Here is a 1080007-nt window from a genome sequence, read left to right on the forward strand (position 1 = left end):
CCCCCGAATAAATTCCTGGAGTGTTTAGGATTAAAAAGGTAAAGGTGTCCTGTGCAGCAAAGCCGAAGCTGAATAGGCGATTCCAGAAAAAGCCAAATAGATATTCGGCTTTTCAGGTTCGGCTATTCACCTTTGCTCAGAGGCATGGCTCTGTGCTTTCTTTCTTTCTTTCTTTCTTTCTTTCTTTCTTTCTTTCTTTCTTTCTTTCTTTCTTTCTTTCTTTCTTTCTTTCTTTCTTTCTTTCTTTCTGACTAGTTTTGAGATGGGGATCGTGTAATTGGAGCCAACTTGGTCTGACCAACTTTCCAGGTATATCACGCAAGCAGAAGAGTGATTAAAAGACGAGGCTCTCCCAGTCCCGTCCAGAGGGATATACCTTCCAACTAAAAAGAGCCAGCTTCAACAGCTGCTGACACCACCAGGCTTTCGAAGGAGATTTCTTCATCCACATGGATGAGCAATCTCCTTCAGACAGCCCCCACTAAGTCTGAACAAGTTGTTACTCAGGTGCAGTGACTGCGAGTGACCAAACTATGTGTGGACCTGGTTGATGAACTGCAGCCTGACCCTCCCATGCCGATCTAGCATGGCTGATCTTAAAGAGACAACGCACAAAATATTTCCAAATGTGAAGAAGCAACAGTCGGAAGGCTATACGATTGATGTTCATATTCAGGTAACTGGTATAAGCAAAGTAAGTGGTATGTATCATGGGTTCATAACTTTATAGATGTAGTTCTGGTGTTTCAGCATTACCTATGTATGACTAAGATAGAGAGAGCTAGAGCTAGACCTTGGGGGTAGCTGCTGGTCCCATATTCAGGGAAAGACAGGAAAGTGTGGGGAGGACTGAGGGGAACAGTAATGTTTAGCCCTAGATTCACAGGGCAATCGTATGCTGAGTTACTCCAGTCTAATTCCATTTAAATAAATGGGTTTAGACTGGAGGAATTCTGCACAATGCTAGTCCTGTAGGGCACACGGTTCTCTGATCCAGCACCTGGCTTCTCTCAACAGAGAAGGCTGAGTGTCTAAAGGTGCTGGGGAAACAGCAGGATTGGCTTTTTTCTCCTCCAGTCTTTTCTCATGAACGGAGACAGATGTGTGTGAGATGTGTGTATCAGCTGTCATATTCTGGTTTGTTTCAGAATGTTCTTCTTCTGCTAGTTAAAAATATTCTTGAACTTGATGACCTAAATTGCCAGCGGTTGCTCCTAAAATTGCCATCTGAAACTTTTCGGTGATGATTTTCTGCTCTGTGTCTTCTCCCCCTGGTTTCCTTGTGGATGCTAATTTATAAAGTTAAACAATTACCTCATGCATAATATGCTATAATTGAACTAGATGGTTCAGCGAGCCAAGCGAATGCAGATGAGGTCGGACCAAGCAGATCTGAACTATAATAAAATAAGAGTGGCACAGTCCAAGTGTAGCTGGAATGCTGACACGGCAGCAAATGGAGTGGTTTAAGCTTGCAGAGACACAATCTGCTTCTTGTCTTGAGCAGGGTTTAAGAAAAATCATCCTCACACTCATTGAACCAGAAAACTGCAGAATTGTTTAATCCCAACTATGACTAGTGGAAATGGCAGACTGATTTTGCATCTCGTTTTTCACCCCAGCAAATATCAATTTATCATTAAATTCTGTTGTCATGATTTTAATATTTACTGCATTGAGCCAAATATAGGTTTATTTCTGCACACATTAATAAATGTCAAATTAGCATAAAAGAACGGGGAGACATATTTTTCATGCTAGATTTTTAAAAATCCAGTTCCATTTAAAAACCAAGCTAAACAAACCCATTTTTCCAGTCGCATATCTTGACATGATGTTTAATGTTTTCATACCAGTGTCAGAAATATTATTTACAATTTGTATATTTTTGCAAGCTGCCATATTAATTCAATATCTGGATCATGTTTTTAAGCAAAGACAAGTCATATCACCAAAGTTACCTATGTTACTGAGTTCTCTTCACTTGATTTGATGGTTGCAATCTTGCCACTACGCACATGATGGCTGTACTAATGGAAAAGGTTTTTATTCCCTTGATTATACTTGTATTATTATTATTATTATTATTATTATTATTATTATTATTATTATTATTATTATATGATTTAGAGTGAAACTAGACATCTAAGTTCTGTTTGAGTACAGGGATTTTTTAAACTAATAGCACTAAGGAATACATCAGTTCTACTAACTACTAGGAGCTGTGGTGAGATTTTGGGGGGAGGGGTTATATAATCCTGCTCCAAATTCCATCCAGCTCTAGCATGGTGTTTATATGGTACCTCAAATGGTATTCTATATGGTTTCTTAGTAATGAAAGTATCAGGATCCTTATCTGATGATACACCATTGGTTTATCTAGCTCAATATTGTCTATTTTTGACTGGCAGCTGCTGACTGGGATCTCAGACAGAGAAATGGCTTTCCCCAAACCTATTCCTTTAAGGTCTTTTTAACCCGAGATAATGAGGAATGAACCCAGGATGTTCTGATACAAAGTGTGTGCTCTACTGCTGAGCTACAGCCTCTACCCTAAACATAGTAAGAATGTGAGGTCTGAACCACTGAGTCGCACTATGTGTTTATGTCTTGATGCTGAAAAACTGTTGCGTCTCAGAATTTATTAGGTCACATGACTTTTGCATACATGTTTCATAATTTTATATATTTATCCAAATACTGATGGTCCTTGACATTTTATTTAAAGCACATATGACCAGTTTGACCACTCTCCCAAATGGTTTTTCAATATCTGTGAGCCCACTGCCTAATTTCCCGTGTAGTCCTCAGCAGTGATCCTTTTACACATTAACTGCAAAGGTTTGCCATTTGGTACTTTGTAAAATGCAACTGGCCTTAGAACATCTATGACAATGGGAGAAATCCTAAACCAGTCTATTCAGAAGTGAGTCCCATTTTATTCAGTGAGGCTTACTCCAAGAAAAGTGTCCCCCTGTCTAGCTTTGCTCACCTGTAAAGTATAAAGACTTACTGCAGAAGGCCAGGTTTCAGATGCACTGCCCAGTACAGAAATAAGGAATTGTGTGTATTCAGGTCCCTCATGGAGATAAATTTAGTGCGGCACACTGAAAAAAGCTACAGGGAAGACCTAGGGGGACCCTCTAAAGGAACACCAGGTGAGTTGCTGGAGGACTCAGTAATTGAGTCCATAGAATTAGCCAAAATGAGTACATTCTATTCTTTTTTTAAAACACATGACAGCATTGTGCACCCTGCACAAGATGTGTTGAGTTATTTAAAACACACCATGTGACCATTTTGAGCTCTCTCCTAAATTAAAGCTGCAAACCTTTATTCAACATTAAATCAGATCACTGTTAATTTTGGAACTAATTAGCATTTCAGGCTGTTTTCTTCTCTACAGTGTGGTGATTTTGTATATAATGCTACGTGATTGTGCAGAAGTACATAATTATCAAGCAGAATATATTGTCTCCTGCTGACATCTCACAAAAGGAGATTTTTCTCATATAGGATGTTTTCAGCATCTTAATTCCTTTTCTAAAACAGGGTTTGAAGCTACAGGGCTGCTAGATTTACTGGTCCTAGTTCTGCTTTAATTAAATACTTAACACAGAGGTTTTATTTGATGCTGGTCACATAAACTGAGGTGAGGAAGAAATTATAATGGGAACCACCATTCGACCACCAACCTCACCTAGTGCTCTCCCTGTTGCATGCAGTGCACGGTCTTTGGTAGACAGCAAGCATCTCTGTCAGATGCTTGGTGAGGGCAGCACTAGGATGCCAAGAGGTGGGAAGCAAGTGGCAGAGAGAAGGGTCACTTGTCTCCTCGTTGAGATGATTGCTATTGATGGGCAGCCCTACAAACTTGTAGAAGTTGTCAGCTTCTGCAGGCTTCTCCAAGATGCCTATCCCTAGTACACACCCACTTCTCACACCCCAATGAGCAGGTGCATGATGCCTTCATTGTACAGGGCTGCCAGGGACCACATGAAGGCACAGTTGTCCCACACTTGCAGAAGAACTGTGCATTTCATGTCCAGCATCTGGACCTGCTCTCCAGTGCATCATGCATACCTCTCACTGACAGTGCACTGGTGGCAAACTGATTACCTTCTGGGTGGGGGTGGAGAGACCAGTGCTAGGCAGGTTGAGGGACGATGGACTGACTATCACAAGGCTCTGCTCCACACCAAGATTTTTGACAAGGCACACACATTAGACAACATTTCTGTCACCAGTGACAGACAGATAGTGGGCTAGGTAGGCAGAGACATCACCATGGGCTTCATGGTGACTGATGGCAGTGCAAATATCAGGGCAGAGGCAACAGCATCAGGCCTGAAGGTTGTGTACTGTGCGGCCCACCTCCTCCACCTCATGGTTAAGGATGACTTGGGTCTGGGTTCTGCAGAGAATCCCAGGCTTGACGCTGTCGCTGTGACTCGTTCCTTCCAGCATCTCCTCTAGAAATGCTGGAATCTCACAGGTCACTTCTCATGCACTGTCATCCTGCTGCGTGAGAAGCAGACACTGACAGGCATGCCAGAGCGCCACTTGTTCAGCGACATCAGTACTTGCTGGAACTCTACCTACACCATGCTTGAGCATTTGGTGGAGCAGAAGGGACTGGGAGCCCTCACTGCCTTGTTCCATGAGACCAAGGTGGTGCAGAACTAGAGCCAGCTCAGCTCGAACAAGTGGTTGACTACCTCTCAGACTGTGGAGGTCTTTAAGCCCTTTAAGGTCTGTATGCAGTTGCTTTAATCTGACATGGCAACACTGGCTCTGGTCATTCCCATGATCCAAATGGCTTGTGAGAACTTGGCTGTGTTTCTGGAGCCAGTTGAAGGACATGCAGACTTGCTTCCAGCATTGTGCACTGGTGTGGAGACTGCAAGATGGTGTGGTGTCCCGCCTTGAGTCTCTCACCCAGCAGTAGATCTACATGTTGGCGACCATGTGTGATCAAGGGCAAGATCACTGAGTGGGTCGATAAGCTTGGGCACTGGAGAGATGAGCATTCCCAGCGTGTTGAGTCTATACAAGCCCAAAGAGGCATATTGATGGGAGAAGAGGAGGTGGGGGTGAAAGCAGCTGTGCTGCTGTTTGTCCCTCACCTCCCCTGCTAGGCAGCATTCCCCTCAGAGCAACTGCCAAGAGATGACCTTTGAGATGGAGCTCATTGGCCCTTCTGGGCGGACAAGGGTCATGTGAGAAGATACGGCAGCTGCAATGGTGAGGGAGTACCTTATGGAGCCCTAAGTGTTGCAGTCAGTGAATATGATGAACTACTGGGCCGTGAAGGAGTTGGTCCGGCTGGACCTCTCTCTTGTGGCCCAGAGGCTTCTCTCTTGCCCTCCAATGAGCATGCAGAAGGAGCGTGTTTTTCCCCAAATGGGCATCATTGTCAGCCCACATTACTCATGCCTGCTATCCTGGAATGCTGAGCAGTTGGTTGTCCTCAAGGTCAACATGGCTCTATTCAACTACCTAGTTCTGGACTTTGTGGTTGACTGAAGTGAGCATGTGTTTGTGCCTGCATCATCTCAGACTCTGTCTTGGGCAGTTGGGTGAAACGATCTTCCCAAAATAAGTCAGAAGAAAGAAACATCAGGGCAGTTTCCCAATGTGATTGGCAGTCCCCTCCCCAATCGTGTCCTCCTGCCCATTCCCCAGTACAGTTCTTGTGGGGCCATGAATGTACAGAAAAATGTCCATGTAGTTGTGCATGAATGGACAGCTTTTGTAAACCATGGGTATTTTGTAAACCATGGTTTTGTAAACCATGGGTATCCTCCACATAAGGCTTGCTTTATGTTTCTTGCAAGGATGCTGTTTCAGAGATTAATGTAGGTAGCACAGGAATTTCAGTAGTATTCCCATCAAGCTTCATTGCAAGTTGTGAACAAATTATCAGTGCAATCAAATGGGTTGCTCAACTTTTAAAAGTGGTATTATAAGCAAGGCAAGTTCAATTTTCGTATTTGGTCTTTGCGACACTCAAACTGTCATTAAAAATTATCATTTGAAAAGGAGCAACGTAGTTTATTTTTAATATCTTACAGCACCTAGTTGTGTAGATTTTCCTGAGGATGACTCACATGTGATTTGAAAATGCCCCGTGTCTATTCTAAATGGCACCTTCTGTTTTGGAGTTTGATCAGCACAATAAATTGTTGCAAATCTCCCATGGAAACCTGGACTACATCTGCTTCATTCTGCCCCATGTTTGCTGCTTGGTGACTAGATATACTTGGCATGAAATGAGGCTAATGTAGTGTTGCTAATGTCCTGTTCAAGTCTTTTTCTTAAATAGTATTCCACTTTGTTAGTATTGTCCTCTTTCACACTGGAGGAAAATGACTGCTTGCTTGCTAAATCAATAAGAGAATCATTTCATCTTGCATCAAGAAAAGCTGCACAATGAGGTTAACGTTGTAGCTGTTCTTTGTGTGATTTGAATCTGAACATAACAAGTAGTAGTAGTAGTAATATCCTCCCCCTTCCCCTAATTAGGGCTCCCTTTCAGTGTTTCTTTATATGGGATATTATAAGTACTAACCTCTTGACAACCTTTGGTGACAACCGGATGTTATGTATTGCCCTAGTTTTTGTACATACTCATTTCTAAAATGAAACTTGCACAATGTGTGACCCACCATGCTGGAAAAATAAAGAAAAAGCACATAACTTAAGAACTGTAAGAAGGCACTGGGGCCTGTGCCACTGCTGTTGTGTACCAGGGTTCAACTTGGCTGAAGTGCCTTCCCTTGGCCTGAGATTGAGAGGGGTGGGGACAGAATACCACCCTACTTTACTTCCTTTCCCCTAGCTCTACTCCTTTCTGAGTAGGGAGCCCAAGCTGGAATATCCTCCTCAGCCTCTGCCCTCAAGACGTTTTAAAGCCCCTAGCCAGGTCTGGGGCATGCCCCATGGCCTCTCACTACAGAGAAGTTTCTTGGGGGTGAGTGCTCTGGAGCCTAATTTGAATGAGAAACGAAGGCAGTCCCCAGAATTTGAGGTGCCAGCCTGGAATCTTTCCACCAGTCCTCAGCAATGCTGAACTTTTTAACCTGAAAACTGATGGACAGCTCGGCTTACATATGCCTGCAGGATGGGGGTGACCCCTTTGTGGGCCCATAAAATTGGCCCCTATCCCAAAGTTCACCAAACAATGGTGACCATCTAAGGAGAGTCCCTTTCAGCCACACTGCAAATTTGGGGACTCTACCTCCAACAATGCCCCCCCCCCAGGAGCTTTGGAAAAATCCCCATAGACTATAATGAGCCTGAATTATTCGGTAAACCCGAAAAGAAGTAGAATACCATATTTACCGGTATGAGTATTTGGCTTATTTCGGGTTTACCAAAAAAAAAAAAAAAAAAAAAAAATTGGGCCCAATAAACCCGAAATTTTCCAATTTTTTTTTACGCAATCCTAGATGGATATTAAAATTCACCAGACTGGGGGTAGTCAAGGTGATACATGAGTGGCTCCAGGTTCACAGTCAGTGCCAGCTGCTGGATGGCAGATGGCAAAAGGGGAAGAGGGGAGTGTTTTCATGCTCAGTTTATGGGCTTTCTAGGATTAACTGCCACTGTTGGAAACCAGACAATGGACTTATCCAACAGGGTCCATCTTGCTTTCTCTTCTTGCTTCTGTCTTCCCCACAAATCACAGGAATAGGTGAGCCTTCACTCTTAGTGGGCTAGATTAATATTATGAATCAGCCAGGCTTTTTATTTCCAGAAGTGAAGGACTGTAATCCATCCTGGAATGTGAGAAGCCAGAGTCCAGCTAGCTCCCAATAGGATGAATTGTTATACAATCTGTCATATGTAAGAAAATAGAGCAGGCAAAAATTATGTATGCTTTTGAACTCTCAAGCCCTGTGGTTAGGTATTCTCTTTCAGCAACAGAACCTTGAAACAGTCTGCTAATGTATGAACAGGACTGAATCAACACAAGCTACCAAAATGTCATTCTGATCACTGCATCTCTTAGTATTTGGTGCAATGATTACCATAGAATACCACCATATTCACAGTAACCTGCAATTACTTGGTGCATTTTTTCATGAGAGTATAAATACCATCAAACTTCATTGTGGCTTTTCACTACTATTGGTATAACTGGGGCAGCTGTGTGGATGCGCGCGCGCGGGGGGGGGGGGAATCTACCTACACAGAAGGTTTCCAGTTTAAACTCTGCAGCTTCATGAAGGTGAACCTAAAGGTTGTTTCCCCCCAGTGAAAACGGGTTTTTTTTTGGTTGATTTTTGCTCTGCGGTACTTCTTGCCGCACACATTTCATGAGACGTCAGACCTTTAAACTCAATCAACTGAAAGATGAAGTATTTAGAACAATCTAATTCTGCCTAAGTCATGCTAATTATAGCCTCCTTGGCTATTTTTGCACAGCAGCCACATTTCACTCTGCTCTGTGTTGGTATGCTGAAGACACTTCTCTTGTCTGACTTAACAAATGCACCTCAGGGAGCTGTAATTTTGGAAGCATGGGGCACAGAGAACATTTTCTGCATCTAGAGAAGACAGCATCTATTTCTCTTGTGTGAAGTCAGATATCTCTCACTAAATGTCAGCTGTCCCCTGTCCCCTGTTAAGGGTCATGTTATGGAAAGAGAGATTGGAATATATAGTATGGTGCTAAGAGGGAGTAGTGTAACAAGAAGAGGCATCGGTGGTATCTCACCTCGTACAAATTAGTGAGAATCTGTGATAATTCGCCCAATATATATTGGTATTGTAAATTACCAAGGGCAGGTTTCCATCACTTGTGGTGGACCTGTCCGTGAGCAAAAAAAATTACTGGAAAGCTTGCTCAGATATAATGGCGGCTGCCTTTGGATCAAACTCCTCTTTGTCAATTGAGGCTGTTTTGCTCAGCTATGTCCCTAAAGTTCTGAAACCTTTACACTCTACAGTGTTGCGTCTTATCACAGGGGCTAGAATTGTGCTTGCAAGACACTGGAAACAAGAAACAGCCCCATCAATTCAAGAATGGGCTCTCAAGGCCTATCAAATGATAAAATTAACTGATTTGAGGAATGGAAAAGATGCTAAGCAGATTGAGTTGATTTGGAAACCTGTGTTACAGAAGCTTTGTCACTATATTTAGTAAGGTTTTTTTTTTTTTGGTTATGTTGTTATTGTTTTCTTAGTACCCTTCTCTGTAGACAAATAAGTTTAAATTTTAAAAAAGGAGAGGAGGAAGAAAAGTGGAAGGAGAGAAGGAAGAGGACTCTGCATTCATCCAGAGGCCCCTCTGGTTGCAATGAAAGTTCTTTTCAGCCTAACCACTTCTCCCCCCATCCCTGGGGAGTTCAGAGAATGGAATAACAGGCAGTATCTACAGCACCCATGGTGCAGAGTGGTAAGCTGCAGTACTGCTCTGCTCACGACCTGAATTCGATCCCGATGGAAGTCAGTTTCAGGTAGCCGGCTCAAGGTTGACTCAGCCTTCCACCTTCCGAGGTCGGTAAAATGAGTACCCAGCTTGCTGGGGGTAAAGGGGAGATGACTGGGGAAGGCACTGGCAAACTACCCTGTAAACAAAGTCTGCCTAGTAAACATCGGGATGTGACGTCACCTCATGGGTCAGGAATGACCCGGTGCTTGCACGGGGACCTTTACCTTACCTTATCTACAGCACCACGTAGCTGAATAACAGCAGGACCAAATATATGGGCTGTTGTTCTATGGCCAGGTGCTCTCAGGAAAGGTGATGTGGTAGTGTCACTTTAACTCATTATCTGAAGCTCAGAATATCAAATCCCAGCACCTCTGAAGAGACGGTGGAGCAATAACAGCAATATACCTCGGAGGTCGGGGATATATGGTCCATTCAACAAGGCTCTGGAGATTTGTCAATTGATGTTAGTAGCTATTTGATATACCCTCTGGAAGAAAACAGAACAGTTTTCTACTATTTTTAACCTTTGTGTGATTTCTAGGCTCTGGGGGAAGGGGATAGAGCTGTGCACATTTCCTCTTATCACTCTGCAAGGAAAAGTGGTGGACTCTTTTTTTCAAGTAAAACCTGGGAAATCATAGATCATGATAATTGATCAGCAGAACATTACTGCACACTTTCACAAAAGCAATGACAGATTTTAAGTACTCAAAAAGTCCTCTGGTTGCAGGGCAGGCATGCAAAATGGTGACCACAATTTCAGAAGAAATTGATTTCACTGTACTGCACCATTAGGCCGGAACACAGTGACACAACCTGCCAAATAGGTGGATAAACAATAACTAATCTTCAAAAAAATCACTTCCTGTTTACAACTAGTGACCAGGACATGAGCTGACCCAATGGCTGCAAGCATCCCTAATCCTAAATAGAATCATACCCTTCTAAATCCATTGGTCAGTATTTGGGCTGATAGGCAGGAAGATGAAGCTTGCAATATGGGGGGGGAGGGAGGGTCTGATTTGAACTCAGAAAGACTAGTTTAAATCTGACAGCTGTGCAAAAGTAGACATTTAAAAGGCTACATATACTAGCATTGCAAATCCTCACCACCGTAAACAACAAATTCTATCTTTTCCCAGCATTGCTTCCAGAATTGGGGTGGGTACACAGGGGTCCAATCAAGGCTTCATCAATGTGCCTCCTATCCTGCAAGAAGCCAGGTGTACAAACTGAACTTTCTCTTTCCCTATGTCTTGGGTACTCCATGGAAAATGAGAATGCTCATGGGGGTCATTTGCCAGATTTGGAGCCCTGGAATATGCCCAGCCTTACCATCCTCTGAAGCCAGCCCTCTCGCTTCTGGATGGTGCAGCCTCAGCAAGGCTGGCCAAGTTGTGAGAGGATGCGGCAGCTGGGCTGTAGGCTGTGCTGGCAGCAGCAGCAGCTCCTGCAAGGGAAAGTCTCTGCGCTTGCCAGTTGGTGAAGCATTTGGGGCTGGCTGATACAACCCAAGCTAATTGGCAAGGGTAGGAGGGAAGAACCACCAGAGCAGCCCTGACTAATATTTCATTTGTTCTCAGCCACAGGACTGCGATAACTGCAAGTAACAAGCAGGGGGGGGGGAAGAGCAGGGAAGGTAGAGAGACAGGCTGTGAGGCTCCAAAGACCAATTCCTCTGTTATAATCAGCATATGGATGGGACACCAAGTGGCATGGCAGATTTTGAATAAATGTGGCCAGTGTTCCCCTCCAGCACCTCGCTACCCATATCACCAAAATCCCAAGAATGTCCAAGTAAAGGTCCATGCTTCAAAGCAAAGTACATTTTTTTTGTTTCAGACATGGCTGTGAAAGAATCACTTTTCATTAACATTAAATAGAAGGCGTCTGTAGTCTTAAAACTACTAGCAGTAAAATCCATTCCCTTGGCATCCCCTTTCTTGGGCTTCCGGTAGACATTATTGCAGCATTCCGTAGACATTTTATGGGGAGAACTTAGAAAAGGCAATCAGAAATCGAGAAAGCATCACATTTATTTCCTCTTTGCATAATCCAACTCCTGGTTCAGGAATCCTTTAGACTGATTAACCCTACCGCACTTTCGGAACATTTCAATCTTATTCAGTTACAAATGCTGCTTGGTTGTAAATGAGTGTTTTAATTTGTGGGATGAGAACCCAAGCCAGCAGAGCACGTTAACGTATTACAGCTCTCCAGCAACAAAACCAAGCAATTACCGTGAACACTAAAGAATACATTTGTGAATTTCTCTAAGGGCTTGTTCATATTAGAAGTTGTCACAGGCCGAGAAAGGGAAGGGATGATGCACATTCGCTTACCCCCCCATCTTTCTTCTGCCCCCACCCCGTTTAGTAGTGTAAGGAAATAGCTGTATGACATTTAAAAACAAACAAACACCATGGCAGGTCAGTGCTAGAACATGGCATTTTTGAATGAATGGGAAAACATCTGCCTTTTCAAGATGTTGACCCTTGAATAAACCTAGATCCAGTATCGTATAGACTGAATCACAGTATATTGTATGATCTTCAAGTAAAGCTGACATTGGACAGTATCATATTTCCAAAAGGTTCACAGGGAGGAGGAGGGAACTAAGCATGTTTTCTATTTAGGTGTTTGGGTATGCATGCTGCAAATTTCCATACAATGTACAGCAGTTAGGAAGTCTACATACACACACCCACAATCTATGCCGAGAATGTAACATTTTCTCAAGCACAATGCAGGTTCGCAGACCATAGAAACACTTGAAATTAGGTCACTGTATGGTTTGACCACTGTATGAGTCTTGATAAGCCTTGTTGCCTATGATGCACATTTAAGAAAGGGAGGCCAAAAAATAAATAAATCAAAACAAGCTAAACCTATTTTTTTCAATGTTATTCATAGTGAGCATGTACCAATCTCTTTGTTTTGTCCCTATGTTAATACCAAAGAGTAAGTAAATACAGCAGAGTACCATAGCAGGGTGCATGGAAATGAATGAACCATTGTAAGAAAACGTTTTCTATGACTAAAATTCAGGTAGTATGGATTCTTCTGAACAAGTAGCACATGCACCTGCAGGTAGGAGTCTGACTCTTTGAGATGCACTAAAACTTGGAGACTAACCTTTTGTTGTGAATCCTAAAAACAAAACAAAAATTTAAAAATCACAGCAAATTCCAATCATTGAAATAAGTCAACAGGAGAGGAAGATGTTTTCCATTTGTCTTCTTAAAAAAAAAACAAAAAAAAAACCTCCATGATTTTTGATACGGAATTGCTCTAAAAAGCTAGAGAATCCCTGATAGAGGCAAAAACTCTTTTAAAACATTCAGAATCTATATATAATACAGGTTCTATATTCATATAATCTTCCTACTGTTCCAGTTTGAGTTCATTCATGTGCAAAAATGACCAAAACGGGTACATCAAATAAATACTGCAAAGGGGCTGCATCTGTCGGCAGAGCGTGTTGATAGTTGCCAAAGCGGCCATTTTCTCCAGGTGAATTGGTCTCTATTGGCTGTAGATCAGTTGTAATAGTAGGAGATCTCCAGCTAGTACCTGGAGGCTGGCAACCCTAACACAATGATAGGTGAATAATAGTGGAGAAGGGGATGGGACTAAGCTCCTCAGCTTTATGCTATGCTCTAGTTTGGTCAGTGTGATTACCAACCATGGGCAGCTACAGCAAGAGGGAGGAATGAGCAGAAATGTCTCCCCATCTCTTGCCTGAGGTTTTTGTCTGTTTACAGTGCTTGATCCACCTTGTGCAAGAATACAGGAGTAATTTCTGCTGATTCCTGCGTTTTTTTCCTATATCCTAGGGCCTAGGCTATTCCCAAGGGTCCCCTCAGCCTCAGAAGGAGATTTTTGGGAGGCCTTCCCCAAACACAGTCCATGCATAGAGAGATTGGGTCCAACCTTTAGTTCATAATTCTTCAGACAGGATCTTGTACAATCAAGGTATTTATTCTGAAGGCATGGTAAAAAGTTGCAACAGCTCCTTCAGGTGTCACAATGATCTACAGCTGTCTTTTTCACACCCAGTTCAGTATGGATGCTGCAACGAATTTTACATTCTCGCTTTTACTTTCTCTTTACATTCATGATATTTGGTTGGCTGCTTTATGTTTAAAATGACATTGTTCCATTATTATTCATAGGGTTTCAGACTTTTTTATTGCTTCTTCTGGATGAGGATGACAAAGTGCTTTAGAGACATTAAGCCTCACAATATCCCTGTTACAGTTTATAAGTAGTATCATTAAAGCTGACTTAATTTTTCTACTCTTTTGTGAAAGTGAATGTGGGTTCTCTTACAAGTTCACAGGAAAGGTGAATTTTTGACAAAATATTTTGAGTTCAAATCTCTGCACTTAAAGGGATGTATGAATTTTTGCACAGTAATCTTCACATCACAAGTCTATTCCCTTTTGAATAGATTTGCTGAAAAACATTTACAATAAAACATACAGAATTCTAAACTTGAATTTGAGATTATATCTGCAGAGAACCAGGTTCAAATCTCTGTTCAGATCATTGGATGACCTCGGGCCTTCTCAGCCAAACCTATCTTACGAGGTTGTCATGGGGATAAAATGGGGTGGGGCAATGTATACAGCTCTGGGCTCCTTAAAGAAAGAGTGGGATAAAAATCAAATGATAAATAAACGTAAAGAGGATAGGTGGGACAAAAATGGGAAAAAAGTTAATTTTTGCAAAGAGTCCTGGAAAGAAAGTCCTGTCTCTTTAATAAGGGATTAACATGTCCCCATGGCATAGATAGGAGCCCGGTGGTGCAGAGTGGTAAGCTGCAGTACTGCAGTCCAAGCTCTGCTCACAACCTGAGTTCGATCCCAATGGAAGTCAGTTTCAGGTAGCCGGCTCAAGGTTGACTCAGCCTTCCATCTTCCCGATGGCTGGTTCTCACTGTGTACAGCTATGAATGATACTGCAACATTTTTTATGACAAGCCTGTTCCAGGTTCAAAGTGAAAAACTGATCGTCACAAACCCAAGAAAGAATAAAGCAGCTTTTAATGGACCTTGCTTGGAAGTCAGAGGTGCTGCATGGGAATAAAACATTCAGGGAGAAGTGGTCTTCAGGGAGAAGTGGTCTGTCAAATATCTGTGTCACAGGTCATGAAGGACTTTAAAGTGAGCTGCAGCTTTTGGATCATCTTCAAGGGCAGTACTATGTAGAACATCTTACAGTAACCTAGGCTTTAGGTTTTCACTGTCATGGACTCCTGTTTCTCCAGCAGGAGACCAGGATCCAGCAAGACTCTCAAGCTCTTAACAAAGTCTACCACTGAAAGCTGCACAGCATCTATTGTAGAAAGATCCGTTCCACTTAAAGCATTGGCCCTTCCAGCCAGTATCAGCTCTGTCTTACCTGGATTCAACTGCAGATTGTTCTCCTTTAGCCAGTTGAGTACCACATTCAGACTGGGCCAGGACCAGGGGGATGATTTAAAAACACACACCACAGGAACCATCTCAGTACAGCTCCTCTCAGACCCACTTCACCTTCTGAACACTGCTGACAGATCTAGCAATGAGTTGCATCCTCTTTGTCCATCTGAAGATGGGGATCGTGCACAAGTGCCACTAAAGCTGTCTCTCTCTCAAATGCAGGTTCGAATCCAGATTGAAAAAGGATCATGGGCACATGTATATTGTCAAAAGCACATACACCCAACAGCCCCCCTCAGTACAAACTTCAAGCAAGTCATGAGCCACAAGGATGTCCCAAACTAGTGATGATTCCACTGGTACATCACAGACAGGGCCACAAGTTAAAAGTGTTTGGATTACACCCATGGCCACATTCCAGCTTTAAATTAACTGCAAAAATGGAAGGACAAATGCTCAACCCAGATCTTATTCAGCTGGTTCTGACATTTACAATTCCCTTTCTTCATCACAATGCCACCCACTTTACTATCTTTGCTGGGTGAATACTTTGCAACACTTCAATCATTTATTTCCAGTTAAACAACATTTGGAGATATTTTCAAAAAAATGCAAATGTTGTTGCCTGGAACATTTGTCATGCGGAAAGGCCGTTTCTTAGGATCTTTAATTCAGGCTTGAATAAGTTAGTGGTGATTCAGTGGAATCTTTGTATTATTCAGCAATTTCTGTGCCAACCAAGATATCCATCTAACAAGGATATACTGCTCATCTGTCACATCTTAGAAAGGGCTGCCTATTAATTCCACATTCAATTGCCCCCCGTTGCATTATCAAGGGACATTTTCTGCAACAGAAAAGAAGAGCAAAAGCAGGAGTACCACTTGGAGGTAAGTTATGATGACCCTTACTGCTGCTTCTCAAATGAAGGACATCTGCCCTTTTTTTATAAATAAGGAAAATGGTGGAGGAAGAAGCTGGTATAAGAGAAGGCAATCAGATACTCTTTCACTAGGGGAGTCTGCTTCTTTTCAAAAGTTAGTTTTAAAAATATGGGTTGCAGGCTATGAATCATGCACAGAGATTTCACCCGGGCTGAGCTCAGGGGAGAGGGAAGAATTGGGTTAACAGAGGAATGGGAAGACCCGGACATTGCGAAGGCTGGCAGCGAGGACATCTCTAATGGAGGTAGGGTTGCCAGGTCTCTCTTCACCACCGGCGGGAGATTTTTGGGGCGGAGCCTGAGGAGGGCGGAGTTTGGGGAGGGGAAGGACTTCAGTGCCATAGAGTCCAATTACCAAAGTGGCCATTTTCTCCAGGTGAACTGATCTCTATCGTCTGGAGATCAGTTGTAATAGCAGGAGATCTTCTGCTATTACCTGGAGGTTAGCAAATCCAAAATAGCAGCAAATCAAGCATTCATTAAATGCAAAATAAGTCTTTGTTCACTTCAGGCATATAGTCATCATGCAACATACAATTATACGGTCATTGTTTGTGCAGTATTATGCAAAATAAATCAAAACAACTTGTAGTCACAAGCGTTTAAATTGAATTCAAAAAGTCTTATGCAAATATATCGCCAAACTTGCACCAAGAAGACTTGGATATAATCACAATAGTGTCCAGGCTTGGTAGTGGGAATAGCAGGTATCTTCTGTTGCTGCTGTTTAGAGTATAATAACTCATAGGTGAGACGAGTGGCAATAGTAGATCACGTATACATAATACAGGGTGCAGGATGTTCCCTGTTTCAACCACTAGGGGGTCTTCTTCAGCTGCCACTGTACAAAAAAATATTTTCATAATGCCATCAGTTGGTATATTTTACAATTATACATACTAGACCTGATGTAATATTTACAATCATAAGGTCTTGTATAACATAAATATGTTCAATATTACATTACATTTGCCAAATGGGTAGAAATCAATGCATTTCAAATGATATACAATATAAATATCAATGTATCAAATTGCAAATTACTCACACTCGGGCTGTATAATAACACGCTCCTCCATTGGGTGGGATCAAATGTCCTTACTGCTCAACCCAGAACTTGGTTGAGTTAAAACCGCTCAACTGATTGCCTGCACCTGCTTGTATGGAGTCTTAAAGGTACAGTATCAATATTGTGTGTGTGTGTGTGTGTGTGTGTGTGTGTGTGTGTGTGTGTAAAGTGCCGTCAAGTCGCAGCCGACTCATGGCGACCCCTTTGGGGGGGGGGGTTCAAGGCAAGAGACTAACAGAGGTGGTTTGCCAGTGCCTTCCTCTGCACAGCAACCCTGGTATTCCTTGGTGGTCTTCCATCCAAATAGTAACCAGGGCTGACCCTGCTTAGCTTCTGAGATCTGACAAGATCAGGCTAGCCTGGGCCATCCAGGTCAGGGCTAGTATCAATATTATAAATAGCTATATAAATCCATTGATGTATTTAAACCATTAGGGTATAGAGATCTGAATAAATGTATATATTTTGTTTCTTGTTGTCTTAGTAATAATTCTACATCTGTTACATCGTGATTGCGTTTAATAAACCTCCAAATAATAAAAAAGAAAGATCAGTTTCTGTGTGATTTTTTTCTATAAAGTGCATCGTTAAGGGAGCTTCCAAAACACGATTTCTGAATCTAGATAAATGTTCTCCAGTTCTATATTTAATTGGTCTGTTGGTTTTACCAATGTACCAGACAGGATATGAACATTTAATAACATAAATACAATTTTTAGAACTGCAATTATTGAAGGATGTAATTTTAAACATATAGCCTGTTAGTGGGTTGGTTACTTCATGGACCGGTAATAGATATTTGCAATAAGCACAATGGCCACATTTATGATTTCCTGCTGGTAAAGGGGTCTCTTGTTGGGGTAGTTTATTGACATGTTTATTTACAAGAAAATCTCGTATAGAGCGTGTGCGTTTATATGCAAACCTTGGTGGTAAATTGCATCCCGGTAAATTCTGCACTAAGTGCCAATGTTTCAGGATGATCTTCCTGATCAACGGGGTTGCTGATGTATACCTGGAGGTTGGCAACCCTAAATGGAGGGAAAACTGATGCATAACTCCAAGGAACAATCGAGACAGACCGGTGTGTGTGTGTGTGTGTGTGTGTGTGTGTGTGTGTGTGATGGTGAGTGAAAGTACCCATGTATAAACAACCACAGAAGGAGTTTGTGGAATGAATCTTTTCTTTTTCCTTCGATCTCCTGAGAAGCTGCTTTTGAGGGTTGAAGGAGCCTTAAGAACAGTGGGATGTGGTTTGGAGGTCCACAGCAAGAAGGGATAATTGGAAGAAAGCCCCCCACATGATTTTTGCTCTATTTACAGCTCACACAAAAGGGGGGGATTTTCTTCAATCTGCAGCCCCTACAGCATCACACTCTGTTTCTGCTTCAAGGGCAGCTTTTGAGTGGAGGGGGCAGCGACAGGAATGCTGCAAGGAGAAGAGGAAGATCCATTAGGTTATCTCCTTCCATTAATCATAGGATCCAACTTTATATTAGTGGAAGTCTGTTGCAGAGGGACTTTTTTCAGTATTCAGCTGAACATACAAGCAAGACAACTGTTTGTCAGTTGATGTTGCATGCAAGTCATTCAGGAAAAAATATAGGCTTTTATTTACTCCCTTCACAGAAGTGATGATGTTTGTATTCCCCTGTGGCAATCTGAAATTAATACAAAACTCCAAGATGTGGTTTATATTGCCTTTAGGTAACTCCTCTGAGCTTATATAAAGTGTCATAATAACGTTCCAAATACAATCGGTAAATAGATATTTGGACATAATAGACTCATTTTCATCCTAGTTTGATGCAATTTTTAAGAAGCCTTGCAGACCTATTGGTGGAAAAGAGGTTTATAAATCTATGAAACCACTATTAACTGAGGACCAAAAAGTGTCATTCTTTGAAAAAAGCTAATAAAAACCACTGCAAAAGATTGATGTCTTGTCAACAGACCTATCAAATAAATGAAAATTATGCTTCTTTCTTGGTCATTTTAGGTAATACAGCATGTATAACCCGGAAAAGAAAAATGCCATTTCAGGGTACAACTCTAAAGAAAGAAAGTTCAAATGTTAGAGCTATGTGTATTTTTAATGCATAATGACTAGAGCACTGACATGACTAAACAAGTTTTCTTTCAGAAATGTGAAAAAGAGCATCCAACGCAGCCCAAAATAAGCATTCATCTTTGTCACTGACTAAAAGGAGTGTGAACAGATTTGATGGAATTTCATCTACAAAATGTGCTTTTGGATCAAGGCCAAGATACATCCAAAATATGTGTGGGCAGTTAGAAAAAGAAACCGAGTTAGTTACCGCCACATGACTAAGCTTCATTACAATATATACGCAAACAGTTGATCAAGCTATGCATTTTCTTCACCCGTGTTGACTCTTATGTTCTCTGTTAGCAAGCAACCTTCATGTATGACAAGCCTGCCTCGAATCTAAAGCTCAGTCTTGATATATATTCTAATTAGAATAATAAATTAAAGAGACAGTTATGGGGTTACAGTAGGGGATAGTATCATGACCCAACCCTGTTTCTTTGGCCAATATCCAACTGAGATGTGGGCATGCATGCAAAACACTTCTGCTCAGACACAGAATATGATTGCTAATTTTGCCATTCTAATAGTGTCCTTTAACTCCCCATGTAATACTACTCTGTAGAGATCTTTGTGGTAGATTTGCGGGTGGGAGTGAGGGGGTTGCAATGGAATGCAGGAAAGATGGCCATGTCCACAGGTTACATCACAGTCACACACATTTCTTTGGATCTTGATGTATCCAAATAAAAGCATGAAAGAAGTTATTGGCCCAACATTAAAAAAAAATTGGTGGAATCCTCTAGTTGGGCAAGTTGTTTCCCTCCTTCATCAGAATCAGGCTTGGACGTGGAACAATTTATGGATAAATCAGCAAATAGTATTATCCAAGCTGATTTTAAGCACCCAGTGTATATGAAATGCTATGACACACCTGACAGTGTCATGAGGAGTACCATTGGGGTTCTAGGTGCTTTCCAGATTCCCTTTCATCCCAACCAATGGAGAGCAAGTGGTGTTGATAGGAAACATCAAGAAAAGAGGACATTCTTACAGTATTCCTCTTTTCTCCTGTTTTCTTCCTTTCCCCCTCTCCCACTAACCAGACAGCATCCACAGTATTTGGTGCATTGTGAAAAATATAAGTCCAAAACACCGGAAACTCTATGGACTATAAGCACTACAGATGATTCCATCCATCCTAACCACTCAGGGGGAAGGGAAAATGAGAACACAAGAAGACTGGAGGGACATTGTAAGAATTATCACATGTTTTAACAGTCTCCATCACTACATAAGAACATAAGAAAAATCATGCTGGATCAGACCAAGGCCCATCAAGTCCAGCAGTCTGTTCACACTGGCCAAGCAAGTGCCTCTAAGAAGCTCACAAACAAGACAGCTGCAGCAGCATTATCCTGCCTGTGTTCCACAGCACCTAATATATTTGGCATGCTCCTCTGATCCTGGAGAGAATAGTTATGCATCATGACTAGTATCCATTTTGACTAGTAGCCATGAATAGCCCTCTCCTCCATGAACATGTCCACTCCCCTCTTAAAGCCTTCCAAGTTGGCAGCCATCACCACATCCTGGGGCAGGTAGTTCCACAATTTAACTACCGCTAGCACTCACTCCCTTAGCAGGTGCAGATCAGGTAAAGGAAAAAGGACGGGTGAATTCTTCTTGGATTCATATCATCATCTGAGTGAGAAATTGAACCATTCCATTATTACTGTTTCTTCTATGTATAAAAACTTTGGGTCTAAGATAGGAAAGTTTTAACTAGTTATGAACAAAAAAATGTGAGGATATAAGTACAGCTTTTGAGCCCTAGCCTCTTTCCTCTTCCATGCTTTGTCGCTCTTTTTATTCAGATTATCCCTGACTGTTCGTATGCAACCTTCATATGCAGTCTTCAAAATACAATGGTTCTCCTTCTGGTTGTGAGTTTGACATTGCAATCCTAAGCAGTTACCCCCTTTTTAGCCCACTGAATTCAATGTATTAGGGCCAAACTGGACATGATGGCATCCTTGTGGCCATCGCGAGGGTGCTGCCACCATTTTAAAGTAATTTAAAATTCTGTGAGGGCCCAATCCTGATTGGGCCTGTAGCATGGCACTCTTGGCTTCCCCTTAGTACCTTTTCAAGTGCTGAAACAGCCACAGGGGGAGGTGTGGCCATTTCAGCATTTGAAAAGTTTAGGTGGGGGGGAACAACAGCATGTCAGCACCCTGCACTGCATGCCAGGTAAGGATTGGGCCACAGCAGCATATTTAAATGACTTTAAATGGTGCTGGAGCTTTGTAGTGGCCATGAGGACCCCATCACATTTAGTTTGGTTCTTGGAAGGGTGTAGCTCTGCTTAGAATTGCAAGTACAGCATTGAGCTTCTGTTGCATAGGGCACTTACTTCTGATAGCCTTGTCAAAAGAATATACATGGGGGGCAGGGGTCCCCAACCTTTTTGAACTTGTGGGCACCTTTGGAATTCTGACACAAGGTGATGGGCACAATCAGAAAATGGCTGCCATGGGAGGCAGAGCCATACACATGCCCGGAGGAAATCCAGGGAAGAAGAGAGGTAATTTTTAAAATACAGAGAATAAACCAACATGGATGGCAGCTGTTACTGAAGCAAAGTTATTTTAATCTGCACAGCCAATCAGATCTCCAGTGCCCTATCAGATGCTGTGCTGGGCAAGAGCTCCACCTGGTCCCACCTACTTTCTGGAAACCAAGTAGGGGGCACCATGGCACCCACAGGCACTGCATCGTGGACCCCTGTACTAGGGGCAGGAATGAAAGGAGTAAAGTCACAATTGCTTTTTGAAGTTGGTAGCCAGCTCTGAAAGAAGAGGAAGAGTTGGTTTTTATATGCCGACTTTCTCTACCACTTAAGGAAGAATCTATTGAATATTGAATACATTTCATTTTTTAATACACTCATCAAAAAATACCCTATTCATATGTTATGTGAATACCCATTTAGATTTATATATATGTATTTTGTTTGTTTGTATGTTTGTTTCTTTTTTTCTTTTCTTTTTTTTTCTTTTTTCTTTTTTTGTATTGTAAAAATCAATAAAAATTTATAAAAAAACAAAAAAAACAAAAAAGAAGAATCAAACCGGCTTACAATCACCTTCCCTTCCCCTCCCCACAACAGACACCCAGTGAGGTAGGTGGGGCTGAGAGAGCTCTAAGAGAGCTGTGACTAGCCCAAGGTCACCCAGTTTGCTTCATGTGGAGGAGTGGGGAAACCAATCCAGTTCACCAGATTAGCCTTCGCTGCTCATGTGGAGGAGCAGAGAATCAAACTCGGTTTTTCAGATCAGAGCCTACCACTCCAAACCACTGCTCTTAACCATTCTTCCATGGCTCTTAACATTCTTCCCTCTCATAATATTGCTTATTCCACTTATTGACTGCACAACAGTGCTTTGTAATTATTCTACACAGAAATGTTTCTAAATATATTGCCATTTGCCGTATTTCACAGCCATGTACCCAGCCCTGATATCTCTATATTTGTTAGACATCTGACGTTTACCTCTGAACAACCTTTTGAAAATTAATTTCAGATTTTTGTGGAATTACACATTTGAATGGAAAAAGGTTACACACAATCACCTTAAGAGTTTTGATTCCACACATATATTCAGTCATCAACTACACCAAAAGGCCTTTTAAAGAAAGCTGATAAACTGATACTTATTGCTGACTTTCCAGGATACCCTCACTTTTCTGACATTTTATTTTTTCCTTTGTTATACTGATATCTTGAAACCAATTTAAGATAAACAGAAGAATGTTGAAAGATCACACCATGCCTGGAATCCGCTGCAGCTCTGTTACTGATCATGTGGGTCACTCCTGTGGCATTTAAAAAGTGTACCAAAGAATTGATTTGTCAGTGATTTTAATGTGAAGAGTCCATAGAAATTTAACCTGTTTTGAGAAATGAAAATGTGTAAAATTAACTTCCTTTCCAAAATACAGGAAGGTGTTTACAATTCAGAACACATATTAGGCACAGTATATCCTTTTGAGCAGACGTTCAGCTATTTATTTCATTGTGCAGATGTTAAACAGGATTTTAAAATATTCAACTCATTATTTTTTTAAAAGACACATGCATGTTACCTTTTTAGCTACAGACATAGTTTAGTAAAACGTGTGGTGCATTCATGTGATCCTACAACTGCACTCTTTACTGAATTGTGGATGCTGTAATGCTTACCAAAACAGGATGCTAGGAAAAATCATTTGTAGGGCTGCAACTTCAATTGATTTAGCTGGCAGATTACAGTATTTCCCTATGCTGAATCATTCCAGTTTTGACATTAGTGGGCTTAACTAGAACAATTCTGCATAGGATTGCATTATTAATCAACTATGTTTTAATTGATTTATTTGATGGGAACCAATTTATTGAGTAGGGCTCTGTGCTGAGGCCCCTGTTGTCATTTTTTAGACTATTTGGGAAATATTACTCTAATGGGGTATGAAATTTAACTGCTAGGGTTGCCAACCTCCAGGTAGTAGCAGGAGATCTGCTATTACCACTGATCTCCAGCCAATAGAAATCAATTCACCTGGAGAAAATGGCCTCTTTGGCAAGTGGACTCTATGGCACTGAAGTCCCACCCCTTCCCAAACCCTGCTCTCCTCAGGCTCCGCCCCAAAAAGCTCCCGCCAATGGCAAAGAGGGACTTGGCAACCCTAGTAACTACAAGTAGAAGCCTTAATTTATATATTCAACCGCAAGTTATTTTACACTACCATCACTATCTCAAAAGGCCATCCTTATGGATAAAATACAATTTACTGGTATATTAGTAGGAACCAATATACCAAGCCTGTTTCTGAAAGAAGTGTCAATCATTGTTTAGGAATTTCTTGGTTCTTTGACAAGTCTGGAGAATGACAGCTTTTCCACATATTTAATATGAATAATGGCACATGTGTTCTCTGCATGTTTTGCTCTAGGGTATTTGGAACTGCTGTTGCTCTGTTACTAAGAAGGGCACTATGTGAATAGTGCAAAGTCTCTAGGCATGCTTTATTTGCAAAGGTTTGTTATTTAGTTTTTCATTCTTACTATTTTCACTGTTATAAGGAAGATGTTTACTACAGTAGCTTTTAAAGTTGATAATGTTCACCAGAACTGTGATTGATCAACTGTAATCTGTTGTTCATTTTGTCCTTTATAATTGTTTTATTCTAATGAAGGAATAATCTTTGTTTTCAAGAACTGAAGAAACTACGTTTGTATTAAGGGAATATTCTATGCTGATTGCATACACAGTTGGCAGTGAATGATGTTTGCAACATGGTTGTGTCTATCAGGATATTATGTACTGCAGGAAACAGGGCATCTAGTTATTACAAGTTCTATGGTTTCTCAGTTATTTTTGCATTTCTACAAATTGTTCCAGATTATTCTGGTCAGGCACAAATATAAATGTGCACTTAGATCATTAATCTCCTGGAAGAGGTACACCTCAAATTTTGGGTTCATTTTGGATACAGTACACTAGAACAAATATTATGAAGAATCTTGCCTTCATTTTGTTTCTTTTATTAAAACATAATAATGTATACTTTAACATTAACAAAATAATATAATACCATCCATTGACTTTATGTAGATAATTAAAGGAGAGCAATTGCTTAAGGCCATTCATTATTAGGCTGTGCATATTGATAAACCCGAACTGAAAATAAACCTGGAAAAGGCCTTTTCAGCTTTTTTCAGGTTTAATTTAACCTGAATATTAAAACTGGGAATAAAGCCGAAGCTGGATAGCCGAGCACTGAATCAGCCAAATAGGTATTTGGCTTTTTTTTTTTTTGCTTCGGGTTTCCCCAGGTTTTTTCCTATGGGATTTTTTTAATGAGCTCTGGGGGAGGCATTTTTGGAGGTAGAGTTCCCAAATTCTCAGGGCAGCTTCAGGGACTCACCTAGCATGAACCACAAAGTTTGGTGAGGTTTGGGTTAGGGGGTTACCTGAACTTCAGCATTGGCTTTTTGGGAATCATTGGGGAAGGAAAGTTGGGGAAGATATGCCTTTATAGACTTTTGTGTGGGCAGTTCATAGAATGCAATCAAGTCACAGGATTGATAAAACTTTCAGGTTCTGCTTTGTTAACCAGCATGGTGGTTGAGTGGTGGATTCTAATTTGGAGAACTGAGTTTGATTCCCCGCTCCTCCACATGAGTGGCAGATTCTAATCTGTGAACCAGACTGGTTTCCCCTCTCCTACACATGAAGCCTGCTGGGTGACCTTGGACTAGTCACAGTTCTCTTAGAGTTCTCTCAGCCCCACCTACCTCACAAGGTGGCTGTTGTGGGGAGATGAAGGGAAGGCAGTAGTAAGCCGGTTTAAGACTCCTTAAAGGTAGAATCTGTATTGAATGATTTATTATTGTGGTTTAAAAGGGGGAGATTTTGATCAACCATGACCACTGCTTGGAGAATGGGAAAACCAGATGTCCTTGTTTCTAACTTTTTATACCGGAATTTGACAGAGACCACGTATGTGTGCTACCTCACTCAGACCTTTATGTCATTCAGATCCTGGGATATATAGCCTTTCTACTGATCCACTTGATGCATCACATTCTGATCTTTGTCATTAGTGTGTGATTTAATCTATCAAGCACATTCAGATCCACATCGGACTATTTAATTATATCCATGGAGTAAGTCAAAATGAGACTGTGTTTTAATTGCATTAATTTTATTCTTAGTTGTAGGTCATTTCTCAGTATTTTAAGGCATCTCATGGCAAATAAACACCTGCATGTTTTTCCAACAGGTCAAATAACTTATCCATTGGTCTGTGTGAGCTTCAGAAAATGGCAGGGGCTGGTCCCTTTCCACACACTGGATTCCCAATCCAAACTGTGTCCTTTCAACCTGCTATTTAAAGGGAACAAATCCTCTAGGGGCTCAATTTATGCAACTCTCAACAGCCCTTCTTGTTTGACCTTCTGACTATGGAGGTAATGAGAAACAGATTTTAACCTTGATTTTAAACTTGAGTGAGCTATTATGTGCAGGGGTTACATATTTTTCAAGGCCAAATAACATGTTTTCACGCAATTATTTGTGATATTATGTCTAGTTGGAAATTTAGTGAATATTTTTTTGTCATCCGCATATGAAAAAAGAGGGTGACAACCTCCAGGTACTAGCTGGAGATCTCCTGCTATTACAACTGATCTCCAGCCGATAGAGATCAGTTCACCTGGAGAAAATGGCAGCTTTGTCAATTGGACTCTATGGCATTGAAGTCCCTCCCCTGCCCAAACCTCACCCTCCTCAAGCTCTGCCCCCAAAACCTCCTGCTGGTTACGAAGAGGGACCTGGCAACCATAGTGACGTAGAAGACCTGCCCAAGTCATGCAGATCCATGCCAGCAGGGTGCACTGGGGTACCCACCCACAGGCCTCAGACTGAGAGGGAAGAAGGTTTCTGTCACTCTGGTTCCTCACCTCTCTTCTGACTCTGCTTCTCTCAAGCTCAGGAGCAGAAGTCAGTGTCTCCTCTTTGACATATTTCCCTCTGCCTTATGAAGGGCCTGGCTCATCCTGGAGTCAGCCCCTTTGAAGGATCCACCCCTCTGGAGCTCCCACGGGGTCTGAGCAATTCCTATGGAAAGCTGTTTCTGCCCCCACATCCCAGCTGCGATTCATCTCCTTGTTACCCCATCACTGGCTCCACTGCTCATCAGGCGGTGGTAGGGTTGCCAGGTCCTTCTTCACTACTGGGAGGTTTTTGGGGTGGAGCCTGAGGAGAGAGGGGTTTGGGAAGGGGAGGGACTTCAATGCCATAGAGTCCAATTGCCAAAGGGGCCATTTTCTCCAGGTGATCTGATCTCTATTGCCTGGAGATCAGTTGTAATAGCAGGAGATCTCCAGCTAGTACCTGGAGGTTGGCAACCCTAGGCAGTGGGCTGTTAAAGAGCCAGTCCTGATCAAGCAGGAGAGCAGTCGGCTTTGCCTTAAAGGAGCTGCATTTGCTGCTGCTTTGGCTCATGGGCACTGAGGGTGGATCCTTGGCTGCTCTCAGAGTCAAGGAGCCTGGAGTTGCTCAGGTTCCCGACGGCTGATTTCAATTCATCTCTGCCTATTTGGAGTACATTTAATAACGCTGAAAGCAGAACAAGAGCTAGAAAAAACCGCTCTAAGGTACTGAGATTCTTTCTGTACCAAATACTGGATCAACTAGGAGTATGGCATACAGTCAAAAACCTTCCAATATTGAATATTTGCTACTGAGACATTACATTTTCTTATTGTATATTCAAGATTACAGCATCAACAGAAAGTTGATGTTTAGAGCCATATGTTTCTCGTGTATATGCCCTCCTCCTTTGCAATCTTTCTCCTTCACCATACCAAAAACTTAGTTGTTAAGGAACCCAGCTGTACTTGCTCTCTCTCCATTACTCCAACTGACTATTCCCCTTTCTTTCAACTAAACAAATAAGTAAACCCTGCTAAGATTTCCAGCTTTTTGTAACTGCTTTTCTTCCACCACTCTATGAAATTACCATATCACATGAATTAGGCTATGCAGCCGCACATAGTGAGAGGGCTTCCAAATTCTTCTTCATAACAGCCAGTGTCTGTTGGGTTGGTTCCAGCTGTGTATTTTTGATGTGTATACAGTAATCTGTTTTACTGTTTGCATTGCATTTTAAAACTGCCTTGTTCTTGCCTTTCATCTCTCTCTTGTTGCCAACAAAATCGAACCTTTAATTTAGAACTGCCCCCCTTTCCAAAATATCATTTCCGAACAGGGTTATGTGTATATATAGGCCCAAACATCCCTAACCTGGGTTAGATGTAGGGTTGCCAGATTTGGATTGGGAAATGCCTTTAGATTTTTGGGGCAGAGCTTGAGGAGGGCAAGCTTTGGGGAGGGGAGGGTACTTCAATGCCATAGAGTCCAATTGCCAAAGTGGCCATTTTCTCCAGGTGAACTGATCTCTGGAGATCCGTTGTAATAGCAGATCTCCAGTACTACCTGGAAGTTGGCAACCCTAGTTAGATGTATATTTCTGAAGGTGCATCAGGGTTGCCAGCTCCAGGCTGGGAAACACCTGGAGATTTTGGGGGTGGAGCCTGAGGAGGGCGAGGTTTGGGGAGGGGAAGAGGGTACAAAGCCATAGAGCCCACCTTCCAAAGCAGCCATTTTCTCCAGGGAAACTGATCTCTATAGCATGGAGATAAATTGTAATAGCGGGAGATCTCCAGTAGCCACCTGGGGGGGTGGCAACCCTAAGGTGCATACATATATACCTTCTTATGCTGTGGTAAAGGTATTTTTTTAAAAAAATCCCAGTAATAATCCTAAATAACATAGAGTCTTTTGGCACATTAAGGGAAAATGAAGTAAATGTGTCATAGGCTTTTGAGAGCCAGAGCACATGTTGACAAATGCATGACAACTGGAAGATATATCCTTACAATGCTACAAACGGAAGAAAGGTGGGGCTGTTGGTGGCAAAGGGGGATACTTCAAAGAGAGGCCAGAAGTTCCAGGATCTCAGAATATAGGTATATTACATTACATTGCAGAAACATCTTAAAACAAAATCCAGTAAGAGAGTAAATAATCCAATTAGAGTGGATGTAGACCCCTCCCAATTGATGATGAATTAGTAAAATAGCATGACAAGGCACAATTACATTTTGTAGTAAGTTAGCTACTTATTGCGTCCAAGTCTTATTGCGTCCAAGTCTGATAGGCTCAAATCTACTGTATAATTTCCAACTCCGCAGCTTTTCTCTCAAATTGCTAAATTTCTTCAGCTAAAGTACCATACCTTTAAGTCTGTTACTGAATTCCAGAGTGGTTTAAATGCTCCCCTGCTGGTTTCTGAGTGGTTCTATTTTTAATATCTTATTTGTGTCCATTTATTCCGTTGCAAAACCCTGACCTGGATAGCCCAGGCTAGCCCAATCACATCTTCTCAGAAGCTAAGCAGGCCATCCCTGGTTAGCATTGGGATGGGAGACCACCAAGGAATAGCAGGGTCACTACGCAGACGCAGAGGAAGGCAATGGCAAACCACCTCTGAACATCTCTTGCCTTGAAAACACCACAGAGTTGCCATAAGTTGGCTGCGACTTGACAGCACAAAAAAAATTATGTTGCAAAGAGACTTCCCAATTTGGTCAGTGCAAATGGCAGGACATTGCTGGCACATTAAGATATATTAAGCTAGAGAATGTGCAGTGTTGATGGCATGGCTGATGGCATTGGATGCTGAGATAGGGCCTCTTGAGTGGATATGGGGTCAGAGTTTGCACTGGAATGTCTTGTAAAGACTAATTTCTTGGTTTGTATCTCCATGGAGTATCTGTCATTGCTTGTAAGTAGGTGCTTCAGGTAGCAGGGCTTTCCGTAAGCAGCACAGGCAGTATTCATAATCCTGTATCTTATCTCTTTCTGGAGATTTCCAAATTCATGTCTCTTTTATGACCTCTTTTTCTGTTAGACCATCAATTTCCATATCATTAAATCATCAAATATTTTTTTTCTACTTCACCTTCCTTTTGTACTTGGTGGCCCAATATCAGTGAAAGAGAATGAGAAAGAGTTTTGAAATATATTGGTCAAAAGGACCAGGTCTGTTTGTTGAAAGATAACGAAAGATTTGCAGCCTGCATTTCAAAAAGGCTCCTGTATTCTGGGAGCATCCAGGCAAGGAGACTGAGAGTTAAGAAAACAAAACAAACCCCAAAACACAAAGCCTTCACCTCATAGCTTCATGGATACTGACAGTTGCTCATGTCACTTGCTCCTACCCATCCCAGCTATAATCAAAGAAGATTCTGTAATCTTCAGACATCTTTGCGATATCCTGATGGATAGGTTACTCTGAGGGTGTATCCTGATGGATAGGGGCAGGACAGCACTTTCCAAAGACAACTAAGTCCCTTTCAAAGTACAACCCGAGGGAGGGAGGGAGGGAAAATGGCCAGCTATCTGGCAAGCAATAGATGGGATGACCAAAAGTCCACAAGGGCAAAAGTGTCCCCCTATCATCATGCCACCCCAAGCAGCCACTTGGGCCAACCCTGATCAACAGCCTCATGAATAATCAACTAAAATGTATTCAGTTTGCTGATAGCCCTGGCAATAATCCTGTATTAGCTCAGGGCATGCAAAGAGAGAAATGTGACGGCCACATATTTGTCTTAAGATGCATTGTTTGATACCTGTACACTTAAACAAACGGAGTTGGGGAAATAAAACACTTCCCCTCCCCAAAGCCTACAGCTCATTCTCTCCCCTTTGACCAAGCTTTTCGCAACCACAGCACAAATTACTTTTCTCTTACTAGATTAGAGACATCAGAATTTGTTTAAGGAATCTATCTTGAAATATCTTGGGTTTTTTTCATTTAAAATGAATGGAAAATAAAAGCTTCGAATGAAGGATGACACTTTCCAGCTCCAGCTTTCCTGCATTAGCAAAGCTACTCAGTTGGGTATAGTGAATGGAGAGAAAAAGAAACCCCCAGCAACAACAACAAAAGGAAAACAAGAACCAGAATTCATTATGATGAGCCCTGGAACTAGAAGTAATGCACCTGCCAAAGCAGATTGATGGCAGGCAGTCCACATAGATATTAAATATGATTTTCCTTCTCTCCACATTCACAGAGACATCTTCCTATTTGTAAGACTGAAGAAAGTCCTGTGTGCTTCCACTTTTTTTATTTGGGTTTTGCTGATGTTCTTATTTACTTCCTCCAGTATTTACCATTCTTGAACAATTCTCACGCTGGTTCATTTTTTCATTGCTTTAAAAAGAATTCGGGGCTGGTAGAAGATGACAGTAATGGGGAATGAAATTGTCCAGATATTTATAGAAAGCTCTGAAATTTCATGACATTTCCATGACTGCATCTGTTTTCTTTGTTCAGATGATAGCTCATGTTCTTTAGTTTTTTGCTCCATGACAAAAGAGTGTTGCTCTTGGTTTTCTTTCTGAAAGTAGGCAGTATCATCTGATTAGAAAATGGGTTTCTGTGAGGAAGGGCTGGGGCAATTCTTTCATCAGAAGTCTTTTTGCAAGGATGCAGCTATTCTTTTGTTAGAACCTCGATGGAAGCTCCTTATTTCATGAGGCTTTGAAGCATATTCTACTGTTTCCCTGAAGAAATAGCCCACAGTGTTGTGTATAGGTAATGAACAATTTTAAACAGTGCATTACAAAATGAAATCAATAAAATAAATTACTGTTTTCACCTATGAGGAACTCCTACTAGTGACAGAGCGCTAAACAATGCAGCTGTTTACAGAATCAAGTGTAGGAAGTACAACGAGAAAAGCCATTAATTTGTGAGGAAGATGTAAAAGAATCGAAAACACAGTTTTCTTTCATGGTTACTCTGAGGGTGTATTCTTTTAAAGATGTGTTTGATGAGGTAACTATATTTTATCATGAGCATGGAAGGTCCTACTATGAGACAGCATAACAGTTTTCTTAGCACCATGAGGATGCATCTGGATTTTTTTTGCCTCATGTTCCAAGTTCTGTGTGCCATGTCTAGTTATTAAAAATGTCCTAAAATGTGGCTGTGCACATATTTGGTAAATATATTACTGTGTATCCATTTCACCCCCTTCCTTTGTTGTAACCTAAACTGAACCTCTGTGGCTTTTGAAAAAATGGCTGGAGAATATAACATTTAAAAAAATCTGCATCTCTCTCCTCTAAAGCACCAATAATCGCATTATTCTGTATATAGTTTTCGTTCAGAGAATCTTCCTAGATTATATTAAAAACACTGTCGGCATTTAGGGCCATGTCTCGTCAGATGTTCTACTCTCTGCATGAGCACAATAAAACATGTGAGCTGAGCATCACAAATACAAATCCAGTGGGTTGCAGTGATTGCGAGATGGCCTGAAGTTTTGCTGGATTCAAGGCTCAAACAGACAAGATGAGGATCACAGTCTCATTCATTCTGTCCTTCAAATACAAATTGCTGGCTTGTGCAACTCAATTTGCCTCAGGCAGTGCAGGGGAGGGAGAAAGTATTTAACCCTTCAACCTCCACTCTGTTTCTAAACCAGGTTCCCTACTTTGGTATTAGCTTTTAAAGAAGAAAAGACATATACTTTAAAGACAAATGTTCTGCCCTAAAATGCTAATACCAAAGCAAGTATCCTTCATATGCTCACCACATGTGATCACCTTCATAATTTGCTTACAATTCAAAACCAAGAGCATTTCAAGTAGTTTTACATCTACAGAGTGGCTGGCTGGTTAGCCATTACTGAAGCATGGTCATATGTTTACTGGCTTGCTTGCATTGCATATGCTACTTGTTCATTTGTGAACAGGTTGTGCACCATTTAAAATAAATGTTAGAGAGTATGTACTTTTGCATGTGCACAGTTAGCAGCATTCCCTATGTTGGCACATGCTCAGAACTGACTGGATCCAATTATAGTTCCCAGGCAGCAGTCCAAGAACACATAAATCCAATTAATACAAAGAACTATGACTATGGATGTCCTGGAGGCAAAACGGGCAAGGTTAGGCAAGCTAGAGATACAAGCCTGCCCCCCCCCCCCAAAGCAGGATTAAGACAACCTTAATCAACCTAAAGCAGGGGTGTTGAACTCATTTGTTATGACATAAATGTCGGTAACGTCATACGAAGGTTATGGCATAAATGTCACTTGGTTGAGTTGGGCTGGGCCATGCCTTGCCTTGCCTTTCCAGCCCAGATCAGGACTGGGGGAGGTGGCTGCCTTGGCCAGTTGGTGGGCTGCATAAGAGTTCTCAAGGGGCCAGATCCAGCCCATGGGCCATATGATTGACTCCCCTAAACTAAACTGCATTTTTTTTGCCTGTTGGATGAATGGATGGAGGTGGAGCTTGACCATCAGAAAGTACTGACAATCCAGATCTAACAAAGGGTGAATTAGCTGAGCAAAATGGGCAAGGCTAGAACAGAGAGACAAGCAGAACTGAAACACCTCTTTAAAAGTTTTATTTCAATAGATTTTTTACCATATAACAAAGATAGTAGTTGAGGGATGGATAAAGTAGTGTGGGAATACACCTGGGACCTTTTTGATCTGATTTCAAATGTTCAGAACTTCAGAAATAATCAAACATTTGTCAGGATTCTAGGACCATGCTTGCAGGTTGTGAACAAATTATAATTTGAACAGTGGGATGAGTATCCTTGCTTCCAGCTTTCCAGGCAATTTAATGTGATCTGAGTGTAAGTGGCCCACAGAGCTAAGGACCACCATGGGTCCCCTGAGAAAGACAGCAAGGAGGTCAACCACACACCTGGGGAAAAAGAAACATTTTCACCTGGTTCCTAAAACAATACAGACTAGGTGCAAGACAAGTCAATAAAAAATCAGGGACCCACCACAGAGAAAACCCTATCTTATCTGAGAAAGTGGGGGTACATCTTAAGATCTTAACTGACAGATGGGTAAATATGAGATAATATGGTTCTTCAAGTGCCAGATTGTTCAAGAGCCAGGCTGTTCTGAATTCAACCAGAAACATTAAGTCTATATGTCCAAGCATGGTTGAGACAACTTTTGTGTATGAGTCTTGTATATTAACTAATCCTTAGCCTCCATTGTAAATTTTTTCTGTTATTTTTAGAAGGAAAACATATCAAAATGTCATCCTGAGTTTTGCTCTCTATTGGGCCAGTTTTGTGTGTATAGCTAGCCTCTTCTTGTCAGTGTTCTATATTACTTGGTGGGTTTAGCTATAGCTGCATGAGCTTTACTTTCCCCCTGAAGTTGTTTCTTTCTCATGGCTGTTAACAATCACTTGACATATGGGGGGTTTAAAGACCTGCTTCAATATGTTATATTTCTGAGTTTTCTGTTGCTCTGTAGAGAATGTTTTTGAAAGCCAGATTACAGGATGGCTGCTGTGGAAAGCTCTACAGCCTAAGGTACCTCTTTATTTACAGTGTTTTTAGATGTGGATTTAAACTTTTAACTGCTAGGGTGGGACATGTCATTGAAACTGTGGGAGGCATACCTTAAGTGTAATGGATCTATCCTCGGGACAGCTGGGCTATCATCGCAGTGACGTGCTAATTCTTTTTTCTCTTTGTTTACAGCAGGGCATCATTGACCTTAATGTGTAGAGGCCTCAGTTAAGTCAGTCTCCACAACCAAATTTTAATTGTGCGGAAGTTTAGAAACCAGTTTGGAAACCAATAATGGCTATAAAAACCAGAATTTCACCACTTTTAAAAGGTGTGTTTCTATGTGCCTTCTATCATTTTTTTCTGGAGGCCTTATTTATAGACTTCCGCAAGGTTTCTATACATCAATTTTTGGTCCCCAGTGGCTGAGAAATTTTGGTCCCAAGTGACTCTTTGAAATTCCGCCATCTGCATTTATGAGGTAGGAGAAATGTCTGTTGTTTTGTTAGCTATCCTCTGCTTCACACAAAGTATTCATCACTGAACTCTTTTTGCCACGCATTGTTGATTTAGATGGTGCGTCTCTGCCACTTTCTAATTTTCACTTTTCTTGCTTCTGTGCCCCTGCTGATGGCTTTGCTCAAGTGAGATTTGCTGGCTCTGTGACCACCTTTGGTCTGAACAGCACCTCCTGTCACTCCATCACCAACTCTCAATAATTTCCAAGTTGCTTTACTGGAAAATAATAGTTCTTGATGCTCTGCCTTGCCATCTTTTGTGCAGTCTCTGACCTCCTTGCTGAGTAGGTCATCAGGGTTTGAAGCATAATGGAAACATGCTAAGGGAAGTGCTATTGTCTGATGATGTGGTGTCAGGTTTCATTTAGCACTTATTACTATTCCCTTATGAGCCACGGTGTCTGATGCTTGCTCATGAAGCCGGATTGTAGAACAGATTGCCAGATACTTGACAAACATTAACTGGAAGTGTAGCTACCATAAAGACATGCGTTGTTGCTTGCTTTCCCAAAGGCTTTCTTCTCGCCACAAGCACGCTGGCAGGGAACTGTCATTGTTCTTTCCATTTTTCAAAAGCACGAGGCACTCCTATGTGGCATGCATTGATTATGAACAAAAATTGACAATCATTTTCCATGGGTGGCAGTGACTAAGAGGAAATCAATTTGCACCAATGTGTTTGGTACAAGAGGAGCTCTTAGTATCCACTTTTGCTAAAGAGCTGATTAAGTACAAATGCCGGGCTTTATGAAAGCATAAATGAGAAGCGGTGAGAAATGGCTCATGATAGCGGATGTTTCTTATTGTGGATATATCATTTTGTCTAGTTTAAGGTGCTGATGGCATAAGGAGTATCATTTGTCATTGCCATCTTCAGACAAATAATCACCACCCACCCAGGACTCTATAAGTAACTGACAACATTAAGCACATGCTATATGAGTGGAGAGCATTTTCTGATTATCATTTTAAAACGAATGAGCTGATTGAAGGTCCTATTGGAATGGATGGTGCCATTTCAAAAAGGCCAAAGGAAATACTCCTTATGTCTGCCATGTTAGTTTTTGCCTATTTTTCTGCATTGTGCACCCTATGTCAGCTGATGCACACCTCAAAATATTCTTAAGGGAAGAATGACGTATGTGTGTGTATACATATGTAAAACATCAGGAAAGTTCCTTTGGCCTTGCTTCTATGCAGAGTGTTGCAGTCATACAGTCCCTGTCCAGGCTTATGTGGATTCCTGCAATGGAGAACTAGCATGGTTGTAGTGGTTAGAGAGTCAGAGTTGGGTCTGGGAGAATGGTGTTCAAATATCCACTCTGAAATGAAGTTCACTGGGTGTCCTGACAAGCTGCAATTAGACAGCCATCTGGCACAAACACAGCTTGTAACCATGCAAGCAGGTATGACTCACTCTTCCCATCTCTCTTCTTCTCATGGGTAGATGTTTGCTGAATGAAATTTCTGAAATCATCCCATATTGTTCGAGAAACACCTTTGTGTATTGTGCTTGTGATAGAGAAGCCCATCCATGAACTGCACATGCTCAGCTTAGAAGGAGAGAGCCAAAGATGAACAGAGACTTTGTTATAGCCCATTCCTATGGATGGTTATTTGGAAGTCCCATTGAGTTCAGTCAAGCATAGTCCCATGGTATTGTGGATGGGATCATCCTTCACTTGATGAGCATTCTCTTCAGAAGGGGAAAATGGAGAGAATTAATTCAAGCTGGCAGTCCACCAATTCATCCAGTCTTTGCAAAAAAAAAAAGAAAAAAGAAAAAAGGCCAGTAGCTACCTGAGTAACTGAAAAAAATGTTTCCTTTGAAACACAACCACCAAAGTCAAAAAAAGGGAGAGAGGAGACCACAGCATAGGGAGGTCAGGTCTTCTGCTTCCAGCAGGTGGCCTCCCACCCCCTGCTGACTTTGCCTGCTGCCACTGGGCAGCAAGGGGAAATTCTGAGGGAAATGAGGGGCGCGATTGGCATTGTGCTGACACTGTAGCAACACTTCCAGTATGAGCTAGAAGTCATGTCAACACATCAGGAGATGTTCCAGCAATCATCCAAAATGTTACGGTTAAACCATAAACATTTGGGCAAATGCTACAGTGCCATACCTACACAATGACTTCACTTCCAGGTTGTGCTGGAAGCGATGTCACCACATCACTGGTGAGCCCCCCCCCCACAAAAGTCTCCTGCCAATTGCAAGCTTTTCATTTTTTTCTGCAAGAGTTTCTTTTTTTCTGCAAAACAGAGTACAACACAGGTGAAGCTAAAGATATAAGGCTGTCATCCTTGATATAGTTACATGAGAGTAATGTTACCCAAATAAGTTCTTGAGTCAGGTCTATCATGTGAAGAGCATCCCCTATACATGAAAACCTAGAACATGAGTTCTAGGATCATTTAGTCTGTTGTATACGCATGTCCCAGTTTGGCTCAATAAATCTATGAGAAGAGAAAGATAGAAGGGACAGGCACTTAACCAGCAAGTAACTTTATTACCCTATCCAAGATACAGAGAAGAAAGTACGCAGAAAGATGTGAAGGGTTACATTCAGGAAGGAGAGCAGAATGGGAGAAAAGAAACATACTATGTCTATCTGGATGAAGTTGGGTCTGGTGGTTTCATGGTTGTGGGGCTAGAAGAAAATTCTGGAGGGGAACTAGCTACAACAGCGGAGGGCATGAGATGTCCTTCTTATTCACCTGAATTTACCTGGGCTCCAGTAGGGGAATTTAATGCACAGTTAGGATTGCAATGGTATTGGTTAGGATTGCAATGGTATCCTGCTTCCTATTGGTGGAACTGAATTTTTGGTGAGCTGATGATGATAATATAACCAGGGGAAGCAGAGGTCCACATATAGCCTTAACAGGTGAGGCAACAGGGGAAAGTGGAATGATTTAGGCAGGATGATTGAATTGCCTGAGTGGCAGACCAATTGAGGCCTGTTTGACAGAGGTAAGGAGGTAGCTTGATGGCCTTTCCTGGCCTTATGGTTGAATCACTGAGGAAGTTTGCATCATGGGGGATACTCTGGAATCTTTGGTTATTGTCCTTGGGTGATTGGCCAGAGGTGTCAGAAGCTCTGGAAGATCAAACAATGGAGTCTTGATTGCTGTTCTCCTAAAGCATTCAGGGCCAGACAATCAAGCTGTTCTCTTTTCAGAGCACCTAGGGTTTTTTCCTGCCTTAAACAAGAGATCCTGCTTTAATATCAAACTGGATGGTTCTTTCACCTCTGGCATCTGAAGGTCAAAGGATCTTGGGGTGCAAACATCACAGATCTTAGGGAGTGGACACAAAGGCAACATTTAGGCCATTGAACTAAATATAACTTACTTCTGAGAAAACATGCATTAAAGTTGGTTTTGAGTATTTCTTGAGGCGGACATGAGAAAAGGGTAGTATACTTGAGAGAAAAAGGTGGGTGACACAAAGGAGAAAGATAGGGTGGGAAGAAATAGAATAGAGACATTTTCCCATACAAAGGTTGCCGATTACATTTTTATATTATCATTCCTTCAAGGAGCTCAGGGTGGTGCCCATGGCTTTCCCCTCTTCCATTTTATCTTCACAACAACTTTAGGAGTGACTGTCCCAGTATCATCCAGCGACCTTCAATGGTGATGGGGATTTGAATTCAGGTCTCTTTACTCCATCAGTGGCTGTCAAAATGTGGATTGTTGTGTGCATTGGAATTTACTAACAGAACTTGAATACTTGTCAATCAAGCTTATATTAACAGGTTTAAGAACATAACAACTGCCTTGATGGACCAGATAAGGTTTCTCTACCCCAGAATTGTGTTTCCAATAACAACCAGTCTTGGGTGCTTCCAAAAACAACATGAATGTTATGCCTTCCTTGTGGCTTTCCCCTCGTATCTAGTATATCCAGTTAAATCCCACCTGCATGTTGTACACACAACTATTGACCCACTTTAATGGTTTATTCTTGATTGGGTTAGGGTTTGGATCAAAGCCATAGTGAGGTGCAGAGTTCAGCTCATCCCTTTTAAAGACCTTGGAGATCAGAAAGCTTTGTAAATGCCTATTGTGCACTTTTTTCTTTGTAAAAAATATATGAATTTATTTCCACTTCCAAGGGATAAAAACCCTGGGAGTATTGTGGAACTCTGCCCATCTTTTAATGATCACATCAGAGCAGTTGCCAGACTGACATTTGATTATCTCAGAACAGCATAAAGCTGCATTAGCACCTCTCCCAAATGGATGTTGGATGGCTTATCCATGTCTTTGTAACATCCCAGCTGTATTACTGCAGGCTTCTCTGGAAGTTTTCCAGAAAGGAGCACCAAGACAACAATTTCATGCAAAGAATTTCTGGTTCCACCGAGGAGTTTATGTAAACCTCCTTGTATATAGTTACTTGTGTGTGGTTACAATTCTCTCTTACCAGCTAGCCTTTGCCAGTTTGTCTCCTTGAAAAAGTCATTCTACTATCATAATTTGTATCTGGAAATGTAAGCTTAATTCTAGCTTAATTAATCACAGTTAATGTGAATATGGTATTATTGTCCAATTTCCAGTAGCGATATGTCGGCAACACAGAAAAAGCTGCTCACCATGGTACAATCTATCGTGACCAGGTGTCTTCATGCTTAAAAGAGCCAGAGACTAGCTGGGGGAGAAAACTGTCCCAGGTGGACCTTAGAGAACTGCAAAACAACTATACACTGTTTATGGCAGACCATCCTTGATTACTCAGAAAACCTCCTTGACATACCTGATCCAGTTGCATGTGCAAAGCAGCACATGGTCTTTGATTAGGGTTGCCAACCTCCAGGTGGTGGCTGGAGATCTCCCGCTATTACAACTGATCTCCAAGTGACAGAAATCAATTCCCTTGGAAAAAATGGCCACTTTGGCAATTGGACTCTATGGCATTGAAGTCCCTCCCCTCTCCAAACCCTGCCTTCCTCAGACTCCACCCCAAAATACTCCAGGTATTTCCCAACCCAGAGCTGGCAACTTTATCTTCGAAAGAAGACAGTCTTGTGAAGGACAAGGTATTCAGAATTGTAAGGATCAAAAGAGATAAGATTACAGATCTCTATCTATAGAAGTTGATTTATAGCTGCACCGGGCCCTGATTAAGATTGGGGCCATGTGAGTGGGGATTTAACCCTTCTACAGCACACAGTTCTGCTAAGTGAAACTGCCCTTTACAAACTGTTAGCTCTTTAAAGGAAGAAAGATAGGAGCCCATCTGTTTCCCCATAGGGATTAGAACAGCATGGAGGCCCCAGTTTTGATTACCAAAACTGTGCAGAGATGGAAGGTTACATCCCCTCCTCTTCCCTCACCATTCAGCTCTGATCTGTATTAGTGTAGCACAAGGCTGTATTTTAGTTTTAAAGGTATGTTTTCTATCTTGTCTGGTCTAATCTAAGCTTGTAATTTATTTTATTTTTGATCCCACATTTTTCTTAAGACGGCATACATGGATAAGCAAGATGGTGTATTTGAACCCTCCACCTCAATGCTTCTCACAATAACCTTGATAGGTAGATTACATCGAGAGACACTACATGGCCCAATGAGTTTCATAGTTAAGTAGGCATGTGAAACCAAATCTTAAACCACTGCATTTTATGGCACCATCTGTTATTCCAAAGGGGAAAGAACAGAAGAATCTAAAATTCTGAGATACTATAGATGCTTAAAGTGATATGGCATCATTTCTTCAAAAGTTCTGGAATAAATATGTTTATTAAAGGCTGGGGGAAATACAGAAATACAAGCAAGAATTTTATTTATATAAGGTCATGCTGACAAAGAATGTGTCTCTACATTCGGACAAATGAGAAGTTCAGGTAACTGCAGTTCAGGTACTGTACATCTACGTTTAATTTTTGCACTGCTAGCTAGCACTGTTTAGAGTATAGCTCCTCTTCACCTAGAAATTACATTAACTGCAGTTTTACAGCATGCAGTCATGTCTGAAATTATTAAAAAAAGATAATGAGTATATTGCATTCTAATCTAATTATCTAAATCATTTAAATTATTTATAAAGGCTGCTTCAAATCTTTGTTCTAAAGGATCTTTATAGACTGCATATAATTTAGTATTAACACAGTTGAGGCTCAGAAGGGACTTAAACTTTTCTCTGCCTCTTCTTCCTTTTTTATGTTTTGCAAAATAAAAGAAGCCCTACTAATTGACACTTTAATAGCCCCTATAACTGTTGATTCTTAACCTTATTCCAATATGATTTGAATAGCGAGAACAATTCAGCGTATTTCTATATGCAGCCAGTTTTGAAGCTACCATAGTAACAAGCAGAAAATCTTATCATGCTTCCTTTGGGTGGGGGGACAAGAATTGCTGATATTTAATGAGTTGAGCTGGGATGAAGCTTGTGATATTCTATTGATATCTATTTATTAAAATATTTATAACCTGCCTTTTCCCCACTTGGCTCAAGGCAGTAGATTCAGAACTCCCAGGAGATTTCTGTTCCCAGTTTTATTTTCTTGACACAAAGATACAAATTAAAATTTCAAAGACGGTGTCTATTTTATCCTTAATGTTCTCATGTGGGACCAAGCCAATGTTGTACATGCACAGTGCGTCTTGAGGAAATGCACTGCAACATGGGCTTTGGAAATTTGATGAAAGGCCAATGGCCAGCAAATACTGACATTTTAAGTCAGTCTTACTGTAATGATGGTGGGAAGGCAGCATGATATAGCCTGACCTCATTAGACCATCAACCAAAAGGGAGACTGCAGCCAAGAAATCAGAAGGAGATTGAGACTGGGAAGGGCAGCCATGAAGGAGATAGAAACGATTTTGAAGTGTAAGGATGTGTCACTGGCCACCAAGACTAGATTAATTCATGCCATCGTATTCCCTATTACTATGTATGGGTGTGAAAGCTGGACAGTGAAGAAAGCTGATAGGAAGAAAATAGATTCCTTTGAAATGTGGTGTTGGAGGAGAGTGTTACGGATTCCGTGGACTGCCAAAAAAACAAATCAGTGGGATCAAATCAAGCCTGAACTGACCCTAGAAGCTAAAATGACTAAACTGAGGCTGTCATATTTTGGTCACGTCATGAGACGACAAGAGTCACTGGAAAAGACAGTCATGCTAGGAAAAGTTGAGGGTAGCAGGAAAAGAGGAAGACCCAACAAGAGATGGATTGACTCAATAAAGGAAGCCATGGCCTTCAATTTGCAGGATCTGAACAGGGCTGTCAAAGATAGGACATTTTGGAGGACTTTCATTCATAGGGTCGCCATGAGTCGGAAGCGACTTGATGACACTTAACACACACACACACATTAGATCTCAGAAGCTAAGCAGGGTCAGTACTTGGAAGGGAGACCACCAAAATAGACTCTGCAGAAGAAGACAATAGCAGACCACCTCTGCTTCTCACATGCCTTGAAAGCCCCTTGCTGGGGTTGCCATAAGTCGGCTGCTACTTGACGGCACTTTACACACACACAGTAATGAAAGAAGAAAATACTGTGGTAATACAGAATGAAATGGTTCGGTGTGAAAAGGCTTTGAAAGAAAATAGCACAGTAATGCAAAGCAAAAAAGAAGTTGTCAAAACGGCAGCAAATTGTAGTGTGAAGAGTTTCACAACAGGATGCTCCAGTAACTACCTGAATAGTAATAAGGAAGGAGCACTGATTACCTGAATATGGGTCAGCATAGCACATCTACTCTTTATAGTGTTTTCATAAAAACAGTAAGAATGGTCAGTCAAAAGATTTTCAGATGGAAAATGTGCACTTCGTAGGGAAGGAATGTTCATGAAATGTGTCTGCCATTTCAGCACAACCCCACTTCAAAACTGTGAAACAAGCGAGTATGGCTTAGGACCTCAAAATGGAGAAATTACATTCCATCCTTCTTTGTAATGCTCGTCCTGCAGAAAGCATGTAGCCTATGGATAGTGACCCAAAATGAAAGTTCTGGTAACACCTTTGGATAATTGATGGACTATACTGACTTCCAGTCTACATATCTGGTATACATGTGACCTTTTGTTTTGCGGTAGAAATAATTTTGACTTAAAGTGATTTTTTTTTCAACCGATTGTTCAGAGAGAATCCTTGAAGCGGAAGAAGGGGTGGAGAAAATAGCATGAAAATAGTATTAAAAGGTAACCAGCTTAAAGTCTAACCAATGAAGGAGGAAGAGAGTAAAAAACAACAACACAAACTAGAAGAAGAGTAGTTGGTTTTTATATGCTGACTTTCTCTTCCACTTAAGGAAGAATCAATCTGGCTTACAATCACCTTCTTTCTCCCTCCCCACAACAGACACCCTGTGAGATAGGTGGGCCTGAGAGAGCTCTAAGAGAGCTGTGACTAGCCCAAGGTCACCCAGCTGGCTTCATGTGGAGGAGTCGGGAAACCAACCCAGTTCACAAGATTAACCTCCACCGCTCATGTGGAGGAGTGGGGAATCAATAGTTGTAGATAAAAGGAAAGATATGTAAATATACTCTTTTGTAGTGTTTCTGGGTAGCACCTCTTGATCCCTGGGAATTTTAAAGTTAAGCCTCACTGGGTTTAAAATATTAATACATGGGTTTGAAGTTTAAAGGTGACAGATTCCAAACGCTTGTTGAAGAATTTATACCATATGTCTCGTTTCATCTAGACATGGAGTTTACTGCCTGGGTCACTTTTGGGTTGGAACTAATAAACATTGTATCTGTTGTAGATATTGTTCATTCTTATGATCTTTACTGTTGCATGCAAGTCAACAATAGTCACTATACTGCTAGCTCGGAAGTGCTTCATCCCTTCCGGTTCACATCCGGAAGTGCTGCATTGTAAAGGGCCGGTTTCCACTCAAACTCCCAGTTTGAGTGGAAAGGCCTGTTGTGATGTGGCACTTCCGGGTGTAAAACGCATCCCAAGGGGGCATTTTCCACTCAAACTCCCAGTTTGAGTGTAAAACAGCCCCTTGTGATGCATTTTACACCCAGAAGAAGAAGAGTGACCTAGTAAGCCTATTTAGACCCGGAAGTGCCGCATCGCAAGAGGCCTTTTACCACTCAAACTGTAAAAGGCCCCTTGCAATGCATAAAGGGGCCCTTTACCACTCAAACCCACAGTTTGAGTGGTATAATGCCCCTCGCGATGCGGTGCTTCTGGGTGTAAACCAGAAGTGACTTGACGCAGTGTGTAGGCGCGTGTGTACATTTGCCCCCCGACCTTCAGCTGGTCGGCGGGCAGGCGGTGGATTAGCGGGGGTTTGCCTGCCACTACTGGGCACCTGGCAATCCTATTCAGTCAGCACAACGAAAAACTTAATATTGATAGTACATATATCAGAAACTGATACATTAATTAACTAAGATGGAAGAGTTCACCTCCTGGCCATCAGAATCTCAAGGAAGAACAGAAGATAGAGCAACTGTGACAGAAAAATCTTGAAGCTGGGGAGGGGACACTGAATAATGACAGTACTCCATCCAACTTTTTTTGTGTGTGACTGGTTATTTGTTGTACTTTTTAAAATATATTTTGTCAGGTGGTTGCAGAGTTTGCACGATAGAATTGCAGCTTACCAGGTGGCAGGGAACAGTCTGTTTTTTCTCATGAAACATTGTGGAGTTACATGTATGCTCACTAGCCACTTTAATTAATTAGTACAACAATAAGTAAGGATTAATCCTGAGTTCTAGGAACTCCTACTCCAATGGCCAGAAGATAGAAGAGGGGATGTGGAACCTGCTAGCTAAATCATTGTTCTAACATTGTAGGAGAGTTGAAGAATGTAAGGTATGGAAATCATTTATTTAGTTTATTTCCCCCTAAACATTGTATAGCTGCTGTCGTGTCTTGAAGACTGATGTTCCCAATGATTCCTTTTGTCTCTGGATTTTGGGAACTGAAAATATCAAGTAGGTGGCTTGTTTGCAAACATGTCTACCTTTTCAACTCACTGAGCAATTTATATGTCAGTGGATGATGTCATGACAGCTACAGTCAAGAAATAAATAATAGATGAAAAAGTGACAAGAAAAAGAGACTTTTTTATTCTCCCCCCCCCTTATCCCTCAATTATTCCTTCCCTCTCCCCCATCAGCTTGGTACAATGACATAAATGCGAGTTGGGAACGAAAATATTGAATTGCAATTCAACAAGCGTTTTTATAGTTAAATCATAGCCCTGTCAAGTTGCTGTTGGATGGGCATTAATTAATGTTTCTCTTACTTTGTATTCAGTTCTGATATGTGCAAGGAGGACGAGGAAAACCTGAAGTGAACACAAGGCAGTCTTTATCGGTGACAGTAGTATCCGTCATGTTCTCAGACGTTGTGCCACATGCCCTGGATGGAGGAAAGGACGAGTGAGTAATTATGGTAAGGTAAATGGTTTGTGAGGAGGAAAACACCTACTGTAAATGAAGCTAATATTGTTTTCAGTTTGCTGCATGCAAGGCGCACATCATGTGATCAGAGAGGATTAGAATATTAAGACCAATTGGGTATGTCTTTCCCCATAACGTGCAGAATGCGGTTATTTGAATGTAGACCAGTATTAATTTAGTATGGTCAGTTCAATCTTCCAGCGCAAAAAGGCTCATTTTCCACAAGTGCCATCTGAAAACCTTTGTTCATTCTGAGACAATTAATATTTACAAACAGTTTTATTAGGCGAGGGCAATAAAGTAGAGTGGGAAGGAGACCGTGCATGTAATTGTTCCAGTGGGGATGTTGCAGCAAATATGCCATCAGCAGAATGAGAGTGAGGAATCGATTGCAAAATTTCTCTCCCTGGCAAGCCTTTCTGTGGATGCTAACGGGGAGAAAACACCATACCCCTTAAATAATAAGTTATAAAGTTGTAAACTGGCCTGAATGCTTGGATAACATCCCACATGTTTTCTGAGCACCTCTCTGTGAAGTTCTCAGTGCTGTACTAAGTCTTGAACATCAAGAACACAAAAAGAACACAGCTGATCAAAGCAATCGCCCATCAAGTCTAGTAAACTGTTTTCCCCTGTAGCTAGCCAGATGCCTCCAGGAAGTCTAAAACACATACATGATCACACATGAAGCTACCTTATACTAATTCGGACCCTTGGTCCATCAAAGTCTGTATTGTCTACTTAGACCGGCAGTGGCTACTCGCCCTAGTCCCTTTAACTGGAGATGCCTGGGATTGAACCTGGGACCTTCTGCATTCCAAGCAGATGCTCTACCACTGAGCCACAGCCCCTCCCCAAAAGTGCACCAATATGACTCTCCGTGTTCAAAAATATTCCTTGCTTGCCATTTCCTGCCCCCTGTTGCCCCTCTTGAAACTTGAGACTGACTGAAATGAGCAGAACTATCACAATATTTATTTGGGGGCATCAATTCACCTCTGGTGAATTTACTTTGTCAGAGAATGGAAATGTGGGCAGGAAACTTTTGTTCAGAAATTACTGTGTGCCATGTCTCTTCATAGAGCTTACTTGAAATGAATTTATCTGTGCACAGCATAGATGAGAAAATGGGAGGAGGGTCTGCCTGCTATTAAATGATCAAAGTGGTGAAACCCACATCATTTCAACAAAGAATATTTGCAGCCTATAAATCCTTGCCCTCATATGAATGTAAAGGTGAGCTGGATAAAAAATAATAATTCCTATACTAGCATTTGCAGTGTATATGAAGGATGTTAAATAAATCATTGCATGACAGATGAAAGCCAGAGCAAAATGGCTTGCCTCTTACCCCAATCAGTGGGACAGGATCAGTGTGTGTGATTAAATAATGAATAAAATATAATTTCAAATGGTGTTATATTGTGAATAATTCCATTTGTTTACTCTGCATCTGGTACTGAAGTTCACTTCCCTTGGAGACTTCTTTGACTTTTAATGTTGTTTGCTTTACATATGTCTATAGCTATGTGTGTTGGAAGTGATAGTATGAGCTAAGTTTTCTTTATATTTGACTAATGTTCATGAGAGGACTATTTTTTCTCTCCTTAGATTCATGTGATGGACCTAGGGTTGCCAGCTCTGGGTTGGGAAATACCTGGAGATTTTGGGGCTGGAGTCTGAGGAGGGCGAGGTTTGGAGAGGGGAGGGACTTCAATGCCATAGAGTCCAATAGCCAAAGCAGCCATTTTCTCCAGGGGAACTGATTTCTATCACCTGGAGATCAGTTGTAATAGCAGGAGATCTCCAGCAACCACCTGGAGGTTGGCAACACTACATGGACTTAGTTAGGCACAATATGGATAACCATCTTTTTCTCTGCCAGGGCTAAAGGCAACCCAGAAGAGCCAGTTTTGAACGGGGAAACGGTGAAGAGAGAAGCGTTAAACCCCTGTTCCCCCAGCATCACTAGCCTGATTGATACTGTTCTATTCCCCCCCATGCCTATCAGATGCCTCTGAGGCAAAATTGCATGTCTGAGGATCCAGTCACCGACCTCCAACATCATATGTAGTTTAGCCTTTATTGAAGTCAAAGCGGGGAAAAGTGCAGGTAGGAAGTAATGTTTTTGTGCTGAAGTTAATTTGTGTGTTATCTGCGGCTCTTTGAAAAGGTGTCCTTTGGACCCTGGACCCTGATCTCCAGATGGTCTCCTAAACTGCAGAAGAAAGGATGTTGATGACTTAGAATTTATATGCAAGGTTTTTGAACACTATATCAGATTCCTATTGTTGTCTAGAACTGACACCTCTCTGTGGCTTCCCTTTCACAGTAGCAATGAAAAGGAAAGCTAATGTAATACTGAGAGAAAACCGTCCGAATGCTTTGCTCACATTTCCCTGTTGTCTAGAACGGATGCTGACTGTAGCTGCTGCATTAGAGGAGGTAACTCTTGCTCATTTCCATTTCAAACTTGGCCTGCTTTGCAAAGAGTGTAATCAGCCCATCACCACAGCCACGAACTGCAGCTCTGCTGTTTCAGCTTTTCCTCTTGAGATTTGCCCCTTTTCTGCCCAACCGTTTGTGACACTGGGCAGCTCTCAACAGGCATAGGGAGCACTGCTAGAGGTGATAGGCATGCACTGAGGTTAGGCGATTGCCCTTTAGCTTCTTTTTGTGTGTAGGGTCTTTGGGCATGTGGTATAAGCTATGTCAGGCACTCACATTCCATATAGTGTGGAAAGAAATAAGAGAAATGCCTAAGCACTGGTTGGAGCAAGACGTTTTTCTCATCTGCACACCCATCACTTCTCTCTTTCTTTCCCCCTGCCCTTCTGATGTCTAAAACTCTCAGATCTGAGCCAGGTGCCACCCTTAGATTATCATTTCTACACTTCCAATTTTCTTAAAAGTGCTTAGGATTGCTCCCTTGGAGACCCTTCCAGAAATTGGACAAAGAGATAATGACAATAGTGGAGAGAGCTTATGGCTATAAATATATGCAGAGAATTTCTATGTGATGCATAAACCACAGAGACAGCTAGAGTGGTATAGGGCTTAGAGTGTCAGACTAGGATCTTGGAAACCCAGGTTCAAATTCCCACTCTGCCATGGAAGTTTACTGGGTTACCTTGGACCAGTCACACACACTCAGCCTAACCTACATTACAAGGTTGGTGTAAGGATAAGATGAAAAGCACTGTAAGCCACTTTGGGTCCCCTTTGAAGAGAAAAGTGAGATAAACACTATTTAAATAAATCAACCAATAAACAAGGGTCTGGAAGCTCATCTGGCTTCAGTGTATTTCACAGAGCAAAGAAAAGTTCCATACAGGGTTCCAGGCATACAGTCCTAAGCATCTTCCTGTCCTAATCCAAAGCACCAAAGAGTAGCTGATTGGAAAAGCCAAGAGACAAGAAGGGCAGACAAGGTACACCTTAATCACATGGAATCAATAAAGTACTTGACAGCTTTATTTATCCTTTGTCTCTAAGCAGTTAAGAGAAACAAAACCAAAGCAGAAATCTACAGTCAGGTATCAGGTCACACCACAAAGAATCACTGAATGCAGAATGAACCAGTTGAAATATTTGCTTTGTACACTTTTGCATATGCCACCAGGCACTATTAAAAGATTTTTATTTGTTTCTTTTCCTGGTTTATGCTTATAGGAGAATTGGAAGTTTTAACATGTCCTGTTCACAAGGTCCAATTAACAGGTGGCGAAAACGCATGGTCGCTTTAGCCTCCTTTATTCCCTGTTTTAGCCAGGATTCAGCCAGGATCGAACGCATGTTCGGCAAAACGCATGTGTTCAATCCTGGCTGAATCCTGGCTGAAACAGGGAATAAAGGAGGCTAAAGCGACCATGCATTTCCCCCCAGAGTGTACTGTGTCCCGAACATTTGCAAAGTGACCACGTGTTGGCTTTGTCTTACAAGCAGATGTGCACATATGAATGCAGGATGTATGTGCATTCACTGTTAGATGTGAACAGGGCTACTGATTTTACTAATTGTGTCTAACCAAGGGAGCAGTTATCCCACAATGAGATTGTTGGAGTAAAAAGATGTGATCAAGGATACCCACGATAACCTTCTGAAGCTTGCAACACAGGCCTCTAACAAACATATAAGGTTTAAGGTGATTACATGGATGAGGCACCCCAACCATCTGTAACAGGGTCAATGGACTACACACTGGCAGAGTGTCTACCACTGACAACAGTTGATTGACCGATCAACTCCCAAGGAGAATGAGAGATCATCCAGAAACCCCTATGATTCTGCAGAGGTCTTTAGGGCAACCTCCCATTTCAGGCTGTGACAGGCACATTGAGAGATTACTTTGCACTCCATTTATCTGTGCTAAAGCTGATGGGATTGAAAGAAATATGAAAGAGGAGCTCTCTTTCCTCTTCTGGGAGGCATGTGTGTACATATTTGCAAGATGTTATTGATACTACGTTTGCAAGATGGTATTGATACTACGGCCAGCCAGGCCAATAGGAACAAGGTAACCCCCATGTTAATATTTTTAATACTGCCTTATAACTATTTTGGTTATAACTATTTATTTATTCTTGCTTATTTTGTATTGATAATATGAAAAACCATAGGATTAGATCCTGCAGACATTCTGCTTGTGGAAGCAGATCTTTACAAACCGCCTTCTGCCAGCGGAATGCCCACAGGGTCCAAGGCAAGTGTAAAGGCTTTATATGCAGAAGTATATAACCTTCACAACAATCCTCTGCATCCTCCTTTTACAAAGTTGGACATGAAGTCTGTTTGATGGAATCCCAGCCTCTATTCCAGTTCTTATGGCTGGAGACTTTAATGCACGAATAGGGCCGGATGATAATACTCTCTTCCAAAATCTTATAGGGGTATTCTTCACGGAGATTTGCTGCTGTTTCGATGCTGATTTGCGTTGGAGGCAAATTTTGGTTATTCACTGCAGATCCGTGTTTTCCCCCACTGAGCAAAATAAGCCGGGTTAAAAGAGAGGCAATCCAAACCACTTCTGAGCCGTACTTTCCAGTAGAAGAGGGTTTTGTTCCTCGGATGCCCATGAAAAAATGTTTGCTTGGCTCCCCGGGACGTCTCCTTTCTCCTCCCACAAGAACGGTGATTGGCTGGGGGAGTTGCCACTCTAACAGCATCGCACTGGCAGGAGGGAGACCCAAAGCAGACTGGCTGCCCCTCTTCAGAAGGGTGATGGGGGTTTTGGCTTGGATTTGCCGCTCTCAGGATGCCCACCCCCAACACACACACACATAGGATCGCACCAGCTGGAGGGAGACCCAGAACAGACTGGCTGCCCCTCTTCAGAAGGGTGATGGGAGTTTTGGCTTGGATTTGCCGCTCTCAGGATGCCCCCCCCCCAACACAAACAACATAGGATCGCACCGGCTGGAGGGAGACCCAGAGCAGACTGGCTGCCTCTCTTCAGAAGGGTGATGGGAGTTTTGGCTTGGATTTGCCGCTCTCAGGGTGCCCCCCCAACACACACACACACACACACACACACACACACACACACACACATAGGATCGCACCGGCTGGAGGGAGACCCAGAGCAGACTGGCTGCCCCTCTTCAGAAGGGTGATGGGGGTTTTGGCTTGGATTTGCTGCTCTCAGGATGCCCCCCCCTCAAAACACACACACACAGGATCATGGGAAGAGTGGGCGGGATTAGGCGGATTTGGAGCGGTGAGTCACGAGCGGCAGCAGACGTAAGCAGTGCAGAGAAGTGCGCTGTTTCTCCTGTGAAAAACTGAAAATGCCTTGGGATGGGGGGAGAATCTGCGCTGCCATGAAAAAGCTATTTAAATCGGTTTATTGTTTGCTCCGATTCGAAACCGAAGCAAAATCCACCGTGAAAAATACCCCATAGGGAATTTTGATGAGTCTTTCCTGAGCTCCCTATGGTACACTAGAACTTCCAGGGACTCGGTAATTAACTCTTCCGGCTTAAGTCTGGCCCAATTCGCTATTCAGAGAAACCTAATAATAGTAAATGGGCGATCGCGGGTTGACACTAATGGAGACTTTACTTTTTTTAGCCAAAATGGTGCCAGTGTTATCGATTATTTTCTGGTTTCACTAGATCTCTTACCTTTAATCAGTAATATGGAAGTCTGTGATTACATGGGCAGTGACCATCTCCCTATTTCTCTTTTGGCCAACCTACCATGTGTTCAACATCTGACATCGTCCCACCATCAAACATTGCATCAATCCCAAAAAGCCCTAGCACGTGTTTACTGGAGTCCTGAGTTTGACTCCTTGGTGAGTGGCAGAATGCAGCTTTTGGAGGTGACTTCATTGAGAGCTGCCCTCCTTGGGCAAGGGTCTGCAGCTACTGTCCTAAATTTTTTTTCAGATTAATTGATTTATTTAAACCCTTATTTACTAAGGAAATTACCTCAAGCTCACATGCTTTATCCAAACAAAATTTTTGGTTTAACCATGAGGGCAGACTCCTCAAACGAGCAATAACCAGGAAACATAGAGAATTCAAAAGGAACAATACTATTTCAGTATTGAAGGAATTGTTAACCATTAAAAGGAACTACAAGGACTTGGTAAACTGGAGGAAAAAAGAGGCCTTATATAAAAATTGGAGGAGCTTGATTACAGCTATAAACAACAATGATAATTCAACCTTCTGGCGGACTGTGAATTCTCTAAGTAATGGCTATGTCAGAGTCCCCCCATGTATCTCGTCATCGGTCTGGGTAGCTTACTTCAAGAGCCTTTTCTCCTACTCTGTGGAAAACCAAGGACTTATACCTGTAGCACCTTCTATTTTGCTGAATTCCTGGCCAGATATGTCTCCTAATGAAATTAAACCGCTCATTGATCGCTTACGCTCAGGGAAAGCCCCAGGTTCTGATCTAATTCCCTACGAACTTTTTAAAGTCAATAGTAAATGGTGGGCCGACATTCTTGCTCTTGTATTTACACAAATTAATGCATCAGGAGCCATTCCAAAATCTTGGAGACATACTATTATCATTCCAATCTTCAAAAAGGGTCAGCGCTCTGACCCAAGCTGTCATCGTCCAATCAGCCTTTTGTCTTGCTTAGGCAAATTGTATTCCTCTTACTTATTAAAGAGGCTGTTGGACTGGGTTGAGACTAATGACATCCTTGGCTGGGAGCAGATTGGCTTCAGAAGGGGTTGGTCTGTTATGGACCATTGCTTAGTGCTCTCTCACTTAGCAGAGAAATATTCCTCCCCCCAAAATGGCACCCTTTACGCGGGTTTTATGGATCTTAAGGGAGCTTTTGATACCATCCCGAGGGAGAGGCTATGGTTGAAACTGTCAAATTTTACTATGGATAGGAGGTTACTATGGCTTATTCAACAATTTCATACTGATCTCACAGCTCAGGTTCTCTGTGGCGACCAAGGAGAACTAACTGAGCCCTTTGAACTGGCCAAGAGAGTTAGACAAGGTTGCCTCCTTGCTCCTCTCGTTTAATCTATACCTGAATGATATGGCAACCAATTTCTCAGAGTCTTGTCACCCCCCAAAGCTTGCAAGTCATCCCACCCCAATTCTACTCTATGCTGACGATGCAGTTCTCCTGTCCCGCACAAGAATTGGTTTGAAAAGATCTTTACAAACCTTCTATGAGTCATGCTCTAGGGAAGATCTTAAAATAAACCATCATAAATCTAAGATTATGATCTTCACTAAGAGGAGAAAAAATGCCCCTTTTTCTCTGGGTATTAGACGGCTTTGAGGTTGACCAAGTCAAGGAGTTTGTTTACCTTGGCATTCTTTTCCCCCATAACCTAAATTGGAATGCACATCAAAAAGCAGTGTCCAACAAAATTAAACCTGGTGCTGGTGCTGTTGTCAACTTCTTCCACACCAAAGGTGGCAAATATATTCCAGGGGCTATTCAGGTTTTTAATCTAAAAATTACCCCAATTATTCTCTTTGGTGTTGCCATCTGGATAACAGTTGTCAATGAATCTATAGATCGTCCATTGCTTCAGTTCTTATGAAAATTCCTAAATGCCCCTCGATGTGTTGCTGGCGTTACTCTTTGTTCCGAGTTTGGCCAAATGTCACTTGAAGCTAGGGCATGGTTGGCCACCTTTAAACTATACCTTAAACTGTGCTTCAGCATTGAGGGATTCCTAGCTTCTCTGAAGCATGACCCTTTTAAATCCTCATGGCAAAAAATCCTAGATGAGAAACTGTCATTGTTGGGCTTCTCGCAGGATATGTTATTAGATCTTGGGAAAACTGAGGCTTTCACCAAAATTAAAAAGTGCATTAAAGAGCTTGATTATAACAGCACTACTTTTCGTGCTCGACGCGTTTGTTCATCCCAGTTCTTCGGAATACCACCACCACGTGGTTTGCCTGCTTATACATATTATTTGACAACTTCTCAACTTTCTAGAGCTTTTTGTTTAGCTAGATTGAATGCTAACCCCTCTATGGTTATGCAGGGCAGAATTTTGAATATACCATATTCAGACAGGACCTGTCCTTGCTCTTCTGGCTCTATCGATTCACTAGCTCATGCCCTTTTGGAATGCCGCTTTTACGAGGAACTTCAATCACATTATATTTCCCCCCTTTTAACATACAAATCTAATGCCTCTGTGTCTGACATAATGCCTTTTTTACTAAGCGATAGGGATCCCAAGGCTACATTGTCAGTGGCAAGATTTGTTTCAGTCCTTATATCCCTCAAACACTAGATATATGCTGCTCAAGATCAATGGATCAAGGAGCTTCTAAGGGATAAAAGGAAAGAAATCCCAGCCAAGGTAACATGGTTAGGATGTAAAAACCTTTCCACTGAGAGCTGAGGCTGCCAACTTTTCAACTGGCCCCTTAGCTGGTCATTTAGCAACCATTTGACCTGCATCAATTAGCAGGTGCTAATGCAAAAAAAAAAAAAAAAAAAAGCTTTATCTGCTGATTTCTGCATATCAAATGGCACAAGAACAGTCCAGGCTAGTTTTTCTTTCTGGCCAGTTGGCAATCCAGTGAACTGGTCTGTCAGAAGCAGGGGAACAGAACAACAACAACCCTCCATTCCTTCACAGACTCCTTAGAGTCTCTCAGCAGCTGCCAGATTCTGACCTTGTTGGTATGACTGGTAAGATAACTGAGCCAATGGGATTCCCTCTGACTGACAGCTTAGAACAACCGTTTCCAGGCTCAAATACTGTTTAAAAAATCAACCCCTTAATTAAAAGCCTGGTGGAACAGAAATGTGTTGGCTTGGTATGTAAAGAAAGCAACAGGCAAGCCTTAAGAGGCCAGGATCCAGCAGTACAACCAAGCAATGAAACTGTTCCTTCGGGGGAGTGCAACCCCCTCCAGGATAGGCTGACTTCTCAGTCCTTAGGCAACTTTGTCACTGACAAATTGCCAGGTCCCCCTTGGCCACCAGCGAGGAGATGAGGGGGTAGGGTTGCCAGCTCCAGGTTGGGAAACTCCTGGATTTTTGAGGAAGGAGCCCGGGAAGGACAAGGACCTCATTGTGGTACAATGCCAGAGTCCACCCTCCAAGGCATTCATTTTCTCCAGGGGCACTGATCTCTGTAGTCTGGAGATGTGTAGTGGAAATTGCGGAAGACAATTGTACTCACAAGGAGGTAGGTGGTGCTCAATGCAGCCCTACTCCATGTGAGAGCAATCTCAGGGTATCAGGGAGTTAATTGTCACACTGCACTGGAAATAATGAGCACCTGGTGGTGGGGAAAATAAATCTGGCTTCGCTCACTACTACTGAAGAGGAGAAGAGGGCTCCAGATAAGAAGACAGAGAAAGAGACGAGGAGCGTCTGGAGAACCAGGATGGGCTGCCAGAAAGAGAAGAAGCGGCTTGCTTGCCTCCCAGGAGACGACTTCCCATCTTCTGAAGGTTATTAGCCTGGGTAAAGGGTTATTTTTGTTTAATAAAGTGGCATACCTTGTTTTCCCCAGTACCTGCCTGTTGGAATCCATTTTTTCTGAACCATGGGTAATACAAGATGAGTTGTAATTCAAGGGGATCCTCAGGTCCCACCTGGAGGCTGGCATCTCTACAGCAGCATCTCAATCTTATCTGGATTAAGCTTCAGTTTATGGGACACAAGATAGAGCCCTGTGTGGCCCCGTAGTGTAAACGCCATGGGGCTGAGCAGGGGAACTGATCTCTGTCATCAATAGATCATTTGTAATTCCGGGAGATCTCCAGGCCCCACCTGGAGGTAGACAACTCTAGAACAGCTTGGTACCAACAGCCATGAAGGGCAAGGGTCAAGTGTAGATGTGGTGTGCTGCACACTTCTGAACAACTTGTCCACTTCACCAGGCTCCATCTAACTAGGACCAGACTGTGCTCCAGTGGCATCCTTCGGCTGAACTGCACCACTTGTGGACTTGGGCAGCCCAATCCTAATGGGGGTGGGTAAGGAGCGCCCGAGGATGGCACAACTGCACCACCTCCATTGTGGCTTGCTGCCGAGTGCAGCAAGCCAAAAAGCAATTTTGAAGAACCCCCCCCATGGAATTCTCCATAGATTTCCATGGGGCTATGCCTGTTTTTTTGCAGGCATAACTTGCCGATTGCAAAAGGGGCGTTCCTGGGCTGAAAGGGTTTAGGAAGCTAGCAAGATCAGCTCCGCCCCTGGGAATGCTCCTATGACATCAGTGAAAGCCCCTGTGCTGGGGAAATGCTGTCAGCAAGGCTGGGCTAGCGCCTGAGAGAGCCATGCGGCTTCTTGGAGCCCCTGCACCGGTGCAACTTTAACTTTAACCAGCGCAAGTGGCACTAACACTGGCGCAGAGGTAACACTGACACCTATCCCTCCACCCCCGCCCCGGTTAGGATTGTAAAATGGTGGATGCAAGATATTTAATCTGCAAAATGCATTGCAGAAGCATCACAGTGGCCCTGTATGTTTAGACCAATGCTAAGAGCTTTACAGTATATTAAATAAATATTTGCTTAGATGTTGTTTTAAAATTGTATACCCAAAATCCTGAGTAATTCCTCAGTATTATATAAGAGCTCACTAGCATATCTCTTCACTGCCCATTGTCTCTCTGGAGCTATATTTTGTGTAGAATCTTTGAATATTTAAGTGCCCGTTTTTAATTTCCTTGTAAGCAAGCTACAGGCTTTAGAGCGAACCTCTTACTCTATAAGCTAGCCTTATACATAAGGGCCCTTCAGCTCCAGAGGGAAAAAGAGGTCTCAGACCTACCTGTAATAAACTCTGCATTACTGAAAGTGCCTCTTAGAAGACAAAAGATGTCTATCTGTTTCTTGCCTGGGAGGCCGTGCTTCTGCCTTGCGCCTCTTCTTCACGTTTAGAATCATAGAATCATAGACTCATTGAGTTGGAAGGGGCCATACAGGCCATCTAGTCCAACCCCCTGCTCAATGCAGGATCAGCCTAGGGCATCCCTGACAAGTGTTTGTCCAGCCTCTGCTTAAAGACTGCCAATGAGGAAGAGCTCACCACCTCCCTAGGTAGCTGATTCCACTGTTGAACAATTCTTACCGTAAAATACTTTTTCCTAATATCCAGCTGGTTTGTCTGGGCTCCCCTAGTATATACTGTAATGGAGAAGAAGCCCTAAACAAATTATTACATTATGAGATAGTGCTAATGCAGTATTTCCTGGAATGAGGTCTCTGTACTGGCTGCAAACTGGGAAATTGAAGATGTGGTGCTGCTGGGAATGGGGAAGGGGCTAGGAAGGTTTAATGCTGGGGTGTCAAACGTAAGGCCCGGGGGCTGCATCCAGCCCCTTAGGGCTCTTATCCAGCTTGCAAGCCAGCCATGGCAGCCACCCCCTCCCCCCACTCTCGATCTGGGATGGCAAGCCTGCGGTGGGCTCGCCAGCCAAGGCAACCACCCTCCCTCTCCTGATCTGGGCTGGCAAGGCCTGGCCCGACTAAGCTGCGTTTATGTCATATCCGGCCCTCATAACTAATGAGTTCAACACCCCTTAGTTCTCATCACCTATTTTCTTGTCTTTTGTTTGTGGGAAGGATTCTATGGCACCAAACATTTTTCATTCAGCTAGAGCTAGTAGTGTGTATTTATAGAAGCGTCACAAGGCACACTGTTGCGAATCCAGGGATTTATTTTGTCACTATCTAATGATCCCAGCTACTCAGACTCCAAGTGTATGGTAGGAGATGAGCAGAAGTACTTTGTTCTGCTCCAAAAATCTTCTTGGTGGAGCGTGAAATGGTTCTTTTCCTTTCTACCCAATCTTAACTGTGGCATCTAGAACGTTTTGGTGGGCGGGCTCCTCTGCACATGCTCAGAGTCGTCCAGTACATGTGGCAAACTAATCCAGTGTGACAGTTTGATTGATGTTGTGTCCATTAACTAATAACATTGCGTACTGTTGTTGATTCTATCCAAGGACCAGAAGGCAAATCATATGAATAGACACACTAAAGGAACAGGATATGTTTTGTCTAGGGGAAATAAGAATGATTGAGAAAAGCTGTTAGCTTTCAAATATTAAAAAGGATGTCAGAAATAAGAGAGCAAATGCTCAGTGAGGTTGAGGCATAAAGAATAGAGTTGATGCCACAGGAGGACTAAACTTTTGAGGAAAGGTTACATTAAACTTTATCCAGGGGGGTAATTCCTGTACATAAAAGTTCTTCCATGGAATAACTCACCTATCAAATTTGTGTAAATTCTTCTTTTGTAATGTTTTAGAAAGGACTACTGAGGCATACAAGGTTATTATGCATACTTCAATTATTGTAAACAAATAATTTTAAATAATTTTAAACTGCTAATTGCCTTCAAGGACCTTTTTGGCTAAAAGGTGACATATTAAAGTAAAAAAAAAAAAAGATACCCTGATGCTTCAGGCAAGTTGGAGTCTCTTGTAGACCAACTGTGAGATTACCCAATGTAATGGTCTCAAATTTTTTGGCACTGCTATTCCTAGTTGCAAATATCAACATGAGGGCACAGTTCCCATGTGTCTTTTGCATATCAGACACATTCATTCTGACTGATTGATACTCAGAACCTTGTACTTGAAAGCACCAGTAGAGGAAAAAGAATTGGGTTACCAACCTTTACGTGGGTGCTGGAGTTTCCCTGGAATTACAAGTGATCTCCAGATTACAGAGATCAGTTTCCTTGAAAAAATGTCAACTTCTGTGGGTGGACTTTATGGCATCATGTCCTTACGGAGATCCTTCCCCAGCCTAAGCTCCCAAATCTCAAGGAATTTCCCAGCTCAGAGACTGGAGCTTCAGATTTGATGCTGATTTAGGGAGGGAGAGGACAGGCAGTGCAAAATCTTTCCTCACATTTCTATGTTGTCTGAAATTGAGCAGTCACATAGTCTTCTCCCTAGAGATGCACAGCCTTCACACAGCATTTTTGGGAGAATAAAGAGGGGATACAGAATCCATGAAGAAGATGACTGGGGAAGGCACTGGCAAACCACCCCATAAACAAAGTCTGCCTAGTAAACGTCGGGATGTGACTTCACCCCATGGGTCAGGAATGATCTGGTGCTTGCACAGGGGACCTTTACCTTTACAGAACCCATAGAATGTAACAAACCTGCCTTGGTAATCTGTATCAGTCTGGCAAGAGGTAAAGAGGATTTTACCACATATCAGGTGCATATGTTTCAAAATATGTGGGAAAACAGTAGTTCGATGCGAAAGAACAAGGTGATAGACCATTTCAAACCCCCCCTCCCCCACTATGGCCAGTCCCATAATAGGACAAAGTTTTGGCAGGTTTTGAGAACTGGAGCCTCTGCCGTTGATTTGCTTCTGCTACTACCTACCCTCAATCTAAGAGCTGGAGCACCTAACGTTTTCTTCTTCCTCATTCCACAGTCATTTTAAACACATTGTAGTTCAGTGGTGAGAGTATTAGATTAGGATTTTAATCCCTACTCAGCCATGCAAGCTTCTTGGGTGACCTTGGGCCAGTCATACTGTCTCAGCCTAATTCCCTCACAGGGATGTTGTGAAGATAATATAAAGGAAGAGAACAATATTGAAAGCTGTTTTGGGTCCCCAGTGGGAAGAAAAGCAGGGAAAAAATGTTTAAATAAATAAACTGAATGTCCAATAAAGCCTCCAAACTTTGGAGAGCCCTATTTGGCATGCATGACCCTGGCTTCAGCAGCTGGTGGTGTACATAGCTCTTAAGTTGGGAGAGTGGGGAGAAATGGAGCTGCAGTGCTCAGAGATTCCAACTTCTGAGGCAGCTCTCAGGATATTTTAAACGCTCTGTTCTGCTTAATACAGGTCACTATGGAGTAAAGAGGGATTTTCAAAGTGTATTTTTGTAGAGCCTCTATTGTGGTCGTATTCTTTGTTATGTGATTTATTCTGTAACAGTGCAGAAGATCTGATGTTTGAGGGCCTACAGTGCAGAAGATCTGATGTTTGAGTTTTATCTCAGTTTAAGGGGCTACCTAGAGGAATGCAGGTGTTATAACTCCACATTAATTCATACCTTTGTGTGCATTTACACACACACACACACACACACACACACACACTTTTACTGTTTATACGATTTGTAATTGCCTCTCATGTTGTCCTTTGATGTGAGTCCCTAGGAGTATCCTGCAGAGTTCCTAAGAGTACCCTGCAAAGGCCACACCTACTAGTGGAGGATAAGCGTGGCTTGCTAGGTTTAAAAGTGCCTGAGAGAAGGAGGATTATCTGCTCAAGTTCCAGTCCGGTGTGGCTTGGTGGAAAGCAGCAAGGGACAGCAGCTGAGAGTGGCAAGCTCAGGCAGCATCCCTTCCTGAGCCACCGCTGCCCCCTCACTCAGTGTTTCCTCAGAAGTGGACAAGGAGGCAAACAATATGAGGAAACCTTGCTTTTCAGTCTTTTCTTCTTGCTCCTTTTCTTTCTTTTAGTGCTCTGTGATGCCACAGTGGTGAGCACTAGATAGCGGGGCATCACTATTACATCATTGTAATGGATATCATGTGATTGAAGTAGTGTTGCCAACCTCCAGGTACTAGTCAAAGAACACAGTTGTAGGCCAATATTAACACAGTCAATCTCTGTATTATAACAACATACTATATACAGTAACCCAATTATTATACACTGTTATGTTACACTATTTATATCATAATGCAGCAGGGCACAAGTGTATTATAGGTCAGTGAGTATGTCCAAATAAAGTCCATGAAAATAAAGTCAACAGAAAATTCTTTGTTTCCTTGTTTCTTGTTTACAAGATTTCCTTTTTTCTTCATAAAATGATTGGTTATGTTCTTATAATTTGTAGGGTAGAACAGGATGCCAGTAACTAGCCTGTTTCAAGGTTTTTTTCTTCAGCCACCCCAAAGGGACATAGAGCCTGATTCAGCGTCTGGATATTATTATATATTCTCAGAACACTCAACTGTTGACATAAAATTGCAATTAGTAGCTATCAATAATTCCAAAATATACAATTCAATTACAGAAATTAATCATCATACTTACATAGTTGTATGTATATTCAAGCACAGTAATATGTGAGGTATGGACCTGACAAGGTTTCTTTCTTGTTCTCAGTCAAATAATACACCTTACTTAAATGCATAAGAGAAACAATCCCAGGTGTAATGAGCAAGTTACAGAAAGGAGAACTGATCCTAGGTGTAGTGAGAGTTACAGAAAGGAGGTGAGGTCGTTTGACATATTTAACTCATTGGGTGTAACACAATCAAAGAGTTGCACAAAACGTGCTTCCTGCTGACATAGCACCCTATCAGTATTCATTCTTTGATATTTTTTAGGTGTCATTTGCCAGACTGCAAAGAACTTTAAGTCATTTTCATGTGATTGAAGTAGGGTTGCCAACCTCCAGGTACTAGCTGGGGATCTCCTGCTATTACAGTTGATCTCCAGCTGATAGAGATCAGTTCACCTGGAGAAAATGGCCGCTTTGGCAATTGGACTCGATGGCACTGAAGTCCTTCCCCTCCCCAAACCCCGCCCTTTTCAGGCTCCACTCCAAAAATCTCCTGCCAGTGGCAAAAGGGGACCTGGCAACCCTAGATTTAAATGACTCCTGTATCCCCCTCTGGTGTTTTAGTGAAAACTTCATCTTGGTCCTCAAGGAGTTACAACTTGTGATGCAAGTCGTGGTAGAAGTGTAAGGGTCCAGGAATCCTTCTGTTTGGTTTGGACTGATAATTGTGGGTTTTGTGTGTGTGATTTTAAATATATATATATAAAACCACACACACAAAGCCCACTATTATCAGTCCAAACCAAATATATTTATATTTTATATATATATGATATCTTTCAACAGACACTCCTACCAATGAGCACTGTAGAAAAACTGCATGTGTGGAAATTGTCCCGACAGATTTCAGTAATCCTTTCTCTTCTTTCTTCCAGGCACAAAGATTTCTCAGACCCCAAAAGAACAAGGTTGAACCTAACCCCCAGGTGATAACATGCTTGTTTTGCTGCTCCCGCTGAGACACAAATAGCCTGCTGATGACATGGAGACTGCAGGAATGATTAAGAACATTCAGATGCAGAAATGCAATGGCACAACGGAAGCTCAGGGGCAGCGGGCGATGAAATGCTGTAGTGTGCTCTCCTATTAGAAGGAATATGGTAGTGATGTATAAGGTATGAACGATGTGGCCTGCAGAGTACCAGAAAGCACTGCCTTAGCGGCTGCTGCTGTTGCTTCTACTGCTGGGAAGGAGATGCTCTCACTGAACTGAAACTGCTGAGGATTTTCTCACTAGGATACCCATTTGCAAGTGCTTCTGCCTGAGAATCTACTGATTCTGCTGCTCATAGACTGACTGAGGGGTTCACCCCCGAAGAAGAATATTAAAAGAACTGTCCATATTGTTTTAGAAACAAAGCATTTTCTCCCCCTGCAACAAGAGGATGAGTGGGGGGCTGACGAGGAAGCAACCCACTCTGAAGGTAGGAGAAGATATGTCTTATTGCATTGAATGTGAAATAAATAAAGGCAAGGGGGAAAGGTAATTTACTGTGGTTGTTTAATAACATTTCATATTAATACTCGAGGTCATCCTCTTCGGGTTATTGATGCTTGTACCCTCTTTTTAAATTAGACTTGTTCTTGGCTAAAACCTTTGAAGGTGGTTCTGTTCAGAATTTTGGAAAAGACTGGGGTTTGACCATTGCTAGCCATGGGCTGAAAAAAAAACTCACAAATGCCTTGAACAGTAAAGCATGCAGACAGCATCTCATGGTTTCGTGGTGCCGTTTACAGCAGCATGAGGAATTCCTATTAACTTTTCATTTTTTACCAAGGTGGGGATAGAAAGATGCAGTGGAAATAACAAGGCACTCTTCAATTTCAATAGAAGTTTTGCCTTTTCACTCCCAGTTCTATCAAAACTGGCTGCTGTCAGCCTAGCTGTATGTGACTGGCGTAAGTTCTATGCAAAGGCAGAGATTCCAGGGAATGAGCTGGAGTCTGACGGCATGGCATTTATCCTCTGCCTTAGCCACAAGGGCTGAAATGCAAGGAGAGGTACATTTTATTATGCAAATGTAGTAATGTGAATTCTGTGTGTATCCGATAGGATCCTTTCTCAATTGTTTAACTCCTGCAAATCTGGTCCGAAGCAACTTACTTAAAATTCTGGTCACTCTTCTGAGTATGATACAGATAAATGCATGGGGTTATTGACTTCCTGGTTGTACAAGGTTCCCCCCACCCCCATATCATGCCTACCTATATATGCATATCCCAACAGGCATCTCTGTTTGGTTTTATCATTTATACCTGTGTAAACATTTTGCTGTCCTTCACACTGCTTCTCAGTGTCTCTCCAAAATGCAGATGGTTAATCAATTAGGCTAGTGGCCAATTAGGCATAACCTTGTAGGAAAATAATTAGGCATGGGTACATGGGGATTAGACTGGTAATGTGGTATGGTATACACCCAGATATTAAAGCTTTTCCTTGATACATGCGTTGTGCTCAGTGGCTTTTCTGAGGACACATCAAAGTGCAGCAACTGTATGTATACTTAAAAGGGTGCTGATCTTTACTGGCAATGAAACATATTCTTCCAGTAATTTTAAAGCAGCAGAAAGGAAAGATAGAATTCTCTTTTTCAGACTATCACTACATATTTTGCTGCTCTAAAAGAATGTGTATTTTTTTTTAAAAAAAAATGCTTGCTTTGCTCACCTGATTTGTAGGAATGTTTAGAAATATTGCAGCACTTTAGGAAAGGAGGTTACAGCATTGCATCTGCTGAGGGCAATCATTTTTACTGATCTTGTTAAATAAAGGCATTATTAAATGAGGACACAGAATGGTGGCACCTAAGTTGTGGTTCAGAGCAAAATTTCTCTTTATTACTACAGAGGTTCTGGCACTGCAGTATTACAATACAGCCATATTAAAAAGGTCCTTGGAGCAAACGACCCTCTGGCACTTCATCTCCAATACGATTTAACTCATTCTCTAGGAAATAATAACACTGGATTTAAATAATCTAAGCTAAATTATTCTTTTTAAATGTTTATTTTAAGCTTTTTCAGATCGTTAGTCCTGGGGTTATTGCACAGTCCAAACAGTACAACAATATTTTAATTCATATTCAAATATATATATTGTATATCTATTTCAATATATATTCAAATATATATATTGTCAACAGGTTGTTCAGTTTTTAAAAATGATACATTGGCCATAAAGTCCTTGATTAGATGTCTTTATCTGAATGAACATCTAGTTTCTCTTGTGGGAATAGTGGATTCATGCTTGTGCACATTACTCTTAGCTGAACTGTTTATTATATCATCTTTTTCAATGCTATAAAAAGGTTTAAATAACAATAGAGGCAAATGGGAAATGATGCAAGGAAGGAGATATCCCTGAGGGATTACTGTGTTGACAAATTCTCAGATATTAAGCCTTGTTCTGAAATATCCTCTTATTTTTAAATTGTACATGATTGTATTGAGACATCAAATTCAATTCAACTTGTGAGGAGGCAGGCAATATAGATGACAGTTGTCTGACACCAAATCCACATTTCATTCTTGAGAGGCAAAGGAACAGATTCAAAATGCACTCACATCTCAACCTCTTAACCCCTTGATGGTTTGAAGCTTAAGACTAGTTTTTCACCTTTAAAACTTTAACCATGTGTACTAGGATGTTCCCATTGGTAGGCACCCTGGAAGAAGTGGATCTTTGCAGTTTTGATCTCTAATTTTTGGTGTATGAGGAAATGTTGTTCCAGTATATTTCAAAGCCATTCTTTTAAGACAAATGAATAACTTGGCTTCAATGAAGTTTTGAGGTTATACAGATTTGGGGCAACATCCATCTTGCAATGACCAAAAACAGAGACCTCGTGTCAGATATCAACTGCAGTTTCGGTGTGCAATCAGTCATATTGATAACAAATACTGGTCTGCGTTAACCAACTGGATCTGCTTTCTGCTGTGGATTGAACAGTAGCATTCATTAGGTTGCTGTGATATGTGGCAACTAGTATGAAGTAGATGTGTAAGTGCTGTCAAGTCACAGCTGACTTATGGCAACCCTGTAGGGTTTTCAAGGTGGTCAGAGGTGGTTTGCCATTGCCTGCCTCTACATGGACTGAGAGAACTATGACTGGCCCAAGATCACCCAGCAGGCTTCATGTGGAGGAGTGGGGGACCAAACTCAGTTCCCCAGATTAGAGTCCGCCACTCTTAACCACTACACCATGCTGGCTCTCTATGAAGTGGGTAGATTCCTTTTTATCAGATTGGACTATGACAACTAAACAGATAACGCTTTTAGGGAAAAAAAAGTATGTTCATGTTTATGGCTGCTTTATGTTCAGCATGAGCAGTAGATAGGAATTCCTGAGGCAAACCCAAGGTTCACAATAGACATTTCACCTTTGGAACTATAGCTGTGTCAAAAGGAAACAAAGAAAAATGAAGGATTCACTGGGTAGCTAAAGATAGCAAACTATATGTGTAATGGTGTCAACATATGTCCCTTGCCATTGTCAGCCATGTCACATAAATTTAAGTTAGACTCCAAGCTAGAAGAAGAAAGCCCATAGATATCATAGGTTGAGCTATGAAACAGTCTAGGAAAGCAGTGTGGTGTAGTGGTTAGAGTGTTGCGCTAAGACTGAGGAAACCTAGATCTAAATGCCCAGCCAGCCATTAAGTTTGCTGAGTGACCTTGGGCTAGTTATTCTCTCTTAGCCTGACTTACCTCACAAGCTGATGATAAAATAGAAATAGGAGAACTATGCATGTTACCCTGTGTTCCTTGGAGGAAGTGTGGGATTTAAAAAATGTAATATTCTGTCTCATCAAAAACAATGAAGAGGCTTATGGCTCCTTTTCATGGCATACATTTTCATGGGGCGACACTGTTTCATTAGATTATGTAGCGGTCAAGTAAATGCATAGGTATATAATTTAAGTAGAGAGAGGAAAGAGAAATATACTTTTTAACTAGCAAGAGAACAGGAGCTGTCTTAGGTCATTTATTTATGGGAGTTTTACCTGAGGTTTGCTGCTGGCTGGACCCACACTTTCCTGTTGGGAATCTATGTACCAACAGTCTCCAAGCTTAAATCAAGTCCTGCCCCTTTAAATGCTGCTTTGTAATGGGCTTACTTGTAGTACTTGCTGTGAGAGAAAATCCCCCCCCCCCAAACCCAACTGGTGCATAAAAAAGCATTTTAAGAACAAAAAACAAAAAATGGAGCAATCTGAAAGAAAGTGGTGGTGGGGAGGGGGAAAGAAATCCAAGCCTCGTTTTTAAAAAGCCTTTCTTTTGCTCAGAAAGAGCTCCCAGGAAGCAGAAAGCATTTGAATCCCCACCTCTTTACATGCTGCTTTGTGATTGGCTGTGAGAGAAAGCAAGCTTATGTGTGCGGTGCTTTGCCTTCTGCATGAGGATTTCAGCTGGGCTGAGCTCAAGGCAGAGGGAAGAGTCAGGTTAACAGAGGAATGGGAAGACCTGGACATTGCAAGGGCTGGCAGCGAGGTCATTTCTAATGGACGGAAAACTCATGCAGAACTCCAAGGAACAACTGAGTCAGACAGGGGTGAACGTGAGTCCAAGTACCCATGCATAAAAGACCTGAGCAAAAATAGGGCCTCAGAATAACTGTCATCCCCCACTGGCCCCCTGCTGTGCCTACAACTTGTCACTAAGGTGCAGAGGAGTGTGTGAGGTGGCTGAGAGCTGCTGCCTGAGCCCTGGAAGAGGTGAGCCTGAGTGATGGCCACTGTCAAGCCAGCTGTCCTAGCTCCAGATGGGGTGGGCAGAAGCAGCCACTGCTTCCGAGGCTGCTGTCCCCTTCACTGGGTGAGTAGGGTTTTGGGTGGTGCCCCCACTCCAGTATGGGGCCTGGGGCAGCTGCCCCTATTGCCCATTGGCTAAGACCACCCCTTCAAGAGAAAGCTGAAAGTGTGTCACAGTACTACATGGCATACAGATGAACATATAATCCAATCAAATTGGGCATGGCCAGAGCTGTTCCTGGTGAGGGGAAAGTAAGGAAGATCTTGCTGTTTTGCTGCCAGCAAGCCAGCAGCAGCTGAGTTCCCTCCTAGCTAAATGTGCCTCCCTCTTCATGCAGGTAATATGATACATGGGCCTGGTCTGAGGTATAAACTGAGAGGCAAAAGCCAAAGGGCTCCTGGCCCTTCTGCTCTCAGTCCCTTTATTCATGGTAAGTACTTGTGGATGAACCAGTAATTGATTCCTGGCCCACTCAGCCATACTTTTGCTTGTGTTGTTCTGTTTTGCTTTAACTCTGTTGTATTTTCTAGTTGTTCATAACTTGCTTTGAGTCACATTGTGGAGTAAAGCAGGATGTAAATACTTTTACAAATTGTGTTTCCTATCAGTAGAGGTGTAACCCACCCACAAGAAGCAGCTGCTGGAGATGAACAGACATATCAAGATCAATAGTAGGTTCCAGTGGGTTTAGGAAACAATTTAATTAAACACAAGGGAGGCCCAAATGCATATCCCATAGGTCTCAAAAGGCGCCCGCAAAACAGACCAGTGAGTGGAGGTTCAACCACAACCTTTCCCACTCCTTAGATTTGCCCACCTCCTGTGGAAAATAAATCTTTCTCCCCTAAAACACTGAATCAGGAGTCTCCCTGTTTCAGAAGCCACCTCCCACCAAGTGACTGAAGAAAGGGCTATCACACACTGCCACAATCTTCCCCTTGTCACTACTCAGGTTTGGTTCTAAACAAGCTAGGTAATATTTGAACAAGTGTTCACAGAGTCTCTCTACACCACCACACAGTTCAGAAGCTCAGAGCTATCTGCTCCCAAAGTGCTAACTGCTCAAGATCCCTTCTCTCCCTCCCCCCAAAAAGCCTGTCAGCTTTCCAGACTCTGCCCACTGCTTGCTGGCATTGACTGACCATTACACAGTTTAAGCCTGTATCCGTTACTGTGGGCTTCTGCGTTTATATGGGTTCTATGTAATAATGCAAAATACCTGCATCCACATTAAAACGGTTAACCTGTAATGGGTGACAGTTATCCATATAACTGATAACAGAAGGGGAAAAATAGTAAACAGGACAATTTGCTGAAATAAGGTAGTCCATTCAAATGTATGGTAGGCGATTAGGAGATAGCATTAATATACACATAGAAAGGGGGCAAAGGTTCAGATTTAGATCATACCAGGATCACCGCTGTGTCCAAGAGGATAGTTTGGGTGTAGAACTGTTTAGATTTTCTTCTGAGGCTTGGAAACAGAGAAGTTCTGCAAATGTTTACACTGGGAAATTCTTAGTCATGTACCTTTTTAGCCGGTAAAAATACTTACCACTCACAGCATTCCCTGTTGGATAGCAGACAGGCCAACACTATGAATGTTTACTCCTAATTTAGTACTGTTGAAGCCTTTTGAATGAAGTGCAGGTTCCAATGAACTTTCATAGTTTGGGGCAGTCTTTGCTTCCACGATTCCATTCCCCTCCTCCTGGTTCATTCTACCCCTTTAGAACTCTGAAAACAAGCTTGTGAGGTTGCAGCAAACTACTTGTTACACTGCTGCTGCACATAGCAAAGCTCAAATGACCCCTTATTGCTTAAAAAACTTCCTGGGAAGAAGTGGTTTGCATCAGATGGAGTAATGGGAGAAAAGGGATTTCTTAGCAATTGGCAGAGTAAGGGTTTTCTCCCTGACACTTTCTCCCTTGGCTCCTTTTTAATCACTAGTAGTGTTCTAAATCCATTGAAAAGGGTCAACAGATGTGTCTAAAGCAGTGGTTCCCAACCTTTTTTTGACCAGGGACCACTAGGACTTTTTTGTTCGGTGCAGGGACCCCAAGGTTCAAAATAAAAATTCCAAAAATTTGAAAATAAACTTTAATCATAACTGTTAGTTAAATATTAAACTTAGAATAATATTTGAATATATTTTTTATAATAGAGAACCTTTAATTGTAAATCAATGTGATTTTTGAGCTTGCATCCTTTTTACAAGCTGGGCAATTCTGGGGCTAATACTGCTGCTCAGAGCTACAAGAATATCATCACTTGCTTCCAATCGATTTCTGGTCTTGTTCTTAATTATAAGCAAAGCAGAAAACCCTTGTTCGCATAAATAAGTTGTGGAGAAGAGCATAAGATATCGCAAGGCGAATCCCCGAACTGTAGGATATGAAATTGCTTTTTTACACCAGAACTCTTCAAGAGAAACTGATTCAAACGCATCCTTACAGTGCCTATCATTTTGGAATTCAATGAGCTCTTCCTGGATTTCTTCTGCAACCTCTTCAACAGCAATACCAAAAGGATTGCGAATCAGCTTTTGGGTATCTTTTGATTCTGTCTGTGTGCTGGCCCACTAGGGCGGGGTGCTCCTGTAGCAGCACGGTGCTCTGAAGAGGCCTGCAGCAGGCGGGGCAACAGGCTGGGGTTTCTGAAGCCGAGGCTTCTACAGCTGGCAGCTGTATTAATTGGGAATGGGAGTAATCACGCAGTCCAGTAACAGTCCAAGGTCAGTCAGGGTGAAAGGCAATCCGTCAGAACGAAAGGCAGAGTCAAGGTCGGGCCGGTCCAAGGTCAGGCAGGGAGTCCAGAAGAATTCAGGGTCAAGAAAGCAGTCCGAGTCGATACAGCGTCAGCCAGAGTGGATTGCCGCAGGTTCGCCATGCGTTGCTTCCACAGATTCTGCTGGCTCAGCCTTCCTAAATACTTGCAGCTGTCTGGGGGAGGCAGCTTCTGTAAAGACTCACTCACTATCTTCATGGCTGTCTCGGTTCCTTCTTTGTTGTTCCAACCTGGCTGAACGCCGGCGTTGTTCTGCCAGGACCCGGCCCATTTTCCGTCGACGAGTCCCAGGTTATATTCCGGGAAGTAACGGTGGAATTCATCGACCAGCATTTGCAGATGACTTCTGATGTTGTCTTGTATATTTGCAGTGATCATGTCATCTTTACTATCATCGACCAGTGCTTTTAATGTCACAAACGCAGAATAATTGTTTTCGCCTACCCATAATTGAAGTTTGCAAATAAAGGCACGCAGTTTATCTTCAAACATAAAAATGTTTCCCACACCTGCTAAATTTATGTTTCCAGAACCTTGCAACTGTAAGTTTAGTTTATTCAAATGTGAGAAAATATCCACAAGATAAGCCAAATGCATCTGACTTTTCGAATCAGAAAACAGCTCTAGTAAATCTTTAATTTTCTTCTCGGCTAGAAAGAGCTCAACCTCTTTTCTTAGTTCAAATAACCTTCCCAGCATATTGCCTTTTGATAGCCAACAAACTTCGGTGTGGAAAAGAAGAGTCTCATGATCGGAGTCCATTTCAGGGCACAGTTTTTTAAAAAGGCGTGTATTTAAGGCACTGCTTTTAATAACATTGACCACTTTTATGGCCATTTCCATGGTATTAACAAGGCTTTTAGGAAGAGTCTTGGAAGCTAACACCTGATGATGTATGATACAATGAGTTGTTATTGCTGAAGGATTCTTCTGTTTTATTAATGTTGCTAGACCGGAGCGTGATCCTAACGTGGCTGGAGTGCCATCCGTACAGAAGCCGGCGAGCTTTTCCCACATAATGCTATGTTTCTCAAAATACTCCGCTATTATATTCATGACGTCGATACCTTTTGACGTCGTTTCCAGTTTCCGCGAAATCAATTTCCTCTTTAATAGTGTTGAAGTTGTCTAAAAAGCGGACAAATACGAGCAACTGACTGCAATTAGAAACGCCTGTCGATTCATCACACTGCAAAGCGAAACATGGCGAATTTTTTATTTTCGAAACAAGCTGCTCCTCGATGTCACTTGACATAATTTCAATTCGAGCTTTTACCGTGTTGTTCGATAGAGGTATTTCTTGTATTTTCTTTTTGGCTTCCATCCCTAAAACCTCTTCGACAGCTATCATCAAACAAGGTTTGACGAGTGTTTCTCCTATTGTGTGTGGTTGTGTGAGGCTCGCTTGCACCCTCCGCCGGCCTCCCCGCCCCCGCATGTTCCTTACTTGTTGTGCACCACTCTTGCGAGTCACCACCGCACTCCGCCGCGCTCTGCGCCCGCGAGCTGCCGCCATGCCGCCCACGTAAATATTAGTTTATTATGGGTTTATAACTTTGTTTCGCGGACCCCTGGTTTAGTTCTCGTGGACTCCTGGTTGGGAACCAGGGGTCTAAAGGAACTCCCAATAGAACCTTATCTTTGTTACCAGAATGTTGTGTTCTAGTGCATCAAGGAACAGAGCTAGGTAAACAGAAGGTGACATAAATGATCATGTGATTTCGTTTTCTTACCTCTCTCCGGATTCATTGAAGTCACTCTACTTTGAAAAGATTCAGATTCTATTCCTAGTCTAGTTGGCCCATAAGGTGATGTGTAAAGCAGTCCAGTCTACTATTGTGTTATGCTTTGGATTAGACAGGTTTTGCTTCTTTTCTTGATGTCTCCGAAATCCCCTTTTGTAGCAATGTAATCCTAGGCAGAGTTACTCCAGTCAGAAACCCATTGAAATCCATGGGTTTATACTGGAGTAACTCTTCAAAGGATGACATCATGGGTTGCCTTTAGGGATTCAATATATATTTTCGTCTTGCTATAAGACAAAAGGCTGTAGAAATTCTGAGGTAAGAACCACTTATCATTAATGTGTTTACCTGTATGGTTGAACAAGGGTAGCAAGCATCTTTTTCTTTATGGAAGAAAATGAAATGAAATTAATTTGATTAATGTCCAAGAGAATTGTGGGAAATATAATATAGTTATCATTTTTTTTTTATTAGCTGGGGTGGATATTGGTGAATAGTTTTAGTTTACATGATTATTTTTCAGACCTGAATAAAGTTCTCAGAAGAGTCATATGGAGAACTCATATCATACCATCTAGCATTTTATCCATGAAACCGAGTTAAGGTTTGAATGAGTGCTTTGCTTCCCTTCAGAACAGATTGCTTTTAAGTTAGGGTTGCCAGCTCCAGGTTGGGAAATACCTGGAGATTTTGGGGGTGGAGCCTAAGGAGGGCAGGGTTTGGGTAAGGGAGGGACTTCAATGTAGTATCATGCCATAGAGTCCACCTTCCAAAGCAGTCGTTTTATCCAGTTGAACTGATCTCTGTTGCCTGCAGATGAGTTGTAATAGCGGGAGATCTTCACCCACCACCTGGAAGTTGGCAATCCTATTTTAAGTGTTTGTGGGTCATTTATGTATTTATGGTGTGCATCATTTCATGGTCAGGGCTTTTCAGATTCTACCTTACTGGCCTAAAAGAATATTCAACCAATTACCCTGCTTTACAGATTTTACTTTTTGTTTTTCTGAACGGCTACATAGAAGACACATTTGAGATACTATTTTAGTTTTTACAGTGGCAAACCACAAGCCTATCTTCCACAGCATTGGGGAACCAGCACGAGCAATACTTTTTGCATGGTTACCACATGCTGAACATGTCCTATGCACCGGCCCTAAATTTGGATTATTTGGACTGCAGTATTGAACAATTGGCAAGACTTTCAGGTTTTGTTCTACAACATTGACACACAAGTACTAGATGAATAATGAAATATAAGATGGCTCAGAATGGATTCTAGACCAGATTTTTTAAAATGTGAATGATCTCTGTACATGTGTGGGTATCTGATTTCACGTGTATGATAGCCATAGGTAGATTTATGTCACCATAGGTAAACGTATGATATTTGGACTGTTTGTATATTTGACCATTTGACCTATCACATTTATTAAACGTAGAAATATCTTGATAGGAAAGGGTTGTTTGAAATAGGGAGGAGAAGCTGTTAACGACTGAGAGGTGATCCATGCATCATTTTACATGACACAAATTCTTCCTCTGCTGCTTGATTGACGAATGTTATGTTTCTCTTGTTGCCATGCGAAAGCTCTTAGAAAACAGTTGTGTTTACTTTGTGCTATTTGTTGATCTATATCTGATCTTCTATCCTCATTTAGACAGTTGCAGAATGGCACAGCAGAATTTATGGGCTGCTTACAAACAGTCAGCACAATTAAGGAAAAGGTTCGTTGCAAGTCCGTTAAAGACAAACTTGCCACAAAACTGCTGATGATCTCGAAGTTATAGAATGGAGAAGATGATATCAATATGATTAACACTCTAATCCTAAACCCGGTTACTTGGAAATAAATTCTATTGATTTCAGTAGAACCAAGTTTGCTTACGTAATAGGATTGCTCTCTAAGAGAAAAATCATCATTGTATTTATTCAGTTATTTTGGGAAGGGGCATTTAAGAATATCTGTTACTATCGGTAGTAGTGATGGTGACTTTCAGTATTACGCTGGTGCATAGTTCACCTTGTGACATAAACCTTTGAGCATGAAACATACAGTAGGAGCATTCCGCTGGGGAGTGCTCTGGCAAAAGCCTGATTGCAATTAATGATGGCATTAAATCTTGGGGGTAAGGGAGGGGAGAAGCTTTTAAAAGAAAAGTTTAAAAACTCCCTTTTTAATTGGGCCCAGAACCCTCTGAAGATAGGGCCCAAGTTGAAAGTCTCTCAGTTGTGCACTGCAAGCCCTCCGTGCTACACTGCCTTTTCTAGACTGACCTTAGTGGGGGGGGGGAGTGATACGAAAGCAGCATAAGGTTCAAGGTTAAGTCACACACACTGCCCCAGCCTTGCCTTTTAGTTAGGGTTGCCAACCTCCAGGTGGTGGCTGGAGATCTCCTGCTGTTACAATTGATCTCCAGCTGATAGAGTTCAGTTCCCCTGGAGAAAATGGCCACTTTAGCAATTGGACTCTATGGCATTGAAGTCCTTCCCCTCCCCAAACCCCCCTCCTCAGGATCTGCCCCAAAAACCTCCCGCTGGTGGCGAAGAGGGACCTGGCAACCCTACCTTCAGTGTCCATTTGGTATCAGGAAGCATGGGGAATGTTCCCAGTGTCAGTGAATGTTTCTGTACATTTTCGTAATAACATCGACACCTTAATCCTGGTTCACGTACTGATGTAAACCCTTCTCACTGTTGACTCTTGCTAGGCAGAGTTTGACAGTGGAGGCACTGGGGAGGGTTGTCTGTATGTATTGGGGCTAACAAGGGGGAAGGAAATGAGTCTAATTAAAACCAGGTCCAAATTTATTTGTGAGTCTCATTCCGCATTTAGTCAATGGAGCTCTCCTATGATTAACTGCAGTGAATGAGAGTTTGCTCGGCAATGCTTGTGCGGCATTGTGTATTGCAGTGGGCATTGTGTATTGTGCGGCATTGTGTATTGCAGTGGGGCTCACACAGGAGAACAGTTGGGTGGATTGTGCCCCATGTCTAAACGTTGATGTAAGTTATCCAGTTTTGTAGCTTGCATTCTAAATATGGGTTTGTTACAGGACACAGTCCTTGGTGACATCTCCAGTGTATTTTCTCTACGGCAACTGATCTCTGTCATCTGGAGAGCAGTTGTAATTCTGGGTGACCTCCAGCTTCCACCTGGAGGTCGGCAGCCCTAGTTCCCCTGAAGGAAATGGATACTTTGGAGGGTGGAGTCTAAGGTATTATACCTCTCTGCGGTCGCTCCCATCCACAAACCCCATCCTCTCCAGGCTCCACCCCTCAAATTTCCAGGTATTTCCTAAACTGGAGTTGACAACCCTGTCTCCTTCCCACCCAACAGCCAACCTATCTTTATCTAGAGCAGGGGTCGGCAAACTCATTAGTCAAAAGAGCCAAATATCAACAGTACAACGATTGAGATTTCTTTTGAGAGCCAAATTTCTTAAACTTAAACTATATAGGTAGGTACACTGTTTATTAACTTAATAAACTTTAATTAAAGTTTTAAGTCTTAATTAAACTATAGGTACACTGAATAAAACTTGATATCATACTTAATAGTGATCTTATTTATTGATAAAAATTAAATTGTAAGTCCCTGCCATTTCCCCCTCCCCATCCGGAGTCCTTGTTTGGAGGCCTGGTGTACCGCCATAAAAGCCTATTGGTAGACGTGGCCTCCAGACGAGTCCCATTGGGAGGCCAGGTCTACCCTTTGGCTTTCTTAGCAGTAGACCTGGCCTCCAGAGGCCCATAGAAGCCAATTGGTAGACCTGTCCTCTGAAGGGGGACTTTTTCCCCTCCTCGGAGTCCAGGTCTACCGCCAAGAAAGCCAGTGGGTAGACATGGCCTCTGAGGAGGGAAAAAAGTAAGTAAGGTATCCATAAAATTAAATCATGACAATGACTGACAAACCCTGTACATTTTCCCCATCTGCATTCTCAAAACTCTGCAGGGGGGCTTATTGTTGAGTTGTGCATTTGAGTGGCAAATCCAAGGCAAAACCTCCCATTCATAAATGGCCAATAACCCCCCATGCAAAGTTTTGAGAATCTGGATGGGGAAATTGTGCATGAATCAAACATGGCCAGTTCTGCTGGGGGTCCCCACTGGGGAGAAAGGGGGGTATGAATGAAGTGGATTAATGCAAGAGTATCATTGTCTACTACACTCTTCTTCCTTCATTCTGTTCTCCTCCTTCTGTGAGATGCCTTCATTTCTCTCTCCCTGCTTCTAACCCCCCACTTATTTGTCAGTCTTGGCCACGGCTGCTTCTCATCCCTGGTTAGCAACTTAGATCGCAACCTCAGGGTGGGGGGGGGAGGCGGCGTCTTTGCCTTTTGGGGGGGAGTGGCGGCAGCGGCGGCCCGGTGCCCACCTGAGAAGCTCCCGTTGATGGTGAAGCCAAAGGTGGGCTGCTGGTGGGCGCAGTCCAGGTGATGGGTGCCGTAGAGGGGCGACTAGGGGATGGGCACCTGAGAGGTGGCTACGGTGGTGTAGGTGCCGCAGAAGGCGCCGGCAGCGTCGGGTGGCTGGATGACCATCTGGGAGCCCAGGTTGTTCTGCCACGTGCCTGACAGGTCGGCCTGCTGGGGCGAGTAAGGGCGCGCTCAGCCCGGGCAGGAGGGCTGCAGGTCGTCCCGGGATGGAGGCCACGGGAGACGCTCACCGCCACCGCTTGGAAAGGGCACTCGACGGGGCCGGGGGGGGGCTGGAATGCCCCTGGCTGGGGTCCCCGCCCCAGGGGAGCCCTTCGAGGCTGCCAGCCGGGGAGAAGCATCCGTAAGCCCTGTCCAGTCCCGCCCCGCAGTGGCTGGCTGGCGGGCTGCTGTGGCGGCTGCCCCTCTAACCCCCCCAAGCCCCCAGCCAGGGAAACCAGGCCCGTGCCGAAGAAGTGGCAACCAGGGCGGCGCAGGCCCCAGCCGCCGCCGTGACGGCGTGAGCGGAAGACATCCGCCCTGCCCAACAGCTGACGGGCGGGCCTGGGGCTGGAATTACAGCGCTGCATGCACGCCGCCACGGGGCGAGGAGGAGACGGAGGCTTCCACCTCCCAGCGATTTGAGGAATTTCCGGGAGGGAGGTTGAGGGCGGGGGTGGGGGAGGGACCTCTTGGGCTGAGAGGATAAGAGGCCAGGGAGAAAAACCGCCACAGCCTCCCCCATCCGAGGTGGAGGGGCGGGGAAGAGCTCAGCCGACGGACGGGGGGACAGGGGGACTTACGGGGAGACGGGGAGCCGCACTCAATGGGCCAAAGAGCCGCATGCAGCTCGGGAGCTGCAGTTTGCAAACCCCTGATCTAGAGCATCTGTGAAGGGATCCCAGCTATGCATTTAATATTTGATCAGAGACCCCTGCTCATGGGTAATGGCTGAGGGTAGCAATTATTATTGCTTTGTGGGGTTTTGCAGTTTAGCCAGAAACCCGCAGCAGACACCAGGTTAGCCAAAATAAAAAAGAACCTATCCTGCCCTAGGCTTCCAAAGGAGATATTTACTGATCTATGCAGACCGTTAATATGAACTGGAAGATATGTAGCAAAACAAAAAAGAATATCCTTCTTTTTTTGCCTTGAATCTCTGATATCTCAGTTAGCTCCGGGGGTATATATGATTTTTTCTGTATATTCAGGTAGTTAATCTCCTTGCTCGATTAGTCCAACAGCACCAGTCAACTTTCCCAAGGGTTAGCTCTTTTGTAGTACTCTAGCATCAAAAGGCAGACATTTACTCCCCCACACACACATATTTGTAGACACCTCTGATGAACTCCCTTCTTTATAAATGCTGGCTGAGTTGTGGCTGATTCTCTCCTATTTCTTCCCTTTTTGTTTTTCCCTTCCTTTTGTGATTCCCTTTTCTGCTGTCCTCTTTGTCTCCATCTTTCTGATGTAGGTTATCAGCCACCATTGTCAATTTAAGGTTTACTAATATTTTTCCCAAGTATGAAATTGAGGAGTTAGGTGTCATCTGTAGTACCATGTATTAGTACAGTTTTATGATTACAACAATGTTTTTAAATTTTGTATTGATATAGATTAAATTTTGAATTGATATATATTATGATATTAGCCACTTTGAGTCTGGCTTGCCAGGGAAGGGAGGGATATAAATTAAATAAATAAGTAAATATGAGCTGGATAGGAATAACCCAATAGTTTTAACCTTAAAAAAACCCCTCATATTTGCAGAGCCTCTGACAATCCCCTCCCCGCTGTCTAGAAAGAAGGTGATTCTCTTCTTTTATGCTGATTGTTGCCAAGGACAGGCCTCTTGTGGTCATTGACAAATGGAAAGAGTCCTTGAGGAGTAATTGACTAGCTCTTCACCAAAATCCTGCAATTGCGCTGTTTCCCCTTCAGACTCCAGAAACTGCTTGTGTGGGTAGAGTCCTGCCCCATAAATACTTTTTTCCCCCCAGGTTTAAAACAAAGCAGTTTTTTATGTGTGGAAGAATGGGCTGTTAATGGTCTATGCACAAATAGTTGATGACAACATGTGAAAACAGAGAAAAACCACACCAGTCTGAAACATGGGAATTCCTTCGTATGGAAGCAGCCCAGGAAGTTATTCTGAGTATTACATGGCATTCACTCCAATTATTAAGCAATGGCCATGTCCAGTAAACCCCCCAAAACAGTTTGTAGGAACATGTGTGTATAATTTACTGCAAGTGATATGCTTTTTTAGAATAACACACATATAAGCTATTCAAAATCCAAATTTACTGCCTCAGTGAAAGTGTTTGCAAGATGCCAGGGAAGTCAGCAGAAAACCGAGCACAGGTTTTGTTAGGAATAAATCTTTTAAAGTGTGGGTTTTTTTGGCAAACTATCTAAGCAGAATTTGTTTGCAGAATGCTGAATAAGGAGTAGAAAGTGGTACAGACTTGCATCCAGGAAGAAGAAAAAAAATACTTTGCTCACTTGAGAAATATGACCCTTTTGCTTAATTTGTCCCAAACTTCTATTCTCCTAAACAAGCATAACAGAACTATTGTGGGGATATCTGTAACTTTATTTTTTGCCTTGTATCTAGATCCACCCCGTTTTACACTATGAGTTATGCATCTTACTACAGAAAAGCTTTTGGGGCCAGGAGATAAATAGAGAAGCTCCTACAAGATGTTTCATGGTAATCTTAAATGCTTTTTGATGTTTTCACCTGGTATGGCTTCAATGATCCTGAAAAGTGATGATCGTTTACATCTGGTGGTTTCATTGTGCTTATAGGAGAACTGGCTTGCAATGCTTATTGTACGATTAAACATATGAGTTGTCCTGCAAGCACATTTGATATGGCATGTTTGGGTACATAGTATAAGCAACTTCAACCTGGTATTTCCACTGGAACTGAGCTAGATGTTCTGCAGTGAATATTTTCACCCCAAGAGTGAAGTAAAAACAGTCACAAAAGATCCACCCCTATCTAAAAGTACCCAATTCACTTTGGATTATTAGTGCTGGCAACACTGTACTGTCAGGATCACAGTACAGGCTGATTCCAACAGGTGTCATCCACTGATCTGATCTGTGGTGGATGACTTTCAGTTTTTCAAAAGACACGAAGTCTCTATCACTAATTTGAATTAAGAATTGAATTAAAGTTCTCTTAATTTTTTTTTAAAAATGTAAAAGATGGCAACATAGCTCAAGCACTCAGCAACGGCAGCCTAACGTGGATCCAACAGATTTCAGTGCTTATCACACATAGCACAAACAAACTGAAGATCACTCACACTTTGAATGCTGTGAGGGAAAGGAAGAAGAGATTGGAGGGAAGAAAAAGCAAAAGGTACATGTGTGATAAGGAGAAGCTCTAGCTGACAGAAATGCAACTTGAAAAGCAGTTGGGCTCTCCGCATACCCTACAAGGAAGAAAATTGGTTTGCAAGAAATATAGGTCATGGCACTATTCTGGTGTCTTGACGTTACTGTTCTATAAGTATAGTATATTACCAACGGCAGCATCTGAAACTTCTATTAGACTTGTTCTTTGCTGTCAAGCCCAGATGGCCATTTAATATCCCTTATCAGATTTTGTGTGCTCTGCTTCACACAGACAAATAAAAGGAATTTCTTTAGGACTCATTCATACTGCAACCCAGTTGCTGAGATATTTTCTTCTGAAGAGCTAGTAGTTTGCAGAACAGAAATAAGCTCTAAGCAAAATCCACGTTTCCTTGCCACATCCCTATAGAATGAAGAATCCTGTTCCATCTGGTGAAGCTACTGTGTTTAAGAGATTCAGATTGGTCTGAATCTCGCAAACCTTTGCAAAAAGTGACTTTTGTTGAGTCACTGAACATGAAGGCAACACTCCTGTCTGTTTGTCCGCTACCTACAGATATTTTGAGGACCACTGGACTTTGAGCCTCTGTTCAGGGGGTCTAATAGTCATTGTCAGGCCTAACACTCCATAGATTTACTTCAGATTCTTTGATGAGAAGCTGTCAGAAGCTTTTTGGAAGGCCTGGTATATAATGCCTACCAGATTGCCTATGTCTGCATGCTTATTTTCCCTTTCCAAGAATACCAAAAATTTGCCAAGGCAGTACTTTCTCACTTTACCAAGCTTTGTTGTTCTATGTTCAATCATTCCAGCTTTACTAATGTTTTTCATCCATTTCATCAAGATACGCTAACCACGCATTCCTGAGGGGGGGCGAGTCCTCATAGGAGGTGGCATAATCTCGCCGCCAGCGTAAGTGTCTAATCACGCATTAGGCGCAGGCCACGGTGTAGAATTGCGCTGGCATGGGGGGGCGTTCCCAGGGCGGGGCGGGGGGAGGAGCCACCGGTCAGTGGCTTCCTGTCCCTGTTCGCCCCTTTATGCCGGCGCTGGGAACAGCGTTGCTGTGCCTGCTTTTTAGCAGGCGCAGCCTCGCTGTTTACAATGGGGTGAAAGGACCCATTCAACAACAAAAAGCCGCGAAATGGCTTTTTTTTTTGTTTAACAGCGTACAGCAAACGGTGTTGGGAGGCGGCTCGCCTGCACCTTCTCCCCGCTGTTCCCGTACGCCAATTCTCAGGAATGGGCGGTTAGAGACCTTTTTAAACAAGGGTGTTAGCTTTCTCCCAATATTCCAGTAAGAGCTTGATTTTGGTGACCAACTGAAGAGAAATGAACATTTTTTTTTACATTTTGAGTTGTTTAAGGATTCTCGGGTGAATACTATCTGGAGAGATTACTTGTTAAGCTTTACCTTGTCAATTAGCTCTAAATCACCTTTCACTCACCTTTCACTTCTATATGATTTACAGCGCATTCCTGAAAGGAATGCTCATGGCGAGCGTTGGAGGCAAACTAGTGCCGTTGCCTCCTAAAGAGGTTTCGGCCTCTGCCCGGCGCCAAAAACCCGTGCAACCCTATGAGGGTTGCACGGGAGATACACCAGCTAAAAAGTTGGTGTATCTTTGTAAAAAGAAAAGGGGGCATTCCCGAGCCGGCGCCGTCACACCCCGACGCCATCACACTCTGGGAACGCCTCCCAGGCTGCTGGAATGCCTCCCAGCTCACCACCGTGGCCTGTGCTGGTGGCCAGAGGCCAGCGAGAGGAAGCGGCGGCCAGGGACCGGCGCCTGGATCTGCCCGCTGGTGCTGGGGCCACTCACGCCGGCATGCACCTTCCGGGCGCCAGCGGTGTGGGCCCCTGCTCCGGCGGAGGCCTTAGTCAGCCTCCTATGGGCTTTCAGCCCAATTCTCAGGAATGGGCCCTTAGTTCCTAAGAATGTGCTTTCAGGTAACTAATGATCACTCAAATTGAAACTGTTCTGTTTGCCAATATAGTTATTTTAACTAATCCACACTGAAAAATTAATAAATGCTCCCAGGGAATCACTTTCAGATATTAACTGAACAAAATCTAAACTGAAAACCTCCTAGTTGTTAATGCAGTAATATTCAAAAATATTTGTATTGAGATGTTATTCTGGTGCCTGACTCACTTAAGAATTCAAGAAGATCAGAGGGAAAGGAGAAAGTAAAGAGGATGTTAGTGAGCAAATGTAAAACTGACCGAGATGTTTACAAGCAATAAATAAAACTTGCAAGTGAAATGGATTTGCTCTAACAGGTGTGCCGTTACAAAGTGGTGTGTGTTTGTTAATAAAACATATATATCCTACCGTGCTTGCTACGCAACAGCAACCCAAAGCATCTTACAACACTAGCCAAGCCAGCAACAAAATTATAAATCACACTGCTGGTTCACTAGCTTGTGGAGGGATTTGATTCGATTCCATATAAACAGTAGCATACATTTGCTTGCAACTGTAATGTCTCTGTTGCTGTGTGTGTGTGTAAAGTGCCGTCAAGTCGCAGCCGACTTATGGCGACCCCTTTTTGGGGGGGCGTTTACCTGCTAGGAATATGAACAAACGTTTTCCTTGAGAGTGTAGGCATATATTGCTGCATGGCTGGTTGGGGTGGAATTTGCCAGTCGCTATATTTGCCCCTGCTCCCAATAAGCAGAAGATGAAAAACTGCTTTGCTTGCCCATACTGGCATGGAGATTTAGTGGGAGGGGCTGTGGCTCAGTGGTAGAGCATCTGCTTGGCATGCAGAAGGTCTCAGGGTCAATCCCCGGCATCTCTAGTTAAAGGGACTAGGCAAGTAGGTGATGTGAAAGACCTCTGCCTGAGACACTGGACAGCCACTGCCGGTCAGAATAGACAATACTGACTTTGATAGACCAAGGGTCTGATTCAGTATAAGGCAGCTTCATGTGTTCATATGCGTTCATGGCATTTGGGCAAGATCAGCTTTTTGTCTCCCAAACTACACAAGGCAAGATATGCTATGCCATCTTGATGTGAGTGCACTGCAATTAATAACACGAGAGACAGACGCACAAACAAGATGTGCAGGATCAGTAAAGAGGACCTGAGATTGCTTTGCAGTCTTCCTTAAAAGAGATGGAAGAGGGGGCTTCAATCTTCTCCCTGTAAAGTCCATCCTATATATGTGATGGAAGGGATTCTTAAAGGGATTTTGATCTTGGTGGCCAATAGTATGTCCCCCCAGTACTAAATTCAGTTTCAGATATGGTGCCAAGTTGTTTTCTGTTGCCCCAGAAGGTCGGACCAGAACCAACGGGTTGAAATAAAATCAAAAGAGTTTCCATCTAGACATTAGGAAGAACTTTCTAACAGTTAGAGCAGTTCCTCAGTGGAACAGGCTTCCTTGGGAGGTGGTGAGCTCTCCGTCTCTGGAGGTTTTTAAGCAGAGGCTAGATGGCCATCTGTCAGCAATACTGATTCTATGACCTTAGGCAGATCATGAGAGGGAGGGCATCTTGGCCATCTTCTGGGCATAGAGTAGGGGTCACTGTGTGTGTGTGTGTGGGGGGGGGAGGTAGTTGTGAATTTCCTGCATTGTGCAGGGGGTTGGCCTGGTGGTCCCTTCCAACTCTGATTCTATGATTCTGCTTTTATTTTATTCTTGGCAGGAATGATGCTGAATATGAAGCTGAACTAAGTGGTTTTCTGTTAGTTGAAAATTACTTTCCTTTCGTCTATAGCTGAGCCACAGACTATTTCAAGGGTATGTCTAATCTTTTATGGAGGAGCATTAGCCATTGCTAATTATATTAGTCTAATTTTTTACATGATGATGTACAGCTGTTGTAAGTATCAGCTTTGCTCTGAGAGTCAGGCTTCTTACATTCTCTCCTGTTCATTTGTCTCTATGGTTCCCATCAGTACAGTATCTTTTCTTCCATGCAGATGCTTAAAAATCATCCCTGTGTTCCACAGCACTTTGATTCTTCTGTTTTACAAGAAAATCTGAGTCATAAAAGCTGTTGTCAAAGGTGATCAAGACGCCTTACTTTCCAACAAATGTTCAAGTGGTGTATACATGACGTAAATAAATACATAAATAATGACATCACTATGATGTGTTCAAAATTATGCTTGAATTGTTTGTCCTGAATGAGCTGCTCTATCCAAAGTATAACATTAACTCAACGGCTCAAATTAGACTTCCAAGCCAAAAAGCCTCTGACCTATCACAAAGGATTATTAATGTAAGCAATGGATAGATTCATGTGAGGATCAAAATAGTGGATCAGAGCCAAGGCAGAAGTTCTTCCCTCATTGCCTTTATGGGTCCCACTTGTGCATATCTAGTGGGAGTCAACTGAGAAAATTAATAAAACGATATCACTTGTTTGTATATCAATACACTACTTTGAAGATGTTGAGCTGCTTGGAAATAGGCCTTCAATAGTCGTGAGTTAATTGTGAAGTTAATATTGTCTTTGAAAAATGTATCCACTGGAAGTTTAAATCTGATTCTTAGTTATCATGAAGATAATTGTCCTGGAGACTGTGGTCTCCTCTATGAACTTGCCCTTGCTCAACAGGCTACCAGAGTCAGGGCTGGTCTGCTATGGTTTCATGGATCTGGAATTTATTTGCTATTTACACCAAGTTTTTAAAGTATTCAGCACCAGGTCACAATATTTCTCTTTACCCAGTGTTATTGTGGCCTGCCTTTAATACTTTTATGAAATTTTAAAACAAATATTTTAACACTTTACTGCTGCTGTGTCCTGCACAACGGCAGGTTTGAGAGCCAGAGGCATGGTCAGAGGTGGCCCAAGTTGAATGCCAGGTTGTCTCTATATTCAAGTTCCAAGCAGCAGTACCGAAACCGAAATCCAAACGAGGGGGCAGAGTCACATAATCTCCGAAGCAGCCAAAGTTAGCAGTCAACACAGAGTGATAGGAGCCAGTTTTTCCCACAATGAGTCAGCCACAGGGGCCTGCTTAAATAGGCCTGAAGTGGATCAGCTGCTGTGCTTTACCCTGACTCAGCATTCTCGGTATGGTGAAGCTTGTTAGCCTCATTACAGTTGTCTGGGAGTGTCCTTCGCTGAGCTTGTAGTCTGGCACTTTTTCTCCGATCATGTAGCTCTGCCCTGAGTCTTTTGTACCTGTGCTTCTGTGGCTCTGGAGGGCTTTCTGGTGGTACTGCCTGAGGCTGAGCTATTGACGCTATTGATAGTTTACACTTCATTGTTGCTTTTTTATGATGTTTGGATGGCCCATCTATCTATTTAAAATGTGTAAATATACAATTCCTGCAAAAACCTACCAGCAAGGCCTGCAGCTGCAAATGCTTATGAGAGTTTTGTCCTGTGGTTTGTTTTACTGAATGAAATTAGATCCTTGCAAAAATGTCAGTCTGCTTGATCAATCCTTCTGAAAGTCCACATATTCTGCACTGTGTGGTATTTTATTATTTCAAGCTTGAGACATTAGTTTAGAAACTGCTATCATTGGTGCCATTTTTTTAAGTTCATTTGGGATCAGAGGGCAGCAACAGAGATCAATTTGGCACCTTCCCTGTCCCATTCTCTAATTACGGTCTGGATAATCTTCATTCTGCGGACTCGCAGGCACATGATAATAAGCATCTTTTGCTGGAAGTAAAACAGTTGGCTCATTTTGAAGCCCAAGGAAATTGCCGCTCTGTTGCTGCCCCGTCAGTGTGCTTTCAGCCTTGATATGTTTGCTGATGCAGTCACAGAGAGTATGATTATCTGCAGCTTTGAACAGGAGCCTATGGCAGCTGAAAGACTGCTGCTTATAGAATCATAGAGTTGGAAGGGACCACCAGGGTCATTTAGTTCAACCCCCTGCCCAATGCAGGAATTTCACAACTACCTCCCCCCCCCACACCCAGTAACCCCTACTCCATGCCCAGAAGATGGCCAAGATGCCCTCCCTCTCATAAACTGCCTCTGATGAACTGCCTAAGGTCATAGAATCAGCATTGCTGACAGATGGCTACCTAGTCTCTGCTTAAAACCTCCAGGGGACGCTTATAGTGCTATACAAAAAATCTCTACTGGGTATTTCAGTGGAAACAAGCATTCCTTTTTGTTCTTAAAACATAGCCATTTGTACACATCTGCAATCAATCTTTGAGGTAATATTTGGATCATGATGTTTCAGACTCTGTGATTCAGTTTGCTAGTGAAGCGGGGTATGACATCATGCAACAATGTAAGTCATTGTGCCTTCTGAGGACCCTTCTGCCAGAACTGTGTAGCTTCTCTAACCCACACTCTTTTTTAAGTGAGGCCATGGTGGCAGCCAAAGATCACTCTCAGCTCTGCACGAGCACTGGTCTAGCTATTAGGGCAGAGGGGGACTTTTCTTTTAGATCTCTCAGCCAGCTTTGTGCTGATCATACTGCTTTCCTTTCAGGGTATGAATTCCCCCAGTTTGTAAGTTCTGGCACTAGCACCAGTTATAGTTATCCTTTCAGCAGAGTTGCATCCAGATGATTTAATGGACTCTCTGGCTGCTCTTAGTGCTCTTAAATCTAAAGCAGCAACCAACTATGATTTAACGTTGATTCCAACAAGTACTTATTTGGCTTTGGTAAATTTCTTTGATACTGCTCCGTTGCTCTGCTGTCCCCATCATAAGCTCACTGATCAACCATGAATACCTTCTTGACTCTTGTTTTTAGCATTTATGTCTTGACATTCTATTTAAATTGGCAATAGAAATGATTTCCACCATAGTCTAAACGTGCAATAAAATAATGACAAAATATGCAGCAAAATAGCAATACTTACAACATCCCAGAAACAAGCGGAATCATAAAATGCCTTTTTAAATAGGAAGGCTTTCACCTTCCTCCTAAAGGATCAAATGGTTAGGTTTGTCAGGGTTCATTGTGAACGGAGTTCCATCATGGTTGCCAACCTCCAGGTGAGGTTTGGTAATCTCATGGAATTACAATTGATCTGTAAACTACATCTACCTAGGTTGCAAAATATTGTGCAGTAGCAATGAAGTTACGTCGCCTTAATGTATACCCTTAATCTGTGGAATTGTAAAATTGGGCGATCCCTAATTTTGTTGGCCTTGGTTGTAAACATCTACCTGTATGGTTAGTTTCTGTTTTACCTGTTTTATCTGGCATACCTACCGCAAATAAAATTTATTTATTTAAATTTATTTATCTGTAAACTACAAAGATCAGTTCTCCTGCAGAAAATGGTTGCTTTTCAGAGTGGACCATATGACATTATACCCCAATGACCATATGACATTATACCCTCATGCCACAAACCCTGCCTTCCCCAGGCTCCACCCCCAAATCTCCAGGAATTTTCCAACCCAGAGTTGGCAACCCTAGGCTGTGGAACACAACCAAAAATGTGCTCTTCTGGGTGCTTACAAATGACAGCTGGAACAAGACCACTTTCAAATCTCCCTGTAGAGTGAGAGTCAGAGAGAGAGAGAGAGAGAGAGAGAGAGAGAGAGAGAGAGTCTGCATGGGTGTTTGAGGATGTGCGGATTTGTGAGAGAGGTGATTTAGTTTTTGGGTAGCAAGGACATGTTGAAGGACTTTCCAGCAGTGTGTCTGCAATTTTCCTTATGTCTCAAGGCAAGTCCTCACTTGGGTTCACACAGGTTTGCTCTGTGGATTATACTACACAAAAACAAACAGTCGTATGTGTGCATGGCTCTTTAAATGCCCATATACATGCATCTGGGCAGCCTAATTGGGCCAGGGTCCCTAGACACATGGCGGTGCTTAATGATGTGTGTATATCATCCACCCTTTCAGAGTCTGCTTACTGGTGTAAGACTGGCATACATGCAGCAGACACGTCTGCTGGGTGAATTGCAGCATTACCCTCACTTAACGCTAAATGGAAACATTTCCATAATGGATGCTATATATAAAGAATAAAAAGAGCAAATACCTTTTGCTGACCAAGATTAAGTTTTCAAGGGCTTAGAACACTGTGAAACATTTTCAGTTCGATTTGTGAAACATTTTCAGTTCGTGCATGCTTTAAACAGTAGCCTGCATTGAACCTTAGGGATTTGGAGCGTGGGGAGGATGATGTTAATAAATACATTTGGTAACATTGCATGAAAACAATGATTTGGGGCCTTTTTAGTCAGATACCGTTTTTGCAGAGAACGATTGGCTCGGCTACAGTTCTTGTGGTTTGCTAATGTCATGTTTTAGCCAATTTTTAAAACTGGAAGTGTTGTGCGGGGCACCTCCTACAGCTTAAGTGAAGGGGGGGAAATTGTCCCCTAAGCGCCAATGATACCTTTCGGCCTATTACCTACATGTGTTACAGATGCAAAGGAGACATGTAGAAAGGAAAAAGAGAAATGTTTTGATATCCAATAGCTAATTTATCTAGGAAAAAAGAAAATGTGCAAGAATGCAAACCAATTGGCAGTGCGGTGGCTTCTTACTATCCATCCCATTTCCCACACTTTCAAAAGGTAATGCTGAAATTCGCTGAGGAATCTTACTCCAAACTAAATGACTGCCTAAGTCTCTCTCCCTCTCTCCCCCTCTCCCTGTTTTGGGAGATAATGCCCTTAGGAATGGTTACAACCTAGCTGGGTGGCATTTTATTAGGTTCTAGGGCCGTGTTGGCGAACCTATGGCACGCATGCCATTTATGGCACGCGTCGCTCTTTCCGCCGGCACACCCGGCTCACCGCGGCTCAGCTGCTCCTCGCCCCTCCCTCGCTGAGCTGAGGCCGTGACTTAGTTCTTCCTGCAAGTCGCTGGCCTTTCCGGCTCTGCCCCGCCCACCTCCACTGTAGCCTCCCGGGTGCCTCGTGGTTCCCAGGAGTTTTTTTGGTTCGAGGTAGGAGCTGCCTGCCTGCCTGCCTGCCTGTCGCCTCCGGAGGCCCTCCCACGCCCAGCAGCAGCAGCTCGGCTGCACTTGGTGCTCACCGGCTACCTACTCGTGAGTCGCCTCCCTACTCGTGAGTCGCCTGCCTCGCGGAGCGTGCTTGCGCCTCCCCGAGCCCTCCCACCAGGGCGTCCGCCTGCCGAGAGAGAGAGAGAGAGAGAGAGAGCTGCCGCAACGGTTTGAGTGGTAAAGCTCAAATGGCGGGGGGGGGGGAAATCAGCCTCCGTTTGCATAGTCTGGGTTTTGGGGGGGGTGTCGTTTGCAGGGGGAGAGGGGTCTGCTTCAGCCAGAGGGGGTGGGGGGGTTTCAGCCTCCGTTTGCATAGTCTGGGTTTGGGGGGGGTCGTTTGCTGGTGGAGTTTGCAGGGGGGAGAGGGAAGGGTCTGCTTCAGCAGGTCGGGTGAGGTGGCAATTTGCCTGGGGAGGGGCCGTGGTAGAGCATCTGCTTGGCGTGCAGAAGGTCCCAGGTTCAATCCCAGCATCTCCGGCTAAAGGGACTAGGCAAGGAGGTGATGTGAAAGACTTCTAAACCCTGAAGAGCTGCTGCCAGTCTGAGTAGAGTAGACAATACTGACAATACTGACTTAGATTTTTATTGGGTGCTTCAAAATACATTCCATGACCTGCGTGAAACACTTGAGAAGATAGAAGGGATGCCAAAGGATAGCACAGTTAGTTCTGAAAACAAAATCCTTAAAGTGTGGAATTCTCTGCCAAATAATTTTAAGTCAATGAAAGCACTTGGGATTGCTTTCCTTACATTGTTTGGATCGTCTTATGCTTGTGAGCAGCTGTTTTCAGCTTTGAATTATATCAAATCTGACACCAGTAACAGACTAACAGATGACCTGAGTGCAGCATGTGTTGCTCTCAAACTTACAAACTATGAGCCAAGGGTGGACAAATTATCAGCAAGCACACAACAACAAAAATCACATTAATTGTTCAAAAGCATGCCAAATGAAAACTTTTACCTTTCAATAAAAAGTTGTTTGTATCATTGAAAGCTCTGTTATTGTGTTTTTCTTTTAAGGCAAAAGATGTTAATGTATGTGTTGTTTTTTCTAAACTAAAACCTCAGTATTCAGGTTAAATTGCCGCATTGGCACTCGGCGATAAATAAGTGGGTTTTGGGTTGCAGTTTGGGCACTCGGTCTCTAAAAGGTTCGCCATCACTGTTCTAGGGTGGTTGTTTCTTTCTGACAGACACTTCTTCAGATTGTTATGCACAAATCACAGTTCATCGTGTGATAAGATTATTTATTTATTTATTATTTCCATTTGTTACCCCACTCTTTCCGGCCAAAGCTAGGCTCAGAGCTGCTGAAATTTGTTTTACCGCTGTACAAGACTTTTTTTTGCGATTGAAGGCACCGTCTCAATCCTCTGTGGTGCATATACTCCTGCCACGGCATTGTTTGTGTGGCATAAAGGAAAGAAAGCTTTGCAGGAGTTTAGACCAGTGATACTCAATCACTTTTGGTTCAGGTCCTATCTGCCCGCACCCTGCATCTATTTTTCCTTAGCAATGGCGAAACGAAGTGCCCATGCATCTTTTCATGAAGGTGTTTGTCTTTTTTCTTTGACTATATGTCTGTATTTGCCTCTACCATGCACTTCGTTTTCACTGCTAGGTTCCAGGCTAGCCCATAGCCAGGTTCAGCTGGTCTTCTTTTTTGTACATGTGAAGAGTTCCAACCTTCACTGAATATGGATTCAGCTGAACAAACAATCACATTTCGATACTGGTTACCATGGGTATGGTTGCCAGGAATTCCCATTATCATGGAGGCTAGGGAAAATGTCGCTTATATAACTTGAACCTATGCTAGCCATATTTGCAATTGCTGGTTCACATGTCATATTTTGCCGTACAAACATGTGATTGGGAATGCTTACGCATTTGGAAAGCAGTTTTGTGTGGAACTGGCTCTCTGCTTAAATTCATGGTTATGTCAAACAGTTTGTTACCTCACAGGAATACGCTGTTCACAGTTTTTCACAGATGCATGCTGGCATATGTTTTGAATACCTACAGTGTTCCATATTGTGAAGACTTCATTTCAGTGTGATTTAGCAACGAGTGCAATGTGTAAGGATATTTCAAATTTTGATGTGATTCTGTGGTGTATTCGGGATTAGTTTGCAGATAATCTCTTCAAATGCCTTGTTACCAGTCTGAGAAATTGAGATGGCTCGGCTATCTCTGTTTCTGCCGTTGCTTTGTGGGTGGCTACAACTTTGAAACTGTTTACATGTATTGTCACATAAAACAGTTAGCTGTAGCTGATCCAGTCTGACATGGTGCTTCACAACATACTAGAAAATTTATAAGAAGGATGCAATGTGTTTTTGCCAAGCTGCCACTCAAAATCATTTAGAAAACACATTTTTTTTAAGAACTCTTCTGGTAAAGGATATTCTTCACTGCTAGAAAAGGATAGCCAAGAAAAATAGTTGAACGGCTTTCATTCATTTGGCAGTACTACTCCTTTGGAATGAAGCGGAACAAAACTCAAGTAACTGAGGTGCTGTGTATGTATGCAGTAATGTCATCAATATGATGGAAATGGAGGCCCACAACAAATGCTCTTGCCTTGTGCATATGGTACATTTGTTCATGCAGAAGGACTTCTCAGTGCTTAAAAATTGCCACAGAATAGGATGATACACAAAAAAACAATTTATATTTTGACATAGTCCATGGCCCTTACTTGTGTAAACCTTCTACTTATACCTTCTCACTTTTAAATGCATGCATGACATGCCTAATCATATGTACTTTTAAATGTCAGTGATGTACCTCAATGATCTGCTGATTGATGCCATTGTAAGGCAACCTGTGAGTGGCTAATCGACATGAAATTGATGGGATATACATGGAGTGCTACCATGTTTAAGATTCTTACCAGTGACCTGCATAATGTTGAATCTTCACTGGTGACAGCTATGCAGACATTAGCAACATCTGAACTGGCCCTTAGTCGCAAAACTTAGTTTCTCCCTGAACTATTTTACTGACACTGGAATTGGAGTTTTGATGTTTGCATATGTATGTTTTCTCCTTTAGTGAGAATACCATCTGAATGATATTCCAAGCTGTTATTTTATAGCAAGAAGATGCTTCAGCTTAACTATAATGTAAGACTGACATGGCTATCCTGATATTGTTCTGAAATGCTTCTCCGACATAAACAAGTGGCCAGGAAAGCAAAGGCTTTTTTTTTTAGCCTCCCCTACCCTCTGTCTGCCTTGATTGTGCCTGGAAAGTAGCATTGTTACAGGAAGGGGGGGTACTTTTTCTGAAATTCTCTTTTTTAGATATAGCCATTGATTCTTTTTATTCTCCTTTTTCCCTTTTAAAAGAGGGATTTCTCGATCATTTCTCTTTGATTTATTTTTGTAGAGAGCTCAATGCACACTTTTGTAACTTTGGCCCTTACAGGAGGGTGCCCTGGCAGGAAGATATGAATGTTTGGAATTACTCCTACAGATTGAAATTCTGCCTCTGAGCATCCACAGTGTGAAATTATGAAGGACCTTCCCTCCTGTCTCCCCTCTCTTCAATTTGGTGTTATGGAAATAAATTTACTTAAATATTTTTTTCTTCGTTTAAGGAAGCCCGGTGTGACAATGTTTGAGAATTCTGTATTATAACTGCCAAACAATGTTATGGGCACCAGCTTTGTTTAGGATGTAGAAAATAGAAAGAAAATAATTTTGAATTTTGAATTTTCTATGATGGTGTAATGATAAGCTTTATAAATATACCAAAGGCTGTGGAAATAATTGAATTTGATTATAATTTTATCAACGTGTGAAGAAACTGACAGCCATATCCTGTACAGAGTTAGGTGTGCATAAGCCCATTGATAACCAAGTTCTTATCTGGTTCTTTCTCTTCCTTACCCTGCCTTACTAAGCACAAACTTTTTTAGAACCAAGTTAAAGTAAAGCCACTAATCTAAACAGGAAGAAACAAACGTAACAGTTTCCTAGCAATGGGTATGATGTGGTTTCCTTGGCAACAAGATCCATGTTGAAAGCTCTTTGAAGCAGCTTTGACCCTCAAGTCAAGTTCTTCTTTTCAGTTTAACCATTCTTATGTTTGCTTGCAGGTTGTTAGAAAGCCAAAAAAAATTGCTTTTTAAAATAATCAATCTTGAGGAGCATTTTTATATTTTTCTCAATTATGAAGAGGCATTCTTTCCATCTCATTTTCATGGTCTAAGTGCAAAAAAGTTTGTCTGCAGTTCCTTTATATTCTAGAGAAGCTACCACTGACCCAGTGCTCAAAAGATACCTTTTGTTTTTAAGGTGAATCTTGTGGGTAGATATCAACCATAAAAATGTCACAAATTGAAAACCGCCTCCACATAGTGTGAACAGTTTCTTTTCTCCCATGACTGATTCAGGTCTCTAACCTGGGCTGACAAGCTATAGCTGAAACAATCATATGTGAAAGAAACCCTTGTGATCAACAAACACCTGAAGGGCTATGCAACCTTTTTATTTCCAGCGACATTTTCACAGCATTGCTTGTGTGTTCTATGCCGTGTTATCTGTTGCTCCAAGGTAATAAAGCAGCATCATATGTCAGCCATTGTTGGATTTCCCTCCAGTGATTCTCTAGCTCCACAGCAAGGAATTTAGCTTCAACGGCAACCTTAAGAACCCTACTGTAAATTGGTTGCAAGGAAGACAGTGCTCCAAGAAAGTTCTACAACATGGCTTCAGCCACCATGAGCAGATTTCCATCCATCTCTTACATTAGTCAAGAGCTATAAAAGATTGAAATTTTCATGGCTTTAAGATTCTTAGCCCTCTTTTCATTTTTGTGAATTATCAGTCTGTGTATTTTAAGCCTTTCTGCACAATTTTTTTGAGTGCGGCTTCTTTTCAGTCCCATAGTCAGGTAGAAGCCACGAAATTTCTTTTGACCAAGAGAGGATACTAGTTTATGTGGGCCACAGATCTTAATTAATGGCATGTCTATAAGAGGCCTTATAGTTAAGGGTAATGGGTCTCAGCAAGTTTCATAATGACCGTAGCTCAGCCTGGCTTGGTGCTGTGCCTCTGCATTGTAAATGAGGATAACACCATCATAGTATGTGGTGACTGAAAAATCAACAATGGCTTCCTCTGGGCAACTTTATTCTTCTATTGAGGAGGGATCGCACAACTCAGGTAGAGAACATGCTTTACATATACTAAACTTGCTGCTTTAAAGGAGCGCTCTCTAAGATTCAGGAGAGACACTGTTAATTTGGATCGATTATAGCTGGGCTAGTTGGGCCAGTGATCGGATTAACTGGATCCTTATAGCCTGTCTTCAAAGCATGAGTAATTTGTAGAGAGAGCAGTGGCAGTCACATGTAGACTTCCAAATTCCCTCCAGAGTCCTGTTATATTGCCAGCACGGGCACATGATGAATTTATCCCCAGTACATATGTACATCAGTACATTAAGAGCTCCCAGTGGAGCAAACAGCACCCCATAGGGTCATTTTAGGTCCGGAAAAGGTGCAGCGGGGAAGGCTTAAGCACCCTTTTCCTGTGTGCTGTGGGGCCAATCCAAATCACTGGTGCCTGGGAATCTCCGACCCAGGGATGTATCTAGGAAATATGTGTTATGTAATTAGGCCCTGTGTTGGGCAGCTGGGGCACACTCTAGTGACCTCCATTGTGATTTTTGTGTGTGCAGGTACTTCTCCTGCAATGCTCTACACTGCATGCTATATATTTTTTACCAATGGCCTGATTGTCTTTTTTTGCATTCTCTCTGTGTCTAAAAAGATGAAGGAGAAAGAATAACAAAATATTTATTGTACTGGTACCCTATCCTCCATCAGGGAACTCAAATGCACACAATTCCAAGGAAATAACCCATGCAGGAATTGGCTAAGCCCAGGCCAGCTTGGCATCAGCTGTGTTGATGGATTGGATGCTTTGCAACCATACGCTAGAACTGTTTCCCCATCTCTCTGTGAGCTTTGATTCCTGGTATGAACTATAAGAAATGAAATAGCCTAAATTCCTAATGCATCTCATGAAGCATTAGCTTCATATATTCCTATTTTGTTACTTTGCGTGAAATGTCTCTTTAGCCATACAGAGCTTTTTCAAAACAATGGATGAAAGTCTGCTTCCTGATTTGCTGCGTCTCCTTTCAAATTAGCCAGCTTACTTGGAAATGAGATGCAGCTTTTCTTTGGATGATTAAAAACTTATTAAAGTGTTACCCAGTGGTGCCACTGGTATAGTTAAAGCTTGCAGTGATTCCATTATGCTTGGTTTATATTCGGGTGAGCTAAAGACTAGAATACTAATTGCCGTCTTGATGGCTAATTTTTCTCCTTGGAAAGGAATGGGCTTTATGTGCCCCTAAGAGTGTTATGCTTGATTCAGTATTATGTTCTCCCAACCAGAGAGTGCAATAGGCCACAGAAATATTGGGAGACTCTGTGGGGCATTGACTAATCCTAAACGAAGCTGTAACTTCCTAGTAGCAGATGCTGGGAGAAGCAAATGCTGAAATTCAAGGCTCCCATATTCATTGATGGCAAGTGCTCACAGTACACGGTGGCTTCTTTCCCCAGAACACAAAGCATACCATTTATGCACTCATCCAAATCAAACATTAGGGGTCATGTGCTGAAAATAGCAAGGGCTAGGTCCCGTACACATTGCAAGAGTGCTTAAATTATGGCCTGGAAGCACAGAACAGTTTTTTGCTATGGGGGGGGGAGATAAACTCTAATATTTCTAGAGAAGATATCTTCATTATTAAGAGGCCAGCACCATTCAATCAGCAACTTGTTTTACACTGGGCATATATTTGGTGCACTACCTGCTATTAGTGATTCAGAAAGGCCGAGCAAGAGAAACATAGTGATGAATAAACAAAGGAAAAGAGCATTGCAGATTAAATAGGCACTTTTCAGCTGTTCAGTGAAGCAAACAGATGTATAGTATTAATTAACACATACCTTAGGGCATGTTCTAGACTTGCATAATGTTCCTACTAGCAACGAGGAAGAGAGGGGTTGTGCTGGCCTAAGAAGCATCATCCTAGAGTGGCTTCTTGCTAAGAATTATACCCTTAAGAAAAACAAACAAAAGACCTTACAAGCTCAGAGTGCTGAAATGGGGCATTCAAAAAACTACAGATGAGATAAATTATTTCTTCTCTAAGATGTGTGCTGTTTTGTCAGCTGTAAACAACTCCAAAGAGTCATTTAGACAAATCTTCCTTTGCAGCATTTAGAGACTGCCCATTTGTAAGATCCCACCATTATGTCATTCTAGTGATGCAGACGACTTGGGTAAAAAGGCTGCACTAAGTAGATTTTTCTGGGCTGAACAGGAAAGAGGCCAATACCATGGCTCATCCAGACTCTTAGCAATGGTGTCAATAGCAGCATCTAGTTGCTTCCACTTCTTGCAGCTGCTGATATTGGTGCAGTTGGGGGTCAGGAAGGGTGTCTCCGTTCACTGGCAGTGGTTGCAGCATTGTCTGTAGGATTTCTTAAGGATATATTTTAGTGTAGCAGACAAACCAAACCATGAATTTTGTGTTCTGGGGAGAGTTGGAGGAAAATTAAGTCATCTCCACAAAGCCTGGGGACTGTCTTTTTAGCATGGAAAAATCAGCTGTGTCAAAACACTAAAGTGACTAGTAATTCAGCAGTAGTTTTAAAAAGTTGCACAGCAGGAATAGAAGTGGTACAAGCCAGCATGGTGCAGTTGTTAAGAGCGGTGGCCTCTAATCTGGAGAACCGGATTTGATTCTCCACTCCACATGAAGCCTACTGGGTGACCTTGGGCTAGTCACAATTCTCTCTGAATTGTCTGAGTCCCACCTACTTCACAAGGTGTCTGTTGTGGGGTGGGGAAGGGAAGGCCATTGTAAGCTGCTTTGAGATTCCTTGAAGGTAGAGAAAAGTGGGGTATAAAAACCAACTCTTCTTCTTCTCTTCTTGTGAACCTACATGGCTCATGCATATTGTGAGCTCAGGTAAGAGAGTTTAAAAGAAGGCCGAAGTAAAACTCACACGTACCGTTTTCAGGAAACCAGTCAAGCAACATGACCCTTTGGCCAACATATTGTGCATGTTGGCTATAGGTGTTCAGTTAATATAATGTGTCAGCATACGATAAATGCATTTTTATTTTTGTAAAGATGATAATAGTATCACATTTAGAGCACTGTTATTGAGAAGATGTAAGTGGGAATAGTGGTGCTGTGTTTTGTATGTCATTGTGGGGAGTGATTTTGAAGACTCAACAAAATTTATAAGCCATTATGTGGATAACCACATTTACTTTTTTAAAAAAAGTAATTAGGATTCTCAAGTTTCTCTTTACTAAGAAAAAAATGGAAGCATACAGGAAATACATTTTGGAAGATATAAAACTGGAAATGCCATGAAGATAAGTTCCTGTGGCACAATCTCTGGGAGGTTCTGCCTCTTTCAATACTGTATGGTGGAACTAGATTGGTTAGTCTTGAACTCTACAAGTTATTTAATACTTTTGGAATGTTTAACAATTGAACTTTCACAAAGATCCTAAAATACATAAAACCTATCCATATACAATGGGTTGGATCCGGTGACCTGTAAGCATAAAGAGTCCAGGAACATGCCTGGATTAAATGCCAAGAGGCATGGTGGGCTGTACCAAGGAGGAAGAATCAAGTAGCAGTGCCTCCCTTTCCCTTGTGCTAGCGAAGAGCTTCCTCCATTGGGCTTCATCCTGTAGAAGAAGGGGAGGAGAGTGATTTCTCCTGTTTTCCTGTGCTTGTTGCAGACTCTTGTGGCATATGGCTATTTCTCTAAGATAGTACCAACCCACAGCATTGCCTTTTTGGGGATGACAAAGGGTTCCTGGAGATAGATGAGATTAGGAAGATCTGGCTCCATGAGCTCTTTGTGCTTGCCATTCATAGGATCCAACTTAGTGTCTTGCAAAGAAAGTCACTTACTGTCCTATGTGGAATACCAATGGTGAAAGCAAGAAGAGCATGGCTGCCTTTCAGGGAAACAGCAATAGCCTGATCTTCTGTCAGTCCTATGAACATTAAACGTACAGGCAGGGAAAGTGGAAACTGGCAAAATTTATCTCAGTCCTTATATCCCTCAAACATTAGATTTAAAACTATGCTGCTCAAGATCAAAGGATCAAGGAGCTTCTAAGGGATAAAGGAAAAGAAGGAAAGGAAATAAGGTTGGACTCAGAGCAGGGAAGCTGTTTCCCTGTCCCCACCTTTGAGGGGTTCAGTATATGTTTATAGTGGCCACTGTAACATATGATAACTTGTAATGTGTAAATTAGCTCCTCAAGTGCTTGACAGTCCAGATAAGAAATCATCTCTGTAATGAGATCCTATAATGAAGTTCAGGAACTAGGTATGCCAGGGAGCTGTCCAGCAGGAAGCTTAGGAACTATAACTCCTGAGCTTCTGAAACAAGTGCTGAAGGTCAGCATAGCTAACAAGAATTGGGATGTGTGTTGCATGCACAAAACTGTTTATGTCTTGTTGCAGCAGCAGTCTCTGATTCTGTTGCATCCTTAAGGAATCTGTGGGCTTGCTTCAGTGTTGGAAATTCACAATAAAGTAAATATTGTAAAGATAAAGTTCAGTACTGTTCAGTAATAAAGCAAAGGGCAATAAAATGAGCAGCCCTAGTAGATGAATTAAAATACAAAATGTGGCCATTAAAGCAGCATTTAAAAGCCTACAATAATACCAGTCTGCACTCATCAAACATAAAATACTATGTTTCATAGAAATCTTGGGAATATAGGAGTGTCTTCACCTGGAGAAGGAAATTCCAGAGGTAAGGTACCAATTCAGGAAAAAAACATTGTCTATTGTAGCCATCCATCTAATTTCAAAAGATTGGCTACACACATTAAATTATCTCACAATGATCTTAGCTTCTGTCTAAGTTATATAGGGCACAATTCCCTGACCTTTGGGCATTTAGGTTAAAGGTAAGCATCAGCAATTTGGATTCGCTCAGAAACAAAGCAAAAGTAACTCTGGTGTGTTATGTTCGCTGTTGTGGCTTCTATGTAGTCCCACACTGCCTGCACAATGTCCAGCATTGGACTACACAGAAGACCACTCAATGAACAACGGTTACAGGTAAGTTCAGCCCTTTCCCCCCGTGACAGCAGGCCTCTTAGCCTCCTTGCAGCAACACAGAAATAATTTTATAAGCAGGCACGATGTCAAGCAGAATCTGCTTGCCTGCACTGCTTTGGTTTTAGAACTAAATGCCAGCTGGTATGTTCCATGAAATTGCCATCTTGCATTTGCGTCCCAAGGTATACATATTTGTGGTTTTTCTTCCATGAAATGTTTATAATTTGAAGCCTCTTTGCAAACAGTAAAAGAGTGCAGCCATTAATAGTCCCCATTTAATTTGAGAACCCTACAGAGATATCTTATGCCATCTCTCTGGAGAGAATCAAGATCGGCTCTGCAACCTACACAGCATTTGAAATATGTCCATAGTAGAAATGAGGAGGGGGAATATGCAGAGCCCTCTTAAAATCAATTTCTTATGTGTTTTTAAAATCTATTTCGTATGTGTTTTTATAAACATCTGCAAGTATGTATTCCCTAAACACATGATTGCTTCTATGACGGCTCCTCTAGCAAAACAGAAATTATAAAGTAATGTTAAGAACATAATTCCATAGTTAAGCACTTTACTTCCATTTTTCAAGACTGAGATAATAATTGTTACTTTACTAGGTTGTTGCGAAGATTAATGTTTATGCAGCATGTTGAAAATGTATAGCATGTACTAAGTGCTCCAAATTATTACTCTTACTTCTTGCATTGTGCAGAAAGAATGTTGTACATGGGGGTTTGTTTTCTAACTCTTATTTGCAACCCTCCTGATGATGGAATTATAGTATTCACTGTTTGAAACTTCAGTGTAGGTTCAATCCACAAAACAAAAGAGCTGTGTGTTGGATGTTTGAAATTCAAACCATGCAGAAGCCACATCATTAGAAAAATAGTTGGCCTATAGCCACTGACCCCATGCAAACTGTCAGAAAAATGGTACAGTTCTCCAGGTTGCAAGCAGCTTCACGTTCCCCTACAAATAGTTCAACCTGGCAATATTATTTTGAACAAACCTCTTTTTTTGCTCGTGGGATTATGAGTCAATTGAAATATTATCAGTTTGGATTTGTTTTCACCACTTCAACTCTTTGTTGCTATGAATAGAGATTAGAAACAACTACTTGGATGGGAAAGGCAATGGACTTCCCCTTATACAGTCTGTAGTGATGCAAAATAACATATTCAAAATGTTTAAGAGGGTAGCCATGTTGTTCTGCTGCAGAACAGCGAAATTTGAGTCCAGTAGCGCCTTAGAGACCAACAAGAATTTTGGGGTTTAAGCTTTTGAGAGTCAAAGGTCTAATGAAGGGAGCTTTGACTCTCAAAAACTTATACCCCAAAAATCTTGTTGGTCTACCTGACTCAAATCTAGCTATATTCAAAATGTCCAATTGGAAAGTTCCTGTATCCTCACCTCTTGAAGATGGTGTATGTACAATGACTGCCAATCTGTATTTTTTTTACTCACTCAGCCACAGAGGCACTGACTTCCCCTTCAAAGCTAGATGTGTAGAAACACATGAAATCATATCTCATTGTAGTAGAGAAGCAGCACACTTTCTCATAATATCAGTTTACCAGGCCACAGCATCACATACCAAGATTGTTCTGCCTTTTCTAAATAGCAGTATTTTGATGCATGAAGAATCATGAGGTATGAGTACTTAGCTACATATATGTTTGGCATAGACATGCTAGGAAGCCATGACTAAGTGTCTCAGTTTAAATACAACCACACAATGTAATGCCTTATCTACAAAGTGTTTTCATGCTCTTTTTACATGGAAGTGCTTTCTATATGGGAAAAGCATATCTTATTTAGGGGGCCCTCACTCAAATCCCTTCTTTATGGCTCTCTGGCCCTCTCTTTCATCTGGTTGAACCCATTATGTCACCTGCAAGCTATGTTAATTTAAAGGCCTTCACTTATGCCACATCTCCTGCTCTTCAATGAACAACATCTGGGCAAATTTCTCCTCTTCCCTCAAGCAGAGCATTCCCAGCTGCTATTTTTCCTTTCATTCCACTCTTCCATTGCTTCTGACAGCACTTGGTCTAACTGCTAGGTCTGATTAAATGGCTTGAAGGTGTGAATTAAGTGTCACTTAAATTCCCTCTCTACTCCAGCCTTGTAGGGACAACATGAAATGGAATTTGAATGCCACAAAGCATCCATTGCTCAGAAGTGCTTAAATACAGTTTTAGCAATGGAGTCGGTCTCTTCAAATATGGTTATCTGCCATCTAAGATGTGAATAGCTCTTTTAAAACCCCATGCAAAAGCCCAGAAGTGAAATTTCTGTTAGTGGGGGATCGGATGACATTGAATATAGGTCTCCTTACTCCCCCCCTTCCCACTTTCCCTGTCTCCTTTGCTATATAGGGAGAACACTGAGACAATTTGCAAGCAGTTGTTATGGTTTTCTAAACAGAGATGACATTGAGCTCAGAATTGCAAAATAAAGCATTAATGAAGTATGTATTTCCTAATGCTTGCAATGCTGTTAATGCTTTTTATTTTTAATTATTCCTTTTTATTTTTCATGTAGGCTCCCCCTTTCTCTTACTGAAAAGCACAGTAGATATAAGATCTTTTTTTTTAGTTGTTGGCATAATGCCATGTCTGTAGTTAACAGCAAGTAGGCGTGTCAGGCAGACTGTGACCAAGAAAATAAGACAAGTGATACAGTGTTGCCTGGTCTGTGCCACAAATCAATGGCATGATGACAAGCATGACCACTGTTGCAGATAGGCAATATGCAATGGCTTTTGTTCTGGACAATGGGGGAGAAAGAGGGTATGAGAGAAGAACCATGACTGCAGTAGCAATTTGAGCATTTGTTGAATTTATGCTCAGAATTTGCGTGTTTTCACTGCTTCTGTGCCTCATCCTTGAGTAGGTAAAGTTATCAATATGCATAAGGAAGTGATTCCAAAGTGGTACCTAAACATCTCGATAGCTGGTCACCGGGAAGCATCTCAGCTGCTGCCGGGGATATCAATAAGGCATATCACAAATGTGAAAAGTATGTTGCAGTTTCTGGTGCTTTATTTCACTTGGAACTGCCTGAAGTCCAGTGTTGAAGGTGAAGAAGAAAGGCCAATGGGCAGCAGCTTGTTAACAGTGGCTGTGTAACTCTCAGGCATTGCTTATGCATACCAAGAAAAGATGTGTCTATATGGTGTTAGTCTGAAGACTGGAAGTGTCTGACTTTACCTGCATTGGGACACGTATTAAGAATTATGTTTGCATAGAATGTTCTCCCATGAACATTTCTGCCATGAAAGTAATGCTCCTCAAATCCCACCTGTTCATCTGTTTTTGCTCACTGTGTGCTGTTTACTGTCTGCGTCATGCTATTTTTCATTCAACTCAGGGCTGCTTATTTCATTGAAGTGATCTTAGCCAATCACTTAGTGGTCACACTGATGTCTAACACATAGCTTATGACATCTGGCTACATGACAGTGTCATGAAGCTAATTCAAAATGAGGCCAATATTTTCTGGTTCGAAATCACTTCACTTCGAATGGGTGAAAAGAGGTGTGTGACCATCTTTTACACTATTCCCTGACAAATTACAAAAAATGGGTTGTTTATTAATTGAAAAATGCTTTTATAGAAAACACGCCCCCCCCCCAGTTTTGGGACAGCTCCATTAAGAGAAAACTTTTGTTTTTTATCAAATATCAATTAAGTTTGAATCGAACTGCCACGGTGGACAAAATGGATGCCATTGGTTCTTGTAGGTTATCCGGGCTGTGTAACCGTGGTCTTGGAATTTTCTTTCCTGACGTTTCGCCAGCAACTGTGGCAGGCATCTTCAGAGTAGTAACACTGAAGGACAGTGTCTCTCAGTGTCAAGTGTGTAGGAAGAGTAATATATAGTCAGAAAGGGGTTGGGTTTGAGCTGAGTATTGTCCTGCAAAAGTAATGTGCTAATCATTGTCCTGTAAGTATCAAGATAATGTGCTAATGAGGATATGGTATGTTAATATGGAACCATTGTATCCTGAAGTGATCTGTTAATGTGTGTAATCCAAAGCTAATCTGCATGGCTATTGTTGAATGTTGTCTTTGTTGGTCTGGAGGTTTTTTAGAACAGGAAGCCAAGCCTTGTTCATTCTTAAACTCTCTTCTTTTCTGTTAAAGTTGTGCTGATGTTTATGAATTTCAATGGCTTGTCTGTGCAATCTGACAAAATAGTTGGTAGAATTGTCCAGTCTTTCAGTGTCTTGGAATAAGACCCTGTGTCCTGTTTGTGTCACAAACAGCCATTGAAATTCATAAACATCAGCACAACTTTAACAGAAAAGAGGAGAGTTTAAGAATGAACAAGGCTTGGCTTCCTGTTCTAAAAAACCTCCAGACTAACAAAGACAACATTCAACAATAGCCATGCAGATTAGCTTTGGATTACACACATTAACAGATCACTTCAGGATACAATGGTTCCATATTAACATACCACACCCTCATTAGCACATTATCTTGATACTTACAGGACAATGATTAGCACATTACTTTTGCAGGACAATACTCAGCTCAAACCCAACCCCTTTCTGACTATATATTACTCTTCCTACACCCTTGACACTGAGAGACACTGTCCTTCAGTGTTACTACTCTGAAGATGCCTGCCACAGTTGCTGGCGAAACGTCAGGAAAGAAAATTCCAAGACCACGGTTACACAGCCCGGATAACCTACAAGAACCAATGAACTCTGACCGTGAAAGCCTTCGACAAAATGGATGCCGTTTCATTGCAGCATTCAACTTTCTATGTGAAACTGAGCCTTTTCTTAGCTGTCCACTGTTATAGGAGACATTTTATACTGTGATATAAAATGACTGATATGTGGAAAACATTGACAAGAGAAAAATGAAGGTACTGCTGCATAAATATGCATGCACTCTGGACTATGAACATCACTAGGCTTGAGGCAAATCATATTTTAATAGCATTCTAATAAATGTACATTTCAGAGAATACCTCACCGGATTTCACATTGGGGGATTTTCAGTGTTTAGCCCAGGAAGAGGCTTTGCTTGTGTTCACCATAGATCGGCAAGAGGAATGGAAATGTCCTGTAGGAATCATTCTCAGTTCTTTTCTTCTGGCTTCTCCCACAAGAACACAAGAAGGGTCTGGCTGGATCAGATCAAGGATTCACATAGGCCAGCCTTCTGTTTCCAGCAGCAAACAGATGCCCCCAGGAAGCTCAGAAGGCTATAGTTGTCCTCCATTGTTTGTCTTCAGCATCTGGCATTTGGAGGTATACTATGTTTGGATGTAGAGTTATCATGGCTAACAGCTGTTGAGAACCCAACTTCTGTGAATTTGTCTAATCCTTTTTAATGCCAACTAAGCCAAGTGACCAGTACCACAATTCCAAAACATTCCATTCTATGGAGTTGAGAAAAGCAATAGCTCCATCTAGTGGCAATCTGATTAAATAATATTCAGTGGACTTCAGTGAACATTTGTGCTGTAAAGTGACGCCCAGTGCAGTTTTAAAATGTGCCATAAACACTTGCCAGGACATGGCAATGGTCCTTGACAAAGTCTAAGTGAGCTGTGGACTCCCCATAGAGCAAACCATCATACTTCAGGCATTCTCTTAAATAAGTATCACTATGGGATTTCCAGTTAGTTTGTTTATTTAGATATTTGTATCTCAAAGAAACTGAGTTACAACATTGTTCTCACCACCCCCATTTTATCCTCCCAATAAGAGTCTTGTGAAGTAAGTTAGGCTGAGAGAGAATGACTCGCCCGAGGTCACCCAGTGAGGTTCTTTGGCAGAATAGATATTGAAACCTGGGTCTTCCAGGTACTAATCTGACAATCTAACCACTAAACAGCACTGGCTCTAAACAGTGCCCCCCCCACCCGTCTTGGTGTAGTGGCCAGTGACAGAGAGTTTGGTATAGTGGAGATATATCTACAAAGGGGAAACAATTTCCCTCCATCAAACTCTCAAGAGCACTGGTTAAACATCAACAGTACTCATAAACAAGACAATCTATACGTAAATGTGGGTTTGCACCGTGAGAATGATAAAACAACTTACATTCAAATTTTGCTATCAAATTGTTCTAGTTCTTGTTTTTACAGCATAATTAAAAAACCTTTAATACCTGCTGTAAAAGAATCTCCAAATGGTGCATCGTTAAAAAACAAAAAAGAATAGAAGATTGGACCATGATTCATACTGCATAGTGTTTATTATATATGAGGTAGTATGTTTTCTCAAAGTCTGACAGAAGTTATGTTCAGCATTTCATTCTGGAGTTTTAAGTAATGCCTTTCTGAGGGTATGCCCTCCTTCCATTGAGAACTGCTGGCTTTCGGTGGCTTATAAAATAACTGTGCAAATGTTATTGTAGGACCCTCTTTTTTGTCTAGCATTTAGCAATAAGTGGCAGTAAAAAATAAACTGGCTTTTACTAGCTGTGGGCATGACATTATATAGAGAAGCATGACCCTACACAACACATAATTTTCTTGCAGATAGGGAAGCGCTACCTGTGGGGTGAAAGAATGCGTTGTAAAGGTTGGATTAAATTGATATATCACAGGTTTGCCTTAAAAGATGAACTTGGATGTCTTTCCCTCCCATTTTGGAAATAGTTCTGTTTCTGCTTTTCTTATCCAGTACTCTGCAGGGCCTCAGATGTATCACCAGACAAGGCAAAAGAGAGGTGTAAACATCTTTCTGTATTTATTCCCTCAAATGCCTCTCCCTCTTGGAATTGTTTTCACATGGAGGAAAGTCTTTAAAATTATGTTTCTTTTCCTATGAAGTGAATATCCCTTGAAAGTCTTGGATGGCTTCAGCACTGTAAAATAACTTCTGGGCAGCACTGGGCAGGTACAAACACAGTCTGAATGCTGAGGTTAGCTTCATGGTTTCAAGGGAAATCTTTAGGCTGTATATATAATATAACCTGCAATGAGATCTGAGTTCTGTGCACATAGACCGAATTCTCGTTGCTAAATGCACATCCTAGTTTTGAATGACGAATTATTGAGAGCAGAGGTGAGGACATATGTGAGCCTAAGGTTTACTCCCACTGCACGGTCAGCCTAGGAACCCAATTAAGGTGGTGTAAGCTGTCTATTAGAACTTGGATATATTTCCTACATTATTATTTATTTATTTTGTTCTTTTACAGCCTACCTTTCTGAGATTCAAGGGGAATTACCCAAACAAAAATGATGCAACAAGAACAATATAACACATACAACCATCTGTGAATAAAACTGAATTGTGAAATTATGGAACCATGTACCCAAACAGTATAATACAAACAATGCAACAGTTAGAGGTGTGCATTTGGTAAAGCCAACCCAAAAAATAGGCAAAAAGCAATTTTTGGGTTGGAACCCCCGCCCCCCCCCAGCAGATTCTAAAGGTAGTTGGCAATACCGATCCTGAAAAACTGAGAAAATCAGCCTTTTTGGGAATGGGATTGCTGGCTCCAACCTGCAAAAAGCAAAAAACACACCCCTCCTTTATCTGGGCTTTCACTGCCAGAGTGTGCCTGGGTTCTTCAGGGCTAGCAACCCCCCCACCCCCCTTTCAGTTTGTTCTGCAGAGAGTCTACAGTTTGATAATGGCTCTGTGGGCTAATTTTACAAGCCAGCGTTCCATTTTTTTCTTGCACTCCAGCAAGAGGACAAGCAGAATAAATGTGATCAGCAATAAGACAAATTTATAACAGAGAATAAGAACAATCACAAGCACTAATTATAATAATCTTTCTAAGGAATATAAATTATGCATGCAGTGGTGGAAGATACCTGCCACATGGCTAACCGATGTACTTGGGCTGTTTGTGAACTGATCCCTTAGCATCTGTGGTTTATTTTATGAAGTCCTTTTATGAAGTATTTTCAGTTTCTATCCCTAGTGACCTAATTTCCAGCCTAGCGGGCCCTGAGCTGAATAAGAGAATGTTCTGGAGACCCACTGTAACTGTGCATAATCCTCCAGGTATCCTCTCATTTTGCAAAGGAATCTTCAGTGTTACTCCTCTGAAGATGCCTGCCACAGCTGCTGGCGAAACGTCAGGAAAGAAAATACCAAGGCCACGGTCACGCAGCCCGGATAACCTACGAGAACCGATGAACTCTGACCATGAAAGCCTTCGACAAAACCTAGTTTAATTCATACAGTTTGCTCTTACGTCTTCATTTGTGGTGCTGGGGAAATTAAAAAAAATAATGCTTTGAATTCACTTACCTGTCTCCACCTTACACGTGCACACATAGAAACACACATTATAATAACATTATAATATAATTAATAATCAAATTATGACTGCACAAAGTTACCAGAACTTCCACAAGAACTTATTTTTTTGTTCACACAATTTCTCCCTTCCCAATCTTCTCACAGGATATTTATCCAGCATTTGGTAGGTAAATAAATCAACAACAATAAATTTATATTACTGGCAGGAAAACAAAAGCATATGGATTTGAGTAAACAACTTGCTCATAACTACAAAGGACAGCTTTGACTTGCCTCTAAATGTCAGTGCACAAAATATCTCCTGTTGTGAGGGAGTACGGCTTTTGCAGTATCTTCTAAAACATTCACCTCTGACACTTGTCAGATATACCTAGTGCCTTTATGGGGCATGATGGCTGCCTAACCACTCAGAATGTGCATTATTGCATTATGGAGCAATTCCTTTGTGTCCATCAATGGAATATTTGAACTGATTAACATGCCCTGCCTTTAAATGGATTACTCATCTCATAGTAATTTCAGGGTTCAAAGTGGCACTAGGTATAGCAGTATAAGAAGTGGATATAGTGAGATTACTTTCCTAGTTTCAAAAAGTTGCATTTGGAATTTTCCCCTTTATATTAATTATGTTTGTTTGTTTGTTTGTTTGTTTTAGGCTGCCCTTTCCTGAACAGATCACAGCGACTTACAACCATATAACAGGTCAGAGTGGCTTACAACCATATAAAACCGTCTCAAGTCAGTCCTTAAAAACAATTTCTATACCCTCACTAAAATCCCGGCGTGCAGCAACAGTTTACAAATTAATAACAACAACAACAATAATAACAAACAATAAAGGCATGGAAAAGAAAAAGAGGCAGGGAGGAGGGAAGTGGAGAGGAGGCCAGCCAGATGGAAAACCATTGTTGTCCTCAACTTGGAGTAAATACTCATATCTAATTGCATACCTGTGCATTATTTTGTTTTATAATAGAGCCAGTATAACTGTAGTGGTTATGAGCAGTGGACTTTAATCTGGAGATCCGGGTTTGATTTCCCACTCCTCCACATGAGTGGTGGAAAAAAGGAAGGCTTCATGAAGTTTAGCCTAATTTTAAATCACTTTTTAAAGACTTTCATATGAAGAGTAGGTATAATAGGCAGGTACATGCAAATCACAGTTACTTCTGTTCTTAGTAGAAAGGGTGAGCATCCAAAACAACAACCCTGAGGGTTTTTTCTTTTCAGATTTGGATATATTAGAGCTGGAAAATATCACTATTCCCAATATCCCTGGATTCCTGTAATGGTATGATATTTGGATTCGAGTTTTATTCAGGAATCTGAAATTATCCGGCTCCATTATCGCCTATGGAAATAATGGAGTTATTCGGGAAACCAGGGAGCTGGTTTTTTTGGGGGTGGGTGGGTGTTAATAAGAGAGTTGGTTTTCATTGTGGGAGGTGTAAATTTGGCTTGTTTTCAAGCAGATGTTTTGCTGGACTCTGCATTGACATTATTATCTGACTATGTCATTGTCTGACATTTAAACCTCCATATCTCATAAAGCTGTGTATTCTACAGCGTCTTGAATTTCTCTTGTTCCAGACAAACTACATCTCCATTTATTGCCTATTACCCTGTTAAATTTCATTTTTTTTGAAGCCCTCTGCAGTGTTTCCCCTATCCATGCCTTCTTCTTGCCAAGCACACCCCAGATGCACTCTGAATTTTGCATGTCTAAAGTTCCTGGTGACATTTATGTCCAAACATGATTGCCAACTGGCTTCTAGGACATCCTTTTGTGAATGCCTGCCCCATTCATGAGAATGGGCTTGCATGGTGATTTTTCATTGGGGAAATAGTCTGTTTTTGTGGCAAGCCATCTGCTGACTGTTCTTGCCATACCATGTGGCACATTGAAATGGCCACCGCTACTATGACTATTCCTTTTTGCTACTGCTTTGCACTCACATGTCCACATTTGACAGTGCCAGTAAATAGCAGGGTCCTTCTGTGCATATTTGTGTGCAATTACCTTTCATATAGTTTGCCCTCTAACTCTCCAGAATCCATTGGACTAGACAGTAGTAGTGATTAGCTTTTACATGTGTTCTGGTGCTTTGGCATCCATTGACTTAACAGCAGTTACAGTGAGATGCATGTCTATTCTGAGATTTTTTATTATTTCTGATATCTAAGGCTTAATGGTGATAGCCTTCTTGTTTTGCATAAAATCTGATTTTTGTTGACAAGTGATACTTTCTTTTGTAGACACCACAGAAGAGGGGAAAGAAAACAAAAGGATTTTTTTCATAGTGGAGCTGTTTACATAAAGCAAATCAAATTGTTGCCAGTCATCTAGCATTGAGGCTGAGCAAAAAACTGGTTGGTATCTGAAAGGAAAAAGGCCAGAACAGTTCCAAAAGTGCTAGACAGAAATGTTGACTTGCTGCTCTCAGTGTTTATAAGGATATCACTGGGGGGGGGGGGGGGGGTTCAGACCAGTTTCACATATGAGGTAAAATTGCACATCTGCCTGACCTGCTATCTACAGTCTTTAGTTATCCACTGTTAGGGTTGCCAGCCCCGCACTGGCAAATGCTGGGAAAGTTTTGAGGTGGTGCCTGGTGTGAGCATAAGAATAGCATTGAGAATTGTTAGCTTGCATTGTGGTTTTCATTTGTAACTCTTGTTTACTGTGCTTTATTTATTCAGATATTATTTATTTCTCACAGTTGCATCCCACCCTTCCACCAAAGAGTTTAAGGTACCACACAGGGCTTTATCATTTTATCCCGACAGTCCTCCTGTTTGGTAAAATGGAGACTTGCCCAAAGTTATCCAGGGAACTTGCTCATCTGAGTTTTGCTCCAGGACCAGTCTAGCTGCAGAAGCAGTCCGAGTGGCACATATGGGGCAATAGTGATTAATCTGACATGTCCTTCTACCCAGGTCCTTTGCATCGGTACAAGGAATGCCAAGATGTGCCTTGTCAGATAATCATGCACAATCAAAGAGTTGTGTCATTTGCACTGAATTCTGGGGAACACCACTCAGATTCAAATAAATAAATGCTCAGGAAGGATCTTTCAAAAGCTTGGAGTCAAACCAGATATGATACTGGAATATCCACGAAGATCCTGATTTTAACCAGGACTGTGGCGCTGTGGAAGAGGTTTTTTAAATCCTTTACCTCTGTGATTTCACTGATTGAAAATCAATGCTCCTCCATAGGTTTATGTAAGGGGGGGGGGAAGAGGCAAAGAGAAGTGTCTGTTTCCTTTCTCCTTCCAGGGCTAACAACAGTCCAGGAAGTCAGTTGTGATTAGTGAAACCCTTTTCTTCCAGTCCTTCATTGCTGGCTGCTACCTGACTAGAGTTGTCAGGTCCCTCCATCACCGGCAGGAGGTTTTTGGGGTGGAGCATGAGGAGGGCGGAGTTTGACAGTACCTGGAGGCTGGCAACCCTATACCTGACTTTAATAAATGTTAGGAAAGTCTGTTCACATTGCCCAGCAGGTATGGCTGTTTGACCCTAAAGAAAAGCTTGCAGCAAGGGTCACATGGCAGGGTTGCTTGTACCACTGTATTTTTCACTTTCCTCTTTGTCTCCATATGGGTTGGCCTTCCATTTCTTCTGTTCCCACAAGCCCATCCTTTCCCTCCCTCTATCAGATCAGTTTCCCTCACAATAGTCTCAGTTTTGAAAAAAAGGGACTACATTCATAATTATTTTTCTACAAGGACCAAACCATTGCAGGATGTGGATAGTAGAAAAGGGCAAGAGTCCAGTAGCACCTTTTCTACTTCTGCAGACAGACTAACACGGCTACCCACTAAGGATGTGGATAATAACTTTTTCTGGGTATGCTCCACCCTAGCTGAAATGTTTTTGACAACAGAATGATTTACCTGTTTTAATCTCATCTTACACTTTCCTGTTCAGTGTACCTGGGGAAGATTTCTGCATTGTTTGACATTACTCCCTCGCTTTCCCTCAACCTTGACTGCCTTGTCTTATCCCTGATGGGTGACCTGCTGGGCATAAAGCCAGGGTTTCAGTCCTATGTTTGTTATATGCAAAAATCTGCCCTAAATGCAAAAAACAAAAACAAAAAAAACAATTAATTTTTGGCCTATGCTAAAAATGCAAATAATCTTAGACTTGCATTATATACCAAGGCTAGTTTGAGGATGAAAACAGAATAGCGTAAATTGGAGACTACCAGCACTTCTGGCTCATTATTATTCTTCACCTAGAAGCAAGGGGTTATTATTATGAGCAGCTCCATTTCTAGGCATGAAGCTGCTGCATTCTTTGCTGATACAAAGGAAAAGGCTGATGCCAGTTTTTTATTGGTTCACTTCACAAAATGGAACTGGAATTATTTAAACATTTTATCTATAGATCTGTATCTATATATATCATGTTTACATATTTCCAGTTATATATATAATTTTACTGCTGTATAGATTGCTATTACAAAATTTTAAAATATGTAGGGGTTTGTTTTTTTAGTCTGATACACAGGCACTCAGTTTTTCTGGGCAAATTTTACTTTGTTCTTCTGTTCAAACAATGAAGAAAAATGTTCGAATGGGAGAAGAAAGCACCGTTCTCGCTGTCAGAATTGCCTGATTTGGTTCTTTAACACAAGGAATTAAATGAATCCTGTTTCTAGCAAATGGCAAATCTCTTCTTAAATGAGCATCCTGATATATTCTTAAAGCAGTGACCTTTAAAGCAATGCAGTGACTGTCTCTACAGTCTTAAATGAGCAAATAATGCTAGCAGTCTTTCTTCCTGTCATTTTCAACTGCAAAAACACCAGTGTCAAGTGCATTAACTAGTTTTTGTCTCAGTTCTTTTCTATTAAGAAGGACAGGCATGTCTTGCCTATATAATTTCTCTTTGACGATTCCAGGTCCTGTTGCTTCCGCCTCTGGCTGTGCTTAGAGGGCCCATCACAGTGGTGACTCTCATCTAGGTCAATACCAGCATGAGCCATGGTCTACTGAACCTAAACTGCAATACATTTTCTTCCCACTTAGCAAACTGATATATGGCTTGAAGGAAGTAGGGGGCAATGCAATTCTGTAAAATGTACCCCCCCCCCAGCTGTAGACCGTCTCCTTTTTCTATTACCTTATATCTGGGTCTAAATTTCATAATTTGTCATGTCACCCAGAAAAATGGAGTTTTCCTGTCATACTGGCCAGTTCAGACTCCATTTAGCACACACAAAGCTGGGAATGTGTGGGTGGTTACCCACTGCAATGTCAGGCAGCTGTAATAGAATCTATGAATTTATGCCTCACGTATCAGTTTGGAAACCCTGTAGTCCGTGGTTATTTTTTGTTGTTGTTGTTGTTAAGAATTAATGTTCACCAGCAGGGGAGAGAAAGCTGTGGGGAGCTTTGGCTTGAGTTGAGGTAAAGAAAAAGACAAGAGATGTTTTGTAATTCAAGATGTATCTAAGGTGGTTCAGAGACAAGAGTTGATACTTTTGTTAACTACTGAGATTGCTTCTCTTGGCAGTCACTGTTTTGTTTCATAAACATAAGCTTCTTCAAACAGTAGTTCTTAAATTGGAGGATTTAGGAGCATATATACAATTTCCCATTTTCCTTCTTGAAAACTAGTCTGGGATCACTCTTTTCACTAGAGGTATTTCTTGTTGGCTTACCTTTCCCCTATAATTATATCAGACTCAATCCTGTGCTTGGAGGATTTCTGGGAAATGCAGACCCATCGAGAAAGCTAAGCCAAGGTCATAGGTATTTCAGTGGAAGAGAGGCTGCTCCAAGGCATACAGGCCATGCCACTTTTTATTTTTATTTGCTTTTTTATAGTCTGCCTTTCTCACCGAAACGCAAGGGGGATTATACAGTATAATCAATCACAGATCAGTCTCTGGTCTAGGAAAGGGAAGCTAGCAGATACTCAGTGGCATAAGGAAGCAGACTCATGATACTAATGAATGATACCAGATGAGGTTACTCAGTGAGAAGGAAAATGCACTTTGCATATACTCAGAACTACTTTGTTATTATTACTTCATGTGATCCAGGTCGGCATCCTGGTTCAAAATTAAAACTATGCTTTCATCATATCTTCCTCATGCTTAGGGTTGCCAACCTCCAGGTACTAGCTGGAGATCTCCTGCTATTCATAGAATCATAGAGTTGGAAGGGACCACCAAGGCCATCAAGTCCAACCCCCTGCACAATGCAGGAAATTCACAACTACCTCCCCCCTACCCCACACCCAGAAGTGACCAGAAGATGGCCAAGATGCCCTCCCTCTCATCATCTGCCAAAGGTCACAGAATCAGCATTGCTGACAGTTGGCCGTCTAACCTCTTCTTAAAAACCTCCAGGGAAGGAGAGCTTACCACCTCCCGATGAAGCCTGTTCCACTGAGGAAGCCTGTTCCACTGAGGAACTTTTATATTACAACTGATCTCTAGCCGATAAAGATTGGTTCACCTGGAGAAAATGGCCGCTTTGGCAATTGGACTCTATGGCTTGAAGTCCCTCCCCTCCCCAAATGCTGCCCTTCTCAGGCTTTGCCCCAAAAACCTCCTGCCAGTGGCAAAGAGGGAGCTGGCAACCCTACTCATGTTGTTTCTATTGATTTTTAACACAAAGCTAATTCACCGACATTGCATGGCTTGTATGAGCGACACAATATACTGTCAGAGGTTTTACTGCACATGTTTAAGAGCAAGAATACAACATACTTTCTTTGTCATTCAAGAACTCCTCAAATGGGAACAGTGTGAGAGAAAGGAAACCTGAAGTTACATGACATGCCATCAATTGCCATTTTCCTTGCATTGTGCAATGTAAACAAAATTATAATCTTATCAACCCAGCTCACTCCTACTGAGATTGCAGGCACTTTGGCTGCTAGAAGTGGGTCAAGAAAAACAAAATCTTTTCAAAGCAACTGACAAATTTCAAACCTCATGGTATGAAAAGAAATTATAATAAAGATTTTATTACATAGTACGGAAAAGGCAGCAAAGCAAATTTCCAGCAGACTTGGACTTCGGTGGGTCCTTTCCCTTAAAATAATAACACATGCAGGATGACAGGTAAGGAATAAGTGGGCTTGCGTGTTGTTTTCTGTTATGGTAGTAATTTAATTCTGCATTGATTTATTCAAAATAAATTAGACAAATGTTAACTTGAGGCTTTGATACCCAAAGATTATCCTATGCTATCCAGGTTCAAGTTCTTGGCAAAATTTATTTGGGGAAGATTATTTTGGAGCAATTTGTATATTATGTGTTTATGGGTATGCGGCTGTAAGGATCACTCATACAACTACATGGCTGTCAGGACTATCAATGTGTCCTTAGCAGCCGTTTGGTGAGCATACATTCAAGGAAGAAGTATTTTCTTAGCATTCGGGTATGAAAAGCTTCCTTTGCCCAGTTTCACAAAGAAGCCTGCCAATAAAAATGTGGTAACAAACGAACTCACCTGTGGTCAGATCTATGAACTAGGCTTGCCGTTTGCCTACTTGCAGCAGGTAAACCCCCACTCTCATGAAAGTGAGGAAAAGGGGGGGGGGAAACTGGCCATAAAATGGCTCCCATAGTGACACCCTGGGAATTTCCTCATATCTCTATGCTCTTTATCATTAGGGGAGTGTCACTTGGAAGTGATGTCATATCTCCCCCAAACTCCCCCTTTCCCAGACATCGCCCTCAGAGTCTCCTGAGGCAGTGCTGGCAACTCTTCCATGAACTCAAATGACTTCTGTGGTACATAACTGTAATCTGAATTGAGTTTGTAAATCTGCGAAGTGGGGTTTTTGTACAAGTTACATAATTGAAAGTTAACTCCATTGCATAATGTGTGGATAAACATTGGATCTGCTAATAAGTTGTGTGGTCATGTGTCAGTTTCAGTTTTTGGTCACCAGAAAGTTGAAATACAAGCAAGTAAAAAACACACACCATAAACCTTGCTAAGAATATTGTTTATTGAATAGGAAAAAAAACAACACTGAAATAATAGTTGAAAATCAGTTGCAGGGGTTATAATACTACATGTCACTATCTTGTGTGCATTCTTCTTAGTACATTAACTGTGTCCTAAGGAGAGTTACACCCTTCTAATGCTATTGAAATCAATGGAGTTAGTTAGAAGAGTGTAATTCTGCTTACGATGGTAGTGTAATGCATTATTTGTGGCATTTTTAAAAGTTTCAGAAACACCAAAAGGTTTATTACCAGTTAAGAAATGTTTATCAGTTAAGCAATACTCTTTTCTGAAATAGTGTTGCAGATTGGAAAAGTTTTAAATTGTTAGCATAAATAGCACAAGTTTATTACCTTTGCTAAAAATCTGATTGTAAGTCTGCATGGTGATCCTAGTAGCTCAACTGTAGAGTTGTTCATTTAATTGAAAAATCTGTGTACCTGTGAAGGAGGGAGTTATACCCCTAAACTGAAAAACTGGTCTGATATTTCTTAGAATCATGAAAGTACAGAGTTGGAAGGGGCCATACAGGCCATCTACTCCAATCCCATGCTCAATGCAGGATCAGCCTAAAACAGGGATGGGGAGAGTCCGGCCCGGGGGCCGTATGAGGCCCCTGAGGACATTTTCAGTGACCCTCGAGAGCTCCAGGGCCCAGCCATGGAGGCGCAGCACAGCGCGGTCCTCCCTGAGGGTGTTCCTGGGGCCGTGGCGCCCTTTGGACCTCCTCTCATCAACTGTTGGTCAGCGAGAGGAGGGGGAGGGATGCTGCCCCCTACAGTCACGGCATGCAGGAATGCCGCAGCACACTGTAAGCCCCTCTTGCCGCCTGTCAAGCGGCGAGGGGGGGGAGAAGCCGGTTGCTCCCAGTGGCGGAACATGCGCGCAGGAGCCGAACGGGCTCGGAGGGCCTTTTGTGGACTCGGGGTGGGGGGGGGTGGGAGAGCGTGGAGGCTGGGGCCCGGTTGTGCGGGGCTGCATGTGCTGCCATGTGTGTGTGTTGGGGGAGGCGGGAAGCCTGGGGCCCGGTTGCATGGGGCCGGCGTATGCGGGTGTGTGTGTGGGGGGGTGGGGGTGGGAAGGCTTTTCTCTCTTCCACTTTTTCTGTCACTCTTTCTCCTTTCTCCCACCTCTCCCTCGTCTCTTTCTTTGTCTGTCTCCTTCCGTCCTTTTCTCCCCCTCCATTTCTCTGTTTTCCTTCCTCCCTCCCGTCCCTGAGGATGTGTGTGTGTGTGTGTGGGGGGGAAGGCTTTTCTCTCTTCCTCTTTTTCTGTCACTCTCCTTTCTCCCCCTCTCTCCCTCGTCTCTTTCTTTGTCTGTCTCCTTCCGTCCTTTTCTCCCCCTCCATTTCTCTGTTTTCCTTCCTTCCTCCCTTCCGTCTCTGAGGATCGGCTGCGGGCTGCGCTCCCTGGCACCTCGTTTGCTTGGGGCCCACCGCTGGCTGCCCTCCTGCCTGGGAGGGGAGAGCGGGGGTGCCCTCCAGGCCTTCTCTGTGTGGCCTCCCCTGTGGTTGCCAACCTCCAGGTGGTGGCTGGAGACCTGGCAACCCCAGACTCTTCCCCCCACACACACACCGGGAGATCTACACCTGGTTATGGCTCCCGAATGATGTTATAAATGAGCAAATGGCCCTTGGCAGGAAAAAGGTTCCCCACCCCTGGCCTAAAACATCCCTGACAAATGTTTGGCCAGCTGCTGCTTGAAGACTACCAATGAGGGGGAGCTCACTACCTCCCTAGGCAGCTGATTCCACTGCTGAACTACTCTTACTGTAAAAAAAATTTTTCCTAATGATATTACCTTTCAGCCCGTAATCAAACTAATTATTGCAAGTCCTAACCACTGCTAACAGTAGGAAAAGCTCCCTTCTCTCCTCGAAGTGACAGCCTTTCAAATACTTAAAGATACCATACTGAATATTCCCAAGTCCCTCAACCATTCATTGTAGGGCTTGGCTCCAGGCACCTGATCATCCTGGTTGTTCTCTCCTGCACTCACTCCATTTTGTCCACATCCTTTTTGAAGCGACGCCTGCAGAACTGCACACAGTACTCCAAGTGCAGCCTGACCAATGAGGTGTACAGTGGGACTATGACATCTTTCAATTGTATGTTATGCCTCTATTGATATACCCCAAGACGGTTGACTTTTTTGCTGTTGCATCTCACTGACGGCTGCTTACATTCCACCCATACCTTAAGATCTTGTTCACACACACTGATACCCAGAAGTGTATTCCCCATCCAATTTGCTTGCTTTTCATTTTTTTATATCCAGATGTAGAACTCTTTACTCATCCTTGTTGAATTGCATCTTGTTCATGCCCGCCCACTTTCCCAGTGTGTTCAGATCTTGCTGAATTCTATCTCTGTCTTCTCGGATGTTTGCTACTCCTTCCAATTTGGTGTCATCGGCAAAATTATTGAGTAGTCCCTCCACCCCCTCATCCAGATCATTTATAAAAATATTAAAAAGTACCAGGCCCAGAACTGAGCCCTGTGGAACCCTGCTGGACTCCTCCCTCCAATCAGATGAACTACCATTGGCAACTATTTGCCTTACTTGAGGTAAGCTGATGAATCTCTGAGTAGGAATGGAAGTTTACACAGCACTCTCTCTATTCATACTCCAGTAGCAACTATTCCACAGTAAGTACATATGAGTTTACAACCAGGGCATCTCTTTTGCTTCTGTTTTGTCTCCATTAATAACTTAATCTCCTGTACTCTTTTTCTACATTGTATGCGCTCCTGTACAATAATAGTGAGGACAATCTAAGGAAAAGATTGAGTAATGTGTTTCTTTGTCTTGTGGTCTTGGTAAGGAATCTCAGTCTAGCCAGTTGGCCTATGTGCTTTCTCTTACATCATCTGAACAAACATGGTTACCCATCCTGTTGGTTTGAGGACTTTTAGGAAGAAATTCAACATTATGAGGCTGAGAGTTAAAAATGACTATCGGGGCTCCATTCTGTGGCTAAAACCTCTGCAGTTGGCTGCTCTTTAAGGATAAGAATCTAACTCCCGGTTTCTTCCATGGAAGCAGTACAATCCTGTGCAGTTACTCCAGTCTAAGCCCACTGAAATCAGCCACTTTCTGTCAGCCGCCCGACTACATTAATTAACATTCAGTTTATATTGGAGAGGCATAGACATGATTGTTTCTTTCAAAATACTGGACACCATTTAATTTTGTATTTTTATTGCTTAGAAATATGTCCCCCCCCCATTTTAACAGCAAAAGCTTGTTTTCTTTGATTTCATCTTGGTAGATAGTTAATTTCTCTTAATGGTGCTGGAAAAATCGGCAGCAGGAAGCTGATACAGTACCTCCACAAGGAAAGCCGCTTCTCTTTCTTCTGTGCTCTTTATTGGTTGATGTTAATCCTGTAATTGAAGCTTCCGGTGTTAGGATTAAGCTGATATTTATCAGTCAAAGCCTGGCCAAAAGAGAAGAGATTTTGTGGTAAACAGTGATTCAGGCTAACTCCTTCCCATTCTTTCTCCCTGTCTCCTGCACACACATTGATATCTTTTAATATTTTCCGTGGTGTTTGTATTCTTGATCTTTGTAAGCTCACTATTCCATGCCACCCTGGCTGTCTATTGAAGGCTACGCCAGTCAAGGAACTGTCTGTTGCCAGCGATTAGGGATAAAGCAGCCCCTGAAATTTCTAATCAAATAGTAGCTGCAAAATAGAAATCATATTTAGAATGTAAGTTGTATGTGTCTTCCAGGATTAAAAAATGCTTTCTGAAAGTATGCATTAAATCTCCTGAAAGATGACTGAGAGCCCAAATTTTGGAATTCTGGTTCAAATGTCTAGGCCCAACCCTGTTCCCCACCCCAGGGCATGATCTTTGACAAAACAGTCTGCCTATCAATATATGGGGAAATTATTTGGGTTCTTATCATTGGATGTTCAAGTGAGAAGTAGACTGTGGCTGCCCAATGCCCGTCATGCTTAACCTGGTGCCTGGTTTATTCTTAATTTTCCACTGTCACCATTTTCTTGGTGCTGCTGCAGCATTAAAGGTTCTATACATATGGGTGCAGTGTATCTAAAATTGCATCCAAGAGCAGGAAAAGTTCTCTAGTTAGATCTACTGATCTAATCTGGTCTTCTGGTTCTTATCTTAAAGAGCCAGCATGGTGTAAGAGTCAGCATGGTGTAGTGGTTAAGAGCGGTGGACTCTAATCTGATGCACCGGATTTGATTCCCCGATCCTCCACATGAAGCCTGCTGGGTGACCTTGGGCTAGTCATAGTTCTCTCTGAACTCTTTCAGCCCCACCTACCTCACAAGGTATCTTTGTGGGGAGAGGAAGGGTAGGCGATTGTAAACTGGTTTGAGACTCCTTAAAGGTAGAGAAAATTGGAGTATAAAAACCAACTCTTCTTCTGTACTGTGTTTATGGTGTACACAGTTGCTAATAGAAAACCCCAGCCTCTTCTCCCCCATCTCTGTCCTCCTTCTCCTGTATTCCACTCTATATGTAGTTTAAATAGTCAGGAAGGAGGAAACTTATAATGTTATTTCTGGTCTTAAGCTATTTTCTTGAAACTTGACCAGAGAAACCAAACCACGTGAACAAGAGAAGGATATTTTATCTTGCTGACACATCCTGCATTCTTTGAATGTGGGTGGGTGGGTGGGTGGGAACCAAAATATACCTGTGGGTTGAAGATTCTTCAGTTACTACATGCATTTTAGCTTTAATTCTCTTGGAATTGTCTATTACTTTTACTGTCATATTTTTATCCCACCCTTTCTCCATACATCTGTCATCTCCTCTTCCATTGTACGCTCCAAGGGCGACATTATGGCTCTTCCCTCCTCCATTTTATCCTCACAACAAAACTGTGAGGTTAGCTAGACCAAGAGTGTGACTGACCCAAGATCACCCATTTTGTTTCATGGCTGAGTGGGGATTTGACCCTAGGTCTCCCTATTCCATGTCAGGTTAGTAATTGCCTGCATTTAAGAAAATACATGTAATTAAAATATAAATCAGCAGCATGTTTAGGCAACCAGAAAGGGACAGGTGCAAGAAATATGGAAGTCATTCCAGTGCTAGTAATGCCTGTATAAAACCCAGTGGCTTCCATCAATCACACATTTAATAAAGTAGGTAAGACAGAGAAGGTTATAGCCACCTAGGGAGTGGCAGATAATGCTAGATTCAAATTGCAATATTTTGTGCCTTTAGCCAGGTTTCTGTGGTTGCCAGTTCAGAAGTATAAGTGAAGGTTTAGCAGTGTAGTAATAGCCCCCTTGTGGTCCAGAGATTTCCCAGAAGTTTATACAACAATTTCAAACTTGTCCATGTCTCGACAGTCTGTTACTAATTATTTTCTACACTAGTTCTTGCTAGTGCTTCACCAGTACTCACAAAATAAGTCCCAGGCTGCAGTTTACTTGGTCTCTCCTGTGTTTTTTTCTTTCTTTCTCTCAGAGGAAGAACCTTTTCCAAATTACTATGAAAAGTCACCGTGGTTAGAAAACGCAGTCTCTGGATTCTGCAGTCCTATTATACCAGGATCTAACTATGATGTTCTCTGTGAGCCAGTGCAAACATCAGTAAATCTAGCTGATAAGCACCAATAACTCATATGAGGGGTATACTCATTTGAGCAGTGTAATGTCAAAGAAGGTATAAGACAGCAGTAGCTGCTTCCATGGGCACAGCATGTGGAAAGTAGAAATCTATAGAAATCTATTTCTATAGGAGCAGACACTGTGATCTACTGCAATTATTTCCTCTACACTGTTTAATTAAGCCCTCACAGGAAAAGCTATTCACACTTATCTTTTGGTGTTAATAATGTTTGAACCTATCTATCTACCTGTGCATGTACTGTAACTGAACTAGTGTTGATCAGAACTATAGCTTGTCAGTGCTTTCTAACAGATATACCATGAGTGTTAAAATGTCTGCAGTCGTAATTATTAAAATGACTGCCTTTTATGCAAGCAAAATTACATGTCTTAGAATAGTTTTTTCCCCCTCCCTGGCCTCTGTTTTAAGACTGAGGAAATATAAAGCGTAAACATCCTAAGTCTATTGAAGCTAACAATTAAAATTTCCAGTAGCACAGTGAGAAAATATGCTTAAAAACCAAAAACGGGTATATTTTATGTTCAACTACATACAGCCACCTTGAGTCCTGAATTTAGAACATATAGTAAATACCATTGTGTTGTCTCTTAGTAATTCTTTCATGGCTCACGGAAATATATTATACTGGTTATTTTCCCCATTGTTCTCATTCTGGAGCATTTTTTCCACATTGGCTTTCAAAGTGTTTTATTTGTAGAGTTTAAAACAAAAATGAGCCAAAAGTGGAGAATTATGTCTGTGACAGGATACATTAGTGCTTTTAGCTGGGCATTTATAGGTAACGTGGTGTTTGTTTTCTCATGTACAAGGTATAATTTTTATGTGTATAGAAATGAAGAATAGCTTTTATAACAACACCATATTAAATAAATGAAGTCAGTGTATCTGCCAAGATTCAGTTATGAAGGGTCACGTAGACAAAAACACACAACACACACAACTAATGAATACTCATTTCTGTCATGGTGTTTGGTCCATCTTGTGTTCTGTTGTTCCACAGCAATGTCCCATCATTTCGAGATCATTTTCTAAATCTTCCTTCACTGAACCAAGCAAAAACGGCAAGAGTCCAGTAGCACCTTAAAGACTAACAAAAATATTTTCTGGTAGGGTATGAGCTTTCGTGAACCAATCAAGTTCCCTTTTCCAGCTCTAGATCTACCAACCTGAGTTTTAAAAAAGTCTTTTTAAAGGGGCATTCTGGCCATTTTTGCATGGTAATTAGCAGCGTGTTCCAGGCTGAATTGCCCCGCATATTTTTTTGAACTTTGCACGCTGAACTGTCGTTCCGGAAGTGACTGCGAAGCCGGCACATACCTGCTTTGTATTACTAAAGAGCCCATTTAATGTGACCTTTGGTGTTTGCCATGAATAATCCCCCTCGAGGAACAATGCAAAACAACAGAGGCACGTTAGCTATGCATATGCTAATAGCTATGCAAACAGGAACAAAGGAGCAGGCGAGTGGGGGGAGTGGAACTTCTCCTTTTGCATCAGGACTGTGAAAAGGCATTTTTAAAGTCGCATTTTAAAAAAGAGCTTTGAGCGAGCATCAAAATTGACCATGCAAAAATGGCCTCAGTGTTCTGTGTTGTCTTTACCACTAGCTTCAGAGGGTAATTTGATTCGAGTCCAGTAGCACCTAAGATACCAACAAGGTTTCCAGGGTACAAGCTATGACTCTCCAAAGCTTACACCCTGAAAACCTTGTTGGCCCCTATGGTGCTACCTGACTCAAATCTGTTCTAGAGAGTGGTGTACCAGAATTTAAAAAGTGATTCCTCTGGAAGCTTACTTGTTTTCTTAAAATGCACAGGATTCATTGGAGCAGCAATATGCATTTGAATCCATTCTGAAGGCACAAAGAGGCTACACAGGTGCTGTGGAACAAATGCAAGTTGATGGTTGCTCAGTACGTGGGAGGCATAGATATTGTGCATTCATTAGCTTGTGCTGTTTTTCTTGTATGATCCTAACTACTGTTTTTAAGACACGGGAGATGTGGTCTAGAATGGAATGAGCCTATGACAGGCTCCTGTGCTTAGAATTGTGGATCTGATGGGTACCAGCTGTTCAGACTTTCCAAATTCTCTATTGCTGTGCGCCCTCACTGTGCAATTATGATTCATGAATGCCAAGATCCTTGGAATGTGCCATTGAGATCAGGACTTCTGGACTTCCTTTCTGCTTAGGAAAATTAGGTAGCCAGCTCTTAGGAAAATTAGGGCTGTTTAATTAGGAAGAAAGACTTATTGAACTAGCACTCTCGCCATTTATGTGACCTTGACCCTAAGATTTTCCTGCTGCTTATTCTGTAGACACACACACATGCACAAAACAACCATTCCAAATGCCAAATCCATTATCTTTTGCAGAGCTGATTGTAGTTGATTGGGGGGGGGGGTGGAGGAGGAACACAGTTGATATTTTTTCTGATAAAATATGGGTTATATTTCCAGGCAAACACAAAAGGCAACAGAAGGGCAGCAACAGCAGTAGAGTGGCATCCCGGAAAGCAAATTTGACAGAATAACTGAAAACATGCAAAACAAAACAAGTCTGAGTGTGTGCCAGAGGCATCTTTTCCTCTGCATTATCAAAAGGGTTCCACTGTGAGATGACTTCCAAGGTAGTGTTTTTTTCCCCACACCTGATTATAGCTAAGTCAGTTTTGTATCCTCTGCGTTTCTCAAGTTTCCTGATAAAATGTTCATGCTTTTATAGCATGGCTGTAGTGATATTTGTAGCTCAGATGGCTTCAATTTTTTTTTTTTTTTTTTTGGCTACATCTTCTGAAAAGTGAGCATTGGCAGTTTGAAGTCCTGATTAAAAAAAACTGCTTTTCACATTCTAATACTCCTGTATTAGTTGTAGGACATTTTGTTTGAAGACAGCTCTGAATAGGGTTGCCAGGTCCCTCTTCTCCACCGGCGGGAGATTTTGGGGGTGGAGCCTGAAGAGGGTGGGGTTTGGGGAGGGGAGGGACTTCAATGCCATAGAGTTCAATTGCCAAAGTAGCCATTTTTCTCCAGGTGATCTGATCTCTATCGGCTGGAGATCAGTTGAATTAGCAGGAGATCTCCTGCTATTACCTGGCAGTTGTCAACCCTAGCTCTGAATAATCACACACACACACACACAAAAAGAATATGGAAACAAAGGAAGTCAGTTTCATTAAAAAAGGAGAAGGGGGATATCTATTTTTGTTTACTGAGAGACATGTCACATCTTACACTTTTGGGTATACTTTTAAAAACATATGAATACTTCATACAACAGCACTGGTTGTCAGGATGCCATGATTGGTTTTAGTTCTCTATTGAAAATGCACATTGTGGAAAAATCAATTGTGGGCCCAGGCCGAGCAGGGGATTCAGAGGACTGGCCCCTCCCACTGGGGTTGCCCACCCCCTGCCCATAACATCCAGTGTTTGTCTAGAGCCCCAAACCAATGTGAATGCAAAGTAAGCAGTATACAAATCACAAATAAAACATGGTTGGATTGAAACTGGCCACAACTTTATAGGGCTGTCGATTAGGTTCCATCAGACAAGAAAAAGAGTCGAATTTTCCCTGATTCAGCGGTTTTCAGTTCCAATGGAGCCAAATTAAAAAAAAGGTGGGAAGACGGCCAGCCAAATTCGGTGAGTTTGGGCGGACGCCGAATAAATTCAGGCAAATTCTGCAGCCCCAATCAGCAGCATAACCGTCAGTTAGCAGCTTTCTCCTGCGGCCAATAGTGGCCAAGCTGGGTCTTCTCCTGGCCAATCAGAGCAGGGATTCTCACTTTTGAAATGGCCAGGAGAAGAGTATAAAAACTCCCATCCTCCCGTCCCTAGTCTGGAACTCATTTCCTTCCATTTTGGTGGTGCTGCTCCTGACTCTGAGAGATCCTGATTCCTGCTTACTGGAATAGGACTGGATTGGATTTACTTCTCGTCCCTGCTCCTGCTGGAAGACATCCACACAGTTTGATTTTTTGGGGGTTTTCTCTATATCTTTTCTCCTGTGTGTGTGGGGGGGGGGAGGGAGCAGATTCTCTGTGTGTGTGGGGGAGCAGTTTCTGTGGGTGGGGGGAATCCAAGGGAGGGTTGCTGGTTCTGCCTGGGGTTTGTGTTTGTGCCCACTCGCCTCTGCGGGAGTTTGCATTCTGCTTTTTTTCTGCCCATGGCCTGGCCACCCTAGCCTGGAGTTGAGTCCGTATGGTGGTACACATGTGTAAGTCTCTCCCTCCGCTCGCCAACCGCCTTGCCTCCTCCTTGGGTCGTTTGTAGGTGGTTGACCCGAGCCATACTGGCTTGAGAGGGGGGGGGGTTGGTGCCCGCTCGCCTTTATTTGGGGTTGAGCCAAGCCATACTGGTTTGGGGGGGGGTGTTTGACGGTTCTGCCTGGGGCTTGTGTTTGTGCCCGCTCGCCTCTGCAGGAGTTTGGGTTCTGCTTTTTTTCTGCCCGTGGCCTGGCCACCCTCACCTGGTGTTGAGTCCACGCTGTGGTGTGCACGTGTGAGTCTCTCCCTCTGCTTGCCAACCGCCCCACCTCCTCCTTGGGTCGTTTGTAAGTGGTTGAGCTGAGCCAACATCGCTCTCCATCCATCCATGTTGAAGAATGCGTGTGAAAAACTTACCTGCCCACACCTCCATCTCTGTGGCGGGGCAACCTGCCTTCTTGAAGCGCTTGAAATGCTCTGGCCTCTTCTCGCCCGGCCGCAGTTCATTAGACACTGAGGCCTGAAAGGCGTTGCGCACCCTCCTGTATTTTTCGAGGCATTCCCATGGTCCCCGGGTGAAGTTCCACGCCAGCAGGACTTGTGAGACCTGCGCAAAAATAAAAATACTGGACCGCCTGGTGCAGTAGAACACACAACAAAGGGGAGCCCTCGGCTCTCCAAAAAACGGAGGAGGGTGTTGACCTCCCTCTTCAACCAAGGAGCTCTCCTATAGTTCCCCCTCCTCCCTGCCATTTTCCTGCCGTGAGTGTGCGCTGGTGCCCATGGGCCGTGGGCTGGCCACTTGGAAGCAGGAGGACGGGACGGGAGCTTGGGGGCAGGGGTCCTAATCAGCAGCACTTACCACATTTGGCATTTTTTACAAATAGCATATGCATTGCTAGCGCGCCTCTGTTCCTTTCCATGGTCACTCGTGTGTTGCTTTGCATTGCAAGGGTTTGCAAACTCCAAAAGGTCTATTCGTTCCAAAAAGGGCTGATCATGCCCCCCTTCCGGACCCCATAACTCGGGACCCCCTGGCCCAATCTACACCAAACTTGGGGGTCCTTGCAAGTAGGGTCCCTCCAAGCTACCCTTAAGGTTTGGGACCTCAACCTTCAAAAATGCCCCCCCGAGCCACGGAAAGCCATGAATGTGTTTTTAATGGCTATATTCCAATGGGCGGATGGCCCCCCCTTCTGGACCCCATAACTCAGGTAGGGTCCCCTCAAGCTACACTGAAAGTTTGGGACCTCAACCTCCCAAAATGCCCCCCGGAGCTGCGGAAAGCCATGAATGTGTTTCTAATGGCTTTTAACGGCTTAATTTATTCACGAACTCCGAATCTTGCGCTGAATTCCATGGATCCGAATCGGGGGAGTTCGGACTTTGGCATTTCGTGAATAAAAATGAGCTGAATTTTGCTGAATCCGAATTTTACTGAACTTTTTTTTCAACAGCCCTACAACTGTATTGGTTACAGCATTAGGCATTGGCAAGCATGGAGGCGGTGACCCGAATGCCAGCTACATTGTCAGTGGCAAGATTTGTTTCAATACTTATATCCCTCCAACACTAGATATATGCTGCTCAAGATCAATTGATCAAGGAACTTCTAAGGGATAAATGGAAAGGAAGGAAAGGAAGGAAAGGAAAGGAAGTAAAAGGGAAAAAAGGACCCACTTGGATGGCAGCCAGCCATGATTGGTTTTAGTTCTCTGTTGAAAATACACATTGTGGAAAAATCAATGACCATGTCCGCACTGCGCGTTTGCAGCTCCGATTTTTGCGGGCTTTCCTTGCATGTTTGCACTTCATCTCAACCGAAGGATTCCGGAGACGTCTCCAGAGCACAATTTCTCCGCGTTAAGAGCATTCGCTTATACGGCGAATTAATAGAAATGAAACGTTTTCCTCACCTGGAGCCTTAAAGTGCGAACATGCAATCTGTCTTCAATCCACTTCCTGCTACCAGCCCACCCCCACTCCCCCCACCCCCACTCATTTCCCCCCTTTCTTCCGCTTTGCAGAAAAGCGCTACCGTTTGCGCGAACAGCCACATGTTTGCTAACGCAATTGTTAGTCTTTTTTTTTCATAGTTTGCACAAAACGCCTGAGGTTGTCCTGTACTCAAAATAAATGTAATGTCTGTGGCTTGTGCTTATACCCACGTCATATCATTTGATCGGGAAGGTTTGTTAGGGGCAGTGTGCGACATCTCTTTATCTGTGACTGCTTAGATGTGGGGGTGGGATGGCAGCAAGCTGCTTTCCTGATGGCAGCAAGTTTCGCTTTCCCGAAGTGGAACTCCTGCCACGCATTACAATCACAGGTTGTTGTATTTTTTGCCGCCATTTTTTAAACTGCCTTCCTAGCAACTGTTTTGAAGTGGCCCGCGATTTTTCCTTAATTATCCCTGGCGCTGACGCTGGACCAATCGCCATCCTTGCTTCGAGCGCCGACTGGGCATGCGAGGGGAAAGCATACGAATTTTATTGAATACAAAGGAGAAAGGCGGCGCGGTGGGAACAGAAATTTAAAGTCGTGTTGGATGCTTGTGTACTGGACACGTCTAAATAGCGAGGTAAGTTGCTGGTGCACTCACGGTTAATGTCTGTAAAAAATGTAACTGGCCCTGATTTCAGAGCTGAAAGATTCAAACTTGTTTAGTACAGTTTAAAATAATGAATAAATAATAAATCTATCTTCCTTTCATAACCATTTAGTTGGAGGTACTCTAAACCTCAAAAAGGTTAGAACTGGCCTAGAGTGTTCATTGGCTTTCAAGGCAATGACCTCCAGATTTTCATCAGTAAGATGTTGAAGACATGGTAAACATCAGGAGGTCTCTTGGTATAGTAGAAGGCCTGGTCTGCCTGTTTGCTTTCCACCTGGCATCTTACTGATGAAAATCTGGAGGTTATTGCCTTGAAAGCCAATGAACACTCTAGGCCAGTTCTAACCTTTTTGAGGTTTAGAGTACCTCCAACTAAATGGTTATCTGAATCCCATTAGGATTTCATCCACAGGCATAGACATCAGTATTAAAATGGCCACACATTAATTAGCATGCAATAGCAAGATTACCAAGAAATATTTCCTCACTGAAATGTCACATATGTGGCTTTATTGTTCATGTTCCCACCAACCCTTTCCTCAGGTTCCTACAAAAGCATTACATTATTATAAGACTTTAGAATAGGCAAGATTAATGAACTATTATTGGCCTATACTATGAGTACTACTGACAACAAGGGATAGAAACATATTCCATGGCACAGAGCAGTATGTTATGCAGTGTAGTTCCAGAACAATTTATCTTTTTTTCTATAAAGATGTGACAGGCTATCAAAAGGTATGTCCCCTAAGACAGCAGCTAGATCTGGGCCAGATCTGGGGTTTGCTGAGTTATGATTCAAGCTAATAGTCATAAGGTGGTCCATAGGAACCAGCTGAAGCAGCTAGGCTTCTGACTCAGACTGAGATTTAAATTGTCTGAAAGGGAAGTAGCCTTGGCCGGCCATACTGAGAGTTGTTTCTGGATCTTTTCCTCAAAGGGCTTCACCAGGTCTGGGTACTGCAAAAAACTAATTTTTCCAGAACGGTAGTCTAGCTTGGTGTTAGGAAACACAGGTTGCAAGCCTAGCACTTCTCCTTCACTGAATTATTTAGAATTCAAAGGCTTCCTAAGCCTTCAGAATTTGTATGTGGTCACATTATTTAAATGTTGTAAGACCTGAATGCCGTATGCTACCGATCTAGCTAATCAAACATGGTGCAGTGACAATGAGAATGTCTTTTGCTTCATATTGTGCCTTTTTTCCTTCTTATGTTTTTCTTGAAAATATTTGAAAGCGTAGCAGACAGTATAATCTGCAGGTTCAGTAAGGCCATTGAAAGAAGGAGATTCTATAGTGTATAAATATTAAAGATTCCATATGTTTACCATTTATATGGCTTTTCTAGCAAACAAAGTATTTTATCATCTTTATTCTTATTCACAAAAAGCATTATGGCATCTTTCATTATAATTAACATTTTGACAAGTGGGGAACTAAGGCACAGCAGACAGTTTTCCAAATCCAGTGATTTAGACCATGGTGGAAAATCCCCTATGGTAAAAACTGGTTTTGCTGCAGAGCCAGATGGGGAATTCATGATTTTAACGTAAGCCAGGCTGCTCAGAGTGATGATGAGGATAGGTGGTTAGATCCAGCACAGGATTTCCATGGACAGAAGGGGGAGTGATTTTCACCGATTTCATCCATTTTGCTGCAGACCTCTGACTTCCCCTGGCTGTTCCTGAGGGTCCCTTATCCCCCAGAAGCAACATTTAGAGTTTTAGCAGGAGCTGGGAGGCAAAAGAGTCATACTCTACTGATGGACATTTCCAGTGGACCTAAACTAGTGGGAAGAAGTGCAAGTGCCTACTGGTAGGCCTTCACTGAGAAAAGACAAATTACCCTAAAAGACAACTTAGTGGAAACTCTTTCTTTGGCAAATCTGAATTTATACTTTATATCCAGAGGTATATACTCAAGATATTGGAGACTAAAATTATACAAACCAAGCATGTATTGAGAGAAAAATCTGAGCTGGAGGGATTAACTTGGAAAACTTGCAAAGTTCACATGTCCAAATAAAATCTTCCAATCAAGGTCAAAACATTCACACTGCCACGAGTGTGAAGATCATGTTAACAGAGAAGAAAAAAAATTGTCAATGATTCACCCTGAGAGGGAAAAAAATTCTGATGAAGAACAATTTTCAGTGACAGGCTGCACTTGAATAACCTGTTATGGTTGAACAAGGGACTGTATAAAATGGAAAAAAAAAACTTCTATCCAAATATTAATTCAACTTGTTGATTCGGAACAATGAGTTCTCCATAAATTCTACTTCCTTCACCCACTTACCAGAATGCTAGTGACCAGCAAACAGCAGGTGACTAGCAAAGCAATCCTTAGGGGGCTAGAGTTGCCAACCTCCAGGTAGTTGCTAGAGATCTCCTGCTATTACAACTGATCTCCAGCCAAGAGATCAGTTCACCTGGAGAAAACGGGCGCTTTGGCAGTTGGACTTTATGGCATTGAAGCCCCTCCCCTCCTCAAACCCCGCCCTCCTCAGGCTCTGCCCAAAAAATCTCCTGCCAGTGGCGAAGAGGGACCTGTCAACCCTAAAGTTGGAGGGAGGGTAGTTGGGTCAGGCCCTGGGATGGCACAGCCAGGCCACCTCCTGAGTGGCCTTGGTGCAGCAAGCTGAAAATGTATTTTGCCCTAAACCCCGGGAAACTGCTCCATGCTGTTTAATGGAGCTCGCTTCCCTTTTGTGCAAGTTCGGGTCAGCAAAAGGGAGCGTTCCTGGGGTGAAGTCAGCCCCACCCCCCAGGAATGCCCCCTTTGGCACTGGCACAAGCCCTTGTTCAGGGCAAATGCTGCCGTGGTGGCTGTGCCAGCGCCCGTGTGTGGCACTGTTGCACGTCTCTCTGGCGCCAGCGTAAGTGGCCCTGCGCCAGCGTTAGAGCCAATTTAGTGAGTGCAAGTGGCACTAACGCCGGCACACTGCCTCCAAATCCCTTTTGCCCATCTCCCTTCAGGATTGCTATGTAGGGAATTTCTCCTTCATTTCATGTTTATCCTTTAGGTAGCTTCTAAAAGAAAAAAACGTCTGGCTGCTGTAAATACAAACACATTAAATACTCACCTCAATGCTTCACGAAAAGTTACCCTTTGAAAAATATGCTATATGGTGACAGTTTCACCCAGTTTGTCTAGAGAGGGGGCATAAAGGTTTTCTCTAGTCTTTTCATTATGTGTCTGTAGACATTCCCCCCACATATATGGATTTACAGTGACCCAAATGTGGCCCTCATATGTGTGTGCGTTAAGTGCTGTCAAGTTGCTTCCGACTTATGGCTACCATATGAATTAATGCCTTCCAAAACATCCTATTGATAATAGCCTTGCTCAGGATTGTATGAGTAAGAATTTGAGGATTTCCACTCTCCATGTTCTATGATTTCAGTCTGTGCTTTCAGGTCCATCACACACTGTGGCAAAAATGCCAAGTGCATTTGTTCTTTCAGCTTGCTGATACAGTAGGCATGCTCCTGCCATGCTACTGTTTGCACATCTCCAGTTACATGCTGGGCACAGAATGGGCCTGTTTTTATTGGAAGAGCTAAGAGAGTGGAATAAAAAAGCAGGTAAGTTTGATTAGGAAATGGCCTCATAGCTCTCTGCCATTCTCACATGATTAGGGATGTCACCTGCACTACTAAATTGTGGTCATTATCCCAAAAACACGGAAAAGAAAATGTAAGGGGTGAGAATATTGTCTTTTTTATTTTATGTGGTTATTTGTAGTATTTATGTAGCAAAAAACAAACAAGATGCTAACAGAATAAAAATGATGTACAATTCAATTTAAATTCTCCAGAATAATTAAACCAGTACAATAAAATATAGAAGCTGCTACTAAAATTTCCTAAACCTTTGTTTAAATAGAGCTGCTTCTTAGAATACTAATTTTGTGCTTTGGTGGACCTCCTTCAAAAGGGAGTCCCTAACTTGGAATGCCATCAGAAAGACTTTCCGGTGGGAATCGTAAAGGACTGATTTATACATAGCAAATTATAAACAGTTGCAAGAAATATATTACAATTGGAGATGAAAGGACACAGATCAGAATTATTAGATCACAGGTAGCTTCTCCTGAATCTACATTCACTAGTCTTTGTTTCTCCAGCCTCCACCCCAAGTCATTTCTCTTTACTTGTATTCTCTAAATAGACATTCCCTTCTCCTTCATGCTTGCCCACTTGCTAAAAAGCCAGAGCTCATTGTTTTCGTAGCACAGCATGTAAGGAAGAGCTGGCTTAGTTCTGGGGGCACATGAGGACTAAAGGTGCTGAAATACAGGGGCAATAAGCAACCATCCTGACATGCTTAATGAACACCACTGACTAATGCTTTTCAACTGTTAACAAGCCAGATGGGGTATCCCTGTGATCTTGTCAGACTATCTGGATGACAGTATGTTAGTGATGAGCGGAAGTCAGTTGGTGCTGATTAAAAGCTACAGTCAGTGAAAGTAAGAGTTTGTCCCTTTGTCTTCATCCTCAGACCTACAATATTCAGAGAGCCTGCTATGTCCCCACTCCCAGACTATCTATGTCCTTTACTCTCCGTTATAGCTGTAGGGATAGAAGTTACAATTTAGAGATACCCTTATATTTTACAGTATTAAAGAGCTGGTAATTTGTGGACTTGCCCTAAAGTGGCATGCCTGCAGTTAGGTCTAGAACAAAGCTTAAAGACTGCAGTACCAGGTGTTTAGTTGCTCTTAATAGGAAAGCTGTTTTAAGCTATTCTTCATGCTGTAAGTCTTTATCTATGAATCCAGAAATACTACAACAACACCAGCAAAAAGAACATATATGGTTCACAGACCATTGATGGTTTGTTCTTTGTTCTCTGACTTAGGAGTTCTTGCGACTCATTTGGGCGAAAATGCATGGTCGCTTTAGCCTCCTTTATTCCCTGTTTCAGCCAGGATTCAGCCAGGATCGGATGCACGTTCGGCGAAACACATGCGTTTGATCCTGGCTGAATCCTGGCTGAAACAGGGAATAAAGGAGGCTAAAGCGACCATGCATTTTCACCCATTTGTGTCAAGAGAAAAACAGTTTAAAAGTACAAATGGAAAAAAAGCAAACAAAGGAGCCTTTCCTGGAAGATTGTAGAGAAGGGCTGCACTTATTTTTCTCTCCACCAAAGCAAATATATGATGGAATGTTAAGCCTGAACTGGTAATTTTCCTGTCCTGGCTGGACTTGGGGCTTTTTATTCTTGCAGTTGCAGGAATCACTGGATGTGTCTCCATCTGTATCTCTCTTTTCTTGTCTCTCTGAGAGCAAGGGAAACCTCTTCACACAGTATAAACAGCATTTCTAAATTGTATGGGAGCTACCAGCCATGATAGCCAGAAATGTAACATCCATATTCATTTCTTTGACAAGCACATATTGGAGACCAGTAACAAGACGTGTGTTACCAGCAGGCCACTGGTTGTAAATTTGTCTGTTGCATCTGGCAGGCCTTGTTGTTTGAAGACAAAGTGTTTGAACCTTGGGCTGTTTGGTTGGTTCAGAATACTAATTCTTATTCACTCTTTATGGTAGATTCTAGAGAAGCAGAAAACCTATAAACAGTAGGTTCTGTCTCACTGGCTGCAAGGATTGTCAATCAAAAACAAACAGGCTAGAATTATGTATTCATGTCTGTGGCAGAATGGGAGGTACAACTCCGCACTTTGTTTTAACTGGGCGGTAAAAGATCAGGGAAGAACAAGTCATCTTGAGCAGCAGCCTTGTCTCCCCTAAGTCCTTTTCAGATGTCAAGAGCCCAGGCAGTAGAATGATTCCTCTCCTGAATTCAATGACATTAACCGGTGCAATCATGCCACTTCTAACTCTCAGCAGCAGGGCAGACTTAGAGATTCCCTTGGAGAGATTTAGCAGGTTAGTACAGAATATGGTTCTGAACTCAGTTTGAATATTATATCTCTCAGACTCCTATTTATTGTCTCCTCGTCAGCGACTTCCCACATCAAATGGGCTCTGTCCTATTATTCACAGGTCTTCCCCCCCGTCCTTTTGCCAGTGTTGCTGCTGCAAGCTGGCACCTGAGAAATCAAGCTGTGTAGTTTATACTCTATCAATCAACACTAATAGAAAGAATCAGAATGGCAATTATACCAAAGAAAGGCAATGCAGAATCAGGTCGTTCTGCTCTTCTGTAGCTAGCAGTATTGCATGGGGATGAGAGTATGTAAAAATACATGTTGGCCAGTAAAGTAAGGCAATGCTCTAGGCACATGATACAGGATTCTGCCCTTTGCACAGGGGAAACTTGCTAAGGATTGGGTGTATAGCTGTTTTCCATATAATACAAACATAGCCTTTGATTCCTCCCCTCCCCCATTCTCCCATTTCTTGCTGTTCTGAGCCATTCATATTCACCAGAGGACAGGATGAGGTAAAGGTAACACAGACAAAACCTTTCAGTGATAAACAGCTACTTACAAGGAGGAACCCACAAGAACTTGTGGAAGGCATTTCTCTTTCCTGAAAGCCCCATAGCCTCTCCTTTTTACTGCTTCATTCTCTTCTTGTAGTGTTACCAACCTCCAGGTGAGGTCTGGAGCTCTCCTGGAATCACAATAGATCTCCCAGCTACAGAGTTTCCTAGGGCTGCCAGCTCCAGGTGGGGAGATTCCTGGATATTTGGGGGTGGAGCCCCAGGAGGGCAAGGTTTGGGAAGGGAAGCAATCTCGGTGTGGTATAATGCTGTAGAGTCCACCCTCCAAAGCAGTCATTTTCTCCAGGGGAACTGGAGAACTGCATCATCTGGAGAGCAGTTGTAATTCTGGGTGATCTCCAGCCCTCACCTAGAGGTTGGCAACCATAGTTCCTGTCGTGGTGCAGGCAAGGAGTGAGGGCTGGAAGCTGGAAGCATAGTCTGGGGAACAGTCCAAGGTCATTCTCAGTTCAGGCAAAGTCCAAGATCTCAATTCTGGCAAGAGAAGTCCGAGGCGTTAGTCAAAGCCAGTCCAAGAAGTCAGGATACCAGGAATCCAAAGGATAGCAGGGCAACAAGGCCGATACACAAGGAGGTTGGTGACAAGTTGCTTCCACAACAGCCAAGCCTAACTGATGGCTTAAATCCCTTCCCCTGCTGCTGTAGCAGAGCCAGCTGATGCTGATGAGGCTGAGTTCACAGGTGGTGCTTCAGCCCTGCTCTTCCTCATCACTGCTACTGGGGAGGTTCCTCTGTAAAGCCTTCAGTCTAGCACTCTGCCATCTCTGCTGCATTGCCAGTCGGACCTGTTTTCTTCTCTGCTCCAGTGGCCTTGGCGAGGCCTCTGGAGACACTGCATGATGTTGCAAGGTGTCAGGTCCAACTGGAGTCCTTGAGCTGGCTGGCTGCAGGCATGGTGAGTCATCTCCTGACTTTGGCTGATCCTCTATTCTGGCAGGCTGTAGGCCCTGTGGTTGTTCCTGTGGGACTTCTGCCTGAGGATGTCCCTCTGTTCTGGCTTCTAATTCCCTTTCATCAGAGGAGGTCTCTGCAGGCTGACTCATGACAGTTCCCCTGGAGGAAATGGCTGCTTTGGAAAGTGGAATCTCTGGCATTATACCCTTATGAGGCCCCTCCACTCTTCAAACCCCACCCTCCCCAGGCTCTCCCCTCTCCCCAAATCTCCAGGTATTCCCTAAGCTGGAGTTGGCAACTCTATCTCATTCCCACCCAACATCCAACCTACAGTTATCTGCCCCTTTGTCTTCGGGTTTCACTCCTCCGCAGAAGTCTTTACGTAGGAAAACTATGGCCCACTGGGTCAGTTCCACTTACACGGTAGGGAACTCTCAAGGACTTGTGGGGGGAGGTGCATCACGTTCCCCTGTATCCCCCTCCCCACACTATTTCCTCTTTCCCTGCTCCTGTCAACTAACATATCCTCTCCCCTTCTCCTGCCTCATTCTCGCCTTTTCAGCCATTCACCAACCCTACCTTTTATCTGTCTCCCATCTTCAGCTAAATTTATAATTTATTTGTTTCTTTTATACCCCACTTTTCTCCACACTGGGGATCAAAGCAGCTTACATTGCTCTCCTCCTTTTTTCTCCTCTCAACAACCTTGTGAGGGAGGTTTGGCTGAAGGTATGTGACTAGCCCCAAAATCACCCAGTGAGCTTCCACAGCAAGATGGGGATTCAAACCTGGGTCTTGCATACTCTGCTCTGAAGCTCCAACTGCTACACCACACTGGCTTTCATAGGGTGGCTGCTGTTGAAGAGCAGCAAGCAGCCAGGCCTAGGGGAGTCATGCAAGTCAGGTGGTATCAAGTACCCAGGGTTGCTGTCAGGCCTGGCTCTGAAGAATTTTCCCTCAAAGGCCAATACAGACCTGGAGGGGACCCTGGCCCTCCCTCTGCCTTTTACTCACAGAAATCAAGCCTTGGAATGCTTTGGTAGCCTAGCAACAGCCACTGAGGGAATCCACTTGTTAAAGTTACAGGCACTCGTTTTATCATTTTGTGGGTTTAAAAACCCAATGTATTTTTTTAAGATTTCAGATTTTTCTGCAAACCTGGGGCATTGTTCAGGTTTGTAGAAAGATCTGCCTTGCCTGTTTACAGCTCCAGTCACTGGATTTAAGTATCCTCAGATTTGGCCAACTCCGCTATTAGGATATAAGATTTTAACAGGGTTTAAACAGAACTAAATGACAAAAATAATATTCTTTCATATTGAATTCATCTAAGTGTATTCAGATTTAACTTCTGGAATATAGTGCACCAAAACCAAATTGCTTATGATCCTAAAAAATGGATTAAGTTTGAAATTTGGCAAGGTAGCAAGTTCATATTGCTCTGGCAGGAATAATCCAGGAAAAGAGACAATAATACCTGAATGCTCTCCACCATGGATCTCCCTTGCCAGAATGCTGAACAGGGTTACTCCAAGCTCAATGCCCCTAATGACATCTCTTATTTTTACATCTCAAGCAGATCTGGAGAATGTAATAAGACCTTTTCAGTTTTGGAATCTTTATGATAGACCACCCTTCTCTGAAAAACTCACTTTGCTAGATTTCTTCTGATTGTTAAGAAAATGTTGTGTGTGTGTATATATGTGTGTATTAAGTACTGACTTATGGCTACATTATGATTTAACATCCTCTAAAACGGGTGGGGAACCTTTTTCCTGCCAAGGGCCATTTGCACATTTATGACATCATTCAGGGGCCATACCAGGTGTAGATCTCCCGGTGGAGGGGGGAGAGGCTAGGGTTGCCAGGTCTCCAGCCACCACCTGGAGGTTGGCAACCCCAGGGGAGGCCACACAGAAGGCCTGCAGGGCGCCCCAGCTCCCCCCTCCCAGGCAGGAGGGCAGCCAGCGGTGGGCCCGAGCAAACGAGGTCAGTCGGCAAGGGAGGAAGGAAAACAGAAAAAGAGGAAGAGGGAGGGAGAAAGAGAAAGAAAGGGAGAAAGAAATGGAGAGTGGGGGAGAAAGAAAGAAAAGGACAGAGAAGAAAAGGACAGAGGGAGACTAAGAAAGAGACAGAAAAAGAGGGAAAAAGAGAGGGAGAGAAAGGAGAAAGAGTGACAGAAAAAGGAGAAAAGAGAGAAAAGCCTTTCCCCACACACACACACTCGCGCACATTGGCCCCACGCGACCAGGCCTCAGCCTCCCCGCCTCCCCCGTCCCCACACACACAAGGCGGCGCACGGAGCCCCACGTGACCGGGCCCCAGTCTCCATGCTTTCCCCCCCAGAGTCCACAAAAGCCCCCCCGAAGCCCGATCGGCTCCCGCATGCATGCTCTGCCGCCGGGAGCTGCCGGCCTCTTCCCCCCTCCCTCTTGCTGCTCAACAGCTGACAGGCAGCGAGAGGGGCTCACAATGTGCTGCAGCGTTCCTGCACGCTACGGCTGTAAGAGGCAGCCTTGGGGGAAGCGTCCCTCCTCCTCTCCTCTCACTGACCAATAGCCGACAGGCGGCGAGAGGAGGTCCAAAGGGCGCCACAGCACCCCTGTAAGCCGCGGCCCCAGGAACACCCTCGGGGAGGGTCGCCCTGCGCCCCGCCTCTGCAGCAGGGCCCCAGAGCTCCCGAGGGCCACAAAAACTGTCCTTGGGGGCCGCATACGGCCCCCGGGCCTGAGGTTCCCCATCCCTGCTCTAAAACATCTTATCTTTATCAGCCTTGTGCAGGTCTTGCAAACTGAGGGTCATGGATTCCATTATTGAGTCAATCCATTTCGTGTTGGGTGTTCCTCTTTTCCTGCTGCCTTCAACTTTTCCTAGCATTATTGTATTTTCCAGTGACTCTTTTCTTCTCATAATGTGACAGAAAGAAAATGTCATAAACATTTTTATTTTATCAAGATCTTGTGAGATTCAGTAGCTTTTAACTGGAAAGTGGCCTATTTTGCTATCTTATGTGCTATTTAGTACATACTTTTGTTGTGATTTTAGCTTTTGTAGTGACAGATCTTCCTTCTATTTTTAAGTTGTATTTAGGCTATATTATAAACCTAATCCATGCAGAGATAGAACACATAAATGTTAAAGAAATGGATGCCTCTAATTTCAGACAGCAAGGTATCTTTTTAACTTTTGATCTGGCAGCCCTAGTTGCTATTCCTTTCTCTAATAATGATGATTTGAAGAGGCTCATGCCCTTTTTTAGTTTTGTGAAATCTATTAAATAATTTGACCGCTTTTGAGCTGTGGTTTTGAGCTGTGGTTTCTTTTATAACATCTTTTGCTTCCCATTATCAACTTTGCTCTTTTATTTAGTATTTCACCCCTTGCTTCTTCAGAATGGGTGGTTTCATTGTCATTGTGTTTGGTGAAATAGGGCTTCACTGTTGCTATGTCAATATGAGCTTTCAGCTCATGAGGTTCTGGGTTCACAGAAATATTTAAAAGTTGGAGGCCATTGCAAAATGGAATCCAGATTGTTCATTAAGTTGGTCTCACCAGTCTCTGCCCACGCAATAAATTATCTGTTCATGTCTGTGCTAGGGTGTTAGATTCCATAGGTTTATTTGGTTGAGCAGTCTGTAGCACCTTGTCCGTTGTTCCAATCTGCTGTGATTTGTCTGAAGAGCCTGAGTGTGTCACTTTTCTCTTTTCTTAGAGACATACGCCACATGTCACATAAAGCTGTCGTCCTCTCGCACATTCTGTATAAACAGTTTCGATAGTTTTCTGAACTTATAGCCTCCTCTCCTAGGTAATTCTATTTGTCTCCTAGTAATTTTTCAACATATTAACATAGCTAAGGAATAGTGGCACTAGCTTGAGAAAATGGGGAAAAACTAGTTTTCCAGAGTACCTCCTATGATTGGATTATACTGACTTGGTTCCACAAATGAAGCTTAAGATGGTCCCAGGTCATGCTACCATCCTTCTCAGACAAATATTTGTTTATTATTTATTATTTAAAATAATCCCCACCTTCCCCATGGCTCAAAGTGGATTACAAATACATATTTAAAGCACAGAAAATACAATAAGACTCAAATAACCCCTGATACCTAAAAATGACCACAGCCTACACCTCATTAAATGCCATAGCAAATAAAAATGGCCTCACAGTATCTCCTAAATATTTATAGAGAAGGCAACCCCTTACCTCCTGTGATATATGTAGGTGCTGTGCCAGTGAAGAAAAAGTGACAGTTCAGAAAAAGTCGTTGGTTTTGTTCCATACACTTGTTTAGAGAAGCCAGGGTTTGCTTTGATTTCTTATTCCTGTTCCAGGAGAGGGAGGAAGGTAACAAAACTAAAACAGTAGATAGCTTGATGCATTAGGAATTAGGGATATGCCACTTTTCCACCCAAGTAGGGTCCCCAAGGTGGCAAACAACAAGGAATTAAAACATTAAATATATATATATTTAACCATTAACAATAGCAATAAAATGTATAAACATACAAGCACACCACAACCAGGGAGGAGGGACAATAAGAGTGACATGATGACATCACTCTTGGGTTGCACTGGAAGTTACATCATTATGCCCTCTCTCTACCCAGCTGAGCAGCAGTGGACAGTGGTGGTGGGTGGTGGGAAATCTCCCACCACTAGTGGGAATGTGGCAACCCTATCCCCCTCCCATATGTTTAAACCTTGGTTGTGGCAGCTAGAAGTATCCTTCAGGCTCCAGGAATGATACTCCTAGCTGCCACCACCAGGATTCCAGAGGTGGTCTGTAGCAGGGTACAACCAGCAGTGGGAGTTGTTACACCTCCTGACAAAGCCCCTTTCATAGGGTGGTAGCTATGATGAATACATGAAGCTACCTTATGTTGAATCAGACCATGAGATTGTCCAATAGATATGTGTGTACTTGGCTATGAAGGGCTTTAAAGGTCATAAAGGGCATCTTGAATTGAACTAGCTATATTTTCCCCAAATTTTCAGGGTAGCTTAAAGGGACTCTCCTTGGTGAAGATTGGGTCAGGAGATCCGATTTTATGGGGTCTGGAAGGGGTAACCCCCCTCCTCCATGCATGGTAAAATTTACAATGTGTTTCTATGGGGAATGGGGACTACCCCTTCCAGTCCCTATAAAATCAGACACCGCACCCCAAACTTTACCAAACTTTGGGGTTCATGCAAGGAGAGTCCCTTGAGGTTACGCTGTGAATTTGGTGACTCTGTCTCAAAAAATGCCTCCCCCAGGATAATTTTAAAATTACTTACTTTTCACAGTCTGTAATGGCTACCTAAGAGCCCCGTAGCGCAGAGTGGTAAGCTGCAGTACTGCAGTGCAAACTCTGCTCACGACCTGAGTTAGATCTTGACGGGAGTCAGTTTCAGGTAGCTGGCTCAAGGTTGACTCAGCCTTCCATCCTTCCGAGGTCGGTAAAATGAGTACCCAGCTTGCTGGGGGTAAAGGGAAGATGACTGGGGAAGGCACTGGCAAACCACCCCCTAAACAAAGTCTGCCTAGGAAACGTCGGGATGTAACGTCACCCCATGGATCAGGAATGACCCGGTGCTTGCACGGGGGACCTTTATCTTTTAAATGGCTACCTGCTTGAAAACTCAGTTTCCCATGAATCCTTTTCTATGGTCCTGCACAATTGCACATGCCCATGGCCAGGATTCATGGGAAACTGAGCTTTCAAGCAGGCAGCCATTACAGACTGTAAAAAGTAAGTAATTTAAAAATTCTCCTGGGGGGGGGGGTCGAGGTAGAGTCACCAAATTCGCAGCATAGCTGCAAGGGACTCTTCTACATGAACACCAAAGTTTGGTGAAGTTTGGGACAGAGGATCTGATTTTATGGGGTCTGGAAAAGGTGGATCCCCTCCTCCACAGAGAAGTATGGTAAAGTTTACAATGCTTCTCTATGGAGGAGTGGGTTACCCCTTCCATGCCCCATAAAATTGGACCCTCTGACCAAATCTTCACCAAACCTCGTGGTTCATGCAAGGAGAGTCCCTTGAAGCTACCCTGAAAATTTGGGAGCTCTACCTCCAAAAATGCCTCCTCCAGAGCTCATTAAAAAAATCCCCATAGGGAAAAGCCTGGAGAAAGCTGAAGCCGAAAAAAGCCAGATACCTATTTGGCTGATTTGGCAATCAGCTATTTGGCTTCAGCTTTATTCCCAGGTTTTGGTATCCAGTAAAAGCGAAACCCGAATAGTGCTGAATCAGCTAATTTTGGGTTTATTTTCGGTTCGGGTTTATTGATATGCACAACCCTAGGTGTAAGCTTTCAAGAGTTGACAAAGGGAGTTTTAACTCTTGAAAACGTATACCCCCAAAATCGTGTTGGTCTCAGGTGGTACTAGGCTCGTATCTAGCTGTTGTAATGCAGACCAACGCATCTACCCTCTGAAACGATCTAACAGGCCTGTATCAACTTGGTTTCACATTGTGGAACTGAAATCCCCTCAAAGTAAAATTTGTGTCCCATATCAAAATGTAGCAGAGAGGGAAGGCGGCATGGTATAGCTTGATCTCATAGATCTTGGAAGCTAAGCAGGGTCACTACTTGGAAGGGATCCAGCAAGGAAAATTTTGCAGAGGAAGGCAATGGTAAACCACCTCTGCTTCTCACTTGCCTGGAAAGCCCCTTGCTGGTATTGCTGTAAGTAAGCTGTGACTTGATGGTACTTTAAATGTAGTGCCTCAGCTAAACGGCTGGAAAATTAGCTTTGTCAGGAAGTGAGGGTAAATTTTGGTGTGAGGCACAGTTTTCCAGTGGGCCGCTTTTAAATGAGCAGTGACCCACATGCTTCAGTCTTGCCTGTATGAAGGTTGTATAACTGTACACAGGGTCATCCTTTTTCTATACTGCATCATAAAAAGAAGAAACCAAATAAACAGTTTCTGTCTGTTTAAGAAGAATTACAGGTACAATGATACAATACCTCAGTAACGCGGAATAGTTTTTCCATAGCCGTTGTTGGTCCATTATTTTTAAAAAATGCAGAGAACAGGAAGGCTTAATAACGCTGTATATAATTTTGCAATTCCAGTTTATTGACAAAACAGGAATAAACAGCTACCATTTGACAAAGACCGCAAATGGCTTAATAAAATTCATGGGAAGGAAACCTCATTTCACAGTGGGGTAAACTTATAATCAGCACAGAAACCGTTTTTGAGTATTTAAAGAGAATGCCACATATGCTTGCAAAAAAAAAAAAAAAAGCTGCATTGATAGTAGGGTACAGTTTTATAAATTGAGTCAAACATGTGTGTATATCCTCTTATGGGAGTTGGGCTTGTTGACAGTTGCCCAATACATGATCTGCTTAAAAATAAAGATGCTTTCTCCAGCCATAGGTATTGCAAAATGATGAGCATGAGTAGATCTACAATTCGTCTTCCATGCGATGAAAACTGCACAACACCATTCCGGGTAATGGAAGGAATACCATTTGCAGGTCCATTTCTGCCTCAAAAGTGTTTTGCAATTTCAGGCAAGTGTATAGTGTAGAGCATATGGCCATGCTGTTCCCCCCAGCCTGGCTATATCATTATGCAGAAACTTTTCGAAGCAGGCATTCCCTGTTTATTGCCGTCAACGCCATGCTGCATACAGCATGTCTGTCCTGAACCGTATTTCAAAAGAGATAAATTTCGTTTTGTTGCAGATTAGGCTGTGCAAGGGCTTTCTCATGGTGGGAACTTACATGGGGTTGCCAACCTCCGGGTGGGACCTGGAGATTTCCCAGAATTACAACAGATCTCCATACAACTGAGGTCAGTTGCCTGGGGTAAATGGCTGCTTTGGAGGGTGGACTCTTTGGCATTATACCACACTGAGGTCTTTCCCCGCCCCAAAGCCTTTCCTCCCCAGGCTCCACCCACAAATCTCCAAGAATCTCCCAACCCAGAGTTGGCCAGCCCTGAAACTGCCTCCTGTGTCAAGACATTCTTATGAAGAAGAAGAAGCAGAAGCAGGAGTTGGTTTTTATATGCCGACTTTCTCTACCACTTAAGGCAGAATCAAACCGGCTTACAATCACCTTCCCTTCCCCTACCCACAACAGACACCCTCTGAGGTGGGTGAGGCTGAGAGAGCATGACTTGCCCAAGGTCACCCAGCTGGCTTCGTGTGTAGGAGTGGGGAAACGAATCTAGTTCACCAGATTAGCCTCCGCCGCTCATGTGGAGGAGTGGGGGAATCAAACCCAGTTCTCCAGATCAGAGCCCACCGTTCCAAACCACCGCTCTTAACCACTACACCACGCTGGCACTTCCACTGCCTCCAATCCTTAATATGAATAGAAACACACCATTTACTTTTTGTATCCATCATCCATTTCCTCTGGTATCATTTTATTTAATTTTAATGTATGCATCCTTTCCACTCTATTATTTTCAGAAGAATCTTCTGTCATTTTATATATGCTTCCTTCAACTTTGTTTATTTTCCCTTCAGTAATAGACTCTGTTTAGAACTATGTTCATTATCATAATAGGTTCACTGAAGTGAGGACCTCATTTATGCGAACCTCCTGGGGATTCTAGGGAACATACACATATTTATTAGAAAGATTTCTCTCTACCTGTATACCAATATGTTGACAACAAACACTTCGTAACAATGAGGTAAGCGGTGCAATTTAAAATCCAGATTATATGCTAAGCCTGGCATTCTTGTAAACTTCACTGTGGTCATTTCTCATGGTGTCCTGGGTTGCATAACACCTATGAATAGAAGCCACAATACTGGCCTGTATCCTACCACTTCACTAAGCAAAGCTAAATGTCTCTCTACAAACTTAAATGACTGTTCCTCCAACAGAAGAGTAAATTAAACTGGAAGATGGCTCCTTAAACAGGAAGAACATCCTCCAGTGTAAAGTAGTATGTGCCTCTTTATTCCTGTGTGGAGGTTCAGAGACAAATTGCTTTTCAATTCTTTATGCTCCATGTGTGACTGTAGTAAACATAGCTGTTATAGTCCATTGTATGCTATAATTTAGAGAAGGGCCCTTAATTTCTAATGTCAGTAGTAAGGACGTGGCGTAGCAGCCATTGGTGCAGCATTGATTCTTTTCCCTTTCATCCTGATATATACAGAAGCACTGAAATGCAAACAATGCTAATTAACTAGGTGCTCTATGGCAAGAATTGATTTTCCAGTTAATGAAATCTGGTGTTTGTGCAACCTCTTCGGTATCTCGTAGAACCTCCGTTACCCAAATCCCCTTTTCATCTGGTACTGGATGCTCTGTTCTGATGCATTTCCCATGATTTTAAATGAGGCCTGCGCATGAGAATTTCCCAGTTGATTGTGCTACTCTGTTTTCTCATCATGAACTCTTAATATTGTAAACCAACTTCAATGCATTAGTGGGGTTTTTTTACATATGTTTACAAGATCCCTTAGACCAGTGACTTGGATGATGTTTGGAGCTTACTGTACATTTAAACCAAGTTCCACAAAAGGAAGGGACCCTTAAATAGTAGTTAAATGCTCCTTAACTACACAGACTTTTATTCAAAGGTTTCAAAGCCCTATTGGGTGCTATTTAAAGAATCTGAACAGCTTCCTTTTCTTCCCTGTCCTTTGCCATCTCCTGCTGCATACATGCTGCTCAGAGCAGTAGTCTAACAGTGTCATCCTAAGCAGAGTTAAACCCTTCTAAGTTCTTTGAGTTTCATGGACGTGAAAGAGTATAATTGTGCCTAGGATGGCATTGTAAGTTAATCAGCTTGCTTACGTAAGATGCTAGTTACTGAGCCACACATTCAGTCTACAGATTCCCACCCCCTGGTAGCTCTCTCTCTTTATTCAGACTGGGTAGTACTTAATGGAGATTTCTGTGGAAAATATTGCCGAGTCAACAGGTCACTTTTCTCCAAAGAGGGTCTTGAGATAGCAACAATTTTGAGTGCTGGCCATATTTGGCCAAACCTTTTCATTTTAATAAGCTGAGCTGTTATGTTTAATACATTGAGAAGTGCATCTCTTAAAAACAGCATCCTAATGGCTTTTCAGACCTGATTTTTGGAGATTTTGGAGATTGCCTGTTTTTAAGTTATCAGCAACCTCACTGCATGTATATTTAAAAAGTATAAAGCGATATTCTTCCAAGACAGCACAGTACTTTTAACATAAAGAACCAGCAAAAGCAACAGCAAGGGGGGAAATGCCAGGATACAAGAGGGTAGATAACATAAAGTAAAAGATTCAAAGTTATGTGTAGACAGGTTGGGATTGAGATTAACTTCATGCCACAAAAAGTGATTTGTGAACTGTTGCTGAGAAACAAAAAACTGCAGGACCTCACAACAATATCACATTGATTGGCTAGGCAGGACACACAGGAAAGACAACACAGATTTCTTTGCCTGGAGTGATTTTGTGATTGAATAATACACCCCCAATGATGCTTAAGCATTGTTGCCAACATTTAATTAGTTTGTTGTTGTTTTTATTTTCATCATTTATAGTCCGGCTTTCTCACTTAGACTCAAGGCGGATGACACATAGTGAGTCAGTACAATCGACAGGATGAGGTATTCAATAAGCAATGCAATAGGATTAGGGTTGTAGAACCAATCAGAAATCTAAAAAAAGGAAATGAAGCAAAGATTAAGTCTTAAAATGACACAGTAAATGATACAAAATTACATAGTAGGGAGGGGCTGTAGCTCAGTGCTCCTGTGTGCTGAGGGGCTGTGGCTCAGTAGCAGAGCATCTGCTTGGCATTCAGAGGGTCCCAGGTAGAATCCCCGGCATCTCTAGTTAAAGGGACCAGGCAAGTAGGTGATGTGAAAGACCTCTGCCTGAGACCCTGGAGAGCCGCTGCCAGTCTGAGTAGACAAAACTGACTTTGATGGACCAAGGGTCTGATTCAGTATAAGGCAGCTTCACGTGTTCATGTGATCCTAGTTTCAGTAAGCTAAACATAGTAGCTTAGACTACAGCACCTAATAACTTATCTAAGTAACTTTGTGAATCATTTAGTGCAGTGCAACTCTATTGCCTGCACAGAAAAGCTCTCTGTCTCTGTCCCATAGCCTGGCCTGAAGCCACAATAAAAAGGTTCTAGAGCAGGGGTGTCAAACATAAGGCCCACGGGCTGGATTTGGCCCCTTGAGAGCTCTTATCCGGACCACGAGCCAACTGAGGCAGCCACACCCCCAGTCTTCATCTGGGCTGGCGAGACATGGCCCAGCCCAACCAAGTGATATTTATGTCATATCTGGCCCTCATAACTATTGAGTTTAACACCTCTGGTCTAGAGTGCTTTTAAAAATAATAATAATGGGAAAACAGCTATGAAATATCGAAGTGACCACTAGAGGGAAGACACATGCAGAAAAGAAACCCCCCCCCAATGAAGTAAGGGCACACAACTGACAGAAATAACAAAAATACTTTAACACACATTCAGGATGGTGCTGCTGTAATCATCTTGTTTGGGGGCTTCCTAGAGGCACCTGGTTGGACACTGTGTGAGCAGACTGCTGGACTTGATGGGCCTTGGTCTGATCCAGCAGGGCCTTTCTTATGTTCTTATGAATAATACACTTTCATTGCACATTTTAAAACTTGATTTTAATGTGTGAATGGCAAAATTCGCTTGCAAACAATGACTAAAGTGCATTGAAAGCATATTATTCAGCACGTGTGAAAGTGCTCTTAGTGCATTCTTGGCGTAAAATGTTACTTAGTGCCTGCCTCCATTATGGCCATTATGGAGCTGCAGGGAAAGCAAAAACAATCCTGGGGTGGGAGGTACTTGTGCTGCGGCTCTGCAAATTCGGCATTTTAAACAAAATAATAGTGAGGTGGATTAGTGAGGTGGATGTGTGGCCGTGCCAAAGTGGAGGGGACGGAGTTGGGACTATGCTGCCATGGAGGAAGGCAGCCACCAGGGGGCTGCAGGGAGGCTGCAGCAGAGAGAAGTGAGGAGGGGGTGAGACTAGGTGAAGCATCTCACAGGGCAGGCATGCCCCAAGACCACCAGGTCCAGAAGGAGGGCCCTGGAGGCCAGGAGAGAGGTGAGATTAGGCAAAGGAGGATGGAGGATGGCTCTGCCCCCTCACAGCCCTGAAGGAATGTATCAAAGGCCAAGAGAGGGTAGGGGAGAGCTGGGGGTGGGTGGGGTGCCTTGACCACACACCAGGGGAACATGGCTGTCCAAAACCAGTAGTCTCACATACAGTGGCAGCCACCAGGGTGATGGGCCCATGACTGTACGCCACTTGCCAGTTCCGATCCCCCATCCCACGCAGCAGGCGCAACCCCAAAACCTTAGTTGCCCTTGAAACATCTGATGGCAAAGCGGGCTGGGCAGAGGCCAAGGGGAAGGAGGAGGGCCAGAGCCATGGGGTTTATGGGGGAGTGGCAGGGTGTCAGAGGCAACATTGGTAGCCAGAAGGATGCCCACCCTCGCGAGAGCAACCCCTCTGGACAGATCAAGGAGCTAGTTGTGGTGGGGAGGCAGCTGCAGCCGGTGCAGGGGTCACAGACAGCCAGACGGTTGCTCAAGACCCCTTCACTTCCCTAATGCAAAGTCAGCAGCCCACTTTTCTCTCAACGCTGCACCAACACCACGTGGGTGGCAAGGCAGTAATCATCCCCCCCCCAGCGATGCAACGTGATACAGCTTCTCTCCCTCACATGCCCCTCTGTGCCCCCCCCCAAACAGACAGAGAGAAACAGCAGGGTCCCCGCTGCGCCTAGGGAGGGCCTCCAGGAGCTGCTACTTTCATGACAGGCCTGGACATTGCTGGCGGTGGACGGGCAGGGGAAAAACAGAGCTGGAAAGCACCTCTCGACCTCTGGCACCCTAGGCGATGGCTTAGGGCTGCCAAGTGGATGGGCTGGCCCTGACTTTCTCACTGTGTTTCAGTTTCTATATGCTGAATTTCTATATTGTGTGTGTAAAGTGCCATTAAGTTGCAGCCGACTTATGGTGACCCCTTATGGGGTTTTCAAGGCAAGAGACTAATAGAGGTGGTTTGTCATTGCCTTCCTCTGTATGGCAACCCTGGTATTCCTTGGTGGTCTCCCATCCAAATACTAACCAGGGCTGGCCCTGTCTATCTTCTGATAATTGACAAGATTGGCTAGCCTGGGCCATCCAGGTCAGCGCTTCTACATTGTACCGGAACATTACTAACGACTATATGTATTTTGCTGTCAGCATATCCAGAAAACTTTTATCTGTCAACCTTTCTGGTTTATGCTGAATTTTGAAAACATTTGTGGTTCTTGGAGTGAAAAGTTTTTAAAATGTGAAAATAATTTTTTTAGGTAGCAGAGACATTTGCAGGTTAGACGTTTAACATTTCAAAAAGTCTTTGGGATGTATAATCAAGTGCACATATGGAATTGTCTCATTTCTGACACTTTCACATTAGAATGCTGTGTTTACCTAAAGCAAGAGTACCAGATTTATACACTTAAACACTGGAAGGCTTGGGCTAATATCAAGGACAGTTTGTTTTGTTTTTGCCAGGCAAATACCACCCCAGTAAATATACTTGGCTATCTGCTGCTGTTCTGGTAGCTGAACGGTGCCCTTGACTCCCATCCTCTTTTCCTAAAAACAAGCAACAAGTCATACTAAGTATTTTACTGAATTTTGTGTGGTGTTTTGGTTCTAAAATTCCAGTTTCTGACAACAGGAGTTATCCCTGTTTGGGAAGAAACTCTTGTCTTTCCCCCCTAGACTAATGATATTTGATTAGAATTATTACCAGTAAAATGGATGACTTTTACACATATCACTTGCATGCAAATGATGTAAAGGAAATCCATGCATCAGGGAAACCAGCAACAAAAATGTGCCAATGACTGTGTGCTCACAATGACAATATGAGAAAAGAAAAAAAGAAACAAATAACGGTATATTCATACATTAAAGCTTGTGGCAGCTTCTTTTGCAGAACCATCTTTTGTCCAATGGAGGATGCCTTTACTCTGCCTCGGACAATTGTTGACAAGAGGACATGGCTCCTAACAAAGAGAGCGGAGCTTTCATTTTCCTCTCTGTGTTCATTATCTGCTGCTCCATCACCGGCAGGACAGGCACTGTCGACTGGACTTCCTAATGATTGCCTCCATATGCCCCACTCCAATAATTCTCAGATGGCATGTCGTCTGGACTTCCATTCCACTGCACTTTCAAGCCGGTGATAGTTTTTGCTGGCTTTTCTGCTCTATTTCTTTGATCCAGTGCAGAAGCCAAAAATATGATCTTTCTCTGCCTCCTCACTCGGTTAAAGTCATGAGGAGGCAGTGTGACCGGTTTCTACACAGTTACAGTAAACAGAGTCTGTGTTTGTTCGTTTCAGACCACTGGTAATAGCAGTTTAGCAAGGTCAGCTGCTGTCATCGTTCTACTGCACTGTTGTATCCAACAACAACACAGCAAGCAAAGTAATAAAATGGCTACCATGCCAAAATGAGCCATGCAGTTAACTTTGTTAAGAGGAACCCTCTTAATTCCTCTTTTTCCAAGTTCCCCCAGAAGTCCATTTCTTTGCCTCTTTTTAGGAATTTGGAGCCTGTTTCAAATCTGTTCTGTTATGATAAAAACAGACATTCGAAGAGAGGAAGAACAGGAATGGAGGTTCTAGAGAATTCCAGAATATCATTCTGCAGTTGTCTTCCCAAACCTTCCTTCCCTCATGCTAGATCACCCTGTACAGTGTAACGTCGAACAAAAAAACCTTACCAGGCCTGAAGGTATAAAAGGATGCTTAGAGGTGTAACAGAAACCTACAAAAAGAAATGAAAGAAATTCTTTTTGTGAATGAGAAAAAGAGAACAATCAATGGTTGTATGTGAAATAGTGAATTTTGGAAAAACAACTTCAACTCCCCATAACAATGCTACATAAAAAGAAAACCCACTCCTCATAACAACACTACATAAAATTTTTCTGAAATATTTGTGGAGAATTGTAATGGTACAAGGTACTTTCTGCCTCATCAAGGGATGGGTAATGGCTAGAATAGAGAGGGTTTTGTTTCTCAGAGGCAGCAGGCATATCATAATATCTTAAGTGCATTAGTACAACTGCAATTTTAAAAACTCCATTAAAAAACGTTACAGCTGCCCTGTCAAGGGATGAATGATTGCTAGAATAGAGTGACTCTGCCTTTGGGCAGCTTAAACATGAACTTTCCTAAAATTCCTATTTTCCCCCTTCAATTGAAGCATAATGTTCTTAGCAAAATAGTTACTTTCTCTATATTTACCCCTGTCTTTGTGGAACTCATTAGGAGGGTCTTGTACAGGGTACAATAGCTATACTGAACAGTGGAAAGAAGAAGAAATGTTCCAAACACGGACTTGTTCCCTTAGTTTTTAGACTGGAAAGTAGATGATAGAATGGGAATAATTTTTAAAATCAGAAATATGTTGCTCAGCCAAAGGCTACCTGCAGTATAAACTGTATATACAAGTGAATTATATCCATGTAGTTCTACCCCTATTTTCAGGTGGGATTGTATGAGACAATTCACATATGTGAACTAGCATTCCATAGATTCACCTTCACTGCAATTAGCATAGCTTCAGGGAACTGCAGCAGTTATGGAAGTTGCAATGCAATACTGTTGGTTTCCATTTAAAAACGCTAATCTCCATTACTGGGTGCATTGGAACATTTTGAAAGGCACACAACATGAAGTGTTTTGGTTGGCCAGTGCAATTCATGCTTACAAGTGATCGGATGAAGGATTACCATGATGGTGATTCTCTGACTGGCAGTGGAACCAAAAAAAAAAATGCACATCTGTGAGAATCACCATTTGTCCTCCATCAAAAGCAGAAAGTGATAGTAAGTGCTAGACAGAGATGTGAGAATGCATGAAAATTGCTATTTGACCTCACAAAACAGAAAGTGATAAATCCCAAGTAAACTGTTATAACTATAATAACAAGCATATTTTTAGATATAAGAAGGGGTTATTAACAGGTTCTCAGACATCTCTGATCACTATACCACTGTTAGGTGTGTGTTCATCAAAAAAACAGAACCTTGACTATGCCTATAAAAAAAACCCGTTGTGTCAGTGGTTGTGGTGAGGGGCCTGGAAGAGCAATGTTCATGCCTGTGCCATCCTGTTATAGTGACCTATCAATATAGTCATATATATCTCTGTAAGGTGAGTTTTAAAATAAGCTCCCCAAAAAATAAAAAATGGTGTAATAGAAACCACACATTTCCTGGTCAGAGAGGAAGGGGAGGAAGTGCACAGGGCATGGTTTGATGATGGTAATCAAAAAGTGGGCTGGAAGTGGGAGGAAGAAACAAAACCTAAGGGAACACAACACACAGGGGATAAACATGTTTCAGGAGAAGATCAGAGCAAAAGGTCCCAAAAGAATGAGAAAAAAATGGAAACAATGAAATATGGAAACTAAAGGCTTAAGAAAACATGTGAAAATCAGGGTTGGAATCATAGCAGTGAAACCCAGAACCGACACAATAACACTGTGCAGAAACCCCCCATTATAACAAACTGGAGTAAAGTATATGAAGTTGCTATATTTTTCATGCCTTTCAGATTTAGTTAGGTACATTCCAGCTTCCTCTGTATCCAGGAGATGGAATGCATAATCCTGACATTCCCAGATGTAATGTCTGGCTGCTGCTGCTAATCATCATCAGTTACAGCCTGTCTTTCTCACTGAGAGTGAAGGAGGACTACAAAATATAAGGGAAAACAATTCAGACAGCAAAGATCTGTAATAAAAACAATGCATTGGCATATGTCAATACCACCTGAACTTAATTATACTTAAGACTAAGATTCAGTTATTCAAATTGTCCTGTTCCCCCCTCCCTTCAAATGCTATTTTTGGGCTTCTTCCAACACTTTAGCACTTTAAAAATAATAAGAGCACTATAACAACAACAACAATGTGTACACCTGTGTGTGGATTCATTACTGGAGGCTGCCACATTTCCCAAACACATCTCCAAATCTTGATTTGTTTTGTGTTCACGGATGCATCCCTAGAGACGCTACATGGAACATGAATTCCACATAGCATTATCCTGTGCCGGTATTCACACAATCCCTTTAAAAGGTCAATCAGCAAGTACAAAATTGTACATTTGCAGGCTGCTCTCATTTCTTTTCGCTTTTCATTCTTCTGCAGAATAGATGTTCATTGTGCATGGTGGGGGGGAAAAGAAAGAATTGAGCCTTGCTAATATCAAGGCTGTTGTCAGACTCACTTAATTGAACTTGCCAATTGTCAGTCCCCGTTTTATTCCAGGAGGAGATGGATTTTTCTCCGTGGAGTCTTACTCAGACCTCTTTTCCTTTTGCTGCAGATCTGCTGCCAATAAAAATGTGAAGAGTCAGCAAATGTCATGTTCACAGCCCTGTGCACTAATTCACTGATGAATACAAAAATGTTTTGAACGGGTGAACTCTGTTTAAAATTAATTGATTTTTTTTTAAAAAAAAGAAAACAGCTTGATAGAATAACTGCATTTTACTATTCTGGCTGCTGAAATAGAAATCCATGAGTGGGGCAAACATCTGAAGCAACTCTGCTAACAACTTTGTTATATTTGAGGCCAACTCAGAATATTGTCCCACTAGATCTGTGTTGCAGATGGTTATTTATAACTTTCAAGTCGGCCATCTTTGTTTAGCAGTGGCTAGCAAAATCTGCTGTTTAATCTGAAAAACGAAATAAGCTTAGACTGCACCTGGGGTTGCCAATCTCCAGGTGGGGTCTGGCATTCTCCAGGAATTACAACTGATCTCCAGACTACAGAGATCAGTTCCCTTGGAGAAAATGGCAGATTAGAGGGGGAACTCTATGGCATTGTACCCTGCTGAGCTCCCTCCCCAAACTCCAGCTTTTCCAGGCTCTGCCCCCAAATCTCCAAGAATTTCCCAACCCAGAGTTGGCAACCCTAACTGTGCCATTCAGCCTGATCACCATACTGTCTTGCAACCCCTTTTCTCTGATCCAGATTGATAGGGGACAGTTGTGGTTATTCATGCATTCTGCAAATTATCAGCATGTGCACATGTTGACTATTACTTCAGATATTTTAGGAAGGAGCTGTGACATTGAGTTTCAGGAGTTGAGCCCTGATTCACATTTAGCTCTTCTTACAGAATAATAAAGCTAAGGCTGTGTAAAAGAAGTTTCCGTCAGTCACAGTGCTGATCTGCAAAACCTGAGCCCCAATGGCACATAGGTCATTTATGCCTGGACACTTTAACCTCCTTTATTCCTTGTTTCAGCCAGGATCAAAGTAACCTGGGTTGGGGGAAACTGTATGCATTGGCTGGAACAATCAGGGACAAAACTGTGTGCTAATGGAGGCATGAGTACGAAAAGCAGTCTCCCAAGTTCAAATCAAGTCCCACCCCTTTAAATGCTGCTCTATAATTGGTTGACTTCGCAACTCACCCTGAGAGAAGACTTCCTTCCCCCCCAGACCCAGCTGCCGCATAAAAAAGCATTTTAAGAACAAAAAAACAAAAGACGGAGTAATCTGAAAGAAGGGGGGGGGAGAGAGAAATCCAAGCCTTGTTTTTAAAAAGCCTTTTGCTCAGAAAGAGCTCCGAGGTAGCAGGAAGCACTTGAATCCCTGCCTCTTTACACACTGCTTCGTGATTGGCTGTGAGAGAAGCCAATCTTCTGTGCTTCCCCTGTTTGGCTGCCTTGAAGAAGGGTTTGGAAAAGGGTGGGGCAAAGCTCCACCCGAGAAAGGTGTATGCTCGCTCTGTGGCTCTGGAACGAGCCAGGAAGAACGGTTTGACTCGGTCCAAAAGAGGAATGGGAAAAGCCGGGTTTGTTTTGCGTTGAAGCAGTGCTGAACTTCCAAGGAATGAGGTAACGTGCATTCCCAAAAATTTGATCCTGGCTGAAACAGGGAATAAAGGAGGGTTAAGCGGCCATGCATAAAACACCATAGTTGCTTCCTCCTATCTCATGCCCCAGTTCCTGGACACTTTGTTTCCCAGCTGGAGGAGCTGGTGGAGGCAGCGACTGTGGTGACAAGGCAGAGAGTGGGCAGGCAGGCAGAAACAAGCATGAAGCAATGGCAGTTCATTGTTGGCTGGTAAGCCAAGGGCAGATGTTGATATGAACCCATGCCAAGCAGCACACTGACAGCATTTGGAGTTCTCTGTATATGACATCTGTCTTCAGTCTATCACATTATATTTGTTCACAAATCAAAGGAAATGTCATAGGCAACTGTTTTACATGGTCTGTTATTTGCAGTGAGGAAATGCTGGTGACTTCTGTTACCTTTGTGATATCATTTCACTTAAAATTATACCAGCAGGTCATATTGGGAAGAAAGCACCTTCTTATAATAGGCAGCACAACAACCAGTCCTGAATCAGAGTTTCAAAGAGCAAGAGCCTGGTTGTTCGTCACTGCCCCTACATGTCTGCTTATAATAGATCTAGCCCTGGCTGCAGTCCAATGCCTGTCTTTTATCTCTCTCTGTATCCTTCAAACCCTTTGGGGTTTGAAATTCCAAAAGCTGGAGAAAGAGTTCCAGCCATCAAGAACCAGTGAGATTTTTTGTCTACCACCAGGTCAGATTATGCATCCAAACAGCACTTTCCTCCATCAGTTAAGGTATCTATTGGGGATGCTTCTCACACCATAAATACCAAGAGCAAAAAGTGTAAACCTACTCTACTGTGTACAATGAGGAGAAAATGGATTTGGACAGCTTGGTTGGTTGAACTCTTGGGCTGATTTGGGAGGAATAAAAAAATGTAAAAAGAATACAATAGAAGGAATGCTGTCCATTCCTACAGCAAGGCATACGGCTCTGAAAAACCGTGTTCCAGACAAGCAAAAAACACTCGCGGAAAAGAAGAACTGTCTTGTTTTCCAACATGCAGTGCCAAACAACAGAGCCAGTGGAAAGTTAATCAGCCATCCATGTTATACTGTGTGGAATATAATATGATGGTACAGTGTCCCGCTTGTCTAGTCAAGAGGTATGTGATAACTGTGAAGGAGAGGTTGTGAAGAATGTAGTTTTCCTTGAGTGCTGAGAAACATCAGCATCCCATTCCGCATATTATTAAGGTATCTGGGTCACATGAATGGTCAAGTCCTCTGCTGATTTGTGGACCAATGTGACACGAACTATCACCGAGTACCCAGGAAATTTAATAAATTTTAAACCTTTTTGTATCCAATTTCTTGATCTCTTCCCAGCACTGCTATGCAGTAACTCTCAATGCCTCTACAGTGCCAGGCTACATAAATAAAGGCTGAATCCTATAGACTTTGTCATTAAATTCTTGGGACAGTTTCTTAGGCTTGTTTGTTTACTGGGGGATCTTGACATTTCTTCCATTTTGTCTGGTTTTAAAATATCAACCTTTAATATACCACAGACAGATTACTGAAAAAGAGCTTGAAGTAATTTACAGCCCAGAATTTACAGTTGAGGCTGAAAGCATTTATTTCCCCTGAAATGACTGTTCTAAAATTGCATGATCTTAGTTCCACTTCCTACCAAAGTGAAATTTTGGCTCCTGCTCTTTCCAGAAAGCCCCATAAATAAAGATACAAAGAAGTGCTATAAACACAAAATGAAAGATTAATTTGCCAAGGAGGTTTGTGTGTTTGTGTGTGTGTGTGCTTTTTTACAGGAAGAGCCCTTTCCATGCAGCATAGGACTTCAAAAGGGATTATTTTGAATTTCTCAGCTTTGCTGTTTTGACCCCCAAGACCTCTGCTGAGATTTCAATTCTCCCTCCTGTGAATAGAATATGTGGTTCTTTATTTTCACACCATTTATGTTTTCTTAACACTGAATTTTTCCTGTAATATGTTCACATTTTCAGCACTTGTGTGTCAGCAGATCAGCAGTTTGCAATGCGTGTATATGCGTAGATACCTATACCTGCTGTTTGTGTGTGCACCAGTTAGTGATGCCCGTGCTAGTGCCATGCTGGGGTCAGGGATGCACCAGCTTCCATGTTGTTTGCTATAGTTACTGTTCAAACAAATTCAAGGCATCCTTAGCACTATTTCCAAAGGTAGTAGGAATTCAGTATCATGCCGGCTGAATTCATACGGCATTTCTCTTGAACCCAGCCTCTTAACAGGTCTTTTATTCAGAGAATTTCTGCAATCACTGCAATAACCTAAGACATATTGAGCTACAAACTTATATTGGTTTTACACCCATTCAACAGCAGTGGCTTCTGGCAAAGAAACTTGAAAATTGTAGTTTTGTGATGAAAGCATTGGAAGCAAAGACAAATTTCATTGGAGGGTTCTCATTCTGAATAGTTTCAGAAATATTGTTTTTATTGTGATAAAGTTTATTGTCTGTGGCCGAAGGCCATCACAATCCACCATACAAAACAAAGTTTTAGAAATAATAATTTAAATAATTTTATGAACAGGCATCTGCTCTGAATTGATAGATGGGTGGGTGGTGGTAGCACAATTCATTTAAACATATACCCCAATTTAATTTAACTCATATATCTGAAAGTAAATTTTATGTTTAAAATCCCTGTGCCATCATCAAGATGGTAAATTTAAATGCTTTGGTGTTCGCCAAAATTAAGCAATTTTATTTATTTATTTGGGATGTTTCTATGCCCCCTGTTCAGAGTCCTGCTTGAGGCAGCTTACAATTAAAACAGCATAACAACATAAAACATAAATAAAAATGATCTCTTATTAGGAGGTTACGGCATTTCATTTCCCAGTTGAACATTACTTCCCCATTTCTTTTGGAAGTCATTAGGGCAAGTCATTGCCTCAATCTGTTTCTTGCAAAACTATCAGGCACCAGCATGGCAGAAATACTCATGCCTTTCTAGCAGTTTCCAGTAGATCAGTCCAAAAGGTATTTTGTCAGTGTTGACAGCTATGTAAAAGTATAGTTACCTCTACTTGTATTCCTTGTGTCACAGAGCCCAACCTATTTGGCAGCACCACAGGCTGAAAATGCATGGCCACTTTGTCGCTCCATTCTACCGGGAATGTAGCGAATCGGTGAGGTTGAAACGCATGTTCTTCTCCCATGCGCGTCATCAACCCTCCCACTTTTGCTACATCTTTGGGTTAGCCTGTTCCTCTTTTGTCGTGAACTAAATGGAAGGTGTGCGACAGTTCAAGGAGTTTGCCGGTGTGTTTTCAGCACCAGGGTCGACTCCCCACCAGGAGACTGCCCGGCCATGACAACAGCAGCCGCGGCTCCCTTCCCCCGACCTGCACCCCTGCGCCCTCCTCCGTCTCCTCCCAGCACCAGCCCTGGGGTTCAGCCCGCAGCCTCACATCAGCCCGCAGCCCAGAGCCCCACAGACGTAGGCAAAGCGACTCCTTTCAGCACCAACACCACCCACTTCCAGTTGCTGCTGCCTCCACCCAGCAAATGTGACCCGGTGTGCTTCGGCTGGAAGCATGCGCCGTTGGTGCTGGAAGGAGCTGCAGCCGTTTCGTCTCCGACTGTGGGGATCCTGGCTGCATGCTGCAGGCTGATGTGAGGCTGTGGGCTGAAACCTCGGCTGGTACTGGGGGGAGGTGGAGGAGGCCACAGGGGCAGGAGGAGAGGGGGAGAGAGAGGCATGGGGGCAAAAAAGAGCTACCACTGCTGCTGCCCCTCCCTCATTTGTTTGTCCCTGTCCCCATGCATTCAATTTTTTGAACGTGAGATTCAAAGGCATGGGATAGGACAAGGACAAACCCGAACACAGCCATGCGTTAACTGCCACAGTCTCTTTGAACACCTGAATTAGTGAGGAACTTTGTCTCCCATTTATAACAAGAGGATCTACATTTTTATAAAATAAACAGAGTTTATGGCATACAAAGAATTTTCACTGTATAAACAAATGAAAAGCATATTGCTCTCTTCTGCTCTTAGATCAAACATAATCAATTTTAGCTAACAGCTTTAACGGCTTCCTTCCAGAACCTTTGCTGTTTCTTTTATGTATCCTTCAGGCGGGCAAAGTGCATTGGAGCATTTACAGAGAACTTGGTGCCAGACTAATGATTGATGTGTAGCAGCAGAACAGTGTTTCATAGACCTCCTATGCATGGCCATTTTTAGACAGTAGCTATTATGCTACTGGTATGCTACAAGTGCTGTTAATTTAAGTTAGGAGGAGGAATACAATCATTATTAGCAGAAATTATAATTTTCTGAAGTGTATGCAAGAGCATTGCCATGCATAAAGATATTTACGTGTAATTAGTGGAAAGGGAACAGTATCCTATATATAATCAATTTCCGCTGCTGCTATTTTTTCTGCTGTTCCTTGAATGAACAGGTCCTGGGATGCCCTTGGCTGAGACCTACGGCTGGATAAGCAGATGGCAGCTGAGGGCAGGATGGCCTTTCACTAATTTTGACTGGTTAGCCAGTTGCGGTCTTTCCTGTGGTACATGCCCTGGTTACATTTAGATTAGATTACTCCAATGTGCTCTACATGGGGCTGCTTTTGAAAAGTGTTCAGAAACTTCAATTGGTGCAGAATGCTACAGCCAGGATGATGACTGGAGTGGGTCATAGGGACTGTTTCACTCCATTCCTGGCTCGTCTACATTGGCTTCCAGTTTGTTTCCGGGCATACTTCAAGGTTCTGGTGCTGACTTGGTTTGGTGCCCTGCTCAGTAGTGGCACCAAACTCTGGAACTCGCTCCCCTGGGAGATTCTCCTGTCCCTTTCTGTTGCTATCTTCCACCAGCAGGCAAAGACTTTCTTGTTTCACTTAGCATTCCCTCAGTGATCCCTCCTTCCTCCCCAATGTTTTTTAAATGGGGCTTTTCGCCACATTGAAAACAGCGAGGCTGCGCCTGCTAAAAAGCTGTTCGTCCCAGTGGCAAGCTCAGGAATGGGCTGTGAGTATATTTTAAACTTGAGAGAAGACATACAACATCCCTCTACTTCATTCCTTTGGCATATAGCTTAGTTGGGTCTTGGGGGGAAATTCCAATTCCAGGATAAATTTTATTGGCAAATCTCAGGCATGGCAATGGGATGCAAATTTGCCCCTGAACTTGCTAAAATGTTTATGGATAGACTTGAAGAAAGAGATATTCTAAGATCACAATAACTGCTTTTAAAGTCTGGACAATTGTCAATATCATTCATGTCAATATCATTCATAAAATCTGAAATGACTTTTGATAAGTTCAAGATTCATTTATTTGACATAGAAGGGTAGGGTTGAACATCAGCACTGATCTATATAGAACAACTGATGCCTGTTCCTTCTTGTCTTGCGATAGTTTCTATCCATTTCATTTGAAAAAGAAGTTACCAAACTATGCACAGATGGTAACATTCAGACGGAATTACAGTGATGATATGGACCTCCACAGGCAGGCAATGATTTTAGAGTCACAACTAAGGATAGATGTTATTCTTCAAGAATTTTAAAACAAGGATTTTTTTTTAAGCTTGATTTATCAATAGGCCAACATTACTCACACCTGAAATAAGAAACAAACAAACAAACAGATAGGATGGTTATCCCACTAACATGTGATAACACTTACAAGTGCATTTGAGGCATTTTTGCAAAAAGACTGGTTTTTATTTCTATCAGATATTCCAAAAGGAAAAACCATATTCTACAGTGTGGTGTAGTGGTTAAGAGCAGCAGACTCTAATCTGGAGTACTGGGTTTGATTCCCCTCTCCTCCAAATGAACGGCGGACTCTAATCTGGTGAACCAGGTTGGTCTCCTCATCCCTACACATGCAGCATGCTGGGTGACCTTGAGCTAATCACAGTTCTCTAAGAACCTTCTCAGCCCCACCTACATCACAAGGTACCTGTTGTGTGGGTTGGTGGGGGGCAAGGGAAGATAATGGTAAACTGCTTTGAGACACCTTTTGATAGAGAAAAGTGGAGTATAAAAACCAACTCTTTTTCTTTGAGTAAAGTGGAGGGAAAACGATTCTAAAGGGTAACTATCCATGTGGCTGGTGTAGTATTTGCAACATTAGCATTAGGACTGATACATTTCAGGATTCACTGAATAGTAGGAGCTACTGTATTAAAACATTTGCAGCTTGAAAGGAGAGATACATGTTTCGAAATGTCCTTCCAATCTCATGTATGTGGGAATGACCAGTAAAGCCATTAAAACCAGAGTATGCAAAGATAAATCTTGCTTTAGGCTGAGGAGACTGCCACCGCCATTGGTGAAACATTTCACAACATCTAGTCACCCTGAACAACAGATGAAGTTTTTTGCTATTGAAAAGATTACTGCCTCTACATCAAGATTACATCAAGTGTTATCAAGAAGAGAAGCATACTGGATATTTACCTCAAGGGCAGTAATGCCCTGTGGTTTGAAAGAGGATTTAAACTAGACTCCTTTACTGTAAGATTTTTTTTTTAAAATGCATCTTGGAACTGTAGACCGAATTCCCCTTTAAGAGACTTAGAATCATAGAATCATAGAGTTGGAAGGGACCACCAGGGTAACCTAGTCCAACCCCCTGCACAATGCAGAAAACTCACAACTCCCTCCCCTACACGCCCCCAGTGACACCTATTCCATGCCCAGAAGATGGCCAAGATGCCCTCCCTCCCATGAACTGCCCAAGGTCTACAGTAACAGAACAAAACCCCTGGTCTATAGTAACAGAACAAAACTCGAGACCAACAGCACTTCAGATACCAACAGCATTTTCTAGCGCAGACACTTTTGTGAGCCAAAGCTCACTTTGTCAGATACAAATAAGATGGATCTTTATTCTTATTTGTATCTGACGAAGTGAGCTTTGATTTATAAAAGCTTATGCACTGGGAAATTTTGTTGGTCTCTAAGGTGCTACTAAACCACCTCTGATTAATCACTTGCCTTAAAACCCCCACCAGGGGTCGCTATAAGTTGGCTGAGACTTGTTGACACTTTACACCAGAGGTGAGGAACCGTTTTTCCGCCAAGGACCATTTGGATATTTATAACATCATTCACGGGCCATACAAAATTATCAACTTAAAAATTAGCCGACCAAGCCCCAGGCAGGCAGCTGCCCCAGATGACCCCCCCCCCAGCGCGGCAAGCAGGCAGGCATCCAACCGGTGGTGCACTCGCCCACCTGGTGGCACAGGATGGTCTGTTGCACTAGCCAGGCGTAGCCGTCCAGCTGCATGCCAGGGTTGTTCCTGCTCTGCAGGGTCTGGGCCATATTCTACAGCCGGCTCCTGCTACCTCCGCCTGCAGGGATGAAATGAGGACACACTGGCTAAGAACTCGCCCCCCCCAGTGCATTCTGGTCCTGCCCCCTTTAACCCCTCCATTGTTGCCACTTCCGCCCCCAGCCCTCTTGTAGTACAGAGGGAATACATTTCTCCATGGCCCGGGTGGGAAAGGGTTAACACAGTTTCTTGGGTGGTCCTAGCAGCTCCATAGCTAATGACTCTTCTGTAAGGGGAGGGAAAGGTTCCTTTTCTCGGCAAAACAAACTCACATCTGCCTTGAATAGAGGCTATTCCTGTCCGCGGGAGGGGGCGGATCACCAGTCTTAGATCCTTCTGAGCTAGAGATCTGCCAGGACCCACGAAGGGCCAGACCAAATGATTTCAACGGTCTTAAACGGCCCCCTGGCCTGACATTCCCCACCCCTGCTTTACACGCACAAAAGGCACTACTGGACTTGAATATTGCTCTGGAGAGGAGGAAGTATACTAGCTGGTGTTCAAATAGCATTGAAATTATTTATATATTAATATTCCCTTACATTTCATGCATTCGTTTTTTTTTGCTTTTACTTTGATACATTTTGCAGTCTGTCAGTTATATACTAACCATCGAAATAGCTGAATTTTTAGTGGGTTTCAAATAAATGCAGTTAAACGGAAATCCTGAACAACCATGTCTGTTTTAATGGAGGTACTCAAATGGAAGATGTATAGTCAAACACTGTATATTTAAAACCCCTTTTGACTTCGCGGGTGACAGATTAGCTGAGTACTGTATGTGTTGATTTTGCTCCTGGATATGAATTGAAAGGGAAGGCCACAATATACGAGGGCACCAATTTGTCCAGTGGACTTTAAATAGTTATGCATTCATGTCACTTTGAAAGGAACTGGTGCCCTATCTTTTCAGGTGGTGATTAATTGCATGGAGCGATAGGTGACAAGGAACAATTTTTCACGTCAAATACAGTTCTGGATGGCAAAATGCCCGGCATTTAATTTCCTGCAAGTCCCTTCAAAACAACAACAAGGAAAAGTGAAACAAGAGTTCTTGCTGGCAATTTTCCTGAAATATCGGCATCCCATTGTTAGAATCCATCACCTTCCCACTGTGGGACCAGATGTCCCACTATAGAAACCAATGTTAGTAGAACAAACCTAGGTGAGGGACCATGAAAGCTAATCTCAGGTGTTTGTCTAACAGTTGGATAGTTTCCATCAGTGACAGTTCAGAATTGCTTGTTTTATACTAAAATTGTCATTTTCGCATTCTTTTTGGTAGCAAGGCAACCTCTGGATTAGCTTTGACGTCTCTGTTCCTTTGGGAGTTAAACTAATGGGCAAATCAGATCTTTGCCTTTAACCCATGCCTGTGGATTGCCCTCCTCCTTTTCAAACCTCTGATTATTGAACTTGCATCCTAAACAGCCATGCTAGTTAACCATCTCTCTAACACTCAGAGAGCTTTTGCCATGAAACCCTCATGAATTTTAATGCTGCCGTAGTTGTGTGTATTCATATCTACACACAGCTGATTATTTATCGCTAGCGTTGCAACTAGATGGGCCCTACAGCCCCCTGAGCACATGTGTTTCAAAGGTAGAACTCCCACAAGGTAGCAAGAAATTTATACATTTCCTAGGTACCCCATAAATAATGTATCTAATTGAAAATTCACTCTTAAATTACTGTGGACTACACTGTTCTTGGTGAAACACTAAGGGAATGGAGCATGTCTGCTGCTTGATCTCTAGAGGTTGGAAAGATGTACCATAGGCTTCTTCACACACATGAAGGGGCTGCTGTTTTATTCTGCCTTGCAGAATTTGCTCCTATTTACTTTAGGGGGTGCATGAATCAGGATAGCTTATTATTTGAACATGTTGTGAACACTGGACAGGGTTTGTTATGTACTGGAATGAAAAAAAATTAAAAGCTAAAAAGCACCCTTTTACTTTTGATGAATTGTTGTAAACACCCTTCTTTCTCCCTTCTGTTCTGTATTACGGCATTATGAAATATAATATATGCAATAAATAAACTTATTTCAGAAGTTTATTTCATAAACTTATGAAAGAAGAGAGTTAGCAAAAAAGGGGGAAAAAGCTTGAAGGCAGGATATGAGAAATTCACTACTATTTTAGAGGAAATAGAATGAAACATCTCACTTCGAACTGAATATTTCTTTTCACCAGATCTGCAGTTCTGGTTTTGAAGTGCATTTGTTTCCCCTCTTTAAAAACAAATGTGCCCACTGAAACCACTGGGTAAGTGTTCAGAGTTTGTTTGTTTTTAACTAGTCATGATCTAACTGATAACTGTTTTGGTTTTCCAGTACTTAAATCACAGGATACAGATTAATCTGTTGTGTGACAAAATTAACCTCTCAAATAAACAAGGTTTCCCAAATAATTTGTGGTATCTGTGTAATGAAGCACAGCAAGGCAGCCCACTTGAAACATTGTGAAAGAATACACTTGGATACTCGTTTATTGGACTAATATTTGATCTAAAGGTTGCCAGCTTCAGATCTGGAGACCATGTCTTCAGTCTTAAACAGTTCAGAACAGCAAAAAGATCAAACCTCTTGCATGGGGGAATTGCTGCTGCCGACCCTCTCACAGCCCATTCCTGAGCTGAGGTGTATGGGGATGGCGGGGAAGAGGCGCAGTGGCGCCTCTTCCTAAGCCACTCCCCGTACGCCGTTAAACAACAAAAAAAGCCGTTTCGCGGGGTATTTTTGTTTAACCGGGGCCTTTCGCCCCATAGGGAATAGCGAGGCTGCGCCTGCTAAAAAGCAGGTGCAGAACCGTCATTCCCGGTGCCGGCGGAAGTGGTCAAAAGAGGGTAGGGAGCCGCCTAACCGGCGGCTCCTCCCCCTGGCCCACCCCCGGAATGCCTCCCTGTGCCGGCGAGGCCTCTCCACACCGTTGCCGGCACCACGGAGAGGCCGCGCCGGCGGAGGGGGGAGGTGTGGTTCCACAGTGCTCGGCCGCCGGCGGGACTGGCCTCGCCACCAGCGTAAGTATGTGTAATCGCGCGATTACACTGGCGGTGAGGTCACGCCTCCTCCTAAAGAGTTTCGGCCCAATTCTCAGGAATGGGCTGTCAGTACTCTAGAACTCTTAATGCTACAGGTAGAGTTGGGCCTAGATATTGGAATCCTATTTTACCCAGTGTGGTATAGTAGTTAGAGTTTGGGGCTAGGACTGGGGAGACCCAGGTTCAGATCTCCACTTAGCTATATACCCACTGGTTGAACTTGGGCCACTATTTCTTAGCCTAACCTACCTCCTAAGGTTGTCGTGAAGATAAAGAGCTGCCCTGAACTGTTTGGAAGAATGACAGGATGATTAAACTATAATAAATAATAGCCATCAACAATATCATATATTAAAATATTTGTGATCAGTTGGTTCTGCAGCACTCAAGCGGCACTGTTGACAAAAAAATGAGTTCATAAATGGAATATTTTGCACACGGTGATGTGGGATAGTGGTCTGGTTGTACATCTGCTGCTGTCATTAGCCAATAATTTGTACTAATGCTACAAGGAATAATGTTGCAATGGGAAAACAGGAAAGCAAAGAATGTGAGCAAATACATTCAGACTCTAGTGTAGGTAACAAATTCAAGTGCTCCCTCTCATTTGTAAGTGTCTGAAAACCAACAGCAGTCAGGAAGAAATCTTCTTTTGATGAAGTTTTGCTTACTCAAGCACAGTCAGTTATGTATTATTACACCCAGGCCCATGCATGAGTAGTCAACAGTATCCTGCTGAATACACTCGGCCATGTGGAATGCAGGTGAATTATGATACTGCAAGTTCTTCTTTGTAGTGAGCAAATATTAATGCCTTGAATGAATTGTCTCTTTGATTACTCTGAAAATGTTAAGAGCCAACGAAAGAGAGTTATTGGAAAGTGGAATAGCTTAGGGGATGATGAAGTGGTATCATAAATGTGCTTAAGGCATAGCTAAATTTATACTTGGGACTCAGCAAACTGGATGAATCCCGAGCTGTACTGAAGTCAATGAAAAGCTATCTTGGTATGGCCAGTGTGTTCCACAATACAGAGCACTGGGTTTGGGTCTAAAGGACTGCAGCTGAAAAGTCAGCTGAGGCTCAGTCATTAGCTTAGTGGCCTTGCATAAATCTGCGTATTTTGCAAAGGTTGAAATAACAGTAATGACATCAAAAAGTCTGTATGAGGATGGATTAGATAAGCAGAAAAATAACACCATTACATACTAACAGTGCAATCCTATGCAGATTTACTCTAGCCTAAGCCTTTGAAATGAAAGGTTTTAGACTAGGGCTGTTGAAAAAAACAATTCGGTAAAATTTGGATTCGGCACAATTCGGCCTGTTTTAATTCAGGAAATGCCGAAGTCCGAATTCCCCTGATTCGGATCCGTGGAATTCGGCGCCAAGTTCCGAGTTCGGGGAAAAATTTGGCCGAATAAAGCCATTAAAAATGCATTCATGCCTTTCCGCAGCTCCGGGGGGGGGCATTTTGGGGGGTAGAGGTCCCAAACGTTCAGGGTAGCTTGAGGGGACCCTTCTTGCAAGAACCCCCATGTTTTGTAAAGACTGGGTGAGGGGGTCCCGAGATATGGGGCCCGGAAGGGGTCACCCACCCCAAAATTGCCCACAGGAATAAAGCCACTTAAAGCACATTGGCTGCATTCCGCGGCTCCGGGGAAGCATTTTTGGGGGTAAAGGTTCCAAACTTTCAGGGTAGCTTGAGGGAACCCTTCTTGCAAGAACCTCCAAATTTTGTAAAGATTGGGTCAGGGGTCCCGAGATATGGGGCCCGGAAGAGTGGGCCCCCCCAAACAAATCGCCCACAGGAATAAAGCCACTTAAAGCATATTGGCGGCATTCTGCGTCTCCGGGGGGCATTTTTTGGGGTAGAGGTCCCAAACTTTCAGGGTAGCTTGAGGGGACGCTTCTCGGCAGTTGGGCCGTACCATTACCCCGGCCCAGGGGAATAAAGCCATTAAAAGGGATGTACTAAAAGGAATGACAAATCAGCCCATTGGAGACAGCCCATTGAAGAAAATGGGAGAGGGGAATGTCGGTTGACTTGCATTGACTCCATTGAAAATACATTACAGGGGATGCACTAAAACGAATGCCAGGCTAGCCCATTAGAAACAACAGAAGGGGCTGCACAGCCCATTGGCAACAATAGCAGCCAACCAAGAGAGACTCACTGACCCACAGTTAACTCCAGACAAAGTTGGCAACCGATGAAAACAGGAGAAAGCACAGTCCCATACAGAGGCAATCAAACTCACCCCACTTTGGCTTCCCCCCTCACACGCACACACAGAACCTGCTTCCCCTCCCCGCACACAGGAAAAAAGTTATAGATAAAAGCCCCAAAATGGGTCAAACCGTGGATGTCTTCTGTTCCAGCAGAAGCAGGGCAGCAGCAGCTGCTCAGGATCTCACACGACTCTCTGGCCATTTATGCATGGGAGGTTTTGCCTTGGATTTGCCGCTCTGTAGAGATGCAGATTCAGGACCACCTGATCCCATTCATCCCAATGGGCAGTTGGGGGGGGACCCCATATCTTGGGACCCTCAGATCCAATCTTCACAAAACTTGAGGATTCTTGCAAGAAGGGTCCCCTCAAGCTACCCTGAAAGTTTGGGACCTCTACCCCCAAAAATGCCCCCCGGAGCCACGGAATGCCGCCAATGTGCTTTAAGTGGCTTTATTCCTGTGGGCGATTTGTTTGGGGGGGCGACCCCTTCCGGGCCCCATATCTTGGGACCCTTTGACCCAATCTTTACAAAACCTGGGGGTTCTTGCAAGAAGGGTCCCCTCAAGCTACCCTGAAATTTTGGGACCTCTACCCTCAAAAATGCCCCCCCGGAGCCGTGGAATGCCGCCAATGTGCACACGCACCCCCCCCCCACAGGGATCTCTCTCACACGCAAACAGACGCTCTCTCTTTCTGTCCCCGGGCCGCGCAGCATCTGGGCTTATACACTCAACCACGACTGATTGGCCAGAAGAAGACCCAGCTTGGCCACCGATTTGCCGCGGGAGAATGCTGCTAGTTGCTTACTAACTGACAATTATGCTGCTGATTCAGATACCCCGAATTTGCCAGATTTATTTGGCAATCGCCCCGAACTCACCGAATTCGGCGTATCGTTTTCCCGCCTTTTTTGAATTCGGTACCATCCGAACTGAAAACCGCCGAATCGGGGGAAATTCGGCTGTTTATTCGGTTCGGTTGAACCGAATCGACAGCCCTATTTTAGACTAGAATAACTCTCCTTAGGATTGCATTGTAAAAGTCACAATCTATGCTTCAGAAAACAAGAGCTTCACTTTTGTTACTTATAGAGATCTGCTACCTAAGATTGGGATAGTGATTTCCAGGTGATACGTGAACTTTGGCTTTCATTGCCTTCATACTTCCCAGTCAAGTGCATTTGTCCCCGCACCAGTCCTGTCTGGAGAGATATACCAAAAGAACCAGCTTCAACAGCTGCTCACACCACCAGGCTTCCGAAGAAGACTTCCTCACCTGCCTGGATGAGCAGTCTCCTTCAGAACAGCCCCTGTGGCTGGCTCCGATATCACCCCCCCCATAAAAACCTGCTTTCATAACAAAGGTCATTCTGAGTAGTAGCTTCATTTCCCTGCACCATGACTGTTTCATGAAATCAGATTTTTGATAACTATAATAAAGGACTTTTCACAGGATGTCATTTGCCACCAAAAGAAATGTTTTCCGTGCCTTATTTTTCTTGCATTTAAGCCTTTTTCTTCTGTTTGGAAGCTCATTTGCATGGACCTCATGCTATGCACCCCAGATATGAAGGGAGCCCCCAGACTTTGAGGTGCCAGCCTGCCAGTCAGGTCTTTCCACCACTCCTCGGCAATGCTGAACTTCTGTACCTGAAAACCGATGGACAGCTCGGCTCACAAATGCCTGGAGGATGGGGGTGACCCCTTTGCTGGCCCATAAAACTGGACCCCCTGTCCCAAAGTTCACCAAACTTTGGTGATCATCTAAGGAGTGTCACTTGCAGCTATGCTGCAAATTTGGTGACTCTACCTCCAAAATGCCCCCACAGGATCTTTGAAAAAAATCCCCACAGACTATAATGGACCTGAATTTTTTCGTAAACCCAGAAATAAAGCCAAAATACCCCTTTACTGGTATAGGTATTCGGCTTATCCCGGGTTTACCCCCACCCCCAAATTAAGCCCAATAAACCTGAACCCGAAATTTACCGAGTTGGGGTTTTTTTTTGTTTTTTTTTGCATGACCCTATTGAGGAGCCAAAATGAGGAAAGCTGGAACATTAAACAGATAATCCATGCAATTTTTCCTCGCCACATGAACAGGATTGAGACTGTCAAGGAAAACCTATCTTTTGAGAGTTAATATTATTATTTTTGTAAGGTGTATTGGAAGGATTGGGAGGAAGGGAAGAAGGGAAGCTACAGGGAAAGCAATGCAAGAATACACACATGCAGAGTATTTGCAGTCAGACCCAAATGATGGCATGAATGAAAAACACAACACCGGCCAAGCAAAATATACAAGGCAAGAATACAGAGGTAAAAACCAGGCTATTTTCTTCCCAACCATACCCAAGCAGCCTCAAAACAGCACTTTTGTTTTATTGATACCACAATTTAAGAAAGATGTAGACAAGCTGGAACGGGTCCAGAGAAGGGCAACAAAGATGGTGAGGGGTCTGGAGACTAAGTCCTATGAAGAAAGGTTGAAGGAGCTGGGTATGTTTAGCCTGAAGAGGAGAATATGAGAGGGGATATGATAACCATCTTCAAGTACTTGAAGGGCTGTCATATAGAGGAGGGTGCCGAGTTGTTTTCTGTTGCTCAAGAAGGTCGGACCAGAACCAACAGGTTGAAATTAAATCAAAAGAGTTTCCGTCTAGACATTAGGAAAAATTTTCTAACAGTTAGAGCGGTTCCTCAGAGGTAAGCTCTCCTTCCCTGGAGGTTTTTAAGAAGAGGTTAGATAGCCATCTGTCTGCAATGCTGATTCTGTCACCTAAGGCAGATGATGAGAGGGAGGGCATCTTGGCCATCTTCTGGTCACTAGGGGTGTGGAGGGGGAGGAAGTTGTGAATTTCCTGCATTGTGCAGGGGGTTGGACTTGATGGCCCTGGTGGTCCCTTCCAACTCTATGATTCTATGATTCTATGATTTTCTAACATGTGACAAAGATGACTGATAAGGGGATGGGGTTGCAAAAGGTAATGTGAAAATACACTTGTGCTGAGCATTTGCACCCTCATTTTGAACATCTTTGGAGAATTTGAGGGCACCCCTTGCAATTTTTGATCAAACTGTGATGTGAACAGATGGTGATGGAGCATCCCTGCTCCTTCCTTTGCCTTTTCTTTAGAGGAGGACTTGAGTAGTCGTGCCAGTGGCTACAAGAGGGCCTTCCCCATGCATTGCCCATCTGTGACATTAGGGCTGCTCTTTATCAAGAGCTTCATCACCATCAAACAGAATTCCCAGTGGCATTGTGACATAGGCAATCATAATCACATTAATGTATAATTCATAACCAGAATGTCTTTAGATATTTATATTTCACCTTAAGGTTAGTGAGCCAATTATGTTTTCTTTCATTCCCATGTGCCTGGTTCAGGGCTGTAGCCAAAGTGAGATCACATTTGCACTGTGTGACTGGAGCACTGGTTTCCCCCCAGTTTATTCGTGTGATTTTTTTAAAAGTGGGGTTTTACATTTGTGACATAACAGCTTCCATCAAAGTAAGATAGAGAACTTTTCTTACCGTATATACCTGTGTATAAGCCGACCCGCGTATAAACCGAGGTGCCTAATTTCTCCCCAAAAATGGGGAAAAATTAGGCACCCGAGTATAAGCCGAGGGTCGGCTTATAACACCTCCCCCCACCGCAGACTTACCTTCTGGGCTCCTGGCGGCGGGAAGCAGCGGATCCGGCGGGGGCGGCCTTCCTGCAGCTGTAGGAGCCCCCCCCAGGCCGCTCCTGGTGGCGGTAAGTGGTGCGGGCCCAGCGGGGACAGCGAAGCGTCCTCCCTGCGGCCGCAGGGGGCCTCTGGAGGCCGCTCCAAGCCGGGAGAAGGCGGTGGGGGCGGCTGAGCGGCCTCCCCGCGGCTGCAGGGGGCCTCTGGAGGCCGCTCCCGGCCTGGAAAAGATGGCGGCGGTAAGTTCCCCCCTCCCTCCTCCCTCCCCCCTCTACCATATTGACCCGCGTATAAGCCGAGGCCGGCTTTTTCAGCCCTTTTTTGGGGCTGAAAAACTCGGCTTATACGCGAGTATATACGGTAAGTAGTAAAATTTCTGATTTTTTTTCTTGTGAAGTGGTAGCCAAAAGGGTTGAGATGGCAAGATTCCTCGTCATTCAAGCTCGCTGTCACTGTTATCACCCAACTTTTCCTGCTCTTTTTCTGCTGGGAGAGCCAGCTTGGTGTAGTAGTTAACGGCGGTGGGCTCTAATCTGGAGAACCGGGTTTGATTTCCCACTCTTCCACATGAAGCCAGCTGGGTGACTTTGGGCTAGCCACAGTTCTCTTAGAGCTCTCTCAGCCCCACCTACCTCACAAGGCGTCTGTTGTGGGGAGAGGAAAGGAAGGAGATTATACAACGGTTTGAGTCGCCTTTTAAAAAAGGTAGAGAAAATCAGCATATAAAAACCAACTCTTCTTATTCTTCTTCAGATTATGACTTTAAGAGGCTGCTTGAAGGGTTTAGGTGGTACCATGGTTTAAGAGATGTGTACAATACATTATAAACTTCTGGATGTGAAAACAGCACTTCATAAAGCTTTTATATTTCTGCAGTGGGCTAACACATGGGCTTGTCAACAGGTTTCTAGAAGTTTCTGTTACTTATGGGGAAACCACTAAACTCTCCATTCACTTGTTTGAAGCCTGCCTGGCAGACTTACTTAATAAGGAAAGTTGGCTACAACATTGAGCTGCTTGCATATTTCCTTGGTCTCTGTTTGTTCTTACTCTCATTTTGGTCCAGTTCAAGTCACGCTGCTGTGATTCATGGGGATTCAGAAATAAAAATGGCTAGCGCTGTCCTCGGCTGCTTTTTTGGGCCTGTTGTTAGGGCAACACAACTCCAGAGCCAAATTTTGTACAAGCAACTTTTGTGCCTTAAAATGAAGAGAGCAGTGCTTGGTAGAAGGCAGCTCATCATTGGAGAGTATTTATATTATCTTTAAAAGAAGGCAACTTTCCTCTTTTTCAACCGCTGCCTTTCATGCTCAGAGTTTGTGTTATCACTGACCATCTGCTGTTCTGTTATTTTGTACTACAAAGAATTTCAGCAAAAAACAAAAACACTTTTATTGCCATGTCTACCCTTATCTCAAAGGCAGTTTTACTTCTTTAAAATTAAAAGTCAAAACTGCCAGATAACAAACTTCTTAGAAATAAGAAACAGATGTAAAAGCTGGTAGCTACAAATGATTCTTGGTGTTTTGTAATTGTTTGTAGCAAAAAAAAAGTTCCCATTCCAATATGCACATGGTGCAATGATTTATGCATGTATAAACACACTCAGCACTGGATGGGCACAGCTGCACGCAATTCCTCCCAACACCTGGAATTTATTACCTGTTGTGCTGCATGTATGTGAAGTTTGCAGACTTCAGAACAACACAACCAGCCCCTTATGTTCCATACTCAAGCTTTTTTTTTGCCTAAGTCCTGCCTATCCTCATGTATATATGATGTTCATATATACCCTGTAGGGTCCTCAAAGTTGAAACCCTCAATATTTGGCCTAAAGTGTTCAGGAAGCCCAAATCAGAAAGAGTGAGGTAATTCATATTATTAGACCATAGTATACAAGACTAGCACATAATAGCTGGTTGGTTCCAGCAGTTTCCATTACAGTTGTTGGTACCAGGTGACCCTTTGGGAACTGCCCTGCCTATCTACCTGCCCCGTCCCTTTCCACTTCTAGAATGAATACAATCTGGGACACCCCCCTCCCCCGGAATATGAATGCAGCCTGTGCTTCTTGCAGAAAGTGGGGGCAAGATCATGCCTTTTGAGTATACTAAATCACACTAGGCTCAATATATTATTTTTTATCTTTAAAACATTATTAAATAATTTAATATTAATTGGTGTTTTTTACATATATATATATATGGGGGCACCAAAATCTTTTAAGTGCTTAGGGCCTCTAAAGGTCTTAATCCGGCCCTGGTACTGAGTCACATTCTGGAACATGAACCATTTGAATGCAAAGCATATGGAACCTCTTAGCACAATCTTATAGCTCTGATTATAGCTTTCAGCCCAGTAGAAACTAACCTACCCTGAAGGCTCCTTGCCAATTAGCTGACTTTATAAGGTCAAAATAAAAGTTTGGAAGCTATTTCCTTCAGCTTCATCAATGGTAGTCATTTAACACAAATTATAGAGTAGAGCTGCGTTAATGATAAGGAACATCACTTCTGAGGAGGTGAAAATGGAAGTGTCAGAGCTGTCGGAGGATTCATCTGTACCTAGGCTATTGCTGAATTTCTGGGGCGCCTGTCTGAAAGCAGGATGACAGTGTTGCTGTGCATCCTTGAAGATGGCAAATAATGTGCCAGCTTCTCTCTCCTTGTTACTAAAGTCTAATTTTCATACAATTGCAATGACAATAAGTTGAAGTGATCTGATAAGCCAAAAGACATCTTGGTCTTGATTAGGTTTTTTAGTCCAATCATTTGCCCAGGTGGCACGTCTAGCAAAGAGATGTGTACTGATGTAATATGTGCCCATACATATTGAGTAGGATGCTTCTGCTGCATGCATTATTAAAATGAAAGTTATTTCCATTCATTATCTCTTTTTTATCCTGCTGCAATTAACTGTGTGGCAAGGTAGTTATGCATGTGAAATTATTCATTTCCCCCACTGTCAAAAGCTGTGTTCAGGCATACATGTGAAACAGATACATGCATTTGGAAGGCATTCAGATAAGTTCTACGAAGACATACTATGCGAAAGGGAGATATATGGCTGCTGTTTGCACAGTTCCCTCCCAAACCTCAGTAGTGTAGTGCATGATTTTCAGATTTTTACTTTGGTACTTGGAAACGGAATAATATTTTCCCTCTGTCCATAAATTGACATATAGGCATAGGATCCGGCAAACGGCTCTGGATCTGAGCTAGGGTTGCCAGGTTCCTCTTCGCCACCAGTGGGAGATTTTTGGGGTGGAGCTTGAGGAGGGCGGGGTTTGGAGAGGGGAGGGACTTCAATGCCATAGAGTCCAATTGCCAAAGCAGCCATTTTCTCCAGCTGAACTGATCTCTATTGGCTGGAGATCAGTTGTAATAACAGGAGATTGCCAGCTAGTACCTGGAGGTTGGCAACCCTAATCTGAGCTAATTGGTTTAATCTTCCGACAAGTAGATTAAAAGTGAATAGAAGGAAAAATAGGACTGGCAACAGGTGAATGAAGTCTTACAGGAGGGACACCCGTGAGGACTTGTGATGGAGGGATATGCTATAGCCTTGGTGCTGCTTCCTTCCCAGTGTGATGTAGTGGTTAGGAGCAGTGGACTCTAATCTGGAGAACCAGGTTTGATTTTCACTCCTCGAAGTGACCAGCAGACTCTAATCTGGTGAACAGGGTTGGTTTCCTCACTCCTACACAGGAAGCCTGCTGGGTGACCTTGGGCTAGTTACAGTTCTCTCCGAACTCTCTCAGCCCCACCTACAACACAAGGTGTCTGTTGTGGGGAGAGGAAGGGAAGGCGATTGTAAGCCTGCTTGAGACTCCTTAAAGGTAGAGAAAACCAATGTATAAAAAACCCAACTCCTCCTCTTCCTCTTCCTCCTCTTTTTCTCCTCCTCCTCTTGCTTGCACCTTATCACCCCATGGCAGTTTTTCTCTCTTTATCTTCCCCACTGCTGGTTTCTCTCTACCCTGCAACCATTGCTCCCCCCTCTTCCCTCAATATTAAGTCTCATGCCAATCCCCCCCCGCCCGCCCAGCTGGCTGGTGTCTGGGTCAGAAATGTTTTCCTCTCTAAGTCATCTCCATCAGTTGGCCTGCAGCAGTGGTGAGAGGCTGCAAACAGACAGCATGCAGGACACTCTTTCTGCTCCAAGCATCCCAAGGTACTCTGAGCTCCAAGATGCTGCCACTGTTGGCTGGCTGATGGGGGTGGGTTGGAGGGGGAAAGCACCTTTGACCCAGACACCCCATCAACTGTGTGGTACAGTAAGAGGTTTGGATACCAGAAAGGAGGGAAAGAGGTAGAAAAGCAGGGGAGGAAAACTTTATTCCTCCTCCCTACTGCCTATTTCTCCCTCCCCAGCCTTGCCATCATCTCCCTCGCCCTCTCTCTGCCGTCCCTGCAGTCCCCCTGCTTCTTCTCATCATGCTGCAGCTACCTCCTCCTTCTCTCCAGCTGCTGCAGCAGCATTGTTTAAGGAGATTGCTGGCAACTCCTCATAACGGCAGCTCATCTGACAAAAATCACATCTCAGGATCTCATTTGTTCTTTAACTCTGGTGTTCTAAATTAATTTATTTATGCACAGGATTGGTAGTCCATCTTTCTCACTGGTCTGAGATGCAAAGTGGATTACAAAGTGTAAACTGATAACTATAAAAAGAATAGATTTCTAATAAGCACAGTGTAGGAGACACTGTACTTAGAGACATTGGATGAGCAGTGTATTCCTGCTCAATGTTTATCATTCAGATTTTTCTGCAAATCTAGGATTTCCCCTGTGTTTATTGGGAAATCCCTCATCTGTACATGGCTTCATGGTGTAGACTTCTTGATCTGCAATCAAGGACTATGTTCAGAATTAGATATCATTTAAAATAAAAAGCCATTTCTTCAAGAAGACATCCCCAGCAGTGTACACCAATGGCATATTTAAAAAAGAGAGCAAAAATTACTTTAAAACCCCCCAATTAAGCCTAATATAATAAATATCAATATCAACAGCAGCATAAAATAATATTAAAATCATTAAAACCAACAGTATATTGAATGAACTGGATGCTGAAGTTATTTATCAGACTAATACATTGTTTGCAGCTTTCAGTAGATTTATCCAGACATTTAGGGCACATAGCAGAACAACCTACAGATGGTTCTTATTCAACAGAACACCTGGACAAAGTTTTCACATGACACCTGTAACTTTTAAATCCTATGTGCGAGGTGAGCTGGTGAGAGCAGGATCTTCTATTACTGAGGCACTGCCACCGAAAAGTCAGGCTGCCACCCTTTTTACTTCAGAAAGAGAGGCACGTAGGATAAGCATATCTCCTGCCAGCTTTAATTCAAGTGGCATGTTCATACAGGAGGAGGTGGTCCTTAATGGTCATATTTTCTCCTTGGTAGGTAATTCAAAACATAAAATGCTTCTGTGGCTGGTTGGATAACAATGCAGGCAAGCTTTCAGAAGAGGGTTGCTTTTGGTAACCCCCCAATTTTTTTTTAGATTAATTTCCTTTAATTGCTTGCAGTTTTACTTTCTATTCCTCCTGGAAAGCTATACTTTGCTCTGCTTTAAAACCTTTTTGAATTTCAGCACACCGTCTCTCAAATAGTGTTCCAGGGCAAACACTCATGTTTTCTCATATCAATTTATAGTCTACAAAGACACTTCATGCTGCAAAGTATAAAACCCTAGGAAAAAAGAGATTATTAACAAAATGTTTATAGAATCCTAACCGTGTTTCAAAAACCAAAGCAACAGTGGGAAAAGGTTTCACTACAGTAATGTTAAACCACTGCTGTTTTCTTGAAGGAAGACGTTGTTGTTTTTATGTCCTACAGATAAATCCCATTATCCATTTTGATCAAAGCAAATACACTCAGTTTGAGGCTTTGGATACATGTAAATTGCTTTGTTATACACATGCATTTGCATATATTTTCAAGGAGACATGAGATTTCTGAAACAATGCCTTATGTTTTTGATGGTGTGTTGAATTCAAAGTATATCTAGTACTTTTGAGGCAATTGAGGAGGGTTTTTTCTTTTAAAAAAAAATCTCTTTACTAAGGAAATCTATAGCTCAAGTAAGTCAGCAAATTGACTGTAAAGCTGCTAATGCTGTGTTGTGGCCCACCTTGGGATATGAGTATCTTTGAAAAAAGTAATTGAGGATTCTGAATGCTGGCTCATGAAACACGTTGCTATATGTTGGCTAAATCTCGTTCAAATCTGTTTGTACACATCCAGAGCTGCTAATGTTATAAGATATCAGTATCTTGCCATTTTTGTTTTTATATAGAAAGCCATATTTTTGCTTAGTTTAGTTTCACACATTAAATTGATTAACTTTCCTTCTCACCTTCTATTAATATATTAATACTAATAATCCAAATGTATGAACATCTGGCATTTTAGATGTTTTATATTCAGCCTCCAGGTCGTGTTGGTCCATTTATACACACAGAGAATTAGACACACACACACACACACACACACACACACACACACACACACACACACACACACATTAAAAGGATTGTATGAGCCCATTTGCCTTGGAAGTCTCTTTGCTTTGTAAGTTTCCTTCATTATCGAGGCTTGTTAATTCTATTGATGACAAGGTTAGATAATTATGGCCTTCTTCATTAAACATCCCTTTGTAATTAATACAGTGCCTCTGGGTTTAAGACCTCTCACTCATTGAGCAGTATATAGAGCTTCAAAAATATTAGCAGAGCAGACTTTTCTACCCATCAAATATCTCTATGGCAAATTAAGGTCATTGCTGTTACTTCTACTACATGACACAGTCTCAGCAATGGGTTGCTGCTAGTCTTTATGAGAGAATTTAATTTAAAGAGGTTTCTGAATCCAGTAGTTTAAAATATGTTACAACCACTTGGGAGCTGTTGTTTGTAAAGAAAATGCTTGCTGCCTTGCACATTACTGCACAAGCTTGTGTACATTTTTGTACATTGACAGAGTCAACCTTGGATCATGTTGGGTTTCAGCTAAAGTAGGGAGGGTTATCTCATCTGATCCTGGGTGGGCAGCAGCAGTGAGGTTCTGGGCAGGAAATTTCAGTGGCAAGACAGCTTGATCCACCAGTGAATTATTCTGCTTCTTGAGGCTTAGACAATTCACTCTCCATTTCGCTGCCTATCATATCTCACCGGGTTATGTTAAAAAAATGGGGGGGGTGGGGGGTGGAGAGAACCGTATACACTATCCTTAGTCCCTTAAATAATGGAAGAATAAAAATCTATTAAATAAATAAAAGGTGCAAAATGTTGTTTAGTTTTGTATTTGCCCCCTATAATCACAGTATGAATAGAAGTTTTGTCTCTGAACATCTGATGATACAAAATAAATGTGTGTTTCTAAGCACTTTGTCCCCAAGCACTTTGGGACCCAGTTCATCTAAGGAGTGCAGCATGTAGAGAGGAGGAGCCTCAACATGTAGAACCTCACAGCTTGCCCAATAGGGACACACACACATCCCCATGTGGAACCAAACTAAAAAAAGGCGGGAAAACGGGGAGCCGAATTCAGGGTGTTCGGCAAATAAATTCAGCAGATTCAGGGTTCGGCGCAGCAGCATAACCATCAGTTAGTAAGCAGCATTCTCCTGCAGCCAATCGGTGGCCAAGCTGGGTCTTCTTCTGGCCAATCAGTTTGAGCGATTGAGTGCATGAGCCCAGCTGCTGCGCAGCCCAGGAAAAGAAAGAGACAGTATCTGTTTGTGTGTGTGAGAGAAATCCCCGTAGGGGTGTGTGCTTGTGCACATTCGCTCCTTTCCGTGGCTGCAGGGGGCGCATTTTTGGGGGTAGAGACCCCAAACTTTCAGCGGAGCTTCAAAGGACCCTTCTTGCGAGAACCCCCAAGTTTTGTAAACATTGGGTCCCGAGATATGGGGTCCCCCCTTTTCCCTATTGGGATGAATGGGATCAACCAATCCTGTGTGCATCTCGAGAGCGGCAAATCCACGGCAAAACCTCCCGTGCTTAAATGGAATCATATTGGATTATCCAGTCCTCCCAGTCCCTCCTGATGGAACAGAAGACATCCACAGTAAGACCCCTTTTGGGGCTTTAATCTATGATTTTTCTCCTGTGTGTGTGTGGGGGGGGAGAAGCAGAGTCTGTGTGTATGGGGGGAGGGAGCAGTTTCTGTGGATGGGGGGAAAAACAAAGGGGGCTTTCGCCCGTTCTGTCTGGGGTGTGTGCCCCCTCGAGTCTCTCTCTCCTTGGTTTGAGGGGGGGGCTTCAGTTGTGTGTCCTCAGGTTTTCCCTCATTCATAAGATCGGTTAGGTCTATTTTGATGCTTGCTCAAAAATTGTTTTCAAATTGTGACTTAAAGAATGCATTTGCCTGGTCCCGAGTCCGATGCAAAAGGGGAAATTCTACCCCCTCCTGCTCCTGATGCTTAGCTAGCATGCCTCTGTCCCTTTCCATGGTTTGCAAACTCCCAGGTGTCAGGTGTTGCTTTGCATGGTTGCAAACATGTTGCTTTGCATGGTTTGCAAACTTCTTCTGTCCCTTTCCATGGTTCGCAAACTCCCAGGCATCAGGTGTTGCTTTGCATGGTTGCAAATGTGATGGTTTGCATGGTTCTGTTGCTTTTCATGGTTTGCAAACTTCCTCGCACCTGCCCCGCCCTTGCTCCCTGCAGCTCAGCTGTTTGTCGGGGCTGGGAGCTTTGAGTGGGCGGCAAGCCAGCTCTGCTAATTGCAAATGCACATTAAGGAGGGGGGACCCCTTTCGGGGCCCATATCTCAGCCCCCGCTGATCCAATCTTTACAAAAATTGGGAATATTGCAAGAAGGGTCCTTTGAAGCTATGCTGAAAGTTTGGGACCTCTACTCCAAAAATGCCCCCCCTGGAGCCGCGGAAAGGTGCGGTTGTGATTTTAATGGCTTTATTCGGCCGAATTTTCCCCCGAACTCCGGACCTCATGCCGAATTGCACGGACCTGAAGTGGGGGAGTTCAGACTTTGGCATTTTCCGAATAAAAACGGGCTGAATTTTGCCAAATCCGAATTTTACCGAATTTTTTTTCAACAGCCCTACCTCCTTCCCCACATCACGTGCCAAAGCCAAATCTCTCTCACACACACACCCGTCAAATGCTTGAGAACATTAGTCCTCTGATGTCATGTCCCAATTCATGGGGGACATAATGTCTAGTTTGTCCCTAGGAGTTTCATAGAACATTATGTGGTCACTTTATTGAGAAAGATGCAGGTGACATTCCTTGGAACAATTTTTCCTGGGATAGTGGAGGAACACCAATATAGTAGTTGCTGTAGATAAGGGAGTTCATCTAAATATTGCCTCTAATTTTTCATGTTTATGGATTCATGCACTATAGCTTTGTGAATCATTTAAAAAGGTAAAGGTCCCCTGTGCAAGCACCGGGTCATTCCTGACCCATGGGGTGACGCCACATCCCAACGTTTTCTAGGCAGACTTTGTTTACAGGGTGGTTTGCCAGTGCTTTCCCCAGTCATCTTCCCTTAAATCCTTACCTATTATGCAAACAATGACTTAATTTATAGCTTATGCTTCCAGCAGTTTTCTGTTCTGTTACTCTTATAATGGTCTCACATACGTAAAACTGTCTCCATAGTCTGCAGCTGTATTGCGGCTTCTATTTCACTGTTACATACTGAAACTCATAGGTATTCTGTGTTATTGATTCTTATTTGCAAAATAATCAAATAGGCATAGAAAATTAAATACAAAGCGAAACAAATGAATATATTATGTACATGAACACATGAGGAAAGAAAGCATTTACAACTGGATAATGAAAATACTTGTTTTACTGTGTTCTGTAAATGTTCAGTCAGCTACTCCTGGTTGTAATATAGTTCCAACTGTCATCTTTTAAAACTATATATACATCCTAGAAAGGAAGTTATTTAAACATTTACCAGGCTAAAGAAGTGCTATTCCTTGCAGGTTGAAGACTCAATGCAATTTGGGTGTTTACCTTTTCATACTTGCCAAGCAATGCCAGATGGCATTGATAAACAGATTGGGAAGTCTTGTGTTTTCAGTGTTTATGAGAGTCATCTTAAGCAGGTCTACTATGAAGTAAGTCCTATGTTGTTCAATGTGGCTTGCTCCCAGGAAAGTGTCTTGCCTGTTTTAACAAACAAACAAATATAATGGTTCATAACTAGGGTTGCCAGCTCTGGGTTGGGAAATACCTGGAGATTTTTGGGGCGGAGCCTGTGGAGGGAGGGGAGGGACTTTAATGCCATTGAGTCCAATTGCCAAAGCGGCCATTTTCTCCAGGTGAACTGAGCTCTATCGGCTGGAGATCAGTTGTAATAGCAGGAGATCTCCAACTAGTACCTAGAGGTTGGCAACCATATTCATAACCCCTTGTTTTCAAATCACTTTCACTCCTAGGGTGCTTAATCCATATGTGTACATATAGTCATCTGACACTTACAACTATTCAGAGAACAAGATAGCGTAAGGTGACATCATTGTTATCCCTTTTTGGTTATGAATATGTGTGGGAAACTGTATTATGATTGGTTTAAAATGAGTCCCACTTAAGTGGCATTCAATATATCTAAGCAAGAAACTGCTTTATTTGTATCAGTAAAACTTTGGAGTCTGTCTCTTCCCAGCAGCCCTTACCTACTAGGGTGATAAGAACCCTAATTGATAGAAGTTTCCTGGCTGAGGGAACCTAATTAACAGGGATAACAAAGAAATTACTATTTATGTAAGCAAGGTGTTTATCATAAGTACATAAATGCTTCTAAACTTTAAAAACTCTGTACTTATTTAACATGCATATTTATAACACTGTTCATAAACACTAAAATCACATAGACTTGTGGCCTTGGAAAAAGGATTTTGGTTAAGGAGAAATAATTGTTTTTTAGTCAGTTCCTAGAAGCTATGGCTGGAAATATGGTGGTCCTACCTAGGAAGGAAAGCTGGTTATGGCCCTGGTAGCAATCTGACATTTTATTGATTAGTTCTTTTAAAAAAATGTGTATCCTGCTTTCCCTCAAAAGATGTCAACAGCACCAAATAAAATGTAAAACATTAAGCCATTGTAATATCCTACAGCAATACCATTTTATTAACCCATCAAATAAACAAAACTTTGCAAATAACAGGCTCCTCCACACTTCAAAACTTTTCAGCATCAGTCCTTTTTCAAACAGGAGCATTTTTATATGAAAAGCCTCCTGACCTGCTTAGGTAAACTGTTTCATATGGCTGGGGGGCATGGGCAAATCTGGATCTTTTCTCTATGGAGGATCTCCCATAGGAGGAGGATTTGGTGAGAGGAGCACACTTGGTGAATGGTTCATACAGAGAGTTAATCCTTTAGATATGTGGGTTCCAGGTAATAATGAGCTTTAATGATAATGACCAGCTTCTTAAATCAAGTTAGAAAAAACAGATTCAATGTAAACAAGTGTAAAGTGATGCATATTGGGGCAAAAAATCTCAACTTCACATATACACTGATGGGATCTGTGCTGGCAGCAACAGACTAACCTGCATGGTGCGCAGGTTGTGTGGACTGGTCCTCCAAAGCCATTTTTAATGCCATCTGACTTTGTTTTATACATGGCATTTGTGTCCTAATGGCCTGTTTGAAACCTTTCATAAGAACATAAGAAAAACTATGCTGGATCAGACCAAGGCCCTCAAGTCCAGCAGTCTGTTCACACAGTGGCCAACCAGGTGCCTCTAGGAAGCCCACAAACAAGATGACTGCAGCAACCTTATCCTGCCTGTGTTTCACAGCACCTAATATAAAGGGCATACTCCTCTGATCCTGGAGAGAATAGGTATGCATTAGACTAGTATTCATTTTGGCTAGTAGCAGGGCCGCCAACCTCCAGGTAATAGCTGGAGATCTCCTGTTATTACAACTGATCTCCAGCTGATAGAGATCAGATCACCTGGAGAAAATGGCAGCTTTGGCAATTGGACTCTATGACATTGAAGTCCCTCCCCTCCCCAAACCCCACCTTCCTCAGGCTCCACCCCAAAAACCTCCCACTGGTGCCGAAGAAAGACCTGACAACACTAGCTAGTAGCCATGGATAGCCCTATCCACACGTCCACTCCCCTCTTAAAGCCTTCCAAGTTTCAGGCAATAAGACGTATAGACCTTGCCTTCTTTCTTCCTAGCATTATGGGCCTTTAACGTTCCTTTCCACTAATAGAAAAAGTCCTGTGTCTAGTTCCTTATCCATTATTTGGAGTGTTAATAACTAGTTTGATTATATAGTGCATATTTCTGTGGTGCTTATCACTATGGCAGCTAGATGCTTTAATTACAGAGATTAAAGTACTAAACAAGAACAAAAAAGAACAGCTATAATTACCGAATCTGTACATCTGTGGAAAACTCTTCATGCACTGCTTCAAGAGGGGCACGGTTTAAGGTTGTTGTTTTTGGTCTTATATGCTAGTTTTTGGCAGATTTAGCACTCAAATCCCCAGCTATGGCAATGCAGCACTTCCAGAAGTAAAACCGGAAGCAACGTCCTCCTGCCTTGCACTAAACAGCTGATTGGGAAAAACAGCTGATCATCTGCGAGGCTCTGGGAGGAGTGGGGAGGGTAGCTGGAGGGGGGAAAATAATGTGAGTTGCCTTGTTTCCTCCCCTCCAACTACCCTCCCCTCTCCTCCCCGAGCCTCGCCGATGACCAGCTGTTTTGTGCGAGGCAGAAGGACGGGGCGCAGTTTTCAGCCTGTTTTGTTTTCATTCCTTCCCTCATTGCGGTGGTCATCTGGGGCTGCTTTTTTTCCTCCATTGCTCCAGTTGGAGTCGCCCCACAAACCGGATGTACATCATCACGTAGATGATGCTAATCTCTGCCCTCAGCTCCATGTCCAGAAACCTCCCGCTGGTTGCAAGGAGGGACCTGGCAACCTTACTCAGTGGGGAAAAACAGCTGGGGACTGGGGGGGGGCGTTGGGAAAGGGGAATGCAAGGATAGGAGAAGGGGGTTCAACCTCCCCTTTATGACCACCACTTCCCAATATGAAGCTGTCCTCCTATTCCTTGCTCTAAATTTTCCAGTATGCCCTATATTCTAACACACAGATTGTGCCGCCATTACGTTTAGGTTATTTTAGCATATAGTATGGAACAGTGATTTAAGGTGGGAGTTTCTTACCAAAGCTGTGGTTGTTAATTTATTAAGTACCTTAAATCCAGGTTTATCAGGGTGATAGAGAAAATTCTAATGGATACTTTTACATAGCCAAGCTGCATATAAATTAATAACTGGTCAGTGAGATTTCAATGGAAGCAAACTAACGAGTTCCCTTTTAGGGACAGCATACACATTCTAGCTGTGTCATAAGCACCAAATTAAATGGCGAGAGCTAGAGAATTGAGATTGCTGTTCCTTTCCTGATCCATGTCCTTGGTAATTAATACTCTGACCTGATAGAACCAACTAGCTATAAGTTCCCAAATAAAAATTGTGCTTCTAAGAGCATCCATTTGAAAAACAGAAGACTTTTGTATTACGAGAAGGACCAGATACCAATCATCTGAGGAAAAAGCCATCCATACGCACTTAATTTGTATACCACTCTTTCTCAAAAAGCCCAGCCTGGAGTACATTGTTCTCCCCTTCCCACAGGTTAATCAGCTCAGCAATGCCGTAATGTAGGCTTGCTCTGAGATACCCTGGCAAAATTTGTTGAAATAATCCCACAGACACCTGTTGAGTTCATGACTAGCACATCAACCAAGCCATAAAAATTTCGGTGCTTCACAGAACACTAATACACATTATTCCCATAGTACTTGGAATGTATACAATCTATATCCCATATGGCTAGATTCCTGCTCATTTAAAGGAAGTTGGATTGCATTTACCTGTTTTTCTGACAACGTTGTGTGATAGATTTTATTCTCATTTTTCCGTATGAAGAATCTAAGCTGAAAGAGAGAGGATTGCCCAAGGCTACCATCTGAGTTTATGGCAGAATGGAGACTTGAATACTGTTTTTTCCAGGCTCAGGACCAACCATCTATCCATTGAACAACACTGGCTCTCAAGCTATGTCTTTCAAGCACCTGCAGTTTGTGACAACAGTGAGGACTCTTTTACAAGCTGCAGAAACTGCTGAAAGCAGATGTGAGTGAGTTGCCTGTGGCGCTCCAGTTTGAACAGCAACGGAGGGGGGGGACTACATGCACAATAACATTTCTAGGATGAATTGCCCTTATAATATGCCTTTCGTCTACAATGTAGACAAATAAGCTTTCTATTAACAAAATCTGTATTTTGTAGATTCAAAAGGCTGAATATCCCTCACTTTCATTAGAGAAACCAAAGTACCCACATGCATTGCACAGAAAAAAGTTAACATAGAAAAACAGAAACATGGAGTTGGAAGGGACCTCAAAGGTCATCTAGCCCAACCCCCTGCCCAATACAGGGAACTCACAACTACCTCCCTCCCACAACCCCAGCGACTCCTGCTCTGTCCCCAGAGGAAGGCAAAGAGTCCCTGGCCATTCTGGCCTGAAGGAAAATTTCTTCCTGACCCCAACCAGTTACAGATCCAGCTAACAGTATTAGGATCCAAACCACATTTGACCAACTTGTCAACAAGAATATCATGTGCAACCTTATCAAAAGCCATACTGGAATCAAGATAAACTATGTCCACAGCATTCCCCTGATCCAACAAGCTAGTAACTGTCTCAAAAAAGGAGGTAAGGTTAGTCTGACACTATCTGTTCTTCAGGAATCTGTGCTGGCTTAAATGTTTAATCATAGAATCATAGAATTATAGAGTTGCAAGGGACCACCAGGGTCATCTAGTCCAACCCCCTGCACAATGCAGGAAATTCACAACTACCTCCCCCACACACACACCAGTAACCCCTACTCCATACCCAAAAGATGCCCAAGATGCGCCCCCTCTCATGATCTGCCTAAGGTCATAGAATCAGCATTGCTGACAGATGGCCATCTAACCTCTTCTTAAAAACCTCTAGGGAAGGAGCGCTTACTACCTCCCGAGGAAGCCTGTTCCACTGAGGAACCACTCTAACTGATAGAAAATTCTTCTTAATGTCTAGTCAGAAACTCTTTTGATTTAATTTCAACCTGTTAGTTCTGGTCCGACCTTCTGGGGCAACAGAAAACAACGTGTCACCATCCTCTATATGACAGCCCTTCAAGTACTTGGAGATGGTTATCATATCCCCTCTCAGTCTTCTCCTCTTCAGGCTAATGATTTGTTCTAAAAGTTTTCTAAGTATAGAAATCACCTGGATCCTGATTTTTCACCTTCTTAAAGATGGGGACAACAGTTGCCTGCCTCCAGTCTTCTGGCACCTCACCTATTCTCCAAGAATTCTTAGAAATAATGGACATATGATATAATTAATTGCTATAATTAATATCAACACACCACCATTTTTTCATGTATTATAGCTCCCACTAAACATCATCTATATGCTTACAAAATATTGATTTTTGTTTGTTTCTGCAGTTGGGTCACCCCTTTTGCAGCTATTTCAGTTTCCTTCACCTATGAGTCTCAAAGCAAAGTTAGAAAAGATCACTGTCAGCCCATCGTCAATTTCAGCTTTTATGGACTCTCCTCTTTGAATCTGATCATGCCTCTTCTCCTGTGCTGTAGCATACATAAGTCTTCCCTCAGAACAAGGCACGTTCACTGAGGCAAGCCTTATCCTCCTGCAAAATCTGTTGGGCAAGATGCCATGCTGCAAGAATATTGTGTGGATATTCTCCAAGACAAGAGCCCTGTGGCGCAGAGTGGTGAGCTGTAGTACCGCAGTCAAAAGCTCTGCTCATGACCTGAGTTTGATCCCGACGGAAGTCAGTTTCAGGTAGCTGGCTCAAGTTTGACTCAGCCTTCTATCCTTTTGAGGTCAGTAAAATGAGTACCCAGCTTGCTTGGGGTAAAGTCTAGGCAACTGGGGAAGGCAATGGCAAACCACCCCATAAACAAAGGGTGAAAATGCATGGTCACTTTAGCCCCCCTTATTCCCTGTTTCATCCAGGATTCAGTCAGGATCGAATGCACTTTCAGCAAAACGCATGTGTTTGATCCTGGCTGAATCCTAGCTGAAACAGGGAATAAAAAAGGCTAAAGCGACCATGCATTTTCACCTAGAGTCTGCCTAGTAAACTTTGGGATGTGACGTCACCCCATGGGTCAGTAATGACCTGGTACTTGCACAGGGACTACCTTTACCTTTATTCTCCAAGACGTTATATATTTTGGGCACATTTTTTTGATAGTATAAAAAAACGCTTCCCTTTTGATTATCCTTTTATTCTTCAATGTCTATTAATACTGGAGGACTATTATTAAGCCTTATTCTTATATGCAACAATAAACATGTACAGAACAATTTCAGCAAACATTCCTGCGTTTTATAATCCATTTTACATCTTTTACTGAAAAACTAGTGGGATGAGAGGGCAGCAAATAAGCAGTCAGATTTCCTTAAAGAGATGTTTATTTGCCTATGTGGTGTAGTGGTTAAGAGTGGCGGACTCTAATCTGGGGAACCAGGTTTGATTCCCTGGTCCTCCACATGAAGCCTGCTGGGTGACCTTGGGCCAGTCACAGAACTCTCAGGAGTCTCTCAGCCTCACCTACTTCACAAGGTGCCTGTTGTAGGGAGGGGGAGAGAAGGCAATTTGAGACTCCTTACGATAGAGAAAAAGTGGGGTATAGAAACCAACTCTTCTTCTTCTAGATGCTATTATCTTGTCACAGTCTCCCCACTTCTCTGAGTGGCTAGAAGTTGCAGGGGCTGCACTTCACCTTCGTTGGTTCCCTTTCAAGGAGAGAACTCTCAAGATGTGGTGTTTTGGGTAGTATTTGTACTTGTGGCATTTTTGTAGTATTGGTGTTATTTTGCACAAATGAAATTGGTGTTATTTTACACAAATGAAATACAGATGGAGGCACAGAGGCACTCCTACAGGGTAGAGAGATCCCATGACCTCAAGTTGACTCAGCCAGCCCCTCGCAAAGATTTTCTGCTTCTCCATCTGCCCCTTTCCGTCAGCTGGGAGGGGGGAAAGCACCTCCTCCAAGCTATGATGGGTGCTCAGACAGAACCATTTCCTATCAATTAAGACCCACTGAAGAGAGATATACAACCACTGGGAAACATTTCACTTTTTTGTCATAGGCCATGCCACTTGAAACCAAGCTTATAGGACAGACTCATTCACAATAATCAGACGCCAAACTCACAATAGTGTCTAAGCTACTCAGCACTAGAAAGTAACCATTGGTATTGTTTTTATTTGACAGAGAAGTGATTGATTTATTCTAGATATAAAGGCTAATCCTCAGAGCTGACTTTGAATGAAGCCAAGACTCCGTTGTGGTCTGTGTGACAGAACAGATGACCTCTGAATGTACGTTGCTCATTGCCTGACACATGGCTTGCTTAAACAATCAGACGGTGCATTCTTTCTGTCTTTCCCTATTACAGTAATGCATAACCCAGGGTTCGAGAGTTTATAATGTTTTAATGTTGATTTATCTTTGATGTATTCTTTATGCTCAGGATCTTTGGTCATCTGAGCTTAATAATAAAGAAGAGGAAAGGGCACATCCCAAGGGCTCATTTACATGTCCCTATGAGCTCACAAGAGCCAGCTGAGGAATGGTGAACTTTTGAGAGGCTTCATGGGGCCCAGCCCAGGCATCGTAGGCAGTTTTCATGGGACCAGCTCCACAGCAGCAGTGCCATTGACTGATTATATACCATTGCTGCTACAGACTCAAATAGTTGTGTCAATGGAGTCTGAATCCCTGCCAGCTGCAACCCAGATTAAGGAGCTGGTGTGTATTCGATTCCTGACATTAGCAGCCCTGGATACACATTCTTGTTACTGATCCTGACATCCAAGCCATAACACATGTGTCTGTTTCACTAAGGCTCCTTTAAAATAATACAGCAGCAGCGAATGTAGTTCACCACTCTACTGAACGTATAGTTTCTTGGGTGGTTCCCCCTGCCCAGCTTTGAGTTGAGGACAATAATATCAGCAGAACCCAACAGTTAACAGATATACAGCATACCTATAGTTTCAGATTTCAAGAAAGCAGTAAGAAATGTCACAGGGAGCTTATCATGAAATATTTAATTAACAAAAACAGCTACAGAAATGAAAAACAACATCCAGGCAATTACAGTGTTTAATAAAGCAGCTCTCGAAGGATGGAGCAAGAGTGGATTAATGACTGACTGGCATTTAAATGTTATCAACCAGTTAGGAAGATTGGAGTAGATTCCCTTCTCTGGGGACTAAGCTAGTGGAATGCATCATAGTTATATTGTTGTTTTTCAGAGCAGGAAACTGAATTATAGAGTAGTTGGTGAGGCCAGTTCAGGTCTCAGCTTAAAGACCTCAGAACACAATCCAGTTTACTGGACAGTTTATTAGACTGTGCATTTGGCAGGCCTCTAGAGTTAGTCCACCATTCATCATGGAAAAAATCAAAGGGTGATATGCTTTTGTTGAGTGGGAAAGAATCTGAAAACTGAGCAACTTATAAAGGTAGGAAATATGCTAAGGACATTTCAGTAGAACGCAATAAACAAACCATGTCTTCTTTATCTCACGGGCCAAGTATATGAAGAGGCTGCATTATTTGTGATTGTAGTACCTCACATTAAAGACATGGCAAAAAAAAAGCAGTCTCTCTCTCTCCAAGGGTATAGATTTCTCCCCATATTAACAGGAATATTCATTTAGTACAATGAGTAAAATGGAATTAACAGTACACAGTCAGCATTGCTTTTAGAACTAATGCTTAATATTGGTTAAAAGGGGAAGACCTGCAAGGATTTGTGAGGGAGTGAAAAATCCCTTGATTCTGGCCCTGCTTTTGGTCCCTCACTCTACCAAGTCTGGCTCCACTTCCCTTTGCCTGTTCACAAATCTTCCCTCCCCTGCATCACCTTGCCCACTTGCTTGGTTCTTCCTCCTCTCTCTTGCTTGTCCACTCACTTCTCCACTCCTGCCAGCTAAGTGTACCAGCGAGAGAAGTGGGGAAGCAAACCAAAGCTGGTTCTAGCATCCCCTTCTTGTCTGCTTCTACTGATCATAGCCACCATGTTTTCATATGGCATTTTAGGTTGCTCCATCAACCAAATAGCCTGCCCAAACTCCATTTTTAATTTTCCCAAATTATTGTTGTTGTTGCACCTGGAGGATCTCTACAGTTTGCAAAATCCTAAACTATAGCTGGGTCTGGTCCCATTTTGTGTGTGTGTGTGTGTGTGGTTGTTTTTTTAATTCTGGTTGTTAGATATACTCAAGCAGGGACCTGTAACGACTTGCAAGGGGCATCTCATTTCCCCACCCCCATTAATTCCTCTTTCCCTTCTCCAAAAGCCCCCATAGCCTCTCTCTTTTCTGGCGTACTTCCTACCCACCAGCCAACCTATATCTACCTCCCACCCCATCTTCAGCTTTCCCTCTTTTTCTCCCCCTGGCAGCCTTTACCCAGGAAAACTATGTCCCAGTTGTATGGTGCCAGACACCAGGCTGGGACCCATTGCATGGTGCCAGCTGCTTGCCCAGCTGTGTGATGTGGAACCCACAAAAGCTTGCAGGGATCACTTCATTTCCCCCTGTATCCCCTTCCCCATACTCTCTTTTTCTTCTCCTGGCAGCCCCCATATCCTCTCTCCTTTCCCCACTTCCTTCTCTCCTCCCACTCACCAATCAACCTTTCTTTTGTCTGCCCTCCTGACCTCAGCTATATTTATTAGTTATTTACTTCATTTATACCCCATGCTTCTCCACAATGGGAAACCAAAGTAGTTATAACATTCTCCTCTCCTCCATTTTATCCTCACAACAACCCTGTGAGGTAGGTTAGACTGAGTGTGACTGGTCAAAACCCACCTACTGAGCTTCCACAGCAGAGTGAGGATTTAAACCTGGGTTTCCCAGAACATAATCTGAAATTCTAACCACTACACTACATGGGTTTTTCCCTGAAAGGGCAAAAGAGTCCTGGAAAATGCCCTGCCCACTCTGTCTTTTATTGACAGAAGCCAAGGCTTAAAGGCTGGCGTTACTGGTGTGATTGCGTAGCAGCCCCCACAGTGGCCACTGAGAAAGCATTCATTTCTTAAAGATACAGATCCTGCTTCTATCATTTCTGGGGATTTTAAACCCCCCCCCAATGTATTTTTCCCCTGCACACCTGGGGATTTTTTCAATCTTGAGAATTACATATATTCTCAATCTTGAGAATTACATATATTGATGATAAGGAATTCGTGGCAGTTTAGATTTGCAAATTGTTCAGAAACATGGGATCTCTGGACCCAAGGCAACAGGAATGGTAACAGCCATACTGTTTAGAATAAACAGTAACCCTTTTGTCGAAGGCTTTCACGGTCAGAGTTCATTGGTTCTTGTAGGTTATCCGGGCTGTGTAACCGTGGTCTTGGAATTTTCTTTCCTGACGTTTCGCCAGCAACTGTGGCAGGCATCTTCAGAGTAGTAACACTGAAGGACAGTGTCTCTCAGTGTCAAGGGTGTAGGAAGAGTAATATATAGTCAGAAAGGGGTTGGGTTTGAGCTGAGTATTGTCCTGCAAAAGTATTGTCCTGTAAGTATCAAGATAATGTGCTAATGAGGGTATGGTATGTTAATATGGAACCATTGTATCCTGAAGTGATCTGTTAATGTGTGTAATCCAAAGCTAATCTGTATGGCTATTGTTGAATGCTGTCTTTGTCTGGAGGTTTTTCAGGGCAGGAAGCCAAGCTTTATTCATTCTTAAACTCTCCTCTTTTCTGTTAAAGTTGTGCTGATGTTTATGAATTTCAATAGAGAAGGGGGAAAAGGTGTTCATTGTCAGTTGGCTTTATTGGGGGCTTTAAAACCATGCTGGCTCCTCTTAATTATAGGATTATTATATTATTCATCATATGCAAAAATTAATATTCAAAAAACCTGTACTAGGAGGTAGGATTTTCTGACTCCAGATAGAAAACTGAAATGGTGGAAGAAGGGGAGGGGTTGTGGCTCAGTGGTAGAGCATCTGTTTGGCATGAACACACATGAAGCTGCCATATACTGAATCAGACCCTTGGTCCATCAAAGTCAGTATTGTCTACTCAGACTGGCAGCGGCTCTCCAGGGTCTCAGGCAGAGGTCTTTCACATCACCTACTTGCCTAGTCCCTTTAACTGGAGATGCCAGGGATTGAACCGGGGACCTTCTGAATGCCAAGCAGATGCTCTACCACTGAGCCACAGCCCCTCCTTTCAGTAGAGAAAAGCGGAGTATAAAAATCAACTATTCAGCCATTTATTCATGGGAGGTTCCGTCCCGGCATGCTTAAGGTCCCAGATTCAATTCCCAGCATCTCCAGCTACAAGAGAAGGAGCAGCAGGACAAGGAGGAGGAAGAAGAAGAGGATCTGGTAGTAGGAGGGCCACGGCCAGTCTGCGTAGACAATACTGACCTTGATGAGCCAAGGATATGATTCAGTATAAGGCAGTTTCATGTGTCCAAGGAAGTGAAACGCAGAGCCCACCTTTCTGTAAAGGACCCAATGCTTTAATGGGGGGGGGCTGTTCTGAATAGTTTTTATTCTCCTGCTTTATCCCTTTTCTAAATTGATACATAAGTGTTTTTATTCAAAGCACATGTTACACTGGGCAATCCTAAAAACACTTACATGGTACACTTACATACAGAAATGAACAGGAACAACCTCCAATAAATTAGGCTTCAAGTTGAATTACAAGAGTCTAATTCTCCTTATAAGAACTGTATTATTTCTTATTTATGTGGCAGTACTTTTTAAAGATATCCTGAGTGATGCTCCATTCATTGTACATTCCATACATGACTGTGCTATTTATTTTATTTGCTTTTCTTCCCCCCTCCCCTTTCAAGCAGCGCAGGGTGGTATATGTAAGATATGCCCCATTCTGTGCTCTCAGCATTCCTGTGAATTACATTATGCCACAAAATGACATTCCTGTGAAACATATTGTGCCTAAGGTTACCTAGTATGATTCATGACCCAGCTGGAATATGAATCCATATCTTTCTGGTCCAAGCCCAACACTTCAGCTCAGAAGCAATGTCTCACTGGCTGGTGTAGGAATTAGAATGCAAATGACATGTAGAGGGTCACGTGACAGCTATGCACACAGTCCTGCTTTCCAACTGTTTGTGTATGAGCACTGAAATGTGCATCTTGTCAATGTCATACAAGTTAAGAACTGTTTCCTGCATGGAAGTGGTTTTTCTTCAAATTTCTCATGCAAATGAGTAATGTGTGAAGTTGCATTCCTAGGGAAATTATTCTATTGAAGCAGCCTGCATCCTAACACAGTAAGTTCTTTGAAAGATGTCCTGAACATCCACTGCTCAGTGAAGCAGGAACAACTCTTCGTATAAGTTGGGGGAGGGCAGGTTGTGTGTTGGCAAGAGTTTCATCTTCATTTTACTGGAATTTTATGGAAACCCATCTGCCAGAAGGTCTGCCAGTGAAGTTTACTGGAAGCATGACACCTTCTAGGTAACTGTTGCTTGTACTAGGGACCAAATTTTGTTTTGCAAATAGCATCTGGGATGGTCAAAATGATTACTGCATAGTTCAGCAAAAATGTTGACAAAATCCAAAGCACAAATGCCTTGCATCAAACCACTGTGCCCAATTATTTGAGTTAGTTCACCTACCACTTAATTGGCTGAAAGCCATATGAGTAATTGTTCTGCTGACATCTTCTGAAATTATACTCTTGTTACATTTTTTTACATCACAATGAAATGAAACCCCATCCCAGTTTGGTTGTAGCTTTGCCACTCTTGTAGGTACAAGTATTTCAGGTGCAAAGCAAGAATTGGTTTTACATTTCATGGACTTGTTTTCATGGAAATGTCATTTGGCAAGCTAGAAAAACAAGGCCACCAGGGAGGTAGAGCTGAAACAGTAAAGTTATTCTAACAACCAACAGGAAAAAAGCAAAATATTGTAGTAAGGTGCTGTTATTATAGCTCACTGCAAATGACTTTCTTCTCTCCTCCCTGTTATTATTTGCTACAATTTATAGGAATTTACCAGGGCAATGCTGAATTGCTTTGCCTGCAAACAGCAATATAATATCTCACTCCAGAGATATAGCATATCTATTTGTCATAGCAAATTTACTTCTCTTAAAGAAAAACACATCCTGAATATAAAAAGAAGGAAAGAAAAACATCCACAGAAAATGTAGACACACAATTTATGGAGGGAGGAACCCCAGCTATAAAGACATTTTGGTCTTTCTGCACAGCTCTTCTCACTATTTGTTTTAAATATATTTTATTGTAAGGTTGGGTATTGTTTTGAAGTGATTATGGGAAGAATAAGCAGACTTTTTTGCTGAAAAAAGTACAGAAAAAGCTTCCCCCCCCCCCAAATCCTGTTTAGAAACTAATGTAATGGCAAAGCATTTACTTCCTCTCTGTAATGACTTCATTTTTTTCTGGGAATATTTTGCAGTCACTGAATAGTCCTTAAACTTATCTTCTTCTTCCTTCTCTCCTGGGTAGGGTCATGCAAAAAAAAATAATGGTAAATTTTGGGTTTGGGTTCATTGCGCCAGATTTTTTTCAGTAAACCTGGAGTAAGCCGAATACCAATACCGGTAAATATGGGTATTCGGCTTATTTCCGGGTTTACCAAAAAAATGTGTGCCCATTTTAGTATATGGGGATTTTTTTTTCAAAGCTCCTGTGGGGACATTTTCGGAGGTAGAGTCAACAGATTTGCAGTATGGATGCAAGGGACTCTCCTTGGAGAGTTTGGTGAACTTTGGGAGAGGGTGTCCAATTTTATGGGCCTGCAAAGAGGTCACCCCCATCCTCCAGTCATTTGCGAGCCAAGCTGTCCATCGGTTTTCAGGTTCAGAAGTTCAGCATTGCTGAGGACTGGTGGAAAGAGCCAATTGGCAGGCTGATGCCTCAAAGACTGGGGGCTCCCTTCATATCTGGGGCACATAGCATCATATTCATGCAAATTAGCTTCCAAACTGAGGAAAACAACTTAAAATAAGGCACGGAAAACATTTCTTTGGGTGGCAAATGACATCCTGTGAGCAGTCTTTTATTATAGTCATCAAAAATCTGATTTCAAGAGATGGTAATGGTGCAGAAATACGAAGCTTCTACTTGGGGCCACCTTCAGTTTGAGAGCAGGTTTTCAGAGGGGTGTGTGATATCAGAGCCAGCTGAAGTCTTGACCACGGGTTCTGTTCTGAGGGGGACTTCTCATCTGCATGGGTGAGGAAGTCTCCTTTAGAAGCCTGGTGGTGTGAGCAGCTGTTTAAACCAGTTCTTTTTAGTTGGAGGGTATATCCCACCCGACGGGACTTGGTGAGCCCCATCTTTTAAAAAACCCTTTAAAAAAACCGTTTAAAAAACCTTTTTTAAAAAACCCTTGATCCAGATTAATCCACTAAAAAGTGATGGTTGGTCAGACCAAGTTGGCTCCGATTACACCCCCCTACCTCAAAAGGGCCCCAACTATGGTGCCCTAACAAAACCAGTCAAAGATAGAAAAAATGGGAGAAAGCACAGAGCCATGCATCTGAGCAAAGGTGAATAGCCAAACCTGAAAAAGCTTTTTCAGGAATTGCCTATTCGGCTTCGGGCAGAGTCCCAGGTTTGGGTATTCGGTCAACCTAAAACCTGAATATTGCTGAAATGGCTAATTTCAGGTTTATTTTCAGTTTGGGTATATCGATATGCACAACCCTACTCCTGAGTATCATTCCCTTGCATGGAGCAACAGCATTAGTCTGCTTTCTGGCAATCCCTTTGAGCTACCTCCCCTCCCTTTATTTGTTTATCATTCCTTTCGTTGCTGTTGCTCTTCTAACTTCAGATCGTGAATAGAGCTTGATAAATTCTTGGAACACAAAATACTTTGAAGTAGTAGTCAATTGCTTATTAGGATTATTCATGCTCAATCACCCCTGGCTCTGCTCACGTTCTTCTTTCCTATCACAAGTAGGGAGCTGATCATTTGGCAAGCTGTTCAGATTTTTTTTTCTTTGCTATGCAACCTTAGTATTCATTGGTAGTCTCCCATACAAATACTGATGAGGCTGACCCTGATCAGCTTGCAAGATTTGACGAGATTGTGTGTGGCTATCCCCAGGCTATCCAGGTCAGGGTGGCTGTTTAGATACATCCAAGCACATTTGGTTGCATGTCATTAACCTTCTTTGACTGCCACCAACACTGCCTCCAATTCTTTTAAATGACATAATAAAAAGGGGGGAAATCCCATTTGAGATTTTTAAAAAATGTTTTACACTTACTACTGAGGTGTCTGTGTGCCTTTGGTGCCTACACATGAACCTAGCTGATTGTGAGCTCAAGTTGTTGCAATCGCTGACTCTGCAGGCACAAAAAGCAAGCAATGCAATCTAGCTGGTGTTACTCATTTAAGGAATGCATCTGACTCCAGGTACCCAAAAAAGTATAAGCAGCAGGCAAATCTCTGCTTTACACAAGTTGGTTGATTTAATGATCCAAATATGACCCTGAAATTATCTTTTCTCTGGTGACCATGGAGATGCTGTTCTCAGACTTGTCAAAACCACCTGTCTCGTGGCCCTATGCCCAAGATGAACTTCACCAGGGAGTTTTGAGATGATCTGATCAGGAGCTCACCTCACATGTAATTGAGGGAGTTTAGTAAGGTAAGTTCATCATGGTTTATGACATATCCTAGTTAGGATATGACATATATACATGGAAAACATAAATGTAATTTAATAATGGTAATAATAAATATTTATAAATTAGCCTATTGCAAATTGTGTTTTCTTGCAACCACGCAATTGTCAAAGCTACTTTTTCACTTGTGCAATACATACAGTTGTATTAAATTCACAGTACATAAGGAGCTAAACATGGGATTTGGGGAGAGAATGCATCACCTTGTCAGGAGAAGTAAAAGTTTGCAAATATGGTTTGACATATGCATTTTGACTGATTAGAACACACTTACCTATGATTAAGTCCTGTATATTCAACTGGTTTTCTTTCACTTCTAAATATTATTAGATGACAGCCTCTCACAAACAGTCTTGTACCATGGCATTTGTATAGTAGATCAAATAAAATAATTATATGAACATGGCTAGATTTTGAGGTTACCTCCAAGATGCACAGCTATGTAATATATGTCCGTGTTTTTAAGAGATAAGAGCATCTTTTCCCCCAGCCATTCGAATATATGGGTTTGATCCACCAGAGATTTCTGCTGATGGCAAGGATTTCTGTCAGCAGGGTATGACTTTCTCAAAAAACAAAAAACAAAAAAAACCCTCCATCTTGCTGCAGCACAAAAGGCGCATGAAATGCTGTTCCTGGGTGACAGGGTTCTTCCAGCATGAGGGGATATCTGCTGGAAGAGGAGGGAACTGGGAAAAGTCATCTCTCTAATCTGTGGAAATCTGCAGAAATCCTCCACTAGAACTGACCACCCTAGTGTTGCCAACCTCCAGGTACTAGCTGGAGATCTCCTGCTATTACAACTGTTCTCCAGCCAATAGAGATCAGTTCACCTGGAGAAAATGGCCACTTTGGCAATTGGACTCTTTGGAATTGAAGTCCCTCCCCTCCCCAAACCCCACCTTCCTCAGGCTCCACCCCAAAACCTCCCGCTGCTGGCGAAGAGGGACCTGGCAACCCTAGACCTCCCCGTGCAGAGAGAGGCAGAGAGAGGCAGAGAGAGAGAGGCAGAGAGAGAGAGGCAGAGAGAGAGAGAGAAAGAAAGAAATGGGGGTGGGGGACTTGGGAATAATGAATTGAGGTTTATGGCCTGGTTGTTATCTGAATGCCATCACTAGGATGGGTCACCAAGCTTTTCTTTTTAATGAGAGCTACTCCTGAATAATGAAAAATATCCCAAGCTACACCTCTGCCCTAGCATGTTACCAAGGTTTTTTCAGTCCTAGAAACTGCACCTGAACTAGGAAGAAAAACTAAGCAGCACCAAGAAAAATCCTTGAAATAAGAATTTTTTTTTGGGGGGGGAGCCCATAGGAGGGGTTTTTTTTGCTATCTTTTCCTGTGTATTCTATGGCATGAGGTACTCTACAGCAGCCAGGAAAGTCATGGTGGCTACCTGTTAGAGACCCCTGCTCTAGAAAGATGGAATCTGAATTTTGGAATAGGCTTGGAAATAATGTAATTTATGTTAAGGTGGGGAGCAGGGAATAATTCATTTTAATCAAACATATTTCAAATTTGTATGGATGGAGTTTAGCCTTCAGTACGTTCTACTGTGGATAGATAAGGCTATTTCCACAGTTTGTTTCAGAAAAGGGTTGCATAATCAGACATTGCTAGAATACCAAGCTAACCCTAAGAAAACAATAAAATCAGCATGAAATCATGATGCTGCTGGACTCAGACTACAGTTAGAACCATCTGTTTTGAATGAAATATTAATACTAGTGAATGCATGGCTGTCAGATGTTTATAAGATTCACATATTTATATTGTGTCCAAGTACTTTACATATCACATATTACCTTGTTTTGGCCATTTATGACGTCTCAGAATCTTTGCATGTGAGAATATAGTAAAATGGTCATGTAATGTTTTAACATAGATTTATTTTCTCTGTTTGCAGTCTAATGAGCGCACATTTTTGCAGATGACGGCATTTCTAAGTCAAATTTCTTTGTGCCTCCCCCAAGGTATTCTGCCACCAGATAATAGATAAGGTATTTTTGAAATGAAAAGTTGCAAGGCAGCATTGCCCACAGAGTAGCCTGTCGTAGACTAGCCTGGGGAAAAGATTTAAAAAGCTGATAAGAGACTTGCCACGTGATATCAAATATGTCACCTCTCCTCTTTAGTCTCAGCTTTTCCCATTTAATGTTCAGGGAAAAGATCCTGCTTCATATGATGAATATTTCTAGGGAAAAAAACCACTGAGAAGATCAATTACCATCCCTTCAAATGGTTTAATTGTTCTCTCCTTGCCCCAGTTTTCATGCATGCACACACAAAAACTCACACTCACTAATCAACTCTACTGCACCAAGTATCTTGGACTTACAGCATACAATCATCACTAACCATACCCCATCCAAATTTCCAGCCAAGATGTCCATTTTGTGCAAATACATGGAATGAAAATGCCCAAATGAGCAAACTTATGAATTCACTTAATTAGTGTACCTGTTTTTTTGTTTTTTTTGTTTTTTTTTATTTTTTAATCTTTCCTTGGCAGGAATCCTGTGCCTAGCAGGCAAAAATTCAATGGTCCCTTCCACCAAGATGGGGCAGTTTGGGGAAAGCTACCAGCCTCTTGCAGCTGTTAAATACATCGATACAGATCATTTATCACCTCCCCATCTGGAGCTTCTGTTTGTCATTTCACATAGTAAAGGATTAGACTCTTTCTCCACTGAATCATAATCAGGACTTTGCCAACAGAAATTAGTAGCACTTTGTCCCTCCCTCCTATTTCTCCCCAACCGCATATTCAATCTGCTTGTAACAATATCAGATGCTCTTACCTGTAACTCTCACTTCAAACGTTTGCTGTCTTCAAAGGGGCTCATTCAAAGGATTAAGTTTTATTAACCACTCTGCCAGCAGCTGCAGCCTTCCCAATTAGCTAATGTCCTTCAATTATTTATGTGAGAGATTATGGTGTAAATCCCACCAATTGTGTCTTTCTTGACAAACGTGGGTCTCCAAATTACATGGAATACGCACACGCACAAACTCTGTATTGACAATCGTTATGGGAGCTAGCCATTGGTTTGTACAGAACCAGATGCTTCCTTACCCAAATGAATTGCAGAGGAACAAAAGCTCCTTTCTTTGCCCTCTCCCCTGTATCAGCAGAGGGAAAGGGCTGAAAACCCTGTAGTCATTGTGAGCTACACTGTTAAAAACTTGTTTAAACTATTATCAAAAAATGTGACATAATATTTAGATCGAAGTCATGTTTGATAGCACCAGCATGGTGTTGGGGTTAAGAGCGGTGGACTCTAATCTGGGGAACCAGGTTTGATTCCCCACTCTTCTACATGAAGCCTGTTGGGTGACCTTGGGCCAGTCACAGTTCTCTCAGAACTCTCTCGAGCCCATGCTGAGGCAGGCAATGACAAACCACTGCCAAAGATCTCTCTTGCCTTGAAAACAGGGTCACCATAAGTCAGCTGTGATTTGATGACGCTTTCCACCACCACCACCACCATGTTTGATACTTGAGCACTGAAACAAAGCAGGTGATTGGGGGGTCTGAAAAGCAAAGGTGGGCATTATAGTTTTTTGCCATGGCTCCTGTGCCTCTCAAAGCTTCATCAGAAGTTCCCAGCCTCTGTATCTTCGTGTCAAGAAAATAGCCTTTGTTGAGTTTCTATCTGTCATTCATTAAAGTCACAAATGCCTTGCCTAAACAATGTAGGTTACCCTTTTGAGATGTGATTTGAATCCATCATTCTGTAGTGTGTCAGGATCCTTCATGTTCAAGCCCACCTAAAATTCGTCCTTGGTCAGATATTTCATATCTTCCATGAACACATGAAACTGCCTCATACTGAATCAGACCCTTGGCCCATCCAAGTCAGTATTGTCTACTCAAACTGGCAGCGGCTCTCCAGGGTCTCAGGCAGGGGTCTTTCACATCGTCTCCTTGCCCAGTCCCTTTAACTGGAGATGCCGAGGATTGAGCCTGGGACCTTCTGCATGCCACACAGAGGCTCTACCACTGAGCCAGGACCCTTCCCATGTAATGGATAAAGAACCCATATAATTTCCACGTTGCTTAGGAAAACTTGTTGTACTGGAGCAAACGTATGTACCTGGACAGTTGTCCAGTCTACCTTTTACATATCAGACTTCATAGTTGTTAAAAGTAGAACACTTTCAAAGTTGTTTAGCAGTCCTGAAAACCAGTTCTTTGTTTTTCATTTTCCAAATTTAAAAGAACCCTTCTCTTTCCAAGTGTGTTAATGAGGAATATGCCTTTCTCTTATCTTGCTATTTCTCCCTACTCTGTACCAAAGGAACATCCTAGTTGGATAATTCCCATCTTGTTCGCCTGATGGGCAATTTAAATGTATATTAAAAATCATCCTTCCAGGCACATCACTTTGAATACTGTCTGACACAATTCACCACATCTGTGTCACATCAGTTCTGGAGCCCAGGGAAAACCTGACAGTAGAAATCTGTTTTTAAGGCATCTCATGGATTCCCCTATCTTCGATAGTCATTGGCAGTGGTCGTCTTGACAATGTCTCATTTTTTATTGCCTTGGTTATAGACTTAAACAAAAGAGACTCAAAATAGGGGGCCAGGCCATAAGGTGAGCCTTAACAGAAATTTGTTGCCATCTCATCTATTCAAAAAAGTTGTTAGTTAATTTCCATATGAAGTCTAAAATATTGCAGTACCTAAAACTGAAACATGTTAAAGCTTACTTTCTTTCCTGTCAAAAATGTGAGTTACCATATGGTATGGCACAAAGGCCTGGGGAAGAATATTAGCAAGTCCTGTGCAAGTAATTTGTGTTTCCTGTACTGAATGAGGCTGTTTCCTCTACTTGTTAAGATCAAGAAAATATTAAATTGTTCTTCAATTTTTTCCCCTTTGTGATATATATAAAATTTGGTCCAATCTACATACTTGTCCTAGAAGATCATCATGCATGTGCACACACAGCCACTAAAAGCCTTTAAATAATTAGTAATAGTAAGAGAATAGTCAAATCTAACTCAAGTTGTCAGGGATTTGAAAATATTAATGAAAGGCTTAAGCAGGGCTTATTACTCACAGGAATCCTGAAACACTGTGCAAACTCTTATATTTATACAATTGCTTCACTTCCCGAAGGAACTCTGAGTTGAAAAATGGAACAGCTTTCAAATTGCTTATTCAGTCAAAGAAGGGTGTGGCATTTCATGAACATTATATATCATAGTATTGACCTTTTGAGCCAAAGAGAATCACTGAGATCTTTATAAACCAAGCACCCGTTTCACATAGTTGCAGGGACATCTGGCCGTGCCTTTTTCTGTTAGGATTTACTACAGCAGTATGATTTTCTTCTGCTACATCTAACATTGTCATACTGGAATCGGCAGTAGTGTCATTCTGTCATGATGGATTCTTTCCACTGTGTGTACCACAATGACTGGATCTCGTTTTCTCTAATGATATTTCTCATCAATGAATATGGTTGCTTTGTTGAAGGGCTGGCCAGGCCCCTCCCTCAGCTGTCATAAAACTGGCTCAGTCTTCGCAATCTTTCTTGGAAAACCAGTCTCAAGGCTTTTATTAAAGTCATTTGTCATCAATGACTGTGATTACTAGGTGCCATGTGCAGAGATGGCCAAGCTCCCCACAGCTATCTTAAAACGGGCCCCATCTTTATAAAGTTTCTTGGAGTGAAAACTCAGTGAAAACTCAGAATCAATACATTACACACCAAGGAAAGCTCCCCACCGATTCTCTCAATTTGTGCCCCATTTCCCCAAGACATATCCTTGTGAAGGGAGGAAGGGGCAGTGACATGAAGTCCTTGTTGTGGTATCCTTATCATTTAAAATCTGACTTCCTACCACTGATGGACTGTGAAATAAAAATGCCCCTGGAAAGGCCCCCACCCCTGATGGAGGGAGAGAGGGAAGAATCAGGCCTGTAATGGCTTCACCCAGCTCGTACCTGCCCATATTGTGTGGGGTGGGATGCCACCTTGTGCTAGCAGTGGTTCCTGTCTATTTCATGCCAGATGACCCCGGAGGGGAAGTACCTTCTGCCCATGAGCCCACTAGGACTTTCCCCAGTGGCCATAATGACCAATCCACCTTTGTTTCATACATCTGTTGTCTCTAGTTGGGATTCTTGTTTCCTGACTTGTTTATTTTACACCAGGAAGCAAACTACATTTTCCATCCTCACAGACATGAATAAATAGTCTGTGAGACTATTTGGCTCATATAGATAATGCTTTACTACTGCATCCACCTCTCTATGCAGTTGATTCCCCCTTCGCAAGAGTAAGTTATGGGTAGACAACATGGGGATAGATGGACTCTATATATAGTAGCTTCTTTTATTTAAATTAAGGTATTTATATCTTGCCTTTCACCTGAAACAGTTCACAAGGCAGATTCATACATTATCATATACTTGGCTCCGTGGATGGGTAAACAGGAACCCCGTTTCCCACGTATGGCCTAGAATATTGCAACATTCCTAATCCCAAAGAGGCAAGCAACTGTTCAGTTTAAAAAACCAACTTGCTTCTTTGGCAGTGCCTGCTGCAGAGATGTTTTCAAAGAAAGACTTGTCTTCAGTTCCATTACTCATTTACTTTGAATCATTTACTTTGGGTTTCTCATTACTTTGGACTATTGCTAAGTTTGAAATTTAATAATATACGAAATGGTTAATTTTGGTTGTCCTGATAAACATGTTTTCATACAAGTCTCATAAACTCTGGAAATTAATATTTTACCAATAGCCTTGCATCAGCAAACACAATAATAATGTGCTCTATGTCACTGCAAACTGCTAAAGCAGATGGCAGATGGAAGCTGAACTGCATACAGCAGTTTGAAATATTAAATTAAATCAGTCTGAAGTTGTGTTTGTGCCTCAGGGAATCTTTCCCCTCAGATGAAGGAGATGAGTTCTATGAACTTCTTGTACATTGGTGAAATATTCACCTTCACTGATAGCTTTTTAACCCAAATGTATTACCTACAAATTCTTCCTCAATACACACCTTTCTATAAACATCAGGAACAACCCCTTAGTCCTCCACCCCATACTGAAACAAAGCACAAGCATGCACAACTGGACCTAACTAGACATGCTGCATATTTTGCTGTGGACACATCTGATGCTTTACCATGTTCAAAGGTAGCTATAAGATGTGAGCTGATCACCTGGACTATCTAGTTTGTGTTGGGCCCCTCCAAATGTCTGCCCAACTGATTTGCATTGGGTTTCCCCAGAACTTCCCTTGCATGAAGATGCTGCTGATTCAAACTGATGAGCAGCTATTAGCATCACTAAGGATTACTTAGATGAACACCGAAGGGTAGGGCTTTGTTGATGACTGATAAATAGGATCTATGGGTGTTTATTTAAGCAATTGCTTGCTGAGCAGAGCCCCGTGGCGCAGAGTGGTAAGCTGCAGTACTGCAGACCAAGCTTTGTCACGACCTGAGTTCGATCCCAACCGAAGTTGGTTTCAGGTAGCTGGCTCAAGGTTCACCCAGCCTTCCATCTTCCCGACGTCAGTAAAATGAGTACCCAGCTTGCTGGGAGTAAAGGGAAGATGACTGGGGAAGGCACTGGCAAACCACCTCCTAAACAAAGTCTGCCTAGTAAAACGTCGGGATGTGACATCACCCTATGGGTCAGGAATGACCCGATGCTTGTACAGGGGGCTACCTTTACCTTTTGCTGAGCAGAGCAGTTATGCATCAAGGATGGGGGGGTTGAACCCAGGCTGTATGAGAATGTTCATGTACAAAAAGTCAATTATTCTGTACTGCATGCAGTGAAACAACCTGCTGAACACCCATTAACAGACTGATGAACTATTGAACAGGTTTCTGTTCACAACTGGTGAACAGGATATGAGGTGAACATTCTATCTCTGGAGATAGATCACGATGGGCTGCCTTGTTTGTCTGTAGAAGTAGAAAAGAGCAAAGGTCCAGCAGCACCTTAAAGACTAACAAAATTTCTGGTAGGGTATGAGCTTTTGTGAGCCTCAGCTCATTTCTTCAGATACATCTAGAATGTATCTGAAGAATTCAGCTGTGACTCACAAAAGCTCATACCCAACCAGAAATTTTGTTAGTCTTTAAGGTGCTGCTGGACTGTTGCTCTTTTCTCATTCTTCTTCTGGGTGTCCTTTCCCTTTTCTTTTGTTGTTTTCTCCCTAGTCTCACATTTTAGATTGTAAGACCCCTAAGCAAGGACCTGCTTTTTTATAGTTTGGAAAACTATGCATAGATATTATTTTTGTTAGATTTCCCCAAAGTAAGGCCATTTCCAAAGAATGTGGAGATGCTGCCAGAAAGGGGAGAGCTGTGACATAGATGAAATATCTGAACTTTTTAGATCATGCCATCTCTTTATGTACAAACCATTCAAGTCTTTATTTGTCTTTATTTACCCCTGATATATATGTACACATAACATTATTTGCCAATGATTCCATTAACTGTTTGGCTATCAGCACATTTCACTGCTGTAGCATTGCTGATTATAAAGAAGTTCAAGTATGGGTACAGGAAGATCTGTAGACAAGCTGCAACATTGTGTTCATATCTAATCACTAGGCCAACACACCTTGTTTGAATTCCCTTAATTACACAGGTGGTCAGCTCCAGATAAGTTAACCACCTTGTATAAAGCACAACATTATTTGCATTCATTCCCTTTTTGCACCAACACAGTCAGATGCTTTCTTTAAATGAGTGACATCAGCTAGATTGCATTTCCTGAGCAGCCAGTGGCAATCACCTATTCAAGAAGGGATTGCACAAATTTATTTCAAAATCAGCCGGGCTCATGGGTAAGCATCAGTGACACACAGAAAAGCCCTCGTAGTAAGTTTCAGTTTCGTTTCACTATGGTCATTTATGCATGAGAGTTTTACCTGAGGCTCATTGCTCGCTGGACCCACACCTTCCTGTTGGGAATCTATGAACCAGCAGTCTTCAAGCTCAAATCAAGTCTTTATAAAATGCTGCTTTGTAATTGGCTTACTTAGGGTTGCCAGGTCCCTCTTTACTAACGGTGGAAGATTTTTGGGGTGGAGCCTGAGGAGGGTGGAGTTTGGGAGGGGAGGGACTTCAATGCTATGGAGTTCAATTGCCAAAGTGGCCATTTTCTCCAGGTGAACTGATCTCTATCGGCCGGAGATCAGTTGTAATAGCGAGAGATCTTCTGCTATTACCTGGAGGTTGGCAACCCTATGCTCACTGTGAGAGAAAATCCCCCCCCAAACTCAATTGCCACATAAAAAAGCATTTTAAGAACAACAACAACAACAAAAAGCAATCTGAAAGGGGGGGATTCAAGCCTCTGTTTTAAAAAGCTTTCTTCTGCTCAGAAACAGCTCTGCGGAAGCAGGAAGTATTTAAATCCCCACCTCTGGACATGCTGCTTTGTAACTGGCTGTGAGAGAAACCAAGTTTGCATGTCCCGCACTTTGCCTTATGCATGGAGATTTCACCCGGGGTTGAGCTCGGGAGAGGGAAGAATCGGGTTAACAGAAGACCTGGTCATTGTGAGGGCTGGCCACGAGGTCATCACTAATGGACAGAAAACTCATGCATAACTCCAAGGGACAACTGAGACAGAATAGGGGCAAAAGTGAGTGAAAGTACCCATGCATAAACGACCTATGAGCCTTTTTAAAAAAATCAGAAGTGGTGGCAGTGGCAGGCAGGTGGGCAGGGACAAGAGTCTAATTATCCATTAAAACAGTCAATAAAACAATAATGCAAATCAAAATACATTTGAGCACATTAACAAATTGTCAAATGATCAGGTTGTTGCCTCATACTGGCAAGCAGGAAATTAGCGGAACTGGTAGGTGTTTGAGTATTAACTAACTATAAGGACCATCTTGTATGCTTCAACAAAGAAGACAGATCCACAAATGCAAGAAAAACAGAATAGAACTGCTGTCTTCATTGGGATGAAGGGAAGTTTACTGCCTCAAGAGCCCAGAGAAGCTGCAGAGGACAACTGCGCTCAAGCATAGAAGGATTTCCTTTCGGTATTCTCTATTTATTTATTTATATGTATGTTATTTATAGTCTGCCTTTCTCACTGAGACTCAAAGCAGATTACACAGTGTAGGTCAAATACAATCAACAAGATGGGGCATTCAATAAACAAAGCAATTAGGTTTGCCCCTGTGGCTACAAGCAGGACTGGTGATGCAATAAGGCTGTTTGTTACCAGCTGCAAGGGCTGGAAGAGAACTTACAAAGAGCATGTGGCTGATTTCATTTCTTCAAGATTGGGGATGGAGGGTGGTGCTGGGGGAGAGGATCTCATCATGATACCACTTGGTATGTGGGGTCCCTCAGGGGCCGATCCTCTCCCTAATGCTTTTTAATATCTATATGTGCCCCCTTGACCAGCTGGTCTGGAGTTTCAGGTTGGGTTCAATATGCAGATGGCACCTAGCTGTATCAGTTGATGGATGGCCAGCTGAACACCATCCCAGATACCCTGGCCAGGTGTGTGGAGGCTGTGGTGAAGGGGTTGAAAGAGAGCCAGCTGAAATTGAATCCATCAAAGATGGAGGTTCTGTGGCTGGGCTGATCTCGGTTCGGGATGTCAGCTTCCAACTCTTGGCGGTGTGCAGTTGATACTAGCCTCCAACACCAGGAGCCTGGCTGTGATTCTGGATGCCTCCCTCTCTTTGGAGGCACAGGTCACAAATACAGCCAGGATGGCGTTTTTCTACCTTTGTAAGGCAAGAAGGCTGATCCCCTTCCTGTCCTGACCTCACATAACCTAGTGAACGATGGCATGGTTGCCTCCAGATTGGACTACTGTAATGTGCTCGAAGTAGTGCTGCCTTTGAGGCTGCTCTGGAAACTTCAATTGGTCCAGAATATGGCAGTGTGGGTCCTTACAGGGACCCCATGGAGAGTGCATATACAACCAGGGCTCCACCACCTGCACCGACTCCGAGTTGAGCACTGGATCAGGTTCGAGGTTTTGATATTGACCTTCAAAGCCCTAAATGGTCTGGGACCATCATATCTGCAGGACCACCTCTCCCGATATACCCCCCAAAGAGCACTATGCTCAGCTGATAACAACTTATTGGTGGTCTCTGGCCCAAAAATTGTCTGGCTGTCCTCAACCTGGGCCAGAGTCTTTTCAGCTCTGGCTCCGAACTGGTGGAACCATCTATCAAATGAGACCCGGGCCCTGTGGAACTTGTCTCAGTTCTGCAGGGCCTGCAAGACAGATTTTGCACTGGGCCAATGTTTGAGGACAGTGATGGTTCCATTCTAACTGGCCACCCTTCTCCTCTCCCCCCTCTTCCCTTTCCCCTTCCTTTCCTCTCTTTTGTGCTTCCTTTCTGATTGTCCTCCCCATTATTGATATTAGTCTTGTTGGGCCGCTGTCTTTTTATATTTGGTAGGATTTTAAATGTTAACCTATATATTTATGTGGTATTCATTTTAATTATATATTTTAATTGTTAGCCACCCTGAGCTGGACTCTGGTTGGGAAAGGGTGGGATAAAAGTCAAACAAACAAATAAACAATGTTGGCTCAGCTTACGATTGCCAGTTCTGGGTTGGGAAATACCTGGAGATTTTTTGGGTGGAGCCTGAGGAGGGTGGGGTTTGGAGAGGGGAGGGACTTCAATGCCATAGAGTCCAGTTGCCAAAGTGGCCATTTTCTCCAGGTGATCTCTTTTGGCTGGAGATCAGTTGTAAGAGCAGGAAATCTCCAGCTAGTACATGGAGGTTGGTAACCCTAGCTCAGCTTTAGCTCAGACCAGGTGAGAATTTACACAAGCTTGATCAGACAAGGTCAGAGATTGCAGGGATCCTTGGGCTTGCCAGTTTCTCTGAGCTGAGCTAGCTCAGGCAGTGCACCATTCTTTGGTTTCTGGGGGCGTTTTCACACTCCCTTCTATGGCCCGATAGTTGGATGAAAATAGGTGAAAGCTTGATCAGCCAGTTGAAAACACACCCAGAAACTGACCTACTGTTGGACAACAAATCTAACATGACTGTTTGGGCTCACCTCAGTGCCAAACACCCCACGGTCCTCAGTTTGCAACAGGAATCACAGTACCGATTGCTTTCACATACCTCATAAACAAACTGCTGTTCTTTACCTTTGGAAATTAGTGGCAACAGTACAAATGTAGAATATAGAACCGTTAGTGATGCCATTGAATTTTGCATGCCTTTTTTTTTACTTACTTTATGCCTGCCAACATCCTGTCTGGCTTGGATGATGCATGTGAGCCACAAAAGAATTCTTCCTCTCCTTACACTGCTCTGCTGTGACAGGGATAACGGGCTTGCAGGGCAGCCAGCTGACCAGGAAAAGCCTCCTCTTCTCATTCTCCCAGCACCTCACTTTTTCCATCATTGATTGAGGCCCTTGGTGCACAGTGGGATATGTAGATCCCTGGTGCCTATTAGGATATTAGATCTCCTAAAAACTACATTTCCCAGTTTTCACCACTCACCTCACTATTCTGACTGATTATGGAACAGATAAGGTTCCAGGGAAAGAAGAGAGAAACACACCACCACCCACCGTCACTTGGCTCGCCACTTGGGTTAATGATCTCAGGAACCTGATGGCATTCATAATTATGTCACTAAAATGCTCCATCCAACAATCTACTGCTGATAAGCAGGATCAGGTTTACTCCATTTATAATTCACTGTCTCCAGATCTGATCATGAGGCAAGTGTGGGTACCTTGCAAATCACTAACAACTAGGGTTGCCAACTTCCAGGTACTAGCTGGAGATGTCCTGCTATTACAACTGATCTCCAGCTGATAGAGATCAGTTCACCTGGGGAAAATGGCCGCTTTGGCAATTGGCATTGAAGTCCCTCCCCTCCCCAAACCCCACCCTCACCAGGCTCCACCCCAAAAACCTGCTGATGGTGAAGAGGGACCTGGCAACCCTACTAACAATTAGTTTTTAAAGAGAGCAGTGTCTTTAAAAAAGGAAGTTTTTACTCCTTAGCTCTAAAAGAGTGTGTGTGGGTCCCCCCCTCCTTAAATGTTAAATGCTTAATCTTCTTAACTTGCAATGCGTCAGTCAACAGTACCCTCCTGGGGGTCCCATGTTCCTGATTTTCTCCACTTGGTGTTCTCACCACCACTATGAAAGGCTGCTTTACTTCTCCTTCTGTTTTGTTTTCTCTCTCTTCTCCCCTCCACTCGCCAATTTCTCTTTAGGGAATAATCGCTTCAAAGCATACCTCATCTCATTTATTTCCTTGAGCTCTGGAAACCTGCTGCTGATGATTCTTGTAATTCTTGCTCTGATCAGCAGTACAAAAACCAAAACATGGTCCTTGAGAAAATGTTAGCTCCTTAGGAAGCTTTGCTGTCAGAATTCCTCTTGATAGGAGCATGTGGCAGCTTCAGAAGGGAGGGAGTCACTTAACAAAGAAGAAATCTTTATTAAAGAAAAGTAACAGCATCAAGGATTATGCAGGCTGGGGAGAATAGCTTAATGTGCATTCATTTATTCTTCCCCCACTGAGGAAAACTCTTCCTAACACTTTGATATATTTTTTTTCTCCTTGTGGAAGTCTTGGTAACCACAAGATGCCAAAATATATGTTACTATAAGATTGCTATCTTCCTCTTGGACATAATTGTATGCACCCTAAACAGTAAAATGCTTGGGTGCTTCTTTGCAGAGTAAGGGAAGAGCAAAGTAATTTGAAGTGGGTTTGTTGCAATTCATGAAACAGTATGGCCATTTATGCAGGGCCAATTTTGATGCTCGCTCAGAGCTCTTTTTTAAAATGCGATCTTTAAAATGCTTATTCACAGTCCCAAAAGGAGAAATTTCACCACCACCCCACTTGCCTGCTCCTTTGTTCCTTCCATTAGCCAACAGCCGTTTGCATAGGTAACACTCGGCTGTCATTTTCCATTGTTCCTTCAGGGGATTCTTCGGTGTGGGGGCGGAGCAAACACAAAAGGTCGCAAAACTAAAAAAAAGATGTGGGGCACTTCAGCCTGGAACGCGCTGCTAATTACCAAGCATAAATGGCCTTTGTGTGTTTTACTAAGACTTCTCTCAGAAAACTTGAAAGGTGGGCACAGATGAAGGAAACCCCCTGACAAGTTTTTCTGTGGGTGGAAGGATTTCTGTTCACAGAGGGCAACATTTTCATCTCTAGGGTTGCCAACATCCAGGTGGTGCCTAGAGATCTCCTGGAATTACAACTGATCTCCAGATTTCAGAAATCAGTTGCCCTGGAGAAAATGTCTTCTTGGGAGGGTAGATTCTGTGGCATTATACTCTGCTGAGGTCCATCCCCTCCCCAAACGTTGTCCTCCCCAGGCTCCTCCACCAAATCTCCAAGAATTTTCCAACCTGGAGTTGGTAAACTTACCCCCCACCCCTGCAGCCTGAAATTGTTCTCTTGGGCGACAGGAGACACCCAGTAACAGCCTTTCAGTAAGTATTCGAGGCTGCAGCAGGAGGGAGGAGAGGCAAGAAAGAAGTGCTCTGTAAGCAGAAATAATTCATGTCATGGAAATATTGCACTCTTGACACCACAGATTTTCTCTCCTCCACAATAAATTTTGCTGAGAAAGTGTGGGTGTGTGGGTGGCTGGGTGGCTGGGGGTGATCTGGCAAGGAGGGCTAGATTATGGCTAACCTATTACAAATTGAAACTGAACTTTGCTGGAGTTATGGGCTCTGCTCATAACGAGCTCAGGGTCAAATCTTTGCATTCACCATTATGAACCCCCATTCTGAATTTCAGATGTATCACCCATTTTAACTGCAATTTAGGCATGAAATTATCCTTGACTGTTTTTTTTTTTTTTTTTGTGAGCCACTCTGAGGACCTTTTTTTGTGTGTGTGGCTATGGGGGGGGGGTATAAATGGAAGCAATACAATCTAGCAAAAGTTCCCCAGAGAACCTACCTGCACATTTCCCGCAATGGTAATTGAAAATATAAGAAGGAATGGCGACATGGGCCTTGTGGAAGATATGGAAGGTGCAGGGCACATATCATTCAGGTCTTCTGCTATTGGTATTCTTTGGAAAGGCCTAGGTATGTTGTTAATGGAGAATGTGGCTTAAAATTTGTAGCCATTGTGACAGTCAGTTGTTAAGACTGTATAAGATGACCTGAATTAATTGTGCCCAGAATGGGAATTAGAAAGTTGGTCAGAATGAGAATTGGGAAGTCGATTGAGTGGTGGAGTGAGTGGTTTACTGAGATAAGAGGGTTCTGGAATGTGTATTTTGTGATAGAAAGTATGATGAAATGGAATACAGGAATGATTGACAAGCCATATATATGTCTTGTATCATAAGGGGGGAATGTGACAGCAGGTAGATTTCCCCTGACTATGGAAGATCCACTGATTTAGCAATTTGTAATAATCTCTTCTCCTTTCTGTAAAATGTATTAGGACAGCCAGGGAATAGCTTGTTGCTGGGCAGAATATCCCTGTATGTCTGTGTGCTAAGAAAGTGGGGCAAGAGTCATGGAGGGTTACAGTAAACCATAACAAGAACTGGATAGAACTGAACTGTACTGCGCCGCCTCTATGTCTGGAGTGTTATCAGCGCTACCCTGAATGTTGATGGGTTGTCATATCTTGAATTTGGATAAATATCCCTTCCTCAGTATGATCGGGGCTCAGAGATTTCTGCCCATTAGGGCCTCTGAGTCAGCAGCTGCAAGTAAACTGTTTTCTTGAAATATTGATCTCAGGTCTCTCTCTCCCCCCACGAACCCCCGTTTGCCATATCACCATGTTTATTTTAGTAGAACAACAGAGTCAAAGATCTACCTCTTGTTATCTGTTTGAAAATATGTAAGACTCCAAGTACAGTTGAAATCCACATACCATTATTGCGCCTTCCCTTGCATGGGCTGCACCATCCCTGTTTGATTCCATCCCACCCTGGCCCTCAGTGTTGATGGGAAGGGAATCAACCTTGGCCAGAGTAGAATTTCTGCCAGAGTAGAAAACCATTATACTGTTTCCCACTTTTCCTAGGTTCATATCTGTCTTTTTTTGCACAAATCACAGTGCATACACCAATAAACTTTATTTTAGTGGAAGGCCCAATCATGAAGTGGGGTAAAGATATCTCCAAATATGACATCATAAATACTAAATCCTCTAATGCATAACTAGTTTTCTCCAATTATTCATTAGCAAATCTTAAGAGCCAGTGTGGTATAGTGGATTGAGTCATGGACCCTGGGTGACCAGGGTTCGAATTCCTACTTCTACCGTGAAAGCTTGCTTCATGACCTTGGGACCGTCACAAACTCTCAGCCTGGCTTACCTCACAGGATTGTTGTGAGAAAATGGAGGAGGGGAGAATGATGTTCTTAAACCACTTCGAATTCCAATGGGGGAGAGAAGTGGGATATAAATAAATAAACATAAATGCAGTTCATGCATTTGCATTTTGCAATTATATAATCAAATTGCAAATTATGGAAACAATCAATATGGATTCTGGATTCCTTACAAATGTTCCATGAGGCCATGCTATCAACAGTAAGGGCAGGCATCCTTGTCTCCACTGTGTAGAGTCTAGGTTGGTAGTTATTTTTCCAAAAGAAGAGCTGAATTTACAAAGAGGTGGAAGAAAGCCCAAGTATCTTAAAAGCACTGGCTTCAGCTTTTGCTGTGATTTTTTCCCTGCCAGTACAAACACGTGATCAAACTAGTCTCTCAAGATTGCATTTCTGGATCAGTAATTACTGAATTACAAACAGCCTCGCTGCCTAAAGAACTTCAATTTTTAATGAGGAATCTTGATCTCAAGGTGGCTGAAGCAGAAGCACATGTGTGTGACCTTTGTGGCTGCAGGCAGCGTGTGTTTCTGGCCTTTGTAAACAGCTGTCCTTGTCAGTGGCATTGTACATTGATGAAGAGCTCGCTGTTGGCGGTGAGTTACCCTTGCTATGCATGTTACTTTGATGCTGAAGTATTTGTTTCTCAGTGATCTACTTTTTCATCTCCTAAATCTCATAATATGAATGTGCTGGAAAGGCCTTCAGGGCGCAGTGGAACGTGCACCATTTCTCTGCTATTGTTTCGATTGGGCGGAACAGCAAGACTTTTAAAGAGCTCCGGGGGGAGGGTCAGTGAACTCACCAACCTAAGACAAGTATCCATTGGCCCAGGGGCCCATCACTCTCCAGGACCTGGTTGGGGAGGGAGGAGTGGCTAAGCCGGGGGTTGGCCCTCCCCTGGGGGAGTATTTAAAAGGCATGCCCAGGAGCAGCCATGAAGGAAGAGCCAGACCCATTCCCTGGCAGGTGGGAATAGGCAGAGCAGAGTGTGGGAACTGGGTGAAGAGATCCCACCCTTGCTTTATTCTGAGGCTACTCTGGGACATTTGCCCAACAGGCTACCCTGAAGCATCCCTGGACTGGGACCTGACCCCAGCAGAGCCTGACTATCTCCTTCTGCCTCTTCTATACCAAACTTTTATTCAGATTTTGCTAGGATGCCAAAATATACTTCCTCCATGTAGTGACTCTGTACAGCATCCTGGAGGTATTTGCTCTATTCTGTACCTTTCTTACAAACCCATGGAACAACAGACATGTTCTGTGGTGTTCTTGGTTCACCTCTTCCTAATAATGTCCTAGAACTTAATCTTGGGCTCACTTGATTTTTCACTGATTCTTCCAAGTTTTCCTTGTTTTCCTGGAGCATTATAGCTTCAGTTTACTTCTCGTGATCCTGGGTTGCAGAAGCAGGGGCATCAAATGTATCGGGAATAGCAAAGGTCCCTTTCATCTGCCAGTGCTGCCACCTTTTACAAAGTTCTGCTCGAGTGGATTCATATACAGTTATCTGGTAGGGCTGTGCATATTGGTAAACCCAAACTGGTAATAAACCCAAAATCAGCTGTTTCGGCAATGTTCAGGTTTATTTTCGGCTGAATACCAAAACCTGGGAATTTGCCTGAAGCCAAATAGACAATTCCTGAAAAGCCAAATAGATATTCGGCTTTTTTGGGTTTCGGTGATTCGCCTTTGCTCAGATGCACAGCTCTGCGCATTTTCCCATTTTTCTATCTTTGACTAGTTTTGTTAGGACCCCATAGTTGGATCCCTTTTGAGGCAGGTGTTGTGTGATCAGAGCCACCTTGGTCTGACCAACTTTCCAGGTACATCACCCAAAAGAAGACTAATCTGCATAGCAGAAGGGTCATTTAAATAAGGGGGCTCACCCAGTCCCATCCGGAGGAATATACCTTCCAACAAAAAGCACCAGCTTTAACAGCTGATGATTGGGCTTCTGAAGAAGATGAGCAATCTCCTGGAGGAGATTGCAAATGCCTGGAGGATGGGGATGACCCCTTTGCAGGCCCATAAAATTAGACCCACTGTCCCAAACTTTACCAAATTTCGGTGCCTGTCTAAGGAGAGCCCTTTGCAGCTATGCAACAAATTTGGTGACTCTACCTCAACCCCCCACCGGGAGCCTTGACAATAAATTCTGTAGACTATAATGGACCTCAATTTTTTCAGGAAACCCAGAAATAAACCCAAATACCCATGAACTAACCTGATTTTTTTTCAGGAAACCCGGAAATAAAGCCAAATACCTATTTACTGGTATGGAAATTTGGCTTATTTTGGTTTACCTGAAAAAAAAAAAACTGGGCCAATAAACCCGAACCCAAAATTTACCAGTAAAATATTTTTCACACCCCTATTATCTAGTATTAAGTCCAGCCCTGCTTCAGTCTCCCCTTGAAAACATATTCAGTGGTAGGATTGTGCATATTGATAGACCCAAAATAAAAATAAACCCGAAATTAGCCATTTTGGCAATATTCGGTTTTTGGTTTTACTGAATGCCAAAACCTGGAGATCTCCCTGAAGCCAAATAGGCAATTCCTGAAAAAGCCTAATAAACAGCTGCTGATTGGGCTTCTGAAGAAGATGAGCAATCTCATCTTCTCAAGAAGAGCTGTCTTGGTCAAGACTCTGGCTGGCTCCGATATCACCCCATGAAAACCTGCTCTCAAACTGAAGGTTGCCCTGTGTAGTGCCGTTGTTTACCTGCCCCACGACAATCTCTTGAAATCAGATTTTTGATTACTATAATAAAGGACTGTTCACAGGATGTCATTTTGCCACCAAAAGAAATGTTTTTCATGCCTTATTTTTCTTGCATTTAAGCCTTTTCCTCAGTTTGGAAGATAATTTGCATGGACATCATGCTATGTTCCCAGATACGAAGGGAGCCCCCAGACTTTGAGGTGCCAGCCTGTCAATCAGCTCTTTCCACCAGTCCTTGGCAACGCTGAACTTCTGAACCTGAAAACCGATGGACAGCTCGGCTCGCAAATGCATGGAGGATGGGGGCGACCCCTTTGCTGGCCCATAATATTGGACCCCCTGTCCCAAAGTTCACCAAACTTCAGTGACCATTTAAGGAGAGTCTCTTGCAGCCATGCTGCAAATGTGGGGACTAGCTCTTACTTTGAGACATCTCTGGCCCATCAGCCATAGTCTCTGACATAAAGGGAGAAATATACACTTATGGATAGTTTGCTTTCCACCAAAGCAATACTCCTTTCTGCAGTAGTAAGATACCAGAATTTTTTAGGGATATTCAAATTACATAGCCCTATTCTGAATGCCAAGAAAGAGAAAAGGCTGCACTTGTGTTTAGCTATGTGTTAGAATAAGATTGTGCGCTAGTGGCGATCTTCATAATGTATTTTGTCTGACTAATGTAGCATCAAAAGCAAGCCCTGGTGCACACTATAACACTGCTCACATTTCAGAGCTGAAATAAATGACCTTACAACTGTATTCATCCAATTACTTAGCTTCTTAGTACATGCTGCAGAGTTGCAGTATTGATTATTTCTGCACTGTGCAATGTGGAAGAAAACCAAATGGAAATAGTAATGTAAAGCAATCCCAGTCTGCTTCTGAACTGCAGAGTATAGGCTATTACAACCTGGCAATGGAGCAGGGTCCAGCTGTCAGGACAGGCTTTGAAATTTTAGCTTTGTACCTCCCTTAACACAGACATATTATTTAAGATTATGCTCTTGGTGTAGTCAAGCAAAACAGTCTTGTTAAAAAGAGCATCAGCTAGAGCATGCATCTTTGAGCTATCATACAAAAGCGTAAAGGAACTGCTGGCCAGAAATGTCAGTCATCGGTGATGTAGTCCTTTCCTTAGTAATGCATGGGTAAGTCCCATTGTCTTCAGCTGGATTTATGCATGAGTGCCAGTGTGGTGTAGTGGTTAAGTGCGGCAGACTCTAATCTGGAGAACCGGGTTTGATTCCCCCACTCCTCCATATGAAGCCTGCTGGGTAACCTTGGGCAATGGCAAACCACTTCCAAACATCTCTTGCCTTGAAAACCCTACAGGGTTGCCATATGTCAGCTGTGATTTGACCGCACTTTCCACCACCATCTATTTGCACAACTTCCGGTGGTGAAGACAGGGCATAAATATCCTGCCTAAAGAATCCCTGTAGATATAAGACCATTACATAAAGGCTGGGCTTGCAGATAGATGCTTCCTGAACTAGTTTATCCTTGCTCCTTCTTTCTTCCCTCTCAATATATGATGTTAGCCCAGGTTGATTTCTGGTCAATTAGCAGTTTCTATTGGGCAAATTTCCTGGGTTTTGTTGCCAAGGTTAATATGATAAAATATGGATTTATGAACACAAACAAATCTATCTCCAGTGAACCTTACTTGTTATACTCCTTTCTACTTGCTGCTTTTCAATACTTCTTTCAAAAAACACAGAAAGGCAACTTAATTAACAGAGTCAAGTGTACCATTATAGTCATTCTGGCATCATAGTGTGTCAAAATGTAAACACTAAATTGAGGGAAATTGTGAGTTGAAGGTCCGTCACCTTAGAGTAGCAGCAGCAGTCATCTTCTTATAGTAATCTTCTGTCATATGGGAAAGATATGTGGCCTTCCTTTCAAAGTGCTTTATCTAACAATTAAAAAAAGAACTCTTGGAGAAAACATGTAAATGTCAGTAAAGGTGTGTGCAAGAGAATTTAATATGGGACTTATTTTTATGTCAGCATAGCCTTTGACAATGGTTACAATCCATGCCTCCACACTTTAAAAGCAATTAGCTTAAGTGTGGAGGGAATTTGCACAATGACTTTTGATGCTGCAATGCATATGCAATTGTGGCATAAATAATGAGTTCCATAGTATTTGTACTGGCATTCTTATCTATATATTAGGCCAGAAATCTATTGAAAAAAGCCCACAATTTTTAAAGTGATGTACTGTTACCAAAACTGCTCTTTAATTGGGGAAATTAGCATGAGCAGTGGCACCAATATTTATATAGCGGGATCACCCAGTGTCTACCAGGGTTGTTTTCAATGACTCTCAGAATAAAGACAGACCAAAGATTTCCAGATTAAAAGGTGTTTATGTATTCATTCATTCAGTGTTGCAAATACATACATACAAGAGACTAAGAATAAAAGGAGGTAGTACTAGAGACATTTGGGGAGGTTTTGATTAGGTGATACGTTACCGATCTAGATGAGAAGATGTCCAAAATCTGTGGCTTATAGATACAAAACAAAAATGCAATGGGAACTGGGAGAGGGTACCTCGGAGCCTTGAACCAGCCAAGTCACCGGAGGAGGAGGGGGTGTGTGGAGATCCATGGAACTCAACACACGAGAGAGGCAGGACAGAGTTAAGGGGAAGATCTGAACCAGGCTACCTTGTTGGGGAGGGCAAAATATACCCTTCTCTGGGGGTGGGGGGCGGCGGAATGAGATTCCCCAGATGGCTCCTTTCCCAAAACAATAGGGATCAAACACTTGGCTACAGAGGTCGGATAAAGTGATAATTTGTAAACTAGGCTGGCACCAATGATTTACACATCTCCTCGGGATGGCTTGACTCGGATCTTCACTTTGATTTATGAAGGTGTAAATCTTCTACGCTCCAGGAGATACAGAATGCAGATTGCAGCGGATGTTGTTTTCACAGGATAGGGGGGGGGAGATGCAGGAGGAGAAGGCTACGTGATGCTCTCGCTTTGCTGTTATGGCGTCCCTTTGGATCAGAAGTCAATCAGGATCATGGCTTCCCTTTTGCTGATTCTGCAGGGGCGACCCGGTCTCTTGTCTTGGACAGCCTGGCTTGCATGAAGCGAGGGAGAAAGCTTGCCAAAGCAGCGGGCTTTGCTACTTGGGCATTACAATGAGTCTTTGGTGTGGTTGCCATGACCAGGGCTGGAGGTCAGGCAGTGCCTATCGTAACAGTACGAAACAAGCACTCCCAGTGCACTGCTCAAACTTTAAAATTCCAGCTCTATAATTTGCTTTCATTTTAAGATTGTCAAAAGCTATGACTCTTATGGAAAAATAGAAAGTCCAGGGAGCACAACATTATATTTTTCCCTTGCCCTAACTTCCTTTCTATAGCATCAGGTATTAAAACTAAATAGTATGTTATAAATCAAGGGAGATTTTTCAAAAGCACCTATGAGATTGAAGAGCACCAGGTCCCATTGGTAATGAATTAGACTAGTGTTCCTAACTCTGCATCGTGAATTTAAAAACATAACAGTTTTGTACTTCGAATTATCCATGAATAGATATAAATTGTTACAAATTGTGCTCTTAATATTAAATTATTTAAAGAGGAATTATAGGAACGTTTCATGAAATTATCTAAAGTTACGAGGTAACCACAACAATTGATCTCAGTATATGCTGTGATTTCATTTTAATTTGTTTCAGCTGAAAAAAATCTGAGCTTCAAAGCAAAAGAAATTACTGCTTCAAAAATTGGATTATAGTGATCAAGGGAAAGAAATACATGGAACATTGGGGGGCAGTGTGTACTGAAACAATATTGGGAAAAGGGAAATGCATATTATCTTCCCGTGACCATGAACAATGTGCTCTAACATACATAGAGAAACAAACAGTTATCATGGTATGTGATTTCAAAAGGCATGCATACTGCACTGTCTGTGTGCAATGAGAGGAAGAGGTTTTTTTACAACTTTTATACATTTCAGAAAGTTATGTGGAATTCAAGTAGTTTCCTTTCAATCTCTGGAGCCCTCTCTCTTAGTGGGTATTTCTAAGCAGCAAGTAGGGTTGTGCAAAAAAAAAAAAAAAATGGTAGATGTCAGGTTTGAGTTTTTTCAAATTGATTTTTCCCCCCAGTAAACCAAAAATAAGCCAAATACCCATACCAGTAAATATGGTTATTCAGCTTATTTTCGGCTTTCCCAAAAAATTCAAGCCCATTATCGTCAATGGGTATTTTTTGAAGCTCCGTGGGGGGGGGGGGGCATTTTTGGAGGTAGAGTCTCCAAATTTGCAGTGTGGCTGCAAGGGATTCTCCTTTGGCGGTCACCAAAGTTCATTGAACTTTGGGACAGTGCGCCCAATTTTATGGGCCTGCAAAGGGGTCGCCCCCATCCTGCAGGCATTTGCGAGCTGTCCATCAGGTTCAAAAGTTCAGTGTTGCCGTGGACTGGCAGAAAGAGGCGATTCCAGACTGGCCCCTCAAAGTCTGGGGTCTGCCTTCATTTCTGGGTTGCTTTGCATGATGTCCATGCAAATGAGCTTCCAAACAGAGGAAAAAGGCTTAAATGCAAGAGAAATAAGGCACGGAAAACATTTCTTTTGGTGGCAAACATCCTGTGAGCAGTCCTTTATTGTGGTCATGAAAAATCTGATTCAAAGAGATGGTCTCCGTGCAAAGAAAAGAAGCCTCTACTCAGGGCAACCTTCTTTTGGAAAGCAGGTTTTCATGGGGGGGAGGGGGTGATATAGGAACTGACTGAAGTCATGACAATGGGTGCTGTCTGAAGGAGATTGCTCATCCATGTGGATAAGGAAATCTCCTTCAGAAGCCTGGTGGTTTGCAGCTGCCTGGCTCTTTTTAGTTGCGGGTGTATAACCCTCCGAATGGGACTGGGTGAGCCTCATCTTTTAAATAACCCAATGTCAAATGGGCCCCAAGTATGGGGCCCTAACAAAACCAATTTTTGAAAAAGGGGAGAAAGCACAAAGCAATGCCTCTGAGCAAAGGCGAATAGCCAAACCCAAAAGCCGAATATCTATTTGGCTTTTTCAGGAATCGCCTATTCTGCTTCGGCTTTATCCCCTGGTTCAGGTGTCCGGTAAACCCAAAACCCAAAATTTACCAAAATGGCTAATTTTGGATTTATTTTCAGTTCAGGTTTATTTATATGCACAACCCTAGCAGCAAGGAGGGCATCTCTGATAATCAAAGACCCCATTCGGCATTGCAATCATGTCATTCTGATAGTAAATTTATTTTAAATTTATTTTTATTTACTTTATTTATAGCCTACCTTTCTCATTGAGACTCGAAGCAGGCTACCTAGTGTATTACAATGCAATCAAATAGCACAAGACATCTAATAAAACATGCAATAAGATTAGAATTACAAAAATGAGAAACAATGCAAATAAGTATCAGTCATGATATCTCATAAACAATGCCAAAAAATGGAATCACAAAAGTAGAAAACAATGCAGTAAGAGCAAGATAATTCATATAATAAACAGTGGAATAGCTTGTTCCCTTTATAAAAGTACCTTCCTGAATAATTCTCTGTTACACAGTTCGTGGGAGCCAGGGTTGCCAGTATGCCTGGAGGAAACCATGCTGTCCCATTAAAAATCGTGCAGTGTTTGGAAATGGCACTTGAAGCTTTTCATAGCTTGGTAAATAACCTCCCATTAAGCCTCCATTCAAGAGACAAGGCATTTTTTCCTCCAGCCCGTTGGCAAGGCTACTAGGAGACATTCCACACAGAGGGAGCAACTACAGAGTATGCACATGTATGTGCAGCTATTGACCTTTTCCATTTGCAGGGTGACTTCTTCAGAGAGCTTTGCTCAGATGAACAAAGCTGTCTCAGCAGAGCATGATGGCTTTGCAAGTGATCTTGATTAGCATTATTATTAGGGATGTGAAAAAGAAGTAAGAGTTGGATTTGGTACTTTTGTCATTTTAAAACATTAGTATCAGAATTAAACAGGAAACACATTTCTGGATGTAACTCCTCTGCCAAACAATTGGGAGGAAATTCTCACTAGAGAAATCCTCCATGCCAAATTAAAGACAGATGGCAGACTCTATCTCTGTTTTAGAGACAAGGACCCACAAAAAACTTGTGGAAACAGCCATCCCATTTTGTGCCCCTTGCTTCTCCCTTCTCTCCCACCCTCTTTCTCACTTTCTCTCTCAATCTCTCTCTCACTTTCTCTTGTTCTCCTTCCAACAAACACATAATAACTCTTTCTCTTCTCACTCCCAACACCTGTCAATCTTTCTTTCCTTCTCCTCTCTCCTCAACTGCTGTCACTGATTCTCTCTTTAGCTCTCTCTTTCTCCCCCATTTCCTACTGTCACACTCGTTCACACACACTTTGCCTCTCTTTTTCTCTGTCCACCCTCCCATCATTCTCTTTCTCTCTCTCTCTCTCTCTCACTCCCTGCCTGCCACTGACTGCAACAGTTCCACCTTTCCCCCCAACTGAAGCCCTGCCTTGAGAAGGGCAGTGCATGCAGTCCTGGCTGTTGGCAAAAGGTTTAAGATGTTTTTGTATCTCATAAAGATCTCTCTAAAAAAAATAAAATCTTCTGATATATTGTAAAAAGGCAACTTGAAGGGCACCAAATACCATCACAATGACATCACAATTTGATTTGAATAAATATCAACAGTAGGCATTTTTTGGCAGCACTGCTTGGAAGATTTCAAGAGAGTGAATCTGTCTTCCATTATTGAATTGTGAAAGGTGTGGTGTTCATCGAAAGGCAGATGCGGTAGAAATGTATTTAATAAAGGTCACTCACTGCTCAAGATTTCATATGGTACGTGACCCTCATACCTAGTTCTGATATTAACCTGCCCAATGATCTTTCTGTTCAGTATTCTCTCTTATCACACTTGTAGCATTTGCATGCCTCTTCCGTCTCTAATAGCTTTGTGCAGAAAAAGTGAACATATTTGTTGGATCCATCCCTACCTTCCTTGTATGAAAAATACAAGGTTTTGCCCTTGTTTCATGTAGGGACATTTCATTCTGTGAGACCCAGGCTGAGCAAATGATATGTTCATACAGGTTTCCCATTAATTTTCCGAACTAGAACAATCTCAGCACCTTGCATTTTGCCACTGTGAGGTGGGCCTAGAGACAAAAAAAAAATTCTGGGGAGGAAAAGTATCCCAGTGGTACCGCATACATTGTATATACACCATCCCAGTTTCAGTGCCTGGCATCTGTAGTTTTAAAAGGAACTTGTATAGCAGCCCTGAAAAATCAACCTGTCCTGAAAACTTGGACAGCTACATTCAATCATAGTAGTCAGTTCTGGCCTAGATAAAGAAATGTTCAGTAGAAGACAGCTTCATATATACTTCTTTGAAGCCATTGGTGTACTGTTATGCATTCCCCACTTCCTGGAACTGGTTGCCTGTAGATACTCATGGTCATTTTAGAATATCTGCTTTATTTATACATGTATAAGTAGAACACACATTGAGGCAATGAAGCAGTCAGTCAGGGCAGAACTATATGTCACTTCCTCTTCTCAAATGCAAACTGCTCTTATTTGGTATACACAAATATATGCCTGTCCCACCCCTCAGCTGGGTGGGATCACCTTCTTCAGAGTACTCTAATGGGTACTCTGTCTCCCAATAGTTAACCCTCACTGAGAAAAAAATCCACAGTCATTAAATAACATTAACATTATTTTGTTATAAGTCCTGGCTCCAGCCCCTTAGGCCAAACACATTCACATTGATCAGACAGTGATCTAATAATACCCTTAATTAGATTCCACATAATGCAATATGTTTTTGGTACAGGATTCTACAATGCATAGTTTCATTTCGTATTATTTTCAAGTCACTGGTTTACAGGGCAATGTGCAGAGCAATATGAAGAAAGAGAAGTCCTTGACCCAAAATACTTACAATTGTGGCTATCTACATATAGTCTGGCTAGCCTGATTTTGTCAGATCTCAGAAGCTAAGTAAGGTTGGCCCTGGTTAGTATTTGGATGGGTGACCTCCAAGGAATACCATGGTCATGATGTGGAGGCAGGCAATGGCAAACCACCTTTGAATATCTCTTGCCTTGAAAACCATATGGAGTCACTTGACGGCACACACACACACAAAGTCTAAAACAGGATCATGCATCATTTTCCTGCTAAACTCCTCTTTACTAGTTTTCAAGGACCGTAAAGACAGACATTTTTTTCAGCCGGAATGGACAGACTGTCACCTGACCTGTTCCAGAAATAAGTCGGGGAAACTGGAATATTTTGGAAGAAAAGCAGATCTAGCTCTTACTGTAGCTTATAGTGTGAATTCACCCCTAACTTAAGGCAGAAGGCAGTGGGGATTGTAGATCCTAGATGAACATAAGAAAAAATGATAGGAATCTGGGCCCATAGTACCTGTTTTCCCCATGGTTCCCAGTACCTCTATATGGTGCTTTGTACTGTCACAGTAGTTTTCAGGGCCTAAGGCAAGCTTGCTAGCGGCTCCATGCAGCCCATTCTTATGCCCTCCTCAAATTTAGGAAAAGGGGCACATAGAGGACATCAGCTGCTGCACCAGGAGCAGGCCAAAATGGATCCATTTAAGATTTATATTCCAGAGGGTTCTGTATCCTGTCTTAATTTTATCTGCAGTTCGTAGACACCAGGAGTCTAGAATCCAATGCCCCATTTAAGTTTTTATCAAATCATTACCCTAACCCCACATATCAGCAATGCCATAAATACCTGAAACTCTGGTACCTTTTAATTCTTCCTGTAAAATTCTAATGTGCACATTCTGTACATCATTAAAGTTCACCCAATAAAATAGGTAGCTTTACCTATTTTGTGCCTCTTGTTCTTTGAGGCAGATGACACTACAACCACTTGGCTTGAACACAGTTTATAAAGAGGGGAGGAAAATAAATTTGGGAGTAACATTGCTTTTCCTGTATGGCTCCTCTTAAGTTACATATTTAGTTAAGTTTTGCAAGTAGGGTTAAGGTTACACTGCTTTCATGAAAACAAGGATGGCCAAAGTAGGGGTTTTTGCCCAGACCTGGCAACCTTTGGGAGACTTACCCAGCGGGTAAGTGACATCAGTTCCGGTGTGACCTGGAAGTGACATCATTGCATAGAGGTGACACACTTTTATTTATTTTATTTTATTCCATTTCTATCCCACCCTTTCCTTACTGAGAATACTCTAGTATTCACCCAATACTCTATGGTTTACCGTAGTTTGGGGGCAAATGCTAGTGAGTCATTTGATGTGGTGACATCACATGCAGGTCATACTGGAAGAGACTTCATGGTGTCAGCCTGACACTGATGATCTTCCCATTTCCCGAGTATTTTCCTCCTGCTATCCAGGTGGACTGTGGCAGGCAGAGCTGGTGGGGGGGGGGGGAGGAGGTCTGTTGAAGCTGGAGACTTATGGATGCCAGCCTTTAGGTGGGACCTGGTGATCCCCTGGAATTACAGATCATCTGTAGATTAGGTAAAGGTCCCCTGTACAAGCATCTGGTCATTCCTGACCCATGGGGTGACGTCACATCCCGACGTTTACTAGGCAGACTTGGGTTGCGGGGTGGTTTGCCAGTGCCTTCCCCAGTCATCTTCCCTTTACCCCCAGCAAGCTGGATACTCATTTTACCGACCTCAGAAGGATGGAAGTCTGAGTCAACCTTGAACTGGCTACCTGAAACCAACTTCCGTTGGGATTGAACTCAGGTCGTGAGCAGAGCTTGGACTGCAGTACTGCAGCTTACCACTCTGTGCCACAGGGCTCTAGGGGTTTCAGGCCAGATGAGAGAAGCCCCTTTACAGCTAATTCCCATCTCTAGATTACAGAGACCAATTCCTCTAGAAAAAATGGATGCTTTGGAGGGTGGACTCTATGGCATTGTATCCCACTGTGTTCCCTCTCCTCCCCAGGCTTCACCCCCAAATCCCCAGGAGTTTTCCAACCTGGATTTGGCAACCCTACCCTCCATCCCCTGCCAGTGGCTGAGGGGACCTGGCAACCCTCTGGAGACCTGGTCTTTCTAGGCCAAAGTACTGCTGCAAAGATCATGTGAAAATCTCCAGGCCAGATGAGAGAAGCCCCTTTGCAGCTCATTCCCCAACCAGATTACCCCAGTTTCCTGGAGGGGTGATGCTGGTGAGGGACGAATTACAGTGTGGACTTCTCTCATAAAGTAACACATCACATTACCTTCATAGCAAATAGAAAGATTTGTGTTCCAGCAGTTTTGAAATCGTAGAGGTAACATGAGAAGGGGGCCTTAGTGGTCTCACAGGCTTAGCCATGTGGCTAGCATGCACTGAAAATGTGGCCTCTAGAGCTGCTTCTTAGACTAATAATTCTATAATTTGAGTTTAGTTACACTCTTGTATCCAGCAAGATGCAGACTAGGAAAGAAATCATAACTGAAATGTAGTTAAATCTTTATCTGTAGCCATAAAGCAACAGGTGGTGGGACAACTGGGATGCATTCTCAACTCAGAAATCTGAGTTATTAGTCTCATAGCACCTATGAATGTTAATAAGTATTAAGCACCTAAGTAGGCCTTTCCCTGAATTTGTGATAAAGGAATGAAATAAACGGTGGAAATTATTTCACATAACTAGTGGTTGTTCTTGGGAGAGTCTGCATTTTTTAGAAGAGTCTCATGTGAGAGGTGCTGTAAATGTTCATTTAGAATTTTAAGGACCAGGTATTACTTGCTGCTGGTAGCTTGCTCATATGCAGTCTGTGAATTGAGTATTTTCACTGCTCATTCAAGTTGGCTATTGGGAAGCTAGGCATGCCCAGTTAAGAATGAAAAGTGTATTGGATATCTTGGGAGTGCTTGAGTATTTCAGCATTTTTCTTTAATTACAGAATTGCAGAATTTAAATAAACATAAAGCCACATTGTTTTTGGAAAAAAAATGAATGGAAAGAAATAACAAAGGAAGAAAGGGAACAATTTTACCTTATTCAGCTCAGCAATTCCAATGCTTTTTTGTGTGTGCCGCCAAGTCACAGTTGACTTATGGCAGCCCCGTAGTGTTTTCAGGGCAAGAGACGTTTGGAGGTGGATTGCCATTGCCTGCTCCACATCATGACCCTGGTATTCCTTGGAGGTCACCCATCCAAATTCTAACCATGTAGTTAATTAAATCCACTGGCCACAGCCATGATGGTTGTGTGTGTGTGGTATAGTGGTTACAAGTGTCAGATAGGGTTGCCTACCTCCAGGTACTAGCTGGAGATCTCCTGCTATTACAACTAAGTATGGCATATGGAGGAACTGGGGAAAAAATTCAAAAAGCTCTTAAGAAAGGATATGGTAGGTTTCCAATACAAGAGGCAATTTTTTTAATGGAGAGTGAAATTAAATTCTATTGCTCCTTTAGTTTCATTTCTGTTTTCATTGTTTTCCTTTTTGGAAAAAGTCACAGACTGAAAATTCTGGCTATATCTGTATCTATTAAATAGATGCTGTGTCTATAACAACAAACTCAATGGCATATCTGCCAAATTATGCAAAAAACATAGTTTTTCTATGTCTGTGGACATAGGTAATACATTCCTTCTCTTATCAGTCTCCATGTTTGTTTTGCAGATTAGGATTCATTTTATATACTGCAGTCAGGGCCAGAAGGGCAAAGAGGCACATGTTGTCTACCCGGCCATCTCATTTATCTTAAGAAGTTTGATAGGTACTTCAGGAAGAAATATTGCATTATATTATGCCCCCGGTCTCTCTGGAGTAGAGCCTACAAATACAAAATATGTAGACCTATTTTTCTTGTGAATGTATAAGTGTCATATCTTTAAAGAATTAGCAGGCAATGCAAACATTTCATCAAGATGCAAGCTTGACATAGCACAGAACAGACCAAACTAATTTCCTTTCCTTTTCCACTTTTAAATAATTCTTATTTCTATTCAGTGCAATAAATAAATTATCAGCTGTTTTTAGCATTGGAGATTTGGAACCTGATCCAGAGAGAGTAGTACAGCACATGACTCTTAGAGAGCAAAAAGGATAAGAGGAGTGTGTGTCACACCTTTTTTTTTTTTTTAGCATATTCTGGGATTTATACCATTATACTCAAAACTGGACTCTGCCTTCAGGTTTAAAATATGCTTTGATCTTGCAAGGATATAATTACATTTGCATTAGTATGTCTGCATCACTAGCTACACAAAGAGCCCCACCAACCATTCTTAACACTGTCAGACTCTATATTTCATATACTAAATTTGTATGTACTCTGGTTCCTGCAATGTCCCACAAGAGGCCCATAACTCAAGATGCCAGCAATGAACATCATGCACAAACAAGCAAAAGCAACTTTGCTTTGTTCATAAAATGTTTCCCCAGAGGGAAAATGTTCATATTTCTAGCAGCTAAAATATAGAAATAGCCATGTTGCCATAGGAAAAGGTGTTACATTTAAAGCGTTACTCGATTTAGTGAACATCCAACACACAGATTGACAGTGCAGTCCTAAGCAGAGTTACACTTGTTTTGAGCCAGTTGACTCCAAGCAATTTGAAAGGGTACAGCTTTGATTAGGATTACACTATATGTCTCCTAGTGAAGAGCCTGTATTATGGATATGTAGTGATAGACATATCTGCATTCCAAACAAACCTAGGTGTTAGGGTTGCCTACTTCCAGGTACTAAAAGGAGATCTCCTGCTACCATATTTTGAACCAGAACTTTTGAACAGTTTTGAAAGGCAGCTTCATGAAGTGAATTGTATTAATCTAACCTGGATGTGATCAGAACACGGATCACCATGGCCAGGTTATGCTCTTTGAGGAACTGACATAGTTGATGTATCTTCCCAAAGGTGCTACATGCCTAGAGGAGACCTGACCTTCCAACCATATGCCAGGATCCAGCAGCACTCACAAGCTGTGAACCTGCTGCTTTGTGTGTGGGGGGGAGTTAAACCCTTCCAAGACAGGCTGATTCCTCAGTCCTCAAGTAGTTCTGTCAATAACTAACAGCATATCTTGCTTATCTGGAATTAGTTTCTGCGGATTGGCCTTCAACCATTCAATTCCTTCTCCAGTCATATGTTCAGAATGTCCACAAAACAACTAGACTCAGCAGTTAAGGAGAAACAGAGCTGATTGTCATCTGCATATCAGTGGCATCTCACTCAAAATTCCTGGAAATTTGTCCCAGTGGTTTCATGTAGATGTTAAACAGCATGGAGGAGAAGATTCTGGCAGGACCCAATAGTATAAATGTCATGGCCCAAGCATGTCTCTCAGTGTTACCTCCTCGAAACCGAAAACCAAGGCAGAGCAGAACCAGAACATGGTACTCCCCACTCCCAACCTAGCCAGCCCCTCTAGAAGGATACCATACTTGATTATATCAAAACCCACTAAGAAGTCCAGGAGACTCAACAGTTTGTACCTCCCTTGTCACTCTCCTATGGAAGGTGATCAGTTAGGGTGACCAAGGTCATTTCCTTCGCAAGGCCTCAATATGGATTATAATGGGTCCAAATTTTTGGTTCTCTCTGTTGCAGAAGCCCAAAGCCATCAGATGTTGTACTTGTGTACACTGTTCTTTTTAAAACTAAAAATAATGTCTACTATATCATTAATTATACAGTCTGTATAATCCCATGGCATGTGTAGTAGGACATGGTCAATTGCTTTGAAAATTGCCAGTAGATAATGAGTTGTATCATGCAAATATTCTGCCCAAGTCTTGATATTACCAGTAACATTCTATCTACCCTGTTCTCTTCTGGGAACATGTGTGAGGCCAGAAAGTCTGTTCAGGTTCAGGTGTGTTTTGACTTGCTTATGAAGCCTTATGAGAATATAGTGTATTGTAATTAAAGAAGTTAATTAAGATGTAATTTCCCAAAAATGTAAGCTCCGTATAAACTGTAATATGATGATTGTTTATGTTTCTGTGTTTTTATGATTGTTTGTTTGTAAAAAGAAATAAAAAAAATTAAAAATCTGAACCGAAAATCAAACTAAGCCTTTATTGATCCCAAATAAATACAGTCCAGGCTGATTTGACTCATATTTAGGGTTGCCAACCTCCAGGTGGTGGCTAAAGATTTCCCACTATTACAACTGATCTCCAGGCAATAGAAATCAGTTCCCCTGGAGAAAATGGCCACTCTAGCAATTGGACTCTATGGCATTGAAGTCCCTCCCCTCTCCAAACCCCACCCTTCTAAGACTCCACCCCAACAATCTCCAGGTATTTCCCAACCCAGAGCTGGCAGTTTTTCTCATATTTTAAGCCATAGCAGAAACAAGTGACGTAATCTATGCTGGGCATATAGTAGTAGCTCTGATTAAACTCCACATCCATGATTTGTTACTGGAAAGAGAACAACTTTCTAAAGAGGTTACAACTTTAATAAGGTATCATGAGGAACACTGTCTCTTTTGGCTTGCTAAGTGAGATGGTAGAGTGGGCTGCCTTATGCCAAGACGTGCCATCCTGGCAAATGAGACATGTTGTGTTTCTTGTCCCTTAATTCTTCTGCTTGAACTTTGTGCATGTGTGTTGCAAACATGCCAAAACATTACAGGAACAAAAAACTGGGGCAAATAAGGAATCAACCGAAAGAAAAAAGAAGAAGATGCAATTAGGGGCAGTGGTGCAGAACTCAGTTTAAGAGTGCCAGCATCTAATGCAATCCAGGAGGCTATTGAACAAACACAGTTCTCTAGATGGAAAGAAATCTACCCTTTGCAGTTTGCATGCTTATACTCTCCTTTCATATATAGCTTAATTTTCTACCAATGTTTTATATTCATAGACTACATCATGTCAGCATACTGTTACTCACTCAGGATACTGTGGAATGACACAGAAGGCTGCAACTGTCTGATAACTTAATGGATGTTGGGATGAATAAGAATACATTACAAAATGCTGCAGGGATTTCTGGGATGGCCACCTTGGTTGTAGTGTGTCTCAGTGGGGGGGGGGTGAGTGCCATATAAATAACAAAGCAAAAAGGAGATTTCTGCAGTATGGGCTTTTATTTAAATGCAGTTTTAAAAATGTCACAAATAAGCCTCATATTTATCCAGGAATTACTTCCACTTTCAGTTAACTATATGCATTTTTTATAAATGTCAAATGAAAGGAAACTGCAGGTGCTGGTAGTGCTAGGGTTGCTAGCTCTGGATCGGAAAATACCTGGAGATTTGGGGGGTGGAGCCTGAGGAGGGTGGGGTTTGGGGAGGGGAGGGACTTCAGTGGGGTATAAACCCATAGAGTCCACCTTCCAAACTGGCCATTTTCTCCAGGTGAACTGATCTCTGTCGCCTGGAGATCAGTTGTAATAGCGGGAGATCTCCAGCCACTACCTGGACATAGTAGGAAGAAGACACCAATGTACTAGTACCACAAGGTTTTGAAATCAGCCCAGATGCGAAAATTATTAACAAAGTGCAAACATTTATATAAATAGCTACACACATGCAACACTAAGCATAAACTAATCTATTATATACAATCCATGAACTATCCTAATACACATATATACACATAGACACTTAGACAAAAGTTTTTGTACAGTCCTTAATAGTCAAGTTTTGTGTAAAGAGTGGTTACGCAAAGGATCCCATGAAGTGGAGCCACAGAAAAGCGGGGATATGGCCGTGTCGATTTCTTCTCTTAATCTCTTCCTCAGTCCCCCAATATTCATTTACTTTTTAAAGCTCACTACTTCCATATTTCGACTGCTATTTTTAATGCTGTTATCTGGATAGTCAGCAAGTTCCACGTAGGGATACAAGTTACACATAGGGATACCGAGCTGAGGTCAGAGGGCAAGTGGGAGCTAAACTGGGCATCAGCCAGGCCTGGAGAGAGCAAGCTTTCGAGCCTTGGATATCCTCTTCTCAACAACTGCCCATACAAGTGCCTTTTCCATTGTGGCCTCCACCTTATGGAATGGCCTGCTTGAGATGGTCAGGAAGGCTCCCACTCTCCTGGCTTTCCACAAATGATGCAAAACTGAATTATTCGAGGGTTTTCTACACAGGCAATAGAGTTGCACTGTACTAAGCATTTATAGTTGCTTGGATAAATTATTAGGGACTGTGGTCTATACTAGAGTGTGTAGCTTGCTGAAACTAGGATTCCAGTATGGAATATTTGCATCATTTAACATGTCATGTTAACACTTATCCTTTGCTTCAGTTCTGTTTTTAGACTTCTGGTTGGTTCTACAACTTTAATACCTATTGCATTGTTCACTGAATGTCCCATCCTGTCAATTGTATTGTCTCACTGTGTTGTAATCCACCTTGAGTCCAAGCGAGAAAGGCAGACTATAAATAATGTAAACAAACAAATAAATAAATACTGGCATCAAGTGTAATCCTCAGAAGATGGACCTCTTCTGTCACATGGAGGGAACAGGAAAAGCTGTTCCATTAAATAACTGGCTGTTGAGATAGGGTTGCCAGGTGCCTGTTAATGGAAGGCAATTGCCCGCCAATTAACAGACCTGCCCACCACCCCTCAGCTGGCCGGCAGGGGAAACAGGCCAGCTAAAGGGGGGGCGCACAATCCCTACAGGCGCATGGCGTGGCATGGCAAAATAATGTCCCCTCCAAGATAATCCCAGAAGCAACTTCTGGGTTTGACGGGGATGCTCTAGCACATTGCTCCAAAAACTCTATGGTTTCCATAGATTTTTTAAAGGGGTGTGCTAGAGTGTCTCCATTGCTTCCAGGTTTACCCTGGAAGGGACATTATTGCGTGTGCACACTGCATACTTGCAAATCACCCTGCCCTCAAAGCTCCCGCTGATGGCAAGGGGGGTCTGGCAACCCTATGTTGAGAGGAAGAAAGGCTAGTCTCAACTCCCATCTTGGTTGTAGCTGACTTTAAGATTTATCATTCAGTTCAGTACTCTGTGTTTCTCCAGCATGTTTGCAAGGTATTAAGTCTCCTGTGGGTGATACATAGGGCAAACAGCTCTTGTAATTCAGAGACAGTGAAATATCTGTCAGAATATTGACTTATATCTGGTTGTAGGGACTGTAAACTGACTTGTAAGCCAAGAAATATAGGCTATAAATAGAACAACTGTCTTATTAATTAAGCAATGAACAAACAGTGATGGGGTGAACAAGAATGGTGAATCTCTAGTGGGTATAGCTGGCAACAGGCAGATATGTCAAAGAAGTCACCTCTTCTGTCTTTATGGAGATCAGAATGGAATCTGTAACATTTTATTTTAGCACTTTATTTATTGAATATTTTGTTAAATGTTTATTTAACCTTTTATTTATTTATTTGGATCCCATTTCCATCTGCATGTCTTCCAGGAAGTTCTAAAATTAAAACATAAACAATTATATTATACAATCAATACAGAATATCACATAAATTGCTAAAAGCACAGGGGAATATACTCTTAATATCTCTTAGAAGTTCCTTGTGTTCTCAGCCTTCTAGCTTTTTCTTCCCAGCAGGCAACTCCAGGTGGGCCTGGTGATCTCCCAGAATTACAACTGATCTCCAGCCTACCAGATCAGTTCTGCAGAACCGTCTTGGATTACCTTCAGCTGCATGGCAGCTGCGGGGAATGGCTTTTTCAAAAAAATAATGGCTTTTAAAAAATAAAGGAGAGCCCATTTAGGCTCAGAACCCCACTGCAGAGGGAGGAAGGGCTCCTGCCTCCCCCTGTGCCAAAACAGTGCTGTGGAGGGAGTTACTTCCCAATTTTTGCTGCTCCATGTGCACAGAATGGTCCACATGGAGCATTAAAAATGGGAAAACGATTTCCCCCTTCAGCACTGTTTCAGCAGGGGAAAATGGATTTGCGGGGGGGCTTCCTCCCACTGCTGTGGTGTTTCCCTTTCTTTTTTTTAAAGTAATTCTTCAGACTCGAAGAATAGAATTCATGGCCAGTAACTACTTAAGAGAGAACAGGTACGAACAGTTTAATAGATGGTATCTGACACCAGTGGATATTAAAAGGATGAATAAAAATGCAGATAGCCATTGTTGGAAATGCAAAACAATTGATGGTACTTATTTTCATATTTGGTGGTCTTGTAAAAAAGTTAAGAAATTTTGGATTGAAATACATCAAAAAATGCAGAAGGCATTAAAAGCTTGCTTTCCTCTAGACCAAGAGTCAATGTTATTGGGATTTGGGAATAGCACCGATAGAATTGGGGAAAAACAATAGAGAACTTTTCAATTATATGACAATGGCAGAGTTGTCTTGGCATCAATGTGGAAGCAAGAAGAAATCCCAGAGGAGGAGATGATGATGATGATGATGATGATCTTCTTCTTCTTCTCCTCCTCCTCCTCCTCCTCCTCCTCCTCCTAGTTTGTAATAGTACTGCAGTTTTCAGACATCATCCAGAAGACAATGCACAGTGTTTTGAGGAAACCTTTGCTCGTTTTATTGTTTTAACATCTGGTTATTTGAAAATGTAAGGATTAAGCAACCCCATGTATAGTTACTGTGATCTCAGGTGATAGTAAATAACAGGGGTGGGGAACCTTTTTTCTGCCAAGGGCCATTTGGATATTTGTAACATCATTCACGGGCCATACAAAATTAAAAATTAGCCTGCTATATTTGGTCAAACATTTAACCAAGAGGCACGACCGGAGACAGCTCTGAGTGTCTGCCACGTAGAGCAACTCACTTTTGAGCTCTGCTGTCCCCAGCTGGGCCCAAGATATTCAGGCAGGGCAGCATCCTTCTGAGCTAGAGATCTTCCAGGACCCATGAAGGGTCAGACCAAATTATTTCGTGGGACTTATATGGCCCCTGGCCTGAGGTTCCCCACCCCTGGTATATAAAATCCTGCAAGATGTCAGATTTATTTCAGCCTCTACATAGTATTAATACTTATCCTTGCCTTTGGAAACACAGAACTAATATGGCACACTTCAGAGATATGTAGTGAAGGACATATGTCATATAACTTTGTAAGTCCATTAACACAGGGAATATCTAATATTGAGAGTTTAGATAATATGTAAGACTAAAACATCATCTTTGTGGAGGTAAATTTGCCCTAATTATCCTTTCACTTTGAGAAACAGACCAGTTGTGTGTGTGTGTGTGTACCTATCTATCTATCTAGCAAGGTTTTCGTTGTTTATTTATATAAATCTGGCTTCATTTTTTCCCTTCTGTTTTCCCCCCTAAAGCCTTATTTGGCTGACCTGATTATTCCCATGTCTTCCATTAGCTGAATTTAACCAGCCTTGTGAAATAAATAATAGAACTATTTAAGGTTCTCCTGCTTGAATAACCCCCAACAAATTGTATGGAAGAATTTTGTCACAATGCATCCAGATAACAGATACCAGATGACAGCCCTGCTTTTGCCATAGCCCATTTCCAAGGCTAGGGATTTGCTGGAGCCTTAGAGATATGCTACTGGTGTGAAAACATGTGCTATTTTCAGAACACCGTGTCAGAACAAACAGAAAGAGGTTTTTTTTTGGGGGGGGGGTCATATTTCAAGCAATTTATAGCAGCACACTGCTCTTTTATTAGATACAAAGCTGTCAACACTTGTTTCCATGTGCTACTATATTTAAATTTCAAGAGGTTAAGGATGCAATCCTAAGCACGCTTAATAAGTAGTATACTACCCAGGTTTTAATTGGATTTACTTCTGAGTAAAGATGCATATGATGGGAGGTGAGTGTGCTACAGATGCTGTTCTGCATCTCTGTAGCAAAGGAAGTTTTTAATGTGGCTATCTTAAAACAAAATTAGCTTATGAGTTGTCTCTATACAGCAGAGTGTATACTTTTCCCACAATTATTTCTGCTAATGGCAGGCATGGGCAAGTGATAGGGTTGTGCAAAAAAATCAGTAAATTTTGGGTTTGGGTTTATTGGGCACGATTTTTTTTAGTAAACCTGAAATAAGCCGAATAACCATACAGGTAAATGGGTATTTCGGCTTTACTTCTGAGTTTCCTGAAAAAATTTGGGTCCATTATAGTCTATGGGGATTTTTTTCCAAAGCGCCTGTGGCATTTCTGGAGGCTGAGTCACCAAATTTGCAGCATAGCTGCAAAGGACTCTCCCTAGATGGACAATGAAGTTTGGGGAAGTTTGGGATAGGGGGCCCAATTTTTTGGGGTCACCCCCATCCTCCACGCATTTGTGAGCCGAGCTGTCCATCGGTTTTCAGGTTCAGAAGTTCAGTGTTGCCGTGGTCTGGTGGAAAGAGCCGATTGGCAGGCTGGTGCCTCAAAGACTGGGAGCCCTGTTCATATCTGGCATGATGTCCATGCAAATTAGCTTCCAAACAGAAAACATTTCTTTTGGTGGCAAATGACAGCCTGTGAACTGTCCTTTATCATAGTCATAAAAAAAAATCTGATTTCAAGAGATGGTCATAGTGCAGAGAAACAAAGCCACTCTTCGGGTCAACTTCAGTTTGAGAGCAGGTTTTCTTGGGGTGTGTGGGGGGTGATATCAGAGCCAGCTGAAGTCATGACCAAGACAACTCTTGTGAAGAGGATTTCTCATCCACACAGTTGAGGAGTCTTCTTTAGAAGCCTGATAAGCAGCTGTAGAAGCTGGTGTTTTTTAGTTGGAGGGTATATCCCTCTGGATGGGACTGGGCGAGCCCCATCTTTTAAAAAAGACTCTTACAGACTAGTTTGGTCAGACCAAGTTGGCTCCAATTACACACACCCTACCTCAAAAGGGCTCAACTATGGGCCCCTAACTAAACCAGTCAAAGATAGAAAAATGGGAGAAAACACAGAGCCGTGCATCTGAGCAAAAGCGGATAGCTGAAACCTGGAAAAGCCAAATATCTATTTGGCTTTTCGGGAATCACCTACTTGGCTTCGGGTAGATTCCCAGGTTTTGGTATTCAGCCAAAATGAAACCCAAATATTGCTGAAACAGCTAATTTCAGGTTTATTTTCAGTTCAGGTTTATTGATATGCACAGCTCTAGCACGTGATTAGCATTTGATGAAACTGTGGATAGAAGTGAGCAGCATGTACATATCTGCTCTTTTAAATTCAGTGTTTCAAATTCAATACAATCTGCAGAGGAAGGCTATGGCAAACCACCTCTGTTTCTCATTTGCCTTGAAATCCCCTCACTGGTATCACCATAAGTCAGCTGCGACTTGATGGCACTTTATACACACACAATGCATGTGAAAGTTCAGTCATTGAATAGATAGATCCTTGAGCTTTCCCTCACCTTGGATACTCAGACTGATTATATAGACAGGACCTCTGCCTGTGAAAAGTTCCCCAAGCTTGTGGCAGCATGGTGAGGGAAGCACCAGCACACCAAAGGTTCTTAGCTTACTCCTGGACATCAGGGATATGGGACATGATGGGCCTCCTGGACCTGTATGTTACTGCTTCCTGGGTCTGAGATGAGCCCTTGAAGCATTGTCACAAGGGCTTTGCTTGAACCTAGCTAGCAAAAGCATGGGAGGAGACATTGGGTGAACTTTGACTTGGGCAACAAAATACCTTCTGCCTGTCAACTAGTTCATTGATATGCTCTCCCTTCTGTATGTATGTTTAACTGAGCATATCATACTTGGTAATGTTTGTAAATGTACTGCAATCTTAATACAATGTATATGTCCCCACAGGAACTTGAAAAGGTAAAGGTACCCTGTGCAAACCGGTACCGGGTCATTCCTGACCCATGGGGTGACGTCACATCCCAACGTTTACTAGGCAGACTTTGTTTATGGGGTGGTTTGCCAGTTCCTTCCCCAGTCATCTTCCCTTTACCCCCAGCAAGCTGGGTACTCATTTTACCGACCTCGGAAGGATGGAAGGCTGTGTCAACCTTGAGCCGGCTACTTGAAACTGACTCCCGTCGGGATCGAACTCAGGTCGTGAGCAGAGCTTGGACTGCAGTACAGCAGCTTACCACTCTGCGCCACGGGGCTCCTTCACAGGAACTTAACCATGTTGAAATGCCCTGATCTTTATTATAACTTGCAGACTTTGAAAAAAGAGAGCACTAGGCAGCTGACTGAGAATGCAGTTATCAAAGAGGATTTGCAGCGCAATCCAATGGATTTAGAAGGGCGTAACTCTGTTTAGGATCACATTGTTAGTATCTTCCTACTTTTATGGTTTGGTAGTCATGTGGTGCTCCTCAGTTCAAGTTTCTCCTTTGCTCCAATAATGTACAAGAAATGAAGATTAAACTGGGTTCTAAGATTGCTGGCGCTGTCGGCTCCTCTAGCAATTCTGTTGCTACTTCAGGACTCCTCCTGCAGGAAACCAGATAATACTGCAATTTTGACTTGCAAAAAAAAAGCACAGATGGGTTAGGGAAAAACCTTTCTATATATTCAATTTCCAGTTCCTTGTTTAATGCATACTATTGACTGGATTGTGGAAGAATAAATGCATAATACATTGTGCATTCTAAAGGAAAAAGGCATGTGTGCCTCAGCACATCTGCTTCCTTCTGATTTATTTCAAATTTATTGGCCTGCTTTGTGACTCCCTCTTTTTCTGTCCCTGAAGATTTACCTGTCTCCTAATATCATTTTGCAATTTCCATCAGCGGCCATGTCATTCATATTATACTATAAACTCAGCACTTTGGATATAGATTTATATTGATTCCAAAGCTAAGTAGAATAAATGTGTGTTCGATAGCCATTCAGCCATGGGTGTAATCATGCAAGGTGTGTGTGAGAGGTGGTGGGACAGACCTTGTCAACTAAATCCCACTCCTTCACTAAGCCTCCAGTGAAAGCAAGCTTCTGACTCAATTCCATTGGTGTGAATACTGAACGAACTTTGTCCCAGACCCCAGCACACACTCCTTTTCCTTAAAGCTGAATTTTCCAGTTACTCTACTGCATTTTGAGATGAATCCTGGAAAGGAATCATACAGAGTGATCTTGTAACGTTTCAACTGTAGCATTTCAGGAAGCAAGTTAGAAAGGGGGGGCTTATTTTTAATGCATCCACACACAGCAAGCTCTCCACATGTCATATACCAGCACATCAGTCCAGAATGGTTTAGCATAGCCCCCCTCTCCTATCTGCTACTTAAAGGCATATGCAGGGGGCTTTTTAGCTGCAATCGACAATGGTACAGTCCAGAATTCTAGATGCATAAATATACTAAGTAAGTAAGTAGCTTCAGTCTTCTACATCACTCTCTGTAATGTGGACAGCTTTTAGCAAACCTGTCTGCAGTGGTTATATTCTAAATTGAACCAAACAAATGCCAGACATTTATGTACCAAGCATGGATATTAGGCCGTGTGCAAACTAATGCCTCAAATAGCCTTATTTGCATTCAAGAGTTGTGTATGAATTTGTAAGTAAGCAAAAATTGAAGCTTTAAAGGTATTATGCATATTTATTTCTCCTTCCATGTCATGTATGGTTTGATCAAGTGTAGACAGCCACTACACCAGTTGGTCTATAACAATGATGAGCTATACCCACAGGGATGTCAAACTGTAGGCTTTTTATGGTGGTTGTTTAACTTGGCTGGTCATGGGGCTATGATACCACACGACATTCCTTCTTTTTAGTCTAATGGGAATAGCGTGGATTGTTTTCACGTGCTTCGAGGAGCAAATGTCAACACAGGGTGTAAAAAAAACCTCTCCATAATTTGAGAATTGGTGTTGCAAACTTCAAATACTGTTTTTGGCCACAGAAACACTGTTTTTAGCCACATGAGAGCACTTCTTTTAAACTGTGAATGGACTAACCTAAAATTGTTGGGAGTAGCATTGCCCCCATACTCCAGGAATAAAGGCAAAAGACCACAGTATTGGATGAACTAAAGGTTATACTTCATTAATTCCAAGTTGAACTGCAACAACTTAAATCATTACCCTTCACAAATACATGGAGTGGGTAACCTGCCTGTTGAGACTAGCCCCAGAACTTACCTCTAGTCAATGCAAGGTCCAAACTACAGATCAGTGTTCCCACTACTCCTGCTCTTCATCACCTGTACTGATTTAATTCATTTGTGCCTCACCTTTTCTCTATTTTATCCTCACAACAACCCTGTGAGGTAGGCTAGGCTGAGAGTGTGACTAGCCCAAAGTCACCAAGCGAGCTTTAATGGTAGAGTGGGGATTCAAATCTGGGTCTCCCAGATACTGGTCCGACACTCTTAACCACTACACCACACTGGCTCACCACAGCTAAAAGCTGTGCAGAGGAGGCCTTCCCAGGGTAGCTAAAACCCTGCAACTGGTCTCCTTCTCTCTTTTTTTTGGCAGCTGGCTATTTTTTAAAATATCTCTTAGCTTTTATTGAGTAATTGAGATATTTCTCTGTTCTTTTTGCTGAAACTGGCTTTATTTCAGTATTTATGTAGTGGCTGTGTTCATTTTGTGGGGTTTATAATAGTTACTGTGCAGCTATGTGGGAATTTTTGGGGAGCTTTTTTTAGTAATTTTAATTTTTTTAATGAATTGTTATATTGTGTTTGGTTTTGACTAATTTTTACTGTTGTTAATTGTCTTGATCAAATTTTGTGGAGAGGCAATGTATATATTTTTTAAAATGGGAGAACGCAAATTTTGTATGAGGGCCCCCCAGAGATAATCTTTGATAGTCGGCCCACAATGTATCATGGAAGGCCTGAGGACCAGAATACCATCTTTGACTAAGATTTAGAGGTGATTTATGTACTAGTAACAATTATTCATCTGGTTGGCAGGGTTTGAAAGAGCTATGGGGTGTTCCAGTTTTGAATGTTCAACTTCTATTTCATTTCTTTGCTAAGAAGCAAAGGTTCCAGACTTACCTGGAGCCAGCTTTGGTGTCCGGGGCGGGGGCGGAGAGCGGCAGAGTTGCTTCGCTCTCCTGATATCGCCCCCTCCCCTCCTTTCACGGGGGCTCACCTGACTGGGCTAGGGAGCCGATTGCCCCCGACCAATTGGGCGGGGGCGGGAGGCTGTCGCGAGGCAGGGGAGGCTTGGCTCGGCTCCCTCCCCCACTGCACATGTCCCGGCGGCTCCCGCCCGTTGCCTCAGTCTGTCCCTAGTTTTGGCCCACCCTCCCTCCCTAAGGGCTTTAGGTGTTGATGTTATGCTATATTTGTCACAACTAAGGCGGTTTGCGCATGGGGCTGGATGGGTTTTGATGGGGGGAAGTGGCCTGCGTGCCTCTTCCCCCAACTGGGGGACCCCAATAAGGGGTTTTGGGGGAGGCCAAGGCGTTGAGTTGCCGCATAGGGGGCGGCAGGTTTGGCCTCTACCTGAGTGACGGGGGAACACCAAGTGGCGCAAGCCCATGTGTATCCCACATACCGTTATCCTCTACTACTCCCAGCAGGACCGCTGGGAGTTCAGGCCGCATCAGTTCGCAACGGGCCGGCTGATGCCCCCATCCAGCCTTCCCATGCTTCGCCAATGCGTCAATAACACTGTTGCCATTAATTTTAGTTGTGGCCATAATTTTCCAATATAAAATGTTTTCCAATAAAATACTGTTCTTTTTTATAATAAAATTGTTATACGTTTATTAAAGATGAGTAGTAGTAAATTATATATTCAGTTCTCAGCCTAATAGCCCTTGGACAGCAAATTAACCTGCCAGCATGGTGTAGTAGTTAAGAACAGTGGTTTGGAGTGGTGGACTGTGATCTGGAGAACCAGGCTTGATTCCCTGCTCCTCCACATGAGCGGTGGACACTAATCTGGTGAACTGGATTTGTTTCCCCATTCCTACACATGAAGCCAGCTGGGTGACCTTGGGCTAGTCACACTCTCTCAGCCCCATCTCAGCCCTCACAGGGTGTTGGTGATTGTAAGCCGGTTTGATACTTCCTTAAGTGGTAGATAAAGACAGCATATAAAAGCCAGCTCTTCTTCTTTCAGCTCCTATTAGTTTTTGCCTATGAGTAAAATATTTCAGTTTTCCTCTATCTTTTCCCCTCTTTTGGTCACAGAATATGCATATTTCTGAAGACACTCTGGAAACAGACATCAGAGGATTTGGATCGTTGCTTTGTAACTGATGCCCTTCTGGTTGACTCTGGCTTACAATTCTAGAATTTGGAAGAGCTGTGACCATCAATATCATGACTTATGGTAGCTGGCATCACACGAAATTTCAGCAGGTAGGTTATTACACAGCATGAAATGATGTAAATTATTTTTTAATTGCTCTCTCTCTCTCTCTAGCTTGTACTGCGTTGAATTTTCATAAGATATGATTTTCTCTGCAAAAGTTGTCATTTCTAGGTGGGTGAAAATGTCCACAAAAACATCTATATCTTTTGTTCTTGTATAGAAATTTTCACGCCTGTTTGCAACTATTGTACTCTTCTTCAGCTGCTGCTTTGCTTTTAAGGAAGACAGAATGCCTCCCTGTTGCTCAGGCAACCAGGCCGATGCTCCCTGCCTTGCCAGTCAACAATGGCAATCGCATTGCTCAATGGAGCAGTGCAGCAAGTCTTTTGGCCCAGTCCAGCTCTAATAATATATAGTTATTTTGCATGACTTGTTGAGGCAGAATTTGGATGGGGATGCACATGTAAGCGTGACTCTCCAGTCAACTAAATATCACACTAGTTAAAATGGTGATGCGTTTCCTCTAACTCCTGAGAACCACTCCCTGCCAACAGTTTCTCACTCTTTTGCAAAGAAATGCAAAAAAAAAAAATCATTAAAAAGAAAGAGGAGTTCAAAAGACACAACATTGTTAAATGTTTTCCTACCCAGCTTGTATGTGCACTAATTTTATCCTCTTTCAATGTTTTTCATCATGGGGTGATCATTAATGTGGAGAATATATTTCATATTAAGGATAACAATTTTACTCTAGATCTGCTTTCTGTGGCCCCCAGAGATCCAAAATAATGGTAAAAAGGGTATATACTTTTAAAACAATCTTATGTGACTCAGTGAAGAATATGTATGCAATGTATTTTGTCATGTTTGGACAGTGCACTTTCAATCCACCAAAATGTCCAACTGCTTTTCAGTTACCACTGCCTTTGCACCTATTGGCTGGAACAAGGGGGAGCTGTCCTGTTTTTCCTGATAGAACCACCACCATTGTCACCACATCTGCTCAGAGCTACTGTTAATCAGGCACAATGCTGGTGACCAAATGGTTGGAATACTGTTTGCATGATTCTTTTTATAAATAAAAGGGCTAGATGATTACTGCTTTAAAAAGTGAAAGAATCTTCTGCATCCCTGAAGGAGTCTTGTTCCACAGCTATGGTAAATTGGGAATTAGCAGTGAATTAAAAAAAAATGATTCTGTGCTTAGTTCTATGGTCCATGATCAGATACTTCTATTTTTATGCCATATTTCAAATCCTACCCACTAGGCTAATGGCTGTTTCCACCAAATTAATAAGACCCAACTCCTGTTAAGTAAAAGAGAAGTGGCTGTTCACTCACAGTAGTGACAGTCAAGCCACTACCCCTCTCCCAGACTTGATCCCCCAAATTATTTTTGCTTGCATTTCTGTTGAGCTCAAAAAATATCAAGGGTTTTTTCAATCACTCAACAGGCCCATTCACAAACACCTCTCCTAATGATTGTCCATGGCTTGAGTCCAGTTGGACGTCCAAGAAAGTTAAAGTTCCCATCTTCCCTAACAGGTAATGATAATCAGGGAACACTGGCTTTGTGTAATTGCAATAAAGATAGATTCCAAAGAAACCTTGTGTACTGCATTACTGCCACTGCCATAGCAAACCCACCCCTTCAAACAAGTTAAATTTTTGTTGCTTTAGAAAGTGGAGAAACTTCCAAGAAGACTAGCTAGTGGAGAGGTGGTGGATGCAAGCTCCGTTTCAAACTACATAATTTTACAGGGATATGCCCTGACTCACAATCGGGTTTTCTAGTTAGGGGAGTCACAGTATGTGCAGCTAAACCTGACCATCAACATCACTTACTCGGAGAGTGGTAGAGCTTCTACTGGCCTTCCTTCTATGCAAGTCTAAAATTAAGACCACAAAAGATAATGTATGTAGATGGTCTTGATAGCTGCCTCTTTTTGGGGCCTTCTCTTCATTTGTAACCTCCGTTTGAGTCTTTAGCCCCACCAGGATTCAGGACAGCTGTTCAAAGTTGCTGGCCTGGTTATCTGAAATGGCCAGATTCTGTGTCCCTTGCCCAACATCCACCACAATCTAGAAGCCTCTGTAGATGCACAATAGTATCTGCAGTCCTAGACCTTATGTCCCCGACCTATGCAGACCCAGGTGGAGGGCTCCAAACCTTTGGGTTCAAATAAAGTAGCAAACAGACAGAGGTTCTCAGACAAGGATCCTTTAAAATGAAATAAAGTTTTACTGAAAACAACTTATGCATCCCAAGCTAGACACGCACACACACACACCAAAAGTTCAGGTTGGTCACACCTGATAGTGCAAATTGATTGCTTGAACAAGAAAGCGCTGGCGAAGATGGAAGGTGCACAGGCAGTTTGAGCAGGAGAGCTCCACTGATGATGATGGGAAGTAGAACTCTGCCTGTTTGAACTATGGCCCCGCATACGTAGGGCTGGTGTAGGGTTGCCAACCTCCAGGTAGTGGCTGGAGATCTCCCGCTATTACAACTGATCTCCAGCCGATAGATATCAGTTCACCTGGAGAATATGGCTGCTTTGGCAATTGGACCCCATGGCATTGAAGTCCCTCCCCTCTCCAAACTCTGCCCTCCTCAGGCTCTGCCCCCTAAATCTCCAGGTATTTCCCAACCCGGAGCTGGCAACCCTGTTTACATTGTGGTGTCATAGGCACTTATTTACTGTTTCTTCATCTCTTTTGCCCATCCCCCTTAGCCTCTAAAATGCAGGTGTGCTGAGTTCTTTCTGGGCACCAGATGTTCCTTGTTGACCAGGCTCTATCTGTCTCCAATCATCAGGGTTGTGTTAATGTCAGAGTTATGTTATCACATAACACCAGCTGGGAAGGGGTAAAGGAAAAGGCCAACTGCACAGAAATGTTAAAGTGCGTATCACGTATACCAGGATGTCACAGGACAGTCTGTGTCGTGAACCAGGAAAGATGGGGGGCTTGATTTTTTGCCTAGATGTTACTTCTGCCACACACACACATTTCCTACACACATGCATGCATTTCTCTAGCTCTAAGCAGACTAAAGTTGCTAATACACAGACAGTGCATTCCTAAGGAGAGTTACTCCAGCCTAAGCCCATTGAAATTAACTCCAGCTTTGACTGGAGTAACTCTCCTTATGATAGGGTTGCCACGTCCCTCTTCACCACCGGAGGGAGGTTTTGGGGGCAGAGCCTAAGGAGGGTAGGGTTTGGGGAGGGAAGGGGCTTCAATGCCATAGAGTCCAATTGCCAAAGCGGCCATTTTCTGCCGGTGAACTGATCTCTATCGGCTGGAGGTCAGTTGTAATAGCAGGAGATCTCCAGCTAGTACCTGGAGGTTGGCAACCCTACCATAGGAATGCATCGAGAATGTTTCAGGGACAGTTGCAAATGCAAGTTCTTGATCGTGCAGGAATGATAGAAGCAGACATATAAGCATTTAATGAAGCATTTCATAAATAACAATCTATTAGAGACCAGTATTGGATGTTGAATATATATTCTATATCTGACACCTGTTTTTCTGCCTTGCTACTTTGCTTCTTCAGCAAGTGTGTTGCAGAGGAAAATCTTTGGTAAAATGGATTCAGCCCCGTGATGATGTTTCTCCCATAAGTAATACATGTGTGTCATTGTTCTTTGATACTGATATAGTTGGCCCAGAAACGTAAAGCTGTGAATAGTCACATTTAAATTACTATTCAGAAGTTTCATATTCTGTGGATGTAATAAAATCTGGGCCAGAAATACATTAATTTTAATAAGTTAATGGTGGTATTATTGAATCATAGAAAAAGGCACACACAGGAAGGCAAAGTGATACTACTAAACTGCCCTCCCTTCAACTAATGTGTGCAAGTATTTTGGCATTTCAAAGTTGTTCTTATGCAGCACTACTCACAATAAATAATTTAGAACAATTTATTTATGTAGGTCACTTGCAGCAGAGGTATGTCGTATGTAGTGTACTAAATCGCTCTGTTTCTCCCTATGTGGATTATACTGAGGAAATAGTAGAAATCAAGATAATGTGTAGGGTTGCCAACCTCCAGGTGGTGGCTGGAGATCTCCTGCTATTATAACTAATCTCCAGGCAATGGAGATCAGTTCACCTGGATAAAACAGCCATTTTGGAAGGTAGATTCTGTGGCATTATACCTCATTGAAGTCCCTCCCTTCCCCAAACCCTGCCCTCCTAAGGCTCCACCCCCCAAAGCTCCAGGGATTTCCAAACCTGAGCTGGCAACCCTGATAATGTGATATAGACTAGGGGTGTGCATTTGGATATATATGAGCTAAAGATTTTCCTTGAAATTAGCTGTGTCGGGTCAGCTGAGGGACACATGAAACGACGGAAAACACCACTAAAATACAAGAGAAATGAAAATGTATCTGCAGTTTCGGGATGTGCAGGAGGGGGGAAGGGAAGACAAGAAATCGGCTGGGAAACAATTGTTAGTTGGTGTCCTTTTTCCCCTTGGGATGGTCAGGTAGACCTGTCTTTCATCCATGGCCCTTTACATTTTAAAAGAGAAAGGACCAAACTGGCCCAGGCCTTACCATGCTGGCATTGTCTCTGCTGGAGGCTGCTCCCCGCTGCCAGGACGAGAGGTAGCAGAGTCAGCCCCTCCCAGCTGGAAAACAGTGGGTGGGTTAGAGAGATCTCTGACTCTCATGAGGCTTGGCTGTCATTTTCTTCACCCACCACTGGGGGGCTTTAAAAAAATCAGCAATTGAATAGTATTATATTGATAGAACAGTATAGCAATACGTGTACCAGGTTCTCTGAACTCCCAGCTTTCATTTTATGCCTTTTCCTTTATGTCTCCACAATGGAAAGAGCTAGAGACTTACTCTTTTTAAATGAATGCTTAAAAATTCAGAGAACCTGGCACACATATTACTGAACTGTTATATCAGTGTGTGTGTGTTGTGTGTTAAGTGCCGTCAAGTCGCTTCCGACTCATGGCGACCCTATGAATGAAAGTCCTCCAAAATGCCCTATCTTTGACTATATCAATGTAACGCTATTCAATTGCTGATTTAAAAAAATGTTTCTAGCTTTGGGGTGGGCTCTGCTAGTTTTGATGCCTTCATCTGGGACAATGATGGCATGGTAAGTCTAGGACTAGCTTCCTCTCTTTCCCTCCCTCCCTGCTTCTGCTGCCTTGGAAAGAGGGGAGGGGACAATGACAAAAATAACTGTCGTTTATTTTTGGGACGTCAAAAACTCACAGAAAAAGATCCATAACTGGTAATAACATTTTTGAAAAACCCAGATAACAAGAACAGTGACCTACCTGAAATCTGGATCCAAAATTATTACAATTTCTTTTGAAGAACTCATCCTTATTATAGACTGTAAATATATTCTTTATATCTGAAGAGATATTTTTGTTTGAAATATTTATATCCTGCCTAATCCTGCCAAGTTGGAAGGCCACCAAAGCAACATAACAGTCCATTCAAAATGCGGCGAATTTCATATCAAACATGTTTGTCAGTCAAATTTATCTGGTTCATCTATGATAATCAGGTGAGAGCCTGTCACCAGGTTTGGCATCAAATGACTTAAACACCTGCCAAACAGGTTTGCATTGGATTTTTTCAAAACTGTGCATGCACCGAAACATTGTATGGTACCTTCAAAATCATATTCCTAATCCAAAATTGGTAAATATCCTTGAATTTTTAGCAAATTGGTTGAAGAAGGGTGGTTCTCTGCTTGTTAGTTTGAAAAAGCAGTGCTGAAATTACAGTCTTTTGTAACAATTACTGACTTCATTTTGTAGGGAAACGGAGAATTAACTTACACTTTCATCTGAGCAGTCTGGCAAGGCATCCTCTTTTTTACCAGCCTGTTAAAAGTTCTCAGGTATACTTGCTTTGTAGCAGAGTTCGTAAGTAGTGTAGCTTGATAAATAAAGGACTTTCCTGGACAGTGTGATTTGCATGTGGAAGATGTAAGGACAGACAGCAGTTGGTGCTGCACAGAAGAGACAAGTGCCAACTGTTGATGAATGGAGGGGAAGGCAAGTTAGAAGAAGCCAGAAAAACAGTCTGACAGGAAATATAATGGACAATTTACGAAAGAGGCAAAGAGAAATTTATAGAGCTTTGGGATCTCTTCTTAGAGGTACGCAGCACAGTGTAGGCCAGGGAGCTGTAATGTTTTGCATGTTTGCCAGAAGAGGACTGTTTTGTTTGCCTGAAGCCAGTGTTAGAGGAGCTGCAGAAAAGATGAGGAGTTCATTTAAATCCAGAGACTCGTGCCTTATGCAGCAGCATTAGTGAGCTCTATAACAAAATAGCTCTGCAAGGAACAATCTTGAATGGGTTGGATAAGGCTGTGGAGTTCTGGGACTTAAGCTAAAAATTGTGGAAGCAGTTGCTGTGCTGGCAGCAGAACAGGATATTTTGGCTGACTGCAGAACAGGAACTGTCTTCCTTCTACTAGTGCACATACCTTACTGCTTATTCTATGAGCTCATACTTGTTCACTGCTTGTCGTGAGAGTGGTTTATTAGACCAGATATGGTAGAGAACAAAAATATATAATGAGAATACATGTAACAATAATACATAAAAAATCTACAGCGTCTTTCATTGTCTGCTTATTGCTGTCTAAACACAATCTGTCCTTCTCTTAAAACTTTGTCTTTTGCTCTCTTCTGCCATTATGATTTTTGCAGGCTATTCCCACATTAATTATTTACTTATTTATACCCCTCGCCTGTCTCCCCGATGAGAACATAAAGCGACTTACATTGTTCTCCTCTCCTCCATTTTTTTCCACACAAAAATCCTGTGAGGTAGGCTAGGCTGAAAGTGTGAGAGTGGCCCAAGGTCACCCAGCAAGTTCCCATGGTGGAGTAGGGATTTGAACCTGGGTATCTCAGATCTTAGTCAAACTTTCTAACCACAACACTAGGGAGATTGCACTGTACATAATGCACTCCACACACAGAGATGGCATTTAATGTGAATAGGGCAATGTTCTTGCTTCAGTATGTTTGTGTGTACACTTACCCTGGTTAATCAGGATTCTGGTTTGTGCTTATCAAAGCAGTAACCTATGCATGTTGCCCTACTGGCATACACTTATAGAGAGAGGATCAAGCATCTCCGCTAATTGGTAAATCAGTTTAAAAATCATAATGACTAAAAAGAGCTGCTTTTAGATATTCTTTTAGAATCTTTTAGATATTCCCTCTAATCATTTGGACAAATCTGTTCTCCATTTTTATTTTTGTGCACACTTACAGCTCATTCCTGAGCCTTTTGGCAGCCAGGGATGGTGTAGCTACAAGGCACCACTGCGGTGCCTCCAAAGAGGTTCCCTGGGTGCTGAAAGGCTTTAAAAAGCCTTTTTAAATGTAATTTTTTTTAATGGGGCATTTTGCCTCTTTGAGAACAGCGAGGCTGCACCAGGAAAAACCTGGCGCAGCAACGCTGTTTTGGAGGGGGTGTTCCCGGGCTGGAAGGGGTTAGGAGGCAGCCTATCAGCAGCCCCTCCCCCGCAACACCCTGGGAACGCCTCCCTGATCACTGGCATGAGCACACGCACCAGCAGGATGCCGACGGGAGGCCGAGTCGATGTCCATAGGCCGTGCTGCCGTGCCAGTCCTGGGGCGCTGCTGCAAGCGGCACTACGACGGCGTCTGTGCCACTTTAAACAGGCAAGTGGCACGGATGTTGGCATAGGGGGCTGGTCGCCTCCTAAGCCCGTTCGGCTCCCAGGCTCAGAAATGAGCTGCAAAACAACTAATAAACATTGGTAACGTTGTTTGCTGAGAATGTTGCTTGTACATAGCAAGGTGTAGGCTAGATGGAGACGCTCGTCTGAAATACACCATGTGAAGCATTAATTTTAGAACTGAAACTTGAAATAGAAAAGTATGGGAGGGGTGATATTTGCTGTAATCAGTCTCAGTCTCTCTGGATTCCTGCTGTTTGTGCATAAATCACCACGGTGACTTGAGCCGGCAGCCTGAGGACTGATTGTCACTAATACATGCCATTTAATCGTATACACTCAGTAGTTTTTGAGAACCAGGCATGCTATCAAGATGCAGTTTTAATTAACGCCTGCCTTTTAGATAATGCACGTGGTTTATTTTGGCAAGAGCTCCTTGGGTGAGAAATCTACATAATTAAGGTAGTAAGCTCACATATTTTGTGGCTTTCTGGAGTATTTTAGCTAATTCTGTAGAATTATTACAAGATATTTTTTTAAAGAAAAGACAATTGCTTTTTGTGATTTTTATCTCTTTGGTAAACACTGATTTCAATACATTTTATCTTCTCTGCTTTTCAGAATTTGCTATATTCAGGTATGGGTTTGGGTCACAAAATTAAAGATGGGAGATGAGAAAATGTAAAATGATCTCCTGTTTTTCTACAGATCTTTTGAATTTACTGAGGTTATTTTCTCTGTAGTATTTCTTATTTGCATGAATTGTGAACATGACCTCCATTATGTTGATGATCCAGCCACTTTTTAGGGTGTGAGTAACCATGTGGGTGGTGGGGAAGGCAGCATGGTATAGCCCAATCTCGTCACATCTCGGAAGCTAAGCAGGGTCAGTACTTGGAAGGGAGACCTCCAAGACAGTCTTGGCAGAGGAAGGCAATGGCAAACCACCTCTGCTTAATCACTTGCCTTGAAAACCTTTTTCTGAGGTCGCCATAAGTCAGCTGCAACTTGACGACCCTTTACACACACAACCATGTGGGTACATGTTTGAAGTTGTTGCGTTCTGCTGTTGGACCAGAGAAGTAGTCTGTTTGTAGAGACCTTGATGGCTAACAGTACAATCCTAAGAAGACTTGCACCCTTCCATTGAAGTCAGAGGCCTTAGAAAATTGTAACTCAGCAGAGAATTGCACTGTAAAAGACTGGTTGTCTGTCCTTCATTCAGGTATAAGCTGCTTCCTGGATGCCCTGATAAGGAGTAAGGATTTCTCCTTTGTTTAATGTTCTTCAGGGAATGCTGAAATTGCTCATAGTGCATCTGTCTAGTCAATAGTTTCTTCAGAATTTTCTAACAGCTTGAAGAAGTTCCTGTTGAAGTACCAGGCCATCTGTGAGTCTCTGCTGCTTTGAACTTTCATTACTGTAGTCTTTGCAGTGGTAATGAGGTTGCAGCTTCTCTAACGTCTCAATCCTTTGTATTGGTGTCCTTGTGAGTGTATGGGCTCACTGATATCAGTTGTACCTAATCACGTTGACTGCAGAATTCCTTGCCAAAGTAAGCAAGTCCTTGCACTTCCTAACTAAGGGCCACAATACACATGTAACATACATTAGTAGGGTTGCCAACCTCCAGGTAGTAGCTGGAGATCTATTGCTATTACAACTGATCTCCAGCCGATAGAGGTCAGTTCCCCTGGAGAAAATGGCCGCTTTGGCAATTGGACTCTATGGCATTGAAGTCCCTCCCCTCCCCAAACTCCGCCCTCCTCAGGCTCCACCCCCAAAACCTCCCACCGGTGGCGAAGAGGGACCTGGCAACCCTATACATTAGCGGCATGACATTTTCAAAGCATTTTGTTGCTCTGCTTGGCTTGGGAGCACTGCAAGGGGCCAGGAAGGATTTTAGGTTTTTCTAAACCTAAAACACCTTTCCCCCACTCACAGAACTCCCAAGCCAAGCAGAACCATGGAATTCTTTGAAAGTAAGTCCCTCCCCCCCACCCAATCGTAAGTTGGATTGGGCACCTGTAACCCAATTCATGTCACACATATTGTATATTTTGGCACTAAATGCTGTACAAAGTATAAAATTTCTGAGCTTGCAGTGTTGTTCCTCTGCCTTTTAACACAACATGGCCAGAAGGAATTAAGCAAGGACAGTGACCTGTGTGTAGTATATGACAGAATGAAAATCTTTCCTGTCTCACATTAAAGTTGTGTGCATTTTTCAGGGCATCAAAACCTATACCCCACTAGAAGGTCCATCACTGACTTTTGCCCTATCTTCCAGTGGGTGATGTATCTGGTGGCTGCAATTTCAAAGCAACACTCAGCAATCTCTTCCCATGCCAGACAGAAAGGAATTGATAAGTACTCTTTAAGTATTGTTCACTGCCATTATACTACTACACCAAAACCATATATGTAGTGAACAGACAGTCTTCAAGTGAGCTAATGTAACTGTTGATGGACAAGTCCTGTGGTCTATGAGGGATGCAGATATTTCTGGCCTGTCAGACATAGGGTTCACTTCTCCTTCGCTATCTCAATTTTGCAGCTCCCTTCCTTTCCATCCCACCTCTGTTGACAGAACAGAGGACAATTCTGTCATGTTCTTTTTTATCCTTGCTGGCATCACTGGAGCTTAAGGGAACATGGAAAAAATGTGCAGGCTGTCCTGTCCAGTTACCTATCCCACCACAAATGGGAAACTGCCCAGATGCACTTGCAATGTCCCATTTTCCTGCATTTCTCAAGGTAAAGAGCATGTAGAAGAAGAAACAGAAGATGCTTTGTTTCACTACCATCAGGTAATGTTTCCCTTTGGAAAATGCAGCAAGGGCTGTTGCATGCCAATCTCTGATATTCACCTTGATAGCAGAGGAGATGGAGAAGAGGATGAATTTATAGCAGACAAAAATCAACCAGCTCTTTTGTTGTCTTCTGGAAACATGCAGCTATCTGAGAGCATGAATGGAAATGCTGAATGGAGGAGGTGAACCAGGGCTGGCTATTAGAGGGGCTCATTGGGAGAGCAGGGCATTTGAGTGAAGGGTTGAGTTGAAGGTGGACAGGTTAAAAAGTAGATAGAAGCAACATAGCAGATCTGCTCTCCTATTGTACTTCAGAATTGCAGAAAGGCTCCCCAAAGAGGATGCATTTCAAAGTGCCATTAAATTAAAGGACAAATGGTTGGTTCCACATATGTTCTTTATCTTGGGGACCATTAGGGAGGGAAAAGGATAAAGACAAAAACCTCAGAGGGACTATTGGTGCTGAATGAAGCTCCCCAGTATTGCTGCCACAACTGGCAGCCGAATAATCACAAAGCAGGCCTTCTATTATAGCTTCCCAGTTATAGAGCTTTAGTTAAGACCAAGCTAGTATTTTCAACTTACTTAATGAATGATTTCCCTGGTGTGGTTACTGCCTGCCTGAAACACACAGGCAGGTCTTTAATACAAACAGCTAAATGTGCAGCTGGATGTCATAGTGATTGGGCTTCCAACTCCCAGTAGCAATTGTCAAGTGAAACTTTACAAGCTAGGGACCCATGAGGAATTGTGGGAGAGGGGAGACAATTTAGAAATCTTGCCTCAGTCTCCCAATGTAGTCCCTTACAGTAATATATAAACTTACAATATTCTGTGTGCCTCTTGAAGCATATTCAGTCCTCTAGGGCTGTTGGGAAAAAAATAATTTGGTATAGTTCGGATTCGGCCGAATTCGGCCCGTCTGGATTCAGGATATGCCAAAGTCCATACTCCCCTGCTTCGGGTCCGTGCAATTCGGCGTGAATTCAAAGTTCGGGGGGAAAATTCAGCCGAATAAAGCCATTAAAAACACAACCACGCCTTTCTGCGGCTCCAGGGGAGGCATTTTTGGGGGTAGAGGTCCCAAACATTCAGCGGAGCTTCAAAGGACCCTTCTTGCAAGACCCCCCAAGTTTTGTAAAGATTGGGTCGGGGGGGCTGAGATATGGGCCCTGAAAGGGGTCCCCCCACCCTTAATGTGCATCTCTGAGCAGAGCTTGCCTTGCATGCACAAAGCTCCCAGCTCCGACAAACAGCTGAGCTGCAGGGAGCAAGGGTGGGGTAGGTGCAAAGAAGTTTGCAAAGCAACAGAACTGCAAAGCAACACAACCATGCAAAGCAACACGTTTGCAACCATGCAAAGCAACACCTGACACCTGGGAGTTTGCAAACCATGGAAAGGAACAGAGGCAGCTAGCGATGCATAATGAGCAGGAGGGGTGGAATTTCCCCTTTTGCATCGGACTCCAGTTGGGACCAGGCAAATGCATTCTTTAAGTCACCATTTGAAAACCAGTTTTGAGCAAGCATCAAAATAGACCTAACCGATCTTATGAATGAGGGAAAACCTGAGGACACACAACTGAAGCCCCCCTCAAACCAGGGAGAGAGAGACTCGAGGGGGCACACACACCCCAGGCAGAACAGGTGAAAGCCCCCTTTGGCTCCCCCCTACCCACAGAAACTGCTCCTTCCCCCACACACACACACTCTGCTTCCCCCCCCCCACACACAGAGGAGAAAAATTATAGATTAAAGCCCCCAAAGGGGTCCTACTGTGGCTGTCTTCTGTTCCATCAGGAGGGGCTGGGAGGACTGGGTAATCCAATACAATTCTATTTAAGCACGGGAGGTTTTGCCTTGGATTTGCAACTCTGGAGATGCATACAGGATCGGGAGATCCATTCATCCCAATAGGGAAAAGGGGAAAGCCCATATCTCAGGACCCCCTGACCCAATGTTTACAAAACTTGGGGGGTCTCTTAAGAAGGCTCGTCTGAAGCTATGCTGAATGTTTGGGGGCTGCACCCCCAAAAATGCACCCCCTGCAGCCACGGAAAGAGAAAAGGGGGAGCCCATATTTCTGCCCCCACTGAACCCATCTTTACAAAACTTGGGGGGTCTCTTAAGAAGGCTTGTCTGAAGCTATGCTGAAAGTTTGGGGGCTGCACCCCCAAAAAAGCGCCCCCTGCAGCCACGGAAATGGAAAGGGGGGAGGGAAAAGGGGTGGAGCCCATATCTCGGGACCCCCTGACCCAATGTTTACAAAACTTGGGGGGTCTCTTAAGAAGGCTTGTCTGAAGCTCCGCTGAAAGTTTGGGGTCTCTACCCCCAAAAATGTGTCCCCTGCAGCCATGGAAAGGAGCGAATGTGCACACTCACCCCCCCACGAGGATTTCTCTCTCTTTCTCTCTCCGGCCGGGCCGCACAGCAGCTGATTCCTCCAGTACTCAATCCTGACTGATTGGCCAGAAGGAGACCCAGCTTGGCCACCGATTGGTCAGGGGAGAATGCTGCTTACTGACGGTTATGCTGTTGCTTCCTGAATTTGCCGAATTTATTTGTGAACTCCCGAACTCGCTGAATTCGGCTCCTCTGTGTTCCCGCCATTTGTGAGTTCGGTTCGTCCCGAACTAAAAACTGCCAAATCAGGGGAAATTCGGCTTTTTTTCGGTTCGGGCCAAACCAAATCGACAGCCCTACAGTCCTCATCAAGTTGAGTTTTTCTGTTTGCAGGGTAGTTGTTTTAGGCAATTTACAAAATCATATTTTTCTGTGTATCTGGAATCCCTTCAAATAAGTAGACACAAGTAGACATGGCCTGGGTTTTTTGCTTTTATGATGATAATGGGGACTTGCCACTTTACTATTAAAAGGAATAATGAAGAGGCATGTTTAAGCCTTCAGCTATGGAATGCTCTTCAGAAATTATCCAGCACAAATCCAGGCTTCTGTTTAGATTGGTAAATTAAGCAAGTAGAGATGTTATTTTAATATACCAAACTTTGTTGTCAAATATTTGCTAAATAACATGTATCTAATTCTGAATGTGGCCTCAGATTGCATATCAAACACAATAGGACCAGATACAGAGATGGGACATGTTTCTACAAACCGTGGGAACCCCTAGATTTTTAGAAAAATCCCAGATCTAAAAAGGAGAGCTTAAACCACTTCAAAGGAAAATCAGCTCAAACCAAAAAGCAAATGCTGAATGACATAGTGTCATGAGATCTCAGCAACAATCTGGCTGGAGATGACTTGAAGCGGAAAGGGTGCGGCAAACACTTTCTGCTCCAAGCCCCCATCCCCCACCTAGGAATGTGCACCAGATAAAAAATTTGTATTTTTTGGATCTGGATATCAGGGAGTACAAAATTATTGGTATTCTGGATTGTTCGGGTCTCAAATACTGGTTTGGTATCTTCTCCCCCCCCAAAAAAATTCAATATTATTCAGGTCCATTATTTCCTAAAGGTAATCCCTATAGTTATTCCCTGTAGGTAATATTTTGGAGGGGGTTGTCTTTCAAGCAAATGACACCAAAATTGCAGTGGAGATGCTGCTGCTTACCCACTAAATAACATGTAAGTTTCAAGTGAATTAGACCCAAAATTTTATGGGCCCCTGAACAAAGTGCCCCCAGCCATCCGCCATTGTGTCTTATGGGGGGAATTCCATGCTTTCTCCAGGGCAAAGAATAGCCAAAGACACAACCGCAAGCAAAACAACCACTGGCCAAAAGCCTCCCGATGAAAACCGATCCAACAAGCTCAACAGAACCAATGCAGAACCAGGAAATTCCAGCAGAACCATGGGTCAGTGTGGCAAGCCTAACCCAAACAATGTCAAACTAGGGAATCCAAACCAAACTGATTTAGCAAGGAACATGCTGTAAGCCCAACAAATGTCAAACTAGAAAATCATCCAGTGCCAAACCAGAGTATCGAGCCAATGTCAAACTAGAGATTCCAATGCAAACCAACATAAGTAAAGAACACAATGTTACAAGGCCAACAGAACCAATTTCAAGCCAAGAAATCCAAGCCAAGCCAGCCTGGCAAGTCAATACCAAGACCTGGCAAAAAGACACTTACACAGACACACTGTAAAATTGAAGGGGGGAAAGCAGTCTGGGAACCTTAAAACTCTGGCCCCCAGTATTCCTGAATACTCCCAAATATTTCCAGAGTTTTTTGGGACCTATTTACCGGTATCCTAAAAAATTCCAGATATCCAAATATATATATAAAAAAACCGATAAGGTATTTTTAGGTATATTTTGGAACCAGAAATATCTACCAGCCAGCTGATCAAGAGGAGGGCTTGGAGAGGATAGTACATTCAACATGCATTCTGCTTCAAGCTTCACCAAAACTACTCACCATGAACAAAATAAATCCAAGAAAGCCTGTAGCAATCATGGCATTATTATTCATTATAAAATAAGGCTGCATAGCAGGAAAAATACTGTTATCTTTATCAGCAGATGTATTGATTTCACTTATTTTCCCTACCACCTCATTTAACATCAGGGTGATCCAAACCTATGCAGATTATTTCCCCCCCACACACACACACACACACACACACTGTCCAGTATATAAAGTCAGGAGAATATTTCTGTTAGGTAACAATAGAGCTGAAACAACCATTCATGCTCAATACAGATATGGGGATTTGGGACCTGGTGACAAAATTATGGTACTGTTTGCAGTCCACATGGACCAGGGCTATTTAAGACTGTTCAATGTAAAATAATTGTTTTTGACTGGACTGGTAGGCGAATTCTCTGATAAGAAATTACTCTTACTAAACCAGGAGCTTGACAGAGGGAATTTCAATTGATTACATTGTTACAATCTCTTGCTTTGTCAATGGTAATTAGTGTCAGTAATTGCTGGAGGATAGACCAATGCCTGTCAGGACCCCTGCCATCTTTAGGAAATAAATCAATAATGGTTAAATTTTCTGTATTGGAATCTTTGTGAAGCCTGTAATGTACATCAGGTTAACTAACAGCTCATATCATGGGCTCTACTGACCATAAACAAGTAAGGGCTATAACTGCAAAAAACTGAACTATGAAGGGGTGGGAACTAAAGGTACTGTCAAGATGATGAGTGGGACCGATATTTCAGGTCTTCTTTCCACATTTTCTGAAACACTGTTTGATGCTTGATGTTTAAAAAGGCTCTAAAAGACAACATACTTTACTGTCTCAAATCATATTCTTTTCATCTACGCAATCTAATTCGTAGTTCCTTCTAAATCTTTTCCTCTTTGTTTTGCTTAGAATAAAACATTGGATGGGATAGATTGCATTAGCTCAGAGTAGTCGACATGGGAATACTAGCTAGGATCAGGTAGCCATTACAAAACTAAGGCTGTTAACAATTATTTTTCATTTTCTTAGCAGGTGTAGTTTACCAAGTACTTTAAAGTTCTTATATCATTTATCTTGACAAGTGGCCTGATACATAGGTTAGATGCTAGAAGGTGATTACTTGCTGGAAGTTACTTCATAAGGAGTAATTGTCCCTAGGTCACCAATGTCTAAATCAGACTTGCTATCCACAGTACCACATTCTTGTGCTATTATCATTTTTTCATGTGACAATGTGTAATGTTTGATACTACATGACACATAGAAGTGATGTGTTCCTTGCTCAGATTGGATATAGTCTACAAGGCAGGGACAAGAGAGAGATGTCATTGCTTGACAAAGAACTGCATCTGATTAAAGTTATTTAGTGAGTATCGGCAAAATGTTGATATAACCATAAAATGGAGGGCAGAGGGTGAATTTGAAAAGAAAAACTAAGAGATATGGAGAATGACAGGTGGCTAGGGAAGATATGTCATTTCTAGCAGCAACAATAATATTAAAACAGAAACAATTATGTCAAGGGAGGAACAAATATTGGAGTTTGGAGTTACTATTGGAGTTTGGAGTTACTATTTGTATTACAACTGATGTGCCAGCTGTACTAAAACCATTAGTCCATCCAGAATAGACTGCATCAGCACAGGAGCCCGTACTGTTCCCAGTTGGATTTCAGTTGTCCAAGATGCTTACTGAGTTTTCCAGTCATCTTCAAATAACTTTGTTTAGAAGGGTCATTAAAGAGAGAGATGGCTTGGTCATATATTGAAAAAGACAGGTGAGTTTAGCAGAGGTATCCTGAGTGACCAAGGAGAGGAGATAAGGAAGAAACATATTCAAGCTGTTTCCAAAATTCCCCATTACATATTTTCTCCCTATTTTCAGCATGTAACTTCATGTTTTTTCAAACTTACATGTTATGTGGATCTGAGTCGCTCATAAAGTGCACAATGGATTAAAGCAGGGGTCCCCAACATGGTCTCCCCATCACCTTTCTTGGCACCTGCCTAGTGTTTTTAGAAAGTGGGTGGGTCCAGGTGGGGCTTTTCCCCAACAGATCTTCTGATTGGTCATTTAGATTTGAGTCCAGTAACCCCTTAGAGACCAATAAGTTTTTTTTCCGGATATAAGCTTTTGAGAGTCAAAACTCCTTTCATCATCTGACAAAGGGAGCTTTGACTCTCGAAAGCTTATGCCCTCAAAATCTGGCCTCTCAGGTGCTACTGGATTCGAATCTAACTGTTCTACGGCAGGCCAACACATCTACCCTCTGAAACTATCTTCATGGTTGGCCATTGGAGATCTGAAGGTATGGGAAAGTTTTTTAAAAGTTGCTTTGGCAACCGCTGCTGTCGCAGCACAAGGATCTTCAGTGTATGACTGAAGGTAAGCTTTTTGTATGGAAACATATTTTTAAACAATATGTTCATTTTAAAAAGCATATTGTTAAACAGAGCTTCTGCCTGAAATGATGAAGAGTTACTATTAGAATTCTGCATGACCTCACTCCCTGACATTTTGTAGTTGGCTCTGCCTCTTGCAGCAGCCATTCTGTAGTTATGCCCACCGCCTTGCGGCAGAAATCCAAAGGTTCTCACAGTCTGAAAAAGGTCAGGGACCCATGCATTGAAGCATTATTTGGATTTCCATAATTATCAGCATTTGAAGTAGTGGCCAGTGGAACTGAGCTAATATGAATTATATTCTTTATCATCTTGTATAAATGCTGCCGTTGCAAAGTTTCACTTCCTAGACTCATTTCTGGCAACTGCTTCCTCTGTTTCTTGGGGTTTGTTTGTGTGATCTTACTTTGAGTCCGATTAACTGGTAGATACTGAACTTGTATAAAGAATAATTATTAAATACATTGTAAGTTGCAACTAGTCTGTTAGGCTAAGCAGAGACAGTGTGAGGGAGGCAAAGGTTCAGTGAAGTGTTGAGATGGAATCCTGAAGCGAGCAATAGAAAGAGCCACTTACTGGATAATGGATTGATAACTATGGCAGAATGTGCCATATCTGTATCAAGTTCAGTGCCTTTGTAGATACAGCTGGGGAAATTGTACAGGACGTGGCTTGCTCAACGATGGAGAAAAGAGGGAAATGAAAACCAGAGATAAAAGCTCCAAGAATTCAGCATAGCAGGGGATGGATCAGAGAATGTAGCAATGCTAGCTTTTAGGAAGTCCTATTTGGGGGCAATAAGTAATTTAGCGAGGTGCAATGCAAGAAAGCATTCAAGACAGTCAACGTGGTTAAGAAGAAATTGTTCAAAGACCTGAGGTTAAGAAATAGATAGGGAAGGCAGTGAGAGAAGAATACACAGTCAGGTAAGGCAGTGAGAGAGGGGATGGGGGAGATAAGGCAGCTTGCAAAAACCATTGACGGGAGAGAAAAAGAACTATGGAGACTAAGGATGCTTTTAAAAAAAAGATAGATTCTAGCAGAGGAAAAAATACACAAGGCAAACTAGATATGCATAAGAAACAACATTAACATAAAAGGCGGGTACTTTTGTTAACTCCATATAGCTGAGGTAATTTAAAGTATACTGAACTCACATAATAGGTGATGATAATACCTTTTTTTCTACTGTATTTGTCCCTGCTGTCTGAAGGTTTTATTGTCTTCTTTGAGATTGGCTGGCACAAAGAGTATTGCATGCCTTATCGGTAAGAGGGCTGTACAAGACAAGGCTCAGGGTGATACAAAGGATGAGCGGCAGCCTTCCTGGGATACTGAAAGGGGAGAACAAGAAGGGCAGGACAGATCATGAACCCCTGAGTACTGAAGACTTCAGACCAAGTTTAACAAAATTAACTTCCATCTGCAGTCCAGCAATGCATCATCATCATCATAGAACCACAGAAAAGTCATGTATGTCCCAGGGCCCTTGCTGGACCCACCTTTGAAAGCACTTCATATTCACTTCAGTAAAAGAGAGAGCTTTACACAAGAAAGAGGTGCACGAGCAGACCAGCCTCCTCCAATGAAGTGAAGTTCATGGTGGGACTATAGGCAGTAGCTATAATCTTGCTCATCTTGGAGAATTTCTATCCAAGGGCAAACGTCTTTTGCATAGTTGTGCATGGGCATGGTATTACATTGGACACAAAACTGTAAGCAGAGGTAACCATCAGCATATCTAATTCTCAATGTGTCCCCATCTGTGAATACTTAAATCCAGAGACTGGTGTCAAGAACAGACAAAACAGATCTTTCTTCAAACCTGAGAGAAGCCCTGGGTTTGGAAAAAAAATCTGAAATTAAAACCCTCAACAACATTGGGGGGTCAATCCCACAAAAACAATTGAAGCAGCACCTGTAGCTTGAAGAAATGAATGCCCTCTCAGTGGCTGTTTTGGGGGGATTGCTAAGCAACCTCCACAATACTGCCAGTCTTCAAGCCTTGGTTTCTGTCAGTAAAAGGCAGGGGGAGGGCCCTTTTCAGAGCTGTTTGGCCTTTGAGCGACCAGGCCTGGCAGAAACCACTGAGTGACCCAGGCCCATCTTCTTACTACTGTTCAATAGCAACCACTCCATAAAATCTAGTGTGGTATAGTGGTTAGAATCTTGTAAAAGGGTCTGGAAGACACAGGCTAGAATCCCTACTCTGTCTTCCAAGCTTACTTGGCCCAATCAAACACTCTCAAGCTAACATACCTCATAGGGTTGTTGTAAGAAAAATGGGGAAGGGGATAATGATATAAGCTGTTTTAGGTCCCTAGTGCAGAGAATGATGAGATATAAAGGAAGCAGATAAATAATAAATATAGTTGAAGATGGGGGTGCAGATAAAAGGTAAATTTTATTTATTAATTGGATTTATTAGGTGCTTGGTGTGTGGGGAGAAGGAGGTAAGGAAAGGTGAGTATATGGGGTTGTCAAGAGGTGGGAAAGAAAAATGTATTGATAGAGGGGATAGAGGGGAAAGTGCCTTGCAACTCTTTGTGGGCTCCCCACTGTGCAACTGTCCCTGGCCCAGACTAGTGTCTATCACTATGCAACTTGGCCTGGCCGAGACAGGCAGCCATAGGGCACCTGAAGTATTTGGGAATAACAAGATAGAAAAGGAACTTCAATTTGTGCAAGAATAGAGGGTTTTTCTAAAGGATTGGAACAGGGTTTTTAATAATTCTTTTCCAGTGGACAGCATAGGTTTTTTGTGTGAAACAGGTGTCTCATTAAGATTGGCTTATGGTGGAAAAAGTTTAACAAAAGGAATCTTTTTTTGACTGGGGAAGAAAGGGATAAAGATAAAAAATGAAAGATCCGTTCAGAATGATTTTTATGTATAGGTTGAACTTCAAAAGGCCAAAGAAATTGTTTTCTGTCACAGATGGCGACAGTAAGAGAACACAATTGTTGGGTCTTGTGCTAATGAACATACCAATTTCACTGAGCTAAGAACCAATAGCAAACACTTCAGACACTTTACTTTTACTCAATCCTTTTCATGAAAGGACTGTGAAGTGTCTAACGAAGTACAGGGATAACAAGACAAGGCTTTTGGATAACAGATGGATATTGAGCCTCGAATGCATTTGTGAAAGACTCCACAAGAATGTGATTTGAAAAGTCCATTAGATATGTAAGTCTTTCACAGTTTTTAAGCCATATGTTCATGAGAAAAAGATACTTAGATTGCACATTTCACATCATGTGTATTTTGTGCTCATCTATCCCTCTTGCTCTTTGCATAGGTTTGCATTAGGCCAGTGTTAGCCAACTCACTGAATTTCACAGAATCATAGGAGCCAATGCACAGCCTTCTATTCAGTGTTTCATTAAGTTCTTGATTTCAAGAGGTATGATCAATCATGTACATTAATGTACTGAATTCCCACTGTAACATCTAAAAGTCACAGGCATAGGTTGTTTGATGGAACTGGTGAGCCTTGGAGTCTGGACAGTGACAGATGAAAGTCTTCCTATTTGCAACTCCTACAAGAGATCTCCCCCTTGTCATTAGATTCTTGGAGTATCACATAATTACTGGTTAGGAGAGATGGCATGAACAAGGAGAGTAGGCACATCTCAGTGGCAGAGAACATTGTTCCATGTAGCGTGCTCTAGATTCAACCCAAGCATCTTCAATTAAAGGATCTTGGGCAGAAAAGCTGGCAAAGACCATTGTCTGAGTGGACATTATGAATAAGAGTAGATGATACTGGGATTGATGGACCTATGGTCAGATAAGACAAATACATAGAGTGATATATATTTTTCTGTAACTTCTTATAAATTAGTGGGAATATTCATGCAATATTTTTTATATCATCTTATCTTGAGATCTACATCGAATAGTGTAAGTGAAAAATGCAATTTCCATTTAAGAATGATTAGGAAAGGGGCTGAAGATAAAATAACCAGTTTTGTAATGCTTTTAAAAAACATATGATGTGCCGCATTAGGAATATTACATAATAGTCTGGATGGCCATCTCAAAAAGGGACTAGAAAAACTTAAAGCAAAAGGCCAAAAAGTTGCAGAACCTATCGTAAGAGGAAAGGCTAAAATGTCTGTAGTTAGAAAAAGGTCTTTATGCATGGGTACTTTCACTCATGTTCACCCCTGGTCTGTCTCAGTTGTTTCTTGGAGTTATGCATGAGTTTTTGTTCCATTAGAGATTACCTTGCTGCCAGCCCTCGCAATATCCGGGTCTTCCCATTCCTCCCATGCATAAATGCCAAAGACAGTTAAGAGGGGGGATTGCTGGGGCTCTTCTGACCGAAGAACTGCTGGGGCTCTTCTGACTTTTTTATGTAGCATGTTTGAAAGATGGAAAGAGCAGTAGTAGCAGAAGTCCGGAACCTGTTTTTAATCTTCATTCAACATATAAAATACAGACAGAAAAAGTAAGAAAAACAGGTAGATCAAAAGGCAATGGTTGACTTGGTGAATGAACTTTGCTAAAAGAACTAGATAAATGCAAAATCACAAACCATTTGGAAAATAAATCAATTGTCAAATAAAATAATAGCTAGTAGGTTCCTTTTAAAATAGATGTATCTTCCCATTGCTAATCCCAGAGTTGGAAATCTCTAAGTGTATGGGGTCCCAGGTGATAGAGAAAGGAGGAGGAAGAAAGTAGAGGTCAGGAGGAAGATCAGATTGCGGGATTGAGGTTATCTCTGAGCAGAACTTGAAAAGTGAGGTGGTTGGAGCAGAGGGCTGGGAAATAGGGGAGAATGGAGTTTCCTCAGTTTGATGTTCTAACAGTGGAGGAGAAATCCTGGGGATGGGACTGAACCTTATTTGCCAGCTTCTTATGCTCTTTTTACATGGACAGTGCTATTGGGGCAAAATGTCATTGGCTATTTATATGGATCTGTTTCTCTGTTGTATCCAATTACCTGGACTCTTCTTGCTACTGGGGAATTTAAATGCTATGAGGATTTAAATTCCAAGGCTCCTGCTCGCCAGAGGCTGCATTTTGATTCAGCTGAGCTGAGCTGGGGACTACAGGCAGGGGTGAGTTTAAACTTTGCCTTTTTTAAAATGCTGGGAAGCCTAACTAAACTGAGGATTTAATTGAGGTTTGCTGGGAGAGGGCTGGGATTGCTGTGCCAGTGGGTGAGTAAGGTTGATTGCTGCCTGAAAGCTTGATTGTTCCCTTGTTAAGTGGGGTTGTTGTGATTGGAGCCTGTGTCTGAGAGGTGGGGGCTGTGAGCATTTAAATTCCAAGGCTCCTGCTCTTGCCCTGTGGCTCTTAGCCTGTGGATCGTGACTGGGGATCTGTAGGTGAGTATAAAATCTTTTTATCTTGGCAGAGTAACTCTCTCCATCAGGTTAGAGTACAGAGCAACTTGAATAACTATGTGAATTAGCAGCAGATAGCTGCAGGGCAAGGAACTTCGGCACTTAGTTTTTATTTGGTACAGGAAGAGTGCAAGAGAGTAAAGGGCAGGGTTACAACACCAAAGAATTATTTATTTATTTATTTATTTAGTTAATTAACAGTTATGAAGGTAGAAAGCCAGCAGGGGTTGGGGGGCTATCCAGTGTGCTGCATGGAGTGTCACATGAATGATTATCTGCCTGCTGGACAGAAGTCATGGGTGTGTGCTCGGTGCAGGGAGCTCCTGGCTCTCAAGAAGCGAGTTCACTTCCTCGAGGCCAAGGTAGCTCAACTGGAGGAGCTGAGGCAGGCAGAGAGAAAGGTGACTAAGGACTCCAGGGATGAAATAGTCACATCCCAGTCCCAAGGTGACGGCAACCTGCCAGTCGCGGGTGATGGAGCCCTTGGGGAAGGAGGCCATCTCACTGAGGGAGGGGGATGTGGTACCTTAGAAGGGAACTCTTCCTTGGTGGATGAAAAGATATCCTCTCGTACCGAGGATATGCCTCAGAGGGGAGGGGGGCTTCTTGTAGTGGGGGATTCAATCCTTAGGAATGTAGATAGCTGGGTTTCTAATGGGTGCATTGACCGCATGGTGACTTGCCTGCCTGTTGCGAAGGTTGCAGACATTACCCATCATATAGGTCATCTGGTCGGTAGTGCTGGGGAGGAGCCAGTGGTTGTGGTGCATGTTGGCACCAACGACGTGGGGAAATGTAGCCCAGAGGTCTTGGAATCCAAATTTAGGTTGCTAGGCAGGAGACTAAAAGCCAGGACCTCCAAGGTAGGTTTCTCAGAAATGCTACCTGTTCCACGTGCAGGACCAGCTAGGCAGGCACAGTTGGTGAGTCTCAATGCGTGGATGAGACGGTGGTGCAGGGAAGAGGGCTTTAGATTTGTAAGGAACTGGGCAACATTTTGGGACAAGCTGGGCCTATACAAAAGGGATAGGCTCCACTTGAACCAGGATGGAACCAGACTGCTGGCGCGTAATATAAAAAAGGTGGCAGAGCAGCTTTTAAACTGAACCTGGAGGGAAAGCCGACAAGAGCTGAGAAGCATCCAGTTCGGGCAAACTCAGTGCACACGGACAAAGGGAAAGTTGCTTCAGATTGCACACATGGGAATTACTTGGACATGACAGGGAATGGAAAAAAAATGATGCATAGCCACTTAAAGATGCCCAAAGGCACATGCCAGGCAAGTCGAAAGAGAGAAGGTGTGGAGGTGTTTCTATGCTAATGCTAGAAGCCTCCAAGCAAAAATGGGGGAATTAGAGTGCATGGTTTTAAGAGAAAACATAGATATAGTGAGCATTACAGAAACCTGGTGGAGGGGAGAGAACCAGTGGGATACAGCCATCCCTGGTTACAAACTGTATAGAAATGACAGGGAAGGGCGTATTGGAGGGGGTGTTTTTATGTATATCAAGGAAGGCATAGTGTCTAATAAGCTAGAGACCATAAAAAGGGCAGACTCGTCCACAGAATCCTTATGGGTGACGATTCCGGGCCCCAAAGGAGATTTAGTACTGGGGACGTTCTATCAGCTCTCTGACCAAATGGCTCAGGGTGATCTTGAGATGGAGAATGAAATTAGGGAAGCATGTAAAGGTAATGAAGTAGTAATAATGGGAGAGTTCAACTTCCCTCATATTGATTGGATAAATGTATGCACCAGTCAAGCCAAAGAGATAAAAATTTTAGACATCCTAAATGACTGTGCCCTCGAACAGTTGGTCATAGACCCAACCAGAGGGGAGGCGATCCTGGATTTAATACTCTGTGGTGTTGCCAGTGGTTTAGTGTGGGATGTGGATGTAGTTGAGCCAGTTGGCAATAGTGATCACAATTGCATCAAATTTAATTTATATGCAAGTGGGAAAGTGACTAGGAAATCTCACACAATTACCTTTGACTTTAAAAGAGGGAACTTCATTAAAATGAGAAAACTGGTAAAGAGGAAGTTGAAAGGAACAGTTAGGAGAATTAAATCTCTTGAAAAGGCTTGGAGGTTACTCAAGTCCACATTACTAGAGGCTCAGTTGGCTTGTATACTTCAGGTCAGGAAAGGTAGTAATAAGTCCAAGAGGTCACTACCATGGCTAACAGGTAAGGTGAAGGAAGCAATTAGAGAAAAAAAGTCTTCCTTCGGAGACTGGAAGGTTTGCCCAAACGAGGCGAACAGAAGCAAACACAAACTTGCACAAAGGAAATGCAAGCAGATAATTAGAGATGCAAAAAAAGATTTTGAGGGGCATATTGCTAAACACATCAAAACAAACAATAAGAAATTCTTTAAGTATATTAGGAATAGGAAACCAGCTAGGGAAGCGGTTGGACCATTGGATGACAATGGGAGTAAAGGAACTCTAAGGGAGGATAAAGTGATTGCTGAAAAAGTAAATGAATTCTTCTCATCTGTCTTCACTGTTGAAGATACAGGGCAGATTCCTTCTCCTGAACAGAGATTTTGGAGAGGGGAAAATGAGGAACTGAGGCAAATAGTGGTAACAAGGCAGGAAGTCCTAGAACGTCTAGACAAACTGCAAACTAACAAGTCACAGGGATCAGACAGTATTCATCCTAGAGTTCTTCAAGAACTAGGGCTGTCGATTTGGTTCGGCCCGAACCGAAAAACAGCCGAATTTCCCCTGATTCGGCGGTTTTTAGTTCAGGATGAACTGAACTAAAAAATGGCGGGAAAACGGGGGAGCCGAATTCAGCGAGTTTGGGAGTTCACGAATAAATTCGGCAAATTCGGGGCACAACAGCATAACCGTCAGTAAGCAGCATTCTCCCCCGGCCAATCGGTGGCCAAGCTGGGTCTTCTTCTGGCCAATCAGTCAGGATTGAGTACTGGAGGAATCAGCTGCTGGGGAGAGAAAGAGAGATAAATCCTCGTGGGGTGGGTGTGTGTGCACATTTGCTCCTTTCCGTGGCTGCAGGGGGTGCATTTTTGGGGGTAGAGACCCCAAACTTTCAGCGGAGCTTCAGACAAGCCTTCTTAAGAGACCCCCCAAGTTTTGTAAACATTGGGTCAGGGGGTCCCGAGATATGGGCTCCATTCCTTTTCCCTCCCTTCCTTTTCCATTTCCGTGGCTGCAGGGGGGGCATAGCTTCAGACAAGCCTTCTTAAGAGACCCCCCAAGTTTCATAAAGATGGGTTCAGTGAGGGCAGAAATATGGGCTCCCCCCTTTTCTCTTTCCGTGGCTGCAGGGGGTGCATTTTTGGGGGTGCAGCCCCCAAACATTCAGCATAGCTTCAGGCAAGCCTTCTTAAAAGACCCCCCAAGTTTTGTAAACATTGGGTCAGGGGGTCCTGAGATATGGGCTTTCCCCCTTTCCCTATTGGGATGAATGGATCACCCGATCCTGTATGCATCTCCAGAGCAGCAAATCCAAGGCAAAACCTCCCGTGCTTAAATAGAATTGTATTGGATTACCCAGTCCTCCCAGCCCCTCCTGATGGAACAGAAGACAGCCACAGTAAGACCCCTTTGGGGGCTTTAATCTATAATTTTTCTCCTGTGTGTGTGTGGGGGGGGGAAGCAGAGTCTGTGTGTGTGGGGGGAGGGAGCAGTTTCTGTGGGTGGGGGGGAAGCCAAAGGGGGCTTTCGACCATTCTGCCTGGGGTGTGTGTGCCCCCTCGAGTCTCTCCCTGGTTTGAGGGGGGGCTTCAGTTGTGTGTCCTCAGGTTTTCCCTCATTCATAAGATCAGTTAGGTCTATTTTGATGCTTGCTCAAAACTGGTTTTCAAATGGTGACTTAAAGAATGCATTTGCCTGGTCCCAACTGGAGTCCGATGCAAAAGGGGAAATTTCACCCCCTCCTGCTCATTATGCATCGCTAGCTGCCTCTGTTCCTTTCCATGGTTTGCAAACTCCCAGGTGTCAGGTGTTGCTTTGCATGGTTGTGTTGCTTTGCATGGTTGTGTTGCTTTGCATGGTTGTGTTGCTTTGCAAACTTCTTTGCACTTACCCCGCCCTTGCTCCCTGCAGCTCAGTTGTTTGTCGGGGCTGGGAGCTTTGTGCGTGGGCGGCATGCTCTGCTCAGAGATGCACATTAAGGGTGGGGGGACCCCTTTCAGGGCCCATATCTCAGCCCCCCCTGACCCAATCTTTAAAAAACTTGGGGGGTCTTGCAAGAAGGGTCCTTTGAAGCTCCGCTGAATGTTTGGGACCTCTACCCCCAAAAATGCCCCCCCTGGAGCCGCGGAAAGGCGCGGTTGTGTTTTTAATGGCTTTATTCGGCCGAATTTTTTTCCCGAACTTTGAATTCGCGCCGAATTGCACGGACCCGAAGCAGGGGAGTTCGGACTTCGGCATATCCCGAATCCAGACAGGCCGAATTTGGCTGAATCCAAACTATACCGAATTATTTTTTCAACAGCCCTATCAAGAACTCAAATGGGAAATTGCTGAACTTCTAACAAAGATATGTAATATGTCCCTTCGATCAGCCTCTGTACCAGAGGACTGGAGAATGGCCAATGTAATACCAATTTATAAAAAAGGTTCCAGGGGGGACCCAGGAAATTACATGCTAGTTAGCTTTACGTCTGTTCCGGGTAAATTAGTGGAAAGCATTATTAAAGATAAAATTGTCAAGCATATAGAAGGGCAAAGTCTGCTGGGCAAAACCCAACATGGTTTCTGTAAGGGTAGGTCCAGTCTCACTAACCTATTAGATTTTTTTTGAAAGCGTCAATAAGCATGTGGACAGGAATGAGCCTGTGGATACTGTGTATTTGGATTTCCAAAAAGCTTTTGACAAAGTCCCCCACCAAAGACTGCTAAGCAAACTTCATAGTCACGGGATAAGGGGACAAGTCCTCTTATGGATTGACAGCTGGCTGAAAAATAGGAAGCAGAGAGTAGGAATCAATGGTCAGTTCTCATAATGGCGGGATGTGAGCAGTGGGGTGCCTCAGGGATCTGTGTTGGGACCGGTGCTTTCCAACCTGTTCATCAATGACCTGGAGTTGGGGTTAAACAGTGAAGTAGCCAAGTTTGCAGATGACACCAAATTATTTAAGGTGGTTAAAACAAAATCGGACTGTGAAGAGTTCCAGATGGATCTCTGCATACTGGAAGAATGGGCATTAAAATGGCAAATGAGATTCAATGTGAGTAAGTGTAAAATGATGCATATTGGGACAAAAAATCCCAACTTCACATATACACTGATGGGATCTGTGCTGGCAGCAACAGACCAAGAAAGGGATCTTGGGGTGGTAGTGGATAGCTCAATGAAGATGTCAACCGATTGTGCGGCTGCTGTAAAAAAGGCAAATTCCATGCTAGCCATAATTAGACGAGGAATAGACAATAAAACTGCTGATATCATACTGCCCTTGTACAAATCTATGGTGAGACCACACTTGGAATATTGTGTACAGTTCTGGTCACCACACCTAAAAAAGGATATTACAGAGCTTGAGAAGGTGCAGAAAAGAGCAACCAAAATGATTAGGGGACTAGAGCAACTGTCCTATGGGGAGCGGTTAAGACGCTTAGGGCTGTTCAGCTTGGAAAGAAGGCGGCTGAGGGGAGATATGTTAGAGGTCTATCAAATTATGCATGGTTTGGAGAGAGTGGACAGGGAGAAGTTTTTCTCCCTCTCCCATAATACTAGAACACGGGGTCATCTGCTAAAGCTGGAGGGTGAGAGATTCAAAACAGATAAAAGGAAGTATTTTTTCACACAACGCATAGTTACATTGTGAAACTCCCTGCCCCAGGATGTGGTGATGGCTTCCAGCTTGGAGGGCTTTAAGAGGGGAGTGCATATTCATGGAGGAGAGGGGTATTCATGGCTGTTAGTTAGAATGGATACTAATCATGCTGCTTACCTATTCTCTCTAGTATCAGAGGAGCATGCCTATTATTTTGGGTGCGGTGGAACACAAGCAGGATGGTGCTGCTGCACTCGTCTTGTTAGTGGCTTCCTAGAGGCACCTGGTTGGCCACTGTGTGAACAGACTGCTGGACTTGATGGGCCTTGGTCTGATCCAGCAGGGCCTTTCTTATGTTCTTATGAATTTTGGATCTCTCTTGTCAAGGGGGGATTACTTGGATCCATTTTGCTATAGGAGATACTATTAGGATCTGAAATGTTATTGGAGGATTAGGATTTCCCTGTGTTGGGGAGGCTAATAGGAAAAGGGTCTGAATAGTATGATTTGATTACCTGTATGGCTGGCATGATTAATTCCAGGTGTCAGTGAGCCAAGATACGTTAATATTCCTAACTATGCATTTGATGAGTTTTCCAGGGAAGTCTACATTGTAAGGGAGATTCTTGAGCAGCCCAGGAGGGTCTGTTATTTTCCTGCAAACTTGGTTGTTAATAATAGTCCGGGTACTGATGGGCCTTAGAGTGACAAAATAGAGTCTGTGGTTAGGGTGTGTCAGAGTTCCCATGGGAACAAGGCATGTAACTTCATGTTAATTATCTGGTTTAATATCAAACATGGAGTCTCTTCTGTAGCTCAGATATTGCAAGGTCTGAGAAGTCATGAAGTCTAGAAGTGATACCCAATGTATCAGTCATTAAAACAAAAACTCTGATATATGAACTTTTTAAATATCTTCAATACACCTAATGGACTTCACAACTACTTGGGTGGTTAAAAAGTAACTCAGTACAAAGCTAATAATAGGAATGGATTGGACTAGAAACCTTCTCCTTATTGTGCTGTATTATTAGTCACAAGGAGGTTTTAAAATATATATACGCATATATGAGGTGCTACATAAATGGTATCTGTTATCTGCAGTGTATTTACATTCTAGGATAGTACCACTTCATTCTGCCATTTAGATCATGCCTAGAGTCTCTAAAATCAGTGAGACTGAAACACTGAGGTATGGGGTAAATCTCACATTTCCTAATTTACTATTGGTTACTACATCTAATGATGTAAAGTATGGTCAAATTATGGAATGTAACATTACTGTATGAGATGATTATTTTAATATCAGTAAGCTGAACTAAAGCTCAGTTAAAACCATAATACAAGAAACTACGGGTAATAAAATTCTTCTGTGACAGTTTTTCTCACATGGTTAGACAAACAGGGAATCCAAACTCTTGCCTGTGGTCCATAATGTGAGGCCTACACAATGGTGGGAAACTTCTGTTCTGCTCATGTTATTCCATAACGATGCCATTCTAGTGGAGCATCTTGCTCTGACTGCTGTCTGAGACGTGTTGCTGTACAAGACAGACTGCTGCGCTCATCTATTGTGGCAATGCCTGCGTCCTGTGTTTCTGGCAGCGTCGATATATGCTAGTATCTCTTCTTCATAAAGGTCGGCAAGCCCGAAGTGCTTTGAACCGCATTGTCTATTCTATTTGCCTTTCGGCCAATTACCTTCTGTGTGTAGGTTGAAAGGCAGCTGCTGCTGGGTGCCCTCGTCCGTTCAAACCAGCATCAAACTGACAAGCCTGAGTTCTTCTGTTGCTGGCTTACATGTAGATTTACATTTTGATTTGCTTATGTGTGATAGGAAATCGTAGGTTACCCCAGACAACAGAGCTGTAGTGCTTTTGTAATTGGATATACTTTACACTGCTAAACTGAAGATTTTAGTGAAATCAATTGATTGAAGGGGTGTTGACGGGGTAATCAATGTGGAAGGTTTGTTTTTTTTCCTTCGAAGGAGAAAAAAGCAAAGAAACACAGTTGAGAGTGTGGTGCTGTTTCCAGAATTATGATCTTGTCTTTCTCTCTTGATGTATGCTTTGAATGTTATCTGAAATACCTATGTTTATAACCATGGACAATAATTATTTGTTTTAGAACATTATATAGCTTTTTTTCCCTTTAAAAAAAACATATTTACAAGAACCTACAAGTTCTAGTGGTAAAACCAGAGGTTATTTTTTTTCAAGAAAACGCCTTGGATGTGCCACATTGACCCATATGCTATTCAGATTAAACCACTAGTTAAAAGCAAGATGTTACTTCTAGGGCCATGTTTTAAAACCTTTGTTCAATAATACCTTCTGAAGTGGCTTTTGGAAGGACTGGTTCTATGCTTCAGTTCCAAGTGTGAAGGACTGCTTGGCATGCAGAAGGTCCCAGGTTCAATCCCTGGCATCCCCAGTTAAAAAGACTAGGCAAGTAGATGACGTGAAAGACCTCTGCCTCAGACCCTGGAGAGCCGCTGCCAGTATGAGTAGACAATACTGACTTTGATGGACTAAGAGTCTGATTCAGTACAAGGCAGCTTCATGTATTAGTGTACTGCCATTTTAATCAATAATGTTCATTTAGAAACTTCCAACACCCTGTAAGACGTTTGGATTCAGCCCTGCTGATGCTATCTAGGGGTTCTACCTCATATTTTTAAAAAAGTTGTGACTCATCTCCTTTTCCTTGCTTAACCAAAAGCTTCCCTTGCTCATCATCACCAGTAATAAGAACAAGGGAATTTATGCCTCAAAGGGTTTTTGTTTTGTTTTAGGAATGGCATTTTGGTTTGTTGTTTCCTCCTTAGATTTGTTTTTGCTCTTTTCTCTGGGGTGCTTTATAGTAAATGTGAAAAGAATGTTATTAACGATAAAATATTCATCCATAAATCAGTAGCACCAGATGGAACTAAGGCTGCCAGCCAAGGCAGGTTACCAGTGGGAGACTTAATATGGCGGGAAGGGGGTTGTTGCTGGTGATACGCTGACATTTCTTCTGGCAAGACCCAGATGTGACATCAACACATAGGGGCAACTCTCTGGTATTTGCCTAATACTCTATGGTTTAACCATAGAGGTTTGGGTGAATGCTAGAGATCACCCAATGCAATGATATCACTTCCAGATCACACTGAAAATGACATAATGGCATCAAAGCAATACTGTTTGTTCCTCAGCATTTTCCCACTACTACCCAGCTGAGTGACAGTGTGCAGAGCCAGACCTCCCTAAATGATGCTAAAATTTCATTTTCATTACGTAGGCCTGTGTGGGGGAAATAAAGAAAAAGCCACTATTGATGCAACAGCATGGAGTCATTTCTTGGCAAACCTGGAAGTGGTGTCATGCCAGTCTAGTATTCAAATTTCTGTTGAATCCTAAAGGGCACTTCGGGGTTCGCCTGGAAATGACATCATGCCATTGTGTTGATGGTGGGTTTTCTTCATCCCTCCCCCACTGTTTTACCAAGCGGAGGTGGGGGATACCAGTGGAAGGTCTCCCACCATAGCAGGAGACCTGGCAACCCATAGTCTGGATCCAACCCAATATGCATTTCACATCCTTGCATGTTTTTTTCCCCTGCGGTATCTGTTCTGTTTTATGTTCTGCTCTATTCCTGACAACTTTTGGTTAGTCCTATGTGCTTCCATTCCATTAGCTACAAATCACTGCCCATAATAACCAAGCACAAGAGGTGGGTGGGAGGGAGAACTGGTCCAGCCCCAAACTCCACGCCCTCCCCCAGCCCATTCACAATCACACCAGCTGCCAACCAGGGCTGCCGATGCCCCGCCTCCTTCCCCCAATATGCGCTGCCAGGTCAGAGCCTCCCTCCGCTTGCTCCTGGCCCGGGGCCACAAATGTGGCTCCCGGGTAAATCCTGGGCCAATGGTTTTCATTTTTAGCAACTGAATATTTAAATGCATTGGTTATTGGATCCAGTAGGTGAAGAAGGATAAAGCAGAAACTTGCTTTGATTCTTGAGTTTTGTGTTTAATTTTCTTTTGCGCAGGCCTTCTCCATGCCACTATCTGACTCCCTTCTACCCTCCCCACAGCATGACTGAAAGGTCACCATAGGAGGTTTTAAAAGAACACACACACGAATTCTAGTAGGAAGTCATTATTCTTCTGTATATGAAATATATATTTTCTTTGGTCCATATTGTCACTCACCATGGGAGATAACAACGGCTTCATCTGCCTAATATGTTGCTCATAGTCAGAGAATGCTTCCAGTACTGTTAGCGGGGCTGAAAACCCTGCTTGTTGGTGGAGATGTATTTGCAGGCCTAATAGCTAAAACTAAAGCTTGTCGTAAACTGTCTTTTTTGATAAATCTGCCCCCAAAGGCCAAAACTAATGACTTCCCGTATGGAAGGTACTTTGGGAAATTCAATGTAGGGAATCATGCTCTGTTTACTTCTACTTTCTATATCAGTCTGATGGCAACATAAATAGTTTTCTTACAGACCGAAGCTTTGGGAATAGAAAATAGGGAATAAATTACTAGTTTCAGTGTATTCGTGAACGTACTTTTCTGTCTAATGGCAAATGTTAAATCAGCCTTGGAGTCAGTCACCCGCCATAAACTTTTCACATCCTAATGTACAAAGAAATTCATGCAAACCCTGATGGGGAAAACATTTTGAATTAGCTTTAACCATGAGAGATCTGGGTTCTTTTCCTCATGATGAAATGGGGGGGTAGGTTGAATACAAAGCTCTATAGTATGTTTTGAAATCCACAATTGAAGGAAAAATTATGTACATGATGGTTGACTGAACATGCACAGATTTATTTGAGAGGATTTTCCTCCCCTCAACAGTTTTTACACTTAAAAAAATTGTTGCTTGAAGTGAGTAGCCTCTTCACCTGTGGGAAACTTGCAGCAAAACTTTGGGGTGAGGAAACTAGCTGGTTTGTGGTTTTTGCCATTTTTGCCACATTATTTGCCACGCTGATTGCCATGTTTTCTCTACCTTCTGACCACAAACATTAGTCAGACATACTGTGACATATAAATCTAAGGTGACCACCTGGCCGATTTCAAAATATCTACCCTTTTTCTTTTTGCCTACTTTGCTTGACCTGGACTGATACAGAGTAGACATGCATCCAGAAAACAGAAGCGCAGAAATGACAAGCTGTTGATTTTTCAGTGGTGAGAACTGCCGTGATGAAAACATCAAGAATAATTTCAGCTGTGCACATAGTTTTCTATCACATTATCATTTCCCTTTGGGGATCTTGGTCATGGGCTTTCCCATTTCCCTTTTAAAAGCAGTAATGTCAGCCTAATTGTTTCAGTCATGAAGCCAAATTATGTTCTGGCATTGTGTGAGAAAACTTGGAGCAAAGCTGAGAGCCTCATGCTCTTTCATCTTCTTCCCCTTTCTCAGCATATGAAAACCAACTATTCTTCTTCTCCTTCTCCCACATCCCATCTGACCACTAGCCAGCTTGCACGGCCCCACTGCTGCCCCTGCTTGCTGCTTCTCCAAGTGCTGTTGCCCCACGGTGCTCCTGGACCCAAGCAGGCTGGTGGCTACCAGCAGCTGCAAGGCATTTGCTCGCCTGCCTGCCTGGGGAAAGTATCCAATGGAGGCATGATTCTCCTTCACCTCCACCGGCCACCAGGAAAGTGGATGAGGGGTGGGGAGAAGACTTGGCCTCCTGCACTCCCCCCCCCCACTGAACCCTTGAAGGGATTGCCCATGTTTCTTGTTCCTTTTGCTTCCCTCACATAAATACAGCCAGGCAATGGTGTTGGGGGGGGGGGAGAAGAGCCAAGGGAGGGTCCAAAACTTTTTCTCCTTCTCCCAAAATACTACAACTTGAGGGCATCCAATGAAGCTGATGGGCACTAGATTGAGGATGGACAAAAGGAAATACTTCTTTACACAGTGAGATTAAAACGTGGAATTTGCTGCCAAAGGATGTTGTGATAGACATAGGCATAGACACCTTTAAAAGGGGATTAGACAGATTCATGGAGTATAGGTCTTTCAGTGGTTACTTAAAGGGAATCTCCACATTCAGAGGCAGTAAATATCTGAATCCCAGTGCCAGGCCGCAACATTAGCTGAAGGACATGGCCTCTGTGCCTTCTTGTTGGACCTACAGAGGAACTGGTTGGCCACTGTGTGAGACAGGATGCTGGACTAGATGGACCACTGATCCGATCCAGCAGGGATCTTCCTGTGTTCTTATGACTCATTTATATTTAGATTTATCTATACTGATAGGTGGTAGGAGTTGACTGCCTGGATATTATGCTTCCTCAGAGCTTTGACCTTCTGCAATGAAGTACTTTTATCAGAGGTGAGAGAGTGTGCTTGAGTTAGGGTTGCTAAATCCTGAGTGGGAAATTCCTAGTGGTTTATGGTGTGGAGCCTGAGGACGGAAGGGGAGGGAACCTCAGCGGGTTATAATGCCACAGAGTCCAGCCTAAAAATCAGCCATTTTATCCAGAGGGACTCATCTCTGTAGTCTGAAGATCAGTTATAATTCCAGGAGATCTCCAGGCCCCACCTGAAGGCAGGCAACCCTACTTTTAAGCCATATTCCACTTTTGTTTAGGCCCAATTTAAGATTTTGTGTGCACCTCTGTGCTTTTTTCTCTTTCAGATTTTTATGCACAGAATTCTTTCCCTTTAGACATGGAATAGGTTTCTTCTTTGTCCCACTTATGATTAGATTAGAAATAAAAGGTGAAGACCCACCCCATGATACTATGCAATCCTATGTTGTTTCCTTTAGTATGATGGGTTTTCCCCTGAAATAGAAGGAGATTGCATAGGATTATCACTTGAGGGTATAAAGTATCATTTAGCACCTTGGAATATATATTACCCACTTGGGCGGTAATAATGTGTGTTCAGTCCTGGAGTCTAAAATGGAAACAAAAAAAAATCAGGATTGATTTCTCTCATCATACCTCTATAAAGTCCACTTCCGCTCTCTGGAGTGTTAATTGTTTCTTTTCTGTAGTTTCTGCTGATAAATACATACATTCTGTTGCCTGCATCAGCAGATAGGATTAAAGGATTATGATCACATGAAACAATTTTGCACATCTTTTACTCAAAGCTTGCCTAGCGTGCTTTATGGAAATTCACTGACTGTTAATTTGGGGCCTCCTTTATGAAAATAATATGCTTCTGCTTTATAAGTGGTCCTTCCTTAATTTACACTATCTCGTTTTAAAAAAATAAATCAAATAAGAGTATCTATGCCCTCTTGATCTGCTTTTAAGACACTTAAGGTTGTACCAGGGTTTTTTTTGTCCCAGTAGCTGGGTTTGTTACTGAGAGTTCTCTGAATGTCTATCCCCCCTCCCCACTTTCCTCTTTCCTCCTTCTCTGTTTTCATGCTGGGTTTGTTGCCAGCTGACTTTCTATCCAGATTCTTTATCTTGTACACTAACCAATTTGCTGCCTGAGGGGCACCCTTGTGGGAGATCGGTATCGGGGCTAAACTCCTTTGATCATATTTGGCCTGAATGTCACCTATCTGGAATAAAAGCAGAACACATACACTAAATGACACGGAGGCTATAAATTTTGCTATGTTGTCAGAAAAAATTCACATAGCAAATTTAGAGTGCATCCACACATCTGCTGAAAGAATCCCTCATTGACTGGGTCCAGTTAGTCTGCTGCATAGCGAGATGTAGACACTCAACACAATGCACCGTTTCCCTCCATAATCATAAGCTTTGCTCTATATGCCAGTGTCTCCCAGATGCGTGGGGTACTTTCTGGAGTTGTTGCTTAAAAGAATCCCATAAAAACAGAAATGATGAATTTCCCACGATATTTTGTGCAATTCTCTGTTCTTGTGCTCCTATTCATCTTTAGTTCCAGGATGAGGAAAGGCAAATTTTCCCCTCACCATCTCACAATATTTTCCTTTGATGAGCATTACATATTTTCAGAGAATGCTGGTAAATGGATGAACTGTCAACAATGTATAGGGTTGCCAACCTCCAGGTACTGAAGGGATTCTTTTAGAAATTGTGTGATGGAACATACCTTGAGACTATTTTTCAATTGAAAGTTGAAGTAATACATTTATGAGTTATTGTATAATTTCAGTATCTTACTGGAGATTTTGGATTGTAATCTTTATAGCATATATGGTGATTAATATATTTTCATGTCTGCATGATAGTATTTGGTGTTTTTGTTTAACTCTAAAGTCTTGTTATAATTAGCAATTGAGCTTGGTGCTGCTTGGTTCTCTCAACTTACGTTATTCAGCATACGTTGTTATTGTTTAACCTCCAGGTACTAGCTGGAGATCTCCTGCTATTACAACTGATCTCCAGCCGACAGATCAGTTCACCTGGAGAAAATGGCCGCTTTGGCAATTGGACTCTACAACATTCAAGTCCCTCCCCTCCCCAAACCCCACCCTCCTCAGGCTCTGCCCCCCAAAAAACCTCCTGCTGGTGGCAAAGAGGGACCTAGCAACCCTAGCAATGTATCTGTGCCATGATTGTGGGCCCAGCCCTATGGGGGAGAAGGGAATGGGGGGATTCCTGCCACCCCCAGGGGAAACCCATACCCCGGTGACTGACCTGCGTGGTCCTAACCAAGAATGACTAGTACACCATAGGCCACAATTTTATTGATTACAGTGTTAGGCATTGGCAGCATGAAGGGCAGGATCCAGGGATCAGCTGACCCATCCGTCAGCTGATGCATCCTGCGCCCAACCCGCCTGCTGGGCGCAGCCTGAGATGGCAGTATGCCGGGACCCTCGTGGGCGGCAGCCAACTGTGTGGTCCACTGCCACTTGGGAGGAGGCCAAACCGCAGCCCCCGAGCAAGGCTTAACCATTCCTGGCCTCCCCCCAAAACCCCTTATTAGGGTCCCCAGAGTGGGAAGCGGGGCACGCAGGCCGTCTTTCCCCCAAACTGGATCCGGCCCCATGCCCAAACCGCCAACCATCAGTTGTGACAGATAACCCAACCAAACCCCAGAAATCAAGGGGAAGGTGGGCGGGACAAGTGGCGTGGAGGGAAAAGAATGGCCGCGGCCAGGGGCGGGGCAGTGCTTTTACCTCCCCCCGGCCCGCTGGCCAGCACAGACCCCATTGGACCAGGGCGGGCCCCGTGACCCCCGGCAGAGCCTCCCAAGTCCATCCAGGGGACGGGGGCGGCGGCGGGGGTGGATGGGAGCAGCCAGCCACCATTGCCCTTCCCGGCCGCCCCACGAAGGACCCATGGGGGCTGGCCAGGGCCCAGGGAGCACCCGCACCGACACCTCACTGCCCGGAACGGCCGCAGCAGCCGGTAAGCTGGGACTCCAGCCCTTCCCTCCCCCCGCTCCTTCCCCCCCGCGGGTCCGCAAACCCGGATCCCCCCCAGGGGGTTCCGATGCTTCTGACTGTAAATTTCTGAATTGTTCAGGAGGCATTTTTTATAAATGAAAAAGATCTACGTCGTAACAGACTGGTCCAGGAAAATGCACTGTGTTCTTACTGAGGTAATGCCATGTTCTGCATTGTTCAACATATCATGTTTAATACTTATGCTTTGTTCTGCAATTCCTTGTGGACTCTGCTCTGGAGAACCTGGTTTGATTCCCTGCTCCTCCACATGAGCGGTGGAGGCTAATCTGGTGAACTGGATTTGTTTCCCCACTCCTACACATGAAGCCAGCTGGGTGACCTTGGGCTTGTCACACTCTCTCAGCCCCACTACCTCACAGGGTGTCTGTTGTGGGTAGGGGAAGTGAAGGTGATTGTAAGCCGGTTTGATTCTTCCTTAAGTGGTAGAGAAAGTTGGCACATGAAAACCAACTCCTCCTCCTCCTCTTCTTCTTCTACATTCCTCATTAGATGTATCCTCCTATTGACTGCATTGATTTACATTGTGTAATCTACCTTGAGTCTCAGTGAGAAAGACAGACTATAAATAATGTAAATAAAGAAATACTGCATCTTTAGTTTACATAATCTGGGATGTGCCAGAAACAGTTGTTGCAGCCAGGCAACAAGATGAGGCACACCTTCACAATGAGCATGCACCCTAACAGTCCCAATAAAATGTAATTGCACAGCAATGAAGAGTTTTTGTTCTTTAAGTCATCACCTTTGAAGCTTCTAAAATGTTGGGAAGTGTTTGTATTTTATGTAATGTGCGTTTCATCGCAGAAGTGCAGGCCTCCTGGGGGAAGAAGCATAAGCATAAGAGTAACAAGTCCATTTCACTTGACACCAGGTTCTTTCTAAAAGTACAGCAAGCTAGCAGAAGAACCATTATTATTTTATCTCTGTTCTACTTTTGTTCTAAAAGCTGCTTTACCTTGATCACAAAGAATGTTCTCAGAACTTTAAAAGCCCTGAATGTAGATATCTGTGCAAGCTGGCTGTTGCTGTAGGCAAGGGATTAATCAGGGCTGTCAAAAGAGTCAGCTGTAAAGCCCCCCTTTTAAAGTTTGAAGCTGGTCTACTTGAGATATGAATTGGGAAGGCTGAAACCTTTATTAGTGCCACAGCAATGAGCATAAAATGTTAGACATTTGCTCAGGAGGCAGGAAGGGGAAGGGTATGTCGCTAAGATGTCACTGTTTCAGCAACGTATACTATATATACAACTTTGTCAAATTCAAAAATCATGTAGCACAGGAGGAATAGCTGAAGGACTCTTAGGGTAGAGTCTACAGCATGACAGTGACAAATTGTGGTCATTGCCACAAAGCAATTTTCTGGTAAATCTCATTGAGTAATAATTGGCCTGGCATGCTTCAAAATAAAGAGTTAGAATGTAAATTACAGTTTGGGAAACTTTTCCGTTCTCTTTTTAATTGGCAATTATAGCTAAATATATATATATATAGGTAATTATAGCTGAACTGGTATTTATTTCATTTATACACCACCTTTCTCCACAGTGGGAAACCAAAGCAGCTTACATTGTTCTCCTCTCCTCCTTTTTATTCTCACAACAACCATATGAGGTAGGTTAGGATGAAAGTATATGACTGGTCCAAAATCACCCAGTGAGCTTCAACAGCAAGATGAGGATTTGAACCTGGGTCTCACAGACCCTGCACTGAAGCTCTAACTGCTACACCACACTGGCTTTCATGGGGTGGCTACTGTTGAAATGTAGCAAGCAGCCAAGCCTAGTTAAGTCATGCAAGTCAGGTGGGATCAAGTCACCCAGAGGCTTCTTCCAGGCCCAGGGTTGCCAACCTCCAGGTAAGACCTGGAAATCCCCCCGAATTACAACTGAACTTCAAAAGACAGAGATCTGTCCCCCTGGAGAAAATGGCTGCTTTGGAGGGTGGATTCTATGGCATTATACCCTGCTGAGGCCTCTTCCCTCCCCAAAGCCTTCCCTCCTCAGACTTCACCACAAAATCTCTAGGAATTTCCCAGCCTGGAGCTGGCAACTCTAGGCCTAGCCCCAGTGGTCCCAGTCTCTCAAAGGTCAAAATAGGCCTTAAAAGGGCTCTGCCCCCTCCTCCTGCCTTTTTTCTCACAGAAACTGAAGCCTGGAGTGCTGTGGTTGCCTAGGAGCAGACATTGAGAGAATCTATTGCTTAAAGCTACAGGTGCTCCTTTTATCATTTTGGGGGGTTTTAATCCCCCCAATGTATTTTTTTTAGCTCACATTTTTTTCTGCACACCTGGGGCCTTTTTATGTTTGTAGAAAGATCTGTCATGCCCATTCACAGCTCCAGTCACAGATTTAACTATCCAAAGGTTTGGCTGACTTCACTATTAGAATATAAGACAGCTATAAACAAAATCATTTCCAATCTCAGGAAAATATATTCTGGAGTTTGAGGAACTTTCATGTACAAATAGCTGCATCAGGTTGGGTGGGTATGGAGGAGAGAGGGAAGGGGACAAAATTGCTCCTTTCTTTCTCTTCCATGAGGCAAAAGGGGCAATCTCATTCCCGCATTCCCTTCTCTCTCCCCACTACAGCTACCCACCTGTTGCGGCTGATAGTACACCAAGTCCCTTGACCTTTGAAATAAACTTTCCCAGAATTTGTAAAAGCTCCAGGGGGAAGGAAAGATCCCAATCCATCAGTGCTTTCTTCTGGTGGTTCATGGGATCCAAGTCAATAATTCCAAGACCATTTTCAAAGTGATTTCAGTTTAATTACTGTCCATATCAGTTCATGAGCGCTACATTTGTTCCCAGGTTTCTTCACCCATACTTGTACATTTGATACCCATTAAATTATTTTTTTGTTTGTTTATTTACCTAGGGGATTTCTATGTGCCTCTCCAGAGCCCTGCTCAAGGCAATCAAAATAATAAATTACCAAGAATAATAAATTATCATCAACAAGCCATTTAAACAAGCACAGGGACATAAAAACAGAATAAAACTATCAATAAAACAGACCTCAGACCAGAAGCTGACCATAAAACAGCTGGAAAGATTAAACCACTAATGAAAAGACTGGGGGAAAATATGTGTTTTGGCCTGGCGTCTAAAAGTCAGTAAAGCAAACATCAGGCAAGCCTCAGGCGGAAAGGCATTCTAAAGGTGAGATACCGCCACAGAAAATACCCTGTCTAGGGGTGCCATGTCCCCTCTGACCCTAGAGCAGGATGGGGGGGGTTAGGGTTGCCAGATCCAGGTTGAGAAACTCCTGGAGATTTGGGGATGGAGCCTGGGGAGGACAGGAACCTCAGTGGGGTACAATGTCATAGAGTCCAACCTACAACGCATCCATTTTCTCCAGAGAAACTGATCTCTGTAGTCTGGAGATGAGGCTAAATTTTCAAAGAAAGAAGTCTTTCCACAAAATGATGGCAATTATGCAGTTAATTAGGCATGCAATTGCAATGGCTCTAAAATTTCCAACAGGTGGTGTGTAATAGCAAAAAAACTCAGGTGCATCTAAATCAAAAAGCAGAAACAATTGGGTGGACCTGGAGGCATGTGCATTCATTTAAGTATGCAATTGCTGATGCACTATAATTAGTTGCCTAATTGTATGCCCAAACTAAATGAATGCAATTAGTATGCATATGTAATTAATTGTAACTTATTGGTAAGTCCTCTTTCTACAATTCTTCTCCATCAAAAAATAGATGAAGGAAAGATTAGAATTAGCATGTGGGGATTACTGTTGATATGGTTGTTCCTATGCTATGAAACAGATGTCCGTAACAGCTAGTCATAATCCTCAAAATGGGAGCAGATGATTGCCCACAGCTCCACTCTACATGCTCAGCAGTGCCCAAAGGTACAACAGCCACTGGTATACACTTCAAGAGGTGAACAATTAACACCCAAATGCACAGAGAGAACACCTCTGGAACAGTGGGAAAGCAATCATTAATCCAGCTGCCTGCCCCTCTCTTGCGCATATCTACTCCTTCCCATCTCTAAAGTAATTTCAGGAAGTGCAGAGCCGAGGAAGAGAGGCCTGTTAACTAGATACTTGGACTCGCTGCTGCTGTGTTTTTTTGAGATGTGCATTCAAAAACATAATGGCTTGGTTTAGACATAATACCAAACCGTTGGTTATTTTACCTGTGGTTAGTTTGTGAAACCAGGGTTTGACTTGCAGATAGTCACTCAGTCCTGGTTTACCAACCTGTGGGGAGCTGTATGGCCTTGGAGTAAAGGGGGTTACAGCAACACCCTGGTCCTCCTATTTTCTCTTGTTGTTCTACACATCTCAGAAGTGAGAGGCTTCTTTATTAGCTGGGCTGCCACCTACTTTGAAAGACAGCCTCCTTGGCTGTTCATGCTCCAAACCAGGTCCTGTCCTAGGGTTGCCAATCTTCAGGTACTAATCCTAAGCAATCTATAGGGTCTCCAACCTTCAGGCACTAGCTGGAGTTCTCCTGCTATTACAACTGATCTTCAGCTGATAGAGATCAGTTCACCTGGAGAAAATGGCCGCCTTGGCAATTGGACTCTATGGCATTGAAGTGCCTCCCCAAACCCCGCCCTCCTCAGGCTCCACCCCAAAAACCTCCTGCTGATGGTGAAGAGGGACCTGGCAACCCTATCCTGGCCTGCCATGGGGAAAACATTTCCTGTGAGAGAGGCAGCCTCTGCTTTTCCCTGTCTCCAAACCACACTTGACAAGGTCCTCTGCTCTCCCACTGCCACCATCATGAGGCCCAGCCTCCCAGGGCCACCAGTCAGCTGGGGTAGGCTGTTATCCAATCTGCTGTCACCCAGACAGATGACAATTCACTTGCTTGCAGCTATTCCCAGTTGGGGAAAGGGATCTCCCCCCATGTTCCCCACAATGTCAGTCAATATACCTCTCTCTCTCTCTCTCTCTCTCTCTCTCTCTCTCTCTCTCTCACACACACACACACACACACACACACACTCACACACACACACACACACACATACATAGAACAGTGTGCTGGCATTCCTGAACATAACTGTTATGAATAAACCATGTTTTGAGATGTCTTATAGTTAGTAAGGTGGCTCGTGTTCAAATGATCAATTAATTAAACTATGGTTTTGTGTGATGTCTGAACTAAGCCAATGTGTTGTGCAACAGATGTGTTTCCAACTGTACATTAGATAGGAATACATGTAGTCTGAAATTCTGCATGTGTGCACATAGTAGCAAACAACTCTTTCCCGATGGATACATGAGAAACAACCTTTGGTGTGTGGTCTAGCAAAGGCTGATTCTTAATGCCAAATGGAAGGACATCCACTTGTGACCTGTACAACTGCAGACATTACTTTGCAAGAAGAGCCATTGCCCATGTATAAGGATTCGGCTTTTTTTCGGATTGTTCGAAAATTTCTAGAATTTATTAAACCCAAACCCAAAAATACAGGGAGGGGAATGGTGCACAGCCCTAGTGGCTGGTCTGTTAGGACAAAAGGGGTTGTGCCTTGCCACTTGCTCAGTTCCTTGCCACTTGCCTCCTTTATAGGAAAAGTAAAGAAAAACAAAAGCCTTACTGAATTTACAGCCAGTGCAAGGCTTGCAAGCTATCAGCTCCCTCCTTAATCAGTCTTCTTGCCTGCTTGTTTTTCTGGACCTCAGCCAAATTCCTGACGAGTCCCTACACTCAAGCTAGAGGGCTTTCCCCCCATTCTTCATAAAGGCACAGGCTCTTTTCTGGGCCAAAGCCCTTGACTGCCCAATGCAGAACTATAGGAAGAGGTTGAAGCAAATTAAAATAAGGAAAGACTGAAAGGCTTGGTCAACCGATTCTTCTTCCAGAGCTTATTGATAAGTCAGAGACTTGCAAGGGTAACAAATTCTGCTGCCCACTGTCCATTTGTAGCAGTGGAAACTAAGTGGAAGTGTGGTTTTGCTTTGCTGCTCAGGCAGGGCCTGGGTCTTTGCTGATCTGGTAAGGAATAGGAGTGAAATGAGAGCTTGTTATTGTTGATGACCTGTGGAGATGATTGTTCCTCTGACTCATTTGACCTGATAAGGGAGAGAAAGAGGATGTGGTGTGATTTTTACAGTAAAATTGAAGATAAGGGACACTGAATTTATGCAGGCTTTGGTATGTATGTATGTAAAAAATAAGTGACCTGTGACAATGTATATAGGTCTGGCTTTTTTACCTTTGAACTTTTTAAAACAAGAAGCCTTTATCTAGAAATATGGTAGAAGGTATGGATTTGTTATTTTGTTGTTCTGCCTTAATTGGGGGGGGGGTGTCCCTTATTATTCAGTTACTTCCCCTCCAAATGTAGTACAGAAAGTCTGCAGTTCTAAGTGCACTTACTAGTGAGTACGCCCCACTGAGCTCAATTGGACTTCTGAGTCAACAACATGCTTAGGTCTGCTCTTCAAATCTCTCTACCCTTCCTCCATTAAACTGCCTGAGACACTTTCTCTCTTTCTCCCCCGGCCCCTCTTTCTGTTTGCTTTTTAACATCCAGCCTGTTGAAGAATTCTGAAGAGCTTGAAAAATGGCATACTGTGCTGAGTTAATTTGGTATTAACAAAAGGTATTGAATTTGTTTAAAATACAATATTTTAAATTTCTCTTATGCACACACTGAAATCTGAACTCTTTTTCATGTACTCCTTTTGGGTTTTTTTTTGGGGGGGGGCAGAGGCCCCCAAAAGTTTTTCTATTGACTTTCACACTGCTAAGCACCACACACCTCTATGGTACAGTAGCAATATTAATTTGTTATCTGCCTATGAGATGTTTGGAATATTGCTGGGAAAAGGTATCCGTTCCTTAAAGTGCATTCCCTATGCAGAGTTGCTCCATTCTACATCCACTGAAATTAATGGCTGTAGACTAGAGTAATTCTGCATAGGATTGCGCTATCAGAGAGAGTTCCTCCTACCCTGGCCTCTTTTTGACTTGTCAAACCAGTTGCATGCTTACTTGAAAGGTTTTGTTCTCAAGTAAGCATGCATGGAATTGTAGTCTGAAGGCTTTTCTTAATAAAGCTTATTACTATTATGTAAGTTAAACAAATTAAGTACAAAATTGAGAGAGAAGCCTAACTGGTTGGTATGACCAAGTGGTTGGAGGGCTGGTTGTGGTTAAAGGTGGTTGAAATGGGTGGAGGAGGATGCAGTATAATGGCACACAAGCCTAGTGAAAGAGTAAGAGACACTTTAGTTCATTGATGCATTATCTGTTAAGACTGATTACTGTGCTTGAGTAGGGTTGCCACCGCCAAGAGGTTTTTGAGGTGGAGCCTGGGGAGGGCGGGGTTTGGGGAGGGGAGGGACTTCAATGCCATAGAGTCCAATTGCCAAAGCGGCCATTATCTCCAGGTGAACTGATCTCTATCGGCTGGAGATCAGTGTAATAGCAGGAGATCTCCAGCTAGTACCTGGAGGTTGGCAACCTTATGCTTGAGTATTCTTAGTGGGCAAAGGACAAGGATGGGGACAAAATCAGACTTAATTTGCTCTGGCTCTGCCCACCATTTGCTACAAGCCCCACTGGGCCACAGCCACCACCGCAACCAAGCACTGCACATTTCAAACTTCATGTGGTATTGTGTATGTTCATGGTTTTGCACTGCCTGCTCCCCTACTCTCTCTTTTCTTTTTGAGGATAGTGGTTGGTTGCTTTGTGGCAAAAGAGAAAGTTTGAACTAGAAATGGTTAAGTTCATTCAAGTCATCATCGTGTTAATGTTTTTAGTTGTCTGGCAATAAGTATATATATATATTTAAAATATATTAATTTTGTTTAATGTCAACGTCATTGAAAGCATGAAAAATACAACTGTAAAAATGGCTGTACCTGATGGAGTTTAATTTTGAATTTTTTTAAATAGTAAGGTAAATACTTATTTATGCATTAGTTGATTGTGTATGCAGATCTCATGACTAAAATAAATATATTGTTAGTCTTGTTTCTTATTATTTACATATTTACCTTTTTACTATTCTTGCCTCGGGTGCAAAACTAGCTGGTTATAGCTCTGTCTCTACCTATCCTCATGGCAGATAGGTGCAAGTATGTAACAGAGAAATAAATGTTAATTTCTTGAATGTTTGCTTTTCTGGTCAATGACCGTAATAAATTGAAATTGAATTGAACAGAAAATGGGTCTGGTCTTTTAAACCTAGCAGATGTTTTCTTGTGCTTGAAAATGCACATAATAATAAAATAAACTGTTTGATTACTCCCATAAATATATTTCTGCTTTATGAATCTTTAATACAGTTGAAACCCCCTTAATAATATTTCAGGCTATTGGCAAAATGTATTGATTGATGTTTGCAAAATATAAGGGACTACGTTTCTAAAGTACAGCATTTCACATAAGTATGCGGTAAATATTTCAGTTTGGCATCTTGTCAATCACTCTGCTTCTTATTTTACTTGTACATAGCACCTTTGATTTTAACAGAGTACACTGCAATGCTGTAATTTAGGTGAAATCCATAAAATTTAAACTCATTAAATAGGCCTGTAAGGCCCTAAATACACTAAAGTATTCGTTGTACACTTCCCGTAAGTATACTAGAAATGCTATGTGAGCCTTTCCTTGGGAGCTCATGGGAAAATTTATAATTCCACAATCATGTCACCTAGATAAGTGAATTCTTGTGCTCTCTGCAGAGCTACGCTTGAGCCAGTGTTTCAAATTACTTTCAGGATTTGTTTTGAATTGCATCTTTCAGAGTAGAGTATACCAGAGTATATGCAGAATACCAGCAGCTATTGAATAACTACAGCCAGTTTCTATACTGAGAAAATTTGGAGTCAGTATTGTATTTGGATGACATTCCCATTGTTTTCGATGAGAAACACATTTTTGCCTGTCTGCCTGTTTTGTCTGTCAAGTACCTGGGATGAAGTTCTCTGGTACTGAGACCTGTGCCCAAAGGATCCTCACTTTCAGGAAGCGAAGAAAACTCTTGCTTGCAGATTCTGCTGAGATGAAATAAGTGCTTCAAACAGACAAGCACTCAGCACAGTGAGGCAAGCCCCCCCCCTTTACACATGACTGAATGGACTCAAGCACATAAGCTACTAGTTAACTACAATTTAAGAGTACATCCAAAATCTCAGATCTGGAATCAGTAGCTGTCCGTGTTGGTCTGAACTGTGATAATCACAGATCTCCTGCAGCTTTATGTGGGTGTGTTTTGCTTCTTGGCTGTAGCAATTATCTCTCCTGTCTGCAGGGAGATAAGACTACGCATAACTGGGGAACAGCGAAGCCTGCTCCTCTGCCTCTGTCTTCTACGGGACTGATAGTACAGTCTGATTAGACCTCCTCGTGACGGCCCCAAGGATTTCATAGTGTAGGAATTGTCCCAAAGGTGTCACAGAGAGGTAGAAACTGAAAACAGTTTCGCTGCAAATGTTATGTCGTCACCAAAAAATAGTATCTGGATGTGACCTATTTGGTTCCTTACCATTTTATTTAAGATAGCTATATCCAGAGGTGAAGAAATAGTGTGAATTTTGATGAGATTTTGATTATATTCTGAATGTACATCCTGTTTGAAGATTATGGCTTAACGTTAAAATGATGTCCAGTTAAGCTCCAGTGACCCATGGCACAAATTCAGCTTTATATATAAGTTCTTACATAATTACTAGTGATGTTAAAGCTGAGAGTTATGCCACAAGCTGTCACATGCTGAAATAGGGTTGCCAGGTCCCTCTTCACTACCAGTGGTAGGTTTTTGGGGCGGAACTTGAGGAGGCAGGAACCAAATCAGCCATTTTCTCCAGGTGAACTGATCTCTATCGGCTGGAGATCAGTTGTAATAGCGGGAGATCTCCAACTAGTACCTGGAGGTTGGCAACCCTGTGCTGAAACCACATCCACAAGGAGGCTTTGTTTTACGTGTCTTGAAACTGCTCATCCAGGATACCCAGTCCTCACAATCCACAGGGTACTTGGGATTCACTTGCCTGGATCCCTTGACTATGTATAGGGTGGTCACAGAGTGGCAAATACTATGTATGAGCCATGCAGACCCAACAAGTTGCAATAAGCAATAAGAATCACCACATATGAAATCACAATAAATCTACTCAAATAAAGCATAAATGGTCACAAACCAACTTATACATAAACAGTATACTATATGTTTCTTATTAACATATACTCATAGACGTGTCATACCAAACATGTACATAAATATTACAACCAGAAATAATCAACAGGTAAATGACGTATTTTTCCATGTATAAGATGACCTTTAAAAAAAAATTAGCCCCAAAATTGGGGGGTTGTCTTATACACGGAAGGTGGCTGTTGCCGCCGGCCCCACCCGTGACAGGCAGGCCTGGCAGCAACAGCCACCTCTTTCCCCACATGCTCTCTTTCCCCGACTGTCAGCTGTTGGGCTGGGAAAGAGAGTGAGCGGCCAAAGAGTCCTGTCCCCTGGCCACCGGCGTCTGGAGTTCAAACTGGTCACCGCTCAACCTTGGGCAGTGACCGGTTTGAACGCCAGATGCCGGTGGCCAGGGGACAAGCCTCTTTGGCCACTCGCTCTCTTTCCCAGCCCAACAGCTGACAGGTGGGAAAAGAGAGCGAGCAGAAGAGTCTTGTCCCCTGGCTGGCCAGCGTCCCACCCCATTGGGTGGATGGTGACTGGTTTGAACGCCAGATGCTGGCTGGCCAAGGGACAAGACTCTTCCACTCACTCTCTTTCCCCGCCTGTCAGCTGTTGGGCGGGGAAAGAGAACAAGCCTATAAGATGCCCCCATGTATAAGACAACCCCTATTTTTTCTTAATTTTAGGTTTAAAAAGTAGGGGTCGTCTTATACATGGGGGCGTCTTATACATGGAAAATGCAGTAGTGTCCATATGATGACTAGACAACAAAATACCACATTCCAGTCTCTGTGAGAACAAAGGTTTTTCTTGGTGGTCCCACATGGTCACCCACTCTTCAGGAAGCCAATATATGCACAATCCAAAAAATCATAGTGTCATATGGACAATATTTACCTGCTGATTATTTCTGGTTGTAATATTTATGTACATGTTTGGTATGACACGTCTATGACTATATGTTAATAAGAAATATATAGTACACTGTTTATGTATAGGTTTGTGGCCATTCATGCTTTATTTGAGTAGACCCCACAAGTTACAGCACAGCGTCAAAGCTTCCTTGCCACGCTGTATCTGTTTCTTCCAATACTGTTTCTTTTTTTTCTTTTCTGATTAAATCCAAAACAGCAACTGTGAGTAGCTTTCGTGTGAACATGAGTAAGCACCAGCAAACTTGAAGAGCAGAAGACAGTCCAAATGAATTTAGTCATTTTCTTCCAGATGTTGCTTCCTTTGTTCACTGAAACATTTCCCCCGCCTCCTTAACCTTCAGGTTGTCACCAGCTGTGTTCTCTAAGATGATACATTCCACCAGAGTGACAGTTTTTATATTGAATTAAGTAAACAATTTGTCATTACTGAAACCCCATGTTTAGTAATTTATTAATAGTCACATAATTGTTTTGGAACACAGGATGAGTGAGCAAGATGAAATGGACCTAGCTAATTGTAGATCTCAGGGCAATCAGAAAAACATTTGCCATATTAAAATATGATTTATTGAACAAAATGGTTTAATGAGCCATTGCCAAGAGTTTAAACACTCAAATTAACAACTACCCTATTTTGCTTCAAATAGAAAACAGTTTTTTGGGGGGGAGATTACTTTTAGTAAGTAGATCATTAAAATCCTGATACCACCTATGAGGATCACATGCTCAAATGAAGCATAACTGTATAATTTTAGTGGCAGTTAAGTCTTCACACTAGACTTTCTAAAAAAATTATTCCGATATTACTAATTTTATAGTAGTTCTCAGTGATATGAAAAACAAACATGGCCCATTAACTTAAGACAATTTTGTGCGGGCTTTATTTAGACTACAATCCTAAAGACATTTTCCTGGGTGTAAACCCCATCAAATAAAATGGGACTTACGTCTGCATAGACCTACTTAGGATTGCTCTCTCAGTGTCAAGACCAGAGAGGGAGCAATGAGGGAAAAGGAAAGTCACATGATTCTATTTTTAAAAAAGCTTTCAGTTACAAAGTCTATTCCTGAGGCAGCAGGTAATTCCTAAGGGACAGATCACATATTCATAAAGAATATCCCCTCCTTTAACACTGTGGCACTACGAGTCAGGTTTTTCCAGTATGAAGTCCATTACCGGCAATAGATGCGGCTGAGACTGTTCGGGTGATTAATGACTCTCCTTATGGGTCTGTTACCAACAGAGAGTTCAATTCATCTCACTTCATGGGAGTACTACATATGCTGTATTGTCTTCAGAGAGGATATGGTCTCTGGCAATTACAGTAGGTAAATTCTGTCTTTCAGGACATAAGTGGTAATTCTTTCATTAGCCTTCTCCAAAGAACTGAATTGTGAAATGGCCCCAGCTGTGTGCTCTGGGAAATAAAGCGCTTCAATTTGATTCTCTCAAGTAAGTGGCTTTACTCAGCAGGGGAGGGAATAAGAACTTTGTTCTTCTTCCAGTGGCAATGGTGGAAATATGAACAGAAATGATTAGGCCGATTGCACATTGGTAAATGGGGGAGAAAGGCTGCAACACATGAAGAAACCAACACTGTTAAAATGTATAAAGTGGATCTGTTCTTTTCTTGTTTTCTAAATATTTTAAACTGATTGAAACATGTTAAAGCCTGGCTTTTGTTTGGAAGGGATTTTATACCTTTTAATTTCTCAAATACACATAAAGCAAAATCAGTTTTCAGTTCTGGGTCAGATGCAAGGGTGGAACAAATACATTTTATCAAATCAGTTCTCATTTGATTTATGGCAGCTGCCTTAAACCAAACATCTGGGAACTGCAAGGTCAAATTGGTAGTATTATACTTTCACTATTACAACATTCCAGGAAAATAACTCTAGTCTAACATGTGTTTTTCTCAACGTTTATATTTAACTGTTTTCCTTCTTTTTTTGTTTGTATACTGTGTGAAAAAGATGCTCTGACAACACAGTGTAATCCCTTTTAGCTCATTCCTGTTGCTTTGATCATGTATGGCCTTTTATTCATGGGTTGGATCTCCCTGGTTGGACCTGGGTTCATTGCACATTAATGTAACCCGATTTGGGGGAAACTGTATGCATTGGCTTGAATGATCAGGGACGAAACTGTGTGCTAATCAAGCCATGAATACAGAAAAGCAGTCTCCCAAGCTCAAATCAAGTCCCACCCCTTTAAATGCTGCTCTGTAATTGGCTTACTTCGCAGTGATCACCATGAGAGAAGATTTCCTCCCCCCCCAACCCAACTGCCACATAAAAAAGCATTTTAAGAACAAAAAACAAAACAAAAAATGGAGCAATCTGAAAGAAGGGGGGGGGAGAAATCCAAGCCTAGTTTTTAAAAAGCCTTTCTTTTGCTCAGAAAGAGCTCCGAGATAGCAGGAAGCACTTGAATCCCCGCCTCTTTACACGCTGCTTTGTGCTTGGCTGTGAAAGAAGCCAATCTTCTGTGTTTCCCCCTGTTTAGTCATCTGCATGCTGCTTTGAGCCGGGCTGAGCTCAGGGGAGAGGGAAAAGTTGGATTAACAGAGGAATGGGAAGACCCGGGTTGGTTTTGCGTCGAAACAGCTTCGAGCTACCAAGGAATGGGATATCGTGCATACTGAAAAGTTAGATCCTGGCTGAAACAGGGAATAAAGGAGGTTACAGCGACTAGGGCTGTTGAAAAAAAATCGGTACAGTTTGGCTTCGGCAAAATTCGGCCCTTTTAAATTCGAGCTGTGCCGAAGTCCGAACTCCCCTGCTTCGGATCCCCGAAATTCGGGAGATCCGGAGTTCGGGGGAAAATTCGCCCCCACTGTGGGCCTTCAGGGGGCTTCCCTGAAGGTGCTCAGGGGAACCCTTAAACAGATCTGCGCCTCCCAGCTGGGAGAGGGGGAAAGGGCCCGAATTCGCCGAATTTATTCAGGAACACCCCAAACTCGCCGAATTCGGCTCCCTGTTTCCCCCCCTTTTTTGAGTTTGGTTCAATCCGAACCGAAAAACCGCCGAATCGGGAGGAATTCGGCTGTTTTTCAGTTCGGGCCAAACCGAATCGACAGCCCTAACAGCGACCATGCATAAATGACCTAAAAGTGTTTCCAGCAGAGCCCTTCATACGGGTTAGATTGTTTAGGCAGTGTCTGTGACAAGGGCCTCTGATCTGGATACACAGAGGTTGATGAGTGAGGGGCAGCAGGGCCTGGTAACTGGCAGTGAGGGAACAGAGAAGGGAGCAGACTGCTGGAGAGCAAGAGAGTAGGAAGAGAACAGGGAACACATGAAGAGTCTTGCATCAGACACAGCATCTGGCAGACTTTGACAGGCACTAAACTGCAGAGTTCAACTGGGTCTTTAGTCCTAGAATAGTGTTATAGAGTGCGGTTCTTGGACCTGCCTCATAAGTAGGGTTGCCAGCTCTGGGTTAGGAAATACCTGGTGATTTGGAAGGGGGATGGAGCCTGGGGAGGGGAGGGACCTCAGCAGGCTCCACCCCCCCCCCCAAATCACCAGGTAGCGACCATCTTCCAAAGCAGCCATTTTCTCCAGGGGAGCTGATCTTGATTGTCTGGAAATCAACTGTAATCATGGGAAACCCTACTAATATTGGGAAACCCTACAATAATAGTAGGAGTCCCTACTAATATTGTTATCATGAAGATAAAATGGTGGGGGGAGAACCATGTATCGTCCCCTGAGCTCTTGGAGGCACGAAAATGCACTCAATAGTTAGAGCAGGCCTGTAATACTGTTCCAAGCCCCGCTTGTCAGTGGCGAGTAAACAGGACTCAGCTGGTCTGCACTCTGGCCTGAAACCTTTTATTCTTATGTTATTTGGGCCTTACAGATTCTGAACAAATTTGGTAGTGCATCCAGCAAGGTTTCAAGGCAGAGTCTTGCGTATTTGGTCAGTGGATAACCCGGAGATGTTAAGCTGATCATTCAGGATTGAACTACGTGTGATCTGTGATCAGATTCCCCAACAATATGAACCAGGAATTCCCCATGCTGTTCCCCAGATTAAAAATGGGGCCCTTAAAGCCCTGAGGGTTCAAAAAGACAGGCAACAATGTTTTGCCTACTTTCCTGCTCAGTCTTAAAACAGATTCATGGGGGGGGGGCAGGAATAGGAAATACATTGTTACCTATCTTCAAACAGACTCAGCGAGCCAGGTTTAATTGGGAAAATAACACAGGAGGGAAACATGAAACCACTATTTCCCAACATTATGGCTCCAATCCATATTTTCACCCCCCCCCCAGCAACTACTTTTTGTAGCTAAATTACACATCTGAGATTCACGAATCATTGGCATTATGTGTACTTTGTGTGTTCCAGTGCTCTGTGGTCTGATGACACCAGCTGTGGCTGCTCTTTCTATTATTCACTTCTCTTCACATGGTACTACCATTTCCTCTCAAGCATGAACACTTCCTCATGCTGTCTCCTCCAAGTCAATGTCCAAGGGGGCAACAGGAGAATTCTTCTTCCTAATCTCTGCATTAAGTGAGATGAATTCCTTTCTGCATATCTGGAATACCAGTCCAGTCTTCTCCTCTCTCAGCAAAGAAAAACTTTAATGCCAAACCACAGAAAAGTTAAACTCGACTGAGACGTTGTCTATCACCGTATCAACATTTGCCTTAACTAAAAGAGAAGAAAAGGCAAAGGAAATGTAAGCAGGAGAGAGGAGACCAAAAAACAACCAAAAAACCAGCACCAGAGAATGGGAAGTTATCGTTTTCTTTCCATAAACAAGAGGATCTGAGATTGAGTAGAAGTCAAAATTGATCTTAGGACAGTTTTTCTTTGTGAAGACAATAAAAGCACAGACAGGTCTGTGGCTCAGGTTCTGTCAAGAATTATGTGCTTTGTAGAAGAGCCTGCAGAATTTATAAGCTGTTTACAGGCTCTCAGTTCCTGAATCTAGAATTTATAGCTTACTGTGGGCCTGTCTAGCTCACATTCCCCAGGCAAAATAAAATATACCAGCTGTATATTGTTGCCTTCCAAGGGTTTTTTGCCCCCTATTTTCTATGACCACAAAAGAGGGACCTTTATCAAGTACCTGGGGGTTTTGAGAGTCTTTAGAAGTTATATTCTATCCTGAACTATTTCTGGAGTTCAAAGTGGCGTAGATCTTCTTATGACATGACAGAGTTGGGAGGGACCAAACAGACATCTAACTCAGACTTCTTTCTGATACGGATTAAGAAGCCATCTAAATCCATTCTATTCCAAAATGTGTAAGCATCAGTCCTGAACTGATCATCTTGTAGTACAGTTAAGTCCCACTCTGGTATACATACGATATCAGCCTTATACTGATACATACATATCAGCCTTATACTGATTCAGACCCTCAGTCCATCAAAGTTGGTACTGTCTACTCAGACTAACAGCAGCTCTCCAGGTCTCAGGTGGAGGTCTGTCACATCACCGGATTATTTTAACTGGAGATGCTGGGGATTGAATGTGGGACCTTCTACATACCAGACAGATGTCCTACCACTGAGCCACAGCCTCTCCCCTATGTTCAACCTCATGTACCCTGTGACCTAAATCCCTGTTGCCTGTGCTTCTAGTGTTATCTGTAACATAGCTTAGACACCCATGACTTATGCTGTCCAGACCGCAATACAGCAAGTACAGTATTCCACAGAAAGGTGTATGCAAAACAAGTACCATTCAAATGTCAACTGCCCCTCTAAATCAAGGGTCCCCAACGTAGTGCCCGTGGGTTCCATGGCAACTGCCAATAGCTTTCCTGGTGCCAGTCAAGTGCTTTTAGAAAGTGGGCAGGGTGAGGTGGGGCTTTTCCCAGCAAGGCTCCAGATTGGCTATTGGAGATTTGGTTGTCTTTGAAAAATACTGCTTTGGCAGCAGCTGCCAGCACTGCACAAGGATCTTCACTGTGTGACGGAAGGTAAGCTGTGGCAGTCATTTTGTGGCTGTGCCAACCATGTTGTGTCAGAATTCCAATGGTGCCGTCAGGCTCAAAAACGGTTGGGAACTCCTAAACAATCTTCCATAAGTCTTCAAAAGCAGTGGGTGGAGAACAGGAAAGGGTTCATTCATAGTGTCTGCACAACTTTTTTGCAGAACTTATGGACAGTATTTCATAGGGTACTTATTCCTAAGAAAAGTCATGAATTTCAACAGATTGAATCAAGAATAGCTAGTTTGGGGACTGCAGCATACAGAAAACGTATCGCTAAAATGTTAGAAGGAAAATGCCATCCAGTCATTTGAATATCCTTGAATTTTCTATTCTATTTTTTTTCCTTTTAACTGAACGCGCATGGAAAATTATTTGAGAAAAACATTATGTATGAAAGACACTGTTATAAAGAATTGTTGTAAAGTTATAACTAACAATATCCTGATTGTTCCTAGTCAGAACTGGTTAACAAGATCAGCATGAATTGCATTGGCCAGAATAGGGACTGTACCACAAATACATATGCTGTTTGGTATTTTTTCCTTGGGGTACCATTCTCCCCACTTTTGGTTCAATGCTAAATCAGGAACAGGGAAGCTGCTATCTGGACAAAGCTACCCTGCCAGTGAAGTGGAGTGTAACAGCTTTTTCAAGAGCTGTTATTCCTTCTGTTTGATGAAGGCAATGATAGATTGAGCTATCAGATGGAATGTGTCCTTTCTCTCCTGGCATACAGACTGTTTGTTTTGGAAGTCCAGAAGAATGACAGGTTTGTAGTTGCCGGTGCGCTGAATATCAGGTATTGCATTTACAATTTAACATTTGTTCTTTGCCATAGACTCTGAAAAGGTTTTTGAGTAGTTGTGCGATTACCTGTCAGAAGTATTAACCCAACTCTAAAACAAGTGGTGCATCCGATCAAACTAATGGAAAAAGCAGGATTTTTTTTTAACTGTTTTGGTGGGGTTTTGTTTGTTTTGCAAATTTTGGCTCATTTTTGGGTTTCACATTATCAAAACTCATTTTTTCATTTGATGCACAGACAGCAATGCAAATTATTTAATTGGAAGCTTGTAGAGTAAAATCTCTGGTTTTGTACTACATGAGGAATTTATAAGACTGACAAAATGGAACAACACATCCCAGTACTTAAAGATGCTTTTGATAAGATAACAGTAACCATGAACAGCTGCCTAATACCAATAACATACAATAAGAAAGGGCAAGTAATGTCAAATCATATGCTAGCATAAGCTTTCACAACCAATCATTCAAAAAGAATGCTCTACTAATATGGCCTAACCATCTGGACAAAAGTGGATACACTTCCCATAGTGGTCTAGAGTTTATTGAATGCTGATAGGATATTAACACCATCAGAGTACTAGAACATGTTCATTATGGTTTACTATCCCATGGTGCCTTCTTCCAATGCAAGAGGATTTCTAACCTACGAGAACCAATTTCTTTCTTTGTCAAGAATTTCAGTAAATTTTTCGGTGGACAACTTTAGCTCTCCTGGGAGTCTGTAGTAGTTTTGAATAAAATGGGAAAATAGCTTACCTGGTACTTTTCAAGTGGGTTTTAGATTTAAAGTGGAATAATCTGGTAGATTGAATTGGAAAATCTATAGAAATTCATTGGATCAGAACTAACACTAATCTTGGCGCCCATTGTTCCTTGAAACTGCTGAGCGTAGCATTATTTTATAAACTTTGTTGGGGAGAGCCAAAAAGCAGAACAGAGCAGACCATTGAAATATACAAATATGCAAAAAGACTGGTTCTGTACATATGGATAATTGTGATGTATTTAGAAAACAAGAAACAGATTTTTATAATTTTCTTTCATATATTAAATATTAGTAATAATTTTAATTTTCTCACTGTTAAAATATACTTACCATGTTTAGAATAGATCTTGTCAGAGGGCCAGCTAAAGGTATATTTTTGAAAAGCTGTTTGAGTAGGCATACATTTTGTGGCTGAGGTGATTTGAAGAGACTGTCCGGAGGAACAAGACTGCTTTCCTCAGTGACTGTGGTGACCCTAATGATGTACATGGCAGAGAAAGTCCCGGTTTTATGTGTGGTTCATCGTGTCCTTTGCGTAACATTGTCAGAGTTTAATTGCTGAAGACAACTGAAAGGAATATATGCTTAAGAGGCTTTTGGATATAATTCTGTCTTGGCTGACATGTTTCATGTCGAATGATGTCCTCCAGATCAGGTGGGGTAACCTCTCTTATTTACAGGAGGCTAAAACACAGGTAGCTGACAGATCTGACAAGAGCAGAGTGGCAAACAAAATAACACTAAAGCATAATGATAATGCATTCTGTAATGGGCTCTTCCGCAGCTGTATACACTGATTTAATCTTTCCCAAGCACTCTATTGTTTATGAGGCCTGCGGGTACAATTTTATGCCTCACTGAAGAGGCTGCTAATAGCTGCCATATTTGCGTTTAAGGACCTGCAAAGAATTAAGTATTTTAAAGCAATGAGCCATAATAAACTAATAATATATTGAGAATAATAAATGGCTGTTTTATCAAATAATTAAGTGAACTTCAGATGAAAAAATACTAATTATAAACCTAGCATGTAAGCATGCCTGTTGGAGAGAACCCTAATAGCTACATGGTGTACTTCCTCCTTACGTTCTAGATGTAACATGTGATAGTAGAGTGGGTCCATTGCAGCTTTGACTATTTAAAAAAAATGTTTTCAAGTTAATGGAAATATAGCCTACCTTTTGCAGGAAAGTTATGCTTCAGAATCTGAAGCACTCCAGTGAATGAACAACCAAGGCTGCATAACGCCTTCTGTGCTGAAATCCCGTGCAAGAGTGATAAGGAGCCCCTTTTAATTTTTCTTATATATTCCTGGTATGGAGATAGCTTATTTATCTGAAACTCCCCTATTCCGATTCTTTCTGCTAAGTTCACTCTGGGGGCTGCTGATGTTGCTCTGTACCAGCTGTTCCCAAACTGTGCTCCATGGAGCACTTGGTGCTCCGTGAAACATTTCTTGGTGCTCCTTGAAGAGATTGGAAAGAAAAATACTACTGTCATTTGGTTTAGTATATAGGTGCTAGGAGAAAATTAGTGCTCCATGACAAATTTCTCTCCTGAATAGTGCTCCTTGACTCAAAAAGTTTGGGAACCGCTGATCTATACAATGGAGGCATTTCAATATGACAAACTCTTCATATATGCCCTAGAGCACTGTAGATCCCCCATAAACAACTATATACTGTATTCTCCAAACTGAAATTTGGGCTTGCCTGGGAAGTGGAGTGGGGTGGAATGAGAAAATGCTCTCTTCAAACTTGTGGCCAGACCTCCCAGACACTGCTTGCTTGGAGAGTAGGCAAATGGAAACTTCAGAAACTCATTATACTATCAACTGCAGGGAGTGGATCCCTATTATTGCTTCTTCCCATGAGGAGAGGAACCGTTAGATGAAGTGATATGGTTTCTCTATCTCCCAGTCCCACTAAACAGTCAATGTATTCAACAAAGTGCCAAAATGCCTTTTATGTAACTATTTTATGAAGTGTTTTAGTATAAGTAATCTTTAGGTGTGCTGTAGGTACCATACTGCAAGGGGGGGGTTGTGCCTTTTCTCCATTTTGATTCTGCCTTTAATACTAAATATGATTTTTCCATCCCGTCAAGCAGACTGGGAGACCCATGAGAACTTTGCAGGACACAGGAAGTCCCAGCCCCACCTCTGGCTGGCTCTTCTAGAGTATGGCTCTGGCTTCTCTTCCCCTGCCTGCCCAGTGGTTCCAGCTTGCTTTCCCCATGCTTCTCACCACTCTAGCTTGCCTCCCTGTGCACATCCTCAGCTGCCTCCCTGTTCTGGCTAACCTTCCACGCCCACTTAGGTTCCCTTACAACCTCTTGCCTACCCACTTCTTTTTCCCTACTTCCCCCATCCCCAGTGGAGTAGAATGGGAGAAGTGGGCAAGTGTGAGAAGGCAAGTCACAGACAGTTCCATCTTCCCCTCCTCAGTTTTTACTGGGAGTCACTGGTAGTGCAATTGTGGGCCAATTTGCATTGCTACAGCAAGATGCTGATGAACTCTGGGGTTTGGGTCATGTCCACATGTTGCTTTTAACTGTGGGGTTGCCTCCAAGTGAATCTCCCAATTAGGAGATTAAAAAAACAACCCTAAGATTTCTTAACAAATCTGAGGAGTTCTTTCTGGTTTTCAAAACCCTACTGAAACCACAGCTGGTCCCATGCTCTTGGCTGTTAGATATATAAATATAATGTAATATTATATAATATAACTTATATGTATGTAACTGCTGAATATATTGCTACCAGCCAATGATATTTAAATGTGATACACTTTATTAAAATGATTTTAAAATGTTATGTTGACATCCGCACAATGGAATTACTCCTGATTTTCTTGGCAGTTGATCCACAAGTGCTGGATAGTCTAAGCAGGTTCTCTGAATTCCCAGCTTTCATTTAAAAAAATAAGTCCCTCACAGAACCTTTCCCCTTATATCTCCCTGAGGGAAGGGTCTAAAGACTACTTTTTTAAATGAAAGCTGGGAATTCAGAGAACATGCTTAAACTATATTACAACTTTAAGGTCATTTTTAAAAATAATAAAAACTGAAACCACTTATCTTCGGGGCGGGGGGAGTGGTTTGACAATGATGGAAGTCCAATAATTGAAAAGTGGGTTGGAGTGGGGTGAACAAAGAAAACTGACAGAAAAATAATGCACAAGGGAAAAGACTACTAAAAATCAGCTTCCAGAAAAAGGTTGGAGTAAAAGTGGTTTCAAAAGAACCAGAAAAAAAGAGGAATAAAAAAAAAAAAACCCTGAAGCGAAAGCTAAAGGCACAAAAATTTGGGAGATAAACTGAAGCCATATGGGTCCAGAACTGATGGGAAAACCCCATGCAGAAAAGCCCAAATGCTTAGAAAAGGCCATTCAAAAAAGACAACTATTATATAGAATGAAGTATCTTTCCCTTTTGTTTTATTACTGTAATGAACAGATTTCTTTACTGCTTTGTGTTTAGCCTCAGTGAAATGCATTACAATGCATTAGATCATAATTTGGATTGCGCTATTTTGGTATTGAAATTGGGTTAATGTGATGCAAAAAACCTCCACTATTGCACATTGTTACGCTGTTATGCAAACCCAGAGATACAAATAGCCTCAAAAATGCATATTATTGTGCTTACTGTTTGTTCAGCATCTTTGTTATCATTGTCTTGTTTGTAAACTCAAATCTTTTTTTTAAAAAAAAAGACAAAAGAAGACAGACAAAACAAGATTTCTTCCTAGCATTCCCAGAACGTTTACTTGGATGATGCTTGATTTGATGTCATATTTATTGTTAACAATATTAATTGGTCTGCTGACACAATACGCTAAGTTAAAAGATCTTTATTCAGCATGGGCTTTGCCTCTAGCAGCTTTCTATACCTATATTTTGGAATGTTTAAAAATATCTTTTATTTATTAAAATTCTAGATTTGTCATGCACGATATGTATATACATGTCTTGTATATTTCTAAGCAAACAGCAATGAAAGGCATTTTTGTAGAAATTGCTTCGTTAAGATTTAGAGCCATTACCCAACTGCTGTGTTAATACATGACTGCCATATATATGGCCAACATACAAAGATTAAATCTGGCTACCAGATTTGTTGATGAGTACACTATCTGGGTTGTGGCAAAGGCTTGATAGTCACATTAATTTTGATGTATTGAAGTCACCATGAGATCATTGCTCTTGAATAGGCTTGCTAACCTCCAGGTGGTGGCTGGAGATCCCCCGCCATTACAACTGATCTCCGGGCAACAGAGATCAGTTCCCCTGGAGAAAATGGCCGCTTTGGCAATTGGACTCTATAGTCCCTCCCCCTCCTCAGGCTCCACCCCCAAAATCTCCAACCCAGAGCTGGCAACCCTACTCTTGAATGTGTCTCCACAGCATGGCATTCTATTACATCTTGTAGATCTATCTAACACTTCTTTACCAGGTTGGTACATGAGGAGTAAAATCAGCTGTGTCTGGGTCATGGTAATGCTGGTGACAGTATGGCAATGGAAAGATTGTTATGAATTCAGATGGGATATTATGATTATGATATTATGAATTTGAATGGGAAATCAGTAATATAAGCAACTGCTCTAATGAGCTGTCTATTCTGCCTCTCAAATAAGCCAAAAGTAAAATATTTTTTAAGTAAGGCAAACTATTATGTTCTTATTTATATTTTATAAATGTGATACATTCATAGTAAACGGAAAGGTTTGTTAGGATAGCAATAGCAATGGATCACACACTGTAGAGGTAGTTAGAGAGTTCATTTACTTGCATAGTTATTCAATAGAGGAGGTGATATTGTCTAGTAACTAATTGGGGCCTAGAAGTTTCTTCTAGTTTCTGTTTTGCTTGATCTTTTTGGTGCTTGATGGACCTGCTACAGACCAGGGGAGAGGGTCTGCTCTTTACTTATGTAGTGTGTCTGAAAGCTAAGTAAAGTTTTTAATTCTTGAAAGAATCTTCAACCTGGACTCATTGTTTATTTGCAAAACTGCAACATCTATCAAAGTTAGGCAAACAGCATAAAATATTTGCACAAAGTGAATTATGCAGTGTGAGCAATGAAAATTTGATTCATTGAGTTATGCTTTTATAATCAGTGAATAAAAAATAAAATATATGATCTATCTAGCCGACATAGCTTGACTACTTGGGATTCATGATTAACTGCTTTGGTAGATTCAACAGGCCATGATTTACTCATGAAAGTTAAGTCAGTAAGTAATAAAGAATAATGCCCACGAGCTACTGGCAGACAATTTACAAATGGCGAAAGAAGCTGAAAACGGTTGCATAAATTATTTTCTTTGTGAATTAGTCACTCTGTTCTAATTAGCACTGTATTATGAAAAATAGCATGGGGCCTTTGGAAGACCACATGGGGTTTGTATTTGTGTTTTACATCCCTCCTGCATTACCTCCACCTGCACACTGTGCTGGGGACTAATAGGCAGCCTAAACCTCAAAGTGCTCTCTGTCAGTGCCTTATTTGTTATTTCAAACAGTATCCATGCCAACTTAATTCCACTTCAGTCTGTGGTTTTCAAATAGTGTTCCAGGAAAGAACTCTTGGAAGCTTCCAAGGGGTGTCTCAGTGAGAAGATCAATAATGCCAGACAAGCTTCTCTGGAAGTCAGCTTGCTCACCATTACCAATCTTCTCCTGCAATGAACAACTTTAGAAGAGCTTTGAGTGACTTCTAGGGTGTCCTCTCTGTGTCTGATTCATGCAAATTAGAAATAAGGTGCCATAGGCCTGGCCGCAGCAGACATGCAGGGGTTTTGTAGAGAAGAGTCAATATGGCTGATTTTGGCTTAGTTGTTTGAGCTATAAAAATGCCAGTTATCACTTAGGGTGTCTGGTTTTTTTGTTTTTGTTTTTGTCATCAAGTCGCATTTGACTTACGGCGACCTCTGGTGGGGTTTTCAAGGTAAGAGACATTTAGAAGTAGCTTGCCATCATAGAATCATAGAGTTGGAAGGGACCACCAAGGTCATCTAGTCCAACCCCCTGCCCAATGCAAGAAATTAACAACTACCTCCCCCCCACATCCCCAGTGACCCCAACCCTCTCCCCACCATACAGGATCCTACAATCAAAGCATTCCCGACAGATGGCCATCAAGCCTCTGCTTAAAGACCTCCAAAGACGAGGACTCCACCACCCTCCGAGGCAGTGCATTCCACCATCGAACAGCCCTCACCATCAGGAAGTTCTTCCTAATGTTTAGGTGGAATCGCTTTTCTCTTAGTTTAAATCCATTACTCTGTGTCCTAGTCTCTGAAGCAACAGAGAACAAGCTAGTTCCCTCATCAACATGACATCCCTTCAGATATTTAAACATGGCTATCATGTCTCCCCTCAACTTTCTCTTCTCCAAACTAAACAAACCCAACTCCCTAAGTCTCTCCTCGTAGGGCATGGATTCCAGACCTTTGACCATTCTGGTCGCTCTCCTCTGGACATGCTCCAACTTGTCAACATCCTTCTTAAATTGTGGAGCCCAAAACTGGACACAGTATTCCAAGTGAGGTCTGACCAATGCAGAATACAGTGGTAGTATTACTTCCCTTGATCTAGACACAATACTCCTATTGATGCAGCCCAGAATTGCATTGGCCTTCTTAGCCGCCATATCACACTGTTGACTCATATTCAGTTTGTGGCCCACTAAGACTCCCAGATCTCTTTCACATGTACTGTTGTCAAGCCAACTCTCTCCCATCCTGTACCTGTGCCTTAGGTTGTTTCTGCCTAGGTGAAGTACCTAACACTTCTCCCTATTGAAATCCATTTTATTACTTATGGCCCAGCTCTCCAGTCTATCAAGGTCATTCTGAACTCTGACCCTATCCTTCGGGGTATTAACTACCCCTCCTAACGGTGTCATCTTCAAATGCTCTCTATCCCATCATCCAAGTCATTTATAAAAATATTAAATAGTACCAGTCCCAGGACAGACCCCTGTGGCACCCCACTGGTCACTCCTCTTCAGGATGAAGTTGTGCCATTAATGAGCACCCTTTGGGTTCGGTTGGTCAACCAATTACCAAGCCACCTAACAGTAGCAGTGTCCAGCCCACATTTTACTAGCTTTGTTTCAAGAAGATCATGGGGGACTTTATCAAAGGCTTTACTGAAATCAAGGTACACTACATCTACAGCATTCCCTTCATCTACCCTACTTGTCACTCTTTCAAAAAAAGATATGAGATTAGTTTGGCATGACCTGTTTTTGAGAAACCCATGTTGACTGTCAGTGATCATGGCAATTCTGTCTAAGTGCTTACATACCGTCTGTTTAATTATCTGTTCTAGTATTTTACCTGGTATTGATGTCAGGCTGACTGGGCGATAATTGTTTGGGATTTCTTTTTTCCCCTTTTTAAAGATGGGGACCACATTTGCCCTCCTCCAGTCTGCTGGAACTTCTCCTGTTCTCCATGAATTCTCAAAGATTATTGCCAGTGGTTCTGAAATCACTTCAGCCAGTTCTTTTAACACCCTTGGATGCAGTTTGTCCGGCCCCGGAGACTTGAATTCATTGAGAGTAGCCAGGTATTCCTGTACTATCTCAGTGTCTATACTATGCTGTAATTCCCCTATTGCGTCCTCAGCTCCATTATACTCAGGCTGAGCACTGTTCCTTTTTTGGGAGAAGACTGATACAAAAAAGGAGTTAAGTAATTCTGCCTTTTCTGCCTCCCCTGTTCATAACTCACTGTCCTCTCCATGCAATGACCCAATCATTACCTTGATCTTCCTTTTGTTATGGACATAACCAAAAAACCCTTTGATGTTGTTGTTTTTAACTTTCCTGGCTAGCTGGAACTCATTCTGTGCTTTAGCCTTCCTGACTTTCTCCCTACATGTGCCGGCTACTTGTTTGAATTCCTCTTTGTTGATTTCTCCCTTTTTCCACTTCTTGTACATCCCCCCTGGTTTCTTCAAACCTCTACCTTTTTTTCTCCTTGTGGAAATTGATTGAAATTGCGCCTTCAATATCTCCATTTTTAGAATTTCCCATCCTTCATGTACTCCCTTCTCATTCAATATTTTCACCCACGGGATCACACCCAGTAGTTCCCTAAATTTATTGAAATCAACTTTCTTAAAGTCTAGAATACATGTTTGACTGTTTCTTGCTTCTTCTTTCTGCTGTATAACAAACTCCAGGAGAACATGGAGTTGCCTGTCTCTGCGTCACAACCCTGGTATTCCTTGGAGGTCTCCCATCCAAATACTTGACTAGGTCAACCCTTAGGGTTGCCAAGTGCCAGGTGGTGGCGGGCAAACCCCTGCCAAATTGCCAATCCACCTGGCTGCCCACTGACCAGGTGAGGGTCGGCGGGCAATCTGTGCAACCGGCGACACATCACTTCCAGTTCACAACCGGAAGTGCTGCATTGCAAAGGGCCGGTTTCCACTCAAACTCCTAGTGCATCACAAGGGGCCGTTTTACACTCAAAGTGGGAGTTTGAGTGCAAAATGCCCCCTTGTGATGCGTTTTACACCCGGAAGTGCCGCATCGCAACAGGCCTTTACCACTCAAACTGGGAGTTTGAGTGGAAACCAGCCCTTTGCAATGCAGCACTTCCGGGTGCACGTGACCCCCCCCACCTCCACTCTAAAAACCTCCCGCCGAAGAAGAAGAGGGACCTGGTAAGCCTATCAACCCTGCTTAGCTTCTGAGATTTAATGAGATCAAGCTGGCCTAGGCTATCCAGGTCAGGGGTGTCTGTATAGTTCTCAATAGATCAATAAGAGAGAGATCAGAGCTGCATTATGGCTATAGTAACCCTCCGGATTCAAACGCCCAAGTTCCAGGGCAACCATTCAACATGCATTTCTTAAGTGTCATGAAGTCTGATCCTATGCATACTTATTTGGGTTAAGTCTCATGGAGTGCAATGTCATTATGTCCACAAAAGCATACATAGACTTACGTGTAGCCATTCCTGCTAAAGGCAATTTCTCTGTGATTTGCTGTCTAGTTGTATTAGACATCACAAGGACCCTCAGCACAGCTCTTGACAGCATGATCCCATAGTCTTACATTCAAAGTAAAATATCACGTCGCTATTTTGTTTAAACAAAACGCAGGATACTGTACATGCATTAAGGAAGTTGTTGTAACATAGGATTTGCAGTTTAGGAAAAATGGATTTTTTTATAGATATTAGAAATAACCGTGGGATTTCAAAAGTTTTGTGTATAATCCAACAGTTTTCACAATTGATAGGATCTGAAGAACATGTAATTCGAAAACTTGATATGATTAGTTTGTTTGATATTTCTTTTTCTTTTATCTTATCCTGCAGTCCTTGGTTTTGTTATTGCATTGATGACGGATGCTTTATTAGATGTGACACAGGTTAAGCAGATTTGTATTTATCTGAATAAAAGTTAATACCTGAGGCAAAGGAAGGCTGTAATGTTCCTATTTTCTGCATTATAATAGCTGTAATGGAATTGTTAAATTTAAAGAGAAGAAAAAGCCAATTAATCATTCTTCTTTGTAATCAAGCTTATTGCTCAATAAATCACTCTGTTTATTCCTTGTCATTCACGTCTTCCTTTATTTACCTGACATGATGCCTAGTATCACCTAAGGGTAACCTCAAACTCCTTTTTCTCTATGGATTTCTTTATTCCAGGTGTAAAAATTTAAGAAACATAAGAAAAACCAATCTAAGCAGGGAGTTGGACTAGACGGCATATATGGCCCCTTCCAACTCTATAATTCTATGGATCTGGCCAAAGTCCCATCCATTGCTGCACTCTGCTTCTCATCGCGACAAACTAAATGTTTCCAGGATGCCCATAAACCGAAAATGAAGGCAGCACTCTCCTCTCCCCTGCTACCCCCCCCCCCGACAAGTTGGGTTTCAGATATACACTGCCTCCAGAACATTAATTTGACCATTATCCTCCATGAGTGTCTAGTCCTTCTTAGTCATCTAAACTATTGACCTCACTGTCAGGTAGGGTTGCCAGGTCCCTCTTCGCTACCGGCGGGAGGTTTTTGGGGCGGAGACTGAGGAGGGCGGGGTTTGGGGAGGGGAGGGACTTCAGTGCCATAGAGTCCAATTGCCAAAGCGGCCATTTTCTCCAGGTGAACTGATCTCTATCGGCTAGAGATTAGCTGTAATAGCAGGAGATCTCCAGCTATTACCTGGAGGTTGGCAACCCTACTGTCAAGGGCAGACTATTGCCTTCCCCTGACACTGTCAGGACCTAAACTATTGACCTATCACTGTCAGGGGCAGACTTAGTGATTCTGGGACCCTCAGCAAAAGTCAGGATTGGGTCTCAGAATCCAGAGTGGATAAACATCAATATTTTTTTTAAAAAGTTTTTAAAAATGGATTTTTTAATTTAAATCTGATTTTTTTATTTAAATCGGATTTTTATAATAAAATGCTTTTTGAGGAGAAATCTATCTAAATATAGTTTTCTATTTGAGATACATTATAGTCCAAAGGTTATTCATCATGAAATAATTATGCAGCATGAGTAGGGTTGCCAGGTCCCTACTTACCACCGGTGGGAGCTTCCTCGTAGTGGTGGTGGGGAGTGATTTGCGCACACAATAATGGCCATTCTGGGTTTTCCCTGGAAGGGACAGGGATGCTCTAGCACATTCCTCCAAAAACTCTGGGGATGCTCTAGCGCGTGCTAGAGCATCACCATCATTTCCAGGGTAAACCCCGAAGGGACATTATTTTGCCTCACACTGCCATGTGCAGGGGTGAATCACCCCCCTTTTATATGCTTGGTTTTGCAGTTCTCAGAACTATGAATTTGTGTCTGCTATTACTTCTAACAGATCAGTGAAGCTACTGAAATTTGGAATGCCATCCTAGGCAGAATAACACTATTCTAAGCACATTAACTTCATTTGACTTAGGTAGAGCTCTGCTTTGTGTGGCATTATTATTCCAGTATAAAGGAGTGTGTGCTGTGTGTAAGTCAGTGTCATCATTAGAACTGGATAGCTGGTTCCATCTCATAGTCAAGCCCAGGTATTTCTAGCCTAGAATTTTGGTCAAGAACATGATACATAATTTGTGAAGCCTTCTGATTCCTCTCTTTCTCTCTCTCTCTCTCTCTCTCTCTCTCTCTCTCTCTCTCTCTCTCTCTCTCTCTCTCTCTCTCTCTCTCTCTCTCTGTGTGTGTGTGTGTGTATTCACAGCAATTACCCCCAATTTCTCTGTGCTCTACATATTTCTTTTTGCAAGTTTCCTCCTCTGTGCATCAGAGAGCTTGCACACTGTGTTATTCTGAAGTTAACAGGAAAATAAAAGACAAAAAAGGAAGGCAAATACCATGCTGTCGCTGAAAACTGACATGATAATTTATGCTGCATTAAAAACCCTTCCCTGGGGCAATGCTTTAATAAGATTCCTAGTCAGAAGTCAAACTCTGCCCAGTAATTCACTCTAAATCCTCAAACATACATTCATTAGCATGGAAACTGTAGGAGCAGATTGGCCAGACCAGAGGCACACATGAAATTAACCAAACTTAATGTCAGTTCAACTTTATAAATTCGAGGAAATTGGGAATTCGATGCCAAATGAATGGCAACATTTAGCATGGATCATTTGTTAGGTTTCTACAAAAGTGCAAATTCAATCTGATGATTTTTTTTCCAGATAAATTATTGAAATGAGAATGTTTCACTATGAAGGAATTTTGTGGGAGACAAGGATATACTTAATATTGCAGCTAGTGCTTTATGTTAAATGGTGCTTATGGGTGTTATTGAAATTGAAGCTCTTTTTTGGCAGTTTGTTTTTTAACAGTGCAAATGCTTCTGATTTGCAACCTTTCCTATAATAGATAGTAATGAATCCATGCACATTTTATTGATTGGATTATTCTATAAACTATTCACCCATTTCCTCTGATTGTCAGAGATGGTTAAAACACAATAAATTCTGGGGAATGAAACTGTCCCACTTAGATATGCCAGACCAATTTCCTTACATACCTATTGCAAGTAACCACTGAACAATATTTTTCTCTGTGTGTCAGAAATTTTTCACATTTAAAGACACAGCCTCATATTGATTTCCTGAAAGCTGTGAAAATATAGTAAGCTCTTGCATTTCCATGGGTTCATGCCAGTTCCCACCTGCAGCCCCCATATAATTAGGAGACACATCTAGAAAGAAAGTTCTAAAAAATCATGCTGCGCAAACTGCATTCAGACAGTATTCAGTTTCAACTGTGAAGCAGGATATGGTGCAGGATGCTTGGTAGTCACAGTGTGGACAAAACAGACTTGAGGCTTGTCTACATCACAAATGTTATTGGTTCAACTCTGCTGATGTTCTAAGTTTCTCCAGTTATTGCATTGAAGGTTGGTTTTATGTCCACATAGAAACATTTATTAAAGCCAACAATAGGCATCATCACAATGCAGTGTCATGATTTCAGAACTCTAATTTTTAGGGCTACCCTAGGAATTCTTGGTATCTGAGGCAACTGAGAATTCTTTGATAGATGTTGTTAGCCAAAAACGAACCTTCAGTGCTTTGCTGTTTCCATAAAAATGAATTCACAGCCAACAGCCCGTTAGAACTTACTAATGTGGGGAGGTTCCTTGGCTGCAAATATTCCTCCTTCTATTTTATTTTTGTTGGAATATTTAAACAGAAGCAAAACATTAGTTTGATGGAAAATCAAGTTTGTTTGATTCAGGGTTCACCCAGCAAGGCACATCTTTCTAATTTCATGCCTCACTGGGATGATACGTCATGCTTTCTACAGTGCGACAGCTTGCTTCATAGCATAACTCAACAAACTGATGCAACAGAGCACACTAAATTAACCTGCTAGTCAGACTCGGGAAATTCAGACCAACATACAACCTTTATTGAAACTTGTGTTTTTTTAAAAAATGTGGCCCTTTGCATTGCCTGGTTTCGTTTAGGAAATAATTCACTATTTACATAGTAGGGTACAGTATCCAAATCTCTCTGGATTTAGTATCTCTGATGGAAAGTAGCTTTGCCAACAAATTCAGCTCCATTTCCACCCACATAGTATACCATCCTCATACCTCCTGGGCAATACTGTTTTATAATTTTGGATGAAAGGAAGTATTTACACAAATATGAATATGAAAGCCTTTATTGGCATTAAAAGGGAAATCATGCAATGGAGTTTATAATAAAATCATATTATACAAAATATGCAAATATCATACAATAAAATTTACAATAAAATCATATTATAGGAACATGCGGATACACTAAGTTTGTTACTTGATTATCACAATCCAAAGACAGCCATTATGCAGTTCAAAATTACAATCACATTCTCTGATTGTGAGCTGTAGGAACCTTGCCGCTGAGTCAATTATTAGTGGGTCCGGAGTGGTCAGAAGGAAGGAGACCTTAGTTTTATCAAATAACGGGTCTATGAATTGAGATCAGCCCCTAGCATAGAGCGAACACTTAAGGAGGACATGGGAAACTGATTCTATATTGCCCTCCCCATATGGACAGACCCTATCCAGATATGGGACTTTATTAAATCTTCCATATAGTATGGCAGATGGTAATACATTTAATCTAGGAAACATATATGCCCTTCGCTGTTGGGGTATGGTTAGACATGAGAAATATTGTGCCATAGAATGATTATACGGCCAAGACTCCCAACACAAGGGGGGACATCTACACCTTGCAGATCTTCTAAGCTCCTGCAGTTCTGTGTCTATAAATCTATGCTTGATCATTTCAAAGGGAGTATTTATATTAAGCAATGTGTAGAGCATTGCAATCCAAGCTCTGCTCATGACCTGAGTTCGATCCTGACGGAAGTTGGTTTCAGGTAGCCGGCTCAAGGTTGACTCAGCCTTCCATCCTTCTGAGGTCGGTAAAATGAGTACCCAGCTTGCTGGGAGTAAAGGGTAGATGACCGGGGAAGGCAGTGGCAAACAACCCCGTAAACAAAGTCTGGCTAGGAAAGTCGGGATGTGACATCACCCCATGGGTCAGGAATGCTTGCACAGGGGACCTTTACCTTTTAGAGCATTTTAATATATAGAAATATACATCATTATACTACACTCCTGAAACATCTTTAGTAAGGGCAAGTATTTACATAATGTCAGTGGCTTATGAAGTGGATCCACTTTTACATTTACTCTGCTTTTCAGATCCCATTTGCAAGGTAATTCCATGCTACTTTCTTCTTTCCCACCATAAAATGATATCACTAGGGTTGTTCATATTGATATACCTGAACCAGAAATAAACTAAAAATTAGACATTTCATAAATATTTGGATTTTGGGTCAACCAAATACCAAAACCTGGTAATCAAAGCCAAATAGGTGATTCCCAAAAAGCCAAATAGATATTCAGCTTTTTCGGGTTTCAGCTATTTGCCTTTGCTCAGATGCACAGCTCTGTGCTTTCTCTCATTTTTCTATATTTGACTGGTTTTGTTAGGGACCCTTTTGAGGTAGGGGTTGTGTAATTGGAGCCAACTTGGTCTGACCAAACTATCCATTACCATTCGATGGAGTGATCTGGACCAGGATAGTCTGGAGGCAGAAGGGTCATTTAAAAGATGGGGCTCACCCAGTCCCGTCCAGAGGGATATGCCCTCCAACTAAGAAGCACCAGCTTCAACAGCTTCTGAACAGGCTTCGTTCTGAAGAAGACTGTTCACCCATGAGGATGAGCAATCTCCTTCACAAGAGCTGCCTTGGTCATAACTGCAGCTGGTTCCGATATCACCCCCCCCCAAATCTGCTGTCAAACTGAAGGTTGCCCTGAGTAGAGGCTTCATTTCCCTGCACCATGACCATCTCTTGAAATCAGATTTTTGATGACTATAATAAAGGACTGTTAACAGAATGTCATTTGCCACCAAAGGAAATGTTTTCCATGCCTTATTTTACTTGCATTTAAGCCGTTTCCCTCAGTTTTGAAGCTAATTTACATGGACATCATGCTATGCACCCCAGATATGAAGGGAGCCCTCAGACTTTTAGGTGCCAGCCTGCCAGTCAGCTCTTTCCACCAGTCCTCGGTAATGCTGAACTTCTGAACCTGAAAACCAATGGACAGCTTGGCTCGCAAATGCCTGAAGGATGGGGGCGACCCCTTTGTGGGCCCATAAAATTGGACCCCCTGTCCCAATGTTCACCAAACTGCAGTGTCCATCTAAGTAGAGTCCCTTGCAGCTATGCTGCAAATTTGGCGACTCTACCTCCAAAAATGCCCCCACAGAAGCTTTGGAAAAAATTCCCTTAAGCTATAATGGACCTGACGTTTTTGGGGTAAACCCAGAAATAAAGCTGAAATTCACCTTTACCGGTATGGGTATTCAGCTTATTCCAGGTTGACAAAAAAAATCGGGCTCAATAAACCTAAACCCAAAATTTACCTAATTTTTTTTTGCATGACCCTAGATATCACATAACACTGAAAAAGTTTCTGTTCTATTTTTCATTTTAATATTTATAGCTATGTAGCTATAGAAGCTATGTAGCTGAAGAAGAAGAAGTTGGTTTTTATATTCCGATTTTGTCTACCTTTTTTAAGGAGAATCAAACCGATTTACAATCTTTTTTCCTTCCTCTCCCCACAACAGACACCTTGTGAGGTAGGTGGGGCTGAGAGAGTTCAAAGAACTGTGACTAGCCCAAGGTCACCCAGTGGACTTCATGTGTAGGAGTGGAGAAACCAACCAGGTTCACCAGATTACAGTCTGCCATTCATGTGGAGGAGTGGGGAATCAAACCCAGTTCAGTCCACTTATGTTAACCACTATACCACACTGGCCTCATGGCCATTTCGCACATTATGCATGGGCAAATCCAAATTTCCCTTCAAGATCCCCCTCTCCAAGATCTTCTCCTCCTCCTCTCTGTAGCCTCACATCCCATTCACAAGGGTGTTGCAACATGCCTTTGGGTCTCGACCCACATTTTGAGAACTTACATTATACCATGCATTACGCCAATTTCATAGGAGTGACCAGTAAATACTACCAAATGGCAGCCAATCCACACTGAACAGGGAAATAACCCATGGAGATGTTTGCCACACATAGAATCTCTCTACACAAGAACCACACATTTCCAGTGGCAGCCACCAGCTGCCACATAGCTAGTATAGCATGTAATCCAGTGAACAGCATCAGTGCCATGCAGAAAGCTAAGCAAAGTGGAGGAGTTGTTGCGTTAGTGATACTGGTTGGTGTGGTAATACAGGGTAAGGAATGGACAAGTGTCTGTATGAGGTAAGGATGAAGTCCCAAATCCCATGTCACTATCAGCCTCTAAGATGCCTTCTGTTAACAATCCACATCTACATTAACCTGCCAAATGCTGAGATTTATTCACTCTTAATTATGTTTGAGTGGATTTCTGTCAGGGCAAATAGTGCATTTGTGTGAGGAAAAAGTTTGATAGCAGTGCTAAGAAGGTTACGTATAACATTGGAAAATCCTGATAGTGCATTTGAAAATATCTTTTAGCAAGTGTATGGGTGGTATAGTTTATTTGTTCTTTAACAATCACATTTTGAAGTGTTGCTGCATTGAGCTTCAGTATCTTTTTGAAGTTGAGGAGTGCTTTAATTATGGATAACTAAGTATCTAGTCTCTTAGAGAAAATGCAAGTGGGGCACATTATCCGTTTCTTTTCCACTTTATAAAAATATGGAATGCACATAAACCATACAGCAATATTATCAAGACTTTACACTTTCCTTAGTATGTGTCTTAATACTCCATAATCCTCTTTTCGGCAGAATGGGGACAACACTAAGAAGGAATGATATTTTAATGTAATTCCTTGTGAAACAAAAGGGAAGTATGTTCAATAGCTGGCTAAGATGTATAGTAAACAGGGTGCTAAGCAAGCCCATGTAACATCTTGACTCGTTTCTATGGCAACAAAAAAATGTCAGCTATCCTTTTAGCTGATGCTGTTACTCTACAGCTGAAAGACTGGTACTGACACTTTGAAATGTATTTTAAAAGAAGGTAAAGAGAGAGTCCAACTGGAGCTTCAAAACAAGAAAAAAGTGAAGCATGGAACATAATGCTATCTGGCACATATATAATGATGTAAAATGGAAAATAACGGCCTCCAAGTCAGCTTTTCTGAATTTTATCAGAAACATGATGAAGCTGTTCGCCAGTAGGAGTTATCCTGAACTGTTTGCCTATTTTGACAAGATTCCGGATTAGACTCCAGGATCCCAACCATCCTAGCAGTATTCCCTTGATGTGCATGATAGAGCCAGTCTTGATTCATGTAAATGCCATTCAGCCAATGCAGCAACCACACACAGGATCCAGCCCACACATGTTTTAACAGAGTTGTCTGTCTTTTGTAGTGGAATAGACATTCCTTGCACTTACACGTGGAACGAGGTCGAAACCTGACACATAATGAATTGCAAATGACCTCTTTTTCATACCAAATGTCTAGTCAGTCAAAGATGGCTCTTCAACAGAAGCAGCATTGCAAATGCATTCGTCAGATCAGCCTATGTGGGTCAGATACTTTCCTGGGGGTACTCGGAATGATTATGCTATGTATTTCCCCAGTGGTCTTTTTCTTTTATTCTCTGATTTTTTTTAAAGTCTCTGTTTTTCAATGTACCATGACAATACACGGTATATATACCATACATTGCTGTGGAAGCACAGAATAAATATGGATGTCATTATGATAAAAAAACATCTTTTCATCTTTATCTTAGAAATACAGGCTCCTCAGGAAAACGACAGCTTCTTGTTATGGAAAATGAATTTGCGCTAGGAGGCCGATATCTCTCCACTTAGTCTTGACTTCTTCCTGCTTGCCAGAGGCACAAAGGAAAATGAGCTACTTTCTTGTGACTTTGGGCTAGTTTGTCATTACAGAAGAGTCTCCCCCATAAAACCGTTGGTTGAATGACTAAAAAACACAAGCTAGGAAAATGTAAAGCTTATGTGTTTATGGTTATCGAGGGAGAAAGGCCTGCAAGCTTTTCACAGCTTTGTCAATGTCAACATTTTAGAAGATATTACAAAGATTATTTATAGTGGGCTTAATTTTTTTTACCACTTAAAAGCTATTTGTCTTCTGCACAGGGGATATAAATGCCACATACCCCGGCCAGGAAGCTACCAATCCTGGCTAGGTAAATAGGTGAGTACAATAGATTATCAGTTGTTAGTGGAAGAGTAGGCAAGTTAAAAGCCAGAATATAGGAAAGACTTGGTTGAAGACATGAGTCTTTAGACATCTGCAAAGGTGCAGATGTCTTTCTGTTAGCTCAGATATGGGAAAATATTGCTTTGAAAAAGGCAGCATCCATGAAAATTAAAACAAAAACCTGCTTTACAAAAGAGATTCAATGCTTTCCCAAGGATCACAGCCCAGGTTGAAGACTGTGTTGCTGTGAATGATGATGGAGGCTGGGAAAGACAGGGGTAGATGTCTGTCTGCCCCACCCCTGTCCCACTTTGTGACTACACAAGGGATAATAACAGAGATTTTTGTTTGCTCTATTCCTTGGTATCAACTAGATGGGAAATTGTACCTGTTTGTAGATGATGAACAGAATTAAGAATATGTGTATGTATAGGACAAGTGAATGAATCAATAAATGTACACGTAAATATATGCCCTGGAGAAAAGGGAAACACAAAGCCCTCTGTGTGTGCTTTTGTATGTGTTTCATTTTTTTAACCGATAAATTATTTGAATATTTATTTTGGAGTTCGTTTTTTTTCTTTTAATTTTCCAACTATACTTCCATAAAATGTGTGTTTCACAGAGAATGTAAGGGAAGTGCATTTTGAGTCTGCATGAAAATTAAAACCGGCAATGTGGATCTTATCCCAAAACATTCCTCACATCTGCCTAAAGCTTTTTCTAATACCTTGTGTTTGGATTCTTGATACAGTTTTGATAACATCCCAGAAGTCCCTCCATCAGGTGCATCCAGTTTTTATAATTGCCTGTTCAAATGCCATATTTAAAAATGCTAATCCCATTGTGAGTTTGCTCCACAATTCTGTTTATTTAGATAAGTAGTCTCAATGGCATATATTATTTCCCCCATAAAATCTGGGAGATTTATATGAAGTCACTTTCTGTTTGAGTTAATTTTTTGTTGTTGTTGTTAAAGATCAACTGCAGAAATCTCATTTAAGTGTACAGGCGATTTGCATCATAAAATTAATCTCAATGCCAGAGTTAAAATATTCATTTGGATATTTATTTTGGAATTCATTTTTTTCCTTTTAATTTTCCAACTATACATTCATAAAATGTGTGTTTCACAGAGAATGTAAGAAAAATGTAAGGAGTGTTTATTTGAATATTTATTTTGGAGTTTTTTTTTCTTTTGAGAGCCAGCATGGTGTAGTGGTTAAGAGCGGTGGTTTGGAACGGTGGACTCAGATCTGGGTTTGATTCCCCACTCCTCCACTTGAGTGGCGGAGGCTAATCTGGTGAACTAGATTTGTTTCCCCACTCCTACACACGAAGCCAGCTGGGTGACCTTGAGCTAGTCACACCCTCTCAGCCCCCCCTACCTCACAGGGTGTCTGTTATGGGGAGGGGAAGAGAAGATGATTGTGAGCCAGTTTGATTCTGCCTTAAGTGGTAGAAAAGTCGGCATATAAAAACCAACTCTTCTTCTTCTTCTTCTTCTTCTTCTTCTTCTTCTTCTTCTTCTTCTTCTTCTTCTTCTTCTTCTTTGCTTTGACAGAGACAGAATGTTGACTAAAGACTAATAGATCCAAATTTACATGCTTCCATTAGCCTTTTGGTCTTAAACTGAAAACTTGTTTGTAATTTACCATACCAATGTGTCAAGGGGAAAAAAAAGAGAACCTTTTTCACAGGATGTTTTTATTTTGCCTTTCCACCCAAGGAATGACACATCCAGGTGGTTAGCTGAAATACAATTGGACTGCTATTCTATTTAGTTATTTACAAAATTTGTATTCCACCTTTCTGTCCTTACAAGAGCTGACAAGGCAGTTAACAATTTAAAAATACATGATAAAATTACATTATAAAACTATTAATAACATCCCTTCCAAATATACGTCATTAGAAAATATTTAAAGTTAAAAAAACAGAGTTAAAATACATACGAAACATAAAAATGTTGGTTTGGAAGAAGAGATCATTGAGGAAGTGCCAAACGAAACCAAAAAGTCTTCACCCACAGGTGGAAGGTGGCAACAGAAGAGGACAGAAGAAACTTCCTGGGTAGAGAGTTCCAGAGCTTTGGTACCATTTTACCCATCTGCATGGATGTGATTCTTATTCATATTTTTACCAGTTCCCTGTATTACCTTATGTGCAAGATTTGCTATCAAAAAATCTTTGGGCTCATTCAGTGGCCTTTTTGAACCTGCATCAGTTGCAGTCATCAGTCAGACTTTTAGTGCTGCTGTGGTCTAAAAGTCATTTTAAACCCAAGCACTGCTGCCAGGTGCAAGCTGAGGTCATCCTGGAACATCTACAACAGTTACCATCTCAATGTGAGATGTGTTATGGATTCAGGAAAAGTTAGAGAAGGGTTCCAGGTCAGGTCATGTTCTATTGAAGCAACTTCTGTATCAACAAATACATTTAGGGAGATATACCAGTTTGTTTTCATAGCTGCCTGAGCAAGCCTAGCAGATGTGGAGGCTCAGGCATAAGTAAACCTTGGATTTGAGGTGTTCCCAATTCTGGTGTGCTAGAAGTCCAGGAAAACATGTAGTGGACTTCTACATTTTAAATAGTGGACTCTGTGGCATTATATCCTGCTGAGGTCCCTCCCATCCCCAAATCCCACTTACCCTGGCTCAACCCCTGAGTTGCCAGGAGTTTTCCAACCCAGAGTTGGCAAGTGTACTTTGGCTCTGCATATGATCTTTGCTGCAGACAATAGCTGAAAGGTCCTATTGAAGACCATACTCATATTGCTTTGTTTCATCATAACTGTATTAGTATGGATGCTCTAGGAAAAGGCACTTGACTTTCCATGGATATTGCCTGTGCTTTGGTTCTACACTATTCCTGAGGGGAATGCCTGCACCGGGCTTAGGAAGTAACGCAGTGGCGCTGCACCAAAAATCTATGCAACCCTCATAGGGTTGCATGAGAGATACGCCACCTAAAAGGTGGTGTATCTCGGCCTAAAAAAAGGGGGCGTTCCCGAGCTGTATCGGCTTAGGCTGCCTAACGGTGGCTCCACCCCTAGGCGAGCACCATGACGCCCCGAGAACTCCTCCTGTGATGCCGTGATGCCCTGGGAATGCCTCCTGGAACGCCACCACAGCCTTTGCCGTTGTCCAGATGCCAGCGGAAGGCTTCATTGTCATCCCGGCCCAGCACTGCCACGGCAGCAGCTGGAGACTGGCGTCTGGGCCTTCATGCCGGCATTGGGACCACAAACGCCGGCATATGGTGCCCGGACACGGACATTGTGGGCCCTTGCGCCAGTGCACGCCTTCACCGGCTTCTAGAAGACTTTCGTCTTGGCCGCCAGCGTGGCTCAGGAATGCGCGGTATATAACCTAGTGGAAGAACATATGCTTTACAAGTTTCAAAACAGTATGAGCCATACCTTCACTGGATGATCTGGAGGAAAATCTTCTATTTTACCCCCATTTTTATAGAGAAATTATGGAGCCTTCACAAGTTTCTTGTGTGTGTGTGTGTGTGTGTGTGTGTGTGTGTGTGTGTGTGTAAAGTGCCATCAAGTCGCAGCCAACTTATGGCGACCCCTTTTGGGGGTTTTCATGGCAAGAGACTAACAGAGGTGGTTTGCCAGTGCCTTCCTCTGCACAGCAACCCTGGTATTCCTTGGTGGTCTCCCATCCAAATACTAACCAGGGCTGACCCTGCTTAGCTTCTGAGATCTGACGAGATCAGGCTAGCCTGGGCCATCCAGGTCAAGGCCAAGGTCCTTGTAAGGGTGAATAAAAAGATTATGAATCAAAACGACATCAATTATCTTTCCAAATAAAGATTTCCATATTTTTCGAAAAAACCTTTCTCTATATATAGGCTTTTGTTACCCTAAAAAAGGTGAAATGTTAAAAGCCTTTTCATACAGGGGATAATTATCAAAGTAAGTTATCTCATTGTAGTACATGTAATAAATTAGTGTGTTTATTCTTCAATTCTGCATTCATATTTTACAGTTACAAGAAGGCTGCTGATTAAGTTAAGTGCCAGTGTATTAGTGGCAATATGTTGTTTTTCTGCAAGAGACGAGTTCTTTAATAAGTGACTGCCTGTTTTTATAAGGCTTTCTATGAACTGGGTTCTACTGCTATTTTTCTCTTAACAGGATTTCTTCAATCTTAAAGTGGGAAGCTGGGCTTTACTTTTAGGAGTCTGTCTGTATTTATATTTAATCCTACTATACTGGAGGGATTCACATCTTAGCTAAAAAGAAAATGTGTCTGTGGGAGGCTGATAAAAACACAGGTTCTGACTTAATGTAATATTGAAGTATTTGGCAATTTAGAGTAATTTGCACTAACGCAATCCCTGCTGAATTTCTGAAGTCATGCTTCTATGAATGAGAAAATTTGACTCTGTGGGAAAGGCTTCATCTATTCCACTGTGCCTCTTTTTATTGAGCCCCCACTTTGCGGTGGGAGGGTGGGATATAAATTGAAATAAATAAATAAATACATAATTGTCTGCCCTGCTTGCAGTTCTCATGCCATTTGCCAGTGTGGTGTAGTGGTTAAGAGTGGTGATCTGGAGAACCGGGTTTGATTCCCCACTCCTCCAAATGAACAGCAGATGCTAATCTGGTGAGCTGGGTTGGTTTCCCCACTCTTACATATGAAGCCAGCTGGGTGACCTTGGGCTAGTCACAGCACTCTCAGAGCTCTCTCAGTCCCGCCTACCTCACAGGGTGTCTGTTGTGGGGAGGGGAAGGGAAGGTGATTGTAAGCCGGTTTGATTCTTCCTTAAGTGGTAGAGAAAGTCGGCATACAGAAACCAACTCTTCTTCTCCTTCTTCCATGCTTGCAACATGTAACCATGTGGTATTCTTGCAGAGCATTCCTGACCTTTAACGCCAAAAGCCCTTAGGAGGCTGGCGTTGGGGCCCTCCACACCGGTGTCCGGGAAACTTACACTAGCGTTAGTAGCCCAAGCGCCAGCATGGAGGCCTGGACACTGGTCTCTGGACACCACAGTGGCAGCGCCACTGCAGAACACAAGCGGGGCCTCCTGCCTGTGTCCCACTCGTGTGAAGGGCCATGCCAGCATTCCGGGGTGCGTTCCGGCATCCAGGGAGGCATTCCTGGGTGTTCTGTGGGGAGGAGCTGCCGTTAGGCAGCCTCCTGTCCCCTTTCAACCTGTAACACCGGCGCCAAGAACGGCGTTGCTGCGCCTGCTTTTTATCAGGCATAGCCTCGCTTTTCTCGATGGGGCGAAAAGCCCCATTTAAAAAGCCTTTAAAAGGCTTTTTTTGAGTTTTCAGTGCCAGGGAAATAGGTTAGGAGCTGTCGTAGTAGCGCCTCCTCCCCGCCGTCCATGAACGCTGAAATCTCAGGAATGCACTGTTGGTGTATTATGCATCAGAAATGTAGGAACGGCATGAGAGAATGCCATTAGCCATTGCCCAGTGGTGTGACATGCAACAATTACAGAGTCAACTATGTGGACATACCACTGGATTTCACCTAACATAAAATTCCAGATGAATTAATGGTCCCATTCATGTGAAATGTCTATACAAATTTAGAAAGGTTAAAGCATTTATGTAAGTTTAGCCATATTTCCTAGGCAATATGTCATGTTTCAACAAAGAATGAGTAGGATTCCTATTAGATTTTTCTGTGGGAACAAGGATTTCTGCCCACAAAGGACAATTTTCTGCTGTCCCTCTTCCAAAGCAGCCCCCATAGCACCCCAAAATCCTGTTCCAGGGCATCTTCTCTCCCCCAAGAACCAGATTTTGAAAGGGATTTTGGGGTGCTGGGGAGGACAGAAAATCAGGCTCTGTGGGTTGAAATCCTTGTACCTGTAGAAACATCTAGCCTGGATCCAAGCCAATGGTTTTAGGTCATGAAAGGCATTGCCATCTTCTATTGTTCAGCGATGTCTTACAAACAAGTTGAGATGCTTGCTTACACTAGATCCCTCCAGCTCCTGAGTGATGTATAGGCTTCTCCACTACATATAGGTTGGAAAGAGTAATTGTCTCTCTGCACTCTGGTCTTCATATAATTTCTGGTAGGTACTTGCTGCACTTTCATCTGAAGAGTTAGAGCCAATTCGCATGACCAAATGTGTAGAATCCATTTCTATATAAGAATCCATTGAGAGCGTGGTCACCCAGCTATCTGAATGCTTCAGCAGGCACAAGCTTTTAAGCTCAACCTGCACTTAGCTTGAGTGTGGTGTGCTAAACATAGATTGAAATGGGTATCTGGTGAAGCAACCATATGGCTGCTGAGAGTCTAGCTGTTCACATATAGACCTAGCCTACAATCTCTGCTGAACAACTGGATCAGCAGGACTGAGTCCTTAAATTGCCACAATTAAAACTGGAAAGCTGCAGATGGTTTTTGAGTGATGGTCACAGGTTTAGAAAGCTGCTAAGAAAACACTCTATTTTATTACATTGTCCTCCATAAGTGCTGAATAGGATGAAGTTAATTTTAATCAAGTACTGAAGGAGTTAATCTGACAGAGATGCAAAATCAAGGATCTTTAAAAACAAAAATCCCAATAGCAATTGTTGCCTTAGGGATCATAGTGTGCTAAACCACAAGCTAAAAAGGCCTGACAAAGATTATTGACACTTTTACCTATTAATGGGAAGCTGGAATTGATTTTGTTGCCCTTCAGCACTGTTTGTTTTGCCCTATTTCTAACTGTAATGTCATGATTAACAAAATTATAAATATATAATAGGGATGTCATATCTGAATAACTGCAAAATATGATGATGTCTTAAAACGGGGAAAAATCCATATCTTTTTGTCAGGTGAACTGTAATCATTTAATTGACACTGGAGCCAAGGAAGCTCTGCCATAAGGTTGAGGAATACATAGTAAAACATCCCAAGCAGTGTCTTTTGAAAAACAAGAAAGGATATGATGTAGAGGTCAACTAAATTTCAGGCAGCCTGGGAATTATCAGTGCCATTTGCAGTCAAGTTACATCCTTTGAAATTCACTGGTTTCAACGTACTTAGAAGATTGTAATTCTGATTTGGCACTCTGTGTCATCCAGGTTGCATCTCAGTGCTGAATTTCAGCAGCTGCCAAAACAACAAAAATCTAGTAGATCCTTAAAGACACAAGCCCTGTTCACAAGTAACAGTAGTCACACATACTATCAGTGCAGAGCGTACATGTGACTTGTCTTGTTGAGTAATTCTCATGTTATGTTCAACTGTAGAGTAAATTGCATGAATGTGTGATTGTAACCCTACATTCTTCTATACAGAAGGACAAGAGGAGGCAATTTTTTTAATTTGGTGGTAATGACAATTCCAAAACCTGTTTTGATACTTCGTTGTATCCCCCAGTTGCCATTATAGACTAAATATACGTTTCTGAAATCTAAGATTTGTTGTACAGTTTGAGATCATCACCAATAATAAAATGTTTCATTTTCTACATACACGTAACATATAATGAAAAATATATATAAAACATTCACATTCAGGCAGACATTCTTGATTAAAGGAAAAGGCCTCTTCTTGTTTTTCTCTCATTTTGTAATTACACTAAATGCATCTCAAAATATTTCTGAATTCTGGCTCAGCTATACCCACACAGAGGAAGGAGATACTCCAAAGTGAAACAAAACTGCTATCTCATGGCAACTGTAGAGTAAATTGCATTTACTGTGCAAATTACACAGCAGTAACACAAATTACCATAAGTATCCTGTGAACAATACATGCCCCAGGATATCCATTTCATTTGAAGAAAGCGTTAGCTTGTTTGCTTGTGTTCAGTGTTTGCAATTAGCATTATTTTACTAAGCTTCTTCTCTAAAATGCAGGGCATTCCCCTTTTGTGGAATGTGTGAAATAATATTCTGCATGCCATACTTATAACTTAGTTTGAGCATTTCTATGTACAATATATATGAAATTCATTATTTAAAAATCCTGTCTCTCATATAGGCAGATATTAGAGATCCTGTGTCAACTGAAGGCTATAATATTTATTCGATTAGCCAGTAAGATTAATCAACTAGTGCACTTTAAAAGAATGTTTAATATAATTCCTTTCAAAAGCCCTGGGTGGTAGTTGTCACTTTAGAAGAAGCGTTTGTCCTTATTTTGCACACAGCAGGAAATGACACGATGTATGCTACAACATGGGCAGACATCACTTAAAAACTAAGGAAGTTTTATACATCCAAATTCATGCAGACATTTGCAGATTTAATGAATCAGTTAAAACTTGTCTGACTGACTAAGATTGCTTTAAGTGGGAGGCAGTCCTACTCAGCACCCTGTATAATGTTGACCCGCTGTTACTAGTTTCATCTTGTGATTAATTTCACTTGTGAGTAGGGGTGCTGTGAACACCACAGTGGACGTGTTCAGCAGTCAGACATACTTGTGGGAGGCAGCTATGATCACTCCAGAGCTGACCCTCAGATCTCCGCACCCCGTTGCCAACAAGCTGTGGAACAGCTTTGCAGCTACATAGTAGGAGTGGTGGCGAAGTTTCATATCTTCTGCCTTTCAGCGACTATTCCATCTGAGCAGCAACATATGGAAAATCATCCTACTTTTTTTGTCCACCAGTAGAACTTTTGCATTTGCAGCCACCTTCTAGCTGTGGTTTGTAGGATCTAGGCCATTGTACAGAAGAGACTGAGGTCAGTATATCGTTTTAAAATTAAAAGCAGGCATTGGAGGGAGTGGAGAAATGACGGGGAAGAGGGACTGCATTACCTTTCCCCTTAAGCTGTTTTCCATTCTTTCTGCTTTCCATTCCCCTTAAGCTCTTTCCAACTGCTTCTATTCCTCTGGGCAAAAATATGGATTTTCACTGTGTGGCTGAAGATAAATTGCAACAACTATTTCGTAGCTGCCTCCACCTCCTGAATAGAGTTGCCAGGTCCCTCTTCACCACTGGCAGGAGGTTTTGGGGGTGGAGCCTGAGGAGAGCGGGGTTTGGAGAGGGGAGGGACTTCAATACCATAGAGTCCAATTGCCAAAGTGGCCATTTTCTCCAGGTGAACTGATCTCTATCAGCTGGAGATCAGTTGTAATAGCAGGAGATCTTCAGCTACTACCTGGAGGTTGGTAACCCTACTCCTGCAGCAGCCATTTTATGGCTGCTATTTTGTGGCTGTGCCCAGCATGTTTTGTCAGAATTCCAAAGGTGCCCACAGACTCAAAAAGGTTGGGGACCCCTGATGTATAGCTTTAAGTGAATCTCAAAAGCTGATTTCTTTTTCCCCTCAAGGCCTATGGAAGGAGGCTCAGTTGTATTTGTGTCGAAGATGTGGTTTCTCAGTGTGTTGGAGTTTTTCATTAGAAAGTGTCCTCTGCCTGTTGAAGAGCTGTGGTTGACATCCTTCTACAGAGCAGGACTGAGAGGTGCACTAAAAGCAGGGCAAGAAAGCACACCTTCTGCCCACCACACCTCAGAGTATACTACACTTCTCCCTCCATCCCTCCACTTCTGATCAGAGCCTTCTGCTTCTATAGTTGTTTTAAATCCTTTTTGGTAGATTGATACATACATCTGGTCAGTGACATCTAGTTCAACTTTCATCTTTGGCTATGGTTTCATTTTAAAAGAAAGTGAATGTTCATGTTGCCCATCTATATAGCATGAGTGTATGTAAAATGCTGTCACGTCACAGCTGACTTATAGGGTTTTCAAAGCAAGCAGTTAAGCAAATGTGGTTTACCACTGCTTTCCTCTGCAAAGGCTTCCTTGGTGGTCATCTAACCAAGTACCAACCCTGCTTAGCTTCCGAGATTTGGCAAGATCCGGCTGTTTCATACCACTCCACATCCACTCTATATAACACAGATACACTAAACTACTTACATACATAAGGCCATGTATTACTCCATGTTGCTTAGGCATACTTTCATCTGGCCAAATCTAGCCCCAGATCCAAATGCTGCAGTTGGAGAATAACCTTCTGTCATATGTTTGTCAAACAGGAGTCAATTCTGAATGAAACTACTCCATGCCTACCATCCAATCACTATGTAATTTGGACTCGGTTGCCACAGATACATGCCACACAAATTGAAGACTAAATCAACAAAGGGGAGTTGGGATCCAATAGTGCTCACATATATGTCAACAAACACAAAGTGTATGAAATCACGTCTTCCTTTGTGGGATTTGCAGAATCATGACTTTGATCATGTAATGTACAGCTATGGAAATAACATTAGCATGTCTAGGGTATGAATTATTGTATTAACCTTTACTATCCTACTATGAAGAAGAAAAAGAAGAAGAAGAAGAAGAGTTGGTTTTTATATGCCAACTTTCTCTGCCACTTAAGGGAGAATCAAACCGGCTTACAATCACCTTCCCTTCCCCTCCCCAAAACAGACACCCTGTGAGGTAGGTGAGGCTGAGAGACAATGACTTGCCCAAGGTCACCCAGCTGGCTTCGTGTGTAGGAGTGGGGGAAACCAACCCAGTTCACCAGATTAGCCTCCGCCGCTCACGTGGAGGAGTGGGGAATCAAACCCGGTTCTCCAGATCAGACTCCACTGCTCCAAACCACCGTTTTTAACCACTACACCACGCTATGAACAACTAAAGGACAAAAGCGCAACCTAAACCTGTCCTTATGTTGTACAACAACGAAACATAAGACAGAAACTTGTCAAAAGTCTTGGCAAAACGTAGAAATGGTGGAAGAAAAACCTGATGATCATCAATGTTTCGATCTTTGGCACTCTCAAACAGCATTGATTTCTAGAGCTGGACTGGTAAACAAAAAGACTACTGTGTGTGTTTGGATAGAACATTTATTCCTGGCTGGAACCAATGGCTGAATTATCAGCTAGAAAACAAACAGAAAACAAAACAAGGAAATTAGCTGCCCTCATTTTTGTAGCATTTATTTTTCTGCAGTAAATTCAGAATTTCAATGAGATGTCTGGCCAATCTAGGAAGTTCTTCCCTTCCCCTTTTCTTTCCCCCTTGATTTTGCTCAAAAAGATTTCCAAAGCATGTATAAAGGTGACATTTGCATCGAGCCAACCATTATTCTGAGATTAATGCAAGACTTTATGGATAGTATTCATTTTGGTATTGAATCTACCTTTTATATCATATTGTTAAATTAGTGTTTGTTTATTTACTTCATTTATAGATTGCCTTTCTAAATGTTATCATCAGGAAACAAATATCTAAATTAGCAGCTTTTCTTTAAATATGTCCAATGAATACCTTGTTGAGAATGAAGTATAAAGTAGAACTAGTGAGTAATATTCCTTCTGACCTTAACTAGTGAGTCATTTAATTTATTCCTTTGAACATGAAGGTAGTACCCTTCTGAGATGCAGCGTAGCACTGAAAAGGGAACATGTTTCCCCAAAGGGAATTGTCACCTATCTTTCAAAACCCAAAATAACCAAAAGACATTTGGGACCTTATTCAAAATTTTAAAAATGTATTATGCAGATCTCCAGTCGTTCTAGACAATCATGAAAGTGAGTCCAGAAAGACAGAAAATGCAGCATTGAACTAACGGGATATGAAAGGCTTATAATAAAATGAAGTACCTATTCCTTCATATTATTTCAGAAACAACTTCATAGAATCATAGAGTTGGAAGGGACCACCAGGGTCATCAAGTCCAACTCCCTGCACAATGCAGGAAATTCACAACTACCTCCCCCCTCCACACCCCTGGTGACCAGAAGATGGCCAAGATGCCCTCCCTCTCATCATCTGCCTAAGGTCACAGAATCAGCATTGCTGACAGGTGGCCATCTAATCTCTTCTTAAAAACCTCCAGGGAAAGAGAGCTTGCCACCTCCCAAGGAAGCCTGTTCCACTGAGGAACCGCTCTGTTAGAAAGTTCTTCCTAATCTCTAGACGGAAACTCTTTTGATTTAATTTCAACCCGTTGGTTCTGGTCCAACCTTCTGGGGCAACAGAAAACAACTCTGCACCATCCTCTATATGACAGCCCCTCAAGTACTTGAACATGGTTATCATAACCCCTCTCAGTCTTCTCCTCTTCAGGCTAAACATACCCAGCTCCTTCAACCTTTCCTCATAGGACTTGGTCTCCAGACCCCTCACCATCTTTGTTGCCCTCCTCTGGACATGTTCCAGCTTGTCTACATCTTTCTTAAATTGTAGTGCCCAAAACTGAACACAGTACTCTAGTTGAGGTCTAACCAGAGCGGAGTAAAGCGATACCATCACTTTGCATGATCTGGACACTATACTTCTGTTGATGCAGCCCAAGACTGCATTTGCCTTTTTAGCTACTGCATCACACTGCTGACTCATGTTCAGTGTTCGGTCTACTAAGACCCCAAGATCCTTTTCACACACACTACTGCTCAGACAAGTCTCCCCCATCCTATAATTATGCATTTGATTTTTCCTACCTAAATGTAGGTAGGAAAACATTTGTTTTTGTTGAAGTGCATTTTATTAGTTCTAGTTGTTTTCTTGTAATGATAAAATGGTTGATGGGTTTCCATGCCCTGCTTCAGGTTATTCATTATGATTGGCCCAGTGGTTGGACAAATTAGACATAATCTGCTTTATACCTTTCAGCCCTTTGGGCTACATTCCTCATGATGCTGCTCCCAAAGTAAACAGTGTTCTGGACTTGCTAGATATGTCCTGTTGGTGCAGCTATTCCCGGGAGCCACAAACTACACAGACATCTCTTTGCTTTTCTCAGTGTTCTCAGGTTGTCAGTCTATTGTTTCCTTTGCCTTTCTTCTATACTTTGTTTTTATTGTGTTCACTCTTGATTGCTGTGTAATCAAGAGTATGTATGGGTGGCAATAGCTTTGTGTGGGCCCATTGCAAGCATTCATGGGAAACTGAGTTTTCCCATGACTCTTCGGTGCGGATGCAGCCATTACACACTGTGAAAAGTAAGTACTTTTAAAATTCTCCTGGGGAGAATTTTCCAAGTTAGAGTCACCAATTTTGCAGCATAGCTGCAAGGGACTCTCCTTGCATGAACTGCAAAGTTTGGTAAAGTTTGGGACCGGGGATCTGATTTTATGGGGTCCAAAAGGGGTAGCTCCCATTCCCTATAGAAAAACATTGTAAACTTTACCATGCATTTCTATGGAGGAGGGGGTGACCCCTTCCAGACCCCATAAAATCGGACCCCCTAACCCAATCTTCACCTAACATTGGGGTTCATGCACAGAGTGCCCCTTGAAGCTACCTGGAAAATTTGGGAACTCTACCTCCAAAAATGCCCCCATAGGAGCTTCAGGAAAAAATCCCCGTACACTACAATAGACTCGAATTTTTCAGTAAACCCAAAAATAAAGGCGAAATACCCCTTTACTAGAATGGGTATTCGGGTTCACTGGAAAAAAAAATGGGCCCAATAAACCTGAACCCGAAATTTACTTTTTTTTTTGCACAACTCTAGTCAGAATAAAAGTAGGAACAGAAGTTGCTGGGAAACTGTTCTATAAAGTTGAAAACTGTATAATAAGTGCATTACCTGCAAGAATACATTTGAAGAGAGCACATGGCTGTAGATCAATAAGTCTAAATGTATAGATATTTGAGAACAATTGCTTTACAAGCTAATGGATGAATATTAAGAACAAAAAGCGTGCTTTGTGATAGAAAAGCAAGAATTCAGTTGTGAGAATTTTGACAGAGGAGTACTGCAGCACATTTATGAATACAATGGATAGACAGAGTCCAGATAAGAAAACCATGGAATTTATGCCTTAAAAGATAAGCTATTGGACATAAAAGAAAGAAAAAACATTACAGGTCTAGGGAAATAGATTCGCTGATTATATGCTCCTAAAAGCAAAAAGGAACTAATGGGGAAGGTAGAGGGTGAGAACTCTTACCTACCACAGATTTTTAACAAAACATTAAAGCAAACAACCCATTTAATGTAATGCACAGTGATGTGAATCAAATATGAATCAGACTAAATCACCCCAGTTCTGAACAAAAGACTAGAAGGCTACATTTGCAATAATGCACACAGTTTTTGTTATCTCCATAATAGACAGTTAGAGAAGGTGAAGGGAGAGCAGACCATTTTTCTTCCACCCTGTTCATATTATTATGGACTATTTTTTTTTCCAAATGGAATTCCATCTTAGACACATTTGTATTATGGCTCCTCTTTTCAAATGCTGGGTGGGGTGGGGTGGAGAGCTGGGGAGAACAAACCCTTAATTGAAAAACAGGTCATTGATGAAGACTGGATTCTGTAGCTCAGCCCAATGGTGACTAAAGGCCTGCAGGAGTTGCTCAGAGGCAGACTAGAAGCAACAAGGGTGATTTGAAAGGAAGGTCTTGATTAGAACAGGCAAGGTCCTACTACTGAGGCAAGGCAGAAAAAACCAGACATGAAATCTGTGGGACTGTGGACAATTCTTGATCAGACAATTACTTCCACCACAAAACTGAGAAATATATAATAATGCACAATGCCTAGTTCTCTGTCCTCTTGGTGAGTTACAAAGTTCTTGTTCGGGCCTGGAAAATATTACTCCTTCAGTGTTTCTGATGTTACTATTGGTGTCAGGTACTGAAGAAGAGCTGAACGCAAGGTGTCAGACATTTAGCAAAGTGCCTCCTGGGTTGATTTTAGCTGGCCTGAATTACTGGTTTCAAGGTCTGTTGCAGAAAAAGGATACCTTAAGCTAGGGTTGCCAACTCTGGGTTGGGAAATTCCTGGACATTTGGAGGTGGCCCTGCGGAGGGCAAGTTTGGGGTGGGGAAGGACCTCAGCAGATATAATGGCATAGAGTCCACCTTCCAAAGCAGCCATTTTCGCCAGAGGGACTGATCTCTATAGTCTGGACATCAACTGTGATTCTGGGAGATATCTTCAATTTGAACACATGGTCATCTCCAGACTTTCAGATATGTTGACCTGGAGGCTCTCTGACCTCATTTTCCAAGATTATGTGAGGAAGTCATATCCAGGGCCAGAGATGTTATCAGTCTCCTCCTCTGAATTGGTGGGTCACTGATTGGGGCTATGACAACTATAAACAGGGGTGCTTAAAATTTAGGGGGGAAAGCATCATCATCATTCAAACTTATTTTGTTTGAAAGGCCTGTTTTTTTTTTTTTTTAAACTGGTTTTCTCTTTTTTCTCTTTCTCAAAGTTTTGCTCGCAGGCATTATTAAAGAAGTTTTGAAGCTGTGCAATGGAAACATTTGTCATTGGAGCCGAGCAACTGTTGATCATCTATGTTTGATTACCTTGTCTGGGATCTTCAGTCTTTTGACAATTCTTAATATAGTCTTCTAAATATCCTTGAAGGTCAAAATCCTTCTAGAAATAGGATAACTTAAAGTAGGTCTATATGTTCTGGGGGGGGGGAGCCCAAAACCTACCTTAAAACATGGGGAATATCAAGAAATGGAAAAATGTGTAATTGGGAATCAGAGCAAGCTGTCACATGGGTTATTTATCATAAAGGCAAATTAGAAGATTCTGAAGTATGTTACATACTTGAAATGATAGGCAAGTGATAGTACCTATAAGTGAAATTTTCTCTTGCCTCTCCATCCATAATAATCTGACGTTGTCTGCAGATCACTTTTAGATTGTTGCAATCAAATATTTTTGAACACTGTTAGCAGAGGAATAAATATATTGACAATAGTATTTCTCTGAATTTTATTACTTTCCAAATCCACTTATTGTGATATATAAATGGGATCACTTTATTCTTGCCCTGACTAATAAGACTAATTGGTTTTGAATATTTACATAATGTTCTGGAAAGCATCCTACTTAATCTAGAGCTAATACTGCCTTAATCACACAGTAGACACACTTGCAAAATCCTCATGGTATTTCATTTTAGAATTTCAAGAGACAGGTGTAGAGAATTAGTGCAGTCATAGTTTGTGATTCAGCTAGTAAAATGTCTTTTCCCCTCCTGTTTTTAGTGGTTACCAAAATGTATAATTTGTTAGAATTTTTTTAGTGAGTATGGATGTTCTTTTTAGTGAGTATGGATGTTCTGCAAGATTATCTAATTAAAGGGAAATGAAAATTTAATATAGGCTTTCCATGAAAGCGTATTCTACCATAACAATGTGAGATGAATAGTCTTAGAAGAGGAACAGTCTTTCTATTAAAAAAAACAAACTTTCCAGTGAGGTGGTGGGTTGCTGTTTAACTACCATATTACTATAGCTGCATGCTGTTGTATCTTCTTCCTTAGGAACCAGTATCACTGGTATCACTTTGGATATTAGTATGCCTTGGGTTTTTCCCCCTCAATGTGGATAACCATAATACTTCCAGAATAAAGTTCTGACTAACCACACAGAAGGAAACTATATACACAGCAGGTGGGACTCCTCCAACTAGGGTTGCCAACCTCCAGGTACTAGCTGGAGATCTCCTGCTATTACAACTGATCTCCGGCTGCTAGAGATCAGTTCCCCTGGAGAAAATGGCTACTTTGGCAATTGCACTCTATGGCATTGAAGTCCCTCTCCTCCCCAAACCCTGCCCTCTTCAGGCCCTGCCCCCAAAATCTCCCTCTGGTAGCAAAAAGGGACCTCCCTACCTCCCACAGTATTTTGTTTCATCCGAATAATTCATCTTCAAGAGACTTCTTTCTCCTACTAACATGAGATGTTTCTCCCACTAACATGAGATATATATATATAAGAGAGAGAGCTTGATATTTCAATACAGTGTTCCCTGTCAGCTGTGGTTTTCTCTGGCAAGCCGTCTTCAGCACTCCGTTTTTTTGCATGTACTTGAGATAATTGGCTAAAACCCTTCAGTCACTGTTGGTGCTTTCCTTTTTTATCCATCAGGTTTTCCATGTGATCTGTGTTCTTTGTAGATGATTGACTATACTGACATTTAAAAATTTTTGGTACAGAAGAATTGATTCTCTCTGGAATTTTATTAAATTTAAATTGTATATACTTGATCAGCAGTCCCAGTGGGAACTAGAATATAGACACTGTGTATGCTGTAAACCTTGAGTTAACATTTATTGTAAGACCATGGTAGAGTCTTAGCGCTGCTTAGCACTGCAATATGTTGCTTCTGACTACTAGTTTGGAGAAAAGCCATGATAATCACATCTGGTAAGATTTTTTTATGCATATTTTTGTTAATCATGATACAAGCTGACATGCCACATATATATCAAAGACATAGAAAATCACTTTCATTCCAAAGTCATCACCCATTTTTTCATACTAATGGTTTCAGTATTTCAGTATTTGGTAATTTATATGTAATGTTAAAGTAATACCTCACAGTACTGAAAGTGGGAGTACACTTCACAATATTTTAATCAAAATGATTTTCAAGCTTTCTGTCTTTGTAAAATATTTTGAAATGTGCCAAAAAACCACGGAATGACACCACAGAATCCATGCTTTCTGGGGTCACAGGGGACTCTGTGACATGTTTTCACACTCAGTTCTAGGGACTGTATTGGGTTTCAGACTTGCCCAGTTTAATTACAATAGCCTGAAACAAACCCTGCACTTCCCTGTGGCTGTGCATTGTGAAAGAAGATAAATAGTGGCAGGAAATATTTTTTTCAGCTGTTCCCATCAACAAACAATTCCAATTTTTCAGAAAACATGACATTTCCAAAGACATATTTAAAAAAAAACATGGGTATATAATGCTTGACAGTATTGGGTGCTTGATATCTGTCAGGTCTCAGCAACACATTGCGTTCCTGGTAATAAAGACTTCTCTCCAGACGGTGCAGCGAGTTAAAAGTTTTATTTCAGAAAGTCAGCGAGTTCAGCAGATCATAGAAACTTAAGGCTAGAATACAGGCATGGGGAAGCATCGGTACATATATAGGGTAAATACAATGGGGTTTATTAGGTTTCAAAGACAAAGAAACAATACAGAAGTTAACTACTGGTAAAGACTTAACGCATATAGGAAATAAATGTGTGCGTTAACTGGCTGATCTTCCCGGGCTTCCGGCATTGTTTTGCGGGACCCGGTATCAGATCAGCGATTACTCAGGTGGGTCTCCATTGAGGTGCAGATCTAGGGCAGGAGACCGGGTGCAAACTGGGAGGAACGGAGTGCACAAAAAACTCCATTTTGTCCGTGGGAGGAACCATCTTGTTTCATATCCGGGGCCGACAGAGAGCCTATCTGACAATATCTAATTAACATCAGATTTTTTTTGTAGTTGTACTGCTATGTTTAATCTTCTAGAATTTGATAGATAATATGCAGTGGTATGACAAAAGTTTGATGTTCTCAGTAATTATTTGTATTTGCTCAAGAGGGAGATGGCATTTAAACAATTAGCTTCAGCTACAGATTCGTCAACATGAACGGCAAAGCAAGTCACATATGTAACCTCTGATTAGTACGTTTTTGTAGACTGAAGTGTGGTGAAGCATCTTACTCGCCAGGATTGGTGCCCAAAGTTTGCAGACCCAAAGGAAAATTTCTGGGCTTGCACTCTGTACAGGCTCAAATTTTATAAAGTGGTTTGCTGTCTGGTAGAGGGGAAAGAGGAGAGGCGAAATGAGCATGAGTCACCTCTCAAGCACAGAGCCTATACAGATGGCCCGAGCAAGAGGAGGACAAGGGCAGCTAGACTCCCACCTAAACCCTAAGCCCAGTGCACTGCAACCCCACAAGTTCACTGAATGTGCAGGAAAGAAAGTGGGAGGCAGCCCACTCACCCCCGCTTGCTCCATGCAATCGCCTGGTCATCTGCAGGGGTGACCACATGGAGGAAGTGGCCATGCAAATTCTCTCTCCTCTTTATCAGCAACATTCCAAAACCAGTGCTGGTGATCATGGGGAGGGAGAGTGTTCAGCTACTTCCAACATGCAGTCACTCCTCCAGATGGCAATTCAATTGTGTCGGGGCAGTGGGTAGGCCGGCAAGCTCTCTTCCACTCCCCCTACGTGCTCAGTGAATGCAGTGGGACTGTTATGTGCATTGGGCTACCATCACACCTAAGCTAAAGAGCCTCAGGAGGCCAAAGTACAGAGTGGGCCTTGCTGAAGGCAGGAAGAGTAAAGAGAGTCTGCCGAGGGGTGGGCTAAGGCAGAAAATAAAACTAGTGAGCATTGAGAAGCTCTTTTGGCCATTTCACACACCAAGAAGGAGGAAGGAATCCATTTTGTTTCCAGAAAGCAGGAATAGGCATATCATAGAATCATCAAAACAAGAAGTTGGGAGGGACCTCCAGGGTAATCTAGTCCAACCCACTGCACATTGCAGGACATTCACAGCTACCTCCCCCCACCCCCGCCAAGTGATCCCTTCTCCATGCCCAGAAGATGGCAAAAAATCTCCAGAATCCCTGGCCTATGTGGTCTGGAGGAAAATTACTTCCTGACCCCTGAGGATGCCAAGGATGTCCTGAGGAAGCCAAGGGTGATTCCTGAGTACTGAAACCATGGTAACCGATAATTTCTAAGTGCTTGCAACTCCAAGAATTATATAGCCAATCTCTTATTATCATCTGTAGGGATATGTAAGAGTCTGGAATTCTCTAAACACAAATCCTCTGTTTATCACCTTTTATTTTATCCTTGCTCTTTATGTTGTGTTAGCAAAATGTGGCATGCCATTTTATGTTCTTATTAAACATCTTTTAGGTTTGCTCCTATTTTTCTTTGTTGTTATAATCAATTATACAGATGTTCAGTAAATCAAACATCTTAACAACTGTCAAAACACCTTCCTTTACAAAATTAAGAATTAAGTGTGCCTTACATTAATAATTCATGAAAAGGTAAAGGTAAAGGTCCCCTGTGCAAGCTCCGGGTCATTCCCGACCCATGGGGTGACGTCACATCCCGATGTTTACTAGGCAGACTTTGTTTACGGGGTAGGTTGCCAGTGCCTTCCCCAGTCATCTCCCCTTTACCCCCAGCAAGCTGCAATTTGTATAATTGTGGCAAGCATACAGCTCTGTATCAGAATTAGGGCTGCTTGGTAGGGTAGCAGGGGGAAAAGGATTTTAAAAATAGCCATCTCATTAATGGTATGTTATTTCTGGGGCAAATCTGGAAGAGACATCACACTGTAAACACAATGCTCTAGGATTCACGGGAATCTCTATGGTAAGACCATTGCACTGATGTCATGATGTCACTTCCAGGTTTGCCCTAGAAATGATGTCATACTGTTGATGCAATGCCCTCCTCATGTCCCCATCCCCCAGTCTCCCACCAGGTGCCAGCCACTGTCTGACAATTCCAATCAGAATCTATAAGTTTGTCCACCGGGGTAAATCGCAATACCACAGGATCAGGAAAATGGCAGATGGGGGACTTAAACCCCCTCACCACAATACTGATTTGAATCAGTGCCTTGGGTACTGCTATTTACTGTGTACTGAGGGGGTTACCGCACTTTGTATTCCCAGCGATGTATTAACAGTTTTAAAAATGTTATAAAAAACATTGCTTTAAAAGGGTTATTGGATACTACGGCTTATAAATGGTTGGAAGACGTCTTCACAGCTAAAGGGGCCAAACAAAGCGTGAACAGTATTTTTTATAATGTTTTCAAACTCTTAATACATCACTGGGAATACAAGTGTGGTAACCCCCTGACTCTAGCAGGTCTCTGGAGAGACAGCATATAAATTTTCCAAATAAATAAACAATTTAGAAGGAAAAAAATACATGGAACTCCAGTGTCTCATCCGGTTTGGCCGTGAATCGGTAATTCTGGCTGTCCTAGAAAACAAAGGAGTATGGAAAAGCATCTCTCATATATCAACATGTTTATTTTTTGATCAGTTCTGTAGGAAATAACAAATGATAAATTGGACATAGCTGTAAGAGAGTCATCTGTTCTACTGAAGGGACTCATTTATCATGTTATAAGCTATTGTTACAGCAAATTACTGAGAGAGCCAATTGATTTCACGGAGTCTTATGGTGAGGATGATTCTTCAACATGTTCAGATTCACTTACTGGAGTGCTGGGCCATCTTTGGCTCCAGTGGTTTAGACAGTTAATGTGGGTGCATGGTACTTTCTGCAACTCACTCCAGCACGTCACCAGATGTAAGCCCCTAGTTAGTTGTTTGGTGCCGGTTTCCAACAGGTTTTATAAATGTAGGCACAGGCATTAGCTTTAAGCCCCTGTATTTGGATGAGAAGCATGTGTGAAACAATTTGCTAGTAACATCAGTCACAGTTCCCGGTGGCTCTCTCTGCTATGCAGCTTAATTGGGAAGCAAAGTCTGAGGGGAAAAATGGATCCATCCCCATTATTGCTAAAATGTCGATTACCACAAAGCCAATCAGAGAGCCGAGGCCCAGGGGACTCTGCTGGTCTACTGCAATCGGCCCCTGAACATTTTGCTTTATTTAATACTACCCAAACAATACTGGTTTGTCTTTCAGACGTCTGTAAGTATTTAATATCTTGATTAAAATTTTCATAATCTTGTGACATTTATACGCCCTTTCATATATTTATCACATTGGTATCCTGAAGGTGGAAAGATTTATTTACTTATTCATATACTGCTTTCCTTAAGATAAGCTCAAGGGGTTTCCAGAGATAAAACACCATTTAAATACAGAGTTAAAACCAACATCATAAACCCATTAAAAAAGCCAGTATAAAACCCACACTTAGCCAATGGCTAAAATGGTCAAGGATGGTGCATTTGGGGAGGCACCCAGAATCTCCTAGCAGTGACATACGCACAATCCTCTGCTCAAATGACAATTTGATGGCAAATTAAGAGCAACTCCTTCTCTTTTTACTGAGCATGGTAAATTAGTCTAAATTGTATTGCAGATTGTTGCATATGTATGGTTTCTTATTGCTTCTCTGCAGCAATGAGAATGCAGAAAAGCCCCTACTTGGCATCGACCAGAGCTTGGGCCTTTTCTGTTGCAACCCTCCTCCCACCATGTAATGGGGTCCTTGAAGACGTGAGAGAAGCCTCCCTGTTGGAGATCTTCAGGAGGTTCTGCAGGGCTTGTTTATTTGCCAGGCCTTTTGATGTGGTATGAACAGCAGGTCTCTTGGGTGGGAGGTATTTGGGATCTTTTATTTTATTTGATTTTAATGTGCAATGTTTTAATTATCACTCGTAAGAAGCCTTGCGCAAAGAGGAAAGGCGGGGTATAAATATTTTAGCAAATAAATAAAATTTAGCAAATAAATTTTCAAAAAAATCAACCTATTTAACAAGTCTAATATCTATTGTAAACTGTTGCAAGGAAAGCATATGTGTGCTAAATAATCAAATTCTAGCCTTTCATGAGGAGAAGGGATGCATAAACAGCCAACAATTGTAGAATAGTTAAGGATCTGCCAATCAGAGGGCTGTACATGTGAATGAGATTTCCATTTAAATAGCTTTATTGCCCTGCTGATTCTTAAACACTGAGTCAAAACAAAAACTAGCAGCCAAATTGATATTATTACTAAGAGGGAATGAATACTAGGCAATAAATCTATACCTACTGGGAGCTATCAGTGTATTCAGAGAGTGTGTAGGTGTAAGGGTTTGTACGAACAATGTGGAACTGTTGTATTTACAGTGTCGTATTACAGGGACATAATTCCTTCCTGCTACGTTCAAAGTATATTTCTGTTAATGCTTTTATCCTATAATTTTAGCTTTTATTGCCATGAGCATTCTTAAGCATGCATAGAAAGTTGTATCATTTCAAGACACAATATTAGATTCTGCTCTTTCTAACTGCACAGGCTTCCCCCCCCACACACACACACACAGGTTAAGGTTTCTTCCTTGAAGCTTTCTCCCCAGATCTGTATGTAATTCTATGTCACTCATGTGTGTGTAGCCCTGACCTGGATGGCCCAGGCTAGCCTGATCTCATCAGATCTCAGAAGCTAAGCAAGGTCAGCCCTGGTTAGTACTTGGGTGGGAGACCACCAAGGAATTTCAGGTCACTATGCAGAGGAAGGCAATGGCAAACCACCTCTGTTAGTTTCCTGCCTTGAAAACCCTACAGGTTCACTATATGTTGGCTGTGACTTGACAGCACTTTACACACATACATGCATGTGTGGTGGTGGTGGAAAGTGCCGTCAAGTCACAGCTGACTTATGGCTACCCCGTAAGGTTTATATCCTTTCACATCGAGAATGATATCTCCTCCATGCCACCTCCTCTGTCACTACACATTTACTGTGATGCAAACTGGAGTTGCAGCTTCTGTTTGCACTGCCATGGCCAGACAGGCAGACAAGTAGGAAGCTGGCTAGCCAACTGAGAGGTTTGTGGAGATGTCTCTTCCCTGCCTTCCCTGGCACCTCTGATGCTGTTTCCAATGATCAATATCTCCCCTCTGAGATTCTTGCAGTGACCTGAGGTATCTAATTTCTCTTCCCCTCCTTTCCCCTTTTTATTTATACTCAAATGTTCTCAACATTCTGTTCCTTTGGTAGTTCCATCAGTCTGGGGTTTACTTAGGGTTTGGGGGGCAGGGCAAGGCAGCATGCAGCATCACATGATGCTGCAACATCACATCAAGTCAGGTAAGTAATGTTACATGATATGCAATGCTCTAGCAACCCCAAAAAACTAAACATTTTGGAGGATTACCAGAGCATCACAACAGATGGTGTTACTTCCCATTAAGTGACCAGAAGTGATGTAGCCATAACTTCACTTTTACCCTCAAATTTTCTCCTACTTCTGTTCTGGAAAGCCACAGGCAACAGAGGCGGGGGCAGAAGGAATCTCACTATTGTGGGAGATTCGGTCCCCCTAGGTTTCCCCCAATGTTTTAGTTTATTTACAAATCCATATATTTCTGTATATCTTGGAGGACCCATGAGCATGTAAAAACACTACCGTATTTTTCACTCCATAGGATGCACCGCTCCATAAGACGCACCTAGTTTTTAGAGGAGGAAAACAAGAAAAAATCTTGTTTTCCTCCTCTAAAAACTTGTCTTATGGAGCGAATGCCAGCGTTCCCTGCCCCGACGGCCAGCTGGGAGGCAGGCGGGGCCGCACAGAGCCGGCTGGGCACGTTCACGTCGGGACTGTTGGGGCGGGGAAAGCCGGTTTGCGCTGAAACGACGCAAGCCAACTTTGTGTGCCCCGCCCGCCTCCCAGCTGGCCGGCGGGGCGCACAGAGCCGGCGGGGCGTGCTGGAACGACACGAGCCGGCTTTCCCTGCCCCTACGGCCAGCTGGGAAGCGGGCGGGGTGCACAGAGCAGTCTGGGTGCACTGGAACGGGGCGCACAGAGCCGGCTCGCGTCGTTCCAGCGCGCCCAGCCGGCTCTGTGCGCACATTCGCTCCATAAGATGCACAGACATTTCCCCTCACTTTTGAGGAGGAAAAAAGTGCGTCTTATGGAGCGAAAAATACGGTAGCTTATCTGTGGGATACCCAGTTTTGCTGTTTTAATGATCACAATTAGGTCCAGCCCATAATCACAGGCTAGGGGCCTGCAAAGAATCATGGTTGTAGGGAACTGAGCACAATGATTTCTTCTCTCCCTCTCTCCTTTAACTGGAAGCTGCTCTCAATATTCCATCTGCTCGGTTTTTCATGCTTGTTTTAGCGGCAGGGTGTTGTTGAATTATAAAGTTATCTCCCCTCCCCCATATACTTAGGAAGGCCCTGAACTGGATGGCCCAGGCTAGCCCAATCACATCAGATCTAAGTATGGTCAGTTAGTATTTGGATGGGAGACCAACCAAGGAAGTTCAGGGTTGCTACACAGAGGCAGGCAAGGGCAAAACACCCCTGAATGTCTCTTGACTAGAAAACCCTATTGGCTGCAACTTGACAGCACTTTCCACCACCACATACTTAGGAAGTCCCCTTACCCCTATTACCTTGTTTGTGAGTGGCCTCACTGTGTTGTTTTATTATCTGCACAGGACTCAGCTGGTTTACTACTATGCATAGTGAGGTGCAGGCATATCACATGCACATACAATTGAATGAGTACCCAGCTTGCTGGGGGTAAAGGGAAGATGACTGGGGAAAGCACTGGCAAACCACCCCGTAAACAAAGTCTGCCTTGGAAATGTCAGGATGTGACGTCACCCCATGGGTCAGGAATGACCCGGCGCTTGCACAGGGGACCTTTACCTTTACCTTTTTTAGTTATGTACATTCTGTTGGGAAACTTTACATGGAAAATAAATTGATATCCCAATAATGCCAACCAGTATAAGAATCTCTTTAATACACTGGGATTCGTTTTTTAAAATATGCCTGCACGTGTAACAAATATCCATTGGAATATGTCAAGCATATGCATGAATTTTAAGTAAAAAGATAGATCAACATGAAATAAGCTGAATCTGAAAAACACTTGGTCAGGTATTTTTCCACTGTACATTTGAATTTCACACTTGCTGCCTTCAGAAATAGATTTAGCATTGGCACTGAGAACAACTTAACATCTGGAAATCAATTCTTACACACAATTTCTTTTGAAATATTAAATGGGAAGTGCTCCTCCGACACCTATGGAAGCAACAGTTTACCCAATTAAAATTGGATATGTTCCTTGGAAATTAAATCAATAGTGAAACTCTAGGTGATATCTCACCAAGGGCTTGAAATCTGGGATGGATGCTTTGTTGCCCTCTCATTATGAGTAATTGCAGCTAAAGAAAAAAATCAATACTGTGACCAATGTAGGGAGAATTAAAAACACTGCAGCAGAGAGATCCCCCCCCCCAAAAAAGAGCAGAAGTCTGTGAATATTGATAAGTTCATTGGGTTTTACAACCCAATATACAATTTATATGTGGGACCTTTTGTTTACATGACTTAGCAAGTTATCGGGTGTCAGCAAAGCATATCCTTACATCATGATTACCACACAGAGGCACTTTAAAAAAAAGTGCTTCACGTGGCAGTTGTTGATAGATAGTAAGCTGTTCAAGGGGATATTGAAAACCATCTGATCCACAGAGTAGAATCCTTCACCCAATGTGGAATCATTTAAAGTAGCTTCCAAATTCATATAAATTAAGCTAAAGAGCTTTTCCCTATTGCCTTGTTAAAAAGGTAAAGGTCCCCTGTGCAAGCACCGGGTCATTCCTGACCCATGGGGTGACGTCACATCCCGACGTTTCCAAGGCAGACTTTGTTTGCGGGGTGGTTTGCCAGTGCCTTCCCCAGTCATCTTCCCTTTACCCCCAGCAAGCTGGGTACTCATTTTACCGACCTCGGAAGGATGGAAGGCTGAGTCAACCTTGAGCCGGCTACCAGAAACCGACTTCTGTCGGGATTGAACTCAGGTCGTGAGCAGAGCTTTTGACTGCAGTACTGCAGTTTAACACTCTGCGCCACGGGGCTCTTCATCTTGCCTTGTTACCTGACTTAATAGGCCAGCCTTTCAAGAACCTCTCTTGCCCAGTCCTCAGAGGAATCCAGCATTTCACAGATTTCCTAATTCCTGATTGCTCCACCAGGAGTGGGACCATACATATGAACATATGAAGCTGCCTTATACTGAATCAGACCCTTGGTCCATCAAGGTCAGTATTGTCTACTCTGACTGGCAGCGGCTCTCCAGGGTCTCAGTCTGAGATCTTTCACATCACCTACTGCCTGCTCCTTTCAACTGGAGATGTCAGGGATTGAACCTGAGACATTCTTCATGCTAAGCAGATGCTCTACCTCTGAGCCACAGCCCCTCCCCACAGCTTAGTGCTAGATCATGTGCTTGTGCTAAGAAGATTCACAGTGCAATCCTATGAGGAGTTACTCCTAGGGTTGCCAGGTCCCTCTTCACTACCAGCAGGAGGTTTTGGGGGCGGAGCCGGGGGAGGGCGGGGTTTGGGGAGGGGAGGAACTTCAATGCCATAGAGTTCAGTTGCCAAAACTGCCATTTTTCTCCAGGTGAACTGATCTCTATTGGCTGGAGATCAGTCGAATTAGCAGGGGACCTCCTGCTACTACCTGTCAGTTGGCAACCCTAGTTACTCCAGTCTCAGCCTATTGAAATGAATGGGCTTAGACTGGAGTAACTCTCCTTAGGATTGCACTGTCAGTCTCTGGCAAGTCCAGCTGAAAGGATTAGGTATTAGTAGGTGATGTCAGTTGTCAAAGATCTCTATCAGAGACCCTGGAGAGCTGCCTGCAGTCAAACCTTGACCAGTATTCAGTATAATGTATCTTCATGGGACTGGGTCTTTGAAAAAACTAAAGTAAAAAGCTTGTCACTGTCTTTTTAAAAATTTTATTAGAAAAAAACCAATGACAATAACAACAACTAAAAAAAAGCAGAATTACTGACAGTCTTCGTAATTTAAAATACTATATACCCCGTATTTTTCGCTCCATAAGATGCACCTGACCATAAGACGCACCTAGTTTTTAGAGGTGAAAACAAGTTTTTAGAGGAGGCTTTAAAGCAGAGTCCCTGGAAGCCGAGCGGGGGGTCTTGAAAGTTCTCCACGCTGCCATCCCAGGCAGCACAGAGCACTTTCAAGACCCCCCACCTGGATTCTAGGGAGTCCCTAGAAGCCGGGCAGGGGGGTATTTAAACTGCTCTGCGCTGCCTGGGATGGCAGCATGGAGAACTTTCAAGACCCCTTGCCCGGCTTCCAGGGACTCCCTGGAAGGTGGGCGGGGGGGGGTATTTAAACTGCTCTGCGCTGCCTGCCCAGGCAGCGCAGAGCAGTTTAACCTCCGCACCACCACCCCCGCGTGCTTCCCAGTCCCAAGGCTCAGCTGTTGAGCGGGTCACCGCCCAACAGTTGAGCCTCAGGACCGGGAAGTGCGGGGGGAGGTTAGACTGCTCTGCGCTGCCTGGGCAGGCAGCGCAGAGCAGTTTAAAGACCCACTGCCCCCTTTCCCGGGACTCCTCGGGACCGGGAAGCACGGGGGGAGGGGGGAGGTTAAACTGCTCTGCGCTGCCTAGGCAGCTTTGCCCTTCTCCCCGGGGCCGGATTCACACACATTCGCTCCATAAGACGTGCAGACATTTCCCCTCACTTTTGAGGAGGAAAAAAGTGCGTCTTATGGAGCGAAAAATATGGTGTGTGTATGTGTGTGTGTGTGTATACACACACACACACACACACACACAATAAGATCAAGTCTCCCATGCTACAGCTTATTTCTATGTCTTCATATTCATCATTACGTCCTGACTGAGCGCAACGCATTCCTATTTCCAACCCTTATTTATGAAATTCTCTATTTTACTTATTGTATGTGACCATACTGCATCCAGTCTTATTGTATCTCTGTTTTTCTGATATGGTGTTAACTTAATTAAAACATATATTTCTTTAACTTTAACCGGCCATTCCTCTATTTTTGGAGTTGATTTTTGTTTCCAGTGACTGGCAAAGGTCGTTCTAGCCACCATTATCATATGTAACACCATACAAAATTGATCTTTAGCTAGATTAGGTACCAGATTTAACAAGAATATCTCGGGTTTACATGGAATATCATCCTCCATTCCAACCGTTAGACATTTCACTATTTCAGACCAAAATGATATATTGGTTCTTGTAGGTTATCCAGGCTGTGTGACCGTGGTCTTGGTATTTTCTTTCCTGACGTTTCACCAGCAGCTGTGGCAGGCATCTACAGAGGATTAACACTGAAGGACAGTGTCTCTCAGTGTCAAGTGTGTAGGAAGAGTAATATATAGTCAGAAAGGGGTTGGGTTTGAGCTGAATCATTGTCCTGCAAAAAGTATCAAAGGTAATGTGCTAATCATTGTCCTGTAAGTATCAAGATAATGTGGTAATGAGGGTGTGGGATGTTAATATGGAACCATTGTATCCTGAAGTGATCTGTTAATGTGTGAAATCCAAAGCTAATCTGCATGGCTATTGTGGACTGTAGTCCACAATAGATGCCTGCCACAGCTGCTGGTGAAACGTCAGGAAAAAAAATACCAAGACCCCAGTCACACAGCCCGGATAACCTATAAGAACCAATGAATTCTGACCGTGAAAGCTTTCGACAATATAATTGTATATATTTTTGAAGTTGGAGTTTTGTCTTGTAACATCAGCTTCTCAAAGCTTGTCACTATCTTGAACTTGGGATCGTCACCATTTCTGATAAATTTCCGAGTCATGCCCCAGCCACCACTCCTCTTTACAATATTACTTCCTAGGCACCCAAAGTTGTGCCTCAATGCTACTCTAGTAAGCATTAGGGCTGTTGAAAAAAAAATTCGGTAAAATTTGGATTTGGCAAAATTCGGCCCGTTTTTATTTGGGAAATGCCGAAGTCCAAACTCCCCCACTTTGGGTCCATGCAATTCGGCATGAGATCCGGAGTTCAGGAAAAAATTCGGCCGAATAAAGCCATTAAAAACACAATTGTGCCTTTCCGCAGCTCCGGGGGGGGCATTTTGGGGGGTAGAGGTCCAAAACTTTCAGCGTAGCTTGAGGGGACCCTTCTTGCAAGAACCCCCAAGTTTTGTGAAGATTGGGTCAGGGGGGGCTGAGATATGGGCCCTGAAAGGGGTCCCCCCTCCTTAATGTGCATCTCTGACAATGGGGGTTTGCAATTAGCAGAGCTTGCCGCCCACTCCCAAAGCTCCCAGCCCCGACAAACAGCTGAGCTGGGGGGAGCAAGGGCGGGGCAGGTGCGAAGAAGTTTGAAAACCATGCAAAGCAACAGGTTTGCAACCATGCAAACCATGCAATGCAACACGTTTGCAACCATGCAAAGCAACACGTGACACCTGGGAGTTTGCAAACCATGGAAAGGGACAGAGGCATGCTAAAGGAGCAGGGGGGGTGAAATTTCCCCTTTTGCATCGGACTCGGGACCAGGCAAATGCATTCTTTAAGTCACAATTTGAAAACCAGTTTTGAGCAAGCATCAAAATAGACCTAACCCATCTTATGAATGAGGGAAAACCTGAGGGCACACAACTGAAGCCCCCCCTCAAATCAGGGAGAGAAAGACTCGAGGGGGCACACACATCCCAGGCAGAACAGGCAAAAGCCCCCTTTGGCTTCCCCCCCCCACAGAAACTGCTCCCTCCCCACACACACACAGACTGCTTCCCACACACACACACACACGAGAAAAATTATAGAGAAAAGCCCCAAAACGGGTCTTACTGTGGATGTCTTCTGTTCCATCTTCTTCGCACCTGCCCCGCCCTTGCTCCCCGCAGCTCAGCTGTTTCTCGGGGCTGGGAACTTTGGGTGTGGGCGGCAAGCTCTGCTAATTGCAAACCCCCATTGTCAGAGATGCACATTAAGGAGGGGGGACCCCTTTCGGGGCCCATATCTCAGCCCCCCTGACCCAATCTTCACAAAACTTGGGGGTTCTTGCAAGAAGGGTGGGAGCTCTACCCCAAAGTTTGGGAAAGTTTGGGAGCTCTACCCCAAAAAATGCGCCCCCTGCAGCCACGGAATGGCTCGAATGTGCACACGCACCCCCCCCCCAAGGGGGATGTCTCTCTCACACAAACAGATACTCTCTCTTTCTCTCCCCGGTCCGCCCAGCAGCTGGGCTCATGCACTCAATCGCGACTGATTGGCCAGAAGAAGACCCAGCTTGGCCACCGATTGGCTGCGAGAGAATGATGCTTACTAACTGACGGTTATGCTGCTGCGCCGAAACCTGAGTTTGCCGAATTTATTCGTTGAACACCCCAAACTCGCTGGATTCGACTCCCCGTTTTCCCACCTTTTTTGAGTTCGGTTCCATCCGAACTAAAAACCGCTGAATCAGGGGAAATTCGGCTGCTTTTTAGTTTGGGACGAACCGAATCGACAGCCCTAGTAAGCATAGCACATCTTTAAAAGAGTAGCAAAAAACAAATTTCCAGATTATTTCCTTCCCTTTCAGGACCTGGTTCATGTATTTTATTTTTAAAATAATATTCAGAGCAAATTTATGGGATACTGTACACAACCTGGTGCTGCTCTTATCCTACTGTATAGCTTCTTTGGCTCGCCAAGAGAGGCTCCTATCCTGGATTATCTCCACTGGAGATCTCCGTTTTGTAGGGCACTTCCCCCTCCCCTCGGTATATGTGTGAATATGGAATCTATTATGAACTTGGCAGAGGGAAGGGAGCATGGTATAGCCCAATCTCATCTGATCTCAGAAGCAGGGTCAGCCCTGATTAGTATTTGGATGGGAGACCACCACGGAATACCCAGGTTGCTATGTAGTAAAGCTGTTGAAAAAAAATCGGTAAAATTCAGATTCGGCAAAATTCGGCCTGTTTCAATTTGGGAAATGCCAAAGTCCGAACTCCCCCAATTCAGATCCAAGGAATTCAGTGGGGCTCCGGGGGGGAGACATTTTTGGAGTTAGAGGTCCCAAAATTTCAGGATAGCTTGAAGTGATCCTTCTTGCAAGAACCCCCAAGTTTTGTAAAAATTGGGTCAGGGGGTCCCAAGATATGGGGCCCGGAAGGGGTCCCCCCAAATCACCCACAGGAATAAAGGCATTAAAAACACATTTGCGCCTTTCCGTGGCTCGGGGGGGGGGCATGTTTGGAGGTAGAGGTCCCAAAATTTCAGCGTAGCTTGAGGGGACCTTTCGTGCAAGAACCCCCAAGTTTTGTAACGATTGGGTCAGGGGGTCCCGAGACATGGGGCCTGGAAGGGGTCCACCCCCAAAATCGCCCACAGGAATAAAGGCATTTAAAAACACGTTTGTGCCTTTCCACAGCTCTGGGGGGTATGTTTGGAGGTAGAGATCCCAAAATCTCAGCGTATCTTGAGGGGACCCTTCTTGCAAGAACCCCCAGGTTTTGTGAAGATTGGGTCAGGGGCCCCCAAGTTATGGGGCCCAGAAGGGGTCCCCCCATCTGCCTATGGAATAAAGCCATTAAAAGGAATGTACTAAAATGAATGACAAGTCAGCCCATTGGAAGCAATGGGAGAGGCTGCCCAGCCCATTGAAGATAATGGGAGAGGGGAATGTCGGTTGACTTGCATTGACTCCACTGAAATACATTACAGGGGGTGTACTAAAACGAATGACAGGCTAGCCCATTCGAAACAACAGGAGCGGCTGCACAGCCCATCAGAAACAACAGGAACCAGCTAGAAGAGACTCACTGACCCACAGTTAACTCCACATGAAGTTGGCAACCGGTGAAAACAGTAGAAAGCACAGTCCCACACAGAGGCAATCAAGCCCACCCCCCAGCAGAACAGGTAAACCCACCCCCCTTTGGCTTCCCCCCTCTCTCTCTCTCACACACACACAGAATCTCCCCCACACACAGGAAAAAAATTATAGAGAATTATAGAGAAAGCCCCCAAATGGATCTTCCGGGCCCCATAACTCGGGACCCCCTGCCCCAATCGTCACCAAACTTGGGGGTTCTTGCAAGAAGGGTCACCTCAAGCTACGCTTAAAGTTTGGGGCCTCTACCTCCAAAAATCCCCCCCCAGAGCCATGGAAATGTGCGAGTGTGTTTTTAATGCCTTTATTCCTGTGGGCGATTTTGGGGGAACCCCTTCCGGGCCCCATAACTCAGGACCCCCTGCCCCAATCATCACCAAACTTGGGGGTTCTTGCAAGAAGGGTCACCTCAAGCTACGCTGAAAGTTTGGGACCTCTACCTCCAAACATGCCCCCCCAGAGCTGCGGAAAGGCGCAAATGTGTTTTTAATGCCTTTATGGTTATGCTGCTGATTCGGAGCCCCCGAATTTGCCAAATTTATTCGGCGATCGCCCCAAACTCACCGAATTTGGCTTGTTTTGCTGCCTTTTTTGAATTCGGTTCTATCCGAACTAGAAACCGCCGAATTGGGGGAAATTTGGCTGTTTTTCGGCTCAGGATGAACCGAATCGACAGCCCTAATGCAGAGGAAGGCACTGGCAAACCGCCTCTGTTAGTCTCTTGTCTTGAAAACCCCATAAGGGCTTGCCATGAGTCGGCTGCAACTTGACAACACACATGAACATGGCACCCCAACAATGAGTCGACTGCAACTTGACACATGAACTTGGCACCCCAATAATGGGTGAAATCAGGGATTTTCTTATGACAGCACTCACTAGTACTGAGTATCAGCACCTTTTCTGTAGCTATCCTTATATATGAGTAGTGGCACTTTAAAAAACAAAACAAAAATAATACTGGGTACAGTCCTTCCAGGTGAAGGCTTCAGTAACAGGGTCTGCCCTTCAAATGAAGCATTAATATTTGTGGTCTGTGCGCAAGAGATTAGAAAAGAAAGATTTGCTCCCTGTAGAAGCCAATCTTGTGGCTGGGTCACTGGAAATTAAATTAACACTGGAGTTTCAATACTGCTTGATTGTATGTTTGGGTCTGGCTGGACAGTTGCTTTGTTCACTCATTGTGTCTGATCGCTGTTATGGAAGAAATCAATAGTATGAATTCAGTTGGGAACTGAAATGACATGATCGCAAAGTAGATGCACTTTCTTGCAAGTGAGAAATTCACTGGCCCAATCCTGTAGGATATTGAGCAGCTCATGAGCGATACTGAGGCCATGAATAATATTCAGTGGGAACTGGGGCTTTGAAATTTCCACCGTGTACATAAAATATTTCTTCCTGAAATATTGTAAAATGTCCTAATGGGATTTATAACTCAGCTAGCATTGCACAGGTGGCTAGGTTATGGGCACTGCATGTGAAATTTGAGGGAAAGAGGGAAGGCGGCTTATCTGAGACAAAAAAAATTGCAGACGTCTTTCCAAATCTGTTTGGAGAAATAAAATACATAAATCCTGTTTTCTTGCTTGCTTTTGTAGACTATTAGAAGATGAATTAAAAGCTGTAAAATTATTTTCCTATGGGAATAGTAATTGAAAACAGGCATTAAAAACTCCCCATGCAGCCTGTGATCTTTAAAAACAGCAGTCTTGTGAAGCCATCACAAATCTAACTGAAAAGGAGGTTGTAGTTTTCTATAGCATCTTCAGTTTTATTTACCGAGCTTGTTGTTTCCCTTATCTCTAATTTAATATTTTATATCATTTTGAACTTCGACTAAAATATTGTTTCATAAAAGTAGTAAGAAAAATTCTTTACATTTGTAGACAGTGTAAGTCTCACTGAGATGAGCACTTCTGGCACACTGAAGGTGGCAGCTCACAGTAAGGGTGTGCGAATGGTATTGCTGACCCGATAAAATGCCCAATAGTTACAGTACAGGATTGGATATATCAATTCGTGAAAGGCTACCCTCCTGCACCAAAGATTCCTGCTTTCAATAGTTCCACTCCTGACAATATTGGAATTGTGAATCATGTCAGGGAGGCAGCAGGTGTAGAGAGGGAGTCAGGTAAAGCATGCCTCAGTCCCCAGAAGGTCCTCCACGTCAGCCTTTCAATCCAGAGGCCAGGCCTTCTGCCCTTCAAAATAATGGCCTTCCAGTGTTTAAAAGGCGGGTGTACCACAGATAAGGTTGCCAGCTCTGAGTTGGGAAATACCGAGAGATTTGGGGCAGAGCCACTTTGGCAATTGGACTCTATGGTACTGAAGTCCCTCTATGGCATTGAAGACCCTCTCCTCTCCAAACTCCACCCTCCTCAAGCTCTGACCCAAAAACCTCCCACCAGTGGCAAAGAGGGACCTGGGAACCCTAGCAAAGTCTTCCCCTTGTCCTGGTTTCAGCAGAGAGAGTGACACCTTCTCCAAGCTTTGATGGGTCTTTAAACAAGAGAGGTATTAGGAGGCCATCGCTAGCCAATTAGGTCCCATTGTGGAAACATCTACACCATTAAAGAACATTGTTTTTTTTTGTTATGGGCCCTGATTCTCAACTAGGGTTCCCAACTGCCTGCTCATGGTAGGCAATCTACCGCCCATTGTTCCTGTTACCCGCCCACTCTCAACTGTGGGCGGGAGGAAGCAGGCAGGGGAAGGGAGGGGGAGCCATCGGTGTCACCTACCTGGTGACATCAGGAGCCTAATGGGCAGCTGAGGGGGAAAAAGCAGCTCCAGATGACCACCGCAATGAGGGAAGGAACAGAAACAAAACAGGCTGCAGACTGCGCCCTGTCCTCCTGCCTTGCGTGAAACAGCTGATTGGGAAAAACAGCTGATCATCAGCGAGGCTCTGGGAGGAGCGGGGAGGGTAACTGGAGGTGGGGGGAAATAAGGCGAGTCATCTTGTTTCCTCCCCTCCAACTACACTCCCCGCTCCTCCCAGAGCCGCTTCAATTATCAGCTGTTTTCCCCAATCATATAGATGAAGCTGATCTCCAGCCCTAACTCTGCCTCCTGAAACCTCCCACTGGTTGCAAGGAGGGACCTGGCAACTCTATTCTCAACAGGTGTACCATTTTAGGCTGAACAGTAGTAAGAGAAGGCCCATTTCCATTCAGTTTAATCAGACAGCAAATCTACTAGAGAATGTGAACATGTACATAGAGAATGAGATAATTGTTCATTCCTTCTGAACCTTCAGTGTATTTTATGTATTTCTCTCTCTTCCTACTGCCTATTCCCATTGCTTATTATTTATCCTACTTTAATATATTCTTAAATGGGTAAACAACATCACAATTTCTTATTGCTGCACAGTCCACTAAGCATAATGATGCTAGGATGCTAGTTTTAAATGCTGGATGATGCCGATTAGAAGCATTATGTTAATATGTGTTTATTTGTTTTACCTTTACCACTTTATTCTCATTCTTCACAAATTACGGTGTTTTTCCCCCTTTACTTTTTATCATCGATGAAGGTAATTTTCCATCTTTCCATTTGAATTGTAAAGCTAATTGAACTTAATGGCTTTAGGAAAAAATCAATAATTTCTTACTGTTATTGATATAATGGAGCTCAGATAAGAGATTATCCAATAGGGACACAAACCATTTAAACAAAGTATTCAGCTGTACAATGAACTGTTTAAATGCTGCAAAGGCATCATTTAGGAGAAGCTCTAATACATAGAATTAGATTGCTGCTCCTGCCCCACCCTTCCCCATACATACACACTAAGCAGATGGCTGGTGTTTATTGATTTAGGTTGGTGACACTAAGTGAACCTACATGTGATCCTTTCCCTCAGACTAACATGGCTGCCCCTCTACAATTTTTTCCTAATAGTTATTTTTTTTTACAAAATACAGAATCTGGGGCTCCAAGACTAGGGAGGGAGGAGCAGTCGGGCCCAAAGGCAGTTTAATTCTTCCCTCTTGGGCCAATTTCCTGTTGAAAATTGTCCCCATGCTATTTTTAGCTCAACTGGAGAAAACGTGTGGATGCCTATACATTTTCCCCGGTAAATGCAAAAGCAAGCATGGGTGGCAATTTTCAGTAAGAAAACCTGGTGAGTAGAAAGGTTGAAAAAAAACCTATTTGAGCCAACCTTCCCCTTATATAACAGCCTCAACCTGCTATGTTCTGTTAAAAAGATGTGCTGGATACTGACTAATATTTGGGGCGGGCATAAGGATTTCTACCTGTGGAACATTGTTTTACCACCTCCTTCCCATGGCAGCCGAAAATGCCCCTCAGAATCTTGTTCTTGGGTGCTCCCTCCTAAAGAATGTCCAGAGCTCCTTCCTATCCAACCATGTGATCACTTTCAAAAGCAGAAATTAACATATATGGCACATAGGACAATTCCCTTTCTATCTAGAGGATTCTGGCAGTCTTCAGTGCCTACCTGCAGCTTCTGGGTGTGTTAGGCAAAGGTGGCTAATTCCATCAACATATGAATTGACATAGGGCTAACTTTACAGACTGGGGATTTCAAAGAAAAAAAGGTGTTCAGCCTTCTGCTATCTGTTAAGGTTGTTTTAGTTTAATCCCTGGGCATTCCCAGATTCCCAGAGTGCAAATTAAACATTCACTTTGCAAAGTTGTAAACTTTTACACAGATATCTGAAGTGCTATTTTGGCACAGGATCTAGCTGGTGCCCGTCTTTCCTGTAAATTATGTGTAGGCTTACCAGGTCCCTCTTCTTCTTGGGCAGGAGGTTTTTAGAGTGGAGGTGGGGGGGTGGTTGCGTGCGCCCAGAAGTGCTTCATCACTTCCGGTTCACATCCGGAAGTGCTGCATCGCAAAAAGCCGGTTTCCACTCAAACTCCCTGTTTGAGTGGTAAAGGCCTGTTGGGATGTGGCACTTCCGGGTGTAAAACGCATCCCAAGGGGGCATTTTGCACTCAAACTCCCACTTTGAGTGTAAAACGGCCCCTTGTGATGCATTTTACACCCAGAAGTGCCACATCGCAACCGGCCTTTACCACTCAAACTGGGAGTTTGAGTGGAAACCGGCCCTTTGCAGTGCAGCACTTCCAGATGTGAACCGGAAGTGATGTGTTGCTGGTTGCACAGATTTCCCACCAACCCTCACCTGGTCAGCGGGCAGCCAGGTGGATTGGCGGGGGTTTGCCTGCCACCACCTGGCACTTGGCAACCCTAATTATGTGCCAAAACTTTCCACAACTACTCGAGGTAATGGGAATTGGATTTTTTTTTATATATAAATTTTATTTGGTTTTATACTAGAAGTTTTCCATTACATTGAACAACATCTATAACAATATCAAATTTCAGTTCTAACTTAAAGTTGTTATAGTTCCATATCATATAATAAAAAAAGAAAAAAGAAAAATGGAAAAGTTTTTAGACTTCCCCTTCACCTCTATCTGCCTCTTAATAAAAAGTTCATCCCGTCGTAGGTAATCTAATCTTAATAAACTATCAATACCATATATAGAAAAAAAAAACCATAGTCTGTTAGTAAATATACTTATACTTAATCATTATAAAAAAGATCAGAAATAATCCTCTGGATCAGATTAGAAAGTATTCTTCCATTCTTCCCATTTTTAACTCATATTCACAATAATGCATCCACGCCCCCCATTCCCCCAAAAACCGAACGTCATTTTCTTCGTTTAGAATGGCTGTGAGTTTTGCTATTTCTGCCACTTCAAACATTTTAACAATCCAGTCTTTTTTCTCAGAAGTTTCTAGCCCTTTCCATTTCGCTGCATAAAGCAGTCTCGCAGCTGTTGTGGCATAAATCAAAAAAGTTCTTTGTATTGCTAAGTCGTCTGGAATCATACTCAATAGCATCATTTCTGGTGTTTTGGGTATATTCTTTTGTAGTATTAGTCTCAATTCATTATAAATCATGTCCCAGAAGTCTTTGGCTTTGTCACAGGTCCACCACATGTGATAAAAGGAACCAATTTCTTTGTTACATTTCCAACAAGTAGGGGACATCGTTTTATAAATCTTTGCAATTTTCTTGGGTGTTAGATACCATCTATACATCATTTTATAAATGTTTTCTCGCACTGACTGTGCTTTTATTCCTTTTAGATCTTTGGACCATAATCTTTCCCATTTATTTAAAACAATATCATGTCCCACATTTTGAGCCCAATCGATCATAGTTGGTTTAATCGTATCCTGCTCACAATATATTGTTAAAAGGAGATTATACATTTTAGAAATCAGTTTTGTATTATTATCTAGTAAAATCCTTTGAAAAGAAGATTTTTCTTTAGAAAAACCTTTTTTAGCATCTTGTACAAAAACTGATTTGATTTGGTAGTATTGGAGCCATTGTAAATCATCCTTAAGAAGTTGAAAGTCTTTTAGTGAGCATTTCTTTCCTTCCCAATTAATTAGATCTTGATAAGTAATAAATTTGTCTGGTCTAAGTGGGCGCAAAGTTAGCATTTCTTGAGGCGATATCCACATCGGTGTTTCTGGTTCCAAAATGTGTTTATATCTCATCCAGATACGAAGTAAAGAGGACCTGATTATATGATTACGAAATGTTGCTTGTAATTTAATTTTATCATACCACAAATAGCCATGCCATCCACTTAAATTATTATAACCTTCCAAGTCTAACAAACGTATATTTGACAAGTTCATCCAGTCTTTTAGCCATACTAAAGCTGCCGCTTCAGCATAGAGTTGAAAATTAGGCAGTGCTAAACCTCCTCTAGTTTTTAGATCCACCAAGTATTTATAAGCAGTCCTTGGTTTTTTCCCTTGCCAGATGAAGTTTGAAATGTCTTTCCTCCAAGTTTCAAAATATTTAGTTTGTGATATTATTGGTAAATTTTGGAATAAGAAGAGCATCCTCGGTAAGACATTCATTTGGATCGTTGAAATACGTCCCATTAGTGACAATTTTTTGTTTGACCATATAATCATATCAGTTTTAATCTTACCCCATAACTTGAGGTAATTGTTGGTTATCAGATCTTTATTCTTTGCAGTAATCCAAATTCCCAGGTATTTAACTTTGTTAGCTTTCTCCCAGCCAGTATATGATATAAATTCCTGTTGCTGTGTTTCCGATAAATTTTTAAATATTATCTTTGTTTTTTCTTGATTCACTTTAAAGCCTGATAGTTTTCCAAAATCGTCCAAAGTCTCCTGAAGTATATTCATTGACTGTGTTGGATTTTCCAAAATTAGCAGTAGGTCATCCGCGAATGCTCTCAACTTAAATTCATGTTTTTTAATTCTTAACCCGCGGATGTCCTCCATACTTCTTAGTTTCACACATAGCGGTTCCAACACCAACAAAAATAAAAGTGGAGACAAGGGACATCCCTGTCTAGTCCCTTTCGTGATTTGGCAATTATCTGACATTGATTCATTAACCAAAATTTTAGCTTGTTGGGAGGTATAAATAGCCGATATACCTTTCTGAAAACGATCTCCAAAATTCAATTTATCCAAAATCCGTTTCAAAAAGTTCCAAGAGACCATATCAAAGGCTTTTTCTGCATCCAAAAATACAAAAGCCGCAGTTTGTTGAATATTCTGGTCATAATATTCCAGTGAGTCTAGTAAAATTCTTACATTGTCTTTTATTTGCCTTCCTGGTATAAAACCTGCTTGGTCCTCGTGTATAAGATCCTTAATAAATTGTTTTATCCTACATGCCAAAACCGAAGCAAAAATTTTGTAGTCCACATTTAACAGGGATATAGGTCTGTAATTAGATGTTTTTTCTGGATCTCTTCCTTCTTTGGGTATCAATGATATAAATGCATGTGACCAAGTCTCCGGGGATGTTCCCTCGTCCAAAATTACATTGTAAAGTGAGCCAAAAAATCCAACTAAATTGTCACTAAATGTTCTATAAAATAATGCAGTAATTCCATCTGGTCCAGGTGTTTTATCCGTTTTTTGTCTCAGTATTGCTTCTTGTATTTCTTCCCTTGTTACTGGAGCTTCAATACATTCTCTCTGGGTCATTGACAAAGCTTTCATCTGTATTGAGTTTAGAAATTTATCTATTTTCTGTTTTGGAGTATTTTCTTTCTGATATAACTTAGAGTAGAATGAAACAAATTCTTTCTGAATTTCTGAAGTTGAGTAAACTGGTCCTTTAACAGTTTGGATTTTTGTTATAATCTTCTTTTGGAATGAGTCCTTCAGTTGTGTTGCTAAAAATTTTCCTGGTTTATTTGCATATTCAAAATACTTTTGTTTAGCAAATTTCAGATTTTTATTCATTTCCTCCATTATTACCAAATTTAATTGGTGTTTAGATGCAGAAATCTTTATTTGAATTTCTCTTTTCTCCTCTTCCTGTGTTACCGTTACCAATTTCTGCTCCAAATTTTGTAAGTTCCAAAGTATATTGTTTGTAAATTGCAATTGAGTCTTCTTCCAGGCCGAATGTTTCTGTATCATAAAACCTCTCAGAACAGCTTTGAATGCATCCCAAACTGTATTCAAAGAAGTTTCCCCATTAAGGTTAATTTCAAAAAAGTCTTTCATTAAAGCCTGTAATTCCTTTTGTATCTTGTTGTCTTTTAAAAGTTTATTATTCATTCGCCATCTAAATGCTTGTTTATTGTTCCAATCAAAAGTAACAGGATTGTGATCAGAAAAAGTTCTAGGTAAGATATGAATTTTACGTAGTTGCGTGAAGATTGATTTACTGGCCCATATCATATCGATTCTGGAGTGTGAATCATGTCTTGCTGAATAAAAGGTGTATTCTTTAGCTGTTGTATTCATTGTTCTCCAAATGTCTTGTAATTCTAAATCTGAAGTCATGGTAAAGAAAGTTTTAGGCAAGCATCCATCGTTGATGTCTTTTGCTTTTGATTTTTTGTCCAGAGATGGGAGAATAATTCCATTGAAGTCGCCCATCAATAAAATTTGGTCTTTTGCGTGCTGGACTATCAAATCGTGTAATTTTTCGTAGAAGGATTTTTTCCCTTCATTGGGTGCATAAATTCCAACCACTATTGTCCTTTGTCCCAATATTTTAGTTCTGATAATTACAATTCTTCCTTCATTGTCTTTATATACTAATTCTGGACAAAGATTGGGGTGGGCATAGATTACCACTCCCTTTGTTTTAGTTTTGGCTGAAGCAATAAATGCTTGTCCAAACACCTGTTTCTCCAAGTATTTTTTATGCTTTGAAGCTATATGGGTCTCTTGTAGACAAATTAGGGAGTATTTATATTTCTGTAGATATTTGAAGATTCTAGCCCTTTTAGTTTTCTCATTCAGTCCATTTACATTCCAAGAAATTGCTTTTGCCATAATGTAGTATTTTTTAGCAAAATAAAAAGTCTATAATTTGGTACCTCCTTCTGCACCCTGTACCTCTTCTTCTTCCTCTTCTTCTTCCTCCTTCTCTCCAGGTAGTTCTTTAAGGTCCATCTTATATTTTCTCAGAAATTTCCCCACATCTGCTTGAGATAGAATTGTCGTTTTCACTTCCTTGTAGGTGAAAGCCAAACCTTGTGGCATAATCCAACGGTATTTGATACCATTAGCTTTCAGTGTAGACACAAAGTCTTTGTAGTTATTCCTCTGTGAGAGTAGATGCCTTGGAATATCCTTCAGTAGTATAAGAGAGGAGTCTCCTACTGACACTGGATTTTCATAATGAATCTTCATAATCTTATCTTTAACTCTGGTGTCATAAAACACTATCATCAAATCTCTTGGCTTAGATCTTCTCATTCTAGCAGGTAATGGTATCCTATATATTCTGTTAATGGCTTGTTTTAATTCTTGTTCATCTATCTGAAATAAGTAGGCCAAGTTTGGTATTGCAGTTTCTTTATTGTCTCCCATCATATCTGGAAAGTTGCGTATACGAAGATTGGTCTCTCTCACTCTCATCTCCATCATTGCCATTTGATTTTTTGCCGCCATCTGATCAGTTTGTATTGTTTCAATCTGTTTTTCTTGGCTTGTTAATTTTTTCTTTGTGTCCTTGTGCTCATCCATCACTTTCTTAATTGATACATCCATCGCTTGCATATCTGTCTTCATAACATTCATTTGAGTTTTTACTTCTTTCAAGTCTCCAGTGACCACATCCAACTTCTGATTAATAGCTTGGGATGCTTGACCAAGATTTGTCATCATAGAAGTCAGCTGTGCCATCTGTGTAGACATCTGTTCAAACTGTTTATTTGTTGCCTCAGTTTGTTTAGTTAGCATATCCTGTAGCTTTTTTTCCATGGTCGAGGTTTGTAAAGAGTCCCTTAGTTTAGTATAGGCAGGGCTGTGTAGTGAGCCAGAGCGGGGTCGAGACATTTACATTCAAAAAAAGCTGGTAAAATACATGTCCACAGATAGGGCCTTTAAGGTGCTGATTAAAAGATGATAATTCAAACATCAGCCTAATAATTTTTTCGGGTTGAAAAGAGTCGAAATTGGCTTTAAAATTGCATTTTAAAGTTTTAAAATACCAGTGAGTTTTTTCGGTCGCTCTAGATCGGGTTAATCAGGAAGTATACCGGAAGTTGCAAGTGCTGCGGACCTTCTACCGCCTCTTCTCGATGGTTATTCCTTCAGGAATGATTTCAATGTAACTCGAGTGCGACGCATATTCAGTCCCACAGCTACTTCCTGTTGTTTTAGTTCCGATGATAGAGAGGGTGTTATAGAGAGTCTTCCGTTCCAGGCGCTCCCTTACTACAAACGTGGCAGGAAATTCTTTTCGCCGGAAAATCAGGAAGAAAGATCACCCTCCCCTTCCCTCGGACCTTCTCATTGGTGATAGATCTTGTCAATCTAAAAGGTATCCTTCCGACTCTTTGTTATGGTTTAGGCTGATCAATTTGATAAAGGTCCTGTCGCTAATCCCGATGACTAACTCGGATCAAACTTTTTCAGTTCGAATTAAGGAGGAATGGGGGTCTCAGAAATGTTCTTATCAGCCCCCCGTCTGTTCAAATATTCCAGTAAGTAGACGCAGAGTTCTTTGTACTCACTTGGGTGTCAAGAGGTGAGGTTCTTTTCTTTATGCAGTCCTTATGCTGGTAATAAGGTGGTGGAGGGTAGAGCTTGAGGCCAGAGTTGCGTTTTGGCGATGTCCTTCCCTAGTGCCCTCGCAGGACCGGCGTCCAGGACTCCGAGGGGCTTAAAAAAGCCCCCTCAGAGTACCTAGGAGGTCAAACCGCGTTTGCGGGCTGCAGGGAGTTCCTGCTTTCCAACCCACTTGCAAGGGTCGGATTGGGGTATCTATGTACCCCAGAAATAACGCAAACTTGGATTTCTCCCAGGACAGCCTGGGGAAATGGAGTGCTCTCTCCAGCGGCACCACCGGAAGCCGGGAATTGGATTTTTAATGGTTTCCCAAATTTGATGGAATGCTGAGAAAACTACAATTTCCATCAAACCCAGCAGTTCTAAAAAGAAGAATTCCATGGGGTTTGTTTGGGAGGTGGAGAATGCCAACTAAGCCCTGCTCTGCCCTTGGCATGTTCTTTCCCCAGCTCCTATGCTGGTACACTGTGCTGGGGAGCTGCCCAGCCATACCATGCTTGGGCACTGGCGCAGCCTCGCCGGCAGCATTTTCCCAGTGCAGGGACTTGTGCCGGTGTCAAAGGGGGCATTCCTAGGAACCCACCTTTTCGCAGGCATCAAGTTATGCCTGCAAAAAGGCAGGCGTAGCCCTGTGGAACTCTATGGAGAGTTCTACGGGGTTTTCTTCAAAATTGCTTTGTTGGCTTGCTGCGCCGAGCAGGAAGCTGCTCTGGGGGTGGTGAGGCAGCGCCGTCCCCAGGCACTCCTTAATCACCACCCCCGTTAAGATTGGGCTGTTAGTTGCTATCTTAAGCAGTTTACAGACTGGTTTTGGGACTGTGCTGTTAATATCATGGTTCTTTTGCTATTACTGATAGACTTGAAGCTTGCAAAAATATGCTTTGAAGAAAAGGACAGAAATCTTTATGCTATTACCACATCACTCATGTTATGGATGAAAAGTATTTGAAAGTCATTCTCTACCTTTCTTCACTGCCATAATTTCCTTTACCGTAAAAATGATTTTTTGTGTTAATGCCTTGGTAGCTGTTTCTTTAACAAAAATAACACTCCGTACTGAGATCACAAAATATACCACTACAGTTGAATCTGCAAGCATACAGAACAGAGGCAGCTGTTAGTGCTTATGGATTTCTGCCCACATTTAAAAATCAATTACCAACAACTGTGGGTCTAAACCAATTAATGATGCAGTCCTCCGCAAGTTTTTACATAGCCAAAAGATGAGCTTTAAATTTCTTTGGTGCAGACTTCAGGAATATTAAATTCTGATGTGATGTAAGAGACATTAAAGTCTCCTGTTTAAGGATCGATATAGTAAAATGAGAATGACATGTATAAAATTAATGGCATTTAAATTACTCTTTCATTAGGAAACTATTTCATGTTAACATTCTACTGAATTTAGGATACCCAGAGATCAATAATAGTTCCATTATTTTAAGACACTTGTGTTTACGAAGTGACATTTGGAAGTGACTATTTGTAATAAATGTCTCCATGTAATAACAGCTGAGAGAAGCATAGTTTTCAAATGTACTAGTGAAAATGCTTGCATTGGATGTACTGGATTAATTTGAATGATAGAGTATTGAGGCTTGGGGACATTAGTAGAAGAGGGAAATAAAACCCAACCTAGAAAACAGAAGCTGGGTACCCAAGGTTGGGTGGGATGAAAATATATATAAATAATGAAAATATAATTTATTAGAAGTGCTATGTCAAGATTAAAATTATTTAAAAACATTACAACACAATGACATTTTCTAAGGTTGATATCTATAACCACATGCCAGATGCGTTTTGGCCTATATGGCCTTCCTCAGATATATATACATATACAAACAATATAAAACAGATCAGGATTGTAACAGGTTGTATAATATATTACCAATTACACAAACGTCTAGTAATATTGTCTCAAGTTGTTATGCTGGGCTGTATATGTCTCCCATATAAGATGTGTGCAATTATCAACCTGGTAAAACAATGCTTACTAACCCAATGCTTACTAACCTAAGGCCTCAAGATCTAATTTGGTGTTGGAGCACATGATGAAAGAATTAGGGAGGCTGCAAATTTTGCATTGAATGCGTCAACTTACCATGTTTGACTGTGATGAACAGACATGAGATGACCACTGGATCTGTCCAGTTTGGCACCAAATGTCTCCAGTGTCTGCCAAACACACTGCACAAAAATGCTGGCGATCCAAACAAATCAGCAGCCATTAATGTTGGTACTTAAATGAGCATTGAGCTGTAATTTCTTTTTCAAACAGTGTTTATTTATGAAAGCAGAGCTGAGTCTGTGCCCAGCAGAAGTCTATAGTTTGGCTGCTTGAGGAATAAGTTCACACTCAGGCTTATAACTTTAGAAAAGAAATAGAAGTTCTTTATTGTAGGTGAACTCCATACTGGACAGGAAAGACAGAGTAAAGACTTCTAACTATCTAACTAAGCTAAGATGGAGAGAGATTGTAGAGCACACGTCCAGGCCTCATGGTGGACAAAAGGGAGAGAGAAGGAAGTGGAAGGAAGAGGAAACCCCTAAGAATAGCATTCTAGGTAACAAAGGGACAGCAGTGGGAGTGGTTAAAAGGAAAAAGGTCCTATCCACCCCTACATTAACTAACTCTCTGCTGCCCTCCCCAGTAGATCCAAGGCCTGTGCTAGCATTAAGTGACATTGCACAGTCCATTCCTTCCAACAATTTATGACTGAGCGACATGATTTGTGACTGGTTTAACTGATTAAAGAATTGTTCACCAGCAAGCATGCACAAGCATGAAAAACCATTTGTACAGTACTGCACTGTTAGGAAGAAATAATGATGAACACCCTCAAATGGTTCAATGAACAGTCCACTGAAAAATCATCCCCATGTTTGTGATTCAATGTAAGCCTAATTGGTGAGTGTCTGAGTATCTCTGGAAAGAATGAGAAAGGGGTTACTGGGGATCAGGATGTTCAATAGATCAGACAAGATTTATGAAATGATCAATTTCCTTATCTGCACTCTAAACCGAACTGGGTGTTCTGACCATGGTTCTGACAGAGTGCTCAGCTCCTAAAATACAGAGAGGGATTAAGGCATATATTAACTGCAGTTTTGCACAGTGGATCTTTATACAATCACTAACAGTTGAATGCAAAGACCAAAGCCTTTTTCCCATTTGCATTTTGATTTAACCAAGACCATTGTGTGCTGACTATGGTAAGCAACAGTTTCCTATTGGGGGGGGGGGATCATTTTAAAAAGGATTTTTCACAATGGTTCTCCAGTGATGTTCTGTATTACTGACCTAGTTCTAGATTACCCATAGCTAGGTAATAAGTATATCATAAAAGTTCAGAATTACTTTGGACTTGTTACCTTTTCATTAAATGAATTTGCCATCAAAGTATCGGGAGACAAGATAACAAATGCTTGAAAAGCCAAGGCTTCCTCTGTGTGTGTGTGTGTGTGTGTGTGTGTGTGTGTGTGTGTTCTAGAGGTAAGGACACTGTTTCCAAATTGTTCAAGCAAATGCCTCATGAAATCCACGGTTTGAAACTAATTTTAGCAGCTTTTGCCTGCCTTTCTGTAAACCTTTGCTTGAATCTGGGGAGGTACTATGTATTACATATTTCATGCTCAGCAGGGCACTATAGAGCATGTTGTTTGTTAACGGGGAAGATGTTCTTATCTTTCTTGCACGTGGCAAGAAGCTCTGCCTAGTCTTGTAACTCCTCTGCATAGTTCATTGAGTGTATCATCTGCCCTCCCTTTGCCTGTCATCTAGGCTCAAATGGTAAAATGTGCATATTAATCTTGATTTTAAGACCCTTCTTACACAGAATGAATGCAAATGTACTGAGTGATTTAAATTGGTTTTTCTCTGTTTGTTAATTTAGTGTTCTGTGACTGCCCAGGGGCAGTTGTAACATATGCTCCTTGATAACTGACATTTTTCAAAGTTTCATGCTAGGGGAATATTTGTAACTTAGTCATGTGTGCCAGTGGAATGTGTTCTCCTTCCTTGTGTTTCTTCCTTATATCAGTCTACACCACAAGAGACAGCGTTAAACATGAATATTAGAAGGAAAAGCTCACCTGGCCAAGAATGTGGTGGGCAGCTTGGGTTAGTTTCAGCAAGCACATTACACAGGTTTTGAAGGAGCGCCACTGGTTGCCAGTTAGTTTCTGGACATCATTCAAGGTGCAGGGCTTGGCTTTTAAGGCCATAATGGATAGTGCCTCCTCTCATAATGGATAGTGCCTCCTCTCATATGAACGGTACCTCATCACAGATTTGATTTATTTAGAAAATGTATATGTTGTTTCTCCAAAAGCCTTCCCTAAGGCAATTTACAACTAAAACAATAACAAGAGGTAATTAAAAACAAGTCATTCCACATAAACCAGAGCCATTAAAAGAAAGCCAGGGCATAAAAACATCATAAAACAAAGACTGAATAGCTTAAAGTGATATAGATTAAACAGTCCTCTGGTCTGAAGCAGACCAACAAAACGCATTTAAAGATAAAACCCCTTATTTAAAAGTCTGAGAAATGTTTTGACCTGGTGCCTGAAGGTAGGTGAGCCTCAAGAAGCAGAAGAGTTGGTTTTTATATACCGACTTTCTCTACCACTTAAGGGAGACTCAGACCGGCTTAAAATCACCTTCCTTTTCCCTCCCCACAACAGACACCCTGTGAGGTAGGTGGGGCTGAGAGAGCTCTAACAGGGCTGTAACTTGCCCAAGGTCACTCTGCTGGCTTCATGTGTAGGAGCAATATATATGAACAGCAATGTATAAATATATTTTTAAAAAACATAGATGGAAAATCATGTTTTTCGTTTTTCGTATTACAACTAAAAAAGTATACACTGTATGCGATGATAGCTGTTCTAATGAGCAAATGTCTACCTCAGCTACAGGATAAATGTGTACTGTTCTCCTTCATCATAGAACATCTCCAACTCTAATGTAGGGTGACTTGTCTTTGGCTGAACCAGGTTAATACCACAGTCAAAAACTCTTTTGCAGTGATATAAATCTCAGCCACTTCAGAGGAACTTAATTCCAGTTATCAGCCACATGGTTTTTCATGTATCCTATTAATTTCAATGAGAGTTATGCCCAACTGAATTGGCAAAAGTTTGCTCAGAACCATACCTTCTGTTTCTTAATGGCACAGATTGGTTTTAGTTATCACAGAAACAGTCTGAAGCGGTGGAGATCAAGAGTTAAATGCATACATTAAATCAATTCCCTCCAAGCACACTCCATGAGAGAATAAATGCCTCTAGAGAATCAGAATGAGGTGTTTTTTTCCCTATATGCAGTCAAGAGGACACTAGTTCCCCTTGCTGCTCCAAGCATTTCAACCTATTATTGGCACCCTAGTGAGATAGAGAGAATATGATTTATCAGGATCACTGCTGCTCTCTTTCTTTGAAAAGAAAATTCACTAGCTTGTTTACACAAGAAGGTTTGAAGGAACTGATTAACAGTGAAACAAAACAGGAGTCCAGTATCACTTTAAAGACTAACAAGATTTATTCCAGCATAAACATTCATGAGCCAGAGCTCTCTTCACCAGATGTGTTGGAGAGATGGGCTGATTAATAGCAGTTCATCTTTTAAGTACTATGCGAGCAAGACCAGTGTACACAAACACTTATCCTAACACTGCCTTCTGTGTTACATAAGAGATTAGAAAGCACTGCATGGTTCTGGATGAGATCACATACCGGTACAAATGGAAAGACCAAATTTGCCATCTGGATGCATTCAGGTTCATTGTGCCCATTCACCAACTACTGTCATATGTGCAGCGATAATTTTCCATATAAGCTGCTCTAATGGGCTCTGTGTGGAGCTCCCTTTCAGAAAATGTGGCAGCCTGACTATATGACCAAAGCTAGTTGTTATAAGCATGTTATGCCCGTGCATCTTTCTTGGTTTCTGTTTAATTTCTGAGAGCAATTTAATGTTCTAGAATCTAGGTAAAAGGTAAAGGTCCCCTGTGCAAGCACCGGGTTATTCCTGACCCATGGGGTGACATCACATCTCGACGTTTACTAGGCAGACTTTGTTTACGGGGTGGTTTGCCAGTGCCTTCCCCAGTCATCTTCCCTTTACCAACCTCAGAAGGGTGGAAGACTGAGTCAACCTTCAGCTGGCTACCTCAAACCAACTTTCTTCGGGATCAAACTCAAGGTCGTGAGCAGAGCTTGGACTACAGTACTGCAGCTTACCACTCTGCGCCACGGGGCTCCTAGATTTGTTCTAGAGTTGCCTTTTAAAGCTCTATATAGTTGGTCTAGGGTGCCTGCCAATAACAACACTTCTGTGCCATATAGCCAAAGTACAGGTAGCACCTGAGATTACCTCCCCCTCCCCTGCAAATACTACCTTATTTTCTTAATTGGTGTGTGGTTTTGGGGCAATTACATTCATTTATGGATTTCATGAAAAACTGTTATGATATTGGTCAACCAAAGTCCTCTTTAGTAACTTGTTATACTCATAAAACTCAATAAATACCTTATTCTCACTCTTTTACACATATTTGTGTTTATAGAGGTTTGTCCCCCTTTTTCTCCTTTACTAAAACTTGGACGCCTCCTGATATTGGTGGTGGTTAGAAACATGAATAATGGCACTTGCTAGAGCTGAGCATGGTGGCAATGATTATGTATGAAGATGCATTATTTTAGTACTGGGACAATTAATTTTGTCTAGCTTGGCATGACCTGTGCTGTACTGCTTTGATGTTTAGACAGCCAGATCCACTTGAACTGCAAGATAGTGAAGGGCTCATTTATATGTAGAAAAATGCCTCTTGAGATTGGCATAAAACTTCCAAAGTGATTTCATACAATGTCTGCCCTTCTGCTGTGATTTTCCCATCCTTCTGTAAGCAGTGCCTTTGATATGTTTGGGAAACATCTTGTTAGCATTTCTCAATAGGTGTGGTGTGACCTTTTATGAAAGGGCCTACGTTCAACTGTGCTCTTCACCAGAGTTTGTTATCAATACAGAATGCTAGTGCTGGATCCTCCTGAGTGAAAAATCTTACAAAGAAAGCACCCCCAGATCATAATGTTGACAAAAAGATGCAGGAGGCAGGATTTACTGTTGACAGTCCGTTTCTTTAAGGTTATATATTTTCCCATTGTCCATTCAAATTCCCCATGCAACACCTTTTCCGTTGTTTACATTACAATCCTAAACAGACTGACAGTCTTCTAAATCCACTGAAGTCAATAGGCTTAGAAGAATATAACTCTGCTGCTGATGACACTGTCAGTCAGTTATCCCACAATATTCTAGGAAAAGCTGTCATGAAACTGCATTAGAATTCCCTGTGAAAGGAGACTCGCAGCACAATCCTAATCCTGTCTCTGAATGGTTTAGGATGATTGTGCTGGCATAATGGTAGGATACACCTGTGCAACTCAGAGTCAATTCCAAGACACACTGACAGCACACTGGCATAGAACTGGGTAGCCTCAAGAAACATGGCTTAGCTGGTATATTAAGCATTCCCAGCCTGCTTCCAACCTCTGGCATGAGTGTAACATCACACCAGCAACAATCCTGGTATAACTAAAAAAATGCCCATTGAAGTCATGGACAATGAAAATACAGCTGCTCCCACACAATTTCCTAACTATACCTCCAAGCCACAGTGCCGCTCAGGATACTGACTAAAGTCCTTTTCAGTTATTATGTGTGACCACATGTACAGGGCAAGTGTGTTACATGTCATCCTCCCAATATGCATGATCACTGTTTCTTCTGAAAGAGGAAATACACATATATTCCAGTTTCGGACGATGCTCGCCAGAACCCCCTTTCAATCTGGTGTCTGCTATGCATATACTGAGGCAGAAAACCCATACCTTGCTCCTTTCCGAAGACATGGGTGCATATCAGAAGAATCATGTGTAGTGTGTTTGTCCTTTACACATGGTCATTGCGCCAGGAATATAGCAACTGAAAGGGGCTACTGCCTATAGCCAATCACCTCTCTCTCAATCAAAATATCTATTTCTCACTAGTCATTCTCACTAACATTCAACAGCAGTCATTGCACAAAAGGCAGGGCAGTGTACTGGTATAAGTATCAGTCTAGAATTGGGGAGACTCAGGTTTGAATCACCACTAGGGCTGTCAACCTCCAGGTACTAGCTGGAGATCTCCTGCTATTACAACTGACCTCCAGCTGATAGAGATCAATTCACCTGGAGAAAATGGCCACTTTGGCAATTGGACTCTATGGCAAAGTGGACTCCACTTTGGCAATTGGACTCTAAGTCCCTACCCTCTCCAAACCCTGCCCTCCCAAGGCTCCACCCCAAAAACCTCCCTCCAGTGGCAACCGTATCTGGCAACCCTAATTCCCACTCTACCACAAATGGATGGCCTTGGGCCAATCATTCACTCTCAGCATAATCTACCACACAAGGTTGTGAAGATAAAATGGAGTAGGGGAGAATTATATGAACTGCTTTGGGTGCCCATTGGGAAGAAAGGTACGGTATAAAATAAGCAAATAAATAATAAATACAGCTGATAGCTGGGCAGGGAAGGTTGAGGGGTAGGAAGGAAAGGTTGAGGGGTAGGAAGGAAAGAAGGAAGAAGAGAAAGGAAAGAGGTTATGGGATTACCAGGAGGACAGAAAGAGAAGATAGTGTGGGGGAAATGAAGTGACCCCCACAAGTCGTTGCGTGCTCTCCACTGATCATTATATAAACCCCAACCAGGACACATGTATCTCAGATGATAAGGCACATTACATACATGATCCTCAACACATTTATTAGCTTTGAAATCTCAGCTGTGATTTTGATATATATTTTCTTCTTTCAGTTCTGTTTATTTTGCCATCCATTTCTTAGCCCTTCTTGATGCCCCAGATGTTCCTGTAATCTCTCAGAAGGTAATATTTGTTGAAGATCTTACACTAACAGTGTGGAGGCTGCATCTTGATAAATATATTTGTTCAGAATATAGCACAGTTACTCATTTCCCTATGTAGCATCCAGAGATTTAGGTTGTTTTGCATCTAATCTCTGGTATTATGGTGCTGGTGAATCCAGTCTGCAAGGTATTAATGCTAAACATTCATGTAGTATTTTACCTCTGCAGATTACAATAAGTAATTAGTTAATTATTTCTGGAAATTATTTGTTAATGACAACATTATCAAAGTTTAAACTGATTCATGTGATCATTTTAGCACTTAGTTATTGAGCGTATAATGAACAATTAATATACATCATGCTAGCTACTTACACTATAAGTAGTCAGGAAACCTCTCCAAGAACAACAATATTTTAGCAAGTGAGCATTTGAGCTAGTGCAGGCCAATGACTGGCACACTGAATGGTTGGGCTGTACAGAAAAGATGAGAAAATTATGGGAGGAAAATAGATGTAAAAAATGAATTACACTTAAAAGCAACAATGTAATACAAAGACCCAGATCAAAAAATATAGTTGAGGGACTTTTCACAGATTATTGATCTGGGTCTTGCTTAGGGTTGCCAGGTCCCTGTTCGCTACTGGTGGGAGGTTTTTGGGGTGGAGCCTGCTCCCTCTGGTATCACCAGCTGCTGTGCTGTGCCCTGCGGCTCTCCTGGATACAGTGGCCCTGCTGGTGCTCCTACCTTCTCTAGTGCTCTTCCCCAGTCGCTGCCATCCCATGCCATCAAGCCAGATGAGAGGAAGGGTCTCCCCATGCTTCTTGCTGCAAGGTAAGCGCAGGGGTAGGGGCACCACCCTGGACACTAGGATGCCCAAGTTTTTGTATCCCAAGATGTTATCCAATGGGGCAATTTGTATGTATGTATGATAATCTGTATTGGATTGGCACAATATCACAATGAAAACAATTGTGATTACTGGCAGTATTTTGTTCATTTTATTTCTAGTTGTTCCCATCCGTTTGAATTATTGTTGTGGCCCATGTACAATTTAGTAGCTGGATATATTTAAAAGTACTGCATAATTTAACCATTCTCACTAATACAGATGAGTGCTGTGCTGAATTTTTTTCATGGTTTTAATTTTGGCACAGAAAAAAAGATTTGGATGAATAACAATTCCTGAAGCTCTCCCCTACTGTTTTCCCACAGTTCATTGCTATTCAGAGCTCCAATCAGCAGCAGCTTTGGCACTATTTAGAAAAAAAACTGTCTTCTTCCAAGAAACAGGGATGCTGTCATGTAGCCAGTTAGATTTGGTCTAGTGATAAAATCATTGATGGGACCTATTCAAAGTAAGGGCATTGCCATAAGCTTAATTAGCTCTCAGTGGCATCTGATCAGTTAAGCAGCAACTTTACTGTTTCTAGGAAGAAGGCCAATAGCAGGCTTTAAAAGGTACCAAGAAAGGAAACACTTAAAGGGAGCATGCAGTAACTGAAGATGGGAAGATAGTGCATGGCAAGAGATGAGTACACACAATTTTACACACTCTTTCATATCCCACCAGAAAAGTAATCAGAGCAGGGTATGTGTTTTAGCGGGTGAGAAAATGTGCACAAAATGTGCTCCCAGTTCTAGCTCAGAATTAATACAAATGGCTGAATGAGTAGGCTGGGGAAATAAAGAATGTTTCCCAGTATCAGAATGGAGTAAATGGAAGTATGCTAATACCGATACTTAGAAATACCTAGGGTATATATAGTAATTTGGGGGAATGTAGATGCTCAAGTTTAGAAACCAATGGTCCTAGTATACTCTCAGAGCTATTGTAGTGTAATGGCAGGAGAGACTGCTCTGTGAACCAGACAGTCCCTGGTTCAAATGTCACCTCGGTTTTCAAGTCAACCTTAACCAAGCCACCAGCTTTTAGCTTGATATGCAATATGGTGATATCATAGGATCACTTTGCAGAGCTGACACAAGGATTTCTCAGATAATGTCTCTAAAGTACATTGACCACTTGAATATAGGGCTGTTGAATAAAAACTCATCAAAATTCGGGTTTGGGTTTACTGGCCATTTTTTTATTTAGGAAAACCCAAATGCCGAATTCCCCATTACCGGTAAAGGTAGGAATTCAGCTTTAAATTCGGGTATCGCAAATAATTAGGCCATTTAAACCCATTTGCTGCTTTTCGCGGCTCCTGGGGGGCATTTTTGCAGGTAGAGGTCCCAAATTTTCAGGGTAGCTAGAAGAGACACTCCTTGCAAGAACCCCCAAGTTTGGTAAAGATTGGGTCAGGGGATCCAGAGTTATGGGGTCTGGAAGGGGTCACCCCATCCTCCTCCATAGAAATGCATTGGCAAAGTGCTTTAAACAGTGGGTGGGAAATTTTGCCCGGTGCCTCCATAAAGATACAGTGTGATACACTTTGTCTCTATGGAGGTGCAGGGTGAACCTTTCCACCATTTAAAGCCCGGCTTCTCCATTGAGATACATTGCAAAAATCAGATTAAAGAGTCTGAACACAGCCACTTTGCCAATGCATTTCTATGGAGGAGGATGGAGGCAACCCCTTCCAGACCCCACAACTCTGGACCCCCTGACCCAATATTTACCAAACCTGGGGGTTCTTGCAAGGAGAGTCCCTTCTAGCTACCCTGAAAATTTGGGACCTCTACCTGCAAGAATGCCCCTGCAGGAGCCGCGGAAAGACATTGCTAAAAAACCGGATATTCAGGAATGGCAAATTTGGCTTTGCTAACCTTTCGGATTTTGTGGACTCGGTAAACCCGAACCAGAAATTTACCAAATTTGCATTTATTCAGTATTTTTCCACTTCAGTTTTTACTGAATCAACAGCCCTACTTGAATATCAAATTGGTATAGAAATGCCAAGTTATTATTATACCTTTATTATGTTTCTTCTAACATCAATCTTTGCTATAGATATAAATCCTGACGTAGGAGAATGATAACAGTGCTTTTAGAAGTCTATTCTCAACATTGTGTAACAGTGAAATCTGAGAAAATAACATGGCCTGTGATGTTCATTTCTCTAAAATAGCATTGGGAACAATAAAAGCAAAGTGTTATGTTTTACTCAGTAAAGCCTCTGTTCCAAGTTTAAAGATCCATTTATTAAAGAAACACCAATATGATAAAAACAGCTTAAAACAACACCTCCCTGCACACTATCCCCACTTCCTACATCCTGGCTTATATCTACCTCCTTCCCCAACAACGTTCTCTTAAAGCAACATACCTGAACAGCACACAAAGAATGTTGAATATTGTCACCTGTGCTGTTAGGAGAAATATTGGATTCTGTGAGAGACAGAAACCCAGTTGGCAAAAGTAAAGTAATATCAACTGCCTTTGTACTTACTCATTGAGTTAAGCTTTAGGATTTTGCTTGCAAGTGCTGAGAATTCTTTCAAGGGAAAAGTGCCTTGTAGAGTTGAAGCTGTATGGAAAAGACAATGTCTGGTCTTAATCAAAGATAATGTCCATATTCTTATTTAGAACTTTGTTTAGTGATTCTCAGACCATTCCTGAGCCAAAAGGATGAAAGTCCTTAGGAGGCCAGAAAGGGACTGTGCTGGCATCTGGGCCCCTTGTGCCAGTGCCTGTTCCACTTACGCCGCCCAGGGTGCCACAGATGCTGGTGGGGGGGCATGCACGCCATTCTCCTGGCACTGCTGCAGCATCCCCACCCAGGGACACCAACACAGCCTTGCACTGGCATCCAGACAGCTCACTTCCATGTGCCATCTTGTCGGGGGCATTCCCAGGGCATTCCCGGGGCATTTCTGTGCCGGTCCAGGGGAGGAGCCACCTTTAGATGGCCTCCTAAGCCCTTTTGGCCCAGGAATGCCCCCTTTGACTTTACCTGGAGATACACCACCTTTTGAGGTGCCATATCCCTGTGCAACCCAATGGAGAGGTTGCACATGTTTTTCAGGTAAGGGCAAGGTTTTGGCTTCAGTGGGGGGGGGACTTCCTTTGGAGGCAGCGTGGCTGTGCTGCCTCCCGTCACTGGTGCAGCCCTCTCCCTCAGGAATGGGCTGTAAGATATCCAGATTTGTATGCATTATTAATTTATTCTGGTCTTTTAAACACTGTTGGGATTTATGTGTTATATATGATATTTATAAATAAAAATTTTAAAAATGAAAAAAAAAGAAGGGGGGGGGAGGGAAATGTTTCCATGAATGAGATGTTCAGTTCATGGAACATTTTGGATGCCCAAATATTCCCCAGTTGCACCATTAAAATGTTTTATGATGAGGTATTCCTCACAACCCTAAATGAGAAAAAAAAAGAAAAAAAAAAGAAAACCACAACCGATCTGTTATCTGTGTTAATTCAGATGATATTCCTAAATGTATACTAAAACCCAAAGTGTCAAGGATGTTTCGTGTTGCTAACTTTATTGCTGAAGAACAGATGAGAACATGATTCCACTGAGTTTGTCAAAGAATTACTGCTGCACCTTCCATTCAGCCTGGTGACAAAAGAGCTAAGTAAGAATTAATTGAGCAATGGTGCTAGATTGGATGTGCTAGGTAGCTCAGATCTAAAGTCTTGCATGATCTGCTTGGAAGACTTTTTAATCTGAGCAATTTAATATTTCATTAGTGCAGTTATTTTATTAGCATGCAAATGAGATACAAAATATCCACAACAGGTGTTATGTTTTTTTGCTCTGATTTGGCAAGCTTACCCTTACACTATTTACTGGTTAGCTCAATTGTATGCATGTTTAGTTGGATCGTAAATCCAACTGAGTTCAATGAAATTTATTCCTGAAAATGTATGCATAGGTAAGGATGAATTCCCAAGTAAGTATATGTAAGGACAAGTGTGTTGTTATTACAGAATACATGTGGCACAATTATAATAAACCTATAGACCATAGTTCGTATTTATTGCATTTATATTCTGCTGTTCTTGCAAACAGTGCAGGATGGCAGACATAGGATTATCTCATTTTATCCACACAGTATGCCTGCGACGTAGGGTAGGCTGAGAGATAATGGTTTGCCCAAGGTCACCTAGTGTGCTTCATGGCTGAGTAAGGATTTGCACCTGCATTTTCATCATCATTCCAAATCCAGCACTCTAGCCACTACACCTCACTGGCTCTCATCCCTCTTTGAGATTTGCTTTGTGAGGACAGATTATGAAGGAAGTGTATATAACAGATGCAGACCGATAGCACTGTGAGATAACAGCCTCTCTCAGAGGATTATTGTGAATGTGGGCTGGCCTTACTGATTCTATTCATACAAAGTATCTGTAGCAATGTAAGCAATGCTTTGTACTGTATCAGTTATCACAATATAACTAGCAAAAAGAAAAAGCCCTCTGGGTCAGGGTAATGCCAGGTAGAATCCTTCCTCTCTGTATTTATTCCCGAGCTGAGTCTGGACTTATTCACAACACAGACAGAGGACTGCACCATAGGGAAGCAAGTCTTATATTTTTAGGAGAATACAGGCTTTGGTTTCTAGGAAGTCGACAGGATGTGCAAAGAGCACTAAGGGGACACTTATTTTCATGCCAATTCCGTCCTCTCTTCCTTACCTCCTTCACTGCTCCCAATTGCCTTTATGCTGGAGCAAAGTCAGGAGGCAAGCATCAGCACTATGATGTCATTGTGACACCACTATGGCTTTACAAAGTGTCAGGACCATATCTTCTTTATGGGGCATATGTAGGGTTGCCAGATGACCATTAATGGTGGGCAATAGCCCACCAATTAGCAGATCTGCCTGCCACCCCTCAATTGGCCAGTGGGGGAAGCAGGCTAGCTGAAGGGGGGTGATCTTCCCACATGCGCGGGGGCAAACAGTGAAATAATGTCCCTTCTGGGTTTACCCAAGAAGTGACGGGGATGCTCTACCATGTCCCTAAAAAAACCACTATGGAAACCATAGAGTTTTTGGAGGGATGTGCTAGAGCATCCTGTCACTTCCAGGGTAAACCTGGAAGGGATGCTTTTGTGTGCACACAAATTGCCCCTCCACCGAAGCTTCCACCAGTGGCAAGGGGGGACTTGGCAATCCTGTGCATGTGTCAACATCTAAGACTGGACCATATGGCAAAAATTAACTTTCCTTTCTGTATTATTTATTTGTATTATTTATACAGCAGCTCCAAAATGCAAATTAATATTTTTGAAGATAGCAAATTTGTAATTTCAACATGGTTCTATTTGAATAATGGATAATAGACATCTGTAATTTATCTTCATAACAGATTTCTTTTCCTAGTACACAGCTGTGAAGAAATTATATTTATAGCTTTCTTCATGCATAATCTTCAACTCAGAAGCTGATTTTAGATTAGTATTCAGATGCCAACAGGTGGCTTTTTCTGGTATGTGGGGATAATCTTGTTTTTGGCAAGAACTGAATATTATTTCCCTGTCATTTGCTTTCTTTAAGTCATTCTGCAAAATTATTTTATATTTATGAATCAAGTCCCCTAAAGCCTTCATTATTCTGACACTAGAATGATCTGACAATATTTCACTCATCAATTTCTTCGGAGAATTGTAACATATTCTTCTAGGGACAAAAGTGGGCTACAACAATGAATTTTGGCAAGTGTTTTGGGGGCAACTGGAAGAAATACAGAAGGATCAAACACACAAAGTTTTTTAGACACATAGGTAGTAATGCTTATTTTACCATTGATTGGAATAAATTAAACTGCTTCCTTCCAAACAGATAAAATCAACTGGAACTGCATATATGCTGTGATTGAGAAGGCTGTTAATCAGGCACTTACTTTTAAGCACTTGAGTAGTTCTTTGGTCTCCTCTGGGGCTGCATGTGAACTCAAACAAAGAGAAAATATGCTTAAGTACTCTGCTGGGGCCTGTCAAGTTTTTACTTCTCAGAATTCTTTCTAGTCTATGGAAATCTTTACAAGGAGAATTATTGCTATCTGAGCTATAACGGGAGTTCCAAGATGTCTTTGTAAATGCAGTTCCTTTATTCCTGAACCTCAGAGAACATCAAATAATATAATAGACATCCGTATTTCGGGAGAATACTGAAACTTAATGTTTCTCATTTCTTTTTGAAACGGTGACCTTGTCATCCAACTTCTTCTTTTTTTAGCCACTAGCAGATACAAATGATTTATAAATATTGTTTTATTTTATTAGGAGCTTGCAGTTCTATACTGAAGACTCCAAAATGGTGGCAGCTTTAAGTAAATAATTTTCCTAACAGTACAAAATTTTGGATTTTACAGAATTTGTAATTTTGGATTTCATGTGATAGAATTGAATGAATTGATTGGGATATTGCTCTGTGTGTGTGTGTGTGTGTGTGTGTGTAATGTCTACTACAGGTTAAATGTGGGAAGGAATGTTGACAGATTCGGAACTACCAACAGTGCAACATGATATATTCTCCATTTTCAATATTCAGACCAAAACTAGGCATTTCAGTAGGCTGGAAATTTCCTTCTCTTTAGACCAGGGGTGGGGAACCTTTTTTCTGTCAAGGTCTGATTGGCCAGAAGAAGACCCAGCTTGGCCACCAATTGGCCGGGGGAGGAGAATGCTGCTTACTGACGGTTATGCTGTTTACTGACGGCCCTGAATTTGCCAGATTTATTCGTGAACTCCCGAACTCGCTGAATTCAGCTCCCCCGGTTTCCCGCCATTTTTGAGTTCGGTTCGTCCCGAACTAAAAACCGCCGAATCAGGGGAAATTCGGCTGTTTTTCGGTTCAGGCCAAACCGAATCGACAGCCCTAGTGCTATCTCTTGACCATTAAAATGAATAAGACTGGTGTGCTGCTCCATGGCATGATGAAAAATTAAGTGTGTGTGAAAGTGTGTGTGAAAGTGTTTCTGCTTCATCCTTCAGTATATATAGTTTGTCAGCTCATTGAAGCACAAACTTAAATAGTTGCACAGGGATAGAATCAAATTTGCTGATCAGGATTTCTACAAGAATACATATTCAATCCATTTTCATTCTCTCCTGAAACAGCCTTTTGCAGAAACCACTGGTGGATACCTTGTAAGATTATGATCTACATATTTAAAATACTAAACCCTGAGGCTCTAATGTGAGATGCCACATAGCTATGAACTATATGAGGATGTTATGCTTATTTTGGGCACTTGTCAAGTTTGGTAACTTTAATGAACAGTAAGTAATAGATTCATGAAGGAAATAGGGTTTGCATGTAATTAACATTCAGAGTGATACAGATGGATGTAGCAATGATGGGAACATGTGCTCACATCATGAAGGCATGCAGATTCGAGGCCCTGGAGCAATCTCAAGGATGTGGGCCAGCCAGTCTTCATCCCTGTCGGCTTTAATCTGATCTACAAGCAAGCTTGTGGGAGAAATCACCAATCTTGGAAAAAAACAGAATATTAACTGCAACTTGATTTTTGTTCTACAACAAATGTTTAAAACAGATAATTTATAACAAACGAATAAGATTAAAGTGATAAAAGGCAAAGACATTGCACCATACACAGTAATTCTGATAGTGTCTCAAACAGGGGGTAATGGTATATGAGAAAGTTCTTGATTGTGTTTAGATCCTGACATAGTGTATTATTGGAAACTCAGTTTAGTCAATTGGACCCCAGCTGAGTTTGATCTTCTTGTTATAATGTGTCTATGAAACCCTCCTCTTACCCTCACACTTTCAAATGAAGTGCAAAGTAATGGCATACAAAAGAAAGAATAAATCAATGTGTAATGATAACACATGAAATTGGGCAGAAAGTGATGCGCAATGAAAGAAATGGCCTTAAGAAATTGACCTTGAAAATGTGTTGATCTTTGAGAAACATCTCCAAGTCTTTCTTGCTTATTGAAGATTTTGCCCGAGGCGGTCATTTGAGGTAGAGACGGTAGTCAGGGTTTCTTTGCTTGGACTATGAGGTGGTTATCCTGAGGGTTTCTTTCTAAGACTTATGCTTTGACATGGAAAGAAATGTGATTGTTTGTGCAAAAGAAGAGAGGCAAAAGATGCTGGATGAATTGGACCAGTCAGAATATAAATAGGTTAATGCAGAGAGAAAAATCAAAAGGGTGATCTTTAAAAAAGTCAAACTATTTTGCACTCCCATGATTCCACTGTTTTCACTGATTCATCCCTTACATATCACACCCTGAGCAGTTCCTTAGAACCCCCCAAACCTGAGACACAATTTTAGGGAGTGCAGTGAGATGCAGCAGAAAGCAACAGCTCCCGCTTAACGGGAGCTGGGTTTGGGGGGTTGCACCGGGAGCCAGAGGTCCGGCCCGGATTTTGCATCATCCATCGGGGGTGGGGGGTGGGGGGAGAGTTCAGGAGAAGGCCACTGGCGATACGCCTCTCCCTCACAGCTCCCGATGGGCAGCAGCTGGTCAGGCTGACCGCGGTGGTGGGAGGAGCTGGCTTCACTCCTCACCATGTGGAGTGTGTGGGGTGAAATGGCAGCAGCCAGCTGTGCACCGGGCATCTACGCAGCCCACCGTTTGAATGGGCCAATCAGGGCCCAGGTGCCTCGTTCCTCCCCGGCCAGCGGCAAAACACAGATACACAAAAAAGTGGGGAAAACAGTCATGGGGTTTTTCAAACACTGGTTCCCAATTTTCTCAGCTAATCCTGAATATTTCCAGGATTTTTTGGGACCTATTTCCTGGTATCCTAGAAAATCTTAGATTCCATTCAGACACCCAAATATATTCAGAAAATACCGATAAGGTATGCTTAGTTATCTCTTATATGAGTGTTTTTGTTACTCAAATCAGGGCCAGTGCATCATAATCTAACCTTATTTTCAAACATTTCCAAGATTTTGTCAGAGATCAATAGGTAGCCGTTAATCCTGAAAGTTTTGTGCTCATATGTGGAAAGTGAGAAAATCCTTTCATGAAGCCAGGAGGTTTGTGTATTCTATAGTTCTATGGGTCTTCAGCAGTATTGTGATGCCCATTTTGTATATTTTAATTGGTCCCCCATTTTGAATACTGTATGTGTTTGACTTCACATGTTTTTTTCATAACACTTTCCTTATAATGTATTTATTCAACAAAAGCTGCTCCTTTGCATGCCTAATTACTGACCCTGTTGTAAAGCCAAACCAAACATTGGGTGGGATGTCTCACTTCTGATGCTATCATGTCACCAGAACATACCGTAACTAAGGCTGTTACCGCACTAGGTATTCCCAGCGATGTATCAAGAGATTGGAAATGTTATAAAAAAAATTCTGTTCACAATTTCAATGTATTCCCACTGATGTATTAAGAGTTTGAAACTGTTACAAAAAATACTGTTCGCACTTTGTTTGGCCCCTTTAGCTGTGAAGACGTCTTCCAACCATTTTTTAGCCGTGGCATCCAAAAACCCTTTTAAAGCGATGTTTTTTATAATGTTTTCAAACTCTTAATGCATCGCTGGGAATACATAATGTGGTAACCCCCATCGACATAAAGTTTGCTATTGTATTTTCAGTTGCACATTCTCAGATAAAGAAAAGTTATGACACTAAATATTATGAGATGGAGCTACATATTTGCAGAGAAACATGCATTTCTGTTTATTATGCACTGATTTGACTATCACAATGGTTCCTTAACTGTCTTCTTCTCTTTTTTGTTTGCTATTTTGCTTTTGTACTTGCAGTTGTGCTTCGATGACCATGTTTTGTTTTACTTTCCTTTTTATCCCATTCCACCTTGGCTTTCATAAAAATTCTGCGGATCAGCTGTCTGTGAGTTAGAAGTGTTTTTTAATTCTCTGAGAAGCTTGGCCAGTGTAACCACATGCGTTAAATGGTAATTGAAAGGCATCACTAATCTCTATTATTTTGATCTTCTTGACACAATTAATAATACCAATCTAATATATAGATATAGATATAGTTTCGTGCATTTAACCTCCCCCCCGAATGAATATTCTAGAATCTGCAGAGATTTTGACAGATCTTCCCTCATTTGCTACATTTTGCTTGACCTAACCCATGAATGTTTTTCATCAGCTCAGCAAAGCGAGAAATCTGACTGTTTTTATCTCTGAAACTAGTAGCACCGCTTTCTAACTTTGAACCTAGGTGGTTATAATGTGTTTTGTGAGAGAATGTGACACTACATCCTGACAGTGATAAGTTACTATCAGTACCCTATGAATTTGTTCCATCATCTACACTGGGTTTCCAATGTCTTTTATGTGTAATGCAAAGTCTTACATATGTATACATAGCCTATAAAATGTGGGCTCTGTGTGCCACCTTTCTAAACCACCATGATGGGATATGTATATGTCCAAAAAAACCACCTTAATTGTCCATTGAGTTAGAATACCACATTTGGGGAAACTCCTTTCCCTAGGTATTGTCAGAATCCGGTCAGAAACTCTGTAACTTTGATTGGGCTGATAGATACAGAGTAATTTCATTCAGTGTTTTTTTTAATAATATAACATTTTAAAATAGGTATCATATTCAGGATTTTCTTGAGGGGAGGGGAATTGCAATTGTGCTCTTTTCTTAAAATTGTTATTTACTCTGTCCCAAAAATGGAATACATATTGAATTTAAATATAACGGAATTTTCCTCAAACTTAGCATAGATTCTAATAACTGTGTGGTTATTTCACAGCCACACAGATTAGTTGATCATAACTGTCAGTAATTTAGCATATCCTCCTCCTAGTGTAAATTACAGCTAGGTTAATCTAATTGAAGGCATGTCATGGTCAGAATTACTATGACACTTCTGGTAGCTGAGTCTAATGTGCAGCAACCTCCTATTAGTGGGTCTAAGTTCTTCACAGTTGAGGGACATTATGATAACTGTACAATATATTTAAAAACTCATTTACTTACTTTTATTCCCTCTCCCTTCTACCTAAATCCTGCTAACCCATAAAAAAGGATTCGTATGATCAACCTGCACCTCATAATCGTCATAACTTTTTGCAGTTTCTACAGGCATGCTGTAGAAACAGTGGGGTGGATCCTACCTCTATCCTACCACTCTACTGAGCAAAGTTTGAAGCCTTCCTCCAACTTAAACATTTCTTCCTCCAATGGCTTCTTAGGCTGTTAAGGAGTTCCCTGGAGGAAGTTTGGATCCAGGCTAGGGGCCATTACTATTATTATTTATAACAGAGGTTACCAAGCTTTTGCCAGTAGATTGCTGCTCATAGTTCATGCATCCTTGATAAAAGAACACAACACTCAAAGCAAGAATATACCAAAACTCACTTATTATTCATTTGTTTAGAGAATTTACATGCCGCCTCTGTTGAGCACCTCTCAACCATAAAATCATAAAAACGAAGACATAAGTTATCAATATTAAAAAAAACAAGCCAGGGTTTGAAATAGCATAAAACAACCCCTTAGCAGTCTTTAAAAGTCCATAAAAAAGTCTTCAAACTACTCACACTGTGTTCATGGCAAACATTTGTTAATATTGCTAATTCAATAATGGGATAGGAGGATGTTCATGCTCTTTGAGGAGAGGGTGGGTATTGCATTTGCCTCTTTCACATGGCCAGATGCTTTGTACAAGCATACTACACCTAATCACCCATAGATTTGCCCCAAATTCTTATACTTCTAAATAGTACATAAAGTTCAATCCAACCTTTTTTTGCTCCAAAAATCCTTCTATGAAGTCAAATGCCTAAAACAGCAAGGGAAATTGGTTATTGTCAATTGGGTCAGGTTGTGGTAAGAACCATAAAAGGAAAAAAAAAAGTCTAATCTATCTGTTTGGGTGGTGAGTTATCATTCAGCTTTGAATTGCATCAGAGCTTCTAATAGTCTGGAGGAATCACCAATGTCAGCCATGAAGAGAAGCAGCCTAGGCCATATCGGTGCTGTAGTTACTGATGCTCATTCAGCTACACGGATGACTTCCACCTCAAGGTCTGTGCGCATAAAAGCTTATTTTCCAGTGGGAGAGCAGATTGGATTTGGACTTGTTCCAGCTCACTAACTGAATGCATTTCTTTCAGCTGGGAGCAATTCCTGATCCACTCAGTCCAGCAAGTGCCTAACTAGATCTGGCTGGGCCTGGAAAGTGAGACTAGTGCACAGTGAAAGGAAAAACAGTGGTCTGTTAAGTATGCGAACAGACCAGTGATGATGGAAAGCATAATATCCACAAATGCATAAAGCTTCATCCAAATTAGAACAATGGGCTAATAACAACATCCTGCATTGCTTCTCCATATCAGTTGACACCCAGGCTGTCCCCATAGCAGATACCAACATTTGGGATTTGGTGTTCAAATGTGATGCTGCATCGGACAGGCAATCAATCTCCCAGTCCAAATTCTCACCATGGTTTAAACAGTTTAAAAAGGATCATGTCAGAGCTTCATACCTGGTCAGTATCCCCTTCCATAACCTCAGAATGATATGCCTGTCGTATTGTATCAATATTCAATCACAATAAAACAGTCGGAAGTTGATGATTCAAAGCAGTTTGTTTTTATTGGCCAATACACAAAAAGCCTGGTGAAAATTGCCTAAAGCGCAGAGCAATTTCCACACACATCAAAGGGTTGCAAGCATGGATATAGACTTTGATAATGGGTGGTTACAGAGGCGTAATACACACATAAGACTCAACTGCCCAATAAACCCTTATAGACATATAAGCAACTATTTGCATATCCAATAGAAAATGCTCTTCAAGGCGTTCCCTAATGGTTAATGAGGAAACACAAGTTTACATTCCAGGATGACACTTCTTGTCTTAAATCAAAGCTCCAGGCTTAATTAGGGAACCTGCCTGTATCATGTGAGATCAGCTGGCTTGCAAACTGCTTGCTGGGTCAAGCTGACCCAGTAGTAAATGTCTCTTGACCAAAGATTGCTACTTTACCCATCATGCATAGTGATTCTAGATCTGTACATAAGAATATATATATGTGTGTGTGTGTGTGTGTTATGCTATGTGAATATACATATATGTGAAAGATATGTTTTCCCCATAAACTAAATTAATAAGGCACTACAAGAATAGCTTTTACCTCCCTCCTGTTTGAAACCATGCCAACGGTTTGGATAGCTGGACGATACTTTCGAACACCATGGGCCTCTTGCCTATGTATTTGTGGGGCCGCTCCAGAGGATCTAACTCATTACATCTTATTCTGTCCTCTTTATACAGAGCCCAGACTTAAATTCTTCGGAGCAATTCTAAAGGGCCTAAATCTTTCTCCAAATTCAGAGAAGCTGCTCTTTCTCCTATTAGAGACCAATCCTGATGTTTCCTACAAAGTGTCACTCTTTGCTTTAGCAGCTAAGAAAATCCGAGCTAAAGCTGTTTTAATCAGGAATCTTAACATATTTAAATATTAGTTTCTTGTGGGTCAGACTGTTTTAAAGTTATTTTGATGTTATTTTATGACATTTTTATGTTATTTTAATGTTTCGTATGGTGGATTGTGATGGCCTTCGGCCACAGACAATAAACTTTATCTCTGTACAGATTTTCAGATGTCTTCTGTATGACCTATTAATGTGGAGACTTTTAATTGTTATTGTAACTTCATGTTATTCCCCATAACATCCATCTGCATTGTTCCACAGTGAGCATCTTCTACCTTCTGACCGCTTGCTCCTTCAGAAACTTTTCTTTCTTGTGAAATAAACTGTTGCCCCGTGGATGACTCAATTACATTTCTATACGATGGGATAGGCAGACTGTATATCTCTTGGCTAGGTGTAATCACACAACAATTTTCTTGGATACCAAGTCGGATAAGAAACCATGGTGACATTAAATGTAGGATTTAATACATGGAAGGTGCCTAGGCCTAGTTTCTAATGTGAAGACCTGGGCTCGGCATCTAATATCCTCTAATCCTATATCTTCTTGCCGTGAGGAAAAGCAAAGATCTGTATTTCATTCAAAGGTCTTCTTTTTATTATTGCTTTTAAAAAAAAGACCAAGTGTTGGCATTAAAAACAGAAATATTAGAATTACGCTATAGTGACTCTTGTCTTAAATTAAGTCACAGGCAGTAATTATCTGAGTAATAATTATGGACTCTGTGTTACGTGGTAGCTCATATTGATTGTGTACTTTCTCTTTGCTGTGATGATTTCACAATCAGGCATAGATTTTTTTTTTAAAGTTGGATTCAGTAGTTCTAAAATATTACAGAACTCCTTGACCCTTTTCCTCTCTTGTTATTTGGAAATCAGGAGTGTGCACCCCAAAGGCCCCAAATGTTTTGCTCCTTTTTGCAGGCTTGCCCTGTTGTTGCCAATTGGTGGACATCTCCTTCAGCTGGATACCTTGAGTAGATTCTGAAACAGAGCACACTGGGATGCAAACCACAACAACTAGCTTCTGCAGATAGTAGCTATCAGTGCTTTGCCTTCCATTTTCTGATGTTTTATTTATTTATATTTTATTTTATTTTTTAAAAAATATGTACCCCCCTTTTGCCCCATCAGGGCCATGAAGGCAGCTAACAGGTAAAACACATTGTAAGTGTTGTAAAAATGTATAAACACAAAACCAGAACTGAAATACAAAATATAAAAACACATATTAGCCTTGGCCAGAGTGAAGATTGTAGAAGCAAGCAGCAATCTTTAAGTGATTAGGTTTTGACACCTCTTTCTTTTTGAGAGATTATGAACTAGCAATGATTCAAATATTGCATGGCTTATGCATGCACATAAAAATATAATGCACACACATTATATATATAATGTATATAATATAATACATTTACAAACATATGCATTATACAGATACATGCACTAGGAAGCTGTGATTGGACACAACAAAAAACATGTTTTGCTGCCATGTAATCTGTGAAGAGGTCAGGCTGCAAACCGAAGCATGATGATTCAGAAGTAAGAGCCACTGAAATCAGTTGGCATACCTCTGGAATGAGGGATATGGTACTTTCAAGTAATATATACATATATACCATGTTATCCTCCCTAAAATTAAGGTATTCATTAGTAAGCCTCTTCTCTAGATTTGTACAATTTCTGCAAGCCCTCTTTGTGTTCTACATTTTGCAATGTTAATGACTTTGACTAATTGTCAACACCACCAATTACTATGACTGATACCTTATCATTTCCCACAATGAGGAATGCTAATTAAAATTGATCATGCTGCTGTTCTGGCACAGCAGCACGGTCCCCTTTTATTGTTTTTTAATATTGGCTTATTGTGCCAATTTGGTGCATTCAATAAGGAAAGCTCATTATTTTTATGTTTATTTTCTAGCGGGGTTTGAAACCGCATTGAAAGGCAGTTACAGATGATGCAGAAATAAAACCGCAAGGAAATATTTTGTTTTAAAATATCAATACAAATACGTTTTTTTCAAATCATCACAATTAAGGCCCATAATGGACATTTTGCTGAGTTATATAAATAATGTACTTTAAAAGTAGATGGTGAGAGCCAGCGTGGTATAGTGGTTAAGAGCAGCAGACTCTAATCTGGAGAACCGGGTTCGATTTCCCACTCTTCCAAATGTAGCCTGCTGGATGACCTTGGCCAGTCACAGTTCTTTCAGAACTCTCTCAGCCCACACAGAGGCAGGCAATGGCAAACAACCTCTGAATGTCTCTTGCCTTGAAAACCCTATGGGGTCGCCATAAGTCAGCTGAGACTTGATGGCACACACATACACACACAAGTAGATGGTAGATCAATGATTTATAATGGGGGCCATATACCCAAAGATAGGACATTTTGGAGGACTTTCATTCATAGGGTTGCCATGAGTCGGAAGCGACTTGACGGCACTTAACACACACATACACACATATACCCATGCCCATTACAATTTACAGTGTCGGGGAGTCTGGGGGAGAAATTGGGGGGAATAGATAGGGGTGACAACCTCCAGGTACTAGTTGGAGATTTCCTGCTATTACAACTGATCTCCAGCTGATAAAGATCAGTTCATATGGAGAAAATGGCCACTTTGGCAATTGGACTCTATGGCATTGAAGTCCCTCCCCAAACCCTGCATCCTCAGGCTGTGCCCCAAAAACCTCCCACCGGTGGCGAAGAGGGATCTGGCAACCCTAGAAATAGAAGAAATTTGGGCATTTAAGCAGCCTCTCTTGCAACAGCCACCGGAATACAGGTTTTATACTGGTCACCCCATGCAGAGGATAAACCCCAGATCCTAGATTTCTGCCCCAGGCTCTTTTTATTTTTTTTAATGTCACATAGTAAATGAAAATCAGGCCTAACATTAAACACTTGCATGATGGCACGGGTTCTCCTTGATGCCTGTGTGTTGTATTCATATATCATAAATAAACCCAAATACGGTAAGCAAAGTTGCCTTGTCTGGAGGGCTGTTTTGTCAAGAGACTAGACCTTTTAAAAGTCTCTGTTAAAAATTCAAACAATGGTTGAAGCTGAGGCCTAGGAAAAATATGGAACTTTTTTGCTGACTGAGAAACTAAGATCAAGCTGGCTTTGGAGAGAGAGGGGAGGAGGGAGAGAGAGGGAGAAAGGGAGAAAGAAGTAGTATTGGAGGTTTTCACAAATGCTAGGAGATCATTGGACCTAGCAGTTTCAAGGCCACCCAAGTGGGCCTATGCATTCTTTTTTGCTGGAGTAAGGATTTTGCTTAATTGGACCTGACACAGCTGGAGTCTCAGGGCTAATTTGTAACCTTATCTGATTTGGTGCTACCTGGTTAGCAAAACCAATGGTTGGTCCAGTTACATCATTGGCCATACTTTTGATTGGTCAACTGTAATCATGCCAACATAGGTCTTGAGGCATAAAGGAAAGATCTCTTATTCTAGTTTTGCCCTCTGTCTGGATTACAACTAGCTTTGGGTGGGCCAGGTTGGCTGGACACCTGCTTGACTTGCTCTTTGGAACTATCTTGGACTCAGTCTTGACAAAATAACCTCTAGATCAGAACCAATGCTTGTAAAAGTGATTAGTTAATTAGCTTTATTATTTTATCCGCTCAGTTCAATGCGCTTTTATTGCTTATTCTTCCACAGTCTTTTAATAAATCATGTATTTTGTGGTGTTTTTGAACTTTGTGGTTTCAGTCTGCATCCAGTACTTTAGCCCATAAGAACATAAGAAAGGCCCTGCTGGATCAGACCAAGGCCCATCAAGTCCAGCAGTCTGTTCACACAGTGGCCAACCAGGTGCCTCTAGGAAGCCACTAACAAGACGAGTGCAGCAGCACCATCCTGCCTGTGATCCACCGCACCCAAAATAATAGGCATCCTCCTCTGATACTAGAGAGAATAGGTATGCAGCATGACTAGTATCCATTCTAACTAACAGCCATGAATACCCCTCTCCTCCATGAATATGTCCACTCCCCTCTTAAAGCCCTCCAAGCTGGCAGCCATCACCACATCCTGGGGCAGGGAGGTCCACAATTTAAATATGCGTTGTGTGAAAAAATACTTCCTTTTATCTCTTTTGAATCTCTCACCCTCCAGCTTTAGCAGATGACCCCGTGTTCTAGTATTATAGGAGAGGGAGAAAAACTTCTCCCTGTCCACTCTCTCCAAACCATGCATAATTTTATAGACCATATTGGCTACTGCTACCGAAGTAACTGCTTTCTGGAACTCCCTTGTAAGTGTACAACCTTGCAAGGTTGACCTTTCATTCTTAAACCCGAAAGGGTTAGAAGCTTGATTTCTTGGTCTCCGTCTGTCTTGTAGTTAAGGGGACTGGTGGTAGTGATACCCTGGTGGCAGTGATACCCTGGGGTGCGAGGACTCACACCTCAGCCTTTTTGGTCTGTTTGTCTAATCTGACCTGTCACCCTTAAATAGGGCCTTGGCCTTAAGGCCCTTTGACAGTTCTTATGTACTAATCTTCTACTTGTGGCTTGGAGGGTGCAGCAATGCTAATTTTGCATGTTTGGTGAGTGATCGTGCAAAGAAAAGTTAAGAACCAGTCGTGTAATTAGCCTGAATCCAGTCTTCTATCACCTTCCCTATGGAATTTTATAGAGAGCATTTTCACTAGGGAAGTTAAAATGTCTAAAATTCTTGAGTTACAAGCCTCTTAAAAACATCATATTTGGATTTGACTACTTGAGCCAATGGGAGTCCTGGCTTTACTTTTAAAAAATAAATGCAATGTCCAGTGGCATCTTAAAGACTGACAATGTTTATTTTGATATGAGCTTTAATGTGAAGGTCTGAATAGCAGCTGGATTAACAACTCTATTAGTGCGCACGCAGCAAGTCCAGCTTTTAATGCTTGCTGTGGCACAAAACGTAAATACAAATTGTCCTGAAAGATAATTTACAAAGACGTGATGATGAGGGTAGCTTGGTAAGGTTATCCCTCAAGGACTCTTATAAGGCTCCCTGGCTCCAACATTTTGAACAGAAGCTATCACTTCTAAATTTGAAAGTGGAAGACCTTTACTCATCTTCTGTAGATCAATGTAAACAACATGTGGCCAAATTGATATCTGCTAGAGATAAGTGTTACACTCATTTTGATGCTCCGAGGACATGTTCTCCACATGCCCTGGACCTGTTATCTAAGGGTAATCTTCCTTCCTATCTGGATTCTCTGGTTAGTCCAAGGTTATGTAGAATCTTTATGCAAGATTTAATTGCCCTTTTTCAATGGTATTGCTGGGCCAAATGCTAAGGATCCCTTTTTCAGACTGGCTGTGTCCCTGCCTTGTTCAGTCAGTGGACTCCTTGGTACATATCCTTTTGCATTGTCCTTACATTTACCAACTTAGGCTAAAATGGATTATACCATGTTTTAACAAATGGTCCACATTTTCTTGAGCAACTTTGGAGCAAAAAGTTCAGTTCCTCTTAGAGGACTCTGACCCTCAGTGTTTTTTTGTTGCTTGTTTTTTTGAGGCAGCAGAGAAGAGTCAAAGAGAGGTGTTTTTAGAGATTGGTCTTATTTAAGTTTTATGGTTTTATTGTTCAAGACCTTGGTCTAAGAACAGGGGGATGCAAAGAAAGAAAGAAGTATACATTATACCAGCAGCTGCAGAACAGATCCTGCAGGTGCTTCAGTTCTACCACAGGGATGTGGAATTTATCCATGTGACCTACGTCCCATGTCACTTGACCTCAGTAAGGAGTTCATTCTCCAGCTACCATTCCCAACAGGATTAAGAAGCCCTTTTTCACTTCCAACTGTAGATCTCTGTTTTTTAGTTAACATCATCAACAACAAAAATCCAACCCTTTCTTCAAGAGTTTCATTGAATTAATGATGGGCCATTTTCCACACCACCTACTTCAATTTACCCTGAATGTCTGGGATATCCTTGCAAATTTTTCCCTGTTGAAGCAAACCAAATCCAGGTAGGAGTGCCACATTATCTTTGCAACTTGGTAATTATGGGCCAAGTTAGGCTTTGATGTTTGGCAGATAACTGACCATAATGAGACACCATGAAAAGGAAGATATAACCTCTACTAGCCATTAATTGCCCCCCAAAGGCAATCTATACATAATCTGTGGTGTCATTTCAATAGTTTAATTCTAAGGGCCAAAGTGCAAATTACAGAGCGGTTCCATGATTGACTTCCCTAATATGCACTTTAATCTTTGAACAGCAGCAATTCTGGAATGGGAGAAAGACGAACATTTTCTCAATGGGCAGTTTCCCCAATAGAAGTCACAAACATGCATGTGCTCACACACAGAGAGGGGTGGCTCTACTCATGGTTTGGAGAATGGGTCAAAGAGGGCCTTGTGCCAGCGCAAAAGCTGGTAGCATCCAGCTCAGGAAGTGTTTGAATATTTCCTTCTTCCAAGTAGTTTAGGGTAGTATTCATATGCTGCTCTAAAGATAGCAACCTGCCAGAAACCATTCAAATGACCACGTGGCTGAGCAGACAACTGAAGTCACAGACTGTATGTCATCCTACTTTTTATGTACTGTACTGCTAATCACACTGATCTGGTTGGCTCAGACCCTGTCCCTACCAACATTGCCAGCCAAATCGCTGGAGATTTGGGAATTCCTAGACTGTCAAGGGATGGCTATGTTACCCAATTGGCCTAGACATGTACAGCCCTTAAAGTTTGGAGCCTTCCCCTTGTGTGTCAAGTGCACACACATGTATTCTGGGGTAACATTATATTAAGGGACCACTGCCTATGTGTACCACATCCCAGAATTGTGGTAGCACTTCTCTATGGGAATGGGGAGATCCCCAGAAATAAAAAAGGTGGAGAATCCAAGTTTGAATCTTTATTTAGAAAAACAGCACAAGAAAAGTAGGAGGACACAGAGGGCTACAGGTTTGTGCAAGAACACACATACACAGTAAACCTAATCCTAAGCAATCTACAGGGTTGCCAACCTCCAGATAGTAGCTGGAGATCTCCCACTATTACAACTGATCTCCAGTCGATAGAGATCAGTTCACCAGGAGAAAATGGCTGCTTTTGCAATTGGACTCTATGGCATTGAAGTCCCTCCCCTCCCCAAACCCCACCCTCCTCAGGTTCCATCCCAAAAATCTTCAGGTATTTCCCAACTCAGAGCTGGCAACCCGAGCAATCTAACACCTGTCCAATAAAGAAACAAATAAAGGGCAACTAAAAACGTGAAAGCCTGTCTGAAGAGTGTGGAAGTCCAGAAAGATCTGGGGTGGAAGGAGCAAGGAGAAAGGTGCACAGCAACACTGCATGCTGAGCGATCCCAGATGGTGGTCAAAGGAATGGGAGGAAAAGTGGGGCAGAGACTGAGGTGAGCTCTAGATCTCTGAGTTTTTCCTGTGATGAGGCACAGGGACAGAAGAGGGATGGTCCAACGAGCTGCGGCAAAATTCTGTGGTTTGAAGCACTATGTTTATACATAAAAATACTGAAAGCAGGGCAGCCATTGTACTCCAAAGCTGGGATTGGCTTGGAGCCAAAAAGTTTGAATTCTATTGGTTAATTTGGATTTAACTGTTAGGCAGGAAAATTGAGTCTAGCAATGAGATGTGCTAAAAACTGGGGGTAAGTGACTGGAATGAACTGGTTGCATACTAAACTGGAGGGTGGACAAAGAAATGGGAACGTGCTGATAATTGTGTCCAGGGGAAAAGTAGGCTTAAGATAGGGATGATGGCTGACCAGATCCTTCCAGGGTGTGTTATCATAGTCAATCATTGAGACATCGCCTGAATTTTTAAGAGGGGAAGGGACTGAATTGATTACCTTCCAGTATTAGAAATATTTCTGGTATTATTACTTTCCAGTAATATTCAGGCTGCTTCACTTTTGCATGCTTGGTAATGCCTTCAGGCTGAATGGAATTTTACTGAAGCCCCTTCTGAACCCTGCATGTCATACCACGAAGCTCAGGGGAGCCCAAAATAGGAAACAGACACAAATCTAAATATGGAGGTCTCCATAGTAAGATAAATCTCATATTGCTACAGGTTGTGATGCCAATTCCAGGTTTTCACCAGAAGTGACATCACAACACATGGGATTCTGTTCTCCCCATTTTCCTCCTGCTGTCCAGATGAAAGTAGGGGGTGCTGCAGCCAAAAGCAGGAGAATGCCTGCTTCTGACTGGTAAATGGCAACCCTAATCTCAAGCAGGGAGCCCGTTCTTCAGTAAGCAAGAGGTGAAGCCAGGCGTTTTCGCAGCAGCAGGAGGCTTCCCGCATGGCCGCCTGCTGCCCTGCCCCCTCCCCAATTCAAATGGGCCAATCAGGCCTGGGGCTTCAGGGGGTGGGCCTTCCTGTTGGCTCAGACCTGGGTGCTTCCACTCAGGTCCGACTATACAGAATAAAAGCTGGCCTTGCCCACTCCCCAAACATGTGGCTTTGCAACATTGCACATCACAATCCCTCTGACTAGCTAGTGTCTACTTTAGACTGTGAACTATTTTAGGAGAGGGAACCTTGCCTTTTAATAACAGTACTGTTATATGCCACCCTAAGTCTTCAGAACGCAATAAACGTTTGGTTTAGAATTTTCCATGATTATATGCCACATCCCTCGTGACTAGGGTTGCCAATTGCCAGGTAGTAGCTGGAGATCTCCTGCTGTTACAACTGATCTCCAGCAGATAGAGATCAGATCACCTGGAGAAAAATGGCCACTTTGGCAATTGAACTCTATGGCATTGAAGTCCCTCCCCTCCCCAAACCCCGCCCTCTTCAGGCTCTGCCCCAAAAATCTCCCGCCGGTGGCAAAGAGGGACCTAGCAACCCTACTCGTGACCCCAGTGAGATCTTCTTGATTTACACTAATGTGAAAGAAATCAGATATTGCCTGTATTTAAATAAAAAGTATATTAAGCTAAACTGCATGTAATTAATGATTTCAATCACCTGAAAGTGGTAATGTGTTCATAATGCTTTAATAGTATTTCACCCAAGCTTGAAATCTTTTTCAATTTCATATCACAAGAATTTTTTGCTGGAACGTCACAATTGAAATGAAAGGGGGATGTTGCTTGGCAGTTGTTTTTTAAGGAAACACCACGTGTGCCCTTTCCAGGACTCCATGTGCTAATGGAAGCACGTTATCTTCTAATAATGGCACCATTAATGCTTGTCACCCTTGAAGCTCAATACATGCCATCGCTCTTCCTAAGAAATGAAGGTGCATGCCATTCTGCTGCTGGAAAGAGTGCAAATGCAGTTCAGTGAATGATACTAGAAAGGATACTTTGCACTTCTGTAGCATCCTCTTTGTAACATCTAGGATCATTTATGAGCACTTAACAAGTATGAAACTTCAAAATCCTTCCTTAGGGTCATGGAGAAACCTGTAGAAGGGGAAAGGATGTTGGGTATGTTTGAGAATATTGGTTCTTTGGTTGGTCTTTTTCAGCCTTAATATATATACCTTATATACTCTTTAAATCCTGGCATATATACTTTATAAAAGAAATTTCTGTGAGTAATAGAGGTAATGGAAGCGAGGGGTTCTCCAGCTAGGGTTCCCAACCTCCAGGTGGTAGCTGGAGATCTCCTGCTATTACAACTGATCTCCAGCTGATAGAGATCAGTTTACCTGGAGAAAATGGCCACTTTGGCATTGAACTCCCTCCCCTCCCCAAACCCTGCCCTTTTCAGGCTCCACCCCCAAAATCTCCAGGTATTTCCCAACCTGGAGCTGGCAACCCTATCTCCAGCTATATACTTCAGTGATTCTAGAAGCTTTCTGTAGCATGATGATGGCGAGAGAACTATGAGATCCTTTCCCTGTATCTTTCTGAAGCAAGTAAACCCCCTTTTTATATGTTACTTTTTCTAACATGGAGATTATTCATTAAAAAAATTTTTTACAAAGTGAACCTTTTTGTCTCAAATGGAGAAAAATCTATGCATTAAAATGTAGCCTCTTTTGGTCCTTTTGGCTGATTTGTTATCTTCCCATCCTGCTTTTCATACAATTTGCTAAATTCCCTGATAAGTGTCCACTTTGTAATATGGTTCTAAGAGTGCCTATAGTTGAAAAACAAGACTCAATTATTTGAAAAGATATTAGTACTCCACTGAGGAAGGGAAGATCTTTATAGTCCTTTCTCTGCAAATCTGTCCTTGTTAGTTCAGGTCAGTTATCTTTGCTTTAGATGTCAAACTAGGCCATGAATAGCAAATAAGATATTTTATTATATTTTAATCAATCATTTATATAGCACTTCTAATGCGTAAAGTGTTTTACAATATTTATTTAGCTCTCCTGCCTGTAAAAGGTCACCTTGTTTTTTTGCCTTAATTTCACTGTCAACAAAAATAGCTAATTTTAATTTTTAAAGTGTTGATAAAGTAGGTAATTTTAACGTTACATTCAGTATAAGGTTTAAAAGGAAAATGTACAAATCATTCTAAAATATCCTTGGGTCATAGGCTTGGGTAAATCAAGTGATTAGAATGTTTTTCACACTGGAGAGGACTAGAAAACTTTTTAAAAACAAAAATACTGGAGCAGCTAATCTTTTTACCTGAAAGAATCTCAGCCCACATTAATAGGCTATCAATATATTTTTATCTTGCCCTTCAATACAAGGTTCTCCCTTCCAGTATTTTATCCTCACAAACAACCCTGTGAAGTAGGTAAGCTAACTGAAAATGACTGGTCCAAGGTTACCCAAAGAGTTTCAAGGGAGAATGGGGATTTAATTCCGGGTTTCCCCAATTTTAATCTGATACTCTAACCATTACACAGATTGGCTGTATGGACAAAATACAGGAATTCAGTTCTTTCAAATGTAAATTAAATTATGAAATATCCTGTCTTAAAAAATTAATTACAGAAATATTGATTGTGATCCAGTCTAAACTCTGCACTTTGCAGCCCTTTTGATTTTAATGGTAAAATTAAACACATGCTGAAATCAGTCCCATTTAAATAACTGAAACTTGAAAATGCTTAACTTTGGCTAATACATGCCCATTTTGATTCCCTAACCATTTTTCTAGAGGAAATGCATTCATAATTATGTGCCACCGCTCCTTTCAAACAGCTCTAGCTTAGTTAGTCATTCATTTCCTGAAATTGGATAGTTCTATTTGTGCTGTTCTATTTTATTCATTTCCAGGCTTGAGTTCCCTTTAAGCTTTCTGGTATATTTCATGGGAGAACATACATCAGTTCAGCTGTGTATAGAAATACATGAAAACAGGACCACTGTCACCGTCTTCCTACCATAAGATCATTGGGTTTGATTTAGTTGCTCATTATTTTCTCAGTTGTACGTTCAGAAGCCAGACTGCTTACAATTAGAATTGCCAGCACATTTAAAGACAGTGGGAAAGGTAATTTTCTAAGTGTTAACATTACCCACAGTCATTGCTCTTTTGAAACCGCTGATAGTAGAAAATAAGAGCCATTAGCTAGTTAATGAAAGTTGTACATTCTACTTTCTTGTGATCCTAAGGGTTAATTCATGTGGCCTTTATTTACCAAGGAGATCACTGCAAAATTAGTGCATAGAGCATCTCTAGTGGTCCGTACTGTTGGGTATATTAATCAATCACAATATATGTGCTCTTCAGGACTTCCTACTGGAACTCCTGTTAGGGTCGCATGTTACCAGTATGTCTATTCCTACAACTTGCTAAAGATTCAAGATCATTTTTTCAGAAAAGTAACAAATATAACATTTATATGCAACACACACTACTCAATAAATGCAAGTTGTGATGAATTATTAGAGACAAGCTTTTTCATGTTAATTTTTATTTTAAAAGCATTGTTTGTTTTTTAGGTAGTGGTTATTTGGAGTTTGCAAAATATATGTTTTTGGGTTCAGATCATTTTCTTTGCTGTTGCCCCTGTTCATTTAATATATTATCAATATGAAGCCTATTCAGTGTTGTTGTTATATCTACTATTGCATTGGTTTCAGTATGAAACATACTTCTGGGTGTAACTGTTTCCCAACACCCATGAAAAGGATTTTCCTTGACAAATTACAAGCCATACTCTTTCAAAAGATAGCGGGAGAGCCATCTCCATCTTGTCTTGTTTCACCCTAAGGTTTTGAGGCTCTCTCCCTTCTGGGCATTTTCCAGGGTTCTGCGGTAGAATTGGTCCTTGGACCTTTAGATAATTCTGGAGCAGGGAGAGAGAGAATGATTTAACCAATACATTTCAGTGCTTGTGTCTTTCTCTTTCATATTATTTTGCAGTGATAAAAGAAAATGTGAGGCCAAATAAGAAAGTCCTGTTTAGCCTTTGGTCCCCCAATTTATCTGTTTTGTTACCCAAATCCACCCCTGTTAGGGTTGCCAACCTCCAGGTGGTGGATGGAAATCTCCTGGGATTACAAGTGATCTCCAAGCAACAGAGATGAGTTCACCTGGAGAAAATGGCTACTTTGTAAGGCAGACTCTATGGCATTATACTCCATTGAAGACCCCTCCTTCCCCAAACTCTGCCCTCTTCAGGCTCCACCCCCAAAATCTCCAAGTATTTCCCAGCATGAAGCTGGCAACCCTAGCCCCTGTGTCAGGCCTGTCATGTGGAGAGCATACCCTACACTTGAAAATCCCCAAAACATGAGTCCCAGGATAAAAAGGGAACACCAGAGTCTGTTGTATACACTGGCCCAAGCTGGGCATTATAAATTCTTGAGAAGATAAAAAGGTGGAAGGGGAGCACTGAACCAGCAAGTAACTTTGTTACCCTATCCAAGATACAGTAACGGATGCATGCATTGCAATAAAATCATAAAACTTAATCTGGCAATCCAATAAAACCATTATGTTTATACATTCCTGGTACTCAGCTGTGTTAATTTAAACTAAATGCCCAATGTTATTTTCTTTCCAAATTTGTGTTTCTGTCATGTGGCTAGACCAGAGCAAACTAACTTGAAGAGACAGATAAGGGGTTGCCCAAAATAGGACCAGAAGGTGAAATAAATGGGGAAGGAATTCTAGGTAAAATGGCAAAGGAATCTCTAGCCAGGTGCAATGGTGTCTGCAGTAGAGCAAACTGGCCAAGAACAGAAGATGGAGGAACTAGAGAATGATTTAATAGTCAGACAGCCCAATCCTAAGGGGGGTAGTTAGTTGATGGCCAGGGACAGCAAAGTTGCGCAGCCTCCTGAGAGGCTTCCTGGGCCAACAATAAAAGTAAAAATTGTACTTAAAAAAAAAAAAACAGTGAAACTCTCCCATTGAGTTTCATGGGGCTATGCCAGCTATTTTGCAGGTGTAACTTGCTGTCTGCAAATTGGCGCGTTCCCAAGGCGGAAAGGGTTTGGGAGCATATGTCAGCTATGCTTCTGGGAATGGTCCAAGAATGCCCCCGGACACCCCTGGACGCCAAAAAAAAATGCTGCCAGGGAGGTAGCGTTGGCGCCCAAGCCTTGCACTGCCGCGTCTGCCCCCGGAGCTGGTGTAAACAGCCCTGCACCAGCAAGTGGAACAGACACCAGCACAGGAGGGGTCATGCCGGCTCCTGTGCAGCTCCATCCCCCCTTCAGGATTGCACAGTAACACCAAAAATTTCAGAGTTATAGACTAACTATTAGTGTAGGACAGGGTTTTAAATGAAGTTGGAGTAATGAATTGGTACAACAATTCAGATGATGACTTTTTTCTGGTAATAAAGAAGAACAGCAGGGAACTCTGTTCAACCATAACAACTGAAGAACAGCTTAATAAATATTTGTACTCGCTTCATCTCCACACTACCACCACAAGCTAGCTAAGGGATCTGAGCCTTTTTCTTTCTTGATTGATCCTGGAGACATATATGGATTTCCAATACACAAGTGTAAAATTTAGAGAACTGTTTAAAAACTTCTTTATTGTCTTATTTTATTTTACTTTTCCTAATTTTCATTAAACGGGAAACATCATTCTGGGAACACTATTTCTGTTTCATGTGATAATACAGCACAAGACAGCTAATGAGATGTGTGCTATGAGTGGGTTTAAAAATGGCAAAAAGGAAATTATATTTACTGAGAGCTCTTAATTGTCTAATGGAAGAGATATGAGGGAATGAGGTGATGAACAATGAACATATATTGGTTCTCGTAGGTTATCCGGGCTGTGTAACCGTGGTCTTGGTATTTTCTTTCCTGACGTTTCGCCAGCAGCTGTGGCCGGCATCTTCAGAGGAGTAACACTGAAGGACAGTGTCTCTCAGTGTCAAGTGTGTAGGAAGAGTAATATATAGTCAGAAAGGGGTTGGGTTTGAGCTGAATCATTGTCCTGCAAAAAGTAACAAAGGTAATGTGCTAACCATTGTCCTGTAAGTATAAGATAAGTATAAGATAATGTGCTAATGAGGGTGTGGTATGTTAACATATAACTCAATATTTTAAAATGTTTTTAGACAATGTCAGAAACTGGGAACGTTATATTCTTTTACTGTGCTTTTGTTTGCTTCCACTGCATTAGGAACAAAACTATGTAGAAGGCCACATGTGACATCCTGAGATGTTCTAAATGGCCTTGAATTGGGACATCCTTTTAGAATCCTGAGAAAATCTGGATTTGTAAAAATAAGATTTAGAAAAGTTTCTCCCTCCTTTTTGGGGGTGGGGTAGGCCCAAGTGGGAGGGGCCCCAACTCCAGGTGCAGTCCCCAGGGTCAGGGAAATGATGATGGGTGGCTGCCATGGGGAGCAGGCCGTCTTATTCACAGTCAAGTTGAACAGTTTAGTTGAACATCTGACAGCATCTGACTCATTGCTGGTAGGTGTTTTTGAGTCCTTGTCTGATCTGCTGTTTGGCATTGGCCTATTGGGAACAGAGGGAGAGGAGCTGGGTTGAGGAGAAGCAGAGTCAGGCAGGATTGCCAGAGGGCCTGGAGAAAACTGTCCTGTCTTTTTAGCAGATGATTAATGGGATGTTATTTATCAGGTGATGTTATTTACCTGCATGTACTGAAAAGCTTCAACTGCCCATTTCCACAGATTAATACTCTATTAAAGGGACAGGGAAATTTTCTCCAGGCTAGCTGGCAACTGTAGAGTCGGGTAGAAGGAGGAAGATGTGGATCATCCAGAACCCCCTCCCCTCTTCATCTGAGGTCCTGGGGACAAGGTGCCAAGGGATAAGCAGGTTTAAGAAGGGCCTGAACATGGTCTATGACGCCGCTATCATTCTAGAAAGAGGTAGCCATGAAGCCCACATGTCTGCATAACATCAAAAGAAATAAGTGGTCTGCAATTCCCCCCCACACACACACACACGCTCACATTTCTCAGTAATTCTCAATAATTGGGCATTCCATTATGGTTTGGGGGGTGGGGGTCGGGCATAGCTCCAAGTGATTTCAACACTTTGCCAATTTGGTATATGAATGCTAAATTAAGGGAGAGTACTCCAAAATAAGATTGTGCAGAGTTTTGCAGCAGCCTTTCTTTATGGGTACATGCAAAGGCTCTGCATTCTCCCCAGGAACTGGCATGAAATTTCAGTTTTGCTTTGAGATTTACGTTTCATGAATGAGCAGCACAGAAACCCAGCAAAATCTAATGTAAAACATCCAGCTTCCTAGATTTATTTGATAAGATACAGGTTGTTCACAGTGATAATCTAGCATCAATCATAACTTCGATTATCACCATACAACTAGAGTAAGCAAAAAGACATAGGCAGGAGATGGGCCATTGACCTAAGGCAGTCAGCTGGTTCTCATAGCCTCATTCATTGAAAACAAAACAGTAGCCCATTGGCTGTGATGACCAGGTTGAGTGCCTCTGGATGTCTAGTACTCTTAGATTTACTTTTCTTATGTAAGCATTTTCTTAGCATGAAGTAACTATTTAAACCAATGACCTGAAAAATGCCTTTTATCCCAGTTTAGCATCTCCTCCTCCTTTCTCTGCCCCACTTTAATCACTCTTAATTTTATTTATGTACCTCATTTCCCCAGTGAGACAATACACTAATTAACAGTGTAGCTTATTATGTTTATGTTATTTTCTCATCTTAATATGCGCCAAATGAACCTGATGCTACCGATCAGGTTGCTGGGTGGCTGACCTTTTTATTTCAGCAATAAGACATGCATGAGAAGCGGTGCATTCCTGGGCGATTATGTCTCCAGGAGTCTTAGGGGACACAAGGTCAAAAGGCTCAGTGACTTTAACTACCTGAGGAGAGCAGTATAATCCCCTTGAAATAGGTTGTCTGGAGTGTGTTATGGCTGCTGCATGGAGTCGTAAGACCATAAATCATAATGTGTGTGTGCACTGTGCTGGGGGGAGGGGAGTTAAAGTTCTATTCTGTGCTTTTGCAGGATGTGCCACAACTAACATATTAGCACACCTTCACCATGCTGAAATGTGCCAGAAGGAGCAAGAAAGAAATATATTTCAAGCACAGATGGTTTGAGCAAACATTGTGTACCATGTGCTACATGAAAATTAAATACAGCCGCAACAACAAAATAATATTTTCCAGAAATCTGGGAGGGGAAGGGACTTTTTTAGGCTAGAGATGTGCCAAACAGGAAGGACAAGGACTTTTGGGGTGGCATCTCATATAATCCTCCCCCACGATTTCCCCTTTCCCTTCCCTAAAAGCCCCCATAGGCTTTTCCAGCTTCCTTTGCTCCTTTCCCTGCTCCCTTCTCTCCTTCCCACCAACCATCCAGTGTACCTTAACCTGCCCCCTGTCTTCAGCTTTCCCTCCTTCCCTCCCCTGGCAGCCTCTACCCAAGAAAACTATGGCCAAGTTCCACACTGGCCACCACTGCAGGACCAGGACCAGCTCTGTGTTGCCAGGCCAAGTTGCCCAGTGCAAAACTTGTGAGGACTTGTGGTGGGGGGACACCTCACTTTCCCCTGGATCCACCTCCCCACAATAATTTCTCTTTCCCTCCTCCTGGCCAACCCAAAAACCTCACCTTTTCCTGCTTCCTTCCTTGCTTCCTTCTCCTCACCCACCCACCGACCTACCTTTTATCTGCCCCCCATCTTCAGCTACATTTATTACGTATTTCCATCAATTATACTCTGTCTTTTTCCATAATGGGTACCCAAAGTAGCTTACATCATTCTCCTATCCTCCATTTTATCCTTACATCAACCCTGTGAGGTAAATTTGCCTGAGAATGTGCAACTGGCCCAAGGTTACCGAGTGAGCTTCCACAGAAGAATGGAGATTTGAACCTGGGTTTTCCAGATCCTTGTCTGAAACTCTAATACTACACCACACTGGCTTTCATGGGGTGGCTGCTGTTGAACAGTAGCAAGCAACCAGTCCTGGGTGAGTCATACAAGTCATTTGGTAACAAGTCACCTGGTGGTTGCTGGTGGGCCTGGCCCCATTGAGCCCTCCCTCAAAGGCCAAAAGAGTTCTGGAAGTATCCAGGGTTTTGACCATGTTGAGAATTAGATCGACAAGAGGGACCCACATATAACTTGCAGGGAGAAGACATCCCATTCCCTCCCACCACTTTTGTTTCCTTGCTTCTCCTTCCCACCCCTTCTCTCCCAGGAAGCAATTCTGTCTTTCTCCCTCCCATCCCCATTCTTTATCACATACTTGCTCTCTGTTTTTCCCTTCACCACCCCTTTTATCTGTCAGTATGTCTCTCTCACTCTTCTCCTCTTTTATCTGTCAGTATGTCTCTCTCACTCTTCACCCACCTGTCCCCCTCCAGTGGCTTTGCTTCCATGGTAGAGGGAGGCAGGGGTCAGCAGTGGACATTTCCTTCTGTGCACTCATCCTCTTTAAACACAGTGACCGCAGTGTCTGATGTGGAAGGGGTCTTGGCTCAGAGGTAGAGCATCTGCCTGGCATGCAGAAGATCCCAGGTTCAATCCCCGGCATCTCCAGTTAAAATGTCCTGGCAGGAGGTGATGGGAAAGACCTCAGCCTGAGACTCTGGAGAGCTGCAGTCAGCCTGAGTAGACAATACTGACTTTGATGAACCATGGGTCTGATGCCGTAAAAGGCAGCTTCATGTGTTCTTCTTGTGTTCATGTGTATTCCTTCTCCCCTGGCCACTCACCATGTGGGTTCTGTGGCAGCTGACTGCGCAAGCACAGCCAACTGCTGGCAACCCTACCCATGCAACAACAGTGGCTGGCTTCCATGGGGTCATTTTCAGCTGTTGCCCCCAGGTCAGAAAGGATTCAAGCTAGCCAAAAGCAGACCCATCAGCTCAAGTCTCCCCAACCTGTGCTTCATGGAGCTCAGTTCCAAGACGTCAGCAGCTGCTAGAGCTGGCCAAATCTGAGCCCAGCTGTCCAAGCTGCCATTGGTTGCCTGCTTAGCCAAAAGGTGGGGAGAGTTAAGCAAGCCCATGAAGGCCCCAGTCCAAACTTTCTTTCTGGTGATCACGGCAGATATGAACTGGTGCATAACTCTAGTATCTCCAAACCCACTATTTGTCAGTGACCATTATTCTGTACTTGCTGTAAACATCAACTGGTTGGCCACTGTGTGAGACAGTATGCTGGACTAAATGGGCTGCTGGTCTGAACCAGAAGTGCTTTTCTTAAGCTCTTAAATAATTGGGGGATTACTATCATAGGCAATGCATCAAGTTCAATAGAAAGATGGTGAGTGGGGAAAATAATTTTAGCACCAAGTTAATTGCAGTCAAGTTTACAAACAGCATCGATAGCATTATATTCTCATTGAGGAAATGCAGACTTCTTTTTAATCATACAACACAACTCATGATTAATAAAAGCAGTCCTGCATTAATGTTATTCTCCATAAAGTGAATATATGAGATGCCTGCATTCCAATCCCTTAGGGCTTTATATGTAGACCTGTGTCATTAAATAAAAATGTAGTGTGCCTGCTATTCAAGGGACATGACTTTGAATAGCAAATAAAATAGCGGAAATTATATCTGCTCTTTTTTCTCCTTGAAGAAGAAGAAGAGTTTGTTTTTATACCCCCTTTTTCTCTACCTCTAAGGAGGCTCAAAGCAGCTTACAATCGCCTTCCCTTCCTCCCCCTACAACAGACACCTTGTGAGGTAGGGGGGCTGAGAGAGTTCTGAGAGAACTATGACTAGCCCAAGGTCACCCAGCAGGCTTCACGTGTAGGAGTGGGAAAACAAACCTGGTTCACTAGATTAGAGTCTGCTGCTCATGTGGAGAAGTGAAGAATCAAGCCTGGTTCAAACCCAGATTAGAGTCTGCTACACTTAACCACTATACCACGCTGCCTAGTACAACATATTGGGGTGCATTTTGATCCTAAAGAGCTACATGTCTGTATGTATGCAGGAGGTTTTTTTAAAAAAGCTAAAATTTAGGGCTCAGTCTACTAAGTATTCACCTGTGAAAAAGTTTGTATCTGAGTGATCTCAGATCCTAGAGTCATTGTGTAATGAATATGATGATGTCATGGTGTGTAGCCAATCAGAGCTGGCTTTGTGTTATTGCTGAAAGTGATGCTTCCTGCATTAGTCACATGGGCTATTCTAGCCCATCAGAGATCCCATTAGGGAGGCCCTAGTCTCCCACTTTGCCAGAAGACCTCTTGCCCCCCTCTGGCTCTGCCCACCACATTTCAGCTGGGCGGTGGGGGGAAACTGCTGGGGGACATGAGGGTGGGGATCAGTGTCACATCCATGCCATGATATAATTCTGAAATGACATAATTGTGACAGGCAACACTCTAGCATTCTCCAAAAACTTTATGGTTAAATCATAGAATTTTGCGAGAATGCTAAAATGTCACCCCATGTGATGGCACCACTTCCAGGTCTCTCCAGAAGTGACATCACGACATTGCTGGAGAGGGACTCCCTAAGCGGAGTCTCCTGCCACATTTCATAGAGGAAGTGATTATATCACTAAGGCTGAACAAAGTCTATTTAGGGCAACATGTCCTGAATAGTGAACATTTTCATTCCATTTTGCCACAATCTCTGAAAAATTACAAAGGGGCAAATCAGGCATTTTTAAAATGCTGATATTATTTGCAAAAATTACCCCCCAGCTCATCCCTTGTTAGATCAGTATTTCTCAGACTGTAAACTGAGACACACTCATGTGCCACAAGAGAATTCCTTGTGTGCCTCAATACATGCATCTGTAAATGTTGAGGAGTCCAAAGCATCCATCTATAGAGGGGGATGCTGGCTACATCACTGCATGATCTACCTCCCCACACAGTACAACGAAAGATTATCTCGGCATTTTAAAATTAATTTCAAAGTAATAAATTACTATGTTTCCTTATCAGTTGGTAACTAGAGTTCCAAATGGTCAGGTAGGTTGTTCTTAACATGGTTTATTAACATCTTTATGCCATAAACCTCCATGCAGTACTTGATGCTTAATACAGCCAATCTAACCAAACTAAAGTACCATTTAAAAGACAGATTGCTAATTGGTATTTATTTCTTTTAAATAGTGACCAAGACATGGTGATGTCAAAGTGGGCGTAGTCTTCATGACTGGAAATAGATTTGATTTTCCTGAAGTATTAAGGTAATTTGATATCTTTTAATGTACAGTTCTAGAAGAGTTGTATTTCTTTTAATGGTCCCTAATATCAGTAAGACACTTCTGTGTGTTGGGTGGGGAAATTTTTAATTTCCACTGGTTAATATAAAAGGTTTTGTGATATGATGGGTAACATTTCTCATTTTATAAAAGTTTGATTACATGAAACAGTTATCACAGAATTGTTACCATGGGTATATGGTTGTACAAAGGATCTGCGAAATCAAGCTAACTGATAAACAGAAATTGTTGTGATGTGTACAGAATTTGTCTTCCACATTTGTATATGGAAGACCTAGTGACCCTGCTTGTTCAATATGTATTTATTGTAGGTAGAAACACTCAGAACTTGGAATTGAAGCATTACTCATTTCCTAGTTCCATATCAATCATGCCTTCTATACCTCTTGGAGATATTTTTGACTGGTTTTTCTCTAGTGAAAGAGCATAAACTGAGGGCCCTGACATACAGTGAGAAATAAGTGTTTTTGGGTTATTTTAAAAAATGTTCATCATGCTATAAACAGCAACAACAGAGCAAGTATAAATAAATCCTACTTCTATTGTAACATGGAAAACTTTTAGATCGCTCTTAAAGTGAGATATGTGAATTCTAGCAGCTATCTGGGGCTCATGAATGTCTCTGTGAGGAAGATCCTTCAGTCTATGTTCTCACATTACAATAGAGGAGTCAGAGAGCAGTGCTCAAGATAAAGTTAGAAAACCCCACAAAGACAGAGTTGCATTTCAACAAAAGCCCGACAACGCAAAAAGGAAACTGCAATGAAGGTTTGTTTCAAGAACAGGATGCTAACTAGAGTTGCTTAAAGACAGAAGTAACTTATAAGTTGTAGCTCCACTTGAAATGGATCATTTACCCTTACATGTCCTCATGTTATAATTTGATAGTGCTAACAGGCAGTACACATTGATGTAATTTGTTCATGTGATGTTGCCTGTATAACAAAGAGGAACCACAACTCACTATTTTTCTTTGTTTCCTCATAAAACTGGAAGAAATGCTAAGAGGAATCTCAAATACCAGTGCTAATTGACTGTGATCATGTAAATTACCCTTAAGTGGTGACATTGCATGTATTTCTTATTGTTTTTATATTGAAGTTCTTTCTAAATTTTAAATGTCTGTAAATTTCAAATTGGCTATAAATGCTTTCTTTGCTAATCAGGAAATATGGAATAGCATGAATCTCATACTTTTCATATGATGAATTATATATTTTGTCATCTTTGGATATGATTACATGGGCATATGCTTTTCTCGCACATGATGGACTTCATATAGAATTCATACCATTTCCATCATAGAAGCTATTTCTGTTTAAGGAAGTTCTGTTTGTATCAAGCAGCCAACATCAGCTTGATTCACCTCATCAGTAATGAATCTGGCAACCTGACCAACAGAGCTCATGATGCATGAGACAATGCTAGAAGATGGACATATCCTCATGTTATAATTTGATAGTGCTAACAGATAGAAATAATGATGAATGTATCATGAGAATGAACTTAATGCACACTGCACAATACAATGATTGATAATATGCCAATAAAAGAGAGTGATAATGCACTGAAGTGTGTTGAGGGAAGGGTGGGGAGGTCTCTGTGTAAACTAGATAATATATAAAGTACAGCTGGAAGAATTCATTTGTTATTATTGACTGGGATCCACTGTTATAGTACCCAGAGCCACTTTCATCTACTTTATTTCCCAACATTCCCTTTCACCACATCTCTTAGATGTTCAGGTGAAGAATTGGACTGAAATTGAAATGTAAAATAAAATAAAATAAAATAGTTTACTGGGGTAAAAAAAAACTTTTTCCAGACAACATATTGCTTGAACTGAATAGTATGTACAAATCCTACAATGAAGTGTCCACAGAGTACTTAAGAAATCATTATGCAAGGCTTCAAGAATTATCATTCATTACAAGATTATAATAGACCTAATTATTCTAACACAGGACGAATATGCTATTACATTGTGTAATTTTCAGTTTTCTTTTGTGGCAATGCACCAAGTTAAAGGTTCCCAATAAAAGCCAGGGTGACTCTGAGTCTTGTTATAAATGATAAAAGATCAGGTTTACATGGGCACTAAGATGTGTATGTGGGTGACCTATAAAGGCCTGCATACAATGGTAGTAAGCATGCATGTGTATGTGGTAAGAGCAGAATGGGGATGCCTCGTCTAGCTTTTTTCTTGGAAATTCCCTACAGTATAGTTCCTCCACAGTCTGTTTTGTACTCTAGATTGGGATCCAGTATTACATTGTTACGTCATTGTCTGTGGTTTATCTTCATGTATCATAACTGGATGAAGCTTTCTCCATCCTTGTTAAAATAACTTATCTTTTTGTATGTGGCTTTTTGTACAACATAAGCATACAGTGGAAGTAGGATCCTGGCAATCTTTCAAATCAAGAACTAGGCCAGATCAGATCTTTTTAACTTCAACAATAAAATCAATACAGGACACTTCCAGACAATGCTTGGGACCTTTGTTGGCAATTCTGTTGGCAAATATTGTAATACTAAACATACACAAAATGGTTCTTTAGATAAGTTGGGAACAAGAAAAAGAACAAGGAAGTGGAAGGCCCACTATGGGGAGAGGAAAGTGGAATTTTAACAGGTAATGAAGAGAGGGCAGAACTGCTCAATTCCTACTTTGCCTCAGTCTTCTCTTGCAAGGGAAATAGTGGTCAACCTGGCAAAAAGAGAACACACAATGAAGGGAGTTGCAGCATAGGATAAAGTTGCAGCATAGGATAAGCATAGGGGTGGTACATAAACACCTACTTTCTTTAAATGAAATCAAGTCCTCAGGACCAGATCTATTGCATCTGAGGGTATAAAAGGAACTTTCTGATGTAATTTCGGAGTCTCTGTGCATGATTTTTGAGAATTCTTAGAGAACAGGTGAGGCACCAGAAGATTGGAAGCGGGCAAATTTTGTCCTCATCTTCAAGAAGGTGAAAAAGAGGGATCCCGTTAATTACCAATCTGTCAGCTTGGCGTCCATACCTGGAAAGGTTTTATAATAAATCATCAAACAGTCAGTCCTTGAGCATTTAGAAAAGACGGCTGTGATTGCTAAGGGTTAGCACAGGTTCCTCAAGAAAAAGTCATGTCAGACTAACCTTATTTGTTGATCAGGAGAATGCTGTGGACATAGTTTATCTTGATTTCTGTAAGGCTTTTGATAAAGTTCCACATGATATTCTTGTGGACAAGTTGGTAAAATGAAGTTTGTATCCTTCTACTGCTAGGTGGATTTGTAATAGGTTGAGAGATCATACCCAAAGAGTGTTTGTTAATGGTTCCTCATCCTCTTGGAAAGAAGTGACAAGTGGAGGGCCTCGGATGAAGAAGTGACTTGGATGAAGAAATAGAGGAGATGCTCATTACATTTTCAGATGATACTAAAATGGGAGGGGTAGCAAATCCAGTAGAAGACAGAATCAAGATTCAGGGTGATCTTGACAGACTGGAAAATTGGACTAAAACTAACAAAATGAATTTCAACAGAGATAAATGTAAAGATCTGCATTTAGGTAGGAAAAATAAACTGAATAATTATAGGATAGGAAGACTTGTCTTGGCAGTAGTGCATGTGAATCTAGGGGTCTTCGTAGACCATACACTGAACATGAGTCAGCAGTGTGATGCAAAAAAGGCAAATGAAATGTTATCCTGTCGAAGGCTTTCACGGTCAGAGTTCATTGGTTCTTGTAGGTTATCCGGGCTGTGTAACCGTGGTCTTGGAATTTTCTTTCCTGACGTTTCGCCAGCAACTGTGGCAGGCATCTTCAGAGTAGTAACACTGAAGGACAGTGTTACTACTCAGGAGAGACACTGTCCTTCAGTGTTACTACTCTGAAGATGCCTGCCACAGTTGCTGGCGAAACGTCAGGAAAGAAAATTCCAAGACCACGGTTACACAGCCCGGATAACCTACAAGAACCAATGAAATGTTATCCCTTTGCTTTGGTTAGACCTCACTTGGAGTACTGTGTTCAGTTTTAAGCACCACAGTTTAAGAAGAATGTTGACAAGATGGAATGAATCCAGAGGAGGACATTGGGCAACAAAGATGGATAGGGATCTGGAGACCAAGTCCTAGGAGGAAAGGTTGAAGGAGCTGTGTATGTTTAGCCTGGAGATGAGAAGACTGAGATGTGATATGATAGCCATCTTCAAATATTTGAAGGGCTGTCATATAGAGGATGGAGCAGAGTGGTTTTCTGTTGCCCCAGAAGGCAGACTAGAACCAACAGGTTGAAATTCAATCAAAAATGTTTTCGGCTAAACATTAGGAAGACCTTTCTGACAGAGCAACTCTTCAGTGGAACAGGTTTCCTTGGAAGGTGATAGGCTCTCCTTCTTTGGAGGTTTTTAAGCAATGCTGATTCTATGACCTACTATGAATTTAGGCAGATCGTGAGAGGGAGGGTAGGAAAAGATGAGCCAGATCTCGGCTCTTGTGGCCCTTTCTTAACCACCCAGGGTAATGCCGATTGCTACTTTGGGGTCAGGAGGGAATTTTCCTCCAGGCCAGATTGGCCAGGGATCCTTTTTCCCTTCCTCTGGGCATAGAGCAGGGGTCTCTGGGGGAGTGGGAGATAGCTGTGAATTTCCTGCGTTGAGGTCCCTTCCATCTCTATGTTTCAATGTTTCTATATTTATTTATATTTTTCAGATATTAATCTTGCTTTACTGTTGAGCCTTCAAGGTAGTTTGCACATTAAAACAATAAATAAATTTAAGTAGAATACAAAATAGACTAACTGTGCAATCCACAAGCGGGATGTGTGTGTGAAACTGCACAGGAGCCAGTATGACCCCTATACCAGCACCCGTGCCACTTGCACTGTGCAAACTGGCATGGACACCAGCTTAGGGTGACTTACACTGGCCCTGTAGAGTGACGTGCAGCCTTCCTACCAGCATTCTCCCAGTGTAAGTCCCCAGGCCAGCAACCTGCGAGGCATTCCCAGGGTGTTCTTGGGGGTGGAGCTGCCTTTAGGCAGCTTCCTAACCTCTCTCAGCTCCAAAAAGCACAATTTTGCAGGTGTCGAGATATGCCTGCTAAAATCAGCTTGCTGCGCTGGCAGCCAGCCACTCTGGAGGAGGTACTGATATGCCTGTATTATTGTATCAATTCCCAATGACAGTAACACAGTAGGAGGTTGATAGTTCAAATCAGTTTGTTTATTAGGCCCAGTATACACACCGGGTGAAAATTGCCCAAAATGCGCAGGACAATTCACACAAACATCAAAGGAGTGCAAGCACGGATATAGTCTTTGGTAATGGGAGGTACAAAAGATGAAATACATGGCATCAATACATAGAACCAATAATAGATATTTAAGGATTTGAATACCCTATTAGAGATTCAGAGGCGTTACATAGAAATGGTGATCTCATTCTCACTAATGAGCAGTGAAGACCCACATTCCCAGGTGCTTCTCTATTTGATCCTAAATTACTGCAGTTCTTCTTATCTTGGACCCTGGCAGCTGCCAAGGCTAACTAAGAGGGTTTCTAGCTGGTTCTTATCTCTGGAAAACCAGCTTATGCAAGCATACTAAGGCCATCTATGGATTCTTTAATTAGCTTCTAACTAAGGAGCAATAGTGGGCCTCTTATACTTGAGGCCTGTAACATATGCAAGTGCTTGGTGTAACTATACAAGCCACCTCTAATATGCGTGTGGCATGTTCATGAGTGCAGCTATACTTTATTGAGTACAAAGAATATATTTCAAATCAGAGAATATGTTTCCAATACATTTTTAGTGAATGAATACATTTCTTCAGTGAAAGAATATATTTTCAATAACATATAATGATTTCAGGCATTTCAGTACCGTCATACCCCCCCTTTAGGAATGGGCCATTAATAAACAATTTAGTAATAAAAGCAACTATTATATAACACGGCCTTATTAAACTGAATGTTTTGCTGAATTCAGAGACCAAAGAAAGTGTCGCATTCATCTTTTTATTATCTGTAGATCTGTGAAGTTTCTAGGAGGTACATACTCTTTGTAATCCCTTTGAGCAAGTATGCTTGTAGCTGGGATAGCCAGTTCCAGGTTAGGAAATCCCTTGAAATTTGGGTGTGGAGCCTGGGGAAGGCAAGTTTAGGGAGGGGAGGGACTTCATCGGGGTCTAATGCCATTGACTCCACACGCTAAAGCAGCCATTTTTTCCCCTAGGAACTGATCTCTGTAGTCTGGAGATCAGTTGTAATGCTGGGAGATCTCCAGGACCCCCATGGCCCTGTGTACAACTTTTCTAATCTTATTCTTATTCCCCTTCTGACGATTGTTTAGCTTTTAAAATTTTGTCTTATATATAATGGCGAGAAATATGACACACTCTCCTCAACATATTATTCTCTGTCCTTTAGTCTGTAACAAACATACCATGCTTGACTTAGAATTGTTGGTGAATTATTTATGTTTTGCAAGCTTGTGTTATCCAGAAAGCAGATGGAACACTGTCTTTTGCTAAAGGTTTGAGAAAAGGGGAAGGTTTCTTTGGAGAAAGTAGTAACAGTAAACATTTTCAAAATGTCATCAAAACATTAGGGTTTTGAAAATAAAGTTAAAGCAGGTTAGGCAGATGTTCCTGTGGAAATGACTTTGGGCTTGTTTGCATTGGACCAAATCCCCCGTTTTGTCCTCCTTAAGTTTGCTTCCTTTCTTGCAAGCTCAAGCCGCCTTGTTACATGGCATGAAGATCCATTGTAAAAATAAACCCATTAGGTTTTCATCCCTGGTACACTGCTGTTCTTAGGAAATTCTCCCAGCAGGGCAGACAGAAAGTAACATTTCCATATGTGGTCTTTTTTTATCTAAGCACTTCTACAGGATGTCTTGTTGCTTAATAGCTGGAAGCCAATACATGTTCAAATGGGTTATTCTATCCACCTAGGGTTTTTTGGGATGAGCCTATGCCTCAGACTGACAGGAATCTGGTGTCATATTAATGAAGTCTTCTGAAAAAGTCCACATGGGTGACTGGCATTACAATTGCATGCACACAACCCCTCCATAGGAATACAAGCATTTCTGTAGAGATTAAAAAATGCACATAGTGGTGACCCTCTAATTCAAAAGGGATGGAAAACAGACCATAGCAGGGTGAGCAGTTAAGGCTGAATTGCAACACATTTGTTGCACACAAATTCCTAGGAGTTACCATCAATTATGCTCAAGCATCCATGACACTTGATCTGGATTTTTTTCTTGGGGGAAGTATGCAATGTCCTCATTTGCTCCGCTTTCTGCTCTTGAATTGTTTTCTTCAGGTAATGTGCAGTGGAAGGGAGAGTGCACATGAGATTCCATGCAGATTCATTTGTCCTCAACTGTGTGTGAGCACACATTGCCAACAGCATGATATTACTGGCAATATTTTTCCATTCTGAACCACAGGAACATTCATACTATTTTAATTGTCAGGTTCTGCTTTTATATGTATATAAAAGCAGAACCTGACAATTAAAATAGTATGCATGTAATATAATTTATGAATGTAGTATGAATGTAATATAATGTAATATAATTTATTATTTCAATTTCTAGCCTGCCCGCCCCCCCATCCAAAGCCAGGCTCAGGGTGGGTAACAACCATAAAATAAAATTAACATATTCTAATATAAATCCATAAAACATTTAAAACAGTAAAATACAATAGTAAATCATAGAGGGCAACAGGTGGCAGGACCCCTCAATCCATGCAGAAGCATGGGTCATAAAAAAGGGAGGGCAGTAGGGAGGCCAGCATAGATGACACCTGCGGCTGCCCTATGTTATAGGCCTGGTGGAATAGCTCTGTCTTACAGGCCCTGCAGAACTCTTTAAGGTCCCACAGGGCCCTGATGTTTCCAGGAAGAGCATTCCATCAGGCCGGAGCCAGGGCTGAAAAATCCCTGGCTCTTGTGGTAGCTGGAGATCTACTATTACAACTGATCTCCATCTGATAGAGATCAGTTCCCCTGGAGAAAATGGCGCTTTGGCAATAGGGCTGAAGGGCACTGAAGTCCCTCAACTGGTCCAAACCCTGCCCTCCCCAGGCCCTGCCCCCAAAATCTCCAGGTATTTCCCAACCCAGAGCTGGCAACCCTAAGCCACACACTCTTAGGGCTGGGGACCACCAGCAAATTATTGTCAGCAGAACATAACGTTCTTCAGGGGGTTAACTAGGAGTAGGGTTGCCAACCTCCAGGTACTCCTCCTCAGGCTACGCCCTCCTCAGACTCCACCCCAAAAACCTCCCGCCAGTGGCGAAGAGGGACCTGGGCTGGCAACCCTAGGAGGGGTGGTCCTGAAGGTACAAGGGTCCCTGACCGTGTAAGGAGATTGGAGGTAGAGCCAGGGGAAGGCAGGGTTTGTAGAGAAAAGAGACTTCGGTTGGGTATAATGCCATAGAGTCCACCCTCCGAAGAAGCTATTTTCTCCAGGGGAACTATAGAAAATTGTACTGATACTGCTGGTAGAGGGGAATGGACAAAAATGGATCTTCACTAATGTAAATGCCATTTTCCCCTTAAGAAAGCTGAGAAGAAATAAACAGTCAAAGGGTGGGCAACTGGGTGAAATTGATTTCACTAAAAGTGGAATCACAAGTGCATCAATATCAGAATGTAAAAAGCTATTTGGCAACATTCTCAGAGGTCATTGCAGAAACCAATTCTTTTCTAGGGCTATATATAGTTAGTTGATCAAACATCTGGGTAATATAACTCTGGAAGCTGTAATATATACTTTAGATTGCAGGCTAAAAAATGGAATACCATGCATAGCCACATAAGCCAGCAGTGCAATATGGTTCTTTGTATGTAAGAGTTGCAGTACTGAATACAGTTTCCTTATGCTTTGTAAGGAGATGTGATAAAAATATTAAGTATAATTAAATCAGCTCTCAGAGTTGGGCAGATTCCCCCCAAAATTGAGGTTTGACAACTGTGTAAAGTGTTATGTGTAGGAAAAAATTACTAAATGCACAAATAATAAGAGGGGAATTGAAAGCAGTGACTGTTCTTGCAAAGATTTAAATATTGTAATCTGAATTTGATCAGCAGTGTGATAATTTGACACAATATGTAAACTACACATTAGCCTGAGTTAACAAGAAAATGTGTGCAGTTGTATGACGATAAGAATACTTTTGAATGTTGGTGTCCATCATGTCTCATAATGATGGAAATGTTCTCCATTAGCAAGATTTTTCATTTTGTATTGGTTTAGGTTATTCTTGGTTCTTTCCATAGACTTCTGGTAGGCCATCCTTGATTTTGAAGGCAGTTATCAAAGCTTTCTCCTCCTCTTTCACTTGTAGTGTATCCCATGGTTCCACTGTTCCTCAGCTGCTCCATTTCATACTGCAGGTATGTTTTGCACATGGAAAGCTAATTTGTCAAGGGAAAGGCTAGACCCCATCCTTTTTCCTGATATGGTAGTTTTACTTTCTAAGGATTTACTAACATAGCAACACATGCAGCCATCTGATTCCTGCCACCTGGAATCTGTAGGGGGAAATTCCAGAACAGTTTTAAAGTACGAACTGTCATTTGTGTAGATTTGGGAGCCTGAATACTGAAACTGATATTTAATTGCATCTGAAGTGGTTGCTCGGGAAATATGCATCACTCTTTGGATTTTGCCAGTCCTTCTGCTTTTCTAAATGGGGTGAAGAACCACCAGGAAACTGATGGTTACTGCAGTATAGCACTTCTTTGCTATACTGCAAGCCTAAATGATATGTCAATAAGTCTGATGTACTTTGGCTATGGAATGTATAAGCATTATACAAATATCAAGAATACAGTGGAACAACATAATGTTACTTCCAAATGTTGAGAGAAATTGTGATTAGGGCAGGAAAGGGTATTTTAATCAGCAAAGGCTTATTATATTTCACTGGCAAAGGCAACAGGGAAATGAGAGAGCCAAGAGACCACTGAAGCTGGCCAGGGAGCTGAGATTTCATCAACATGGAAAGGCTGAGGAAGAATTCTTACAGAGGAGCTCATTATTTCTGCCTCTAAGATAAAGACCTTCCATTGTATTTAAGCAGCATCACCAGACAGTAGAATGAGTAGTATAATCCAAAGGAGGAAGCTGAGACAAACGGAAGCAAGATGCAGGGAGGAAATGGGGATAGAACTGAGAAGCTGAGTGGACTACAGAGAAATGGTTTTAATGAGATGGGCAATCTGAACTGCCTGGGAAGGGGCCTGCAAGAGGGAGAAGCAGAACTGGGAAAATGGACTGGAGTGGATAAATATGCAAGGCTTCAGACCTGCAGTAATGAAACCATGCAGAGTTTTAGCTTGCTGTTTATATCACAGGAGATGTAGCAATAAAAGCCTACTAATTTGATAGGAAGGCTATTTGCCACATGGCTAGAAGAGTGAAAGTATTTGAATGGTGGAAAAGTTTCCGTTACTGTTTCCATAACACTTTGCAGTTTGCTGATAGAAATCTTGCATAGTAATAATAACGTGTGTGTGTGTGTGTGTACTCGCTCATGCACACACATACACACACAAACACATCAGATTGTATGTAGTCATGGAAGGATAGTTGGCATACATATGGAAGGAGCTGGTCCTTCAAATGCGTGGGTTCCAGGTGATGAAGGGCTTTAAAGGTCATAAACAGCACCTTGAACTGGATTTGGAAACAGACTGTCAGCCAATGTAGCTGTGTTGGTATGGGCAACATATGTTCCCAGTGGCTAGCCCCTGACAATAGTCAGGATGCTGCATTGTGTTCCAGTTGTAGTTTCTGGGTTGACTTCAAGGGCAGCCACATTAGAGCACATTGCAATAATCCATCAATGAGGTTACAGAAGCATGGATCAGTGTGGCCAAATTGGCTGAGTCTAAGTCAGGAGAGAGCTGGTGAGTCAGATGCAGCCAATAGGAGGTGCTCCTGGCCATCATGCCAACCTGCTTTTCAAACAGCAAGGTAGAGTCCATTAACCCCCAAGCTCTTGACCTGCTCTGAAAAAGTCACCATCGCTCCATATAGGACAAGTGGATTCAGTCCCTTTAGAATATCAGCCTTCCTGGCCAGCATTACCTGTCTTGTCTTGGGAATTCAGAGAACGTGCTACACCTATTGTTACAATGGTATATTGATATACCAATGTTCTCTTGCCAGTTTTTTTAAATTGTAAAAGCTCTGGTGGCCCAGGGAAGGAGGGTGGCTCTTGGGGGATTGGGACAGGGAAACTGGGGAAACCTGCTATTTGGAAGCCCTGTTGCTGCTGTGCTTTATCTGCAGTCACATAGCAGTGGGCAAACCACAACATCCCGTTCCTGTGTGGAAAACACCATCTATGTCACAAATGTGGTTCAGAACTTAAAATGATTGCATAGTTTCTGTAGTTGTGTGAGAAAGCAGTCAGGACTAGACTTTTCTCAGAATACTGTCTCAGAGTTAGGGTTGCCAACCTCCAGGTACTAGCTGGAGATCTGCTGCTATTTCAACTGCTCTCCAGCCGATAGAGATCAGTTCCCCTGGAGAAAATGGCCACTTTGGCAATTGGACTCTATGGCATTGAAGTCCCTTCCCAAACCCTGCCCTCCTCAGGCTTCGCCCCAAAAACCTCCTGCCGGTGATGCAGAGGAACCTGGCAACCCTACTCAGAGTACAGAGGAGGTAAATTCTCAAAGAAATTGGAGCTTGTGTATAAAATACAAACTACAGGGTTGAGTAGCTTCAGTTTGCTTCACAACATGCAGGGAAAGGAAAGAACATTTAACCCTTCAACATCCATTTAGTCTTGCTGTTTGAAACTGGCCTTGCTCTGCTGTTAGCATTTTAAAGGAGAAGGAAGTGTTTTTAAAGGACTTGTCTTTTTTCCCTTAAAAATGCTAATAGTAAAGCTGGGGAACTGGGTTTCAAATAGTGAAACTGAATGGAGGATGAAGGGCAAAACACTAGCCCTGTTGACAAATTATAGTGAATGCAGGTACAGCCCATGTACAGTTTACACCTGGGTTTTCTCTATATGTGCATTGAGTAATTCTCATATTATGTTCAATGCATGTACAGCTCAACCTGTGATTTAAACTCCACATTTATCCAGGTACTGGTCACCAATTACATCTGAAAAGTGGATGCATGTTGGCTCTTCCTTACAAACAGATTATGCATGTACCTGCAGGGTGTACATCTCTTCATAGTAACATGAACAGGGCTACTTTCTTCCTTGCATGAGGCAAATAGAGGCTAAACAATCATACAGTTTGAATTTTATATATAGATGCCATGCATGATCTTTGTCCTGCTTGTTCAAACAATAACTTCTTTTTAGGTTGGAACTGATCACAAGAAGAAAAGGCAAGAAGCCTCTGTCAGGGAGAAAGCATTCTGCATATTCCATGCTTAGTCTTGTAAGACAGATCAGAAAAAAAACTGAAAGTGAGGGATGCAGCAGGAAAAGCATAGCTTCTAACAAGAATCTGGCCTGGCCTCGGGTAAGAAGCATGGATAGAGAAGAGAAGAGCTTCATTATTTATAGGTACTGAAGTGGCTCACAGAGATAACAAAATGCAAATTAAAAAGTATGACATCTTCCCTCTAACAACTAATTATTCACTGCTGGTAACTCCTTTAATCTACATGAAAAGATATAGGGGAAGATCCCACAGAAGTCTAAGAGGTTGCCTTGCCTTTCATGTGCTTGGGAATTACAGAATTTCATTCTCCAGAATTATTGGGCTTGGCTGGCAGGTTCTAGAATCTTTAATACAGGTCACTGGAGATGCCCTGTTAATCAATTTCCCTACCATCTGTAGTCTATAATTGTAAAAGAGATTATCTTAACTTGAATGGCTCCTTAGTGTGTGCCTTCAAATCTGTTTCCTTGACTGTAACTAACCACAGAAACTGCTTTTACAGGATTTTACTTACCAAATATTGTATTTATTTTGGGTTAAGAATCCTGAGGCTCTTGGGGCCAATGCATACAACTATTTTGATATATCAGAAGCTTGGTTAATAACAAAGTGCTAGTTGCACCATTGGCAAAGTGGTCATTTGAGCTGGTTCATCACAAGAACAGATTTCTGGCAATCCTATGCACTTAGCTCAGTGCACAAAGGAACTCAGTCTAACATAGGCTCACTGGCAATCTGTGCGGGCAACTCCTGCTGGAGACTCCATTGTTCACAGCCTCCATTATTCAGCAGCCCACTGATGATAATGTAAGGATATGTCTCACAAAATTAGTTTCAGTGCACCAAAATTTATCATTGCATGGTTAGACTTTGCTGTCATTAATCCCACTTAACATCTTGAACACACGAACACATGAAGGTGCCATATACTGAATCAGACCCTTGGTCTATCCAAGTCAGTATTGTCTACTCAGACCGGCAGCGGCTCTCCAGGGTCACATCACCTACTTACCTAGTCCCTTCAACTGGAGATGCTGGGGGTTGAATCCGGGACCTCCTCAACCATTGAGCCATGGCCCCTCCCGAAGCAATGAAGCCAATGCTGTGCATAACCTCAATTTCTGAATTATAAAATGTAGCAATTTTTAATTGCAAAATGGAAAGAAGTCTTCTGGGATGATGCTGGGGTTGCCAGGTCCCTCTTCGCCACCGATGGGAGGTTTTTGGGGTGGAGCCTGAGGAGGGGGGGGTTGAGGAGGGGAGGGACTTCAATGCCATAGAGTCCAATTGCCAAAGAGGCCATTTTCTCCAGGAGAACTGATCTCTATCAGCTGGAGGTCAGTTGTAATAGCGGGAGATCTCCAGCTAGTACCTGGAGGATGGCAACCCTAGATGAAGCAAGCAAGTTTGATATGAAGGTGGACATTAGACTACACTCTCCAGGCTTTGTTTCTCCTTGCTGGTTGGCTTTGGGCATAGGGTTGCTAACTCCAGGTTGAGAAATTGCTAGAGATTAAAGGCTAGACCCTGGGGAGGGCAGGGTTTGGAAAGGCGAGGGGCCTCAGTGGGGTATAATGCCATAAAGTCCCACATTCCAAAGCAGCCACAATTGTTTTTAACACAGCTGAAAGAAGCTTTAGATAGTGGCTGAGAACTTTGCATCAAAAGTTGTTTTACTGCTCAAATAATAATGGCTTCTTCTCCTTATTTGAAAGTATAAATCCGGGTTTGTTGCAGTACAATTTGCAGGTGTAAGTTACTTCAGTAGAAGAGGGTAACATGAGGCTTTTGATATATTCAGTAGAACTCTTCAATGTGAAAACCAGGTTTAAAAACTGACCACTACAGGGATTAAAGTTTTGAGGCTTTTTATTCGTAGTGATGACACATAGTAATGACAATCGTTATTATGTGGGATTGACTTCAGCATCATACTGATCTACTCATGCAAGCACAGGTAAGGTAAATCAGTTCGTATTTGATCTTGCTCTTGCAAAATGTCCTATAGAGGGTAAAAAGAGTGGAAAGAATAATGGTTGCTTTGTATGCTTCAAACACACATCATTCTTTTTAGTTTAAAGAAGCCAGAACTTTGCAAAGTTCTTTTTTTTTTCCAGCCTACTCTCTCCAGAGTAGATCAACTAACATGAGAAATTATGCTTCTCTCCCCAAGGTCAATGAAGCTATTTAGGAATAATAGTTTGTGGGTTTCAGATTTACTGTTTTGTTTCCAAAAGTGAATCTATTTTAAAGTTGGGTTAGTGATGCTACATAATTTACCAGAGGTACTGTTGTTGCCCATACGTCATGTCCATATGGTCTTATTGGAATAGGAGGCAGCAGATACCTCTAGGCATCATTATACCTATTGAAGCTCATGCTGTGATCTCAAAATGAAAAACAACAAAAAGTGCAGAGGCATTTCTGGCTGTACAATGAGACACGTTGAGTTGCGGATCTCAGGAATGAAGCCAGCAATTAGGAACTCTTTCCAAAGCAGAAGGCTTTAAATAAGTAATATACAGTGCAGTCTTAGGCCGAGTTACACTGTTCAAAGCCCATTGATTTCCATGGGCTTAGAATGGTTCGACTCTGCTTAGGATGGCACCAATGGTCTAGTAAAAGAAACCATATTGCTTCAAAACATTACACCTGAGATCAGTAACAGACTATAACTCATGGCTGTGCTAAATGATTTCCTGTACAAGAAAAAAGAAATGTGCTAAAAAGAAAAGTGATTATGTTTACATTTACTTCAGCAGTTGGCAGCTCTTTAAAAGGCAGCTCTTTAAAAGGCTAATGATTCCCATTCTGATTGCATAGGTTTCTTGAAAAAAGATAAGAGGAAGCTTTGCAAATGACAGCTTTCTCTAGGCCTTAATATATCATCTAGTGTGGCTTTGTTTGGCCAACAGTGTATTTTTGCTTATACCTTAGTGTAGGATCTCCCAAATAGCAAAGATGTGAAAATCTATAAAACTTTACACGTTCCTTATCTTCCATTGTAAATCTGTATGAGACATTTCATTAAAAACTGCCTAGAAAAAAATGTTTTCCATTAACTAGCTATTTATTTATGGTGGTGAGAAATGCTGTTAAATCATAACAAACTTATGGCAACCCCATATGATTTTCAAGTCAAGAGATATTCAGGGGTGATTTGCCATTGCCTTCCTCTGCATAGTGACCCTGGTATTCCTTGGTGGTAGCCCAGCCAAATACTAACCAGGGCCATCCTGCTTTGTTTCCTGGGCTATTCAGGTCAGGATATTTTTTAATATGAAGAAAGTTTCATAAGAGCCATATCATAATGAATTTTATTTTAAAGTCCAAATGGAGAAAAGGTAGAAATAGTGAAAACAAGCGAAGACCCGCAAGGAACTTGTGGGGGGCAGTCATCTCATTCACCCCACCATTGCTCCCCCCCCCCCCGCCACTGCCATTCCTTCTCTCTCTGTTTCTGTCTTTTTTTCCCCATAGCAGCCATGGCCATTGCCATTCCCCAAACCCCTCTTCCGCTACTGTTATTCCTTCCTTTTTTCTTGGCTCTCTCTATCTCCCCAAGCAATTCTCCCCTCTTTCTCTTTCTCTCTCTTCCAAGGCAATCCCTCCTTTCTTTCTCCCCCAAGCCAGCCCCCTTCTTTCTCTCTCCTCCCAAATCAGTCTCCCTTCTTCTCTCTTGCCCCCATTCTTTTTTTCTCTCCAAGCTATGGTTCCAAGGTCCCTCTTTGCCACTAGCGGGAGGTTTTTGGGCTGGAGCCTGGGAAGGGCAGGGTTTGGGGAAGGGAGGGACTTCAATGCCATAGAGTCCGATTGCCAAAGCGGCCATTTTCTCCAGGTGAGCTTCTCTCTATCGGCTGGAGATCAGTTGTAATAGCAGGAGATCTTCAGCTAGTACCTGAAGGTTGGCAATCCTGCTCCAAGCTCCAAGGAGCTCCTGGAGGTGGCCGGGCACAGAGCATCCCCCAGCATTGACCACCGAGGCCAGGCACAGAGCAGCTCCTGGCATCCTCCTGAGCCTGCCAAAGTAGCCCCAGAAGCAGTCTCTGGAGCACTCAATGGTAAGTGTGTTGTCTGCATTTGGGGGGGGGGGAGTTCAATCCCTCTGTGCTTTTTTAACTTTTCAGATTTTTCTGCAGACTGAGGGGGTCTCCCGCGTCTGCACGAACGTCTGTTCGGGGTGAGTGTGCCACATGTCTGCATATTTAAGTATCTGCAGATAAGGGGCACAGGTAGGAATTAGATATATAGATGCCCATGTAGATGGGTATGCTTCAGAGACACCAGTTTTAGTCATGTAATGTTTAGACTGCAGAAAGCAGCCAATGGTTAAACTAATACCTGTGAATAATCCTTAATACATGTAGGATGAATATGTAGAAAATCAAGATAAAGCAAGTGCAGCTCTCCTTCACTGTAGGTGGTATTCATATGTCATACCTGAATGGTGATAAGAATGACAAAAAAGAAACAAGTATAAAGATGTGTATTGATTTAAAAAAGGCTTTAGAGGAACAAAGCTACTTTGAACAAACCCCTTTGTTGAGGCTTGTGGCACTGACATATGTTGCCTATATTTCTTTGTCTCCAAGCAACTCAGAAAAAGAAGATTTCTTTTCTGCCAGCTATCAGGTCAATTCTTTTGATCAGGTTGTAGCCCACAAGCAGGTCCACGTGACTCTCTGCAGCCAGACAGCTCATAAATGCCACAAATGTTGTTTGGTGGAGTCTTTTAGTGATTGATAGTTTAGGTGGTTCAGCTTTCTGCTTTCTGGATGCCATGAATGTGATAGCTATCATTATGCAGAAAGTGATAGACGGCACATTTCTCTAGGATAAAATAGGAGCCCTGTGGCACCTTAGACGTTAACAGAGTTTATGCCAGCCTTAGCTTTCATGAACCGAATGTTCAATTCGTCCTTTTCATCTGATGAAGTGAGCTTTGATTAATGAAAGTTTATGCTGAAATCAATTCTGTTAGTCTCTGAGGTATGGCTGGATGCCTGTTTTATTTGATGCTACAGACTAACATGGCTACCTATCCAGCATTATTTCTTTACAATGTTTTCCAACACAAACAAAAAGTGAATGGACAATGTGTGTTTCAAGGGTCCTTGTGCAGGAGAACCTGAGGGATTATCTTCTGCAGTAGTGTCTTCCATCCTTCCATCCTTTCATCCTTTCATCCTTCAATCCATCCAACGTATACACCTCCTTCCTGGACATAATGCCTGCTCAATGCATTATATATACATTAAAAGGATTCGTTTTTTTGTTTTTTGTATGGTGGTCTGTTCTTTTTGTTTTCTTGCTAATGACATATATATATGCACAGATATCTCTATAGAAGGAAATAAATTTTGTGCTACCAAGGAATAACAGTGTATGCGTATACAGGTGAAGAGGAGGAGAAAATGAGATGTGAATTGATGGAGATTGCAGTGCAACTTGATTTTTGAAAAAGAAGAGCAACATTGTGTGATATTCGTCCAAACAAACGTAAAGAACGTTGATGCGAAATTAGCACCTATTTGCTGAGATATCAGTGTTGATTCTGAGAAGCTCAGGAATGAAAGACTATGGTGCAGGATGGCATACAGACTTACAAACTATTCATGGTACCTTCAGACATACTCCAACTGGTAGGCTTACAGCCCATTCCTGAGCTTTGGGGCCGAAAGTCCTCAGGAGGCACGCAAGGGCTTACGCCAGTGCCCATGCCACTTGCGCTGCCAAGACTGGCACAGACACCACCTTTGGAGCCCTCACGCTAGCCCCAAGTCCGCGAGGCGGCGTCCCAGGTGGTGTTCCCAAAGCGTTTCGGGGGCAGAGCTGCCAGTAGGCAGCTTCCTGACCCCTTTAAGCCTGCTGTCACTTTCTGAAACAAAAACATTTTCATGAAGTGCAGTATACACCTTTATCTTCCAAGTGTTCATATGCAATACACATTTTGTATTTTCACTTTTAAATATCATTGTGGACTTCTTCCCTTTGGAGAAAGGGTATCGCTTCTTTCTCTGAGAACTTCCCTTTTCTGTTTTTCCCCCTCACCGCTGACAATTCTACTTTGTTTAATAGGATGACAAAGAACATCTAATATTGTTTGAACTCATTTGATGCCTTGCAGTGCAGGATTAAACACCAATTACTGTTATTCAAATTACAAATTTAGACAGGGAAAGGAGATGATCACTTAGTAAATTTATTATGAAGGCAAATCAGCACTTCATAACTCATACTACCTTATTAAGAAAGGTGTTCAGTCATCTAAATGCACAGGTGGCAAAGGTTAACTTTGCAGTCCTGACACTAGTTCTGGTGTAATTTTTTAGGTAACTGAACGACAAATAACGGATACTGTGTTGCTTTACATTTCATAATATTTGTTCATGGAATGTCAATTAAGCCTAATGAAATATTAATGGGTAATTCATATTTTGGCAGTGGTGGAGCCATAGACTTGGATCTGGCCTACATATCTGTTGGCGCAAAGAGGGGGGAAATTTTCATGAATGCCCACTCCCATGGGAGACCACCAATTCCCCCCAAGGTATTTCTGCCCTCTAGAGCAGAATTTTGGAGCAGGGTTGCTATTTGCCCACTTATAGCAGTCAACCCCCTGTCAGCATTCCTCATCCTTTACCTGTGCTCAGTGGAGCAGCAGAGGGGGAATGGGGGAAAGTGTCACATGATGCTGCAATATAACTTCTGGCTGGCATTCAGAAGTGATGTCTATACAATGCAATGACACTCTAGGAATTCTCCCAATCTCTGTTTTTTACCATAGAGATCATGGGAAATGCAGCATCACTGCATTTCAGTGACATTAATTCTAGATCCAGCCAGAAGTGATGTTGCAGCATTGTGTGAGGCTGTTTTGAAATCTCCACACACTCCCAAATACTCCCCCTGCAACTTGGACCTGGTAAGGCAACCTTATTTTGGGAAATGTTTTAAACTGCTGTGGGAGGGAGAAATAGGTGACAGTCGTGTGCCCTTTGCACCTGTGGGAATCTTGGAGGGATCCAAGCCATGAGATTTTACTTATTCCTATTTCTCTCTGTGGTTGTTGTCATCACATAGCCACAGGTGGCTGGTGTCATCACATATCCACATGTTTAAAGGGAATATTAATATATTTTCAGTGGAAACCAGTCAAGTATTTCATTCCATCCACAGTCAGAATCTATTCTTGAGACATTCCGCAGCCATTTTTTAAATACTAACAGTAACAATAACAGTAACAGGAGAGTTATTCTAGTCTAAGCCTATTCATTTCAATGGGTTTAGACTGGAGTAACTCTGCATAGGATTAGTTTATTCAGTCTTCTTATTTGAATCCCATATTCTTTCTGAATTCATTCTATTATGCAGTTAACCAAGGACCTTGTTGCCAAAGCTCTGCTTCTGTTGCTCTGTGTTAGCTAGTAAGGATGAATAATACTGTGATATCAGAATATCTCTAAAATATAAAGGCTTGGAACGTGTGTTTACAGACAATCCCTGCTTTCACAAAAGGGGCAGGGTGTTCTTATGATGCACATTTCAGGGAGCACAGCACCCACTAGGGTGGGGCCTTCATCTGCTTTCACCAAAAATTAATTTAAAGCAACATGTTCCCAAGCCCTTAAGGAAGGAAGGCCAAGTTCAGCTCGCAGGTGGAGTGCCTTTTGGCAGAGGTAGGGTTTTTTTTTAAAAAAACTTTTTGAACAGTCAGTATGAATGTACATGAAGGACCAGCAAATTTAGTACTGGATTCACTGGCATGTTTCTGTGGATGGAATGATTTCTGCCAATGTATGGAAGGATTTTTAGATGCAGAGTATGACTTTCTTGCCTCCCTTCTGGCACTGCAGCCCCCCCTCCCCAAACCCTGGGGGACAAAGGATTCCCGGGAAAAGCATAGGGGGATTTGAAGGTCTGCAGTTGGGTTAGGTGAGAAGGTCATGCTCTACATTTTGAAATCCTTCAATTTGTGGAAATGTGGTGAATCTAAGCCTTAGAAAGAGGCTCTACTTTGATATTTGTAAACAAAGCAAACGGCACAAGATTCAAGTGCTCTTTCCTCCAAAGGAGAGGACTGAAGGTAACCGCTGTATCACAGTTTTGAACAATAAGATTAGTTGGACATGAACAATAGAAGACAATGGCAAAGCACAGGAAACAAAATACGTCAGGAACGTCAGGAAATAAAATACCAAGACCACGGTTAGGGCTGTTGATTCGGTTCGGCCTGAACCGAAAAACAGCCGAATTTCCCCTGATTCGGCGGTTTTTAGTTCGGGACGAACCAAACTCAAAAATGGCGGGAAACCGGGGGAGCCGAATTCAGCGAGTTCGGGAGTTCACAAATAAATCCGGCAAATTCGGGGCTGTCAGTAAGCAGCATTCTCCTCCCCCAGCCAATCGGTGGCCAAGCTGGATCTTCTTCTGGCCAATCAGTCAGGATTGAGTACTGGAGGAATCAGCTGCTGCGCGGTCGGGCCGGGGAGAGAGAGAGAGTGAGAGAAATCCTCGTGTGTGTGTGGGGGTGCTTGTGCACATTCGCTCCTTTCCGTGGCTGCAGGGGGCGCATTTTTGGGGGTACAGACCTCAAACTTTCAGTGGAGCTTCAGACAAGCCTTCTTAAGAGACCCCCCAAGTTTTGTAAACATTGGGTCAGGGAGTCCCGAGATATGGGCTCCCCCCTTTTCTCTTTCCGTGGCTGCAGGGGGTGCATTTTTTGGGGTACAGACCCCAAACTTTCAGCAGAGCTTTAGACGAGCCTTGTTAAGAGACCCCCCAAGTTTTGTAGACTTTGGGTCAGGGGGTCCCGAGATATGGGCTCCACCTCTTTTCCCTCCCCCCTTTTCCATTTCCGTGGCTGCAGGGGGTGCTTTTTTGGGGGTGCAGCCCCCAAACCTTCAGGATATCTTCAGACGAGCCTTCTTAAGAGACCCCCCAAGTTTTGTAAAGATGGGTTCAGTGGGGGCAGAAATATCGGCTCCCCCTTTTTTTTCGTGGCTGCCGGGGGTGCATTTTTGGGGTCCAGACCCCAAACTTTCAGTGGAGCTTCAGACAAGCCTTCTTAAGAGACCCCCCAAGTTTTGTAAACATTGGGTCAGGGGATCCTGAGATATGGGCTTTCCCCTTTTCCCTATTGGGATGAATGGATCACCTGATCCTGTATGCATCTCCAGAGCAAAACGTCCCGTGCTTAAATGGAATCGTCTTGGATTACCCAGTCCTCCTCCCAGCCCCTCTTGATGGAACAGAAGACAGCCACAGTAAGACCCCTTTGGGGGCTTTAATCTATACTTTTTCTCCTGTGTGTGTGTGTGGGGGGGGAACGCAGAGTCTGTGTGTGTGTGGGGAGGGAGCAGTTTCTGTGGGTGGGGGGGAAGCCAAAGGGGGCTTTTGCCTGTTCTGCCTGGGTGTGTGTGCCCCCTCGAGTCTCTCTCTCCCTGGTTTGAGGGGGGGGCTTCAGTTGTATGTCCTCAGGTTTTCCCTCATTCATACGACGGTTAGGTCTATTTTGATGCTTGCTAAAACTGGTTTTCAAATGGTGACTTAAAGAATGCATTTGCCTGGTCCCGAGTCCCATGCAAAAGGGGAAATTCCACCCTCTCCTGCTCATTATGCATAGCTAGCTGCCTCTGTCCCTTTCCATGGTCTACAAACTCCCAGGTGTCAGGTGTTGCTTTGCATGTTTGCAAAGGTGTTGCTTTGCAATTGTGTTGCTTTGCAGTTGTGTTGCTTTGCAGTTGTGTTGCTTTGCAAACTTCTTAGCACCTGCCCCGCCCTTTGCATGTTTGCAAAGGTGTTGCTTTGCAGTTGTGTTGCTTTGCAGTGTTGCTTTGCAGTTGTGTTGCTTTGCAAACCTCTTAGCACCTGCCCTGCCCTTTGCATGTTTGCAAAGGTGTTGCTTTGCAGTTGTGTTGCTTTGCAGTGTTGCTTTGCAGTTGTGTTGCTTTGCAAACTTCTTTGCACCTGCCCCGCCCTTGCTCTCATCAGCTGTTTGTCGGGGCTGGGAGCTTTGTGGGCGGCAAGCTCTGCTCAGAGATGCACATTAAGGGTGGGGGACCCCTTTTGGGGCCCATATCTCAGCCCCCCCTGACCCAATCTTTACAAAACTTGGGGAGTCTGGCAAGAAGGGTTCTTTGAAGCTCCGCTGAAAGTTTGGGACCTCTACCCCCAAAAATGCCCCCCCAGAGCTGCGGAAAGGCACGGTTGTGTTTTTAATGGCTTTATTTGGCCGAATTTTGAATTCCCACCGAATTGCACGGACCCGAAGTGGGGGAGTTCGGACTTCGACATATCCTGAATCTAAACGGGCCGAATTCAGCCGAATCCGAACTATACCGAATGTTTTTAAATTCAACAGCCCTAACCACGGTCACACAGCCCAGATAACCTACAAGAACTGAAAGCACATGTCATTTGTAACTGAAAACCTTAAACATCAAGAGTGGGAAAACCCACAATGTCAAAATAGCTATAAAGCAGTTGTCAAGCAATTGTAAATGAAATAACCAAACTTGAAATGTTTTAAATCGAAATTAGGAGTGAATGTGGGCTCAACAAATGTAAAAGAACCCAACAAGAATGGGAAAGGTTCGTTTTTGCGCAGAACATGATGGAGAAAGAGAGAAATCTGGAATTGTTTTAACAATTTTGACCAGGAAAGCCATGTGGGCTGTATTCTATGCATCGTTCTTTGCTACATGATAATGGGCACATGTCTACAAACTGACTCTCTGTCTTAATTTAGTCATACCTATGGCGAAAACTATCCAGTCACAGCACGACAACACAAACAACAGCCTGCCATATGTTGTGCCTAATGACTTAGGCTGGTGGGTGTGTCTGTCACTCTCCCAGCATATTTCTAGGGCCAGGTGCCTGTGGCACTGCAGCTGTTATGCCTTCATTCCCTCTTTCATTTTCCTCTTGACTGCTGCTGTTTGCAGCCAGGAAGCCTTAGCCATGGTTGCTTTTTAGACCTACAGTACTAGGGTGAAGATGAAATTATTGTCATCTATTGTACTCTGAACTGTCGCAGCCTTGTATAACTGGTGGCGTCAGGCTACGATGAGCACCACTGGTCTGCTGTTTGAGCTCTCCCAGCTTTTCATATAAAGCATATATGTTCCTCTGATGTGGCAGATTCAATCCATGGAAAACAATTACAGTGGCCACTGGAGTACTGGCTAAAAATGTACCTCAAATGGCAAGTGGTATTCACAGTGAAACAAAGACATACAATTTTATCACTATACCTTCTTTCCATAAAATGTATTTCTTTGCCTCTGAATAGGTGGTTCCTATCTGAATTAAAGCAGATGCTTTCTACAAAGGGACTTATTTAAAGTGTCCAAATGTAACTCATTGCATATTATGTACAGTACATATGAGTCACAAAATCTGTCAGAATTATTACAGTGTAAACATATGTACCCCCCACCTTTCAAACATGGGTAAACAACTCAGGGAAGCCAGACTGTGGAACTGTGGGGAAGGTTTTATTACAGTGCACAGAACTCCCCAAAAAGTCTGACAAAGTGTAATTCTGAACTTCCATTTCAAAGTTTGAATACCTAACCCTTTCCCCAGCTGTTCCGTGGTACACAGAGGAAACAGGAAAGGGATTAAGAGCTCTCCTGTCTATCTGGGACTAAGCCTGCAAGAATGCAAAGGTGATAGGTTGGGTTGAGAGAAAGAAAGGATTGGCTTACAGCTGGAGCCTGACTCATTGAAACAGTCTATTGGTGTGCAGTTGTCCTCCATCCCTAGCTGAAAGGAAGACAAGGCAAAGCTCTATGATCCACAAAATCTTGGGCTCAGCCCTGAAAATGGAGTTCTGTGTGCTGGAAGATAAGGATAGATATGATTTGTTGCATTTTTCATTTGTTAGAATGTTTACCCAAGTAGTAATAGGTCCTTTTTTTCTCCAGATGAACGATAAATCCAGATGTATCTTCTTTTGTGTATGAAAATGAAATATAATTGAGAAAGTAAGTCCTATGCATGCTCTTCATTGTGCCTTGAGTAGGTAGAAGACAGCCGGTGCAGCCTAACTGGTAGAGTATCAGACAGTGACTAATACTAGGGAAACTCTCGTTCAAATCCCTGTTCATTCCTAAAGTCACTGCGTGCCCTTGGGCCAGTCACTGTCTCTTAGCATAACCTATCTTTCAGGACTGTTGGAAGGATAAAATGGTAGGTAGGTTCTGTTATGCTGTCTTGTTATGCTTCCCTTGGGAGAAGGGAAGAGAAACTAGCAAATAAAAAATGAATATGAATCCAGCCGAAGAAATCTTCCCCTACCTTCTTGTTCACTATTCCTGAATACATAACATGGTTGTAACATGTACCATTCTCTGATGTTCTCTATGTATATCAAAGCAAGTAGTGAATTTGTGAACCAATCAGTTTATTTCCCCTCACTTCCTTCAGAAACAAGGAGTTATATATGCACAAGTACAAAGTCAGTAAGGTAAAATCTTTAACAGAACTACTGGTAATCATCAGATTTTAAGCTATAAAGAACAAGGATATATATATTTCAAATTTACAAGGATATATATATTTCAAATGTACATGGAAAAGAAATATAGGAGGCCAGAAAGACACAGCCTTCAATTTGCAAGATCTGAGCAAGGCTGTCAAAGATAGGACATTTTGGAAGACTTTCATTCATAGGGTCGCAATGAGTCGGAAGCGACTTGACGGCACTTAACACACACAGAAAGACACAATAATTGGTTCAGTAATATGGAGAGCTAATAGCTTCTAAGTGATATAAATGTGGGAAATTAGATAAAGATCACAGACACCTAGGTCCCAACTGAATTCTAGTCAAATGTCACTAGTCATGTGCTACAAGTAGCGGCTCCTGATGGGGATGCACATCTCCATCAGCACTTTAAGATTCATTCAGCCAGCTAGTTCAGAGAAGACCACATGAGAATTGCCATGCAGTTGTGCATCAGCTGCACACGGGAAGAAGCTGGTTTCCCTTACTATGACAGGGTGCTGTGGGGGACATGCCAAAGCAGGGAGGTCTATAGGCGCTATAAAAATGCATCTGATCGTGCAAACTGGTTATAGTAATTGTACATTTAAAAGATTAAGTAATTCAGACACAGTTGATGACAAGTGAGTAAACGCTGACAAAATAATTGCACACTATCATGATGATATGAGCGTAAGAAGTGTTTTGAGGTGTTTTTGAAATTTATCAGTATTAGTTCCAAGTTATGCCTTTTAAGGCTATCATATGTTTACTACCAAGCGATAGTTATACACAAAGACACTGTGTAAGCCAATTACTTTAAAATAGCTGTCAGCAACATTGTGGCTTCTGTGCCAAAAATGGTCCCCAGAGGAACTGACTTCCCTTCCACCATTGATCAAGGGAACGGAGGGGTGTGTGTGTGCACAGGGAAATAGCGATACTGGAAGAAAATATGGAGGGACAACACATGGGATTCTCAAAGCAGCACTCTGGCAAAATTTGTTACTGGCCAGAGATTGGTTGATTTTACCCAAATATTACTGTGCAAGTGACCAGGGGGTGCAGCGTCAGAGCCTTGCGCTCCATTGGCCTGGTCCTGAAAGTCTCCTCTGGGAGGCCACAAAGCTCCAGAACCTTGTTCCTCCTTCTGTCTCCCAGCCCTCTGCAACAGAGGCTAGGAGAGCAGATAGTGGTCATTTATGCACGGTCACTTTACCCTCCTTTATTCCCAGTTTCAGCCAGGATCAAATTTTTCCAGGATGCACGTTACCTTATTCCTTGGAAGCTCAACGCTGTTTCGACGCAAAACGAACCCGGCTTTTCCCATTCCTCTTCTGGCCCAAATTAAATCGTTCATCCTGGCTCATTCCAGAGTCACAGAACATGCATACTCTGTTCTCGGGTAGAGCTTCTCCCCACCCTTTTCCAAACTCCTCTTCAAGGCAGCATGCAGATAGCCAAACAGGGGAAGCACAGAAGATTGGCTTCTCTCACAGCCAATCATGAAGCAGCGTGAAAAGAGGCAGGGATTCAAGTGCTTCCAGCTTCCTGCTACCTCAGAGCTCTTTCTGAGCAAAAAAAAAAGAGGCTTTTTTAAAACGAGGCTTGGATTTCTCCCCCCCCCCTTCTTTCAGATTGCTCTGGGGGTTTTTTTGTTCTTAAAATGCTTTTTTATGCGGCAGTTGGGTCTGGGAGAAGGAAATCTTCTCTCAGGGTGAGTACTGCGAAGTCAGCCAATTACAGAGCAGCATTTAAAGGGTGGGACTTGATTTGAGCTTGGGAGACTGCTTTTCTGTATTCATGCCTCCATTAGCACACAGTTTTGTCCCTGATCATTCCAGCCAATGCATACAGTTTCCCCCAACCCGGGTTACTTTGATTCTGGCTGAAACGGGGAATAAAGGAGGTTAAAGCGACCAGGCATAAGTGACCAGTGTCTCCTAATAGGCCCTCTTCCTGGGCCCCTTTGATGTGCCCTCTGCCTACTGCTGACTTCTCACAAGGGGAAAGGCCTTGCATAAGGTCAAAAGTAATATCTGGCATGGCCCTGCCCTGCTTCCTCCTCTCTGGGAGCTGTGCTAGACTGGAAACGGGCTGCTGGGCTTGTCATCTCGCCCACTATGATGGGCACTCTGCTACCACTGCCTCCTGGCTCCCACCATTGCTCAAACGACTACCGGGGAGAAATAGGGGGGGTGGGAGATGTTGTGTCAATGTCAACACCATTTCTGGCTAAAACCCAGAAGTGACATCACTGGCAATCTAGGATTATGCCACATGTTGTTCAGAAAGTGTTACTATGAGGCTGTCTTTCAAATAGAAATTGACTCAATGCCATGACCTATTGTCTTTAGTAAAGCAAATAGTTGGAACCAAATATATATTTAATGCTTCACATATATGCTTTTGTATTGTTTTGTCCTGTCATGGAAAAGCTATCACTTTATAATAAACAATGCATCACTTAGGATACTTTCACATATTTCAGTAAGGATTTCAGGTCCCACAGCAACTCTTGGCTAATGTAAGCAATATCTTTATCCCGTAATAAGTTGTTCTTATTGGTCAGCCAACCTCCAGGTGGGACCTGGAGATCTCCCAGAATTACAATCTCAGGACAACAGAGATCTGTCCCTCAGGACAAAATATCTACTTTGTAGGGTGGACTCTATGGAATCATCCACTGCTGAGACTTCTTTCCTCCCCAAACCCTACCCTCCTCAGGCTCCACCACAAAATCTCCAGGAATTTTTCAACCTGGAACTGGCAACCCTAGCTAGGCCGGGACTCAGTGAATCCACCCTCAAAGGCCAAAATAGGCCTGGAAAGGGCCTTCCCCTGCCTTTTACTGGCGGTACCTAGCCTGGGATCTGTGGTTGCTTAGCAACAGCCACTCAAGGACTTGGTTGCTTAAAGCCACAGGGACTCTTTGTATCACTTTTGGCTTTTTAAAACTCGCCAGTGTAGTTTTTTTAGATTTCAGATTTTTCTGCAAACCTGCAGCCCTTTTCAGGTTTGTAGAAAAATCTGCCTTGCCTGTTCACAGCTCCAGTCACTGGATTTAAGTATCCAGTGATTTGCTGACTTCGCTATTAGAATATAATATTGACAGATCCTTCATGTTGTAATATTATGCATCTGAATTCAGGCAAGTTAAAAGGCATCCATTCTGATCAGACCTATTGTAATTGGTTGCATTTAGATATCACAGCGAACATTGTGTGTGTGATGGGCATGAATGCAGCTTGTTTCTGGGAAAGCTTGTTTCCCCTCCTTCTTATATTGAGAGTGTGATTTAAAACTTCCTAGTTTTAGATGCCTTAAATAAAACCCACATTTCTGTGTCATCCAAATGTGGATGCCTGGTCAAAAAGGACTTTGATTCTTCCCCTCCATCTGAGGTACTAAGACATGGTTCAAGCTCAGTTGATCAGTGTGATAGAACCTTAGCAGGGCTCAACTGTGCCACCTCTGGGACCCCTGGGATTTACTTTAGAATAATCAAATCATTTCCATTCCATACTGGGCTGTCCTGTGTGTGTGTGTTAAGTGCTGTCAAGTCGCTTCCGACTCATGGCGACCCTATGAATGAAAGTCCTCCAAAATGTCCTATCTTTGACAGCCTTGCTCAGATCTTGCAAATTGAAGGCTGTGGCTTCCTTTATCAAGTCAATCCATCTCTTGTTGGGTCTTCCTCTTTTCCTGCTGCCCTCAGCTTTTCCTAGCATGACTGTCTTTTCCAGTGACTCTTGTCGTCTCATGACGTGACCATAATACAATAGCCTCAGTTTAGTCATTTTAGCTTCTAGGGTCAGTTCAGGCTTGATTTGATCTATAACCCACTGATTTGTTTTTTTGGCAGTCCACGGAATCCGTAACTGGGCTGTCCTACCAAATCTTTTTTTTTAAAATATATTTTTTATTGCATTGGAGGTCATTTTACATCTCCATACCTTTATAATTACAATTTACACTTTCCTTCCTCCAATACAAATTTCCCCCTTTCCCCCCCTTTCCCTCCCCCCATGGACCAATCCATAATATCATATTTTCATATTTTCAGCCATGAGCATAGCCTTTTTAGTTTTACTAAAGTCTCTTCGTTGGCTTCTCCTCTTTTCACCCAATTAATGTATGAGTTCCACTTAGTCTTCAATTCCATTTCTTCTGTTTCTCCCATCGTCTGTTGTTTTAAGTATCCCAATACATCTGTTTGCACATATTCGAACACATAATTATTCCACCTGTCCATAGTCCACTTTGTTTTATCTTTCCAACCAAAAGCTATAACTGTGTGAGCCGCTAATATCATCACTTTAAACATCTCTTGTTCACTCTTTTCTACCTTCTCACACCCCATTATTCCCATAAACATCAGGTCTACAGATACTTGAAGTCTAATCTTAAACAATTCTCTAATTTTACTAAGTATTTTGTTCCAAAATTCTATTACCCTTGGGCACTCCCACCACAAATGTGAGAACCACCCCTCTTTTGTGTTACAGTGCCAACAGTTCGGTCTAATTCCTTTGATCATATGTGCTATTTGGGCCGGTGTTCTGTACCACTTCAGCATTATTTTCCTTTCCAACTCTTTATATCTATCCATCTTCAACATTTTAATACCCTTCATCATTTTATTCACCATTTGTGTTGATATTGTAGTTTCTTTTGCCCATTTTGCCTGTATTAATCTAATCATGAATTCTTTATCTCTTATCATCATTCTGTATATTTTCCCTGCTAATCCTTTTCTAATATATGCTTCACTCTTTATTAACTCTTCCAATTCATTGTCCTCTCTTTTCATACATTCTCCCCATCTTCCTTGTTTTACTGTTTCATATAGTCCCCTCAGTCCCAGCCAATGTCTTTGGCCCACTTCATCTAATACTCTCTGAAAAGGTTTCAAACTTCCTTGATGATCTAATATGTCCTTCACTCTATAATAACCATTATTTTTCATTTTTAACCCTAAGTTACCATCAATGACCCTTTCTTTCACGCAGACTATTGGGGTCCATCTTGATTGTTTGTTCATCCACTTCATTTTCCATTTCTTCCAAACACTCAATACTGCCCGTCTCGGGCCCTTGGTTAATTGTAAAGCTTTATTCAAATTTTCTGTCCTACCAAATCTAATCCTTTTTGGACAAAGGACAAGCCAGTCTGGGTCAGACCACCCTTTTAATTGAAGGGTCTGGCGGGAGACAATAAAAGACCACACTCAGGCCCCTTCCAGACTGCCCTTATAATCCAGTTGAGCAGCAGATTGCTAATGGATTTTTTTGTGTCAATTCAGACACACCCAGTTTGGCTCCTGGCTGCTAATGGACTTTATTACCTGTTCAGACAAAGCCTCTTGTGTCCAATTGGTATTGCGGGGCTCTGCCACTTTTAATGAAAACAGCTTTCTCCCATTTTCAGTTCTTCATGCACTTCTGAATTGCTCTAGTGTGCTGTTTGAACTGTCTAGAGCACTTCCAAAAGGACCATTGGTTTTGTTTTTTTCCATCTCTTTTGGGGGCAATTCTTTAACATTCTAAGATGAGTGGTTTGGTGTTGCGTTACGAGCATTCAGATGTACTGGATTGCTATGGTGCTATAGCACTATAGTGTAAATCTCAGAATGTTAAAAAGAAAAAAGCCTTAAAAGAATGTGCCACCAAAAAAGGTGGGAAACCTATAGTGGCACTGTTTGAACTGGTCAGAGCGTTTAGAGACAGCTCATAGACCGATTGAAATGAACTGTATGAACACCCATCTCTGTATCGCTTTACTTGGAAACAGGCCAACAACGGATGACATCTAGTTTAGAATGGTAATCTGAAAAGGGCCTCAGTCAGAGTTTGTGACAATTCAGCAGTTGCTTGTGGAAGCAAGAAAAAACAGCTGAAGAAGCAGCAGAGCAAGAACTGTCTGAAGGGGTGTGATCTCAGGGGGAACTGAGAAGAGGCTGGAGGAAGAGGAGCCTAAGAGAGTCAGCTGAGGAAGAAGTGATTCCCCCCCCCACCCAGGTGCAGTGCCTTGGGGTTCTTTACCAGGGAGAAATCACCAGCCTTAAGTACTAGTGTCTTCAAGAAACAGTAGAAGCCAAGGAAGAACCTGACACAGAAGGGAGACGTTAGAGCAATGCAAGCAAGGCTCTGTGGGTGCTAGCTTAAGGTGAAGGCCAGAGAACAATGTGTGAGGCAGGGAAAGACAACAAGCTGCATTCATGCCTATCATAAGCAAACAAGTAGGTTTGTTATGATATCTGAAAGCAGCCATTGTGATGTGACTGTACTGCTCAGAGTACAAACTGCTGAACAGGCACTTTGTAGCATTAGAGATTATGGATATGTTGTCAGCTATTTAGCTGTAGCAAACTGATTTTCACTATATTGGGTCCTGTTGGCTCAATTTAAACACTGAGAAGTAGAGATGAACAAATCCCCTTTGCTTTGTTCACCCATCATTTCTCTGATTATCTTTGCATAGGCATTCTATTCTAGCTTTTCACTCCTCCCTTTAGAAGATATTTTTCAACATTTTGCCATAAAATAAATATTTAAACACATATTTTACTTTGCTGTTTGCCATGACATTTCATATGTGTTTAGTAAAATAAACACTAGAGTCATACACTCAATCTTTATATGTGTGTGGGCTGGCTTGTTGGGATACAACCTACAGATTTCTGAGTATTCTGGCATTGTATCTGGTGAAGAGTCAATGTCCATTACATAACTAAATATCTATTAAATAATCATCATGGAGATTTTGAAATGAGAGAGATAAAAGAAATTAGAGAATTTCATGAGCATCTGTAATGGAATGACAATTTTCAGAGCTAGCAGGGGGGAAATAATATACACTATTTAAATACCACAATACTCTAAAACCAGTGGGTGGATATTTTAATCTTCTACGGCATTTTGTAACTAATCAAAAAGTCACCTTTCTCCTACAAAAAGAACTCGGGAAAGGAAAATCCAATACAATATTTTCATGAAGTTTCTGGATGTTCTTTAAAGACTGCCCCACACAGAGCACATTACACAAATCTAATCTGGATGTTTCTAGGGTATGAGTGGTGTGGCCAGGTCTGCCCATGCCAGGAATTGCCTGAGCTGGTGGGACAGCCTAAACTGGTAGATCATAATCCTGGGCTTCTCCGCTGCATGTTTTTCAAGCATAGGTGTAGGGTCCAGGAGCATTCCCAGACTGACAAACTGGTGCTTCAGAGGAGGGGTGCAACCCTGTCTAAACACTAATATGAAATCAGTTTTATTTCCAATGATACTTCATAGGATTAAGGTTCAGCTTGGAGCACTTTACTACCACCAAATGAGCCCTTTATCACTACCAATTAAGGCTCCTCTCTGCCTCCATGGAATTAGATAGAAAAGATATAGTGTTGTGTGTCATCAGCATGTTGATGATACAGTACTCCAAATCTCTGGGTACAGATTGCATGAAAGAACATTTTTTTGTTAGAACATACATTTTGTTTAAAATTGGTATTTTCCACTGAATAATGAGCATTAGAACAGATTCTCAGCATTCTTTGCTAAATAGCCCCTGTGTAGGTTAGTGAAGCCAAAGAGGGGGATCATCATGTGCTGAAGTGCATATTTTAATTCCATTCGTCTCTGCCTTCAAGGATGTTGTATCCTTGGAAATAATGTTTTATAAACCTCTCCAGAGCAAAGACAAACCTAATATTTCAACTCAAATTAGTGTGTGCAAATTAAAGCCAAATTAATTTGCTGTCCCTTAGATTTAGCCAGAGCAGAACTTCTCTATGAAGCTGTTTCTTGCAATATTTCCCAACATCAGTCACTTCCCCAAGGTCCATGTTTAAACCCAAACCCCTTAAGAATTTTTCCATTTGTTTTTATCCAGTTTTTCATTCCTAATGAGCTGTCAATTACTTATGCAGATTAGGGCACCAAAGATTATGTGCCCTGCCTTATAATATTATGAAATAAATCACCCCTGTTTCAACAAGTCCCCATGTGAGCATGTCAATTTGAATGTGAACGAATTTTTGTCTTTTAAAAAAATTGTATTGTTACAATAAATTTGTGTAAGGAAACAAATGTATTTTGATTTTATGTATGCCGTGCTGATTACTCAAATATTCGTACTAGACGTCTGATGTGGAAATCAAGAAGGTTCTGATTAGGCTCCTCTGATATGTAAATGCCTGTGAAGAAATGGGAATATACAAAAGAGGTGTGTGCAAATGGGCAAAAGCATTCCAAGGTGATTAGGATTGAAAGGAAACGACTGAGATGAATATATGCGCTCTTCAAAGAGCTGAAAATAAACCCCAGCTTTCAGATAAAATATTAAGCTCTGCAGAAATGTGACAAAAAGGCATGACTTCTTATTCTCAAAAGTCTTTTAAGAGACTGCTATAAAATAATTAAAGACAGAGTCCTAAGTGGCTCAAAGTCAATTTATAAAGTCCTTTACTTGGGGTCAGGTTAAGCATACAGCATTCCTGGACAACTGTTGTTCCTTCTCCATCTGCCAAAACATGTGAGGCTTGCATAAAAGACCTTGAAAGTGCAACAGGTGGATGGTGGTATAGGCATGGAACCAGTTCCAGCCATATAGATAAAGGTAAAGGTAGTCCCTGGTGTAAGCACTGGGTCATTAGTGACCCATGGGGTGATGTCAAATCCCAACGTTTACTAGGCAGACTATGTACATGGGGTGGTTTGCCATTGCCTTCCCCAGTCATCTACACTTTACCCCCAGCAATCTGGGTTCTCATTTTACTGACCTCGGAAGCATGGAAGGCTGAGTCAACCTTGAAATGGCTACCGGAAACCGACTTCTGCCGGGATCGAACTCAGGTTGTGGGCAGAGCTTCAACTGCAGTACTGCAGCTTACCACTCTGAGCCATGGGGCTTTTTTAAACCATATATCCATAGAGAAATATGAGTCTGAACCTGCAATAAGGGGAGGCAGAAATCCTAGATGGTAAAGTGGGATAAGGGAAGCTGACCCTCAGGTTCTATCATGAACTACTCTGATAGGACCTGGAAGCATTGTTTCATTGCCATGAAGCAAACCCTAACAAACTTAGCTCTCATACCTAGGTAAGAAGGAGCAGTGGAGGTTGTCAGGTTCAGCCCTTGTAGCTGACAAACTTTAGCAGTACTTTTATAAGATTCTTCCACTCCCCCAGATTACTTTGGTCCTGGATATTTTGAGGTTGACCGATGCCCGGGGTATTAATATTTGTAGAGGCTGCCATGATACAATTGCTTCCCCCTCTCTTGAGCCTACAGTAAACTAAAAACTAAAAAGCTTAACAGTAAAATCCTATGCAATTAACCTTCTTAGAAAAGTGCAATGTGGTTTGGGATTGCACTGCAAACCACCTTGGATTCTTTCCTGTGCTCTAACTCTTAATGTAAGAGAGCTCTTACAATGCAAATAAACATTTTGGCCAATGCAAATGTTACATATGCATTATAATATCTTTCACAAAGCAAGAGTCTTCAAGTGTATACACACAATGCTTAAGTGTTCCTGGCACTCTAATCAACTCCTAGAATCTTTCTAGGAAGTATTTGTAGAGTGTAAGTGAAGATAAAAAGATGAGTAAAGAGAGAGAGAGAGAGAGAGAGAGAGAGAGAGAGAGAGAGAGAGAGAGAGAGAGAGAGAGAGAGAGAGAGAGAGAGAGAGAGAGAGAGAGAGAGAGAGAGAGAGAGAGAGAGAGAGAGAGAGAAGAAAATGCATGTATGCTGGAGGATCAATGAATAGTAACAGGCAAACAAACTTTGTTAGAGGCACAAGGTGAGAACAGGGGCATAGACTTTCCTTTTTCAAAGCCTCAGAGGAAGGGGGTATTTGCAACACGTATTCAGTTCTTCACTGAGAGTTGATGACCAGCTCCTTCATCGATCTCAATATTTCTTATGTTCCTTCTCCTTTACCACATCCCCCACCTAATATTATTCGCCAAGAATATACATAATCTACTTAGATAGGTGTGTGTTCAACATGCATCAACAGGTATTTGCAGGTACAAGTAATTTATCATGTAGAAGTGATACCCATGTAGACAATGTGCAGGGTGGCCCTGATTCTCTTCAGTTATGTGGTGCATTGCTTTTTTGTGTGGAACACAATTGTTAAAAATCTAATTCTCCTAACTCTCTTGTTATTTTATTTAATTTGTAAAACTTGCATAGTCTTGTTGTACTTAGTCTTTGAGGTCAGCTATTTAAGCAGAAAGTGTTCCTTTTGCTGCTGCTAGGGGCAACATTTGGAAGAAAGAAAAGTCAATTCTTTGTGTGAGTTGCTCACCAGAAGGGGGAAAAAATAATGCCGAGAAGGGATTAAAACATGGCTCCTAGTCTGTCCACAGAATATGTCTTCTATTTACAGGCTAGGAATTGTATATTAACAAACAAGGGGCCTTTTGGTGCCCATGAACATATATTTTCATATAAATCCTGAAATATCTCTTGTCTGCTTTGTGTATTAAAAGCTTCTGCCAACTGAAGCGCTGTTATCAGAACTGTCTTCAGGACCCTTTTGATTATTACTATGCTGCCAGTACAGACAACTTGCATCCTTTGGTGAGGATGCTTTGTTGTGTGTTAAGTGCCGTCAAGTCACTTCTAACTCATAGCGACCCTATGAATCAATGTCCTCCAAAACGTTCCTATCATTAACAGCCTTGACCAGGTCTTGCAAACGGAGGGCTGTGGCTTCCTTTATAGAGTCAATCCATCTCATGTTGGGTCTTCTTCCTGCTGCCTTCAACTTTTCCTAGCATCATTGTCATTTCCAGTGACTCTTGTCTTCTCATAATGTGATGAAAGTATGATAGCCTCAGTTTAGTCATTTTAGCTTCTAGGGACAGTTTCGGATGCTTAAACTGTAGGATAAATCTGTCTTGGGGGGGAGGAGAAATAAAATGAGATGATTAGTCCACTGAGTTCATTAAGATCCCATGATATCTTTAGTCAAGTTTGTGACTATATATTTGGGGGGGGGCAAATAAAGATGGGCTTCCAAATGGTTTCATTAAAACAAGGTGATTTTGATGACATTCAGCCATTTTTGAAGAACTGATTTATGCATGTTTAATTTTTGCTAATGATGACTGCAGGGCAAGAAATGAAAAGAACTTTGGTTAATATTGTGAGTATATATTATTTATACTTTTGTGTGATAATGATATTCTTTTTGACAGACTGTTACATATGCTGCTCATTCCCTATCAAAAGGATTAATCTGAAATGCTAGCATATTGATATATCAAATATACCTATAAAAATGTTCTCGAAATGCTATCCTGTTTTCTTTTGTTTTTGCCATCAAGTCGCAGCCAAATTATGGCAACCTCAGAAGGGTTTGAAGGCAAGAGAGGTTCTGAGGGGGTTTGCCATTGCCGGCTCTACATAGCAACCCTAGACTTCCTTGGTGGTCTCCCGTCCAAGTACTAACCAGCACCAAACCTACTTAGCTTCTGAGATCTGACAAGATAAAGTTCAAGCCTCAGCTATCTGGGTGCAGGGTAATTATTGCTTCCTGGAAAAACAATCAAATGTTCATGAGTATATAAAGCTACTTGGTACTCTCACAGGACAATCTTAAGGGGAGCTCAGGGGGTGAACTGACTCTTACATCAGCATATCTCTGATTAACGCCAACATTAGGGCCAGTTGTGCCAGCACAGGTCCCCAGTGTTGCTGCACCTCTTTCGGGCATCAGCACAGCCCCACAGTGCCTAGCCATTGGTGCAACTAAGGTGCAGGCCCCTGCACTGGCATCATTATGGGCAGTTCATGGGCGTTGCTGGAGTCAGTTGGCTCTCAAAACCCTTTCATCCTGGGAACACTCCCTGACAGAGGCACAAAGTTTCACTTTCAAAAAATCATGCCTTAGCCCATATGCACCAATTGTGCACAAAATGCTGACAACAAGCCCGACCAACCATCAATTTCCCCTGCAGCATCTGAGCCCTCTCCCAAGCATCCAATTGTGTGTCCCCTCCAGCGCTGCAAAAGCCAGGACACCTCATAAGTCACAAGGTAGGGCACACGGCACGAGATGCTGTCTGACAACTCCCTGGTTTGTGGACTTAGAGTGTGTGACAAGGCCCTTTGGTGGTAGAGAAAGCATAGAAAGAGCACTAAGCATTACTGGGCAAGCACTTTGCTCCAACACCCACAAGGGAGAGCAAGGTTTACACCACTCTGGGGATAACCTCTCCCATTTCAGAACCCAAGCAGGTAACCCATCTCCAGAAGCAGGACCCAAAGGGGTGGCCACACATTGACAGGTGAGCAGGGGTCTCTTTTCTGAACCCCCTTCTCCATTCTCGTTGCTTGTGACCAGGGGTGCCCCGGCAATGCCACTTCCTGCAACCGAGCCTAGCAGTGTGGCAGTCGAGCAGGGACAGCAGGAGCCACAGACTCCTGGCACCATGGCCCCTCATGCACAAGGGGGGTTGGTGCATGGGGTGTGGGCCGGGAGATCTATTTACGGGGAAGTTTTTTAAAAAGGAAAAGTGCTATGGCTGTTGCGTGGCTTCCTGCTGACCATGTCCGAAAATATGATTACCATAATGAAAAACACAGTTGCGGTGGGTGGAGTAACCGGTTCCAGGCAGCTTCTGTTTATCCCAGGGCTCACGGCCCTCAGAGCAAGGAGCACCCACCCCTTGAGAGGTGAGTTCCTGGGACTGCATCATGGAGGGATCACTCATCCATACAGATGTGTGTTTTCTTCCATGAACAGCTTCCTTAATTAGAAAAACCATGGTTACCAACCATAGTGCTAGAGGGGAGCAGATGCAATATAATGTGCTAAATACTAAGCCAGTGGCAATGATCTCAAATAGGGAGAAGTCAATCTGGTCAACAAGAGAAAGAATGTTGCCCTCAGCCATAGTCCTGGAGGAACATCTCTGTGTTACATGCTCAGCAGGACTGGGAGAGTTTCCACAGAGCCCTGGTCTTTTCGGACAGAGAGTTCCACCAGGCAGGGGCCATGGCCGAAAAGGCCCTAGTCCTGGTTGCAGACAAACAGACTGTCTTTGGACCAGGGATCACCAAAAGATTTTGAGTCGTAGATCATAACACTGTCAGGGGGACATCAGGTGAGGTGGTCTGGGACTTCTATGACATCTCTTGGAACGCTGATAGGTTGGATTCACATGAGTATTTTTGTATTGAAAAAGGAGACATTTCCCCATTATACTATACAGCAACAGATTCATGAGATTTTTGTCACACTGAATTATTCAAGACATGCTCATGTTGGTGGCCAGCTCTGCTTAGCCGGCAAATGTTTATTAAATAATTTACAAGACTGGAAGCATGTGCAGGTTTCTTATGAGGCAACCTCTAAAAAAATCTCGGTGTGGTGAAAAATGTTGGATGGATCTATCTATGTTATCTAAGAAGGAATGTGTTCTTTCATGTGATGCTCACCACCATTCTGCTACAACCACAGAGGAAGGTAATCTGCAGGATTAGGTATCATTTAAAGCTCCCCTTTCATAAGCAGCAGGAGTTCATGGCAGCCTATCACAGGGCCTGTCATCTTTGTGAAACTTAAAGAGCACAAGAGGTTTATGGTGCCTTTGCAAGAATGTGTTTATTTACAAGTGTACTGGTTAAGTAGGAGCCCCGTAGCGCAGAGTGGTAAACTGCAGTATTGCAGTCCAAAGCTTTGCTCATGACCTGAGCTCGATCCCGACGGAAGTCGGTTTCAGGTAGCCTGCTCAAGGTCAACTCAGCCTTCCATTCTTCCAAGGTCAGTAAAATGAGTACCCAGCTTGCTGGGGGTAAAGGGAAGATGACTAAGGAAGGCACTGGAAAACCACCCCGTAAACAAAGTCTGCCTAGAAAATGTCAGGATGTGACATCACCCCGTGGGTCAAGAATGATCCGGTGCTTGCACAGGGAACCTTTACCTTTACTGGTTAAGTAGGTAGCAAACAAGCAAGTGCACAATAGTGATGATGTTTCATAGTAACAACAGTTCAAAAGCATGCAAAGCAGCTAGTTCTGAACAATGTTACTGTTTTATATAGGTCTCTTGGCACATGCAACTTTCTCAGATCAAAGTCTTCATTCAGTCTTTTAGCTATAATTTAGGGAATAATATTCCAAGCTGTTGTTTTTAAAAAATAAAATAAAGAAATCTCTCTTTAGCAGGTGGGGCTGATGGGATGAGCTTTTCCTGTTCCTTGTATACAGAGATTTACTTATTTAAGTATACCCAGACTTTCTCCCAAATAGGAACATAATGCAGCTGTGAGGACCTTGGACCGGGTTCTGGGGGTCAGCCCTCTTGGAGGCCCTGGCTATCTGTTCGAGAGGAGCTTCCTCGGCCTCAGACCATTCAGCAGGCGAGTCTGAGCTGTCCTCGCCTGCTGTGTCGGCCAGGGTGGTAGATTGCAGAGCTTGCACCAGCCCTGCTGCACACCCAACTCTGGCCTTCTCGCTCCTCCCCGGCCTCCGCTCCCTCTCTCCCTATATCCTCTCGCCCCAACCCTCTACTACCTTATAAGGCGGTTGCCTACTTCCGGCCCCACCCCTCTCCCTTCCTTCCTCCCGAGCAAGCCAGGGAGCTCGGAGGCTGCTCCTCCGTGCTCTTCCCGTGCTCGGGGCTCTCACCTGGCCCTGGTCTCCCCCCAGAGACCCGCCGCCGCGGCCCTGTCTGGGCGCGGTCCCCTCTTCGGGCCCCCGTCCGGCCCCCCCTCCAAGCCGGCCCGGCCAGCCCGTAGGGCCTCCCGCGACGGCGCGCCTCCCCGCCTCCCCTCTGTCTGCTGCGGTCGCCGCCGCGGCCCCTGCCGCGGCGTCGGGTCGGGCTGAGGCGCTGGGCCCGTCCGCGGGCGTCGCCCGGGTGCCGCCTATCGGGGCTTTGCCTCGCCCCCCTAACGCGGCCCTCGAAGGCGCGAGCCGCCGGCCTGGTCTCGCGGCTCGTGGGGACTTCCCGTTTTGCGCTCCCGCCGCCGCCGGACTGGAGGTGAGTGCGACGGGGGTGGGTCCCCGGGGTGAGTCCTGGGCCGGCAGTGAGCCCGTCCCAGGACAGCAGCCTACATCATTCTCTCGTCTTCCAGGGCTCATGGGTCATTTCTCTGGGTCTTGGACAAATTTGTTAACAAGAGTTTTCTTCTCTCCTCTCCCCACACACATTGATCTCAGCCCATAATAATATCTCATGAGCCATTGAGCAGTCTATCTGAAGAGGCAGTACAGATGTTTTCTAAATAAATTAAGGAGATTTTTTTTTTGTTCTGAGATGACATAAATAGACCATATCCTGATAATCGACTTTCAGTTCATGGTTGAAAGCCCTGGATCTCTAATGAAATATATCCATCGTCTCCTCCCTCCCTCCCTCCCTCCCTCCCTCCCAACAAACAAACAAACAAACAAACATTCTTTGGCCTTGGAGAGATCATAGATTTCTAAAACAAAACTCTTTTATGGTTTCTTAGCTCTTTCAAAAGTATTAACCTAAACAATATATGGAAGAAGCTGTTGTGCTTTAGGAAAGATGCATTTTGATCAGTTCTTTCTTTCTACTTGTGTGATTGAAATGCAAAATGTGTGCATACACACACACACATTTTTCCTTTGATCTGGTCTCAAGATTGTCTCATTGAGCAGGTTATGGAACTGTATTAGCTAACCTGAAAGTGGTCCTGTCCTTGAGATTTGTTCCTGTATGTGGGCAGGGGGTGGGGGCAACAGCTTTTGTCTTGTATAGGCATTGCATTCTGAAGGAAAAGGAAACTCATGAAAAAATAAACACTCAAATAAATGAGTTTACCGAGATTGGCGGAGATGGGCTCCAAACATAAAGCCTTAGCAGTTTCTACCAAATAGCCCATTATCTGTTTCATTGAACAAGCCAATATCTTTTCCCAAGAGATGTGTGAAACTATTTAACCCTTCAAATGATGCAACTAGCTGAACATTTTAGGTGCTCTTTAACTTGATTTATCAATCTCTGAAAGTATGTCCTTGATAGCCTCTATGACCATATAGAGGTTTTGTCTGATAGCTGTAATTCCTTATGACCTTCAATTACTAGAGCAGTCATAACCAAATCATCAGTATTTACCATTTCAGAGATTTAAACGATAAGTAGCCATTCAATGCCGGTGAAGACATGTAGGAATAACCGGACTGGAAATATGTTTTGCCCAGTGGTCCTATCTACAATGTGTATGGAGAAAATGGCCTTTATTAAGAAGAGTGAAAGAAAACAGAAAAATAGATAATTCCTAAATAACCTACTTCAGAGTGCATGTGCACACAGCCCAAATTGGTCCAAGATACCACTTGCAAATCAAAAAGTCAACACTGCCTTAGCGTTAGATACCATAGGTAAAGACAACAACATCCTAAAAACTATAGCTTTATCAATTTATTATTTTTGTGAGACATAAAAACAATACAATATAAAGTATTTATCATTCATGGGGCTTAAGGTCCTTAAAATTTCTTTTGGCTATGTAAAATCTCTTACTACTTGATTCTGGTGTTGTGTTGTGATTTAGGGTCTTTGGTGGGGATTAGGTGTTGGCAGATGTTGGCAATTTCCCCCCAGAAATATGGAGCTATTTTCTGTGTGGCTTACTTCCAGGTACATAATTAGGGTTCTTAAATACAGAGAGGGAGGCCAACTCTTTACAAACTATCTGTGAAGTAATGGTGGGATCAATCTGTGAAGTAATGGTGGGATCAATCAATTTAATCTACAGGTTGAGTATCCCTTATCCAATATGCTTGGGACCAGAAGTGTTTCAGATTTTGGATTATTTCAGTTTTTGGAATATTTGCATATACATAATGAGATCTATTGGCCATGGGACCCAAGTCTAAACATGAAATTCGTTAATGTTTTATATAAACCTTATAGCCTGAAGGTAATTTTAAACAATATTTTCTACGAAACATTTTGAGTCATGGGGGACATTTCAGGAGATAAATTCATCACAGAGCAATAATTTTCGCCTAGCACCTATATACTAAACTGAATGACAGTAGTATTTTTCTTTCCACGGAATCTCTTCACGGAGCACTAGGAGATGTTTTGCGGAGCGCCAAATGCTCTGTGGAGCACAGTTTGGGAACCGCTGTTTTATACAATAGTTTAATAATTTTGTGTATGAAACAAAGTTTGTGTACGTTGAACCATCAGAAAGCAAAGGTGTCACCATCTCGCCAGAAGTTTTGGATTTTGTAACTTTTTGGATATCGGATTTTCAGATAAGGGATACTTAACCTGTGCTTCATATTGGGAGGCAGGAGTACAAGAGGTAGATAAATATAGGCTGTGAGAAACTAGGGCTATATTTCTTCTAAACCTTAATATATGTGGAAGGGAAAGAGTGTAAAAATGCAGAAATGGAAAACAGAAGACATCAGTAGATGGCTGAACTCAAAAGAGTGAAACATAACACAGAATGAGGTAATGAATGCTAATCAAATTATTCTAGCCAAATGCTGCCTACTTCCTTGCTGGGTTTAGAAATAGTTAACACTTGTATAAAGATGACAACTGAAAGCTGACTGTTTTCATTTTTATGTGCTTGGAAATGTTATGTATTCCTTAGGTGCTAAATGTAATCCAAAATATCACTGCTCATAATGAATTAACTGAGCTGCAGCTCACAGCACAATGGAAGTCATGTGAACATGGGTGCTCACTGTGAGCCGATAAACAGCATACTGGCAGTTGTGGCAATTTGTGTCTGGAATTTTATCTCCCTTTTGCATTTCTGTACCATGAAATTGTACTGTATGACACGGCTCCTGTGTGGGTTAATCTCCTGAGCCTGCAGAAGGAAATAGGACCCCCCGCCCCGCCTGCTTACTGAAGATCCAATATAAGCTTATTGCATCGCTTTTTATTATTAAAATCACAAACTAGCCATTCACTTCTTCTCATGTCACATTTATAGGCTCAGTTCTAGAGCATAAACTAAAGTAATGGACCAAGCTTTGACATTTAATGAGGTATCTTAGAGGTGACAAAATCCTGCAGCATTTGAGTATGAGCAAATATCTCCTGTGATCATTTTCTGCGTAACCTTTTATATTCTGAATATAACTTTCCAGTCTTTTTCAACTGATTTAAAGCCAAACTGTTGATGTTGAGTAAATGTCATAATATATGACAAAATAAATAGTCCAGTTAAAATTTATAAGTAGCTATAAATACCTTTCCAGAACGTGATTAGCAGACGTGTAGTACAAAAACATTTTTGAAAGGCCTTTTTGAAAATGGGTCTGTGCTGAAACTTTTTGCTGCTAGGTCACTCTCTCTGTAGTGTCCTTTCTTGCTTCCAACTTCATTTGGATCTTTTGGCTTTCTGACCAGGCATAGCCACACTGGTTTAGGGGTGAAGTTAAAAGCATGTACCAGGGATGTGCAGTCAGTTATTTGCCAATTAAGATCCATCCCCAACAACATCCACTCTTAATTGCTCTGAAGCCCAGCAGAATAATTTCTGAATTTGGGGAGTGATTGGAAACCTTCTGATCTGACTATGTATTCAGGCTTCTTATTGTCTGTTTCCACTTTCCTAAGCAGCAAGAGGATGGAGGGGCAGTGAAGGGAGAGGGGGACTCAGCAGAGCTATGCTGGACAAGAACATCATCCAGCCAGCAGCTTCCCATCAAACAGGGCAGGCATTTCTGTGTTCAGCATTTCCACTTACAGTCAAACATTGCTCAAGCTTTCTAGCCTGGGGTGGTGGCAGGGGAGGAGGACTTTCTGATTCTTCATATAAGCTCGGAACTTTTTGCATAAGCTAGTTCAGTTTATTGAAGCCACCAGGCTGGGGGCAGGGAAAGAAGCAAGTTTAGCCCATATTTGCTCCCCTCCATTATAGGAAGTCGGCCTGCAGTGGGAAAAGGAGCCAAAGGTACTGCATGCACAGTGGACACAGCCTTTGCTCTGTTCCCCAAGACAGATGCAGCCTTTCCACCCTACAGGCTGTGGGAGGGAGATAGTTAAAAGCACACATGCATGCACACATAGGAGTGGTGAGGGAGATCAGTGATGAAGCAGGATCAGATATTATTATTGTTATTATTAAAACTCATTGTTACCCATGCCCCACTTCTCCAAGTGATGAGAAGTTGGAGGGTCTTGTGTTAATCCCGGTGAAGGAGAGAGTACTGGCGACTTAGGGTGCCTTTGTAGTATTTGCTTAATTTACAAATATATAGCTAGAGCCCCATTAGAGACACCCAGACCTCTTGTGTATGGCAATAGATCCATAACTCCACGTCAGATCCCGAGAGAGAGAGAGAGAGAGAGAGAGAGAGAGAGAGAGAGAGAGAGAGAGAGAGAGAGAGAGAGATCATGCACCCTCTAGGTGCCACAGCCAAAGCTTTCCCAGCTATGGTTCCTGCTTCTCTCTCTCTCTCTCTCTCTCTCTCTCTCTCTCTCTCTCTCGTTCCAGTTTTTACACAAATCCACATATACCTGCCTCCTCCCTTCAGCTGCAGGGCAAGGGTTCATCCTCTCTAGTCCTGAGGGCTGCTTGGTCAGAGCCATTCAGAGAGATTACAAAGCAACACCAAGTACCTTTGCCATGCAGATCGAGTCACAGTGATCAGAGGCCAAGAATGCATGATAGAACCATTCACAAATTTCTAGCAATGTAAAACAAACAAAAATTACAGTAAATATTAAACTGCAGTAGGTATAAAATAGGTTTGATACATTTCCAGAAGGCCAAGATTGAGAGGACATGATTATCCTGCCAGGAGGACAAGGAATTCCCCAGAGAAGTAGCTGTAAAAGAGAGGAAAGTTGAAAAGGCTCTGTCTTAATTGCCCACAACTTTACTTCTTGCTTAATTCATGCACTACCAATCAATATCCAAATAATAGCAGGATGATATGGGTGGAGATGGATACTGTGGCCCTAAGCTGTTTAGGGTGTTGAAGGACACAACCACTTGAACTGGGCTCAGAAACAAGTTGGGAGCCAGTATAATTGGGCTCAAATGTGCACAGCCACATTCGAGATCAATTGAAACTTCCAAGCATTCTTTAAAGGAAATTCCCTGTTGAGTGAGTTAGTCATCCAAAGTGGAGTTAGACAAATAAACCTCACTTTGTGATGACAGCAAGCTAAAGTCCTTGGTCTTGTGTGCTTCGCCCTCCCTTCCTTCTCGCCCCACAATGAATTTGTAAACAAGGACATTTTCACTGAAATACAAACAGGGCAGTTTAACAAACTGTAATTCATTTCTTGCTCGCAAGCCGGGATTCCAAACCATGTTTTAAAACTTGTATAGAATGCTGGTTTGTAAGAAAGAAACATACCACAATTAGTAAAATGTTTAATAACAGATTATGGGGGGGGGGTTGTTTTTGCAGATTTCCTGTTTTGCAGGTTTCGTTCTATGCTTAAAGGGTGGGATAAGGGAGTATGCAAGCCCAAAGCTTGTTCTTGTCCTCTGAATGCAGCCACTGTCTTTTCTGTCCAAGTCCAATACTCTGTCCATTGGACCATATTGGCTGTGACAGCTATTTGGGGGGCAAACCTGCAACTTGCACATGTGGCTGCTGAACTGCTCCCATATATAAGCTACCACTTCTAGTGCTCATTTGTTGCTAGAAGTAGAGTTGCCATCTCCAGGTTGGGAAATTCCTGGAGATTTAGTGGGTGGAGGCCAGGGTAGTCCAAGGACACCTGAGAGTAGTCCAAGGACACCTGAACCGATGGATGCTTCTGCATTGTGTATGCATGTACTTGCATGCATGCACACAGTCCATGTTCTCACTGCAGCCTACCTTTGTGTAAGGAAATATTCATTAGCTCTGTGTGCCACTTTATATATTCTTTGGTCACCAGATAAAGTTAGCCTGAGACCTTGTTTTGTTTATTGTGTGAAGTCACTGTGAAGGGTCACACTGCTTATGGCTCCCAGCAGCTCAGAGGCACTGACCCTACAACAGAAGCACTCTTCATTGTGGTACCAGTGCTCAGGAAGCCTTCAGTATGGAAGAGAATATCCCATGGAATGGCAGCAGACTAACCAGTTGGTATCGAAAGTCACCAGAGATTAGGGGAGTTTGTGCTTTTGAGCCACGACACTGCATAGTAGGTCTGGGAGGCCTGTCACACATTAATTCTCTTCCTTTTTAGGATCCTGTATTCTAATCAATGTTTTGGTCAGTACTGGGCACTAAAATAACATCTAGGTAGAGGCTTCTTTGTTCCATTTCCTTCCCGAACACTCCTTCAGTTCGTGAAGAAATCCCACTCTGATGTTTCCAGGAAGAGGATAAAAGGAAGAGACCTCCCAGTGAATGCCATTGCTGTACAAAATGGAATGCTTTCATAATTAATTAGACATGCTGTAATTAGCATCTGATATTTTCCATCTCGCCAACCGTTTGCCCAGTCCCAAAAGCATTTTGCCGGAACATGTCCCACCTACTTGGATTGGACTTGCACTTGCAACAAGCTTTGAGGAAGAACCTGCAGGGGCTCGACACCCATTGACTTCATTGGGCATCAGATCAAACTATGGGTTTGTCATCAGAGCAGCATGGAAAGACGCTCTGTAGTTAATGAGGCTCCCTACAGGTGGCCTATTCACTTCTGGCCACAAGGATTCTCTTCCATAAATCTCTGCAGACGTTCATAGCTCTCAAAGGTCTATCACTGAGATATTACCGTAATTATGGGAGCATTGCATTTCCATTCTTTCTTTGTCAGAATTTTTTTATTAAGAATTTCTTAATAATAAGAAAATAATACTAATAAGAAGAAAATAAAACAAATAGTCTTAATTAAGACTATTCGTTTATTTTATTTCCTTAGATGGAGCCTTTTCTAAAAAAAAAAAAAGTAAATCACAGAACAAAATAGTTCGAAGATCTTTAATCAAATTGATATTTTAAATTCTTTCTTCACCATCAAATCTACATCAAAGTTTTTACAGCCAGACATGATAGTAGAAACCTTCTTCACTTGATAAAAAGAAGGCATCAGCTGTCAGTTTGCTATGTCTATTATACAGACAAGATATTTTTAAATGATATTATTGCTCTGGATAATAGAAGTCCATTATTCTTCTAAATAGGAGTCTAAAATCAGCATATCATTCAGTCTGGATTACTTTTGAAATCCTAGCTTAAAGGCTAATTTTACATTTTAAATCCACATGATTCATGATTTCATTATTTTAAGCTTAAATATCTTGGGGTTGGAAATACTCTAATGACTCAATTAACAAAGGTAGTGATCAGTATATTCAGCCAAGCATAATACAAGAGATACTGCCGTTAGTTCCCTACTAACCTGTATTTCAGAATTCACCAGAATTCTGCACCAAGACAAATAGTAAATAGCTTTGAATTAATCCAATATTGGGTTTTATTTCCCACCGTCCATTCCCAATAAAATAGATTATACTCCCGCACAGCTCTTTTAGATTGATTGGACTACCCTTGACTTCTCTGTGGCTAGTTTCAAGCAACTGATTTTCAGGCTGTAGCTGCCGTGATTACAAAAGTAGTTGTTTTCTGAGGAGCATGTAAAACTGCAGTGGTGGAAGAACTCATTGCTGAAACATACTGTGGTGAAATCACTTCACCACACAGTTTTTTATTGATGCAGATGTTCTAAATGCATGGTTTAGGGTAGTTTTTTAAAAAAATATATATATGTATATTTAGAGTGAACATTGGTTAGAATCTTGCAGGAAAGACAGTTAAGGAATGCCAGAACTTGGAGAAATCACACATCCACACTGAAGAGTATAATGTTATGAAATTTGGAGGATTAGGGAGAGGCTTGGACCCGACAAAGCGTTTCTGTGGATGGAAGGATTTCTCACTTTTTCACCTTCCCCTCCTGTTGCAGACCAAAATGCCCTCTGAACGGCTGATCCTGGGAGACAGGGGACCTGAGAGCTTCATTTTAAGCTGCAAAAAGAGAGGGGAGGCAAGAAAGTTGTGCTCTGCAGTTGGAAATACTTGTCCATGAAAACACTTGTGGATCCAAGCCAAAGGTTTTTTACTGTTGAGTGGTTTTCTTCATCATAAATTGTTTCTCTTAAAAAGAAACTGGTTAAGAGTATCTTGTGAACCTCTCACAGCTATGGTGGCCAACTCCGGCTTTGGAAATTCCTGGATATTTGGGTGTAAGCATACAGGTCGCCAATCTCCCGGACTGGTTATGGCACCCACAAACAGTCTACGTGTGCGCTGTGTTCCAGCCTTAACGCTACAGGGAAGGCTAGCACGCACACCAGTGAAACTGACACATCCGCTCCTGTGTGTACTGAGCAGCCGGCAGCTGAGAGACCGAGGCCAGAGCAACCTCCAGAGAGCCTGAGAGACGCCATGTTCCTGGTCATCTCCATTCCAGCAAGAAGCCATGTCAGCAAAAGCATACAAGCACGCAGCCTGCATCTGCATTTCCCCTCCATTGCAACATCGAATGGCTTAAGCTAAGCCATTCAGAGACATTGAGATAACGATGACTCACTCCTCCAGCAATGTGAGATCGCAATCTCTGGACATTATTATGATCACGCCTTTTGTGTTAGGATCATTAAGCCCATCAGCAAGGATCTCCCGGTTCCTCCCGGGTTGCACAAGCCACTGGAATAAGAATAGATTTCCAAATTCAAACGTACACACCCCGGCAGCTGACCATTAAGGTCTTTTGTCACCTTTTGTCAACTGGGAACCTGAAAGGGGTAATCCTATCACCCCGCCCCCAGAAAAACAGTATACTCTGCCCATGGATATAGGGATGTGTGAGTGCTTATGATAGATGACCAAATAAGAGCAGGGGGCAGGGGTAGCCCACTGCCATAATGTTACCTTAGGTCTTTCCTGGCATCTTTGCCATTACTCTGCTGGTTAAGGTTTTGCGCAGCCTGACCACACTCCCTCCCACCTCGCTGGCTGAGCCCACGGGAATCCCTTGCCCTCACCTTCTTTATTTTCTGCTATCTTAGTCTACTGGAACTTGGACAACTCCTCATCTAGAAAAGGTGTAGTATTACCCCATCAACAATCTCCTGCCACGTTGGCATCTGTCTCTACTACCTTTTATTTCTTAGATTCTCTGTGTATGTTTGTGTTGCCCCACTGAATGCTTGAATACATAAACATTATTAATTTGGAATCCTTCTGTCTCTGTCTTGATTTCAAAGGTCACAGATTATTGACTCTGGTATACATAGGTTGACCCCGCTATATAAATATTGTAGCTTCCGATTGCTCAGCTATTTCCCCATTTAAAGAGCAATTCAGGTAACATGGGGGTGGAGCCTGAAGAGGGTGGGGTTTGGGGAAGGGAGAGCTTAGCGGGGATATGATTCCATAGAGTCTGCTCTCTGAAGCTGCCATTTCCTCCATGGGAACTGATCTGTGTAGTCTGGAGATCAGTTGTGATTATGGGAGAACTCCAGGCCCCACCTGGAGGATGGTAATCCTACTCACAGCTATTAACTGCATACTTGGGAACCGAGCAGAAAGTGATTTGGCCCTAAACTGGGACTTCTATATAAGCTTAAATAAAGTTGATACTGCATACTGAAAGAATAGTGCTGAGCCATGATAGCGGAAACTAAAATAGAGATAGTGTTATCAAAATACGTTCCTATGCCTGGCATGCATTACTCCCAGTTCTTTACACCACCAATTGGGCTCCAAGAAAGAGAGAGCAAAAAAAAAAAAAGATTTATAAAAATGATTGCTTTATTCAAATAAAGGTGAACTAAGGGCTTTAAACACCAAAATTCCACCGTAGGCACACACTCCCTGGTCTTTTATACAACATTGATAAAGAGGATCACATGTTTTACCAAGTCCACCTTCTTTTTGCTCTTATTTGGTCATCTATCATAAGCACTCACACATCCCTATGTCCATGGGCAGAGATCATGTGTTGTCCAAATGATTTTGGTCTAACAATAAGCTGCTAATATGTGCCTTCTCAAGGCAACCACATTCTTTTGAGCTTGCTAGACTTTGATAAGCCAGCACATTTTTTTCTTGAAACAAAGAACAGAGGGTAAAGTACTGAGGTTTCTCTAATCTAAACCTTTGACCCCAAGATGGCCACACTCTGGCTTTCTTCACTACAATAGGCTGTAGGGTAGGGATCCATAAAGCACCATATCTGGAACCACTGCTTAGGCACACAAGCAGCAGCAGTCTGAGAACCACTGTGGTGTAGTTGGTAGACTACTGGACTAAGTCTGGGTGAAACCCAGGTCCAAATCCCCACTCAGCCATTAAGCTCACTTAGGCCAGTCACCCTCTGTCAGCCAGCGTGCTGTAGTGGTTAAGAGCGGTGGTTTGGAGTGGTGGAATCTGATCTGGAGAACCGGGTTTGATTCCCCACTCCTCCACATGAGCAGCAGAGGCTAATCTGATGAACTGGATATGTTTCCCCACTCCTACACATGAAGCCAGCTGGGAGACCTTGGGCAAGTTAGAGTTCTCTCAGCCCCACCTACCTCACAGGGTGTCTGTTATGGGGAAGGTAAGGTAAGGGGATTATAAGCCAGTTTGAGTCTCCTTTAAGTGGTAGAGAAAGTTGGCATATAAAAACCAATTCTTCTTCTTCTAATCTAACTCACAGGACTATTGTGTGGATGACATGAAGAAGGGGAGAACAATTCATGGAGCACTTTTGCATGATGCCTTCTAAAATTTTAAGTTAAATGGAATCTCTTCCTAGAAGACTTGATGGATTGCCTAGGAGTGCTACAAATGGCAATAGCATCTTAATTTCTTATTACTGTGAAAGTACTAAAAATCACTTCACAAGCATGCCTGTGTGCAGATTGTGGGGAAAGCTGTTACTTATGCTCATGTTGCATGTGGTGTTTGTGTGATATTTAAAAGTTCCTTGCCGTATAACATGGGTCCCAATTCATGCAGATTTTGCAATGCAGTGCTACCATCGATACCAAATCTATATAGAGCTGGAATGCAGATGCTGTGTATGCTGGGATATGTACCACAAAACCATGGGCATCCCATTGAGGAATAAGCCTGATTAGTTTACTGCCATAGTTTCCCCATCCCCAGATAGTTTGCAAATACAGTTCACATTGAAGAGTCATTCAGTGCTTGGCATTTGGCATTATTGAATATGTGACTTTCCATAGCATAGTCATTAAGAGATTAAGCTGTATGATAGTGAATCTCTGGTTCAAATTTTGCCTTTACAATTAACCTACTAATTATTTGTAGGCATGGTTCTCCCTCCCCCGCACTTCCTCCCTGCACTCATCTGCATTATACGAATAATGGTATTGATTTATCTTGCAGGGTGGTTGTAGGAATTGCTGAGATACTAGATATGAAGTGCTATGAACATTCTAAAATGCAATGCATATTCTAAGTGAATATATTCTTTAAGTTTGGGCATTTTATACTTTGCATCACGAAATCAGCTTGCATTTTTCATTCATGAGGCCACAAAATATCCTGTTATCACTTATATTTGGATATTATGAAACATAGCTGATAAGAAAAAGGAAGTAGCATCTGTAGCATTTATGAACAATTCAACACTTGCTTTAAGCAGCATGATGCTGGCACTATATTATATATGCATTTCAGTGTCTTGCGGGGGAAAGATAATCTAGATCATATCTGCTTAGGTATTATTCAGACTCCCCTCTATGTAGTACTTGTGCAGTGTCTCTTTGTTGTGGACCCACGGGCAAGTGGCTCCAAGGGAAGGAGAAGTAACGTTAAGTAAACACACATACACATGCTCTTTGGGTGTAAATGGCCACAGTTTTTATTGATCACAACAGAATGGAGCATTGGCGGAAAAAACATGGGGGCGGATCCAAGGTATCGAGTCACCACCCTGTAACTCGATACACGTATCGAAAGCATCGATAAACAGCCCAACCACCAGTGGGCACAGCACCGGAGTAGCACTTATGAGGCGCCACCAGGACGGGCATCTCTGTGTGGAGCCAGTGCCACCTGGGATTGGAGCACCCACTGCAGGCCCCTTAGCTGGGCATCGTTGTTGTACTCCATCCCAAGACCCCTTATGGGGGTCCCCATAAACGGGAAGGAAAAGCACATCTTCCCTTCTTGGATCAGACCCCATGGAAAAACCCGCCCAAACAAACTGTGACAAAGAAAGCAAACAACATAACCAGAACACAGGGAGGGTGGGCGGGTAACCTCGCTGTCCCGCTGCCAAGAGGACGGCAGCTGGGCTGCGCCGGCTTAAGTAGGCACAGGGAGGGGTGACGTCAGGACACCCCACCTGCCTTGGGAAGGGAGGGGGAGAAACCGTGAGGCAAGCATGGCCTCGCGAGATGGCGGCAGCCCAACCTGAGGGACCATCTCCCCTTCCCCTGTATCCTGCCAGTAAGTCCACAAGGGTGGGACCTGTTTATTCAGGTCCCCCTTTTTTGTGGACCCACGGGCAAGTGGCTCCAAGGGAAGGAGAAGTAACGTTAAGTAAACACACATACACATGCTCTTTGGGTGTAAATGGCCACAGTTTTTATTGATCACAACAGAATGGAGCATTGGCGGAAAAAACATGGGGGCGGATCCAAGGTATCGAGTCACCACCCTGTAACTCGATACACGTATCGAAAGCATCGATAAACAGCCCAACCACCAGTGGGCACAGCACCGGAGTAGCACTTATGAGGCGCCACCAGGACGGGCATCTCTGTGTGGAGCCAGTGCCACCTGGGATTGGAGCACCCACTGCAGGCCCCTTAGCTGGGCATCGTTGTTGTACTCCATCCCAAGACCCCTTATGGGGGTCCCCATAAACGGGAAGGAAAAGCACATCTTCCCTTCTTGGATCAGACCCCATGGAAAAACCCGCCAAAGAGCAGGGCCTCCCGCCCTGCTCCCGCCAACGCTCCTACTGCTGTGACCAACAAAGTAGCGAGCCCCGAATATCGTGCAGCCACAGGTCCTGACCCCAGTCGGACAGGTGCACACCATCAGGGCGATACAGCTCCAGCATGCTGAATGAAATTTCTGGATGGTGGATCACCACGCCCCGACACGTCTCCCACGGAGTACACACAACGACAGCTTGCCGCACATATCACCTGGAGAAGCAGCTCCAGCTCCAAAATCCATTCCCGGGTTTTCCACCAAGGAAGCAGCTCCAGCTCCAAAACCCATTCCTGGGTTTTCTACCAAGTGACACCTGCCCACTGCCCAGAGGAAGGCAAAAACCCACAGGGCCCATGGCCAATCTGGCCTGTAGGAAAAATTCCTTCCTGACCCCAAAACGGCGGTCGGTGTTACCCTGGGCATATGAAACAGGAGCACTGTGCAATCAGCATGTCACTGGGAGCCGCCAGTAAAGCTGCAACCATACAGTTCCGGAGCCCGAGGCTGCACACAAGGGTCCAGACCCTTCTCCAACTTAGAGCTGAAACGAGAGGACATGTTAGCGGATGCTTCCTGCAAGAGACGCGTCCCATAAACAGTGAGCACAGAGGCTCCAACCATGACAGCAGTATTCACCCTGGCGGAGTGGAGCACCATCCACAGTCCAGGAAGGAAATCAGAAGGTTACATGATGGAAAAGGGTGTGTGAGTGCTTGCCTGAAAAGACCATCCTGGAAAACTGTCAAAGGCCTAAGGTGGCACAAGATACCGAGGCCCATATTTAATGCCTTATCAACACCGCAATCTGTTGAGCCCGAAACTCAAGGCCAATGACCCCCATGTTCCCAACAGAACTGGTGGTCAGATTCATGCCCCTGTGCCGAACAGGGCACCCACCCCCACAGGCCCATAGGTCGCTAATTGTGTGGTGGAAGGATGCATAACACCTGAACGAAATTAGCAGGAATAGTGTAGGATGACTGAGGAACCCCAGGGGTAAAACAGTAGGGCATATGTCTATAATCCACGGGAGCCTTAGGGTACCACACCCATGAGGGATACCCAAAGTTAGGCCATGCAGGGGGAAGAGAACCCAATAAGTTAAGTTTCCATGTCATCTACCATCGAAACCGCCCCATAAGTGGTGGTGCTAACATTTGGAAACTCAGGACCTGAAAGCCGTAATGCGTCCACTATTATCATAGCTGCCTGAGGTATGCTGAACTATAGAAGATAGGCTGTGAATAAGCAAAGCAATATTGACTAGCACTGAGGCGCGTGACCCATGTTTTACATACCCCACATAGAACATGTTAAAGGCCTTCAAGGCAGCCTGTAAAATGGAGATGCCCACAGGCACGGTCTTAGGAACAACTCAACCCGTTGATTCTAAAAACAAGGGGGGGGGGTCGGTCCAAGACACATGGGGTGAGGAATAGGGAAAAACCAGCTGCGGCTACAACAGAATTAAGTAGTGAAACTGGTGATACAGTTGCAGTGGGACAACCCCAAAGCAACAGGGCATCAATAGGTATGGGCTCAGGAACCGGATGGCCTAGGGTGGATGCCCTTATCTGCCCCAAGTGCGGAGACACCTGCACCGGTTATAGTCCAGCAAAACAACAACCAAAAAACTCTCTCACCTGTTCAGCCCCCCATGTCACCCCTGCCAGGCCCACCAGTATACGAGTTGCTCTTAACCATGAGCCAACCCACAAAAGCCATAGCTTATTCCATTAAAGGTCCCACCAAGTGCACTCCTCATGTGAAACCCTAACACTAAATGTTACATCATAGTCCGAGTCACTTGCAGCTCACTTGCCCGTAGCCATTGCTCATGTGAATAGTGAGGTGCAATGCCCTTTACGGGCATGTTGCCTAAACCCTCCCCATAAAGACAGTGTAGCCGGACGACCAACTAACTAAGGTACAGTCCGCAGTCTAACTATACCCTTGTTCTTACCTGGGCAAGAATCGGTTTCAATAGGGGTAAAAAATTTCCTAGTCCCCTCTGGGCAAAGGTGAATGCCAGGTGGATCGGCAGCAATATAGGCCACCGCCGATGTTCCGTGGAAGCTCGACTAGGAACCACGCTGCCCCATCACCATAGCCCCCATGTCCCCCCTTCTCGCTGCCCATGCTGGCAAACCAGGCACATAGGCCGCCGTTACGCAATGTCACCCCGATGTATGAGGGGGTGTTACCTGACCTTGGTCGTAGATGGGGGCGTGGCCAGCAAGGCCTCTAATGTCTCTCACCTGGCAGCTAGGCATGCCAGTTTGGTGTAAGCCCCTAAAACATGGCTGCTGTGCGATGCTCATCTAAGGAAGTCCTTAAGCATTTGGACCAATTTGGAGGCATGTCCCCTAGCCCAAATTGCAAAGGACCCGAGACAACAATTAACTGCTCTTCTCAAGCCAAATCATCCCATCAAGCGAATGTGACTGGCCAACAGGTTACGGAAAAGTGGCTCTGCCCCCTTCTAGTGTATCAATTCTCAGGTCAGCAAAAGCAGCACAGCAAAATGAAATAAACCAGCATTCTTCCCCTTTTGGTTCATCAATCCCAGTTCAGTTAATAGATCACAGCAAAATCAAACAACCAGTGCTCACAGCAAAGTAAACCACTTACAATTCCCTTGCGATGGATGCAAGCACACGAGTGAAACGATGAAGCGAAGGAGAGGGTTTCTTCTATTTTCTGTTTGTTTTTTGTTAGTTAGGTAGTTAGTTTAAATGTTGGCTGTCTCTCCCACCTAAGGGAGAATCAAACCTACCCACAAACAGCTGCTCGTGTGGAGAATCATAGAAAAGTATAGTTGGAAGGGACCGCCGAGGTCATCTAGTCCAACCCTTGTCCAATGCAGGAACTTCGCAACTCCCCCCCCCAGCATCCCCTAGTCCATGCCTAGAAGATGGCCAAGATGCCCTCCCCTAGTCCGTGCCTAGAAGATGGCCAAGATGCCCTCCCTCACAGTATCAGCTTAAGCTCACCGAATTTGTCATTGCCGACAGTCATAGCTGACAGATGGCCATCTAACCTCTGCTTAAAAGCCTTCGGGGAAGGGGAGCTTACCACATCCTGGGGGCCAAGAATGATGCATAGAAAAGACAGCAAAGCAAAGTTAAAAGCTCACACCGTTGTGTTCAGAACTTCAGACTCCACTACCAAGGAAATACTGCCTCTGATTGACAGCGGGGGGGGGGGAGGAGGTTGCTGCCAGCAGCATATCTTATTAATGCTCTCATTATGAATAATTTGCAGAGAAAACTGGGGACAGGAATGTATTAGCCCATCTCCTACCATGTATCTGAAAAGAAGAACTGTAAAACGTCATAACTCATCTCCTGACGATTCATCCATGAGTGATCCCGGTATATCAATTAAATAGGTCCCCCATTTCGCAGCTTTCAGTAATTATTAAGGTTGCAATGGTATGCACAGCCCAACTTCTACTACAAATAATAAAGGATTCAAAATCAAAGCAATCAAAACCCACACAAGCCACTCCCAAAATTTTCTCATTAGTGGGCAAAACCTCAGAGCCCATAAATGCTCCGTAAACATTGGGCTGTTCAAGTATGAAAGACAAACCAGCAAATTTAAGCTGAATGCACCAGAGGACATGTTAAGCTGTAACCCAAGAAAGTGCAGGTACCATACAAATTTGGGGCAACAAATTTAGGACTGGCCTCCTGGATAGGCCAGAAGGAAAAATTGCCTCACGCCTCTGCATCATCTCCTGAATCCAAAGGCATAACCCAGCCGCTCTTGGCCATCAGGCTGAGCCCCGAATAAATATGTATAGTATTTTCATTATTTTATCTGGCCAAAGGCTGTAAATAAACTATCTATCTATCTATCTATCTATCTATCTATCTATCTATCTATCTATCTATCTATCTATCTATCTAGTAGTCTCAATATTTATTCCTTCGTATTTTAAACTCCCAAGCAATCGCCCTATATTAGCAGGTCGGATGAGTTGCCCAAATTAATACTTGTTGCATGTGAGCCTTGAATAAATATATAGTTTTATGTGTTATCTATATTGTAAACTCCAATTAATTGCACAGTATAAGCAGAACTGATGAGTTGCCCACATTAATACCTGATGTATGTGTGACCTTAATAAAGTAATAAATTAAACCGGGAGGGGGAAGGCAGGCCACGCACTGCCTGATCCTTACTGGAGAAGACTGGGGATCGAACCCGGGATCCTCTGCACGCCAAGCAGATGCTCTCCCACTAAGCCACAGCCCCTTCTGGTATAAATCTGAGCCAAAATTCAGGGCAAGTGAGATAACCACTGTAGCAATGTTAAGTCCAAGGGAAGACTACTGCCGATGCAAACCTCCAACCCACTGCACTGAGATACAAATATAGAGGGGAGGGGGGGAGTGTTTATGTCCAGCCCCCTCTTCATAAGAGGATAGTAGCCAAGAGCTCTGAAAGAGCTCTGCAAGTCCTCAATCTTCTCAATTCATGTCTCATATCCTGATGTATTTGGAACGCCACTGCGTGAAAGCTCCCCTTACAGAACAGGAGAGGCGAGACGGGGAAAAAAGGAGGGGGGCAGTTTTAACAGCCTGCCCACAAAACAAAACAAAGCCAAGGAAATCTATACCCCCCAGAGAGCAATCCCGTTCAGCAAAATGGAAAAGAAAAAGGGGGGGGGAACTTTAAGGAATTAACAGCAACAAATGGGGGAGGGAGGCACACTGAACTGTTAAATATTCATAAGAACACCCAAGCAAAATCCCAAGTAAATGCCCCGTACACCCGGGTTTCTAGGCGACCGGCTGGTCCCAGCGAAGTATAGGCGACCGGGAGGGAGGGTGTGCGAGGGGCTGGGTACGCCGCGGCAGCTCCCTGGGATAGGAACGAAATCGCAGCCAGCAGGTGGACAACAAGCCGGAGAGAGCCCCCACAGAAAACAAAAAAGGGGGGGTGCGAAAACGGAACAAATTGGGAGGGGGTGTGTGCCGGAAGCTGCTCACCCGCACCTTGGCAACAACTCCGAAAGGACCCCGCTCCCTGCCAGAGGCAGGGAACAAGCGGCTGAAATCATCCCACCGAGAGGGGAGGAGGGGGTGTGTGTGAGCCGGCCGCACGTGGCGGCAGTAGCCGGGCAAAAGAAAAAGGAGGGGGCGAATTCCAGGCCAAAAACAAGAGTGGGTGAGAAGGGGGAGGTTGCGTAAGGCCCCCCGCGCCGCCGCCACAGCCGCTGTAGAAAAAGGAAAAAACAAAACAAAAAGGGCGGGGGGAACTAATCCCCTCAGAGTAAGGAAACCTGGACAGGAGGAACTGCAAGAAAGCCGACTACTTGCCTGAACTTTTAACCTCGCTGTCCCGCTGCCAAGAGGACGGCAGCTGGGCTGCGCCGGCTTAAGTAGGCACAGGGAGGGGTGACGTCAGGACACCCCACCTGCCTTGGGAAGGGAGGGGGAGAAACCGTGAGGCAAGCATGGCCTCGCGAGATGGCGGCAGCCCAACCTGAGGGACCATCTCCCCTTCCCCTGTATCCTGCCAGTAAGTCCACAAGGGTGGGACCTGTTTATTCAGGTCCCCCTTTTTTATAAAATTGTCTGCCGTGATCTCTTTGAGATCATAACTGATGTGTGTTAGTATACAGCATTATCATAGGTCACTGTAAATGGTTTCTGTGAGAAGTCTGCTGAGATTTCTCTCTCAAGCTGTTTCATAGACCTGGTAGAAATCTTTTATGGCAGGAAAATGGAATGCTAGTTCCGTCAACCTTTGACAGACTAATATGGGTTATTTGACTTTCAATTTTCCATTATTGGGTTTGGCAGTCATACGTCTCCTAAACAGAAAAGCTTCCATTCAAAAGGCGGAAAAGGTTTTCACTTCTTGTTCTCTTGGTACAATTTTACAAATAGGACTGTGGTATCTTATGATTGCTAAGGTCAGAAACAGAGGTGAGATGGGAGTTCTGTGATTGGCTGCCTCAACTTTTAAAACTTTAAAGCAACTGCAAGAAGACTCCAGTTCAGATTGGAGCAGTAGTGTTGGGGGAGGGAATATGTACTCCTTTCCTTCAAACATTTTCCAGCTCTAAATATGACCCTTCCTCAAAGCATATCACGCAAGCAGTTAGCAATGGTGCCAAAATTTATAATTCCCTTGTTCAACATGTGAATTCTCTGAGTCGCAATGCTCAGTTATTTTATGAACTGAGCTGCTGCTATATTCTTCTCCAGTTCCAAATGTTAAATGAGATTTGGTGCATATGCATTCAGAAGGATTGGGTGCCTGAAACCAGCAATTCTTTAAATGAATTCACCTTTGATATTAAATGCTTGATAGAATTCTTAATATGACAGACCAGCACCCAACCAAGCAGCTTTTAGACATGTGTGTGTGTGTGTGTGTGTGTGTGTGTGTGTGTGTGTGAGAGAGAGAGAGAGAGAGAGAGAGAGAGAGAGAGAGAGAGAGAGAGAGAGAGAGAGAGAGAGAGAGAGAGAGAGAATGTGTGTGTGTGTGTGTGTTTGGCAACCGACTGTGTGTGTGTGTTAAGTCGCTTTTGACTTATGGCGACCCTATGAATCAATGTCCTCCAAAATGTCCTATCTTTCAACTGGGAGAACTTAAAGATTACTCATTGATCTAATCCACTTTTTAAAGATATTGTAGAAGAAATGTGATACATTAACTTTGCTTTTGATTTTAAATAATTTCTTTAGTGCTATATAAATGCTTAATAATTAAAATTTATAATTGTTATATTATATTTGGTTCAAAAAAATGAAATAAGCATTTTTGGTTTGAAATAATCTGTAACTATAGCTAAATTGATATTAGGCAAAGAAACCATATTTAGTTATACAAAACAATATTAGGATTAGAATCTTCAATACTAAAGAGCAAATAGGTTTATAACAAGATGGAGGAAGATGAAGGGGAAGGTTTTTTTATATCTATTTAATAACAAAGATATATTTTCAACAATAATGTAATTTTTTTTCTTTTTCCTACTGATAAATTGCATACATTGTTGAAATGTTTTGTTTATAATGTTATGAAAAATAATAAAAACTGTTTATATAAAAAAAAACGTCCTATTTTTGACAGCCTTGCTCAGGTCTTGCAAATTGAGGGCTGTGGCTTCCTTTATTGAGTCAATCCATCTCTTGTTGGGTCTTCCTCTTTTCCTGCTGCCCTCAACGTTTCCTAACATGACTGTCTTTTCTAGTGACTTTTGCCTTCTCATAATGTGACCAAAATACGATAGCCTCAGTTTAGTCATTTTAGCTTCTAGGGTCAGTTCAGACTTGATTTGATCTATAACCCACTGATTTGTTTTTTTGGCAGTCCACGGAATCTGTAACCCTCTCCTCCAACACCACATTTCAAAGGAATCTATTTTCTTTCTGTCAGCTTACAACCTCCTTTACCTCAGTATCCTGTGATTACAAAAACATAGGCCAGCATTGGGGAGACAGTGAACAAAAGTTTAGGTGAATGAAATTTTGAAGATGGGGGAATCCGTATTTGTTGTGACGGTGCTATTTTCTGCTCTTAGAATGAATTGTGCTGTCATTCTGTGGTCTGAATGATGAATCAACCTCAAGTTGTTAAAAGATTTTTTTTCTTAGTGTTTTATTATAAAAATAGATTAAGCTTCTGCACCTCATAAAAGGTATGACTGGCATTTAATTATGTGTTATGAAACCAACCAAGTTCCCTTCTGTGAGGAAACACAGATATAGATTTGTCTCCTAATTTTATTTCTGAGCATATGGTAGCTTATTGTGTTCCTGAAACTTTTGAGCTATTCCTGCTGTGCACCTTTCAAGCTAGCAAGAAATTTCTCATATTTTATAAAGGATTAATCTGAGGGGCAGACATCATATTGCAGGAGTCTGTCATGAAATAAACTGTCCAAGAAATGATGTAAACCTATGATTTTTTTTAAACTCCCTTTTTGAAATTTTTGTAACTTCATTTCTTTATTAAAGCAATATCCACCATTGCGCAAGGGAAGGAGCCAATGTAATACACCAGCCTGCCACGCTGCTGGTCCAAAGTTCAGTCCCTAGCACCTGCTGGTAAAGGCTCACAGCAAATGTTCAGAGGGACCTTTCTCTGCCTGACAACAGAAAGAGCTGTTGCTAGTCATAGTAAATATTGAACCTGATAAACCAATGGTTGGACTTGGAATGGCAACTTGTTAAGGTCAATTTGGTCCTTTATGCATGGGTACTCTGACTTTCATTCACCCCTGGACTGAGTTTTCCGTCCTTCAATGTTGACCTCGTGTCCACCCAGCACTTTTCTTGGGCTTTCCCAATGCTGTTTTGCCACGGAGTTAAAGTCTGCTCTGAGATCAACTCGGTTCAAATTATAGCTATTTTTGTGCATAAGGCATTTGGATTTCCCCGTCCTCTGCCAGCCCAGCCCTGGGGAGGAAGCGAGTGTTTGCACAATCAGGAATGAATTTAGCTGCACTTGCATGGGCTCCATTTAAATACATTACTGCACAAAAAAGGGTTGCAAAGAAAATGCGGAATGGATTTTCCGTTAAGGTCACTTGGCCCAGATATACTACTCTGGCACTGGATTGACAGCCCCCAGAGTGGAATAATGGTCCCAGGGAACAGAATCTGTGCTCTGGGGCTGGAATGACAGCCCCCCCGAATGGAATGACATCCTCTGGGAGTAGCAGAAGTGTTCTGGGACTGAAATGATAGCCCTAGAGTGGAATGATGGTGTACTCTGGGGGCTGTCAATCAAGTGTCAGAGTAGTCTATATGGGGCCAAGTGACCTTAATAGAAAATCCATTCCGCATTTTCTTTGCAATTGTTTTTGTGCTGTAATGTATTTTCAATGGAGCTTATGCAAGTAATTTGGCAATCCTGGCTCCCATGATCTTCAATAGGCCTTCCAGGGTCCCCAATTGTTTCCAGTGGGCAATCCTATCATTCCTTTTAGTACATCCCTTTGCATACTACAGCCAATTACAAAGCAACATTTTGAAGGGGCAGGGACTCAGATGCTCTAGATTTGTGCTGGTGATTTTGCATTACAAAAACTTACTCCTGATACTCCAGGACTTTCTTTGGGACAAACAACCACCAATGCATAGGATTTTGAGAATTCAGATCAGAAAAGTGTGGGTCAAGAGAGCATTGAACCCATGATAAAATGCCCATGCATTAAAGACATTAGCCTACTTGTAACAGGATCATTTTTTTAGTTTATAATTTGATTAGAGGAAGTAGCGATATCTTTGAATGGGAAACAATATATAGACCATGCTCTGGAGAACAGTCTTCCACATGGGGAACAAATATTTTCCTCACTTAAAAATAATTTGTGTGATCACGTGGCTTATCAGGCACATGTGGTGCATGGGGCTAGTGCATCTATGTGAATAGTTATCATTTTCTGTGTTACATGGCTAAAGAATTAAGTCCTGAAAAGCAGTCCAACAGCGCTTTAGGATTCTCTTAGTCTTTGCAAGCTGAGATCTTTAATAAAAAGAAGGAAATAATATTTTCTTTCTAAAAATGATTTTTAAAGACACATTACAAACTGCTGGCTTGTATTTTTTTTTCTTAAATACTGTTTGGTTGATTTCCTATGAGTTTTGAATGAAAAAAACAATTTAGATTTAGAGAATCATATTTAATGCTTAAGAATATAAATTGATGTATCTAAGGTCAGGATGAAATCAATATGATTAACACTGACCAATTACTCCTTATGACGTTGTACATCTGGATAAAATCCAATTGCTTTACATTTCAAGCTTCTTTAATAGGCTTGCATGAGGAATTATCTATAATATTGTCGAAGGCTTTCATGGTCAGAGTTCATCGGTTCTTGTAGGTTATCCGGGTTGTGTGACCGTGGTCTTGGTATTTTCTTTCCTGATGTTTCACCCACAGCTGTGGCAGGCATCCTCAGAGGAGTAACACTGAAGGACAGTGTCTCTCAGTGTCAAGTGTGTAGGAAGAGTAATATATAGTCAGAAGGGGGTTGGGTTTGAGCTGAGTCATTGTCCTGTAAAGTATTGAAGGTAATGTGCTAATCATTGTCCTGTAAGTATCAAGATAATGTGCTAATGAGGTTGTGGTATGTTAATGTGGAACCATTGTATCCTGAAGTGATCTCTTAACATGTGGAATCCAAAGCTAATCCGCATGGCTATTGTGGACTGTAGTCTTTGTTAGTCTGGAGGTTTTCAGGACAGGAAGCCAAGCCTTATTCATTCTTAAACTCTCTTCTTTTCTGTTAAAGTTGTGCTGATGTTCTGGGGGTCCCTGGGGCTTTCAATCCCAATGGGTGGCTGTCATCACCACCTCAGAACACTTCTGGGGGTTCCAGGGGCTGTCATCCACACCCTAGAACACTTTTGGGGGTCTCTGGGGCTTTAAATCCCCTTGGGGGGCTGTCATCACCACCTGAGAACACTTCTGGGGGTCCCAGGGGCTTTCATCCCCACCCTAGAACACTTCTGGGGGTCCCTGGGGCTTTCAATCCCCTTGGGGGGCTGTCATCCCCCCTCCAGAACACTTCTGGGGGTCCCCGGGGCTTTCAATCCCCTGGGGGGGCTGTCATCCCCACCTCAGAACGGTTTAGAAACCTTACTGGGAAATCCATTCCACATTTTCTTTGCAACTGTTTTTGTGCTGTAATGTATTTCAATGGAGTCAATGCAAGTCAACTGACACTCTCCTCTCCCATTGTCTTCAATGGGCTGGGCAGCCTCTCCCATTGCTTCCAATGCGCTGACTTGTCATTCATTTTAGTACAACCCGCTGGGTGTCTTATTTCACTCCACCTTGGAGATGTCATAAACAATTGGCCACGATGAAGTCTACGGCTACTATGAAGGGAATTTTGTGGGGGTTTCCCCTAATGGGGCACATTATATTCCAGTGGCTATTAGAGTCTCTGACTCAATGGTGATTTCATAACTTTTGTACGATGCCCCTTTATGGATTTCTGCTGTAGACAATTCTATAAATAGAGTGCAGTCTTCATTCCTTTGGGCAATTGGAGGGCTCCCCAAGTACATTTCATCATCGACCCTTAGTTATGAGTTTGGTCTTAGCTCAATAGAAGCTTGTGCCTGGGTATGTACCTTTAATTTCTGGTTTGATCTATTTTTGAGGCCCCTGGGGGTAGTTTGGTAAGCGTAACCCTCAGAGACTCTTATAAGACTCCCTGGCTCCAGCTTTTTGAACACAAGTAATCACTTGTAAATCTGAAGGTGAAGGATCTTTTCTCTTTTTCTCTAGATCAATGTAAAAAAACATATGGTCAAATTGATCCATGCTAGAGATAAGAGTTACACTCATTTTGATGTTTGGAGGACATGTTCTTCACTTGTCCTAGGCCTTTCATCTAAGGGTAATCTTCCTTTCTATTTGGATGCTCTGGTGAGTCTAAAGTTTTGTAGAACCTTTAGGCACTCAAGATTTAATGGCTCCTTTTCAAAGGTTTTGCTGGTCTGTCTGCTACGGATCCCTTTTTCAGGTTGGCTATGTCCCTCCTCTCTTCAGTCAGTGAATTCGTTGGTACATATCCTTTTGCAATGTCCTTATAAGTATATCAACTCAGGCTAAAATGGATTATGCCATGTTTTAATAAATAGCCCACGTTTTCTTGAGCAACTGTAGAGCAAAAGGTTCAGTTCCTCCTAGAGGACTCTGACTCTCAATGTACCTATTTTGTTGCTCATTGTTTAGAGGCTGCAGAAAAGTGTTGAAGGGAGGCGTTTTCAGATATGAGATATGAGGGGGAATTAAAGAAAGAAATTTCAAGCTTCTTTAATAGGGAAATATAATGAGCTCTATTAATAGGGAAATATAATGACACTGATTAATACTGATGCTACTGTTCACACCCACATCCACCTTCTTCTAAAGCACAGATATTTATTTTTAGTGATGTTCTTTAATCTTTTGCAGCTTAATCTAAAATGGAAAATCCCCATCCTTTTTTTAAAAAATGAAGGTGTTTTTAAAAGTAGGAGTGTTTGAGTGTTCTTTCAAGTTCAACTTGAGGATTTTCAATAATGTGTAAAAAGCACATACATATGCAGCAAAAGTGATATGTTTTCATCAGAAAGCTCCAAAACTACTCGGCCTTGCCTATGGAGGAGGGGCGACCCCTTCTGAACCTCATAAAATCGGACCACCTGACCCAATCTTCAACAAACTTTGGGGTTTGTGCAAGGACAGTCCCTTCAAGCTACCTTGTGAATTTGGGGGCTCTACCTTGAAAAATGGCACCCCCCCTCAGACCAGAAATTGCCTATTCGGCTTCAGCTTTCTCCCCAGGTTTGTGCATTTGGTAAACCTGAACTGGAAATTTACTGAAATGGCTAATTTCAGGTTTATTTTCCGTTCGGGTTTATTGATATGCACACACCTGAACACCATACGAAAGAGAGGGAAAGACAATCAACATTTCAGCCTATTGCTGTACAAGTTTTATGTATTACAACTCTCATTGTATCAATAAATTACAATTTCAGAAAATAAATAAAATAAACATTAATGAAATGAAATGGCAATTTCAGAATTACTAGTTTGAGAAGGATTTTGTTGGTACTGAACTTTAACAGTAGTAATAGAGAGGCAAAGCTCTGATTTGCTTTTCTGTATTAAGTATTTATTAACCTAGATGGGCTTGATATTATTCCACAAGTTCTGTGAAAGAAAATCACTCATTAACCTGATGAGCTTCTGCATAAACAACATATATAAGGTGATCCATTAAGAGGATTTTTTCTTTTATAAGTATGCTCTTTGTATTAACTGTTATGTATGCATTAAAAAAAGTTGTCACCAATGATCTATCACTAGTTTGGAGAGATTAATTATATAAATGTGATAATTTGATATAAAATAGCAAATTATGTAAAGGGGAGGCACAAATGGCTAATTATGTATCACAAATAATGTAGTGAAATAAAATATATCTCTTATATTAAACTCTAATTATGAAGTTCACAGATTTGAAAAGAACTGTGAATTTTAGTGTGAATTAATAATACTTAACATATTATAGGTTTGCTTTGCATATGATTCTCATCTTTTCAACCACGATATAATGAACATTTATTCTCTCAGACTAATGTTCAGATTCATATATGTGTAATCATAAATAAATGTAAGCAGGAAAAATTGTCATCTTAAAAAATGTTTACAGTTCAGTCATAATTCTTGAGGGAGCTCTTTCCTCTTAGGAATAAACGCTGCAGGATGCAAAGATACAAACCACTCTACTGCCTCCTTATTAAATGGAAAAGTCTGAAATGGTACACATGGTTACAGGAATTTTTACTTTCAATTCTCAAAAGACCTTTTTTTGCTGCACGCATGAAACACAGACAGATTAACGATTTTAAAATGTATGCAAGGGCAGACAAAGAGCATTCTCCTAGGCTTAGTTTCCAAAGGAGCTGTGTGTGTCTTTGTCCTTCACAAATGCAATTATAAGACATACAAATAATTGTGTGTGTGGAGGGGAGTGTTTTTTAAGACAGTGCTTCTTTAAAGGCATTGACAGATATGGAACTTACTCCCACTTTTTTTTTTGACCCAGTTATTCTGAGATCAACACCTTTTGAAGTTTTCAAGAACTGACCTCCTCCAAGAGGGGCTTGTGGTGTCATAGTTGAAAAGCATTACAATAATGCACAATTGCCTTGATTAGACTGATGCCAGAGAGTCAAAGATTTAATGAGGTGCTCTGGTGTGTAATCGGCCTCACTAATGGGTACTCACTTTGAGTGTATTATTCAACCGAGATGAATTACATTCTGTACTCTTCTGCTGTAAATAATATGTGCAACATTGTACAAATTGGAGGCCAGCTGAACACATTCTTAAGAGAGGCCTATTGTTATACTTAGCATTTTCTTTTGAAACCACAACAATCTAAAAAAGGCATGCTTCTAAGATGGCCTTACAACTATCTAAACAGCCGCCAAAGCTATGGAAGGTGAGCAAGAGCAACAAAACGAACATTTGGCACTGGGTCCATGTTGATTTAGAAAGCCAGACAAAAGTCCATCATGATGCCAAAAAACAAAACAACCCCCCCCCCTGCAGGATCAGGTGTTGATTGAGCCAAATAAGAATGCAGAGGCTTTTAGAGGAATTTCACGTATAGTGAAATCTTTGCTAGATCTCTTTGATTGAAGGACTCTGTGATGAACAGGAGGCTGTCCTGACCCGAAAGGTAAAACAGCCAACCAGTTATTTTGCGCTTAAGCGTATGAGAATGCTGCTTCAGCATCCAATCACCTTTCAGAGGTGGGAGATGGAATGGTGGAGAGAGGTATAGGAGCAGTCAGTTTGGGCCTGCCTCAATAAAAGAGCAGACAGTTTAAAGGGCAGCTGTACCTGGTAGCATGGCAGAGTGGTTTAACTCTATGTCTGGAAAGGATACCACACCTGGTTGTGAGGACTGGCTCTGGTGATGAACAGACCTGGTACTATTTAGTCTGACTCTTAGGAAAGGGCAGGCTGGTGTGGGTGGAGTCCTTTGTGTGTGAAAGGATCCAGCCCAGTGAAAGCCTGTTTGAAATGGCAAGCATTAAGGGGAATTTAAATCACAACATGAAGCCAAAATTACAGGCTAGTCAGTCTGACCTCTGTCCCAGGGAAGATGCTGGGGCAGATTTTAAAGGGGTCAATCTGTGAGCATCTGAAGAACAATTTGGTGATCCAGAGAAATCAGAATGGATTTTCCCCTAACAAGTCCTGCTAGACTAACCTCTTTTCCTTCTTTGATCAAGTGACAAGTTCATTGGATTGTAGGAATGCAATCAATCTAGTTTACCTGGATTTCAGGAAAGCTTTTGACAGAGTTCCCCATGATGTTCTGATGGGTAAACTGGAGCACTGCAGACTAGACTCAAGGACAGTTAGGTGGATAGAGAACTGGTTGGAGAACCACACCCGAACAGTAGTTATCAATGGCATTTCATCTCATTGGAGGGAAGTGTCCGGTGGGGTGACACAGGGCTCAGTTATGGGCCTGTTACTTTTCAGTATTTTTATAAGTTATCTGGATGAGGGAGTGGAGAGACTACTTGTTCAGTTTGCAGATGACACCAAATTGGGAGGTGGAGCGAACACTCTGGAAGAGATAGAATTCAACAAGATCTGAACACACTGGAAAAGTGAGCAGGAGTGAACAAGGTGCAATTCAACAAGGATAAGTGTCGAGTTCTACATCTGAGTAACAAAAAGGAGAAGCACACATACTGGATGGGGGAAATACACTTCTCGGTAGCAGTGTATGCAAACAAGATCTTGGGGTTCAGGTGTACTGTAAGCTAGGGCTGTTGAATTAAAAAAAATTCAGTATAGTTCGGATTTGGCTGAATTTGGCCCGTTTAGATTCAGGATATGCCGAAGTCTGAACTCCCTCGCTTCGGGTCCGTGCAATTCGGTGGGAATTCAAAGTTCGGGGAAAAAATTCGGCCGAATAAAGCCATTAAAAACACAACCGCGCCTTTCCGCAACTCTGGGGGTGCATTTTTGGGGGTAGAGGTCCCAAACTTTCAGCGGAGCTTCAAATGACGTTTCTTGAAAGACCCCACAAGTTTTGTAAAGATTGGGTCAGGGGGGGCTGAGATATGGGCCCAGAAAGGGGTCCCCCCCCACCCTTAATGTGCATGTCTGAGCAGAGCTTGCCGCCCACGCACAAAGCTCCCAGCCCCGACAAACAGCTGAGAAGTTTGCAAAGCATTGCAACACAACTGCAGAGCAACACAACCTTGTAAGCAACACCTTTGCAACTGTGCAAAGCAACACCTGACACCTGGGAGTTTGCAAACAATGGAAAGGGACAGAGGCAGCTAGCTATGCATAATGAGCAGGAGGGGTGGAATTTCCCCTTTTGCATGGGACTCCAAATGCATTAAGTCACCATTTGAAAACCAGTTTTGAGCAAGCATCCAAATAGACCTAACCGCTCTTATGAATGAGGGAAAACCTGAAGACACACAACTGAAAACCCCCCCCTCAAACCAGGGAGAGAGAGACTCGACGGGGAACACACCCCCAGGCAGAACCAGCAAAAGCCCCCTTTGGCTTCCCCCCCACCCACAGAAACTGCTCCCTCCCCACACACACACAGACTCTGCTTCCCCCCCACACACACACACAGGAGAAAAATTATAGATTAAAGCCCCCAAAGGGGTCTTACTGTGGCTGTCTTCTGTTCCATCAGGAGGGGCTGGGGAGGACTTGTAATCCAAGACGATTCCAATTAGGCACGGGATGTTTTGCTCCGGAGATGCATACAGGATCAGCTGATCCATTCATCCCAATAGGGAAAAGGGGAAAGGGGAAAGCCCATATCTCGGGACCCCCTGACCCAATGTTTACAAAACTTGGGTGGTCTCTTAAGAAGGCTTGTCTGAAGCTCCGCTCAAAGTTTGGGATTTGCACCCAAAAAATGCGCCCCCTGCAGCCACGGAAAGAGAAAAGGGGGGGAGCCAATATTTCTGCCCCCACTGAACCCATCTTTACAAAACTTGGGTGGTATCTTAAGAAGGATTGTCTGAAGCTATGCTGAAAGTTTGGGGGCTGTATCCCAAAAAAAGCGCCCCCTGCAGCCACATAAATGGAAAAGGGGGGAGGGAAAAGGGGTGGAGCCCATATCTCGAGACCCCCTGACCCAATGTTTGCAAAACTTGGGGGTATCTTAAGAAGGCTCATCTGAAGCTCCACTGAAAGTTTGGGGTCTGTACCCCCAAAAATGCACCCCCTGCAGCCATGGAAAGAAAAAAGGGGGAGCCCATATCTCGGGACCCCCCGACCCAATGTTTACAAAACTTGGGTGGTCTTACAAAACTTGTCTGAATTTCTGCTGAAAGTTTGGGGTCTGTATCCCAAATAATACGCCCCCTGCAGCCACAGAAAGGAGTGAATGTGCACAAGCACCCCCCCACACACACACACACACGAGGATTTCCCTCTCTCTCTCTCTCCCCGGCCGGGCCGCACATCAGCTGATTCCTCCAGTACTCAATCCTGACTGATTGGCCAGAAGAAGACCCAGCTTGGCCACCGATTGGCCGGGGGAGGAGAATGCTGCTTACTGACGGTTATGCTGCTTACTGCCGCCCCGAATTGGCCGGATTTATTTGTGAACTCCCGAACTCGCTGAATTCGGCTCCCCCGGTTGCCCGCCAGTTTTGAGTTCGGTTCGTCCCGAACTAAAAACCACCGAATCAGGGGAAATTTGGCTGTTTTTCAGTTCGGGCCGAACCGAATCAACAGCCCTACTATAAGCTAAATATGAGCAGTCAGTGTAATGCTGGCAAAAAAAAGCTAATGCAGTCTTGGGGTGTATCTAGAGACATAACATCCTAATTGCAACATGGTATAGTCCCATTGTATACCACATTGGTCAGGCTATACTTGGAGTATGGTGTGCAGTTCTGGAAGCTTCACTTCAAAAAGGTAAAAGTGGTAATGAGATGGTGGACAGTAAACCAAGTCCATGCTATATGTTTACATGTGTTTATTATGTTTATGTATCATATAATTATCCTGTAAATCCCTCAAGTTGTAGCTGGCAAATATGTTATGATTTTGAATAAGTGAAAGCCTGAACATCTGTGTGAGGACTAGATCGGGAAAGTAATAGAAGCAGTGATTATGGTGTCCATACTACCTCTAGGTGTTGGCCACAGGAAGAAATTCAAGATCAAGACATTGTGCATTAAATTAAGGGTCAGTGCTGATGAATGGTCTAGAGACAGGTTCAACATTTGTACTTTCAGTGCTGATGAAACTAGATGCAGAACTTGGTTCAGTTCACCATTTAAGAAGGTTTGCAGGCAGAAGTGGAGCAGAAACCAGTAGCAGACATAGGTCCTCAATAAGTTATAGTGGCTAAGAGCGGTGGACTCTAATCTGGAGAACTGAGTTTGATTCCGTGCTCCTCCACATGAGCAGCGGACTCTAATCTGATGAACCTGGTTTGTTTCCTCACTCCTCCACATGAAGCCTTCTGGGTGATTTTGGGCTAGTCACAGTTCTGTCCGAAATCTCTCAGCCCCAACTGCCTCACAAGGTGCTTGTTGTGAGGAGGGAAAGGGAAGGTGATTGTAAACCACTTTGAGACTCCTTAAAGATAGGCCTTTTATGTAGGGATGTTTCCCCGTGGTCACCTTCGCCGACTGCTTTAGGGCTTCCTTTTGATTATACATGCCTTTTCCACCCATCAGAGGTCACCTTGCTCTTCCCGCACGTTTTGCCTGCTTTTTCCATAAAACGTCCCAGCATAAAAGGCCATAGAGAAAAGCGAGGTATAAAAACCAATTCCTTCTTCTTCGTTTTTTAATATAGCCCCTACTTGAACAACTAAAGATACATTTAAAAGCTCTGAGACCTTTCTAGTAGTGAAGACACACAGGTCCCATTGAGGATTCCAGGCTCTAGCCTCACGGGAGAAGCCTACAGATGCAGAAATGGTGAAAATCAGATACACATGATTTAGAGTCTTTTGTGCATTGTCCAGAATAAGGATTTTAAGCCACTGTACATACAGTCACAGTCTTCATTCTAGCTTTCCGGTGGCATCAGACAAAAAGTCTGTTTTACTATTGTTGTTGTTAATATTATTTTTATTTTTATTAATAAAACAATTTTATGCTGCCATTCCACTTTGATTAGGGTCCCCAAGGGGGCACATAAAACATTACAACAATTAAAAACAAAATATTGTCGAAGGCTTTCACGGTCAGAGTTCATTGGTTCTTGTAGGTTATCTGGGTCTTGGTATTTTCTTTCCTGACGTTTCGCCCTCAGCTGTGGCAGGCATCTTCAGAGGAGACACTGTCCTTCAGTGTTACTCCTCTGAAGATGCCTACCACAGCTGCGTGCGAAACGTCAGGAAAGAAAATACCAAGACTACGGTTACACAGCCCGGATAACCTACAAGAACCAATTAAAAACAATAAAATTATAAAACAATTCAATAAAACACTTTAAACCAGCAACACCGGATCCAGGGAAGAGGGCCAATAACCATTACTGGGGGTATGCCAAACGAAGAAAAAAAAATCTTCACCTGCTGGCAGAAGGCACCAATATAGAGAAACAGACAAATGTCCTTTTTAAAAGTTAGCTAACTGCAACAGCGCTGCAGTCAATATGTTTCCATTAGCCATACTCTCACTGGCATTCTTGTAATTGTAACTCAGGTGGGCCTATTCATAACGGGGTGAAAGGACATGTGAAACATTTGCTTTATGATTCTAGATTTGTTACACAAAATGGGACACGTTTTAATCATAATTTAATTAAGGTTTTATTTCTGCCACTGAGACACTGATTGGGTGTTCTTTTCTAATTTTACTATGATCTCATCACTGTTTGGCAGTCAGAAGCCTCTAAGCTCCTGCAAAGTTGTCCATTGCTTTCTGTGCGAGATTCTCTGTAATCAGCACCACAGAAACACAATTGCCATTCTGGTATATAGTCAGTCAGATGTTTTACTCGGTTTTACTCTCAGTCAGAATTTGTCTCAGGAAAATCATATATTTTTTTCCAGACCATTATCGTTGTTGCCAGTGTGATTCCTCCTGCTCTTGACTCTCAGAGCTTCTATTAAGCTGTTTTACTCCAAAGTTTGGGGAATCTGTTTTGGAAACCCATTTGTGTTTTCAGTGAGCAGAGGCCGCCCTATTCTAGAAATCCAGCACAGGATGTTGCTGGAGAAAATACCATTTCCCTGCCTAGCTAATGCAGAAGTTGCACTGGTGGGATCTGTTTGGAATGATGTTGGGTGAACGTCTGTTTTTAATAAAATATATCACCAAGAAAGGCTTCGGAATGTGCATATGTGACATGAATGGACACACAAAAACTCTCTTAATAGGTCACCCTGGGTTTCAGATCTAAATAGTATGCAAATTGTGTATGGCCAAAAGAAATGTGTAAACAGCATTAGCCCAAAACAGTTTGTTTGGGCTGCGGCCATAGTTGTTCCATGGCAGACTGTGCCCATAGAGTAGCTGAATACAATTCAGTGGAAAACAGATGTTAGCTCTGATAACCAAAAGCAAATAAGTTCAGAAGCTGAAGTGCATTTTTTTTTATCTCTATAGACAAGGAAACCCATTGAAGTGAAGAGATGAAATAAAGTAATATGGAGGGCAAAGAAATGTAAAGAAAATCCAGTTCCCATTGAATACAGCATTTTTCAGATAGATATTTCTTCTTCTCTGCAGTTCTGCCATCAGTTAACCCTCGCCTGCCTGCCTTCACCTTGTCTGTCGTGCTGCTGCTCAGTGCGCTGATGGCAATAGTTCCCTTCCCATTGATAAGACTTTAGCCTTTATAAACTACAGAAAAGCATATGGGCCACAATCCAGGAGACAATTAGTCCCACTTAAGGCCATCAAATTTTTAACTTTACACTAGATTGCATCTGCAGTTTTGGCTCTTGGTGTCTCTATGGGTCCTGTACCCAACCTTTAATTTCTGTTTGTGACAGGGCTTTCAGACTGATCTGATCGCTTGCTTTGGAGATACTCTCTCAACCTAGTTTGAATTTTCTCAAAGCCTTTTCTTTTCTGTAAATAGCTTCTAGCCAAAGGAAATAAAGCCTCAGTTATCAGTACTGAGGAAATTGTATGCTGCACCATTTCTGAAACCCTCAGCTGTCAGTGACAGCAATTAAAATCCAACCCATATACCTAGTTTCTTCCGGAATCAATAGAAAGCAGATCTGATATGGATCACTTTATACAATGAGTAATACAAACTCAATTATTGTCACAATCCTTGTTCAGTTCTCCATGCAGCTACCCACTATGGTTCCAGTTCCTATGTTCCCCTTTGTTTAATTAAATTACATTCTGTTTCTCCCAGAGTCCCTTCTGTCCCTGGATGTTGTGGCCATTTATTAATAGTGTCACTTGGTTGATAGGCTGTTAATTTTAATCTCATTTCAATTTGATTATCTTTATCTATTTACACTTCAAAGTGCAATTTCTTTTAGTGCCTTTCTTGAATTCAGAAGGAGCTATTCCCTTTCATCTCTCTGCTTTGAATTGCATGTTGCGGCGTGTAATATGTGTAAATGTTTTCATGCTCATAATTTTGAAAAAAGAAGCACAGCAGTGAGAGAAAACGACTGTAATAAAGTATAAGCTGTTCATGTGTGCTTTAGAAAATGTTCGGGAAGGAACATTACTCAGAAAGTAATTTGTTCTGCCCTCAAAAGAGAAATCTAGTGGAATACACTTAGGATAGAACCTGCTTGCCCTGACCTGGATGGCCCAGGCTAGCCTGATCTCGTCAGATCTCAGAAGCTAAGCAGGGTCGGCCCTGGTTAGTATTTGGATGGGAGACCACCAAGGAATACCAGGGTTGCTGTGCAGAGGAAGGCACTGGCAAACCACCTCTGTTAGTCTCTTGCCATGAAAACCCCCAAAAGCGGTCGCCATAAGTCAGCTGCGACTTGATGGCACTTTACACACACAGAGAACCTGCTTTATCACATGCATTAAGTGAAAGACATAAAGAGCAGGGAAACATGAATAGTGGTGTTACAAGGATATTATATGCAAAAGGGACAGACTGTGACATTTTATACAAAATCAGAAGTATGCAAGATTAGCACAGTGACCATTGATATATGACTACCCACTCTGGAATAAATCTAAAAAATGATATGGTTGACCACTGACAAGTATTTAATAATGACTAATATTTTTTTTCTAGTCACTAACAGATACTAGCACTTCTGAACTAGCAGGCCATCGTTTGTTGCCTTTTGCTTAGTACTTTGGTTGCTCTATTTTAATTGCCTCCATAATTTCTACACACACACACACACACACAGAGAGAGAGAGAGAGAGAGAGAGAGAGAGAGAGAGAGAGAGAGAACAGCTACTTGCTTTACCAGGTTTCCAATTCATGACCTCTCCCAAGTCATAGTGGATTTCTGACATGTTTCCATCTGCACCTCATTATATACAGGGATATCTCCTGTTGTTCCTACTACAGATGAGATTCCTTACCTAGTCTTCCCCTCATCACTCCAGACTGCACCTTCCATTATTCCTTTATACCTTGCTGTCTGAAAGTCGTAGAGCACAATCTTGAAGGGTGGGGGTAGATCCGCAGCGGCCGGGCACATCAAAGCTATGCTGCCTCCTCAGTGGCTTCATGGTGACCACAGATAGGATAAAAGCTTTTTTTTTTTTAAGGAAAAAAGGGGGAAATGCCCCACTGAAAACAGTGAGCCCTGCCACCACTCAAGGGGGTGTTCCAGAGGCAAAAGGGCTATGGAAGCTGCCTAAAGGCAGCCCAACCTATTGGAATGCCCTGGTAATGCCTCCCCCATGCTGGCGTGGGCTTTCTCTTCTGGGAAAGCCTTGCCGGTGTGGCTGTGCTGGCGATGGGGTCCAGCGGTGCCCGGATGTTGCCATGTTTGCCCCTGCACCAGCATAGATGTCAAGGTGGCACCTACGCTGGCACAGGATCACACCAGCTCCAAAGGAGCTTCACCCTCCCTTCAGGAATGGGCTGCCCGAAGTTCCCATACTCACTTCAGCAGTAGTAGAGTAATGACTATTACAAAAAACATAGGGAGAGCATGCAGTTTCACTACAGTGGGGACAACCTTGCAAGAGAAAAAGAAACAGGCAAGCAGGCATGTTTTAAGAGAAGGGGTGCATCTTAAAGGGGGGGAAAGGAACATAAGGCGCTGCTGTAACAAAAGACAGTTGCATTACACTATTGTATTCACTTTTAAAGGTGTCTATCTGTCTATCTATCTATCTATCTATCTATCTATCTATCTATCTATCTATCTACAACATGTGGAACTCGAGTTGGCTTACAATATAAATAAAACATTATAAAACACAATAAAAACATTGTTATAAAATCCATATAAGTCATAATTTAAAATCTCAATCGGTACTGCCAATAATAAAAGCTAAATGTAATAAAAACATCACATTAGGAAGTGGTTTAAATTTTCTGTAAACCTCTCTGCCAAAGAAAATTTAATAAAAATGCTATACCAGTGGCACCTGTCACCCTCTAAATTGGCAACAAAATTATCAAGGGGCTAAGGGGATTGTTGGATATGTGTAGCAGCTAATGCAAATTTTATACATTTACAGTGTGAATGCAGCAGAGTCATAGAATACTGGAATATGATTCGAACGGTAATCTCTGAAGGTATAAGGGGAAAGTTACCATTATCCCCAAAGGTTTTCTTGTTGAATTGCGTGGATTTCCTTCCTAAAGAAGTCCATGAAGTCATGCTTAATGCTGTAACATTGGCAAGGTTAATACTTGCCCAAAATTGGAAGAAGAATGTAATTGTGAGGAAGGAGGAGTGGTTGGAGAAGCTGATGGAGTGCATCCATCTGTTACATGACCAAAAGTCCGGAAAATTTGAAAACTTGAATGTTTTTCTGTCCAGAATGAGCAGTTAGATGGAGCTTGTATATCTTGATGACAATGTATTCAGTAATCTTTGTTTTAATAAAAGATTTTTTAATAAAATTTAAAAATATAACAACAACAACAGCTGCATCAACCAAATGCTGCCTTAAATAAAACTGTCTTCAACTGCCTGCTGACAATCAATCATGAGGGAGCCAGGAGCACCTCCCTGGGGAGGTTGATCCACAATTGTGGGACTGCCACTGAAAAGACCCTATCTCACATACCCACCAAACGAGAGCCTTTAATTTGTAGGACAGCCAGGAGGGCATCTGCCCACAGTTTTAATTCCCAGGCAGGAATGTATGGGACAAGACAGTCCTTCAGATACCCCAGTCCCAAGCCATGTAGGGCTTTAAAGGACAAGATCAGCACTTTGAATTGGGCTTGGGGGAGGTTTGGTAGCCAGTGTAATTGCTTTGATCATTCTTCAAGAGTAACTCCAAGTAGAGTTTATTGCAATAGTCCAGCCTAGATGTAACTAAGGCATGGATCACAGGGGCTAGATCTGACTGACCCAGGGATGGACACAATTGGAGCACCAGCCGGAGCTGGGCAAACATATTCTGAGCCACAGCAGCCGCCTGATTTTCTAAGGTGACTGCTGTGTCAAGCAGCACTCCCAAGCTGTGAACTTGGCTTTTCCAGGGGAGTACAACCCCATCTAGGCCAGGGGAAACCTGAAGTCCCTGGTATGCCTTTCTACTAACCCAGAGAACCTCTGCCTTGTCAGGATATCTACTAAAGCTGTAAGCACTCACCATTTACTGGACTAAGCAAACAAGAAAGAAAGCCTTTTAAAAATTGTTACCAAACTGCAAGATAATGAGTTTGAGGGAAATAGTGCCTTGCTATCAATGATGTCATCAGAACAATCGCCTATGACAATACCACAAACTAGGGTTGCCAACCTCTAGGTACTAGCTGGAGATCTCCTGCTATTACAACTGACCTCCAGCTGATAGAATCAGTTCAGTTGGAGAAAATTGCAGTTTGGCAATTGGACTCTATGGCATTGAAGTCCCTCCTCTCCCCAAACCCTTCCCTCCTCAGGCAGCACCCCAAAAACCTCCTACCAGTGGTGAAGAGGGACCTGGCAACCCTACCACAAACACAAAGTCAGTTGTTATTGTGGGAAGGATTTGGATTTTAGCCAATATTTTCTGACACGTTATGTAAACGAAGGAGAAGACATTTTGACAGCGACTAGCTAGCCGCAGAAAAAAATATATTTTATAAAATATAAAAATTATAAATAAAAACAATTGTTGCACTAACAGGGGGAGGAGGAGAAGGGCAGTTCTACTTTGTGGAAAGCACATCATCTGAACAAGACTTTTGGAAGGCCAAAGAGTAAATCCAGCACCAAGAACAGGCTTGGGAGCATTTCTGCAATTGGAAGTGTATTATGTGGTTAACACATTTTGTCAGAAAGTCCACTTCAAATGCTTGTTAAACGTACTTTGTGCCTGCCTTGGGTGAGTTTTAAACTGGGAGTTCTATTTACTAAGTGTAAGAATGTGTCACTGGGCACCAAGATCAAGTTAATTCAGGCCATCTTATTCCGTTACTATGTATGGGTGTGAAAGCTGGACAATGAAGAAAGCTGATAGGAAGAAAGTAGATTCTTTTGAAATGTGGTGTTGGAGGAGAGGGTTACGGATACCGTGGACTGCCAAAAAAACCAACCCCAAATCAGTGGGTTATTGATCAAATCAAGCCTGAACTGACCCTAGAAGCTAAAATGACTAAACGGAGGCTATCGGACTTTGGTCACATTATGAGAAGACAAGAGTCACTGGAAAAGACAATCATGCTAGGAAAAGTTGAGGGCATCAGGAAAAGGTGAAGACCCAGCAACAGATGGATTGACTCAATAAAGGAAGCCACAGCCCTCAGTTTGCAAGATCTGAGCAAGGTTGTTAAAGATAGGACGTTTTGGAGGACATTGATTCATAGGGTCACCATGAGTCAGAAGCGACTTGACGGCACTTAACACACATACATTTATACAACCTCATGTCACTTTTTAAATAGTCTTTCAACATCTGGATTGTACAATAGGGCCTATCTGATAACTGGGCACAGAGTACTAAACAGTTCCTCTGTAATTAAACAGATGTGTGTTACAATCCTCCCGTCCTTTCACACAGCATGACAAGTCAGTGCACATTCACCATTCATATTTCTCCTTCAGCACTTGATCTAATAAGAGTGCCCACTGTCAACCACGTGAAAAGGGAGGGGCAGCAAGGAGAAAAGGTGACTCTGCAGATAATCTGGTAGGGACATCTTCCAGTCAAGACAATTAACTGAAAAGGATAATAATTTCCTTAGGCAAGTCTGTGTCTGTTGTTGCAATTTCTGTCAATCACTGTACTATTCCCAAAGATTTGGGGAAGGTTTTTGTTTGTTTTATTTGTATAAGCTGTGAGGTCCTTTTCCATGTGCAGGATCGGCAGGATTTAGCTACTTTACCTATACTCTCTATTTTTGTTTAAAAATAGGCAGACAAACACTTCACTTGAAGATCCCAGAAAATGAAGAAAAACTCATTCATATGCCTACGCACACCTCCCTGCACCTGCTCTGCAAGCAAGAATTTTAATTGCCTATAAAATGGGGATCCTTTCTCCTGTTTGTCTGACATTTGGCATGGAGAAGCACAGTCCCTGGGAATTTATCCCAGCTGAGTGGCAAACAAAGAAGTTTCAGCCTCAAAGGTGTTGCCCATTCAAAGCAATGGAAATGAATAAGGAATAGAATAAAGAAAGCAAACAGAGCAACTAATGATAATAAAGAAAACGAATACAAATCATTAAAGTAGAAAACAAATCTAGAATGACCTGAATAATATTTTTGTGCACATTCCTAATATTTGGAGGGCTATAGGGGACAGCACCCGATTAAATATTTCCAGGTGGTCAATGCTATATACTAGCTGTAATTTTAGACAGTGGGGTAGATGGAAATCAAAGGGCACAGGAAGTAGCAAATAAGCCTCTATATTGCAGCATGTTGCTAATTTGCTTATCTTTCTAGCAGTTAAGAATCAATAGTTCTAACAAGAAGAGATAGAATAACTGCTGATATTTTTCTAGAGGATGTAGTGTAGTCAGTTAGCTTTCCCCCCTGTATCTGATAAGGCCAGTTGGGATATACTGGTGTTGATAGAATGTTTGTCTCTAAAGAATAGATAAGATTCAGTTCTTTTCCGTCTCTGCATTGGAAGCCTAATATATAATAGCTCCAGCACATCCTTACCAGTCATCCTGTGGTTTATCTTTTCCCTGTTCTTTGTAGAATCATATTCTAATTGAATAGTGTGTTGCGTCCACTTCTGGATCAAGAATGCTGCCAGAATACTTTATGGGATCTTATGTAAAACCCTGACATCAATCCTTTTCTTAAAGTTACTTTTCTGTAAAATATAAAACATGTTACATTAGACTTCTCTGTTTGTTTTTAAATCAATATTGTTTACTGACCTTTTGAATCAAACATGCCAGTCAAATGTGGCAGGCATCTTCAGAGTAGTAACACTGAAGGACAGTGTCTCTCAGTGTCAGTGACTTGACACTGAGAGACACTGTCCTTCAGTGTTACTCCTCTGAAGATGCCTGCCACAGCTGCTGGCGAAACGTCAGGAAAGAAAATTCCAAGACCACGGTTACACAGCCCGGATAACCTACAAGAACCAATGAACTCTGACCGTGAAAGCCTTCGACAATATTATGCCAGTCAAACTTCTTCAAGCACTTTGCCAGAGAAAGAGGGCAGTGTACCACTAGATTCCCCCCCCCATATGTCCTGGCTGGCATCTGAAACATATGAATAGCCAATATCGTATAAAATAAGCACAGGGATATGGCAACAGTTATCAAGGGAATCACATAGAGTGACTCTAGATAGCTGAAAACTTTGGCCTGTTCAGTCCAGGTAGCAGGAGAACTGTGTGACGGGGAAGATCACATCTGGCAAAAATCACACCTAATAGTTGGTTTACCTTGGTTTTACAAAGAGTTGTGGTTTATGATGCATTGGACCCTTAGCTCAGTATTGTCTAATTGGACCAGAAGAAGCTGCCTAGGATCTCTCCCAGCCTTGCTACTGAAATTATTTATGTGGCAATCCCAAGGTTTGAATTTGGGGCCTTCTGCAGGCAAGGGGCATGTCCCTCCTGCGGAACCATGGCTCTTTCCAAAAAGTATGTCCCCGATTTTCCCTGTATATGGGTGTGCCTGAGAGTTATAACCAGGGTCTCTTATTTCCAAGGAAAGTTCTATACCTTCAGGTCACTCAGGTTGGACTTTGCACGTTGTCCTGCCTTCAATCATTGACAAAGTCCCACCTAATAATTTCTAGCAGATTCCTTTCAACAGCTGGAAAACAAGTGATAATATTTTTGTGTGGGGAATGGGTATTTCTCCTAATAGAGAAACATGTTAATGAGATTAGTCAGTGATTCTCCAATGTTTATTCTCAAATATGTCACTGGGAGAAGCAGCCAACTGCAAGCACCCTTATTTTTCTTATTTCTTATGACTCATTTCAACTTCTGATTCAGCTAGGAGCACCTTTCTGACTTTGTCCATCTGTAAACTGGACAGAGTTGCTTGCAACTTCTTTCCTTCCTCCTTGTACCTTTAACAGCTGCATGGCAGGCAATTATTCAGTAGGTACAACCTTTTCCATAATAGAGATCAAGTGATAGGAAAATTTAGATATGTTGACTTTCATAGTGTCATTCAGCTGCTAAGAGGCGCAGGTCCAGAAAAAAAAGAGGCATATCACATTGATGTCTACAGACGTTCTCATATCGTTCCTTCCAGATCTTCCTAAGGTCTATATACTTCAGAATTCTTTAGCTGGTTTGCTGGAGCTAAATTGGAATTGGCTGAAAGGAGCTGCAATTACAAAAGTGGGTTATCTTGTTCATATAGATATTTAATATTTAATATAATTGTTGTGTGTTTAATTTTAAATGTCACCATGTGTGTATCAGCTAGATTCAAGTAGCACTTTAGAGACCAATAAGATTTGGGGGGTGGGGTGGGTAATAAGCTTTTGAGAGCCAACATGGTGTAGTGGTTAAGGTGTTGGACTAGGAACTGGGAAAGCAAGGCTCAAATCCCCACTTGTGCCATGGAATCTTGCTGGGGTGACCTTGGGCCAGTCACACACTCTCAGTCTGGACTCTGGGTTGTATTTGGATGGGAGACCTCCAAGGAATACCAGGGTTGTGATGCGGAAGTAGGCAATGGCAAACCACTCCGAATATCTCTTGAAAACTCCACCAGAGGTGACCGTAAGTCAGCTGTGATGTTATGCCCCTCCAAAAAAAAGCTTTTGAGAGCCAAATCTCCCATCATCAGACTCTCAGACTTGTTAGAGCTTTGACTCTCAAAAGCTCATACCTCAAAAATCTTGGTGATGTCTAAGGTGCTACTGGACTCAATTCTAGCTGTTCTACTGCAGACCAAAATGGCTACCCTCTGAAACCGTGTGTGTGTGTGTGTGTGTGTGAAAGGGAGAGAGAGAGAGAGAGAGAGAGAGAGAGAGAGAGAGAGAGAGAGAGAGAGAGAGAGAGAGAGAGAGAGAGAGAGAGAGAGAGAGACCAAAGCCAAAGGAATGAAAACTTTTCGTAATTGCCCTTGAGTTTCACAACTAAAACCAATAACTAAAAAATTATCTAGACTGGTCACAAAATGAGTAAAGAAGAGAAGAGAATTAATGCTAGGATTTTTACTCCACTTGACACAGTTAATTCAGCCTTTGCTTGTCCTAACTACTAGAATGGGTGGCATTGTTTCCAGCATCTAGTACACATGTGACAGGCTTTTGTAGCATAGGACCACTTATATTCAATCAAGGTCCATTCTGGCTCATATTTGAGTTGTTAACTCTTGGTTTAAACCAAGTAGTTCATGGTGGCTTCATAAAACAGTGTAGCCCATTCACAAAAGGGTTTGAAAAGGAGAGGTTATCTTGTATCAGTTATCTGTATAGATTAATTGACACAGACATGCTAAGCACTGTTGCACTGCACAAGTATCAATATTTAATCTACCACAACTGGCTTTACACCGGCGTGGATGTGGGGGAAGGAGAGACAGAGAACATGAAGTTTTCAGGCTGCATTGAAAGCCTTGCAGGATAGTTGTTTTTAAAGTATACAAGGGAGAAAGTAATCCACTCTTTTGTACTAAAAAGAAGATACATGAAGCATCTCTCTTTTGATTTGCTTCGGGCGTAGGTAAAACATAGCTGTTGCTCAGCGTACTCCTTTCTACTTTGGCATTGCTGTCAACTGATGTTAGCAGGAAGTCGAGATTACTACTGTCCTTTCAAAACACGATCTGCTTTGTTTCTGTTTGAAAATATTTCTTTGTCTTCTTAAAATGTCATTTCACCCTGCTTATTCTCTGTACTGTAAGAGCAGAAAACATTTAAAATTCCAACAATAAAATGAAATGCTGGGGAGCTGGGAGAAAGGTAAATCTGTAATATTTCATTTTATCTTCTAGTGCCTGTGAAAAGTGACAGCAAAACATATTCACTGTTTGACTTTAAAATAAAGACTTCCTTCTTCTTTTTAGCTTCCATGAAAGCAGGAGCTAGTGGAAGAATTTAAAACTTAAATGTTTACTATTCATTTCCTCCTATAAAATGTCAAAAGAAAACAATGCTCTGACAGCATTTTGTATATTAGAGTTTATAACATTTCTGCTTCCTGGTATTTCTCCCTGAAATTCAGTAGATGAATATCACATTGTTGCCAGTTTGGCTGGGAGAATTATGAATCCCTTCCTGACATCACTAATGAAACTTGCATTAGAGAGTGATCAGTTCAGGGTGCAGGTTGAACTCAGCAAAAGAGAAAAATCAGTGCCTCCCCTTAGGAAGACACACAAGCTTCCACTTCAAGAATTGTCCTTTACTACTATATATTGTGCTTTATATTATGTGATTGCCATGAATGCCTGTAGCCAATGTTTTTTGTGCTTTTCAGTGTAATCCTAAGAACACTTTGTGGTAGGGTTGCCAGGTTCCACTTTGCCACCGGCAGGAGGTTTTTGGGGCAAAGCCTGAGGAGGGCAGGGTCTGGGGAGGGGAGGGATGCCAATGCCATAGAGTCCAATTGCTAAAGCGGTAATTTTCTCCAGGTGAACTGATCTCTATTGGCTGGAGATCAGTTATAATAGCATGAGGTCTCATCTAGTACCAGGAAGCTGGCAACCTTACGTTCTGGGGAATAAACCCCAATGGATAGATCTCAGTAGACCTGTTTAGGACTGCTGTCTTTGTTACTTTCCTTCTCCATGCTTCTTCATTACTATACATCCTGGTTCATAACTTGATGGTGCAAAGTTGAAGAAAGAGAACACATAAAATTAGTTTGGGTAGGGATACTGCAAATTTTACAAGGAGCATGTTCAGCAGTTGAACTTACTTTGTTCAACTATGAGATCAGCTGTTCACCAGGAATGTTGAGTTTGGACCCAGATGACATTTGCCAAACAGGTCTGTTTTGTTGTTGCTGTTTTCCAAAACTGTGCATTTGCCAGAACACTGCCAACTAAAACAGATTAGTGCCCATTAATGTTGCTATGGAGTATTTAGTAGGACAGTAGGACTTTTTATACACTGTGATTATTTATGAGTGACTGTTTGAATCCCTGTGCAATTTCCCACCCACCCACAGGACACTGTAGGGCCATTTTATGATTTAGAAATTGCTATATCACAATAGAGAAATGGGCTGGAGAAATGGCTGGAGAAATGGGCTAGAACTAATAAAATGCACTTCAACAAAGACAAATGTAAAGTTCTGCATTTAGGTAGGAAAAATCAAATGCATAATTATAGAATGGGGGAGACTTGTTTGAGCAGTAGTGTGTGTGAAAAGGATCTTGGGGTCTTAGTAGACCAAACACTGAACATGAGTCAGCAGTGTGATGCTGTAAATAAAAAGGCAAATGCAGTCTTGGGCTGCATCAACAGAAGTATAGTGTCCAGATCACACGAAGTGATGGTATCGCTTTACTCTGCTCTGGTTAGACCTCAACTAGAGTACTGTGTTCAGTTTTGGGCACCACAATTTAAGAAAGATGTAGACAAGCTGGAACGTGTCCAGAGGAGGGCAACAAAGATGGTGAGGGGTCTGGAGACCAAGTCCTATGAGGAAAGGTTGAAGGAGCTGGGTATGTTTAGCCTGAAGAGGAGAAGACTGAGAGGGGATATGATAACCATGTTCAAGTGCTTGAAGGGCTGTCATATAGAGGAGGGTGCCGAGTTGTTTTCTGTTGCTCAAGAAGGTCGGACCAGAACCAACGGGTTGAAATTAAATCAAAACAGTTTCCATCTAGACATTAGGAAAACATTTCTAACAGTTAGAGCGGTTCCTCAGTGGAACAGGCTTCCTCGGGAGGTGGTAAGCTCTCCTTCCCTGGAGGTTTTAAAAAGAGGTTAGATGGCCATCTGTCAGCAATGCTGATTCTGTGACCTTAGGCAGATGATGAGAGGGAGGGCATCTTGGCCATCTTCTGGTCACTAGGGGTGTGGAGGGGGGAGGTAGTTGTGGATTTCCTGCATTGTGCAGGGGGTTGGACTTGATGGCCCTGGTGGTCCCTTCCAACTCTATGATTCTATGATTCTATAATAGCACCATCATGTTATAACAATATATTTCTGAGATATACAACAAGAAGAAGAAGTTGGTTTTTATACCCTGCTTTTCTCTACTGTAAGGAGTCTCAAAGCGGATGTCAGGCTGCTATCTCGGTTTCAGTATTGTTTCTGTGTCTGTACTGTACTGTCTAGCCTCAAGGTCGACCACACATACCAAGGCCTGGGAATGCTGCTCCTGGGAAAGTGTACTCTGTTTATGTGTGCTGCTGCTGTATAATCTCCCGCCATTTACTGCCTTATATTATCGTTCAGCTAGTGAGACTCTCATAGCTGCCATAGTTCCCTGTATGCACTGTATTGCCTTTTTGACCAGTAAAAGCCATCTGCTTGGATTCTATATGACTCTGTGGTGATTTCTGGTTCGAAGGGTCAGGAGCTTACAGCGGCTTACAGTTGCCTTCCCCCTCCCCACAACAGACACCTTGTGAGGTAGATGGGGCTGAGAGAACTCTGAGAGAACTGTAACTAGGCCAAGGTCACCCAGCAGGCTTCATGTGGAAGAGTGAAGAATAGACTTCTGGATCCGGGGCAAACACCATGGCAGTGTGAACGATCGCGCTCCAGGCTTGAAGCGGCCGAGGGGGAGGGAATCCGCCCCCCCCACTATCTGACAAGCGGCACCCCTTGAAGGAGAGGGGATGCTGATCGGGGCGCCGGCGCGCTCCCCGTCCTAGGAGCTCTCGTTGCCTCGGAAGCGGCGACGAGCGCCCGGATGGGTGAGCGGCGGAGCGGGCGCCATTAAAATCCCAGGAGCCAGGGAAGGCGGCACAAAGACTCGGATCACCACAAAACAAGGTCTTATTTACATTTTATGGGACAGTAAAAACTAATTTCACTGAGGTGTCTAACAGTAACTGCGAAGGAGTTAAAAGCATTCTGGACTTTATCTTAGACTCGCTAACAGAACTAAATCGAAACTTGGCCTTTTGCCAGCTGTTGCGCACTTGAAATTCAGTGCAGCCAGCCAAGTCGACTGTCAACGTATATTCAAGCAAAAACTTGAAGGGGTTTAAAATCTGGCAAATGATAGTGAATTGAAGAAGCAGATGTGTTAAAGTACTCTCCCAGCTCTGGTGTTTGAAGCAAGATAAAGTTCCACTGTTAAATGACTTTTAAACTGATGGAATAAAGAACAAACCTCACCCCCCCCTTTTTTTGGGTTACAAATAACAGCCATTTTAAGCTTTTTGGGAATGGGAGACAAAGATAAAGATAAAGAAAAGAAAGATTCAGAAAAACATCCTAAAAGACTTATCAAAGATCCTAGACAACTACAGATTCAGCAAACTCTACCATCCCACAGAAGAGCTTCTGTTACCAGTCCAGCTGTTTCACCTGCCACCTCACCAGTACCAGCGACACCTCTGGTTATAAAGATGGCACAAAAAAACCTGATGCTACCCTGAACTCTTTACAAGAACTGCTGACCAAAACACTTCAGGAGGTGACATCAGTGAAGCAAGAGGTGACATCAGTGAAGCAAGAGATGGAATCAGTCAAACAAGGTCTGAATCAAAACACAGCTGCCATTTCTGCTCTGCAAGACTCTATTTCATCTTTGACAGTGGGACAGGACATGTTAGAGGCAAAAATCCAGAAACATTCAAAGGATAATAAAGAAACCAGAAAACAAGTTAACGTCTTAGAACTGTCAATGGAGGCAAGTCAAGAGAGAGAAGAAAAACATGATGACCATACAGCAATGTTAGAATTAAAAATAAAGGAGAGCTGGATTCACATTCGTGGCCTCAAAGAAAAACTGGAGGGGAAAGACTTAAAAAATTATTTGAAAGTGCTGTTGGCTGACTTTCTTCAGGAAGGAGAAACAATTGTGGAAGGCATGATAGTAACAGCCTATAGAGTCAACTCTGCTTATGCAACAAAAAATAAAGTTCCAAGGGACTGCCTGGTTCAACTTTTCTCTAGAAGTCATCGGGACCTAATTCTGAATAAGCATTATACAAATCCACTTACAATAGAAGGTACACCGGTGAGGTTAATGAAGGAGATCCCTGGAAGACTACTGAGGAAAAGAAAGGACTTTGCAGAGATTGTGGAACGACTGAGATTTCATGGAATACAACACAGATGGGAATATCCGCAAGGTATTTCTTTTCTCTTCAAAGCGAAAAGGTTCAAGGTCACAGACACTGTCAAAGCTGAACAATTTTTAAGTAGTTATGAAGGAGATCTACGTAAACCACCACGTCAACCGTCTAAAGACTTAGTTGGAAAGGATCTCACAGAAGAAGAAAAGACAGCAGAAGCAAGTGTGGGGGCAAAACCATTATTGTCAGATGAGGACTCTCAAGAAGATGGCTGTACTATGTACAAGGGAAATTAAAAGGGGTTGGGGGTGGGGGTGAGATTAGATCTGGAAAAAAAAACAAATAAATATGGGGTTTGACTGAACGCTATAATGTTACAAATAATGTCTTGGAATGTTAATGGTTTGAATTCTCCTAATAAGAGGAAGAAAATATTTTATCACCTACAAAAATCAAAAGCTAATGTTTTCTGTTTACAGGAAACCCATATTTTAACAAAGGATGCTATAAGGTTGGAGCAAACAAAATTGGGTAAATTATTTACATCATGTAATGAAAAGAAAATAAATAAATGGCATAGCTATGCATATCCCTTTAACATTAGAACCTAAGATTTTATATCAAGATAAGGATGGGAGGATCCTGTTGGTAGAAATTGTAAGTGGTTTTCAAAAAATTGTGTTAGTTGGTATCTATGCACCTAATGTTAATCAAAAAATGTTTTATAATAATTTGGCATCGATACTAGCTGAATACGCTAAAGAAAAAATGATCTGGATGGGAGATTTTAACGGAGGGATGGATCCAAGGTTGGATAGATCAACAAAGAAGAAAATGGGTAAATGTGAGGGTAAATTACCAGGTATTTTCAATCATCTTATAGAACAATGGGAAATGTTTGATATATGGAGACTGGTAAATGGCAATAAAAAGGGATATACATTTTATTCATCGAGGCATTTTTCACATTCAAGAATAGATATGTTTTGGCTTTTTAAAGGTATAACAGGTTTGTCTGAAGGTCCTGAAATAATACCCAAGGTATTATCTGATCACAATGCAATTTTGATTAAAATTAACATGGGGGTTAAGAAAAATAAATCGTAGTCAATAAATGAATATTTACTGAAAAATAAGAAAATAGTAGATAAGTTAAAAATAGATATACAGAATTATTTTCTGGAAAATGCAGATAAAGGGATTTCGGATGAAATAGTATGGGATGCTGGTAAAGCAGTAATTAGAGGATTATTAATACAACAAAATTCAAGATGGTTTAGAGAGAGGAGAGGCAAAAGAGGAAGATTTTAGAGGAATCAAACAGGCAGAGAGACAGTTAAGGAAATTACAAGATAAATTATCTAAACAAGAACAGATGGATAGGTTAAAAAAATTACAACACCAATACGAATTTTTAATAACTTCAGAAATAGAGAAAAAGATAATATTTAATAGACAGAAATATTTTGAACATGCCAATAAACCGGGTAAATTATTAGCTTGGCAACTTAAACATAAAGAGAGAAAATTACCTATGTTAAAAATAAGGAGGGATGGTAAAACAACAACGGATAAACAAAAAATCATGGAAACTTTTATAGATTATTATTCAAATCTTTATAGACAAAGTATCGTTTCAGAGAGGGAAATAGAGGTGTATTTAAAGCAATTTGATTGGGATGGAATTTTACAGGAACAGAAAGAATTACTGGATTCTAATATAACGATGGAGGAATTAAAAACAGTTATAGATAAAGGTAAATTAAATAAGTCTCCAGGTGAAGATGGATTTACAGCATTTTATTATAAAACTTTTATAGAACAACTGTCTCCACATTTATTAAGAGTAATGAATCACTGCTTGCAGAATGGATCCATCCCACATAACTGGAAACAAGCAAATATAGTATTAATACCAAAACCAAACTCGGATTTATTGGATGTCAAAAACTATAGACCAATTTCATTACTGAATAATGACTATAAACTTTTTGTAGCTATCTTAGCGAATAGGTTGAAAACTGTACTGGATCAAGTAATTCATGAGGATCAGGCTGGTTTTCTTCCAGGTAGACTGATTAGTCAAAATGTAAGAGTAGTATTGGATCTTATAGAATATGCAGAATCTGTTACCACGCCTATTGCATTGATATTTTTAGATGCAGAAAAAGCATTTGATAATGTAAACTGGAGATTTATGAAAAAAGTATTAGAATTCATGGGATTTGGACAAAAGTTTAAATCAGCTATTGGAAACATTTATACTTATCAAATGGCTAGATTGTTGATTAACGGTACTTTGACATCACAATTTGAAATACAAAAGGGAACAAGACAAGGTTGTCCTCTCTCACCTTTATTGTTTATTTTCATGTTAGAAATTTTATTGAACAAAATTAGAAATAATACAGATATTATAGGTTGTCAAATTGGGAGAAATCATTTTAAGGTTAAAGCTTATGCTGATGATTTAGTGTGTTTTTTAACTAACCCGACTAGTCAAATTGGAGAATGGAAAAAAATGATTGAGGTTTATGGAAAGCTTGCAGGTTTTAAAATAAATAAAACTAAAACTAAAATATTGGTTAAGAATATGACACTATTGCAGCAGCAAGAACTATTACAACGTTCAGGATTCTCTATTGAACGTAAAATAAAATATTTAGGTATTTGTTTAACCTCAAATAATCTAAATTTATTTTAAAATAATTATATTAAGATATGGCAGCAAAATACCATAGATTTGAAAAATTGGGGAAAAATCCCTCTAACACTATGGGGTAGAATTTCGGTAATTAAAATGATGGTTTTACCCGAAATGCTTTTTTTATTTCAAAATCTACCAATTATAAAAGGGGTTAAAATATTTAAAATTTGGAAAAGGGATATTTTAAATTTCCTATGGGGAAAGGAAAGACATAGAATAGCATAATTTAATTGAATTAAAGGAAACAGGCGGTTTAGGATTACCTGATTTAAGAATGTATTATGAGGCATCCTGTTTCGTTTGGTTAAAGACCTGGATTTTGTTAGAGAATATTAAATTATTAGAATTGGAAGGTTTTAACCTACGTTTTGGATGGCATGCATATTAATGGTATGATAAGGAGAAAGTAAATAAAGATTTTAATATTCACATTATTAGAAATGGGTTACATCAAATTTGGAAAAAATATAGAAAGATTTTGGAAAATAAGACCCTGGGTTGGATTAATCCAGTAGAAGCATATATGAAGAGAGGGATACAATTAAATTTAGAAATGGGTGTTTATAGAGAAATTATTGAATGTAAAGAAGGGAAATGGGTTTTAAGGAGTAGAGAAGAACTTAATATTAAGGATTGGTTTTTGCAGTATAAACTGACAGATATATTTAATAAGGATAATCAGCTTGGATTTAATAAAAACAAATCCAAACTGGAAAAAATATTAATAAAGGGAAATAAAGGATTGATAGGAAAAATATATAAATTATTAATTGAAACTAATTTAGAACAAGAAAGAATTAAACCAGTAATGGTGAAGTGGATGAAAGAGTTAGGATTTAATATTGATTTGGAAATATGGGAAAATTTATGGAAGAGAGAATTTAAATTTACAATAACTAATGAAATTAGAGAAAATTTATATAAAATGTTTTATAGATAGTATATAACACCTGTGTTGATATCTACAATGAAAAAAGGAGATATGGATTTATGTTGGAAATGTGGAATTGAAAGAGGCACCTTTATGCATGTATGGTGGACTTGTAAAAAAATTAAGAATTTTTGGAAAACGTTATTAGGGAAACTAATAATTTGATTAATGGTAAGGTAAAAAGAAAACCTGCATTTTGTTTACTAGGAATCCCACAAAAAAATATGAGTAACAATGATAGGGTTATTTGTCAATATAGTTTTGCTGCTGCAAGAATTGTAATAACTAAAGTTTGGAAGGAAGTGAATAAACCTTCAATTCGGGACTGGAGAGAGAAATTATGGATGTATATGAGGATGGCCAAATTAACTGAATTCCTACACGGAAAAGATATGGAAGAATTTAAAAAAACATGGGCAAAGCCCATCACATATTGGGACAAACTGGCAAAAATGGATTTTACAACTTTATTTACTGAGTTATAGAAATTAGTTTTAAGATATTTATATTTTATTGTTGATAGATATTATTAAAACTGTTAGGACACTTCTTCGGAAGTCGGGTGATGGGTTACATTTGTAACGTGGGTGGAGGGTTGAAGGGGTATCTTTTTGATCTTAAAAACTTGGTAATTATGGATGTATTAATAAGTATTAGATACACTTTTGTATTATCTTTTGTTATATATATATTTGTATTATTTGTTATTGTATTTGGGTTTTTTGTTTTATGTTATAAAAATTAATAGAAAATTATAAAAAAGAAGAGTGAAGAATAGAACCTGATTCTCCAGATCAGAGTCCACAACTCATGTGGAGGAGTGGGGAATCAAACCCAGTTCTCTAGATTCGAGTCTGCTGCTCTTAACCACTACACCACTCTGGCTCTCAATTTTCAACTTATTAGCCTCTGAATTTCCAAAATTCATTATAAAAAGTAGATCTCTAGGACTTTTTGTTCAGGAGAGATATCAGGGTTGGATGTTCAATAATGTCTATGTCATAGAATAATATCACAGAAAATGCAAAAGGGGATTCTTAAAGTATGGTACTATCACAGCATTTCTGGTGATGCAAAACTGAATTTTTTTCGAAGAACTTCTTTGAAAGAGAACCTAGAAGGATAAAAAGAAAGTAGGCCATACACAGACACCTAGAGGCATTCCAGTTGCCCCCAAATAACATGAAGCATGAAAGCATAGTATCTGTTCCTAGTTTAAGGGGAAATAAAGATGCAACAAGAGTAATGTGGCAATAACAGATTCATCTCTAAGTATAGCTTTAGTGTTTATATTAAAGAACAGATAGCCAGAAAAGGCAATGTCATATGCTATGCTAAACAATATATTTGGCTTATTTGGCTTAACACTGGAAAAGACAGTCATGCTAGGAAAAGTTGAGGGCAGCAGGAAAAGAGGAAGACCCAACAAGAGATGAATTGATTCAATAAAGGAAGCCACAGCCCTCAATTTGCAAGATCTGATCAAGGTTGTCAAAGATAGGACATTTTAGAGGACTTTCATTCATAGGGTCGCCATGAGTCAGAAGCGACTTGACGGCACTTAACACACACACACACGCACACACACACAAACAATATAGCCACACACCCAGAATCATGCAAAACAGTTTCTTCTTTGATGTAATTGAGGTCTCAGATTTGAATCCCAGAGCCACTTTAGAAAGCACAATTGGGCATTTCACCAGCTATAGTCCCTTCCTGTCTTTTTGACAACCAGTTACACAAACACAATGCTGCAGGCTGGCCCAAGCTTCACATCACAGTTCCCCCCACCCATCGGTACTATTTGAAATGTGCTGTGCATACATGCAGTTTATCTTTAAAAGGGGAGGAGCTCAAAGAAAATAAAACATAGGTGTTAATCTAACCAAAATGAAGATCCTCGAGAGTACCAGAATGGGTCCAGTCTTGAATAGGGTCGTGGAAGAAAGAAAGAAAGAAAGAAAGAAAGAAAGAAAGAAAGAAAGAAAGAAAGAAAGAAAGAAAGAAAGAAAGAAAGAAAGAAAGAAAGAAAGAAAGAAAGAAAGAGAAAAAAGTAAATTTTGGGTTTGGGTTTATTGGGCCCGATTTTTTCAGTAAACCCAAAACAAGCCAAATACCCATACCAGTAAAAATGGGTATTTGGCTTATTTCCAGGTTTCAATGGGGATTTTTTCCGAAGCTCCTGTGGGAGCATTATTGGCGGTAGAGTCACCAAATTTGCAACGTGGCTGCAAGGAACTCTTTAGACGATCACCAAAGTTTGGTGAACTTTGGGACAGGGGGTCCAATTTTATGGGCCAGCAAAAGGGTCACCCCTATCCTTCAGGCATTTGTGAGCCAAGCTGTCCATCGGTTTCAGGCTCAGAAGTTCAGCATTGCCGAGGACTGGTGGAAAGAGCTGATTGGCAAGCTGGTGCCTCAAAGTCTGGGGGCTTCCTTCATATCTGGGGCACATAGCATGATGCCCATGCAAATTAGCTTCAAAATTAAGGGAAACGGCTTAAATGCAAGAAAAATAAGGCACGGAAAACATTTCTTTTGGTGGCAAATGACATCCTGTGAACAGTCCTTCATTATAGAGTTTCATCAAAACTCTGATTTCAAGAGATGGTCACAGTGTGGGGAAATGAAGCCTCTACTTGGATCAACCTTCAGTTTGAGAACAGGTTTTTTTTTGGGGGGTGGTATCGGAGCCAGCCGAAGTCTTGACTATGGGGGCTGTTCTGAAGTAGACTGTTCATCCGCACAGGTGAAGAAGTCTCCTTTGGAAGCCTGGTGGTATGAGCAGTTGTTGAAGCTGGTTCTTTTTAGTTGGAGGGTATATCCCTCCAGACAGGACTTGGTGAGCCCTGTCTTTTAAATAAACCTTAGACTTGATCCAGATTAATCCACTTAAAGGTGATGGTTGGTCAGACCTAGTTGGCTCTGATTACATGACCCTGACCTCAAAAGGGCCCTAACAAAACCAGTCAAAAGATAGAAAAATAGGAGAAAGCACAGAGCCGTGCATCTGAGCAAAAAACCTGTTTGGCTTCAGGCAAATTCCTAGGTTTTGGTATTCAGCCAACCCAAAACCCAAACATTGCCGAAATAGTTAATTTTGGGTTTATTTTTGGATATATCGATATGCACAACTCTAGTCTTGAACTTTGTCCCTGATCACTCCTGTCATTTTTTGCTGTTAGCAGCAGTCCCACTGTAAACATTATGCTTGAATGTGATAATAGCAAGCTGAGGGTTGTGGCTGCTGGCAGGGTACAAAAAAACCCTGTATCCCATCGCTGTGCACAGTCCTGCCAATCTGCAACACATGAAAGGGAGGGAGATAATCTGCAGTCCTGGTATAGATATAAGACTCCAAGAAAGAAAGCCAGCCTTTTATTCGTATCTATCTCCAATGCTAGTTTTAGAGACTGCAAATAGGAATTTCTGAATTCTCACCTGTCAAAGGAGAAAAAATCTTTTAGCTAACCAGGGTCAAAGCCATCTCTACCTTTGGAGATAATAATCACATGCTGTGGCAACAGGACAAGCCAGTGACAACAGGAATAATAACCCATTCTCATATGGCAAAAAAAAAAAAAATTGACAGTGAAGCTGAAGTGCTCAGTCTGTTACTCACTGGCAGGAAAGAGATGAAAACTTTGAAGTAATGAATTTCTTGGGGTTTTCCCCATTGATTTTGTTTTGTGTTATGCTGTGTCCTGCCAGACCAACCTTGTTTCCTTTGATTGAGTGATGAGCTTACAGGATTGAGGGAATGCAGTCAATGTTGTTTACCTGGATTTCAGTAAAGCTTCTGACAGTGTTCGCCATGATGTTTTGATGGGTAAACTAGAGGGCTGTGGACTGGACTCTAGAATAGTTAGGTAGATAGGGAACTGGTTAGAGAACTGTACTCAAATAGTAGTTGTCAATGGCATTTCATCTGTTCTTGTAGGTTATCTGGGCTGTGTGACCGTGGTCTTGGTATTTTCTTTCCTGATGTTTCGCCAGCAGCTGTGGCAGGCATCTTCAGAGTAGTAACACTGAAGGACAGAGTAACACTGAAGGACAGAGGAGTAACACTGAAGGACTTGACACTAGAGACACTGTCCTTCAGTGTTATTCCTCTGAAGATGCCTTCCACAGCTGCTGGCGAAACATCAGGAAAGAAAATACCAAGACCACGGTCACACAGCCCAGATAACCTACAAGAACCAATGAACTCTGACTGTGAAAGCCTTCGGCATTTCATCTGTTTGGAGAGTGGTGTCGAGTGGGGTGCCACAGGGCTCAGTTCTGGACCTGGTACTTTTCAGTATTTTTATAAATGATCTTGATGAGGGTGTGAAGGGACTACTCATTAAATTTGAATGCACAAAATTGGGAGGTGCAGAGAGAAGAGGAGGTTGAGGGGGGATACGATTGCTCTCTTTAAGTATTAGAAGGGTTTTCAGCAAAGGAGGGCAGGGAGCTGTTCCTATTAGTAGTAGAGGATAGAACTAGGGGTGTGCACCAATTTTTTCAGTATTTTTTTGGATTCAGGTTTATCAAACCCAGAATTTTTTTTAATCCAGAAAACCCATATTTTTCCAAATTTTTCAAATTAATAAATCAGAACCCAAAAAATACAGGACCTGAAATACAGAATCTTTCAAATCAGTGCTGTCCCCTTCTCCTGAGTCTGGAGAGGGGGAAGCATGGATTTCTGTCAGCTGGATATTAGGGGGAATTTGTTTTTACAGTAAGAGTTGTTCAACAGTGGAATCAGCTTCCTAGGAAGGTGGTGAGCTTCCCCTCACTGGCAGTCTGTAAGCAGAGGCTGGACAAACACTTGTCAGGGATGCTCTAGGCTGATCCTACATTAAGCAGGTGGTTGGACTACATGGCCTGTATGCCCCCTTCCAACTCTATGGTTCTATGATGTTTGCATTGAGGCTCCAAAGCTAGTGGACCTTTTTATTGTAGTTATTTCTCTGAAAGTAGGTTTGATAAGGAAGTGAGTGAGGAATTCCAAAGTGTGCCTTCCCCCTGCGCCCCAATCAGGTCACATCTGAGTTAAGGCGACTCCATAGGGATTTTGAGGCAAGAGATGTTCAGAGGTGGTTTACCATTGCCTGCCTCCACATCATGCCCTTGGAGATCTCCCATCCAAATACTAGCCAGGGTTGAGACTGAGAGTATGACTGGCCCAAAGTCACCTCACCCAGTAAGCTTCCATGGCATGAGTGGGGATTTGAACCTGGGTTCCCCAGGTCTTAGTCAGACACCTTAACCACTACCATCTCATAGAATAATAGAACAATAGATGTGCCTACCATCTCATAATAATATAACTTTTTCAGGAAGCAAAAAAAATGGCATTGGATCATTCTATCCACAAATGGGAAGAATTCACAGTAGATATTTCCCCTTCCCCCGTGCAGCCCATTATGACCTTCAAATCACCTCTGGTGAGCATCACCCTCCCAAACAAATGGCATGTGGCATGGAGGCTGTGGGAAGGAAGAGAGAGTGAATTATCCTCTCCCTCTTATAAAAGCAGAGCTACCTTGGCTATAAGGAAGGAGATGATCACGCCTGATCCCCTTTCTTTTTGCAGCCTCCCATACCAGGACTATTCCCCGACCCACAGCAGATTTTTTTTAGCAGGTCCTGGGAGCTGCTATTTGAGGGAGAAGGCAGGGAAGATTCACTTCTTCAAACTTCTTTCATTCATAGAAGCCAGGATCCAAATCCTTGTTTCTCTGAGGGTTCAGCTAGTCAAGGTACTAGGCACATATGGTCAACTCATCAGATATCTTTAAAAATGGCCACCAGGGAAGCAATAGTGCTGGAGTAAAGACAGATTAACTCTTTCCCTGAACTGTGCCCAGAATAGAAATCATTGCTAGTCCCCCATTTTATTTTTTTAGACTAACAGTGATTTCTGTCAGGGAAACTGAATGAAGAGAAGAACAGCAAGTCCCACCCTTCATTGCCTGCTTTTAAAGAAAACTAAAGATGAAAGGAGACCCATTCACAGATTCCTCATCGATCTAATCTTATAAATAAATAAATGACTAATTTAGTACTTGGAGTTTTCTGTTAACTGCACTTGGGGGAAGCTGAAGACTGCCCAAGAATGATTAACACTCTGAAGCCCTAGATTTTGTTGTTTAGAGTGCTACGGACTAGGACATGTTAAACTAACAAATAGCATGTATTACGTTCTATGCTTTATTTTTCAATAAGAGATGAAATAAGAGGCAATGAAAAATACATGCAAAGAATGCTATGAACTGGAATGTACATTAACAGTGCATTCCTGAGATTTCAGCATTTGGGGACGGCGGGGAGGAGGCGCTGCAGCTGCGCCTCCTAACACGTTTTGGTGCTGAATACTAAAAAAAAAAAAGCCTTTTTAACGCTTTTAAAATTTAAAATGGGGCTTTTCTTCCCATAGAGAAAAGCGAGGCTGCGCCTGCTAAAAAGCAGGTGCAGCCTTGCTCTTCTCAGCGCCAGTGTACCTGGGGCGAACAGGGACACGAAGCTGCCTAACGGCAGCTCCTCGCCCCAGGAACGCCTCCCGGGATGCCGGGAAGCCCCCCAGAAAGCCGGTGTGGGCCTTTACGCCAGTGGGACACCAGCAGAAGGCCCTGCCAGCATTTTGGGGTGGTGCTGCCATGGCAGCGCCTGGTGACTAGCATCCGGGCCTCCATGCCGGCGCTGGGGCAACGAACGCCGGCGTAAGTAGCCCAGACGCCAGCGCTGGGGGCCCAAACGGCGGCACAGCACTTTCCTGGCCTCCTAAGGGCTTTCGCCCTCGAGGCTCAGGAATGTGCCGTAATATTCCTCCATGTATCAATTATGAAACATTTTATACATTTGTCCCATGTGTATTCCAAAATAAGAGGACTTGCATACTAAACACACTGTAATGATAGACTGTACCAAGAAAATATATATTTTCATTGAGATTATCCAAAATAAAGGACTTCCGGTGGTGTCGCTGGGGTGAGTGCTACGTTTGCCCAGGAGCTCCTGGGTGAAATCCAAGTTTGCGTTAACTTTGGGGTGTTTTATATACCCCAACCCGACCCTTGCAAGTGGGTTGGATAGCAGGAAGTCCCTGCAGCCCATTATTGCAGTTTGACCTCCTAAATACTCCGAGGGAGCTTCTATAAGTCCCCCGGAGTTTTGGATACCGGTCCTGCCTGGGCACTGAGGGAAAGAAATTGCCAAAACGCAACTTCGGCATAAGACTCTACCCTCCACCACCTTATAACCAACATAAGGACTACTTTAAGACAAGAACCTCACCTCTGGATGCCCAAGTGAGTACACAAGAATCCCTCGTTTCTTACTGGCATTACCGAATAACCGGGGGGGGGGGGTAGGTGAAGATATTCCCAGTACCCTTACTCCTCCCTTAACTGAATCGGATAAGTTTGACTTACAAAATCCACCAGGATTGGAGACAGGAGCCTTATCAAGTTGATCAGCTTAAATCAAAACAAAGAGTTAGAAGGACGCTTATGAGACGGACTAAAATCCTTACCAACGAGAAGCAACCTTGAGGGAAGGGGAGGGAGAATTACTCTCTGAGTTTCCGGTGAAAAAGGACTTCCTGCCACGTTTGCATAACAAGGGATCCCTTGGACCGGAAGACCCTCTATACCACCCTCTCTATCATCTGACCCACAACAACAGGAAGTAAGTTGTAGGACCGGATACACGTCGCACTCGAGCAACATAGAAATAATTCCTGAAGGAAACAACCATCGAGAAGAGGCGGTAGAAGGTCTGCGGCGAAGTCAACTTCCGGAATACTTCCTGGTTTGATCCGACCTAGAGCATCCGGTAAAACTCGCTGGTACTCCAAATCTTTAACAAGCTGTTTTAAAGTGAAACTTGGACCTTTTCAATTCGGAAAAATTGTTAAGCTGATCATTGAACCATCCTCTATCAACTACAAGCCAGAGGGCCCTGTCTGATGACATGTATTTTACCAGCCTTATTTCAATGTCTGGACCTCGCCCCCGTTCTGGTTATTTCTGTAGAACTGCCTTTTCGGAATCTGAAAGTGCATGGTAATCAGAGATTTCACAAATGACATAACATGCAGCATGAACTTCCCTCAAACAAGATGCTATTAAAGGTTTGGAGGCCAGCCAAAAGAGAAAACAAGGTTGTTATTGGCATGATTTTAATCATGATAGACAATTAGCAAAGCTTAATTATGTTAAGAAAGAAAATTAGTATGAGCGGCAATAATGAATTTCCCCAGTAAATCTCTCGTGCCTCAAAATAAAACAGGTGACCTATAAATAGAATGAAATTAGAAGAGGTGTTCACCCACATGACCTACCATTGTTTACATCACCCCATATATAGCTTTTGCAATGAGGCTAAGTAGTGAAAGTGAACAGGAATAAACAGGTACAGACTGTTACTATAGAGTTCAAGAAAAATAATACTTATTCTATGTTACCTGAGTTCATTTTGTGTGGTATAGGTTTATAGGAATTGCAGAAAAACATGTAATCCACATTTTCTCATCAGTCAATGAGGCCTTTTCAAAATATATCTCCAGTGCCCTTGAGGACAAACCGTGGAATCCTGGAGGGGGGAGGCCTTAGGAGCCAGTGTAACCCTGCGCCAGCTTCCTGCCAGTTTGCACAGTGATAAAGTTGCACGAATGCCAGCAGAGGGTTACTTACGGCAGCACCTCAGAGTGATGCAGCAGTGCAGGCCTTTTACTGCGCTGGCAGCAAAAATCCAGAAGCTGGTGCCTGGCCCGCCTCAGGAGGCATTCCCGGGGCTTTCCCAGGGGTGAAGCTGATGTTAGTCAGCTTCCAAACCCCTTTCGGCCTGGGAATGCTCCTCTATGCTGCAGCATTGCTGCTCCAGCAAAATCGCTGGCGTAGCCCATGTAACTCCATGGAGGAGTTTAATGTGTTTGTTTTTTTAAAAAATGAATTTTAAACATTTTTTTTCCCAGCCGGGAAACCCCTGTGGAGGTGGCACAGCTGTGCTATTCCCGGCTGCTGCCTATCTACCCTCCCCTTCAGGAATGGGCTGACCAAATTTTGTGTCTGTAAAAAGAAACAAGGGGTTGGATCCTAACATTATTTCCACTGAGACAAGAGGGAGAGGATGCTGTCGTGCCTAATTCACTTCCTCACTACTGTCCCATGTCTTGTAGCTTTTTGTCCACTTGGGTGGCACAATCCCCAGCATAGCCTTTTTAAAGGCCACCCTTTTGCATCAGGAGAAATGGGATAGAATCCAGTCTATAGAACTAAAATATCTGAGCAGATTGTCAAAGCATTAAACTGTAATGTAATTTACATAGGTTGGGGGTCCTGACCTGGATGGCTCAGGCTAGCCTGATCTTGTCAGATCTCAGAAACTAAACAGGGTTAGCCCTGGTTAGTACTTGGATGGGAGACCACCAAGGAAATCCAGGTTTGCTCTGCAGAGGAAGGCACTGGCAAACCACCTCTGTTAGTCTCTTGCCTTGAAAACCCTACTGGGTTGCCATAAGTTGGCTGAAATTTGACACACGCATATCAGTTGGGATTTACAATATATATTACTGCTGGCTATAAATATGTCTTAGTTAGGTCCTAGCATTTTTTCCTTGTGGTGACTGTGCCTTTTGTGCTCAGGACGTTCTTGGCTAAAATAAAGAAAATGAAATTACATGCCCTCAAAACTGTATTAAAATATGAAAGAATTTCTATAATTTCCACATTAGTGGCCTGAAGGTCCATCTGGAAATAATGTACAATGCTAGTTAAGTCATTCCGGCTTTTAATAACATCATTGTAAATGTACCTGAAAAGATCTTGTGGTAAAAATACCCATAGAAATTATTCTGAACTGTTTTATTTGCAGCGTCTGCTTTTGTTCCAATACAGGCTACAGAAGCAGTCTGCTTTTTAAAAACTCACCGCAAAATCTATGTTTATGAGAGAATCAAGGAAGTCTATAAAACTCGATCAGCTCCAAAACATACTTGTTCCTTTTACACTGTAGAAGCTCATCTTAGTTATGTATTGCTTCATCTTGACTACATATCCCATAACAAGATTACATATGTCATTACGTAAAGTGAGAATGTGATGATTACATATCATGTTGTACAAATTACTAGGGCAACTGTGAAACTGTTTAGTCAGTATAATACTAGCTATCATATATTGGAATCAAGTGTCACAACTATATCAGGGTTTACTTTGGCGCTGTGAATATTTGAGGGGCATAGCATGTGATAAGGTGCAAAACATATAGACAGTTGGATGCAATGCACTCATTTCCTGAACATGTCTTACTGCCATATTGAATTGAACAGAAATTGTGTAGCAGTGGTAGATTGTTCCAGTTATCTACACTTTCAATTAGGACTGTTGGAAAAAAAATTGGTAAAATTCGGATTCGGCAAAATTCAGCCCGTTTTTATTCAGGAAATGCTGAAGTCCATACTTCCCCACTTTGGGTCCGTGCAATTCGGCATGAGATCTGGAGTTCGGGGGAAAATTCAGCCGAATAAAGCCATTAAAAACACAATCGTGCCTTTCCGGGGCTCGGGGGGGCATTTTTGGGGGTAGAGGTCCGAAACAAAAGGGGCCCCCCTCCTTAATGTGCATCTCTGACAATGGGGGTTTGCAATTAGCAGAGCTTGCCGCCCACTCCCGAAGCTCCCAGCCCCGACAAACAGCTGAGCTGCGGGGAGCAAGGGCGGGGCAGGTGCGAAGAAGTTTGCAAACCATGCAAAGCAACACGTTTGCAACCATGCAAAGCAACACTTGACACCTGGGAGATTGCAAACCATGGAAAGGGACAGAGGCACGCTAAAGGAGCAGGAGGGGGTAGAATTTCCCCTTTTGCATCGGACTTGGGACCAGGCAAATGCATTCTTTAAGTCACAATTTGAAAACCAGTTTTGAGCAAGCATCAAAATAGACCTAACCCATCTTATGAATGAGGGAAAACCTGAGGACACACAACTGAAGCCCCCTCCCTCAAACCAGGGAGAGAGAGACTCGAGGGAGCACACACACCCCATGTAGAATGGGCAAAAGCCCCGTTTGGCTTCCCCCCCACCCACAGAAACTGCTCCCTCCCCACACACACACAGACTCTGCTTCTCCCCCCCACACACACACACACAGGAGAAAAAATATAGAGAAAAGCCCCAAAACGGGTCTTACTGTGGATGTCTTCTGTTCCATCTTCTTCGCACCTGCCCCGCCCTTGCTCCCCGCAGCTCAGCTGTTTGTTGGGGCTGGGAGCTTTTGGCGTGGGCGGCAAGCTCTGCTAATTGCAAACCCCCATTGTCAGAGATGCACATTAAGGAGGGGGACCCCTTTTGGGGCCCATATCTCAGCCCCCCCTGACCCAATCTTAACAAAACTTGGGGGTTCTTGCAAGAAGGGTCCTCTGAAGCTATGCTGAACGTTTGGGGGCTCTACCCCCAAAACTGCGCCCCCTGCAGCCACGGAATGGTGCGAATGTGTGCTGTAAATAGAATAAAAATGCATATTAAGGGGGGGACCCCTTCCAGGGCCCATATTTCACCCCCCCCGATCCAATCTTTACAAAACGTGGGGGTTCTTGCAAGAAGGGTCCTCTGAAGCTATTCTGAAAGTTTGGGGGCTCTACCCCCCAAAATGCGCCCCCTGCAGCCATGGAATGGCTTGAATGTGCACACGCACCCCCCCACAAGGGGGATCTCTCTCACACACAAACAGATACTCTCTCTTTCTCTCCCCGGGCCGCACAGCAGCTGAGCTCATGCACTCAATTGTGACTGATTGGCCAGAAGAAGACCCAGCTTGGCCACCGATTGGCCGCGGGAGAATGCTGCTTACTAACTGACGGTTATGCTGCTGCGCCAAACCCCGAATTTGCCAAATTTATTCACCAAACACTGAATTCGGCTCCCCGTTTTCCTGCCTGTTTTGAGTTCGGTTCCATTCGAACTAAAAACCGCCGAATCAGGGGAAATTCGGCTGTTTTTCGGTTCAGGACGAACCAAATTGACAGCCCTACTTTCAATCCTTTCTTTGAGTTAACCATATCACAGATGTCAAGCATAATGGGGAAAGAAGCCTACAAGCAGCTCATATACCTTCTCACTGTCTCATTGTGAGCCACACTTCCTGGACTGGTTATCATGGTATACTTATTTCCATCTTTCTGGGTTAACTCTTCATATAAAGCTAAAGCATTAAATTGCCTCTATTCACTCATGATCATTTCCTACACAGAGACAGTGAATGGATAATATTTTGTTAGTAAACAGTTTTAAACAATCTCTTCTGCCATCTCATCTCCCCTAAGATGAACCAGTGTGGTGCAGCAGTTAAGAGCAGTGGACTTTAATCTGGTGAACCAGGTTTGATTCCTCGCTCCTCCACATGAAGCCTGTTAGGTGACCTTGGGCTAGTCACAGTTCTCTCCAAACTCTCTCAGCCCCACCTCCCTCACAAGGTGCCTGTTGTGGGGGTGGGGTGGGAAGGTGATTGTAGGCCACTTTGAGATTCCTTACAGTGGAGAAAAGTGTGGTATAAAACCCAACTCTTCTTCTTTTTCCCTTAAGCAGAACTGTTATGTCCTGTATAATATAACAGTAGTCTGGTTTATGTTGATATGACCAATCAAATCAATACACATCATTTGCATAAATAAAGATTGCAGATTTTGTGCTGCAAACCTTTAAAACCAGATAACTTATTTTTAGCGTATTCTCCATCTTTTTACGGAGAACTTTTGAGGTAATGGCTTGGACATATTTGATGATTGTTCATTTTGAAAGATGTCATTTTAAGAATTTCTGGAGGTTTCAAAACTGCCCTGTGGGAGATATGTTCTATACCAAAATGTCATTTCAGATTCTGGACGACATATTTCCTTGGACTTTTGCTTTATAAATGTTTCACATCACCTGCATTTTTTATCATTGCACTTTCATGTGAACTGTGAATTCATCATAGGTAACCACCAATGCCTAGTTGAAAACTGATTTTGTGGGGGTGGGTGGAGAAAATTACTTCATTTGTGTCAGAAAAGATAAAGCCACCCAGTGATTTTTCCTCTTGTGCCTTAATTGTATTAATGTTTTAACAAATGGTTTCTTTTTTAGTGTCATTCATGAATCCATGCACTAGAATTAAAACAAGTGTGCTCTGTTAGGTAGAAGTGCAAATTTGATAGAACCAAGTGTTATTTCTTCAGCAACAAGAAACATCCCTAGAATTCACCAAACCATGTCACACAAGAAATAATTTGGGCAAAAAGTTCCTACCATTTTTTCACACAAACCTCAGATTTATAATGCAAGGAGTTATGCAAAATGCTTTGAGGAATCTAACTTTAAAGAAAGAACTTGTATTCACTTTATAATGTACCACTCAGGACAAGTGCAAGGATTTTACTGCCTTAGAAAAGGTTGAAACAAGGTTCTCCACAATGTAAACTGGTACTTTGTTCTAAAATGCCTTTAATGTCATTATGGTTTTGCTTGTCAGTTCATAAAGAGAGCTGCTTTGGAGAGTGTATTTTAATGGGACAGCTGTCTATTCTGAATAATTTGGCAGTCCTTGGCCCTGCTGATGGCACATAGGAAAGAAATGCCTTCAGGGTTAGACCAGTGCTATATCCATTGGCCTATCCTGTTTTCATCAATGAATGGAGGGATAGTACTATGGTCTGCTTTAATATTGCCACTTGCAAACATGCATAAACTTCTGGGAGAGATCTTTGTTCCCCAGAGTTACTTCCAAGGGTTTGGGTTACAGCTTACCTCTTATGTGTGTAAGATAATTCTCCAGTCACCGCTCACCATACTTTCAAACACAAGATAGTCCACATAGAATTATGTTTCTTTAGATGGCAACCTGAATGGCAATGTAAATATACAGGACACTGGGCACAAAAGGCAAGTCCATACTGCACTGGCCTCACATCAACATGCCAATGTATTATAGGACTGACGCTATGCCCGAACTCGAAGCCAGAGGCAAGCTAGAAGATCTAAATAGCTTCCCAGTTCTGAAACTCTGCTTGGATGCTTAATCTGTGGAAGTGGGGAGGATACTGGAGAAAGAGAATAAGGAGTGGTAAATAGAGGTGGAGAGATAGATGGAGACAGTGGGCTTTGTATTTACTGCAAAAGCTTGTGAGCCTGGAAGCAACTGAAAGATTTAGAATGAAGAACTATAAACAACAGCAATGAAGGAGCCGTGGTGGAGAGGGAAGAAAGCAATAGTGAGGAGTGCAACAGTGAGCAACTATAAAAAGAGAGCATGAAAGCAAGCAGAACAAGAAAGGAAAATCACATATACATAAAGATACTATGCGATGTAGTTGTTGCACAGTATATGACACTGTGGAGTCCTATGGCACTCTCACTTCCATCAGACAGGCACACATGCACACAATGGGGAAAACACAGCTCAAACCATACATGAGGAGGGAAATGGATCTCAAACTTCCTCACAGGCATTTGCTGGCATTCCTTTCTTTTTTACCAACTGAAAATCAAAGAAGTGAAGAGTAAAAAAAACCTTGGGAAATTCCCCCTTATGTTGGTCTTCTCAGAGACAGTAGCACAGAATTTGTGTACTGTTGTTTAGCATCTGTTTGACAATGATATACTAGGGGACGGTAGTGATTTATTTGACTTGCTAATTTTTCTCTCTCTTTAAATCAGCTGCAGCCACTAAATTAGCTACTGTAAAGGACTGATGAAGAAAAGCATAAGGAACATCTATTATCTTTAGACCAGAAATTAAAAGAAGGCAGCCCTTGGCATGCCATACCAGACTTTTTCAGTTTATGTCCACTACATACCTGGTTACATTGTGCCTGGCTCTTAGGCATGCCTGATTCAACTGGGCAAACTTTGATATTGCTATGCTGTAAATGACAATAACAGAGCCATTTTCAAACCATTTTGCACCCAGCACAGTAACCTTGGGCTTTGGCTAACATCACAATCCCAAGCCAAATTATACCCTTCTAAGCACATTAACTCTGCTTAGGACTGTACAGGGTCTTAGGACGCAAGGGAGATTGGTGATAGGAACTCTAGTGTTGCATATTGCTCTACTGCTTATTGCTAACTTTACTCTGCAGAGAGTTGTTACAAATACAATATTTCAGGACACAAACAGCAACTGGACCCTCCACTTCTCCATATGGGGATACAAAGATGATGCACCCACACACATAAACAAGGGAGGGAGATCCCTTCCCTCAAACATTGACTCCTGAACCATGAAGCTACTGTATATTGGTTTAATAACCCTTCCTCTCTTACCGGTTGCTAGCAGTGTCTCAGAAAGTGGGGCACACACAGTGCAGAAAGGATGATTCCACTTGGAGAACATTGCTGTGTTGTCAATGTGATGTCATGCTGGTGTAACACAACTGCATTTCTGGGTGACTGAAACCCAGGACCAGCCCTGGACCAGTCTTAACTGGGGAAGAAGACTACAAGTGGATAGACAGTGAAAATGATCACTGTGCATGAGAACTGCTGTGCTTTTTAGTTTCCATTTCTGTTATTCTAGCTTAACTTGTGCACCACTGCAAGCTGCTTAACAGACAGTTATTTGCCCAGCATTGTTGTACCTGTCATGTGCATGGAGTGATAGGGGAGAGCTCTGCCTGTGATTCTGCTCTATGATAATGCAGTTTTCAAAATCACAGAAAGCTTAGTAGGCCAAAAGAGTTGACAAACTCACTTATGACACCTTCAGAGCTTTATTCCTGCTTGGATCATTTCATAGCTGTTGGCTCTATTGTAATGAGTTCTGGTAGACAGGGATTTGTACCCACCCTCTACTTGTTAATCTCAGCTGTCTTCAGCATGGAACTTGCACATGGAAGGTGCTGTCATGGTCCTCCGTTGCTTCTAAAACTGTGCTCTAGCAAGGTGGAAGGCTAGCCTTCTCTGGGTTTAGAATTCTCCTCATCACTGTTGGTGTGTGATAAATCTACAAGCCTTGTGAAAGGAGAGAAGATGGAGAACAAGGGTTGCTGGGATGATAGCAACAGGCATCAGTGATTACCCTCATGAATCCAGTGGCTGGATGGCTACATGAGAATTGGTTAAGCAAAATTTTGGCGACTGGGGTAGCCCATCATCATGAGTGACCCATTCTCAACTATTGGGTCTGACAGTGCAAAACTCAACTGTGCTTGGGACTCTTTCCAGGGCTGTCTGATAGCTAGCCATGCTCGGCTTTTTTATTTTGTTTGGGTTTTAATTACGGTATCTGAATGCACATCCCTACCAGTTACCACGGAAGAAAATGAATACAGAACTGCATCATCCATAATATGTTCAAAAGTATTAACCTGACCCAGAAGGAACACAAAATTTTAACTATGATTATTCTGCTTCCACGAGTACAGAATGAGGGGATGAATTGAGCCTACTGTGTTTATTTTCAGCATGCAATGGCAAAGATTTCCAAAGCAGTTTTCATTTTCAAAAAGGTTGTATACCCCAATTGTACTGGAGGTACAGGGTCTCTGAATCATGGGATAAAATAAACATCACAATTCTGCTGTGATAATTTTTGAGAGATTTTGAGAGCTGTTACCAAATATTAGTTCTGCTGATCTTTGTTGGATTGCTTGCATTAATTGCAGTCCTATGTGTTTATTTGCTCATAAATTTTATTTAAATTAGCGCGACCCATACACAGGAGCTCTGTCATTGTCTACAGCCTGCTTAAAGCATATTTTATACACTACAAATGCATCAGTAATAGTGTAGGTGCTTACTGAATATGTGAGAATGCATGTCTTCCATACAGTCTGCAGTGCAGCACCTGCACGAAATTATGTTCCACAACCACTCTGATCAGCTAAGTGCTGCTTTTATCTAATTGACCTCTGATTTCCATTGACATTTGTAAAATGTGACTGAAAAAAAATACAACTTAATTGAAGTGTGATGCATCAAAATAACCTTCAGCATATTTTTTCCTATAAAAGAAATCCATATTTTTTCTGGAAATGCGAAAAGGTGGAGGGCTCTAATATTAGCTATAACTGCTGCACGTACAACCACAATAAAAGGCATTGACCAATTGCTTTATTTTCATGCGCCGATTTATACAAATCTAGTTTGAATAATGAGAGGCCCAGCTGGTACAAATCATTACCAAATGCCTTTCAAAGCCATCTCTAACAGAAGCCCATTCATTCTATTTTAACCAAGAACAAATTGTTTCAGATCATGCTGGATTCTCTCAGATGTATTGAACACAAATCCAGTTTGGAAGGGACAATTAATTTACGTGCTTATCTGATGCCAGATGTGAGTGCTGACAGGTTGCTCTACAAGGGTACTCTGAGCAGCTCCCCGGAGAGTCTGGGTTTGGGGATGGAAGGGACATCTCACTTCCTGTGCAAAGCAGCTTTGGCAGGCAAAGTTGCTCAACATCCTATTTATTAGTTGCTCTACTCCTCCCCTGCTGTTATATTAATATAACGAATTGTTTGCAGGTGCTCCAAATGAGGTTTAGACGATCACTGGGAGCACCGTTAGCAATGCAAGCCAAATTAGGAGGAGCAGATGCATTAAAATCACAACAGTCCCCTAGCAAAAGAACAAAACATTTTTTCCCCATGAAGGTCATTCACATGGTCTTGATTGCCCTAGCAATGACAGGCCTGTTATGAGTCAAGCATACTTAGGGATTGTCCTTGGGCAGGGGTGAGGGTGCTTAAACTCTAGTGCTTTAACTCTAAACTGGATGGGTAGAAAGTGGCATCTAAGAAAAAATTCTCCTTTGCAGTAGAGGGAAGGACACCAGCTTTTCTACTCCTATAGTGTATGTGGCGTATTTGCAGCATCTAGGCAAAAGCAAACTAGGAGGTGGGTGGCAGAGAAAGCTTAAAGAAAGAGGGAGATAAATCACTCTTCCTCCTTCTCCTCCTCATTTAATTTCACAAATGCATTTGTACTTTGCAGTGAATACAGACATACTTTCTGCTATCTCTTGTGCTTTCTTTCATCTTTTAGTCCCATTGTGTAAAAATGCATCTTAGAAAGGAAGCTCTAGCTTTATATATATATATATATATATATATATATATATATATATATATATATATATATATATATATATATATATATATATATATATATATATATTGGGATGCATGGACATCCCAAATTGAACAATATAAGTCTTGGTGAGGCAGTTTGTGTCATCAAGGCTGCTGTGTCAGGTTGCGTTCTTTGGTACTCTCTTGCGAATCCCTCTGAAAAGTGAAAATGAGAATGCAAGAGAAAGTTTTATTCATTTAACTTGGCCTCACTGGCCTGGACCCACCCCATAATGGGGACTGTGCAATACATTAGTAACATATTGAGAAAGGGGTTATAATTGGCATAATTATAATTAAATTGGTTCATGTAAGTTATGAAGAAGTCTCCCAATAGGTTTTAATTTGGTTGCCACTGACTTGTTGAGTTAGTTTCAATAGGTTGTGGTCACTGCTAACCTTAACTGCTAACTTTCGCTGGCATGGTGCCCGGATCTTCAAGACAGAAAGCTGTATCATATTCCAGGCCCTACAGGAAACCTGGTGTTTAAGTTTATGATGGTGAACCATAGAATGGTTTAATACCCATACTTACAGGACAGGGTGTGTAGTTCAGTGGTGAAGTCTGGTGTGGTATAATGAAGGTTGTAGATTCAGTTGTGGCATTTCCAATTAAAAGTTCAGTTGGGGAAGAGCTTTCTCTTGGCCCATATTTTTCTTCATTCCATATTAATGTAACATCCTCTGTTAAATTCACATTATATTTTTTAGACAGCATTAAATCTTAGATGTACACCTAAAAATAAGAAATTAAGAGATTTCTCTAATTATTTTTGCAAGGCAGTGGGCATCACTTTAAGTTAGTAATATAAAGTTTACTTATATAGTAAAATTCTATGCTACCTCTCCAGATAATTTGCTCAAGGCAGCTGAAAGTTGCTTGAAGACACTGCAAAAGTATTCTGTTCACTCCCTATAACACTAGAGTAATGTAGCAAGAAAGTACCGGAATGTGGTCTTATGTTCAGAGAAATCCCACTTGGTTTGATGGGAACAGTGGATTCAGGTCTGTACTTTTGGACTGAATTCATGCAGGTACCGGACCGTATGCTGTATTTTTAAAAAAAATCTCTTTCGCTAGCTACCATCTGAAGTTTAGTCTTTCACTGCTTTGAGTCATAACCATACTCATTAAATGATTACAATAGTTTAATTCCATTCTTTTTCATATGGCCTGTATATATGAAATTTCACAAAAGTAGGTTTCAGCCCTGATTTGAATCTACAACAGCCATAAACATTAAATAATAATTTGGTGATTAACAGAATCTGGAAGGGAAAGACTAAGTGAAATGCAAGAAAGATTTGTCTTCTATCATATTAATGTAAATTACAGAGGACATAAAAGATACATGTTATAGGTCCTTGCATATTAATGGTGGAATTAGCAAAGAAGTTGATTAAATTCACTAACTGATTTTTATCATCATAATGTTTTCTTTTACACTAGCAGGAAGACAGCATAAAACTCAGGCATAAAACTCAAAGTATAAAGCATCCTAATATTCAAGGTAATTGAATTATGAAGCTTCAGAACTGATACATATTGATCATGTGTTTATCCTTTTCTTTAATTGTCATGTTAGGGCTCAGCACACACTAACATGAGCTTTCAAAAACAATCCCAGATTAAAATAAGGTGGAAAGCCAATTGATCAGTTCTTGCTAGGTTTTTTCCCCTTCCCTGAAAAGCAAGCAGAAAGACAACAGAGGGAAATTAAAGATTTCATGCTTATATCTGGGAGAGGGATACCTGAGCTCCTACTGGTAATAGACAATTCAAAGAAGACAAAAGGCAAAACGTGACAAGGCAAAGGCAAAAATGTGAAAACTGTTCCTTTACATGCATCCATTTATCATTAGAAACCTATAGGGTGTGCTGTTGGAGCATTTAATGACTGTCATTGCACCTTGCAATCATGTGTAAAGAGAGGGCATGGTACTAGTCTATCAGGGTCAGTTGGTTCTACAGAACTGTTAGGCGATGAGTGACTGGAGGGCCCACTAGAGAGTTCATTACAGCGTATAGGCTCAGAGGTAAACATTTCTTGTGTCTGCCATTCACTGTGACCTATGATATACACACACCACTTTGGTCTTTGGATTCTGCAATAAAGATACAAAAATTCATTGGTTTTTAAAAATGTAACCCCCCATATATATATCTCCTGCACATTGTGCCATTTTCCAAGTCCCCCACCCCCGTGATATTTTAGACTGTGTCACACATCCGACCAGAGCTATTTGGTTTACATACACTCAGATCAAATACACTGCTGTATCATCAACTGGAAATTTCAAGAGGTGTGTCTATATGATCTTCTTGCCTTCCCAGTGATAGTAGCCTCACATGCCTATACCGCTGACAACTTTACTTACCCTGTTTGGACAGGCCAAACTGTTACCACAGGCAAGCAGTCCCCCCTTAAGTTGGGGAAATTAGCTGGAGACAGAGCAAGTGTGTGCGTGGGGGAAGGGTAACTAGGATCAATAACCTGTGTGTACCATGATTGTTCCAGGTGAGAACTCTCCAAATAAAGAGACAGTTGTTGGAACAAAAATGAGTTTTATTAAAATAAAAATAAAATGAACTTCAAACAATAAAACATGCACTTAAAGCACACAAAAGCCAACTACAAGCATACCTCGGAGATACTGTGGGTTCCGTTCTAGGCCACTGCAATAAAGCAAATATTGCAATAAAGCGAGTCACACAAATGTTTTGGTTTCCCAGTGCATGTAAAAGTTATGTTTATACTATACTGTAGTCTATTAAGTGTGCAAGAGCATTATGTCTAAAAAAACTCATTGTACTGTAATAATAATTTAAAAGTTTGAAATATTGTGAGAATTACCAAACCATGACACAGAAACATGAAGTGACCACATACTGTTGGGAATACGGCGCCAGTAGACTTGCTAAAAAATGCAATATCTGCGGAGCACAATAAAATGAGGTATTCTTACTTAGGAAAAAGGAAAGAGGTTGGATAGTGTTTAGTGAAGGGTAATATTTACCATCTGCGGAAGCAACGTGAAGGAGAATAATGGCCAGCATTTTTGGAAGAAAGAGAAGACTCACATGCAAGTGGGGTGTGTGGCATGGATCCAAGACACACACACAGAGGGGCCAAAGGACCAGGTTTTACACTCTAAAACAGGTCCTGAGGTGACATGAGGTGTTATGGTAAGGATGCCTGAGATCAAAAGAGTTGATTGACTTTCTTATCTGTGAGATGACCTAGCCCATTGAGGCATCACTGATATGTTGAACCCTATGGGGCAATGATAAACCGCTGCGTTGTAAAATATAAGGCTGATGAAGCCCTCTAGTGGCGAAAACATTAAAAACAATCCAGAAAGCGTTCCCATCTTAGGCTACAACAACTTCCTCGAGAAGACAAGTCTACACACTTACAGCCGTTCAGGCAACCAGAAGAAACCATTTTCAGTTGCACAATTTAGCTTATGGACTTTTGACCATGTATTTTGAATATTAACAGTGTCTTTGTTATGTAATTGTGCTTATACTTTTCACATGTCTTTGGGTGTTTTGTAGTGGGGTACATTTGTAGTGTTATAGTTGTTGAATATAGTGCTTTTTGATATTGTTTGAGCTTTGTGCTGTTTATTCTCGCCAACCTCCAGGTGGTGGCTGGAGATCTTCCGGGTGTTACGATTGATCTCCAGGCATCAGAGATCAATTCACCTGGAGATAGGGTTGCCAGCTCTGGATTGGGAAATACCTGGAGCATTTGGGGGTTTAGCCTGGGGAGGGTGGGGTTTAGGGAGGGGAGGGACATCAGCATGGTATAATGCCATAGAGACCACCCTCCAAAGCAGCTATTTTCTCCAGGGGAACAGATTTTGGTTGTCTGGAGATCAATTGTAATAGCAGGAGATCTCCAGGTGCCACCAGGAGGTTGGCAACCCAACCTGGAAAATGGCTGCTTTGGAAGGTGGGCTTTATGGCATTAAATCCCATTGAAGTCCCTCCCCAAACACTGCCTTCCTCAGGCTCCACCGCTCCTCAAATCTCCAGGTATTTCCCAACCCAGAGCTGACAACCCTGCATTTAGATTAGGCCTAGATTAACGAGTTAACCTTGGAAGGAATTATATTAAAACAGTTATGGATAAGAAACAGGAAAACAGTTTTAGAACGACATAGGATTTTTATATTTTACAACAGTTGTACTTTTACTTGTTCAAAATTAATAAATGTGGCTTCTTGTAACTTTTTCTCTGAATACTGACACTGGTGTTACCATTTTCAGTAGACATGAATTATCCAGATGCTAATGGCAGATGTGTAAGATACACAGATGTGATCCTTTTTTAAGGATGCAGTAACATGTGTTACACATCGAAGACTAAAATCTGCACTTGGCCAACACCATTTTCTTATTTATTTATTTATTTATTTATCTCCTTATCAGGATTTGTTTAAAAATACTCATTGGGATTTAAATATCTGAATTGGTAGTGACAATCTAGACTGAGAGGAGATAATTTCTCAATCTTTGTTCCCTGTGTTCAGTAATCCTGAAAACTGCTCGGGGCAATCCATCATGTACAAATGATATATGATCTCATGCTGAACTTCAAGAAAACTTTGCAGCCAGCCTAAACAAGTAATCTTTAGTAGATGTTTTGTTGCCAAACTGTTAAAAGTCAAATATGATCTCTTATTTAAAGCATAGGGAAGTACTGGTATGTAGTTCAGTAAGTGGTCTTGCACTTGCTCTGTAGCCTCAGGCACACCCCCTGTGGTCAGACTATTCCTGGTGTTGCAAATACTTATTGCAGCATATTTCTGTAGCATCCCTTTGGATTAATTTGATTTTATGAGCATAGATCTAAAATGTGCACCATATCACCATCTGAATTAGGCACCATACATGCAGGGATTGAGGAGAGGCTGCAACTCACGTGTAACTATTACATATCTGACAGCAGACAGGGTGGGGACCCCAAACCCAACCTTTGTACTCCATAATGTGTAAAGAGGTAGCTAGTGTATTATCCATAGCTAGTTTCCTAGCTATGGGTCAAGCTGGGCAGAACATTTGGAGATCTGTCAGTTGATCTCATATCTCTTTAACATTTAATAGCCATTATAGTATTGGGGTTGTGGCAAATTAAATTGGGTCTCAGCATTGAGAGACAACATGTTTAACCTTTCCCCTATGCTTCCCCCACCCTGAAGGATGTGAAGCTGTTCTCTAAAAGGGCCAGGTGACATCAGGCCCTGTGGGACCTTATGGAGTTCCACAGGGCCTGTAAAACTGAACTACGTAATCTGCCAGGCCTACAACTGAGGGCAGCCGCAAGTTATCTACTATTGCTGGGCTCCCTATTCTCCCCCCCCCTATACACACACACTCTGCCATCTGTGGGGGTGATCTGCTGTAATCCAGTTCCACAGTGGCAACTGGGGTTTTAAACTGTCATCTTTGTTTATTAATATGATGTTTTAAATTGATATTTTATGTGTTTATGTGTTTTAGATAGTGTAACCTGCTCTGAGCCTGGCCTGGCCGTGAATTGAGAGCGAGCTATAAATACAAATGAATAAATCAATCAATCACCCTTTCTCTGAAGCTCCTATTTGCCCCATTGGACGTTTCCCAATTTTATCTCTTCTTCACTTGGCTTCTCACGGCTGGTATTGAAAGAGCTTAAACAGATGGGATCATCAGCATCTCATCTAGTTTGGCTGATGGGCTTTGAATGTGGACTTGCTCTGTTCCCCAAATCCAGTAGACACTGCCTCTACTTTTGTGGGTTAGTACTTATGCAATCTGACAGTTCAATAATACTCTAACTTTAGATCTTCTTTTTAACGAAAATGTACCAAAGAATGCTCTTTACAGCCCAGTGGAAGGGATAGTATTACTTTCAGACATTGTATGAAAGAAGGAACCACTTGAGGCATGACATCTCTGCCCCCATCCCTGCTGGGATACAGTTCTTACTTTGAGGTTAAAATGCCACCTACTGAATAACCAAGGAAGCCTTCTTCTGCTTTTCAGTTTTCCTTGGAGGTTTCCCATCCAATTACCAACCATATCCAACTACAGTTAGCTTATGAGATCTGACAAGAGCAGAGCCCAAGGTAGAATGGCTACTTAAACATTTATTTGTGTCAATGACACATTTAAAACCCGCCACTCTGTCTAAATATTTAAAGGCAAAAGATAAAGGGGAGATATTGAATATGACACATGGAAGGTAAAGACAATTTATGGCAAAGGGAAGACAATTGTCTATGTTTGAATGACTATGTATTGGCAGTCATATGACAAAGGGTTGCCATTCTTCATATGGCATGTGTCTTTGGGTATGTAACTTGATTTTTGTAGTTGGCCAAGGCATCTTCTTCTTTAAATTTGTCTCTCTCAATCCCAAAGGTCTTATATGGCAAAGGTACTGCATTATAGAAACAACACCTAATATTATAACAATGTTTTAAAACTTTAAAAAAGTGTTGTTGCTTCTGGCTCGCACCTTGAGATATTTTTACTCTTTTTCCTGGAAATTCTAAGGAGGGGGTTAAAAGCTTCTGATCTAGAATTGCATCTCTGGTTGGGAAATTGGGTGGGGGGAGAACTTGGGGAGGGTGGGGTTTGGGGAAGAGAGGGACCTCAGCAGGGTATAATGCCATAGAGTCCACCCTCCAAAGCAGCCATTTTCTCCAGAGGAACTGATTTTGGTCTTCTGGAGATAAATTGTAATAGCTGGAAATCTTCAGTTGCCACCTGGAGGTTGGCAACTCTATACTGGTCACCCCATCTGAAAAATGATATTGTAAGGTGCAAAGAAGGGCAATCCAAATGAATAATGTTGGAGCATCTTCTATAGGTAGAAAGACTTTAAAATTTTAGGGGTTTCAGTTTAGCTGAAACATGCTAAAACTGTACAACATTATGGAGTGGGTGGAGAAACTAGAGAGAGAACTTCTCCATCGTACATGATATTGTAACCTGGGACGCACAATGAAGTTGATGGGCAGTAGATTCAGGATAGTGGCTTCCTGTAAAGGATGATTAGACAAGATTATGGAATATGCATTAATCAATGACTATTAGCCATGGTGGCTAAGTGGCACCTGCATTTTCAGAGGTTGTGTCAGATTTTTATCCTGGTCTTCCTCAGTGGAGCTCACAAGTGGAATACATGTTGAGCAGGGGGTTGGACTAGATGGCCTGTATGTCCCTTTAAGAACATAAGAAAAACCATGCTGGATCAGACCAAAGCCCATCAAGTCCAGCAGTCTGTTCACACAGTGGCCAGCCAGGTGTCTCTAGGAAGCCACAAATAAGACGACTACAGCAGCATCCTGCCTGTGTTCCACAGCACTTAATATAATAGGCATGCTTCTCTGATGCTGGAGAGAATAGGTATGAATGCATCATGACTAGTATTCATTTTGACTAGTAGCCATGGTTAGCCCTTTCCTCCATGAACATGTCCACTCCCCTCAAAGCCTTTCAAGTTGGCAGCCATCACCACATCCTGGGGCAGGGAGTTCCACAATTTAACTATGTGTTGCATGAAGAAATACTTCCTTTTGTCTGTTTTTAATCTCTCACCCTTCAGCTTCACCAGATGTCTCCATGTTCTAGTATTATGAGGGAGAAAAGCTTCTCCTTGTCCACTCTCTCCATGCCATGCATAATTTTGTAGACCTCTATCATATCTCCCCTTCAGGGCCGTCTTAACAGCATTATAGCCCCCTGGGCAAAGCAGTGCACTGGGGCCCCTACCTACACAACCACTCACAGGAATAAAAATGTAAATGGTCAATAAAATTAAAGATATATTTATTGGTGTTTCCATAGTGAACAAGTCCTTTCTTACATTATACTTCAGCATTTATTCTTAATCCAAACCCGAATTAACATTAATATTGTTCATAATCTTTAGTAAAACACATGCTATAGATGCATTTTCCAATAACAAATATTTATAGTTTAGTATAGTACATAGATTAGCATGGGGCAACTGGCCAGCATGCCCATGAGTTAAGACGGCCACGCTCCCCTTAACAGCCTTCTTTCCAAGCTGAACAGCCTCAAGCGTTGTTATGAATCAGAGCCGATGAATCGTGATTGTGGTTACAGAAGAGTCCGATCACAGTACACAACAAAAACAGAGACAAAGACTTTTATCTTAATCAAACAAAATCCTTTACTTATCTAGATAGGGTAGGGTACACGTGAAGTAAAACAAATAATTCTTACTAACTAGTTTCCTATAAACTTGCTAGTTTGCACTAACAGGTAACTACAGGCTTAAACTCCATTGTCTGTGTCCCAGCTCAGGAGAGCTGAAACAAGCATGTTTCTGGTTTGAGATTCAAAGCCTCAGTGAGTGAGAAAACTTTTCCTGTCTTAACAAAGGAACAGGGCCATAAAACAATTACTGCTACGTGATTTAAGGCGCCTTTGCAATGGCAATTTGCTAACCAACGGAATACTGACGTTTGTCATTACATCATCTCCTTGAGACTAACTAAACTGTTGATACAAACAAATTAACCCTTTAACTGTCTTGACAGAAATGGAACTCGCATTGTATCCCCAACAATTTTAACCGCTCCTCATAGGGCAGTTGCTCTAGTCCCCTGATCATTTTGGTTGCTCTTTTCTGCACCTTCTCAAGCTCTGCAATATACTATTTTAGGCGTGGTGACCATAACTGTACACAGTATTCCAAGCGTGGTCTCACCACAGATTTGTACAAGGGTAGTATGATAGCAGCAGTTTTATTCCCTATTCCTTGTCTAATTATGGCCAGCATGGAATTTGCCTTTTTCACAGCAGCTGCACACAGCTGGGTTGACAGCTTCATTGAGCGATCCACTACCATCCCAAGATCCCTTTCTTGGATTGTTGCTGCCACCACAGACCCCATCAGTGTATATGTGAAGTTGGGATTTTTTGCCCCAATTTGCATCACCTTACACTTGCTCACATTGAATCTCATTTGCCATTTTAAAGGCCATTCCTCCAGTTTGGAGAGATCCTTTTGAAGCTCTTCACATTTAACCACCCTAAACAATTTGGTGTCACCTGCAAACTTGGCCACCTTGCTATTCACCCCCAGTTCCAGGTCACTGATGAACAGCACTGGTCCCAACACAGATCCTGGAGGGACCCCGGTCCCTTCCAACTGTATGATTCTATGCTCCCTGATTACCAGATGTAATTTCATCGAAATGACATGAGAGTTATAGCACGTTGATTTGGAAGTGTCCATGGGTTCAATGAGACTTATTTTGAAGCAAATATTTTCTAGTTCCAGCTTTAAAACATAGTATTCAGGTTTCCTAGTGCCTGACCTATCATCACGGGGGAAATCCTGAGCTTCCATTTACACGTCACTGAATCTGTGACAGCTGAGCCTAGCTGACACACTGCTTGCGAAAAATGCTAGGCACCTTTCAGAGTGGAAATAAGTCAGGATTGTTGGCCTGAAAGAGAAGACAGGAAATCCTGAAGCTGCTAATAGCATTATTGCACTTTTCTTAGCCAGTATATGTGTGTGTCAAACACAATAGGGTCACTTTTAAAACTAAAAGATTATCTCTTTCTTAGGTGGCCAGCTCCATATTTTTTCCTGGTATGTGTAATTACTGGATGTATGTGTAATTATTTAATAAATGTCTAATGCTCTTTTCATTAAGTTGAAAATCAAAGTAACATAAAGCATTAAAAATGGCCAAAAGACATTAAATTAAATCAATGAAAAACTATCAGGATATTATATCAACAGCCCATTCGTGAGCTTTTGGCAACTGGGGACAGCTGGGAGGAGGCACTGCTGCGGCGCCTCCTAAGCCATTCCATGACTGCCAAAAGCTCGAAAAAAGCCTTTTAAAGGCTTTTTTCTTTTAAAATGGGGCTTTTCGCCCCATTGAGAATAGCAAGGCTTTGCCTGCTAAAAAGCAGGTGCAGCCTTGCTATTCTCCCCACCAGTATACCCGGATGAAAGGGGACAAGAGGCTGCCTACAGGCAGCCCCACCCCCCAGAATGCTGGCACAGGCCTTTACACCAGTAGGATGCTGACAGAAGGCCCCACTGGTATCCTGGGTGGCATTGCCATGGTAGTGCCGGGAGATGAGTGTCTGGGCCTCCCTGCCAGCATTGGGACCACTTAGGCGGCATAAGTAGCCCGGACGCCGGTGTGGGGGCCCCCAAAGCCAGTGCAGCCTCTTCCTGGCCTCCTGAGGATGTTTGTCCTCAGAAGTCAGGAATGCGCTGCAATATAAGGAAAGCAATAAATCATATACTTGGTAAAACAAAAATACATACAGAAGGAACAGGCTTGGTAAAACAAAAATATGTGCAGAAGGAATAGGCAACTGAATGTTTGGGAGCCAAATGTGGCCCCTGACACAGCCTCTCATTCCTGAGAACATTCCATTCCACAACTGAGCAGCTGGGCCCTGTAGTGCAAGCATGCAAGATTCTCCAGGAGGCCTAGTAATGGTTTTGTCAGGTGGCCGTTGCTCTGGCCTTTGAAATGCATTCACTACTTGCCTTGCATTGATCCAGCCTCCTGCTTACACAGGTTTGCCAACTCTGGGTTGGGAAATTACTGGAGATGGGAGGGTGGAGCCTGGAGAGAGCAGGATTTGGGGATAGGAGGGGTCTCAGCCATAGAGTCTACCCTCCAAAGTACCCATTTTCTCCAGGAGAACTGATTTTTGGAGATCAGGTGTAATTCCAGGAGATCTCCAGGCCCCACTTGGAGGTTGGAAACTCCAATTGAAGCTCTGACAAAGTTCTCCCCTTATGAATTCCAGCTGTTCACTGCTGGAATGCAAATCAAGATAAATAATAGTGAACAACTGGGGTAACAAAAGCAACTGGCTTGGCAAAAACATGGGCTGCTGTTCACACTGAGAAGGTTTTTAAAAGCCCTTTGCCTGTGTATCAACTATTATGGGAATGAGTCACTGGATGGAGCCAGTGCCGATTGCCTTCTAGCCCTTCCTCGGTTATGGAAATTAATAATGAAGAATCTTCAGGGCTGAACCACAAATGCAGAAAAACCAGGCACAAAATGAAGATAACTTAGGGAAGAAGGGGAGCTGTCAAACCGAAATTAGGAGAATCAAGAAAACCACAAGGCTGAAAGGAATCCACTGGTCTAGCAAAGGTTTCAGTTAACATTATCATTATATGCCTTTGGTGTGCTGGAATTATTTGATCAGTTATAGGTCAGAAAACTTAGTTTAGCTAAATATTGTTTAGTATTATGGTTTGTACACAATCAAGCAGTTAAGAAAACTTAAGTGCCTTTATGCTTTTTTAAGACAGCATGGAGACTTCTGCTGATTCCTTGATCTCATTGTACCCCACTGAGCCCCCACAAACATTCTAACAGTTTGCTGACTCTCAGGAACAACATAGGGCAAAAACGCATGGTCGCTTTAGCCTCGTTTATTCCATTTCAGCCAGGATTCAGCCAGGATCGAACACATGTTCGGCGAAACGCATGCATTCGATCCTGGCTGAATCCTGGCTGAAACAGGGAATAAAGGAGGCTAAAGCGACCATGCGTTTTCCCCCATAGAGGTAGGGAGAGGTAGAGAATTGGCAGAAAGAGCCCTTTCCTTTTAGGGAAACTTAAGTGCCTTTAAATCATTGCAATGTGGTCAGATTTAGGCCACTGGATTTATGGTCTATTGTGGGTTTTTGGAAGTCCACATTGTCCACTTGTAGTATAATCTACATGTGTGTTTTTTTCTACCAAAGCTCAACTGAAGCACGTGTGAGTTGTGCAGGGGCAGTGTTTTGTTTAACTCTGTGCACTTGAGGAGAAAAGATCCATGAGTATTTAAAAGTCCTCATTCAATTACCTTCAGTGTAAAAGTTATGAGCTAAAAATATTTTGCATTAAATTGGAACAGATTGCTTATGGTAACTCTTGCATAATGAAAGGGTACAATGAAGAATTGCAATTCAAATTACTTTTCAGGTCTGTTCAATTTTTTATTTTTTAAATAGAAAATTGCACAGTATAATTACAGCAGGTTCATTTGCATTCATATTGAAGTCTCATGAGTAATTTTGTTCTCTTATATGTAAAAAAATATTTAAAAAGTGTGACTTGCATCAATAAATTCCAGCAGAGAACACAGAATTGGCTGCTCCCATTCAAAGTTTTTATTCCTATTCATAATTAAAGTTTGGCATATTTTTAAGCATCCAAACAAATTCTGGTACATGAATGGTACAGAATGGTGAAGATCCCTAAATTCAACACAGCCACTTAAATGACTTATTTATATCTAACTGTGGTGGATTATGTACCATGTATGTAGGTTGTTCTCTGTACCATTCATGCACATAAAAGACATTCAGCCCGTGTTGAATCCCATGCCTGCCATGCCACAGCAGGTGGGCTAGGGCCGGGTGGTGTACATCAGCTGGCAGGAGGGCGAGCTAATTCCTGGATTGGTTGTTGCCCCATGCTTTGCAAAGGCTCTGTCAGCTGCTGAACCAATAAAAATTGTGGCCATTGTGTATGTATGATGGGGGTGTCTCGCTGTCTCCTTGGCCCTTTAGTGCTGTGACCACAAGGTAAGACTCACTGGCAAATACAGTGATGCTAGGAAACGTTGAAGGCAGTAAGAAAAGAGGAAGAACCAATATGAAATGGATTGACTCAATAAAGGAAACCATGGCCTTGATTTTGCAAGACTTGAGCAAGGCTGTTAATGATTTGATATGTTGGAGGTCATTAATTCATAGGGTCACCATAATTCAGAAGCTGTTTGCAGGTACATAACACCCACAACCCAATATTTTCCTCCAGGAATACACAACTACATTTACCAATGTCATTGGTGCCAACATGCACCACAACCATTGACTCCTCCCCAGATCTAGACAGAGCATGATGTCTGAAACCTTCACACTAGGCAGGCAAGTCACAATGCCTGTCACAGCGCCTGCACATCAGAAGCCTGGGCAAGTGGGCTTGATCCGGCTTCCCTCTATGTGGGTTCAGTGAAAACATGTATAGACAAACCTCTGAACATAGATCTTGTCTTTTCTTAAATACATAATTAGGTAGGATGAAGAACAAGTCAGATTAGCATGTAAATCTGAATTTTGCAAACAAATCTTAGTTACAAGAATTGGTTCAACCATTTCCACCCAGATTCATCCCTAATAATCTTCCTAATTTGATCGTGCTCTCACAAAAAGGTATGTCCACTGAGGAAATTCCCTTGTTTCTTGTTTGGTAGTCTAAACTTCCAGTTCTTACGCACAGTGATAAAAGTGCGTATTATTTCCTACTTAGAAATAATTTTCATATAAGAAAAAAACAATATATGAGGCAATCCAAAGTGTAGTAGTGAAATGAGATATAACTCAGTGGAAGGGTCAAATCCTTGACATCTTGACTATGAAGCGTCTCTTGATATCACTATGAAATAAACTCACTATGAAATTCTCAAATACACATTCTGTAGTATGAATGGAAATTCTTCAGAAAGCCCATACGGATCCCTCTGTTTTTATTCAGAGGTGTGGGCAAGGGGAGTCCTATTTGTAGAGAAGTTGCTATCTCAGAATAGGTTTAATGGGTTGTGAATTTTGTATCCAAAAGATTGCATCTGTCTGACTTCTGATCTGCTTGCAGTAGACCCTATTGCCTCAGAAGCAAGTGCATTAGACTACATATGCTCAGCTCATTGACTCCAAAGGTAGCAGCCCTAAATGCTTCATTAAATTTTCATGGGTGACTGAGAGAAGCCACACGAAGGGGGGAAAACACACACACTCCATCACATTATTTGTTATTATGATGATGCTTCCTAGGGAGGAGGGAAAAAACACAAACATCAAGTGCACGAACAGCACAAACAAACCACTTTCCAAGAAACTGCCTGTTTTCAGTAGCTTTCTGATTGTACTCAGCTTCACTCAAGATTTATCCTTTCTCAAAATTACTTACTAATGAAAAATGGCTGGCATGTTGTTAAGAAGCATGCAAAAGGTACAGAGGCATGAAATGGATAGAATGGAGTATAAGTGCAGACTAGTACATCATGGTCAGAGAACTGTTGGTCCAAGATGGGACAGGAGTATTTAGCAATCGTACACATTTCTTGGGAAAGATGTCTTATCTGATTGAATTATTTTAAAAGATATTCAAGACTCAGCCAGAGAGACAGGATCGCAGGAATGTATGGAAGGATGATCTAATTGCAGGGAAATTATGGATTTACAGCATTCTGCTGTTTTTCTCTGTAGATTGAACGCCTGTAACTATATATAATTCCCCTGCATTTCTCTGCAACACCATCATTTAATGAAATTGGCAAATTAAAGTTATTTTCTAGGTGTAATTATAAAAAGCTCCCCGCCCTTCAATCGAGGGGGGGGGGAAAAACACATCAAGCAGCAGAAGCATTTATGTGGAGAGATGTGACAGCAATTTGTTATAAGAAGCTTCCCACGGCAATATTGCAAGCTTGGAGAGAGAAAAAAACCCCTCGGTGTCCCTGTTATCCCCCATTCATCCCCCCCTCCGCTCGTTTTAGCAGCGACGGCGCAGTTAGCAACAGACAATCACTTTCTTGTTGCAAATTGTTGCACTTTCTTGTTGCGGTTCCACTTCAATAGGATGTGAACGGACGGGGTGGAGACGGTCGACAGAGACGATCGCCATCCCGGCGAGCTGGAAGGGGGGAAAGGCGGCGCGTTTGGCCGGGCTCGGCAACGCCGGCGGACACGAGGCGGCGCGCGCCACGTGCGGAGCCTGAACCCAGGGCGCCTTTCTCTCCCCCCCCGCCCCCCTTCTTTTTACACACCGGGACCGCGTCGCACGGCCTCCGAAATAAAAAGGCGCTCAATCCCCTCCCCCTCCCTCCCCCCCCCATTCCCAGGCGCCTGTGAGGGGGCGAAGGGAAGGGCAGCAGGTAGCAACAGCGGCGGCAGCAAGCGACCCTGGCGCGCGCGCTCTGGCTCCCCCGGGCTTCTCGTCGTCGGGGGCCGGAGAGGGCAAAGGCGGCGTCGGAGGCGCCCAGCGAGCGGAGGGGGGGATGGAGGCGCCGGCGGAGCGGCGCGCGGGCTGAGCGGCGAGGCGAGGGGGCGCGCGCCAGAGAGAGAGAGAGAGGCGAGGCAGCGGAGCCGGCGGCCGGCGAGGAGGAGGAGCAGCAGCCGCCGCCTCGGAGGCGCCATGGGCAGGAGGGAGGGCTCGGCCCGGCGAGGTGAGTCCGGGGGCCCCTCCAGAGAGAGAGAGAGAGGGGGGGGGACGCCCTCCTGGTCGGCTTGCGCGAAAGGGCGGCGAGGCGTCTCTGACGCTCTCCGGCCGCCCTTGGAGAGTCCACCACGAGGACAGCCCTTTTGCACTTCGGGGGCATTGCTTGGGAATGGGAGTGTGCGTGCGGGTCAGTGTTTGCGGGGGGTGGGGCGCTGCTTAAGCGGGGAATCCCCCTCGCCCCCTGAGCTCCCTCACCCGCCGGAGCACATTTCCCTCCTTGGGAGCATGTGCGAAGATTTGGGGTCGAAAAGGGGGGGGGCAGCGCCTCCCATACAACAACTGGCGGCAGGCAGTTGTTCTTCCCTGCCTTGCCCGTCTCTCCCGCATGAAAACAAGGTGGACACGTGTGGATGTAGTAGAAAAGGGCCAGAGTCCAGTAGCACCTTAAAGACTAACAAAAATATTTTCTGGCCACAGATCACTTCTTCAGATCACTTCTTCAGAAAGCTCCTACCCTGACAGAAAATATTTTTGTTAGTCGTTAAGGTGCTCCTGGACTCTTGCTCTTTTCTACTACTGCAGACAGACTAACACGGCTACCCAGCGTGTAGATGTGTAAGCTGGAGCGTGTGCACGTGCGTAATAGTAAAGGAAACATCTCTCTCTTCCCGCCCCCCGCCTAAAACGTTTCTCCTTTGAACGTGCTAAGATCTTGCCAGACGCCGGCGGCTGGTTCTCCCCCCCACCCCGTTTTGCATAAACGCGACCCACACCCCCTCCCCCCCCCCAGCCGTCGGGTAAGCCGTGTCCTACTTCCCCGCAGTTTCCGCTTTGTGTTGCCGCCCTCCACGTGCACAACCTGAACGTTTGAGAAAGCCGGGCGTCGTGGAGAGCCGAAAGGGTCCTGCGAGGCTGCAAAGAAGCCAGCTATTGTATGCCCCCTTTCTTAGGGTGCATTCTATTTTAGGATCCTTGGAGGACGGGCTCTTCCAGCATAGGCTTCGCGTGGGGAGGGTCCCCTGTAATTGCTCTGGTCCTTTAAAAAAAAAAAAGCTTCACCTTCCTCATTATTTTCCCACTTCATGGTAAGCGGAGTCTCCAGGGATTGACAGCAGCACCCATTGCGTTCTCATTTCAACTTGTCTTGCGCTGTCTCAGCACTCCTTAGTTAAAGAAGTTCTACGCATCTCTTTAAGACCAGCATTGGAAGTTTCCATCAGCATTTGTGCCATGCATTTTTAGGACAGATTTGTATTCTTTGACAGATTTGTTGTTGGGCTTGTCTTTTAAACCTCTCCGAAGAACCACCTCATTGCCATGATTACCCCCATTCCAGTCCCAACTGTAAAGCAAAGAGGAGGGAACAAACGGGGGGGGGGGATGTGATTGTGTGCTCTTTTTATTTTTTCAAAGCAGCTTCAGCATCCAGCGTTCCAGTTGAAATCCTGTATGTATGATGGAAACGGAGTTTGTTGTGTGACTGAGTAATTGTTCCCATTATTCTATTACAGCTGTACACAATGTCATGTTATTGTGACAGCCCACAAAAACCTGCCCGTTCTTCTGTGTTTACTGTTAGGCACAGTTATGTTGCAGATGCTTTGGTAGTTCCCTGGAGCTGTTCATAAGGTAATTGCACATCAGATAGTCAAGCAATCTTTCTGACTTAAATAGCACCTATACAGAAGGAACCCCATGCCCCAACCCTATGTTGTTTGCAATTGTTCTCTGCTTTGATTTGAGCCTGAAATGATACATATCTGTACGGATGATCTTGGTTTGCAATCTGTCATTTTTCTCATGCCTCTCTGGAATATCATTGTGCTGCTCTGTATTGTACGTTTTTAAAAAATGAGAATGATAGTTGGGGAGTCTATTTTTAAAAGCACCACTCATCTGTGGAATTGTTTTTGCGCTTGGAAGATGTTTTAGTAGTTTAACTCCCCCTCCTCTTCTATAAATGGGGGATATTATAGAAATTGAAAGCCTAAGGATAAAAACAAATAAGCTCCTGTGGGATCTGTGATCAGATCTTCCAAGCATTTTTTAAAAGTCAAATTACAATAATCAGGACCCCAATATTGATCAGGGCTGGAGAGGGGGGGAGTTAACCATTGTACCCCCATGCAGTTTCACAAGTTGAAACTGCCTCACAGTGTGGTTTCAATTTGTAGAACGATGTGGTATTAAAAGGGTTAACCACCCTCTTGTATTTATGCATAGGCGCAATCTCAATTGGGGCACCACAAGGATCATGGTTATAATTGAATTAAAAAGACAGTGGGAAGGTCTGGTCACAGATCTCATCAGGTTTTTTGTTTATTTTTTAAACTACCTGCTTTTTTCTTCTTCTAAAGGAATAATAACAGCATTTCAAATAATGAAGCCACGGGAGAGGGAAGAGTTCAATCCAATCTCTCCTCCTAGTGCAGTCCCTTTTAGGATTCGGATCTGTGAGATTGGTGACCTCCATTATACCTAATTTGACCTAAAGCATGAAATGCATGAGAACTAGGGTTACTATCTTGGAATTTAGGGTGAGAGAATATACATTAAGAAACAAGCTCTCTGATTAGTGTAAAGGTGTTGTATCTTCACTGCCATCTGCATAGTTATTGATCAGGAAGAAAGTCTACTGATAGCATCCACTTTGCGCTGTTCTACATCTTTACATATTGGAGGGTTCTTGTTGACATAGGCAGACATATACCACTAGAGAAGTAAGACCTGTGCAGACTTCTAGATGACTTTTGCTTAGGTGAGGTATTCAAAGGGAACTGTGAATTCTCCTTTATTGCCCTCCCTCTTCATAGGCTGCTGTTCAACAGTGGTAGGGAGGGAAGGTGAAATTTTAGAGAGTTGTAAAGAGTTAATTGAGAGTAAATAAAGCTGTCTCAAGTGATGTTGTTGTTGTGATAAATTCCATTAAAGTTTCAGAAAAACTACACTGGCACATATATATGGATACTGGAGTATTTCTATATATAATTCTGAACAGAGAGCAGATAAAATCTGAACAGTGAGGCCATGAGTGGATATGGTAGCTCCTAGCTATGGTGAAAAATCTGAAGGTGAAAAAACCAAACAAAAGTAGTAGTAGTAGTAGTGACAGGTTTTCTGAAAAACTGCCGGACTGCTGAAGTGGTACCTGCACTTGCCCAAATATTGCAACTTGCAGCGAAAAAAAGCTCGTGACACTGTGTTGTGAGATTTCAGATGTCATTTTGGTGTTGCTTAGCATTTCCAGAAACAGGTGAAACATGGGGGAAAGGCAAGGAAGATGTCAGCAAGTGGAGATAAGGAGCGATGGTGGGTAGGCAAAGAAGAGGAGGTGGTGGGATGTTGAGGAGAAAAAGGGTGATGGCATGAATGAGTTGGTGGTGGCAAAGCGAGGGAAGAAGATTTGGTGGAGGTAGGGGAAATGAGGAAGTGGGAACCAGTGGGAGGATGGTATTTCTCCGTTCTTGTAAAAAGTGGCTTTTATGTTGGCCTGGGGCTTAAAATAAAAGAGTATTCAACTGATAACAGAGTTTTTGATGAATAGATTTGTCACTAAATGGCAGGGGAGGCACCTGCCCCGGGACTCCTTTCCCACCCGAAACACACCCACAAGGGAGAAGCTGTTCCCCTCTACGTCAGCCGACACCTTACCGAGCCTTGAGAGTCAGACAGGGCAATCAGGTCTGCGCGCTCGGGAAGGGCCACGCCGCAGCGTTAGGTCTTGGGAGGCCGGCAGCAGTGTGGCGACACAGAGCTCTCTTGGGGGCAGGAGTGGGCTGTGAATGGAAAGGCCTGATGGTGCAGAAGGGCAGGATGATGGTGCGGCTGGCGGCAACGTGGAGGAGCATGAGGGAGAAGCATGAGTAGGCCCAGCTGGGGGCGGGGCCATGGGAAAGCCTGCAGCTGTTTCAGGGCCAGGAGGAATTTATATCCTTGGGGCAGGGGCAGGGCCAGGAAGGGTGGGGGGGTGGGGAGGGGGGCCGGGGAAGGAGGGCGAAGCAGCCCCTGTATAGGGCAAGCAAGAAGAAGGGCAAGGAGGAAGGGCGATGGATACAGCCTGGGCCCTCAGGCCAGGAACGGGTGTAGCTGCAACAGGGCAGAGGAAGGGAATGAAATGTAATTGGTGGGTCCCTATCTGAAACCTGTCTGTGCCAATGCCAGCAGAGGCTGCTCCGTGTCCAACCCCGGGGGAAAAGGGAACAGAGTGGGAGCAGCCTTGGCAGAGGAAGACAGTGGCATCCGAGGCACCCTCTGAGTGGGTACCTACCTCATTTGGGCAAGTTGGCGCATCACAGATTTGTTTGTGTTATGCTGTAAAACATGGTTGTTGTGAACTTGGTTGTTCTGACTTTTTGTGATGAGGAAGTATTAAGGACATTTGACAACTTTTATTAAATTATTAAGTGAAAGGCATATCCCAGCCTGCTGTAACTAATTACTTAGCTCATGTATAGAACACTGTACCTGTACACGTATTTAGTAGAAATTAGGTTTGGCCTCCCCGCTGGTCCGCATACCAAAATACTTGGTAGTTACTGCAAGAACATGTACATCCACCATTTGAGGTTCCTCCTCATTAGTTCTTGTTGCTGTGATTATGAGATATAGGTGTGGAGAGCGTTAATATTAACTTGTGGTCCTTGCTCATCATCCATGTCAAATAAGAGAAATTGTTTGATTCCATTTTCTTGTAAATCACAAGTTTAAAGATAAACAGCAAGAGAAAAGGTGAAAGTGAGTATTTGTTGAAGGGATTGCTTTCAAGGTATTCTGAGATTTCAGAATTTATGCTATTCAGAGTATCTAATAGCCTTACGCTGGGTAGAAATATATATGGGAGTGAAGGACTGGGATCTGCATCCCCCACCCAGCTTTCATGTATTGATCTTAGCAATCCTAAGCAGGCCTACTCAGAATCCTGCTCAGATATATTCAGTGGGGCTTACTCCCCAAAAAATGTTAGGATTCCACTGATGGCTTCTGCTTAAATTGTAGGGAGGATACCACAGTGTGTCTAGACTTGGAACATACAGTCTATATATCCTGAAAAATGTAGAGTACGTGCCATGTATTGAGTGTGTGTTTGGTATGCCCTTTGTACGTTCTTATCGATGCTTTATGCTACATAAAGTTCTCGCTGAAGTCATGTTTTACTTTTTTACTACTTGGGCAAGTGCAAAGGGAGATTCTTTGGAGAAACGGGGAAAACCAGAGCAATAACTCTATATAATAAATTGCAAGTCTAATATTGTGCTTTTCATTTCCTGACATCTATCAGCAAAATAAGGCCCTACAAACAGTTCTCAAACTAAATCCTTGTTTCAAGGGTAACTATTTTTATTACTATCATTATTTCGCTGGTTTCCTAAATTCTGACTACATGTCTGCAGCACTTAATCACCTTCATTGTTTTCAGCCATTCACACAGAATAAAAATTACTTATTGTTGATGAAGCTCATCTTGCACAAGCTGTTCTACAGTATGTTTCCATTGCTGGATACAGAACTGTGGGATGCTGTGGAGGAATATGTGATGGAATCTACTGTTGGGCGTTTTTTCTCCTTTTTTGAAAACATCAATATCAATCTTTCCTGTTTAATTTGTTTAAAGAAATATTGTATAAAAGGAAATTGCTCATAATTATTTTGATGAATATCTTGGATTTCTATATAATGTATACAGTATTTAATATCAAAATTTAATAAAAAGATTTGGAGCATACTTTAAAACAATACATATTTTCTATTTTTTTTCTTTTTGAAGGCAATCTGTAGTGGTATTTGTATATAATTTTCACATACCAATTTCTGTCATTGTCTGCCATATGCTATTTATGCTTAAGCAACCAAATTGATCTTCCCCTTATCTGTACACTTACAACTTTTTCATGTATGGGCTCAAATCATGTGGCTTCTCATGTTATCAGTGGCCTTTGTTTTTGGGCCTATGCACTGCTTTGACTGTTTCAGGACATACTAGTGGCTTCATCCTATGATTGAAATTGATTTTTCTTTTTTTAATCTATGCTGGTGAAAGAGCCAGTGAGTGCCCTTTGACCTCTGGGCCCATACGATGATGTGATACCAAAGTGGAGATTATTGTCTTGACGTAACAGCTATAGGGTATCAAGAATATGAACACCAACACAAGCAGACCCTGCTGAGGCTGTAAGTGTGCTTGAGTGCATTTACAAATCATAACCACGAGTTGGTAGATCTGAGCAAAGAATCTTCAAGATGAAGATTCTTGCTGACTATTTTTTCGTTGCTGTTACTCAGAATATATTCCTTTAACCAGTGATTACTTCATTCAGTCTAAAAAAACCCAAATACACATAATAAGAAATTAGTATATTGCATATTTTAAAGTCTCAGAATTGATAAAACCAGTTTAAGAGTCAGGTACGCTCCTAGCTCTGTGATTTCTAAGTCCAATTCAAAATGCTAGTTGTGACCTTTAAAACCCTTCATCACCTAGGATCCATATATCCAAAGGATAGTCTCCTCCCATGTAACCCCAGGTGCCAACTTCAGTTCTACTGGTGATTCCTCTACTTAAGGTAGCTCATTAGGCATTAGTCAGCAGCCATGCCTTTTCCGTCCTTCTGTGGGAGGAATTGAGGAGGGTTCCATCTTAAGACATTTTTAATAGTCATTAAAGGAGAAACATGTGGAGCAATTCATAGACACCCAGTAATAATCACATTGCATACTTGTGGGGTGGAGACTCATTTGAACCTGCTTCGGAATTAATCATCCTATGTTTGATTAGGAAGGGAAAAAAGCATAGAAATATAAGTACTGAAGAAAGTATGGATTTGGTTGAGTTTATTTGTAAGAGTCCCATATAGTGCCCTGTGCTTGACAGAAGGCTATAAACTGCTCAGGGATATTTAAATCTGAACAGTCTTCACATGCAGAGATATTGCCAAATTGCTATTGATTTTACTATGTTGGGTATAAAGAAACCTTTTACTGCTTAAATCTGTGTTTTCTTTATGTTGAGGCCTTGACAAATTTTCTCTGACTCGAAGAGCCAGCCAAAAAAATTAGGAGCCAGAGTCATTTTCTAGCCTTCAGGGTTTTATATTTTAATGACCATATTTTCTAATTATTGCTACCTCAAAACTGTTTAGTTTTTAACAATTTTATTAAAATTATGACAAATAAACAAATAAATATTGACTGTCAAAGTCAGTCTAGAAAGCAGCTGGTTAAAAAATGAATTCATCTACCATCACTGAATGGTATAAAGTTAATATACAGTATAAACCAGCAATAACGAGAACTTCCTGAACATGTATTTATATGTCACAGCAAAACATATCCTGAAGTTTGTACTTCTGAGGATCACTGAGCGACACTATAATAAAATCATTGTTGTTAATACTAGGCTCACAATGAAAATTCTAGGTGCCATGGCAACCTGGACCTGGGATTTGTTGAGTCCTGCTTTAAGAGCAGTCCAAGAACTATTTCACAGGTGTTAAACCTCAGAAATAAGTTTCCTAAATGATCCTGGAATTGCTTATTCGGCTTTTTATTTTTTATTTTTAATAGAAAGATTTCACAGTAGCTGTTTAATACACAGTATGTGCCGTAAGTTTCAGGTTTTAAATATTCCTAACATAGTGTAGCCAAAATTTCTCCAGGAAATTCAAGTATATGAATCTCTACCTTACATGGCAATAAGATTTTCACAATGTGCATTTGAAACCACAGCCTGAGCTTGAATGTGCTTCAGTGAAGAATGAAGTGAGTATCTTACAGCACAATCCTAAATCTCGGGATGGCTGCCGTTGCTGGCCACGGCACAACAACAGTTCTGCTGGTCGTCTCCCTCTGGGAAGACTTCTGTGGCAGCCAGAAGGAAAATAGAGGCAATTTTTTTTACAGCTGCTGCTGTGTTGGTGTCTAGTGGCGCAGTGGCAGTCCACTGCAGCATGGGGGGGGGGGACAGTGGTGGGCCCCTGATGGGCAGGGCCCCTGCAAACATTGAAAGGCACAGAGGCTGAGCACTGCAGCAGACCCAGCCTAGGGGAGGAGAGGGCAAGGTTAGGGAGATGAGCTCCCAGTCAGTGAAGTTCTCCCCTTAAAGGGATCATGAAATGCCAGCCAATCTCCATATGTCAGAGCTCAGTTCCCCTGGAGACCATGGCTGATTTGGATGGTGGACTCTATGGAAAACACCCCCCCCCACACACACACACACTGAGGTCCCACCCCAGGCTCCATCCCCAAACCTCCAGGGGTCTCCCATCCTGGCATTTCAGTGAAACACCCCCACCCCCTTAAGGGACCACTGTCAGTCCAAAGCACCAGGGGAAAAGACAGGCGTGACATGGGCACAAACCTCCATTCCCCAGCCCAAATCGGCTCTGTGTCCACATGGATCGCCCCATCCTCCTCCACCCTCCCCAGTTTCCACTGCCCCAACTCTGCTGCCACCCAATAACATTGAGTCCACCTGCTGCACGGGCTCGCCCTCAGCTGCTGGGCCCAGGGACTCCCAAGATGCCCAGTGTTTGCAGGACAAACGATGCAGCCATCGCTGTTCACCTTATTGGGGTTAGGGCGAGAGGTGGTTGATGACATCTGCTGCGCATGTCAGGGAGAATGGCCCTGGGGTTGGAGGACAGAGAGTAGAGCGTCAGGCCCATGGGGCAACCTGTAACTCATCCTGTAGCTCCACCATCCACCCACCAGACTCACTTCTTTACAGCAGTGCTTCTGGGTGCTTTGAAGTGTTTACCACACAAAGTGAGGAGGTCCCCCTATTTTGGCCTGATTCCACAGGCAATGTAAGGTCAGGTGAGCTTTTGAAGGGCATCAGGCTGTGTGGTAGATTTTATTTGGTGTGGATATGGTGGCTGCTGCCACTGTTTTAAATTTCATGAACCTTTGGATTTTAATGTGTCTTGTGGCTAGCTTTGACTGAGTCACTGTTTACAGTGAGAAAGGCGAGATCAACATGTTTTGGTACATAATAAAAGACTTGAGTTGGACTTGAGTGGGAGAAACCTGGGTATTAATTGCCACTCAGACCATTAAGCCTATAGAGTGATGTAGGGCCAGTAATTCTCCCTCAGCATAAGCTAACTCAGTGTAATCACCAGGAAGAAAGTGGCATTATTCCATCCATGTACACTACCTTTTTGCTCTTCGGAGGAAGGCTGTGATAGATAAGTGGTGTGTGAATGTGTGTATTCCCCTTATATATGGCTAAATCCAGTGCAAGAACCTTGTGAGGTCCATGCAAGGATCTCCTTGATTCCTCCACACCCAGCAGCCATTTCTAATGCCTGGGAAGTTTATTTCTGTGGTCGCAGAAATGGGCCCCTTTCCACCAGCAACGAGGTCTGGGTAAAATGGAGTGGTTCTATGGTAGATGTATTGGTTCATTCTCTAATGGAGAGGTAGATAAGGTCATCAGAGGGGGCTCGTTAGGATAAAGAGGTGAAAATCTGATTTTTGGTGTTAAAACGCACAAGAGAGACAAGTGCAGCCTGAATTGAAAATTCAGATTTCTTTTTATTCTGATTGGCTGTAGCCTAAGGGCTGAGCTATAGAACTATTAAGCCATGCACCCAACAAAGGATTGGAGGATCCAGCTGGCAAAATGTAAGCTATGAATAGATTCTGGTGAGCTTGGTGAGCCATACAGCTGGGGTTTTGGGGTGCTGCAAGTCTCCGAGAAAATTTTGAAATTTGGCCAGTTACGGGGACATTTTGGGGCCATATGAAATGGGTATTACAGTATATTCTAAGGTCACTATTAAGTTCTTCAACCCATTGGCTTATGATTCTATCACTCAAATAGCCCTGTTTTAATAACAAACACTTTAAAAAACTCCATTGATTTTGTTGAAAAATTCACTCATCAAAGAAAAAAGTTGCTTCAGGGCCCCTCCGGGATTAGGGGCCCTGAAGCTTAAGCTTCATTAGTTTCATAGTAGATCCGCCACTGCCCGCAGGACCTCCATGCAGGCCAGGAGGCTATAGTGGGGAGGGGGGGAATCCTGCCTCATCCAGTGGAGCTTCAGTCATGTAAGATTCAGAACGGAGAGATTTCAGCCTCCTTACCTGTGTGGCATTACTTCATACGGGTCCCATAATACTGGGAATAACACTGGGAAGACCAATGGCTGTCAGTGCTTTTCACAGATGGATCGCAGGATCCAAACTGCTGTCTGTCCACCAGACTCTATTATACCTATAAATATTTCTATAAAGAGTTTTTGGTCATTTCTGTAAAGAGTTATTGTCCATTTGGTGTACCTCTATATGATGAACTATTTTCTTGTGATCCAGCATATCCCCCATAAAGCCAACATCCTGTTTGGTTCATCAATAGCCATTGCAGAAAATATTTTATTAACATCGCAGATCATTCTTGTGCAATAAAATATTCAGTTAAAATATATAATTTTCTCTTGTCCTTGCTTCAAATGAGGCTGAAACCAGATATTTTCCACAGATGCCATTATTCTCCTTCAAACTGTGAGGTACAAAGTGTATCAGCAGCAGATTAATACTTCACTGCAGAATGAGATTCACCTGATAGGCATGACTTCATCTTGTGTCCTAAGCATGCATTTGCCAAACCATGAAACTAGGGACCTTTCCAGAATCTATATTGCCCCTTTTTCATTGTGGAAAATACAGCATGGATGACTTTTCTTCCTTTGAGAGTGTCACCCTCATTTGCTGGTGGATTTTCAGCTACTATGTTCTGGTTTTACAATGACACTGGCAATGTCATGTGAGGATCCTACTTTTCTGTACCTTGTTGGTGCACCTGGGAATTAATTGCTGCCAGTGCCTATATTTTTCCCTTTTTTAAATTAAACCCTAATTAGTGCCAGATAAATTTAGAACTATGAAAGGCAATTCTTCTTCTTCCCTCAGCATGTAGTTAGCTTGCACAGGATTACATACTGTAATATTTTAAAGGGATCACTTATTACTTATAGCAACATTGCAAACTTTTTTCTGCTAAAGTGCAACAAACAACTCAAGCAACCATGGCAAGCTAAAGAGGAAAACAGTACCACAGCTCACATCCAGTAGAGAGCAGGAGTTACCATTAGGTGAAAAAGACCCTTGGAAAAAAATTTTTAACAGCAGCCTTCCATTGTCACCAGTCTCCCATTCTTGCTTCTGCATCCACCTGTCAGCCAGAGAAAGTTTTGCCTTAAGTCTCTGAGAAAGGTGGACTATAAATGAAGTACGTAAATAAGTCTTTTGACCTTGTCTTCCCAGCTCTCCTTAAAGACTTATGTGAAAAGCCATATATGCCATAAAGAGCTTCCAGTGCTCTTGCAAAATTCCTTCCCTGTGCAAGAGTTTGGATATCATTTTGTTGCCTGTGCCATGACGATAACTGCCACGATTACCAGCCCAACCAAAATGATGGTTGACCTCTTGCAAGATAAAGGTATCTTGTGAGAGTTCTGGCAACTGTAGGGCATGGTGGCTCCAGTTTATAAAGAGGTCTATGGAAGAGAGGATGGGGAGAATTAGCTTCTGTTTCTGGGTAGAGACAAAGGTAGAAACAGAAGAGTGAGTACTCAGGTTATAACGGAACTGATGCACAGAAGAATTGTATGAAATTTATATGATTCTTCTGTACAGCAGTTTCTTATACAAATTAAATGTAATTAAATTTCTGTATGGGTGGAATTCTACTTTCATCTTTTTATACATTTCTAGCTATTCGTGCTTTTGTGATTCTGCATTTCTTCTCAGTGGCCTATTCTTTTAGGTTTTTATGTTTACTATTTTAAAGCTTATTGGTTATTTGAAGACAATTAAGATTGCAATGCTGTGCAAACTTATTTGATACTCATCATGCTCAGTGGATTTATGAGTAAGCATGCATAAAATCAGGTTACAAACAACTTAATATGAACATGCAGAATTTTTCTAGTAAGGAAATCAGAATTTCTCTAGCAAAAGGAAGTGGTAGGAAAGCATGATTGTGAGAAATGGGGGAGGAGCTGGTAGCGATAAAGCACAGAGGACCTTAGCCTTTGTATTCTGGAGAATTTTACTACACAGTCCACTGGATTTCATATGTTCCTTTATGCATTCCTTTAAATAAAAAGGTGAGAATCCTGTATATGTAAATGCTGTGCCGGGTACCTTATTTGGTACTACTTGAGTAGTCATATAACTTGTAATTATATTAAATAAATCTGAATACATTTCTGGTTATAAATAAATAAATTTTATTTGTTGCTAATATGCCAGATAAAACAGATAAAACAGAAACTGACTTTTTAAAAACAGAAACTGACTACATTTCTGGTTAATCTGCTAAACATTCCCATCCCTAACCCTTTCTTAATCAAGTTATTGGATCCAAATACATTGAATGTCTCTGGTAACTTAATTATGTTCAGTTTGGGGATGCCCATGTATTTCAGGTGTTGCTATGCCATTTAGGAGCTGTCATCAAGAAAAATTTCCTATATTTTCCATGTAACATCTACCTAGGTATATTTCCTTTGCAAATCTGTAATATATATTATATAAGTATGAATAAATTCTCCCTGATCTCCAATTCTGTGGTTAGTGTGTGGCACTAATGGCAGCAGCTGCTTCACTTTAAAGATAAATCATATGTAGTTTACATCTTCATTAGATTTAGAGTATTCATTTTTTTCATAAATGTTATCCTTATTAATTGTTGTAGGAGTAATGATCCCCATGGCGCAGAGTGGTAAGCTGCAGCTCTGTTCATGATCTGAGTTCTATCCCAATGGAAGTCGATTTCAGGTAGTTGGCTCAAGGTTGACTCAGCTTTTCATCCTTCTGAGGGTGGTAAAATGAGTACCCAGCTTGCTGGGGGTAGAGTGTAGATGACTGGGGAAGGCAATGGCAAACCACCCCATAAACATAGTCTGCCTTGTAAACATCATGGGTCAGTAGTGGCCCAGTGCTTGCACAGGGGACTACCTTCATCTTTTAAAGGAAGGAAAGTGGTTCACTGATGTACTCAAGGTTAGCTACAATAAAGCAGTGCCAGTGCACATTTGCCAAAAGGGAGAGAATGGCCTGATCAGCAGTGCCAAGCTGAATTTTTGCTGGGTTTGATTGTTTGATGTGAAAGTTACCATTTGGGAAGGGTGGACAGTGAGAAGGAAAACCACTTTTTGCTTTCCAATCTTTTCTGCACTCTTTGGGACCTATTTTGCCCATTGTTTTCCCCATCTACTGATATTTGTAACCATTTTTGAAACTCCAAAAAGAGCTTCTTCTTCAATAATTCCAGCAATCAGGGATTGCTTAGTGAACATGATGATGCTCCTGTGGTATATAGGTAGGGGAGATTTGACTTCATGATAACTTCATGAAGGTTGATAAAGTTTTCCTCTTTCCCTCACTGTGACAGGGAAGGGGTAGGGGACAGAGATAGCATCTTCTTTCCCTGTGGGTCATGGAGCCCTTCCTAACTGACCATTCTGTCCTGGTGGTTTCATTGACTATTAGCGGTGCATAGTAATCCCCCTCTGGTCACACATCATTATGTATGACTAGTTTAGACAGACTGAGGTGCAGCTGTATATTGGAATGTACGGCTGATTGCATATCCCATTGAAAGTAAAGCAGTATGGGTGAATTACATCCACATTTGGATGATCATTTATCTACTTCATTCCTGCCACTGGGGAAAGAAAAAGCTACTCAGCCTTCCTGGATTCACCACCCAGCCTGGTTCCTTAGCTTTTGCTGCTCCCTTTCCCTTCTCTCTGGGTTGCTACCACCTCATAGCCTCGAAGAGTATCTCCAGGTAAAGGACCAGTGCTTTAGCACTCTACTTCTTTGCCATTAAAAGGCTGAGCTCTGGGTTTACCTCTCCCACTTGGCTCTCTCAGTCTAGCTGCTGCTGGTTTAACAGATGCATATATGTACTCTGGGATGGTGGAATCAGTTTCAGCATCCTCCCCATCCTTCTACTTGGTAAGAGTGTTCAATTTTGGTGTGAAATGGTTCCAGAGATCAGCCTACCAGCATTCAAATTAATACGTTTATTATTTATTTACACTTTTAGATTCCGCCTTTTGTCTTGTTCAAGGTGGCTTACAATAGCAGTTAAAACATCCCCCGCTAAAACCAAAGATAAAATAGCAAGCCCCAAATTCTTTCCCCCCTTAAAAGATGCCTGCCATTTAACCCCTCTCAAGAGCCATGGCAAACAGGCAAGCCTTGCAGCATCTCCTAAAAATCCCCAGAGAGGGGCCCCCTTCACCTCTTCAGGGAGTCCATTTCACAGAGCTGAGCTGCCATAGAAAAGGCCTGAATTCTGGTCAGCGCCAGATTGGCCACCCTAAGTGGTGGGAGAGCCCACAAATGGCAGCTTGATGACTGTAGTTGCAGAAGGACATATGATAGGAGACGGTCCTTCAGATATGTAGGTCTGAGGGGACTTAGCTAGGTGACTGATACTTCCCCTCCAGTTTTAGGCATCTCATCATGTCTAGGATGCAGCAAACTTCCATGGCTGGGAGATCAGAAGACCTCCACTTTCCTTATCAGCTGGCTGTTGGGTACTATTGGCTGCACATTGTGTGTGTGTGTGTGTGTTAAGTGCTGTCAAGTCACTTCCGACTCATGGCAACCCTATGAATTAATGTCCTCCAAAACCTTCTGTCGCTAACAGCCTTGTTCAGGTCTTGAAAACTGAGGGCTGTGGTTTCCCGCTCTGAAGGAAGGTCATCTTGTAGCTTGGGTGTTTCTCGTCCCATTGCTAGGAGAGGCAGGACTTAAAACTAAAGTTACTTCCTGTCTCGGGGCGAGGAACGCCCACACTTCCAGTTATTCTCCTGCCTTTGCGGAGAGAGGACGCTCCAGCCATAGCTGGAACTGAACTGAGTATTATCTTTTGTCCTTTTCCCCCCACAACCACAGCCCTTCAAGGGAGACAAGTTCGACAAATTCGACAAGTTCCCCAGAGGGAACAAGCAGTGACGCCAGGCCCAGTCTAGTGGGGGGAAGACTTCAAAGGTTCCTTCCTCAGTGGTTGAGGTCCCAGGCGGATGCCTGGGTCCTTCAGTCAATCCAATGGGGCTACCAGATAGAATTTCGGACAGTCCCTCCCAACCACTTTCTTCCCTCCCCTCAGTATCGGAACCTCACCAAACACAAACGAACTCTTCAAGCCATCACCCACCTTCTAGAGATCGGGGCGATAGAGCAGGTGCCTCCTCAACAACAATTCTCCGGAGTCTACTCAGTATTTTTTACTGTACCAAAAAAGAACGGGGACTGGCGGGCGATTTTAGACCTCAAGTTCCTGAACCACTTCGTTCTAAAGAAACACTTGCGCATGGAGACTCTCAGATCCATCATCGAGGCTCTAAGACCAGGCACCCACATGACATCTATCGATCTCACCGAGGCATACCTGCACGTTCCAATCCATCCCAACCACAGGCAATTCCTCTGATTCAACTATGCTCACCTTCACATGCAATTCAGAGCCCTCCCCTTTGGTCTTGCCTCCGCCCCACGAGTTTTTTCCAAAATCCTCATCACCATCGTCGCATCCTTGAGAAGGGAAGGGATTCAACTACATCCCTATCTCGACGATCTTCTCATCTGCGCCCCCTCCAGGACTCTGGCGACAGAACACACCACCCGAGTCATTCAGATGCTAGAGACCCACGGTTACCTGATAAACAGAAAAAAGAGTTCGCTGATTCCCACTCAACGCATACTTCACCTGGGGGCCATCATCGATTCGACCAAAAATATAGTCTCCCTGCCTCAGGACAAGGCAGACAAAATAACAACCATAACCAAGACAACCATCAAGTCTCCACGCCATCGAGTTATGGCCCTCGCACGCCTTCTTGGATTGATGACTTCATGCATAGGATTACAACCCTGGATTCGTTTCCACTCCAGACCTCTCCAGAATGCGCTTCGACCCTTTCAGCTACTCATATCCCACAAGATAGACCGGTACATCACTCTCTCAGAGAAAACCAGGTCCAGCCTAACCTGGTGGACACACTCCACAAACCTGACCTCAGGTCAGCTCTACCTTCACGACACACCTATCCAGGTGTTCACCGACTCCAGCCTCGAGGGTTGGGGCGCAACAACCCAGGGAGCCCTTGCTCAGGGCACCTGGACATCCTCGGAAACAAAAGCACACATCAACCTGCTGGAATTGAGAGCAATCCATCTAGCCCTCCTAAAGTTCCATCACATCCTGAACAACCATCATGTTCTTATTCGCACAGACAACGTGGCCTCCAAAGCCTACATCAACAGGCAGGGAGGATCGAGATCCAAGCGCTTACATCAGGAGGCCTCACTCATCATGACCTGGGCGGAGAAACATCTTCTTTCCCTGAGAGCGCAACACATCCAAGGCGTTCTCAATCTAGAAGCGGACTGGCTGAGTCGCCAATCTATACAAGAAGGGGAGTGGACCCTGGACCCTCAGATATTTCAAGCTGTGACAGACCGCTTCGGGATTCCGGAAGTCGACCTGTTTGCCACGGTGCAGAACCGTCAGGTCCAGCGGTTCTTCTCCAGGTTTTTCCACCCAGCGGCGGAACAAGTGGACGCCCTTCTTTCACCCTGGCCTCAGGGAATCCTGTACGGCTTTCCACCCCTTCCTACACTCCCGAAGGTGATAAGAAAGATACGCAACGAGAGAGCAGACATCATCTTGATAGCTCCAAACTGGCCACGCAGACCGTGGTTCCCGGCCTTAATGGAAATGTCTGTCTGCCCCCCGTGGCAACTACCGATAACTGCCAACCTCCTGAGCCAAGGACCGATCACGCATCCAAATCCAGGATGGTTCCAACTGACCGCTTGGAGATTGAAAGGACTAGGTTACTAGAGCTTGGACTGTCCCAGGATGTAATCTCCACCATCTTACAGGCCAGACGCCCTTCCACCAAGAGAATCTATAGCTACACCTGGAAAGCCTTCGCGAGGTGGTGCAGCAGAAAAGAAGCCAACCCCACCTCACCAACTCTTCCTCAACTACTGGAATTTCTTCAGGACGGTGTAAAACAAAACCTCAGAGCCTCTACTCTCAGGAAACAGATAGCAGCTATCGCCTCAGTTTGTCCCACTTTAGACGGGGTATCCCTTCCTTCACACCCACAAGTCAGAGCCTTCATTAGAGGGGTCATTCAGTCCACTCCTCCTGTCATACACCGTTTCCCCACTTGGAGACTCAATACGGTCCTATTAGCCTTAACCAGGAAGCCTTTTGAACCCATGAGGGAGATTCCTTTACGTCTTCTCAGAATGAAGACATTGTTTCTAATAGCCATCACGTCAGCTAGGCGCGTATCAGAATTGCAAGCTCTCTCTGTACGCAAGGACCTCTGCATTTTCCACAATGACCGAGTAGTCCTTCGAACTGACCCATCTTTTGTTCCAAAAGTCCGTTCTAGGTTCCACCAAGCCCAAGAAATCAACTTGCCTTCATTTTGCCCAAATCCAGTCACTCCGAAAGAATGAACCTGGCATACTCTGGACCTACGCAGGGCTCTACATATCTACATTTCCAGAACTGCCTCCATCAGAAAGACGGAATCTCTTTTCATTTCCATTGCGGCCCCCAACAAAGGGATGCCTATGTCCCGTCAGACTATCAGTTCCACCATTCGCAACTGCATCAGGGAGGCCTACATCGCCAGCGGCATTCCAACCCCTTCGGGCATTACAGCACACTCCCTGCGAAGCGCGGCCACCTCAGCGGCCTTTTTCAAACAGGCTTCCACCAAAGAAATTTGCAAGGCGGCTACTTGGTCTAATCCATCTACATTCATTAGACACTACCGAATTAACACCTTAGCCTCGGCAGAAGCCGCCTTCGGCAGACACATTTTACAACACGTGGTGGAAGATGAGGACATAGTTTCCCACCCAGTTTAATAGCTCTTGGACATCCCAAGCTACAAGATGACCTTCCTTCAGAGCGGTAAAGGTACATTGTTTACTCACCGAGAAGGTCCTTTCCGCTCTGAAGTAGAAGGTCATCTTGGCCCACCCGGAGATGTAACTCATCTTCCACGGGTGGCTATACGTTCCTCAGCCAGAGCTACATTAGTTTAACAAACACAGTACATTCACACCATAGCATTATGTTACATTCAAATTATTATACAGTTTTTCATGTTTGTTCCTTGTTAAACTGTTCCTTGTTGTTATTACTGTTTTTTACCATTTACCTGTCTCCTGAGCTCTTAGTAGAATACTGGAAGTGTGGGCGTTCCTCGCCCCGAGACAGGAAGTAACTTTAGTTTTAAGTCCTGCCTCTCCTAGCAATGGGACGAGAAACACCCAAGCTACAAGATGACCTTCTACTTCAGAGCGGAAAGGACCTTCTCAGTGAGTAAACAATGTACCTTTCCTTTAAAGAGTCAATCCATCTCATGTTGGGTCTTCCTCTTTTCCTGCTGCCTTCAGCTTTTCGTAACATTTCTTATCTTTTCCAGTCACTCTTGTCTTCTCATAATGTGACCAAAGTACGATCGCCCCAGTTTAGTCATTTTAGGTTCTAGGGAGAATTCAGACTTGGTTGAAATTAGACGTGAATATATTGCAAACAGCCAAGCAACTTGTCGATTAATTATCTTCCCGTTTGCCATTTGCAAAAAGAATGTGAGCCGAAGCAGCAGGTGTTTGAGCATCCTTAATTTAGGTTGGCTCTGGGTTCTCCAGTTTTGTGTCATTGTTTCTGTTTTGTGGATTAATTCTCTTATGCTGAGCTTGATCCTTGACAGCTCCTGTGTAGAATGCTACTGATCCTCCGTCTCATGCACAGATTTTGCTATAAATGGCAGTAATTATCCTTTAGAGTGCTTCATGTACATAAGCTGTATGGTAGGTCAGTTTTACTGGCCCAGTATTACAAGTGACACACACACACACACACACAGAGTAGCTCTAGTGAGTTCATGAGAGAGGTAAGATTTAAGCCAAGTACCTCTGGATTTGTAGTTTAGTCTCTTAGCCACTATGCTACACCAGTTCTTAATAGGTTATGATAATTTGTCAAACACTAGTAAAGGTGTTGGATTTCAGTGAGGAGTCAGGTTAAATACTAGTGTGGAATAAATCGCCATACGCATTGACATCATGACTTATGTTGCTGAACAATGTGAACAGTATCATAGTGCATAGCTTTTCTGCCAGAATCTGTATTTGTCTAGTTTTAAGAATTTTTGTTTAGAGTCTCTGGAATAAGTCTGTTTTATGATTTCATAGCAATACACAACATTTACAAATACATATTCTGGCTTTGGCATCCTGGAAAGTCTGCACAAGAGAAAATTACCCATTTAAAGTAAATGGAGACTATTTCATTTCCATTTCTTACCATTTTTATCTATGAAGACTGTAGTGTGATGTGTGTCACATATTTCAAAAAGCACAACACAGAAAATCTAGAAAGAGGAAAAACTGCCTTCAGCATTGAAAAATGACAAGTTTACAATTATATTCTCCATATGTATGGGAGGATATTGACACTTTATTTTGTTTTTTGCACTGAAAGGAGATGGTATTAGATACAATGTAAACCTTGGTAGATATTTCTATTGAACTCCATAGCATGTTGCTCATTTGATCAGATATGTGTGACTGTTTCATCAAGTAAAATAGGTTTTTGTTTACTAAACAACTGATTATCCAAAGGTTTTTGGTGCCTCCCAGGCCTTATGGAAGACTGAGGTTTCTGTTAGTTGAAGACATCCTCAGTGTACTCAATGATATTTGCACACATCTGCACAATGGTGTGATAGTCCGCTAATGAACAAACTCAGCTAGACAAATCTTTTAAAACGGCAGAAGGATTTCCTAAAGTGCTTGCTGTTGGTTTAGTTTGCTTCCAAAGGAATTCCAGCATTTTGCAATTGAATAATGTACCCCTGAGACTAGGGATGGCCAGCTGACAGCCCACCGCTTTACCAAATGTGGAGCAAGGTTGTAACTTGGCCAAAATGTCAATTAAACAAACACACCTGATTTGGATACATGACATTTTCACACTTTAAACTTATGAATCTCAAAATTACACTGTATAACTCCATAGTAAAAACAACAACAACAAACAGCCCCAAGCTCATTCTCCCATAGTAGGAACTGCATTGTAGCCCACCAATTTACTGAAGGGACTTTGCTTTTCTTATGCTTAAAGGAAATTGTTTCAAGAAGTTAATGCAATTGCATTTATCTCCAGGGGAAGTAAATAGGATCTAGATTCAAATAATGATAATTGTTGTCTTTGTCATAATAGAATAAATGATATTTTTCTGTTGATGGTGGAATTGTTCGTGGGTTTTAATTATGTGAATTCATTTGATTTATGTGAAATTTGCTGTGCCTATGATACAGTGTTATAACAATAGTTAGATTCATATTTGATAAGCATTGGAAAACACATACAAGAAAGGAATGGACAATTAAAGTGTGGAGTTTAATACAATTACTGAAATTAACAACTTCGAGAAGATTGTCTTATAAATTAAACATTGTAATCTACATTTTCACTTTTAAGAAAAATAATATTAACTAATAAAATTGGGGAGACAGGGAAAATATTCCTCATCTTACACTCATATTATTCCTTGGGCTTTGTGTGTAATCAGTAGAAATGCAATAAAATTCCACATATATTTCGTATACATTGTAATGTCATTAATATTATCCTTCAACCCTTGTCCAAACAGTGACTTTGTATTGTTTCAGAACATGCACTCTATAACCCTGAAGACCTTATTATGTGACACTAACTTTATCATAGAGCTGATCTCAGCCTGCCCCTGGAGAAGGGATTAATTGGGTGGCAAAATATACTTTTGGCCTCTAGGCATGTATTTAGAGATTAGAATGGACTCTGGGAATACATAAATTGGCCTTCTTTCTGTTAATACAGAGACTCAGTGTATAGGAATTTCCCAGCAGGAGAAATATAGCAGGAATTTTTCTAGTGCAAAGCACTTTTAGTAGGTTTAAACTAGTAGTTTTTTTGTCACAGAAAGCCACTGGGAAAATATAAAATCCCAGCTCCAAAAGAGATCTCATTCATAACTGCTAATGTAAGAATAACACTTATCTTGGCAGCCTGTCCAAAGATAAGTTCTGACCCTCAATACAGCAGTAGTAAACCAAGATTCAACTTTAATATAATCGTTCAAATTCTGTTTTGCCTTGACAAAAGATAGTTTTATCATTTTTGCTCTGGCCTTGCTTCTCTGTAGTTGGGGTGTGTGTGTGAATGAGAGTGGAACTGTTGAATATTTGCACTCATGTATGAAACCATAGTTTAGACCAGCTTCCTAACTATAGTCAGTTAAAACCAAATTCAAACGGTTGTCTCAGAGCCAGGGTAGTATAGTGGTTAGAGTGTTGAACCTGGGCAATCCAGAATCAAATCCCCATTGTACCATGGAATCTTACTGGGAGACCTTGGGCCAGTCTCACCCTCTCAACCTAATCTGCCTCATAGGGTTGTTGTGAAGATAAAATGGAGAAGAGAAAATTGATTTCAAGAAGTATTTCTTCACACAACACATAGTGAAATTGTGGAGCTCCTGTCCAGGGTGGTGATAGCTGCAAACTTGGAAGGCTTTAAAAGGGGAGTGGACGTGTTCATGGAGGATAGGTCTATTCATGGCTGCCAGTAAAAATGGGCACTAGTCATGATGCATACCTATTCTCTCCAGGATCAGAGGAGCATGCTATCACGATCCCTCTTGTGTGTGTGTGCTGAGGGAGAGAGAGCGCTTGCTTGTTTGCTTGCCAGAATGTTTATTTGGAGTTTTAATATTTCTCCTTCTTAGTCCCATTTAGTTATCTTACCTCAGAAGAAATGAGACATCATAGGCTTATTTCAAGTTAACAAACAAGAAAGAGAGATTTATTAAACACTGTACAAGGGATAGTTTTGGAAGGAAAGCTGTAGTTAGGTAGAACCAGAGCAAATTTTATGAGTTTCACTTCAGAGAAGGCATAGATTTTAGATGGCTTAGATGGTACAGAATTACACTTCTTAGTTTCAGTTCACAACTTCAGTTCCCAGAACTACTTATAGATGTTTCTATTCAGACTCTCCTGCCTAGCTAACAGGGAAGTTAGAGACCATACAATCTCTCTTCCTCAGAGAAACACAGAAGTATGGAGATTTCTCCTGAAATCTCTCTTCCAGTTCTCACTATGGATCTACCCCACTTCTGTGGCAGTAATCCCTAAACAACACTCTGTATTTGGAATATCTTCTTCCCGGAGCCTATTCCCTTTCATTGACCTAAGAAAGGGCCCTTTTCCTCCCAATCTCTGCCTTTCACTCCACAGGATTTGTTTCACACCAGCTTAGACAAATCTGAACCCTCAGGTTCCCAGAGTCAAACACAGCTACTGAACACGCAGGTTACTAAAATCAGAATCCGATTCCTTTCACCAGAACTGAGAGAGTTCCTTAGCTCTGCCCACTCCCTTTCTCTTTCTCTCAAAGATTAACTCTTTGTTCATCACACATGCCTATTATATTAGGTGCTGTGGAACGCAAGCAAGATAATGCTGCTGCAGTTGTCTTGTTTGTGAGCTTCCTAGAGGCACCTGGTTGGCCACTGTGTGAACAGACTGCTGGACTTCATGGGCCTTGGTCTGATCCAGTATGGATTTTCTTATGTTCTTAATGTAAACTGCTTTGGGTTTACATTCAGGAGAAAGGTGGAATAATGCATAGAATTTAATCTTGGTTTGGCGTGCCCCACAACTGCTTCACTAGGTTGATACCTGTGCATAGAATATATGAGAGACTTATACTAACCATTATTACAACAAGAACCTATTATACCAGATGTTAGAGTACCGTATATATCCGTGTATAAGCCGACCCGCGTATAAGCCGAGGTGCCTAATTTCTCCCCAAAAATGGGGAAAAATTAGGCACCCGCGTATAAGCCGAGGGTCGGTTTATAACTCCTCCCCCCCCGCAGTCTTACCTGACCGGCTCCTGGTGGTGAAAAGCGGCGCAGGCCCGGTGGGGGCGGCTTTCCTGCAGCCGCAGGAGGCTGCCCCCAGGCCGCGGGAAGGCGAGCGGGGGGGGGGGCGGCGGCGAGGCCTGCCTGCTCTCAGGCAGGCCCCGCTGGCTGCTCCCAGGCCGCGGAAAGTCGAGCGGGCCGGCGGCGGGGGCAGCGGCGAGGCCTGCCTGAGAGCAGGCAGGCCCCGCTGGCCGCTCCCAGGCCGCGGAAAGGCGGGCAGGGGGCGGGGGGGCGGGGGGGCGGCGGCGAGGCCTGCCTGCTCCCAGGCAGGCCCCGCTGGCCGCTCCCAGGCCGCGGGAAAGCGAGCGGGGCGGGGGGGCGGGGGCAGCGGCGAGGCCTGCCTGCTCCCAGGCAGGCCCCGCAGGCCACTCCCAGGCCGCAGAAAGGCGAGCGGGTCGGGGGCGGGGGGGCCGCGGCGAGGCCTGCCTGCTCCCAGGCAGGCCCCGCTGGCCGCTCCCAGGCCGCGGAAAGGCGAGCGGGCCGGCGGCGGGGGGGGGGCGGGGGGGGGCGGCGAGGCCTGCCTGCTCCCAGGCCGCGGAAAGGCGAGCGGGCCGGCGGCGGGGCGGGGGGGCGGCGGCGAGGCCTGCCTGCTCCCAGGCAGGCCCCGCTGGTCGCTCCCAGGCCCCGGGAAGGCGAACAGGCCGGCGGCGAAGGATGGCGGCAGTAGTAAGTTTTCCCTCCTCCCTCCTCCTCCCCCTCCCCTCGCCTACCGTATTGACCCGCGTATAAGCCGAGTTGGCTTTTTTCAGCCCTTTTTTGGGGCTGAAAAACTCGGCTTATACGCGAGTATATACGGTAATTGGGAATAGAAATTACAACATATACACATGCCTGGTTGGGTTTGAACTGTTTGTATTTGTATTCATTATTGTATTTCTGTGTATGTGTGCAGGCTTAAGAAAGGGTTTTAATTAACCACTGATGAAGGCCCCATAGGCCGAAATGCGTTTGGTATGTGGTTACAGTCATCAACCTCAGGATATGGCATATGCCATTGTGCTATTTTAATGCTTTTAAAGAATTTTAAATTTTACTTAGTGCTTCTAATAAATTATACTTTCAATATTTACACATAGACCTATGTATTTTTTCTTTTCACCCAACCTTGGGTACCAAGCTTCTGTTTTTAGGTTGGGTTTTATTCCCCTTTTTCTTCCACTATTGACGTGCCCCACTAACCAGAGTGGAGTGGTTGCATTCAAACGGTCACTGCAACTATAGTTAGTATAATTAATCCATGGTTTCATGTTATGTCAGAACTTAAGTATCATCTTTGTGCTCCATTGCAGCAGTTTTTAATTACACTGTTGTTTAATTCTTTATTGTTTACCCTTTGAAAGGTCCTGCTTCCCATCAGAAAAACTATTTCCCCCATTGAGTGTATAAGCCTATTTGTTACACTCCTATTCAGAGTTTGCTGCAGTAAAATCTAGGAAGAGCAAAACACTCCAACAAACCACATCTTTAATATTTGTTTTAAAAATTGTCCTCTTTGCTGTGGTGTAAGTGCCTGTTTAACCCAGGATAACAGGCACATACGCTGTCCCAGGTGGCACACACACTGGTGCCTGGGTGCTCCGGTACGTCATGGGCCTCTGCCACGGCAGCCGCTGCACTGAGACCTAAATCCTGGAAGCAGCAGGCTGCATTGACATGGTGGTGGGGGGGCGTTCCAAGCAGTGTAGCTGACATTAGTTAGTTTCCTAGCCCCTTTCACCCCTGGAATGCCCCCATGAGTGGCGGCAGGGGAAAAAGGTGGCACATCCCTGCTGTTTGCTATGGGGCATTTCCCCCTTTTTTCATTTTTTACTTTTAAAAAATACCTTTTTCCCCTCCACGGCATCCGGGAAGCCTGTGAGGAGACAGCATGGCTGCGCCGCTCCCTGCCTCTGTGGATCCAACTCCTCCTCAGGAATGGGCTGTCCATGTGGATCCTGATCATTATGTTTTTGAAATATCTGAGCCTTGTTAGACTTACTTGGGATTGCCAGGACCCCCCCGGCCACTGGTGGGGAGTGGAGGGTAGGTTTGCCAGATCAAGGTTGGGAAACTCCTGGCGATTTGGAGATGGAATCTAGGGAGGACAGGGACCTCAGTGGGGTACAATGCCATAGAGAGTCCACCCTCCAAAGCATCTGTTGTCTCCAGGGGAACTAATCTCTGTAGTCTGGAGATGGCCTGTAATTATGGGGGATCCCCAGGTCCCACCTGGTGGCTGGCATCCCTAGACTTACTCATACTGGTTTATTCTGTGTGCCTTTCTCTCAGCAGTAAATCTGCAGGAATGAAAACAAAGTTAAAGCTGTAATAGTTCATAGGAAAGAAAAAACTTTTACATTTTGCACTTTTTAGGGGATAAATATCTCTCTGGTATCTTCTGATACTGAGAACAGGTGCAAATCATTTTTTTCCTTTAAAAAGGAATGGGGGAAATAATGGGAGCAAAGAGTATCAGTGCTTTGACTGGCAATGCTAAAATAAACATGAAAAAGGCAAATCAGCTGTTTAGCTGACTTTTGTTGAGAACTACATTATTTGTGCTCACTCAAGCTTATCACTCTGGGTGCTATTTGTCATTAAAATTTAATCACTGCTTTGTGGCACTGAGGTCAGAGAGGCTGGTCTGAGAGAAGGGAAGGAGCACAAACTTGATGGGTAGTGAAATATTTCAATCAGTGAAGACGCTGATTTATATGTTTAATGGGGACCGAAGGGGAAATGAGTTTAGCTGTTTTCTTTCAGGTAAACTGCAGGGAGCAGTCATCGTATAGCCAGAAAGGTCATAGCTGTACATCACAATAATCATGGTTAATAACAATGGCCTAAAATGTCCGGTTTTTACACACTGCAGGCAGTCATTTGGAGCAGCCAGTACTGACAGATTTATAGCTCTACACACTAAAAGTGATTTGGCAAAGCAACGCTTTGTAGCAAAGATTATGGTTCTTGGTGAGAGACTTTTTACAACACAAGTGATTCACTGAAAATTAATCTACAACTTTGTGTATTAAGTTGATGTGTTAAGCTTTGAAAGACAATTCATATATGTGTTGCTTTGTAGCATGGTTTATGAATGTGTACTGGATTAGGCTTTGACAGTAGGTCATGCAGGAACTTTGTTTGCCACCAGGATGCTTGTGGTACTTCTTGGGAGCCCTACAGCAAAAGTACACATGTACACACACCTTTATTGGCATAATTACAGTGCTTTAGACAAAGATCCAAACAGAATACAGATAAAACACCCTGCAAATTGGGACCTACAGCAAAAGTGAAAAGGGATGGGGGGAAAGTGGCTTCTTGGTCAAACTGGCTAGCTGCTGACTGGCTCTGAATGAAGACAATGTACATTATTGTCTCCATGATAATAATGTCACTGCTTTGACGTGATTGATTGATTGATGAATACATCTGCTCTTGTGCCTTATTTTCATTCTGTGGATCTTGGCTTGAATCTGAGGGTCAAACTAGATGTTATACGTGCCATGAGTTGAGTCAGGGAATTAACATTCATTCCCAAGGATGCTGGGGCTATAGCGTAGGGGAAGGAGATGCTTCTGCCTCCCCCTCCTTCCCACCAACTATTTTCCCAACCAGAATCAGGGCCCAGTATACTTGGGAACATTAGTTTCTCAATGTTATGTCTGTCTGCGGAAAGGACAAAGTTGGGTTGGGGGAATCCCAACCCGATTTATGACACATGTAAAATCTAATTTGGCCCTTACTTGTGATGCTCTGTGTTTCCCTTCTTATCTTTTTATTTAGCTGTATACATTTACTTTTTTTTGTCTGTTCTTCCCACTTAGACTGTCAATCATTTGCCTGAGTAGGGGACTGTGAGAGTGAAAGCTGAACAACATCTGATAACTTTTGCTGGACTCTGGATTGGTTCCAGGTTTTTTAAAGCCCTTGAGTGGAACAGTATCACTGGGCTTCCTTTTGCATTGTCATTTGGTTTTGCCCCTTCTTCTAATCACATGTATTTCCCTAACCTCACTTTTCTCCAACCTTTAAAATAAAACAAGCCTTATCTGGTATTACTTCATGTCTAAAAACTGAAGAAAAAAATTGTTTAGATGGTTATGCCAAAGTAGAACATTTTTTCCTTGGAAACTCTAGGATGCAGGAAAATATAAGTTGGCTCTAAATAGTAACTTCTGGTAACTCCCACTTTCAAAGAATGATTACAGATCATATGTAAAATTTCTGGAATACTAAAACTCATTGAGAGTGTCCAGTTAAAGGACAGTAGAAGAACCATTTCTTTATTGTAAAAAATGATGTTATCTTAGATTTAATTTTGCCTAATTAGTGCTGTGTGTTTTATTCTTTTCAGTATCATTATTCTCTAATTTTACTGCCGCTACAATCTATATATTTGTAAATATTAGAATATAATTTGAAAATATTTTGATATTCATTGTGAAATGCTGATGTAGTTGTTTTCAGATATAGTTAATAAAGAGAATAACTTCCCCTTGAAACAGCTATACATCACAACTAAGCATCCAGGGTAAATTAAATCCTCTCCCTCTATTAGGACTCCAATCTTATTCCCAGGGGAAACTACTGGCAAAAAGCCAGATCCCATAATGTCAATCTAGGCATGCAATTAAAACACTTTCCACCCCGTGAACAGTATTTGGGACAGTATTTGCCACAGCAAAACAGTGAATCACAATACCATCATCCACACATTCTGCTTTATGTGACTCAGTTGTCAGGACAGCTAAAGCATTCAGTCTCTCTTGAGGCATTTATGATTCAAAGAATTCTTAATCAGATTCAGCTTGCAACTGGTATTGGTAGAGATGTAACATTTCTGGAAATTTTGAAACCATAGGAAAAAAAGAGTTTTTCTGTCTTTTTGCGGGGAATAAAAATGTAAATTTGGGGAACAAAAACAAACTTTTCCATCAAGCCCAAACTTATTTTACTGATTTAACATCATAAAATGCATCATTTATAACTTAGCATGTAAAATTGTACTATCTGGCATATTTATGGAATTTAAAAGTATGTCTTGGTTTTCTGTAAGGCTATGCTAGAGATTCAACAAGTTGAGGAAACTGCAACAACTAATTGGGACTCACATACGTGAAAGATTGCCTTTTCAGATACTTGCCTGTGTACCAGGTTAGGTCTTTCCATCAGGACTTCTTATCAGTTTCCTCAGCTAGAAAACTTCCAAAAGGAGTCAGGCATTTCCTTTTGCCCATCCACTTCTCTGGAAGAATCTGCCCCTCCTTTAATAGCTTTTGGGAGGGTCTGAAGAAAGACTCAGAGCCCATTCCTGAAGGTGGAAAGCTTTTTAGGAGCTGGCGTGACCCCGTGCTGGCATAGGTGCCACTTTATCACGGAATAAGCAGCACCTACCCCAGCATGGGGGAAGATATGCCGGCGTCTGGGAGCTACAAAGCTCTGCCGGCACCCACCGCCAGCACATCCACTCTGGGAACTAAATCCCAGAAGAGAACGCCTGTGTCGGTGTGGGGAGGCATTCCCAGGGTTTTCTCAGGGGTGCAGTTGATGTCAGTCAGCCTCCTAAACCCTCTCACTCCAGGAACGCCCCTTCGCACTGAAGCATTGCTACAACACCTTTTTTGGTGTCATAGCCTCGCTATTCTCAATGAGAGATCTTTCCCTTTTTTCTAATTTTTTTTTGTATGTAAATACCTTTTTTACCTCTGAAATGTCTGGGAAACCTCTGAGGAGGTGGCATGGGTGCGCCACTCTTGGCCACCACGGAAATACCTCCCCTCAGGAATGGGCTGCCAGTTTCACAAGGGGTTCCTCAACTGTTGAAGGATTCTGTGTGTTCGTGGGTATTTGCTTGATTTCTATGCTGGATGGGACAGTAAGATTAGATTTATAGGTACAATTTTTGTAATTTGTTGGTTGATTTTTAAATTGTTCTGTGTTTTAATGCTGTGTTGTATGATGCCTTCATCAAAATTGGAACAAATTGTATATTTTTAAATAGCCAAACAGTTTAGAGTTAACAGAATATAAACATGGTTCTTGTAGGTTATCCGGGCTGTGTAACCGTGGTCTTGGAATTTTCTTTCCTGACGTTTCGCCAGCAACTGTGGCAGGCATCTTCAGAGTAGTAACACTGAAGGACAGTGTCTCTCAGTGTCAAGGGTGTAGGAAGAGTAATATATAGTCAGAAAGGGGTTGGGTTTGAGCTGAGTATTGTCCTGCAAAAGTATTGTCCTGTAAGTATCAAGATAATGTGCTAATGAGGGTATGGTATGTTAATATGGAACCATTGTATCCTGAAGTGATCTGTTAATGTGTGTAATCCAAAACTAATCTGTATGGCTATTGTTGAATGTTGTCTTTGTCTGGAGGTTTTTCAGGGCAGGAAGCCAAGCCTTATTCATTCTTAAACTCTCCTCTTTTCTGTTAAAGTTGTGCTGATGTTTATGAATTTCAATGGCTTCTCTGTGCAATCTGACAAAATAGTTGGTAGAATTGTCCAGTCTTTCAGTGTCTTGGAATAAGACCCTGTGTCCTGTTTGTGTCAGTCCATGTTCAGCCACTGCTGATTTCTCAGGTTGGCCAAGTCTGCAGTATCTTTCATGTTCTTTTATCCTTGTTTGTATGCTGCGTTTTGTGGTCCCGATGTAAACTTCTCCACAGCTGCAAGGTATACGATATACTCCTGCAGAGGTGAGGGGGTCTCTTTTGTCTTTTGCTGATCGTAGCATTTGTTGTATTTTCTTGGTGGGTTTAAACACTGTTTGTAGGTTATGTTTTTTCAAAAGTTTCTCCATCCTATCAGTGACTCCTTTAATAAATGGCAAGAATACCTTTCCTATGGGAGACTGTTTTTCTTGAGTTTTCTGATTTTTGTTTGGTTCAATGGCCCTTCTGATTTCATTCTTGGAGTAGCCGTTTGCTAGCAGTGCGTGATTTAGATGGTTAGTTTCTTCCTTGAGAAACTGTGGTTCACAGATCCGTCTTGCACGGTCCATTAATGTTTTGATTATTCCTCTTTTCTGTCGGGGGTGGTGGTTGGAGTTTTTGTGTAAGTAGCGATCTGTGTGAGTTGGTTTCCGGTAGACCTTGTGACCTAACTGAAGGTTTGATTTACGGATGACAAGGGTATCAAGAAATGGGAGTTTACCCTCAATTTCCTTTTCCATGGTAAACTGAATGTTTGGATGGATATTATTAAGATGGTTTAGAAAGTCCATTAATTTTTCTTCACCATGGCTCCAAATGGTAAATGTATCATCTACGAACCTGAACCAGACTGTAGGTTTGTAAGGTGCTGATTCTAATGCTGTCTTTTCAAAATATTCCATGTAAAAGTTTGCTATTACTGGACTGAGTGGACTTCCCATAGCTACTCCATCAATCTGTTCATAAAATTCTTGATCCCATAGGAAATAACTTGTTGTCAAACAATGGTGAAATAAGGCTGTTATATCTTCTGGAAAAATCTGGTTAATTAATGAGATTGTGTCTTTAACTGGAACCTTGGTAAAGAGGGATACAACATCAAAACTGATTAATATATCCTTTGGATTGAGTCTTAACGGACTGACACAAACAGGACACAGGGTCTTATTCCAAGACACTGAAAGACTGGACAATTCTACCAACTATTTTGTCAGATTGCACAGAGAAGCCATTGAAATTCATAAACATCAGCACAACTTTAACAGAAAAGAGGAGAGTTTAAGAATGAATAAGGCTTGGCTTCCTGCCCTGAAAAACCTCCAGACAAAGACAACATTCAACAATAGCCATACAGATTAGTTTTGGATTACACACATTAACAGATCACTTCAGGATACAATGGTTCCATATTAACATACCATACCCTCATTAGCACATTATCTTGATACTTACAGGACAATACTTTTGCAGGACAATACTCAGCTCAAACCCAACCCCTTTCTGACTATATATTACTCTTCCTACACCCTTGACACTGAGAGACACTGTCCTTCAGTGTTACTACTCTGAAGATGCCTGCCACAGTTGCTGGCGAAACGTCAGGAAAGAAAATTCCAAGACCACGGTTACACAGCCCGGATAACCTACAAGAACCAATGAACTCTGACCGTGAAAGCCTTCGACAATATTTAGAATATAAACATGTTTGAGAAAGAACTTTGACAAGCAGATATGAAAAATTCTATGAGACAACTTTCTGGTATTTTTGTGATACACTATTTTGTGTGTGTGTGTGTGTGTGCGTGAATGTTCAGTCTTCCAAAAAATTGCACTGTCCAGCAAATATTGTTGGTAGAATTCATTAGCATAAGATTCCAATTGTGGGGAAGAAAGCTTGAGATTTTTTTCCTAGAACAGAGGCATGCAAATACCGAATGAGTGCAGCATGTAGAAATCTCCAAAATGTTTTCTTGATTTCTGCTGATTTACCTGTGCCATCAATTTCAGAATATGTGAGCACAACTGAGACTTGTTCTTCTTTTGATATGTCTGGGGCACAATTTTGCTGTTTCAACATTTTAAAAAATCCACCTGCAAGCAGATGGAAAAATTCAGTGTGCATGTCTTTGTTTAGGTAATGTCATTCCCTTCTTTAACATGCTACAAGTGTGCCTAAAGGGTTATATTTTCAGAATGGCTTGAAGATCTGTAGGAAAATGTCCTGTGACATGGTGTCTAATGATCTTTTGAAGGCCATGTTATTTATTATTATCCATCAATCACACCCAGAAAGTAGAACAATAGTTGTAAATGTAGTTTACTTAAGTCTTTATCAATACTTGCATTAGACTGGCTTTTAGTTCTTTCCTTGTGGACTAATTACTCATGTGATGACTGGAGTCCTCAAGTAAGTGCAATAATTTTTTTGCTATAGAGGTTAATATCTGCATAGATTAGACAAAGTAATGTGGAGTCTGTATTGTCCAGTCTACTGAATGGTAAATAAACAAAAGTAGTATCTTTCAGTTTTGCAGTAGGAACATTTGAGGTCAAACAAGCCAAGCGAGCTCCTTCCTGTCTTAATAACTCCAGACATGGACAATTACACATGCCTGGAAAAAGAACATAAAAATTACTTAAAGTGTATCAAGAAAGGGGGGAAAACATGCCAAAAAAAAGAAAGAATATATATCCCCCACCAATTCAATCTCAAGCTAGCCAGGCAGAAAAACAAATCACACAGACTGAGATAGAAAAAGACATTGCATCAATTTGTAAATACAGTCAGTGAGAAAGAGGCAAAAGTTATCACGTAAATATCCTGACCTTTCTCCAAGGAGAGTTCAGAAAGTAATGAATTACCCCATTTTATCTTCATAACCCCCTGAGATAGGTTAAGCCAAGAAACAGTGACTTCACATAGTGAGCTCAAGTCCATAGCTGAACGGTGACCTGAACTCTGATCTGCTAGATCCATGGCCAATACTGTGTACCCGATAGAAGGCTCTCCTGCTTAATAAACATGCAACTCTGTGTGTTTACTCATAATTAAATCTCACCAAGTTCAGAGGGGATTCCAAGTGTGCTTTGAAATAAAACTTGAAGTACAAAAGCTTCTAACAAATATCCCACTGATTTTATATCAGCAAGGAGATTTTTAATTCACAAAGAAAAAAACGTTCTGTGGCAAAATGATAACATAAAAAGTATCTAATATTTTCTTTGCTTTTGTTCTCTCAGATGTAAAAAAAAAATCTCTTTGTGCTGCACCCTCCACAATGGCTGATGGATTGATCATCCAAGGATCATGGATCTTCCCCGCTTTCCCCTCATCCCAGCAGTCCTTTCCAACCCCATAAATTCTCTGAATGACTGGAATGTGCCTCTGTTTATGAATCAATCTATAATAGCCTTATGTGCCACTTGTTTTAAGACACATTTTCTTGAAGATTTGGAAGTAATTGCAAATTGTGTATGTGTGTGGATCAGCCTGACTAGCCCTGACTAGCATGATCCTGTCAGAACTTGGAAGTTAAGCAGAGTTGTCCACCATTAGTACTCGGATGGTAGACCACCAAGGAAGTCCATGGTTGCTATGCAGAGGAAGGCAATGGCAAACCATCTCTGCTCATCTCTTGCTTTGAATACTCCATAATTCTGGGGTTGCCATGAGTCAGTTGTGATTTGACAGCATGGAATATATAAAGCCTCTAGAGATAGGCAATCTGGGCACATCAGAAACTTGAAAATTCAAGAGTGACCTGAGGTGATACAGCCCCCATTTTCTATGATGCTCCTGGCTGGACTAAGGGAACATTAGTTTCCTGTTCTGACCTGCTGTCATGGGATTACGAGGAGCAGAAAACTGATGCCTATTTAACAGGGACTGTAGTTTAAGATCTATGGTAGCCAGCTTTTAAAAAGGCCTTAAAACCATCCTTTGTAATGGCTTGAACCAATTTCATTACTGTGTCCAATATAAGAGAGCACGACAGGATAGTGGCTAAAAGAGTGAGATACAAGTCAAAGAGACCTCATTGTGAATCTTATCTTGACTAGAGAATTATGAGGTAGCAGTTCTCAGCTGTACTGCCCTGTAATAATGTGAATCTGAGTTTGGTTTATAGTATTATATTGTATTTATAATTATATTCTAGTATTATTTTATAAGGGTCGTAGTAAGATAATACATGTGAAGCACTGTATTTACAGAAATCTATAGGAACAGAGTGTAACTTTGCTCATACAGGCTCCTGGGTTCAGTCATGTACCTGAGAGCGACCACCACTCATACAGAAATTTGCTGCTTAACAGCAGTGAATTTCCCCCCACCCTTTATTGATTGTCTGTATAATATTCAGCCTATGGTAAACATGACTCAACTCTTTGCTTGTCAGTCTGGGTTAAAATACATCAATATTTGTATGAGTTCAGTTATCTACACATATTGGGGTTGCTTGCTGTCAGAATTAGTGCTGACCTCTTGCTCAAAAGATCTAAAGCAGTTAGCAAATGTCGAGACATGTTATCTGGCGAACGAAAGATCAAAATAGGTCCCTGAAAGATTAAACTGCAGGATTATTTGAAAGGAGAGGATTTGTGTATCTGTAGCATGCTTTTATTGCAAGTGATATTTCCCAGGGAATAAAAATAGATATGACATTTTGGGGGCATTTTTTACATTTGTTTTAGTACTGAGATTAGTTGTGATATTTGCCCTATAGAAACAGGTTGAAATTATTCTTAACATTCTTCTGTAATGTGCCCGTGAGGTTTTAGCAGATGATACATCCTAAACCTTGTGTCATTCATCTGTGACTGGTTCAGAGACATAGACCAACATATATTTAACTCATATGGTTAGTAAATGTTCAGTTCCTACCATATGACTGGTAAACTTCTTAGAATCTGTTGGACTCCACCTGACTTTGCCCTGGATAGGTGAGTGCTACGTCTAGTTACTTTGGCAAGCAAGGATTGTGGAGACCCCTGTGTCTGTGACAGCTTCTTTCTCTGGCAATCTCCTGAGATGGGTTCAGCATCCAAACTGGGTAGGACCAGCTGACAGCATCCCCCCTGTCTAGATGAGCTTTCTGTCTAACTTTTTGGGTTTTCTTGCTCTCTTTTTTGCAAACAGAAAGTGAAAAATCCACTTAACCTCTCTCTGCTGACTCGAGTATCTCATAGGAATTATTGGGGGGGGGGGTAGAGCGCTGGATCAATCTACAGTTAGTTTGTGGTTTCCTTACATTTAGCAACATTGGGCTGGGGAATCCTGTTACTTATCCATAGTTTCTTCTGGATTAGCAATAAATAGGGGAGGGATGTCTGCATCTTTTTCCCCCCAGAGGGGTAGTCACATTAATGTATTGTAGCAAAATAAAACAGAAGTCCATTGGTTCCTTAAAGACTAACAACATTTATTTTACTACAAGGTTTCACGAGTCACAGCTCAGTTTCTCAGATACACTGCTTGTTTTTGTCTACACTTTCTTTGGTAAGTAAGTTTTTCAGACAGGGAAAGTCTTTATTTACTGGACTAAACTCTGGTCCTGGTCCTCTGTGATCACATATAAAAAGTAGTAGCTCTCAGGTGAAACTGTAAGTCCCTGATTGCATGGATGCTTACCCTGTTGAGATTTTTCATCCATATGAGCTATGCACGTGAAGTCTGCTTCCTTGCTGGAATGGAAGACTTGTTATATGTTCCAAGACAGCTCTGCCCTCTGCTTTTTTGTTTTGTTTTTAATTTTTTTTTAAAAAAAATGGTATTTAATGATACAAAATAAATACTAATATATGAGAAGAAACAAGATTTGATACAGGAAATAACTGTAGTGACATATTTGCTCCTATTCTTTCGATGCAAGGCAGCAATAAAAAATTAATTCAGATATACCCTCTCTGTAAAAAAAAAAAAATTAATGAGGTAAGGTAAGGGTGGTTGTTGATGTTGTTTTTACTTTTATCAATCCAGTCTAGAATATTTGGGTATGATTTTTTCTTTCAGTTTCTGGTGAAAATAATTCTAACCAAAGTAACTAGGTATAGCAAAATATCTTGGAATCTCTTAGGGTAGGATGTAACATTATTTAACATTATAGCAGGTAAAACTGGAATATTTATACCTAAGCCTAACTGTACATTTAAAATTATGGCATCCTGATAGCTGCATGCAGACCAGTCCACCACATACGAAAATAGTCGGTGTCTGGGTGTTTACAAAGCCAGCATCTATTTGAACATGTGCTATAAATTTTAGCAAGCTTTTTTTGGGCCAGATGCCATTGATGAAGCATCTTAAATACATTCTCTCTAAACTGAAGACTAATGGAAAAAGATGATCCGTAAGAGAGGATGTAATCCCATACATTATTCCACTTCTCCTGAAAACTGATGCTCTCCTTATTAGTTCTAAGAATCACATCATCGATTCTAGACATAAGATGCTTACACCCATGAATTAATATTTGTTCACATTCAGAACATTTTCTCCTTTTCTGTTTCTAATTTACTGTCTAGTCAGAGCCAGATATTAATGTAATAAGGTAGGATGAGTCTTGAGTTCTAAGGCAGAATTGGTGAGACTCTCGCATTTGTCTTAGGACTGGAAGCCTGTGAAAACTTTTCATGCCTAGTTCCTTTGGTATCTGTTAGCATGTGAGTGCTGAAGGTGGCACAGGCGGTTGTGATAGTTGCTGCTATTCTCTGTCCTTATTTAAGGAGCTCTTTTATGATGCTGTTGATATATTCCTATTAGAGATGCATATCTTAATATACCTGAGCTGAAATTATACCTGAAATTAGCCATTTTGGTTCAGTTTGGGTATATCTGAACAAAAAAATAAACACTCCCAGAATTCCAGGCGTTGTCTCCTGGAATTTCAGCTGTCTTAGAGCAAGCTAGATGGGACAAATAGTTGTTAGGTGGCATCACATGCCTTTAAATTGTAAAGGGATAAGGCTTGACTAACAGTTGATAGTTAGTCCATCCCCCCATGGCATGACTTACTGTGCCATAGGGGGATGGACATTGGTGGTTCTGCAGAGCTGCATTGCAGCCGCTGGCCCCTTCTTCTGTGGGCAGCTGAGCCCGCTTGGGGCCCAATAGCCAAATAATGGCCACAGACCTTTGTAAAAGCTTCTGAAGGCTTACTTGGCAGTGTGATTCTATGCAGTAGCCAAAAGAGTGAATATCAGGCATATACCACCCATACTGAGTGATTGATATAGTTGGTTAATTAAGTGATTAAATACAATGCAATTATTAAAAGAAAAATGCTTTAATTGCTTGTCTCCAGTTGCCTGGTACAGAGGCTGATTTTAGCAACCAGTTCCATGTACTGGTTAATAGATTATGGCTTGTATGTTCCCTCTAGCTGATTTGTGCCTTTTCAGCACCCCTACCTGCAGTAATACTCATCATGGTCCCTGTGATCATTCACCATGCAAATAATAGTAAGAGTTTAAAGAGATACCAGCTGTTCTGTGCTGTTCCTGTGGCCAAATCATCTGTGACTGCCATCCTACAGCTGAATTGATTGCATTGGGCGTTCATCTCCCTCACCTACTGCTTCGTTCTCTACCTCCACTTTAGGATTGTCAGCTCTTGCAGTAAAATTCTGTAATTCCAGAGTGGAGCAATGAGGAAACTAGTGGTTTTTGTAGATCTGCTGTCCATGGTTTCCTAAGGATTGTTGTTCTAAATAGTAACAGAATCAGCCCTAAGGTCAGAAGAGAATAATCCATCAGTTAGTTGGAAGTCTCGGGCAAGAAGCATAGACTAAGATATTTGTGCAGCAACTAGTGTGAGAAATGTCAGAGAGCATTCCCTGTGTCAGGATCTTTATGCTCAGACAAGAACATACCCTGTCTTTGAGACTGTATAGCACTAGTAGAGCTCCATTGATTCCCTGGATCACTGGATTGGGTGCTGGGTAAGCTGATTAGGTCTGTAATGATGCCTAGGAGGTGCCTTTAGGTAATGTAGTTGTTATTGTTATGTTTCTCCTTGAGACTCAAGGAGGATTACAAAAGCTGAAAAACAGTTCCATCAACCAACAGAGATCTCTAATAAACACAACAGTGCAGTGGAGCTAGGAATACAAAATTGAAAGTAATACAAGCAGAAAACTGCCTAAGGCAGCCAAACTGTCAAAGCAGGTAAACAAAAACCAAAACCTGTTTAAGGCTTGACATAGTGGAATGCAGGAAGAGTTACAAAGGTATAAGACATTGCATTGCAGTAAAAAGGGGTGATATGTACAATATGTATTGCAGTATCATTCTTATGCTATAGTTTATAAGAATGCCCTCCTAAAATTTCTGGTTTGTATGTTCTATAAAACAATAGAAGTTAATAACCTCAGTAAGGCCACTTTATAATGTGGTAGCCACCACAGAGAATGTGCATGAGTGGGCAGTTGCTAATTTTGCCTGTTGTAGGATGGAACCTTCAAAAGGCCTTGCTCAAAGGAGAAAAGTCAATAATTAGGCATTCAAAAAGAGAATTTGAGGAGCAGGTTGCTAAAAGCATCAAGACAAATAATAAATATTTCTTGAAATATATCTAGAGCAGGAAATCAGCCATAGAAGCAGTTGGGCCTGAGGATGACCAAGAAATAAAGAGATTGCTAGAGGAAGATGGGGAGATGGCAGAGTAGCTCAATGTATTTTTTGCTTCTGTGTTCACTTTGGAAAGTGTGGGGCATGTACCCATGCCACAGCCAGTATTTCCAGGAAAAGAGTCTCAAGAACTGAGTCAAATAGAGGAGATGAGAGATGAGGTTATAAATATATTGGAGGAATTAAAAATGATAAGTCTCCAGGTCCTGATGGCATACACCCAAGAGTTCTTAGGGAACTCAAATGTGAGATTGTTGATCTACTAACCCATATATGTAACATATCACTAAATTCAATTGCTGTACCAGAAGACTGGAGAGTAGCAATTGTTACACCAATTTTTAATCAGGTATCTAGAGGGGAACCGGGACATTACAGGCCATACAGCCTGATGTCTGTCCCAGGCAAATTAGTAGAAGCTGTAATCAAAGACAGAATTATTAAGCACATAGAGAACAAAGCCTGCTGAGGGAAAATCAGCATGACTTCTGCAAAAGGAAGTCCTGCTTCACCAACCTTTTGGAGTTTGGGATTAGAAAGTGAACAAGCATGCACATGACGGTGACCTGGTAGACATTATATACTTGGACTTTCAAAAGTATTTTGACACAGTACCTCACCAAAGACTCCTGAGTAAATTTAGCAGTCATGGGATAAGAAGACTGGTCTTCTTTATGGATTAAAAATTGGTTAAATGACAGGAAGAGTAGGAAATAATGGACAGTTCTCATAATGGAGGGAAGTAAGCAGTGGGGTCCCACAAGGATCAATATTGGGGCTGGTACTGTTTAATTTTTTCATAAATGATTTGGAACTAGGGGTTAGTAGTACAGTGGCCAAGTCTGCAGATAGCACAAAATTATCCAGAGTGGCGAAAACCAAGGATGGCTGTGAAGAGCTCCAAGAAGATCTCTACAAATTGAGTGAGTGGGTGACAATGTGGCAAATGAAGTTCAGTGTTGTACGTGCAAGGTGATGAAGATAGGGACAGAACATCCCAACTTCATGTATAGGCTAATGGGATCTGAATCAGCTAAGACTGAGATGGAAAAAGATCTTGGGGTTGTAGTAGATAGGTCAATGAAAGTGTCAATCCAGTGTGCTGCAGCAATGAAAAAGGCAAACTCTGTTGGGGATTACTACGAAAGGACTTCGCAGTTTAGAAAAGACGACTAAGGGGACATGATAGAGGTTTATAAAATATGCACAAGATGGAGACACAGATAATTTTCTCTCTCTCTCCCAAAATACCAGAACTTGAGGGCATCCAATGAAGCTGATGGGCAGTAAATTCAGGATGGATAAATGGAAATATTTTTTCACACAGCAAAGGAGTGCAAGGAGGCATCATCAGGGTAAGGTCTTGGCCTATGTGCCCTGTTATTGAATCTCCAGTATAACTGGTTGGCCACCATGTGAGACAGGATGTTGGAGCAGATGGACCACTAGTATGATCTAACAGGGCTCTTCTTATGCTCTTAACATATTATTTAAAAATATTTTCTTGCATGTAGACAGCATTTCTTTAGTCATACAGTGAAGATCTTGTGCTGTGGTAGCAGCTGCTGCAAAAGCAACTTTTAAAAAACCTGCATAGCCAATCAAAACTTCAGTGGCCAATCAGAAGCACTGCTGAGCAAAAGCCTCACATGTCCCCACCCACTTTCTAGGAACACTTGGTTGGTTCCAGGAAAGGTGTCAGCAGGTGCCATGGCTCCCACAGGCACCACATTGGAGGACCTTGTGGTAGTTCATTGGTAACCAGTGGAGTATCTGCAGAATGGATGTGCAGATTCTGCTTAGCACCTTTTGGTAACTATGCTGTGTTGTTTCGTACCTACTGAATTAAAAATTGTATACCTAGGTCTCCCAGATCCTAGTCTGAACATCTAACCACTATAACACTGTGGCTTTTTTATGGTAGCTGCTGTTGAACAGTAACAGGTAGCCAGTCCTGGGTGAGTCATGCAAGTTGCATGGTATCAAGTCACTTGGTGTCTGTTATGATACCTGGCTCTGATGAGTCTGCCCTCAAATGCCAAATTAGCCCTAGTATAGGCCCTGCCCCCTCCCCCAGCCTTTTTACTGATGGAAACCAAGACTTGAAGGCTTGCTGGCAGTATTGCATGATTGCCTAGCAATCATGGCTACTGAGGGCATTAATTTCTTAAAACTACAGGTACCTCTTCTGTTTTTTTTGGGGGGGGGTGTTAACCCCCATTTTTTTTAAAAAAAATTCAGATTCCCCCCCCCCCCCAAGCTGGAACATTTCTCAGGTTTGTAGAAAGATCTGTCTTGGCTGTTCATATTTGCTAAGTGCGCTAGCCTGATCTCGTCAGATCTCAGAAGATAAGCAGGGTCAACCCTGGTTAGTATTTGGATGGGAGACCACCAAGGAATACCAGGGTTGCTGTGCAGAGGAAGGCACTGGCAAACCACAGCTGTTAGTATCTTGCCATGAAAACCCCAAAGGGGTGTCCATAAGTCGGCTGCGACTTGACGGTACTTTATACACACATAAATGCATAGTACACATTTTTAACAGTCTGTTTGAAAGCCTGAAAAAATTATTCACCTTCTGTATATATCAGGGCAGACACTAAAAACAGTTCGGTTTTGTTTTGAGGCTGTGAAATTAATGGCATGCTTGTGGAATTAAGCACAAATAATCCTTGAGGCAACTGCAAACAAGTTCTGAGTTTCTTTATATCCCACACTGTTCAGGCACACAGGATCAGAAGCTCTCATATGCGTGGCACATAGCTGTCTAAGAGCATGATTGCAGTGGAGAAGAGCTTCTTGACTGCTGTTGAAAGAAGCATCCTGCTAAGAGTGTCTTATTACAGGATTTTTGTGCCTGCAAACAAGAAGTAACAGTTAAGCTTTCTTGCAATTTTTTCTTCCCTTTCACTGCAGATTTATGTTTAAATGTAAACCTGTAAGCTGTGTATTTTCCCCATGTCCTAGGAACTTAATTTCCTATGTTTATAGTGGAAGAAGCTGATGAAGGAACATGCCTTTAAAAAAACCCTTCATTCCTTCTTTGGTAACATGATGAATTGTAGAAGCTCTGATTGAAAATTCTAATCACAGCCTTGCAGTCCTTCAGTTTGCAACCGTTGACAGTTGATTCACTCCTTTTCATGCCTGCTGCCTTGCACTGCTTATGGTGTCTCTTATGCATGAATCTATCATTAGCACACAAAGCATGATGGATTAGTTGGGGTACCTCTTTCTTCAGAACCTGGGAAATGCTTCTTTTTTCTGAACTGCAGAGCCCGTGTGTGACACTGTCATGAATGAGAGAAGAAAGTAATACAGTATTGGATGTGCCTGCTTGCTGCCACTGTTTAAAGACAGAAATGGGTGGAGGGAGAGAGAAAATTATGCATTGTAGGTGCAATGTTAAGTATATGACCTGTGCTTCCCTCAGACCAGTGCAGAAAATCATTGATCACAATCAGTGTGCAAACTGCTTCTGGCAACGGCATTAAGAAGGTAATGTCCTTTTGAAATCCAAACAGCAAACAATTTCCCAAAACTGCATGTAGTATATTGAAGTCTTTTGACTTTCAGAACAGTCTTAAGGACCAAAAGGATTAGGGTTAATTGATTTTGATCTCAGTGTAGATTTGCTTTCATCCTATGTCCTTTGGCTTTGGGAGATGAGAACCACCTTACTACATTCACAGGTAGATTTTTATTTGCAGGATGTTTGGCATGTCATGTCTTGGTGACAAAAGCAGTTGCATTTTGACTGAGATAGAAGATCAATAGGAACAATTTTCGAATGCTGAATCAAAACAAAGTAAAAAATATGTCATGTTTAAAGACGTTACAGAGCTTTGCTGTACCACAGAGTTATGTAATAAATGAATTTGTTCCACTGTGTTGTCAGAGGTTTGAAGTAACATCTTTTAAAGTTTAGTATGATTAATTCTGAAGACAATCAAATGTAATATGAAAAATTATTAGTGGAAACTTTATAGAAAGGGATAGGAGGAGGCCACATGCTGCTGTAAAAAGCAAGAAATATTTTAATACTGTAGAATGAAATCAAGGTAACTGATATCCCTATAGGGACTTGTAATAATAAAGAGCTATGCACATATTAACAGACACTAAGAGTTCCATCTCCTTTTCTATATTTTTAAACTAATCATAGGGAAATATTGATGCTGTCCCTAAACCTGGTCAGTAGTATCTGTTCAAATAATTAGTTATTAGAGTCAATTAGTTTTCAGAAAACGGCAGGTAGCTGAAACGGGAAGGGGTGTTTCACTTTAGGTTTTGTTTTTGCTAAAGCAGAAGACATTCAGGTCCATCCTGCTGCTTCTAAATACTGTGAAAGACCATCATGAGTGAGAGCAGAGCCTTACATGAAGTTGAGAGATGTTTTCAGTTTCACACAGAAACTTTGGAGAAGTGAAAAGCTTGGCCACATTCCTTTTCTCCTTGCTGTCTTTTGCTATGAGGTACACAATGACTGTTTTAGGAGAAATTAGTAGATACTGGATTGTATTTAGAAAAACCAGAGCTTTCTAATTTTGTTCATATTCTGGATATATGTGACATCATGGAGAGATGTTGGCAAGCAATGACGTGTCTTAGCTTCTGCCTGCCCTATAACCTACCATATATTACAGTTAAATCTATGGAAGGCAAATGGGCGGGGGAGAACCATGTACCACTTACTATGGAACTGGTCCACATCATATGCTGGTGTCCATTAATTTGCTATGGAATGGAAGGGGTGTCTGCATTGGAGACTTGCTAACAATAATTCCCTACACTGGAAGTCAAGCTAGTAGAATCAAGGGTTGTCCATCATTTAAAGCAAATGGTAAAGTTATACTTTAAAATACCTTGGGGAACTGGGAAGCTCTTTATATATTTGAAAAATCTCCCTTCTATTGCTATGTGTACAAGATCATAACACTGCACTCACTGTTATTCAGCTCAGACTAAAGAGCATCTTTTGGTACCATAATTGCAATTCTCAGTGGCCTCTTTATGTGTGACAAAAATTCCTATCTTGAAGGCAGATAATAGAAAATGCAAATATGTATGTTGCACAGCATTCTTGCCTTCAATGTAGGGACTTCATAATTTGTGAATCAGCCCAGCCCTGTGTTGAATTAGAATCTCCTGTTCATTGCTTGCTTTAAAGAACAGGGGAAAATCCACTTTTAAGTATCCTGATTATGAGTACAACAGATGGTTAAAGGGTAACTGATACATATTAAGTGATCTTGACTATGTGCTCGGTGTTTCCCTTGTTACATCCCAGTCTCTTCATGAGATTGCTTACTATTTTTATCTGGGCTGTACAAGATCTTCTAAAAGGTCTGTGCTCTTCATTTGTCCTTTTGCTTTTTATTTTCTCTTCCAATTGTGTTGTAAACATTTATCGCCTATTTGGTAAAATACTATAAAGGCTCTCTTGATTAGCTGGGTAGTTCTGATATTTCACATATATATTGGTAATTTCCAATAGTTGAATATTAGGAGCAGTTTTCATATCAAAGGAACAGATAGTGGAATTGAACCATATTTTATATGAATGTTAATTTCCGTACATGAAGTAAATAGTATACCGTATATACCCGTGTATAAGCCGACCCGCGTATAAGCCGAGGTGCCTAATTTCTCCCCAAAAATGGGGAAAAATTAGGCACCCGCGTATAAGCCGAGGGTCGGCTTATAACCCCCACCCCGCAGACTTACCTTCTGGGCTCCTGGCGGCGGGAAGCGGCGGATCCAGCGGGGGCGGCCTTCCTGCAGCTGCAGGAGGCCCCCCCCCAGGCCGCTCCTGGTGGCGGGAAGTGGTGCGGCCCGGCGGGGGCGGCGGAGCCGCCTCCCTGCGGCCGCAGGGGGCCTCTTTAGGCCGCTCCCGGCCGGGAGAAGGCGGCGGGGGCGGCGGAGCGCCCTCCCTGCGGCGGCAGGGGGGCTCTGGAGGCCGCTCCCGGCCGAGAGAAGAAGGCGGGGGCGGCGGAGTGGCCAGCGGGGCTCTCCTGCGCGCAGGCAGGGCCCACGGCCGCCCCCGCTGCCCCCCGTGCCTTCTCTGCGGCCTGGGAGCTGCCAGCGGGGCCTGCCTGCGTGCAGGCAGGGCCCCGCGGCCGCTGCCGCCTCCAGCCTGCGTGCCTTCCCTGCCGCCGCCTCCAGCTGATCAGTGGGCCTCGTCCTCCCGGGGAGTAAGGGGTTCAGGGGCTCTTCTCCCTCCCCCCTAGGGTGGCGCTGGGGTTGGGGTGGGTGTGGAGGGCCCGGGAGGGGGTGGCGCTGGGGTCGGGGTGGGTCTGGAGGGCCCGGGAGGCCGGGCGGGAGGGCGACCTGGGGCAGGGGCATTGTGTAAGCCGACCCTCGGCTTATACACGGGTGCCTAATTTTTCCCCATTTTTGGGGTAAAATTAGGCATCTCGGCTTATACGCGGGTTGGCTTATACATGAGTATGTATGGTAGTAGTGCCAGTCTGCTTGCAAATAGATTCTCATTCTGCTTCTAACTTAGCTGAGTTCCTTCCTAACAAAATTGAAAAGGCATCTTGGCCTGTGACAGGGAAGAGGATGCTCGTGTGCACTCTCATATCATTGACACCCCACCTACCAGCCAACTCCAACCTTCATTACCATTCCTCTTACATCCTTCCAAAGGGTCAAGAAAAGCAACATTTAGGATTGCCGGTAGGTCACAGAGGAGAGAGGAAGTTAGATTTGACTATGCTGCCATGATTTTCATAGTTCTTTGAGTTTCCTGCAAACATATTAAAGAGTACCTTTGCTTTTGTAAGAATTTAAAAATATCGTCCTCTTTTCACTTTTTCATTTAAACTATTTATATTCCACGAAATAACTTTGGCCATGTTGTCAGAGTATTACATTTTAAAAGCCTCCTCCTGCTCCTTTTGATAAATCCTCTTCTTCTTCTTCTTGACTGGAGTCTTGTTTCTGCTCTGATGTTAGACCTGTAAGTTCCTTCCTGTATTTTCTCAAAAATTTCCCAACATCTTCTTTTGTTGTTATGGTGAATTTCACTTCCTTATAAGTGAATGCCAAACCTTGTGGTAGCAACCATCTGTATTTTATTCCGCTCTTTCTCAAAGTTGTAGTGAAATCTTTGAACATATTCCTTTTTGTCATCAGATGTCTTGGGATAACTTTTAGGAATATTAATGCATTGCCTTCCACAATTACTGGGTCTTTGTAGTGTTGTTGCATTATCATGTCTTTCATCTTGATGTCATAAAAATATCATAACATCTCTTGCCTTTGCTCTCCTTAGGTTTGGAGGCAAACACATTCTATAAATTCTGTTAATAGCTTGATCCAGTTCTTGTTCATCTATGTGGAATAAAGATTCTAATGTGTTCACCAGTGTTTCTCTTGTGTTACCACAATCTTCAGATAAATTTCTCAGATGTAAGTTAGATTCTCTGACTCTCAGGTCCATCATAGCTAATTGGTCTTTCGTGGATTCCTCCTGTGTTTGTAGCTTATCCAGTTGTTTTTCATTACTTTCCACTTTTTTCTTCACTTCTTTATGTTCTTCAGTCATTTTCTTAACGGAAATATCCATTGCCTTCATGTCAGCTTGCAATGTGATAACCTGAGTCTTCATCTCTTGCACTTCTTTTGTTACATTGTCCATTTTACCAGCTAACATCTCTGTTAACTGGGCCATTTGTTTTTCCATTTGTTTAGTGAAAGTATCAGATTGTTTGGCCAGAAGATCCTGCATTTTTTTTCTTGCTTCTCCATTGTTGTATCAGTGGAAGGTTTAGATAGTGCAGGGCTATGCAATGAACCAGATCGTTTCCTTGGTACAGACATGCAAACCAGCAGATCCCAATTTAAAAGCAGATCTCCAATCAATTAAATCTTCTATTTATGAATAGTAGTATAGCCTCCCAGCAAATTTGCCTTATTTATTTATTTATTTTTTGGCCTCCTAATTGCTGTAAAAATCAAGTTAGAAGAATCGAGGCACCATAGAGTACAGGGATGCTCTAGCTCGGCTTCTAGGACAGAAAGTAGGAAGTACCGTGGACCTTTTGTCATCTCCTTTCTATGCTCAGAGTTGTAGGATGTATTTACCTGCTGCACAGGGAGACACACTTCCGGTCCTTCGGTGTCGCTTTGCAGCCAGCGTTCTCTGTCCACAGCCGATTCAGGGTGCCTCTATCTTGCAACGCAGCCAAAATTCTTTGCAAAGGAAGCCATTACTTGGAGGTGGGATTTCTGTAACTTCCTCCTCCTTCTCCCCTGTTTCCCATCATTTTATTGGAGGATGGTATGTCAATTTGAAAGTCTTTTGTTTAGTCTATCTCCAAATAATGTTTAAACTTTTCTGCCGCTTTATTTTGAGAGTTTAACAAAGTTCAGTTCAATCATATATTGAAACAGGAGGTTAGGTTTCCAATTCTATTCTTTACTAAGTTTCATTGATTTTCCAAAAAGAAAGCAGAGGGGGTTCTTGGCACTCACTCAGATTTCGGAGGGTGATGCTTTCATTCCTTTAATTTCATTGCTTGGTTGGTAATGGGTGGGAGAGAGCGAAGCCTCAATCTGAAGAAACATCTACGGCGGTGTAATCCCCTCAAGCCAGCGGCGCCAGCATCTGAACCTCCGGGAGTCTTATTTAAGCACTCTCGAAGAGTTCAGGAGTCGAACCGCTCTTCATCGGCAGCAGGAGCATTCCTGATACCCGTTCCACTTTTTAGGAATCGGGGTGGGGGCACTTAAGCCCCTTTTATTTGATGTTTCTCGGTTCTTCGCTGGTGCTCCGGGAAGAAACTGTGCTTTGGTTAGCTGAGCCCACCGGAAGTTGAGCCTAGGCCAAGTCAGCAGTTAACCTAATACAGGCCGAGGAGGACCCCCCATTAGGGGGAGACACTGTATTCACTCCTTCCACCACAGAATTCCGACAAACATAAAGAAGGACAACCAGACAGCCAGATCCCTGGGGGTCCTACCATACAACAACCCTTCCCGTGAGTGTTATCAACCACATCACCAGGGCTTTGCTCCTCCCTTCTTAAAGAGCAAAGGCAACAACGCTTTCAGCAGCTGTGTCCTCAACAGAGGCAATACCAACAGCCATGTCACCAGGGCCAGTTGGGAAAACGCAGGCCAATCAACTGGCAGAGGCCTGCCACCAACCCTCTTCTGAAAGACAGCAGCAGTTCAGTTTCAGTCTCAGTTTTCACTCACCTTTAGTGGCATGGTGATCAGCAACAACCCACTCAAAGTTTCTGACTGTGTCTGCAGGCCATCCAAGAAAGCTTTCAGTTTCTTGACAGACTGGCCAAATTTTGTGATTGTTGGAGATCCATCGACATGGACAGCTGGATCCTGAGAGTTGTCATGGAGGGGTACCATTTAGAGGTAAATTTCCCCCCAGTTGTTCACATCATACGTCTATAAGAGACAACCCCTTTCCTGAGTTTGGCCCACAACTGCAGAAGCTACTGCAGCAGGGCGATTTTCAAAGGGTCTCTCAAGATCACAAGATCTCAAGGTTGGAAGAGACCACAAGGGCCATCCAGTCCAACCCCTGCTATGCAGGATCCCTCAATCAAAGTGCCCTCGACTGATGGCCATCCAACCTCTGCTTAAAGACCTCCAAGGAAGGGGACTCCACCACCCTCCATATAGGATGTTGTATGTTCCCTTACCTTGACGATTGGCTTCTCACAGCAGACACCCCAATCGCCCTTTCCAGACAGAGTTGATGTTAACAACCTGCAATCCAAGTTGGTCCCCACCCAAAGAATCCAGTCTGTAGGAGCTGTCTCAGACTCTACTCTTAACAACATATCTGGCAGGAGTGTTCCAGAGGTTCAGACACCAGCTGGTGGTATGGATTCAGAGATAGTTGTGTTTGAGGGCCTCTACCCCGGCCGTCACTCATCAGGCCAGACTCCACATGAGAATCCTGCAGAACTGGTTTTTGCATACTTTCAACCAGTTCTGTCACTCACAATCCCATAGGTTGTCTATCCCTAGGACAGTTCTCAGGTCCCTGGATTAGTGGTTATCAGAGTCCAACCTTCTAACCAGTTCCCTCCATACAGGGTTGCTGGAAAGGATTGCAGGGAAACATGCATATCAGTGTGCTTGACCTGCGTGCAGTCTGTTACTCACCTTCGTGGATATTCTCAGGGGCTCGGGAACATTGGTGCAATCGGACTATACTCCTGCGGTCTTTTATGCCAACAAGCAGGGGAGTACAGGTTTGTTTCCCCTGTGCAGAGAAGCCCAGAGAGTATGACAAATGACCTTGGAAAACAACATTTCAGTAAGAGCCATCCATATAGCAGGCATTCACAACATCTGGGCAGACAGTCTCAGCTGAGAGTTCCTCACGAGCCATGAGTGGGAGCTCCAGGACACGCTCCTGTTTTCCCATTATTCAGTTATGGGGCTTCCCACAAGTCGAACTTTTCGCCTACCGCAACAGCAGTAAGGTGGAGAGGTTCTGTTGCCTAGCGGGTCATGACCCAGAGTCACTATGGGACGCCTTCCAGATACAATGGTCAGGCACCCTCTTCTATGCATTCCCACCCTTCGCCCTCCTGTCAAGGGTCATAGGGAAAATCAAGGCGAAATCACACATCTTGTATCCTGATTGCCCCCTTCTGGCCCCGCAACTTCAGGGAACTTTCCTGCGCCCCAGATCTGTTCCGCTGGGACACTCTCATGCATCACGATATAAATTGCCTCCAACGAACAGCCTGAAGGATAGAACCCAGGGCATAGGTTTGTCCCAATCAGTCAGAGTGATTATCTTACAAATCAGAACGCCGTCTGCCAGATACTTGTATGATTTTAAATGGAAAAGGTTGAGCACTGGGTTAGCTCTAACAATTCCTCAGTGTTTAGCTGCCCATTACCACTGATTCTGGTTTACCTTCTAGACTTAACCACACAGGGTCTGGCAGTCTCATCTGTCAAGGTACACCTGGCTGCTATCTCAGCCTGCCATGACAAGGTTGAGGGGTACGCAGTCTCCATATACCCACTAGCTAAGCGTTTCATCAACACTTCCCTCCGGCACTGGAGATTGCTCCCCAGTGGTCCTTTTCATTGGTGCAAGCAGGACCGATGCTCTCCCCTTGTGAACCCTTAGCTACCTCTCCAGTCAATCTACTGTCAGCTAAGGTAGAATTCTTAACAGCAGTGGCATCCACTAGGAGAGTGGGAGAACTAGCTGCCCTCAGGATTGATAAGCCTTCTTAAAGATCTTTGATGAACGGGTGGTCTTACATCCCAGCCCACTATTTAAACCCAAGGTGATTTTCAGTTTTCACCTAACTTGAGAGTTTGTGGTGCCCGTCTTCTTCCCAAACCCATCTTCGGAAGCAGAGAAAGCATTATACACCTTAGATGTGAGAAGGCAATCTTATACTATATAGACAGGACAAAGTACTTTAGACATTCCAAGAGCCTGTTCATTTGCCACCAAGCCCCAAGAACGGGGAAAGCAGCTTAGGCCCAGTCTGTTGCAGGATGCGTGGCATCTGCTATCAGGTCTGCTTTTAAATCAGCAGATACTCCATGTCCTTTAGGAGTTAGGGCCCACTCTATCAGGGCCCAGGGATCGTCAGCAGTTTTTACAGGAAGGTCCCTCTGACCGACATCTGCAAGGCTGCGACTTGGGCAAGCGAGGAGGTGCTTGTGAGCCACTACACCATTGACCTGCTAGCAAGTAGAGATGCAGAAGTTGGCAAAGTGGCCCTTCAAACTCTATTCCAATAGACCAACACCCACCTCCTGGTGTATATAGCTTACTAAAATCCCACATGTGGGGCTGCACCGAAGACTGAAAATGAAAACAGAGTTGCACTTACCTGTAACTGCTGTTCATTGAAGTCTTCGTTGCAGACACACATCCCTCCCATCCTACCCCACTGTCGGCCTTAAATAAATAAATAAATAAATTTAAAAAAGAGAAAACTACACCTACATGAGTCGGTGGCAGGCATGGAACTGAGGAGGGAGGGGATGTCCCGCACAGGAAGCATGCTGTAGGTCGGCAGGAAGACGGGCCTGCCTGCTCCAAGGGAGGGGCATCCCCAGTATAGGCCTGAGGCTATGAAAAGTTTCCGGTGGCAGGCCTGCATGCAGGCGCAGTCCCACATGTGTGTCTGCACCGAAGACTTCAATGAACAGCAGTTACAGGTAAGTGCAACTCTGTTTTACAGTCTTCCTGTGCAATGTGTAGCTTGAAACAGAGGGTCAGTTCAGACATGAGAATCAGCATGTTCTTTCATCCTCAGAAGATCATATCACTTCATAAAGAACAATCACAGGTTGAATTCTCAGCTATGGTAAGAAAACATGGAGAGTTATTGTGTTGGGAAGAAGACAATTTTAAAATCATATTCTCTTAGTGTAGTAACTTCCTATATACAGAGTTGTTTTTGACATGAAGGGAGACTAAGGAAGTTTGATAGCTGAAATAAATAATCTGTTCAGAAGAGGCATCTGTGTGATCAGCTTTTCATGGATTTTGTGTCAGATGGCAGCTCTGTTAACTTAGAACTGTGTGTAAACCAGCATTGTGAAAGTACCTTTGGGTAAGTACCTTAGGCAGATAATTTATACATAAATCTTAAAAAAAAAACAATGTGGTTTTTCCTGTACTCCAACTCAGTATTCTGTGCCATCTCAGTGTACAGGAAAAGCAACACAGAATGCAGGATGATATTTCAAAATGTTTGATTCATTTAATGGATACTATAGAGAGAAAACCTAACACCATTGTCATCAATATAAACCACAAAATATTAATTGAAAAATATAAACCAAAAAATAACCATTGAAAAATAGATATTTTATTTAATTCTATGAGTTGTGTGTATAACATAATTGATTCGATATCCGTCTGAAATTTATAATCTCTTTAAAATACTTTGAAGGAGGAGCATCTCGCAGTGTAGTGTATACTTGACTCCAGTGCCTTTTTTCACCTTTTAATTTGAGGTTATCTGTGGAGTTAGAAAATAATGAGTAAAATAGTATTAAAATATACCTCTCTTAAGTATAAGGCCCACAGTTAATTCCATGAGCAAATTGGCTTCCATAATCTTTCCTTTTCCATTTCTTTACTTTTCTGAAAAGCAAGGGATGTTTCTGCCTCTCCGTCCATCCTTTTCCAGTTCAATACTTGGCCTGGATTTAATTTGATTCAAGTGGACATTGGCACATTACAAATGGAAATGAGGTTACTGACACAATTGAGTAATTGAACAGTTCTTAGGTGGTCACAACGTGTGAATGACTGTTAGTCTAGAGCTGTGGTTCCCAAAGTGGGCAGTACCACCCCCTGGGGGGCGGTGGGATTACCTAGGGGGCACTAAGAGGCAAGGGGGCAGTAGGGGGCGCTAGAGCTGGGCCCCTTCAACTGTGTTGTTGGATAGGGTAGGGGGCACTGGGGCTGAGTTTGTGGAACCAAGGGGGCCGTGGCCCAAAACGTTTGGGAACCTACTGGTCTAGAGGGATTGCAACTGGTGACCTAAAGTGAAAGGTTTTGGATCTTATTACAGATTGCTTGACCACTTATTTTCATCGGAATCTATGCTGTTAATATTTACCCTAGTCCAAGTACATCTGGGCCCTTGGTTAGTTTTACAACAAAAGAGTTCTTCATAATAAAGAGGAAGAAGATTTCCAGAATTTACAAATTAGGACAGAAGGGCATAGCTGTCTATTATCAGTGCAGTGAAATACAGACATTCCTGTTAACAAGGTATTTCTGGTATGAATTCTATGAGTATACTGCAGAGCAGATGCTGAAATGGTAAAAATTAGGGCTGTTGAAAAAAAAATTCGGTAAAATTCGGATTCGGCAAAATTTGGCCTGTTTTTATTCGGGAAATGCCGAAGTCCGAACTCCCCCACTTCAGGTCCATGCAATTCAGCATGAGATCCGGAGTTCGGGGGAAAATTCGGCTGAATAAAGCCATTAAAAACAATCGCGCCTTTCCGTGACTCCAGGGGGGGCATTTTTTGGAAGTAGAGGTCCGAAACTTTCAGCGTAGCTTGAGGGGACCCTTCTTGCAAGAACCCCCAAGTTTTGTAAAGATTGGATCAGGGGGGGCTGAGATATGGGCCCCGAAAGGGGTCCCCTTCCTTAATGTGCATCTCTGACAATGGGGGTTTGCAATTAGCAGAGCTTGCTGCACACTCCGGAAGCTCCCAGCCCCGACAAACAGCTGAGCTGTGGGGAGCAAGGGCGGGGCAGGTGTGAAGAAGTATGCAAACCATGCAAAGCAACACGTTTGCAACCATGCAAAGCAACACGTGACGCCTGGGAGTTTGCAAACCATGGAAAGGGACAGAGGCACGCTAAAGGAGCAGGAGGGGTGGAATTTCCCCTTTTGCATCGGACTCGGGACCAGGCAAATGCATTCTTTAAGTCACAATTTGAAAACCAGTTTTGAGCAAGCATCAAAATAGACCTAACTGATCTTATGAATAAGGGAAAACCTGAGGACACACAACTGAAGCCCTCCTCAAACCAGGGAGAGAGAGACTCGAGGGGGCACACACACCCCAGGCAGAACAGACGAAAGCCCCATTTGGCTCCCCCACCCACCCACAGAAACTGCTCCCTCCCCCCACACACACAGACTCTGCTCCCCCCCCCCACAAACACACACAGGAGAAAAATTATAGAGAAAAGCCCCAAAACGGGTCTTACTGTGGATGTCTTCTGTTCCATCTTCTTTGCACCTGCCCCGCTCTTGCTTCCCGCAGCTCAGCTGTTTGTCGGGGCTGGGAGCTTTGGGCGTGGGCGGCAAGCTCTGCTAATTGCAAACCCCATTGTCAGAGATGCACATTAAGGAGGGGGGGACCCCTTTTGGGGCCCATATCTCAGCCCCCCTGACCCAATCTTAACAAAACTTGGGGGTTCTTTCAAGAAGTGTCCTCTGAAGCTATGCTGAACGTTTGGGGGCTCTACCCACAAAAATGCGCCCCCTGCAGCCACGGAATGGCTCGAATGTGCACACGCACACACCCCCAAGGGGGATCTCTCTCTCACACAAACAGATACTCTCTCTTTTTGTCTCCCTGGGCCGCGCAGCAGCTGGGCTCATGCACTCAATCGCAATTGATTGGCCAGAAGAAGACCCAGCTTGGCCACCAATTGGCCGAGGGGGAATGCTGCTTACTAACTGACGGTTATGCTGCTGCGCCGAACCCCGAATTTGCCGAATTTATTGACCAAACTCGCTGAATTTGGCTCCCCGTTTCCCCGCCTTTTTTGAGTTCGGTTCCATCCGAACTAAAAACCGCCAAATCAGGGGAAATTCGGCTGTTTTCCGTTCGAGACGAACCGAATTGACAGCCCTAGTAAGAATATTATTATTAATTTGATTAAATAGGTTTGATCAGCGTGATTGTATAAGATTGTAGCCATATATTCCATAACTTTCAAGCTTTGTATCTTTTGAGATTTACAGTGCCATCCTGTGCAGAATTACTGCCTTTTAATTTCAATAGTCTTAGACTGCAGAAGAAGAGTTGGTTTTTTACCCTGTTTTTCTCTACCTTATAGAGATTCAAAGTGGCTTGCAATCACAATCCCTTCCTCTTCCCACAACAGGCATCTTGTGAGGTAGGTGGGGCTGAGAAAGTTCTGAGAGAACTGTGACTGGCCCAAGGTCACCCAGCAGGCTTCATGTGGAGGAGTGGGGAATCAAACCCAGTTCTCCAGATTATAGTCTTCTGCTCTTAACCACTACACCATGCTGGCTGTCTCAGTACTGCAGTACTAGGCATTGGGTTGTAGTGTTAAACCATCAACCTAAAACTTTTGAAGCCTTTGCAAGTTTGCAGGTAATGATAATAATATTCTTATAAAGTATTCTTAGAATTTTTTTAATTCATGTGACAAGACCTAATTTCATAATTTTTAAGCATATCAGTTTGCAAGGTAATATGTTAGTTTCAAATGCTGTTATTGCTCAGAAAAGTGATGCTATCTGTGATGCATCTTAAGGTACTGATGAGCAATTCTGATTGGTGTTTATGCCACTATTGGGCATGGACTCTCAAGGGCAGGAATCTAGTTAATATATGTGGGTTGATTGTTATGCCACATATAATTAATTTTCCATATGAATAGTGACCTAACTAAATATGAGATTGTATAGTGCATTCCCAATCTAAGTGATACCTTGGTATTACATTATCTATCCTAGGGAAAAACAGTAAATAGAGTATAGTGGTTAGAACACCATTCTTATGGCATCTGCTAAATAAACAGCACTGTCAATTAGGTAAGCTCTTATGTACTTGAACCAGCCCACTGGGCCCAATTAATCTTGCATGCATAATATGTGAGTGCACATTGATCCAAACTTCTAGATAGAGTTTAGATTGTAGCCCAAGACCACACAATGGATTTGAACTTTGTGTTATGGGAATTGGACTGTTGCTGTGTGTTGCGTGTGTGTTAAATGCCATCAAGTCGCTTCTGACTTATGGGGACCCTATGAATCAATGACCTCCAAAACATCCTGTCATTAATAGCCTTGCTCAAGCTGTGCAAACTGAGGGCGGTGGCTTCCTTTTTAAAGTCAGTTTCAGGGGCGTAGCTGTGCTGGTCTTCAGTAAAGCTGTTAGATTTGGGTCCAGTAGGAGAGACCAACAAGCGTTTCAGGGTATAAACTTTCGAGAGTCAAAACTGCCTTGACTCCCAACAGCTTATACCCTGAAACTCTTGTTGGTCTCTAAGGTGCTACTGGACCCAAATCTAACAATTTTGTAGAGTCAGTTCATCTCAAGTTGGGTTTTCCTCTTTTTCCACTGCCTTCAACTTTTCCTACCATTATTGTCTTTTCCAATAACTCTTGTCTCCTCATAATGTGACCAAAGTACGATAGCCTCAGTTTGGTAATTTTATCTTGTAGGGAGAGTTCAGGCTTGATTTGATATACAACCAACTTATTTGTCTTTTTGGCGGTCCACGGTATTTGTAACTCTCCTCCAACACCACATTTCAAATGAATCTACTTTCTTCCTGTCAGCTTTCTTCATTGTCCAACTTTCACACCCATTTATAGTAATGGGGAATACTATAATATGAACTGTCTTGATTTTGGTAATGAGTGACAGGTAGAAAGAATATTTGTAGCAGATTTTAAATTCCATCCCTCCAACACTGGTTGATAATAATAATAAAAAAGTACACTAGTGTGTCAACCTGTCTGCCCCTCAATAGCCCTTTCCACTGACTAGAGAGCAGCCATTAGTTGTTGTGGAACACAGACTGCTGCTGCAGTCATCTTGTTTGGGGGCTTCCTAGAAGCACCTGGTTGGCCACTGGGTGAACAGACGCTGGACTTGATGGGCCTTGGTCTGATCCAGCATGGCTTTTCTTATGTTCTTAACCTCAGCAATGGCATCTTTGCCCCTAAATTTGTGGTAAAGAAGCTTTGTCACTTCTCATCCAACCTTGCATCCATTCAAAACTTGATGTGTAATCCACCAACTACATCTCTTATTCGTACATAGAGATCATAAGAATGGCATTCCAGGCACTATTCTGCTTATTATTTATCCCAGGCTGCAGAAGACAAACATGCTAACATGCCCTCTCATTAACATTTTCTATTCACTAGCTATATTTGTCTCACTCCTATGCAAATTTCTTTCCTACACACATTTAGTGCAATGTCCAGCAAAGTGTGAGTGCAGCCCATTGTTTGTATTGTGGCAGTCATTCACAACTGGACCACCTCTTCCACTGAGGAAAGTTCTGTTGTTAATGAGTGCTATAGTATATCCATTAGTGTGTGGATGCAGCCATGCACACACACATGCACACACACTCAATTTTTCTTCCATTCACACACTGAGTCCACAGCCTTCCCTTGCATTGCCTCCTGCCTTATTTCTGCCCCCTACTGTTTCATCTCTCTCATGTTAGCTATCTGGGTCCTTTATTTTCTACTACCCTCTTCTGATGAGATTCTTACTGGCCACTGGCTTCTTTCTTATATACCGCCAATCCCCAGTCATTCATTCTTTCTCATACCCCTGCACCTCTATGTGTACCTCTCTGATCCTCACAAGTGATGATAGAATCATAGAGTTGGAAGGGAACACCAGGGTCATCTAGCCCAACCCCCTGCACAATGCAGGAAATTCCGAACTACCTCTTGGTGCTCTTTCCACAACATCTCTAGTTCTTCATTCCAAGCTGCCATGCTCTGTCTTTTTGCTTCTTCCTAGTGGCTAGACTCCTATGGCCGATTTAAATGCAACTGGTTCCACGTGGAGGCTGCCAGAAAGTGCTTCTTGTGGTAAGTCTGCATCCATTGCACAAACTATTTGGATCTCGTTTACCACGTGTTCTGCTACACTCACTTGTAAAACAATGCTTCAAGTGTTATGCTGTTATGTGAAAGAACTGTTTGGTGATTTCAGTGTGGGAGCCGTAATTATGGCAAAGCTGAAAGAGGGGAAGCTTTTTTGTGAACATTTTCACCAGTGCCACTCACCCTTCCTTGTGATTACTGTAAAAAAGCTCGGAAGTGTTTGCCAGTTGTGCTGCATATTATGGCTGGAGATCACATGATGTAGCACAACTTTCCTGAAGCTAAGCAGGTTTGTGAATGATCAGTGGTGGGATGGAAACCCTGTGATGCCACCCTGGGTACCATGATAGAAAAAAGGCAAGGGATAAATGTAGTAATAAACAAATTAGAAAGCCAGATCTAATTATGTAATGTCATCTATTCATTTGTAGTGATGAGGGTGTCAGACTAGATCTGGAAGACCCAGGTTGAAATATCTGCTCTGGGCACAACTAGATATGATGCTTTCCCTGGATTCACCCTAGGGACATGCCTCCATTTTCTCGCAACAGGAAAAGTTGTTAAAAAGCTCTGAGGGGGGCTGATTCTAGATGGGACAAATGTGGCAGGGAGTGGAGGGGATTCTGCCTCTTGCCATGTGCTGTTTTTCCAATCCAGTATGGTGCTGGAGGGTGTATTTGCTGACGAGTATGGCGCCATATGAAATTGGAAAAACAGTGCAGAATGGAAGGCAGGAGCCCCTCTTCTCCCCATGCCATGATGGTCTCTACCAGAATCTGCCCCCACAGCACTCTTTCCCAAGCACTAGAAAATGGAGGCGCGTCCCCAGGTTGAACTTCTGCCATGAAGCTTGCTGGGTGATCTTGGACCAGTCACACTGTCTCTCAGTCTAATGTACCTCAGAGGTTTGTGGTGAGGATAAAATGAAAGAGGAAAGAGCCATGTACTTTGCCCTGACCTTGGAGTAAGTGCAGGATAAAAATGTACGAAATCAATCAATCAAACCTAAACATTGAATTTCAAATAAAAATAGCTCAGATTCTAAGTGTGAGGTATGTACAAGACATAGTATAGTGTGGTGTGACTAAGAAAATGTGGTACAAACCTAGAAATCCCTTATTAAATTCTACCACAGCCACATACTTTTCATGGCCTTAGGCAAGCCATCTTCACTCCTCTTAATGTTGTGTTGGCAGTATATATTATTGACCTACTTACAGGATTTTTATAAGGATTACTGACAATATTGAACTCTTACTGAAGTACTGAATAAGTGCTAAGTACAGTAATTACACTTTAGGCACACAAACAAAAAGCCAAACCATTTCAAATGTGATAATTAAACTGATTTTTTTTAAAAGATTTGTAATAGGAGTATGAAGTGTATGTTGGTTAACAATGCATATTTAACTTTTCTTCCATATTCTGCCCTGTATTAATCCCATTCTCATGTGGCACAAATGACTGTATTGACTCACCCTCTGTAATCCACCTTGAGTCCCAGTGAGAAAGGTAGACTATAAATAACATAAATAAATTTTAAAAATGCACTTATTTATTCACTTATTTATTTATTTATTTATTTATTCATTTATTCATTCATTCAGGTCCACCTTTCTGACTAAGACTCAGATTACACAATGTAAATCGATAGTAGTCCATAGGAAGAGACTAGCAGCGCATTCCTCCAGGGCGAAATACCTTAGGAGGCCCGGAAGCCGCTGTGCTGGCGTCCGGGCAGCCAACACTGTCGTAAGCAGCCTCCAAAGACAACTGGATTGGGGTGGGTCAGTGCTGCTTGTGTTACTTGACCTCACAGCAGCGTCCGACATGGCTGACAATGAGCTGTTGACCAACCGCCTCACCAGTTTTGGAGTGTGTGGGACAGCCCTTCAGTGGCTGTCTTCTTTCTCCAAGGCCAGTGACAGAGGGTGGCAATTGGGGAGAGGCTTTCTGCACTACATCCATTGGTGTGTGGAGTCTTGCAAGGGGTGATCCTTTCCACAATGCTTTTTAACATCAGTTCCATTTTAGATTACTAATTTGAAGTCCATCTCTTCCCCTGTGATATGAATTTAGTAGTATGTACTGCAGAAACATCTCTCCCTGGCTGCTTGGAATTATTTTGGTGGCTTGAATTGGCTATTGGATAAATTTCTGCGTTGCTGGCATTAACTGCATTTTTATCATATATATTATGGATTTTATTGGATGCATTTTAATCATGATGTGAGTCACCCTGAGCCCGGCATTTCTAGGGGAGGGCAGGATTTGAATAAAAGTTTATTATTATTATGTATTATGTGCAACTTGTACTCTGAACAAGAGGCTACTGTTAGGACAGAATATGGAGAAACAGAAGGGTTTACAATCGTCAAAGGTATTAGACAAGAATGTATTTTATCTCCTCCTCTCTTTAATATATATGCAGAACATATAAGGAAAGCTGGATTAGATTTATATGGTGGAGTTAAAATTGGGGGAGGAACATTAACAATTTGAGATATGCTGATGATATCACATTACTGACAGAAAATAGTGAAGGCTTGAAACAACTGCTGATGAAAGTTGAAGGAGAAAGTGCCAAAGCAGGACTACAGCTGAACATCACAAAGACAAAAGTAATGACTACTGGGGAATTACTCAACTTTAAGGTTGACAATGAGGAAATTGAAATTGTTCAAGACTTTCTATTCCTTGGCTCCATCATCAACCAAAAGGGAGACTGCAACAAAGAAATCAGAAGATTGAGATTGGGAAGGGCAGCTATGAATGAGCTAGGATACATTCTTAAGTGTAATAATGTGTCACTGGTGGCCAAGATCAAGTTAATTCATGTCATAGTATTCCCTAATACTATGTGTGGGTGTGAAGGACAATGAAAACTGACAGGAAGAAAGTAGAGTCCTTTGAAGTGCGGTGTTGGAGGAGAGTTTACAGATACCATGGACTGCCAAAAATATGAGTTAGTGGTTTCTAGATCAATTCAAGCCTGAACTGTTCCTAGAGGCTAAAATGGCTAAACAGTCATATTTTGGTCACATTATGAGAAGAAAAGAGTCACTGGAAAAGACAATAATGCTAGGAAAAGTTGAAGGCAGCATGAAAAGAGGAAGATCCAACATAAGATAGATTGACTCTATAAAGGAAGCCTTGGCCCTCATTTTGCAAGACCTGAGTAAGGCTGTTAACAAAAGGTGTTTTGGAGGACATTGATTAATAGCCTCGCCATGAGGCGGAAGTGACTTGACAGCACTTAACATGCACACACAGGTTGATATAATCTTTAAGAGGAGACATCGAATGAGCAGTGTAGAATGTACCAAAACCTGAATGATCGTAGCATTTTAGGTATGATACAGAGTGATAATTCATCCTATCCATAGTGGGTATAGTCCAGAGTCCCTTTCCCTTTATAAAGTGCCTTCCTGTCAGCAGAGGACTGGCTTGGCTAGGAGAAGTGCCGGTAATAAATACCTGGCCGGCAGTCCCGAGTGCCAACCTCAGGTCTGTTTTGCCACCAACCGGGGAGCAACGAGGCACCTGGGCCCTAATTGGCCCCTTCAAATGGTGGGCTGCACAGATGCCCGGTGCACAGCTGGCCGCTGCCATTACACCCCACACACTCCACACATGGTGCGGAGTGAGGCCGGCTCCTCCTGGCCTGCTTCTGCTGCCGCAGTCTGCCTGACCAGCTGCTGCCCATCGGGAGTTGTGAGGGAGAGGCGCACTGCCAGTGGCCTTCTCTTGAACTCTCCTCCCACCCCCGATGGAAAGGCCAAATCCGGGGCGGACCTCTGGCTCCTGGCACGGCCCCCCCAAACCCAGCTCCCATTAAGTGGGAGCTGTTGCTTTCAGAGGTGGTTTGCCTTTGCCTGCCTCTACAGAGAAACCCTGGACTTCCTTGGTGGTCGGACTGGGGCTGATCCTGCGAAGCTTCCAAGATCTGACGAGATGAGGCTAGCCTGGGCTATTGAGGTCAGGACATTCTAATATAGCCCTATTACCTTTATATAGAAGGGCTCTCCTGAACAACTCTGTTTTACATAATTTGCAGAATGACAGATGTGTGGGAGCTTTCCTGACCTTTTCACGTAGGCCATTCCACAAGGTGGTGGTCACATCAGAGAAATCATGCGTATGGGGAGAGGTTGTTTTATTTTGTGGAGATAGTATTGAAGCCTTAAAAGTTTCCTAAGCGAAGAGGCATCATATTCATCTCTCTGTAGAAAATGTGCTCTCTGCTTTGACAGCTCCTATTTCTATTTATATGGCTGCCAGTAGGGGTGTGCACTAAAAAAAATGGCATTTTTCAGATTAGGTACATTGGGGCTGAAAAATATTGGTATCCCCAAATTCCAATACCAGTATGGTATTCAGATTCGGGTTTGATTTGGGAATCTTTTCAAAACAGCAGTCTTTCTGGGTGAAATTTTTCTTTGGTACCCTTTAACTGATATGAGTTTTGGGCTTAGAACTATTCAGAAAACTGTATCCAGACAATAGACAAATGGGCTTTGAAGTTGAAGTTCAAAGTATGTTAATTGCTGAAGGGGAGACTATGACCACCTGTCGAAAGGTGATGGTACTTAATTATTGCCATTTGCCATTTACTGAATACAGTTTGTTACTTACAAATAATGTTATTTAGAGTTTTCAGGAGATGATAGGTATGGGAAAGCTCCATGGGATTTTTTTTTACAATTTCTCAGAATTTGATGAAGTCATCAAACTTTCTTAGCCATCTGAGTTCAATTGTACTTGAAGTCAAGTATCAAAATCTAACCAGAATGTGTTATTTTCTCACAGTGATGACATTATATCACACTATATATTCAAATGAAGAGAGGGGGGTGGGGAACAGAATTGCAACAACTCATGTTTTTATAACATCTAGATCCACACTTTGTGGCTTCTTTGATGCCGATAGAGAGGTCTACTTGGCTTGCAAGTGACAAAATGAAAGGGCTGTTTTGAAAACAACAGTTTGCTTAGTGAGGGCAATATTAAGCTTTGCCTTATCGTCGAGCTTTGGTCTCAGTTGGAACGCAGCTTGTATTGTGGATCTTCTGTAATAGCTCATTTAAATGGCCTACAATAGCCTTTGGGCTATTCCATTGCCGAATGTCGTTGGGGAGAAAAGAATGAATCCAGTGCCAGTTTACATTTCCTGTCTGTGAATCAAACTGTGAAAGCTAATTTAAAAACTTTCACACTTGGCTTGAATGAGGACTGTCAGTGCTTTGAAAATGTTAAATTTTACACGATTAGCTCAAAAGAATGCTGGCTTAGGTAATACTCATCAGGCTCAAAGTGCCAGAGCTTAATGATTGCTCTGATAAACTAACACAAAGGTTAAGTGTGTGTGTGTTTACGGGCATTTCAAAGATGTGTACCATCTAGCACTGTCTAAAGCTAACCTTTAAACCCAAATCAACTTGCTTCATAAATTTTCTGTGCTACAGAAAGGAAACCGTGAACAAAGGGAAACGGTTATTGGAATACATGTTGTACATAAGATTTAGAGAACAGAAATCTCTGGTCTTTCTCTTGCTCAGACATGCTTACTCTTTAGCCTTTTTTTCTTGGAATGTTTATATTATTCCCCCTCGGCGTGAAAACAAGCCCAGAAAAATCCCCGAATGCTGACTACTAACGTTTTAGCCAGTGGTGGCTCTTGTATGTTTGGCTATTGGCTTCTCCAGCAAATGAGCTGGCCGGCACGCTAGGTGAGGCTCCTCTTAATGTACAGGTCACACATGGTTCCCAACAGGTAGACTTTCTGGCAGCCTGCAACAGGGAGGGCACCGTGATTCTGCTTAGCATGATATAATCAGGGATCGTGTACCAGGGATAGGCATCTCAGAGCAGCATGCGGAACCCAGCATTCTCCACAATGGAACAACAGAAAAACTCAGCCAGTCTAGAGTGATCATCTGGCCAATGAGACAAGTGACTCTCTTCCCAGTTCTGCTCATTCCTTGACACATTAGTGCCCCTCCTACCAAACATCTCTGTCAGAGATGCTTGGTATCTCTTCCCTACAGGAAACCTGGAGAATAGAGTACCAGAGGGGGTTGTGGAGTGACTCTACACTTGGCTGGCTGGCTGGCAGCTACATGACCACCCCAACAGCTTCTCTCTTCCTGAAGAAGTACCACCTTGTGGTGCTGCTTCAAATGGTTCCTGGATGACCCAGGTCTTTCCCTCAACTGACTAGCAGCTGCAGGCACTGGTGGAGCCACATCCTGTCAGGGGCGGATGCAACATGTGGGGGGGAAGCAGAGGGAGAAGGGATTGAGATGGCAGCACCTTGGGGTGCACCTCCATTTTTTCCTCTTGTGCCACCTCCCCTGCCCAGTTCCAGTACCTACCTCAGGTGACACTCCAGCTGCAGTCTAAATTAAGAGGACCTTGTGAGGCCTGGCCATAGGAGGGGGTAGTGGAAGGCGCTGTGTGGCCACAGGTGTGGGAAAAGCTGCAGCCCTTTCCTCTGTCTTACTACTCTTCTTCTTGCCTTTACCCCAGGTTTCCACTGCATTGCTCTCCTACTGCTCATTCTACTCCTCTGGGCTACTTCACCAAAGTAAGCTAGCTGCTACACTAGGCTACACAGCACTCTGAGCTCTAACTAACCTGCTTTTGAGTCACTAACTTGGTGCCCTTAACATTTACTGTGTACCTGTCCTCTAGAGCACTAAGCTACAATTGCCTTTTTTTCAAACCCACACAACCTTTTTTTGATAGAACTATACCTAAGCTTGCTTCATTTGAATTCTTTTTTTTTTAAAAAAAACATGCTTCTGATTTTCTAGTCTAAAAGCTGATGATTTTTTTTTGTAACTATAACCTGTGATGGAAACATGGAATTCTTTTTTAAAAACCTCTGTTTATTTCCCCAAAAAACCTACATGTAAAGCCTGATGTTTTTAATAAATTAAACGAATTCCTAGTCTTTTCAAAAACCTGAGTTCAGTTTTTGAAAGACTAAAAGGTCAGTCTAAACTTTTATTTTTAAACCACTGGCCTGCAATTGTTTTGAAGCTTGTGTTAGCCTAATAACTTTAAAAAAGTAAACTCTTTGGTCCAAAGTTTGTTTTTTAAACTACCTGGCTAATTTTTTGAGAAGCATAACTAAAGTCTACTCAGTTTTTTGAGAACACTGAATGCTAAGCTGAAATATATTTTGTGTTTTTTAAAATATTTAAATGCTCGCCTACAATTAACTATTATTAAAACTTAACCAGAAATTTTCTTAGAACAATGAAATCTTTCTCAACCTCAAAAGATCTTTTAAAAAACTATAGAATAACTGTAAAACAAGAATCAGAAGAATGCCAAAAGATAAACTTTTAAAAACAATAACAACTTAAATAATCCCCCCAGCACAAACCTTTAAAAGTTAAAATGCAAAGCAGTTAAAAATTCTAAAACAAAACCAAGAGAAGAGACCCCCACACAACAGTACAAGCCTTTTAATCCCTTTTAAAAGCAGCATGGAACAAACCAAGAAAAACTATTTTAGAAAGAACTAGAAAGAAAACAAAGGCTTCCACCAAGTACAACCCCCCAACAAAACAAACAAACAAACAAACAGAAAAACTTGAAATAATATTTTAAATACTATTTTAAAACAAAGTGTTTGTCCCTGGCCCAGAAGAAGCCGGTATTTTCAGGCAGACAGCAGAATTAATCCAGGGCACGGACAGATCAGAGCAATGGTAGTGTACCACCCCAAAAAGTTGAGTTCAAGCTGCAGCGAGGCCTCCTTTTTATCCCATGCTCACAGAGCCATGGAAGGCTTTGAGAGAACAGTCATGATTGGGCAGACAGTTCTAGTGTCCCCCGCCCCCAACATCTGATACCACTGCCTGGGAAAGATGCCTCCCTCCCCCTCCCTCCTGTTGCCCAGGAAACCTGAATGAATGAATGAATTTATTTGCTGTCAAAGACCAGTAAAAATATATACTATATGTGATAACCAACACAATATAATATCAGATAAAATCCCAGGGAACCTGTAAAATGGAAGAAAAACAGGCCAAGGAGCCTTAAAATGCCAGCTCTGGATATTCTCGAATATTTCCGGAAATATTTGCGACCCAGATACCAGTATTCTGAGACTCTCTAACCCATACACACACACACACACACACACACACACACCTGTGCCAGAAATACTTAAATACACATCCTACTGATTGCACGGGTACCTAAGTATTTGGAGTGGATGTCTAGGAATTGTAAATATTTTACATTCCTGAATAGTAAGGGGCAAAGTGCTACAGGCATTTTATAAGAAACAATACTTCTCTGTTGTGACTACAGTATGTGTGTGTGTATGAGTGAGAGACAGAGAGAAATGGAAGCTGTGCATATACATCAATTTTTTTTTTTTTTAAGTGAGCCCTAACAGTGTTCAAATCATTTGTCTAACAATGGGTGACAAATTGTATAGACAGTATCCAGCCTAGTGGCAAAATATATATTTTAAAGGCAAACACAGCTGGTTACGATGCCATAAATAAGGCAGGACAAGTATCAAGTAGTGGGTGAAAGCTGAGCAACCTTCTGCCCTTTCATTTTCTACTGCAAATGGTTAGTCCGGGCTCTACATTATTTGGCAAATGTAATGGAAAATACCTGTTTGCTAGCGTAATCTGTAGTTCCAATTTAACAGGGTAGTGATGTATTGAGTTAGTCTAGTAGTAGAGTGCTATATGGAGTTTAAATTGGGCAGTGCAACAGCCAGTAGCACTGCGCATATGGTGTGTATCCCAATTTTAAATTAAATGTAGGAATGCTGTGGACTTCATGGCAGATATGTTTGATAGGAGAACATATGTTCAACAGCCAGAACCACCTGCGAATCAGACCTTCTACCTGTCTACCTGTCTGTCATCTGCCTTGATTGCTTCTTGAACAGCTTTTCAGCTCTGCAGCAGCTGTGGTGATAATGTTTTATTTCTTTGTGGTATGGAGGTTCACTTTCTTGCCTTGTGGGAATTTTGTATCTGTGCAATAGGTGAGGTGATTCTGCCTGTGGTCTATGTTGCGTTTGTTGGCCCTCCAAGGCAACTTGGTGGCACCTATGTAAAACAGGATTTTGGATTAGATGGACCACTAGTTGGATCCAGCAGGGATTTTCTTTTCTTTTTCTTTTTTTTAACTTTTCTTATTAAAAATAAAAAGCAAACTATGCAGCTGTAGGTTGGTCACATCACACATGTAAACCTTACTTGAACATACATTACAAACCCCAACTCTAACCCTCTGTCCTAATTTCTGTGACCCCACCATCAAATTTTAAATTGGTAATTCAAACTACCATCCATACTTTACCAGTCTCTAAATGAACATAGCCATCCTTCATACAAATCCCATTATCTGTTGCTGCATATCCTGATAACCTTTGCAGTTATTCCAGTACAGTGTAAATACAGCAGAATACAATATTTACAGTGTACTACAGTGTAAATAAATTCCAAGCGTCTACAAATTTGGCAGCAGACCATCCTTTCAAAGTCCACATATGAAGATATCTTATTCATTGTCTATATAAACCACACTGTGTTTACCCACAGTTCCAAAGATGGCACTGACTGGCACCATTTCTGTATCACTGTCATTTTGCCTGCAGTAGCAGGGCTTTTCTTAAGTTCCTAAGATGGTTGGGTCAGGTAATTAAAATACGTGAAGAGGAGGAACAATACCTCCCATAATGGGGAACAAAGTAATTTTGATATATGGTCTTTTAACGAGCACTCAACAATAAAACTTTTTAAAAATACAGTATTTGTAATCGCTGGCTGGCTGATTTGTGTGCTGTTTTATACAATTGGCTGCCTAGAAGTGTATAGTGATAGCAGGTTTGTGGAGGAAGGGGAACATAACTCTACACTTGAGCTGTGTTAAAATGCACATGTGTAGAAGACTATTGACTGCACAGTACTCTACTGTTTGATTATGAGAAAAGTAACTTAATGTTAAACTGTTTACGAACAGCTGAACCGTTCAGTGATCAGCAACAGACAATTAGTATGCTGGTGTGTGTTTGAGCATCCTTGGTTAAATGTGATTTTATTTTCTTAGATTCAGGGCACTGGGTTTAACTTCGTACTGGGTATTGCCTTTGAACACATGTTTACTCTCTTTGTCATGTTCTTTCTGGTCTAATGTCCTTTGTGTGACTCAAAATTAATTTCCAAGTTAATTTCTAGTGTCCCTGGGTTTGATATAATGTGTTGGATGTCAAAAGTCACCACTGGATTTCTGCTCAGAGAACAGGACTTTCCTTCCCACCCCTCCAGCTACAATCACCAGTGATCGATCAGGCCCAGTGTTTTACTAATATTCCAGGTGCTTATATAGCTTCAGACAGTATTAATATAGCTTGAGTTCCCCAAGCCCCAACATTATTCTAATCAGAAATATAATTTGATTGTTGCATTTAGATTCCAACAAACAGTGTGATTGGCGACCCTATGTAATACTGCTTTTTACTGGGAATGAGTTACATGAAGAGAGATGTATTCCAGTTTCATGGTGTGTTGGGTTTTGTTACTGCTATTGAAGTTCAAGGACATTTTTGTTCTCACTAATGAGACCATGAATTAGGGGCAGGACACTAAAAAAAAAATCAAATCTGAGTTTTGTGCCAGTTTTACAACCAGCATAAATTATGTATTAATTGAACCCATTTAATGATCTAGCCTCTTTTCAAAAGATAAAATAAGATGCAGGACCTTCCTCTAGGCTTATATTTGCATTGCATATGCTTCTTTTACATAATGTATTCAACTTCTGCTGGGCATAAGGAGTGAGCAGGGAGTTGTGATGGGCACTAAATCTGCTCTCTGGAGATCTTGTTCAGCCAGGGCTTTTGGCACCTGAGATTTCAACACACTCTGAAGCATATCTCTGCTGCCAAAAGTAGTAGAAAAATGTTGGTTAAAAATTTAATATATTTAAATGGAGATTCTAGTGTTGTTGAATCTTGCACATAACATCATAATCTTCAGAGTGTCAAATTCCAGTATCCGTGAAGCCCTAAACAAAGGTAATAGTCATACTCTGAAGTCTTCTCCTTTCAGTCATTGTACAAAAGTCTGCATATCCTATGAGATCTGGCTCATGAGGTGGATTCAACAGGATCTTGAATTTCCTTGATGCAGATTTATTGTCTGTGGCCGCCATGATCAGACAGCTGCTGAGGCTTGAGGCTGCTCAGGAGGACCCCATCCAACTCCTGATCTGTCTCCACACTGGGCAGAAACCACTGCTTTTTTTCTCTTGCTCTTTATGATAGTGGAGAAATTAGCCTAGTGATGGGGGGGGGGACAACTAAGAGGCATCTTACCCAAGAGCTTCCAAAACCTGGAGTTGTCACTGGCACCCATGGTCTGTCCTGGTGTGGGGCCATACCTCCGCCCACCTCCCCATCTTGTCCAGCTGCTCAGGAGTTGGGGCGGCCATCTCATTCGCCCTTCTCAGGGCTTAGGGCAGCCATCTCATTGATGGTAAAACTGATACTGTGTTTTTGGTCTACTTTGCTGCATTTCTTACTTTGTCTCCTGCTCTATACCAACTCATATATTTGTATGACTCCCCACCACTTCCTTCTCCAGCTTCTTGTGATAGTCCTTACCCTCTTTTTGTCAAACCTCTTTGTCTTCAAAGTGCTATGTGAACACACACACACACACACACACTTTGGGAAAAGCTATATATATAGAGAGAGCGCTTTTCCTGAAGCATCCTGGCCGTGCTTCATGTGGACTTTCTGATTCAACCTATTCTGATCTGTGCTTCTAAATTCAGCAGTTAAACATCTGACAAAGGGAGTTTTGAAGATTATACTCGGAACATCGGAAAATCTTGTTGGTCTCTAAGATGCTACTGGACTCTAATCTAGCAGTTAAAAGTATTTACTCTTCAGAATCTTGCTTTGTACATGGTACTGAATTGGAAACATGAACATTTAGTGCATGTTTCTTTTGATGTGGAACTAAACCCAGAGAACTTCTATTATGAAGCTTTAAAAATGTAATATAATGCAATATATCTAGCATAATGGTCAAAATCTCTTACATTTTAAATGAAAGTAAAGCTATATATAATTTAATGCCCCTGCTTGATTGAACTGAATTGTAAACACTTCATCATGTTATCTGATTTCCTTTTTTCAACACTTTGGCAAATACCAAGCAACCATATTCTCTACATTTTTATAATACTGATTCAGAGATGGAATCCAATAGAGATGTGTTTCACAAAATGAAATATTGAAGATCATCTTGGAATTAATGAATGTGATTCATATTGGCTTTCTTCTGTTCTAAACATAATGAAGAGCAGAGCAACTAATGATTCTCTGCAAAAGCTTTAGGAAAGGATAATCAAACCAGGGATAATTAGTTACTATTTAATTATGCAAAAAACAATAGGCATATCTGGATAAGCGGAATAAATGTGAAACAGAAGGAGGCTAATGATAAAAAAATGAGTGATTAAGAACACAACTAGAACTCCTTTATTTTGTCAGCAAAGAACAATATGCAGCAACAAAGATTCATTTCCACTAAATTCAGACCATTTACCAGTGAATAGGATGCTATAGAACTGATTTCACGCTCAGGTAATATAGGATATGTAATATAGGATATTGTAGTGTTTGCTGACTGCATTTCCAGAATGGGAAGCATACATAGTCTTGGAAATCACATTAACGTCTGATCATTACATAATTTTTCCAGGTTTGTTTGAAAAGTTGTATGTTCTCAGAAATATGTACACAGTATGTCAAATGATCACTGTCTTGGAAAAAGTTTATATCAAGAAATGAAATCACAAATTAAACCATTCTGATAAAAATGTGGTTTCATTTCTAGTTTCAGAAGTTTTCCATATATATTACCTGTTGAGTAAAGTATTTTCTTTTGTCTATCCTGTATCAATTGTCCATCAACTTCACCTGAAGTCTAGTGGAATAGGAGTGGAAGAAAAGGCTCCCTCTATCCATACCATTTCAACTGAGGGGCTGCTTTAGACTAAATAATAGCTTTGCACAAACATGTTCTGTATTTGTTTATCGGTTTGAGAATGCTGCTGATTGTTTACTAGCCATATTTTTTAGATATCCTGTAAAGATCTTTCAGGTCAGTAGTTTCTGAAACAAACATTCTAATTCATAGAAAGTAGGTCAAAAGGTTTATGGTGTCTAGGAAGACACTGTTGCCAGATAGCTCACAAACTATTGCTGTGACTGACACAAATTGCTTGTGGAGTCTTCCAAGAGACCAGATGCTGATTCTGGGGTGGGTGGGTTATAGTTTGGCATTTGTCCTGTAATTGCTTTCCTGGAGAAAATAAATTGTTGTAGGATGACAGAAGAAAGTGAATGGAATCTCACTGAAAACCACAGCAGTGACTTGAAAATGTGTACTTTTTTGTGGCACATTGTCATCTTACCATCAACTTTTATGGTTCTTGAGCTGTATCGTTCTCTCTACTGTAATGATTACTTTGGTTGATAATTTTAGTCCTGTGCTGGTACCTTGGTTTTGTTTATTCATGTGGGTACAGTGGTAAAGTAATTGCAATTTTGGTGAAAGGACCCAGCCACATGATTTTTGTATGTTGGCTGGAATCTCTGCATAAGACCTACATGCATACGCTGAAATTGCATAATGCGGAAAATTAAGGCATGGATTGCAGCTGAAGCCTAAATGCTTCAGTCATTATATTGGTGTTGTGAACAACTGCTGGAGCTTCAGGATAGAGGGTGCTGCTTCAGCTTCTGTGCCAGAGATTTACCCTCCATTGTAAAAAAGAGAACCAAGAAGATCATAGCTCTGGGTGACAACCTTCACTGGGGGAAAGACAGGAGGAGCACATTCCTGTTGATTCTCCTAGGCATTTTATCCAATTCCATTGCCAATGTTATACTTGATAGGTATATTTATTTGTTTGTTTATTTAATCATATTTATATTCCCCCCTGCTTAGGCAGAGCTCAGGACGACTTACATCATAAAATGAATACAAATACAACCATTAATTCATAAACATATAAACAACAATAGATTGTGTCCTCTTCTGGAAAAAGGTGGTTTTGTCATAATCTGTGCTTTGATTGCAATCAATATTCAGTGTATTACATATGAAATTGCATTTGAAAAAGTGATCGGAAACCTCAGCTGACCCAGAACGTAGTAGTTATATTGTTAAAGGCAACTTTCATATCTCACAAATACTAATTCACTAGTTTGTTCTGGGCATAATTTAACATACTGTCTTTGACCTATAAATCCCTAAATTGTCAAGATAGTCTGATCCCCTGTACAAAGACACATGGACACAGGAAACTGCCTTCTGCTGAACAGACTCTTGGTTCATCAAGGTCAGTATTGTCTACTCAGACTGGCAGCAACTCTCCAGGGTCTCAGGCAGAGGTCGTTCACATCACCTACAACCTTATCCTTTAAACTGAAGATGCCAGGGATTGAATTTGGGACTTTCTGCATGCCAAGCAGATGCTCTGCCATTGAGCCACAGCCACATATCCTCACCTTTGGGCTGAAAAACATATTAATAGAGACCATAGAATCATAGAGTTGGAAGGAGCTATACAGGCCATCTAGTCCAAGCCCCTGCTTAATGCGGAATCAGCCTCTCAAAGACAGAAGTACTTCCCTAGACACATTTGACCTTGTAGCAAAACAATTGTTCTTTATGCACAAGGTTAAATTATGGGCTTTTACATATTGTCATTTTCCTCACTTCTAAATTGCTGTTTCTGGTGTGTGTGTGTGTTCAGTTCCTCATTTGTTTTTCTCCCTCTAGTGGTCAATTCAATATCACACAAGATTAAGTCTGGTGTAAAAACCTGCAGGGAGATACGCTGGATTTAAACCTGTGTTATATTGAATCGACCAACTCATTCAGAACTGAACCCCCATCCCACAAAGAAACAGGAAGTTAGAAGCAAGGAAAAGGAGAATGTGGAAAGGCCCTATGTTGTCCTTTCAGGTCTTAGATGATACGCAACATTTATCTGCTTATTAATGTTGATGGCTGTTTGTTTCTCCTGCTTTAGGTGCTTAGATTATTAGGCTGCATTTGTTTTTGTTTGTTTGTTGTGGTCTTTTATATTATTTTAAAAGTGAGATGTCAGCTGCCCTGTGTAGTGGAAAAGTATGCTAGAACTTTTTTAAAAAAAAGGATAAACCACTGTATCATTCCTGTGTTCCTTAATTTCATCCCACCATATATTAACACAATATGTTCTAAGCAGGAGCTTTAATTGGTATCCAGTGTGTGTGTGTGTGTGTGTGTGTGTGTGTGTGTGTGTGTGTGTAAAATGTCATCAAGCCGCAGCTGACCTATGGTGACCCCTTCTTCTGGGATTATTAAATTTAACTTAATTCAGGGTAATTAGTTAAGCAGAGTTGGTTTTCCATTGCCTTCCTCTGCACAGTCTTCCTTGGTGGTTTCTCATCCAAGAAATGATCCTTCTTAGCTTCTGAGATCTGATGAAATTGGGCTATACTATACCATGCCACATCCCTGGTATCCAGTACTTGAATTCAGTTTACAAATATGATTTTAAAAGTTAATCCCTATCAGTGGCTGGTGCCATTTTTTTTAAAAAAAGGAACTGAAATTATTCTTTAATCCCATATGATGGTTAGAGAGAGGTGGAGCCTGAAGATAAGAAAGAGCTAGAAAGACCCTTTATCCTCTGCTTGTCCAGAGTCATAGCCTGCTTCAGATGAGATCTGTTCTGACTCTTTTCTCAGACATAGCTAAAGGAACCTTGATTTTTATTTTTTTAGTCAGTGCTGTACAGGTGATAAGATTGCAAAACAGCAAAAGGCTTTGCAGCTTGTTTTGCTCCTTTCATGTACATCAAGGCCACGTGACATTATAATAAGTATGCATTTTTAAGTCTTCAGGCAACCAGCAAGCTTTGACTTTGAGGATATTTAAGTAAGTGCAGAAAGCTCACTGATGTCCCCTCCCACTCCGTCTCCCCTGGAGGTATTCTTTGGGTCTGGATAACTCTCACTTTCCTCCAGGACAGTTTAACTTTAGTAGACATTTAACAGCTGCAATTACAACACACTCTGATCTCAGCTATGTACTTTGTCCTTTCTTGTTTCAGAGTTTTCATTTCACTTAGCTGTGAAGAAGTTTCCATGGAGAAAATATTTTTTTCAGTTTGTCACAATAAATTCCAATCATATTAGCTTTGGTAATGTACAAATGTGCTTTTTCTTTTATGTTTGCTTTAGTGTATAACAGGTTAGTAATGGAAGTTTGCATGTATCAGGCATAATAATGCAGTCCAAAGCAGAAATTAACCAACTGTTTACTTTGGGATTGTTAAACTTAACTTAATTTAAATATTATTAAATTTGATGGGACTTGTTTCAGATAAATGCAAGCAAAGAAGTTATAAATTGTAGCCTAAATATCGGAGAGGTCTTTGAATCAGTGTGATATATGCACAAAGTTTGCTTGGTGCTTTGTGTGCTTCTTTGTGTGTGTGTCTGTGTGTGTGTGTTGTGATGGCGTGTTGCAGCCAGTGTTTCTCTTCTTATACCATCAGTGTTCAAGCTCAACAAAATACACCCATTGGACAGAATGTGCTGCACTCTACAGTGGGATTCCTGTAGAAATTTACACAGACAGAGGAGTATGAAGAAACTAAATAGGAAAGGTTTCAGTCCTTCCCTTGAGGCATGTGCAAAAGGATAGTACCCTTTTCTGGAGTGAATTGGAATACTCATTTTTTTACTAGAACTTTGGAACTTTCTAGAGTTGCCTTCTGTGCCAGTGCAGAACCTGTATGTGTGACTGCCCAGATGATTACTCAAAGGACATCAGTTGCAGATAAGCAACCTATTTTTCTCAGCTTAGTGGGTAATTGGTCTGTCTCAAGGAAGATCATACTCCCTCCCAAGAAATATTTTGTGCCTACATTTTGAAGGCCAACTTGCAATTTGATGATCAAGGACATAGAAGAAGACTTAGCTAAGTATTAGATTTTTGTTTAGATACAAGTGGCATATTTTGTGCTTATTTTTGTGTATGTTGTGAGGTCTGAGAAAAGTTAATGTAGTTATATGCTCTTCATTGATTTTATTTTGGTAATTTATTGTTTTACTTAACTAACTGGTGTAAAAATCTATAAAGTTCTGATTTTTAGACACTTCCTCAAGAAAGTGGTAGGATTGAAGATTTTTATGCGAATGACAGCAAATCACACAATATGTGGCAGAAGGATGATTCTGGTCCGTGTGCATTTGTACATTTGTGTGTGAGTAAATATATTAATACTGATGCTCCTTTTGTTAATAGGGAATGGATATTTCTACTTTACTATATGGTGTGGCAAAGTTGTCCAAGGCAGATTAAGTAGTAGTCTAGTTGGATCAGGACACAGTATACAGTTGGGCTCTAACTCTGAAATTTATTGTCAAACTAGCAAAATAGTAATTCAGGTAATTTAGTACTTTTTATAGGGTCCTATTAGCAGCTAATTATTATATTAATATAGACCTAATAAGAATAATAAGAGTGTATAAATGACAGTGGTATGACATGCCGTAGAGAGTTTCTTTGTCTGCATTGTTTTCTTTCCAATTCTGTAATTCTAGTCCTACTACCTTGTTTATTGGAGGTCTTTACTGTTTGATTGGACTTGTTTTTTAATATTTTGTTAGGTGTCTTGAGTCTATGCAAGAAAGGTGGGCTATAAATAAAGGACATAAAATAATAAAACATTTAACCTTCGTTATGACAACTAACAACAGTAATGTGGTAAAGAGAGAAGAAATCATGATTCAGTGGGACAAACCCAACCAATTCCATATTTCAATGTTGGGACAATCTAATGTAGCTGATGGTCTTTGGATTTTGATATGTGACAGCAGCACTGGATGTCCCTTAGGTTAACCTACCTTACATGGCTGATTGTGATGCAAACGAGATAAGAATTCAGCATTCAGTAGCCTGAAATGTGCTATAGAAATTACTGGTTAGTTAAGGCTGCCTGAGATCCAGTGTACATGATTTACCATCTGTGTGGAATGAAGATAGTAGAATGAAGATACATATTACAAATTATAATAAATAGGTCAGATTCTCTTGGTGCACTATGCTCCCCTCCTTGGTTAATGTTTTTTTCTTTTAAAAATGTGAAACTGCATATTCCCAGAGCTTAGGTCAGATGACTCTTTGCTAAATAGAAGGAAAGAAATACATAGCAGATGTGCCCGAAGTACACAGAATCCCAAGAGGACATGGGAAATGATTTTTTTTATGCTTGCTGATTGCTAAGAGAGTTATTCTGTGACATTGGGAAACTAAAAATGGTCCGTCTGTGGAAGAATTTATCACAGAAACGATATCAATGTATTATAGTGGAAAGAGGCGGTGAACTGGGGCAGAAAAATAGGGATAATTATGAAGACTGGGGATTTTAGGACTTTTGTGGGGAAAGTAATCATATTGTGGCAGAGGAACTTCAGGTTGTTGTTTTTTTAGGACTCCGGACCCTTTTCAGTCTGGCTTCAGGCCTGGCTGTGGCACATAGGTGACTTGTTCTCTGGGCAATTTCTGTCTTCAAGTAGACAGGTGCAGTGCTGCTGGATTTATCTGGTGCTTTTGATCCAGTAATCCATTTCATTCTTCTGAGATTCCTGGAATATGGTGATAATAGAGGTGAGAATTAAAATGTGTTCATCCTAGTTGTAAGACCACTGACTAAGATTGTCCAAAACTTTGGAATGGGTTGTCATCAATATGCTGATTGACAGTTTCTGGAAACTGTGGTCCTGTGGCTAAGCAAGAGCATACAAAAGCAATGATACTCAGTGGCTTAGGGGCTTCACGTGGCACTTTGATATGCTTACATGTAGCTGTTCCCCAATGTGGCACCCGTCCCATGTTCCAGGAAAGTGAGCCTGGTCATTGCCTGGAAGGGCTTGTGGTTGGCGGGTGGTTTTCACCTTAGAACAGCTGCTGTTGGAGGATGGCTATCCTCTGAGTTTCCCTGAGGAGCTGGGGGCCTCATTTCAGAGATGGAAAGGGCCTGTCTTCTCTCACCCCCAACCCCTTCTCTACACTCTCTGTGCTATCTCAGCACTGGGGCAACTGCACATGTAGAGTTTATCTTGATTTCAATAAGGCTGTTGATAAGGTTCCACATAATATTCTTGTTGACAAGTTGGTAAAATGTGGTTTAGATCCTATTATTGTTAAGTGGATCTGTAACTGGTTGACAGATCACACCCAAAGAGTGCTTGTTAATGGTCCCTAATCCTCTTGGAGAGGAATGACAAGTAGAGTGCCTCAGAAATCTGTCCTGGGCCCTGTGTTTTTCAACATCTTTATAAATGATTTGGTTAAAGGAATAGGGGGAATGTTTATTAAATTTGCAGATGGTACTAAATTGGGAGGGGTAGCAAATACGGTAGAAGACAGAGTCAGGAGACAGGATGATCTTGACAAGCTGGAAAACTAGGCTAAAACAATAAAGAACATAAAACAAATAAAATGAATTTCAACGGAGATAAATGTAAAGTTCTGCATTTAGGAAGGAAAAATCAAATGCAGAATTATACGATGGGGAAGACTTGTCTTGGCAGTAGTATATGCGAAAAGGATATAGGAGTCTTAGTAGACCATACACTGTGCATGAGTCAGTAGTGTGTTGTGGTAGCTAAAAAGGCAGAGGTGATTTTGGGCTATATCAACAGAAATATAGTGTCCAGATCACGCGAAGTGATGGTATTGCTTTACTCTGCTCTGGTTAGACCTCACCTAAAGTATTGTGTCCAGTTTTAGGCATCACAATATAAGAAGGATATAGACAAGCTGGAATGTGTCCAGAGAAGGGCAATGAAGATGGTGAGGGGTCTGGAGACCAAGTACTATGAGGAAAGGTTGAAGGAGCTTGGTATGTTTAGCCTGGAGCGGAGATGACTGAGAGGTGATATGATATGATAACCCATCTTCAAGTACTTTAAGAGCTTTCATATAGAGCAGTGATTCCCAACCTGGTTGGTTTCTTTTGCCTGGTACCCTGCAAGGGGTGGAGTGGAGGAGCCTTGGACTCTGAGGAGGAGATTGCCGGGCGCCTTCACAGGCTGGCTGTGAGTGGAGGCGCCTGCGCAAGCCTGCCAAAGGCCAGCTGGGGCACTTTGTGACTGTAGCAAGCCATGCACCTCAGTCATGACCCGTGTGTGTGGGATCTAAAGCCTGCCCTATTTGCAGCGTGGTTTTCTTCAGGTAAGGTGCCTGCACGCCAGCCACTCTGCTGCCTCACACCCTTGCCTGGCCCTGCTAGGAAAACCCCCCCCCATCATTGTTGCTACCCTTCTCTCCAGATGAAAGCCAAAAGGCCACTGAGGGCTGCTCTGCTTCCTCCATCACTAGCTGGGAGCTGGAGCTGGAGCACCAGGTTTGATTCCCCACTCCTCCACATGAGCCGCAGAGGCTAATCTGGTGAACTGGATTTGTTTCCCTACTCCTGCACATGAAGCCAGCTGGGTGACCTTGGGCTAGTCACAGTTCTCTTAGAGCTCTTTCAGCCCCACCTACCTCACAGGAAGTCTATTGTGGGGAGGGGAAGGGAAGGTGATTGTTAGACAGTTTGATTCTTCCTTAAGTGGTAGAGAAAGTCAGCATATAAAAACCATTTCTTCCTCCTCCTCCTCCTGGCCGAAGTGGTTGGGCCTGGTTCCTGCTTCTCTGGAGCACCCCTCCCTTCTGGGCTTGGGAACACATTCTGGGTGTTATGAAATTTTTCCCTTGACTGCAAAACCCCCCATGATGTTGCAATTGACATAGTGGATGGAGACTTTCCCTATTATAGTGGTGTCTACAGATTCCATGTCACAGTTCGATGTTGTGCAGAAGCTGAATTTTTCGATCCCAGTGATGTCAACACAACCTGCTACGCCAGTATGATATTGTGGCTCAATGCACAATGTTCAGACAATAAGATGAGTCATGACACTGTGATGATAATTGTCCACTATTCTGAACAATAATTTCCTGTTGATGTGAATTTTAGAATGGATTTTTGTGATTTTTGAAAATGATCTTCTGATTATCCTATGATAATAACAGTCATGTTCTTTTAGATCCACCGCCCCACATATGTCCTTCCCTGTCCTTCCTATATGGTTTATATCTGGGGATAGCCATATTCTGTCCTAACTCTGTGTATACGTTTAGGACAGAAATAATTGTACCCATCTTCATATCTGTGATTCAGGCACTGTCTCGAAGTAGCTTTCAGAAGCTGTCATAGATATATATAATTTAGAGATGACTATGAATTTCTCCATCTTGGTTGTAGAATGGACACCAATATGTTAACCATCTGTGGTTCTTTATTTTGATTCCCATAATTTGATCAGCTTGTTGCACACATGAAGCTGGGAATCCCCCAGCTGGGCCCAGATCTCTGTGGCGGGGATAGCCACTGCTGCAGAGAGCTGGGCATGCAGTCCCCAGAGCAGCCTGAAGCTTCACTCCCTTGCAGCGGCATGTGCAGACAACACTCTCAAAAATTGAGGTGATTTAAACCCCCGTTTTTTAATTTCAGATTTTTCTGCAAACACAGGGCATCCCCCGAGTCTGCAGAAAAACCTGTTTGGGAGGGGAAGTATGTCCCCTGTCTGTGGATTTAAGTATCCGCAGGCAAAGGGCACACTTGGGAATTAGATATTTGCATCGGAGGGTACTGACCTAAGGACTTGGAGAGGTGTGATCAATGACCTGAATATTTGATAATTTCCCATCCTAGGTCTAGCAAAGCGGGGAGTATACAGTTGATGGTTGTGAATGCTGCTTTAAGAGTGTGGCGTGTATCTGTCTGCCCCAGACACCTTGAACTGCTGTAAGTCTGCTTCTTAAAAAGTCTTCTTTGGACCCAATAATTTGCCCAGAAAAGGCCCTCTCTCTTGGGCATCCTCCAGATAAGTTTGTTTGGTTGACAGGACAGTCAGGATGGCCTCTCCCTGTGATCTTATTTCCTGGGCAGGAACATATGTGAAAAGATGGTTCTTCCGATATCCTGGTCCCAAGTCAAGTAGGGTTTTATAGGATGAAACCAACACCTTGAATTGGGCTTGGGAACAGATTGGCAGCCAGTGTAATTGCTGCAGTATTAGGGACATATGCTCCTGGTAGCTGGCCCTGACCAGCAGTCTAGCCGCTACATTATGCACTAGCTGCAGCTTCCAAACACTCTTCAAGGGTAGCCCCAATTAGGGTGCATTGCAGTAGTCCAGTCTAGATGTAAATAAGGCATGGATCACTTTGGCTAGATCTGACTGAACTAAGAACACTCAGAGTTGATGCACCAGCCAAAGCTGGGTAAAAGCACTCCAAATTACTGTAGTCACTTGTTTTCTAAGATGACTGCTGTATCAAGCAGCGCTCCCAAGCTATGAGCCTGGTTTTTCAAGGAAGTATAACACCATCCAAGACTGGGGAGATCTCAAGTCACTGGTCTGCCTTTTTACTAATCTAGAGAACCTCTGTCTTGTCAGGATTAAGTTTGTTAGTTCATCCGCATCCAGCCCATTTTTTAGCTTTTATTATTGGTAGTCCTAATTGGAGTTTTTAAATTGTGACTTTTTAATAGTTTTAAAATGTTGTTTTAATAGTGTTTTATAATATTTTATTTATATTTTAAAACACCTTGAGTTCTGCAAGGGAGAAAGGCATCCTTGAAATTAGGCAGAAAAGAATTGAGCTGGGTATCATCCGCATATTGGTGACACCAAAGCCCAAACCTCCTGATGATCTCTTCTAGTACCGTCATATAGATATTAAATAACATAGGAGATAAGAGTGAACCCTGTGCAACCCCCCAGGCCAATGGCCATGGGGCACAGGAGGAATTCCCCAGCACCACCTTCTGGGACCAACACTCCAGGTGGGACTCGAACGACTATAACACGGTCTCCCTTAGTCCTAGCTAGGGTTGCCAGGTGCCCACTGGTGGCAGGCAACCCCCCGGTAAAGTGCCCCTCTGCTCACTGACCAGCTGAGGGTCGGCGGGCAATCGTGTATGCGCAGACATGTGTGCGCCAGCGGGAACCCTCCCCTCGCCCTCCCCAGGGTGAGCGGGCTACCTGCTTCAGCTGCGCGTGCCAGCAGGAACCCTCCTCTCGCCCTCCCCGGGGTGAGCGGGCTGCCTGTTGCAGCTGCGCGCGCCAGCAGGAGCCTCCCCTCGCCCTCCCTGGGGCAAGCAGGCCACCTGCTGCAGCCGCCCGCAGCAGGCGGCACTTCTGGTTTACAACCGGAAGTGGTGCGTCGGCGTGAGCACACGCGCGCACCCCCTTCCCACAACAGAAACCTCCCGCCAAAGGTAAGTGGGGACCTGGCAACCCTAGTCCTAGCACAGTGAGGTGGCTCAGTAGGATACAATGGTCGATAGTATTGAAGGCTACTAAGAGGTCCAGCAGGACGAGCAGGGTCAGTTATTGGTGTCCAGTTCTTGGTTAGAGGTCATCACATTGGAGGGTCACACCTTTCAAAAATTAGTATAGTACTTTTCTCAATAAAAAAAAGCAACCCACGAAAAAACATCTGTGGCATGCATGGTTTAAGTTTTTTTCTGGTATGAGTAGAACATATTTAATCTGTTCCCATGGGAATACCTTTCTCTGAGCCATGTGTGTGCAATGTGAGCATATGTACTTCTTGTAGCCTTAAGAGATGATGGTAGTCCCCTATGAATGCTTGTCTGATCTGCTAAACTGCCCTAACTGAAACCTTAGTGATGTGATTGCTCATTAAGCCACCAAACTATTTTCTGTAGGCTCATTAAGCCACAAAACTGTTTTCTGTAGACGTAGCTGCTATGGAGTTGATCACTTACAATAACTGGCTTATCTTAAGGCCAAAACTGTGAAATCTGAAATATGCTTTTAACAAAAATTCTCTTTTAAAAATTTTCTAGAAGTATGAAGATAGAAAAATAAACTTTAGACATTTAATCAGTTGTGGAAAATAAATAGTAATACAACTCTTGCTGCTCTTTTAACTGTATTTAATTGGGCTTTTAAATGTTTACTTCATTAATTCCTAGGTATTATATCATTGTAAAAAACACTCCATGTATAAGCTCTGTACTTCTCCTAGAATTAAAACATAATTAATTCAGAAATTGTTTGTATTACTCCTTCATGTACTCAGTAAGCGAAATGTAATCTTCCCATGTTTTGTTAAAGGAAGATACACACCATCTGCAGGAAAATATTAGTAATGAGGACACTATTGTAATAAATAATGGGGTGGTAGACCACTACTTCTAAAATACCAGTTTCTTCTATGGAGAAGAATTACAAAAGAATAATGGAATTGTGATACAAGCTGCAGAGCAGAAATGGCGTCTCATTGATAAAACACATGCTGCTCCTTTTTTTAAAAAAATGGTGACCTAGATTGGTGGAGACAATGAAAGCTGTTGCTGTGAACAGCAGCTTGCTTGCCATTCTGATTTGGAATGAAATGCAGATAATATAACACTGGCTTGGCCAATACAAAGACCTACAGTTTGGAAGAGATAGCATTGCAGAAGTGAACTTACCCTGAACCCTTTCATTAAAAAATATACAGTTGTTGGGAAATTGATTTCGTTTGTACTGTGTAGATTTCACATGTGCTGTTTAGTATGTTGTAACAATTATTTTTTTAATAAAATATGTTAATATATTCATAAGACTTGTAGGGATAATCCATATGAACTTCTCCTATGCATGTTTCATTGAATTGACTGGGATTGTACAGGAGCTCAAATTGTTTGCCCTTGTACTGCTGCCAGCATTTTCATGGGGTTTGCACAGGAGAACATCCTATTGGTCTATACCTATTTCTTTAGAGTTCATCTTCAGGAAGAATGTCAGGGGGATCTGATTTTAACTTCATGTATTTCCTGATAGTTAGCAGGACCGTTATGAAAGCAAAGTTCATTGAGCGTTGCAGAGTCTAAAATGGCAAACAAGGGGGGTTACCGCACTTGTATTCCCAGCGATGTATTCAGAGTTTGAAAATGTTATAAAAAATACTGTTCGCACTTTGGCCCCTTTAGCTGTGAAGACATTTGCCAACCATTTATAAGCCGTGGTATCCAAAAACCCTTTTAAAGCAATGTTTTTTATAACATTTTCAAACTCTTAATACATCGCTGGGAGTACAAAGTGCGGTAACCCCCAGAGTAAGAGCATAATGATGTTAATGCTTCCCTTCACTTGAAGGCTTGTAACGAGTTTAATTCCAAATAAGTGGTAGTTTTGGTAGCAGTCCTTACATTTCACCCCTTATCTTTCAAAAACATTTGTGCTTTAGGCAAGTGCTTATGTAGTTCTCTAAAGTGATCCTAATCAGTGTTTTTTTTTTTTTTTTTTTTTTGTTCATTTGTTTTAATCAACCTTTCTTCTTTTTCGGAAATTGAGGTTATTTATATTATGTTTAAACAGCCACTCCTGTGAAACAGTTTCATTGTCATTATCTGAGTGAGAGACCCGTTAAGTGAACACTGGGTAGCTGACAGCTCCTTAAAAAGAAATAATATGCTGTGGTAATTAAAGGGGAAAAGCTTCCTTCCGCTTCTATTGAAAGGGCTTGAAAAATAAAGCACTAGATCTCAGCTGGGGGGGGGGGCTGCTCAAAGCATCCTTCCCCTTGTCAATCCTGTTCTACAGCTTAATACAGCACAGTGTACCAGACAGTGTTTGATCAGAAGAAAATGGGGCCCTGTCTCCAGAACTCAATACAAACTGCCCTTGCAGTTTGTCACTTTGCCTTAAGAAAACCAGTCATAGACAATATTGTTTTCAGTAATGGCCTATTAATTGTGGACAACTAGAGGCCCCACAAGGACTTGTGGGAGGTTATCTCATTTCCCCCTGTATCCCCACTGTTTTCTTGTTCCCTGGCAGCCCCCATAATCTCTCCCCATTTCTGGCTTCCATTTCTCCTTATCACCCACCAGCCAACCTACTTTTGTGCTGCCTTCCTTTCTTCAGCTTTTTTTCTTCCCTACAGTGTCAGCATCTTCCCGGGATAAGTCTGGACCAGTGGGGTGGGGCCACCACTGCAGAGCCAGCTTCCTTTTCTCAATCCCACCCACCAGCTAACCTACCTTTATCTGTCCTCAGCTTTATGTTCTTCCCTGCTCAACAGTTTCTCTCTGAGTTGCATGGTGGACAACACTGGACTGGCCAGTGGGAATGAATTGGCCTCTGCTAGGCCAAGCTAAGTTGTGTGGGTAGTGAGCTTCCGGTAGTCGTTGCTGTGCCTGTCCCTGGCAAGTTCTCCACCATCAGGGGACATGACAATGCCCCCCCCCCCCGGTCCACCCTTGGAAGGTTTGACAATATTATTATGCATGTTTAGCAATTGCCAACGCTCACTGAGAGTTTTGAAAATGTACAGGGGCACCCAAGCCTTCCCCTTCATTAACATCTACCACACACCAGGAAGCCCCGTTTCAAAGTGCTTGTGACAAGTTGTGTATGTCCCATGTGCAGCCCATTCCTGAGCCTTCAGCAGCTGGAGACAGCATGGCTTCGGTGCTGCAGTGGTGCCTCCAAAGCCATTCCCTGGCCACCGAAAGGCTTTAAAAAGCCTTTTGGAGGTTTTTTAAAAAATGGGGCATTTTGCCCCTTGAAAACAGTGAGGCTGTGCCAGCAAAAAACTGGCGCAGCAACGCTGTTCATCTTCAGTCTTTGGTGCAGACACACATGTGGGACTGCGCCTGCGCACAGGCCTGCCGCTGGAAACTTTTATTAGCCTTAGACCTCTAAAGGGGGATGCCCCTCCCCTTGAGCCGCGGGCCGGCTTGGAATTGCTGCCTTCCCCATTCTGGAGGGCCTCTCCGACTTAACTAAGACAGTCTGGAAGAAACCATCATCCACTCCTCTGTCCACTAAGAAGATAGAAAATCTCTATCGAGTAAAACCAGACTCAGCAGAGTTTTTGATGCTGCATCCTTCCCCATCCTCCACAGGGGAGATGCAACCCAGGCATCGGCAAGGGCATCATTCCACCCCATCTGATAAGGAAAGCAGACACCTAGACCATCTGGGCAGAAAGGCTTATACCTCCTCGGCATTAAACTTCCGTATTGCCAACTATCAGACAATAATGGGTGGATATCAGCTGTTCCTGTGGGAAAAAGCCAGCCCTCATATAGATCTGCTCCCAGAAGAGTCCAGATCAGCCCTAAAACTTATCCAAGCAGAAGCTACTCGCCTATCGAAACAGGAGATTAGTGCAGGCAAGCACGCAGCTGAGGTGGCAGCTAGATCTATGGCCACAGCCATCACCTTAAGGCGCCATTCCTGGCTTCATACTATGGCCCTTGCAACAGACACCAGAACCCAAGTCGAGGACCTCCCTGAGGGTGATGCTTTGTTTGCATCGGGTACCACCGAATTCCTGACCAATATAAAGGACCGTCAGACTGCAAGATCTTTGGGTATTACCCCAACCTTCCAACCTCAACGAGAGAGATTCCAGCCGCATCACCAGGGCTTCAACCCGTCCTTCAACAGAGGCCAACGGTACCAGAGGTTTCAGCCGGATCCTCCCAGGGCAAGTTCCATCAGCCAGGGCAACGGGCAATGCAAGCATACTTTCAAACCAAGAACCAACACTGGCCCCCAACAGAGAGTCCAAAGACAACCCAACCAAAAGTTCTGACTAACCATACTGGCCGGTCAAGGGGACCTTCCGTTCCTGAATAGATTGGCCAGATTCACAGAGGCCTGGCGATCCATCTGTTTGGACTCTTGGGTCCTCCAGATCATTTCAGAAGGCTATCGCCTTGAGTTCAAGTTCTTACCTACCTGTTCTCCCACCAGTTCTGCACGGGACAATCCCTTTCCTGAATTTGCCCCACAGTTAGAGGAACTGTTGTTGAAGGGAGCAGTTCAAAAGGCCTCCCCTACCTGTTCCAGTTTTTTCTCCAGGATATTTATGGTGGAGAAGAAAGACGGGGGGTCCAGACCTATTATTGACCTGAGAATTCTCAATAAATGTTTAAGAATTTCAAAATTCCAGATGGTCTTACTGACTTCTGTGATGGAACTGATCACTCCCAATACCTGGTTCGCAGTATTAGACCTTAAGGACGCGTACTTTCACGTGTCTATGCACCCGGATCATAGAAAATTCCTCATGTGCTGTTATGGCACGAAAGTGTTCCACTACACCGTTTTGCCGTTTGGTTTGGCCACAGCCCCTCGAGTTTTCACAAAATGCATGGCGGTAGTCATGTCGTACTTTAGGGACAAGGGATGCAGTATATTCCCATACCTTGATGACTGGCTGCTGACAGCCGACAGTCCTGCCCTCTTGTCATCTCACCTTGAGTTGGTCATCTCACCTCTTGTCATCTCATCCTTTCCACTTGCACTGACCTAGGCCTCCTGGTTAATGTAAAGAAATCGAGACTAGACCCCTCTCTTCAAGCCCGATTCATTGGGGCTGTACTTGACTCCAGCACAGGGAAAGCTTTCTTACCACAAGAAAGAGTGACAACAATAAAAAATCTAGTTCAACACTTCCTGAGATGCAGACACCAACCTGTAGTCTCTATACAAAGACTTTTAGGTCTCATGGCCTCAACTACAGCAGTCACCCCCTTTGCTAGATTACAAATGAGGGGCCTTCAGAACTGGTTCCTCAGGACCTTTAGCCCTACTCGTCACTCTCAGTTGCATAGGCTCTCTATCCCTAGGGGAGTTGAGATCATTACATTGCAGAACCCAGCCTATTGAAGGGTGTACCCTTTGGCCATTGGTCTCCAGACTTTACCCTCACCACTGATGCCTCTAAGGAGGGTTGGGGTGGACACTGTAACAACATTTCTGTTTAAGGGAAATGGGAACCCAGGGAATCATCCCTGCACATAAATCCGTTAGAATTACGGGCTGTACGTTATGTACTTAACTCCTTCACAGATATCCTTTGGGGCTCCAGAGTTCTCTTCCAATCAGACAACTCCTGCTCGGTATTCTACATCAACAAGCAGGGAGGCACGGGATCCATCCCCCTGTGCGCAGAGGCTCGGAGAGTCTGGCTAGTAGCTCTCTCAGAGGACATCCAATTGAGGGCCATTCACATAGCCGGGATACACAATACCTGGGCAGACTCCCTCAGCAGAAAATTTCTTACCAATCACGAGTGGGAAATTCAGGAGTGCTTCTTGCACCCGATATTCCGAGACTGGGGAGTCCCTCAAACTGACCTGTTTGCCACCAGGGAGAACAGGAAGGCAGAGGGGTTCTGCTCACTTGCGGGGAGCGACCCTATGTCCCTAGGAGATGCCTTTCAGATCACTTGGTCAGGCTTCTTTTTTTATGCCTTCTCCCCGTTTCCCCTCTTAGCGAGAGTACTGGGAAAGATCAGATCAGACAAGACTTCGTGCATCCTGATAGCTCCCATGTGGCCTCGACAGATATGGTTCACGGAGCTGATGCGCTTAGCAGAAGGTTCCTTCAGACCCCTACCCAAACATCCGGGCCTACTCAGATGGGGCAACCTTCATCACCACGATGTGGACAGGCTGCATCTAGCAGTGTGGAGGATTGTGCCCTACCAGTGATGGGCCTATCTTCCCCTGTCATCCTTGAAGCCAGAAAACCCTCCACTCAATACTCTTACGATAGGAAGTGGGAAAGGTTCGACAGATGGTCTAAGGCCAAGGGTCTTTCACCCTTTTTCTGCCCTCTCCCTCGTATCCTCAACTACCTTTTAGATTTAACTAAGTCAGGACTCACCGTCTCCTCGGTGAGAGTACATCTTGCTGCGATTTCAGCATTTCACGACAAGCTAGAGGGGTACACCGTGTTCTCTCACCCTCTCTCCAAACATTTTCTTAGAGGGCTTAATAATATGTTTCCACCGGTCCCAAGGTTGACCCCGCAATGGTCCCTTTCACTAGTTTTGGCAAAACTTGTGTTACCCCCGTTTGAACCTTTGGCCCGCACGCATTTGTCATTACTCTCAGCTAAGGTGGCATTTCTAGTTGCAGTCACATCAACTCAAAGAGTGAGTGAGCTGGCTGCTCTCAGGATAGATAGCCCATTTCTGAGAGTGTTTAACGAAAGAGTGGTGCTACACCCCAGCCTCAAGTTCAGACCTAAGGTGGTCTCTAGTTTCCATCTGTCACAGGACTTGGTATTACCAGTTTTCTTCCCAAAGCCATCTTCCCCGGCAGAGAAGACTCTACATAAGTTAGACCTTAAGAGGGCCATACTTTATTACATTGATAGAACGAAGCATTTTAGGCAATCAAAGTCACTCTTTATTTGTTTTCAAGGCCCCAAGAAGGGAAAACCATCATCCCCCCAGTCCATAGCTAGGTGGGTGGTATCTGCAATAAAACTTGCTTACAGGGAAGCAAAGGTGACGTGTCCGTTGGAAGTCAAGGCGCATTCCACCAGGGCCCAAGGTTCCTCGGCTGCTCTTCATAGAAGAGTCCCCGTCAGCGACATCTGTAAGGCGGCGACGTGGGCAAGTGAAGACAGGTTCGTTAGACACTACGTGCTAGACCTGCAAGCCAGGAGAGACACAGAAGTGGGAAGAGCGGTACTCCAGATGTTTTCTTAGATCGACACCCACCTCCTGTTGGGTAAGCTTGTCAAAACCCCACATGTGGGGCTGCACCGAAGACTGAAGATGAGAACAGAGTTGCACTTACCTGTAACTGCTGTTCATTGAAGTCTTTGGTGCAGACACACATCCCTCCCGACCCCGCTGTCGACCTAAAAAAAAAAAAAAAAAAACAGGAAACAGGAGAGGAGTGTATAGTGAACCTGTGTTGTGGATCAGAGAGTTAGGGTCAATTATCCTACTCGCATGTACCCGGCCCTGACTTGTTTGGGACCACCGGGAGTTCTATCTACTACATTGGCTAAGGTTGGCGGCGGGCGAGGAACTGAGGAGGGAGGGGATGCCCCGCCCAGGAGCATGCGATGGTTTCGGCGCCAAGCCGGCCTGTGGCTCAAGGGGAGGGGCACCCCCCTTTAGAGGTCTAAGGCTAATAAAAGTTTCCGGTGGCAGGCCTGCGCGCAAGTGCAGTACCACATGTGTGTCTGCACTGAAGACTTCAATGAACAGCAGTTACAGGTAAGTGCAACTCTGTTTTCTTCCCATCGGCATACTGGGGCGAAAGGGGTCAGCAAGCTGCCTATTGGCAGCTCCGCCCCCCGGCACGTCCCGGGAATGCCCCCTGGGATGCCGGTGCAGAGCTTTGCGCTGGTGGGACGTCAGCGGAAGAGCCAGCCAGCATCCTTGGGTAGTGCTGCTACAGTAGCGCTGGGAGGACGGCGTCTGGGCCCACCCGTCAGCATCCATGCCACCCTGGATGCCGTAAGTGGCACGGGCGCCGGTGAAGGGGGCACGAACACCGGTGCAGCTCCTTCCTGGCCTCCTAAGGACTTTTGTCCTTTTGGGTCAGGAATGGGCTGTGAGGCTTTCATTTGCTGGCATTCTGAAATCAATACAGTGAGACCCTTATCAGCTACACTTGAAAGCAAATTTTAAAAAATGTTTTATTGTCTGTATGTGGCCACAAGGTCAGGTCTCAGCAGGTACTGACTATATAGGGCCACAACCTCAAAAGGTCCTGATCAAGTTCTAATCAGTCTCACCACTTGATGGAGAGTTAATTTCTAGGTAGAAGCTACCTTAACAGGGGTAGGAAAGGCCTTGGAAGAATTTTCAGCTACTCATAGGAAAAGATGAGTGTCACACAAAACCTGAACTTCCAGTATTCAGTTTAAAACTGCCATTGGTTTTTACTGTCTACATGTGCATAGTGTTTTCCGCTGGTCCTCTGAAATAATTAGCTCAGGAAAGACAGTCCATTTTTTATATCAGAAGTAACTATGATGACTGTACCCCCTTGGTGAGTTCCTGAGGCTGAGCTACTGGTTCCCAGTAATCAACCAGTGCATTTTCTTGCTAGTAGATTATTGTGGGCAGCAGCAGCTTTATTAATTTTAACCCTTCAAAATAGGGGGAAACTGATTTTTCCTCTACCACATCCTCCGTTCCTATAAAATTGTGCCTGGGTGTAATTACCTGACATTGCCTGGGAGTTCCACTAAAAAATTTTTTTCTGTTAACCAATGCCTTAGTTGACTTTATAGATTAATTTTTCATTTCCTATTAAGCAAGGTAATTTACACTGCTATCCTAAACAGAGTCATTTGACATGATACAAAGTCCATTGAAGTCTATAGGCTTAGAAGGGTATAACTTCGTTTAGGAGTGTCTGTCTGGAACTTCGTTGGTTTTAAAGAAGCAATAGGTTTAGTTCTGGATTGTTTATCAGTTGTTACACAAGATTGATTTATTTACTTGTGCTTCTGGAAGAGGAGGTAAAACTAACTGATAATTGAATATGCTTTGAAGAGCTACCCTTGAAAGTTGCATAGTTCACATACAGATCTGAAGAGCTCATTAAGCAAAATCATACACAACCCCAGACACACTAAAAGAATATTAAATTTGTTCAAATTGTGCATTGCCATATAGAGTTATTGAAGCATTTCAAAATGTTGAAAGAGCTTGAATATGAAAAGAGCAAGTAGTTTTAGAGATTTAGCTCCAATCAGTGTTTTAAGTTGTTGGATCATATGTTAGTGTTTAATCTTCTAAATGGTGAAGAACTTGGTTTTCTAAATTATTGTCAGCAACTGAGCTGTGAAAACTCTTGTTAGGACTTAGTCACACGACATATTGAATCCCAAGGGGATCATAAACAGGATATTAGATATATGTAAATAGTGGTACCTTGGGAACGCTGGATCTTACAGCTCAAGAATTCTAAAACAGGGAGTAATGTCACAATCTATCCTAAAATCAAGCCAAGGTCAATGCAGAAAAAATGTCCACTGGAGGCAGGAATTGAGATGCTAGGAGGAGAAAAGGCCGTCAGAAAGGTAAGGACTGGATAGACAGATGTTCTGGCAGAGATAATCTCATATGGCATGAGAAACCTGAATAATGGAAACAAGGATATAGAATGCAAGACAACAAAATAATGCACTTGTTTGTTGGTCAGATTATATGAAGGTCAGGAGCTGATCTTAAGCTGTTATACCCAACATTTTAAATTTTGTGTTGCTTCTGTTCCATTTTTTAGCATCCAACCTATATGGCTGCAAAGTGTGAGAGAAACCGCTTGTAAATAAATTTGGAGTTAGAAGTAGGAATGAAGGCTATTGCTTTTGCAAGTTTTTTTGGGGGGGAGGGAGAAAATCTCTCAGATACATTCTGAGTTGGACACTGGTTGCAATATAGCAGAGGTACTAGAAAGGTCCACTATACTGCCTGGTCTCTTTATCAATTATTTTTATCTGGGAAAGGTTGGTGCAGTGTTTCCCCCCCCCCCCCTTTAATAGCTTTCAGAGCTGTCAGAATTTTTAAATAGAATTGTGGAGGATTATTGGAGGCAAAATCAAGTGAGAACAAACCTAATCTGAATTGAGGTGGACAGTATTCATCCATCTGCAACTAGATGCAAGGAACATAAGCTATAGTTGTTCCCCTTTCAGGTCACAATATGCTGAGCAAGGAGATATGCAGAATGCACGGGTGTTAGCACCATTCAATCTGAAAGTTGCAATGATGTCCCTGGAATCGGCAGTATTAATTTCCTCAACGGGTATCCAGTTTGAACATTTGAAGTCTTCAGTATTACAGTTTTAAGGACCACCTTGATGTTTGGAACATTCACTGTTAATTTTAGAATAAAAATATTGTAGGTTAATGTGTCCATCAGTCCATCAGCTGTGCTTTACATCCCTAAACGTTTTTGAAAATGATATGCAAATTTCATTAATTGCCTACAACAATCAATTAGTTGCAGCTCAATACATTGTGGTCTGTTTCTGTGGCTCTGTGCTGAACAACATGTCTACCTCTGCTCTGTATGGAGGGAGATGTATGGTAGCAGTGTGCCAGGATTCCAAATGAATGATAATATTATCTGTGGTTCAATAACTAAACTTTTCTTTCCTGCTAGTACATTTATTTTGCATCATGCAGAGTGCTCCATAAATCACTATTTGTATTGATGCAGTGTATAAATGATAAGTAATTGTAGCAGCACCAGCAGTAGCATGCCTGCTAAAAGAAAATACTTATAATAAAATGAATGGTAACTGTAGAGTATATATGTCTATAGAATCTACAACATATTCCTTGTAAATAGTGAAAGTCATTTAAATTACAGGTTTGCAGCTCCTCATCTTTCAATAATACTGGGTTGATCTTGTTCCTTATGTCTGGTTTCTTTTAATTGCTGCCTTCTGGGGCAAAAACTTTATATGAAGTCTGTCTTGCATATAACACAGTGGGATAATGATCTTAGTCAGGGATCCAAGTGGTATTGCAATAGTAATGATGGATTATACTTCGCATTCAAAGAGATAGAATACTACATTGTGGAAAATCTGTTTGTTTGTTTTTAACTGTTTCCCAAATGGGAAATTACAGGTTTGGAAGATCTAATTGCTCTTTCAGATTATGCGGTCTCTGTTATATGAACTTTGATAAAAATCCATTTGATTACTTTTTCAAAAAGAAGGGGTGAAGTGAATACTCCTAAGTATTCACTTCACCCTTTACTCCTAAGAAATGTAATGGCTGAGGCAGTTTCCCTGATCATATTCTTATTTTTATTTTTGCTTTTTGATTTTCTGGGAGATATGAACTAATACGTTAGATGTAAAGATAAAGAAGGCTGATGAAAACGTTTTATTGTTGAATCACTTGATCAGAATGTTGTGCCCCAGGATTCCTTGCAATATTGCAAAGTTTTCTGGTTTCAGCAGTAAAATTACGTATAGTTCCATATGTCTCTTGCCTTGAAAACTCTATGGGGTCGCCATAAGTTGGCTGTGACACTGGTCATTGGCACATCTAAAAATGTCATGTACCAAGCAACTCCATAGTTTACATTGTGTAGTCCTTTGGATAAAGAAGGTACTCTCATAGCAAGTGGTTACAGTGTTGAAGAGATGGCAAAGTTTACAATTGAATGTGTTCTACTCTTTCAACTCTATGAAATGAGACCGTCACATAAATATTACAATGTAGTTAAGTCCATGAAACGCTACAAAAACCTAGAAAATCAGTTCTGAAGACCTATTTTAAATTGGGCAATGCATTATTTAATTAATTCTGGCTCCTTGAGTAGAGGTACTAATTAGGTGGATAAGATATCAGAGTCTAAATCATTAAACTTAAGGGTTAGCAAACAGGCAGTTCAGACGCTGGAGAAAAATCAGTTTCCAAGGGGATGTTGGTTAAAAATAGGCCTGATGTGAATTCAAAATTAGCATATTATGTAATCCACTTTGAGACTCCCCAAGAAAGATATATAAATGAAGTAAATAAATAAATAAAACTGTATACTAGTGTTGACCCAATTTATTGAAAAAACTACCTTGCCAACATGCACAATGTTCCAGTGATCTTTTTACTTCTGTTCCTGTTAGTACTTGCTTGAATTTTCCTTTTTCCTTTGTATTCATTATTCTCAGCCTCAATTGGCCTCACTGCTATTTATGTTGATTGGCTGTGATAAGCCATAAGATTTTGTCAGTGATGTTGCACATGATGTGTTGTCATAACCAATCTGTGTAAATAACAGTGAGGGCCAAAAAAGAAGGCAAATAGTGCCACAGAAATGAAGTATCCAGAGGAACACAATTCTGAACATGAGCATCAACCGTTTTTTTTAAAAAAAGCATGAAAGTACAACAAACTGGCTCCATCCCAGAATTAGTAAATAAATCTCATCCCAGTGGGTGTTTTCATCTTTCTTGAGTAACAAGATTCATGGCTTACAGAAGATAACTGTTGTTGGGGTTTTTTTTGCTTTTTCTTGCAGCAGTCTGAATGGGTGAATGAGATGAACTGTCTGGATTCTACTATCTGAAAAGCTAAGTTATTCTCCCAGAGAATTGTTCTAAATGAGCCTGGCCAAGATACTGGATCTGTGTGAAGAGGACTAAGGATACAATAGGATGTCAACTGAGACAGAACTTCAAGTGGCTGTTAAAACCAGCACAAAGAAAGACTCTAAGAAGAAAGGTAGGGACTTCCTGTACTTGATACTTTGTTAAAGATTATTTTGTTGTGATGTCCCGTGAAACTTTTTTTGCTGTTGTTCACAGAAAGTTTTAGACCTGCTGTTGCCTCGTTGGAACTTAATTTTTGGCTGAGTTGGGTTCAAGCAAAGAGACAAAGGCATTAGAAAGAAAAAGACCTTGTTAGCGGGCTGCAGGTTGGCAATTACTGAAGCAGCCATCAGCCTGCTGTCTTGTCTTTCTCCAGTCCTGGATTGGTTGATGGACTGAGCATGATCTGTTAGACAGGGTTGCTTCAATCTTGCAGAAAGGCGAGTCTACTCGACTGAGTGCCTGTTACTCTGCACAGACTACCTTGCCCCCCCAGTGGCTGCAGCAAGAACTGCCTTAAAATAAATGGAAAGACATTGGGTTTGGATGCTGCATGAAGCAAGCTTCAGGGGCCCTCCAGCTGCCTTGGGCCCCCTGAATTTTGCTCCCCCAGTCCCCCCCCTCGGAAGCCCTGGGATTTCACTGTTAGTAAATTATTTCTAATAATATTGAATATTGAGAATACAGTATTTTTTTTTTTAAAAAAAGAACTGTGCTCCCATTACAACCCTTCTGTTGTGTCTAGGTATTCTGAGAGATCTCTACTTTTTTGTGAAGCTTGAGCATTATTAAGTATACCTCATAATGTATAGCAGTTGTTGGCAACATACTATTACAAGTAAAGAGTACCATTAATTTTGTATGAAACATTCATATGGGCCATTAAAGTTTATGTAAATAATTCAGAGAAGTGGAAGCAGTTTGTATGCATACTAAATTAGGAACTTCAGGTGCTAACAGTACACATTCTCTTCTGTGAATAGCGGTGTTGCAGTTTGAGGTTTGCTATCTTAGTTAATTTTCAAATAAATGTTTTTAACTATTGTTGTAAGCCATCTTGAACCACGAGGAAAGGCAGGATATAAACTTCTAAATAAATAAATACATTTTTAGCAGGGCATTCACATATGCAAGAAAAACTACCCATGGTGTAAGGCATTAGAAAGCTGCTGCATGCATGGGACTTTGGGCAGCTTAATTTTACTTCTCCATTAAATATGGACATAACTATAACCATTAAAATTCTGAAAACACCAACTCAGAAGCACATAACTAGAATGCATGAAGAAAGGTGTTAGTAGGATTAACGGCTTGGGTATTTATTGCAGATATCAGAATTCTCCATAAACAAGGCAGTCCATCTGTGTTCTTCTGTATGCATAGTCTGAGAGAAATAAATGCATTTTAATGATCAGGCGTCAGTAGAAATGGGAGTAATATTTACAGAAAGCGTGTTATGGGAATGCGGAGGGCAAGGCAGATAAATCTCTTATCTGCAGCTTCAGTACAGAAGTTCTAGTGCTCTATTATAGGGGAAATGGAGGTTTCATACTCAGTATGAATAATATTAGTTATAAATTTGCAGTTCAATGTTAATTTTGCCTTCTGTTTTTCCCTTAAAATATGTACCTTTAACCCTTATGTTGTGTGTGTAAAGTGCCTTCAAGTTGCAGCCAACTTATGGCGACCCCTTTTGGGGTTTTCATGGCAAGAGATTAACAGAGGTGGTTTGCCAGTGCCTTCCTCTGTACAGCAGCTCTGGTATTCCTTGGTGGTCTCCCATCCAAATGCTAACCAGGGCTGACCCTGCTTAGCTTCTGAGATCTGACGAGATCAGGCTAGCCTGGGCCATCCAGGTCAGGGTAACCCTTATGTTAGCAGGTCATAAAAACTGACTAAATAAGAAGTCAGCTATTCTGATTGTTGTGCATAAACCTGGCTCACAATGACCCCAGTATCTCTACAGCTTTCTGTACATATTTTATCTTTAATTTGTAGAAAATTCAAGCAGTATATACTCTTTTTTGGAATAGCTTCTTAATATACAAATGTGTTCAGTTGCTCAAGAGGTGATGCATCTGAAATATAAACTCAAGACCTTGCATGACTCTTCAGTAGCAGCTGTTTTAAAATCTAGTATAATCACATTTACAGTAAATGATACTGAAGATGTTTGTCCTGTCAGTGTTTCTTCAGGGACTGTTAGCTGCCTTTCTGATGAACTGGAAGATGCCAACAGTGGCTGTTTAATTCAGTCCTTACATACAGCATCCATTGCAGCTGAGTACACGTGGCCCAAGGCATAGTCCTTTACTCAGTGCAAAAGACGGAGAGAACATCACAGCTGACTCTTTAAGCAGTGTTGGAATGCTAAGCTGGCCTATCTGCCAGTAGAGAAAAGTAATTGCTGGTCGTGACAGCAGGGGCCCTATTTTTACCTGACTTGTGCAGTTCTGTAGTGGAAGCAAAGAATGTTAAAAAGCTAAACAACAAGATCTAGAGGAATACAAACTCTGAGGAATACGCACTGAGTACGCTATGTTTAGAAGAACTAAGCAAGATATGTCAGATTGGAATGGTGTCTGATAGACAACAATCCAAAACATTTCAATAAAACAACACTTAAAAAAACTGATGCCATCGCCAAAATGGCCTTCTTTAAACTGCTTTGTCTTGTGACTCTGCAATAACTAAATGGAGGCAACATCATTCAGACCATAGTTGTGCATAGGGCTGTTGATTCAGTTCGGCCCGAACTGAAAAACAGCCGAATTTCCCCTGATTCGGCGGTTTTTAGTTCGGGACAAACCGAACTAAAAAATGGCGGGAAACCGGAGGAGCCGAATTCAGCGAGTTCGGGAGTTCATGAATAAATTCGGGAAATTCGGGGCGTCAGTAAGCAGCATAACCGTCAGTAAGCAGCATTCTCCTCCCCCAGCCAATTGGTGGCCAAGCTGGGTCTTCTTCTGGCCAATCAGTCAGGATTGAGTACTGGAGGAATCAGCGGCTGCGCGGCCGGGCTGGGGAGAGAAAGAGAGAGAAATCCTCATGGGGGGTGGTGCTTGTGTACATTGGCTCCTTTCCGTGGCTGCAGGGGGTGCATTTTTGGGGATAGAGACCCCAAACTTTCAGCGGAGCTTCAGACGAGCCTTCTTAAGAGACCCCCCAAGTTTTGTAAACATTGGGTCAGGGGGTCCCGAGATATGGGCTCCACCCCTTTTCCCTCCCCCCTTTTCCATTTCCGTGGCTGCAGGGGGCGCTTTTTTGGGGGTGCAGCCCCCAAACTTTCAGCATAGCTTCAGCCGAGCCTTCTTAAGAAACCCCCAAGTTTTGTAAACATTGGGTCAGGGGGTCCTGAGATATGGGCTTTCCCCTTTTCCCTATTGAGATGAATGGATCACCCGATACTGTATGCATCTCCAGAGCGGCAAAACCTTCCGTGCTTAAATGGAATCATATTGGATTACCCAGTCCTCCCAGCCCCTCCTGATGGAACAGAAGACAGCCACAGTAAGACCCCTTTGGGGGCTTTAATCTATAATTTTTCTCCTGTGTGTGTGTGTGGGGGGGAAGAAGAGTCTGTGTGTGGGTGGGGAGGGAGCAGTTTCTGTGGGTGGGCGGGAAGCCAAAGGGGGCTTTCGCCCGTTCTGCCTGTGGGTGAGTGTGCCCCCTCGAGTCTCTCTCTCCCTGGTTTGAGGGGGGGCTTCAGTTGTGTGTCCTCAGGTTTTCCCTCATTCATAAGATTGGTTAGGTCTGTTTTGATGCTTGCTCAGAACTGGTTTTCAAATGGTTACTTAAAGAATGCATTTTCCTGGTCCCGGGTCCGATGCAAAAGGGGAAATTCCACCCCCTCCTGCTCATTATGCATAGCTAGCTGCCTCTGTCCCTTTCCATGGTTTGCAAACTCCCAGGTGTCAGGTGTTGCTTTGCATGGTTGCAAAGGTGTTGCTTTGCAGTTGTGGGTGTTGCTTTGCAGTTGTGTTGCTTTGCAGTGTTGCTTTGCAGTTCTGTTGCTTTGCAAACTTCTTAGCACCTGCCCCACCATTGCTCTCAGCTGTTTGTCGGGGCTGGGAGCTTTGTGCGTGGGCGGCAAGCTCTGCTCAGAGATGGACATTAAGGGTGGGGGACCCCTTTCGGGGCCCATATCTCAGCCCCCCCCCCGACCAAATCTTTACAAAACTTGGGGGGTCTTGCAAGAAGGGTCCTTTGAAGCTCCGCTGAAAGTTTGGGACCTCTACCCCCAAAAATGCCCCCCCCTGGAGCCGCGGAGAGGCGCGGTTGTGTTTTTAATGGCTTTATTCGGCCGAATCTTTCCCCCAAACTTTGAATTCATGCCAAATTGCACGGACCCGAAGCGGGGGAGTTCAGACTTCGGCATATCCCGAATCCAGACGGGCCAAATTCGGCCGAATCCGAACTATACCGAATTTTTTTTTCAACAGCCCTAGTTGTGCAGCCATTATTCAACATCTTGCCTCATGCATGGAAAACAATGGATTTCAACCAGAAGGGCTATATGCAGCCTCCAGTGAGACAAATGATGACTCACCAGACTGTTTCAGGTTAGGAAAATGGCACAGGGGGAGACTGAAGACCCTTCTGATGTGTTATTGTCTTGTATTGAAGTCAGGTTGGGGGAACCAGACACAATACATGTAGTTTGACCCTTAGTGCAAACCTATCTGCCCTCTCCCCACACTGCACTAATGTTTCAAATGGTGACTTTCTCAAACTGAGGAAAGTGAGTCCTCAAGGTTACATTATTTTATTATTATTTTATTTATTTAGATTTCTAACCCGCCCTCAGTCCCCCGCCCAAAGGTTCCCTTCAACCTGACTTCATAGTACTGTTGCATTTGTATCATTTGTGAAAAGCTTGCCTTTGATGAAAGATACCCTTCATGAGCCACAATATCTGTCAATTCTTCAAAAACAGGACAGCAGACTATTTCAAAGACATGAAGAATGGAAGTGGAAAGTCTTCCAAAAAAGTATTAAGTCATGCTATGTCAATAAATGTCATTTGATTTGATTTGATTTGTATTAAGTCATGCACAGCTTGCTGACCAGGACCATGGCTTAGTACTTTTTTTGGCAGACTTTTCACTTCCATTCTTCATGTCTTTGATACATGAAATGTATCCTTCGTCACAGCTAAAGTTCAAGTGGGTATGCTGGGAAAAGATAGGTTTAACCTCGCCATTTATCCGGGCATCGGTTGGTGCACTTCAGGGAAGACTACATGGGTATGAACTGGTGAATTAGTATCTTTAATCCCCCGATGTGACCAGCTAGTGATGAGCACATATTTTCTGGGAAAGACAAGGTCATCCAGCTGTGTTAGAAGACTCTCCTTCCAGAAAGAGCTTTTTTAAAGGGTAAAGCTTTAAGGGTAGTGATAGGAATGAGCCAGAAACAGAACTATGCAAACAAATTTCAGCAGCAAAAAACATATCCAGCGACATCAGCTGAATGGGAGAAAGGTTTTTTGCTTATGAACCTGATCATTTGAAACTCTCAGCAATATCAGATCTAAAATTAATCTAACTTAATGATCCTCTACTTGGACTTCAGTTAATTTCCTTTCATTCCAACCTAGCTTGCAGATGGTATCCAGCTGTCCAGCTGATAGAAACCTGGTCAAGGTACTGTGGCCATGCTGCCAAGGACACTAGGCTGGTTCATAAAAATCACACCAGAAATAAGGATTTGTTTAAAATGAGGACTTTCCTTTATGCTGTAACAATAGTTTGTTTCTTTCATTAAAACCTTCTCTAGGATTGCCATGATAGCCAGTATTCTGTGTGGATAATTTGAATACCTTGTAGGAACAGAGCTTGGTGTGTCTTGAGTGTAGTAGTAGGAGCTCAATTGAAAGGATTTGGGGCTTGTGGGTTTTATTAAAGGCCTCCTACCCATAATCAGAACACTGCCGTAGGGTGGACTCTGGGTGGACTCTGGGCTGGCCTTGTGTGTGTAGGAGGTTGATTTCTGTTCTCTCCCCCTGTTTTCCATGGGGAAAATGTGAGTTTGTGTACCTTTGTGGCATGCGTGGTTACTGTTGGGTTTCTGTCTGTTTGTGGGGGGAGTTGGCCTGTGAACTACTTTGCTGGCTGTGGGGGTGAATTTGAGACTGAGTTAGCAGATTGAAGCACTTTGGGGAACTTTGCTTGCTCCCTATTGAAGACTTGGCTTGCCTAACAGGTGTGATTTCTGCCTGTGGGTGGCTTAGGGTTAGGTGTTTTTTCCCCCTCGGCTCCTGGGGAGCCATTTTTTGAGGTAGATGTCCCAAACTTTCAGGGTAGCTTAGAGTTTGGTGAAGATTGGGTCAGGGGGTCCGGAGTTATGGGGTCTGAAGATGTGGTCCCCCTTCTCCATTAAAACCAATGCAAACTTGGTTTTAATGCAGAAGGGGGGCACCCCTTCAGACCCCATAACTTTGGACCCCCTGTCCCAGTCTTCACCAAATGCGGGGGTTCTGGCACGGAGGGTCCCTCCAAGCTACCCTGAAAATATGGGACCTCTACCTCAAAAAATGGGCCCCCAGGAGCTGTTCTAAATGATGGGAAAATTTTTGTTAACACGTCCTTTTGTGTGGGCGTGGGAGAAACAACAAAAGAGAAAATGATAACATTTTCCCCATCGTTCAGATAAATAGGAAATATTTTCACAGCTCCTGGGGGGCCATTTTTTGAGGTAGAGGTCCCAACCTTTCAGGGTAGCTTGGAGGGACCCTCCTAGCAAGAACCCCCAAGTTTGGTGAAGGTTGGGACAGGGGGTCCGGAATTATGGGGTCTGGAAGGGGTCCCCCCATCTGCCCATAGAAAAGAATAGCAGCCGGCTTCTTTTCATTCCTATGGGTGGATGGGGGGACCCCTTCCAGACCCCATAACTCCGGACCCCCTGTCCTAATATTCACCAAACTTGGGGGTTCTTGCACGGAGGGTGCCTCCAAGCTACCGTGAAAGTTTGGGACCTCTACCTCAAAAATGCCCCCCCCAGAGCCGCGGAAAGCCGCGAATTAGTTTTAAATTGATTTAAATGGCCGAATTTATTCAGGAATGCCCAATTTGTATTCGAATCCCCCGAATACAAATTCGGAATTCGGCACTTCCCAAATAAAAATGGGCCAAATTCGGCCGAATCCGAATTATACCGAATTTTTTTTCAACAGCTCTACAAATTACCCAAGAAATCTCACTGAGAGATCTCACCTATTCTTCTTCTGCGACTTGCAGCCGAAGAAATCTGATTTGCTTATTACAAGAGTGCTTATTTATAGAAAAATATCAATCTTATCTTTCTCTAAATCGGATCTATTATAATCATGTGGTTATATCTAGATAACTGATTGGTTCATAACTAGATATGAGATAATTAGTAAAGTGCAAAAAAGCAAATCAGCAGGTACATATGAGTTACATCTGATACAGCAAGACAAGAAGGCCAATCTCAACTCTTCTGTATGTGTGTATAAAGCTCTGTCTAGTTGCAGCTGACTTACGGTGATCCCAGCAAGGGGGTTTCAAGGCAAGTGAGAAGCAGAGGTAATTTGCCATTGCCTTCCTCTGTAGAGTTTTCATTGGAGGTCTCCCTTCCAAGCACTGATCCTGCTTAGCTTCCATGATCTGACAAGGCCGAGCTATACCATGTCGCTTTCCCTCCCAGAACCTCTTTTAAAAAACAATTAACTTAACCTTTTTCTGTAACTGTTTGAACTAACTGTCTAAGCAACATTAACAGCCAAAAAGGGTGTGAACTCTCAATAAACTTGCAAACTCAGCAAGAAAAGAGTAGTGACATCATTGCTACCATTACAGAAACTCAGCTCTGTTGTTTGGAGATCAATTGTAATACCGGGAGGTCTCCAGGCCCCACCTGGAGGTTGGCAACCCTGTTTGCAGAGCTGCTTCCTTCCATGCACCTACTCATGACCTATTTTGTGCCCTACTATTATTTCACTTCAAGAGTAAGGAAGGGTTGAAAAATGCAAGATATGAGTCACAGAATTATGCATCCAGAATTAATCATGTTCTATAAAGAATGTGAAAGTCCCAGTACTTTGAATTGCACTGAGCCAAGCAGCATGGGTCACAGCAGAATGAGTTTTTGGAATCAGACTATATATAAAATTCTGGTGTGGTATTTACTACTGACATTCTGTGGAAGTGAAAAGGGAGTTGATTTTCCCCCATTTAGTTTTCATTGGATTGTGTCACATCATATATATATCAGCAAATGAACCCTATCCTAGTGCAGTGTGAAATTGTGGACTTAGAAAAATCTGTGTTTTTCAGGCTCCTTAACTGCCATCAATAGAACCTAACAAGTAAGGCACTGAAGTTATGTTAATAAGTGCTTGTTTTGGATGTCCTGTGGAATTTTTCATTCCCAAGAAATAAGGTTTTTGATTTAGAGGTATAGTGAGTTTGTGTTGTTTGGGAATTACATAGATGGGATATGGATTGTGTTCATTATGGACAATCGTAATCAAACTTATCATGAACTTCAGGGTCACATTTTATATATGTACTTCCATTATCACTGAGAAATGTAACCCATATATTAACTGGGAATTGTGATATATCCCATTTCAGTGGCTAATTTTTTATCCATTAAAAGTAGATAATATGAAATGGTAGCTTTCTGTAGCATGTGGACATTAGGTTTTTACCAGTTTCCCTAATTCCTGCTGTGAGGAGAATGTAATGCCTAACTCCTACATCTGATGTCTTAGAAAGCACAGTTTACACTCTGAGTGCCTTAACACAAAGGGCTCTTTTTCCCTGGTAGTCGGGAATTGGATACCCTTGGAGCAAGAGTCCCCTCCTCAGTGCTCAACCATAGTTCACTGTTTTTAAACCTTTCTTTTTCCTGGTGGGAGTCTCCTCAACAAGACCACCGGGGTCTTTGGCAGTAGAAGAAATAGGGCTAAAAAGGTCACCCTTCAACTGCAGAGTTCTTTTTGCTCTTTCATTTCACTTCCTCTTTTTTGCTGCATTATCGGGTGGTGAAAAACTTCTGCACTCAACTGACCCTTCCCCCAAACTAATTGTGGCAGCTTACAGCTGCAGTTCCTGCACTCCTCCCTGGCTGCAAGACGATTATAAGTACCTAAAAGCCATTCTTCATAGCAAGCCTTTCGAATAGCCATAGAGAGCCAAGCCGTTCTTACTTTACTGACTTAACCTGGATGCACTATAATGTTCAGGAGCTCTAAGGAATACTAGGTAGTTTTTGTGTTTTTCTTGGTGGGAAGTGAGCCAGAATAAAAGGGGTCAGTGATGTGTGAGAGAAGGGCATATAAATATGTGAGAATAGTTCACTCTTAGGGGAATGTTTGCTGTTAAATTTTTATTGAGGGCTTTCACCTGCCAGAGTTTCCAGTGTCCAGGTAGCACAATGTACACACTGTGGAGTCCCTGTGGAGGGACTGTAGGGTCGTAATAGCATTTATGCTGTTAAGTGTCTGGCACATGTGAGGTGCTCTATGAATAATGAATGTGTGTCTGTGTACATATAAACTTTTAAAGTAGCATTGGCCTACTAGCCTGACCTGTAATCTATTGCCTTATTTTCCTCTTCTGAAACTGAGCTTGCTGTTTTGGTTCATCCCCTGATCACACACAGGGAGGATTTAGAGGCATTTCACAGGGTTGTGTCGAAGCCTATAGTTGTAATTTACACAGAGCTCTACAATACCTGGCATTACACAATAGATAACATTTCCCTTGTATCTGAGGCTTTTGCTGGAGGCAGTGGAAATCTGTCTGGTCCAGAGCTCAACACAACAAAAGAAAAACCATGGTTTTTTTAGAGCAAGCTCCTTTGTTTGTAGATATTCTGAACCAATTTGGGAGGTCCAGCCATGTGCAGTCCCTGCACTTTTAAACAGCACAGCTACACACTGACCAGGGGCAGTCTTAGTGGCCCAGGAGCCCAGGGCAGCACCACTACCACACGCCAGTAGCCTGAACCCTGCAGAGCAGGAACAATCAGATGCCACTGCAAGCTGGCTGCCTGAGCCCAGGACTGGGAGGGCTCAAGTTAGGACTGCCAACCTCTAGGTACTATCTGGAGATCTCCTGCTATTACAACTGATCTCCAGCCAATAGAGATCAGTTCACTTGGAGAAAATGTCCGCTTTGGCAATTGGACTCTATGGTGTCAAAGCCCTCCCCTCTCCAAACCCCATCCTTCTCAGGCTCTGCCCCAAAAACCTCCCGCTGGTGGTGGAGAGGGATCTGGCAACCCTAGCACAAGTAGCCACTATGGCAAGTGGGCAGGCACGAGCAGTTACTATTGTGAACTGGCAGCTCCAGCCCGACAGAAGCCTGCTCTTCCTCCTTTGCCTCCTCTGTCGGGGGCCCATTCCAGTGCTGTTTTTGCCTTCCAGTCCTCCTTGTTCACTGGGTGGGGGTGGGGGGTGGCTTCAGGGCTGGGATCCATGACAGCTGTAGGGTGGTTAGGGGAACTTCCAACCTACAGCTGATTGTCCCAGCTGCTGCCCTGAAGCCGCCACCCCCCCCACCCTCCCGCTGTGACTCCAGAGATGGCAGAGAAGCCAGGGCACTTGGAGGCCCTCCAGTATGCCCCCGCCAGTGCAGGGCCCAGGGCAGCTGCCTCAGTTGCTCCTGACATTGGAACTAAGATTGCCCATGACACTGACAGAAGGTGTCTTTATATTGAACAATATAATCTGATTATGTCACAAAGAAAGAAAATGAAATGGAGGTACCGATACAGTACCGGTTTGATGAAGCTAACATTGGCAGTGGCCCATAAATATGTTTTAATATAGTAAGATTAAAATATGCTTTGATCAAAGTATCGTGGCTTCATTTCTTTAACGATAAGCACAGTGGTAGCTGTGATCTATTTCCAGCATAATGTAGTGGTTAAGAGCGGTGGACTCTAAGCTGGAGAACCAGGTTTGATTCCTCACTCCTATACATGAAGCCTGCAGGGTGACCTTGGGCCAATCACAGTTCTCTCAGAACTCTCTCAGCCCTACCAGCCTCACAAGGGGCCTGTTGTGGGGAGGGGAAGGGAAAGTGAATGTAAACTGCTTTGAGATTCCTTATGGTAGAGAAAAGTGGGGTATAAAAACGAACTCCTCTTCTTCTTCCAATATCCAGTAACCATTTTTTGTTCAGTTGTTACTTAAAACTTGGGCAGCTCCCTGATCCCTCACTGCCTATTTCTCCTCCTGTAAAGTTACCTGGTAGTATGATACGATACAATAAAGTTTATTGTTTGTGTCCAAAGTCTATTACAATCTGTCATAAATAATAAAATTAGTTTTAAGACTGTGGCTCTGGTAATGACAAATGAGCCCTCCGGGTTTTTCACTGAATGTTACCCCTAGATATTTGAAGGTGCTGCATTGCTGTACAGGGGTTCCATCTATGGACCACTTAAAACTTGCAAGGCCTTTTCCTAAAGACCATCACTTTGGTCTTGGCATAGTTGATATTTAAGACCTCTTTCTTACAATAGTCACCCAGTTTATGCAACAACCTTCTTAGGCCTGCATGTGTAAGGGAGACCAGAGCCATAGTAGGACAGCAACAGGATAATCATGCTCCTTCTCTATGTACCTTCCAAATGCAGCAGAACCAGCATTCAAGGCCTAAGGAGTCCTGGAACATTACATTTCTCAGGGGCTCTCTGTGCTTAGCATGCTGCTGTAGTCATGTTTGGAAGGAAGGGAGGGATGGTGTGGGACTTTATCGTTGCTGCTTCCAGATTAGTTCAGGAGAAAGGAGGAGAAGATTTTGGGGAGAATTGGATGGCTAGCCAGTCTAGCAGATGACTGACTGACCAACAAGCCTAGAGTTTTTCTTGATGAGCTTTTTGAAGTAGCAAGTTCACATTTCAGCCCTCCCCCAATGCAAACTTTATCAGCATCACTAACAGTACAACCCTAAGCAATGTAAGCTGCACTGTAGGCATAAAGCTGACACTAGAAGGTCAAGTATGACTTCTTGATAGTGCCAGCAAGGCAATTTTACTTAGTTCATTCTTGACCTATAGTTGTTGTTGTTTTTTAAAGTAAATTCTTAGTTCTCATTTTTAAGAGGACTGATTTTGATTATATGACAGTTGCATGTTGACTGACTAGTAATCTAATATTTTTTACAATAACTATGAAATGTAGAAAATGTAGAGAGATTATTCATTTAGAGATATTTAAAAATAATTATTCCTAGTTTAGTAATGTGATTTCTCCGATGTTTCAGACCTGTAAGAAAGCAAAACAAATCAAAAAATTCTGACTAGTCTGTGCATCAGTGGTATAAGCTTGATGCATTTCTAAACTAGGTCACTTTGAAAAACTCAAATGCAGCATACTCTTCTGGTGCCAGAAGAGTATTCTCTTGAGTAAATGGGACTTCTGGTAGTAGCACTGCAATGAAGTCTTTTATGATGATGTACTCATTCTGATTGATATCCCACGATACCATGGGACTCAGGGTGAATAGCTGTTTATAAATGCCAAGTTGAAGCATTAACAAAAATCATGAAGCTATGTTTTTGTCTCTGCACATAGAGAGAACAGTCAGAGCCAAACTGCATGTTTTATGGAAGATTTGTGATTGGATTTCCCAGCTTATTCTTTTTCAAATGAAACCTAGCTACGAGTCATAGATGCCACCAATTTGATCAAACCATTGGTGGGATAGGGAGTGGTTAACCCTTTCCTCTGTTTTATTTTCTCACAAACTGTATTTTGCTGTCAAGGGAGACAAATATTTCTATATTCATCTTCGTGGCTTCTGTGCAGTCCCGCATGGGACTGCGCTTGGGCAGGCCAGCCGCGGAGAACTGACTAGAAAGCTTTTAGGAGCTTCGGAGCCTGGAGCGCTCCCCCTCCCCTCCGTCCCAGGCCAAGAGTGAGCCGGCTTCCCACCCAATGGTCATGTGACGGAGGGGGGAGGAGCGCTCCTCCCTCAGTTCTCTCTTCGCCGCCAAGGAGAGAGCACTAGCTTTGTTTCAGAGCGTCTTTTCTGTTACCTCAGAGAAAATTTCTCTTCAGGATTTTGTTTCTTTTTTGCCAATACGATCTTATTTAACGACTGTGCCAAATGTAGAAATAGTGTGGCACAAAATAATGACTGTTGTTACGTTTCAGAGATTTGTGCTTTTTCTTTTATTTCAGAAAAAGTTTTTCTCTTCAGGATTTGATTTCCTTTTTGCCAATATGGTTTTATGTAACAAATGTGCCAAATATGAAAGGATTATAGCACAAAATAACGATTATTGTTGTGCTGTTTAAGAGACTTACGTCTTTTCTTTCACTTTAAAAGAGTCTTCTCTTCAGGATTTGATTTCTTTTCTTTTGTCAATGTGGATTTATTTAACAAAAGGGGCCAAATGTACAATAGTATGGTACAAATTAATAATGCTTGTTGTATTTGAGAGACTTGTGTATTTTCTTATACCTCAGAAAAAAAAATTCTCTCAGCATTTGATGTCTGTTTTACAATATGGCTTTCTTTAACAATTCTGCCAAATGCTGAATGAGTGTGCCACAAATTAATGGTCTGTTCTGTTTCAGATGCTTGTTTTAATCTTGTCTCTTTCTCATTTTTACAAGTCATTCAGGCTGTGTTGCTCCAGTTCGAATGTCTGTGAGGAAATCCGGCTTTACAGGTCTCAAACCCAAAGACTGTGATAATGACTGGATATGCTGCAGCACTAGGGGTTCTGTCCCCCATGACGTGCATGGATGAGACCTCGAAGTCGACAGGCTCTGAGAAAAGCCATTGTATGGTTGCACTAGGGGCTCGGTGTTCCGTCCCCCATGACGTGCATGGATGAGACCTCAAAGTCGAAAGGCTGCATAGGAAACCATTTTACTGTGGCGCTAGGGGCTCTGGCCCCCATGACGTGCATGGATGATGTCTCAATGTTGACAGACTCCATGGAAAGCCTGCTAGTCTACAGCACTAGGGGATCAGTCCCCCATGACGTGCAGAGAGGAGGTCTCTAGGTCGAACAATTCCAAGGAGGTGGGAACGCCTACTCCTCCGGGTGTTAAAGCCTCGATGTTGGCTCAGCTCTGACGCACCAATACAACTGCCACCGGGCTCTTGTCGACGTCATACACCAATTCCTACTCGGTGCTGAGATGAGCGGGTTCGAGTTGCCTCCATGCCGACCGTCTATTGCTGCCAAGGCGGCATCTGTTCAGAAAAGGGGAGGAGTCTCGACATTGCAGCCCCCCCCCCCCGCTTCCCTCGATGTCAGGAATCTCCGTCGCTGGTAGGGTAAGCAAGCTTGCTGAAATATTGTCCAGCATGTGGGGAAGGCTTCTCAGCCATGTTCCGTTACCCCCCTTTATGTTCCCAGAGCCTCTTCTTGGGGCTCCTACTGGAATGCATACACCCTCAGGGGTGTATAGACACTCATCCTCTCTGTGACAAGTATCTTCCCACCGACCTCGAAGTTGATTTACATGGCCACCTCAGCATCAAGGAGGGAGGGCTCATGGGACATTCCATCTCATATGCAACCCATGAGAGTTCCTGCCTGTCTCACCCACGGGGTTGTTCAGCTGTATTTAAAACAGTTAATCTGAATGGCGTAGGCTTGGAAGATTTGATATTCTCCTACAGATTTGAACTCGGATCTGACAAGGAGTTGTGTTATGCGAAGCCTATGTGGTATACATTTGGCTTACTTCTTTTTATAGCCAAGCTTTCACCTAGAAGGTGGAAATCTATATAAAGCTGAAAGGAGGATGCTGGATTCCTCTTACAGTATCCCTCACCTAGTTGATGGTTGCTGAGACACTTCTATCTCAATATGGGTCAGGTTCCCATTTTTTTCCGGAGGTTGCTGGGGCTACCCCTTTGACTCTGGGCAGGAGCAGTGAATCTTCCATTAAGGGAAGAATACTTTTCAGTGTTAGGGCTGTAATTAGCCTAAGCAACTTATGTACATTTTCTGATAAGTCCTGTGCATTCTGCGTTTACCCTGTGCATACTGTGTTTACCCAACATCAAGAGAAAATTTCCTCAACTCACAGGTTGTTTGACTTCCCAAGGACTTTTCAGGTGGCATGACTACAGATTAATAAATGCTAACTCCGGGGTATGTTAGTGCTGTGTGCTGAATGGGGGTCTTAACCATCCAAGGCACCAGGTTCTTTCCATATTGAGTTAATTGCTGCTGAGGTCTCTATATTGCACTGCAAATGAACCCCTTTATTTAAGAACACACAAGTTTTTAGTCTAAGTATTTTTCTCTTTGATAAGGGAAAATGCTGATAAGGGACCCTGACAGGGCCTCAGGCTCCTTAATATGGATCCACAGGTGTCCAATTTTCAGGAAACTTCCCTTTTCAAAAGTCCTTCCTCTATTGCCTGGGAGGCCTTTTTGGTTGTAGTCCTGTACCTAAGGACAATTATGTTAACTGGCCCTAGTATGTTACAGGCTTGTTGCACTTGTTTTCCTGCCATCAGCAGGTGGCGCTGTAGATCCGTAATTGGATTATTGGCTATTGGACAATTAATTTTACCAGTCCTGCAGTTTTGCCTGTCTGTCACGTCCTAATCCCTGTGGGTCATTGGGTTTGCTAGTTGTTCTTCTGTAATCCCAATTGCTACCTAGTTAAAGAATAGCATTCTTGGCAGCTACTTTGAATGATTTTTCTCCAAACCCTTAGTGACTCAATGGCTGGTGGCCTTTCGGTCTCTGGTAGCTGCACGATTTATCTACAAGTTCTTAAAAAGAATCTTTTTGATCACCATAGTTACTGGACTGGGTCCTAGGGTATCTACCTTGTGGCTTCAAAATAAAATGAAATAATATTAAAATTAAACAAACAAACACACTAATGGGTTTCAGCTTGGTTCTGAGACTGGCGAATATACCCCTATGTGTGTATTGTGGATCATCAGCCTAAGGCTATTTGACCTCTGGTAGCCGACTTTACAAAACAAGGGTTTTCAAGAAGACATTAAAAACCAAACCCCCCCCACCCCAAATGTTTCCAGTTGCCGTCCCCTAGTACAATTGGGATTATTGCATACTCCTTTGGTTCCTGCTCCCTCCCAGATTAGTGGTACAGATCCTGTCTGACAGGGCAACTGTTACGAAGATACCACCTGAAGACATAGTCTTCCTATATCCAGAACTGTGCTGTATTCACTCTAGTACTAAGGTTCTCACAAGCACTTGTTCAAAGGTGTTTACCTAAATATTTCCCTTCATGAGATCACATTCTTCTTCTGGAAGTCAGGACGATCCAGTACCATTTTGTACCTTTTTTCAGCTGCTGCTATGAGGGCATACAGCACGGCAATGTAAATATCTATAGCATGAAGGAGGGTTCCCTGTCCTGCTGCCCCAGGTTCTTCCAGTTGCAGCAAAGGACCAAACAACACATTTCCTTCTCGGCAGTCCAGGTGGTGGGAGAAGTCTACTCTTACAGATTTCCTGAGCAGACAGGTTTCATCAACCCACAAGTAGTCCCTCACTGTATGTTCCCTGCTTTCCGTTTTTAGGGAATACGTTTTTTCCCTGGTTGGTAGAGTCCTATTATCTCAAGTGCTGATGCCAAATGTCCCTACTTTCTCCGGGACACTGGCTGCCATGAGGCCTTCAGGGAGATTTTCCAGTTCCACTGGCCATGTTTCTTTTGATGCTGCGTTTTTGTTCCCTGGTTCCACAGACCCAGGATACCAGTGATGCTCTTAGGTCCCTATTGGCCACAATGTTTTGTGTTTCCCAATCTGTAGATTACTTCTGATGGGGTTTTGGGGTACTTTCTCAAGAAGACAGCCCCTACTGTGCCACAATGTCGCTTCACTACATTGGGTGGAGTGGTCATCTCAACCATCGATTGGGACCAACCTAGAGTTACAATGTTGTGAATAGCATTATGCATAGTGAACATATGATCATCTTATGCTGCCAAGTGGGCTTAGTTTTTTGGATGATCGAGGTCAGACGGTTTGCAACCTCTTACTTCACCTTTATGTGGGGTGTCATTACTCATGCTTATTAAATGATACTGCCGTGGCTGTTATTCCCGTCAAGCACATCTGACGGTCATCTCAGCCCTCTGTTCCTGATTAATTCTTATTCAATAGTTGTAGCACCAGTTTGCTAATGGTTTTGAGGGGCTTGGCTAGTCTATTTTTTTCTATACGCTAATACCCCTATTATTCTTTGCAGTTTATATAGTATAGTGTCAGTTATACATAAAACTTTTGGTATAATGGCAACGTCTAACCTGTTTTTTTCTTTTATCCACTAAGATGGCGTTCTGGTTGCTATCATTTTAACTAAAATGAGGGGGGAGCTATTGCTCTGTTTTCACTTTCCATCTGGTTAAGGCAGTATTACCTAACCTGGAGTTCGACCTAGGGTAAGGTCCCATTGCCTAACCTGTTTTCTTCCAAATCCTCAGTCGCTAACTGGGCAATCTCTTCATGCACTCAGTGCCAGAGGACCATGTCTTTCAGGTTCATTACAGCATATAAACAGCATATAAACAACCTATAGGTTTGGTGCATGGAAGGCTGAAGCAGCAGCTTCTTTGGAAATCGCTTACAGTTGGGTGGACACTGCAAGACTTTGTGTTTATAGCAATGCTGAATTAAACGGTCCGCTCCAGGTGGAGGCCCCTTGCAACAGGGCTCAAGCCTTTTTCACTGCTTTCCTTGCCACGACAGATCCCCAAGACTTCTGTAAAGTGGCAACCTGGTCCTTCTGTCCACATTCCTCTGGCATTGCCCTGTAGATGTGGGTTCCAGGGGGAAAGCAGCTGTTTGGGAGAGTTGTCTTTTAATTTTGTGACAAGCCCGCACCCGCCTCCATGGTAGGTGAGCTTGCTATTCTCCCATGCGGGACTGCACAGAAGCCACGAAGATGAAAAACAGTGTTGCACTTACCTGTAACTGTTGTTCATCGAGTGGTCTTCTGTGCAGGCATGCATCCCTCCCTCCTTTCCCCACTGTGGGCTACTGTTTAGTGGCTATTGTGTTCTTCCATGGTGGCAAAGGGAGAATTGAGGGAGGAGTGCTCCTCCCCCCTCCATCACATGACCATTGGACGGGAAGCCGGCTCACTCTTGGCCTGGGACGGAGGGGAGGGGGAGTGCTCCAGGCACTCTGAAGCTCCTAAAAGCTTTCTAGTCAGTTCTCCGCGGCTGGCCTGCGCAAGCGCAGTCCCATGCGTGCCTGCACAGAAGACCATGAACAACAGTTACAGGTTAGTGCAACACTGTTTTTCTCTCTCATCTGGGGCAAACAACAGTATATCTGGGGAAGAGGTTGATCATTTTTATCAGGGAAGGGATAGGTACTCTTCTCTTACTGCGTGTCTAAATTGGCAGCTCCCCACCACAATCTCTGTAATTTAGCTATAAGTGGATTTTCCTTGTTCCATTCCTTTATTTTTCTGAAAGTTTTCTTTGTGCTGTCTTCTCCTCATTAACTCCAGTTTAACTATGTTTGTAAAATTAGCTGGAGAATGTGCAGTGTGCTGCAGCTTTCTGCTCATTTTGTGTTTCCTTGCTTAGGGTGTCTCGTGTTTTATTTATTTACTTATTTATTTAGACTTGTATCGTGCCCCCAATCCTCCTCCAAAGCCAGGCTCAGGGCAGGGAACAACAAATAAATACAAAGTTCAACAAGACTAACATCATATAAAGTCTTTAATAAATAAAACATTAATAAATAAATCAAGATGGCCCGGCAGAGTAGTCAGGGCCCCCACATAGTTAAAAACTAAAGGTGGGGATAGGGAGGCCAGCACAGATGACAACCTGCAGCTGCCCTCAATTGTAGGCCTGGTGGAATAACTCTCTCTTGCAGGCCCTATGGAACTTTCAGGTCCCGCAAGACCCTGATGTCACTAGGAAGGGAGGTCTACCAGGCTGGGGCCAGAGCCTTGTCGAGGACAGCTGAACAATTGTTGGGGCAGGGATTGTTATTTATGGAGCATAATGCTCTTTGGGGAGGTGTACCAGGAGAGACGGTCCTGCAGGTACGAAGGTCCCAGGCCACTTAAGGCTTTAAAGGTCAAAACTAGCACCTTGAACCTGATCCGATACTCCAGCTGGAGCCAGTGCAGTTGATGCTGCGGCGTTCTGCACTAGCTGGAGCTTCCGGATCAGTCTCAAGAGCAGCCCTACATAGAGCGAGTTACAGTAATCCAGCCTAAGGTGACTATCGCATGGATCACAGTGGCTTGATCAGGGTGGGAGAGTTAAGGCACCAGCTGCCTGGCCCAGCGGAGATGGAAAAAAGCTGCCTTGGCCACGGCTGTGATCTGAGCCTCCACTTGATAAGGTGGCATCAAGAATCACACCCAGACTCTTGATGGCAGATGCAGGTGTTAATTGTACACCATCAAGAGCTGGGAGCTGGCAACCCCATCCCAAGGCTTCCCTGAATGAGCCACAGGATTGATTCAGTTTCAGCTGGCTTTTCTTCAACCATCCAGTCACGGCATCCAAGCACCTGGCCAGTGTGTCTGGGGCAGAGGCTGGATGGCTATCCAGCAACAGATAAAGCTGGGTATCATCGGTGTATCGATGACAGCCCAGCCCAAACCCCCTGACAAACTGGGCAAGAGGGCACATGTAGATGTTAAACAAAATGGGAGAGAGGATCGCACCCTGCAGCACCCCTCACACCAAGGGGTGTTGCTGCGATACCTCCTCCCCAAGCCCCACCCTCTGTCCCTGATCATGGAGGAAGGAGTGCAGCCATTGTAAGGCTGTGCCTTGGATTCATTCACTTACGCATCAGTAGAACACTTCAGAAAAGAAATCTTGTTATGAATTTATACTAAGAAACAATATAAAAAGTAACCTTAATGTGTTTGTATGTATAGAAATATAAAATGAACATAAGTAAAACACTTCACCAAAGTGCAAAGTCCTCCTCCCCAATATTTTATCAAGGCACCCACATATATTCTATGGTAGAAGTCACTTTTACCATTCAGTTTTTACCATAGAGTTTTTGCCAAAATACCAGAGTGTCCCCGCATAACTGGTGGTGTGATGACATCACTTCTGGTCCATGCCCGAAGGGACATTGCCACATTGCTGGCAATGCAGGGGCCTGGTAACCCTAATCTCTGCAAAGGCAATCTTGATTTTAGATAGCAGGATACTAATCTCTGGATTTAAGTATCACAGATGGGACCATGCTGAGAATTCGATATATTGATTGTTATGAACTTGTAACATAATAATATATGATTGTCAGAAATGGTTGTATATCTGAGACCTTTGAATGTGGATGGCACAATGTACATCAACAACAAGGTGATTTTCAACTTGATTCCCAGAATATTCATTTTTTTGGTGATCAGGCAACCTTTTCCAGCTTGATCTCAGTCATAGGAGCTGAGAGTGTACCATATGTCATTAAGAAGGATTAGTGTTTTGCTAATCTCCATTTCGGGCCATAATCTCAATTTGTTGTTTGCTTCTTTCTTTCCATTAGGTGCATTGTAACTGAACCCAGCAAGTACCATGGCAGCCCTCATTGGCAAGCTGAAAATATTGAACATCAGTGACTAAAAATAGATTCCAAGTATTGGTGCATATCTGTTCAAATTCTATCCTTCCCTAAAATAATTAGTAGCAGTAGCAAAGCACAAAAGGGATTTGAAGGCATACTCCCAGGGACTTAATTAGTTTTTTTTCTCTTGTAATTTCCCCTGGCCTACATTGGACAGGCTACAGTAAGGGTGTGACCAATTATTATTACTTGTCTACTCATAGCTTTGGTTTGTCGAGAATGGATAAAAGCACTGGCTGTTAGAAGCCATGGGAAAGGGAATTGTAAGTTTTTATTAGACATACTTAATAAAAATTGTGTAAGCTCTTGTGGGCTTATAATAAATGGAGAAGACCCATTTGTGTAAATATTTATGGATTATGAATCAAATATTAAATATTTACTTTAGCTTTTTGAAATTAAAAATGATTTTCCAACTTATTTTCAGTTATTTACTGTATTGGGTAAAGATGATTGCAAATAATACACAATAAGCGAGCCATCTGTTTTCTTCTGTTTTTACCCTCAGCATTTAACATGCACTAGAAATGTGAGGAGGACATTTTAGAGAGATGCCCACTTGTAGGCTCATGTGGTAGTCCACATTGTAGAACTCTAGCACATTGTACTCAGATGCACATTTTATTTTCTAGTTTCTCCCATTCAACAAATGCATGATGTTTAGGGTTGCCAGGTACCCCCTGGAAACTGATGGGGGAGAGGGGGAGGGGGACTTACCATGTATGAAGGGAGGCCAGCGCCGATGTGACGATGTCACTTCTGGTCATCTCAAGGGAGATGCTCAGGTATTTGGGTAAAACCTCTACGATAGAGGCTGTTTTTACCATAAAGTTTTGCCCAGATACCAAGTGACATCATTGCACCGCCAGGGCTGGGGACTTACTTTAAGCCCAGTAAGACCCCTGCTGGCCAGCTGGATGACATGAGGAGAGGGAGCTGAAATCGGGGGATCCCCCACCCCCAGCAGCAGGGGTCTGGCAACCCTAATGATGCTAGAGTGGGAAAGGGTGTGTGTGGATCAGGATAAGCCATGGGTACCTACACGTTTTGACAGAACAAGTACTTATCTCTTCTGCTGCTGAGTGAGGAAGTAGAGCTTCTTTATAAAACAACTATTTTGGGGGGAGGATCCTACAGATTGTTTCCATAACAGTGCTGTTTTCCTTTAGCAGCTTCCTTCTGTTGGCTCTGTTGGTGCAAAGCTCCTTTTGCCACTGGAAAATTCAACATAGTGGGAACGTTCCATAGAATTTCCCCCCATTCTGCCATACTGCAGTCTGCCCTGCTGGGACACTCGTGCACTATAATGGACACCCTTCCATACCCTAATACTGGTAACTCCACAACAGCAGCAGGACTGTTTTAATTTTGGAGCCACAATTTCAGGGTTGACTCAGAAGGCTTATTAATTGCAACACTCAGTGGTTCATGATGAATACCTATATATTCTAAAAAAAGGAAGACTCACAATGGCTTCTTTTCATCATTGTAGTTGAAAAGATATATGTGTACTAGGAGTGAATATTGGTATGCCATAAATACTCCACTGTCTTCTTGCTACTGCTGCACTTCCTCTTCCAGTTAACAAAGCAGCACACCAGGCGCCTAACACAGGAGGAGGCTATACAAAGAGGAACAAATTTGCTGTGCTGCTTCCCTTTTCGTCTGCTGTATGTTTTCTAGGGGAGGAGTGGGGGACCTTCCCACTTTGAGCAGTGCAATCTATTCTTGTCTGAAGCCACTGAGAAAAAGATTTTTTTTAAAAAAAAAAGTCTTCTCCCAGGTGAAAAGGAGGAGCCAGAGGTGTCATGTGCAGTTAGTGTTTTGCTGTCACCAACATGTTTGTAATTTCTGTGCTGTAAAAATAGTTTCTGTTGTTGATGGGCAAACTTCCCCAATTCAAATCAGAAAGAACCTGACAAATTAAAAGCACCACTGGAAAGCTCTTGGAGAGGAGGGACTTTTTTCATGATTAATTATATGGTGTCTTGTAACTATCTGGTTCTTCCCTGTGAGCTGCAATAAACCCCAGAAAAGGGTAGCCACAGTTTGAGGAAAGATATTTAGACCTCTTTCAACGGGTACACAAAAAAGCATTACAAGAAAATTAATTTGGCTTTCTTGCAGCAAGTAATGTCTACACATATTTTTGCCCTAAACATGAGATACTCCTAAGCTGCATGTGGAATTTTATTACTAGTACATTTTTCTTTGTCAGCGGTTAAGAAATTTCATGGAAAATTATCATTCAGGCCATAGTTGTAGGTGAAACCTTTACATGACATAAACATACAGCATTCACTCAAATGTAAGACAGCATTTGTTTCTGTATTTGCTGTGGAAAATGTAGGGCTTGTACCCATGCCAGAGCCAGTATTTCCTTGAAAAGATTCCCAAGAACTGAGTCAAACAGAGGTGATGAGAGATGAGGTTATAGACCTATTGGGGAAATTAAAAACCGATAAATCTTCAGGTCCTGATGGCATACACCCGAGAGTTCTTAGGGAACGCAAATGTGAGATTGTTGATCTACTAACAACATATATATAATGTTTCACTAAATTCAGCCGCTGTACCAGAAGACAGCACTGTACCAGAAGAGTAGCGAATGTTACACTAATTTTTAACAAGGGGTCCAGGAGGGGAACCAGGAAATTACAGGCCAGTCAGCCTAGTGTCTATCCTAGACAAATTAGTAGAAGCTGTAATCAAAGAGAGAATTATTAGACACAGAGGAACAAAACCTGCTGAGGGAAAATCAGTATGGCTTCTGCAAAGGGAAATCCTGACTCACCAACCTTTTGGAGTTCTTTGAGAAAGTGAACAAACATGTAGACAACAGTGACCCAACAGACATTATATACTTGGACTTTCAAAAGGCTTTTGACAAGGTACCTCACCAAAGACTCCTGAGTAATTTTAGAGGTTAAGAGGACTGGTCTCCTTTATGGATTAAAAATTGGTTAAATGTCAGGAAACAAAGAGTAGGACATAATGGACAGTTCTCACAATGGAGGGAAGTAAGCAGTGGAGTCCCACAAAGATCAGTATTGGGGCCAGTACGATTTAATTTGTTCATAAATGATCTGGAACTAGGGGTGAGTAGTGTAGTGCCCAAGTTTACAGATAGCACAAAATTATTCAGAATGGAGAAAACCAAAGATGACTATGAAGAGCTCCAGGAGGATCTCCACAAATTGGATTAATGGGCAACAATATAGCAGATCAAGTTCAATGTTGGTAAGTGTAAAGTGATGCAGTTTGGGACAAAAAATCCCAACTTCAGGTATAGGATAATGGGGTCTGAATTTGCGAAGATTAAGAGGGGGAAAGATCTTGGGGTTGTAGTAGGTAGGTTAATGAAAGTGTCAACCCAGTGTGCTGCATCAGGGAAAAAGGCAAATTCTGTGTTGAGGATTATTAGGAAAGGGATTGAAAATAAAATGGCCAATATTATGACACCCCTGTATAGATCAATGGTACAGCCTCATTTGGAGTACTGTGTGCTGTTCTGGTCACTGTATCTCAAAAATGACATTGCAGAGCTGGAAAAAGTACAGAAGAGGGCAACCAAGATGATCAGGGGGTTGGAGCGCCTTCCCTACGAGGAAGGGCTGAAGAGTCTGGGACTTTTCAGTTCAGAAAAGAGACAACTAAGGGGGGGGGACATGGTAGAGGTTTATAAAATTATGCATGGGGAGGAGAGAGTTGACAAAGAGAAATTTTTCTCTCTCTTCCAAAATACTACAGTTCTAGGCCATCTGAGATGGACAGCTAACCACTGATGTGTTGTGCCAGTCTGGGAACCTTGATTGATAGGGGGTTCAAAAAAAGAATTCTACTGATGATAGTTGAGAGTGACACAGAGATTGACAGTTCGAGGCTGGCAGCTAGAGTGGAAAGAGGAGAGTTGTGTAGGATCAAGCAGGATCCTGAATGAGGGACGTGAAACCAGTAGTCCTCCTCTTAGCAGTTACTAACACCTGTTGGTAGAACCCAGTTGCTACATTATTATAACAAACTATCTATTGAATATAGTTATACCAAGTTTTCCTCATTCTTGTTACCTTTTCACCTGCCAAGTTTAAATCTAAAACCTCCCTGACGGTCTGACTTGACCATTTCTCCAAAAGAGAACAAACAGTTTTTGTGTGAATAATAATAATCAGCCTCTCATGTGCTATATTCCAATTTATACTAATAAACATTTCTCAATTTCCTCATCTCCCTAAATTTGGATCAGAATACAACTACAGACATTTCATTTGTCTTTGTGGATGGTGGGGAAACATCATAGCATCAATGAAGCTGGTGGGCAGAAAATTCAGCACAGATAAAAGAAAATATTTATTTAAACAGCAAGTAATTAAAAAGTGGCATCTACTGCCAGAGGATGTGGTGATGCCCACAGACATAGCTTTAAAAGGGGATTGGATAGATTCAGAGGTCTTCAGAGGTGTGCTAACCTGTGTTTTGATCCTGTGCTAGAATGACAGATAGCGCTCCAGGTATAATGTTTAGACATGTATCAGTTTCTTTGTACCCCATGCCCATGAGAGTTGTACAAGCGCACCAAAAATCTTCCCAAAGGGGGGAGCAGGATAACACAGAACAGGGAATGCAAATATGCAGAGATTTTGAAAACCTCGCTATATTTTGAGATGCCAGATTAAAAGAAATATATAACATTGTTAATCACTGTACATCTGCTAACTGCATTAGTACAAGGTAGTGGAACACTGGTTGCAGTGAGAAAGGTGGACTATAAATGAAGTAAAAGTAAATAATAAATCTAGACATGGAGAATTCTGTGATGTATAGCATGTTGATTTTGTAGGAGTTATTGCATTGTGTTATCCGTGAAGTAGAGAGGCAGACAGTGTTTTAGGTACAGTATGAATTCCTAATTGCTAATGTCTGAAAGACTTTGAAGTGGTTTTTTTAAATGTAGGATTTATAATGGCAGTGTTTTTTCATGTTTAGACTTCTATAGTAGAAAAAACACATCCCAAATGTCATGCGATATCATAACTAGAAACATTAATAGTCCACTGTGTTAGTCTGTCTTTCTAGTTGTTCTGTCTATTTTATTTAGATTTAGCATTTCTGTTTTAGCTAGAACACCAATATCTGCTGGCATTTGGCAAAATAAATTTATACGGGGTCTCTGTCAGGAACTTTTTTAAAAATCGGAACTGTCTTTCATCAGTTAATTACATGGATATTTCAATATTCATAGTTCCAATAGCAGCAAATATTAATAGATAACCTAATTTGAGTTCAAATGCTTTGATAAAACAAACCTCCTGTGTGAAAGTTACTGACAGCATTAATTGGACATGTTTTGAGTGGTAACACAAACTCTAAAAACGTCTCAGGTGAAAGTAACCATACAACAGCCATTCACCCTCCATTCATACCTTTCTTTAATAAAGCACCGTCTGTAAAAGGTCTATGGCCTCTAATTATTTGTTTGTCTGTAAAATTAGTACATGCACAAAAGAGTAGAAGCTTTCCTGGTTTGTAGGCAATGATTTTGAATTGTGTACATTCAAGATAATTTCTTTCTAACAGTAGGGGTATCTTGCTTTAAAGGCCATATTTAGTAGGAAGGACGATGATTCTGAATTTTTGACCATGACCCTGAATTTAAAATGATCCCTTCTTTAAAAAGGTAGCAGAATAAACAAAGCTTTTATTACATAATGAATAAACAATATAGACTACATAATAAAATAATTACTTTTTCTTTATGCACCTCTTTACATAGTAACTGTTCACAAGTAGTAGCGACAGTCCTGGATTTATCTGGGGCAGCCTTTGCGGCTGCGGGGCCAGAGAGTGAGAGGAGGGGAGGGATTTCCCCTTCAGATCTTCAGCAGGCAATGGGGCCACAACATCTGCTTCACTGCAGCCCCAGCAGCCAGTTTGGCACCTGGGCTTGCGAGTGAGGGGCGGAGATTGCAAGAGGGCCTTGTATACCATCAGGACCTGAAGACTGGTTTACTCTGCCTGGCCCCTCCTTTGTTCAGCAGGCTGTGGTGGGAGTGCTTTGGTCTGCTGTTTACCCACCCTCTCTCCCTTAGGGGTATTCTTCACGGAGATTTGCTGCTGTTTCAATGCTGATTTGCGTCGGAGGCAAATTTTGGTTATTCACTCCAGATCCGTGTTTTCCCCCACTGAGCAAAATAAGCCGGGTTAAAAGAGAGGCAATCCAAACCACTTCTGAGCCGTACTTTCCAGTAGAAGAGCATTTTGTTGCTCGGATGCCCATGAAGAAATGTTTGCTTCGCTCCCTGGGACGTCTCCTTTCTCCTCCCCCAAGAACGGTGATTGGTTGGGGGAGTTGCCACTCTAACAGCATCGCACCGGCAGGAGGGAGACCCAAATCAGACTGGCTGCTCCTCTTCAGAAGGGTGATGGGGTTTTTGGCTTGGATTTGCCGCTTTCAGGTTGCCCCCCCCCAACACACACACACACAGGATCGCACCGGCTGGAGGGAGACCCAGAGCAGACTGGCTGCCCCTCTTCAGAAGGGTGATGGGGGTTTTGGCTTGGATTTGCCGCTTTCAGGATGCCCCCCCAACACACACACACACATAGGATCGCACCAGCTGGAGGGAGACCCAGAGCAGACTGGCAGCCTCTCTTCTGAAGGGTGATGGGGGTTTTGGCTTGGATTTGCCGCTCTCAGGACACCCCCCCCCCAACACACACACACGTAGGATCGCACCAGCTGGAGGGAGACCCAGAGCAGACTGGCTGCCCCTCTTTAGAAGGGTGATGGGGGTTTTGGCTTGGATTTGCCGCTTTCAGGATGCCCCCCCCCAACACACACACACACATAGGATCGCACCAGCTGGAGGGAGACCCAGAGCAGACTGGCAGCCTCTCTTCTGAAGGGTGATGGGGGTTTTGGCTTGGATTTGCCGCTCTCAGGACACCGTCCCCCAACACACACACACGTAGGATTGCACCAGCTGGAGGGAGACCCAGAGCAGACTGGCTGCCCCTCTTCAGAAGGGTGATGGGGGTTTTGGCTTGGATTTGCCGTTTTCAGGATGCCCTCCCCCAACACACACACACATAGGATCGCACCGGCTGGAGGGAGACCCAGAGCAGACTGGCAGCCTCTCTTCAGAAGGGTGATGGGGGTTTTGGCTTGGATTTGCCGCTCTCAGGACACCCCCCCCAATACACACACACGTAGGATCGCACCAGCTGGAGGGAGACCCAGAGCAGACTGGCAGCCTCTCTTCAGAAGGGTGATGGGAGTTTTGGCTTGGATGTGCTGCTCTCAGGATGCCCCCCCCAAAAAAAACACACACAGGATCATGGGAAGAGTGGGCGGGATTAGGCGGATTTGGAGCAGTGAGTCATGAGCGGCAGCAGACGTAAGCAGCGCAGAGAAGTGCGCTGTTTCTCCCGTGAAAAATTGAAAATGCCTCGGGATGGGGGAGAATCTGCGCTGCCATGAAAAAGCTATTTAAATCGGTTTATTGTTTGCTCCGATTCGAAACAGAAGCAAAATCCACCGTGAAGAATACCCCTTGGTTTTAGTAGTTACTGGGTGTTTTGGTAATTGGATTATGTTGCATGTTTTGTTGCAGCCTTTATGGGCAGTTTGGCACATCAGGCCAGATCCAAATTGAGGGAGGCTGAACCTGCAGGCTTTTCTTCCTTGCTCTAGGGAGCTCCAGAAGGATCCTATCTAAAGATAGTTTTCTATTTCAGATACATTATAGTTCAAAGGTTATTCATCATGAAATAAGGATTAGTTTTTAATTATAAAGCATGAGGCTGTATATTCATGCAATGTTTACATTTTTTGGTAAATGAATTCCATTAATCCATTCACGATGTCATGCTCTTCCAGAGGTTTCTGTAAGAATATTTTGGGCAATTTTTCTATTTAGAAGATATTATCACAGTTGTTTGGCTTTGCAGTTCTCAAAATTGAATTTGTGTCTGCAGAGATAACATGTCTTCATGGCAAAAAAATTGTTATAAAATAAACATACAGAGTTGAGAAAAAGACCTTAACCCCATTGCTCCTTTGCAAATCTATGTACACAGAATCACCCCCTAACCTCTTAAGTGCTAAGTTACAAGCAGTTCAGTGAATAGAAGATTGATTGGAGTGGAATAGATCTGCACAAGGAGCTAGGTGTGAGGAGGGAGGGGCAAGCAGTAAAAATGATAGTGAAACCTTGTGAGCAGATTTCTCCACAAGTCTTTGGATCTTTGTGTGTATAGCCTGAGGTTTATCATGACATTCTCTCCCTGATGGAGAAAACCTATAATGGCAGCAGGCTGTAAAAGAGACCCAGTTTGGAAATATTTTAATGAAGTTCCTCTACCCATGAGTAAGGCGGGCATGTGTGCAAAATGCAAACACTGCAACAAAGAAATGCAAGGCCTGGTGGCCCGAATGAAACAACATCACGAGAAGTGCTGTTTATATAGAAAACCATGATTTAAATATAGTCTAACTGACTAGTGATTTAAATCATGATTTAAATTGATTTGATTTAAATCAAATCCATCCCGCCACACTAGTGGAGGATGCCCATATTGGATCCCTGTACTTGCCATCCCATTGTGCTTCCCCAGCAGGTGGGCTGGGGTGATGGGTTGTGTTATTGGCTGACAGGCAGCTCACCTGATTATGAATCATGCCCTCTGTGGTGCCAGTGCTCCGGAGATTGTAGTTAATAAAGGTTGTGGCCATTTTCTTGCCACGTAAACATGGTCTTGTTATTCCTCCCATCACCCTCCTTCGCTCCCTTGCCCCACGGCTGCAATTGGATCACAGTGTTTCACATTTAAAAAGACAAGAGACTGGATGTGTTACCTCCCCCCGAGTCAATATATTAGGCAAAGGCTCAGATAACAAGACCACCTGGCAGTGTAGACCTATACAGAATTACCCCCTTCAAGTCATTTGATATCAGTGTGCTTATAAATGTGTAACTCTCCTTGGTAATGCGCTGTTAACCCCCCCCCCCATTCACAGTAGACCAGGATATCACACTTTTCCAACTGAAGATGTTACATCTCCCATCCAGCAGGACATATAAATTTAGCTACTTGACTTATCCTTTGATATCTAGAATGTCCACAAACTCATAACCACTACAACTAATCTTGTGCTAAACTGCTGTGAACCCACTGGCCTTTCTCTCTCCTGGGGAAAAAACAGAGCGGAACTACTAAGTCAGGGATGTCAAACAAGGCCCGTGGGCTGGATCCGGCCCCTTCAGCACTCTCATCCGGCCCGCGAACTAGCCAAGGCAGAGATAACCAAATATCTTATTTCCAAAGAATATTACTCAGGAATCTATGAATTTTTTTAGCCCTGATCTGGCCACTAGATGTTGCTTGCTGGGTCACTGGGGGCAGGGGCAGCTGTTATTGTACTGACTTCTGGCCAGCACTCAAGTGCCTGTCTTGCCTTGCTAGGGCGGGTTTGATTTTGTGCCCTCCACAGCCCTGCTGCCAGGCTTCGTCTTTGGCGCCCTGGCTTTCCACAACCTCAATTCCGATTTAGAAGCTGCATGTAAGCCACCCCCTTTGTACTGTTGGGGTTGGGGCCCAATTGCACGAGGAACGAGTTTGCTTCCCCTGGAAAGTGGAGGTTTGAACTGTGCTGTGTTTGTGTCTCTTCCCCCAGATATGCAGAAAGTGGAGCCCTTGAACTTACCACACAGAGTCCTTCCTGTTTTAATTTATTGGGGGGCTTAGTTACCATACATCAACAAATAACACCCCCCAAGCAAATACAAAGCAAAGATTTTTGGAAGAAAGTCCCCACTTGCTCTACAGGCAGAGCTAAGCTAATTAGACAAGTTTTTTTGGGGGGTGGGGGGAGAAGCAGAAACCTAGATCTCTGAAGGCAAAAGAATCCAGGAGAAGGACTAAGTAAGATGGGAGGAAACCTGCTCTAGTAAAAGGCCCCAAGCTGCAAAGGAGTCAGAACCAGTATGAGTTACTATTAAAAGTATCTGACTAGGACAGACTCGTTTCATTCCACTATGAAACTTACTGGGTGACCCTGAGCTCTCTCAGCCTCATCAACCTCACAGGGTTGTTGTGAGGATAAAATGGGGGAAAAGGAGATTCATGTAGGCCAACCTGAGCACCCTGGAGAAAGGAAAGGAGAAAACTGTGGAAGATAGATTGAGACCCCAACAGCATCTGAAATCGGGGGTGACGCAGAAATACATGTTTAATGTGTATTTCCCTCGCTACATTGCATTGCTCAAATTATAAAGCAAGGTAAGCGCCAAGTGTAAAATCTCAGCAGCTGGGGCTCTGGGGGCAACTGCTGAGGGTCAGGACTAAGTGAGCAAAACGCTGATCTATCCTCAAGCCTCAGCAATCTTGCACTGCTGCTCCAGAGGCAGGAAGAACTTCCCAAATGTTAATTCTGCAGGCAATTCCTAAAATAAACAAGGATGTGCTAAAAGGAATGACAGGATTGCCCACTGGAAATAATGGGAGAGGCTTGAAGGCCTATTGGAGATAATGGGATCCAGAAATGCCAATTGACTTGCACGGGCTCCATTGAAATACATTACAGCACAAAAAGAGTTGCAAAGAAAAGGTGGAATGGATTTTTCTTTACGTCACTGGGCCCAAATAGACTACACTGGAACTGGAATGAGAGCCCCCAGAGTGGAATGACGATACCTAGCAACAGAATCTGTGCTCTGGGACTGGAATGACAGGTCGCAGAGTGGAATGACAGCCCCTAGGAATAGGCTCAGTGCTCTGGGACTGGAATGACAGGATGCAGAGTGGAATGACAGCCTCTGGGAGTAGCAGAAATGTTTGGGAATGGAATCATAGCCCCAGAATGCTTCTGCTACTCCCAGGGGCTGTCATTCCACTCTGAACATGTCATTCAAGTCCCAGCGTACAAATTCTGTTCCCTGGGGAAATTCTGTTCCTAGACAGCCACCCCCCCTACCCATCCAGACCTGCGTGCTCCCCAACCAAGGCAACCACCCCCCCAGCCTAGATCAAATTTAATGCCAAATACCAGAGGTACAAACTTCACAGAAGACACAGGCAAAGCCTATTAATGTTATTATTTTTACTTTTTTTCTTACTTAAAATGCAAACATGCTTAAAACAATAACAAAAATAATATCACTAATTGATTTTGCCTGTGTCTTCTCTGGTACCTGGCATTAAATTTTATGGTATTTATTTATTTATTTTGTACACATGGCCCAGCCCAACCAAGTGACATTTATGTCATATCCAGCCCTCGGAACAAATGAGTTTGACACCCCTGTACTAGGTGATTGGCCTGAAGCACAGATGAAGAAGCCAAAGCTTTCGTGAAGTACTATTCTGAGTCTGCAGTTGATAAAGATAGCCAGCACGTCCATCCAGCTCACTTTCACTGCCACTTTCTGCTGGTGAATAGGGTTGCCAGCTCTGGGTTGGGAAATACCTGGAGATTTTGGGGGTGGAGCCTGAGGAGGGTGGGGTTTGGTGAGGGGAGGGACTTCAGTGGGGTATAATGCCATAAACTTCACCTTCCAAAGCATCCATTTTCTCCAGGTGAACTGATCTCTGTCTCCTGGAGATCAGTTGTAATAACAGAGAGAGATCACCAGCCACTACCTGAAAGTTGGCGACTCTACTGTTGAAGAAGAAGACGAAGAAGAAAAGTTGGTTTTTATATGCTGACTTTCTCTACATTTTTTAAAGGATAATCAAACTTGCTTACAATCTCCTTCCCTTCCACTCCTCATAACAGAGTTGGCATGCTTTTTCCAGAAATATCCTGCTCTATCCACATGCTCAGTGAACCACTTCTTACACACAGTGGATCTGTATATCTGAGTAGAAGGTGCCCCCCCCTTTTTAGAAAGCCTAAATAGGGAAAAATGTTTTCGTCCTTTTGAGTAAATGTGGTACACCCTTAGGGCCATTTACAAAACAAAATGGTATAAAGGAAACTCAGCATTCCAAGCCCTGTCGTTCTTCAGAGGCATAAGTGAGTGTGTTGCAGTAAAAATAAACAGGAGGTTTGTGGCACTGTAAAGACTAACACAATTTCATTTTAGCATAAACTCTCATGAACTGGAGCCCACTTCTTTAGTTACTAAAATGGTTGGAGAAGCATTTGAAGGGGAGTCTTGCCTACTGAGTCTTCTTTGTACATTCCTTTCACTGGCAGCTTAAACGGTATTTTTCCCAGCTACAAAGAAGGATAGCATAGGATAGGCGGTGAGGCATTTTCTAAGAAGAATTGACCGATGTAGTCAGGTTTAAGCACCTTGTCCTTTAACCAGCCCAGTACCTCTTTAGGAAACACATGTTGCTGTTAACAATGATCAATTCTTTCTTACCTCTGCCTTTGTAGAGGTTATAAGCTGGGATCAAGATGTGCTGAATGAGACCTCCCCCTCCTTATAGCTAGGGATTGGTTTCTATTACTTTATCATTCCTGCCAGACTTTGTTGTTCTTACCAATTGCTTCCCTGATTCTCTGGCATGTATCAAGCTTCCTAAATCCCTTGTAGCCTGGGACCTTTGCTTCTAATTCTACTATCTACATTCCTGTTTCCTGTACTTGATCTTCTTCCAGACCTTGTTTTCTGTCCTCTAGGGAAACTTTCTTGAACCCAAGTTTTTATTTATTTATTTATTTAGTTTGCTGTTTCTTGTTTTTAGATGGTCATCTTTGTTTATTGTCTTCTGTAGTTCTGGATTTTTTCAGTTGCAGTGGGCTGTGATATGGAGTTTGTGTCTCTCTAGCTCAGATACTGTAAGCATGGTTTGGGCTATTCAGGCTATGTTCCCGCTATATGGGTAGCTAAAATTCTGAAACCATGAGATTGTAAAAATAATAAATTTTAAAATAACAATATCCTTCTACCCATGTCCTTTCCCATCCATATCAGGAGCCAAGTGTATGAGAAGTGTTATATTTTAACAGGGTGCTAGTTTTTAAAGATCTGGAACATGTGATTAAAAAACAAACTATAATCAAATTTAAGAAAGGCCAGAAGACGATCCAAATAAATGAAAGCAGGTGTGAAGAATGTTGTGATCCCTTTTGTTATTGTCATATTCTAGCTGTTGGGTAAATCTTTCAGGGGTTTTCTGATGTGACTTCAAAGAGCTTTACAGTAAACCTGGACAGATAACCTTTGCAATTTTGTGCACAGATAGCTTCTTAAACCTCATTGATTTCAGTGGGATTTAAGCACTTGTGTATGTTGCAGCCAACAAGTACAGACACGCAAAGGAAAAAGTCTGGAATTACTTCACCAGTTTGAACAATCGCAGTTTAATCCTCAAAACCCAAACTTATTCCTAGCCCATAAACACCTGTGACATGATTGTCTTTGATGCTCTTTGTCTTTTATGTGTTGCACATTTTGAACCTGCTTGATGAAATGCATGAATTCCCCCAGTGAATGGCTGAGCTACTGTTCCCTTCTATCTGCTTTCCATGAACATAGGAAAAATGTTGAAATATGATCAGTTCAGTTCTTAGTCATAACAATCAAATTTTTCTTTCCCATCATGACACCAACAGATGTTCATATGCTCTCTGGCTGAATTTGGATAGAATACAAAGCTATTCTTTAATTAAATGAACATGATCAGTGTAATCATGTGATGGTTAGTTATGATCTGTTAAACTGGTTAGTTATGATCTGTTAAACTGAAGCCATGGTTTCAAGTTAATTTATTAACCTTAGTTTGTTTTAGCCATGTTTTTGTGTGCTGTATGAACAAGGACATTCTGGTTTAATCCTGATGTATTCTTTAACATTAACTCCACAAATTCACAGACTCCTAGCCAGACCAAGGACAAAGAAACCAACATTTGCTGAGGCAAGCCAGAATTTGCGTGATCATCTATATCACCTGAATCCTGGTGTATGGGCCCCAGCTTAGCTGGGTCGCACCCAAAGTATTGCTCTGAGCCCTGCATTGAGTTTCAGATAGAGAGAGAAGGGGGGTTGGCTCATCTGTATCCCTCTCCTCTCCCCTCTAGCTTGGCATCAGGGGCTGGAATTCCCTTTTTGGCCTTCAGCATTTTATAGGGATTCACCATATTTGGTGCTGATCCAACCCGGAAATCCTGGGCGGGATGTGACAGCCCTCACTAATGGTCACAGTTGGCTCTCTGGCCATGGTATGACCCATACATGCTGTTCTTCACCACAGTGTTCAGCTGCTCACCAGCTAGGGTTGCCAGCTGATGGCTGGCATCCAGCAAGAGATATGGGTGATGGGGACTAGGAGGGGCGCTGCTGTTGCATGTGATGTCATGTCACTTCCTGGAGAAACTGGAAGCAATGCCACACCATTCTAGGAATTGCCAGAAACTCTGTGGTAAACTTTGTAGGATTTTTTTGTCCTGCTGCCCAATGGAGCAACAGTGGGCTGCACAGGTTGCCAGTGGGGAGGTCTTCTGCCATAGCAGGAGACCTGGCAACCCTGACACCAGCTGATTGTAGAGCAGTGAGTCATTAAAGGGGCAGCTGCTGCTGATCAGCTGATCTACAAGTGCCCCTGTAAAGGAGCCATCAGTGCTGTAGCTCAACAGCTCAGGTGCTATAGGCAGCTTCTTAGGCCAACCAGGAGGCAGGGAGTTGGATGCCACTATAATTCCCCAAACAACTGGTTTCTCAAACTAACCATGTTTAAAATAAATAATGGTTTTTCTCTTGTGCACACATACATATACATGCAGGCTACATTTTAAACAAAACTTGAAGAAATAAAACCGGAGATGCCTTTTCATTTTCTCCCTTCTTATGCTCGTTGACATGAGTTGCTTGAGATTGTCCTCACAAGGTGTTGAAAAAGTGCATCTAGTGTGTGCCTAGAGAGTGTGGAAACCTGAAAAACGAATAAGTAATTTGTGGGCCTGACAGTATTATAGAAAGGCAAATCCATCTCAACAATAGCAACAATAATATCAAGTATTTCCCCTACAACGATAGTTGTTTGAAGGGTCTACAAAGAAACCCTTGAAATCTTTGCATTTTGTAATAGAGTATGGTTTTTGGAGTAAAATGTCTTTATGAATATCTTCAGTGGCCTTGTGTGCCCTTTCAAAGGAGAAAATCTGCTACTGTTCATCATGTTGGTTTCTTGAAGGGAAAAATTAGATGAACATTGTAAATGGTACTCTTTGACATCATTGTAAAGGCTCCATGCAACATATGTAAGTCACATATCTGGGTGCGGTACCCTCACCCAGCCTCCACTCCAGCGGCAGCCTTGGACCCACAATGCTTACCTGTTTTGGTGGGGCAAGAGCCTTCATAGCGGGAGCTGGGGGTGCTGGTGGGCTGAGGGGCCACCTTGCTGTTGGCTGCCATGCTGACCAGGAAAACCCAGAAGCTGGCCCTCGTAACAGCACTAGTCCATCTGCGGATGACATCATCAGCCAGCGACAAAGAACCAGCAGCCTCCTCACACCATTACAGGGAGTCTCTGGTGGCACCCTGATTCTGAGGCCTGGGGAGCCTCTCCAGGTAGAGCATCATGGTGGAGGGCGGCAGAGGTGAACCAGCTTCAGGGGGTGCTCACATCCCAGGAGAAAAAAAGTCCTTAAAATCACTAATACCAAATATCACTAGTTATTCTGTTCCTTCACTTCTTCTCTCTCCACCCTCTGTCCTACCCATTCTCCATTATTTGACCGCATAAAGCATTCTGCGCCAACGACATTGCTTCTGAGTACTGTATAGTGTCTAGCAAGCTAGCCACTATGTTATTGTTAGATAGAACTGGCACTGCTTATGTTCCTATCACATTCCTATCTTGCACCAGCCCGAGCAGGTTGGGGTCTATCTACAATTGAGTAAACCATTGTCCAGAGGTGGATGGCCATTAAGGCCACTGGGGAAGGGGGCTGATGGTCTAGAGGTCTGCTCCCACTGTCAGGGCCATCTGGGCCCCAAGCAAGAGGCAGCCCTTGCAGGCTTACTTCGCACATTATACCCATGGTTTGGAACCTAGCTTTCCATTATGCATTATGTCTTTTGAAGGGCATTTGGATGTATGAAAATTCACTGGACAGTGCCATATATGTGCTGTAACTTTTCAGAGTGACATATGCCATGCAAACATTATAAGTTGATCCGTGATAACAATGTGTGTGTGTGTGGGGAGCAGATCTTTCCCTGTGATGTGTGAAAATCCTCAGGAATTGTTTTGATTCCTTCCCCATCTTTGCAAACTCAGATTAATTTCCAGAAGCAACACAAGGGCTATAGTGAAGTGCTTGTCTCCTTTTGCAGAAACGTAAAGCTTCTGCACTGCAGGGTTCTCTTCTGTCATATGAAGACAACAGCTCTTATTACAGATTTATGGGCTGCAGAGGCACTTGAGGACATAAGGCTCATCGTTGGGGTTTATTTTGATGCCACAATGAAATTCACATTTTGATTCAAGCTATTAGCACTTAGAGAGGGTATTGACACAGGGCTAAGAGGGTTTACTGGAGTTCTTATGGATATGGAGACAGTCAGCACATTAACCTTTTAAATAAATAGCTTTTGTGATCTCCTTGTGGGTTATGTGCATGACCTACATATTGATAAATGCAGTCCTAACACGTTGCAACAACAGTGAATTTACTTCTGTCTCCATGGAGATACAGGCTAGCAATATTTCAGACTCTACTATTGATTACAGGCCAAGGCTTTCTGACATACGGAAACTGGTATAATAACGAAATAAAGTAAGGCAGTGCAAAATACATGGATAATAAATAAAAACCAATTGGTTAGTCTTAGAATGTAGCGGAGAAGAGTGATAAATAGAAGTTGAATTGGAGCAGGAAAAGTATTGGTTGCTTTCCCCAAATAGATGTGATAAAAATAGATTAAAAGCTGTTTTCAGTCAGCAGGATCAAACGTTACAATATTGCTTGACTGCACCTCTTAAAATAGCAGATGGGGTTCACATATTTGAATGCACCCCATCAAAAGTACTCTACTTTACACATGTGGGTTAGCTTCTATACCATGGTATTTTTTTTTACGTACAGGGGATGTTTTTATATGAAAGTTCACTCAAATATTTGATTCTCCATCTCCTACAGTACGAAGTGATAGGGTCCGGAAAGATTTCACCACACAATTCTAATCATGCACTAATAATTTCAGAAAGTCTGCTGCAGCTTTCAGTTCCTGTATTTTTTTCTTTATACTTCTGATGTGCATGTATATATGGTGCATAGCTTAAAATCCCAAGCAAAAAATGAATTTATATGACTACACTATTGTATCAGAATTCCTTTTGGTACACATGAAAATATGTGCATTAATTAAATCAAAGTATGAAGAGGAATTCTAGACATCTTCATGATTCTATTAGAAATCCTTTTTTTCCTACTATCAATGGACAGAATACGTTAGGATAGAATATGGAGAAACAGAATGGTTTCCAATTGGCAGAGGTGTCACACAAGGATCTACTTTATCTCCCTATCTGTTGAATCTATATTTAGAATAATATAAGGAAAGCGGGTTTAGATTTATGAAATTGAAATGAAAATTCGTGGAAGGAACATTAACAATATGAGATGCGCAGATGACCCCACATTACTGGCAAAAGATAGTAAAGATTTGAACTGACTCCTGAAGAAGATTAATGCAGAAAGTGCCAAAGCAGGATTATACCTGAACAACAAGAAGACCAAAGTAATTACTGAGGAATTATACAACTTTAAGTTTGACTATGAAGAAATTGAAATTGCTGAAGATTTTCCATTTTTTGGCTCTATCATCAACCAAAAAGGGGACTACAATCAAGAAACGAGAAGGAGATTGAGACTGGGATCGGCAGCTATGAAGCAGCTAGAAGAGATCCTTAAGTGTAAGGATGTGTTGCTGGCAACCAAGATCAAGATAATTCATACTATAGTAATCCCATTACTGTGTATGATTGTGAAAGTTGAACAGTGAAGAAAGCTGTCAGGAAGAAAGTTGATTCCTTTGAAATGTGGTATTTTACAGATACCGTGGACCATCAAAAAGACAAGTAAATGGGTTCTAGATCAAATCAAGCTTGAATTATCCCTAGAGCCTAAATTTACCAAATAGAATCTATTGTACTTTGGTTGCATTATGGGAAGACAAGACTCACTAGGAAAGATAGTAATGCTTAGAAAAATTTGAAGGCAGCAGAAAAAGAGGAAGACCCAATATTAGATGGATTGACTCAATAAAGGAAGGAACAATTCTCAGTTTGCAAGACCTGAGCAAGGCTGTTAATGTTAGGATGCTTTGGAGGTCATTAATTCATAGGGTCACCATAAGTTGGAAATGACGTGATGGCACTTAACACACACACACACATTTAATCAATTTACATATATATTCATGTATATCAGTAAGTTATGAGCAACAAAAATCAACCAGAAAATATCAGTTAAGAAATAAAAACACAAAAATAATGGTTCTTGTAGGTTATCCGGGCTGTGTAACCGTGGTCTTGGAATTTTCTTTCCTGACGTTTCGCCAGCAACTGTGGCAGGCATCTTCAGAGTAGTAACACTGAAGGACAGTGTCTCTCAGTGTCAAGGGTGTAGGAAGAGTAATATATAGTCAGAAAGGGGTTGGGTTTGAGCTGAGTATTGTCCTGCAAAAGTATTGTCCTGTAAGTATCAAGATAATGTGCTAATGAGGGTATGGTATGTTAATATGGAACCATTGTATCCTGAAGTGATCTGTTAATGTGTGTAATCCAAAGCTAATCTGTATGGCTATTGTTGAATGCTGTCTTTGTCTGGAGGTTTTTCAGGGCAGGAAGCCAAGCTTTATTCATTCTTAAACTCTCCTCTTTTCTGTTAAAGTTGTGCTGATGTTTATGAATTTCAATAGAGAAGCCATTGAAATTCATAAACATCAGCACAACTTTAACAGAAAAGAGGAGAGTTTAAGAATGAATAAAGCTTGGCTTCCTGCCCTGAAAAACCTCCAGACAAAGACAGCATTCAACAATAGCCATACAGATTAGCTTTGGATTACACACATTAACAGATCACTTCAGGATACAATGGTTCCATATTAACATACCATACCCTCATTAGCACATTATCTTGATACTTACAGGACAATACTTTTGCAGGACAATACTCAGCTCAAACCCAACCCCTTTCTGACTATATATTACTCTTCCTACACCCTTGACACTGAGAGACACTGTCCTTCAGTGTTACTACTCTGAAGATGCCTGCCACAGTTGCTGGCGAAACGTCAGGAAAGAAAATTCCAAGACCACGGTTACACAGCCCGGATAACCTACAAGAACCAATGAACTCTGACCGTGAAAGCCTTCGACAACAAAAATAATGGATCACTAAAGCATCTGTGCAGTTTCTGGAACAAGATCTGCTAATTTGGACCTTGGAAGAAATTCAGAGAGGAAGAATTTAGTAAATATCCCAACTCTGAATTCTCCATACCATTATTGTAGAGGGCTCGTAAATGCTAGGTGCCAGAAGCAAAGGCTTTGTTAACCTGCTGCAGTTCTTCGGAGCAATTGCTGCCCTAACAGATAAAGAAAATAGTGGCTGTGGTTTGATTTGCACCATGCCTCTGTTTTTCATGGTTCCATAGGAGAGATTAATTGCAAAAGTAAAGTCAAAGGACAAGAGGTAAAATAGAGTTCAGGTGAAGAAAAATATGCTGGCAAGAAATGTGACAGAGTAATCTTGGAAGGCAACTCCACTTAGCAAGAGGTTACAGACTGATGGTTATAGTACATTGAGAACTGGATGTGAGCAAACGATGTCAGGTTTTGCAAAAAAAGAAAAGAAGTAGTAAGTCAATGCTATTTTACGCTTCAATAGCAGAGTCATGGTATTCAAAATAGAAATATAACAAGTGGGGAAACTGCAAGCACTTGCAGGAGGCATCTAATTTCCCCCATCCTCAAGTATTTCCTCCTTTCCTTCCCTGAAATCCCCCATAACCTCTTCCCTTTTCCTGCTTCCTTTTCTCCTTCCCACCTACCACCCAGCCTACCTTTATCTGCCTCTGTCTTCAGGTTTCCCGCCTTCCTTCCCCCTAGCAGCCTCTACCTGAGCAAACTGTGTCCCAGTTGGTGGTGCTGGCTGCTGGGCTTTTACTCAGTGGGGAACCCACACAGACCTGCTGGGGGGGTCACTTTCCCCTGTTTTCCCCTTCCCACATTATTTCCTCTTTCCTTCCCCTAGCAGCCCCATAACTTCCCCTTTCCCAGCTTCCTTTTTCCTTCCCACCCACCAACCAATATTTTATCTGCCTCCCATCATAAACAATATTTATTATCTATTTACATCATTTATATCCTGCCTTTCTCCACAATGGGGATCAAAAGCAGATTATATCATTCTCCTCCACTCCATTTTAACCTCACGACAATTCCTGAGTAAACACTCTGGTTAATAGGAAAGTACAGGCTGCTAACCCTGCAGTCTCATGCAAAAGGGATAATAACATTCTATATATGATACGGCTTGTGCCACTGTAGACAGATAATGGCAGCTTCACTCATGCATGTTTATCACTTAAGGCTGTCAATCTCCCTATAGGAGCAGGGGATCCCTCACCTCCAGATCCCACTCTGAATAGCGGTGGAAGAAAAATAAACAAAAAAAGGCTGTCCCAACTTTGCAACCACTTCAGGGGTTTCCCTAGAAGTGACATTGCTGATGGCGCCCCACTCCATGTTCTTATTTTCCCAGCTCCGGCAGGCAGCTGGAGCAACCTGGCAACCCTGTCATCCCTTTATCACTCATCACTTGATGACTTATGGCTGAATGTGTGAACCGACACCATTGAGAACCATTTTGTCGAGAAAATGAGAAACAGTATTGAGATTCTCTCTAAAACGTTTGAGTTGTGATGGTTGATTTGCACATGAAAGTCATGATTTAATAATACAGTCAACAAGTGATGAAGATGTATGTGTGAACTGGTTGTACATTTGCACATTGTGATTGGTTGTACTGAAATCCACTTAACTGAAATAAATATTGTAAAAACTTATTTTTGCCAATATTTTAAAATAGATCAGTATGAATTTGAATGTGTCTCTTTCTGATGTGATGGCTTATCAACTACTTTGAGGAGAACATTGAGAGTTATAGTCTTTAGATCCCTGAAAATTTCAAGAAAATAAAATTCTGAGAGTTCATTGAAGATAAAAATGGAGACACATGAAGAATTCCCTTCATCTCTGTTTCACTTGCATCCTTCTTTAACTAGAGCACAATATTGAAGTTTCTCAATTTAGCCTTCACTTTTTTGTAATGGATCATATACACTGGATGCTTTGGGAATTTCAGGTGAAGTACTGTGTAGAGAGCGTTAGGAATATGGGTCAAACTTGAGAGATGCAAAACATTAAAATTATATTCAGAAAGTGAAAGGCAAGGAGAGAGCGTGTATAAAGGCTGTACTGAATGCAGCCGATGTATTCAGATGACCGAGTGGTCACATGTTGAGTACTTTAAACCCAAATGCATCAAGATTATTCACATGGGGTCAATTTTTCTTGAATTAAATAAATCTAGAACACAGAATACTTAAGCGTGTTTATTTCAATGGATTTAAGTAAATGTACCTTTGTTCTTTTGCAAAGTTTAATTGGCTCTGAAGTCTATGACTATAAGAAAATGATATTTAGAAACACTATACATACGTGTTAAGCATTTTGATGAAGTCCCCTTGATTTCAGTGCAATAGCCTAACCATGCTTATTGGAAGGAAGTACCAGTAAATTCAGTCATTTTTTACCCAGAAAGAGGAACTGCTGCCTTAAGCACATGCCTGACTCTTCTGTTAAAATCAAGGGGCTTGAAAGTGCTTTACTTTGACTATATCTTGTCCAGTATATATTTACACTTTCAAAGTACTATTTTTGAGTACTTGCATAACCTAGCAAAATCCTGGTATATGAATCCCACCACTTCAGAATTTGTTCTGGTGGAGAATGGAGGTAGCTCACTTCAGGAAATGACAGTGTCCTTTGCCTTTGTGGCTCTGCAAAGATGCAAACATTGAAATGAAGTTTCTCTCAGTGTGACATTGTTCAGGGCCGAATTGGCCATATGAACAGTTTCTACAAGAAAATATCTGAGATCACTGACCTTCAATTAGTTCAATTTTCTTAAATCACAAATATGACATGTGCTAATTTAGTGGCACATGCACAACTGAGGCATAAGTGCTAAGAACATAGTAAGTTTTTTTAAAAAAATATTGTAAGGTATAGGGGTACAGAAAAAAAAGGGAGGATTAGGGAAAAGACAAAATAGAACAGATTGTGTCTTCCGAGCCTTAACAAAGATGGTATTAAAAAGGGAAAATAACAAGTTTGTCAAAAATTCAAATCTTATTCTATAACCTAAAATGCCTTAGAACTCCTTCTAGTAACTTAAACATACCATACTGTTATTGCTTCAATATTTAGTCTCATTACAGATACGCTCTGAAAATCAAAGTATTTATATACTATTTAAATAGTAGTCGTAAAAAAGATAGCCATTCAAAATTCAGTTCTTATTTTGTATCTTAGGATGCCTTAAAACTCTTTCAGGTGACCTAATCATAACATACTTTTAAAACATAGTAAGTTTTGAACTTTGTACTATCTATTCAGCAACAACCAGAAAGGCTACTTTGAACAGTATCAAATCCTACTGTGTGGTGTCCTCCAAAAATGAAGAAAAGAAAGACCAAAGCAGCCACTTGAAACCAGGCAGGATCCTGGGCCTACTTATAGAGATGAAATTTTAAAAGAATAACTTTTTTTTGGTAGGGGACAGAATTTGGGGGGGGGGATGACTGAAATATAATGCAGTATTTTTTTTGTCAAACCTAAACTTATTTTACTGATTTGACCACATAAAATGCATCATAATGTATATATATAGAGAAAGTATAAATGCCTTGCAGTGAAATCCTAAGCAGATTTACCCCCTTGTAAGTCCATTGTGAATTTTCTTAATACTTGTGTATGAGAGAGAGAGAGAGAGAGAGAGAGAGAGAGAGATGCAAACTGCTGCATCTAGGGCTGCCAGATTGCCTGCCATGGATGGGTCCAACCTATTCAGCCCCCATCATCCAACCACCCTGCCTCCAGAATGCCTTGCAGATCTCAAAACCCTCCTCAACAAAAAGGCAATCATGGCAGTGCCTACAAAAGAGCAGTTTTACTCCAGATGGTTTCTGGTCAAAAAGAAAAGAGGGAGGGAGTGTGACCTATCCTAGAGCTGAGAGGCCTGAACAAGTTTCTGTTAATAAAAAAGATCAAAATGTTATCCATCTCTGATGTCCTTTCTCTGCTATGTCCGGGTTTATGATTTGTAATCCTGGATCTGCATATTTTCATTTGAGAATAAGGCCAGACCACCAGAAATATCTCCACTTCCAGTTTGGTTCCCACCATTTTCCATTCATGGTCCTCCCCTTCAGGCTAGGCACAGTACTGAGGATATTCACCAAGATGGTGGTGGCGGCGGCATACTTTTGAAGGCTGGCATGAGAGATCTACACATACCTCAATGTTTGGCTGATTGTATCCGATACCAAAACACCAGGCAGATTTGCACCTCATACTACAGGTGTTTGAAGCATTAAACCTACAGGTCAACACAAAGAAGTCCAAATTAGAGCCCACACAGAAGGTAATGTTAATAGATGCCATGTTAGATTCCAGACTAGCCAGAACCTTTCCATTTCCAAACAGGATTCTGGCAATCAGATTAAACATACTCTGTTGCCAGAAAAGGACATGAGACATAAGGACATAAGAAAAGCCATGCTGGATTAGACCAAGGTCCATGAAGTCCAGCAGTCTGTTTATGCAGTGGCCAACCAGGTGCCTCTAGGAAGCCCAGAAAAAATATGCTTGCAGCAGCATCCTGCCTGTGTTCCACTGCACCTAATAGGCATGCTCCTCTGATCCTGGAGGAAATAGGTATGCATCATGACTAGTATTCATTTTGACTGATAACCATGGATAGCCCTATCCTCCATGAACATGTCCACTCCCCTCTTAAAGCCTTCCAAGAAATGAAGACCTCCTAGATGCCCCCAGTTCCAAAATTAATAGTAGGTTGACTGTTAGACCTGTTCAGAGGTTTTCTGGGCAATGGCCACAAACTCAGCCACCACCCACTGTTATCTTTCGGTGCATAACCAGAGCAAGTCTATGATGGAGAAAGGGACTAGTTAATGTGGACAGAGAGAAAGGGACTAGTTAATGTGGGCAGAGTTCCAACAGGATAGCAATTATTTATGCCAAATTGAAAACATCATCCACCTTCTATATCAAATAGAAAATATCCATCAGTTGCACCCTGAGGTTTTATTACATAACTCAAGAATGGCATTTATGTTGGTTTTATTCTTCCCAAGGGTATAGTGATAACAGTGAAACTTCAGTAACAGGAGGTGATTTCATTATGTTTCTTTTCAAATAATCCCACAGTGGCTTTCAGGAGCATGGATGTTTCAACAAATATGGATGAACTGATCCCTGCACATATTGGGAAAATATGGATGTTCATTATAAAATTAAGTAATACCTCATATGATATTCAGCGCATCAAATGTCAACATGCTAGAAAGATTGTATAAAATGTTTTGTGACAGTCATAATAATCTGTGCTTAAAAATCCCAAGAGGTTGACTATATCCAAATATAGCTAGGAAATCAGTATCTTTTGGTGTACTTAAATTTTTATATAGGTGACAAGCAAAAAGTATGAATTATGTCTATAAGATCACCCAGGAATTTAAGATGGTCCAATTGAACTTCTAAGACTGGGAAAGAGAAAAAATCCCCTGAAACAAACATGTAATTGAAACTATCAGTCAATTGCAATAGAGGGAGGGGAGGAATTGAAGCTGCAGCTGATGAGATGTAGTCAGCCTGAATGTGAAAGTTGTTAAATTCTAGAAACCATTTTCTGGAGTAAAGATTACTGTAAAACACATGCACAAAAAGATCCTGATATTATGCTACAACAAAGTGTGCCAGTAGACACTAGGCTGCATTCAAGCATTTCCCCCCTGCTCTTTCTCTTTTACCAGTAACAACTAGACGGGTGTACAACACAAACAAATAGGCCATAACAAACCTTGACTGGGTCTAAGAGGAACCTGGCTCCACACCATGATGGTCCTTTTGGTTCCTCTGTGTTCCATGTAACTGTTGGAGGGATCAGAACTCTGCCTCAGTTGCTCTTTGGGCTTAAAGGTCCCCCCTTCCCCAGCCGCCTAATAGCTTCTATGGGAAATTTTTCTGTTACATCCTGGCTACTTGTGTTTGCAAGCTCTTGGGGTCTAATAGAGAAGTTTCTTGTTTAAGCACTTAGAAATGCAAAAAATGCAAGATTTTTTTCCATTGTGTCCAACATTTATGCTTGTAATAAATGTGTTGACCAAGACCATGTATATCTGTTTTGATATGGGGTTTGTGTTTAATCATCCTGGTCATGTCTACATCTCCGTCTTTGTACCTGTGTTGCTTTGCATTCTCCATTACATGGTCCCATAGAATAATACATTTTACTTGTGACATTCGCAAATGTTCACCAAGGTCTGAATTTCTCATGAGTGTACAGCTTTCAGTGACGTGGCTTAACGTGGAAATTGTATCTGTTTAAAAACTACTCTGTCTGGAATAATGTGAGGAAATATGAAGCCCAGTTCATGAAGTTTGGTCTGTGATTGCTTTTTCATCTAAGAATTGATATAATTGTCATTGTGTGATGCAACATGCATGTGAGCTCACTGCATTTCTAAAAGCAACTCTTCTGCTTCATCACTGCTCTAGGCCATCTTTAATAGTTCTACTTGTCTTAGCTTGACTTCTTGCTGATGATGAGAATGCTGCTGCTCTGAGCCTCCTAGTTTGCAAAAATAATTTCAGGAAAAGTCTGATGACTAGTAATTATTGTAATTTTTTTCTGCCTTGCACAGTCAAGTTGGAATCAGGTTGAGTCAGGTTGCTTTTTGACTTCTCTGTCACTTATAAATAGGGTTGCCAGGCATGGCAACCAGCAGGAGGGTTGGGGGTGGGGACATGGGAGGCACGATGTCATCTGCATCACTATGTCACTTCCGGTTCCCTGGAAGTGATGTAGGGTAGCTCTAGGAATTACCAGAAACTCTGTGGTAACCATAGAGTTTCAGGTGATTGCTAGATGCATTTCAGAGCTCAGAAGTGGTGTAGTGGCGCAGACGATATCAACTTTTTAAAAAATTATCCCACCACCACTTGGGGCAACAGTGAGTAGCTAAGGCTGACAGTGGGAGGCAAGCCGCCATAGAAGGAGGCTTGGCAGCCCTACCTATAAAGCATTCTTGAAAAGAATTTATGCCTAGCAACCAGTGGGTGTATTTTTATGTTTGGCTAAGTAGAATTGTTTAAGGTATGATCCGAAACAGTGTCTATACTTAAATCCAGTAAAGAAAGTATATTCTTAAGGTGTCAGGAAGAAGCAAAGCCAGTTTGGACTATTTATTTAGCATGTTTCCATTAAAAAAAACCTGTTGAGGCTACAGAAATGTAACGTTTGATTTCTTGTATGAGTACATAAATCTATATGTTGAAGTTGTTGCAGCTGGGATTACACATTTTGAGATTGTTCTTGCTATATATACCCTGTCATTTCCCTTTCATTTGAGGGTAAACATATAAAGTTTTTAGTCTTTTATAAATAGTTGTATTTCTGTGGTGGGGCATATTTTGTTACTTTTGCTGTCAGAAGGCTAATTGTATTCAAAGAAAAGTGATTTTTTTTGGGAGCATGTTATATTGGGGAAATTGTCCAAGGTCAGTCATAAAATTTCCATTTCAAGCAACTTTGTTCAAAGGGGAAAAATCTCCCCTCAGGTTTATACCATCAGTTCTAAAAGCCTGAAATCTGAAAAATAAAGAGGCACTAGCTATAAGCACTGTTCAAATTATGTCTCTTTAGACTATTCAGAAATGTGGTTAAGCTTCTTTTCACTGCTTTAAAATATTCAAGGTTATTGCCCTGCATTAAACTCTAAAACCTTTAAATGCCTCCTTTGCTGCAAAATTATTCAAGATTGACAATCTGAAAGGCTTAAAAGTGGGATTGTAAGGAGAAGGCTCTTTATAGGGTAGAGGCTGGGAATTTCCTTCACAGATGTTCTGTTAATTCTTTAAAAACTTCATACATATGTCTTTTTAAAAAAACCTGTAAGCGGCAATTATATCAATAGAAGATAATTAATACTACATCATCAGTGCTGGTCATTTAAGATAACAGTTTCTGCAATACACTTTCTGCAAGACACCTTGGATCTTCAGATATGAATGACGAGAGCTCTAGTTGAAATCTGCGCCCTCTAATGTCAAGACCCATTTGTTCTTTCAACTTCAGGGCACTGAATAAAACTAAGAAAAATGCAGTTATGAACAGGACAACCTCATAGTTCCACACCTGCCTAAGAATGTGCAACAATGCAGGTCGAACATTATGGGGAACATGTCGGACACTTTCTGCCCCTAGAACTCAAATGCCTTCCAGGCTCGAAAAGAGAGGTATGGATTGTGGAAGCAGTTTGCCACATTGAAGAATGACATGGATGCTGGGCAGAAATAGTCCTTTGTGCTATGTCTTGCTCTTTAAGGGAGGCTAAATAGTGGAGAGCAGAAGTCACTGATATGGGCCAAGTGTCCTTGATGTTCAGAACAACCCTGAGTGCCTGGCACACTGAAGTGCAATTCAGTACTCACAGTATTGAGGTGTACTGCACACCAAGAGCCAAACAGCAGAACCTCTCCTCATGAAAGCAAGGCAAAGCATTTGTCGTTGCATTTCCTGTTCCATAGACCTGACTTGCTATAAAAGAGATGTTTAACTAGCCTAAAAAACCTGTGCTGAATGAGAAGTTGTGTAATAATATAATAAACAGCACTCTGCTCAAGAGAAAAGCGTCACAATTTTACTGACTGAATTGTAATACTACTAGGCACGAAGAATCTAATGTCTCAATGGTACAGTAAACAGTAAACAGATTAATAATAATAATAAACAATAATAAATAATAATAAACAGAAATACTACCAGCATTTTGAATTGTGCCCAGAAACAAATGGGCATCCAGCATAGATCTTTTAGCAGTGGGAAGATACAATCCTTGTATCCCACACCTGACAATGGCCTGGCTGCTGCTTTGGGGACAAGTTGAAGTTTCTGAACCATTTTCATAGGAAGCCCCACATAAAGCACATTTTGGATGTAATTGGAGCATGGATTACCATGTTCCAGATCACACTTTTTGAGGAACAACAATATAAATTGTAGGATTGCATGTTCACAATATTGCAGCTAGGTTTAGTCCCAGACCTACATTAAAATTAGACAAAAAACTTTGTAATGGTTTGAGTACTATGCCTATAGGATTTTGTTTTTCTCATTTCCATGTCATTGGAAATAAGGGGGGGGGATTAGATAGCAACAAATCTCTGTGAACTCTTTATAAAAGATAGACTCACTACACTAGCCCATCTAATAGGGGCCTTTGCTATGACAGGGCTTCAGGAAATGTTTTTGATGTCTTTTGCTCCCTGGAATATATGGAGATGAACTGTTGCCTCATTTATTTTGTATTTCAGCTGAATTTTGAAGTGTGCTGCTGTCTGTCAGTCTAACATTCTGAAATTACAGTGGTGTGAATTACTGTGTATTTCCTAGGTGGAAAAAAGATGATACATAAATTTGTTTAAGCTTAATGGTGGTGGAATTTATATACCTTCACGTTCTTTATTGAGACTATAGTCTTGCAATTGAACAGAGTCATTATGTGGAGTACTCTTTCATTATCTTTATAATGTAGAACTATAATTACCTTATGAACGAGATCTTGCCAAAATGTTTAGCTTCAGAGTACATGGAATGTAGATATACCCTTTCTTCTACATTGCAGTTGCACTTTAAGTTTGAGTCAGATTTGAAAACACTGAGGTTTGCTTCAGACTTTAGAAGATATAAACCTACCATATGTTTACTGTATTACTTGTGAACTGTGGAACATGTGCTTATTTCACTGTGTATAAATCATGAAGACAATGCAAGGAACATTCAGGCACTGTGGAACTCCCATCTCATGGGATCCCCGAGAGCCAGGCTTCAGCTTCATACTCTCCATGCAACCAGGTTAGATAGTCATAGGGTGGAAAGGGGACTGTTGGCCTCTTCTATCCAAAGAGTCACATGATCAGGAGGAACCAATGTCTCTGGGTAGTGCAAGGCTCCTGCTTGCACAGTGTGTGTGTTATAATCATCACCCATTTACCATATCAGAGGCCCTGAAGTATATGACAGAGGGACAACATACTTGTATGTGTTGTAAGTGTAATTTAGTTTTACATTAAGAGAAATAATGTTAACAGAACAAGGCACCTGGTTGGCCACTGTGTGAACAGACTTGAAGGGCCCTGGTCGGATCCAGCATGGCTTTTCTTATGTTATTGGTTAAGTTTTAAGTAGAATAGTGGTACAACTATGAGGGTGTGCAGGCACGTCCAGAGGAGGCAGAGAATAGTACTACTTTAAAAAGGAACTCTATCCTTTACAGCACATAATTTTTGAAGAATGATTGAAAGAGGGGGGAAAAACAGAAATATGCTTGAAGTGTTATAATAGTTTTATGTAGGTGTAACCTCATCTGCATGTGCCAGAGGTATGATACTTGAAACAGAGTAGCCTATCTATCATTGCTGGGTAACCTTTTGTGTTCTCTATTTGATTTATCATCTAAATTAGCAACTTATTAACACTGCCTCACTCTGGCCAGATATCAGATATTCAATTAATCTAATTCTTTGAAAGGAAGACTAATGAGAGAGAGGAGGAGGATGGACAGCTCAGTTAGAAATGTGTAAAACCAGCCTCTTTATTTCTGCTGAATTGTTTGTGTTTTTGCCATGGAAAACATGCAGATGTTTTATGAACAACTTCTGTACAGACACTTTAAAAAAATCCCCAGATAGCAATAGTGGAAATGAATATGAATTAGGGCAGTGGGCCAGTGCATATGTGTTGGAATTTTATGTTCACAAATTTATGCAATACTGTTAGTTACTACCGCCACAGTTCATATTTTTAGCACTAATTGTGCTTTACCTAGCCCTTGGTCAAAACTTGCATTTCTTTCATTTTGGTGAGCTTTCCTTGTAAAGGTGAAATTGGCAAGATGTTTCAGTCACCTTTTACTGCTGCTCTTTGCAACCTTTGCTCAGAGTTCTCTTAGCATAAGCAAGGTACTTGTATTTCACATCCAACTGTGTCTATTTTTTCCCTCCAGTCAGCATGCAAACAATACTTGTAGTGAATCAGAGCTTCACAACACTTCCTGCACCTTCTGTAACACAGAGTGCGGCCACACTGAGGTCAACATTTTAAAGCACCAGAATGCAAAAGAATGACATTTGTGAGTGATACGGGGTGTGAGTGACAGGGAGGGGAGGGGTAAAGAAAGCTGTGATTACTAACTAGCGGCATGGGGAAATTATAGTTCCCTTAGTACTTTGCAAAACTGAACATGTGTTACATAGTGTGCATGCATGAAGGCCAGGCATACATGCTATTGTACTAGATGTCTTACAGATGTACAGGAATCCCTCAAACTCCACTGAATGGCTCAGCAAACATTAAATCTGATCAACGATCAGTCAGGGGGATATTTGCAACTGGAAATTTTGGAACGATTTGAATTTGTGGGAGTTTGGACATCCCTGGTTTATATTGACCTTTGATGTACTGGGGACCATCAAGTGATGTGAAGTCTCTGAGGCAGGGAGAGTAAGACTCCTCTCTCTAAATATGTGAAGTTAGAGCAGCTTATGAAAGTAATACTTGATTATTCCTGATAAGAGACAGCTCAATGTTACCTTCATTTTGGTATCTAAAGCATAATCACAGTCATTCTCTTTTCTTTTACAAGAAGATAAAGGTCACGGGACCATGAAACAGCAGTATGAATATTTTATTGTATATGTGAATATATGTACTGAATAAGGGTTGCAGCTTCTTGTGAAGAATAAAAGTTACTAATATAATAACAGGTCGTTTGGAAGGTATACATTGACGTATTGTTCCAAGAGTTGTTCTTGACAGGTTCCATTTGTTTTGCCAGTTAAGTGGAAAATGTAACTGCAAATTGCAAACATTTAGTGAGACGGCCGAGTTGAATGGGTGCTTCCTAAGTAAAGCCCAACTGAATTACAAACGTGCTGTCTCTTGACCTCTGTGTACATATAGCTGGAACAGGAAGAATAAAGATTTTTTATTAGCTACATCCTTTCTCTGACAGGTCAGACTGGATGTAGTTAAATCATATTCTGTATCATCTGACTCAATTATTAATAGGTCTGTTGTGACTCAGCTGCCTAGTTGTAAGACTCATCAAAAGGGAGACTGTAGTCAAGTTCTGCAGCACTAGTGTTGATGTGCCTTTGCGTATCAATTACTGCTGCATGTGTGAGCATGGCCATTTCTTTCATTAATATGGTAGGACTAAATTTATAGTTGGTTTTCTACCTATGTCTTTGTTAAATTACAACTTACATAACTTGCATCATTCTGTGGCTCATAAGTCTTATCTGTCGGGACATATTTGCAGTTGAAATCACACAGAATAATTGACCAGGACATTTAGAGATCATTCCTGAGAGCTGCAGCAGCCAAGGACGGTGTGACTGTGGCGTCTCCAAAGAGGTTTGGCCACTGCAGCAAGGGGGGAAAAGGGCGTTTTAAAAAATAAAATTTAGGAAAGGGGGGGAACCCCATTTAAAACAGTGATGCTGTGCCAGCAAAAATCTGGCGCAGCACCGTTGTTGTTTAAGGGGGTGTTCCTGAGCTGGAAGGGATTAGAAAGCTGCCTACCAGCAGCTCCGCCCCCCAGAACGCCCCAGGAACACCTCCCAGGATGCCGGAACGAGGACTTGCACTCGCAGAATGCCGACAGGAGGTCAAGCCGGTGTCCGAGGGCCACACTGCCATGGCCATCCAGGGGAGGGGTGCAAGTGGTACTACGCCGGCATCCATGCCAGTTTGCACGACATAAGTGGCACGGACACCGGCGTAGGGGTCACGTCGCCTTCTAAGGTGATTCGGCTCCCAGCCTCAGGACTGCACTGTCATTGTGGCAGCGCTGATTTAAAGAAATCCAGTATTTGTGAAATGGAATCAATCAGCTGCAGTTCATTACTAGCGAACTCATTAAAGCTGCACCTTCTTATATTTCAACTCCTGTTGTGATTAATTCCGCTAACACTTCCTGTTTAAAAAAAGATTAACAAAAAAGTGTACATTGCAGACAACTTGTGTGTTTTTTAAAAGTGTTGCTAATTTTTTTTAATAAAAAGGGTTTATTCAGGTTTCTTGCATGTTTGACTAATTCCATTAAATGGAAAGCTGTTTCTTGACACCCTGATGGTATTTTTACAAGTAGTCTAATTGTTACTAAAAAATGAAGCATGACTCCAGGTAGAATATATTGTGTTAGTCTCATCTCAGTTAACAGTTATTGTGTATAACAGTATATTGTGTTGATCTCACTTAAAAGGTTCATAGACACAACATAAAGAGCAGCACATGATTTCAAACCCCAGTCTATCAGATATTCATTCCAGGTATATTCTAGCACCAGCTGCATATTTATACTCCCTGGAAAGGAACACACATAGGACGGCCACTGGCCAGATGTGCAGCCCTACCATCTGCCAGATTTAAGATCCCCAGGGTGGAGAGACTTTGCCCGTGTAACACTGGGGAGCTGGAAACCATCGAGCATGTATTTTTTAGATGCCCCCTCTACAAGTCACCCTGCTTCAATATTATTGACCCTTTGATTAGGGAAATGGGCTCTGGTGATGAGGGTAGATGGACCAAAAGGTTTCTGCTGGGAGACAGCTCACCAATCACCACCCGGCAGCAAAATACTGTGCAGTAACAATGAAGCTACGTCGCCTTAATATACTTCCTTAATCTGTGGAAATGTAAAATGGGGTGATTCCTAATTTTGTTGGCCTTGGTTGTAAAGATTTACTCTGTATGGTTAGTTTCTGTTTTACCTGTTTTATCTGAGTTTCAACATTAATTTAATTCATTTATTACTCCAATTAATCATATATTAATCATTTTGTCCCACGTTTTTGACCACATGACTTTAAAGGTAGCCAAGAAAATGCATTAAAATACTGTAACAATTTAACAATTCAGTATTCTATGCCTAGTCCTTAAATTCTTCCTGCTCTGTCTGCATTCCGTCCTTTGGGCCATGGCTACCACATGATACCCCTCCCCCCAAAGAAAGCCTCACATATAAACTCTGCATCCGCCTGTATTTGCAGCTGGTGGGGAAGTCAAATACAATGGCTTATGATGTTTTCTCAGTTTACCAAACAGTAGAATTCAAACTGGATCTGCTATTATGTCGTGGTATAGCAGCAGCTCCAAGAAACATTCAGACCACTGGCATGTCAGTTAAATCACTGTCGTTCCAATAGCACACTTGTTGGCTACGAGCACAACCTGTTTCAGTGTCAACACAGCAGTAACTCTTCACCAAATTGTATTTTACCTCAGGGTTATTTGCAACTGGAGTACGTATTGAGAACAAAGTTCTGGCATTCCTGAGAAGGCAAAGTCATGGCTTAGTGCAAGAATAAACATGGAATAAAAGAAAATAAAAATTAGTGCTTTAACTTTTGATGATCTATTTATACAGAAAATCTATAAAGCCTTGTTACAATAATGACTGTTATATGTGTAGAAGGGGCAAGGGTTGACTTGTTTCTTTTCTCCCCATTGTGTGTCTGCTTATTAGTTATTACTCATTTCTGATACGAAGAAAGAGAATAGAAAATGGAATTAGACCATGTATTTCTCTGCTTTTTATGACAAGAGTGAGGCTACTTTTAAAGATAATTTCAGATTGCCTAAGAAGGCTTTGCATCAATGGAATCTTGCCCAGTGAAATGATTTAGTGTGGTTCGGGACCTAACGTCTGTCATGAGAGGAGGAAATAAGCCTTGAGTTAGCACTGGCTTCCATGTGTGTCACGGGGCAGTTAAAATCTTCTGCATGCTCATGAGAGGAGCGAGGCAGCTTTAGGTTGGCAGCTGATCTGGAACACCTGATGAACTCTTGGGCTCAAATCTCACCTTTTGGTCAAGCTGTGCAGGGAGCCCAGATGGATCAACTTTAATATCCCATTGTAGAACACTGAAATCAGTAATCCAAACTTTGGGGACAATGGGCCAGAACAGGCTTGGTGGGAAGATTTTTGCCTGCCTCCCAAAAGTATGATTGGTCCTGAATAGGTATTCCAAAACTGCAGAGACAGGGATAAATCTGTTAGCCTGATTGGGCACGATGCCCCAAGGAAGGTAGCCCGTGTTCAAGGACAAAAGTCTCTGCCAATACTGACAGGCAGTCTTTGTTAAGCCTCCAATTCTTGCAGCCATTCCTGAAAGAAGAGTGCTGAAGTCTCGCTTCGTAAGAAGTTAGTTGGCCATTGACTTTTGCTTATTTTCTAATGGCCTGTAATATAACATAATGGTGTGTAATGTGTCTAGCTTGGTTCTGATTATTTCCCATTTATCCATCATTTATCTATGTTAGGAATTATGCTTAATTATTAAAGATCTATTGGTTTAAAGATGTTTGATGAACCAGCTGTTTTTAACCCCTACTCACATTGCCTAAAGGCTCTTTACCATGTAAAACATCACACTCCAGCCAGACATTAAAGATTCATTGCTGGCTGAGTGAGAGGAGCAGGAAAGGGAGGAATTCTGCCCCTTCATCTTTGGTCCTACACTCTCATGCACACACCCAAATTTATAGGAGACCAGAACACTAGAGGGAGAAAGGGGAGGAAATGGGAAGGGGTTGTTGAGTGCAGACTACTGAAAAGTTAAATTTACTAGCCCCAAGGGGCTAAGAAGGGACAGGTTTCTTTAGAGAGGTTTGGAAAACACCACAAGCCAAACTCTCAGTTGCTCTCAGGTGGTCCTGGCACAGGAGGAAGGGGGGAGCAAGAGGGCAGTTTGTAATGTCAAGTGGGTCTCACACTATTGATTTTGATTGGGGTATTATCTGAGACAATTTTGCTCAATTCTTTGCTGGTAAAGTCTCTCTCAGCTGGTGTTATCTTAGATGCAGCTTGATAGTGAATCCTGTGCTGGGTGTACCAGTGGCAACTACTTGTCAGAGTTCTATGGGTGGTTTCAGGTTAGTCTCCATGACTGATGTCAACAGTGTTTGGGGAGATGAAGGTTGTCTCTTGCAAATTGGATCCTGGCCCATCCTGGCTACTCAAATCATGCACAGAAATAGTAGTACCCTCCCTTGGGGAAGATTATTAATATAGCCCTCCTTCTATATGATTTTCATTTGCAGGTCAAAGAAGCTGGGATTGGAGCTCTTCTTGAAAAATCATTGTAGAATAAGAGGGTTGTGGGCAATTATTGACCAACTTTCCCTTTCTGAGCAAGGTGACTGAGCTGGCTACAGCAGAGCAACGGCAGGCATTTGTAGGTATCTCCACTTCACCCTCTTCAATCTGGCTTTGAGAACGGCTTCAGGACTGAAACAGTGCTATTGGCCTTGGTGTATCATCTCCTTCTCCAGTTGGCTATGGGCAATTAATTGCTGCTGATATTGCCAGACCTAACAGTATTTCATACGGTTGACCAAGATATTTTGGTGGCTCTACTGCACTCAGTGTTTGGGGTAACGGGGGGTAGCCCTCAATTGGTTTTGCTCATGTCTTGCTGTCAGAAAGCAAGGGGGGAAACCTAAGACTACCCCTCTCCCCACAGATGTCTACAGTTTATACCCCATTCAGTAAACACCCTGGCAAGTAAGGCATTCCCCTAATCTCCTCAGGGAGCCTGTTCTACAAAGTGGGAGCTACAATGGAAATGGCTGATGCCAGGTGGGCCACCTTCAGTCCTCCTGCTGCTACCTGCCTGTCCAGATGCCTTACCCTCCTTCTGCCACCAAATGTTAGCTGACCTCTTTGTCAGTAGAACTCTTCCTTGTGCTACTGTTCTTCAGGTCATCATATGTGGCTTCTGAGTCTGTGCATGAGCTCTAATCATGCCCCCCTAATTCCGCCTGCTACTTTGTTACCTTACTTGGAAGTAAGCCTCACTGTGTTCATTTGTCTTGCTCTCAGGGTAATACACATAGGTTTGCAAACTAACACTCCAGTTCTCACTTAGGGATACAAAGATAATTTTGTATCAGCTGCGGACGGAACTGCATTATTCCCAGTTACTTATTATTATTTCTTCTTGCTTTCCTAGTTTAATTGCTTGGGTTTCTAGTCTTTGCTGCCCTTTGGCAGCAGAAAAGTGGCATTCTTTTAATCCCAACTTCTAGATTTTTGTGTGTGCTTATATTGTTTAGTAGTTGGGTTTATTGAGTATGTTTATCAGTATTGCAGGTCTTTAGAAGCTATGCATACTGATATAGTTGCCGTTGGCAGTGTCCCTTAAAGTCAATGGGCTTAGAAGGGATTAACTCTGTTTAGTATTGCTCTATGAATCATACAAACTCATGAATATATTGGTGGTTTCATAACTGATGCTAAGATGACTCTGCATCACATGTGAGTATTAATGCAGTGTAGAAAATGGAAGAAAGCCATTTCTAAATCCAATATGCAGGTTTTTATTGCCTTTCTGGAACTGGGAAATACAAAATCTTCCTCAGGTATCACCTAAAAATGGCCCAAGTTTGGGAAAACCACTCATTTTATGTTATGTATATGTAAGAATGAATAACTGAATTCACATCTCAAGGGGCATCATTTAAGGTGGCCATTTTCAAATTAGTCATATGGGAACCAGAGTAGAAAAGGCTCCAATCTCTGCTCCTGGCACATACAAAGTTCATTCCAGTTCATAGAATTTTATAATGTCATAAATTTTGACAGTGAGTTGGGGAACAGATTCTGCTTGTTTCCTTCATTCACACATTACACATATTTTGCAACCATAATATAGAACCAAAAAGACAAGGGTACAAATTATGACTTGTACAAGGTACTGAAACAAGAAGAATAGTTTGGCTAGATATCAAGATCATTTATAAACAATAAGCTTCCAAATAATAAAATATAGTAAAAGTGAGAATTTATTCTGTTAAAATGAAAGCTATAAAGAGAATATAGTTAAAAAATAATAAAGGACCAATACTATTTTCTTGCCCAATAGGTATCAATATGAAAGAATATTATGTAAGGACATAATGTAGTGATAGGAAATCTACATAATGTAGTGATAGGAAAAAATTCTACTGTAATATCCTAAGCAGAGTGACACGTTTCTAAGTCCATTGAAGTCAATGGCCTTAGAAGGGTATAACTCTTCTTAGGGTGGCACTGCTAATGGCTTAAAATTTATTGGAAGAGTGAGAATAAATGGTACTTGACATGGAGTTGCTGGTACAACTCAGATTAGTAAAATGTGATTTATTTATTCATTCACCTCATAGATACCCTGTCTTTCTCCCCACTGGGGGCCCAAAGTGCCTTACACCTCCTCTCCTCCATTTCATCCTCACACCAACCCTATGAGGTAGCCAGGCTAAGAGTGTGTGACTGGCTCAAGGTCACCCAGCAAGTTTCCATGGCAGAGTGAGGATTTGAACCTGTGTCTCCCAGAGCATATCTTTTGGCCACTCTAGCCACTACACCATATCTTGCTCATATTTTTTTTTGCCACCCAGTCACAGCCGACTTATGACTACTCCATAGGGTTTTCAAGGCAAGAGATGTTCAAAGGTAATTTGCCGTTGCCTGCCTCTGTATAGTGACCCTGGATTTCCTTGGTGGTCTTCCTTCCAAATATTAGCCAGGGCAGACTCTGCTTAGCTTCTGAGATCTGACAAGATCAGGCTATGCAGGTCATGGCACATAGCAGATAATCCACTCTGTTTTCATTTCCCATCAGAAAAGAGTATGAGAAAAATGCACAGAATGCTTTTTTATGTTGTTAAATATTTTATTTGAAAATTTATTTGTATTTTTATTTAGTCTATGATGAAAAGTAGCAACTTATTGGCTGTGACATTGGAGGAATGGGGTGAGATTTACAGTGTGTATATATATGTGTGTGTGTGTGTGTGTGTGTGTATACACACACACACACACAAATAAAATCAACAAAATCTGACTTTAAAAAAAGGAATAAGTCAATTTAAATGAGCTTTTGTCCTACAAGAATGTCGCAAGAGACCTTCTGTTGATTATATGCTTCCCAGCTTCATGTTTATATGTGAGAACAGAGTTGATGCACTATATCAATGTTACAGAATGTTTCCAAGGGGGAAATGTCATATAGCTTTATTAAACGATGCCAACAGATCCTGTATTGCTTTTAAGCCATTTTATTCTCAATGGAGATATTGTTCTCCAGTTTGATGTGTCAGGTTGCCTGCTTAAAGCATTTCAGCCGCTGAAAAGCTGCAGCTGTTCTCCTAGAAAGATCCATCACCAAAGGGCCTAAACTCACTCTGAATGTTTTCATTGACTTTTCTGATCTACCAACTTGAGTTAAAAGCATCATTTTATTTTGCTGTCACTCAGTTTCACTTTTGTGAAAAATTTCAAAATGTATAAGCCCCCTCAGGTGACAGTACCCGCATGATGCTGTCACTCTAAGCTAGGCCATATTGAATTCTGTCACTGAACAGGAGACAAAATGAAATGCACTGAGGTGTAAAATTTGACTCCTTGTTCTTTTTTATCAGCATCATATCGGTCTATTAGTAGCTATTACTTGGAAACCGATATGTTTTACTCTTTAACCATGCCTCAGCTGAGCTACATGAACCATTAAATAAAAAGTGTCAATGTGCTTTACATTGTACTCAAGAGTAACACTTTACATTAGCAAATTGCTGAGAAGGGGACACAACTGCAGTGTGTTGATTCCTTTAATGATGAAGGGGCTTATAATGGAAAACAGTACTTATTTGATTATTATGCCCTTTAAAGCTGTATATTAAACTTGGTATCACATACTCAATTGCTTTTGTGACCCAGGATTTAATTGTTTTTGTAACCCACGTACAGTTCCTGAGTGGTCTGGATATTTGTAAGGAATTGTGGCAGAAATTTCCTCTCTTTGACTAGACTACAATTAACAGAACCTAAATTGAAGAACAGATTAAAATCAGATAACAGTGCAAAAGGCCCTGCGTCCTCCTTCTGCTCTCCACCCTGCCGCCCACATGTCAGATACACTCAGCTACCTGACTGGAGATGTAAATTATACCGCACTGCTGCCCTCTTTATCACTTGATCTATGGAGCAAAATAGAAGCTGACTGTAGAGGCAGATGCTCATCTTTCTTCTTGATTGAAGAAAAAGTGTGAGGCACAATGAACGATAAATAGAGAAGTTGAAGAACAAAAGCTTCAGCTTGAAGGGGATATTTGCAACTACTCTTATCTTATTCTCCCCTTCTCCATTTTATCCTCACAACATGAGGTAGATTAGACAGAGAGAGCGTGACTGGCCCAAGGTCACCCAGTAAGCTTCCATGGCAGAATGTGGATTTGATCCTGTGTCTCTCACATCATAGTCTGTCACTCTAACCACTATATCACACTGGTTCTCACATTTCTCTCCTTCCCTACCCCTCCCAAGCTCTCCGTTGGAAAAGTGTGGCCAAGTTGCAACAGTCATGTGGTAGCAAGTCACTAAGTAGTTGGTTGGTGGTCACTGTTGGGCAAGTTGCGCAAGCTTTGTGGTGGCTGTTGCTGGGTCAAGGCAAGTTGTGTAGCATCAAGTCATAGCCACCACTGCACCAGGCTGAGTTGTACAGATTGTGTAGTAGCAACTTGCCTGGTGGTTGTTGCTGAGCTTGTCCTCCCTCCAGGGCAAGAGGGAGGGAAATGGGTGTGGACTGGGAGGCCGAAATAGCCCTAAAAAGGATCCTCTGTTCTCCTTCAAGCATTGCAACTTTAATTATTTTTTTTATTATTGTATTCAATTTCCACCCAGCCCTTTCACCACCTAAGGAGGCTCAGGGTGGCTGAGGTGAATTGGGTCACCTAGAATGAAGGTTTAAGCTCCACCAGCGAGGAGGAATCTCTTGCCAGTGGATCAGAAAATTTGGGGAACCAGCAGCCAAGACTGGAATATCCACCTCTAGATCCTCATGCTTTTGTTTTGGAACCCTAGAATACTGCAGTTTGTGAGGCCATTCAGCAGCTTAGTCTGCAAGACTGAACAGAAGGATCAGGACCTGCAACCACAAAATCCTACTCAGAAGGAGAAAGCTGAGTTTCATCAGGATTGACTGAGGTTATTGGCCTTTATCCATTCTCACAGGAAGATCAACTATCCTACCTGAATTTGGTGGAAAGTCTACATACAGACTTATTTATCATCTGCATAATGAAGACACTTAACTCTGTAATTCTGGATGACTTCTTCCAAAGTTTCGTGTGAACATTAAAGAGCTTGGAGGAGAGAACTGAACCCTGAGAGGCACAACATGGCCTTTGGATTTAGTGAGACTGCACAGGCACTCATCCAGTCATACCAGTGTCAGGATCTTGAAATGTGTTAAGAAAATTGCCGGTCACATCCATCATTCTCGTGTAATTCAACTAAATTGTTATAGAACAAGATGATTTGTCTGGCAATTCACACTGTTGTGCTCAGAACGCTCAGCAGGAAGTTCAAAAGTAATGGGATGAAGCAGGGAAAAATGTGTCCAGTAAGGTCTGTGCAGGAGAAACCACAGGTTTACACACCAAAAAAAAAAAAAAAGATAGATGGCTGATCCATTGGGCTTCAGTATTGGCCATCTGTTCAAAATGAGAAATAGAAAAGTTTAAATATACACTCTGGAAAAGATTGGAGAGGAGCTCATATTTCAGCATTCAAAACACATACTTTCAGTGCAACCCTAAACATGTGTGCCAAGACACTTCTGACATGGTGACCCTATGAATTAATGACCTCCAAAAACGCCCTATCAATTAACAGCCTTACTCAGGTCTTGCAAACTGAGGACCATGGCTTCTTTTATTGAGTCAATCATGTTGGGTCTTCCTCTTTTCCTATGGCCTTCAACTTTTCCTAGCATTACATAAGAACATAAGAAAAGCTATGCTGGATCAGACCAAGGCCCATTAAGTCCAGCAGTCTGTTCACACAGTGCCAACCAGGTGCCTCTAGGAAGCCCACAAACAAGGTGACTGCAGCGACATTATCCTGCCTGTGTTCCACAGTATACTCCTCTGATCCTGGAGAGAATAGGTTTGCATCATGACTAGTATTCATTTTGACTAGTAGCCATGGATAGCTCTATCCTCCATGAACATGTCCACTCCCCTCTTAAAGCCTTCCAAGTTGGCATTAGTGTCTTTTCCAGTGAGTCTTGTCTTCTCATGATGTAACCAAACTATGATAGCCTCAGCAGTTTAGTCATTTTCGCCTCTAGGGAGAATTCAGGCTTGATTTGATCTAGAACTCTCTCAGTTGTGTTTTTGGCAGTCCATGGTGTCCATAAAACTCTCCTCCAACACTACATTTCAAATGAATTAATTTTCTTTATGTTCGCTTTCTTCATTGTCCAACTTTCATATCTATTAATAGTAATGGGGAATGCCATAGTATGAATTATCTTGATCTTGGTCTCCAGTAATTCTTCCTTACAATTAAGGATCATTTCTAGCTCGTTCCTGGCTGCCCTTCCAAGTCTCAGTCTCCTTCTGATTTCTTGGTTGCAGTCTCCTTTTTGGTTGATGACAGAGCCAAGGAGTAGAAAATCTTTAATAATTTCAAGTTCTTCACTGTCAACTTTAAGACTGTAATTCCTCTGTAGTCCTTCTTGATGTTCAGCTGTAATCCTTTTTTGGCAGTTTCTCATTTAACCTTCACAAGTAGTTGTTCCAAGTCTTCACTATTTTCTGCCAGTAATGTGGTATCCTGTGAACACACATGAAGCTGCCTTATACTGAATCAAACCATCAGTTCATCAAAATCAGTACTGTCTACTCAAACTGGCAGCAGCTCTTCAGGGTCTTCAGTAGAGGTCTTTCACATCATCTTCTACCTGATGCTTTTAACTGGAGATGCCGGGGATTGAACCTGGGACCTTCTGCGTGCAAAGTAGATGCTATTCCACTGAGACACAGCCCCTGTCATCTGCAGATCTCAAATTGTTAATGTTCCTTTCTAATTTATATCATTTCAATAACTTTGGATAATTCCCTTTTTCTTTAAACTTTATGATTGTTCATTTGTGCTATTTCTTGATGTGTGATCAGCCTATTAAAAGTTTTTGATTTGATTTGAAGAAGAGTTGGTTTTTATATGCTGATTTTCTCTACCTTTTAAAGGAGAATCAAACTGGCTTACCATCTCCTTTACTTCCTCTCCCCACAAAAAACACCTTGTGAGGTAGGTGAGGCTGTGAGAGCTCTAAGAGAACTGTGATTAGCCCAAGGTCACCCAGCTGGCTTCATGTGGAGGAGTGGGGAAGCCAACCCGGTTCACCAGATTAGAGTCCACCACTCATGGGGAGGAGTGAGGAATCAAACCTAGTTCTCCAGATTAGAGTTCACTGCTCCTAACCACCACTCTTAAGCTACCACGTGGGCTCTCTTCATCCAAATTTATCCAAATTTATCCATATTTATATTTTTGGATTTTAAGATTTATTTTTTGGATTTTTGGATTTTAAGATTTATTTTTTGGATTTTTGGATTTTAAGATTTATTATTTGGATTTTGGATTTTAAGACCAGCCATCATATTATGGTTATCAGAGGAGCTGAAATGGCTTTCATGTGATGATGTACTTCTGTTGCAACTATAATATACAGGGTTAGTCCCCACATTGCACTACTGTACCACATGAAAACATTCTGGGCCACATCTCTGTGCACAACACCTGTGTTAGTACAGTATTTATGGTGCTGGTTCTGAAAGGCACTTATTAGCACGGTGTGAGCAGATAAGATCTTAGAGACGAAGTGCCATCTTGGTTGTCTTCAGTTGTAATGACGTGAAAGACAAGCCTACAATCAAAGTAAATATTTACCACCAGATATGTATTGCTGAGGTTTTGTGTAGATTTTTTTAAAGCAAAATATATTGGTCAAGGTATGGGTAAATGTTTCTCTTAATCAAGCCTGATTAAACAGCCATCAGATGCTGCTGCTCTCTCGGGTGCATCCCAACCTTGTTATCATTTCAGATTCTCTGCTGAGAGAGAGTTTTATTAGCTTTTCCTAATCCCCAAATAATTACTCAGTACAAGCACTATTTGTAGAGATCATCTTGTGTAAGGAAAAGGGATTCACAAGATATTACAAGACCTATTAAATTCTTTAATGCTGTTGTGTTACTACTTTGTGCTGAATGACCTTCATCTTATATGGGCTAATCTATTTGGAGTGTTGGATATTGGTCAAGGTGGGTATGGCATGAATACAACATGCATTGCATACATATTATTTTCCCAGTTTTAATTTCTTGCCTTCACTCATGACTAGTGTGTCCATTTAAAAAGGATTGTTGGAAACAGGATTAGGAAATCTCTGTGCTTTAGACTTTTTGGAGAGTTGTTGCCAGTCACAGGAAATTGTGCAACACAGTCTCTGTCAGTTTAGTGGAGTTTCATATAGTCATATTGTGTCAAATTGTTCATATGCGTGTCCTTAAAGCTCTGTGACCCATCCCAGATAAATATTTGGAAATGTTGATAACAGGGAAATGATGTAATCCCTTTGCAGTGTTGTTTCCATGTCATTCAGGTTGAAGGTCACTCATAATTTTACTGTCAGTGTCAGACCTAAATTTGAATAATATTTTCAGCATAAATTATTATTTTTAATTTTTGAGTCACCTGCATGGTTTATGTATCTTATGTAATTATTCATATTATGTAGATTAATGGTTTATGAAGAAGTCTTAAATTTTACCTCTATTTTTTGAACAATCTTAGTTCTTTTTAATTTTTTTCACATTCTGGTTAAAGGAGGAGATTGAGTTTAAGTTTCATTAACTTCTAATTAACAGAAAATTATGCAACGTTTAATGCATTTTCTGTAGCCCTAGCCATGTTTACATGGAAAACACATAAAGTGTGTTATTTTAGAGTATGGCATTATTTTGCATATGAAGATTATCCTACAGCCCTAAACAGAATTATACCTTTATTCCAGTTTTAAAAGAAGGAAATTTGGGCAGAACTCAGAAGACTAGGAAACATGCACATATTTTAATATGTACTATTTATAAATATCTATATAGGCTAAACTCAGTATGTCCCAAGCTGAGTTACACCCTTCTAAGCACACTAAAGTCAGTGGATTTAGAGAGGTAGAAGAGTAGAGCAAGGAAGCTGCTGTGCCAATCAAAATGGTCCAGCATGCCACTGTTCGGCATGTTTGTGTTCAGTTGTCTAGCCCTTAGGACTTTAAAGCTTCAGACCAGTATTTTAATTTGGATCAGAAAAAATTGGGTAGCTAGTGGAGATTATTTACTAGGGCTAAATAGTTAGGGTTTATCATACCAACCCGTCCTCCACATTCTGCTCAGTCTCACTTAAAGAGCTTTACAGTAGCCTAGTCTGCAAATAAACAATGCATTAATTATTGTGTGTAGGTCACTGGTTTCAAAGAAAAGGCACAACTGGTGACTTAACCCCAAACTGGTAAAATACAGGTTGTTGGTTTCCGGGAAATGGTTCAGCTGGAGAACCACCTGAAGCCAGTAAAATGCATTCCTTCTGTCACTGGTGCCTGGATATACAGGCAAAGCAGTGGATCAAAAACCTATGCACTGGTGACCCCATCTGCCAACATAGGCAATACACCTGTTCCAAGATCAGAGTTTATAATTCTGCCATGTCTGCAGTTTGTTTGCTGTCATCCAGTCTATCCCAAACACCATTTCACAATATAATATTACTGAGATAATGGTCATGAAGCCTTTGGAATCTTTTAGAAGTGCAGTATAAATTCTAAATGTTCCTTGTGTGCTCCGTAAGCATCACAGATCTCATGGACAAAACTGAGAAATATTTTGTAAATGGAATGTTATGTAAATGGTGGTTATTATTAATAAGAAGAAAATGGAATATCAACAGCTGCAGCTGTGTTTGTGAGGAATGCATATTCTTTCTCCAGGAACATGCCCTGGACATACTGAACTGCCTTCTGTTGCAGACAGAATCTTTACTCAGATTTCAGTAGGTCAATTCTGAGTTAATCCGACTGGGTTTTGACCAGCTGGGCTTCTCAACTGCACTGTTTTTCTCCTCCCTTACAGAGCATTATTTGACTGTTGATGTTTTATTCTTCGAGTTTTTCCCTATTGTTTTTACTGACTGCAGCACAAGCGGTGGGGGAAAACAGATGCAGTTAAAAGCCAAGCTGGAGCAAAACCCCTCTGTGATCCTTTGAATCAGGAGCTATCCCACTTCAGTTTTAATTTTGTTCCCTGGTAAGCAACATGATTTATTAAGACAGTTTAGCAATACAGGATGTGGTGGTGGTTGCGAACCATAATTTATACACTTAAAAATGTCATAACAGCGTTTGCCCAAGACTGTCATTTTGCCAGTACGCTGGTTTAGGATTTTGTGCTTCTTATTCTTTTTAAAGAAATTCATGAAGAAATATGAAGCTAGGTGAGGCCACTCACTTGCAGTGGGTTTATTTACTTTTAGTAGAAAGCATGGTTTTTAAAATTGCACGGAACTGACACCAATTTCTTTTTATGAGAAAGGGAAAGCTCTTATTATAGCAAACAGAGAAATAGATCATAACTGACGTTCTCCAACTTCTATTCCCAAAGGGATGTTGATGGTTCCCCCCTCCCAAAGATGGAAGCTTAAATTACTTAAGGGACTACTTAGCTGCCACTGGTGCAATTAGATTAATGCAGACAGGATTTTGATTTATTTCTGGATATATATTTTTCCAGGTCAGTAATTCTGGTTTGGGAGAGGAAAGAACTGAAATCAAATGTTCTGTTAAATGTATTCTTGCCATTTGAGTTCCCCTTCAGCATTCTCCTCCTCCTCTTTCCTTTCTTTTGTGGAAAACACCATGTACATATACTGTAGGAAAATTTAATATCTGTACAAATAATTAATAAGCAGATGAATGAATAAGTGATTAAATTCACCCGTTAGGGGAACCCATGCCATCTCTTTTTCTCTCCTAAGCTGAGGAGGAGAGTATAGTAGTCTTCATTCCATGAGGGTACCACTGGAACGGAGTAACAAAGGAGAAGGATGAAAGGGATGGTGTTCCACTACTCATGCAACTGACGTCTGCGGTAATTGCAGTTTGATTGTAGATTCTGAGAAGCACTCTTGGACACTTGAAAAACGGTTCATGTCTTTAAGATACTCTAACTCATTCGATGGTAGACTGTACAGTATTTGCTTTGAGAAGAGCAAAGAGGTGGTTCCCTAGTTGTCTGAAGCTTGCTGGGGTGGTAATGACGAGGAGCTGCTTATCTGTCTCTCTGGTATTTCAGTCATGCCCATTTTGCCTGCCAGCTTCTCAAAACTGAGGTCAGCATGTTTGTTTTGTAAGACCCCAATGGCTTATAAAGATACGATTACTTATAAAGTAAACGGAAAAAGAGTACCATAAACTACATCTTGGTCAGGTCCTGGATCTACTAGCTGGCTCACTGAATGTCACAGACTGTGAGACTAGGGCTCAAAGCGTGAAGGGCTCTTGCCCTTCAGCTCACATCCGAAGACTCACACCTCTGGCTACTCATATAAATACCTGAACACAGTAAGGGAAACAGAAGCTCCGTTCCTTGTTGGTGTCCGTGAAGTGTTCTGAATTGGATCATAGATACTCTGCAAATTCTCATGGTATGTGCTATGAACTGTAGTTCAATCCATAAATCCTGAGCATGTACCAAGAAATTAAACACTGCTGACATTATTTATGTTGACTGTGCAGGTGCAAAGGCAGCACATATACTTTGAAAGGTAGATAATAAATGATGAATGACTTGCCCATGATAACCCTGGGGCATATGTAATCTAGGCAAACCAGTAAATAATGCTGTTAGCAAAATCCACGATAATTAAAAATAATATTACAAATATATATTTATTATTAAGGGCAATTGTGCTTTAAAAGAGTTAAAAACATAAACTTCAAAAGGTAAACTTCATACACATGAGGAATCACAAGAAACAGCTAAATTGGTTGCACAATAAAAACCACCAAGCCCATGCCCAGTTCAGCCCATAGGGCCTTCTTCAGTGGTCACAATACAGTGTATACACATGTCTACAATCAATATATATATTTGTAATATTTTTAATTATTGTGGCTCAACCACGGTTCCTAGCCTGTTTTATGGGTTGGGTATAGCTCCCTTTGTTTTGTTGTTAGCAAAATCCAGCCAGCGATTATGCTGAATGCTATCAATTATGTAGATGCAAAAATACTTCTAATTTTCAGCCTTGATTAGACCATCAGTGTCATCATAGAGGACTAATTTGAAAGAAAATGGGCACTGAGATCAAGGTAAATTCGTCTTCAAAAACCTTACCTGCAACATTTGATTCTTACCTGTTTGCTACTCAGTTTTGCCATTGATTTTAAATCTATTTTGTGGGGGGTTTTTTGTTTTGTTTTTTTAATTGTTGTGAGTTGCTTCTAGTAGATCTGGAGAGAAAGAATACACATTTTCTCAATAAATAAATAACCAGTGCCCTTCCTCTGCCTTTGAGGGTTTTTCTCAGGATATTTTTTTTTAATTGTTGTGTTTATTTACATCATTTCTACAATCCCTGTTTCTCCAATGATCTAAAAGCCACATACACGGAGAATCTAGTTTATCCTCAAAATAGTCTTGCTAGTTTGTAGTGACTTACTCAAGCCTAGACAATGAACTTTATTGCTGAGCAGGGATTTGAATCTGATTTTCCAGTGTCTGGGCCCAAAGATCTGAGACAGGCCTGCACAATTGAAACATCTGAAGCCAAACACAACCCACCAGCCATATATTATGGCCTGCCAGTTGCTTCAAATTCTTCCTGTTTAAAGAGTCTACAAAAATGAGAGGATTATGGAGCTCCTAATGGGCCACTGCTCATGGACCGTATTTAACTTGGTGATTTGATTCTCAACATAGCCCCATCTGTGGAGACTTATATCTGGACACTAAGACAGACAAGACAGATCTTTCTAGCAATCTGAGAAAAAGGTTTTCAGAAAAACCTGAAATCTTAAAAAGAAAAAGAAAAAAGAAGAGTTAACCTCCCCCCAAATTATAAAAGGAGTATATGTAGCTTTAAGAAACAAATGCCCTCACTGGCTGTTTCTGGGCAACCACAATAGTATTGCCAGCCTTCAAGCCTTGGTTTCTATCAGTAATGGCAAGAGGAGGGTCTTTTCCAGAGCTGTTTTTGGCCTTAGAGGGAGGACTTATTGAGGCCAGGCCAGGCCAGAAACCACTGAGCAACCTGTCATGTGACTTGTATTATTCAATCAGGCCCCACTGCTCGCTACTGTTCAGTGGGAGCCACCTGATGAAAGCCAATGTTGTATAGTGGTTAGAGTTTAAGACTAGGATCTGAGAGAACCAGGCTCAAATCCCTACTCTGCTGTGAAAATGTACTGACTTTGGGCCAGTCACACACTCTCAGCCTAACTTACCTCACAGGGTTGTTGTGAGGATAGAATGGAGGATAGGATCCACACAGAGAGTTTATATTCCAGATGTGTACTTTATTTCTCTTTTTTTTATTGTACATAAGGTATACCGTGTACTATTCTCTTTCTGTCTGTGTTTCATTGCGTGTATGTCTGTTGTATAGTTCATATTTGGAGTAGACTACAGATTTTGCTGTTTTTTTCTGAAACAACACTATATTTATCCAGATGTGTTTGTCTACTCTTTAAATGCTAGATATGCTGCCATGGCTGAATTGTAATTTGAATTTAAGTTCCTAAATTGGTTTTAGTATCCACAAGCATTTTCATAATCCTTTTCCAGTGCTCATGATGTCAACTAAATCTTGCTACTGAATTATGGATCAGATATTTAATCATGATCCATCTATTACTATACATGTTTCTTCAATTTTTCCTGTTCTGAAAATTGAGAACATAAAATGTAATGCACCTTGGAAATGCACCTGGTAAATACAATTCATTTGGCCATTTTTGTACAACACTGTAGCAACCAACAGATATAAATGAAGCCATAATATCCAGTAGCAGAAGCACTGGGGTAAGAGGAGGAGCTCTGAAAAACAAGTGCCTGTACAGCAATGCACTGATGAATTTTGGTGGTGGTAGCTGTAGCAGTAGGCAGTGAACTTTCTGACAACTGTTGGCTAATTTTAGGTGATATTTTGGGGTGTTCACAATTATTGTAACAGCTGGAAGTATGTAACAGGCAATAGAGAAATTTTTGCCTCAATTTGACTAGCATTTACACCAAGTACTTGTACAGTACTCGAATTACAGAAATTCCAAGGGGTGCCTAGTACCACTGCCTCTTGTTATAGACCCTCTAAGCTATGATTGGCCTTCTATCTCTATCCATGGCCTGTCTAGCTAGAGATTTCCATCATGTCTCTCTGTGGCTACATGTGTGGCTGAGAGCTGGTCTGCAGTCTGCATTGCTTTGCTTATCCAAATCCATCAATTAGAGGACCCCACATTGGTTCGCTGTTTAGCTAATTGCCCGCCCACCTCTCTGCCCTACTTGGTCGTAGCCCTAGTTGCTTCTCAGTGTCTAATGACGCATCCCAAGTCCCAGCCGCTGCCTCAGAGGCTACTGAGAAAACTTTCCAAGTGAACTTTCACTCACTGTTTTAAAATGGTTTATTGTATCTGGGGCAATGTTAGGATCCAAAAGAACTCTCACTGACCCCGAGAGGAGTTTTTCACATTCTGGAACTCCAGCAGGGAGATGTACAGGAAAGAATATGAGGGGAGCTTTACTCAGATGGTCATTGGAAACCGTGCATCAGAGAATTAGATCTTCTCTGAGCTGAAGGCCTTGCTGGGGAAAGAGGTGTGGAACTTTTACCCCAGAAAGCCTGTGTGGTATCTTTACTTGAATAGCCAGAATGAAGAATTAAAGCAGTAAACAAATAGCTGTAAATTCCCTTCTGGCATTAAGAGAGGAGAGGAAGGATAGATTCCAACTCAGAAAAGGGAAGGCTGGATGAGAATGGGGAAACTGAGAAGCAGGGAGCCCAGAAGAAGGGTGGCTAAATGAAGAGGCAGATTCAACCAAGAACTGAGATAACATTTTCAAGAGCCACAATTACTAATGATCTTCTCACTTCACAGATGTCTCACTGAAACAGCTGCTGAAATGCTTTGTGGCTGTGTAGTAGCTACTGCATGGTGGTGTTTTGTTTATTTCTAGGGTTGCCAACCTGGTAGAGCCTGGAGAGCTCTCAGCATTACAGTTGATTGATCTCCAGATGACAGAGATCAGTTCCCTTGAAGAAAATGGCAGCTTTGGAGGGTGAATGCTATGGCAATATACCCTGCTGAGCTCCCTCCTCTTGAAAAACCTTGCTCTCTCCAAGCTGTACTCCAAATCTCTAGGAATTTGCCAACCTGGAGGTGGCAATCCCTTTTTCTTTTGTCTTGCTTTTGCATCTTCACAGCAAGTAAAGTGTATTCTCTGTGAGAATTATAGTCAAGTCAGGTAATTACATGACACCAGGAGAGATTGCAACTTTCATAAGCCTGTGTGAAAATGTGTCTGTGCTGAGTAATGACATTAACGTGGACTTTAACTAATACCAAACAGGAAGAGTTTTTTTAGAAACAGCATTATACATAATAGTCTGACTGTTTTGTTCACTCTTTGTTGAAACAATTGGCTGTGGAATGGAGCACAACAAAGATGAGCCTGTGAGGAGAGAAAACGAGGACTCCCTTTGGGCTGCTTGAGGAGAAAGCACATGCAGGAAATGCTGCAGACTGCATTGTATTGTATAGTTGGATTAAGCAAAAAGCAACCTGGTGAACAGGCTCCAAGCTGCTGGAACAACTAAAGTGCCTGACTGAAAAATGGCTCCCTGTTCTCAAATGGTGAACAGAAAGTAAGCTGAACTGGTGGGTGTTCAAACATCTCTAGGCCTTATACTGTGCCGTACCATTGGTCAGAACTAGGGGTGTGCAAAAAAATATTTTGGTAAATTTTGGGTTTATTGGACCTGATTTTTTTCTGGTAAACCTGGAATAAGATGAATACCCATACCGGTAAATATCAGCATTTGGCTTATTTCCAGGTTTACCAAAAAATTCAGGCCCATTATAGTCTATGGGGATTTTTTTTGGGAGGTAGAGTCCCCAGATTTGCAGCATGGCTGCAAGGGACTCTCCTTAGATGGTCACTGAAGTTTGGTGAACTTTGGGATGGGGGTGTGTCCAATGTTATGGGCCCACAAAGGGGTCGCCCCCATCCTCCAAGCATTTGCAAGCCGAGCTGTTCATCAGTTTCAGGTTCAGAAGTTCAGCATTGCCAAGGACTGGCGGAAAGAGCCGGTTGCTAGGATGGTGCCTCAAAGTCTGGAGGCTGCCTTTGTGATGTCCATGCAAATCCGTTTCCAAATGGAGGGGAAAGGTTTAAATGCAAGACAAATAAGGCACTGAAAACATTTATTTTGGTGGCAAATGACATCCTGTGAACAGCCCTTTATTGTGGTGATCAAAAATCTGATTTCAAGAGATGGTCACAGTGTGGGAAAATGAAGCGTCTACTCGGGGTAGGAGACCTTCAGTTTGAGAGCAGGTTTTCAGGGTGGTGGTGAGATCGAAGCCAGCTGAAGTCTTGACCACGGGGGCTGTCTGAAGGAGATTGCTCATCCATGTGGATAAAGAAATCTCCTTCGGAAGCCTGGTGGTCAGCAGCTGTTGAAGCTGGCTCTTTTTAGTTGGAGGGTATATACCTCCGGATGGGACTTGGTGAGCCCCGTCTTTTAAAAAACTCTTATGCTTTATCCATATTAATCTGCTGAATGGTTGGTCAGAACAAGTTGGCTCCGATTACACGATCCCATCTCAAAAGGGCCCAAACTGTGGGGCTATAACAAAACTAGTCACAACAAAAAAGGATAGAAAAATGGGAGAAAGCAGAGCCATGCCTCTGAGCAAAGGCAAATAGCCGAACCCAGAAAAAGCCAAATAATTATTCGGCTTTTTCGGGAAGCGCCTATTCAGCTTTGGGGAGATTCCCAGGTTTTGGCATTCGGTAAACCGGAAGCCCGAATATTGCCCAAACTGCTAATTTCAGGTTTATTTTCGGTTCAGGTTTATCAATATGCACAACCCTAGTCAGAACTGTTTACTCTGACAGCAGCTCTACATAGTCTCAGGTTGATGTCTTCTACATCAGATGCTCTATCACTCAGCCAAGGCCACTTCATTCATATTATCCCTCCATTTCTCTTTCTGCACCCTCCCTGTTCATCACAGCCATGTGAGTGGGTAACAGTGTGGTAAGTAAATTGGGTGAAGGACTCCATGCATGCTTTAAAAGGATTTAACCAAATCAATGAAACCTTCAGCTTGTGGTGAGATGAAATTCTTTTGAATTTCATGGGGAGTAGTTCAAGCAAATGGCTTGTTATGTTAGCGTATGACCATGCAGTAAGCCGCAGTATGTTTGAAGCTGGTGTTCTTTAATATTGAAAACCTGACATTACAACAGCAAAACAAAATGCCTACTACAAATACATTGCAAAATCTATTACATTATGCCATTTAGTGCTACTTTTACCACTGGAAGACAAGTACAGGTTGGTTCTTCCTGAACTTCAAATCCATCTGTGAAAAAAAAGTACAGTTAGGCCAGAATAACCAACCAGACAAAAAAGACTGCAACAGCTGTTTTTGGTGGCAGGATTTCCCTAAGACCTAGGTCTTAATATTCAGACTAGCCACATCGGAGATTGAAAAGTGGCTGAACAGATGTGCTATGGTCTCAGATCTTTTCTTCAGCTCAGTTACCAAGCATAGAGAAGCCAGTCATGAACAACCAGAAATTTTGTGCATCATTTATCACTATCCTAGTTGGTATGCTGAAACTATGAAATCCAGTCAGTATTGGCCAAGACGATCTGTCTTGCTTTTTGCCCTTGGGCCATTTGGGTTGTTCCTATATAACTGTTTTAAAATTTAGATTCATAATAGAATAACACAAGCATAATAGAATAAATATGATTTCAGAATTCAGACTTTGCTGTTCCATTAAAATATTGTTAATGTTGAATAACTCTGTATCACCATGCAAAAATCTGAATAGGTGGGTGGAGAAAAAGATTGGCATTTAGTTACAAAAATGTACTCCAATAATGATTCTAGCACTGCCCTTATTAGGCAGCACTATGAATACTATATATGTTTTACTATTACCATTAGTGGTTAAATAATGTCTATGTATATAATCAACAATTAGTTTCCATTGAATGCCTGCAGACACTAGCATAAAGGTCTCACAAAAATGATTAAAAAATGAAGCAAAACATACCATTTAAATCATAGGAGGAAGACTATACAAAATGGGATAATGATTACAATTTGATTAGTATATAGAAGCACACTTAAATAGTTCACATTAAGCCCCTGGTAATTAAAAGTATTTTAAAATAACGGTGGTCTCTATTTTTCATTGATTAAAAAGGTCACTGGCAAACCAGTGCATTGCACTAATTTTGTATTCAAGGCAACTGAAGCAGACATGGAGCAGATGCATACAGTCTTCTTATTTACTCTGAGGAATTCCTGTTGATATGCAACAGAGCCAAATTGTCATATTAAGAGCAATACATCATAGTTCCTTTTAAAAGGGGGCTTTGGGTATAGTTGTTTATTTACTCAAGACTCAGTTTACATTGTGACATGCTTCCAAATCGGGTCATATGAGTGTGGAATGTGTTCTCAGCTGTACTTTTCCAGCAGCCATGACTATGGCGATAGCTCCTGGCTCCTTTGCATGCACAGCTTTTTTTTTTTTAAGGATGAAATTTTTTACTTAGAATGAATTACAGATAAAGGCAATCATATCACTGAATTACAAATAAAGGCAAACATATCACTGAAATAAGCAACTAACAGCAATGACTTCTACAAACACAGGGCGCAATCCAGCAAAGCGAAGCATATTTTAAGTTCCATGGGTTTCAGTGGGGATGAGTTAAGCACATGCTCAACTTTAACTACCTTGAATGTATTTCACTTTTCCTGGATTGTGCCAGTATGGACACTTGTATTCTTACTTGTTGACAACAACCTTTTTTGCATATAGGGCCAGACATTCATATATTGTGACATGCATATATAAGAGAGCCTGGATGGGGTAGTGATCAGAATGTCAAACTGCGACCTGAGAGACATCTCTGTCAGGCTGAGCTTCCTCATGGAGTTGTTGAACAATCAAGAGGGAGAGAGCGAAAAGCCTACCCTGCGCTGAGTTCCTTGAAGGAAGGGTAGGATCAAAATATGCTGAATAGCTACATATTTTCCATAGATTTTTATACCCCCGTTCCCAATTTATAGTCCAGCATACAAAAGGTTTTAAACATTTCTGTGGGCAAAATTGTCCCATCTGTGTCATGCTTGTGATCCAGCCAATCCAATAGCTTATTTATTTACTTTTTAATAGCTTGATTTCTTGCTGAGACTTAAGACAGATCACACGGTGTAAAACTATGCAATCAAATAGCATGAGACATCCAGCAGGACTAGGATTACAAAAATTAGAAACAATGCAAAAAAATAAAGTATCAGACATGCTATGTCGTAAACAGTACCCTAAGAGCAAGGTGATACATGCAATAAATAGTGATACAATGCAATAAATAGGTGATACATGTATCCTGCTAAATTTATAAAACTGCCCTCCTGAACCATTCCATTTAACTGTAGCCCTATTCCCTAAAGCCCTCCTGAACAGTTGTGTTTCACACAGTTTACAGAATGACAGAAATGCCATACCCTTAAACTAGAGATACCAGGGATTGAACCTGGGACCTTCTGTATGCCAAGCAGATGCTCTACCACTGAACCATGGCCCCTCCCCTACAGAACTTACAGAGTCTCCAAATGGAAGCAGATTTAGAAATAAAGTTTACTAAGGAAAAATTACACATTTATCTAAGCAGAATTAACAGATCAGGACAATAAAATGATTCCAAAAGCATTAGCAAGTTATTTCACTAAGATGAAAGAGCAGAAGGAGTGGGGAAAGGCAGGTAAAAGTTTAAGGAGCAGAAAGATACATCTATTGATCCTAGGTCCGACAAAGAGTCCAATAAAGAAGATCCTCATAGCTGGGTACCTAGTAAGTTCAAGGGCAGGGAGAAACTGGGATACTCTTGGATTCAGGAGTTGTTTCAAACTACAGAAAACTAGGGGCTTTGGAGTTTCTCAGTCCGAAAGCCCTGCTTGGTGAGAATGAACACAATGGCTAGGTAAGTTCAGCCAAAGTGATACAATGTGGGATACACTCAATGTATAAATACTACATAAATTACGTATTAAATCCCCCCTTTTTTGCCATCAAGTCACAGCTGTTTTATGGCAATCCGATAGGGTTTTCAAGGCAAGAGATGTTCGGAGGTGGTTTGCCATTGCCTTCCTCTGCACAACAACCCTGGTATTCCTTGGAGTCCTGCCATCCAAATACTAGCCAGGGGCAGGGTTGAGTGTGTGACTGGCCCAAGGTCACTTAGCAAGCTTCCATGGCGTGAGTGGAGATTTGAACCTGGGTTTCCCAGGTCCTAGTCCAGCGCCTTAACCACTACACCATGGATAACCTGTACATATTAATACCACATAAATTGCATATTAAATCCTTAAAACCTGTATATGCCATTTATATGTGAAACAGACATAGTTCTGATTTATTGATGTACAGTGGAAAGATCTGGTATGAGGAAATTGAAAATGGCATGAAAATAATGAACTGCAGGTTTAGTTTGCACAAGGGAGAAACAAAATTGTAATGGAGCTTTTGTGTCAAAACAGCAGGGAAAGAAATTCAAAACCATCCTTATCTTATAATCCTTGCAGTGGTATTAGAGAGGTAGTTGAATAAAGAGGCTATCAGTATATTGGAAAAAATATTCACCCTAGAGTTATGTAACTGTAGATTATTTTATTTGCTGCTTAAAATACATGCAACAATAAGCAAAACAAACAACCCCACACTCATGCACTTGCTTTGCATATTTACAGGGTAGATACATGGAAAGAAAAGTAATATGCAAAACATCCCTTGATAATAGTAGTAATAGTGGTTATAGACTTCTCGTTCTTTTCTTCTGTTCACTTTTTCAAAAAGTGACGATAGGAGTGTAAGTTTAGTGGAGAATTGGGCTGAAAGTTTAGTGGAGGCAGCATGACCCCTGTGCCAGCGTAAGTGATCTCTTATCACGGAATAAGAGGCACTTATGCCGCTGGCGGGGGCAGTTCCATCAGCGCCTGGGCATCGCGGAGCTGCATGGTGCTCCTCCGATTCCACAGCCTCTCTGGGACCTAAATCCCGGAAGAGAAATGTGGCGCTGGCGTGGGGGAGTTCTGGGGTGTTCCCATGGGCAGAGTTGACTATAGTCGGCTTCCTAAGCCCCTCCAGCCTGAGAATGCCCCCTCCAGCAACAGCATTGTTGTGACAAGTTTTCTTGGGGGGGGTATTTCCCCCATTTTCAGTTTTTTGTTTTTTAAAAGGCCTTTTTTTAGCCTTGCAGTGCCCAGGAAAAACTCTTTGGAGGCACCACAGCAGCGCCTCAGCCACGCCATCCCCGGCCACTTCAAGGCTCAAGAATGAGCTGTAATTCTCTTACTGCCAAGAGTATCTGTAAGAAGGGAAAAATATAAATCTGACTAGTGTTAGTGACACCTGCAAATGTGGGTGCTGCATAAACCTGAATTTATAAGGAACTTTTAAAACATTGATACAACTTGCTTGAAATATGTTAAATTAGGAAAATCATGAATAAATACTTTGACATAATCAGAATTATATGACTCGAAATTGACCTACTTAGCATGAAATGTGCCTGTGAAACCCCTAGCTAATAGCATACTAACCTAGCATCGCAATACTCTATTTTACAGTGCACTAATCTGCATGCAAGTATTAAATTAGGCTGTTTTCCCATAAAAAAAGATTACATATGGTAAATTTTGTTCAAAAACTAGAAGCACGTGGAAAAATCCAGGAATAAGAAGAATCTGCTATTGATGGCTCAGGTGGGATTCCAGAAGAAAAATCATGACATCAGGGAGTCAGCATAAGGCTGCAGTGCTGTTCCTATAAATAGTGTGGGTAGTGAATGAACATTTCATTAAGGGGAAGCATGAAATAGCTTATTGGCATCGGTATCATGCATACAATTTCTTTATCCCTGCAGCTTAGCAAAATCTCCACACAGAACAAGTAAATACACACTGTCACAAATATGACTTTTAATATAGGCATTGAAACGATCATTTTTCTGCAGTGCAGTTTCATTGTTCTGCATTATAGTATAGAGATTTTGTTAGTGTCAAGCTTTTTAATTTTTTTTAATCAGGTGGGTATTTTTGCACAGCATAAATGGTGTATTTTTCAAATTATTGTCCCACAAATTGCAAACATTTTTTCCTGTCTCTTCATAGATGAAGCTTTTAGAGTTTGTGTGTGTGTGTGATTGTTAAGAAATGGAAGGGATGCAAGTTCCTTTTGTCATTCTATCATCTCTTAGAGATTCTTGGACAGTACATTATCTAAGCTCAACTATTTTAAACATATTAATAAGGCTTTAAAAATGTCATAATACCTTGCAGCGAAAGGAGGGAAGGGAACCCTTAATGAATCCCACAGACTCCATCACCTGACATACCTCTATTTTAGTCATTTCCATTCTGCTCCAATGGGGTTCATACAAATTATTCAAATAATTTTGGGTTCATTGTGAGCCACATTCATGAGAACATATGCACAAGTATCAGGAAAGTTCTTGGGAACTTTTACATTATGTCTTCTTCAATTCATAAAAAACTATGATCTCCTGAGGATTAAAACATAAGAACAACTATTTGGATACTGCAGAAAATTGATCGTTTCAATGCCTATATTAAAAGTCATATTTGTGACAGTCTACTTAGACCATCATGCTATTTTACACATTGGATAACCAGATGCACCTGGAAGGTCTTAAAGCAGGATGGTTACCAATATTATTCTCTGTTATTGCCTCCAGCAGTGGTATTCAGAGCATTACTACCTCTGAACTTAGAGGCTCCATTTAATCATTATGGCTAATATCCATTGATGGATGTATGCTCCATGAATTTGTCAAATCCCTCTTTAAAGCCAACTAAACAATGGCTATCACTGCATCCTGCGGCAGTGGATTCCACAAATGGCTTGCTTTTGTGCAGCCTGAATCTACTACCCATCAACTTCACTGAGTTCTACCGAAGATCCTTGGAGGTTTGAGGCCTAACACCTGCTTGTGTGATCCTTGCCTTCCCTAGCTAATTAAATTAGTCAGGGGTGGGTGGTTGACCTGGGTCTGAGAGGTGATTAACACCTGCTTGTAACAGGCTGTGGTGCACCCACTTCTAAAGAAGCCTACACTGGACCCAGAAGATCTCAATAACTATCTTACCAATTTGACAGGTTCTGTTCTTAGGCAAAGTGATTGAATGCATGGTGGTTGGACAACTTCAAGCTTTCCTGGATGAGGCACATTGTTTGGAACCTTTCAGTCTAGTTTTAGTCCTGGTTATGAGACTGAAACAGCCTTGGCCACCCCGGTGGATGACCTGTGCCAGGAGATGGAGAGAGGGAGTGTGATTATGTTGATTCTCCTGGACCTCTCAGCAGCTTTGTATACCACCAACCATGGTATCCTTATGGACTGCCTTTATGGGTTGGCATTTGGAGACACCATTCTGTGGTGGTTCTGGTCCTAATTGGAGGGTAGGTTTCAGAAGTTGGTGCTGGGAACTGCTGCTCAGTCCCTTGGCTTCTGGCCTGTGTGGTTCCACAAGATTCCATGTTGTCCTCTACAGTGTACCATGGTGCAAGGGATCCTGGCATTATCCCAGATAAAAGGGAAGTTTTAAAACCATTAGTGAGGCACTTAGCATGTGGGTGGAAAGTTTCCACAGCCATTGTATATAGTAGACACTGAGGCAGCTAGGACTCTTGGTTATGGTAAGCATCAGAATCACAAATGGAACAAGAGAATGGAAGGTATAGGAAACATGAAAAAAGTTCTTAATCAAATAATTGTCTGCTCAAGCTTAATATGGTAAAGTTACAAAATATACTGTTTATAGGAAATAGTATGTAGATGAAACCCCTGTCAGAACAGACCTTCCCCTGCCTTGTCAGTGAGCATACTGCTGCTGTCCTAGATGACACAGTTATAGCCTATTCATTATAAACACCCACAGGTCCTTCCACACCACATCTTGCCATATCTGTCAGTCTATTCCAGCAGAATAAAAACAGCAAGCACAAATACTGCCTAGAAAATGAATTAATCTATCTTGTTTTCAAGCTCATGGGTTTTAACAGTTCGTCGAGACAGCGAAGATGCCAAAATTTACAGAATGTAATTTCTATTAATATTCATATATGATTATTAAGTTTAATTTGAAGGTTTAAGTTCAGTCATGTGCTTGGCTGTTATTAAGTTAAAACACTGCAATTAATTTGTGTAGCCACAGAAAACAGGTATTAAACTACATGGCTTGGCTCATTTTCGGGTAGATAATACTAGATGAATCCCCAGCTAACTGGGTTTCAGTTTTTTAAAAGAGACTAATTATGATACATAGGGCTGAAGTTCTTCTCCTTCATTCTTGCCTTCAGCTTGCTTAATAGCTGGACTCAACATGCAATCCAGAAAGGAGGGTAGAGCTGCATAGGAGCCAGCATGACCCTTACGCCAGTGTCGGTGCAACTTGTGCCGAGCAAAGGGGCACAGATGCTGGCGCAGGGCGACATACACCAACCCTGGGGATCAGCACAGCTGCGCTAGGCTTTTGCGCTGGCACTGCCTTCCTGGCAGAGTATGTCTGGCGTGAGTGGTCACGCCAATGTCCAGGGGGGCATTCCCAGGGCATTGCCAAAGTTCTTTTGGCCCAGAAGCGCCCATTTACTCTGGCATGGAGCTATGCCAGCAATATAGCTGGCATAGCCCTGTGAAACTCTATGAGAGAATTTCAAGGGGTTTGCTCTGAAAATTAATTTTATTTTAGATTTATGGCTGTGGAAGTTTCTCAGGAGGTGGGGTGGCTGCGCTGTCCCCGGCCATCACCTATCTACCCCCCCCTCACACACACACACTTAGAAATGGGCTGCCTGTCTGTTTGCGGAATTGTAAATGCAAAAAAACCTCTTTTAATAATGCCTAATTAAATTGTATCCAAAAGTACAGATGCCCACCCGAATTATTTATATTCTTCTTTATTTGGAAGCCTATATTTGTACCTGCTTAGCACTATCTCTCATGCACAGTATTTTAATCAATTGACTTCTTTGATAATCAGTTGTTCCTATTCATTGGTTAATGTTTAATATCTAAATATATTCCCATGTTAGCTACCTGTGTGGCTTGATTTGATAATGCTCAAAGTTTCAGCATCTCTCTGTACACCAACTGCTACTGAATCATTCTAATTAATTTACCTTCTTTTTAAAATCCTGTCTTAAAAAGCCACTTAAGTTGGATAAATGTTTCAAACTTGGAAGGTAGAATATGTTCCTTTAATATTATGTTATTTATTTTATGGGGGGGGGGGCAGAATCTTGTCTGTTCTGTGTCTAGTCAAAATGACAACTGATTCAATTTTGAAAATATAGGATCTGATAATATTAAGTTTCTATAATGTTGCATTAAGGAGAGGTACATTTGTAGCACCGTTTTTTGGCCTTGGGAATGCTGCACAAAATAGGGATGTTTTTCTTCTTGTTAATGTTCTGCCCAAGGGTGAGTGCCAGCAGTCTTTTTTTTTTTTTTTAACTGTCTCCTGTTGCCATTTTGACAATAGGAATGACAGTAGGGAGCAAAAATGAAAGGAACCAATTCAAAGAAGCACTTTGCTACTGTTGTAATTTTGTAATTGACAGCATTTTTTTTTAGTCTAAAGTCTCAGGGAAAATGCAGCTTTCCTCTTGGCCTCCTATTGCTTCTCCAGCAGGGAAAGACATTCTGTGATGTTGAGGAGACAGTAGGAGGCCAAAATGAAAATAATTTCTTGCTTGAAACACTGTACAGCAAAAGGAAAGCAGTGATTTTTGCTTGACATGGGAACAAGTTATCAGAATTCTCTACTTCCTCCTTGACAAACAAGAGATAATAAATTTTAAACTTTGCTAGAGATGATTTTATTAAACCAGTTCAATTTTTCTCCAACATTTTCCTTGTTCATTGCTGGCATTATCTCTCAAATTGTTTATTTATTAATGATTGTTTCTTTGACTACTTTAACTTTTAGGGTAAAAATGACATTACATTTAGTACACACTACACTTGATCTTAGCCAAAAGACTGAGAAGCGATATTAAATTTAGTAATTTTGACCATCTATGCATTACTAATTATAAAGATTCCATTTACTTTGGTGTAATCCAGCCTAAAATTTTTGTGCTCCATTCATTCATTCATTCATTCATTTGTGCATACCCTTGTTTCCACCACAATAGGAACTCAAAGCAGTTTACAGTATCATTCTCCCCTCCTCCATTTTGTCCTCACAACAACCGCCCTATGAGTTTACATGTTATTTTCCTCCAAAGTTGTTTTTTAAACCAAATGAAACCTCTTCAGGCTGCCAGTCTGAGCAGAGAGGAAGAGAGACATAACCGTTACCTCCCCCTCATTTGTTGATAAAAGGAATCTCCCCCCTATGTGGGAAAACATCTTGGGACATGTGATTTTAAGCAACCAAAAGGTAAAGCAAGCTCTATTCACCTATTTCCTGTTTCTCTTCCAGTCTTTATTTCAGCCCTGAATGCAGCTTTTCAGGGTGTTTAGGTGTGGGGTTGCATTTAGCTCTACTCTAACTTTGAGCCAAACCCCACCATGATTTCACAACTGACCCTGTTTTTGAACTGCTGGAGTTCATTGCTGAAACATGGGAATAGCAGTAGAGAAGGAATGCTTTCAAAATAGTTAACAGAATAAATGTAACTAATCACTCACAGCATGCCCAATCAAGTGAAAGCTTGGGGAGTCAGATAGGCAGCCCATTCCTGAAGGGGGGGGTAGTTAGCTGACAGCCGGGAGCGGTGCACTTGCGCTGCCTCCTCAGGGTTCCCTGCTGGGAAAGACATGAAATAATGTATTTAAGAATAGAAACCTGTGAAACTCCTCCGTGGAGTTGCATGTGGCTACACCAGCTATTTTGCTGGCATAGCAACTCTGCTGCATAGAGGGGTGTTCCGGGCTGAAAGGGGTTTGGGAGCTAATGTCAGCTCCGCCCCTGGGAATGCCCCCAACACTGGCGTAGGCACTCACTTCTGGGATTTTGCTGCCCACACAGCAATACCGGCAGCTGAGGCCCGTGCTGCTGCATTGTCCCCCGGTCCGGCATCCATGCTATTTATCACAGAGCAAAGTGGCAGGGTCACGCCAGCTCCTATAGCGCTTCAACCCCCCCTTTCAGGATAGCATGGTTAAACTTCCACACCTCTCATTTCAGAAATGAATTGCTGTATTCATCTTATAGCAATTTAATTAATCTTCTTTTACTTTCTATAAGCCTGTAGTCCTTTGTTGATGTAAGTGGGGTTTTCTAAGTCGGTCTGCATATCATATATTTATTTGTTTATTTAAACATAGGGAGTTTCTGGAGCTGTATTTGCATCTGCATTGCAAATACCCATCTGTTCACAAACAGCCTAGTGTTTCTAAGCCTAGTGTTTAAAAAATTGTAGAAAAAGTAGAGGTGAATAATAATTGAGTCTGGCTGTTTTTCGAAATAACCGTGTATACCTTTATCTTAAAAATCCTGTTTTCAAAATTAAAATTGATCAGTCAGCTCTTTAGAACCAGAGTGTGAAATTTATCATCTTTCCTCGATTTCATTAAAACATGTGCTCAGTCAGTGTCTTCTTCGACTGTCTTCCAGAAAACACTCTCTCACTGAGATTTATCTGAAAGTTTAATCAAATGTAATTTATACAGAGGTCATCCCCGTAATTTTGGCCTCTTAATCACATTTTTTTTCTTTAGTGCTATTAAGGAATAATTTAATCATCTATTAGTCTAATACAGGCTTTTTGTTTGAAAACAAAAAAAAAGATAAAATGTATATATTTGTACTGGTATGTTCTTAGAGGGAAAAGTATTGAAAGCAAAATGACTACAACAGCAACAACAACCCCACACTCACCTTGATATACATGATTGACTTCGCTTTGATTGTCATGACTGGTGTAGTGGGAGGCTTGGTTTAAAATGGCAGATTGCAAATAAACTCAGAAAATACTACTTTATTATACCCTTGGTGCTAGGAACTGAGACGTACAGATGCTTTTGAACATAGTGCTGCTGTTCACCTACTAATCATGCGAAGTGCTGTAAAAAGCTCTCAACTGGAGTTTACCATGAATGGCAATGATAAATAAAATTAAAGTGCTGCTGAAATGATAATCTAAATAACTTGAGGGTACAGTTAGAAGTATCACTATATTCGTACTAAACATTAAGGGTAATTTTTTTTTTTGAAAGGCGCCTTTAATGGAAATTCACCTAAGCTTTGGAGCAATTTTCATAAGTACATTCTTGTTGGACACAAGTTCTCATCTTTCTGAAATCAGTAATCCTTTGGATTTAAAAAAAAATGGATCAGTTGCAGTGTTGTTGTTGTTTTAAAGTACCCCAAAAATATAAATCATGTGCGCACACACTTTCTCAGCAGTAAGGAATTTCCCTCAGTTCTCTTAGTAAGCAGGTGTTACAAGAACTCTACTGGGAGCAGCAAGTTGATTTTGTTGACATGTGGAGACAGGAAGGGCTGCTTAGAGTTCACCTTGAATCTGAGGCGTCAGGAGCCATCTCAAACAAGTAGCTCAGCTATGTTACAGGACAGGTCCTGAGGGAAGGAGTTATGGATGAAGCCAGTTATGATGATGGGAAAAGACTAACAGATTAAAATCCCTACACAGCCTAAGATAATGAAAGACTGCTTAATTAACCAGGTGACTTTTTGACACTGTGTCATATGATCAACTTACTATAGCACATATTGGCGGCAGTGATGATGAGGAGAAGCCTGAGTGTCTTCAGAAATATGTGTAACTTGAAAGCACAAAGGAGTACAACAGCTGTATGGGAGGAAGGTTTTTTAAAGGGAAGGGAGCCACTCAGACATACAGGAACAGAAGCCACAACAGCAAGCAATTGCCTGTAGTTCGGCCTGGAGGCAGGCTGTGAGAGAAAAATCACCCAGAATGGTGACTCTCATCCTGGGGAGATAGTAATATGGCTGTTAAGGCAAAATCTACCTGTGTAGGTGTTTGATTGGCAGTGCTTCTGCCTTCTTATTATCCTGGAAGCCTCCAGTTCAGGCAGCTCAACTAATCTCACCAGCAGTTAGCATTACTCACCAGCAGCAAGACTGTGAGCTTATCATAAGAACACGACAAAAGCCATGCTGGATCAGACCAAGGCTCATCAAGTCCAGCAGTCTGTTTACACAGTGGCCAACCAGGTGCCTCTAGGAAGTTCACAAACAAGACGACTGCAGCAGCATTATCCTGCCTGTGTTCCACAGTACCTAGTAGTCATGGATAGCCCTATCTTCCATGAACATGCCCACTCCCCTCTTAAAGCCTTCCAAGTTGGCAGCTGTCACCACATCCTGGGGCAGGGAGTTCCACAATTTAACTATTTGTTGTGTGAAGAAATACTTCCTTCTATCTGTTTGGAATCTCTCACCCTCCAGACCCTGTGTTCTAGTATTATGAGAGAGGGAGAAAAGCTTCTCCCTGTCCACTCTCTCCATACCATGCATAATTTTATAGACCTCTATCATGTCTCCCCTTTTTTCCAAGCTAAACAGCCCTAAGTGTTTTATCTGCTCCTCATTGGGCAGTTGCTCTGCAAGAGCCTTTTTTAGGTGTGATCAGTACACAGTATTCCAAGTGTGGTCTCACCATAGATCTGTACAAGGACAGTATGATAGCAGCAGTTTTGTTTTCTATTCCTTGTCTAATTATGGCCAGCAAGGAATTTGCCTTTTTCACAGCAGCTGCACACTGTGTTGACAACTTCATCAAGTTATCCACTACCACCCCAAGATCCCTTTCTTGGTCTGTCACTGCCAGCACAGATCCCATCAGTGTATATGTGAAGTTGGCATTTTTTTGCCCCAATATGCCTCACTTTACACTTGCTCACATGCCATTTTAATGCAGAGGTACCCCCTCCCTTACATTCTCTATAATGATTTGGCCACAGAATATGCAGTGGGCTCTCATCTTAGTACAAGTTCCATCCTAAAGAACACTGATATGGATAAATGCAGTAGAGGATCTCTGCATGTGGACATACCACACAAAGATGCACAGCTACAGAACAGGTAAAGCTTTTATTAAACAACATAAAAAGATGTTACAAACACACTGACAGGATGGGGCCCACTACATATTATGTGGCCAGTGAATATACCACATCGGACCAATGACAATCAAGATGTCAGCCAAATGATAGGAATGTACATGGAAACATTGCCATAATGACAGGGGACAATCAAGTCAGCAGGTGAATGCAGCTGCTCTTCTCTGCTCTAAACTGGCTTTGATCAATCTTTGATTTGTGTAGCCTTTTTTCTGCTACTTAATTAAAATCTTCTTGCAGGAAATCTTCAAGAGACTGTCCAGTCTGATCTGTAATGCTTATATATTTATCAGCCAAAAAGAGAAGGAAAAATACATACTAGTTCTATTAGCTGAATAATATTTCAGACAGTTTATGGGGGATATCCACATCCATGTCTACCTATGGACATTTGTGAAATTATAATAATCCAACTTTTTTTGTATTGTTTCTTTTTATAAAAATTAGAAATATATATTTCTTATTCTACATACATTGTTTGTATAACGTACTTTTCTCATTCCCTCCCATCCCTCCCATCCGCCTCCCTAGCCCCACTCCTTCTCCTTATATTTTTTCTTCTCTTAACCCCAGCCACGGGCACAAAGTCTGGATCTTCCACCGAATGTCTTTTCTTCCTTCCGTTGATATCCACTCTAAGTAGGTCTTCCATCTACTCGTGATTTCCCTGCTCTTGTCTTCCCATGAAGTCTTCTGGTGCATCATCTCGACGATATCCGACTGTATAAATTCAAACAAATAGTTGTGCCAGATTTCTATAGTCCATTTACTTTTATCCTTCCAATCCAGAGCTATTACTGCTTTGCTTACTTTTTTTTTTTTTGCTTATGTATGGGTTATTTATAGATTCTTTGTAGGAATTATTTGGTTAAAAGTGAGGTTGTCATTCTAACTTTCAACTCCTTTAGCCAAATATCTTACTGTGTTCACATCATACACTGCTTTGTTTCTCTTTCGCAGTAGTGAATTCCTAATGCCTGTAACCCCCTCCCATCCCAGATAGCGTGGCAGGCAGGTAATGCAGCTATATGTGTAAAATATCTACCTGTGTTCTGGATTATCTTCTTTATGTCATGTTGTTGGACCTTCTGAGTAACTGGTTGGCCCACTGTGTGAGAAAGGATTCTGGACCAGATGGTCCACTGGTCTGATCCAGCAGGGTTCTTATGTTTTTTTGAGTGTTGGATTAAGAATGGGAAAGCCTGGGTTCAGAGCTCTGCTTGCTATGAAAATTATTGGGTGACCTTGGGCCTGTCATTTTCTCTCAACCTAACCTACATCACAGAGATGTTGTGAGGATAAAATGGAAGAGCTGCTCTGAACTTCTTGAAGGAAGTGTGGGATAAAAAATGTGCTGAATAAATAAATCAGTGATGGGTAGCTGCCATCCTAAGGAATCTCTGCTTCAGTCCTCCAAGGCATCTCATCACATTGTCATATAGCTAATTAATATATATATATTACATAGCTTTATTTGATTAAAACTACAACAGCAAAAAAAAAAGATTTCTAAGCAGTCATGATTGAGATAATAATAGGGAACTCACAAGGGTTTTTCTGACTGAGAGCTAATTTCCTTTTACAAAGATTTTGCAGCACCTTAGAGGTCATTCTTGACTGCATTGTTTTGTATTCTAACCATGCTTATGCTATAAAAATGCTAATTGTCTCCATGAAAATGTAGATTGTTTACTGCTTGGCATTGTATGCCAGTGGATCCTATCCATTTGAGGTCTGAAAAAGATGTCACTTCAGATTTATAATTTGAATGTATGATAGATAGTACTTGGGCAGTTTATTAGTATAAAAGACAGGGTTGTGTCATATTTTAGACATGGCTGCCTCAGGCATGTTATTGACTTTGCTGATAATATCATTATACACTTAACAGTTTTAAAATCAGGCAGCTTGTATTATGCCCTGAGGGGTACTTAAATTTAAATAAAATAATATAAAATAAAAGAATTTCCAGTGTTATATCACTATATTACTCTGAAATATTTAGCGCAGTTTCCTAACCTAAAGAAACTGAATATTTTCCTCTCCCCCTCCCCCCATTCTCCTTCATCCTGAAAACAGACACTTTGTGGATCTAAGAACATGATAAAATAAATCCTCTACTTAATAATAATAATTTTAAAAAAGTTAAAGACTTTTATTTGTGTTGTTCTCCCCACATTTTGTCACTTACAGAGGTTGCATTTCAGATGTCAATATTAAGCCTGACCGCTCATTCCTGAGCCCTGCAGGGCAAAAACCTGGTGTAGCACTGCTGAAGCATAAGGGGGCATTCCCGGTTTGAAAGGGGTTAGGACTCGGAGTCTGCCTATTGGCAGCTCCACCCCCCGGAACACCCTGGGAACTCCTCCTGGGATGTTGGTGCGAGGACTTGTGCCAACAGGACGCTGGCAGGAGGCTGAGCCGGCGTCCGATGGCTGCGCTGCTGTGGCAGTCCTGGGGGGGCTGGTGCAAGTGGCACTATGTCGGCATCCATGCCAGTTTGCATGGCAAACATGGCACGGATGCCAGGACAGAGGTCTGGGCACCTCCTAAGCCCATTCGGCCCCCAGTCTCAGGAATTCCAGGCTCACACAACATGCTCCGCTCTTCCTATTTTGTGTGGAGTGGACTGAAGGAATCCTGATTTCAATCTTACTCTGGTTATCCTTGATATACTATCATAAGCATATTAACTGATTAGCTTCCTGCTCACAAGCCAGGATTGTTAACTAGGATTTGATCCAGACTTAGATTTGCAGCATTTGGAGGATGGATTTGGCTCTAGTTGTATGTCACAGGTACCCAAGGCTAGTTTTAAAGCAGGCTTTATCATGCTCTGCACAAGAAGGGAAAGAGGTGGAAGGATGTCTCTGTGTGAACCAGATAACCAGTGCGTTCAAGTTTAATGTCAGGCTGATGCAATGTCTGAATGCAAAGAACTATGCTCAACTTATTACTTACCAGTAGATCCTAGAACATATCCTATATACCCTAAAAGGAAATATGATGATTGAGTAACATCTCCTTGACATTCAGTGACATTTCAAAATATAGGTATAGCAAACTTTACTAAGACCAGGAAAACCAATGGGCTAGAACATTTAAGTCCCCTTTCCCTGTGCAATGTATTCCCAATCCAAATTGGGCCCACACACACCTGGTAATTGATTTCCAAGCACAGAAATTGCATCGCATGTCTGATTGAAAATTGTTGTGATGAACCTCAGAAAGATACAAGGGAAATGTAATTTATGCTTAGGCCCTGGGTATCTAATCCTTGGTATGGCACTCCCTTCCTGCAAACAGTTATCTCCTTTCCATGGGGTTATTTGCAGAACAAGTCCCACTTTTTCCTTGATCATTCCTGCATTTGTCCAGGAGAACCTGCTTCTTAACTGAAAATGTGGGGTACAGGGCATTCTTATTCAGTGAAGGGGAGAAGGCACATAAAACAGTCAGATAGGTTTCTCATTGTTCTTACGTCATATAATCCAGGAAATAGTTTTGAAATCAGACAGCTTTCAGGGCTGGATCGTGTTAAACTCTAACATTAATTTAAGCCAAGAAAGGGTTGGATTATCACCTTTACTTTAGGTTAGGTTTTAGATTACAAATTGTTTGGCAGCTGTGGTTAATACTACTTTTAGAATCATAATGTACGGTAAGTTGAAGTACAGTTTTGACATTTGGTGAGGTGAAGCATCTTCAAAGCATTCAGACTACAGTTGTGCAGCCAGTACATTTAAAGTGGAGTAATGGATTTTTTTCTTGACTTCATTTGGTTCACTCAAGATTTAATTGCCCTTTTTCGATGGTTTTGATGGGTTGTCTGCTAAGGATCCCTTTTTTCAGTCTGGCTATGTCCCTGCTCTCCACAGTCAGTGGACTCCTTGGGACATATCATTTTGCAATGGCCTTATATGTCCCAATTTGGACTAAAATTGATTAGAGCAAAAGGCTCAATCCCTCTTAGAGGACTCTGACTCTCAATGTACTTATTTTGTTGCTCGTTTTTTAGAGGCTACAGAGAACAGTCAAAGGGAGGTGTTTTTAGAAATGAATCTTATTTAAATTTTATGGTTTTATTGTTCAAGACCTTGGTGTAAGAACAGGGGGAATGGAAGAAAGATTTCATTTGGTAAGGAGTATATATATTTTGTGTATCTGGAAGCCTCTATCCTGCAGAACAGCTATTGAGTTTTTCTTAGCCTATTGCTCTGCCTCATGGTTAATGTGTGAAACATATTTCTTCACGTAATTTTTATTGTCCAGTCCTCTTTCGGTAGTGAAAATAATCTGCTGGTTTATTGTTGGCTTTCAGAGCTAGGTAAAATAGACAGTGATAACAGGGTTGTCACTGCTTGAATTGTAGATGCAAAAATTCAAATGATGTTGAAGTGCTCTAAGGAATTACCAGTTGGCTGAAAAGGGTAAAGGCATCCAGATGCAGTACTGTAATTTAACATTAAGCTACACCACTTCTGACCACAGCAGATAAATGTTTTAATTGGTGGCAGTTCATGTTTTAAAGGAGAACAGCCGATTTGCCCCTTTAAAAGAAAATGGTCCCATGAAAAGGTCTTTGCAAGCACTAGTTACAATGACTTGTACTTTCCTTAGACAAGTATGTAGTCATTTGAACACAGTGGATGGTTTTACAGGGTTTGTCATAACGGCAGCAATGCAGAATCTTGACACCAGTAGTGGTGTGATATGCATAAGCGTATTCCTAGTATAGTTCATGTTGTGCTTCTATATGTATGGTATATAAGCTGGTAATAATTTGTAATCTGAAAGAGGTTTCACTCTGGTTTGAAAGCTTTCAAACATGTTTAGTCTATGAAGGCGCAGCTGGGCTTAAACAGCCATGAGGGTGAATTATCTCTGTGTGCAGGATAACAGCAGTGGGCAAGAAAAGAAGCTATGGAAGCAAAGAAAAAGAATATAAATCACAGGAAGGAAGAGCTGAGTAAGACCGGGCATGTCTGCAGGGAATAGAAAACTCATCAATTAAGTCTAGTCCCAGGGTTTCCATGTGCCATTCTAAATTTGTTGTCCTTGTTAATGATATTTCTACACTTTCTCGAGCAATATTATATACTCTCCTCAGAAATGTATTATTTATGTAGTTTTAAATCATGGGGAGCTTGCTCAGTATGCTTGATTTAAATTATGGTAAATCTAATGAGGATGCATATTGTCTAGGGATAGGTTCAGATGCTACTGTTTCTATTCAACTTAGTGGGTGATGAGACTGTTAGTTGGTCTGAGGCTTATTAGGTCTGAGGCTCATTAATCTCTTTCTCCCCCCAACATACACTACAAGTGGAAGATGAAGTCTGCATTTCTTTGATTAGGAATGCAGATAGGGTTGCCAATCTCAGGGGAGGGTGGAGATCTCTCAGATCTCTTAGAACTACAACTGATCTCTGTGGTCTGTTGCCCTGGAAAAAAATGGCTGGCTTGGAGGGTGGACTATATGGCATTTTGCCCTGTTAAGGTCAATCCCCTCCCCAAACCCTGCGTTCCCTAGCTTCCACCTCCAAATCTCCAGGAATTTCCTGACCTAGAGTTAACAATCCTAGATGCACATCTTATTTTTACCAGAAACGTGGTAAGTTTAATTTTCAGTACACAATATTGTGTACTAGATGCACATCTTAAACCCACTCCCAATGTCATTATCATTATGGGTGAAGAGGAGATTGCAAGATTCCCTAGCATGGTGCCCATTAATACAATGGCACCTACCACTACTTCCCCTGGCAGCCACAGAGCTTTTCAGAAAATAGGTGAGGCCGTTGTAAGGCAAAGTCATTATTGGCTGACCTTTTTCAGATGAAAGAGTCTCCCACAGCCACAACAGCTGGAACAGCAACTGACATTTCCTTAGTGTTGTGTGCTATGAGCGTCTTGCAAAGCAGAGAGGAAGCTGTGTTCTAGTCTTAGAGTGCAGGGATCTGGGCTGTTGCATAAGGGGAAACAACTGCTAAGAAACAGACACCTCTCCTCTAAGTTTTGCTTTCTGTGATAGCCATTTTGGCATGAACATAAGAAAAGCCCTGCTGGATCAGACCAGGGTCCATCAAATCCAGCAGTCTGTTCACACAGTGGCCAACCAGATGCCTCTAGGAAGCCCACAAACAAGACAACTGCAGCAGCACCATCCTGCCTGTGTTCCACAGCACCTAAGATAATAGGCGTGCTCCTCTGATCCTGGAGAGAATAGGTATGCATCATGACTAGTATCCATTTCAACTAGTAGCCATGAATACCCCTTTCCTCCATGAACATGTCCACTCCCCTCTTAAAGCCTTCCAAGTTGGCAGCCATCACCACATTTTGGGGCAGGGAGTTCCACAATTTAACTATGCATTGTGTGAAAAAAATACTTCCTTTTATCTGTTTTGAATCTCTCACCCTCCAGCTTCAGCAGATGACCACGCGTTCTAGTATTTTGGGAGAGGGAGAAAAACGTCTCCCTGTCCACTCTCTCCAAACCATGCATAATTTTATAGACCTCTATTATCTCCCCTCAGCTGGCTTCTTTCCAAGCTAAACAGCCCTAAGCATTTTAACCGGCATGGTGTACAGTTCACCACTTCTCTTAAAATTCCAAAGGTACTCACAGGCTCAAAAAGGTTGGGGATCCCTGTATTAGTGTATTAGTGTATACAACAGACTCGAATGATTCCTTGGTGCAAGCAGAAATTTTGTGCTCGATCCAGCCTGACAGAAGGAGTCACTAGACAGGTGAGAGTGCTAAGGGGGGTGACCTGTTGGCTGTAAGGCTGGCCAGTCCAGATCAGGGAAGGGAGCAGGTAAGAAGACAGGGAAGGTTATAAGTAGTCATAGTCAATTTATCTGGTAATAGATAACAGTTATTGCAGCCTGAAAGGATTCCAAGTCATTCCTGAAGCCAGCAACCTGAATATCTTCCTGCTGAAACTAAGGAGGGACAGCTATGTGACTGGTGTGTTGAGAGCAAAGTCTACGTCTTCTCTTATAGTGCAGTCAGTGGTGATGATAGAGGGTACCAACAGCCTGAAAGTTAGTCTGTGGCTAAGTAGTATGCCTACCTGCCTCTTCGTTTGGTACAGTCTTACTCGGTTAGCTAGCTGGATTTAGTAGCAAGTTATTATCTTAAGATGGGTTGGGTTGTAAGATGGGATGGGTTATAAGGATACATCCTCTAGTCTATGTCCTCTGCCTTCACTGAAAGGTTCTATGAATGAGTGTTGAGCTAGTAAGTTATACCAGTGCAAAACTATAAAATGGGCTATACACTATCCCTCCACTTACATTATATGTCAGTCCTTACACTGAGACACAGTAATGTTTATTTTAACCTATTGATTAATTGTTTAAAAAGAAAAGGAAAAAACCTGAAAAGATGGCAGTGCTAATATTATTATTCACTCATCTCAAAGTTTCTTTACTCCATTTGTTTGTTTTTTCCCTGTTTGTTTGTTTCAGCTATTTTTATAAATATCTACCTTCTCCTCCCCATTATAATGATCAGCTCTTTCATTGTATCAGAGTACTTTATTCTTATATATGTTTTACAAATATTTTAAAACATATTTGCTATACAGAAATTGCATAGAAGCTCACAGAGCTGTTCACATTGGAAAACATGTTAAGCTTATGTGTTGATAAGAATATAAATTTTCCAATTCTAAAAAAACAAACAGCCATTGTTGCCTCACCCAATTTTTTTTTGTAAAGTCTGTCTTTGTGTTGGAAAATTGGACATAGTCTACATGAAAAGTTTGCAAATTAGATTGTATTTACTGCAAAAGAAAACAATAATTGAAATGCGAATGTTTATACACATGAACAACATGTAGAATAGCCTAATGATATAGTTAAGCATTGTTGTGGCTTCCAGATGTGTTTTTCAGAGCTTAGTGTTGCACATGTTAGTTTATTGCTCTTAGCGCTCTGTGGTAACATCTGCCTCAGCATTTCCCTCCAGCATAATTTAAACATTACTTACAGTTTCTGACTCATCATCCATGTGCCATTAGCCTTTCATAAAACATAGTTTAGGAACATAAGAGTTCAAACCTTTGAAAAGTAATTCAGTGGAATACCCGAAAGTTGTTATCACACTGCTGATGGTTTCATATCTATTTCCTTACATTCTGATTATAAATGAGCCAGATACCATTCATTTCAGAAGGTAATTCCTGTCCCAGGAAGAAAGGGGGAGGGGAGTCTTGGATATATATTGTATTTTTAAAATGCTAAAGGTAAAACAAATCTTAGAATTATTACATATCCCTTTCCTCCTTAAAGGTGAAGGTGGGTAATTTAATAAGGATGTGGTTTTCAGAGTTGAAAGCTGAAGTGCCTGTGGCATTGTTGTTAGTGCTGGTAGGCGTGTGAAGCATTTCATAAATGTGGATTTTGATGTGGGAGAATAGGATTCAAATCTCAGCTCTGCTTGTAAATTCCCCTACAGTGGACTTGAGGTGATTTCTTTTTCTCTTATATTTATTTATTTACAAATCACTAGGGTTGCCAGCTCTGGAAAATACCTGGAGATTTTGGGGGTGGGGCCTGAAGAGGGTGGGGTTTGGGGAGGGGAGGGACTTCATGGTGGGTATAATGCCATAGAACACACCTTCCAAAGCAGCTATTTTCTCTAGGGAACTGGTCTTTGTCACCTGGAGATCAGTTGTAATAGCACGAGAGCTCCAGCTACCACTTAGAGGTCAGCAACCCTAACAAATCACCTTTTTTGAAAAGATTCAAGGCAGTGTACAAAATTTTCACATATCACAAACAGCTTTTGTGAGAATAAGTGGAATAAGGGTTTTGAGTATCTCAAAATTATTCATCAGTCACAGCCTTCTGAAAGGAAGTGGGACAGAATTGATTGGGGGGGGTCATTTGGAAGGATTCCAGATCTATAAATGGAGTCTTGTTGTAAATAGCAGTGATAGGAGTCCTGGTTCTGACTGTGACCCCAAGAGGAGAAGGATTAATTTGCTCCCCTGCCATTTTTTTTTCCATTTCAAACAGTCCCCTCAGAGCTGCCATTTGTCCCAAAGGGGGAAAATGTCCACGTTGATAGGTGCTTCTTATATGTTGCCCCACAATAGCTCTTAGGTGAGTCTTACAAAACTCGTAGGGGCTGCATGAGGAAAAAGTCAGGAGGAGACACACACCCCTTAACATTCTACAGTCCTGAACTTAATGGAGTCCTGCTGCAGCTTCTGTTAACAATGTCTCATGTGGTTTGATCCTCTCTCTGGATTTTTAGGAGGCAGCTGAAGAAATTTTTATTCATGACTGTATTTGATTAGTTGATTAGTACTTCTGCCTACCTAATGGCGGTTTTAAATGACTGATTTTAACTAGTGGTTTTATGTATTTTATTGTGTTCTGCTATTATTTACCTTGTAAGTCACCTTGAGTTCCTATAAGGTAGAGAGGAGGCTAGTAAACGTTTTAAATAAATAAATCCTGTACTTTCCCTCAGACTTTCTCTGCTGTAGCTACTTACTTACTATCACCTAGTTTGTCCCACATTCATTTATTCTACAGTTTCCAGTAATGGGAGCCTTTATGCTGGTGAAATTTAGAAAATACATTGTGACATATTTCTTATTTAAAAGAGAAATGTCTGATTATTGTAAATTTTAGAACAATTCTGTAGAGTCTCATTCACTGGTTTTAGCCCTGTACCTTTTAAACTCAACTAAATGTTAATTTTTATTTGGCTCTAGAAGCATATAAAAATAGGGCCAGAAGGGACCCAAGGGTCATCTAGTTCACCCCCCTGTGCAGTGCAGGAAATTCACAGCTACATCCCCCCCCATTCCCTCATTGGCCCCTGCTTTTTGCCCAGAGGAAGGCAAAAAAACTCCAAGATCCCTGGCCTAATCTGGCCTGGAGGAAAATTCCTTCCTGACCCCAAAGTGGCAATCAGCATTACCCTGGGCATATAAGAAAGGGCCAGAAGAGCTGAGCACTGGCTCATCCTTTCCTGCCCTCCCTCTTACAATCTGCCTAAATTCATAGTAATAGAATCAGCATTACTGTTAGATGGCCATCTAGCCTCTGCTTTAAAACCTCAAAAGGAGAGTCTACCGCCTCCTGAGGAAGCCTGTTACATTAAGGAACTGCACTGTCAGGAAGATCTTCCTAATTTTTAGTCGAAAACTCTTGGTTTAATTCCAACCCATTCATTCTGGTCAAACCTTCAGGGGCAACAGAAAACAACTCCAATCCATACTCTATATGACAGCCTTTCAAATACTTGAAGATGGCTATCATATCACCTATACATCTATAAATGGCATGGGTCTGCAGGAAAAATAATAATAAATTTTAAATAACTAAGTAATTTTGAATACCACAATGATCTGGAAGAGTCACATCACTGGTGTTAATTGACATGCATGCCAAGTTACATTCATACTCAAGATTTTCTATGGTATCTCTTCTGCATTCTAAAAATGTATGAAGGGTTCCCATTAATCTAAAACATTCAAATTGGTTTGATAAAATTAAGTCTTTAAATCATGACATGTTACCTTGCTTGCAATCACAGAGCTGAACTCCAGTCTTTGGTTGTACATTATCATGGCTTGTTTCCATATCCATCTTGAGATAAATGGTCATGAGGCAAATCAAGGTTGTTGCCTGTAATGAAAGGATTTCACTGTTCCATAGAGAATCATAGTGGTCCCTTCAAGTAGAAGGTATTGCCATCCTAAGGATTAATAACTCTGAGATGACCCAACTAGAGAAATAAATATGAAGTACAGGTGTTTATTTAATATTGGAAGATCCAAAAATTTATACTATTGGAAGGTGTCGAATGTAGCATTATTTCCAAAACTGTACATAAGCATTAAAAGCTACTTCCAGTGAAGTAGCCCTGTTCGTTTGTTTTTTAATTAATCGAGTGTCTTCTTATTGGATGGCAGTGAGTGTCACCTCTGTACTAGTGGAGTAGCTACGAGATTCCTCCCCTTTTCCCAGCTAGTATATTGGAATTATCGCTTAAGCACTTCGTGCAGTATGTGGTGGGCTTTCTCTCTCCTATTCAAGTTCTATTGAAAATTGGCTTCCACGATATCTGTTATGTTTTACAGGACTCTGTCACATCATTAGTATGGACTTAAAATATTTAAACAGTAAAATAGATGAATTACCTTTCACTTTAAACTTGCCCGTAAGCTTTTAGCCTTATATATATATATATATATATATTTGTACAACTGTGTGGATTTCAAATGCGCACCTCTGTCTTTTCAGGTCAGGATCGCAGCGAAGCCACTTTAATAAAAAGGTTTAAAGGCGACGGTGTTCGATACAAAGCAAAACTGATTGGGATAGACGAGGTTTCTGCAGCACGAGGCGACAAGTTATGCCAAGATTCCATGATGAAATTAAAGGTGCTGTGAAACGTTTAAATTAAAATTATATTGGATTCAAAGGGAAAGAGCTTTACACTTTAAAAATATTATTTTAATGGCATTGAATAAGGTGGATGCTTACTAGGGTTGAACCACTTTACCTGGAAGACCTTTGTTAGCTTTCTTTTGGGGGGGGGCAGTTTGCTTGAGAGTCACAGCCCTGACTGGCTGCTGCTTCAGGGCCATTTTTTTTTAATTGCCTGTCATTTTCCAGGTAAGAATGATACTGCCATATAGCCAATCAGACTTGGTTACCCAATTACATCAGTGAGGGCAAATGAAGTTAATTTAGAGTGAGAACAATGTGTATTCCCAATGTTTACCTTCACACTAAATAAGCTTCATTTTCCCGTGTTAGTGTCATCAAAGTCATATCTGATTGGCTAGGATGAAGGGAAATTTGAAAGAGGGGAAAGTGAACCTGTAGCTGCTGCTGTATTTTGTGCAACAAACCAGCTCACCATAGACCCACTGCTAGATGCAAGGTACAACATGGGTACAGACTTTCTGAGGGTAAGAGAGGACACAGACTGTCTGAATATGTTTGTGAGCCCCTTGTTTCTGTAGCGCTTCCCTTCTGTGGAATACAATTGTCACTGAAAGCAGAGTTGCTTTTTGTAAAGGAGGAAAAAAATCATTAAAATACCCACTGGGCTTTGCTCATACTCAACAGGCATGTTAGATATGAGAAGTAAAAGAAGGAGGTTCTGCGTATATAGGGTAGGAAAGAGACATGTGCAGTGTGTGTTTTGTTAGTGAAAAGGCTGAGACAAGCCAATCTCTTCTGTGTTTCTCTCATTCACTGCAGTCTGATCTTAAGGAGGTCGTCTTTAAACAATGGCCATTTTGAGCCAAGGTCCTTCACTTCTTTCATCAGTACATTGAGTCATGCACACTTCCATGGCTTTTTATGCCTCTGTCATTTATACTAGATGTGAAAGGGCCTGTATTGTTACATAACAGTACAGAATAGTGTAGTGGTTAAAAACGATGGACTCTTAATCTAAAGAACCGGGTTTTATTCCCCACTCCTCCACATGAAGCTCCTGGGTGACCTTGGGCTAGTCACAGTTCTCTCAGAACTCTCTCAGCCCCACCTACCTCACAGGGTGTATGTTGTGGGGAGGGGAAGGGAAGGCAATTGTAAGCCACTTGGAGACTCCTTACGGTAGAGAAAAGTAGAGTATAAAAACCTTCTTCTCCTCTTCCTCACAACCCAGTGATATCAGCAGAGGATCAATGTTGTCTATATTGTGAGAGTGAGGAAGGATCAGTGTGTGAGAGGGTTCATGAAGCATGTGCAACCTGCCTGCATTCTCTGCATAAAAGATTTGATTGTGACAGTAAAGAATTACATCCTGTATTTGGAGACAGTGTTGCAAATTTCTTTTACTAGCCCTGCTCCTGTTTTTGGCACCAGGATTTTGAGAAATTTAGTGATGGAAAGAATCCACTTTTAAAGGGCCGGCCCGTAACACCTCTAGGAAACCTGTGCTATGATACAGCCATAAGATTTTATCTGCATGTAGTGTTTTTCTCTTTCAGTCCTTGATTCCATCTGCCAACAAGTGTTTTGGGAGACTTTGGGATGTTAACAAGGCTAGGCTGGCCATTTTGTCTCTTTCCCCGAGGATCTCAATTGCCAAATCACCTCCAAGATGTTTGATTCTTGTTAACATAATTGAGAGACTTGCTTGTGTGATGTTATGATGTGACTAGAACCATGATAAACAGGTGGTGTCACAAATTGAAGTAGTTGTTGTTGATCCTGCTCTGTAGGTTATGACGATGTTATTTATTTTCCTTTTAATATTCATGTCCTTCTGTTGAAGCATTACCTGTGGCATATTGATTTTGTTCTACTAGAGGCAGCATGGACTAGTGGTCTGATTGTAGGACATAAAACCTGAAATAATGAACACTTTTTTTTTCATTTGGCAACTTTGAGAGATAAGCTACCACCTGGGTGCTAGTTCCCTATCTTAAGTATGGGTCTCCTCTTAGGAGTGCAGTAAATACTAATGAATGTATGCAGAACAATTACTATGTGATAGTTGTATATCATTACATTCAAATAATATGATCTCAGGCAATACACCGCCAAATAGCATCTCACCCACTCAAAAAGGGGGGGGGGGAACCAGATAAGATAAGATGTTCATTTTTGGTCTACTTCTGTATTCCATGGAGGCCAGCTTTATATTTACAAAGAAAAGTCACAGAAGAGGCACGTGCTGAAATCTGATTCAATTTTTCTTGCACCTTTTCAGTTGATGTCTAGTTTGAATTGCAAAAAAATATCAAAATAACTGTATAGCTCTATCTAAAATGAGTTTGCCACCTGTCCACCTGTATAGTTAAACTAAGTTAATTAGATCTCTCTTTGGTTGAGACCAACTTTTATTTAACTCACTCAGGGCTTGCAATCATAATGGTTCATTTGGGTGTCTAGTTTGGTGCCTGGAGAACAATGAATAACGCCAGTAGAAATCCTCATGAGAGCAAAGAGGAAATCATTGTCCAGGCTCATCTCTGCTCCCTTTCTAGCCATTTCTTTCTCCAATTGGGTACCCTGTAATGAAAATTAGTTATGAAAAACTCAAAATAAATAGTTAAAAAAGAGTTCGAGATCTGCTGGATTGAACTAAATGTCCACTACTTATGAGCCTTCCTTCCAACTACTTAAAAAACAAACAACCATGAGGCTTTTTGAGTATTTGCAAGAAAATGTGAATTAAATAGCAATCCCCACCCCTGTCATTCTCCATATCCCTCATCAAGCATAAAAAAACCCTTACCTTTCCAAGAGGACAAGTTGGCACTGACTGTGTTGAGACTTCAGGAGATACAAGCAAGGCTCAATAGGCTCTTCTGTGTCTACTGAATTCTCTTTGTTACTGGTGTGACTCTCACCACCTTAAAGCTATTTTTTTACAAGTGTGGGTGGTAAGAAATTCATAGGAAAGGCCTCAATGCTATCCTTGTCTCTAAGATCAGGGCAAGGCCAAGCTGATAACTTATCAGCCAAACGGATAACTTTCATGTCCCTTACAGAAACTGGACTGCAAACATTATGATGTGTCTGTTGAGAAATTGGAATGTTTGTAACCATTAATTTTCAGATAATTGGCAAAAAGGTTCACAGTCACAGGTCCAATACAATATAGATTTATTCGGGATCTGCATGCAGTAAAAGATGATATGCACCATTTTCAACTTGATAACAATATGTTCCCTTTTCAGCATTTTTCTTTACAAATATCAGCTCATATGGTAAAAACTGTTCTTCTACTTCAGATTTAAACTGGGAAGTAATATGCTTGTGGGAACACCCACACATGGAAAACTATCATATCACTCAGCAAAAAGATTAAACTAGAAATATTCTCTCTATCATTTTTTTTCTTCTGTATGTAGATGTTTGTTTGTTTTGTAAGATGAAGGAATATGCTGACTTGGCTCCTGCAGCGAATCTGCAAAAGTAAAGGGGGTGGTTGTTGCCAGTTCCCCCCTTCCACTGCAGACCTTTGACCTCTCCACGCCCCCTGCATGCTAAGGAACAGCATTTTAGCAGGGCATTTTTGCAGTGAGGTAGGCAAGGAAGTTTTGCTTAACTGTGAGAAATCATTCCCATCTGCAGAAATGCTCCATGGGGTCCAAGCCATTGTCGTCCCCCATGTATAGTATTAAGTACTATGGTCCATTTCATATGGCTGTGCAGAGCAACTTAAATAAAAATCATGAATCTGACCAGATCCCATCCTGGCACTAACTCAACAAATACCTGAAGCACTATTATTAGTTTTTCATAAATTCTGAATTGGATCCTGAAGAACTGCAAATGGAGAAAATATGTATAAGGAATTCTTATGTTTCTCTTTGTAGTGCTATGTGTCCTCCCCTCCCCTCGACCATTTCAACTGTGATTTTCCCCCAATGTTCAGTAGAGATTCCTTAATTTGCAGAATTGGAAGAGAAGAATTAAGTTTGGATAGGAGGTTTCAAAGTAAAAACTTCAAAAATAAAACATCATCTTTGTTTCAGTATGAAACAGTTGAAGGCTTTGACCTACTTGAAGAAACAGGAGGCCACACAACACTGCCCCACCCTGCCGCATCTCCATCAAACAGCTGATGGGTGGTAGGGCCCAGGCTGGCTGGCGATGTGACGCAGCAACCGAGCAAGCCCCTGGGAGTAGGTGGGGCAAAGGGGGAACCTTATATGGCTTCCCAGGGCAGAGCCTGGGAGGGCCTTGGGTGAAGGGGGAGACAATATAAGCTATCAGAGGGCAGAGGCTGAAGAGGAGAGCCTGGCTGCAATGGGTCAGACAGACAGACAACCTGGCAGCGAGTGGGGAGGAGTCGAGCTTAGATTCCTCCCTTGAGTGGTTTGAGGCTGAGGAAGCCCAGACAGCAGAGGTTGGGGGAAGAGTGGAGGGGGCAGCAGTGGGGACTGAGGGGCGTCCACCTTCCATATGGCTCCCAACTGTTGATGAATTAACAAAACAGGGATGAATACAAATCGTATACATAAACCTGTAAGGAGGGACAATTATTTTCTGTAATGAGAGAAGCTCATCCGGTCCCTACTGCATCCAACTGTGGTACTATGATACTCTATTTGAATTCCAAATTAGCTGCAGCTTACTAGTTTTTTCTTTTGAAATTATTTGGCTCTAATCCTGCAGCCTTTAAGTTTGTGTTCCCAGGTTGTTTTAAGTGTTTCTATTTTTAATGAAAGATTTGTGTGCATTAATTCTCTTGCATATGAAGTGCCCAGTTTGGCCAATGTAAATGGCAGTAGGAAACTGATGTCACATACAGCTTATGTCACATTAGAAAATGTATTATGATTACACAATTCTGTATAAGGGTTTGTTGTTGTTGGTGGTGGTGGTGATCCTGGCCCCATACTACTTTGGTTTAACCCCTGATTTCCACACACATGTGCCTTTAGTTTTTACTTCACGCCCCCCCCCCACACACACTCTGGTGTTTTTCCAGTTCTTTTGAGATCATTTTTACCCCAATCTATTTCTGGAAGCCTATTTTGATTTGCCTTTTTCCTCATGCATAATGTTTCTGTTGGTTTTCTTTGTCCCACCCTTTGCCACCCATTTACAGCTCACTTTTTGATCATGGGACTGTGATGGTCAAACCACTCCCTTCTTCCTCCCCTCCAAAGACAAGTGATTTCCTTTTCTTTCTTTTTTAACAGCATTAAAATATTGATATATTACTAGAGCATTGTAACAATATATTGTCGAAGGCTTTCACGGTCAGAGTTCATTGGTTCTTGTAGGTTATCCGGGCTGTGTGACCGTGGTCTTGGTATTTTCTCTCCTGACGTTTCGCCAGCAGCTGTGGCAGGCATCTTCAGAGGAGTAACACTGAAGGACAGTGTCTCTCAGTATCAAGTGTGTAGGAAGAGTAATATATAGTCAGAAAGGGGTTGGGTTTGAGCTGAATCATTGTCCTGCAAAAAGTATCAAAGGTAATGTGCTAATCATTGTCCTGTAAGTATCAAGATAATGTGCTAATGAGGGTGTGGTATGTTAATATGGAACTATTGTTTCCTGAAGTGATCTGTTAATGTGTGAAATCCAAAGCTAATCTGCATGGCTATTGTTGACTGTAGTCTTTGTTAGTCTGGAGGTTTTCAAGACAGGAAGCCAAGCCTTATTCATTCTTAAACTCTCTTCTTTTCTGTTAAAGTTGTGCTGATGTTTATGAATTTGATACTTGATGTTTATGAATTTGATACTTTTTGCAGGACAATGACTCAGCTCAAATCCAACCCCTTTCTGACTATATATAACTCTTCCTACACACTTGACACTGAGAGACACTGTCCTTCAGTGTTACTCCTCTTACGATGCCTGCCACAGCTGCTGGCGAAACGTCAGGAAAGAAAATACCAAGACCACGGTCACACCGCCCGGATAACCTACAAGAACCAATTGTAACAATAGGTCGAGCAGGTTCCATGAATTCCCAGCTTTCGCTTTAAGAAAAAGTCTCTAGCCTTTTCCTTCAGGGAGATATAGGGGGAAAGGCATATCTCCCCAAGGGAAAGGGATACAGACGTACTTTTTTAAAAAACGGAAGCTGGTAATTGAGAGAACCTGCTTAGCCTATTGTTACAACACTCTAGCAATATAGTGGCATTTGAGTGCCAGTTTTTTTTAATAAAGGGGTGCTGTGATGCCACCGTTGACATCCCTGATGATGACAGAATCCTCCCTTGGAAATCCTCATTATCTAAGGCATGTGTGGAATAAAACAAACTGACTCCACAATTGAAAATATAGAGGGAAGGTAGATGTGCAGAAGAACTGTGCCCAAACCGATTGCAGTGCTTCTGGATCCGACTGCCAAAAAAATCAGAAGTCGAGTGTGCAGAAAAGCCCTAAATGTGCCTGTTAGAAAGCTTGTATGGGGAGGGAATTTTTAAAAGAAGAGTGTTAGTGAATATGAATGCTGTGGATTCTCTACTTCCTCATTTCATCAATTTCATAAGTTGCCCCTACCTGGCAAGAAAGCTTTTTGTCCTATGGTTTCAGGAGGAAGGCAGTAAAATAAAAGGGGTATTCATAGTCAAGCATATTGCTAATTGTCAGCTCCATCATTACAATGGGTTTTGATTGCTTCAGAACTCAATGCTTTCAACTGTATCCTGAATTATGTTGCTTGTAGCTGGGAGGCCTTTAAAAAAACTAAATTTTAAGCAGATCTTCATGTGGAAACCAGTGTTTTTAGAATGGTATGTATGCTGCTTGAGCCCACATCAGAAGTAATGGAAAACTGAATGAAAATCCTCAGTTCTTTTAAGAGAAATGTTCTTCTTGCTAATGTGCATGAACAGTGAGTAGGAAAAAAAAATGAATTATTTTGAATCTGAACCATTTCTCCCAACAGGGAATTGTTGGTGCAGCTCGTTCAAAAGGGGAACACAAGCAGAAAATATTTCTAACCATATCTTTTGGAGGAATCAAAATCTTCGACGAGAAGACTGGAGTAAGTAAGATGATAACCCGACACAGCAGAATTGAATCTCATGGTTATTGTATCCCTAAAAGTATTTCTTAATTGTGCAGTGATAAACAACTGACAAAGTCACACAAAGCAGGTGATATACTACATAAATTGTTACTGCAGATCAAAGAGAAGGCTCCAACAGACTATGGTGTGAAATTACAGCTTTGTTGGTTTCATAGAGGATGAGCTATTTGATAATAGCTCAGTGGTACTGCTTATATAATTGATAAGATGTTATCTAGCAAAATGCAGCAGCCTATCTTTTGACTAGAAAACATCAACATGAATATGTAACACTTGTAAAATAGCTTTATTTCTGAGCTGTTCTTGTTCTTACCTTTAAAGCTCATTCATGACCTGGGACCCATGTACAACTCTCCCAATGGTGATTTGTCTGTCCCTTTCTGTTGCCCTCTCCCACCAGTGGACGAAGACTTTTTTTTGTTTTGGTTAGCATTCCCTCAGTTATCCCTCCTTCTTAATAGTTATCTTTTATGTCTTGTACATATTTTAACTCTGGTGTTAATGTTGTGTGTCGGGGGGTTGATTTTAATGGTTTTAAAGTGTGATTTTACCATGTATTTTTTTAAAAAAAATGTTAGCCACCTTGGGGGCTCTTGTGAGGCCGGCTCTTATTCTGCCCCCCCGTAAGGATGTTCATTTGCCTGCAGTCTGATTGCGAGCATTTTCAGTCATGACGCCAATCCTCTGGAATGGTTTACCAGATATGAGGAGGACGTCTTTGCTTCTGGGGAAGGGAGAGCAGAGGGACTGAAAATCAGTCTAGCTTTTTAGAACTTTCTTTTGAATTTGTTCTTAAACTGATGTTGATGAAAGATGGATGGGATGTTTTTTCTAGCATAGTTTTTATTTGAAGCTTTGCTTTATAGTTACTGCTATTTTGTTTGGATGTTTTAAGTGCTGATGTAAAATCTATTTAGGCCACCTTAGGCCTCTTTTTAGGCGGGGGGAGCAGGAAATAATTAAAATGGTGTATGAAGAAGTTGGCAAAAATAGGGCCACAGGGTCTTGTGGTGGAAAGGGTAAGATCATATGAGACATTAAGATCTTTACGCTGATATGGGCAGGAGGTGAAAACAGATATTCTAATTGGTAATTAATTTGTTAAGGTAAATGTTGGGGCCTGGCTTCCTTAGCAGCCTTAGAATGCTTAGCACTTCGCAGCCTTAGAATTCCTTAGCACTTAGAATGCTTGATCCCTAAATCTAATTGTATGGTAACTGACAATGGTTTCTCAAGGATGATGAACAGGCACCTTGAAAAGCATTTCTGAACATGTTCAAAGAGACTCTCTTCTTCCGCTAATGGTCAGTACAGCAGAGATGGACCTCAGGGTGAGGTACAGCTCAAACTATTCATTCTCTGACCAAATATCCAGGGGATGCAGTAACAGTCTTGAGCCACTGCCTGCATTCTGTGGTTAAATGCCTGAGAGTTAACAAAGTGAAACTGAACCCTGACAAGACAGAGGTCGTGCTGGCTGAAAACCCTGAGGTCTTAATGGGCATCATGCTTCCCACTTTTGATGGGGTTCAGCTGACCCTTGCTGACAAGGTCAAGAGCTTAGGGCTTATACTGCACCCAGCATGACTGCCGGAGAAGCAAATTAATGCAGCTGCAAAAAAAAAAAAAAAAAAAACCACTCTTTCTTCTAACTTCATTTAGCCTGGAAGATGGCCTTGACTTGGCTGATCTGGCCACCCAGATCTATGCCATGGTAACATCGAATCTAAACTACTGTAATGCACGCTATATAGGTCTCCCGTCAAAATTAACTCAGAAGCTCCAGTTAGTACAGAATGCCACAGCTCGGTTATTATTAGGAACTAGGCTGTGCATGCATATTACTCCCATTCTGCAGTCACTCTGTTGGTTTCCCATAAGTTACCAAAGTCAGTTCAAGGTAATGACCATCACACACATAGCCCTGTATGGCTTTGGAGTCTCATTTCTGCAGGACCTCCTTTCCTCCTGTGCCCTACCATGACAACGTTCATCTGAACAGGGCCTTTTCTTGCATGGTTCAACATATTGTGTTTAATATTTATGCCTTGTTTCCGATTTCTGCAGTTCTAGTCTTATTACACTGTTTATCTGATATCCTGTCGATTGTATTGCCTTACATTATATAATTCTCCTTTCGTTATATAGTCCTCTATGCAGTTTCCTGCCTTTTGCAGTGTAATATTGAGGGGGCAGAGCACCCTTCCCTCAGTCCTCTTTCTTTCGCAAAGAGAGTCTCATTAGTAGAAGCTCCATCTCCTTTCAACCAACACAAAACTGCCAACAATTTTTACCACATTCTACTGCCTCCACAGAGCATAGGAAATGGCAGAAAAAGCAGTGTTTGAAAAAATTCAGGTCCTGTGGTTCCAAAATCCCCCACACAGATGACCATGAAAAATGCCCCCTGCACCTCGGCGAAGAGCACAACATCTTGCGCTACTGTATTTCTCGCCAGTTTACCACCCAAGCAAGACACACCAGTGGTAATCTGAGAAAAGGCTTTGTGTGGCGCAGCTCAGGAGAAAGGTCTGAGCTGGACGCCATCCTCTAATGCTGACAGACGGATCCAAGCAACTTCAATTCCAGTGGTTCCAAAGCCCATTCTGAATGCCTTGGGCCTGACAAAAAACACAGGAAAAGCTTCAGGCTCTGCCCCTACGTCCCAGGAGCACAGCTGCTCAGGACCACCACCTTAAAATGTTCCACATAAATACAAGGACCCAGAGAAGCCTTCCAAATCCAAGTTGTCACCCCTCAGTTCTTGTAAACCACCATTGGAACCAGTCAAGGAAGTTTCTGTACCAAGAATGCCCTATCCACCAGGCTGCTCACTGTACTTATCTGAATCCTCCTTGGAACATGTGCAAGACTTGGAACCCCTTATCACTTGTCATCAACCCTATCCCTCAACTTATCGCTTGGATCTACCACCCGAAGCAGATCCTTCCTCTGTTACTCCTAGGTATATGGTTTGTAACACTAGACCTGCTAGATGCATACTTCCACATAAAGAAAAGGCCAAACCATCAGAGACATCTCTGCTTCCGTTGTGGTTCCCACAGTTTTCAATTCATAGCCCTTCTCATGGTATTCACCAAGGCAGTAATAGTATTACCCCACCAGGATACCCTAGGCTTCCTGGCACACCCTTTTTATATAAATTAACTATTTAGTATTACCAGATTAAAAACCAGGCTGATGGCAGATGGAATTAATTTTGCTAATTAATACTGAGTTGTCTAACTTGTATCATTACAATTAGGAGTAAGTAATGTAGTCTGTTAAGAAGGTTTATTGGGATAGTATTGGTTGGTATTTATATTCAAAGTATAATAAATATACCAGTAATTGTATGAATATCTGAACCTAAAACGTTATGACTGTCTTACATTCTGCTTCCTACAATATAGCAGAAAAGGATGTAGGAGTGCTGTCAGACAAGATTTGTAAATATTGGGTTACCTTGTAAATGAAAGCCTTTCCTCTGCAAGAAATCATGGCAGGATCTAGGATTATTTGGAAAGAAGGTCCAGATTAAAAAAAAATCCCTACTATGGCCTTGGGGATGTTGTTTACTCTCTAGGGCTCCAAGGATAAGGAATTTCATTATGAATCATTGGAAGGAGGCTTCCTTCAGAATCTGGCAGTCTGGTGAGGATCAATCTAAAGCTTACTGTTGACATGCTACTACATCCCTGGGGGAAAAAAACTATCTAGACCCAAATGCTAGAGTTTCTATGACCAAAGGGAGAGTAATTCATGATGAAGGCTCATTCTTCAGTTATAACCGTCATGAGACAGTGTTAGGTGTAAGGTCTACATGATAAAAATAGGTGCCAGCATACTGAATGTCACTCCTTCATTCAGCAGTTTCTTCTACCTTCTTGTGACTATGTCCTGTCATGTACTGCTGAACATAAATATGTAGCATGGGGTGCTATGAAAATGACCTCCACCCAGATCAGTGCATGACACAACTACTTCCAGTGCTGATTGGGAACCTGATCTTGCTTTCCCATCTGCAAACTGCTTCTTTTGGCATGGTTTTCAGTTTTAGGCTGATAAAATGGATAATTATTTCTCAATATGTTATTTATTTCTCCAAAATGTCCATCACTTATTTTTCTCATTGCTCATTCACATGCAAGTGACCTAATTTCAGAGACAAACGTTGACTTCTGTATGTTTTGTATCTTGTTGGCTAATATTGGATTTTAATTTATCACAATAAAAAAAAAATCAATTTGCAGCTCCAAACCAGCAAATTCTCTAAAAATTGGTATTGGCAGAACTGACGTTAGAAAGATGGATTTAGAGGAATTGCTCCATAATTAAAGGTGAAAAGAACATATATACGATACTTTCAGAAATCTTCCTTGTGATTTTTTTCTTTGCTTTTCAAGAGACTTTTGTGTTCCAAATCTACTATTCATAGAACAAATATAAATGTTAATAATCTTATGATTTAATTCATGTTTGTACTTGCTCTCTTAATACAAAAAAGGAGGCAAAAAATCACTCATTACCAAGGGCAAGAACGACGGTTGGTGGGGTTTCTGTTTAGATACCATAATTCTTGTGAAACACTGAATAATGGAAAATACTTCAAGTTGCCTTATTTATGTTTCTTGTATAGGGTATCACTACACTATTTTGGGGTTATTTCAGGATAATAACAACAACAAGCTGCCACATACCCTGTCTCCATCTAGATATCTTTTTAGGCAGACTCTTTCAAGTCTTACTTACCATATATATTTTTGTACCTATTTTGTACAAGGAGACTAATATGTCTCCTTGTACAAAATAACAGATAACAGCTACAAACAGCTCATAAAACAACCTACAGTGACTTTCTACACTTGGTAAGTCCATGCTGCTGAGCTGCATATCACTTGCAACTGCATTTAGAATTCATTCGTGCTATGTATTGTTTTGGCATTCTGTAGCACATATATCTTTAGAATGAAAGGGAACTGTGTTTTAGTAAAGTTAATGTATGCCATGCATGTTTCAGTGCATACACAGATCTTCTTGCAGGGCTGTTTGGATCAGACCTAGATATGTACACTTGCTTCTCCAAAAGTGGCATGTAGCAACTGGATCCTATATAAGAAAACTCATACGATGTGAAGAACTGAAAATTCACAAAATGTAAACAACCAAGACCATAATTTCTTTTTAGCCTTTAATCATGTAATCATTAGTTGTTTTTGGTTTTACAGTGGATTTAAAATGTATATCCTCACTGTGCCCTAAGCTGTAAACCTTTGGTGTGTGTGTGGGGGGGGGGTGGCGGGGTTCAATTCAAGGAGAGGATAAAACCTGGTCTATCTTCTGTCCCAATTGTTTTACATTTGTTACATCATTGATCCTTATAACAGCCCAAGTAGACCAGAATCATTACCAGTGCATTGTAGATGCAGGGCTAAAAGAATATCTTTATGGCCATCTAGCAAATCTGAGTTGTGATCTCCCCAGCTCACACCTCACATTTGATCATTTTGCTAAATCAGCTTTCTATACAACATGGTACAATCATGTCTCACTGCGGGGGGGGGGGGGATTGAATGACTGAATGTGTCTCCCCTTCTAAATAAACTGTCCACATCAAAAGCAAACAAACTATCAGTTACAATTTGTTTTATTGATAATAGTGTGCGGGGGTGGGGGGGACACTAACTGTGCATCAAGGTATACTCCAAAACAATTTTGATTTGAAGGTCAAAGAAATTTATTAAATAGCAGTACATGCAAATATTTAATGTTCCAAAATTCTTCCTTATTTGGACCCTAACCCCTTACAGAAGTGGGATATGCTAAATATCTGTGTGCATTTTTTGTGACAGTTTTGGCCGGACACGGGAGGATTGTTTTCCTTTTTATTATTGTGACATCTAAAGCATGTACATCTTGGGCATAATTTTCTGGTATGATTAGCCCTCCTGAGTCTCCTCAAAACTATACCGCCCGAGACTGACATGCAGAGCTAATAATTGAGGAGCAGCCTATATATTTATAACATTTCTAGCATTAAGACTGTAAATTTGGTGAATTGTCCTCCTGAGTAAATGGATTTGTCATGCTTTGTACTGTGGACCAGGTGTGTATGCTCATACACCAAGACAGGGGTCCCCAATCTTTTTGAGCCTGTGGGTACCTTTGGAATTCTGACACAGTGTGGTGGGTGCAGGAGGCAGAGCCAGCCATAAAATGGCTGCCGCAGTTTACCTTCAGTCACACAGTGAAGATTTTTGTGCCATGGTGACATCTGCTTCCAAAGCAGGATTTTTAAAAATCTGCACAGCAAACCAAACCTCCAATGGCCAATTGGAAACCTTGCTAAATAAAAGTCCTACCTGGCCCTACCCACTTTCTAACAAACACTTGGTGGGCACCAGGAACGGAGTTGGCGGGCACCATATTGGAGACCCCTGCACTAAGGTATGATAGAGAATATAAATTCATTGAAGATAAACACCCCAACAGAAGTATCATATACATGTAAGCCCCAGTAAGATGTATCTGTTGAAAATATTGAAGACTACCTGATGTATACTACTATACATACTAGCTGCCATATTACATCAGACTAGAAGTCAGCAGGCAGATGCCTATGAAAGTCTGCTAACATACTATCACACATCATCTCCTATTATTATTTTGTTTAGAATTTATGACCAGCAGAATAATACCCCAGAATAAGAAGCATGTCCCCAATAATGATGTACACATACACAAACACACATTGTATCATACTGCAGCATGATGAAGAAACAGATCCTAGGAAGGGGCTATGCATATAGAAACAGGCTTGATTATTAGTGGCTGGGATCACCATGGGAACAGGTTCAGCTTTCGTCCAAAAAATGTCCCTAAGTACTTTTCCCAATAAATAAATAAACACACCCTTGAAAGTATTATTATTATACATACCCTTGTGAGCATTATTTTTAACAGTAAGACAGGATGTATATTTTCTAAAGAAAGAAATATGAGAAAAATATAAAAATATGTTTGAGTAGAACTAATTTAGGGCTGGTTTGTACAGTGCACTGCCCTTATGCATAGTGGGGAATGAGAGGGAGGGAAACACCTTATCTTCCATCCCATCTAGAATGCCAATACTGACTTCATTGCCAGTAGGCCATCCTGCATTGCTTTTTCATCCAATCTGATGCACATAGGCTAAACCCATTGAAATTGGTGAATTTAGAAGTGGGTAACTCTTCTTAGGAGTAGACTTTTATTTTGCATGCTTAGATTCTGTATGAGCACTAAATATAAAATAAGCGCAAACATGAGCACAATTATACCCTTAGAATGGTATAACTCTGCTTAGGGTTGTCACTTTCTTAGTCCATCAAAGTCAGTAAGCTTAGAGGGTTATAACTGTTCATAGAATCACAGAGTTGGAATGGGCCATACAGTCCATCTAGTCCAACCCCCTGCTCAATGCAGGATCAGCCTAAAGCATCCTTCACAAGTGTTTGTCCAGCCACTAGTTAAAGACTGCCAATGATCCTTATTCTTATGATTTATTGAGTGCACTTACAGAGCCTATGCACACAAAATTGGATATTACGGCAGTACATGGAGAACCATGGATATCAGAGGAGGAACCAGATGGCTAGGGAGGTAAGGCACACTGTCTTCTCCTTCCAGTCCCCAACATCTGTAGTGTTAGATATCATTCAGATCAGTAATTATGCTCCATCCCTGACACTTGATGGCTTGGCACCAACTGATAGGCATCCCGCACTATACCCCTCCTTGGAGGAGTATGCAGTACATACATCTGTCAAAATGATGAGCATTTTGTTAGTTTAATATGAACTACAGGCAGGTGGAAAATTACAAAACCCATTTTCCTGAAAATGAACTGGCATCTTTCAATAGTTGGTTAAATGTTCCTATCTGTAATCTTCTACGTGTTGTAAAATGCAGTAGCAGCATTTTGGATACTAGCAGATTGTATTTAAAGTACCTTATCTTTAGTAGTTGGTAGAATATCTTTAATTTTATTTACAAGCATGAAACTAACAAGAGGCAGGGGAAACAGCTGCTGAGTGAGTGGGATGAGGAAAATTCAGACTTCCCTGACCTCATGGCAGCCAGCCGAGCTTTGCTGCATTGATTCCCAAAAACATTGCAGCAAAGCAGGTTGGGAAAGATCACTGAAAAGTCAAGGAAAACTGAGGTGGTGCACAAAAACGCTATGATGCTTGGGGAAAACAGTAAGGGAACCAAACACACAGGCACACACACACCAATTTCCCACAGTATCAAATTGTGGCAAATCACTTTTGTGTGGAACAGTTGCTATCGTAAGACATTTATGGTGAATGCATCTTGCATCAAATAAGGCCCAGAAAAGGCAGACTTTCACTGATTCTGGCTATACAAGGAAAGATGCATAGTATCAGCGGGGGAAGGGGGGGGAGATGCCCCTAAGAATATCATTGCATGAACCTATGGGAGGGAGGATTTTTTTTTTTTTTGCAGAACAAATTGTGACCACCAGTTTTTTGATGCTTTTTAAAACATTCACTCAAAATTCATTTATTTTTGTCAACTTAATATTATTGTTGTCAACTTAATATTATCTACAAATGCTTATAGATTTCGGATATGAATTTTGTAATAATATTTAAAGTTGCTTTTTTCCTCACTGAGTGAAAGCACAGCATTGCAGTTGGCATGAAAGGTTAACAGCCTTAGAATGAGGAAGGAATGGGTATAATCTGTATTTTCATGGTTGTCAAACTAAAAGTATTGCTGATGGTATCTTGTTGCAAGTACTGAGTAGATGATTTTTAAGGGAACTTTCTTCTTGGATATCTCAAGTATAATGTTGTAAAATGCCCCCAGGAAACAGGATTCACCAAGAAGAAAATATTCTCAGTTAACACAACATTAGGTAGGTGGATGAATCTGGTACAATTAGACAAAATGGTACAATATATACAATTTTACCGACTTAATTTGGGAGGCAAGAGATGCTAAGGCCCAAACCTCATATTGAGATATTGTATCATCATATGTATCTATTCTCTAATTTATCATATGCAGCCAAATCCTGCTGGTCCTATCCATGAAATTGTGGGCTGAACTACTAGATGCTATGTATATTGTGCTTTCTATCATTAACTCAGGATGAGCTTTTTGTTCTCAGAGAATGTGGCAGTTGATTAGAATTTGCTTTTAGATTAAACAAAATTCATAGGACTATAACAGCATGATATTATCTACCCAATCATAACATCATGCTGGGAATTATAATATCTGCATAATAATATATGGGCCATCTTAAATTTAATAAGGACTTTAGAATTCTCCCCATGGCCAGAAGCTGTTCAGAACAGACTTCAATTTTATTTGCAAGGTACCTTTCTGTGATAATATATTATTATATTTGCTTTAAGAAAACCCATATAAATTCATAGTAATTGAAGACCTGCTCGCCAAAATGCCTTAACAGTACAATCCTAAGCACAGTTAACATCCTTCTAAATCCATTGAAGTCAGTGGGTTTAGAAGGCTGTAATTCTGCTCAGGATTGCATTGTAAGTCTCGTTGAAGCAGTGGGCATATAGACACTATAATTTATATTCATTCAGTTTGTGTACACAGAATATATAGATGGACTGAACACTGTTTACTTCTTGCATTTGATTTTGTTCAGTTCACTTTAGTTAAAATGAGCGTCCTGATTTTTGTAGCACTGTTTGTGCCTACCTTGGATCAGAAGGGGGCAGAACCTCTTCAGAGGCGGATCCTTTTACAATTCCTACCATGTTCAAGGACTAAGGGGAGTCAAGACCCCAGGAGGAGGCCAAATCCAATGAGCCATTGGAAACAGAGGCCAGAAGCCCCAATACTATGCCAGTTTGTTTCTAGAACTCCCCATCAGGCCAGACCCCCTGAGAAAGGAGAAAGGAGGAAGTCTGAGTGGAATGGTTCAGAAGAAAGAGTGCCTGTCTATCAGGACATCCCATCACACAGTATGAAAGGGAGCAGAGCTCCAAACCTTACCACTCAAATTAACAAGAAGGGTAGGGCAACCAGGTAACATAAGAAGTAACAGTTGAAGCCTGAACTTTGCTGACACAGTATTTCCCAGTGTCAAGAGCTTGTTGTGATACTCTGCTTGGATAACACCACTACTAATCTTATAGGTCTTCACTGCCTCCCGGCTCCCAGATGCTTTGGACAGCTGCTGTGTTGATCCGTAGTCAGCTATCATCCTGTAATCCTTCTTCCCCTGTTCAGAGGATTCAGCTGTAACTGCCTGTGTGGAAATGGGACACAAGCAAAATAAGAAACCAAGGCTGTATGACTATGTCTGTGTGTGTTTATGAAAAATAGGCCCTAATGTGTGCAAACTGGGCTTTTCCTGATCAGTGCTACATCTATTATAATAGATCAGTGATAAAAGAAAGTTGGTAGGGGAAATCCTGTGACCTATTGAGAGAGAGCTCAGTAACACAAAGGAAAGGTTAGCAGTAAAGAACACAAATAGAGGATCTACCGCTATATAATATCTTTTTGATTTGGCTGACCACACTGTATGTAGATATGCACACACTGCACACAAACGCGTACAGTGATTCCCATGATGTAAAAACCAAATTTATCCAGAATCTACCAGTTCTTTTTTGTTGAATGAGCATGCAGACTGCTGCTGCTGGGGCCTGGGCAGTATCAGGGCACTCCGAATGGCGTGGGCAGAAGAAAACATGTCCAGGAGTGCTAGGATACCAATGGGAGGGCAGGGCCCACTCTGGCCATCCAGGCCACCAAAAGATGGCTGTAGGCCTTAGGAAGGGAGCAGATGGGAGGATGTCACAATGAGGAGGCCACATGGGGCAAGTGGAAGCAGTGCTACATCAGGAGTGGGCTGTGGCGGTGAGGGTGGCCTGGCTGGCCAAGCAATTCATGGGGGCTGAGAGAGACCCAAGAGGCCAGCAGGCAAACAGCACCCTTCCAGGAAGGCTTGAGGACCAGCTGGGAACAAGGAGGGAAGGAGCAGGCTCTGGGGGATGGGTGGAAGTCCAAGGGTGAGCCTCAGAGCCCAGCAGCAGCTGAGGAGCCAGGGCCAGGAGAGGTCCTCTAGCCTGAAGGCAGCCCCAGCCTGACCATGACTGAGGAGTATTCCAGGGTGTTACTCCAGTTAGAGGGGTCTCCTTTTAGTCTGAAAGAATTAGCTATGAAGACAAAATGAGCCTTACAAGAGGTTGTCACTCGGAACCTCGGAACCTATTTCTACAAGGATGAGCACACCAGTGGAAATACTCTCAATAAGAAGTGTTGTATAACTTTTAAGAGTTTTAATAAAAATACTCAAATTACAAACACACACAGACAAATACACAGAACCTGATGCATACAAGAACTAGGAAAAAAGGAAGGAGGGGGTGGACATAAGGACGTGAGGTTCCCAGGGAAATATATTTACCAGTCAGATGAGTGGCATCCAAAGATGGCAGCTGCATAAAGCAAGGAAAGACCATTGTTTCTCGGGAGAAAGCAAAAGCCGCACTAGCAGTACTGGGTGAGCATTTTGCATCCAGAAAAACGGATACACTTTGCCCTTTTGAGATGGGAGATACTTATACCCCGAAACATATCCTGAGGTGTTATTACCTCACTGGCAACCAAACATTGCCAAAGGCTTGATTACTCTTTGATTACTTTAACTGATTTAGTATGAAACATCAGGACGTAGAAGCATATAGACAATACCTGGGTACTTCGGATTGTGTGTGTGTTAAGTGCCGTCAAGTCGCTTCCGACTCATGGCGACTTCTGATTGAGTACCTCTAAATACTATGTTATAGTTTTTCAAATGAGAGAAGATGTTTTGGGACAGGCTCTCCAGGAAAGGGGAGATGACTCGGAGGCAGTTTTGCAAGTATGATATAACTAGAGGGAAATTTAGATATGGAGAACAGACTAGTTGGTATTAGAAGAATAGGTTCTGATTGCTGACAGGATTAAGTTGCTGGCTATCGGAGTGCTAAGTGTTTTGCTCATTACCTGTGTGAGGAGGGCTTGGTTCTTCTCATTGTCTTGCAATCTGTCTCACCTTGGAGGCCTGGGAAAATGCAAACTGGCCCATCTGTCTGACAGCAACCAAAGCCTTTTCACACAGTTCCCCAAATGGTTTCCCAGAGCTCTAAAAACTTTGGTTCACTATGAGAAAGCAGTGCCTTGCTCTTTCCTGTTAGCTTTGGTCCCATTTGCCCTTATAAGATACCAAAGTGCTCAGACAAGGGATCTAACAAGAGGACCTGATTATGGTCAGGTAGCCAGGGGCCTGGTCTGAGGCTGTGGACAACAGTGAGACAGACATTCTTACATGTGCCCCTACAACAGATGTGCTTACAATGTAACTCCCACTTAGAACTTTGATCACTCATAGGTGAAGTTGTGAACTGCTTCTGTGAGCAGATAATGGTGAGCTGGAATACCTTCATCCAACTACACCATCCTATTTACAGACTGTAAAGTGTTAACATTTCCACAGTTTTCTGAACAGTCATCAACAGATGTGAAGTTTTCACCCTACTTACCATGGAAGCAACTATGATCTCAGCTGTTGCTGGGCACCATTTATTTTCATTATTGTTTTATTCAGAAGAGATGAGAGTAAGGGCAGGAAGCATTTCCAGTGATATTTGGCTACATGTCAGCATCTGAAGCTAACTCAGAATAAGGGCAAGAAGCAGTATTAGTGGGGATTGTAATTTCCTTCATCACCAACAATACATGAAGAGACATCAGGAAAAGCAAAAATGGGTGGTATGAGGTTGTAAAACATTTATTCCCCTCCCACTTTATTTTAAAATGAACATTTGTGTCAGCAACCATTTGAGGTGAAACGTTTGTCTATGATGTTTAGTCTGTAATGATTATTATATGTATTAGCCATCAAGTGATGAGCATGCCTGTTTCTAATTGTCTAATGTAATGTAAATTGTCTAATTCGCTGAAAGTCAGTGGCTTGGGAGCTGCATGAGGCTCTTTGACATACCACCTGAGTCTCTTCTGAGCACTGCTCCCCATTATATTGTCGAAGGCTTTCACGGTCAGAGTTCATTGGTTCTTGTAGGTTATCCGGGCTGTGTAACCGTGGTCTTGGAATTTTCTTTCCTGACGTTTCGCCAGCAACTGTGGCAGGCATCTTCAGAGTAGTAACACTGAAGGACAGTGTCTCTCAGTGTCAAGGGTGTAGGAAGAGTAATATATAGTCAGAAAGGGGTTGGGTTTGAGCTGAGTATTGTCCTGCAAAAGTATTGTCCTGTAAGTATCAAGATAATGTGCTAATGAGGGTATGGTATGTTAATATGGCACCATTGTATCCTGAAGTGATCTGTTAATGTGTGTAATCCAAAACTAATCTGAATGGCTATTGTTGAATGTTGTCTTTGTCTGGAGGTTTTTCAGGGCAGGAAGCCAAGCCTTATTCATTCTTAAACTCTCCTCTTTTCTGTTAAAGTTGTGCTGATGTTTATGAATTTCAATGGCTTCTCTGTGCAATCTGACAAAATAGTTGGTAGAATTGTCCAGTCTTTCAGTGTCTTGGAATAAGACCCTGTGTCCTGTTTGTGTCAGTCCATGTTCAGCCACTGCTGATTTCTCAGGTTGGCCAAGTCTGCAGTATCTTTCATGTTCTTTTATCCTTGCTTGTATGCTGCGTTTTGTGGTCCCGATGTAAACTTCTCCACAGCTGCAAGGTATACGATATACTCCTACAGAGGTGAGGGGGTCTCTTTTGTCTTTTGCTGATCGTAGCATTTGTTGTATTTTCTTGGTGGGTTTAAACACTGTTTGTAGGTTATGTTTTTTCAAAAGTTTCTCCATCCTATCAGTGACTCCTTTAATAAATGGCAAGAATACCTTTCCTATGGTAGACTGTTTTTCTTGAGTTTTCTGATTTTTGTTTGGTTCAATGGCCCTTCTGATTTCATTCTTGGAGTAGCCGTTTGCTAGCAGTGCGTGATTTAGATGGTTAGTTTCTTCCTTGAGAAGGACATTGATGGTGAGAAAGACGCTCAGAGATTCTTTGGTTATTAAACAGGCTATAGCTATAAATATATATATAATGGGACTTATTTCTGAATAAAGCACAACTAGAATTACAGTCTGCAGCTTTTATAAGCAAGGTTTATTACTATTATGTATAGAGAAGTACAAAATTGAGAGACAAGGCTAACTGGGTAGTATGATGTAGTAGTTGGTGTCGTGTCCCCTTCTGCCATCCAAGGAAGACGGGATTACGGCTAGAGGGTGGGTGGAATCTTTCCTGGGGTGTTTTGGCTTCACAGTCCATCTTTAAGCAGGCCTACTCAATTAAAGGACCCAGCCTCATTCTACTTGAAGAGACCATATTAAAGCCATTCCCTTGTTCTTTGAAATCCATTCCTGATGCTGTGGGTAATTGTAACAGCTATGCAGAGCTCCTTTGCAAATCAGCTAAGTTGGAAGCAATAAAGCCATGCTGGCTGGCTATAGTCAGAATTCATTAATGAGAACAACAAAAGATAGAATCTGCCTTAAAACCAAATCATTTTGCAAGATATATTTTAACATGGTTGCAGAGAAAATCATTGTCTGTGCAGTAGTGACATCAGGATGTAAAAGACATCATGCGCACCTGAAAGCTGAGTGTCTAGGTCCAGTCACCTTCCACGAGCAAACTCCAACTCACGCAACAGTCAATACATCACTGACATATTTGCCCCTGGTGATTACGAGGCAATCAGAAGGCAGGGAGTTCAAGCATCCCTACTACAGTTTGAATATTACTTGTGGTGTGAACCACACTTAAATCTTGTCTACGATATCTGTACTGAAAACCCTCAGAAGGAACTGTGCAAAACTTACATGAATTGTTAGTTTTCATTAAGAGGGCACCCCCACCCCCCAAATGAAGGCATGTAGTGCACAGAAGGAATATGAAACCACCAGCCACAGTTGTGGGAAGAAATTATGGGTCCTGGGTGGGTTAATGGAGGGGGAGTGACAAAAAGGAAAGTAGCAGTGCCTCCAGCCAACTGGCCCCCACTTCCTAACAGGAGGGATGGCCAGTAGGCCAGAAAAGAAAAAGAACGAAAATAATTCAAACACAATAAATGTAGGCCTTCTCAAAGCCATGAAAGAATCATTGATTTTATTTAACTACAATGTGATGGTATCACAGTGTGTTCAAAAACTTACCCACTGATTTTACAGTGGGAAGTCAGAGAAAGGGATGAGCAATAACACAAAAGAGTTCCCTCCATTTTGAATTAAGTTGATATGCTGTGTATTTAATTGTGGTTTCAGCTTTGAGATTCAGATTAAAGGCAAAGGAATGAAATGGAGTGCTAAATCTAATTTACATAAAAATGAGAAGGGGCCAAACCCAGCTTCTACCCATGCAGTCCTTTGGATCTGTATATGAGACCGGAACCCAAACAGACGCTTTCCAATATGCTACCTTGTTCTAATTGAACTAAAGAGCCTTAACGCAATGTGATAAGTTCCTGAAGAGTGAGTCTGAAAAAAAATGACCACTTCTAGTGAATATAGAAATTGATTTTTTAGAGCATTTCACACTCATTGTTCTCTCCCTTAGTCTCCTTGGACTGTCCTTTCAAAAACATTTTCCTTCAATTATTGAAGTGAAAAAGCACACAAACTTTGCCAAAAGTACCTTGTATTGTTTATGGTAAGGTGCAAGATATCTGAAGTCATGCAGCCAGAATAAGCCACAAATAAATATAACCTTACATAAAGTGGCCTATTTGGGTTGTTTGGGTGTGTGTTTTTTTTTGGTGGGGGGATGTTCTTCTGAAGAAAACTTGTAAATTCATTTCCCTATTATAATGCATCCTCTGTATCTTTATAACTAACATTTGTAAGCCATTTTTCTAGCAATAAAAATCATACAAATATATATTTTTAAAATCCTCTCTACCAAAAAAACACCCACTGCAAACTTTGAGGCATACTGAATGAACTGCCAGTTGTGTTGCCTTGTGGTTGCAGAAGACAAGTAGTAGAATTTGCAGGGTCCTTCAATGTCATCAGAAGCTATTCTTCATTGTTGTCAGAGATGATGCAGAGTATCCTGTGAATCCATTCCTTTAACTATGTCATTGTCAGTACTTCTGTTTGCAGAATGGATCCATGGAATCCACGTATTGAATCCTGCCCGCCATCCTTTCCCAGGTTTAGAAGTATTAATTTCAAGTTTTGCAATACTGTCAAATGAGGAATGATTTTGTTTTGCTTTATGGCAAGAGATATTCGTGTTCTGAGTAGTAAGAAGAAAAAGAAATGAATAGGCCATAATACTGAGAATTTGCCAGAGTGAAGAGGAAGCAATATGTATTTGTTTACTTTATTTATAGCCCGCTTTTCTCCCCAATAGGTAGCCAAAGTGATTTACATTGTTCTTCTCTCCTCCATTTTATCTTCACAAAAACTCAAAGGTCGTTTAGTCTGAGTGTGACTGGCCCACAGTTACCCAGCAAGCTGCCATGGCAGAGTAGGGATTTGAACCTGAAATCTTTCAGATGCTGGTCCAACATTCTAACCACTATACCAAAGTAGCTCTCCATACAGAAATTACAGACAGAAATGGCCTTGTTTGTGCTCCTTTACAGATGGTATGCCGGAGTGTTGTTCCCTTACCAGAGCTGAATATACAGGGCCATTGAATTTAATTCTCAGTTGTTGTTTTGCCTGAAAGGCAAAGATCTTTCCATTATTGACCCTTAGCTGGGTGTTAGACAAGGATCTAGAAGACCCAGGTTTGAATCTCCACTGTGCCATCAAAGCTCTCTTGGTGGCTTTGGGCCGGTCACCCTTTTTCAGCCTAATCTTCCTCTTAGGCTAAAAGGTAGGAGAGAACGATATTACTTTTCTACTTTGGGTCCCACTGACAACAAGGCAGGGTATAAGTACCTAAATGTATGAATATAATTAATTAATAAAAGATGCCTCCTCACTCATCAACTATCCCATAAGGCATTCGTTGCTCCAGAATGGACTGTTACAACCCAATCTCATGCCTCACTGTTCTCTTATGCAGTCTTCTGGTTTGAAGTGACCATTTCTGGGTGCAGGTCTGCCAGTCTCAGATCTTGCCTTCCTGTCAGTTACTTGCAAAGTATACATCAGCTACTTCCCTGTCTAGCTCCGCTGGCATGTGGCAAGTCTGCACTGCATCACACACATTTACTTGGAAGGAAGTGCCATTAATTTCCAGGGAATTTGAAACCTGATAATTAGAAGAGGATGTAAGGCATCTGAATAAATGTTGTCAGTCTTTAAGATGCCACTGGACGTCTGTTCTGTTTTGACTCTGAACAAGACCTTTAAGTATAAAATCTAGAGTTACAAAACCCAAACACTTAACACAATTCATTGGGGAGCAAATATTAGAAAAAAGAAACAAACATTGATGGGCTAACACACCATTGATGGGCTAACTAACACAGCACACAACCTCTCATTTGAATAAAGTTTCCATTGGTTCTTGTAGGCTATCCGGGCTGTGTGACCGTGGTCTTGCTATTTTCTTTCCTGACGTTTCGCCCGCAGCTGTGGCAGGCGTCTTCAGAGGAGTAACACTGAAGGACAGTGTCTCTTCAGTGTTACTCCTCTGAAGATGCCTGCCACAGCTGCTGGCGAAACGTCAGGAAAGAAAATAGCAAGACCACGGTCACACAGCCCGGATAACTTACAAGAACCGATGAACTCTGACCGTGAAAGCCTTCGGCAAAGTTTCCATTATTTTTATTTATTGGTTTGTTTATTTACAAAATTTATATCCCTCCTTTCTGCCCTCACTAGGGCCACTAAGGCAGCTAACAAATTAAAACATACATAATAAAATCACATTTTAAAAACAAACCCTCCACACACAAAAACAACATCATTAAAACAAAAACAGAGCTAAACTACATACAAAGACATAAAAACAAATGTTGGTCAGGGTGAAGGGATCACTGAGGAAATGCCATACAAAATAAAAAAGTCTTCACCTGCTGGCGGAAGATGGCAACAGAAGGGGGCAGATGAATCTCCCTGAGAGAGTTTTGGTGCCACGAGTACAGGACATCTTATTCTTTGTGATCCTTGATAGATTCTATATAGTATTTCCTTTTACATTTGGTGCTTGGCTATGAGGATATCAAATTCATGTTCCTTGTTATTTTTGGTATCTAACAAGACATTTAATTTGCAAGTGATTCATGACTGTGTCATTTCCAGTATGTGTTTGCACTTTAGTGTCTTTTTTTGTGGAAGAGCTCACAAAAACATTCCCTTGAGTTATTGTCACTAAAGTCACTCCATATGGAAGATGCACAGAGATAAAAGATTTGTCTTCCATTTATAGTTAAGCAATGTTTGAAAAGCCAGTCATCTGAAGAGAAGTCCACTCTCACCTGGAGAATGTTCCAAGACTATGACTTCCTTTTTCTTCTATACTTGTCTTCCAGGAGAGAGAAATTCTGTTGCCTCTTGCGAGTCACAGTTGAATGAATGGCTCTGGGTCACACAAATTCAATGGTGGACCACTTGCTTCCAGCCACATAGTGGTTTGCTAATGTTTAGGAGAATAATCAGCCCCTTCCCAGGAAAGAGTTCAATCATGTTCACCCTCAGTGATCTTGCTTGCTGGTCCATTTTGCAGTCTGTTCTTCCATCAGACAACAAATTGGCATCCTGGTCTTTGTTCGCTTTTTCCTCTCTCTCTCCATGCTATCACATTCAATTTGTCCTCTTTTATTTTCTCATAAGCTCTGCACTCCTTGTGTTCTCAGCCAGGATCTGTGCCTAAAATAATAAACTGCTGTGTTCATTGGCATGAAAGAAGCTACAGTTTTAAACTAAGGGTTTTTTCCTCCTCTGGTGGCAGTATCAAAATGACACCTTAACAGAAAAATCTGCCCTTCAGGATTTCAAAAGTTTAGCTCATCTGTTGTTATGTTCTTGTCAATGATCAAAATTCAGCCCTATGGTTTCATATATTTTAGTTAATTATTAAATATTTAAGTCTGAAGATTTGTAAGAATATGAAAACACCACAATTTCTTCTTGTCTTGTTCAGGTGCAACTTTTAAAGTTATTTGTTGCTTTATGTACACTTAGAATTTAGTGCATTTCCTTGTTTTTTACTCTCTGCCAGTGTGATACCCAAATCAGTCCCTGTGTCAGGCCTGCCATGTGTAAGTGATACATGTGAAGAATTACAACATGAGTTCTGGAACAAAAAGGGATCTTTTTAGTCTGTTGTATACACAGGTTCCAGTTTGGCACAGTAAATCTTGGTGAGGGATGTGGAAAGGAAACTAGTATTTGATGAGCAAGTAATTTTGATGAGCAAGTACCTGTCAAAGGTACAGAGCAGAAAGAGGGGTATCAAGACAAAAGCACAAGGCATTTGGACAGGTCAATTGCAGTAGCACCATTGCAGTTTACATAGGACAAGCTAATAAAACCATGTTTGCACAATCCTTGGATGTAGTTGCTTTACATCTAGCAAAATTATGCAGATTATGTTCCTCCCACTTGGCTAGACCAGAGCAAAACAACCCAGAGTGAAGAGATAGGCAAAGGTTGCACCAAAGAGACCAGAAGGTACAGTGGAATAAACGTGGAAGGAATTAGGGGTGGAAAGGAAAGAGTTCCTGACCAGGTGGGGAATGCAATGGGGAAGGACCAGTAGTTGGGCAGACCAGCCAAGAACAGGAGATGGAGGACCTAAGTAATGGGGAAATAACAAGATATGGTAGGTAAAGTTTGAGAAGGGAAGCAGGACGGGGGAGAAAAAGACAATGTAATGGAAACTGCCTAAAATTTTTACAGACTTCCTATGTAATAACTCTCATGTCAGTATCTGTAGGGAGTACTTGTTTAGAATTCTGGAGAAAGGGCAGATACTATGTTTTAGCAGGATTCTCCCAGTTCGGAGACAATAGGAAATAGTCAAAGGGAAAACATAATTTAAAAATAAACTTGGTAATCAAGCAGTGACAAGTAAGAGCTTCCAAGAGACCAATCACAAAACCTTTGAATACTGTAGGAGGGAAGGAGTTTTATTATTACTTTAGGATATTTAAGTAGCATGTAGGGCAGATGTGTGTGGGGGCTATCCATCTAGTAGAGATATGTGTGAACTGGTGTGACTTGTTGGCAAGGGTGGCTTAAAATATCCAATATTTAGTGGATCCCCTCATTGAGCTTTCTTCTTTTTCCTGCACATTTTGGTAATGATTGTTATGCCAACAAAACGTCCTCAAAAGGAACAGATGGCGCTTTCTGTCAGTCAGACAGATGCTGAGAACTTAACTAGTAGATGCGGCATTAGGAAAAGATGGCCTAAATCTGGCATTTTCTCTGCTTGTATTTTTAGTATGGGTTGTATTGTTCCACACACACACACACACACACACACACACAAACACACACACACAAAACACCCTGTTTTAACTATGGTTTTGTAATGAACTAAACTATATTATTTTCAACATTTTCCTTTATTGTGTTTTCTATATTGGATCCTGGCTATGGAATTCTCTCCCAGCAGAGGCCTTTATGTGTTAAAAAAAATGTGTAATGTGAGTTTAAAGTTGTAGATAGATAGATAGATAGATAGATAGATAGATAGATAGATAGATAGATAGATAGATAGATAGATAGATAGATAGATAGATAGATAGACAGTTATTCTTTGCCTCTTCCAGGGAAAATGTAAGGATAAATGCATTCCCCTCCCTTCAGAGTAAGTTACAATTTGGGGCAAAAGCAGAGGAAAGGTGAGCACTGCAGACCTTTTATGTTCTGCAATGCCGTAATTTTTGTACAGGCCACCATTTTGTGACTGGCTGCACTCACCAAGCCACTGCTTTGTGACTCGTAGGTCTCAGAAACATGAAGGCTACCCTTCACCAGTGTAGGGTACAGAGATTTTGCAAGTTTCAGTCCCATTGCATACTCATTTCTGTTGTGTCATTGTTGGAGATGTTCTGCTTCATATGGTGGAGTAGAGAAAGATTAGCAGCAAAATTATTCCAAGAAAGCAATTACCTGGGGACATGTCTACTACACAGCTTTGATGAAATGACTTTTGGGGCACTTAAACTCCAGAGAATGGAAATAAATGACTGCCTTTTTAAAAAAGCAAATCATGTGCTAAAAAATATCTTCATTTCTGAATGATCTGAAAATGATCTGGCCTGGTCGGTTTGAACACATAGCCTTAGGAAGTCATAAGTATTTGAAATTTACAGGCGCCCTTTTTGCTTCAATAGCCAGATGATCCTGTCTAAAGCTGCTCTATTGAAACCTTAAAAATCTAGGAGGCTACCATTTGTCCTGGCTTTTAATGTGCTCTAGCAGCATGAATCTTGTTATCAAAGTCTCTTCTCTAGCAAAAGAACAAATGGGACTTATCTGCCTCTTATGCCTTTCAGTAACAGATAGGTCAAATGTTACTCTCTGAACCACTGCTGTGCAAAGGGACAGGGCTTCTCTACTGTAATATACGGAAGAAAATATGCCTTTTAATTTTTTTTCCTGAGCTTCATTACCAAGATAGCAAAATATGAACATTATACGTACTCAAATATTGTATCTTTATTTAATAAAATGGTATTAAACAGTGAGGTGATCTCCCTCCTGTCCTTTCCAAACAACAACAACAACTCCAGTTTATTCATAGTTTTCATGGCTGTCTTTGAACACATATTTCACCCTCTGTTTCCTCTGTGTAAAATGAAAGTGGTAGTAATCTACCTCACCCTGTCAGGGATGGCCCAGGCTAAACCGATCTCATCAGATCCTAAAAGCTAAGTCGATCGGCCCTGGTTAGTATCTTGATGGGAGACCACCAAGGAATTCCATGGTCGCTATGCAGAGGAAGGTGATGGCAAACCACCTCTGTTAGTCTCTTGCCTTGAAAACCCTATGGAGTCGCCACAGGTTGGCTGTGACTTGACAACACTTTACACACACACACACACACACACAGTAATCTACCTCACAGAATTTTTATACAGATGAACAAGAGAATAGTGATGTTATGGTCCCACACCTACATGGGATTCTTCTTTGCAGGTGGGGCAGCAGGAATTCTGTGGCCTTGCACATTTGTTTTCTCTGCCACTACCTACCATGCTAGAGCACCATTTGCACATGCAAGGCTGTAATATTGGAGCATAGTTATAGGTGGTAACGTGCATTAAAAGTGCTATATAAGCTGTTTAAATTACTTTGAAAGCCCTCAGAGCATTCGGTTTTGAGGCTTCAGCTATTATAGTTCTTTTGACAATATAAGTTGCATACTGTGAAACTGAAATCGCTGGCTTGTGCCTGTAGGTATGCCTGAAGACTAGTTTGACATTGGTTTTTTTTTTTTTTGTTTTTTTTTTTTTAGGAATGAGGATTATTTATATAGGCTGTAGTGGGATTCTGCTAAATGCAGGCACTCAGTATTATGCAATATTACGGTCAGAACCTTGGACCACATCTGGACAAGTCTTGTGTGTGGCCAGCAGGACTTTTTAGTTTGAACTTCTCACCTCTCCCCCTGCACACACATACTATGGTGCACCACAAATTTATTCTGAAACTTCTCCTTCCCACAAAAGTAGAAAAGCTTCATTGGTTTCACAACATTAGTTGGGCAGCTTTCTGAAAAATACCTGCTGAGATCTGGGTTCAAATCCCATTTTTGCAGAACTTATTGGTAAATATAGTATTTAAGTTTTTTCCCCTTTTATAATATGAAACGAATTATCTAATTAATATTTGTATACAGATAAATACAATATGTATGCAGATAAGTGGAATGAGACCTTTGTACCCAAATAACCTTATGGTGGTGGAATGTCCCATCAAGTCACAGCTGACTTACGGCAACCCCATAAGATTTTCCAGGCAAGAGACTTACATAGGTGGTTTGCCATTGTCTGCCTCTGCATAGCAAACCTGGTCTTCCTTGGTGGTCTCCCATCCAAGTATTAACCAGGGCCTACTCTGCTTAGGTTCCAAGATCTGACAAGATTGGGCTGGCCTGGGCCATCCAGATCAGGGCAAATTACCTTATACAAATAACTAAATAATAGCATTTGGCCTGTCAAGCGGGATAGGGGTCTGCCTGGCTTCCTACACCTCAATGATTAGCAGGTTAATTGAAGGGTGAAAGACACAGCAGTGTTTTCACAAACTACACTCATCCGTCAGTTTTTCACTGAGCCAGTAAGAGCAAGAGTAGGATGATGACTGAGGTAGCAGCTTGTTTGAAAAAATGGGGTGGGGAAAACTGTTGTCCTGTTGCAACTCCCTAGTTACCTGCCCATGTTAACCGTTCAGCATGACTCAGAAAGAGAAATGTCATACTGCCTTCTGTGTCCCAGACAGACAGCCTTTATTCCTGGGTGAATAACATTCCTGGGTGAATAACATTCATGAAGGGGTTTGGTTACTAAAGACAGGTTATACAGTTGACAGAAGATTTGCACACTAGGACTTCAGAGAGCTTCTTGGGCAAGGTCTGTTAGTCCTTTCATAGTGCTGAGGGAATGGGAGTGGTAGTTTTGAGTCATACACCTGAGCTGATGATACCTGCCTGAAACTAAAGGGTAAATTAAAATAGAAGCATTCTGTACTTGTGGTCTCTATAAATTCTTCATTTACATGGAGAATTACTTCCTGCGCTCTTTTTAGCTTGGGTATAGCACTCTGAGGATGACTTTGGGTGTTTTAACTGAGTTTCTCACCTAATTTTGAGCTAATACTGTGCTCTCTTCTTCAATAAATAAATTCTCCCATTAAGAACCTGATATTACTGGGCGCCATAGAAGCTGACCCTGTTATTGGAGGTGATTGCTTTCCCTTCTAAGTGCTTAATTGATCAGCTTGATTGATTTCAGCAGAACTGGAGGCCACAGAATAGAAACAAGAAGGGCATCGTGGGGATAAGGAATGACTGGCTTTATGACGAACTCCTCACAGCAAGAGGCAAATGAGAAAATCATGAGATCTCTGAAGTAGCTAAATCTCTTCAATATTATCTACACAATCAGCTGTAGGTGATCAAAAACAAAATTAATAGCTAAGTATATCCTTAAGGTAAAAACAGCAGTGTAGGGAAATAATTTCAGATTGCATGAGACAGACAGAAGAAAGGTTTATTATTGACTAATAAAATGTATTTACTTATTTATTTTTAAAAACTCTATGCCGCCTTTATACACAAATAGGATCCCCAAGGCAGTGAACATAAAAACATTTAAACATTTAAAAAGTATTTAAAATAAAATATAGGTAGAATAACCAATTCAATAAAAGGATGTAAGCACACAATAACACAATCAGGTAAGAGGGCCAATAACAATTATACCTGATACACCAAACAAGACAAAAAAGTCTTCACCTGCTGGTGGAAGACAATGATAGAGGGAGACAGGTGAATCTCCCTGAGAAGGATTTAACAGATCTTATTGCAATGGACTGACCGCCATACAGGAAGGGTGATTTACAATGCATGTCAAGCTTCCTTTACTTTGTAGTACACATTATATCAGGGAAGGACCAGATTAGCCAGTTTAGGGTTGAAGTCTGAGAAGACAGTTACATACTTGGTTAGATGTGGCAGTTACTTAATTCCGCAAATACATGCTGAGGACTTCTTTAGCCCTTTCAGTTGCAGATACACTTTCAGCTATCTGTCCCCTTCTGTTATGGCCAAGTGACCCATTACAAACTCTGTGTGGGAGACGCTTGGCTGCCATAAGGCCTTTGGATCAGATATGTGCCTGGAGGTCCTGTGCTGAGAACTCAAGTGAGCAAGGGCCCAACTTGGATCAGAGGCTTGTTATTAAATGGATCCTTTACGCATTTCCTATGAAAACTCTGTAGTGAGGAAGAAGGAGATGAAAATTTGGCTGTACTGCTCCTTAGAAATCCCATGTATTAATTTTCTGTCCAGTGATTAGTCCAAGCAGAGGTGACTGAGATTCTGTTGAAAACAAATATATAATAGTTTATTGTTGTTGTTATTGTTGTTGTTGTTTTCTGCCTGAATCTCCCTTTTAAAGTATATATAGGATACAAACTTTCTTTTCAGTATACTTTTATATATTTAGAGAGAGTGTATCAGGAGGAAAATGTAAAGAGATAAACAGACTTGTTCACTAATGCACTGCATTGGAAAGAATTACGACAATAAGATAATCATGAGAGTTTAATCATAGACATAGTTTTTTTAAAATGACTGCTATATTCATATATCTTAGGTAAAAAGGTAAAGGTAGTCCCCTGTGCAAGCACCGGGTCATTCCTGATCCATGGGGTGACATCACATCCCGACATTTACTAGGCAGACTATGTTTACAGGGCGGATTGCCAGTGCCTTCCCCAGTCATCTTCCCTTTACCCCCAGCAACTTGGGTACTCATTTTACTGACCTCGAAAGGATGGAAGACTGAGTCAACCTTGAGCCAGCTACCTGAAACTGACTCCTGTCGGGATCGAACTTAGTTCTGTTTTATCTGCATAAGAGCTGTAGAAGATGCTAAGTCAAGGTGAGAGCAGCAGGGTAATCTTGCTGTGTGTTCCTTTTGCCTCCTAAAACTTCTTCCACATCCTGTGACTTTTAACCAGTGGTGTCATGTACCAGCTATAAAAAGAATACAACTTTGTTTATGACAGAGTTCACCATATGTTGTGCTTTGGTGCAGGGTGCAATAGTTGACATATTGTATATCAGTATGATACTTCATTAATTAGGTCATTCGTTTATTCATCTATTTAAAATCTACTCCCTCCCATATTATCAGATAAATTACTGCAGATGGCCAGGGAGCAACTAATCAACCGTATATTTGTTCTCTTCTCTTGGCACCCACTGATCCAGGCTGCCTGGGCTCCTTTGGAACAGTCAAATGAAATCTTCAGTTATACACTTCATTGTGAATTATTCTTCCTTACTGTAGAGCTATCAGGTTGTATCCAAGGCTTGGAATCAAGTCTTGTGATTCATCAAGAGTAATGGGCTAATAAATCAATAAAGTCATGGAACTGTAAAGAAACAAAACACCAAATAACAATATAAATGAATTATTAGCATCTGCCTCTGTGCACTTTGCAAAGCAAATGCTTTAAATCATTTTCAAAACATGAAACTTCAAACACTGCAATACATCTTATAATGCTGGGGACTGCACTATATGAGATCCTGGGCTATTCAGCATGTGTGCTTTTTGTTGATTTTGGCCCCAAACTACTTTGGGTTTTTTCCCCTTTTCCACCTGTGTTTTGCCCCCTACAGAAGCAGCTTAGATTTTTCCTCGGCTTTTCTCTGGCTTTTTATGGGCACTTTTACTGCAAGGTTTTTTCTCAAGCTGATTCTGAGCCGGCCTCACTCAACATGTGGAAATGCTCTGTTCAGGGTTTTTTTTTTCCACTGCCAGTTGACATCCACCCATGCCCACATCCAGCCTCTCCCATTGATTCCATGCCTCCTTCCCACCTTCCCTTTTCCCTCCACCTGGGGCTAGACAAAAATTACTTCAAATTCTAACTAAAAATATCTTGACAACCATCCTTCTAAACATTCCATTCTATTAAATATAGAAAAGGTTATGGCTGCAGGCATGCTTAGTTTATTACTTAGTAGATTGGTACAGTTTGCAAGGTGATGCTTGAGTATCATCAGCCATTAAAGACGAAATGATTTTCCAGCAGTTAATGAAGGTTCCCAAATAAATTAAAATGTGTCCATCTGCTGTCTCGTCATTGTAGGTGGTATTTTCCCTGGCAGAATAGTCTTTATGTTCAATTCTACACAACTGTCTGATCACAATTTAATTTCTCCACAAACATTGCTTAACATTGCTTAATGAAGTAATGTCAAAGAACTTTGATTTAGTAGGAGTCTAAGATAACTTTCTTTCTAATATGCTGTTGAAGAAGGTGATGTTTAATTTCATGATTAGAGGAAAACATGCGACAGGAACACCAAAAAAAACCCCTAATAAATCAATACGATTATATTATGTAAATAAGGTCATATCATTATTATACTAGGTAATACATAGCTCTTATGAAAGTAAGTTATTCTACACTCTAGAATTAACTGTAGTTGATGTCATTTGCAATATGGCATAATTGGGATTGAAATCGCCACGGTCGCTCTGGTGGATGACTTGTGTCAGAAGATGGAAAGAGGGAGTGCAACTCTGTTGATTCTCCTGGACCTGTCAGCGGCTTTCAGTATCATGGATCATGGTATCCTTCTGGACCAGCTATGTAAACTGGGATTGGGAGGCACAGTTCTGCAGTAGTTCTAGTCCTACCTGGAGGGTAGGTATCAGTAGGTGATGCTGGGGGACTGCTGCTCAGCCTTTTTAACATCTAAATGAACCACTGGGTGAGGTCATCCGGAGATTTGTGTTGGATCATTATTATTATGCAGATGACACTCAGCTTTGTCTCTCACTTCCAGGTGATCCCAGTAAGGCTGTAGAAATCCTGAACCAGTACCTGGAGGCAGTTAAGAATGGAAGCAGGCTAATAAACTGAAGTTTAAGCCCAAAATAAAGTGCTACTTGTGGGCAGAAGATTTAGCCCAGGATTTATGGTGCCACCCATTCTGGATGAGGTTGCACTTGAGGGAATAGGTCCATACTCTGGGGGTATTCTTGGACCCAGACTTACTGCTAGATAAGCAGGTGGCAACTATGGCCAAAATTATGTTTAATTGGTTTCGACTGGTTAGCCAGTTGCAGCCTTTCCTGGGCAGAAAAGATCTGGCCACTGGGGTGCATGCCTGGTTACGTCATTTATTTATTTATTTGAAACATTTGTTAGCTGCCTTTCTCTCCTGCAGAATTCAATGTGGCTTACAATATAAATAAACATTATAAAACATAAAAAAAACATTTATAAAGCCTATAAAAGTTACAGATTAAAATACCAATAATAAAAGCTAGATCAATCAAAATGCAGTCCTAAATAAAACTGTTCCATAATTGGCCCTCTCTCATGTACCCACCAAATGAGTGTCTTTAATTAGTAGGACAATCAGGAGGGGATCTCCTTGTGATCTCAATTCCCAAGCAGGAACATATGGGAGAAGGCGATCCTTCAAATTCCCTGGTTTGTGCAGAAGGTACCCCTACCTTATAAACACATAAGCTTGTGTAATGATCTTCAAAATTGCAATAATAATATTGAGAACTTAAATCAGTGTTATGATCTGCAATGCAGCAGAAGAGCATAGGACAACAAGCATAAGGTATTTTCTTTCCCCAGTTAGTCCTTGTTCAGTGTGGTAATTGAAAACAGGGTCTATCTTGGGCAAGGTGAAGGTTTCATTAGATGGAAAACCAGGAGAGATAAAGGAAAAGAAACACTTGCTTGGTGTAGAGAAAATAGAGCAAAGAGAACTGTAGCAGGAAAAGTCTACAAGTAAAACTAAGAGTGATGAGTATAGAATTAACTTGTTGCTCAGACAAGATCTCAACAGTGACCTGAAAGCAATTGAAGGTAGATCAGTAGGTTCTAGTAACTAGAGCTTAATTGAAATGGTCTAAGGGTAATTTCCTATGTACCATTGTGGCACAGCTTCTGCTATCATTTACTCTTTATTTTATACCACAATGGTAATCTTGAAAACTAGCAACACCTTCCTGGCTATACTTTAATTGGGTGATTTCCAGGTGCACAAAACAGAGGAGAAAATGACCCAACCTAAAATCAAAGTTGAATATCCAGGAGGTTTGGTGAAATAAAATTCAATTAAACAATGAAATATATTTATTACAAAGAGCTCATGCATATGTTAAAAACCAGTCCTTATGCCAGCAAATACAGGGTTGATAATCTAAAACCACGTACCAAATGCATTTTGACCCCCATGCCTTCTTTAGTAGTCTGGTAAAACATATTGTGCATATATAAACCTAAATTAACAAAGAGAACAATTATGTATCAGCGCAGGTATGTATTTTAAGATGTCTGGAAAAGAATCAAGAATAAAAATATAAGTTAAAAACAGTTTGATTATAAAAACATATTATTCAAATAGAAGAATTTACAATTCAAAACATGTTTTAGTATCAATCTGATACCATAGGCACAAAGTCCATTTGGAATGTAAGTAGATTATCAATCCAGGGAACCTTATCAAAGGTGGGCGTCCAGCTTTGAAGATTCTCAAAATGCTGCAACAGGAATGGTGGCACAAGCTGTTATGTTCTCATTGTACATGAGGCCAGAGGAGAAAAGGCATACCTTCAGTAAAGAGCCCCCGGGATGAAATAATTCTGGAGCCTAAATTTGACAAAAGGGGGTTTGGCTCTCAAAAGCTTACACCCCGAAAATCTTGTTGGTCTCTAACATGCTACTGGACTTGAATCTAACTGTTCAGGATAGGGTTGCCAGGCTCCAGTGGGAGGTTTTTGGGGTGGAGCTGAGGCAGGGATCACATGCGCCAACGTGATCACATCACTTCCGGTTTACACCTGAAAGCGACACATCGCAACGAGCCTTTTTGCCACTCAGGAGCCTGCAGTGTCTCATTGAGTGGGTTCATAATGCAACCATCTGTTTTTGGATCAGCAGCTATGGCTGGGATAGTACTGGGTTGACCATTTTATAACTGGAAATGCAGCATCAGATGACACATTTGAAACATGAAAACTTTAATTGTAAATGTGGCCAAACCAAATGGAATAAACCTTTTAAAGTAGCCACTGAAAGCATTGTTCATCGTTATGACACCATCGCTACTGAGATGAACACTGACGGAGATACGTTGTCTGTTTCAGTTGAGATGTGAACCTCAATTAAATGTGTCATGTGCTTGTTTTTGTTTTGTTTTTTGTTTATTAACAGCTACTACAGCACCATCATGCAGTTCATGAAATTTCATACATCGCAAAGGATATCACAGACCACCGGGCCTTTGGATATGTATGTGGAAAGGAAGGGAATCATAGATTTGTGGCAATAAAAACAGCCCAGGCAGTAAGTATCAAGATTATTGTAATTTTCTGTCGTTTAACTCTGTTTGATCGCTCTGTCTAGAACACTGTGGTTTTGGAAGGGCAGCCTGTAAACATTGTTTTTGCAGTATATAATGCTGTCAGGAGTGCCTGCATAAATGTTCAGAGATGGCAGTTTAGTGATACCAGGCTTGGAAAGAAAGGGAGGCAATTCACCCTTCTCCCTTTTTTTTTCTTGATGTATTCCTTGTAATTAGTAATTATTTTCCTTTCTAATTAAACTGGAAACACTAGCTGAATACAAATAAGTTTACTCTGGCTCCTAGACTCATTTAGATAGAAAATGATGGAAAACAAATAGCTGCTTTGCATAGTCTACTCTCATTTCATTGTATTAGAAACTACTAATAAATATAAGCAATGCCTTTTATGCTCATAATTATAATTATCATTAATCTGCAAATATAATTAGCTTATATAGAAATGAACCTTTGCCAAGTTAAAATTTGAAGCTAGCCCAATATAAACAAGGTATAAATTAATTCATCGTGAAAGGAGTTTTTTGTTTTTGTTTTAGATTTTCTTCTTGTTTTTGCCTAGGGTGGCAAGTCCAAAGAACCAGTTTACAAACCAGGCTAAGTTGGAGTATTTGTATAAATGGTGATGTAGCATTATTGATTTAATGCTCAAGTTATACTTTGCCATCATAGGTTCAACTTTTGGAACCCACCCCAGCATCTCTGTCTTGAAATTTCACTTGGGTTTCATAGGTATTCAGCTAGTTCCAGGGTGAGCCTTCCTGAATGCAAAGATAATTTTACTGCAATAATTTCTATGGCAAGATTAAATGGTGCTTGTAATGAACAGGCCCCAACTGACCCTGATCCAAATAGAGAACTTTGTTTTAATTTGTTTAAATACATTATATTGATTTTAGTGGAGCTCCTATCAAATAAGTGGTATCATGATTGTCATCCTGATCTCCTGTTTCATCAGGAAGAAGGTATTTCTGTTAGCTAGGTCTGCTTTTCCATGTTATCAAAATTACTTGTTGTTTTTCATATAGGCAGAGCCTGTAATTTTGGATTTGCGAGACCTCTTTCAACTCATTTATGAACTGAAACAAAGGGAAGAGATGGAGAAAAAGGCACAGAAAGATAAACAGTGTGAACAAGCAGTATATCAGGTATTCACTAGACCATTCTTAGATAGAGGTGTACATTAGTACAGTTATAAAATAAGAATGGACGATATTATTGTGTTAAGAACAATACATAATGACTAGTACCTGCTACAGCAAGGGGAAAAAATTCATTGTATGAACTGACTCTTACACCTGGACCACTGATGTCCATCAGAAGACTGACTCCATGATGTAATGGTGACAGTTAGGACTTCATTGAGATGCAGGAGCTCTGGATTGAATACAACACTCAGTTTTGTCTGATTCCCCTTTCCCACTCAGGACTCCCACAACACACCCAGTACTGTTCCTGGGGGTCCCCTGAATACTGGGGCAACATTTCATGGAACTCAGTAGGCTGCAGCAGGAGGGAGAGGTAGGAAAGTTCCACTCACAGTACTTTGGATGCAATCCAGTCAGTTTACAATATTAATTCCAATGTGTGTATATGATTACCAGCATCTCCATGTTGGGATTCAGCAGCAATTAAAACAGCATCACTGCCAAGATGAGAGCATTAGCCATTTCAAATGGCTTCATTTCCTATACAATAATTATTTTAAATATGAAATTTATGTGATTTGAGGCTGGTTGATTTTCAGAGCAGATGTGTTTTGCTTCTGACCTTGTGGAATACAAGTGGAGGACCTGCAAGGACTTGCAGGGGGCATCTCATTTTCTTCTGTAGCTGCTCCCACTCTATTTCCTCTTTCCCTCCTGACAGCCCCATATCCTCTCCCCCTTTCTTGCTTCTTTCTCTCCTTCCCACACACCAGCAAATCTACCTTTTATCTGCCCCTATCTTTGACTATATTTATTATTTATTTACTTCATTTGTATCCCACTTTTTCCCCTCAATAGGAACCCTGAGCATCTTACATCATTCTCCTGTTTTCTATTTAATTCTCACAACAGCCCTGCGGTTAGGCTATGAATGGCCCAACATCACCCAGGTTCCACAGCAGACTGTGAATGGCCCAACATCACCCAGGTTCCACAGAAGAGTAGGGGTTTGAACCTGGGTCTCACAGATCCCAGTCTAAAATTCTAACCAGTATGTGGGTGATGTTGAATTGTAGCAAACAGATGGGCCTGCTAGTGCTTGCTAGCAGGCTTAATCCTGATGAGTCTTCCTTCAAAGGCCAAAACAGGCCTGGAAAGGTCCCTGTACCTTCCCCCTGCCTTTTACTGACAAACCAAGGCTTGAAGGCTGACAGTACTTTGTGGTTGCCTAGCAACAGCCATAGAAAGAGCTACAGGTGCTGCTTGTATTATTTGGGTGTGTTAACATTCCCCATTTTTTATTTGGTTTGTTTGGTTTCAGATTTTTCTGCTAACCTGGGGCTTTTCTCGTGTATGTAGAAAGAACTGTCTTGTCTGTTCCTGGCTCCAGTCTCCAGATTTAAGTATCCACATGTGGGGCCATGTTGAGAATTAGGTATATTGATGATGGTAAAGGTTTGAGTTGATGCAATAATGCCAATATTAAAAATATATTATTTACCATATAATGTGTACTTCCTTTGCTGTCGCTTAATACAAACTTCTGCTGTTCTTTCCCTTTTGTTTCCTATTCTTTACTTTTTGTTGCAATAGACAATTTTGGAAGAAGATGTAGAAGATCCTGTTTACCAGGTAATTTCTGAAGCTGTATAAACAACAGAGTTTCAGAAATGTTTGGGAAGTATGCTTTTCAATAGAATTGCAGTACTAAAACAAGGTCATTTAAGTTCCTAGTCAGTGAGCTCTGAAAACTATAAAACATAAGCAAAACATTGATTTCTGAGTAATATTTTTATATTACGCAGGAGGTTAAAAGTAGCCATTATAAATCTTTTGAAAGTTAGGTTTTAAGCATTGAAACAAGATTTTCTACAAGATTATTTATATATTTTTAGATTGACAACTTTAGAGAGCTGACTAATATAACCAATTTCTTTATTGCAGGCTAACTTCTTCTTTAAGAAGTTTTAACACTCATTCACATGACTTGTGGAAGTCAGTTTGTGAATTAAACCTCAAAAGTCACACAACAATCAAGAAGTAGAGATATATTTTGATTATATATGTCCAATAACATATACAAGGCACAAGATGCTAGATTTACTCATTGTAAGGCTATATTTTGTTGAAGTAATAAGCAACAGATTTGTATTTATTTATTTATTTTACTTCATTTATACCACAGCTTTCTCCCTTGTGGGGGCCCATAGTGGCTTGCAACATTCTCCCCTTCTCCATTTTATCCTCACAACTCTTTGAGGTAGATTAGGGTGAGAGTGGTATGACTGGCCCAAGGTCACCCAGCATGTTTCCATGGCAGAGTGGGGATTCAAACCTGGGTTTCCCCCATCCTGGTCTGACACTCTAAACACTACACCATGCTGACTTTTTAATGATATTTCATTCATGAGATACAGTATCTCATGGAGTAACATAAACCGCATTTTATTAAATGGGTTTACTCCCAGGATAGATTATAGCTTCTAGTTTTGAAAAGCTGACTAAAGGACTGCTGACATTTTGGAGTATTTTAAGCCATATTTGAAAGGAAACCCATGGTGGGAAACTCAGGGTGGAAAACCCAGAAATGTGAGCTGGTCAATGTGATCAGTTCAGAATTTCTTACATTTAATAAGAACCAGTTAATCTATATTGAAAGTGAGTTTTGTTTTATTTAGGGGTATGGGGACAATAACAAATTTCCTGGTTGAATTAACATGAAATTATAGAAGAGAGAAATTAACAGTGCATTCCTAAGAGGAATGCCTGTGCTGGTTATTGGAGGCAACACAGCTGCTCTGCCTCCAAAGGAGGTTTCAGACCCTGCCTCCAATGGAGGTTTCGGCCCCACCGAAACCTCCCTGCGGTGAAAAAAATCTGTGCAACCCAAAAAAGGGGGCGTTCCCGGGCCAAAAGGGCTTTGGAGGCCGCCTAAAGGTGGCCCCAGCCTAGCACCAGAACGCCACGGGAATGCCTCCCGGGATGCCGTAATGCCTCGGGAACACCTCCCGGGATGCCAGTGTGGCCTTTGATGGCGTTCGGACACCGGCAGAAGGCCCCATCGGTGTCCCGGGGCAGTGCTGCTGTGGCAGCGACCGGCATCCAGGCCTTCCTGCCGACATTTGGGCCACTAACACCGGCATTAGCTGCCTGGATGCCAGCATGGGGGGGGGGCAGATGCCAGCGCAGCACCTTCCTGGCCTCCTAAGGGCTTTTGCCCTGGAGTTTCAGGAATGCGCTGTGACGGTAGAGGATCATAATAGCCTGTCGCCATCTCCCAAGCCTTTAGCCAGAGATAAGGAGCATTCCATTTGAACCAGTCCTAAGCAAAGCTTCAGTGTCCCTTGATCCTTGTCTTTAAAACATATGTCAAGCCCTTCAGAATTACAAAGTTGTTTTTAAAATACATGGACACTTTGCATGTTAAGCAGGCACAATATTGGAAAGATGATACATACAGATATTTTGGAGAAAAGATGCATTATCTTTAGAACCATTTCTAAAAATTTGTACCTTGAGTAGTATGTGACATCCTTCTCATGTTACATTTTCAAAAACAGGATGAAAAGCAGCCCTTTATTATACATTAATGCTCAAAATTTAACTCATTTCCCTTTACTGTCTTCCAACTTCCCTCAAACAGGTTAAAAGTACCACATGCAGCCCAGAGGCTTCTTTCTGTTCCTGTAGTAAAATTCCTTGTCACTTCTATGAGAGCAAAACTGGACCTTTGGTCATATATATCTCTGTTGAAACAGCAGCATGAAACTAGTCCAGTGACAATTAGCAAAGTTCCATGTCTCCTTTATTTCTCTTTCATAAGAGAAAGAGGCGCGTTATATGCCTTTCAGCAAAAGTCAGTTGCTCCTGTGTTAGCCTGTACTTTGAGCCCACTCCTTTACTGCTTGTCTGTGGTTATTTCTTCTGAAGTTCCAAATTGCCTTTTTCTCCTTTCTGTTTCATCTCTGACCTTTCCTCTTTGGCTGCTGATGTAATAGTACATTGTGTTTGAGGCTGGACACGAACCAATCCGTGAGCCTGAAACCGAAGAAAACATTTATCAGGTATATAATTGCTACATCTGTGTTTCCATTGCCCCCAGCAATCAGTCCAAGCACATTCCATAGATCAAAGTCCCTTTTTAAGCATTTTCATTCATCCTAAAGTCATGCATACCATTTCATGTTCATTCAAATTACAGGTTTATTTTGAACAGACCATTTTTCCCTCTTAATGTTTCTTTTTTTCAACCTTTTTGCATTTATTAGAATCCTGATATGGATTCTAAATACAGTATGTCACATATACAATGGCACAGAGTTCTCAGGTTAATTTTCAAAATAATTTTAATGTATACACATTTTTGACAACTAATGATTCACTGCGGTTTTTCACATCTCTCAACTAAACTGTGTATTAATCCCTTTGACTGTCTTTTTTGCATGCTGTAAAAGACTCGTTCCATCCGTATTCTAGAGGAAGATTTTATTCAGATCCGGTCTATGTATTTCAGTGCTTAGGCTGATATCAAACATTCAATAATTTCAATAGGTGCTGGGCCAATCTAGCAAAGAACATGAGTAGCCTTCATTTAGCATAACATGGTTCCTGAGAATACATATTATCTGAATAAAATACTAAACCCCAGCCACTGTGAAGAAGTTTCTGACTAGTTAATCTCTAGCTAACAGTTATGTTAAGAAACAGACTTGCAACAAAACTTTGGAGTTTTTGAGTGCAGAAATGAAATTTAGATATTGTATGAAATTTGCCTGTGCCTATAAAATTCATCCTAACACCAAGATTGAGATTGTGCATATTTGTTTGGAAATGAGTTCCACTGAAATGATGGATTTTTATTTCAAATATATATAGTCTTACTAATAAGTTACTAGCCTGTAACAACTTTTTAGAGCTTGCTTGCCTGTTCACCTAGAGACAATTCTGAATTGCCATTCATGAACTAAGTAAATTCTTTTAGGAGTGAGGTAAGAATCTCACTGCCCTGACCTGGGTGGCCCAGGTTAGCCTGATCTCTTTATATCTCAGAAGCCAAGCAGGGTTGGGCCTGATTCGTATTTGGATGGGAGATCTCCAAGGAAACGGACACTAAACCAAAGCAGGCAATGGCAAACCACCTCTGAACATCTCTTGCCTACAGGGTCACCATAATTCTCTCTGTCTTGATGGCACTTTACACCACACACCAAGAATCTCACTGAAGAAATCCCTTCTACTTTTCCAATGGTGAGCAGCTCTTTTTAAGAAAGAGGATAATTTAACACAGCAAGCAGAAACAAAGCCAGACATCCTTGTCCATGAGAATTTTTTCAGTAGATATAAAAAAACAAGGCAGGATAGATTGGTCCTGTATTCCTAAGAAAGTAATTTGGTTACCACTATAAAGGTTAAAAGCCTAGCAGATGCTTTTGGAAGCTTTCTGGGCCCATACTACTAAATACAAAGACCTGCTTCTTTCCATTGAACTGACTTCAGTCTGTTTGTCTCATTGAGTAGGACACTGTAGCTAAGAAAAAGTATTGTAGCCATATTTCTGCTTTGATGGAGTGGGGAACATATACCTCTCATTAATTTATAGCCATTAATTGTAATCCCACCTCTCTTAAAGCCAGAAATGCTGATGGGGCAGGAGAGATACTAGTACAGGGGTCCTGAAAATGGGGCCCATGGGCAACATGGTGCTCACCAGCACCTTTTCTGGTGCCTGCCAAGTGTTTTTAGAAAGTGGGTGGGACCAAGGTAGGTCTTTTGGCAAGGTGCCTGATTGACAATTGGAGATTTGATTGGCTGTACACATTTTTAAAATATTGTTTCAGCAGCAGCTGCCACCACAGCACAAGAATCTGCATTGTGTCAATAAAGTTAAGCTGTGGCGATGATTTTGTGGCTGGCTGCACCTCTTGAGGCAGCCATTTTGTGGAAGCCATTTTGTTGCTGTGCCCAACTTGCCATGTCAGAATTCCAAATGTGCCTCCAGGGTCAAAGGTTGGGGACCTCTGTACTAGTACAAGTACAAATAATTAGTCAATTATCAGTTTAATAAAATGCTACCTAGGAAATCTAAAAGCAATTTCATTATTAATGTACTTTCAGCACAGCCACTGTAGAAGTATGGGAATACCCAAGGCTAGTGTCTGTATTTAAGGGTATTAGGATGGGACCATTGCTATAGTTTTGCAACTATCATCAACTAAAAGGATCACATGACTATTGTATACCCTGTGAACCACCCTACCAAACACACCCATAGAGTAATATGTTAACTATTAAATATATAACTGTAGCCTTTTAAATGGTCAGAGTACCTCTGAGGTCTTACCCCAACTCAGCTAGCCCTCAGCTAGCATTCGGACTGAGAGAAAGGGCTTGCCAGCCATAGTTATGACACAGAACAGTGTGCACGCTTTCACTTTCTCCAGAACATATAGAAAGAGTTCTGGGTATTTAAAAAAATGCTTCCCTATGTTAAAAGGTTCCATCAAGTTGAATTTCAGGAGACAAGGTCGTTAGAAACTCTCTCCATGCTAATTTTTCCCCATGCAAGAAGTTTTGTTTTATGGGATAGCATTCAACTGTGGTGTGCTCCATTCCATCATCTCATTCATCCAACATCTTACACAGAAACCCTACATTTCCAGAACTTTCATATAATCATCATGTACAAGCTGTGGTGTGTTTTTATAATAGAACGTTTTGTCTTTAAAGGTAAACGTTGTCCCCTGTGCAAATACCAGGTCATAACTGACCCACGGGGTGGTGTCACATACCAACGTTTACTAGGCAGACTGTGTTTACAGGGTGGTTTGCCATTGCCTCCCCCAGTCTTCTACACTTTATCCCCAGCAAGCTGGGTTCTCATTTTACTGACCTCAGAAGGATGGAAAGCTGAGTCAACCTCAAACTGGCTACCTGAACCCCACTTATGTCAGGATCGAATTCAGGTGGTGAGCAGAGCTTTGACTGCAGTACCGCAGCTTACTGCTCTGCGCCACGGAGTTCTTGTCTTGGGCCCATATTAATGATGAAACTATTCCATCTCCTAATGAGCTTCTCATATCCTTCTCTTCCCTCTTCATCACCCAGGACAGGGCTGGATGGTTTGAGCAGCTGAGCTGGATGCTTAGGTTTTCAACTGCAGGAGCCTGTTCTGGGCCAGCCAGCAGCATTGTGAAGCCTCTCTCCTCAAAAGCCTGCATGACTTTCACTTCCCTCTATCCTCAGAATGAGGCACAGGGTCCCAGGCAAGAGAGTGAGATTGCCAGTGTACCTGGAGGAGAGCAATCTGGCTCTGGAGAAAGGGAGTAAAACCACCAGCATCCCACTGTGGCCCAGCTTGTCCTTTTCCCGGGTGGTGGTTTTACCTTCTCTTCTCTATGACCAGTTCTAGCAGCTGCTCATATGCTGGGATGAGAGCACAGCAGAGGCTTTGGAGAAAGGAGAGGGGTGGAGCACTGTTGGAGAGGATGGCCCTTACTTCCATCCCTGGCAGGAGGCCCGCAGCTCAAGGAGTCTTGCAGCTTACTTGTCCTCCAGTCTTGGCACTGGCTGTTTCATGGTGGTAAGCACCTGCCAACCACAAGGCCCACTGGGCAGTAGCCTTGCCTGCTTTCCTGAAACATGGAGTGGGAGCTACATTGAGGAAGAGTGTTGAGAAGAGCCAGATGTGACTCCTGAGGCACTGAGTATCACTGCCTTTAGTGAATAATACATTCTGATCAATTTTCATTTAAGAAAACAAAAATTAAACAAGTAATAGTCCTCTCCATGAAACAAAGAGGTACTCAGGCAGTTTTGTCTTGAATTGTGAATTCAGTACATTAAACCATATACTGCCTTTTGAAAATTGTTATATGATGCCATTTGTTTTGATCTGATGTTGCCTGAAGATAACATCTTGGGAAAGTCCTGTGGAAAGTAGTAACACTCGATTTATAATGAAATATCAACAGCAGTATTTTTTCCAGGAACAGTTATGTCTCAGTACTGTAATTGTCGCTGCACATATGAGAAAGACAAAACCTGAAGGATCAGAGGGATTTCAAGGCTAGATTACTAGTATTCGTTTAGAATGTTATCCTTGAATAAAAGGTAGGCATTTGGTTGCGGTGTAAATGTTGCAACCATTCATCTGTTGCCCAGATTTATCTGGAATGAATATATAACCCAGCAGATCTTCAGAAATCATGCTATTTAGGATCATCTGCTTTTAACATGATAAACCTTTTTTTTTTAAGAGGACCATTTTTTTGTATTTTGGGAAACTATTTTTTAATGATTATTTTTAACATGTGAATGGCATAAGTGCTAGATGAAATGTAGGACACCTGTTCCAACGGGTGGGCCTGCAGGGGGCTTTGTATGGCCACCATCTCTGAAGTGGAGGGCAGAGAGCAAGTTCATATGTACCTGAGATTTGAGGCTCCTTCTGATTGTAGTACGGAGCATCCAACATGTTCACTTTCACTACAAGAAGAAATTGTCTGTTTTGCATAAGACATTTATATGAGATCACATACTCTTAATTACAGTCCTTAATGTTTCTGTTCTCTTGTCTTTTCCTATTTATTTGTCTTTGTTTTTACAGGTTCCTACTAGCCAAAAGAAAGAAGGTGTTTATGATGTGCCAAAAAGTCAACCTGTAAGTGTAAGTATATGCCGTGCAGTATTGGAGGCCAATTTGCACTACATACAGGTTTATGGAACATTTAGAAGATTTACCATAACAAATTTCAAATACATTCAGATCACTTGCTTGCTTCAGTGGTGTATGTACAATGAAGAAGAAAACCCCCACAAACCACTTTTGTAATATGTGATTTATTCACGTATACATCCTTACCCATTACAAAAATATAATTCTAGATTGTATTAAATAAATGTAGGACTTTAGGGCTACAAATATTTGTTGGGTAAAAACTGAACAGTGGGCAACAGTTAATGATATGGAGACCATGGAAGACATATTTGACCTCAGTTTCCTGTATGTCTTTGATGGTGAACTGACCCCACGTCTAATAATATTGCTACTTCTGGTCCAGGCAAAAGGCAAGGTATAAATTTTGAAAATGAATAAATAAAAACATAGAAAAGATAATATAGTCAAGTTTGTATTTTGCTTTTCTACAAGTCTAAAAATACAGAAATGGGATCTGAATAATACCCAACTAACTATTTGGTGTTATTGCCCCTCCCCTTTTTTAACACACAGATCTCTTTCTGGATACTTGTCTTCCATTTCTGCAGTTTACTGCTTTATTAGACAACTCTCTAAAATTAGCTTTGGCCAGATTTCAGAGTTTACCTCTGTCTCATGTAGATATCCAAGGACACTTCATCAATAGTAGGCCTCACTAACAAGAATGTCTTACAGCCCCATTCTAAGACCCCCAATATCAGTGCACTGCCGGCACCATTAGTTGGTATCCAGTACTCATTCAGCAGAAGAGAGAAAAGTAAACAAAAGACATCCTGCCAAGGTAAAAATAGCATAGCAATTTCTACCGTAACAACCCAACCACAACCCACTAATCATGGCCCATTGAGCTGATGACACCCTGGTGACAAGCAGAGATAGAATCAGCCAACCAGAATACAGTGACATGTGCACACTCCCCTGACATCAGCTTTCTGCCATCCACATGCAGAAAACAACAAGAGAGGGAACACCTTTACTATGAGGACTGTGGTGTGAGAAGCCCTAGAATAAACATGTACCTGGAGCAATCCAGATGTGGGTTTTAATACCCTCTTGCAATCGTGTTACCTTTTACCAAGTGCAAGGATGCATGCCTGCTCCAGCCATTCCACCCACATGTCTATGTTTGCCTCTCTTTCTTATTTGAAATAACTAATAGAAAGCCAAAGGTCCTTCTTACACCTAATTTTGGATCCAGGTGGTCCCTTTTGGTGTAATACTCTTTCTGTGGGGTTCCTGTCACTGAAGTTGCTCTAAGTATGATCTAAGTATGTGTGAAATGGGGCTGGAGAGACCTAGCCATGTGTCTATTGTCAGTGTCCTGACTAGGGTTTACATAGTGCTTAGAAGAGTTGTGATTGGTTGGAGGCTTAGTTGATAACCTCAGATGAATTGGAGTTTGAGAGCTGGGTGGCAAGCTGAGGTGGGGGGAGTTGTCTTTTCAACCTCTATGTGTCCTGTGGGGATGCTTAGATATTGCAGAGTTCTTTCTGGCATAACATTACACCAGCAGTGAGGGACATGGCCAGGGCTGGAGGAGCTCAGGATACTGACTAACCCTCACTTTCCCCACAGCACACTTCAAAGCTGCCCAAGCACCAGTTGCACCAGGGCATTGCCAGCACGGCTTGGTGCTGGGATAACTGCATGTTTGACAGCATATTTCCCCACTTACACCAGTTTCTATTTTGGATACTTTAGGGTTTACTTGACATACTATGCTCTTTAGTGACAGTACTTAGGATTGGACTGTAAATGACTTAAACAACAAGGAAGTGTTTCCTTATTCTCATTTCCTTGTGATTCACTGTACTTCATAGAACTACAGCTGATCTTATTAATTTATTTAATGTCTTCCTTTCTTACTGAGACTCAAGGTAGATTACATAGTGTAAGTCAAATACAATCAACAGCATGGGACATCCAATGAAAAGTGCAATAGGGTTTAGACTTCAGAAATCTGAAAACAAGCAGAAATATAAAACAGAGCTGAAAGAAACCTAAAACAAAGCATAAGCATTTAAGTATGACATGTTAAATGTGTGTGTGTGTTATATGCTATCAAGTCACTTCCAATGTATGGTGACCCTATGAATTAATGTCCTCCAAAATGTTCTATCATTAACAGCTTTGCTCACAGCATGAAAACTGAAGGCCATGGCTTCCTTTATTGAGTCAATCCATCTTATGTTGGGTCTTCCTTTTTTCCTACTGCCTTCAGCTTTACCTAGCATTATTGTCTTTTCCAATAGAGTTCATTATTGGGTGGGGGGGACAACCAGGAACATGAACACAATAATGAATTGAATGAACTTAACCATTTCTAGTTCAAACTTTCTCTGTTGCCACAAAGCAACCAACCACTATCCTCAAAAAGAGTGGAGAGAGTGGGGGAGCAGGCAGTGCAAAACCATGAACATACACAATACCACATGAAGTTTGAAATCTGCAATGCTTGGTTGTGGTGGTGGCTGGGGCCCAGTGGGGCTTGTAGGGAAGCAAATGGCAAGCAGAGCCAGAGCCAATTAAATCTGATTTTATCCCCATCCTTGTCCCTTACCCACTAAGAACACTCAAGCTCAGTAATCAGTTTTTTAACAGATAACACATCAATGAACGAGTCTCTTACTCTTTCACTAGGCTTGTGTGCCGTCAGACTGCATTCTCTTAAGGGGAAAATAGTGTGGTCTCCGCCACCCCTTCCAACCACCTTTAACCACAACCAGCCCTACAACCATTTGGTGATACCACCTAGTTTTATTTTTTTAATGCGCCCCTCAGCTCTGTGCACCTGAGGCAAGAGCCTCACTTGCTTTACTTTTGTTACAGCTCTGGTTAATCTACTAGATAGTACAGAAATTGAAAAATGAAAACAAATTGGGTATGATGGTTTTTTTAAGTATATACAACAAAATTAATTTGATATCCATGCCAATTTTGAACACTATGAACACATTATGCCTTCCCTGCTTCCTTTCTACAGTGATGATGACCAGTCGTCTCTTGCCTTCAGATAACCACCTCTGGTGGTGCCACAAGTTATTTATGCAGAAAGTCAAACAAAGCAGGCTTTGTCCTTAATGGTACATCTTAAGTGCCTCATGAGCCCTTGGAATGTTGCAGTTCGCTCAGCATGTGAAATTAAACCTTGCTGAAGTACGATCTTCTTAATGAGCTCTTTTTGTCATAATTTTTGTTCCAAAGCCTCCCCATTATACACACATGTCAGGTTCTGCTTGTCATGGTGTTTTTAGCAACAGGAGGCAAACTGTAAATACCCTTCACTAAGCCTGTCACTCAAGTCACAATAAAACCTAATCTTCCCATCAACATGTCCAAACTATCTGCTTACAATTTTATGAAGGCTTTCAAACAGCTCATCATGGTGCTATATAAAGATGCATCCCCCCTCCATTCCCCACCGCCTGCAATTGATTAGTCATGTATCCCTGGGCAGAGTAGGTGTCAACTGTTTACAAATCAGAATATTAGGACTCAATCCACACTGACAGTGAATGGGTATAGCACCTCTGAAAGATTAATGCCTGCTAAGTTCTAGCTTCACTGAATTCTTATACTTTGTAATTGTAAATGTTGTGTTGGTTGTTTTTCATGCTAACTATGCAAAGCATATTTCCAAGGCTGCAGGATGCAAAAATGGCCTAGGAATCCAGCCAATGAGGCTATGTACACATGAACACATGTATGCTTATGCCAGTCTGTCCTTTTAAGGCAGGTTTTCTGTTAATTGAGGGATAGGATTGTTTTTGAGTGAAAGACACAGAAGCCTTGTTCACATGTTACAGTGAACCTCACATACATGTGTACATCTGTAAGAAAGAGCCACCATGCATTCACTTTGTGATTGGAATCAGGGACCAGATAAACACATATTCAGCTGTACACTTGTTGAATGTTACTTGAGAATCATTCAATGCATTAATTTCAAAAAAATTAAGTGTACATTGTGCATGGATTATACATGGATTCTCTGTAATTTGTGATCAAGGCTTCTGTATATAGTGTATACTTGATTTTTCTTTATGCATGCATTCAGTAAATCTCATTACATTCAACATATGTACAAGTGAATGTGTGATTAAAACCCCACATTTATCCAGATACTGGTACCGACTTCCATTTGTAAAGTGAACGTGTGTTGGCTCTTTCCACCAAACAAATGTACACATGTACATGCAGGATGCATGTGTTTTCACTGTAATGTGTGAAAAGAGCTACTGATTTCCCATTTAAATGCTGATATCTGCAGATTAATATTATGTTGTAAATGGCCTTGAGCTGCCATGGTTGTTGTTGTTGGTGACATAATACATATTTTAATACATAATAAATAAATAAATATGTAGAAGTTGATTTATGCTTCAGCAGTCGTAGAGAAACAGTCACTGTACTGATCAAGGCAGTAATTCCACGACTTCTTGATATTCATACAGTTTCAGGGGAATGAAATGAAGACCTGTGAATATTAGAGTGGGCGTCTGCACTGTTATTTCTAGCACCCAACAGAAATAAACTGATCTGTGACATGTATTTTATATCAGAAGCTTTGTGAAAACCAAAGGTCTTTCACATATAACAATAATTACAAGCTGTTCATGTGTAATTTTTGAGCATCCCAAATTTTCGTCTTAAATAAGGGCTTATTTACAAAGGCTTTTCATTATTTCTTATATATTCTGCATGCTTAATTGTGGATGTAAAATATAATTTTATTACATTACTGCCACGCCTACTTTCTTGTAAGTAGTGCTAACCCTTAACAAGTATTCTTAATATGACCATGGGGCACAATCCATGGAGAGGCTTTTTTGTGCATGCTGTATTTGAAATCAGTGGGTGCTGGGTGTATGCCTTTAGAATCTTCATATTTGGGCTCTACATAACCTTGCCCAATCCAGTTTTGATACTTCAGTTGTTCTTGGGTGTAGCAGTCCTGGTTTGAGAGAAGTAACCATTCCAATGAGATAAAAAAAATGTGAGGAACCTAAAGAAGCCAGGGTGGTTCCATAAACAGCTTTCTAAAGATCTGAGAATTAAGAAAAAGAAGAGTTGCTGACTTTTCTCTACCACTTAAGGAAGAATCAAACCAGCCTACAATCATCTTCCCTCCCCTTCCTCACACCCTTTGAAGTAGGTGAGGCTGAGAGAGCTCTAAGAGAGCTGTGACTAGCCCAAGCTGGCTTCATGTGTAGGAGTGGGGAAACCAACCCAGTTCACCAGATTAGTGTCCACTGCTCATGTGGAGGAGTGGGGAATCAAACCTGGTTCTCCAGATTAGAGTCCACCACTCCAAACCACTGCTCTTAACCACTATACCACACTGGACCGAGGGCCATATAACCAAGGATATATATAAACAAATAACCAGTGCTTGTAGGAAGAGAGTTAGAAAAGCTTAAGCTCAGTATGCCAAGGATGTTGACAAGCTGGAACATGCCAAAGGAGGGCAATGAAGATGGTGAGTGGTCTGGAGACCAAGTACTAGTTGAAAAGTTGAAGGAAATAAGTATGTTTAGTCTGGAGAGGAGACAACTGAGAGGTGATATGATAGCCATCCTCAAGTATTTGAAGGGCTGTCATATAAAAAAATAAGCGGAGTTGTTTTCTGTTGCCCCAGAAGGTCGGACGAGAAGGTCGGGCTGAAATGAAATCAAAAGATTTTTCAGCGAAAAATCTGGAAGAACTTCCTGACAGTTAGAGTGGTTCCTCGGTGGAACAGGCTTCCTTTGGAGGTGGTGGCTCTCCTTCTTCGGCGGTTTTTAAGCAGAGGCTAGATGGCCATCTGACAGCAATGCTGATTCTGTGAACTTAGGCAGAACCTGAGAGGGTGGGCAGGAAAGGATGAGTCAGTGCTTGGCTCTCATGGCCCTTTCTTACATGCCCAGGGTAATGCCGGTTGCCACTTAGGGGTCAGGAAGGAATTTTATTCCAGGGAACCCAGTGGTTTTTTCCCTTCCTCTGGGCATAGAGCAGGGGTCACTGAGGGAGGAAAAGGTAGTTGTGAATTTCCTGAATTGTGTAGGGGGTTGGACTAGATGATCCTTCAGGTCCCTTCCAGCTGTATGCTTCTAAGTACCTCCTCCTGATAATATGTAGTGTCCTTATTGCAAAAAATGATGTGAAGGTGGGAGATTTTCTCTCAGTTTCCAGATTAACCATACATGGCTAGAATGGTCTGGCCTCATTTCTACTGGTTCCCTTCTGATCCATTTTCTTGGGTCTTTCATCTCTTCTTTCTCCCTTCTCAGTTAGGGTCTGAAGGAGGTCTACAAAGCTGAAGTTGGCTGATGAAGCCGTTTTCTCACAAATGCAACCTCAGGTAAATGGGACAGGAGCAAACGTAGGCCATCTGCCCTGATTCTGACTCCTCACTGACCTTATGTAAGTGCCAAATTGCCTCACCAAGCCCTTCCCTCTGCAGCTGCCATTAGACAACTGACATTGGAAAGCAATCCCACCAATCCCCTTTTGCCAGACAGGATAAATAGCTCTCTAATTTGGCACTTCCTATCCTTATCAAAACATTTGAGTGTAGCTGGGAAGAGTAGGTTGTCTGCAGCAGAGTCTGAGAAGAGGGCAAGCCAGAAAATAACCTTTTTCCAGGACATGTTTCCCAAATCCTTTTCTAAACTGTTTAGGATCCTGGAACCAGAAGAAAGAAAAACCCTATGGTTCAAGCCAAATTCAATAAAACAACATTTTGTAACTGTCAATGAAATCCCTTCTGGTGTCTTTCTCTGAAACCTTTGATCAGATCATCGAGTCATACTGGCTATCTGCAGCAAATCCTACTTAGATTAGTCTGCAAGTTGTACATCTTATCACTGGAAGTGATACGAAGGCTTAAGATACCTCTCATAGGTGACCTGGAGCTGCCCTTGGCTCCACCTATGTAATCTAACTGACTCTGATAGGTTATCCAGAAAGCCTTTCAACAGAATTACAAAAGCGGCTCTAAGGAAGAATTTTGAAGTTTTTTTAAAAAAAGTTTCCAGTAAAAAGTGCGTCCATTTTATGAGAGTAGCATGTATTTCTCAACACATTCTCATTCTCTTGGCCATAAACACTGTTTTATTTTACTGTAAGAGAAACCAGGTCCTCTACATACCCTAGGTTCAGAGCTTCCTAGGTGACTTACATGATTTCTAAAATCATTACAATTAAAATAGCAAATTAAACATAAAAACACAATAACAGCTCAGATGCTTAAAATATCAAAGCCAATTTGGCTAACCATCAGCAGATACACCCTGTCAAAAAAAAACCCTGCAAACTCAGAACAAGATACCAAACCCAACCAAAAGTCTGGGTGAAATTGAAGTTTTCACATGACACCTAACATTAACCATGACAGACACCAGGTGAACAGGTGGGTGGAAGGATTTCCAGAGGCAAGGTATCCCTACAAAGGCGATCTGCCCTCAGTAACTGTCACCTAAACTCTCAAGGTGGAGGTACTCTGAGGGCGTTTGAGGACAGATGTTTTTGACGGAGATTCATAAAGAAGCATCAGGTCCTTTAAGTACCTTGGTCCCAGGAACATTTAGGGTTCTAGAGATCACAGTATAGAGGTCATCAAGATGGTTCTAGTGGACTGAAGGAAAACAGACACACACAGTCATTACTGTACTGCAGTATACAGAAGAAGCGCTTTCAGATGAAACCGTTCAATTATAGCAGAGATATAACACAGAGTCTTTGAGGCATCAGTAGATTGTTTGGAGATCTACCTATTGATCTCACTGTCCTATAAACTATTGCTACATTTAGGGCTGAGGAATATGAGTCAGTGTCCCTGAGTTCACACTAAGGATGAGCCTCCATTCTATAGAATAAGTTGCCACCAAAGAACTCAGTGGGGGAGGGGGGCTCGATTCTGGTCTGGATCAGCACAGTGCTGGGGGAGGAGAGATTTTTTGACTGAAACAGAATGGAGGGTGTTATTTTGCTGAGACACAACCCTGGTGCCATTTCAGGTTGGGAAAATGAGGGGGGGAGCAGGACCCTCTCTTCCCCCCTCATGCCATGGTGGTCCTGACCAACATTGGGCCCTGCAGCACTGTCTAAAGGAGTTCCTTGGTGAGAACCCACTCTATGAAATGACGTTGCATCATCAGGGTCAACTTGGGGGGGGTCTGTCTCATCTAATTTTGCTTTGGTATATGCAGGAAGGCATTTTCAATATCTGACCCTCAAATTGAACTACTTGCTGGGCCCACAAGTGTTTACTTGGGTGCTTGTGACTTTGATGGTTCAGTTAGACCTCTAAGAAGTGTTTATGATCCCATATCTACATGATTTATTGATGCAATCACCTACCTGGTTCCAGGAGAGGTGGCATAATATTTTTCTAAATAAAATAACTTCCAGCTGGGGTTTAAGCATATGGGCATACCATTACATGTCTGCAGACATTCAGCTTTGTAGCCAGCTGGAGCAATAGCATCTGGAAGCTGAGCTATCAACTTCAACATATGGAGCCATCTCCACAGGATCTATTAGGTACCACAAGTTATTTGTTTCAGGACATAGCCATATTAGCAAGCACAGTCAGTTTAATCAGTCTTCAAGGCAGCAACCTAGAAATCTGTGTAAATGTATACCAAACACTGTTGTATAGTCACTTGCTTTTTGGCTACTGCTACTTGGGCAAGGGTGGTATTGGTTGGATATTGATTTCCCCACTGTTGGGCTGTACTTCTTTTAGACACCCTACAAGTTAATACTGCCCCACTCTGGAGCCAGTGGAGAAAGAAAATTTGGATTTACCTTGAATTTTAATTCTCACCTGTTTCAGGGTGGTGCAGCTTGGCCATATGATTTCTCTGTGGGATAAACAGCATGCTTGTATATAGCTCTGTATCACTTTACATGTTCACTGTACATTGTGGCTATAGCGCCATATCAGTTCCCTGTGAATCTGTCTGACCTAGTCATTTGTTCAGACATTTTGCTTTCTCTACTTTCACCATGATTTGTGTTGTTCTGTCAATCATGATCTGTACTCATTCCCTCTTGCAGAGTTTCTCTTAAGTTTTAACCTTTCCCTTGATTTTCATCCTCTCCTTTATTCTTCTTTTCAATTTTTAAACTGTGGTTAAACTATCTGCAGATCTCTGTGTCTCCTTCAGGGTCTCAAGTGAGAAAGATTCATAGTGAGTTGATACACATGGACATGCATCACAATAAAAAGTGAATTACACTGGCACAGTGTGTTTAATATGGGTCACATTTGGCTCATGCAGCTACTGGGGGTAGAGTTCATGTGAAGCTTAGTGGAACCCCTCCTCTTGGTGTCATCTCTTGCCTGGAGGACACTGACTGGTAAAAAGAGGAGGTACTTCTAAACAGGTACCTCAGAAACACTAAGAATAAAATTCAAGGAAAGCTCAACTTTTCCTTTCAAAGCTATCTTTTCTTTACTGTCCATGCCAGGGTTTCCAGATTGTCTACATATCAGTACTTAAATCTACATTTTAATATACAAAGCAGGCTTTGAGATATCCATGTAAATTTTTTTGCTTCTAAATGCCAGCATTTTGTAGGCAGACGTGGCCTCACATTCAAGAATCCTTGCCTATATATATGTTAGTGGAAGTCTTGCCTGATCAGTGTGTTTGCTTATATATATGAAATTGATGGTGTCCTCCAAAAGAATCGCTTTTTTTTTTTTTTTTTTTTTTACTATTTTATCAAACTTGCTTAAGGGAAACATGGTGTCTTGGGAGGGAGATGATTCTTTTAACAACAAAAAGAAAAGAATGCTGAACCTCATTCTACTGATATATTTATGCGGCTGGTGTCATGGAATTTATTGAATTGTTTATCTTTATAGTAGTGGAGGTTTGCTCAGGTAACCCTAGTGGATTCAGAGTAAAGCTTAAATGGTACAGGTGACAGGTTCTTGTCACTTGGCTCCAGAGGTTCAGTTCACAGAATAGCAAGAGGCCATTATTAAAACAGTGCCATTGCAATAGAAGTATTTGTAATCAGTCAGCATACAGCTGTGGTCTCCCTTGCAGCCTAGGCTATCAACCTTGTGTCATGCTCTATATGTTGCAGTGGAATCTTGCTAAGTGACCTCTAACAACGTACATTTCGCTGTGTGCCACTTGCATTTGATGTCTTGTGCTGCTCTGTCGTATCTCAAGTCTACCTTTTTTTGTTTTGCTTGTACCTTGGATTTGAAAGTAGTAGCCAGATGGCATTCTGGGGAGCATCTGCAAGCATTGCCCTCCAGCAATGTGTGCAGCTTGCTTAAGCAAGGCAGGAAACCTATTCCACATTCCACTCAGACATTTTATCATCCATTTACTGAGGCATTTGTTTTGCCGGGAGATTATACAGTATTTGGTGTGTGGCTGCTCTGAAATGTAGATGTCTCTATTAATGGAATACTTCCAAGTTGTCAAAATTACATGAAAACATTAATTATTTTAAACCATTTGCTCATTTTTTCCCCTTTGCATTTGTGGGATGTTTTATAACGTACCCATGGTTAGACATTATTGCACTGTGCATTTCCTGCCAGTGATGTGGAGTTAGCAGAGAAATGCGCAATACGATGATATCAGGATATGAGGGTGTATTTTACTACATTTTACAGACAGAAAATTCATCAGTTGTTTGCTAGTTTTGGTGACAGCCATGTGTTTATAGTAAAGATATTCAATCACCTGCCCCTTTGGCTCACATCCTGCTCATCTGTTGGAAGCCTGGAGCCAGTTGTTTGGCAGGCTGTCCAAATGTGTCCAAACTTATTCAAATGTGCTCATTTCACATGTGTTGTCAACTGAACTGCTCACTGCAGTCACTATTTCCTTTTCAAATACCTGAAATTTCTACCGTTAGCCAGTAGTCATGGGTGGCATCTTCACAAGGGCAAAAAAAAGCTGCCCCCACTGGGGAAATGGCAGCAAGCAGAATGGAGGTACATAGGGAGAAGGCACTTCTTGCTTCTGGCATTGTCCCTTCCCGTACTCTACCTTCTTGTCACATCAGTACAGAAGCATCCTGCTGTCCAGCAATCCGCCTTCCCGCAACATCAAAGTCTCATATCACAAATGAGCGACAGCTCAATGGTTAAAGAGAACTAGCGTGGCATAGTGGTTAAGAGCGGTGGTCTGGAATGGTGGACTCTAATCTGGAGAGCCGGGTTTGATTCCCCACTCCTCCACATGAGCGGCGGACGCTAACCTGGTGAACGGTATTTATTTCCTCACTCCTCCACAATGAAGCCAGCTCGGTGACCTTGGGCTAGTCACACTCTCACAGTACCATCTACCTCACAGGGTGTCTGTTGTGTGGAGGGGAAGGGAAGGTGATTGTAAGCTGGTTTGAGTCTCCTTTAAAAGGTAGAGAAAGTAAGAATATAAAAACCAACTCTTCTTCTTCTTCTAAAGGAGGGAGGAGCCATATTAAAGGGGGTGGGGAATGTAGGGCTGTCGATTCGGTTCGTCCCAAAAAAAAAAAACAGCCGAATTTCCCCCCAATTGGGCGGTTTTTCGGTTCGGACTGAACCAAACTCAAAAAAGGTGGGAAAACGGGGAGCCGAATTCGGCAAGTTCTGGGTGTTTGTGAATAAATTCGGCAAATTCGGGCCCTTTAAACAGATCTGCGCCTCCCAGCTGGGAAGCACAGATCTGTTCCCCCCCCCCCGCGCGCACCTTCAGGGGGCTTCCCTGAAGGCGCGCGGGGGGGCCTTTAAACAGATCTGCACCTTCCAGCTGGAAGGCACAGATCTGTTTAAAGAGCCCCCCGCGCGCCTTCATGGAAGCCCCGTGAAGGCCCGCGGGGGGGCGAATTTTCCCCCGAACTCCGGATCTCGCCCGAATTTCGGGGATCCGAAGCGGGGGAGTTCCGACTTCGGCACGGCCCGAATTTTGTCGAACCCGAACTATACCAATTTTTTTTTTCAACAGCCCTAGAGGAATGCCAAGATGAGCACTTTCATTTTCTCCCCCTCTTTACTGATGTTGTCCAATATATACTTCCATATATTTTTTTTAATTTTTGAGCAAATTAATGTTGTTACTCCATGTTACTAGAATTTTTTTTTACAAATGTTGACTATGGCTAGCAGTTCAGAGGTTAACACTCAGAACTGCAAGAACTGAAGGTTCAACAGCGTGGCCCTGTACAAAAAGTTGCCACTGTTCAAACTCATGCTTCAAAAAATGTGTTCCGAAAAACTTCCGGGCGGAGCTGAGCTTGCCAGACACGATCTTTTTTCGTGGGATCCCAACCGCTTCCGTGGAGACCCCCCCAGGCTCGGGGGGAGCCGGCCAAGAAGGAGAAATTCTCCATAAAGCCCCCCCCCCGTCTTTTTTTCGGGGGTCCAACTGCCAGCAAAACGCCGATTACAGCGTCTGGTGATGAAGGAAGCAGCCGGGGGTGAGTCTACTGAGACATGGCGGCCCTCCGTCTAAACTTTTCCTTCCCCCCCACTTCTGTTTTTTTTTAAGAATTTACCTCAACTCCTATAAAAACAAACTACAGGCGATAATAACAAATTGTAAGCTATAATTAACTTAGAACTTACCATGCCAGCAAAATAAGCCTCATATATGTGCTGAGGGGCTGCGTATGAGCGAAGACTTTAAAAAGAGCGGAGTGAAGAAGAGGGTGGGGAACTGCTTTACTGCGGCTGAGCTTCTCAGGCTGGGTGCGGCGGAGTCCACTATACTGACTACCCGTGCGGCATGTAACATCGCTGGGCTCTGTGCAGCTGCCCTGGGCTGCTGGTCCACCCGGGAGCGGGCGGGCTGACAGGCTCAGTGCGGGCTGTAGGAGCCAGGACTGCAACGGCGGCGGCGCGGCGGTAACGACGGGCACCAGACAGCCTTCAACAACGTAGACCTCAGCCGTATGTTTCCTTTTCCTTCATTCCCCCCCTGAAGTTCCTCGCCTTACATTCGGATTAGCTCCGCGCCTCTCTCTGCAACTTTTTTTTTAATTTTTTACTCTTCATCATCACTCTGTTTTTTTTTTAAACAACATAAAATCTCAAGCGGAGCCTAACAAAATGGAGTCGACCTGCTAACAATTACTTTCGTTTTCACACTCTGAGAGACATACAAACGCTCTGCTGCCCCCCGGTGGCTTTTGGATTAATTACAGTTGTTTTTCCTTTTTTTTGTGCTTCTTTCTCTTCAACCTTTGTTGCCTTCCCATCCTATATTAAAACTGAGGTTCCTGACTGCCAGCACACAATAAGAAATCAACTGGAAAAGTTTTTTTTTTAATATAAATACCACTTTTAAAACAAGATATAACAGTGGTAATCAGTGAAACAAACTATTATCAGAACTTAATATATATTTTTATTTTACATTTTAAATCTTTTGAACTTTTTAATACCACTGATTCCAATATATAAGGCACATTAATTGATTGTGTAGAGTGATTCACCAATTGATTTTAATTAGTAATTGTTTTGATTATCAGGAAATAATTGTTATAACTCAATATATCTCTTTCATTTATTTTTTCTAACTTTGTGCAGTTGGGCAGGTGAAGAAAGAAATAACTATAAATGTAATTGTAAATGTATGAGATTTGAATTGATATATTTTTAGGTTTTTAACTATTATGAGGAAAAGATTTACCAGTTTTGCACATCGACAATCCCAAAAATTGAAAGGTAAACAACAAAAGAAGTTCTTAGAAGAATTTGAGGAGTCAGAAGAAGAAGAACAAGAGGTTGACGTCGCGAAATTTAAATCCAAAGCAGAGAAGTCACAGACGAAAACCTCGGTGATGGCTACAGAAAATCAGGATTTTTTTCTACGCACTCAAGAAATGATATTGGATATGAAAACTTCCTTACAGAAGTCAATTCAAGATTCAGAACAGAAGGTGCTTCAAAGTATTGCTAAGGTTGAAGAAAAGCTCGAATCTAATTCTCAAGAAATTATCAAAATCAAACAGAAGCAAGAAGACATAGAGACTTCAGTAACGTAGCATACTACAGAGCTTCTGGAACAATCAAAAATAATTCAAGATCTCTCAACCAAAGCTGATGCACACGAAGTGAAGCTAAGGGACAAAAATATTAAATTTCGTGGGATTCCTGAACGTTTCGGGAAAGACAGCCTGGAGGCAGATGTAAGGGCATTACTTCATGACAATTATGATTTTGACGAGGATGACACCTTCCTGGAATTTTGTTACAGAATAAACTCATCTTATGCTACTAAATACAACAAACCAAGAGATATATTGGTGAGGTTTGTTCATAAAAGAACCAGAGACCTGTTGCTGAAAACACAAAGAGACGACCCATTGATTTGGGAAGGAAGCACAATACAGATTTTGTCTGATCTTCCAGGAAGTGTTTTATCCAAAAGAAAAGAGTACAACGAGCTAAAGCAAGAATTGGCCAAGAGACAAATCAGGTTTCGTTGGCTCATTCCTTACTCTCTAGAGATTTCACTACCACAAGGGAAGAGAACAATTCACAATCTGTCTCAAGCAAAAGACCTACTTGAAGAACTAAAATCATCAGAAGACTCTCCTCCAAAAGATTCCGAAGATACTCTGGAAGCAGGTCCCAGTACCTCACAACTGACTCAAAAAGACAGAAAACAACCACTTGAAAAAAGAGAACTTAGAAAACACAAGAAGGCTCCTGAAGGTGACAAATTAGACCAAGCAGCAGCACTGTAGACTTGATTTTCAATTTTATCATGAATCACTTACAGATTGTATCATTGAATATTAACGGTCTTAATTCTCCAAACAAAAGAAAGAGAGTTTTCCATAGTTTAAAAAAACAAAAGAAAGACATTGTCTGTTTGCAAGAAACTCATATTAAACAAGGACATGAAATTTTTTTACAGACAAATTACCTCGGAACTCCTTATCTTGCATCGGCTCAAGAGAAAAAGAGGGGCTTAGCTATCTACATTAATGAAAATTTTTTGACAGTCAAGACCCATATAGCAGATCCAGACGGATGTTATCAAATTTTGATCCTTTATGGGCCAGACGGAATTTGCTTCACAATAGTACATATTTATGCCCCAAACGCTGCCAAAGAAGCCTTCTATGAAACACTGTTCAAGAATCTTGCAGAACATCATCAAGGAGAAATTATAATTCTAGGAGATTTCAATGCAGTTGTAAATCCAATGATGGACAAAACTCATAATAGCATATCAGGAAAATTGCCTAAGAATGTTTTTAAGTTAATGAAAGAATTCAATCTAATTGACATTTGGAGAATGAAGAATCCAAGAGTAAAAGATTTTACATTTTATTCAAATCGTCACGGATCACTTTCTAGAATTGACATGTGTTGGATCTCCAGATCAATGATAACAAATGTGGAAAAGACACAGATTGCACCTAGAATACTGTCAGATCACAATCCGATTGAATTGACTTTGCTAAAAGGCAGACCAGGGATTAGAAGATGGCGTTTGAATGACCAAATATTGCGGAGAAAACAAATACTTGAACAATGTAAACGTGACGTGGAGGAATTTTTTATATTAAACAAGACTCCAGGAATGTCGGATTTTGTTATATGGGATGCAAGCAAAGCTTTTATCAGAGGGAAAATGATTGCCTTGAACTCTAAAATTAAAAAAGACAAACAGAAGAAACTCAAAGATCTCCAAGATCAACTAAGAAAAATGGGGAAAAAGTTCAATCTAAGCCAGATAAAAATACCCTACATGGTATCAAGATGACCAAACATCAAATTGAGATGATAGAAACAGAAGAAATTCAAACAAAAATTAGATATGCCAAGCAAAGACTTTTTGAAAGAGCAAACAAGCCTGGTCGTTTTTTAGCTAATCAACTTCGACAACAAGAGAAGGCAAGAAAGATAATTGGCGCTAAAGTTAATGGGAAAATTTATAACAAACAAGAAGAAATTGAAAGAATATTTGTGGATTATTATAAGCAACTGTACGCGAAGGATGATCTGAAAGAAAATGAACTAGGAACCTATTTATCAGATGCACAATTACCCAAGTTACCAAAAGAAGACCAAGAGAGTCTTAACCAGAAGATAACAACACAAGAAATTGTGGATGCTATTCATAACTTAAAATCAGACAAGGCACCTGGTCCAGACGGTATAACACCACAATTTTACAAGCTGTTAGAACAACAACTGACTCCGGTCCTACTTTCCCTTTACAGTGAAGTACTTCAACACAGAAAGATTCCTTCGTCTTGGCAAGAGGCACACATTTCTTTGATTCCAAAAGAAGGTACAGATCAACATCTTCCACAAGCTTACAGACCAATTTCATTGTTAAATATTGACTACAAATTTTTTGTTTCTATAATTACCAAAAGATTTCAAAAATATATTGGTAAATTGATACACCCAGACCAAACTGGCTTTATCCCGAAGAGACTTATGAGAGATAATGTTCGATTGATCCTTAGTGCAATTAATTATACAAAGTCAAAATAATTGAAGACCGCAATGATTTTCTTAGATGCAGAAAAAGCCTTTGATAACGTTTCTTGGCACTTCATTTCTAAAACGTTACAACAAATGAACTGTGGAGACACTCTTTTAACGATTTTCAGAGCAATTTACTCTGCTCAGAAAGCACGCCTTTTGATTAATGGTCTATTGTCATCAGAATTCGCTATCATGAAAGGTACAAGGCAAGGTTGTCCACTTTCTCCACTCCTCTTTGATTTATCAATGGAAGTTCTTTCGAACTACATAAGAAATGATCCAAAGATTCAAGGTCTCATAATAGGAAACGAAGAACACAAAATTAAAAGCTACGCAGATGACGTTGTTTTAATCTGTCAGAACCCTAGACAAACAACACCGCAGGTTTATAATCATATAATGGAATATGCAAAATACTCTGGCTATAAACTAAACAAAACAAAGACGAAAATTATGACCTTTAACACCACAATAGACGAAGACAAGTATATTAAAGAAGTTATTGGATGTCAAATTGTCAAAGACTCTGTCAAATATTTGGGTGTACACATATCTTCCCAAAGTAAGACTCTTCTAAGGTCAAACTATTTGAAAATCTGGGGAAAAATTGAAAGGGACTTGACTTTATGGTCTAAAATGAACATTTCATGGTTGGGAAGGATTTCGGCAATAAAGATGAACGTACTTCCAAGACTAAATTTTTTATTTCAATTTTTGCAGATTGAAATCCCAGATAGAACAATAGAAAGTTGGCAAAAACAAATTAACCGATTTGTTTGGAATGGGAAAAAACCGAGAATTAGATTCAAGGTGTTACAAGACGAAAAGAAAAGAGGAGGACTAGCACTACCCAATCTTAAATTATATTATCACGCTGCTTGTCTAACTTGGATTACAGAATGGATAAAATATCCCGATGCCAGGCATGTTATTCTAGAACGAGCGGATCTCAGACAAGGTTTCCACAAAGACTTGTGGGACTCCACAACAAAAATTCAAAAGGACAAAGTACCAGAAGATTGTGACGTTAAAATAGCGCTTATGAAAATATGGAAAAAATACAAAAAGAGAATAAGTCCTTCTCCACCATCTATAATGTCGCCAGTTGAGGCTTATCATGACAATGTCAAATTGAAACCGGGTGTTCATCTTACCTACAATCAAATGATAGAGCCTACAGGAGAAATCAAGACTTTGACTAAACTTCAAGAAAAATTCCAAAAACTGAATTGGCTGACCTACCTACAACTGAGGTCTAACTTACAAAAAGACTGTCTTTATCCCCAGCCATTTCGTGAACTAACAGAATTTGAGCAGATAATATCTAAAGATGATTCACATTTATTAGGTAAAATCTACAAGCTCCTTTTGAAATACGAAACAGAAGAAGAACAAGTGAAAACTAATATGATAAAATGGATGCAAAACTTTGGAGAAATGATTAATATGGATAAATGGGAAAAACTCTGTACTCATGAATTGAAATATACTGTGTCCCAAGAAGTGAAAGAAAACTGGTATAAAACATTCTACAGATGGTATCTGACTCCCAACATGCTCTCTCAGATGACCACTCCAGGTAAAAGGGGCGCCTGTTGGAAATGTCAAGACACGGACGGTTCCTATTTTCATGTTTGGTGGACATGTCCAAAGATACAAACATATTGGAAAAGAATTCATCAAGAACTGCAGTTGATGTTAAATATCAAGTTCACATTTGACCCAAAATTCTATTTACTCAGTTTAACGCCACAAAACTTGCCTTTAAAGTATCACGATGTTTTTAAGTATGCTACAACTGCAGCCAGAACGGTTTTGGCAAGAACTTGGAAACAAAATCATATCCCCGAAATAGAAAACTGGAAAGAAAAACTGTTGGAATATGCCAGCATGGCTAAGATGACTCACGAGATAAACCCAAAACCCAGCGAATCTAAAGAGCAATTTGACGACAAGTGGGCGTTATTTTATATTTATATGACTTGCAACTAACTAGTTGAAATATGCTGGCATTGTATTATATAATTCTGTTTTAAAATAATTGCTAAGTTAATAATAAATTCTTATATTATAGAATAGTAATATAAATAGAATAACACAATGACATACTGTATCAATTTCCTTTTTTATTACTATTACTATTTTTGGCATAGAAAACGTTCTACAATATACAATTTACAATATATCATTGAGCTTACTTTCTTATATCTATATAATATCTATATTTACTGTTTTTATATTTACAATGCTTACCCCTCCCCCTTTTTTCCCCTGTACCCCTTCAATTATATAAATAAAAAAATGTGTTCCCCCCCCCCTGAAAATGTTTAAAATACTTACTTTCCATAGTCTGTAATGGCCACATTTGCACCTAAGAATCGTGAGAAAACTCAGTTTCCCATGAATGTTTGCAATGGGCCCATGCAAAGCTATATATATATATTTCTTCCTTTTCTTAATAATTACCAGAAAATGGAATGAGTTTCAGAATACAGTAGTTATCAACATCATTCATTTATTGCGGTCAATAGACCAAAACAATACAGTAGTTCAATAATGACAAAGGAAATGAGAAGCCAGGGGTGAATGAAGTAAAAGGGAGCTAGAGGAAGGAAGCTCAGCCATGGAAAGTGAGGGAACTTTCCTAGGAGACAAGCTAGTTCTCCAAAGGATAATTGTGTCAGGGAAACTGTGGAACAAAAGGGGAGCTTGACCTGCATATCTGGGCCCAAAAATCCTACGAAGCAGTCAGATGGCGAGCGCTTGTACCAGAAATACTGCCGGGAAGGCTGCGCCGTTGCTTGTGGCTTGTGTGCCACTTGGTTCCCCAGCAACAGTGTATCTGCCCTTGTGGTGGCATAGGTACCCATCTGGACAGTGCAAGTGGCACTTACACAACCACCAGAGTCACATCATCTCCTAAGGCGTTTCTCCCCCCCCCCCTTTCAGGATTGCAGTTAATCTTCATGAGGGCAGCATTCAGGGCTTTCGTTGCTTCTCAACTGTTGCATGCCTTCTGCTGCCCTTTTGACCTGATTTTTTTTTCTTGTGGTTGTCCTTTTCATCTCTCCCTGAAACCAATGTGACACATAGCCCACAGATTGGATAACCAGTAGCTTAATGCTCTACCATGCTGGAGGGGGGAAAGATCAGAAGGAGGTAGGGCAGAAACTGCACCAAAGCCTCAGGGAAAAACCACCCAGTCACAGCCTCCAAGCACCTGGTCAGTGTGTCTGGGGCAGCATCAGGCTGCCCACCCATCATCAGATATAGCTGGATGTCATCAGCGTACTCAGCGTACCCAGCCTGAAACTCTGGACTAGCTGGGCACATGTAGATGTTAAACAACATAGGGGAGAGGATCGCACCCTGTGGGACCCCACACACCAAGAGGTGCCACAATGATATCTGCTCCCTAAGCACTACCCTTTGTCCCTTTCCATGAAGGAGCGCAGCCATTGAAGGGCTGTGCCTTGAATCCCGATGTCGGTGAGGCGGTAGTCTAAGAGATCATAATTGACCTTGTCAAGGGCTGCTGACAGGTCTAACAGAATCAGGTCTAACAGAATTTCATAGGGATTTTTCAATACACCCCAATTTTTTCAAATTTTTCTATTGGAACAATTGAAAAAAAGGCCATGTGTCCCACCCCCCAAATTTCAAGGTTCTTTCAGTCCTTCACATCTCCAGTAAAGGATAGCCAGATTTTTCCTCCTCAGCCCCATCCCCATCTTTCAAAAATTGATCTGGCAAGCTGTGCATGGCCCCAGCCATCCCTGTCCTCTCTTAAGAATTCCTTTCCTTGTGAGAGGCTGGCAGTCTCCTAGTCTGAGGGCACAGGTTGAGCCCTGTATTCTACAAAGCTGCCCTGAGCCACCACTGATTAGCTGTTGCAACAGCAGTGGTTTTATAAAGGGCCAGGCCTGCAATGAAAGATTTGGGGAGGACATGGATGAGCTTTGGGATGGGACCTGTAATGAAGTTTTACATGGCATTGTCCAGGACCAGCTGTTTATGTATGTAGGATGTATTTATATGTATCTTTATGATTTATTGTATCCATTTTTGGAAGCCTACCTGAGCTCAGCAGTGCCGGGGAGGGCGGGGAATAAGTTTAATAACAACAACAACAATACTATTCACACATTTTTTTAAAAATCCTCCATGGAATAAATTCCAGTTAACCAATTTCACCTTCCCTTTTCTCCACAGTCATCACCATCAAGCCCTGGTGGTTCCCTGCCCCCAAACAAATACATAGTTTGATTTACCTAGGACTAATTTACACAGGGGAAAAAATCTTCCTCCATTTACATCTGTTCTGACCATATCAACTTTGTGAGACATCTTAAATGTCTCTGAGGATACATTCATGCAGAAAATTTAGGATGTGATACTTACAAATGCAGCTGCCCAGAAGCAATTCCTATAATCATAGCTTGAAAAACGGGCTTTTACAATCCTGAAAATTGCCATCGGGAAGCTACAACTATAACTGCAGATAGCTTGAATCATCTTATATTCTCTGATGGAATCATTTTGTTGGACAACTGGAATTTGTACATACATATGGCTTTTTAAAAAACATACAGTTGTAAAATGTCATTAGGAAAATGGACAGGTCTATATTCAAACTAGAATAACTACATGCTAGATCCTCTCTGGATTCCAGTAGCTACTGGAAAGTTACAGTTGTGTGGTACAACTCTTAAAGAGAAAGGACATCCTTCTATGTGTCATAAATCTCTGGACCTATTAGTACGTATTAAATGCAAATTACAATGGCATGAGCATGAGTAATGTGGTTTAGCTTTGTAAGAAACATGCCTATGCTTGCAAATTTATATGTATATATTTGCAGCATGACCGCTCATTCTCATTAAACCAATGAACTGTTTCCAGAAGGAAGAACAAGCACTTCTACTTCACTGCTCTAAATAGAAAATTTAAAAATAGCATATAAATGTGAAAATTCACAGCAAGTATTACAATTTACGTTTGACTTTATCATCTCTGTGTAATGAGCTTCTTAGAAATACGGAAGACCACAATCACATACAATATTATAATGCAGAAATTACAATACTACAACTCTGGAATTTACTTTGGCCTATATATTTTTTGAAAACAGATTATTAATTTAAATTTGTACCCTTCAGCATGTAGTATTTAAAAACTAAAACTCTAACCTGCTCAGCATCAAAAATTTCTTCCACTGCTGCAAAAACTATACATGTGAGATATCTTCCATTTATTTTCAAGTATTTTTATTCCTCTGTTTTTGCTACTTAGGGCCCATTCCTGACCTGGGTGAAAGGATTGAGGAGGTGCGGAGGGGCCTGTGCTGGCGTCCATTCTGCTTGCACTGGCACCCGGTCCACTTGTGCCGCCGCAACTGGCATGGATGCTGGTGTTGGGGTGCAGACGCCAGCCTTCCAGTACTGCCAAAGCAGTGCAGCCCTGGGATGCCAGCTCAGCCTCCCACCAGTGTCCTGACAGCACACCTCCATTGTCCCAGGTGTGCTGACATCCTAGGGGCCGTTCTGGAGATCCTAGGGGCTGTTCTGCCTTATTCAGTCACATTACTGGGGTTACTTATAAGTCGGCAGTTAAGTGGATTATCCCCCAACCGCGAGGTATCCGTGTGTAAATTCTCCTGAAATCAAAGGGAGTTAACAGTGAACTGAACTACAGCCATTGTTCCAAACCCCTAAATGCTACTTTTATTTCAATCCAGTAATAACATCAGTACAAAATAATTACATCAAGTTAGTTTCTAACTTGTCTAGTTTCTAGACTAGCTAAGAAACCCAGAGATAATTGTCAAGGGGAAGGATATAAGGATTTCAGTGTTAGAGATTTCCTTGGTTTTGGTTCTTTAAGAACTATTTCTTGAATAATTTCTTGAACTATTTCTTGAATAATCAGTTGGCTTTATGAAGTTGAACCCTTGATCATGCCTTCTAATGGGATTCCTGTTTAAAATAAATAACCACAACAAGAAGGGAGTTGAGAATTAACTTGACTACAAGTCAAGATGAGTAAAAGAAACAAGGATCAATAAGCATTTTGATTGTTTGTGGATTGTTGTTCTTTTGAAGCAAGCTTAACAAGTGAGCTGACATTCTCTTTCAGTAGGCAGAATTCCCCCCACGAGTGCCACAGAGAGTTCTTGTTTCTCTGCCCCAGGGATACTTAGCAGATGCCTTGAGCAGTGGCTTTTTCTCCTGGGTGGGGTTTTGGGGAATGCCTGCCAGGAGCAGATGCTTCATGCCTTGTCAACCAGGAAGAAAGAAGGGGTGCAGAGGTGGGCACTAGCTACTTAAGTGACTACCCTGGACCCTTGATGCAGCATGCAAGGGAACCCTGCTGTGGCTGGCCGGCCCTCCCACTCACCACAGCAAATCATATCCCTTCCCTCCTCACCTCAGTTGAGCCTTAGCATCAGTGAGTTTTATCCCAGTAACTTGTTGATTAATTCACGTAGCTTCTATTTAAATATAAGTGTCAACAATTAACTTACGTGACCCGCACTTTCATCTGCAAGTAACAAACATCAAAACTATGCAGAAGAGGGAAGGGGCTTAATAAAAATAGAAGAACGTAGCCCTCTCACAATCACTTGTATTTGTGTTAACTTCCCATATTGCTGTAGAAAGTTCCCTGCTATGTCAGTAGATGATATAATGTGTTGTACTCAGCAATGATAGTCATTGCATCCCAATCTAACCTTTTGCTTGATGTGGTAGCCATTTTAGGATTAGGGCATTATTGTAATGTGCTTATAAATTAGAGTGCCCAGTCAGCTGTTCACAGTTTTGTCTTCAATTAAAGAAGGGCAGTTTTCAGACCAAGCATATGCTCTCAGATTGGGAGTATCTAAGGGCTTGGGGAGCTGTGGAAAGAGTTTGTTTGTTTGTTTTATACCCCACCCTCCCCAGCACAGCTGGGCTCAGGGCAGCTTCCAACAACAATACATAAAATATAATATTAACATTAAAACACATAATTGATCATTTAAAAACTGTGAACCTATTCTAAAAGCACAGAAGGCGCCCTGAACTACATAACTGGCTCATATATATTAACCGTCCTCAGCAGAGGAGGTTGGCCTAAGGATGACAAGATCACAACAGGAAGGCCAACAGCCACCAACAGGCCCACAGGCCCAAGGAAAGAGGGAGGAGGAGACGGGAAAAAGAAAGGGAAAGGTGAAGGAGAGTGAAGAAGAGGGAAGGGAGGCCAGCTGATCCATGTAACTGTCACTATCCTCAACCTTATGCCTGGAGGAACATCTCTGTCTTACATGCCCTGCAGAACTGAGCAAGGTCCCGCAGGGCGCTGGTCTCATTTGACAGCTCTACCAGGCTGGGGCCAGAGCCGAAGAATCCTTGGCCTTGGTTGAGGACAGCCCGATGGTTCTGGGGCCAGGGACTACACTTGTTTTCAGATAAGCATAGTGCTCCCTGGGGGTTGTATTGGAAGAGGTGGTTCCTTAACTACAATGGTCCCTTTTTAACCAGATTTCACTCCTTGTATTTTAAAACAGTATTATGCCATTAATAGTATTTGTATTGTATTGTATTGTACAATGGTCCCAGACAATTTGGGGCTTTAATACCAAAACCTTGAATCTGATCCCGTGTTCAATTTGGAGCCAGTGCCGCTGGCAGAGCACTGGTTGTATATGCACTGTTAGTAGGGCCCCCATAAGGACCTGCGCCACCACATTCTGGATCAGTTGAAGTTCTGGGATAGTGTTCAGCTGGCTGTCCATCAACAGATATAGCTGGGTGTCATCTGCATATTAATGGCAACCCAGCCTGAAACTCCTGACTGGCTGGGTGAGGGGATGCATATATATGTTAAAAAGCATTAATAAGAAATCCTTGTTCTTGGCTTCCACCGTTTGTATTTTTGAGATGTGTCAGTTTTGTGAAGGCTTTTTAATAATGCATTATTGAATCAAGAGACAAAGTAATTAACTACTTTATTAGATTTCTGAAGCTGCGTCTCTATCCATTAGGTCAAGAAGGTGATATTTTTATGATTTGTTCACATGTTTCCTGCTGCAAAACTTGAAGAATTAAAAACTTCATTCATTTACTTAATAAAATATTCCAAGGTTCTCAGGCCTCACACAGAACAGTTTGGTAATAATAGTTGCAGAAAGGCTGTAGTCAAAGGTTCAGACAATAGATTCTTCAACTGTATGTTTTTCTAAGCGATGTGTAGATTTAAATATATTGAGCATGGTCTAACATTTCTGTATGAGTGCCACTGAATAAATGGGATTTCCAAGGTTGGGGAATTTAAAATGGACAGCAAAATATATACACAGAAAAGAATAGCAGAGCTGAGTGAGATGATGACAGTAGGAATGAGAAGAATGGTTAGCTGTCTGATATGAACCAGGAGCTCTCTGAGAAATTGGTGTTACGTGCCAACTATATCAGTGCCAACTATTTTTATGTGTTGCACCAAACACGCTTCATCTGGTAGGTTTAGTCCACATCCCATCCCAAAATGAGTTCCTGATTATAATCTCACACAGAAGTTAGTACCTCCTTAAAATGCTAGCCTTTTTGCTTGAAATCTGAAAATATGTGATGTCTTCCATTGTATGTATTGCCCTTAGGCACCATAGGAATCTACAGCAATAGAAATGTGATTTTTTTTGAGAGAGAGAGAGAGAGAAAGGGAGAGTGGGTTATATTTTTACAAGGGGTACTTATAAACCTCTACCTATCCTATCCAAATTTCAAAGTATGTGGATTATTGTGTAAGCATCTGAATTACCTGATCCTTGTTTCTGAGTAGCACCCATGCTAGATGATGTTCAGTTCAAAATGGCTGAATTTTCAGTTTGTATCTTTCCCCCCTTACAAATTAGCAGCGCACACAAAAAACTCTGTAAAAAGGACTTTGTAAAAAAGTATCCACATCATCATATCAAGATTTCTTGTTAGGCATGTGAGTCAAGTGATTAAAACAATCCTCTTGTGATTGTGCTATTGCATCAAGTTTCCTTTTTGAATGATGTTTTTATCAGTGCTCACATGCACTCATGTGCATCAATAATCTAAGGAAAAGGAAGTGGAACACAGAGCAGATAAAATCCAGCCCATGGAACATGAACAGAACAGGAGAGATCTGCTCATCCCTACTTTTGACCTTCCTTAATCATAGCTACACTGAGATGCTAAGGCCTCTCTCCCCCACCTCTTTTTTAGCTCAACAACATGATAGGGCCCTTATTTTAATATTTATTGCTATGTTTAATAGACATATATTTACCACAAGAGTAAATCATCTTGAAAGAAGATAGGAAGTCAAAAATTAAGACCCAGGCAAGGGATCCTGATATGAAAACTTCCTTATATCAGGAATAGCTCCACTTGCAGGCTATTCCTGGGCCTCAAGGACGAAAGTCCTTTGGAGGCCAGGTAGGGGCTGTGCCAGCGTTGGGGGTCCCTGCGCTGGCGCCCGTGCCACTTACACCATGCAGAGTGGCCCCAACACCAGCTGAGAGGCTCAGACGCCGGTCTCCCAGCGCTGCCGTGGCAGCACCACCCAGGGATGCCGGATGGGTCTTCCACTGGCATCCCACTGGCGCAAAGCCCCGCGCTGGTTTCCCAGGGAGTACCGCGGGCAGAGCTGCCAGTAGGCAGTTTCCTTTCCCCTTTTGGCCCGGCACACTGGCAGGGAGAACGGCATTGTTCCACCTGCTTTTTTGCAAGCGCAGCCTCTCTGTTCTCAGCCTCGCTGTTCTCAGTGGGGCAAAATGCCCCATTTAAAAATTTAAAAGGCTGCCGAAACCGCTTTGGAGGCATCGCCGTGGCATCTCGGCCACGCCATCCCCGGCCACCGAAAGGTCAGGAATGGGCAGTTAGTGATGGACAAGCACCTAAGGCTGGCCTAGCAATGAATTCAGGGTTGTTGTTTTCTGACGTTGGTCAGAGGATTCTTTGCAAAAGCTGGTTTTCTTCCTTCAGAAAAATAATAATAATAGTACTCTGAGAAAAATTATGCGAAGGAGGAACACAACATGTAAAGATTTTACTCTTACAATATTTTGACAGTTGCTGTATTCATTAATAGTGAAACCTGCTCTAAAGCACAGCTGAAGTGAATGCATGGAATAAACAACTCAAATGGAACATGTTATACATTATTATATTTATTCAATTATATTATGTCCAGGCTGAAGTTTGGATGAATGCTAGTGCTGTTTACATATTGGAATTGTGACAAAGAACACAAAGTGAATGTAGATGGCCAAGTGCTTGGATTCTAACCGTTCTATTTTGACAGCTCTATTGTTTGGAGGGTGTTGGGTCTAAATTTGCATTAGCAGCTTTTTTATTTAAAATGGTACTACTTTTAATTTTACAAACGAACATAATATAGACAACAAATAACCCCCATTTCACCCATCCTAACCACCAACCTTCCCAAAAAATCAACAAGGAAAAGTTTTTCTTATAAAGAAAGGGGACAAGAACGAAAAGGATGTTATATTAACCCAGAACTAAAGAAGCATATTAATATACAAATTGCAGCAAATCAACACCTTCTGCAAAGATGTTTCATGTGTGTCTCTCCTATTAAAATTACAGTTGGGCATAGAGTTGCCAGGTCCCCCTGGCCACCAGCGGGGGATGGGAGGTACGATTGCTAGATCCAGGTTGGGAAACTGGGAAATTTCAAGATGGAGCATGGGAGGTCAGGGACCTCAATGAGGTACAATGCCATAGAGTTTACCCTCCAAAGCATCCATTTTCTCCAGGGGAACTGATCTCTGTAGTCTGGAGATGAGCTGTAATTCTTGGGGATCCCAAGCCTCCCACCTGGAGGCTGGCATCCCTAATTGGGCAGACATGGTAGTCTGTTAAAGTAAAATGAAGCAAGTTCATTGTCACTTTAGAGACTAACAGAATTTATTCCAGCATAAGCTTTCATGAGTCAAAGCTCACTTGATCAGATGTATGGAAGGGTATATCCATTAGGCTGGGGATTCTATATTTACAATAGACGGTAGGGGGAAGATGTTTCAAAAAGAGCAAGAGAGTAGGAATCAATGGTCAGTTCTCCCAATGAAGGGATGTGGGTAGTGGGGTCCCTCAGGGATCTGTGTTGGGACCTGTGCTTTTCAACCTGTTCATCAATGACCTGGAGTTGGGGGTGAACAGCAAAGTACCAAGTTTGCAGATGACACCAAATTATTTAGGGTGGTTAAAACAAAATTGGACTGTGAATAGCTCCAAAAGTATCTCTACAAACTGGAAGAATGGGTATTAAAATGGCAAATGAGATTCAGTGTAAGCAAGTGTAAAGTGATGCATATTGGGGCAAAAAAAATCCCAACTTCACATATACACTGATGGAATCTGTGCTGGCAGCAACAGACCAAGAAAGAGATCTTGGGGTGGTAGTGGATCACTCGATAAAGATGTCAACCCAGTGTGCGGTTGCTGTAAAAAAGGCAAATTCCATGCTGGCCATAATTAGACAAGGAATAGGGAATAAAACTGCTGCTATCATACTGCCCTTGTACAAATCTGTGGTGAGACCACACTTGGAATACTGTGTACAGTTCTGGTCACCACACCTAAAAAAGGATGTTGCAGAGCTTGAGAAGGTGCAGAAAAGAGCAACCAAAATGATTAGGGGACTAGAGCAACTGCCCTATGAAGAGCGGCTAAAATGCTTAGGGCTGTTCAGCTTGGAAAGAAGGCGATTAAGGGGAGACATGATAGAGGTCTATAAAGTTATGCATGGTTTGGGGTGAGTGAACAGGGAGAAGCTTTTCTCCCTCATAATACTAGAACATGGGGTCATCTGCTGAAGCTGGAGGGTGAGAGATTGAAAACTGATAAAAGAAAGTATTTCTTCACACAACACATAGTTCAATTGTGGAACTCCCTGCTCCAGGATGTGGTGATGGCTGCTAACTTGGAATGCTTTAAGATTGGAGTGGACATGTTCATGGAAGAGAGGAGTATTCATGGCTACTAGTTAAAATGGATACTAGTCATGATGCATACCTATTCTCTCCAGGATCAGAAAAGCATGCTGAATATATTAGGTGCTGTGGAACACAGGCAGGATGGTGCTGCTGCAGTTGTCTTGTTTGTGGGCTTCCTAGAGTTACCTGGTTGGCTACTGTGTGAACAGACTGCTGGACTTGATGGACCTTGGTCTGATCCAGCATGGCTTTTCTTATGTTCTTATGTTCTTAGAGACTGGTTTTTTAAAAGGATAGAGTAGATAAAATGTTGTATCTGCTTATTGTGCACCAGATTTGAGATTAATCCTTACCTATCTATGAACTGGTGGGAGTGGTCCTCACCCACTCTCACTTAACTGATTACTCTCTGTATTGGATCTTCTTCAAGCATGTCATTAACAATTCTAAGATGCTGCCTTGATCCAACAAGAGCATTTTTATGCCCATCTGAATCTTTGTTTCTGATATTTTGCAGTCCCTCAATATCATTCTTTTTTCTTACTCTTCCATTCCACCAAGTGAAAAATGTCATGGGAGAGAATTAAGAAAGCCAAATGGTGTGTTGTGCTTTGACAATCTGTCTCTGGTATGGCAACATGGAAAGATGCAGGATTTGATATGTTCCTTATTGGAGAATTAATGTTCCTTCTGCTGCTCCTTCCCTTAGGCAATTGTTGCAACTTGCTGGTATGTTCCTCACTAACTAAGGCACCCTCCCCACCGCCCAATTTGGTATAAGTAGATAGATAGGGTGATCTCAGATGAGACAGCTTTGCAAGCAATTAAAAGCACCCTTTACATTTCTGCACTGAGATATCCACAAATACTGCAGTTCTGCCAAAGGATCAAACAACCTAATATCTTCCCATTCTTCCAGCTGTTTCACACCAGTCACGAGGGAGAAATGTGAAGGGAGAGAAGAGGACTGTTTGCTCTAATTGGAGAAACCTTTGTATTGAAATGTCTAAGCAAAGCTAGACATACAGGGCCAAATATTTGCCCCTAGTTAGAGCAGTGTAGCCCTGTGAAGCCTCCACTGAAGACTTTTCCATGGTCTAATAGACACTAACAGTTCACCCTTAGGAAGCTTCTCCTCAGCAGCCAGTGATGCAGATCAAGAAGTGATGGGGGATGCAGCCCAAGTGCTACATGGTAATTGGTCACTTGGGACATGCAGTGACATGGCAGGCAACCATTTTTCTGGGAGGTCTTGGCTTAGCACACGTCAGGTTATCGCTAATGGTCTATTGAATGCTGCACGCATGTTTCTCCCATGTTGCACTGTTGCTGTTTTCCCAGACAGCTTTATAACAGCAATCAGTGTGGTTTCAGCCAGTCAGCTGAGGGCACAGTGTGAATCAGTGCGACAATGGTGTTGAACTGGCAGGCAAGCTGAAACTCAAAATAAAATAATAATATTGGATAAATCCTGCATAGGATAACATGTTGTTGTTGTTGTTGTTGTTGTTTAAGAATATGTATGTCTTGTAGCAAAAGTAATTTATGCATTTACGTCTGAGTTTCGTGCATCTCTAAAATATAGTACCAGTTCATCCTTTACAGAGGCTCACTTTAATGGAATAGATGCTGTTTGCATTTTATTTTAAGGATGATGCTTTGTACAACAGATTTATTGTGGAATAAACTTTCATATACCAGAGCCCACTTTATCACATTCATGGAGTGTGTCCTTACACTTACCCTTATTTACTTATATTTACACAGGTATATGTGTACATGGGTGTAGAGAAAAAATTGTTAACACTGAGGTCTGTGTTGTGTGTGTGTGAAATCTGCCAACCCCTGACACACTGCAGGCATCTGTTGACCCACAAAAGCTGATGCCATAACTAAGGTGTTACAAAACTTCTCGTTTTAGCTGTAACAGACTAACATGGCCAACACTGTGAAATTCAAATTCATTTACTAATTGAAACAATGAAGCACGAGGAGAAGAGGATTTGACAGTGCATTAACTTGCAGGTTTATGGTAAAATATTTGGAGAGAGAAACGGCAGAGAGAAAAGGCCAAAGTCTGCAGGGAGTAATAAAAATTGATTGCTGCTTTGAAGAAATGTTGGACATATTCAGCTATTTTTCACATATTTTCATTTTTGTTGTTGTTCATTTTCGGTTGGAACTGAAGTTATAAAAACAGTATTTGGAATTCTTACACTTTTTAAAACAAGTTTATGTTTGCCATCTTGATTTGTTACTAGGGAAACTGTTGTGATCATGATCTGAAACATCTTGTTATCTCCCACCTTCTGTTTTTAAAAACATCTATCCTGATGAATATTAGTTGGGAACTTGAAAGCTTGCACACTATTGTTAGATTCGAATCCAGTAGCACCTTAGAGATCAACAAGATTTTCAGGGTATGAACTTCTGAGAATTAAAGCTCTGATTGACAGATACATTGGCAAACCACCCGTAAACAAAGTCTGCCTAGTAAACGTCAGGATGTGACGTCACCCCATGGGTCAGGAATGACCCAGTGCTTGCACAGGGGACCTTTACCTTTTACCTTGACAGATACAAGTTGGAATGGAGATCTCTGGATCCTTATAGCCCAGTCAGAAGGTGGGAGAGGTGTTCAAAGAAGGCTGTTGGAATGCAGAGGTACAATGTGCACTATAATTAGCTTGTTTTGAGCAGAGGGGAAATGCTTGGGGGCAGAAAATTAGCATCTGTAGTGAGATAAGAATCCTGTGTCCCTATTCAGCCCTGTTCTGAATTTGTGAATGGACTCAAATTCAGCAATCCCTTGAAGCCACTCTTAAGCCAGTAATGGAATGACGTGGAAGACTGAAATGTTCTCCCACTGTTTTTTGAATGTCAATTTATTCTTATGCATAAGGTCCTGTTGGTCCAGTGTAAATAGTGACATTTGCTGACATTTGATGGCATTTATAACATTGGAAGATGAACAAGTGAATGAACCTAAGATGGCATGGCTGGTGTTGTTATGGTCGGTGATTGTGTTATCAGAGTGAATATTGGGACACAGATGGAATCTTGGGTTTGTTGCAAGACCTGGTCACAGAGTCTGTGTCCATGTTAGGAAGGGCATTGTTGTGGGTGAGGAATTATTTAAGGTTAGGAGTCTGTCTTTGAGCAAGAAAAGATTTGCCTCCCAATGCCTGTGAGAGAGGAGTGTCATTGTCGAGCATAGGTTGTGGGTCATTAATGATGTGTTGAACCAGTTTGAGCTGAGAGATGTATGTGACCACCGGTGGTATTCTGCTATTGTTTCGTTTGGGCCTATCTTGTAGCAGGTTATTTTTTGGTATCAATCTGGCTTTGATTAGTTGTTTCCTTAATACATCAGGTGGGTATTGTAATTCCAAGAATGTCTGTTGTAGATCCTGCAGGTGAGTATCTCTGTCTAAGGGATTAGAACAGATGTAGCTGTAGTGTAGAGCTTGGCTGTAGACAATGGATCATTTGGTGTGTTTAGGATGGTGGCTGGAGGCAGGTAAATATGTCTGGTGACCAATAGGTTTCTGATATAAGGTGGTTTTCATGCTACCATTAAGTATTTGTACAGTGGTGTCTAGACTCGAATTTACCCGTTCTACTGTAGATCACACAGCTACCCTCTAAAACGTCATTTTGGCTAGTCAATAAAAGGTATTACATGCTTTTTGTTGAGAATGAAGGTAGTCCAGGCCAGTTTGTGACATATTTAAAAGATGTTCTGCAGGACATATAGGTCAAATGTACAAAAATAAATGAGACTATGGCTGCGTTCATTTGATTAAAATGAGGAATGGACTCAGGTACATTTGATTTTAAAGATTATGTCAAGGGTAGGAAATGTTTTGTGCATGTGCCAAACAGTAATACAGCAGACTATTTTGCTCAATCTGTAGGGTGACGTCTCTACCCAAGTAACTTAGGCATGCCACTGAGGAATGGTGCTAGGGGTATGAGAAAAGGCAATGTGCATGGCTTATGTCTATCATTTCCCCCCAGATCCATGTAACTACCACCTGAGTCCTCCAAAGTCAGCACCTAGGTGATGGTAGCATCATTGGCTTGCTCCCAGTGTTTCTGTTTAAGGACAACCCTCATCTCTTCCCCACTTTTTCATACCACACCAGCATCCCAACACACTAACACGTTCACAAGTAGGTGTTACATTTGGGGGAGATGTAAGCAAAAAAGATTGCCTACTCCTATCTATGCCCAGTGATTCAATCCACCCATGCTTATTGCAGAACCCATTGACAGATGACGAACATTAACATAGGTTCCCTCCATCTCAATGTTGAACTATCTATTTAGTAAATTTTTATGACTGCTGAAAGTATGGCTGCTCAAGACACATGCACTATTATCTGCTAGTGAAATGCCTGTCATGATAACAGGTAGTATTTATAAGAAGGGAAGCCTATATATTAGAGGCACTTGGGAAGTGCTATATATTAGAAGCATTTGGGGGAAATACTCCATGTATCCCTGTTGTGACACTCTCATTGGAAGCCTGTTCATTCACTGCCGAGTGGTGGATGTGGTTTTTAGGCTCTATAACTTCCCCAACTGCAGTTCTTTATCTTCAATGTGTAAGTTGAATGGAGGCACACTATTAGGGACATTATTAAGGAGGGGGCTATACATGATCATAGTTTCTCCTTTTCCCTCTTAAATGTGTTTCAGATTGCAGTCCATTTGCTGTGTAGTGTGCTCTGTGGAAGCCATTGAAAAGATGCCCGTCCATAACTGCATATCCCAAACCCTTAATTGCTGTTTTCTTATCCTGGGTTCTGTTCCTTAGTATGAAAACCCTGGAATAGGGATTTTATATGAATTGCTGAACCACAGTACAGATTCACTTCCATTGTATCTTGGCATTGACACAAGTCCACATATTCAGTGTGATAGATTATCACTGAAGTAAGCAAATCACCTCACTAAGAAACTATGGAATAGCTCTTGTTTCAGAAGTAAAATCAATAATTGTTCAAGACACCGTTGTTGTGCTCAGCAATACATGCCATTTTCATAAATCATTCACTTTCATTTTCATCAATCATGCATTACAGCTGGAGAATGGAAACCTGTTGTTGGACATAGATGAAAATCTTGGTAGAGTCACTCAGGTAAGATAATCCTCTGTAGAAGTAGATAAACTCACAACCACAGTCTGTTAACTGGTTAATTCGAAACTAACTCCAATTACTGCAAGTCCTAAACCAGGAATTATTGGTGGAAATTCAGGTGTCTGGTTACAATCCAGATTCATAATGTCAAAGTCTTCATCATATAAGCTAGCTTTTCAAGGAATGTGATATCTAACAGGGCAATCCTATGAAGAGTTGGCGTAACTCCACATAGGATTGCACTGGAGTGTTCAGAAATCTTGACTTGGAGATACCTCAGGGGCTGACCTCAGACCCATCTGTGTGGGTTTAGGAGTTGATGACGGGTAGAAAACTTTTCTGTCATCTTCTTACATACCACTGGCCCCAGCAATACTGCCAGTACTCGGGCAGCCCATTCCTGAGCAGAAGGTCTGCACCGGTGACTGTGCTGCCTCTGAAGGAGGTCCCCCCACCACTGAGGCTGAAACCTTCCCCTTTCCTCACTAACCTGTGCAACCACTCCATTGGGTTGCATGGGGATATGCCACCTAAAAAGGTGGCATATCTTGTGAAAAAGGAAAGGGGGCGTTTCTGGGCCAAAAGGGCTTTGGAGGCTGGTGTAACGCCCCGGGAACATCCCCGGGAGGACAGCGCATGGAAGTGCGCTGCCCGGACACCTGTGCGAGGCTGTGCCAGCGTTCCTGAGCAGCAGTGCTGTGGCAGCACCGGGAAGAGACAGCATCCGTGCCACCCTGGACAGTGTAAGTTGCATGGGCACCGGCACAGGGAGCCCGAATGCCAGATCAGCCCCTTCCTGGCCTCCAAAGGACTTTCATCCTTGAGGCTCAGGTATGGCCTGAACGGTTGCTTAGGTAGAAACCAAGCCCAGCATGAAAGGCAAAATGTTTTGGGGTGCCCCTGTTCAGCAAATGTTGCTGGGGTTTGTCTACCCCATTCTTCCAAACAGACCTTGTTTCCCAGTGTGACCTTTCCTTGTTAACAAATGTAGAAGTAATTTTATTTTGCATTAGTTATTTTCTCATTAGTTATTTTCTTTCAATCAAGTTGAAATTGAAACAGAATTTTTTTAATGGACATTTTATTTTTTAAAAGCTTTTTAAAAGACTGTTTATATTAGCCAAATTAATTTTGATCAGCTTTGTTTTTTCATGCTAATGCAACTTTCTTAATCATTCCTCAGTTCATCATATTATGTTTTCTCACCATCATTTCATAAATGTTCATTAATTACTATGGGTTGGATCCTAGCAAGTGTTCACAGAAAGTGTTTAAAGAAGTAGATCTTTCTCCACATTCATCCTGTCCCAGCAGCCTGTTATGGTCCAGAAAGAGCTGGTGCCAGGGCTCAGGATCTAAGTGAACAAAAAGCCGGAGGAGCTATTTCACCCATATATTCCTCCTAACTGCAGTCACCTGCATTACATAGAATTTTGTCCAAGTGGATCCACTGACCCCTGGCATCAGCTTTCCACAGGACAACAGGAGGTACTAGAGTAGAATGAACATGGGGAGGAACTGCATCAGTGCTTTGTTGCATCCACCCCTGTGCCATTACAATGACAACGCATCACATTTGCAAGTCAGGTCGAAAGATTAATATGAATATGCAAGGATACTTGAAGGTATAACCATCAAGAACCAGGAAAGAAAACATAGCAGATTTCACTGCTCTAAATTTTCTTCATTTTTCTGAATTATTGAGGGTGTTCTGGTAATTACCAGGAATAACTGAATTTCAACTGAATTCTATGCTTATGTTGAATTTCAGACATAGTCTCTGAAACTGCATCTTGGTCATTAAGGCTGCTGCCATTGTTGTTTTTAAAAAGTTAGATGTCTTTCTGTGTTTTCCTCAATCATTATTTACCAACTGATTCTTCTAAGAACAGGTTTAAAGCGTCATCAACATGTCCTTGGCTTCCAGAGACCGAAAAATAGCCTAATCCCATGATAAGGGAACTTTCCCATAGCTAGGGAAGACCTTTGTGAAACATTAATTTGCTGTGTTCTTTGCTACATGAGGATACAGCCTTTAATATGGGCAACATCTTATTTCATTAGCAACTCAGTCAGCCCAGGTATGATCTTTCAAAGCAAACATCTGAAAACCTTCCTTGCCTTGTCCAACATTTTCAAATAGAATTAGCAGTCCTTTCCCCTTCCAGTTCAGGCAATGTGCGTATGGAAATCATTTTTTAACAAATACTGTGGTGTGTAAAGGATCTTACTATTTTTTTTTAGTTTTGAGAGCTAGAGAAGTTGGAGTTACTTTATGTCCAGGTAGTTAATACCCCTTCCCTGGAGATGACATTAGGAGACAGAGAATGCCAAGCTTGGAAGATGTGAATGTTTGAGAAAGGAAAACTTTTTTTAAACAGCCTTATTATTGTTACCTTGCCCTCTCTGCTCAGTACATAGATCTGCAATGTTCTGATTTAAAGCTTTGTTTTGGCATTTGAGGATATTGATGAAGGGTGTGAATAGCCTAGGAGTGAGATAACATGTCAATGTATCATCAATATGTTTAAAGCTAAGTTCTTTCAGAAGACTGGTGAAATAATGGGCCAGTTTTAAATAATTCAGATGCCTGCTGACTGCAAGTCCTGCCCTGTTTCTGGAGCTCCACATATAGGCAAGATGGAAGTAATGCTGGTCAGGAAGACCTATGCTTTGGAGAGCCTGGGTCCACTTGTAATAGATGGAGTTGGCTTTTGCAGAGCAGGTTACTCCCTTCCTAGACACAGCCAACCAGGCCACACAAATGTACCTTTTGTAACCTCACAGTTTTATTTTTTTTAATAATTTTTTTTATTTTTTCCAAATTAGTTCATATTCAATTACAAATATCCATTAACAAATTATATAATATAACAAACTTTTTCTTATCATACTAACATATATTGACTTCCCCCCTCCCCTCCTCTGTCTCTTTGTTATCATTGTTACTCTCTTTGTGTCTATTATCTAATTCTTTATAATAAAACCTATATCATTTACTTATAAATATAATTAATTCATATTTTTTCTTGATTATTTCAGCACATTTGAATTAGATCAAAATATACCCCTTAATATCACAATTAAATTCATTCATACAATATTTTGTCCAGACCTCCCATTCTGCCACAAATTTAATGTCTTCTTTTTGATTTATTAATGCTGTAAGTTTTGCCATTTCAGCTAGTTCCATCATTTTATCTATCCACTCAGTCTTATTTGGTATCTCGGTCATTTTCCATTTCTTAGCGTAAACCAATCTGGCGGCTGTAGTGGCATACATCAAAAACGATCTCTGAGTCACTATGGTATCCGGTATTATACTTAACATCATCATCTCCGGTGTTTTAGGGATGTTTTGTTGTAATATCAACCTTAGTTCATTATAAATCATATCCCAAAAGATCTTTGCCTTCTCACATAGCCACCAAATATGATTAAAGGAACCCACTTCTTCTTGACATTTCCAGCAATTTGGTGACATATTTCCATATATTTTGGCTAATTGTTTTGGTGTTAAATACCATCAATAAATCATTTTATATATATTCTCTCTCAATGATTGTGAGCACATATGTTTCATATCTTTTGATCGGAGTCTTTCCCATTTATACATATGAATATCATGTCCTAAAGTCTGTGCCCATGTTATCATCGTTGGTTTAACTTGGTCTTGCTCCGTATACAAAATCAATAACATCTTATACATTTTTGATATTAAGTGTTCATTATTATCTAACAACATTCGTTGAAAAGATGATTTATCTTTAATAAAACCTAACTTCATATCTTGCATAAATACAGACTGTATTTGATGATAGGGCTGTTGAATTTAAAAAAATCGGTATAGTTCGGATTCGGCTGAATTCGGCCCGTTTAGATTCGGGATATGCCGAAGTCCGAATTCCCCCACTTCGGGTCTGTGCAATTCGGCGCGAATTCAAAGTTCGGGAAAAAAATTCGGCCAAATAAAGCCATTAAAAACACAACCGCGCCTTTCCGCGGCTCTGGGGGGGCATTTTGGGGGGTAGAGGTCCCAAACTTTCAGCGGAGCTTCAAAGGACCCTTTTTGCCAGACCCTCCAAGTTTTGTAAAGATTGGGTCAGGGGGGGCTGAGATATGGGCCCTGAAAGGTGTCCCCCCACCCTTAATGTGCATCTCTGAGCAGAGCTTGCCGCCCACGCACAAAGCTCCCAGCCCCGACAAACAGCTGATGAGAGCAAGGGCAGGGCAGGTGCAAAGAAGTTTGCAAAGCAACACAACTGCAAAGCAACACCTTTGCAAACATGCAAAGGGCGGAGCAGGTGCTAAGAAGTTTGCAAAGCAACAGAACTGCAAAGCAACACTGCAAAGCAACACCTTTGCAAACATGCAAAGGGCGGGGCAGGTGCTAAGAAGTTTGCAAAGCAACAGAACTGCAAAGCAACACTGCAAAGCAACACCTTTGCAAACATGCAAAGGGCGGGGCAGGTGCTAAGAAGTTTGCAAAGCAACACAAATGCAAAGCAACACAATTGCAAAGCAACACAATTGCAAAGCAACACCTTTGCAAACATGCAAAGCAACACCTGACACCTGGGAGTTTGCAAACCATGGAAAGGGACAGAGGCAGCTAGCTATGCATAATGAGCAGGAGGGGGTGGAATTTTCCCTTTTGCATGGGCCTCGGGACCAGACAAATGCATTCTTTAAGTCACCATTTGAAAACCAGTTTTAGCAAGCATCAAAATAGACCTAACCGTCGTATGAATGAGGGAAAACCTGAGGACATACAACTGAAGCCCCCCCTCAAACCAGGGAGAGAGAGACTCGAGGGGGCACACGCACCCCCAGGCAGAACGGGCGAAAGCCCCCTTTGGCTTCCCCCACCCACCCACAGAAACTGCTCCCTCCCCACACACACACAGACTCTGCTTTCCCACACACACACACACACGAGAAAAAGTATAGATTAAAGCCCCCAAAGGGGTCTTACTGTGGCTGTCTTCTGTTCCATCAAGAGGGGCTAGGAGGAGGACTGGGTAATCATAGATGATTCCATTTAAGCTGGGGACGTTTTGCTCTGGAGATGCATACAGGATCGGGTGATCCATTCATCCCAATAGGGAAAAGGGAAAAGGGGAAAGCCCATATCTTGGGGTCCCCTGACCCAATGCTTACAAAACTTGGGGGGTCTCTTAAGAAGGCTTGTCTGAAGCTCCGCTGAAGGTTTAGGGTCTGTACCCCAAAAAATGCACCCCCTGCAGCCATGGAAAGAGAAAAGGGGGGGAGCCGATATTTCTGCCCCCACTGAACCCATCTTTACAAAACTTGGGGGGTCTCTTAAGAAGGCTCGTCTGAAGATATCCTGAAGGTTTGGGGGCTGCACCCCCAAAAAAGCGCCCCCTGCAGCCACGGAAATGGAAAAGGGGGGAGGGAAAAGAGGTGGAGCCCATATCTCGGGACCCCCTGACCCAAAGTCTACAAAACTTGGGGGTTCTCTTAACAAGGCTCGTCTAAAGCTCTGCTGAAAGTTTGGGGTCTGTACCCCAAAAAATGCACCCCCTGCAGCCACGGAAAAGAGCAAGTGTGCACAAGCACCCCCCACACACGAGGATTTCTCTCACTCTTTCTCTCTCCCGGGCCCAGCCGCGCATCAGCTGATTCCTCCAGTACTCAATCCTGACTGATTGGCCAGAAGAAGACCCAGCTTCGCCACCGATTGGCCGGGGGAGGAGAATGCTGCTTACTGACGGCCCCGAATTTGCCGGATTTATTCGTGAACTCCCGAACTCGCTGAATTCGGCTCCCCCGTTTTCCCGCCATTTTTGAGTTCGGTTCATCCCGAACTAAAAACCGCCGAATCAGGGGAAATTCGGCTGTTTTTCGTATTGGGCCGAACTGAATCGACAGCCCTATTTGATGATATTGAAACCAAGTGATGTATTCCTTCAGTTCTTTATATTCTTTTAGGGCACATTTATTGTCCTTCCATACCAATAAGTCTTGGTAGGTAAAAAATTGTACTGGTCTCAATGGTCTCAATGTCAACATCTCTTGCGTGGAGATCCATAGTGGTGTTCTACGTTCCAAAAGATGTTTGTATTTTAGCCAAATTTTAATTAGCGAAGATTTAACAATGTGGTGCTGAAAAGTCTTATGGATTTTAAGTTTGTCATACCATACCTATTGTCATAGCCTTCCAAATCCAACAATCAATTATTTTTTAATTGTATCCAATCTTTTAGCCATACTAAAGCTGATGCTTCTGCATATAGTCTAAAGTTTGGTAAAGCAAGTCCTCCTCTTTCTTTAGAGTCAACCAAGTATTTATAGGCTATTCTAGACTTTTTCCCTTGCCATATAAAATTAAGCAAGTCCTTTCTCCAAACATCAAAATATCTAGAATGTTCCACAATAGGTAAATTCTGAAACAAAAAAAGTAACCTTGGTAGGATATTCATTTGAGTTACTGAAATGCGGCCCAATAATGAAATGTTTTTATTGGACCATAATATCATATCTCTTTTAACAGATTCCCAAAGTTTCACATAGTTATTCTCCAGTAAATCTTTATTTTTATTTTTAATCCAGGTGCCTAAATATTTAACCTTATTAGTTCTCTCCCAACCTGTAATGTCCAAACAGTCTTTTTGTTGTTCTTTAGGGAGATTTTTAAATAAAGTTTGAGTCTTATCTTGATTTATCTTAAAACCAGAAACTTCACCATATTGCTTCAATAGTTCTAATAGGTAATTATCAGATTGATTCGGATCAGACAAAATGAGCAGTAGATCATCTGCAAAGACTCTCAATTTGAATTCTTGTTTATAACCTCACAGATTTATTGATGTAATGTGCTTTACAGTGGTTTCCCCTTGACAACAACTTAGAACCTGCAGCTGGTTCAGAATACAGCTAGCTGACAGGAATGTATCCTGCTTATTTTAAAACAGCTATATTGGCTTTCACCTTATTTCTTAGCTGAATTCAAGGTGCTGGTTATGACCATATATCTGCTGTGGTCTTCAGGCTGCCACCTGCTAGATGTTCTCCTTAGGGTGGCCCACTTGGCATCAATTAAAGCTCTTTTCCCCATCATATCTCCCACCTCATGGAATGGGCTCCCTGAAGAGCAGCAATGTGCCTTCTCTGGAGGTGTTTATTAAGTGCTACAAGACTATTGTATTTGTCAGGACTTTTAATTAATTTTAATTTATCTCAGTGTGCATCCAAAGAGGCGTGTGAGTCATGGAATCCTTGCTTTCTGTATGTATGCACACAAGCAGCAGGTCCTTACACAAAGAGAATAAAAAGCCCCTGTATAGGGGCTTACAGTCCAACAAGTGGAGTTGATCCATCTGAAGGTCCTAAGCCATGGGTTACAGAGTACTGCCATACTGCATCCACAGGCAGATCTGTGGCAGCTAGCACCTCCATGTAGATGACTGGTAAAGGCTATAGAAGAAGTGGGGAATGTTCTACAGCACAGTGGGAAATCCTGTTTAATGGGATTGCATTTCACTTGGTAAGGGGGAAAGTAGCCCCGGCAGTCTTTTGGGAAGGTTCTTTTCTAGAGCAGATATGTAAGAACATTGTCAGGGTAATCTATATTAGTCATTATAACTTCATGTCCTCATCTTAATGTAGCATTTGGACAGCAGGTTTTGCTGAGAATGCTAGTTTCTTGATGCCACAAGTGTTCTACTCTGAAGTCTATCTGAAGACTGATCTACTATAAATAGTCATTCTGTCCAGAGAGCTGACTACCTACCTTGTATTGAGTGTTTTGTTTGATCTTCAGTTATGAATATATGTGGATGAGGTAGGAAGGGCATCTCAGGCACTTTCTTCATGTTTCCACAAGTAAGTTTTTTTTTTCTTTAAGCGGAGTGACCACTTTGACCTTCAGTAATATATCCATGCTGATGACTGAAGCAAGTTGGATTAGTTCCCCCCCACCTGCTGTTTTAGTTTCAGACTGAGTAAGGAGCTCCTCCTGCTGGTAATATCAGAAGATGGACATTTTGTTCTGACCAAGTGCTGGCACTGATCCGTATACAAAACTGTCCTCTGGACACTTGGAAGAATGGGAATTTATGATAAATTCAAATTTTTATTTTCCTTTCAGTGGTGTTGCCAGCTGTTAAACTGGCATCTTGAACCCAAGGGGGAGAGAGGTATGACCAAACTGGCTTTTTATGAAGGTTTACCTCATGGATTATCAGCTCAAATGCTTCAAGGATAGCCCAAATAATTAACTGCTGAATTAATAATTATTCCGAGAGATTATTTTGCTAATCACTGTAAAGAAGAGATGCCTTCTTTAGCACAGGTAGGTTCTAAGACTGAGTTCTCTTCTTGTTGTTTCCTGACAGTAATCTGATATTTTTGAATGTTTTTTTTACAGGCTGTTACCCAACTAGAGCTGTTTGGTGACATGTCCACTCCTCCCGACATAACTTCTCCCCCTGTAAGTACATAGAAATGTCGTGTCTTCTTCTCATTTGCCGCTTTCAGCAGGGTTATTGTAGTGGCACAGTAATTCAAATATGCATGAGGAATGATGCCCCCTACTAAACTAGAGAGAATTTCACAGAAGATATTGTAATCATTTTACCCAGCTTGAATTTTTTCCTCTGTAAAATTGCTCATTACTTTACTACTTTTCTAGCACAGATTTCTTACACCGATCCCCTGTGAAGCTATTAAAATCTCACACGCTTAGACCTTTATTAGTATAAATAAACAGGTGCTGTAGGAATACATATATGTCTTAGGAGTTGGAAAGAATGCTTTCAATTTATTTCAAATATTTAGAACGTGTATGAGATCTTCTTATCCGGTTTCTTATCCTGTTTTTTAACTGCTGCTGTTTTATATCAGTGCTCTCTCACATCTGCATGTCTTGTTCTTCTCACCCACACACTCTCTCATCCATTCGCTCCTTCCATGAGGAAAGGTCTTCTTGGCAGCAAAAGCAGCATCTGAGATCCATTCTAACTGTCCCTTATTTTGCAGACTCCTGCAACTCCAGGAGATGCCTTTATCCCATCTTCATCCCAGTCACTTCCTTCTGGTGCAGACATGTTTAGTTCTGTACCTTACAGCACTGCTGCCGTACCCTCAGGTTAGTTATTTATATCAATATCCAGCTGTTGAAATAAGAAGCTCAGTCCGAGGATGTGTGGCTTTCCAAATTTCAGTACCTTTATTGGCATACCATCAAGCAGTAGATGTGTGGCTTTCAATGGGATATATGCAAGTTGTTTTGAATATCCAGAAACTTGAAAAATAGGCAGTGATGGAGTAGCAGCAAGGAGCTGGATTATCATACATGCATGTTTGTTACTTGATGATGAGATGATTGAAACAACGGGTGATGAGTTGCATGTGTGAAGGAGCTATCCCTGATCACAGGGAGATTCGTTTTTCAAACACAATATTTTTCAGTGGAACCAGTTCACACGTTCAGTCACCAGTCATTAAATAATGCCACATACATGATTGTACCTCTCCTGAGAAATGGCACTTCCTAACCTTTGCCTGTTCTTGGCCTTGGTAGGTATCCTTGTGAAAACAGACTTTGCTTGGTATACATTTACCTATATGTAAGATGAAAATAACAACCGCCTTCCTTCTAGAGCAGCTGCGTTTTATTTGTCATATTTTAAAAATTCAGTTGCAATGCAGCCAATACAGATCTGTCAAATCCTGCTACATCCTGCAAAGGAGACAGGGAGTTAGATCATGCCATTTCATTTCATTGGCACTTTCATGTTCCTCTGACAGAAGGATTATTCTGTTGGCGCAGCATGCTGTTCTACAGGAGCGTCTTACATCACTGGAAGGGCCCTTGCCCCTGTGGAACATGCATTCACTCACCAATGGAGTGAAATGGTAGACTCCACCCCAATCTCCTTCTGAAGTTGGTGGGGCATCAGCCCAGTGTTTCCTATTGGAGGGAGGTGATTTCCTTTGCAACTTCAGTAGCAATATTGTATTAAATTCAGATGTTTGGAACACAGTTTTTTTTAGTGTTCTTAATTTACAAATGCAGGTGGTTTATTTGTTTCCTTCATTTATAGTCCACTTTTCTAACAGAGACTCATGATACTGTTTTAACACTTTGCCTGAGTTGGAAGCTCAGGGTATTTCAGAGACTATACATTTGTTCTCTGTTAATTCTTTTGAATTGTTCAGCAGTTGGGTTTGGTTGCCTGAATTCCTTTTCCCCTGGTATGGTTCTCTGTACCGAAGAAATAACATAAGAAATGTCTGTTAAAAAAATTCCACTATAATGTTAAGTGCGAGTATGTTAGCTAAAATGTGCTCTGATGCACACCAGATTTCCAAATACTGCCCCCAGGTAAATTAAATTAATCCAAATAAATTATGCAAAGAATAAAAATATGCTTATAGGTACATGTATTGCATCCTTTGACCTCAGAAGTCTCACAACCCTCTGCTGACTTCTGAGATTTCAGTAGGCACTACCTACATGTTTGCAAGTTTATCTACACAAGAATATAATGGCTAGAAATGTTTTTTATTCTTCCCCTGTCTGGGTTTACAGTCAGAATAGAACCAACCCTTTTTTCGCATGAGCAGGTCAATCTGATGTAGTAACAGAATCCTATTTCCCCTTTGTATGCAGTTTTTAGCTGCATCCTCCTGGGGGGGAAATTAAAATTATTTTGTTCCTTTATAATTAGTCCAAATTTTGTTTAATATATAAACGCTTCACTGTATAAAAAGGTTAAAATGTGGACAGGTGTACATTACACTGAAAAGGAAAAGGGAAAAGTTAAATCATTATTGCTACTTCAAGTGTACTTGAAGTGCACTGGAGTACTTGGAGTGCACTGAATTCAGTGGACTTAAAAGTTTGTATTTCTGCATGGGATGGCATTGTTAGACAACTTGATGTGGATTGCGGAGTGGGGAGGATCTGCTGTGACCTGGCAAACAGAAAGAAGGCTTAGCCTAAAAAATGGAAGATTAAAACTGGTGCCACTGAAATATTCATACGAGGGCTTCATACAAAATGTTTTTGCAAGCAAATGTCACCTTTTGGCTATGTTTGAAGGAAAAAAACCTTTGAAGGGAAAGAGGCAATTCCTTCGGAATGCAGTTTTCACCATAACCATCCAAACCTTTTGTCATCTTCACCAAATGTAAGACTTCACCTGAAGACTAAGCACACATGGCTGCTGTTTACTGTCAAGGTTAACATCGTCAGTTACATCTGAGTGTTTCCCTGAGGGTAGAAACAGAGAACAGTTTGTTTTCATTGTATGATAGAGCCCTCACTCTGCAGATAGCGCACATTTATCTACTTTTCCTGTTCCACTATAATCTCTCATCAAATGGTTTCTCTAGGTTACTCAGTGCTTTCAAACCTGTTTGATGAGAAACAATGGTATAACTTCCAGATCGTAAGACCCTGGCCCTGGGAGAATAGTGTTTAATCCTTTCCTTAGTGCTGTTTTGCTCAAAGATATTTCCCTGACCAAACTTATATTATCTCCACTGAGTGTTCGTTTGCTCATATAAATTTCCCTGTCCAAACTTATATTATCTCCACTGAAGAAAAATAGACACACATCTGAAACGTGTCTGTCTTTTACCCCCTAGTAAAAATAAAAGCAGATTGAAGACAGGGGATTTCTATCAGGAAAATAATGTAGAGAAAAACCATTCCTCTCCCTTCTGCCACAGATGGCTTCTTTTAATTTTTAAAACAGAATTGGAAAATTCAATCATGGCTCACCCATGTAAAGTGGTGTTTGGCCTTGAAAATCTTCTATTTATGGTTAGAATTCTCTTGGAGAACTTTTCTTTCTTGGTGTGTGATAACTGGGGCTGCTGAAATCAAGGGGGTAGAAAATCATCTGATACAAATGAAAAGGACCTGCAGATGTCTGCACAGATGGCCCTTTGAGTGACAAAGCTACCCCATGGCCTGCCAAAGCTTCAAACCTTTTGCTTGTTAGGCTTTTAATTAAGGAATGCTTGAGAACATCATGGGAAGAAGAGTCTTTTTTAAAAAAAAAGATATGGCGAATTAAACAGATATTGACCCTTTTTAACAAAACTGATGAAAATGCAAGAATGAAGCAAGTAGCCCCTGAGCTTCCTTCAGCAAAGTACAAGTAAGCTCTGGTCTGTGTGGGTGAGTACAAGAGCATTCTAGATGCTCTGAAACAAATGGATAGAGTTCAAGAGGAGAGGAGCAGATGACACCTTTAGAAACTCTTGCTGTTATATTATAGAGAATACATCCCTATTAAGATCAGTTTAGTTTTGCATGTGTTCCAGAAAAAAAAAACTTGTTAACGTGCCTCTGTAATCTTTGACATCAGTCCATTCATACTATTAGTGGAGCTGTTAGTGTTTCAGCAGAAGACATCACAGAAAAAGTCCCTGTGATTCCTCATTTGTGTATCGACGTGACATTTCTTCCTTCGCTGCCCTGTTTTTGCTATTCCTGTTCTGAAATTATACCCACTCTCTTTCCCCTGAAGGTTATGTTGCAATGGGAGCTGTCCTGCCCTCCTACTGGGGACAACAACCACTTGTTCAACAACCACTGGCCATGGGTGCTCAGCCTCCAGTTGCTCAGGTGATGCAAGGAGGACAGTCAATTGCATGGGGACAACCTGGGATATTTTCTCCCACCCAGCAACCATGGCCATCTGTAGCTGGTCAGTTTCAGCCTGCTGCCTTCATGCCAACACAAACTGTTTTGCCTTTACAAGCAGCCATGTTTCAAGGTACCGTTGCTCCCATTGCTACTGTTCCACCTACAAGTGATTCCACCAGAGCGAGTCCACAAACAGATAGGCCTAGGCAAAAGGCAGGAAAAGAAATATTTAAAGATTTCCAGATGGCTCAGCCTCCTCCAGTGCCATCACGAAAACCAGATCAGCCTTCCCTCAGTTGTACCTCAGAGGCCTTCTCCAGTTACTTTAACAAAGTTGGGATGGCACAGGATGCAGATGATTGTGATGACTTTGACATCTCTCAGTTAAATTTGACTCCTGTGACTTCTACAACACCATCGACGAACTCACGTGAGTACACTCATTTTTTCTCCTGCAACTTTCTACAAAATGTTTCCCTTTTATGAGCTGTAGCCATATGGAGCATAAGCATGGTCATAAGTACCCTTGTACATAATTAAAAAGTGAATACAATGAGTGTCTTTGAAGCTGGGGAAACATGAAATTAAGGATAACCACATCAAAGTCCATGGAAATCTGTAATTACAGATATTACTTTATGGCATTTAATTTTTGAAAGACAGTATAATAAGCATAAAAACTGTCTTGCCCAATTGATTTTATAGGCAGCCAGAGTTTGTATTTTCATCAGTATCCCTATGTCTTAGAGACGTTTGTAGTGACATGCTCTGATTTTTTTTTTCCAGTGGATGTTATATATGGTACAATGGGGGCTTGCTGGTTTTGGTTTAATAATTAATCAACCTCACACAATTATTAGGATAACATTGTTGCAAAAACATTTTGTGTGAATTGACCCTAAGTCTTGCTTTGAACTGCTGATAACAGAATTTTCATGCAAGACAATGACATTTTCCTTTGTAGTCCAAGCTTACACATTTTGAGAAGGCTTTGGTTTGAAGCAGTCACAGTTGTTTGTTCTGGGACATCACCACTGCAATTCTACAGTTTTACCCAACTACATTTCCTCTGACAGGAGATATCCGGTGCACCACTTCTAACCAGACTGTTTCTGTTTCAGAGTTCAGTTAATGGAAATGTGTCAGTGGTCATCAGCCATTTTTAAAGAGGAACACCTTCCAACTGAATTAATATTTAGGAAAACGGGTTGACTGTCAAGTTGACATTAATAGTTTCACTAAGCAGTTGTAGCACAATGTAATTATTAAAAAAAAGAAAATGGACCAAGCGCTTACTTCGTTGATACTTTTATCGTACTATATGAATGATGTAGTTGCTCAATATTTGCCAACAAACTGGAAATAATACAGTAGGAAAGCAGTGAACAGGTCCAAAACGGCCTGCTCCACCAACACTTCAGGCAGGTGCTGAGAGGACATTTAGGGCTGACACCGTTTCTTGCTGTTGCCTTTAGCTCCAACTCCTGCTCCTAGACAAAGTTCTCCATCCAAATCCTCAGCGTCTCATACCAGTGACCCCGCTGCTGATGACCTCTTTGAAGAGGGCTTTGAAAGTCCAAGCAAAAGCGAAGGACAGGAAGCGGTGAGTGGTGCTACCTCCAAACATTAACCCAGAATTATTTATGTTGGCACTAATTGTATCAGATTTAGCTATTAAAACATTTTCAGTAGAACAGTTTGAAAAGAAGCGAATCATACTATACGTGTAGAAATTTTCTTAGTTCTTGCCCAAACAAATAGAGTTCAATGTAGAGATGAATAAATCCCAGTGAAAGTTACAGAAATACAACCTTGTCGGTTACATGGAGTTTGCCACCAGCTGCCCCCCCCCCCAAAAAAAAATCAACTCAGTATAAGACACCAGGGAGAAAACAGAAAAACATATAATTTTGTCTATTATGCTTTCATTTCATTTCCCTTTCAATAGAATTTGGGGAAAACATTGTTAGAATGTACATTGAAATCTACAAAACAAATTACAAGTGGGTGGGTTTGAAACACTGCAGGGCATCTGAATGTATTAGGACTGAGGAATAAATGGCATTTGGAGCTGTAGAAGACTGAAACAAAAGCTATATCATGTTTCTCCACTCTTATGGGTCACTTTGGTTCCATTTCTGGAGACGTGTTAAGCATTTATACCTGCCTTCCAATGGTTTAAGGGAGTCTAGGGGCTTACTTGTGCTATCTTTTGTTCTGGTGTGAAAAATGACTCAGGACATAACCTTGCAGTTGTCCTCATTTTTCTCCCTTGGCCTATCACAGCAGAACAAGGCTGAAGTATGGTTTTCATAGAATGGAAACATGCCTTTGTTCCCCACAACCCTCAGAATGTTCTCTTGGTTGCTCACAACTAATGTAAATTAAGGAAAGCAGAATGTTTGTTAGCTCTCTCCCCACATTTTTCCCATCACATCCTCACTTTCCTCATCAGCACAGAAATTTGCTTACAATTTGAAACAATTTCTAACTTTGGAATGATGGGTTTGCTACTGAGGCAAAATTGCATAAATTAAAATGGAACACTGAGCTTGTCCCTGCAGCTCATCTGCATGTTAGTTTATTCAATCTATATGGGTATTCCGGTCTGTTACAATTTTCTATTGAAATGTTATTTCTGGGTCTATAAGTATGTGTCTACACCTCCTAGAAGCGGCAGGATTTGGGAGGAGCAGATGTAAAGTAGATTTTAAAAAACCAGGAACACTGTATAAGACAAAACGATCCTTTGATGATGCTACAGCTGTACCTTCAAAATTAAAACAAGATATAAGGGACAGAAAAGGCACAGGTTATTATGCTCATCATAATACTGGCCCAGAACTAGAGATTGAGGGCATTCTATAAGTGACATTTGGAAAATAAAAACCAAACACAGAGCATTGGTTGGTGCCAGTGAGAAGAAATGTAGTTGGTCAGTCTAATTTTACAGTTTAAGTTGAATGGCTCAAGTAGTGACTATTATAATAACTCTGTACCTGTTCCACTTGTTAGGAGATAGCAACAGCATGATCTTACATGATTGTGATAGCTAGGTGTTTAGATTCAGGGAAGAACCAGTTTGGATCTCTTAAGATAGTTGCCCCTTGGCATAGTAAATGCAGGAGAATAATGTCATCTTTGGACATACTGCCCATGTACCATTAGAGCATGGCTTTTTTTTTTTAGATTCTGTGAGGCTTCTGTACAACTTGTTGGGTCAAAATTTAAAAAAGTGATGTCAATGTGAGATTTGTAAGGCAGAATTTGGTACTGAAGGGAAAAAAGAGGAATCCACCTACAAGCAAGCTAATGTACACAAGCCCTGGCTATACTATGTTAGCTTTCAATTTGTTTTTATCATAGCTTCCTTCTTTCAACAAACTGGGTCTGGGTACACCTGGATTGCTTTGCATCACTGGAAAAAATGTGTAGGGGGGATTGTGGTGTGATCCAAACAGTCAGACTCTGACCATGGCAGCTGTTTTACATAAATGGTTCACCACAAACCAGAGCCCCTAACTGGGCAAGTATAAAACATATCCATACACAAGGCATTTTGAAACAAAAAACTGTGATTCAAAAATAAAAACTCTTCCCCAGTTAGCTTTGTTATTTTATCTAGGGGGCTTAGTCCTCGAAATATCACTCATATTTTATAACTTTTTTGTGATTTTAATCAACAGTTAGTATTCACAGCAAGGTTGATCCATAACATGAAAATAATCTCTGACTCGTTTCACTTTCTGTTGTTGAGAAAAAAGGTGTTATGTTCTTATATTCTAGCCTGATGGATCTCAGGCCTCATCCAACAGTGATCCATTTGGTGAGCCCATTGGTGAAACTGTAAGTCCACAGGGCGATAGCTAGATAGCGCAGGTTGGGGTAGGTATTTGACCTTTTCTCTCTCATGCTTTTGAGCTATTCACTTGCACCATTGCCTGCCATCATTTACATTTATGCATGGTTTGTATATACATATATTCCTCTTCTCACTTCATGATCTTTCACCCTAATTGATGTATCCATAGTCATTAACACCAATTTTAAGTGGTGCAACGTACAGACTAGTTTTGGAATAACAATACAGTCTGGGGGGGGATATACATATTTCTGTGAATATACTGTGAAATTAGAGATTGTCAACATTTACCTCAAAAACTATCAATTCTTTCTGACAGTCTCCATTTTCTGATACTCATAGTTAACAATACATTTCACATATACATGGATATATATAAAAGCATTTCATCCATTTGCAGAACAAACAGCGATGTAGCAGGCTTTATTTTATTTGTTTTGGACTGAAATGGCAATGCCAGTGAACCACTTTTCTTACGTGAGTGAATTAAACATTATTTTTAAAAAGAGAAATGTACCTTTCTATCCTAAGCCTGCATCATTGCATCAGTTGGAAAACTTAATATCTAATGGACTAATGGAAACATTAAACTATAACGTTGACAAATGGATTATAAATTCAGACAGTAGGCATACCTCGACCATTTAAAATATATGCCATCACACAATTTGCTTTAATCAGTGTTTTCATTAATAGCTGCACACACTGCATGTTGTGGGTGTTAAGAGGTGTTTTGTGAAGGTGACTGTGGCTATTTTCATTGTGGCATGTGTGTCCTGTCAGAATGATCGTTTTGAACATTGCAGTATATTGTAGAGCTGCCATATGAAAAACGTTCCCTTGTTATTCTGTACTATGTTTTGAATTAGTTTGTGTACTATGTGATCTATTGCTCCTCTCTCTGTGTATGGAACATCTGAGGCAAATCAATAAAAACTGATTATTTATTTTTGATGCATAATACAGCAACAGTGGTTTTCAGACTTTGGGTTCTCCCCTCCCCACAACTTCAGTGAACCAAACACATCCCCCTTCTTTCATAATCTTTGGTTCTCAAGAGACATAGATCACCTTGTAAGCAACATCAGTACTGCCGTTCCTAAAGTCTGTGCAGTCCCATATCTTTTGCCCAGTCAGGATCAAATTTATTAGCCAGCTATTTTTCCTTCTAATGTCAGGTAACTTCAAACATTCCATTCGCTCAGCTACTTGCTCCCAGCATGCCTCATTTCTTCTCCTTTCTGATGATCCAGCTCTAGGGACCCCAGATTGCCCCTTCAGCACTTCTGCTGAAATATCTGAGTTTATGTGACTCCAGATATCTCTTCCCAAGAGCTAATCTGAGAGGAAACTTTGTTAGTTCTAGCCTTGATATTGTGGGAATCAAACTTACATTTTTTCTGTTTTAAAAAGCAATTTCAAACATTTTTCATTGTCTTTTTTCAGTAGAAGCTGTTGATTTCTTTCCAGGGGGGAGCACGAATAAAGCAACAAGGCGTTGAATAACTAATTTGTCTTTCCTTAAAGCTGCTCTGTACCCCAATTTCCCTACTATTTTGAGCCTTACTAATGTTTACCTTGCATTTGCATCATGTCATATCATCCTGTGTCATATCTGCATTATGGCAATTTAAAGGTGGTGTTGAACAGATGTCCCCTGTTTAGTTTCATTATTATTTTCATAGTTGCCTCTGCCCCACATTCTTCAGATGAAGAGAATTCATTCATGCTTAGGACAGTGCAGTATACTACAATGCATCATTAATTGGCATTATATGAGATTTCATTCTTATTCCAAGGTAATATGACTTTAGTTATATCAAAAAAAATGTGCATGTTTGATCTCTGTGAAGAATGCTGAGATAAACAGGTAAAAACCTTTATTCTCAAGGTCTAGTATCTTTATTAGGTATAATATTTTTAATAATAAAGATCTTGCAATGCAAAACAAGATAACGCCCACGATTGTTTTATGTTCTGTGAAACATTTATTGAATTAACTCAGCATAATCACAGTGTTCCATAATATACAAGGATGTATCTCAAAGTTATGTGTTCCTTGTTATTTTTATAATAATTAGTATGTGCATACAAAGCTTATGTTTTATTGTCTGTGTACACTGAAACATACTCTGCTACTTGATATTAGTATCATTTTTCTTTTGGTGGTATCAACACATATTTTCCTTAGTGCCTGAAAGTCTTAAATAACTGGGTATCTTTATTAATTGCAATGTTGTGGACTGTGTTACTACTTCTTTCCAAGCAATCTTCAAATAACATTTTCATACCTGGATTTCACAACTAGTTGTTAAAAAAAAACGACAGTCATACTCTTGGTATTCAAATCTGTGATATATTGATGTGAAATCTTTGGCTTTCTGTGGGTTTTTAGCAGACAATGCACCCTAGAAATTGATAGAGCTGCTCTTTGAAAGCATTGTAAACATTTGGGGATGGATCCTATGGCATTTTCCCCTTCACTCTTTGTTCCAGCCACTATGGAGGCTTTCCTCTGCTGCAGTTCTTCTTCCTCCACTGGTACTTCTGTGTGTGCAAGATGGATGTGTTTCAAGGAACCCTGAGGCACACGGAAGTGCTAGCAGCAGAGGAGTGAGAGCCACAGAGGAGGAAAGCCTGTGCAGCAGCTGAAGAGAAGCATGAGGGGAGTAAAGTCATAGGATCAAAACCTTAGTCTCTGTTCCATTAAGAAAGACTAAATTTTTGGAAGCAAAGCAAAAAACAGCAACCTACCTGATTGTTTCTATTTTTCCTTATCGATTTTGTTTGTATTTTTTCTCTTAAAAGCTTATTTCCAGAAGTAGTGAAGAAAAGGGGGCATTTGTTCAAAAGTATACCATGCGTCATTTCCTTATCCACCAAATTATAACAGGATTTTGCCAGCAAGAAAGATGGTCAGGTTGTGTTACTTAGAGCTCATTATAAGTTAACACAAAGCTCATCACCAATGACCTGTTAAAAACCATCAGTGTCTTTTTGCAAGGGTCTTCTAATAGTTGTCACCAAGAGTGCAACACCTTCAATCTGAAGAGAACTAGCTGAGATAAAAGTCTAAAATTATTTTCTATGATGATGGTGGTAGTTAACTTTTTTTCCTACCGAGAAACAGCTGGATCTGTCACAAGCAAGCTGGATTAACAGCTCATTCCTGAGCCTTGCAGCAGCCGGGAACAACATAACCGAGGTGCCGCCACCGCACCTCCAAAGAGGTTCCCCGGCTGCCACAAGGCTTTAAAAAGCCATTTTTAAAGGTTTAAAAAGAAAATGGGTCCCCCCCCCCATAGAAAACAGTGATGCTGCACCAGGAAAAACCTGAGGCGTCAGAGAAGTGGCATGCAGCTCTGTGGCACCCAGGCACCTACAGAACTGCCCCTGCCGCCAACGAAAATGCCTCTTATTCCGTGATAAGAGGCCACTTACACTGCCAGCGGGGTCACACCACCTCCAGACCACTTTTAGCTCCCCAGTCCCCACCTCAGGAGTGGGCTGTAAGTTCATTAAATCAAGTTGGAGGAGCTGTAGATGTTAACATAGTCTGTCATCCATTTCCAGAGGGGGTGGACCATGAATAAGAAATATAGACATCAAACAACTTGGAATGACTTTTCTTTCAGAATGAGATCAGTTTCTAAAGGTCCTGGTTGACTGAAAAGTCCTTGAAAAAAATACAACAGCAGTCATCTCTATTTTCGATCCCCGTTATCTTTGTTTTAGAAATTATACCAACACTTGTGCCCCCTCTGGTTCTTTATAAACAGCCAAAACTAATCTTGGGCTGGTCATTGCTGGGCTAAGCTGGTCCTAATTTGATGTTGGTATACATTGTACAAAACACACTGCATACTAAATTGTGGGTGAACTAAAAGGTTTACTCCTGATTTACAATCAAACTCGTCCACCAAATCTCAGCCCTACTACCTTTTCTGCCAGAGGGTTGTCATGTAGCCGGTCAGTTGCACGTGATTTGAATAGTTAGAAGTTGTGTGAATCTTATCTAAATGACAGAGATTCACAAGGGCCCACAAAAGCACTTTCCCAGTAGCAAGGAAATAGTTCCAAGATCCCACCCCCCTTTCATTAAAGCCTATAGAAGGGTAGTGGGATGTGCCAATTCAAGGTGATGCTCCGAAAAAAGCAAACAGTATTAAGTCATTTGGGACTGTATTTAGTCTTAGGAAAAGGCTGAGGATCTTCCTGAACGTGTGCCAAGCTTCTCTAACTGAATGAGCCCTCACACCTTCTTACTGAATTCAGATCTAGGGGGAAAGGCTAGTCCTTGCTTGAGGGAGGCACTGGTTTGGTAGTGAAGACGTATAAGATTTTTTATCTCGCTCTATGTAGGGCTGCCCTTAAGCCTGATCCAGATGCTCTAGCTGGTACAAAGTGCCGCAGCGAGTGATACATTACAGTCTTTATGGGGACCCCAGTGAGGGACCGCGTTTAGCCAGTGCTACGTCAACTGCACTGTCTCTAGCTAGAGTATTGGATCTGGTTTAAGGTGCTGGTTTTAACCTTTAAAGCCTTACATGGTCAGGGACCTTTATATCTGTGAGATCGCCTCTCCTGGTACACCCCTCAGAGAACTTTACGCTGGGCAGATAACAAACCTCTGGTGGTCCCCGGCTCAAAGAATATCCAGCTGTCCTCAACTAGGGCCCGGGCTTTTTCGGCTCTGGCCTGGTGGAACTCCCTAAAGAGATCAGGGCCCTGCAGGACCTTAAAGAGTTCCACAGGGCCTGCAAAATTGAGTTATTCTGCCAGGCCTATAGTTAGGGTTGCCAACCTCCAGGTACTAGCTGGAGATATCCTGCTATTACAACTGAACTCCAGCTAGGGTTGACAACTGCCAGGTAGCGGCAGGCGATCTCCTGCTAATTCAACTGATCTCCAGCCGATAGAGATCAGATCACCTGGAGAAAAATGGCCACTTTGGCCATTGAACTCTATGGCATTGAAGTCCCTCCCCTCTCCACACCCCACACTCTTCAGGCTCTGCCCCCAAAATCTCCTGCCGGTTGTGATGAGGGACCTGGCAACCCTATCTCCAGCCAATAGAGATCAGTTCACCTGGAGAAAATGGCCTCTTTGGCAATTGGACTCAATGGCTTTGAAGTCCCTCCCCAAACCCTGCCCTCCTCAGGCTCTGCCCCCAAAACCTCCTGCCAATGGCGAAGAGGGACCTGACAACCCTACCTATAGTTGAGGGTTTTTCATCAATGCTGGCCTCTCTACTCACTCACCCTTTTCTGTGTCTTTGATTTATGTACCATCTGATATGGGCGCCCTGACCACTTTCCTGGCTGTATAGCAGACCCTGTGTTCATAAAGGAGTGCCATCTGTTGTTTTACCCTGATTTTATGGGGATAACTAAATTGTTTTATCTGTTAGTTGTATTGCATTTTATCATATTTATTGAATTGACATGTTGTTAGCCGCCCTGATCCTGGCTCCGGCCGTATTATTTTATTTATTTAGGCATTCACCCCAGGTTTTCTGCTTACAAAATTACGATATAAAACAGTAAAATAATGTAATTAAACAACCATATTCATTAATAAAATGCAATAAATAATTTCTAAGAGAAACAGTTGCCCTTTATTTGGAGTTCATTAAAAGCCTGGGTGAACAGGACCGATTTCACCTGGTGCCTAAAAATGATAAAATAGGTCCCTAGCAAATTAGACTGAAGAAAAGGAGTTCCATAATCAGGGTGCAGAAAAGGCCATCTCTATAACACTTAAACTTTTGAAGGTGGAAGCTTAGATAGAAGTGTTTTGGATTTGGCCCTTCACTGGCACACAGGATCATATTAGAACATGTTATAGGCTACTTAGTCCCTAGTTTGCCAAACTACAGAACCAGACTATAGGCTCAAGTTTAATTCCAAGGAACCAATTAGTAACAGGAAACTGTTCCAGCATTACCAATGAGAACAAGGTCAGTGCTGTGGTGGAATAACCAGGCAAAAGTGAAAAAAGTTTATTATTCAGCATCAAGCCCAATATGAAGATGTTCTTTAGAAATGTAGCAGTTATCTATAAAAATCCTTTTGAGTATCAATATGAGAACATGATGCAGGTTCCTCTACTACCAGCATACCGCAGGTCCTCAGCCTCTGCCTTATTGAATCAGATTCTTTACAAAAGCACAGCACGCAATGTAAGTGATACATTACAATCTAGACTGAGGTGCTATTCTGTTGAGTTTGCTTGACCTTCTTTCTCTTCAGCAGAGACTCATTGCAGGACTTTCCTTCTGGCTGGATGATTAGAAAGCAGAAGACTTGTTTTTTGAAACGTATCAGGTGAGATTCCACTTTTTGTTCAGCCAGCCAGAAGGAGATCACTCTGCCAGAATGCATAAGAACAGAGAGGTCAAGGAAGCCTTGGGAGAATTGCAACTTCAAGATCATAATGCATCATTTATGCCAGGCTTGCATACCTCCATAAGCAAAATTCTGCCTGTCATCTTGTCTGTTCAGATTCCGTTAACGGAAGAGGATTTGCCATCTTTAAGTAAATGGAGAATGCAGGTACAAGAAAAATGGGCATAAGTTGTCTGCTAATTTGTTTAATTTGGAGAGCAGGTAGAATTTCTTTAGTAATGGTAGCGTTAATTTTAAAGCCAAACTGAACGCAGCCCATTTATGGTCATTTTAGACCCACGCGTTAGTGAACAGCTTTTTGAGGTACAGCAGAGCTTTGAGAGATTGTGGAGTGGGGGTTCTTTGTTCAAAGAAGCTATGATTATAAATGTGATAGGATGAGGGGACTTGTTAGGAAATTAGTCTTTTGCAAAGGCCATGAGGAAAGTTACTTCATGAACATACAAGATCAGTGGTACTATGAAATTTTTTCTAGGTTCAACATACTTTTAATTTTTATTTATTTTATTTATTTATTTTTGCTTGTCTTACCTAACCATGCATTTACTGGGAACAAATTCAGTCAGTATTCAAAGACCATTTACTCCTTGCATGTTTTTTAAAATAATTGTCGTTCTTTGAAAAGACTGAATCCTTCTTTTTGATTCTTTGAACATGCATCTGCCCAGTTAGTGATGAAGCCTGCAAAGTGATTTCCGGGACATCTTAAAACTGAATTCATTTAGTAAATTACCGTAACCGGCCAGCTCTTTGTCTTACAGTATATGGGAACTGACCCAGGCAGGGCTCTTTTCTGATATGATTTATGTCTTCTTCCTTTTCTTCATTATTTAATCTACCTCTTTTGCTTGCCCTCGGGTGATAAAAGGCTTTTTGTTTACTTTTTCAATCACGGACAAAGATTCTATTTATCCTTCCCATTAGAGATGCAGTTACAAACTGATGTTTCCGTAGAGAAGGGTTATCCTTTTTGGAATTTCATGGCATTCATTCTAGATTATTTTAGAGCAGAACAGAACATTTCCTCACAATTAATGAAATTAAAAGGTTGTGTTCTCTTGCTTTCAAGTATGATTCTAAATTATCCAAACCTGAGACCATCTGTGCTCCATATTGGAACAGTATCTGTATGAGAAACATTTCCAAGTTTGGAAGAGAGGCTGGATTCCTGTTTGCAGCTTAAAAGACACTATCTCATCCAACAAATGGATATGGTGCTGTACATTGAGAACAGATTTGGGATGCTATGTCCATAGACTCATGAAGATAGGCTGTGATAGGCATATCTTCCTCCTCCCAAATGTTGTATATATTTTTGCATTTAAGTGCAAGATGCTGCTCCTACAGCCAGTAGTAGTTTGTGGACAATAGTCCAGAAAGCAAATATCTATAGTGAAGTTTGTGGACAATAGCCCAGAAAGCAAATATCTATAGTGAAGCATGGCCCCCATCTGCAGGTATCTAAATCCACACATCGGGGCCACTATGACAGAAAGGAGGCTTTTATACAAATGTGAGGAATCCCCCCAGGCTTGCAGAAAAATCTGAAACATTTTTAAAAAAAAATGTGCATACAATGCGTCTCCGTTCAATAGTGGCTGGAGGTGGGCAAGGGAGGAGCAGCAAGAACTGCTGCTGCTTTGGGAGCCTCTGAGCCAGTGAGGCAAACAGGGAAGCAGTGAAGGCAGGGGTGTTAGCCATTCTCTGCCTCCTGGTAGCCTCCTTCATGCCTACCACTGAGGCAGGCTCAGAGCCGCCAGGCTCCAGAAAGCTGGCACAGCTCCCAGAAGTTCTGCCTAGAACCTAGCAAGTGACTAATGAAGGTGGATGGCAGCAGAAACCCACTGTGCAGTGAGGCAGCCAGAAGCAGCACCCGCTCTGTCTTCCCTTCCCCACCTCCACCAAGTGCTGCTGTTCCCCACCTCCACCAGGGAAAGAGAGACAGGTGACAGAAAGTGAACACAGTGGTGGTTCTGCTACTGTGTGCTGCTGTTTCTTTCTACTTCTTCACCCTCCCCAAATCAGGAGAGAACATAGGCAAGTGGAAGTGGGGGTGGCAGGGAGAAAGAGGCACCACTGCCCCAGTCTGAATTAGAGAGAGAAGGTGGGTAAGCAGCAGCAGGCAGGAGGAAGAGGCAGGGGCTTCCCTCTATCCCCCCCATGGGCAGATGAATGATGAGAAAACAGGTGCCCTCCACACACAGGGAAGTGCCCACTTGAAGAGGGATCCTGTAAGAACTGACTCTCCCCCACCCCATCCTACCCATCATGCAGTTCTTCTGGGCTGTGGGCCTCTTTCATATCTCTGTTGAATGGAGGTGATATGAGGAGAGATTCATATTCAAAGATGCAGCAGATATTCTCTCCCCCCTCTCTAAGGCTAACTCCAGCTCCCCCACCTACTGCCACATTACTAAACACCTTTTTGATTTACCTGCTTTCTTCCTCAGGACTGCAAGTGTAAGGGGAAAAACACACAAACACATACCCAACACTCACTTGCTTTTCTGTAGCAAGCAAAACAAGGTCCCCAAAGCTACTGCCACTCGCTCCTACCAACTTTTCAAATTCAAAAATAATTAACTCTGGTCAGCATGGCATCCACTTTTCACTTGGGCAGAAAAGCGGTGGCAGGGGAGGAGGAAGTGGGGAAGACATGTGGTGGAGGGGAAGGGGGTGAAGAAGGAATGAAAAGGGGGAATTTTCCCATGAGTTTCTCATGGGTCCCCACTTGTAATACAAATTATGAGTATGCCTTATTTTTAAGTCAGTTAGTCCATGGAACTGAGTACGCTCTACTCTGAATGGCAGTTGCTTGCCTGGATTTCAAAGCAAAATAATTTCTGAGCACCTGATTCCTGAGATCCCTCATCTGGAGATGCTGGGGATTGATTTTAGGACCCTATGAATGCCAAACATGTGATCTACCACTGACCCATGACCCTTCCCCAACAACCCAGTCTACTCACGATGGTGAAACTTTGTATTGTCACCAGTAGAGTTACACAAACAAGAAAAAAAAGATAGCAAATCTGAATTCATGCAAATTATGCATAGAGAACCATAGTTAATATAAGTGCACCATTATACCCTATGGGGAGGCATCCAGCAGAAATGATTCCCTCAAGGCTGTCCAACACCAATATTACTTAGTGTTTATTTCAATTTATTGCAACAATTTATATAAATTTTAGTTCTTTACAAACTGATATTTTCATCAAAGCAGTTTCTCACATTGCTTGGCATTTGTATGGTTGTGTTTGCCATCTCTTTATTGTTCATGTTCTGCTGTGGTTCAGAAGGTAAGTCTGTCATGGACAAATTAAACATTTCTTATATTTTAAATCTGTAATTTGTTGCATATTAGTCTTGTCGAATGCTTATTTTTAACTGACATGGGCATTGTTCAATTATTAACTTATTTGTTTAATGGAAACCTAAGTTAATTTTAGAGCGAATTATTACTACTTCTGATAACTGGGGTTGAATATGTCAGCTGAAAATATATGGTATAAGCTGTGAAATATTCTCTTGATTGCAGGACAACCATTTCCTTGTTTTTCAAACTGATTTTTTCTTTAGTGAAATGGGATAATTAAAATCAAGAATTACAAAATACTTTGAGATGTATGTGAATTCTCTGTTATTTCATTTTTATCCTTTCAGTTTAGAATGGCATTTGACTTTTGAACAAACATTTGTTGTGCACACAAAATTAATGAAATACTTTTTCTTAAAATTGTCATCTGGAAAGCCATGATAATTCAGAATAGAAGGATGAAAATACGGGGCTGAATCCTGCTGGTGGCAGTGGATCAAGCCTCCTTGTGCAGGAGGAAAGTAACGCCATTAGCATCAGAGAATTATAAAATCCAACCTGTAGTTTTTTCAGCTACTTTCTTTGGATAGTGCCTCAATCTGTTTCCAGCTAGGTGTTTGCGCAAAGGACTGGAGACATCTTTATTCACTGTTCTTTCCATTGTCCCCAGGAAAGAGAACCTCTCTACGCCCAGATCAACAGACCTAAGAAATAGCGTTGACCCACGCTTGTGGTGCTTCAAAAGAAAAACTGCAACCTTGCCAGGCCTTTGGCTCTCACATTTTCTTTCAGTTGGTCACAGAGAATCAAGGATAATCCCTTCACTGGGTTGGTTCAGCCAGCAAGATCTGTCAGCAACCAGTGGCGTTTCTATGGTAGAACATTGTTTTTTTTTGTTTAAAAACTCCTATTTTCCAAGCAAAACCATTTGCCTCTTTTTTACAAGTTTCAAATAGCTAAGCCATTTTTTTCTTATTATCATCTCCTTTCTCCTTGAAAGCAGGCAATTCAAATCTCTTACAAATACAAATAATGGTTAAATAATATAGAGAACAAACAGAAAGCAAACACTTCATCAAGTCAACAGCAATTTACCTATGCGGCTGCACATTTTTATGATATGGTATATTTTTTACAACCATACCAGACTGATCCTGCTGTCCACTCCATAATGACATATGTGAAAGGGAGGGAAGTGCTCGAACATTTCATTTTTTCTCTCTCTTTTTTTAAACTGTTAACAGACTCTTGCAGCTAAATGCCTCCTGTGAAAACAATTATTAACTTGAAACCATGGAATGCCATTCTGACGATTATCTGTCTCGATTGGAAAATGTTGCCAAATGGACCTTTATGTTCCAGTGCATCAAAAGAAGAAATGCTGCTTTTCTGTTTTGAATACTGCTGTGGGTAGGAAAGGACATCAAATAATGATGATGACAAAAAGACAAACAATATGTTATTTCCTAGGGAACTCTTGAAACAAAGACCAGTAAAGGAATATTTTTTATTTCTTTGATATCTTGCTGCTGTAATGCTATGCAGACAAGTGTTTTTCTTCTCTGTGTGCCATTTTTGAAGAGAAAAAAAAATCATTTGCCAAATAATTCCAGTATATGTCTGGATTTGATTGGAATGGACTTTATTAACAGGATGAAGATGGCATGAATTTTGAAATAATGGACTGAATCTGTGATCAAATCGTTCATCTTTATCACTTTTTGTACATCAGAAAAATCAAATGGGATTTTTATTTTATAACTTGAAATTAAAAAAAAATCTTACTGTTAAAACTCTTTAAATGTTTAAGAGGAAATGGCTTTAAGGAGTTTGAATGAAATTTGCCAGGTTTTTTGTAAATATTAATGTTATGAGAATTCTTTTAATAATGCCATGACACTGTAGAGAAGGTAGCAAATGGCAGTACTTTGGAAGTGCGGAAACCCCAGTTTGTGGTTCTTGCATCACATATGGTTTTTTTCCCCACATGCTTTTAAAAATGGGCCGAGGCTTAAATTCATTCGCCGGCATCAGCTCGCTTGTCAGCAACTAGTAAAGTTGATGGGAATACATAATTTTACTATCTTGATTTTACCATACAAATATTATGACATGCTCTACATTTTTACAGGAAAAGAAATCACATGTCATAGCCATTTCATAATTCAAAAAATAAAAATGAAACTGTTTACACACAAATCAGAAACAACTTTTTAAAAAAACTGTCTCTTTTTTTTACATTTATGTAATAAAAGTGCAGTGTTTGGTTCCTATCTTTAGCACATGCTTTGCATAAAGAATCTATATATTTTTGCCCTACAGAGAATTGTTATACAGGTCAAATGTGATGTTCCTATGCAGATTACAATATATTAAATTTTAGTGGTTTAGCACTAAAAAAAACTTAATGAACTCAAATGGTGAATTGTTTTTAGGGTTAAACAGATTATGTTTTTAAATGGAAACACCAAGATTTCTGTGTATTTTTCATTGATTTATGTAGGCCTGGAATTGTGTATTTCTATATGTTTGATTGATTTAGGTGAAGACATTTTATGGAAATAGCTGAAAGCTGAAACAAGATGACAGTTTGGTGATATTGACAACCAAATTTCATAAATGCAGCCAGTTACTTTGAAGTAGGTAATAAAGTGTGCCGATAATATGCTAGATGTGGAAATTAAGTCTCTAATATCAGTGCAGAGGTGAGATCTAATGCACACTTCCAACCATTTTATTTCTTTAGATGTTATCAGAATCTCTGGAGCAAACTCACATCAAAAGAATGTTGCAAAAAGTATCTATTCAAGATGTGTGGGATTGTGTATTTTTAATTTAATCAAGGAGATGGCAACATTCCACAAGTATTTCTTTCTTTTAACAATACCATTCAAATGTGGATATGAATAAAAGATGCTATGTTCTTCCTTAGCAAAGTTATTTGCTGTGTTTATCTTGGAACATTGGACCATAGGAACACAGTATTTCAATTCTTCATTCATAAATGTTTGGAGTGTATCATGATCACTAGCTTTTCAGTTACTAAGCAAATCATTGAAATCATAATTAAATAGGCTCAATAAAGACAACAATTATAGGGCTTTGAGAGACTTGCCAAAGTTGGGTCAAGTCTCTGCAACCAGTACTATCAGCAGCTATAAAAATGAATAAACTTTGAATTTGAAAATCAGAAATCACAAGGAAGTTTGCTTCATGTAAATGTTGACTATTTTTTTGAAATGAGACTCCACAGCTACCATGTCACACTATCAGATGATTATCTAGATGCAACAGAATATGGGAGCCTGCACTGTAACAGTATTGTAGATAAGTAATAGGTCCGGGGAGCCAACAAAACTTCCCTCCCATTCTTCACTAGCACTAAATTTGTCACTTTAAATTTTAAACCAGGGAAATCCAACCTATCATTCTGTACTGTCTCCAGTAGTTTCTTGATCCCTCTCATATTGCAGAAATATTTTGATAGCTCATAGTCATCCAATTGTCTTGACAAAACCTCTGATCGAATAATGTACTGGGCACCTTCTTTGCAAAGATGTTTACCTTCTACTTGGACTCATTTTGATTTCTGCATTACAACACGTATTTTTTAATAAAGAAACGAAAGATAAAAATGACTGTTTTGCAGTACATTTCTAGATCAACTTTAACTTTACCTCAGAGGAAAACCATTTATTTGTTGAACATCTTTTTTTTAACTTTATGTATAACTTTATGCATTCAGCAGAAGACAACCAATTTTTAGAATTTTCCATTAATTTCTGTAACACACCATGTAATACTGTTACAAATAAAAACATTCAAAATCATAGGTATTATCTGTTTTAATTTTTCAAGTCAATTATGCTACTAAATGTATGAAGCTGGCCATTTTGCCATCCCTGACTATAGCTCAATATCACCTTATAGTGACTCTTTAAATTCCATCAGCTGAAGGTTGGAGTGACTTGCTTTTGTGCATGTTTTCTCACACACGGATCCCTTGATATTTTTTGTCTCTGTGCAAATGTTCTGTTTTTTTCAGTATTAAGTCAGAAGAAGATGAAGAAGAAGAAGCAGCAGCAGCAGTAGCATTGGTTTTTATACCCCGCTTTCTCTACCTTTAAGGAGTCTCAAAGCAGCTTACAATCACCTTCTCTTCCCCTCCTCACAACAAATACCTTGTGAGGTAGGTGGGGCTGAGAGAGTTCTGAGATAACTGTGACTAGCCCAAGGTCACCAGGCAGGCTTCATGTGGAAGAATGTGGAATCAAACTCGGTTCACCAGATTAGTCAGGCGCTCTTAACCACTGCTGGCTCTCCATTTCCATCAAAAGCCAGGACACAACTGAAATTGCCAATATAAATGATTATTTATGTGTATGTGTGATAGATTTATCCACCATCTTTCTGCTATTTACATAACCTGATACAGTTAACAATCAGAGATGTTTACACGTATAAATCAATACAATTGGATAATAAAACTACTCACACGAAAACCAATCTATCTAGAATAATTTTTTTAATTATTTTTAATAATTTTTTTAAAAAAAAACAGGAAACAGCAACTAGTAAAACAGCCAATTACAATATGAATAAAAGGTGCCATCAATAAGCATTATTTTCATAACGAATTTACAGTTAATGATATATGCTTTCAAAAATATCAAATACAGTTGAACACTGTTTTGGAACCGTCCATAGATTAATATGAAACCAAATCAGGGTATGCCTGTAATATTAGGCAAGGGATAAAGAACTGTGATGTGGGTATAGTTGACAGATACTGTCTTTAATAATTAGCTCTCCTCCCATGGATAGACAGGTTATTAGTTCTTCAATCCTATGCATACACACATGGGTGTAAATCCCCTAAATCCCAGTAAATATGGATAGGGTTGGGCTGTGAAAAAAACAGCCCATTAATATCATTTTTATAGCTACATCAGCATTTTTATACTTTGAACAACTAAACTAATGGCCAGCTATATTGACTCATGTCCACCGCCCCCCTGCATATCTGCTTCAGAATTCATGTGTATTGTGTCTATTTCAGGCACACAATAAATAGGGATCTGCTCAGGAAAATACAATTTTCTCCCCTTTGGTAGTAAACAGAATTATGTAGGAAAATAAATTATGCATCATATAATATCTCCAGGTTAGCTGCAAAACAGTGTGATACCCTGTTGGGATTCCCTGGTTAGTAGTAATATCATAACCTATTTCCTTTTGAAATTAAACTGCTACAAGAGTGGGATATCAAGCCTATCCATAAAATAACTATCCAGCAATGTGTACTTTGGCTGTTTTTTACAGTTCCAAAAAGCCTTATTGCTATGGAACTGTTTGCGTTTAGCCCTACTAATGAGTACAAGACTGAAAACTCCTTGATGAACTCACAAGTCATGTCTGTTTGAGGCATTTGGGGATAGGGAATGGTTTCCTTTTTATTTTATTAATTGCTATCTTTATTAATCCATCTCATGGCTTTCTTAGAACCAACAGCATGGTATTGCTTTGCATTTTTATAAATGAATGTAAATGTAACATTGGGGAAAACACAGTTGAGAAAGCACTGCTCATACCGATTTCACTATATCTATTAAAATTTAAGGCAGTGTTGCACGGTGGTAAAAGACCCACTTCAGCCCTTGCAAGATGCAAATATCTTCAGTGGAATTTGAGCTAATACGGGTCTTACTCCACAGTTTTGATAAGAATCCCTATCCATTGTTTTAATTCCTTTTTTAAGGGCATGATTTTCAGGTGCAGATATTCCCAAACTAGAAAAATGCCCACAAACAGATTAGCAGCATGGTATTCCTGAATGGTACTCCTGATACTCTAAAACTCTGAAATTAAACTTAAACACTCCTAATTTTGCCTGCCTGCTTTAGTTGCCAAACATTTCCCTCTTCTTGCTCTGTAACGCTGCTTGCCTTTCTTGGGGTGCCTTAAGCAAACATCTGCATGCTGGGTAAATCTGCCTTTCTTAGGGTGGCTAAATGTTTCCCACTGCCTACTCAGGTATGCTGCTTTTCTTCTAGGTCCTACAGCTTCAAATTGTTTTTGATTCACAGACAGGCTTCATTTTAATTGCCTATAAAACTGTGATCTTTTCTCCCATCTCTCTCAAATTTGTCACAAAGGATGCCTGAGAATTTCATCCTAATTACAGGGAAAATGGCTTGCATCAGAAGAGAAGGAAGGAGGAGGTGATTTTAGCTGATTTCTCCCTCCTTACTACAGCATCCTGTACTGTTGTGCATTTCATTTATGAGACTCTTCCAACACCAAGAGGATTTTCAGCGCAAATAACAGCTTGCTTCAGTAAAGGGAAGGGAAGGAAAGATCCACTCTACCAGCTCCTTCAGTAAACTTTTTTACTGCATCCAACCTACTGAAGTCCATTGTGGTTATGTATTTTAACAATATGTTGTCCAACTTCTTTGTGTGTGTGTGTGTGTAGTGCCGTCAAGTCGCAGCCGACTTATGGCGACCCCTTTTGGGGTTTTCAAGGCAAGAGACTAACAGAGGTGGTTTGCCAGTGCCTTCCTCTGCACAGCAACCCTGGTATTCCTTGGTGGTCTCCCATCCAAATACTAACCAGGGCTGACCCTGCTTAGCTTCTGAGATCTGATGAGATCAGGCTAGCCTGGCCCATCCAGGTCAGACAATAATAAAGTGGTCTGTATATTTTTCAATACTATCCATGCAAATTGGATGCTATAAGGAACTGTGGGTGGTAGGAAGATGAGACTCACTCCAATACTAGAGTGTTCCTGGTCTCCAGGGATGACCACGTAACTTCTTCCTCTCTTGAATCTCAACAGTCTGGCACTATAATATAATTGCCCTGCAGTGTGGGCTACTGAGGTTTAGAGCAAGAAGCTTCTCAAGCCCCAGTCCAAACCTTTATGGTACTGAGCAAGAGAAGGCTATTTTTATCTCTGCTTCTCCTGGCTGCATGGGAATGATTGGGGTTCTAGATGCCCCATGCCTATATCCTCATGGGGATATAGATACTGTTTGATGAGGTACACTAACAGGCCAGTGCCTTCCCCACCTTTTATTTTTCTCTCCGCCCCTTTAATTGATGATCTTGACCCTTTATGGTTCTAGGAGAGCAATTAGGTTCAGACTGCATCAGGCTGTCTTCAGTGGAATGTTTGCTGCCTCAGTTTACAAATGTGTGTTTTTGTGGTTTGGTTTTGGATATGAAGGGACTGTTCTAAATATGCAGAAGCCCTTGCCTTTTCTGTGAGTGGGCCCATTTTGCTGCTGTCCTGTATTTGCTGTTACAAGGGGAAATATTTATAAAAGATGCTCAAGTTTTGGTCTAGACAATGAATGTCATAATAGTGGAACAGTCACCAAATACGTTTCCTATGCACCAGAGGATTCTCAGCCAATCTTAAAATAAGAATAATTTTTGGGAAGGTATACTTTAAGCTTTAAAAGAATGAATACTTTGGGGACTTTAGATCTCAAATCAGCACCGTCATTCATGCCTAAAAGCTTACAGAAAATCATAGCTGAATGGAAAAGTGCATTTATTTCTCAATTAATGAAAAAAGCATTAAAGGCTTTCATTAGAATAATGAAAACAAATAGGGGGGAAAACAATGCGTGCAATGTAATTTATTTGTTGTGATAGATAGATAGAGCCTCACACTGTGTTTTAGAGCAAGGAAATCAGAAGGATGGAGAAAGATTCCCCTTTGTCTTCTGCCTACCCCCATAGCCATACTTACTGTGCTGGCTCATATTGCACCAGACAACCCCCAGCAGCCAGCCAATGGATGGGTGTGTCAGGAGCTCTGTGACCTGGAGGAGATGGCAGGTACACTGAGGACTACTTCCCCCAGGATGCCCTGAAGTGTATTACTTCAGGCACATCTAAATAGCATCTAGGAAGGCAGAGCAAGAACAACCTTTTCCCCACTTGCCTACCTGCCTGTTGCTTGGTTGGTTAGCTAGCCACCACCAGTAGCCCAGCACCTGGAAAGGTAGCATAGTAAGTGTATAGGTACAAGAGAGAGAAGGGAGAGGGTGATGTTCCCACAATGGAACTGAAAATGTATGTAATAGCAAAAACAAACTTGTAATAACAATGCAATATACAGGTTCTGTAGTCATAGTATGTGGAACGCCAAGCACACACAACCCTGAGGCAATCTGTACCCATTGCAGCTCTTGAATACTCAGCCTAACAGTGGCTACCTACATTAAATAAGTCACGATGGGTCACTGTGTTAGTCTGTCTGTAGCAGTAGAAAAGAGTAAGAGTCCAGTAGCACCTTAAAGACTAGCAACATTTCTGGTAGGGTATGAGCTTTTGTGAGTTACAGTTCACTTCTTCAGATACAACTAGAATGTGAGTCCATCTATCCTCTACTTAAGGATAGATGGGACTCACATTCTAGCTGTATCTGAAGGAGTGAGCTGTGACTCACAAAAGCTCATACCCTACCAGAAATTTTGTCAGTTTCTACATGAAATAAGCGACATCTGTAACAAGTCATGTAGCCACTCTACATGCTTTAATGTATATTAGTCGCTTTAAAAATTTCTTGCAACATGCTTGTTTCAAGACTGCCAGCACGAGGAGAGCTTTTCAAAACTGCCGCTTTTTATTGAAATATAATATAACCATATAAATATAATATAACCATATAAATATAAATATGGTTATCACTAGATCAATAAAATTGAGAGTTTGGGTTAAATGATATTCCTCTATTTAAGGTTAGAATTGTTTTTTCTGACCTTGCTCACACTTGTACATCAAATTCTGTTCTAGATGGTCTACTATAAAGCATACAACATTTTTGTATCTATAATCTTGGCTTCTATTCCTCCCCTCTGTGCAAACAGTGATCCATAAACTTTCCTGTAAATGACTTGTATCTCTGCACTAATGATTAACAGCAAGATCGATCTCATCAAAGGTCAAGTCCCAGTCAGAAACATCTTTGTTAGAAAGGGGACCTCTGGTACTGAAACAGACAAACCCCTTTGGACAAAACAAACCATCTTTTTTAATGGTTAGTCTTCCTTGAATAGATGTGAAGGGGAAAGGTTATCAGTGGAGAAACTAGATGACACAACTCAGGTTTTTCCAGAGCACTTCCCGTAATGAGTTGGCCAATATGGCACTGGTTTCTTTTGAAATGCTGCTTGCTGTTGCAAAGAAGCAAAAGGAGGGGATTTAGTTTTTCACCTTTACATCTGAATGAGGCAATACAGGCTGAATTCATCTGAATGCAATAACCATTCAGAACAAGTTGCAGCAATTCAGCTCTTGGTTTTGGCCTTTCAGTTTTGATTAGAGAAATCGACTGTATACAAATTCATATTTTTTCCACAAAATAGCCATTGTTTATATAATAACTACAAAGGTAGTTTTCATTATATTATTTGTAATACTATTCTTAGAAATATTGATAATATTATCTTAATAATGCCAACCAAATTCCCTCCATGTGGCTGTGATCAGATGTAATGCAAAAAAAAAGATGTATTTTAGTCTGCTGCCTAAAAGAAAGTAAAGTAGCCATTGTAATGTAATGCTGATTTTATCAGTATGTTCTTAGCTTCACTTTGAACAAATTCTTATTTGTAAAGTGGGATAAAATAGCATAGATAAAATAGTGATGTATTGGAAGAAGTGAATGTTTTTGCTTGTTTTGCACTTTCTGAAATAACATGCTAATATATTACCACAGAAACATGCAACTGGATTAACCTCTTCTTTCAGTGCTCCTGATAATGGGCAAAAATATCTTTACAGCACTCAGTCAAGAGATAAAAGATGCAACCTCTTCACTGTGCTGGAGACCAGTATAGCCCTCCCTTCCTCCTCCATACCACCTCACCACCTAGCCTCTGCAGCATTTCATGCATGGCATGGAGTATCATGAACCGAGTATTCACTTTAGTGATTCCTCTGTACATCTCTCATCTGTAGTCCATCCCTTTGTAGGCACTTTGTCTTACTGCTAAGCAAGACTGAGCACAGGTGTACTTGGGAAGACTCAACAGCCAAATGCTTTAATGGAAGGAGGAGGAGGGCCTCCCTTGAATCCACTGGCTGTGATACAGCCTGCCCAGCAAGCAGCTGAGCAGGTGCCAAGGCAGAATGGTAGACAAGGGCACAGAGCAATCAGGACTACAACCAAAGGCTTTATGCAAGTCAGCTCAAGCATGCTAATAATTTGAACCTAATCAATGCCAGTCACTTTACCAACCTGAAGCCATTCCCTCCAAAGGCTTCCTAGGAAAGATTTCAAAGTGTCGTGTCAAAATGACACCTTTAAGTTTACTGTGATAAAAAGGCTATAATTTTAATTCACAAACATTAAAATGATTGGCATAGATGTTTCTCTTTTTCTATTAGCAAGAGGTGTCAGCTGCAATAGTGTACAATCCTATTATACGCTATTTAAATTAGTATGGACCTGACCTGTAGAATTCCCTCACAACAGAAACCCAGTCAATCTTTTTACATTTAGAAGGGTAGTAAAACATTTGTCCTATTAGGCATTTGAACTGCAGACTGCTTTGTCTAGCTTTTAGGTGTTCTTTCTATTTTAAAAAAATATTGTAATGAGAACTGTTTTCAATGGGTTGGATCCAATCTCTCCTTTCTTTGACTGACAAAGACTTCTTCCAACAAAGGGTTTCTCCATCAGACTTAACAGAAGGGAATCCCTGCATCCAACTGGGCACAATGAAATCATTAAGCTTAATCCAATATTTAAAAAGTTTTAGTGGTAGCTCTTGTTACTATTAAATCTGTATTTGAAGTTAAATCTAGTTTTGAAGGCTTTTTGCATGTAAATTAAAATGAAATAAATAAATGTTTGGTTCTGAGGACGCACAGGTCATTTATGGATAAGAGATTTTGCCTTGGATTTGTCCCTCTCTAGATGCATATTTTTCCCATTCAAATTCTCAAAACTGCATTTTGAGTTCTGAGAATTTGGATGGGACAAATGTGCATCTAGAGAGGGGCAAATCCAAAACAAAACTTCCCATGCATAAATGGCCACAGAGTTACCAGTGACCAAAATCCTATCAGGATCTTCCAGTGCTGTTATAGGATTGTATATTTTAATTTAATTCCTTAGTCCAATACTCAAGACAGGCTGTGATCTGTAGCTTATCATGTATTGAAGTCTGTGGGTCTCCAGATCTCATTACTGGTTGCAGAACTGCAGTCTTAGATTTCTGTCATTTTGAGCTCTGTGAAATCAAACTATGTAAGACAACCCAGTAAATGGCACTTTAGTTGGCCTTTTCTCTAACTTGCTCAGAACAGTTTTCCAGGTGGCCCAGTAGAAGGCTCTCTGCTACCAGTGAAACTTGTTTGTTATGTTTACCAGACAGTGCTGTATCTTTTGTTTGTCCAGGGGGAAAGGCTGACTGTGAATCCATTTGCCTTCTAAGCTGTAGCAAACTGAATTGGAATGTGGCTGTCTATTGTCTGCAGTGTTTTACAATAATGTCTGTAGCATCTATACCATTCCTTTTGCGCCTGTTGAGAATTTCCATCATCTATGCTGTCTTAGGCTTCCTAAATTTGCCTTGCTCCAGGTAAGTGAATTTTGTTTTTCAAACAAGTATCAGTACAGAACATAATAAATAATTATGTGTAACGGTAACCTTCTGCTTTTATTTTTTATATTGGAAGAGAAGTGACTTTTGACCTATTTCTGGACACTAGCAAAGTGACTCATAAAATGAAGATATTGCAAAGTAGTTTACACTTTGACAGTCCAGAGCTGCTAATGTTTGTGAAATTCTGCACTGCTCGTATTCAGAAAAATTTCCTCTAGTAACTATATCATTGCCTAAATTAGAAAGGAAAAAGAAATTTGGACATAATATGATATACAATTTACTCCTTATACATTGCTCTGCTGCACATGGAGGTACCCCAAAATATAACAGGATTTACTCAAGTTGAAGAAGGTCAAGGAGGTCTGGCTTATAGCTCCATCCCTCTATTTGAGTTTGCATGCATGGTCTCAATCGAGCCACAAAATCTACATGTACTGCTGGGGGTGGTGATGCACCTCTGGGAAAGTGATTCTGTGAATGGGTCCCCTTTGCTGTTCCCAAATGAGCTTATGGAATGACAGGGGGAACACAGAGATTTTTTTTTCTTTTGCAGCAGAAATGAATAATGGTTCATAGAGATACAGCGCAACACTCCTTTTGATACAGTTCTTTAAAGCAGGACCTATTGCCTGGCTGGCATTAAAGAACAATGCAATGAGCAGTGAAATGTCAGGTGTTCAACAACATAACTAAGGGGAGATAGGGCTAGTGGGACTAGATGTACTTTATTGGTGCCCTGCTCTCTTAATGTTGGTGATTCGGTCTTTCTTACCTTCCCTCTCCTCTCCTTCATATCCCTCTCACCCATCAGCTGCCCACCCTTCTCTTCACAAGCAAGGTCACCCAATGGCTCATCTACCTCTGTAGTGTTTAGCTTCCTTCCAACACGATTCTTTTTGCCTCTTCAGTCTGATTTTTTCACATACCATATTGTTGTGGTAATAGCACTAACCTTTTCAATCCAACTTCAGGACCATCCGTCACGAATAATTTTGAACCCTTTTCCTTCTTTACCTTTTAAACATTACAGGAACTCAGAGGATACACTTCTTCAATGGTTCATCCCAAAGCACTAACATTTATAGGCCTGCAACGCATGAATGCAGATTGTATGGTTATTGGTGGGTTTTTTCCTGCAGAACTGGTACTCTCTTTTTGTGGAGTGCCAGTTCCATATGAAAAACCCACACAGTTGGTCCATGTGGCTTGATGCCTTTATGTGTTACACCAACACAGCAGTATAAAGCCATGGAAATACATCTCTCAAAGTATTACCATAAAGTTCAAAGGGTATTGGGACGCTGCTGTGGTCATGTTCTGGTTCTTCTTCACACCTCTTCCTCTCTTTATTCTTTTTCCATATCTCTCTTATTTCCCAATGAGGGAATGCAATGCTTAATCCTTCTCACACAGTCTTTGCCCCTTTCTCGAGGCGATCCAATTCATTCTCAACGTTTCTGCTACCATTTTAAATACCTTGTCCTCATTACTACATAGGACCTTTTTTTCGTTCTGTTCAATTTGCTGTTTCACCCATAACTTCTGATAGATGTCCCAGTGATATTTCAGCCTGAATATGGCAAAGATGAAGCTCTATTTTTTTTCATTTGCACTTCTAGGCCACACAGTTTTTCTAGGTAATGTTGTCTTCTGCCTCTTAGAATGATCCTTGATTCCTTCATGGCACTCTCAAGAATCCAGACACCACATAGTACTATATCTCCTGTTACTACATTGTCAAATTCTGCCCTTTTCTGTGCTCCTATTAATATTATGTGTTTGTTTGTTTGTTTGGATATTTATACCCTGCTTTTCTCTCTAATGGGGGATGTAAACAGCTTACAACAGTTCCCATAACCTCCATTTCTTCTCACAATAACCCAGTGAAGTAAGAGAGTGACAGTCTCAAAGTCACCCAGCAAGCTTTCATGGCAGAGTGGGGATTCAAACCTGGATCTCCCAGATTCTAGTCTCTATAACCACTACACCATACTGGCTCTTCTTCCTGATGTAATCTGTCATCTGGACTACTGAAATGTCTTACTAGCTGAGTATTTCTTGTGTCCAGTCCCCCTCTATACCTTTCTTTTCTTGTGACCTTTTGATCATGTAAAGCCCACACCCTGGGCTGCCTGTTTGTGTGTCCTTTTTCTAAGCCGTCCACTATCTTTCCCTGTTCATAACTTTTCCTGCCCTGAGTCCATTTAAATCTGGATACTAATATATATAGAGAAATGATAGAATGTAAGGATGGGATTTGGATGTTAAAAACTAGAGAAGAGCTTCAAATTAAAGATTGGTTTTTGTATTATAAAGTAAGAGATATATTTAATAAAGATAACAGAACGGGGTTTAATTATACCAAATCTAAATTTGAAATTATATTAATTAAGGGGAATAAAGGACTGATAGGTAGGATGTAAAATTACTGATAGAAATTAATTTGGAACAGGAAAGGATTAAACCAGTGATGGTGAAATGGATGAGAGATTTAGGTTATAATATAGATCTGGAAGTATGGGAAAATTTGTGGAAGAAGCAATTTAAATTTACCATTTCCAATGAAATAAGAGAAAATTTATATAAAATGTTTTATAGATGGTACATAACTCCTGTATTATTAAGCAAAATGAAAAAAGAGGACGAGGGTCTTTGCTGGAAGTGCGGAATGAATATAGGTACATTTATGCATGTTTGGTGGAGTTGTAATAAAATTAAGAGATTTTGGAGATTAGTTTTAAAGGAAACTAATAATCTGATTAACTCAAAAATAAAAAAAAGATCCTACCTTTTGTCTATTGGGTATTCCTAAAAAGAATTTAGATAAAGGTAATAGAGTCAAATGCCAATATAGTTTTGCTGCAGCTAGAATTACAATTGCTAAGAACTGGAAGCAAATAAATAAACCTTCAATTAAAGATTGGAGAGAAAAGCTATGGATGTATATGCGGATGGCCAAACTTACAGATTCTTTACATGGTAAAGATATGGATGAATTTAAAAAAATATGGCTAAAGGCCGCTGCATATTGGGATAAATTGGCAAAAATGGACTTTACAGCTATAGTTAATGAATTATAGATTAATGTGTTTTTAATAAATGATTATAATAATAGATTTTTAAATACTGTCATAACACCACTCCGGGAGTCCAAGGGTGGAGGGCACAAAGGTGGGTGGTGGAGATTTGGGCACTATATACTTTATGAAGGATAACATATATTGTATTTGTACTGGATGTAATAGTGCTCTCTGTGTGATTTTGTATTTTTTTTGTTCGTATTGTATTATGATTTTATTTTTGTTTATTTTTTGTTTAATTATAAAAAAGCAATAAAAAATTATATAAAAAAATAAATAACTTTTCCTGCCCCCATTATATTCTGTCTCAGCCTCTTTGAGCTGCACAATCTCTTTTTAGTTTTGTCTCCTTTCTTTATGTTTTCTGCCAGTCTGTGCCTGGAACTTGTGAGCCTACTTGTAAGCCAAAGTTCAAAAATACATACCTTTAGGGAAATGTTTTCTGAACCACTGTAGCTTGACCTTGCCTGTTTTTTCAATGCACACTCAGTCATATTCTGTTTGTTTTCAGTTTCTCTTCTCTCAATCTGCACTTCTGCTCTCTTTTTGTATCAGTCCATGAATTCTGTGCCAAGGATCATGTCACTTCTGTGGCCCATACAGCACTCAAGGAACAGTACTAAGCCATACTTACCCAGAAGTAATTCCCATTTTATTCCCTGGGGCTTACTCCCTGGAAAGTGTTCTTAGGATGTCAGTGTAAATTGTTCTGTTGCTTGTAAATAGCTCAATTAAGACTGAGATTATTATAATATTCATAAATGGGCAGGCAGTTGGAATTTTTTGAGATAAAAGAAAACGTATACCTTTCCCATATTCACATTCTTCTGAGCTGATTTAGTTTTCAGGACCCTGGAACTGGAAAGAGAGCTATGAACCAGTGGCATTCCGGATTAGTTATATCATCATTGTTTCTGTCTGAATCTGTCTAGAAAATGGCTACCCCAAAAAACTTTGATCTCCATTTGTGGTTTATTTTAATCACTTCTCATATCTAAAGAAACACCTTGCTCAGTGTGTCTAATAAACCACAATCAAGGCTGATAGATGTTTTTATTAACAGATGGTGAAAATTAATTCTCATTTTAATTTGTTTTGTAATTAGAGTTTGGCCAAAGAAAACTTTGTGTTACATCCACATTACTTTCAGAAAATTCATTGGTAAAAAAATTGCTGTTGTGAGCACTTACTCACAAGTAAGCTCTATGGAAGTAAACAAGTCTTACAAATCAGTGTGTTTAAGGATTGTTGGGAAAATCTGTTGTATTGATGCACTCAGACATGATGGCAAACCATCAAGCTAGAAGTGTGCAAACCCATCTTGTTGCTGTACTCTTGCATGGGCCTTACTCCTTCTCACTTGCTTTTTGAACGGAGCACATTGAAGTAATAACTCCACTTACCATGGTATACAACTAAACTTGCAGGTCAACTGGTTTAATCCAGGTTTAGAATCCCAGTTTGGGAACACTAACACAAATTCAGCCGCATACCTGTATTTGCATCTTACATGTAACTGAAGTTAGTTTCACACAAGGAATCCTTTATCACACTCCATGCAAGAAGGGAGAAAGCAGTGGATGTAGGAATGGCCACGAGTATAGGTGGCTTTAAAAAAAGGGCTGAAGACAGATTCATGGAGGAGAGGTTCATCAATAGCTATTAGCCATGGTAAGAAAAGGGAGCCTCCATGTTCAGGGGCTGTAAACCTCTGAAACTCAGTGCAAGGAGGCAACATCAAGGAAAGTTATTGCCCTCTGTGCCCTGTTTGTTGACCCTCCAGGGCAACTGGTTGGCCACTGTGTGAAATAGGATGCTGGTCTCGGTGGACTACTGGTCTGATCCAGCAGGGCTCTTATTATGCTCTTAATGGAGCAGAGAGGGTGCAGGCATGAACACAGGACAAGCCAGGCTTTAAATTGGGTCGATGAGACTTCTGGATTCAGCCTGAGTCCTACCTGAAGGATCTCTTCCCTCTTCAGTCATAAGAGATCTTATTAAATCAAGCCTGTAAAATTTGTGGGTCCTTCAAACTGCATAGTCCGCAAGCCAAATAGCATGCCCAGCCAGGTGTTTGATACCCCCCACTCCCATTTTTATAGTCTTTTTGAGGCAATAATAAATTAGGTGAATTGGTTCGCTGTTTGGTAGACTGCTTTTGGCTTGGTGAACCACAAGACTGATCACCATGAAAATACATCATGTTATTTCCAGCATATTACTTCTCAAACCCTGTAGCAGTAAATTTCTAGGAAATAGGATTTCTTCCTACTGATACACTGGGATGTTTCTTGATATTTAATGCTATTTGTGCCATTTCAGCATTCAACCTCCCCCCCTTTACTGCCTATATACACATAAGACTCACATTTAAGCATCAGCATGTTATTAATATCCTTGTCTGAGAAAAAGAGTACTTAATGTAAGATTGGTCATGTTTTACAGGGTAAGCAACACCCCTCCCACCCACCATCTTCATTGTGTCAGATTGAAATATTAAGGCTTCTCTATGTTCTGAGTAAAATCACCGATGGGCTATACCAGAATACCAGAAAGAGAGGTAGATATAGTTGTGGATAAAAATTAATAGGTTCCTTTCACACTCCTCACTTCACATTGGTACATACAGGTGGAGGCGTCTAAAATCTTGCAAAACGTGGTGGATCATTTCCCTCTTCCCAATGTAGGAGAACCACGCTAGCATTTCATTGGAAAGAGGGATCCTAGCTAGTCTGCCACAGTCTCCCTTTCCCCAAGGAAGTCCTAGTTTGTACACACACAACATTAATTTCATCAACAGTGTGTGCACAATGTATTGCAATATATTTAGCCTGCTGTTCTGTCGCAAACAACCTTCAAAGGCTCTTCATACAAGCCCATAGCTAGAAATTTTATGGTTCGGGCATAAGAGTACAATGATTGGGAGACAACATTACCAGGTCCTCATCATCCCAAGACCTAAGACTCATTGGGTGAGTCATGGTTATGTTGTGGTAGGGGGGGTCTATTCCTCATATTAAATAGCAATATTAATCATTGTACTTCAGAATACTAATAGATAATGTATCGCCTAGTGTCTGTGAACACATGTTGTCACAATCATGTGGCTTTAAATTGGTGGGCTATTCACCAGTCTTTAAAAAAAAACATGAAAATTAACTATGTGCAAAATATAACAGATGTTAGCACCAGTTTATTGCCTCCCACCTCCAATTTGCCTGTGCGGTAGTTGATACAATGAGGTGTGCATAGAAGGCTTTAAGGCAGCTGTATCTCTGTAGTATGCCATACCATTTGCTCTTCAATGGAACTCTTCATTTTCTGCTACTGCTCCCCTACCATGTCCCCAACTACTCCTGAGGGAAATGTCCCTGTTGCCAACCCACTGTAAGCTGATTTCAGTTTTCTGCCCAATGTTCTCATTAGTCAGTGCAGACATGAGAGAGAGACGCAATATGAAGCAACAAGCCCAGGGAGAAAATGATGGGATAGAGCAGATAAGAATGAATTTGCTCCAGTGGGCCAAATGCTGGCACAGGTCCAGTTGCCTAGTAGAGTCCCCTCCCCCACGCTTTCCTCGGCAATTCAGACAAAAACTGCTTTCACATTTTCACTTACGTGTCTGCAACCAAAAGAGCGAAACACTTACATTTTAAAAATACATTAAAGCTGGGAATTCAGAGAGGGGTACTGTGCCTCGTTCATCTTCTTCTTTTCATATTAAACTACAACTCATGCTGCTACCAGGATCACACTGGATCCCCGCTCAATTAAACCCCTCTTTTTATAACTAAGGCTACTAGTGTGAGCATTACCCCTGACAACAATGATTTTAGGGTTCAGAAGAACTGATGAGGGCGCAGAAAAACAGCTGAGGACACAATGTGCATAAAATAAAATGAATAAAAACAAAATTTTCAGAAACATGTAGAGTTTAGAATTTCATTCACTTATCCCAGTTTCCAGCCCAGCAATGGGAAAAAGTTGTAAATCAGCCAAAGGAAAAAAATACAAAATATACAACAGTAAACCTAACCTTTTCTAATCATATCATTAATATCTTATTTTCCTAACTATATCGCTTTACAAAACTCTACCTACCTAGCCTAGCCCTACCTAAAAATCCCTCAAATCCCATTCTTTTCAAGCCCCTCTAAAACATAGATATATTCCCCTCAATCATAGCCTTTCATCCAATCAGAACATTTCAGTTCGGGCTTTCTTTCATTGGCTCTTTCTCTCATTCTATCAAATTTACTTCACCACATATACACACATTCTTTCCCCCCTCCCAACCAACACTCTTACCTTATAAACCACCTGTCAAGAAGTATGTACATAATTACAGCATTCATGTCATTATTGACAGATGTTATTAGGGTTGTGCATATTGATAAACCTGAACCAAAAATAAACCTGATTTTTTTTGGTTAACCCTGAAATAAATCCGAATACCCTTTTACCGGTATGGGTATTCAGCTCATTTCAGGATTATTAATTTTTTTGCACAACCCTAGATGTTATATGCATTACATCATAGGCATTGCCCTCATATCCCCCATAGCTACAGGCCTGACCTTATGTGAACAATTTATATAAAATATACTTACATATACAAGAAATCATAAAATAGACCATGGTTTAAAACTGCCGCCACCACCTTTCCAGCAAGAAGAGAGCAATTTTTAGCAGCAACAGTGAAGTACAACAATATAACATTTGCCGGTGATAATGAACACAGGAGCCCAAATTTGCAACAGATTAGCCTCTCCACTGTAAGAAGGGTACCCAATAAGGACCTACTCTATGTAGCACCTACTGAATGTAAGAAAATGGAGAAAAAAATACCAGGGCTTCTCCAGATGACCTCCCTGGCCATACACAGATTGGCATTCTGCTTTTCAAACCCTCTAACTCCCAGTGGTTTGCAGAAATCTAATCAATGTTGAGTGCTGCCTGCATGATTGGCAGTCACATCACTAGCACGGCTAGTTGTGGATTCGAGCCTTATTGATGAGTAGAGAGGCAAAAGTGGTTTATACTAGGGATACCAGTCTGCAGGGGGGACCTGGGGACCCCCTGGAATTACAGCTCATCTCCAAACTACAGAGATCAGTTCCTCTGGAGAAAATGGATGCTTTGGAGGGGGGCTTTATGGCAATGCACCCCACTGAGGTCCCTGTTCTCCCTAGGCTCCTTTTCCAAATATCCAGAAGTTTCCCAACCTGGATTTGGCAAGCCTTCACCACTCCCCCATCCCCTGCCGGTGGCCAGAGAGGATCTCGCAACCCTAGTCTATACTATATAGCTATTTATCTCTCTGTGGATAAGGAATGCCCATAAGAGGCTTGGATAAAGATAAGATACATGCTGGGAGATCCTAATTAAAATTAGTTTTTTCTCCCTCAACATACAGTGGAGAAAAGGAATTTTCTTTACACCTAAATGATGCTGATGTCAATATGACCAGAAGCAGATGGCGTCGATCTCCAAACAACCCACCACAGCCAATCGATTGTATAATTTCCAGCTGGTCCTCATGGAGCATTTGTGAACCTTGCCAGAAGAAAAGGGTGAGTTTATTTGTGTCCTACATGTGAGGAATCTCAGTGTATTGCAACTAAAAGCTTGCAGATGGGTAGTTAAAATGAATATGAATTCTTCACCAGTTCTACCACCTTCCATTCTATTGTTTTTTCAGTTCCTTTTTCTTTGCCCACTGACTATCCCTTAAAAGTGGCTAGCCTTCCTTGAATTTTTTCTCTTCCCCTTGCTATCTTCTCACTAGGGTTGCCAACCTCCAGGTGGTGTCAGGAGATCTGCTATTACAACTGACGATAAAGATCAGTTCCCCTGGAGAAAATGGCCGCTTTGGCCATTGGACTCTATGGCATTGAAGTCCCTCCCCTCTCCAAGCCCCGCCCTCCTCAGGCTCCACCCCAAAAGCCTCCCGCTGGTTGCAAAGAGGGATCCGGCAACCCTACGTCTCACACATATACATTCAAATGCATACCTTGGACAAAGCCCTCCTGATCTAAATACTGATCTTAAATGTAACTTCAGACATGCTTATTTCATCAGTTCTTCTTACCTTAGTTCCTTGACTCTTCTGCCCTTTACCTTAAGCCATCTTCTATGTAACCTTCAAGTTTTCTCTTCTCAGTAAAAAGGTAAAGGCCCCTTGTGCAAGGACCGGGTCATTCCTGACCCATGGGGCGACGTCACATCCCGACGTTTTCTAGGCAGACTTTGTTTACAGGGTGGTTTGCCAGTGCCTAACCCAGTCATCTTCCCTTTACCCCCAGCAAGCTGGGTCCTCATTTGATCGACCTCGGAAAAATGGAAGGCTGAGTCAACCTTGAGCCGGCTACCTGAAACTGACTTCCGTCGGGATCGAACTCAGGTCGTGAGCAGAGCTTGGACTGCAGTACTGCAGCTTACCACTCTGCACCACGGGGCTCTTCCCAGTACATTGCCTTTTTTGTAACACCCACCCAGCCACCTTGCCTTTGAGCTTCCTCCTCCTTAGTTTATCAAATTCCTGAGACCTCTTTTCAGTCTTCAGACGACCCCACAAATAGGGTTGCCAGCTCCGGGTTGGGAAATACCTGGAGATTTTGGGGGTGGGGCCTGAGGAGGGTGGGGTTTAGAGGGGCGGGACTTCAGTGTCATAGAGTCCAATTGCCAAAGCGGCCATTTTCTCGAGGGGAACTGATCTCCGTCGCCTCGAGATCAGTTGTAATAGCAGGAGATCTCCAGCCACTATCTGGAGGTTGGAAACCCTACCCACAAAAGCCCTCCTCCTCTTACAGCCTGAACTACTTTGTAGACTTTGCCAAACTGAAACCTTTCTCATGCATCACAGAAATTGGATCACAAGCATTTTGGCATTTTTGTTTCTTGATCAGTTGGCAAGTTTCTATACCATCACACCAGCTTAGACTTCACTACCCCAATCCAAATAAAAGATAGATAACAGCTGTTATTTTATGGCCATTCCATGTTTCTATTAATGTGAATCTGCATATTTTAGTTCGGTCTATGGGACATGTTTTTACTGATGTTCAAATAAAGATCTCATTATATCTTAAGTGAGACCTGATTAATTGCACAATGCCTGATCCCATAAGCTTGAACATACAAATATACTTGCACATTTCGCAAGGATCTTTCCATGTATTCATATTGTTTTAAGTCCAAGTATAGTATTCCATGGAAACTAACTTCTCAGTCATGCCCAGTAAGTCATGGGGTCTAGTGAAGCCATTACTCTTTACTAGTTGTGCTACAATGCTCTTGCAGTAGGCCAATTTGTATGAAGTGCCCTCAATATCCCTGTTTATGAGTGGGAGATTATGGCTCACAGCTACTCATTTTTCATCCTTGAGCATTTTCTACCTCCAAAGTGTCTTCAGACACAGGTTTTGATTGTTACAGATATTAGTGGTAAAATTCCCATTATTTTCAAAAGCACTGTATAATATCGTCTTGTCACCATGATAAGAGGAACTCTCCTTTCCCCCTTTTTTTGAGTCCTCGCTCTTTGGCTTTGCTTAAGGCTCCAGCATACATGTCATTATTTATCATTTTGACTCTTGGTACTGGGATAGTAGCTAAAAGAACTAGCCCTGTTCTAGCAGACGCTTTCTGTGTGTGTTCCAAGTATAAGCTAAGAAACTATAGGCAACTGATGTAGCTAACTTGGAGCACACAGACAATACTGAACGAGTAGCACAGGGGTTTGATTAGCTATATGCAATAGCATCTAAAGCTGCTTCCACATAACTTCCGGCACTCTCTGTTAGATGTCTTAGCATTTGACCGAAAATACAGATATTAAGTTGCTACCAGACAAAGGTTGCTACCTATTCTCCTAGGGCTTGTTATATAGCAACAGAGCATTTGACAGAAAGTACAGGTAATAACCCAGGTAAAGGTTGCTACCTGTTCTCCTAGGATATTTTCCATAGCAACATAAGGAAGCCAGAAGAGCAGATGATACATTGCATGCAGGCACCACAGTCGTCAGCCATATGGAGGAAGCCCAGACTGAAGCCAACTTCACATGTGAACCATAGGGGAGGGGCTGGGGCTCAGTGGTAGAGCATCTGCTCGGCATGCAGAAGGTCCCAGGTTCAATCCCCGGCATCTCCAGTTAAAGGGACCAAGCAAGTAGGTGATGTGAAAGACCTCTGCCTGATACCCTGGAGAGCTACTGCCGGTCTGAGTAGACAATACTGACTTTGGTGGACCAAGGGTCTGATGCAGTATAAGGCAGCTTCATGTGTTCAAATGCACCCAGAAAGATTATTGAAGAAATAACAGGAATATGTAGTTGGCACTGAAAGTACCACAGGGGAATATATTCTTATATGGAATGTTTCAAAAAGAAGTGTCAGAGTAGGATTGCCATGGAAGCGTTCTGGGTGACCTTGGCCCAGCCACACACTCTCAGCCTTACCCACCTCACAAGGTTGTTGTGAGGTTAAAATGGAGGAGAGGAGAATTTTGTAAGCCACTATGAGTCCCCAAAGGGGGGGGGGAAGTGTGGTATAAATGAAGTAAATAAAAAAAATTGGCTGGGCCAATTCAAAGTATCAGACACCATGTCATTGCTTAGTGGCATGCATCATCAGGCTTTTGGCAGCCAAGCAGGTTTGCAATGACCATGGCGGAAACTGAGGATGTATGAAAAATCCAGTCTATAAAAAGAAGTTTCCAAGCAGAAGTTTCCAAACTGAGAAAGTTACCTGCACCATTATGGAAGGAAGAAAAGAGACAAGACAGTAGGACAATGGTGACATAGTCCCCCGAGCACAGATGATGAGCTCACTGTAGAATCGTTGTAGATCTTAGTATAAAGCATTTTTTAAGTCCCTGGGCCAAATGGATCTTCTATTGGTAATATCTGCCTCCTCAATTAACAATCTAGGTCTCTGCCTGCAGAGTAGGAGAAAGAGAGGGGGGCATCAATTACAAGTGAACAAAGCAAGGAAGAATAGTCTTCAAGTTCAAACAGTTCTCTGGTGTTGCTAGTAATTGCCATTCCTGTTCTGAAATGAGCCATGAAGAGTTGTCTATCACTATGCTATACTAGAGTACACAAAGGAATATGTTGACAAATCACTATCTAATTGCAGAGCTAGGCTTTTAGTTGATGCAGGATTTTGTCCCTGGCATAGTACTTTTAAAAATACTATTTCCATCCAGAAAATATTCTCAACATTTTTAAAAAATTAAAAAAATCAAATAACAGAAGTTTTACTAGTGTGCTTGACACGATGGTATGTACCATTATATTTCCTCAACAATTGGATAGGATAGAGAGAAATAAGACCTTTGCTATAAATGATTGGTACTAGTACTAGCAGAGATCGGTACTAGCACTCTGCAATATACGCCTCATAATTTAAGAGATTCTTTATATCTATTCTGTTACAGTATAGATTTGCCCGAGTGGAACGGCCTTCTCAGTTCGGCGGTGACCCATGTGATTACTCGGACAAAGAAACTGAAGTCTGTGTTCCAAACAGCCCGTGCAGAAATACAATTAGATGTGAAGGCTTTTTGTGTGGTACAGGTTAGTGAAGTAGTGAGTGGCTTTCCTTAATTTGAAACCAGTGATGAAACTTGACCTAAAACTTGACCTATAGGACTTGACCTAAAAAAGAGCCACAATAAGAATGTTTGGGCTTGGCCTTTTAAGCAAACCTGTAAGTTACATTGCTTAATTTGTAGGAACTGAAATCTGATATTATTCATAAGATGAAAAGTTTCAAAAGACACATTCACGAAATGTGTTAAAAGAATGGATCACAGAAGGAGGCAACAACAGACTGTATATATGCCCACGAATTTGTGAGATAACAGGATAGTTTTTTGTTTATGGAATGTATTTTGCTGTTAGCTTCCCTTATAGATTTATTTTCAGAAGCCCAACTAGATCAGAATAAAGATCATACGTTTTGCCGTATATCATTTATGAACACTTATTGGGTTAAACTAGGCCTGTCCATTTGGTAATAATTTCTGCTGCTGCATTACCATTTTCCCAGCAGCAGTGCGCTGGAGGCAAATGGCTTATGGACGACAAAGACTTTCTTAGATGACTTGGGTAATAAACTACAGCCAGGAGCAGGGAAGAAAGAGCCATTGAGAAACTGCTGTGCCAAGTGCTTGTGGATCAATATATTAACTCAAATTAAACACAGCTAGTTAGCTCAGATTTCAAAAGATAATTATTGTTTTAAAAAAACACCTGCAGCCACCATCATCAACATTCATAATGTATTAAGAACCACTCTGGGAGTGCTGATAGCTTTTCCCACATCAAAAATCACAGTACAAAACAGTAGAGATTTTTTAGGCACAGCACCACAGTCTCGATTGCTGAAGCAAGACAGAATGCCAGTTTTTCAATTAGGGTGAATAATATAACTAAAACATATTTATGTGTTTAAATGTTGCAAGGGGTTCTTAGAATTGCAAAAAAATTGAGTTTCTATAATGTGTTTGGTTAAATTGCTTGTGTATGTATAAAGTTCTAGGAAAGAGACTTGGCATTAAGGTTATGGGTGACCTTGGCAAGATCAGATTTGATAGAAAGCAGGCAATACTGGTTTTCCAGAGTTCGATTCTAGACTCGCTTTTAAAGTAAGCATTCCACAAGGCCAGAAAGCAGAGGTAGGAGTAGACTGGGACTGGAGCAAGCAAGCTTGAGATGGATACATAAAGCAAGGAAGGGCAGGAAACAGGCAGGATGCAGGACAGGAAGCCCCTTTTGAGAATGTAGAAGCCACAGCATCACTGTTCCAGGGCAAATGGAAAACCATTAATCGCTGTGCTCTAGATTGGCAAAACATAATTGTATAAAGAAGAATCACTAGAATGTCTGCTGTGAGGATGAAAGACAAAAGAGGTGCCCTACCCATTGAAACCTAGATTGAGTTTCCGTAGATGCAAGTTCAAGACGAGCAGCCCGTTCCTGAAGGGGGGGGTAGATAGGCAGTGGCCAGGAGCAGCACAGCTGTGCCGCCTCCACAGAGGTTTCACAGTCAAAAAAATAAATGTTTAAAAGACATTTTTAAAACCCCTAAACTCCTCCATGGCGTTTCACGGGGCTACGACCGCTATTTTGCTGGTGTAGCAATGCTGCAGTGTAGAGGGGCATTCCTGGGATGAAAGGGGCTTGGAAGCTGACTAACGTCAGCTCCGCCCTTGGGAACGCCCCCCAGATGCTGGCGTGGGCACTTGCTTCTGGGTTTTTGCTGCTGCGCAGCAGCAATGGCAGCTGAGTCCCGGGCTGCAGTACCACTCCCCAGCACCAGCATAAGCGCCCCCGTGCCAGCGTCCATACCACTTTATCATGGCGCAAAGTGGCATGGATGCTGGTACAGAGTTACACTGTGCCTTCCAGGATTGCAAGGTTCATCTAAGTCACTGGCAGACTTAGGTGTGAACATATTTTTCAGGCGTTTTAATGGAACTCTTAAGGACTAGGAACATGACCTTCAAAATAATGAAAGCATAATCCTCTGTGCTCAGTACAGGCATCCAGATTACATCCATATGGCTAGATTATGAATTTGCTACTTGTTGCAGCCATGCCACCCAATATGTCTAGATTTCTTGTGCTGCTGACAATTTCCTATAGATATCTCCTAAAACTACAGTGTAGTTTGCCTCTGATTCCAACAAATCTGTTGGACTCGGTAAACTCATTTTAATCATTTACTCATACCAAATTATTAAAGATGATTAGATAAAAAAGTAGATTTGGTTCATAACATTTTAATGCCTTTTGAACGCCTATTTCCCCCTTGGTTCTCACAATATCCCTGTGAGGTAGGTTATGCTGAGAAAGGGTGGCTGGCCCAGGGTCACCAAGTGATTTTTCCATGGCTGAGTGGGGATGTGGATTTGGCTCTCCCAGGCTGTAATCTGATACTCAAACCAGTGCACTACACTGGCCTGGTAAAGAAACTTGAAATAAAGCCTCCAAGTTTTGCGAGCAGGAGATTAACCAATATTTCATCAATTCATTCCCATTCTGTGTCAAAGGAAGATGCATTAATCGGAGGTTGCTTTGCAATGGAGATGACGACTGTGGGGATCACTCAGATGAAAAAAACTGTAAGAAAGTATATAAAATGTGCAATCGAGAGACAGAACAATACTGGGGGATCCAGATGCTAGCAAGTGGGTAAGCACCTCTGTATTTTCTACCAGTAGCCTTTACGCCAAGCAAGAGAACTTTCATTTCAGATTAATTTGGCCCCACATTTAAAAACATAGCTGGCCAGCAATCTTATGGATTCTTGGAGGAGAGTGTGTGTGTCTGATGCTTCAGGATTAAATTCCACCCCTCTGACTCAACACGACTGACCAATTACTCCATTTGGAAACACAATGCATGTGAACCCTTGTGTTCATGGACATGACTCTTTCCCCACAGTCCTCTTACACTAGAAGCTTCCTTTGATGACCCTCCCTCCCCCACACACACCCAGTGACCCCCTACTCAGTGCCCAGAAGACGGCCAAGATGCCCTCCCTCTCATGATCTGCCTAAGGTCATAGAATCAGTATTGCTGACAGATGGCTGACAGAGAGTTCCTATGTCTAGATGGAAACTCTTTTGATTTAATTTCAACCCGTTCGTTCTGATCTGACCTTCTGGGGCAACAGAAAACAACTCGGCACCATCCTCTATATGACAGCCCTTCAAATATCCCATGATGAATGGATACAGCCAAGGAAAGAATAAGCAAAAGTGTCCTGTGACATCTCAAGACAACTTCCTTCTCTTTCCTTCTTTTCCTCCCTTGTGGGCTGGAGGGGCACATCATTATATCACCCAGCCTCTCTCAAATAAGCATTCAATCTCTCCTTTACCTCTTCCCAGATGCTCCCAAAAGGTAGAATCAAAGCCCAGAGGGGGGATCAGTATGGTGCTCACTGACCCTGACTTTCTTGTGTTCATCAGCACTGAGCGTAAGCATGGAAAACTTATCTGTATGTAGGCATGATGGAGAAAGCTTGCATTTTGCTTTTCCTATCTGCCTAGATGTTGGGATAGGGTCTGCCGTCATCATCCTATTTCCCCTTCGCTGCTTTAACTTCACACAATTTTAGAAAATCTGAATAGGACCTCTGTCACATTCTATTAGGCATGTGTAGGAATTGCTCAATCCTTGATATGTTACACAAATTACGGACACTGCAATCTGTCACCAGCCATATCCATGAGTGATTGGCCATTAGCTGAATACAGTCAAATTCTGCTTGACTACTGCTGTAAATGTGCCAAGGAGATGAAAAGCTGATTGTCTTCCTGTGAGAAATTATCTCATCTCTTCTCATTGAATTTTGTGTTCCACTGATTATAAGAAACCAGCAAACTGAAAATGCATTGGACATTAATTCTTGTGATTTAAAGGTTTCCTTATTTAGAATGTATTTGTTTGCTTAGAATATTTTCTGTTTCTTTTCTGCTATATAGTGCTTTACATTTTTGCCCAAGTAAATTGAATTTATGGCTTGCAGTCTGTTTCACGAAGGGGCAGAGTTGTTTCTTGGGGCATCCCAGGTCACCTTTGGCTACAGTACGATGGATTGATTCAGATCAGGGCTCAACATTCCAGTTTCAATAAATTTTCAGTCAGATCTATGATCTTGATATATAGTCCAGCATATGTGAAATGAGAAGGAGAATGCTTAAATACACAGTGAATTGGCACACTAAATGCCTGTTCATCACAAGCAGGGAGCTGACCCCTCAGTGTGCTGTTGGGCTGCCCACAAGGGGCCCAACTCTATTCATTGGGCTTATATGTAGCATGGTACATGTAAGGAGAAGAGGGCTGAGCCCTATGCCTTCCTTTTTGAACCCCAAACCCATTGCTACTGTGAGAAAGTGGGGTATGTGGGGAACCTACTAAATAATCGCAATGGAGGAGGGAGGAGGTATGCGAGGCCTGCCAAGTGGTGGGCAGGCCCTCCACAGCTCTCCTCCACCCATCACTTAGCAGGCCCCCACACTTTCCCAAAGCATGCTCAGCAATCCCCCGGCATCTTAGATGCCTCCACCACTCAGCAAGATTCTCCACATCTCCCTGGGCAGGCCAGACTATGAAACAGAATCCACAGCAACTGCAATTAACTTATTTTGTGCACAATTGACAACTAGTGAGCAGACTTTATCTGCATCCTGTTTCCCCAGATTAAATATCTTCACAAATGATCTGGAAGGATTGGTTTTTGATCATAGATATTATGCTGGAGCATGTGCTCCACACTATATCGCAGACACCAGATTTAGAAAACCCTACAATGTAGAAAGCTATTTGGCAGAGGTAAGTATCAAGGAGCTATATGTGCAGATTAAATGGATGGCATTGTTGATCCATTATCACCACATTTTAAAACATGAACTTGTGGCCAAGTTTTGATTTACATTGTTCTATTTCATATGGATATCAGATAACTTGGGAGATTCTGAAGTACCTCATACAATTTGTAGAGATAATCCTGAAGGTTCGCTCACAGAAAAAATCTGGTGTCAGAGGGTTCATTACCGGTTCAAGAGGGCAACTTTCAGACCATTCAGAACATGAATGTAAATCACTGTACATGTAACTTACCAGTAAGAGTAGTCTAATTTGCATATGAGGACTAGAGGCCTATACTAATGCTACAGAGGGTCCACATATGCATTTCAAGTGAATCACTGGTGTTTCTTCTACCAGCTGGTCACGACTTGTTGAGCATGGGGGTGAACACAGGATATGAGCATTGGAAGAGATCTTGTGTGTGAAATATTCTAGAGGTGTTGCTTTGTTACACTCTTGCAATAAAAAGTGGTACCTTAATGGCAATCAGGTTTATTGTGAGGAAAGCTTGTGTAGGCTAATAGACTTTAATCCATGAAAGTTTATGCCACCATTCATCTGACCTGGATGACCCAGGCTAGCCTGATTTTGTCAAACCTTGGGAGCTATGAAGGGTCAGCCCTGGTTAGTTCTTGGATGGGAGACCACCAGGGAAGTCCAGGGTTGCTACAGAGAAACAGGGAATGTAGGGCTGTTGAATTAAAAAAAATCGGTATAGTTCAGATTCGGCTGAATTCGGCCCGTTTAGATTCTGGATATGCCGAAGTCCGAACTCCCCCACTTCGGGTCCGTGCAATTCGGCGGGAATTCAAAGTTCAGGAAAAAAATTCGGCCGAATAAAGCCATTAAAAACACAACCAAGCCTTTCAGCGGCTCTGGGGGGGGCATTTTTGGGGGTAGAGGTCCCAAACTTTCAGCGGAGCTTCAAAGGACCCTTTTTGCCAGACCCCCCAAGTTTTGTAAAGATTGGGTCGGGGGGGCTGAGATATGGGCCCTGAAAGGGGTCCCCCCACCCTTAATGTGTAACTCCGAGTAGAGCTTGCCGCCCACGCACAAAGCTCCCAGCCCCGACAAACAGCCGAGAGCAAGGGCGGGGCAGGTTTGAAAAAATTTGCAAAGCAATACAACTGCAAAGCAACACAAGCACGCAATGCAACACTTTTGCAACAGTGCAAAGCAACACCTGACACCTGGGAGTTTGCAAACCATGGAAAGGGACAGAGGCAGCTAGCTATGCATAATGAGCAGGAAGGGGTGGAATTTCTCCTTTTGCATTGGACTTGGGACCAGGCAGATGCATTCTTTAAGTCACCATTTGAAAACCAGTTTTGAGCAAGCATCAAAATAACCTAACTGATCTTATGAATGAGGGAAAACCTGAAGACACAAAACTGAAGCCCCCCCTCAAACCAGGGAGAGAGAGACTGGAGGGGGAACACACACCCCAGGCAGAACCAGCAAAAGCCCCCTTTGGCTCCCCCCCCCACCCAAAGAAACTGCTCCCTCCCCACACACACACAGACTCTGCTTCCCCCCCACACACACACACACAGAAAGGAAAAATTATAAAGCCCCCAAAGGGGTCTTACTGTGGCTGTCTTCTGTTCCATCAGGAGGGGCTAGGAGGCTTGGTAATCCAATATGATTCCATTTGTATCCAATATGAGATCCATATGTATGCATCTCTCGAGGGTGATCCATTCATCCCAATAGGGAAAAGGGGAAAGCCCATATCTCGGGGGGCCCTGACCCAATGTTTACAAAACTTGGGTGGTCTCTTAAGAAGCCTTGTCTGAAGCTCCGCTGAAAGTTTGGGGTCGGCACACCCAAAAATGCGCCCTTTGCAACCACGGAAAGAGAAAAGGGGGGAGCCGATATTTCTGCCCCCACTGAACCCATCTTTACAAAACTTGGGTGGTCTCTTAAGAAGGCTTGTCTGAATCTCCGCTGAAAGTTTGGGGTCTGTACCCTCAAAAATGCACCCCCTGCAGCCCCGGAAAGGAGCGAATGTGCACAAGCACCCCCCCCACACACACACACAGGAGGATTTCCCTCTCTCTCTCTCTCTCTCTCCCTGGCCGGGCCGCACATCAGCTGATTCCTCCAGTATTCAATCCTGACTGATTGGCCAGAAGGAGACCCAGCTTGGCCACTGATTGGCCGGGGGAGGAGAATGCTGCTTACTGATGGTTATGCTGCTTACTGACGCCCCGAATTTGCCAGATTTATTTGTGAACTCCCGAACTCGCTGAATTCAGCTCCCCGGTTGCCCGCCAGTTTTGAGTTTGGTTCGTCCCGAACTAAAAACCGCCGAATCAAGGGAAATTCGGCTGATTTTCAGTTCGGGCCGAACCGAATCAACAGCCCTAAGGGAATGGCCAATCATCTCTGCTCACCGTTTGCTTTGAAAACCCTGTGGGGTCACCGCAAGTTGTCTGTGACTTGACAGCAAGACCCCTTTTTGTTTGTGCATTTATTGTACATCCTCCCTAACATATGCTTCTGACAAAAGTTTAGAAAAGCCAGTCATCTTCTGAGTAGTTCTAACCTCTTGTTCCTACAATAGCTACCCTTAACAAAGACCCAGTTTTGAGGAACTCTGCTTAGGGCTTACTGGAATATCAAAAACTGGGTGAAGAAGACTTAAGATATACCTTTCACCCATGTTTCTCTGGTAAGTTTGGCAAATCCACTTATTATGCTCAACAGAGAAGGGGCCATAGATCAGAGGCAGAGCACACATTAGAGTATTTGCTTTGCATTCAGAAGGTTCAACCCTTGGCATTCCTACTTAATGGATCACAGGTAAAGAGATTAGTAGATGCAGATGCCTGTAACCGCAGTCAGTACTTAGCTAGATGGCCCATTTTGAGAAGGCAGCTTCCTATATTCATTTAAAAACCCCTGTATTAAAGGCACTAGTAATATTTATGTCCAGTACATCTTCAAAGTGTAAACAACATTTAAACAAGTTCCTAGTGTGAAATTATGTTACAAAAATTCAAGCACTTTGCTTTTTCTTGCTTTTTATTTAGACCAAAGGCAAATATGAATTTACATTGACTGGGTATGATTCTTATTCAAGTTTTGAAGAAAATGTCTCCAAGGCAAAATCAAAACAAGAAAGCTTCAGCATTGGAATAACCATACCAAATACTTTTGAATTTGGTTACAGTCAAAGTGATAACAGGTACAAAAGGTTCAGTGAGAGGACAAAAAGGTTTTCTTCAACGGTAAGCATTCTTATAGATAATTATATACAAGTTTGGGGAAAGAAAGTTTGATTTGTTCTCCAAGACTACCATATTCATAATGGAATATCAGTTTGTGGAAAACTATGTCAAATTCTTGTCAAATGAGGACAGTGTGAAGTATTTTGCTCAGTCAACAGCAACCAAAATGCAAACACTATTTCCTCAGTCCAGAAGGGAAGTCCATATGTAGAAGTCTGTTCCTTCGTGCAAGCCACCCTTCCTGGATTAAGTTTTGCATTGAGAGGAAAGGAACTAGTATCTGTGAATGCATGCCCCATGCTCTTGCGCAACACATGTGCTGCCTAACATAAGCCTATACAACTCATGGGCCACCAAGCTAGACCATAGTTCTGATTTGCAAGTTTGACAACAGGCAAAACAGGAAGGTGATTATATCCTTGGTGGTCCGACACACATGAATTGTTCCCTGCTGAATTATACCAAAAACATATCTAGTTCAGAATGCTGTTTCCAGCAGCAATTAACCATATGCCTCTGACAAGCTTCCAAACAGGGCATGAGACAGTAACCCTTCTCTGTTGTTTGTTGGATGGCTACATGCTTGGTGCTTCCTACTAGCTACCATGCCTAAAATTGTCGATAGATTGCAACTTCATGAATTGTCCTCCCCCTCTTTTAAGAACCCAAGTGAACTAGTGACTGTCAGCAAACCTTGTGGAAGTTAATTCTGTGAGTTAATTATGCATTGTGTAAACACATCCTTTTTTATGTTCTGAACCTACTGCTGGTCAACTGGAGTATTATGGGAGAGGGAGAACTAGCAAGAGTGGCTGCCAAAGGAATCAGAGCAGGATTAAGGGGAGGGAATGAAGTCAGGGTCAGGAGGGTGGAAGGAAAGGAATGTGGGCGAAGGGAGCAGAACCAAAGGCAGTGGGATAAAGGAAAGCAGGGACCAGGCAGGGAGGGAGGCAGGCAGAAGAATGGGGAAAGCAGGAGACAGATAGTAAGGAGAAAAAGTGAAGGCAGTGTGGGAAGAGTGCCAGCATTGGGGGGTGGATAGGATATTCCCTTCTCCATTAGTCAACGCGGGGTCCCTGTTTGAATTTAATATTTTTTTGCCACACAGTTATTGTCTATTATTTACTTGGTACAAAAGATTGATAGGTCTATTATTTTCAAGAACTGGATCAGTTTCTAAGAAATTGGTGTTGACTACTTTTCAATCCTTCTGTTTTTAAAAAAGCTGATTTAAATAACAAAATGAATATTTTTATAAAACTGAGGCATTTCACACTAGTAAATGCATTCAGCCTTAGTTACTTATTAATTTATAATTGTCCTATTAGCTTTACAATTCCATTGTTTATTTTGGGGTCATTTGTATAACAGCTATTCAAGTTCCCATGCCAAACCAGTGGTTCAGGTGTGGCTATCTTCAGCATCTTCTACAGGAACATGGTGGACACAAGCCTGGCTTAATACTTGCCACGTGTATGGTCCAGCCTGAATCTAGACACTTGTCCGTCTTGATTGTCTAGCCTGCAAATGATCCACAAATATCAGAGACCAAGTCGTTAGAGGAAAATTCAGATAGATAGCAGACTGCATTTAAGGATTCAATATATTTGTGTATGTAAACAGGGAAGGTTGGTCCTTGCTAGTACTTGGATGGGAGACCACGAAGGAATACCAGGGTTGCTATGCAGAGGAATGCAATGGCAAACCACTTCTGTTAGTCTCTTGCCTTGAAACTCTATGGGGTTGCCATATGTCAGCTGTGACTCGACGACATTTTACATACATATACAGGGAAAAGACTGGGATGGTTAAAAAAAATCTTGATAGACTACGTAAAGATTCACATTTGAGTCTGATAACTATATGGTGTGTGATACTATTTTCAAAAGAGTAGCTGTGTTACAGCCAATTCCTGAGCTGACAGAGTATGGAGAAGGCGGGGAAGAGGCGCAGCGGCACCTCTTCCTAAGCAGTTTTGCGTATGCCACAAAACAAAAAAAGCCATCTCACGGCTTTTTTGCTTTGTTTTACCGGGGCCTTTTGCCCCGGAATGCCACCGGAACGTCCCCCTGCACTGGCGGAGGGGGGAGGCACGATCCCGCGATGCTCTGCCACACAATTACACGTACCTATGCTGGGGGCGAGGTCACGCCGCCTCCTATCCACTTTCGGCATATTTCTCAGGAATGGTTTGTTAGTTTGTTTTGGTGGTGGTGGAAAATGCTGTCATATCCTTGGTGGTCCCCCATCCAAGTACTAATGAGGGCCAATCCAGTTTAGCTTCCGAGATCTGATGAGACTGGATAGCCTGGGCCATCCAAGTCCAGGCAAGTCTGTTGCAGCAAAGTGACACCTTTAAATCTAATCAAGTGTACTTCAGAATAAACTTTTATGATTTAGACCTCATGAAAGCTTATGCTGAAATAAACTTTGTTAGTCTTAAAGTTGCTGCATTTTCAGTTTTTCTTTATATCCATGATATACCATGGATCATTGGGGTAGATCACAATTTGAGAGGAGGACTGGATTCAAGGCCTCTACCATCATGATTTCTTCAGAATCATTTTTTCCAGGAGCAGTCTCTGAGACAACTGCTGTTCTGTCCTTGCAATTTCCAGAGGGATGTCAGCATGCACACAAAAGGCCATGCTAATGTTAGACTGGTGAAACAAGACAGGTGCTGTCAGTTCAGAAAATGGCAATAGAAGTAAAGAAACCAAGCTATTCAACTGCAGGGCCCTCATGACAGTAATGCATAATGAAAACTGCTTACAGGCTTTATAGTTTAATTATAGACTGAAGCAAGCCATTTCACCTTGGGAGAGTTGATGCTGCCACTGAATTCTCTGTTCAGGAGAGCAGTGTATGCTGCATAAAGTATGAACATTGTCATTGTAGATTCTTATGCTAGCCCACAAAGTTGTAGGATTTCTTCCAACCCAAAGCACAGTCCACTTCGTACTTAAAAATTGGAACAATTTTTGCTTTGAAGAGGATAGGGAGAAGCTTTTCTCCCTCTCTCATAATATTAGAACATGGGGTCATCTGCTGAAGCTGGAGGGTGAGAGATTCAAAACAGATAAAAGGAAGTATTTCTTCACACAACGCATAGTTAAATTGTGGAACTCCCTGTCCCAGGATGTGGTGATGGATGCCAACTTGGAAGGCTTTAAGAGGGAAGTGGACATGTTAATGGAAGAGAGGGCTATCCATGGCTACTAGTCAAAATGAATACTAGCCATGATGCATACCTAGTGTCTCCAGGATCTAGGGTTGCCAGGTCCTTCTTTGTCACCAGTGGGAGGTTTTTGGGGTGGAGCCTGAGGAGGGCAGGGTTTGGGGAGGGGAAGGACTTTGATGCCATAGAGTCCAATTGCCAAAGTGGCCATTTTCTCCAGGTGAACTGATTTCTATCAGCTGGAGATCAGTTGTAATAGCAGGAGATCCATGACAACTGAATGCAAGCTCCATGGAAAATCAGAGTTTCTTATTCACAAACTCATATTCCAAAGTTCAGTCTGATCCCAGTTTATGGGAAGGAAACAAACGCAATTGGATCAGGGGAATGCTGTAGACATAGTTTATCTTGATTTCAGTGAGGCTTTTGATAAGGCTCCACATAGTATTCTTGTTGACAAATTGGGAAAATGTGGTTTAGATCCTATTACTGTTAGGTGGATCTGCAACTGGTTGACAGATCTCACCCAATGAGTGCTTGTTAATGGTTCCTCATCCTCTTGGAGATAAGTGACTACTGGAGTGCCTCAGGGATCTGTCCTGGGCCCTGTGTTGTTCAACATCTTTATAAATGATTTGGATGAAAGAATAGAGGGGATGCTTATTAAATTTTCAGATGATACTAAAATGGGAGGGGTAGCAAATATGGTAGAAGACAGAGCCAGGATACAGGATGATCTTGACAGTCTGGAGAATTGGGCTAAAACTAACAAAATGCACTTCAACAAAGATAAATGTAAAGTTCTGCACTTAGGTAGGAAAAATCAGATGGGGAAGACTTATCTGAGCAGTAGTGTGTGTGAAAAGGATCTTGGGGTCTTAGTAGACCAAACACTGAACATGAGTCAGCAGTGTGATGTGGTAGCTAAAAAGGCAAATGCAATCTTGGGCTGTATCAACTGAAGTATAGTGTCCCGATCACGTGAAGTGATTATATTGCTTTACTCTGCTCTGGTTAGACTTCATCTAGAGTACTGTGTTCACTTTTGGGCATGACAATTTAAGAAAGATGTTGACAAGCTGGAACATGTCCAGAGGAGGGCAATGAAGATGGTGAGAGGTCTGGAGACCAAGTACTATGAGGAAAGGTTGAAGGAGCTGGGTATGTTTAGCCTGAAGAGAAGAATACTGAGAGGATGGTGCCGAGTTGTTTTCTGTTGCCCCAGAAGGTCGGACAAGAAACAACGGGTTGAAATTAAATCAAAAGAGTTTCCATCTAGACATTAGGAAGAATTTTCTATCAGAGCGGTTCCTCAGTGGAACAGGCTTCCTCAGGAGGTGGTAAGCTCTCCTTCTCTGATTCTATGACTTTAAGCAGATGATGAGAGGGAGACCATCTTGGCCATCTTCTGGGCATGGAGTAAGGGTCACTGGGGCTGTGGGGGGTAGTTGTGAATTTCCTGCATTGTGCAGGGGGTTGGACTAGATGACCATGGTGGTCCCTTCCAACTCTATGATTCTATGATTCTATGATTCCATTTTGTGCAAGTATCGGTATTTGCATATTACAGCACATTGTGGCTTGATACCAAGCCTTCAATTACTCTTTGGTCATAACAAGATGTATTCATGTCCATCACAAACAGAGGTTTGGCAAGGTATTTGAAGACAATCAATATATAAAGCTATGCTAGAGTACTTTGGAATAACTTCTTACTGTTTGGTGCTTTTGCTTTTCATGCAGTCTAGCAAATTTATCAATGCACGTTCTGAGTTGGAAGTCGCCCAGTATAAACTGAAGACTCAAAATTTGATGCTTCACTATGAGTTCTTCCAGAGACTTCGTCGCTTGCCTTTGGAGTATAGCTATGGGGAATATCGCGATCTCTACAGAGACTATGGAACACATTATATCATTGAAGCAACCCTTGGTGGCACTTATGAATATACTTTGATCATGAATAGTGACGAGCTTCAGAAGGCAGGTGCGTTGGCAGAGGTGGCTACCTAGGTACCAATGATCTTGAGCTGAGGTGGAACAATGTTTCTTGTTGGGTATTTAACTGGGTGAACTCTTTGCCTGCACTTGATATCTAACAAGGTACCATATTTGAGGAAGCAATAGATAGTTGGCTGTTATTTTCCACTTCTCCAAGGATTGTGGTCCTTTTGAATTATCTGAATGTTGGCTGTTATTAGATCTTGCAAAGACATGATAATATGAAGCTGACTTCTACTGAATCAGACCCTTGGTCCATCAAAGTCAGTATTGTCTACACAGACCAGCAGCGGCTCTCCAGGGTCTCCGGTAAAGGTCTTTCATATCACCTACTTGCCTAGTCCCTTTCACTGGAGATGCCGAGGACGGAACCTGGGACTTTCTCCATGCCAAGCAGTTGCTCTACCACTGAGCCACAGGGAACGTGATCTCAGGGCGTGCATTAAAGCACACAGGCCTGTGGAATTCCGTAAACACCATCTCAAATTAAACCACCACCGTGTTGGCTTCAATGCCACAAAATATCATGAGAGCCTCAGTCCATCAAAGTCGGGACTGTCTACTCAGACTGGCAGCTGCTCTGCAGGGTCTCAGGTCAAAGATTTTCACATCAACTACCACTTGATCCTTTTAACTGGATATGCCAGTGATCAAACCTGGGACCTTCTGCATGCCAGGAAGAGGCTGTACCACTGAGCCACAGCCCCTCCCCTCACTGAGCAGTGCTGTTCCTCTGGCCCCAGCTACACCCCCCTCCCCCCCCCCCCCGGTGCCACCCACAGAGCTCATAATTGTTATGTTGGTCGAACTTATTTTTTGCTTGTGGCACATATTTTCTAAGACTTTAACAACATCTAGTTCTCTGGGTTAGCATGGTCAGCACTTTCTAAATTATTAATTGTACACAATACAATTAATGCCTACCACCTTTGACTCCCTCAGTTTAACAGATCAAGTTATCATTCACACAAAGGATGAATCACGGCAGCCATTTTATGTTTAGCTGAATGACACCTTTTGGGGTCTAACTACTTTTACACCGAGACATATTAACTTGTATTTTAAGAAAGAAGCTAGAATCTTTCATGGGTTAAAGTACATTGGGAAAGCTAAATTAATACATTGCAACCAATCTCAAGGGACAAAAAATATATTCCTGAGAGCTTTCTTTTCCCTGTATGAACCCCTCTCAGCACCGAAGAATAAATAATATATTTTTAAAGGTCGCACCATCAAGAGAAATAAGGTCACCTACACAAAGTCTTGTTTTCTTAGTGATGGCAGCTCCTGATTGTGTGTGTGTGTGTGGGGGGGGGGATCTTCTCTAGAGAGCAACTTGCCATAACCACATCATTGATTTTTTTAGAAGCCTAGTTAAAAGCTTTTTATTTTGCCAGAATTGACTGTCTGGTTTTTTATATTGCTTCCTGGTATGGGTTATATGTTTGATTGTCTTATAGTATGTTTTGTTAATGTATATTGACATACAATGGAAGTTTGGTTATGAAAGAATGAATGAGTTATGTAGGATGATGTTATGGAGCTATGTGGTTTATTTGGATAAGAAGGTATACAAACTGTTTATAATATTTCATTCATTGTTTCTGTGCAGTGCATATTGCCTATTTGTGTAACTGAAGATTCTGAATCTTTTATCTTTTACAACAAACTTAAAAACATTTATCTGCTGCAGTCATGTGATTAACAGTGCCATGCACAGCAGAATCACACCCTTTAAGCCCATTGACATTGTTGACTTAGAAAAGTATGACTCTGCTTCGGATGGCACTGTAACAGCACTAGCTGTGCACAGTTTATTCCAGTCCAAACTGATTTCAGTGGACTTTTAGAATAGGAATGTTGCAAAGTTCTGGTGAACATGTTTGATAGATGTGATCTCTCATGATCACTCGTGAACTGAACCTCCTATCAGTTTGCCCTGTCCACCATCCAGCTGAAAAAGCTGGTGAAAAGTTTTGCATTTTTGCAGGAGCTGTGGAGGTTGAATTTAATTTCCTTGCCTTCTGGGGGCTTTTGCCTCTGTCCAGTAGGGAAGAGTGTCATACTTACACAGGGTTGCCAACCTCCAGGTACTAGCTGGAGATCTCCTTCTATTACAACTGATCTCCAGCCGATAGAGATCAGTTCACCTGGAGAAAATGGCCTCTTTGGCAATTGGACTGCATGGCATTGAAGTCCCTCCCCTCCCAAAACCCCGCCCTCCTCAGGCTCCGTCCCAAAAATCTCCAGGTATTTCCCAACCCCGGAGCTGGCAACCCTATTCTTACATGAATGTAAGTTCTTTTTAATGCAGTGTTACTACTGGCTAACTGTTCATATGACTGGCTGCTGAATAGTGTGCAGCAACAATGGGTCTGAGGGGGAAGGGGGGGGAGTAGGACTCCCATCAGGGCGTGTCAGAATGCACATGTATGAAGCGCTGCCAGTTGCACTGTATTACTCTACGGATATGTGAAAAGTATCCCAGCAAACAGTCTCGACTGTTCACAAAAAGTGAAACCAATTGATAAAAATAAATTGTCCTCCTGTTTGTGACTGGCAAACAGACCACAAGCTGAACCTGCATGTGTTTGAGCACCCCTTATTTAGACTGGAGTAATTCTGGGGCTAAATTCTTCTCTGGGTATTCTAGTACTTAAATTCCTTCCTTCCTTCCTTCCTTCCTTCCTTCCTTCCTTCCTTCCTTCCTTCCTTCCTTCCTTCCTTCCTTCCTTCCTTCCTTCCTTCCTCCCCCCCCCCTGTTTTTTATTTGTAATCATCTAAATTTTAGAACTGTTAAGAAGCAGTAAATAATTTACTGGGATGACTCGCCTGACATTGCTCTTGCTGTTTGATTGATAGCGCTTTCACAAGGACTAGTGTTTGTTGTGTAGAACAAAGAGAGCTTTGATACATTAATCAATAGCTCCAGTCTCTTGTTTACCCATTGGCAAAAGGAGGTTGACTGTTTACAGAAGGACTTACTAGATTTAAGAAGGAAAGGCAACAGCTGGCAACTCAAGTTGGTTAAAAGTGCAGTATACAAGAGAGGAGAGATACATCAGCTTCTATCTTTAGGTGTGGATTTAATAGTATCCCCAAACTGTGAATCAGGTCCTTCATCATGTAGAGTACAACCATGTTCATGGGCATAACAACTACAAATAAAAGTGCTTTAGAAATAATAAATATGATTATTGAGCCAAACCTGAGCACTTTTATGTCCCCATTTATTTCAACAGGGGAGTTATATGATCTGATCTCTGCAGTTGATGGGACTTTCAAGTGATTAAATTGGGCTGAATATGCCCAGTAATTATGAAAGCCATGCTTAGACATAAGGTTGCCAACCTCCAGGTGGGGCCTGGAGATCTGGAATTACAACAACTGTCCAGGCTACAGATATCAGTTCCCCTGGAGAAAAAGACAGCTGGGGGGGTTGGTGTGGAGTCTATGGCATTATATTCCACTGAGGTCTCTCCCCACCCTAAACCTTCCCCAGGCTCCATCCCCAAATCTCGAGGAATTTTCAAACTAGAAGCAAATTATTTCAATGAAAGCTGTATCCTTATATCAGCCCACAAACATGATCATTGATATGCAGCCAAAGTGAACAGTTTCTTCTGTAGAACATGTGGAAAAGGAACAAAGGGAGGTGTAAGAAAAGCTGTGTACTTGATGCATGCTAACCTACATCCCACATTATGGTCAAACTGTAAATTAGAAGACAATGATATTTCTAAATAACCTTTACAGTTTACCAAGGTAAACAATGCATTGTGGAATCCTGAGAAAGCCACTGGTTCTTCTTCAAAATACTTAGTAAGTTATTCTCTCCCCCGCCCCCAAGTAATTTTTCCAACGGTGCTTCTGCATAAGTGGAAGGCATTTGCACCCAATGTCAGGCTGCTATCTCGGTTTCGTTATTGCCTCTGTCTCTGTGCTGTATTGTCTGCCCCCCAAGGTCGCATGCCTAAGCCTAAGCCTGGGAACTCAGCTCCTGGGAAACTGTATTCCTGCGTGTAATCTCCCGCCTTTCCTGCCTTATAATATCTCCCAGCTAGTGAGCCTTTCATAGCTGTCATTTTATTCGTTTGCACTGTATGCCTATTTGATCAGTAAAATCCACCTGTTTGGACTCTATACGACTTTGTGGTGATTTCTGGTTCTGTGGGCCAAGGGCTGACATTATGACAGCTATCCCACATCTTCACCATTCTCCTAGCCAGGCTGGAGCCCAGGGGGGTTCGCCTGCCACTTGGATGGGAGCTGTGCAGCTCTCCAGGTGATTTACTACCCTGGAGCCCTTCTCAGAGGACCCTACTCTGTTACAGGACTTAATTGCTGAACTTTTCCGGACGAACCGAGAGGTTTGCCGCTTGAGGGGACTGGTACACGCGCAGTGGCAATCTCTTACAGGACGTCTCTGGATGTTAACATCGGAGGATACTGATGCTCGTTTAGATCTTCAGGACTTGGATCAATTACTGGACGATGCCCGATTGGCGACTGAGGATTTACAAATATTAACTGGACTTCTGGATAATCTTATTTCTCGACAAACTCTTTCTACCATGGCGGGAGCCCCACCGGAGGGTTTTTCCCTGATCCCGGATGCGGCCAGCTGCCAGGCTGAGGCCAAGCGAGTCGCTATTAGCACCGCTCTTCTCCTTGTGGAATGTACAAAAGACACCCCGGTAGCCACCTTGGCTCAAGTTTTGACCCCGACGTTTGGAGCCGAGGCATCCGCACTGGCGGTTCGAGTACAACCTCTGCTGGGCGGGGAACCTGACCCCATACTCTTGCTCCTCGAGACAGAACTTTTGCCACGCATTACGGCAGAGGCTGCCCTAAGACTTGAGAACGCCAAAGTTCTTGCGGATCAGCAAGCCGCCGAAGCGGCTAGGGTCGCAAGAGAGAGAGAGGCGGCGGAAGCAGCCAGGGCGGCTGCAGCAAGGAATCAGGCGAACGTGGACACGCGCCCCAAGGACTATGTACTGGGACTATCAGGTCTCACCTTTTCCCCGGCGTTTGTCCCGTCGCGTACGACCCAACGCGCACGCCGTTTGGCTGACCGACGTCGAGACTCAGATGAGTCTGAAGACGAGGATTTATATGGGGATAGCTCTCAATGGGCCACGAGCTTCCGAACCAGTAAGCCTCATCTTACTGGGGGCCCAAGTGAGGAGGTTCATCTTTTACGAGCCCAGAATCGGGAGCTCTCCGACCGTGTGGATCAACTCCAAGAAGTAATGGAACTTATGCTTCACGAGAACAGGCAATTACAACAAACCCTGATAGCTCAGAGACAGCCCGTTCCGATACCGGGTCAGGCGGTACCCGTACAACCACCCGCTAATGTGCCTGCTCCACCCTTACCTCCTGGAGCTCCTGTTGCTCCTCCGCTCCGACCACCCGTGCAACCACCTGCTAATGTGCCTGCTCCACCCTTGCCTCCTGGAGCTCCTGTTGCTCCTCCGCCCGGACCACCCGTGCAACCGGGTCAGCCCGCGCCCGGCCCTTGGAAGCAACTCAAATTGAGGACTACGTATGACGGATCTCTTGAGACTTTGCCTTGTTTCTTGCATCAAGTGGACAGTTATATGCGAGAACAAGGTCAACTTTTCCCCACGGAAGATAGCCGGGTGCGGTACGTAGCTTCCCTCCTGACAGGCAAAGCGGCTGACTGGATGGTCCTCCAGTTTGACACCCGCTCTCGTGCGATTCGTTCCCTCAACAACTTCATGACTGCCCTGAGAAGGAGGTTTGAAGACCCCTTCCTGGGAGAAAGAGCCAAAACGGAACTTTTACAATTAAAACAAGGCTCTGCTACAGTTCGGGAATTTGCCGATGAATTTCAGCGACTGGCAAGTAAAATTGTAGGTTGGCCCGAGACCACCCTAATCCATCATTTCAGGGAAGCCTTGCATCCTGACATTCTGAACTGGTCTTACATGCGGGGCGATCCCGATACCCTCGAAGGCTGGATCCTATTAGCCGAGGAAGTGGAAAGCCGCCGCCGCTTTATTTCTCTCGTCCGTCAAAAGCACAAGGAGAAGGGCACCCAAAAGCCTCAACCCAAGGCACCACTGCTCGTCCCACGAAATCCCTCACGTCCGCTCCAGGAACGTGAAGTCCGATTTCAGAGGGGTGCCTGTCTTACATGCGGAGAAATGGGCCACTTTGCAGCCGTTTGCCCACGCCGCCAGGAATTATTTCGTCCCAGCACGACAACCCGCGCCCGAGGTCGTCCACCACGCAGAGGCACCGCGGCCACCCGCAGCGCAGCTCCGGGAAGGCCCACACCCTCTGCACTCCATGCCGGGGACCCAGCCTCCCTGCCTGCTTCCAACGACCCCGCCGGGTCTCGGATTACAAGTGCCCCATTGGGGGACAGCTTTCCCTCTTCGGATGAGGAAAACCCTTGGATTTCTCCAGCCTTAAACCTGGAATCTCCCCTCGACTTGTCAAAAAACGGCTCCGGTCTGTGGTGAATGGAGCATCTCCACAGACCTCTCAGGATCTTCCTATCAAACCGAATGCTCCTACCAAAATCAAAGAAGTGGACTCCACCGTCTACGTAGATGCAGTTTTACAACAACTTAACGGAGGTCCACAAATCCCCGTCAAAGCACTAATTGACTCCGGTTGCTGTCGCACTCTCATAAGCGAAGCCACGTTTGCTGCCCTCAGAGCCGACTCAGAGGCTTTACCCGCCCCCGTCCAATTTGCTCAAATGGACGGGAGCCAATTCCAGGGGGGTCCAGTTGATCATCGCACCATAGGGGTGGCAATGGGAATTGGTTCCCACTGGGAACAAATAGACTTCACTATAGCCCCTATCCGATTTGAAGTGGTCTTGGGAATTAACTGGATTAAAGGACATAGTCCCAGTATTGATTGGGAAACAGACACTATTTCTTTCGCTAGTCCCACCTGCGACCAGCATCGGCAAAACTTTGCTCTGCCATTTCCGCCCGTTCCAGCGTTAACCTCTACTGCCCCAGTACCACCGGCTCTACCCGCTGTATACCGGGACTTTGAAGATGTCTTCGACCTTAAGGAATGTGATGCCTTACCCCCCCACCGGGCCTCAGACTGTGCGATTGAAGTAGTAAAGGACTGCACATTAACCAAAAGTAAGATTTACCCTATGAGCGCTTCCGAGCGCACTGTCCTCCGGGACTTTTTGGACAAAAACCTCGCCAGAGGGTTCATTCGCCCTTCGAATGCCCCAAACTCGGCCCCCGCGTTTTTCGTCCGGAAAAAAGAGGGCGACCTTCGCCTGTGCATTGACTTCAGAAAGCTCAATGCGGTTACCCAGACCAACGCCTATCCTATCCCATTAATATCGGATATTTTGGGACAATTACAGGAAGGCCGTGTGTTCTCTAAATTAGACTTGGTGGAAGCCTACTACCGAGTCCGTATCCGCGAAGGAGATGAACACCTCACTGCCTTCTCTAGCTGTTTCGGAATGTATGAATTCCTTGTAATGCCGTTCGGATTAAAAGGGGCCCCGGGGGTCTTCATGCAACTCATCAATGAAATCCTACATGACCTTCTATATCGTGGGGTGGTGGTCTACTTAGATGACATTCTCATTTATTCGAAAACTATGGACGAGCATGTGACTCTGGTCAGAGAAGTTCTACAACGCCTGCGTAACCATCAACTGTTCGCTAAACTAGCTAAGTGTGAATTTCACCAAAGCAAACTCACGTTTTTGGGATACATCATCTCCCACCAAGGTCTTCGCATGGACCCCGCCAAAGTCCAAGCCGTCCTCGATTGGACTCCCCCCACCAACCGTAAGCAAGTACAGCAATTTCTGGGATTTGCAAACTTCTATCGGGGATTCATCCCTAACTTCGCCCAAGTGGCTCTACCCATTACGGACCTGCTGAAAACTAAAGGAAAAGTAAGCTCGGCTGCCTTGCCCTCCGCAAAGATCCTATGGACTGAGCAATGCCAAGCCGCCTTTCTGGCCCTCAAACGCCTCTTCACTTCGGAGCCGGTGCTACGGCACCCAGACCCAAATCAAATGTTCATTGTGCAAGTCGATGCTTCCGATGTAGCCATGGGAGGGGCTCTCCTCCAGCAAGGACCGGACGGTCTTCTTCACCCTTGCGCTTACTTTTCAAAAAAATTTGCGCACGCTCAATTAAACTGGCCCATCTGGGAGAAAGAGGCCTCTGCAGTTCATCATGCACTGACTTTATGGCGGCAATTCTTGGAAGGGTCTAAAATACCCTTTGAAGTTTGGACCGATCACAAAAATCTAGCTGCCCTCACGGGGTCCCATAAGCTATCGGCGAAACAACAACGGTGGGCGGAGTTCTTTGCTCAGTTCCGTTTCACCCTGAAGCACGTCCCTGGGAAGCAGAACGTTCTCGCGGATGCCCTCTCCCGTTTACCACAATATCCGGTAAAACTCGAAAGACCCACCAACTCTCTATTCACCCCTATGCAACGTGGGGCCCTACCTATGCTGGCTGTGCAAACCCGATCCCAGCATCAACACACCTCGCAAGCTCCGCCAGCCCAACCGGCTGCCCAGCCGCCACCGCAACAGACCGGAGTTCCCGCCCCTCCTACCCCTCCGACCGCTCAGCCGCCTGCAGTCTGCGCGCCGCCACACGTAAGCACTAGCCCTATAACTATTTCTCAGATCTCCAAAACCGACGGGGGGGCTCCCTCCAAACTCCCCATCTCCGAATCCTTTTTAACTGTCCTTCGGGACCAGTGCCTTTTAGAACGTTCCGCTCATACCCTACCTCCTGGTGTTTTGGAACAAGGGGGGTCCTGGTACAAAGACTCAAAATTGTATGTACCCAAAGCTCTCCGGAAGGACGTTTTACATTTAGCTCATGGAGCCAAAACAGCTGGGCACTTTGGGTTTCTGAAGACCCTTCACTTATTGCGCAGACAGTTCTGGTGGGGGGGAATGCGTTCCGACATTGACTCCTTCATCCGCAGCTGTCCCGTTTGTGCCGCTGCGAAACGATCGCAGGGCAAACCCCCGGGTCTGCTACAACCTCTTGAAACGCCCAGCAAACCTTGGGAAGTGATCGCTATGGACTTCATGACTGATCTCCCTCTCAGTGGGGGTAAAACTGTGTTGTGGGTTGTTACTGATTTGTTTTCTAAGCAAATACATTTGATTCCATGTGCAGGGATCCCCTCTGCTCAGAAACTAGCCCGCCTCTTCGTGACGCATATATTTCGTTTACATTCGTTTCCGCGTAAAATAATTTGTGACCGCGGAAGTGGTTTCGTTTCTAAGTTTTGGAAAGCTTTCCTCAAGTTGGTGGGGGTGGAACAGGGATTGTCTAGTGCATACCATCCTCAAACTGATGGTCAAACTGAACGTGTCAATGCTGTACTCGAATGTTATTTGCGTTGTTATGTTAACTACCACCAGGATAACTGGGTGGAACTGCTACCTTTAGCAGAATATGCCTACAATAATGCCATGCATCAATCCACAGGTTTTAGCCCGTTTTTTGCTGTGTATGGACAAGATTTCAGTCCCATCGTTCCTACAGATGCTGTAGAGGGGGAGGGGAACCCCGACATTGCCTCCTGGGCACACGCCCTCCGTACCACTTGGCCCTGGCTCGTTAGCAACCTCGACCGGGCCAAACGTAAATACAAAGCGCAAGCTGACAAACATCGCTCCCCCGGGGGTGATCTGCAAGTGGGTGCTTTGGTTTACCTTTCCACCAAAAACCTCCGGTCCACCCAACCGTGCCATAAACTCAGCGCCAAATTCATTGGCCCTTTCCCCATTACTCGGGTCATAAACCCTGTCACAGTGGAACTGGCTCTCCCCAAATCTTTGAGGCGTGTGCATCCTGTTTTCCACATAAGCCTCCTCAAACCCCATGTTGCTTCTCCACGGTGGCATCCGGACCCACCGCCTGCGCAACCCATCATGGTGGGGGGGGAAGAACACTTCGAAGTCTCCAAGATCCTTGACTCCCGTATTCACCATGGTACTCTCCAGTATCTAGTTCGTTGGAAACATTTCCCCCCTGCCTATGACGAATGGGTGCGCGCACGAGATGTCTCCGCCCCCGACCTCATTGACGCCTTTCACATTGCTTACCCGAACAAGCCAGCCCCCTTGCGAACTGGGAGGGGGCCTTGAGGGGAGCAGAATGTCAGGCTGCTATCTCGGTTTCGTTATTGCCTCTGTCTCTGTGCTGTATTGTCTGCCCCCCAAGGTCGCATGCCTAAGCCTAAGCCTGGGAACTCAGCTCCTGGGAAACTGTATTCCTGCGTGTAATCTCCCGCCTTTCCTGCCTTATAATATCTCCCAGCTAGTGAGCCTTTCATAGCTGTCATTTTATTCGTTTGCACTGTATGCCTATTTGATCAGTAAAATCCACCTGTTTGGACTCTATACGACTTTGTGGTGATTTCTGGTTCTGTGGGCCAAGGGCTGACACCCATCCAGGTAGGATCTCTGGTTTTCCGTACTCTTTGTGGTCCCCTCCAGAAAATCAGGGGATCCTGCAGAGCAGCTTTTGAGTGCAGAAGGGGCTACAGCTGAGGCTAATTGGCACCATTCTTTTCATGCAAGCGGATGTGCTCTTTAAGAACTTTGGACCCAAGACCGGATTTTCTTTTAATACAGATTTTGCTCTTATTTTAAAGGGTACACTTTAGATGATGTCCAGTCCTGTACACAGAAGGGCGTTAAGGTTGGTGGAGCTATTAAAAGTGTTTATGTATCAGTAGGAGTATCCTTTGGAGGCTGTGGAGCCATTTTAACGGAAATTGGAGGTAAGCATATAACTATCATGTCATGCAGAAAAATTCTTAGCATTTGGTTTAATTCTGTTGATTACAATGCTTGTTTCATAAAGATTTTTTTCTCTGAGATTGATTTTAAATGCATAAAGTGTAACAGTACAATGATGCTTCTTGGAGTGATGAAATTTACAAATGTGCACTCTCCTAATTCAGGTGTAAAATAACAATGAACTGCTGTCATTAGTCTTCCCGGCTTCCAGCTGCACTGGCGACTGGCCACCACTCACCCAGCCAGTGGGAGGAAATTCCTGGCCAAAAGTGGGGGGGGGGCATTATTGGTGGCCCTGGTGCGAGGATGGCACATCTGGCATGACCAGGAAGTGATGTCATCACACTGGATGCCGCTCTAATATTCACCCCAAACTCTCTGATACAGTGTCACCCTTGGCACAACAACGTCACTTCTGGGTAACGTCAAAAATGATGTCACGGCACCTTGGATGCCGATTGCCCCCCCCCAAGCTGTAAATTCCTGCCTTCCCCATCTCCCACCCTAGCTGTCATTGTCAGCAGGGCTTATAGCAAGTAGAAGCATTTTCATATATGGGATTTAAATTATCTTTGAGTCTCAATTCCACTGTTTATGTTAATACCCAATGGTTGTTAATGTGTGAGTAGAATTTAACATTCTGGACTGTGCAAGTTTAACAGTTGTTTTTCAAAGCCAATTAAAGAAAGTGGACTGGGTGTGAAAAAACCTAAAATATTGCACAGCACAGAATAGTATACATAGGAAACCTCTGAAGTTAACTGTTTTCCACTGCTGCTCAGAAAACATCAAGATTTATTTTTCCTGAATATTTCATCTTATTGTTTGTTATTATACAAGGAAACTTCCCTAGAAAAACAATTCTAAAAATAAAGGCTACTTTTGCTTATCAACAAGGCCTTTCAATATGATCTACAGAATGCCTAATATGAAATAAACACTGATGCACTAAGAGTTGGTTCTCCTAGGCATGAACATGATGTCCAATGACATTTGGTAGCCTAAGGGGGCCGGGGCTAGCCAGAGCAGTTACTATCCCCCCATGCCTATGATACTAATGGTTTTTGAGCCAGTTCTCAGTTACTTTTAGTTAAATGTGTAAACTGAGTGATTCCATTGAAAAGCATGGCATTTGAAATGATGTGAATAGATATCAAAGTCCTGCCTGAAGTTTGAGCATAAGAGTAGCCATGCTAGATCAGAATAATGGCCCATCTTGTCAATCATCGTGTTTCCATTCTGTTTCCAGTAGTGGTTGATCAGATTCTACAGTGAAGCCCACAGGCTCAGCCTGCCAACAACAGCCCTCACCTGCTGGCTGCTTTCCAGTATCTGGCGATCACAGGCATTCGGCCTCTGAACCCAGAAGTTCTGTTCAGCTATCATGGCTGATGGCCAACAGTAGACCTACCCTCCATAAATCTGCCCAACTTCTTTTAAAACCAATCATCACCACATCTCACGGCAGTGAATTCAACAAAAAATTCACACACTCTGATCCCCATCCTCTCCCTTTTTTAGCCGTTACAAATCCACCCAAGGACATATCCTCTTATCCCATGATTAAGTTTACTCAGAACCATCTTGTTAAAAGCCTTTGAATCTACGATGGCCCCTTTCCCCCATAGAAATCGCAAAAGGATGTACCCGCATGTGTGAACCAGTCATTGAGTAAATGTCTTGGTAACCTCACTATAGATAGCAAGTCTGAAAAGAAATTTGTGGAGGACTTCGTAGCCCTTGTTCGCGGAGGTGCGAGTGAACATATCGCCGCCCTTGCTAACAAAGACCTGCCAACATCGGAACTGATGCAAGAATGGGGAGATGCTGTTCAGTACAACCCTGAAATCATCCGGATGAAGGTTGCATAAAGAAATAATACCATATTCAGTTGTATTAGCAAACAGAAGAATGTTAACTGATAAACTTTCAGAACACGACTTTTACGTATTCACATTGAGTTTGTAAAAAATTGATGGAAGGAAGATGGAAGAATCCCTGATTAGCTGACTGAAAGCTAGAGAACCTGATATATTAAATTTTCACATTTGCTTTTTACATTTTTATTTGAGGAGGGCTGGTGATCACATGTGAAGCCAGAAATCAGTTTATGAATTTCTAATTTGAAATCCTGCCCTGCTTATAATTAAATATCTGACCATAGCATTTATTAAGAAAATACAGATCATGAATTTCATTTTTAACTCTAAATGCTCAAAAAGCTCACCCACTTTGGATTCTTGCTCTAAATGCCATAGTGAAATAGGTATAATTTTTATTGGTGGGGTTCTATATAATAAAAGGAATTAGCTGGCATGTTTTGGAAAGCAACCATTGTAGTTTTTTTTTTAATTTGGGGCAAAAGTGAGGTTTTACCGAGTAAACATATTATGTTAAAAATTATCCAGACACATTATCCAAACATTATACAAATCTCAAAGCACTGTAAACTGCTGCTGCTAGAAATGTATCTGATGGCACTTGGTGTATGACTACTATAAATGAGCTCCCTCTCATAGTTTATGCCCTGTAAGTATGCTGCAGCCCCTAGGATGTATTGTTAATACGTTTAATTGGTGGCCACAAAGGGCATATACTTGTTCAATGTAAATGCAATCGAAGGAAGTAGGCGGAGGCAATTATGGTTTTGTGCAATAGGGCTCTGTTGGGATTATTCCTCAGCTGAGATATGAAAGAGAAAACTTTAAGAAAGCGACATCATTTACAGCAATTTGTACAATTGAATATTCAACCTGTGGCAAGAGTTGCTTTGTCTGATTAGGAATTTGCTGTCCTGACATGTGTGACTTGGCTCCAACTTTCCCTCTTGGAGGGAGAGAGTGAGGGAACTAGGAAGATTCCTGTTTCAGTCCCAAGGGCTTCACAATTTTTGATTCAGGAGTAATTCAGACAAACCAATGAGGTGACAAAAAAAAGGTAAAGGTAGTCCCCTGTGCAAGCACCGGGGCATTCCTGATCCATGGGGTGATGTTACATCCCGACGTTTACTAGGCAGACTCTCTTTACAGGGTGGTTTGCCGCTGCCTTCCCTAGTCATGACAAAACCTATGTTTATTTGTTCTAAACATGGCTGTGACCTTGCACAAGCAAGTTGGGTCAATACAGATTACCATTCCTGATCCACCCACGTTTAAAACTTCCCCTAGGAACTGGTGAACTGCATTCTTCACAGAGACTCTCAGCACACGCCACCAGCAATTCCTGCAGCTCAGTGATTACTCAAAGGTTTGGTGCTGATGATATGCCAAGTCCTGGTTTATTCTTTTCATGGAAGAGGAAAAGAGTTCTCATACATGTTTAGACTTACATGTAGACTACTCATGTCCACCACAGGGCAATGTGGGAATCTGTTCTCAATCTAGTCACAGGTTACAACGTTGTTTTCATCACTACTGTCTTTAGGGATGTTTCTATTTACTATTAACCTTTGGCACTACCCTACTTTGACCTTCATTTAGTTCTTATTCCAGTTCTAATTTATTTATCTGGTGCTTCAGAATGCATTGCACAGGATTTGGGGGGTGAGGCTTGGTCTCTGTTTTCAGAGCACCCAAGCCCATCTTTTCCAAATCGACTCACTGCCTTTGTAGAGAACAGAGAACAGGAAGCTGTGCATAGGCAGCAATACCCATGAAGAAGACAAAGAAATACAGTTGCTTAAAACCTATGCCATACTGGGGAGGGGCTGTGGCTCAGTGGTAGAGCATCTGCTTGGGATGCAGCAGGTCCCAGGTTCAATCCCTGGCATCTCCAGTTAAAGGAACCAGGAAAGTAGGTGATGTAAAAGACCTCCGCCTGAGACCCTGGAGAGCCGCTGCTAGTTTGAGTAGACAATACTGACTTTGATGGACTAAGGGTCTGATTCAGTATAAGGCAGCTTCATGTGTTCATGTGTACGATATTTTGCAAATGTGGGGAGAGTCAGCTTCCCATGCTTCAACATTTCACTGAATCATCCAAGTGTGAGCAGGGAAACCTTCCTTTGCTTCACAGGATAAAAATGGAAGATGTAGCCTGAACTGCCTTACTGAGAAATGCTTGCATTTTACACAGGGCATATTACCATAATTTTGACTCCTCTCTTCCCTCCTGTAGGTGAAGCCTCTTTATGAATTAGTGACTGCAACCAGCTTTGCAAATGCAAATACTCTGACGCAAAATATGAGGAGGGCCCTAGAAGAGTTCCAACAGGAAACCAGCACCTGTCATTGTGCTCCATGCCAGGGCAATGGGACCCCCATTTTGAAAGGTGAGAGCTGTCCTCTCTTTTTTCTTGTCCTGTCTCCATGAACAAAGGAGGGTGTGACGTTCTCTCTGAATCTCTTCATTAGTTTTTCTGATTCATTCCATTAAATATGATAAATAAAATATAATAAGATGTTAGCACCATTCAAATGCCACTATTGTTTCATGGGTAATGGAGCAAGATAAGGCACTACACCTCTTTAGCAAGTAGAATGTAATCTTTGTCATTTACATGTAAGACGGCTTTCCCAACTCAATTATGCATAAAACACAAAACTGCAATCTGCTCAAAATCTCTTTCGGAAATAGCTTTGCTAAGCTTAGCAAGATGACTAGCTGTCTGGCCATTAATTAGTGTTTCTCCCAGTTCTTAGAAGAACTGTGAATTATCCCAGTTCTTAGAAGATGAAATAACCATCTGCAACTGCTCGAGATTGTTACCCTTAGTATTGCCAGAGAGTCTTCACTGGGTGGTTTCTCTTATTACCATTTTGGGCAGCCTGGCCTATGAAGGGGGAACCAATTGTATGTAAAAACAAAATGTGCAGCCTACAAGGCAGCTTGACACAGACTGTTGCAGTGCATTCCTGAGAATCTTGATGCATTCCATCCTATGCTTGTGGCACACTCTAGTTGGGATGGCCATAGGCCGTATTAAGCTGTTACATATATAATAGATGGTATCTAAAGACAGAATTTTGGGACCCTTCCACAATCTTACATTTCTAATAAATTTGTAAAGTCACTTCTACCAAAGCCATCATTATTTGAAGGGGTTAAGCTTTATACAGACCACTGATGAAAGAAAAATATCCATTTGATGTCTGAAACACGCTAAATTGACCGTATCATAATAATGGGCTTACAGACCCAACGAGACCCCAGTAGATACAAATTTGTTTTGAAAAATATCTGCAATGTACATAAAAGTTGGATGCAAGGAAACAAAAATAGCACATACATGTAAAAAAAAAAAGTTTGGTTTACACATGGGAGGAGTGACAACCAAACAGGAATAATGGGGATGAAATAAGAGGGAAGAGAAATTTGAAATCACTCTTAGCATTTGTCTTCTAGGGAGAATGTAGCCCTACATAGCGGGGGGGGGGGGTGACTCCGTAGCCCTACATAGTGTAGGTGTGTGTGTGTGTGACCAGTACAGTTCTGGAACTAATTCCTTGCCCTCCCCCGCATGATGTTATTTTGCTTTTGGCCAGAAGACTGAAATCTTTTCAGCTATTCCTTAATTGTAGTTTTCTGCATGTTAGGATGGGTTCAAATATGGTTCTCTCTGTCTACTGTGCTTTCCAGGGACTCGCTGTGAATGTGAATGTCCCCTAGGACACCGGGGCGCTGCCTGTGAGATCACACAAAGGACAGGTAAGAGAAATTAGGGAACAAAGCAAATACAATCCCAAGAAAAACAACTTAATGTTTCAGTTTTCATCCACTCTTCTTTCCTCCTTTGTCTAAAAATTGTTGTCAAAATAAACCAGTTCTAGAAAGTGCTCTTGGAGAAATTCACATTGTCCTCTCACTGCTTCATTCTCATGCTCTGCTACACTTCAACATTTGCTACACAAATCCTGGCCTCTCCTGGAATGCATGAAAAGGGACATATGCTGGACCTTGTTTTCTGCACCAAGCAGCTTGCTGGTAATCTGATTAGGAAATATGTAGAGATTTTGGGGGGTGGAGCCTGAGTATGGTGGGGTTTAGGGAGGGGAGAGACTTCAATGAGGTATAATGCCATAGAGCCCACCTTCCAAAGTGGCCATTTTCTCCAGGGGAACTGATCTCAATTGCCTGGAGATCAGTTGTAATAGCAGGAGATCTCCAGCCACTATCTGGAGGTTAAGCAACCAAAATAAACACCTCTGTACTACTACCACAGGTAAGGAACTAAGTACAGGAAAGGCTGATGATATTCAATCAATCAATCACAAGTTTACAAAAACAAGGTGTATTAAGTGCAGTGAATGACATACAACACACAAATCTATATAGAATCCTATGTTAGCTGCAACAAATCTTCATAAAAGAGCATTATGGTCGGTGGGCTTTTTGTAAGACCTCACGCTCAGGCCATTAGAAGCATTACGGTAGACTACAGTATCAAGGAAGGGCAGCTGATGTTTATCCGTCAGACCTGTAAAACTAATTGTCAAAAGTGTATTAAGCCAATTTAAAAATAAATCAAAATCCAAATCAGGTGTCAAAAAAAAAATCATGTCATCAATATATCTCCTATATCCAGTGATATTATTATGATAAGGATTATTATTGTATATATGATTTCGCTCGAACTCAGCCATAAAAATATTGGCAATAGTGGGTGCAAAAGCCGAACCCATAGCTATGCAGTATTTCTGTAAATAAATTTGTTCTTCAAACCGGGAAAAAATATTATTGAAAGAAACCTCAAGTAATTGGAGCAAAAAGTCGGTAGGTGGATTTTTATCTATTCTAGACTCTAGTAGATTCTTAATGATGTTCAAAGTTTCATTTAGTGGCACATTGGTGTATAGTGCCGTTATGTCAATGGTGGCAATGATGCATACAAATTGGCTTTGACTGTAAGTAATGTACTATCTTGCTATTCATTATGAAATGTGTACCTATAAGGAAATTAAGTTATAAAAAGTTATAAATGGATTTTTGCATACAGAAACGGGGCTGAGGAAGAACAGAAACGATCATCCCCTTGCTACTCTTCTATGAAGATTTGTTGCAGTTCATTGTTGGATACTTGTACCTGTATGGGACTGTTTATACCAAATTCCTTCGCCATTCTTCTATGAAGATTACTCATAGTGGAACTTTTGAGACTTGTACCCTTTAGGACTGTTAACATAGGATTGTATATAGATTTGTTGTATGTCATTCACTGCACTTAATACACCTTGTTTTTGTAAACTTGTGATTGATTGATTGAATATCATCAGCCTTTCCTGTACTTAGTTCACTATTTGGAGGTTGGCAGCTTTAGACATGGTTGAGCTTGCTGCCTCCTCCCTGCAGGGGAAGTGGACAGATTCGGATGTTCCGCCCTCAGAGATTAATGGGTCCTGCTAGTTTCCAGGCAGCTCTGGGGGATTTTGAGAGCCTCCTTGGTGACTCTGTGGAGACCCTGGAATGATGGGCTGATTGGGGCCATAAACAGAATTCTTACTTGGAGTCCTCTTGCACACTCTGTGAGGCACCCAGCTCCTTGGTCCACCGGGCAGCTGGGCAACATGAAGCAGATTGGAAGATGTTCACTTCTTAAGGTGGCCTATCAGGCAGGAACTAGAGCTCAGACCTTTTCCATCATGACTCCAGCTCTGTGGAAGGGGCTCCCTGAAGAAGTGAGAGGAGCCTCCTCCTTGGAGATCTTCAGGAGGTGGTGCCAGGTGCTTGCCAGGGCATTCAAGGGGGTTTGAACAGCAGGCATCTTTTTTTTGGGGGGGGGAGGAATTTTGGGCTTGTTGTTTTATCTGTGGTTTTAGCTGGGAGTGTTTTAACTATTATTGTAAACGGACGTGAACCAAGAGGAAAGGCGGGATATAAATGTTTTAATAAACAACACGTAAAATAAATGTGTATTAGTAATCTGTTTGGCCACCCTGTTTCTTCCTGCTGTCAAACCTTTCTCTCGGGATTGAGAGGTTTATTTTATGCATATCTACTTTGAAAGTAACTTCCACTGAGTTCAGCGGGGTGCACTCTCAAGTAAGCATGCTTGTGATGGAGCTATGAGTTTATAATTCAGGCAGTAGCTTAGAGGAGCCTTCTAAAGAATGGGAACTGCTTTATTATAACGATGTTCCATGTTCTGGTGAAATGCCAGCATCTTGTTGGGACAGTTACATTCTTACAACCATTGTTTGGGAACAACAAAAGGAACCAATCTCACTGAGGGTAAACCATGAAGAGATGGGTCCTGGGTTGGTCAAGAGAAAGGTGGGCATAGAAATAATGTAAACAATTTTTTAAAAAAACTGAAGTCTCTCACTGGGCTCATTGGAAGATTTTATATCCATGGAATCATTTCTCTGGTCATGCAGGCAGCACAGGGACTTCACTGTCTTCTTTTCCCTGCTGTATCCCCCATTCCCCCTGAAATGCTGACCCTGGAATTAAGCCCCTCCCTCCCCAGTGATGAGCATAATATGGATGTCTGTAATGGAAGGGAAGATTGGATGAAAATCCCCTCCATCACTGATCTTTGCACTGACTGAAAATAGTGTATGATCGAATCCACTGATTCAAGCCTAAGAAAAATGTTACCCTACTGAGATGTTTCAGGGCTTCATGAGCCTGTGTGGACTATTCTACAGATATTTAGATATCCTTACCCCTACACCTGTATGCAGCCTCAAGAATTTCACTTTGGAGTTTCTTTCCAAAGAAATATCAATACATTTTAGATTTCCTTTTAAAAACCCATATTTTCCTTTGTATTTTGTATCTGACACTATGATGTTTCTAATTCCCTTATTTACGGGCTTTCCTGTTACTGTATGATATACAAATGGAAACTCTTGGCTAAGATATTCCACTTCCAATGGCTGAAGTCATTACATAAGATTAGTCCTTCTCAGGATCCCAATGGAATTCATTTCACACATGTAATATTTTCATACATTGCCGTTGAATGTTGCCCTCTTTTTTACAGTCATTAATCCAGATTTCAGTTAAAACTTGCCTTTCCTGTTTAACACAATTGGAAACAGTGGGTTGTTTCCAGTGTCACATTTGTTATGACCTATTGAGTTAAACAATGCATTTGTTTAAAATAGTTAATTGAGTCTAACAGTCCAATTGACAGAGTTGCTGTACCTGGAAAACGTGGTAGGGCATATGTACAGACACCAAAGTATGATGCAATGCCATTTTGTAGTGAAAATTAGGAAAGCAATCTAACCCATCAGCATCTAAGTCAAAATATTTAACTTTCCCTTCTTCTGATAAGAAATCTATTTGGATTACCATTTTTGAGGTGAAGAGACAAAGTCACTATGCAATAACATTCTTTTATTTTCATGTAGAGGAATAACAGCATCAGGGACTGATATCATTGGGTAGCTGTAGGCCTACTGACACTAGGACTGACCTACTATTACAATGGTATCAGGTTGTTCCCTTGCTCTCTGGGAGATGTTGAGTGATTTCTCATTTCCAGTGAAAGGTACCTGAGGAAGCAGTAATGTACAACCCTTTTGCAATTCTCTTAGTGCTGCTGGGGCTTGAAGAAGCATGGATGAACACTCATCCAGGAGGGAAAAGTGTGTGCATGTGCACAGGAGACTGGGCACTAGAGATAATATTTGTCCAGAGCTGACAAATCTGGACCAGTCCGTCAAAGCACATCCATGCATTGAATTGTCAAGTCACATCTTGGAACATATTTTTAAACTAAAAATGACCTTCCAAAAGTTACAAGAATCAGTTCTAAGTCAGGGTAGTTATAATAATTTATCCTTCCAGCTGCTAAATTAATCTCTCCAACACCTGGCACATGCAGAGTAATCATTAAGCCTAGAAGGGTGTGACATGTTTAAGAATGTCTAAAGGAGGCTGTAACAGAAGGGAATCATATAAAGCAAGACTGAACTTGGCTCACTGTTTACCTATAAAGATTCTTTCATATGACTATGGCAAAACTGTTCTTTATGTCATCATTCTAGATGTTGCTGTAGATGGGATATGGAGTTGTTGGTCCAGCTGGTCAGCATGTTCTGGAGGACAGCGGAGAAGAAGTCGGGAATGTAACAATCCTAGTGCACAAAATGGTGGCAACCCCTGCTCAGGTCTAAATGTGGAAACTGTCAGTTGTTAATGGGCAAAGCAGTTATTTGAAAAGAAGCAAACCAATGTCCAATTTTTTATTGTTACTATGTCTTAATAATATCATATAATAGAATGTTATTATACTGGTCAGGAATTTGGATACACTTATTCTAAAACCAACTTCCCTGTTATATTTAGTTGCTCTAAAGACTCTTTAAATGACTATGGCCTGATTTAAAAAAAAACCCTCTAATATATATATATATATATATATATATATATATATATATATATATATATATATATATATATATATATATATATATATATATATGGATTCCCTCAATGGCAAGGTTTTCCACTGGAGTTCAATGGACTGAGTGGACACGCAGCTCAGCTGTTCCATCACATTGTATGAGCAGCGTTGTCCATTGAAGTAAATGAGGAAGCCTTTTTGTGTCAGAACTGCGTGTTTATACGTGAGTTAACATGAGCCTTTGGATAAGGTGTCGATCTGCTGGCAACTATTAGTCTGTCAATATGAATGAATTCAGAAAACACATCAGATATCTGTCACTGATAGTATTTTGCATTCTATGATAATCTGCAGTTCTAACAATCGAAAATGTACACCTTTTCATATGGTTACATTTTTAAAAATCTAGTATATAATTTAGCTGTTGTATGACTTTGCGGAATTGTATGTAACATTTCTGTTAGTGCCTAAAATATACATTTATTAGTTGCTGGAGGATGCATCACTCCGCTGAGACAGACAAATAAAAGCTTCATTTGCAGCAGCCTCTTCTAGTATGAAACCTGCATCCAATGTAGTGGTGACATACCCAAGCTCCCATTTATTGCATCAAATTTAAATTGTTTAACCATTAAGATATTGCCTTGAAGGAGAAGATCTGAATTCTGAAGCACTCTTAAATACCCCAGTGACACCCAATAATTTTAGAGCTATGTAATATGATATGCTTATTCATTGGATGATTTCCCCCTATAGATTACTCTGTAGATGAAAAACATACACATGGGCCCTAGAACTTGATGTAGGGATGCAATAAAATAAATTAAATTCATAACCTTCTTGGGCAGATATTTAAGATGTATGCAAATAAACATTAACAATTGTCTTGTTAATGGGAAAGACGTTTATTGTTTTAGGAGTGAAGTTTTAAGTTAACTGTTGCAAAAGAGGATGGGGCTACTGTTGCATATTTTTTAGAGTTGTGGTTTTGGCTTGGTTGCTGTGGAAGTATTTACTCAAGTTCCCTCTTCTCCAAAATGATTGCAGAGAGCTCTTGTTGTCCTTTCTTTCTGGTCACTAAAAATGTTACAGGACCTGTCAATCAGAGTTCTACCCTTTGCTTTCTTCTGGTCAATTCACCTGTTAGCAGAGCATCCCCGTATTTCAGCTGGGCAAAGAAAGGCCTTGCATTTATGTCGTTATTCTAGCACTAATTTGAAATGTAGAATTAGAAGCAGAAAAATGAATTAATATTACTCCAGATAAGAAAATCTGTATGATACTTGGAACTTCCCCAAGAATGTGCTGTAACTTGACAATAGCAATAAAGTTACACTTTTTGGTAGCATGTATTTTCCAGAGCATCCTTGTATGATTAAGTTGTAACAACATGGCCTAAAAAATCTGCCTCCCACCCCTCTATCTTTTAAAACTTTGTAACGTCCAGTCTGATGAACTGTTCTGGTGAGCTCAGAAGCCTGCACAACATTGTATATCGATTTGGTTGGTCCTAATAAAAGGTATTGCAGAGATTTTGTTCTTGCTTTTGGATTTTGTGTGGACCAATAGGGCTGTTTACAGCTTTTTTCTGTTCCAGAGAAGGCAGTTCTTATGTTACCAGGAACAGGTTGGTTATTGTGTCCCTGTGGTCATTTCCAATCCCATTCCAATCATCCCTAAACTCTGCTTTCCTATCTAAGGAAGTGTCTCCCGTGCTAGTGATGGTATCGTATCAATTGGCCCTCAACCTCCTCAGCCCTGGTGAAGGATCAAAGTACAAAACTGGGTAATGTTGGAATGGTTGGGCAGACTAAGCTGGCTAATGGTTGGTCCTGATTGGACATTGCAGTGTGTCCACAAGTCAGTTACACTATGTTGCTTTATGTTTACTGTATTATACATAGGGTTACCAGGTCACCTTTGGCAACCATCGGGAGATTTTTGGGGCAGAGCCTGAGGAGGGCAGGGTTTGGGGAGGGGAGGGACTTCAATGCCATAGAGTCCAATGGCCGGGTATTGTGGCAGCATTATGGTGGTTTGTGTGTGAAATGGTTAAAGCATTAATGCTCTTTTAAAATCAGTAATGTATTGGTGACACATTGTTTTCAAAATTCAACTTTCAAAAGATATAGAATAATCACAATTCTTTGTTTTGATCAGCATTTTTGCCTAGTTTTCCATGTAATTTGTGAAAAAAACGACAGAACATCCATTCAGAATTAAATATAAACTTTCCTATTTGGCTCTGGTCATACCAGAATGTAGAGGAGGATGTACATCTGTTTGCCTGCCTGAATGTGCATCCAGTAAAAAAAAAAAAAAATAGAGTGAAGACTGACTCTAGTGAAATAATATAGTGAAGACTGACAATTATCAACCAGTCTCAAACATACTATTCCTGAGCAAGTGATGGAATGGGAGATAGCTGCAGAACTTCAAGGATTCCTGGATGAAGCAAACTGTATCCTTTCCAATCAGGAGTCAGGCCTCATCACCCTGTTGGATAATCTGCACCAGGTGGTGGACAGAGGAAGTGCGAGTCTACTGATTCTCCTGGATAGGGTTGCTAACCCTGGCTCGGAAAATTCTTGGAGATTTGTGGTGGTGCCTGGAGAGAGACTTCAGTTCCACCTCCCCCCACCCCTCGAAGATCACTTGTAATTCCAGGAGGATCTCAGGCCCCACATAGAGGTTGGTAACTGTTAACCCTCACGAACACGTGAACATACATTCAGATTAATATGGAGAATTAGCTTGCATGTTTGTGCAAGGTGTAGCAACCCGGGATATTGACCCTAAATAGGTGGCTGTGAGTAGCAAGTCTTTAGTAGGAAAAGGATGACAGAGATCTGATTTTAATGGAATACTCAGTTTATTGAGGGCTTTGGTACAATAGTGGGGGGGGGGTATCCTAAGCAAATACTAGCAGCACTAAACCAAGGCACAAGCACATTCCTTATCCCAATTAATATAGCAACAATTTACAAATATTCAGCAGAGCCATTTGCCTCCAGACCTCTTGGCAACGACAGATCATCCCATACATATTTTCCTTTCTTCTCTCATAGGGAACGTTCTCAATATGAGTCTCCCTCTTGGAAGAGAAAAATAATTTACAAAGCAGTGGATTCATTGCAACTTCAGTGAATGAATGGTGGTTCCTTTAATCCATTACGTGGTTGGCAAGCTGATGAAGGATTTCGAAACGCATCCTTGCTTTGTACCCACCTGTTCATCCACCGGCTCAGGTTTTCTTTGTGTTGAATTATGGACTATGACTTTGAGCTTTTGCACCAATTATTTGATTTGTTTTTTTTTTATAATAACAGCCCAGTGAGGCTTCAGCCCGGTGAGGCTTTTGTTTCCACCTTTAAATACATTGTATATAAGCCTGGTGAGGCTTGTTTCAACTTTTCTTTACTGTATCCATTTTTTTCAGTTTGTTTGAGGCTTATACATTGTAACATTGTATACATTGTATCCTTATTCACCGTGTTTGTAGTTTGAGGTTTCCGTGTGCATTCCAACACAGATTATATTACCTCATTCAAGCTCCTGTGCATTATTTGATGTATGCTAATTATTTGATGTTGGTGTATTAATATTGTTTTGGTTTAGAATTAATCACCCTTGCAGTTCTTTTCATACACATATCCCAATTTGGGTTTACTTTAGTTTTACTATTGAGCCACGTGCTGCCTTCTCCAACAGTCTCTACTAGTTCCAGCATAGGTTATCCTCTTTGTTTCTAACCTCCAGGTACTAGCTGGAGATCTCCTGCTATTGCAACTGATCTCCAGCCGATAGAAATCAATCCACCTGGAGAAAATGGCTGCTTTGGCAATGGGACTCTATGGCACTGAAGTCCTTCCCCTCCCCAAACCCCGCCCTCCTCAGGCTCTTTCCCTAAAACCTCCCACCAGTTGCCAAGAGGGACCTGGCAATCCTACTGTTGGAACACCCTGTTTTCTCCCAACAAGGCTTCTTTAGAAGTAGTTGCCGTGGTTGTCGTCCCAGGATGCTCTGCTGTGTTCACCACTGCATGGCTCCCTGTGAGACAGTTGCTCCCCATGTTTGGTGTGTGCCTTGTGGGACTTGCTCACAATGTCACCCTGGCAGTACATCCATTCAGGCTGGGAGGGAAGGTGTGCAGATGAAAAGGGGGCTGGCAACATAACCCTGGACCTCTCCGTGGCTTTTGATAACATTGACTCATGTTATTGTGAATCGCTAATGGATAATGCTTTATTAAATGCTTATATGCCTGCTTCCATGTCTGTAGGACCAAGAAAACAGCTAATTAGCAAGTTGCAACTTGAACTCCTTTCAGGGTTGGGACTCAGAGGCACCATTTTGTGGAGAAGGCAGATTTCAGAAGGTGGTGCTGGCGGACTGCTGCTCTTGGCCTCTGGGGTCCTACAATGTTCCATCTTGTCCCCCATGCTTTTAAACATCTACATGAAACTGCTGGGTGAGGCCATCCAGCTAGATCTCGAGCTTCCAGCAGATCTAGGGAGGTTGTGAAAACACTGGAATGGTGCCTGAATGCCGTTTTGGGTGGATGTGGGCGAATAAACTGAAGCTTAATCCTGACAAGATGGAAGTACTACTGAAGTGTGAAGGAATGACCTGGGACATATGGTGTCTCTGGTTCTAGATGGGGTTGCACTGCCCTGAATGAACAGGCCCATAGCTCGGGGGTGCTCCTGCACCCAGGTCGGACTGCAGGATAAACAGTTGGCAGCTGTGACCAGGAGTACTTTTACCAGCATTGAGTGACTATCCAGATGCAGCCTTTCCTGGACAGAAACATTTGGCCAGTGTGGTGCATGCCCTGATAACATCAATATTGTTTTTCAGCAGTGCATTTTTATATGGGGCTGCCCTTGAAAGGTGTTCAGAAATTTCAGTTGGTACAGAATGCTGCAGCCAGGATATTGACTAGAATGGGTGGTAGGAATCATATCACTCCAGTGTTAGCTCATCTACACTGAGTTCCAATTTGTTTCCTGGCTCAACTCAAGGTGCGTGTATTGACCTTTACAGCCCTATATAGTTTGTGACCAGCATAGGACCACCTAGTCCCATGCAAACCTCTCTGACTACTACATTCATATCCTGAGGCCCTGCTTTGGGTATCTCAGCTTTCTGAGGGCAGACAGCTGGCAACCCAAGAGAGGGCTTCTCAGTCATGGCACTAAAATTATAGAACTCCTTCCCATGGGATAGTTGTCTGTCCCATTGTATCACTGTGTTCCACCTGCGGGTGAAGACATTTTGGTTTCGTCTGGCATTCCCTCAAGAATTCCCTTCTTCCTGCCCTGTGTTTTGATTGTTTTTGTGTTTTACCTATGTATTTTAGTTTTGCTTTAAACTGGTTTTGTTAGCTGTTTTTTTAAAAAATGTTCTATTTTCAATCGTTAGCTGTCTGGGTTTCCCTGATTGGGCAGAAAGGTGGGATATACATTTTGTAAATAAATAAAACTTCAAATGTGCTTTTGGGAACACATCCAACTCTACGCTGTTGTGCATGCGGGCATCCTTATCTGAACCTGAAGAAAAATGCACTATGATACTTCTGAGAATATCTTTTGTTTGTACCGGTTATAAGGAAGACTTCTCATTCCTGCGAAAGTTTAAAGGAGTAAAAAGGTCAGTGTGAAATTAAATGATATAGGGAATTGTTGCCTAATTTGTTCTTCTTAGAATTTTTGTGATTTCTATGGATTCGGTCAACCTTCAGCGTATGTTTACCCTGGATTAGTGAATATGTGCTCAGAATAATGAGGTATTTTGGTATTAAAACAAGCATTTTAGACTATTATGCACTATTCAGAATATCAGCTGACAGGGAAGAATTTAGCAGGGACAATCTGAAGGGGTCTTAGTTGACCCAAAAGTAGGCAATTCTTTCAGAAGAAAACTCTTTATTCTATAAAAAGTATTGATTGGTCAAGGCAATTACCTGGGTTGCCAGGTCCCTCTTCGCCACCAGTGAGAGGTTTTGGGGCGGAGCCTGAGGAGGGCAGGGTTTGGTGAGGGACTTCAATGCCATAGAGTCCCATTGACAAAGCAGCCATTTTCTCCAGGTGAACTGATCTCTGTTGGCTGGAGATCAGTTGTTCTAGCAGGAGATCTCCTGCCACCATCTGGAGGTTAAGAGAAATAAAGGCTCAGTGCTGTACAAATAGTGGAAGAGATCCAAACAGCACTCACAAAATAATATAATAAGGAGATAAGTTTATAAAAGTGCAGGTAAGTGTAAAAGGTGAGCATATATACATACAAGAATACAAAAAAGATACACGTACAAGTTTTCTCATAAGAGTAGCAAAAATAGTTCAGCAAGGTATACAATACAGCAAAGAGTATAAATGTCTGTTGGATCAAGTATATCAATATGTATTGTCTATAAAAGACTTTCCTGTGCTTCTAGGTAGCTGGACGGGAGATGTCTGAGGCAAGGGCCACAGTGAAGAGGTGCCAGGACGTGTCGTCTAGATCAGAAACACGTTTCGCATATAGCTTCATCAGCTACATGTATCAAATAAGTTCATAGAATAACACCAATTTCAAACGGGACCAAAAGGATTTCTACATGGGTCTCCAAAGTGTAGAAATCCTTTTGGTCCCATTTGAAATTGGTGTTATTCTATGAACTTGGTGTTATTCTATGAACTTCATGTAGCTCGAGATCTAGCTGGATGGCCTCACCCAGCAGTTTCATGTAGATGTTTAAAAGCATGGGGGACAAGATGGAACATTGTAGGACCCCAGAGGCCAAGAGCAGCAGTCCGCCAGCACCACCTTCTGAAATCTGCCTTCTCCACAAAATGGTGCCTCTGAGTCCCAACCCTGAAAGGAGTTCAAGTTGCAACTTGCTAATTAGCTGTTTTCTTGGTCCTACAGACATGGAAGCAGGCATATAAGCATTTAATAAAGCATTATCCATTAGCGATTCACAATAACATGAGTCAATGTTATCAAAAGCCACGGAGAGGTCCAGGGTTATGTTGCCAGCCCCCTTTTCATCTGCACACCTTCCCTCCCAGCCTGAATGGATGTACTGCCAGGGTGACATTGTGAGCAAGTCCCACAAGGCACACACCAAACATGGGGAGCAACTGTCTCACAGGGAGCCATGCAGTGGTGAACACAGCAGAGCATCCTGGGACGACAACCACGGCAACTACTTCTAAAGAAGCCTTGTTGGGAGAAAACAGGGTGTTCCAACAGTAGGATTGCCAGGTCCCTCTTGGCAACTGGTGGGAGGTTTTAGGGAAAGAGCCTGAGGAGGGCGGGGTTTGGGGAGGGGAAGGACTTCAGTGCCATAGAGTCCCATTGCCAAAGCCCAAGAAAGTCTTTTATAGACAATACATATTGATATACTTGATCCAACGGACATTTATACTCTTTGCTGTATTGTAAACATTGCTGGACTATTTTTGCTACTCTTATGAGAAAACTTGTACGTGTAACTTTTTGTATTCTTGTATGTATATATGCTCACCTTTTACACTTACCTGCACTTTTATAAACTTATCTCCTTATTATATTATTTTGTGCGTGCTGTTTGGATCTCTTCCACCACCTGGAGGTTGGCAACCCTAGTTGAGGTCCTCAACATTGGCAGCGTTGCAGATGCTGGACATTACAATTATAGGATTTTGACATCATCAGATGGTCATTTACATACAACCATTGACCTTTTGCTGCCCTTCCCAATATCAGGGCTTAGATCTCAATCCAATTACATCCCTCAGTTTTCCTGTCCCTGGAGTCTCCAGGATGGGTGGCACCAAATACTTGATGTAACTCTATGCCCTTTTCCTAACTATTAGAGAATAAGAATTAGCATGCAAGGCAAAGGGGAGGGGTCAAGATTGGCAGGTACTCAGAGGTGAGATAACAAAGAATAGGATATGGAGAAGGCCATAAAACATAAAAGGAATGCAGACTTTGGGTCTCTGGTGCCAAGATAGAGTAACTTCAAGATGAAGTAACTCTGGTGCCAAGATAAAATAGCTATAGAGGGCAGCTTGGCCTCTCTACTAGGCTAAAGGTGACTGTAAACCATATGGAAGGGTGGCAAAGGACAAGGGAATATTTTTGCGAGCCCAGGCTGAGTGGGGGATCCAGAGGACCGGCCCCTCACACAGGGGTATCCCACCCACCCCTGCCCATAACCCACAGCGTTTGTCCGGAGCCCCAAACCACTGTGCATGCAAAGTTAAGTAGTATACAAATCACAAATACCAACATGGTTGGATTGAAACTGGCCACAACTTTACTGGTTACAGCATTAGGCATTGGCAAGCATGGAGGTGGTATCCTGACATCAGGTGACCCGAATGCCAGCTGATGTATCCTGCGCCCAGCCCACATGCTGGGTCCAGGACCCACTTGGATGGCAGCCACTGGGTGGTCCACTGCCACTTGGGCGGAGGCCATCCCTACAGCCCCTAGCTGGGCATGTCCAACTCCAGGCCTCCCCCCCAAACCCCTTATTGGGGACCCCAGCATGGGAAAAGGGGGCACGCATGCCGGCTTTTCCCCAAACACGATCCAGCCCCATGCCCAAACCACCAACCTTAAAGTTGTGACAAAATTCTTAGACATTGAATTTAGGGAGGGAGGGCGGGACAAAGGCAGCAGAGGACTGGCCGAGCTTGGAGAAGTGCGGCAATAAATATCCGGCCGGTGGCCCCGAGTGCATACCTCAAGTCCGTTTTTGCTACTGGCCGGGGAGGAACAAGGCACCGGGGCCCTGATTGGCCCATTCAAATGGTGGCTGGGGCTGATGGCTGGCGTGCAGCCAGCTGCCACCATTTCCCCCACACCCTCCACATGGTGTGGAGTGAAACTGGTAGCTCCCAGCCTGCTGCTGCCGCTGGCGCAGTCAGCCTGACCAGCTGCCGCCCATTGGGAGCTGGGAGAGGCATACTGCCAGCGGCCTTCTCCCAAACTCTCCCCCCACCCCCACCCCTAACGGGCAAGGGCAAATCCGGGCCGGACCTCTGGCTTCTGGCGCGGACGCGCAACCCCAGCTCCAGGTAAGTGTGAGCCGTTGTATTCTAGAAAATAAGACTATTTAATATAGAGGCAGAATGAAATAGAAATTTAATTTTCCCATCACTGCATTCACAGTTCTACTGAGATTAATTCTTGCTGGCAATTCTACTGGAGAAGAAATTTTCAAGAGTTGTACAGGCAACTAAATAGATTCACTAAAGCTTTTCTATTAGAAACACCTGGAATATAGGCATTGGCAGGAATCATGACTACTAATCAGGATTGCAAGCCCCCCCCCCAATGGGGGCGCTAGATTCCCCGTCCCCAGCTGCCGTTTCTACTGCCACTAAGACAACAAATTTCCAGCAATTCCTAGAGAGGCGAGAAATCACTTCTGCATTTTCCCCAGAAGTGACATCAAGCCTACCCCCTCTGAGTCTTCTACAGGCCTGGCAACCCTCCTAATGGTATTGAAAACTATCGGTGTAATGCTGTGTCAGAAAGTTCTGGAATTAATAGCCATGCCTGCAGTTTCACAGTCCGTAGACATGTTCAAGGTTACCCATGGCCCACATGCTTGCAAAGTGCACAGACACACTTACTTCTCATACGCACACGTATACAAATCAAATAGCATCTGTACACATGGAATATGTCTGCATTCACCCTTCATTGCCTGTATGAACATACACTTTTATCTGTTTTCCTTGTATATGCATACAATTTCCTTTTTCACACATATATGCTTAACATCTCAGCTTGTGGAAATGCAGATTGTGGGCTGTCCCTGACTACCTGTATTAGTTAGAAAGGGTCAAACGTTTTCAACTCTTGTTGGTCTGCTTGGCATGTGGCAGTCCTCCTGAGAACAAATTCCCATCACTTCAAGGCTTTCCCGCCATTAAGTATATTTTCTGATACGAGGCATCTGGAGCTGAAGGTCTGAACTCAGTTTTTCACTGAAAGCTGCCCTGAATTGTAAGACGAAACATCATCCTTGAAGGGAATCAGAAATCCAGATGAAATGGGAATGCTGACTTGCAAATAGTGAGCAGAATCCTTCTATCATACCCTTGACCAAAGAACGGAACAGTCCTTCTATCTGGGATGGTCGTCCTCTTCCACCGAGCGCGCAGCTTCAGAAGGGACGCACATGGAGCAGTGAGGGAGGTAGGGGACACCCGCCTAGCCAGCCAGATCAGCCAAATCAACCCTGGTGATCAATGGGGTGACAGATGTTGCAGCCAGATCGCCCTCACATCTGACTCCTTCTGTCATTAGTCTTCATTTTTAGCCCCCCTCTTAACATGGTTATTTTGACTCGGTAACCTTGTACTAAGGTACATTGTTATCAATCACTTGCTGCCTCAACTATATTTTACTGCTTTCTTTTGGTTCTCTTGTATGCTAATAAACCCTTTTGTTCATATCCATAAAAATATCTGAGTGATACTTTTTCATCCAAAGTACCACCACCATGTAATAGAAAAGAACAATGTTTCCCAGGAGATATTCCTTGTAAAATATGTTGGATAAACAGCTGCACTCAAAGTGTGTCACAGTGCAGGGGGATAGAATTCCCTCATTACAAGCAGACAGCAACAGCAGTATTTCTAACTCCCATTATGAGCTTTTAATTTAGGCCAGAAAATGGCTTCTGCCTTATCTCATCTGGTACGGCTCACATGCTGGGCCCTTCAGCACAGCTTATATTAGCTTCTTTGACTAGCACTGTAAATGTGTAATTGCTCATAATCTTTTACAGGCCCGGCAGGCAGGTTATCCTTTTCTCTGCACTTCAGCTTCATTGCACAAAACTCCGTTTTTCATTGTCGAGGATTTGTGAGCCTCGGATGAAGTGGGGGAAGCCTGGGGCTTGAGGAGATTTCTCTTTGACATTTGAAAAGAGCCGCAAAGGGGGGCGTTTTGCTGCCGTTTGTTATATGGCTAGCCGTGTACAGACTCCCCTGTACATCTTCTTGTCTTAAAGCTGGTGCTCACACATATTGTCTTCTTCAGGGAGGACAAAGAAAGCTGGGTTTGAATCCCCACTGACAGACCGATGCACTCCTTCCAGGCTTATATCAGCTGCCCATACTGCTGATGTGACTTTCCTCCTTTTCCATTATTGTTCATTATTTCCTTAAAAAGATGGTTCCAGGCTCTGCGGCTGTCCTTTGAGAAACAATTGAAGAAGTACACTTGGAGATGCTTGAATGATCACCTCAGCAAATCTATTGTGCTGTTGTGTACTCTCTCCATAGCATCTGTTCCTGAAGCATGTGAGGACAGAACATTTCTGCTTTCAGAAGTATTGGTTGGATCCAACAAGACAGTTGCCAATTAGTTTAACTTTTCACATACAGACAGGATCCAAATGGAGGGCTCTCGGTCTGGTATCTGAGGAGGAGGAATAAACAGAAATCTGGCTCTTTTAAAAAAGACAATTTACATTATGTTCATTGGCTTTGTAGCTTCGCACTAAAATATGCCAATGTGCCACCAGAAAAGCCAAACTCTGATGATAGAAACCTTCTTTATTTAGACAACTATATTATGTCCATTCTTTGCAAGTACTGGGCCTTCCTTAGCTAAATGGGTGGTATAGTTGGCATTCTGAGGCCATATGCCTCAGCTGTCCTGTCCTAGTCTCTGAGAGCCAGTGAGTTATATAGTGTCTATTATGTGTTGGCTTTCAAGGTAGGGATGGAGGACTCCAGTTTGCTTAGCCATAAAGACAGCCTAGGAAAGGGACTACATCTTAGAGCACAATCCTGAGGGGGGGGGGTAGATCCACGGTGGCCAGGAGTGGTGGCCCCTCAGAGGCCTCCAGCTGCCACAGAGAAAAAAGAGCATTTTTTTTAAATTAAAAAAGGAAAAAAAGAGGGAAATGGCTCATTAGAACAGCGAGGCTGCACCACCAAAGAAGGTGATACAGCTGCCGCTGCTCAAAGGGGCATTCCAGGGGCGAAAGGGCTGTGGAAGCTGCCGAAAGGCAACTCCCCCAGGAATGCCCCCCCCCAGCACAGACTTTTCCTTCCGGCAAAGCCCTGCTGGCGTGGCTACGCTGACTGCAGGGGCCGGTGGTGCCCAGATGCCAGTGTGTTTGCCCCTGCGCTAGCATAGATGCCAGTTTGGGGTCACGCTGTATGGGGTCACGCTGGCTCCAAAGGAGCTTCACCCCCTCTTTAGGAATGGGCTGTTAGTGCCTAACTTACTTCACAAATTGTGAGGATAAAATGGAGAGGCCAAAGAAGGTATCTTGAGTTCTGTGAAGGAACCATGAATGATAAATCTGATAAATACAAGAATATACACATAAGTGACAACAGCCAGAATTTGTAACAATTCTATGAAAATAGTTAAATTTTGAAAAGGATGCCAAATTCTGCAAACATTTCTATGACTATTAGCTTGCAGAATCTGTAGAGCCCTAAAGGTAATTTCATTTGATACCCCTAGTTTTGTTGCTTTTATTGTTTATGCTCCTCTCAAACATTTCATAAAAACACTTGGCCAGAGCTGAGTCCATACTCAATTTCTTAAGTATCAACATTAGGTTGGATCCTACCACTTGTCCGCTGCTGAAGGGGGAAGAATTACCCAATTTCCCTTCTCACTAGCCCCCTCAATCCTATATGGCTTGTTGCCCTTTTAGGGGGATTGAAAAGAAACTTCCAGGGAAGGGGGAAATATTTATCTATCTGCTTATTTATTTATTTAACACTGCACCCTCCCTAGCCAACAGCCGGCCTCAGAAGCCTGGTAGTATCTGATTGGGCAGTAGTTTGGGACATTATGTACAGGATCTCAGGCTTAAAGAAAAGCATCTACGCTGTCCCTATTCAATCCACTTTGGATCAAACAATATTATACATTGTTATAAATAATAAGCCTGCTGTACACATATTTTGCACAGCTGAAATAAAATACCATTGGGGCTACAGGTAAAGTTGGGGGCTATTGCTTTTTGCCTGGAGTGAGATCAAAGCCTTTGAGCATTACTTGGATCTAATACATGTGGTTTCAGGTCTCTGTGAAAATAGGTATTTCTTAGCTATAAAAATGGCAAAATACTGATTCCATTGGTACAAAACCATGAATTATTATCAATTTGCAAGAGTTATACAGCCAGTTTTCTATTTCTACAGAAAGCTCAACCTTTGGTGTTCAGAACAGCATGGCACAGCCCTCCTTACAAAAGAAAATTGCCTTCATTTTTACAAGAGCTGGAAACATTTATTTATATATATTCCCTTTATTTATATATATTCCCTTCTAGGAAGGTCACATGAAACATAGGTCTAATCCTCCAGGGTGTAAAGTAGTGAAGTTAGTGTTGGTACAATCAATTCTAAACACTCATCAGCATTCTGTAGGAAAACTGGCATCTCAAGATTGTTGCTATTAAAAGGCAACACAGTTTTTTTAAGCAGTAGAACCATCCCAGTGTTGTGTTCTCCCCACATAGCTTAATCAAATGTGGAAGGCTGTGGTGCCTGTTGTATTCTTTCTTTTACTGCTAGGGCTAGATGGATCATTGTACCCAGACAGTGGCTTCTGGAGGAATGTAATTATATGAGAGCCCTGCCGTGTGGGGAGTGTGCCCATTTCATCCCCTTTGTTGGGCCTTCTCAGAAGATGCTGTTTGTTTCCTTATCACAGTGTTGCAATGATACACTGTACATGTTCCCAGTTGGGTATAAATTGATCATAAATGGCAGCTTGGCCAGCTGAAGGAATAAAATAATGGAGAACGCCAGGCCAAGACAGATTTCTGGTACAGAATGATTGCAGCACCGGTATGTGTGAGGGACAGAAAGAGAGAAAAACAGACAGAGGAAATCAGGGAGATCTTACTTCTCAACACTAGCTGTAACAAGAGGGTAGGATGTCCTCTGAAATGAAGGTTCATTGCCAGAAACACAACTGCCAGTACTCAGCAACTTGGACTAATGCTGGAAACTGGAAGGAGTGGAGATACAATTAACATAATTATAATTGCTTTATTGTAAACTGCTTTCAGCAGCAAGGAAAAGTGGTATAGAAAGATAGTGGAACAAATACATAAATAAGACAGAATATACCTTTTAGGCAGATGTAAGCCTTTTTATGCTTATTAAGTAATCTCTTAAATAATATTGTGTATTGTGAACTTAGGCAGCTCATGAGAGGGAGGGCAGGAGGGGTTGCGTCAGTGCCTGTCACTTGTGGCCCTTTCTTACATGCCCATTGGAAATGCCAATTGCCACTTTGGGGTCAGGAAGCAATTTTCCTTCAGACCAGTTTGGTCTGGATTTTTTAAGGTAGAGTCACCAAATGTGCAGTGTTGCTGGAAGGGACTCTCCTTAGATGGTCACCAAAGTTTGGTGAACTTTGGGATAGGGGGTCCAATTGTATGGGCTCACAAAGGGGTTGCCCCATCCTCCAGGCATTTGCGAGTTGAATTGTCCATCAGTGTTCAGGTTCAGAAGTTCAGCGTTGCCGAGGGCTGGCAAAAAGAGCCAATTGTCAGTCTGGGACCTCAAACTCTGGGGGCTGCCTTTGTATCTGGGGCATGTAGCATGATGTCCATGCAAATTAGCTTCCAAACTGAGGAAAGTGGCTTAAATGCAAGAAAAACAAGGCATGACATACATTTCTTTTGGTGGCAAATGACATCCTGTGAACAGTCCTTTATTATAGTTATCAAATATCTGATTTCAAGAGAAGGTCATGGTGCAGGGAAACGAAGCCTCTGCTCGGGGCCACCTTCAGTTTGATAGCAGGTTTTCGGGGGGGGGAGTGATTTCGGAGCCAGCCGAAGTCATGACCAAGGCAGCTCTTGTGAAGGACATTGCTCATCTGCTCGGGTGAGGAGTCTTCTTCAGAAGCCCAGTAGTAAGTAATTGTAGAAGCTGGCATTTTTCGGTTGGAGGGTGTGATGAATACAGGGTTAAAAGTAAACTCTGAGACTGAGGAATTCTGTCAGCCAATGCCAGCAAGCAGTGGGAAGAGTCTGGTGAACTGACAGGAGTCTTCTTGGAGGGAGAGAGAAGTTTTTGATCCTTTAGCTCTGAGCTCCTGAACTGTGCAGTTGTGTGTAGAGACTCTTAGAACCTGTGTGTTCAAATATTACCTAGCTTGTATAAACCAAACCTGAGTGGTGACAAGGGGAAGATTGAGACAGAAAACCCTATCAGTTACTAAGTGGGAGGTGGCTCCTGAAATAGGAAGACTCCTGATTCAGTGTTTTGGGGGAGAAAGATTTGTTTTCCACAGGAGGTGGGCAAATCTGAGGAGTGGGAAAAGTTGTGGATACACCTCCACTCTCTGATATTCTTTGTGCTAGGGTAAACTGAGTCCACACTGAGTATATTGAGTGTAATGAATATATTGCACAAAGTCTGAGAACTTTACTGAATAACCTGAAGAAACTATACTGAGAACTAAGTACTGTGCCTGTAACCATTTAACATTTGAACTGCTTTTAACCAACTAAGCTTTGTGCCTCTCTTGAAGAAAAACAATCAATCTAACTAACTCTCTGTAAATAATAAACTTCAATTCATATTAAATATTATAAAATCAGTTACAGCCTCTAAGCCTCTCAATTTCACCTGGGGGGAGGAAAGGGAAGCTTTCTCCTCACACAAACAAAGGTAACAAGGTGTGGGGTTTAAGAAATACTAAAAACCCTCACAGTTATTGGTAACAGCAAGAAAAATTTGTGAGGTTCAAAAGGGAATGAGGATCCTCACAGAGGGTATATCCCACCGGACAGAACTGGGTGAGCCCCACCCCCATCTTTTAAAGTGCAGATCATCCCGGTTGGTCAGACCAAGTTGGTTCCAATTACACGACCCCAACCACAAAACCAGTAAAAAAAAAAAAAAGATAGAAAATGTGAGAAAGCACAGAGCTGTGCATCTGAGCAAAGGCAAATAGCTGAACCCGAAAAAGCAGAATAATTATTTGGCTTTTTCAGGAATCGCATATTTGGCTTTGGGAAGCTTCCCAGGTTTTGGCATTCAGTAAAACCAAAATGCAAATATTGCTGAAACAGCTAATTTTGGTTTTATTTTCAGTTCAGGTATATTGATATGCACAACCCTACTAGATGGCCCTGGAGGTCCCTTCCAACTCTATGAATCTTTGATTCTAATCACCAGGTCTATTCAAATAACCCTTTCAGCCAATGGTTAGTGTCATTTTTAAAAATCCAGCCCATACTTACTAGTCTTTCCTGCCAAGCAGATTATTAGTGATGTCAACATTGTCAGAGCCAATCAACACTTGGACGGAGAGGAAGAGGAGGAGAGGGAGGTTGAAGCCTGGTTCCTCACCATAGCACTCTTAAGTAAAATTGTGAGAACATTGTTTGCTGGGACATGTAATCTGGCAGTGCAGGAAAGAGGAAAAGGAAACTGGCAAGACTGTGAGTGTGTGATGCTGTTCTGCATGTTTTAATGAATGCTGTCCGGACTTGCTTGTGATTCAGTTGCCTGACACAACACAGGCAGGAATTGCTCTCAAAAGACAACAGGGATTCTGTGTTGTTTGATTTTGCCCTTTATTGTATCCTTTAATCCTCTATTGGCATTGATTACTTTGTGTAATTAAAAGCACCGCACAATCAAGGGCAGTTCTGTTGACATTCACTGTGCCTGGTTTCACAGCAGTTTATTAGAAGTATGGTGCTATGGATTTCAACCACAGTCTTTGGACTCATTTCAACACTGCACATATTCTTGCAGTAAGATTTATGCCTTGCATTCGAAAAGGGCTCTTAAATCAGCCAGGCTGATAACATCTCCAGCTTTGGGATCCTTGGAGATAGAATGCTGGTGTTCTAGCAGATGATTCATGGCTAGCCTCAAAGAGCAAATAGCCTTATTTGTGCAGCACTGTCCTCAGTGGAAAGGCTGCATGTGGCTATGATTCTTTTATTCATCATCCATTTATATTCAAAAGTTACATTGCACTGAATTTAAGCATCTCTGAATTTTACTGCTTGAAACAAAATTCAAACACCATTAGACTATTTGGTGTCCAGACCCTTCTGTTGTATCCAGCTGAGTGTATGTGTTATGGGTTAAGGGCACTTCAGTCTCAAAATAAACAACTGTTACAGTTAGCAAAGTCTACTGAGTTCCTTTAATAAACAGCAGACATGACCCATCTCTTCCTGTGTTTACAATTTACAAATCTGAATGTGTGGGAAATATCACTCAAAAAGTGTCTGTAGACCCCTTTATTCTCTTGCTAACAGCCCTCAGCTAGATGTTCATTGGCTGGAATCCAACAGTGAAACAACAACAATGAAAACGGAAGGGAACTTTCTGGTCTTCCCTCTCCTACTACAATCTACTGTGGCCCACAAAATTCTGCACATGGGAGATGGGTGGACCCACAAGAAGAGGAGGGAAAAAATTGGGGTCAGATGTGGAAGGGGGATCCAGTGAAAACTGCTCCCCCCTTCCACTGGCAGAAATGTCCTCACTCAATGCGAAACAGTACTGGGATCCGAACCATTGTATTGAATCTTCAGCAGTGTCCTCAGCCATTAATCCTTCTTGGACCTTGGGTTTCAAAAAGGTTTGCTGTACCATATAGAAAAAAAGACACAAAAGAAAGAGAAGCACACAATGCTCAGGCTTCCTTATAGGAAGGAAAGACCTAGAAGACTAGTCACCTTGAAGATGCACCAAAGAAAATTCCATTGGACTTAGAACAAACATAAAATATTTGGGCGCCAATGTAGCTGTATCATCTGATAGCTCTGCAGACGTATAACATGAACTGTTTAGCTTCAGAAATTAGTACATTTCAACTGGAGACATGAACCTAGATTTTCTGTCTGCTCAAAATTTGCAGTGTCTGTAGACCCTTAGCATGACCTTCCATGAAATGAGGAGGATTTGACCCATCAGCAGAGTCCTCTCTGGCTGCAGACTTTAACTGGTCAATCTTTGTGAGGAATTGTCATTTGTGAGAAATTGTCATCACATGGCCACTTATGAAACACCCACCCACACCCACACACATGTTGGTGGTTATTTTTTTGAGGCCTCACATAGAAAACTGAGGTAGTAAGTTAAGTTTCATAGCAGACTATCATCGGCTTTGCTCTGTGTTTAGTACACCACTATTAATTTTTCAAAAAGATCATTTGCTGATGACTAAATCAGAATGTTGGTGAAACTCTTAGAGGTCTGGTTTACCACGTCATGTCACCAAAGAAGCTACTAGAGGATTTTATGAATCATGCAGGAAATTTACATTAGACTGCACAATAAATTCAAGACAAATTCATGCTCATTCTGCCATTGGCAGAATATTTGTGTGATTGCTTGATCCTCCATCTCTCCATTGCTTGCTCATCAACTTAACCCATATGTACTACACAAGTCAATTGGAAAATGAGCTGGGCAAAGTGATTTTGATTTCAGGCTAGTCTCATAGTGGAAGAAATGAAAGACATCCTAAGGTGACCCACCAATACTCCATACCTTGAACTGACTGATATAATCATGTGACTTGGCCCTCAATGTCAGCAACAGTTAGTGATATCACACACCAGCAGTGCTTACTTTGTTACTGTCACAGTCTCTGACATCTTACAGCAATGAACTATGATATTGAGTTGTACATATGCAGAAATAATTCACTATAAAACTACAACTACACATACAAACAACAAACTAAGACTAAACTGCAAACTATGTAGCAGAAGTTTTAGTTACTTTTTAAGAAGGAAAGAAAGCCTGGAAATATTAAACCAGAGGCTTATGTTTCTAAAAAATGTTTCAAGGTCAGAGCTGACTGCTTGTTAAGCTTTTCCTGATTTCCTTCCCCAGCCATTTCACAAGAGATGTTCTCCACCCTCCACACTACAAGGCTATTCAATGCTAACTAATGATGACAGTATGCAATATAAGCAATAATTGTGTTTTATTATTTAAACATGTAAACATGATACTATTGAATTATGAATGAATGTAATGAAAGCATATTGTGCTGGAGATGAGAATGATGTTATAATTGAGTATATAGAGTGATCACAAAGCTCAAAACTGATTGTTTATAGTTTAGTAAAATAGACTGGAGGAAAGGAAGCCCATATTAAGTAATAAGAAAAAGGTTACTGAACAGCACAAAGGAAAGCTGTTGAGCAATAACATTTCTAAGAAACATTTCCAATACATGGAAAGGTTGTAAGACAACTCCTTTTCGAGGTGCTTGAAACAGTATAAATACAGGCACAGAAAGACTAGATTTTCAGATCTCTTTCAGAGGGTCTTGAAAACGGTATTGGTATGTATGGCTTTGAATTTTATTCTAGATATTGTGAATTAGACACTTTGAACTAAATCAGACTTATTTGACTGTTATATTTTAAAAGTTGGATTTTAAATCTGAATAGTATGTAAGACTTGCTTGCTTTACTGCATACATTGTAACTGAATACATTGTTACTGCATACATTGTAAGTGAATGTAAAGACTTCGTAACTTGCATTTACGCATATTTACTAGAAGTACATCAATAAAAAGACTTGCTTTTTAAAAGCAGGTAAAGTTGTTGAGTCCTGCTTAGTAGGTGACTATCTGAATAAGATAACATATCACTTTTCAGGAAGTGGTCCATTCTAAGAGTATAGTCACTCAAAGGCACGACCCACTTCAGTTCCTTTCCTCTCCGCTCATATTCTTGTTTTATGGGGGAAACTATCTATTTTTCTACTACAGTAACATCTATTACAGCTCTAAGTCTCAAGATGCCACCATTGCCATGTCATACCTTTGCACAACACAGCTAGTCTTCACAAATCTCACTTTTTATTTTCACTGTGTCACAGCAATTCTTAGGAGCATATCAGACATGTAATAAGCTTTTTACTGTGCACAAATCATCATGCACACGCACAATTTTTTTCTGTTTGGCAGCAGAACCCACCAATCCAAACATGTCAAATTATTAGCATGCCTCGGTTTGTACACTTCTGCCTGCACACACTGTTCCACCATTTTGAGGAGCAGGGTTAGTACACTGCCTTGTTCGCCTTCGAGACTGAGATTGACAGGGAGTCCATGGTGTCCAGCAGCTCCACATACCATGCACCGGATGACCTATGAGACAACAATTTATTATTATAAAACTAGGTGATACTACAGCTCAGGAGTTAGGATAAATAAACACAATTACTCCATTGCATATAAAATATGATAGTGATATCAGGTTGGAGCCAAAGTTTCTATTCCACTAATGACAGAGTCTTCGTTGGATGACAGGTGCCTTCCACCAGTGGAGCAGCTTTTTCTGCTGGAGCAAGGCTCCTTGCATCAGTGGAAGGCTGCTGACATTGACTGAAGACTTTATTATTCATGGGATGGAAGTTTTGGATCTACAGAACCTGACCGTGATGACTATGAAACACTGTTAACCAGTAGACTCAAATTTCAAAAGGTATCCAGGTTAACCTCAGAGGACAAAAATAGCATCGCTTTTCTGGAGCATCTTATTTATTTATTAATTTATTCGTTCATTCAATGAGTACCCCGCCCTCAATTTCTGGACAAAACCAGGCTTAGGGTGGCTAACAATATATAAAAACATATACATTCATTAAAACAATAAAACAATCTCCATAAAAACATCCAAGTTCAGAAAATGTTTTAAAACCAGAAACAAATCAAATACAGATGGCTGAAATCATAAGGTAGCTGCAGCACTCAGGCCACCAGAGCCCCGGTTCTGTTGGTGATATCAATTATAAAATAAAGAACTGGGGGGAGGCCAGCTTAGGTATTAACCAGTAGCTGTCCTCAACTATAGGCCTGGTGGAACAACTCCGTCTTGCAGGTCCTTCAAAATTGTTTAAGATCCTGCAGGGCCCTGATCTCACTTGGAGGGGAGTTCCACCAGGCCGGGCCCTGGCCGAGGACAGCTGGACACTCTTTGGGCCAAGGACCACCAGGAGATTAGCATTTGTTGCTTGTACAGCTCTCTGAAGGGCATACCAGGAGAGGCGGTCCCAAAGGCACGACCGTCCCAGACCATGTAGGATCTTAAAATTTACAATATTTATTGTGTCCCCTCTACCACAGACAGCAGCCCAATGGACTCATGTGGGGGACAGGGAAACTCATAGCACATTAATATCGCAGTACACGTGTAATAGAATTACTTTTTATAGCAAAGAGAGAGAAGACAGGCGGGGCTGCTGATCTCAGAGATGGTCACATGATATCAGTAATTTGTTCTTCTGTCCCCAGAGTATAATTTGCAAAGAGGAATTTGTTCTTTTAGTGATCTTGTACAACAAATTTCATGCTATTGTTAATCTTGTTGCTCTTTGGTGAAGATGCTTCACTTAGAAGGGAACCATTAGATTCCATTCATCCTGTGACTGCATCTTAGTCAGATGTTTGTTTGTTTTTTGAATGCAAAGACCAGCTTTTTCAAGGCTCCTTCTCCATTCTAGTAAGGTCTGTTTTTAGTACGCTTGCAGTTCACATTTATAAAGGACGTGATGGGAATTACTTATAAGGAACTGCTCCAGTGCATTGCTTGACAGTGCAAGCTTCAGTGATTTCCCACACCCCACAAGTGCATCTGCTGATGAAGAAGAAGGTAATAGAAACAAGCATGCCATCAGCCCTTCTTAATAAACAGAATTGCAGCAGGAAAAACACTTTTAGCTGCATAGAATATATCCTAACTGCAAAGGTGTGGACTGTAAGTATTTAACATTTGTATTCAGTTGATGTCATGCTTTGGCTCATTTCTTGCAGTCTCTGGCATGAATTATGATACAGGCACATTTGCTGCTTCTAAAACCTTCTTTGCTTAGCCTGGCTTACTTATCATAATCACTTGAGCTGTTAATTTTATTCCTGTGGAAGGGCCTCAGGCTGCCCAGCATGTACATGATCGAAAGCACTGGAGGGAGATGTTGATTGATGGGGAGATTTGGAAAGGTACCCCTTTATTTAAGTCAGCGTAAAACTTTTCTTCCATGATGCCACCTTACCTGCCCGCCTTGTATCCTCACATGCGGCACCCTGTGAGCCCGGTTGGCACACACAAACGCAGGAGGAGCCAACCAGTACTGGTTCACCGTTGTTTTGGCAAGGACCGCAGCGGCAGACATTAAACTCAGTTAAGTATTCTTCTAAAGCTCTTTTCAGGTTTTGCCTTTTGGTTTCCATATGGGCAAGACTGGACCTACGTAGCATTTCATGTATAGGTTGCATCTGTAAATAATAGAGGGGAAACTGTGAGAAAGACTTATTTTTGGTACTTTTGTGTACACATCAAAACTGGGTGTTCAGAAAACTGTAAAAGATGGGCAGAATAGAGCTGCAATTCTTAAACAGTGACTTGAAAACCATTGTGGTAGGCAAAGGTAGACTGTGCGTGGCCTAAAAGCCATTTAAGAGCCAGTGTGGTGTAGTGGTTTGGAGAGGTGGACTCTGATCTGGAGAACTGGGTTTGATTCTCCACTCCGCCACATGAGTGGTTGAGGATAATTTGGTGAACTGGATTTGTTTCCCCACTTCTACACACAAAGCCAGCTGGGTGACCTTGGGCAAGTCACGCTCTCTCAGCCTCACCTACCTCACAGGGTGTCTGTTGTGGGGAGGGAAAGGGAAGGTGATTGTAAGCCGGTTTGAGTCTCCCTTAAGTGGTAGAGAAAGTCAGCATATAAAAACCACCTCTTCTGCTGCTGCTGCTGAACCACCATGGCAATGAACCACCAACCACCTTGGAAACAGTTTTCCCTCTTCAAATGACTGATCTAAAGAAAGTCACCTGGCAGTGGCAGCACAATGATGCCATACTCCATAATGCCATTTCCAGGTAAAAGGTAAAATGAAGATATGTCCTGTAATGTCACTGCTGAATCACAGGGCAATTAAACCACTTCTCTTTTGAGAAGGTCACTTCCCTGTTTTAAAATTCAAATTCAGATTTCCCACCATACACACAGTGTACACTAGGGTTGCCAACTGCCAGGTAGTAGCAGGAGATCTCCTGCTAATTCAACTGATCTCCAACTGAGATCAGATCACCTGGAGAAAAATGGCCACTTTGGCAATTGAACTCTATGGTATTGAAGTTCCTCCCCTCCCCAAACCCCGCCCTCCTCAGGATCCACCCCAAAAACCTCCCACCAATGGCGAAGAGGGAACTGGCAACCCTAGTGTACACACAGAAGGACCTTGTTTTAACTTAAGCTATGGTGTTATTTTATCATGTTTTTGGATTTTGCAGACCTCCAAAGTATATGACTCTGCACAGTTGCACTTCTGTCTACTATTTCCTGAAATGGCAATCAAGAGCAGCCTAGCAGGACAGCTCCAGCCAGCCACGGCATTAAAAAGCAAAACAAAACCTGTCTGCACTTCATTTCTTTACTCTTACAGTGACTGACATTTTTTTTTTAAAAAAAGTGGCCTTTCCACTGAAAACTCTGCATTTGCCATCATTCCTTGTTGTGTTTGTTTCCTTTCACAAAGTGGCTTCCTCTGCAAGCCCCCCCCCCCCAAATCCCTTCCTATCAGTCTGCCATTATTTCCTAAAGGAGACTTGTGGGGTGGGGGGGCTTGAGTGGCTATTTTTCAACCAAATGACACCAACATTGTGGCAGAGTGAGTCCTGCCTGTCCACTTATGAACCCCAAAGTTTCAAGCAAACTAGTCCACGGGGTTGAATTGTACAGGCCCCTGAACAAGATGCTCCCAGCTCTCTATTTTCCCAGCCACAGTACTTGCAGAGAACAATAGGGTTCTGCTGCCACAAACAAGTGATGGAAAGAGAACTGTGATTCTCTACAGCTTGTCTCCAAAGATGATTGGCTGAAAACACCCTGTGCTCCTCCTCTGCAAGGATCCAACTGGAAAGGAGAAATGCCCAAGAAATCAGTAGGGTCAAAGAAAAACATGTGTGCATGCTATAGCTGGTTAGCATTACCTGAAGATCAAAAACAAAATGGATTGTTTGAGGAGGGGTGGTTTTGTAATACCTAAGAATCCTGAAATTGTGTTACTGTTCTGGAAAATCACATGAACAACCTGAACGAGTTATTTATGCATATATCTTCAGTTCAAGAATTTAGTGATACACACCCCTATCTGGTATACTTAATAGGTAGCAAAGATTATCAACTCCCCAAATGTTAGTCTGGGAGAGAAGAACACAATGTGGCAAGGGTGGGATACCCTGACCTAGAGGTATTTCATGAAATAAAGCTTCAGCACAATCCTTGTTCCAGCCAAGAGGGAGAAGTGTGCAGCTCATGAGAATGAGTGGTCTCAGTGGTAGAAAGAACTGCTTTATAGGAAGAAGGTCCCAAGCTTAATCCACAATGGCTCCAGCTAAAGGATTTCATGCAGCAGGTGTTGAGAAAACCCTCTCTCCACCTGAGACCCTGGAGAGTCACCATCAGCCACAGTAAACATAAGTAAGGCTGATTCAGTATAACACAGCTTCATAAGTTCACCTGAGTTGAGACACTAATTGAGCTTCCAGAGGCAACAGCTTACATGCTCACACCCATGTTTGGCATGGATGAAATCTCAAAGTTCTCCAAGAAGGCAGAGCACTCTTTATCTTTCTATACACCACTAGCATGGAATTGGTGCAGCTGCATCACTACAGCCACTCATTTGTAAAGGTTTTCTACAAATACTACCTTCAAGCATTTGGCAAATGAGAAGTCATCCTCTCTTGCAAGTTTGCCATCTCCTATCAGATGCATACCCTTAGCACTACCTTAGGAGGCTTGTCAGATTCAAGACATCTGTGCACAAAACCAGAGAGAGAGAGAGAGAGATGCTTCCCATGCACCAATATGAAAAAGAGGAGGAGGAGGAGAGGCACACATTGAAATAGCCAGAAACATGTTAACAGAATAAACATGTCAGATGTTATCTTGCTTCCTTATTTCTTGAACCTACTCTACAGAGTAGGAGTTTGAGGGATTCCTTGGCTCCACAACAAAGATCAAGGAAGATGGCAATGCAAAAAAAAAAAAAAAAAAAGGTGTTTTCTACCTTCCTTTTCCTGTGACCAGTCCTCTGTACTCTTGACAGAAACAATAGCCAATACAGTATGGTGCAGTGGTTGGACTAGGATATGGGAGACCAGGTTTGAATCCCCATGCTGCCATGGAAGCTTGCTGGGTGACCTTGGGCAAGTCACACTCTGCATGGCCTACCTCACAGGGATGCTTTGATGGTTAAACGGAGGAGAGGTGAATGATGTAAGCTGTTTTGGGTCCCCATTGAGAAGAAAGGTGGGTACAAATGAAGTAAATAAACAAGTGAGAGTCAGTACTAATATTGTAGCCTAATTATTTCAATTATTATATGTATAGGATAAGCTGTAAAAAAAATTCATTTAGTAAGTCTATCTGAACATCTGGCAACACTTCTCTGTGCAGCCTGTTGACAGATTAACATATATTTAAAAATGCATGTCCAACAATTGTTTCAGTGTATAGCTTTATATTTTGTAACATTATATAAATGCTTTTTCTAAATATACTGCAAATTGAGATGTTTTTAGGGGAGGACTAGCAGTGAGCATCACTTCAAGGTGGGTGGTAGGTTCACTGCAGCCAGCCTGAAGAGAGGCTTGCCAACTGTCCACCCTGCACAGGAGCAAAGGGGCCACGAGTGGCTGCAGCACCATGGCCTGGGCGCTCTGTAGGGTTGCCAGGTCCCTCTTCGTCACCGATGGGAGGTTTCTGGGGTGGGGTTTGGGGAGGGGAGGGACTTCAATGCCATAGAGTCCAATTGCCAAAGCAGCCATTTTCTCCAGGTGAACTGATCTCTATCGGCTGGAGATCAGTTGTCATAGCAGGAGATCTCCAGCTAGTACCTGGAGGTTAGCAACCCTAATTAATATGCACATTGCTACCCTACAGTCTTCTCCTAGCTGATAATAAAGAGGGGACTGAGAAGCCAAGGCAGAGACTGTGAAGGGAGGCAGATAAGCACAGTGCATACAGCTGTCAGAATGCCCGACATATTGCATAGGGCAGTCTGTTTGCGAAGGTTTTGCTTCCTGGAATCCACTAAGGCAAAAGATTGCCATGTGAGGGCTCCTACACGGCCTTGGGAAATGCATGCTTTGAAATAATATTAGCACAAGACTCTTTGGCAAACAACAATGAGTCGCAGAGATAAGAGGACACTGAAGTGGACATAAGTAATCATTGGGTGCTTGAATCCACTCCAAACTGAACGCACCACCGGCAAAGCAGCCAGAAAGAGCCACTGAAAGGTTCCAGAGTGGCAATAGGCAAACCAGAGAGAGCTGCATCTGGAATTAATGGGAAATTTATGCACAGAATACCCGGGAAGTGCGGAGCATCTTTTCTCATTAGTTGGTTTTTCTTTTTAAAAAACACACACAATCTGTCATTCCCCCTCAGCCCTGCTAATCGCAAGGATGATTTCTGCTTCCAAACTAAATTTCATACCTTCTGCTGCAGAAATCAGAAGCTAATATGCTTGTTAGCTAGAGGAAGAAATGAAGTGGCATCGCTGCCAACCGATAAATTTACCCCGGAAGAGTTTCGTTTCTTTGCACAGATGTAGTACCAGAGAAGGACATTTGAGATCTCCCAGAAGTTTTCCTTTTCACCCAGAACTTTAAAGGGCAGCACTGAATCCTCCATTCTCCGCTAAAGCAGTTACACCAGTGGCCGACTCCCTACATGGTTATCTTGTAAAAAAAATCAGCAGTGCGTTATGGTAGTGGTACGGTTTGAAAGAGAATCACCCTCTGCTCCTTCCTGATCCCTGCATTTTTCTTTCCCACTATATAGGGAACTTTGTCAGTTAGTAACAGGCTTGGGTTGTTATAGTTCAGGCTCATGAACTGGTGTCTGTGGTGCTGCAACCTGGAAGTAGGGAAAGGGGACTGTGGAATTATGATCCATGAAACTGTAGGGTTCTGAATCAAAAAGGACAAATCCCTTAGATCACGGATCAACAACTGGTATCAAGTTCAGGAAGCTAGAAACCCAAATTGTTATCCCCAAGTAGGCACTCGAGCCTCTCTTCATCTTTGTTGGAGAGGGTTCATTCCCTGCCTATCCTGTTCAACAGTTAGACGTGAACTGTGGGCTCTCCTCTGTTCCTGTGTTTGCAGTGCCTGATCTGGATTGAAACTCAGAAGGGCTCTCAGCTGTATCCTCAGTGCCATTTTTTCCCAACCTGAAATGGCCCCAGTGGTGCTGTTTGGCCCACTGGGGAAACCTTCATGTATTGCAGGGAACATGTGAGCTTCCCCAGTGAGTCAAATAGCACCTTCTCAGGCCTGTTTCAGGTCAGGAAAATGTTGCAGGGAGGAGCTGAAGCTCCTTTTCCACATGCATCACATTTCCAATCCAAATTGGCCACCGTGTATACAAGGATCAAGGAGAATTCGCAATTCATGTTTGACTGTGAAAGAGAGTAAGGAACCCCAGACCCAGCTTGTGGAATCTGTGCAAATTGTATTACTTCCCACATGCAAAACTGGTGTTCTACTACTGTTTCACAGCATACATTTCCTCTCTATGTAAATGAATCTCAATGTGGAAAAACTTTACAACTGTAATGGCTATCTTGAAAAAAATTGCAAAATTCATGATTTTCCTTTTCCAAATGTAATAAAATATGCCTACTTGAAGGTTTATCTTGACAAACTGTTTACGTGGGATTATGATAGAATAAACTTAACTATCAGTGCTGGAGTTGGACTTCACTTCTTATCTCTGTTGCCTCTGAAGACATTGCTAAATAAAATGCATTCTCCCATTGTGAAATAGGGATAAGGTCAGCAAATCAGTGGCCCATTAAATTTAATCCTGTTCTAAGATGGGAATCACAATAAAATATAAAATGATCTGGTCTAGTACACTTTCAATCCTTTAGAGATGTGGCACTTCTACATCTAAAAGAAAAGGCTTACCTCAAAATCAATAACAGTGGGATTAAGTTTTAATGACCTCCCCCAGTAACGGTATGCATTGGGATTCCTGCTTTCCAAGAGCATGCTGGCAAATTCAGTGTCTCCACCACGGATCCGGGGAATAATATCCTCTATGACTGACTTTGTTCCGGCAGAGTCTGGAAAGTTGGACAATAGAATATATTAGCGTTTGCTTCTATATATAGTTACTAGTACTGTCTAAACTGGTTCGTCAAGGTGGCTCAATAGAGGACATTTGCCAGTGAGTAGCAATTACAAGAATATTACAAAGACAGCAAAGATGGTTTTAATGCCATCTGAGTGTGCCAAAGTCCACTTATGGGTATTAATTAGATTAGATTTTTATTACAGGCAATGACCAGCACAAATGGGTATTAATAATACCATCACTTATAGATGTTAAAGGGCATTACTACTACTACTACTACTACTACTACTACAAAAAGGACACACAAGAAAATATTATAGTTAAAAATATAAACAGGGAGCTACTGCAACATACAAGCTAAACAACTGACCTGTGAACCAGGAATACCCAGGTTCAAACCCCGTATTTGCCATGAATGGACTGAGAGGACATAGGCAAGTCACTGGGTGGGATACTGTCTAAAAATTTCCATGTAAGGAAAGGCTTTCCTCCTCCTGCTGTACCCCGAAATGCCTCACCAAATGCTACTCCTGGAATATAGGGGTAAGCAACTTGATGGCACTTAACACACACACATGAGGGGGGAGTTTTAAAGCTGCTGTGGGAGGGGGTAATAAGTGAAAATCCCCTTCTTTGCATGCCTCACCCGCCATCTCTGCCTTTGTCTGTCATTTGAAATATGGGAATAATATTGATCCTCTGGTGTAGTGTTAAGACTGAAAAAGGCTCCAGCCCAAATGTGCACACCTCCAGCAGCAAGGACTGTGTATATGTAGCTGTCAAACAATCAGCATTGGTTACTGTACCAATCTGATTGTTGCTGTGTGGGGGCACACATCCAGTCCACCTTCCAACTGATTGGCAACATCACCACATTTTACAGTCTTAGCAATGTCCATTTGCACACGTAATTCCTACTGCATCTAGACAATAATGGATAAGAGGTGCTACTGCGATTGGGACAATGATGGCTCCGAAGCACTGTGAACACTCTAAACCACAATATAAATACTAGCCCCATTGTATTTCCCACTATCCCTAACCACAGTGGTAAATCCCACAGTCATCACTGGAACTTATTTGTATACAAGGTTCATCTAATGAAGGTTGTGCTTTAAAGCATGGTCTTTGCAAATAGCATGTGCCGAAGCTCCATTGGAAGGAAGTGTTAATGTGATATTTTTAATGTTTTGACATATACTATTATGCTTCCTTCTTTCCTTTCCACCCACCCACCAACTTACCTTTTATCTTTGGCCATGTTTATTATTTATTTACTTCTAGGGTTGCCAGGTCCCTCTTCGCCACCGGCAGGAGATTTTTGGGGCAGAGCCTGTAGAGGGCAGGGTTTGGGGAGGGGAGGGGCTTCAATGCCATAGAGTTCAATTGCCAAAGCGGCCATTTTTTCTCCAGGTGATCTGATCTCTGTCGACTGGAGATCAGTTGAATTAGCAGGAGATCTCCTGCTGCTACCTGGCAGTTCCTCGTGCTTACAGTAGGGAGTTTACAAGCAACCCTATTTACTTCTTATATGCCTTGCTTTTCTCCTCAATGGGAACCCAAAGCACCTTATATCATTCTCCTCTCCTCCATTTTATCCTCACAACAACCCTGTGAGGTAGGTTTGGCTGAGATTGTGTGACTGGCCCAAGGTTACCTAGTGAGCTTCCAGAACAGAGTGGAGATTTGTATCTGGATCTCCCAAGATCCTACTCTGAAAATCTAACCACTGCACAACACTAGCTGTCATGGGTCAGCTGCTATTGAACAGTGGCAAGTAGCTGGGCCTGGGTAATTCATAGAAGTTGCATTGTAGCAAGTCACTGTGGTTGGTGCTGGGCCTAGCCCTGATTAGTCCTTCATCAAATGCCAAAATAGTCCTGGAAAGGACCCTGCCCCATCCCCCCTGCTTTTTACTGACAGAAAGGGTTGAAGGCTGGCAATATTGTTGTGATTGCCTAGTAAAATCCACTGAGGGCCTTCATTTCTTCAGGCTGTCATTTGGGGGGGGGATGATTACCCCCATGTATCTTTTCTTTCTTTTTTTAGATTTCAGATTTTTCTCGGGTTTGTAGGAAAACCTGTCTTGTTTGTCCATGGCTTCTGTCTCTGGCTTTAAGTTTCCAAGATGGGGGCACACTGAATATTAGACATATTGATGCTTTTACTGAACAAATCTCTCCCCATGGGAGAAAAAAAATTATCAGTTTCAGATATGGAAGGGAGGAAGAGCATTTTGTAAACATGAATTTATTTCGTACCTTGTGCTTGTTGTCCAATCTTAACGCATTCTCCAAAGGACACCTTGACCCCAAGTTTTACGCCTTCCATATCCCCTGGGTCTCGTTCTGAAACTCCTACCGATACACCACTACATGAGCTTAACGTGGTCCCTGTAATCTCTGGGGCGGGGGAGAGAAGGAAACAGGAATGTCAGTAGTCATTTTATATCCATAAATTCTGTAGATCTTCATGTGTTGATGTTATTCACTATATGTATAGAAATAAAAAATAGAACATGTACAGGTCCATTTGGGTTGTTCTTAATTAGTCACTGTCTAAGGGGGAGGAATCAATGACTGCCACCTGGAAAGCTATCACCAGTGAAGCAGTAAGTACAATTCAAATTTCAGAAAACAATATAAATTTTATTCTGTCATTTCAACTATGTAAAGCCAGAACAGTTTTTTTAAGTTACAAAATGCTAAAATAGAAACATATGAACAGAGCAGATATGCCATATTCCAGAAAAAAATTGATGCCTCTTCATTTTGAAAGAATTCTCTGCAAATTTATGGGTCAACAGTTGTTTAGATACATTTGTGTTACTGCACTCAAAAGCTTTCATTCATTTTCTACTTGAGTCTGTAGCAAACTTCTATTGATTTTTTTTTCCAGGCAGTGCAGAAGGGAGGCCTATGGAACCTGGTTTTCTCCATCAATTTTAATGGGTGATTAAAAAAAAAAAAGCACACCGTTTTGTTTCTTAGAATTTTCTGTTGAGATATACTTCCTTTCATTTCCTGCCAATATAAATGGTTTGAGGATTGGGTTATGTGTGATTTGACTGCTGCCCTGTAAGTACTTAGAATTGGATGTGCCTACCAATTATGCAGATAAATGTTACAAAACTACTGCTACTACTAATATTTTTTATACCAACATTGTGCATAGACATTGGGTGGGTTCCAGCTGAAGGATCTGCAAGCATACTAAAAAGACCATGCGGGCAGCTCATACTTCACTAAACTTACTGTATTACAACATCCATTTCTGCTTGTACAAATTGTGCAAGTAATTATGAGGCTCGAGACATATTGCAGTAATTTAATTCAATTCAATTCAATGCAATAACCTTTAATAGGCATAGTACAAAAAAACAGCTTTCCCCAAGAAGACGCTGAAGGCTCAGTGCAAAAAAAGACAATGGACAAACATTCAGCATTTCTATATTTTTCCTGCAGTAGATCACAAACATCCTGCCAGATCCTATAAACTCCATTCAGATGGACCTAATCCTATCCTGTAGCCAGCCAAGCCCTCTGACTCACTGTCTCAGTCCCCACCTTAATTTCCAGTTCTATAACTCAATGCCTGGATACTTAATTCCCAAGTATCCGGACATAGATTCATGGAATCATAGACTCACAGAGTTGGAAGGGACCACCAGGGTCATCTAGTCCAACCCCCTGCACAATGCAGGAAATTCACAACTACCTCCCCCACACACACACAGTGCCCAGAAGATGGCCAAGATGCCTTCCCTCCACCAGCCCACAGCTGCTGTGATTGCAAAACATTCCCTGTTTTTTGGTTCTTTTCTTCATATATGTGTTGTGATGCTATAATGGTTTCTTCCAGGCAATGAGGACAAAAACTGCCTGCACCTTTCCCCTTATATCCCCACAACAAAAAGGACAAGATCCTTAATTCTTTAAGACTGGGAACTAAAATGTGAAACAGAAATAGATAACTGGTGATAGATCTTATAGAGCACAATAGCAATTACTGATTTTTTCAAGCTCACAAAAGTTTCTGCTGTGTTGTGGCAGGAAAAAATATTAGAAAAATGGTACCCACGAGAGGCTGATGATGGGGAAATGGTGCTGATTTGGGCAGGACCTTTGCAGCAGGGAAGTGCAAACCATTCTTTTCACATAATGTGCCAATGCAGTTAGTCTGTGTTCTTTTTTAAAAAGTTCAGAGTAAAGCAAGTTTGAGAAAGAGAATAATGAAGACAGGGAAACCTGGAATGAGAATGACTAGAGCACAATGTTATGTAGATGCTCAAAAAAGAAAACACTCCAGTTTGGAAGCCAAGATGGAGAAAAACCTCTGTGTGAAAGCGACTTTGTCAGTCTAACTAATAGAATGAACTCTCCAACTGCTGAATTTGCTACTTTCTAACTGTATTGATATATCTACAGTATTCAGTTCTTTCTTCTTAACTATTCCACAACTATTAACAACATAACTGGCTGAAATTTATTTACTGTAAGCAACAGGAATAATTGCTTTTTCTTATTGTCTGAGTGCCATAAAATTAAAGTTGAGCTATGCTTGGATTAATTGATATATTACTGCTGCTGTTGGATAATTATATTCAGCTGGAACCCATCAATACAATTTGTTATTGGTTGCCACCAGGGATAGTTCTGTGCATGATCAATGAAATGTGGATGCCGCAAAAGGATGGTTATGCACAATATTGGCAATTTAAGGAAGGGACAAACAAGATTGTTTATCATCCCTAGACATTTCAAGAGGCTATGCATTAGACTCATTGTCCTTTTAATTCTGAAATTAATCACAATATGAAAAAGTGTTTTGTATGTTATTATAAACTATAAATAAATTGCACTGTTTATCAGTGGACACATAAAGCAATGATGATGTTCTTTGAAAAAATGAGTAAAAGATACCTCTGATGCCTTTCTCCAGGATTATGATCAAGTATCTCTTTATTCATAGAATAATAGAATCATAAAATAATAGATTTGGAAGGGATGACCAGGGTCATCCAGTCCAATCCCCTACACAATGCAGGAAATTCACAACTACCTCCCCCCACACACCCCCAAGTGACCCCTACTCTATGCCCAGAAGATGGCCAAGATGGTTTGATCCAGCAATGCTCTTCTGATGTTCTTAGGTAATTAATCCACCCCTTTTATCAGCAGTGAGACAAAGCTGGGGGACTGATTGCTCCAGCATCTGAGATGGGAGGGCTAGGGAAAGAACAGAACAGCAGAAGCAAGAAGTTCTTCTTTTTCTTTCATGGAAATTGTGCTTTAAGAGTGCATATAAGTTACATGGTGCTTCCCAAATACTAACTGCAAGTTCTTTAATCAGCAGTCAGGTTGACTGGAGGGGAAAATACCCTCCTGACCCTTACTGTGGCAATCAGGCCCTGCTTGTAACGTCAAGCCCCTAAGAGTACATTTTCTTTAGCATTGCATCTGGCCATATGTGTGGGATACCAGTTCTATCCATCTTCGGCATTTTTAAAAGAAGAAAACAAACCCATCATTCTAGGGAAAAACATTTGCTTTTCAGCATTAGCACTGCTGACGCAAAGGGCTGACATTCACTGAACCGCACACTTCCTTCTCCTTACTCAGCACAGTCCATAACCATAGTACAAGCATGATAAATGTGGTCTCTTTTTATGGTATGCTCTGTAGATGAAAATTATACAAGCATGCCACATAAAAGTGAAAATTATCACTCTTCTGGGACACATTTTTTGAGTCTTTAGAACTCTAACTTTCCTTCTCCTTACAGTAGGGCCACCTTGTGATAAATCACAGCGTCTCTCCAGTACTGTAAGCAAAATAGAAAGTAGAGTAACGGTTCTGTCTCGATGTTGCCAATTTATTCCTCCTCATCACTTGGTAATCTGCTTCCTGAAGCCTTTCGTGGCACAATCCTTCTCTATCCGTCAGCCCAGAAAAACACTCAGCAGGGTAGCCAGAATGTTCCACTGATTCAACAACTTACAACAATTCAGCAGTATCAGTGCAACTTCTCTGGTGACACCTGGACTGGTGGGAGAGGGGATGCCAACTTTCCAGCCTTTGTGAGTCAAATGTACAGCCAATAGGATGCATCTTATTACAGACGTTTTGTGTTCAGGCTCTGTGGTTGCCAGTTTAAATTATTTCAAGCAGCAGAGCTGGGGAAGACCTTTGCTTATATCCCCGGGGAGTCACTGTCAGTCAGAACAGACAGTACTGGGCTAGATGGACAGTTGTCTGACTCGTCTTAGGGCATTTATGTGCGTTCTTTTCCCACACAATCTTCACCTCTTTTTTGAGATCTTGTGTTCTTCACCATGCATATTGGAGTTTTGCCCACTAAGTGCGAAGTAGACCTAGTCAGTGATTTTACTTGAAATTAATGATGTGCTTGAGGGCTGGGCAGTTAGAAATGTCTTGTTCAAGATCTCATGGGAATCATGCCCGTTAACAAATACAGTAAAAGCTGCAAATATTAACTTTTTCCAATAATTGGGAATGGTTGTAAAACTCCTGTTCAGATACTTAGTGTAACCCCTTGTTGTCCACTGGCTGGGAAGCAGGAAATGACAGAAGTAGTGAGGGGAGAGAGTGACTTCACAAATATGTGCCCAACAAGGATTTTGTCCAACTAGAACAGTTAGCTTAGCTTCCTGTCAAATAGGACTGAAATTTCTGTGTGCAATGTTCCTAATTTCTATCAATTTCTATCATTACATCATCTCACTGCCTTTAGAAGGTCTTTCTTATTCTAAATAATCCATGGATATCATCATCATCATCATTATTACTATTCCCCACCTTTCTTCTTGGCACAAGGCAGTTTGTAATCAACAATTATAATATGAACACCAGATAAAACCCCGAGATACCTCCTGCCTAAGAGATGCCTGCTGTTCATACCACATCAAGTACGCTAACAAACAAACCAGCCTTGCATCGGATTTCCAGTGAGGGAGCTCCCCTGATCTATTCATGATCTGAGATCTCTTTGACATCATTACCATATTTAAAAGTACTACTGCTAGGAGAAGGACCTGATAGACACAAGACAGGCAGTTTACACATAAAGCAAAGTGGTGTGTGTGCATGCTCTTTTTAAACAAAACTGGAACACGTCGATATAGATGTAGAAGCTAACCTGTTCTCTATCCCTAACTCCACCTTACTTTGCTATCCACCACTGTTTGAAGACCTTTTTGCAGGGGAGGTAAAGTGTTGAAAAAGGGAGTGGAGCACAATAAGACAAGGTATGGCAGGGTTTAGTTTTTCTTGCCCATATGCTCCATGTGTGTGGGAAAAAGAGTACCCAACCCCCATTCTTAGGATTAGGGGAGGGTTGAGTTTCCTAGGAATGGAATGGAACCCATACTTACTTGCTAATTTCTTCCTTCCTCTGACTTATGCATGTGAGAATTGAAATTGTGTCTAAAATAGAGGTGCTTTCTCTTTTTTGAATGAAAGTTGAGGAGGCAATTTTATCCCAATTGAAGGTGGGAGAATTACACCTAGAAATGTCATTCCCTTTGAAATGTATGAAATTAACTAATGCAGATAACTTTAATTCTGATACTATAACTTTAATTCTGAAATGTATGAAATTAACTAATGCTGATAACTTTAATTCTGATATTAAAACAACAGTCGAAATACATCTAAATCTTAATTTTCTTTTGAACACACCAGTTATGCTTGGAAGCTTCCATCTGAACAGCTCCCAATGTACATTTCTACATTATTTGGGCATTTTGCATTTAGTGTTTCTTTTCATGATTCTCTTAATCCCTGAACTGCTCTATACTTAGCAGCAATCTTAGTTTTTATCATTCTGCTAGTGTATATTATATCCTCAAGCAAAGGTCTAATGCTCACTTTATGCCATGAGCCTGGTTTAGGACTCTAGGCTACAAACAGGATTATAGGAAAGACAGGCTCATCTTTGTCTTGAAAGCTTGCACAAGTTTTGTGTCACATTGGTATTACATGGATTTTGTTCTTCTTTTGGGATTTTGCATGGACCAATACGGCTGTTTGCAACTTTTTTTCTCCTTCAATGATATCTGATTTCAGCTGAGAGAGGGATTTGGCCACAGGATGGGAAGCCTGGGAAAAGACTGTGTTACACAAAACAAAACTACCCAGTTTGCTTCAGTGGACTTTATACCTTGTGCAACATTTTAAATGTATCTCAAGTGTTGTTAATATAAAGACTACCAAGTGCTTCCTTCTGCTCTCAGCCTTCAAGAGAATGGTGTATCACCTGGAATTTGAGAGGCATTTGAATGGACTTTGGTTGGCCTTCGTGTTCTCAGTGATCTGCTGCTTGTTTCCAGAAGGCAAGTAATGTAACATGACACAGGCACTATCTCAAAGCTGCTTACTTGCCTAGCCTCTGATGCAAAATGCTGGTAAGACTAGGTCTTACAGATCATGGCCTGAAACATCTCTCTCCCCCACCCCTCCATTTTGTAACATTTTTTTAAAAAAATGCAACCTCATGAAGAGTTCTGGTGAACTCAAAAGTTAGCACAATGCTTTGTGTCATTTTGTTTGGTCCCAATAAAGAATACTGCGTGGATGTTGTTCTTGCTTTTGAATACATCCTCAGCAAAATATAAAAAGCCAACTATGAACCCTTCACAGCTTATACCAGCAAACAGCCCTGTGGAATAATGAGGGCTGCATGCCTGTTATGTGGAACCCAAATTGCAGAACAAGGCTTCCTAAGCTTAGAGCTATCTGGCTGAGCCAGAAGTCTGAGCATGATGTTGCAGATGTTACTATTTCATGTGGAGAATCCCAGAATGAAGTTACCAAACCAGAACTTTTGGAAGAGAATGTGAATTACTAATGTCTACTGGTATCACAGAAGGCACATGGGTTCTTGCATTAATAACACAATAGATAGCTTTGCACAAGTGAACAATCTGGTTAGTGTTCCAGGGAGTCAAGTTATTATAGTACTAAATTTCCCATTCATGATGAGAAGGCTTTATGTTCCATCTCTCTAGTTGCGTAGGCAAACAACTGTAGATGATACCTACATAAACATGATTTGCAGGCAAAACCCTGCTACCCTGCTTGCCTTCATTTGCTGAAAGAATAAACTAGCGGAACTCCCTCATTCTGCAATTTGAAAGCCTTCTAGTGTAAAATGGCAGAAGTAATGCCAGGTATAAAGCACTGTTTGTTTACATATTCTGAGTCAACAAGGACCTGTCTAGATCGGTTGGTGGGGTGCCATCTTGTGTGCTTTGAATCAGCATGGGTATTAGTGCTTTACCTCTAAGGAAACTTGTATATTAACTTCAGGAAACATGTGTCAGAATTAATGCTTGTGGAATACAAAAAGTAGTGTGTGGTTTAGTGATCTTGAGTTCTTGGGTCATGACAACAGTTTGTATCCTCCTGTGGGTCAATGAGATTTATGTATATAAAGGAATTTTATATACAACATACTGAATAGGTGAAACTTGCTGGGGGTCCTATGAGTAATCTTGGAGGGTTGGTGAACCTCATCCCCCAAAATCTCCCCCTCCAGGATACCTCAAAGTGAACAGACTGCTTTCTCCTCCTTTCCTGTAATTGACACTCAGCGGCGTTTACTAGTTCATCCTTTCTGGATAGGGTTCCCAACCTTCTTGTGTAGCCTGGAGAAAATGGCAGCTTTGGAGGATGGACTCTATGGCATCACATCCCTGCTGAGCTCAATCTCCTCTCCTAAATCCACCCTCCTCAGGCTTCACCCAAACATTTCTAGGAATTGGTTCTTGTAGGTTATCCGGGCTGTGTAACCGTGGTCTCGGAATTTTCTTTCCTGACGTTTCGCCAGCAATTTCTAGGAATTGGCCAGCACGGAGTTGGCGGCCAAACTTCTACAACATTTTCTGTCTTGGTTTTTGAAGGGATTTTGGTTTTGGTAATTTAAATAGCCATGTTTTTCTGAAATCTTGGCGAGCTCCCCAGGTAGGTAGAGCCTCCTGTATTGTCTAATGGGTGGCCTACTTCTCTGGCTTAAATCATCCACACAGGGGCCCACCATTTTACTATTAAATAAAGCAATAAATAAAACATTCTAACCTTGTCTCCTCATTTCATCTTTGTTAACAACAAGGATGTATTCAAAGATGCCTCCCATTGTCCCAGAAGTTATGAAGTGGGTGCCATAGTTATTTATAAACTTAGCATACAGTCCGTAGTTGTACTGATCTGGAAGCTCCATCAAAAACTGAAGCATGTCTTCATGCAGGAATATATCATCTCTTCTCATCTTGAAACGGGCTGTTTGTACTGTGGTAAGTGCTCGGACAAATCCTACATTCTGTAGACAAAGCAAAGCAGAAAGTCTCTTTTTGAACTTCTTAGTAGGGTTGCCAACCTCCAGGTACTGATGCAAATAGACAGTAGTAGGCACGAAATGAATCAAACAACGGACAATGGATAGCAAACGACAAAACAGCCAAAGTTGTAATTGTAATATATAACAAGAAAAATATATTGCAACGAGGCTAAGCAACCTGAAGCTGAAACGTAACGTTACAAAGCTGAAACGTAACAACATAAAGAAGAAAAGCGACCAGCTAAAGAAATACAAAAAAGTTCATATAAGACATGGAGTCATGTTCTAGTCGTATGAATGTGTCTTCAGGCGATGGAGATGCAGATGGTAACGCGGCTCCGGATGTATTCCAGCGTTTTCGCTACAAAAGTAGCTTCATCAGGCTGATATTATTTTATATATATATATATATATATATATATATATATATATATATATATATATATATATATATATATACACACACACACACACAATAACACAAAACAACCTCTATAGTGAACTACAAAAATACTAATGTGAACATGCATAAATATGTTACTTACCAAAAAGGCTTAATAATACAATTCCTAGGATTAATATGGAGCTCCCTGATGGGCTGCTAGCTTGATAAATCGTGTGTAAGAATGACTGTGAAAACATCTAGCTCAAATAGAAACAGCTGCTGAGCAAAGGCATGGCTCTTAAAGATATACTCAAATAAAACAAGATAAATCAAATTCTGTATTTAAACCGTTAGGAGTAAGGGTATTAAACAAAAAAATAAAGTGCATTTCATTTTGTAAGAGAATTTTCTGAACATTGTCAGCATTATGGGGGTGATCCTTATAAACCCACAAGACAAAGAAGCACAGGTCATTTTCGGAATGTTTTTTCGTCACAAAATGATTTGTGAGTGGTGCCTCAAAATTCCGCGCCCTGATCCGGGACCTGTGCTCACCTATATGAAGGCGGATTTGTCTCATTGTGGAGCCAATATAAAGTAAAGAACACCCACACGAGACTGCGTATATGACCCAACTTGTGGAGCAGTTGGAAAAATGTCTAAGCTGAAAATGAAAATTGGAAGAAGGAGAATGAAATTCTTTGACTGGTAAAGAAAGGGGGCAGACAGAACAACCACTACATTTGTAGTGTCCATATACTGAGGGACGAATACTAGTTCTAATGGGATCAGAACGAACTAACGTGTCTTACTAACTCACTTACTGAGCTCTATTCCGGGTTGTAGTCAACTGCCCATATTTGGTCTGCGACGCACTGCCTCTTTAAAAGACATGTTAGTTCATTCTGATCCCATTAGAACTAGTATTCTGACCACCAGCAGGGGATGGGGGGTAGGGTTGCCAGAGCCAGGTTGGGAAATTCCTGGAGATTTGGGATGTAGACTGGGAAGGACAGGGACTACAGTGGGTACAATGCCATAGAGTCCACCCTCTAAAGCATCCCTTTTTTCCAGGGGAACTGATCTCTGGAGTCCAGAGTGTAGTCTGGAGTTGAGCTGTAATTCTGGGGATCCTGAGGTCCCACCCGGAGCCTTGCAACCCTACACACACCCTTTCCAAATTCAGCATTTGAGGGGCCTATTTCCTCCACCCCCAAATGCTCTTTTGTGTCCACATGTAGAAGATAGTAGTGAGAACAGGGCCAGAGGGAAAGGGGCTCTAGCCTGAAGGATGGTGATCAGAGTAGCTCCTTGACTTGCTCTGGAAGAATTCATGCTTTCTCAACATGAAGGAAGCCCCAAGAGAACATAGTTCTCTTCAGCTTCAACAAAATTATAAGAAGTTGATTGGACTGGGATCATGTACCGGCACCCACTGAGTAATTCCTCACTCCAGGATATTTTCAGCAGCCTTGTTTTCCTCCAAAATTATAATGAAAGGAAGAGGAAAAGGAATATGTTGCGAAGGGGAGCAAAGAAAAAAAAACCTTTCCCTTCCTTCTCCTCCCTCCACTACCTGCAAATTATTTACAGGTCCCTGCTTGTAATCATTTACCATGCCATCTTACCCTTTAAAAACAAGCCATCTCTATTTATACTTCTGGATTGCCAAGATTTTTTAAAACCACTAATAAAAGCTTCTTGTAGCATGGCACTCCACTTTGTACTAATTTGAGCAGGATATATTTGGCAATGGAATATGTTCCCCAAAGACAACTGTTGCTGACAAACAGCGGTTTATATTCTCCCTCCCTGTTCACTCCTCAAAGCACTTACTCATTTATATACTTAATGTCACCATGAAACAGGATGGGGTGAGATGGCATGTGTTGTTCTCCTTTGTAATTCAATTTCATTCCCATTATAATGCTTCTTGTTTGCTTCAGTGCAATAAGGAAAGCAAACAGACTTGCTAATGATCACACATGTGCAATTACATGAACAAATTAAGGTATGATTATTATTGTTTCAAGGGAGGGGGAAGTGGGCAGGGAAATAAAACCAACATCAGTTACACAACAATTGGACAAGTCAGCAATATAGGAATAAGAAGGCAGCAGCCAGTCTTTTTGGTTACCTTTGCAGCATATTGAGTAAGATTGTTCAGGGTCCCTGTACCCCATGAATGACTGTATCCTAGGTCCAATGAGGCAGGCACAGAAGTTGGGCCTATGCTAACTGTAAGACCTATGTTACTGGAGGAATCTTGCTTTAGGGCATTCAGTAATTCTGTAGAATCATCATAGTACTCGGAAGAAAAGCCAGAATCAGCATGTGCCTGAAATGCAAGAACACACATTAGTTCTATTATCATAGGTATCCTTTCGCTTTGACTGCATTGTCTGCTATCTTGGTAATCCTTTTTCTTCATTGTTTATGGTATATCTTGCCCTAGCCAGTTTGTTATTGGCATTGTGTTCATATTCTGTAATCCTAGTCCCATCGCATTATTCATTGGATGACTTTTGATGTCTGCTTGCATCTTTTAAATATTTTGCAATCCACCCCGAGCCTCAATGAGAACAGCCAGATCTAAATAAAGTACCTTAAAATATTTTGCAGAGAAGCTTAATTCAGCCTGATAACACCTTTCCCCTCAGGCTCAAGCATGGTATAGTGGTTAAGAGTGGTAGTTTGGAGTGGTGGACTCTAATCTGGAGAACCGGGTTTGATTCCCCACTCCTCCACATGAGCGGCGGACGCTAATCTGATGAACCGGATTGGTTTCCCCACTCCTACACATGAAGCCAGCTGTACTTGTAAGTGGTGTTAGCCTCTACATCTATATTATGGGCTACCTAGCAATTGAGGCTTTGGAAAGTTCAATTAAATGTTATATAATTCAATTAGTTGACTAGACATTGCATTATTTCCATACAGGTTAGTGGGCTGTTCCAAAGGGCACTTTCACACATGCCGAATAATGTACTTTCAATCCACTTTCAATCCATTTTGAAGCTGGATTTTACTGTGGGAACTGGCAAAATCCACTTGCAAACGATCATTAGTGTACTGAAAGTGGATTGAAAGTGCATTATTTGGCATGTGTGAAAGTGCCCATGAGATATGCCTCTCATTCCCTTAGTGAGGGTAAGAGTGCAGTCCTGAAAGGGGGGGGTAGATTCATGGCGGCCAGGAACAGCAGAGTTGCACCACCTCCTAAGAGGCTTTAAAAATAAAAATAAAGAAAAAGTGTGGGGGGAAAGGCCTCAAAAAAGGTGGCGCATCCCCGCTGCCACTCAAGGGGGCATTCCCAGGGTAAAAGGGCTGTGTAGCTGCCTACAGGCAGCTCCACCCCCAGGAAAGCCCTGCTGGCATGGCTGTGCTGGTAGCAGGGGCTGGCCTCTGCCTGGACACTGGTGTGTTTGCCCCCTTGCCAGCATAGGTGGCACCTTATTCCGTGATAAGGTGGCACCTATGCCAGCACAAGGTCATGCCGGCTACAAAGGAATTTTGCCCCCCCCCTTCAGGAATGGGCTGCCCGAGTCCATTGTGTCTGGATAAAATGCACCCAAACTAAGTATTAGGGCATGCCACAGCAAGCTATTATGGACATACCCTTGTGTCTTCTTCTTAGCTGGGGGGAAAGAAAGGGTGTTGGGATCCCGTTTGAAAAGGTAGTGACGAGTATCCAAGCACAGCTTACAAGCACTACAGCACTATCTATTCACTGGAGCTTTCTGATTACACTGAAGCGAGGGCGCATATGTGGCTTGAGTCCAGCAACGTAGCATACGTAGCATATCTGTTAACTGTGGCCTGCTAATACTTACTAGAAACTGATAGGAGTGAACATTGTACGGCTTTCGGAAATATTTCTCGTCATCCCCATAGTACAAACGTTCACATGCAGCATCGTATTTGAGCTCTCGCCATTCCCCATTATAGACCGGTTCGCACTGGCCCCCATAGTAGGTAGGATCGTAAACCTGCTGCACTCTTTTTTGTGTAAGTATGTTGTACCTTTAATAAAGACCAACAAAGGAAAGAATGTAAGTACCGATCTATGACCAACAAAAAAAATCAGCTTCTTCACTCTACTTGAATGTTGTTTCACAGGTGAGAGAGAAGCTGACTCTTTAAGGGCATGTCGTATCCTCAAACATGCGGCAGGTCATATCCTCGATTTGATGCTCCGTACTGAGTCAGAATTATATGGTCAATTCTCAAGAGTTCTCTTAGAACTATTTTTGTTGAGTGAGGAACTAGCTGACAGTCTTGGAGCAATGTGGAATCAATGGAAGGCTGGTTTAGTAGTGTGTGAGAGAGAAAGCCTTTGCCATCAGAACAGGGATGTACAAATACACCTTTTTTATTTCTTTGTGTGTCTGTATGTACACCATTTCTTTCTGTGCATTTCCATTGCTGGTATTTCCAACTCATTTGTTGTTGTTTACATCTTTTTTGAGCCATGGACACACCTTTTATGCACAACTGGAAACAAATATAATGTCAAAATTGCATTAATTTTAGCAGGAAAATTCAACATGATGAAAAATAAAATGGTGCGGGTTTAATTTGCACAAAGAAGAAACAATCAAAATGGATATGTTTGAGTCAGCACAGATGAAAAGTTCAATAGTCTGCCTTTCCCCCTTTTTTCACATGTTCACTGTTATTTGTCTGAACAGGGCTAAGGCTATTTGAATATGTCTCTTTGATTTAAAATTCCCCTTTTAAAGCTTGTAACTGACTGTATTATTCAACTGGAGCATTCTTCTATTTATTTTATTACTTGGCTTTCTAGTATTTACACATTGTTATGATATCTGTAAGGCTCTTCACAAATTATACAGCATTAAAAAATTTTTTAAAGGATCTACTGAGAATACGAGTCTTTATATATTTTGCATAAAGTGCTGATTTAAATTTTGAAGTCTTGCTTAATAGCTAATAACTTACATACAACTTTATTTGTCCTTTGTCACTGAAGAAGAATCTCTACAGTTTAAAATTCATTCAGAATCCCCCCACCCCCACACAAAAAACCCTTTGGTGAGAGAGAGAGGGGTAGACCAGAAAAGTAGAAGGGGAATTATACAATTACAGTACAATGTTAAGCAGTTTCACCACTGACTTCAGTGCACATAGAAGGGCGTAACTCTACTTAGAATTACAGCATTCGTGTCATTCCCTCTTAATAGTCTCATTCTCAACCAGCAGGACCCGGGTAGTCATACCAGCTCACTGTTGGATTGGAACGGGCTGCTGCTGAATGCCAGATCAATCTATCAAGAAACCTGAAACCTGGCTCTATGAAAAGGAAAGAACTGCTCTTTTTTTTTTTTATGCCATGTTGCTCCCATGGCCACCCCCACCCAAAGCCTGTGTCGTTTTGCACCCTAAGTTCCTGTGGCCTCCTGAAATCAGAGGCACTGATGAATCCATTTTTTTTATATCAAGGTAGCATTTTTTGATTAAGGCCTGTATTTCCACAGGTGCTTTCTTTGGTCCAAACTTCTGAAAATTATACTTTTTTACACTGAACAATACCAGAAGTCAGTAGAGGAAGGTGAACAGTGTCCATGGTGTTGAAATGAAGCGCAAAGATCCACAGTGAAGTAAAGAATTGCAACTTACCCCTGAGCTGCTCTAGTGATCCCTGGGACTGGGTCCAGATTATCACAGAAACTTTCGGCATCCTCACAATCAGCCTCATCAGACCCATCTCCACAGTCTGACTCTCCATTGCATACAAGATGGCGTTGAAGGCAACGACCTGCAGTGCAGATATAGATTTTTGTTTGTCTCTTATCCATTTCTAGAGTCTACGTTTGGTCTAACTACATAAGGCTGGACTTAATGGTCACTTACACAGCTACATAAAGGTGATTTGGGACAGATCTTGCACGAGACCTGGCTCAGCACAAGCTCTCTGTTTTCTTTTCTTTTCTGTTAAGCCGAGAACGGAATTGGCTCTATGTTTGCAGTTTAAGATCTCTGTTGCTCTGTAGAGGGGCAACGCAATGCCCATTTTGAAAGGGTTATACCATATGTGTTTTTACTGAAGCATTTCCTTGAACAGAGGCCATGAAACACATTTAGAAGAAGGAGAAGAGTTGGATTTTATACGCCGACTTTCTCTACCACTTAAGGAAGAATCAAACCGGCTTACAATCACCTTCCCTTCCCCACAACAGATACCCTGTGAGGCAGGAGGGGCTGAGAGAGTGTGACTAGCCCAAGGTCACCCAGCTGGCTTCATGTGGGGAAACAAATCCAGTTCACCAGTTTAGCCTCTGCCACGCATGAGGAGGAGTGGGGAATCAAACCCGGTTCACCAGATGAGAGTCCACCACTACAAACCACCACTCTTAACCACTACACCACGCTGGCTCTAGGGACTGCATGTCATAACAATGTTGAAACTTATATCTGGTTTTGATTCTATATTTCAGCCCTTGTCAGGTCTAGTGACCCAAAGCCACGGAGATGGTTAAGCTGGTGGTGAGGGCATTTCGGACTGTGCCAAAGTCATATGTTGATCAGAAGGTAGGCCAGAGTTGGCAACTTTATAGGGCCAGGCTGGTTTCTTGGGCTGATAGTTGTGGGATGGAAGTTTCAATGCCATTCTCTGGCCATAGGGCCTACAGTTTCCTCTGCCTGCAAGGTAGCACCTGGGATCTGCTGCCAGAATCCTCAGTTCCAGACCCTCAATGCCTTATAACATACATAGAGGTTAAAAAGTACATTGCTTGAATAATAATTCACCAAACTAATATGCATTTTGAAACACTCCTTCCTAACTAGCAATACAGCAAGACTAGTATAGCTTAAATTGAGCTATCATGGAATGGAGTTATAATTAAGGTCCCATACTCTGCCATCAAGATGGCACATCTTGCCATCAAACTATGCAGGTTGGACTTTCTAAAAAAAAAAAAAAAATCCACCACTCACTTCCAAATTGCTCAAGAATGAGCCACCCAACTTAATGTGACTTCTATATTTTTATATTAAAAACTATATTATTGATCCATTATATTCCACTTCCTCTATTTTTCCTTGAAAGTACAAGACACTTTATTATACCCTAGAAGCTTGGTATTTATTAGGTGTTGGGATAGACAAACACTGAGACCAATGGATAAAAAGAACAAAAAAAAATATAACCATCTATTCAAAAATTAATTGCTAAACATACATGGATAATAAACATGGTTTAACTGGCCATTTGTAATGCACCTCTTTTTAATGTCCATCCATTACTGTAATTATAAGAGATGGCTATCCTTATACAACAGTCCTCTAATTTAATTCTACCAACCATTTTCTTTCAATCTAGACTCTAAAGCAAAGGAACATAGAGTCCTTCTTTTACACTGAAGCTTTCTTTCAAATCAAGCTGTTACTTAACTATACAGCATACTAAAGACATAAATGCTGTCCTAGGATTAAGCCCCATTGAATAAAATGGGCATTACTTCCAAAGAGAGTTACCCTGAATAGGCAGTCTCCACTTAAATTGGGGAATTAGCCGGAGACAGACTGAGTGAGAGGGGGTAACTGGAATCAATAACCAATGTATACCAGGTTCATCCCAAGTGAGGAGTTGTTATTGTTATTATTATTAATATTAGTGGTAGTAGTAGTTTTTATTAAGAGATTAAAAATAAATAAAAGAATTGCAAACCCTAAGCATACACACAGAGAGACCATATAAGAGCTAACTGGAGGAAAAGGGAGGAAGTTGGATAGAGTTTTACGAAAGGGTGATAGTTACCAGTCTTGAAGAGATGTAATGACCAGTGTTTCCAGAAAACAAAAGAGGACCCACATGGAAAGTGGGGGTGTTTGTAGCACAGATCCAAAGACACACCCTCCCTCCCCTGAGATACTTTGTCAACTATGTGTTGGGAGCCCATTGCAGAGTTGAGGACCAACAGCTAGAGCAAATCTTAGATTCTTGGGGCTAACTTTATACCCCAAAAGTGTACAGACAGAAGGAGAAATAAGATGCTTCTCGAAGCAAACTGGGTTGCAATGGAAAGATTCGAACCTGATTGGTTGATTGGTTGATCAGTAAGATAACAAGGGGGGATGTTGGGGGCACTGGTTACTCCTTTGACAACTAGAATATCAAGCTTGGTTATACAGTGCCCATTTGTTTGGGTCTTAATTCTGGAGAAGATGCAATGAGGGAAATAAATATATCAAACAGAGATTGATAGGTTGATGTATCCGATCTTAATCAATGAGGCAGATCCTGTTATTGTTTGTGGAGGGCTGAATATTTTTAACTGAGACTGTTATTACCTTAATAAGGGCGGAGGGTTGAGCTCACACCTATCTTTTCCCAAGCATTGAGCTTCTCTTTGAAGTGCTGTGCTGGGATTTTGCACGCGTTGTTTCCCTTCCTTATGTTCCCAGATTAAAGGCAGATACTATTTCCCACTTTGGTAGAGATCAACTTTAGGAAATAAAATAAACAGGATGCATAACTCTTCTAGGACATCAGAGAAGGGAGCCCAGGTATGCATTTAATACCATGATCTAAGACCCCTGCTCATGGCCTGCTTAGGACTGCTCCCCAAGGCACTGATTCTGGAAGATGGCACTGTTTCCTTAGCTACTCTTCTTCATGTTCCTCTCTCATAAGCCTCCATCTTCCTCTCAGTTCTACTGCCAGATCACATCCTTCTTTACTTCAGACAGGTTTTCTTCTGCTATTGTCCTCTTTTGTCTGTTTTCTTCAGCTCTTTTTTAAGCTATAACCTGCAACTAACAAGTCACTGAATGTAACCAGGCAGTATCTGATATTTTATCCTGTCTGGCCATACCCCTGCAGCCAACCAACAATCAGTCTCTTTCAGGCCCCCATCTCATTACTTCATAGACAAATGATAGCAGATACACTTGTACTATGACCAGTCACTCATGTCACATTTGGATTTCTCAGTCCTCTCTATAAATGAGGTGGACATGTGTAAACCCTCAGAGAGAACCATTCCACTGAAACAATGAAGCAGCTACCTCACTGGGCACATTGCCAGCCTCCAACTTGAAAATCCTAGAAGCAAATCATTTCACTTTTATCTTACAGCTTTACTCATTCTTATTCTTAAATAATCACCCCTCTATATAGAACCATTATTTACACATTTTATATAGACTTAGTAAACTTTACTCAGGATTTCAGGTTACTTCTCCACAGGAGCACCTCCTAGGGTTGTCAGTTCTGGGTTGAGAGCTACCTGGAGATTTTAGGGTTGGTGCCTGAGTAGGGTTGTGTTTGGGGAGGGAAGGGGCTTCAATTGAGTGTAATGCCATAGAGTGCACCTTCCAAAGTGGCCATTTTCTCCAGGTCAACTGATCTCTGTTGCTCAGAAATCAATTGTAATCCCAGGAGCTCTCCAGCCACCATCTGGCAACCCTCGGACCTCTTCAGTTCTAAATAATGGATTATGAATCCACTGTGCACTTCTCTGTGTATGAAAGAGGTATCCTTTGTGAAAAGTCAAGAAGCTACAGTGGGCTAAAACCTTTGTGTGGGGAATGCATGGTCAGATGCATGACCTTCATCTCTAAGAGTGCTTTGGACATGATGTGGGGTGTTGCTGAGAATCTCTCTAAAGATATGTACATCTACAATCTTCACACAAGATAGAAAAGCGTGGAGAGATGAAGTTTGAAAATCACTACTTGAGAAGCAACCATAAGCTGCCATGTAGACTCTTACAGAAAGAAGGTTTTGTAACACAGAAATAGATTAAGAATTCTTTTAGATGGAAGATCAGTATGTAAGACACTAGACTTGGTTCATTATTTTGTACAGTCAACCTTATATACATTTACACCTTCTGTTATGAAGTGTTATAATAGCTGTGTGTTTCCTTTTATTTGTGTTATCAGTAGGGTCAAAGACAAGCATTGTTTACTATGCAGGCTCTGTTGTTGTTTTGCTAAGCCCTCTTGAATGGTTTAGGCCATACATGAGCCCCCCCCCACACCACTTAGACTATTGACTCCATAACACACACATGCCAATATACTCTGTTCCCAAACCAAGCCTGGCCAAATTCCATTCCTTTTACTGAAACATAAACTGCCACTAACCTTAGGGTACTACGTCAAATGATGGAATAGATAAAACACTATCAGAAAAATAAAAATGTTTACTTGAATTAGCTAGTCAGCAAAATGACTCAAACAACCAAAGCAGGGGTTTTAGTATGTTTTTGTACAAAAGACTACATGCTGACATCACCAGCATGATTCAGACCAAATGTCATCCTCAGAAAGGCAAGTGGAAAACAACTGGAATGCAGGCATGATTTAGCAGAGCTGTGAATTGTGTTTGAGATAAGCCTCCAGGTACCTAATTGTTTATGGCTTATCCTCCCTTGGTTCTCAGGAACAAAACTCCTTGGCCCAGCCATTAACTCCATTAACTGCATTCCATATAATTAGGAACACTTATTGCTGTCACCTGTGACTGGAGGGGCCAAAAGATGGACTACAGCCAACTTTCCTCCCTCCTATCTCACTATGACCATATGGTGAGTAATAGATACATAGTTACCTTAGATCATGGCCCCTAATTCTGAGTGGTTACCTGAACTCAGACCACTTAGAATTTTGGGGATAAAGATGGCACTTTTCCCTATGCAAACTCATGGAGTCTTGGATGCCAAGCTAGTCCCATGGCCCATCAATTTGATCTCTTGATTGTTTCATAGGCCCATGATGTTGCATGAAACTTTGATTAAAACTCTGATACTGATGGATCTAACTCTTGTACTGATGCTAAAGAGCATCATGAGCTGTACTCTGTGGCAAACGAACATAAGAAGATAAGAAGAGCCCTGCTGGATCAGACCAGTGGTTCATCTAGTACAGCATCCTGTTTCACACAATAGCTAAACATTCTCCTGGAAGGCTAAAAAACAGGGCATAGAAGCCAAGGCCTTCCCTTTATGTTGCCACCTATAATTGGTATTCAAAGGTTTACTGTCTCTGAATGAGAACGGTTTCCTTTAGTCACTGTGGCTAGGAGCCACGGATGAAATCGTCCTCTAGGAATTTGTTTAATCCCCTTTTAATGCCATCTGTGCTCATGGCCATCACTACATCTACCACTAGTGAATTCCACAATTTAATCGCTTGAATTCCACAATTTAATCGCTTGTAATGCTTCTGGATTTCACTTATGCACACATGCATCTACAATAAGATATGAGCACTCACCCTTGCTATAATTTTAGGACAGCACATAATTGTACCCATTTCCACATGCATAATATCTTGTTCTTCTAGCAATAGATTTTCAAATCTGCTCTTCAGGGCCTTCGAGGATTCTGTCATTAACTGAATGCTGCCGTGTCCCCTTTGAGTATTAATATGGGGAAAGTAGAACAATGAATCTTCATGTTCCCCAAGAACTGTTTTCCTGAAGAGAGCTAGGAGCACAGAACTTGATTTCTATATTGGTGATGGAATTTCACTTACCAGACTCCTCACATCGAAAATTCGTTCCACAGCCTTGGCTCAGGGCACACATTCCCGATGGGTGGCAAGCTATTTCCTCCCAAAGACTGCCAGTACAAATTCTCCCCTTATATTTGGCTGGCTGTAGTAAAGCTCTATATCTGTGCTACGTATTTTTGAAAAAAATAATTTTAAAAAGATTGTCTAGCTACCATGAACTATATATCCAAAAGAATAACATTTCAATTAAACATTGAGAAGCAATAAAATGGATTTACACAATAATTTAACAAGTAAGAAGACACATAAATAATTTAGCCATTAAAATGCACAACAAATTAAGCCTTTATCAGTGCAGGGACTCCCGCCAAAAGTAAAAAATTACTTTTAAGTACAATTTCGAATGCATGGTAGTAGCTGGAGATCTCCCGCTATTACAACTGATCTCCAGCCAACAGAAATCAGTTCACCTAGAGAAAATGGCAGTTTTGGCAATTGGACTCTATGGCATTGAAGTCCCTCGCCTCCCCAAATCCCGCCCTCCTCAGACTCTGCCCCAAAAACTTCCCGCTGGTGACGAAGAGGGACCTAGTAACCCTAGACTCGGTGGCCGGAGTATAACCAGCTAGAGGAGTGGGACTGCAGTCCTTTATGCCTCCAGAGCCTTATGCTAGATCCATCTCCTTACTGCATTCACCATCTTGCTTAGGCAAGTTCCGGTGGGAACGAGCAGATGCACTACTGCACATGCAAAGCCCTTCATGGCCTTGGACCCTGATATCGTCAGCACCGCCTCTTCCTCTGTTCTCCACCATGACAGCTTAGCTCATCTGAGCAGGGCCTTCTGCAGGAGCCATCCTGCAAATGGGCAAGATCGACAACTGCCCATACACATGCAATCTCTGTTGTGGTCCCCACCATAAGGAATGGCTTGCCCGATGAGGTCAGGAAGGTTCTCACTCTCCTGGCAGTCTGCAATTTACGCCAAACTGAAATATTCAGGGGAGTATTTGTACGCAGGTAATGGGATTATACTATAACAGAAGGGTTCAGAAAGATGCTTTAAAAAAGGGGGAAAGACTGTTGACTATACTGCTATATACATTATTACCATTGGTTGCTGAATGTATTATCCTAAAATGTAATTTCTTTATTGTTTAGCATGTTGTGTTCATACTTATGCTTGGTTTCAAATTTCTGCCATCCTAATCCTATTACATTGCTTATGGGATGTCCCTTCTGTGGATTGTGTTGATTTATGCTGTGTAATCTGCCTTGTGTCTCAGTGACAAAGACAGACTATAAATGACATAAATATATTAAAATGTGACTTTTCCAAGTCCCTAGCATTCTCATGCTGTAACGGACAGGCCAAATCTATTGTCTGTCCAGGGAACCTTACATGAGTGGGCTTTCTTATGTGCGCTTTCCCCATTCACTTCAGTGGTGGAGGCAGCTCTGGACCAACAGTGCATCATGTACTTAAAGCTGCATCTTATGTTCTCTTCCAACAGAGTCCTTCTCATGTCTTTAGACTGCATCATGATTTGTTGTCCAGCACTTCACATTGGCTATTGAGATATAAATGCACTTTTGCCCATTGGGCTTAGAAGAACCTGATCTAATTTTGGATTGTGGACACAATGTTTAAAGTTGTCCCTTTACAAAGCTTTATGTCTCTACTTACTACAGGCTATGGTTGCCAACCCCCAGGTAGTAGCTGGAGATCTCCTGCTTTTACAACTGATCTCCAGCCGATAGAGATCAGTTCACCTGGAGAAAATAGCCGCTTTGGCAACTGGACTCAAGGGCATTGAAATCCTCCCCTCCCCAAACCCCACCCTCCTCAGGATCCACCCTAAAACCTCCCACTGGTGGCAAAGAGGGATCTGGTAACCCTACTACAGGCAAATATTAGGACAACTTTAACATACTAGAATGCAGCCTTACTTTTTTTTCTTGACAGGGAAAACATTCAGTCCATTCTGACCACTGGCCCAGCTGACAGTCAACTGGTATGGGAGCTCCAGCTTGTCTTCTTGATCTTTTAAAAACAGATAAAGGGTATGAGTTCCCAAAATCCCTGTGAAAGCCTATTCAAGCACAATACCCATCCCTTCCAGTTGAAAGTAACCATCTCTTGTTTTCAAAAACTCTCCAGCCGATAGAGATCAGTTCACCTGGAGGAAAATGGCCACTTTGGCAATTGGGCTCTATGGCATTGAAGTCCCTCCCATCCCCAGACCCCACCCTCCCAGGCTCCACCCCAAAAACCTCCCGCCAGTGGCAAAGAGGGACCTGGCAACCCTATTCTAGTGCCATAGTGCTCAAATATTTTGAAGTGAAATCCAACTCATAACCTGCTGTTCTTTTCAGAATAAACTTGAAAAATCTCCAGTTTACTCTCCCCCTCCACAGCATAAAATGCAGGAATATCATGGCAGCCCCCTCTTTCCTTCTTTCCCATCGACCCCAAAATAGGACATGATTCTCTCACAGGTGTGTCATGATGCCAGGAGGAAGAAAAGGGTGAGCTCTAGGAGGATCAATGGCAAATTTGGGGCTGACTTTCCATAATGTGCAATGTGGTCATGAAATGCAGCCTCCTGCTCAGAAACAGGATCATTGCATCTAATTCTGAATTGACCACCTAGATAAAAAAATTAGGATTAAAAAATCCACACAGTGGGGCTACTGACATACAGGAAACCCCCAAGTTTGCAGAAAAATATGAAATGTAAATAAAAAAATAAATGCAGGGACTTAGAAGGGTATAACTTTGCTTAGGATTGCACTGTGGACCCCACTGATCTGATAGGTTGCGTCTTTTGATGAAGTTATGCTTACTCCTTTGGGGCCACCATGCACAACTAGCTGAGTGAAACAAAGCAGGATTTTCCTCTGTAAGAAGCGCTTCTTACACAATATGCTACTGGCTACTTGTGACTATATAAAGTAAGTCCCTTAAATCTTCATTTTGTTTCATACTGGAGAGGCAAGATTTACTTTGTACACAGACCTCTATATCTCTGGGGTCTGTTGTGTGGCTAGGCTACATTGGATGAAACAATAAAGCGCTGTGAATTCAGATGACTGTAACCCCTGTGGTGGTAAGTATTGTGTCCTGCCAACAGATAAGATTGTTTAGAGCAGCTGATTCCATTTACCTGGAAAACAACTAAATGGCTTCCCAGAGCTCAGAAGGTCATAGAGCAAACACTTAGTGCTTGGAACTGTGCAAGGAACAGAGAGCACACAAATAGATAACTGACTTTGATGTAAAAAATGGAAACAAGGAGTCCTGAGTGATATTCCACTGTTAGTATATCTTGATGAAAGAGTTGAAACTGCTACACAAACTTGTGGAGGCAGATACTGTATGGAGATAACCAGTTAATGAACCTCAGCTAAACCTCCTTGCCACAACCAGATACTTAAGCAAGCTTAAGCCCAATGAAATCATTATGGTGCCTAAATTAAGAAGTCACCTGACTTTTGCAAATATGGTTGTTAAAGGGAAAGCAATCAATGTCTTCTTTTGCCTATGCACTGCTACATGCACGATCAAATTTTCAGTGATGTTTCTGCCCCCCCCCCCCAACACTCCCTGTTGGGACTTCTGGCTTCTCCCCTCCTCCTAGTTCCTTTTTGAATGTTTCTGATAGGGTGCTAAGAGCTTTAATATTAGCATAGCAACACATGTACAGAACCAGCAGTCAAGGGGTGCTGTGTGCACAGTTGTGCACGTGGTCATGGAAAATGCCTTAATAAGCCTCATTTGGGGCAGAACAACCATATTCCACAGACTCCCTATTATTTCATTTCCTTTCCCCTAATCCTTTTCCAAACCCCAAGTGAACTAAACCATTAAACAGAAACCTAAGCTGATAATCAAAGTTATAAGAATCAAAGGACTGCCGCCTTAGGTGTTTTGTGGGAAAAGATGTCATCTTTAGGGGGCTTCTAAAGTCCATCAAAATCAAGACAAATTCCAAGCTAAATTAATTAAATGGGCAACACTTTTAAAAAGCTGTCACCTGTAAAGCTGGCTAGCTGCTTGATGTTTTCTGGGGATTTAAAGTATAAAGCCAACAGTTTCTGTAAGTGGACAGAATACTAGGCCAAGGATGGGAGACCTAGCCTTTTAGTGGTATTAGGCAAGTCATCATTTCTTGCTTTCCTTCTTTCAGGCCCTTTCAGTCAAACATGAGTAATGGCAATGAGACTTAAAGAGTTCATGTGGGATAAATGACATGAGAAGCGGCTGTTACTCATCCTGAACCTAAAGGTCATTTCAGAGGTAATGAGCTCCTGGATACACTTCTTAAGTGATCACTTGAGGCCCTCCATGTTGAAACATTTCATAGGGGTGGCAACATTTCCCAGGTATTGCTATGAACAATATCGTAGATGTTTGTTAGGTTTTGTTCAGCCCTAGAAAAATTGGGCAGATAGTAAAATGTTTTTGCAGGAAGGTACACACATTATTACTGTCAGATTGCCAGACACTCTGTGACTTTTCAATAGCTATTTATTTATTGTAAGCATGCAAGTAGAGTAGGGTTACCAGGTCCCTCTTTGCTATCGATGAGAGGTTTTGGGGGCTGAGCCTGAGGAGGGCGGGGCTTGGGGAGGGGAGGGACTTCAATCCCATAGAGTCCAATTGCCAAAGCGGCCATTTTCTCCAGGTGAACTGATCTCTATCAGCTGGAGATCAGTTGTAATAGCAGGAGATCGTCTTCTATTACCTGGAGGTTGGCAACCCTAAAGTAGAGCAACTTTCCTTTGCTAGGTTTCTTTTGAGTGAAATTTCTGCTCCCTGCCCCCCACCACATTCCCTGTTAGGTAGGGTTGCCAACCTCCAGGTAGCAGCTGGAGATCTCCTGCTATTACAACTGATTTCCAGCTGATAGAGATCAGTTCACCCGGAGAAAATTGCCACTTTGTCAACTAGACTCTATGGCATTGAAGTCCCACCCCTCAAACAGGGGTTTGAGTGCAAAAGCAGCCACAGTGATGCGGCACTTCCAGACGTAAAACTGGAAGTGCCATCATCGCATGCATGCGTCCATGTATGCATGTGGCCACTTAGCCCTGACCCCTAAAACCTCCCACCGATTGGGAGAGGGGACCTGGCAACCCTAGGCCTGGCAACCCTGCTGTTAGGACTTCTGGCTTCTCCCCTCTTCCTTGGGCCTAGTAGAGGTTTAGAACCAAAAGTGCCGCCTTGCAAGGGGCCTTATACCTCTTCAAGTCATCAAGTTTATTTAAAACAGTCATAGACCAGAATATAAATAAGAACACAATTAATCCATAAGTAAAATAGCTTACATACTACCAATATACATCTTATTAAAATATGAATTTACATAAGGCATCTTTATACGCCACTCCGCCTTTTCTTAATTTTAAGAACCAGCCAACCAAATTTGGCAACTTTACAGGTAATCTCCTGCTGCTTATCCGATAGCAGGATTGAAAGAAGAGACCTTCTATTTTCATGAGGGTAACATGCAATTATAGGCACAATCAGGGATTCTCTAATCTGCATATATATTCTACACTCGAAAAGAATATGTTCTAAAGTCTCTACAGAGCCATCACCGCACTCACATAGACAACTTTCATATGGCACGCCTCTATATCTTCCCTCTAGAACAGCTGTGGGTAGCATGTTATATCTTAACAAGGTAAAAATCCTCCTATATTCCTGGTTATCCAATAACTTAATATATGGCATCATGACCACCCTATTCAACCCACTTATATCATAAAGAGGGCTCCTTAGCCTATTCATATCGTGCTGTCTTTCGACATCCAATATACAGAGTTTAACAATTTCTCTTGCCTGAGCATAGTCATTTGTTTTGTAAAGTTGTTTCGACAGGCCATAGTAGCTCAGTTTTTGCTCAATCATCTTACTCCAAGGGGAGACAAAGGTATCTGCCAGGGTGAGTGAAACAAGTCGCCCAGGGAAGTAAATCAGCTTAAGCCAGTAAAAAATGGCAGCAATTCAAACTCTAGCCTCGACCGTAACCATTCCAACCTCCAGTCGAATGGCAGCATTTGACACTCTAGTAGATACTTGGAGGATATTTCTTAAAATTTAGATTGAGTTTTTTCAAGCAACATCTTATTTGCCATTATACAGAGTGGGGCTCCATATAATAATTGAGCCAAGGATTTCATATTAAAAAGCTTAATAGCGGCCGCCACATTCCTACCCCCCTTAGACCAATAAAATCTTTGAATAGCCCCCGCACTCATCTGAGCATTCAGTGAGACATGGGCTAAGTGGGCATTCTTCGAACCAGACTCTTGTAAAGTTACATCTAGATATTTATAGGTATGTACCTGTTCTATCGGGGTAGTGTCTATACGCCATGAGTGGTTTTTTGGCCTCTTAGCAAAGGCCATTATTTTTGTTTTTGAATAATTGATCTCCAAGCAGTTCTCCTTACAGTACTGGTTAAATGCATGGAGGGCCCTTCTGAGACCAATGGGAGTTCTAGATAATATTACTGTATCATCAGCATAAAGAAGAAGATGTAGGTGTTTGTCAGCTAACTTAGGGGGATGAAACGCTGGACTTCTCAAATAATCCACAAGATCATTAATGTAGAAGTTAAACAGTAAGGGAGCCAATATACAGCCTTGTTTCACTCCCTTTAGTGTTCTTATTTCCTTGGTCAGCTGACCCTGGGGATTACATCTTATTTTAATAGAGGTGTTTTCATGTAGGGCTCTAATCAGAAATAACAGTCGCCTATCTATATTGGTTGCTTCCAGTTTTTCCCATAGGATGATTCTAGACACAGAATCGAAAGCTGACTTAAGATCAATAAATGCTGTATATAGGGAGACCGTTGATTTAGAGGAGTATTTAGCTATTAAATGCTCCATAATCATACAATGGTCCAAGCATGAGCGACCCTCTCTAAATCCGGCTTGTTCTTCTGAAAGGCAATTTTCCTGTTCTAACCAATCTCTAAATTTCCATTGCAGATGTCTTGTGTACAACTTACTAATTATGTTTAATAGACTAATAGGTCTATAATTGGCTGGGTTTTCTTTGCAACCTTTTTTATAAATAGGGACAATTATTGCTAGGCCCCAATCAGGAGGGATCCTACCTGTTCTATCAACTGCAGTGAATAGTGCGGCCAGGAGGGGTGTCCACCATTCCACATTCCTTTTAATTAGGTCTGCAGAGATTAAGTCACTTCCCGGAGCTTTACCGTTCTTTAGTGTACCTATAAGATTCCTCACCTCTGCATATTGCACAGGAGCCCAGCATGGAACACTATTCAAGTTCTCAGTGGAGGGGGCTGGGCTCTCCAAGCTAGAGTAGAGGGATCTAAAATGTTTTTCCCATGCTTCAGGTAGAATAGTATTATTGAACACCATAGTGGAATTGGTTAAACGGCTCGAGGTCAAGGACCAAAATAACGATGAGTTTTTATCCCTTATTGCTTGTGTTAGCTGTTGCCAAGCTAACTCCATTGACTCCTTTTTTTTCTTACAGATGAGGGCTTTATAATGAGACTTTAAGCTCTTCATTACCCCCCTCAAGATCACTTACCACTTATACCTCTTAGTTTGAGTGGTACAGCGGCCCTTTACCACTCAAACTAAGAGGTATAAGGTCCCTCGCCCTGGTTCTAAACCAGAAGTGACGTGCACGGTATGCACACATGCTTGCACGTTTGCTCGCCAACCCTCAGGTGGTTGGCGGGCAGAGGGGTAAATTGCCGGGGGTTTGCCCACCACCAGCAAGCACCTGGCAACCCTACCTGGCAACCCTACGACCATGATCAGTTCCACTGGAGAAAATGGCTGCTTTGGAGGGTGGACTCTACGGCATTATACCCTGATGAGATTCCTTCCCTCCTCAAGCCCCACTCTCCCCAGGCTTCACCCCCAAAATCTCCAGGTATTTCACAACCCAAAGCTGGCAACCCTATTGATAGCTCAAGTAAGGTTGCTAACTTCCAGGTACTAGTTGGAGATCTCTTGCTATTACAACAGATCTCCAGCCAATAGAGATCAGTTCACCTGGAGAAAATGGCCACTTTGGCGATTGGACTCTATGGCATTGTAGTCCCTCCCATCCCCAAACCCTGCCCTTCTCGGGCTCCGCTCCAAAAACCTCCCACCGGTGGCGAAGAGGGACCTGGCAACCCTAAGCTCAAGAGAGCCCTTCTGCCACACAAAGGTCTCTAGGGAATGGTTCTGACTTCTGACATCATGCCAGATTAACCTAGAGGCTCTGTGACTTTTGACATGCAAACTGAACAGCTTTCCTTCTTTGGGTTCCTTTTCAGAATAGTTTCCATTTCCTCCCACACTCCCTGTTAGAACTTCTGGTTCCTCCCCTCTTCCTTCGGCCTAGTAGAAGTTCATATTTCACTACAATTATTTTAAAACACCTGAGCTTCAAGTAGGGTTGGGAAATACTTGGAGATTTGGGGGCAGGGTTTGGGGAGGGGAAGGACTTCAATGGGGTATAATGCCATAGAGTGTACCTTCCAAAATTATTTCTGTCACCTGGAGATCAGTTGTAATAGCGGGAGATCTCCAACCACCACCTGGAGGTTGGCTACCCTAGCTTCAAGTGTGAAAACAGCTCTTATTCTGGTCTACATATTTCAACAAGTTTTAAAAAGTTTTACAAGCACATCTGCCATAACAAAGATGGAAATGTTAGCAGTAACTAGAGTTGCCAGCTCCAAGTTGAGAAATACCTGGAGATTTTGGGGGTGGAGTCTGCGGAGGGTCGGGTTTGGGGAGGGGAGGGACTTCAATGCCATAGAGTCATATTGCCAAAGTGTCCATTTTCTCCAGGTGAACTGATTTCTATCTCCTGGAGATCAGCTGTAATAGTGGGAGATCTCCATCTACCACCTGGAGGTTGGCAACCCTAGCCACAACCCAAAGAACAATGTGTTTAGGCTTTTGTACTCCATACAACTCTAGATTGTATTTCTTTCTTTTTTTAAAAAACAGACAAAATAAACAGCATTCAAACTGAATAATACTGGACACGGCCAAAGCCGTTCTCTGGGAAAGAGCCAGTGTAGTATAGCAGTTAGAGTGTTGGACTAGGATCCAGGAGACTCGGGTTTGAATCTCCATTCTGCCATGAAAGCATGCTGCATGACCTTGGCCCAGCCACACACACTCTGCGTAAAACAACAGGGTTGTTGTGAGGAGAAAAGGAGGAGAGGAGAATGTTGTAAGCCACTTTTAATCCCTACTGGGGGAAAAGTGGAGTATAAATGAAGTAAATAAGTAAATCTCATTGATTAATAAAAGCTTAACAAGTGACATGAGTCTGATGGTGTGTTCACATATTCCATGAACAGTATATTTTCCATTGGATTGCTAGCTTCAAGGTGGGGCCTGGAGATCTCCTGGAATTTCAACTGATCTCCACACAACAGAGATCAGTTCCCCCAGAGGAAATGGCTGCATTGGAGGGTGAACTCTATGGCAATATACACTGTGGAGGTCCCTCTCCTCCCCAACCCCCAGCCTCCTGAGGCTCCATCCCCAAAATCTCCAGGTATCTCCCTACCCTGAGTTGGCAAGCCTTATTTTCCACTGTTAAACATACCTGTGATTGCATATTCCATATTCCATAATATCTAGTTTCATTATTCATTGGTGAGAAAAGGGAGGATCATGATGTCAGAAATCCTTTTTACTGGTACTTTCCCAGCAAAAATACCCAAGAAATTCCAGAGAGCGACTTTGGTTGTGTCCAGCATTGTCAATTCTGATGCTTGACTGATAAGAGTAAGACAACAGAGGCTCCTTACAAACCGTAAGACATATTATGGACTGAGTTTTCATAGACTGGAGTCCATTTTATCATTCTGTTTTTCTTAAAAGACTATGGGATAGGGAAAGACTACTGATAATTAGAAGAGGAATGGATTCTTCAGATGCTTCACAAGAAAGGAAGCTAAATGAAAGACTCAAATGCTCAGGAGATGAGCCTATGGATACACATCAGTGTATGTTAGATCAAACCATAGTGTCTCTATGGAAAAACATCAGAACTCTGCAGTCACACAGAGGCCCCCCAAATATCTCTTTTTGTTCTCAGTGAAAGCAAAATACTGTGCTTATATCCTTCAGCTTTCCATGAAGTTTTCAACTGATTCACCTTTACCTAGATTATAAAATTGCCTCTTCGTTATCCTGCTTTGTTTGATAACTTCATCAAACATAAAAAAATCTCATCTTTATTTGGTTTCAGTAAGGATTACTAGAATACGCCTTCATAATTAAGTGTATCTTTTCTCCCCCTCTGCCTCCTCCCGCCTCTCTGCCGTCAAATTCCAATTATTATAGATCCCATTTTTTGATCTTTCTTCATTATATCTCCTTTGGGCCAAGTTTGCAATTAGCAGCTTGAGAAAAGCCCAATAGTATCTTTTAAATATATATATTTTATATATATAGTTTTATCGTTAAAGCCAAAATGAGATTGGGTGGGGTGTGTGTGTGTTGTGGCATTGCAATTGCACAAAAATAGAAACAAAATGATTTCTTTGTCACGGAAAGAATATAAAATATCAGCTGTCACTGTCTTTTACCCAGGACAATGAAAAGCTAAGTATCAAATTAGAATATTTGAAAGATGGGAACCAAGGAACAAAATTGTTTGAAGAAAAATTGTGGTCAGAAGGAGATGTCTTTAAAATGTATAATTATAAAACTGCAGATTGGTTCATGTTACAGTCCCATCACCATATTGTGATAGGGCTATTGTACAAATCGCTTTCTGCTAGCTGCTTAAAGGTAATAGTACCCATATGCCTCATTCTGCGTCTGAATTGATGTGCTGACCAGATAGACAGAAATTTCTATATGTAAGGCAGAATCATAAATTACATGGAGATAGACTTACCTCTGGGAAGGCAATCCTTTTAGCTTAGTGTGTGCTGCAACTGTATCCTGACATGATAGTAGATAAACTATCAAGAGAAGCGTAGGAGGGAAAATCTCATTCACCCTGAAACACATTTTCTTTTTAATGAAAACAAATCTTTTTCGTTTTTGGCTTGGAAATCCTCTGGTCCCCCTTTAGGGAGTGAGCTGTTGCTAAAGAAAAGACAAAAGTATATTGTGCCCTGAGTGCTCCAACAGTATTGTCAATCATTGACAAAAAGGCCCAGGCTGTGCTCTGAAGGACACAACCCTTTTGGAAGCCGATTCCCAAGTATTGGGCAAAGATACATTTTTAAATGAGTGTTTGCTTAAATGCTGAAGTTGGCTAAGCGTTACTAATGGAACCAAACCAAAATTATCTGCATAGTTATTAGGCATAATGGTTAGACAAAAAGGTTAGAGAAAGGGGTTAGAGAAAAAACTGCTACTTGGTAAAGAAACTATGATCTTTTCTATTTATATCAGGGGTGGGGAACCTTTTTCCTGCCAAGGGCCATTTGCACATTTATAACATCATTCGGGGGCCATACCAGGTGTAGATCTCCCGGTGGGGGGGGGAGAGGCTAGGGTTGCCAGGTCTCTGGCCACCACCTGGAGGTTGGCAACCCCAGGGGAGGCCACACAGAGAAGGCCTGGAGGGCGCCCCCACTCCCCCCCAGGCGGGAGGGCAGCCAGCGGGAAGCCCGAGCAAACGAGGCAACAGGAGGGTGCAGCCCGCAGTCGATCAGCAAGGGAGGAAGGGAGGAAAACAGAGAAAGAGGAAAAGGGAGAGCGGGAGAAAGAAATGGAAAGAGGGGGAGAAAGAAAAGGACGGAGGGAGACAGACAAAGAAAGAGACAGAAAGAGAGGGAGAGAGAAAAGCCTTCCCCCCCACACACACACACCTGCCGGCCCCACTTGACCTGGCCCCAGGCTCCATGCCTTCCCACCCCCAGAGTCCACAAATGCCCCCCCGAAGCCCAATTGGCTCCTGCGCGCATGCTCTGCCACCAGGAGCCGTGGGCCTCTTCCCCCCTCTCTTGCTGCTCAACAGCCGACAGGCAGCAAGAGGGGCTTACAGTGTGCCCCGGCGTTCCTGCACGCTGTGGTGATAGGGGGCAGCCTTGGGGGAAGTGTCCCTCCCCCTCCTCTTGCCGACCAACAGCTGTCAGTCGGCGAGAGGAGGTCCAAAGGGCGCCGCAGCGCCCCTGCAAGCCGTGGCCCCAGGAACACCCTCAAGGAGGGCCGCCCTGTTCTGCGCCTCTACGGCGGGGCCCCGGAGCTCCCGAGGGCCACAAAAAATGTCCTCGGGGGCCACATACGGCCCCCGGGCCTGAGGTTCCCCATCCCTGATTTATATCATTCATGCATAGTAACCATGTATATTTTATATTTGTTGTTTTAGATTGTAGAGTATGTTATATTTCACTATTTTTACACCTTTTGTAAGATGCTTTAGAGACTCATTGGTACCTAAAGGTGGCACATAAATATATTTAAATAAATGGAAATTGAGGACTCAGGATTATGTAGCTGGCAATGTTTATTATTGTACCTGACTTGAGTTACTAAGGGGACCCTGAGAAAACTACTTGGAGAAAAGCCAAACACTATTGCTTTCTTCTGTGCCATGACACTATGTTGTTACTATTTTCAACTCTCCTTTTACTAGGGTGTCAGATTAACCCGTAGGGCTTTGCTAGAAGTAGGAGCTGTATTTAATTGATTGGCATTGCAATAACTGATAATGAGTTTGAGTAGCCTATGTAGGTTAGAAAAGAAGGATGTAAATCATTCATAGAAATGAATTATTTTGTGAGTATTGCATCATGTAAAATGTTAGTCACCTAGTCCATACAGTTTGCCAATCCCTTGAGACCCTGTGCCAGCACAATTTCCTGTCCTGTGCATTAGAAAGCAGTGTGCCTTATCCTGTGCGCAATATCAGATTTAGTTTAATACAGTCAGCTGAAGGTTCTTGTTGGGGAAAAATTGGTACAGGTCTCAACATGGATCCATAATCTTCTCTTGGCTGGAAAGCCAAGACCTGATTAGTAACCTTGCCTCAGTTGTTGTACACCCAAAGGGTATTTTGCAGAGCTTAACCTGACCTTACAAAAGGTGGATACAGATAAGAAAGGGTTACAAGGGGTTGATATAATTTACCATACATTTTCACGCAACAGAATAATACAAACAAGTGGTTTGCCAAAGAATGCTAATTATAACCTTGTAAAGTAGCAAACACCAAAGAACACAGTGTACTGAAACCAAAATTGCAAAATGATGATAAAGTACCACACTGTAAACAATTTGTGGATATTCTAAATTGATACCATCAAAATAAGAGTCCAAATGACATGTGTGTGTGCATGACATGTATGTACATGTTATTTTCACATGCATATATTCACCAGTTGTTTTCACAACTATTTTCACATGTACAACAGGAATCCAGTACTCATTCTGTTTCAATAGTTTTCTTCATCAGATGAAGTCAAAGAAGGATGAATTGCCTGTCCCTATTATTATAAGAAAAGAACTGCTGCTAATTACAACGACTCACTCCCACCAATTGAAGTCTCCATGCCTAGAACCCCAGCATTTGCTCTTAAAACAGCAAAGAACATTCTTCATATAACAGCTGGTCCTATTGCATTCATCTGATAAAGAAAACTATCAAACCAGGATGAATAGCAGATTTCTGTTCTGCCTATGAAAATAGTTGTGAAAACAATGTGTATGTGAAAATATCTGGTGAAAATAATATATATGTAAATATACTATTTGTAAAATGTGCATATATATTACTTATAGCCCTGACCTGGATGGCCCAGACTAGCCTCGTCAGATCTCCGAAGCTAAGCAGAGTTGGCCCTAGTTAGTACTTAGATGGGAGACCACCAAGGAATACCGAGGTTGTTAAGCAGAGGAAATCAATGGCAAACCCCATCTGAACATCTCTTGCCTTGAAAACCCTACTGGATCACCGTGTCAGCAGTGCAACATTTTACACACACACATCTTACTAGTAATTACACATCATGTCATTTGTACTCTCATTTTGATGGTATTAATTTTACCCTTGTATTATACCATTTGTTAAACAGTTGTCTGTTTTTACCCAGTAATTTCTAAAAAGACCAGTATCAGGACTCAGATCTATGTTGATGCCAGAGCTCTGTCCAGTTTCATCTCCCATGAGTTGGGAGTGGACTGTAATAAATCAGTATCCAAAGGTCTTTTCTTTATTATTATATCACAGTATTCCAGTTCCAGTCTTGACATTAAAAATAGGTTCCAGAGCCAAGCCTTGGTGAAACCTGTTGGTTGGAGCTGGGGATTACTCCACTAGTGTTCACTTCACAAACATATAGAAGAGTTACCTAGACCCATGACAGTCTAGATGGCACAAGATCAATCCTTTCCAGGCCCTGTTTGGCCTAAGCAAAATCACCCACGTTTACCAGCTGCCCAAATGGCCAGACTCTGTCACGTGGAAGAGTTTTGCAAAATGTATTGAATCTTACCGTTGAATTCACTTAGAGGGGAAAAAACAAAAACAAAATGTACACAGTACAGGTCTCTAAAGGAAATGGCAATTCATTTTTCCCGTTGCCTGTCTCAATAAAATAGTTTCCAGCATCCAAGACACAGTGAGTTATTGCTCAGCTCATAATGGCTGTCATGTTTACCTACTCAGTCACTGCATCACTGGGATCTAAATCTTTGTTTTTCAAGGCTATTTGAGAGGAGAAAGAGCCAACTTAAAATATACCACTCTCTTCTAATTCTATATGGTGCATGAACCCAGCCATTAAGTATGTCTCAAGCCCAAAGTCCAATCGACCTTTAATATAAATAGCTGCTTTGCACAGTTAGATGCCCGCATTCTCCCCATCTAGAAATAGTGTAGAAGCATTATACCTATTTTCCACCTCTTGATAGCAGCATCAGAAACATATCATCTGTGATTAAAGTTATTTGTGGATCTCCTTCTAGAAATAAGGCTGGGCACAGTCTTGTGCAATCAAGCACATCTGCAATTTCAGAATGATGGGTAGGTCATTTTGGTGTGTGTGCTGCAGGGAATAGGAGAGGGTTAGAGAGATCTAAGCAGCAGCACAAACCAGAGGTGTGGTAAAATAAGTCTTTCATTGCAGAATGGCCATATTGAAAATGACAGCTGAAGGTTAAATTCCAAAATTAGGAACTGAACTAGGGATGCCAGCCTCCAGGTGGGACCTGGGGATCCCCCAGAATTACATCCCAATTCTAAACTACAGAGAAAATGGATGCTTTGGAGGGTGGGCTTTGTGGCATTATAGCCCACTGAAGTCCCTGTCCATCCCCAAATCTCCCAGAGTTTCCCAACACGCATTTGGCAACCCTATCCTCCATCCTTTGCTGGTGTCCAGAGGGACCTGGAAACCCTAATACTGAACTTGCCTGAAATTAGGGTTGCCAACCTCCAGGTAGTAGCTGGAGATCTCCTGCTGTTACAACTGATTTCCAGCTGAGAGAGATCAGTTCACTAGGAGAAAATGGCTGCTTTGGCAGTTAGATTCTATGGCATTGAAGTCCTGCCCCTCGCCAAATCCCGCCCTCCTCAGGCTCTGCCCCAAAAACCTTCCGCCGGTGGCGAAGCGGGATCTGGCAACCCTACCTGAAATGCATGTTACATCTTTGTTTAATAAGCTCTCCGGCTGCAGCAGTGACCTCCAAGTTCGCTAACACATTGGTTTCTTGGCACTGTTTGCCACACTAGCTCCAAAAGAGTAAGGCAAAGAATCCATCCATAGACACAAGTCACAGACGTGGCTTCTAAGTACGGCATACCATAAGACAAGTTTCTCAGGGGAATGAATCTTGAGATGCAGCACAGTAGCAAGTAAGGATGATGCTGATTCTGTGGTAGGGGGTAATGATGCTTCATAGTACAAAAACAAACTTGACAATCCTCTTCGCACAACCCTTTATTAGTGTTATGTACACGTGCCACAGTTCACTGAAAGAAACTGAGTTCATAGGGAAATAGTATGGCAAAGACTCAAAGAAATATAAGTTGGCAGGAACAAAATGTCACAAGGACTGTGACTGGAATGGAGGGCAGAGGCTTGAGTTGATCAGCAGTATCTTGCTAGAAACACCTACATTCAAATTGCCTGATCCTGAATCTTGGATACTTTCCCTGCCATGCCTAGGCCAGGGACATTCCTTCACTGTGTTATGGAAATCAGTGTTCCTCTTCAGTGGCCCAGTATGGAGGCCTCTTAACATGAATGTGTGAATAAATACCAGTGGCCATTTATGTATGTTGGTATGTATCTACTGTTATGAATATTTGATTCACGTCGTCTATAACTGAACTGTAAAACATCAACACTGCGAGATAACTATTCTCAAAAGTGGTATTGGGAGATGGTTTTAACACTTGGCTATTCTCCAGCACCTGCAGGGGTGCAGGAGAATGACACAGATGCATTTTTCCCCCTGGGATCAAGCTTATCTGGCTGACAGCTATAAAACAGGAGCTTTCCTACACATTTCCAGAACTGCTATTCAGTCCTGATCAAATAGACTCACTAGCCCACATTGTTTTAGCATGTCCACAAAATAATATTGCACAGAATAAATATATCACTCCCTGGATAAAACAGCTAAAGACACTTTCTGAGAAGCGGATACAGCGTTATCTGCTGTCAAATAGATCGGTCAATTGCGTGAGAGATGTGGCAACTTTTCTCTTTATAGTGTTAAGGAAAAATTACATTTCATTCCCCCTTTTTAAAGTGTGACGTGGTTGATGGACAGCCAGTGGCTGTTAAATCTAGGAAAAGGGGAGGAAGTCCTGGGTGGCTAGCTAGCAGCTAAGCCACTTTGAAGCAGATGCTTTGAATGGCATGCTCCAGACGTTACAAAAGAGGTTCTGGGCACTTGCATTCAATAGTTCAGGAAGCTATAAGCAAGCTAACCATCCTGCTGTCATTAAGGGGTGCTAATAGCTAGTCCACTAATGTGACAGGGGCAAGGCCACCGTGCGCATCGCTGCCCAGAGACAATCACATGCTATTAATATATTTGAGAGAGATCTTTTGGCTGGATGGACAAAGTCCAGTAGGGCTGTTGATTCGGTTCGGCCCGAACTGAAAATCAGCCGAATTTCCCCTGATTCGGTGGTTTTTAGTTCGGGAGGAACCGAACTCAAAACTGGCGGGCAACCGGGGGGGGGGGAGAATTCAGCGAGTTCGGGAGTTCGCGAATAAATTCGGCAAATTCGGGGCCGTCAGTAAGCAGCATAACCGTCAGTAAGCAGCATTCTCCTCCCCCGGCCAATCGGTGGCCAAGCTGGGTCTTCTTCTGGCCAATCAGTCAGGATTGAGTACTGGAGGAATCAGCTGATGTGCGGCCCGGCCAGGGAGAGAGAGAGAGAGAGAGCGAAATCCTCGTGTGTGTGTGTGGGGGTGCTTGTGCACATTCGCTCCTTTCTGTGGCTGCAGGGGGCGTATTTTTTGGGGTACAGACACAAAACTTTCACTGGAGCTTCAGATGAAGCTTCTTAAGATACCCCCCAAGTTTTGTAAACATTGGGTCAGGGGGTCCCGAGATATGGGCTCCCCCCTTTTTCTTTCCATGGCTGCAGGGGGCGCATTTTTGGGGGTACAGATCCCAAACTTTGAGCGGAGTTTCAGACCAGTGTTCTTAAGATATCCCCCAAGTTTTGTAAACATTGGGTTGGGGGTCTCGAGATATGGGCTCTCCCCCTTTTCCCTCCCCCCTTTTTCCATTTATGTGGCTGCAGGGGGCGCTTTTTTGGGGATATAGCCCCCAAACTTTTAGCATAGCTTCAGTCAATTATTCTTAAGATACTACCCAAGTTTTGTAAAGATGGGTTCAGTGGGGGCAGAAATATCGCCTCCCCCCCTTTTCTCTTTCCATGGCTGCAGGGGGCGCATTTTTGGGGGTGCAGATCCCAAACTGAGCGGAGTTTCAGACCAGTGTTCTTAAGATACCCCCCAAGTTTTGTGAACATTGGGTCAGGGGGTCCCGAGATATGGGCTTTCCCCTTTCCCCTTTCCCCTTTTCCCTATTGGGATGAATGGATCAGCCGATCCTGTGCATCTCCAGAGCAAAACGTACTGTGCCTAATTGAAATCATCTTGGATTACAAGTCCTCTTCAGCCCCTCTTGATGGAACAGAAGACAGCCACAGTAAGACCCCTTTGGGGGCTTTAATCTATAATTTTTCTCCTGTGTATGTGTGTGTGTGTGGGGGAAAGCAGAGTCTGTGTGTGTGTGGGGAGGGAGCAGTTTCTGTGGGTGGGGGGGAAGCCAAAGGGGGCTTTCGTTGGTTCTGCCTGGGGTGTGTGTTCCCCCTCGAGTCTCTCACTCCCTGGTTTGAGGGGGGAGGTTTCAGTTGTGTGTTGCAAAAGTGTTGTTTAACAAGGTTGTGTTGTTTTGCAGTTGTTTTGCAGTTGCTTTGCAAATTTCTCAGCTGTTGTCGGGACTGGGAGCTTTGTGCGTGGGCGGCAAGCTCTGCTGAGAGATGCACATTAAGGGTGGGGGAACCCCTTTCAGGGCCCATATCTCAGCCCCCCCTGACCCAATCTTTACAAAACTTGGGGAGTCTTTCAATAAACGTCCTTTGAAGCTCTGCCGAAAGTTTGGGACCTCTAACCCCAAAAATGCCCCCCCAGAGCCGCGGAAAGGCGCGATTGTGTTTTTAATGGCTTTATTCGGCCGAATTTTTTTCCGAACTTTGAATTCCCGGCGAATTGAACGGATCCGAAGTGGGGGAGTTCGGACTTCGGCATATCCCGAATCTAAACGGGCTGAATTCGGGCGAATCCGAACTATACCGAATTTTTTTTAATTCAACAGCCCTAAAGTCCAGGAAACACAGCAGGAGGAACTACCAGCTCCTTGATGAAGCTTAACTGTATGTACAATTTGATTATATTTCTTTCCAATCTAGATAGGGTTGCCAACCTCCTGGTACTAGCTGGAGATCTCCTGTTATTACAGCTGATCTCCAGCCGATAGAGATCAGTTCACTTGGAGAAAATGGCTGCTTTGGCAAGTGGGCTCTATGGCATTGAAGTCCCGCCACTCCTCAAACCCCGCCCTCCTCAGGCTCCACCCCAGAAACCTCCCGCCAGTGTCAAAGAGGGACCTGGCAACCCTAAATCTAGACCTTTCTTTCATCATTATTTGCTCCCTTTCTATCCGCACTGTTTACCTTCATAGACTCCACTGGAAGAATCACTAAAGACTGGGGGCTGGCAATAGTCATCCCCTTTTATAAAAAAGGAAGTAGAAAGGACCCTTCCAACTATAGGCCAATTAGTCTCATAAATGTCATCAGAAAATTATACGCAAGGCACCTACTAGATAAATTAACCCTTTGGCTCAATCAAGAGGATATTTTGGCAATAGGGAAGGGAGGCTTTAGGGAAGGGAGAGCAATGATAGAGCACTGCCTTGTCCTGCAACATCTAGCAGAGAAATATTCTAATAAGGGACAACCCTCTTTATATGTGGCATTCATTGATTTTAGGGCAGCATTTTATTTGATTTCCAGACCTTTACTCTGGGACAAGCTCGAAGCCTCAAATGTAGATAAAAGGCTCCTGTTGCTGCTGCGAGCCCTACATGAGCGGACAGCACTGAGAGTCAGGTGCAATGGAAGATGACATCTTACCATCCCCATAAACACCTATAGAGGAGTTAGGCAGGGCTGTTTACTTGCCCCCCTGCTATTTGCCTATTATATAAATAACATAGTCAGTTCCTTGAACTCACCGGATTTACATTCATCTAAACTAGTGGACAGGCATATTCATATTCTGCTCTATGCCGATGATGCGGTACTTCTTTCAAGAACCCCAGTTGGCCTAAGGAGGGCGCTAGTGAGAGTAGGAACTTTCTGTGAGAAAGAACGCCTGACTATTACTTATGAAAAAACAAAAGTAATGGCTTTTGGTAATCGCCCTAATTATAGGAGGTGGGGCATAAATGGCTATAGGTTGGAACAGGTAACCCAATTCAAATATCTTGGAACGACAATCCAGGCATCTGGCTCCAAGCTGGCCCATAATACCTATGTTGCCAATTTAGGGGAAAGATCAGCCCATTCAATAATAAATTTTCTCCGGACCAAAGGGGCACACTATATTCTAGCTGCCCTTAAACCTTTTCAGGTGAAAACTCTAGCACAAAAGTTATATGGAACACAACTTGACTCTCCACCCTCATGTCTTATTCCCATGGAACGAGTGCACTCCAAGTTTCTTAGAGCTGCCCTGCAATTGCCAAGATGTGTATCAAATGCTATGATCCATTTAGAAACTGGCATGATGAAAGTGGAGGCAATGGTTGTCTTGTCCTCGCTTTATCTCTGGCTGAAAATTAATTTCAACCCCAAGGGTCTTCTTCCACTGATTCTTTGTGATACCTTTAGGTCAAAGTGGATAATAGCCATTTAAGACAAACTAAATAACCTGGGTTTTACCCCCCCTAGCACTACTTCAGTTAGGATGGGATCAAGCTAAGTCAACTATAAACCAAAGGATTAAAGATATCAAGCGACAAGTAGATCTAGCAAGAGTGCTCCTATTTATGGCTCTCCCCCACTCCAAATTTATCCTTGCACTGGCAGCCTATCTCTGTTACTTGGAGATAAACAAATATAGGAGGGCTTTTACCTTGGCTAGGAGCGCAGCCTTACCCTCTGCTATGTTAGAGGGAAAATTCAAGAAGATACCCAGGGCAGAGAGACTATGCCCCTGCAAATCCGGGGATTTAGAAACCTCTGAACATGTTCTCCTGAACTGTAACTTTTACACTATACCCCGTTCTACATTTATTGAGCCCCTCATACTGAGAATGGGACCCGACAGAGAAAGAGAAAAGATAGAAAAGCTCCTACAAAGAGATAATCCCTCAATCACCTCTCAGATAGCAAAATTTTGTATGGCTGCAATAAAAATTCGTTGCCACAGAGTAGTCTCTTAGTCCAAATGGCAGATGTAACTTGGATGTTATTTATTTTATTATTTTTATTTTTTTAAGTGACTTAAGACTCGGACTGTAAACCTTTGTTGGTAAGACCATTTTTGTCCATGTATCTTGTTTTATCTGGCCAAGGGCCGCAAATAAACTATCTATCATTATCTGAGAAACCATTAACTCAAGGAACATAGTAATAGGGCTGTTGATTCGGTTCGGGCCGAACCAAACTCAAAAAAGGCGGGAAACTTTTCTTTTTTCTTTTTAATACTATTGTATTTTTTCTTTTTTCTTTTTATATTGTAAAAAAAAAGGTGGGAAACGGGGGAGCCAAATTTGCTGACTTTGGGGGTTCGGCGAATAAATTCGGCAGATTCGCCCCCCGCGCCTTCATGGGGCTTCCATGAAGGCGTGGGGAGGGGGCCCTGTTTAAAGCACAGAGAGCGCAGAGGGGCTTGACAACCCCCGGCCTGCCTTGCCGGGAGTCCCGGCAGGGCTGGGGGGGTCTGGAAACCGTCTGCGCTCTCTGCGCAGAGAGCGCAGAGGGGCTTAACAACCCCCGGCCAGCCTTGACGGGAGTCCCGGCAGGGCTGGGGGGGTCTGGAAACCCTCTGTGCTCTCTGCGCAGAGAGCGCAGAGGGGCTTAACAACCCCCGGCCAGCCTTGCCGGGAGCCCCGGCAGGGCTGGGGGGGGGGGTCTGGAAACTCTCTGCACTCTCTGTGCAGAGAGCGCAGAGGGGCTTGACAATCCCCGGCCAGCCTTGCCGGGAGTCCCGACATGGCGGGGGGGAGGTGTCTGGAAACCCTCTGCACTGCCTGAGCAGACTGCGCAGAGGGGCTTGTTTGGGGGCCCTTTAAACAGATCTGTGCCTCCCAGCTGGGAGGCGCAGATCTGTTTAAAGGGCCCCCCGCGCGCCTTCAGGGAATCCCCTTGAAGGCGCGCGGGGGGGGCGAATTTTCCCCCAAACTCCGGATCCCCCCTCGAATTTCGGGGATCATAACGGGGGAGTTCGGACTTCGGCACGGCCCAAATAAAAACAGGCCAAATTTTGCCGAAGCCGAACTATACCGAATTTTTTTTTCAACAGTCCTACATAGTAATGCTGTGTGTGAATATCCATTGTTTTAGGTTATACCATTTTAGTTTTTTACCAAACATCATTTTATACTCTGAAATCATTGGAGGAGCTCACGTTTTGCTTGAAGTTCAGGCTTAGGATGCATCTCAGAGTAGTACCATCCCCAGGTAGCTGCTCCACCTGTGAAATGGGTGCTATATGTGACATTGATGTGATAGCTTCCATTGGCTTGTAGAAGAGTGCAGTCTCTTCTCTGGTGACAGGAATATTTTTAGTTCCATGAGTGCTGAGTATTCTTCATTTGAAGCATGTAATTAGAGGACTTATATAGAGTCCTCTTGTATAAAACAGAAGATTAGCTTTCTGTGTAAACAAATTTGGTTGCATTCTTTGCTGTTCTCAGTTCCAGTTTAGTAGCTTTCGATGGCTCTTGTGTGAATACAGTCTTGTCTTCCTTAATCTTATGCTTAAACTGCATAATTTCTTTCTTCTCTTCATTGACCATCCATTATTGCATTGGATTATCCTTCAAAAGCTTCCAAATTCAACTCTAAATATCAGTTGGGTTTTAAGCAGAATAATTGCGTAAGATCTGTTGAATGCTATTCTAAAGCAACTAGCTGGTGGCACAACTTTCACAACATCAGCTTCTCACAAAATATTTGACATGCAATTTGCTTTCAATTGTTCCAAAAACAGATGTGTAGTGAATCTGAAGGGGAAAAGGTACACAGCACCAAAGGTTGCAAGGCATTTATATACAAGTTATACCTAATTCAAAAACAGACAATATAGTTATTACAAAGGTTTAAAGTCAAACATATAATGTTAACATTAAAATTTCCAAATGACTAGCCCTCCCCCAAAATCCAAAGGCACTCACTATAAAAAGTTATTGAAAGTAATGACAGAATAATTGTAAATCATGTATTATACTACAATTATAATGAATAGAAACAGAAGCATTGGTGGTAGTGCACAAAAACACAGCAGTGACAGTATGCCGGCTGCTGTCCCATTTTGATATCCCTTCTTCAAATTGTGATCTTGTGAGTGTACAAAAAAAAATATAACAAGTACAGCCATCATATAATATAAAATATTACTAATTTCCAACCAGGTTACATAGTAGTTACCATAGCTATCAGTCAATAGAGCAGTTTGATGGGGCTTGGGGTTTTTAAATGTTTAGCTTGCTGCACTGAGGCCGCCAGCCATGCAGGAGGCAGCACACGGCTGCACCATCCCTAGGCCCATCTCACCAGCCCCCTCCCCCAGTTAAGACTGAGCTTTTAATCTGCACAGTGAGCAAAGAGCAGTGATGTCTAGCTTTTTATTTACCATGCTGAAACATGACTCAACGCAAACAGAAAACATTTCATAACACGACATTAACTTTAAATATGCTGTAAATATACTGTATGGTAAATACAGTGTACCTCTGCCTGCCTAGATGGCACTCTTACCCAGGTTGTACCTGGATTATGGTCCTCCTGTGTGTCACCCCATTCTAATGCCAGCTGCTAACATACCATCTGAAAAGCAGCTTTAAAATGTGCTTGGAGCTGGTTTCTGAATTAATCAAGGACCGTATAAGAAGATCCATTTAATATCCTGTGTTTTTATTTTGTCATCATAAGGAAGAAGAAGAAGAGTTGGTTTTTATATGCCAACTTTCTCTACCACTTAAGGAAGAATCAAACTGGCTTACAATCACTTTCCCTTCCCCTCCCCACAACAGACACCCTGTGAGGTAGGTGAGGCTGAGTGTGACTAGCCCAAGGTCCCCCAGCTGGCTTCATGTGTGTGTGTGTGTGTGTGTGTGTGTGTGTGTGTGTGTGTGTGTGTGTGTGTGTGTGTAAAGTGCCGTCAAGTCGCAGCCGACTTATGGCGACCCCTTATGGGGTTTTCAAGGCAAGAGACTAACAGAGGTGGTTTGCCAGTGCCTTCCTCTGTATAGCAACCCTGGACTTCCTTGGTGGTCTCCCATCCAAATGCTAACCAAGGCTGACCCTGCTTAGCTTCTGAGATCTGACGAGATCTGGCTAGCCTGGGCCATCCAGGTCAGGGTGGCTTCATGTGTAGGAGTGGGGAATCAAACCCGGTTCTCTAGATCAGTCCATCGCTCCAAACCACCACACTTAACCACTACACCATGCTGGCAGCTTTATATGTTTATATGCCTTGTCAGAAGGCAGCTTTATATGTTTTCTTCCCCTTTCTTCTCCAGAAAGCAACACGAGAAGACCCATTCAAGATGGAAGACTACTAACTAGCAGATTTAAGTTTTACAGTGCCTGTTTAAGTCAACTGTCAAAGCCAAACTATCTCTATGGTGGCCCAATCCATAGATGAAGAGGGAGGATGACCTGTGAGAAGCACTAGGCTAGGCATAAGGTCAAGCTGAAGCAATTAATGGCCTAGAAAGACCTTTTCCATTAAAATTTTTCATTGTCCTGTTGGGATAGAACTCTCCTAAAATTGCTGGAGGAGCAGTAATAGATGTGCAATAAATTTTATTGGTCTGCCAAATCATTTATAAGCCGGTCGACTAAAAGGTGTCATTGTCCACCTTGTCTGTATTTAACCTGAAGATCAATAAATGCTGCAAACATGTTTTTCCTTCACAAAGAGCTGAACGAATGCACTGGAAACCTGATAAAATGAGCTTAGTTCGCCCCCTAGTGCAAAGAAAATTGCTGTGAAACCTCTTTGTTTGACAGTTTTATTTCTGAATGAATAATGCAGTCATGACTAGGAGAACTAAATAACTGTGTTTGCAGAAGCACTGCAGAAACTGATGAAGTTGCCACACGGGGCTCGATGACATAGGAGATAAAGGCCACAATCTTATGCCCTCGAATTTGGAAATAAGCTCCGCTGAACTTTTCTTTCCAAGTAAGCCTGCAAAGAATTGGGCTGCAAGGGCATTTTCACACGCAAAGTTTCAAGTGGCTCTTGCTTCCGTCAGTTTTTTAAAGGGAATGTACAAACTAAGCGCACATTTGCATTACATATGCCTTTTCATTTACTTTGTTTTCTGCATGAGCGATCCTTAAACAGTAATATAAAAAGCAAGAGAGAGGATTCCTCATGTGGGAAAATGTTCAAGCCATCATCCTAAGCATACTAAAGGCTGTTTCCCACATTGCCCATTCGCACAGACCCTGTTAATATGTTACAGTAAACACATGGTACAGCCTGCATGTAGGTGCATATACCCGCTTGTAAGAAAGAGCCAACATGCCTTCAATTTACAATGAAACCAGGGACCATTACCTGGTTTTTAAATTATACATTCAGCTGCACAGGCATTGAATATAACAACATGTATAAAGAAAAATCAAGTGTGCACCATACATGCATTCACTATTACCTATGAGCAGGGCTACAGGGTATTAGGGATGTTCAAACATCCACCAGTTCTGTTCACATTCTGCTGATCAGTTTCAAGCGGGAGCCGTTCTTTCAGTGAGCTCTTTGCAAGCAGCCCAAACCTCTTTGTTGGGTGACCTTCAATGTATTCTGCCCCGTGGCGCAGAGTGGTAAGCTGCAGTACTGCAGTCCAAGCTCTGCTCACGACCTGAGTTCGATCCCAACGGAAGTTGGTTTCAGGTAGCCGGCTCAAGGTTGACTCAGTCTTCCATCCTTCCGAGGTCAGTAAAATGAGTACCCAGCTTGGGGGTAAAGGGAAGATGACTGGGGAAGGCACTGGCAAACCACCCCGTAAACAAAGTCTGCCTAGGAAACGTCAGGATGTGATGTCACCCCATGGGTCAGGAATGACCCGGTGCTTGCATAGGGGACCTTTACCTTAATACAGTACAATACAGTGCAACTGGCAGTATTTTAGGCATGCAGGTTCTCACATATCCTGATGGGAGTCCTGATGGAGAGCCAGCGTGGTGTAGTGGTTAAGAACCAGGTTTGATTCCCCACTCCTCTACATGAGCGGCGGACACTAATCTGGTGAAATGGGTTGGTTTCCCCACTCCTACCCATAAAGGCTTCTGGTGACCTTGGGTCAGTCACAGCTCTCTTAGAGCTCTCTCAATCCCACCTACCTCACAGGGTGTCTGTTGTGGGAAGGGGAAGGGAAGGTGATTGGAAACCGTTTTTATTCTTCCTTAAGTGGTAGAGAAAGTCGGCATATAAAAACCAGCTCTTCTTCTTCCCCCACCAACCTGCCTGCATGCGGCTTGGCAACCAATGATGTAAATATTGAGCAAATCAGTCACCCAGCCAGAGATTATAAGTAAACACTCTATTATTTTTAAGTCTTGGGGGTTTGGTGTTCATTTAAATCCATGTTATCAAGGATATTTCTTGTATGCACATTTTTTTGCATGACCTTATTGGGATTTATAGTTCCACTCCATCACTGAAATACCTGATCCGACTGTTAGGGTTGCCAACCTCCAGGTACTAGCTGGAGATCTCCTGCTATTACAACTGATCACCAGCCAATAGAGATCAGTTCACCTGGAGAAAATGGCCGCTTTGACAATTGGACTCTATGGCATTGAATTCCCTCCCCTCCTCAAACCCCGCCCTCCTCAAGCTCCACCCCCAAAACCTCCCATCAATGGCAAAGCGGGACCTGGCAACCCTACTGATGGTCCAAGACCCTGGTGGATAACTGATTTAAACTGTTATGTAGACTGAAAAGCAGCCACAAGGAAGTAGGTAATGAAAAGCCATCATCATAGTACGTCACTATCATCATTATCAGCTGCAAAGCTGTTTAGCAGCCGTTCGACTTGAACAGTGGTGAGTAGAGGATACCTGAGGCTTGGTTCATGAGTGATCATAGCTGTTGCACATGATGTGTTTGCCTGCTACACAAGTTCACTACAACATCCACAGCATTCCTACTGGGTACTCCTAAAGCATGATGGACCTCAAACTGGTGCCTGGAGAATCTGTTGGCATCAAGACAATAACAAGTTTTCCTGTTTCAAAGGGTCTTACTCAGAATTCTCTCAGGTACAAGGCAGAAGCATCCTGTGTAAATTTATCATTGCCTGTGAGAAAGGTATTTGTCTAACCTTGTCAAGCAGTAAATTTGCCTTCAGGCCCCATTCTGATATTTCACCCCCTCTTGTCAGCTCACACTTCTCTGGCCAATTATTTATTTATCTATAAGGTTTATAACCTGCTCTTTTACTTATAAAGCTTTCAGAGAAGCATACCAAGACAATGAGCTGTATCAACACAATTAAACTAAAATTATTTGTTTAAAAACCTAGAACAAACCAGAAAACAGTATGTCCCGAGACAGACCCTGCCGGGTCCCGCTCGGACTTTAGCGACCCTCTGAGACACGGGGAGGGCGCCCCACCCAAGGGAAAGGAGGGAGGGACAGAACAGTCCGGGAACAGAAGCAGCCCCTTTCCACAGAGGCTCCTTTCACCTCCAGGAGGTCGCGGTGGGGAGAACCAAGACGACCCCAACACCGGGCATGGAGTCGCCAAGCCCGGGGGGAGCAAACCGACCTACCTCACCAACCGGGAGAGGACGGAGGAACAGGACGTCGGACCCGGCAGACGCCGGCAGGAGTGCAGGGAAGTGGCTGGGCGCGGCCGCAAAGAGCGCGCAGGCGATTCCCACCCTGCAGCCCAGCTGAGCTGCGGCAGGGCGCGTCCTGGAAGCGCACATGCCACCCGATCCTATTGAGGACTCGGGAGGCGTGGCCTTGGGGAAGGAGGGGCCATGGCCGGGGCCTATAAAGGCAGAAGGGTGGAGGGTGAGGAGAAGGGCAGACCGAGGTCTCATGCCTGTGCCCTAACAGGAGAGAGACACTGGCTGCATCTGAGGAAGAGGTTGATTCAGACTCTCCCTCAGAATGGTCTGAGGCCGAGGAGGCTCCACTGGCGCGGCCCCTGCAGTTCGCGGAGGAGAAGAGGGTGGGCACTGCTAAGTCCCAAGTCCCTACACAGTAAAACAACAGCAGTTGAAATTCCTCCCATGGCTCATCACAATCTAGCTTTAAAACTCCTGAGGCACTATAAACACCCACAAGGGGGGAAAGAAAAAAATTGCACCAACATTCTCCAAAGAACCTTTAGTTGAATTATTCAACACTTTTTTCAAAAAAATATTTTGCTCATTAAAGAATCATGCCATTCTTGGCGCTGCTTTCCTTGTCTTTCTACATGTAGATGTACAACCTTTAAAATCATATATCAACTTAAAGATCTATATATCTACTACACTTTTATACCTCTCTTCCACCAAGCAGCTCAGAGTGGCATTAGGGTTGCCAGGTCCCTCTTTGCAACTAGTGGGAGGTTTTGGGGGCAGAACCTAAGGAGAGGGGAGAGACTTCAATGCCTTAAAGTCCAATTGCCAATGCGGCCATTTTTTCCAGATGAACTGATCTCTATCAGCTGGAGATCAATTGTAATACCAGGAGATCTCCAGCTAGTACATGGAGGCTGGCAACCCTAAGTGGCATACACATTTCTCTCTTCCCCATTTTATCCTCACAACAACCCTGTGAAGTAGGTTACGTTGTGAGCGACTGGCCCAAGGTCACCTTTGGCTTCATGGCTGTAAAGGGATTTTGAACCAGAATCTTCGAGATCCTAGTCCAAGAGTATAAGCAATACATATGCTGTCTCTCTGGACCAATTACAGCTCTCTGTAAGTATGGTACACATACAGTGACTAAAAGACTATGGTCCCTTCATATATGATGACCTCTCACTAAAGTGTATATGGGACTAACTAACATTTAACCAGACAAATCCAAAGGCTGTTTGCATATATAGGAACGGCACTGTTAATACTTAGATGCTCAAAGTACTCAAAGTGTATTTCTTTTTTTTTCTTTTTCTTTTCTTTCTTTTTTTTGTGTTTATTATGAAAATAAAAAAAAATTATAACAAAAAAAAATACTTAGATGCTCTGTGCACAAGATCTCCTGCATTCACTTTGAAGGGTGTCACAGAAACGTCATGTGTGGATACCTTAGTTTATATGGAGTATTCATTTCAGTAGAACTGAGTAGTGAAGCCATTGCATACAAAGATTTGTATACTAGGACTGTTGAAAAAAAAAATTCAGTAAAGTTTGGCTTCGGCAAAATTCAGGCCGTGCCAAAGTCCAAACTCCCCTGCTTCGGATCTGCAAAATTCGGCGCGAGATCCGGAGTTTGGAGGAAAATTCGCCCCCCCATGGGCCTTCACGGGGCTTGTTTGGGGGCTCTTTAAACAGATCTGCGCCTCCCAGCTGGAAGGCGCAGATCTGTTTAAAGGCCCCCCCGCGCGCCTTCAGGGAAGCCCCGTGAAGGCGGCGGGGGGGGGGAACAGATCTGCGCCTTCCAGCTGGGAGGCGCAGATCTGTTTAAAGGGCCCCCCGCGCGCCTTCAGGGAAGCCCGTGAAGGCGCGAGGGGGGCTCTTTAAACAGATTTGCGTGAAGGCAGGCGGGGGGATCTTTAAAGGCAGGAAAAGGCAGGTTTGGGAACGCCAAACCTGCCGAATTTATTCGGCGATCGCCCCGAACTCGCCAAATTCGGCGCATCCTTTCCCCTCCTTTTTTTTAGTTCGGTTCCATCCGAACCGGAAACCGCCGAATCAGGGGAAATTTGGCGGTTTTTCGGTTCGGGACTGAACCGAATCGACTGCCCTAATGTATACTGAAGAATCTGTAGAACTCTGATAGGCAGCCAATGTTCTTAGGCTTTCACTCTTGCAAAATGTGGAAGCAGCAAATGATCAATGTTGCACCTGGTGCAATGGAGTTTTTCACATACACTTCTTCCTCACACCCACTGCATGGTTAATGCAACTAAGTGCCACAGTTTGTGTTTTTCTGTCTCTCTCGCTCAATGAAACTATGCTACTCTCTAATAGGCAGACACTTGGCAGTATGGTGAGGAATTGCTTGTATGTGGAAGTCCAGCATATACAAGATGATGTTGTTCAGGGCAGTGTGACACGTGCTTAAGTTAGTAAAGCATGGACATTAATTTTCTGATCTGTTCAAGTTGGGAACACAGGAACATTAATTCCCTATTCTGGCTTGTTTGTAGTCAAAAGAGAAGCATAACATTCTGAGAGTACAGGGACAGGGTGATAGCACCCCTGTTATCATACAATACAAATACTTGGATCTGTCTGATACCTGGATCTGTTATTATGAATGATGACTTGTTCTATGCTCAACAAGTAGGTCACTTCAATAAGCTGACCATGACCTCAGGGAATATGTCCCTCTTTTCCCATTAGCAAGAAGATTTAGCTTGTGGATTTTGCAAACACAAAAGCAGCTGTATGCTGCAACACAAATTTATTACATTTTTCCAAGGCTCTACCTAGCCAACAGCCTACAGCACAAGCAGCTATTGCGCAGATTTAAAGCAGTTCAGTTTGATAAAAACCACCACGGGCCTCCTATCAAGAGTTTACCACGCTTGTGAGTGAGGGAGTTCAATCAAGGTAAGATTGCCTGGCACTCTTGCTTGTCTCTTAAGTTGTGAGCATCCCTGATAATAACTGAGTCACCAACATTAGAAAGTCCAAGAAGGCACTCATAGGCATTTCATGAGTTTCATGGCTGTTGGAAATTTGAATCTGGGTTTCCCATATTCAAACTCAACATATTTTCCACTGCACCACACTTTGAAATACTGTTCAGAAAAAAAAACACTGATCTCTGCTACCTTGCAATAAAAGCAAAGTTCTGTTGCTCTGGGGAAATGTCTGTTTCCATATCTTACTTTGTATTTATGCTTTAAGAGAGCTAGTTGTACGGTGATATTTATAACAGAAAGCCCTGCTTATATGATGAAAGATGATAGCTGTCCCTCCTCAGGCTTAGTGCTGGTAAAGAGGAAAGAAATGACATTTAAAAAGACAGTCTTGCATGATGGGGCAGGGGAAGGATGGAATGTTGTGTCTTGGGGCTGCTTTACACGTTATGGCCACACAGAGACTGCTTTAAATTGCTCCATGTGGTAATTGTCAGTGTGTGGTTTGACATTTGAGTGCCATGGCTGACAGTGGGGAACTTCCATTACACCACCACAGATGCGCCCCCCTCTCTCTCCAGTGTTTGCTGCATTATGAAGAAAGTGTAAGTTGCTGCTACACATCAGTGACCTCGTCATGCAGTAATTGCTGCCATACAGACCAATTTCAAACTGTCTCCAGTATATTAGCCCTGTCAAGATCCCATTCTCATCTCAACTTGAGAGTCAAGGTAACTTGGACTGCTGCCAATTGGATGGTATCTTGCCCTATGTACATCAACTTACTCATCTGTAAAAGAGGTATAATAATAACAATAATCTTGCACACTTAAAAATTACATTTTAATTTTTTTCCATCAGAAACATGTTTTTGGACAATTCCTGATGTTTTGTGCAGATCAGTACCTCCAAGTTTGATGCTACCCAAGTTAGATGCTAGATGTTGCTTCAGGTGGCTAGCCACATTATTCCATAGGGTATGTGTGTTAAGTGCCATCAAAATCTGAGCCCAGTAGCAATTTAAAGAGCAACAACATTTTTCATGGTATTCCTTGGCAACTTTTGTTGGTCTTTAAGGTGCTACTGGACTTGATTTTTTTCATAAATTTCAGATGAAATCATCAGTTAATACTTCATTTCTAGGTGTGGTTGAAGGAAACAGAGATCTCCTTTCAACAGACAAGTTCATGAAGAATCTAACAATCATCTCAGCGTTAATTGGAAGTCAAATTTGCTGTGGACATTGTTGTAGACTCAGAGATAGGAATTCTTTGGAGCGCATCAGAGAATCCCTTTATTCTCACAAGAAGGAGGGCAATAAAATATGCCAGAGGCTCAGAGAACACAGGGGGTAGGTTTCCCACTCCAAGATAGCCCATTTGGGGGAGGAGTGATTACTATTGTAAAATCTAATCTGTGGTATGGATTGTGTAGTATATGTCGGGGAACCTGATTGGGGAAGAGTTTGAGGTATCTCCCATGAGGACAGGAGCCCTAACTCTGGACTGGGGAAAACTTCCATCAAAGCAGGCAGAAAGGTTTAAAAGGAGGGAATCTTCCTTTGTTCTCAGGTTCAAATACTTTGCTCTGATGCTGTGACCATATGCTGAGGATGTGTTTGTTCTGCCAAAGATAATGGTCTGGTATGTTTTATATTTTCCCCCCTTAGATCTGTTCTCACTAGGCATGACAGTTATTTTCCATGTATGTGCTCTAGCTTAAATCTAGTTTCCTGTGTAAGAAAGCAGACTGATTCAAATGCTACCCACACGCCTAGACTGCTACCACATGCTAAGAACATGCACACATGGGGAAGGGGCTAAGTAATTGAATTTCTGCTCAGAGGCAGCCTTACCAGGGTACCCAAAGGCACTGGTTATGTGATAGGCTGGGTTTTATAACTTGGGGTGGTTGCATGAAGAGAAACACATTTTTACATGCAGGCAATCACACAACATGCATGTGTGAATGTATACACCCAGGGTGGGTTTGTGACTGACATTACCCATGGGTAATTGCCAATTAGCCCTAATATCTTGTGCAGGAGTGATGTATTTTAGAGCTGTAGCATACGATGTCATTAATTAGAAGGGATAGCATACCAATAGCATAAAAGAAGGTACTAATTCCTCTCCATTTGAAAGGTTGAGAGTCCATTGTAGAGCAATTTGGAATGCCTAGGCTTCATCACACTTTCTGTCTGTGATTGTATATGTCCAGCTATCCACTCCAGCCACATTCTCATTGGAATTCAACTATGGATACTTTGTGAACTTTATTTCTCTGAACAATCCAATTCTTCTAGGTAGAACGAGCATCCTGGAATATGGTACAGTGCCCTTGGAACTTGTAAAGCAACCTGGAGTGTCCTCCATTGATTTAATATCAGCATTAAAGTCTAGCGTTGCAATTGGAAGATCATGGAAGCAGATTGATTTAATGCAATTAGTTATCGTGACCTCCAACAAAAGTACATCTATGTATGTTTACAAGCAAGACATTGTGACTACACATCCAATTTCCAAAGTGATAGTACCCCAAAACTCTTGTCGTTCTCTTAGGTGCTACCGGACTCAAATCTAGCTGTTGTAATGCTGACCAATACAGCTGCCCTCTGAAACTTCCTTTACTGCATTGCCTTCTTCCTTTGTAACCCATTTTATGGCATGTTGTGCCTTAGACACCTTCTCTGGTTGCATTGTTTTCCAGTTCTGTAAACTTAGTCCAACTGCATTGTTTACTGGATGTTTGACTGAATTCTTATTTATATTTTGTAATCTGCTTGAATCTCAGCAAATAAGGCAGGGCTATAGCAAAATTAAAATTTGGGTGTTTGAATTTCTACTGTGTCTTTTTAATACTCACTTTTATACATAGGCTTTCTAATAATTTTCTATATATAAACTAGACCTCCTGAGCACTTTTTGTCCTACAGGTTCTATACATAGAACTTCTACCATAATAAAAAGAATAAAGTGTGAAGGATCTACTCATCATGCTAACAATTCAGATTCAGTTTAGCATATCATATTGGATCTTTCATTCATTAACCTCAGGCTCTTTCCGTGTTACATCTTTTATCACAAAACTGATTTATGGGGGGGGGGGTTTAAAGAAAAAACCCTAAATAGAATCCAAATATCTTTTCTGTTAGGTTGGCCCCCCCTCCCATGTTCCTAGTATTCAAATTTAGAAGTTTTAGAAAAAAATGTGTGAAAAAATGTTTATTTAATATTAGTTCAATAAAACTCATCAGAAATATGAAAATGTTGTTTTTAAAGTATCCATTTTAATAATCAATTAAAATTTTAGGTAGAAACGTGCAAAATTCAGTAAGTAATGTAAATTCTTAAATGTGTGTGGATTAGGGCTGTGCAAATCGATAAACCCGGATTGAAAATAAACCTGAAATTAGCTGTTTCAGTAATTTTCGGGTTTACCAAATGCCAAAACCTGGGGATCTGCCCGAAGCCGAATAGGCGATTCTTGAAAAAGCAGAATAATTATTCAGCTTTTCCGGGTTCGGCTATTTGCCTTTGCTCAGATGCATGGCTCTGTGCTTTCTCCCATTTTTCTATCTTTTTTTGACTGGTTATGTTAGGACCCCATAGATGGGGTCTGACCAACTTGGTCTGACCAACCATTCAGTTGGTTGATCTGGGTTGATCTGGATCAAACATAAGGATTTTTTAAAAGATGGGGCTCACCAAGTCCCATCTGGAGGAATATACCCTCCAACTGAAAAGTGCCAGCTTCGACTGCTGCTACCACCAGGCTTCCCAAGAAGATTCCTTCACCTGTGCGGATGAGCAATCTCCTTCAGACAGCCCCCATGGTCAAGACTACAGCTGGCTCCGATATCACCACCCCCTCCCTGAAAACCTGCTCTGAAACTGAAGGTCACCTGAGTAGAGGCTTCATTTTCCCACACTGTGACCATCTCTTGAAATCATATTTTTGATGACCACAATAAAGGACAATAAATAAATTTTTGATGACCACAATAGCCATGCAGATTAGCCTTGGATCCACATGTTAACAGATCACTTCAGGATACAATGGTTCCATATTAACATACCACACCCTCATTAGCACATTATCTTGATTCTTACAGGACAATGATTTGCACATTACCTTTAATACTTTGCAGGACAATGACTCAGCTCAAACCCAACCCCCTTCTGACTTTATATTACTCTTCCTACACATTTGACACTGAGAGACACTGTCCTTCAGTGTTACTCCTCTGAAGATGCCTGGCACAGCTGCTTGTGAAACGTCAGGAAAGAAAATACCAAGACCATGGTTACACAGCCCGGATAACCTACAAGAACCAATGAACTCTGACCGTGAAAGCCTTCGACAATAAAGGACTGCTCACAGGATGTCATTTGCCACCAAAAGACATTATTCCTTGCCTTATTTTTCTTGCATTATCCCCCCATTTGGACATCATGCTATGCACCCCAGATACAAACGGAGCCCCCAGACTTTGAGGTGCCAGCCTGTCAATTGGCTCTTTCCGCCAATCCTCGGCAATGCTGAACTTCTGAAACTGAAAACCGAAACTGAAAACCGATGGACAGCTCATCTCGCAAATGCCTGCAGGATGAGGTGACCCCTTTGCGGGCCCATAAAATTGGGGCCCCTATCCCAAAGTTCACCAAAGTTTGATGACCATCTAAGGAGAGTCCCTTGCAGCCACGCTGCAAATTTGGGGACTCTAACTCCAAAAATGCCCCCATAGGAGCTTTGGAAAAAATCCCCATAGACTATAATGGACCGGAATGTTTTGGTAAACCCTGAAATAAGCCAAATACCGGTATGGGTATTTGGCTTATTCTGGGTTTTCAAAAAAAAAAAAAAATCAGGTCCAATAAACCCAAACCTGAAATTGACCGTGTTTTTTTTTTTTTTTTTTTTTTTTTTGCACAACCCTAGTGTGGATTTTCAACTTTGCCAGTTTGGGTAGATCATATCCTCTGATTTGCAACACATTCAAAATAATAGGCTGCTTGTACACTGCAATTTTATAATATTCCTTATAGAAAATTACAGATCTGTTTTAAAAGGTTTGGTATATCGATACTTTCTGCAATAAATAGCATTGAATAAATATATACAGATAAATATCTGACACATAATTCAGCATCCAGTGAATTTTTGTTTTCATTTAGGGGTCGGCAAACTCATTAGTCTAAAGAGCCAAATATCAACAGTACAACGATTGAGATTTCTTTTGAGAAATTTTCTCAATTTCTTAAACTATATAGGTAGGTACACTGTTTATTAACTTAATAAACTTTAATTAAAGTTTTAAGTCTTAATTAAACTTAATTAAACTATAGGTACACTGAATAAAACTTGATATCATACTTAATAGTGATCTTATTTATTGATAAAAATTAAATTGTAAGTCCCTGCCATTTCCCCCTCCCCGTCCGGAGTCCTCGTCTGGAGGCCTGGCCTACCGCCATAAAAGCCTATTGGTAGACCTGACCTCCGGCTGAGTCCCATTGGGAGGCCAGGTCTACCCATTGGCTTTCTTGGCAGTAGACCTGGCCTCCGGAGGCCCATAGAAGCCAATTGGTAGACCTGGCCTCTGAAGGGGGACTTTTTCCCCTCCTCAGAGTCCAGGAAAGCCAAGAAAGCCAGTGGGTAGACATGGCCTCCCAATGGGACTCAGCCGGAGGCCAGGTCTACCAACGGAAGCCCGCCCCGCCCAACAGCTGATAGGCGGGGGGGCAGGAACCAACGAGCTGCCCGCCCAGCAATTGAGCGGCTAGAGGGGAGGGGAGGCTTTAGCCTCCCAACCATTGAGGGCAAGGGAAAGGGGGACCCGGCCATTCTCCACGGTGTGTGTGTGGGGGAAGACAGCACACCCGCTCGCCCGCTCTCTCTCTCTCTCTCTCAGGCGCGCCGGCTCCACAGCCCGGCTGCCGGCGCGAGCGGGCGCAAGAGCAGGGGCTCCGAACCAAGTTTGGAGAGCCGCACTCAACGGGCCAAAGAGCCGCATGCGGCTCTGGAGCCGCAGTTTTGAGACCCCTGATTTAAAGGAAAAAATAATCTTGCTTTTATGGTTTTTAAGATTGCAAACTGCCTGGAAAAAACGCTTTGCCCCTTTAACAGAGGCTTAGTAGGATGCTATTTACCTGTAAGCCATGAAAAGCTACAGCTGCCCATTTCCCCACATTAAGCCTCTATTAAAGGGGCAGGATATTTCTCTCCAGTTCTGTTGGCAACTCCAGCTTTGCAGAAAGTTTGGTATCCACCCAGAAAATGTTTGGTCCTGTCTTTTAAAAGCCGGCCAAGAGCTGAGCAGGATATCAATTGGGTAGATTGCAGCGAGTGTCCACTTAGCTAACTGATGGGATAAAATTATGGGCACAATCCTGCCAAAATTAGACACTTTCAAGCTCCCTCCCCAATCTGGGAGAGTGTTTAAGCACTTGGTTAAATTTCTCATTGAAAGTTAATGGACTGAAAAGACTGACATTTTATACCTTTTGCAAAATACATATAACTGAAGCTAAAAATTGCAGGATCTTGATTAAATTAATGCACAAGTCATATTGTTTTCAGTGCATAGTTTACACAGCTGTACTGTAATGCTCAGCCTGAACTACATAGCCTTTTCTATTGGATCCCTCAAACCCCATATACAACAGTCCTGTGTAACTACACAGTACATACTTTCCAAGTCTACCAAAGCTGACATTGCCTCTATGGGAATGCGTGGATCTTGTGTAACAATGAGGAGAATCTGTTTGCAGGTGTAGGTAGTCTCCCTTCTCACACCCTGAGGGTTTGGTTAGGGAGGAGCTAGGTTCTTAACCTCAGGTATGGATTCTTCTGCATACACCCCGCCTTGGCTCCTGCTACCAGATTGTTCTGAGCTGGCAGGAAAGGGAGGAAGTAAGTCTGAGTTGTCACAGACTCAGCCGTGAGAAGAAGCAGAATCAAAATGAGCTGCAATGCTGAGGCATTTCAGAAGGAGGCACGACGCTGAGAGAGAGAAAGCATGGACACGGTAACTACTGAGAGACTCTTCTTTTTGTCTTTGTGAAATCTGTACTTGCTGCTTAACTGGTTCCTCTTTGGCTTCCTGAAAAGTGACTCGTAACTTTCTATGGATTGGTGTCTGAGAGGATGGGAAGAGCTCCTGGTTAAATGAAATGATTTGAGATGTACTAGGGGCCTCTTTTTAAGACTGAGAGTGGGGTATATAATTTTTTTCTCTAAAACTCTACTAAACATAATGGTTGTAAATCTTTAATTCTTTATTGTTTTGACATTGAAGAGCTGAACTCGACATTGTTTCTCCTTTATTTAGCTTCCTTTATTTTTGATTGGGAAACTGCCTCAGTGGTCTCTTCGCATTTTGAGGAGCTATAGATGGACCCACTAGGTAAAACGGCAAAGGCAGATACTTTCTGGTTTGCAGCAGCGTCAATCAAGCGCAGCTCAGGCTGCCTGACGCACATGGCAGGACTCCAGCCTGTTGTGCTTTATGGGGCCAGAGTACTGCCTGATTAAACAAGTGATAAGCATGCCCTTTATGAAGAAGAATGCTTGTAACAGAAACTGTAAGGCAGTTTCATGTAAACGGTGGGATTCTAGTTGTCAAAAATATACCTTAGAAAACCCCTATGACAAAGGGATCTGATTTATGCTTCTAGATAGCTCTCTATATTTTATTGTTTTAGGAACCTGTGATCTCTTTAACGCTTCACTCAGTTCCCCTTCATGTCTCAATAATGAAAAGCTAGGAGAGTGATTTATTTGCATATAAATTGGGCGAAGGTCAGGAGCCCAGACTTCATTTCTCTGGTTTTAAGTTGTGATTTCCTTATAGCAGTAACCTCTTTCAGCACATCCCATTGTTTCCAACCAATTGGCTATGAATAGTTCACTGCAGCATACTTTTCCATTCTGCAGTTATTGTATTTACTATTTAGGGTTTTAGCCATTTTTATTGACAAAAAAATATCATCTGAAGACTTTTTTTGTTCATTTTTGTTTTTCATTTGTTCATTTCTTGTTCCTGGAATATAAACAAACAAGAAGAATGAGCTAAAATGAGTTAATGCTTCTGGTAATTCCTGAATGGTTGTGTTTTGTTTTTTTTTGCAATGATTCACTCTTTCTTTTAATAGCAACCTCTGTTCAAACAGCACAGGACAAAACAAGCATTGTCTTGTAACCATTGTCAGCATGTAGGTAGGTTAGGCTCTCACATGAATGTTTGAAAGGCCCGCCATATTGAGTGTTAGAGGTGGTCCAGGCCCTAGAGAGCCAGTGTGATGTAGAGGCTAGAGTGTCATGCTAGGATACAGGATATGCAAGTTCAAATCCCTGCTCTGCTATAGAAAGTCGCTGGGTGACCTTGGGCCAGTCACACACTACCTGCCTAACCTACCTTACAGGATTGTAGAGTGGATAAAATGGAGGAGGGGAGAACCACTTTGGGTCCTAACTGGGGAGAAAGGTGGAGTATAAATAAATGAAGTTAACAAGTAATCTACCTTCTGTGTTGTGTTCCTTCCAGATTGTGGTTTCTAAAAATTATCAGACGTTAGATCAAAAGGCTGAGAAGAGATCAAGGACGACTGAATATTGTTCAGTGTAAAAATGATTTAAGAACTGAGGAATGAACAAGTTTACCAAGATAAGACTACAAATAATGAACACACCAAAAGCAGAGCTTAAATGACCAGGTTTCAGCCATCCTGGAAATGTTCCCATGGAAACAGACAAACATTCCCTGCCTGCAGTATCAAGGGGCTTAGTATCCCAGTGTGTTCATAGATACCCTGCAAGAAAAAGTACTCATGCAGTGTACTTTAGAAACAGGGGGTGGGGAAGTCTCCAGGAACCTACTCTGTCATTTCAGCTGTGCTTGAATGCATAAAATCACTAGGGCTCTAGAACAAAGTCTCATCTTGCCAGTTAGGGGATGGCAACCTGGGAAAGATTTTTCTTTCATCATTTCATCTTTATGAGTAGCCCCGATGAGAAACTCAGTAATAAAAGAAACACCTGGGTTGCAATAAAGAGCTATAAACAGTGCTCTGAGTTTGAGCAGATTTTAAAGTATGTGTACAGAAAATGTACCCACACTGCTGAAACAATGGCATTTTATTTTGTCTTGGCTTCCACTGGTTGCAGCCGTAACTCTGTATGGTGTTTTGGATGAAGATCAGAGGGTTTGTTTTATCTTTCTCTTACGGAAATGTTAATTGCATAAACACTCCAGTTTAAACTAGACTCTGGCTTGGTGGGTTGTATCATACAGCTGGCTTCTCTGGTACAATCGTAGCAATTGAAATATCTCCTAGGTGCTTTACATCACACTGTGTAATGTGAAAATAATGAAGTTGGCTAAAAGGGGTTATTCAGGAGAAACTGTGGGGTGTTTAATAAGTTGGACGCAATTACACAGAATTCTATCTAATCTTAGGACAATGCTTGACTGTGTTGCCTTCTCATTAAAGTCATCAGGGTCTCTTGAGCATAATGAAAGTCCTGTCCAAGAATATCTTTGCACCTAATTTTCTAATCTCATATACTATTTTGATTAATGCCATTCTTTACACAGACAATGGCTGGTGTCTTTCATGCAATTCAAGCACATTAAAGGGCCATCAACCACAGCTCAATACAGATTTATTTATTATATTTAAAACATTTTGAATTTTGCCTTATCGATGCAGACTCACCGTGCATTCCTGAGAATTTGGCCAATTCCCCTTAGGAGGTGGCATGACCTTGCCGCCAGCGTAAGTGCATCTAATCACGGCACAAGATGCACTTACGCTGCCAGCGAGGGCAGTTCTGTCGGTGCCTGAGCACTGCAAAGCTGAGCACCGCTTCTCCGCCGGCGCAGTCTCCTCTTGGTGCAGTCTTCTCATGGTGCAGACTATGGCGGAGACTTGCAGCACCAGCATGGGGGGCGTTCCCGGGGCGGGGGAAGGAGCCACCAGTAGGCGGCTTCCTGTCCTCTTTCACCCCATTACTCCAGTGCCGAGAACAGTGTTGCTGCGCCAGCTTTTTAGCAGGCACAGCCACACTGTTCTGTTCGGAGCGAAAGGCCCCGTTTAACAAAAAAAAGCTGCGAAAAGGCTTTTTTTTGTTTATCAGCATTGGCGGAACGGTTTTAGGAGGTGGCTCGACTGCGCCGTCCCCACCATTCCCCTACGCCGATTCTCAGGAATGCACTGTCAAGGTGGCAGCAGATAAGTCTGAGGTGGTCAATAAAGTAGTCAACCAGTGATTGAAGATAACCTGGGTCTGGGCAGGATTGCACTTTCCCTGAAGGAGAAGCTTTGTACCCAGGGGTACTAATACAGTAGGGTCTCCTTGTAATATGCAGTGCTTTTTAATCCCCTTTGGTCAGTGTTTCCCATACAGTCCTTCCTTGAAGAGTAGGGTTGGATTTCTGTACTCTGTTCTGTAATCCATAGGGTTCCCAACTTCTCAGTGATGGCAGGCAATTGCCTACCAATTCACCGGGCTGCCTGCCAACGCTCAGGTGGTCAGCAGGCAGAAGCTGCCCCAGTGGATGGGGGGAATGAGTGTCACCAGTGGATGACATCACTTCCGCATTAACACGGAAGCGCCAGGTCACACTGGGGATGCTCTAGCATTCCCCCCCAACCTCTATGGAAACCACAGCGTTTAGGAGGGAGAATGCTAGAGTGTTCCTGGCATGATCCGGAGCTTCCACATTGACACAGAAGTGACATCATTGCTCCGGCGCCACTCATCGTCGGCTCCAGCCTTGCCCCCCACAGAGCTCTGGTCAGTTGCTAAGATAGGCATGGCAACCCTAGTAATCCAGGTCACATTACTTTAAAGCACTTGACACCGGGCTTCTGTGAAAACTTTATAGAAGCTGTATAAATGACTGCATTGGCTGCCCATTTGCTTCCAGACCTAATTCAATGTGTTAGTTACCTTATATGTAGCCAGCGAATGGGCCTGAGAACTTGGGGCTAGCTTATAAGTGAAAACTTTTAAAAGATTAATCCTCAATAGCAAATGATATATAAACATTCACGCAACATAATATAAAAATTTGATAAAAAGATAGGCGATTGGTTAGGGGAAGGGAATGCCAGCCATGTTTCTGAACGTGAAACTGGCTGGTTGAGTAGGTGGTTGGGGGGAATAAGGCAACTGGAGAGAAGAGAAGGGAAAAGAAAATTTGGGTTGTTGTGCAGGGTTGGGAATTGGGGCTGGGGAGGGAATGGGGGCTGGCTGGCTGGGGGGACCATATGATCTCATATGCCTGTCACTTCGGAATATCTTCAGAGGCCCTGTACCATCTTGCTCCTCCTTCTGAGGTTCAACAGAGCCTCCTTGGTTATGATGTCCAGTTGTGGAATACACTCCTTTCATTTTGCAACTTGAGCCTCTTGAGTCTTTGTTGCGAGGAGAAAACATATTTATTCTTCCACGCTTTTTGTTAGTTTTCTTCCAGAGGATATAGAAAAATCGAATGCATTAACCTGGTTTTTAGGGTTGCCAAACTCCTTTTACTAGCTGGAGATCTCCTGCTATTACAACTGATCTCCAGCTGATAAGAGATCAGTTCTCCTGGAGAAAATGGCCACTTTGCCAATTGGACTCTATGGCATTGAAATCCCTCCCCTCCCCAAACCCCGCCCTCCTCAGGCTCTACCCCAAAAACCTCCCTCCGGTGGCAAAGAGGGACCTGGCAACCCTACTGGTTTTATAAGTCGTATGTGTTTTACATGTTGTGATTCATTATTTTAACAGTGTTTCATTGTGCTTATTGCTGTGTTTGAAAGAATTTTGTACATTTCTACTAATTTTGTTTATTTAATATTTTGTTATTGTGTATTGATGTATGCCACAAGCCTGTTTGGCTAACAGATAAGTTACAAATGTTTAAAGCTCCCAACATCCAGTTGCCCAGCCTACACGCATCTGTGGAGGCTCAGAACTGGAAGACCTACGCCATTACATGTTGATTTGCCCACTATATCATGTGTCAAGGCAAAAATTCTTAGGGACAATCTTGGCCAAGTTAGATCATTGTACAGTGAAAGAGAAAGTTCTATTTCTCCTTGCAGACATGGAACCAGCTATCTCACCTAAAGTCGCCCTCTTTGCACTAGTATTTTGGGTACTAGTAGTTAGGGTTGCCAACCTCCAGGTAGTAGCTGGAGATCTCCTGCTATTACAACTGATCTCCAGTCAATAGAGATCAGTTCAGCTGGAGAAAATGGCCGCTTTGGCAATTGGACTCTATGGCATTGAAGTCCCTTCCCTCCCCAAACCCCACCCTCCTCAGGCTCTGCCCCAAAAACCTCCTACCGGTGGCAAAGAGGGACCTGGCAACCCTAATAGTAGTAGATAGAAAGTGCCTCTGCTGGGGTCCTGGTATATTTCATATAGATTTTTTCTATATATGCATATATTCCTGTTTACCTCTTTCTGCTAATCCTTTGTGAGGTCTGAGGATAGTGGTTTATAAAATGTAGTTGGAGAGTTGTTGCTCAACAGGCTCATGATGACAGTTGCCCCTCTTTTGCCAGCTTCCTTGATTATAATGTCAGAATTGTTCATTGGGTTATATGCAACACAGCCATGTAGAATGGAATGCTATATACGGTGCTGTTTGCTGATTCTGCAATGTGCCCAAGCTAAAACATTCTATTTTAAAAAAAACCAACAGCAACCCTACAATGTTATCATTGCAACCATTGGGAGAAGATTCACACAGAGTCTTTCTTTCTGTGGCATTGGGTGAATACATCGGTCTTTCCAGGCGACTTTCCCCTGATATTTTCTTTCTCCCCCTTCTCTTTAGCTCTTGAGAACTCATTATGGATTTTCTTAAACTCTGCAAAAATTAAGCCCCCTGTACCTGTCTTGGGTTGTTCTCTCAATTGACTGATAATTAGCTTACTGTTTCAACATTATTGCAATTAATTATTGCTTTTCCTGTTGTTGGGGCATTTTAGGAGGGATCTGGAGACTTCCAGGCACTTCGAGCAAAATTTCAAAATGATTCCAATTTTTCTAGTGCTTTGCTGAGATCTGCAAAGAACTCTCCTGCAGGAAACATACCAAGGCAAAGTACCAACAGTGGTTGTCCAACCAAACCCAAGCCCTTGTGCCGAGTGCATGTTCCAGATCCTGAGCAGAAGACTGAGTGGTCTACACCACAGCAGCCTGAAATAGTACAAGTAAAGCCTATAGCGTTGCCAAGGATCAGGCTTCATGAATTGTGTGAAGTTCGCAAGAAAGAAGATAAAAAAGGCAGAGATTTGCTGGAGACCCTTAGTGCAGGAACTGCACCTGTGATTGATTCACCAAAACAGCAGCCAACATCTTGTCTTCATTCTGGAGAAGATCCAGTGGAAAATAGTTCTTTCCGCCACACTCTGCAAATCTGGGAAAATGCTTTATCTTGTGATGACCAAAAGTGTTCTACACTACCATCACAAAGTGCAAATAAAACATCCATTGCACAACTGAAAAGTGATAATGTTGCTGTCGTTGAAGATGAGGCAGCAAAAATCACTGGAAATAAGCAAGGACTGGTATTTGCTGCATCAACAAATCCTCCCCACCTACATAGTGAGACTGTTCCATTTTCCCCAATCTTACCACCTGTTCCCCCAAGAAGTCATACAAGTTTGGAGAAAAGAGCAGATGGAGCCATTAATGTTACTGGTTCAACCCAAAACGCTTATGACTCTGACATGCCAAATAAGATCATTCAATGCTCAAATGGTAAATTCCTTACTTTAATGTTAATTAGATGTAATCTTGATATCTCAAATAGATAATGGCCATAGTTTTTTACGATAATCCCCCCCCCCCAGTACCACAGTCTGTTTGAAACAAAGTTCAAGGGCACTGGTCACCTTTTGGTGGTGGTGGGGCTTGGAGTGTGGAAAGTTGTGTGATTTGTTTTCATGTGATTGGGTCTGGCTGTTGTGAAGGAAAGTCTGAAGGAGATAGTTGTCTGCAGATTTGTAGTCACATTTGGCTGCCCTGCAAATAGGTACTAGGAATACAACATGAACTTTCTAAAAGACAATAGATGGAGTTCAGTAATGGGTTCAGTAATATCACACTCCTTTCCCCCATGTTACCCTGTGACATAAATTAGATTGAGAATATGTAACTGGCAAAAGATACCCAATGAATTTTCATGGCAGTGTAAAGATTCAAACCTGGGTCTCCCTGATCCCAGTCTGAAACTCTAACCAATTGCTAGGGGAGGTTGGGTTATAAATATAATAAATAAATAAACCACATAGGCTTTCATGGGATTGCTGCTATTGAACAGTAGCCAGCAGCCATTCCTGGGTGAGTGATGTATATTGGATGGTAGCAAGTCACCCAGTGGTTGCTGGTATGCCTGGTGCTAATGAGTTCTGCCTCAAAGGCCAAAACATCCCTGGAAAGGTCCTTGCCCCCTCCCTTGTGTTTTACTGACAGAAACCAAGGCTTGAAGACTGGAAATACTGTTGTGGTTGCCTAGGAATGGTCACTGAGGCCATTCATTTCTTAAAGCTGCGGGTACTGCGCATATTAACTTGGTTGGTTTTAATCTCCCCCCCCCTTTAAAAAAATTCAATTATTCTGCAAACTTCAGCAATTTTTCAGGTTTGTAGAAAGATCTGTCTTGTCTGTTCATGGCTCCAGTCACTGGATTTAAGTATCCACAGATTAAAATTGTAAAGGTCCCCTGTGCAAGTACCGGGTCATTCCTGACCCATGGGGTGACGTCACATCCCGACGTTTACTAGGCAGACTTTGTTTACGGGGTGGTTTGCCAGTGCCTTCCCTAGTCATCTACCCTTTACCCCCAGCAAGCTGGGTACTCATTTTACCGATCTCAGAAGGATGGAAGGCTGAGTCAACCTGGAGCCGCCTACCTGAAACCAACTTCCATCGAACTCAGGTTGTAAGCAGAGCTTTTGACTGCAGTACTGCAGTTTACACTCTGTGCCATGGGGCTCCCTATCCTCAGATTATCCATGTTGAAAATTAGATATATTGATGCCTAATTCTGAGAGAGTTCACAGTTGGGTATGTTGCAATCTGTTGTGTCCTATTTTAATCTGTATTCTGTTCTATAATTGCTCATGGGCTGATTCAGTTCTATAATTGCTCATGGGCTGGTTCTTTAAGTGGTCATGGCCCTCATTCTGGAGCAATAAAGTGTTTAGTACACGTGTAGGTAATGTATGAAGGGTATACAACTGATCTCCAGTTGATAGAAATCAGTTCACCTGGAGAAAATGGCTGCTTTGGCAATTGGACTCTATGGCATTGAAGTCCCTCCCCTCCCTAAACCCCGCCCTCTTCAGGTTGCGCCCCAAAAACCTCCTGCTGGTGGCAAAGAGGGACCTGGCAACCCTATTCTCCGGTGTTTGCAGGTGCACCTTGTGAACACTCTGTTACTCAGGTTGCTGCTTGCCTCATTGTAGGAAAATCTTTCACGATTGTATGTTCAACAGAGCACTCTTACGAACCCTGTTCCACAAATCAAACTGTTTTAATATCACCATTTACAAATGGGTATGTGAATCTGTCCTTCTTTCAGAAAAGAGTGATCTTGGTTTGAATTCATTCACTTATGATGTAACACTATGAATGTTACTTCTTTTATTTTTGCAAAGTATTAAGATTGTCTCTTCACTCTGGCACAGAAGAACAACATCATCTCAAAGAGGTCAAGGTTCCAAAAAACAAACCACTTCCTTCCATTGTGTCACTTGGTCCTCCTCCAAAGAAACCTCCAAGGCCTCCTAAGGTAGATCTCAGTGCCTTCCATCAAAAGCTGCTGGGTAAGATATTTTGTTTTCCTTTTTGAGAGGGGGGGTTGTTATGTTGGTAGACTGGTAATAATCTTGACTTTTTAGGAATGCCTATCAAAAATAGCAAGGGTATGCATTGCTTCAGCAACGTATTGCGATTGCAGGCATTGGTGCCAATTCTTAATGTTAAAGAATAGCAGAATTGCCTGTTGCCTCACCCTTGTGCTCATATCTAAGTAATGAGGGATAATATTGGAACTGGATCTATGAATCAACTAATAAGCAGACATTGATTTGCAGTTACAATCTACTTTGCTGCTGTGATGTTTAAGGAAAGCTCAAGCACCTGGAAATATAATCTTTCTCAACAATAATAATGGTTTATGGTGATGATCTTAATATAAGTTTATTTTGAAATATCAAAAGAATGTTGTTCATTCTCAGTGCCCCCAAATGACAGAAATAGTGTCACTAAATAGCCATAGTTTAAGGGAGAGGTGCCACAGCTCAGTAGAAGAGCATATGCTTTGCATGATAGCAGTTCTGGGTGGGCACAATCTCTGGCTACTTGAAAATATTTATTGCAACAGGGTTAAGAGAAAATTTTATTTTGCAAAGAGATTTTCAGTTTGGAGCATTCATTAGAATTCCTTCCCTCACAACAAGGTCACAAAGGGCTAGGTGGTACTCTAGGTGCATAGATAATTAAAATGAACATGGGAATTAGTGTTGCCAGCTCTGGATTGGGAAATACCCGGAGATTTTTGAGGTGGAGCTTAAGGAGGGTGGGGTTTGGGGGAAAGGAAGGACTTCAATGCCATAGAGTCCAGTTGCCAAAGCGGCCATTTTCTCCAGGTGAACTGATCTCTATTGGCTAGAGCTCAGTTGTAATAGCAGGAGATCTCTGGATAGTACCTGGAGGTTGGCAACCCTACCTGGAAGTTCGCAACCCAACAGTAGTCTGGAGATAAGTTATCATTCTGGGGAAAAACCAGGCCCCATCAAAAGGTTGGCAACCCTAACCCTTGCTGCCTCCTCCTGCCCTCTTTCCAAGAGCTAGGGCTTATCCCTTCAGGCTTGTATTAGCTCTGATGCTCCCACTGGGTGGTTCCTATATTCCTTCTCTCAGGCTCACACCAGGGCCTGCCACACTGCTGGGTCTTCTGGTGCCATTGAAATGCCTAGTGGTCTCATAGAGTCCAATGAAGACAACTAGGAGGAGGTTAACGGAACAGTTCTTTATTTAGCTAAGTAAAGACCCTGGGGTGAAATAACCCACAAATAAGATGCAGAGTTACTCACCAGAGAAACAAAGGAAAGTCAGTATTATTTATGCATGGGGCAGGCCCAAGGCTGCTGACAAGCAGACTGATACACAAAAGCACCAATGCACATTAAGTGTCCACCCCACCCCAACCAGCACAACCTATAGATATTGGCTGAAGGTGTCACTTAGTCAGGGCCTGATCTTGTGAGCTTGGTAAGCAGAGACCACATTCCTGAAGATGAACGTAACTCAGAGCTCTCTGCTGGTGCGAGGCGGTGCCAGACACAAAGGGCATGATTTGTTGGTTCATGGCTCCCAGATGCCAACTTCCCAAAGCTTCCATGTGTGCGCATATGAATACACAGTATTCCAAACCAGCTCCTATACTTTAGGCCTAGCATTTCCATAAGAGCAATTATGCAAACTGAACACAAAAGCATACATTCAAATAATAATAATGATCACAGGCATTACACCATGAGCCCATGCCTGTCAGACAGCCTTCTAAAGGTGCTACCCTGCAAGTGATAAAAAACAACAGCTGCCTGTGCCTGCACTTTCTCTGTGCTCATGCTCCCTTGGGAAATGGCCTGCCTGAGGTCAGGAAGGTTCCCTCATTTCTACCTTTTCAAAGAATGTACCAAACAGGAATGTTCAGGAAGGCATTTTTATGAGGTAAATAGGGCTGTAGTATAATGGACATATGGGTGGCTTTATAAAGGGTATAGGACTAGGGTTGCCAACCTCCAGGTACTAGCTGGAGATCTCCTGCTATTACAACTGATCTCCAGCTGATAGAGATCAGTTCATCTGGAGAAAATGGCCGCTTTGGCAATTGGACTCTATGGTACTGGAATTCCTCCCCTCCCCAAATGTCTCCCTCTTCAGGCTCCACCCCAAAAACCTCCTGCCAGTGGTGAAGAGGGACCTGGCAACCCTATATAGGACTATTGTGTGCTTGTTATCTTGCTTTTGCTGCCTTGTCTTCTAACTTTGTAATCCTAGTTCAATTGCTTTGTTTATTGGATGTCTGATCACATAATCTGCCTTGTGACTCAGAAATGAGGGCTATAAAAGAAGAAAATATGTGACTAAAGATGAGTTGGAGCTAGCAGGGTTGGTGGAAAGGAAGCACAAAGGCGGGGAAATTAGCTCCCTGCAAGGGTGGAGGGGAAAGAGTAATAGCCAGAGGAAGCAGGTGCAGGTATGGTGAGAGAATAGCATGGAAAGGGTATTGGAAGATAATAGAATTGTTCTGTGTGAGTCTTTGCATTCTTGTTAACCGGCGCTTGTTTGCAATCTTTATTTTTTGGAATTCCGTCTAGGATGAAAGAACAAGCACTTCACTGCCAACTTCTGCTTTTCTGGTGTATACTACAACATTTATTTTAAAATAGAAAATAGAATGACAAAACATAAATCACTAATAAGTAAATAAAACATTGTGTTTTCAGATGCTATTGATGATGAGTATCTGACTCCTGAAAAGTAAGTGTATATCTTTTGTGTGTGAGTGTGCATCACCTGGAAACTTAAGAGTCCTTGAAACGCACTCATGTAAAACCAGTGATGTCTAAAACCTGAAGGCTGAAAGAGGGCCAGCACTAAATGAAGGGTTGCCAGCTCTGGTTTGGGAAATACCTGGAGATTTTGGGGGTGGAGCCTGAGGAGGGCCAGGTTTGGAGAGGAGAGGGACTTCAGTGCCATAGAGTCCAATTGCCAAAGCGGCCATTTTCTCCAGGGGAACTGATCTCTATCAGCTGGAGGTCAGTTGTAATAGCAGGAGCTCTCCAGCCACCACCTGGAGGTTGGCAACCGTAACTAAATGGTTACTTCAAGAAGCTCACTATCCATTTTTTGGTGCTTTCTTTTGTTTTTAATTAATATTTTTATGTGCATTTCCACAGAACATATGTAAGCTTAAAACAACCATTATATAGGTAATTCTATCTTCCCAGTGTTGGAAAGAAACAGGCCCATGTGCCTTTTAAGGGTCCCTCATTAATTTATTTTAGTTAAGCAAGCTGTTTGGAGGATGTGGAATGGTATAGTACAGCCCAGTCTCTTCATATCTCAGAAGCTAAGCTGGGTCGGTACTTGGATGGGAGACCACCAAGGAAGACTCTGCAGTAAGGTTGCCAACCTCCACGTAGTAGCAGGAGATTTCCTGCTATTACAACTAATCTCCAGCCGATAGAGATCAGTCCACCTGGAGAAAATGGCTGCTTTGGCAATTGGACTATAGCAATTGGACTCCCCTCCCCAAACCCTGCCCTCCTCAGTGCTCTACCCCAAAAACCTCCCACCAATGGCAAAGAGGGACCTGGCAACCCTACTCTGCAGAGAAAGGCAATGGCAAATTACCTTTGCCTGATGGCTTGCCTTGAAAACTTTATGAAGTGGCCATGAGTCTGGTGTGACTTGACAGCATTTTATACACACACACAAACTCTTTGTAGTTACCCTTTCAAAAGTTACATTTGTTAGTGTCCTCCTTTTTTGTATTTATCATTTATTATCAGTTATTTCCCCATAAAGCTCAGGGGGGGTCTTTTTGCTAGATTTCCTGTCCAGCCCAGATGCTTCCATTGTTTTAACAGTTCTACAAGGTTGGATCTAAAGTATGAAGAACATAGTGAAGCTCATAGCACAGGTCTATTTCACTCCACCCCCTCCTGCTGAGCCCCTCATAAATGCATGGGGAGGTAAAGTAAGACTGCAGTAGGAGGATATTATTCCCTCTTCCTCCACCAAATAAGTGCTGTTATGCTAGACAGAATATGTTTGGATTTAACCCTCCATTAGAACATCTCCCAACGCCTCCCACCATCCTAGATTATTTCAGGTTGGGACAAATGAGGGGGCTGAAGCCCCTTCTCCATGCACACCACAATCCCAGTCCGAATTGGGTACACCATATGTGGGAACTGAGAAGAATCCACAGTTCATGTCCGATGGTCACAGGAACCCCATACCCAATCTGTGTTCTCTATTGTGTGAGCAGGTAAGCCAAAAACTGGTGACTTAGCCCAGAGACCTGTTTCCAGCAGTCACATGATACAGGGAAAGGTGTTTTTGAGCTTATGAGGAATGTATTGGCCTTACTTCTAAGTAACACCACCAAACCGTTGACATTTAAGACAGCACATAGCAAGCAGATTGCAATGATCTGAGTGACAGCCAGGTGATAGGTGGTGTCACATGATCGCTCAATGACTGAGCAGAAAATCTGGCTGAAACTGGACTGAGCTAGATAGTCCTGGCAACTAGGCAGCCAATAGTTCATTGGCTGGGACACTGTGCCACATATGTATATATATGTACTATATGTGAATAGTTGTTGTGGGGTTGTGAGAAGGACGTGCTGGCGAAGCACTTTATCACTGTGAATAAAAGAGCACTTTTGTATACGTGCTGTCTCTGCTGTGTTCACTCGCTACTGGGGCGACTAACACTTCTCACAAAACACCATCACAAATGTGGAAGGATTTACCTCACAAACTCTTCCATGGTTGTGTGTGATTAGGAAGTGGAGGTTGTAGGTCAAAGGATACCAACTCCTAGGAAGCATGAATACCTGGTTGCTGCTCACTTCAAAAATTAATTGCTTGCTGTACTTGAAACTTTGGAGACAAGTCGTTTTCACAGGTGATATTACGAAATGCCGAAATCTGGCAAAAGCAACCTTTTATGTGATTTTTTTCCACTTTGATACTACAAGACTACAGACTAGTTACCAGGTTTCCTCTTCGCCACCGGCGGGAGGTTTTGGGGGCAGAGTCTGAGGAGGGCGGGGTTTGGGGAGGGGAGGGACTTCAATGCCATAGAGTCCAGTTGCAAAAGCAGCCATTTTCTCCAGGGGAACTGATCTCTATCGGCTGGAGGTCAGTTGTAATAGCAGGAGATCTCCAGCTAGTCCCTGGAGGTTGGCAACCCTACTACAGTCCCAGTTCTGCTTCATTTCCTTTTGTATCTCGCTGGCACTCCTTTGTTTAGCCTGCAGTAAATATAGCATGGGGTGGGTGTGCGTGGGTGTGTCAGTGTGCTGCTTTTGCTTTTCTCCCTCAGAAAAGCTTGGTCATCTCCCACACACTATTTCCCCCATCCCTTCATTCTCACTGGTTTGACATTCTGAAATGATGTCCTGTTTCTGTAAACACCCTGCGCTGGTTTAATCCGCAGGTGCTGAAAGCTGGCTTTTGTTGTTATCACTGTCTGACAGCAGATGAGTTTTGAGTTCCCATTTGCTAATGTTTATGCAGCAAGCACAGGTTTAAAGCCGCCTAAGTTGTCTGGTGGTCTCTGTTTAGACAGCCGTTTTAAAAACGGCGTGTGTTTTGGATCTCTGTGTGGGATTGCTTCATTGGATATCTGGCCTTGTGGTAAGCTGATAAATGTGTCCTTGTAAATCAATACTGTTCCTAAAAATGTAGGAAAATGTGTCAACTGAGGAGTGGGCTAGGGACAAGGAAGCTTAACGGTAAAACTCTCTGGTAGTTTTGCTGAGGCAAGAGGGATCTACTTCTTTGGCAGAATTAAGGATCAAACTGAATTGTGTTGGAAGGGGAAAAAGGAGTATTCAGGGCCCGATTATACTTGAGAATCATTTTAGCATTTGGTCGGTTTTCCTAGACGCATAAGTAATAACTTTGTTCTTATTAATTAAGGATTAATGTATGCACCAGGCATTCAGAAAACAGCAGCACCACCTTTTTTTTTTTTTTTAACCCTCTGCAAATGTTAGAGGACAGGCAGGTATCCTTGATACTTGGCTGAATATTCTGGTTTCCTCCTCTCTCTGGGCCTGCCTGGCAGCTGCGAACTCACCACTACTAATGTGGGTATGCAGGCCCTCTGATAAACTGGCTGGGCCACATGTTTAGGGATCTATACATGGCAAGTTCGTCTTGGCTTCTGGCAAAGCCTACTGTTGAAATGATTTGTGGAGCGACCAATCAGCAGATGCATTTCTGGCTTAGTGGAATAAGAGCGGGGTAGAGTGTCCTTGTCTCCTTCAGGGATTCTTTTTATTCAGAAAGTCCATTACTATACTTTTGCTGCTGCTAAATTAGATTTTCTTGGCTTTTATTAATACTGTGGATCACAATACAAAGGATTTCTCTGCATGTTTTCTGTCAGAATTTTCATTTTTATAAGGTTGTGCTAGGTAGGAAACAAACTCTTTACATTTCTTCTTGCAACCAATTTGGTTATCAAAGTGGCATGCCATAAGGTTGTTGTATCACTAGAGATGAATTAGCATTGCAACATAGGGCTTGTGCCCCTCATGACCAGTTGATGCCCTGGCTTCCACAAGATACCATGTTCCTTTGCAGTATGTCTCCCGTGTGTGTGTAAAGTGCTGTCAGGAAGGGAGAGTTTACATGGCCACATCTTCTGCAAGGTTGCCCCTGCAAATAACCAGGTGGTTGTGTGTAGGCAGGGAGTAAGGTCTGAATTTGCTCCGCTCTCCCTCCCCACATATTCAATGAACTCTGGGGGCTGTTGTATGCACCAGGATAGAGTGTCCATGGGGAAGCACTTCCCACAGCCAGTCTGAGGAGGGAGTGGAGCTGAACTCCCCCTTCAGAATGGGAGAGAAGTTCTGCATTCCCCCTTCCCCGAATCCATTTAATGGGCTTTCCCCCAGCAGTGGTGTCCAAAGCAATTCAGCTGGGAAAGGGGTTACCAGGCTATGGCAGTGGGGGGGGGGGGGAAGCATGATTATTGGCACTTCTGTGACACAGGGACCTGTGGATGCTGCCCCTGCACACTTCTACCCCACTCACCACTGTTTTCACTGCTTTCTTGCCCCGGTGGAAGTAGCGCAAGGTGTAAACAAAGAATTTTGATTTAAATCTCTCTATGTCTATAGATTCAGTAGAAGGGCTTAAGAAGATGCAACCCAGTTCACGGGTGATAATTTAAGCATATGGTGTTGCTGTTGTAATAAGAATTCCTGGTACAATGTATGTGAAGAAGTTTTGGCACTCTGAAAGACCATGTGAGCAGAAAGTGCTTCTTTTATGTTATGTTATACTATGGTGCTCTCAGAAATCCATGAGTTTCCCTTGTAGTTTAGGGTGGGTAGTTAGGAAGAACCATTGTGGAAAGACCTGGAAGGGGGGGGGGAAGACCTAAGGGGAAAAAAGCCAAGAACAAAGTTGCCTAGAGAGTGATTCAGAGGATAGAACTGACAGACAGTGGCCGCAATCAGAGGTCATAACAGAGGTTTGTCCATGAATGCAGGTTGTTGGCATGTATGCATACTCTGTCACTCCTTTCTTGACCATGACTGATAACTTCTTGGGTCAGCAAACCCTCAAATCAATCTCCATGTGACCTAGAGATCCAAATATGTATCCTGTTTCCCTACCTATCCCACTACAGTCCCTGGGATTCTAAACCTTATTTTAACCCCAGGTTAAGATCTTGGTTTACAAACTCTAATTTTCCCAGATACCTGCATGTGGCTGTCACAATTAAACTGTGTTCTGGTCCCATCACAGACAAACATCTGTTTGCCATGACACTGAATGCAACCCAAGAATGCAACACATCATGTTCTGTACTGGCCATTTTTCTTCAGAGAGGTGTTTCCTTGCTTCATAATTCTATGGTATTTTCAAACAATTATAATCTGCTCTCCTCATTCTTTTTAGACCTGAAACTGAAGAAGAGAACACTTATGAAGAAACAGTATCTTACCTGAAAGAGTTAGAAAATTCCTCTAGCTCAAATGTTTTTCAAGAAACTACACATTGTAAGTCTTTTCAGTTGTTTGATGCTTGTGGAACATGTAAGGTTGGCAGCAGCTCCATAGGTGATGAGTTTGTAACTTGGATTAGTCTAGAGTTGCAGAGAGAATCTGAAAGAGTTTAACAAGAAAGCTAAGCATTATTATTCAGGGAAAGAAAAAATGTGTGAAGTTAAGAGAACACTTCTGTCCTGCTAGAACTGTCTTGAGATATGGCTGCAATCCGGGGGGGGGGGGAAATCTCCTTAGGAGCTGGTGTGACACCCCCCCCCCCCGCCAATGTAGGTGACACTTTATCACACCTGCACTGGTGTGGGGGGAAAACACATGGCATCCAGGAACCACGGAGCTCCACTGGCCCCCTCCGCCAGCTCACCCATTCAAGGAACTAAATCCCGGAAGAGGACACCCACGGCAGTGTAAGGGTGGCATTCCCGGAGGTGGAGCTGCCTTTGGGCAGCTTCCTAACCCCATTTGCCCTGGGAATGCCTCCTTGAGCTGTGACATGGCTGCGTCACCTTTCTGTTGGCGCAGCCTTGCTTTGTTCAATGGGGGCATTTTCCCCATTTTCTCGGTAGTGGCTAGGAAGCTACCTCCCCCTTCAGGAATGGGCTGCCCACCTGGGTCTGGTTCTTCATTGCAGAGTATGGGATGCTTTATCTCTTGCATTGTAGTAACTGTAGCCATGGATCCTGATCTTTCTTTTGTTGCCCTTCAACCCACCCTTTTATCACTGTTTATCTTATCTGTTTGCTAGGGAGTACATTTTACAAGATGTTCCTTAAGTAACATTGTAGGCCTCCACTTATGAGGTCTGGGATACATATGGCAATACATGGAATTGTATACAAATAATACATTGCATTTAAACAGCCTGTGTGTGTGTGTGTGAACATACATCCCCTGGCTTTGGCTTACCTTCATGTAATGGTCTTATTAAAAGACTGCATAGTCTAAAGAAGCCCAGGGGGAGAATGCAGGCTAATCTAGCATTAACTGAAATGCCATATTATCAGTAGTAATGACTGTATTATAGTGGCAATGAACTGAAGAAAAAAATGTACTAACTATTGACCATTTTTATTCTAGCTTCCATGACTGGAAAAGTGGAAACTATCAAGGTATTTTATCCCCTTTGTTCAGGAACACTAGGCCTGAATCATACAGTATTCATCAAGCTGTGGTGCATGAAAGCTTGAGCTATTGAGCTGGGTTATAACCATGTTTTCTGCTGGCAGAAGATATTTCCACCAGTGGAAAAGAAGGAGCGTGATTTTCACCAATTACTTACTCCCTTACATTGGTAATGGTGGAAAGTGCCTTCAAGTTGCAGTTTATGGTGACCCCGTAGAGTTATCAAGGCAAGAGACGTTCAGTGGTGGTTTGCTATTACCTGCCTCTGTGTTGCCACACTGGACTTCCTTGGTGGGCTCCCATCCAAATATTAAACAGGGCAGAACCTGCTTAGCTTCCGAGACCTTACGAGACCAGGTTAGCCTGGGCCATCTAGGTCAGGGCTCCCTTAGGTTACAGACCCTCCCAATTTACCGCACGCTATTCTTGGGACCCACCATTCTCTGGAGACAGGATTATAGTCAACAGAACAAATTGCAGTGGGATGAAGGAAAGTTCAGTTCCATGAGTACCAATCCATCTACGCTAGTGAAGCTCCAGTGCATTAATTACAACCAGTTGCCATATCAATTTAAATTTCCATTCAATGCAAAGGATTGTATAGTGCTGTTTGGTTTGATGCTATGCATTTTGCTTGAAAGTTAGCACCATGGACTGCAGTTGAACTTACTTCCTATGTAAGCTTCCATAGATTGCATCCTAAATTTGTTAGGCATTGATGGCCCTACTTCATTAGGTCTTTTGAAGGTTTTCTATCTGGTGGAACTAGAGTTGATGTACTCAGTCATCGTATGGTAGCAATGTGTAAGTCACTGTGCCCAATTAATCTCTACAGCTGGGTGGACTGTTGATAAGACTTGAAAGCATTCCTGAAAGTTGTGAGTTCAAATTGCTGCTGAGCCATTCTCCTTGATGCTTGGTTCATGCAACTTAAATCTATATGCTGATCTTTCACACAGCAAATCTGCCCTTAAATGTTTGGGGGTTGAACAAACTGGATAACCCTCAGGGGCGTTTCTACTAAGTCCATCCCTGTGTTCTCAGGTAATTATTACTGAAGTACCCAGCATAGACAGAAGCATTGAATCAGTGAGCCAAAACTGCATAATCAGGGCTAAGTCTAAGCATTCTTAGAAAATAATCTGGTAGTCCCCCCACTGCAATAGGAAAGATTGTAGTCACAAGGAAGCATACAGCAACCTCGTGTGCTCCGTAAAGGGGAAAAATTGATTCTTCCATTACAGAGCACTGAATGGATAATAAGTGTTGCCAACTCTAACTACTTGAAGTAGGGATTTTCTTCCTTCATTCCCCTATGTCAGATGTTCAGTGTTGCCAGTAATCTGTTCACATGGGGAATGTCCTTGTAGCAGCATACCCACATCTGTGCTTCAGCACAAAAGTGTGCAACCAGAACTCAAATTTTGGCAAGTGCACTGCATCTGCATAATTTAATCACAAAATGGGAAGATGAGTGAAGAATTCAAACTCCATGTGAAATGTCTTATCGGTAAGAGTTTAAAAATGACTCAGACATCTGGCAATATACCCATAAAAGAAAAATAGTGGCTGAGAACCCAAAGACCATGTGCACATGGGGTCTTTCTCTCTCTCTCTCTCTCTTAGCTGCCGTCTATCAGACTAGGACAGATGATGGAAGGAACAACTGACACCCCTCCCCATGGAAGCATTTTGCACAAACTGTTTTTTTAGCTTCTGTCCCGTTTTGTATTAATGACATGAAACATGCTTCTACTTTACTGTAAAACAACAATACTAAACAGTTTTCAGTTTGAACTGAGTCTGAGTGTGTGATAACTGAAACTGTCCTCTTTGTTTTATGCATAGAAACATTTTCTCACTGCCACACATAGGTAAGTTTCTGTGCACTTTCATCTTGATGTTTCACAATAAAATATTAGACACAAAATATTAGAGCAATGTGATTTTTTTACTTAAAGTAAAGCTGACTGAAGAGATATCATCAAATATGTGTGGATTTAGGATATTGAGATTGAAGTAAATTGCCTTTAAAAATTTCTTGCTCCTTCTGGAGAGGTAGTATTACTGGCCATGTAACAGTTAAATTAATTTTCATGTCTCATTAGAGACCACTAGCCTTGGGCAGCCCAATCCTAATGGTGTGTGTGGTTAGGCTGTACCTGGGAACAGCACAGCCATGCCACCTCCAGGCAGCTTGCTGCTGAGCGCAGCACACCAAAAATTGAATTTAGAAATAAAAAGTAACTCGACTCCTGCAAAAAGGTACTTTCCCAGGCTAAAAGGGTTTAGGGAGCTGACTAATGTCTGCTCTGCCCCCAGGAATGCCCTGGCGTAGGGGTCATTCTGGTTCCTGAGTAGCTTTGCCCCCCTTCTGGATTGCTCGGTTAAGGTTTTTTGTGGTTTTGCATGATAATTTCATTTGCTCCAGGCATCATGCAAACTGATGATAATAACTATAATTGGTATGTCTTGTGCAAACCTAACAATAGTTAATCCAGATCAGGGTATGGATAGAATGTATTTATTTACTTCATAGCCCACTTTTGTCACTGAGAATCAAAGTGGATTTAGATGGTATAAGACAAAACAGGTCTGGGTTTGACTGGGAAACATTTGGGTATTCTATCTATGCCACCGTGGTTTCCATCCATGATTATAGATAAGTAGGGTATACTCTTAATTTCTGTTGATTTACTTGTCCATAATGGGGGCATCCTTCTCCCTGTCTGACTGAAATTTGGTTAGAAGGTTCTCTTTGGTCAGGAGTGCAATCCCTAACATTTTATCCTGGGGGCAGGGGGGAAGTACAGCTGAAATTTTTACAAGTGATTAATTATCTCCCATTCAAATAAACTGGGGATTTACAATTGCTTGAGTGATGGGTTGTGGCCTGTGACAGCAGGTACTAGTTGTTTTACTCTTTGGAGTGTGACTACCATTGCTGAAGAAGCTGATATGTAAAAACATCCTTACTGAGCACCTCATAAAATCTGGTGACACGATGGAAGCAGATTAAAAGAATGATAAATTAGGTGGTGTCAGTTTTTTTTAACTTGGAATAGATTTTGCCCTCATTCAATCAAAAAACTAGTTCATCCACTATGAAATGGAAGTTCTATGAGAAATTAAAACAAAGTTAGTGAAAACACAATGGCTAAGTAGGATAAGGTTCAAACTACGTAGCCATCCTGACGGCTCCAAGGTAAGTAGAATGAAAGCATTCAAGAAAATGTAATCTACTATATGCGTTCCCAAGTTTTTTCAGATCCTCCTGCTGTCCTGAGATCCTGTGTTCTGGGTTTTCAGGAAGGAAATGTATGACTATTAGATTCAATAGTGTTTGAGATAAACTGGTGTGGTCTTCTTCCATAACTATCTAGAGCAATAGCCATTGCATTATCTGTGCATAACATTACAGCACTGCCGCATGACATTTTGTTATCTGGTAACACTTCAGCACTGAAACAGAGGATGAACTAGAGAGAAGAGTACTCTGGAATAATGAATCATCAAAACAACAAGGCGCTAAAGAGAGATTCAAGGTACATTTAGATAGAGAAATTTCACATGTTCCTATAATATGATTTTATTGTAAATTTTATTGTATTATATTTGCATATTTTGTATAATATGATTTTAGTGTAAACTCCATTGCATGATTTCCCTTTTAATGCCAATAAAGGCTTTCGTATTCAATAGAGAAATACAATCCTAGAAGAACCAGGGAATATACAATGATTCCTACTTTTAGTTTTCAAAATTCATCTGTATGTCAAACATGGGTGTTGGTAAGCATTTTCTTTCTTCAGATAGCACTTTCTTTCTTCAGATAGCACAAGAGATACTATTGGTGAGGGGAGGGGTGAGGTTCCTAGAGCTTCTCATGGTCTTTTAATGTTCTTCATTATTCAGAACAGCGGAAGCCCACCCCTTCCCATGATAATTTGTCAAATCTTCTCTAAGTCCACAGATAGAGTTCGTCTCCTGAGGTTAGAAGAAACAGATTCTGTTTGGGGCATGTGCCTCTTCTTCCTAGGGAGGAAAAGCGGCTTCATGGCTGCTGCTGTCATCCCTAGCATAGTAGCTATCTAATCTGAACTGGATGCTCAACTTGAAGGATGTAGCATCTCATGACTCATGTCTCTAACAGCTGAACTGTAATTTGGAAAATAGCCCCTCCTCCATGTAGGTTCTTTTAGGACTAAAATAAAATGTTTCCATGGATTTTCATCAAACGTATTTTCTATCGATTGTCCTATCATCCTTCTTCTAAGAATGAGTTCTAAGGGATGAAATATTTTTGATCTCTTCAGACTGGAGACATTTCTTGCTCTCCTGAGATGTTCTGTGATGTTGTACAAATTGTACAAATAAGCAAGGCATGTTTTGAAATCTACTGATTTACTCCCAGGCACATTTCAAAATGCTTGTTCTTACCTACAAAGTTTTAAAGACTCTGGTGTGGATCCTATGATGCCAGATGGCTTGTGTGTCCTCTGACGGAACAGCTTTTTTGTTTGCAGAGGGTGGGGGAGAGTGATTGTTGCTCATCCCGTTGCCAGCTGTCAACTCCCAGTTTGCTCCCCACGCTGTTCATTTGGGTACATCAACCCCAAAGAAGCATAATGAGGGGACAAAGAAGGCTGTAGTGAGGAGGAGAAGTGGGGAAGTTGCCTTCCTATGGTGTGACTTTCTTCTTTACACTCCTTAGGATCCTGATCTATATCTAAAGCACTGCCTTCTTGTATATACTTGTCAGCTGTGATCTGCAAGTGAGGCTCTGTTAAATGTGTGTCCATTTGCTAAAGGGCTGTGTGGTTTAGCCTGACAGAAAGATTCACTTTGAATGGGGAACTCTCTTCCCTCCTCAGTTCATGTGACACTGAGCTTTCTGAATTTTTAACTTCTTGTTGCTGAGGCAGGATATAAGGGCTAAAAATAAAATAAACAAAATGGAAACTACTTTCAGTATCACAATATTTTTGATCAGATTGGTGACAATGGAGATATACTTGTGAAAGAAAGAATGAATGGAGAAACCTTTGGTGGGAAGAACATGCTTCGAAAGGGAACAGCACAAAGTTTCTCAGAGCAATTACTAGAAAAGGAGAGAAATTGTAAGTACCTCTGGATGCTTCTTTAATTTGCACTCCCTAGTACTGAGCTTGCTTGCTTCAAAGTTCTCCTAGCCCTGCTAATGTATGTCTACTCAGAAATCAATTACAGTTAGATTTGATACCCATGTAAGGCTGCAATTGCCTCTGCAGTCACAGTGTAGTCATAAGTATACACTTCTAAACCCATTGAATGAAGTAGAATTGGAAAGGTTTAACTCTATTTAGAATTGCATTGTTAATCAACCTCTTGAACCTTGTAACAAACCACAGGCTCAAACTGTGGGTGTTGTGTTTTTGTCTTAATTTCCTTCCTTAACTTTTGATTTAGGTATGGTATTTTGAGAGCTGGTATAGCTGTAGTGCAGAGTTGAAGAGATGGGTCTACAAAGCAGGACATCTTGGATCAGACTGGACCTCTGCCACGAATTGGTTAAGGGTCCTTAGTCAACCACACTCTCCTTAAGCCTCAGCCCTATTACCATATGGACATAATAACAGTGACCTGCCTTAAGATACATTGTTTCAACAGCCTTATAGGTCAAGATGCCACTGTTTCTCGGGCTCCAAATATTAATCTTGTGGCTCATGCTTGTTCTTGCACTCCACACAGAAGAGCACTCAACCCCATTTTCTTCTGTAGACTGGACCACTGGACATGGAGAAGAAATTTTCCTGCCAGCGGTAGTGGCTGCATTAGGCAGATGTTTGCAGCAGTGGCTACCAATGGTTGGGCCTATGGCATATGGCCAATAGCCGTTACAAACCCCCCCCCCTAAAAATAAAACACCACAAAACCGGATGACAATCGTTAATAAAAGTTACATTTTAGTAACAAATTAAAAGCTTTATGAGTATGTTTCTCTAACCCTCCAGATCTTATCACTCTGTGGTTCCCTACCTTGCTTTCCTTACCTACCCCCACCCCAATATGTGGAGTATGGGGAAAACCGACTTCTGCAGCACCTCTAGTAAAAATGGCAGATGCAAGAGCCATATTAAGAGGCATTCCCTCCCCCAACATGAGAAAAGGAAGGGAAGAGTTTCTTTTTTTAAGCTGGTGTCTTCTGTGAAATATTTGTGCTTGTATGCTTTTCTGTTTTCTCATATGCAAAATTTAAACCATTTTAACCAGTGAATTAGCGGACGTTCATATGACTGACTAAGGTTTCTTCAGTCCAGTGCTAGTCATAACAAACATTCTGAGAACATGGAGCTTTCAAAAAAATATAAGATCTGAAGAAGTGAGCTGTGGCTCACGAAAGCTCATACCCTGCCAGAAAATATTTTTGTTAGTCTTTAAGGTGCTACTGGACTCTTGCTCTTTTCGACTAACAAAATATAAGGATTTGGTTATCTGTCAGGTTTAGGTGATGGGCTAAGAATATAACAGGACCTTGTTTTCTAAATTATTATGCACCCATGCTGTGGAAATGCTTGAGCTTGTCCTGTCACTCAAATAGTATCTGCACACCTAGATTTGAGGAATTCTTCTTTCCCAACAAAATTCTGCACCGCCTTTAATACAGTGATAACACGAGTTTGTGAACCTCTGACAGCTTCACTCATGTAACCTGTTTTGCTTTCAAATATAAAAGAGCCTCCCAGTGCTCATGAGCTAGAAGCGGAGTCTCCCTTGCTGTTACATCTCTTCTGAGTATAAGTACAGCAAAACCTAATTTGACCATTAGGTGTAGTTGTGACTCCCGCAGGAAGCTATTAGTCTGCCTCAGCAGGGATTGTGAGAGAATGGAATAAGTCCATTGGCTTTGGCCAGAATGTTCAAGGGTCTGATGTAAATCTACTTGCATGCAGAAAAGACTTATCAAAAGATAAGTTTTTCCTGAAGGGACAACAGCTTCCCAACTGGTTGTTCAAAAGTACCAGTCTTTTTTTGCCACAGAACTCTTCAGTTTTACAACCTAGAGGCTAATGAATGCCTTTCTGCACAAGCATTGTTTGTATAATGTGAATGTGTACATACTCCATGTGCCTTCAGTTGTGTTCCCAGTACTGCTACCCAAAGCTGCTGGGTTGGATCCAGGCTAAATTTTCCAAATCAGAGTGGAAGTTCTCTGACACACGCACCCCTTTCACTGCAGCCCTCTGATCTCTACGAAATGCTACTCCTGGGGGATAGGGGACCCATAGAAATGTCATGAGGGTAATCTGCAACAGTGTTCCCAGCACTACCTTGGTTAATACTGGGAGACTGGGGGGGATGTGACACTCTAGGCTGCCTTACCCAGTCTCTATGGTCTTTTTACCATATAGATGAGGGGAAATTCCTAGAGCATTGCTATGTGGAGGCCATTTTTTCTCTTGCTCCTCAGTTCTTCAGAGGTGGTAAGCTGGGGTTGTGGGCTGGTGAATGGATGGCCTGGGGATCAGAGGAAATTGCCAATTTGATCTGGATCCAATCTACTGAAACATAGAGTTATATATGCTTAAAGATCTAAAGAGAAAATGATGACAAAAAGTAAATGTCTTGCCCACACAGAAAGTCCAGGAGGTATGTTTATTCCTATTGCTTAGGCTTCATACCTTCAAGTCTAGAACTGCCCATTTGTGACCAGTCCCTTTATAAACTTCTTTATCTAGGTCTTTCATTGATATGCCAATTCTATTCCATAAGTGCCCAGGAACAGGCTATTGAAACCACATACTGTTATGTTTGAATCCTTTTCTGAAGAAGGGAGGCTGAAGAGGGCTTGTTTCACATGTGCCAAGCTCATCTATTGTGGCCTCCATCTTGTATGCTGCAGCCTAGATTGGCTTTTAGCGCACCACTGAAGACTGCCCTTGGAACCCAAGGCTGCTGGAAGTGACCAGTGAAAAACACTGTTGGCAGTTTGAAGAAGGCAAGCATAGAGAAACTGACACCCCAGAAGTCTTTTATAAAATTGACGCAAACTACAGGAATTTCAGCATCCATTATTTTAGGCCTTTATCCGTTGTGTATGTTAGGAAGAGATTATAAACATGGGCTCTTCTGCAGTTTCAGATGGGTATGTGTGCCTGGAAGCTTTGAAAGTCAACGAAGAACAGGCAGCTCTGGATCCCAAGGCTTCCAAACCAGCGCAAGATCTGGAGGAATTATATGATGACGTAGAAGGACTAGAGAGAGAATTGTGAGTCAGCTACAGATAAGGTCTTCACCTGTAGATTTAATCTGTTTAAAAATAAAAATATCTCTGAAAAAATGACGTGTATTGACATGAACAATCTAAAATTGTTTTTGTTGCAGTCAAGCCTCTGATACCTTCAGCTCGAACACCTCCAATAGTGGTAAGTGTGAAAGTAATCTTATGGTTTACAAAAGCCTCTTCCAGATATAGATATTCACCAGTGGGGGTTATCTTATGTCTGAGACCTGTACAAAGCCTGCCTAGCAATTCTCGCAAAGAACCAAATCTTTGCCAATGAATTTTCTACCCTGCCCGAATTATACAAATGACTGTTGGAGTCAGGGACTCTTGATAACAGCGCAGAGCCTTAACTACTACATGACTATCTATATACAATTCTTGGTAGCACAAATCATTTCACAACTTCATTTACAGTATGTGTGGCAACACAAATGTCATATTGTCTCTACCCTAAGCATCCTGGGGTCCCCTGAGCTAGTATTTTGATTTTCTGTCTCTTTAATTCCCAAACTTTTCAGTAGGGGAACTAAATGAAATTATCATTTGAAAGCTGATATTTTGAAGGGCACCCTGGTCCAAATCTCGTTTTAACTGTGCACTAAATCGGGAGATCTTGGGGAAAACCCTCTCTCATTAGTTTGGCCCCTCTACCTATCTGTAATATGGGGATGCTACTTCTAACCTATCTTCCAGTGTTGTAATGCTTACTGACATTGTATGCAGAGAATATTACAGACTTTCCAGAAAACTCTGTCAACATATTTCTTGATCCAAGACTGCTTGCATGCAGAAATTTGCTCTGGTTTGGCTTACGAATGAGTGGATTTTTATTTTTAGAAGCATCCATGTGACGTTGCCCCATAATCACCCACTTTCCATTTTTTCCTCCGCTTTGCTGTGATCTTTGCCAAACAAAGTTTGGATTTTTTCCCCCAAAAGATCTCAGTCAAAGCATGTTTGTATACCCTATGGATGGAAGGTCACATTCTTGCGATCCCTGCCCCACCACCATCTTTTTCTTCCATCTACCCCAATACCAAAAGGCTTTTGGGGGCCTTTGTGAAAAACAAACAAAAACAGAAATTGGCATACTGTTGAAGTGTTATAATGTTTTATCTACAAATTCCTCTGGATTCCTAGCTTTCATTTTTAAAAAAATGAAAGTCTTTATCCCTGTTTATTGCTGATATATGCCTTTCCCCTTATCCCTGCAAAGGCGGGCTTGAGAATTTTTTTTTAATGAGAGGTAGAATTCAGAGGACCAGCAGATTGTTAGAACACTATAGTGATTATGTCCATTGCTTTTAAAAACAACAGCATCACATGAACATACCTCAAGTGGCATGGAGCAGGAGTAGGGATGCTAACCTCCAGGTACTAGTAGGTGATCTCCCGCTATTACAACTGATCTCCAGCAGATAGAGATCAGTTCACCTGGAGAAAATGGCTGTTTTGGCAATTGGACTCTATGGCATTGAAGTCCCTCCCCTCCCCAAATCGCGCCTTCTTCAGGCTCTGCCCCAAAAACCGCCTGACAGTGGCGAAGAGGGACCAGGCAACCTTAGGCAGGAGGCAGCCGGGACGGGGGGGGGGGGGGGCGCTGATGCAATGAAAGCTGTGTGAAGAATCACTGTCATGTGGAAGAAGCTTGGAATTCTCCCCTCCCCCTTTTGATATATACAATATCTGCAATAACCTGCCTTGTAGCCTCCTGACAACCCATTAGTTTATAGCTAATCCAGTAAGTTTGCTCTTTATCAGCTTTCTAATGGAAAAGGATACAGTCATCTACAAATTAGGAATGGGAGGTGAATTTTTGTAAGGGATTGCTATGGCAGGTCTTCAGAGCTTGAGGCAGGTTCTCTTTGCTCAGTGCCTTCTACCTGGTCCCTTCCCCCCACCCACACACACACACACACTTTCTTTCTGAATCTAGCTTCAGGCTTGTTGAATGGCGTGCAGGCTTCTTGTGCATTCCCCTCCCCTTAAGCTACAGTCCTTTCTTTGAAGTAACCACTGTTGAAATTGCCAGGCTATCAAACAGGTATTGCCAGGGGCTATAATCATACTGTCATAGAAAAAATGGCTCCCTTATGAGAAACTGATTAGCCAGCAATAATACTTAATAGTGGCAATTCAGCGTGTGATGGCTGAAGCCTGGTAATCCCCATTTTAATGTAATTTAATGCTAACATTTCATTGCAAGAACTGTGATAGTTTTTAATCTGCTCTTCTGGCTCAGTTATTTTATAGACTTTGGGCCCAGGAATATATGGAGGGTTCAATATTAGTAAAGCTTGTTAAAATAATTTGGTATTTTTAAGAAACATGTTAAAAGTACCATACCGACATAGCCCATTTAACGTGTCCTCATGAAAAGGTTGATAGGTTTGACTAATTTGAAACTTATTGACCTTCCAATGGCTCCCTACTTTTATTTGTAATAATCTTGTAGTTATTGCTCCTTGCAAGAGGCTGTTGGTTTCAAAACTAGCCTTCTTTTTCTTTCCTGTCACATAACCTTTTTAGAATCCTGCTGTTCAGCTTTGCAAGGCCCCTGAAGCAGGCATTTTTACCTTACTAATGAATGTGAGAATATCAAATGCTGTCAAGCTTGAGACAGAAATACAGATTTAACTTTTCATATTTTCCCCAGTGCCACAATAAGGCTGCCTACCATGCAACTGCACTGCAGAAGGAATTCATTTTAAGGAAAGCTATTTGTATTTACAATTAAGTGTCAGAATCTGCAAAGACGACTGAAGGATTTAAAGCATTCATTCTGGTGGTATATTGTGGCACAGAAAATATTTTGGGTTAGATCTCTACAAAAATCCATGAGTACATGGGGGGGGGGCGATTTTGCCAAGACCCTCCTCCATTAGCGACCTCCTCTCATGCTGCGCTATCTCCCTGGAGCGGCATTCGGGGGGGCTCTTCAGGATGCGGTGGGAATGAAGAGCTAGGAAGTCACACTTCTGTGCATGGATCCAATCCTTTAAAAAGAAGAGTTGGTTTTTATATGCTGACTTTCTCTACCACTTAAGAAAGAATCAAAGCTGCTTACAATCACCTTCCCTTCCCCTCCCAACAGACAGCCCGTGAGGTAGGTGGGATTGAGAGAGTGTGACTAGCCCAAGGTCACCCAGCTGGCTTCATGTATAGGAGTGGGGAAACCAACCCGGTACACCAGATTAGAGTCCGCTGCTCATGTGGAGGAGTGGGGAAATCAACCCCGGTTCTCCAGATCAGAGTCCACCGCTCCAAACCACCGCTCTTAACCACTACACCATGCAGGCACCCTGCAACAGCTCCAGACACCACTGCTGCTGCAGCAGGCTCAAGGTGAGTAGTGGGGCCTAGAGCCATGCCAGGTGTGAGAGGGAGGTAAGTCCATTGGTAGTCGCACCAAGAGGTATGAGGAGAGAGGTATTCCATTTGGCTCCACCTCCGGTAGCTGCATTTTTTTTGTTTCACTCTGCCTCCTGCAGTAGCCATTTTGGAATGGTGCTCACCACCCCCTCCCAAAATTTCAAAGGTGCTCACAGGCTCAAAAAGCATGTGGACCCTAGACTAGTAAGTAAAGGAGACAAGTTTCAGCTTTTTGTTCTAGGTCCAGCTGATTTGCCACCTTTAGAACTGGCTTCGAAAGTTAAACCATTATCCACCTGGTCCCGGATCCTTGGCTTACAATCACCTTCCCTTCACCTCCCCATAAATGTCATGCAGTATATTTGCATTTCATTTCATTTTACTCAATTTATACCCCGCTCTTTCCCAACCAAGTTGGGCTCACCACAACATACTACATGAATAGGCGCCTAAATTGTCAGCTGAGTCCACACTCAATAGTTTATGCATATTATGTGTGGAATGATCCTAGGAATAGACTGCAGAAACCCGTTAGCTAAATCACACTGTTCCATTGTCTTTGATGAATACATGAAAGTCGGGGGGGGGGAACCTTTTACTTATTCTGCCTTCCCACTACAGATCTTTGATTCTCCCCCCCCTCCCCCCACACACACACCTCTGCTTTTCTGAGAGATCTCCTTACTGGGCTCCTGGAGACGTTTTGGGCTGCAGGGTATTGTGGAAGCAAGGAAGTTCTGCTTCTCCACATACAGAAATTTCCAGAGAATCGAAGCCATTGTGTGATGGAGGGCAGTTGGGGTCCCACAAGGATCAGTATTGGGACTGGTGCTATTTTATTTATCCATAAATGATTTGGATTTGGGAGTGAGCAGTACAGTAGCCAAGTTTGCAGATGATACTAAATTATCTGGGATGGTGAAAACCAAGGTGGGTTGAGGATCTCTCTTAATTGGGTGAGTGGGCAACAATGTGGCAAATGTTCTGTGTAAATAAGTATAAGGTGATGCATATTGGAATGATTTTAGATATATGTTGATGGAGTCCGAACTGGCTGTGACTTAGATTGAAAGAGATCGTGGGGTTGTAGTGGAAAAGCTCAATGAAAATGTCAACCTAGTGCGCAGCAAAAGTGAAAAAAGGCAAACTTCATGCTAGGAATTATTAGAAAAGGGATTGAAAATAAAATAGCCAATATTGCAATGGCTTCGTATGAAACAACAGTGCAGCCTTATTTGGAATACTATGTGTAGTTCTGGCCATTGTATCACAAAAAGAATATTGCAGACCTATAAAAAGTGCAAAGGAGGACAACCAAGATGCCTAAGGGGTTGGAGCTTTTCAAACTAGAAAAAAGATTGCTAAGGAGGGACATGATAGAGGTTTATGAGAGCCAATGTGGTGTAATGGTTAAGAGCGGCAGACTCTAATCTGGTGAACTGGGTTTGATTCCTCACTCCTCCACATGAGTGGCGGACTCTAATCTGGTGAACAGGGTTCGATTCCCCACTCCTCCACATGAAGCCTGCAGGGTGACCTTGGGCCAGTCACAGTTCTCTCAGGAAGACAAAAGGAAATAATTCTTTACTCAACAATTAATTAAACAATGGGATTCAGTCCCAGTGGAAGTAGTGAGAGGGATGACATAGATGGCCATGACATAGATAGTGATGGCCATGACATAGATAGCTTTAAAAGTGGTTAGATTCATGAATACCACTGCTGCAAGGCAGGAGAGGGTCCCTGCTTGTTTTGCCCTCCAAGGCAACTGGTTGGCTGCTGTGCGAAACAGTATGCTGGACCAGATGGACCACGGGTTGAATCCAGCAGGTTTTACTTGTGCTTGTCTATGCAGCTCTCAGTGTAAGCTTGTGCACATTGCTTTCAGTGACTCTTTGTTGCACCATTGTTTTAGTTTTGTTATGCATGAAGCATGTTCATTATCTCCTAATGTCAGAGAAGGCAGTAAAAATGCACATGCACACTAAAGGCAACTGATTCAGGGCTGCTATGGAAACTAGTCCTTCTGCCAAGAAAAAGGAGACCTGCAGTGCAATCCAAAGGAGAGTTACTCTAGTCAAAACCCATTGAAATGGCTGGGTTTAGACTGGAGTAACTCCTTAGGATTGCACTGCTAGAGCTCCAAGTGAGTTAAAGCCATAGCAGTCCCAGCAACTGTGTTCTACATCTTCTTTCAAACTACAGGGTTAAGAGTAAAGACCATGAGTGGCATTATGCATGCAAGCCAATATGTGAGTGGTTTTCTCGCAATAGGGGAATTCTGTATTTGGTCTCTGGTATGAGTAGTAAGTGGTTGTTTTCCAGAGGGCTTGACAGTTGCAAAGAGGTATTACTACCCACACCCCTTCTTCTTGAGACTCTTTCACTCAACTTGCATGTCATCTCATTTCTTTAGAACGATAGTAGCACAATAATAACTAATTTCATTTAGCTCTGCAAGTATTAACCAGACTTTAAAAGGTCCCAGGGCTTTATTGCAGAATCCGCATTTCATGTTATCATGAATTACTTTTCTGTGAGGTCTGCTTAATTAAAAGTCATGCCTTGATTGATATCTTTAAAATATCAACTACAACATTTTAATCTGTGAAATTGAGGGTTTAACATGGTTAAAGGGTTTCTGTAGAGATTTCACAGTACTCTCATTCTCTGTAAACCTATGGACTGTTTCTACTGAAGGCAATGGTTCTCAGACTATGGGACAGGCCACATTTGGAGGGATGTCTGTACAAAGTTGCAGGGAACAGTACAATTCTGAAATAGAGAAAGCCTTGCTTGCCTACAGCAATGGCTTGAATAAACTGAATACCTCCAGAAATGCATCTTCATTGATATTCATTGGATTAGTGAGGGTGATTGTGTCCTCACTGCAACTTCTTGATTTGCCAAGAAGGGAGTTCAGAAAAAAAAAAAAAAGCTACTGCATTGTTGTCCTGTACATGGATTTGGGAAGGATTCAGAGGAATCCTATGTTTCTTGTAGGTTATCCGGGCTGTGTGACCGTGGTCTTGATATTTTCTTTCCTGACGTTTTGCCAGCAGCTGTGGCAGGCATCTTCAGAGGAATAACACTGAGAGACACTGTCCTTCAGTGTTACTCCTCTGAAGATGCCTGCCACAGCTGCTGGTGAAACGTCAGGAAAGAAAATACCAAGACCACGGTCACACAGCCCGGACAACCTACAAGAACCAACGAACTCTGACGGTGAAAGCCTTCTACAATAATCCTATGTTTCCTTCCAATGGCAAGATGGAATTATTAGCATGGATAAACACAATGGCCTGCAAGGATAACTGCATATTAGTGCCAGGCTGGCCAGGGTGGTGGTGATGGTGGTGGTGGAAAGAGACAGAAGGTAGAAGTTGAGGAGGGAGGCAAGTTCAAAATGTGTGAGAAACATTGGTTTAAAGCACATCCTCTTTCAATTATAACCATATTACTTTTCTTCAGGCTAATTACTCCCAGCTGCAATCAGCCTCTTGCTGTATAGTCACTGTAATTCTATACTTCAAAATTATTTTGAATGGAAAGAAAAATCAAGTGACTGTTTTCGTAACACCCCCATACACCTGCCGCATTTTGAATACGATTCTTTAAGTATTGTCAGATGAAGCATGAGAACTGAAGGACTGCCTCACTAAATAAGACTGAAGACCATCTAATTTTAGGATTATCTCCATCCGTCAATGTTCAGGCAGATGCCCCAGGAAGTTCTCAAAGCATGTGGGTAGAGCCATTCTCTATTCCTATATCTGGTGCTTGGAAGCTATCTGCCTCTGAACAGTGATGTCTCATGTTAAACCTCTACTTCATAGATTTGTCTAATCCCGTTTAAGCATGCTAAACTAACTGCAGTTTTTAAATTTTGTGGATTTAATTTGGTGTGAAGGAATTCTTCCTTTGGACAGTCCTAAACATACTGTAAATCAATAACACGTTGATAAAAATTTACTATAGATCACTTTCTTTATTTTAATTTGTTATCTTACTTTTTTTTTACTTAGCAATGACAAAGTAGAAAAACTAAAGAAATTTGGAAAAATTTTCAAGAAAGAAAAGTTTAAAATGAAGAATGTTCAGTTGAAAGAGAAGATGTGGTATGTAATTATTTGGCATGGGGCAGCTGTCAAATTAAGTTCTTTAAGTTAAGCTACTTTACTAATTTATTTCACTAGGAAATTAAAAGGAAATCCGCTTGATGCTCACCAGGTAACCTTGGGATGGGCACTATATTTCATCCTAACATACCTCCTAGAGGATGAAATAAGAGGAAAGGAGAGCTATGTACATTTTTCTTTGGAGAAAAATCAAGACAAAATGTCATGTTTATCAATCATTTCAAGCAGCCATGGAACATTGAGGTGCAATTTTGATGGCGGATCACAGTACTCTAATGACACATATCCCATCTCTGTAAAATGTTAGTATCAGAATGGCACACACTTCAACAGGATGTAAGTGGGAACACAACCAAAGTGGTAGATGAAACTTTAGGAAAGCAAATGTGGGATAAAGGAAATCCTCTGAGTAGGTAGTGAAGAATGTTTGAGCCAAAAGAAAGCAGAAGGTTGTATGAATATACATTCTAGTTCCCAAATGGGGACTATTTTCTGCCTTGCTGCTGTTGTATCTCAGCTTTACACTTGTTGGCGGTGCTTTGTTTGTGGCATGGTGCTGGAGTACTTGCATGCAGCAGTGAAGCTGTGTTATTTCCTAGCTGATTGGTAGGGAGAGTGTCATTATCACTATATTACATGTAGGAAAGCGTGGATGTTATGCACCCACAGTGCTTAACTCTTTGTGTGGCCTGTAGTCTAGGGCTGGTTCTAGGTCTGGAAGATCCCAGGCAGAGAAAACCTGGCCCTACCACTAGACCCCCCCTTTTGTCTCCTTTTCCACCCCACCTGAGTGCTCCCTTCCTGGCTGTGCATCTTTCTCCCACTCACATGCCTTCCCACCTCCCATGCTCAGTTGCCTGTAGCGCATGCATACCTTTTCCCCAGTAGCACTGACCAGTGCATACCGCTAGCAGAGTGCTGCTGCCATGGCCACCAGGAGTGCAGCCACCGTGCACCACTCTCATGACCTTCCCTAATGACACTGGGCACTTGGAAGCATAGGTGTCAGGCCACTTCATGCAAATAGATGGGGAAGAGCATGCAGAGATATGGTAGAGGAGGTGCATGGATAGGAGTGGGCCCCACCAAAAGCCCTGGGCCCTGGCCGTTGCCCCACCTCAAGCTATTCTGATCCTAGCCCTGCTGCAGTCCACTGTGCCGGATGTCTAATTTTTGAGGCCTTTATCAAGAAAATCAGAGTCCTATTAAATATCATGGAGATCCTTGATTTCCTCTTTTCTTCTTCTCTGAACCCAAACAATGAAAAGGCAGTAAGCCCTAGGGGTGTGCAGCAATTTTTTTCTTGGCTTTTCCAGGTCCATTTTACCCTAGGGGAATCTTTGCAGGGCTCTGGGGAGACTGTGTTTTGAGTTATAACTACAAAATTTGTGGAGTAGCTTCAGGGGACTCTCCTTAGAAGTATCTCCAAGTTTGATAAAGATTGGGCCAGTGGGTCCAATTTTATGGGCCCTCAAAGAAGGTGCCCCCATCCACTCTCTAATCTGCTCATTTAACATTTTTTCTCTAAAACTGTTAGATTAAAAAATGTAACAGTGATTGTGTGTGTGGTGGGGAGAAGGGGGTGGAGAGAAATCCCTTCTTAAAGCCTTGAATGTAGTTGCTATGCAACAAATATTTCTATTTATGAATAATGTTGACATGTGTATAATTTAGTTTTTTCTCCCTCCAGCAACATCTCCAGTTCTGTGCCAAATCTAGGTAAGGACATTTGCTCAACAGTAAAAATCTTTTTACTTGAAAGGATGCGTGTGTGTATGGGGGGTGTCTAGACAATACTGGCCCTCTGAATTATCCCTGTAAGTTTTAATTTAAAAAAATATATTGACTGACTACTATTGTCAATTTTATAGGAAACTGTGACCCAGGACAGTTTTGGGTAAACATTTTATCACCTGTCCTTTAGGACTAATGTTCAGTTATGTACAAAGGCATATTAGAGCTTCCTAATGCAAACTTGATTATAGTGTATAATTTTCAAAAGGTACTTTGAAGATTTATTTCACAGATATTATTCCTGAGTAAAGCGGATTACAAGTTCATTTCCTTATATAATAGAAGATTCTTAGGAGGGCAAAGAATGACATTATATTGGCTCTTCAGTCAAGTCGCCTTGGGTTTCTGAGGCAGCTATTCTTCCTATATAAATAATATATCAATATTCTGGAACTTGAGGCAGTAGATGGTTAACTTTTCCACATTTTTGTCCTTTTGAGGCAATTCTTAGTTTTTAAAAAAGACCTCCAATGTTTTAGTGAGTCTGGATTAATTTAGACCATGGGCTTATTTTCCATGTTTATCAAATAAGTGGCTATGTTGTTGTGTTTAACCATTGAATTGTTTTGATGGCAGATGTTATGACCCAGGAAGGCATGGTGTATGATGATGTCAACATGGAAGAAAATGATACAAAGTAGGTAATGTTTTTATCTCAAACCACAAAAACTCTATTGTCAATACTGTTACTATTTCAGGCCTCAATTGTGTAAAGTCTGGTAATAGCCAATTTTAAAAAAGCAAATCAGTGGATTTTATGTTCCACACAGGTAAGCAATTACATATATGTTAGATAAAGCAAAAGTGGACAGGATAATGATGGAGAGTTCTGGCTAAAGTTCAAGAGAAGGCAAAGCAAAATTGTCGGTGGTGGGGCCAGGTCAGTAAGCAGTGGCTTAGTTATGGTGCTTCCAAGGGGGGAGGGGAGGACCTTAAACTTAATCTGTCCTCTTTTTTTATCTGTGAAAGTACTGGAAACGTGCGATCCCTTTGATGTTGCTTCTTGCTTCCATAGCTTGACTTTGCCTTCCATTTTACCTAGTTTTACACGTAGCGATAGCGAGGGCTTAGGAACTAACACTTCATTTTGCCTGTGCTCACTCATGGTCAGTGTTTCACTTTTTTGATATAGTTCTGGCCTTGCATACCCAAATCTCATTATGCAAGCCTTTCAACATCTGCCATTATGGTATCTATGGCTCTCGTTACTTTCTTTGGCTCTGTAAACCACTGTGCTGTTCTTAAGATATACTTAGGGTTACCAACTTCCAGGTGGTGGCTGGAGATCTCCCGCTATTACATCTGATCCCCAGGCGACAGTGATCAGTTTCCCTGGAGAAAATGGATGCTTTGGAGGGTGGACTCTAGGGCATTAAAGTCCCTCCCCTCTCTAAACCCTGCCCTCCTCAGGCTCCACCCCCAAAATCTCCAGGTATTTCCCAACCCAGAGCTGGCACCCTTAGATATACAGTGTACTGGTACGTACATTCTATATAGTAGCACGTAAGTATCTTAATTTGGGCCTGGCCTGAGCTAGGGATGCCAACCTCCAGTTGGGACCTGGGATTCCCTGGAATTACACCTCATCTCCAGACTACAGAGATCCATTCTCTTGGAGAAAATGGATGCGTTGGAGGGTGGACTCTATGGCATTGTACCCCACTAAAGTCCCTTTCCTCCCCAGGCTCCATCCCCAAATCTCCAGGAGTTTCCCAATCTGGATCTGACCAGCCTATCCCCCCATCCCCCGCTGGTGGCCAGGGGGGACCTGGCAACCCTAGTCCGAGCAGGCCTACAAATGGGCAGGGGAACAACTTATAGGTGACTTACTATTGTGGATTACAGGATAATACCAGACACTGAAGATTGCTGAAAACTCAAATGCTCCAGGAACTGGTTGTTCTTTAAGTGCAACAGTGGGAATAATTGAGTATTATGTCTTTTGTGAGATAAGATGGCTTTATTAGAATTGTGGCCTCAAAATTCTTGTTAAAATTTGCTTGGAATACATCATCTGCTTTGTGTACGCATGTAAAAAATTCCCTTCTAGCTTAACACTGGGAAAAGGATGCTCAGCGCTGTTTGCAACCTATTGAACTACACGTCTGTGTACTGCTGTAACTACATGATTCCTATTTGAAAATGTTTTTGTGATTCAGTGGTGCATGAAATGAGGTCTGTTGTGTGGTATCATGTTTGATCTCACCAGTACCCCATTGTCTGTTTGGGCCGTCAGCATTTTGCAGCATCCATGACATTCAGAAGCCTATTTTCCCCCCTCTCTGCTCCCTAGAGAGAAGAACGAGATGCATAAAAACTGGAAAAGGTTCCTCATGTCAAAAGAAAAGGATCAAAGGAGAAACAGTGAAGATGCTGAAATGTAATAAGCAAGTTCTGAGTTCCTTAACCCACAAAAGAACAGAAGATTGTTCGGTTTATTTTATTTTGGACATTTCCATACTGCATTTCTTTGTTGCAAGCCGCAACCAAAGCAGAGTATAAATTTAAAATTTAAAATAACAGTGGGTTGGATTCAACCAGCTTTTCTGCTGATGAAAAAAGGGGTCCACTTTGACTACCAAAAAAGGATATGCTGGGAATCATGGGGGCCACGTCGGATGGAGGTTTTAGTAAGGTGAAAATTGGCTCTTAACCTCACTATATCTAGATGTGATGATGTCTTCATGGCTGCCATGAGGGCGCTACCACCATTTTAAAGTTCTTAAAATGCTGTGAAGGCCCAATTCTGATCAGGCCTGCAGTAAAGTGGGCTGAGGCATTCTTGTTCCCTCTACTGCAGTTGTCCCCCAACAGCTGTTTTGGCACTTGAAAAGGCATGGGGGATTAAACAAAAAACTATTTACAAAGTTTGTGTCCTGCTTTTCTGCCCTTGCAAGGGCCAGCAAGGCAGAACATGCTGCAGGCCGTATTAGGATCAGGCCCTTTTGGCATTTTTAAATGACTTCAAAATGGTGGCAATGTTCTCATAGCCACCACAAGGATTCCATCAAATCTAGTTTGGCCCTCAGTGAAAAAGCTAGTGGAATCTAACCCTTTACACTGCTGGAAGAACCTGTTCATTTTAACACAGTGTTTAAAAATATAGTAATACATGTGCGCCTGTTCTAGTACAAACACCACACAGATGTCCTTGGTTGGATCCAGACTAAATTTGCCAATTGCAGCTACTAATCTCCACAAAATGCTGCTCTTTGGGGATAGGGGAACCTAAGGAGGGTTTGCAGCAGGAAGGGGAAATCAATGGAAACTGCCAACTTACAGCGCATTCCTGAAAGGAATGCCTGCGCCGGACTTAGGAGGCAACCCAGCGGCGAAACCTCCGCCTGGCGCCAAACACCCGTGCAACCCTCATAGGGTTGCATGGGAGATACGCCAGCAAAAAGCTGGCGTATATTTTAAAAAACAAAAAGGGGCGTTCCAGAGCTGAAACGGCTCGGGAGGCTGACTAACGTCGGCCCCGCCCCCTGGCAAGCGCCGGAACACCTCCCGGGGCGCCATCACTCCTCCCAGGGCGCTGCGGCAGCCTGTGCCAATGGCCAGAGGCCAGCAGGAGGCTCCAGTGGCATCCGGGCCCAGCGCTGCCGCGGTGGCGGCTAAGGACCGGCATCCGGACCTGCATGCCGGCGCTGGGGCCACTCACACCGGCGTGCACCTTCTGGGCGCTGGCGGTGTGGGCCCTTGCGCCGGCATGCACTGTTGCCGGCCTCCTAAGGGCTTTTGGCATGGCCGCCGGCGCATTTCAGGAATGCGCTGTAAGTCTGGATCCAACCCTATGTGAGGAGTGAGCAAGCTCTTCCAAGGCCCTAAATTGCAACTGGCTATCATTGGTGTGCTCCGAGTCAGTCCATATATGGAGAACATCCAGAGTAGCAAGCTAAAGCCAGAGTGCAGAGGTATAGTTTGGTACCATTCATCTTCACTTCTGTTCTGCTGTGAGCAGAGCTTTAGTCTACTGCTACCATGGTATGGAAGTGTGTTTTGTTTTCTTGCCTGAGACGAGGAAGACAGAACCATTTGCCCTTCCTCTGTGAGGATTTTTTAATATAGCTAATATGTAAATGTTGAGATAAATAAATGATTTAGTAAGGACTGTAGTGCAAAATGTTATGGCAATTATCAGTAATATTCCTGTATGACTTAGAACTTACCCAGGTTTGGTGTGAGGTGTGAATTGTAGAAACCATATCAGGTAATATGCATGTGAAGCTCTTCTCGGGAATGACAGTTATTAATTGTGGGTCCATGTTATTTTGGGAGTTCTCCTTTTACTTTATAGAAATCCATTATATAAAATGTCATGACTGTATCAATTATGTCACTGCCACTTTATGGAAAGTGATAGCCATACCAATAACTGTTTGTCTTAGTCTATACAAATTTATTGCAGATAGCTGGTATGAATACAATTACTTTATCTATACAAGTAACAAATCATTTGATAAAATTTAAACTATCAAACAGATCCTTGGTCATAGCTCTGTATTGTTATGATACAGCGTGGTGTAGTTAGGAGCAGTGGTTTGGACCGGCGGACTCACATCTGGAGAACCGGGTTTGATTCCCCACTCCTCCACATGAGCGGTGGAGGTTAATCTGGTGAACTGGATTTGTTTCCCCACTCCTACACATGAAGCCAGCTGGGTGACCTTGGGCAAGTTACAGCTTGGTTAGAGCTCTCTCAGCCCCACCTACCTCACAGGGTGACTGTTGTGGGGAGGGGAAGAGACGGTGATTGTAAGCCGGTTTGAGTCTCCCTTAAGTGGTAGAGAAAGTCGGCATATAAAAACCAACTCTTCAACTTTTCAACAACCGAAGGGGCAATAGCAGGAGGGGGCAGGAAATTTCTGCTGCATGAGGGGAACTTTTAGGTCTGCTGTAAAAAAGGTCTTTAACAATAAGGTGATTTAGCTGCCTTTTGTTCTAAAAGTCTTGTGTTTATTTGCTAGATACTATCATGTGTATATTATTTGTTAGTAGCCTGTCTTCCAGAAACCTATTCAAAGTCAAGAAATACAATGTTGGAAAGCACAACAAGATGACAAAAGAAGAAAAAATATTTAGGGAGAGGTTTATGGTATGTATCTTCCATTTAAAAAAAAAACATGGCTTGTCTGGTGCCTGGTTACCTGTAGTTTAGAGTGGTGTGTATTTGTTTGAAGTACATGAAAATTAGTCTGCCAACAGCTGCCAGTCTTCCAATCTATTCACAGTTCTGTGTATATGTCACCTTGGTGTTGAGCTGCATGCATCAGTTGCCCTTGCCCTCTCTTCCCCAAATAAAGACACCACACACAATAAATGGGTTCAACTGGGATTTTTTTATTAAACTGATCTGAGCCCAACTCTCAGTGTGGGCACTGTACCTAATGGGCTGCCTGAGGCATGCCAGCATTCGTGAGCACCCTGGCTCCAAATGTGAAGGGGCCTTAATCTGCCAGTCGCTTTTCCTGGCCTGCATACCAAGTTGTTGCTCCACCCACCCCCCCATGCTAGCAATGCTAGGGTTTGAACTAGTGAAGCCACAGCCCCAAAGGTGCTAATCCCCTAGACTGGTAAGCCATGGTAGGCTGGTCCAGGAAGCCTCCCGCCATCATAAGATGCCTCAGGGTGCTTGCCATAGATCCGTGACTTACACTGAAGCCTGTGCTATCTCAGCCAATCCCTGTAACACTTAACCAGGCCTAATCAGAACCCCACCCTGAAGAAGTGAAGCCGGCAAAAAAGAACTCTTTCTCAGCCAATCTGAAAGTGTCCAAAGATTCCTGCTTGGGCTATCAACTGTTTGCACATTGCCAAAATACAGGGATGGGTGGGTGGACAGTTCCACATGGCGAGTATCATTACTGGGGAGGGACAGTCTTATATGATTCGCTTGCTCTTTGCCCTTGACCGATGGGGAGCCCAGTCTCCCAGCATGCTCCCTCAAGAAAGCTGTTTCAAGAACAGCTTCCAAACTACTAGGGATGGGAGCTGAACTTCTCCCCAAATGCTAAGGATATGAGCACTCCAGAGGAAAATCTATTGTGCTGCAGAGTATGTATTGTAGGTCAGGTTTATCAGCACATTAATCTAGTGCTGGTGGCAGTTTCCTATGTAATTTTGACGCGATTCCTAGTGATGATTTTGAACATTAGTCTTCTACCACATCGGGTGCAACCATAAAGAGTATTTTCACTTTGCTGTTTAAGTGACATCTGTGGTTAGTCATGGTGTATAAAGAAGTATTCTCAGTGGTTATACCCAAAGCACCTGGATATTCTCTGGAAGTGTTCATATGATCTTTGTAACTGAGGATCAGGATTTAAAGCAGGGGTAGCCAACCTTTTCTTTAACGAGAACTACTTCTGAAGTAACAAAAAATACCCCAAGCTATCAGTTAAAGTGCACAGAGAGAAATTCTATGAAATAAAATCTTTTTAAAAAAACCTAGCGCAGATCTTTTTTACAATATTTTCTTGGATCTTCTAAGGGATGCATGAAGTACTATGTAGCTCATGAGCTATTTGTTGGAGACCCAGGTTTAAAGAGACCTGGAGGTCATGGCAGTTTTCCTTTTAAATGTTTCATATAGTTTTGAAATGATTAATTTGCTTTTTAAACGAGTGTTGGATGGCTTTGGGAAAGATTAAAAATAAACTCTGGAATTGCTGCCTGTTAAAGGTCATAACCACTCCCCCCCCCCAAGTTATTTAAAACCGGACTGAAATTTATATTTTATTGCATGTGCTACTGTATTTTAAAATACTGTGGAAATAACATGGAGAGGCTATTATATGCTTGCTGACCATAACAGCAACTAGGTAGTTCAAGGTCAAGATTTAAACTGGGATTCAAAGAATCGCACAGCTACTTCTGCATGCCCAAAGGAAGCTTTGTTTCTCAAACAGTAGCATTTTCACCATTAAAATGTGGCATCCTACTTCTGGAAGAGACTTTCCGAAGCAGTGTGAAAAAGCTTAGGGTCCAGTTAAAAACAAAACCAAAAAAAACTCCACTGGGCCCATCATCTTCAACCTTGCTAAATCAGCTTTTTGTATATCTGTTTTATTTTTGCTTTATTTTTGGTCTCTCTCTCTCTCTCTCTCTCTCTCTCTCAGTATACGAAAGAAATCACAGTAATAAACACTGCAGTTGCTCACTGTTCAAATACTTTAACCAAAAGAAAACTCGATTTACGGATTACGGCTGGAGAACTACTTGAAGTCATTGATATTGCTAAAGGGAACCAGTTAATTTGTCGAAATTCCGAAGGCGTGTGTAAGTCTCTGGGCATTGTCGAATTAAAGATGCATGGGTGGAGCAGAAGCAAAGGGTGACAGGGAAGTGGCAAACTCAAAATATTGCAGTTACTGCAAAGTGGCCTCTTTAAATGTATTTCTTGGAAGCAGGGTATAAACCAAACAACTACTTTGAGCTGGAAGGGAAAGACCAAGTGCCTCAATAAATCCAGAATAGAAAGAAAATGTTTTGGCTTAAATTCTGGGCCCCTCAACCACTTCTTTGTTGTTACCTACTTAAAATGTTTTAAATACATAAATAAATAAATACTTTACTTCCAGAAGCCTGAATTCTGTCACCCACAAATGGGCTGTGCATAGTGCACTGTCATTTGCGTGTATCTTCCGATGCAACTTTGGAAAAAACAGACGACCTATTTTTGAAAATTCTTACTAGTTATAAGGCATATATAAAGTTTAATCTCTAAATTTCTAGGAAATCCATGTAAACAACTAATTATTTTTTTCATTCTAGATGGATATGTGCCATTAGAACACTTGAATTTCAGGTAAATTTTACAGAATGTGTTTGTGATCAGAAATTCATAGCACCTATTACATGAACATTTTGCTAAATCAAAGTAACACTTTATTGATTTGGGGAATTGTAGTGACGTTGACTGTGAGACGTCAATAATTTTAGGCATGATGAGGCCATCCAAATGTGGAATTGTAATCCTCGCATCTTCTCTCCTTTTGTGGTTCCCCCACCTACTGTATGGTAAGGTTCACTGTATGAAAAGACAAAGATGGGCCCAGTTCAGGAGTAGTGGAAGATGCAGATGACAGGTTGGTACCCTTGGCTACATGAATGCCATGTTTGCACTAGGAGATGCTTCAGTTGCTGCGCTAGGGGAATAGCATCTCTCTTTCTAGATGGTTTATGGTTACTTGAGTGTACACTTTTGCAGATGTCATGCAGTTAGTCTGAACTTCTGGATGTAGTATAAAACCAGACCATATCAATGCATGATGCGTTGGGTAAATATGTTTTGTGTGTTCTCTCCTGAAACAGTCATTAATGCTTTATGCCTGAAGCACAGTCCATGTCTACGTGGGACTTCGTAGGAAAAGACTCTGAAAATAAGCAACAATAAGAAGCTTCTTGATGTGCAATAGGACTCAGTGATAGCATTTAGGCTGCTGTTAAATGCTATGTGAAGTTTGAATTCTTCAGTAGCTCAACTGCCTCTTGCTTGAATGACCATTTACTAAGGAACTGAGCTCAAGTGCTTTTAAATATTACCAGTTCTTCAAATGTGTACTACGTTATACGCAGCTTGATAAATTCTAGATAGAGGCTAGGATCTAACTCATGTACATGGCTAAAGTTTTGCATGCACAGAGAACTCAACACGATGTTTTTGCCAACCACAGCTCTTCATGTACGTCATGCTGTACTGAGTGGTCCCCTGAACTTTTCTGGGTTTGGGTGGCTGCTACCATGAGGGAAAACCAAAAAACCATGAGGGAACTTGTGAAAACCATTTTGTAGTTCTCTGTATCATTGCCTCACATTTTATGTGTACAGGGATTTGTCTTGTTGATGTAACACTGAGTATTTAAACACAAATGTATGTTAAGTCTGCACAAATCATTGTATATATCAGAAGTCCTGTGGTAAATTTGAGACTTCTTTTAAATGCAGATGCAAATAGAATTATGAAGTGGCATTTAATAATTTTTCAAGACTCTAGAGCTGAATGTATATTCTGAATATAAATCAGTAGGTCAGCATTATTCAAAGCACGTCTCCTGGTTTGCCTTTTTGTCTTATGTATCTAGTTTTAAAAAATCATGAAGGATTCTGAATGTAGTTCTGGTCAAATTCAAAGGAGGTTAATAGTAAAGAACAGGCCTATAATGTAGAAGCCGGTGAGAGAATGGTTTTCTCCAGACATTAAGATTTGTACCTCAGTTTTGAGACACACATGATAGATCTTGCGGAGACCACATGCACAATGATGATCCGAGCCCATTGTGGAAGTCTCATATGATCTCTTTATCACTGAAAAAATGCAGTAAAACCAGTGCATTGGAAAAAACCCAAGAACTACCTTTCCCAAAGATGATAAGCGCAAGTATCTGTTACATTAACAGTTAGGACCAAATACGAAAGTTAATTAATCATTATTAGAAAATATTATTTCCTAAGGAAAATTTTGCCTCAGATATCAAATATAGCATAGAGAAAGTCAATAAAAATAATTCTGAACAAATATTTGACTTGTGTTTTGACACCTGATATACATGTATTTCTGTTACTGGTCCATTATGTGGCTAGTTATGCATGTTGATTTACACGCTTGCTTTCAAAAGCATTTAGCCATGCAAAAGCTTTGTGAAGTTGCTAGTACCATTAATGATCCTTTATGACCTCATGAAGAAATAAATATAATACAGAACTACTTAATGATTAATGAGAAGAAATGTGAATTTGTATCCAATCAACTACTGCTTTATATAGATGCTCCAACTTTCCTTATTTTTTTTTCTAATGGAATGCTCTCATTAACGATGAGTAATTCAAAATTTTCCTTGAAGGTGGTGTCAAACTGGCAATTTTGCTGTATCGCTGACATTTTAAAAAAATTACAAAGTCCAGTACATTAGTGTTTTTAACAGGAATGCTGGGAAAGAGACACAATTATGCCGTAGAATGAAATCTCTGTTGCCTTGTGTTGTCCTCCTTTTCAACTCATGTTCTGAGTGTGTGCGACTTGGATTTGGGCACTGTAGGGTTATAGCTAACATAACTGTGCACCCATGTGAATTATTAACATTTTTGCTATTTAAAGTCAGTTCCCTGGAAACTCGCACTTCATCTTTTAGCACTGCCTGTAGCTTACAACCCTGCCTCCATACCCTTGAAACTCGAAACCATGCTTCCATGTGTGTTTGTGAAAATGTTTAAAAAGTAAGATCATACTGGTAGCCTTAGCATTTGAAATGTTGTAAGGTTATCTGTTTATTTTTGCTAATAAAACAACCAGCACATACAGTGTCAAATAAACATTTTCAACACAAATAGGTAAGTTACATTCTGGTTTGCAGTTATTTAGCCTTCACTTTATGCATAAGAACAATTTAAAGGGAGGAGCGAAGTTTACTTTTTCCAGATGCTGCTGATGCAAATAAAACAGGGATTACTTAAAAATAGTCCTGTGTTGCCTTTCTATAAACCTAAAATTGAAGTTTAATCTGAAAGCATTTTTATAAAGTGGTCTGTAAAACATTGTATCTCACCTCCACTCGCTAGCACAGTAATTTACATAACGTAGCTCCATTATTAAATAACAGGAAATACAAGATACAGTCTTCTCAAGCTTTTCCAGGGCCTATGCGAGTGACACTGTTACTCCAAGTTACAGTAGTTTTCAAGGTCATAGCTGTGATCATGTGGCTTTCAGCTTTGTTTTGCACACGAAAGAAAAATACTGCTAGATTTACAAAACATCCATTATGTGAAAAACAATACAAAGTGACTTCACTTTCAGCAACAAGAATAAATACTAGTGTGTTTATGGTAACTGTGTCAGAACTTTGGGAGATGAGGATAAACAAACTACATTCAACTGCTGAAGAAAAAAAATGCATAGTGGAACGAACATGAGGAGTCTTCGAATAAATACATGACATAAACAAGTTTGATTAAGTAAGGCAGTTCCAGCAGAAGATTCAAGGCATTTGAGAATCAAGCACTGGTGTCACAAAACAGCAAAAGAGTAGAATAATTTAGCTGATGACCAGGTTCCTTGTCCATTACACTTGTACATAAAGAAATATTGCTGTCTAAATGCATAGAAAGCTACATTTACTAGTAGTTCCAATGGCTGCTTTTTCAGTTACCTTAACTTTCCATAAGAATGACATACTTCAATTAGAGCACGGCTTATGGACAACCCTAGCTACAGATTAAAACCTGTCTACACAGCTGCAGCTTGTTTTTGGATTTGTATCCAAAGCAGCTCTCACCTCTGAAGAGGCAATGCACCTCTTCATCTGAGGAGCGGCTTGCATTTTCTGACATGGGAGCGGATATTTTAAAAAATGCCAAAGAGAAGTCTAAGAGCATTCAGCACCCCCTTATTTCTAAGTATGCTGTCTGTTTGTCTCATTCTACAATGTGATCCAGCACTGCTGTGTACATATGGGGTTCTTCTACCCACACAGTGTTTGAGTGCAAAGGGCAGTGCCTATGGAACTGCTGTCTTATGAAATGAGCGGGGTATATGCTGCACAAGCGCTGACTCAGCCATGCAGCACGGACATAGTTCTGAATCAGAACACACTGTTTTTAATAGACGTGTGAAAGCTCTGGATCATGACAACAGGAAACAATTATTGATGAAATACTAGGGAATTAAACCAAGCCCCAAAGCAACCACATACTACTTTGGCATAGGGCTGGGAAAAGAAGAGGGATAGAAGGCAGAAGTAAATTTTAGCTGGAAAAATGCAGGATGACTTGAAAAATGCAGTTGCAAGGGTGCCCTTGATAACAACCTCGGCCTGCGGCATTAGCCATCCATCAAAGGCAAGTTTTTGTTCCGTGCAAATGTAAACGTTCAGGCAGTGTAAGAACCTAGCAAGCCCTTCAAATTTTGCAGAGGTTTCCTGTCTATGGGTTACTGACTGCTGCATGGGAGTTGTGGAATTAATGAAAATAAAGCATTTGTGACTTTGAGCAGCTGATGCAAACTGAAGGCACAATTTTGGTTTCTCTATCTAGCGCAGGCCAGGCTTTTTCTTGAATCAATATACCACCACTGATATGAGCAACAAATTGTCACTAAGCTACAGCTGTAAATTAAATTACATCAACCTGTAACAGAACTGCCAACGAAACATACTGCGATTCTACTACAGATGCACCAATGGCCAGTAGAAAATGGTAATGTTTTTCTTCCAGTGGCAGGATCCCTGTTTGAAACCTAGTTAAAGACCTACAAGATCACATTAGGAGCCATAATGAATGCTTTTTCCCCCATGACGACCAAGCTACTCAGAGTGCCATCTTAAATCTTTACAAAGCCAGGACGGCTTCTGTGACCTCTATATTGCAGGACGCCAATAAAAAAAAAACAGTGGCTGAAAATTACACTTTGACTTCAAGCCTGTCCTGCTTGTTTGGACCCTCACAGTAAAACAAAACATAGGCGATAGCTATCTGAACCTGTACTATGAACACTTTAAACCATCTGATGAAATTCTGAAGCCAAAGGTCTGCTTAAAAGATTCCAAAATGCACACTGGCAGAGGTATAGCCCAGTAGTTACAATTCTGGCAGATATTTAAAACACGTGATGGCTAGAAATTTTTAAATTCTGCCTTTAAATATTTGTTCCACAATGATATATAAGTATAGAAAGTCATGAAGGATAACAAACCTACCTGGGCAGCTCATGGGACAAACATCATTATTTGTAACAGCCACCAGCCATTTGGACAGATCATTAAAGCTACGTAAGAGCCTTTCAGTCCGCAGGGCTCTTAAAAGGTGTTAGTCACTTAACAGGCATTATTGTGAATATCTTTTTCTTTCTTTTAATCATTAGTGCATTGCCTTTAAAAGAGGTAAATACAATGTAAGTGCTAAAACCTAAAGCAGATGTTAACACTTTAGACCTGTCCTGCAGGTAAGGGTTACAACTGGATAAAAACAACAAACTTGTTTCATACAATTTTTTTTCTGGTACTGTATGTTGAAGATTATGAGATACCACTTTAGCATTACTGGTAACAGCAAACCAGATAGTTTTATGAACTGAGCAGCTAAGCTTGTTTTTGTTTTTTCCCCCTTTAAATTCTGTTCACAGCAGACAACCTGACGTTATTTTGTTCCTCCGGTGGGGCCATGCCTGCTTTAGGATTTCCCCCCCCCCCAAACTGTTGAGGGATACAAACAAGTACAACATAAAACTCTCTCTGTACCTGGCATGAGGAAAATAATGATAGAAATAATGATAGAAAAAAATAGGAAACAGATTAGCTTGGTCTTTTATGGGAGAACAGTGCCAAATATCTTTAAAATGGCAATGTTTTAAAGCTTTACCTTAAACTGCAGTAAATGTTGCCCCATGGTGACTGTTTCCGGCTCAGCCATAATTTTGCTCACCTTGCCTCGGCTTCAGCCGATTTCTTCCCCTTTTGTCAGGCAACAATTAATTAAACCCCATAGTAAAACAAAACAAAAAATGATTATATTTAACCCAACATTATTAACTTGATAATGACACTATCCACACAGCCTGTCCTTTTCATTTTAAATTCTGGTGTTGTTGGAAAAAGAAGTAAACCTGATTCCTTCAGAGAATTTACAAAAGGAACAACAGAACATACGCTATCCCTGCTTTATCAGTATACTGGTGAAGGTCACATTCAGTTAAGGTTTAGAGGTACATGAAAGCCCTCCAGCCTGGAACAATGTTCCAGCTACAGTGAAGCAGAATCCATTTTCTGTGCCATCTGTTCCCCTACCAGAAAGGTAAATTTGGCTGTTGTCCCTGTCAGAGAGGAAATAATTGCCAGAGACATAGTCTCTGGAAGATAATTTGAATTGAAATGCAAAGGCTCACTGAACTCCTTAGACCTCAAAAGCATCAGTTTGAATCGTATAAGAAGTACACATGGCCCTGCCAAGGCTGACTTTTGTTGTATATTTTGGATGACCAAAATGGCAATTTGGCCTTGTGCAACCTTCTTTGTATCAGTAACGCACATTCAGTTTGGCCAGAGCGATTACCTTGAACTTCCATGGCTTGTAGAGTTAAACAGATGGAATGGTGGTGGTATGGCTCTCACTGAAGTCTGCGCTATCATCATCGGGGCAGAAGCCTAACATTTTTACAGTTATCACCTCAAAGGGTCAATGTTATACCACTTCATGAAAAAGCATACCCTAAATGGCTAATCAGCAGATAAGTCAGCATAGGTTGGGTGCCTATGACTGACGTTCTAAGAAGTACTCATGTTGTGTTAGAAAACATTCATGACACAAACCTAGTCCTTGAAGTTTAGTTTCAACTGTCAAATATTTTTGGATCTCTGGAAAGAGAAGAAAGTGAAGCTGAGGTGTCCATAATATGTCCCTGCCCATTGTCCTGTAATAGTTGGATGAGACTTGAGTCCAGATCCATTCTCTGCTGTGGCAATTAATGTGTGACCTTGGAGCAGTCACTGGACAACCTCATCTACCTCATGAGGGATGTATGATAGTGGGGTGAAGGTGGAAGGGGACGGCAAAGGCTCTCCTAATTTCCCTGGGGAAAGGATACGATTTAAAAAAAAAATCAAACATACTCTGAAAGAAGGGCAAAAAAAATGAGTTGGGAATTAGGACAGGAAACTGAGATGCATTCTCATATTAGTTTTAGCAGATAATAGGAGATCTACAAGCTGCTTGCGAGTATAATCATGAATGAAGAAATGGTGACACACATGACAAAACAGTGGGGCCAGAAAGTACAAGACAATACAACTGAAGAGATAAAAAGGAACAAACTCATTTAATTCTTAGCTCTTGGAAACCAACCACGTTCTTTTCCACTTGGCTCCTCCCTGAGTCTCTCTGGTCATTTATGCATGGGTACTTAGACTCATGTTAGCCCCCTGTCTGATGCACTTGTTCCTTGGAGTTCTGCATGAGTTTTCCATCCATTAGAAATGACCTCGCTGCCAGCCCTCGCAATGTGTAGGTCTTCCCATTCCTCTGTTAACCTGACTCTTCCCTCTCCCCTGAGCTCAGCCCGACTGAAATCTCCATGCAGAAAGTAAAGCACTAGACACAGAAGCTTGCTTTCTCTCACAGCCAATCACAAAGCAGCGTGTAAAGAGATGGGGATTCAAATGCTTCCTGCTTCCTTGGGGCTCTTTCTGAGCAAAAGAAAAGCTTTTTAAAACAGAGGCTCCCCCCCACCTTTCAGATTGCTCCGGTTTTTTGTTTTTGTTCTTAAAATGCTTTCTTATGCGTCAGTTGGGGTTTTTTTGGGGGGAGGGGTTTCTCACAGTAAGCACAACAAGTAAGTCAATTACAAAGCAGCATTAAAAGGGCAGGACTTGATTTGAGTTTGGAGATTGCTGGTGCAGAGATTCCCAACAGGAAAGTGTGGGTCCAGCCAACAACAAACCTCAGGTAAAACTTCCATAAATAAATGATCTCTAATTGTCTCAATTACCCTCATGTCCCTTAAAATAACCTTGGTTTCTCTCCAGTTCTTTTGTTCAAGTTATGAATTACTTCCTAAACTGGAGGAATGATATAATCTCCTCCCTACCCTTCCATTAATGGACAGTTACAGCAATTTTGATCTTCAGCAGCCATGGGGTTAATAATTTCTTATTTAAACAGAGGGCTGCACTTGGATATGTTCAGTACTAGGCATGGCCTGAAATGATTGATGGAGGGCTAATAATGTGATTAAGAGCAGTCTTTGAGTATGGCTTATGTGCTCTAGTAGGTGGTCTGAGCTTAACAAGCCCAGGCCAATGAATAGTTGTGAGCACAGAGCAGTTATGAAAGGCTGTACTGGAAAAAAAATCCCTTTAGAGGGAACATAAACTCCTTAATGTAAAACTTTAATTAAACTGCAAAAATGTTGCCGTGGGATGTTTATGAAATGAGCCAATAGCCCTGTGCTGCTACCATCCCACAAAAGGCTTGTTAAGTATTCAAGTGATCGCTGATTTCTTGATGAGATTGCAGGGAGAATTACTGGGCCTGGGCCTCCACGGTCACTATGGAGCAGCAAACATGGGCCCTGTCCACGCAGTACAAGCACAGGCTATGCATGGGAGGTGCTGCAAATAAGATAGTCTTGCAACTCCTACTGCTTCCATGTCTGCCAGATCTGCACTGCTACTGTTTATTACAGGCATACTTTGGTATGAGAATGTACTCATCCATTTCTTTTTAACTCTTCAGTTTAGTTTGAAACTTTCCACTTGAATAAGACAATGGCCCAGGCTAGCCTGATCTCGTCAGATCTCAGAAGCTAAGCAGGGTCAGCCAAGGAATACCAGGGTTGCTGTGCAGAGGAAGGCACTGGCAAACCACCTCTGTTAGTCTCTTGCCATGAAAACCCCAAAAGGGGTCGCCATAAGTCGGCTGCGACTTGACGGCACTTTACACACACAAGACAAGAGCCAGCGTGGTGTAGTGGTTAAGAGCGGCAGACTCGAATCTGGAGAACCAGGTTTGATTCCCCACTCCTCCACATGAAGCCTGCTGGGTGACCTGGGCATGCCACAGTTCTCTCCGAACTCTTAGCCCATGTGGAGGCAGGCAATGGCAAACCACCTCTGAACGTCTCTTGCCTTGAAAACCCTACAGAGTTGCCCCAAGTCAGTTGTGACTTGACGGCACACGCACACACGATAACCAAACACTCCAGCAGTAACCAAAATTCTGTTAGGTGTGTAGAATCTGGGAAAGGATTGGGAATATCAGGCTTATATGTGCATCTGGTATTCCATAATCTGTGCACCATTCCTTGCTTGCTGCCATTAGGAAAAAAGTTTATTTTTTCTGATTTCACCAGTGTAACAAGGCTTTGAGAAAACTGCCTTATAATGAGTATCCTCGCGCCTTCAACCACAGCGAATGGCACGGCCAGCTCTCCACTCTATCAGAAAATGGAGGTTGGATCCCTCTTAGCATTTTTGATGTGATATATTCTCCCACATGAGTGTTTCTTTGGGGAGAATGGATCCTATGGAAGGATACTTTTAGGCTGCAACAGGGCACTTAATCCTAAACAGATCTACTTGAAATGAATCTCACTTTATTCAATGGGGCTTAATCCTAGGAAAGTGTTCTTAAAATTACAAAATCACTCTGGCAAAGAAAAATACTGCGTTACAACAGACTGCCAGGCCTGCCACCAAAAAAAGTTCAAACTGAAGATTCCTGGTACTAAACTTGCAAATATCTGTTTCTGGGGCCTCAAATATCCAATAAGAGAGCCAGCATGGTGTAGTGGTTAAGAGCAGTGGTTTGGAGCGGTGGAGTCTGATCTGGAGAACCGGGTTTGATTTCCCCACTCCTCCACATGAGCGGCGGAGGCTAATCTGGTGAACTGGGCCCAGTCCATGCAGTACAAGCACAGGCTATGCCTGGGAGGTGCTGCAAATAAGATTGACAAGTATAGTCATTCCTACACACAAAGCCAGCTGCGTGACCTTGGGCAAGTCATGCTCTCTCAGCCTCACCTACCTCACAGGATGTCTGTTGTGGGGAGGGAAAGGGGAAGGTGATTGTAAGCCGGTTTGAGTCTCCCTTAAATGGTAGAGAAAGTCGGCATATAAAAAACCAACTCTTCTTCAATAAGTGCATTTCCAGTTGAGCTATGGGCCTTATTTTAACTTAGTATGTGTTCACTAAAATCAAATAAATTTACTGAATCTTTTGAAGGAATAATCAAGTCTTCAGGAACATTATTGCACTGATATATTCACAATGTCAGGGGCACTGTGGATTCTGCAATAGCACACATGTTTAAGTTTTGGCAGCTGTTGCATTTTCGGTAGACTCTAACTTGGGAGGGGCAAGCAATATCATCAAGACAGCTACCAGCAGCTGGACATGGCCCCAATCCTACTCTCCTAGAACTACCAATCATTCCACTGCTCCACCTCTTCTACCATATTCAGCATCCGACAGAAACATTCCAAACTCCCTGCAAAAATAACGCAAACACTGCCACTAGAATTACATAAATGGAGCCACATTTGTATACTTCCCGTAATATACATTATACATTCTAGCCACAGAGATCATTATTTCTACTTTCAGAGTTAAGCTTTCCTTTGCTGACAATGCTCAAAACTGTTCTTTTGTGCACATTCTGCGAAGGCCCGGCCCAGAGAAATCGAGCTTCTTAACTATACCTTTCAGCGGGCAAGCGCCACGATGAGACTGGCACACATTTCAAAGAAATCCATGGTGTGGCTCCCAAGACGTGGCGTGACAGAAGGCATGCTCCCAGTCAAGGAGCCAGTGAGGGATCCCGGGAGCGAATGGCAATCGGCAGTTGCAGAATCAAAACTCAGTCTTGGTCTGTGCAAACGAGCTGCAGAACAGGAGCGCTGAGGTGTGGAAGAGCCTGATCTTTGCTCCATGACGTCATCTTGAAAGGCATAAACACATGACATTAAAATATCTTATCATATTGGTATTAGGTGGATACCCTGTGTTCCTTTCTCCTGCTCCTGATCATTCCTTTACCAGCAACAGCTCCTCCTACTGAGGTTAGAAGGAATGGATATAGCTTGATACATTTAGGGCAGGGGTGGGGAACGTCAGGCCCGGGGGCCGTTTAAGGCCCGCGGAGTCATTTGGTCCGGCCCTTCGTGGGTCCTGGCAGATCTCTAGCTCAGAAGGATCTAAGGCGCGATCCACCTGTCCCACGGACAGGAATAGTCTGTATTCAAGGCAGATGTGAGCTTGTTTTGCCAAGAAAAGGAACCCTTTTTCCCCCTTGCAGAAGAGTCATTAGTTGTGGAGCTGCTAGGACCACCCAAGAAACTGTGTTAACCCTTTCCCACCTGGGCCGTGGAGAAACGTATTGGTTGGCTAATTTTTAAGTTGATAATTTTGTATGGCCCACAGATGATGTTATAAGTATCCAAATGGCCCTTGGCAGAAAAAAGGTTCCCCACCCCTGATTTAGGGCCTCTTACGGTCAGCTTAGCCTAGCGGTTCCTTCGCAGTTGTGTCAGATAGTTGAGTCTTTAAGGTCTCTTCTCATGTTACATTTGTGAGGTGGGCAGTGTGCTCCCATGCCTCTTTCGTGTTGTCAGAAGCCTCAGGCTCTGTAGGGGGAGTCCTTTTCTGTTTTTTATGTTATCTTTGCAGATCAGGAAAGAGTCACGTTGCAGCAATTTTTATGCCATAAGGATAACATGAGGAGCACCAAGAGAGCATTCCTAAGCGAGTCAAGTCACAATATTACTCACGTCTATTCAATGGAGCTTACTCCCAGGTAAGATTTCTAAGGCGGCTCTGTATGATGTATTCAGACCTCACAAACCAACCACCATTTGCTTATAATGTAAACAAGCACTAAATGCTTGGGCTCGCATGTTATTGCACTCCTTTACCTTATCTCCTGCCCATGTATACAGTCATGTAATTGAAGACTTCCTATTTTAAGAACCAATGATAATGATAATTAATTAATATTCCGCCCTCCCCCATAACCAAGCTAAACATAATTTTCAGTTATGTCCAAATTCAGGCACTTTAACAAACTGAAGTTTGTTCCTTGCTAATAAATTAGGATTCTAAATTTGTGGGCAAGAAACAAACTCCGATTTGTTGAAGTGCTTGAATCTGAATATCATAAACTGTGGTTAGACTCAAGACGTCCTAAACTAGGATGCCTCTGATTTCAGCTCTGACATGGGGGAAAAGTGAACACTTGACCCCAGGGAATTCAATCTTTACTAAACTACTTGAGTAATTCTTTTTCTGTCCTGTTTACTTTCAGTTGACTCTGACTCCATTCCCTATTCTTATCAAGCCCAACCCGCTCCTTCAGCCTTGTCCTGATCTTGTCTTACAGCCCATTCTAGAGCTACTTCCTTGTCCGTCCCCACTCTTGCAGCAGCCTGAAATGCCCCCTGAAAGCTTGTTCCTAGGAACAAGGTGTGTGTGTGTGTGGGGGGGGGGAGTATTTCAGGCTGTCGTGGGAGAGTGAGGCAAGACAGTTGTGCTCCATGAGCAAAAATCCTTCTGCCCATGGAAAATCTCCAGGGGATCTAAACCTATGAAACTTTTGGGTTCTGTGACATAACATATTAATGACAATATTAATGACAAGGCACTTCTAGTGAGGCTGTGAATTTTGATTTTTGTGTTGAAATTTGCTTGCTTGGTGAAAGAAATTTGCTTGTTTGGTGAAGCTAAGCAAAGGGCATGCAAATCCAAAGTGTTTTCTTTGCGTTCTTCCAGTTCTTGGGCACCCTGCTCACCCCCAACATCTTAAACAGAAAAATAGAGGTGAAAATATTTGACCACAAAAAAGTGAAACTGAAAAGGCTTGTTCTGGTTCACAGTTGGAGCAGTAAAAATCATAAAATGAACCTTTGGGGGGGGGAGAACTCTGTGGAACGGCTGTTTAAAGGATTGGGTACTGCTGGTTTAAAGGATGAAGATATGCTAGAAACAGCATGGCCCTACAATTTGTTAATGATTGCTCAAAATTAGCCCTGCATGTATGTGAAATAGCAGGCTGTGCAGTGTATTGTGCTACAGAAGTCATGGGACATCTGTGTAAATGCACATGCATTAGCCGTGATGCATCATGTGCCAGTCACAGACTCAACTTCCAGAGGTCGGTAAATCCTGGAGGAAAAGCTGAACCCTTAAGTACGACAACCCTGGAAACCCCACTAATGACATTTCAACAAAGCATTCCCTCCTTCCCTGATGAAAATAGAACAAAACAAGGACTGTGGTTTATCGGGAGAAGTTTCCAGGAAACAGGGATTGTTCCTGGTAAAAAGGGACAGTTGGAGCATATTTTTAAATGCTATGTTATTAAACTCTCACCAGATAACTCCAATGATAACAAACAGATCCAAGTGCTATTTTGAGAACAGCAGTTCTTACTAGCACAAACCATAAAATAGCTGGGGGGAGGGGAACTATGGTGATGGCAAAGGAAAGAGACTGTGAAATCAAATCTCTTGATTTTATGCCACAACATTCACTGTACTTTATTATTTATTTAGAAAAGTTATATGCTGCCTCTCCAGAAACCTGCTTACCATCAATGCTCTTAAAGTCCAAAAGATAGCTGCGATTGTCAACCTGATAAAGCTGCAAACTCATTTTCACGTAATTTCCCGTTACCGGATTCTTCCGACGAACTCTAAGATGATAGGCATTCACCACCTAAAACATGTAACTGGCTTTCAGGGAAAATGGAATTTTGGCATAAGAGAAACAGCAGCCTTTTATTTAGTATTACACATCTCAAGAACAGAATGTTGCATCAAAAGAACGACTGCACTTTAAATACTGTCAATACCCTCGTTGAGAAAAATATTGAGGGTAATTCTTCAAAGCTCTTCAGTTAGCATATTTGGAAGTACATTTTTTACTTCTGACACAATAATTTCTTCCATTATTTGGTTACCAATATTTTAGTCCGTATTTACAGACTACAAGAAACCAATGTCTAGCCTGTCCATACTCATGACATTTTAGATACTGTTCTGTTATAAACAATTATTCCTGCCTATCCCCCCTCATGGCTTTGATCATCTGCAAAATCACTCTTTGCACTTTGATAGTTGACATGACATTACATGATTCAACAAATAAATGCAAAACTGGCCTTAACTGTATTTTTTGTGCAGCACATACTAGAATACTAGACTGTAAAATATTATTTGGGAAACAACTGTGCATTAAATTAAAATATATAATATAGGCAGTAAAAGAAAAATACTGTCTTCTTTCTTATGTAAAGGCTGATTCTCACAGTTCATGTTTCATTTTTCAAGAGTTTGCCCTGTCACTCATCTACTGTAGGAAAGATGGGTGCGCCAAGCTACTAGGTATTCCCCAGTGCCTGGCATACCACTGCCTACAACCCAAGTAGACGTATGCACAATTAGGGGGAATGGCTTTAGCATCTTACATTGTTCATTGTTCACAGCAGCCCATATTGCTTTTTACAAATTACTCCATAAAGTGAATATAGGCAGATGTTCTTCATTTTCAAAATGCATGTGGGTCACAGAGAGCTTTTCTTGGCATGCAATCTGAGATACCTTTGTGGAGGCTTTTGAATTTTTTTTAGAACATACACAACACTCTTTTTAAGCACCTATTCTCAACAAATGTATGCAATAAAAGTCAAGCACACCTATATCCAAGGTGTAAGGTATTTGTGGCAAGAACAAGCCTGGTTTATTCCTGGAATCTTGTGCTTTCTCTCCCCATAGCACACAAAGCTGAGATCAAAATATTCCTGATTTGAAAAAAATCAGAATGTGTTGTGAAGCCTGAAATGGAGTGGTTTGCAAATTAATTTCTTGCCTACAGGCTGGGATTCTAACAGTGCAATCTTAAAGGGGGGGAAAGAGGTTTGGAGGTAGCATGACCCCTGCGCCGATATAAGTGCCACTTGTGCCTCCACATGGGCCCTTACGCCGACGCAGGCACATTTATGCTGGTGCCAAGGAATGCAGCCATGGCGGCAGTGTTCCTCTGGCACAAGGGTTCGTTCCTGTGAGGCGGGGCTGACTTCAGTCAGCTCCCTCAGCTGTTTCGCCCCGGGAATACCCTTTTGCCAGTGTGCATTTATGCCAGTAAAAATGGGGGCATAGTGCCATGGAGCTGCATAAAGCAGTTCCATGGGGCCCTGGAGGAATTTCCTTGTGTGGCTTGCTACACTTGGTGCAGCAAACTGCTCAGGAGGTAGCCCAGCTGTGCCATGGCTGCACTGTCCCCAGCCGCGCCCTCCTCCCTTTGGATTGTGCTGCCAGGCTGCAATCCTAAGAACATTTGCCCAGGAGTAAGCCCCATTGAATAAAATGGAACTTCCTTCTGAGTAAACATGCATGTGATTGCACTGTAAATCAGATTAATCCTGGTTTTAAAAGGTAAACGTAGTCCTCTGTGCAAGCACCAGGTCATTACTGACCCATGGGGTGATGTCACATCCCAACATTTCCTAAGCAGACTATGTTTACAGGGTGGTTTGCCACTGTCTTCCCCAGACATCTACACTTTACCCCCAGCAAACTGGGTACTCATTTTACCAACCTTGGAAGGATGGAAGGCTGAGTCAACCTTGAGCCAGCTACTTGGAACCGACTTCCGTCGGGATCAAACTCAGGTCATGAGCAGAGCTGTTGACTGCAGTTCTGCAGCTTACCACTCTGCGCCATAGGGCTTCTGGTTTAGCAACTTGTTAAATGCCCCAATTTGGACATCACAACAAACTCTGAAAGCCTGGGGGGGAGGGCAATGCACAAGCCTAAAGAAAACCTAAGTACATTTTTGCCACGCCTGTCTATGAGAAAGACAGAACAGAAGATGTACTTCCATTTCAAAATTCAAACAACAAATGAAAATGCATCCAATGCTGGGGCAATACTAACTGTATAAATATCTAGCTCCCCAGATGCTGCAATAAATGCATGGCACTGACAACTTGAACATGCTTTATAGCGCATTCCTGAGCCTCCAGGGCAAAAGCCCTTAGGAGGCCAGGAAGGCACCACACCAACGTCTGGGCAGCTGATGCTGGTATAAGCCGCCCGGACGCCGGTTGCAGGCCGCTGGCGTGGCAGAGCTGGCCTGCCGATGGGGCCTTGCTGTCACAGGCTGTGCTGGCGTCCTGGGAGGCATTCCCGGGGCGTAACGGCATCCCGGGAGGCGTTCCTGGGGCGTTACAGATCCGGGCTGGGTGCAGGGCCGCCTCCTAAACCATCCTGTGGCCAAAAAAGGAGAGGGCTGGGAAGTACCACATTATTTAAGACAGATTTAAGGGGAAACGTTGCATCGTTTTATCTGGTCTTCATGATTCCTGGTAGCTATGCACAAGTAATAAGAGATTTCGGGAAGTTTAGTTCTCTAGAAGGGAATTTAGACATCTGAAGAGTTTCTGCAATCCCTACAGCTGTGCAAGGTGGTATGAACTCCCCATCTTCAAGTTTATGCATCTTAAAAAACAAAAATGTGCTCTCTGGTCAGTAGTTAAAATATATATATGCTACTTAATGTTATATTCACAGGCAGTAGTAAAGTAGTAATTATAATCTGGCATTGTCATGGACCTTACTAGACTCAATTGAGAATTTACAAGAATAAGTGCTCTGGATAAACAGCCACAATGCACTTGCATTCCGTACCTTCCATTCAAAATCCAGGTTTTTCATAGCACGGTAGACTTCTGCCATGATGTCATAAGGCTTGCTTTGACTCCGTATTCCTAAATGCCACTTGGCTTTTTTCACAGTCAGTGGTTTTGGCTTAGTGGTATTCAGTGCATCTAAGGGACATTTATCTGCTACTAGAGGAGGCATCCGCTCCGGGTGGGGTTTCACCCCTGGGTGGATGTGCATAGTGTCATCCATGAAAGAGCCAGTGGGAGGGCTGGAAGCGAGGTAGAACTCACTGGCTTGGTTCATGATTCTTCGATTGTCAATAATAAGATGGTATGCTACTGCAAGTTGGTCTTGGGGATCCCCACTGTACAAGCTGGTCATCACCTCAGATTCGGGGCACTCAAATTTCTCACATACTTCTCGCACGGCATCATCATCAATGACATTAGCATCATACGAAGGATCCTCCGGGAATAAGTAACTTGGAAGTTCCTGTTTGAACCATTCATGTTCTCTAGAAAGGGGGGAAAAAACCCTGAGACTTATGAATACTATCTAATGACAGTGTCAATATGCGTAATCATTAGGATTGCCAACCTCCAGATGGTGGCTGGAGATCTCCAGCCGATAGACATCAGTTCACCTGGAGAAAATGGCCGCTTTGGCAATTGGACTCTATGGCATTGAAGTCCCTCCCCAAACCTCACCCTCCTCAGGCTCCACCTCCAAAGTCTCCAGGTATTTCCCAACCCAGAGCTGGCAACCCTAGTAATCTTGGAAGTCAAGCCATGGCACTAAAATGACAGCACATACAACGTCAACTGGCACAAACCACAACAAATTATAATGTAAACTGGTGTAACCACTTTGATGTTAAAGGCTGTAATTTATATTCGTGATTCAGTATTTTTCCTGATAAAATTCTAGGTGTGACCAATAATAATGTACAGTCACAATAAATGATTGAGACCACAAACTAAGCCCAATTAAAGCAAATTTAGTATCACCTTCATTAACACTGTGGAAGCCCCTTGTGCACATGTATTACCCTATTTCCCAATCACACACTATGACAATGCGCTGTACCCATGAGGATATAAATATAAGCAGGGCCTCAGGATACAATGTCCTCGATGAGAGCCTTTTCGGCCCTGCTCCTACCTGGATGAATGGTCTGTCTGGTGACATCAGGGCCCTGTGGGACCTTAAAGAGTTCTGCAGGGCCTGCAAGACAGAGCTATTCTGCCAGGCCTACAGTTGAGGGCAGCAGCGGGTATTAGATCTGCTGGCCTCCCTGCCCCCCCTCCTTTTCAGACTATATACCATATCAACTGAGGGGGTGGCCTGCCATCTATCTTGGCCAATATGATTGATTGGAATTTAGGTGCCATCTGAGATTCTTAGGGTTTATTTTAAATTAGGATTTTGCTGTTTTAAATTCAGAAATTAACTTTTAATCTTATTGTTTTAATATTGTTGATGTATTTTTAAATGATGTTATCCGCCCTGAGCCTGGCTGGGGAGAGCAAGCTACAAATCGCAAAATAAAATAAATGTACCTGAGGATCACGAGTTGACAGGGAAGCAGGAGAAGAAAGACAAGCAATAGTATGAGGGATTATGTTAGCGTTATCTGTGAAAGCATTTTGTAGTCTACATCACATAAAAATGTTAATGTTCACTTCTTCAGTTTAGGATTTCTGGTGACCCTTGCTTAGAAAGCAATCCCATTTATTTATACTTCTGATTATTCAACTGTCATGAATGTCATTTCCAATAACTATCTGTTACATTTCCCCCTGCCCTTTCTCCAAGGAGCTCATGGCAGCATTACCATTCTCCCCCCTCTCCCCGGCATCTTATCTTCACAACCACCATGTAAGCTAATTCTGGCCAAAGGATACCCAGTGAGTTGTATGGCTCAGAAAGGATCTGAACCCTGCTCTTTCTGGTTAAAATCAAGCAGTCTAACTACTACACCATCAATTACTAGGTTTGTGTACTGTGAAGCCCAACCTTGCTCCTTCCCGGGACTCGCCACTGAAATACTAAAGTATAGTTTAATGTAAAGGAAACAGGGAAACAGCCATTGTTGCTTGTCTCTAGCCCAACAGCTCTTTTTCCACATCAGGGATATTTTTCGAGTTTGTCAGCTAATGTGATCCTATTCACTTTTACCACAGGGGAAAAAATCTTACTAAGTAGAATTCCGACACCACAACTTACCGTATGTCCTTGATGGTTGCTCGTTTGAGTGGGTCAACCTGTAGCATATGCATGAGTAAGGTGGCAACTGAACGGTGGAGATATTCAGGAATGTAAAAGACCCCTCCACGGATTTTTTTAAAGAGTGTTGGGACATGCTCATCATCAAAAGGAAGCGTCCCACAGAGAAGGGCGTAGAGAATTACACCACAACTCCAGATATCAACCTCCGGACCAGCATACAACCTGAGCAAAAGAAGGACATTGTTGCTTAAGACAATGTGCATGTCACACGTCTCTTGCATGAAGCCCCCGAGCTCTTCGGGGATCTCTGGCAGAGCAAGAGGAAAGGAATGGTAAACACTCCTCAAAATGACATTTTCAAGAGCATCTGTTTACTGTAACATCCATCCTGCTCTTGTTCACAGTCTGCCCATCATTCTGGAATTCCCCAGAGCTCTTCCTTTTGATCTCCCTGTCTCACATTCTTCAAATGTCTCTAATACATTCTTTGCCACTCCACTTGTTTTGGATATTTGTTAACCAAGATATACCCATTCTCTATGCACTCCTTGGTTCAGTGACTGGAAGTAGAGTGTTTCTCGACTGACTCAAAAAAAACCATAACCTGCCACACTGGTCAAATCTTGGGATCTTCCCATAGTACTTGTCAAGCTACTGTTTATTGATGAAACCTAAATTATACATCCTGAATCCTAGAAAGCTGCCATGTGAACACTGACTAAATACACCCATGACCACAAGTTTCTGAGCCTTTGGAGTAAATCTCCATTCCAAAACCATGTATTTTTATTTTTTAAAGGGCATCCAGTGGTTTCATGTCCTACCTTCCGGAGATAACTTCAGGTGCTGCATAGTTGGGTGAGCCACAGCTTGTTCGCAGAAATTCACCATCAGACATCATGTTGGAAAGTCCTAAAGAGAAGATTCTCCCATGTTGACATACACAAATGCACCCAAATGGTAAAGTTAGGAACCTATGGACACCATTACAACGAAAAAAGAGGGAAGGGAAGTGCCGCCATGGAAGGAGCAAGGTAAATCAAGGGGGGATTTTTCACTCAAAAATTTGCTGCCTTGTGTCGGAGCAAAAAAACACACAAACTAAAACGGTTATTCATGAATGCGATTCAAATCAATTAATCCCGACGCAGTCTGGGTTATTCATGAAGCAAAGGCCGCAGCACTTAACGGCGGTTCGCTGTTTCAGCCCTCCTCCCTGCCAACAAGCTAACTGTTGATGCACGCCCCCTTTCCCCTTAAACGAGGCCGCGGACGCATTTATTAAGTTGGGCACTAGATGTCGCTCCCTCTCTCCTTCGCTGTGTCTCTGGGGGTGGGTGTTGATGTGCAGGAAATTCGCCCCCACTCCCCTGGTGATTCCTACTCCATGACTAGAACGACCTTGCCTGGTGGAGCATTGCTTCCTAGTGACAAAGTGGAATCAAACATTGGTCTCCCCCTTTTCAAAAATTTTTTTATAGATCCATAGTTCCATTCTTTTACAAAGTAGGGGGAGTGAGCAGGGAAGGGGGCGACCGGCGTGATCCTGTGTGCGTGTGTTGTTGGGGGGGGCTTCTGTCCATGCTGCTCTTGCCGGGGTGCCCCTGCTTCTTGCGCCCAGGCTGCACTTTTCAAAGCACAGACACATTATTCCCCACCCCCCATTTCCGTGAGGAGCGTCCTGCTACGGGGCAACTCCAGGGCATTTTTGGTTGGTCGCTCTGTGGAACATGGACCCCCTCCCTCCCTTTGCTTTCCTGCGTCACCCCCCTTCATAACCTGATATTTCCCAGCCTCATATGAAGAACCAGTCCCTTTTGGGGGGTTTTCAGTGTGCCATGAGCATTGCATGCTTGCTAGTGCTGGATTACAGTAATCTTGAATTGTTGTTCCACATTTCAGCCACACACCATCTTATGTAGGTTTACATGATCATGCCCCCCCCCCCCAATGTGGGTCTCCTGGTTGTGTTGGTGATTGTGAAGTTCTTGACATTTTGAAGTTACTTTTCCATTTCTGCTGTGAGATTGTATTAATCAGTTGAACATAACATCATTGATTCCTCCCTCTCCCCCTCCCCAAGGTTAAAGCTGGCTAAAACCTCAACACGCGTGATGAGTCACACAGCTACAGCTTAAATTTCCACAACCTCCCCCACCACCTGCATTACAATAGCAATGTAACAAGTTCTTTGTATGAATTGAAATTTGATTTTTGCAGCACAATGCCTGTGTCTGGGGCTCCACAAGAGGTTGGCAATCACCTCGCGAACTGCTCTCCCTTTGGAGAGATTCCGGTCTTCATGTGGGGGGGGGCTCTGTGCACACTGCTCTTGCGATGGGGGGCTGCTTCTTGCAGCCAGGCAGCCATTTTCAAAACATGACTATGGATTCCTTACTACTTTGTGCAGTTTTTGGAAAGACATCCCCCACTGACCTCGGGAGGATGAAACTCTTGATTTAATTTCAACTCATTGGTTCTGGTCCGACCTTCTGGGGCAACAGAAGACACCATCCTTCCTCTATTTTTACAGAAAAGATGTTCTCTTGGAGCTGGATTCTGCATCAACTCTCAAATTATATGTCTGCACACAGTTCTCATAGAAGCGTGAAATGCTCTATGTTCAAAGGCTGACCCAACACCAAAGAGCTAACCCACCACCCACCCCTCTTCTTCTTTCCTCTGAGCAGCACTGGGTACATTGATAGCCTGGCCCACATGAGAAAGAATAATCTTTCAGCATTTCCAGTAACAGATTCTGTGGGCTTTTCTGAGCAGTGCTGCTGCCATGCATGTTTGGAGTTCCCTTGGTGAGAGCTAACCCACCCCCCACCCCAACCATCACTCTTGGGCCAACACACACCAGGTTTTCATAATCAAGCCAGATACAGTACTCTGAATTAAAATGGGAGGGGGGAAACATGCGAAAATGAGCCACCCTGGGTGGAAATGTTCCCCCCTTCTTTTTCTGCACAACTATGTTTCAGCCGCACCTCTCTATTGGCCCGCAATGCCACCCTGAACTGCTGGGGAGGGGGAAAGAAAAACATGAGTCTGAGCTCTACCATGCTCCAACACACAAACCCAGCAGGGTGACCCAGGGCAAGTAGCAGTTTTCTTATGAATGCTCTCAGCCCCACCTACTTCATAAGAACATAAGAAAGGCCCTGCTGGATCAGACCAAGGCCCATCAAGTCCAGCAGTCTGTTCACACGGTGGCCAACCAGGTGCCTCTAGGAAGCCCCCAAACAAGACAATTGCAGCAGCAACATCCTGCCTGTGTGTGTTCCACCGCACCCAAAATAATAGGCATGCTCCTCTGATACTAGAGAGAATAGGTATGCAGCATGACTAGTATCCATTCTAACTAACAGCCATGAATACCCCTCCCAGAGGAGGGAAGGAAGGGAAGGAAAAGAAGGCTAGGAAGGAAGGCTGGGGTTGCCAGGACTCCAGCCACCAACTGGAGAGTGGAAACCCTAAGAGAGGCTTTGCAGAGGAGGGAGGGAGGGAGGGAAGGAAGGCTAGGGTTGCCAGGTCTCCAGCCTGGCAACCCTAGGAGAGGTTATGCAAAGGAGGGAGAGAGGTTAGGAAGGAAAGAAGGAAGGAAAGGAGGCTTTCCCCCCCCTCCACACACATACACACACACACACACATACACACGCAATCAGGAAGGAAGGAAGGAAAAAGAAGGAGGCTCTCCCCGCCCCAAACACACACACACTCACCGGGCCGTGCTAGTGGCATGGAGAAGCCCCGAGGGAGCCAGAACGGCTTCTTAAGTCGGGCGGCGCGGCCAAGCTGGAGGTGTGTGTGAAAGTGTGGAGGGGGGAGCGCTTCCCCCCCTCCAGACTTTCACACATGCCTCCAGCTTGGCCGGGCCACCTGGCTCCAAGAAGCCGTTCTGGCTCTCTTGGGGCTTTTCCATGCCGCCAGCTGGGAAGGAAGTAGGGAAGAGGGCAGGGAGGAAGGAGGACGGCAGCAGCAGCTCCTCTTCACTCAAGCCAGAATAAGACCCAGGGAGGGAGCCGCGTGCCCCCCCCCCCGCGGCCGCACCCCCGCACCGCGGCCTAACGCTGAGGGGGTGGCCGAGATTTGTGCCGCTGGGGCCTTGCAGGCCTGCGCGCTGGCCGCGCAGCCGGCTCGGTGGGCCCCTGTACAGCCCTTCCCCTGCTCAACCCCCCCCCGGCTGCAAATCCCCTCCGCCATTGGCCAGCTGGGGGCATGTGACCTGGCCGCTTGATGCGACTGGCTAGTATCCGCCAGCAATCAATCGGGACTTTCGAAACAAAGGAAATAAATTACAATAATCATCAAATGCTTAATCATCAAACGCTGACCAAACCCAATGCTGTGGAACGCAGTCAGAAGACTGACTGAGGAAGCGACACTTGTCGGCAGCCAAACGAATTGCTGCCAAAGGGGCAGTGTTCTCAACAAAGCACAAAACCCCCCCAGCCAATCACCATTCTTGGGGGAGGAGGAAGTAGCCGTAATGGGCGGGGGCAAGCGAACTGAAGCAAAAAATTCTTCATGGAGTTCTGAGCCAAAAACTGCGCACCATCAGGAAAGAACGGCTCAAAACAGGTTTGGGTTGATGCGGGGAAAAAGCGGCTTTTGTGGTTCAAATCGGATCAGTCATGAATAATCAAAAATTTGCACCGATGCAAACCAGACGTGAGACCGTGAAAGCTCCGTGAAAAATCGACCATAATAGAGTAGCAAAACAACAGAACAAAAAATAAAACCAGAAAATAAGCAAATATGCCACATTTCCAAGAACCCTAAGAACATGACAAAAGTCCTGCTGGATCAGACAGTGGTACATGTGGTCCATCATCTTGCGTCACAAAGTGGCCAACCAGTTGCTCTGGAGGGCCAACAACAGGACATAAATGTCAAGGCAATTCCTTGATGTTGCCTCCTAATACTGATATTCTACGTATTCTTGATATGAAGGTAGTCATTATTCATCTTGGCTAGTAACCATATATGGAACTAGTCTCCATGAACCTTTTAAAGCCACACATGCTTGTGGTCATCACTACATCCAGCATATTCCAATTTATTTTCTTTTTGATTGACAGTCCTGCATCTACTCCCCATTATCTTCACTAGGTGCCCCCCAGTTCTAGTATTTTGGGAGATGGAGAAAAGTTCTTTCTGCCCACTCCTTGCACAATTTTATAAATCTCCTTAGTTGTTTCTTTTCTAAATTGAAAAGCCAGACTCTTTAGCCTTTCCTCATAGGAAAGGTGCCTCAACCCTTTAATTATCTGGGTTACTTTGTTTGGCACTTCCCCCCGCTCTGCAATATCTTTTTTTGAGATTAGAACTACTAAGAAATAATTTATCACAAAGCACAAAGGCTGTCTTTGTAAAAGCGGCTTCATATTGTCAGCTAACTTCTTAAAGCTTCCTGTCAGTGCTTGTAAGGGAATCCCTTTGGGCACTATTCTGTCGGCTTCTGCACACAGGTGACTATCATCACAAGTTAGAGTCAGCTCTGTGCAAAGAGGCCTAGAGAGGAGCAGGTCACTGGATATCACATGGAGATAAAGGGCCTCAAGTTGCAGTGCCCAGCCTGGCATATTGTTGTGTATCTCCAGAGTAGCTGGGGATGATGGGGTGGATCAACACTTTGCCCTCTGTGCTTGAAGGCACACAATCATGCCTAGTGAGACAGAGAAATGAGGAAAAAAGACTTCTTTCAAATGAAATAACAAGAAACCTATCGTTGGCTGGGACTAAATATAGAAAGAAAATAATATCAGAGACAACCCATTAACTCTTATCCAAAAGGGCCTTCCTGCCCAGGTAATAGGGTTGCACTGTACAAAATGATTTACAAACTTACTTGGATACATTAATAGAGTAAATTGGATCCTATCCTGAATTTTTTGCACGGCTTAATGTGTCATGTTAATATTTATGCTATGCTATCTTTTAGAGCTCTGAGTGGTTCTAGACTTCTACAATCCTAGTGCGTTGTTTATTGAATGTCCCATTTTGTGATTGTACTGACTCACTATGTGTAATTGCTTTGAGGCCCTGTGTAATGGCTTTGAGGCCCTGGGAGAAAGGAGGACCATAAATAACATCAATGGCGAGTGAATGGCCGTCACTAAGGTGGTGACCCTGCATCATGGCTGGATTGCTTCAGACTACAGGTCAGGGACAGCATGACTGAACTGCCTTTCGTACAAAAGCAGTTCTCTCCACAGAGAAAACCAGATGTGAGGAGTTGGTTTTTATACCCCGCTTTTCTCTACCTTTGAGTGTCAAAGCGGCTTACAATCACCTTTCCTTCCCCACAACAGAAGAAGCCTTCACCTTGACATAGCTATTTCTTTACAAATGTTGTGAATGGAGCAGCAGTCAATCATAAGGGCTCCCACTGGTACTCTGATATTGTATAACCTGGATGTAAATTTACTAGCCCAGCTAGAACTAGGCCAATGTTTATAAGGAGCGAAGCTTTTCACAGTAGAAACGAAACTGCTAATGGTGATGAAAATTGACTCTGGGTTCTTTGAAGGATGTTTGCCTTGACACACTCTAGCAAGTGGCTTACAGTGGGCTGCATTACTGGAATGCTGCTGGGGTCACATACCAAAATCAGCTATCTTGGCATTCATGTTTGCATCCAGCAGCACATTCTCTGGTTTCAGGTCTCTGTGAACCACCATATGCCGATGACAGTAATCCACAGCCGACAGAATTTGTTGAAAAAGGCGCCTTGCTTCAGCCTCTTCAACCTACAAAATATGCAGGGCGGGAAAGAATGTTCAAGGTCTTTTTTGAAAGTCTCAGCAAAGCAAGATGTGCCTCTATAATGAGTCATACAAGGCAGAATTACAGTGAACAACACACAGCAGGTGTATGTGTGGGGAATCCGAAGATGATACTTCATGGCTCAAGTCTTAGAATCAAAGCTGCTAAGTAAGTAAAGGTTCTTAATCTACAAAAACATTCAACATTTGGAAATTTTCACTGCTACCACTACAAAAGCAATTCTCTCCACAGAGAAAACCAGATGTAAGAAGAAGAAGAGTTGGTTTTTATACCCCATTTTTCTCTACCTTTGAGGAGTCTCAAAGCGGCTTACAATCACCTTCCCTTCCCCTCCCCACAACAGAAGACGCCTTCACCTTGCATGGACTTTCTTTACTCCCAAACCTCCATGACATGGAGGAACCTACAGAAGAGTACTCTTCTTTCAAAAATCTTCCTCATAACCTTTCACTCTCATCCTGAGCCCTTGTACCAGGCAGAGCAAAAAAAGAAAAGACAGGCTTGATCTCCCCACTCTTTCAATATGCCTCTTCAGGGACAGCAGAATGAAAGGGGAATGATGTAGTAGCATTTAAAATTGATATCCTCCACTATAATATTAAGTCACACTGTCCTTCTACCACCTCATGCTCCTCTTCACATGCATTAAAAATGAGGTAGTTAGGAAGCTCAAGCTGGCGAGGTCTGTTAATAGAAACTATTTTTAAACAGTGTTCAGGCCATTAATTGATGAGCCTTACTCATTAATCGTAATGCTGTAATCACGATGATTACATACTTTACATTTTATAACTGTATAATTATATAGTTTATTATAATACTTGTTGCTGAATGAATTAGGAGCAATAGATCAAATTAGGAAAATTTAAGACTGCTGGGGAAAAAAACCTATACTAATTTTTTTTAAAAAGAGGCAGGCAATGGCAAACCATCTCTGAACATCTCTTGCTTTGAAAATTGTCAATTATATTTTGCATGTGGTAGGAAACAGTTCAGCTCTGCTAATGGCTTCATAAGAATCAAAGAGAACAGCTTCATGTTCTTCTAACCTACAAACATGCACTGGAAATAAAATATATTATTGTTACTATTATTATTATAGAGGATTACCTATAAAACTGATTACCTATAAAACTGATTACCTATAAAACATGCATTCACAGAGGCCAGCAATTGTCTCTGCTTCTTAGCCTGACCTCCTGCCCATATTCTAGGTAATTCTGTAGCTCATTGTTATTTCTAAGCAATTATACCTCTAACTAATGATCACCAAGATATACTGAAAAGAGCAAAGGAGTACTTAGGATTGCCTGAAGCAACCAGCCCAATGTCATAAAACATTACACTGTCATTATAGGGTGCCCGCACACACATTTGTCACATTCTCATGACAAGATACTATCCCTGACTGAGTTTCACTGAAGAATTTCCACTTAAGTCAGTGGCGCTACTCTACAATAAACAGTTTTGAATACCATAGGTTAAAAAACAACAACAACATAACAAGCTAGGAAACGTTGCTATGGTACTAGTTTATGAAAATGGTATGTAACCTGAAGCAAGATGAACTGGAAGAATGTTTTCAACAAACATTATAGGGAAGAGCTGCAAATGAGAAAGTGTCATAGTAGTGGCAGGACAGCTGCACACCATTACATATGAGAATGTGGTAAAGTCAGGCCTATTTTTGGTTTTAATAACCTTAAAAAGAGTCTCATTGAGCAAAACTACTCTTGTTGCCTACACTATTCTCTTCCCAGACGTGCTCCTCAACACCGCACATTTAGCACTGTTAGAAAGGCCACTTACCCGTCCATTTTTACAGATGTAATCAAACAATTCCCCGCCGGACACATATTCCATAACCATGAAAAAGTCTGTTGGTGTGCTGATGACCTGGTACCTATTTAAAATGGGCAAAAAAGAGAGATAATTTCTTGACTTTCACCAGTAAGAAAACAGTAAAGTCTCAAGATATATCACTAACTTACAGCCCATTCCTGAGCCGAAAGGACAAAAGTCCTTAGGAGGCCAGAAAGGAGTTGTGCCGGCGTTCGGGCTCCCTGTGCTGGCGCCTGTGCCACTTACGCCACCCAGGGTAGCCTGGACACCGGTGAGGGGGCCTGGACACCATCTTCCCGGCGTTGCCATGGCAGCACCGCCCAGGGATGCTGGAACAGCCTCGTGCTGGCGTCCTGCGTCCTCCTGGGGCCGTTCCTGTGCCAGGCCAGGGGAAGAGCCGCCTTTAGGTGGCCTCCTAAGCCCTTTCGGCCCGGGGAATGCTCCCTTTCCCTTTCCTGGAGATACACCACCTTTTTAGGTGGCTTATCCCCATGCAACACAATGGAGCGGTTGCATGGGTTTTACAGGAAAGGGGAAGGTTTTGGCATCTGTGGGGGGTGCCGAAACCTCCCTTTGGAGGCTGTGCGGCTAAGCTGCCTCCGGTCCCTGGCGCACCCCTCTCCCTCAGGAATGGGCTGTTAAAGTCTTCCTTAACATAATTGGATTTCACTTTCCACATAATTGCTTTCTATTTCTGAAAGTGAAAGTGATAACATTTTCAAGATGTAAGAAAATATAAACTCTTTTTTGGGCTGTATGCAATGGGTGTTTGACAGATTTACCTTTTAATTCCCTTAATTGTTAGATAATCCTTTAAATATTTGCTTGATAAGCCCACCTCCTCTTTTTCAGATTTCCATTTTTTCTATGTGCAAACGCAATGTTCAATGTGCAAACGCAATGTAAAAATGCAAACGCAATGTTCAAAGAGTAAAGAAGACACAGTGAGCCTGAATTGTGGTGCCAACCGAAGATAGAAAAGCCACAGTACAATAGTCAAAACACTTCATCGCAGAACTCACTTTTGCATACAACAAGATCTGCCGCCCAATTAGTTAACTAGGATAGCAGTATATCAGAAGTAGGCAGACAAAATTCTAGTAACTGGCAACATCAAAAGACAGGTGAGGAACTATTCTTTGTAAAGAACGGCAGAAACTGGGTGGTGGAAGTCATTGTTTATCCTTACACTATGTTTGTAAAGTTGTCCTCTTCTTGTTCATCCTCACAATTCTGTGAGGTAGACTGGATTCCTGTCCGGACCAGAAAATCCAGGATACAAATGATTACAATAACACAAATCTAACAGAGTGTAAATGCAACTATTGTCGAAGACTTTCACGGTCAGAGTTCATTGGTTCTTGCAGGTTATCCGGGCTGTGTAACCGTGGTCTTGGTATTTTCTTTCCTGACGTTTCGCCAGCAGCTGTGGCAGGCATCTTCAGAGGAGTAACACTGAAGGACAGTGTCCTTCAGGGTTACTCCTCTGAAGATGCCTGCCACAGCTGCTGGCGAAACATCAGGAAAGATAATACCAAGACCACGGTTACACAGCCCGGATAACCTACAAGAACCAATAGTGATTATTATTCCCATCTTAGAAGAGGTGACTCTATCTGGACCTGTGGTTAAGATGTGAATTCACAGATTCCCCACTGTGCACTAAGAAAATTTCCCAACATAGGAAGTGCCTTGCTGGATCATTATCTAGGTCTGTCTAGTTTACCAACCCATCTAGGAGTGGCCAGTAAGATGCCTACAGAAAGATAATAAACAGGAAAGAACAGAAAAAGACATATCCTGTTGTCTGTTCCCAAATCCTTTTGCCAATGTATATTGCTCTTGAACATAGGAAATAAAAGGGTAGTCCCAGTTCACACAGTACTCAGTGGATGCATAGGAGCCTTATAGAGTTTCACATCAAGCCTCTTACACACAAATCCAAACATTTAGCCAAGATTGTATTGAGACTTTTTTTGTCAAAAAGGTTTGTTCAAGCATTGAGTGTGGCCAGAGGTACAATTGTAGTATGGCACGTCCCCTGTGGCTGAGTGAGCCAAACTACAATACCAGCCCAGGATGTTGGAAAAGGGTACTGCATAATTTGGCTTGTCTAAATTGTGTTTCTGCATTTATTTTGTAAGCTAATTTGAGCCCTCAAAAGGGGAGAAAAATGGGACACAAACACCCAAATAAATAATATAGCTTCTTTCCTCACATGGCTATCCCATCATTCCTGAAAGGAGATCAGGGTGGCATACCTAGATGGGACTACCTCATTTTCCCCTCACAATGACCTTGCAAGGTTAGGTTAGATCACCTGCAGTATAATCCTAAACACAGTTATACCCTTGGGCTTACCAATGATGTTAGAAAGATGTAACTCTCTTTAGGACTGCACTTCTAGTCCGCTCCATCCCACAATTCAAATCCACATCCCTCCAGTCCAAGTTCAACCCTCAAAAACACAAGAAGCACACAGAAAGACCAGAAGAGCAGCTCCTCGTAACATTCCCTCACGCACAAATCATGTAACAAATCTAGCAGTTCTCAACCAACTGTATTCCAATACAGATCCTGTTTATTTTGGTACAGAACAACAACACTGACCTTGAAACTATTAATTAGCAGCTTAGTAAAAATACCAGGAATACAGAGATGAAATTACACGATCCCATTTCATACACTATGCATGAAACACACAGCATAACCAGAGGGAATAGCAGCAGGAAGACTTACAGTTTGATGATATGGGGATGCCGGAAAAGTTTTAGGTTTTGGATTTCACGTTTGATCTTCCCAACCACATCCAAACTGCGGATTTTTTGTCTGTTCAAAATTTTGACTGCCACTTTGTGTCCTGTGAGCTGGTGTTCTCCAACTAGATTTTTAAAAAGTGGAACGTTAACCAAAAGAAACATCAGTACTCAAAGAAAAGCTATTTAGGTGACTGAAAGGTGATTTCCATGGTTCTTATTATTCATTCAAGTAAAATCCCTTTTTGAGATTTTGGGCTCAAAGCCAGCCCAAAGAGATAGAGGTTAAAAAAAACACACACACATAATAGAACTACAGAGATACTACAGGTCATCACTGTATAGTGCTTCGAGGATATGATATAGACACTAAAAGATGTGATCCTTAGTAAGAGAGTAAGGAGAGCAATGAAATCTCCATGTATTACTTTGTGTTGAATTAGAACACTTTCACCCAGGCATTCTCTTTCACGTTACAGTCAACACACTATATGTACATCCTGCATGTATATGTGTACATCTGTTTGTCAGAAAGAGCAAATTTGCATTCACTTTACAAATGAAAGCAGGGCCCAATACCTGGATAAATGTGGGGTCTCAATCACACGTTCAGCTGTGCATACACTGCATATAACATGAAAATTACTCAATGCACGTATGAAGAAAAATGAAGTATACACTGTACACAGATAGTAAATGCATCCACTGTAATGTGTGAACAAGGCTAGTGATGATATTTCATCAAATATCTGTAAACAAAATACTACGGATTGTTTTAACTACTTCCCAGAGAAGTATTTATTTATTTTATTCCTTTAGGACTTCTCCAGTCCTAAAGGAGAACTTGGCAGTGTCACCAAGTGTGGTGCCTTTAAGGACCAGCAGTCAAAGAGATGTGTCTTGCAACCTTGTCTCCTTACAGGAGTACTTGTCCTCAGTCTACCTTCAGGCTTTGCTGTAACAACATTTCTACTCCATTGAATTCAGTCTTCGTTGACTCCTGCCTTGACTCCGTGGACCTCAAGCTTGAGAAGGACATGGATAGACACAGGAGCTGCTTCCATAGTTGAAACTTACCTGAGGGATCTGGAACCCCACCTTTTACAAGGATCTGGAGCAGCGTTTCTCAACCAGGGTTCCCCAGAACCCTAGGGTTGTGCAAGAAGTCGCTAGGGGTTCCCCAAGAAATAGTGATGAATAGGCTAATCATACATAAATCATATATAATCATATGTAGGGGTTCCCTGAGACATGAACATTATTTCAAGGGTTCTGTAAAGGTAAAAAGGTTGAGAAACGCTGGGAGTGTTCCTATGAGATTTATTCCCCTGAGTTGTCCAGCAGTTTTCTAAGCTGCCATTGGCTTTCTACAAATCAGTTTCTATTTGAATATATTTCTAAGTTTCCATGATCAGGACATGGCCACAGTTAGCCTTTAGTACACAGATGGTTCATGCTGTTTCTTTTCGACAAATATCAACTGAGCTATGTCTTTGCTTAGAGGAAGGCACTGGCAAACCACCTCTGTTAGTCTCTTGCCTTGAAAACCCCAAAAGGGGTCGCCATAAGTTCGTTGCGACTTGAAGGCACTTTACACACACACGTCTTTGCTTATGCCGAATACGACTGAGAAACAAAAAACTAGAAAATAGTTTGAAGCACAAGTCCTTGCATATCCACTTAGCAAAACTTACTTTCAAGTAATTGTGCATAGCACTGCAAACTTATCTTATTTTCTCTCTAAAATAATAACCACCCAGATTCAAATATAAAGTTAAATTGAGAGAGAGAAAGAGAGAGAGAGAAAAAGAGAGATTTTGGAAGAAACAATCCAGAATGTAATACAAGATTTAGCAAAATTAACTATTTTAAAATAGATCTGCAGCAACACATATAATAGCTGATGTGTAAAAATTAAGACTGGCTGTTTTCTTTTTAAGCATAGATTTCAAAATTTGTTACCAAGGAAACCTTACATGATTTTTTAACAACTTGCCTCCCGGATCCTCCTCCCAGAAATTGCCCATTCATCAGCTCCCTGTGCCTTACTGACTAACACCTGGTAACATTCCTGCTCATGCCCTGTCTACAAACACACAGTCACTCTCAAGGAGGACGTGTTTCAGTTCAGCATTTTTGAAACAACTGTTTTGCAAAACTGCAGTTTGATTTAGGAAAAAAGCTGAATACAGTGGACTCTATCCATAGTTATGTTACAGGCTGAAATAACTAGCTTTATAAAACACAACAAGGTAGGGAGCCTTATGTTTGCTTTTAGCAAACACTGGAATGACACTATGTTAAGAGTCCGAGAATCTTTATGGTGGCCTAAATTAAGGTGAGGGGGCATTAAGTATTACATGTACAGAGTTTAACATTTCATTTCAGAGTCACTGGATTTTACAACAAGGTGGTTCTTGGAAGAAAGAGGCAATCTGGGATTGCAACCATGGCCCAACTACAGAAAGGGGCAGAGTGATGATGCAGGAGCCGGGTAAAGGGTGAGCAAGTCACTATTATTAGCAGAGATAAGAGCTGCCTGAATTCTTTCCTCAATAAGAGTGTTCTAAAAATAAAATGCCTCGCCACGCTGCCAATAAAAACCTTCTGGCTTGCCCTTTTTATGCGCTTCTTCTATACATTCTGAAAAGTATATACATATACTTCTATACATTCCGAAAACTGTTCGGTTTGAACAGTTAAGAAATGCTCTGCTGGACAATTTACATGTGCAGCCCATAGGTTAACTGTGACCGGAGGCGAAGTGAAAACCTATGCCTCTACATGTTAGAAGGACATGCTCTACCTTGCCACTGGAAAAGTTGTAAATTCAATTAAAGTCACTCTACGAAACGCTCCAAATGACAATGCCCGTGAAAACAGAAAGAGGCCTAAAGAATGAATGTTATTCTCAGAGCCTAGAAACACTCCACCTCAGGTTACCTGCTGCTACCGTCATGCACAAACAGCCTAAACCCGAGGGTTACCACAACCTTAGGTCTATTTCTGAACATGCTTGTAGCGTCTGCCTCTATAAAAAAGAGTGCTTTTGTACCCAGGATGTCCACATACAAAAGAAACTGTAATCATTGTGTAGAGGAAGATATCTCAGTAAATGCAGGTTTTCTTACCCCTGCACCAATATAAGATATCCTTTTTCCTCTATATATTAATGCACTTCATAATGCACTTCTAATTGGGCTCCCAAGATCCCCTCCGAGCCCGTTTCTAATGGCCTTGCTCCCAGTAATCTAGGCTGAAGTGCTCTTTCCAGTAAATATGGACCTCAAGGCAGTGGAATCTTGATGCTTTAAGCTTGGTAATTAGTGTTGTCAAGTTTTTGACTGACTTGGGTTCCTGTACCTTTTCCAGCAGCTTGATCTGTCGAAATTGGTAGGTGATGGTGCTTATCTCTACACTGTACAAAGCCCACAACAACAATTTCTTGTGTTACAAAGACATAGAAATAGGTCAGTCATTTTTCACGGTCAGCTGGCAACCTTATGTTTCCTTAGTAGACGGACACGTCACACACGCCAGTTGTATGTGCACACTGAAGAGAAGAGAGACTTGGCGCGCTTCCACAAATGCTGAATAATGAGCTTTCAATCCACTTTCAATGCACTTTAGCAACCTTTTGCAAGTGGATTTTGCCGTTTCACACAGTAAAATCCAGCTGTAAAGTGCATTGAATGTGGATTGAAAGTGCATTATTTGGCATGTGTGAAAGCATTCTGATGAGATACAGTGGGGAAAGCCCTTTGTTGAATAAAGTATGCAGTTAGCTCCTGCAGCTGTACCTGTCCATATCACACACTGTCAAAGATCTGACGCTGCAGCAACAGCTTTAAAAAAACAACAACAGGGATATATACCGTATCATCCATTTTGCCAAGACTCTGCAAGAAGCAACTAAGTGAGGGACGACACCTACATGCGACAGCAACACAGTACATTATTAACTCAATGGAAATAAAATGTTTGGACAGTTCTTCAGCTTTCTCCCTCCTGTTGTCTACTGCTGTTGGAAGGTGGCCTGATGCTATCACTTTACCTATCTGACATCTCATTCTCCCAGACCAACAATGCAAAAACAGCGTCAGCTTCACATAGACATGGTCAGGAGTGAAAGGAATCCCGACTGGATGTTTTGATATACTCTAGGGCCTTAACGTTAAGAATGATAGTTTGTGTCTTATTCCATATTCAATGATCTTGACCTTCTCCTTACTGCAATTCAGGAGGAAAAAAGATCAGCTTACCCCAACCAATAGAAACAGAACAAAAAATGATTAAGGCGCAGAGTAAGCCTCCTTCTCTTCATCATCTCTAACCGTTTGTATGTGGGTATCTCAGTGCTGATACATTAATAATTAATAATAAACAGCCTGTTTTGCTTATCCATCATTTGCTTACTGTAAGCAACAGAGATACACAGATAGAATTGTTTTGCTCCCTTGGGAGCTGTTAAGACTGCTTGGATGTCTTCAGAGGTGGAGAAAAGAGCATTGTTTGTTGTGTAGCGTAGTAACCCAGGCCCCTTTTGCGCTGGTATCTATTGCCAGAAAGCTAGGAAGAGATGGATGGTGTTTCATACACTTATTGATCATAATACAATGTCCAAAAGTATCATTTAAAAATCAAATAGTGTAAAGCAAGTGCAAGTCTCTCTTTGAACTCCTAGGTTCACTTGGAAGAATGATCTTGGTAAAAGGTGGTGGATAATAAACAGTTCAACTGAATTCTGAGAAGTTAGGTACTAGCTCTCATGCACCCAGTCCTCTTCCTGCACTATTAAAAAGCATGATCAACCGTGCAAGTAAAACTCCCAAAAGTTACCAACCCCAAACATTTTTTAGTTAGTCTGCCTAATCTCAGGTGTCTGTAGCACAAACAAAACAAAAAAAGGCAAAAGACACTCCATTGTTTTAAAAGCATGCTTTCCTGGTTGCCTGGAGGTTGCCATAGGTGAACAACCAAGGGTTGATTTACATCCTTGGGAACTTTTTAAAGTGCTAGAGGAGATAAAATGTGAGGGGGCAGGCTAGAGTGGAGGAAAAAAACCAAAAGATTTATTGCAATGAGCAAGTTTATGCTCTGAGCTACAAACGACATAAAAATAGGCAGGAGTCCAGTAGCACTTTAAAGAACAAAAACTTTTTGGAAAGCGTATGCTGGAATACATTTTGTTAGACCATTTACGCATGGGAGGTTTTGCCTTGGGTTTGCCCCTCACTAGATGCAGATTTTCCCCATCCGAATTCTCAAAACTCAAAAATTAAGCCCCCGTGCAGTTTTGAGAATTCGGATGGGGAAAACGTACAAGAGAGTGGCAAACCCAAGGCAAAACCTCTCACGAATAAACGGCATTTCGTCTTTAAGGCTCCACCGGGCTCCTGTTTTATTTTGCCGCTAAAGACTAACCCATCAGGAGACGTCATCGAGTTGAACGATTCGTACCTTGGGGTCAAGTTGTCTCAAAGCCTGTCCAGACTTACAACAGAAACCTCTCAGGGCAAAGCCATCCCTTTCCCCTACGCCAAGAGCGTGAACATGCATAGCAGAACCAGATCATAGAGTGCATGTATTAAAACCACCTTTCTGCTGAGCATCTCACGGGGATCGCAGGCGGTCAGGGAAAGTCAGCTGCTGGAAGGACAGCCGAGGGCCCTAGATCTGAAGTCACCGCTGTGGCTTCCTAAATCCCTGCCTAACCCCTTGCCAGTCAGACCCTTCTCTCCTTGCAAGCCTCTGGAGCATCCCTTTGATTTTGTTGTTGTTATTATTATTATTATTTTATTTTATAAACCCCAGCCTAACCCCTGGCCAGCCAGACCCTTCTCTCCTTGCAAGCCTCTGGAGCATCCCTTAATCTTTCTGATTCTTTTGTTATTGTTGTTATTATGATTATTTTATTTTATAAACCCCTGCCTAACCCCTGGCCAGCCAGACCCTTCTCTCCTTGCAAGCCTCTGGAGCATCCCTTAATCTTTCTGATTCTTTTGTTGTTATTATTATTATTATTTTATTTTATAAACCCCTGCCTAACCCCTGGCCAGCCAGACCCTTCTCTCCTTGCAAGCCTCTGGAGCATCCCTTAATCTTTCTGATTCTTTTGTTATTGTTGTTATTATTATTATTTTATTTTATAAACCCCTGCCTAACCCCTGGCCAGCCAGACCCTTCCCTCCTTGCAAGCCTCTGGAGCATCCCTTTATCTTTCTGATTCTTTTGTTATTGTTGTTATTATTATTATTTTATTTTATAAACCCCTGCCTAACCCCTGGCCAGCCAGACCCTTCTCTCCTTGCAAGCCTCTGGAGCATCCCTTAATCTTTCTGATTCTTTTGTTATTGTTGTTATTATTATTATTTTATTTTATAAACCCCTGCCTAACCCCTGGCCAGCCAGACCCTTCTCTCCTTGCAAGCCTCTGGAGCATCCCTTAATCTTTCTGATTCTTTTGTTGTTGTTATTATTATTATTTTATTTTATAAACCCCTGCCTAACCCCTGGCCAGCCAGACCCTTCTCTCCTTGCAAGCCTCTGGAGCATCCCTTAATCTTTCTGATTCTTTTGTTATTGTTGTTATTATTATTATTTTATTTTATAAACCCCTGCCTAACCCCTGGCCAGCCAGACCCTTCCCTCCTTGCAAGCCTCTGGAGCATCCCTTAATCTTTCTGATTCTTTTGTTATTGTTGTTATTATTATTATTTTATTTTATAAACCCCTGCCTAACCCCTGGCCAGCCAGACCCTTCTCTCCTTGCAAGCCTCTGGAGCATCCCTTAATCTTTCTGATTCTTTTGTTATTGTTGTTATTATTATTATTTTATTTTATAAACCCCTGCCTAACCCCTGGCCAGCCAGACCCTTCCCTCCTTGCAAGCCTCTGGAGCATCCCTTTATCTTTCTGATTCTTTTGTTATTGTTGTTATTATTATTATTTTATTTTATAAACCCCTGCCTAACCCCTGGCCAGCCAGACCCTTCTCTCCTTGCAAGCCTCTGGAGCATCCCTTAATCTTTCTGATTCTTTTGTTATTGTTGTTATTATTATTATTTTATTTTATAAACCCCTGCCTAACCCCTGGCCAGCCAGACCCTTCCCTCCTTGCAAGCCTCTGGAGCATCCCTTAATCTTTCTGATTCTTTTGTTATTGTTGTTATTATTATTATTTTATTTTATAAACCCCTGCCTAACCCCTGGCCAGCCAGACCCTTCTCTCCTTGCAAGCCTCTGGAGCATCCCTTAATCTTTCTGATTCTTTTGTTATTGTTGTTATTATTATTATTTTATTTTATAAACCCCTGCCTAACCCCTGGCCAGCCAGACCCTTCCCTCCTTGCAAGCCTCTGGAGCATCCCTTTATCTTTCTGATTCTAAGGTGTCTGGGGGGGGGGCGCTGGAGGAAGCGGCTGGTGCCTGAGCGCAGGGAGTGGGGGGAAGGGCCAGCCCGGCATCCAACGGCATCCGCATCCAACCAAGGGCAAAGAGGCTGGGGGGGGGGGGAAGCCTTCCCGCCTCTCCCTCCCTCCCTCCCTCCCTCCCCCGGCGCCCCCGGCATCGCGGCCCCCTACTCAGCTCTTGACTTTGCCGAAGGTGCCGACGCCCAGCGTGTCCCCCAGCACGTAGTGGCCGATCTTCACCCGCCCGTCGTGCTTCTGCGGCGGCTTCTCAGCCATCTTCGCGCCGCTTGACGCCGCCGGCCGGCCAGCCAGCCGGGCCCGACCACAATGCAGCACGGCCGGCAGCCCAGGCGAGGCGAGAGGCGAGGCGAGGCGAGGCGGGCGGCGACGAGGCGGCGCAGGGCCGCCACCGCGGGGCGGGAGGCGGGAAGCGGTGGGGACCCGGCCCCTCCCCCGATGTGAAGCCGGTTTGCGGGAAAGCCGCCGTCACATGCTCAGGGACTCCCCCGGTTTAAACATTTCTCGCCCGCTCATCTCCCTTAGGATTGACCGCGATCAAGTTGGGTGGCTGGACCCTGACGTAGGCCAGGGGCGGGGAACCTTTTTTCCACCAAGGGCCATTGGGATATTTATAACATCCTTCGCGGGCCGTACAGAACTATCAACTTAAAATTAGCTGACCGTGGCCCGGGTGGGAAAGGGTTAACACAGTTTCTTGGGCGGCCCTAGCAGCTCCATAGCTAACGACTCTTCTGCAAGGGGGGAAAAGGTTCCTTTTCTCAGCAAAACAAACTTCCCCCTTCCCCCCTTCCCCCTTCCCCCCTTCCCCCTTCCCCCCCCTTCCCCCGATGTGGAACCGGTTTGCAGGAAAGCCGCCTTCACATGCTCAGGGACTCCCCCCGATTTAAACATTTCTCGCCCGCTCATCTCCCTTAGTATTAACTGCGATCAAGTTTGGTGGCTGGACCTTGACCTAGGCCCTTTACACATGGGTAGGGTTGCCAACCACCAGGTACTAGGTACAACAGCAACACAGTGCAAATTCAAAAGTGCAAAAAAAAAATAGTATATTCAAAAGCTACCAAATCTCAACATGTCACAAAGTGATAATCATATTTATGGCCATATTTATGAAGAAACACTTTGAAACTTTGAGATGAACTTGTATGGGATTTTTTGTATAGATTGATTATCACTATATCATGCTGAGATTTGGTAGCTTTTGAATATACTACTTTTTGCACTTTGAATTTGCATTGTGTCGCTCTTGTACCTATTTCCTAACATTGTATTGGTACAGTGGTGTCTGCTGTTCTCATAACCTCCAGGTACTAGCTGGAGCTCTCCTGCTATTACACCTGATCTCCAGCTGATAGAGATCAGTTCCCCTGGAAAAAATGGCCACTTTGGCAATTGGACTCTATGGCATTGCAGTCCCTCCCCAAACCCTGCCCTCCTTAGGCTCCGCCACCAAAATCTCCCGCCGAAGGCGAAGAGGGACCTGGCAGCCCTACTCATGGGAAGTTTTGCCTTGGATTCTCCACTTTCTAGATGTGCATTTTCCCAATTCGAATTCTCAAAACTCAACAATAAGCCCCCATGCAGAGGTTGGAGAATTCGGATGGGGAAAATGTGCATCCAGAGAGCGGCAAATCCAAGGCAAAACCTCCCATGCATAAATGGCCTTAGTCGAGGCTCTGGCTAGACCAGGCTCTTGAATTGGATTTGCAGGTCTTTTCCACTCCGAATTTAGGGAATTTGTGAAACGGTGCTTTTGGGGAGGGGTGGAGGACAGATATTTCGATTTGGGCCCATGCATGATGGTCTGGGAAAGAGTTAGGGTTGCTCTTTGAGCAAAAATCTGGGCGCTTTGGAGTTATGAGGAGATTTCGTTATTACAAACAGTCATTGTCCAGAAAATTGTTGGTGTCACAAAAGTTATTACCATTTCTGCCACCTAGGGGTTTTTTTTTGGGGGGGGGGATGGTGGTGGTGAATATTTAGCTTTTCAACTTTACTACTAAATGATGCAAGAGTGGGGGGAGAACAAAAGATGGGTTTACATGGATCTTCTAGATAATTAAAGACTGAAGAATATAATTCACAGTGGGTAGCCGTGTTAGTCTGTTTGCAGTAGTCAAAAAGGGCAAGAGTCCAGTAGCACCTTACTAACAAAAATATTTTCTGGTAGGGTATGAGCTTTCGTGAGCCACAGCTCACTTCTTCAGATACTCTGAAAGCTCATACCCTACCAGAAAATATTTTTGTTAGTCTTTAAGGTGCTACTGGACTCTTGCCCTTTTTGACTACTGAAGAATATGTTTGAGTTTTTTTGGAGGGGGAGATGGAAGACTTCTTTCTAGCAGTCTTCTCCTGCACTGAAGGACAACAGAACATTATACTTAGCAAGAGTATTTCTTCTCAGTAGAACTGAGGACATTCTGTCCCTCTTGTCTTGATTTGGTCCTGTGGAAGTGCTGGGTTTAATCCTATGACTGACTTCCATTCACTAGGGGCTTTTCCACATGGGGTTTTTTGTTGGTTCTGAACCCATACTGCTTTGGTTTATCCCCTGATTTCTGCATGTATTTTTATACTTTTAGCTTTCACTTCAGTTCCACCACCACCACCCCCCGCAGTGAGGTGCAGTGGTTAAGAGCGGTGGTCTCTTCTCTGGAGAACCGACTTTGATTCCCCCTTCTTCCACATGAGTGGCAGACTCTAATCTGATGAACCAGGTTGGTTTCCCCACTCCTATACGTGAAGCCAGCTGGGTGACCTTGGGCTAGTCACAGCTCTCTTAGAGCTCTCTCAGCCCCACCTACTTCACAGGGTGTCTGTTGTCGGGAGGGGAAGGGAAGGTGATTGTAAACCAGTTTGACTCTTCCTTAAGTGAAAAAGTTGGCATTTAAAAACCAACTCTTCTTTTGAAACCACTTTTACCCTGATCTTTTTCTAGAAGCCAAGTTTGAGTCGCCTTTTTCCTTGCGCATAATGTTTCTGTTTGTTTTCTGTATAACACCCATTCCCATGCACCTTCAGTTTTTTGATGATTAGACTGTCACTGTCAAACCATTCCCTCTCCCCCCTGATCATGAGTGGTTTTGTTTTTATTTTAAAAAATATATCGATATGTTCATATACCATTGTAATGATAGGTTTAGCAGGTTCTCTGAATTCCCAGCTTTCATTTTAAAAAAAGTAAGTGTCTAGCCCATTCCCTTGTGGAGATATAACAGAAAAGGCATATCTCTGCAAGGGAAAAGACAAGAGATTTACTTTTAAAAACAACAATAAAAGCTGGGAATTCGGAGAACCAGCTTCAACTACGGTATCATTATAGCCATATATCAGTATATCAATACCAGTATATTTTTAAAGGCAGTCATGATATTTATATATTGATATAAGCATGCATCAAAAAAAAAAAGGTGCTGTGATGGCACCGATGATGACAGCACCCTCACTTGAAAATCCTTATTATTTAAGGCATGTGTGGAAGAAAATAAACTGATTTCACAACTGTGAAAACCCAGAGGGAGGGCAGATGTGCTGAAGAACTGTGCCTGAACTGAATCAATGTCAGGAGAATGTAGTATTCAAAAAGGGACAAGACAAGGATGTCCTCTTTCTCCTTTACTTTTTATTTTGGTGTTAGAGTCCCTGTGTTGTAAGATTCGGAAAACTAAGGAGATAAAAGGTTTAAAAATAAGTAAACAAGAGTTCAAAATGAGATCTTTTGCTGATTACTTGTTATTGATTTTGGATGATCCAAATCAATCCGCTGTTGAATTGAAAGAGATATTAGATTTTTATGGCAAAGTTTTGGGTTTCAAAATCAATTAAGAAAAAACTCGAACGATCTTCAAGAATGTTCCTGGTTCAGAGCAACAACGATTTATTGATGTAACAGGTTGGCAAAAAGCGAGTAAAGTGAAGTACTTGGGAATTTGGATTTCAATGAAAAACGTGGAACTGATTACAAATAATTATGTTAAACTGTGGGAAGAAATAAAGAGGGATATGATGATCTGGACAAATAAGAATTTATCCTTATTAGGTCGTATCTCCACAGTGCAAATGAATATACTGCCAAGAATGTTATTTATGTTTCAAAATCTTCCAATTGTATCCCAAGTAAAATACTTTGATATCTGGAAAAAAGATTTGATGAATTTAATTTGGCAAGGTAAGAAACCAAGGATAGCTTACAAATACTTGACTGATTTAAAAGAGAGAGGTGGACTTGCACTTCCTAATTTTAAATTGTATGCTGAAGCGGCTGCTTTAGTATGGTTGAAAGACTGGATGGACTTAAAAAATACATGACTACTAGATCTAGAGGGTTTTGATAATAGAAGTGGTTGGCATGGCTCTGGTATAATAAAGTGAAATCTCATGCATCATTTCAGCAACATTTGGTTAAATCGTCCCTTTATAGAATATGGACTAGATATAAACATTTACTAGAAGTAAGAACTCCATTATGGGTTTCATCACAGGAAATGTTAACTTTGTGTCCATTAAGACCTGCTCAATTTGTAACTTACCAAGATCTTTTGAGATGGGAAGGTGTGAAATGTTCACTTAAAGAGTATGAAGAAGTTAAAGATGAACTATTGTGGTTTCAGTATTACCAAATAAACTCGGTCTATTTACAAGATTTGAAAACTGGATTCTCTAAAACCAAATCAACTTTACAGAAACTTTTACTGGATACAACTGATCATCTTATATCCAAGATGTATAAGCTGTTATTAGAACTGTACACTGAACAAGAACGAATAAAACCTACCATGATCAGTTGGGCACAAATGTTGGGTCATGATATACCATTGGAGAAATGGGAAAGGCTATGGACGAAGGATTTGAAACTTTTTTCCTCGCAACTACTAAGGGAGAATGTATACAAAATGATGTATAAATGGTATTCAACACCAAAGAAATTAGCAACATCCTTTCGCTCTATGTCACCAAACTGTTGGAAATGTAATAAGGAAGTAGGATCCTTTCATCATGTTTGGTGGACCTGTGAAAAAGCGAAGAAATTTTGGGAGATGATATATCAAGAACTAAGAGGGATCTTACAACAAAATATTTCCAAAACACCTGAAATGTTGCTTTTAAGCATGATACTGGATACAATCTTTACTTGTTGAACTTTTTTGATATATGCCACTACAGCTGCACGTTTGATATTTGCAGCTAAATGGAAGACTGACGAGATACCGACAAAAAAAGACTGGATAAATAAGATGCTGGAATTGACAGAAATGGCAAAACTGACGGCATTGATAAATCAGATGGATAATGTACAATTTAAGGGGGAATGGGAGGCGTGGAGACTTTACTGTGAGAAGCAATTTTTAATGGGACCGCTTAAAGGATACTCTCTGGTTTAATCCCTTTGATAACTTTGGATTATGAATTGGTCAATATTAAGATATTGAATTAATAATTAGATGAGATAAGTTTGTTAATTGTAAAGAGTTAATAGGATAGGGATTAGAGTTGTTAGTAAAAGTATATAAAAATTAACTTAGGATGCAAGAGGGTGAGGGGGGAGTCGTTTTATATTTTAATATTATAATTATTAATATTTTATTATCTTGTTTGATTTTAAACAATTGATGTTTTTATATATATGTTAAAGTTAAAAAATAATTAAACATTTATTAAAAATAAAAAAAAGAACTGTGCCTGAACTGATTCTGGTGCTTGTGGATGGACTGCCAAGAAAATCAGGAGTAAATCAGACCAAAATGAGCAGCTTTGCTTTGCCAGAAGGAGCCTTTCTCCATCAACAGATGACCCTTCACTCAGCAGAAGGGAGTTGTTGGATCCAACCACAACAGTGCCTGTTGTGGTCAGGTCCAACAACTCCCTTCTGCTGAGTGGTCTAGATCATACTTAGTCACAGTCTGCATGAGCACTCTACACAATGCTTCTCAAAGGCAAGCACTGCATGCATAATTATTTAATGCATTTCTTTCCCACCCTTCCTCTGAGGATCACCTGATTCTCCCATCTTCTATTTTATTCTCACAGCAATCCTTTGAGGTTGGTTAGGCGGAGAGAGAATTAATATCCCATTCAGAAAGTTTCGCACCAAGCAGGGATTTGAAGGTAGGTCTCCCCAACTCTCTAACCACTGCACCACACTGACTTTGACCCCAGTGTGGCTCCACTTGTTGGCATGTTCATTACACGATGCATTTCTTTCTCATCTGCCTTTGTACATCTAGCAGTGGCAGTAACACTGTTCCTTAACATGTCCCACCTTTTAAAGGTACATGCTTTCTTATATTTCCTTCATTTCAGGATTAACACCACAAATATAATTAATGGTACGTTTTTACCACAAAGTTAAACTGATTTAATTCTTCTCCCCAGGGAACTGTGGGAAATGTAGTTCTTTAAGGAACACTCAAAATCTCTTAATGGAGAATTATCAGTATGCTCACCTGCTTCATTTTAGCGGGGAGGGGCAGCACAGTTAAATTGGTATTAAACCAACATATGTTTGTAGAGGAGACTGCCCCCTGGAATGTATGAAGTCATGTACAGAATCCAGTGTCTTGTGCACACTTCACAAATAAATTACTGTATTTTTCGCTCCACAAGACGCACTTTTTTCCTTCTCAAAAGTGAGGGGAAATGTCTGTGCATCTTATGGAGTGAATGTGCCTCTTATGGACCCTAGCCCGGTCCATCCGGGACTCCCTGCCCCTCCCGCCAGCCGGCTGGGCTTGCCGGAACACGAGCCGGCTTTCCCCGCCCCGACGGCCAGCTGGGAGGCGGGCGGGGCGCACAGAGCTGGGTGCGTTGGGATGGCGCACTGGGAGGCGAGCGGGGCGCACAGAGCTGGGCGCGTTGGGACGGCGCGAGCCGGCGTTCTCCGCCCCGACAGCCAGCTGGGAGGCGGGCGGGCCGCATAGAGCCCACTGGGGGTATCTGGACGGCGCGAGCCGGCGTTCCACGATCCGACGGCCAGCTGGGGGGGGCGTCTTATGGTCAAGTGCATCTTATGGAGAGAAAAATACAGTATTATTAACAAGTGTATCATATCTTACCTAGTCAATACTATTTTATTGATTGATGATTAATTCCCTTCTCTCACTTGTAACAGCTTGTTTCCAACAGACATTAATATTTTGTTAGCTGGCGCTTCTTCACTTTGCCCCAACACAATTGTGACACTTGTTTTCTGTATTTATTTTAATAAACGCTTAAGAATGTAATTTCTTTCTCCTGGCTCCTTTTAAGTATCATTCTCTCAAACATTTCTCCACATCAGTAGTAAATGAAAAAAAAAGTTCACCCTTCATCAATGGGGTGAAAAAGGATTTATGAATTGAATAAAAATAACATGCATTCCTGCTGGAAAGAGACATTCCACCTTTCCCTCTTTTGCTCAATAAAAGCAACTTTTTTGTGGCAGAATGCCAGAAAGTTTATGAATAGGGCTCTTACTTTCCTCATCTACTAGGAACTGCTCTGAAATATTAATTAAAATAACAGCTCCACATTAGGCGCTCAACGATGTGCTATTTTTAGTCAAGACATTTTTGCAATGGGATTGTTGCTTTGAATATCTATGGGGAAACCCAACCATAAGTTTTAAACGTTCTAATTATCTGTAATCTCTCTTCAGACCAAATACACTGCTCTTGTTACAGCAGATATCAACAATATTAGTTACCTGTTTAACTCTTCAGTGTATATTTAATACATGATGCTATTAAAAAAAAGCAGGCAATAAATATGCCAGTCTGGAAAACAGCTTTCACATACGAGATGAATAGAGTTACATTCAAACTGAAAACTGATGACAGTATTACTGTTTCATAACTCATCATTAGAAGTGAGCAATTCACAGCTAGGTTTATACTGAGAGTCAGTATGCTCATTTGCTCAGGCTAAAAGACCAAGAAAGAACAGTGCTTTGTAAAAACACTAATCTCTGTATAGGATTTAAAACAGCTTTTTCATTCAGTGGGTTGGATCCAAAGATGGATCCTTCCTTCCACGTAAGAAGACTTCCATCAGCGCAAGGAGGCTTCTGTCAGCAGATGCCCCACTGTTAGTCAAACCCAATACTTGGACCCAAGTGAATGCGTTAATCTTTCCTTTACAGCACCAATAGTCAAATCCAAGAAAATACACATGTAAAGAGTGGGCAGCTTTCATCCATCTTGTATTGTGTTCAGTACTAAGTCTTGATGAGTTCTGAAAGGAGATAATTGCATGTCCTTTTTTTGTTGTTGTCCAAAAAGTGTTACAGAGTTTAAAGTTAACTGACACATCACAGACAGCCCAACACTGTGGTAAAAGAGCAAATTAATGAAAGGAACACATGATATCAAATTAAAAATGTCTCAACAGGTAGGCATTTGTCTGGGTTTTGAATGCTTAACAACCCTAGCAGCACATTCCTGACTTCTGAGGACAAAAGTCCTCAGGAGGCCAGGAAGGGGCTGCACTAGCGTTGGGGCCCCCGACACCGGTGTCCGGGCTACTTATTCTGCTGTAAACTGCCTCAACGCCAGTGGGGAGGCCCGGACGCCGACGGGGCCTTCTGCTGGCATCCCACCAGCAAAAAGGCCCGCATTGGCGTTCCGGGGGGCGTTCCGGCACCCCGGGGGCATTTCCGGGGGGTGGGGCTGCCTGTAGGCAGCCTCCTGTCCCAGTTTGCCCCAGATACTACGGTGGGTAGAAGAGCAAGGCTGCACCTGCTTTTTAGCAGGTGCAGCCTCGTTATTTTCAATGGGGTGAAAAGCCTTTAAAAGACTTTTTTCGAGCTTTTGGCAGCCATGGAATGGCTGCACCTGCACTTTTGGCAGCAGCTGCACCTCCTCCCCACTGTCCCCGGCTGCCAAAAGTTCAAGAATGGGCTGCAAGTGAAGTCTAGGGGAGTTTAGATTTTTATTTTGTTAGAAGCAGGTTGTGACCTTGAATAAACTGTCTTACCAACTGTGAGATCAGGGAGCTCTTGTGGGGTGTTGGGCACTTCTCTTCCCCCACTCGCATTTTACGAATCAGCAAACTGCGCAAAATCATTTGGGCTTCTATTTCAATGGATTCTGAAAATCAGCATTCTCCATGTCATGCTGCTTTTCCAAGACTTTCCTACAGCCTCCTTTGGGTTTCAAATATTTTCTCAGTTTATTGTTTTTAGAAGACATCATTATTCCAACAGACTGATAAACTGTTTATCAGGTTTCAAAATAGGATGGAAATAGGTAGAAACATTTACTGTGGTAATTTAATGGAAGAATCAGCTGTGATATTCTATATGAGTATCTAGTATTCATAGGAAAAAATCTATTGGCCAAGAATGAAAGGTTTATTCAACAAATCTTGAGGAAAAACTTAACTGAAGACAAAAAGTTTCCTCTTACGTCCAAAGGAAATATTTTACAGTAAAGTTATAAATTAAGCAGCAGTAATTTAACCCCCCAAAATAGATGTTACTAATTCAGTCATTATCGGGACCTTTGTAGTATGCCCTAGCTAGATATGCTCCTTTTTGCTCTGAAGGGGTATCAGACTGGTTGTATGTAAAACTGCTGGGTCATTGGATTGTTACATAAACAAACAGAAAGGGTATCAGATGTTTAGGAGGAGGGAACAGCAGAGGGCATTGGCCAATCAATACAGCCTCCTATGATGTCAAGGATTTTTATAGCCTGTGATGACTTCTCAGAAGGGGCAGCATTCTTCCTGCCTCATTTAGGGAGATCAGTAGAGTGCCTGGAACTTGCAGCCTGTTTCCTAATTAACTTTTTAAAAATTAAAGTAAGGTAACAAATGTTACATAAAAATGGGGAGGGCATTCCTTGGCTCCAAAGATTAATTTTATTATTTATTCCTTCTGTGCCTCTTTCCTCATCCGAACTCTCCATAACATTGGATACATCAGTTAAATTAAAGCATTGTGGAGGTTTGTATACACTATCCAACCTGCCAAGCTGCCATCTTTTCACAAATAACGGCATAGCTTTATCTTTCCCAAATGAATATGTGATAGAGCAGCAGTAATTTTGCATGGATACATAACCTGCCAATTTTTTTAAAGCATTCTTCTGCTCAAGGGTACATTTTTGTTTTCCTTCCTCCTTAGTATAAATATTTTTTGCTGTTGCTAATATATTCTGTGCTACCTCTCAGTGAACACAGCTCTTAGTATTATTCAAGAATACAGGTAGAGACGTAGAAGTCAGTTATCCCCAAGTATTATCAAACCCTCCTGATGACATCCACTCTTAATGTTTTGAAGACTGTTGGAGTGCCAGAAATATAATTACTGGGTGCTGAAGAATGAGCTCCTGGGTGCTGAAGAATGAGCTCCTTTTGTCCTTGTATGATGCAATTTCTTTTAAGCAGATAGACTTTTCCATCACAACTTCCCTAAGGCATAAATACCTTAAAAGAACCACTCCCTATACTGTAAGGTTGCAAGTAGTCCTGTTAATAAAATGTATTATACACATTTTTGGTTGGGGCGGTGCACTCTGTTTCTTTCTACTTGAATTGAGAGTGGAAGATATATGGTAACATTTAAGGAGTTCCTGTTACTGCTACATTCTCAGCTTCTTGAGACTCCGATTGCAGTGATTTCCCTCAGCAGGTTGCTGCTGTAATAATAGCAGGCTATTTGTAAGGAGATAATAGTATGAAACACTGCAGTGGCAGGTGACAATTGAAAAAGTTGGAGATGATGGTCACAAATTCTTTCTATGGGCATTTGGGACAAGCTTAACATGATACATAATTTATCCAGATGCAGGGCCTAACCTCTGATGGAGACAGTGTGAAACAAAAGGAACTCACCTACATACATGTTGGGGATATACCAGTTTAGTGCTGGGGAACAAGGTCATCAATACTGTAAACTAAATAACTGTCTACAAACTTCCATTGACATTTGCTCTTAACCTTTCCCATTTCTATTGATGTCTACATTACGTGATAGCCACTAAATATATCCAACCAGGAAGTGGAACAAGGGTTTTCTCTTTGCCTGTTTGAGAAAACGAGACTTTTTAACTGCTGAGAAAATTATGTAAGCTCTGTTCCCCAACAGCCATTTCAGGCAACTAGGGCAGGACAGCATTTTAAACACATGCTTCCCTGCACATATGAACAAGCTCTACAGCCTTCTGGAACATTGTTTCTAAGATTGAAGGTTATCTGAATTTCCTGACTGTGCTTCCTAGCCCCTCACATTTACCATTTGCCTTTCCCTTGTATGGAGTTAGCTCAACAGATAATATATAGTACACAACTACTTGCTGGTGAAATCTCTATTATGAATCCATATCACCTTCACTTGGTCATAGCCAAAATATGCCAAGTATGGCACCAGACTGGTCAATGTGTGTCTTCTCCAAGATTATTTTAAATAACTTCTTATTGTTGTGAATTCTCCCCATGTTTTGTTGACCCCAGCTAGTTTCCACTGGCCTTGTAAAGGCACATATACAGTAAATAATTTGAAAGCTGGCAAGCTGAGGCTGAAGTAAGCACTTGTCAAAATTAATATCCAACAGCCAATCCCTTATCAGCCTAAATCCCAGAACTGCATGCAAGTGTTTGAGGGCTGCTCAAACACCTACGGGTTCAGCTCATGGTCTGCTCGTTCGTTGCGAACAGGAAGCCAGCATTTCATCTGTCAGTTTGGCTGTTCCCAAATAGTTTAAGGGTATTCGTTGGGCTATTCTTTATGTACTCAAACAGGATTTTCCCCCATTATTTCATTTATACTCCACCTTTCTCCCCAATGGGGATCCAAAGTGACATCATTCTCCTCCATTTATTCAGGTTAGGCTGAGAGTATGTGACTAGCCCAAGGTCACCCAGAAAGCTTCCACGGCAGAGTGGAGATTCGAACCTGGGTATCCCAGATCCTAGTCTGACACTGTAACCGCTGTACAACACTAGCTCTCAGTACAGTACAGTGAATTGGCAGTGTTTCACACATGCACATTCTTATACTGATAGAAGTCTTACTTCCTTTTTCCCCTCTCATAGATTTGCCGTTGCTGCATACTGCTTGGCAGCCAATTGTATAAAGAAAAAGTGAGCAAATAAATCAGTCAATCAGCTATTATAAAATGACAAGCAGGGGACCTGCAAGGACTTGCAGGGGGCATCTTATTTCTCCTCCTCCATTATGTCCTCTTCCCTGAAAGCCCTCATAGGCTCTTTCCTTTTCTGGTTTCCTTCTCTCCTTCCCACCCACCAGCCAATCTACCCCCCCCCCCTGTCATCACCTTCCCTTCCTTCACTCCTCCTAGAAACCTCTATCTGAGAAAACTATGGCTGAATTACACAGTGCTGGCCACTGGGCCTACTTGCACAGTGGAGAATCCACAAGGACTTGTAGGCGGCACTTTGCTTTCTCCTGAATTATCCTTCCCACACTATTTCCTCCTTCCCTCCTCCTAGCAAACCCCATATCCTTACCTTTCTCTTCTTCCTTCTCTCCTTCCCGCCCACCAACCAACCTGCCTTTTTTATTTATTCATGTATACCCTGCCTTTCTTCCCAATGGGAACCTAAAACATCATTCTCCTCTCTTCCATTCTATTCTCACAATAATTATGTGAGGTAGGTTAAGCTGAGAGTGTGTGAGTGGCCAAAAGTCACCCACTGAGCTTCCATGGGGATTTGAACCTCGGTCTCCCAGATCCTAATCGGAAACTCTAACCACTACACCACACTGGCTTTTGTGGGTGGCTGCTGTTGAACAGTAGCAAGCAGCTAGGTCATGGAAGTCAGGTGGTATCAAGTCACCTAGTGGTGACTTAGTTTCTTAAAGCTACAGGTGCTGCTTCTATTATTTCTGGGGTTTAACCCCCAATGTAATATTCCTTCAGATTTCAGATTTTTCTGCATAGCTGTGGTATTTTTCATGTTTGTTGATAGATCTGTCTTGTCTGTTCATGGCTCTAGTCTCCAGATTTAAGTATCCACAAACTTAGCCATGTCGAGAATCAGATATAGATGTGGGGGACCGATACAGAAGAAACTTGCGAGGGGAAATTCTATCTCTCCCCCCCCCAACGTGGAAGGATTCCAATCTTCCTTCCCATTGTCACCACCTAGGATCCCAGCAAAGCATCCAGCCTCTGCTGCTGAGCCCGCTGCAGCTTTTTTCCTCCCCCACCTTCTTCCCCTCCCTTCATTGCTACTGTGGCCGATCCTGGGCCCAGTGAGGCTCCCAGCCTCTGCTGCTGATCCTACTGTGGCTTCCCCCCCCCCCCCATCTCTGTTGATGATCCTGGGCCCGCGAGGCTGCCGGTGTCCTCCTCACCTCAACGGTTATTGCGTCATCTGTGCATGTGTGCAGACAACTCTTTTTAAAAAAAATAAACCCAGGGAATTTTAACCTCCTGGTTTTTTTTTTTTTAAAAAAAACTTTTCAGATTTTTCTGCAAACTTGGGGAGTACCTCAAGTATGAAGAAACATCTGCTTGGGGCTAGGAAAGCAATCTTGATTTCATAACCATGCAAAGTATGTATGATACTGTAATAGATTTTCTCTTGTCTTTATGATTTGTATTGCCAATTTTTACCTTTCTTTATTTTTGTTTTCCCTCCCTTCTTTATGAAATAAAAAGCAATTTAAAAAAAGTTCATAGCACCCCTAGTGTGAGTGTGGTCCAGAGTTTTATTGTTCTCATCACTACGTTTCAAAGTTATTTACTACACATACCTATAGCAGCCAGCACTAGCCTTCCATGCATCAGATCAGATAATCCAGGGGGGAGTGTTTGAGAACTGGACATGAAGTCTATACCTGCTCTCCCATCTTAAGCAATGAATGGCTCTTTTGCCAGTTTCTGAGTGAGGCTGTGTTGCACAAAATCTTGGCAGTTAAATCAAAGCCGAGACTATGGACTAAGTCCCATGGGTTGCACAATCACCATCCACCCAGAGAGAGACATATCTTCATCTAGACAGATCCTTTTTTGTGGCTTCCAGACTTTGGTTATGTCCTCCTCCCCACCATATTCACAAGACACCAATGTTATTACTTTTTAGGCACCAATTAAAACCCATTTTTATTTCTCCAGGCCTTTGGGGACTGGCTTTCATTTTGGTGTTTATTCATTTGATGTTTATTAGCTGCTGGATCAGCATTTTGCCTGTGTTTTCCAGATGCTGTTTTAGCCAGAATCTGGAAAACGCGGGCAAAATGAGCGGAAACGCATGGGGAGAGCGAGGCGACCTCTGATGGGCAGAAAAGGAAGCCCCAAAGCAGTCGCTGGGGGTGGCCACGGGGAAATGTCCCTGCATAAAAGGCAATACTCTTGCTTAAAATAAAGGTTCTGTGGGTTCTTGCGCATTGCATGTCATACTGTGTCCCTTGATTGCAGGCATGCAGTTACTACATTCTGTGGTTAGGTATGGCTGTGTGTGGTTCCTTCATAATAATACATGGTTAAACTTGGAGACTAACAGCAGCTTCTCTGACATAACGGCCTTTTCTGTTTGCAGAGGAGGGGAAGCCCATTTTTGCCACCATCACCACCCCTGCCTGCAAGCTCCCAGTTTGGTCCTCACTGATCCTTCAGGGTCCATGAACCTGGGGGACAAAGAAGGGTGCAGGGAGAGGGGAGGCGGGGAAGTTGCCTTCCTCTAGCAGCTCTTTGCTCGCACTGCTTAGGATGCAGGTCAAAATATCTGATTAAGAATCTTCGATAGCTGAAGCTTCTTGGTTCAGTGTTTTGTTTTCTTTAAAGGATGATGACTATTGATTTTTACACCAGGCTGTCTGTTTTCAACACCAGCTCACAAATCATAATAGAGTATTTGCACCCAGTAATAATTGTACCTAACAGGAACGAGGAGAGCCTATTATCTCTAGTACTTCATGCACTCAAACATACATGGAAAAAGCGGATGGGTTCATTTTTGTAAACAAGTGCAACTGCAGAGGCCTTTCCTCTTGCAAATTCAAGGACTGCTGCTTCATTCAGAATCCACAACTCAAGGCTGCACGTCATTTATCATCTGACTCATGCCAGAGACAAACTAGACAAACCCAGACGATATGGTCTGTATGTTCAACCTGAAAAACAGTGTACAGACATCCAGGACAAATGTTGCTGCCCTGAGCTAGCTGCAGTCCTCTGTATCATTGCCCTGTATCGTACCTATCCTTTTCTATTTTTTATTTTTCTGTAACCTCTAGCCTGATGAAGGATTTCACTGAACTCAAAAACTTGCACAGCGTTATGTGTTATTCGGTTGGTCCTTAGGATTGCCAACCCCCAGGTAGTAGCTGGAGATCTCCTGCTATTGTAACTGATCTCCACCTGATTGACATCAGTTCACCTGGAGAAAATGGTGGCTTTGGCCACTGGACTCTATGGCATTGAAGTCCCTCCCCTCCCAAACCCTGCCTTCCTCAGGCTTTGCCCCAAAAATCTGCTGGTGGCAAAGAGGGGAATGGCAACCCTATTGGTCCTAATAAAAGGTATAATGGGGATTGGGCTCTGATTTTTTGGATTTTACTTTGGGACCCACCTGGCAGCTGACTACTTTCTTTATCCTTCCACCCTGCTTAGCAAAGTTGATACCCTTCATTCCAAGAAAAGAACCTTCCTCCAGCTTAAGTGGCTCTTTAATCTGGATGGTGGAAGAGCCACAGGCTGGAAGAAGACTCCTGAGGCTGAAGGAAGGCTGCAAACTCGGCTGAGCAGAATGGTAGGATGCAGGCCATTGAATCTTGTACACATTTCCCAACCTTACATGTACACTAGATGGAGCACATTCCACAACATTATTTAGAACAGTTAGTTTCGAACACCCTTGTGAAGGTGTCCGTGACAGTCACCAAGAACCAAACCTAAAGAACATTTCCTCCCTTTTTGTCAGCCTGGCTCCTCAGCACCTACTTCAGACAAGTAAAATGAAAGGCCCTTCACTGTCACAAACCCAGTGGTATGTCATTAGGCCTTGAGTTGAACAGTAGAGCAAGGATGTGTGATTTCAACTTCTGATTAATGGCTCAGTAAGAATTAGCAATTCATCGTGAACATCAGTATGGTTTTTGTGAATTACTCCTAAAAGAAATAAAAGGAGGCAGTTGTTTCTTATTGGCCTCCCAAGCCTTAGCAAAATAACTTGGTATATACAGTCAGAAATATATTCTTGGACAACATGATCATGAACTAAGGTGCCACAGTGTTGTCTCTCACACCTGAATTGGCAAAAATGGATCCTTAAGGGGCAAGAAATGAAACACTTAGTGCTCTGCAGCCATACAGCTCTATGCAGAGTTATCTCAAGTCCAGGCACTCGGAAATCACTGTAAAGGATAGCATTGCCAGTTAGGGATGCCAGCCTCCTGGTGGGACCTGCCAATCCCCTGGAATTACAGCTCATCTCCAGACTACAAAGATCAGTTCCCCTGGAGGGTAGACTCTATGGCACTGGAGCTCACTAAGGTCCCTGTCCTCCCCAGGCTCCATCCCAAAATCTCCAGGAGTTTCCCAATCTGGATCTGGCAAGCCTACACCACCCATCCCCTACCAATGGCAAGGTGGGACCTGGCAACCCTATAATGTCAACATGTTGGAACAGGGTTTGGTTTTTAAAAAAATCAAAACTGAGCCTGAGGACAGGGCCAATCTCTTTTTAGTGAAGTAAAGCTGCTTTGGGGGGAAATTCTCGGGAAAGTGGTATATAAACAGAACAGAGAAATGATAATATTAAAATTGATTTTTTAACCCTGTGCTGTTAAATGGAGAGAGAAGATGCCTCTATTTGTACAAAATTATGCTACTTCCCAAATAACTATTTTTATACATATATTTTACATTTTATTTATTATTTATTCAATCTTATACATCACTCTATGTAGAATGTAGCTTAATTAAAAACACACACACACAAATTACACATAACACGAGTTCTGAGACTGGAATCCAATATGTCTAATTATGTAACTGCAGGATAGGGGTATGTAAGCTCTAGCCCTACGGCAAACCCATAAACAGATTCCAGCAGATGGCAAGTCCACGAAAGCAGTTTTATTGGTTAGAATCGACAGGTTTCAGAAGCCATTTTCAAAAGGACACTAACAAGGTACATAGCATATATGGAAGAGCAAAAGGAGATAACTGGTAACCCAGGCAACCCCCCTCCCAGAGGCAGGAAGGAGTACTTGGCGATTCCCACAGTATGGGAATGAAGACTAAACACGGGGCATAGACTGGCCTTGGACAGAATAGCATAACAGCACCTGGAAGCAGCACAATCGCACCACCGCATACCATCCTCATGGCCTGCTCTTGACAGGGTATGGGTAACAGTCATGGGGTTGGGGAAGGGTGTCAGCCTCTCAGTTAGATATCCCCCACACACATACACACACACCCTGCTTTAAAGAAATAGGGCAAGCACACAGTCCCAGGGTAGCCATTTCCAGCTGGGGAACCACTAACCAAAGGAAGATGGGTGGGAAGAATGAACCTTGCCTTCTTCAGTGCTACAGTCCTTCCATCCTGTGGCTGTTTAGATCCAAATGACACATCTGTAGTTCCAGCCACTGAATGCCAGTGCCACTTGTAGTTTGCTCCTGTTAATTTGTAAAGCACATACAAAATCACCGACCAGAAGAGTTCTATAGAAAGAACCCTTCACTTCAGTCCAGTGAAGGAGAAGAAATCTGATTTGCATCAAGAGGTTTCTCTTTTATTTCAACCAAATGGGAATCTCACCATGTACCTTCCCATTAGGGCACATACAGCCCTTGTTAAGGAAGGAATGGGGAGCCCTGTGCAGGAGCCATCTGCATACTACATCTGAACCGCGCAAACAGTGGTGCATTCTGTTTTGAAACGATTCTTCTGTGACATTCCCATATACAGGGCTATCCCTAAGGTGACCTGAAAATGCAGTCTCAGCATACCACATGACTTGCCTGCCAAACTGCCTTCTGGATGCTGGCCAACATATAAGCACAAAGTCAGAATTTACCAGCCTTTATTTAGACCCTTGCACACATACTATTTCTTTCATTCCCAGCTTACTGCAAAAATGCCTGCTTTGTGTACATAACACATAGGGTAGTCTACACACAGCTCTATAAGTTTAGCCAGAACCACATGAAACAGAATTGGAAATATATATATACATGGAAATGCTGTGATTTTGAAATATTGTTGTTGATCTTGTGCTGGAATGTCTAACAATTACTCTTCTTTTTGCCTTACTTAACAACTTTCCATAATTACTTTAATGTTGCTCCAGATATTATAATTGACAGCCAAACATCTCGGAAACCACATGATGCTTATTCTCACCTTTCTATCAAAATTGAAGCTCGTGGAAGATACAACTTTAGGTTTTTGAGTCTGCACAAAGGATTGGATTGAAAGAACCTCTTCTGCCCACATAAGGGCACTTCCTGTTGACAGATGGGTCTGATTTTTGCAGATTCCCTCCTCCCACTGCATACCCCAGTTTGTCCCCCATCTTGTCTGTAAGGGTCCACTGAACACTCAGGAGCAGAATTCTGTGGTGCTGTGAGCTGCAGCAGGAGGTAGGAAAGCCTTGTTCCTCAAGCTTCACTCATGATACTTCAGATAAAATCGCAGGTTGTGCACTGGAAAAGTCACACAGAAACCAATCCAGTGCCTTCCACCAAATGCTCACATTTTCTGTTCAAAATAAACTAGATATAGTTGCCACATCCATGTATTTGAACACTAATTTAGTCCAATTTCAGTATTTTAATTTTACATAGCATCACATACACACTCAACTGAACCCCAAATATAGCTTTTCCTGCCTTTTCAGCATGGTATTGAGGTCAAGAGCGGCAGACTCTAATCTGGTGAACTGGGTTGGTTTTCCCACTCCTCCACATGAAGCCTGCTGGGTGACCTTGGGCTAGTCACAGTTTTCTCAGAACTCTCTCAACCCCACCTACCTCACAAGGTGTCTGTTGTGGGGAGAAGGGAAGGAGATTGTAAACTGGTTTGATTCTCCTTTTTAAAAAGGTAGTGAAAGTTGGCATATGAAAACCAACTTTTCTTCTTCTTCTTCTTCTTTTCCTCCACCCCCAGCTGCAGCATGGACTGTGTTGTGCCACACATAGACATTTATATAATCATCAGATATGGTTTTTTTATTGACTCATGACAGCTTATGCTAAAATAAACTTTATTTGTCTTAAAGGTACCACGACTTCTGTTTCACTTTTCTGAAAAACACAAGGAGGTGTGAATGGACAATTTGGTATCTGATAATATATAAAACATCAGCTGGTGTGGATGGAGCACTATGGCACTACATGAAAAGCAGCACACTTTGAAAAAAAGATGTGCAAATGTGCACAGTTATAGTTTGAAACCCACCTAGTATAATCACGCCTGCAGTTTTTCCTTGGAGTGCATATCCGTCTACAGACACTAGATGGTAGCATTTACTTTTCTTGGTAAAAGGCTTAATCACCACATTTCCCTGACTTGTAAGAAAATGCTGATCTTGAAAGATGCTTCCCCCCCCCACCCCACAGAAAACCAACTAGGAATAATTCTATCACCTACATGGTAATTGCCAAATAATATTTTTCAATTCTCTAAATATTTATGAACACTCATTTTTCACACAGCTGCCCCACAATTAGCTTCATTAATCTGCTGATAACAGCAGCAACTCAACGTTGGTAAACTTGGAGCAAAGCAAAACAGGGAGGCCAGCAAAATGATATTGAAGCCCCTTGGGGGTCAAAAGGCACCATGCAATGTTCGTGACTTCAGGTAAGGGCAAGCAAAGGTGTCATTGATAAGAAGGGCTTCTCTAGACAATGTTACATCCAATGCATAGTTTCTGAGGATGTGCCCTAGCAGGCCAATCCAAATGTGTAAAAATGCAGCTGTTTCTTACAATTTAACTAGGGAGGACTGTGAATCTCAGCCATCTTCCTTTCTTCAACACAATACAAAGGCAACTTTGCAAGGAGAGCCTTGTTACCCAGAAAATAGCCCCATTTTATTCAGTGGTAAAAAGGTAAAAGTCCCCTGTGCAAGCATTCCTGACCCATGGGGTGACGTCACATCCTGACGTTTACTAGGCAGACTTTGTTTACGGGGTGGTTTGCCAGTGCCTTCCCCAGTCATCTTCCCTTTACCCCCAGCAAGCTGGGTACTCATTTTACCGACCTCGGAAGGATGGAAGGCTGAGTCAACCTGGAGCCGGCTACCTGAAACCATCTTCCGTCGGGATCGAACTCAGGTCGTGAGCAGAGCTTGGACTACAGAACTGCACTCTGCGCCACGGGGCTCTTTTATTCAGTGGAGTTTACTTCAAAAACAGGATGGCAGCTATGTAGCATGGCCCCACATGTGTTCACTTGGAAGTAAGTGGAACTCATTGCCTAGTAAATGGGCTTAGGAGTGAAGTGAGTCAGGGCAGTGATACATGTAGTTTTTCTGCTTGACTGCTACAGGGGATGCACGAAACAACAGGTATACTGAAAGGAAGGATGAACTTGCGGTTATGCATATTTTGGATTTTTAGTCAAGTTATTATTAATCTCTTACCTGATGCTTCTCCTAGCTTCATTAAGATAGCTTCTTATTTTCATTTGACACTTTCCTTTGCCAATGAAAAACAAAGAGTCAGTTGTGAATTGCAATGTTCTGTGAACTCCATCAAAAGCATATTTTAAAACGCCACATTCTCATTCATATATATTGCACTGCTAAGGAAAACAACACAGCATATCTCTTCTTTGATATCAGGCTTTTCTTAGGAGGCTTGAAGCTCCCATTAACTTCAAAGAAAATGCAAGCCCACAGAAAGTCAAAGACCTCTGAATGCATCTGAGAGCAGAAATTTCATGTATGAACATGCAATAACACAGTAGGTCGTCCTCTCATCCTGAAGGTTGTCTAGCGAAGTGATTGCCAAACCTTCTTGGCAGGGTTACTCTCTGATGGCACAGTCCGTTCTTTTCCACCACCTCCTTTCCTCTGTTCACAATCATACCGACACCATGCGGAATATAAGAACTAACTGTGCCATCCTCAGAAGAGCTACCCTTTTAAGTCCGTTGAAGTTGTTGGGATTGGAAAGGTATAACTCTGCTGAGGAATGCACCACAAGTAACTGAAATACATCAATAAGATAAAAAGGAGTTTAGCTGTGTAGAGCTTGGCCTAGGGCAGGGATCCCATTTCACATTGTTTTTTTTAACAAATGCCACAGCAGAGAAAGGTCCACAGTGATTTGAACAGTCCTAGAGGTGTCAGTGAAAGTTACACTTGGGGAGGTCATAATGGCAAATGGAAGAGTTCACTGCCCTGTGGACAAGCTGAGCGTGGTGTAGTCACAACCCAAAGTACAGCACGAGCTCAAAAAATATCCAAACAAAAAAAATAGTAATGAAATTATTTTACCCAATTCAAATTGTAACCCTTTACACAGTGTGTACATTCATATATTTCTTTTTTCAAACAGTATAGTCTTTAAATGTGTACATTCATATATATATTTCTCTGATTTTCCAATATGATAATAAATATTCCTATGTCTAATACAATATATTTAAATTTATTACAAAACAATACAAAGCCACTTTATATTTAACAACTTTTTAAACTGATGGTAATGTCAGCTATAAAGGTGGTATCAACCCTACAGATATTTGTATTCTCCCAATAAGATATTCAAAATAGCAGTGCCTGCACAAGCATTCTCACAGAAGCTGCCCACAAAAAAACTATAAGTCCTGAACTATTGAACTATAAGTTCAATACTAGAAGGGCATAAGCCTCTTATGCCTGCACAAACGTTCTTACAAGAAGCTACGTTTTGCAGCATAGGTGTTTCCAACTTTTTTGCTAGAGCGTGGTGTAGTGGCTAGGAGCGATGGACTCTAATCTGGAGAACTGGGTTGGTTTCCCCACTCCTCCACATGAAGCCTGTTGGGTGACCTTGGACTAGTCACGGTTTTCTCAGAATTCTCTCAGCCCCACCTACCTCACAAGGTGTCTGTTGTGGGAGAGGAAGAAGAAGAAGAGTTGGTTTTTATATGCTGACTTTCTCTACCACTTAAGGAAGAATCAACCAGCTTACAATCACCTTCCCTTCTCCTCCCCACAACAGACACCTTTAAGGTAGGTGAGGCTGAGAGAGTGTGACTAGCCCAAGGTCATCCAGCTGGCTTCATGTGTTGGAGTGGGGAAACAAATCCAGTTCACCAGATTACCCTCCACCGCTCATGTGGAGGAGTGGGGAATCAAGCCCAGTTCTCCAGATCAGAGTCCACCACTCCAAAGCACCCCTCTTAACCACTACACCATTCTGGCTGGAATGGAAGGAGATTGTAAGCTGGTTTGATTCTCCTTAAAGGTTGAGAAAAGCGAGGTATAAAAACCAACTCTTCTTCTTCTTCTCCTCCTCCTCCTTCTCCTTCCCCACCACCACCAAAGTTCAGGCTTGGTTCATTACCAAACCAAAAGTCGTCTTGGCCTCATCTTTCCCTGCATTTGCTTCGCTCTAACCTACTTAGTGAAACCTGTGATGAGAAGGTGGGAGGGCTCTGGGCATGACTCTGGATCCCATACACTTGTGGCTTTGCTAGGTAAACAGTCAACCTACCTGGGAGGGAGTTCTTACAGAGGAACTTCCCATCTCGTTGTCACTGGTGCAACCCCTATCAGGTAAATGGGGGAAAGACCAATGCACGATGGTTCAGGGCCTCATAGGAGGGATTGGGAGGAGATGTTCCTCCCCACCCTCCCCAACCTACCTCACAGGGTTGTTGTGAGGATAAAATGGAGAAGAGAATGATGTAAGCCGCTTTGTGTCCCCAATGAGGAGAGAGGTGAAGTATAAAATGATGTAAATAAATAAACAAACAAGTACCCAATTCACAGGATAGCCAAGCCAGAACTAAATATTGCAGCAGATGCATACCTGTCACTAAAAACAGCCATCCTTCAGTTTGTTCTTTCTTCCTCCCCCTTCCTTCCATTATAAATTACCCAAACTGCTGGAAATCAGACAATCAACTAGTCTTTACATCACCCAGTTACATCTGGTTGGCCTTTTCAGGCCAGGATGGTCAAGGGCTGGCTTGGTAAACTCCAGGCTGAACTAGCTTGTCATTTCCTCCTCCAAACAACAATCTTAACAGTGCAAGGAGCCCATACCCAGATCTACAGGACTCCTGGTTTGAACCCACAGTGCTGCCTGATACCCAGAGATCTCATGATTGTCTCTTGAACCTGTTGGTCGGTCAGAATACAGCACTGTCTGGATCATACTGGATTATTATTGGCTGAAGAAGCTTTCAAGCGAAACGTGATATAATCTAGAGCTCATGTTCTTTTGATCTATCTACCTGTACCGTGGCTGTACGTTATTATAATGATATTACTGTGGCTATTTTTGTCAATGAATGACGGGCGGATTTCGTTCTACACGTCTTTTTCCCTACTGCGCATGATTGTTTCTTCCAGTCTTCGGAGTTGCCTTCAATATCTCCACTGCGCATGACCAACTTACCCGACTGCTGGAGTTGCCTCCCCCTGTGCTATTCGCACATTGCTGCGCTTGCCATCTTTGGGAAAAGTTACAACAAGACTGCCTTGGCGTTTGTGTTTAGTTTTCACAAACTGCATATTTCACCGGTTCTCTGCATTGTTAGTACAGTACAGTAGTGTGTATTTATCTTTGCTGGTGTGTTTTTTACATACTTTTCGAATATATCATTGTATTTCTTTATACAAGAGCTTGTGCTGTTATTTCCTTGGTTGCTACCTAGCAGTGACAATGGAAACAAACATTGATATGACACCATCTCATTGCTAGTTTTGCTGCCTTCTGCTAGAAGTGAAGTGGATGAGGTGACTTGAGGTGCAGTCAGTGATGTGTTTAGTATGACTAAGTGACATTACAGGAGAGGAGCGTAAGTCACAGGGCTGTTTTCCAGGGCAGCTACGTGTCTACTGTGACCTGTTCTTGCCTCAGTGCAGACTTAACATGATAGGAGACTTACAGTGCAATCCTAAGGGAAGTTGCTCCAGTCTAAGCCCATTGGAATGAATGGGATTAGAATGGAGCGACTCTCCCTAGGATTGCACTGATAGCCTTGTAGGAGATAGGGAAACACATGCTCTGACACTAGAAAAGGAGAATGCGCTGCCTGATAACTGAATTTTGAAACTATTTCCTAATATCAGAGCGTCTTTGCTGCAGGGGGAAGAAGGTTACCTTACTAATGTTGCAACTCTTACCCAACTTTCACATTAATTGTGTTTAAACAGAAGATTTCCCCTGTGAATTGATACCAGAGTAGATAACCCTGGAAATAGTACCAGAGGATTCACTCCTTGCCCAACACCCTTCCGTATCATCACTAGGGCTTAACAAGGAGATGGGCCATGTTTATTTACAATGGAGTGCATAGAACCACACAGAAATCTGTTTTCCAAAAATATATTTGTCCTTCCCAGTTTCTTGGTGGATTGTAGAATATATCAGTTTAACATAGGTTTTATTTTCAAATACGTTTTGCAAATGTTCATATTCCTTGTCACCTTCTGGTTTCTCTTTTTAAGTACCAAAATGCCTCTTCTTCAGTTGCTTTTTATCGTGGGGGTTTTTTCCTCCCTCTCTCTTAACAAAAAGGTTATTTAAATATAACCCCTGGAATTATTCAGCCAGGACAATTTTGCTATCAATCCAGAGAACTGAATGCCTGCTTCTGCACTTAGGGTGGGGTGGGGTAGGGGTATCACCAATCTATTGGGAGTGAAATGGAGAAATCTCTTGGGGCCCCAACAAACTTCTCAAATTGGGTGCAAGCAAAAAGAAGGGGGCACCAGGCCTCAGCTCAGTCACCCAATTTCTGCATGTCACACACACCAATCCACTATGAGACTGATTCATTTTCTGATGATAATTTAATAAGGAGGGTGGCAGATGGTGCATCCCTATGGCAGGGGCTCCCCCTCATTTTTGCTGTCAAGTCACAGCTACATTATGGCAACCCCATAGGTTTTTCAAGTAGGGTTGCCAGGTCCCTCTTCATCACCAGCAGGAGGTTTTTTGGGCAGAGCCTGAGGAGAGCGGGGTTTGGGGAGGGGAGGGACTTCAATGCCATAGAGTCCAATTGCCAAAGCAGCCATTTTATCCAGGTGAACTGATCTCTATTGGCTGGAGATCAGTTGTAATAGCAGGAGATCTCCTGCTAGTACCTGGAGGTTACAATACAAAATAGGCTCCTCCGTGCCAGTACCAATGGTTAGGAAATCTGCAACGGAGTCTTCAGTACAAAAGTAGCAAGAACTCTTATTGGTGCTTACACATATGACATCAACAATACAAGAGTGAAAGATACATATAAGAACAGTCAAAGTTATATACAGTATGTACAATCTAAATAGGGTGCAGTCTCAGTGCACCAATTGCCATGTTCTTTCAAGTAAATGTTGTATTTTCTTCAAAACGTCCAATAGTAGGTACTATCCCAAAAGCACACTTTTTGGGAAAAGGTGGGGGACGGCCGTTTCAAATCTTTTCTTCATCCCCATACAGTAAACATATCCAAATCGTACCCAATAGTCAAATCTTTCACTCTGTTCTCAGTTCCCTGAGGGATACTCTAAAGTGAAGTATCCCTCAGGGAACTGAGAACAGAGTGAAAGATTTGACAATTGGGTACGATTTGGATATGTTTACTGTTTGGGGCTGAAGAAAAGATTTGAAACGGCCGTCCCCCACCTTTCCCAAAAAGTGTGCTTTTGGGATAGTACCTACTATTGGACTTTTTGAAGAAAATACAACATTTACTTGAAAGAACATGGCAATTGGTGCACTGAGACTGCACCCTATTTAGATTGTACATACTGTATATAACTTTGACTGTTCTTATATGTATCTTTCACTCTTGTATTGTTGATGTCATATGTGTAAGCACCAATAAGATTTCTTGCTACTTTTGTACTGAAGACTCCGTTGCAGAGTACCTGGAGGTTGGCAACCCTATTTTCAAGTCAACAGATGTTCCGAGGTAGTTTGCCATTGCTTGCCTCCGCAGGTATTCCTTGGAGATCTCCCATCCAAATACTAACCGGGGTCGACCCTGCTTAGCTTCCAAGATCTGAAGAGATCAGGCTAGCCTGGGCTATCCAGGGCAAAGCAGGGACTCCTCAATGCCAGGTCAAAGAGCATCTTGCTAAGTATAACGTGGTTTTTGTCTTTGCACTTTTTACCCTCTGAAGCAGCTTGCTTCACTCCTTCAAGAGAAAATCCATTTGCAGAAACTTTTTTCTATTAGTAAGCTGCTCTGTTTGTATTTGGAATTTGTATGTCACTGCAATCTATAGAAGATTGGAGTTGATTGTCTTCAGGGACAATACAACTAATCTCTTTGGTACTGAGTATCCAACACGTGACTGATTGCTACTTTCATAATACTTTGGTCCGTGTTGTCTTGGCAAACAACTCTCCATGGGCAGATTATTGTATCTAAACCTTGGTTGGTCCTTTTGTTCCTTTTTGTTTTTTAAAGAAAGAACTTATCTTATGGAATTAGTGTGAGACTGAAATATGTTTCTTTTAAAAAATCTGTCTGCTAACTGTACTGGGAAAATTAGGTAAAATAACTATAGTTCCTGTTCTTCCCAGGATGTGGATTTTGTATCAGAATTTTGGTATCTGGGAATTTCATGTTTGATGTTAAATATCAACTTTCTAGCCATTATACCACAGAGATAAGTTTGAAAACATGCAGGCCTTCACCTTGATCCAACATGGCCATACATGCACAGGTGTTATACTCATAGGGGATGCTCCATTCATTTCAGTGGAAGAAATAGATCCATGTGTGCATTCCTTTGTATGCACAGATCTGCTTCTTAAAGTGTCGACAGGACCTGAATCAGGATGAATATTTCCAAAAGTGTAATTGGGGTGCATACAGATCTCTGAATCAGGCAAGTAGCTAAGCAATACAGATTACTGTATGGAAACAACAGGAATTGATCTATTTCATAGGTATAATGGCCTTTTCCATGTTATTCTGTGTAATTCATCCCAGAGCATTCATGTCAATGGAACCTATCTGCCTTGTACTTCTCTAGTGTGTGATGAATATTTTCTGAGTTTTAGTATTTTTGGAAATGTGATAACATCTGAGCAGCAGCCTATACAACAAATAGATTAGAAACAAGCCCTCAGAACTCAAATAACATGGACACACATCTCTCTCTCTGTGTATATATATATATGTGTGTGTGTTGTTTATAATTAATGAAGGAAGGGCTGATTCACATGAGACAGCCCCCATACAGCAGCTGGTTTACAAAAATTGCCCCACCCCCACCCTACTGCTGCTATCTCCAAATCCACATGGCCAGCCAAATGCTTGCAGTGGCTGCCATGTGTATCAGGAACCCTGCTCCACATAACTGAAAAGCCTTTTCTTGGGAAGTTCATGATTCAAAAATTTACCAAACCCCATAATGATCTGCTGCACATAAATAGCTTCTGGCATATTAGAGGATTTTCTCCCACATGGCTTCCTTCTATTTTCTTTTAAGAGGCTTGCAGTGGTGTGAACCGCGTTTGTCAAATGTACACCAGCCACCTGCAGTTGCCACAGGGGACTAACGTACAGTCACCACCAGTGGCTGTTTTGTGCGCATTGCTCCTGGAGTAAGTATGCTTGTGGGTTAACAGCGACTTGGATAACAGGAGCATTTCTGGAAAGGACGTTTTATAGTTCTGGATTGCCTCTGGAATTTCACAAGAATGATACAGACTGTTCCAGGACACTCAGAACAGATGGATTTTCTAAAGCACATATTAACATTCTAAAGCTACAGCAGCACGCCAAGTGTTCCTGTTAATCACCTTCTGCTAGATTATTATTATCAATCTCCTACTACATAGAATCTGTTATAAATTATCTGTAGCAATATACATTATGCATAGTGCTTTACAGCACTTACATTATTTATCCTCGTAGGAGGCTAGCCTGTTAGCAACTTGTCGTAAGTCATCCAATAAGCTCAGTGTGGTACAGTGGTCAGAGTGTTGGAATAGGATCTGGGGATACCTTGGGTGGAATCCTTACCCTGACATCAGTGCTTGCTGGGTGACCTTGGGTCATTCACACACTGTCAGCCTAAGATACCTCACAGGGTTGTTGTGAGGATTAAATTGAAGGCGGGAAACTGGTACTAGTTCTGCTTAAGCAGGTTGCTTTTTAATTTTAAAAACATTAAACAAATGGAGAGGAGAGTGATGTAAGCCACTTCGGGTCCTCATTGGGGAGTATCAAGGAAGTAAAGGAAATAAAATAAAAATAAAATAATGGCAAGGCGAGCATCTGGATATATAGGCCTCCACTGAATCTCACTGGCTCTTGTGCTTTCCAGGCTGTACTATAAGCCTCTGGCCATTCATTAATTTCCAATCAAATGTGAATTTCAGCTCCCTTGTTGCCCTTGTAAGGCTGCCAGGTCATCATGCTGCGTTAACTGGCAGATTGCCTGGTCAGGTTCTACAGTCCCTCAGCCTCTAAACCTGGCCACACAGCCGACATCCTGCTCATAATAATACACAGCCCCACTCCTGTCTTTTCCTTGGCTCCTCCTTTCTCCAACTCTTTGTCTCCACCTCCGATTGTTTTCTCCAGTTCCTGTTTTTCAGGCCACTGCCTGCTTGTCCTGGATCCTTAAGCCACCTTGTCTCCTGAGCAGCTCCCCCACTTTCTTTGCTCACTGCCACAAGCACAAAATTGCAGGGTTATAATTCCCATTTTAAAGTTGGGAAACTGAGGCCCAATGACAGTGAGTGCTCCAAGATCACACAGGCATTCCTAACTCAAGTTTAGGGTTGCCAACCTCCAGATACTAGTTGGGGATCTTCTGCTATTACAACTGATCTCCAGCTGAAAGAGATCACTTCACAGGGGTTGTGGCTCAATGGTAGAGCATCTGCTTGGCATGTAGGAAGTCCCAGGTTCAAACCTTGGCGTCTCCATTTAAAGGGACAAGGCAAGTAGGTGATGTGAAAGACCTCTGCTTGAGACCCTGGAGAGCCGCTGCCGGTCTGAATAGACAATACTGACTTTGATGGACCAAGGGTCCATCAGTATAAGGCAGCTTCATGTGTTCATGTGCTTACCTGGAGAAAATGGCCGCTTTGGCAATTGAACTCTATGGCATTGAAGACCCTCCCCTCCCCAAACCCTGCCCCCTCAGGCTCTGCCCCAAAAACCTCTCGCCGGTGGTGAAGAGGACCTGGCAACCCTACTCAAGTTGTTTAACTCAAGTTAACTCAAACGAACACTAAATGCTGGAAATTTATTATCTGTGCCATCCTAAACAGAGTTACATCTTTTGAAGTCAGCTGGGCTGCAAAGGTTATAACTCTGCTTAGGATTTCACTGTAAATGACTCATGGTGACAAATGACCTTAGACAAGGCAGATTTCTGAAAAACCTTCACAAACTGGACTATGCCGAAATCGAGTTCAATGCTATTTTCTTGTGATCAGAGCATGGGACTTGCAAAGTGGCACCGAAAGGGCAAATGCTAATATCCTCTTCCTCCTGAGCAGATCCAGGGAGTAGCAGGCAAGTGGTGACTACACACTACTATAACAAATTATAGCAAGATTTTATTTTTCTGTGTAGCTTGTACAGCATCACCATCCATACATGTTTTCCCTGTATTCTAAAGCCATGGTGGGGTGCAGCCACTGGGGGCAGGAGCAAGCTGGAGCATAGAAATGGCAAACAGGGAAGGGACTAAATATCTGCCTGCCATGTCCCTTTTCGAATCTCCCCTCCCTGCTTCCTTTTCTAAAACAAAAGGTACCTGAAGTCCCATACAGTTACTGCAAGAGATAGCAAAATGTACCCATAAGAACATAAGAAAGGCCCTGCTGGATCAGACCAAGGCCCATCAAGTCCAGCAGTCTGTTCACCCAGTGGCCAACCAGGTGCCTCTAGGAAGCCCACACACAACTCAAAACAGAGAAATAGAAAAGCCTATGGTTTTTGTACAGTATATGATTTTGAAAGGCTGAAATTTGCAAAACCTTCACCCAGAGGCTGTTATTCTTATGAAAGCACCATGAGGTTATGCTTCTTCTTTGAAACCCCTTTAACCATAAACCCCAGATGTCCAGAGGTTGTCTGTATACCAAACACAGGCATCGAGGGAAAGGCATTCTGCACATGCTCAGAAACACAGGACCTCAGACTTGAAAAGGCTGAACCCCAGCAAACCTCAGATATTGTCGAAAGCTTTCACGGTCAGAGTTCATTGGTACTTGTAGGTTATCCGGGCTGTGTAACCGTGGTCTTGGAATTTTCTTTCCTGACATTTCGCCAGCAGCTGTGGCAGGCAGCTGCAAGACCACGGTTACACAGCCCGGATAACCTACAAGAACCAAACCTTGGATGCTTGCAAATGAGACACACAACCGCATCACAAGTTATCAAAAGCACGTCGAGAGAAACAGCAGCCTTTATTCAGGACATACCTACAAGAGAGCAGAGAACAAAACAAATAGCGCCAAACTTGAATCGCCAATAAAGATTGAGGAGGAGGAGAGAAGAGGAGGGGGGTTATAAAGACTGGACCCGCCTGTGCCCTCCGGGAGACGGGTTGAACGCTGGGGGCTCTCTTGCCTGCTTTTGAGCAAACATTCCTCTCTTTTCCTCCTCTCTGGGAAAAAAAAAATATGGAGTTAATTATCATACGTCTATGTCAGCTTCAGGAAGGGGACTGTACTTGGATAGCCCATAAGAGCCTTTCCAAA

The 1080007-nt window shown here is 42.1% G+C and overlaps 5 protein-coding genes and 2 non-coding genes across 13 annotated transcripts; 4 read left to right on the plus strand and 3 right to left on the minus strand.

The window, feature by feature from the left end:
• Window positions 1-45569: 45569 nt before the first annotated feature.
• On the minus strand, window positions 45570-45641 carry TRNAS-GGA (transfer RNA serine (anticodon GGA)). Its single transcript has one exon. It is a non-coding gene; the product is annotated as a tRNA-Ser (tRNA).
• Window positions 45642-61467: 15826 nt separating this feature from the next.
• Window positions 61468-822830, plus strand: DAB1 (DAB adaptor protein 1). 6 transcript variants are annotated; one of them, XM_056844015.1, is made up of 18 exons: window positions 61468-61734; window positions 239514-239684; window positions 401117-401193; window positions 617548-617750; window positions 715098-715237; window positions 722176-722274; window positions 752224-752355; window positions 753400-753519; window positions 755113-755151; window positions 757518-757583; window positions 762125-762184; window positions 795744-795800; window positions 804190-804252; window positions 804801-804909; window positions 808307-808855; window positions 809901-810028; window positions 812212-812310; window positions 822684-822830. In XM_056844015.1, exons 4-17 carry the CDS (start codon window positions 617684-617686, stop codon window positions 812293-812295), a joined length of 1713 nt encoding a protein of 570 aa, XP_056699993.1. In that variant the 5' UTR covers window positions 61468-61734; window positions 239514-239684; window positions 401117-401193; window positions 617548-617683; the 3' UTR covers window positions 812296-812310; window positions 822684-822830. The 6 variants fall into 6 exon arrangements, with proteins under 6 accessions (XP_056699993.1, XP_056699998.1, XP_056699995.1 ...); XM_056844020.1 differs by lacking the exon at window positions 808307-808855; XM_056844017.1 differs by lacking the exon at window positions 795744-795800.
• A 10695-nt stretch (window positions 822831-833525) lies between these two features.
• C8B (complement C8 beta chain) lies at window positions 833526-880419 on the plus strand. The gene is made up of 12 exons (XM_056845195.1): window positions 833526-833617; window positions 842141-842297; window positions 846166-846304; window positions 848785-848926; window positions 850945-851077; window positions 854149-854346; window positions 859268-859508; window positions 870185-870313; window positions 872031-872194; window positions 874449-874602; window positions 875910-875978; window positions 880268-880419. The coding sequence occupies exons 1-12, from the start codon at window positions 833526-833528 to the stop codon at window positions 880417-880419; spliced, it is 1770 nt and encodes a 589-aa protein (XP_056701173.1).
• TRNAP-GGG (transfer RNA proline (anticodon GGG)) lies at window positions 874035-874106 on the plus strand. The gene has a single exon. It is a non-coding gene; the product is annotated as a tRNA-Pro (tRNA).
• A 20159-nt stretch (window positions 880420-900578) lies between the features above and the next one.
• On the minus strand, window positions 900579-942086 carry C8A (complement C8 alpha chain). Its single transcript, XM_056845343.1, has 11 exons — window positions 941905-942086; window positions 932937-933030; window positions 931008-931152; window positions 925140-925278; window positions 923333-923522; window positions 921637-921837; window positions 918856-919096; window positions 911020-911160; window positions 908590-908747; window positions 902654-902876; window positions 900579-900749 (listed from the first exon to the last, which is right to left on the minus strand). The coding sequence occupies exons 1-11, from the start codon at window positions 942018-942020 to the stop codon at window positions 900598-900600; spliced, it is 1800 nt and encodes a 599-aa protein (XP_056701321.1). The 5' UTR covers window positions 942021-942086; the 3' UTR covers window positions 900579-900597.
• A 26352-nt stretch (window positions 942087-968438) lies between these two features.
• FYB2 (FYN binding protein 2) lies at window positions 968439-1011831 on the plus strand. The gene is made up of 19 exons (XM_056844766.1): window positions 968439-968515; window positions 974478-975252; window positions 977184-977321; window positions 980013-980046; window positions 985221-985321; window positions 986405-986436; window positions 988298-988323; window positions 989910-989994; window positions 991443-991569; window positions 994565-994697; window positions 994814-994854; window positions 1000788-1000854; window positions 1002113-1002205; window positions 1003902-1003945; window positions 1004597-1004657; window positions 1006314-1006400; window positions 1009016-1009115; window positions 1011139-1011298; window positions 1011794-1011831. Exons 1-19 carry the CDS (start codon window positions 968507-968509, stop codon window positions 1011829-1011831), a joined length of 2151 nt encoding a protein of 716 aa, XP_056700744.1. The 5' UTR covers window positions 968439-968506.
• Window positions 1011832-1022200: 10369 nt separating this feature from the next.
• Window positions 1022201-1049483, minus strand: PRKAA2 (protein kinase AMP-activated catalytic subunit alpha 2). 2 transcript variants are annotated; one of them, XM_056844117.1, is made up of 9 exons: window positions 1049374-1049483; window positions 1041769-1041910; window positions 1038997-1039090; window positions 1037006-1037150; window positions 1031217-1031304; window positions 1030390-1030614; window positions 1028188-1028677; window positions 1025089-1025215; window positions 1022201-1022444 (listed from the first exon to the last, which is right to left on the minus strand). In XM_056844117.1, exons 1-9 carry the CDS (start codon window positions 1049471-1049473, stop codon window positions 1022209-1022211), a joined length of 1647 nt encoding a protein of 548 aa, XP_056700095.1. In that variant the 5' UTR covers window positions 1049474-1049483; the 3' UTR covers window positions 1022201-1022208. The 2 variants fall into 2 exon arrangements, with proteins under 2 accessions (XP_056700095.1, XP_056700096.1); XM_056844118.1 differs by lacking the exons at window positions 1041769-1041910; window positions 1049374-1049483 and adding an exon at window positions 1041391-1041478.
• Window positions 1049484-1080007: the final 30524 nt, after the last annotated feature.

The sequence above is a fragment of the Euleptes europaea genome, chromosome 2, assembly GCF_029931775.1.
Source record: "Euleptes europaea isolate rEulEur1 chromosome 2, rEulEur1.hap1, whole genome shotgun sequence".
NCBI lineage: Eukaryota > Metazoa > Chordata > Lepidosauria > Squamata > Sphaerodactylidae > Euleptes > Euleptes europaea.

Excerpts from the sequence above, each read along its gene's own strand:
- DAB1 (XM_056844015.1), top strand. The coding sequence starts at position 617,684 with ATGTCAACTGAGACAGAACTTCAAGTGGCTGTTAAAACCAGCACAAAG. Across the intron at positions 617,751-715,097 it reads GAAAGACTCTAAGAAGAAAG|GTCAGGATCGCAGCGAAGCC; the intron begins GTAGGGACTTCC and ends CTGTCTTTTCAG. Across the intron at positions 715,238-722,175 it reads ATTCCATGATGAAATTAAAG|GGAATTGTTGGTGCAGCTCG; the intron begins GTGCTGTGAAAC and ends TTCTCCCAACAG.
- C8B (XM_056845195.1), top strand. The coding sequence starts at position 833,526 with ATGTCTGTAGCATCTATACCATTCCTTTTGCGCCTGTTGAGAATTTCC. Across the intron at positions 854,347-859,267 it reads CAAAAAGGTTTTCTTCAACG|TCTAGCAAATTTATCAATGC; the intron begins GTAAGCATTCTT and ends CTTTTCATGCAG. Across the intron at positions 872,195-874,448 it reads CTGAAATCATCCGGATGAAG|GTGAAGCCTCTTTATGAATT; the intron begins GTTGCATAAAGA and ends TCCCTCCTGTAG.
- C8A (XM_056845343.1), bottom strand. The coding sequence starts at position 942,020 with ATGTGTTTCAGGGTGAATGAGATTTTCCCTCCTACGCTTCTCTTGATA. Across the intron at positions 931,153-932,936 it reads TTCCCTGTCAAGAAAAAAAA|CACAGATATAGAGCTTTACT; the intron begins GTAAGGCTGCAT and ends AAAAATACGTAG. Across the intron at positions 902,877-908,589 it reads CCACTGTTATTGATTTTGAG|ATGCAACCTATACATGAAAT; the intron begins GTAAGCCTTTTC and ends TATTATTTACAG.
- FYB2 (XM_056844766.1), top strand. Across the intron at positions 985,322-986,404 it reads TTTTCAAGAAACTACACATT|CTTCCATGACTGGAAAAGTG; the intron begins GTAAGTCTTTTC and ends TTTTTATTCTAG. Across the intron at positions 1,004,658-1,006,313 it reads ATGGAAGAAAATGATACAAA|AGAGAAGAACGAGATGCATA; the intron begins GTAGGTAATGTT and ends TCTGCTCCCTAG.
- PRKAA2 (XM_056844117.1), bottom strand. The coding sequence starts at position 1,049,473 with ATGGCTGAGAAGCCGCCGCAGAAGCACGACGGGCGGGTGAAGATCGGC. Across the intron at positions 1,031,305-1,037,005 it reads TGCCAAGATAGCTGATTTTG|GACTTTCCAACATGATGTCT; the intron begins GTATGTGACCCC and ends TCTTCTCTTTAG. Across the intron at positions 1,022,445-1,025,088 it reads GGACTTTAAGAGCATTGATG|ATGACGTCATGGAGCAAAGA; the intron begins GTAAGCAGGTTT and ends ATGCCTTTCAAG.